The 1,139,959-nt window shown below is 43.6% G+C and overlaps 19 protein-coding genes, 3 long non-coding RNA genes, 5 other non-coding genes and 4 pseudogenes across 91 annotated transcripts; 16 read left to right on the forward strand and 15 right to left on the reverse strand.

Moving 5' to 3' along the window:
• Window positions 1-27,589: 27,589 nt before the first annotated feature.
• KLHL3 (kelch like family member 3) lies at window positions 27,590-298,096 on the reverse strand. Of its 7 annotated transcripts, XM_063604239.1 has the most exons (19): window positions 297,865-298,096; window positions 296,873-297,001; window positions 267,765-267,923; window positions 267,139-267,192; window positions 223,035-223,299; window positions 128,776-128,895; window positions 118,094-118,200; window positions 106,942-107,063; window positions 100,929-101,091; window positions 87,540-87,649; window positions 71,950-72,066; window positions 68,171-68,320; window positions 49,906-50,023; window positions 49,001-49,198; window positions 47,343-47,444; window positions 44,090-44,218; window positions 38,395-38,535; window positions 35,842-35,985; window positions 27,590-32,213 (listed from the first exon to the last, which is right to left on the reverse strand). In XM_063604239.1, exons 6-19 carry the CDS (start codon window positions 128,811-128,813, stop codon window positions 32,185-32,187), a joined length of 1,668 nt encoding a protein of 555 aa, XP_063460309.1. In that variant the 5' UTR covers window positions 128,814-128,895; window positions 223,035-223,299; window positions 267,139-267,192; window positions 267,765-267,923; window positions 296,873-297,001; window positions 297,865-298,096; the 3' UTR covers window positions 27,590-32,184. The 7 variants fall into 7 exon arrangements, with proteins under 7 accessions (XP_063460309.1, XP_054968951.1, XP_063460310.1 ...); XM_055112976.3 differs by lacking the exons at window positions 223,035-223,299; window positions 297,865-298,096 and having other exon boundaries at window positions 267,765-267,972; window positions 296,873-297,329; XM_063604240.1 differs by lacking the exons at window positions 267,139-267,192; window positions 267,765-267,923; window positions 296,873-297,001; window positions 297,865-298,096 and adding an exon at window positions 231,945-231,962.
• Window positions 159,905-165,617, reverse strand: HNRNPA0 (heterogeneous nuclear ribonucleoprotein A0). The gene has a single exon (XM_055112981.1). The coding sequence runs from the start codon at window positions 162,401-162,403 to the stop codon at window positions 161,483-161,485; it is 921 nt and encodes a 306-aa protein (XP_054968956.1). The 5' UTR covers window positions 162,404-165,617; the 3' UTR covers window positions 159,905-161,482.
• LOC100968090 (putative neuropeptide Y receptor type 6) lies at window positions 213,172-223,026 on the forward strand. Its single transcript, XM_055112982.2, is given in 3 exon segments — window positions 213,172-217,103; window positions 217,106-217,489; window positions 217,492-223,026. Coding segments are annotated over 3 exon segments (864 nt in total). The 5' UTR covers window positions 213,172-216,931; the 3' UTR covers window positions 217,800-223,026.
• Window positions 269,771-296,807, forward strand: MYOT (myotilin). Its single transcript, XM_055112980.2, has 9 exons — window positions 269,771-279,727; window positions 284,567-284,741; window positions 286,250-286,351; window positions 289,543-289,592; window positions 290,695-290,827; window positions 292,107-292,314; window positions 294,765-294,930; window positions 295,580-295,713; window positions 295,929-296,807. The coding sequence occupies exons 1-9, from the start codon at window positions 279,372-279,374 to the stop codon at window positions 296,099-296,101; spliced, it is 1,497 nt and encodes a 498-aa protein (XP_054968955.1). The 5' UTR covers window positions 269,771-279,371; the 3' UTR covers window positions 296,102-296,807.
• PKD2L2 (polycystin 2 like 2, transient receptor potential cation channel) lies at window positions 297,944-351,668 on the forward strand. 17 transcript variants are annotated; one of them, XM_055112964.1, is made up of 15 exons: window positions 297,944-298,202; window positions 299,203-299,304; window positions 301,202-301,335; window positions 303,073-303,329; window positions 308,244-308,465; window positions 314,947-315,175; window positions 316,483-316,653; window positions 317,519-317,700; window positions 330,390-330,510; window positions 332,173-332,274; window positions 333,794-333,858; window positions 334,622-334,679; window positions 344,640-344,752; window positions 345,163-345,270; window positions 351,229-351,668. In XM_055112964.1, exons 1-14 carry the CDS (start codon window positions 297,944-297,946, stop codon window positions 345,251-345,253), a joined length of 2,106 nt encoding a protein of 701 aa, XP_054968939.1. In that variant the 3' UTR covers window positions 345,254-345,270; window positions 351,229-351,668. The 17 variants fall into 17 exon arrangements, with proteins under 17 accessions (XP_054968939.1, XP_054968941.1, XP_054968938.1 ...); XM_055112969.1 differs by having other exon boundaries at window positions 298,125-298,240; XM_057302404.1 differs by having other exon boundaries at window positions 298,125-298,240; window positions 334,625-334,679.
• Window positions 346,804-519,227, reverse strand: FAM13B (family with sequence similarity 13 member B). 21 transcript variants are annotated; one of them, XM_063604235.1, is made up of 27 exons: window positions 519,104-519,227; window positions 508,366-508,442; window positions 493,766-493,916; window positions 480,908-481,014; window positions 429,559-429,725; window positions 427,487-427,678; window positions 426,835-427,047; window positions 420,303-420,480; window positions 419,542-419,683; window positions 415,522-415,682; window positions 397,090-397,131; window positions 396,274-396,429; window positions 394,071-394,203; window positions 371,222-371,286; window positions 368,986-369,034; window positions 368,437-368,584; window positions 365,302-365,367; window positions 362,986-363,196; window positions 362,159-362,288; window positions 361,462-361,543; window positions 357,800-358,029; window positions 355,074-355,157; window positions 354,748-354,843; window positions 351,978-352,061; window positions 351,720-351,883; window positions 350,789-350,890; window positions 346,804-349,192 (listed from the first exon to the last, which is right to left on the reverse strand). In XM_063604235.1, exons 6-27 carry the CDS (start codon window positions 427,641-427,643, stop codon window positions 349,069-349,071), a joined length of 2,817 nt encoding a protein of 938 aa, XP_063460305.1. In that variant the 5' UTR covers window positions 427,644-427,678; window positions 429,559-429,725; window positions 480,908-481,014; window positions 493,766-493,916; window positions 508,366-508,442; window positions 519,104-519,227; the 3' UTR covers window positions 346,804-349,068. The 21 variants fall into 21 exon arrangements, with proteins under 21 accessions (XP_063460305.1, XP_063460306.1, XP_034816447.1 ...); XM_063604236.1 differs by lacking the exons at window positions 508,366-508,442; window positions 519,104-519,227 and having other exon boundaries at window positions 493,766-494,297; XM_034960556.2 differs by lacking the exons at window positions 493,766-493,916; window positions 508,366-508,442; window positions 519,104-519,227 and adding an exon at window positions 492,077-492,197.
• On the forward strand, window positions 441,004-454,721 carry LOC129392970 (uncharacterized). Its single transcript, XR_004671662.3, has 2 exons — window positions 441,004-441,429; window positions 444,661-454,721. It is a non-coding gene; the product is annotated as an uncharacterized LOC129392970 (long non-coding RNA).
• On the forward strand, window positions 481,021-493,767 carry WNT8A (Wnt family member 8A). Of its 3 annotated transcripts, none has more exons than XM_008954608.5 (6): window positions 481,021-485,564; window positions 485,779-485,917; window positions 489,081-489,206; window positions 490,207-490,349; window positions 491,808-492,287; window positions 492,704-493,767. In XM_008954608.5, the coding sequence occupies exons 1-6, from the start codon at window positions 485,409-485,411 to the stop codon at window positions 492,818-492,820; spliced, it is 1,161 nt and encodes a 386-aa protein (XP_008952856.1). In that variant the 5' UTR covers window positions 481,021-485,408; the 3' UTR covers window positions 492,821-493,767. The 3 variants fall into 3 exon arrangements, with proteins under 3 accessions (XP_008952856.1, XP_008952855.1, XP_008952854.1); XM_008954607.5 differs by having other exon boundaries at window positions 481,021-485,438; window positions 485,531-485,564; window positions 491,808-493,767; XM_008954606.5 differs by having other exon boundaries at window positions 491,808-493,767.
• On the reverse strand, window positions 515,025-539,144 carry NME5 (NME/NM23 family member 5). The gene is made up of 5 exons (XM_003829232.6): window positions 538,970-539,144; window positions 529,576-529,781; window positions 528,781-528,881; window positions 519,104-519,222; window positions 515,025-516,067 (listed from the first exon to the last, which is right to left on the reverse strand). Exons 1-5 carry the CDS (start codon window positions 539,096-539,098, stop codon window positions 515,984-515,986), a joined length of 639 nt encoding a protein of 212 aa, XP_003829280.1. The 5' UTR covers window positions 539,099-539,144; the 3' UTR covers window positions 515,025-515,983.
• On the reverse strand, window positions 515,505-515,607 carry LOC112439998 (small nucleolar RNA U13). The gene has a single exon (XR_003028211.1). It is a non-coding gene; the product is annotated as a small nucleolar RNA U13 (small nucleolar RNA).
• On the forward strand, window positions 516,875-516,982 carry LOC112439906 (U6 spliceosomal RNA). Its single transcript, XR_003028135.1, has one exon. It is a non-coding gene; the product is annotated as a U6 spliceosomal RNA (small nuclear RNA).
• LOC112439878 (U6 spliceosomal RNA) lies at window positions 523,320-523,420 on the reverse strand (annotated as a pseudogene).
• Window positions 539,145-540,085: 941 nt separating the features above from the next.
• BRD8 (bromodomain containing 8) lies at window positions 540,086-579,244 on the reverse strand. Of its 9 annotated transcripts, XM_055112983.1 has the most exons (28): window positions 578,878-579,009; window positions 577,850-577,946; window positions 572,357-572,426; window positions 571,650-571,699; window positions 571,326-571,448; window positions 571,120-571,200; window positions 570,633-570,697; window positions 569,510-569,646; window positions 568,758-568,976; window positions 568,222-568,366; window positions 566,827-567,036; window positions 566,137-566,417; window positions 565,019-565,471; window positions 564,625-564,718; window positions 564,392-564,438; window positions 563,435-563,649; window positions 562,350-562,442; window positions 562,092-562,160; window positions 561,228-561,405; window positions 560,406-560,510; window positions 559,892-559,936; window positions 552,808-553,086; window positions 551,075-551,338; window positions 549,967-550,124; window positions 546,125-546,214; window positions 545,513-545,581; window positions 541,024-541,201; window positions 540,086-540,485 (listed from the first exon to the last, which is right to left on the reverse strand). In XM_055112983.1, the coding sequence occupies exons 1-28, from the start codon at window positions 578,894-578,896 to the stop codon at window positions 540,393-540,395; spliced, it is 3,927 nt and encodes a 1,308-aa protein (XP_054968958.1). In that variant the 5' UTR covers window positions 578,897-579,009; the 3' UTR covers window positions 540,086-540,392. The 9 variants fall into 9 exon arrangements, with proteins under 9 accessions (XP_054968958.1, XP_054968959.1, XP_054968961.1 ...); XM_055112984.1 differs by lacking the exon at window positions 559,892-559,936; XM_055112985.2 differs by lacking the exon at window positions 568,758-568,976 and having other exon boundaries at window positions 540,088-540,485; window positions 578,878-579,244.
• On the forward strand, window positions 578,900-587,949 carry KIF20A (kinesin family member 20A). Its single transcript, XM_008954604.5, has 19 exons — window positions 578,900-579,484; window positions 579,942-580,127; window positions 581,684-581,773; window positions 581,871-581,990; window positions 582,588-582,726; window positions 582,851-583,038; window positions 583,126-583,255; window positions 583,434-583,628; window positions 583,735-583,846; window positions 583,953-584,021; window positions 584,227-584,370; window positions 584,504-584,669; window positions 584,777-584,941; window positions 585,072-585,211; window positions 585,361-585,463; window positions 585,778-585,976; window positions 586,227-586,318; window positions 586,557-586,694; window positions 587,372-587,949. Exons 2-19 carry the CDS (start codon window positions 579,963-579,965, stop codon window positions 587,687-587,689), a joined length of 2,673 nt encoding a protein of 890 aa, XP_008952852.3. The 5' UTR covers window positions 578,900-579,484; window positions 579,942-579,962; the 3' UTR covers window positions 587,690-587,949.
• On the reverse strand, window positions 587,926-613,455 carry CDC23 (cell division cycle 23). Its single transcript, XM_003829231.5, has 16 exons — window positions 613,239-613,455; window positions 613,078-613,150; window positions 606,642-606,779; window positions 602,191-602,233; window positions 601,416-601,521; window positions 601,180-601,312; window positions 598,682-598,859; window positions 598,503-598,600; window positions 598,273-598,354; window positions 592,801-592,954; window positions 592,566-592,685; window positions 592,157-592,232; window positions 591,769-591,830; window positions 590,113-590,191; window positions 589,918-590,037; window positions 587,926-589,433 (listed from the first exon to the last, which is right to left on the reverse strand). The coding sequence occupies exons 1-16, from the start codon at window positions 613,397-613,399 to the stop codon at window positions 589,263-589,265; spliced, it is 1,794 nt and encodes a 597-aa protein (XP_003829279.1). The 5' UTR covers window positions 613,400-613,455; the 3' UTR covers window positions 587,926-589,262.
• A 37,357-nt stretch (window positions 613,456-650,812) lies between these two features.
• GFRA3 (GDNF family receptor alpha 3) lies at window positions 650,813-674,446 on the reverse strand. The gene is made up of 8 exons (XM_003829227.6): window positions 674,159-674,446; window positions 664,083-664,370; window positions 659,377-659,469; window positions 657,468-657,780; window positions 653,871-653,974; window positions 653,580-653,714; window positions 653,101-653,189; window positions 650,813-652,871 (listed from the first exon to the last, which is right to left on the reverse strand). The coding sequence occupies exons 1-8, from the start codon at window positions 674,247-674,249 to the stop codon at window positions 652,782-652,784; spliced, it is 1,203 nt and encodes a 400-aa protein (XP_003829275.1). The 5' UTR covers window positions 674,250-674,446; the 3' UTR covers window positions 650,813-652,781.
• Window positions 664,382-670,532, reverse strand: LOC100991807 (ubiquitin-ribosomal protein eS31 fusion protein-like; annotated as a pseudogene).
• A 10,690-nt stretch (window positions 674,447-685,136) lies between the features above and the next one.
• On the reverse strand, window positions 685,137-742,893 carry CDC25C (cell division cycle 25C). Of its 6 annotated transcripts, none has more exons than XM_034960578.3 (15): window positions 739,682-742,891; window positions 732,704-732,931; window positions 731,275-731,369; window positions 730,232-730,277; window positions 727,756-727,789; window positions 727,550-727,639; window positions 725,812-725,910; window positions 719,051-719,206; window positions 691,848-691,994; window positions 690,519-690,620; window positions 689,380-689,442; window positions 687,049-687,147; window positions 686,377-686,510; window positions 685,902-686,013; window positions 685,137-685,722 (listed from the first exon to the last, which is right to left on the reverse strand). In XM_034960578.3, the coding sequence occupies exons 1-15, from the start codon at window positions 739,879-739,881 to the stop codon at window positions 685,573-685,575; spliced, it is 1,755 nt and encodes a 584-aa protein (XP_034816469.2). In that variant the 5' UTR covers window positions 739,882-742,891; the 3' UTR covers window positions 685,137-685,572. The 6 variants fall into 6 exon arrangements, with proteins under 6 accessions (XP_034816469.2, XP_054968966.1, XP_014200579.2 ...); XM_055112991.2 differs by having other exon boundaries at window positions 732,704-732,935; window positions 739,682-742,888; XM_014345093.5 differs by lacking the exon at window positions 739,682-742,891 and adding an exon at window positions 733,312-733,399.
• LOC103783397 (uncharacterized) lies at window positions 733,803-738,967 on the forward strand. Of its 2 annotated transcripts, none has more exons than XR_010112129.1 (3): window positions 733,803-733,902; window positions 735,150-735,245; window positions 738,600-738,967. It is a non-coding gene; the product is annotated as an uncharacterized LOC103783397 (long non-coding RNA). The 2 variants fall into 2 exon arrangements; XR_008625504.2 differs by lacking the exon at window positions 738,600-738,967 and adding an exon at window positions 735,353-736,133.
• FAM53C (family with sequence similarity 53 member C) lies at window positions 739,261-751,451 on the forward strand. Of its 2 annotated transcripts, XM_055112993.2 has the most exons (6): window positions 739,266-739,389; window positions 739,492-739,578; window positions 742,911-743,140; window positions 743,536-743,593; window positions 746,554-747,338; window positions 748,436-751,451. In XM_055112993.2, exons 3-6 carry the CDS (start codon window positions 743,063-743,065, stop codon window positions 748,691-748,693), a joined length of 1,179 nt encoding a protein of 392 aa, XP_054968968.1. In that variant the 5' UTR covers window positions 739,266-739,389; window positions 739,492-739,578; window positions 742,911-743,062; the 3' UTR covers window positions 748,694-751,451. The 2 variants fall into 2 exon arrangements, with proteins under 2 accessions (XP_008952841.2, XP_054968968.1); XM_008954593.5 differs by lacking the exon at window positions 739,492-739,578 and having other exon boundaries at window positions 739,261-739,389.
• Window positions 751,452-754,406: 2,955 nt separating this feature from the next.
• Window positions 754,407-838,918, forward strand: KDM3B (lysine demethylase 3B). 3 transcript variants are annotated; one of them, XM_008954713.7, is made up of 24 exons: window positions 754,407-754,709; window positions 774,381-774,548; window positions 776,772-776,885; window positions 779,401-779,506; window positions 781,265-781,389; window positions 783,211-783,285; window positions 787,913-788,512; window positions 792,914-794,162; window positions 795,071-795,272; window positions 800,083-800,297; window positions 801,772-801,924; window positions 817,044-817,151; window positions 819,396-819,523; window positions 820,860-821,139; window positions 822,601-822,857; window positions 825,975-826,241; window positions 827,311-827,482; window positions 828,865-828,955; window positions 829,079-829,209; window positions 829,857-829,976; window positions 831,716-831,855; window positions 832,133-832,309; window positions 833,309-833,443; window positions 837,517-838,918. In XM_008954713.7, the coding sequence occupies exons 1-24, from the start codon at window positions 754,518-754,520 to the stop codon at window positions 837,595-837,597; spliced, it is 5,286 nt and encodes a 1,761-aa protein (XP_008952961.4). In that variant the 5' UTR covers window positions 754,407-754,517; the 3' UTR covers window positions 837,598-838,918. The 3 variants fall into 3 exon arrangements, with proteins under 3 accessions (XP_008952961.4, XP_034816472.1, XP_034816471.1); XM_034960580.3 differs by lacking the exon at window positions 754,407-754,709 and adding an exon at window positions 770,852-771,754; XM_034960581.3 differs by lacking the exon at window positions 787,913-788,512 and having other exon boundaries at window positions 754,447-754,709.
• Window positions 838,919-840,864: 1,946 nt separating this feature from the next.
• Window positions 840,865-848,862, forward strand: REEP2 (receptor accessory protein 2). Of its 2 annotated transcripts, none has more exons than XM_034960582.4 (8): window positions 840,865-841,124; window positions 842,904-842,976; window positions 843,273-843,349; window positions 846,312-846,432; window positions 846,651-846,764; window positions 847,125-847,272; window positions 847,365-847,495; window positions 847,580-848,862. In XM_034960582.4, the coding sequence occupies exons 1-8, from the start codon at window positions 841,093-841,095 to the stop codon at window positions 847,646-847,648; spliced, it is 765 nt and encodes a 254-aa protein (XP_034816473.1). In that variant the 5' UTR covers window positions 840,865-841,092; the 3' UTR covers window positions 847,649-848,862. The 2 variants fall into 2 exon arrangements, with proteins under 2 accessions (XP_034816473.1, XP_008952838.2); XM_008954590.3 differs by having other exon boundaries at window positions 840,940-841,124; window positions 847,131-847,272.
• An 18,529-nt stretch (window positions 848,863-867,391) lies between these two features.
• Window positions 867,392-871,223, forward strand: EGR1 (early growth response 1). The gene is made up of 2 exons (XM_003829222.7): window positions 867,392-867,989; window positions 868,678-871,223. Exons 1-2 carry the CDS (start codon window positions 867,680-867,682, stop codon window positions 870,000-870,002), a joined length of 1,635 nt encoding a protein of 544 aa, XP_003829270.1. The 5' UTR covers window positions 867,392-867,679; the 3' UTR covers window positions 870,003-871,223.
• A 4,226-nt stretch (window positions 871,224-875,449) lies between these two features.
• Window positions 875,450-876,999, forward strand: LOC112439845 (large ribosomal subunit protein uL30-like; annotated as a pseudogene).
• A 31,011-nt stretch (window positions 877,000-908,010) lies between these two features.
• ETF1 (eukaryotic translation termination factor 1) lies at window positions 908,011-944,612 on the reverse strand. Of its 3 annotated transcripts, XM_034960585.3 has the most exons (11): window positions 944,478-944,612; window positions 944,015-944,317; window positions 920,578-920,753; window positions 919,450-919,589; window positions 915,448-915,586; window positions 914,652-914,842; window positions 913,386-913,515; window positions 912,960-913,115; window positions 912,480-912,544; window positions 910,585-910,732; window positions 908,011-910,303 (listed from the first exon to the last, which is right to left on the reverse strand). In XM_034960585.3, exons 3-11 carry the CDS (start codon window positions 920,738-920,740, stop codon window positions 910,221-910,223), a joined length of 1,215 nt encoding a protein of 404 aa, XP_034816476.1. In that variant the 5' UTR covers window positions 920,741-920,753; window positions 944,015-944,317; window positions 944,478-944,612; the 3' UTR covers window positions 908,011-910,220. The 3 variants fall into 3 exon arrangements, with proteins under 3 accessions (XP_034816476.1, XP_003829267.1, XP_008952835.1); XM_003829219.6 differs by lacking the exon at window positions 944,478-944,612 and having other exon boundaries at window positions 944,214-944,317; XM_008954587.4 differs by lacking the exon at window positions 944,478-944,612 and having other exon boundaries at window positions 944,086-944,203.
• A 12,163-nt stretch (window positions 944,613-956,775) lies between these two features.
• Window positions 956,776-977,835, reverse strand: HSPA9 (heat shock protein family A (Hsp70) member 9). Its single transcript, XM_003829218.4, has 17 exons — window positions 976,683-977,835; window positions 975,511-975,569; window positions 975,206-975,293; window positions 972,418-972,599; window positions 970,387-970,511; window positions 969,111-969,184; window positions 968,917-969,023; window positions 968,455-968,617; window positions 968,073-968,165; window positions 963,010-963,219; window positions 961,305-961,532; window positions 959,994-960,098; window positions 959,307-959,424; window positions 958,840-958,934; window positions 958,212-958,304; window positions 957,890-958,030; window positions 956,776-957,552 (listed from the first exon to the last, which is right to left on the reverse strand). The coding sequence occupies exons 1-17, from the start codon at window positions 976,980-976,982 to the stop codon at window positions 957,475-957,477; spliced, it is 2,259 nt and encodes a 752-aa protein (XP_003829266.3). The 5' UTR covers window positions 976,983-977,835; the 3' UTR covers window positions 956,776-957,474.
• LOC112439956 (small nucleolar RNA SNORD63) lies at window positions 960,411-960,480 on the reverse strand. The gene has a single exon (XR_003028174.2). It is a non-coding gene; the product is annotated as a small nucleolar RNA SNORD63 (small nucleolar RNA).
• LOC112439955 (small nucleolar RNA SNORD63) lies at window positions 962,474-962,541 on the reverse strand. Its single transcript, XR_003028173.1, has one exon. It is a non-coding gene; the product is annotated as a small nucleolar RNA SNORD63 (small nucleolar RNA).
• A 34,522-nt stretch (window positions 977,836-1,012,357) lies between the features above and the next one.
• LOC100985188 (uncharacterized) lies at window positions 1,012,358-1,117,958 on the forward strand. The gene is made up of 3 exons (XR_008625505.2): window positions 1,012,358-1,012,462; window positions 1,054,420-1,054,478; window positions 1,115,957-1,117,958. It is a non-coding gene; the product is annotated as an uncharacterized LOC100985188 (long non-coding RNA).
• On the forward strand, window positions 1,021,137-1,025,787 carry LOC117974311 (large ribosomal subunit protein uL1-like; annotated as a pseudogene).
• LOC112439983 (small nucleolar RNA U13) lies at window positions 1,024,819-1,024,922 on the forward strand. Its single transcript, XR_003028197.1, has one exon. It is a non-coding gene; the product is annotated as a small nucleolar RNA U13 (small nucleolar RNA).
• Window positions 1,117,959-1,139,959: the final 22,001 nt, after the last annotated feature.

Raw genomic sequence — 1,139,959 nt, forward strand, 5'->3', positions numbered from 1 at the left:
TCAATCCAACTTAGTTTTTCTCTCCTTTATTCTTAGTGGTATTTTGCCAGGGGGTTGTTTAGTGGATTCACATATTTCAAGTTCCACAAAGATCTCCCACCTGAAAACCAAGAATCAATTGCAAGATGCAGTCTCTACCTTCATCAGGCTCATAGTTTAGCACACACTACAATAAAATATAAGTGGAATAATAAGACGGAAAATATGGAAAGAAGACAAGAAGGATATTTAATATATGGAAATAATTAATGTATTATACCATAACAACAGAATTAAAAAACAAACACTATATGATTATCTCAATAGATGCAGCAAACGCATTTGGCAACATCCAACAGCCTTTCATGATTAAAATGAAAATGTTCAACAAATTATGAATGGAAGGGAAAATCCTCAAAATGCTAAAGGGCATCTCCAAAAAACCCACAGCTAGCATCCTACTTAAAGGTACAAGAACTGTATGCTTTCTCCCTAAGGCCAGAAACAACAAAAGGGTATCCAGTTTTGCCACTTTTATTCAACATTGTATCAGATGTCCTAGACAGAGCAATAAGGAAAGAAAGTGAATTAAAAGACATCCAGATTGTAAAGGAAGAACTAAAACTATATTCGCAGATGATATGATCTTAAATATAGAAAATCCTAAGGAATCCACTAAAAAAATTCTAGAAATGATAAATGAGTTCTGTAAGGTTGCAGAATATAAAATCAATATAAAAAATTAATTGTATTTCTACACATTAGCAATGAACAATCCAAAAGTGAACTTACGAAAAAAATTCCATTTAAAATACCATCAAAAAGAATAAAATATTTAGGAATAAATTTAACAAAAGAAGTACAAAACTTATACTCCAAAAACTATAAATCATTGTTGGAAGAAATCAAGATCTAAATAAATGAAAAGACATTCCCAGTTCACAGAACAGGAGACTTTATGTTGTTAAGATGGCAAGACTCCCACAAATTGATCTACAATTTCAGTGCAATTTTTATCAAACTTCCAGATGGCTTCTTTTTAGAAATTGACAACATGATCTTAAAATTCATATATAAGAGACCCAGAATAGTCAAAACCTCTTGAAAAAAAGGAATGAAATTGGAGGACTCACACTTCTTGATTTCAAAACATACTACAAAGCTACAGTAATTGTGATCATGTATTGCTGGCATAAGGATAGACATATATAGATCAATAGAATAGAATTGAGAGTCTAAAAATAAATCCATATGTTTATGATCAATTAGTTTTCAACAAGGATCTGTGACAACTCAATGGGGAAAGAATAATATTTTCAACAAATAGTGTTGGGTCCACCGAATGGCCAATGCAAAAGAATGAATTTGGAGTCTTATATCACATCATATGCAAAAAATAACTCGAAATGGATCAAATATCTAAATGTGAGAGCCAAGACTATAAAATTCTTATAAGAAAACATAGGGGTAAATCTTTATGACATTGGATTAGGCAATGGATTCTTAGATATGACACCAAACATGCAAGAAATAAAAGAAGAAAAGTTAGGCTAAGCACAGTGGCTCATGCCTGTGATCCCAGGACTTTGGAAGGCCAAGGAGGGAGGATCACTTAAACCCAGGAGTTCAAGACCAGCCCAGGCAACATGGCGAGATGCCATCTCTACAAAAAATTTAAAATTTAGCTGGGCATGGTGGTGCATGCCTGTAGTCCCAGCCACTTGGGAGGCTGAGACAGGAAGACTGCTTGAGCCCAGGAGGTCAAGGCTGCAGTGAGCCATGATCATGCCACTGCACTCCAGCCTGAGCTACAGAGCAAGACCCTGTCTCAAAAAAAAAAAAAATAGGCATTGGGCTTCTTCAAACACGTTTTTAATTCAGAGGACACTATCAAGAAAGTGAGAGACAATCCATGGAATGGGAGAAAATATTTGCAAACTGTATCTGATGGGAAACTTATATCCAAAATACATAAAAACACATTTAATAATTTTTAAGAAACCAAGTAACTCAGTCAAAATGGGCAAAAAATTCGGAATAGACATTTCTCCAAAGAAGATGCCAGTCAGCACATTTAAAAAGAGGCTCAGCATTGTTAATCATCAGGTAAATGCAAACTGAAATCACCTTGGGATATAATTTTATACCCAGTTGAATAGCTATAATCAAAAAGTCAGATAATAACAAGGTTGGTGAGGATGTGAAGAAATAAAAACCCTCATAAGTTTCTGGTGGGAATGTAAGATGGTGCAACCACTATGGAAAACCATCTAGAAGATTTTCAAAAAGTTAAATGTATGGTTACCGATCCAGCAATTCTACTCCTAGGTATACACCCAATAGAAATGGAAACGTGTGTCCATACAAAAACTTTAACATGAATATTTATAGCAGCATGGCCAAATAGTAGGGGGAAAAAAACCTATATGCCCATCAACCGATGAATGGATAAACAAAATGTGGTATATCCTTAAAATGGAATAGTATTCAGTCATTAAAAGGAAGGAAGTACTAATACATCCAAACATGGATGAATCTTAAAGACATTATGCTAAGTGAAAGAAGCTGCTCATAAAAGAGCACATATTATATAATTTTATTCATATTAAATGTCCAGAACAGGCAAATATATAAAGACGGAAAGTAGACTGGTGGTTGTTTAGGGTTAGGTGAGGTGAGAAATTGGGATATGATAGCTAAAGGGCATGAGGTTTCTTTGTTAGGTGATTAAAAGCTCTAAAATTAATTGCCATGATGGTTTTACAACTCTGGACATACTAAGAAACCATCTAATTATATGCTTTAAAAATTGTGTGGTATGTGAATTATACCCCAATAAAATCTATTACAAAAACAAAGAGACAAGGGAGTGGATGAGGTTTCTTTGTCGGGTGATTAAAAGCTCTAAAATTAATTGCCATGATGGTTTTACAACTCTGGACATACTAAGAAACCACCTAATTGTATGCTTTAAAAATTGTATGGTATGTGAATTATACCCCAATAAAATCTATTACAAAAACAAACAGACAAGGGAGTAGAGTGAAAAAAATCCAACATGTTTAACCAGAGTTCCAAAAGTAGGAGAGAAGAGAAAATGAGTCAGAGGTAAAGTTTGGAGAGGATTTTCCAGAACATATAAAAGATACCAATCCATAGATTCAGGAAGCCCAACAAATCCCAAGAAGAATACAATTTTTAAAAAATTGCCTTAAAATGTGATATCGTGAAAGCACAGAACACCAAAGATAAAGGGAAAAAAACATAAAAGCACTCAGAGAAATATGACAAAGGGGAATGAGTTCAACAGACAGCTGACTTAGCAACAAGGGAAGCCTGAGCATGGTGGAATTACATGTAAAATATTCTGAAATAAAATTCTACCAATCTAGATACGGAACAAATAAAGACAGATGAAAACTGGATAATTCAATTCTAGTAGAATCAGTTGAGAGGGAGCTTTTTAGAGGAATAGTTACTATAATTTTTGTGTGTAGTGAAAGAAGAGCTTTAGCACTGGAACCGCAGGACCTGGGTTTGCATCGTGCCCATTACTACTGGAGAAAATAAGAGTTGGACAAGTCACAGAAGTTCTTTGTAAATCAGTTTTCTTCATCTGTAACACAGGAATGTCTGTCTACTTACAGAACAGGGCTGGTACAGAGCTTGAATAGAATCACATATCCTAAAAGTCTTTGAAATCTGTAAAGAATGGGGCAACTTGATGTGTACTGATATAAAATTATCTCTAAGACATTTTGTTAATTGAAAAAAAAGTTGCATTATAGTGTATACAGTAGGCTATTACTTGTGTACAAAGAGAGAGAAATATGGTAGGTGTATACTTTTATGTGCATAGCGCATTTTAGGATTCACGAAAAATTTATAACTACAGTTACCTCTGGGTAGGAGAAGTAGATGGCTGCAAATAGGAAAGAGAGAGCTACGTGAAATTTTTCATAATAACATTTAAAAATATAAAACCATAAAAGTGCTAGACAAAGTATATGGCAATACGTATTTTTATAATTTTATGACTTTTATAATCTTAAAGTCAAAGCCTTTTTAAAATGACACAAAACCAAGATATAAAAGAACAAATTTAACAAATTCAAATAGCCACAATTAAATGTTCCTGCATGACAATAAAAACATCACAACATCTTTTGCACATTTTAAGTTCTATATTATGTAATTGCATGTACCACATACCACAAAACAAACAAAATCATATTTGAATACTTTTGAATCTCTGATGTTACATGAACCTCATAAGCTCTCTGTCCCTCTCTACATTACTATTAATTCCAGGACCAGATCCTGTGAGCAGCAAAGGATCTCAACCTTCACTCCTCAACAGAGGGCCTCCCCTAATCGTGGCTATTTGGGAAAATGTGCTGTACCCTATTAAATTATCCCTTACTTCTAGGTGATGTTCCTGATACTTAGATTATTACTCTCCCAGCTCTGTGACATCCTGTAAACTAAATAAGCTAATGGCAGCAAAATAGTGGCAGCCAATTTGCATGTCATTTGCATGTCCTTTGATACTCTATTCCTGTGAGAACAAAATGTACCCCAGTTTCTCATCCATAACTCCTATAAATGCCCAGATGTCTCCATCTCAGGCAGGCTGACCAAGACCCCTAGGCAAACCACTCACTAGTCTCCACTGAGGAATACACAGCCCCAACTCTGGCCCCAAAACTTTCAATCAAAGTCAACTCTGGCTTTTTCTTCCTTTTTAATCTTACCAGCTGTCACAAGATCCTCATTCCCTGCTAACAGCTAGCAACTTTCTGACACAAATTTTGTCTGGAGTTGTTAGGCTCCTAGGAATAAAACATTTTCTTTCCTAGAACAACGAGAGACATATTAGTCCACTTTCAGCTCTGTAGCTTCTCAATGAGTATATAAACTTTTTCTACAGGTTTCAATCTTGCCCTAAGGTGATGCCATTAAATGCATTTTAATTAAACAGAACGGTGCATCTGGAGAAGCAAGCGTGTATGTGGCACTGTCCATGGTTCTGGTCCTGCTTGCCAACCACTCCTAACCTGAGAGATCAATGACAACTGAGCAACCTCTCCCAAGAATTGTAAATATAAGAGAAAGGCAGTGGCAGGAGAGAAGGAAAGCAGGAAAAGGTGGAGGAGGAGAAAGAGAGAGAGAGAAAAAAAGGCTATTTCAAAAGCAGAGACCACTGAAAGATCAATTAGCAAAATGAAAAAGAAGGCTTCTGTTTTATTTTTCAAACAACTATAGTTACTGAGAAGCCACAACCAACCACAACTGAAATATGAACTACAAAACTGCTGAAGGAAAGTAAAAAGTTTATCAAGGTACTGAGATTTGTTGGTGTTGATACAAGCAAATGAGTTCCTAGGGCTGGATGAGAACAGCAGGTAGGTCAAGATGATAAGATTGAGTTGTACCAGTGTTTTTATGATTTTTTCTTTTATATCTTGCTGCCAATTAGGACTTATGTGTCACAATTGACATAGCTTCTTTCAGGCTCTTGTAAAAGTCCTCTCACACCTCCAACAGCTAAATTACTTTTCTCTTTGAGAGATTGAGGAGCACTCCCTTCTTTGTCCCCTCCTCTGCTCATCCTTTCCTGGGGTCAGCACTGACAGCATACACTGCCCAGAGTCACTCAGTCCTGCAGCTGCTGAACGTTGACAAATTGCCAGTTCTTTTGGCAGATAACAATTCTTCACAGCTTATTTTCAAAACACTTGAACTCTATAATGTATGCTCACTCTGCTTTAAAGAATTACAGAAAATTGATACACTCCTCAATCCCAAGAAGCAGAATTATTGTTCTTGGACTGGTTGTTTACATGCAGTCTGGGCTTCAGGGCACATGAGGAGAAACTGCAAAACTGAGGGCAATGTTCAAGGGGCTTGGAGTGTGAGATGGCTGAGAACTGCTCGGAGCCTGCTAGGAACTTTGCTGCAAAGTAATCACAGGCACTGGCATAGAGGTGTCACCGCTAGAAATCAAGGCCATCTGGAGTGTTCTGCATGGGAGAGAATTCTATTCAGTTCACTTTAGTGGCCCTTTTTATTCTCAGTAGAATTTCTCAGTATTCCAGAATGTCAGAGCTAAAATAGCACTTAAGTCCATTTTTTCCAAGCATGTTTTCCATTTACAAGCAAACAACAACAAAAACAACCCAAAAACAAACCCTGAAACACAGAGAAGTTGGGTGACTTCCACAGTTACAGAATTAGAAGGAGATAATCGAGGCTGAAATCCAAGTCTCTGCTCCCAATCCAAGGCTTATTCATTACACGATGATCACTCCAGCCCTGCCTCTCACTGTCCATGTGTCCCTGAGTAAGCTAATTGATTACTTCCTCTGTGCCCAGATTCTCTCATCTATTAAAAAGGAACACAATTAGCACCTCTCTTTTTGGGTTCATATGAGGATCAAATGAGGTAATTTATGCGAAGTGTCTAGCGCAGTGTCTGGCTCATAGTATTCAATAAATGTGAATTCTCATTATTATTACTAATGTTGTCACTAATTTCCATCTTACCTGTGAAGAAACTAGGTATTAGAGCTTCAAGAAGACTTGGCAAGAGAACAAGATTCTAAAATAATTGCTTTTGAATTCTAAACCCTGACTTGTTATAGATACTGAGATTAGTTCTCTCAGGAACATGCTTCTTAGGACACACATATATTGAAGGCAGCAATATTGTACCTCAGACACCCCCAATGCCCCAGGTAGTGAGCTGAAAATGCCCCAACAGTCAGGAAGAAAACTGACCTTGAATTGTTCTTCACTCCCAGGTTCTTGATCCCCAGAACCAATGCTGGGCAATGAAGCCATCAGCAGACTGAAATACTATATTTTGTAATCTGACCTGGCTGTGGCTTTAATTGCTCAAAATCCAAATTTCTGTTCATCCTCTGACCTTACTGATGAAGCACAACAAATGTTTGAGGATTAATAAACATATTAATGAGAAAAAAGAAATGAATTCACTAAGGATGCCTGGAAGATAAAAGAATAAATGTCGTTAGAGGGAAAATATTAAAAGATGTGATTAACTGTACATGAGAAAGACACAATTACCATTGCTGTTTTCAAAAAAAAAAAAATCTCATCACATGCATCAGATCAAATTGCCCTTTTTTTCCTGTAAATAAACCAGAGATTTGACTCTGTAATGGAATTCAACCCTGAGTCTTGTGAATCAGGATCGGATTGTAATGCTCTCATCCAGTAAGTCTGGGATTATTTCCAGCCAGTTCAGCAGCTGCTCACTCTTGGTTATATAGATCATCACCAGAAGCAACACATAGGAAAGAAGCCCCAGCTTTCACACAAATCAGGAAAAAGGGAAAAGAAAGGGGAAGATAACTTGCAGGTGGGAATCAATTAGACCGGCTCATGGCCTTTACATACTTGTAGACTCACTCAAAGAACCAGATCAAACTCCAACTCATACTCCCATGCACAGCTCAATCCTGAAGACCTCATTCCTCTAGCAGAAAAATCCATGTTACGGCATGGAAGAGACAACATAGATAAGCAGAAAGGATGGTGCCTTCCACTTTCTGGGCATTTTAGACATTGCAGGCCGTTTAGTGTACATGATTTTACCCAAGCTCTGTACCAGCCCTGTGAGGGAAGGGAGCCAATGTTCTCCAGTTAGATGTGGAAGCCGAGTTCCCAAGAAGTCCTGCGATCTGTCCAATTTGAGGATATTTTTCCCCAATAGTACCAAGGCAAGGATTCAAATTTAGGTTTTGTGGTTCCAGGGCTAAAGTTGTTCATTATGCACATACAAAAATGATATTGATATAAAAATTAGCCAGGCGTGGTGGTGTGTGCCTGTGGTCCCAGCTACCCAGGAGGCTGAGGCAAGAGAATCGCTTGAACCCGGGAAGCAAAGCCTACAATGAGCCAAGATCGCCCCACTGCACTCCAGCCTGGGTGACAGAGCGAGACTCCATCTCAAAAAATAAAATAAAATAAAATAAAATAATAATAAAAATAAATTATATTGGAAATCCCTGCAGAAATCTCCCTGTCACCTCAATTCAGTAAGAGAAACCTAGCAGAATGTGGGAGTGGCATGCACAGAGAAAGGGAATGAAATTGCCCGAGCACCTGCTACAAGCCAAGCACTGCATACACCAAATCCTCACACCAGCCTGCAAAGGAGGTGTTCATGTCCCTAGTTTACAGATCAGGAAACTGAGTCACAGCAAAGCAGAATGGCTTGCTTGGGTTTCAGTTTCCTCATGTATGAAATTGCAGGATTGAACTTGATGATCCCTCACATCCCATTTACCTCTAGGAATCTGTGATTTCAAGAAATGCAAAGAAGCTGCCTCCACCACGCAGTGGAGGAGACCCATGTTCAACTTTATGCCACCCCCACCAGCTCGCTTGCTGTTGTGCGGAGCCAACCCCCGTGTCTGAAGCCCTCCCAGACCAAGGAGAGGTGTCTTCTGAGAAGCAAGAAACCTAATGGAAGTTTCTTTTGTCTCTCTCCAAATGAAATATGCCACAGATCTGAGCACACAGCTCAGACCCACTAGCCCGTGGATTCCCATGGAAATGCGGCTCCCAGCCAAGCAGCCCCATATGCTGAGTGGGAGGCCCCCATATACACAACCAGAACAAACTTCCTGAGAGCCCCACAGGGCCACCAGATTTCTGTGTGCCTCTCCACAGCCCACCTGCCTCAGCCCTCCACTCCTCCCAGCAGGAACCCACAGTACCCACACTGCAGAGAGGATTTATGGAAGTGTCGGCCTGACCAATGTTAATTTCCCTTTCCTGACGTTAATAACAGCAGCAGCAGCTACCATCTGTGCACCTTACCACGTGCCAAGCACTGTCCTGAGTGCTTTCTGTGGCACGCCTCTTTCAGTCCTCTCCACAACGCCATGCTCTGTGCACTATTATTATCCCTGTTTTGCAGATGAGAAAACTGAGGATAAGAGGTTAAATAACTGGCCTAATCTCACACCGCTAGTAAGTGATGGATTCAGGAGTCACATCCAGGTTTTTCTGACCTGACAGCTTACACTCATAACGACTCCCCCCAGGGCCTGGCACTGCGCCTGGTGCTCACCAAGGGCGTGACAAAAAGCCAGTATGTCCATATGGCAGGAGGACATGGAACTCTTCAATGGAAGAGTGGTGGATCACACTGAGCTCCGGGAGGATACTCACACGTGCCTGCGACCATGTTGCAAGAAGAGCAGGGAGGCCTGCACACAACACTGGGAAATGTAGCATGACCCTTGCTGAGGATCAGAAATGAATAGGGATGTGGGGTGGGTAGCAGTCCACTGAGCATCTTCTTTCCTGAGTGTCAATTTACTATACAGTCAAAATTTACAAGGTTCGAAACATACAAGGGAATCACCTCCAGAAAAAGTCCTAAAAGGTAGGCTCAGTGTATAGAAAAAAGAGAAACTTCCATTCATTCACTCAGCAAACAATCTTGAGCACCTACTGTACACCAGTCTCTATGCAGGACATTCTCCTGGAGCACACAGTCTGTTGGGGTGAGACCCTGCATAGGGCAACTTCAAAATATATGTCTTTAATGACTGTGATGGATGCCATGAAGGAAAAGCAAATTGTGAGCGTATTTGATGAAGAAATTTGATGGGGTCATGCCAGGCCTAACTGAAGACATTTAAGCAGAAACATGAAAGGTGAGCAGGAGTTCATGGAGCCAAGGGAGAGTGGGAGTGAGAAAGCATCACAGGGCGGAGGAAGAGCCTGGGCAAAGCCCTGAAATCTGAGTGCCGGAGGAAGGCTGGGGTGGCAGATGGAAGGTTGTTGAAAGGTGGGTAGGAGGAGATAGGCCTGAGAGACACAGGACCTGAGCACACACAGCTCTGGGGGCTGTGTTTAGGGTGTTTTATTACGTGTCAGGCACCGCGGCAAGTCACTAAGCTGGCGAGAGACAGGAGCAGTTTTCCATTTTGGGAAGACCACACTGGCTGTTGTGCAGGGGATGGATGAGGGCTGTGGGAAGCTGGATGCAGAGAGACGAGTTATGAGGCTAATGCTTTCATCCAGGTGGGAGTGGAGGGTGGCCTGGAGAGGATGGTAGATTGAGGTGGTGGTGAGCTATGCACTAAGTCTGGTGGCATTTTTGGTGGGAATTGGGAAGGGGGAGTAGCAAATAGGATAGAGAAGAGCTGGAGCCCAACACCTTCTCATCTAGACCCTGCATAGCTCCAGGGGCAATGACCCAACATTGAGTTCTAGGAATGATGTTCCTGAGACCTCAGCCCCTCCAAACACCACTCCCCTATACTTGGAAAAAGCCAAGGGCAGCTCTGGGTGCCTGCTTCCCCAGCTTTCTCCCCGATGTGGGCCCCTTCCCCACTGACAGTTAAGTGGCTGTCCTCAACCAGAGCTCCCTGGGGCAGGGGGAAGGAGGTGGCACCCCTGAGAGGAAAACAGGTGAAAATAAACCTCCTTCCTTTGGTAGAGAGGAAAAGATGTATGTCATCAAAGTGCTTCACAAAAGGGAGAAACAAGATATCAAGAGACAGGGAAATCCAGCCCAAACCCAGCCCAAATCCCAAACAAATACTTTCTTTCTCTTTTTTTCTCTCTTTTTTGTTGTTGTTGTTGTTGTTGTTCTTTAACTTATACTTTAGAATCAGGGGGTGCATTGCAGGTTTGTTACAAATGCATGATGCTGAGGTTTGGAGTATGAGATTTGGAGTATGAATGAACCCGTCACCCAGACAGTGAGCATAGAACCCAGTGGGTATTTTTTCCACCCTTGCCCCCCACCCCCTCTCTTGTATTCCCCAGTGTCTATTTTTCCCATCTTTAGGGAGGCATGAAATCAACCCAGGTGCCCATCAGTGGTGGATTGGATAAAGAAAATATATTATATATACACCATGGAATACTATGTGGCCATAAGAAAGAATGAAATCACGTCCTTTGCAGCAACATGGACACAGCTGGAAACCATTATCCTAAGTGAACTAGCGCACAAACAAAAAACCAAATACCATATGTTCTCACTTATAAGTGGGAAATAAATGCTTTCTAATTAAATAAAAATCCTGATATTCTCAGAAATATATATCCAGTCATTTCAAAGTGCCATCGTTTATCTCATCTCAAACCAACTTTTCTAGGGAGCATCCACAAGCACATTTACCCTTATCAAATGCTTGAATTCAGAAAAGAAGAGGCAGCAATAACTCTACCTATGGGAGGTGTAATGCCCAGTGGAGCCAACAGCTAAGGATGAGCCCTCATGGCAGCCCCCAGCCCTCCATAAGCGCACCTCCACTCATGCTTCACAGAGCAGCCCCCTGTTATCTCACCCCCACATCCATCCCTGGGCTACTAATGATGATAACAACTATAATTTATTGAGCAGCTATTGAAAGCCAGACCAACATTTCAAATAAGTCTTGTACACCAGATGAAGGATCTGAGACTCAGAAAGGTGAAGCAACTCATGAGTGACTTAGTTAGGACTCGAACCCCAGGTCTGTCTGACTTCTGAGCCACACCCTAACCACTTGGCTAAGCCTTCTACTGGGCCCCCTGGGCCATCTCTCAGGTACTGTTGGCTACATCAGCTGAGGGGGGTGGAGGGATGAAGGAAGGGCCGACAGTTCCCTCTTCAGCAATGAGAATGAGAATGATGGTCCTTACTTCTGTCCCCTCGCAGACAGCAAGCCTCCTGTTGCCTGCTGGGCTGAAAAACAGAGAGAAACAACTGCAGAGCTGAAGGCCAAGGGTTCAGGTCCTGGGCCCCCTGAGGCCATTGGAGTGCAGCTCTGAGAAGGGGAAGACCATGGGAACCCCAAATCCAGGACTAAGGCTGACGGCTCTCCCTTCCCCTCTCCACCTATCTCTAGGGCTGACTTCATTACCCTCCACTTCAAGCCTTTGGAGGGAAGGCCTACCCTGGCATGGTCTCACTGACCCCTAGGTTCCTCTAAGGCACAGAAAGGCAGTGGAGCACCATGGTTAAGAGCAAGGTCCTGGAGTCAGACCACCAGGATTACAGCCTTAAGAACCTTAAGAAAAGCACTTCCCGAGTCTGAGTTTTCCCATCTGCGACGTGGGAATCACTGCATGAGGTTAATGTAGGAGATAATGCATGTAAAACCTGGCACCCGGCAGGCTGTGTCAGCTGGCCTCACACCTTCCACCCTGGAAGATGGTCCATCCATCTGGGAAAACGAAGTTGACAATGTCAGCCCTGCCAAGAGACCTTTCTGGGGGCAGCTGTACCCAAGTCCACTTGCAAGATGGGGCTAAGCACCATCCCTCCACCTGACCAGCACGGGAGCCTCAGGCCTTCAGGATCACCCTCTCTATGCAACAGATGTGGAAATAGAGTCTCATAAAGGTGAAGTGGCTTACCCAAGGCTACACAGTCAGTGAGGACTGCTCCAGGAATCAAGCCCTGATCCAGCGCATACGTCATTGTTTCACACCCTCTGTTTGTGTCTTTCTATATGGAGCATGCCAATGAGTACTTTGTCATTCACTTATGAAGTCCATATCTTGGGCCAGAAACTATGCTAGTCTCTGTCCTCAAAGATCTCACAGTCTTCTAGGGATAGATAAGCATGCCATAATGAACAGATGATTGCATTTGAGGGTAGAGGTACCTCACCAAGGGTCTGCACAAGGTCCCTTAGGGACACAAAGGAGGTAGCAATCAACCCTGCTAGGGAAGGAGGGTCAAAAGCAGAGGCTGCCTGGAAGGGGGGCTGCCTGAGCCAGGTAAACAAATGTGTCTGGGAAGGGCATTCCAAACCCAGGAATTTGAGGTCTACAACTGGAGTGACCACCTATGTCTTATGTTCCTGTCTCTATGGGTCTGTGGGGTGCCCTGGTCTACTCTTCTAGGATTCCCCCTGATTAATCCACAGCAGCAGTCCCCAGCTCTTTCCTCAGGCCACCTAATACTCACCTGACCAGGAGGCACAAGTTTCCACAAAGTGCCTACCCTCCAAGAGGCCACAAAGGTCTGGGATTGCTCCGCTCCTGATACTGGCTCTAGAAGCCAATGAGGCTCAAGCAGCCTTGGCCTCAGCCTCATTTGGAACCCTCCCTCACCTTGTATTCCCCTCCAGGGCTGCTTCTGGGCTGGGAGCTGGGGACCATGGTGCCACCTGTCCTGGTGATAACAGATTGAGCCCTACCACTTACCCCTAAGGGGCCTTCTTCTCCAGATCCCAGCTTATCTGGCTACTTTACTATTATCAACAACTACTATGATGATTTTGTAATGCTTCCTAGATTCCAGGCCACAGCAAAATTAAAATGAATATTCTGCCCAGGATCTGCATCTCACAGTAACACATTACCCTAGAAAGATGGTGGAGTCAATCTCCTTCCTAACCTTCCTTGACTGAAATCTTCAGCTCTTCCTAGGTTATTAATATTTTCCTTTGGAGAAATAAAAGATCCTAAATGCTTCTACTCTGGAAAGCACAGATATTTCAGGATTATTTCAGGGACCAAATGTCTCTGTGGTAACAAGAGACTTTCTTCCCCTTCAAATGTGGGCCTGTGATAATGATTAAAACGATAGACAGGCTAGCTACTTTCCAGCAATCTGCGAAGACTGCAGCAATATACCCCAAAGTGTCTCCAGAGAAAAAAGAGTGAGATTAAATAATTTGAAGATAATTTCTTCTGTGAAAAGAATAATGTTGCCATCAAAATGAAAACTCTTGTAATAAAACCAAATTATGCTGAGACTTTGGGAGCACTCTGTCTCTCTCCTACCATTTCGAGGCAGCGCTTCTACAAAAACAGTGCTGGAATTGTCAGCACAGGGTTTGTACGAAGGCAGATAGTAAGGCAGATGCCCCCGCTGCCAGTCCCATAGACAGTGTGCTCCAACGGGATGGAACACATGGGCCCAGGTCTAATATTACATGCTAATCAAGCCAGCAAGAAAAAAACAGCAATTTGCTCCGGGGCCTAGGTCTAATATTATGTGCTAATATTAAGTCCCAAGGTCTAACATTAACAGAAAGAGCCTGGTCAACACCTAAGAAGTCAAAACCAACCCTTCTCAGGGTCCTCAAGGGAATCAGATCACCAGGATCATGAGAAACAGCAGCACTTCTGTCTCTTCCCTAGTAGGGTCCAGTTAGGTGGGGTGAAGCTTTCCCATTTGGTTTGGTGTCTGCACATGGAATAGACCCAGAGGCAAATCTATGTGTGTTGAATCACAGAGGGCTGAAGGCAGAGAAAGGCAGGAGGTGGAACTTGCAGGGGAAGGAGAGAGACAGCTGACAGGATGCCTCCAGAACCAAATTCTGCCAGGCCAGGGATTTGGGCAAATCATCACCAAGGTTCCTCCAAAGAAAATTACATTTCTGTCCCAGCACAACATGTGAAAAGGCTGGAGATATTTTTTCTTTATATTTAAGGATATATTTGAGACAGTCCAACCTAAAACACAGGGACACATCACAGTGATTTTGGGAGCAACATGAGGTGATGCCTCTTCGTCCAAAGCAGTTGAAACCAAAGTACAGCTATTGGCACCCAAGGGCCAGACCCTCAGGTAAAATGTTTCCATGAATAGTAAGACACAGAAAACAAACGGGAGTGCTCAGTGTGGGTTCTAAACCAAAAATCAGGAACACAGACTCCCTGGCTTGCAGGATTTGGGTTGTGATGGGCAGCTTCTAACCAGGCAGTGAGTAGCACTTACTACCTGATATTTAATAATTTATCTGAGCCTCAAAAGGGATAGGGGAAGGGATTGTTGGTCTTTGCAACTAGCCAAACAGAGAGCAGTGAGAAAAGATGCAGAGTATGACCTGAAGCTTCAGTATGACCCGGCACCAAAAGGATGCAGCCCCAAAGAGAAGTCTCTTTCCTCACATGCCAGCTCCTCACTCTCCAGCAGCTGCAGGCTTCCGTGTGTACCTGACTTTCTCCCCACTCTGCATGTGACTCCTAGAGGCAGGTCTTAGTCATCAAGGGATACCCAGAGCCCGGTGGGTAAACAATGAATAAATCTCTCAGTCTAAGGCCTGAAGCTGGTGAGGTTAGTGACTTTGCAGATGCCAGCTCTCCCATGCCCATTCCTCCCCTGCTCTGCTGAGCTCCCTGCCTCTTTCAAATTCTGCTCTCCAGAAGGGACATTTGCTTACTTCTCAGGCAAATTTATCTGCTCCAGGACTCCTGCGTTTTAAGCTGCGTGCCTGGGATGAAGGATGTTGTTCCTAAGACATGCCTAGCCTTTGCAGACTAGCAGAGGCGGGCAGCAGGTGGGGGGCGTGGATGGTGCTGAAGAGAGATTGGGATTGAGATGGAAAAGCATTTGATTTAGTGCAAGTAAAACGTAGGGAGAAAGCAGGAAAAAGGTAGAGGAGCCTATAAGCCCCAAAACAAAGAGCATCACATCCCCCGAGGGAGAGACCAAGGAGAGGATTAATCAAGGTTTTGATGCCAGACAGACCTGGATTCCAATCCTACCTCCGTTTTTTACTAGCATGCAATTTTGGACAAGTTACTTGACCATTCTGAGCCATTTCATCATGAGCACTATGGGGATGCTAATGCCAGGTGCTCAGGACTGTGATGAAGAGTAAGTGAGCTGGTGCAGATAAATTATTCAGGGGAGTGCCTGGCACATGGAAGAAATTCGAGAGCTGGTAGCTGTTAAGCTATTTGTACTTCTAAATCAAACAGGGGCCTCTGGTGTGCAAGTAAGGTATTTTCCTGTGCTACAGGGCAGAACTGACTGTTAAAATCTTTGAGATCCTCTTCACAGGAAGGCAAAAAAGCTTCTAGTATGTCCCTAAGATCTGGAAATAAAGGAGGAAGACAGCTCGAAGGAGGGCACAGATGGCTTGATGTTAAGTCTGCTCACATAACACTACACAGGGTTTTTTTTTTTTAATTTCCAACTTGAAAAAAATTGCAAATTTTACACTGTTACAGGGATGGGGGTTGGAGGAAAGAGCCATAACTTGTTTCTGTTGCATGTAGTCAATTTCTGCACTTTTAACAGTTGCAGCATATTCCTAGTATATAAAACTTCAAACCTCAGCCTCCAACATCTGGAACATCAGTACAATATATCATATTTGCACTAGACAGAAAAACCCAAGGGCAAGTGCTTAAAACTGAAAGGGCAAATAAGTTTCATCCCTGGTGCCAACTCCAACTGACTGGCAGGGGCAGCCTGGTGCCTTGTCTTGCAGGGGTCAGTAAGCCAGTGCCATCGTTGATTAGTGAGTGATGTGTGCCTTCGGCTCAGAATAGGGTACCAGAGGCTTCTTGATACATTTTTTTATATCAGTAGAGTCTATGCCAATTCTCCAGACACTTAGGAAAACCAGTAATAATGACCACATTCTGCTTAACAGTTGTGACAGCAAAGAGGGTGGCCTGAGGAGAAACACTGCAGTCAGGAGGAGGATGGCCCAATGCTTATAGCCAACCAGGAGGAGATGGAAAACCGAGTTTGGACAATTGGAATATGATGAAAGACATCTTAACAAATAGCCACTTTGATCAAGGCAGTCCTTAGAAGAAAAAACTTTTTTTTTTTTTTTTTGAGACAGAGTCTTACTCTGTTGCCCAGGATGGAGTGCAGTGGTGCAATCTCAGCTCACCACAACATCTGCCTCCCGTGTTCAAGCGAAAAAAATGTTTTTAATCAGCAAATGTGGCAACGGGTTTTGCCTGAGAGAATAAAGAACCATTATCTGACAAATTTCCTAACTCTTTGCCATCCTTGTGAAAAAATTAAGACCAGATGGGGATAAGGAAAAGTGAAGACAGGTCCCTGTCACCCTCCCCAAACCTTCATGAGGACTTTGGTTTAATTTCCAAATATTTGTGGTTTTTTTTCCAGATATACTGTTGCTATTGATTTCCAGTTTAATTCCACTGTGGTCAGAGAAAGCATTCAGCATGACTTCAGCTTTTTAAAATTTATTGAGACTTATTTGATGGCCCCAAATATGGTCTGTCTTGTTGTACACATATATTGTGGTAGATGGTTAAGATGGCCATTAATTCTTTACCTCCCAATGAAAGATGGAGTCTTTTTCTCCATACCTTGAGTCTGGGCTGGCCATGTGGCTTGCTTCAGCCAATGGGACAGTAGCAAATGCAACATAAACAAAGGCTCTAAAAGTGTTTGCACATTGGGACTTGACCCCAAGACTGCCATGTGAAAAAGCCTGAGCGAACCTGCTGGAAGATGAGATACCCTCTCCAATAACCGGCCCACCACCAGATATTTGAGTGATCCTACATCATCCAGCCATTAGCTGACCTGCTGGCTGAATACAGATGCATGAGCAAGCCCAGCAGAGATCAACCGAGCCACATCAGACCAAGAGAACTGCCCAGTCAATCCTCAGAATAGTGAGAAATAATCAATAGTGATTGCTTCAAGCCAGTAAATTTTGGAGCACTTTGTTATACCACAAAAACCAACAGATATGTGAGTATATATGCATGTTATACAATACACATACACACAGACCTCAATTCCCCTTTCTCTCCTTTTTTCTACTTTGCATAGTATATACTGTGGTTGTATACTGTGGTTATGCATAGTATACACTGTGGTTGTTAATTTCACATTTAGGCTTCAGGTTATATGATATTAAGGAAGAATTGTCTCTAAACTAGAGGAGGGATAATGCCACCTAGAGATGCAGTGACTGATGACATTTGAAGCTTTCCCATTGTGGAAGAAGGGTAAGCACGTTTTAATTTTCACAGAGGATAGCTGTAACAGGTTAGAAAGGAGCCAGTTCTTGCCACGGTTGTTTAGGCGCATGGGAAGAAGGGTGTGTACGGAAGTTGAGCAGCCACATGGGAGGAATGTGGCAAACAACGAGGACGGATAGTTCCACAAGCATTCTACCCCGCTTCTATTACCAAGAAGCTAGAAAGCTAAAAACCACATTTCCAGACACATTTGCAGCGAGGGTTTCTGACTGCAGTTTAGCTTCTGCTACTCAGATGCATTGAAGCGAAACAGAGTGGGCACTGAGGATTTGTGGAGTGCCCGTGCTCCTGGTGTAGACTGTGGCAAAGGTGGGGACAGGAGCTGTTTCCAGTTCTGCAGGTCCCTGCCTGGGGCAGAGGCAGCACACCGCTGGCACCCTAACTTGGCAGTATAGCTTTGAGAGCCATGGCAGCCTAGAGTGTGTTTCTTTGCCTCCCCAACAAATTCATAAGCCATTAAATATTCTGCTATATGTCCCTCTTTCTGCAACTGAACCCTGACTAGGCAAGAACCAAGTCTACATTTACCAGATTAGACTAAAATTGAAAAGTTTCTCTTCCCACAAGCCAATAAGTGGGAAACTTGTGAGACAAATTAGAACTTTATTAGAGACTGCATTTTTCTCTGCTCATATGACTATATTTTCATGTATGCCTGCCAAATACGTATTATCTCATTTAATCCTTCCAACAACCCAACAAGTTAAGAACTATTGTTACCTCCATTTGAAAGATGAGGTAGCAAACTCAGGGTTACGCTCAGAGCCAGGCTCATAACTAGACAGTGCACCCCCAGAGCCCGCTTCACCACTTTGCTCTTTCGCCCCCGATTTTCCCCTCCCTGCTCTCTTGACCACCACTCAAGTCCTCAGAGCCCTTTGCTTCCCCCACTGTGGAAATGTACTTGGGCATTCACACTGAGATGGGAATAACCACTGTGACTGTAACTTGGGCAGCAGGGGTGTTTTCATTTCACTAGCATCAACATCCTCCGTGGCAGTGAAATTGTGTCTCCATCAGCCCTGACTTCAATGATTGAAATCCATAACTCTCCCCAGATCATCAACGGAATGTGTTTAGGTATGGGAACATCTGACAGGAAACTGAAATATTGATGAAGATAAGTTTATAATATTTTTGACAAATAAGATGCCTTCTGATACTAGATTTTAGTAGAAACAAGTTGTCAAAGTATAACCAAAAATTTGCATCAAAAAAAGATTTAAAATGAGGAAATGCTGTTTCTTCCGTTAATTTTTTCCTGTGGCTTGGGAGAATACTAGCGCCAAATGTTCACAGTGGAACAGCATCTGTAGTAGATGCCAATTAATCTTTCAGGGGAAACAAATCTGTGAATGAGAGAACATGAAATAGCTCAGAATCATAAGGAACGTGGCCTTCAACCTGAGATAGACACGAGTTCACATTCCTGTCCAAATCGTAGCTAGTTGCCGAGCCCCTGTGCAAGCTGTTTAACCTCTTGGGGCTTTGGTTCACTCATTTAAAGCGGGGGATAATAATGCCTGCCTCTTAGGATTGTCATGGGGATCACATGCTAAAGCGACAATCTGACTGTGGATTGTGGTGGTGTGTAACCCACATCCCCAAAGGCACTCACTCCTCTGGCCTGCTTAGAGTGTCATCTGCTAATATTCACAGCTGAGCTCCTCTCCAGAAACTGCCCTCTGCCAAAGGGAGCTGCCTCACCCACAGTTATATGACCTGTGGGGTTTCAGGGTGGGGGGATGCACATTCAGTGACTGTTTTTTACTTGAGTCATCATTTCCATGCCATAAAAAAGCACCCTTTAAAATTACAATTCAGTGAGTTTGGGTATATTCGCAAAGTTGTGCAACAACTGTCATCACTATCTCCAGAACATTTTCATCATCCCAAAAAGATACCCCAGATACCCCAAGCCCATTAGCAGCCATCCCCTATCCCCTCGCCCTCAGCCCCTGGCAACCTCTAATCTACTTGCTATCTCTATGGATTTACCTATTCTGGATTTTCATATAAATGGATGCATGAACCATGTGGCCTTCTGTGTATGACTTCTTTTACTGAGCATGTTTTCAAGGTTCCCCCATATGGCAGCATGTATCACAACTTCATTCCTTTTCACGCTAAATAATATTCCACTCTGTAAATATATGACATTTCATTCATCCATTCATCAGCTGATGAATATGTAGGGGTGTTTTTTCACTTTGGGGCTATGATGGATAATGCTGCTATGAAAAGTCATATACAAGTTTCTGTGTGGTCATGTTTTCAATTTTCTTGGGTATATACTTAGGAGTGGAATTGCTGGGTTGTATGGTAACTCTACATTTAACTTTTTGCAGAACTGCCAGTCCATGTTCCAAAGAAGGTACACCATATTATTTTCCCACTAGCAATGTATGAGGATTACAATTTCTCCATATCCTTGCCAATATTTGTTATTGTCTTTTTTATTACAGCCATCCTAGGGGGTATGAAGTGCTATCTCACTGTAGTTTTTATTTGCATTTCCCTGATGTCTAATGATGTTGAGCATCTTTTCATGTGCTTATTGGCCACTTGTATATCTTCCTTGGAAATTAAATCCTTTGCCTATTTTAATTGGGTTATTTATCTTTTAACTGTTGCATTGTAAGAATTATTTATATTTATGGATACTACACCCTTATCAGATATATGATTTGCAAATATTTTCTCCCATTCTGTGGGTTTTCTTTCTACTTTATTGATGGTATCATTTGAAGCACTGAATTTTTTAATTTTGATGAAGTCTAATTTACCTATTTTTTCTTTAGCTGCCTGGACTTTTGGTGTCAATCACTAATTTTGCAAAGATACAAAGGGTTGTCTCCCTTGTGTCAACTCAGAACAACACTGAAAGGCCATCCAATTCCAGAGCTCCCCATGGAATTTTCTGAGGCCTCTGCTGCAGCTTCTTCACCCTCTGCCCTCTCCTGCTTCCCTCATCCCTTCATGGGTGTTATTGCCAAAAGCACTAACCAGTAATATTCTGCATGAAAATCTCAGCATCTCAGTCTGTTTCTTGGGGTACCCAACCTTAGACACTTTTGATGTTCCCTCACGGACCTCAAGACAGAGGGTCACCTCCTCACCATGGTTTCAAGTCCTTTTGTGACATGGCCCCTGCCCACTCTCTGGCCGCATCTCTCTCCACACGTTCTCCTCATTCACTATGATTCAGCCACACTGAACTGTTTGTGCTTTCCCATAAAGGCCATCTCTCTAGCCACCAGGCCTCTGCACTTAGAATTCCTTCCTCCTTCCTCCCTAACACCTACATCTATCCCCTCACCTGGCTGACACCCAACATCCATCCAAAATTATGACTCAGTTTGTCATCATTTCCACCAGGACACTTGCCCTGACTCTCTCAGTGCTTCCACAGGCCCCTTCACTCCCCAACCCTTATGCTTACTATACCATATTATAATTCCTTGTTTATGAGTTTGTCTCCACAATTTGACATGAACCCCAGGAGGACAGGGATCCTCTCATTTACATCCTATCTCTAGAGCTGGCACAGAACCTGACACTCACGAAGCACTCAAAAATATGCAGTGAATGCATGACACGTGCAAAGTACAGAAGCAGCTCAGAGAAGGTGGCAACTAGCTAGGGGCTGCTTCGTGAAGGGGGTAGCCCCTGCCCAGGGCTTCACAGTGGACAGGAGTCCCCCAGGCTGGCAGTGGGAGGGCTCCATGACACCACCCCAGAGTTCTGGAGCTCCCTTTGGCACCCCCATGATGTATAGCCGGCATTACAGCAAAGCCTAATTCTCTCATTCACCCCACCCATCTCCACCTGGGCCTCCCGGAGTCCACCTGGGGCTGGCCTGCCTGCATTCACAGGCTCCTGGTGCCTAGCAGTTTCCCAGATCCAGATAGAAAATTTCTGCTAGAAGCTGCTAGAAATCAAACTACCCTTTCTAGGACATGCATAAAGCCTCATCTGGCTGCCTAGAGATGGTTTTTTGGGCGTCCTTATCTGGACTCTGCAGCAGTTGCCGGCATCAGGACAGACAGTTCCTTAGTTAATCATTCAAATAGGAGGTCTGAGTTACATTAAAATGATGGGATCTGTAGCTGGAAAATACATTTGGAATGCCCTATGAAGCCTCAGCCTTCCCCTGCACACTCACCTCAGATCCAGGCTGCTGCTTGCAGGTGGAGGTGAGGCCCAGAACGAGGGAAAGGCCCGCAGGGGGCTGTTAGCTCCCCTAGAGTGCGGGCTTCCTCACCCTTGGAGTGCGCTGCCTGTGCGGACCTGTTTGTCCTGGGAGGGCCTTTTATCACCAGTGTCACACTACTAGTAATTCACAGGCAGAGATTCAAATCCACGCTGTCCGATGCAGAGCCCGTGCCCTTAACCATTATGCTCTATTGTCAAATGATGTTTTGAGACTAGATCTTCCTGTTCTCACTCTACCCTTTCCATGCTGCTTCACATCCTCCTTATGAGATGGAGGGCAAGGCCCAACCCCCTCCAGCCCAGATATTCCTCCCTCCCTACTCCATGCCAAGGCTACAGTCAGGCCCACACCCGGGGGGCACAGACCTGGGACAGCCCCTTGGCAGCAAGACTGTTCACATCAGTTCTGTGACCTCCTTCAGCTCAGCTCAGCTGAGGACACCACTGGATGGGCTGTCATTAAATCTGAGGACATGCTGGAGGGCAAGAGGACAAGGTTGTTGGAAAAATTGCCTCCAAGAGGCCAACACCAAATCTCACCCACCTCCACCTCCCAGTTTGTGGCTCAGAAAGATTTATGGTGCTGCACAGATGGGTCATTCTTGAGATAAAAGTTCATAGATCTTACAGCTGACAGGTCTTTTCAATCAGTGCTTCAGGAAAACTTCCACAGCTGATAAATGAGCCGCCACTAAAGCCTCAGCAATGGGCTCCTAAATGTCTCCATGGCTTAGGATTTCTCATTTATCCTGCAATAGGGACATCCACTGTTGATGCCAAATAGAGCAAGGAAGAAGGCTGGAGTGCAGTTGTGAGAGGAAGCCTTCCCTGCCCAGCCCTATTCTGGGCCCCCACTCTGCATCCCCTCAGTAGATGCCAAGTGCACAGGGAGCATCCTTAGCACTCACTGACAAGAAGCCCTGCATACAGTCAGTACCCAGCCAAAATAACCTGCAGGGCAGATGCTAGAGGATGGACCAAAAAGACCTGGACTTTTGGATCCAAGAAAGCAAAGTCCAAGCTGAGTGGTGGAGAGGAGGCCACATGGCATTTGGAGACATAAGGCTACAGGGACTCTCCACTATGGCCTCATTGGTAGTTGACCAGCTAATGTCCTTCTTTCTCTCAAGGCAAACTCTGAGTTTGTTTGGAGCAGCAGCATGCCAAAGTAAAAGTATTCATCTGCCCCAACTCACTTGCAGCTGGGGCACTACGAGAATGTAAAGGGTGCTGTATTAGGGATTTCTGAAGAGGTTTTGCTTTCCTGTCACAGGCACTCTCTTCCACCTTCCCCTCCCCTTCTTTTTCATCCTGTTGTGCAAATGTCAGAATACCTATGGAGCACCTATCTCACAACATGCTAAGGATGGAAGAACAAGAAGACAGCAGGACTTGGGCACTGGGGAGCTGCTGTGCCAGCCCTGGAAAGCCAGCCTCTGGACCTGTGGTTATATGAGCGAAGTAGCCCACTCTTTGGTTAAGCCACTGCAGTCATTTTGCTGTCACCTGGAACCAAACACAATCCTGGGTGATAGAATCCAAGCTTGGAGAATTTCATTGACCTCCTTAACCTCTCTTGAGCTTCAGCTTCTTTATCTATATAAAGGGAATAAGATGATAATATTCGTTCCCCCCAGTAAACTACCCACTATGCACAGTCACCATGCAGAGTGTTTAGCCTGTGCCACCCACGAATTGAGAAAGTGACCATTGTGTACAACAGGCACAGACAGTGCACACAATAATACCTGCCAAGGCTACCCCACAGGACTTCTGAATCAGATGACACCACATGGGAGATTCCTTAGTCATGTCCACACTTACACACATGCCTACCAAAGCCCACGTTCTCTGGTGTGCACAGAGTTGAAACCAAGAAGAGGCCCTACTCTAAAAGCAGGAAGTAAGCTCCTGCAACTCATGCCTTCCACCCCCTCAGAGCAAGAAGGAAAGAAAAAGGGATTTCATCACACTGTGCCAAATAGAGAGCAGCCAAGTGGCCACAGGTGAAACCAGGCCCTGCCAGATGGCTCCACTTGGGGCAACCTTCCGAAATAAGATTCTGCTTATCAAAGATCTAATGTTTTTTGAAAAAGAAAAGAGGTCCTAGGTGTATCTCCTGGCCCAGACAAGACCCTGGGACAGAGAGCTCGTCCTTTGTTGGTGTGCCTTCCATCCACACACACTCCAGCCCCTCGAGCGTGCACGCAATCAGCACATCTCCAGCACCAGCACCCACCACCAGAGACTCAGAGTGCCTCATGCTGGAGGCCACTTCTGCCAGGCTGTGCCTGACTCCTGGGGCCTGAAGTGGCTGCCTTCTATGTTTTAGGGCCTTTTCATGTTCATCTCCACAAGCTCACAGACGTGGTGCATCATCCATATTTTATAGATCAGGGCACTGGCTCTGAGAGGGGAGGAGACTCCTCAAACCCACCTGATCACCCTGCCTGAGCTCAGGCTTGAAGTCTCCTGACTCTAAAGCTTCCCATCTGAACCGCCATGCTGACCTGTCCTCTGCCAGAAATGACTCTTGCTCTCTCTGTCTTACGCTCTCGCCCTCTCATTCTCTCTCTCTGGGTCTCTGCCTCTGTTTCTATATGGATGGTATCTCTTCTTCCCTGGCCATGTGTGTGTCTTTTTTATGCTTCTGCCTCCCTGTGTTTCTGTGTGTGTCCATCTCTCACATTACGTCTCTTGCTCTGTGTGAGTCTCACCCCCTTTCCACCGGTCTCTGTGTGTCTCTGTCTTTCCTGTTGCTCCCTGTGACTCTCGCTTGGGGGCATGTGTTTCCCCTCCTCACCCACCCCTGCCCCCGCAGCAGACCAGACTGTACCTGTGTCTTTACCTGATCATGTTCTTTAGAAACTCAAACTTCCATGTCCACAGGGACCGCTTGTTCTGTTAGCAGTTGCATCTCAAGTTCCCAGCAACACACAACATAGATGATGGATATATTCTTGTTGAAGGAGTAACTCTTGAACACACTGAAAAGGGAGAATGAAAGACTCCCAACACTGGGAAGGACACTGGGGTCTTTCCCAGAGGCAGCTGGGAACTAGGAATGGGAAGGAAAGAAAAACCGAGGAAAGGAAACAGGTCTAAAGTCAAACTTTCCAGCCTTTAGCTTACAATTAGGAGATTCATCAAAACATTTTCATCATGTTCACTGGCAGGGTCCAGGGGTCTAACAGATTAACAACACGTGCAGCATAGCAGTCAAAAACTACTACCACGGAAGATGTGGGTTCAAATCCTTGTTCCCCTCATCTCTCAGCCTCTCTGAGCCCCATCTCCTCGCCAGTCACATAGGAGCAAGAACAGGGCCTGGTGAGTGCAGTAAATGCTCATAAGGACACACATTCCTTCATTTGACAGACGAGGAACCAGAGAGGGAAAAGGATGTGCTGCAGGTCACACAGCCAAGAACAAGGCCTCCTTCCACCCTAGGCCAATAGATGCCCTGACACCTGCGAAGGAGAGTTGCAGCCTCCAGCAACCCTGGAAGCCTGGAGCAACCTTTGAAGCTGGAGTGGCCACAGGGTGGGAATCTCAGAGAGACCAGCCCTGCCATGATGGGGGCCACCCCTCCTCTCTGTTCCACCCCGAGGGTCATGGCCCTCAGGCCTGCAGTCGCTGCCTTTCCTCAGCCCCAGAGCCCCCCGCCCCCCTCCTCCCCAGAGGCAGGTAGGCAGGCATAGGCCCTGGAGCCTCCACTGGGCTGATGGGAAACCTGGCTCGGCCTCAGGCACTAGTGGGCAGCTTTGGAGCTGCAAGTAGTCTAGAGAGAAAGCCACATCAAAACTACCTAAGGACAAGAGCCAGCTGCCTCTCTACAGCTCCAAGCCCCAGTCTCCCAACGTGCAAATACATGGGCTGCACCTGACAATGTCTAAAATCCCAGTCAGGGGCCCCTTCCCATGGGCACTGACCCTGGAGCAGTAGGAGAAGCTGTCTGAGCAGAAAGGGATAGAAAATGGGGAATGCAGACTCCTATGTGAAAATGCAAACAGAACAGAATATATTTTTATTAAAGTAAAATAGCTTATTAGGGTCAAAAGACACTATTTGTAAACTATAGAAACATAAGTTGGTAGTAAAACCACCACATATTAAATTACTCTGAAACTTCTCCTGTAAGGAGAAACCAGGCCAACAGCATAGTGGGGGAAATATGTGCACCCTGAGACAAAGTCCTCACTAGCCATCAAGCCCTCACTAGCCATCAGCCCCTCACCGGGCCTCTCCAAGGCCGGGCGAGGCCCAGAGCAGATTGGCCCCAGGGGGGTCTCCAGCCTAGCTCTGGGATCTGCTTCCCTGCCCACCCTTGAGGGCCAGACGTTGGTGACCTCCTAGCTGCAGAATGCAGTCACAGGGTATGGTCTCTGGGATTTGAAGATGACACAACTCAGCAAGCAGCTTCAGCAGGAGGAGGGGGCCTGCACCTCTTCTCAAGGGTCTGTTAATTAACTCCAGTAATCCTGTGAATTAGGCAGAGCGCCATGTGGTCATTTGCCTCCATGAGGTGTTATGGAGATTAACTGGAATTAAAGCATTCAGCACAGGGCCTGGCACACATCAAATGCAAAATAAATGCTGGCTGCTATGATTATTGAAACAACCGCAGCCTGAACCCTCTTCTCAGGCTGATGCTCAAATTCAATTGTGGGTGAAAAGAGTTAGTAGGTTTCATCCAGGTGTGCTCCACCTGCTCACAACACACCCTCAGATAAATGAATTCACCTTTGTGGGCCTCCTCTGTCCAGGGGCACAAATTCCTGCCCACCTGCTCGGGGTTTGTGGGGCTCAAAGAGGCCTGACCTCATTCTTCTGAACAGTCTAACTGCTCAACAGGAGCAGAGGATGAGTGGTGAGAGATGGGAGAATAGAGGCTCCAGCGGAGGCCAGCCCAGGAGAGGGGAGAGGAGTTGGAGGAAGGAAAGATACTGCCACCCGAGCCCTACTCACATGCCTTTCTTTGCTCTCCCATCAATTGTTCCTGAGTGCCAGGCACCAGGAGTGCACAGTAAGTTAAGCAGGCTGTGCCCTCTTGGAGCTCAAAATTTACTTTCCCAAATATGGGGAGGAATCCGGCTAAGGGTTCCCACTGGTCCCTTGAGTCTCTCCAGCTTGAAGATAAGTCCAACACCTCTGTGCTGTCCATCTGTCACCTGGTACAGGCCAGAGCTACTGACATCCCAAAAGGGCCTGGGACTGGTTTGTTAACTAGAGAGGGAGCTAAGGTCTCTGAGCAGGAGGCTTTGAGAAGTTACAGCTGAGCCAGGCATCCACCCCCCGACTTCATACAAGGCTTCCCTCCCAAATGGTGATGCCCAGCTGAGCTAGCCATCTTCCCCACCAACCCTGACTCTCAGTGGTTCCCAGTGATTATCTGGCAGTTGTGCACACCACTTAACACCCCCTGGAGGGACTGTCCTCTCTTGGCCTCATTGAAGAAGGTCTTTGTGGGTCTGGCACTCTGCTAGGGCGAGTGATGGAAACCAAGGAACCCAGATATTGTCCAGTAGATCTTAAAATTTTTTTTAATCCAAAGACATACAGGAATAAGTCTGTCCTTTTCATGTTTGAGACATAGCAGAGAGACTGGACTATAGAAATGAAATACTGAGAAAAGTTCACACAGTTCAGCTTTTATTAAAATTAAAGGATGGGAAATTAGAACATGATTCCTGTTAAAATAATACATTTGAGGAAATGTTTCTTCAGCTATTGCTGTAACTGATCAAGCATGTGACAAGTGTTCTTTTACAAGATATACAGTCCCTAACAGCCACACAGAGAACACCAGATCGAGGATCTTACCTATGCAATATGTTGTACGGGGTGTCAGTGATCAAGTCTGACTGGCTATGACAACCACAGGGACAGAGCACCCACACAGACATACACATTCAGTGTCTTCAGTTTTCTTTCAACGAAAGCATTTTACACATAATATGCAAATTAAACAAGAAGTACAACAAGGGTCCTCTATTGCCACTGAAAATGAGGGGAGGGGAGGACGGGGGAGCGAATAATTTACAATCTCATAACCAAACATGGCACTAGGGTGATTTGATGCTGCAAATGCCACAGTCCTGTGCATTCCTGCCATGGCTGATGCTATATCCATGAGTCACTGACTCCCATGATGAAGGCTGCACAGGGGCTATGAGGCTGTAATTATCCACTACAGAAGAAATCTCTTCCATTCCCAAATGCTGGAAGTGCTGCTGGCTCTCCTGCTTGGTCAGTAGAAACACAGCACAGCTGAACATGAGGGGCTTAGGACTCTAAATAGTGCAAACGCTTAAAAAAATTACATTCTAACCTCCTTGCTTCTCCAGGCAAACAGAGCCTTTAAAAACTCCAACTAACTGGAATATGAGTTTGCTCAGCCTCCCAACTTGATCCAGCTAGGTGCAAATGGGGAGCATGGAGGCAATTTAAATGGCACCTGTCCCAACAATAATAATAATAATAATAAATTTTAAAAACCATGATGCAAATGGCAGATAAATACACAAAACAGAGCCTGGAGTAGAGACATAGCTCAAGAAGCAAGTTGTAAGTGTAGTGTGAGCACCTGCAAAGCATATGCTTAACACACAGGGATCATGAGGATTGACCCCTCTTTTAAAGGTTAGAGACAAGATGCTCCCAAAAAGGGCATCATCCAGCAGCAAAGGCCTCAAGCTATTGGAAGCTTCAGATGAACAAGGAGATAGAAGAGAATAAGGAATGGTCGGCTGGACCTAGGACACTATGGGAGTATGTGCTGGGGGGGGCAAGCCTTTCCCTGAGGCTTCTCCATGCCACAGGGTGCCAGGCTCAGTGCCCGTCAGTGGGAGCCACCACGAGACAGCCCGGCCTCACCCCCACAGAAAGCAGACTCCAAAAAAAAAAAAAAGACACAATCAATACAGACGGGCAAGTGCTGAGTCAAACATAACATCAGTCCCTAGCAATTCAAGAAACACCAGTGACTGTGTTTTAAAATTCAGCAGACTCCCTTGAATATGGTATTTAAAAAAAAAAAAAAAAGGCTCATCTACCTGGAGCTACTGAAAAATATGTTTCTGAAGGGTGAGAAACAAAAGGAAGAGAGCTACAGGCATGAACTATGTTTGAGAGTGAATGATGCAAAGAACACAACATTTCATTATCATGGACAATAAAAAGCGATTCAAACTCTTGAAAAAAATATCTTATAAAAATATCTACGTTAAAATTTTAGCCTAAAAGCTATAGCTTCAATTTTATAAAAAGGCAATCTTTGAAAGGATCTGGCTCAGAAATATACAAACATTACACAACAGATATCAAAGTAAGACAGCTCAAAAAGCATCTTAGGGGATATTGCAACTGGCTTGTCAGGAACTAGAATGAAGTATTCTTATTGCATAGCAGAAAATGAGGTCAGTTTTATTTGCATAATACTGCAACTTTGTAGATGGAGAGATGCCATTGGGTACTTATGAGAAATAACTTTGGAATTCAGAATCTGACTTCTACATTGTTCAAATCAGTATCCAAGTGGCGTCTCGGCTGCTTCTAACCTTGGGCCTCAATTCCATTTCACCACCGCAATCAGATGACAGATATGCCACTGGCAAAGCTGCATTCACAAGCAGCCGTGGCCACCCTAAGTGGGGCAGTAAGAGGCTTCATCTACCACGTGACCAGCACAAACTAGAAAATAGCCTGCTGTGTCCACTGTGGAAAGAGAATCGTACCTGGTGATGAAGAGATAGCAGGTTTTGGTGGCATCTGTGGGCAGCTAGAGCAGATTGGCTTTGGTGATGACGTACCAGTGTTCTGGTCCCCGTGAAAAAGGACACATGAGGATGGAGTGCACATGGCCTTGGCAGCACGCCCAGTAGAGGCAGTGCTTTGTAGGGAGGGAGACATGAGGTGAAACCAATTGCAAAAATCCAAAAACAGAAAACATGACTGGCTAGCTTTCAGTGGAGGGACCCTTCCCTGGAAGACGACACATAAAAGTAGCCTCTCCCGCATGAAAGTCTAGCTTCTCAGTGGTGGGGGAGGGGCAGGGAATTCACCTATCATCTGAAATTGAGAGCTTCTGTGAATGGCATACATCAGATCCCAACCCCAGCCTCATCCCCATCACACAGACACACCGAAACAAGTCTCAAAATTTCCTCAGAGAAGGAGAAAGGACATTTCTCATTCCATCAGCTTCCAACCCACAGCCAGGTAGAGTTATGAAGCCACAGTCATCCCCACTTCATAGTGAGACCAGAGCACTCAACTAAAACATGCCTTGCTTCCTTTGGAGACATTTCTTCCAGGTCCCCCAAAGCTGGATATTTTAGCCTCTTCTGAAGGCTTCTAAAAATTCTGGGTACCTTGTTGTTCTCCAAGCATCTTGTTGAAGTAACATGTGCTTAACATCAGAAAGAGAAGTTTTGTCTTTAGGAGAGTTGCACATTTAGGGCACAATACATATACAGTAAATACACAAAGTGGCTCACTGGCTGGGAAGACTTCGGGGTTTCTAACTGCAGGGGCTGGGGGATGCCAATCTCCTGCAGCACCTGCTTGGAAGTAGCCCAGTCGTATCAGAAGTCCAACATCAGGACTTATAAAGTTCCTTGGCTTCCTGTAGGTGGATTCTCAAAGTAGGGAGGGTGTCCCAGACTGCAAGGTATGAGACTATTCTCCAGACACAAGACTTCCCCTGCTTATGCCAGAAATTTCAGCATGAGCAATTTGCTAGTTTAGGAACAGCACAACTTTAAGGTTTTTTAAATACAAATTACTCCATGCCCCCTCAAATGCCCGCTCCTCAAGATGCTTGAAGTTCTATCGTTAATAATTTTTACCTGTGAATTAGCAAAGCTCTCACCAAGCTCCCTTTTTAAAATGCAAGCACATCTTAGGAGGCCTCAAATCCAGGGCCCACTGTTATCTCCTACCTCACAGGGAAAGCAGTAGTGGGGTTCTTGGGGGTTGGGGAGAGGGTGCACACCCTGGAATAGGGGGAAAGCACAAGAAAAAGAAGACAAGGACATTAGACAGACTTGACCACTGTCACAAAGTGCCAAGGGCCAGCTCTAGTGGTATATTCCTTTGAAGCCATCCAATGTCCATCTGAATCACACACGACCCCCATCCAACACAGGCACAAATCTATCTTTGGGTCTGGAGGAGGGTGACCTCTTATTTATCCTCCAGACCAGAACACTTCTGAGTAAAATGGGGTGCTGTGAATAATTAAACCGGGATAATAAGTATAAACGGGGACTGTCCTGTCCTGGGAAAACCTAAAAGTAGGACCCTCTCTGAGACCATTATAGGCAGGAACTGAATCCTTACCACTTTGGTTTTTTGTTTTTTTCCTGTTTTTGTTTTGTTTTGTTTTGTTTTTCAGTGTTACCCGAGGCTTCTCTGAAGAGCTAGTTTTCCCAGCTGAAGAGACATAACATCTCCCAGGCCTGGAATCTATGACATCAAAGACCAATGGCCTAAACCTGAAGACTGGGCAGTTCTCATCTGCTTCCTGTAGGAGAACTCAAGGAAAAACAGTGAGCTGAGAAGCACAGGGAACCCATTTGTCCCTTATTCTAGCACACAGAGGACATGGTGCAGCTTCGAGAATTTTCCAGCTCTTCTGCAGACAAAGTCACAGTAGTTAAAGTACATAAGTGGGTGTGGCCAGAGAACTGCCCCTCTCACTGGTTATTTCTGGACATTCCCAGACTGTCCAACTGGACCTTCAGAAGAAAGCAGCTTTAGTAGTCTCAGGGTCCCCATGGGACAAATCCAGAAGAGAGGTCTCTGTGACTTGATTTTTAACACAGCGAAAGGATCAGTAGTAAAGAAATCCAGTAGACTGTCACACACGCTCACCCCCCAACTTAGAGAAACATAGAGAAACACCATGGTCTACACACACACACACACACACACTCCAGGGTCTGTATTGTCCCTGTAGAAACACCAAAACAAAGCCCAAAGGTGCAGCCTGGGGATGTCAAGACCCCCCTTGCTCAGGGCATAGGCCAGAGCACCTCAGGGGAACTGGGGTGGGTAATGGTGTCCACACTGCGATGAACAACACCAGTCTGCCAAGTCAGAGGAGAGCGGTTCTCACAGCAGCACAGACCCTCCCAAGCAAGTTGAATCCAGTCACCAAGGTCCTGCTGTTCAGAGTCACAGGCAGCACCTGCTCCTTCCTCCACCTCCTGGCAGTGGGAGTTTGGGTCACAAGGACTTGTGAATCACGGCAACACCTAATAAGAAAGGGGGAGAAAGTTATCATCTTAGCTTCTCCAAAATTACTCAGAGTCCCAGTGAGTTCATGAATCCAAGATATCCTGAGTCACAGACAAGGGAAATGTGTACAATTTTTATCCTAATATTGAAGTGGACTCAGGCTACTAGCAGCTGGCTGTTCCCCACTCCAACAGCCAAGTCCTGGCAAGACACTTGAACCTACGAGCACAGTCCCTCAAACACCACTGACTAGTGGCCTCACCCTGTGTCATCACATGGACTCACTGTGGTGACTCCCATCCCCAGCCCTAGCACCCAGCCCAACAATGCTCAGCGCCCAGGGGCAGCTATGCAGTTCTAAATTTGAATCACTGTAAGAGAAGCGATGGGTGATTCATCTCTACTTTTAGAAGACACTGGAATGAAGCGGAAAGTACAGCAGGCTGCCTTCATGGGAGCAAGAAAGATTGAATTCCATTCCTAGCTCTGCCACCAGTCAACCTGCACTATGGCCTTTGGCAAGTTCTTTGACCTCTTTAGGCTCAGTTCCCACACAAATGTCATCTAAGAGACCCTGCCAGTGTGACAATCTCGACTTTGATAAATGCTCCAGACATGTATGCTGTGTTACTGTTTTAGTCCGAGTGAACCATGCTCAGCACCTAACTATAAATCCACGCATGACCCAAAATCTCACTGTAAGGGACTGAGGCTACATGGCAGATATTACAGGTTGATTCCGTCAACATCCTTCCTACTTGCTATCCTCGACTACAGCCACCAGCAAGTTGCAAGCTCAGGTTCCCAGACTGCCTGGCAGCTAGATGTGCCATGTGACCCAGTGCTGGCCACTAAGACTGTAAAGGCAAGTGTGCCAGTGTTGCAACACTGGCTTTGTTCTTGTTGTGACTGGAATGCTCACGCAAGGCCAAGGGGAGGCAGCAGCCCTTGATAAAGCTGGCAGAATAGAAAAGAGAAGAGAAACCTGGTTCTGTCAGTCTGAGCCCCCAGGCCAACCTTGGATTTCTTTCTACTTGAGACAAATACACTCACTTCCTTATTTAGGAAAGTATCTGTCAGGGTTTCTGGTGCCTGTTGCTAAATGAAATCCTAACTTACAGGTGTTTACAGGCAGGATATTACTGCAGCCTTATTTTAACATAGTCCCACAACTATGAAATGTTCTGGTTGAAGATGAGATTGAGAGAACATGGCTAAAATCAAGCCAGGATACCCCACTGGAGATATTCTGCTAAGACATCTATTTCCTGTTTATTCCTGGCTAAAGGTGCAGACACAGAAGCTTCGAGGCAGGCAGAACCTGAGTCCAGGTGCCTGGTCTTGACAGCATCTTACTTGAATCTCAGACATCTCTTTCAGAAGGTAGCTTTTTTTTCTTGAAAGCAGGCTCCTGTGTTGCTTTTTCATATAACCTTTATCTTAATAATAAAAGTAATATATTCTCATTATGGGAAATCTGGAAAATGCAGAACACAAAGAAAAAAGCTTTAATCCCTTCACACAAAGAAAACCACCACTGTCTTTTTGGAATACTTTCTAGCATCTAACAATAACCACAATCATTTACTGCATGGTGTCTAATGCCAGGCAGGCATTGTGCTTAGCTCTTCACAAGTATTACTGCATTTCATTCTCACAGCACCCTAAAAGGCTTAGTCTAATTTTATTCCTATTTTACAAATAAGACAACAGGGGTTCAGTACGATAGAATACCTGGCCCGGAGACCCAGGGCTAGTGGCAGAGCTGGGATTCAAATTCATATCTGACTCCAATATCCATCTGTAGAAGAAGCAGCAGCTATTCAACCCCCACTCCCACTACCACCAATACAGGACTATATGCGTGAGTTCACAAGGTTCATACAACTTTGCATCCTTTTTTAACCTAACAGGCTATTACAAATGTTTTCTCATAACATTAAAAATCCATAAACTATATAAATATCCCATAGATTATTAGCTATTTCCCTCATGTCAGACATTAAGTAATTCTCAGTTTTTTGCTATTACAAGTAAGGCCCCAATAAATTTGTCCATAAATCTTTGTATTTTGGAGCATTTCCTTAGACTTTAAGATAATAGACTCAGTAAGTGGGTTTGAACATAAAATTGCAGGTTTGCTTGTCTCCTTCCTACCTACTTCTGGAGAGGGCAGACAATGAAGAAAGGGACATGAAATATTCAGCATATATATGAAATTCTAACCACCCACACTTAACTCTTCCCCTCTCATTAAGGCACACATGGAGTCAAGGGAAGATTCCTCACTTGTCTCACTCATCCCAGAACAGAATTACTCCAGGACCAAACTTCTTCTAAAATGTTTTATACTTAGCCAAGAAAAGTATTACAAGGTGAAAAAAACTCTAAAGGAAGAAAAAAGTTAAAGTTCATTACAACAGAAGTCTTATGTTGAAAGAATGTGCTTCAAACTCCTTCAAATTTGCACAGCACAATCTTCCTCTGCAGTCAAACAAGATGGAATGACTGACCTTTATAATGCAAAATGGGAATCGGAAGAATATTCCTGGAGTCGTGGTATGGATTAAAAGAGATAATGACTATAAAATACTTTGGATAATGCCTGGTATGTTCTGTGCATGCTGGATCAATAATGTTATCTCTATTCCAGGTTCTGGAAAACCAGATACAAGGAACTGAACTACACCATGGATATATATTTGCTCATCTCCCCATGGACCCAACCTTAGTAGTACCAACTCTGATGCCACCCCCGCCCCTGTTACTCACCAAACCCCTCACACACACTCCCCAAGAAGCTTCCACACCCGCCTGGTGCCTTACTCTAAGGCTTACCCTAAGCTGGGGTAGCACAAAGGGCATGGACTTAGAACTCTGGGTTTGAACTCTGACTTTGCCATTTATTAGCTGTGTGGCCTTCAGCAAGTTACTTAAACTCTCCAAACCTCAGTTATATCATCCATAAAATAGACGGATACAGTCCCATTCAGCCCAAGCGTTGTTGAAAAGATGAGAACAAATGCACACTCTGTTCCTAACACACTGCCCCATGGCACGGGGCCAGCCACGCAGTAAAGGACAGCTATTTGTGTGATTGTGATCCACCCTCAAAGTTTAATTGAGCCTATCTCCTCCAGGAAGGGTTCCCTGGCTTTGCCAGTTCTCACCAGTCTTTCATGTGCTAAAACCTGTCTAGCGTATGTCATTTAGAACTTGTATATGCATCATCTTGTCTTCCCAGTTGTCCAATTCAACCCTGGACAACAACAATCGCATCTTATGCCATCTAGGAGCCTGGCACAAAGTAAACCAGGAATGGCAATGAAATTCTAAAATCTCTTGTGACAACTCAGTTCAGTTGGAAGTGGTTCGATGGAACGAATGTTATAAATTCTGAGGCTATCTTCAGGTTCACAGGGTTCGGGCAGGGGCAGGGGTTAATAAGTGCTAATTATCAATATCTGTCATGAGCGCAGAATGAAGGAGTGGTGGCCATGTAACAATTACCCGTCATCCCTGGAGGAGGCACTCAGGCCCAAGTTAAGCAAGCTCACATCCCCTCATCCCACTGGCCCACCCAACCCTCATTCCCCCAGTGTGTTGGAGGCCTCTCGGATGGGCATGGAGATGGCACACACTGACCTGCATAGCTCCGCCCCGTGCTCATGTTCGTTGGAAGCAGCGTCCATTTGTCAGTGACAGGATTGTAGTACTCCACCGAAGCCAAGTTGCAGGATCCATCATCCCCTCCAACCACATACAGGAGCCCATTTACTGCACAGACCCCTGTGAGTCAAACAAAAGCCATGGGAGACATCACAGCAGGTGCACTAAGAGATCAGAATTGATCAAGAGACAAATCTGGATAGCCTGGGAGGCTCTTTTCCTCCCTTCATGGCAATACAACAGAGATTTGGCTCCACAGGTTTGAGTTTGCTAAGTGAAAGAAAATATTGACAACAGCCACTGGGCTCCAAGGATCCTTCTTCCTAACAAGATCATTTCTCTGACCAGGGAGTTTTGATTACTTATAACGTGTATGCCCCCCGCCACACACATACCTATACTATAAGTATTTAGAGCATATGGGCACAGACCCCTCTTTACTGGAAAGGTGTATACAGACCTCCTGTGCCAGGCCTGAGCTAGGGAATAAGACAATTCAGGGGACTTCGTGCATGCTACTCCTTCTCTGCTGCTAAGTTTTTCCCTGATAAGCCCTATGTTATATCCACACTGTGTGATGCTGATGGTTATGTCTGTAATCCCTTTACAAGACTGGGTCTACATTCACACACAACTCCCAGGGATGCAGAACAGCTCCCACTCTGATCTCAGAGGGAGATGGATTTTGGGCAAGGTCTCATACAGCAGGGTCTAAGGCATAGGAAAATGTAATTAATTATTGCTCATTAAGACTTTCAAAGGCCACAGTCCAATATGTTGTGTATTTTTTCAAAATTAGATTAAGGGATTGGTGATACTCCAAAAAGTAGTAATTATCAGTGTTGCTGAAGGTACTCTCAAATACTGGTGAGATGAAAAAATGGACACCCTCCTGGGTGGCGTCTAAAATACATGTGCTTCCTCTGATTAAAAAATTCTACTTCTGGCCAGGCACAGTGGCTCACACCTGTAATCCCAGCACTTTGGGAGGCCAAGGCAGATGGATCACTTGAGCCCAGGAGTTCAAGACCAACCTGGGCAACATGGTGAAACCCTGTCTCTACAAAAAATACAGAAATTAGCCAGGCGTGATGGCGCATACCTGTGGTCCCACCTACTCAGGAGGCTGAGGTGGGAGGATCTCTTGAGCCCAGGAGGCAGAGTTGCAGAGCCAAGATTATGCCACTACAATCTAGCCTGAGAGAGCGAGACCCTGTCTCAAAAAAAAAAAAGAAAAAAAAATCCATTTCTGGCCTTTTATTCTAAAGAAATAATTTTAAATGTGTGTACTAATTTAGCTATAAAGACCATTTATAATAACTCAAGTATTACTTATAGGATAGAAAAGATGGAAATAACCTGTGTCCAATAGTAGATTGGTTGTTTAAATTATGATATAGTCATTTAAAATAATATCATATAAATAAGTTTAGTGTTGTAATAAGACGTTCATGAGAGATTGTAAAGTGAGTTTTTTTTAAAAACAGGTTATAAAATAGTGTTATAGTGTAATTCCATTTTTGTTATTAAAAAATAGAAATATCTATGTATGAATTTTATACAAACACACATTTACATCTAAACTGAATTCCCAGGTTCTAGATAGACTAGCTGCCTTAAGGGTCCTGTAATTCTTTGCTCATGTGGCTTAAAGCCAAATGAGAACTTGGCAGCAGGCTTAGGCAATGAGTAAATTAGTAAATATCCCCCACCCCCCCCCAAGTTTACACTTCCAAGTCAGCCACGAATGGGCTTAGCAAACAGGTAATATGAGAATAATGAAAATGGATCTGCCTGAAAGTCACCTGTGTGTCCTTCCAGCCTGGGAAGTTGGGCTAAGCCAACACTTTCCTAAAGCAAAGAGGCATAAAGGATATACTGACACAGTACACGACCCACAAGGCAAAGCTCAAAAAGGAAATAGCTTAAAAGGGGCCTCATGCTCCAAGAAATATAAACCTAAATACACTACAGTAAATCTTTCCTACAGGAAGGCATAGGAGACAAGAAGGAAAGCAAAGACAGGAATACAAAGAAAGCAATAAGGAAAGGAGAACTCATCAAGGGTCCAACTGTCCCTGCAAGGAAGGAGACTGGTTTCAAGTAGGAAGTGAGAAGTTCTCCTAGCCAGGCACTGGCAAAGAAAAGATAGAACCAAGTGCCATTGTCTGGCCCTTGTCCACAGAGCCCTGTCCTTAGCTACCTACTAAAGCTGTTGGGCAGCAGGCACTGATGGCAACCAGAGGACTTTCCCAGGTCTGTGCTCATCTGTGTGCGGTAAAAGTCATCACCCTTCACTGGGGGGAAAGGGGATCCTCTGCATCTAGGTTGCAGGATCTGCAGCTAGCTTTTGGGGTCTCAATTTCTCCCCTCCTCTAATCAAGAGCCCACCTGGCAAATGCACACTCCCTGTTCAGGATATACGCTCAGCTCCAGACCCTGGGAAATCTCCCTGCTGTTTAGAGCCAGTGTCTTCAGGGAGAAAAGGCACACAACCCCCAAAGGGGAGATGGAGAGAGCAGTCATTACCTGCGTTGCGCCGGCACATGTTCATGTCTGCCACTTGCTTCCAGGTATTTGTTCCAGGATCGTAAACCTCAACGCTCTTCCTCACCAAAGGCCCATCATGCCCACCTGTGGCGTACAGCTGTCCGCTAAGCACTCCAACCCCTGAAAGGCAGAGCACAGCGTCCCAGCCTCATGCTGACTACAGTAACCAGAAATCAGGAGGCCTGGCATCCAGTCCTGGACACCCCTGACCAGTGAGGGGACTTGGGGAGTGCCATTTTGTCTCCCTGGACCTCAGTGTCCTCATCTGTAAAACAAATATAATGACACCCTACCTGCCTCCTCATAAGACTAGCAACCTCAAAACTTTGAAATATAATGCAAATGTGACCCAAATTCTGTTTTTAAAAAACATTAAAATATATATATATATATACACACATACATACATACATACATACATACGGGAGAGGATGTTCATAAGCAAAGAAAAAAAGACAAAAAATACTGAAAGAAATCCATTAAAATATTAAGAATAATTATTTCTGAGTGGTAAATTACATTCATTTTCCTTTTTTGCCTATCTATATTGCCTAGTTTTCCTACAATGCTGTATTACTTACTCATCCTTATATTAGTTGAGTAAAAAGAGTTAAAAATTGAAACTAGCCACACAGCAAAAGTGCTGAAATTATCATCAGGGAGGCCTCCCTGCTGGTCGTGTAAGCAGAAGCTGACCTTTCTGCCCACTTCTCTCCTCCTGTACTGCAGAGGGCATTATCAGACCACTCACCGTGTTGATCAGCCTGAGCTGAGTGCTAGAATTGCTTCGTTTACAAGTTTTAGTATAATCTTTTAAAATCCTTTTATACAACAAGAAGATGAAAGCCATAAAGAAGGAAGACAGCACAGTATCTAGAAAGTGCAACTGACCTGGTAGCTAGGACACCTGTGTTCTGGACCTGTCTCTCTGACTTGCTCACTGGGTGACCCTTCCCCTTTCTGGGCCTCAGTTTCCCTATTTGTAAAGGGAAAGAGTTGTACTAGATCAGTAGTTCACATGGACCACAGACTTCTCCACTCCATGGGCAGGCTCCATCTCAATCGACTGGGAAGCTTTTTGAAAGACAGATTCCACACTGGTCAGGAGTCAGAAAAAGTTCCTCAGGTGACTGGGATGTGCAGAAAGTTCCTCAGGTGACTGGGATGTGCAGTCAGGTTTCAGACCCAAGAACCAGACTTGTAGACTATAACTCCATATGGATGAGGACTGTTTTTACCTTGTCCTCGTCTGCTTCCCTGTGCTCCACAGCAGTAGGTTCTCAAGAGATATTGCTTGAATAACAAAAATATAAATTAATAAAATCCCTCTCAGCAATTATGCAGGTATGCTAGTAGCTCCTAGCAGTTGCTCTAAACTAACAGCAGATGGTGCTGTTGTATCAACAATGGCTCTCTCTAACTGACAGGTTTAATAAAATTAGTTGAGTTCCAAAGCTGCCTCACCTTCCTTTCCTCCATGCTCAGCAGGAACACGCATTCCCTGAGAGATGGCCTCTTTTTTCCCCTAACCATCTGGTGGCATTGCCCACACCCTGCTGAGGAAGCGAGCTGCGTTCCAGGCACTCAGGCAACTCTGCCTCTGCCCTAGTGCAGCCTCATCCATAAACATTCATGCAGCCGTTTCCTGGACCTAGAGCCACAGGGGCTCCTGGCACCTCAAAGGGCCTCAGGCAGCCAAAGGCCAGGGCCTTTGGTCTCTGGGTCTTCAGCCAAAAACACCCACCTCGACAAGCATGTGGGTTCCCAACTCCAGAGGTGAGACTTGCCCAAATCTTACGAAAGTGAAGCACTGAAGAAAGGCTGACCTGGGAGCCTGAGGCCAGGGCTCTGACAGTAACCTCAGGAAAAAGGCTTGGTTTTGATTTCCTAAATCAAGGTCAGTGTGCCTCCCAGGGACACTGGACTCCCAGGCAATAGAGGTGTCACCCTCCAGGTCCTCCAGTGTAGGTAAGAGACAGGAGTAGGGCCAGGTGATGTCCACCCAGCAATAACCATTTCAGCAGCGTGGCAGAGACAAAGCAGCTGTAGTCTCCAAAGGTGGCTCCCTCCACAGAGACAAGCCTGAGCTTCCTAAGGCAGGTCTGCCCTCCAACTTCCTGCCTGGCTGCCTCCCCAGGCTTTCGGCCCTAGGAGCAGTCACACATCTCAGGGTGTGCTGCCCCAGGCATGCTGAGCTCTCACCCTTACGTCACAACAGAGGATTTCTAGGGAGTACGAAGACTCTACCAAAACTTTAGAAACCAAAATTTCTGAAAGAGGTTTATGACGGGAAAAGAATCATGGGATTTGTGGATCGACTTGGTTCTTAGGGAACACCTACTACAACCCTACAACCCACTCATTTCACATATAAGGAATTAGAGGCCAGAATAAGGGAAGGGATTTGCCCAAGGAAGGTCATATGGCAAATGACAGCAGACCCAGCACCAAGTCCCGGGCCTCCTGACTTCCAGGCAATGGCTCCACATTCAGGAAGGGCCAACCTGTCAGAATCAGCAGAGACAAAAATTCTCTAAAAATAGCACTCCAAACATACACTTCTTAAATGGAATCATGCAGATTTTATTTTTGAAACCAGTGAGCACACAAAGGCTCTTTAAAAATATTAAAATAGCATACTTTTTAAAGAATGCTGAGGAAGTGGTCATATGTTTGGTACCATAAAACAAGATCACAACTCAATCTCCAAAATTACAAAAAAAAAAAGAGAGAGAGAGAGAGAAAGGAATAACATTGCGGGAATGTGGCTTCCCTTCTCAGAAGTCACACAGCCTTCCCGCCAGGATCAGATTGGTAATCAGTCACCACTGACCACAGGAACCAGCAGTAAAGAGCCAGTGGACTGATGCCTCTGTCTGCCCTCAGACCCTTCCCTTTGGGCCTCTAAGACAATGGATGGGAAGACAAAGCAGGGGAGAAGGGGCTGTTGCTCCGCTTCCTGAAAAATCCCAAAGGATCATAGAGCTTCTGGTTTTCTGACAAAAAGTAGAAGTGGAAAACCTTTTGAAAAGTCATTTTCTTCGCATGTTGGGGAATAGGCTGAAGTGAGGAAAAGTGGGAGTGGGGGACATAAGTTATCTCCAGACATGAACACTAATAGCTTGGCTTTCAATCCCAGACAGGCAAGCTCAGCTTTGTCAACTGAAGACTTGTCCTACTACTTCAGAGGAATAAGACTGATAATTTAGGGATTTAAAAAGCTAACTCTGGAGTCAGCATTACTAATTATATGACTTTGGGCAAATTACTCAACCACTGGCAGACTTCCTTTCTAAATCTGATAAGTGGAATTCATATTGTATCCACCTCGTAGGGCTGCAGTGAGGATTAAATGGATTGAGGCATAAAAAGTACTTGTTAGGACAGTGCCTGGCACATAGTAAGCCTTAACTTTCTAAAGATATAAACACCTTCATAGAAACATAAGGGATGATGAGGAGGAGCGTATTATCTCATCCATTCTCTAGTGATCCCCCAGAAAAGGTTAACTTATAAAGTACTGTGCCTAGCTGCAAAGGTGCTAGTAGGATTATATACGGCAAAATGAAAGAAGGAGGAGGTAAAATAAAATGTTAAGTTGTTGAACCAATACCCACTCATGACTGATTAAAGAAATCACAGATTACACAAACTGGAAAAACATCCCATATTCATGGATTGGAAGAATCAATATCATTAAAATGACCATATTCCCTGAAGGAATCTACAGATTCAACACAATTCCTATCAAACTATCAACATCGTTCCTCATAGAATTAGAAAAAACAATCCTAAAGTTTATACAGAACCAAAAAAGAGCCCGAATAGCCAAAGCCAATCTTAACCAAAAAGAACAAAGTCAGAAGTATCACATTACCTGACTTCAAATTATATTACAAGGCTATAGTAACTAAAACAGCATGGTGCTGGTACCAAAAATAGACACAGAGAACAATGGAACAGAATAGAGAACCCAGAAACAAAGCCACATACCTATAACAAGCTGATCTTCAAAAAAGTCGACAAAAATAAAACAATGGGGAAAAGACTCTCTATTCAATAAATGGTGTTGTTATGTGGCTAGCCACATACAGAAAAATGAAACTAGACCTCTATCTCTTACCATATACAAAAATTAACTGAAGATGGATTAAAGACTTAAATATAAGACCTGAAACTATAAAAGTCCTAGAAGAAAACCTAGAAAAAACTCTTCTGGGCATTGGCCTAGGCAAACAATTTATGACTAAGATGCCAAACGGAAAGTGCAACAAAAACAAAAATAGACAAATGGGACTTAATTAAACAAACAAAAAAAGCTTCTCCACAACATAAGAAATAATCAACAGAGTAAACAGTCAACCTACAGAATGGGAGAAAATATTTGCAAATTATGCCCCCCAACAAAGGATTAATGTTCAGAATATACAAGGAACTCCAACAACTCAACAAGGAAAAAACAACCCCATTAAAAAGCAGGCAAAGGATATACATACAGACATTTCTCAAAATAAGGCATGCCAGTGTGGCCAATAATCATATGAAAAAATGCTTAACATCGTAATCATCAGAAAAATGAAGATTAAAACCACAATGAGATATCATCTTACACTTTTCAGATGGCTTTTACTAAAAAGTCAAAAAAGGCCAGGTGCAGTGGCTCATGCCTGCAATCCCAGCACTTTGAGAGGCCGAGGCAGGTGGATCATGAGGTCAGGAGATTGAGACCATCCTGGCTAACACGGTGAAACCCCATCTCTACTACAAATACAAAAAATTTGCCGGGCATGGTGGTGGGTGCCTGTAGTCCCAGCTACTTGGGAGGCTGAGGCAGGAGAATGGCGTGAACCCGGGAGGCGGAGCCTGCAGTGAGCCGAGATAGCGCCACTGCACTCTAGCCTGGGCAACAGAGTGAGACTTCATCTCAAAAAAAAAAAAAAAAGTTAAAAAAAAAAGACTTTAGCATGGTTGCAGAGAAAAGGGTATGCTTATACACTGTTGTGGAAATATAAATTAATACAATCTCTATGGAAAAACAGTATGGGGATTTCTCAAAGAACTCAAAATATAACTACCATTTGACCCAACAATCCCACTACTGGGTATCTATGCAAAGGAAAAGAAATCATTATATTAAAAAGACATGTACAGTTGTTATGTTTAAAGCAGCACTACTGACTACAGCAAAGTCATATAATCAATCTAAGTATCCATCAATGGCTGATTAAAGAAAATATAGTATGTATACACCATGGAATCTTATGCAGCCAAAAAAAGAGTGAAATCATGTCCTTTGCAGCAACATGGATGGAGCTGGAGGCCATAATCCTATGTGAGATAACCCAGAAACAAAAAATCAAATACTGCATGTTCTCACTTATATGTACAGGCTAAATAATGGGTATACATGGACATAAAGATGAGAACAATAGACACTGGGGATTCCAAAAGGGATAAGTCTGGGAGGAGGGTGAAAGTTGAAAAATTACCCATTGGGTTCAATGGTCACTATTTGCGTGATGGGTACACTAGAAGCCCAAACTCGACCATTATGCAATATATCCATGTAACAAACCTGCACGTGTACCCTCTAAATCTAAAATAAAACAAAAAAATTTAAGGACCCACTTGTGAGCAAATCAGACACAGCCAGCACCCCGAGGTTCTCCCATACCTGCGCCACTGCGGCGGGTGCTCATGTCCGCCACGTATATCCATTCATTGGTCGCTGGGTTGTACTGCTCCACAGTGCTCAGACACTGGCGGGAAGCTCCATCATAACCCCCAACAGCATATAGCTTCCCTGCAATAGACAAAGTGGCTGAGTGTGGTGCCAGGGATACTGGCATGAAACCAGAGCTCAGCTGAAACCCTATCTGCAACCAACTGGGGCACCCTTACCTCAGAATTCTGTTCCCTCTTTCTCCAGGGGACCACCAACTTACTCCTCAACCAAGCAAAGCATCCTTCACATTTCTTCACATATTCTACTTGCTCTTAAGCCATGAGCTCCTTAGAAGCAAACACTAAACGTCTTTCTAAATAAGTACCCGCAAATACCCAGCACAAAGCTATGGCCTGGCACCACTGGGGCTCAACATAATCTTGCTGATGAATTAGGTTAAATTTTCTCTAGAACAAGACACCAGTAGCAGATAGAGGGAAAGCTAGAAGGCCCCCAGCTATAGGCAGGCAGACCATCTTTCTGGCTAAAGGCTTGACATAGCAGATGAAGTAAATATGGAAAATTATTATTCAGTGAGAACCCAAAACCTGTCTTAGCCATTGTCTCTACCCCTTCCACAACCGTGGCAGGTAGAGTGTGTGAATGGTGTGTTCTTTGTACATTGTGGGCCAGGGTGGCTGGAATTTTTCTGCAGACTACCCTGTGATCTCTGAGCCACGCACAAGAGCCCTGAGGTGCCGTCATTTACTTTTAAATTAAAATACCATTAAGCTGCTACCCAAGAGCATCATTTCTGCCTGGGGCTGGGGGCTGAGGGCTGAGAGTGAGGTTGGACACAGGAGGAAAAATTTGGCATTTGAGCTATCCCAAAGCAGAAATTCAAACATTTTGGGTTTAAAATTTAGTCTTAAAATGCAATGGGATGGTCTCTTCTGTGGGAACAGGGGGAGGAGTCACACTAGCTGTAGACTAAATAAATATCACCAAATGCAAATCTATTTAACAGGATTACTTAGTAGATTTTTTGGTCACATGTGCTTTCTTGATGGACAGACACCAAGAATACTACCAGTATTTGAAAATCTGCAATTATTTTAAGTTAGAAAGATTCTCAGGCTCAAACCTATACTCTGCTACCAGAACTACTGCTGTATTATCAAATATAAAAATGTTTTTCTTCTATCATCATCAAGCCTGGCTTTGTTTTCTGCCCCAGGGTCCTCTCAATTGACCCATCTAAAAGAAAGAAACACATCCTCCTCAGTTCTGCACTCACCAAAGTCAAAATTTTTTGAAAACCTGACTAAGCAGCTCTTCTAGGGTCCAGGCTACTTGTATGGTATGTGCTGGTTCATATGCAAAATATCCATAGCACACTCTCTGCTCTCTTGGGAGCTTCTGCCTACACTCCGATCCACACAGTCTTTTCCTAAATAGGTATTCTTCGAGGCAGCCAGTAGCAAATTATTGTGATTTCCTCCATTTTTTTGTTCAGTGTCATTCAAACTGTATAGCCATGGTAATGAGATGATGAGAGGGAGGAGAGGAAGCCAGACAGTGTGGAGAGCTGTCTCTTCAAGGCCACAGTGAAGAAGACAGGGTCCACTTAAGTTCCTCCCTCAACATTCTCACCACAGCTGTAAATTGAACTCTGCTGCCCCAGGGTGCCCACAGCTGAAAGAGCTTCAGATTCAGGAGGGGCAGAAGAAACAAATTCCCAGCCTGTCTTCCACGTCAACAGGGCGTGCTACAAGACAGCACTTCTTCCACATACAGAACATGCTCACAAAAGCCTTTGTCAAGGGGAGTATTTTAAATTACCACCATTATGGCACCTCCTCTAACCCTCATCAACCATTCCATCTGCATCAGCTGAAAAAATATGCACTCAAGGTTCCTCCTTGAGTCTATTAACAGGGATTTGCTATTTTTAACCCCTAGTCTATTGTTTGATATTCCTGGCTAAGGAACAAGAGAAGAAATGAGAAGGTGGCTAGACAAAGCACTTACACTTGGCAGACAAATCAATTTCTCTTCCACCAAGAGAATGAGATTGCAAGATACAATTTACCTTGGTAGGAGGACAAAATCCTTGCCCTCACATAGATGACTTATGTAGTATGTTAGAATAGTACACCTTTAAATGAAAACGTAAATTACACAATACCAGTGCAGACTGAGAAATACAGTGTGAGAAAAGAATCTTTCTATTAACATCTAACTCGCTGGATGTTACACTCACCCCAGGGCACATTTGTGTTTGCATGTGTATTTCTGAGTGTGTACATGAGAGATGGAATGTCTGCACACACGTCTGAATGAACAGATATTCCATCTAAATTCCCACATTACTACAAGTTGATGAATCAGTGTTGTCCTGCAAATGACAACATTTTAGTTCAAGTAATATTCTATGCTTTGGTACATTGAATTCACACATATTTACAGAACTCCTACCTACTGGCATTTGTCAGCATTTTGAAGGAGCATAGCACAGTGGAAAGAACACCGGCTTAGGAGTCAGAAGACCTGGGTTCAAGGACAGGCTGTGTTATTTACTGTCATTGGAATGTGGGACATCTGGAGGATGGAGAGAATCTGAGGCCTGCCTATCTCCTTCACAAGGGTTTTGCAAACAAAACAAGAGACTAGAAATGAGAGGTTTTTTTACAAACAAAAGTGTACCATCTGACCAGGCCCTAGACCTTACCACTCCCTCCTACCTTACCCTACACAGCTTTCCTGACTAGAACTGGACTCAATCACCAGCCTGCCCTGCAGAGAGTCATCAGACCTAAGAAGAGGTGCCTACCTCACTCACAGTTCTGTTAATGTTCAACATATGAATATGAGGACAAAATTAATTAAGCACATTTAACTCTCACTCCACTACATTATCCTCCTGGGTTATATGCTGACTATGGATTCCCTACTCCCTTCCCTTCCCCAACTTCTAGCAGAGCTATTGACACGGGGCCAAACCACAGGCCGGCATTTCCCCTCTAGGCTCCTTCTACTCCCCCAGCCCAGCTCCAACATTTAGCAGCCTTGGGCCAGGAGCTCCACCACCTCTCTGAGTCTCAACTTTCCTCATCCGCTAAATCAGGATAATAGTACCTAACCCAGAGGAGTGATCTCAGGAAAAAAAGCACGGTAGAGGAAGCACCAAGCATGATGCTGGACCCAGGACAAGGCCCGTGGGCCAGGTAGGCCTGGCCACTGGCCACTGCCGCCTCCTTACCCTCCACAACGCCCACACCCACACTGCTCCGCCGCGTGTTCATCGGGGCCACAAAGAACCACTCGTTGGTCTTGTAGCTGTAGGCTTCCACCGATGCTAGGCCTGGGAGACAAGAGACTCATGAGACTTCCGTGGCACCAGGCCTCACCCTGCTGTGTGAGAAGCAGTGAGGATGGGGGAGGAGTCCAAATGCAGGGGCTGGAAACCTAAATGTATGGCTCAGTACCACCTCTGCATCACCATGCGGCCTGTGGCAACTCCCTGAAACACATCTGCAGTGCCTACCTGCAGGGACTATTAAGACTTGACTCAGAGAGTGGGCTGTGAAAGGACAAGGGGTGTGTCTGAAATGCACGGCAAATGTAGATCATAAAAACCGCAGAGTGGGATACTTTGATTCCAAGTAGTCACCTGAGGTAGCCTCACTGAACACCTATTCCAATCCCCTTTCCCCCAGCTTCCTCTATCTTAGCAGTGGAAAGCTAAACACTTGCTTCCCAAGACTCCCTTGCAGCTAGGCGTGACCAAGTCAATGAGACCTAAGCAGAAGTCTACGGGGATTCAGAAACAGCCTTTGCTTTTCTAATATAGATACCGTTCCCCTTTTTGATTCTTGCTACCTGGAACACAAATGTGTTGGCTGGAGGTATAACAGCCATCTCATGATCATGAGAAAAAGGCCAAGAGAATCTTAAAGAATGTGGCCTCAATGTCCATAAGTTACTGGACCAACTCAGCAACTGCTAACCTCTAGGCTTCTTGTTTCATGAGTAAAGCAAAATCCCTCGTGTTTTAAGGCAGAGTTTAATCAGGTTCTCTACTTATAGCCAAAAGTAATTCCCAAAAGAAACAATGCACCACTACCCTTTCCTTCTCTTTGTTCCACTCACTAAAGGCAGCCTCCAGAGGGGCTAAAGACCCTGGAATTATATGAGTGAGGCAAAGAGAAGGCTGAGAAAGGTCCCCAGATTGTGAAGACACAAATAAAAATTCAGCGAAGTAAAAAATACTGCTTTTTACCTCCCTGGGGGCCAAAGAATATCATATTAGTTTAATAGAGCTACTGTCTGCAGAGACATCTACCTGGCAGTATAAGCAGAGATGAGATCACCTCTCTGAGTTTATGTCAACTAACAGTTTTGGGTTGAAATTTTGAAGCTAGATAGAGTCCAGAGGCAAGGAGGCTCACCTATGGTGAAAAAGCCTGGCAAAGCTTCAGTAGGGTAGTAGAAAGGGCAACAGAAAAAATGAGCAGCCTGGCCCACTGCATGACCTGAGCCAGGTCTCTTCCAAGTGCTGGACTCAGCTCCCTCATCTGTCTAGCAAAGGGTTCAAACTGGAGGCCTGAGGCACCCCCTAGCTAAGCATGCTCTCCTTCTAAGTCTCATCTTCTGAGTAAATAGGTTCCCAGACACTGGAAAGTAGGAAAGGGACTCTTCTGAGTCCTAGAAAGCCTAGTACATGGGCAGTTACATATTCTGTCTGGAAGAAGGCCTGGCTCTTCCCCCAAAAGCTGGATGAGGAAGAAGAGTGGATATGTCCCTGGGGCAGTAGCTACAAATGGACAGAAAGTTGGTCCAGAACTGGCTGAATAAAACAGGGTTGCATGGAGGATGTGTCCCAGGCTAGCAGGGGTTGGGAACACACCCTAAACCTACCAGTACTGCCATCAAAGCCTCCCACTGCGTAGAGCAAGTCATTGAGCACTGCTGCGCCCAGTGTGCTCCGGCGCTCCTGCATGCTGGCAATGGACGTCCACTGGTCCTTCACGCCGTCATACACATCCACTGTCCGCACCCGCAGTGAGCCATTAAACCCTCCCACGGCATACACGTGGCCAGCCATGAACACCACACCTGAGGCACAGGAAACCAAGACATCAAGGTCAGGTCAGGCGCATGACTGCTCATGTTGATGGATGACAATGGAGGAGCAAGACAGACACAGGAAAAGTCACCACCGAAGATACTTTAGGTATTTGGCAGTCATTATGGGATTCACTGGATTTCTTTCCTACTTGCTTTTCTAATTTTGTCTGATTCAAGTAAATATTTGAATCAGCTTTAACTCCCCAAGCTCATAAGAACTGACCCTAAAAGAGCCAAAAACTGTGCAAGTGGCCGGGCATGGTAGCTCACGCCTGTAATTCCAGTACCTTGGGAAGCCAAGGCAGGTGGATCACCTGAGGTCAGGAGTTCAAGACCAGCTTGGCCAAAATGGTGAAACCCGTCTCTACTAAAAATGCAAAAATTAGCTGGGCATGGTGGTGCACGCCTGTAATCCCAGCTACTTGGAAGGCTGAGGTGAGAGAATCACTTGAACCCAGGAGGCAGACGTTGCAGTGAGCCGAGATCATGACACTGCACTCCAACCTGGGTGACAGAGAAAGACTCTGTCTTAAAACAACAACAACAACCAAAAAAAAAAAAACTATGCAGGAGGGAAACAAATGGGAGCCTGAAATGCACAGATGCTTGAGGAAACAAGGAGTAGCTCACGACTTCTGGCACGGAGTGGGGACCAGCAGGGGAAAAACAGCTTGCAGAACTGGGAGGCTGCTCACCTGCTCTGCATCTTCTGGAAGGAAGCTCAGCAATCTGATCCCACCGGTCCTCCTCGAAATCATAGCACTCCACACTGCGGATTGCCTTGGGTGCCTGGCCGCCAACCACAATCATGACCTCCGGAGAGACAAGTGGACATTAGCGGGGTCAGCCCAAAATCTGGATTCATGGTATCCCTGGTACTTCCACATGGCTTATCGCCCAGGGTGTGTGGATGATCTGAGATGCCAGTTTACAGAGCTACATACATGGGGATGCTGCTCCTGGTCACCAACAGGTATGAGTATTCAAGAAAAGTCTAACAAGCATCTTCCCACAGAAACACAGTCATAAGTTCTGTTTCCCAAATGCCCCACTCGGGGCTATCTTGTGGGTATGTGAAGCCGCATAGGGCATCATCTGTAATCTCAGTGCCCTCAGATTGGGAATGGGAGGTGCTAAATCTTATATCAAAACAAACTTGAATATACTTTGAAAAAGAGTGCAGAATTTGGATGTATTTTTAAAGTATTATTCAAAAGCATTTCTGAATGCCTAGAATGTAGGGTGCACTTATGCACTGCAGTATAGAAAAAAATTGAAAAACTCCTGTGAGATGGTTATTACAAAAGTTATTAAACTGATGATGTTCTGGAAACTAGTGCTAGCAGTCCTATTTCCACAAGTAAGGTAGTAGCTACCACTGCTAGGCACCATGTGAAATGTGTTGTCATTTACTTGTCACCACAACTGTGAGGTAGATATCATCATCCACGTTGACAGATAGGAAAGTAAAGCTCAGAGAACACATGTAAGTGGCCCAAGGTCACACAGCTAAGAGTGTAGGCAGAGACTGAAACCCAAGTCTACCTGACAGAGGGTGAGGCCAGCCACCCCCCCAACTCCTGCTCTAGAGACAGGATCCAAGCAAACACAGCTTGCTGCATCTATGTTTGTCAAAACACAGGTCGCTTTCCATTAGTAGGTCATGAAATCAATTTAATGGATTATGACCAGCACATATATTTTTAAAAGCACAGAAAATATGATAATAAGAATATTATTTCATGAAATATTGGTTTTGGCTATACACACTTACATGTGTCTTCTGGATAGCAATTTAAATGCATTTTGTATTGCAAGGGCATGGTCAAACACAATGAAAACTACTGCTCTGGTTAGGTTAATAGAACTGCAGTACTTAATTATGGTATCACTGCTGTGTCTTTGGTCACATGTTATTAATAAATAAAAAATTAAAGTACCAGTTACCTATAGTTTACATATTTTAATAAACATGTGCAAATTCATAGCTGTCCCCACAATGATGTCACTCTCACTCAACGGCATTCCAATATGCTTTCTTGAGTGGAGAGAAAGGGTGGAAGTCACAACCAGCAAATTCATTTGATCATTACCTGTAGCTTGTCTTATTTACCCAGTGGTTCTCAAACTTGAGCATACATCAGAATCACCTAGAGGACTTGTGAAAACACAAGCTGCTGGGCCCTATCCCCAGAGTGTCATTCAGTGGATCTGGAGTGGAGCCCAGAGGCTGCCTTTCTAACAAGTTCCCAGGTGCTGCTGCTGCTGCCACTCTAGGGTTCATACTTTGAGAACCACCTTTTCAATCCACGCTCTGTATGGATTTCCTGATGATATGCCATGAACAACTTTTGCCATTATGAATTATCATAGTGCTTTTTACTTCCCCATGATGTATTTCTGGGGAGAGAAGTGCCCATCAAAATCTGTGTGAACTCGCAAAGGCACATCCCTCAAGTGAACACTTCCCACCATACGGGAGGCAAAACCAGAGCTCACCACCATTACTACAGATCAATCATTTATTCCCCAATATTCCAGAACAGGCTCACCCACTGCCATGTGGGTGGTCACTGGTCATCAGACTTAGTCCATAGCTGTCTGTCACCAAAAGTGGGTAACCAGTGTTCAAAAATTCAGAAATCAGTTCTGACTTCTAAAGCATTCCAAAGGAACCCAGGACACAAAACCCAGCCTCGAGCTGCTGCTGCTGCTGCTTCAACAGAAACTTGACTTTCCTGGGTGCCTCAGCTCAGAGGGTCCACTGCTCTGTGTCAAGAGTAGCCTTTTTCAGAGTAAACATGAATTCTACATTACTTCCCATTTGTAATTCTTTGCTTAGACAGGCATCCATGAACAGTTCAAGGGGGATGTTAATGAACACAGCCCCTTGGCAAACACCAGATAATGCCTAACCTACTCTTCAAGGGCAGAATGACATGTTCATAAATATGCCCAGAACTTGCATTGTCTTTCCGGTTTTGAGTTGGTAAAGCTAAACTGAAGGAAAATACTGCAAGGATTTTCTTTGAAATCTGATTTCTGAAGCTGAGTGAGAATAAAAGCAGTTTTAAGTTTTCTTTCTGCAAGGACTTCAGGCACCCCACACCCTCCCACATGCTGTTCCCTGACTCGAAACCTTCCCATCTCTGAGCACTCTGCCTTAACACCTGCTTATCTTTCAGGTCTCAGTTTAAATGTTATTTCCTACAAATGGACTTCCCTGGCCTCCAGGTCAGAACTACATATCCGTCCTCTGAGATTTCACCTGCCCTGTGTGTTCTGCATTGTGCTGGACCATCAGTGTCTTGTCTTTTGCACCTCTAGACAGTGAGCCCTGCCCAGGCAGAAAACGTATCTGCCTCAGTCACCAAGATAACTCCATATACTTATGTTGCCAGGTAAAAGTGAGGGCTCAAGTGTTTATTTGGAATAAAGAATACATGAATAAAAAGTAAATAGCACATGCAAGGAGTTAAACAAACAATACAGAGTTTTTAAAAATGAAAAAAGAAACTAAACTAGAACGTCATTTTCTTTAGTTAAAATATGTTGGAACACCAGGTTAAAATTCTGGAGACAGTGAGGAAAAAGCAAGCAAAATAAAAAGAGAAAGTGAGAGCTTTTCCCATCTTTTGACTCAACCACCAAAAGAAAGTTTGCTTATACTTGGCATAAGCTATCCAGCTTCTTTTGTAAATTAAAAAAAAAAAAAGGCAAAGTTTTCAGGAACCCTCACCATGCCCCAGAAACTATCTCCCACCAGGGAAGTAGAGGGTACATGCATATTGGAGAAAATCTACCACTCATCTCTGAGAATTTTCACAGAAACAGTATTACAGAAATGCAAATTTTTTAATGTTAAAGTAAAGCCTGAGTAGAAATACAAAAATGATACACAACAGCTAGGTGCAGTGGCTCATGCCTGTAATCCCAGTAGTTTAGGTGGCAGAGGCGGGTGGATCTCTTGAGTCCAGGAGCTCAAGACCAGCCTGGGCAACATGGTGAAACCCCGTCTCTACAAAAAATACAAAAAACTAGCTGGGTGTGGTGGTGAATGCCTGTAGTCCCAACTACTTGGAAGGCTGAGGTGACAGAATCACCTGAGCCCAGGAATTTGAGGCTGCAGTGAGTTGTGATTGCAGCACCACTGCACTCCAGTCTGGGCAACACAGTGAGACCCTGTCTCAAAAAAAAAAAAAAATAGAATACAAGATAAGGTTTTCAAAACAAACTTGGCTTTGAGCTCATAAAACCACTGGTAAGAGATAACTTTAAACAAACAAAACTTGTACAACTATCTGGGAAAATGAATTATGAGGTTTTGTGGGATAGGACCATCAGTTTCAGAGGTAGCTCAAGGCAGCAGGAAGAACAGGTATACATCTGCTTCTCTCATAGGCATAGGAAACTCAATTTTTTTGTTTTATTTTTAGTTGGCACATAATAGGTACACATATTTATGGGGTACAGTGTGATGTTTGGATACATGCATACATTGGGTGATGATCAAATCAGGGTAATCAGCATACCCACCATCTCAAACACTTATTATTTCTTTGTGGTGAGAACATTCAAAATCCTCTCTTCTAGCTATTTTGAAATATACAATACATTATTGTTAACTATAGTCACCCTACTGTGTAATAGAACTCCAGAAGGTATTCCTCCTCTCTAACTGTAACATAGTATCCATTGATCACCCCCATCTCCCCTCCCTCCTCCCTTCCCCAGCCTCTGATAACCACTATTCTGCTCTCTACTTCTACGAGTTTGTCTGTTTTAGATTTCATATATAAGTGAAATCATGTGGTGTTTGTCTTTCTATGCCTGGGTTATTTCACTTAACATAATGTTCTCCAGGTTCATCCACGTTGTCACAAATGACAGGATTTCACCTTTTTATTTATTTAATTTTTTAGACAGAGTCTCGCTCTGTCACCAAGGCTGAAGTGCAATGGCACAATCTTGGTTCACTGCAACCTCCACCCCCCGGGTTCAAGCAATTCTCCTGCCTCAGCCTCCCATGTAGCTGAGATTACAGGTGCCCACCACCACACCCGGCTAATTTTTTGTATTTTTAGTAAAGATGGGGTTTCACCATGTTGGCCAGTCTGGTCCTGAACTCCTGACCTAAGGTGATCCACTCGCCTCGGCCTCCCAAAGTGCTGGGATTACAAGCATGAGCCACTGTGCCCGGCCTTTTTATAGTTGAATAGTATATATACCTCATTTTAAAATCCATTCATCTGTTGATGGGCACTTAGGTTGATGCTGTTTTTTGGCTATTGTGAATACTGCTGAAATAAACATGAGAGTACAGATATCTCTTCAACATGCTGATTTAATTTCCTTTGGATGCATACCCAGTATGGGATTGCAGGGTCATATGGTAGTTCTACTTTTAATTTTTCCTGGACACATATAACCAACCAATATAGAATCACGAAGAAACAGAAAACCCAAACAGACCAATAACAAGTAACAAGATTGAATCACTAATAAAAAGTCTGCTATCAAAGAAAAGCCCAGAACCTGATAGTTTCACTGCTGAATTCTAACAAACATTTAAAGAAGAACTAATACCAGTTATTCTCAAACTATTCTAAAATATTGAAAGGGAGGGAATACTTCCAAATTTATTCTTTGAAGCCAGGACTACTCTAATACCAAACTAGACAAGGGCATGACAAAAAAGAAAACTATAGACCAATATCCATGATGAACACAGATACAAAAATCCATAACAAAATACTAGCAAATGAAATTCAACAGCACATTGAAAAGATCATTTACCGTGATCAAATAGATTCATCCTAGGGATGCAAGGATGGTTCAATATAACACAAATCAATAAAAACAATATGTCACATTAACAGAATCAAAGACAAAAACCACATAATCATTTCAATAGATGCAGAAAAAGCATTTGATAAAACTCAACATCCCTTCATAATAAAAACTCTCAACAAATTAGAAATAGAAGAAATGTAACTCAACATAATAGAGGCCATATATGACAAACCCGCAGCTAACATCATACTAGAAAGGGGAAAGTTGAAAGCTTTTCCTCTAAGAATTGGAACAAGACAAGGATGCCCACTTTCTCCACTTCTATCCAACATAGTACTGGAAGTCCTAGCCAGAGCAATCAGGCAAGAGAAAGAAATGAAGTACATTCAAATTGAAAGGAGAAAGTCAAACTGCTTGCAGAGAATATGATCTTATATATTAAAAAGCCTAAAGACGCCACCAAAAAACTATTCGAATGAATAAATGAATTGGCAAAGTGGCAGGATACAAAATCAACATACAAAACTTAGTGGTGTTCCTATACACTAATAGTGAACTATCTGAAAAAGAAATAAAGAAAAAAACTCATTAACAATAGCTACAAAAAAATAAAATAACTAGGAATAAATTTAACCACAGAGGTAAAAGATCTCTACAATGAAAACTATAAAACATTGACGAAAGAAATTGAAGAGGACACAAATAAATGGAAAGATATTCCATGATCATGGAAAGAATTAATAATGTTAAAATGCTCATACTACCTAAAGCAATCTACAGATTCAATGTAATCCTTATCAAACTACCAATGACATTCTTCACAAAAATAAGAAAAAAAAAATCTAAAACTCATATAGGAATAGCCAAACAATCTAGAGCAAAAGGAACAAAGCTGGGGGCATCATGCTACCTGACTTCAAAATATACAGCAAAGCTAGAGTAACTAAAACAGCATGGTACTGGCATAAAAACAGACACATAGGCCAATGGAATATAAAATTAGAGAACCTAGAAATAAATCCACACATTTACAGCCAACTGATTTTCGACGAACATGCCAAAAGCACACATTTGACAAGGTGTTAATACCCAGAATATATAAGGAACTCAAACAACTAAATAACAGAAAAACAGATAATCTGATTCAAAAATGGGCAAAAAGATCTAAACAGATATTTCTCTAAAAAAGATATATGAATGACCAACAAGTATATGAAAAAAAATGCTCAACATCACTATTTATCTGGGAAATGCAAATGAAAATCACAACGAGATATCACCTCACCCCAATTAGAAGGTCTACTGCAGAAAAGACAAAAGATAACTGCTGGCAAGGATGTGGAGAAAGAGGAACTCTTATACCCTGCTGGTGGGAATGTAAATTAGTACAGCCCAGTATGGTGAAAAGAAATCCAATTTTTATGGTAGGTGTTGCAAGAAGCATTCATACATGGAGCACTACACCCACTACTGTGTTGATCATGCAGAGTAAAAAGAATAAATTTCCTATCATGAGTGCTAATGGATAGTTGTTTCCATGGATACCTGATGTTAGCAACCAGTTAGGCAAATATGAGTATTTCCCACAGTCTACATGTATCACATCTCTGAAATCACAAACTTCTAGCTACTTAAGAAGACCACAAGATGTTAGAGGAAGAGACTTGAACCATTCTCTCCTATATGCCCTCGTTTTATATTCCAGAAACACCCAGGCCCAGGGAGTTCAACAAGCATGTTTCTTTCTTTCCCCAACACTCCTAAACCCCAATATACTTAAGATTAATATGCCTTTATTAGAAATTACTCAATCAAATCAGCTTATTTAACGATCACTATTTTTAACATTTATCTTTCAAGGTAACCCTGAGTAAGAACTATCAGTCACGTAGGAATCACAAACTAAAGAACTGGCTCTAGGTGAACAATTATGCTAGACTGAACAATTTAATCACTCTCGTGAACTGCAGCATACTTAGGAGTTTGGCAGGGTGCCTCAGAGTTCTGATCCCAAGTCTCAACTGTCACTGTGTTGAAGGCTGCAGAAGTTCTGGTGAATGGAGGTTCTCTGGTTGACAGAATATGAGTGAGCTGAACTCCACTGTAGCAGAGATGGTTATTAGATACCTCCCAAGGAAAACACTGTCATTTTGAAAAGTCAAATAGCCATTTATTTTAGGAAGATTAGTGAGCCCAAGCAAAAGACTACCTGATTCCTTAGGAAGGAGATTTTACTCCCAGCATAACATTTTTTAAAATAAATATATAATGCTCTCTTGTTTACATAGATGATTCTGATTCTACCAGCGTGACTGTGGGATTGAAGGCATGTTGGTCCCTCCTCACCGAAATCACAACCACCCTGTGTCTGAGAGCCATTAGGTGCCAGGGACTAGCCAGGGAAAGGGACAATCCATGAAGAGAATAGAGATTTCCAGCCTACGTGTAGATCAAGACCCTAGCCCTGGCCTCAGGACTACATAGGTCATTCAAATTTCTACTCAGGTGAGAGGAACAATCTGGGCTCTACACACTTTTTTCATCGGGCAAGAGTAGAATGCATGTCCAAACTCTCTTCTGTGACCGGTGAGCTGGGCAGAAGGCAGGCCCAGCCAGTCGGTCCCTCGGGCCAGGGCAGGAAGCGAGAGTCTCTCTTACCCTGGTGCGTGGGGCCGCAGGGCTAACACCAACAATTCATCCGATGGAGCATGTCGAGGTCGAGCCAGAAGACTTGTCCAAGCAGGTTCCTAAGCAACAGTTGCTCTAGGCAAGTACTGATAGCAAGGTGCAGAGAAAATGGGGGTCTGAGAACCAGGTAATATGAGGGCAAGGCCCAGGGGGAGAGAAGAGGAGTGGAAAAAATGGGCTTTGGAATCAGACACATCTGGGCCCAAATATAGTATCAGCCCAGTCACTATATAGCTGTGTGGCTATGAGCAAGACATTTAACCTTGCTAAGCCTCATTTTCATAACTTGTAATATCAGGATAATAGGATGCTTCCCATATGGGTGTCAGGAGGCTTAAATGATATGAAGCACTTAGCACAATGCTTGATAAATAGTAAACACTAAATGTTATCTGATTAACACTAGTGTCATTATTAGCTTCTAAGGCAGGTGCTAAAAAACAGATTCCCAATGAAAGGTAGAAAAGGATACTATGAACCTGTGAGGGAGGGTAAGTACCACTAATTCTAGGGGTGATTATGGGGCTTTTTCAGGACCCCAGGGTGCTTGTCAGGGTGTGGACCAAGGTGGAAGGGGGCAGTGCCCATCCAGGGGCCTGGGCCAAATGAGAGGTCATCCCATCCACCCTGTCAACAGCTTCTTCAAATACCATCTACTGAAAGCAGGACAGCCCAACTCAGGAGCAAGCCACCCACTTCCAGCCCAAATGGCGTTTCAGTAGCATTTTTAAAGAGCTGAATAGAGATGCCAACTGAACTGGAATGACAGTGAAAAGTGCCAGGTTCAGTACATTTCCAAAAGGTTCATTTGCATCTTCCTGAAACCTCATTTCCTTGCCGCCATCTGTGGAACAGGGTAACGTAGGAGACTTCTGAGTGGCTGGGAGACAGCCTCGGGTTGTCCATGGCAACCCAGCCTCAGGAAAAGTGCTGGGCGGTGAATGTGTGGGAGCCAAGATGATGCTGTTAGCTGTTCCGGCTGGGATGTGTCAGTATGCTCTGTGCATATATGGCTCAGGAAAAACACCTTTATTAGCCTCTGCAGCTATCTCAAGGCAGAGTCCTGTTCCTCTCAGGGAAAGGACTTGGCTGGCAAACAGAGTTACTGCTGAGAATTACTGAATATAGTGCAGGTCTCTCTCCACCATGTTGTTTTTCAAAGTTTGCTCTGCCAGAAAGCCTATCTGGACTGAATTTATGAAAGCACAAACCAGCCTGCCCTTGGAATTCCTATGCCTGCTTCTCCAACTAGTCCAATTATCTCCTGATTTTTCTTCTTTCTCTACTTATTTGGTTGTTCATATATGTCTATCTTACTTTCTCAGAAAGACTTCTTAAAATTAAAAGTCCCCAAAGGGCAGGAATCAGGTTTCTTTCAACACAGCATACGGCTATAATGCTTTTGTGACATTTGGAAGCAATATAATAAAACAGTTCAGAGCACAGGGCCTCGGGCCAGTCATCCTAGGCTTAAACCTCAACTCAGCCATTTACTAATTGTGCTTTAAAGATGGGTCACAAATTCTGTGATACTACTACACTCAGACGTGGAACTTAATACTTCTCCCCTTAAGTGTGGGCTAGACTTAGTGACTTGTATCTAGCAAATAAAAGACAGAAGTGATGGGACATGGATTTTGACATTAGGTTATAAAAACACTACAGCTTCCGTGTTAGATGTGTGCTCTCATTTTCTTGCTCTAGAATCACCCTCTCTGGAAGAAAGCCAGCATGTCATGAGGACACTCAAGCAGCTTATGGAGAGGCCCACATGGCAAGAAACAGGCCTGCCAGCAACCACATGAGTGAGCTTAGAATCAGATCCTCCCCAAACAAGCCTGAAATAACTGCACCCCGACCAACAGCTTGACTGTATGAGAGACCCTGGGTCAAAAGGACCCAGCTAAGCCACTCCAGGATTCCTGCCCACAGAAACTGTGAGATGATAGATGTTTATTGTGTTAAGCCATCGTAGGGTAATTTGTAATGCAGAAATAGATAACTAATGCACAATAAGTGGGTGACATAACCCAAGGTCCAACTTCCTCATCTGCGAAATGGGGATAATTACAGTTATGAAAATCCTATGAGATAACAAATATAAGTCACTTAGCCCAGTGGCTGGCACATGATAAGTGCTCAGTAATTGATATCTGCTGTTATCATTATTGTGGGTATTAGTATCATGTAGTGATTAAAAGCCCAGGCTTTGAGTCAGCCAGACTTGGATTCAAGTCCTCACACTGCCACTTAAGTGCTGTAAAACCCTGGGCAAATCACTCAGTCTTACTCAATCTCACCGAATCTCAGTTGTCTCCAACATTAAAGCCTCCAGAGTTGTAATAAAGTCAAAATAAGATAACGGGCATTACATACTTAGGCTAATAATGCAAAGAAGCTGCTCAGTAATTAGTATTTAAACAATACTACTTGTATCATCATCAATACCTCTGGTGATGATGACCAGGACAATGACCCAGGGAAGAAGATGCAAAGTACAAATTATTCTAAGTGGTCACCAGAGGGTGTAAACCAGTTTTCTCCTGCAGTCACCTGAACCAGTTTCTGGATGTTCACTCTCACAGACAATTTGCGTTTTACCTTGGAGACACAGCTCCTGGCAGCTCCTGCAGAAAGCTTTCCTTAACTCCTTACCCCTCTCTGTGCTCCCAGAGTGTTTTTCCTGTACCCCTATGAGGGCATTTACTCACTCCATTACAATTGTCCTTTCACAACTGTTTCCCCTCCTCCTGGTCTGGGAGTCCCCTGGGGAAGAGACCAGTTCATATCAGCCTTCGTGAATCCAGTACTTACCCCAGTGCCTGGCAATTAGTGGTTTCTCTATGGAAGTATGTTGGATGAGTGAATTAAAAAGTAATGAATTGGCAGGGCACGGTGGCTCACGCCTATAATCCCAGCACTTTGGGAGGCTGAGGAAGGTGGATCACCAGAGGTCAGGAGTTCGAGACCAGCCTGACCAACATGGTGAAACCCCATCTCTACTAAAAATACAAAAAACGTAGCCGGGCACAGTGGCAGGCGCCTGTAATCCCAGCTACTTGGGTGGCTGAGGCAGGAGAATCGCTTGAACCCAGGAATCAGAGGTTGCAGTGAGCCAAGATCGTGCCATTGCACTCCAGCCTGGGCAACAGGAGCAAAACTCCATCTAAAAAAAAAAAAAAGTAATGAATTAATGCATACATGATTGTTGATAGCTGGATTTCAGATTTAAGAAAAAGAAAGAAAGAAAGAAAAGAAACAAAGAACCTTACAACCCTTCTAACCCCCAGGAACGACAACTGGATTCATTCAAATTTGTACTTGTAGGCTTGAATCAAACATTCTAGGGTCAACCTCCATTAGTGGTCAAAGGAGGATATAAAGTAGGATATAAATCCTCACTAAAGCCATGTGAAAACGCAGGTATGAATGCTGATAAGCCCATCAGGAAAAAATGAGGGGTGATATAAATGGTCAGTATTAAGTCTCTATGAGGTTATTTCTTCTTTAAAAATGTGTTTCTTTAATTGAGGCCGTGTGCCAAGGACACAGATGAGTAATGCCTGCTGCCATGGAACCTATAGTTGTGTAGAGGAGCTAACACTCTAGAAGAGAGCCCTAAATGCCTGCCTGAGGCATCAGCCTGGGCTACTCAGTAATCTTCTGAAACTACTGTCCTTGTTGTTCAAAAAGCAATGAAGCCATCACCAACCTGACCTCTCCCCCATTAAATAACCTTTCTCATCAATCACATTTCTACCTATCAGCAATAAACAATTAGAAATTGGAATTTCAAAAGAAAACATTTACAATAGCATCTAAAACAATAAAATACCCAGGGATAGATCTAACAAAAGACATGTAAGACCCATAAACTGAAAACTATAAAACACTGATGAGAGAAATTAAAGAAGACCTGCATAAATGGAGTTATGCTGTGTTCATGGATCTAAAGATTTAATATTATTAAGATGGCAGTTCCCCCATTTGATCTAGAGATTCAATACCATTCCAAGCAGAACCCCTACAAGCTTTTTTGTAGATAGACAAGTTGATTCTGAAATTTAATGGAAATGCAAAGACCTAGACTCACAAAAACAACTTTGAAGAACAAAACTGGAGGACTCATACTGCCTAATTTCAAGACTTACTAGAAAGCTAGTAATCGAGGCAACATAGTATTGGTGTAAAGGTAGACAGATAAAATGGAACAGAAGAGAGTCCAGAAATAGATGAACACATATACAGTCAATTATTTATAACAAAAGTAACAGGGTAATTCAATGGAGAACAGAGAATCTTCCCAATAAATAGTGTGGAACAACTGGACATTCATATGCAAAACAAATGAGCCTTAGACTCTCACCTCATGCACCATATTAAGAACAACAACAAAAAAAAACTTCTCAAAATGGATCCATAGGCCTAAGTGTAAAACCTAAAACTTCTAGAAGAAAGTAGAGGAGAAAATCTGTGACTTCAAATTAGGCAAAGATTTTTTATATAGAGCACAAAATAAACCATAACAGAAAAAAATTGAAAAATTAAAAACTTATGCACTTCCAAATACAGTACAGCCACCATGGAAAACAGTGTGGATCTTGCTCAAAAAAATAAAAATAGAACTACCATATAATCCAGCAATCCCACTATTGGGTATATATCCAAAGGAAATGAAATCAGTATGTCAGAGAGATATCTACTCTTGTGTTCACTGCAGCATTAGTTGCAATAGCCAAGATGTGGAATCAAGCTAAATGTCCATCGACAGATGAATGCATAAAGAAACTGTGGTATACATATTTAGTAGAATACTATTTAGCCTTAAAAAAGAAGGAAATCCTGTCATCTATGACAATATGGATGAACCTGGAGGACATTACGTTAAGTGAAATAAGCAGGGCACAAAAGGACAAATAACATACAGTCTCACTCATACGCGGAATCTAAAAAAGTTAAACTCATAGAAGTAGAGAATAGAATGGTGGTTACCAAGGGATAGGGGAAGGGGTTGGCTGGGAAGATGTTGATCAAAGGATATGAAATTTCAGTGAGATGGGAGAAATACCTTCAAGAGATTTATAGTACAACGTGGTGACTATAGTTAATAACAATGTATTATATTCTTGAAAATAGTTAAGAGAATGGATTTTAAGTGTTCTTACCACAAAAAAATAAGTATATGATGTAATACATATGTTAATTAGCTAAATTTAGCCATTCCACAATGTATCTATATTTCAAAACCTCATGTTGTACATGATAAATGCATATAACTTTTGTCAATTAAAAAATTAATTAGTGGCCGGGCGCGGTGGCTCACGTCTGTAATCCCAGCACTTTGGGAGGCCGAGGCAGGCGGATCACGAGGTCAGGAGATTGAGACCATCCTGGCTAACACGGTAAAACCCCGTCTCCACTAAAAATACACACAAAAAAAAAAATTAGCCGGGCCTGGTGGCAGGCACCTGTAGTCCCAGCTACTCGGGAGGCTGAGGCAGGAGAATGGCATGAACCCGGGAGGCAGAACTTGCAGTGAGCCGTGATTGTGCCACTGCACTCCGGCCTGGGCAACAGAGCAAGACTCCGTCTCAAAAAAATAATAATAATTAATTAGTTAAAAAACTATCTTCCAAAGATACTGCTAAAAAAATGAAAATATAAGGCACAGGTTGGGAGAAAATATTTGCACAATATATATCTTATTAAAGACTTGTATCCAGAATACATAAAGAATGTTTACAACTCAATAAGAAAACAATAACCCAATTTTTCAAATGGGCAAAATATTTTAACAGACACTTCACCAAAGAAGAAATATGGGTGGCAAATAGGCACATGAGAAAATCTCAACAGCATAGTGATTAGAGAGATGCATATTAAAACCATAGTGAGATACTACCACAGACCTACTAGAATGGCTAAAATTTTTAAAAATAGATAATGTCAAGTAGTAGCAGGACTGCAGAATAACTGAAACTCATATATTGCTGGTGGAAATGCATAATAGTATAGCCATTTTAAAAAACAGTTTAGCAATTTCTTATAAAGTTAAACATATACTTACCATACAACCCAGCAATCCTACTCCTAGGTATTTACCCAAGAGAAATTAAAACATATGTCCACACAAAGATCTGTAAGTGAAATCACAGCAGCTTTATTTGTAACAGCCAAAAACTGGATACCCAAATGTCCACCAACTCGTGAATGAATAAACTATGGTCCATCCATACAGTGGAATGTTGCTTAGTGATAAAAAGGAATGAGCTCCTGATACATGCAACAACGGGGATGAATCTCAAATGCATTATGGTAAGAAAAAGAAGCCAAGCTCAAAGGACTACATACAGCATGATTCCATTTATATGACACTCTAGAAAAGGCAAAACCATAGGGACAGAAATCAGATCAGTAGTTGTCAGAGGCTGGGGGTAGAAGAAGAGGATTGACTACAAAGCAGCACATGGAAACTTTTTGTAGTGATTAAAATATTCTATGTTTTGATTGGGATGGTGGTTACATGACTGTGCATTTGTAAAAACTTATCACATTGTATCTCTAAAAAGTGTGAATTTTACTGCATATAAATTATTATACCTCAACTAATCTAAAAGAAAATAATCTCTTTAAACCGCTACCAAAACCTCAAAGCTGTTTCTCAGGAAGCAGTTCGGTGTAAAAGGAAAAGCATGGACTTTGGAGTGAGACAGACCGAACCCCAGCTCTGCACTTAGCCAGTACTTAACTGGGCAAATTTCTTAACCTCTCTGAGTAATCTAAGTAGGGATATGAATAGTACAGACCTATTGCTGTGATGATTTATTAAGACAGTACACGATCTGATAATCCCTAAGTGATCATTTCCCTCGCATACCCTATTCATTCTTCAAGCCTTCAGTGGGGATCCCCTCACTAATTTAAGTGCCTAAACAATGGTGATGAGAGTATAGTTTAAGAAGCAGGTTAGACAACATAACCTTAAATCATTCAAGGATTAAATACAGGAGAACAATGAGACAAAGAGTAGTGATGTCTTCTTTCTTTCTTTCTTTCTTTAACAGATTCTAAGGAAGTCATGGTTCCAGTTGCCTGCAGAAGGCCCAGGAATCTAAATGTTTTCATTCAGAAAATAAATGTTTCTTAAGGAGTAGGGATGACAGAAGGATGGCTTTGACCTCCTGAAACAAGGGGTAGACTCTTCTTTCTCAACTATAGATTCAATCCCTGGGATGGAACAGGGGTGATGGTGGAGCAGCTTTCAGCATGCTTAGTCCAGGCTCAGGCACAAACTGGGCTTTAATTTTAAAACTATCTTTTTATGGGTATACGTGGTAAGAGCCAGACATGGAGTCCAAAAAAGGAGAGGTCACTGGGTATGGTTTCTACACAAAAAAGCTGGGCCAGTGCTGAACCATTCCCTTAGCTCCAAGCTACACTCCTCAGGCAAAGATGTCATTCTTCTGATATCATAGAGGATGAGAACCAATTTCCAAAGGGAAATGTCACAGACAGAAGACCAGCTGAAAACCCAGGGAAGTAAAAAGGCTAAATAAAAAGCAGCACACTTAGAATCAACATTCTCAAAACATGAAGCTTGTGGAAATTTAGATCATAATAAAGATAGTATTCAAACCAATGGGGGAAGAGGGGAATTAATGAATAAAATAACCTTGAGACAATTGGCTCATCATTTGCAATACCAATAAAACTGAATCCCTGCCCTCACTCCTTACACACAAAAAATAATTCTAAGTGCATCAAAGATTCAAATGTAAAACAAAAATTATAAAGGTACTTGAAGAAAACATGGGGACACTATTTAAATAATTTCAGAGTAAAGAAAATATTTCTAAACATGACACAAAACCCAAGCTATAAAACAAAAGATAGATCAATTTGACTCCTTAAAAACTGGGGCTTTTTTGGACTAAAAAATTACTATAAACAAGAGGCAAATTGCAAACTAAGAAAAAACATATTTGAAATACATACATTCAAAGGCCTAACCTCTTTCATGTACAAAGAGCCTTTAGAAACTACAAATAAGGCCAGGCACAGTGGCTCACACCTACAATCCCAGCATTTTGGGAGGCCAAGGTGGGTGGACTGCTTGAGCTCAGGAGTTCGAGACCAGCCTAGGCAACAGGCAAAAACCTGTCTCTACAAAAAAATTAAAAGAAAAAAAATTAGCTGGGTGTGTTGGCACACACCTGCAGTCCCAGCTACTTGGGAGGCTGAGGTGGGAGGATCACTTGAGCTTGGAAGATGGAAGCTGAAGTGAGCTGAGATCACTCCACTGCACTCCGGCCTGGGTAGAAGAACAAGACTCTGCCTCAAGAAAAAAAAAAAAAAAGGAATAAAAAATATTAATTAAAAAATACAATCTAATAGAAAAATGAGCCAGGGACATGAACAGAGAATTCTCCAAAATAGAAATACAAATGCCGATAATCATATGAAATCAAGATTAATCTCACTCCCAATGAAAGAAATACGAACTCAAACAAGATGCCATCTTTTAAAGGATACTTGACACAGAAATGTTTACAATACAAAAAAAAAAAAAGGAAATTACTGCAAAGCCCATCAGTAGAGGACTGTCCATAATATGTACATAATAGTGCATAAATACAATTAAACACCATGTACCATTACAATTTAAATGCTGATTTCACCTATACTGATAATATTAAAAGCAGTCTGTACCACATGGCTGCATGGGGGGAAAAATAGTTCAATCTGTATAGCAATACACTGTACATTTGTATCTATCTGTGAAAAAGTGCAGAGAGACATGTCTGAAAGAAAATTTTCCAAATAATAGCAGATTTTTTACCCTAGGAGACATTTCAAGTGACTTTTATTTAATTTCAAAATTGTAGTATCCTTTTAATAATCCACAATAAGCACATATGTCTATAATTAAAGAAAGCTAAGTTATTTTCACTTTGAAAAATATGAAGAAGTTTCAATGCAATATTTCAACCAAACAAAACAAAAGGCATCAACCTGCAGTAAGACCAATGTCCAGCCAGACCAAGGCCTTGCCTTGCGGCTGTGCCTTCTTCTAACCTGCACTAGGCAACGTGAGGCCAACAGGCAAGTATGCACTCTCAGGTTTACAAACGTGAAGCCAGGTGCAGGATGGTATGAGTTCAGAGAACAGGTTTGGAGAGTGATAAAGACTCAGTTCAAATGCTGGTTCTACCACATTAGCTGTGTTGACCTTGGGCAAGTAAATTAACTTCTCTGAAACTCAGTTTCCTCCTTTATAAAACTAGGATAACTATCTCTACCTTGTAGTGTTGTTGAAAAGATTAAGTAAGATATTCAAGTGATAACCTCAGCACTCAATAAAGGTTAGCTGCTTGTATTATTATCTGGGACACTGAGACATTTGTTCACATTGCAACCAATATATTCCCCATGATCCAAGGTCAAGGAGCAGAGGGGAAAGAAGGTCCTGCAAACCTCAGAGAATTCCAACACCTGGTCTTGGAAAACAACATGCCTCTAGCCCCTGTGAAACCTTCCTGGAAGAAGCAGGCAGGGAGGATGGCAGCCAGCTGGAAAGAGGAGGAGGAGGACAAAGCAAGGGCCTAAATAATTTCCTGGTGCTGCCTACTGTGTCATCAATGAGACAACATGACCCACTCCTCTCCTCCCACCTTTCCTCCTGGGTTGACTGATTCCTTCCCCCAGACATCGGCATGTTAGACTCCTAAAACGACTACTTTGGTGCCACACCAGACAGGACTTTAGGGATCGAGTGGAGCATCCTTCATTCTATAGATAAGGAGCCTGAGGGTCAGAGAGGAAAGAAGACTCGCAGGGAACCAAAGCAGCCAGCATACACCATAAACTCTAGTTCTCTAGATCATGGGGTCCCCTCCTGTGTCTTCCTTCCCTTTCCCTGGCTGCTCCCTCACAAATTCTCATTTCTCCCATTTCCTTCCTCTGCTTCGTGACCTGTCAAACTCCTCAATTTGACAGGGTCCCTTTTCTTAGAACCCCTTTTCTTCTCTGGGGCAGCCCTAATTGTCCTTTATGTCCTTCCCTGAGTGGGGAAAAGAAACAGACTAGGACTATTCTGACTCAAAGAATGGCCTAGAAAGAGGACTACTATGGCCATCACTAAGTGAAACCAACATAGCCATTCCTCTGCTTCCAACAGAAATAGAGCACAAGCCATGGTGTGAAATGAGAAGTCAGGGTGGGGGTGAGAGGGAGCTCTGAGTTATTCTCAAACCTCCCTGATGACATTGCAGGTTACCTTGAAACTCTTAGGAAAGGAAGACCCCAGAAGAGAGAGTTACCAGCAGATTCAAGAGGAACCAGCAGACTCCATCTCCTAGGTTGTAAATGCAACCAAGATGCAGGGCAGCCATGGGTGAGGAAAGACTTGGAGGCAGGAGTGGAAGGCCACTTTCCCAGGGCACAGTCCTGACTCTTGGTGGTGATTGGGCTGGGGCTTACCTTGGGAAGGCTGACTGGAGTCCTGGGCTTGGTCCTTGGGTTCTTAATCAATAGCCTCTGATCCAGAGGGAGGAGATGGTATTTCATGGCCTCAATGAGGAAGTCTTTACAGGTGTTGTTATTCTTTATCAAAGCTTCTTCTTCAACCGTCTAGAGGTAATAATCCACAGATGATCCTGGAGCACAGCTCAGCCACATTTCCCAAGCTTTCACCCTGGGCTCAGTCATTCCTGCACTCCCACACTCATTCATTCCTTCACCACATCATCTCAGACCCAAAGAGTTACAACTTACTGCTCACCTCCTGCATTTTAAGAGCACAGTGGGATAAAGGATCAAGCTCTGGCATTAGACCAGATCCACTACTTAACATCTCTGATCCTCAGTTTCCTCATCTGTAAAATGGGCATATTAAAGGTATCTACAACCTCACTAGTTTTGTTTGTTTTGAGGCTTAAATGAGTTTATGCAAAACAAAAGACAAGTAGCCGTCCTGAAAGCCTCTAACCACATTTCTCCTGATTTGAATGCATTATAATGCTTAGGGCAAACAGACATCTGAGAGGAGGAGTGAGGGGAAAGAGGAAAGGGTGTGGGAGCCATCAGCCAACCTTTGGAGGCATTGAGTAAAATAAGCTTGTCAAGGAGAAAGATTCATATTCGTTGTCTTATAGTGAAGGTCTCAGGGCAGAAAATCGGCCAGTGAGGCTCCTTCTAACAGAGTAACAACATCAGAGCAGAAAAATTACCCTGCACAAAGTCCCACCTATTGACCTCACCTAGGACTCCATCTAAGCTGGGGCTCTGGCTTCTTTACCTCTTATTCCAGAGCTTAGGACCTAAGCAGGTGCTCAGCACATGTAAGCCTAAAGGTTTCATGAGCAAGACCAAGCATGAAGCCATTCTGGTGCTCTAACTCTCCAATCCCCACCTTTTGGCCCAGGTCAGATCACTGTGTGGCATATCTGGAATGGGTAATGTGGTCTTCTGGGGCTGCTTTGTGTTAGGAAAGATCAATTCCATTCAACAGCTAACACTGATTGAATGTCTCCTGGTTGGGCAGCCCTGTGCTGGTCCCCAGGAAGAAAATGATGAACAAGACAAAATTTCTGACCCTGAAGAATTCAAGTCCAGTCAGAGAATGAGAAGGGCCTCCAATTATCTCAGCCCTCAAGTCAGTGATGCACAAGGCATGACTGAGCCTCTCCTGGGTCCCCATCTGTCACTAGGAATGAAAGCATGGCCAGGGCCATCATCTGCTGGGCAGCATTGGAGCTGGCAGGGAAAAAAGGATTGGCAAGAGAAGGCCTCTGTGTACCTCTGACCACCTCCCTCCCCAGAGACAGTCCCCAAGAACTGTTTTCCTTGGAAGGTTTTTTTTTCCCCTCCCAGTAAGGAACTGAGCCAGCTTGAGACAAATCATAAACTTCTAGGGTCAATTACAAAATAAAAAGGGTGGGAGAGGATGCCTGAAAAAGCTTGGAAGGAAGGAGAAATGCATGAGCAGCTATTTCTCCAGAAGAACTTACTCAGCTTGAATTAAAAGTTCTCCTGGAAAGTTAGTGCTTCATGGGTACAAGAGTTTCAACTTTGGGGGTGATGACAAAGTTTTGGAAATCTTTATAGTAATGGTTGTACTGAATTTGAATGTAATGAATGCCTCTAAATTGTACACTTAAAATGGTTAAAATAACAAAGTTTATGTAATATACATTTTATCACAACATATTATACATTTAGTACAATATTTTTAAATGCTGAGTAAAAGCCTAATAAATGCTACCTTTTGTGAAAGAAAAAAAAACCTCCCCCAGAAGTCAGGCAGTGTTGGTGGAGGTCTGCCCAGGGCTTTCCCTTCCTTCTCCTCCTCCTCCTCCCCCACCATCAGCCATCCCAGCAATTATACTCATTTGAAGTTTCAAAGTCAAATGAATGTAATGAAACATCCTATTCCAGAGGTGTTCACTCTGAGAGGCCTGATAAAAGGCCTTTCTGCAAAAAGGGCAAAGGGAGGAGTCCCACACAACAGTTCTCATGCCCATTGCCTCTGACCCCCTTCTTTTCCAGATCTCAATTCTACTTTGGCATAATAACCCAGGAGCCATTTCCTAATGGTGACGTTTGTTAAGCTTCAGTTGTGGATGCCTGATGAAGTTTGTGACCAACGGTCTCTAAGGCCACTTTAGCTTTCTCTGGAACCCAGGTCCCCAGGTTGCCAACCCTCCCTGTGGAAGCGAGACTATACTGGAGTCCAGGTGCCTCCTCCACCTCCAGCCAGCTTCCCACAGGACAGTGGGAGGTTTGACTGACACTGGATGCTCAGGCAAGTTCACTTCCTCCGCTTAGGGGACCTTTTCTACAGGAAAGATATGCTGCCACCAGGTGGCAGTGGTACCACCCAAAGTAGCATGCATGCCCCATTTAAGAGCTTGCAAGCATATCCCTCAGCACCTGAGAAGGCTGAAGTACGGCGATTCAGGGAACATTTCACTGACCCCTCATACCTGCAATCTACAAGTGTTACCAGCAGACGAGTTTACAAGTGCTCGTGAGGATACTGTGTCACCTGCTACTAAGAATCACAGCAGTGGTCACAAAGACTACAAAGTAAGATCAGTAACATTCACTGACCACTGTATTATAGGCCTACATGGATTATCTCATTTTATTGTTTATCCCCAAACAATCCTATAAAGGCAAGTGCCATTTTTTCCAGGTAAGAAAACTGAGGTTTAAAAAGGTTAAGTATGTACCCAGTATTATATGGCTGGAAAGTAACAAGAGCTGGGCTGCTGGGCTGCTAGGCTGCTAAACCTCCTCTTTATCCTTGCATCATATCTTCCCTTCCTTCCAGAGACTCCTTGGAGACAGCTGAGGGCTAACCTGCTGTCTTGATGTTTTGTTTTGTTCATATATTTTAAGGTTTATTCTCTGCTTATAAAAGTGTCTAATGCCATTTACTGTATAAAATAAGTCACGTAATGGGTATGCAGAAAAGAGCGTATCAATGGTGGCAGCTAGCTTAGCGGAAGAACTATGCACTTCAGAGCCAGAATGACATGGATTTGAATCCTGAGCCTCTCTAAGGCTGGTGACCCCGATAAATCCCAACCTCCATAAGCCTCAAGGCCTACATGTGTAAAAAAAGGCGTTACAATCTTTGCCTCTCTGGGTTATTATAAGGATTAAACGAGAAAACATATGGCACCATAAGGAAACCCCATAATTCTTAATTTTTCTTTCCTTTTCAGAGGAAGTGGAAGTACTCTGTATTCTAGGCACCATTTTTACAGTCTTGAATTTGGCTTCAAGTTGCCTAAAACTAAGACAAAAAGGGAACATAGAAACATTGTGGACATGACCCTTCTTGCTTCAGTCCTCTTCAACAAAGACAGCTAACTTTCATGGAACATTTGTTACCCCAGGCTCCACACGAAGCAGCTGACTTGCATACTCTACTCCTTTAGTCCTCACAACAACCCTGCTGGGCTCTACTATAATATCTGTTCTATGGAAGAAAAACTGAGGCTTGAAGAGGTTAAATAAAAATCCAAAACTAATAAGCAGCAGAGCAGAGACTGAAACCTAAGTGTCCTATTTTCAAGCCTATGCTCTTAAACTTTACAACACCTAACACTTAACCCAGTGGGCTGGTTCCCTCAGCACATACAGAAGACCCACTAAACCCCTCAACTACTCTATCCAACCAGGATTGCCCATTGCTATTCCTACAGGTCTGGGTGAACACAGAAGTGCTTGGCTCTTCATACAACACTCACTTGGACTAGGTAGTCCCTAGGTAAGAGAGGAAGTCGGACATGTTCCATCAGCTTTGCCATGTGCTCTAAACGGGTTTCTTTCTCATAATTGATCCATGAGATCACAGCTTCAAACACCTATAAAGAAAAGCAACATGGGCAACTTCAGTAAAGAGACAAAAGCTTTCAAACAACCCTCAATCTGTTAAAAAAAAAAAAAAAAAGAGAGAGAGAGAGAAAAAGTTATGAGTCATCCACAAAGGTGTTTAATTAATCTGAGACTCATATTTAAAATAAAAACAGAAAGGGTTTGTTTACTTGCTGGCCTCAGAGAGTGATCACACACACAGTCTACACACACACACACACACACACACACACACACAAGGACAAACATGCTATCCCAAATGTAGAATCATCATGGTTCATTCTAAAATAAAAACCAGTTCCAATAGTTTTTTAAGGGTAAAAATACAGAGCAGTAACTGTGAACCAAATGTATAGAGGCTGCTCAGGAAGATCAGACCCTGGGGGCAATGTCGTCATCTCCCCATGCCCCCGTTTCCTCACTTATGTCCCGTGTAAAGTTAATGCAGAATAAAAACAGTAAGAATGCCCTCTGCCCAAAGCTGGCTGTGATGGTCAATGTGACACTGAATGACAAGGAATGGCAAACATTTCTCCTTGAGGAGAGATTTCATTTCTATGCAAATCAAAACTGGAGGGCTTAGAACCAAAAAGGCAGACCTATACTTTGGATGTTCACTCTACTCAAGGATAAGTCCAAATTCAAACCCTGTGCCACCACATACACATAGGCAGATAAAATTCAATGTTGGAGGGGCCATGGGGAAACCAGCAGTGTCTGTAAAAATTTCATTAATAATGATTTTTAAGAGGGGAGGGAAGTATTGGCAATATCGATCAAAATTTTAAATGTGCATTCTCGTTGACTTTAAAAATACCACTTCTAGAGCTCTAGCTTATACTCACATCAGTGTAAGAGAACAGAATATGTGCTCCAATATCTTTGCTGCAGCATGGTTGTAAAGGGATAAAAAAATGAAACAACCTAAAGTCCACTAATAGAGAAATTATTAAAGGAGTATCCATACCATTAGATACAGTTATCCCTCAGTATCCTTGAGCACTGGTTCTTTTTTTTTTTTTTTTTTTTTTTTTGGTTCTTACTCTGTCGCATAGGCTGGAGTGCAGTGGCACGATCTTGGCTCACTGCAACCTCCACCTCCCAGGTTAAGTGATTCTCCCGTCTCAGCCTCCCTAGTAGCTGGGATTACAGGTGTACACCACTACACCCGGCTAATTTTTGTATTTTTAGTAGAGACGGGGTTTCACCATATTGGCCAGGCTGGTCTCAAACTCCTGACCTCAAGTGATCCGCCTGCCTTAGCCTCCCAAAGTGCTGGGATTACAAGCGTAAGCCACCACCCCCAGCCCCAGGGCACTGGTTCTATGACCACCCACAGATACCAACATCTGCCAATGCTCAAGTCCCTTATATAAAATGGCATAGTGTTTGCATATAACCTCCGCACATCCTCCCATATACTTTAAATACTTTAAATATATATATTTAAAGTATATTAATAATAAATATACTTTAAATAATTATATAAGATTGCTTATAATACCTAATATAATACCCATACATCACTTCATGCAAGTGGATACGATGTAGTACTTGGTGTTGCAGCAAATTCAAATTTTGCCTTTCGGAACTTTATGGAATTTTTTTCTTCTGAATATTTCCTTAGTTGAATCCATGGATATGGAACTCATGGATACAGAGTGCCAACTCTATTTTCAGCTATTAAAAAGAATAAAGCAAACATCTTATACGTGATTAAAGAAGACATGTCAAAAAGAGCCAGCTGGATGGGGCTTTCAATGCCAATATTTGGGACAATTTAAATATCAATGAGAATAATGAAGAAATCAGATCAGTGCTGCCTCTTTGAGGGGAAGGAGGGTCAGGGAATGGCTGAAAAAGGTTCAAAGGAAATCTTTTGTGGTTTAGGGTGGGCATTACATGGGCATATACATGTGTCGAAACTAACCAAATTGTGTATTTAATATCCATATACCTCAATATAAAGTATTCCTAATTTTTTTTAAAAAATTACAATATGGCCAGGTATGGTGGCTCACACCTATAATCCCAACATTTTGGGAGGCCAAGGCAGGCAGATTGCTTGAGCCCAGGAGTTCAAGACCAGCCTGGGCAACATGGCAAAACCCTATCTCTACAAGATACAAAAATTAGCCAGGCATGGTGGTGCATGCCTATAGTCCCAGCTACTAGTGAGGTTGAGGTGGGAGAACTGCTTGAGCCTGGGAGGCCAAGCCTACAGTGTGCCATGAGTGTACCACTGTACTCCAACCTGGGAGACGAAGTGAGACCCTGTCTCAAAAAAAAAAATTAAAAAAAAATAATTCATGCGCCCACATGGATACTAAAAAAGTGTAAGAAGGTCTCTTCTACCCAAAAAAAAAAAAAAAATGCCTGTAAAAGGAATGATGGAATTAGAAAAACACCATTTCTGCAATACCACCAATGTAATAACTGATTGAACAAAGATCACCAATGGATGCTAAAATCGAAAGTTGTTAAAGGCCAGGTGCAGTGGCTTACACTGGTAATCCCAGCCCTTTGGGAGGCCAAGGTGGGAGCCCAGGAGTTTGAGACCAGCCTGAGAAACTTAGCAAGACCCCATCTCTACAAAAAAAAAAAAATCAGTCAGGCATGGTGGCACGTGTCTGTAGTCCCAGCTGCTTGAGAGGCTGAGGCAGGAGGATCACTTGGTCCCAGGAGGTGGAAGCTGCAGTGAGCTGTAACCATGCCACTGCACTCCAGCCTGGGCAACACAGCAAGAGCCTATCTTTAAAAAAATAGTAATAATAAAGTTGTTGGATGGGGAAAGAGTCACAATTCTCAAAGAATCACCCAACAGATTACATACTATTTACATGGAGGGAAAATAGCCTCAAATAGAGAGATCTGATAGACAACACCTTAAACAAGGGAACAAATTTACCACCACCCATAAGAGGACAAACTTATATTCCTGATTGTGATTTAATTGAAAAGACACAGTATCTCCTAAGTACAATTCTTCCTAAAATATTAATATATAACCTGAATCTTACAGTGAGGAAACGATCAGACAACTCTATGTTTGCAACATTCTATAGGACAGCTGGCCTGGATTTTCAAAATTGTTAATATTATGGAAGACAAAAAAAGGTAGGGAGACAGTTCTAGATTAGAGAGATTTATAGACAAGGAAACTAAATGCGGTGCATAAACCTTAATTAGATTATGGCTCTAAAAGAAATAGCCATAAATGACTTTTGGGGGGCTAGTAAGAAAATGTGACTATACACTACATGTTAGATAATATTGCTAGATCAATGTTAAATTTCATTGGTATGATAATTGGTTTTATGGCTAGAAAAGAGAATTTCCTCGTTCTTAAGAGATACATGCTAAAATATTTAGGGGTGAAGTGTCATAATGTCTGCAATTTACTGTCAAATGATTCAGCAAAATGAAAAATTAAGTCTAGAGAGATAAAGTAAATGAAGCAAAATGTTAATGGTGAGTTTAGGTAAAGATTACATGAATGTTCATTCTTTCAAACCTACAGTAGGTTTTTAATTTTTCAGAATAAGCAGTGTAAGAGAGAAGAAAAGAAATTCTAAGGAAAAAAACTACAACAAAATTTATAGGATGGCAGAAAGTTGAAATGAAAGCTTTATCTGCCAGGAGGAAAAAAGGACTCCAATTTTTCTTAACCTAAGTACATTTTTTTTTGTGCAAATATGTTAATGTGCTTTTCCCCTAAAACACTTGGCCCTGTTTTCTAATTATATACTTAAGTCAGGCTGGACATAACTTGAATTTGGCAAGGAAAGGAAAAGGAAGGGGAAAGGGGAAGGGAAAGGGAAAGGAAAAGGAAAGGAAGGGAGCAGAAAAGGAAAGGAGTAGTATGTATGTATAGTTTGCTCCTATTTCTATATCAAATAACCTATATGTGTACAAACATAAGCACATACACCATAGAAATCCTTGTCTAGTTCATTTTTTATTAGGAACTCTTATCGAGCTATGTCCCTCACCCTCACAGCATTATTTGAACGACTATGTTTCTTCCACTAGCCCTTAAGATCCATGAGAGACCTTGTCTTATTTGCTGGCACATAACACAAACTCAAATATTTTTTAAGTGAATGAATGGAAAATGAGTTCAGAATAAGCATGGAAGGAGATGTGTGGAAGCTGCCCAGGCTGGAGCAGAGAGCAAGGCTGGGGAACAAGGGGTTGGAATCTTAGTGGGTAAGGCAGAGTCAAAGGCAGATAAAGTCTGCCTTTGCTGGGTTAGGTGATGGGCAGCCACAACCCCATTCTGCCTTGTATGTGGTTGGTTAGCCACACCTCTTTCTACTCCCCTTTATAGACTGTGAGCCTATGCAGAGTGAGAAGTGTACCAGCTCTGTCTCTGCATGCCATCCCCCAATGCTGCCTAGCACAACACAAGGTAACTGATTGGCAAAGCTTAGCTGAAGAATGAACTACAAGTCCTTAAGTGGGTAGCATTTATTGATCACATTCTTCCCCATCAACCAGCTTAATTTTTGTTATAAAAACAAAAAAGCAAGCTGAATCTACCAAAGTCGATATTTAACCTTATCTTTATTTTTGGCTTCACTTGTGTAACTGGTTCCACTTAGTCACACTGTTTATCTACTCAGCTATGAAAGCCACAGCATTCGGCAACAACAGTGACCTTCTCAGCAGCTAGAGAAGGCCGCATATTTTTTTCATTCAGACTTCATGCTTGAAAAATAAACAAGCAAATAAACTTCCAACTTGCTTTAGCTTTCAATGTACCCAAAATGGTTCCCAATAACCCTTCCCACCGAGGGACTCTCCATAAACATCGCCTCCCCAAATTCTCAAGATAACCCAATGATTAAATACTCTTAAGCCTTATTAAATGACTTGCCCAAGTCCCAGAACTAAAAAGAAGCAGAGCCAGCTCTGCTTGGTTACATACAAAACCAACTTCAGTGCTGATGCTCTAAATCCATTATTCTTAGCTGACTCTCAAATGTCTAATAGGTCTAATAGCAGGGGGGTTGCAAACTGCTGCCCACAGGCCAAATCTAGCCTGCCACCTGTTTTGGTAAATAAAATTATGTTGGAAGGCAGCCACACTCATCGTTTACATATTGTCTATGGCTGCTTTCACATTACAGTAGCAGAGTTGAGAAGCCATGACACATAAAGCCTAAAATATTTACTATCTGGCCCTTCCTAGAAAAAGTTTGTCAACCCCTGGTCTATAAAATCTAAGCAGAGACTATAGATTCAATCATAGGATAGGGTGATATCTACTTAGCTACTACTTTTTGTGATGAAATAATCAGCTGTTCATAGGTACACTTAGGGTTTCACTTTTTAAACAAAGAAATAGCCCCATTTCCTCACTGATTAATGTCCTAGAACCAATTTCTTGCATGCTACAAGACTATCATGTGGAAAGGAGTTGGAGAAAATCAGATTCCATAGCTCCCAGCTCACCACACTTCAGATGTAAGCACAGGTCTTGGCCAGAGAATACCAGATGAATCCAGTCCTTCCACTCCAACCCTCTGGACAGACAGGCAGCCAAGCTAGGCTGGACTTGCACACCCCAAGGAAAATGAGGAGTCCTGGGGTACTTTCCCTGCTTTCAAAATGTGTTTTGAAGATCAAGAAGGACTCCAGTTAAAAAGGCAGGGCACTGACTTGGCAAGGGGAGAAGTTCAATTGGGAGCAATTCTCAGCAAAACATAGGAAGAAGAGAAAGAAGCTAATTTTGACAATATCAGGGAAAAAAAACTAGGTTCCTATACATGGACCTGATTTGTTACTCGATCTGAGAAGGACTAACTTTATTAATAACAACAAGCACAGTGCTAGGCATTTTACACATATGATCTCATTTAATCCACCAACAATCTCTGTGAAGTAGGTGTCACTGCTCACATTTTACAGATGAGGAAACAGCCTGAGAGAGGTTAGCAAGCTGTACAAGGTCACACTGCCAGGAAGAATAGATATGATGTGAATTCACCTCTAACTCCAAAAACCCATGCTCAAACATTATGCAATTTGCATCTCAGAGACACAATTAATTTTAAAAACCTAGGCCAGGCAAGGTGGCTCACACCTGTAATCCCAGTACTGTGGGAGGCCGAGGAGGCCAAGGTGGGCGGATCACGAAGTCAAGAGATTGAGACCATCCTGGCCAACACGGCGAAACTCCATCTCTACTAAAAACACAAAAATTAGCTGGGCATGGTGGCGCACACCTGTAGTCCCCAGCTACTCAGAAGGCTGAGGCAGAAAAATCGCCCAGAACCCAGGAGGCGGAGGTTGCAGTGAGCCGAGATTGCACCGCTGCACTCCAGCCTGGTGACAGAGAGAGATTCTGTCTCAAAACAAACAAACAAACAAAACCCTGGGCAGACTGTTGAGTTGGGGAACTAACTTCCTAAACCCATAATCCTAATTATAATCCTCCACGCTCTCCTGGGACACCTCCCCTAGGTCTCCTATTCCTTTCCCAGGGATTGAGGCAATACCATTTACCAAATCTCCTGCCATGCTTTTAAATCAAGAAGATAGTGCTTCTAGACAAAAGAATGATTCTGTTGGATTCCTGTTTTTGTTTCTTAAATGAAAGCTTAACAAGACTTGTGTTAAGCATACTCTCACCTCATTGCCACACACAACTCCAGGGACAACTGGGAGCAGTGGTGTGCGGCAACTGGAGCTCACTGTGCACGTCTCTTCCTAACTCCACGTTTAGTGACATTACACTGGTAGTTGAAGTCAGCCTTGATGAAAACATTTACACCATGGAAATCAGCAAATGAATCAACAGATGAATCAGGGCTTTTAGAATGTTTTTTAGCAAGCCAGTTGTTAAACATTTACCAGCACACCACTGGCTGAGCGATGTCCTGGTCTGAAGTCTCCCTAGAAACCTACCCAGTTGAATTCTTCTTTCTGACCACACCATCACCCTTTCGCACAATACTTAAAAGCTCTTTCTTGTAGTTGCTTCATTTCAGATTCACAAGGACCCTGTAAAACTGCTAGTCATTTGCAAAAGGAGAAAGTAAGGCAGAGAGAGACGAAGTCATTTGCCTGACATTACCCAACAAATTAGTGAGAAGACAGCAATTAGAACCACTGATTTCAATCCACACTTTCACAGCACACTGCACATTTCATTCATACCACATCTCTCACTTTATAGCTATATATTTGTGCACATATTTGATAAAATATCTCTCCTCTATGTGAATATAAGTTCTGCAAAGGCAGGTATCTTGTTTTGATCTGTTTGCCGATGTCTCTCCTGTGACTAATACGCTACCTGCCACACAGAGAAATATTTCTTAATAGGATGAATAAATTAATAAAAGCATGAATGAATGTATGTATGGTTCTCTTCCTACAGCAGCACACTGCCAGATATCTGACTTCAGATAACCAAAAATGATGAAAAAATTAAAACGGTAACATCACTTGGCCTGGAAATTGTTCTTCAGCTTTCTATTACTACCTACAGCCAGTAAAAAAGACTTTCACTATGAGTCCACAAAGAATAAGAAAAGGACTGAAGCACAATGGTTTGATAGAAACGTCTACAAGCTGAGAGACGTCAGTGGTACTAATCCTAACCATGAGTGCAGGAAGACATACGGATGGAGAATGTCTGCCAGTCAATATGGTAGACTGAGCTGCTCTGGAAGGAATCTTTCCCTGTAGCTCCAAACACGTGAACATGATGTATTACAGAAAAAATAAAGATTTGAGCCATATGCAAAAGCAAGAAGAAAATGCCTGAGTGTTTTAAATAAGAAGGAATTCAATCCGGGCAGCTGAGTGGAAATTGAAGCCAAAATGGCTCACAGAGACAATTCAGATATGGGCTTTAATTGAGGACTGGTGTCCCATTGGGTAGGATGCCTAGGCCACAGTCTCCTGTGGACAGATTTGCCCCAGCTGTAAAACTAAGACTAGATGAACTCTGCCCATGTGCTATGAGTAAGGGGAAGGAAGCTCGCCATCTCCTGTGGGCTGAGGAATGCAGTGGGGTGGGAGGCAAGGGAGAAGGGAAAGACAGGGAGTAAAATCTACATCTTCAAGAAACCCAAACCCTAGACTCATGCCACATAAAAATTGAGAGTTTGAACTGACATCACCCAGGTGGTATGGGAAATATCTAAGACAATATCTAATACAAAAACTGTTTCCTAAACCAGTAAACCTGCCCTACAGGGTCCACAGCCCAGGGCAACCTAGATTCCCAGGATATGACATCCTCTGAACATGAAGTCACAATCAAAAAATTATAATTCATTTACCAAAAGACATATCAAAGATGCAAAAAATAGTAGAATATCTGGGACAACCAATGAAAGGTGGCTTAAAGACTCTACTCTATAATGTGTTCCTAAGGATACTAGATGCGGGAGATATTCTGTAGTAAAGGGGCTCAGGGGCCAAATGAGCCTAAGAAACACATCATACTGTATCCTCAAATATCCCTTAAAGGTTCACAAAGCTCATTACCATATAAAAGCTCTGACAACTCCTGTAGTAAAGAAACCTGGTTACTTTGTTCAGCCAGTGCCTCCTAAATGTATCTGACCTGAGAATGCTTAAAACAAACAAACAAACAAAAAAACCTGGCCAAGTGCCGTGGCTCACACCTGTAATCCCAGCACTTTGGGAGGCTGAGGCAGGCGGATCATGAGGTCAGGAGTTCAAGACTAGCCTGACCAATATGATGAAACCCCGTCTCTACTAAAAATACAAAAAAAAAAAAAAATAGCCGGAAGTGGTGGCGGGCACCTGTAATCCCAGCTACTGAGGAGGCTGAGGCAGGAGAAACGCTTGAACCTGGGAAGCGGAGGTTGCAGTGAGCCGAGATCGTGCCACTGCACTCCAGCCTGGGCGATAGAGCGAGACTCCACCTCAAAAACAAAAAACAAACAAAAAAAACCCCCAAACACCTATAAACATCTTGTAATACTGTGTCTTTATGGGATACAGTTAAGCAAATACTGACCTGAAGAAGAAAGCTCTCACTCCTTAAATCTCTTCACAGACTCCTACCCCATTCCCAGCCTCATTTCCCACCATTCTCCACAGTCCTTGATTCTTATCACAGAGGTTACTTTTCTCCCCAAGTACAAGCTATTCCAAACTTCCAAGTCTTTAGTAGGAATAGTCCTACTATTCCTCCAACCTAAATGGCTTTCCAAAATTCTACCCTCATTCTCCAAAGTTTAACTCAAAGACTCTCTTTTCCATGATGTCTTTCCTATACAACAACCTGGAATAAAATATTCCAGGTACTTTCCTTGAACTATAATTATAAGCAATTATTTCTCTTGGCCACGTACTATGGACACATGTTTTCAGTCCGTCTGCCCACCAGTCTATGAGCCCCTGAATAGAAATGACTACCTGTCACTCATCTCTGTACCCCTCATCAGGGTGGGAGTGCATTAATAAAGAGTGGGGCTTGGGAGGCAGACACACACAGCTTCACATCATGGAGCTATCTACGGTTAATGAGCTGTGTCACCTCTCTGAACCTTAGTTTCTTCGTCTGCAAAATGAAGACAATAATCTCTGCCTTGCAACTTGTTGTGAGGATTAGAAATGATGTTCTCTGAATGTCATGCTGGACAGGAAAAAATCAGACACAAAAGCACATACGCACCACTGTTCAATTTATATAAGCTTCCAAAATGGGTAAAACTCACCTAAGGTGTGAGAAGCCAAGAAGGTAGGTGCCCTTCCCAGGGTAGGGAGTAGTAACTGGAAGGGGGTTCTGGGGTTTGTTTCTTGACCTGGGTGCTAGTTATGTGGGTGTTTTACTTCGTAAAAAGTTTAGTTGTATACTTGATTTGTTTACTTCTCCAGGAACTTACTTCAATACAAACTTCCTGTTTAAAAAAAAATGATGAGTGAAACATACCTGGAGAACACTGGTTGGTCATGGTAGATTTGGGGGCACAGTGCTGTCATATTCTGTGCATGGGTAGTTATTGAATTCCACCATCCAAAGGAGAACAGTAAAAAGAGTAACGCCAAGGTAGGGCGTTAACAGATCACTGTTGTTGGCAAGCTGAGAAGCTGGCAACTCTGATAACCTCAGAGTAAGGCAGGGCTGCCAACAGCTCGGCCTAGGCAGCAGGGTACACCTGCTCAGTCACCTGGCAATGCCTCGGCAGCAATCATGCAAGCACAGCCCACCGGCCAAGGCTCTCCAGCCTGCCTCCCACAGCCTGCCTCCCACAACCACCTTGCTGGAAAGGCAAGGAATTCAGACAGAAGGGCATGGAACACCAATGATCCTGGGAGACAAGGGCCCAGTCCCTCCCAAGAAATAAGATATCAAAATTTGGTCTCTAAAATGCAGTTTAAGGAGACAACAGCGCATTTTAAAATGTGATAATGCAAAGAGAAGTAACCTATAGTACTTACTCCAAAACATACTTAACACTAACTTTTTAAAAAGACTTAATAAATTTCTTCCTGACCGGTATCTAAAATGCAGGCCATTTCCCTGTTAAGACTCACTCAGAGGTGTCTCTGAAAAGCCTCAATAGTGTTTCATAAGAAGGCAAGAGATCTTGAGATGGAGACATACATTTACCAGCTAGGAAAGCCAAGATTCAAAGAAGTCCAGTAACTTGCTAGGTCCCACAGCAATTCAACAGCAAAACTGCACTCGAACTCAGGAGTCATATCTCTTTCCTTAGAGTGGATTTGTCCCAGAAGGTTGTTTATTCTGCCCCTGGGTCACTGGGTCACTGAGGATGTTCATGGCCAGAGCTGAACTTTGTGTCTCAAAGGGAAATAGAATAAACATGCTGTCAGCTCACAGGCTTAGCCCTAACCCCTCAACACCCACCATGTGGAAGAATCAGATGCCTGACTTTAATCTTCTTGTCTCTATCCTCAGGGTAGTGGAGTGTATGATAGATGCACCTGACAGCAATAACTTAAGCATACCCTGAGAATGACTCTACAGTCTAAGAAGAATGTGTGTTCAGTGTTCCAAGCTAAGGAATCAAGAACTTGGAGATTCATTCCTTATCTATGAGGAACATCTGAACCCCAGACCATCCTGGGAAATGCAGGCCATATAGGGGATTGAGGCCCTTTGTTTTGTGTTAAATGAAGGTTGCCAGGTGAAGGTCACCAGCAGGAGGGTGTTAAGTGAAAATGCTATATAAACTGCATGCATTTTACAAGCAGTTGCAATTTCCTGTCCAGCCTGCCACCACTGGACAGCCCTGTACGTAAGTGTCCTCAATAAACCCTATGTCTTGTTCGCTGCCTCCGGGCCTCTTCTTCAACCTCTTGAACATGATGCCATCCCTATTGAAGTTAATAGGGGTCTGGCATGACATGAGGAAGGGGAAGGTCCTACACAATGAACTAGTGATTTTGTGTGACTCCCATCACATCCATTTGACCTCTCTCAATAACAAGAATTCTAAAATAAAAACCACAAGAAGGAAAAACAAGAGCAAAAATGGCAAGGATTCATGCCCTCCCCTACCCTCTAATTCCCCTATCTGTCCTTACTCTCTAGAAAACTGTTAAAATTATTCCCATAACCTCAGCTGGCTCAGTGCAAACTCCAGCCCCAGTGTACCTCAATCCCTTGGGGGACATCTGCTGAGTCCTTCCGTGGCACCTCCTGGGGCACTGAGTCAGGTACTGCATGTGATACAAAGATGACTAAGGTACCCTCACAGCCCTCAAGGCATCTGAGGGCAGTAGAGGAGATAAGGAATGGGCAAAAGCAAGTGATGCTGGAAGAATGGTCTCTGAGCTCTGGGAGGGGCCCAGGCAGGGCTGGGGACACTGGGGAGCATGAGGTCACAACCACTCTCTGACCCTGCTAGGCACTGGGGCACCAGGTCATGCCAACAACCCAGACCAACATGGACACTGGGAAGACTCCCCCTTAGGAAAGGCTCCAGTCAACAGTTATGACTACTACTAGGAGCAGTACTAGTAGTAATAACCATAATAATAGCAGCAATAACAACAGTATCTTACAGTAATGAACACTTCTTATATTCTAAGCATTTTTCATATATCATCCCATTTAATCCTCATAGCAACCTTACAAGGTAGATACTATACTACCATTACTCACCTTTTACAGATGAGAAAACTGAGCCATAGGGAGGTTCTTTTATTCGTCCTTTCAACAGCTATTTTTTTAGTGTCTACCATGAACCTGATACCAGTCCAGCAGCGACAAGCAGACAGACAAAATTCCTGTCTATCTACTTGTATACGGTACATACATTCTTGTGGGAGATAAATAACTTGCCCAGGGTTCTCAGCTTGTTTAAGTAGGGAAGTCAAAATTCAAACTGAGCCCCTCTGACTGTAGAAGTTATACTTGCAAACTTACAAGATGAAAGCTGCCTGTTACTTACACTCATCATTAATAGTAAAATATTACATTTCCTCTATTTTAAGGCATATGTGTTTTTTACATGTTAATGTCTGAAATCTGGCTTCATTTTATAATATATGTTCAAAGAAATCTGTGGGCTGCATGCAGAGTAAGTCATAATTGCCGTTACGCTGTTAAGTGTGGATTTAGCGGAACACCAGTTACTTGATTACCAACCCAGTTGGGTTTTCTGCAACTGTTAACATTATATGCAGTTGAATTTTAACTTAAGATCCCTAATATTACTTCAAATACATTTTAAAATTCCACTATAAAACAGTATTGAAAGGAAAGGTTATTATGCATGCAAGAGATTGCTTATCACACACAATGTAATTAAAGGGCGTAGAAATCACTAAATCTCCTGGAGCAGACACAGTATTTTCAAAGCCTAAAGGACTAGCATTAAAATGAAAAACATCTAATTGTCAGAAGCTTCCAGCTATTTAACTTCCAGCAAGACATGATCAATTATGGAGAAATAAAACTATGAGGTTAGCCAAAGAGAAAATGTAGACCAAGCCCCACTATTCTTTAATAAACCTCAAAATTACACTGCCAACCTTAAAGGTACTAAAGGGATCAAGATCATGAGTAATCTGCTTTATGAAAAGCAGCACATAATTCTGAAGCTACATATAAGTTCCAAGAAGCAAATATGAAATAGAACTTCGTTAATGTGAAAAATACCTATACTCCAAACTCTGGCTATACAGAAAGAGCAACTCATATGTAAGCATATGAATTATTGAGCAACACTGCAAACAATTTTTAAGTGTATACATTTTAAGTGTATACATTAAGTGAAAAAAGTCATGTTTGTTTCTGGAAAGATATAATTAACTCAATGGCATATTTTACCATTATCAATGGCAAAATTGGTGCCATTATCATTATTAATGGCACTTAAAAACAGATGATTGTGACAATTACAATGACAACTGCCATTTATTGAGTGCCTGCCAAACACTATATTTGGCGTTTTATATCTATTATCTCTAAGCCTCATGACAACTCTATAGAGGAGGGACTCAGAATTCCCATTTTAAATTTAAGGAAACTAAGGTTCAAAGAGACTAGTGACTTCTCAAGGTCATACAGCCAGAAAGCAGAGACTAGAACCAGGTTTGCCTGCGTCCAAAGCCCAAGTGGTTTCCAGGGCACTATAATGCCTCTCCCTATTAACAATCCACCCCTACTCCCCGCCAGACACAGCAAGCACAGATTAGCCTTCACATGCAGAAAACTTTCTATGATCTCAAGAGCAAGATGGGCCAGCATGAATTCAAAGTAACAGAGTCCCCCAACTCTCAACCCACATATCCCAAGATTATTCAAATCCTGCTGTTTATATGAGTGCTTCCATTTTCTCACTCTACACTTAGAACATGCTCAGGGGGCCCCAAATTGACCAACTGTCTCAACATTCACATAGCCAATCAACTGACTGGTTCATCCCTTCCAATTGTGCCAATTTGACAGCATAATCCAGAACAGACAGTAAACGTGCTTGGTAAGAAGGAAGGGCATCCTCTCAGTTTCTGACTTTAAGGCAGGAAGGGTCCTATGCACACATATGCATTCAAGGAAGCCGAGGCCTCCCTGAGCCTAAGGGAGAGTCCACTATATTGTGCCAGTCACCTTCTGGGAATCCATTGCTAATTTCAGGGAAGCCCATAGTTTTAACAAATGACTGTTTTTCTTCTTGATCAAACTTTTCCAGGATGGCAGGCAGGGGTTTGTGAATTTTACCCCATTCTCTGGACATGTGAATACAATTTCATCTCAGATATAAAATCCTTTTCAATGTTTGTCCTGAAGTATTCCCTCAAGGAAGAGCCTCAAGCTTGGATGCAAAGAGTGAACTAAGACATTCAAAAAACATTTATTGAGCATCTCTGAGGATACAGAAAGGAATAAGATGTAGTCCCTAACATCAAGGAACTCAGCTGAATGTGGGAGGAGGATCAGCTCAGAACTAAATATGTACAATGAAAAGGAGAACAAGGTGAGTGTTATCCTGAAACACAGAGAAGGAAGGGATTAATTCCAGGTGCAGGGTAAATAATAAACTGGGCTAATACTGATTGAACACCTACTAGGTACCAAGGACTATACTAGGCATTTTACATATATTATTCCAATTAATTGCCCTATGGAATATGTTCTAATACTATTATCCTCACTTTACAAAATGAGGAAACACAGGAGAGGCAAAGTACCTCACCCAAGGTCACATAACTAATTTGTAAATACTGGAGCTGAGATTTGGACCTGCTGGCCAACACTGAAGCTTATGCTATTTTCACGACAGTAGACTACATCTACTGGCATAAAGAAATTTTTACTGGTAGAAGAGGAATCTGAATTTGCTTCCTCTTCTGTAATGCAGGGACAATAGTAATGTCTGCTTCACAGGGCTATGGTAGAGGTGGAATGAGCCCAAGAACATAAAGCACTTAGCATAGTGTTTGGCAAACTGTAAGTCTTCAGTAAATAGTGGCAGCTTTGTCATCATGATCATCACTGTTATTTCTTCTCTAAAGAGTCTAGAATGTAGCAGTCATGAGCCAGAAAGCCTTTTTATAATTTTTATTTTTAAAGGGATTAAAAAAAAAAAGCTGTTGTTTTTCTCTGAAAGAAAAGAAAAGATTGGCCAGGCATGGTGGCTCACACCTGTCATCCCAGCATTTTGGGAGGCTGAGGTGGGCGGATTGCCTGAGGTCAGGAGTTCAAGACCAGTCTGGTCAACATGGTGAAACCCTGTCTCTACTGAAAATACAAAAAATTAGCTGGGCATGGTGGCGGGTGCCTATAATCCCAGCTACTCAGGAGGCTGAGGCAGGGGAATCACTTGAATCTGGGAGGCGGAGGTTGCAGTGAGACGAGATCACACCATCGCACTCCAGCCTGGCCGACAGAGCGAGACTCCATCTCAAATAAAAGAAAAGAAAAGATCTCACCAAACCACAAGTCCTTCCCATGACCACCTGACGAGTGAGGTTCCCGTTTCCCCAGTGAGCCATGTCATACCTTCTCTTCTGAAGAAACGGTCAGCTTGTCACTGGATATCAATCTGCACACCTGGTCCAGACTCAGGCTAAGAAATTCTTCTCCTAGCATCACCTCTGGAAAGTGCTGCTCTGTTCAAAAAAAAAAAAAAAAAGAAGTTAAGAAAACAAAGTTGTAACACACTTCTGCCCTTCCATGACAATCTGTGGGATTCACAGTAGAGTCCTGGAGCAGGCCAGGGGGACCATGGAGGGAAAGGGAGTGAAACAAAGACAGAGACATCATGGCTGGAGGGATATTTGCCTTTTAATTCAGCAGTGATGGCATCACCCACTATGATCCTCTGTCCTGAACATCAACACAGATGAAAATGGCGCAGACAGATCTGAGTTTGTATTTTTTCCATGCTCCATGAGATTAATAATAGCATTGCAGAAAAGCCTCACTGGGATCTGCCTCCATAATTGAGCTTATTTCCCCTCAGAGTGCAAGCTGGTAGAGTTGCAGACAGTGCACCCTGAAGCTCAGCCAAACAAAAATGGGTCAGAACTGCTGTGTGTCTGAGAGGTCTCTGGGGGTTCTTATAGGAAGTCAACATTAGAAGGTCAGTAGATGGGATCATCCTTTCTTGCCCAAAGTCAAGCCTACTATTGTGAGTCTCTGGTTCATGAGGAGGCCCAACTAAGCATTCATCCAGGTATAGTGGCAACAAGGTGACCCTACTACCCCTAGGAACAGTCCACAGAGCCAGGCCTATGGAACTGTAAGACAGAGGGAAATTTGGTGACAACTAGAATAAGATAAAACCCACAGGCCTAAGATCCACAAAAGGGAAATGCCAGGGACAATTCCTACCCTGACATTTTTCCAGGCCATCATCCTGCTATTAGAGAATTATATTCACTGAAATGTCATCTACTTCAGAAAGAAGGAGCCTAGGTTCAAATCCTGGCTTTGCCATTTATGATTATGTTTTTGGGCCAATGGCATCATTGCTATGTTGCCCAGGCTGGTCGTGATCTCCTAGGCTCAAGTGATCCTCCTGCCTCAGCCTCCTGAATAGCTGGGACTATAGACACAAGCCACTGCACCTGACTTCATCAACTTCATAAAAATCAAACAAAGAATTTAAGATTTAAATCATTTCTTGTGAAAATCATTTTTAACTTTTTATATTGAAATAATTTCAGACCCAAATAATTCTCATACGAATTTCTACCTTCATCCAGATTCCCTAAATGTTAACAGTTTACTCTCAAATATTGAGTTATAAACAATATTTTCCATCTTCCACTGGACAAAAAGGGCTCCCCACTTGCTCTACACCAGCCTATTGATATTACTATGGTCACAACTAAAGGTTGTCCATCTTGAAACTCAGGAATGTTTACACATAACAAGACAAATCTGAAAGTCAGTTTTTTTACGAAGGGAACCAACTGTCAACATCAACATGGTAAGAAGCTGGTCTTTGCTTCTCTGTATATCAAAACAAAAAAAGCCTTTAGTTTTTAAGTTAAACATTCAAAAAACCTTCTTAACTATGGAAATATTTAAGACTAGATAGTACTATTTTTTAAGTGTTCATTGCTAAAGATCTTAAAATAAAAGCAAGAGAGCAATCTTCTTTGGATGGTAAGAATTTATTCTTGGGCTGGAAGCTGGGAAAGTACTGGATTCTCCCTCCATTCCCTTTCTGATCCAAGAAGTCTTTGGACCACAGTCCCCTGTCAATTGGTAACACCCAAGAAACAGCAGACAGAAAAAGCAGTCACCACACAAGCCACCACACCATGAGCAAGCACAGGACATTGAGGCTCTCTGGACCAGCCACAGCTGAGCTCAGCAGGACCACACGGTTCTCAGGAGAGTCCTGCAAACCAGCACCAACATCTCTGGCCCAGAGCCACATCTGGCCTTCCCACATGTATCGTTGGCTGACCAAAAACCTGACAGCTGGAGAAGGGAAAAGAACAAGAGGAGGTAAGAAAGTAAATTCTATGCTGTGAAATAAAAATTTCTTTAGAGCTCGTAAGACTGTAGATAGGCTTAGATTTTGAAAGGGAAGATAAAGGAAGTGCAGTAATATACATTCTAGGTGATGTGGGGAACAAATTAGAAATCCTTAGAGATAAATCAAGACAAAAAGTAGTCAGCACCCCACCTCCATCTCTCTGTCCCTCCCCTACTGCAGGGTTTGAATCTAAACCCCTTCTTTCTGAAGTGGGCTGCTTCTCTGCCCATCTGGAACCTTCCACTGAAATCCCATTCAGATATCCTCCCAGGAAGCAGTATCTGGTGGGGAAGGGGCAACAAGAGAAATAGCAGGCAGCAGCTTCTCACCCAGGGCTGGCACCCAGGGATCTGTGAGGTTTGTAGGGCATAAGCAGAAAGAGACAAAGAAAGCAATCAAAGAGGAAAATGCCTTCCTGTTTCCATTTAGTCTGAGGAGACAGGGGTAACCCCCAAAGTCTTTGAACTAGGGTCCCCTCTCTGTTAGCAACACTCAAGAAACAACAGGATAGAAAAGACAGGAACAGGATGCTCCAGCTAACTCCATTTCCTGGGAAATAGGATTTCCCCAGAAGACTTTGTATTCCAGTCAGCCCTCTCCACAGCTGCTTCCTGGAAAGAACCCACTTTGCTCCCAGAAGATATCTTCCTGAATCATCTTCTATTTTGAACAATTATTTGGGGTTTTTTGTTTTGTTTTGCTTTTAATGTATTAATGGAGAATGTAGTAAAGAGCCTTGGCTAAGGGTCAGAAGACCTGGGTTCACGTCTTATAGTCTCTTCTTCCCAGGCTTTGCCATCCATTTTATGGATGGCATGCTCATCCATAAAAGGCAATCATAATACCTGACATAGGTCTCAAGATTGTTTTGCAGCCCAAAGATAATAATATATATTAATTCATTTTGACAGCTTTAAGAAACTCTTTAGAAATGAAGGATAAATATTACCAGCCTGTGTTCCCACTTTCCAAAGTCCAGTTCTGTGAGCAGCAACACTTTTTTTTTTTTTTGAGACAGAGTTTCGCTATTTGCCCAGGGTGGAGTGCAATGGCGCGATCTCAGCTCACTGCAACCTCTGCCTCCCGGGTTCAAGTGATTCTCCTGCCTCAGTCTCCCAAGTAGCTGAGATTACAGGTGTCCACTACCACGCCCAGCTTATCTTTTGTATTTTTAGTAGAGACGGGGTTTCACCATGTTGGTCAGGCTGGTCTCGAACTCCTGACCTCAGATGATCCACCAGCCTCAGTCCCCCAAAATGCTGGGATTACAGGTGTGAGCCACTGCAGCCGGCAGCACCACTCTTTAACAGAGAAGATTTTCTATATCAAGATATCCCTTGGGGCCAGGCACAGTGGCTCATACCTATAATCCTAACACTTTAGAAGGCTGCGCAGGAAGATCATTTGAGGTCAGGGGTTCAAGACTAGCCTGGTCAATAAAGTGAGGCCCCTCTCTATTTAAAAAAAAAAAAAGTTAAGACATCCTTTGGGACTGCAGATCCTATGGGCAAGGCTGTGGACCTGCAAGATCTTAGAGAACAAATTTAATTCTATCGAATTCAACAAACTGTCCAGTGATATAGGTTATTCAGTTCCTTGAGGCTGCAGGTTTCCCCTATATTAAATGGAAATAATAATAGTACATAAGGTGATATGGGCATTAAATAAAGAAATAGATGTGACTCACATTTACTGAGTCCATTGCAGGTGCTAGATAACTCTTAATGTATGACGTATCAAATGCAGCATTTCTTCAAAAATGAAGAAACCAGAACTGATGTCTACAAGGACCCTACTGCCTCACAAGCAAGACAAGGCAAGGCACCAATAACTCCATCCCAAAGTCCACCTCTCACATGACTGAGAGAGGTACTTTCAGTACAAACAAAGGCAGGGAACAGGAAAATTCAGAGCATGTGTAAAGAACAGTAATAGTGAAGTGTAGCTAGAACCTAGTTGATGTCTTCATTCATCCAACAAAGGTTTGCTGAGCACTCCCTAAGTATGAGGAGCTCTGCAGGCTCTTGGAGATGCAATGGAGAGGCAGACAAGGCTAGATCCTGGGGGAGGGATGCATGTGCTGGGGGCATAGTACCTTTTAACCATGGGTTAAAAGAGAGTTATTACTGGAGAGTTAGCCCTTGAAGGGTAACTCTCCAATAATAACTAACTTTTCTTATCGTTTCGCTTCTTTTTCTTAAAGAGGGGTGGACACAGAGAAAAATAAGTCAGTTAATTAAGAGTTCTGGTTAAGAGTCCTAACTAGCCAGGTTTTACTATAAGTAACAAATATTGTTTAAGTTCCATGTCCTGATTGGTAAAACACAATGAGTATGTTCCTGTCCATGTGGATGGGAAATTATGGAGAAGAGGAAGAGGCACCATATAACTTTCAGTCTTTTCCCCATCAAGCAACACAAACATATCTTCCCAATGTTAAAAGGATAATAAAATTTGGGTGATATATTCCCAGGCAAGGGCTTTCTCTGGGGGTACAGTTGGGTTTCGGAGAAAATTGAGGCCATTTCCTAATACTAGCTAACACCATTCTAAGCATTTTACATATATTATGTCTCTCAATCCCCGCAAAAGCCCTACTAAAGTGAGTATCAACATCCCCATTTTACAGATGGAGAAACAGAAGCCCAGAAACTCTAAGACATGTGCTTAGGTTTACAGAATAGTAAACCTGGTAGAGCCAGGTTTTGAACCAAGACTGCCCAATTATAATAACAAATATTCTGATGAGTGTCTTAGGTACCAAGATAAACACCAATCCTGAGCAGTCCACTGGGGTAAAATTCAACACAGACATCAGAAAACCTTAAGAATCCCTCTCAGGGGTGCTGGACATAGAGAGAGAGAGAGAGGCATAGACAGAGGATATGCATCTAAAAACCTTTCTTTGGGGAAAAAAGAGAATAATATTAGTCCCTAAATTCCTAACTTCTTGGCATTTTGGAGTCAGTTCTAGGTTCAAATCTCAGACCTAACCCCAGAATTAAGATATTTCCCTAATCCCCCCATCCACTAGGCTAGAGGAAGTGATAGTCTTTGGGGTTCCCAAAGCCCCCCAAACAAGATATAACAATCATATCCCTAATCACCCTACTTTATTACATGAATCTTTCTATTCTATTCGGACTGGGAGCCCCATGAGGTCAGGGATCAAGTCTGTGTTATTTGAAGCTGAATCCTCAGTCTCCAGCATAATATCTGTATATACTGAGCTCTAAAATTATTACTGCACTTTCCTGACTGTTCTTCAAGACTGCCTAGGGTTCAGGCAACCTCTCAAGCTAGCCCCAGGACTATTCTTCTCTCTTCATGGAATGAAATAAACCTAAACCTTTGATCTGGTTCATCTAACCTACAAGCTCAGAACAAATGGAATGATGACCCATCTGTGACTTCCTTGAGTTTGCGGGGATTGAGAGACATAATATATGTAAAATGCTTAGAATGGTGTTAGCTAGTATTAGGAAATGGCCTCAACTTTCTCCGAGACCCAACTGTACCCCCAGAGAAAGCCCTTGCCTGGGAATGTATCACCCAAATTTTATCATCCTTTTAACATTGGGAAGATATGTTTGTGTTGCTTGGTGGGAAAAGACTGAAAGTTATATGGTGCCTCTTCCTCTTCTCCATAATTTCCCATCCACATGGACGGGAACATACTCATTGTGTTTTACCAATCAGAGATGAAATAAACCCCATAAGCCCCATAATTCCCAGGGCCAGCAGCCCCAGGGAACAGGTGTGAGTGCCTCTGAACTGAACCACAGGTCACACCCTCAGGAGAGACTGGCTGACACAGGTGGACACACAAACAAAATGGAAACATTTTGGCAGGGTGAAAAAACAAAACCACAGAACTGCCTTAAAACTCTCTCTTCTGCCCCTTATTACTCTATTTTTAGAGGCCAGAGGCAAGCTTCCTTGAATCAATATTTAGCTTTCCAGGCTCACAGTTTCTCTGCTCTAGGGAAAAGGCTCAGTTCCCACAGGGAAGTAACAGAGACCCACCTTGACCTCTTCTCAGAAGGGTCATGACCACCAGCCCTCAGACTCTAAATATTACTACCTCCACACTCCCTGGGAAGGCAGGAAATAAGCTCTCTTTCCATGTTGCCTTACTCCAGAAATATTATGTGTTGTCCTCTCCCTCTCTTTCTCTCTCTCTCTCTCTCTAGCTCTCTTTCTCTCTCTCTCTCACACACACACACACATGCACGCACACACACACACACATACACACAGCCAAGGGCCATAATAGTGCTATTGATTCAACAGTGAGGTTCCCCATAACCCAGAAAATGGAACAAGTGAAGTTTCCTAAAATCCTAACAAAGAGCAAGCAACGAAACCTATCTGTGTCTGCACGACTGCCTCATTTGCCAACTTCAAATTAGATGCAGAAAATCCAAGAGAGGCAGGAGTGAGGCAACCATCATGGAAAATAGGCTAGGCTGGTCTGGGTGGATGGGAAATAAGTAGCGGGGCTTAGGACACAGACCTCTGCAGTCAGCTGGCCTCACTCTGGCACTGCCACTTATAAGCTGTTAATATATGATCTTGGACAAGTTACTAAACTTCTCTGGGGTTACAGTTTCTTCACCTATAAGCTGAGAAAATAATAACTCTTATACTTAAATGAACAAAATGAGGCCATGCCTATGAATCATGCAGCACCATTCCTGGCACCTAGCAAGTATTCAAAAATGATAGAAATGCCCATCATTATGATCATCATTATTTCATGGTGACAAGTTAGGAGCAGCAATTTTAGAAGAGGACTCTCACTGAGTCAGAGATTTATGTTTTTTAATGATTTTCCAAATTTTTCTGCTGCCTTAATTTAATTACTTCATTCCATGATCTCAAATGACTCAATCAATCAAAAAAAGGCCACTTCTCTCCATAAGCACGTGAAATCCAATGGCTTTTCCATCCCATGGCTGGAGGTTTTCGCTTAGCTTTGGCAGACTGATGTAAACAACATGTCCAAAGAATTTTAATTGCTATTTCATTAATGAAGTCCCATTAACATCCCTCCCAAACAGCTCTGCTGATGGCCCAGTGTATGGCTGTCCAATTACCAAACAACAAAGTCCCCATAACCCTAGGCCCTGGCCTCTGAGGTTAAAGATTAAGCAGTCCCTGGAAACAACAATAATGAGGTATAAGAAACGGGCTGTGAAAGACACTGGGGTCCATTTCCCAGCTACTAGCTGCCCAGGAAGACTGTGATGCCATTAGCTAAAGCAAGAGTCTGAGCAGTCAGCTTCTAAATGCGGGACCTACCCTCCCTACCCCAGAATAACATATATCATAGCAAAGATCTGGGGAACTTCCCTGAGGGGGAAACTGAATCCAGAGGAAGCAGGAGGGACTGCCACAGCAGGAAGAGACAGGGCCCTTCCAAACAGGAAACCAAATAGGCAGCTGGACATAGAGATGATGCTTCAGCCCCCACAAAGTTGTGCTCTCGCTGGAAAAGCCGAGGACCTATCAGAAGGCAAGACTGGCTTTAAAATAAAGTCACATTTGTTTAGACAGCAAGTTGGCAAAATCTATCAAACAACTTTTTAATGTACATTCTCTTTGATCCAACAACTATGCTACTAAGATTGTACCCTACAGGTATACTAGCAAGTGTACTCCAAAATATTATGTACAAGAATTCTCATGAAAGCATTTTAAATAAAAAAACTGGAAACAATAATGTCCATCAACAGAAGACTGGTTAAATAAATTACACTCCATCCATGAGATGCAGCAGACTAAAAGAATAAGATATAGCCATACACAAGGGTGTGGAAATAATTGCAAGATTTGTATTGTCAAACAAAAGTACAATGAGTACAGAGTGCTTTCTGTTGTGTAAGTTAAAAAGCATAATATATAAATTCTGTAAGGATACCAAGGATCTCCCCACTTCAGAGAGACAGGCTGGGAGAAGACTGGCTTTGCATTTTATACCTCTATGTACTGCTTGCATTTTTTGGTCATGAGTATAAATTGCTTTTATTGAATATATTACCTAAATTTTTCAAACAATGGTCTAGAAATGTATCTGCTAACATGGAAAGAAATTCAGAATATACTGCTAAGAATGTTTTTTTAAGAGATGGGGTGTCTTGCTATGTTACCCAGGCTGGATTCAAATTCCGTGGCTCAAGCTACACATGAATGCTTGAGCTATCAACCTCAACCTCCCAAGTAGCTGGGACTATAGGCACCTGCTACTGTACCTGGCTAAAATGTTTTTTAAGCTGGAAAGCATACATATACAATGAAAAAGATTTGGAAGGATATACACCAAGGTGCTGCCAGCAGTTCTCTCTGGGTAGGATTGTGGTATAATTCTTTCCACCCATGTGCTTTTTCTGTAATAGTCAGGGATGAGTTTTTATTAAAATAGCAATAATAACAACAACAACAATAACAACAGAAAAAGAAAGCTTTTTAGAGAAGGAAAAGAAACAGAATTCAGCAGCTAAACTGGAATCTACAGACAAGTGAAGGCAAAGCAAAGCTAGCCAGAAACTGGGAAGAGTAGGGGAGGCTGGACAGGACATACCTGCCTGCACTATACATCTAGATAAAGAGAAAACAAAACCAGAAGTCCTGGAAATCCTTCCTCCCCAAAAGTGCGTGTGGTCTGCAGCAGCAGTGACCTGAGGATTCCTGTGTCTCCTGCCTGGACCCAACTGTGAAGCTCCCTCACTGCAGATGATGAGGCTGGCAGGGAGGCTCCACAGCACAGCGCCTGTGGTGTCTACTTCCATAGAATGCTCTCCTCCCCATTCCCCCTGTTCCCCAGATCATCCTGGAAACAGGATAGGATGCGCTACTCCCATGATAGAGAGGAGAAAATAGGCTCAGGATTACTCAGCTCCAAAGTGTTAGCTGGTCTGATTCCTAGTTCTGATCTGGAAGGTCTCCTTGTAGTTTGTTGGCATGAAATACCTTCTAACTCAAGGCCTGGGTCCAGGGAGACCTGTGACCACAGAGACCAATGCTTTCCCTTGTGTGTGACCCTAGTGGGTGCCTGCACCCCTGCACTTACAGTAGAGTGAGGTCACAGGTCTGTCTCAAGAGGCAGCGATGGCAGAGAACCCCAGGCTCCATCTAAAGTCAGGGGTACAAGGAAAAAAGCAGGCCCACGTCAGTGGGTGGGTTCAAGGGAGTAACCATGGATAATCATTTTCTACTTCTCCTCTAAATACTGCACAATCTAACCTTCATTCCCTTCTTCTAACATCTTTGCATCATGGCCTTATCTTCTGCATTATACTACTTTAAAAATATTACCTCCCTAGTGTGCAGAGCATAGTGGGCTGCCGAGAAAGCCACCCAGGAGAGGATCACAGGCACCACAGAAGGCCTGCATAACAGGGAGGAGACTCTCAGCCTGAAGATCATGCTGACCCAGCCAGGAAAAGTAGGAGGGCCTGCTCACTCATTCAGTGAGGGAACAGGCTCAATGTGTCTGGGAGGAAGTCACCCGACAGGGAAGAGAAGAAGACACCCACATGGCGCTTCCTCTATCCCAAGATGATGACATACCCTGTGTCTAGCGGACAGCTGGATGTCTGTCTACACTGTCTGGTTGTTGGGATTTGGTGACTACATTGCACAGGCTTCCAGGAACATGCTTTCAATGGAAAATGCCAACTCTAGCCACATGCACTCCTCAGTTACTGATTCACAGGGCATCCTTATGTCCAAACTGGGCCTAGAAGCTGTAGAATGTAATAAACACTGGCTCTGGAGTCAGCACCGTCTGGGCTTGAATCCTGCCTTCTGTCCCTTCTGTCACTATGTGACCTCAACAAATTACTTCACCTCTCTGTGCCCTGGTTTCCTCAGCTATCATATGCATTAAATGAGATGTTGCCAATAAAATGCTTAGCATAGGGTATGACCCAAAGGGAGAGCTCAATAAACACTAGCTAAGAATAATTCATCAGGATGTCTGCATACACAGACCCATAATGCGGACAGAACTCAATCACTATAACAGCAACAGGACCAAGGAGCACCAGAAAGATGGATGTGTTCCCAGCTGCATCTGATGCACTCTCCCACAGATGAGTCTCATCATCAGATAGTGAAAGGGGCAAAGGAGAAAACACAGACGTTGAAAGTTGGGAAAAGCCAGGCCAGAAGAGCCTGGGAGCCCTAATAAAGGTGGGGATTCACATTAGAGAAATGCACATCAAAACTACCAAGTGATACCATCTCATACCAGTCAGGATGGCTATTATTAAAAAGTCAAAAAACAACAGATGCTGGCAAGGTTGCAGAGAAAAGGGAATGCTTATATACTGCTGGTGGGAATGTAAATTAATTCAGCTACTGTGGAAAACAGTCTGGAGATTTCTCAAAGAACTAAAAATAGAACCACAATTTGACCCAGCAACCCCATTACTGGGTATATACCCAAAGGAGAATAAATTGTTCTACCAAAAGACACATGCACACATATGTTCATTAAGCACTATTCACAATAGCAAAGACATGCAATCAATCTAGGTGCCCATCCACAATGGATTGGATAAAGAAAATGTGGTACACCATGGAATACTACACAGCCATAAAAAAGAACAAAATCATGTCCTTTGCAGTAACATGGACACAGCTGGAAGCCATTATCCTAAGTTAATTAACACAGAAACAGAACACCAAATATCACGTGTTTTCACTTGTAAGTGGGCTAAACCCTGGGTGCCTATGGACATAAAGATGGGAAAAACAGACACTGGGGACTCCAAAGGGAGTGGGGGCAAGGGCTGATAAATTTCCTATTGGGTACTATGTTCACCATCTGAGTAATGGGATCAACAGAAGCCAAAACTCAGCATCACACAATATACAAACGTAACAAACCTGCATATGTACCTCTTGAATCTAGAATGTAATTTTAAATTTTAAAAAAGGTGGGGATTCAGTATACTCCCCAAACCTCAGACAACTGTATCAGCCAATTAGGGTGGGATATGTGCTAGGTGTGCACACACATGCATCACACACTATGTGGAAGGAGAGGGCTGGTAAGAGGAGACACAGAAGAAGAAGACAGAATTTCTGACATCTAAGCACTCTCCCTTTGCCACTGCACTAGCAAACGTTTGTGAAAAGAATCTGCAGGCCAGGCACAGTGGCTTACGCCTGTAATCCCAGCACTTTGGGAGGCTGAGGCAGGCGGATCACAAGGTCAGGAGATCAAGACCATCTTGGCTAACACGGTGAAACCCCATCTCTACTAAAAATACAAAAAATTAGCCTGGTGTGGTGGCAGGCGCCTGTAGTCCCAGCTACTCGGGAGGCTGAGGCAGGAGAATGGCATGAACCCAGGAGGCGGAGCTTGCAGTGAGCCGAGATTGCACCACTGCACTCCAGCCCAGGCGACAGAGCGAGACTCCGCCTCAAAAAAAAAAAAAAATCTGCAGAGAAAATGCTTGCCTTAGCACATCCATCCACCTAGAAAGTGACCTCTTCAAAGGCTTCACTGGGAGCCCTCCCCAGGAAGAGAAAGGGCTCCCTAAGTGAAGGTGGAAAGGCAGTGGAGAATATGCAGGGAAAAGAGAGCACAGGAACGGCAGAGAAGCAGAAGGGTCAAGGATCAGAGCCAGAAAGAATCAGCAGGACTCAGAATTGAGGCTACTGGGTAATGTCCTTCACAAAAATCATCATATCAAGACTATCTTTACAAGTCTTCAGAAAGAAGACTTGTTTGTGCCTTCAGAAACAGGCTGCAGGGAGACATGAGAGTCTCTGCAGGCTCCTGGGGTCAGGGACTTAATCAGAGAGAAAAAGCATGCCAAGAAATGGAGCAAATGCTTGTTGCTTTGTTGACCAAGAGGCTAACACAGCACAGGTAGCTAGCTGGCAGGTGGGCAGCCAGTAGGTCCTCAGCTAATTTCCAGACACTGGCCAAACAGGAGACACTGAACAGAATAGCAGCCATGACAGTGCTTGAGCAGGGGAAGAAGGAGGTGTTTTATTGCAAGGGAAGAAGGTGGCCATGACTGAATTTATCAAGTTAAATGATCAGACCTATTTCCTAGTCATTCACCATCTTTCTTCAGGCTGGAACAAGTGGCAATGAAGATTTCTTTCCAGCTAGCTAAATAAACATAATGGACTGAATATAAATGTTCATTTCTACTCCCTCCCAAAACCCCATTAAAATAATAGAATGACAAGCTCTAGCGCAGAGAACGTCTCCAAGAAAAATAAGTGAACCAACAGATTATCTGATGTATTGAGGACTGTTCTAACAAGAATTAGTGGTAGAACCATACACTATGCAAGAGAAAAAGACAATTATTAACTGCCCTTCTTATTAAAGTTTTCTGATTTAAAAAAACACTATAATTATAATAGATGGCTTAGTTCAGTTGTGGAAATGGTATTTGGACAATAAAGAGAGGGATGGCTGCATGTGTATAAAGGGAAAGTCTGCAAAAGCTCAATCTTATTCTTCTGGAGAAGTCAACAAATAATATCTAAAACTAATCAAAAAATAGCAGCTGCACATATTATTTTGATAAATGGAAGTGAGTAGCAGATGAAGTAGCTTTTAGCTGGATCAGAACCTGCATTTTAATTCCTTAAGGATTGAAAATGAGTGGCTCTGGAGCACAAGACTCAGTGTGGAAAGGTGGAGCAGGGCACTCCTCATCATTATAAGCCCTGCAATAGTACGTGACTTTTTTTTTTTTTTAGATGGAGTCTCGCTCTGTCACCCAGGCTGGAGTGCAGTGGCGAAATCTCGGCTCACTGCAAGCTCCGCCTCCCGGATTCACACCATTCTCCTGCCTCAGCCTCCCAAGTAGCTGGGACTTCAGGCGCCCGCCACCAAGCCCCGCCAATTTTTTTTTTTTTTTGTATTTTTAATAGAGACGGGGGTTTCACCGTGTTAGCCAGGATAGTCTCGATCTCCTGACCTCATGACCCGCCCGCCTCAGCCTCCCAAAGTGCTGGGATTACAGGCGTGAGCCACTGCGCCCAGCCAGTACGTGACTTTTAAAAGAATGTTTATGGAACGCTCAGATAAAAACAAAGGTTTTCTTAACAATAACAAGACGTAGCTCAAGACCTAGCTAGCTCAGTTTGCTCTCCCCACTTCCCAAATCTTCTTGGATCTCCTTCCTCTACTCTAGTGAAAATTACTGTCTGTACCATCACCTTGGCAATTAATCATTTTCCACTTGGCAATGAGCTAAACTGTCCTATCATTAATTATCTTTCCACCTGTATCCCTAACTAAATCATAGCTGCTTCACAGCAGAGACCACTTCTCATAATCTTTGAGGAGTCTGCAGAAGACCAGGTGATTAGATCCACAAACTCGGAGGAGGTGCAGCAGTCCGGCTCCCCCTTACCTGCATAGGCATTGGCCTGCTGCAGAAGGTCAGTGCAGGTGTGTACATCTGCAAACGCACGGATTCCCAGGCAATTGGTGGGATGCAACTGAGACTGCAGGAAGTCACAGCAGTTCTGCCGAACATCCATGAGCTGCAGCAAGCTGGCTGCCGGGAGCAGCACCTGCAAGAGAAGGTGACATTCTCAGATTTGGATCCCACTGGCAGAGACTCATCTGCCTTTTCCTATCATATCACTCCCATGCTCAAGATCTTTTCATGGCTCTCCACTGCCCGCCCAGTAAGTCCAAACTTCCTAGCCTGCTTTCCAGCCTTATTTCCCACTACTCTGCCCTTCACGGACCCTAAACACCAGCAGATTCTCTGTATCCCTACAGCCATGCTTCCCAGTCTTTAATCCCTGGGGATCTTATTAAAATGCAGATTCTAATTCATTAGGTCTAGGATGGGATCTGAGAGCCTGCATTTCTAATAAGAACCCAAGTGATGCTTGCAGTTGCTGGTCCACAAACCACACTTTGAGTAACAAAACTCTACACACACACACACACACACACACACAAACACACACACACAATGGTTCTCATACTGGGCTGCACACTGGTATTACCTTAAGAGTTTTAAAACTACTGATGCCTAGGTCTTGCCCTAAAAGAATCTAACTCAATAGGTATGGAGTGTGGCCTGGACATTAAGATGTTTTTTAAAGCTCCCCAGGTGCTTCTAATGTACAGCCACGTTTGAGAGCCACTGTCCCACAACCTTCAGTGTACTGTCCTCATTCAGAAAGGTACTTAATGAATGATTAATTACTGAACATCTATGTGCCAGGCACTAGTTTAGGCTCTGGGATTCAGGGGTAAGCAAGAGAAACCAGATCCTGTTCTCCTGGAGCTTAGAGTCTACTGGAACAAGATTCATTCCAAATCCCTCAGGACTCAGGAAACGACACTTTATTCTCCCATCAAACAGATACAAAGCAAAGAACATCTTTAGGTACATTCTTAGAGAAAGGAGAGCTAAGTTTCCATTTAAAAGGTCACAGGACACATGACTATTTATACTATATCCTGAAAGACAGAAATAGTTCTTGCTCAGGTGTATATGCATGTGTTTTTCCTAAGGGTCAGGGAAGACTGGCTTGAGCAGGCCCGCTGGGTGCTCAGCCAGCCAACCTCTATCAATTTTCCCTAGGACTTTCCCTCAGCTGCTGAAGCCTGCCTCTAGATCAAACATACAGGACAAAAGGCCAAAGTCCTGTCCCACTCCAGCTCTGCTACCCTGCCCTTCACCTATGGAAGCAGCAGGTAGTCTGAGAATGATTTTCCAAAAAGAAATTTAGAAAAAAATCACACTACAGAATAGCTTGATTTAAGGCTGCTTATCTTGGGGACCCTGGCATCCACTTCACCCCAAAATAATACCCTTGCCCCAGGCCTTTGCTCTCAGCTGCTGCCCTGGCTCTGAGAGAGAGTGACTGAGCCAGCTACACTCTAGCTGTTTCCAGCCACAAGGGCTTGCCCAGGAAGATATGGGCTGCAGATGCATTTGTTTTCTTGATTCAGGACACTTGAAAAAGACTTCTTTTTTTTTTTTTTAAGTGCTTTAAATTCTGGACTCTGTCTTTCTCCCAAGACAGCTCTGAGTCCTCAGCTCTGATTCTCATCACTTTTATGTACTCAGGCCAAAAACTCTGCCCCACTGCCCATTTGGGGGCTTTGTCCCTCCACTGGGGTTACCAACAGTCCTAGTTTTTACAGGACTGGGGGTTTCCCAGGACTTTCAGGGCTAAAAATGGGACAGTCGGTCACCCTTCATTATCCCTGCCCACAGACAATAACCACCAAGAGCCACCACTATCAGTGCTCGAACTCCTGAGCCAAATGCCTACGCTCAACAAGGAAAGCTGCTCCTACCCACAGGCTTACACTTCTCTCTCACGACAGCTGAGTTCTAGAAAACGTGCTCCTTTTCCCTTCCTCCATCCTCTCTTCCACTATCCTATATCCCCAGCAGGAAAACAGTAAATTAACACCATGTCTGTGATATTTTCTGAACCACTAATACATTCCTGAGAAAGAAAAAGATAAAATCACCCTCTTCTGAAAGTTTTGGACTATAAATGAACACAGCCAGGATCCAAATCTAACCACCTGAACTCTCTCCCCACTAAGCAGCCATCATCTCCACTAAGCAGCCATAAACTGGGAAACTCAATTAACCTGTGAGCTTGCTCAGCCTGGCCGAACAGATTCCAGGACCAGATTAGTCTCTGCCTGCTAGTCAAATGGAGATCCATTAACCATTCTTGCTGAATGCACACCAGGAATAAAAAGCTCTGCTCCCAGTCTCCAAATGACCTCCATGACACCCCCTGGCCAGTATCAGCTAGAGTTAAGACTGGTGTCAAGGCCATAGGTTGACCAATCATGCTGATTTACCTGGGACTTTGCCATTTTTACCACTGAAAGTCCCCATCTCAGAAGGCCCCTCGCTTCTGGGCAAAATAGGATAGGTGTTCATCCTAGGGAGGAGTAACCTCTAACCAGTGACCCTCAGAAGCCCTGAGGGAGAGGAAGCCATCAAATGTTGGCCAGCACAAACCCTACTCAGAGGTGTGGTAAACTCCAAAAGGGCCAGATGTGAGAAGAGGCAGGAATTCAACAGCAACCCTCTCCCCACCACCCACCATCCAAGAGAATTTCTGAGAGTCCAATCTGCCCTCAGACTGCATTCCAGCAAGCTCCCCAACCCCAAACACATATACAAGATCATGCCAGTGACACACAGTCCCTTCCCCCTTCCCCTCTTCCAAGGAGACAGCAGCACAGTGTGGTGCTTAAATTCTCAAGCTCATGACAACCAGCCAGAGAAATGAAATAATAAATATTTCCTGAATATACTCCTTAGGTTACACTTTCCATTTTTAAAACCTCCCTGGATAGAGCTACCCACATAGCTTTCAACTTCCCTACTGTTCACAATACCCACTTAGTAGGCAAAAATTATAAGGCTTTCTACCTCTCCACACCCCTTATCCTGTTTGAGTCCACTCCTACCCGAAAGCCTTCCCAAACCGACTTCCTAAAATGAATGGGCCTTCTGGTTTCTCTAGTTGCTCTTTCCCTCTCTTTGACTCTGAGACTAGCTTAGAGTCAAAGGCCATTTTCTTCCTTCTACTTGCTTCATACAGAAAAGTGTGGGAAAAAAAAAGTCAAGGAAATCAGAATGCTGAAGGGAAGGCTTGGAGGCTGGAAGATGTATCACTGCTCAAACTCTGGGTCTCAGGGATAAATTAGGGCCCCATCCAATGGGGTTCTGGGATCTAGACACAAGTACAAAATACATTCCCAGAGGCCCTGAAAGAAAAAAGAGCAATACATCCATGAAATGACTGTCTTCAGTTCCCTCTCCCCACATCAACAGGGCTTTGAGAGGACTTCCTCTTCTCTTATCTTGCCTGAAACTCTACTTCTTCAAAGCAGCAGCAGTGACAAGATTATGAACAAAAGGCCAAGTGCAGGTCCTCAGCTCTGAAGCAAGACCATCCTCATAGAATAACTAAAGCAGTACTGCCTGGTCCCTGGAGGGAGGAGGCTGAGATCAGAGGAGTAGTTGGCCAAATCCACCCATCAGGATGGAAGATTACCGTAAGTCAAAAATCTTCTAGCTTGCCTTCTGCCACCTCAGCATTACAGTTCTTGGAAAACAGGCCCTGAAATGGCCCCCAGCAAGAGTCTACAGGTTACCCTTCAGCTTGCAATGGCTTCCCCTCCATTTTTCATGTGCAGGCCCCGTTTTGTTTTTTTTTTCTCCCTCAGATAACATGAAAACACAGCAGAGGATATCCTGCCACAGAGTTTGCTTCCTCTAGCAAAAACAAAAGGAAATGCCCTGCCTCAGAAAGCACCTTCTCCTGGAATTGCAGGGAGGCAGGGCCATGCACAGAGGGAGGGCATCAGCCAGGGGGCGCAGGTGTTGGGGCCACCCAGGGTCTCTGCCCCAATCACACAGTGGGTCTGGCACAGAATCAGTGCCACATAAAGAAAGAAAGGAAAAGAGGTGGGGGGTATATAGATGAACAGGAAAGCTGGCAGAACAGCACTGTGATTAAGCGTCATTTTGAATTTTGACTCCTCCACTTACCAGCCATGCAACTGAGGACAAATTACTTAACCTCTCAATGCCTCTGTCTCCTCAAAAATAAAATGAGGACAATAAGGTGTGTTATGAGGATCAAATGAGAAAAATTTAAAGCAGTTAACACAGTGCTTGGTACATAGGAAGTGCTCAGTTGATGTTAGTTTTTATTATTGTAAATAATTATGAGCCAAAGTCAAGGTTCTGATCATTCATTTAATGAGAAACTAGAATTCATCATAGCCACAGAGCACAGTGAGTCAGAGGGGGCTGGCTTCAGCTTCCAACTCTACCACTTACTCTCTATGTGACCGTGGCAGTTTATTTAACCCCTTTGAGCACCAGTTTCTTCAGCTGTAAAGGAGGAATCATATTGGTATGGTCCAATGGGTGATTATAAAAATTGAATGGAATAATGCATGTGAATTGATGGGCACATGCTTGCTTATAAAAGTATGACTGCTGGTACCTCCACCACGGAACGGGAACTCAGGGTCTCTCCAAGGTACGTGTGCCTGGGAAGGGACTCCAGGTGTAGCTCTCACAGCCATTTAACCAAGCCCCAGATCTCTGACCCTTGTTTCTAAGGCTTTCAGGAAAGCCCCAGTGCCTCCATGCTCATCTCCTCGGTGCACCAAATCCTCAATACCTCCTGTCTTCACAGACAACCTGTGAGCAACCGCCTCAGCAGATACATAACAGCATGAAGAAGAATCCACGTTTTTATCCAAACTCTCTTCTTCCCAATCTTTTTTTTTTTTCTTTTTGGAGACAGAGTCTCGCTCTGTCATCCAGATTGGAGTGCAGTGGTGCAATCTCAGCTCACAGCAACCTCCGCCTCCTGGGTTCAAGTGATTCTCCTGCCTCGGCCTCCCAAGTAGATGGAATTAAAGGCACCTGCCACCACGCCCAGCTAATTTTTGTCTTTTCAGTAGAGACAGGGTTTCACCATGTTGGCCAGGCTGGTTTCGAACTCCTTACCTCAGGTGATCTGCCTGCCTCAGCTTCCCAAAGCGCTGGGATTATAGGTGTGAGCCACCATGCCCAGCCCCTTGCCAATCTTTCTTGTTTTTTCTCCAACATCACCCTTGACCTAACCACAGTTTAAAGTGAAGAGATTAAAAGTCCCCAAACAATGAGGTTCAGAGAATTTTCAGTTTGGTGAATGCATCCACATGCTGGGAGGGTGACATAACCCAACCTCATAAGACAGAAGCTTCTGGACTCAGGACCACCAAACAGTGAACATTATGTCCACATAAACTGTACCTTGCTTTATGTACCTCTTAATCCTAACCAGGCAATAAGGATCCAGAGTAGAATATCTTCTAATTATCCAAGTTTGTAAACACTTTGTATTTTACAGGAAAAAAAAGTTATTAAATAAATACATGATGAAAAGAGCAAAGAGAGCTGGTTCCAATTATAGACTTCTACTACCTCACCTCTACTCATTTTATGCCAAATTACTTTGCACTTACTGTTAGTACCCAAAAGTTATTCACCTGTTTGAATTCTGAGATGAGACGATGACCTGGGGAGAACAGGAGTCACCTAAGCTCCCAGCTTTTCCTTCACAAGATTTTGAAGACATGAGTTAAAGATCTTCTACTCCCGGGGCCCAGGCTCATTCAGGGATATCATGGCCTAGTGGCTAAAAGCATGGGTGCCCAAGCCAGGAAGGCATGAGTTTGAGGACCAGCTCGACCACCTCCTGGCCATGTGGCCCAGGGCAGGTCACCTGACCTCTCTGGAGCTTTAGTTTCCTCTTCAGTAACCAACTGAATTGTTGTGAGGGTTAAATAAAATAACGCTGTAAAATGGTGGGTCCTGAGTGTGCACTACACTGAGCTATTAGTGAGCCTGAGTTTACCTGGACATTCTCTTCAGTCACCTCGATTTCAGCAGTATAGATGTAGTCAATCAGCTTACTCAGCGTCTGCCCATCCACGTCCTTGATTTCTATCTTTTTGGCTTTACTCTCAGACATGTCACCTAGAGTTTACAACAAAAACAAAATGACATAAATGTGGTACCTGGGATATGTTTACCTTCCAGATGGTCTCCTGCCCTGTCTTGGAAACATAAAAGCACTTCCTGGGCTCCAGGAGGCAGCAGAAGGGATTCAGGCACAGAAGAGGATAAACCAGGTAACATCAAGGTCACATCAGCTTTGGGTCTGTGATCACCTACAAACCCAGCCTTAAGCATTCCTTACTCTATCTATTGCCCACTTCCATTGTGAAGGCAAATCTGTGTGCAATCACTCATTTAACCAACATTTACTGTAAACTTCCATATACAAGGCCAGAAAAAGTGAACAAGATATGCACCTGTCCTTAAGGAACACAAGTCTAGTAAGGCAGATATACAAAAGTGTTTATAAACAGAGGTGATAAGAGCTTAGTAGACAGTTATACACAAAGTATTGTGATAACAACAATAATAAGTAACATTTCTTGAGAGCTAACTATGGCCACACACTTAAGCACTTTAAAGTCTTTTAATCCTCACAACAACCTTGAGGTTTATTAATATTATTGCTATTTTACAGATGAAGAAACTGAGCACAGGAGGGTAGGTAATTCATTTTGCCCACAGTCACACACCTAGGAAAGGCCAAGTTGGGTTGAAACCCAGGGAGTCTGACTCTAGAGTCCATATTTGTAACCACTACGCTATACTAAATCCCAAGAACACAGAGGAGGAAGCAACAAATTTCTCCTGGGAACTCCAGTCAGGCATCCTATTAAGAGGTCACATTTGAGAGAGGTATTAGAGGATGAGGAAGAGTTCTACAGGCAGCAAAGGTGAGGAAGGATGAGCTGAATCTGGGATCCATTCATGCAAAGAGAAGAAAGTACCAAAAGAATAAATTTTGGTGAAATGGCGAGAGGTTGGTGTGGCTGGTACGTGGAGTAACAGTGAGAAGAAGGAAGCTGGAGAGGTAGATGGGGCCAGGGCTTGACAAGCCCTGTAAGTCAAGCTGGGACTTTATCCCAGGTGTAGCACCATTGAGAGGTTTTCAACAGGGAAATGACATCAACAGATGGGCATTTTTGAACGAAATTTTGGATGCAGGGTGGAAGCTAGATCACATGCAGGGAGAACAGCTGGAGGCCCTGATAATAATCTAAAAAAGAGAGAAGGCAGGGCTGTAAATAACGGCAATAGCAGCACCACATTTCCACGGTCCTGAGGCCCCTTGCCTTCAGCCTGCACTCTATATACAACACATGGGTTTATCGAAAGCCAGGCCCATTCAACAAGGGCTGCTGATTTCAGGAAAGACAGGCAACACATGTCTTTGTAGACTGAAATAAAGGGCAACCTAACTGCAAGAAACAAGAGATCCAGAAGCCTCAATGTGAGTGTGAAAACAGAGCCTGGGCAGTTGTTTTCTCTCTGTGGAATTCATACACCAGAGCCAAGAAAATAAAGTACAGTACAGCATGTGGGCTGCAGACACCCACCTCCAAGCTGCACGGACTGCACATGATTCCTCCACCAATCCAGAGTCCCATCCTGACACAGTTCTAGAGCTGAATGACTGGAACGGAGAGAAAAGTAGTGGGGGAGACATTCCAAACCCCGCTTGCTCCCTTAACTGCCAGATCAGGTGGACCTGAGACCCTCCACCCTGTTCTCTCTTCTCTGACTGCCAGTGAAAGCCTGTGAAAGGCCTCAGCACAGTGCCCTGGGGCAGAATGAACAGGTAAAGAAACAAGGGAAAAACAGTATATTACTCCTCCACCCATAAGACAGGATCCACAATCTCTCTCTTGAGTTTATTGAGACACACAAACAAAAACATGCATACACAAGGAAATCAGAAGTTAAGCTATTAAAAAGTTCATTGATGAGGGTCCAGTTGGTAATTACACTGCAAAAGATAATCAAAGATAGCCAATTCTTTGTTTAAGGAGTTAGCCCTCAAAAAATAAGACTTAAAAAATAGAGCAGCCAGACTGTAAGAACCAAGAGATTCAGAAGCCCTCACAGCAGTGTAAATCAGAGCCTGGGCTGACTGTTTTCCGCCTGTGGAATTTGTGGTTGAAAGTCAGGTTAGGGTTTTGTAACTTTGGGGTAAATAAATGGAAACGCCTGGAATTGTAAGAAAATATTTTTATATATGTGCAAAAGTTCACTTTTTCTAGGGGGATGACAGGTCATTTTTATCAGATTCTTACAGGCGTCTATGATTCAGAAAAGGTTAAGACACAGTTTTCTAGACAGTAGGTCTTTAGGAGACTTTTCCTTGCTCCTTTACATGACCCTCAAATTTCTAATTTTCTATATTAAGTACTTAAAACTTAAGCAAGAAAAAAATGATGTGAAAGAAAAACTAAGGGCTCAAAGACACCACTTATTTTCTGAGAAAGCTTATAGAATCCAATCTTATTATCTCTTATGAACCAGCAAAAATGACTACACCAAACTAAGACTTTAGTTTAAATGGGCCCTAAAAATAGTCATACTAATAGTCACTACTGTATACCTGACCTTCTGCTAAGGTACACTAATGTGTATCTGACCCACATTATTTCATTTAACCCTTGAAACAAGTCCAGGAGGTAGACAGTATTATTTCCATTTTACAAATTATAAAACTGGCATTTCTTTTTTTTTCGAGATGGAGTTTTGCTCTTGTTGCCCAGGCTGGAGTGCAATGGCATGATCTCAGCTCACCGCAACCTCTGCCTCCCGTGTTCAAGCGATTCTCCTACCTCAGCCTCCCGAGTAGCTGGGATTACAGGCATGCACCAGCATGCCTGGCTAATTTGTTTTTTGTTTTGTTTTGTTTTTTAAGTAGAGACGGGGTTTCTCCATGTTGGTCAGGCTGGTCTTGAACTCCCGACCTCAGATGATCCGTCTGCCTTGGCCTCCCAAAGTGCTGGGATTACAGGCATGAGCCACCATGCCCGGCCAAAATTGGCATTTCAAGAGGGATTTGCACATAGATACTAAGAGGCAGGACTGAGATTTGAACTTTGGCCTAACTCTAGACCCTGTGTCATTTCTAATACATCCCTCAATAAAATCTCACCCTAACTAATAACCTTAATAAAAGTATTCCCAAACTCAAGGCGTTGGTCCAAATTCTGAGGACAAGTTAGTACTTAATACCTAGCAAAGAACCAAGCAGCTTATCCTCAACACATAACAAAGTGCTTGGCATAAAACAAGCACTGAAAAAGTATTTATTGGAGTAGAAAATTAAAAAAAAAGAAGGGAGGTTCTCTTGACATCTCATAATTCCATGGGGTTCAGTAATTCTGGAGGAGGAAAACCATCAAGGACTTGGTCATTCTTGCTCCTTCACTCATCTCTAATAGTTTGACAAAATATTTCCAGAAAACAGAAGAAGAGCCCTGTAAGCCCTTCCATGTTTGTGGTCAACCCAAGTGCTCTCTTCTGCTAGCTCTTCCCAAGAGGCCCAGACAGCCACCTCAGACTCTGAACTTTCAGAGAATGTCTGTCAACTGCATATCTTGTTAGCCCTTTCCATCTTCCACTTACATCTGCTAACATGCATGTCCTGTTTCTCCAAAGAGAACATGATTCTCTCTAGGGCAGATATTTGCTCATTTATTCAATTCACCAAACATATATCAGATGTGTCCTCCTGTGTCAAGCACTGTGCTAGGCCCAGAGAATACAGTGGTTAACAAGTCACAGCCCTGCCCTCATGGAGCTCAGTCTGGTGGAGAGAGAGACAAGAAAACCAACAACTGCAAAAGATGTCAAATGTTAGAAAAGGGGACGTAGCTTTAAAGGTTCTTAAGCCAGGGATTCCTGCACCCTAAAGCTGCATGCAAAATGATGAGCACACAAGAGCACAGGTTTGCTCTTCCAGAGATAGGGTCCATTGTTTTCATCAGATTGATGCATAATGGTTAAGAATCACTGATCTGGAGGAGTCATAGTTATTCAGAAGGGAAGTGAGAATAAGGGAAGAGTATCCCAGACAGACAGAATAGTATATACAAAGGTCTGGAGGTAACAAAGGGTGTGACCTGTCTGGGAACCATAACAAGTTCAGTCTGGCTGGAGCACATTAGGGAAGAATGATGAGACAAGGCTGTAGATGAAAGCAGGAGCTGGACCATTTGAGGGACTTACAGGACATGCTAAGGAGTTTAGACCTCATCCTAAGGGCAACAGGGAGCCCCTGATTTTAAGCAGGTAAGGGATACATCAGATTTTTATATTGGGAAAATCACTGTAGCCACAGTGTGGAGAATGGGTGGGGAATAGGAAAACAAAACAGGTGGCAGATTGACCAATGAGAAGACTGCTGCAGAATATCAGGTAAAAGATGATGTTGGCCTGACTGTGTCTTGAACTTCTTTAAATACGTAGACCATTAGGGCCTTGCACTTAGCAGCCTCTGAGAACCACGGAGGGCCCAGAAGAGCAAGCAATCCCAGAAGCCTATTAGGTAAAAGCATCCAAGTCTTCATTCTAGATCCTAACAAGCACACTATGTGCACAGCTGAGACCTTTTTAGGTGGAAGACTGCCAAAGAAGAGCAAGAGGGAGAAGGATGGACTGGAGGAGGGAAAGGAAAATCTTTCATTATCACAGAAGACTCAAGATGTCTAGAAAAATCACTAGCTCATCTTCCAGGTTATTAAGTAAATAAAGCCTTGAGAATGAAAACGGAATAGATTGGTTGGCAGGTCTCTCTGACGAACACCACAGCTAAACCACCAACCACCCCTACATAGTTATATGTCCTTAAAGACAAGAAAAGGGAGTGTTCAAGAGTCCTTATGTCACAGAATACCTTCTTGCTCCTAACTTGAATTAGTACTGTAATTTAGTCTCATGTTCTGGGTAGAGAGAACACAGGAAAATCCTTACCCTTTGCGCAATGATTCTTCATGGGCACTAAGATGGTTATGGAACTTTCTTCCCCCCAACCCTCATCTAAGTCCTAAAATCTGGGCTGCCAACTCATTTGGCTAGAGCTGAGCACTAAGGCCAAAGACATTAACCTCACAGGAGAAAAAGAAATACTCTGCCATCTCCTTGAATCCTGACCAACCCTGTTGCAGGTGAGTGGTCTGGGCCATTTGACTGCAGATCAGGGAATGTCCTTAGTTCACAGGTCCTTATGTCACATTGAGAGTGAACAGCAGTCTGTATTCCTAAGTGCCACACAGTCCTCTGTTGAAGCACAGGTCACCCTATATCACCTGTGAAATAAGGACATTCTCTGTTCTGCCTTTATCCCAAGGTTGTGTGAGAATCAAAGGAGACAATGAGATTGTGAAAGGTGGGACAGCAGGATCCAGCAGAACCACAGTGATAGACACCGCCTCATCACCCGCCCTCCCTGGAATCTCATCCCTCCTCCACCTGGAAATATCTTTCTGCTCAACTAGAAGCACGAGAAGCACAAAGTCAGGAAAAAAATGCCTCTGTGTCATTACATAGTGACTACCAAAAAAAAAAAAAAATCAACCCTAATCACCTCCACCCCCGACATCCACAAGAATTTTAAAAACTATGACGTGCTCTACAATAATAAAAGTAGACTTTATTAACTATGTACACAATGCCGAGTGCCTTATACCCGTTACCTATATTTGTTCCCTACTTATTGTTATTATTCCAGTCTCTTCAATAAGAAAGCTGAGGATCAGAGAGGAAAGTGAATTCTCCACGCACCTATGCAGTTAAGATTGGAATACAGGTCATTATTACTCCAAAGCCCTTTCCAAGATACCACACCATCTCCCAGTGCAAGGTGGCATTACCACACTTGTGTTTAATCCTTAGTAAAGAGGCCCCCACATCACCAACTCCAGACCTCTTCTATGAACATTCATAAAATATTCCTTACCAATAGTTTATCTCCAATGGTGGTCTCAATTTTAAGGCTGAGCTACTCTAAACCCAAACAAGTCTACCTCAGACCATCTTGGTCAAACCAGTTGCACCTTAATGGAGAAACCACTGGGAGTGAATAGCAGTCTGTATTCCTGAGCACCACACAGTCCTCTGTTGAACCACAAGCCAAATTCCTGCTCAAGAAACTTGCCATTTCTGCATCAAGGGTAACATTATTAGACAGGACTACTGGCTCCCTCACCTTCAAATCTGGGTCTCTTGAGCCAGAAAAAGATGCCTGACTTTATTGTGGTATGATAGGGACAGGAAGAAGAAGCCCGATGTCACTGTCACTTAGCCCAAAAGTGACTAACTCTAGAAGATAGCCACATGGAAGGTGAAGCCATTGCTCCTTCATCCCAGGCAGCCTCTGACACCACCATCCCTTTTTCTCTGAACTATTCTACCTAATCCCTGACTCCTCAGGGGCAAAACTCTCAGAAACCAGACCCTATCTACTACCACTATTATTCTGCAACCTCCCTGAAGGCCCACTTTGTCTAAGAAAAGAATTCTATTCCCTAGTTCTCCTTCTCTCATTGTCCATTGCCTTGTATTCAGTTTTGCTGAGCTGCATGTTATGCAGAGCTCTTCAAAGGCATCAATACACCATACAAACACTAGAACACAGACACAGCCACAGGCCAGGGCCTGGTAGAGTCTGGCTTGCAGCAAGGGTGAAACAACAGTTCTGTGGAAGGAACTTCATGCCTGGGAAGTGAATAAGACAGCCAGGCCCTCGTGGTTCTGCCTTGTGGATGATTCCTGCCTACTCCAAGTCTAAGCCCCTTGTCTCTCACCCCCAGCACATTCCTGAACTCTCCTCTCTATTTCTACTTACCATATATTCAAAGATACCAAACATCAGCCTAAATCTAATAAAAACTGGACAGTAACTCCTCTTTAAAAAACAAAAACCAATCTAAATCAGCCACTATATACAGTACAATATGACCAGATGAGTGGGACAGATCACTCCCAGGGCTTCAGTTGGGATGGAAGCCCAAGTGTCTTTTAGCCATGATTATGGGCATAAGACCCTGAGCCCATATATTCTGTAGACCTCAGTTCCTTTAACACCATAAAATAGGGGCTGTATCTGGATGACATGTAGGCAGGGACCCATATGGAATACAAATACTACAGTATACAGAAGCCATGGTAAAGGGCATGATAAAGAGAGAAACACTGATGAGGAGATTTTGGGAAAATTGCTTCCCTTGGGATGGAGGTGCTAGATGGGGAGGATGGGGAATGAGTCCTAGATATTTCATCTTTATAGGAAAAAGATGGGCAGAACACAGCACTACTGGCCTCCCCACTCAAGTTATGCTGAAAGCAGTAAAGGGCAAATAGGTTGACTGCTCACCCCAGATCTTCTTATAGACTGGTTGGATTGGGACACTCTCTGATGGGCACTCAGACTTCAGTTTCACATTTATTCCAAGTTATTGTCCACAGGACAATGGTCAAGAAGTGTGGGATTGGTATTTGGAACCACCTCAGGACATTTGGGCAACATGAACTCGGAAGACAAAAAAATAAAAACATTTAAGCTTGAGTAAAAGACCATAATCACACAACTCAAGTCAGAAGAAAGCCATGTGTATTTTACTTTCCTTTTGGCTTTAAACATACTGATAGAAATGGATCTAACGAGAGTCAGCCTCTTACTCTCAGCACACAATGCATTTTACACGTTTTGAAGCTGAACCTGATAATTAGAACAAAATTTTGCAATGTTACTGGAGATTTTTAGTATCTGTTTACCAAGGTTTAGGCAAAGCCAATGGGCCTTAAAAATATATAAATCTTAGATATCTTGCTGATGGGAGCATAAGCTGGTACAACTGTTCTTTAGATCAATGCGGCACATGTCTCAAAAGTCTTCAAAGTGTGCATACCTTTTAATCAAGTACTTCTTATTCTAGGAATCTATGCTAGTAAAATAATCAGGAATGTACATAAAGATTAAGATGCAAGGATGCCCATTATAACATTATTTATAATAACAAAATATTACATAAAACTATAATTTCCAACGAAGGAAATGAATTTTCAATTAGAGTATATATAATGGAATCTTATGAAGGCATTAAAATTAGGTTGTAACTGCAATTTCATTGACATGGAAAGATATTCATTATATATTGCTAAGCTCAATTAAACAAATTTTTATTGATCACCTGCTATATGGAAGACCATGCTAGGCAGCAGGGACATAGTGGTGAATTTTAAAGGTATAGTTCTTACCCTTATAAAGAGTATGATTGGCCAGGGAAATCAAACATTGAGGAAGTAATAAGATGAGTAGTAATACTAAAGAGAAGTATAAAGTACCATGGGAGTAAGTAGCAAAGGAATTTAACCTAAGCCAAAGAGGTCATAAAAGGCCTTCCTGAGGAAGTGATGCTTAAGCAGTAATGAAGGATGAACGGGAGTCAGACAGGCCAAAAGATGGAGGAGAGAACATTCCAGGAAGATGAATAGCAATTAAAAAAAAAATACATACATCAAAAAAGGCTATTTAGGCTGGGAGCAGTGGCTCATGCCTGTAATCCCAACACTTTGGGAGCCGAAGCAGGTGGATCACTTGAGGCCAGGAGTTCAAGATTGCCTTGCCAACATGGCAAAACCCACTCTCTACTAAAAATACAAAAATTAGCCAGGCATGGTGGCACACACCTGTAGTCCCAGCTACTCAGGAGGCTGAGGCACAAGAATCACTTGAACCCAGGAGGCGGAGGTGGCAGTGAGTTGAGATTGCACCACTATACTCCAGCCTGAGCAAAAGGGCGAGACTCTGTCTCAAAAAAAAAAAGACTATTCAACTGTACACATTAAATGAACTTATGTTAAAATATATATTGTATATGTATACATTTATAAATATAAAATCTAAAAAGATATAAACCATACTCTTACCTAGATGTTGTGGTACACGTAATTTTTTACTTTTTGCTTGCCCACAGTTTCTGGTTTTTACCTGTAATAAACACATGTGAACAGTATTTGGATGGACGGGTGAATGGATGGGTGGAAGGATGGATGGTAACCAGGTTTAATGGAAGGCTTGGGCTGGGCATTGCATCACACTGCTTTCTTCTCTTGATTCTCCCATCCCTTCCATTCCTAGAATCTAAGAATGCCCCAGAAGCACTTTTTCTTCCAATTTGTAAAATCACTTTGGTTTTGCTATGACACTTCCGCTACTTCAGAGGCAAGTTCGTTAACAAAAAGTGGAGCCAGCATGACAATTCATTGCAATTCCAAACAGATTCCTCTCTCAACACTGAACTTTCCAAACTCCACACACGAAGAATAACTGGCAGAGCTATTTATTGAAGTTACAGCTAAATAACTATTACAGACAAGATGAACTATTTTAAAATAGAGATTGATGAAGGAAAGGGGGAAAAAAGGAAATAAAGGCCTTGCAACTAGGGTTTAGGACAACTCAAAAGGGAATGCAGCTCAAAATTTCCAGATACTGAACTTAGCTAGTTTTCTGGGCTACAGTGTGAAATTCCTGGCCCAAGGCTGAAAGTAAGGTAAGAGTAGCCTGGTCCACTTAGCAGAGGCACCACTCCAAGTTGAGACCAGCTCCTTCACATGACAAGCCAAGGGGGACACACATGTGACAAACTCTCAGTGCACAAGTGCCAAGTCTCTCCCAACAAAACCAGTCTTGCCCAGCTGTGTACCATATTAGGAAAAGGGTCACAGCCCATTCAGCAAAAATGTGCCTGCACTCACCCCTCCTTAGCAAGCTTGTGTTCATTCTTCAGACATTCACTTATTCACCACCTCCTGTGGTGGGCATGGAGGATTCCACAGTAACAAGACATGTTCCCCAAGTGCCCAAAGCTCACAGTCAGGTGCAGGAGATACTTCACTCACTCATTTAAAAAATATTTGTGTCCTACCATGTACCAGGTGCTCAGTATATGGTAACAAACAAGCCCAACAAGGTCCCTGTCCTCATGGGGCTTATATTCTAGTGAGGAGAGACAGGTAAAAAACACATAACAACAAACCAAGATGATTTTCAGATGGTGATAAATGTTATGAAAAGATGAAGTCAAGTTATAGGATAGAGAGAGGCCTGGTGTGGAACTATGGCCAGAGTGGTGAGAGGGGGCCTGCCTGAGGAGACATTTGCAGGATAAAAAGCAGTCAGTTACATGAGATACAGGGCATGGGCATTATAGATCCCAGGAAACAGACAAGAATGCAGGGTGACAGTCGCCATACTCAGAGCAGGCACAGGCACTTGGAAAGCATGTAGAAGGGACACCTGACCCAGTCTGGAGGTCTCACCAAGCCCAGATGGCCTCCTTCTGTCGGCAGTGATTTATAGAGCACTGAAAGTACCTGGTTCAGGGGAAGTGCTGAGAGAAACTACAGACAGGAAGCTCAGCCTGTGGGTTTCAGGTAATTCAATCTCAGAACTAACAGATGGGAAATATTTGGACAAGGCTATTGGGCATGCCCAGTAAACAGGGACCCTGGAAAGTTGGCAAAGGTGCTGAAACTGAATGCCAGATATTGATTATACCTATTTCTCATCCCCCTCAAAACCCATCATCATTTTTCCAAATCTCCTCCACTCCTGTAAAGACTAGAGGAGGCCCAGGGCCCCTGTCTGGAATGAAGGTCTAGGGAAGGACAATAGGTAGGCCAGCTAGTAAAGCACTGGGCCAGGTGCCAGGAAGCCAAGTCCCACTCATTCACTGTGACCTTGGGCAGGTCTCTTCCCTTGTCTCAGCCTCAGTGTCCTCCATCTGCAAAGTGAGAGATCAGAAGACCTGGCCATGAGCCCAGGAGTCTACATTGTTAACAAGCTCCCCCACATGATTATGGTGCAGGGTGAGTTTTGAGAACTAACGGACTATGTGAGTCTACCTTTTTTCCTCATGGTGGACAAGGGCTACATGCCCAGCTGGCCTGGACTTGGTTCCATCAAGTCCTCCATGGCACAAAGCACACTATCTGGTGTAGAGAAGCCCCTCATAGTGGGCTAATGGCTTTCTCTTTCCTCCCTCCCCTCATGTCACCACCCCCAACATTCTCCCAGTGGGGCTGCAGCCCCATAACCATGGGTTAATGGTGGCCACTCACCATACCTGTGAACATCGCACAGAAGTAGGGGCTGCAGGCTGCCAGGACCACACGGTGGGCTTCTATCTCGACATCTTCTGCCACAATCATCACGTCACACAACAGCTGTTTACTGTAAGACACCAGTGAGAGGACAGGATGGGTTGCAGCAAGGACACCTACCCTCATCTTACAAGGGTATTTTTTTCTCCCACCCAGATTTCACACTATCACTATACAAAGCTGTCACAGGGACTTGCTCTATCTTGAGTTAGGGAGGGGGGTGGATTCATTGACTTTTCCAAGTCCCTGATAAACCTGACATTCATGCTTTCCTAAGGTCCATGGAGAGATCCAACTACTCTGTGGCTGTAAATTCCAGGCTGCTTCATTTGTCTTCACCTCTCTGTTCCCCAATTCTATCAGTTCAGATTGAGAAGTAGGGGTTTAGCGGCTCAGGGAACAGTGGCAAAAGCTTGGGGCTGTCATTCGAGTGACTGAATGAATGCTGAGGAACATGAGCATACCACTGAAGTGTGTCACCAGCAAGACCAAGTACTAACAATTCCCCCAAGGGACCCACTGTATATGCAACACCAGTAAGAGGCAAGCCGGCCTTAGGTATTTCTCTTTCGACCCAGATTTAACGCTTTCAACAAGAAGACTCTGCCTGCAAACACAGTGCTCCCTAAAGACCCTGTGCAAACTCCAATCACTGTAATTATTAAAAATACTGTAATTACCTTTCTGTTTGTCACCCCAACTCAGAAAGGGACTTGTCTTATTTAATGGTGTATCCTAGACACCTGGCTGCATACCTAGCACATAGTAGACCCTAAATTTTTACTGAATAAATAAATTAATGAATGAAATGTGATCAATCCACATTCATAGACAGAATAGAGATCTGACTACTTTAGAGATTGATAGGGTGCCACAAGCTCCCATCAACCCAAGAATTTTTCCTTCATCATTCTTCTAAGCTCTTATCATGCCTGTTATCAATATAATAGTTAATATGTATTGAGTTATATGTGCCAGGCACTGTTCTAAGCACTTTTTTACACATATTACTTCATCTTCTCTACCACCCCATGAGATAGGGCTAATTGTTATGCCTATATTAAAAATGAAGAAACTGAGGTCCAGAGAAGTACTTTTCCCAAGGTCACACAGAAAAGGAACAGTGGAAACAGGATTTAAATGAAGGCAGCTGAAGCCCAGAACCCATGCTCTTCATTGGTATCCTGATCACCACTCATCCCTCCTTGAGATTAAAGCACTAGAGAGAGTAGGAAAGACAAGGAGGACAAACACACTTCAACTGTGAGCCAATGGTAGTGGTTACTTGGCACACTACCCTGGTTTGAGAAGGCTGAGGTCATGACTAGATTCTGTGTGAGAATGTTGAGGCCAATTAATGAGTCTGCCATGGTTGACGGATGGAAGAAAAGCTACATATTTGCTATCTCTGGTGTAGCACATTAAGTCACTGTCAACTACTAAGATATTTGTTTAGGTTCACATATCAGAGAAATAGAATCATAAGGCCTGAGAAGGCTGGAGCTGCAAATGCTACTAGAGATCATCTGGTCTATGAAACTCAGAGAGGTGAAAAGATGCCCAAAGCCACAGAAGTCTAAGTCTTGAATCCAGTTCTCCTTACTCCAGACACAGTGACTTTTCCATGGTACCACAATGCCTCATGATTGGCTGACATTCAGAATGAGAAAAGACAGAAGACAGGTTAGCCCCAACAGGGAGAAGTGGACAGGAAGTAGAATAAAGTATCGTTAAGGAGGCTTCCTGGAAGGGTGAGACCTTTGGACAGCAAGAGGCAAAACCGGGGGATTGAGACCTTACCCTGCAGTGGACAGCAGACCTTAATCACCAACTGTATCAGGATAAACCAGTGCAACCAGGAACAGAACTGGCTCTTCCCCTAACTGGCTATGAGACCATGGGCAAATAAGCTCACCCCATTTTTCTCACCTGTTTTAGCTGCCTTTGGGACATACATCATGGGGGCCAAATGGGATTACAGGTGCCATCTGAAAACGGCCTTTAGTCTCATTAAATTTTATTCTAAAATTGTATTTCCAACATGAATAGACTCATCTTGGACATTTTTACTTACATTTAGGAAGAAAATTGAGTTATCACTGCTATTTAAGAATAACCACACTTTGGGAGGCTGAGGAAGGCAGATCACTTCAGGCCAGGAGTTTGAGACCAGCCTTGCCAACATGGTGAGACCCCTTCTCTACTAAAAATACAAAAAAAAAAAGTTAGCCCAGTGTGGTGGCAGATGCCTGTAATCCCAGCTACTAGGGAGGCTAAGGCATGAGAATCGCTTGAAACCCAGGAGGCAGAGGTTGCTGTGGGCCAAGATCATGCCACTACACTCCAGCCTGGGTGACAGAGCAAGATTCTGTCAAAAAAAAAAAAAAGAGTAACCGGTTATATTTTTTGGTAACTAATAAGAAAATTGTTGGCAGAGAAGAGTCAGAAATGCTGAACAAATGTTCAGTGCTAGGAGCTGAACAAACAAATGTCAGGGTGTGTTATCTTGCACAAACCCAGGGAGCCTGACAATTTTTGAACAAATGGGAAAGAAACACAAGGGAATGAAGAATAAAGATGGAGAATCCAGTTAAGCAAATAAATGACAGCAGTTCTGATGGGTGGAAAGTGTATCTTAAGGCCAGAGAAACACTAACCTGGGAAATTGGCCAAAAGAAACTTGCCAAATAGTTAAGATGGGCTTTCCCTGGGGGTGGGGAAGCCTGTCTGCACACTGGAGACATCTTTATATATCCATGCTACATGGAAGAGGGAAGTAGTAGCTCTAAAGCACTGCATGGCTCACAAGCACTCCTATTCAATTTACCTGGGATCCTATGGGATCCTTTTTTCCGAGCTATCACACTACTCCATCTTGAGGGGAGAAAAGTAGGACTAGACACTTTGCCATTTGTGGAAAAGTACAATGTAGCTGTTAGGAAGGAGCTCAGGCTCTCAAATCAAACTCACCTGAGTTCGAGCCTCTCAAACCTCTGTCCCACCACTCTCTAGTGTAGACAAGTACACAACGTCCCCAGAGTGTCACAGAATTGACATGTGCTGTAAATCAGATAATGCATAGTGCTAATAGTAAATATTTAGCAAATGTTAACTTTTCATATTTTGAAAAAAAATTTTTTTAAATGTTTTTTTTTCAATTGTCTGCTTCACTTTTCCTCCATATCTTCTTTTTTCCAAATAATATTTCATTTAAGATTAGAGGTTAAGTTTTGAACATGTTAAGTTTGAGCTGCCCAGTGGACACATAAGTAAGGTTACCAAGCAGGCAAGTGGTTACATGGTCCTGGAATTCAGACATGGGAGATGGTTAAGAGGTTGAGGGGAGGAATAACCAGCAAAAAAAAAAAAAAAAAAAAAGTGTGTAGCTGGGTGCAGCAGTACATGCCTATAATCCTAGATGCTCAGGAGGCTGCAGCAGGAGGATTGCTTGAGCCCAGGAGTTCACGACCAGCCTGGACAACATAATGAAACCCTATCTCAAAAAATATGACAGTGTGGTACTAGTATAAGGATAGCTATATAGATCAATAAAATAAAATTGAGAGTCCAGAAATAAACCTTTTTATGTTCAATTGATTTTTGACAAGGTAGCAAGATCATTCAACTGGGAAAAAAACAGTCTTTTCAACAAATGGTGCTGGGACAACTGGATATCCATATGCAAAATAATGAAGTTGAATCCCTACCTCACACCATATACAAAAATTTACTTAAAATGGCTCAAAGATCTAAAAGCAAGAGCTAAAACTATAAAAACTCTTAGAAGAAAACAAAGGGGTAAATCTTCATGACTCCAAATAAGGCAATGGTTTCTTAGATATGACACCAAAAGCACAAACAATAAAAGAAACAATGATAAATTAGTTATCAAAATTTAAAACATTTGTGCTTCAAAGGATGCCATCAGGATAATGAAAAGACAATCCATAGAATGAGAAACAATTTTTTGCAAATCATCTACCTGATAATGAGCTTGTATCTAGAATATGTGAAGAACTCAAACTGTTACAACTCAATAATAAACAGAAAAATAACCTAATTAAAAATGAACAAGAGATTTTTTTTATTATTATACATTAAGTTTTAGGGTACATGTGCACAACGTGCAGGTTTGTTACATATGTACACATGTGCCATGTTGGTGTGCTGCACCCATTAACTCGTCATTTAGCATTAGGTATATCTCCTAATGCTATCCCTCCCCCCTCCCCCAACCACACATATTTCTCCAAATAAGATATAGAAATAGCCAAAGAGCTCATGAAAAGATGCTCGACATCATTAACAATCAGAGAAATGCAAATCAAAACCACAACAAGATACCACCTTACACTCACTAGAATGGCTATAATCAAAAGCACAAACAATAAGAAGTGTTAGAGAAGATGTGGAGAAATTAGAAGCTTTGCTGTTGATGGAAATGTAAAATGGTGGCAGCTGCTCTGAAAACAGTTTGGCAGTTCCTCCAAAGATTAAAGTTGCCATATGACCCAATAATCCCACTCCAGACATATACCTAAGAGAAATAAAAACATACATCCACACAAAAACTTGTACATGAATGTTCATAGCAACATTATTTATAATAGCCAGAAGTCAAATGTGGTATATCTATACAATGAAATATTATTCTGCAATAAAAAGGAATGGTGTACTGAGACATGCTACAACATGAATGAACCTTAAATGCACTACGCTAAATGAAAGAAGCCAGATACAAAAGGCTACCTATTGTATGATTTTAAAACAGGCAAATCTATAGAGACATAAAGTAGACTAGTGGTTGCCTAGGGCTGATGGGGAGTGGTGGTAAGGATGGGGTAAACTATGGAGGGGATGACTGCTAAAGAATACAGGGTTTCTATTTAGGGTGATGAAAATATTCTAATATTGTGGTTGCACAACACTGTGAATAAACTAAAAGCCATTAAATTGTAACTTTAAACGGGTAAATTGTATGGCATCTGAATTATGTCTTGATAAAACTGTTACCAAAAGAAAAACAGAAAGCAATATGCTAAGATGGTTCATAACAATAATAAAAGCATAGTGACAGACCATCAAAAAAAAAGATGAGAGCAGAGAACTGTTTGCAATGGTGAAATGGGAGATTAAAATTGTCAAAATGAGAAAAGAAAGACTGCATGTGGATTCTACTCATTGGTTGTTCCATTCTCTCTGCCCCTTCTTTTCAGGCCTGGTTAGGATGTGCTATTCTAAGAAGGCCCACAGCCCCATTTGCTGGCTGGATGGTAAGTCAGGAGTAAGAGTCACTAGAGCTCTGCCATCCAGAAGCAGCAGCTGTGGTCTGGCCACAGCAGAGCAACAAAGTGCAAAAGGAGGAAGAAGGCTTGGCAGTGACTATGCCAACAGCCATTCTCTACCATGGAGGTAAAAAGAATAGGAAACTCATGAATTGTGTGATTCATAAATTGCAAAGAACATGTGTGCTTGAACTAAAATAGCTTAAAATTAAGGGAAGGGAATGTGAAAGCAATGCAAGAAATAATCCCAAATCCCTGGAATATCATGTAACATTTCATTAGCTTAACCCCTGGATGGCAAGATGCTTTAGCCCAGGCCTCCATAAGTATACCCAGCCTCTCTCTAGTTCCCATTAAACTCACTCAGATCAATAAAGTATCAATGCAGACCCCCTTCCTCCCTGCCTCCCCTTTCCACTCTATTTTTCATAAGTTAGCCATTTAAATACCTTGGAATTTGATGTAGCCTTTCAATAACATGCGAATACAAGCTTCACTAAGGGCAAGATTTTAGTCCTCTTATCTCCTGCCATGTTCCTGAATCTAGCACAGTGCTTAGCACATCATCATCATCATCATCATCATAGCTAATGCTTACAGAATATTCATTATGTGCCAGGATCTCACAACAATATCTAAGGAATAGTTATTATTATTATTCTACAGGCTGTTCAAATCAGCAATTCTACTTCTCTTCTATACAAATAATCATGAATGTGTACAAGTATTCAACAACAGTAATATATGTGTTGTCACTGTTTTAAGCACTTCATTCATTAATCTTCTTAACAAGCCAGCAAGACTGGTACTCTTATTAGCCTCATTTTATGGTTGACAAAAGTGAGATCAGAGACATTAATTAACTTGTCTAGGGTCACACAATAAGTACTAGAGCCAAGATTTGAAGCCAGAGTCTATGTTTGTAACCACTATGTTATATGGCTACAAAGATAACCATAGCAGGGGTTATCTATATGAGGAACTGGGAAAACCTAGACATCCAACAACAGGGAACTGTCTTTAAAAAATAAATCAAAAATAGAATATCATTGATCCACTTAATATTGTAGAACAGTTAATGACATAGAAAAATGTGTTCAATATAGTGTTAAGTTAGGTTGAGACGTAAATTTCTTTTTTTTTTTTTTAATGAGATGGGTCTCACTATGTTGCCCAGGCTGGCCTCAGATTTCTGGGCTCAAGTGATCCTCCTGCAAAGCTGGGATTACAGTCACAAACTCCAATGCCCAACTAAGGCATATGTTTGTTTGTTTGTTCATTTGTTTGTTTAAGACAAGAGGAAACTTTATTTCTTATAAAGGTTACAGCCTGCAGGGTGGCTATTCTGACAGGCTGGGAAGCACAGCCTCCAGCCAGAAGCCAGAAACAAGATACTTTGAGAGAGGGGCAAAGGAAACAGGAATTTATGCTGAGCAAGGCGGCCAAATACACATATTCAATAAGCTATAGAAGGAGCCATGAATATTTATGAAAGGAGAAACATGCACATGTGCAGTTGAGGTTCTTGCTCTCCAAGTTCAAAAACTGAGGTGATCAGAGGGCGGAGTTTTCAGTCCTCTGCCATTAAAAAGTGAAGCAGAGGCCATGAAACCCCTTATTGCGCATTCTCAAAAAAGACTAGCCAGAACCACTCCTGTGGTCAGTGGTCTCTTCTTAGGCAAAAAAGTAAGGGCAGTGTCAGAAAATTTGTTGATATCAGTGGTGGGGTCTTTTGAAAGGGCTGGCTTTTGTTAGAACCTTAGGGAGGAAAGCTTAGTCACGGTTACCAAGAGAGGGGGTCTGACCAACTCCCCTTCCCATCATGGCTGAGAACTCCATTTTCAAAGTTAATCAGGGGTCCCCTTGGCCAAAAGATGGTCTGTTCAGTCCCTGCGGGGCTTAGAATTTTATTTTTAATTTACGTTCTCACCCTTTTAGACAAGATCTGCCAGGGGCAGCATTGATGGCCAAACTTTCATTTTGTCCTATCTCTGCCAGGGCAGTGTGCCTGCCTGCCCCAGGTCCATCTTGTCCCTTGGTGAGACCCCTATGGCCAAGGACTTAGAGCCAAAAGACTTACAGCCAATTTAAACATTCCCAGTCAGATGGGAATGGAGGTGGGCCAGCACCCATCAAAACCCACAAAACCTTTTAAGCAACATAGACAAAAACCAAAGCCAAAATGCAAAGTTACAAAATCTGTAAGTTCTATACATTGAGCTACTGTAATCTTGGTCTTAGCTACAGACTTGTAGCCATTAGCTATAAAAAACATAAACATTTGGCTGGGCATGGTGGCAGGTGCCTATAATCCCAACTACTTGGGAGGCTGAGGGAGGAGAATTGCTTGAACCCGGGAGGTGGAGGTTGCAATGAGCCGAGATCACACCACTGCATTCCAGCCTGGGCCACACGAGTGAAACTCTGCCTCAAAAAAATAAAAATAAATAAATAAATATTTTGCTAAAATGATTTAAGCTAAGGAATGTAGAGACTTTTATTGTGCCACAATGTCTTTTGCAATGAGACATATATTCTAAAGAAGAGAGGTATACTGTCCAAAGTATTACAATGGTTACCACTATGTAATAAAATTATAGATGACTTGTTGCTCATTTGTATATTCTAAATGTTCTATAATAAATATATTCCTTTTACAAAAGAAAAATTAAAAGAAAAATGATAGGAAAATCTATGCCTAAACCTGAATTAAAATTTTCCTAGCCAGTCAAATATATATAGATTGTGGTCTATTTGAAAAAAAACAAAAAGAGGGAGAATAAGATTATTCACTTAAATTTCAGCAAAGGACTATGTCTGGTATTAGAAAAGTGTTTCCCAAAACAAATTTCACAAAACACTTGGTCTATATGCAACAACCACCAAAGGCGGCTCTATAGTCAAATATGTATGGAAAACCTTTGGTCAGACAAGTTTAGTGCAGGACTTCTCAGAGCGTTTAATATGCCAGTATGCATTATGAACCTCAGAGAGGGGTACAGTATATAGCATTCTTCTAACTCATTGGGGCACAGAGCTCTTTTTTCTCACAGAGCATCTTAAGGGAACTAGCATTTCTCAGAACAGAGTTTGACAAATGCTGAATTATACAAAAGAGAAGAAGCAGGACTGTTAGAGATGGCTAAATCTAAGTCAATGCTTTTGGGGAAAGAGAAAAACCTAGTAACTTGTAACAGAAGTAATGAGAACTCAGGATGTCTTTTTAAAAAATTATTTAAAGAAAAGGGGGCTGGGCATGGTGGCTCATGGCCATAATCCCAACATTTTGGGAGGCCACAGTGGGAGGACTGCTTGAACTCAGGTGTTCAAGGTCACAGTGAGCTGCGACTGGGACATTGCACTCCAGCCTAAGTGACAGACCAAGACTCTGTCTATTTAAAAAAACAAACAAACAAAGAAAAGATGTTAGTAATAGAAAGTAAGGGTGCAGGGAATCTTGTGTACATATCTATTCCTAAGTTCTCCCTTTCAGGCATCACTGGAGTTGACTATAATACCAGGCAAAATAAGGCCTAGTGAAAGACTCCTAAATCAGACAAAGGGCACAAGCCATACCCAAAAAAACTAAATGAGGAATTTCAATAGTGTCTAGGAAATACAAGACAAATTCTTCAGTTAACAAGAGAACCATGCCCATAAGCATGGACATCAGCACAGCCTGATGCCTAAGACAGCTATGGGCAGAGCTTCCAGGAAATCTGGCAGGAGGCCTGATAAAAATTGAGCAGTGGAGCATAAGACAAATTTAATTTAACTTGGTTATTAATGCCAAAGACTAGGCCCTGTAGAAAGGAGACATAAGAAAACAAACATAGAATCAGGTAGAACTTTTGTTTAAAAGTAGTTCAACTCCCCACTCAACACACACTTCTTTGGCTATGTGCCATTTTCACTGCCTGGAAGGCTTCTCCCTATCCCCATTACCCTTCATTTCTCTAACTCTTATTTGTCCTTCAAAATTCAGCTCAAGCATCAACCCTCTTCTCCAAAGTTCCCACCTGTCATACTTGCTTCTGTAGCCCTCTTTAAGAAACAAATAATTATTGCGTACCTACCACCTGTCAGGCACTGGATGCATTCCTCCATCATAATACCTATTTGTACTATAGAAAGATTATTTTCATTGACCTATTTATATTTTTTACTTTGTACCCCAATGACCCATTCCAGGGCCTAGCCAGTGCCTCTGGGCATCTTTGGTGAATCAATAGAAGCTCCTATGAAGTGCCAGGTGCTAGAGATAAAAATTACTCAAAAGTTGCCTCTGCCTTCAGAGAGTTCATGAGCTACAGAAAAAAGATGAAATAAACAATTACACCTCACAACAGGATGAAGTATGCAGTAAATAACTGCATGGGCAAAGGAAGCTTCTGAGCTCTCTGGTAAAGAAGAGATCGTGTCCACAGGCTTTGTACAAAAAAACATGTACAGAAACACATGTTCAGAGCCCCGAACCTGCCTTGCAACAAGCTTGTCAAACATGCACATTGGCCTTACAAATAGCCTGTGTACCCCTCACTATTAGCTCAGAGAGGATGAGTATATTCACATTTCATTTCTCTCTTTACATTTAAGGAGCCAGGTATTCTTCCACCGATGTGGCTGTCTTGCCAACCTAAGTTCAGACCAGTGAAAGAGAGAGTGAAAAACCAGAAGAAAATACATGACATCCAGTCTTTAATCTGCAATTGTGTGTGGGTGTTGCAATCATTCTATTATTGGTTTTCAAGCAGCTCGTTCTGTTGGAAATCAAGTTTATGAATAGACTTGCTGTAACCATAAAGGATTTTTCCCCTGTGATTAATCATTAAAATGATAGGTGTTAAATACATACAAAGGAAAGACAGTTTTCTGGCAAAGTCATTCTGTCTCAAGCAGAGTTTGAAAGGGGAAACCTGCCAGGCGCGGTGGCTCACGCCTGTAATCCCAGCACTTTGGGAGGCTGAGGCAGGCAGATCACAAGGTCAGGAGTTCGAGACCAGCCTGACCAACATGGTGAAACCCCGTCTCTACTAAAAATACAAAAATTAGCTGGGCGTGGTGGCATGCGCCTGTAATCCCAGCTACTCGGGAGGCTGAGGCAGGGGAATCGCTTGAACTCAGGAGGTGGAGGTTGCAGTGAGCCGAGATCATGCCACCTGCATTCCAGCCTGGATGACAGAGCAAGACACCGTCTCAAAAAAAAATAGAGAGAAAGAAAGGGGAACTCAAGCGACTAAGAATGGATGGAAAGAGTCAGAATTCCCTAGGTGGTCATGTTCTGACTTCTGTTCTCAGTCCTTGATGAAGCTCATGGACAAGTTCCTTCTGCAAGGGCACAGACAAGATAGAAAAAGTACCTCCGCAGTTCATTCATAACCTTGAATGCTTTCCCCATGTGGGCAGGGTTGACAGTGATCGTCCTCTGGTTCTTCTCATCATCCCCAGCCTGTATCAGAGTCTGGGAGCTCAGCTTGACACTGTGAACAGGAAGGAAGAGGGAGGGAAAGAGAATCACTCATGGGTAAACCCATTCATCCAACTGCCAAAAGCCCATGCATTTACCCACCCACCAGAGGCATCTATCAGCCTGTTCTCACACAGACCCAATAGGAAAGACAATGTACTGGGAATTTCTTCATATCTTCCAAAGCAAAGTGCATTCCTCTGAAGGAAGGCAGGTCATAGCTCAGCTTCTTCCACCAAGTACTGTGTGATTTTGTGTGAGGTCCTTATTCTCCATCTCTCCATCCTGAAAACTGAAGGGGACTAAGCACTCTATCACTCACTTCACAGGTTTGTTTGTTCATTAAACAAGCATTTACTGGAGGCTACTATGTGCCAGGCACTGCGTTTAGATTTAAGGGAAACAAAACAATAGACAAAGCCACCATCACTACCCTCACAAAGCTTAGAGTTCAGTAGAGGAGAATGCCAAGTAAACATTTAAACATCACATTTCAACTATTATGATTTCATAGGAGCTACAGAAGCACAGGGGATGGCCAACTCGTCCCAGTGATAGCAGGTTGATGGAAAGCTTCCTAGAATCTGAGACTTGAAGTAAGAGCAGAAACGAGTCAGGTAAAGAGAAAGAAGAGTATTCCAGGCAGAGGAAACAGTATGCACAAAGACCTGGAGGAGAAAAAGCACAAAGTGTGTTCAAAGTACTGGCAGTTCAGTAAAACTAGAGGAGAGCACAAGAGGGAATATCAAGAGAAAAAACTAGAAGACCAAGCAGCCTTTTAAGTGTCATGTACGCAAAGCTAAGAAGTTTGGATTTCTTTCTGAAATAATGAGAAGCCATCAAAGGGTTTTAAACAAAGTAGGACAGAAAGCAGGTAAACAAATCTGTGTTTTAGAAAAATCACATTGGCTACACTCCAGGAAGCAGTGGAACAACAGCGAAAGCTTTTGGGAAACTGTAATCCCATAGAAAGACAAAGGATTATGTCTTTCTATGTATTATGGAAAGAAAGGCTATCTATGTAGACTAACTGAGTAAGTAGAAACTAGCAAGAGTCAACCATAATCTCAATGCCTTCTGTACTGAAATCAAGAGACAAGGGTATGGTGGCTCATGCCTGTAGTCCCAGCTACTCAGGAGGTTGAAGCAGGAGGACTGCTTGTGCCCAGGGGTTTCATGCCATTGCACCCCAGCCTGGGCAACAGAGCAAAACTCTGTCTCTTGAAAAAGTGAAAGTGAAAGACAAAATACTCAAATCCCTGTGGGGTGCCAGCTAGTTACCCAACAACTCCTGAGCAACATCTTTCAACTTTATGGAAGGTGGAAATAAGGAATCAAAAGAATGAGCAAGGAAAGGTGTTTCTCCCCAAATTGGTGAAACTATTCAGCTCCCAGGAGTAGTGTGAGACCTTGGAGTTACCTGTTGGATCCAGGCTAAGCTTTGCTTTGCTACTAGGAAAACAGAACCTTCTCCACTTGTATAGATTTGAGGACCCATAGTTCACTCCAACTCTAGGACGATGAGGGTACTCTCCTTTGATTTTCCCTAGTGAGCCTCTATCCATGCTACCACTTAACTTTGCAAACGGGCTAGAGAAAGAGGCTTCTATGATTTAGAGTATATTTCAGAGGCCTGAGAATCACTATAGATCTCACACTGGAATTCGTAACTATTGGAACATTCAAATACAACCAGCGTGGCAGACCCACAGCTTGTCTGACCGTAACAGACTCCTCTTTTGGCTCCCTTCCCCACCATCAGTTCATCATGCAAACGTAAGCCACAAATAACTGAACTTTGGGGCTGTTTGGATTCTGTGCACAAGGAAGTTAGCTGAGCAGAGGAAGATATGCACAAAGGAAGATGCTTAGAGTTGTGTGTTTAAAGCAGGTAAAGAAAGTCTCAAGCCAGAAAATGTGGCTTGAGACTTGAATCAGAGAGGGGAAGCAACCAGCAAAGATGAAAAATTTCTTCAAAAGATGAGCTATTCCATAAGCATAATTTATTTTATGGTGTCTTTCTTTACTATAAAGCTAGAAAAATGTTAACTTCTATGTTCTACTAAAGGTTTAACATTTTTGCTTTTGGTATTTAAGCCCTTATTTCATCTGATACTGATTTTTTCTCTTTTTTTGAGATAGTTTCACTCTGTCATCCAGGCTGGAGTGCAGATCTTGGCTCAACCTCCGCCTCCTGGGTTCAAGTGATTCTCGTGCCTTAGCCTCTCAAGTAGCTGGGATTACAGGCGTGCACCACCACATCCGGCTAATTTTTGTATTTTTAGTAGAAATGGGGAGTTTCACCATGTTGGTCAGGCTGTTCTCGAACTCCTGGCCTCAAGTGATCTGCTCACTCCGGCCTCCCAAAGTGCTGCGATTACTGGCGTGAGCCACTGTGCCAGGCCCTGATACTGATATTTATGTCAGCATATGAAATAGGGATCTAATTTTCTCCGTAAGTTTGATGTATTTAAAACTTTTTATTTTTCTCATGCATCTGTCATGCCATCTTAGGTCACATATTAAAGTTCCAGATACAAAGAGATTTCTTTCTTGACTTACTAACTTATTCCATTGGTCAGTTTGTCTGTCTCTGTAACAGTACCACATGATTTCTGTAGCTTTATAATAAGGTCTGATATCTGACAGGGAAAGTCCCCAGTCCTATTATTATTTTTGAGAAGTGTCTTGACTAGCTTGTCAAATTCCATAAAGAACTCGAATGGGATTTTGATTAAAAAAACTGCATTGAACTTATAGATCAATTTGGATAGAACCATCATTTTTCTGATACTATGCCCTCCTATCCATGAACATAGGATATCTCTCCATTTAAGTCCTCTTTAATATCACTCAGACTTTTAGATTTTTCTGTATGAAGACCTTACACATGTTTGATTAGATTTATTCCTAAGTACTTTATGGTTTTTATTGCTCTTTTGTAATAGAAATGATGTATTTTTAAATTATGTTTTCTGATTGTTATAGTTTATAAAATGTAGTTTTTGCAAATTGATCATATATCCAGCCATTGCCAATGTTCCTATTATTCCTAACTATTTGAACATAAATTAGGTGTCCTATGTAGACAGTCATATTATCTGCATATAATGCCAGAGATTTTTCTTCTATCAAATTCTTAGGCCTCTAATTTCTTTTTTGAAAAAAGTTTGCACTGGCTAGGATGGCCACACAATGTCAAACAGAAAGGATGCTAATGAATAGTATTGTCATATTCCTGCTTTCAAAGATGTTTCTAATGTTCCCCCATTATGTATGTTTGTTACAGGATTTTTGTAAATGATTTTTGTCAGATTAAGAAAATTCCCTTCTATTTTTATTAAGAGTTTTTAAGTCATAAAGTTATGCTAAATTTTATCAAATGTCTTTGTGTATCTAGTGAGATGTTCATATGGGTTTTTTCCTTTAATCTTGCCTGTGCATCAAGGGTGGAAAGGGCTCTGGATGGATTTGGGGAAAGCGATGTCTTTCCTTTAATCTTGTAATGTGATGAATGACACATATATTTTCTAATACTAAACCATACTTGTATCCTTCGGATAAATCTATAAACTGTAAAATACTCTACAAGTATTCATTATAAATATTGTCTTCAAACTGTGGAGAGACTTAAAAGCCAGAATGAGAAAGCATAATTTGGTATAGATCAGGAAACCACTGAAGGTTCTTGACAGGGAACTAGTAAGATTAAAGCACGGAAAAGCCTAGTGAACAGATATTATTAGCTTCACTTCAAAGATATATAAACTAAAAAGAGCCATTTTAGAAGCACTGACACAATCTCCAGTGTGGCTAGTGAACAGGAAAGCTCACTCTTCTGGTGTGTTGCTCTTTGCACTTTCCAGAATGGTCCAATAATGATGTATCCCCTGTTAATACAATGTTGTGTTTACCAAAAGGTCTCAAACACAGATTGCCTATTATCAGAGGATCAATGTTCAACAAAATATAATTCACACTAGAGCCTCCGTAAAAGAGCAAGTGACTTGCTGATGACCATAGGGCTGGCTAGGGAAAGACATCAGTTTCCCCAAATCCATCCAGAGCCCTTTCCACTCTTGATGCACAGGCAAGGCTTGACATCTGAAGGAAGCCAAGGTTCCTTTCTTCCCCTGCTCCTCCATGAAAAGACACAGGAAGTTTGGAGGAGACTCTGAGTCCCTGGTCTCTGGAAGGTACACGCTTCTTGGCAACTCATTAACCTTCCAGAGAACAAGAAATTAAGAAAAGAACATCTGAGGGCCCAGAGAAGTTCAAAAAAATCTTCACAAGACTGTACAAATAATAAGTGGTGGAGATGGGATCTGAGTTTAGGTATCCTGTACTTGAAGCTCACAACCTATACCCTCCAGCAATATAGTGCATGCATGTACATAAATGCACACACATATACATATGTCTCAACCTAAGGTCACATGCCCAGGCACAGAGTTGCTAGATCTCACCATTTCATCCCCTAAACCTTTTTCCCTCCATTCATACCAGATCTTAACTACTTAAACCTCAATAGATTGCCCCATCCCCACCCTATCAAGTCCCAATCCCAAGCATTCTCAGTTCTTGTTCCCAAATAAGGCTAGTGGATCCCCTCTCCTCGCCTGTGAAACAGACCACACTAAGGTATATTCCCACTATCTTGTTCAAGTCTAACACTATACTTTTCACCCTACCCAGACCCAGCCAAAATCACACACACACGTGCACGCACACACACACAAATTTTCCAGGCAGACTCAGCCATGAGATGTTTTCTGTTGAAAAGCATTTCACAGTAAATGCCCTTACTCTAAGCATAAAATGGTTGATTTCTCCAAGAGCAAAAACTGGCCCCAGATTCTACTAAAAACCATAGTCAGTGTTAATTCATATGTGCCCCTCCCACCAGACATGCGGCTCAAGCTACTACACAAAGGAACCTTCATCTGTATCCCAGTGTCCAGGGTTCCAGCAACATTCAAGTTGAGCAGCCATATTTAAGATTCAAATGGGTCAACAATTGTAGATGTAGTGAGAAAGTATGGGCCAGGCAGAATCTCTGCTCTTTGCTATAGAAATATACAGAAATGATCATCTAACCCATTTTCTAAATAAACTCTAGCAGAATCAGAACACATGAATCTAGTCAACTTTGTCAAAGCACCAGATATCTGGCTCAATACTTTAATTAATTTCCACACTGGCCTGTTACTAGTAAACTTGCTTATATGAACCACTACTGGTGCCATGATGAACCCACTGCAGTGGATGGTTCAACAGCCCACAGAAAGGGTGTTGCAAATTGGTTCTGACTTATCTCACACTCACAGATACCCACTGACCCCATTCAGGAAGACATACATGTGAGACAGTCAAGCTTCATAGCCATAAGGATAGACATAGTTGGCCCTTCTTTTCTGGGCTTTCAGCTTCTCTTTTCCCCTGACTTAGACTATTACAGTGGCCTCCCACCTGCTGTTCCCCACTCTAGATACTCTCTCTCCAAGTATTTCCTGCACACCATCGCCAAACTGATCCTTCTAAAATGTCATCTGACCATGACTTTCAGATCCTCACTGCACACAGGTCTCTTCGGGGCTGTGAGGTTTATGAGCTGAAGCTTCAGTCACAGCCCTCTGCCTCCATTTGTTCTATATGTTGAGGGTCCACATAAAATTTCCTTTCAAAGGACTCTATAGCTAAAAAGCTGAAAAATCATCAGTCTACAGGATAAAGTCATGATTCTTGACTAGTATTCAAAGACCTCCTTGACCTGGACTGAACCTAAATGCCAGCCTTACCTCTCTCACTTACTCAAATATTTACTAAGTACCTATTATGTGCCAAGCAGATGAACCGTTCACTGCAGACACCTATATTTCCCTTCTCTTTCCCTGTATCATAATCTAAATACCTGTTCTTTGAGGACCAATTAAACTTTACCTCCTCCATGAAGCCCTCGGGATACATCAGTTCTAAGTGAGCTCTTCCTTCTCTGAATTCCTGTAGTATTTCTGGACTGTAACTCAACTGGCACATAGAATTCTGCCTTGTGCCTGATTACTTTTTCAGGGTACAAATCCAACCACCTACCTGCCTCACACTAGATTCAACATACCCAGAGGGCAAGGAACATGTGTCTGAGGACTCTGTATAGCTTAGCCTGCCCAGCATGAGGTCATGCCCACAGTAGGTCCTCATGACATATTTGTCATCTGAACTCTACCTGAAGACCCTTCACTTGTCTTTACAAGCGTTAGATGGTAGAGCAGAAGGGGATAGTCTGACCAACACTTTTATTTTTTAATGAAAGCAGAGTTGGCCTTCAGAGTTAAATTATAAATAAATATACATAAAATAGTAATTATAAAAGTTATAAATAAAAATATATAAGCTCTAAAAATTAGGCCCTCTTTTAGCACAGCACCTTCCAAAGCCTTCTTTCCTGCCCTCCTCTATCCTCTAAATTACAGATCCACATATCCAATGTCTTATTTGACTCCCCTAATTAGATTTTACACAGGTAATTCATACTTATTCAAAATTTATGTTCCCCACCCTCCCTTAAGCCTGCTACTCTTTCTGTATTCTCTATCTCAGAGGCATAACCAACCACCCAATCACCTATCCAAGCCAAAAACTGGGGTGTTATCCTTGATATCTTCCTCCCTCTCTCTCTCACTCCTCACATACAGCCATAAATCGAATCAATCCTATGTCCATTAATATCCCTGCACCCCATTTCCTTCTCACTTTCGCTACCATTACAACCCCATTCCAGGTCATCATTGTCTCTTGCCAGGATTATTATAATAACCTCCTCCCAGACTCCAGAGGGACTTTTCCAAAATGTCAATGTGTTCCAGGCATGTTCTACATGAAGCCTCACTGATTCCTCACTGCATTCAGAATAAATCTCAGGGACCTAGCCTGGCCCTTAATCCCATCGTTGCCCTGAAGACTTCTTATTACCGTAATACTAAAATACTTGCAATAGCCAAAATACACTAGGCTCTCTGCCTTGTGAAGTTTTGTCTCACTAGAAAACTGTTCTATCTTATTCCCCACTCATTCTCCCCTGTGTCTAGCTAGTTCCTACCAGCCTTCAAGCCTCTTCCCTGAAGCCTTCCCTCTCATTCTCCACTACTCACTAGATTAGTTAAAATCTAGTGGGAAACTAGGTTAGTTTCCCCTCTTCTGTATTCCCACAGTACTGTGCTTCCTTCTGTATTGTATTCTAATTACCTCTTACTTATCTGTCTGCCCCACACAGTGTGTGCTGGTAAATGTTTAACAGTTGATTGGGAGGAAAGGAGCCCTGATTTGTAACATTTGCCAATTTCCAGACTGTAAATACTCCCACCATGGCAGATTTTAAGCTACCAACATGATGCCACCAAACATGAGATTTGGGAAGAGATGTGTAACAGCACACCATCATATCACTGTATAGTATTTCTACACCAAGACACAATAGACATAACCTCAAAGCCCTAGAAGATTACAGTAAAAAATAATTAGAAAGTGATGAGTTTGGGGTATTTATTACATTCATTTTTAATATAATTTATAAGTTACATAATTTGTTAATAATGGCTATATTTAATAACTGGCTCCGAAAATTCCTGAAAATTTAACAAACAGCTTTTGCAAGTGGGTGAGTGCTGACTCCAGCACACTGCTGCCCCCTCTAGATTGTGAGCTCTCCATGAGAACCAAGACAGTTATCTTAGTTGCCTCTGAATTCTTAGCTTCTGTCACATGACAGGTGCTCAATGAATGATTACTGAGTAAATTAATAGGTAGATAATAGTAAATTAATAGGTAATAGGTTTAACTACTGACCACTGTAGCTTTCCTCACTCCCCTTCATTAAAATACTGATGGCTTTGTCCCCCTCAACTTTCTCTCCATGACCCCTCCACCTCACGTTCAGAGAGGAGTACTTTCTTAGGCAGCCCAGTCCCCTGCATTGATGACACAGAATCAGGAGGATGGGAGTGAGAGAAAGCCAGCAACAACTAGAGAAGAGGGAAGAAAGTGAGATGGGTTACTGCTTACTGTGTCAGTTCTTAGACTCTTTCTATTGCTGAGGAAAATGGAGGCAGTGAATGGAAAGGAAAGGATACTAAAAAACATGCTAGAAAGGCAGGGGATAGAAGAGTCTCCAAGCAGGCTGATTGTGCAGCAATGTTTGGGGGAATCCAACAAATGAGGAGCTCCAAGTGATGAGAACTCACGGACACAAAGAAGGGAACAACAGACACTAGGGCCTACTTGAGGATGGAGGGTGGGTGGAGGAAGAGGAGCAGAAAAAATAACTATTGGCTACCTGGGTGATGACAGGTACTAATCTGTACAACAAACCTCTGTGACACAAGTTTACCTATATAACAAACCAGCACGTGTACCCCTGAACCTAAAATAAAAGTTAAAAAAAAAGAAAAGAAAAAACAAATGAGGAGTTCCAGAACATCTTGGGTGTGCGAGAATGTAGAGGGAAGGAAAGTGGAGTCTGAGAAATGCTGTTAAAGGTTATGATCTGTTTCACCTCTAAAGGTCTCCAAAAGATGCAAATAAAATTCAGAAGTCATGAGCCGATACTGGCCACATACAAGAGGCCCAAGCACATTATGTTCAAGCTAGAGATGAGATGGAATAAAGAGGCAAAACCACTCAATGAAGGCAAAACAACTGTGAGCCAGGGCAAGGCTGTGCTGAATGCATTAAAAACTCTCAACAAAGAAAGTGTCATTTAGAAAGGAATAACCAAAAACTAAGAATCAGACAGAGAAGAAAGCCCTCGGTCCAACCCATCACACTCTGTCTAGGAAAGTGATTTAATCATCAGATATCGTCAGCTGGTTCAGCCTCAGGTCAGATCCTCATGGTGGAGTTTGAAGTCTGTAAATACTCCAATGCCATAACTCAGTCCCTAGTTTACTCTGCAGCCTTTTGACCAGTTTGGCCTCCCCCGTGGTTGTCCTTCAGAGAGGTAGAATGTGGCTGCAGGCCCTCAGGAATATCTTGCCAGTAATATTTTACTGCAAATCAATAAACTGATGACATGTTGACTATTGTACTTTAGGTTCTCATGAGGTCATTGGCATGACTCTGCTTCTCCAACTCTGGACAGCAATGGGACCCTATATAGATAGGATTTCTGAGCCCCTGGTACTCTGGTCAAACTGCAGATCTAGTAAGTATCCCAATCCTAAAGTTCAAGACCAAAATGATCAAACTTAGATTTCTACTTCTGGATTAATGAAGAACCTGACTCTTGAAGATGTCCGGCCAGCAGGATTCAGGACTTGGTGGTGCAGTCCTGCTATCACAAAGTACCATTTACACACAGGTTACCAGAGAGCCCCATACTCTTCATCCTCTTTCAGCAGTGCCACCTCAGTTCATAGAATTAGGCTGAATCGCTATAATAGCCCACATGGACACGTAGAACACATGCATTAGTAAGGTACAGATCGAGTTAACATTTCCTGAAAGTTGAGGGTATGTTAAAGCACCTTACCTCCATTATCTCATTTTATCTTCAGAACAACCCTAGGAAGTAGGTAGCATTATCTCTTAAGGTACAGACATAAAGTCTGCCCAAAAGTCCCACATAACTAGTAAGTGCAGAACTGGCACTGAAACCCAGGTCTATCTGACTCCAAGGCCTGGGCTCTTAATAACAATGTCCACTGACTCGGGATAATGTCCATAGCCCATCAGGCCAAGTGAGGCACAACCCTTCATGTCCCACTCTCTGACGTTCTTCCTTGTGCGACCAAACCAGGCCAAATGAAAAAAGACCAAATCTCCTAGGACCTGTGATATAGCACTACTTCACTTCTGATTATGGGAAATTACAGTGTGTACTGGAGTCAGTGTTATTAATTGTATTGAACTTGGAGTTTCCACACTGGGGCCTTCACACAAGCCAATCATGATTCACCAAAGATGACCAGCAGCTGCTGTCATTCTTGTAACATGCTCCTTCATAAACAAGCTCAAGAACAGGTATGTTACTAATCACATTCCTAAAACCCCAAGTCACAAACTGCTTTCTTTAAAACTCAAGGGGAAAACTCTTAAGTGGGCTGTGTAAAAATGTAAAACATTTTACACAGACAGATAGAATTAGACAAGAAGAGAGAAAGACTAAAAGAAAACATGCTCCTCATTATGTGGCATTTTGGAAGCCAAGCTTATGTTTGGTTTGAATAGGAGAGCTGAGCCCTTGCATGTGTGTGGTTTTGATAGTGGCTATGATATACTTTCATAAGTGAAAATGAAAAGTCCAGGAAAGTTGTGCTAAGACTCTGAAAATCCTCATAAATGATAAAAAGTTAGATCTCTGACCTGAGAGGCATTGAACTTAATTAACAGAAAAAAAAATCTACCAACACATGTTCAAGCTATTTTTTACATGGTTTATTAGTGCTCTATTCCGTTTAACCTAGTTTGAACATTCATCCAGAAATTGAAAAAAAAAATAGGTCAGTTTGATGATGGCAAATTTCATCAAATAAAGCACTTGCTTTAGGAAAACTTACACAAAAATTATCTTGTCCAGATCTGTTTTACCTGTTCAAAACTTAGCAAGCAAAATCCTAAAAATCCAAATCTGGGTGCAGGGATATCAAGAGGTTTCTTTCCCTGACTTTGTTTTTGCAGTTGAAAACCTTACTTTGTCAAAAAGTATTTCCAAAATGGAAAAATTTGGTTTCAATTATCATGGTTGAAATGCGTGCACATCTGCTTCAGGCAGCAATGATGCCCAAAACTTTTTACAGAATTTTCTATCCCTGACTTCTAAGGTTGGGAGAGGACTAAGTGACTTGCCGCTGGGAACAGAAAAAAGGCTAGGTTGCTCAACACTTGCTCTTCCCTGGGTCTTGCCAGCATTCAACCTGACATTACAAAACTCAACATTTAAAGTGTACTGGCTTTCTAAGTCTTGTCTCCTCAGAAAATATTCTCTATCTGTCATTCCTGGATCAAGGGTAAATAGATGAGCTCCTTTTGCTCAGAAGTTCCCTGAGGTCCAAAAACAGACTCTCCTTCATAAAAACCAGCCATTAAGAACCATCCTCTGAGGACACCTCACACAAAATCACAGCATAGTGCCCGGTACATGGTGCCCCTCTCAAGCAGGGGCATCTCTGTGCTTCTGATGAAGAAAATAATCACAATTTTAAGAAAAATAGACAATTAACTTCCCCTTTTTATGATGCTTCTTCCAAAGTTGTGGTGCTCTGTAACTCTTGCAGATCTGCCACAGTCTGGGCCTGAATGTTTTTTATTGTGGTAAAATAGATGTAACATAAAATGTATAATTTTAACCATTTTTAAGTACAGTCATACTGTTGTACAACCATCACCACCACCCATCTCCAGAATTATTTCATCTTCCCAAACTGAAACTCTCTATCCATCAAACAATAACTTCCCCACTCCTCCCTCCCTCCAGCTCCTGGTAACCATTTTACTTTCTGTCTCTATGAATCTGACTAACCATTTATTTTGAAATTTTATTTTAAGCTATCCACAAGGCTGATTTCCAGAACTGAAATAAAATCCCAATTGCAAGGGCAACTGCCATTTCTGATATCTATCTTCTCTACATTCACACTCACACAGAAACAATTTATCATTGTAATAGCTAACAGCCAGAGACCCTTTTCCTTTGCAAAACAGAAGACAAAATCACCTTCCTCTGACTGTTCAACCCACAGTGATTCTCCCATGGAGGGAACTGGGGAAGACTTAGCATCATAAGGTCCAGGAGAGACCTGGAAATCTAGAAAGATACAGCAAAGGCTAGTGCAAATTCACAAGTTCTTCTTAAGAGATTTTGGCCTGAACAAACATGCATCCAGCCCATGGTTCCAACCACTGAGGCAACTAGATGCCACAGGTTGTCTATAAAAAGAAAGATTAAGGTAGATCTTGGTGAAACTTAAAAGAACAAATGCCAAGCCCTATGGGGTAACTTACTATAAGGAGATAGTTTTAGATAAGAAGCAAGATGACGGCCTGATAAGCTCCCTCATTTCCTCACGGAAATGGTTCTACATAATCTGCTTTGGATGATAAAAAGAGAGAGGTCCTAAAATATGCCTTGGTTAGTAACCCAGCAGCAAAGTATAGGGTACAACATAGCAATAGGTGGATACCAATGATAATAGCAACTACCATCTACTGAGTACTCACTCTGTGCCTAAAAAACTTTACTAGGTACCTTACACATATTGTACCATTTAATCTTCACAACAGCTCTATGAAGTGTAAGTACTGTTATTATTCCCTTTACACAGAAGAGAAAAATTAGTTCTGAAAAAAATGTGACACACTCAAGGTCACACTGTTTGTAAAGCAGATTCACCGCTAGGTCTATGTTACTCCAAAGCCCATGCTTTTAATTAATAGCCTTTCAAGGTAGAAAGTATTTTCATACCCTCATGGCAAAGAAAAAAAAAATTGTTCATTAGCAATCCCTTGGTTGAAATTTTGTAATGCTTAAAAACAGCCCCGATTAAGATTCAGCAGGTTAAGTGTGGAATGAGCACCAGACTCAGGATCCCTCCAGTCTCTGGAGGTTGGACATGTGATCCTAGGCGAGTCACTCAGCTTCTCTGGACCTCAATTTCCCAGGGAACTTGTAAAACAAGGCTACTTCCCTCTGTTCTCCCCCTACCTCAAAGCATTCCTTGAAGTCAGTTACCCGTGCTAAGATAATAAGGCTGATATCCAAAGATGAGGCTATTGGCCAAAGGCTTCAGTCTCTTCTTTCACCAACTTTCTTTTTAGTTATCAGAGCCTCACACAAAAGTTATTAGTTAATCAGCTAATAACTATTCAGCACCTGCTATTTGTGTACCCATGCAGTAGTCAATGGGGGTATTTAGAAGTACAAGGCACCAGCCTTGCCCTTGAGGACCTGTCTCCAAGTTTGGGGACTGCTAAGATATATGAAATAAAAGCACTGAAAGATCTGGTGGGCCTATTACTCAGTGTCCAACTATGAGATACAAACCAGAGGTATTAGAATTCCGAAGAACATCAGCCAGGACTAGAAAAGCTGAGTTTCCAAGATAAAGTAGAATTTTAGAATAACTTTGATAGATAGATAACTTTTGCAAAATTGGAAGGGAAAGACATCCAGCAAAAGAAACTCTGGGAGCTAAGGATATGAGGCTAGATGGAGTAATGTATAGGATGGGTGATCATGAAAGAGATCAACAGAATTCTCAGTAGGTATATGAGTGAGCAGAGGAAATGGGAACAGGAGTTAGAGTTCAGAAGCCTTGAACGCGTGGCATGGTAAGCTGGACTTGGAGCAGGAACAAAAGGTATGACCTGGGTGACCTGGTGAACATTGGAAGCTGCTCGGTTTGGATTTCTTGTCTACCATCTGCCTTCAGCAGAGGAAAAGTACAAGAACATGTGCAACCTGGTGTTCTAAAGCCATAGACATCAGCCATCCCAGCTGAGAGGCCCCAGGACAGGGGCAAGGACTCACTATATTTCTGAACACAGAACTGGGAACACAGTGCCCAAAACTGTTTGATCCGCTGCTGGTAGTCTCACACTGACCTCTCAACCCCAGTTACACCACAGGTCAAGCAAATAGGCATGGCCCAGAATCTCTAAACCTTCATCGCATCAACCCCATTCTCTGCCACCTACCAGATCAATGGGACACTGTTTTGGGGACCAAAGACACTGCTCACCTCTGCCCCACACTTAGGAAATAGGCCTTCATATTCTGCTGCTCAGCAGGCCTCACAGAGTTCAACACTAAACTCCTGTTGCAAAGAGCACCCAGAAAGAGAATGCACCAGCAGCACAGTCAGTCCCAGGCTCTTCCTGTGGGAGTCATCAAGAAACACAGTTCCCAGGGCCTCTACAGACAAAAGAATGACACCCAACCATCATGCTAGTTCTAATAGGGTCTAGAGATGTTTAATGGCATCACTGTGCCCCGTGAGACACAGAAGTCACAACAACTCATGAAAAGGAAAGTGTTCATTGAGATACTCTCTAGTGTTGACTTAGTTGAGCCTATTATTGTTAACCAGATGGTTACTGTCTGCATCAAACTGGCAACCTGGAGCAGCAGGCTTCCCCTCAGTAGTGCACTGCCATGGCCGGACCCCTCCCTGCAGTCTTCTCTCCTCAGATAAAATGGCAAGCCTCGTACTCTACCAGCTGCAGACCAAAGAATGAAGAGGTTGGCACTCAAGAGATATTTTACTTCATAGACAGAGGAATGTCACCTCTGCACTGCGCTGAGCACCTTCACAATGAAAGATTCAGATCTTCAGATAACAATTTAAAAATTTAGATGTGTGTGCCTGCCAGGATCTAACTGCCTCGCTAGTTAGATCCAGCTCAACAAAAGTACTTAAAATCTTTTCTGCTGGTTCCTATTTCAAAAGAAATCCCTGATGGAGGAAGCACAGACCTTCCAGTATCACTCATAAACTTTTCAATACAAATATGAAACTCAGTTCAGAGCAAGTATCATCTGACTGGGTTTCTCTCCTTCATCCCTGAATGTGTGTGTATACAGGCATACACGGCGTGCACGCGCGCACACACACAGCCATCAGCATGGCATGCTTGCTGAAGATTCAAGCACTCCTGCATGAAAATGCAAGTACACTATGTCAGGTCAGCCCCACTATGACATCAAAAACCCCCCACCAAAGAAAAAACACCCCGGGAAAGGAGCCAGGAAAGGGAAACGCCTCCTTGAAACAGCCTGAGAAAGGCAATCTGATTCAGCCTGTGCTGAAACTATTCCCGAACACCAGCCAGGAAGTCCCTTCTTTCAGGGTGCTCCGCTGCCTAGCAAACCCAGACCTGCCTTTGCGGAAGCCAGATCTCTGGAGATTCAAGCCCTGGAACGGGTGATTTGGAAAGCGGCTTTCCTGCTCTTGTTCTGGCGCCCTTTAAGATCCATCAGTGGCCAGGTCTTCCAACTCTGCCTAGCCAATGCAAACACAAAAGCTGGTGGCTGCACCGCAAGCACACATTTACTTACATACACACACAACACAGCACACACTTATACATACATACCTTTCACCCTCCATTGTGTGAGGCCCAGCCAGGGTGGTAGCTGCTGAACTGTGTATGCACTCGGGGATCCTAGTTCTGTTCTTGATTCTCCCAGCAGACCAGTGGGAAATCTGATCAGCAACAGTGATTCAGCATGGCTGCAAGTGAAGCCTCCTCCCTTCTCAATCCTCCTTCCTCTGACTTACTCGCAGCAGCTTCTACCGCAAAAGCAGCAGCAACAGAAAATGTCTTACCCAGAGCTCCCTGCAGCCCTTTCAGCTGCTAAAAGCAGCAACCCACTTGCTCCCCCTCCCCCGCAGGCTTGCTGCTCCTTGGTCTCCTAGGAACGGCGGCAGCTCCAGCGACCCAGGTGCACTGCCACCTTTCCAGCTGCCTCTGCATCTGCCCAGGCATCCCCAGCCCAGGCGATTAGCCCGCCCCTGGGGCTCCTGCCTCCTCTGTCTAGGCTGCAAAGAATCAGGCAGTTGTCACTAGCCCGAGAAATACTGGCCCCTACACCCTCCCCTGCTCCCATAGGCTATGAGTCTGTCAGCCTGGCCAGATTGCTGGAATGAGGAGGCCCCTCTGTGGCCTGCAGTGGAGTTTATCATCCACCTGGGGAAATTCACTTGTAGGTCACAGTTTATGTTCCAAATCCTCCTCCCAAATTCTGTGGTAGCTCTGAGTGTCTGATAGATGGGGAGAAGTTAAGGGAAAAGCACCTGACAGAAGTGAGAAAAACACAGAGAGAAATTAAGAGAATACAGAGAGAAATTGGAAAACTAGTCAAAAAAGAGAGGTAGTACAAATAGGTGAAACTGAAACAAACCCTATTTTACTGCAAGAGGCCAAAGACTACTGCAGTAAAGCTATCACAATGAATACTAAAATATCTTAGCACAATCCTAAAATATCTTCCTAAAATCTGTCATATTGGAATTTAACTTAAGCAGTGGCTCCAACTAGTAAGTCTCCCACTGAACCCCCATATCCAGCCAAAGATCTTTCACATACTGTAATCTCCAGCTGCTGAGCTTCAATTTAGACTAATTTAACTCTCCCTGCCTGAAATGCCTTCTCCAATCCCAGTCCTTTAGTCTTTCTGGGAGGCCAGTCAAATCCCATGTCTTCATAAAACCTTCCCTAATCACACCAATGACAGTCAATCACCACCAAAATACACAAACTATACTTTCCTGTATCGTCATCTCACACCTAATATACAGTCTTGGCTAATTCATTATTTATAAATCTTCTTTCCCAAACTAAAACATAATCTTGTGGAAGGCATGAGGCCAGCCTGTATATCCTAGCCACAGAGGCTTAGAGGTAACTGGGACAATTAGCTGCAAAAAGTGGTGCAGAAGCTACCCTAATGCCTCAGAAAAAAATCAGCTATGAGCATCTCTCTTCTGGGACACCTCATGGCACCCCTGGGCTTTTCCAAATCCGCACCAGCACTCACTGGGTGAGTGACTTTCCTGAGTAGTGTTCTCCACACTCTGGACCTCATGCTCAGCTACTCATTCACAATATAGGGTCAGACCAGACAATCTTTAGAGTCCCTTTCAGCTCCAAGATCACAGGATTCTAAAAATGTTTTAAATGGTCCGTTTTTCTTCTCAGAGTAATCCGTGTGATTGTTTAAGAAGAAATACTAGGCTCCAATGTGTTGTAGGGGGCTTCAAGGAGGATAACATGATGTAGGTGAAAGTACGAAGAGACGCTCAGTAAATCTATCATCCTTATCATTTTAACCTGTTAAATTTCTTCACTACTACAAAGCCCTAAAACCACAGAAGGAAGAGAGGAACACTGAGGTGACAGAAAGTAAAAGTAACTAAAACTTTATATAGCCTCCTGAACTCAAACTGGCTACAGGGTTATTCTCAAAGATTACCTCCCCTGGCACCTCAGTGTTCTCTTAGACAAGGCCATTACTCACACTCGCTCTTTCTCAAGTGAGAAGAGGCCTGGATAATTTCATTTACACCCCACAGGGCTGTATCTTCACTTCTTCCTTTCACAACAATACCCCTCATATCTTGTTCCCTCTATGTCCCTTCCTCCTCTAATCAGCCTTGTGGCCCTGCTCCAGATATTTCCTCTTGAGGCCAATCACAGGGACCACAAAAAGCTGAACATCACAAATAAGGAAACTGAATCTCGGAATCCGTGCCAGAGTTCAGACATCCACCAGGAACACAACTGGGTGATTCATAAAAGGGACATAAGAAAGAGATGACTCCTCCTTTGCACATACCCACGTTTACATATTCGCCATACAGGAAGGTGTGGAAATGCCACATCTAACAAACCAGACAAAGAAAAAAGATCAGAAAAGGAAATATGTAAGGGTTGTACGTATTCAAGTTTCAAAATATAACTATTAAGAGCCAGTATAAAACCCTGCTAAATTTCCCTGCAAAACCATACGACTACACCTTCATACTTTATTCACCACTCACGATTCACAGGAGGTAGACAGAATAGAGAACACTCAGAAGAGGCCATTTAGAAAAGAAAGGTCATCTTAAGCAAAAAGAACAAAACTGGAGGCACCACATTAACTGACTTCAAACTATACTACAAGGCTACAGTAACCAAAACAGTATGGTATTGGTACAAAAACAGACACATAGACCAATGGAACAGAAAAGAGAACCCAGAAATAAAGCTGTTCACCTACAACCAACTGATTTTCGACAAAGTCAACAAAAATAAGCAATGGGGAAAGGACTTCAATAAATGATGCTGGGATAACTGGCTATCCATATGCAGAAGAAACTGGACCCTATCACCATATATAAAAATTAACTCAGTCAGGCACAGTGGCTCATACCTGTAATCCCAACACTTTGGGAGGCCAAGGCGGGCAGATCACCTGAGGTCAAGAGTTTGAGACCAGCCTGGCCAACCTGGTAAAACCCCATCTTTACTAAAAATACTACAATTAGCCAGGTGTGGTGGCATGTGCCTGTAGTCTCAGCTACTTGGGAGCCCGAGGCAGGAGGATCACTTGAACCCGGGAGGCAGAGGTTATAGTGAGCCAAGACTGCACCACTGCACTCCAGCCTGGGTGACAGAGCAAGACTCTGTCTCAAAAAATAAAATAAAATAAACCCAAGATGGAGTAAACAATTAAATGTAAGACCTAAAACTATTTAAAAAAAGAAAAAAACCTAGGAAATACCCTTCTAGCAATGCAGCAAAAGCAAAAATTGACAAGTAAGACCTAATTAAACTAAAGAGCTTCGTATAGCAAAAGAAACTATCAACAGAGTAAACAGACAATGTACGGAATAGGAGAAAATATTCATAAACTGCATCTGACAAAGGTCTAATATGCAGAATCTATAAGGAATTTAATTCAACAAGCAAAAAACATGTAAACCCATTTTTAAAAGTGGGCAATGGACATGAACAGACGTTTCTCAAAAGAAGACATACAAACAGCCAACAAACATGAAAAAATGCTCATCGTCACTACTCACCAGAGAAATGCAAATCAAAACCACAATGAGATACCATCTCACACCAGTCAAAATGACCATTATTAAAAAGTCTAAAAATAACAGATGTTGTCAAGGCTGTGGAGGAAAGGGAATGCTTATACACTGCTGGTGAATGTAAATTAGTTCAGCTACTATGGAAGGCAGTCTGGAGATTTCTCAAAGAACTAAAAATAGAACCACCATTCGACCCAGCAATCCCATTACTAGGTATATGCTCAAAAGAAAATAAACCATCCTGCCAAAAAGGCACACGCACTTGTATGTTCATCGCAGCACTATTCAAAATAGCAAAGACAAAAAATCAAGTTAGGTGCCCATCAATGGTGGACTGAATAAAGAATGTGTGGTATATATATACCATGGAATACTACACAGTCATAAAAGAAGAACAAAATCATGTCCTTTGTGGCAACATGAAAGCAGCGAGAGGCCATTATCCTATGTGAATTAGTGCAGAAACAGAAAACCAAATGTCACACATCCTCAGTTATAAGTGGGAGCTAAACATTGGGTACATATGGACATGAAGATGGGAACAATAGATACTGGGGACTACTAGAGGATGGAGGGAGGGAAAAGGGGTTATATGATTTGGATGTTGGTAGCCTCCAAATCTCATGCTGGAATGTAATCCTCAGTGTTAGAGTTGGAGATAGGGCCTAGTGGGAGGTGCTTGAGTCATAGGGGCAGATCACTCATAATAGTTTCACACTGTCCCCATAATAAAGAGTTTTCGCTCTGAGTTCACTCGAGATCTGGTTGTTTAAAAGTGTGTGGCACCTTCCTCCTCACTCTCTTGCCTCTGCTCTCATCATGTGATATACTAGCTCCCCCTTTGCCTTCCACCATAATTGTAAGCTTCCTGAGGCCTCCCCGGAAGCAGATGCCAGCACGTTTCCTGTACAGCCTGCAGAGCCATGAGGCAATTAAACCTCTTTTCTTTATAAATTACCAAGCCTCAGGTATTTCTTTATAACAACACAATAACCACCTAATACAAGGAGCAAGCCTAAAAAGGTAGTTGAAAAGCTACCTATTGGGTACCATGCTCATTACCTAGGTGACAGGATCATTCATACCCCAAACCTCAGCATCATGCAAGATACCCATGTAACAAACCTGTACATGTACCCCTCGATCTAAAATTAAAGATGAAATTTAGGAAAAAAAAAAAAAAAAGGAAGAAAGGTTATCTAGCAAAACCAGGGGCAGAGCTGAGTCAAGAAGCAAAGTCTCCAGACTCCCGGCACAAAGTTCCTACCCCCAATATTTTCCAGTTTCAGAAACACATTTTACATTTTCCACCTTATTATCCAAATGTTCTCTGGACCACAGTCTGAACCTGTTTGCTCTATGCTAATTTTCCTGACTGGACTTCAGATTAAGGAGAGTTGCTGTTGGAGTCCTGCAGTAGAGGAGAGTCAAAATAATCAATGTGGTATCTGTCTGGAGAAAAAGGTCCCATCCTCAGATTGCTCAGCAATAATAGTGTCTTAGTCCAGCAGGCCCCAACCTTTTTGGCACCAGGGACCAGTTTCATGGAAGGCAACTTTTCCAAGGATAGGGGTGGGGGGTCAGGGGGGATGATGGTTTCAGGATGAAACTGTTCCACCTCAGATCATCAGGCATTAGACAGCTTCTCAAGGAGCGCACAACCTAGATCCCTTGCACGCACAGTTCACAATAGGGTTCATGCTCCTAGGAGAATCTAATGCCACTGCTGAGCTGACAGGAGACAGAGGTCAGGTGGTCATGCTCGCTTGCCGGCTGCTCACCTCCTGCTGTGCATCCCAATTCTTAACAGGCCATGGACCAGTACCAGTCTGTGACCTAGGGACCGCTGTCTTAGCCCAGTCCTTCCCACACCCCAGCCTTCTTCTACAGCTTATCAAAAGTCCCTAGTGGCCCCAGATCTCTACCCCAAAGCAATGTATTCAGCCATCTACACCAACTTTGTTTAGAATCATTCAGCTCTTATGTGGCTTAGGAAGAAACCATGTTGGGAGGAGAAACTTTTTTAAGCTAGGTTTTATCTAGAAAGTTCTCTCTTCCATACTTTATCTCTGTACAGGGAGCCAGTACAATTTATCTGAAGACAGCTAAGCCAATCATTCTTCCTTGTAAATGCTCTTTTTCTTTTCTTGCCTTTACCCTCCTTCTCCAGGACATCAGTTCCTCACATTTGCAGGCACCATAACACAGTACAATGGTCCCACACCTAGCTGTGCATCAGAACCATCTGCCCAGCTGGTTAAAATGGTAGGTGTCAGATCAATAGGCATGAAGAAAAGTGTTTAGGGTTATAGAAATGTTCCGTATCTTGACTGTGGTAATACCTACACAACTGTATACAAGTACTGCATTTCATTAAACTATACACTTAAAATGGGTTTATTTATGCAAATTATACCTCAATAAATCTGGAAAAATGAAAAAACACTACAGGGTCCGGCTCTTCCTCACACCCATAGAATCAGGGCCTGAGGAACAGGAATTTTTTTAATTTTTTTCCTTTAGTTTTAGAGACGGGGTCTCTCTATGTTGCCCAGGCTGGTCTCGAACTCCTTGGGCTCAAGCAGTGCTCCCGCCTCAGCCTCCCAAAACGCTGGGATGGACAGGTGTGAGCTATCGCACCCACTAGGAACAGGAATTTTAATGAACTTCATAGGTGACTCTAATGCACAGCTAGATGCAAACATCACCTGAACAATGAAAAGAGCCCAGACCATTAAAATCAAACAGGGCAAGGTCCAAATGTACTTACCAGAAACATGACCCTAGGCAAGTTACAAGCTTCGATTTTCTCATTCGAAAAAAGGTGAGAACAATAGTACCGACTTCACAGCATTGTTAGGTTAGAATGTAAAGCACTTAGCTGAGAGCCTGGCCTATAATAAGCACTCAGCAACCATTAGTAGCTATGATTTTCATTGTCTGTGCCAATGCTACCGAACCTGAGCACTCGGTCCTAGGTTCAAGAAGAAAATTAACCAGGGTAGGGCCTCTCCTGGAGCTATTTTCACATCTCCACTGGTTACTATTACCAACAGGTCAGCAAGGAGTAGACAAGACCAAAGCTAAATTAAGGTCCACCCACACCTGTATCACCAAAATGCCCTCTCATATTCAGGAGCACTTGCCAAGTGCCCTCAGACAGCCAGGCAGAAACTGAAAAGGAACTTGAGACCCCAAAAAGTCAAAAGAGAAACAAAACAGCACCTTATCCAGAGGAATAAGGATTCTTCCTCTGAAGGTAAAAGAATTCACGCCAAGTAGATTCCAGAGTATAATCACTCATGCCATTTGTGTTGCATTTTTAAGCTTACAAAGTGCTTCATATCCATCATCTCCTTTGACTTAAGACAACATCTCCTGAATGGTAATAATAGCTCCCATTCCTTGAATATTTACTCTGGGCCAGACCCTGTATTCCACACTTCACATGTACCCTCGTCATTTAATTCTCACAACCTTGTAGGACTATTATTTCTCTTTTAAACATGAGAGAATCGAGGTTCTGAGAGTTAAATAACTTGAACCAAGGCCCCACAGTTAGTAAATGGCAAAGCTGGAATTTGAACCCAGGTCTGCCTGACCTAAGAGACCACTATTAGCTATACACAGAATGTACTACCCCTATCTTACTGTCTCCATTTTAGAGATAAGCTAATTGAGACAGAGAGAAAAGGTAACTGGCTCAAAACTACTTGGAGAGCCAACCTCAGTGCAGAACCAGACCCTCAGATGCCTGGCCTAATGCCTTTTTCACCTTACCTCTGGATGAGGAAAAACAGCTTTGAACCCCTAAAGATATTACATACAAGCTGGCATCCAAGGCTTCCAAACAGCTACTATAATAAAGTCCTTCCACCTGGATTCATCTGGGCACCTAGCTTATTAACCAGGACTAGCCAAAGAATGCTCTTGGGGAAAGCTGGAAGAGTACCACTGGACCCCAAGGGAATTAAAAAAAAAAAAAAAAAGGCGGGTGGGTGGGGGGCAGACCAACTAAAGCAACAAGCAGAGTGCTTCACACAGACCAGCACACTGGTCTCTGAGTCTTCCCATGAATCTGCAACCTACAACTGGTGCCCTCTGCTGGCAAAAGTATACATCTCTTCATAACAAAAGTAAAACCTAATTACTACAACAGTGGCTTAAGAAGGAAAAAAATATATGCTTCCTTCACAGACATTCTATTCAGGAATGAACATTATTTCTTACTTACAACTTTCCAATAGGCATATGCAACTTTAAATCGACTGCAATGATCCTCTCCTCTATCTGCTGCCCCTGCCTCACGTCTGCAGTTCTTTCCTTTCGGGATCCAAAGAAAATTGGGCTGTTTTACATAAAAAGGTAAAATATAAATAAATGATGCAAAGCCCTAAAGTCAAGAATACAGTGATGTGTATGTGGGTGAGATCAGGTCTGCACATCTAGCAAGTACAGAGAATTGAGGCAGGCACACACTTGAAGTGATATAAAACCCATGGGCACGTATGCTCAAACATTTTGGTAAATCTCTACCTTCGTAAAATAGCATGCTTATGATTTAGTCAACTAAGTCTCACTGAATATCTACTATGCAGGCTGTACCAGAGAGTGACAACATAAATCCTATATTAATATAATTCCAAAGAGCATACAAGCTGTTTGAGAAAATTAGACATAGGCATATACAATGGTAAAAAGTATGAGAGTCAAGTACAGAAAAGGTATCATGGAAACTTGGTGGGAGAAGAGGCAACTTCCAGTTGGGGAGAGGGAGGATGACATGAGAATAGAAATAAATTGAGAACTTAATAATTCTATGGAGTTTTTAAAAGGTATTCATAATTGTAAATATTTGCAAATAGGTAATTTCAATGTCCCATGATTTCATTTAAAAAAAATTTTTGGCCGGGCATGGTGGCTCACACCTGTAATCTCAGCACTTTGGGAGGACAAGGAGAGAGGACCGCTTGAGCACAGTAGTTTTGAGACCAGCCTGGGGAACATGGTAAGACCTCATCTCTACAAAAAAAGTTTTAAAGCTTAACCAGGCATAGTGGTGTGCACCTGTAGTCCTAGCTACTTGGAAGGCATGGGCAGAGGGATCACCTGAGCCCAGGAGTTTGAGGCTGCAGTGAGCCATGATTGCACCACCACTGTGCTACAGCCTGGGCAACAGGGCAAGCCCTTGTCTTTAAAAAAATATTTAAAAGATACAATTTTTTCATCCCACTACTTTAATATACTTACATATTTATTATGTTAAATAATATATTTTTTCATTACAATTTCTATTGTGGTAAAATATACATTAAATTTGCCATTTTAGGCCAGGTGTGGTGGCTCACACTTGTAATCCCAGGATTTTGGTAGGCTGAGGTGGGAGGATCACTTGAGCCCAGGAGTTCAATACTAGCCTGGGCAATATAGCAAGACTCCATCTCTACAAAAAGATTTTTTAAATTAGCTAGCTGTGGTGGTGCGTGCCTGTAGTCAGTTCTAGCTACGGGGTAGGCTGAGGTGGGAGGATCACTTGAGCCCACAGTTCGAAGCTCCAGTGAGCTATGATCATGCCACTGCACTCCAGCCTGGGCACCAGAGTAAGACCCTGCCTCCAAAAAAAGAAAAAAAGCCATTTTAACCATTTTTAAATATACGATTCATCAGCATTAAGTACATTCATAATGTTGTATAACAATCACCACTCTCCATTTTCAGAACTTTCTCATCATCTGAAAAGAAATTCTGTATCCCTTAAACAGTAATTTCCCATTTCTATCTCTATGAATTTGCCTACTCTGGGTACCTCATTTAAGTGCAATCATAGTATGTCCTTTTGTGCAGGCTTATTTCACTTGGCATGTTTTCATTCATCTTGTAGCATATACCAGAAATTTATTCTTTCTTATGGCTGAATATTCCATTGTATGTATATACCACATCTTGTTAATTCATTCACCTGATAACACTGAGTTAATATTTCACCTTTTGACAGACCACAGTTAACATTTCCCTAATATTTGACATTTAGTTTCCAATTTTTTGCTACGTCATAATTTTTATGCAAAGACTGTTTTCCTTTCAATAAATTTTTCAATAAACTGTTCTGTTAGGTTAAATTCCTAGTAATGGTGTCCCAGAGCATATGAATACTTTAATAGTTCTTAATAAATAAATCCGTAATTTTACTCTCCTCATTTGCCATTTTTCATAACCTGATGGACAAATTCCGGTCAGCAGTTTGTTACAAATGTATAAAGTGTGACAAAACCAAATGGAGGGAAGCTTTTGGAGAAAGAAAAGGAATTAACAAAGCAGAAACAGCTCAGAAGAGCTCCACTAGACAGAGCTGGCTGACTTCTGTGACAGGTTGCCCAACTGCTCCTTCTATCCACAACCTGATGTTTTCCAATTAACTTGGTGACTCTTTAAAAAAAAAAAAAAATCTGCCTGTGTCAGGGATCCCCCGGACCAAGCCCATATTGAGATTTGATAGAAGGTCTCACAAAACTCAGCACTGCTAAGTATCGTACTCATGGCTAAAGTTTATTACAGTTACACAGTAAGTGTACACAGTTGGATCATACAGGAAAAAGACATAAGCAGAATCTGGAGGAATCCATGTGCAGGCTTCTTTAGGATCTCTCCCTCCCATGAAGATTCACACAGAGCACATTTTTATACGAGGGATGTTTCTGCCTAGGGACTCAGTATGCAAGGTTTTCATTGGGAGTTTGGTCATATAGACATCCTTTACCTGGCATGTACCAAAATTCCATACTCCCAGAAGGAAAGCAGGTGTTTAGCATAAATCATCTTGTTTGAACAGTCTAGGTACAGTGAACCACCTTTATTAGTGAACAGTGAGAATACCCCTAAATCCACGTGTTCAGATAAGGGCCAACCATGCAAGTAGGCCACTCTAAAAGATACCAGCCTCAGGCCATATATAACTTTTTCTGCACACCCCCAATTCAAGATTCATTTTGGCCAAAAAGCAGCATCTCTCAACATATATATGTAGATACCTATGGTAGAGTTGAAAAGATTGTGGATCACTTATACCTTATCCAAGTAGTTCTGATTGCTTTCCTTATAAACCTTCATTGAAAGCAGCTGTATGAAAGGAATAGGAATTTTGGGAAACACATCTTTTAAAATTCAAATCAGATCATGGAACTCCTCTGCTCAAAACTGAAATGGTTCACCATTCATTTAGTAAAAACCAAAATCCTTACAACAACCTACAAATCCCTACATGATCTGGCCCCTCTGGCCTCATTATTCCTTTCCTCCTCTTCCTTCAGGTCCAGCAACCCTGAACAATTTGCATTTCCTCAGAGGCCAGACACAGTCCTGCTTCAGGGCTTTTGCTCTTCCTAATCCTCTACCTAGAATGCTCTTCCCATACCTATATTGCTCACTCCCACATTTCCTTCAAGTCTTTGCTCAAATGTCACTTTCTGAGAGACCTACCCATACCACCTATTTTAAAGTATGCTATCCTCACAAACATCCCTTGCAACAATCGCCATTCCTCACCCTAATTTTTTCTATACTTCTCATCTTCTAACATACCATATAATTGATTATGTCTTATTGCCTGTCTCTCCCCAGTAAAATATAAGCTCTTTGAGGGCAGGGATTTTTGTCTTTTTCTTCTGTATTTCCAGCAGAATCACCCAGCAGAAGAGTAACAAATTTTAACTTGACATAGTAAGAAACAGGGAGGCACTGAATTCAGGGATAGTAACCTAGTGCAAATAGCTAGATCTTCACGTTTGGTGGTGTGGGAAGATCAAGTCATAAGAAAATGTGAAAGAAGTTTTTTTTTTTTTAATTTCACTGAAGAGATGACCACAGTATATTCAGTTATTGAAGAGTTTTAATAAAAGGAACTATTTACAAGGGTATGGGTACAGTTAAGGCAAATCAACAAGGTTTGAACCTTCTTGGGACTAGAGAATCTAGCAATAGGAGACAGTTACGAGAAGCCAGAAAAGACCTAGAGCTATAAGAGGGCCACTGGAGCAGAGCTGTGGCCACTCACAATCTCTTGCTAAGTATATGAGAAAGAGAAGGAGCAAATATTTCAGCCTCACTTTTCTATCACTCTCCAAACCCACCATGAATAAAGCCAGAAAAGAGAGTATGCAGTTCTTTAGTAGTCAGCCTCCCAGGAACACAGAACAAGAGAGATAAAGATGGAAAATAGATCAGGAAGGGCAAAAAGAATATCCTGCACAATGGCCATTTTGTAAAGCTATATGCGCAAGACACAATGCTTCAATGTGCTACCAGCATCTTCAACTATGTCCAAATCTTCCCTCTAAATCTTCTCTTCCTATTACCAGTGGCATCACCATCCTCTCACACAGTAATTTTGATTAATCTACTCCCTCTTCCTCATTCTTCAAGTATCCAATCATTTGTCAATTATGCTTTCACAACTTACCTCAACTTCTTTGTCAGTCTATTTCCATTGCTCTTTGTTCATGCTCTCATTCTCTTACCTGGTTAACATCAGTTGTCTTAGCAAACTTGCCACTTTGAAACATCCCCCACTGCCATTTATGTTACTCAGTGCTACTGGACTAATCTTTGTGAATTAGTTTCACTACCATTATTGTTGCTCAAAAACGTTTAATGACTTTTACTGCCTACCGTAAGTCCAAACTCCTTAGCCTACTACTCAAAGACCTCAGTAACCTGGTTCCAACTTAATTTTCTCAATTTATTTCTCACAACTCTCTTTTATCTTAGTACAAATTAGACATTTGTTAGCTGGAAGTCAATGAAGCTTAGTAGAAGGAGCGAAACGACTAGAATTGGTCAAACTTGGATTCAACTCTCAGTTCTACCATGTCACCAGCTGGGGGTCCTTGGGAGTTACTTTTCTGGCATGAGATTTAGCAACCTTATCTGTGAAGCAGGTTACTGAATGATGCAATGAGAACATTTGTAAATGTACCTAGTGTTTGGCATCCAATACGCATACTTCTCCAAATACGCTCCATGTTTCTGCCTATCTGTCCTCCACCTAAAATGCCCTCTTTCTCCTCCCACCTTCTCTATAAGACCAGTCTTTTAAGGTTAAATGTTATATGCTCCACAATGCCTCTCTTGATCCTTCTTCCTACCTGAAGTCACCTCTCCTCAACACTCACATTATTTATACCTTCCTAATATTAACAAATACTTAAAACATTACAGATGGCTAGCAGAATTCATCTCTCTCCTACTAGAGTTGAAGCAGCAGTGATTTAGAGAACTACCACATGGAAGCTCACCCAGCAAGTAAAGGGCAAAGCCTAAAGACCATGCATGTCTCGGGTACTAAGATATAAAAGTATGCCTTTTGCTAGTCTGTCCCACCTCTTCATTAGGGGCCATATAGTAAAATTACTGTGTACCAGAGACTACAGTAAGCCCTTCTTTATATGCATTCTTTCACTGAATCTGCCCAACAATCCTATGTAGCAGGTATTACCATAGCCTATTTTTTTACAAATAAGGCAAGTGAGGCTCGGGCCAGTTTGTCCAAGGTCGCAGTGCTAGAAAGTGACTGTGTCAGGAACAGTATTTGGTCTATTGGACGCCCAAATTTACGTCCTTAAGGGCTATGAAATATTAAATCAGACACCCACTATGAAGCAAATTACATTTGCAACGTAAGCATCAAAGACAAAATACACCTTTGATTTCTAAAAAGTAATCAATTAAGGAGAAAAGAGTCTTAATTTTCATCAGAGAATGTACATTCAATGACAATGGAACTAACTCCAATTTGGATGGTGTGAACAATATGAGATTGTGACACAATGCTGTAAAGGAAAAGATGCATCATCTCAAAATAAATTGAATTCCCATTTCAAAATAAATTGAATTCCAACCAGAACGCAAGGTATATGAAGACAGCAACCAGGTTTGTCTCACTGCTGTGTACCTCCACATCATAGAACTGTCTTACACAAAGGTGCCTAACACCCAATGAAATTGACGATAAACACTGGGAAATAAGCACACTGTTTAAATGGCAAAAGTTTACACTTGAGAACTTTATAGCAGGAAATGATAGCTATTTCAGATAGATTTTTTAAGTAAACCATACAAAGTGGTAAAAGAATTAAAGAGACAAAGAAAGCCTCCCTGAATAGAGAAGGAAACAGTTAAGAATAACTACCAAAGGTGTCTTCCTGAATCCTTTCCCTCTCTGAAGGTTCAAATCATCTGGCTTCAAATGAAAGTAAAAAAGTAGGTGGAAAATAGAGAATTGCCCTTCTAGTCTTCCTACTTTGGAATTCCTTTTAAATAGCAGCTTTCAAATATCTTTTTATAATAAATGTTTTACCTTGTAACATTTAAATTCTCATTCAAGGCAAATATGAAGTTCACTCAAAAGCAGGACAGCTAAGGAGTTATTTGACTAGGCAGTCTTTGTTGCTGTTTCAAAAGGCCAAAATAAGGCTGAGGAGGAAAATTTCCCCAATGATCACTCTTAAAGTGATTCAATAAATTGGTTACGATGGAGAAAGACACTTAGCCTAAGTGCAAGTGCTGTCTTTTTGGGTAAAATCCGTGTAGTCTAGATGCAGTTCTGCTCAAAATCCAACATCCAAATGCCTATCTGCAATCAGCAGACGCGGGCAGACAAAATTTAACCTAAAATGCAAACTCTCAAAACTTAAGCACACTTAAAAGGTAAACTAAATAAGTTTACAAATCCAATAACTGATACCATCACTTCTGGTTTTGAAGGAAATCATAAATGCAAAATTCTCCAGTATCCTCAATCTTTTAGGTTTACTTAAAAATTATGAAAATTAGATTTGAATATGAAACGTTCCAAATCACTAAGTTAACAATGGATGAATGGGTACAATCAGTATAGTCATTCTGATTTGATAGTTACCACTGTGAACCTTAACCACTTGCAGGCTTTTTTTTGGATACAGTAAATCAGTACCAATGAGAGCTTTTTAAATGACCTGAAAAACACTACAGATATTCCAATCAAAAAATCTAAAATGCTCCAAAATCCGAAATTTTTTGAGTGCAGACATGACATTCAAAGGAAATGCTCATTGAAGCAGTTTGGATTTTACATTTTTGTATGAGAGCTGCTCAGCTGGTAAACATAATGGAAATATTCAAAAATTGAAAAAAATCTAAAACTCAAAACACTTCTGGGCCCAAGAATTTCAGATAAGGAATACTCAACCTGTATCATCTCTAACAGCCTTTCAAACCACTTTCAACTAATGACTACTGAATTTATACTTTTAAAAGAATGTAAATGCAAAAGATCTTCACATTAAGATGAAAAATAGGAGGTTCACTTTTATTTTGCTAATCCGTCAAAATACATTCAAGCATGGCACAAAAATTATATTCAACACTAGGTTCTGTACCACCTGCTCCCATGAACTCTTAAATCTGAATAATGTTCAGATAATTCTCATAGGTGGAAGTGGTCAAAACATACAACCAATTGTCCCTCCTCCCCAAGTCCCACATGCCAAAATGTTTGCATATAAACTGACAAGAGGAACCCAGAAGTGACTAAATACCACTATGCTTTTTTCTTCACTACAAATAGCAATTTTAAGGGTAGACACATGACAATGAAGTGTTAATATACCATGAACAGAACAGGTTGCCTTCCTAATACACAGAAAATCCTTTTACATAATTCATTTGCAAACTTTAGAAGCCACTATATTCCCATGTTGGGAGTAATATGACAACAACCTTATTAAACTGAAAACCCTAAGAAAGGTGTACTATTCCAATTGACCCAGATCTTCCCACCAAAACTGAGTAAGTCAAGCAGAGTAGTATTTAACAATTACAACCAAAAATTTTAGAGAATCATTTTCTGTATCCTAGAGGCCACTCTACAGCCACCAAAAAGCTGGACCAAATTACCAAATGAAGTAGCCCACATGTAATTTGTGTATCACTAGAATTAAAAAATAAGACAGAAATGTATGGAAAGTGTAGAACTATTTGACAGTAAAGGATTTGACTATGTATTACCTCAATGTGCAAAAACATCCACCCCGTTTGTCATAGAGGATATAACACTATTTGTACCAACCATCCGCTACCCTTTGTCAAAGTGACTACTGAGCAGCTATAACCTAGCCTAATAATCTTAACCTTTCTTCTTACTTCTTTAAAAGCCCTGCCAATCAGGAAAAAAAAAAAAAAAAAAACTGGCAAGAACTAGACCTTAGGAATTGAACAGTGACAAGAAGTTAAAAAAGGTTCAATATTAAAATATTATTTTATTTTAAAGCCCAATCTTTCAGAAAGCTTCTTAGTATAGCTTTGAGCCTTCAACGTCAATATGTCAAATATTTAAATATTAACATCAAGTTAAGCGTACTAGATTAAAAGGTACTCTGAACCCACCCACCAGGTTATACATACTCTCACTCAATCATGTAAAGAATTGAATTCTTTATTTATGATATCCATAAACGTTGCTATTCTCTATTTCTATCCAGAAAGGCAATTTTCTCCTATTATCAGTTTTGTTCTTCTCTTATAAACAACAACTTGAATGCTATTGCAGGAAAGGGCTACAAATATACATTTGTTAACCAAGCAGAATACACAGATATTTTGCTTTACAACTTGCACCTAAAATACCAGTATACGTAGCTGGTTCACTAGTTGTCATAGCAATTTAGGGCTATTGCCCAAGCTATGCATAGCAGTTTACATTTTCAAACCTCATATAGAAAGGGCTATTGTGATATGAACTGGCAACTACATTCCTGTGAAGCCCATCTCAGTTACAAGCAAATGTGTAACTTCCAATTCTGCAAAGAATTTTGATGGCAAAACTTTCAAATCTGATGCAATTGTCTTAAGCAAGTTTTTAAACAAATTGTTTCGCAGCTACTCTGCCATTCTGCCAGTAGATGGTGCTACAAAGATCGGGAAAAGGATTTCCATGAGGCCAACAGTTCGGATATAGGAAAAAAAAAAAAAAAAAACGTTTAAACCTGCTCTGAAAGTACAAAAACGCATTTGAGGGTAAAATATAACCCTTATTTTTAACCATTCATTACAGACAAACCAGTAAGAGGGATGAAACTAGGCCATCTGAAAAATTTTAAACAGTTTATATGAATGACATGCTTAACACAAACTATATAGAACTACACAGTACACAGTTTGAAGTAAATTGTCATAGAAATGACCAACCATGTCAAGATGATAAGCAATTCGCTTGGTACAAGAGATGGATGCACAGAAACTTAAGAGTTTAAAAAGCCACATCCACCACTTCAAAAGTTTTGCCTGTAAGGGATATAATTCAACACGCAACTAGCAGGGCAACAGGAGAGGGGAAAAAAACCACAGGACCTCTTAAGTTTCTCTAAGTACACATCAAGAATAAAGAATTAACACGTAAAGTCTTAAACAAATATCCCTTAAAAAACGGTACGGAATGGATCCTAGAAAAAAAATGTTAGACATGTACGGTCAAACACAATGATTTATTAAAAATAAAACGTAAAAATGATTTTTGTACATATGCTTCCAAATTTCAGGCATGGGATCCAAGTAGATTTCATAGAAAACGCTGTAGCCAGGTTATCAAGTCCTTACAACAAAGTATAACTACCCCCCACCCCAACCCCCACCCAGGTTTTGCTACAGAATCAGCAAGTTCACTCCCTCCCTCCCCCCAAAAAACACAAATTAAAACAAGACATTTTGCTAGTATAAAAACGACCAAGGTCCAAGTAATAATAAAAAAATAGAGTCCATCAATGACTGTAACACAAAAATGTGTATGTGGGGCCGAGTCCATCTTCAGAGGGAGAGACAAGAGAGGTGGCAGGCAAATAGAGGAACACCCCCAAGGGTAAGCAGCCTTAGAAGTGGCTCCCCCAAGGGCAAAACAGGGAAGGCGGTGTGTGTGAGGGGGTGGGGCTTAGGAGTTGACCCCACTTGGGCTGTTGAAAAGAGCTACCCCTATAGCCACTCCCAGGCATTTTAAATTTTCTTTTAGAAGGAGCTGCCTCCATAGCCACCCCCACCGCCATAGCCGCCTCTGTAAGGTCCACTATTACTGCGACCGCCCCAGCTACTGCCTCCTCCGCCGCCGCCGCCGCCGCCGCTCTTCATGGGCCCATAGGAGGACTGATGCTGGCTGTAGCTGCCGAAGCCGCCGAAGCCGTTACCGTAGTCGCTCCCACCGTAGGACGAACCGCCGCCGCCGCCTCCGTAGGCATTGTAGCCGCCGCCACCGCCGCCGCCGTAACCACCGTAGCTGTTGTAACCGCCGCCGCCGCCCTTGGAAAGGCCGTTCTGGTCTCGACCACCGCCGCGCCCCCGGCCGCCTCGGCCGCCCCGGGAGGATCGGGAGCCGCCTCCACCCCCACCGGAGTAGATATCCTCCTTGGGGACTGCCTTCTTCACCTCCACGCGATGGCCCTGAATCGGATGGAACTTGACCACCGCGGCCTTGTCTGCCGCGTCGTGATTCTGGAAATACACGAAGCCGAATCCACGCTTCTTGCCTGACTGCTTGTCGGCAATAATCTCGGCCTTTTCCACGGTGCCAAACTGCGAGAAGTGCTCGATCAGGTCGCCCTCAGCCACGTCTCCTTTAAGGCCTCCGACAAAGAGCTTCTTAACCTTGGCGTGGGCACCGGGCCGCGCCGAATCCTCCCGGGACACCGCCCGCTTCAGCTCCACAGTGTTGCCGTCCACGGCATGGGGCGAGGCGGCCATGGCGGCGTCCGCCTCCTCCACATTGGAGTAGGTCACGAAGCCAAAGCAACGGGAGCGCTTGGTCTGGGGATTCACCACCACCACGCAGTCCGTCAGAGTCCCAAAGGCCTCAAAGTGGCCGCGCAGGCCCGACTCACTCGTCTGCACATTGAGGCCGCCGATGAACAGCTTACACAACTGAGAATTCTCCATCTCCAAGGCCCGGGCCTTGCCCCCGCCCTGCGAGCTCCGAGGTTTCGCCGTCGCCGCCGTTATCGTTGGTTAAGGCCTCTACACAGCTTGGGCCCAGCCGTTGCTGGAGCCACCCCCGCCGGTCACCGACGGGGAAGGGAAAAAGGGAAGGGGAGGGAAGGAAGGAAGAGAGGAAGGGGGAGGGAAGGGGAGCGGTGCCGGCTAAAGGGCGAGCCGAGGAGACTGGAAGACAACCAAGGCCACCGCTACCGCCGCCGCCACCTCCGCTCCCCTATCTGGGCACCACACAAAGAGGCCGCTGAACGCGCGCGCACCCTCCCCGAGGCGTGCGTCACCGCCGACGTACCGCAGCCTAGGGCTACCAGCCAATCCCCGCCTCGCTCCCCTTAATCCCGCCTACCGCGCCGCAGCGCCGCTCTAGATCACGGGCTCCCCGCCCTCCGCGGTCTATTCAAGCCCGCGCCCTGTGCCGCTCCCGCTTCCGCTTCTGCCAGCCCGCTTTCATTCCCGAGCGCCCCACTGTCCCTTGACATGGGTCCCTCCCTGCCCTCCGCGCACCACCGCGATTCATTTCCTCCTAGCACCGCGGCTGTTCCCAGTGTTTCTCCCCCTCCCCTTTACTCATCCCCTCGCCCAACTCCGCAGTGGCGTTCGCGCCAGCCCCTTGAGAGACATCTGAGTTCAGCCAATCACCGTGATCCCCTCGCACCCACTTCCGTTTTCGGCAGCTGTTGGACGGGCGCGCTCCCCGGTGCGCGCTTGCCCCGGCGCCCCCGGCGTGCAGAGCCTGCTTACCACCCCCGCGCCTTCTCCCGCCCCGGGCTTTGCGGGGGAGAGAGCAGGGGGCGCGCTGGGGGCCATTCCCAACGGATGCGGTCTGGGGCGCCACGCGCGGGCTTTTTGAAAACTTGACTGTTGGGGTTGGGGGCCCGGATCTACCCGCCGCCTCTCCGCTTGTCCGCTACACCTGGCGTCCCCGCCCCACCTCCCGCCCGCACAAAGATGGAGGGCAGAGGCCTGGTCCACGAAGGCGGTTATTAACCGTTTACAGTGGGCCCGACGTGCGGTTAAACTAAAACTTTGCCACGTGGCCCTGCGCAAAAGCGAGCCCGAGGCGGCGGTGTGAAAGACAACAGGGAACCAAAAGAGCTTCAGACATTAGGAACCAGACGAGGCGCCACATCCCTGCCTCCCTGCCACCCTCCCGCCATCCTTGAAGCCCTCCCACGATGCCCTCTCAGAGGAGGCCCTTTCAGGTCCCCTTGGCACACTCCAGCAGACATTTTCATTTAACCTCAGTGAATGGTTTTTTATGTGTAATTTACATCATCTATGTGTTGCTCTCTTTGAACTAGAATGTTAGCTTTTTTGTTGTTGAGATGGAGTTTCACTCTTGTTGCCCAGGCTGGAGTGCACTGGCGCAATCTCGGCTCAGCAACCTCCGCCTCCAGGGTTCAAGCTGTTCTCCTGCCTCAGCCTCCTGAGTTCAAGCTGTTCTCCTGCCTCAGCCTCCTGAGTAGCTGAGATTACAGGCGCCCACCACCACACCCGGCTAATTTTTGTATTTTAGTAGAGATGGGGTTTCACCATGTTGGTCAGAGTGGTCTCAAATGATCCATCTGCCTCGGCCTCCCAAAGTGCTGGGTTACAGGCGTGAGCCACCGCGCCTGGCCTAGAATGTTAACTTTGCTTTTTTTTTTTTTTTTTTTGAGACGGAGTCTTGCCCAAGCTGGAATGCAATGGCACAGTCTTGGTTCACTGCAACCTCCACCTCCCGGGTTCAAGCAATTCTCCTGCCTCAGCCTCCCAAGTAGCTGGGACTACAGGCGGGCACCACCACACCTGGCTAATGTTTGTATTTTTAGTGGAGACGGGATTTCACCATGTTGGTCAGGATGGTCTCAAACCCGTGACCTAGTGATCTGCCCGCCTCGGCCTCCCAAAAGTAGAATGTTAGCTTTTTAAAGGTGTTGGTTAGACGAATGTTTTACAGAGAGAGAGATCATATACCCCTAAGTTACTGCTTTTAGTGCCCTCACTCAGATGGGAATGGAAGAAAATTACAATGGCTTCCATTTATTGAGCCTTTGTGTGCCAAGCAAGATACATGGGGTGGGACATAGTTAATATGAGGCATTATGTGACCAAAAGCCTCCAAAACCATATGGTAAACGCTGAAGAAGTTAAGAGGAATTCCTCACTGTATCCTCAAGTATTCAGGAAAGATTTAGGAAAGAATTGGAAGTTGCACTGAACCTCAGAGCCAAAGACTAGTTAGTATCCTAAGCAAATTAAGGCTGGAACAGAAAACCAAATACCACAAGTTCTCACTTATAAGTGGGAGCTACACATTGAGTACACATGGACACAAAAGAAGGGAACATTAGACATCAGGTCTTTTTTAAGGATGGAGGGTGGGAGGAGGGTGAGGACTAAAAAGCTACCTATCAGGTATTATGCTGATGACTTGGGTGACAAAATTATCTATACACCAAACCCCCAAGACTAACAATTTACCCACATAACAAACCTCCACGCGTATCCCTTGAACCTAAAATAAAAGTTGGAAAGGAAAAAAAAAAGATTTCTATAGGGAGTTTATTTGAGCAAAATCCAGAGGGAACATAAGCTTCAAGAGACAGGGAGTGGGCCAGTTAGTTTGAGAGAAGCAGGCAGTTTTAGATAGAAAATAGTAAGAGGTAAGATAGGTTGAGGGTCTTTGGTACTATGAAATGATACTATGGAATGTGCTGAATCTTAGGTTAAGTAGTTTGGATACTGTAACAAAGGTAAATAGATGGGCTAAGGTTTGAGGGTAAACTAGTCTGATCTATCACTTACCCTGTAACCATCCAGTTATGTGACTTTGGCTAAGTTACTTAACCTTTTAAAAATGTAATCAGTTTTATTATCTTAAAATGGGAATAATAAAACATCTTTCTGTTGTAGTGAAAATTAAATGAGATTCTACATGTAAACATGTATACATGCCTGGTACACAGTAAGTGCTCAGTTTATCCAATTATATGAATCCTATGCCTGGTGCTGGCAATATGGCTGTAAACAAAAGACAAAAACCTCTGCCCTCATGATGCTTACATTCTAGTGGGAAGAAGCAGACAATAAACAAATAAGAGTGGTATATGGCATGTTAGATAGTGATAAATGACATTAAAAAAATGAAAGAGGACAGTAGAAAGCTATTAACCTTGTTATTACAAAAAAAATTCAAATGTCAGGATTTGCCTATTGATAATAAAGAAAGGGGAAAATGGGCTGGGCACAGTGGCTCGTGCCTGTAATCCCTGCACTGTGGGGGGCTGAGGCAGGCGGATCACTTGAGGTCAGGAGCTCAAGACCAGCATGGCTAACAAATTGAAACCCCATGTGTGGTGGCGCATGCCTACAGTCCCAGCTACTTGGGAGGCTGAAGCAGGAGAATTGCTTGAACCCAGAAGGCAGATGCTGCTGTTGTTAGCTGAGATGGCACCACTGTTTCAGAGTCATCCAAATCTTAAAACAGTAAAAGATGAACTCCTGAAGGAATAAAGACCATAACTTATGAAAACTGTTACTTTAGGAATTTACAATTTTGGTAGATAGTTTTTGCCTACATTGTTTTTAAATAATAGTTTACCAGCAGTGCCCAACTTTTCTGGCACAAGAGACCTATTTTGTGAAAAACAATTTTTCCACAGACCAGGATGTAGTTTCAGGATGATTCAAGTGCATTACATTTAATGTGCACTTTATTTCTATTATTATTGCATCATAATATTCAATGAAATATAATTATACAACTCACCGTAACGTAGAATCAGTGGAAGCCTTGAGCTTGTTTTCCCGCAACTAGCCGGTTCCCATCTGGGGGTGATGGGAGACAGTGACACCCGAAGTGTGTTGCTTATGTCCAGTTTACTCCATAATCTAGTTTTGGTTGCTGTCACTGCAGAAAACCCTGCTTCACAAATATAGGATGCTGGAAATGGAAGCAGGCTTTTCAGTGCTTTTGTGGCAATCTCAGGATATTCCATCCAGAATGTATGGAGATTTGAAGTTGTCTCAAACATACAAGGCTGCCGTCACTTGCAATCTCAAGCAGTTGATCCTCTTCTAGTATCGACAAAGTCGATTCTTCTGGCTTATTCACAAATGGGTGGTGGATCCATTCCTTCCCAGCTCAGGGATTTTTTTGTGGTTGGCAAGTAAAGCTCAAACTCTTTTGAAAGCTGAGCTAGGTGATCATGCACCAGCTGGGAGAAAGAAGGCGTTGGCTCAGTCACTTTCAAAATCTCTGCTAATGTTTGAAACATGTCAGAAATCCCAATGTTCACTCATCGCCCCCATAATTCCAGTTTGGTTTTCAATGCAGCCCCTTTATCTGCTGATTTGAACACAGTTGTCATTCTCCCCTGAAGTGACAGATTGAATTTGTTGAGCAGGTTGAATGTGTCACACAAGTAAACAAGTTTTGCCACCCATTCTACGTCACTGAAATGTGCTGCTAGTGGTGACTGTTTTTGTAAAAGAAATCTCTGGAGTGGCTCTCATAACTCAAAAATTCTGGCCAGTTTTCTACCTTTAGAAAGCCATCTCATTTCTTATACACATGTCACAGAGTTGCGCAAACAGACATTGAGTTAAGGGCATGCACTTTAATGTCATTGATAATTTTAATCACATCCTGTAAAACCTTAAGTTCAGGTGACAATTTTCGGCTACCCGGCATTTCTCTGTAGATGACACAGTGCATAGACTCACATTCAGAAGTGACCTCTTTGACTTGAGTAGTGAAACCAGAAAGCCATCCAGTCATACCAGCCACTCTGTCTGTGCATATGCCGACACAAAATGACCAATTCCGTTTTTCTGATATGTAATCAAAGTCTTGAATAGTTCTGCACCTGTGGTGTTGGTTGGCAACAAAAGTGCACATAACATATCCCCCTGCACATCCTCCTGAAAAAGATATGGCACAAAAACAAGCATTGTTGTCTTGTCAACATCAGTAGACTCATTAACCTGGATTGCATACCATGGTGACTCATTAATCCTAACAATTGTGCCCCAATATCCTCTGTATTTCATCACTTTGTCTAGTTATGGTACTAGCCGAAAAAGGAACATGTGTCACCTTTTGAACTTCAGCCTCTCCTAAAAGTTCACGATAAATGTCCTTAGCAGCAGGCAGGAACAATTCTTCACCAACGGTAAAGGGCTTCTTAGCTTTAGCAATGCAGTTAGCCACTAAGAATGATGCTCTCAGTGCAGATACATTTGATGAAGTGGTGGCCTTCAATAATTGCTTCTGGTTTTTTGTTTGCTTGTTTTTGAGACAGGGTCTTGCTCTTTCACCCAGGCTGGAGTGCAGTGGTGCAATCTTGGCTCACTGCAACCTCTGCCTCCTGGGTTCAAGTGATTCTCATGCCTCAGCCTCCCGAGTAGCTGGGACTACAGGTGCATACCACCACACCCAGCTAATTTTTGTATTTTCAGTAGAGACGGAGTTTCACCGTATTGACCAGGCTGGTCTCAAACTCTTGGCCTCAAGCAATCCACCCACCTCAGCCTCCCAAAGTGCTGGGATTACAGGTGTGAGCCACCATGCCTAGCCAGTTGCTTCTGTTCTTTGTGTTCATTTGAAAAACTCAAAAGCCTTGTGTTTTAATGCAAGGTGCTAGGTTTCCATGTGGAGAAGCAGTTTTGAAGGTTTCATGGCTTTGTTGGATAGCCGGTTGCCACATGTTATACAAAGTGGGCTTGTAGAATGTTAATCACTTGTTGCAATGAGCCTGTAATTTAAGTAGGACTCTTGGTATTTTCTTTTAAATGCAGCTTTGTTTTTGATGGAAGTCTTAATGTCTTCTGATGTCTCATCATTCAGTCTGTCCCCCTTGACAAAGAAGCTCTCCAGTGACATTTGTTTTTTACTCATTTTGGCTAGGGTTAGCTTGTGGGCTTACCAAAACTATGACTGAGACAAGTGCATAGCATGGGAAAGAGGCATGGATGGAAGTGGTAAATAAAATAATGGGCAGGCCATGCTCAGACTAAAGTTAAGTGTCAGATTCTGACAGCCTGCCACCAGATGTAGCTGTACAATTGAAGTACATCAATTCACTTGCCACTATAAAGCCTACCGCCAGCCACGGCTTGTCACTTGCCACTCACTGATAGGGTTTTGATATGAGTCTGCGATTTATTATGGTCTCTGTGCAGTCAGACCTCCCTGCTAATGTTAATCTGTATTTGCAGCCACTCCCCCACATTAGCATTACCACCTCAGCTCCACCTCAGATCATCAGGCATTAGATTCTCATAAGAAGTGCACAACCTAGATACCTCACATGTTCAGTTCACAATAGGGTTCATGCCCTATGAGAATCTAATCCCGCTGCTGCTGTGACAGTAGACGGAGCTCAGGTGGTAATGTGAGCAATGGGGAGCAGCTGTAAATACAGATGAAGCTTCACTCGCTCACCCACCGCTCACCTCCTGCTGTGCAGCCCAGTTCCTAACAGGCCATAGACTGATACCAGTCCATGGCCCGGGAGGTGGAAACCCCTGATCTATGCCACCTAAATGGGGATCCATTAGGGTTTTCATTTCTATTGACTAATAAAGCTTCACAGAGGTAAATGTCAGGTCTAGACACCTTACATACAGTAGGGTGTAGGGATGATCAGAGACAACACAAGAATGTTGTAGAGACATTAAGAAAGCCACGATACGTGCAGTATGACTGGAATGTTAAGTTTTTTTGTGTTTGTTTGTTTTTTTGAGACAAGAGTCTGATGCCCAGGCTGGAATGCAGTGGTGCAATCTCAGCTCACTGCAATCTCCACCTCCAGGGTTCAAGCGATTCTCCTGCCTCAGCCTCCTGAGTAGCTGGAATTACAGGCATGTGCCACCACTCTCGGCTAATTTTTGTATATTTATTAGAGACAGAGTTTCACCGTGTTGACCAGGCTGGTCTTGAACTCCTGACCTCAGGTGATCCATCTGCCTCTGGCTCCCAAAGTACTGGGATTACAGGCATGAGTCACCACACCAGGCCAGAATGTTAGATTCTTTTTGGAGATTAGATCAGTAAAGGTAGGGACAGTCAACAAAAGGAGTATTATGTAAACACTTAAATGATGCAGTCAATTTCCTACTCTAGGTCATTAAGGAGGAAAAACTATTTTTTTCTACTTTGCCTTTTAGATCACTGCCTGAGTTTACTTTGTTTCTTTAACTCGCTTACAGGTGTCTAAGCCTTCCAAAATAAAACACTTAAAAATAAAACTGAAATGTAGACTGCCTTTGGCTTCCATCCCTCCTGCAAGCTTGATTACAAAAAGCTAATGGAATGTGATGGTTACACAAGTCATAGAACCACACACTAAAAAGAGTGTGTTTTAATATTAAATTATACGTAGACAGAGAAAGAATGAACTGAGAAAGAAAGGAAAGACTATGGCCAGCTATATTTCCAGAAAGCAGCAACTGTGATTTTTTAAAATTAGCTTTTTATGGGATCCATGTTTGTTTTACAGTTAGGATTCTGCTATGGACTAAATTGTGCACCCCTGGTCCCCACTCTCAAATTCATATATTCAAGCCATAACTCCCAGTACCTCCAAATGTAACCATAATTGAAGATAAGGTTTCGAAAGAGGTGATTACGTTAAAATGATGTCATTAGGGTGGGGCCCTACTTCAATATGTCTGGTGTCATAAGAAAGACAACAGGAGCACAAGTGCATAAAGGGACGACCATCTGCAAGCCAAGGAGGAGAGGCCTCAGAAGAACCCCAGACTGCCAGCACTTCATCTTTGACCTCCAGCCTCCAGAACTAGGAGAAAATAAATTTCTATTGTTTAAGCCACTCATTCTGTAATATTTTGTTATGGCAGCACTAGCAAACTAGTATAGGTTCCATTTTTATTTATTCAAGGTGAACATTTCAAAAGGGCATTCTTTGCCACTTGTGGTGAAAGTATATTTTTTCTAGTGGACCCTAACAACTCATATCAAAAGCTTTTAAATTTGGCCCATTCTTTTGAACCAGCAATTACACTTCCAGAAATTTATCACAGCGAAATAATTCAGGACCTATACAAGGATTTAGCTATAAAGATATTTATTTTAATTTGTTTATACTAGAAAAAAAGTTGGAAATGACCTAATTGTCCCAAAATAGCTGTCTAATAAATAGAGAAACAATTAAGTGCTCCAGGTAAGAATACTGTATTATGAAGTACTTAAATTGATATTACAGAGGAAAAAGTCATGACTTGCATTTAGATATAAATCTCATAACATCAAGATGATGTATAAAAAGTCACACTATTTATTTTATCAAATCAAATTAAGTCTGACTTAATTGGAACCCCATACTTGTCAGAATGGCAAAAATGTCAATATGTCATTACTGGGGTTCCTTCCACCTTTTTTCATGCAAAGGCACTTGCCTCTCTCTCTTTAATAAAATGCTTTTTGTGGAGAAAAAAAAAAAAACCCAAGAGGAAGATTGTCTTTAAAAGGGTCTCTCCTGAGGTGAGAAAATGAACAGACCTATTCATTTTGTAGTGATGTTAATTGTACCTTGTTCTTCTCCTGTATATTCCCTTGCCTCAAGAGCAAAATCTAGGCTTTTAGAAGAGGGAATTGTATTTGTCTCCTCCAGATGGAAGGAAATGTTGAAGGAGGGCCAGGCGCAATGGCTCACGCCTGTAATCCCAGTACTTTGGGAGGCCGAGGCGGGCAGATCACAAGGTCAAGAGATCGAGACCGTCCTGGCTAACATGGTGAAACCCTGTCTCTACTGAAAAATACAAAAAATTAGCCAGTCGTGGGGCAGGCACCTGTAGTCCCAGCTACTCGGGAGGCTGAGGCAGGAGAATGGCGTGAACCCGGGAGGTGGAGCTTGCAGTGAGCCGAGGTCACGCCACTGCACTCCAGCCTGGGTGACAAAGTGAGACTCTGTCTCAAAAAACAAAAAAACATTGAAGGAGGAGGGCTTAGTGTGAATAAAAGATAGCTTCCCAAGTCTAGAAGTGACAAGAAGCTTCTGAGTTTTCCCCACTGGAGGAAGCCAGTATACAGCCCCCACCACCCCCAACTCCACCCCATCCCCCACATCATTGATAACACTGAAGGCTGAACATTAATTATCTTGAAAGTAAGGTAACCACCTTGGTGCTGGAACCAGATCCACATTCCTAGACCCACGTAAACCTGGAACTTTTTATACACAACTCCAGTAATAACAGGGTTTGAATTACCAGCCAGATGGGTAGGAGGTTGAGGCAGATTATCAGAATTAGAGGACTAAACAAATTTAAACATTTCTCAGAATATCTGTTCCCTAAAACACACACCCCAGCACATACCCATGCACAGACTCATACACAGAATATGTACCTTCTAAATTAAAAGTATTTCGAGCTTTCTATTGTCATTTATTTATCATTTCATTTCATTCATTCATGGGCTAGGTGTTGTGAATAAAGAAAAGTCTCTGGCCTCTAGGAGCTCACAGTTTTGGGAGAAAGAGAAAATCAATTATAATACACTTGACAAGTAGTATAACAGAAGTTGTAAACACAGTGTGTTAGGATAGAAATGAAGAAACCCAGAGTTCAGTAAATGCTTCAAATAAAAGCTGACTTCAGAAGTACGTATAATAATTAAGCCTACAAGAAGGTACAGGAAACAGTGTGTGTACATGCTGTGTTTGGAATTGAAAAGTAACTATCAAAAATGTGATGGTATATGTTAGTTTCCTATTGCTGCTGTAACAAATTACCAGAAATTTAGTGGCTTAAAAAAACACACAAATATATTATCTTACAGTTCTGTAGGTCAGAATCAAGGTGTTGGTAGGGCTGTGTTTCTTTTTGGAGGCTCTAGGAGAGAATCTCATTCCCTGCCTTTTCCAGCTTCAAATGTCAGCCTCATATTCCTTGGCCTGTGGCCCATTTCCATATTCAAAGCCAACAATAAGCCAGTTGAGACCTTCTCACTTTGGATCACTCTGACACTAACTCTTCTGTCTCCCAGATAATCCTGGTGTAATGGACTGAATGTTTGTGCCCCCCCAAAATTAATATGTTGAAACCCTAATCCCAATGTGACAGTATTTGGAGGTGGGACCTTGGGGAGGTAATTAGGTCATGAAAGTGAAGCCCTCATGAATGGGATTAGTGCCCTTATAAGAAGAGCCCAGAGGGCTAGCTAGCTCTCTTTCTACCATGAGAGGATACAATGAATGAGAAGTAGGCAGACTGCAAGATGGGGCCCTCACCAGAACCCAACCATGCTGGCACTCTGATCTTGGAGTTGTAGCCTCCAGAACTGTGAGAAATAAATTTTTGTTGTTTATAAGCCATCCAGGATATGGTACTTTGTTACAGCAGCCCAAACTAAGACACCAGAATAATCCCTTTATTATAAAGTCAGCTGATTAGCAACCTTAGTTCCTCTTTGTCATGTAACATAACACATTCTCAGGTCCCAAGGATTAAAATGTGGACATGTTTGCAAGACCATTATTCTGTCTACCTAAGGTGGGAACAAGAAAACTAGCATGATGAATAGAACAGTACCTCACATCTCAATACTAACACTGAATGTAAATAACCTAAATGCTCCACTTAAAAGATACAGAATGACAGAATGAATAAAAATCCACCAACCAAGTATCTACTGTCTTCAAGAGATTTGCCTGATACATAAGGACTCACATAAACTTGAGGTAAAGAGGTGGAAAAAGATATTCCATGCAAATGGACACGAAAAGCAAGCAGGAATAGCTATTCTTGTATAGATAAAACAGACTTTAAAGTAATAATAGTTAAAAAAGACAAAGAGGGACATTATATAATGATAAAAGGATTAGCCCAACAGGAAAATATCACAACCCTAAATATATATGCACCTAACACTGGAGCTCCCAAATTTATAAAACAATTACTATTAGACCTAAGAAATGAGATAGATGGCAACACCATAATAGTGGGGGACTTCAATACTCTACTGACAGCACTAGACAGGTCATCAAGACAGAAAGTCAACATAGAAACAATGGATTTAAACTGTACCCTAGAAAAAATGGACTTAACAGATATTTACAGAACATTCTACCCAACAACCACAGAATATACATTATTTTCATCAGCACGTTGAACATTCTCCAAGATAGACCATGTGATAGGCCACAGAACAAGTCTTCATAAGTTTAAGAAAATCAAAATTATATCAAGTACTTTCGCAGACCAAAGTAAAATAAAATTGGATATTAACTCCAAAAGGAACCCTCGAAATTATACCAATACATGGAAATTGGAAAATAAGTAATCTGCTCCTGAATGACCTTTGGATCAACAATGAAATCAATATGGAAATTAGAAAATTATTTGAATGAACAATAATAGTGACACATCCAACCAAAACCTCTGAGATACAGCAAAAGCAGTGCTAAGAGGAAAGTTCATAGCACTAAATCCCAACATCGAAAAGTCTAAAAGATCACAAATAGAAAATAAGGTCACACCTCAAGAAACTACAGAAACAAGAACAAACCAAACCCAAACCCAGCAAAAGGAAAGAAACAACAAAGATCAGAGCAGAACAAAATAAAATTGAAACAAAAAAATACAAAAGATAAATGAAACAAAAAGCTAGTTCTTTGCAAAGATAAACAAAATTGATAGATCATTAGCAAGATTAACCAAGAAAAGAAAACAAAAGGTCCAAATAAGCGCAATTAGAAATCAAATGGGAGATATTACAACCAACGCCACAGAAATACAAAAGATCATTCAAGGCTACTAGGAACACCTTTATGCACAAAAACTAAAAAACCTAGAGGAGATGGATACATTCCTGGAAATATACAACCCTCCTAGATTAAACCAGGAGGAAATAGAACAGACCAATAACAAGTAGCGATATTGAAACAGTAATAAAAAAAAATTGCCAACAAAAAAAAAGTCCAGGAGCAGATGGATTCACACTGAATTCTATCAGACATTTAGAGAAGAATTGGTACCAATCTTACTGAAATTATTTCAAAAGATAAAGAGGGAATCCTCCCTAAATCATTCTATGAAGCCAGTATTACTCTAATACCAAAACCAAGAAAGGACATAACAAAAAAACAAAACTACAGACCAATATCCCTGATGAACATAGATGCAAAAATCCTCAACAAAATACTAGCTAACCAAATCCAACAGCATATCAAAAAGACAATACACCATGATCAAGTGGGTTTCATACCAGGGATGCAGGGTTACTTTAAAATATGCAAGTCAACAACTGTGATACGTAAACAGAATTGAAAACAAAAATCGGCCAGGCACAGTGGCTCATGCCTGTAATCCCAGCACTTTGAAAGGCCAAGGTGGGTGGATCACCTGAGGTCAGGAGTTCGAGACCAGCCCAGCCAACAGAACCCCGTCTCTACTAATAATACAAAAATTAGTCAGGTATGGTGGCACATGCCTGTAATCCCAGCTACTCAGGAAGCTGAGGCGGGAGAGTGGCTTGAACCTGGGAGGCAGAAGTTGCAGTAAGCCAAGATTGCACCACTTCATTACAGCCTGGGCAACAAAAGCAAAACTCCATAAAAAAAAAAAAATAGAAGGAAGGGAGGAAGGGAGGAAGGGAGGGAGGGAGAGACAGAGAGAGAGGGAGAGGGAGAGAGAGAGAAAGAGAAAGAAAGAGGAAAGAAAGGAAGAAGAAGGAGAAGAAAGAAAAATAAAACAAAAATCATATGACCATCTCAATAGACACAGAATAACACTTGACAAAATTCAGCATCCCTATATGATTAAAACCCTCAGTGTGATGATTATTGACTTTTTGTGTTACTCCATTGTAGTTAGAGAAGATGCTTGGTATATTTTCCATTTTTTTTAATGTTTTAAGACTTGTTTTTGTGACCTAACATATGGTCTGTCCTTGAGAATAATCCATATGTTGATGAGAAGAATGTATATTCTGCAGCCATTGGATGAAATGTTCCATAAATATTTCTTAGGTCCATTTGGTCTGTAGTGCAGATTAAGTCTGCATTCAAAAAAATTGAAATAATACCAAGCATCTTCTCTGACTACAGTGGAGTAATACTAAAAGTCAATAACAAGAGGCATTTGGAAACTAGACAAACACATGGAAATTAAACAATATGCTCCTGAATGACCAGTGGTCAGTGAAGAAAGTTAGAAAAAAAATTGAAAAATTTCTTGAAACAAATGATAATGGAAACACAATATACCAAAACCTATGGGTGACAGTGAAAGCAGTACTAAGAGGGAATTTTATGGCTACAAGTGTCTGTATTGAAGAAGAAGAAAAACTTCAAATAAATAACCTAACAATGTGTACCTCAATGTAATAAAACCCACATACAATAGACTAACAGCTAGTATCATACCTAATGGGGAAAAACTGAAAATCTTTCCTCTAAGATCTGGAACACAACAAGGATGCTCACTACTATACTGAATACTGTTGCGGGAAGTCAGGGACCCCGAACGGAGGGACTGGCTGAAGCCATGGCAGAAGAACATAAATTGTGAAGATTTCATGGACATTTATTAGTTCCCCAAATTAATACTTTTATAATTTCTTACGCCTGTCCTTATGCAATCTCTGAACATAAATTGTGATGATTTCATGGACATTTATCACTTCCCCAATCAATACTCTCGTGATTTCCTATGCCTGTCTTTACTTTAATCTCTTAATCCCGTCATCTTCGTAAACTGAGGATGTATGTCGCCTCAGGACCCTGTGACGACTGCATTAACTGCATAAATTGTTCGTAAAGCATGTGTGTTTAAACAATATGAAATCTGGGTACCTAGAAAAAAGAACAAGATAACAGCAATGTTCAGGGAACAAGGGAGATAACCATTAGGTCTGGCTGCCTGACAGCCGGGCGGAACAGAGCCATATTTCTCTTCTTTCAAAAGCGAATAGGAGAAATATCGCTGAATTCTTTTTCTCAGCAAGGAACAGCCCTGAGAAAGAGAATGTGTTCCTAGGGGGAGGTCTCTGAAATGGCCACTCGGGGAATGTCTGGCTTATACAGTTGTAGATAAGGGATGAAATAAGCCCCAGTCTCCCATAGCGCTCCCAGGCCTATTAGGATGAGGAAATTCCCGCCTAATAAATTTTGGTCAGACTGGTTGTCTGCTCTCAAACCCTGTCTCCTGATGTTATCAATGACAATGCTTGCCCAGTGGGACATGAAACTTCATTAGCATTTTTAATTTTGCCCTGGTCCTGTGATCTCGCCCTGCCTCCATTTGCCTTTTGATATTTTATTACCTTGTGAAGCATGTGATCTCTGTGACCTACACCCTATTTGTACACTCCCTTCCCTTTGAAAATCACTAATAAAAATTTGCTGGTTTTGCGGCTTGGGGACATCATGGAACCTGCCAACATGTGATGTCTTCCCCGGATACCCAGCTTTAAAATTTCTCTTTTGTACTCTTTCCCTTTATTTCTCAGACCAGCTGACACTTAGGGAAATAGAAAAGAATGTACATGAAATAATGTTGAATTATCGGGGGCGGGTTCCCCCAATAGAATACTATACTGTTGAATACTATACTGTTATTCAATATAGTACTGGAAGTCCTAACTAGAGAGATCAGACAAAAGAAAGAAATAAAGGGCATCTAAATTGTAAATGAAGAAGTCAGATTATCCTTGTTTGCAGATGACATGATCTTATATTTGGAAAAATCTAAAGACTCCACCAAAAAAGCTGTTAGAACTGAAAAAATAATTCAGTAAAGTTGCAGGATACAAAATCAAAATAAAAAAATCAGTAGCATTTCTATATGCCAACAGCAAACAATCTGAACAAGGAATCGATAAAGTTATCCCATTTATAATAGCTACAAATAAAATTAAATACCTAGGAATTAACCAAAGAAGTGAAAGATCTCTACAATGAATACTATAAAACAATGATGCAAGAAATTGAAGAGGACACACACAAAAAATGGAAAGACAGTCCATGTTCATGGATTGGATGAATCAATATTGTTAAAATATCCATACTACCCAAAGCAATCTATAGTCAATGCAATTCCTATCAAAATACAATGACATTCCTCACAGAAATAGGAAATACAATCCTAAAATTTAAATGGAACCACAAAAAAACCAGAATAGCCAAAACTATTCTGAGAAAAAAGAACAAAACTGGAGGAATTGCATTACCTGACTTCAAATTATACTACAGAGTCAAAGTAACCAAAACAGCATGGTACTGGCATAAAAACAGACACATAGACCAATGGAGCAGAAAAAAGAAGCCAAAAACAAATCCATACATCTACAGTGAATTCATTTCGACAAAGATACCAGGAACACACATTGGGGAAAGGACAGAGTATTCAACAAATGGTGCTGGGAAAACTGGATATCCATATGCAGTTTTCTAGAACGAAACTAGACCCTATCTCTCACCATATACAAAAATCAAATCAAAATGGATTAAAGATTTAAATCTAAGACTTCAAACTATGAAACTACTGAAAGAAAACATTGTGAAAACTCTCCAGGACATTGAAGTGGGCAAAGATTTCTTGAGTAATACCCCACAAGCAGAGGTGAACAAAGTGAAAATGGTCAAATGGAATCACATCAAGTTAAAAAGCTTCTGCACAGCAAGGGAAACAATCAACAAAGTGAAGAGACAACACAGAGAATGGGAAAAAATATTTACAAACTACTCATCTGACAAGAGATTAATAACTAGAATATATAAGGAGATCAAACAGCTCTATACGAAAAAATCTAATAATCCAATTAATAAATGGACAAAAGATCTGAATAGACATTTCTCAAAAGAAGACATAAAAATGACAAACAGGTATATGAAAAGGTGCTCAACATCTGTGATCATCACAGAATGCAAATCAAAACTACAATGAGATAACTCACCCCATTTAAGATGGCTTTTATCCAAAAGACAGGCAATAACAAATGTTGGCAAGGATGTGGAGTAAAAAGAACCCTCATACACTGTGGGTAGAAATGTAAATTAGTAGGACCACTATGGAGGTTCTTCAAAAAACTAAAAATAAAGCTACTATACGATCCAGCAATATCACTATTAGGTATAAACTGAAAGAAAGAAAATCAGTATATCAAAGAGACATCTGGACTATCATGTTTATTACAGCACTCTCCACAATAGCCAAGACGTGGAAGCAACCTAAGTGTCCATCGACCGATGAATGGATACAGAAAATTCATCCTTAAATTAAGAATGAGATCCTGTCATTTGCAATAACATGGATCGAACTGGAGGTCATTATGTTAAGTGAAATAAGCCAGACATAGAAAGACAAACTTTGGATGTTCTCACTTATTTGTAGGAGCTAAAAATTAAAACATTTGAATTCATGGAGATAGAGAGTAAACGAATGGTTACCAGAGCCTGAGAAAGGTACTGGCAGGGAGGCAGTAAAGATGGCTAAAGGGGCCAGGCATGGTGGCTCATGCCTGTAATCCCAGCACTTTGGGAAGCCAAGGAGGGCAGATCGCCTGAGGTCAGTAATTCGAGACCAACCTGACCAACATGGTGAAACCCATCTGTACTAAAAATACAAAAATTATCTGGGTGTGGTGGCAGGTGCCTGTAATCCCAGCTGCTTGGGAGGCTGAGGCATGAGAATCGCTTCAACCCGGGAGGCAGAGGTTGCAAGCAGTTAAGCATGTCTGGAGCCGAGATTGCACCACTGCACTCCAGCCTGCACAAACAGAGCAAGACTCTGTCTAAAAAATAAATAAGATGGCTAATGGGTACAAAAAGAGTTAGAATAAGTAAAAGCTAGTATTTGATAGCATAACAGGGTGACTATAGTCAGTAATAATTTAATTATACATTTTAAAATAACTAAAAAAGTGTAATTGGATTGTTTCTAACACAATGGATAAATGCTTGAGGTGACAGACACCCCATTTACCCTGAGGTGATTATTATCCATTGCATGCTTGTATCAATATATCTCATGTATCCCACAAATATATACACCTATGTACCCATAAAAAATAAAAATTAAAAAAAACATCAGCAGAGATTTAAAAAAGAACATTGAACAACACAGGGTATTAACAGAAAAATCTACACACACACCTCCATACACATACACACACACACACACACACACACAGACACACGAGATAAGGCAAATATGGCAAAGTATATATAATTATTGACTCTAGGAGGAAGGCATATGGGTACTCATTGTATTTACCTTTTAACTTTTGTATGTTTGAAAATCTTCATAACAAAGAAACACATTATATAGCACTGTCAGAAAATATGCCATAATCGTTCAGTGATTCTATCCAGGTGGTAGATTTATGGATGACTGTTGTTGCAAATTTTCTTCTTTTACTTTGATGCATTTTCTATAACGGACATATATTATTTTTATTATCAACAATTAAAGCCATATTCTATTGAGCATTAAACAATTGTCCTATCACATGTATCTGTTGTAATGTGTCCTTTTTGCTAAATTACTTGATAGTATAATAGACACAACAGAGGCCAGCCACCTTTTCTATCACTCTTCACATTTCTGAGTTCTCCCTCTTAGAGGCACAAGTTTAGGGCAATTTGTGTTTGAACTCTGAGGTCAGGAAGCATCTTGGGAAAAGTTTCTAGACAAATGGTTGCTTTACTAGTTGGGGTACACCCTCACTAATGTTGTGCTATCAGTTTTAGAGCCATAAAACTGAATTATCAGTGTGACCCCCTAGATCAGTGAATGGCACCACCATCCAGCTGAGGTTGCTAGATGTCTTTTCCCTTGACAACCACCCCACCACCAATTCCACTTTCCAGACATGCTTAACTGATTGCAATTCTCCTAAAAGACATGCTCTCTGAGCTCCAGGCCTTTGCACATATGGTGCCCTTTGTCTAAATTAATGTTCCACAGCCTTTTTAATGTAATGGTGCACACAGAAAAAAAATTTATATAATACACAGGTGTAAAGTGGAAAGAATGTGGTGTTATCTGCAAGGGCCTTGCTAAAAAAAATTCAATACGGAAGATATTTAATATTTAAGATGACAAATATTATTTATATTTAAGATATTTAGATGTACTTAAAATATTTAATAAGATATTTTAATGAAAACCTTTAGCTTACTAATTTAAAAATTGTTTTTTCTTTGTAATTTGAAATAATTCCAAACTTACAATAGAGTTGCAACAATAATAATGCAAATAACATTTTTCCTGAAACAGTAGAGAGTAAATTGCCAACATGATGCCCCAGTACCCACCACTAAGACTTTAGTGTATAATTGCTGTGAACAAGGACATTCTCCTATGTAACCACAATATAACCATCACAATTAGGAAATTAACATTGATCCATCACTACCAACTAATCCACAATCCCCATTCAAGTTTTGACAATTGTCTGAATAATGTGAATGGATCTAGTCCAGAATCACACTCTGCTTTTGGTTGTTATGCCTCTTAAGTTCCTTGACTTTGACTCTCTTGAAGACTTTGACTCTCTTGAAGACTTTGACTCTCTTGAAGACTTTGACTCTTTGACTCCTGACTCTTTTGAAGATTGCAGACTTATAGACTAGTTACTTTGCATAATGTACCTCAATTTGAATTTGTCTAATATTTCCTCATAATTAGACTAAGATTACATATTTTGACAGGAACGTCACAGAAGTGATAAGGCAACCTATCAGGTAGTAAATGATTTATTTTTGTCCCATTACTGTTAATTTTAATCACTCAATTAAGGCAGTGTCTGCCAGATTTTCCACTCTGAAGTTGCTTTTCTTCCGATTTGTAAGTACTAAATTTGTGTGGAGGTATTTTGAAACTACATAATATCCCTTTCCTTATCAAACTTCCATCCACTAATTTTTAATATTCATGATGATTCTTGGCTGAATCTATGATCATTTATAAATCTATGATCATTTATAAATGGTGATTTTCCTACTCAAGCATTACATCTACACTTACTAGATCTCTTCTCCCCAATTATTTATTCATTTATTTATATTCACATGGACTTATGAATTCTTGTTTTTATTCCACGGATTGTAATCTTCTACTACTATTATTTATTTTGGTACCCAAAGTATGTCAGATTTGGCCACTGGGAATTCATTCAAACTGACTTCTGTGTTCTTTTGACATGTCCCCATAATTCTTTGAGCACATTTTACTTTCTGGCCTGACAAGATATTTTAGGCTCATCTTGGACTTTTCCTGCCCTATCCTGGAATCAGCGATTTCAAGAAATCTTGTTTCCTTTTAGTGGAGAATGGTACTTAGAAATCAAGATATTGGCACTAGATATGGCACAATGCTGTTGGGGGGTTGCTGCCCGAAGACAGAGCTAGGGGATATATGTATATATACATACCCATGGCACATTATGTATACACATACATTAATGTATGTAATTCACACATTTACATCTATATTTATTTCTACATCAATCTATCTAACCATGAGTTCACACCAGTACCTCAACTCCAATCCAATACCACAAAGTTTATTCCAGTTTTTTTTTCTTTTGCATATTTATAACTCTCTGACAGTGGAAAACTTGGCTCCCATTTTCCTCAATATATTTACTTATTGGCTCAATCTTGCCTATGTATAATCAATTTCCCTTCCTGCTGCCACCCCTTCACGAAGATGGCCTACTCGCCCTGCTCAGACTCTCATACACTGCGCTGGCCCATCACTGCTGTCACAGGCCTCTCCTATGTAGGTGCCTTCCCCACCTTACTGGGCCTCAATGCCCCATGCCAGGCCACCACCATCCCTCTGCAGAGATTCCCTCTCTGCCCCAATCAAGCTCTGACACATGGTGCCAAGCCAGCAAGTATCTTCCTCACCCCACTTAGGCTCTAACATTTATCACTGAGCTATGAAATCCACCCCAAAATCTAGGTGCCTTCCTCACCTCATTCAAGCCCTAACACCCTGTGCCAGGTTTCTGCTGTCACCACCCTCCTAGGTAGAAAACCTCCTCACCTCTCTCAAGTTCCAACCACCACATGGGCTGTTACAACCCTCCCCCTCACAGACCCGTTCCCACTCCACATGGGTTCTGATACCCCATGCCAGGCTGCCCCCAGCACCATCCAATGCATACGTCTATCTTGCTCAGCCCTACCTAATGGGTTTTTGATTGAATTATTTAGAAAAAATGAAAGTAGGAAAGAAAAGAAGGGAAAAGAAAGAAAAGAACAGGTTTTATACTTGAAATGGCCACACACAATTCCTGATCAAGACTTTTTAATGATAGTCTTTTCCACTTTTTAATTCACCATCCACAAGAAGCTTTATTCATGATAAGTGGTTGAAAATTTAAGTTTTTATAACCATTTTAAAACGAGCCACAACTGAAGTTTCATTTAAAGAATCTAATACCTCTTCCTTTCCTTTCATTGGAAAATGAAAGCATTTCCAATGATGTGATGTCTTAAAATTTAAAAGATGACTGGCTGCTATACGAATTCTGGACTGTAGAATAGAGAGCAGGGGAATCAGTAGGAGTCTACCACGGCAGTTCAAGGAGGAGATAATGATGGCTGGGACTAGGCTGGTAGTAGAAAACAGAAAAAGAAGTGAATGAGTTCAAATACACTGGAGGCCGGGTGTGGTGGCTCATACCTGTAATCCCAGCACTTTGGGAGGCCAAGGCAGGCGGATCACATGAGGTCAGGAGTTAGAGACCAGCCTGGCTGGCCAACATGGTGAAAAAAAAATACAAAAATTAGCCAGGTGTGGTGGCACGTGCCTGTAGTCCCAGCTACTCAGGAGGCTAAAGCAGGAATCACTTGAACCCAGGACATGGAGGTTGCAGTGAGCCAAGATCATACGACTGCACTCCAGCCTGGGTGACAGAGTGAAACTCTGAAAGACATTAGGGTAGCAGGGTCAAAAGATATTTCCTGATGGACTTGATACAGGGCATAAGAGAAAGAGTAATCGAGAATGGCTCACAGGCTTCTCACTTGTGCAACTGAGTATATAGCAATTCCATTTACCAAAATTTGGAAGACGGAGAGGAGGCAGGTCCGTGGTTGAAAACCACGAATTCTGTTTTGGATATGTTAAATCTGAAATCCCTACTAGACGATCTAGGTAGAGTTGTTAAAGTAAACAGATGGATATCAGGGTTCGGGCTAAAAATACGAATTTGGAAGTAATTTTCATGTAGTATTTAAAGACATGAGATAAGATCACATAGTAAGAGTGCATAGATAGAAAGATGTTTCCAGACAGAATCCTGGGGCACTCCGACATTTAGAAGTTTGGTGGAAGAAAATAAGAATGAGGAGGAAAAAGAAGAGGAAGATGAGGTAAATATACAGATAAGAGTGAGAAAAAGCAGCCAGTGAGGTAGGAGAAAAACCAGGCAAATGTAACATCTTGGAAGCCAAGGCAAGAAAGTATTTCAGTAATGAGGGAGAGGATGGCCATAATAAAAAAGGTAGACAGTAACAAGTGTTAGTGAAGGTGTGGGGAAACTGGAACACTCATACATTGCTTGGTGAAAATGTAAAAATGGTATGGCCACTTGGGGTTTTTGTTTTTTTTGTTTTTACTTTTTCCACTTTTATTTTAGGTTCAAGGTGTAGATGCAGGTTTGTTACATGGGTAAACTGCCTGTCGCTGAGGTAGAGTGTACAAATAATTTCATCACCCAGCTAAGTGAGCACAGTACCAGATAGCTGGTTTTCAACCCTCACCCTCCTTCCACTCTCCTCACTCAAGTAGGCCCCATCTTTGTGTTCATTCGTACCTAAAGTTTAGGTCCCACTTGTAAGGGAGAACATACACTATTTGGTTTTCTGTATCTGCCTAATTTGCTTAGGATAATGGCCTCCATGTTGTTGGAAAGGACATGATTTTGTTCTTTTTTTTTACGGCTGCGTAGTATTTCATGGTGTATATACACCACATTTTCTTTATCCAGTCCACCACTGATGGGCATCTAGGTCGATTCCATGTCTTTGCTATTGTGAATAGTTGTGCGGCCACTGTGGAAAAGTTTGGTAGTTCCTCAAACATTCAGTTACCATATGAGCTAGCAACCTCACTCCTAGATATATAGCCAAGAAAAATGAAAACACATGTTCCCACACAAATATGTACGCAAATGTTCATAGCAACATTATTCATAATAGCCAAAAAGTGGAAATAACCCAAATGCCTATCAACTAATAGATATGGAATATCATTTGGCAATAAAAAGGAATAAAGTATTAATACATGGTACAGCATGGGTGAACCTTGAATACATCATGCTAACTGAAAGAAGCTAGTCACAAAAGATCACATATTGTATGATTCCATTTACATGTAATGTCCAGAATAGGCAAATCAATGGAAACAGATGGTTTCATGGGGCTAGGGGAAGAAAAGGAGGGAGAAATGAGGAGTGATGGTTAATGGACACAGAGTTCCACTTAGGGAGGACAAAAATGTTCTAAAATTAGATTGTAGTGATGGTTGCACAATCCTGTGAATAAACTAAAAACATTGAACTATACAGTTTAAACAGGTGAATTGTATGGTATGTAAATTATCTCAATAAAGCTGTTTAAAAAAAATAAGGGAAGGATCACCTAGAACACATACTGCTGAGAGATGAGCTGATTAGAATAGAGACCACTAGATTGGGTAGCATAGAGGTCATTAGTGACCTTGACAAACAAATGTTTAGTGCAGTGATGGAGAAAGGTAATTAGGGTAGGCTAAGAGGGAATGAGAACTGAGGAAGTGGAATCAAAGTTTTGTTATAATTGCAGAGAAATGGGGTACTGATTACAGAGGCATAAGGAATAAATAGTTTGTTTTTCTAAGATGGGATGAGAATGAATCAATACAGATGGATAAATTGATAACGCTAGAGAGAAAATGTTTTTGTTACTTCTCTGTTTTCCCCACTAAATGATAACTTGTGGGGAAACAAACATTATTTAATGTTTGTTGTTATTTGTCCCCACTAAATTATTAATCTTTCCATGTAAGGGACCATGAATAACCCTGTATGTGATAGGCATTCAATCAATATTTGTAAAATAATCACAAACTCCTGCATTTAGGCAAGGAAAAATGGAGGGAAAATGTGAAAAAGGCAGCTACGTAACCTAGAAAAAAAGGAGGGTAAAATAATAGGGTAGTTGGGCCTTGATGGTCACAATATAACCTGGAAAGAAGAAATATTAAATTTGCCAAAGAAACCCGTTTATTATGTCTCTACCTCAAGTTCCCTAAGTTTGCCACTAGCCCAAACTCAAGCTAGCTCTGCACTTCTCCCAGTGGAGGTTCCAGACTCATTAACACAAGGTGGAGCTTTGTATCAGTTTTCTATCATTGCCATAACAAATCATCACAAAACTGGTAAATTAAAACAAGATTATTTATTATTTTACAGTTCTATAGGTCAGAAGTCTGACACAGGCTTCAGTGGGTAAAAATTAAAATTTCAGCAGGGCTGAATTCCCTTCTGAAGGCTCTCGGGGAGAATCTGTGTCTTTCTAGAGGCCACCCACCTTCCTTGGCTCATGGCCCCCTTTCTCGATCTTCAAAGTCAACAATGGTTCCTTTCATACTTCAGATTTCTTTTGCTTTTCTTCCATGCGTCTCTGTCTCTCTCTCTCTCTTCTTTTCCCCCTCCCCCTCCTTTCCTCCTTCTATCCCTCCCTTCTTCCATCCCTCTCTCCTCCTGCCATCCTTCTCTCCCCACCCCCAATCCCCCTCTACAACCAGGAGAGAGATTATATGTTTATATTGTCCCCACTCAGATAATCCCAAATATTCTCTCCATTCAAGGTCCCTAACCTTAATCACATCTACAAAGTACTTTTTGCCATGTAAGGTAACATATTCATAGGTTCTGGAGATTAGGACACCAACATCTTTGAGAGCTAAAGAAGACCACACATTCGTAAAAGGTCATAAAATCAACACTGATTTAAGTAAAAGAAGTGCTGAGGGACGAATTTTTTTTTTTTTTTTTTTTTTTTTTGAAACAGAGTCTCCCTCTGTTCTCCAGGTTAGAGTGCAGTGGTATGATCTCGGCACTGCAAGCTCCGCCTCCCGGGTTCACGCCATTCTCCTGCCTCAGCCTCCCAAGTAGCTGGGACTACAGGCGCACGCCATCACACCTGGCTAATTTTTTGTATTTTTAGTAAAGACGGGGTTTCACCATGTTAGCCAAGATGGTCTCGATCTCCTGACCTCATGATCCGCCTGCCTGGCCCTCCTAAAGTGCCGAAGGACGATTTTAACTTTGATGACTCAGCTTACTTAGCCCTATATGTAAGGTTAGAAATGCCAGATGGGGCTGGGCATGGTGGCTCACCCCTGTAATCCCAGCACTTTGGGAGGCCGAGGTGGGCAGATCACCCGAGGTCAGGAGTTCGAGACCAGCCTGGTCAACATGGTGAAACCCTGTCTCTACCAAAAAAAAAAAAAAATTAGCCAGTCGTGGTGTTGTGCGCCTCTAATCCCAGCTACTCGGGCAGCTGAGGCATGAGAATCACTTGAACCCTGGAGGCAGAGGTTGCAGTGAGCCAAGGTCGCACTGCTGCACTCCAGCCTGGACAACAGAGCTAGACTCTATCAAAAAAAAAAAAAGAAAAGAAAAGAAATACCAGATGGTAAGGCAGGGCAATGAAGGTAAGAGAAGAGTAAGTAAAGAATAAAGAAAATACCACAATTTCTGTGCCCTAAAACTACTGCTGTGATTTGATGGTTTCAAAGTTTGGATTCACAAACACACACAACCATATGTTGCTTCTCTTCATCGAGTTACATATTTTAAAATAGCTCGAATTTCTATTGGAGAGTACAAAATGTGGGAAGGTGAAAGGGGGATGAGGGTTGAAAAATTACCTGTTTGGTACAATGTTTACTATGCCGGTGATGGGTGCACTAAATGCTAGATTTCACCACTATGCAATATGTGCATATTTAAAAATCTGCACTTGTCCCCCCTAAATAAATAAATTATAATAAAAAGCTCAAATTCCCTCTTTTCCTTCCAAATGCAGTGTTCCATTCATCTGCCACCAGATGGCAGAGAAGAGCAGAGAATAAATTCCTAAATATCAAAAGAAAGACTGACACCTGGAGAAGTCCAGCCCTCTTGAAGGAAGGCAAACCTAAATCTTTTAAAATAGAAAAGCATCTTATTTTTAAAGGCTTCCAGAGACATCAAGTTCACAATTTTCCCCTAACTTACTGTTGGGAAACCTGTTAAAAATGCACTTCACTAAAGCACAGCCTAATGGAGCTCAGAATTGTTAGGCAAATTCATAAATCCAGAAAGAGCTAAGAATCACTTTAGCTCAAAAAGGTACAAAAAATGGTTTTAAAAAGAAAACTTGCTGCCCTAGTTCCAAGAGGAAACTTAATGGCTGTCCCTCAAGCACCTCAAATTCAACCTGTCCCAAACATAACTCAGTATCTTCCTTCCACGCTTTCTCTTTTTCCTGTTCCCAAATCAATTACGAATAGTATCCCCACTTGGTTGCTAAATCCAGAAAACCTAACATCCTCCTTGTTGGGTCCCTAATTCTCAACTTGTAAAGAATGAGTATTTTATCATCTCTTTTCCTTCATCTATTGGTTTTGAAATAATATACTGTTTTTATTCTTTTAGTAGTTATATTAGGAATTACCACATGCATATTTATCAAAACTGAAATTACTAAACATCTTTATCCTGATCCTAGATGACGCGAGGATCATTTAAAATCCATTTATCCCCCTCTTGGATTATATTGTTGTTGTGCTGTGCATTTTAATTTTTTACACCTACCAGGACATTATTGTCACTGTTTTACACAATAGGTCTTTGTTTAGGTTTGCCCATATGTTTTCCACTTTCTCTGCTCTTCTTTCCTTCTTGGATCTCAGGTCTTGCCTCTGGGATCACTTTCCTTCTGTCTGAAGTATGCATCCTTTAGAATTTCCTGTAATGAGCTAGAGATGAATTCTCTCAGCTTTTGTTTTTCTGAAAAATGTCTCTTTTGCCCTCATTCTTGAAAGATATTTTTTGTTTAGTATAAGTTCTAGATTGGCAGCTATTTTGTCAGCCCTTTTAAGATACCAGTCCATGTCACCTGGCTTCTATTTTTGCTGTTAAGCAGCCAAGTGATAGTACAACTGTTGCTCTTTTGAAAGTAATCTACTTTTACCCTCTGGTGTTTCTAATATTTTTCTCTTTGCCTGTTATTTGCTGCAGTTTCTAGAATGTATCTTGGATAGATTTCTTCTTATTTATCCTATTTGGGGTTATTGGGCTTCTTTAATTCATTCTGAAATATTTGCAACCATTTCATCTTCAAATACTGCCTCTGCCCCATTCTTGCTCTCCTTTCCTTATGTAACTCCAACTAAATGAATGACAAATTCTCTTAGTTTTTCCTTCATATATCTAATTTCTCTTCCATAGTTTCCATCCTTTTGTCTCTTTTCAAAGCATTCTGGATAATATCTTCTGAGCTATCCTCTAGTTCTCTAATTCTCCCTTTAGCTCTGCTCAATTTTCTGTCAGATTCTGTACCCTCTCACATACAAATATACTTACCACCTCCCCAAGGAAAAAAACTTTTAAAGTTCCATAAAGTCACTGACTTGAGCTCTAAGTCGAAGATCTAATACCTTAATCTCTACATCAGGTCCAGATGAGGTTGATTTTCACCTAGACACCTATGAATTTATAAAAACAGTTATTTGTTCCACCCACCCCAATACATATACAATATACAATAGTGAAACAGGGTCAGAATAATTCCAATAAACCCTCCCATTTGGAAAAGAGAAGGATGGAAAATGCAATTCTAAAATCTCACTGGGCAGATGATTACAAGGAGTTCCTACTCTGGGGAGGGGGAATATTTCTTGAATAGCCCTTGATTTCGCTAATACTAATGGGCTCCCCAACCCATTGTTCACCCTGGCCCTTGGTCTTCTCTCTGGCAGGATGTCATTCCTTTTCAATTATCCTCCTTGGTCATGCTGAAGAAGGCACTGGAAAATATGCCTTTCTTAGGAACTGAGCAGCTTTCTTTTTATGCTTCCTTCCTATAGAAATTGGGGGCCAACAGTCATAGACGATTTTAGTCCAGGCTGTGGTATTTTTGAAGTAAAGTTCTTTTTCAAAAACATACTTGACTTTTCATTTATTTTGTTTTAGTCTGCTGCCTGTAGTAATAGCCATACCTACAATTCTTTTGAAAACAATTCTCCCTCATTTAAGTTAGTTCAGATACTTAAACCTATCAGGTTTGATAGCATTCTTATTTTCTTTTACTTGACCATTTTGTCAAGCTAAAAGGACTTAATAAACACTACTTTAACTCATCCAGAGGTTTTTAACAATGACTGTATGGTCACATCCTCAAGGGATCCTTGCTTAAGCAGCTAAGCATTTTTAATCAGACTTTAATATTCAAAGGCCTTCTCAGTTTTCTCTTTTACCATCTGGAAATGAGAATCACTTGTATCTTCCAAACCTGCAAGTACTGAATTTCTGTGCGCTCTTAATTTCCTTTCAAATTAAATAATTAAATTCCTTTTCTACTTGCAAATAAGCCAATTCTTTTTTGAGCTCATCTCTTTATTGCTGTAAATTACCAAATGAAGCCAATAGTAACTAATTCACCCTACAAGCATTCAATTTTTCCCAAAAATCTTCCCAAAAGGAAAACTATAGGCCCAGACTCTACCAGCAAGTTCTATGAACATTCAAGGGAGAAATGAGACCAATAATACAAACCCTTTCAGAAAACAGAAAAAGGGAGTATTTTCTCTAACTTGTTTGATGATGCTATCATAACTCTGATATCAAAATCCACTAAGGAGGCCCGGTGTGGTGGCTCACACCAGTAATCCCAGCACTTTGGGAGTCACTTGGGGCCAGGGTTCGAGATCAGCCTGGCCAACATGGCGAGACCCTGTCTCTACTAAAAATACAAAAATTAGCCAGGCGTGGTAGGGCACACCTGTAATCCCAGCTACTCACGAGGCTGAGGCAGGAGAATAACTTGAATTCAGAAGGCAGAGGTTGTAGTAAGCCGAGATCACACCACTGCACTCCAGCCTGGGTGACAGAGCAAGACTCCATCTCAAAAAAAAAAAAAAATCCACTAAGGACAGTAAGAAAAAGGGAACTTACAGGTAAGCTGACTAAAAATCATAAATGCAAACTTCCTAAACAAAATATTAGCACACAGAAAATAGCAATATAGAAAAAGGATAAAAAGGGATAATATTTAAAAAGGATAAAACATGGGTTTGTCTAAATAATGCAAAGTTGATTTAGGAGAAGAAAATCAATTAATACTGTTACCTACAATAACAGAATAGAAGAAGAAACATGAACAACCTAATAATGATTGAAAGTGTATTTGATAAAAACAAATATTCAATACTTTTTAAAGACTCTTAATGAACTGGAAAAAGAAGATAATTTTCTTAGTCTGAAACACTATAAATAAATATTCATGCACAATGCCTGACAACAAGAACTATCACAAAAGACTCTGAAAAAACCACAACCTTGCACAAAGGCCATCAAAATCTTATACACACAAAAATACTTCTGTGAGGACATTAAGTGTAATATTTACTATAAGTACAGTGAGATGTTTAAAGCTTTGCCTTTAAATAATGCCTGTTAGCACCACTTTTATTTAACAGTGTACTGGAGGGCCTAGCCAGCCTAGTAAGGCAAGTATATGAAAAAAAAAAAAAAAAACAAGAATAGGAATTGGAAAGAGAAACAAAACTATCATTATTTGTAGATGATAGGATCACGAATGTGAAAAATTTAAGAGTATCTAAGGATAAATTACTAAATTACTGAGACATTTTAGCAAGATGACACAAATTTGCAAAATCAGTTGTATTTCTACACATTAGAATAAAAAAATAAAAAAACTCAAAAATACCAACTATGCTAGCATAACATACATGAAGTACCCAAGAACTGTGAAAGTTGTCAGAATCAAATGAAGTCACATGTGTTAAAGCCTCTGTCAAGAGCCAGGGAAGCCCATGAAAAGAGGGTTCTCACACACAGCGCCTGATAACAAGAACTATTACAAAAGACCCTGAAAAAAACCACAACTTTGCACAAAGGCCATCACAATCTTATACACAAAAAAATACTTTTGTGAGGACATCTGCCCAGCAACTGCCTGTGCAACCTTTGACTAGTACCACCCTTGTTATTGATCCTTGTAGCCAAGAACAATTGTCTCGGGCAGCTCAGCAAGGCCACTGTGGCCCGACTGCCAGATTTCTCCTCTCTGAGCAGGGCATCTCTGAAAAAAAGGCAGCATCCCAAGTCAGGGACTTATAGATAAAACCAGCATCTCCCTGGGACAGAGCACCTGGGGGAAGAGGTGGCTGTGGGCGCAGCCTCAGCAAACTTAAACGTCCCTGCCTGATGGCTGTGAAGAGAGCAGCAGACCTCCCAGCACAGCGTTTGAGCTCTGCTAAGGGTCAGACTGCCTCCTCAAGAGGGTCCCTGACACCCGTGTATCCTGACTGGGAGATACCTCCCAGTAGGGGCCGACAGACACCTCATACAGGAGAGCTCTGGCTGGCAACTGGCAGGTGCCCCTCTGGGACGAAGCTTCCAGAGGAAAGAACAGGCAGCAATCTTTGCTGTTCTGCAGCCTCTGCTGGTGACAGCCAGGCAAACAAGGTCTGGAGTGGACTTCCAGCAAACTCTAGCAGACCTGCAACAGAGGGGCCTGACTGTTAGAAGAAAAATTAACAAACAGAAAGGAAGAGCACGTCCACTCAGAGACCCCATCCAAAGGTCACCAACATCAAAGACCAAAGTTAGATAAATCCACAAAGATGGGGAAAAAACAGCATAAAAAGGCTGAAAATTCCAAAAACCAGAACAACTCTTCTCCTCCCAAGGATCACAACTCCTCACCAGCAAGGGAAGAAAACTGGACAGAGAAAAGAGTTCGACGAATTCACAGAAGTAGGCTTCAGAAAGTGGGTAATAACAAACTCCTCTGAGCTAAAGGAGCATGTTCTAACCCAGTGCAAGGAAGCTAAGAACCTTGAAAAAAGGTTAGAGGAATTGCTAACTAGAATAAACAGCTTAGAGAAGAACATGAATTACCTGATGTAGCTGAAAAACACAGCCCGAGAACTTCGTGAAGCCTACACAAGTATCAACAGCCCAATCAATCAAGGAAGAAAGGATATCGGAGATTAAAGATCAACTTAATGAAATAAAGTGAGAAGACAAGATTAGAGAAAAAAGAATAAAAAGGAACAAACAAAGCCTCCAAGAAACATGGGACTACGTGAAAAGACCAAATCTACATTTGATTGGTGTACCTGAAAGTGACAGGGAGAATGGAACCAAGTTGGAAAACACTCTGCAGGATATTATCCAGGAGAATTTCCCCAACCTAGCAAGATAGGCCAGCATTCAAATTCAGGAAATAGAGAGAATACCACAAAGATACTCCTCGAGAAGAGCAACCCCAAGACACATAATCGTCAGATTCACCAAGGTTGAAATGAAGGAAAAAATGTTAAGGGCAGCCAGAGAGAAAGGTCAGTTTACCCACAAAGGGAAGCCCATCAGACTAACAGCGGATCTCTCTACAGAAACCCTACAAGCCGGAAGAGAGTGGAGGCCAATATTCAACATTCTTGAAGAAAAGAAATTTCAAACCAGAATTTCATATCCAGCCAAACTAAGCTTCGTAAGCAAAGGAGAAATGAAATCCTTTACAGACAAGCAAATGCTGAGAGATTTTGTCACCACCAGGCCTGCCTTACAAGAGCTTCTGAAGGAAGCACTAAACACGGAAAGGAACAACTGGTACCAGCCACTGCAAAAACATACCAAATCGTAAAGACCATCAACACTATGAAGAAACTGCATCAACTAACGGGCAAAATAACCAGCTAGCATGATAATGACCAGATCAAATTTACACATAACAATATTAACCTTAAATGTAAACATGCTAAATGACCCAATTAAAAGACACAGACTGGCAAACTGGATAAAGAGTCAAGACCCATTCGTGTGCTGTATTCAGGAGACTCATCTAACATGCAAAGACACACATAGGCTCAAAATAAAGGGATGGAGGAATATTTATCAAGCAAATGGAAAGAAAAAAAAGCAGGAGTTGCAATTCTAATCTCTGATAAAACAGACTTTAAACCAACAAAGATCGAAAGAGACAAAGAAGGGCATTACATAACGGTAAAGGGATCAATGCAACAAGAGCCAACTATCCTAAATATATATGCACCCAATACAGGAGCACCCAGATTCACAAAGCAAGTTCTTAGAGTCCTACAAAGAGATTTGGACTCCCACACAATAACGGTGGGAGACTTTAAGACCCCACTGTCAATATTAGACAGATCAACGAGACAGAAAATTAACAAGGATATTCAGGACTTGAACTCAGCTCTGGACCAAGCAGACCTAATAGACATCTAAAGAACTCTCTACCCCAAATGAACAGAATATACATTCTTCTCAGCACCTCATTGCACTTATTCTAAAATTGACCACATAATTGGAAGTAAAACACTCCTCAGCAAATGCAAAATAACAGAAATCATAATGAACAGTCTCTCAGACCACAGTGCAATCAAATTAGAACTCAGGATTAAGAAACTCACTCAAAACCGCACAGCCACATGGAAACTGAACACCCTGCTCCTGAATGACTACTGGGTAAATAACAAAATGAAGGAAGAAATAAAGATGTTCTTTGAAATCAATAAGAACAAAGACACAACGTCCCAGAATCTCTGGGACACATTTAAAGCAGTGTGTAGAGGGAAATTTACAGCACTATATGCCCACAAGAGAAAGCAGGAAAGGTCTAAAATCAACACCCTAACATCAAAATTAAAAGAACTACAGAAGTAAGAGCAAACACATTCAAAAGCTAGCAGAAGACAAGAAATAACTAAGATCAGAGCTGAACTAAAGGAGATAGAGACATGAAAAACCCTTCAAAAAATCAATGAATCCAGGGGCTGGATTTTTGAAAAGATTAGCAAAATAGACTGCTGGCCAGACTAATAAAGAAGAAAAGAGAGAGGAATCAAATAGACACAATAAAAAATGATATAGGCAATATCACTACTGATCCCACAGAAATACAAACTACCATCAGTGAATACTATAAACACCTCTACACAAATAAACTAGAAAATCTAGAAGAAATGGATAAATTTCCGGACACATACACCCTCCCAAGTCTAAACCAGGAAAAAGTCGAATCCCTGAATAGACCAATAACAAGTTCTGAAATTGAGGCAGTAATTAATAGCCTACCAACCAAAAAAAAGTCCAGGACCAAACGGATTCACAGCCGAATTCTATCAGAGGAACAAAGAGGAGCTGGTACCATTCCTACTGAAACTATTCCAAACAACAGAAAAAGAGGCAATCCTCCCCCTAACTCATTTTATGTGGCCAGCATCACCCTGATACAAAAACCTGGCAGAGACACAACAAAAAAAGAAAATTTCAGGCCAATATCCCTGATGAACATCGACACGAAAAATCCTCAATAAAATACTGGCAAACCAAATCCAGGAGCACATCAAAAAGCTTATCCACCACAATCCAGTCAGCTTCATACCTGGGATGCAAGGCTGGTTCAACATACACAAATCAGTGAACGTAATCCATCACATAAACAGAATCAGTGACAAAAACCACATGATTATCTCAACAGATGCAGAAAAAGCCTTTGACAAAATTCAACACCCCTTCATGCTAAAAACTCTCAATATGAAACTAGGTATCAATGGAACGTATCTCAAAATAATAAGAGCTATTTATGACAAACCCACAGCCAATATCATACTGAATGGGCAAAAACTGGGAGCATTCCCTTTGAAAACTGGCACAAGACATGGATGCCCTCTCTCACCACTCCTATTCAACATAGTATTGGAAGTTCTGGCCAGGGCAATCAGGCAAGAGAAAGAAATAAAGAGTATTTAAATAGGAAAAGAGGAAGTCAAATTGTCTCTGTTTACAGATGACATGATTGTATATTTAGACATGGATGAAACTGGAAACCATCATTCTCAGTAAACTATCGCAAGAACAAAAAACCAAACACCGCATATTCTCACTCATAGGTGGGAATTGAACAATGAGATCACATGGACACAGGAAGGGGAATATCACACTCTGGGGACTGTGGTGGGGAGGGGGGAGGGGGGAGGGACAGCATTGGGAGATATACCTAATGCTAGATGACGAGTTAGTGGGTGCAGCGCACCAGCATGGCACATGTATACATATGTAACTAACCTGCACAACGTGCACATGTACCCTAAAACTTAAAGTATAATTAAAAAAAAAAAAGAAAGAAAGAAAACCCCATCGTCTCAGCCCAAAATCTCCTTAAGCTGATAAGCAACTTCAGCAAAGTCTCCGGATACAAAATCAATGTGCAAAAATCACAAGCATTCCTATACACTAATAATAGACAAACAGAGAGCCAAATCATGAGTGAACTCCCATTCACAATTGCTACTAAGAGAATAAAATACCTAAGAATACAACTTATGAGGGATGTGAAGGACCTCTTCAAGGAGAACTACAAACCACTGCTCAAGGAAATAAGAGAGGACACAAACAAATGGAAAAATATTCCATGCTCATGGATAGGAAGAATCAATATTGTGGAAATGGCCATACTGCCCAAAGTAATTTACAGATTCAATGCTATCCCCATCAAGCTACCACTGACTTTCTTCACAGAATTGGAAAAAACTACTTTAAACTTCATATGGAACTAAAGGAGAGCCTGCATAGCCAAGACTATCCTAAGCAAAAAGAACAAAGCTGGAGGAATCACGCTACCTGACTTCAAACTATACTACAAGGCTACAGTAACCAAAACAGCATGGTGCTGGTACCAAAACAGATATATAGACCAATGGAACACAACAGAGGCCCCAGAAGTAACACCACACATCTACAACTATCTGACCTTTAGCAAACCTGACAAAAACAAGCAATGGGGAAAGGATTCCCTATTTAAGAAGTGGTGTTGGGAAAACTGGCCAGCCATATGCAGAAAACTGAAACTGGACCCCTTCCTTACATCTTATACAAAAATTAACTCAAGATGGATTAAAGACTTAAATGTGTAAGACCTAAAACCATAAAAACCCTAGAAGAAAAGCTAGGCAATACCATTCAGGACACAGGCATGGGCAAAGACTTCATGTCTAAAGCACCAAAAGCAGTGGCAACAAAAGCCAAAATAGACAAATGGGATCTAATTAAACTAAAGAGCTTCTGCACAGCAAAAGAAACTATCATCAGAGTGAACAGGCAACCTACAGAATGGGAGAAAATTTTTGCAGTCTATCCATCTGAAAAAGGGCTAATATCTGGAATCTACAAAGAACTTAAACAAATTTACAAGAAAAAAACAACCCCATCAAAAAGTGGGCAAATGATATGAACATGCACTTCTCAAAAGAAGACATTTATGCAGCCAACAAACATATGAAAAAATGCTCATCATCACTCGCCATTAGAGAAATGCAAATCAAAACCACAATGATTTACCATATCACGTCAGTTAGAATGGCAATCATTAAAAAGTCAGGAAACCACAGATGCTGGAGAGGATGCAGAGAAATAGGAATGTTTTCACATTGTTGGTGGGAGTGTAAATTAGTTCAACCATTGTGGAAGACAGTGTGGGGATTCCTCAAGGATCTAGAACTAGAAATCCCATTTGACCCAACAATCCCATTACTGGGTATATACCCAAAGGATTAGAAATCATGCTACTATATAGACACCTACATGCACACCTATGTTTATTGCGGCACTATTCACAATAGCAAAGACTTGGAACCAACCCAAATGTCCATCAATGATAGACTGGATTAAGAAAAAGTGACACATATACACCATGGAATACTATGCAGCCATAAAAAAGGATGAATTCATGTTCTTTGCAGGGACATGGATGAAGCTGGAAACCATCATTCTCAGCAAACTATCACAAGGACAGAAAACCAAACACCACATGTTCTCACTCATAGGTGGGAACTGAACAACGAGAACACTTAGACACAGGGCGGAGAACATCCACACACTGGGGCCTGTCAGGGGGTGGTGGGCTGGGGGAGGGATAGCATTAGGAGGAATACCTAATGTAAATGATGAGTTGATGCGTGCAGCAAACCAACATAGCACATGTAACAAACCTGCATGTTGTGCACATGTACCCTAGAACTTAAAGTATAATTTTAAAAAATTTTAAAATCACATTGAGTACACCCCCGTGACATAAAAAAATGAACAATTATCTCAAAACAATTATGTAATCTTCCTCATTTTTCCTTTAAAAACCTTTATCTTCCTTTACCTCCCTGAATATGCACAGTTTACTGTGAGACATGTATTCCCATTGCTACGCCTATTCCCAAATAAACATTTTTCTTTTAGATAATCTCCCTCTGTTTGTTATTTAGGTTGACAAAATAAATCTTTTAAAACTACAGACATGCCGATCTTTACATATAAATTATAAACTTTATTGAGAGAATTTAGAGAGGACCTAAGTACATGGAGAGATATACTATATCTGCGGAATTTGGACAACTCAACATTGGAAACATTTCGGCTCTCCTAAAGTGAGTGTCAGAGTCAATGCAATCCCAATAAAAATCATTAGCCATTTATTTGTAGAACTTGAGAAGCTGATTCTAAAATTTATAAGGAAATGCAAAGGATTGAGAGTAGCTATGACATTTGTAGTAGTCTGTTTTCTGTTGCTTATAACAGAATACCTGAAACTAGGTAATTTGTAATGAAAGGGAATTTATTTATCAGAGTTATAGAGGCTGAGAAGTCCAAGGCTGAGAGGTCACATCTGGTGAGAGCCTTATTGCTGGTGGGGACCGTGTGCAGAGTCCCAAGGTGGCACAGGGTTATCACAAGGTGAGGGGACTCACCATGCTAATACGCTACCATGCTAGTTCAGGTCTCTTCTCCTCTTCTTATAAAGTCACCAGTTCCCATCCCATGATAACTCATTATTCCATTAATCCATGAATGGATTAACTCATTCATGAAGGCAAATCCCTCATGATCCAATAACTTCTTAAAGGTCTCATCTCCCAATGTTGCCTCATTTGGGGTTAAATTTCAACCTGTGTTTTGAAGGGGACAAATATTCAAACCATAGCACTTGGTTTTTCTTGGAGAAGAAAAACAAGCTAGGAAGACTCAGTCTATGATATCAAGGTTAATAAAGTATATTAATTATTAGAGTGAGATACTGATGCAAGGGTGGGCAAAAAGACAAGCAGAACAAAACAGCCAGCCAGAAATAGACTTATACACATTGTTTTAGTCAGTTCAGACGGCTGTAACAAAGTACCACAGGCTGGGTGGCTTATAAACAATAGAAATGTACTTCATACAGTTTTGGAGGCTGGAAATTTAAAATCAGAGTGCCGGCTTGGTGAGGCACTCTTCCAGGTGAGGGCCTCTCCTGGTGAGGGCTCTCTTGCAGGTTGCAGTCCACCAGCTTCTCACACGAGGAAAGACAGCTCTCTAGCTCTCTGGCCCCTTCTTTATTTTTTATTATTATTTTTATTTTTTTGTAGAGACAGGATCTTGCTATGTTGCCTAGGCTTGTCTAGAACTCTTGGCTCACTGGAGCCAAGTGATCCTCCCACCTCAACCTCCCAAAGCACTAAGATTATACAGGCATGAGCCACCATGCCCAGCCTTGGCCTCTTCTTACAAGGGCACTAATCCCATTCATTGATGAGGGCTTCACGCCCATGACCTAATTACTTTCCAAAGGCCCCGTCTCCAAATACCACCACACTGGGAATAGGGTTTCAACACAGGAGTTTTGAGGGAATACAAACATTCAGTCCACTGCACATACACAGATGCTTGATAAATGACAGAGATGGCATGGTGAAGTAGTAGGGGCAAGGACTGTCTTTTTGATAAATGGTAGTAGGACAATCAAATATCTGTGAGAATGAAATGAAGTTATATTTCTAGCTGGTACTAAACCAAAAAGTCAACTTCAAATAGATTATAAACCTAAATGTAAGAATAAAAACTGAAAGCTTTTAGAGGATTATATAAGAGAAAATCTCATGATCTCAGGATAAAGAATTTCCTAAGAAGCAGAAAGCACTACATTAATGTTTGTTGAAGATAATGAACTGAGTCACAAAATGTCACTGAAGTAAAAGGTTAGAGGTGCACACCCAAATGGAATGAAATTCCACAAAGTAGAAAAGAAGTCATCAAAATGGCAAGAGAAAGCCAGAAATAAAGACAATTATTGTCATTTACAGTAGTTGTCTCTATAAAACTGTCATGAACACTGCACTAGCAAATACTGAAGCTCTGATCCTAGGGGAAATATAGGGCCAGGTTCCTGGTAAGCCTCTGGTCACATGTTCATCAACCAATCAATACATAACTTGTTTTATAAGTGTTTCTGCTTAATGATATTTTATTTAATATACTCATGGCAACAGCACTATAACTCATGATTGAACAAAGTTTATCTAACACATATGTTTTCTCCATAAGATACATCACAGCCTTCTTCCATTTAAGAACACTAGAAAGCACTTCAGTACTACACTTGGGGGCCATTTAAACAGTGAAATCACCAACAAAAAGCACAAACAGGTTAAAAAAAAAAAAGCACTAAATCAACCACAAAAAGACAACTGTTTATAGTGTGAGAACTGAAGTAAGAAGACAATGTTGCCTTGTTCAACCTCAATTGGGAACGAGTCATCAGGTGACTTAAATTTTGAACCACTCTGCACATGTCCACAAATGACCATGCAAGTCCTGAGTACTGATTTTGGAGTTACAAATAAATTTTAGTGAGTAGGTGAATTTGTAAATACAGAATCCTTGAATGAGGCTCAACTGAATAGATATACAGTAGTCCCTCGCTCTGGGGTTTTGCTTTCCATGATTTCAGTTACCTGGGATCAACCATGGTACAAAAATGTTAAACAGAAAATCTAAGAAATACACAATTTGTAAGTTTTAAATTGTCATTCCAAGTAGCATAATGAAATTTCTCACCGTCCTGCTCTGTCCCGCCTAGGGTATGAATCACCGCTTTGTCCAGTATATCCATGCTGCATATGCAACCCATCCATTATGGTCCAGAAAAAAACACTGTGTACACAGGCTTCAGCACTATCCACAATTTCAGGCATCCACTGGGGATCTTGGAACGTATCCCTCAATGATAAGGGAGGACTACTATATTCAGTCCTGTGAGGCCTGGACTGTGAGAGAAGGCACATTTTCAGTTAAGTCAGCAAAGGAATCAGGGTCCTCAGAGAACGACCATGTGATGCTCTGAACAAAATGGGCAAGAGGGTACTGGAGGGGAACAGTGCCTGAATGGGCTTACATTTTGAGGAACAGCCAAAGATGACAGGGATGAAAGAACTTGATACAATCAACTGACCTCAACATTCCAAATGAAATCCTAGCAAAAGTTATTTCAATGGTTTTTATGCTTTGACTTATTTGTCTGCCATGGCATCATAGCATACTGATCAGGTCTGGATATGAAGATGTGTCAGGCATGCTCAAACATCAGTACACCCCAGACTGTTACTTCCTTAAGAAATGAGTGTGGGCTAATATTTAACAGTGTACCCCAGACTGTTACTTCCTAGAAATGAGTGTCGGCTAATATTTAACCACAAAAGTCATTGTTTATAATGTGGTATTTACAATGGGACTGGAGAACTAGAAACAATCTATGTCCATCAGTGGGAAACTTGTTAAACTATGTTCTACCAAAAAAAAATGGATTTTTATTATAAAAGCAGTAGCATTTTTGAAATATCTTCTAATTTATGTTGCCAATTCCCACTCCTACCTCTACCTTACCCCTTTAAACTTAACCAGCCATCATCAAAGAGCGTTAAGAGAAGGTGGGGTCCTATAATAACATAGATATAAAAGTAAGCACTGTCAAAAATAAAGTATTTATTTTAGCTGCCATTTAACAATCAAGCTACAGAGTTCTTCCTGTCTTCTATTAAAACTTCTCCTTAAAACTAACATTGGGAAGGACTTAATAGATGTGGGGAAGGGGAGAGATATGACAGAAAACTGGAGAGGCAGATATCATATAAGACTTCATAAGGAATAGTAGATAATTTGGATTTTACCACAACTGCAATTAGATACTGTCAACAAGCTTTAGGTGAAGAAAAAGCAACATGATCTCATTTTTTTTTTTTTTCAAAATCTACTCTGACGCAGTGTGGAGAAATGATTGGAAGGAGGTAAAAGAAAACGTGGAGAGACAAGTAACTACACCATTGCTTTAGTCCAGGTAAGAAATGATGGTGGCTTAAACTAGGATGACTAGAATGGCAATGGAGTTTGAAAAAGGATGAATTTAAGACACATTTTAAAGCAGATAATCCTTTAAAATGCTAAAATTCAGGTATTACAGTGACAACATTAAGATTATTTTTCCCCTCATGGTATTTCCCAACTTTTTGTTAAACAATAGTACTTACATCTAAAATTTTTAAAACATCACTTACTTTAAAATAATTAAACTCTAAAGCAAGCAAATAAGATACTTGTAAGCAAATCCAGGTCTAATATTTGCAAGGTCCACAGCCAGAGTATAAATGAAAGCCCATAGTATATCTCTAAAAATGTAAAAGTTATAAAACAATCTGTTAAATAAAATGTTTAATTCATGTGCCTTGATGAAAATTTTAAAATATGTATAAAAGCATGATTTTTTTTTTTTTTTTTTTTTGAGACAGGGTCTCACTGTCACCCAGGCTGGAGTGCAGTGGTACAATCATGGCTCACTGTGGCCTTGACTTCCTGGACTCAAGGGATCCTCCCACCTCAGCCTCCTGAGTAGCTGAGACTACAGGCACATGCCAATCATGCCTGGCTAAGTTTTTGTGGTTGGTTTTTGTTTGTTTGTTTGTTTGTTTTTTGTAGAGACAGAATTTTGTTATGCTGCCCATGCTTGAACTCCTGGCCTCAAGCCATCCTCCTACCTTGTCCTCCCAAAGTGCTGGGATTATAGGTGTGAGCCACCATGCCTAACCTAGTTGTGATTTTTGTATGACTAAAAGTTGACAGAATATCCAAGACAACTGAATTTAAGCATTATTGTACATGTCTGGATATAATGTTGATGAGCTGGCAGTGTCTAGATAAAAATAAGATAAAGACATACATAATTTTTAAATTACAATATAGTCCATACAATTTATCTTTCTACCTTAATTTTATCAAATCACTAATCAGGTTTTCTCATAATTTGTGTCATATTGCCAGTAAGTATCCAAAGGATTAAAAATAAATTCAATTTATTTAGAGCATAAAAAATGTTTAATAATAACATATTGGATACTTGAAAATTGCCAAGACAGTAGATTTTAAAAGTTCTCATCACAAAAAGATGATAAGGATGTAAGGTGATGGATATGTTAATTAGCTTGATTTAATCATTCCACATGTATACATATATCAAAACGTCATAGTGTACACTATAAATACATATAATTTTCATGTCAATTAAAAAATAAACATTGATATAAGAAAAAAGTGTTTAAAATTTAAAGTTCACCAAAATTTATATTAAATGTGAAAAATTAAAAATTAAAAGTTTCATACTGGTTTTCAAATGTTATCATCTTTTTTCTATTTTGAGACAGAGTCTCACTCTGTTGCCCAGGCTGCAGTGGTGCAATCTCAGCTCACTGCAACCTCTGCCTCCCAGGTTCAAGCGATTCTCATGCATCAGCCTCCCAAGTAGCTGGGACTACAGGCAGCACCACCACACACCAGCTAAATACAAAAATTTGTATTTTTTGTAGAGACAAGGTTTCACCATGTTGGCCAGACTGGTCTTGAACTCCTGGGCTCTGCCTCAGCCTTCTTTTTTTTTTTTTTTTTTTTTTTTTTTTTGAGAAAAGATTGATGTAATTTTTTCCTTTTTGAGTTCCAACCCCAAAAATATTCCAGGAAAAGACAGGGGGAGACTGGACTGGTTCTTCTTCAATGGGCTTTTGCCATCAAGGAGGACAGTGGACTTGCCCTACATCCAGGCTACCCCCAGCCCACTTCTGCCCTGCTTAGCCAGGGGACAGGGGGGTGGGGTGGGGATGTGGGCGGGGGAGAGGGGCGGGGGGCGGGGCAGGGAGACAGTATAGGTGGCAGGGGTAGCCGGGAGGGAGAGGCCAGGGCAGTGATGCTTTCAGGTAAGAATTTGGGCTGAGGCTGGGGGGATGGAGGAAGAGCTGCCCATGTGCAGTTACCATTGCTCAGTGACAGAGCCTCAAAGCTTGGCCAGGGCTGAAGGTACCACATGGGTGTGGGTGAGGCAGGCTAAGTGGGATGGCTGCAGTGCCCAGCTATCATATGTTATCTTTTTTCTAAAATATTCAAAATTATGTATAAAAATTCAAAGACAAAATACAAATTATAATTAACAATTACCAAATTTTAAGTAAATTTATTATAATAAAGTTTAAACTTTAATGTGATTTTTTAAAAAACTAAGTCCTATTATGTATTTTTACAAAAACAGAACTACTCACAATTCTAGAGTTCAAGGCTCATCCACGGCCAATGTCCAGAATATCAGGACCTTCATATATAAAATTTAAGAGTAATATGAGTTGTTTAACATTGCAAAATATTCCTCAACTGCCATGAGCCACTGTTACAAATATCATCCTAATTTATATCTCCAGAACTACATACTGGAATACAAAGAGAAACAAGAAAATGGATGCTCAGCAGCCCTGGGAAATGATACCTCAATGTGCAAGAATCTACTCCATTTGTGCTAATTAATTTGTCTTTTCCCTCACCTAAGAACTTCTGTCACTCAAATCCTCCCCATACTCCAAAGCAGTGTCCATAACCAGCATCAACAGCCCATAACCTTCACGACATTCACACAGAATCACTTTTTGCTTCAATGGCACACGGGAAGAGATGGAGGAAAGTGTTATCTGGAGCCTGAATGGTGTTAGTCACTACAGTGGACATTTGGATTACAAATCGTACTATGCCACTTAGTGCTGGATCTTAAATGACACTTATGTTTTAAACATTTGTGATATGTGCATCCTTTAAGTATAAGATCCAAAGTAGGGGCCCCTGTCGCCCAGGTCTTAAGGTGATACTCTAAACTTTAGGGAATATTTCATCCAGGATCTACTGAAATCTAAGAAAAAAAAATTTGAGCAGATTGATAACAGCTTTTCTTTTTTAAATGTATATAATGAGAGAGCTGTTAACAAAGTCAAAAGAGTTATTGACAGAAGTAAAGATGGCTGTAGTGGGGGAGAAAAAAAAACAGGAAACCTTTCTCTACCAAGTTTCTGCAATAATTGACTAATTATAACATGGATGACTGGGAGTTTAGAACCTACTACTCGTATTTTTCAACCTTAACTTTCCCTAATATGGTAAAAACATGGGTTCAGAAAATCATCTCATGTCTTAATTCAAGCTTACAAAGGTATATCAGATTAAAGGCAATAAAACGTATTTTATAACTAAAAATAAAACACACGATATAATGAGAGAGCAGAAATCAATGGTACAAGGGCTCTGGAGAGATAAGAAAAGTCAGATGCTCAGTTCTTTCTTTGGATACTTTTATCAACCAAACTGCCTGCTGTATAAGATTACTGGCCTATAAATTAACTTTTGCAATTAAAGCAGTGAATTTTAACTTGAGGCAAACAGAACCCTATTGTTCACTAAGTTTTATCACCAACGATTACAGGACAGAGAGATCTATATCTCCAACACTGCATGCTTAAAAAGAAATAAAACTTGTTTTTCAATTATGAAAGTAATATATGTTCATTATAAAAAACTTGAAAAACTACAAAAATATAAAACAGTATAAAGTATGAAAGTCACCCATAATCCTAACCCTAAACTATTAACATTGTTATATTTCCCTTATTGTGTATACTGCTCTGCATATTTGAGATCATACTGTGAATCATGATTTTATACCATCCATTTTTCATTTAACTTTATATCATAAACATTTCTCATATTTTATTATTTCTAAATATCATTTGCAAGGGCTGCATAAGTCATGTGCAGACTTAGAGTACCCTCTAATTTGCTTAACCATTCCCCTAATGTTGGAGGTTTAGGATGATCTTTGGTTTCTTACTACTATAATCACACTGTGATGAATATCTTTATTTATAAATCTTTATCTGCATTTCCTAGTATTTCCTTAGGGTACAACTAGACTATGGAAACCAAGGAAATAAGTATTTTTTAAATATCTTGAATGTTTGTCCCCAGTTTTTTCTAATAAGGTATCCTACATTATATGTCCACCAATAATGTATAAGGTGCCCTTTTCACCCTCCATTATCAATATATTGGGTATTCATGACTTTTTTCCAGTATTTGATTAACTGATAAATGAAAATAATTCATTGCTGTTTTGTTTTCTATTTCTCTGACTACTAGTGAAACAGAACCTTTTTTTGCAAATATTTGTTAAGTCTTTATTTGCCCTTCTGTTAATTGTCCACACATACTAACAGATACTAATCTATTTTCTTGGTGATTCATATATATGCTTCATAAAGAAAAATACTGTCTTTTGCATCATATTTCTTATAATTATTTCCATTTTTGTGTCTTAACTTATATATTGATTTTTTTCAAGAAAGTTTAAAAAATTTTTAAATAGGCATCTCAACTTTTCCCCTTGTATTTTATTTTGAGTTTAAGCTTATTCATTTATTCATTCATTCAACAAATATTCACCAAAGACTTGCTATGTGCCAGAAACTATGCAGGAACACTAAAGATACAGCAGTAAATAAGACGTATTTTTAGCCTTCAAAGAGTTTCCATTTGGCCAGGCAAGATGGCTCATACGCCTGTAATGCCAGTGCCTCAGGAGGCCAATTTGGGAGGACTGCTTGAGACCAAGAGTTTGAGACCAGCCTGGCCAACATGGCAAGAACCTCCCTCCACAAATAAAAATTTAAAAATGAAATAGGCAAGATGGTGCATGCCAGTAGTCCCAGCTACTCAGGAGGCTGAGGCAGGAGGATCACTTGACCCCAAAAGTGCAGTGGCGTGATCTTGGCTCACTGCAACCTCCGCCTCCCGAGTTCAAGCAATTCTCCTGCCTCAGCCTCCTGAGTAGCTGGGAGTATAGGCACATACCACTATACCTGGTTAATTTTTGTATTTTTTGTAGAGATGAAGTTTTACCATGTTGGCCAGGTTGGTCTTAAACTCGGGACCTCAGGTGATCCGCCCTCCTCAGCCTCCCAAAGTGCTGGGATTACAGGTGTGAGCCACCTATTTTCTGTATTTTCTTATATTGTCTACTAATTTTTTTTGAGTCTGTTTTCTCAAATTCTTTCACCTGGAATTTATTCTAGTGTATAGTACGAAACTAAATTAATATTTTTTCTAAGCAGCTAGTTAACTATTCCAGCAACAGTTACTTAATAATTCTTTCCTTCCCTAGAAATCCTTACTGCTGGCTGGGAACAGTGGCTCACGCCTGTAATCCCAGCATTTTGGGAGGCAGAAGTGGGCAGATCACTTGAGGCCAGGAGTTCGAGACCAGCCTGGGCAGCATGGAAAAACCCCATCTCTACAAAAAATACAAAAATTAGCTGGGTGTGGTGGCACATATCTGTAGTCCCAGCTACTCAGGAGGCTGAGGCAGGAGAACTGCTTGAACCCAGGAGGCAGAGGTTGCAGTGAGCTGAGATCACACCACTGCACTCCAGCCTGAGTGACAGAGTGAGACCCCATCTCAAAAAAAAAAAAAAAAAGCAATCCTTACTGCTTTCACTAACATATATTAACACGTTATATATACCAGGGTCTATTTCTGTCTATTCCATTCCTTGATCTGTCTGCTAATTCTTGGCCCAGCATTACGTTGATTTAATTATTCACACTTTATAATATTTTAAAATATTTGGTGGTGTTAATCATGCTTTTCATTTTAATTATTCCATTTTTCAAAGCTATTTTCACTTACAAATACTTTATAAGTAATTTTTTATAACCTCTCTTGGGATTTTCATTGAAATTGAATTATATCTACAATTTAACTTGGGAAGAAACAAAATCTTTATAATATTCGGTCTTTCCATCCAAACATTCCTTTTTTCCATTTAATCTTTCTTGAAGGCATTAATGTATTCCTGGTGATTCTGGAGAAAACAGAAGTATTAATCAGTAGGCTTCCCTTTATATATATACCTTAATTCCTAAGCACACCCAACCTTGATGACAAAGAAGTGTCTTTGAAAAGGAAAAAAAATAAATGGACATTGTGTGTTAGCCCCTCATCGTTTGTTTACATCAGATTATAATAGCTCTCTATGTGTACCTAGGTGAGCAAAAATGTTAACAACAGTGGACCCTTCACCTCAGAACACAGATTTACACCAAACATCCCCTTAAAAGTTTTTTTAAAAATGACTCTGGTTTTGTCATTTCTCAATTTCCCACACTCATTACAGACTTTCTTTAGAATAATAAACAATAAACTCTATTAACTCAAATTTTATGTTTCTACTAAGCGAAATTCTAAACAACAGCAACAGTAATAACTACTATCTATTGAATATCTACTATGTTCTATCATTAATCTTCAAAATAATCCTGCAGGATAGGTGGCTATATTCACCTTATAGGAAAGGAATCAAAAGCTTAGAGAGCAGAGGAGCAAATCCTTCCCTGCTCCGCGTTCAGCCACCCCAGCGATGCTTTATGCTTGTTTTTATTATTTGTAACACTTTGGGAAGTTATTAAAGGAAGATCTATTGCTTCCTCCTTTTGGGGTAGAACTGGATGGCAAAAAATAAAATAAAATAAAAATAAAAGCTTAGGGAGAAGTTCAAGATCACCCAGCTAGGTAATGCTGGAGAATCCAAATTCAGACCTAGCTCTCTCCCACTCAAGCTGACTCTCAAAATCATCATCATCACAGATAACTAAAATGATCTCTTAATATCCACCAAACCTGTGGCACCACTAGCTTTTGCCAATACTCTATATATGGAAAAGGTACTTCAATAGCCCTACAATCTTCCAAAGTTTGCTGCTCTCTGTATTTTAAATACAAACAGGTAAATAAGTAATGGGACATTGCTAAAAGTTGACTGGGGAAAGAAATACAAGCCACTGAACTGCTTTGATAGTATCTGCTCTTCAGGTTCTTACAGAGGAGGAGATTGGCTTCACGTCCATAGTACACATCCCACTCCTACTCTACCTGCAAGTCCCCCCAGCCAGTGACCCAGCAGGATTCTATAAAACACAGACACACAATGTCAATGTTGTTGACTGCCTGGAAATTTTGAGTTTCTTTAGGGTAGTTTGATGTATTTGGGTAGGGAAACAGGATTGAATCACACAGCCTGGCCCTAAAATGTAGGGTTCTATCACTGAGTCCTTGGCTTAGGAAATGTAGTATTTGAAAATGCTGTGTGCTCATCCACTAGACCATGCCACAAATATTTTCAACCATACTCAATCTTCTACAACCTTGTTTTCTAAAGTCTTCAAACACTCACTATAAGGAAATATTTCTTATATTTAATATAAATCTTACTTTTTGAGTCTTTTATAAATGAGAAGTAGGCCCCTTCTTGTAATAATTTTTCAAATACAGGAAAATCGCTTTTTAGTCCCCACTTTCATCTATAGTCTATAAGCAGCTCAGCTGTTGTCAGCTCCAAAGTAGTTGATAAAAATCTTATATTTATAATACATACTTGCTCAGAAACTTGGTGTTAATTTCAATTTCAAAAGTATCTTCATTAATCTTATAAATTACTGCAAAATCTGGAATAGCACCATCTCTTTTTTTAAACTTTTAAGTTCAGGGGTGCAAGTGCAGGTTTGTTACATAGGTAAACTGGTGTCATGGGCATTTGTTGTACAGATTATTTCATCACCCAGATATTAAGCCTAGTACCCATTAGTTATTTTTCCTGATCCTGTCCCTCCTCCTACCCACTACCCTCTGAAAGGCCCCAGTGTGTGCTGCTGCCCTCTATGTGTCCATCTCTTAACTAACAGTAAATGCTCTAAGAACAACCATTAATGTTTACTAATAATTTTCCAGGAATATTTAAGTTAAATGTCTGATTTTGGCCATGCTAATTTAAAAAAAAAAAAATATATATATATATATATATACACACACATATATATATACACATATATATATGCCAGAAAATGCCACAGATTTTCAAGATGCACTCTTATTATCATCTCTACAAGATGACTGAAAGTGACATTTTGAAAATATCTTTTAAACAGCTCCACCTCATGTCACTGCTGCTGAGATTTCTGACTCCTCCCTTCTGGCTCTTCAGTGACCTTCAGTGCCCACTGGATTCCAAAGCTCAATCCTCTGTGCAATGATTCCAACTCCAGGGATCGGTGTCTGAAGTGAAGCTACAGATTGTCTGGTGGATAAATAATCCAAGAAGGAACGGGGGATGTTATGACTTTTTGAGAGAAGGCTAACATGTCATCCTTGACAGATAAACTTTAAAAAATTATAATAATGGAAATGAAGAAAGAAAACAACAGAAGATGAGAATAGCAAAAGAGCTAGAAATTTCCGACAGGTAAGAAAATGGGAAACAAACCTCTAAAATGCTTAAGAAAAATATTGCAAATGTGTTTATCCAATGTGTATTTCATGTTAGAATAATCCAGTTTTAAAAAGTAAATGAAGATCATTAAAAATTGGAAATATAGTGCTTTTAGGCTAAATTGTACTAGATGCCTTTTTACATATATGATTTGAAAAACAACCCTACAGTTTCAGAATGCACTACTGTAAGAAAATTATAAAAAGAAACCACCAAAAGCTAGTATTGGCACAATGGGGTTTTAATTACTTTATCTTTTAGTAAATAATCTTAAAAATCTGGTATACTTATTTTCATTGGCAGAGTTGAGATCTCCTTTCTTAATGCACTCAATGTTTTATTATTTTAAAGAACTGAAAACCCCCACATTCCTAAAATGATAAGTTCGGTTATTAACCTTCAAAGAAAATAAAAGTCAATTCAGACAAGCTGTGTTGGCTTGTTTTTAAAACAGTAGCTTTGAGAAGCATATATATTTTCCACTACCACTTTATATGGGTTCAGGCAATGGACAAATTCAAGGAAAGAAAACATATAAACCATTTTCAGCAGAGAAAATCAAAGTACATGTAATAAAAGAATGGTTGGGTCTAATGTAATCCTCAAGTCTTAAAAGACAGCACACACTTCTGCAACAGATAGATATGAAATTTGATTTTTGGAATGGGTGAACAGTTGAATAACTTAAGGAGGTTTGCATGATGTTGAATAACCAGGCCAATTATACTTTTTTAATAACGCTGTAAGAGATTAGGCATTTGTTTCTTGATGCTTAGTGCAGTTACTTAATGTAGTACTTTGTTCTTAGGGTAAGCTCTAAGATGTACCTTTACAGAGATTCTAGTCTATTTGTTTTCATGGAACACAAATGATTTATTTGACTGATCTTTTAAAAAATGAAATGACCAAATAAACTAGAAATATTGCTTTGTATACGATTTAGGAAGTAGACATCTGTTCCTGGCTCTGCAGCTAACTACACAACCATGAGTCAGTCACTGGATCTTAGTCTCCATGTTTGTAAATCAGAAATAAAGTATCATTCCTATCTAGAGTACAGGGCTGCTGTAGAGATCAAGTAAGATAGCAAGCCTTGTCAGCACATGAATTATTGATGAATTAATTAATGAACAATGCAGTACTTTAAAAATCATTAAGCCCTGAAGACTATGAGACGTTATCTGCATCAGCACAATCACAGAATCTGTATTCTTAGAGATTTAAGAAAAAGGAGAGAGAATTCTATGGGAAATGCTCACAGTGTGGTCCTACCCCATTTTGGGCTCCTTACATATATACTTGGGGGTTGGGAGATGTACAAAACTTTACCCAAAGCCACAAACTCTCTGAAGTTACATAACAGAATTTTGTTCATATAGAACGAATAGAAAATGTTCTACTTCTTTGCTTTTAAAATTAAGAACAGGAAATACAGAACTTGATATAAGAAATATAAAACAGGAGGCAATAGAAAATTGTGGAAAGAACACAGAACTCTCTGGAAGCCAGAAGACTTGGGCTCTGGTCCCTGTTCTGCTAATATTTAACTGCAATGCTGCAATATCTGTCAAATGAAAGGAATATATTAGAGGACCTTTATAGTCTTTCAGATCAAAGCACCATAGCCCCAAATGAAATAGAACAAATAATGTAAAATATAATTTTTCTATGCCATGGACAATTAAGGGAAAGGGGGAAAACAAGAGTAAAGAATAAGACAGATGGACAGAAAGAGAGGAAGAGAGTAAATGGTAAGGAAAAAAACAGACAGACCAAAAGGCAGACACACACAAACTCTACCCCCAGCTCTCTCCCCCTCAAAAAAAGAATTTTATGAATAAAGAGACAGAAGAAAGATACACACTAACAAAATGACATTCAGATGCAGAAATAAACATGTACATAAAAACTTTGGTGGAATTATGCTCTTATTTTGTTCATCTTGAAACTTTTAAACACAAAACTACCCAAAAAATTTAACATAATGTTGTACTTTTATGTTAAAAGGCATAAACTGAATCAGTTCAAGGCAGGTGTCTCATGAGCTAGATACAATCAAGTTGAAGGTTTAGGATTAACTGCTGCCATATGCTACTGATATTTTTTAGTAAAATGTCACTTGATAATTTGAGATCTCACTTCCATGGGTCAATTCCAACCAAACAAGCCAAAGATGAACTCTCCTAAAATAGAAATGAATCCCAAGAATTTTTTTATGAACAAGGCTTAGTATTATTTTGCTTCCAGATAGGCAGGATTTAAATATTTTAACTTAATAGTTACCAGTTACATAAATCCCACATTACCATTTAAAGCCCATATTTGGCCATTTTCCTATTTAATCTTCTCTGTATTGTGTAGAGGGTACTAGATAATGTAACTCCAGCACTCTCCTTTGATTCCCTCCTAAGATGAGGCCCTTCAGATCTATAGGCTTTTCTGAGCTCCAAGCTGAGATAGGAATTTATAGACTGGGGAGCTAATTTGTACTTTGCTACTAATCAGAATACAGGAGAGCAGAAGAATTGCCACCCAGTTTCAAGCCTGCTGTTGCAGGATTTTGAGTAATCCCCATTCACTATGAAGTCAGCCCAGATTGACAAGAATAGGCAACACAAGAGCTCTCGATGTTTATTCTCATCTTTATCTGCTAGGAATCCTGCAAAATTATATGAGTTTTCACATCTGTAAAGAGAAAACCTGCAGGATTCATAGGAAGCTTTTCTTTCTTGTAGATAATAAGAGCTTGGAAGAAAAAACACACAAGACTTTTCTGGTTTTGTTTGGTTTTAGCTAACTCCTTGGACTTTTCTGTACTTTGGTTTTTTCCTCTATGAAATGGAACTATAACAATCCCACTCCTCCCTAACACAACTGGTGATGGAGAAATAAATAGCATAGCAGATATGAAAGCCCTCATAGCTCTTTGGAGGATGAGGATTAGATCAGTTCAGTCCAAGTGTCTGAGACATGCAACAAGAATAACAACAACAATAATGAGCACTTGGGTTTGAACAGTGTTTAACAGTTTATACAATTTTTTTTAATTTTTAAAAAACTTTTAAGTTCAGGGGCACATGTGCAGGTTTGTTATATAGGTAACTTGCATGTTGGTTGGGCACGGTGGCTCACGGCTATACTCCCAGCACTTTGGGAGTCCAAGGTGGGCAGATCATGAGGTCAGGAGATCGAGACCATCCTGGCCAACATGGTGAAACCCCTGTCTCTACTAAAATACAAAAAAAAATTAGCCAGGTGTGGTGGTGTGTGCCTGTAGTCCCAGCTATGCAGGAGGCTGAGGCAGGGGAATCACTTGAACCCAGGAGGCAGAGGTTGCCGTGAGCCAAGATTGCACCACTGCACTCCAGCCTGGCGACAGAGCAAGACTCTGTCTCAGAAAAAAAAAAAAAAGTAAATTGCATGTCATGGGAGTTTGGTGTATGGATTATTTCATCACCCAGGTAACAAGGATACTACCCGATAGGTCGTTTTTCAATCCTCTTAAAATGTTTTAAATATATTATTTCATTGGCCTTTATAACAAGGTATGAAGTAGGGAGGCTATTTTTTATTTCATTTGACAGATAAAGAAATTGAGGCCAAGAGGAGAGTGCCTTGCCCCAGATCAAACAGCTAGTAAACAACAGGACATGTCTCCTGACACAAAATCTAGTGCTCATTCTAGTTTACTCAACTACATATGCAGTTAATGCCTATTTCCTTTCATTCCTATCCTCCTTTAAGTGAGGCTTGCTTGGTAGGAGGCCTCTAATTAGCAATCAAAGCTTTCTGTCTCTCATGTATAGTTCTAATCTATCAACTGTATAGAGAGCTTAAATTTTACTTGAAATTCTCCTTCAGCCAATATCTGTGAACTCTGGGTCTCATGAGTCATCCAGGCCTTTAACTTTCCTTTTGAATACCATTATTTATAAATTTTGCTATTTCTCTTATTACCACATAGCACGTGTTAAAGCAAACTAAATATAGCCTGAGAACGACTCTGTACTTCTACATTTGAGTCCCTGTGGATGAACTGTAACCTAGCTTAATAGGCAGACAACATTGAAAACCTAACCTAGGAGTATGCACCTGTAACAATAGCTGAGTCTTAGCCAATCCCAGCGGCCATACTTCAACCACTCATAGACTGCTAAGCATTCAAACTATGTTCAAAGAAGGTAAACGTCAACCTGTAATCAATCTAGCTGTTTCTGTACCTCACCTCCAATTTCTGGACATCACTTCCCTTTTTTTGATCTATAAATTTGTTCTGACCACGAGGCATCCCTGGAGTCTCTCTGAATCTGCTGTAATTCTGGAGGCTGCCTGATTCACAAATCGTTCATTGCTCAATTAAACTCCTTCAAATTTAATTCAGCTTAAGTTTTTCTTTTAACACATCTAAGCCACAGATCAGTTCCTTGGATCCTCCCTCCTCGGCCTCCCGAGTAGCTAGGACTACAGGTGTACACCACCACGCCCAGTTCATCTGTGGTATTTTTATGCTGTTCCTCATTGTGTTATCCATTGTTGAAACCATGACAGACCTAACTATTCTTAAGGTGATTTCTTTCCAGTAAGAAACTGCTAAGCCTTAGATCTCAGAGAGAACGTGAGAAGAGGCCATCATAATTTCAAACAGCAAACAAAATTGCATTCCCTTTCATTCCTATTGCTCAGTTCCTTTTATCAATGTTATTTATGTTGTTTTCTTCAAACTACTAAAGAATAAACCAAGATGAGGAGTACCCCCCCACCTCCGCCTTTGCTGTCTTTCAATGTTTTCTCTTCGGGCCAGAAATCCCAGCACTTTGAATGGCAGGGAATCCTTCAAGCCTGTTGTATATCCCGGTATGAATAATTCTACTGAATATAACCACCCTAAACTATGCTGAGCCATAGAACCAGAGCCTGCCTTTCCTCTAGAAGTTAGAAGAAGAAAGGATCTGGAGGAAGGAAGAATTGGAGGAATGCTTTTTAAATGAAGTTAATTCTGGGTAATAGCTCACTAGACGCTGGCTGCCTTCCTTGCCTTGATCTCCAAAATCCGCAATGTACCCCAAAACTGCCTATGGCTTCAATCCCAGAGAGTGGAAGAAGTGAAAAGAGGAGAAGGCATATGCTATTCCATAGCAGATATGTTCTGTAATTCTGGCCCCCAAACTAAAGGCTGTAGACTGGCTCTGGGCAGTAGAGCTGACAAATTTTATTCAACATACATATACTGAGTACCTACTATGTGCTCTATGTTGGGGCTGAGGGACAAATTTAGATGTGTGTTCTCACTTAATCTTCACAACTACTCAGATAGATAGATATTATTTATCCCCATTTTACAAATAAGAAAACAGAGGAGGAAGGGTAACTGACCTACAACAAAGTCAGACAAATACCAAGAAGTGATGCTCCAACTGGAACCTGTCTTAGTCCATGTGTGATGCTTTAACAAAATAACACAGACAAAATATCACAAGGTTATAAACAATAGAAATTTATTTCTCACAGTTTTGGAGGCTAGGAAGTCCAAGATCAAGGCACGAAAAGGTTCAGTGTCTGGTAAGGGCTCTTCTCTTCCAGAATGGCACCTTGTTGCTGTGTACTTGCACAGCAGAAGGGACAGAAGAGGCAAACTCACTTAGGGTCTCCTTATAAAAGGAGTGAGTTTGCCCTTATAAAGCCCTTTTATGAGGCCCTAATCCATTCATGAGGGCAGAGCCCTCATGGCCTAGTCACCTCCTAAAAGCCCTACCTCTTAATACTGTTGCATTGGGGATTAAGTTTCAACATGAATTTTGGAGGGAACACAAACATTCAAACAAACCATAACAGAACCCAACTTCAAACACAGTACTCAGGCCTCCACAGCACAATCCCTATCCTCCTGACTTTTTATAGTCCATTGAAGCAAGTGTGTGCATACTCAGGTGACCCTAAAAAAATACAGAAGTTGGCCGGGCATGGTGGCTCACGCCTGTAATCCCAGCACTTTGGGAGGCCGAGGTGGGCAGATCACGAGGTCAGGAGATCGAGACCATCCTGGCTAACATGGTGAAACCCCGTCTCTACTACAGATACAAAAAATACAAAAAATTAGCTGGGCATAGTGGCACACACCTGTAGTCCCAGTCTCCTGCAGTCCCTGTCTCCTGCCTCGGGAGGCTAAGGCAGGAGAATCGCTTGAACCTGGGAGGTGGAGGTTGCAGTGAGCAAAGATCACACCACTGCACTCTAGCCTGGGTGACAGAGCGAGACTCCATCTCAAAAAAAAAAAAAAAAAAAAAACAGAACTTGATAGGGATAGAAACACATTTGGCTGCTTCTATAGTTAACAAGATGCTGTTACATTCCTTGCCTCACTAGCTCTAAAGACTATACTAGCAGGACAAAGAAAGCACCTGAGATGAGCTGAGAGGAGGGTAAAGGTACACAGAGATCCCCTGGATATTTCTTCTATGTCCTCTCAGGGGCTTTGCTACCGCTAGAGAATTATCCATATTAAGAACTTGCATTGATATTCTGGGTTCTGTTTCATTTTTTAGGGTCTCAAGAGCACGCTCAAGTCATTCACATGTTTCCATCAAATACAGACACAGATCAGGGAAGATTAAACCCTACTAATTTCTCGTCAGATGCCTCAGAACAAGGTGCCTTCCAAGAACTAATGGCCAAAATATCCACCCACAACACAAATAAGCTTAGAAAATCTCTTCTTACAATCCTGACACAATGGAAGTTTCCCTAAACCACCCAGCATCTAATACAACCAGCACTAAGAACAACAACTCGGCATTTTTTTACTTTGAGTCCTGTCAACCCCCTTCTCCAGCTTTACTCCTATTATTCATAGCCTATACTGTGGTCTTAATTGTGGGCCTTTTTGGAAACCTCTCTCTCATCATCACCATAAGAAGCAGAGAAAAGCTCAGAATTTCACCAGCATACTGATTGCCAATCTCTCCCTCTCTGATACCTTGGTGTGTGTCATGTGCATCCATTTTACTATCATCTACACTCTGATGGACCACTGGATATTTGGGGATACCATGTGCAGACTCACATCCTATGTGCAGAGTGTCTCAATCTCTGTGTCCATATTCTCACTTGTATTCACTGCTGTCGAAAGATATCAGCTAATTGTGAACCCCCGTGGCTGGAAGCCCAGTGTGACTCATGCCTACTGGAGCATCACACTGATTTGGCTGTTTTCCCTTCTGCTGTCTATTCCCTTCTTCCTGTCCTACCACCTCACTGATGAGCCCTTCCGCAACCTCTCTCTCCCCACTGACTCTACACCCACCAGATGGCCTGTGTGGAGAACTGGCCCTCCAAAAAGGACCAGCTGCTCTTCACCACCTCCCCTTTTCTGCTGCAGTATTTTGTTCCTCTAGGCTTCATCCTCATCTGCTACTTGAAGATTGTTATCTGCCTCTGCAGGAGAAATGCAAAGGTAGATAAGAAGAAGGAAAATGAGGGCCGGCTCAATGAGAACAAGAGGATCAACACAATGTTGATTTCCATCGTGGTGACCTTTGGAGCCTGCTGGCTGCCTCGAATATCTTCAATGTCATCTTTGACTGGTATCATGAGGTGCTGATGAGCTGCCACCACGACCTGGTATTTGTAGTTTGCCACTTGGTTGCTATGGTTTCCACATGTATAAACCCTCTCTTTTATGGCTTTCTCAACAAAAATTTCCAAAAGGACCTGGTAGTGCTTATTCACCACTGCTGGTGCTTCACACCTCAGGAAAGATATAAAAATATTGCCATCTCCACTATGCACACAGACTCCAAGAGGTCTTTAAGATTGGCTCGTATAACAACAGGTATATGAAAATTGATAATGCTGAAGCTCTTCTTGAATGGGAGCTGGACAGGTAATGGTGGGAATAGGGCAAGATGCAGAAAGAAGAAACCAGAACCAAAAATAGCAACTTTATACCCACTTTTCCTTTAGGCTAAGACTGCCTGTCTCATATGTCTATCCAACACACCCTCCAACATACACGAACACACATACCACCCCTTTTCTCTTAAGAAAATAACGCTAATAATTCAAACAACCTGCCCGCCATCATTTGTGGCAAAGAATGACAATGAGAAAGCAGAGAGAGAGGCAAACAGCAGTGATGGCTGGGGAACAATGTTCACAGATACTTTTATTCAATGGAATATCTACAAAAGTTATGACTAATGATATGCCTAGTAAAAACACTGCTATACCTCCTTAGCACTGAAGCAAGTCTATTCTCAGATATGAAAACTGTAACTTTCAATCATATAACTATTCAATTAATTAGCCAAGTCAGAAAATCCCCCCTTATAATTCATTAATTAATTAACAAACTAAGTTTGGACTAAAGTTGAAGGGCTGGTTTTAACTTAACATTTAAACGAAGTGTTGTAATTACAATTAATTCCCATGCTTGAATCATATCTCCAGTTTATGATAACAGTACATTTTATTCACTAACAATGCTATTAGAACTGGCCACAAATTCTTTAGCATAGCAATTATGCTAGAAATTGCTCTAACAAACTTATTAATGGCCAATGTAGATACAGCTTTCCTCACAAAGTGGCTTTTAATCCCTAATTCTTTATGTATATTAAAAAGAGGTCATTATGACTCTATTACTGGATCTCAGAGACTTTGTCAGTAGCATTTTTATAATTAGCGCCAGATTTTTAAAACCTTCTCATATATCTTGTGGCTTAAACATTTTTAAAAGAGCCCTCATCCCCACAGAGTTGCTTACACAGGGGAATCAACTAGACTGTTCTCAAAAGACACTAAGCTACTGTTCAAATTGCTATTAACTGAAGTCACTTTTATTAAATTGTGACCAGCTTTACCACTTCTTAGAACAAACTTCCCCTATATCTATCAAAGTTGAACTGCAGCTTATTTGTATGTTAAAAATGTAACTGTAGGCTGGACTCAGCAACTTACACCTGTAATCCCAGCCCTTTGGGAGGCCAAGGTGGAGGATCACTTTTGCCCAGGAGTTGAAGACCAGCCTGAGCAACACAGTGAGACTCCATCTCTACTAAAAATACAAAAAATTAGCCAGGTGTGGTCATGCATACCTGCAGTCCCAGCTACTTAGATGAGAGGAAGGATCACCTGAGCCTGGGAGATCAAGTGAATCATGATCACACCACTGCACTCCAACCTGGATGAAAGAGTGAGACCCTGTCTCAAAAAAAAATTTTTTAAGTAACTATATTTTCTTTTGAATAAAAAGTAATGTTTCTGGAAACATCTGTGATTTTTCTATTGTGCTTTTTCTTGCACATTAGCTTTCACATTTTCCTCTCCTGAAAATCTCCTTCTCTCTTCCTCTTTCCCTCCTTCCCTTATTCTCTCTTTATTCATTCTCTTTAGGGTTTCTATTCTCTGTTTTATCATTTTGGAATAAATGAACAACAAAAGCACTGCAGAACACACAAACGAAATAAAATCTAACCATCTCATGGCAGTAGCTGTAAATGTCACTTTACTTACTTGGTAAAGAAATATTGATTCTAGGCCAGGCATGGTGGCTCACGCCTGTAATCCCAGCACTTTGGGAGGCCAAGGTGGGCAGATCCCTTGAGGTCAGGAGTTCGAGACCAGCCTGGCCAAAATGGTGAAACCCCATCTCTACTAAAAATACAAAAATTAGCCAGGTATGGTGGTGAGCACCTGTAATCCCAACTACTCAGGAGGCTGAGGCAGAAGAATCTCTTGAACTGAGGAGGCAGAGGTTGCAGTGAGTGGAGATCATGCCACTGAACTCCAGCCTGGGCAACAGAGAGAGATTCCATCTCAAAAACAAAAAGAAAAGAAAAGAAATATGATGCTAGTTGCCATTACTAAAATGATTCTGATCAAACAATTTGATGTGGTTTAGATGTGTGTCTCCTCCAAATCTCATGTTGGAAAGTGATACCCAGTGTTGAAGGTGGGGCCTGATGGGAGGTGTTGGATCATGGGGGCAGATCCCTCATGAATGGCTTAGTGCCACTGCCTTGGTGATGAGTGAGTTCTTGCTCTGTTAGTTCAGGTGAACTGGTTGTTTAAGGAGTCTGGCACCTCCTCCTCTCTCTTGCTTCCTCTCTTGCCACGTCATATGCCAGCTCCCCCTTCACCTTCCACTATGACTGTAAGCTTCTTGAGGCCTCACCAGAAGCTGAGCAGATGCTGGTGCTATGCCTATACAGCCTGTAGAACCATGGGCCAAATAAACCTCTTTTCTTTAAAAATTACCCAGCTTCAGGTATTCCTTTATAGCAACTCAGAACAAACTAATACACCACCAAAAGCAGGAAAGGGCATCAAATTCTAATATTCCTCCTTCCTCTCACCCACATACATATACCCAATCTCCTCTAATTCCGACTTCCACCCTGAATATGCAGAAGAGATCTCCTGTATATGACTAAATAGTATGGCATTCTTTCCTTAATAAGAGCAATTTCCTTCCATAAAGATGTTTTGTTTTTTCTTTTCAACTTTTCTTGAGCAAATGGTATAACTATCAATAATAGTCTTTCTTGTGTTTATTTTTACCTCAAAAAAGTAGTGAATTAAATGTATTTTTAATGCATGCCTTCACCTTTAAGGGGCTTACATTCTGACAGGTAGGCAAACACAAGTCTATAAGTAGCTACTTCGAGAAGAAGGTATAATGGAAACATAAACCAAGTATTGTGGGTAAAAGTCTTTTATATGAGAGGAAACATGGAAAGACTTCAGAAAATCAGCCTTTATTTCCTCTATTTTTGCAGTATTTGTGGATAATTCATATCAATTTGGTCTATCGTTGAACAAGCTGGTATATGAAATAAGGTCTCACCTCCCTCTCTCCAGTTGCCAGATGAGCCTTTTAGGAGACTGGACTTTCTTTTTTTTTTTTTTTTAATTATTACACTTTAAGTTTTAGGGTACATGTGCACATTGTGCAGGTTAGTTACATATGTATACATGTGCCATGCTGGTGCGCTGCACCCACTAACTCGTCATCTAGCATTAGGTATATCTCCCAATGCTATCCCTTCCCCCTCCCCCCACCCCACAGCAGTCCCCAGAGTATGATGTTCCCCTTCCTGTGTCCATGTGATCTCATTGTTCAATTCCCACCTATGAGTGAGAATATGCGGTGTTTGGTTTTTTGTTCTTGCGATAGTTTACTGAGAATGATGATTTCCAATTTCATCCATGTCCCTACAAAGGACATGAACTCATCATTTTTTATGGCTGCATAGTATTCCATGGTGTATATGTGCCACATTTTCTTAATCCAGTCTATCATTGTTGGACATTTGGGTCAGTTCCAAGTCTTTGCTATTGTGAATAATGCCGCAATAAACATACGTGTGCATGTGTCTTTATAGCAGCATGATTTATAGTCCTTTGGGTGGAGACTGGACTTTCATGTTTGCCAGATAGTCCTGGAAACAGGTTCCTCTAGCCAGCACTCCAAAAACCTCCTATCCCCCAACCTCAAATCATTTTGGATTGGGAATAATTTCTCATATCTTTAAAAGCTTCTAGAAAAGAAGACTATTAGTGGAATGAATAAGTGTTTATGCCCTAAAAGAATTAGTAAACTATCCTGAATATGTCTGTCCAGTAAACCAGAGCTGAATGAGAAAATGCTAAAACATTCTTGCAACAAGTCCCCTAAGTTTCCTCTCTGCCTGAACAGCATAGTTCATCAGCCTAATAAACAGAGTCAATCTCTCTTCCTGTAAGCTTTGTTTTTTGTAGAATAATAAATCAAGAAAAATATATTAAGCCCTTACTATATACTTAGCTCTGCATTTGGTATAGAAAAAGTACAAGACACAGCTTTAAAGAATTTACAACCAAGCTGAGGCTTTAAAGCATCTACAATATACCAGGGGAGTAATTCAATGTGTTGGTTTTGAAGTCTTTCCTTCTTTTTTTAATTTACTTTTTTAAATTACAGTATAGTTGACAAAAATTATATATATTTACAGTGAACAATGTGTTTTGATACATGGATAATGTTATGAAATGGTTAAATCAAGCTAATTAACATATCCATCATCTCACATACTTATCACTGTCTGTTGTGAGAACATTTAAGATCTACTCTCTTAGCAATTTTCAAGAATCCAATACATTGCTATTAACTGCAGTCACCATGATAGACAATAGATCTCTTGTACTCATTTCTTCTGTCTGAAATTTGGAAACTTTGACCAGTATCTCCCCAGTTCCACAGCCACCCCTCAGCTCCTGGTAACCACCATTCTACTCTCTGTTTCTATGAGTTCGACTTTTTAAGATTCCACATAAAACTAAGATCATGTAGTATTTGTCTTTCTGTGCCCGGCTTATTTCACTTAGCATAATGTCCTCCAGGTTCATCTATACTGTTGCAAATGACAGGATTTCCTTCTTTTTAAAAGCCAAATAGTATACCATTGTATATATATCTGTGTATGTGTCTGTATGTGTGTCACATTTTTTCATTATCCATTCATCCATTGATGGACATTTAGGTTGATTCCATATCTTGGCTATTATGAATAATGCTGCAACGTACATGAGAGTACAGATATCTCCCTGATATGCTGATTTCAATTCCTTTGGATATATACCCACGAATGGTATTGCTGGAGCATATGGTAGTTCTAATTTTAATTTTTTGAGGAACCTCCATACTGTTTTCCATAATGGCTGTACTAATTTACATTCCCATCAACATGTACACAGGGGTTCCAAAGGCTTCTCTTCAGGCTAGGTTGAAAGCTGACTGAAGGAAAGTTAAGGGTAACTGAAGGCAGAGTTAATATCAAAGGAGGACTCAACTTACCTTTATACCCATAAGTGAGAATATATTGAGAGAAGAGGAAGCATCCTAGATGAAGGAAGAAGAGGGGAGTATTTCAAGACTGATTATTTCCAGGAATCCCTAAAATCCTTCCTGAAGCCACCCATGCAATAAATGTGATCATGCAATAAATTGAAGACAGAAGAAGACGAATACTTCCTGTTGGATAAGGGAGGCAAGGCAGGTCTCTTTCTCCTGTTTCTGTGCCCAAATCAAGCTCCTTGTTGAGGCTGGGATAGTGTTTCCCCTGAGGGAATGAAAAGATGTGTGATGTTAGTGACAGAAGTATATCTGTTGTATCTGGTCATTGACTGTTTCCTGCTATTCTCTATTTTAGGTAGATAAACCTGTTCTCAGCTAGACTGAACTTTCAAAGACCTGTCCTAGGCATGGAAAAAGAATTTAATACATATAGATCTTGAAAGTTACTTCTTTAAAAACCAAGTTAGGGCCAGGCACAGTGGCTCACACCTGTAATCCCAGCACTCTGGGAGGCCAAGGCAGGAGGATCCCTTGAACCAGGAGTTTGAGATCAGCCTGGACAACACAGCAAGACCCTATCTCCACAAAAACAATTTAAAAATTAGCCGGGCATGGTGGCATGCACCTAGCTAACCAGGAGGCTGAGGCAGGAGGATCACTTAAGCCCAGGAGTTCGAGATTACAGTGAGCTATGATCATGCCACTGCACTCCAGCCTGGGCAACAGAGCAAGACCCTGCCTCTAAAAAAAAAAAAAAAACAAGTCAGGCAGTAATTATTTACTTAATAAATGCCAGAATGTTTTCAAACCTATGTTCTATTAATTATCCAATGAGAACATAAAGACATAATCCTAATTACACAGGGATTATAGTACTGTCTGTAAGTCATGAAATTCTGAGTCTTGAAGATTCCACTTAAACATTTCTCAACAACACTCTCTAATTCCCCAGGGCTATTAGGATCCCCTAGTCACTGCTCCCACACCCTGTGTATACCTACCATGCAGTACCAGGAAGACCTGTTTACATGTGTGCCTTCAAGGAACACGCATTCCTCAAAGGCCGGGCTTGTACCTTATTCACTGTAGTAGCTCCAGTGCCAAGTATGGCATCTGACACAAAGTAGGGGAACTCAACAGATATTTGTAAACTGTAGGTGTAGAATAACATCTGGGATGACAAATCTTTGCTTGAAAGTGGTGTGTGGATCTGAACAGTAAATGAGGACTATATCCTCTAGATTTAGCATCTGAAGAAGCAGAAAGCTAAATTTCCATCTGAAATATAAGAGCTCAGGATACCTGCACTGGCAGGAAGACAAATAAAAACACACATTGGTCACAAGGAGCTCAAGGGCAAGGTGAACTTTTATAGCTCAAATGTCATTTGCCAAGAAGAGCTGTGCCAATAAGAGAGCTGAGCAAGTCCTGGGACTCGAAGAAAATGCTCTATTAACTTTTAATTAATTGCCTTGACAGGTTCTTGGAACAGCTTTTAGAAACGAAAGGCCTTCCAGGGCAACCAGCCTCCAGGAGAGCAGGCCCCATTATGATTCTATTAGAGGAACCAGATTCTCTCTTAAAGGCCAATGCAGGGCAGAACTTTATCTTTTTCAGTGAGCCAAATCCTTCTCTAATAAGGCAACATACAGCCTAAAAGTAAAAGCTATTGAGTTATTGATTTGGAGGCCATTTTCTACATCCTGGGGTCTCCAAAGATGCTTTCTGCTTTTCCACAGCAGCAGTGTCCCTTTCTTCTGGACACTGTCACTAGATAACCTGGTTTCCTAATAATTCCAGTTATCAACCCTTCCTATTTTCTATGACATTTCTCAACTTAACAACAAAGACAAATATTTTAATTTATGTGTGTGTGCACACGCATGCATGTGTGCATAACACTCAGGAAAATGTCTGAAAGAAAGTATCCCATAACATTAATAGTGTTTATTCCCAGGTGATGTGACAAGACTTTTGGGTAATGTGTCTTTATTTCTTTCCTACTTGTTCCATCTTGCTGCCTTTTTTTTTTTTTAAGGTAAAACTTCATCAATACTATTTCTTTTCTAATTATTTGTTGATGGTATATTAAAATACCAGGAATTTTTACGTTGACTTGTATTCTGAGCTCTTGCTAAATTCATTTACTAATTCTAATGATTCACCTGTAGCTTCTTTTGAATTATCTGTGGACATAATCATGCTGGGTTGTTTTTTGTTTTTTTTTTTGACACACGGTCTCACTCTGTCACCCAGGCTGGAGTGCAGTGGTGCAATCACAGCTCACTGAAGCCTCAACCTTCCTGGGCTCTGGTGATCCTTCCACCTCAGCATCTGGAGTAGCTGGGACTACAAATGTGTGCCACCATGCCCAGCTAATTTTTGAATTTTTGTAGAAATGAGGTTTCACCATGTTGCCCAGGCTGGTCTCAAACTCCTGGGCTCAAGTGATCTGTCCACCTCGGCCTCCCAAAGTGCTGGGATTACAGGTGTGAGCCGCTGTGCTCGGCCTTGTTTTTGAATAATGACAACTTTATATTCCTTTCCTATACATATAACTTTTTATTTATTATTCTTATCTCATTGTCTAGTAGGGGTAAACAAGCAACTTCTTTGTCTAAAAATAAGTGTGTGTTTTTTATTTTAACTTTGACCCTTAAAGAATATTTTCACCAGATATAGAATTACAGATTGGCAGTTATTTATTTCATTATTTGAAAGGTGTTATTCCATTGTCTTCCATAATTTCAGTTGGGAAACCAACTGTCTTATTTTTTTCATTCCTTTTAAGATAATGTGGCTTTTATTCACTAGCTTTAAGATTTTCTTAATATCTTTGCATCATGGCGAGGCACAGTGGCTCATGTCTGTAATCCCAGCACTTTGGGAGGCCGAGGCAGGTGGATCACCTGAGGTCAAGAGTTTGAGACCAGCCTGGCCAACATGGCAAAACCCCATCTCTACTAAAAATACAAAAAAATTAGTCAGGTGTGGTGGTAGGCACCTGTAATCTCAGCTACTCGGGAGGCTGAGGCAGGAGAATTGCTTGAACCCAGGAGGCTGAGGTTGCAGTGAGCCAAGATTGTGCCATTGCACTCCAGCCTGGGCAACAAGAGCAAACACCGTCTCAAAAAAAAAAAAAAATTTGCACCGTGCCTTCTAAACTCCTTCCCTCTTTCTTTCTTTCTTTTTGTCTCTTTGCTTAACTGTATTTCCCAAATATTCTACTAAGAACATATAATGCTTATATAATTTTTCTTAATGAAGGAGAAAAAGACAAAAACTTTTTTTAAAAACCTGAGAATCCAAAGTGCCTGTCCATGAGGCAGTTGTGCTGCAAGGAGTCAAGAGATGTGGAGTCTAGCTTGTGCTTTGGGCAAATTACCTATCCTTCCTAAGCCCCTGCTTCATTCAATCAATAAATATTTAATAAATGTCTACTATGTGCTTAAATACTATAGTGAGCAAGACTGATATAATCCCTGCCCTCATGGAGTTTACAGTCTAACAGAGATAATACTTTAAAAGAACTGTGATAAGGCCAGCCGTGGTGGTTCATGCCTGTAATCCCAGCAGTTTGGGAGGCTGAGGCAGGCGGATCACCTGAGGTCAGGAGTTCAAGACCAGCCTGGCCAACATGGTAAAACCCCATCTCTACTAAAAATACAAAAAAAAAAAAAATTAGCTGGGCGTGGCAGTGGCCACCTGTAATCCCAGCTACTCTGGGGGCTGAGGCAGGAGAATCACTTGAACCCAGGAGGCAGAGGTTGTGGTAAGCTGAGATCACACCATTGCACTCCAGCCTGGGTAACGAGTGAAACTCCGTCTCAAAAAAAAAAAAAAAAGAACTGTGACAAGTGCTGTAACAGAGAAAATATAACATGATGAAGGAGGAATTAACCTACTCAGGGGACAATGGAGACAGGAAGTAGATAAGAAAAACTTCTTGGAAGAAATAATTTTTAAACTGAGATCCAAAGGATTAGGACTTAGCCAGGCAGAAATTAGGCTAGTTTTCTCTTAGTTGCTTTGTAATTCTGTGATTCTATGTTCCAATCTTTGTTATGTTACTGAATCAGAATCCAAAGGAACATCACTTATCAGGCCCCTCCATTCATTAACTTAATCCTAAAAACACTCTTGTAAGTAATGTTATTCCAATTTACAAATTTTAAAACTGTTAATTAAGCAAGTTGCCTGAGGTCACACAGTGGTAAATTCTGATCTGTCTAGCTTCAGATTCCATCCTCTTTCATTCATTGTTCAACTATCATTTACTGAGTACCCGCCAAGTTATCTGCCTGACACTGGGGATAAAGAGAACAGTAAGATTGGATCCCTGCTCTTGACGAATGCACTTTCTGAGGGGGCAATGTCAGTAATCCAGACAATTACAACATGGTTAGGTATTTAGAAAGAGGCAGAGTAGGACTATGCCTTTTCATCAGAATCTAATTCCCTAGCTTCTCCAAGAAACCAAGGAGCTAGGTACATGATCACTGAGAAAGACTACACAGATTGGTAAATTTGCAAAGCTATAGCTGAAGTCCAGCATCCCTGACTGGCCTTGACCAACAGTTCTGTCTGCTATCTACCATACAATTAAGCCAGTCTCTTTAGGTGAGGATCTTCCAGAGGAATGGGTATCCAGATGGCATGCATTCATCTTATTACACAGAATAAACAGGCTTTCAGCCTTCCCAAACTGATGAGGAACTTCAACATTCACCTCATGGACTCTTAGAAAGACATATATAAGCTAATCATGCCTGCCATAACCTTGGAGCATTTCATGGACATTTTCAGATAAAGCCCCTCCTCACCCATATGGCTTCAAAAAATGCCCTCTGTCTCTGATTAAAGGGAGTTGAGAGAAGTATGAAACCAGGATTTCCGAGTTGTTCCTGGAAGAGCTTCAGCCAGGAGCTTTCAGTAGCAGATGTTAAATCTGATTTTAGAGCCTAATGAAAATGCTGGGCTTCTAGCTTCGTGGAATGAGTCTGAGATATAGCTTCTAAGTCAATAACTCAGTGGAAACTTGACCTATGGTATTATGTGAAGGTTCCTCAATTCTTCTATAAGCAACTAGTGGGAAACAGCTCATATGCTTAAGCATCCTTCTGAGAGGCCACGAGGAGCATCCACTTACTCATACATTTAGAGCTATAACAAAACTGCCTCTGGTGTTGGGGGGATGGGGACTATCAATGTCTCTGGAAGCCGGGAGTCCAGGGACTCTCATCCCAACTCTTCCACGGTCTCACTGTGCTGCCCTAAGCATGCCACTTAAACCCTCTGTGTCTCAGCTCTGCCACACTGTCCCTCCAGTCCTTGGGTCCCCTCAGTGCATGTATACAAAGTCTATTCCTGTTGCCCAGCCTTTCTCTAATTCTACATATACCACTCTGCTTCCTGGCTACAAACTTGTTGCTAACAAAACTGTGAGCATCTCACCAGAAGATTCAGGACTTTATATCTTTTGACTCTTTCTAAGTGTCCACCAAGGGGCCAAATCTACTTGCTGAGTAAAGAAAAGATTCCCTGAGACTTCCTATTGGTGAGAGAAGATTCAACCTTTAAAAATTACTCAAATTTCCCAACTCCTAATACATAAAAGGACTGAGAATCCCTTTGTCCTATTCATCTTGCTGGAATGAGGAAATAAAAGATTAATATACAAGAAAGAAAAAGAAAATATCTATTACTTATCTTCTCATGACTTCACATACATACAGTATGTTTTCTTACAAAGTTCTAAACAGCATCACCATTTACAATTACTCAGACCTCCATAAAAATTCATCAAGTAGATATACCATGTTTTACTAACCATTCCTTGGTCAGATGTTTAGAGTGCCTTAAAACTTTTCCAAATTATAATATAAATAACACTGTGATGAACACCTTTATCCATAAAACTGTGACTGTATTTTGGATTATTTCCTGAGGTTAGATATCCAAAAGTGGATCTGCCAGATCACTGGTAATGAACATTTTTATTATGCCTCATATGTATTATAAATTTTATGATTAATTATTAAATATATTTCAGCCACAAGACATAATTCTATTGCTAAAATATGGGATCCTCTTAGTCCAAACGTTTTGTTAAGTAGGCAGGATAGTATAAAAGAAAACAGCCTCTAGAATCACACTGTCTGGGTTCAAATCCCAGTTCTATCATTTGGTAGATGAATGGACTTAAACAAGTTACTAAATTCTCCTAAGACAATATACATAAAGCACACGGTCTGGCATATGGAAAGGGGTCAATAAATGTTAACCATTATTATTGCCTTTAGATTACAAAAAAAAAGATAGATCCGTATTTTAAAAAGCCAAGAATATCTTCAAATAATGGAGTAAGAATAAACATAAAACAAAAGACAAAATAATACTCCCGTACTTACATCATAAGCAGGCTCGTTTATGGTGAATACTATTTACATCACTGTGGTTATTAGTTACATATAAATACCACTTTATTGAGTGTCTGCTGTTTTTAAAACCTTTACATACACTGTCTCATTTAATCCTCATAACAACCCTCTATGGTGATGATAATAATACCAAAAACAACAGCTAATGTTTACCAAGTGCTTATTATATGTCATGCATAGTTCTAGGAAACAACCTATTAATCATTATAAAATCCTATGAAGTAGGACTTCCATTTAATTATTACCTTCATTATACAGACATAATTGAGTTACACAGAGGCTAAATAGCTTGTCAAAGGTTACATAGCTAACAAGGTAGGTCTTATTACTCCCATTTTATAAGAAAACTGGAACCTATGAAAACTGCCTGTAAAAGCAAGTAACTGGGGCAGGCTTTGAACCAGCATCTGTTGGACTCTCAAGTCCATATGCTTTTATTTCTGTTACTCTGCCACCTTATGTGGATTATCAATAGCAAATGGTTAAGGTTGGCTTCCCTCATTCTCACCTTCCTTTGCCATAAGCCAGAGTGTACTGAGAATAGTCTCGTTTGAACATTTGCCTCTGAGGAGAATATAAACAGGAAGGCAAGTCTGATGCAAAACTCCATATTCTGAAATGCAACCCTTAAAACAATGCACCAAGGATCCTCTCTCCCGAGGTGTCTGTCGCACTCCATCTAGCATACATATCTAAGAGTTTCTAAGGCTTGCCTTTCAGATACTTGGTGGTTCCTAATAAGGTGCCCTAATCAGTTTCTTAATCAAGGCAACACTTCAAAAGATTTTCAAATGAATGCTACAGACAGGTTTCCTATTTCCCTCTGTCTCAGAAGGCCCTCAAAATCCCCTCCACTGAAAGAAACAAAGCCGCTTCAAGCCTCCCAAAACATCTTGAAAATACTCACATTTTCAAAAGGACTGCACTCATAGGAAGAAACCTAAACTGAAGTCTTATTTCTCGAATGAACTAATTATTTAATATTGGACAAATTATCTCCCTTCTTTGTGCCTCTTCAAAAGTGGAGAAAGTGTCCTGAGATTCTAGTTTAAAAATGGGGCTCCTGGCCGGGCGCGGTGGCTCACGCCTGTAATCCCAGCACTTGGGGAGGCCGAGGCAGGCAGATCACAAGGTCAGGAGATCGAGACCATCCTGGCTAACATGGTGAAACCCCATCTCTACTAAAAATACAAAAAATTAGCCGGGTGTGGTGGTGGGCGCCTGTAGTCCCAGCTACTCGGGAGGCTGAGACAGGAGAATGGCGTGAACCCGGGAGGCGGAGTTTACAGTGAGCCGAGATCGCGCCACTGGACTCCAGCCTGGGCGACAGAATGAGACTCCGTCTCAAAAAAAAAAAGTGTGGGGGGGGGTCCTTTGAGGAATTATTTAATATTAACCAGGGGGATTTGGTGGAGTGAGAAATGTAGACAATGGTAAAGAAATAAATCCTCTTCACCTTTGTAGGATAGAGCAAAGCAGCATCCAAAGGCCTTTCCTATCTTCTCCCGGCTTTATCCTCCACTAAAGACGAGGGAAGATAGGATCCTGCTGCCACCTTGTGGCACTTTAGGCAGCACAAAAAGAAGGGCTTACTCAATAGGGTCATACAACCCAAATGCCCCTCAGGAAACCACATCCTCCTCCTCCTCCCTTACAATTAACTGCACAGAGCTTGACCATTCACAAAACACTTTCAACCCTATTATCTCATTTCATTCTTCCAACAACTATAGGATGGGGAAGGGGAAGGCGGGGGCGGGGGGCGGAGGGAGCAGAGGGAGCAGGGTGTCAGGACTGGAGGCATAACTCCAACTCTGTTGAAAAAGCCAAAGCTCAGAGAGACTATGTGACTTGCCTAAGGTCAAACAGTGAGTAGCTGACCGTACCTGAACCCACATCCCTTGATTCTAAATCAGGTGATTCATTATCTGCTGTATAGGGAAAAGGGTAAAACTGAGGTTTAGATACGATCCAGGTCTAGGAATTTGAGGGAAGGAGGCTTAAGAAGAGAAAAGGCTCAATTTCTTCTGCAGACACAACTGACTGGCCAGAGGCCACAACCAGGCTGCTTGGAAAAAGGTCTACGCAGTCAACCTATCCATAGAAAAAGGTATGCAGATAGCCTGGGTTCCCGTCTTCCTTCTTGGTTTGCACATTCTCAGTTAACATCTCTAGGTATCTCCAGCTGCTCTCCCTCCCTCTACTTTCCAGCCCCAGCCTACCCATAGGACACAAGACTGATTTATGGCTAAGTGCTAAACACCAAACAGATCCCAGGCAAGGGAGCCACAACATCTAGAAATCAGCAAAAACTGCAGGGAGAGCTGCTATGCCCCTGGGTTAGAGCTCATAATATTTGTGGCTCAGCCCAGATTTTCCTGTAAGTTTTGGCAGAAAGCTCAGTTGGCTTGTCCCATATTGATGTCATGCACACTGAAACCCAGGAGGCAATGCTGGAGTTATGACTTACCAACTAGCATATAGGGATGGCCTAAGAATCTGAGAGTTTCCAATTTCTCCAAGGCAACCACAACTTCTTAAAGAATTGCAGCTGGGCACAGTGGCTCACACCTGTAATCCTAGCACTTTGGGAGGCCGAGGTGGAAGGATTGCTTGAGTCAAGAGTTCAAGACCAGCCTGGGCCACAGAGTGAGATTCCGTTTCTACAAAATAGAGATAATTAGCCAGGTGTGGTGGCATACATCTGTAGTTCCAGCTACAGGGGAGGCTGAGAGTGGGGAGGATCACTTGAGCCCAGTAGGTCAAGGATGTAGTGAGCTGTGATCTCACCATTGCACTCGGCCTGGGCAACAGTGAGACCCTGTCTCAAAAATAAATAAATAAAAGAAATGCAAAGCCCAGGTGCCTAAACTTTCTACAACCACAGGTCTCCTTCCCTCTCTCCCTCCCTCCCTCCTTCCTTCCTTCCTTGTGAGTAGAGCATTCACTAAATGAGTGGAGTATTGTACGGGATAAAGATGACGAATAAGAAATAATTCCTTTGTGGAATCAGGATCTTGAAGAGATACCTGCATTCCTGTGTTCACTGCAGCATTATTCACAAGGACCAAGATATGGAAACGACTTACATGTCCATTGACAGATGAATGCATAAAGAAAATGTGGTATACATGTACAATGGAATATTATTCAGCCTTTAAAAAGAATAAAATCCTGCCATTTGTGACAATATGAATGAACCTGGAGAACATTATGCTAAGTGAAATAGGCCAAACATAGAAAGATAAATACTCTATGATGTCACTTACATGTGGAATCTAATATAGTTAAATTCATAGAATTCACCACGGGCTGAAGGAAGGAGGATATGAAAAGATGTTGGTCAAAAGGCAGAAAGTTTCAGTTATGCAAGATGAATAAGTTCTGGAGAGTTAATGTATGGCATGGTGACTATTAGTAACAATGTTACACTATATACTTAAAATTTGTTGTTGATCCTAAGTATTCTCACACAAAAGGTATTCTCACACACACACAAAAGGTAACTATGATGGATATGTTAATTACCTTGATTGTGGTGATTATTTCACAATATGTATATCAAATCAAGTTGTATAATTTAAATATATATAAATTTTATTTTTTTTCTTTTATTATCTTTTTTAAGAGACATAGTCTCACTCTGTTCACCCAGGCTGGAGTGCAGTGGCACAATAATAGCTCACTGCAGCCTCGAACTCCTGGGCTCAAGTGATCCTCCCACCTCTACCTCCTGAGTGGGTGGAACTACAGGCACACGTCACCATGCCTGGTTTATACAATTTTTCAAAAAAGAAATAATTCCTTTGATTAAAACTGTGTTGCCTAATGGTAAATGGGGAAATGGGAAAAAAACAAAAGTTATAAATGGATGTGAGATATAAACATTAAGTGCTTGGGGGTTAAGAGGGAAAAATAAGATTCCTTCTGGCTTGGGAGTTAGGGGACAAAAATGGATTTTAAAAAAGCTATTTCATGGATGTATAACATATAAAACCCTTCAGAAGTCTGGCCTTTACAAACCTTCCCTGCCTTCTCTCCTACTACTACCTTGCCCTCACCCTACCATATTCTGAACACGTTTTCTTTAGTAAGCTAAGGATTAAGAATATATGTTTTGCAATCAGATAGATCTTGGTTCCAATCCTACTTCTGCCATATTAGACAACCTTGAGTAACTTTCAGAACGTCCCCCCAAGCCTCAGTTTCCAGATCTGTAAAGTACGTATTATAAAGACAGCTATTTAAAAAGGTGTTTGTGAGAGTCAAGTGAGAGAATGTATGCAAAGCTTTGTGCATGAACCATAGGAAAGACTTAGCAAATAGCAATTGACATTTTTCATTATCTCTGTGTCTCTGATGATGTTTTCTTTGCCCAATATTCTCTTTACATTGTCAGACTGTTCCACTCCCGTTTCTCCAACAGGCACCTTACAAAAGTCTTTCTTCTTGAGTGCTCTAGGACCTGCTAACTGTTCCCCCACTGAGTGCTCAGAACCTTTGTTCACACCTCCTTTACTGTATTTATATGATAACAACTTGTATTTGTTTGTAAGTCTGTCTTTCAGGAATGTGAGGCTCCAGAGAGCAAGAGCTAGGTCTTATTCATCTAGCACAGTATGTGACTCACGGTACCACTAGAGAAGTGATTGTTGAATAAATAAGATTGTATTTGAGCTAGGCCTTAAATAAATAGGAATTAAAGCAAATCTCTGGATGGCCTTTTAAATATGAATGTTAACCTGTTAGTGTTATACATTAACCCATCAGAAATCTCTAGAATTAATTATCAAGGATTAGCCTTTAAGATGAGCTGACAGGCAGGACCAAAGTGAGTCAAAATTTCATTAGGGAAAGTTGGAAGTGGATGCATGGATGAATGAAAGGACCCTGGAGCCCAGGCAAGCAGCTCAGGAAACAGGTACAGGGCTTCCTTAGGTTAGCCAGGGGCACTTGGTGGTATGATGGTGAGGGAAGGGAATCACTTTAAGAGTAAATAAGAGATTCAAGGATAGACAAAAAAGTAAAATAAAAAGACCAGTATCACAAATTTTCCAGATGGTCCTAAGGGGAAAGCAACACACATGTAACACAGAAATTCACTATGTAGTCTAAAAGGGTTAGTTTATTGATTATAGCTTTCTGCCTGCTCATCATGAAACTGTTCTCTTTATCTACAGAGAAGCAATCCTGTCTTTCATTACAACAGAAAAAGAGGTCTCCAGGTCCTGCTAGGGCACCTGAAAATTTCTCAGCCATTATTTCTTCAAATACTTTTCTGGTATCCCTGCCCTTCTCCAACTGGAGTTACATGTATATTAGATCATCTGATATTGTTCCACAGCTCACTGATGCCCTGTTCATTTTTTTCATCTTTTTTCTCTGTGCTTTGAGTACTTCCTATTATTATGCCTTCAAATGTACTAATTTTTTATTCTACTGTGTCTAGTCTGCTGTTAATCCTATCCAATGTACTTCTCATTTCAAATATTGTATTTTTCATCTCTAGAAATTTGACTTGGGTGTTTTTCTTATATCTTGCATTTCTCTCCTTGTTATGCTTGTGTTTTCCTCTACTTCTTGAACATGTAAAGCATTTTTATCATAGCTTTTTAATATCCTTGTCTCCTAATTTTATATATGTGTCATTTCTGTTTCTATTAATTAAATTTTATCTATGTTATGGGTTATATTATCCCATTTCTTTGCACGTCCAGTAATTTTTCACCGGATGCCAGACATTACTTCTCTTTCTTCAAGAATCACAGTCCTATTATGCCTATTGTCCAATGTCTGAAAACCATTGTTTCATATATCTTGTTGGGTTTTTTAGTTAAGTTGAAAGGGTAAATTCTATTCCTGATATTCCATCATGGCAGTAAATGGAAGGCCTTGGAATCTCTAATAAATTACTGTACCTAGGCATTAAAAAACAATGATTGCTAGGCCAGGAACGGTGGCTCATGCCTGTAATCCTAGCACTTTGGGAAGCCAAAGTGGGTGGATCACTTGAGGTCAGGAGTTCAAGACCAGCCTGGCCAACATGGTGAAACCCCATCTCTACTAAAAATACAAAAATCAGACAGGCATGGTGGCGCGCTCCTATAATCACAGCTACTTGGGAGGTTGAGGCAGGAGAATCGCTTAAACCTAGGAGGCGGAGGTTGCAGGTGAGCCAAGATCATGCCACTGCACTCCAGCAAAAAGTGAGACCCTATTTCAAAAAATAATAATAATAATCAATGATTGCTATTATAAAATCACAAAAAGAAGAGATAACCAGACACTTTGTGCCTCCTGATAGAGAAACACAACCCAGCATCACCTGTGAAGTTGTCTTTCAAAATAAAAAATCAAACCTGAATCTGATCAAGCCTCTAGATCCAACAATCAATTTATAGGAAATACAGAAGACAGAAGAGAAGAACATCTTAAACTACACCACAGGGATACAATCAACAAAATCAAAACTGCAGGAAACTCTACAGGACAAACAACTAGTTTTTTCAACAATCACAAGAATATAAAAATGCTGGAGGGAAAGCTATAGATTGAAAGAGACTAGAAGATACATCTATTGTAATGTGTGAACCTTATTTGGATCCTGATTCAAGCAAGCCAACTGCAAGAAAAAACTGTGACATTTAGGAGACAACTGGAAATCTGAACGCAGACTAGATCATTGATGGTATTTAGGAGTTATTACTAATTTTTAGGTGTGATTATGGTATTATATTTTTCACAAAAATCATCTCTTAGAGAAATATTTTGATTATATTATAGACAAAATATTTTGCTATTTGCTTCAAAATAATATGGTAGGGGGCAAGACAGTAGGGGTACAGATGAAATAAGATTGATCATGAATACATAATTGTAGGAACTAGGTGATATATATAGACATATAGATATACATATATTTGAAATTTTCTGTTATAAATAAGTTTTAAAAATTTAAAGAGTTATAAAATTGAGATATGGGTTCTAAAGCTGGCTCTAACATCATTTTCCTCCATGCCTATGGACTAATCACTTCTCTCTAGGCCTCAGTTTTCTCCATAAATTATGAAACATAAAACGCATTCCAATATTAATTACACTTTCCACCGTATCCACTCATTAGCTATGTGACATGGGAAAGTTACTTAATCTTTTTAAGCTTCAGTTTCCTTAGTAAAAGGTGATGAAAATAGTAGCTAATTTTTAGGACTGCTGGTGGGTTAAACTGGATGCTGCATGTTAGAGCTCTCATCACAGTGCCTGGCACTAAGCACTTAATAAATAATATCTATCATTATTATCTCTTGCTGCACTAAGAAATAACAATAAAGAATTCTATACTTTAAAAAAAAAAAAATGAGAGGCCTCTATGGTTTAGCCCTTCCTTCCTCCATATCTCCTTTCTTTGGGACAAAAGCAAGAAAATCTGAAACTTCCCCTCTAAAAGTCTGTGGAACAACATGCCCAATATAGCACAAGACAGGTTAGGGTTTGGCTCTCCTTCGTAGTGAGAGTCATTGCTGCGGGTCTGGAAAAAACGGAGGTGCTACTTTAGTCATTTTCAGAATATAGTATGCAGCTGTTCTCCTGGAATGCCACACATCCTGAAGTTGCTCCAAGGGCTAAAAACAGAGCTTAGGCGATCAGCCCAATGCAGCCAAGCTCATTCTTTTCAAGGTGGCCCCATTTCAAATAAAATGGGCACTCTGTATGTAATTCCTTTTCTAACCAAGAGTTGGTCTTCCTCACCAGACTGTGAGCCCTTTGAGGGCAAAGCTAGTTGATCTTTCTAGCTTATGCTCCCTAGCAAAGCACCTGGGACAGAGCAGGTACTCAATGCATGCTAGTTGAATGAAGGAATTAATGGCCTATTCTTTTATTTTATTTGGGTTGGAGTAGGAGTGGAAAAAGAACAATGATAACGAAGAACCAATTATTGGAGGGATCTTTCTAACAATTTTTTCAGGGAGTGCAACTTGTTCACAACTTTCCCAAACACACCCTGAATATTTTTCCTTCTGAGCCTATACTCATACTCATTCCCTCCACCTGTTAATATCTTTCTCTTACTCTCCTTCTCTCACTTCACTCTTGCTGTCACTCTTTCACTCTTAATATCTACATCCTTCAAGACTTGGTTCCTCTTCCATGAAACTTTTCTCAACGACTGTTGCTGAAAGGACTCTCTTCATCTTGATTTCCTATAACACTTTATCTTTAGCTTTAGACACTCATAATGTTCTGTCATATGCAGTGGTCAGTTTTATGTTTCATAATTTTTGTGGGATTGAAGGCAAGGTCCTCTCTCAATTTCTGAGGCACTCAGCATAGCACTTTGTATAAATCAGACATGTGGTAAGAGTTCAGTGCATTTACTGTCTAAACTTGGAAGAGTAAGAAATATAATCATTCAACCCAATTTAAAGTATAAAACAACTGAGCCTTAAAAAGTATGTTTCATCCCTAAGATCTTTTTTTCTAAAAAAGTTAACACAGGAGCCAGGCATGGTGGCACATGCCTGTAGTCCCAGCTACTCAGGAGGCTGAGGCAGGAGGACTGCTTAAGTCCAGGAGTTCAAGGCTGTAGTATGCTGTGATTATACTCATGAATAGCCACTGCCACTGCACTCCAGCCTGGGCAACATAGTGAGACCCTGTCTCGAAAAAAAAAAAAGTTAACACATTGTTTTGGAAGTTTTGCTACCCTATTATTCTGTTTGATTAGGCAATATCCTCTTCTGGAAACCTAAGGGAAAACTGTTGTTAGGCATATATATCCTCTAACCAAGTGAATTTAAAAGAAAAATCAAAACATTAAAAATAATAATTTATATTTTCTTCAAATTTGGAGATAAGACAGGCTGGGCATCAAAAAACTAAGACTGAGAATCACTAGATAATTGTAGAACTGTATCTAAGCCCTTGGCTTTTCCCAACACTATCCTCCCCAAACTACCTCTCAGCATAGTTGTAGGTACAAATGAGAGGAAAGCATTGAGAAACTATAAAATATTATGTAATTTTAGGGTATAATACTCCTCAAAGGAAAGGGTCAGGATAGAAGTAAATCTTATTTCTTGAAATTAAGGATGAACTGAGGCTTCCTTGTTACTGAGATAATTGCTTTATTTTCTCTTCTAGATGATATATTCTACAACTGCCATCATACAATGACCATTTTGTTGCCTCTTCTCTTTTTTCATTCCCTAGAGATTAAAAATTAAATATATATAAACCAAGATACCCCTACTACCCCTACCCCCAGCAAGCAAGTTCACTGAGCCTTATCAGTGTTATTTCTTCATGTTACCATATTTTATTGCTGGAGCACATTTATATCATCTAGTCCAACTTTTCCATTTTATAACTAAGGAGTCCAAATCATAGAGAGAGCATATCATTTGTATGAGGTCATCCAGCTAGTGTCAGACCCCATAACATAATCTTGTTCTCTTAACTACCAGTTCTCAATATTACACCCAACAAGTATTTGAACACACATTATTTATTGGCCATAAATAAATATTTGTTAAACTAAAATGAATTGTTTCTTCTTTGTTTCACAAAATAGCTGGACACCCTGTAGTACCTGCAAGGAAGAAGTAAACGTGCTGTTCTGAACTCTATGGCTTAAAGCCAATATGATACAGACTCTGGAGCAGGCTGCCTGAGTTCTGATCTGGATTCCACGACTGCCTATCTGTAAGACCTTGGGAAAATTGTTTTACATTTCTTAGCCTCAGCTTCCTCATTTGTAAAATGAAAATAATCACAATAACTACCTCAAAGGGTTGTTTAGTCATCCAATAACATTTATTGAACACTTGCTCTGTGGCAGGACTCTTTTAGATGCTCAGGATACCACAATGGACACAGAAAAAAATACTATTTATCCTTAGGGGCTGACATCCTTCTGGGATTAAAGGAGATAATCTACGTAAAACACCCAGTAGAGAGTCTGGCACCAAATAAATGTTCAATAAATGTTAGTTACGGTGGCTGTTGTTATATTTATTTTAAAACGTACCATGTGTTGGGCTAGGGCGCAGTGGTTCATGCCTGTAATCCCAGCACTTTGGGAGGCCAGGGCAGGAGGATAGGTTAAGTCCAGGAGTTCAAAACCAGCCTAGGTAACATAGTGAGACCCTGTCTCTACAAAAAATATATACAAATTAACTGGGCATGGTGGTGTGCACCTATAGTCCTAGCTACTCGGGAGGCAGAGGTGGGAGGATCGCTTGAGCCTGGGAGGTTGAGGCTTCAATGAGCCATGATCGCGCCACTGCACTTTAGCCTGGGTGGCAGAATGAGACCCTGTCTCAAAAAAATAAATCAACTATATATCTCCACTAAAAAAGCAAATCAACAAATAAATCTTACAAAGAGCTCCAAGCAAGATTTTACGGCATAAAACAGCTCACATAGCTGTGTTTCACAAGGACAAATATTATCACCATAGCAACATTTTTCTGAGTTCTTTAATAGCAGTTGCTTGATATTGCAGAAGATTTAGGAATGGTCTTTGAAAATACCGTATAAAGAGTGTCATGTAAGAGTGAAGATAATCCTCTCCAGCTTGTCTCCAAAAAAGATAAATTTTTTATAGGAATCACTTTAATAAAAGTTAATATATAAAATCTTACATCAAGAAACACAAATCAGGGGGTGATTACTTGTATTATGTGGGAATCATAAATATTTCTTTTTGAAAGCCAGCCTCCCTGGTATATTCAAAATATTCCCAAGTATATCCAAAATATGATGCAATGTTCAAAATTCTATGATTAACAAGTGCATGAAAAGATGCTGAACATCATTAGTCGTTAATGAAATGCAAATAAAACCACAATGCAGTACCGCTTCACACTCACTAGATGGACATAATTTTTAAAATGGAAAATAACAAGGGTTGGCGAGGATGTGGAAAAACTGGAACCCTCATACATTGCTGACAGGAATGTAAAATAGTTCAGCCTCTGTGGAAACAGTCTGGCAGTTCCTCAAAAAATTAAACAGAATTACCCTATGATGCTGCAATTCCATTCCTAGGTTATACACCCCAAATAAGTGAATCAGGTCCTCAAAAAAGTACATTACATGCATGTTCATGCCAGCACTATTTATAATAACCAAAATGTAGGAACAGCCCAGCTGTCCATCAATGGATGAATGGATAAACAAATTGTGGTATAGACATACAATGGAATTTTATTCACCCATAGAAAAATGAAGCACTGATCTATAACATGGATAGACCTCCAAACCACTATTATAAGTGAAAGCAGCCAGGCACAAAATGTCACATATTGTATGATTCCATTTATATAAAATATCTAGAACAGAAAATTCCATAGAAACGGAATACAGATTGGTGGTTGCTAGGGTATATGGGGAAGAGGCATGGGGAGAAACTTCTTAATGGATAAGAGGTTTTATTCAGAAGTGATGGGAATGTTTCAGAACTAGATGGAAGTGTGGTTGCAACACATTATGCATGTACTAAATGCCACTGAATCATTCACTTTAAAATGGTTAATTTTATGTTACATGAAATTCACCCTCAATAAAATATTTTTTAAGAAGATGTCACCCACATGACCAATAAACACATAAAAATGTGAGAGAAAATTACAATTGATTGTCTAGCCATTTCAGAAACCCATGTAAATGGTGCTTCTACCTATTCACAGTGAATGAAGTGTTAAATAAAATTTATAGGAGTTCACTGTTTTGGACTAAGCTCCCATACTAGGCCCCAAAAGACCAAACTAAAATGAAGTCACTCATGCTAAGTATCACAAAGTCAAACTGAAACATTAAGGAAGCAGGTAAAATCCCAAACAGATCAAGTTTTCTTGAAAACAGGAGAATCCCAGTAACCAATCAAAAGAGGCCCGGTTAACCGGAGCTGGCATGATAGGGAAGTCTCCTCTGCTTAACCCTTATAAGAAAAGTAACTTGAAGTAACTTGATGTTAGTCAATCTGCTTTTTCAATTTTTATTTCCTTGTTCCCACCTTCATAAACCAATTGTTCTGACATGCCCTGCGAAGCATCTACTCTATTTTATAGAATGAGATGTTGCTCCAATTTATGAATTGCTAATAAAAGCCGACTGGACATTTACACTACGTTTGTTGACATGTTGTTTATTTAACAAAAGGAACAGAGAATGCTTACTAAAATCTTAGTTTCTTCCTGTTAAAAGATAATTTTTAAGGCAAAATTATGATTGCCATACAAATATAAAATGAACACATGTTAAAGGTTTCATTTAACTCATTAAAAACAGATCCAGTAAAATGTTAAAAACTGGTACAAGAGGCAGCCAGAAAATGCTGAAATGAATGTGTTAGTAAATGCAAATCCAGCTTCATGTGTGTGAGGAGTAGTAACAATTGCACCTTTGCAAGACAAAATTCATTTGCATTTCTACAGATAAGAATAATTTGTATTACCCTCAGTTTTCTATAATTTTAAAGGATTTAAAATAGTTCAAAGAAATGAAAGGTGTAGAGCACTATAGAATCAGATAACCTAGAAGGGTTTACTAGTCAATGCCTAGCATTCTGAAGGACATTTGGTAATTTTTTTTTCCAAATTTCACAATTTCTCCTGATATTTCTCTGGCAATAACACACTACCATGGCAAATGGCCTCTCTTCTCTGGACTTCAGGTCCTCATTTGTTTTTTAAAAAAAAACAAAAAACTGAGGAGTTGGATGACCTGAAGCTCACCTTGAGCTTTGACAGTCTGCTAAGAACCTGCTTCCAGGGGCCAGATGCTGAGTCACAGATTCCTACAGATTACAAGCCCTTTAAGTCAACAGCACTCATGATCACATCACATAAATTACTTCTCTAATGATAGAACATGCCATCCTTTGATGAGGGAGGCCATGTTTCTAATGAATCATCCTTAAACGATTTGCCTTTTTTTGCACTACTACTGGAAATGGGATAATACTGAGTTTTCCCAGCTTCTGTCATACACAACAAGCATTATTTAGTTTTTAAACAATTGGCTGAAACTAGAAAGAAGTAGTCTGGGGCTAAAAAACAAAACAAAATAAAGTAGGTAGCCTACATGAGATGCTCAAAAAATACTGAGTTGAATGGCTTTTGAAATGTTTACACCATGTTCTACACACTTAATTTACTATAAATGTAGTAGGATGTTTATTTTTTTTTTTTCCTTTTGTTTGATCTGTTACTCTCCAGCTGCTCAGTACCGGGCAGTACAAGAGACCCTCAATCAAAGCCTGCTATTTAATTCTATAATTTATAATAGAGAGTGGAAGTGTATTCTTGTCAAAAAAATTTTTCAGCTTATGCATGGTAAGATGAAGTTTCTCTATACTGGCTGAGCATGCCTAATCCAAAAATCCAAAATCTTCAATGCTCCAAAATCCAAAATTTTTTCAGCACTGACATGATGCTCAAAGGACCATTTAAGTATCAGCAAATATTCCAAAATCTGAAGAAAAAACAAATCTCAAACCTGAAACACTTCTGGTCCCAAGCATTTTGGATAAGAGATATTCTTCGGCTTCTATGCTGGACCTAAATTCTTTTTATTGTATTTTAAATGTATAGATCGATTCAGCACAATCAAAAGCACATCCACCAACAGTGTATATAAAAGTCTTATGTGTCTAAGAAAAAAATTTCACAATTTAAAATACCTCTCCATAAAGATCTACAACATTGGACAGATTCTCCACTAAAGCCAATGCTAAGATTAATATTAGATTTCCAAAATCAGTAAAATTGTAATTGTGACCCAAACAACTGTGAGCTATCTGGATTGAAGGGAAGGGCAGCTTGAATTTCCATTAAATGCCAATACCAACATTCTTTACATTCCAGCTAAAAATGCTTTCCTTACCATGAGACTTTGGCTTTACCCTGCCTTTTATCTCCTCATTCCCATTTAGATTTGATGTACAATTATTAGTGGTTAATTCGGGGTCACATATTTTCTGTCCTGTTGGGAAGATGAGCACTTCTCAAGTGTGATAAATTGAAAGCTGGAACTGCATCAACTAGAGTAGAATAGGAAGACTCTTCCCCATCCTTTCCAATTTATACACTAGCCTATTTGCACACAGCTGTCATTCCAGTTTATGCTCCTTCTTGCCAGAGAGCAGCGACCCGCCTCAAACACAGCCTTGAGGGGCTCTTTCTTTGGGGACAACAGGAGCAGAAAACCAAACAGACAACGTGGAGGCTGTGAGTATCTTTGAAACGAAGGCTGCTGGTTAACTGGGTTTTCTCACATCATATTGATCCTACAGATGAGGAAAATCAAACGTTCTTAATTCCTTGGGAGCAGGAAAGAGAATACAATCCTGATGATTTTAACTTATAGGAAACCAGTATAGTGGCTTCTTACTTCCAGTCTCAGGACCAAACACATTCATTCACTCACACACACACATTCATCAATAAAGACTTAACTAATGTCTATTATTTAAGAACTAAGCAAAATGCAGGAGAGGATTCAAAGATAGACTGGAGCTCAATATTTCCTGGCTCCAAACATCTGCAGCTGTTAAAGGTCCTGCACTGGGCCAGGCACGATGGCTCACGCCTGTAATCCCAGCACTTTGGGAGGCTGAGGTGGGTGGATCACCTGAGGTCAGGAGTTCGAGACCAGCATGGCCAACATAGCGAAACCCCATCTCTACTAAAAAATACAAAATTAGCTGGGCATACCGGCGTGCACCTGTAATCTCAGCTACTCAGGAGGCTGAGGCAGGAGAATCACTTGAACCCAGGAGGCGGAGGTTGCAGTGAGCCAAGATCATGCCATTGCACTCCAGTCTAGGCGACAAGAGCAAAACTCCGTCTCAAAAAAAAAAGAAAAGAAAAGTTCCTGGACTGCCCAACACTCCTCTTTTTGGTCAGTGTACTTCTGAGAAGCCAGTGCCAATCTAGGTGAGTGGGAGATTAGAAAAAGCAGAAGTTTCCATATTTGTCCTTTCATTCTCTTCATTGCTACTGGGGCCCTTGACTCTGCCCTGGGGAGGCCAGTTAGAATCTGCTGCTGACTTTAAGCCTGGAAATGACAAACAGTAGAGAAAGACAAAGAGAAAACCTACTGATACAGCCAGAAGGAAAGGAAGAGTGTTGTGCGGAAAAAAAGAGAAGGGTAACAAAAGGAGAACAGTTAACAGCTGATCTCTACCAGGGATTATGGGAAGATTCTGACTCACCTTTTAGAGCTCAGCTCCGAAGACTGAGAGTCAATACCTACCTATGAAGGATCCCTAGAAGAGGAGACTGAATTTAAAAGTCTGTTGTGTGCATTATGCTGAACACAAGGAAAGGGGTGGAGGCAGAATAAACATTATTGAATACCTACTGATCTCGCCTTCTATCTCACAGATTCAGTCAAAAAACAGGAAACCCAAGGAATTTGTTTTTGTGTGCTCGGTCTGTGGTTGATTTTTTTTCTTCCATATTTTCCAAATTTTCTATAATGAGAATGCATATTTTGTACAAATATTTAAATAAACTTTATTTAAACAAACAGAACAAACTTCCCAAACTTTCCCCAGAGAAATGGATCCGGCTGTTCACTGCTGACTATATGGACTATGAAATCACAGAGCTCCCAGGGATCTTAGCAACAACTGCTGCCAGAGTCTCAATCTGTTGGCTTCTCTGAGTCTAGCAGTTAATAAGAGGATAAGAACATCTGCCTTCCTTACAGGCTTGTTGTGATCACAAGATAAATGTGTGAAAGCATTTTGTGAGCATCAAGGACTTAATCAGTGTGAGACAGTATTATTCCAGTTAAATGCAACTTGCTCTAAAACTAAAAGAAAGTAGGTTCAGATATAAAAAAGGTAGGGATTTGCATGGATTTCCTCCCATTTTAGTTCACATGAGATCCATAGGTTAATTATAACTGGCTAAGGCTTTCTGCTCAGGACATTTGAAGTAATAACAGAAAAGGAATTCAGTGATAAGAATCCTTAACTCCACATCAGGGAACCTGGATCACGGTGCAATCTTCAGGTCCTAGAGAACTGATTTCCTGAGATGCCTTCCCACCTTTCCAACTCTGTTAAAATCTGACCCCTTGGGGGAAACACTGAAACCCAACTGACAGAAGAGAACTAGCAAAAATATATTTGAAGCTAGAAGAAATCAAATTATTTCCCCTGAGATTGACTCTGAGTTTGGTTTTGAGTTCTCGCCTTGATGTACTTAGCTATCTCCTAGAGGAGTTGGATGGACTAACTAACTTAAACCTGGCAAGAAGCAGCAATAGGTATATCAGGACTGACACTAGTTCATGGCCAAATCTATTTCTCATTCTGGCTCCTATTTATGCAGTGCATTAGGAGAACAGATGATGTCAACACCACCAGGCAGACAAGTTATCTCAATGCTCAGTTCCTGGCAGAAGAATTTGTGCCCTGATTTATTTTTAGTGCTTTTCTACCTTAGTAATCCAGTCAGCTGAAGAAGAGCCAGCAATCTATTCTTGGAGCACACCCATTTATTTATTCCTTAGCAATTAGCAATACATTTAGTCACCTAGGTAAGAATCTACTAGGAGTTTGGGGTCTCATCATTTGCAAACTTACAAAGACCACACAGGATCATTACCCCAATCCAAGTGTAAGTGTGGGCCTCACTATTTCATTAGTAGAAACCTTTTATTCAGGGAGAAAAACAAAGAAAGAGAGGCCGCTAACAAAATCAGGTATGCATAGCCTATCATTTTATCAGCAGGGTGGAGGTTGGGGTGAAAAGTAGGAACTCTACTTCATCTTTTATAAAATGTTAGACCTTAAGTTAAGGCACATATTTAGCTTATCATAAGCTTCCAACTGGACTGTTGCTAGGAGTTCACAACGAACAGTTCCTTTTTACCAAGATGCAGAAAGTGAAATATCAAAAGACTAATCAGCCATTTCCACATCTTTACATTTGGATTTAACCCCAAATATTTAATTTTATTTCAATCTCATACAGCTTGTGAGGACAGATTTATTCAACATCAGCTGTCCTCATATTTAAAAGCTTCACCACAAAGATAAAATTAGAATCAAGTGAGGATCATATTCCTCAGCAAGAATTCTGCTCTATGTCCCACTGATGCCCCAAGCCACAACTGACAAATCAAATACCAGCATTATTGTTGTTTTTCTTGGACACTTCCTAAACAGCCATAGTACGATAGAAACTGTATAGATAACAAAAAGAGGCAGGATCACTAAACTCATAGAATTATACCCATGGGTATAAATTTATTTCCAAGGTTATTTATCAGCAAAGTGGGAGGAAAGTATGTACTGTTTGGACGGAGCTGGGAGTGACTGGGAAGTCAACTATCACAAAACCCCTTTTTATTGTTGGTACTTTCCACTTCAGGAATTTTCCAAACTTGGATGAGGCTCAAATTAGACTAAAGACTGGGTAAAGTACAACTGTTAACACCAAATGTCATCATCTTGGTATTAGACATTGGTGTGACAAGGTATTATATTTTAAAAAATGAAAAAGAATCTCAAGATTTTAAACTATTAGTTGTTGAACAATCACCTTTAATGGAGTCTAATTGTAAAAATGTAGCTGTAAAAATACATTGTTAATGTTCTGTGTTCAATTTGGAGGCATTTTACCAGAGGGGAGAATAATTCAGTTCTCAACAGGCATTTTACAAGAAGGGAAAGCAGAAGCAACCAATAAACACATAAAAGATGCACAGCCTCACTTATGACGAAAAATAAAGCAAGTTTACAAAACAATGGGATATATTATAAGAAGCATTGAGGAAGTTATTCTCAAATAACTACTGAGAATGTACCATTTAATAAAAGGGCAATTTAGCTGTAACTATTAAAATATAAAATGAATATTATTTTATCCCCTGTAATTCCACTATAGTATGATCCCATTTGTGAAAAAAATAAAATTATATACAGAGCTGAATATGCAGATAAATTTTCTGTATAGATATACAAGAAACTGTTAATAGTAGAAATTGGGGATTTGGAAAGGTCAGTTGTACCTTTCACTTTGTACCTTCGGTACTCTGAATTTTTAGAATTTTTGTCCTTAAGCATTTACTACTTTTATTTTTAAAAATAGTTTTGCAGTAATAGGTTTATTTCAATTTTCAGGAAAATTCATTTGTGTGGATCACCCAAGTCCCTAAAAATGCCTTATGCATCAAAAGAATTAAATTATACTCAGTAGTTTTAGCACTGACTGTAATTTGCTATATCCTAAGTTTCTGACATTGGTAATTCCTGTATGTTCTGTAGAATAAGCCAGAACTCCATTCACTTACTAGGACAGATAACAAAGAAGGAACTTTTATTTTGAAAGTGGATTTGACCTCCCAGGATATATTTCTTCACACCTTGGTATCATGTCAATGATTAGAAAACATTTCATGTCAGGCAATTATAAGTACAATACTCTGAGCACACCAAACTACTCCAAGACATTCATACCAAATTCCCACAAGATATTTTTCCAAGACCTCTGGCCCCAGGTTCAAGAAGGCAAGAATGTCACACTGAGTAAATGGCAGGCAAGCATGTTTTGATATGTGAAAGCCCTCTGTAAATTACTAAATGGAGTAGAAATTTAGATAGTAGAATGTTAGTATATTTTGTTGGGGCTACTGCCTTACCTGATCTCACCAAGCATCAGACTGGGTGGGATAACTACTTGAACTATCTGCATTGTGAAATTATACTAAACAGAAAAGCTCTCCATAGGTATAGGCTCATGTAGCAACTTTAATTTCATTCTCTCACTTTTGGCAGACCCCGTAGACAGGACGGACACTCCCTGATATTACTTTTGAGTGTGTGTCCATGTAGATTTAAAAAAATAGACTTCAGGTGCATAATTAATCATATTTTGTATTATTAACATGCATGGTACTCTTCTACTTTATTTTATTTACTGGTTCATTTCCTTATTTATTTTAATAATATAACAAATCCAGTGAATCAATTACTCAAACCCAAGAACTACAACAATAACAATAATTCACATCATCTATTTACTTCTCCCTTATCTCTTCCCCTTACTTTCCCCCAATTGTAACCACTATCCTATATTTTGTGTTTATCATGTCTTTGCTTTTTAAATAGTCTCATCAAGGATATATTATTGCATCTTAAGCTGAAATAGGATAATTAAGCAGAATGAATTCCTTCATTCACCATTAACATTACAAAGATCCTGCATTAAACACTCTAGGAAATACACAGATGCTTGAAATAGCAGAGGACTGTATTTGGCACTCAATACATTTTGATAAATTGGATCTAGAAATTTACCGTATTTTATGACTGCATCCTTAAATAAGCAAGGGATTTGCAGGGATCTCTTGGAATTTGGGCGGACTAAAGAGATTTGTGATCCAAACAACTCCTTATTCTCACCCAGGGACAGTCTGTAAAGCAGGTAGCTTCTCTATTGCCAGTGCCCTCCTCTCTCCTTCCTGCAACTTTTTCTCATTGGGCATTAAGGGCCAGGAGTTGAGTCTCTCCTACTAAATACCTAATATAAAACTTCTAGCGCATCTGTCCTATACATGATGACAGATAAATCTCCCTTAAGTACAGGTCCTATCATGTCACTCTCTACCCAGTATAGAAAACTACAATGATTCTTTTACATAGAATATCACCTAAATCCTTACCTTGGCATTCAAGGCTCTTTGAGATCTGATCTTCCCTGTCAAACTGACTTGCTATTCCCTATGCATGCCTTACATTTTAACCAATGCTAAGACTTTATTCAGCTATTTGCCAAAGTGTAGTCTGTGGACCAGCAGCATCATGGACCAGCAGCATCTATTTTACCTAGGAGTTTGTAAGAAATCCCAGACATACTAAATCAGAATCTGCATTCTAACAAGATTTTGGAATGATGCATATACATGTTAAATTTTGAGAATCACTGTAAAACTATCAAGTGGTTTTCCATGGTACTTAAGAAGCTGTTATTATTATTTCTTTCCCTGATGAATATGTGAGCACTTAGAAAGCAAAAGATCAGCCAGGCGAAGGGGCTCACGCCTGTAACCCCAGCACTTTGGGAGGCTAAGGCAGGCAGATCACAAGGTCAGGAGTTTGAGACCATCCTTGCCAATATGGTGAAACAATCTCTACTAAAATACAATCTCTACTAAAAATACAAAAAAATTAGCCAGGTGTGGTGGTACATGCCTGTAATACAGCTACTCAGGAGGCTGAGGCAGGAGAATTCCTTGAATCCAGCAGGCGGAGCTTGCACTGAGCTGAGATCGCGCCACTGCACTCCAGCCTGGGCAACAGAGTAAGACTCCGTCTCAAAAAATAAAAAATAAAATAATAAAATAAAATAAACAAAGCAAAAGGTTATCCAAATTATGTGCCTAAAATACGTTGTCTACACACCCGTAATCCCAGCAGTTTGGTAGGCTGAAGCAGGCAGATCGCTTGAGCCTAGGAGATGGAGACCAGCCTCAGCAACAGGGCAAAACCCTGTTTCTACAAAAAAAAAATTAGCCAGGCGTTGTGGTGCACGCCTGTAGTCCCAGCTACTCAGGAGGCTGAGGTGGGGAGGATGGCTTGAGTCTGGGAGGTTGAGGCTGCAGTGAGTGCCACTGCACTCAAGTCTGGGCAACAGAGTGAGACCCTGTCTCAATAAATAAATAAAATAAAATATCTGTCTAGCCATCAGAAACAAAGGAATACACTGAGTGGATACTTCATAAATATCTATAGCTTGACTAATTTTGTTCCTGATTTCAGCTAAAAAGGTAACTAAAATCATAATCTTTCACTCTATTGTCTGACAAATGAGGTGCACCATAGACATCACATCCACATAAACGCACATAGGCAAACACACATACACAGGGTCTTCTATAGATAGAATTTTTAACAGGAAAGCAACTTGCAAAAGAAAGCGATATTAAAGCCTGCCATGAAAATCAAAGCTGTTTTGAATCAACTGGACAAAATCCCTTTAAATTCCCTTTAAACTGAAATTGAGGATCTATATGTACTTGATGGACTGTGAGGTTATGTGGGGCTCTAATATTCAATAATTATGTGACCCTAGGGAACACTGCTTCTGTGCTGTCCCAGAAGTGACTGTAGGGACCAGGGACAGCCCTGAGATTAAGTCTGAAGCTATAAAGCCTGACTGCTTCTCTCAGTGCTCTCTAAGTCCCAGCTTCTCTATAATCTCCCCAAAATACTACTGCTCTTCGCATGTATTTATTATCATGACCACTCAGCCCCCCAGCCCCGCTTCCTCGCACTTCAAACTGCCCCTTGCCTCCATGAGCTTGTCACTGTCCCCCTTCTCTCCCTCTCTGTGCCTCAGCTTCTCAGTCTCTCGCACAGATCAGTACTGCCAAGGTGGCGAGGAGCTAAATTAAACTGTACTAGTGGAAGAGGGTAAGGGAAAAAAGATATAGTGCTAACCTGTCCTGATCACCCTCTTCCCCTCCCCTTGTAGAATTCATTTATTTTTCTTTCTCTCTCTTTTTTTTTTTTTTTAAAGATTCAGGGGTACATGTTCAGGTTTGTTACGTGGATATATTGCGTGATGCTGAGAGAACTGCAGTGGGGTGTCATCATATCATTTTCTGTAGTGAGGCGGCTGGACCTAGTGAGAATTTTCCCTTTGGGTATTGTAAATATCTTTATTTCCTGAACGTAGTTTCAGTTCTGTCTCTGGCAAGGCCTCCAAAGTGAGTCTTGGGGCTTTGACCCAAAGCTATTTCACATCCAAAAAATTGAATCAACACATTTATCACGCATCTCTCTCATATTTTGGAAACAGATTTTTACACACTGTCTAGTTCAACTAACTGCAATGCCACATATATCTTCTTATATATCTAAGCAATAAACATAGACCATTCTCAGAGTTAAGTTTCTGACCCAGTGTTCTGCATATGAGAAGGTTATTGGTGGAAATCTGTTTACATCCTTAAGAGAGTCCTGCTAAACCCAAAGCCTAGTTACAAAGTAGAACCACAATGAGATACCATCTCATGCCAGTTAGAATGGCAATCATTAAAAAGTCAGGAAACAACAGATGCTGCAGAGGATGTGAAGAAATAGGAATGCTTTTACACTGTTGGTGGGAGTGTAAATTAGTTCAACCATTGTGGAAGACAGTGTGGCGATTCCTCAAGGATCTAGATCCAGAAATACCACTTGACCCAGCAATGCCATTACTGGGTATATACCCCAAGGATTATAAATCATTCTGCTATAAAGACACATGCACATGTATGTTTACTGCAGCATTATTCACAATAGCAAAGACTTGGAACCAACCCAAATGCCCATCAATGATAGACTGGATAAAGAAAATGTGGCACATATACACCATGGAACACTATGCAGCTATAAAAAGAATGAGTTCATGTCCTTTGTAGGGACATGGATGAAGCTGGAAACCATCATTCTCAGCAAACTAACACAGGAACAGAAAACCAAACACTGCATGTTCTCACTCATAATTGAGAGTTGAACAATGAGAACACATGGACATAGGGAGGGGAACATCACATACCGGGGCCTGTTGTGGGGTGGGGGGCTAGGGGAGGGATAGCGTTAGGAGAAATACCTAATGTAGGTGACAGGTTGATGGATACAGCAAACAACCATGGCATGTGTATACCTATGTAACAAACCTGCACATTCTGTACATGTATTCCAGAACTTAAAAAGTATAATTTTAAAAAAAAGAAGAAGTTTGGACTTTAAGAACATGTGTAAAAATAAAGGTTCACCTGGACAGAAAAATAAAGAAAGTAGAACTTCAGGCTTTTCATTACAGCCTAGGTCCCCTTTCCTCTTATTTCCCAAGAAGTACACATTATGAGATTTACTCACACAGGTCAGGGAAGTACTTAAAGGAAGATCTCTCTGCTCTAGGGATGAACTGTGTGGATTTTATTCCTGGCTCCACGGCTTACTAGCCATGTGACTCTGGGCAATTTGTGTAAACCCTCTAAGCTCATGTTTCCTTTCTTGTAAAATGGGAATGATAATATCCCTAGATATTGGAGTTGTTGTGAGGAGTGAATGAGATTATGTATATAAAGTGGTTAGTACAGTGCCTAGGTGATTAACTCCATTTCACAGTTACTAAAAATTAAGGTCAGAGGGTTGTTGTGAATGATCTTTTTTTTTTTTTTTTAATTTGCAAAGCCCACTTAATGCTACAGATTCTCCTCTCTAGGACTCTTCTACTTGCACACATCTCTAGCACATGACACTGTCCATGTGGGAGATAACCTGACTCCCAGCTAACAACAGTACGGGGTCTTAGCTGTCCTTATGCACGCAGTGTTCCTCTGGGCAATAACTCTGTGTATGTATGCATGGCTAACAGAAATGGAATAGCCCCTTTTAAAAATTGGGCATGACTTTATAACACAAAAACTTATGTATTAAATCCAGTGGCATCAAAAAGACAAACAGGCTGAGAACAGTGGGCTCACACATGTAATCCCAACACTCTGGGAGGGAGGGATGGGAGGATTGCTTGAACCCAGGAGTTCAAGACCAGCCCAAGCAACATAGCAAAAGTCCATGTCCACAAAAAAAAAGTTTTAAAATTAGCTGAACATGGTGGCATGAGCCTATAGTCCAACTACTCAGGAGGCTGAGGAGGGAGGATCACTTGAGCTCAGGAGTTCAAGGTTTCAGTGAGCTATATTATCGTAATACTGCACTCCAGCTTGGGTGACAAAGTGAGACCCCATTTCAAAAAAAACAAAAACAAAAAAAAGACAAACATCCTTTTCCTATTTTAGGTGACATGTCAAAGGAAATAAAAGTTTGAGGGTTAAATATCAAAGTATTTTCTGCATTCAGCAGGACGTAAAAGACATCTAATCTCCCCTACCTCTAAGATGATGTCTCTGCTTCAGAATGCCACCACTGGAGAGGGTACCATTGGGGTTCAAGCAATGGCTCTTCCTAAAGACAAATGAAGGGGTGAAATGTGTTTATGAAGAAATGTGTGTCTTTAAACCAGTCTATCAGAGATTAGAATAAAACAAGTCAGTTTTGATGTGGGCTTGAGGAAGTGATAGGTTTGGAGGGCTAGTTCTAAAGGAAGAAAACACTATAATGTGTGTGTAGGAAAGGGTTCTGGGGAGGGGCAGACAGAAGAGGTGAGGAGAGCTTGCAAAATATAAACTATGTCAGTCAGCAGTTCTGCCAAAAGCTGGATTTGAAGTTGTTTGTTGCTTCCGGGACAGGAAGGCTCTTAACTGTAGGCAACTTTTCTCCTGATCATCAGCATGATCACTACAAGTGTTAGAGGCAACTTTTCTCCTGATCATCAGCATGATCACTACAAGTGTTAGAGAGAGAGACCCAGGAAGCAGTGTAGACTATTCACTTGGAATATGGGCCCCCCACCATCACTGTTCCTCTCCTTTGCCCTAGGGCCAGGTCAATTTCAACATTTCACCCTCAAATAAGAAAAAAAGATCATAAATACAATCTTTAGCTAAATTTGAAAGTTCCCTAACAAAACAAAGTGAAAAGTAGCTTGCCACATCATTCAACTTTTTATCTTAGTATTTGAACCCTAAGGCCTGAATTTTTTATAAAGAAGAATTCTACAAATTGGGTCTTTTAAAGCTAGTTCCTCTATTGTCACAAGAACAACTGGGGAAAGATAGTCTTTTAAGAGATGGTTCTTGGAACATTTTATTTTGGTGCCCTAAGCCCTCATGTGAGAAATCTACTACCAGGAGGTCACTATCCTGTGAGAAGCTCAAGCCACATGGAGATCACTGAAGGATGAGACACCAAGCTGGGGAGTGGGGTGAACTGACAAAGGTGGCACAAAGGTGCCATACATGTGAGTGAAGAAACCATCTGGGAAATGCATAATCTAGTCCCAGCTGTCAACACTTGGATCAGAGATGAACTGCTCAGCCAGCTCTTCTCAAATTCCTAAACTAAAACATTAAGCCACAGGAGAAAGACCATATGCCCCAGAAGAGCCCTCCAGTGAGCAAGATTTTAAAGATATGCCCCAGTTGTTTCTAATTCCACTAGGATTTCAGTATCAAGGGAAAGAAGTAGTAACATTCATAACTCATGACAGGCATCATATCCTTTGATGGAGAAGCTGTCTGAGAAAGGCCATGAACAATGTGGACTTTGACAACAAGAAAACAAGTACAGTAAGGGTTGAGCTACATAGATATTCAAATAGAAATGCATCTTTTGTAACAACTTCATAGAGTAAATGGTTTTATATAAAAATACAATTTAGATATAGGAACCATGAGAACCAGGACAGTAAGTATTTTAATCTAACATGGAGAGACATATGATTAACAATCACAAGACAGACCTCCTCTTTGGCACTTTGTAAAATCAAAAAATTTGACAAAACACTGGGGACGAGACAAAACTCTAAATGTGATGAAGTAAAATTTCCAGTCACGTAGAAAACAATAGCTCACCCTTGACATCAGTTTAATGTGTTGAAAATTTTTTAAAAGTGATTTCTTTTTCCCGAAAGCAAGCAAGCAAGAAAACAAAAGGAACAGAGACCAATGTGAAGGCTGTATGCTAATAAATTGAGAGATATGAAATAATTAAAATCTACTTTTGTTAGAAAATGGTCTAGATCAACTGGGGAAGAAATAGTGAGATGCATCTTTAGAATCTCCCATGTATCAAGCTTCCTTAAGAACTTTTCAAAACTGTCACCAAAATACTCAGTTGATGTCAAATACCATCATCTTCTTGAGCAGCTTGAGTATGTTCACAAAACAGATGCATTTATTTTTGCAGGGACTAATATTACAGTCACAGTGGTGACTGTGAACTGACACAGTGGGCCACAGCAGAAGCTGGATTTGTTCAGAAACTGATGAAAACCATCTCATACACACAAAACTCACAACTCCTTTACTGACTTAATTCACATACCTCTTTCCTCAACTATTTGTTCTCCCTCCACCCCTGTTAGGTGTAATAGAAAATAAAAAATGGCCAGGTGCAGTGGCACACACCTGAAGTCTCAGCTGCTCCAGAGGCTGAGGTAAAGATTGCTTGAAGCCAGGAGTTTGAGGCTGTAGTGTGCTAGGATCACCCATATGAACAGCTACTGCACTCCAGCCTGGGCAACATGGCAAGATCCTGTCTCTTAAAAAATAAAAAAATTAAAAATGAATAAAGTAATTAAATTGTTAAAATCTTTCACAATATCTGGTGCTTTATGGACACTTTGAATTAATTATCTTTATGTGAATAAAGGTTACCTAGTATGGCATCTGTTACCAAATAGAAGATAAATAAATATGCAAACACTAAATCTCCAGCCTGTGCTACCTACCTAGCAAGACTCCATTTCTACAAAAAAAAAAAAAAAAAATTAGCGAGGCATAGTGGCACATGCCTGTAGTCCTAGCTACTGGGGAGGCTGAGGTGGGAGGATCACTTAAGCCCAGGAGTTCAAGGTTGCAGTAACATATGGTCGTGCCACTGCACTCCAGACTGGGTGACAGAGTAAGACCCTGTCTCTAAAATCAAAACAAAACAAAAACACTAAATAATAAAATAGGCAAGCAAAAGAAAATAAATGGAACAGCACAATAAACTCTCCAACAAATCAAAATAACTTAAGTAACATTTTAAAAGAATGCAGAGTTTAGGTTATTGTATGAATTTAAAATATTCTCACTAATGTGACATTTTAATACATTTAAAATACTGTACATTGCTAAACCTGCTTTATCTTACTTCTCTTTCCTCTTTTTTTCCGAATGAAGCTACTGTCAAATTCTTCAGTTGTTCACTTTTAAATAGATCTAATGTCCTATTTTTCAGACCACTGAACCTATATAATATCCATGAAGCTAGTATAACTCTGCAGACATCCTAGCTATTCAGGCAATGTTATAAAGGCATCATCATTGTTCATTTGTCTGATCTCTATGTATCTTGTCATCTTTCCAGGGTAAGATTGCCAAGGTCTTGGACTCTTCATTTGGTGGAGTCTAATTCTGTTCTCTTTACAAAGAGCTAGGGTTACACTCAGCAAAGGTTACCATTTACGTGAGACATGAAGCCGGCTAGCGTAACTCATCACCAAAGTAAAACCCCTGGCTATTTTTTCCCTCAAGGACATCCCCAGTGCCACATAAAATCAAGAAAGAACACTTCAGGATAGGTCACACGTAGGGCCTGCATGTACTATGAACCCACACTTTCATTTTTATATTCTGGAGTGCACTATTTTCAGAACAGTCAGACAAAGGGGTATTTTTCCTTTTGAAAAATCTCCTTTTCTCTCCCCTAGAGGAAAATACATGAGAATCAAATGTAAGAGACTACAGTGGCTTTAGCAAGAGAAGCCAATATTTAAGGGTGAGCTGTCTTTTAGAAATTATTCCTTTTTGTGTTTGGCTTTGCTTTATCATTTACTCAAATTAGTTATCAAAGATTTTTAATAAATAAATAATATTTTAAATTGTTTCAGTAATTTCTAAGACTCAGCTCATTATCTTTCAAACCTCTGCATTCTGAAGTGGCAGTCAAAGCCAGTGCCCTAAGTGCTGACTGCTTTTGCTTTAAGCACTAACGTTCATCTTTCTTTCTCTTATCCTCAGATGGAAATTCATCTACTCTGGTAATTCTGAAAATTGGAGATTTTAAAGCATGATCAGGCTTCGAGATTTTTTTTAAATGTTTAAAAATAGCAAATATTAAACCTAGAAGAAACCTTAGGGACCATCTCACTTCTGATATAACTGAGACCCCAAAAGTCTTGCCCAAATCATAACTAATAAACAACAGCCGTAAAACAGAATCCAGATTGCCTTAATTTTAAATTAGTGCTCTCTTTCACCATATTACTTGATCTTTCTATATTTTTATCCATTTCAGATACAGATTATATAACTCAGCAATATGCCCAAAGTAAGATTCAGGGCATTTCTTTGTTCCATTAGTCATCACTGTCTTTTTTCATTGGTTGGAAGATCAGGGACAGGAAACAGGAAACTCCTTCTTGGCCTCCCCACCCCATGGATTAAATGGTAGCAGGGGCTGCCTGGTGCCTTGCCCATGAAGCTTGACTGTTCATGCTTAGAAGGAGGAGCATCATGAACATTAAGAAGCCAGGTACAAAGACCCTTCTCTTTATAAAGATTGAATTTTCTCTTTTTTGTTTTCATTAGCTTAAGGATATAGAACAATTTCAAGGTGGCAAAAGCCTGAATTCCACACACCACCAAAACTATTCTGCTCATCTTTTCCAGCTATTCCTTTGAGATGTGCCAGGAGCTTAGAGGATGTTTTATCCTCTTGCACCAACTGACCTTACACATTTACTTATAAGGCATGTTTCTTCCAAAAAGTTCCAGAAGTTTCATATATACTCTCTCATATGCTTCCCCCACAGGGGGAAGCATTTCATTTTTATTTTTTTGCCATAGCCAAAGTTTCCCTGTTGTTTCCAGGGTTTCTTTCCAGAGTTTGATGCTTAAAGTTTAGACTCCCTGGAAGTCACAAACATTCCCAAATGAAGTCTCAACCAATACTGCCAACAAAGCCAACTTATTCATTCAACAATTACTTATTGAGCATCTCCTGTGTGCCTGGCACTATTCCAGACACTAGGGATTCAAGAGTGAACAAAACAGACTAAATATCCATCCTCATGGAGCTTACATACAAAATAAAAGTTTTGTTTTTTGTTTTTTTTTTTTAGATGGAGTCTCGCTCTGTCGCCCAGGGTGGAGTGCAGTGGCGCAATCTCGGCTCACTACAATCTCCGCCTCCTGGGTTCACGCCATTCTCCTGCCTCAGCCTCCCGAGTAGCTGGGACTACAGGCGCCCGCCACCACGCCCGGCTAATTTTTTTGTATTGTTAGTAGAGACGCGGTTTCACTGTGTAAGCCAGGATGGTCTTGATCTCCTGACCTCGTGATCCACCCACCTTGGCCTCCCAAAGTGCTGGGATTACAGGCGTGAGCACCGCGCCCGGCCATAAAAGTACTTTTAAGTCCTTTTAAAAGTAAAGTCCTTCTGAGACTTTAATGGACTGTCTGGTAATGGATGTTCCGGTAATGGACTGTTCCCTTACTCACTGAATTCAGAACCATAAACACATTCTAATCTAATAAAAGATTTAAAAAAATTACAGTCTCAACTACTCAGAATAATATCCACAGTTTTGAATTTATCGAGTAATAAAGAGTCCATTTGCTATAAACCTGCATGGATTGCGCTAGAAGACAAGAGACTCAGATTCTAATCTTGACTCTTCTACCAACAGATTGCATGACCTTGAACAAATAACATACTCTCTCTGAACCTTACTTTTGTTTTCCAAAGATGTAAGGCAAGAAGATTTCTCATGTCATCTCTTGCTCTGTAATCATAGGATTGGTTAACCTCACCTAAGATGGCTGATGTAATACTAGGATTTACTGCCAAGGTCAAAAGAGGAGGAATCCTTCTATATCAATTGCTTTTATTTGTCAGGCGGGGTTAAGGAAAACAGCACAAGGCAACATACACCTCCTAGGAAAATGTAGTATCTCCCTGTGCAATAATCTGCGAAATCAACCAACTCCACACCTATGTGTTCAACAGTAGGCCAGACACTTTGTGGATAGGAGACATATTACATATTAAAAGATCCCTGATCTTAAGGAATTTCCAAAGAAAGTACATGATAATAGATGATTTAAAACAAAAGTGTATTATAGAAGTTCTAAGTTCACAAGAGAAGAAATATCAAGGAGGCCTAGATTAGTAACCTCTGAGGAAGGGTAGACTATCCCCTGGATCTCCATATAACAACCATCATCACAATAATAATAGCAGCTAACATTCATTGAGCACTTGATATGTATCATATATAAATTAAGTGCTTTTGTAAGCCACCTAACCCTAGAAATAAACACTACTATTGTGTCTTTTTAACCGATGGGGATCATGAGACTTAGAGGGAAACCTAACGTACCTAATAGTAAATGCAAACAATCTGACGCCAGAGTATTCCACACCATCTAATGGTCATGGGCTGCTTGCCTCACCCTCGAGATAAAGATACAAGCCACAGTATCTGGCACACAGTTTAATGTTCCGTGAATGTTACTTAATGCCCTTCTCTATCCATCCCCCACTACCATTCACCCTCAACCCTCATCTCACATACATACCTCATCTTTTCCAATTCTAAACATTCTTCAAAATTCAGTTGAAGGTCCACACTGACCTTCTTAGACCAATCAAGCTTCTTTCTCCTTATTTCTAGCACTTACTTCTCAAAGCCTTCCAGGTGATCATGCACTGTCTTGTGATGTCACTGGCATGATTTAATGTCTTATGACATAATGTTTCTTATGTCTTATGATATTATTAAGATGAACCTATATTATTATTCATCTTTTGCACTACTGACCTTCTCATATAATTTAATGGTGTCAGTTAACTCCAAAATCCTTTGTGTTGTTCCTGGAGTCTTAGTAAAAAAGGCATGAGGAAGCATTCACCAATGCAAGAGTTTGACTGTGAAGTTTTCATTTTTAGAAAAATGATCCAAGTCAAGCAAATGCAGCTAGCATGTCAAAGTTTGATTCCACCCTGTTTAGAGAATATGTAGATATAGGTTCTTTCTGTTTGTGCCTAATTTTAGACATAAAGGTAATCTATGCATGTTTATAATACTTTATCTCATGCATGTTCACAGAACTGAATTTATCTTCTTCTGAACTACTGAGAATACTATCTGTTCTTTGAAAATGAAAAAACTGGCCAGGCATGGTAGCTCACATCTGTAATCCCAGCACTTTGGGAGGCTGAGGCAGGTGGATCACCTGAGGTCAGGAGTTCAAGACCAGCCCGATCAACTTGGTGAAACCCTGTCTCTACTAAAAATGCAAAAAAAATCACCAGGCATGGTGGCACGTGCCTGTAATCCCAGTTACTCAGGAGGCTGAAGCAGGAAAATAGCTTGAACCAAGGAGGCAGAAGTTGCAGTCAGCCAAGATCACACCACTGCACTCCAGCCTGGGCAACAGAGCGAGACACCATCTCAAAAAAAAAAAAAAAGAAGAAGAAGAAAATGAAAAAATTAACTCTTACAAAAACAAAAGGCGGCTTCGGTTTACAGATTTATTTTAATCTTATGAATTTATTATAAAATACTACATACATAGGAAAGAGTTAATATAATATATATGTACAGTTTAAATAATAATAAAAGGTACATTCTGTACCCACTATCTACCTTAACAAATAAAACATGAAGTAGCATTAGTAAATCTTTTTACATCACCTAAATTTTAGTCTAAAGCAAATTAAGCCTGATACGGTAATACAACTTCAAGATGATAAAGGGTTTTTAAAGACTGAAAAGAGCCACCAAGTATTAAGAGATTATATATTGAGATTAGGAGGAGATTAGATAAATCTAGTTCTAATAATGGTATCAAACACTATATATAAAAGACTTTTAAGTGGGAACTAATTTTTTTCATTAAAGCATTGTTGTGTAATGCAAACTTATGACCTAAATTTTCTCGAATAGTTAGTTTTAGATATTCTATTTCCATAAACCAATGACTTTCTGGAAATTACCATATTTTGTTATTTAGGCTAATCTACATCTTCCAATTGACCTCTCCTACATGGAAATAATATAAAAGTTCTCTGTGGGGCCATGTGACCTAAATGTTGGTTTGAGGAAATAAATCATCATAGTGTAAAAAAAGTATCAGGCCACGAGTTTAGGAGATCCTAACTCTAATGTCTATTGAATTATTGGCTCTGTAAGAGCCAAATCATGAATGAAATCCTATTCATGACTGCCACAAAAAGAATAAAATACCTAGGAAGACAACTAATGGGAAGTGAAGGGCATATTCAAGGAGAACTCCAAACCACTGCTCAAAGAAATCAGAAAGGACACAAACGAATGGAAAAATATTCCATTCTCATGGATAGGAAGAATCAATATGTAAAAATGGCCATATTGCCCAAAGCAATTTATAGATTCAATGCTATTCCCATTAAACTACCATTGACATTCTTCACAAAATTAGAAAAAAAAATTTAAAAATTCATATGAAACCCAAAAAGAGCCCAAATACCAAAGACAATCCTAAGCAAGAAGAATAAAGCTGGAGGTATCACACTACCCAACTTCCAATTACACTACAAGGCTACAGTAACCAAAACAGCATGGTATGGTACAAGAACAGACAGATATACCAATGGAACAGAATAGAGAACCTGCTGGCGAGGTTGTGGAGAAAAAAGAATGCTTTTACACTGTTAGTGGAAGTGTAAATTGTTCAACCACTGTGGAAGACAGTGTAGCAATTCTTCAAAGACCTAGAGGCAGAAATACCATTTGACCCAGCAATCCCATTACTGGGTATATACCCAAAGGAATATAAATCATTCTATTATAAAGATACATGCACATGTATATTCATTGCAGCACTATTCACAATAGCAAAGACATGGAATCAACCTAAATGCCCACCAATAATAGACTGGATAAAGAAAATGTGGTACATATACACCATGGAATACTATGCAGCCATAAAAAGGAACAAGATCATGTCCTTTGCAGGGACATTGATGGAGCTGGAAGCCATTATCCTCAGCAAACTAATGCAGGAACAGAAAACCAAATACCACATGTTCTCACTTATAAGTGGGAGCTGAATGATGAGAACACATGGACACACTGAGGGTAACAACACACACTAGGGCCTGTTGGAGAATGAGGGGTGGGAGGAGGGAGAGCATCAGGAAGAACAGCTAATCGATGCTGGGCCTAATACCTAGGTGATGGAATGATCTGTGCAGCAAACCACCATGGCACATGTTTACCTATGTAACAAACCTACACATCTTGTACATGTACCCCAGAACTTAAAATAAAACTTGGAAATAAAAAAAATATATTTGAAAAAAAGAATTTTTGAGGAAAATATAAATGATGGAATTTTATTCTGGAGAGACAGAAAAACTGAATGAACCAGTCACTTTAGAAGATATTGAGAAAGTTTTATTAACCCTTTAGGAAAGCTCATGGTTCAGAATGGTGCCATCTAATAAAAATACAATGCCTATCAGAAAAGAGAACAGCAAATATATAATTTTAAATTTTCTAATGGTAACACTAAAATTACAAAAAGGAACAGGTAAAATTAATTTTAATAATATGTTTTAACACAACATATATAAAAGATTATCATTTCAACGTGCAATCAATATAAAAATTCATTTTGCAGCCGGGCATAGTGGCTCATGCCTGTAATCCCAGCACTTTGGGAGACTGAGACAGGAAGATCACTTGAGGTCAGGAGTTTGAGACCAGCCTGGCCAACATGGTGAAACCCCTTCTCTACAAAAAATACAAAAAAAAAAAAAAAAAATTAGCTGCGTGTGGTGGCACACCTGTAATCCCAGCTACTCAGGATGCTAAGGCAGGAGAATCGCTTGAACCCAGGAGGCAGAGGTTGCAGTGGGCAGAGATCGCATCACTGCACTTCAGATTGGGCAACAGAGCAAGACTCCATCTCAAAAATAAGAATAAGAATAATAATTTTACCTTTTTTGGTACTTAGTCTTTAAAACTGTATTTTGCATTAAAACATTGGAATTTAGTTGCTAAATTTTCATTTAAAATACTTCATGTATTTAAATTGTATGCAATTTATAAAAAGTAGATTCATATACCTAGACTGTTCTAAACACACTTAGAAGTTTTCCTAAACTGAAAATGAATATTTAGATATAAATTCAATTTAATGAAAATAAAATTTTAAATTAAAAAATTACTGGCTCTGAGGTGAGCTCTAAACTTTCAGTTAGCTAACACAGATAGCAACACAACCAATATTAAGACTAATAGTGTCTATGAGGAAAAATTAAACTAGTATCGTGGGAGACGCTCAATTATTCCTGGTACTAACAACTGAAATACATTTCTCTAGTAAATCATCATGGAGATAATAGGAACACTGACAACATCTGCTATGGTCCAAATGCTGACGTCCCCCCAAAATTCACATGTTGAAACCTAATATTCAAATGTGATAGCATTAAGAACTGGGGCCTTTGGGAAGTGATTAAGTCATGAGGACTCCACTCTCATGAATGGGATTAGTATCCTTATAAAAGAGACTTGAGGGAATTCCCTTGCCCCTTCTACCACGTGAGGACACAGCAACAAGGCACCATTTACGAAGGAGACAGCTCTCACCAAATACTAAATCTGCTGGTGCCTTGGTCTTGGACTTCTCAGCCTCCAGAACTGTGAGCAATAAATTTCTATTGTTTACAAATTACCCAGTAAGGTATTTTAAAGGGTATCATAGCAAGCCTGAACAGACTAAGATAACATCCTTCCTTATAGTAAGCATAGCAATGTGTTTCAATATATTTCTTACTATAACAAATATTCTGAAGACTTCAGACCAAAACACAAATTCACAGATACTAATTTATGCCCTCTGAAATAATGTTTTTGAGAAATGACTCAATACCTCCTCTGGGCACAAGTGCTATAACTCTATAAAGGTAAACACCTGGATTTCTAAAATGGAGAATGCTAAAGTAGTTCCATCCTGAGTTAAGAATTCAGTTGTTCTGGGCAGGGCAATGGTGGCTCACACCTATAATCCCAGCATTTTGGGAGGCTGAGGCAGCAGACCATGTGAGGTCAGGAATTCAAGACCAGCCTGACCAACATGGTGAAACCCCGTCTCTACTAAAAATACAAAAATTAGCCAGACATGGTGGTGCAGCCTGTAGTCCCAGCTACTCAGGAGGCTGACGTGGGAGGATCACTTGAACCCGGAAGGTAGAGGTTGCAGTGTGCCAGGATTACACCACTGCACTCCAGCCTGGGCAACAAAGCGAGACTCCATCTAAAAAGAAAAAAAATAATAAAAATAAAATAAAATAAAAAGAATCCAGATGTTCTGGATTAACCTGTCTGTAACCGATACCTGCTGCTAGTCCGAGTGTAAATACAATACACTGGAACTAAATTGTATTAAAACCCAATGAGATTTAGAACAAATCTATTTTTTCTCTTTCTTGCAGGTGCTCAGGGAAGTAAGGAAAAGTTTTATCTCTGGAATTGTGGTTGAAATGTGCTACAGAAATTTCAGGGTAAGTGCAGAATCTCATGTGGATGTGCATTTGTTGCGTGTGAATATAGTGAAAGTTCCACTTTAAAAAATACCAAAAAAAAAAAACCTAAGACTTTGCAGACAAACTTTGAAGTGATTATTTGCTTTATAGGTTATTTCTTCTAGACAACATGTTTCATAACACACCCTGATTACCAGACTGAGACAAAAGAAATTTAAAGTGAAACAATTAGGAACCATAATCCACTAATAATTGGTTAAAAAGGCAAAAAAAGTATTAAAATGATTATGCAAATGTAGAGAAATTTAAGGATTATAGGTAAAAATGTGTGCTACATTCAAATGTGTATACAGTGAGGCATTTCTATCAAAGTCGCCTCTAATCTTTCTTTCACTTGACGGTGTTTGGTTTTGTTTCCCCCACAGGATAAAGAAGAAAACCACTAGAGTTTCTCTGACCATCAGCTCCCCAACGAATGAAACCTCCAACAACAGATCAAGTTACTCTACCTTAGTTCAACCACTGTATATTAATCCCTAGAGGGTAAGTTCAGTTTTAAGCCTTCTGAGAGGGTCTTAGTAATGGAGACATAGGCCCAAGAAAAAGGAGTCAATGCAGTTTTCTTAAGAAGTATACAAGAAGAAAGCCTCTAGCTGCATGAACTCAAAAGAACAAGAAAGAAATCCATAGGTTTCAGAAATAACTCCATGGTAGCTCTATGGCTTGGCCCTTTGTTTGTGTGCCAGATGATAAGGGACAGTTGGTTTCTAGGAACTTGTTCCCATAAGAGAATATTCCAACTATCCGAGGAATGAATTCCCTTTTAATTTAAAAAAAAGCGGGGGAGGGAGATGCTTTTTTGGAAATCTAAAAGATCCAAGAAGAGCAATTGTATGGAGGAAGAAAAAAAATTTAGTAAAATTTAAACTTTTTTAAAATGTTTAATATATAGTATCTAAATACTTGCCAATATGCATTTCCCAAATATAATTGCCCAGTGTTGTATTTCTCCATCTCAGCTAATGGAATGCTGAAGGATAAAGAAGCAAGTGTAGCACACTGGAGCAAATACCCAAACTGACACTGAAATTAGAAGCATCATGCTTTTCATAAAGGAAAGTTAAGGTGTGGTCAGTAGCAGCTAGAACTGAGCCCGTCAGTTTTTGGCAACCATGGACCTGAGTTTCAGGGCTTTGACAGTATGAGTGACAGCACCATGTTCTCTTTTATTCCTTAAACCAGATGCAGAGTCCCTGCAGCAGCCTGTCAGGATCCACTTGTGTAGTACCCTCTGTGTTTACCAAGGTAACCTCTCCATACTGCATGATGGAGTTTAGATTTTATAAATAAGTTGTAGACATTAGTGAAGCGGTGAGAAGAAAAAAAGGGGAAATCAGAAAGGATTTCAGAGATTATTATCCGTTATATATGAGAAAAAATGAGGCTGAAAAGGGGTGAAATGATTTGCTCAGTGTCACAGAGCAATTCATGGTTTACCCTGTGCTCTTTAGACTTCTGCTCTGTGGCCGTCCTCCACCTCTGGAGGGCAATGCTTAAGACTGTCCCCTCCAAGGAGACTGCTTTGCCTGACCTCAAAATATAGTCAAATTCTCTTAACTAGCCATAAAATGCCATTCTGAAGAAGTCAACAAGCAAAGTAGTAACTAAGTCCTGATTAGGTCACAGCCAGGAATCACTATCTTCCCTCTCACCCACTGGAAATAGCACAATTCAATCACCCAGGTCAAACCAAAACTAGGGCTAAGCCTTCTCTGGGCTCTCTGTCTCCCAATTACCAAACCTGGCAGAATTGGAATAAATGCCCATTGCTGGCTCAAAGTATGAAATGCAGGGCAGGGATTTAATCTGTACCAGATACAGGATGGGAGACAAACAAAACAATGTCATTAAGAATAAGTGACATTGCTATTGATTCTGGAAGCTTGTTTTCAACAGATGCTGTCACGTACATGTCTGTTATTTCTACAAGTCTCTCCTGCTGCATTCCTTCCCTATAAGATGCCCTGAGACCTCTGGGCATCAAGCCTGAGGGTTAGGCTGGTCCTTAGTCTCACCTGTAGAAAGACCTCAGATTCCCGCTCTCTGGTCTCACTGCCAAGTTACAATCTGAAATATCATTCTAGATTCCAGGGTACTCTGGGGTTGCAGGTAGAGGGAGGAGAAAGATCAGGATTTAAGGGGTAAATTTAACATAAATGCCATCCATTCATTTATACATTGTGATACTAAACTAGCTAAAAACACTTTTTATATATCTGTATAACTCTTACTCTTTACAGGAAGTTTTCAGACCTTTGTGAAATGAACCTCAAAACCCCACACATTTTGCTAGCCCTATTTCATAGACAAAGAACCTGAGTTCCAGAGAAGTTAATAGTCTTTTCCAAGTTCCTATAACCAGCTTCAATCAGCCAGTGGCAGAGTTAATATTTTGACCCAAGTTCCCTAATTCAGGGCTCTTAAGAAATTACAACATAGTACTCACTTCGTTATCCAGTTTCACTTTCTGTGGTTTCAATAACCCACGGTCAACTGCAGTCTGAAAATAGATGAGTAGAGTATAATAAGATATTTTAAGAGAAAGAGAGAGAGAACACATTCACATAACTCTTATTACAGTATACTGGTATAATTGTTCTATTTTATTAGTTGTTGTTAATCTCTTACTATGACTAATTTATAAATTAAACTTTATCATAGGTGTGTATTACAGGAAAAAACACAGTGTACACAGGTTTCAGTACTATCCATGGTCTCCGGGCATCCACTGAGGGTCTTGGAATGTGTCCCCTGCAGATAAGGGTTGATTACTGTACTGCCCATGCTACTGTGACCAATAATAAAGACTAAATCTGTGACTAGATATGTACTCAACAAAATAGTCAAATATAACAACAGAAGGAGTGTTCAGCCAATCTGTTTTCTAATTTGAATAAAATGGCTCCTGGTCAAGTGAAATAATAACTTTCTCATTAAATATAATTCTATGAAGATAAAAATAACTTACACCTGACTGTAAAGCACACTACAAAGCCCAAAAGAATGCCCGACAGCGCCTTAAGATACAGTCAGCTGTCAATAATTATGATTTAAAAAAAGATGCACTCTTACTGCAAATGGCATTTCAAATCATTGTAGATGGTATAACAGTTTCTTCCATCCTCTGAACTCTGTGTTTGTTCTTCAGCATCTTCAAGACATCCCTACAACCAGAGGTCAGTCGGTCATGTTTGAATGCAGAATCCAGACCACAGCCACAGTTCAAGTTCACTGGTACAGAGAGAACGTGCAGATAGCCAACTCAGATGACTTTCGGATTCTGAGGAAAAGTATCATGATAAGCCTTTCAATTGTTTTTAATTCCAGTTAACCTTGAAGTCTACTTCCTGTTTTAAAGTTTAATTGCTGATTTTTTTAAAGGCTTAAAGATTTGTGCTGTTAAACAATTATTATCTCAAATCCAAATGATTTCTCAACAATAACCAACAAAGAAAACTGTTTTGATGAAAGAGTAATTTTCATAGCTGTGAAAAGATTGGTTTATCATCATAAATTAATCTTATTTTCATAATGAGTTCTTGACATATAAACAAAAAGAAATATGAGAATAAACATATTTCTTAAAGGGTAAAAACATAAAAAAACTGATGCATAACTTTTTACTTTATTGGGTAATTTTCCTACAAGATAATTAATTTGGAGAAAGGTAGTAAGTATAATGATCTATCTCATGCTAAACAATGAATTTATACTTTATAAACAATTTCTCATTTAATCCTCACATAAACATTTTGAAATATGTGTTATTATCCTCATTGTTAAATAACTGAAATTAGAAATACAAAAAAATCTTGCTCAAGGACACAAGGCTAGTAAATGCTGTAGCCAGTGTTCAAATCCAAGATAGTTCTTACGCCAAATGAAGAAAATATACTCATTTAAATATTAATTCAAAATAACTAAATATTTACACATCATATATAGGGAAAAAATCTTTTTATTACACAAAGGATATGATATTTCTGTTAAAATAACATTTATTGGATTGTTGAAAATAAAGTAATACAAATTTGTAATAAACCTGGAAAATACATAACATGAAAAAATTAAAAATAGAGAAAACCATTATTAACCTTTCATGTATTTTTCTACAGTAATGCTACAGTATTTTTATAATGTAATATTCCATTTTATTTTAATCAGAGAAATTAGGAAAAAATGATTCTCTTCGGTGAAAAAGGCCACCTCAGTATTAGTGTGTTCAACAGTGGTTCATATTCAGAGAAGATATAGTCATCTGGTCTAATCTTCACGTTAGGGATGAAGAAAGTCTGGGTAAGTAAAGTAATTTTCACAAGGTCACAGAGCAATTTAGTGATAAAAGCAGAACTAAAATCAAGTTCTTCTACCCTGCCACTTATTCATTCCTTTATGCACCTTTTCTGAGTGTCTGAAGAATTTACTTACCGTCTGTGACTCCAGATTAGTCAATTTTGTATTTGTTTCCAGGTATTTCTCATATACATATGGCCCCTTCTCCCAACTAAATTATCATCACTTAAAATCTCTCTCTTTTTTCTTGTTTTATCTTTCAGAAGTTTATCATCCATTCCTGGTAAGTATAATTTCTTAAAATCTTGAAAATTGATTAAATCAACATTAGCATCAGAACACATTGTCCCCTAAGTCACTCTTGCCTTCATGAGCTCTTTTGAGGCTCCCCTACACCAACTCTTGAACTGACACAACAGAAGAAGCAAGATAGCTGGGATTTATCAGTGTTTTTATTCATATATTTATTCATTCAACATAGGTTTACTGAGTACAGACTAATGGTTAGTCTCTGTTCTTGGTATTAAGGAGACAGCAATGAACCAGACTGACAAGGTCCCTGCTCTCAAAGAATATGCATTCTCCCTGTAATCCCACTTGGTTTAGGATTTGTGACTCATGAACTTTATACAGAAGCAATAAGGAGATGTCCTGACATCGAACATCCAAACTGCTCACTGTCCAAGAAGTAGTTGTGGTGACCATCACACTGTGGCCATCTCTGTATTAACATGAGGTCTAAGCGTGATGGTAGTGATAATTTCTAGCTCAGTTCAGAATATGTTTCTATAGGACTAAAGCTACAGAAATCTAGAAATCAAGGAATAAAATGTAATCCCTGCTTTCAAGGATTTCATAGTCTAGTAGAGAAAACAAACATGTCTAAGAGGCAGTTGATAAGAACCATGATGGGACTGTTTTAGACTTTTTTTTAATTTTATTGATATATATTAGAGGTACATATTTTCAAGGTATATGTAATAATATATTCATATAATGAAATCAGGGTAAATGAGATATGCATCACCAAAATTACTTTTCTTTACACTAGAAACATTCAAATTATTCTCTTCTAGCTATTTTGAAATGTACAATTAATGGGGTTTTTTGTTTTGTTTTGTTTTTTGAGATGGAGTCTGGCTCTGTTGCCCAGTCTGGAGTGCAGTGGCACGATCTCAGCTCACTACAATCTCCACCTCCTGGGTTCAAATGATTCTCCTGCCTCAGCCTCCTGATTAGCTGGAACTACAGGTGCCCGCCACCACACCTGGCTAATTTTTCTAATTTTTTAGTAGAGACAGGGTTTCGCCATGCTGGCCAGGCTGGTCTCAAACTTCTGACCTCAGGTGATCTGCTGCCTTGGCCTCCCAAAGTGCTGGGATTACAGGCATGAGCCACTGCGCCCAGCCAATGGGGTTGTATTTTTAAGATTTATCTTTATGAGCCCACTGAGAAGATAAAATACGTAATCAGATGGATTTTTTTTAATCTCAGGAATAAGCTATGTATTCCTAGTACCTACTCTCCCCAACATCCTCCCACACTATATGTTTGCTAACTTGGGGCATCCAAATACAGTAATCAAGTTGAATTTCTTCTCTTTCCACAGGAAGTCTGTACCTTGATTATCACAGAAGCATTTCCTGAAGACTCTGGGGAGTTCAAGTGTATTGCAGAAAATGAGGCTGGCACTGCAGCTTCTGCAACAAACTCTTAGTTTCCCCAGGTAATAACTCTTCAAAATCTCTTTGCTACAATTCAGCCCTGAGCCAAAAGGAAGAGTCTTTGTTTCCATCTGAACTCATGATTAATTATATTTTTGAAAGAAAGTAGTAGAGAAATCAGAGCGTCCTCCCAAGTTATCCATGAGCAAATTTTCTCCAAAACTGGCCTCCTCTCTCTGGAGCACCAAAACCTACACAAAGGACACAAATCCAAACGATACCCCCATAAACTTTATGCCAATTACTCCTGAACCAGCCAGTCATAATGAACATGAGATCCAGTTTCCAAAGAAGGATTTCTGTACCATCAGTGGAAATACTTTTGAGCTACAAGCACAATAGTAAAGGGAGACAGACCCAACATTCACTCATTCAACAAATATTCCTGGTTCTGTAGATAGATCATGACAAAGCTCCTGTCCTCAGGGAGTTTGCATTCTGACATGAGTCACTTTATGTCGGTCCTCCCTTGCTTTTCAGTATGCATTTCACCATGGCTGAAATATTAAGCCCTGTGCTTAGATTCACAGTTAAGGGTTTATTACACAGACTTATTGAAAAAAAAAATCAGGCCAGGCACGGTGACTCACACCTGTAATCTTAGAACTTTGGGAGGCCGAGGCAGGTGGAACACTTGAGGTCAGGAGTTCAAGACCAGCCTGGCCAACATGGTGAAATTTCGTCTCTACTAAAAATAAAAAATAAAAAAATTAGTTGGGCATGGTGATGTGCACCTGTAGTCCCAGCTATTTAGAAGACTGAGGCACCGGAATTGCTTGAACCAGAAGGTGGAGGTTGCAGTGAGCCAAGATCATGACACTGCACTCCAGCCTGAGCGACAGAGCGAGACTCTGTCTCCAAAAAAAAAACAAAAAGGAAAAGAAAAATCAATACTGAAATAACACAAGATTTTAAAGAAGTGGAATCTCTTCCCAAAATAGAATTCAGTGTCCTATCTCAATATAAAAATGTAAAACATTGTGTGATACAGGTTTCTTCTTTATCCATGAAGAAAAACAGACCTTAGAATAAAAACAGAAATGTCCTTGTGTTTGGAAAACAAACCTACAAATGTAAAGATAATTCAGTTAAGTGAATTTTCCTACCAGGTTATGTTTAAAACAACACAATCCATCACCATTTGCTACTTCTCCACCCCCCAACACAAACCTCAAATCAAAATATTGTTTAAAAAATAACCTAGGGGCTTGGTGTGGTGGCTCATGCCTGTAATCCCAGCACTTTGTGGGGCCGAGGCGGGCAGATCACCTGAGGTCAGGAGTTCAAGACCAGCCTGACCAATATGGTGAAACACCATCTCTACTAAAAATACAAAAATTATCCAGGCGTGGTGGCACATGCCTGTAATCCCAGCTACTTGGGAGGCTGAGGCATGAGAATCGCTTGAACCCAAGAGGCAGAGGTTGCAAGGAGCCAAGATCAGACTACTGCACTCCAGCCTGGGTGAGAGAGCATGGTGGGTTTGCCTTGGGAAGATGGCCAATACTGATTATCTAAATTTTTTCTAAGTACCTGTGTTTAATAGTGAGCCTTTGGGAGGCTAGGCGGGAGGATCATGAGGTCAGAAGTTTGAGAACAGCCTGACCAACATGGTGAAACCCCGTCTGTACTAAAAATACGAAAATTAGCCGAGCCGAGTGTCATGGCACACACCTGTAATCCCAGCTATTCAGGAGGCTGAGGCAGGAGAATCACTTGAACCCAGGAGGCGGAGGTTGCAGTGAGCTGAGATTGCGCCACTGCACTCCAACCTGGGCAACAGAGCGAGACACTGTCTCAAACACACACACACACACACACACACACACACACACACACACAAATAGTGAGCCTAGGTCAGGCACAGTGGCTTACACCCATAATCCCAGCACTTTGGGAGCCTGAGGTGGGTGGATTGCTTGAGCCCAGAAGTTCTAGACCAGCCTGGGCAACATAGTGAGACCCCATCTCTACAAAAATATGCAAAAATCAGCTGGGTGTGGTGGCTCATGTCTGTAGTCTCAGCTACTTGGGATGCTAAAGTGGGAGGATGGCTTGAGCTGGGGAGGTCAGGGCTGTAAGTGAGCTGTGATCTCACCACTGCACTCCAGCCTGGAGGGCAGAGCAAGACCCTGTCTTTTAAAAAAAAAAAAAGAAAGAAAGAAAAAAAAAAGTGAGCCTTTAAAGCTCTAAAAGGCACGGTTGCTCACACATGTAATTCCAACACTTCGGGACGCTGTGGCAGGAGGATCACTTGAGCATAGGAGTTTGAGGCTGCAACAGATATGAATCATGCCACTGCACTTCAACCTGGGAGTCCAAGTGGGACCCCATCTCAAAAACAAAAATAAGCAAATAAATAAAACTTTAAAAGACCTTGAATTTATAAGTTAGTATCTTTCATAACACATGACCATCTTCATTAGTAAAATCACCTATGGAGAAAACTATTGGGTAAATATTCCATAAAAGTTAACAAGTTTTTATTGAGTGTCTACTATGAGCCACACTGTGTTAGGCCAAGATAAATAAGTAGTAAACAGTCCCTCTCTCAGAAACATTTTAATCTAGTTAAGGAGATAAACCTACAGAATGTCCATTATATGACTTCCCATTTCACTTGAGTCTCTCATCAATCGTCTGATTTAGGTTGGTAAACCTTGTGCTACTCTTTTTTTTTTTTTTTTTTTGTGAGTCTGGGTTACAAGTCTTGCTGTGTCACCCAGGCTGGAGTGCAGTGGTGTGATCATGGTTCACTGCAGCCTCAAAATCCTGGGCTCAAGCGATTTTCCCACCTCAGCCTCCCATGTAGCTGGGACTACAGAAATGCGCCAACCTGCCTAGCCTCATTTTTCGATTAGTTATTAAAGCTCAAAGTTTAAGCAACTTGTTTAAGGCTACACAGCATGTATGTGGTGGAGTGGGCCCTCACACTCAGGTCTCCAAAAACAGATAACAAAAGGTAAATATGTCTAGAAAGTTGTAGAGCATTAGCCAAATTAATGTTATCATTTGTATTCTTTAACTCCAAACCCGATGGATTCCATTATTATTTCTTGCTTGAGAATAATATAAGATTGAGTCAAATGTTAGACTGGATATTTCAAATTACAAATGCTACAATGGGATTCCCTTTCATTATATATCTATGCAGAATTTTAATAACCACAGTGAATTTGTGTGAACTAAAATAAAACTTTCTTCACTCCTTAGTTCTTCCATCCCCAATGTGACATTTTCCTTTTCAGTTGATATAGCAGAAATGAGTTTCATCACACACATCTGACCTCCGAATTTAGAAGAAGTTCACAGCACCATTTTTTTTTACAATGGCATATATATCTTATATTTTTGAAAGACAAGAGCTATATATGAAGAGGGAAGAATGAGAGACAGTTAAATAGCTACTCTGTTTCTGAAACTGATGATAGACAAGGAATCCCTTAACATGTAACAGGAAAGGTTTCAGTGAGATAGTAGGAAGTTACTATATTTTGTAAGGCATTTGAATAATTTACTGAAGGCCCTTACTGATAATTTAGAAAAAGAAATGGAAAAGGTTGTCTTTGTGAGCAGGTTGTAGTAAAAGTTCACCCATCTGGCATTGTAATAATTCCAGTCTTAAGAGTCTATGATTTTTCTCAAATAGGCAATTAAACCATTCAAATAGCTATATTTGTGAGGAAACAAACCACCATTCAAAAAAGCAAATCAAACATTAAAAGGCAGGAACAAACAGATTTACAGTAGATTATTAATATAGCCCCCGACTACCGAGAATGGTATCATAAAAGAGGACCTACTTACCTTTCCTAAATCATCCCTTGATCCCCCTATTATAGCAAAAACTTTAGCCTTGACGTACCATGAAGGCTATCACATGTAACACACGGTAACCTGGGTTGTATCTTACAAAGACCTAGAGAAGAGGCAAAGCTTGAAAGACAAAGAGTAAGCAGAACTAAATTCTTCCTCAAGTGTAGTATGCTTAGAACCTGCTGTAGGCAAAATTGGGAATTTAGCAGGTTGTCCTGGATGTCTTCCCTACTTGGCTGGTGAGGTATACCTCAAACTTTTGGTACAGAGAGACCTCAAATCTATTATTTCCTTTTCCATGCCCTAATCAAACCCTGTTCTCCAGCAGAACCAAATGTCAGTCACATATACCACATTTAAAATTGCTTAGAATAGATAGGCTGGGCATGTGGTTTATGCCTATAATTCCAGTGCTTTGAGAAGCAGACATGGGAGGATCGCTTGAGGCAAGGAGTTCGAGACCAGCTTGGGCAACATAGCGAAACTCTGTCTGTCCAAAAAATTTTTTAATTAGCTGGGTATAGTGCTGCATGCCTATAGCCCTAGCTACTTGAAAGTCTGCAGAGGAAGGATCTCTTGAGCCCAGGAGTTTGAGGCTGCAGTGAGTTCTGATCATATCACTGCACTCCAGCCTGGGTGACAGAGTAAGACCCTGTCTCTAAAAAAAAACTAATAATAAAATAAAATGCTTGAAGGAGTGTCTTACTCATAATAAATGCTATATATTGGCTATTATTACTTTTATTCTATCACTTGCATTTGCATTTTAAGTCTCTCTAATTTAGATGGAAAGGTTTTGTCTCTATTAATGGAATTTGAAATATCAGTGAACAGATGTTGAAGAATATTTTGGGAGACTCCTGAAATAAGACTTTGTAGGCAACCACCTACTCACCAAGTCTAGCATGCTTTTTCTACTAAGGGCTGCACGCCCAGGCAGAAATTATCAAGCTTTCTTTGAACACCAAAGAAAGGTACACCTACTTGGCCAGCTGTGAAGGATTTTATATGGCTCATATGTGCTCAAACATCTATTTGCTGGATTCTAATATACATGTTAATTCAATCAAGATTGGGGTATCTACCCATGAGGGAGGGGAACTGAAGCCACCCCATGGAGATAATTCTACTCCCTTGGCCCAATCCTCATGCCACCTACCCTACTTCACCACATTTGCTGATTCGACATTTTATTCTTCTGCAATTATTTACTTCCCTGCACAAAAATGGAAATCTAAATACCATGATGGTCTCTGTGACAAAAAGTGAAAGGAAACTAACTGTTAGGAATAAAGGGAGATGAACATGCATTGACAGCTCTAATTATATAGATTGCTTATTTGTTTGGTTGTTTCTTAAGTGTTTCAAAACTCTTTCAGAATAAAAGTACTAGGCAAAAGGGGCATATGCCATACAGATTCAGAAAACTTGCTCAAGAAACACCATCATGTTTTTCCACCTCCCTACCTTCCCAGTGACATGTCACTATGACCTCAGTCTCCTGCTTTGCCCAGACTGCCCTCCACCTCAGAACAAACTGCTAGTACTGAGAGACCTCAAATCTATTATTGAATCCTACTCTCATTAGGCAAAAGAAAAAAGACTTCAGATGAAGAATTATGCAATACAGATCAACTGGGAGCCCATCTATCACTGGTCTTATTCCTGGAGAAGTCTTAGTATAATAGATAGAAGAACTCCACTCTTGAAATATTATTTTCCCTTTAGTCCTCTCTCTTAAACTGGGAAAATTCAAAGTCCCCACCATAATAAAGAAATAAGAGGGTTTTTTTTCTATTTTTCCCATTTCCCTATTCACTGCCCTTCCCTCACATGAGCTTGCTAAAGTTCATAGTCAAAATTCACGTCTGAAATAAAGAGGCTTGCAAGAGAAGTTCATGTAATCCCACTCCTTAAATACCACTAAGACATGTGAGATATTGTTTAGATTGTGGACTCTTACTTTGACATGCCAGCATAGGTAGATGGACAGGCAAGCACATCAGATGTCACTGTTTGGCAGCTGATAAAAGTCAGTGGTGCTATAATACTAAGCACAGAGCCACTAGATTAGTCTGTGAGGGAAGGAGATGCCTCTTCCTTCCCTTCAATAGTGGGTTAAACCCAGCTGGCACCCTCTGGAACTACGGGTAAGTCCCTTCTTTATTCCTACTACACTTTTAGGTCTTGTTTTTGTTTTTTGTCCAAATCAGATGAGTGTATACAAAGATGATTTTCAGATAAAAAGTTTGAAAGCCACAACATTATAATGGTATTACACAAAAATTTAAAGAGAAAGCGACTCATTCATTTCATTGAGACTGGAAGGCATTATACAAATGATAGAAGGAAAGATAGCTGTGTGTCATTATTTTTAAATCACCATTTTTCCTTGAAAAGGGACACTTGATCTGATGTAATTGTGGTGATGTCTTATGAACGCAACATATCCTCTATCAGTCTTCTGTGTAAGTCTATGCTATATTAGAGATAGGAAAAAAATGTTAAGATTTTTTTAAAAGGAGACTGAATAGTACTTTATTTATAAAAATCTTTGAAATTCATTTAACATTATTTGGAATAAAATGACACTGTCATATAACAGAATCTATTATAGAATTAAATTGTTGAACAGTAACTACAAACATAAAATACAGGATTACCTGCGTAAATGTCTGCATAAAATTTTGACACATGGATAAAATGAAACTTATGAAATAACATATTTTTAATTGGGCTTTTAAAAATATCACTAATTATTAACAATGTAGGCCAATATCAACATGCACAAGACAGTTGCCATTCTGAAAATATATGTAAAGAAAAAAAGAGAACTGTTTCTGGAAAATATCTACTATTTTATAAGCGGTTTATTCCTTGCTATCTGAAATGAGTCTCAATAATGTACCTGCCCAGAAAGAAATTTAGGAATCAAACTCTGGATTCAATTCTGCAACAGACTGAATAAACCGATAACTACAAAACTACTTGCCTTGAAACAGACTTTTTTTTTAGATCTACTCAAGGCCCTCCTTCAGGATGTTTTTCCCCAACATTTTAAATGCCTAAAGTAGTTCATTTCTAAAATGCATTCTAGTTTAATGTATTTGTGTTCATAAACCTGAAATTAAGGAATATTTAACTTTTTAAGTATTCTTTCTCAATAGCGTCTTTCTCTTGGCTGTTTAGTTGCATTTCTGTTTTTTCCTAAAATTGCTAGTTTTAATTTAACTCTAAACTACATAGGCAGCTTTGAAATACTATTTTTTGAAGGTATCCTATTATTTAGGATGAAACTGTTTGGTCTGGAAAAGTTTTATTAACATTTTATCCAAGACAGTAACTAAAATAATTAGAAGACTTCGTTTCAATGATGACAAACAATTTGGTTAATTTTTCAGTTAAAAGTTTGATTTGTCATTATCTCAGTATTGGCTTATACTAGATGAAACAAAATAGGCAAATGTATTTTGAATCAATTTATCTGATATTTTCAATGAAAACAGGATTAGTGTTAAAACAATTTATAGGACTAGTCTTTGTGTGTAATGTCTATATATAGTCCCGCTTAGGTTTACCGTACTAATGGAAAAAAAATCAGAGGCAAATATAATCCTTCAAGGTTGATTTTCATGGCAAATGTTTCATCTAAGAAAAAATGAGGATGTACTGTAGGAAGGCAGGAGGCCCACTACAGAGCTAAGTAGGAGGAATGGCACCTGTCTTTTCTTGGTAAGGTATAGACTAGTTTCATATGTGTCTTATTTACTTCTATGCTTCCTGTTTGCCATTTGAAAAGAAAAAGTAAAAGAGCTAAAGCAATTTCAAAATTAGTCTGAGATCTCCAAAGGTGTGGCAAAAAAAAAAGAAAAAAAAGACCAAAAAACAAAATTAGTCTAAAATACATACTAAACAAATAATAAAAAGTAAAACTCTAGATAATTAAAAGAACATCAAGACCAACAACTAGGAAGTATAATCTAAAAATAACAGAATTATAAGGTATGATTCTGTTTAAAAATACATAATAAAAACAGAAAAATGTATAAGTGGCTCTGGAATGCAGCCTGTAACATATATTCTACACAAACATATACACACAGTCACTCCTTAATTAATATCTAGTTTAGTAATATGGTCAATTTGGAATCAAGGAGAGAAAAAGAAGCAGTGAATTGTAAGGTTAAAAAGCAATCTGCTCAGCTGGGTGCGGGGGCTCATACCTGTAACCCCAGCACCAAGGGAGGCTGAGGCGGGAGGATTGCTTGCAGCTAGGAGTTTAAGACTAGTCTAGGCAACATAGTGAAACCCTGTCTCTACTAAAAAAAAAAAAAAAAAAGAAAGAAAAAAAGAAAAATTAGCCAGGCGTGGTGGCTTATATGTGTAGTCCTTACTCTGGAGGGTGCAGTGGAAGGATCGCTTGTGCCCAGGAGTTGGAGGGGCTACAGTGAGCTATGATCGCCTGGGCGATTAAGCAAGACACACACACACACACACACACACACACACACACACACACACAAAAGGAAGGAAGGAAAGAAAGGAAAAGAAAAAGCACATCAGATCTGAAAGATGTCAAATAAACAATGTTATTGTTTAAGCAAATATTGTAACAATTATTTTCTCCTTTTGAAGGAACAATATTCTTCAAGAGAAGCTCACTCTACCAAAGCCAGGAGCACAGTATTCTCAGGATCTCAACAAGGAAGAGCAGACCAAGGTTGCTTCTGATTCCTTACAACCTTCCGTAATTCCAGGCTTGTGGCCCCAAATTCAGGGCCCCACCCTTCCAGGAACAAATCATTATAGTAATAATTTGCCTTCATCTTCCATATACCAACTAAGCATGTTTAACTACGAACGTCCAAAACACTTCATCCAGTCCCAAAACCCATGTGGCTCCAGATTGCAGCCTCCTGGACCAGAAACCTCCAGCTTCTCTAGCCAGACCAAACAGTCTTCCATTATCATCCAGCCCCGCCAGTGTACAGAGCAAAGATTTTCTGCCTCCTCAACACTGAGCTCTCACATCACCATGTCCTCCTCTGCTTTCCCTGCTTCTCCCCAGCAGCCTGCTGGCTCCAACCCAGGCCAAAGGGTTACAACCACCTATAACCAGTCCCCAGCCAGCTTCCTCAGCTCCATATTACCATCACAGCCTGATTACAATATCAGTAAAATCCCTTCCGCTATGGATTCCAAGTAAGTGAATTTTTATATACCGCATGTACAGTGAACTTATATCTGAGGAGTTTGCGAGGGGGTAGGAGTTTTGGGGGTATGCTGCAGTTCATTCTTTACTATCTAAAAAGGCAATGTGACCTTACAGTCTCATTCCATAGTTCTACTAGAACATGCTGAACCAGGGTACTGGCAATAAGAGGTCATCTGACTATTCTCCAGTGTCCAAGCTGCGCTGAATCCAATTACCTATTACCCCATAAAATTATTTACCCATTATTTTCCATCTTTGAAAAAAATAATTTCTCACATACCAAAGAACAATGAACTTTTCCTTTAGTTCTAAGCTAAGCTCCTCATGCTGTAAATTTAATTCCTCTGGTTCTGGGCTTGGCTAAGATGAACACCTGTCTGCTCTTCTTCAGATAGGATTTCCTCTCACATAAGCAGAGGCTATTAAGTTTCTTCTCAGTCTTTTCTTCCTATCCCTTTTCCCCTCTAATCCTGAATATCCACTTGGCTGAAAAATTTTTAAATTAACAAATAAAAAAACCTGGAACTCAGACCCTGGAATGTATACATTTTCCTTACTGTGATCAGAAGAAGGAAGGCCTGAATAGATGAAGGCTTATGACCTTAAGGTTTCGTTTGGTAATTAAAACCACACCTTGTTCAAATTAGTTGGGTTGATCTAAATACAGGGACTAATACTGGGGCCTTATGTAAACATGTGCTATTTCCACTACCCTAAGACTGTCCTAGGAGAACCTAGTATGAAAAAGGAGATGGTGGTTATGCTTTTTTTAAAACATGAACTGAATACCTTGTGCTTATGCAAACTAAAGGCTATCAGCTTTCCTGTTCCTTGGCTGGCTGGAACATCAGAGAATTAAATCAGAGGCATCTCAAAAATTGTCTGATGGAATATGTTTTGTTGCAGGCTTACTAATACATTCACTCAACTCTGCTAATTTCTCGCAGTCTTCTCTAGAGGCTAATTTTTCTACAAACTCCTATTATTGGTGACAACTTTGGAAATCTAGTTGAACTGCCTATAGCAATTCAACTTGCAAAAAAAACCTTTTCAATATTTTAAAAAATAAAAATCAGGAAAACCAAAAACATTTGTTAGAATCCTACAGATATTAAGTTGAACCATTTGAAATGGCTGATAGTCAACTGTTTTTGAACTACAAAAATGGCATTCTCACAGGTTTAACCTAATATTTTAAAAGGATGTTTTTAATAATTGAGAGCCCTTTCTTTCTCTTCCCTCCCAAATTCCCTTTATAATACATAGATCTTTCTTGGTTATATTTACCCAGATGATCATTTTCCATCTAGCTTTCTATTATTTCCATATTTCCTATATTAGCATTTTAAAATCTAAAAGAATTTTTTTTCTTAGTAAAGTCTTTCAATCATATTTCAAATTACTGCCCAGAAAAGAAAGTTATCAAAGACTTAAGAAAAGAGAAAGAAAGGCAAAAACATAATAAGAAATAAAGCCTAGGAGGTCCCCAAACCAGAGATCAAAGATCCACTTTAGCTGTTCCATTTTCAGCAACCACAGATAACTCTTTAATCTTCCCATAGCTACTTGATACCCATTTCGTGTCCAGCTGTACAGAGTGGAAAGCCCTGGCCCTTTGAACATTTGTGCACAACTCCCTCGTTATTATGGGCTCCAGTTCGCCCTGACTTCCAAAATAATCCCTTGGATTCTGACCTAGAGAAATTTGAAAGCTTTATTTAGATTTTCATCAATAGGAAGCTCTTAGGCAAACATTTTACCCAGATGATCAAACCACAGACTGAAAATTGAGGGGAACTCAATTGTTCCTTCCAAAAAGCTTGCTATGTGAAATTCAGCAAGCACTTTACCTACCCAGTGCTTCAATTTTCTGGTCTGTAGCAATATTAAATAGTTAGGTAATTAATGATAGAGAAAGGACCTATAAAGCAGTGTGCAAACGTACTATTAGTTTGTAAATGGGAGCATTTATCAAGTTGTAACACTTAATCCACCTAAACTGGGAATAATGAGAGTATTCAGTGAACAAAGTGACTGAGGTTACATATACATCAGTGATTCTCAGGATTGGTTTTGATAATCCTTCAGGATTTCTCAGATATATTCAGAATTTCCCAGATATGACAAGTCTAAAAACAATTATTTAATGCTAATTCACGTTAACAAATGTGTGACTTATAAAGATGATAAGCTAGCATTAAAAAAAAAAAAAAAAAACAGTAGGCTAGGCCAGGTGTGGCTCACACCTGTAATCCCAGCACTTTGGGAGGCCAAGGTGGACGGATCACCCGAGGTCAGGAGTTTGAGACTAGCCTGGCCAACATGGTGAAACCCTGTCTCTACTAAAAAAAAATACAAAAAAATTAGCAGGGTGTTGTGGCAGGCACCTATAATCCCAGCTACCTGGGAGGCTGAGGCATGAGAATCGCTTAAACCCGGGAGACATAGAGAGAGGCAGAGGTTGCAGTGAGCCAAGTCCATGCCACTGCACTCCAGCCTGGACAATAAGAATGAAACTCCGTCTCAAAAAAAAAAAAGTGGGCTATTATAATTCCATACGATTGAAAAAATATGAGATCTATAAGGCCAAAGAGATTTTGCCACTTTGATCTAGGAATTCAATCTTTAAAAAAAAAAATCGCTATTTTAAAAAACATTTTGTTTGGCTATTAACTGAACAAATCAGACTTTAAAAATTTATATAGACAACCATAAAGATCTTAAGACCTGAAATGTCAGGAGAGGAAATGTGTATCATTAGCTTTCAATAGAGTGTCCTGAATACTATGAAAATCACTCATTCACTCAACTGATAGTATCTCCTATACCCATGCTCTGTGTTCGTGGATATAAATGATATAATGATAACAAATAAGACATATTTTTTCTCCAGAATGTTTACAATCTAATGATTACTAACCAAGTTCCCAAAGCCAGTAAAAATTAAAACTCTGGCCCTACTTGGAGGAAATACATTTCTACTTAGCTCACAAGTCCTTTTAATGATCCTTGAGAATATTTGGAAAGGATCATTTCAGAGAAGAGACCAAGATTGTCTCATCTGGATAGCCAGAGAACATTTATTATAATAATGGTAAAATACTCATTGAGGGCAGTGGCTAGTTTCCTCACATTAAATAGATTAATAAAGATTAGTCCCTGCAGGCCAGGTGCGGTGGCTCAAGCCTGTAATCCCAGAACTTTGGGAGGCCCAGGCAGGCAGATTACCAGAGGTCAGCACTTTGAGACCAGCCTGGCCAACATGGCAAAACCCCATCTCTACTAAAAATTCAAAAATTAGCTGAGCATGGTGGCGGGTGTCTGTAATCCCAGCTACTTGGGAGGCTGAGACAGGACAATCACCTGAACCCAGGAGGCAGAGGTTGCAGTGAGCCGAGATCGCGCCACTGCACTCCAGCCTGGGCAACAGAGCGGGACTCCATCTCAAAAAAATAAATAAAAATTAAAAATAAAGATTAGCCCCTGCAGGGCTCTGAATGGATAAACTAGGTAAAAACTGAATAAAGCACTGTGATACATTTAAGCTACCTAACAGATCTAAAAATACAGGACTCTCTAAATACCACCCTATCCTCTTATCAGAATCAACAAGGGAAATACGGGAGGGGCAAGGACATCATAGAAAAAATTTAGGATCAAAATTTGAAATAAAGACTTTATTTGCTTTTTTCCAGTTTACATTTCTTTCTCCTTCCTCAAATCATCCCATTCTTTCTCTAAAAATCACTTCAGTAGTATTGAAGAAACTGTCATTACTTTAGAAGTTATTTGCTGTTATATAGTGCCATACTTGGATTTTCTAGAATATGAAATTAATAGGAATTGGAAATTACAGGAAAGTCAATGACTGTGTAAACAGTAGACTCCATTCAAAGCAAAAGATTATTCACTACAAGCCAGTGGTGTGCTGGTAAATGTCTAACAATCATTGGACAAAAGAGTCATTATTTGTGATATTTACCGATTTCCCTGGTGTAAATATTTCCACCACAACCAATTTCAAACTATAACATGAAATCATAGGAAGCTGGGAAAAGATGCTAAAAATCAGCCCATATGAACCAGCTCCAGAATACCACCACTTAATATCTACCCATAAATCAAACAAGAAATTCGGTCATCGTAGCTATAACAAAGAACAAAATTACGTCCTTTGCAGCAACACGGATGCAGCTTGAGGCCACTATCCTAAGCAAACTAACACAGAAACAGAAAATAAAATAGAGTATGTTCTCATTTATAAGTGGGAGCTAAACATTGGGTACATATGAACACAAAGATGAAAACAATAAACACTGGAGATCCCAAAAGCAGAAAGCAGGGACAGAGGTGGAAAAGGGTTCAAAAACTAACTATCAGGTACTATGTTCACCTCTTGGGTGACAGAATCATTAGAAGGCCAAACCCCAGCATCATACAATATACCCATGTAAGAAACATGCACATGTACTCCCAGAATCTAAAAAAAAATTTTATTAAAGAAATTAGTCATAAGATTGGAAGAGCTCTCAAGCTGCCATTAACTAGACTTACTCTCACATTCCTTAGGGAAGATCTTCAAGGAAGGACATCCTCCTTATGTCTAATCTAAATTCTTCCTCCTGACACTTAATTTCCATTTGCCAAAAGGAAAAAAAAAAAAAGATAGTAACCATTCTTATAAAATATTTCTTGACTGTTATTAGGGCAATTTGTTTTTAATAATACTAGTAGTACTAAGTGGTAAACTCAACATATCTAAAGGTAATTTGCAAAATGAGGCCAAGACCTTCTTTTTAAAAATCTTTTCTTTTTCCTTTTTAAAGCTATCAACAGTCCTCAGCTGGCCAACCTGTAAATGCAAAGCCATCCCAAACTGCAAATGCTAAGCCCATACCAAGAACTCCTGATCATGAAATACAAGGATCAAAAGAAGCTTTGATTCAAGATTTGGAAAGAAAGCTGAAATGCAAGGACACCCTTCTTCATAATGGAAATCAAGTGGGCAAGATGTCTATTTTGTACAAAAGGCCAATTAAACTATAAAATCTAATTTTAATAAGGAAGTTCTAGCTCACAGATCTAGGTCCATATATCAACAAGGAATAAGATTATCTAAAAAGAAGGAATATTTGGGCCCTATTCCATTTCTCTCTGCATGAAATCACCTCTTGGTTTACAGTAGTAAAAGAATGAAGCAAATGAAAAATGTATCTGAATGGTTTAATGAAATTTTTCTGTTATTAAATATTACCCTCTCATAAAATATGTCTGATGCCCAAATAACTACTAGGAATTACTGTCAAGTCAACTTAGTGTACTTTGATGTATAATACTGACAGGTAATTATACCTATAATTCTTATCATGTAGTCCTTATTGTGTATATTATATTAGTAACTTATCTTTAAACAGTACTATATGCCTTTAATACAAATACATTTAGCCTATCAGTTGGACTGCTCTCAATCAGAAGTTAGTACAATCAAATATTCAGTGCTCACTTAATAAAAGTTACTTCTGGCTGAGTGCAGTGGCTCACGTCTGTAATCCCAGCACTTTGGGAGGCCAAGGCAGGTGGATCACCAAGGTTAGGAGTTCGAGAACAGCCGGACCAATATGGTGAAACTCCATCTCTACTAAAAATAAAAAATTAGCCAGGTGTGGTGGCATGCACCTGTAGTTCCAGCTACTTAGGAGGCTGAGAAAGGAGAATTGCTTGAACCCAGGAGGCGTAGGTCACCATGAGCCAAGATCGTGCCACTGCACTCCAGCCTGGGCGACAGAGTGAGACTCTGTCTCAAAAATTAATTAATTAAAATTAAATAAAAATTACTTCTGAATGTGAGCACATGAAGTATTATATTCAAAAACAAAGCTGACTGGAACATGCAGAACAACAGAGGAAAGGGTTGAATTTCCCTTTACTTAGGAGATCCTTATTTAAGAGTGATTATGCTTGCCTGTCATAGGAGCAAAAAGAAAGCCTAAGTGAACCTTTACTGCAAGTGAGGGAAATGGTACTAGAATAGAAGGAAAATGCTTTGAATGGAAGAAAAGACTTTCAAAAAAAAAAAAATAGAATCAGCCAAGCGCAGTGGCTCACACCTATAATCCCAGCACTTGGGGAGGCCGAGGCGGGTGGATCACAAGGTCAGGAGATCAAGACCATCCTGGCTGACACAGTGAAACCCCGTCTCTACTAAAAATACAAAAAATTAGCCGGGCATTGTGGCAGGCGCCTGTAGTCCCAGCTACTCAGGAGGCTGAGGCAGGAGAATGGTGTGAACCCAGGAGGTGGAGGTTGCAGTGAGCCGAGACTGTGCCACTGCACTCCAGCCTGGGCGACGGAGTAAGACTCCGTTTCAAAAAAAAAAAAACATAGAATCTATCATTCAATAGATAGAACTATGCTTCTTTGAAGTTCTGACCTATAGTAGTGGTTTTAAGGTAAACCTGTACAAACATCTTTTATTAAATCTAATTACTGTCTCAATAAATTCTCTAAAGCGTCTAACATATGAAGAGAAGATGGCTCGCAGATTGCTAGGACCACAGAATGCAGCTGCCGTGTTTCAAGCTCAGGATGACAGTGGTGCACAAGACTCGCAGGTAAGTTAAAATGCTCTAAGTGGAGTATTTTTATTCTGTGCGATTTTTAAATGTCTGCTTTTCTAAATGCTTATAAATAGCATCTGAAATAAAAGTCGGTCAGTTCCATCCACCATTGGATACATAAAGAGGCCATGATAAACATATATACATAATTTTACCACATTTTACCCCATTTTCTGGTAGTTCTAATACCTGGATACACAACGTCACAAAATCAAAACACAAGAAGTCTAATGGTATTATTTTTTATCAGGACATTTATGGGTCAGTTAGACCTAGGACTCTCTATAGTGTCTACACGGACAGGGAATATATGGGTTGTGAACCTCCAATAGGACAGAAATTAAGATTATAAATGAAAGTAATTATAACCTTTCTCATAAGCTGTTTAACATTTCAATGTTTTAAAATATACTTGTGGTACTAATGAAACATCCAATTCCTTTTGTTATATTCCTGTTTTCAAACAATGCTTTCTGAAAACCAAAAAAAAACCCCTCATGAGTAATTGTTCTAAGATTAACAAATGTATCCTTTCCAAGAAGGGTTTAACTTTATGGTGGCACATCCCACAGGTTTGCACCTGATCGATTTTTTTTTTTTTTTTTTTTTGAGACAGTCTTGCTCTGTCACCCAGGCAGGCTGGAGTGCAGTGGCACAATCTTAGCACACTGCAAACTCCACCTCCCAGGTTCAAGTGATTCTCCTGCCTCAGCCTCTCAAGTAGCTGGGATTACAGGTGCACACCATCAGGCCCAGCTAATTTTTGTATTTTTAGTAGAGATGGGGTTTCACCATGTTGGCCAGGCTGGAACGCCTCGGCCTCCAAAAGTGCTAGGATTATAGGCATGAGCCACCACGCCTGGCCTCAACTTGATTTTAACAAGTAAACTTAACCCCAAAGAAAAATGTACAGTTGGTGGCTGGGCACAGTGGCTCACGCCTGTAATCCCAGCACTTTGGGAGGCCGAGGTGGGTGGATCACGAGGTCAAGAGATCGAGGGGATCCTGGCCAACATGGTGAAACCCAGTATCTACTAAAAATATAAAAATTAGCTGGGCATGGTGGCCCGCGCCTGTAGTCCCAGCTACTCAGGAGGCTGAGGCAGAAGAATCGCTTGAACCCGTGAGATGGAGGTTGCAGTGAGCCAAAATCACGCCACTGCACTCCAGCCTGGGTGAGAGAGAGACTCCATCTCAAACACAAAAAAGAAAAAAGAAAAATGTTCAGTTGGACAGGTAGACTGAATGTTAGCACTCTTTCTTCCTTCGTAGTTACCTTCCATTCCCTCCAAAAAGTCCACAAGAAACTGGAAGCCAAAGAGATTAAACCAGGAACACAAATATTCCTAGCTTCCAAATGTAGAAAACTGAAATTCGGTTTTTTTTTTCCAACATCTACTTCCCAAGTTCAAGTGATTCTCGTGCCTCAGACTCCCAAATAGATGGGACTATAGGTGCGCACACCGTGCTGGCTAATTTTTGTATTTTTTAGCAGAGACGGTGATTTCACCATGTTACCCAGGCTGGTCTCAAACTCCTGAGCTCAAGTGATCTGCCTACCTCAGCCTCCCAAAGTGCTGGGATTACAGGCATGAGCCACCACACCTGGCCTTTGAAATTAATTTTTTGGTTCTGTTTGATGCAACTACACCTACTAAAAAGGATGGAAGAGGGTCTACTAGATCAAGAACTACAAACTGAAAAGAGAACTTAAATTTATTTTTGGCTACTAAACAGTTCATGAATTCGTTCATTCAACTAATTTACATGGAGAACCTACTTGTATGTTGGGCTCTGCACTTGGTATGGAAGATTACAGCAAAAATGAGACACAAACTCATCACTATTAGGGGAATTACTCAAAGCAATATTATACTGATGATGGTTCACCTTTTTTTTTTTTTTTTTTTTTTGAGACAGAGTCTTGCTCTGTCACCCAGGCTGGAGTACAATGGCGCGATCTCGGCTCACTGCAAGCTCCGCCTCCCGGGTCCATGCCATTCTCCTGCCTCAGCCTCCCGAGTAGCTGGGACTACAGGCACCTGCCACCACACCCGGCTTTTTTTTTTTTTTTTTTTTTGTATTTTTAGTAGAGATGGGATTTCACCGTGTTACCCAGGTGGTCTCGATCTCCTGACCTCATGACCCACCTGCCTCGGCCTCCCAAAGTGCTAGGATTACAGGTGTAAGCCACTGTGCCCAGCCTGGATATTTTTAATTGGATTACTTTTACTTTACCAAAAAATTAGTTGATTTGTTTGATCACTGAATTGACCAGTTGTTTTGATATTTTGCTTAGAGAACCTTAAGGCTAGCCAAAAATTCTTACAGAGTTGTAAGACTTTTGCCTTAAAAATGACAAAATACATTAGCTAAATAGATTCATCCCAAAGCAAATTATTTGTACTCAGATCTTGTGTGCTCCTACACAGCTTTGGGTAGGGACTGTGTTTTCCACTTTGTATCTCCCACTGTGCTAAGCACAGTGAAACGCAAAATACACACTACTTAATCAATTAGTTCTCTTATAATTTTCATAAATCCCTGATTTTATTCTCAAATAGAAATAATTTTCTGCTGTTCGGATATAAATCCTAAAAGATGTTTGCTTAAATATAACTTTATTAAACAGGAATTAATGCTATTTTACAAAGCTTTTTCAAAGCCTTACACATACCTTTCATGGAGTCCATCAGGATTTTGTGCCACGAGCTAAAAAGAGAAGAATTTCCCAGTCTAATATGTGTTTACTGCTGTTGGTGCCACTTTTGAGCAGCAGGCATAATACCCTGCAGCTACTGCCAATACAAGTGACTTCATGTCTATTCCTGTTTTACTAAAGGACAATCTGTACTCTGTGCTCCCATTTCAAATGCACCAGGGAGACACATCACCCTTTGTCATAAAATAGTCATCTGAAAAATGAACCACCATCAATTCCAAGTCTAGCTAATTTTCATAAATAATACTTGTTGAATAGTCCCATTAATTCTGGGCTTCTTGCTAGAGTGGTAGTATGTTAGTGCACTGTACTTTAAGGGCTTAAAAGCTGAATATATAGAACTTATCAGGGCTGTTCAAATACAGCCAAAATAGGAATGTTCCTTTCAACTGTAACTACTTAATTCTGCTTCATTCAAGCTAACAATTGCATGTAAACATTCTTACTTTGTTTTAATTTCAAGCAACACAACTCAGAACATGCGCGACTGCAAGTTCCTACATCACAAGTAAGGTAAAAATTTTTAATTTTAAAGAAATGTATGTTTTCCTATCTAAAATATTTTCAGCTTAAAAATGTAATATTTATAAAGCCCTCGAGCCTACTCTATACCTTTTGAAAAATACAATGTGTATTTTCTAATGTCTGAGAAGATGACCAAAATTTTGACGTTAATCATCAAAACTATCACAGGGGAATTTTTTAATGTTTTGGTCAAATAAGCCAGGATCATGCTTCTATATTAAACAATTTTCTCATGACAATGGAAACCTAATTCTAATAATACAATCTTTGGTGGTAAGAATAATCTACTGGGTACTGGGCATTTTAATAGACCATTTCTTCATCAATTCATGGCACTGTAAAAGAGAAACTAAGATGTACAATTTGTACCAGATGTTTCTAAATTGCTACCATTTCTAATAGTCATCAAATATGCCACAGGTAAATACAGCCCTAAGGCCTCTCTTCATTGTTATTACACTATCAGATCAAACAGTAGATTCTGTGGTTTCAAATTTGATGGCTAGGCTGGACGCAGTGGCTCACACCTGTAATCTCAGTACTTTGGAAGGCCGAGGTGGGTAGATCACCTGAGGTCAGGAGTTCAAGACCAGGCTGACCAACATAGTGAAACCCCATCTCTACTAAAAATACAAAATTAGCCAGGCGTAGTGGCACATGCCTGTAATCCCAGCTACTCGGGAAGCTGAGGCAAGAGAATCACTTGAACCCAAGAAGCGGAGGTTGGTATAACTGAAATACCACATCTCTGAATATAACTATATACATGTTCACACCACCACTATAGAAAAACGTCAAACACTTAATTTGGATATTTTTATTTATTTATCTTTGAGACAGACTCTCACTCTGTCATCCAGGCTGGAGTGCAGCGACGCGATCTCGGCTCACTGCAACCTCCGCCTCCCGGGTTCAAGCGATTCTCCTGCCTTAGCCTCCTGAGTGAGCTGAGATTGGGCCACTGTACTCCAGCCTGGGCAACAAGAGTGAAACTCCATTGAAAAAAAAAATTGATGGCTAAACTATATTTGTGCAAAATGAAAAGCAATGATAATATTTACGCATAGTTGTTACCAAAATATTCTTGTAGAAGTAGATCAACCTCAAGGGGAGATGTGAATGATCAGGATGCAATCCAGGAGAAATTTTACCCACCACGTTTCATTCAAGTGCCAGAGAACATGTCGATTGATGAAGGAAGATTCTGCAGAATGGACTTCAAAGTAAGAGAAGGGTTCAAAAGTACTGGGGGAAAATTAACAATGGGATACTAAGTTTTGAAAAATGTCCTTTTCCTACTTCATAGCTTGCAAAGCAGTACGTACAATGGACAAGAACACAAATTCTGAAGTCAAACTGATGTGGGTTTGAATTCTGGCTCTGCCATCTTCCAGCTAAGCAACCTTAGACAAGTCATTTAACCTCTCTGTGCTTTTGTCTCCTCATCTGTAAAAGGGGATAACAAATACCCCAAAAAATTATGAGGATTAATTGAGTGAATAGGTATACCTAATAAATACTTTTATAAGTGAAGCTATCAGAACAATATAATTTTTAAAGTATAATGCCTTTTTTTTTTTTTTTTTGAGACAGGGTCTTGCTCTGTCACCCAGGCTGGAGTGCAATGGCACAATCGCAGCTCACTGCAACCTGTCTCCCAGGCTCAGGCCATCATCCCAACTCAGCCTCCCTAGTAGCTGAAACTACAGACGCGTGCCACCATGCCCAGCTAGTCTAGAACTCCTGGGTTCAAGGCGATCCACTCACCTTGGCTTCCCAAAGTGCTGGGATTACAGGCGTGAGCCACTGTGCCCAGCCTTAAAGTATAATGTCTCTCCAATTCTCCTCTATCAAGAAATTCAAGCCACCCTGCTTTCTCTTGGCCTAAAAGAGTCCCTCAGACTAGAAAAGCTCTTTAGAAGAGGTTATTTTTTTTATCCTTATTTTGGAGAACTTTTCCTTATAAAATTTTTTTTCCAGATTCCTTATCAACTCAAGTTAGTGTTAAAGCTTTGGATTCCATTGTTAACAGTTTATGTAAAAACACTTAACAAATTGCCATTTATATGCCAAACTATAGCTCAAGAACACTCTGTTTTAGAAAAATTACTCATTAGATCAGGAAGCCTCATATATATGTACCTCTGGGACTTCATTTGCAGTCACATTTAGCCAGAAAAGCAATGACTTCTATATTCCTTATGGAAACCAATGTAACATAAATTAATGTTCTAAATATAGAAATTAAGAGTTCATAAAGAGACTGAGGTTGCATGTAAAAGAGTTATGGTTTGAGACAGTCTAAAAATACTATGTTAATTTCAAGGATCTTATTTCCAATGTTTTGTTTAAAAAATTATAAATACCTTTTGAGCTCTTGCTTTGCATTTCAATCACAAACCCACTCAGATACGGGAACTGTTTAAATTCATATATGGACAAATAGGTTTCAGTGATGCAATACTTTAAAATTCTGCCATCTCCTTGTGTTTTTCTTTCTAGGTGAGTGGACTGCCAGCTCCTGATGTGTCATGGTATCTAAATGGAAGACCAGTTCAATCAGATGATTTGCACAAAATGATAGTGTCTGAGAAGGGTCTTCATTCACTCATCTTTGAAGTAGTCAGAGCTTCAGATGCAGGGGCTTATGCATGTGTTGCCAAGAATAGAGCAGGAGAAGCCACCTTCACTGTGCAGCTGGATGTCCTTGGTAAGCCTCCAAAGAGACCCTTGAGAATTCCTTAAAATCCAGAAGTATTGAAAAAAAGAAAGTATTTTAAAAGAAAAGCCCAGCAGACTTCATATTTAAGGTTAATGTCTACACAACCTATTGGAATGTCCATTTTTATCTACAAACCACAGGAAAAAAAAATATATATATACACACATATACATATATATATATAGATATGTGAAGGAAAGTCAGTGAAACTAGAATGACAGATCTATCACCAAAGCTTTTCTGGAAAGAAAATAAATCATACAATTTTAGACAAACCAAATAATGAAGCATAAGCATTTCTAGACGTAACTATAGAGTCTCAAAATGAAAATCTTAGTCTAATCATTTCTCTGGTCTTTGTTTCTCCAAAATGAGGATAATAAAAATAACCAATCTGACTCATAATATTACAGAATTATCATAATCTGTCAAACGTTAAATACATAGTTTAAAAGTGAAGAGTAGGCTGGGTATAGTGACTCAGGCCTGTAATCCCAACACTTTAAGAGGCGCCAAGGTGGAAGGATCACTTGAGCCAAGGAGTTTGAGACCAGCCAGGGTAACAAATAGCAAGATCTTCTTTGTCTCTACAAAAAATTAAAAAATTAGCTGGGCATAGTGGTGCACACCTATAGTCCCAGCTACTAGAGAGGCTAAGGCGGGAGGATAACTTGAGCCTGGAGTTTGAGGTTTCAGTGAGCTATGATTGGACCACTGTACTCCGGCCTGGGTGACACAGTCAGACCTTGTTTAAAAAAATTTCTTAAAAAATCAAGAGTAAATATCAACTTTTAGCCTTAGACTATGTCCTTTTTACTAGGAAACTAATGTCTAATTATAACCAAAACAGGCCTACTTGCTTTAGAAAACAGGTATGGCTACATTTATGTCTCAAATCTGTCTTAAGTAGAGCAGTTCTTATAAAACTGGTGTCTGGTTTTTAAATTTTACACTTTAAGTGCTTTAAATATACAAGTTGAGTATCCCTAATCCAAAAATCTGAAATCTTTAAGATGCTCCAAAATCGACATGACACACAAAGGAAGTGTTCATTAGAGCATTCTGGATTTTCAGGTTAAGAATGCTCAACAAGTATAACGCTAATATTCTAAAATAAAAAAAAAATCAGAAATCCAAAACACTTCTGGTCCCAAGCATTTCAGAAAATGGATACTCAACCCATACCATATTTTTAATACTTTAAGCCATTGTATATTGCATAAGAGATATTTTGCTATAATTCACTGTTTATTATACAGAAGTTTGATCAGGTTAAAGGATAAACTATTTTCTTGAGTTTATATTCTACCCAGATCAATACAAAATCTTTAAGATTATTCAATAATATACCAAAGGGCCTCAATCTCAGGGGAAAAACTAGTGAGCTGGAAATTTTCAAAAACACATACAATTTAAGTGATTAAAGTTTAGACAAATCCTATTTGTACCAATGGCTTCAGAAATACTACAATAGTAGAGCTGAAAGAGATCTTGGCTGCCATCTGTTTAATCTCATTTCTCCTTCAGAAAAACCAGGGTTATGGTACTGAACTATCGTTTCCTGTCTCCCCTCAGGTAGCTGAAAATAAGGTCATAATAATTACTGATATTCCCACATTCCTTCAGAGTTTACAAAGTATCTCTTTGTTTATTATCTCATTTGTTCCTTACAATTATTTTGTGTGGTAGACACAACAGTCACTACTACCTGGATTTTTTTTTTATAACAATAGATAAAACTGAGACTCAGAGAAACTAAACAAAATTTTACCAATTTGGCATGGCTCATGGAGCCAATAGGTAATTTGAACCCAAGCTGTCTGATACTCTTTCCATCACTCATGCTGCCTCCCTGTAGATGAGATGATAAAGAATATAACTTAAATTTGGGCCAGGCACGGTGGCTCATGACTGTAATCCCAACACTTTAGGAGGCTGAGGTGGGCAGATCACTTGAGGCCAGGAGTTAGAGATCAGCCTGGCTAACATGGCAAAACTCCGTGTCCACTAAAAAAAATACAAAAATTAGTTGGGTGTGGTGCACACCTGTAATCCCAGCTACTCAGGAGGCTGTGGCAGGAGAATTCCTTGAACCTGGGAGGCAGAGGTTGCAGTGAGCCAAGATCACGCCACTGCGCTCCAGCCTGGGCAAAAGAGCGAGACTCTGTCTCAAACAAAAAAAAAAAAAAAGGAATATGACTTAAGTTTGAATGAAATATAATTATCTGATTATCAATTCAATGAATCATTACATTAGAGTTTAGAATTCTGAATGGTATAACAAAATAGTACTGCATGTCTTTTTACTGAAAGTTTCTTTCTGTTGCTGTTGCTTTTTAACGTTTTAATATCAACATACAAATTTCATAATACCTTGGTTTGATTTAATACCTTTTTTATAATATTTTAAATACTTGAATTTTTGTATTAATATATAGCAAAAGAACATAAAAGAGCACCAATGTTTATCTACAAACCACAGAGCAAAAAAGTTTTAGAGGGAGATTCAGTGAAACTAGAATGCCAGATCTCGGCTATACCTCCACCAAAGCTTTTCTGGAAAAGAAATAATGAAATGGTACAATTCAACACTGACCGAATAAGGTAGGATATGTATTTCTAGACTTACTATAGTTTATTTGGGTGAATCCAGTTATACTTTTTAACATGCATTATAAATGGCATGCATTTATCTCAATTTGTCTAGTTTTTAAAACACTAAAGAATAATATAATAAAATATATATTAGATAAAAATGTAAGAAAACTTCAGTAAGCCAGATTCCACTAATCAGAAATGTAAGGCATAAAGTAGACTAGGATTTATCTTTTTATCAACGATGATGAAAGATGGCCCAAGGAAATAAATGACATAGACAAGATTAAAGGGGGATGTTTTCTTTTCTTTTCTTTCTTTACAAAAAGCTTCAGCCTTTATTAAACAAAGGAGGAGGTAGGAAACAGATAACGGAACAGGTCAGGACCCCTCCATTCCCCTATACATACGCATAAATTCAAACACAGACACACCCGAGTGAATGACAGGGACCATCAGGGGACAGATTGAAGAGCAGAGGGAGACAGCACCCAAGGGGGGATGTTTAATTCAAGAAAACCAATAGTTATTTGGCAATAAATAGATACAGCTTTGGAATTTTCAAATTTTTTTTCTTCCTAGTCTGACTGTAGGTCAGAGACATCCACTTCACAGAAATAATTCCTGTACTTTCATTTCTTAAAAATTTTTATTTCAGCTTATATCAAGATAACACTGGAAGAGTTACTTTACTGATAAAAGATGTAAACAAGAAAGATGCTGGGTGGTATACTGTGTCAGCAGTTAATGAAGCTGGAGTGACTACATGTAACACAAGATTAGACGTTACGGGTATGTCATACTGTTAACCAAAGTATTATAAGGGATTTAACTAGGAAGATTTAATTAGAAATGAAAATCCCAGCAGAGTATAAAATTTGAGATATTTTCCCCATATATAATCAGTTTTGGTTCTTTTTTCTTTTCCTGTCTGATAATAAATACCTAGTGTGACCAATTTGGTTACAACAGGTTTTCTGAATCAACTTTTATGTGATCTATTTCAGCACGTCCAAACCAAACTCTTCCAGCTCCTAAGCAGCTACGGGTTCGACCAACATTCAGCAAATATTTAGCACTTAATGGGAAAGGTTTGAATGTAAAACAAGCTTTTAACCCAGAAGGAGAATTTCAGCGTTTGGCAGCTCAATCTGGACTCTATGAAAGTGAAGAACTTTAATAACTTTACCAACATTGGGAAACAGCCAACTACACCATTAGTAATATATTTGATTACATTTTTTTGAAATTAATCCATAGCTGTATTAACAGATTATGGTTTTAATTAGGTAATATAGTTAATATATATTTATAATATTATTTATCCTTTGACTCTTGCACATTCTATGTACCCCTCCGATTTGTGAAGCCTACAGGAAATCTGGGTATATGGATTTGTAACTGCAGAAGACTATCTTAAAATACAGGATTTTAACATTTAAGTCATGCACATTTAACAATTACAGGTTATAAATTAGTATCAACTTTTTAAACACATCTAATGCTTGTAATAACGTTTACTGGTACTGCTTTCTAAATACTGTTTTACCCGTTTTCTCTTGTAGGAATACTAACATGGTATAGATTATCTGAGTGTTCCACAGTTTTATGTCAAAAGAGAATAAAATTCAAATATTTAAAACGGACTGTCTCCTCTTCACAAAAGTCTAGATCTGTAAAATAAAACTCCACTCAGCAAAACCTATGAATAACAAGTTCCAAAAGAGCAATGTTATATTCTAGAACAGTGTGAAGCTCACTTACAGCTCAGCCAATTCCTCTAGAAACTAAGCTAGACTTGCCATGGTTTGCACTTCAAAGGCAATCACAAGAACTTAAAGGACTGAATCTATTGAATTTGTGATTTTGTTTTAACCAAACAGGTTTCTAATTTTTCAGGATTTTTCAGTCTGTTATGCTCAAAGGAATAAGAATAGTCTCTAGAGGTTACCTGCTTAATTCTCATAGTTAATGTAAATTTGACAGCCCGGTAGTCCCAGCTGCTGGGAGAGGTTGAGCTGGGGATCCCTTAAGATCAGGAGTTTGAGGCCAGACTGGGAAATATAGCGAGACTCCATCTCTAAAAAAAAAAAAAAAATTATGTAAATTTGAATACCTATATATGGGTGTTTTTCCTCTAATAATTTCAATTTCAGATAATCTGTTACTTTAGAAAGCATAATTTTGTGAACAGCTGAGAGTCCCAGTACAGGAAAGCCCAAATCCTTTTGTTAAAACTATTCTAAAGCTTTTTTTCCTCTCGGGCTTCTAGTTCACTGGCTGTCAGCCTTTTGCGAGGCCTCTCCTGTTCCTCTCATCGATGGTAGTTTTTGACCCTCACTACTGTGTGGCCGTTTTGCTTTTTATCTACACATAAAACAGCATTTATCGACAGCAGTCTACATCTCTTTCAGGGAAATAACAAAAGTGGCTTTATCTTTTACTTTCAAAACTGGTTAGTGGTTTTCTTTGCAGGTTTCCCTGGGGCCTTTGGACTGGATTCCATTTTATTTTCCTTTTTATCAACACGAGAATCCGTCCTGGTGTTACATCCTGGAGGGCTTTTGGCTGCCTTAATTTACAGCCAAATTAGTTTGGCCTTTTCTATAGCTGGTTTACCAACCTTCTCATCTTTGCAAAGCTTCTGGGTCAGATGTGGGTCTGGGCCCCAGGACTCCTGTGTCGGCCTGCCCTTTCACATAATCACTGCAGAGTTTTTCATCTATTTTTACATCAGGGGGGCAGAGGACTGGAAGCTACTTCCAGCAACAGCTCTCGGTTAATAACCAGTTTCTGCAAGTAGCAGCAGCAGCAGCAGCGTGGGGTCACGGTTAGGAATTTGGGCTTGGGCATCCAACAGACTTGGCCCCAACTTCCAGTGAATTATTTCATTTCTCAGCTTCTCGGTTTCTTCAGGCCTAAAATGAGGACAAAAATACCTACCTTTCACGGAGGTGGATGTGGAGACTAACAAGGCGATAAATGTTAAAGGTATTCGAGAGAGAGAAGCCCGTGATAATGAATGACTACGATTTTTAAGCCCACAGCCAGGTTATTCCCAGAAGTTGGCCCTCCGCACCAGACCCCCGCAGCCCGCAGCCCGCCTCGGGCGAAAGGCCTCCCGGGCTCCTGCGGCGCAGCCGCGCTGACGACTTGTCGAGTAGCTAGCCGCCCTGGAGGAGCTGGGGGCTCGCGCAGGCGTCAGAGCCGGGCAGCGCGCGCCGCAAGACTAGCGCGCAAGCGCCGCGGCCTCAGGCGAACGAACGGGCGGTGTAGTGCAGGTCCGCCATGGCTGAGGCGTCACGGTGGCACCGCGGCGGTGAGGGGTCCTCTTAAGGAGTGGGAGGGACAGGGGCGATTTGGCAGTTCCAGACACCCTGAAAGGAACTCTGCGGCCCCAAATTCGTTTGAGAGATGTGACTGCCGACACCTTTAGCCCTCACAGCCTCCCCTGGGGAAGCGGAGAGGGACAGATGGTCCCATTGCACAGACGGGAAAACTGAAGCCCTGAGCGAGGTGGCGCTCGCCTCTTTCCGGAGGCTCGAGCTGGGCGTTGTCACCTGCTGTCGAGTGACCGTCGCTAGGCCGGTCTCTAAAGTCCTTGGTTGATCTGGGGAGTCGTGATCTTGACAGAATTCAGGCCGAGGTGTTTTTCCCCCGTCCAGCAGAAACCAGCCTTCCCAAGAAGCTGTATTGAGGGTGGAGAAAACGGTTAGGACAGATGAGAGGTTTTACTTGTTTCGTATTTTGCTTTTTCATCTTAAGACTGGCGAGAAGACATCATGATATAAAATCTGTTAGTGGCCGGGCGCAGTGGCTCACGCCTGTAATCCCAACACTTTGGGAGGCCGAGGCGGGCGGATCACAAGGTCAAGAGATCGAGACCATCCTGGCCAACATGGTGAAACCCCATCTCTACTAAAAATACGAAAATTAGCCGGGCGTGGTGGCGCGCGCCTGTAGTCCCAGCTACTCGGGAGGCTGAGGCAGGAGAATCGCTTGAACCCGGGAGGCGGAGGCTGCAGTGAGCCGAGATTGCGTCACTGAACTCCAGCCTGGCGACAGAGCTAGACTCCGTCTCAAAAAAAAAAATCTGTTATTAATAGTATATAGTAAAAAAATTATCCCTGCCTTGTAAAACTAAGAATTGAAAAATAGCCAGAAGCTATTGGAGCTTTCCTCCCCGCAGTGTAAGGACTAAAAGTGGCTGTGGTTTTTCCATTGTTGTCACTTATAAATTACATAATAATGTAAAGAAAAATTTTGTCTTATATCTCACAGGGGCTTCGAAACATAAGTTGCATTACAGAAAGGAAGTAGAAATTACAACCACACTTCAGGAATTGTTACTCTACTTTATTTTTTTAATAAACCTATGTATATGTAAGTACACAGATATAAAGATGCTGTTTGTTTGAACTAAGAAGTTAAAATGTGGAGATGAAAAATAAAACATACAAACTTCAAAACCACAGGCTGTCAGGCTACTAAAACTCAAAATACAGTGACACGTTTAAACATAATCTTAAATTCATTTAGATTCATTTCATTTAGAAATTGACTATTTTCAGTTCTTAAGGGGCAAAATTTTACATCGCAAATGTAAGAAGCTTCCATAGTCAATACTGATTGAATTAGAATTATTCCTTTCATTTGGCAGTTCTCTCTTGAACATAATTCATCCCTTGGGTTGGCAACGGCAATTTGATTTTGTTTAGAGTCATATAGACACATCAGCTGAGTTTCATAAATCAAAGTACAAATGAGGCCAAAGTTCATCTTGGTGTCTGCCATTAGCTTGGTTCTTTTCACTGACCTATTGCAGTTAAAAAAATATGTTTGTGCTGAGTCAATGCAAATAATTAAGGAGGACTGGGAAAACATCTCAACCTGCATTCCTCCTACCTGTGGGTCAATAGCATTGGCTTAATATGCAAAGAGGAGTATTAAAGAGCATTTGTTGATGGCACCCAACATAACAGTAGATGAAAGCTCACTGGCAGCATTTGTCTCATGTTGGTATGTGCTACACACTGGCAATTGTATAGCAATTAAGTAATTAATTGGTGTTGTAGGGGTGAGTTTGAGTCTGCCCTTGATTGAAAAGACAACTATAAAATTAGCCAGGTGTGGCACACCCCTGTAGTCCTAGCTACTGAGAAGGCTGAGGTGGAGGATTGCTTGAGCACAGGAGGTCGAGGCTGCAGTGAACTGTGATTGCAACGACTGCACTTCAACCTGGGTGACAGGCTGAGACCCTGTCCCAAGGAAGAAAAAAAAAAGATAACTGTAGGCAACTTTATAAATTAAGATATCTTAGACTGCTTTATAAAAGCTTGGTTATGAAAACTACATGCTTACTATAGAACATTTGGAAAATGTAAAAATGTAATAAAAAGATCATTTATAATCCCATTATTCAGAGATTTTTAAAGAACACTTTTTTTAATATAATACAGCAACCTGAATCTCCATTTATAATATGATTTTTTTTCTTTTTTTTTTTTTTTTTTTTGAGACAGTCTCGCTCTGTCACCCAGGCTGGAGTACAGTGGCTCACTGCAACCTCCACCTCCTGAGTTCAAACGATTCTCCTGCCTCAGCCTCCGGAGTAGCTGGGATTACAGGCCTGTGCCACCACGCCCGGCTAATTTTGTATGTTTTTAATAGAGACAGGGGTTTCACCATGTTGGTCAGTCTGGTCTCGAACTCCTGATCTCAGGTGATCCACCCACCTCAGCCTCCCAAAGTTCTGGGATTATGGGTGCAACACCACGCCCCGCCACTAGTTAATATTTTTAAAAACTCATCGTGTGCCAAAACACAGTTTAAAATGTTCTGTGTGCATCATCTCACTTCTCACAACAAAACTAGGGCGTAAGAGATACTATCCCTGTGATGGGACTCACACCCTTATCTGTCTGAATTCAAAGTCCATGTAACCTTAACCACTCACCATACTATATTGCCTTACTCTCATGTAGAGAAAAAGTCAACTTGCAGAATAGTGTGTATAATGTGTCCTCATTTTTGTAAAGATAAAATTATTTTCTTTATAAATGTGTATGCATAAAGAAATATCTGAAGAATATTTGCCAAACTAATTCTAGAAACCACATCCTACTTTTTATATTTCTAGTTTGGATTTTTTAAATTATTACTTTTATAATTAGATTAATAAAGTTTAATTTTCAAAATTGAGAAAAAAATATAACATTTTTAATCCTGATAAGCTGAGTTTTTAAATGTAAATTATTAAACCAAAAATTATTCTCCTTAGTGACTTTTGGGATGGTAAACCCACATATGTATTACTTAAACAAGGTTATGTCATCTCTATTTTTGGACACTTCTGTGCCTGGTGAAGAAAGAACCAACTTTAAGTCCATTCGCAGCGTAACTGATTTTTGGAAGGTAAAGTATCTTGTGACTGTGGATGAAGTAGATTTAGGTAGTCCATGAACCCTTGGCATACATAGTGGGCACTCAATGAATATCTTTTGAAGAAATGAATAAAAATAAATGTCATTTCTTTAAACTATTAGAAACAACCAACCAGTAAGTGTTTTTGAGAGCCTGTGTTCTCAGTTTGATACTATTCTTGTAATTTTTTAAAAAATTTTTTTGGCCAGGCACGGTGGCTCACGCCTGTAATCCCAGTACTTTGGGAGGCCAAGGCGGGTGGATCACCTGAGGTCAGGAGTTCAAGACCAGCCTGACCAACTTGGTGAAACCTCATCTCTACTAAAAAATACAAACATTAGCCAGGCATGGTGACAGCCACCTGTAATCCCGGGAGGTGGAGGTTGCAGTGAGCCAAGATCATGCCATTGCACTCCAGCCTGGGCAACAGAGCTAGGCTCCATCTCAAAAAAAAAATTTTTTTTGATTTTTTTAGACATTCTCATTTCATTTGTTAAATAGAAGACTTGCATCTACTATGTGAGGGTTAGGATCTAGTCTATAATTGTGTATAGTGAAATTTACTCTTAAAAATTTCTTTAATTGCCCAGAAAGTGTAATATATGTGGTTTTGGCATAAAACCTTTACTGTTTATATGTGTTACAGTAAGGTACAGTATATAATAAAATGTACATATAAGAATATAATTTCATGGTGTTTTTACTTACGTAAGGGAATCATTCCTTCAGCAGTGGAATAGACTTGCTTTTTCCATTACATTTAACATAGCAACATGCTCACATTATGAGGAAAGAACAGTTAAGGGGACAGCAGTTTCAGCTATCCCAGGTCACAAAACCTGGCATATGCACATTGGGGCATATAAGGACAAGGCAGAGAACGCTTCCAGTGGTGATGACAATTTAGTTGCATTTTGAAGCATGAATCAGGGATGGGTATTTTAGGAAGAAGGAACAATATGTTCTATAAGTAATTCTACATGTGGAGCTATGTTTGGTATTGTGAGCATATGGAAGATGAGGTGGAAAAGGCCAAATTATGAATTGGACAGAGTTCATATCATGAATGCTGTGCAGGAATTTGAAACTTATCAAGGAGACAGGGTCATTTCCTGGAAGAGGGCAAGTGTGAGATGAGGGCTAAATGATCCTAGATGGTTGGTTTAGGCTAGGTGAAATAGGAAACAATAATAAAAGAGGTGGAGGTCACCTTGCCACTGTTATTGTGTTTTCTGAAGCATGTATGTGGCCAGTGGCAGAGAAGACAAAGGGAGGAAGTAAATGAACCCTGGGCTTGGGTTCATCTTAGGACGATCAGCAAGGGCCAGAGCCAGGAGTAGCAGGCACCATGGCCAGAGTCGGGGAGGAGGGTTGGGAGGAGGGGTACAGACAACTTTGGAGTGAAATCATGATGTGTGGCTATGACCAGCTCTGATACTCATGTATTGGAAGAAAATTTTCGATTTACTCATATAAAGAGAGAAGAAGGGCTATGGGATTCCATAAGTTAATGCTTGTAAAGTGCTTAGAGCAGTGCCTAGTACACAGTACGTGCTTAATGAGTGTTAACCATCCACAGTAGCTTCATTAGCATTACCATTACCATTAATGGTAGCTTGGTCAATAGTTTGATTTTCATACTCAAAATCTCTTATGCATAATGTTATGAATGTAGATTCTGTTGACATGAAAATATTTTTCCCATGACATTTGTTTTTCTCTGTGGAGTTTATGGAAGGACCCCTTTTGGAAGGTCTGTACTGGGATTCATGGTACAATAACCAGCAGCTGTATAATTTAAAGAACAGCAGTCGCATCTACTATGAAAATATACTTCTAGGAGTTCCCAGAGTTCGTCAACTAAAAGTCCGCAACAACACATGCAAAGTCTATTCCTCTTTTCAGTCTTTGATGAGTGAATGTTATGGCAAATATACTTCTGCAAATGAAGACCTCTCTAATTTTGGCCTTCAAATTAATACTGAGTAAGTAGCATAAAATTATACTGTAACTTTTTCTAGCATTTACTGTTGTATCTTTTAGATATGTGTCTTCCAAGTAACACCAGCTGGGTCCTGGAAGGGTAAGGAAACTGTTTCAACAATAGTAAAAAAGGAAGATGTGGAGATAGCAGTGTTTAGAAAAGGAAGGGTGAACCTATTATTTTTTGTTTACTTTAGGATGCAAAGTGTTTTCTTTTTTCTGACTTTGGTATATGAACTGCTTAGTCATATTGGACACAGGGCAAAGCATCCATTTTTGCTTCTAAAATGGTCAATTAATCTGCTTTTCTGGCTGTGGCTAGATGCCCACAACACATCCCCAAGACAATCTGGGATCCTTAGTGGGGGTGTCTTAGGTGTGCTCTGTCACTTTCCTCCTCTCTCATTCTGGCTTCCTTCAGTGATTTTTTTCTGTTGCTGCCCCTACTAAAATGGGGCAGTTATGCTCTACAGGGACTGCATCTGATGATGCTTTACAAAGATGCTATGGCCATTGTGTTTCAAAGTGACTGAGGCTAGTGCTGGTGTAGACTCATGTGTACACTTTATATTGAAAATGTGAGGCTGGACATGGGGGCTCACACCTGTAATCCCAGCACTTTGGGAAGCCAAGGAAGGAGGATTGCTTGAGGGCAGGAGTTCGAGACTAGTCTGGGCAACATACTGAGACCTAGTCTCTACAGAAAATTTAAAAATTAGCCAGGTGTGGTGGGGCTTGCTTACCTGTAGTCCAAGATACTCGGGAGGCTGATCCAGGAGGATCACTTGAGCCCAGGAGGTTGAAGCTGCAGCAAGCTATGATCACACCACTGCACTCTAGCCTGGGCGACAGAGGGAGACCTTGTCCCTAAAAAAAAAAAAAAAAGGAAGGAAATGTGAAAACGCAGTGCCACTGGCACTGCCTCTCCTTGACACAGAAGCTGCTGGTATCAGTGCAGTGCACACTTTGTGCTTTTAGAGCCTTATGAAAACCATTGGCTCACGCCTGTAATCCTAGCACTTTGAGAGGCTGAGGCAGGTGGATTATTTGAGTTCAGGAGTTTGAGACCAGACTGGCCAACATGGTGAAACCCCATCTCTACTAAAAATACAAAAATTAGGCAGGTGTGGTAGCAAGCACCTGTAGTCCCAGCTACTCAGGAGACTAAGGCACAAGAATCACTTGAACCCAGAAGGCGAAGGTTGTGGTGAACTGAGATCATGCCACTGCGCTCTGGCCTGGACGGTAGTGTGAGACACAGTCTCAAAAAAAAAAAAAAAAAGGCCAAGTGTGGTGGCTCACACCTGTAATCCCAGCACTTTGGGAGGCCGAGGCGGGCGGATCACCTGAGGTCAGGAGTTCAAGACCAGCCTGGCCAACATTGTGAAACCCCATCTCTACTAAAAATACAAAAATTAGCCAGGCATGGTGGCACATGCCTGTAATCCCAGCTACTTGGGAGGCTGAGACAGGAAAATCGCTTGAACCCAGGAGGCAGAGGTTGCATTGAGCCAAGATCGGACCACTACACTCCAGCCTGGGCAATAAAGAGCAAAACTCCGTCTCAAAAAAAAAAAAAAATTATAGGGAGAAGAGAATAGACATTTTTTTTGTAATTTGATATTTATTAAAGTGATACAAATATCTACAAAGGCCTACCCTTTCCTACTCATAATTTCCACTCTCCAGAAGCAGCTACTTTTAACTCTTTTATAGTTGTTTCTTCTGGTATATACTTTGTCTTTCTAAATTACATCCTCATACTGCTACCTTATACTTGATTTTACAGTTGTGTTTTGGTTTTGTTTTTGTTTTTTTCGTTAGGGGCAGGATCTCACTCTCTTGCTCAGGCTGGAGTGCAGTGGTGTAATCATTGTTCACTGCAGCTTCAAACTCCTGACTCAGGCAATCCTCCTGCCTCAGTCTGCTGAGTAGCAGCTAGGACTACAGGAATACACCACCACACCTGACTAGTTTTTTCATTTTTTGTAGAAACAGGGTCTTTCTATGTTACCCAGGCTGGTCTCAAATTCCTGGTCTCAAGTAATCCTCCTGCCTTGCTCTCCCGAAGAGCTGGAATTACAGGTGTGAGCCACTGCGCCTGGCCTCTATTGTTTTTCTGTCTTGGAAGGTGATCCGTCATATAGCTCTCTTATGCTACCCCTCTACACACACTCTTCCTGTTCCTCTTAGCATCTCAATATAGTTATATCATAATTATTGTCAATCATTAGTCAATGTTTATATTATAAATATGAATAGTGATTATATTTCCTTTCTTGAACAACCTGTCTTGAACTCCCAGGATTAATCATTGCTGGGTTTTTTTTTTAACTTGTTTCTTCTTTGTATGAGTTTGTAGTGTTCCTGAGGACTTGTATGATTCTTATAAATCAAATACATTCATAAGTATGATGATACATTATTATTATTATATTATTGTTATTATTATTATTATTATTATTGTTATTGAGACAGGGTCTTGCTCTATTGCCCAAGCTGGAGTTCAGTGAAGATCATAGCTCACTGCAGCCTTGACCTCCGGGGCTCAAGCAATCCTCCTGCCTCAGCCTCCCAAGTAGCTGGGACTACAGGCACATGCCACCACACCCAGATAATTTTTGTGTTTTCTGCAGAAATGGGATATCACCATGTTGCCCAGGCTGGTCTCGAACTCCTGGGCTCAAGCAATTCACCTGCCTCGGCCTCCCAAAGTGCTGGAATTACAGGTGTGCACTATCACACCCAGCCCATTCTCTTAACTATTACAGTACTATTCACTTTCTTTCAACCCCAAATTACAAGATAAAGCAATTATTTACACCTTTTAAATTGGAATCCTAAGACTAATCTTTTAAGAATTTTAATATTCCAAATTCTCATAACAAGTACAAATACTTTATTAAATACCAAAATTAACACTATCAATTAGGTTTATTTTATAATCTCTATACTGGAATTGTGAATTAATATCTGTTAATCCTCAACAATGAAAAAAGAATCAATTTGTGCTTGTCTAAAATGTAAAATTCACTAATTAAAAACAAAAAATTGGAAGCTAGGAGAGATCTGGTGTAACAGATCTTCCTGTTTCCACTTAATAGTCATGTGTGGAAAACACTCAAAAATACAACTATGGAAGTTTCATTAAAACATAGGTACTTTTTCCTAGTGGTGTCTCTTTCCCTCCCTGCTGAAACATAGTGTTATTAGTAGAACAGGTTTAAGCAGTGCATCTTTGAATAACCTTTCAAATCTGTTTTTGGGGAACTGAATAGAGAGACTGAAATGAGGAATCAAAGCTTTCTTTTTTTGGATATCCTGTAATTAAGTTAAAAAATAAAAAGAAGAAACAAAAAAAAAATTTTTTTTTTTTTTTTTTGAGACAGAGTCTCACTCTGTCACCCAGGCTGGAGTGCAGTGGCGCAGTCTTGGCTCACTGCAGCCCCCGCCTCCTGGGTTCAAGAGATTCTCATGCCTCAGCCTCCCAAATAGGTGGGATAACAGGCATGCGCCACCACGCCCAGCTAATTTTTGTATTTTTAGTAGAGATGGGGTTTCACCATGTTGGCCAGGCTGGTCTCAAACTCCTGGCCTCAAGTAATCCGCCCACCTCAGTCTCCCAAAGTGCTGGGATTACAGGCATGAGCCATTGCACGGGGTCCAAAATTTAGTTATACACAGTTTACTTTGATTTTATGTACTTTCATTAAAATATCTACGTAACAACATGGACATTGTAACAAAGTTTTTATTGAGCATTTATAAACAATATGTTACATTTACAAGACAGATTATGAAGCACGTTTTTTACCCATTTCTGAGCCAAAACTCTTGATAGTTTTGTCCTGCTCAAAAACTAAACATCTCATAACAGAAACAACCTGTTAAAGAAAAAAACAGTCGTCATTTTCTAGATTCTAAGCTCCCTGAGACAACAGATGGATTTTTTTGTTTTTTAGAGATGGGATCTCACTATGTGACCTATGCTACAGTGCAGGGACTATTCACAGGCACCATCATCGACACTGCAGCCTCAAACTCCTGGCCTCAAGCAGTCCTCTCATCTCAGCCTCCTGGGTAGCTGGGACTACAGGCATATGCCACCACAGCTAACAGATGGATTTTTTTTTTTTTTTCTGAGACAGGGTCTTACTTGGTCACTCAGGCTGGAGTGCTGGAGTGCAGTAGTGCAATCATAGCTCAGTGCGGCCTTGAACTCCGGGGCTCAAGCAGTTCTGCTTCAGACTCCTGAATAACGAGGACTACAGGCATGTGCTGCCATGCCCAGCTAATTTTTGAAAAGTTATGGATTTTTGAAAAATTATCTCATAGCACCTAGTCCAGTGGTGTTGCCCACCATATGCATTAAAAAGTAAAAACTACATTAAATCTTAATTAAATCATAATCCTTTAATCCTTAATGTATTGTCTTGCTTTAAAATTACTAGAATACTTATGAATTTACTACTGCTTTTTAAAAAACTACTACTTTTGTTTTGGTTTTTTGTTTGTTTTTGGTTTTGTTTTTGTTTTGAGACAAGGTCTGGCTCTTTTGCCTGGGCTGGAGTGCAGTGGCATGATCACAGCTCACTGCAGCTCAACCTCCCGGGCCCAAACAATCCTCCTACCTCAGTCTCCTGAGCAGGTGGGACTACAGGCACATGCCACCATGCCTGGCTAGTTTTTGTATTTTTTGTAGAGATAGGGTTTCACCACATTGCCCAGGCTGGTCTCGAACTCCTGGGCTCAAGGGATCTGCCTACCTCGGCCTCCCAAAGTGTTGGGATTACAGGCATGAGCCAGCGCACTCGGCCAAAAAACTACTACTTTTGAACCAAAGATCGATTTAAATTCTTAGAATACTTCTCAGTTGGGCTTTGTCATTTCACCATTATTCTTTTTATGTGTAACAGATGGAGATATTCTACTTCTAATACCAACTCCCCTTGGCACTGGGGATTTCTTGGTGTTTACCGAAATGGGGGATACATTTTCACTTTATCAAAATCGAAATCTGAAACCAAAAACAAGTTCATTGACCTTCGACTGAACAGCTGGATCACAAGAGGGACTAGAGTTATTTTTATTGATTTTTCCTTATATAATGCTAATGTAAATCTATTTTGTATTATCAGGTGAGTGACTCAAAACTTTTTTTCATAGACAGTGGTCAATGGCCTACAAAACTTCTTTATTAGTACAGTTGACCCTTGAACCACATGAGTTTGAACTGCACAGGTCCACTTAGATATGGATTTTTTTCAGTAAATATATTGGAAAATGTTTTGAACCTTTGTGACAATTTGAAAAAACTCCCAGACAAACCATGTAACCTAGAAATACTGAAAAAAAATTAAGAAAAAGTTAGGCATGTCATGAATGCATAAAATACCTGTAGATACTCATCTATTTTATTGTTTACTATCACAAAGTATACACAAATCTATTATAAGAAGTTAAAATTTGCCAAAACTTATGCACATAAACATATGGCACTATTTGCAGTCAAGAAAAATGTAAACAAAAGATGTAATACTATATCATAACTGCATAAAATTAGAGTACATACTGTACTAGTGTAAGAATTTTGTAGCCATCTCCTGTTGCTATTGCAGTGAACTCTAGTGTTATGAGTATCCATTTAAAGTGTCGTGTGATGCTCACCATCTTCATATAAGCAGTTTGTCTCTCCAGTAAATTGTGTATCTCAGTAAAAAAGTGATCTCTTATAGTTCTCGTGTGTTTTTTATCGTATTTAGTGCAATATCATGAACCTTTAATAACACCATGGGACCCATACAAAGTGCCACTAGTGATACTGGGGGTGCTCCCACAAAGTAGAGAAATATCATGACATTAAAAAAGAAAGTTGAATTACTTGATATGTATCATAAATTGATGTCTGCAGCTGCAGTTGCCCACGATTTCAAGATAAATGAATCCAGAAACTAAGGACCATTGTCCTGGAAGCAGGGGGAAGGAAAGGAAATTCATGAAGCCATCACTGCAGCTATGCCAGCAGGTGTGAAAACCTTGCCCTTTTTGCAAAATACCTTTTTATCTCATTGAAAATGCAGCTTCTATGTGAAATTCATGAAGCCATTGCTGCAGCTCTGCCAGCAGGTGTGAAAATCTTGCACTTTTTGCAAAATGCCTTTTTATCTCATTGAAAATGCAGCTTCTGTGGGAATGCAGGATTGCTGTAAGAAAGGCATACCTTTAGATTCTAATACGATTTTTAAAAAGCAAAGTCAGCCAGGCACAGTGGCTCACGCCTGTAATCCCAGCACTTTGGGAGGCCGAGGTGGGAGAATCACCTGAGGTCAGGAGTTTGAGATCAGCCTGACCAACATGGAGGAATCCCATCTCTAATAAAAATACAAAATTAGCCGGGCATGGTGGCACAGCCTGTAATCCCAGCTACTCAGAAGGCTGAGCTGGGAGAATCGCTTGAACCTGGGAGGCGGAGGTTGTGGTGAGCCGAGATAGCGCCATTGCACTTCAGCCTGGACAACAAGAGCAAAACTGTGTCTCAAAAAAAAAAAAAAGAAAAAAAAGAAAGAAAGAAAAGTCATCATGTGACAACTGGTAAAAGGAAAGTGAAGGATCTAAAGTTGGAGAATTTAATGCCAGCAAAGATTGGTTTGATACTTTTAGAAAGAGGTTTCACTTTCAAAAATGTCAAGATAGCAGAAGTAGCTTTTGCCAAGCAAGTGGCAGCAGACAATATAGCAGACGTCATTATGAAAATCATTGAGGAGAAAGGATATCTGCCTGAACAGGCTTTTAATGCAGACAATAGTGCCCTATTCTGGAAAAAAAAATGCCACAAAGAACATTGATTAATAAGGAAGAGAAACAAGCACAAGGATTTAAGGCAGGAAGGAATAGGCTTACTCTACTGTTTTGTGCAAATGAAGTCAGGTTTATTATCAGGACTACCCTTATCTATAAAATTGCTAACCCCCTAACCTTGAAGGGAAAAGATAAACACCAGCTTCCAGTCTTTTGGTTGTACAACAAGAAGGCCTGGACAATGAGAACTCTTTTTCTACAATGGTTCCATTGATGCTTTTTCCAGTGGTTTACTTATCCCCAAACACAACATCTCTAATTCAGCCTCTAGATCAGGGGATCGTGAGGACTTTTAAGGCTCATAACACACAGTACTCTTTAGAAAGGATTGTCGACACTGTGGAAGAGAACCCCAACAGAGAGAACACCATGAAAGTGTGGAAGGATTGCATTATTGAAGATGCCATCATCGTTATTAAAAACTGTGAAACCATCAAACCTGAAACAACAAATACCTGCTGGAGAAAACTGTTCAGATGTGCATGACTTCACAGGATTTATGACAGAGTCAATCAAAGAAATCATGAAAGAGATGTGGATATGGAAAAAAAAAAAAAAGTGGGAGGGTGAAGGGTTTCAGGATACTGATCTTGGAGAAATCAAGAGCTAATGGACACCACACCAGAGGAATTAACCTTCCAAATCAGTGCCAGATAATGAGAAGGAAAACATAGAAACAGAATAGAAAACAAATGGACATTAGACATCTGGAGAAGGGTTCTGATTATTCAAGACTGCTTTTGACTTCTTTTATGACATGGACCCTTCAATGATATAGACACAGAAACTAAAGCAAAGGGTTGAAGGAATGGTACTGTGTAAAACGTTTTTAGAAAAATGAAAAAAAAGTCAGAAAAATTACTATGTAAAATCTGTAAAGTTTCACTGAATGCACTCGCCTCTCCTGCCTCTCTTTCTACCTCCTCCACCTCTTCCGCTCTGCCACCCCTGAGACAGCAAGACCCTCCCTTTCTCTTCCCCTCCTCCTCCTCAGCCTACTCAGTATGAAGGCAACTAGGATAAAGACCATTGTGAAGAACCACTTAGTGAATAGTAAACATATTTTCTCTTCCCTGTGATTTTTTTTTAGTCTGAGTCTCACTCTGTTGCCGAGGCTGGAGTGCAGTGAGCTTGGCCTGGCATAAATCAATTAGCATGGTCCATGTTAGGGAGGTGACCTAAGGTAACCCAATTAGACTAATGGGAATAATTTTTTTTTCTCTTTGGTTGGTGCTATCTCTTTACTGACATCAATGACATATAATCACAGTTGCTGCTTGTACACAGACATCTTGGGGAAGCATAAGATACTAAGCTAACACAAAGGAGGGCAAAACGGAAGCCATCTCAAAGAAATGGAGCTAGATCTGTTAACTTACCACAAATGGTGTCTGCTGTATCTCTGAAACTGCTGCTATGTTACAGAAATAAATTTCTTTGTTGTTTAAACCAATTTAAGTTGGGGTTTTTGGTTACAACCAAAAGTCTCCTAAATGATTCAGAGGTAAATTGCTGAGGCCCAAGTTGGGTCTTGTATCTAGCTTTTCCTAGGTAACAAACCACCTCCAAGTGTAGTGGCTTACAATAAATATTTCTCATGTGTTTACAGAGTTCAGTTGATCCAGCTGGGCTTGACTGATCTCTGTTAGGCTTGCCAATATAGCTGCCATTTGGCAGGACCCACACATGCATCTTTGAGTTGGTTCTGCTCTACATGTATCTCATCCGTCTTCTGGGTCCAAGTTAGCCCAAGCATGTCTTTCTCATGGCAGTTGTAGAGGTCCCAAAGAGCAAGTTCTAATGTACAAACTCATTTCAAGTTTCTGCTTGCATCATATTTGTTAACATCCCATTGGCCAAAGAAATTCATGTGTTTGAGTCCAGCATCAAGGGCTGGGGCAGTACACCCTCTCCTGGGTGACAGGCCAGGCAAAAAGATGTGAAGAACTATAGCTATTTTTGCAATATACTACAGGCTCTAACATTTCTGGGATGCTGGCTGCTATTACACATTGAAATTTAAATTGTTCATTCTTGAGACAAAAATTGGTAACTTAATAAAGAAGCCATTCTGAAAGGAAACCAACAGATTTTAATGATCTGATTACAGGAGGAAATTATCGAGACTAAATGATAGCTCTTTGTAGCTGCAGAAAGACAAGAAATCAGACTACATATTCTTAAACATATAAAACTAACATATTGTATGTAATCTACATGTTCCTAAATAAATTTTGAAATAATAAAACAATGTGATGTTACTTTTCCACATTGACAGTAGAACTACATTTTTAATTTTTTTATTTTTAATTTAATTTAATTTTTGAGATGGAGTCTAGCTTGTTGCCCAGGCTGGAGTACAGTGGCATGATCTCAGCTCACTGCAACCTCTGCTTCCTGGGTTCAAGTGATTCTACTGCCTCAACCTCCTGAGTATCTGGGATTACAGGCATGTACCACCACACCCAGCTACTTTTTGTATTTTAGTAGAGACAGGGTTTCGCCATGTTGGCCAGGCTGGTTTCGAACTCCTGACCTCAGGCGATCCACCCGCCTCGGCCTCCCAAAGTGCTGGGATTACAGACGTGAGCCACCCCGCCCAGCCTACGTTGTATTTATTTTAAACCTTATGATTTTAATCTCAGCACAAGCATGAACAAATTAAAAACCCTATTAAGGGTTTATACCTCCTTCATTGGTGGGTTCAGATATGAGGGCTTCGGATGTTTTTTAAATTCAATATATAGTTGATCTTCAAACAACATGGGAGTCAGAATCAAGCACTAGCAAAGGATTTGCTCTAGAATCAAACACTTAGCAAAGGATTACCATGATTGGATCTGCCTGGGGATTTAATCAGCTTCCACTAAGTGATCTGGGGATGGGCGAAAGACTGAATTCAATTAAGATTCTGTTAGAAAAAATGGAATAATGACTGCTAAAGAGGCAAACAACAGTGTCTACTATACACCATCTAATACTATGCCATAAAAAGAATGCGATCATATCCTTTGCAGGGACATGGATGGAGCTGAAGGCCATCATCCTTAGCAAACTAACACAGGAACAGAAAACCAAATACTGCATGTTCTCATAAGTGGGAACTAAATAATGAGAACACATGGACAGAAAAGGGGGAACAACAGACACTGGGGCCTACTTGATGGAGGAGGGTGGGAAGGAAGAGGTTCAGAAAAAAAACTGTCAGGAAGTACGCTTAGTACCCAGGTGAAAAAATAATCTGTACACCAAACCCTCAAGTCACAAGTTTACCTATATAACAAACCTGCACATGCACCCCTGAACCTAAAATAAAAGTTAAAAAAAATTTACTTTAAATCAGTGAGCCATTTTTCTCTCGTAAGTCTTACATTTTTTCCTGAATGGAATATGGAATTGGAGTTTAGGGGATTTTGCTCCCCGTGCAACAGGGAGAGTGAAACACACCATGGCCTTTAAAATATGTAAAAATGAATAAAACAAATAAACTGCCTTAAGCAGCCAATGGATATTATACCTTTTATTTTAAAGTTCTCTCAGAAAATCAGAGCTTTTTACCAGCTTCATTCACCCTTCCCAACAGTCCTGATCAGGATAACGTGAAGAGTACAAATTATTTTTATGTCCTAAACAAGAATGGAAGCATTGAGGTAACTGGCTTTAAGTCACATGAAGAAGCCCTTGTAATGTCAGATTAAGTCCAGATTTCCTCTCTGAAAGTTTTATGCTTATTCTGTTACCTTTTAAAATGTTATTTTTTAGAAACTTCAGCAGACTTTGAAACTGTTAACTGGCGTATCTAATCAGTAGTTGTGTAGATGCATATTACTTACACCTTATCCGTTTATTTTAGTTTTTGTACAATTATCAGGCAAACTAAACAGAGTATTAATTTTTCCTTTTTTGATTAGTCTACACTTCAGATCATAATATTGAGTTTCCTTCACTTCACTCACTGCCTAGTATGTGTAAGATGTAAGTTTTATTTGTTAACTAAGGTTTTGTTTTTGTTGTTTTGGGAGCACCTTATAAGAGTACCAACATTTGCTAATATCTTTAGTAGGAATAATTAAATTGTAATATTGTGATAGAAATGCTGGTTCCTCAAATTGCCACCAATTCTTAATTATCAGAAGTTGTGGAGAACACCAGAGATACAGTGAACCTCAAAATCTTTTTATATGTAGTGTTGAATTTAATTTTTATACTTCTGTTTGCATATAGATCTTTGTATCCGCATCCAACAGAAAACATTTGCTTTAGTAGAATATGTGACCTTGACATTTAGAAGCAAGAAGCATTTCTGATAATCTAAAGAGGGAGAATATATGTCCTCCCTCTGAAGTATTCAAAAATTATGTACATTGCGGAAGAGTTTTAACTAATAACAGTAACTAACAGTATAGCATTTTCTTGAACATATCATTCTCCTATGGACATAAATTGTATTCCCAGTTATGAACAAGCAAGATGAACACAAAATAGAATGAATGTCTGAAAAAAAAAATCACAACTTGCTTTCTCATTTACATTGGTCTTTGACCACTGTGAATATTCAGGTATAGAAAAAGTGGAGCCACTATGAAATAGGTAAATCTAGAAGATGTTTAAATTGAACCCATTTCCCCAAGGAAAAATATTTTATTAAAAAAAACTGATTATCATTAAAGCATACATAATCATTGATTGAAAATTTCACATTAAGTACTGAAATATAAATGCTTGAAATGAACAGTTGCTTTCACAAACCTGATTTTACAGATTGGTGGCAGAATTCCCTGCAACTGGAGGAATACTTACTTCATGGCAGTTTTACTCTGTGAAGCTCCTCAGATATGTTAGCTACTATGACTATTTTATTGCTTCCTGTGAAATCACATTCTGTATTTTTCTTTTTGTCTTCACAACACAAGAAGTCAAAAAAATAAAAGAATTTAAGTCTGCCTATTTCAAAAGTATTTGGAACTGGCTAGAATTGCTACTTTTGCTGGTGAGTATATATTCATGTGTATGGTTGAAGGGGATCACATCTGAACCTACCAATGAAGGAGGTGTAAAAAGACAGAATCTTCTATTCATCCAGGACTTATTTTGAAAGCTACAAGTATCAAACATAAAATGAACTGGGAATAGTACTACTAATGGGTGCCTTCAAAAGGGAGAGATCTATTTTTTTCTGATTTGGTCCTTGGGAGGGTCAGCGTAAACCTACAGGGAAAGGTGATTCCAGAAATATTACGCTTTAATGTGCACAGTAGGCCTCCCTACCCCCACTTAAAAAATGTATTACTTACAGGGCCTTGAGTTTCACCAGTCACGGGTCTTTAGGGGCAAGGTTGTTTAAAATAATCTATGTTGCCTAAATCTGTTTTCCTTCTCATAATAAATTTTGAAAAAATAGACAAAAGACAAGGCTAAGCAGAATACTGACAGGGGTGAGCAGCCAGAGGGGACCTTATGGGTCCAGAGGGCACCAGGTTTGGGGAAATAGTCCCTGAAAGAAACACCAAAGACCATCAGTTCTAGTCAATGAAATGCACTGAAATAAACAGAGATTTAGGCAGGCCGACACAAATGTTAAGAGCTTGGTCTTAGGAACAAAGAACCAATGTTTCTGGCTTATACAATCTGATCTTTCACCCTTATTGGCCCTTAATTATAGCCAATCAAGTATTTAAGCCTTGTTTCCCAAAAACAGATTGAAGGTTTCTGAGAGTCAGAAAGCATGCCACCTACCTCTCTGGTAACTCCACTAATATCTTACAAAGGACATAACATTAAATGTTTATTTGAGCATTTCAGGCAAGAAAAGTCAAAGGAAAATTTTCATGTCAGTTATAAAACTCTGATAGCTAAAACAACCTGGTTCTGAAATACTCTTTTAAAGGGTTGTTAAAAGGTTCCAGAAGGTTTTATTTTTTGTAATTGTAAATTGTTTCTTGTAGTGCTACATGGTAGAAAATGTTTAGCTTTTAAGTATTATGTAGAGCAAAAATCCTTACGGCCTCAGAGTTACATAATCATTTTATACATTTGTGCTTTATGACGCAAAGAAACAAAGATTTAGATAGGTTAGGATGGCCAACCAATTAATATTTTTCAACTTTATAATAATTAGTGCTACCTTAAACTTGTATAAGTTGAGGGTAATTTCCATTTATGTAAAAGCATATGTCCTATCTTTCCTTCCCTCTTTGTTAAACTTTTGATGAACTTTTTTTGTGTTTCCTCATAGGCTGTAAGATATTTAGAGGTAGAGATATTCTCTAATTTAACCCTTCTTATTTTCCCATTTAGTTGTGTTTTGTGGCTGTTTCCTTCAACACATACTATAATGTACAAATTTTTCTCTTACTGGGACAGCTGTTGAAAAGTACTGAAAAATATTCAGATTTCTATTTTCTTGCATGCTGGCACATTTATTACAATAATATGATTGCTATTACCATCTTTTTTGCATGGATAAAGGTATTTATATTTTATTATATTACATAATACAAGCAGTGTAATAGCATAATGAAAAATTAAACTAAAAAGCCATGGGGAAAAAAGATTTTTTCAACTATTAAGTAATTTTAAAAGTAGTTTGGGCCAGCACAGTGGCTCACACCTGTACTCCTAGCACTTTGGAAGGCCAAGGCAGGTAGATTCTTGGCCCCAGGAGTTTGAGACCAGCCTGGGAAATCCTATCTCTACAAAAAGTATCAAAAAAATATTAACTGGGTGTGGTGGTGCACGCCTGTAGTTCCAGCTACTCTGGAGGCTGAGGTGGGAGGATCCCTTGAGCCCGTGAAGTGGAGGTTACAGTGAGCTGTAATCCCCCACTGCACTCCAGCCTGGATGACAGAAAAAAAAGAAGTTGGCCAGGCACGGTGGCTCACGCCTGTAATCCCAGCATTTTGGGAGGCTGAGGTGGACGGATCACCTGAGCTCAGGAGATTGAGACCAGCCTGGCCAACATGGTGAAATCCTGTCTCTACTAAAAATACAAAAAATACTAGCCGGGCATGGTGGCACGTGCCTGTAATCCCAGCTACTAGGGAGGCTGAGGCAGGAGAATCACTTGAACCTAGGGGGCAGAGGTTGCAGTGAGCCGAGATCGTGCCACAGCACTCCAGTCTGGGTGACAGAGTGAGACTCTATCTCAAAAAAAAAACAAAAAAACAAAAAACAGAAGTTTGGCCTTGTAATGATTGCTGGGAAATCCTCAAACACCCATGATTATCATTAAATATCTCCTTTAATTCGAAGCAGAATTCTTCTGAAATTAATTTATTCTAAGTAATTTCATCTTTGATATTCTCCTATTTCAATTAACTTTGTTCTTTTTCAGATATTCAAATTCATAAGCTTTAACAAGACAATGTCTCAGCTGTCATCAACCTTGTCCCGTTGTATTAAAGACATAGTAGGATTTGCCATCATGTTTTTTATAATATTCTTTGCTTATGCCCAGTTAGGATTTCTTGTTTTTGGATCACAAGTTGATGACTTTTCCACTTTTCAGAATTCCATGTAAGCTCTTAGTATAAATGTAATTATATCTTCTATATTTTCTTACAAAAAAATTGGAAAGGTCTAACCTTCTATGATAAGTAGTAATATAAGCTTTAATATATTTAAACTTAGTTTGATATTTTCTTTTTCTTTTTCTTTTTTTGGAGACAGGGTCTCATAGCTCACTGAAGCCTCAGACTTCTGGACTCAAGCTATCCTCAGCCTCCCAAGTAGCTAGGACTACAGGTGTGCACCACCATGATTGGTTGATTACATTTTTATTATTTTTTGTAGAGAAGGGGTCTCACCATGTTGGCCAGGGTGGTTTTAAACTTCTGGGTTCAAGTGAACCTCCTGCCTCGGCCTCCCAAAATGCTGGGATTACAGGCATGAGCCACCAGCCTGGCTGATATTTTCACTGATGGCTAAATATCTGTCACATTCAAATTAGGATTTGGCATTGAAGGAGCCAAATGGGTGACGGTGTCCATTTTTAAGGTGTTAATAGGTCAAGTTAGAAAAATAATTTTTCATTGGAAGTGATAATTTTACCTAAGATAATAGAAATTGTCCCCCATGTCTCTGTGGTGTTTATTCTCTGGACAAAAGAAATTTTTTTTTTTTTTTTTTTTTTCGAGACAGGGTCTCCACTCTGTCACCCAGGCTGGACTACACTGGCGTTATCACAGCTCATTGCATCCTAAAACTCCTGGGCTCAAGCAGTCCTCCCACCTCAGCCTCCCAAGTAGCTGGGTGTGCCACCACATCCAGCCAATTTTTGTATTTTTTGTAGAGATAAGGTTCAGCCATGTTGCCCAGGCTGGTCTTGAACTCCTGAGTTCAAGTGATCCTCCTGCCTCGGCCTTTCAAAAGTGCTGGGATTACAGATGTGAGCCACCACACCCAGCCAAAAGAAATCTTAAGTGTTTTCTTTAGAGGGATCCATCTTAATATTTTTATTGATATTGACCTGATCGTCCTTTGCTAATCTGCCAAACATGTATTTTTAAAATAGCTTTAGGCTGGGTGCCATGGCACCTATAATCCCAGCATTAGGGAGGCCAAGATGGGAGAATCACTGAGGCCAGGAGTTCAAGACCAACCTGGGCAACATAGCAAGACTGCGTTTCTACAAAAAAACAAAAAACAACTAGCTGGATGTGGTGGCATATGCTTGTATTCCTAACTACTCAGGACACTGAGGCAGGAGGATCACTTGAGCCTGGGAGTTTGAGGTTACAGTGACCTATGATCACACCACTGCACTCCAGCATGGGCAACAGAGTGAAACCCCATCTCTAAAACAATAATAATAATAATAATAAAACTTGGTAATAATTGGCATTGAATACAGATGTAATAATTTACAGAGCCTAGGAAATTTGTCTTACCGTGGGTAGTGAAGAGGAAAGGGAAGTATAAAGCACAGAACAGGTAGAGAACTTTGAAATGGGTTAATGAGAGGACGTCTGTTTTTGGTAATGATATGTTAGGTTATTCAGATCAATCTCCTCTTGAGGACAATTTTAAAAGCTGGATGGGCCAGGTGCGATGGTTCGCGCCTGTAATGCCAGCACTTTGGGAGGCCGAGGCGGGTGGATCACCTGAGGTCAGGAGCTCAAGACCAGCCTGGCCAACATGGCGAAACCCCGTCTCTACTAAAAAAAAAATACAAAAAGATTAGCTGGGTGTGGTGGTGTATGCCTGTAATCCCAGCTACTCAGGAGGCTGAGGCAGGAGAATCCTTTAACCCGAGAGGCAGAGGTTGCAGTGAGCCAAGATCGTGCCACTGCACTCCAGCCTGGGCGACAGAATGAGACTCTGTCTCAAAAAAAAAAAGAAAAACAAAAAAAAAAGCTGGATGACATAGAAAACAATGAAGAATTAATAAGAGAGTGAGTAATAACTGGGCCAAAGTCAGAAGGCAACAACCCAGAGAAGTAAGCCCAGCACCCAAAGCTATTTGCCCTGAAGGCATTTTTAAGCCCCTTTTTCAATATTTTTATGGTGATAAAATATATATAACATCAAATTTACCATTTAAACCACTTCTAAGTGTACAGTTCAGTGATATTAAGTACATTCATATTGTGCAACCATCACCACCATCTATCTCCAAATCTCTTCATCTTGGAAAATAAAAACTCTATACCAATTAAACAATAACTCCCTATTTTCCCCTTCCCTGGCCCCTGTCAGCCACCATTTTACTTTTTGTCTCTATGATTTTGATTACTCTAGGTACCACCTGTAAGTGGAATCATATATTATTTGTCTTTTTGTGACTGGATTACTTCACTTAGCACAAATGCCCTTAAGTTTCATCCATGTTGTAGCATGTAGTCGGAATTTCCTTCCTTAGAAAGGCTGAATAATATTCCATTATATGTATATTCCACATTTTGCCTATTCATTCATCTGCCAATACACACTTGGGTTGGTTCCACATTTTAGCTATTGTGAATAACAGTGCTGTGAACATGGATGTATAAATATCTCTTCAAGACCCTCCTTTCAGTTCCTTTGGTTATATACCCAGAAGTAGAATTGCTGGATCATATGATCTATTTCCCCCTCCAGACTTATTAAGGTATAATTAAAATTATATATATTTATGCTATATGGTGTGATGTTTTGATACATGTATACATTGTGAAATGATTAAATCAGGCTGTTTTACATATCCATCACCTCTCATATTTATCATTTTTGTGGTAAGAACATTTAAGATCTACTTCCTTAGCAATTTTCAAGTATACATTATTAACTATAGTCACCATGCTATACAGTAGATCTCCAGAATTTATTCTGTCTAACTGAAATTTTACACCCATTGACATACATCTCTCAACTCCCCTTGAACTCCACCTCTCCAACCCTTAGCAATTACTGTTCTACCCTCTGCTTCTATGACTTCAACTTTTTCAGACTCCACATATAAGTGAGATCATGCAATATTTGTCCTTCTGTGCCTTGCTTATTTCACTTAATATGATGGTCCTCCAATTTCATCCTTGTTGCAAATGACAGTATTTCCTCCTTTTCAAAGATTGAATAGTGTTCCATTGTTTATATATGCCACATTTTCTTTATCCATTTAACCATTAAAAGACATGTAGGTTGATTCCATGTCTCAGCTATTGTAAACAATGCTGCAGTGACATGGGAGGGCAGATATTTCTTTCACATACTGATTTTATTTCCTGTAGATACATATACCAAGAAGTGGATTGCTGGATCATATGTTAGTCCTATTTTTAATTTTCTGAGGAGTATCAATACTGTTTGGCATAGAGGCTATACCATTTTACATTCCCACCAACAGTGTATGAAGTTTTCTTTTTGTCTCCATCCTTGATAACACTTGTTATCTTTTTGATGAGAGCCATTCTAACAGGTGTGAGGTGATATCTCATTTTGTTTTGGTTTGGTTTGAGATGGAGTCTTGCTCTGTTGCCCAGGCTGGAGTGCAGTGGCATGATCTCGGCTCACTGTAACCTCCTCTTCCTAGGTTCAAGTGATTCTCCCACCTTAGCCTCCCAAGTAGCTGGCATTACAGGCATGCACCACCACGCCTGGCTAATTTTTGTATTTTTAGTAGAGATGGGGTTTTACCATGTTAGCCAGGCTGGTCTCGAACTCCTGACCTCAAGTGATCCACCTGCCTCTGTCTCCCAAAGTGCTGGGATTACAGGTGTGAGCCACCGTGCCTGGCCTAACTTGCATTTTCCTGATGATTAGTGATGTTGACCATTTTTTCATATATCTATTGGCCATTTGTGTGTCTTCTTTTGAGAAATGTCTATTCAGGTCCTTTGTCCATTTTTAAATTGGATTATTTGTTTTCTTTCTTTCTTTCTTTCTTTTTTTTTTTTTTTTTTTGAGATGGAGTTTTGCTTTTGTTGCCCAGGCTGGAGTGCAATGGTGAGATCTCAGCTCACTGCAACCTCCGCCTCCCAGGTTCAAGTGATTCTCCTGGTTCAGCCTCCCAAGTAGCTGGCATTACAGGCACGCACCACCACGCCCGGCTAGTTTTGTATTTTTAGTGGAGACGGGGTTTCTCCATGTTGGTCAGGCTGGTCTCAAACTCCCGGCCTTCATTTTTGTGTTTTTTTAGTGGAGATGGGGTTTCACCATGTTGGCCAGGCTGGTCTGGAACTCCTGACCTCAGGTGATCCACCTGCCTCAACCTCCCAAAGTGCTGGGATTAAAGGTGTGAGCCACCGCACCCAGCCTTCTTTTTTCTTTTCTTTTTTTTTTTTAGACAGTCTCACTCTGTTGCCCAAGGTGGAGTGCAGTGGCATGATCTCAGCTCACTGCAGCCTCAACCTCCCAGGTTCAAGCAATCCTCCCACCTCAGCCTCCTGAGTAGCTGGGACTACAGGTGCATGCCACCACACCCAGCTGATTTTTTAAAAATTTTTGAAGAGACAGGATCTCATTTTGTTGCCCAGGCTGGTCTTGAACTCCTAGCCTCAAGCAATCTCCAACCTTGGACTCCCAAAGTGCTGGGATACAGCTGTGAGTCACTGTGCCCAGCCATGGCTAATTTTTTTTTTTTTTTTTTTTTTTTTTTGAGATGGAGTCTCACTCTGTCGCCCAGGCTCTGAAATGCAATGGTGCCATCTCAGCTCACTGCAACCTCCACCTCCCAGGTTCAAGCGATTCTCCTGCCTCAGCCTCCAGAGTAGCTGGAACTATAGGCACATGCCACCACACCCAGCTAATTTTTGTATTTTTAGTAGAGTTGGGGTTTTGGCCATGGCTAATTTTTTAAATGTATTTTTTAATTTTTATTTTTAGAAACTAGGTCTCACTATGTTGTTCAGGCTGGTTTTGAACTCCTGGCCTCAAGCAATCCTCTCACCTCAGCCTCTCAAGTAGCTGGGATTAAAGGCGTGAGGAGGCACTGTGCCCAGCTTTTCTTTCTTTTTTCTTTTCCTTTTTTTTTTTTTTTCCCGATGAGGTCTTGCTCTGTCACTCAGGCTGGAGTGCAATGGTGTGATCCCGACTCACTGCAGCCTCCACCTCCCAGGTTCAAGCAATCCTACCACCTCATTTTCTCAAGTAGCAGAGATTACAGTCATGCACCACCACACTTGGCTTTTTTTTTTTTTTTTTTTTTTTTTGATAGAGACAAGGTTTCGCCATGTTGCCAGGCTGGTCACGAACTCCTGGGCTCAAGAGACTCATCCATCTTGGCCTCCCAAAGTGCTGGGATTACAGGCATGAGCCACCAACCCAGCCTGAAATTGCTTTCTTGATTTCTTTTTTGAATAGATCATCATTACAGGTTGAGCATTCCAAGTCTGAAAACCACAAATTTGAAATGCTCCAAAATTCAAAACTTTTTGAGTGCTGATATGACACTCAAAGAAATGCGCATTGGAGCATTCTGGATTTCAAATTTTCAGCTTTGGAATGCTCAACCAGTAAATATAATTCAAATATTCCAAAATCTAAAAAAAATCCCAAATCGAAACACTTCTGGTTCCAAGCATATCAGATAAGGTATCCTCAACCTGTAATGTATAAAAATGCTACTGTGTGTATCTTGCAACTTAATTCATTTATTCTAATAGTTTTTTGGTGGAATCTTTAAGGGTTTCTATAAATAAGGTCATATCATCTGCAAAGAAAGACAATTACTGCTTCCTTTCCAGTGTGGGTGCCTTTATTTCTTTTTCTTGCCTATTGCTCTGGCTAGGACTTTCAATACTGTATTGAATAGAAGTGGCAAGAGAGGGCATTCTTGTCTTGTTCTTGATCTTAGAAGAAAAGCTTTCAATTTTTAACCATTGAGTATGATGTTAGCTGTGGGTCTCAGATATAATGGCCTTTATTATGTTAAGGGACATTCTTTCTACACCTGATTTGTTTATAGTTTTTATCCTGAAAATATGTTGATTATCAAAATTTTTTCTGCTTCTATTAAGATAATCATATGGTTTTTATCCTTCATTTTTTAAATGTGTATCACATTTATTGATTTGTGTATGTTGAACCATCCTTGCATTGTAGGGATAAATCTCACTTGTTCGTGGTATATGATCCCTTTAATATGCTGTTCAATTTGACTTGCTAGTATTTATTAAGGATTTTTGCATCTATCTTCATTAGGTATATTGGCCTGTAATTTTCTTTTCCTGTACTGTCTTTGTCTGGCTTAGGTTTCAGGGTAATGATAGCCACGTAAAATGAGTTTGGAAGCATTCCCTTCTCTTCCATTTTTGGAAGAGTTCAAAGATTGGCATTAATTCTCTTCTTTTCTTGTACTTTCTCTGACTTTGGTTTCAGGGTAATGCTGGCCATGTAAAATGAGTTTGGAAGCATTCCCTTCTCTTCCATTTTTGGAAGAGTTTGAAGATTGGCATTAATTCTTTAAATGTTTGTAGAATTTACCAGTGAAGCCAGATCCTTGGCTATTCTTTGTTGGGAAGTTTTTAATTTTAAATTTTAATTTTTATTTATTTATTTTTATTTTTTATTTGAGATGGAGTCTCACTCTGTCGCCCAGGCTGGAGTGCAGTGGCGCAATCTCAGCTCACTGCAACCTCTGCCTCCCAGATTCAAGCAATTCTCCTGCCTCAGCCTCCTGAGTAGCTGGGATTACAGGCGTGCGCCACCATGCCCGGCTAATTTTTGTATTTTTAGTAGACGGGGTTTCACCATGTTGGTCAAGCTGGTATCGAACTCCTGACCTCGTGATCTACCCTTGGCCTTGGCCTCCCAAAGGGGAGGTTTTTTATTGATGTCACAAAATTACATCTTTGTTCATTGTGTCCAAAAACAAACTGAAAAATTTTAATGCATTAGTCTCTTAAATTATGTAGAAAACAAAAATGAAGTTGCAAACTGTTGTTATAATAATACTAGCTTTTATAATTGCTCATGTATTTACCTTTACTAAGAACTGTGTTCCTTCATATGGCTTTATTATCTAGTGTTCTTTCATTTAAACTTGTAGGATTCCTTTTAGAACTTCTTGTAGGATAGATCTAGTGATAATAAACTCCTTCAGTTTTTGTTGATCTTGGAATGTCTTCATTTCTCCCTCACCAAATATGTATACATATATATATATTTTTTCTTTTTTCTTTTTTTTTAAGAGATGGAGGTCTTACTATGTTGCCAAGGCTGGTCTCAAACTTCTGGGCTCCAGTGATCCACCCACCTTGGCGTCCCAAAGTGCTGGGATCACAGGCATGAGTCATCATGCCCAGCTCATTTCTCCCTCACTTTTTTTTTTGAGACGGAGTCTCACTCTGTCGCCCAGGCTGGAGTGCAGTGGCACGATCTCAGCTCACCACAACCTCTGACTCCCAGGTTCAAGCAATTCTCCTGCCTCAGTTTCCCAAGTAGCTAGGATTACAGGTGTGCACCATCATACCCAGCTAATTTTTTATATTTTTGGTAGAGATGAAGTTTCATCATGTTGGCCAGGCTGGTCTCAACCACCATGCCCGGCCTCTCCCTCACTTTTGAAGGAGAGTTTTGCCAGATATAAGATTCTTAATTGCCACTTTTCTTCTTCTTTTTTTTTTTTTTGAGACAGAGTATTGCGCTTTCACTCAGGCTGGAGTACAGTGGTGTGATCTCAGCTCACCGCAGCCTCAATTTCCAAGGTTCAAGTGATTCTCGTGCCTCAGCCTCCCAAGTAGCTAGAGTTACAGATGCGCACCACCACACCCGGCTAATTTTTGTATTTTTAGTAGAGGCGGGGTTTTGCCATGTTAACCAGGCTGGTCTCGAATTCCTAACCCTGTGATCCACCACCTTGGCCTCCCAAAGTGCGGGGATTACAGGCGTGAGCCACTGAGCCTGGCTGCCACCTTTTTTTTTCTTTTAGCACTTTGAATATATCATTGCACTGCCTTGTAGTCTTCAAAGTTTCTGATGAGAAATATGCTGATAATCTTCTTGAGGATTCCTTGTATGTGATGAGCTGTCTAGATTCTCTGTCTTTTGCTTTTGAGTTTGACTATAATGTGTTTTGGTGTGGCTGTCTTTGAGTTCATTCTATTGGAGTTCACTGAGCTCCTTGGATGTTTAAATTCACATTGTTCATCAAACTTGGGAAGTTTTTGGCCATCATTTCTTCAAATAATCTCTCTGCACCTTTCTCTTTCTCTTATCCTTTCGGAACTTCCATAATGTGTATGTTGGTCTACTTGATGGTGTCCTGCAGGTCTCTTGGTATCTGTTCACTTTTCTTTTCTTTTCTTTTTTTTTTTTTTTGAGATGGGAATCTCACTCTGTCTCACCCAGGCTGGAGTGCAGTGGTGGGATCTTAGCTTACTGCAGACTCTGCCTGTTGGGTTCAAGCAATTCTCCTGTCTCAGTCTCCTGAGTAGCTGGGAATACAGGCGTGTGCCACCACACCCAGCTAATTTTGTATTTTTAGTAGAGTCTGGGTTTCACCATGTTGGCCAGGCTGGTCTGGAACTCCTGCCCTCAGGTGATCCACCTGTCTTGGACTCCTAAAGTGCTGGGATTACAGGCATGAGCCACCCAGCCCTGTTCACTTTTCTTCTTTTTTCTGTTTCTCAGACTCAATAATGTCAATTATCCTATCTTCAAGTTCATTGATTCTTTTTTCTGCCTGCTCAAATCTTCCTTTGAATCTCTTTAGTAAATTTCTCATTTTGGTTATTATTTTTCCATCTTATATTTTTTTGTTTCTTTTTAGGTTTTCTCTTTATTGATATTTCCATTTTGTTCATGTTTTCTTATTTTATCCATGTTTTCCTTTAGTTCTTTCAGCATCTTTAAGACAGTTAAAGTCTTTGTAGTAGGTCACCATCTGGTCTTTCTCAGAGAGCGTATCTACTAGCATGCATTTTTCTTGTTTTTGTTTTTTCCACTGAATGGCTCATATTTCCATTTCTTTGTGTATCTGGTGATTTTTTGGTGAATTTTTAGATTCAAACTTTGTATGTCTTGTGATTTTGTGATTTTTAAAAAATTCAAACCAGGCTGGGTGTGGTGGCTCACATTTTGGAGCCATTGCACTTTGGGAGCCTCCTAGCACTTTGGGAGGCCAAGGCAAGTGGATCACTTGGGCCCAGCAGTTTGAGACCAGTCTGGGAAACTAAGGGAGACCATGTCTGTACAAAAAATAAAAAATAATAAAAATTCAAACCAGACATTTGAATCTAATAATGTGATAATTTTGAAAATCAGATTCTTCCCCTTGCCCAGGGTTTGCCATTTTTTGTTCTTATTTTTTATTTTTATAGTCTGGCTCCATGCCAAGGATCACCCTGAGTTGTGCACTTAAGGTCTTCTCAGGTTTTCCTCAGCCTATGCCTTTCCCTGGACATGCACAATGACTTTTTAACTTACCCTTGATATGGAGTTGGTTTTGAATGTCCTATTCTTTAATGTCTGGATCCCAAAAAAGGAAAAGAGAAGAATAAAGTGAGAGGTAGGGGAAGGATAACAGCCCTTTAAATCCCAAGGACATTACTTCAGCTGAAGGACGATGGTCTTGCAACAATGGAGGAGATGCAACAATGGCTGCCCACCTCAGTGTCTGCATCCCCACGATCAGAAGCAGCAATCAGCAATCACCACATAGATCCCCAATATTTGAAAGACATAGTATTTATTCCCCACATGGCTCCCATAAGCTACATGCAAGCTGCTTCACAAACATGTGCATGGATCCCAGCCATGAGGCTAATGAGTAGGGGATGCATAGCTATTGAGATAAAAGCTGAAATTGTCCAAAATTAACTGCAATTTACTGTCCAAGCCTTTCCCTGGAAGTTGCAGGCCTTCTTCAATAGACTCTAGAGTTCCAAAGTAGTATATCTGACAGATTCTGCCCATGTAATTGTTGTCTAGATGGGGACAGGGGAGAAATAAGTTTCCCATGGTTCTCTTCCACCTTCCAAGAATCTTTTTTTTTTTTTTTTTTTCCTGATCCAGACGAAATAGTTGAGAAACTGTGTTGCTGGCCATCTCTCAGGAAGGAGACAGAGGCAAGGTCCAGGGCCTGCACAATGTGTGTGTGTGTGTGTGTGTGTGCGTGTGTGTGTGTGTGTGTGTGTAGGGAGAGGACTATCTAGTCACCTTTCTATACATCAAGCAGGGAGCCTGAATTGCTACACCCTCAAGTTAAAGATGAATCTCTTGTAGTGACCCAATCAATGACTTCAAGAGAGAGACTGGAAAGTCTTATTAATGACAAATGGCATGTTCTTTTGAAACACGCTTTTAGTTATTTTAATTCAATAAGGGAGAACTCGATCTAAAGTTAACAGGGCCATCAAAAAGTTACAAAACAGTATTTTCATTCAATATAACCCTGTATGTTGAGGCGTCATGGTGCTTTTAGCTTGCAAAAAAGAAACAAAATAGATAAACTAAGCTCCAATTAAGAAAAGAGACACTGTATTTGGAGCCTCCAGTTTCTATGAGATTCTAACCATTCAGTAAATGCTTCAGTTTTTGTCATTCTCACTATTACAGAGCAGAAGTATCTTAACACTTTCCTAACAGAAAAGGGCTGAATGGAAGCTTTGGTTACTAAGCTAACATCTGGAGAGGAGAAAAGAATGAGAATGGTTCCTTCATCTTTTTTTTTTTTTCCCAACTCAAAGATGAAAGATCATGGCAGAAACACTAAAACAGAACCTCTTATTCTCCTATGCCAGAAAAAATATTTGATTTGTGGTGAGACTTTCCACCAATTCCTTCCAATTCAGTATTTTCTCTATCTTATGTAGGAAAGCATTACAAACCAGTATTAAAAGCAAGATAAATACTTTAGGTATGATTTGGTCAGGTCTCAGCTAGGTACCGTGGATGGAATCTCAGATAACTCTGAGTCCTAGGACTTCATGTAGCCCATTTCTTTGAATGCTTTTTCTTCCTTCATTAAAGCTTTTTGCTCCTTTTATGTGATTGGCAAAAGCAATAAGGGACAAGCAGCCTTTCTCCCTTTTCACTGACCAATTACGCAGTTATCAACATACGATTAAACATTTCTTTCCACGTGCCTGTAATTCCAGCACTTTGGGAGCCCAAGGCGGGTGGATCACCTAAGGTCAGGAATTTGAGACCAACCTGGTCAACGTGGTAAAATCCTGTCTCTACTAAAAATACAAAAATTAGCCAGGCATGGTGGCATGTGCCTGTCATCCCAGCTACTCAAGAGAGGCTGATGAGGCAGGAGAATTGCTTGAACCGGGAAGATGGAGGTTGCAGTGAGCCAAGATCCCACCACTGCACTCCAGTCTGCGTGATAAGAGTGAAACACCGTCTCAAAAAAATTATTTTTTCCAAATTTCCTCATAAAGAACACACACACATAATTTAAACTGATATTCCTGATACGTCTAGTGAGACCACTGCAAGTTAATAATGAGAAAATAAAATAAGATTTTCAAGTTAGAAAATTCTAATTCTACTTGTTACTACTGTGCTACTCAAAGTCTTAATTTCTTCATTTTCCATCTTTAAAATTAGAAAAAGGAAGGTTTGAAATATTTTAAGTGGTATTTCATATCAAACCAGGCTATCAAAGAGGGTAAAATAGGGCCGGGCACAGTGGCTCACGCTTGTAATCCCAGCACTTTGGGAGGTTAAGGCAGGTGGATCATGAGGTCAGGAGTTCGAGACCAGCCTGGACAAGATGGTGAAACCCCATCTCTACTAAAAATACAAAAATTAGCTGGGCGTGGTGGCACACGCCTGTAGTCCCAGCTACTCAGGAGGCTGAGGCAGGAGAATTGCTTGAACCCGGGAGGCAGAGGTTGTGGTGAGCCGAGATCGTGCCATTGCACTCCACCCTGGGCGACAAGAGTGAAACTCCGTCTAAAAAAAAAAAAAAAAAATCACAAAGAGGGTAAAATAAACCTTAGGATCATGTTGAGTATTATTATCAGCACTTGAGACTAGCAAGTGACAAATTGTTGGCATCCCTATTTTATCAGAATTTAAGAGTTGGTTAAGACAAAAATTCACTTCACTGACATTAGAAAGTTTAGGGCTCTTGGGTCTAAACCTTCTACAAGTTGAAAAATCACTTGTTGAACCAATTCAAAGTTCTAATGTTTAGAAGGGCACAGGCACAGCCGGCCAAGAAGGCCACTGCCAAAACCAGTTAGTAAACAGGTATCTCAGGTTCAAATGTTATAGGTGGGCTGGGTGTGGTGGCTCATGCCTGTAATCCCAGCACTTTGGGAGGCCGAGGTGGGTGGATCACTTGAGGCCAGGAGTTTGAGATCAGCCTTGCCAACATGGTGAGGCTGTCTCTACTAAAAATACAAAAAAAGTAGCTGGGCATGGTGGTGCACGCCTGTAATCCCAGCTACTTGGGAGTCTGAGGCAGGAGTATCGCCTGAACCTGGAAGACAGAGGTTGCAGTGAGCCGAGATAGCACCACTGCACTCTAGCCTGGGCGACAGAGTTTGACTGTCTCAAAGAAAAAAAAAAAAAAGTTATAGATGAACACTGAGTTCACATTCATTAAAGCGGTCATTTCCTACATCACCTATTCAGCTATCGAGGTACCTTAAGTCTTTCCTTTAGGGGAATTTTCTACATCCAATTTTACACAACTCTGTACTAACATAATTAAAGTTAGAAAGCATATACCATATGCTGCTAGATATCTTCTTAGAGACATTAGTAACTCCCATCAGTTGTCATGTATGTACATGAAGGTATATATTTTCTACTGTTTTTCTTTCTTAAAGATTTGCACAATTTCGAATTGTTCTTGGAGATTTTAATTTTGCTGGTATTCAGCAAGCCAATCCTATCTTGGGACCCATTTACTTCATCACTTTCATCTTTTTTGTGTTCTTTGTCCTGCTGGTAAGAATGATAATATATATTCCTTTCATTTCTTACTTTTTAGAATAAAAAGTAAAATTACTCATTTAGAATAAACTATTATTTCTGCTCAGCTGTCAGAGTACTTTACATTTATTGAGAATTGTGTGGATCCCTAGTAATCCAGGTTCACTAGTTCAGTGACTGTTTTCAAGTTGCAGAATGTAATCACAGTAGTTAATTTCTGGGTGTTTTAGACGGGAATGTGCTAAATCCTTCACATAAATAATTGGAATGTCCCAAGTCTCTTCAGGCTGGGACAATGCATGCCATGAGTCATGAATGTGGCCATTAATATTCTGCCCATATTGCAATGGCTTTTGGCCCTTACAGCTAAACACTTACCACGTTGTGGTTTTCAGGAGTTATCAGGATGGATCTCTCACATGCACTCAGAACAAGTCTATTTGGGCCTCCTAACCAAGGAATCTTGCCTTTCTAGTTAAGGCACTGTACTGTCCTCCATGAAAACACTTTTTGTCAGGCACGGAAGTTATCCCCTGGTGACAGACAAGAGTCTTAGGGTGACAGAGCTGGGCCACAGTGAAAAGTGGTCTGGTGGGGTAAGAATATCCTTTCTACATTTGTGTTATCTGGACATTAGTAGTTGCAGGAGCTGTAGTAAGACTGTAAATTTAAACAGCTTCATAGAATTAAAAAACAACAGTAACAACAAACATCCTTGGCTGGACGCAGTGGCTCACACCTACAATCCTTGCACTTTGGGAGGCAGAGGCAGGCGGATCGCTTGAGCTCAGGAGTTCAAGACCAGCCTGGGCAACATGACGAAATGCTGTCTCTACTAAAAATACAAAAATTAGCTAGGCCTGGTGATGTACACCTATAATCCCAGCTACTTGGGTGGCTGAGGCATGAGAATCGCTTGAACCTGGGAGTGGGAGGCTGCAGTGAGCTGAGATCGCACAACTGCACTCCAGCCTGGGCAACAGGGTGGGACCCTGTCTCAAAAACAAACAAAAAAATGCCCTTATGAACACATAATTATTCATTCTAAATTTTCTTCCATTATGTAATATTAATTTGTGTATATATAACCAGTTCATATGCATTCTTTTACATTCTGCTTTTCTCATTTGCCATAAACATATTTGCCCATACCCACACACTACACATTTTCTATTCTACTTTATTGTCTGCATAGTCATCTCCCCACTTTTGAGCATATGGGTTACTTTTAAAATTTGATTTTTTTTGTTTGTTTTTCCTTTTTCTTTCTTTCTTTTTTTTTTTTTTTAGACGGAGTCTTGCTCTGTCACCCGGGCTGGAGTACAGTGGTGCGATCTCACTCGGCTCACTGCAACCTCCACCTCCTGGGTTCAAGAGATTCTCCTGCCTCCACCTCCCAAGTAGCTGGGACTACAGGTGTGCACCACCACGCCTGGCTAATTTTTGTATTTTTAGTAGAGACAGGGTTTTGCCATGTTGGCCAGGCTGATCTTGAACTCCTGTCCTCAAGTGATTCACTCACCTTGGTCTCCTGGGTGCTGGGATTACAGGCGTGAGCCACCGCACCTGGCCTACTTTTAAAATTTAAATATAATTTTACAAACCCAAAACTTGTTAAAGTCATTAACATTTAAACTAAATTTTTATTGAAATAATTATTTGAATACTTATCCCTAGAATATGTTCTTGGCAATTATTAATGATACCTATTCTGAAGTGAAAGCTGACTATTCAATAGGCAGAAGGCCAGATTTTGAACTTGGCAAAATGATTAAACAGGTAAGTCAAATTTCTTTCCTAATTAGAATTCTAAGACAAATCTCATATAGTTTATCCTCTTGTAGTTTGAATACCACTTAATTCCAAGTGGTGGTGCTCTCCCCACTCCCACCCCATCCCATCCCCAGGGTTTGTTTTGTGTTTTGATCCAGTGTTACTCATATTCGCATTATTTCATTATTACAGAAGTGAGATATGCTCTCTGACTTCAAAAATGTAGCCAAAATTATTTCAGAGTTCAATATATCAAATAGTTATTGAGTGATTTCCTAAATGCAAAGCGCTGCTGAGTATTATAATAAAACCCTCTCTTCCTTCTGGAAAGTTTTTGCTCTGGATGCTGTTAAATTTCTATCAACAATCTAAACTCAGAACTCCATGTGTCGTCTTCCTCATTTTCCTGTTTCTGTTCATGGCAACACTATCCTCTCAAGTCACTCCTGGCTCAAAAACCATGAAAAGAATTTGTTTCCTTGTCCCTTATATAGTCTATTGTCACGGCATATGTATAGTTTATCTCTGCAGTTCTTGCTTACATTTGTGGAATACTTTAAATTCTAACTGCCACCACTAGATGAGGCTTTCAGTACTTTTCGCCCAGCCTTCACTATGGTAACATTTCCTGACTATTCTAGCCTCTTCCCTGTGCCAGTCCAGATGTGATTATCAGTTTCCCTAATCCTGTCAAGTCCGAATTCCTTACCTGAATATTCCAAATCCTCAAGTCTCACAGTCCTAACCTGTCTTCATTAACTATAATTTTACTATAGTCTCTACCTTTCTGCCTCTATTTACAATACTGTATGTCCCGGCTAATCTGTTTTGTGACGCTTATTCTCTCTCCTCTGAGCCTCTGCTCAAGTCATTCTCTGACCCCGGAAATATTCCTACAGCTCTTCTCTCTTGCTACCATTCTATTCTTCAAAAAGTGGAATCTGTCCTGTCCTCTTCTCAATATCTACCTCAGTTTGAGCTGTAGCAGAGTTATATGTGTACCAGTCACATCTCCCCTGCCAGTTTGGCCATCTCTGCATGCCCCATGTTTCTAAAGCATAGCACTTCACAGAGAAGAGGTCCTAGTAGCTGCAGGGTTAGTGAGGTTTACGAACTTTGTCCAAGAACTAATCTGTAAAACAAACCAAAAAAACTGTAAAGCTATCCCCCAATTAGTTTGCTTTTTTTCCCCATCTTTTATCACTTGAATATGATATTGGTTATATTCATTAAAAGTGTTAACATCCTTAACGCAATACATGTTAATGCTTTTTAAAGATTTTTGCTTTTTCCAAGTTCCAGAGTAATGCCCCCAACAGAAGAACCCCTTTTGGGTTTTCACCAGCAGGCATAAACCATATGTAGCAATGAGGTGAAAGAAGGATAATCATAGCATTTACCTCCACGGTCCTTTAGGGTAGCAATCCAGAGGGACAAGCATTCCATATTTATTTTACTTTGATAAAACATTAATAATCAAGGATATATTTTAATGCATTTTCAAACTATTTTAAATTATGCCCAGAGTTACAAAAATGTTCTCGAGAAATTCAGACTGAAGAAAGCTCAAAAAGATGAAGACAAGAAAACGTAAGATGACTTCTCTCAAATGTTTAACTTACCATTTTAAAGTTCCACATTATATGAGAACCTTATAAGGTTTTTTTTGTTTTTTGTTTGTTTGTTTTAAATAGAGATGGGGTTTCACCATGTTGGTCAGACTGGTCTCAAACTCCTGACCTCAGGTGATCCCAAAGTGTTGGGATTACAGGCGTGAGCCACCGTGCCTGGCCATGAGTAAGGTTTTAATTGCAAAACCACCACCAACCTATGTGGCGATTCTAAATACACCCAGTACACCCAGGAGTGCCTCCTAATTTCTGAGGACATCATGAAATTCTAGCTAATTTAAAATTAATATAATGCCTGCCATCCTACTCAGAAAAAGCTGTAAGAGAAAGCTGGAGGGGACCATAAAGTCCCTCTAAAAAGGTTAGAAACAATTTTAGTCTAAATTAAATGCATTTATTTGGCTATAAAAATAAAAACATTTACACACAATACTTATGGACAATACTTATACTTACACTGTATTTACACTTGTATTTATTAAATGACTTTGGTGTCAAAATACTTCGCAAACCCAGAACTCTGGCAGTGGAACATAAACATTTTTTTCACAGTTAATGACATATGATACTCTGAAGAACTTGTTAATGATCACATTTTCCAAATAATTAGCATTATCAGGAAGAAATATTATTCAGATCCTTACTACAGATCCGATTGTACTTTATGGTGGCATTTCCTTTCTTATTGTCATTTGCCTCTGATTTTTATTTTATATTCTCAGTAGCAAAGGCAGCGGAGATTTGGCTGAACAAGCCAGAAGAGAAGGCTTTGACGAAAATGTAAGATTTTAATTTTTTTCATAAACACTAGTGGTAGCTGTATTAGAAATATGCTCACAAAAACGCTCTGGTTAAGAATTGAAATGATTTGCTGTTTTTCAGAATAGTAATTGTCATCTCCAAATAAATCTCCCAGAATCTAGATCCTTTCATGTTTAGGACAAACCATTTGGATTTCAGATGCTTCCTCTCTCCTACCTGTACTCTCAGCCAGATACGTAATCCTACAGGTGTACACTCACTGTGTGAATATCACACTGGGTATTCATAGTGAGATATTTGATGACTTGATAACTTTTCTCTTCTAATCACTAATGTGATGAATTACTTTAACAATTTTGTATTTCAAAAATTGTAATATGTAACATATATCTGACAATAGCAGAATTTAAGGAACATATATGTTCCTTAAATATACTATCACCACCACCACTTAAAAAAAAAAAAGTGAACCATTGCTCTACTTCTGGTCACCACCTCTCCCCTCCAAATGCTCAGAAAGAAGGCAGCAGAGTCAGGAGACTGTAATAAGCAAGCAAATAAATATTGAAGTTCTCATTTTCGGATAAAGGAATTATACAAATGGAAAGGCTGAAGGTGAACTTTGTGGTGCTGGATTGGAATCTAGATCTATTTGTGTACATACATGTATTTTCTAGCTCTGTCCAATCCACTATGAGGGCTAGAAGAAATGACACCCTAGTAGCAATGAGCACTAGTACCCAGATCTTGGCTTCCAAATAGCATTCTCCTCTAAAACCAACTGGGGCTTCTTCGAGGTCTCGCTAATTCCAGGGCTGGAAAGTACAGCTGCCTCTTGAACAACATGGGTTTGAACTGCACAGGTCCACTTAAATGCGTAATGTTTTAACCTGGATCAAAAATTTAGTATTTGCGGGCTAAGGAGGGCTGACTTTTCCCTATATGTGGGTTCTGCAGGGCCGACTGTGAGACTTGAGTATATGCAGATTTTGGTGTACTTTGGGGTCTTGGAACCAATCCCCCATGTATACCAAAGGACAACTATACAAGATGAGTCTGGAATAGCTTATTGAGACATAAAGTAAAACTGCTCAAAGAATGATGGAGTATCTGTTAAAAGAATCAGTTTAAGGAGCTCAAGCTGGCCAAATTTGAGAATATTTAAGCATTATGATGAATAATGATTCATAACCCATTGAATAAAAGGATTCCATGAATGAGACGTTTACAGACCTCTCCACCAAATACTTATTACAAAAAGAAAAGCAGTCATGTTAGGGTGGAGAAAGTCTAACAGCACCTTAATCAAGTAAGTGACCACTATCAACACTGAAACAAATGGAAATTATATGCTGCCTGATAGGAGGCCATGAGAATTAGCATCCTTTCTGTGACATCCTTGTCAAAGACATATAATCTTAACCTAAATCATGACAAAATTTAAATTGAGGGACATTCTACAAAATAACTGGCCTGTTCTTCAAAAGTGTCAAGTCATGAAGTCAAGGTAAAGCTGAGGAACTATTCCAGATTAAATGAGATTAAAATGATATGTCAAGTAAATACAATACATAATCATGGGCTGGATAATTTTCCTATAAAGGCATCATTGGGACAACTGATAAACTTGAAAGAGAGACAGAGGATTAGATGGTAATAATCTATGAATATTAATTTTTTATTCTGATGGTTATACTATAATTATAAAAGAGGATGTCCTTGTATGCAGGAAATACAGACTGAAGTATTCAGGGATGATGGAGCATTCATGCTGGTGGCTTTCAAATACTTCAGGAGGAAAAAATATTTGTATTGTTCTTGTAACTTTTATCTAAATTTGCTATTTGTTTTTGAGACCAAACCCAGATAATTTTTGTATTTTTAGTAGAGACCAGGTTTCACTACGTTGGCCAGGCTGGTCTCGAACTCTTTACCTCCTGCCTGGCCTAAATTTGATATTCTTTAAAAAAAATCAGGCCGGGTGCGGTGGCTCACGCCTGTAATCCCAGCACTTTGGGAGGTGGAGGTAGACCATTCCTGAAATAGAAGGTAACGTGAATTGAAAGACATACTGTGTATATGGGAAACTTTACCTAGAATGGTCAATAAGAGGCTTATCCAAGTAAAATTTGGGTTTACTTAAAGAAAATCAGGTTAGCATAACAACATTCAACACCATAAATCAACAGAAGAACACCTACAATATATTCAAGGAAAGAAAATGTAAACCAAGGAATTTTATATTCAGCAAAGCTGCGCTTCAAATATAAAGGCTCAAACATGCCTGAAGTCAGGAAATACTATCGTCTTTCTAAGGATTCTATTGGAGGATGAGCATCAGCCAACCAAGAGATGACTGGAGAGGCTGGGCGAGCTGGCTCACACCTGTAATCCCAGCACTTTGGGAGGATCACTTGAGCCCAGTAGGTTTGAGACCAGCCTGGACAACATGGTGAAACCCTGTCTCTACAAAAAGTACAAAAAAAAAAAAAAAAAAAGTTAAAGAATATCATTTAGAATTAATAAACCAGTAAGAAACATAATACGACTTTTATTGATTAAAAAAACATTTTGTTTTGTTTGAGACAAGGTTAGCTCTGTTGCCCAGCATGGAGTGCAGTGGCATGATCACAGCTCACTGCAGCCTCGACCTCCATGGGCTCAGGTGATCCTCCCACCTCAGCTTCCCAAGTAGCTGGGACTACAGGCATGCGCCATCACACCCAGCTAAATTTTGTGTTTTTTGTACAGATGAGGTTTCACCATGCTACCCAGGCTGGTCTCGAGCTTCCGGGCTCAAGTGATCCACCCGCCTTGGCCTTCCAAAGTCTTGGGATTACAGCTGTGAGCCACTGGGCCAGGCTTTTCTTTTTTAAAATTACATAGTGATGGCATCTCACTGTGTTGCCCAGGCTGGCCTTGAACTTCTGGCCTTGAGCGATCCTCCCGCCTTGGCCTCTGAAAGTGTTGGGATTACAGGCATGAGCAAGCCACTGTGCCCAGCCCTATTTTATTGATTTTAAAACACATTTTCTTTTCACGTTTTAACATCTGTGAAATCAGAATGTGTTTTATAATTAATGGTCAAAGTTTAATTGACATTTTTTACCTAAGTGGTACATGAAATAATGTTATGTCTTACAAAAGACGTCATCTCTCATATACAATGAAAAATAACATTATTGAATATAATTGGGTAGTAGAGGAGAGGACAATGAAGAAGAATTTACAAGCTAATTTGCTTGTTGATCATAGGAGGGAAACAAAGCAAGAAAGGGAGGACTAAGGGTATATAAAAAGATACACAAAGATGGCCGGGTGCAATGGCTCATGCCTGTAATTCCAGCACTTTGGGAGGCTGAGGCGGGTGGATCACCTGAGGTTGGGAGTTCGAGACCAGCCTGACAAACATGGAGAAACCCTGTCTCTACTAAAAATTAAAAATTAGCTGGGCGTGGTGGCTCATGCCTGTAATCCCAGCTACTTGGGAGGCTGAGGCAGGAGAACTGCTTGAACCTGGGAGGCGGAGGTTGCGGTGAGCCAAGATCGGGTCATTGCACTCCAGCCTCGGTGACAAGAGCGAAACTCCATCTCAAAAAAAAAAAAAGATATACGAAGACAAACCAATAGAACAAAAATACATATATTTCTATAGGACAAAATTGCCAAAACAAGAAAAAAGAAAAAACAGACCACATGGTAAAAGACTTAAAATATAAATATAAAACAGTATAACTGCAACCAGATATATCTAACATAAATACATGCAAATAAGCTTAATTTACTTAAAAAGAAAAATATTTTCATCCAGCAAAGCTGTGCTTCAAATATAAAGGCTCGAACATGCAAGAACTTAGGGAATACTATCATCTTTCTAAGGATTCTACTAGAGGACAGATGACATTTGAATCACAAAGCAAACCCAGTTCTATGCTATATCCTAAAATATATACTTAAAGAGATTCCAAAATGTTAAATATAAAAGCATGATCAAAGACCTAAAAGGCAAACAAAAGATATCAGGGGACACAACTGAATATAAATCAAAGGATTCTAGACAAAAAGCTCCAAATGACCTAAAGTCTAAACTTTATGAGGCTAAGATTAATTTTATCAGTTATGAATATCTATGCACCAAACAACAGAGTATCCAACTTTAATAAAGATTACTGGATTTTAAAAAGGAGAAATAGAACACACACAAAAAACAAAGAACAGATCAAGAAAAATAAACGGATTAAAAAACCCAAAACAATATAATAAATAAGATGATCGTACAGTTGTATATTAAGTTCTGTACTCTCAGAAAATACCCCTCCTTTTTAAAAACTCATTCATAAAAATTGCTCACCTATTGGGCCACAAGGAAATCCTCAATACATTCCAAAAGTTAATGCAGAAAAAAATTCTATGAAAACAACATAATAAAAATGTTAGTAACAAAATCAGAAAATGAAAAAATTCTTTGACTAAAAAATATCAAAACTCTCTATTAAATGACTCGAGTCAAAGAAGAAATACAGGCCGGGTGCAGTGGCTCATGCCTGTAATCCTAGCACTTTGGGAGGCCGAGGTGGGCGGATCATGAGGTCAGGAGTTCGAGACCAGCCTGACCAACATGGTAAAACCCCGTCTCTATTAAAAATACAAAAATTAGCCGGGTGTGGTGGCACACGCCTATAATCCCAGCTACTCAGGAGGCTGAGGCAGGAGGCTGAGGCAGGTGAACACCGGGAGGTGGAGGTTGCAGTCAGCGAAGATCACGCCACTGTACCAATCCAGCCTGGGTGACAGAGTGAGACTCCATCTAAAAAAAAAAAAAGAAAATGAAATCATAGAATTCCAAGAAAACAAAATAATAAAAACACCATGTAGCAGAATCTGAGATAAAGTAAAAAAAAAATACTCAGGGGAAAATTAAGTCTTAAATTTATCAATAAAAATAAAAGAATGTAAAGAAGTGAATGTTAGAATTTTCAAAAAAATGATAAATACCAAGAAAAGTTATTAAGATTAAAGTAGAATTAATGAGTTATAAACAATAGTAGTAGTATAAATAAATCAAAAGGCTAGTTCCTTGCAAACATCAGTGAAAAGAAATCACTAGGTAACTAGTGGAATAAAGGAGAGAAAGCATAAACATACAAAGTAAGAAATTACAATGGGGGAAATAAGAAATGGAAGGAATTAAAAGATCTCACTAATAGACTTTTTTGTATAACTCTATGAAAATAACATTTGAAAAACTGAATGAAATGGGTAATATTTCTATGAAAATAAAATTTATCAAAACTGAGCCCAGAAGATAAAAAGCCTAAACAAATCCATTCTGTAGAAGAAATGAAGTCATCAAAGAGCTGTCTCCAAAATCAATCAGATGGTCTTCACAAGGAAATTCTACAAGATTTTAAGGAGCAAACAGTTTCAAGCTATTTAAGCTATTCCTCTTTGCCCTAGCAAAGAGAAAAAAGAAAATGCCCTGGCAAAGAGAAAAGAGAAACTCCCAAATTACGTTTATGAAACTACTATATATTGTGCCAGAAACAGGAAATCTCATGTATACATCTTAAAGCAAAAATCCTAAATATTAGCAGATAGAATCTAACAGCACACAATAATATATCAAGATTCAGATAGTATTTATTTTAGGCATGAAAAGATGGTTCAAAATTGGGTAATCAACTAGTTAACGTAATTCATTGCATTAAAAAAGGAAAACTGCATGATCATTTTCCACAAATGCTGGGTATTTTATAAGTTTCAACACCCAATCTTGAGGGGAAAAATAAAAATCAATGATATTTCCTTGATATGATAAAAACATTGATCTTATCCTCTTCACCTTACTTAATAGGAAAACATTGAACATGTCAGGGACAAGATAGTGATGTATTGGAGGGGTAAAGTCAAAACAATTAGATAAGAGAACTACATTAGAGGTATTTCTAATTGAAAAAAGTAAAACTGCCTTTACTTATGATTCTCTTCAATTTTCTAGGTATATGATGATCTGAAAAATTACAATAAAAAGATAATTAGGTAAACTGGTAGGAAAAATAATTTACATAAATGTCATATATGCAAACATCAATTGGTTTGGTAAAAATTATAATAGAAGACCTTATTTGTAACAGCAACAAAGGAGAAAATGCCCAGCAATTAACAAAATGTTCAAAACCAAGATAAAAAACTTTAAACATTCCTTAAAGACACAAAAATACCGCGCATGGTGGTTCATACCTGTAATCCCAGCACTTTGGGAGACTTGAGGCGGGTGGATCACTTGAGGTCAGGAGTTTGGCGAACATGGTGAAACCCCATCTCTACTAAAAAATACAAAATTAGCCGGGCGTGGTGGTGTGCACCTGTAATCCCAGCTACTTGGGAGGCTGAGGCAGGAGAATTGCTTGAACCCAGAAGGTGGAGGTTGCAGTGAGCCAAGATCACGCCACTGCACTCCAGCCTGGACAACAAAAGCGAAACTCTGTCTCAAAAAAAAACAAAAGACACAAAAATACACCTGACCAAATGAGAAAACGTACTACATCTAACAATCAGAGCCCACTCAGAAAGAAACCATAATATGTATTTCAAATAGAGAAAATATACTACAGTGAATTGATTACTACACAGGTATTAAAAGACAGAAAAAAGTGAAATGACAACACTGAGACAACTCATAAATAATGACTGCAGGAAGAGGTTACCACTCCTAGGGCTAAGATTACAAAAGGTGGTGTTACTAGAACCTACTATCTTAGAGAAGGGGCTTGTGGAGCTGTTGCTCAGTCCTGTGATGAGAAGGTACCTCACTGCTGCTGCTGATAAAGGTTAAGTATTCTTTATCCAAAATGCTTGGGACCCAGAAGTGTTTTAGAGTTCAGATTTTTTTTGGATGTTGGAATATCTGCATTATATACCTACTGGTTCCGCATTCCTAATTCAAAAATCTGAAATCCAAAATGCTCCAGTGAGCATTTCCTTTGAGAGTCATCGAGGTGCTAAAGTTTTGGATTTTGAACACTTCAGATTTCCGATTAGGGATACTCAATCTGTACTTCTTGAGTGGGTGTGATGAGGCTGCTTCTGAGTATGCCAAAAGCAGCTAGATGCTACAGCTAGAGCCACTGTTGCTGGAGATAACTACCATTGCATAAGCAGTGCCAATAGAAACAGAACAAAAAACAAAACAAACCAAAACGAAAACCCACGACCTTTCTCCCCTCTATCCTGCAAATACTGGCAGAATCTAACAGGAATCCAGGTATTAACAGTTTAGGGAATGAAGCTTACAAAGCCTAAAACCCAACATCACAGAGTATAAGAGGGTAAATTTTGAGCTGAACAGTTGGTCCATTCCACTCTTGTGGCATACACATTTGCACTTCCATAAAATGATGATTCCAAGCTTCTATCCAGTAAGATCAAACTATCCTTTATACAAATGAAGGTACTTTCACCTTCTCCCTAAAAAGGGAGAAGCAAAGTCCCAACAGTAATTGTATCCATCTGTGGATATTATGACCTCTTCTAGTTGAATCACAATTCCTTAAGAATACTTTGCAACCTAATGTTTAAACTACAGTTAGCCACCACCAGTATTCCTTAGATAAAGGAGAAAGAAAATATACACATAACAAGCAAAGAAGGAAATAGGAATAGGGGCTACAGTCTTTGTTTCTGTAACAGATTACAAGGCTACAGGTGGTATTTATAACTTCCTTCTCCTACCCATTCCGTATCATTCCCTTTGCCTACAGCCAAGAGCTCAGCCAGCTGCATTAGGATTAACCTTAATTAGTTCAGTATCTGAACACTCAGTAGTCCTGCCTTTAACGGAATACTGTGGTTTCCCATTACCTTTTACTTTTGGACATCGAAGTATTAAGAGGCACACCAGAGAATCCCTTGGGCACAGTCTGCTCTGTGCTAGTTTGTGGCAGTAATCCAATTTCCCCTTGGTAATTCGCATCAATCACCTCAACACATAAATAACCACTTCTTTCCCTGCTGGTTCTGTAGGCATGAGGAATCCCAAATGGTCAAGTGGCAGTCTCAAATTCAGTTTAAGTCAATTGTTGTCCCCCTTGGTGGAAGCATGCAATCTATGAGGGTCTATTTCTTTGGGTCTCCCCTGCTACCAATTATTCATCAGTTAAGAGTTGTCAGAAAAACAGAAATCACTTAGGTAATTTAAAAAGAGGGAGTTTGGTATACAGAATTTGCTTCTGAGATATTGCAGGAGTGTAAGGGCCAATATGAACATGAAGATCATCCAGAGACAAGTAACTGCAGGAGGCAGCTACCACAAGGGAAGGAGGTAGGGCGAGCAGGACGTAGGAGCTTGGAGCAAGGGTCACCAAAGAGTTGGTGCTCAGCTTATGAGGAAAGGTACCACTTCCCTCTGAGTGTCAAGGAAGGCTTCACAAAAAGAGTGATGGCTGAGACAGGTTTTTAAAATAAGTTTACTATGCATAGTCTATTTTACTTTTATTACTAATACATCCACTTTATAATTGGCCTGGTCATTTAGAAATGGTTTCAGGGACTACCACTTTAGCACATTAAAAGTATTAGTAAATGAGCCACACCATGGGTGCTATAATGTGTCCAAAACAAAACTAGGATTGAAAGCCATCCTTTCCTACTTCGAATATGTTCGTTTAAGGCTGGGCGCGGTGGCTCGCACCTGTAATCCCAGCACGTTGGGAGGCCGACGCAGGCGGATTACTTGAGGCTGGGAGTTCAAGACCCGACGCAGGCGGATTACTTGAGGCTGGGAGTTCAAGACCAGCCTGGCCAACATGGCGAAACCCGTCTCTACTAAAAAAAAATACAAAAATTTGCCGAATGTGGTGGTGCACGCCTGTAATCCCGGCTACTCGGGAGGCTGAGGAAGGAGAATCCTTTGAACCCGGGAGGGGTGGTTAGCATTCAACTTCCACATTGAATGCTAAGATTGTGCCACTGCACTGCAGCCTGGGTGACAGAGTGGGAGGCTGCAGTGAGCCGAGATCGTGCCACTGCACTCCAGCCTGGGTGACAGAGTGAGACTGTCACACACACACACACAAAAGAAAAAAAAATGTTGGTTTAAAGAAAGGCACTCTCTAAGACAGTTTCTCTGACCAGAAGAGTACACACTTATCAAGCAACCACAGAGTGTATGGCACTAGGCATCACCATCCTCTCTGAGGAAGGTAATCAGAACCCTTATAAAGGGATCCACTTTGCTACCTAGCATTATTGCTGGAGCAGGGAAGTATCATACAAATTTACTGAGAAGGTTTTGAATCACATCTGGGTGCATTGTCTCCTCTTTACCTTTTTCTAGTGCTATGGTTATTTTCCACAACACACAGGCCCTTTTTATCTGTAGCTGGGAAAAGGGTATTTGGACACTGTAAGGAAAGCAGGTGGTAGTGAGAACAGTGCACAGGAAGGTTCAGCAATACAAATTTTGTGGTACAAAGGGCTTGTTTTTGGATACGTAGACAGACTGGAGTACACACATTGACTAACCAATGCAGTAATTACAAAGAGGGGGTTTTGAAGTCATCTGGCTGAGAAGCTGCTGGGAAGGCCAAAAATACCCACAGATACACTTTGAATCTAATTACTAGTTACATTTGCTAAATAACAGAGGTACAGAAAGAACATCTTAGCTTTGATCACAAGAAAGAGAAAATAATTTAGATGGAGATGCTAAAGGGAAAAGGCAGTGAAATGTAATTTATAATTTGTTTACAAAGCTTCCCTAACTATGCTAGACAGCAATTACACCAATCAAGTCCTCTGAAGTGACTTTGCTGATGCACAGATCTAAAATCTAGGCAGGGCAAAAAGTCAGCAGGGCTCAAAATCTGAGGGCTGGAGAGGAGAACAGCTTAAGATCCTCAATCCTGTGATGCTTGTGTGCCAAAGACTTGAAATAGAGAACTAAAGATTGCAGCCTTTACTTGTCCTCTACCCTGACAGGAGATTCAAAAGGCAGAGCAGATGAAAAAATGGAAAGAGAGGCTTGAGAAAAAGTATTATTCTATGGAAATTCAAGATGACTACCAGCCTGTCACTCAAGAAGAATTTCGAGAGTAAGCTTATGTTCTAACCAGACTATTATGGGATATCATGACATGCGCATTAAGGACATGAGTTAAACACATTATTTTCCTGAACCCAAAACCTTACTCTATTGGGATGCCTTTATTTACTTTCTATCCAGTTTTAAAGTTGCATATGACTCCATTTGCTTACAAGGTGAGAAGCTTTTGATTACATCCCTGTTATCTCTAAATAACAGAAACTGCCATCTATATTTGATTTGCATAACAGATCCTGTTCTCCACATAGCTTTACAATATTAGATCTATAACTGGCCACAAGAGGCATGTTTTAGGAGCTTACAATTCTATCTTCCCAAAGCATTTCGCACTAGTAACTTGCTGTCTATACATGAAAGTGTATTACTGACTCATTCTCTACTTCCTTCGAAATTTTCTAGACTTTTTTTATATGCTGTGGAGCTGGAGAAGGAATTACACTACATCAATTTGAAGCTAAATCAAGTGGTGAGAAAGGTTTCAGCTCTATAGTATTGAGACAAGTGGAGGTAAGAATCTGTGATGCAATCATTGAGCATTTCTTTTTTTTTTTTTTGAGACGGAGTCTCGCTCTAACGCCCAGGCTGGAGTGCAGTGGCGTGGTCTCGGCTCACTGCAAACTCCACCTCCCGGGTTCAAGCGATTCTCCTGCCTCAGCCTCCCGAGTAGCTGGGACTACAGGCATCCGCCACCGTGCCCAGCTAATTTTTTGAATTTTTAGTAGAGACGAGGTTTCACTGTGTCAGCCAGGATCGTCTCGATCTCCTGACCTCGTGATCCACCCGCCTTGGCCTCCCAAAGTGCTGGGATGACAGGCATGAGCCACCGCACCCAGCCCATTGAGCATTTCTTATTCATGTATTACTTCATAAACTTGTGCCCTTTTCAGGCACACTTTAAAAAGTACTAAACAACCTATCATCAAACTATCCTTAGGGTCAGAATGAAGTGCCTCTGACAGGGACTCACTATACAATCCATGCATATTATGACAAGCCTCCAGTATACACACACTGGTACAAAGGATTTTATAATGAGGTTTATTATCAAATTCTAGAAAAGTGAAAGTACAAGAAAATGCTTCTAGTTCAGGCGGCAGGTCTCCAGTAGTTCAGTAAGTAGATAGAGAAGGACAGTTTTCTCATAGTTACAGAGTAGAAAAACTACTGATGCTATCAAGTGCGTCAGGTACCATGTTCTGAATTCCTTTGGCCACAGATAAATTAATAAAGGCTTAGGATTCTGGGAAACCATTATATAAGACCCAAGTAAAGTAACCTCCCTCCATTCTTTAGAATTTGAAGCCTTCTGGAAAAAGCCAAAGTGTAGAACAAACTCCCCAGCCACCTACAGAAATCTCACTAACATCTTCAAACTGGAAATTTACCTAGACCATTTCTAAGGCGTAACGCATTTAAGGTTTCCCAAAAATAAAATACAGAGCAGGGTAGGCGTATCACTGTCATAAGTTATGTTTGGAAAGTGTAAATGAGGATGCTGTAACAGCCTTATTTGGAGGGTTGGAAAGTTGTGTGTGGCTGGCATTTTGGAAATTGGAGAGAAACTCTTCTAATTTTTCTAGGCTATGCAAGCCCCCCTACGATAGCCATATGTTCTCTTAGCCCAAGCAACATCATTTGACCTCAGCACTCAACTTCCACATTGATGCTCAATAGTCCCTGAATTTTAAAACTCAAATATAAAGACATTTTTAGATTACTACTCACCGTCCTCAGGACAAGCTCTTCTCTTAAGAGACCGTACATCCAGTGTTCTTAATAGGATAATTCATTGTAACAAGAAATGCTAACTGTTCTCTCTGCGGCTTCTCCCTAGATTTGCACAAGGGAATGAACAACATGGCCTTTCCCTGTCTTACCATTTCCCAGAGTTGTAGCCAGCCAAATAGTTTAGTGACCGTGTTGTTCCCTACCATCGCCCCTGGGTGGGATCATTTAAACAAAGCCTAAGGTGAGGGAACACTTGAGGTCTTTTTTTTTTTTTTAATCCCAGTGGAAAAACAAACATACATTTACAATGACTTAGAACTTTCAAGTTCTTTTATTATAAAAGTCTGTACAATGAAGTGCCAGACACAGCAATGCCATTATACTGGTGGACATATATATCTATATATTATTTGTATATAGATATACAGTTTTTATTTGTACCAAAGTAAAACTATCACCAACTGCCTAATTCTACCAGCTACTGCTCAACTATGACACACAATACTGTCACAGAGCATAAGTGCTGCCATGCCACTTTTACATATTCTACTCACAGCCAAACATTAACATTGAATAACATATTGAAGCAGCTGTTAATTCTAAAATGAAACCAGTCAGGCCACTGACTTATAAAAATATGGTACTCATATAGATTTAGCATTATAAAGAAGGAATATATTATTTAAAACATTTAAATAGTGCATATGGACATTTTTGCATGTGGTATATAAAATAAAACATTCATATAAGATACACAGTGCACATAAAATTAGAAGTTTGGATACACTCCTATCTGGAGACTGAAGGAAATTATCTGAAATGTACACTGCATGATGGATTCAAATAAAAATGATACATCTTTTGGTATTTTCAATTTCACTTTTCTAGGTATACATTATGAATAACCTAGTTGTATCAAAAGGAAACCACACAAAAAGGGCAGGATTTAGTGCTTTTCTTTATTCCCCAACTACACATTCACTATCAGGTTTTCCCTCACCCCCCACCCCCCAGAAAAAGGCATTGCACACACGGGTGAAATGTGAAGTACTAGAACTGCTATTTATTATCAAACTACTTCATGTGCTTACTATGTAATAGTGCCAGAAGTCTGAGGTTCATGCTTCCCTCACCTTATTAAAGGATGTTGCAAAATTCCATTTTTATATGGAACAAATTGTTAATATTAGCTAGTTAAGAAAACCATGCATGAGTCATTGCATGCAAAACATGGGTATAGTCAAAGTGAGACAGTCATCAATCCAAAAAAGCACCAGAAAAAAAAGTTAACACTTAGATTAAGCCTGACCCAAATCTGCTGTTGTACTATTAGCACAAATGAAGTCACCATTCTGTAACAATGATTAGCAGAATGATACCGAGACAGTACCTGAAGAAAAGCCATGCAAAGCCAAAGGAAAAAAAGATATACTAAGAGTATATGACAAGGGGCATACCACTACACATCCTGTAAACAGCTGCTTTAAACAGCATGTGATGATTGACCAAAGGGTGGTCCCTTAAGAGGGCGTTGTTGTCGTTGTTTTGGTATGGATTTTGCTGATTAAAATAGGAGGGGAAAAAAAAAAAGATAACCCCCTGAAGGTACATGTGAAAATGCAGTGGTAGAGCCCTTGTTAAGAACAGATTTACTTTAGGCATAATATTTTGCTGATTTAAGCCCATTGATTGAACACACAAATCTGAGCACCATCAGAGTTCCTACATACTGACATGGCTATTTTCTCACATTATCTGGAGGTGGGTTGGGGAATAGCGCGGATCTGATCCAGACAAATCACACCATTGCCAGCGGATAAACAGTAACTCAGGAAACAGTAACTGAAGTCCCATAGGCAGCATGTGGTATGATTCAGTTCTGTGTGTGATGTGTGGTGTGTGTTTTCAATATACTAAGCGAGGTCACCTTTTGGTCTACCAACTGTTATCTTCATCCGGGAGTTGTGTGACCAGCGAATTGCAAAATTTTACTAACATACTACCTGTGAGAAGGTGTCACTTTGGGAATTAAACAGAAAGGTGTTCCATAGTAGGACTTGAAATCTCAGTTTGATTTTGGTTTTCTAGGAAAACAGAGAACACAGTTGCGTATGTGCACTTTTATAGGCTTTTCTTTCAAATTTTCAGTCATTCTGTAAGAAAAAGGCAACAGAAGAATTCAGTATGAAGATTTTCCTCCAATTTTCTTCAGTAATGAGAAACAAAAAGTTGGTAATAACAAAAAGCTTGCATTTCCAAAGTTCTTGAAGTTGAAAGGATAAAATTCTAGTCTTTTGCTAAAAGGATGTATCTGTAGTACAAAACAATGAAGTAAACCATATGTTTGCTAAAGGTGGAGAGGACAGTCTGTGGTTAATATGGAACATCACTTACGCTCCCTTGAGAGGGCCTACTTACTCTCCCATCATTTGTTTTGTTTAGTGGCACCACAACCAAGTACAAAATGAGATTCTCTGAGTGCCTGACAAAACGAATTTAAGTACCAGCCAAGTACACACGATGATAGCTTCAAGGAATACAACTGACTTTATGATATGAATTTTCAAGGAACGTATCTTATATGGATTTTGAAGAATCTTGTTTGCTTATAAGAACTTCAAGAAGCCTAAGCTTGGCTTTAATTTTCTTGTACTCTCTGTACTCCTCAAGCACTGGAACACGATCCTCTTTCTGGGCATTCCTAGGGGAGAAAATAAAATTTGTAATGTTCTAGAGATCATTTGGAAAAAAAGATCCAAAAGTTGTCTTAATATGAGACATACTGTTACTAAACATAAGTTCAAATAAAAAGTTGTTCTGTTAAAAAAAAAAAAAAAAAGGTTATTGAACTAATACCCTCATCCCCAAGGAACACTTCTAAAATTTTTGATGGACTTCTCTACTGATAGATTAAATGATGCTATACTTATAAATAATCAACATAGATAACTGGAGGAAACCCAGTATTTTAACAGGACATCCAGTGCTAGACTCTGCCAGGTCTGTGAGTGTCTATTAAGTGTTGGAGGCTACACAGAGTCATTTAATACATTTAGTTAACTACAGCTCCAGTGAATTGAGATGTAAAAGTAAACTATCTTATCTGCAACAAGAGTAATTTTCTAACTTTATAGTAATGACCCAATGCAATTCAGTTTAATCGCTAGCTAAAGCATCAAACTATCCTAACTATAAGCAAAATTTTCTCCCAATAATACACTGAAACAGTAGACACTCGGAAAAATGCATTTCTGCACTTCAATTTATTTATTTATTTTGAGACAGAGCCTCGCTCTGTCGCCCAGGCTGGAGTGCAGTGGCGACATCTCAGCTCGCTGCAAGCTCCGCCTCCCGGATTCACGCCATTCTCCTGCCTCAGCCTCTAGAGTAGCTGGAACTACAGGTGCCCGCCACCACGCCCGCCTAATTTTTTTTGTATTTTTCGGTAGAGACAGGGTTTCACTGTGTTAGCCAGGATGGTCTTGATCTCCTGACCTCGTGATCCGCCCGCCTCAGCCTCCCAAAGTGCTGGTATTACAGACGTGAGCCACTGCGCCCGGCCCACTTCAGATTTTTTTTAACCATATGTGCCAACCTATATAGGAGACTCACAAAGCAAAGGGAATTAAAGTACAGATATTTTAGAATTTGTAATATTAGCTATCAGCTTGGTAAGATAACCCAGCTACTTAGAAAAATGTTTCTCAGGCCTGAGATAACTGAACCCAAACTTCTGGCCACCATCAGAACTGGAATGTATTTTTCTTAGTTTTTAAAAAGAGCCCTTCCAAGTCAACTGTGCATTACCTAGTTAGATAAAGGCATGTGCCATACTGTATTATAGGAGCCACATGCCTGGCACACTGTTAGACACCTTGGAAACGGGCAACCTCAACACACAGTATGAACACAATGGTCTCAGTATAAAATAAAAAATCCAAACTAGTTAAGGATACCACTCCTGTCATGGGATCCTTTCTAAAATAAGAGATATCTCATTTCACAACCACTCCCAAAAGGGTAAGGATGTAGAATTAAAGAATATAAAATCACTGCAATACAACCAAGGCTCCCTAGGACAATCTGAAAATAGTTAATCAGATGTTGTTTACACTGGCTGTGACTATTCCTGGCCATTAAAAGCAGGGCCTCAGAGCATAAAGGAATGTTTTACAATTTTTCAGTGCTAGCATCCTATATGCACAATTTCTAATCCCACGTATTCCATTATTTCAACATATGGTCAGTTTGTGAGTTAGAGAAGAAAGATGACTCAATTTTGTGATGCTCAACAAACCTTCCATTTTGTTGATAAAATGCTTCTTCAAATTCCCGCAACGTTTTGCGTAGTTTCTTTTTTTCAGCTCTGGCTTTCCAAAGTTGTTCCAATAATTCAGGCCTAGAATTGAAATGGTAAAATACTGAAGGGCACACTTGATTCATTATATTCTTAAGAGAGGTTCTATTTCTGGCTGCAAATTAAAAGTGGCTGGGGAACTGTTAGGTCTACCAATGCCTAAGCTCCACTGCAAACCAATGAAATCAGAATAGCTGAAGGACTCAAGCATCAGTACTTTAAAATCTTCCCAGTGAAGTCAGGGCTCAGAACCAGTGACATACACCATATCATCCAAAGGTAAAGAAGTGGATATAGAACAAAAAGATCAACTCGCAACTAGTTCCTGTACTTTGTTATAAATCAACTGTAGGATTTTATTTGTTTGTTTCCTTTTTTAGAGACAGAGTCTCGCTCTGTCGCCCAGGCTGGAACAGCGGTGCGACAGTGGCCTCAACATCCTCCAAACAGAGAATCAAGTGATCCTCTTGCCTCAGCCTCCCAAGTATCTGGGACTACAGGCGAACACCACCACCCCTGGTTAATTTAAACAAAATTTTTATACAGTCTGGGTCTCACTATGTTGCCCAGGCTGGTCTTGAACTCCTGGCCTCAAGGGATCCTCCTGCCTCAGCTTCAAAAACTGCTGGGATTATAGGCATGAGCCACTGTGCCTGGCTAGATTTTTTTTTAATTTTTGAAATACAGTAATGTTTTATTTAAAAATGGGAATGACAATAAATATTTGCAAATCACACTTGAAAAGCATGTGTCCTTTGATAAATTCTTGATTCATCTCCTATTAATTCCTTAATGCTCATTTAACATCAAATTTCTTGGCATATACATTTTATTATAAAAATAGGCTAAAATCACAAATCAGCATACATACATAGAAGCTGCTCGAGAACTTGACAATCGGAGATCCAGAGCCAGTTTTTCTTGATTTTCTTCAACATCAGATTCAGAGTTTTCTAATGAAGACTGTACCTGTACTGCAGTTTTCAACATATCACCTAACTCAGAGGACAGATTAACACCATCTTCTTCTTCCTCCTAAAAAGATATCCAAACAGAGAATCAAACATGCCTTGTCTTTGAACTTTTCCCTTAGGGAAGGGATCAGATAATTATTTCTTTAAAGGATTACCTTGATTTCTTCAAAAAAATGTGCAGTTTCTCCTTCTATGATTGGCTGTAACATCTGACCCCTTCGCTTGGTGGATGGAGATCCCTATAACAATCAATAATATAAATAGTTTTACATTTTAAGTATTCAAAGTGTCCAGTGAGGCTTCCCTTCATTATGTTACGAATCTTCAACTTTATTTTCAAAATCTTAAACATTTGCTTTAAATCTTTTTAGGAATTGCTTACATTTATTTTTGCTTATATTTTTATTTATGCACAAGGAAGATAATAATTTATGTCTAGAGAAGTCTAAAAGAGCTCATACAACAGATATTTTAAAAATTCTAAATGGGCCAGGCGCGGTGGCTAACGCCTGTAATCCCAGCACTTTGGGAGGCCAAGGCAGGCGGATCACAGGTAAGGAGATCGAGACCATCCTGGCTAACACGGTGAAAGCCCGCCTCTACTAAAAATACAAAAAATTAGCCAGGCGTGGTGGCGCGCACCTGTAGTCCCAGCTACTCAGGAGGCTGAGGCAGGAGAATTGCTTGAACCCCAGGAGGTGGAGGTTGCAGTGAACCAAGTTGTACCACCACACTCCAGCCTGGGCAACAGACCAAGACTCTGCCTCAAAAAAAAAATTCTAAATGATAAGAACATACATATAGTTTAATTGGAAGCACTTTTCTTTTTAAAAATAGGTATCAACTTTTTTGGTTTGAGGACCATTCTATACTCTTTTTTAAAAATAACTTTATTAAGATATAATTATATATCATAAAATTCACCCTTTTAAAATGTATAATTTGGTGGTTTTTAGTATATTTACCAAGTTGTGCAACTATCTCCACTAATTTTGGAACGTTTCATTACCTCAGAAGAAACTCTGTGCCCATTAGCTGTCACTCATTTGCCTTCTCCGCCTAGCCCTTGGTAACCACTAATCTAAATTCTGTCTCTATGGTCTTGCCTATTCTAAATATTTCATACAAATGGGATCATATAATATGTGCCCCTTTGTGTCAGGCTTCTCTCATTCAGCTTGTTTCCAAGGTTCACCCATGTTGTGGCATCTATTATTATTTCATTGTTTTTTATGGCTGAAGAGTATTTTGAGTGTACGGGTTACCACATCTTATTTACTCATTCATCTGCTGACATTCGACTCAGCAATCCCATCACTAGGTATATATATCCAAAAGAAAACAAATCATTCTACCAAAAACAACACATGCAGCCACATGGTTATCCACAGCACTATTCACAATAGCAAAGTCATGAAATCAGGTGCCCATCAACAGTGGATTGGATAAAGAAAATGTGGTACATATATGCCATGAAATATTATACAGCCATAAAAAAGAACAAAATCGGCAGGGCACGGTGGCTCATGCCTGTAATCCCAGCACTTTGGAAGGCCGAGGCAGGTGGATGACAAGGTCAGGAGTTCAAGACCAGCCTGGCCAAGATGGTGAAACCCTGTCTCTACTAAAAAATTAGCTGGGTGTGGTGGTGGGTGCCTGTAATCCCAGCTACTTGGGAGGCTGAGGTGAAAAATTGCTTGAACCCGGGAGGCGGAGGTTGCAGTGAGCTGAGATCACACCACTGCACTCCAGCCTGGATGACAGAGCAAGACTCCATCTCAAAAACAAACAAACAAAAAAACAAAATCATGTCCTTTGGGATAACACAGATGTAGGTGGAGGCCATTATCCTAAACAAATTAATAAATGAACAGCAAACCAAATACTGAATGTGCTCATCTATAAGTGGGAGCTAAACATCGGGTACTCATGGACATAAAAAAAAGGCAACAACAGACAATGTGGACTACTAGAGGGGGAAGGGAGGGAGGGGGGCAAGGAATGAAAAATGTTGTGCACTATGCTCAGTACCTAGGTGACAGGATTATTTGTACCCCAAACCTCAGCATCAAGCAATACACCCAGGTAATAAAACTGCACATATACCCCTTGAATCTAAAATAAAAGTTAGGAAAAAAAAAAAGAAAGTCACCAGGCAGTCATCACCTAAAGGAAGCTGCCATGCAAGTAGCTATCTACATAAAAATAGCCTGAAAGCCACAGCAAACCAGAAGGTTCAGTGAATTAATTCATAGGAAATAATGTAAAATGGGCTACATGCTGTTTTCTATTTGAACCCAAGACCAATCTATCTACAGTCATACTATCTAAAGGTTAATTTGGGGACAGCACTTAATATGCATTTAAACACTAAAGTTTTCATTTTTCTTTAAAAATGCACACAAATACCAATAAGCATTATTTTAAGTGACTTCTTCTCATTAAAAAGATTAACTTATTTTAAAAGTCAGCTTATATCATTATGCAAATAAAAGGACATCATCATGGCCACCACAAAACTGATGCATTTTCAACGACATGAATTTAAATGGAAAGAAACTAGACAAGGAGTCTGAATGAGTTTCCCATTCTGCTTCTGTCACTTACAAAGTAGATTAGGCACATCACTCACTGCCTAAGCCTCAGTTTCATCACCTGTGAAATGATGCTATCATATTCTACCTGCTGTGATTTTACTTGTCAGGATTTAATGACATAAGCATACATAAAAATGCTTACACAAGTGTCTGGGATATACTAGCAGACATTAGTAGTTTCCTATTTTAAAATCAGTAATCTCACCTTACAGTGACGATTATTTCTGTCTTGGCTGTGTATTTCTCCAATATACCACAATAATAATTTTTTCTGGGAAGAGTACATCTTGATAAAATGAACCAGAGAATTATTGCTTATTTTACTTACAAGGACAGGAGTGATGCTAGCTCTTGTCAGCATTTGTTTTACAAGCCTGTATCTATCATAGAGAGGTTTAACAATGTGCCTTTCTTCCTTGGTCACCTGAGGCAAGAAAAAAAAGAAATTGTCTAGTCATCACAAACCTAAAATGTCCAAAACATTAAACAATGACTTATTCGCCCAATTTCAAATTTTATATTAAATACATAGGCAATCCCCCAATTGTAGGAAATAATGCTCAAAAAACAGCCCTGAAGAATGTAGGCCACAAAAGTGATTCATGTTCTTTTTTAAGACATAAAATCAAATCTTTTTAGCAAGAGAGATATTACCGGCCTTCCATGTTGACTTTCATAGTAAAGAAGACTTTTCTGAAGAGAAGCTTTCTCTTCTACCAAATGATCTTTGGTCATTTTCTGGAATTAAACAAAAAAAATAACAAAATACAAAAAACAAAAACAAAAGCAAAAAAACTCCACTGGCACCATTAATATTCTCCTCACTCCCACAATGTAAATAATTAGGTAGAAAGGGCAGACCATCAACAGTCTAGCCCAGGCCTTTGCTTGCAGATTTGCAGGCAAAATTTTCAGTCTCCTGTACAATTTGCTCTTATAATAAGTAGGTACCAACCCCTTTGATGGCTTTACATTTTATCTGAATAGATTATGAATACTGGCTTGGGTAAATTACCTAACCTCTTTGTATTCAACATCCTCATCTGTAAAATGGGAATACTTCGTTCTACCTTAAAGGGCTCTAAAGAGGACTATTTATGAGTTCTATGTAAAGTATTTGCAACACTGCCTACCTAGCACAGAGTAAACATACATAACTGCTTGCTATTTCATTTAATGTTGTTGGCATTTTATTGGCATTAAGATGAGTGGGCATGCATGCGCATGTGCATACACACATAGGTTTTATAATACAATATTTATTCTAAACCATTAAGAAAATCTGGAAGCAGTATAGTGGAAAGATCCTGGAAAAAGCTCAACAATGTCCATTTGTGACCTCATACTTCTCTATTACCTCCATTTCCCTTCATCTGAGTTGGCACATTCTTTATACTGCAATACTCTTCTCACAGCTTTTAGTAGTCTAATTAGTAGAGTAAGCAATGCTTCCCAAATTCATTTGTCCACAAACAAGCTCCATAGACAAATAAATATGGTAAGTCTCGCATACTCTACTAATTAAAACAAATTTGTCCCCTTCGTTCTATAGGATCAACTATTAACACCTGAATGTGTGTTCCACAGGATATCCTTTAACACTAGACCAAATAATCTCTCTACTTATTCCCAGGACTCATTAATACCACCCTGGTCTCTCATGAGAGTAAAATTGAAGATTAAAAAAAATTCACTGGATAACATCTTGCTATAACAAATATAACTTTAGATTACATACATTCAGTAGAGGATAGCTGAGTGTAGTCTGTCAAATACTGTGATTTCAACCTCAAGCTTGAATCAGTCTTAAACCAAGGATAATACATTTGCATAAAGTTGTAGCAGGTAGGGGAATATTTATTCTAACATAAAACTTAAAACTAAAAGAAAGGGCTTGGTGCTGTGGTTCACACCTATAATCTCAGCAATTAAGGCCATGAGTTTGAGCCCAGCCTGGGCAACATAGTGAGACACGATTTCTACCAAAACAATTTTTCTACAAAAAAAATTTCTTTTTTTTTTTTGAGACGAGGTCTCGCTCTGTTGCCCAGGCTTGAGTGCAATGGTGCAATCCTGGCTCACCGCAACCTCCGTCTCCCAGGTTCAAGCAATTCTTCTGCCTCAGCCTCTGGAGTAGCTGGATTATAGGCATGTGCCACCACAACCTGCTAATTTCTTTGTGTATTTTTAGTAGAGATGGGGTTTCATCATGTTGGCCAGGCTGGTCTCGAACTCCTGACCTCAGGTGATCCACCCACCTCAGTCTCCCAAAGTGCTGGGATTACAGGCGTGAGGCACCGCGCCTGGCCAAAAGAAATTTTTTTTTAAGCAAAAGAAAAGTTAAGGGGGGAAGAGATGAGAATGACTAATTCAGCTCTGTTCAAGGGAAAGAAAGACTCCAATATTTGGATCATGAGAGAGGTGTACTCTGTTGTCAAGATAAGAGTTCCACATTAGGACTATCACCTAGATAAAAGTTCACCTGAGACCATCTACTCTCTCCATTCTCCAAGCAAATCTCATCCAATATAAGATTAGGTTGCCAAGTGCTTTGATCAGGACTGCCCTAGGCACAGGCTTTACTGGGGAAGAATAATGGCTCTTCAAAAAAAAAAAAAAATCATTTAATCCTCATAACAACCATATCAAGTTAGTATTAATGGACATAATCACGTCAATATACATTATAGGATTGTTGAAGGGGCTGAGTGGCATAATGCATAAAATATAACCAGCCAATGTGGGGCATAAGCTAGGAGCTCAATACATACAGCTATTAAGACACAAGGACAGGATTCAAGCTAAGGTCTGTAGGTCTCTTTCATGCTTTATTTATTTATTTATTTATTTACTTATTTTCTCACTCTGTCATCCAGGCTGGAGGCACAGCTCACTGCAGTCCTAATCTCCCGGGCTCCATTGATCTTCCCACCTCAGCCTTCCAAGTAACTGGAACTACAGGTGCATACTACCACATCCAGCTAATTTTTAAATTTTATTTGTAGAGACAGGGTCTCACTTTGTTGCTCAGGCTGGTCTCGAACTCCTGGGCTCAGGCAATCCTCCTGCCTCGACCTCTGAAATTGCTGGAATTGAGGCATGAGCTACCTGTTTCGTGCTCTTTATACACTCATCTTGCCAACTGACTCCAACATAAATGAACTCATCAGCATTCTAGTTTTTTCAGTTTTATTATGATTCAATTCTTGAAGTATTTGGCACTTCTGTTATGCTGATTAAAGCATGTTTCTGAATCTGCAAAGATGGGGAGCAGATTCAGGAAAATCAGACTACCTAGACATCTCTACCCTGCTATAGTAATTATTTTGTTTCAGGAATTCTAAAGGCTAATCTGGGCAAAAATCATAGCTCAAGATTACCTTGATATCTTCTGGAAGACACCTCTCAATACGTTTTTCTTTCAGTCTTTTAAGAATAAGTTCAAGGGTTGCTTCTTTAGATGGTTTTTTCTCCTTCTGAATGACCTTGGGTTCATCTCCATTCTCTTCATCTTCATGGTCTAGAGAAGAGCCAAAGCTTTTTGGAAGTGTGTTACTACGTGGACGTGTCTGAGGTACAAATTCTCCATCAGAATTTTTGTGTTTTGCATCTACATGTCAGAAATAAGGACAGATCAATAATAATTGGTTTTAGCTTTGACCGGGTCAAAGAATAAGCAAAATACACAACAAGAAAGTATACATTAACAGCACACAGACTTAGATATTTCAAAGCCAAATAAAACATTTAAGAAGCAAAAAACAGCAAGACAGCTATTCTAGGCTGGGTGTGGTGGCTCACACCTGTAATCCCAGAACTTTGAGAGGCTGAAGCAGAAGGACTGCTTGAGCCCAGGAGTTTGAGACTAGCCTGGACAACAGAGTGAGACCCCATCTCTACAAAAAATTTTTTAAATTAGCCAAGGCTGGGTGTGGTGGCTCACGCCTATAATCACAGCACTTTGGGATGCCAAGGTGGGCGGATCACTTGAGGTCAGGAGTTCGAGACCAGCCTGGTCCACATGGCAAAACCCCGTCTCTACTAAAAATACAAAAGTTAGCCAGGTGTGGTGTCATGTGCCTGTACCTGGTGGCACACACCTGTAATCCCAGCTACTCAGGAGGCTGAGGCAGGAGAATCACTTGAATCCAGAAGGCGGAGGTTGCAGTGAGCCAACATCAGCCAATGCACTCCAGCCTGGGTGAGACAGTGAGACTCTGTCTCAAAAAAAAAAAAAAAAAAAACCTGAGCACTGTGGCACATGCCTGTAAGTCCCAGCTACTTGGGAGGCTGGGGTGGGAAGACCACATTGAGCCTGGGAGGCTCAGGCTGCAGTAAACTGAGACTGCACCACTGCAATGCAGCCTGGGCAACAGAGTCAGACCCTGTCTCAAAAAAACACAAAAACAACAACAAAAAGAGAACAAGCTATTATTTTTATATCCATAGAGAGCCTATTATTGAATAAAATGCTCTGATGGGCATGGGAGATACAGAAGAAAACAAAACAGACATGGTTCCTGTTCTTGTGGAGCATATATTCAGAGAAGGAAAACAATAACCAAATACTCAGATTAGTAAAATAACTTTAAAGAATGCTACGATCTATAGGTAAAACAGGATAGAGTCACAGTGCTAAAAGGAGTATAATTTGTGGAGGAACAACTACATTGGATGGGATTGACAAAGAAGACCTCTCTGAATAGTATCATCCTGGTAGAATACGGAATAAGGAGCTTGTCTAGCACAAAGGATTTAGTGGAAGGGCATCTGTCCCCAGTGAGGCAATAGCCAGTGTGAAGGTCCTAAAGCTTGGCAAGTTTGAGGAACAGAAAAGAGATGAAAGTGATAAAATCGGCCAAGGGCAGACTGTGCAAGGCCTTGAAAACCACAGTAAGGAGTTTTGACTTTATTCTAGGTGGAAGCCCACTGAAGGGCTTGAAAAAGAAAGTAGTAAGACTATTTTTCTTTTTCAGACAGGGTCTTGCCCTGTCACCCTGGCTGGAGTACAGTGGCACAAACATGGCTCACTGCAGCCTTGACCTCCTAGGCCTAAGTGGTCCTCCTGCCTCAGCCTCCAGAGTAGCTGGGACCCAGGCTAACAGGACTTTTTTAAAGATAATTCTGACTACCATGCAGCAGACGGACTACAGAGCAGTAGAAGTGAAAGAAAATGGGAAAATTAGGAGGCCAATGCTAGACAATTTAATGGTATCAACTACTAATAAAATCAAGGTAATAATTTTCACTGATGACTGGAAATTGGCATTAAACAAGGAAATCTTTAACAGAAGTATAGGGGAAAATTAAGTGATACTCTAAAGAGGAGTTAAGAGACATTATCTTGGCCGGGTGAGGTGGCTCACGCCTGTAATCCCAGCACTGTGGGAGGCCAAGGCAGACAGATGGCTTGAGCCCAGGAGTTTTGAGACCAGCCTGGGCAACATGGTGCAATGCCATCTCTACTAAGAATACAAAAAAATTAGCTGGGCATGGTGGCATGTGCCTGTAGTCCCAGCTACTCGGGATGCTGAGGTGGGAGGATCGCTTCAGCCCGGGAGGTGGAAGCTGCAATGAGCTAAGATCGTGCCACTGCACTCCAGGGCAACAGAGTAAAACCCTGTCTCAAACAAAAAAAAAAAAAAAGGAGAGAGAGAGAGGCAAACATTATCTTAACCACAAGAATATAAACTCCATGACAGCAGGGACTGTGTCTGTCTTGTTCACTGCTATATCCCTAGTTGTCTACAAAGTATTTAGTACCTCAGAAATACTTAACACTTTACTGGGCTGGGCACGGTGGCTCATACTTGTAATCCCCACACTTTGCAAGACCGAGGTGGGAGAACTGCTTAAGGCCAGAAGTTTGAGACCAATCCAGGCACAAAGCAAGACCCCAACTCTATACAAAATTTTAAAAAATTACCTGGGTGTGGCAGTGCATGTCTGTAGTCCTAGCTACTCTTGAGGCTGAAGTGGAAGGATCACTTGAGCTCACCAGTTCAAGGCTGCAGTGAGCCATGACCATGCTACCACACTTCAACCTCGATGACAGAGCAAGATTCTGTCTCAAAAAAATAAAAAATATATATATTTTTATTTTTATAGGCCAGGTGCGGTGGCTCACACCTATAATCCCAGCACTTTGGGAGGCTGAGGCAGGGGGATCGCTTGAGCCCAAGAGTTCGAGACCAGCCTAGGCAACATGGCAAAACCCCATCCCTACTAAAATTACAAAAATTAGCTGGGCTTGGTGGCGTGCACCTGTAATCCCAGCTACTCGGGAGGCTAAGGCACAAGAATCACTTGAACCCAGGAGGCAGAGGTTGCAGTGAGCTGAGATGGCGTCACTGAACTCCAGCCTGGACAACAGAGTGAGACTCTGTCTCGAAAAAATTAGAAATAAAAATAAAAATAAAAACTTTATTGAGTAAATTTAAACCAAAGTGATGCTCCAGATAATAAACCCCTATTTTGCATAATTTTTAAAGTAATAATTATTAAAACACATACTCAATAAACATCCACAAACTAAATATACTTCAACAATTACTATACTGGTTTGACACCCAGAAATGCAATGCCTAGTTTATCATTCAAGAGTTACAATTTAGTCTTTGTGGTATAAACGAGTCACTGTGATTAGACATTCTTAGTTTTAGATGAAAATACCTACCAAAAAATCTTAATGAAATATCCAACAAAACTCAAAGCTGCTTAATATCTGAAATATATTTTAGATAAACTTTATAACATCAGTTCACTTATTAATATACAATCTCAGGTATCTTTCAAAAAGATATTACTAATAAAAACACAAAAAAGACATTTAAAATATAATACAGAACTACAGTACTGTACTATAACACAGTACTACAGTATGCAATTTTGACCCTAACAAAACAAAAAAAGGTAACTTTTATTTTTGTCAAACAGTGCCCAAGATTTAAAATTATCAAAAGTTGTATTTGTGATTCTCAGACATTATTATATAAAAAAATTTTTAAAATGCAAATATATTACAAAATGGCACATAATATACCTTTAATTTGCTTCCGCAGTTTTGTAAGCTCTGTCATCCATTTTAATACCTTTGGATTGGCAGCAATATCACTGTAGGAGGGCTGAAAAATTATGGAGCAGAATCACTGACACTTGTGATAAGCAATAGTTACGTTAATTTATGTCCAAATAGTATTTTACAATTCCCACAGCAAAGACTGCTCAATTCTCATTTCATCTTATTTTAATTAGATAGGGCAGGATATTAAGTCAAGTTCTCCCAAGGTAAGGTCTCGTAACTGGCAGAAGCCAGATTTGAATATGGGTCTTCTGACTCCAAGTACAGGACTCTTTCCACTTCATATGTTCTAACTATTAAAATTCTCTTTCCCCTCCTCCACTCCATCCCTCACAAACTCCCTCTCCTCCCCACTTGGTACTTGTAGTTTTTGATAGCAGGAACATGATTTGTCAATGTAAAGTATTTGCTTTAAAAATTCTAAAAGCTGCTTTGCCAATGGAAATATAAAGATGCCACGGTGCAAATGGCAAGAATACTGGCCTGGAAGTCAGGAGACCAAGGAGTTACATAATCTCAGATCTACACAATCACTGTTCCTCCGGGTATCTCAGATTTGTTACCTTTCTCACACAGATCTAAACTAATGCTTTTGAAAAACTCTCCTCTCAGTTCTAATATTAGATTAAGCTCAATCTGGGGAATGCTACAAACCTACCTTGCTATTTCTTTCCCTTTCAAACTGTTCCTCAAATTGTCTGATTTTCTTCTGAAGTTTCTTGACCAGCTGATAAGGTGTTCTGTCCTCTCTCTTTTCATCTTTTGAACTAAAGGATGATCTTCGAATTCTGAATTAAAACAAAAGGCCAACACTGTTAAATTTTCAAGTACCAACACTGTATCTCTTATTGCCCTGACATGGCACTATTAGCAATAAGTAAATCTTAAAGGTAAAAATAAGTCCCTAACACTAAAGGACAGGTAGTATAAAGAAACACTGTAATGTTACAGACCACAAATTTAGCTAATACAAGTGGCGATGAAAACAGTTTGGAATCATTTAAAACTGGTTTGGACAAAGGCAGCAAAGAAACAAAGATACCTAGCAGCTCAGAGCTCTTGTAACTGTTCAAACTGCATAACAAAGTTTTTGACATTCAGATCCATTTAAAGCTTTGATAAAAAAAGATTAGGAACTGCTCAGCACCATTTGCTGCTTCCTTTACAGAGCTCTGTATTTCAGCGATGAATACATAAATAAATGAATAATACACCATGAGAAAATGTCTATTTGAGAGCAAACTTCAAACGCTACACCTCACTGAACTCAGCAGGGTCAAAAAAAACCAAAACTTACAAAAATGTGCTCTATAAAATCAGTGAGAAAGCTCTGAATTCTATGTCTAGAAGACTCAATCTCTCTCTTTTTTTTTTTTTTTTGAGATGGAGTTTCACTATTGAAGCCCAGGCTGGAAGACTAAATCTCTCAAAAGACTTGGGTACATAATAGGAATTGCCTCTTATAAGTACATAAAAATCACATACCTGGTAAAAGACAGTGCTTTAGATGAGGAATCCAACTTTTCTGGATCATGTAGGAAACGCTGGCTTTGACCAAAATCTAAACTGCGGTGTGATAATACTGGAGGACAGTCCTCTTCCAAGGGGTGATGATTCATTCTTCCAGCTTGTGGAGACAGCTGAGCTTCTCCAGACTCAGAGTCCTCCTGCCAAGACTTAAAAGCAGGAAATGGCTCTATAAAACAAACACAAAGAATAGTACCATGGGTCTCTTGATTCCACGTGGGAAAAAAGTCACAAAATATCAGCTATGTGTTCCTTAAATCACATCATTATGTAGTGGTTCATATATACATACACACATACACACACATACACACACACACACACACATACATGTGTGTATATATATATAATCTTCATAAAGCCTACTATAGTTTAAAATTATTCAAGCTTCACTTTTTAGTCCAGAGTTCAATTTTTTTTTTTTTTGAGATAAGGTCTCGCTCTGCTGCCCAGGCTCTGGAATTCAGTGTCATGACGGTGGCTCACTGCAGCCTCGACCTTCTAGGCTCAAGCAATCCTCCCACCTTAGCCTCCCGAGTAGCTGGGACTACAGGCGCTTGCCACTACGCCTGACTAATATTCTTTTTTTTGTTGTTGGTAGAGACGAGGTCTCACTATGTTGGCCAGGCTGGTCTTGAACTGCTAGGCTCAAGTGATCCTCCCATCTCAGCCTCCCAGTGTGCAGGGATTACAGGCATGAGCCACTGTGCCCAGCCCAGAGTTCTATTTCCATATAAATTTAAATTTCTGAACCCAGTGGCAAAGCAAGAAAGGACATTGTCAAGCTCTTTAAAACTCAATTTAATTCTAAAGATGTTATTTAATATAATTCTGAACTTTTCAAAAGATGTTTTATTTACAAATGTTAGTTTTCAAGTAGGGGAAAACTAGAAACAGCAAGAACTGAACAGTTCTTTCTTAGAAATTTAATTTAAAAGCCAAATGATGTCAGGTGTATGACCTGTCCCTCACTGTCAAATAGCTATATTAAGAAAAAGTGGGAGCTGTTCCCCATGTTACATGGAACACTCACCAAATGGAGTTCTCTGACTTTAGAAGAATTCTAATATTCCCAAAGGAGGAGCTAATTCACCTGACAGCACCTGGCCTCTAACATTAAACTGTGATGGTTATCTTCTGCTACAGGATTCCTATGTATAATATATATTTTAATAATACCCAACAGTGTTACTAAGACAAAACTTAATAGCACTAGGCCTTCTTAAGCACATTTACTTTACTGCAGTTATCCTGTATGCCCTCAAATGAAAGCTATGTTAATACATTTGATGTCTTTGCAAATATAATGTTTGATTACATATAGAACACATACAGATCATACACACAATCCACAAATATACCCCAAATACAACATTAAGCACAGGAGGGAAAGAAAAAATTCCCATCTACACATTAGCTTTTTATTTATTTATTTATTTATTTTTTTAGAGATGGAGTCTTGCTCTGTCACCCAGGCTGGAGTGCAGTGGCACGATCTTGACTCACTGCAACCTCTGCCTCCTGGGTTCAAGCGATTCTCCTGCCTCAGCCTCCCAAGGAGCTGGTGTTACAGGCGCCTGCTACCATGTTTGGCTAATATTTGTATTTTTAGTTGAGATGGGGTTTCACCATGTTGGCCAGGCTGGTTACAAACTCCTGACCTCAAGTGATCCGCCTGCCTCGGCCTCCCAAAGTGCTAGGATTACAAGCGTGAGCCACCACGCCCGGCAGCTTTTTTTTAAGTAACTACACTTAAAATTTTTGATGCTATTGGCTATTAGCAATAGCGAAAATGAATGCAAAGAGGGCTTGACAGTGTCAAAATTCAAGAGTGATGTTTTCTTTTTCCTCACACAATAGCTAAGATCGCTGCTTTAGTAATTTAGTTTAACTTTATGCATTAGCAATTTAAAGCATTACCTTTCTTTCAAAATAATAAGAACATAATTTAGTTTCTTTTTGAAGCCCAGATCAATCTGAGAATTAAAAATTGGGTACAAAGCGTGCAATCCCACAATAAACCCAACAATAAAGTGATTTTCAAAGCAACCCTTGTACCTGTGCCCCAGCAAATAAGTAACTGGTAGTAAACATTTTATGAGAAATATCCTATTTTAAGAAAAGACAAAAGTAATAGCAATTTTTTCTGGGTTCACTTTGAACCCAGAACAGTTTTCCTAAGATATGGGGACAGCAGGAGAAGGGCTTAATAAAAAGACAAACAAAGTGAACCATAAAAGGCAAAAAAACTAAACTATGGTGAACCATACTTACCCTCCCCATCTCTCTGCAGATGCATTGTTTTGAAATCAATGAGGGGAAAAGTGATAGGGCATGACGCTAATAAAATGGAAAAAATGGCAAAAAATACTAAAGTGAACACACAGCACAGTCAGAACAAACCATACACATAACACAAAGCCAAAGATACCAAAAACATTTCCCTAAAACCAGTTAGGCATTCTGTTCAAAAACGTTATTAAAAGAAATCACTACTAACTAGATTTTAACAAACACAAACATAACATTTCCATTTCAGCAAGCAATGCAAAAAAGGGGGGGAAAAACTCAAAGTAGTGCTATTTTATTAAAACTCAAACATAAAACTGAAGAAATGGAAATTCTTAAGCAGGTACTGTTTGAAGCTTTTCAGTGTAAATGATTTTAAAGGAAAATATCTCCCTTAGTTTGCTCTTTGAAAAAATCCTACTGCATTTCATTCCAGAGTTAGCAGGAGAGAATCTGAAGATGGTATCCACTTCCATTAAAAGTCAAAACTTTGCAAACAGCTGCTACAAATTCATACTGGTGACAGTCATGTGCTACCTGCTTGCTAACTACTACTGCATTCTGCTATTTTTCTTATCCTTTGAGGAAAAAACAAAACAGAAACTATATACTTAGGAATAGTGACATAGGGCTCTATTTGGAGTCATCCCACTTCTCTACAAAGAGTCACATCAAACAAAGCATGTCTGATTCCAAGGTATCCAGGGTCTAAACTAAGTTGGTCTCTTAAATAAATAAGACTTTTTCATTTAGAATATCCTAACTCCTGGCCAGGCACGGTGGCTCATGCCTGTAATCTCAGCACTTTGGGAGGCCAAGGCGGGCGGATCACCCGAGGCCGGGAGTTTGAGACCAGCCTGACCAACACAGAGAAACTCCGTCTCTACTAAAATACAAAATTAGCCGGGTGTAGTGGCACATGTCTGTAATCCCAGCTACTCAGGAGGCTGAGGCAGGAGAATTGCTTGAACCTGCGAGGCGGAGGTTGCAGTGAGCTGAGATCGCCCCACTGCACTCCAGCCTGGGCAACAAGAGCAAAACTCCGTCTCAAAAAAAAAAAAAAAGAAAAATTGGAGGAATATCCTAACTCCAATCAGTGTTTGCATTAGTGACAAAGTTAGAAGAAACAACATGGTCTACAAACAGCCACTCTACAAAGCACATGCACAGTTCATGGCTGGGAAGTTCACTCAGGTGTCTGTAACTGTCGGCTTTCTGAAAGTTGCAGACCCCTATTTCTGGAAGAACAAGTAGGGGACCTACATAGACTTGTTTAGGCTGTTGAACCAGGGCAGCTCAGGCACTGAAAATCAGGCATCAGCAGCCTACAGGTTACCTCCTTTATCTATACCAAGGTATAGGTGCTGGATTCTGAGATGGAAAAAAAAGACAGTCCAGTATCAGGTTCTCTTTCAGGGAGACTCAAGAACGCTGACGCTAGACAGGGAAGGTCTATCCTCTTCAGACAATGAAAAACAATTGTTCTTCTATGTTTAAAATTTAATCAGGACTCCCAGGCCAAAGATCATAAAGAACTATTTATCTGCATCTTCTAATAGGAAGAAACAAAAGTGCTTTATCAGAATCCAAGCTGCTTCCTTTGAAGACTCATTTCCTAGCAATGCTGCAAGGGATGCTCTGTCGACCACCATTCCTTTTATTTCAGCCACAATAAATAACAAAAAAGAACATTTAATCTTCAACTGCCACCAGTATGCTAACATATCCCCCAACACTGGGAAGCATCTTCATAAATTCCAGATGTCCTGAATAACCCAGAACAAAGCAAATGAAAGACAACTTTCTAATTTAGTCTAAGTTAAAACAGATAATATGCCACTGGGCATGCCAAACATCTAGACCTATATAAAAAGGAGGGTGGGGAGGAGATGGCAATAAAAATTGGCACAGACAATGACTTGGTTGGGGCTCTTAAAAAAAAATGCCTAGACCTTAAAAAAAAAAACAAGACCCACACACACTCCATTTGCGATCAGGTGAGTACACTTACAGTGACAAAAGGAGTCCGTGGCACTGGCATTAGAATTCCTGTTATTGCCAGTGTATGTCAACAGATACTTGCCAAAGGTGAGACAACCCAGGGATCTTCATCCAAGTGAATGAATATGTAACTATGCTTAAGATTCTTGAGTTATCTCATTGTCTCTTTACCAAAGTGTATGATCCAGAAAAACTCCTAGATCCAAATTTATTGCTTGTTTCCCACCCCCACTCAACATTTTATTTGAAAGTTTACAAATACATAGCAAAACTGAAAGAACTTTACACTGAATATCCATATACCAATCACAATCTACCATTAACATTCTACTATACTTGCTTTATAACATTTATCCATCCCATTAACCATCTTATTTTTTTCATGGATTTCAGAGTAAACTGCAGGTATCAGTAAATTTCCCCATAAACACTCCAGCATGCAAATCATCCACTGAAGTTCAGCATTTGTTTACAGTTTTTTATCCTCTTGAAGTAAAAAGAGAACTTTATATACAAAGAAACACAAAAATCTATGTATTTGCTAGGTTTTGAGAAATGCATATACCCATGTTGTTTGCTTGTTAAATTTTAACTTCTCTCCTTTGTGCAAATTTTTAGAGTCCCCTGCACCATACCTTCATAACCTAAGACAGAAATACAGGAATATGGTACAATATTTGTTTAGAAGTACCCTTGAAGGTCATTTTTCAAAAAAGTACTACTGATGATACTAAGGACAAGGTAATTATACACGCTCTGCTTAAACTGGTGAGATCTCTAAGCCTTAACATACTGGGCTTCCAAAGACTAGGAGATAGCACCTGATTTAAATATTAACAAAAACGTATGCTGGGTGACTTTTTAAAAAAATCAGTTCTAACATCCATTTTCAAAGCTGTTGATGGATCAGACAAGAACTTCTAGTTCATATGAGATGCTGCCCCAAAGTCTCAGTGTGTTTCACTAAAAACACCCACTTGTTCATCTTACATGAAAGGGAGAACAGAAGATCAAGATGAATAAGGTTATCCAGAAAAGGGCTGTAGTCTTATCATTGCTTAGGGTAATTTCGGTTACAAGTAACATTATCAGGAAAATAATGCGTGTGGGTAAAATTACCTTCCCATTTATCACCATCAGAAACATTCTTCAGATCTAAATGTGGAATACTGACACATGCTGCTTCCCCTTGAACACCAACACTCTGACCTCCTGGTACTTCTGATTCAGTGTTGGCATTCAAATCACATATCTTGCTACTAGAATCCTGTATTTTAAAATAAAGAATACATTTCACAACTATGGAAGCTTTTCACACCCAGCTTAAACACATCCAGCACATATCCAAGTGTAGTCTTCATTAGTTTACTGTGCCTATACAGCCAACTGTCCCACTCCCACTGTGCAAACTATTTTCAAATATAAACATGCAGTTTTAGAATATGTCTTATTGGAAGACAAGTTTGGATCCCAAATTCAGGAAAGTGTTTTCATAACCAAGTCTCTTGTAACCAAAAGTGGCAAATTAAGTTGCTGTTTAACTGTAAAATATTTGGTAAGAGTATTTATATTTAAATCTTTAAACCTAGCTAACCCATGTTAAAGACCAGACATAACAGTTTAAACCTAGGCAAGTTTTTAAAGACTAAGACAAAAAATAGTTCTTACCAGAATCAAGTGTGACAATTTATCACTGTCAAATAACAAATATTCTTCCCTAAAAATACAAGTAAAGTTGTTAGTATATTAAGAATAAAAAGGCTACTATCATTATATATTTCTTACCTAGATTCCTCTACTCCATAACACAGTTAGCATTTACAATGTGCGAGGAGAAAATGCCAACTGGACACATGCCCATTCTTTGGAGCCCTATATCTGAAAAATCACACAATACTGAAAAGATCCACAGAATCACTTCGGGTTTAGAAAAATCAAGTAACAATCCCTACTCCACCCCACAAACCACAGCAAAAAAGAAAAACCTTTATAAAATGAAAACTAAAATCCACAGTAAGTAGAAACTCAAAAGAATGAATGTATAATAAAGATTTTATAAAATAAATGTTTTAACCAAATAAACAGCTCTATTCTCTCCATTCTTGAGACTTTCAAAGAAAACTTTTTAAAAAGATATCACTATGTCTTTTACTTTAAACTTGACTGTATTCTATCACAAGGATACTACTTCCAATCAGAGAAGGTTACTACTTCCAAACCTTTCCCTCCTCAAAATATAACAGTAACATACTAAAAGGAAATTTTAAAAAATTTCAGTCCACCTTTTACTTCCCCAGAAAAACTAACCCTTATTTAGAACAAGTGTTATAGCAAGCTGTCATAAGTGATCTGTACCTATTTTACCAGTCAAGAGAGCACCTGCTATTATACAGTAGATTATCAATATGCCTACTGGGGGGAAGTTCTTTTCCCCAAAGACACAGTGGCAATTTACAATGACACATCGAGATGTCACTTCTAACCGGCCATAACAGAGTATGCACTCAGGAGACATGCCTTGATCTAAATATTGCAAGTCATCTTCTCATACAGATAATTACCTTATTCTTGCTGAGAATAAGAAATGAACTAAATGCTCTGATAAGCTTAAAGGCATTCCTTTGCTTAGAGTAGGAGCAAATGGTAGGATGAGTAATTACTACCTTAGCAGCCTAAAAGACCTAATCACCTACATTTGAGAAGCATGAATGTTAAACATACAAAATGTAATCCACCTAACCAAGGTACTCTGGATCTAAAAACCAGTTTGCTAACTTATACACAATTGAAGTTGAAGAGGAGAGAGCTTTTTCCAAAAACAACAACAACAACAACAACAACAACAACAGAAGAGTCCTCACTAAATGGGTCCTTATTGTTCTACCAAATCCAGATGTCACTATTCTGGGGGTGCCTGTTAATGTTGTTAATTTTATATCTTCAGCCCATAGCTCCAATACTCCCTGGGCTGGAAGAGGATGATTCCTGCCTCCTGAAAGGAAGGACAAGGAACTGCTATAAGGAAATCTGTGGACCTTCAGAGTATGGGGAGGCTCCAGAGACGTGGCTCCAAAGAATTTGCTTACCCTTAAAGAACAGCCTTCCTACTTATAATTAAAAGAAACAATAGAATACAAATATGTCCTGGCCAACAGGCTGTCAGCAAATTAGTATACTGTCTGGGATCTCTCAATATTTACAATCTAGCCTGCAACTTCATTACTGAAGTGTTTTCAGAATCTCAAATCACCTTCCTAAGAAAGTTATACTTTTTGGCAGGATCTTGAAGACTGATGCAAAGGGTAACAAGAATCCAAATCTTACTCTGTGACTTAAAACATTCTAGAAAGCTTCTATTCAAAGAGGCTATCTATTGAGACTCTACATTAGTCGAAATACTCATTGCCTCCAGTATTTCTCTACCATTACAGCCAGCCAAAGAGGTTAAAAAAGCACCAGCTGCCTAAGAGTGTACTGAGACACACCAAGGATAAATTCAAAGAGGAAGAAAAACATCCTATACATATTTGTTGAATCAAATACAGTATCTCTCAGTTAGTTATACACAGTTACAAGATCATGAATTAACTCATTGACAGGTATACTCAGAATATCAGTAAATTCCCAATTGTTCCACAATCAACTGAAAGATTTAAATGTCTCCAAAAAGGCTGTTTTTCCCTCTGAATGTTTTCCAAGTTATAACTACTGTCTGAACCTGTACAAATCCAAATATTTATGGGTATTTAATATCCTTTATGCCTACCATTATAACAAGAAGGCTGTTTAAGATTATCTAAACTATATATTTATAATGGACATTCATCTAAAAAAATCACCTCAAAAATCTGTGAAGAGCTCCAATTCTCAAAATGATTAATTAGCAACAAGAAAAAATGCTTACCTCTCAAGACAGCCATCTTCACTATCACCATGGTCACTGCATGGCTCTAACAATATACCTACAGACTGACAAAAAGAACACCACCATGTATTAATGGAGCTCCCAATACTCAGATATGAGAAGTTGCCAATCTAAATTAGGATATTAGAATACAGATTAGTCAAACACCCCTAATTAGCTATCATTTATAATAGTCTGTAGTACTTAGCATCTCTTTTTACAGAGAGTAATTTATCTTCCCTCAAAACCTGGGTCATATGAAATATAGCAGGTACTCTGCATTTCTCTCTATTAGGTAATATGTATCACCACTACCATCCTTCTTCCTTAGAATTCTCTCCTCCAAAATGATGGTCTTCTGATCCTGCTTGCCAACTGCTGCTTGCTTTATTTCTCCTCAGCTACAAAGATACAAGTTTGGTGACTTCTTGTAGGTAAGATAGGAGTCATAGAGGAGTTCACTAGGTTCCTTTGTATATTTGAAGTAATAACTATTTTCCACAAAGAAAGTCCCCACATGAGAAAACTCTCCCATTTTCCAACGAGCTTAGTGACACCATCTCATCCCTATTCCCCCGCAAACTAAAAACCTACCAAGTCTAATACAAATACCTAGAGAATTACTACAAAATACATGAACGTTGTGGTGTTTTTGATGATCACCTTTCAAATCAACAAAAGGTTCCATACTTCCTAGACTCTCTGATTCTTCTTTAGAAAGTAAGTACCACTTGTCCAGCTTTGTTTAGCATGAAAGAAGGTCCACAAGAATCTGCAAAAAAAGCTGTTAAAATACTAGTCCCTTTTCAAACTACACATCTGTGAGGCTGTCTCATATGCTTCAACAAAACAATGTAACAGCAACAGACTTAAATGCAGAAGCATATACAAGAATCCAGCTGTCTTCTGTAAGTCAAACAGGTATCAACAATATTTCTAGCTATGTAAAACAATGCCACTCCTCAAACTTAAAAAATTTTATGAAAACAGTTGTCTATTGTGGAAAAGAGCAACCTTACTTATGTTACCATAAATGAGTTTGTTAAATTAATGTTTTTTAAATTTATCAGTTTTAATTCCTAATATGGTAAATCCTGATAGATATACCTATGTAAACAAAAGCTCTTTGGGATCTTCAATATTTTTAAGAGTATGAATGAGTCCCTGAGACCCAAAGTGTGAGAACCACTGATACAGAAATCAGACTTCGGTAACTTTTATGATCAATAACAGGTGTCCCCAACCCCTGGACCGGTACCGATCGCTAGCCTGTTAAGAACCAGGCCACACAGCAGGAGGTGAGCAGCTGGGGGAGTGGGGAGTAAGCACTATGGCATGAGCTCCGCCTCCAGTCATATGAGTGCTGGCATTAGATTCTCAGAGGCATGGACCCTATTGTGAGCTGTGCAAACAAGGGATCTAGGTTGTGTTCCTTATGAGAATCTAACTAATGCTTTGATGATGTGAGGTAGAACAGTTTCATCCCAAAACCCCAACCCCCTATCCACCATCCATGGAAAAACTGTTGTCCACAAAACCAGTCCCTGGTTCCAAAAATGTTGGGGATCTCTGCTCTAGAAGATAGCTTTACATTCTGAAGGTTTCTGGGCACATGAAATAACCATTACCCAGACCAAATATTTAATTTTTATTTATTTACTTAAAAAAATTTTTTGAGACAGTCTCACTCTGTCATCCAGGCCAGAGTGAGGCTCATGCAGGTTCACTGCAAACTCCATCTCCTGGGTTCAAGCGATTCTCCTGCCTCAGCCTCCCGAGTAGCTGGGACTACAGGTGTGGTGCCAGTACACCTGGCTAATTGTTTTGTATTTTTAGCAGAGATGGGGTTTCAGCATGTTGAATAGGGTAATTTTTTTGTAATTTTAGTAGAGATGGGTTTCGGCATGTTGGCCAGGCTGGTCTTGAACTCCTGACCTCAAGTGATCCATCTGTCTTCAGCCTCCCAAAGTCCTGGGATTACAGGCATGAGCCACTGTGCACAACCAGACCCAATATTTAAAATGAACCTTGGGGCCAGGCACAGTGGCTCACACCTGTAATCCCAGCACTTTGGGAGGCTGAGGCGAGCAAATCACTTGAGATCAGGAGTTTGAGACCAGCCTGGCCAACATGGCGAAACTCCATCTCCACTAAAAATACAAAAATTAGCCGGGCGTGGTAGCACACACCTGTAGTCCCAGCTACTCGGGAGACTGAGACAGGAGAATTGCTTGAACCCAGGAAGCAGAGGCTGCAGTGAGCCAAGATTGCACCACTGCACTCCAGTCTGGGTGACAGTACAAGACTCCGTCACAAACAAACAAACAGAACCTTGGTATCTCACTCAAAAGAACCAAATTCAAGCCCTAGCTCTGCCTTTCTCATCACAAATATGAGAATAACAATAATTTACTTGACTACCTTAGAGTCACCATAGAGAATCAAAAGAAATAGCTTATAAGAAAAACCATCTATATTGGCCAGGCACAGAGGCTCACACTTGTAATCCCAACACTTTGGGAGGCCAAGGCGGATGGATCACTTGAGGTCAGGAGTTCAAGACCAGCCTGGCCAACATGGTGAAATCCCGTCTACTAAAAATACAAAAATCAGCCAGGTGCAGTAGTGTGCGCCTGTAATCCCAGCTACTCAGGAGGCTGAGGCACAAGAATCACTTGAACCCAGTGGGGAGGAGATTGCAGTGAGTGGAGACTGTGCCACTGCACTCCAGCCTGGGTGACAGAGCGAGCCTCTGTTTCAAAAATATATAAAATATATAAATAAAATAAAATATCAGCAGGCAAAATAACCCATACCTTCTCCCCACTTCCTCCCATATGCCCTTCCACAAACATTAAGGTCTGCAAAGGAAAGCTAAGGTGCTCTGGTCTCAATTCAGGTAAGTTAGAGAGCTTTGGCAGTGGCGGTGGCGGTGGCGGTGGCAGCAGCAGGAGGAGCAGCAGATACAGCACAGTCATATTAGCAATATCTTAGGAGCTATCGGAGATTACTGCCAAGAGTTAATTAAAACCTGACAGGCATTTCCGGTAATTCCTCTGGTCTCCATCCCTTCCTTAGGGGTCCATAATTGGTGCACCCACATTGCTTAGTTCTGCATCTTCCCATTTCTCTCATTTACCTTTGGCTCAAGCATGCTAGTTACTTCTATTAAATAGGCTACATATCTCCACTCCATTCTGTACCTTTCATTTGCTGAACAAACACTCAATAAATTGCATATTGATATACTTCTATCTAGCCTACTCTCTCTCTTCTACTGAATTAATATGATCAAAACTGATGAGGTCTTAAGACTAGTACACGTCAAATTTATAGCCTTCTCTTCCTCTTGACTATCTACTAGAGTTTATAAATACTTCTGGTCTCCACTTCTGAAAGGAGATAAAACAGTTTCTCAGTGTTTGCAAGGTATGAATAATTCTAAGTTTTGAAGGGGCACCATCTATGAAGGTACCCTGAAATGAATGGATTTTACTGATGATAAATCCAGGTATTTTGATGTGAGTTCTAATCAGGCTATTCAACTTCATACACTTTTTTTTTTCACCTTCATACACTTTCAACTCCCAAAATATTGATTACTGTACAACTTATACCTATTCAAAATCTATAGTGAATAATCTCTTTGTATCAGATAAAACTCCTAAATATTTACTACAGAATCTAGTAGCACATTAAAAAAAAAAATTCTATTTTGCAAAAACCTACTAGATAAGCTTATCCAAAATATAGGCCGGGTGTGGTGGCTCACGCCTGTAATCCCAGCACTTTGGGAGGCTGAGGTGGGCGGATCACCTGAGGTCAGGCGTTCAAGACCAGTCTGGCCAATATGGCGAAACCTCGTCTCTACTAAAAATACAAAAATTAGCTGGGCGTGGTGGTACATGCCTGTAATCCCAGCTACATGGGAGGCTGAGGCAGGAGAATCACTTGAACCCAGGAGGCGGAGGTTGCAGTGAGCCGAGATTGCACCACTGCACTCCAGCCTGGGTGACAGAGACTCCGTCTCAAAAAAAAAAAAAAAAAAGAAATAGATTTTATACATATATATATATATAGAGAGAGAGAGAGAGAGAGAGAAAGAGAGAGAGAAACTCTTAAAACTCAACAATAAGAAAACAATCCAATTTAAAAACAGGCAAAAGACCTGAATAAACACCTCATTAAAGAAGATATACACATAGCATATGAGAAACTTATCATCGTATGTCATTAGGAAACTCAAAATTTAAACAAGATACCATTACACATCTATCAGAATGGCCAAAATCCAAAACACTAACACTACCAAATACTGGCAAGAATGTGGCACTGTCACTCATTGCTGGTGAATGAATGAGAAACACACTCAACTGATTTGAAACACCACTTTTATTACAAATGTATCCAGGCATTTAGTTTATAATAAAGGTGGCATTTCATATTGGTGGGAAAAAGATATATTATACAAAAAATTAAGGTGTTGGGATATCTAGGTAAACATGTAGGACAAACAGCTGAATCTGCTCTTCACATCTTATACCATGATAAATTCCAAATGGGTCAAATATTCAAATGTAGAAAATGAAACCATAGAAGTATTTTTTTAAAAGAAGAAAGTTAGCTTATAATCTCAGAATAGGGAAGGCCTTCCCAACTATTAAAACCTAAAATCTTAAAAAAGGGAAAAAAAAAAGACGATAAAGTTTAACACCATCAAAAATGACTTTAAGTAGTCAAAAGACAAAAAACTGGAAACAAGTATTTGCGACTGATCATTAAGAAAGTAGGTAGTTCCTTAATAAATAAAAAATATGGCCAGGCACAGTGGCTTATGCCTGTAATCCCAGCCCTTTGAGAGGCCGAGGTGGGTGGATCACAAGGTCAGGAGTTCAAGACCAGCCTGGCCAAGATGGTGAAACCCAGTCTCTAGTAAAAATACAAAAGTTAGCTGGGTGTGGTGGCAGGTGCCTGCAATCCTAGCTACTCGGGAGGCTGAGGCAGAGAACTGCTTGAACCCAGGAGGCGGAGGTTGCAGTGGGCTGAGATCGCACCACTGCACTTCAACCTGGGAGACAAACCGAGACTCTGTCTCAAAAAAAAAATGTACAAACCAAAAAGGAAAAACACCAACAACCCAACAGAAAAATGTGGATGTGGACAACTGGAAACAGAAAAGACGAGACCCATCATGGTGGCTCACATCTGTAATTCCAGTATTTTCAGAGGCTGAGGTGGGAGAATTGCTTGAAGCCAGGAGTTCAAGACCAGCCCAGGCAACAAAGTGAGACTCCTTCTCTGCAAAAAAATTAAAAATTAGCCAGGTGTGATGGCATGCCCCTGTAGTCACAGCTGCTTGGTAAGGTGAGGTGGGAGGATTGCTTGAGCATGGGAGGCTGAGATTGCAGTGAGCTGTGATCATGCCACTGCACTGCAGCCTGGGTGACTAAAGCAAGACCCTGTCTCAAAAAATAGAATAAAAAGACTTAACATTTCTATAAAAATGTCAATGTAGGCCAGGCGCGGTGGCTCACACCTGTAATCCCAGCACTTTTGGAGGCTGAGGAGGGCGGATCACGAAGTCAGGAGTTCGAGACCAACCTGATCAACATGGTGAAACCCCGTCTCTACTAAAAATACAAAAATTAGCCAGGCATAGTGGCGTGTGCCTATAATCCCAGCTACTCGGGAGGCTGAGGCAGGAGAATCACTTGAACCCGGGAGGCACAGGTTGCAGTGAGCTGAGATCACGCCATTGCACTCCAATCTGGGCGACAGAGCAAGACTGTCTCAAAAAAAAAAAAAAAAAAAAAAGTCAATGTAAAAGAAAATCACAATGTAAGTTTCCACTAAAAAAAAAAAAGTACAAAAATTAGCTAGGTGTGGTGGCACACACTTTTAATGCCGGCTACTTGGGAGGCTGAGGCATGAGACTCACTTGAATCTGGGAGGTAGAGGCCGCAGCAAACCGAGATCGCGCCACTGCACTCTAGCCTGGGCAAGACTGAGACTCTGTCTCAAAAAAAAAAAAAAAAAAAAAAAAAATTCTTAAGATTAATTTCAGCCTGGCTAACCAATACATTACAGGACTGTGGTTTATGTAGCACCTAGTACTACAGTTTATGTAGATCACATAAAGCTGTTTAAGTGATCAGCTTTGAAACGTTAAAAAGCAATTTGTGGGGGGAGGAGCCAAGATGGCCGAATAGGAACGGCTCTGGTCTACAGCTCCCAGCGTGAGCGACGCAGAAGACGGGTGATTTCTGCATTTCCATCTGAGGTACCGGGTTCATCTCACTAGGGAGTGCCAGACAGTGGGCGCAGGTCAGTGGGTGCATGCATTGTGCGCGAGCCGAAGCAGGGCGAGGCATTGCCTCACTCGGGAAGCGCAAGGGGTCAGGGAGTTCCCTTTCCTAGTCAAAGAAAGTGGTGACAGACGGCACCTAGAAAATTGGGTCACTCCCATCTGAATACTACGCTCTTCCGACGGGCTTAAAAAACGGCACACCAGGACATTATATCCCGCACCTGGCTTGGAGGGTCCTACACCCACGGAGTCTTGCTGATTGCTACCACAGCAGTCTGAGATCAAACTGCAAGGCGGCAGCGAGGCTGGGGGAGGGGCGCCCGCCATTGCCCAGGCTTGCTTAGGTAAACAAAGCAGCCGGGAAGCTCTAACTGGGTGGAGCCCACCACAGCTCAAGGAGGCCTGCCTGCCTCTCTCTGTAGGCTCCACCTCTGGGGGGCAGGGCACAGACAAACAAAAAGACAGCAGTAACCTCTGCAGACTTAAATGTCCCTGTCTGACAGCTTTGAAGAGAGCAGTGGTTCTCCCAGCACACAGCTGGAGATCTGAGAACGGGCAGACTGCCTCCTCAAGTGGGTCCCTGACCCCTGACCCCCAAGCAGCCTAACTGGGAGGCACCCCCAGCAGGGGCAGACTGACACCTCACATGGCCGGGTGCTCCAACAGACCTGCAGCTGAGGGTCCTGTCTGTTAGAAGGAAAACTAACAAACAGAAAGGACATCCACACCAAAAACCCATCTGTACATCACCATCATTAAACGCCAAAAGTAGATAAAACCACAAAGATGGGGAAAAAACAGAGCAGAAAAACTGGAAACTCTAAAAAGCAGAGCACCTCTCCTCCTCCAAAGGAACGCAGTTCCTCACCAGCAACGGAACAAAGCTGGATGGAGAATGACTTTGACGAGCTGAGAGAAGGCTTCAGACGATCAAACTACTCCGAGCTATGGGAGGACATTCAAACCAAAGGCAAAGAAGTTGAAAACTTTGAAAAAAATTTAGAAGAATGTATAACTAGAATAACCAATACAGAGAAGTGCTTAAAGGAGCTGATGGAGCTGAAAACCAAGGCTCGAGAACTACGTGAAGAATGCAGAAGCCTCAGGAGCCGATGCGATCAACTGGAAGAAAGGGTATCAGTGATGGAAGATCAAATGAATGAAATGAAGCGAGAAGGGAAGTTTAGAGAAAAAAGAATAAAAAGAAATGAGCAAAGCCTCCAAGAAATATGGGACTATGTGAAAAGACCAAATCTACGTCTGATTGGTGTACCTGCAAGTGACAGGGAGAATGGAACCAAGTTGGAAAACATTCTGCAGGATATTATCCAGGAGAACTTCCCCAATCTAGCAAGGCAGGCCAACGTTCAGATTCAGAAAATACAGAGAACGCCACAAAGATACTCCTTGAGAAGAGCAACTCCAAGACACATAATTGTCAGATTCACCAAAGTTGAAATGAAGGAAAAAATGTTAAGGGCAGCCCGAGAGAAAGGTCGGGTTACCCTCAAAGGGAAGCCCATCAGACTAACAGCGGATCTCTCAGCAGAAACTCTACAAGCCAGAAGAGAGTGGGGGCCAATATTCAACATTCTTAAAGAAAAGAATTTTCAACCCAGAATTTCATATCCAGCCAAACTAAGCTTCATAAGTGAAGGAGAAATAAAATACTTTACAGACAAGCAAATGCTGAGAGATTCTGTCACCACCAGGCCTGCCCTAAAAGAGCTCCTGAAGGAAGCGCTAAACATGGAAAGGAACAACCGGTACCAGCCACTGCAAAATCATGCCAAAATGTAAAGACCATCGAGACTAGGAAGAAACTGTGTCAATTGACAAGCAAAATAATGAGCTAACATCATAATGACAGGATCAAATTCACACATAACAATATTAACTTTAAATGTAAATGGACTAAATGCTCCAATTAAAAGACACAGACTGGCAAATTGGATAAAGAGTCAAGACCCATCAGTGTGCTGTATGCAGGAAACCCATCTCACGGGCAAAGACACACATAGGCTCAAAATAAAAGGATGGAGGAAGATCTACCAAGCAAATGGAAAACAAAAAAAGGCAGGGGTTGCAATCCTAGTCTCCAATAAAACAGACTTTAAACCAACAAAGATCAAAAGAGACAAAGAAGGCCATTACTTAATGGTAAAGGGATCAATTCAACAAGAAGAGCTAACTATCCTAAATATATATGCACCCAATACAGGAGCACCCAGATTCATAAAGCAAGTCCTGAGTGACCTACAAAGAGACTTAGACTTCCACACATTAATAATGGGAGACTTTAACACCCCAATGTCGACATTAGACAGATCAACGAGACAGAAAGTTAACAAGGATACCCAGGAATTGAACTCAGCTCTGCACCAAGCGGACCTAATAGACATCTACAGAACTCTCCACCCCAAACAGAATATACATTTTTTTCAGCACCACACCTATTCGAAAATTGACCACATACTTGGAAGTAAAGCTCTCCTCAGCAAATGTAAAAGAACAGAAATTATAACAAACTATCTCTCAGACCACAGTGCAATCAAACTAGAACTCAGGATTAAGAATCTCACTCAAAACCGCTCAACTACATGGAAACTGAACAACCTGCTCCTGAATGACTACTGGGTACATAACGAAATGAAGGCAGAAATAAAGATGTTCTTTGAAACCAATGAGAACAAAGACACAACATACCAGAATCTCTGGGACACATTCAAAGCAGTGTGTAGAGGGAAATTTATAGCACTAAATGTCCACAAGAGAAAGCAGGAAAGATCCAAAATTGACACCCTAACATCACAATTAAAAGAACTAGAAAAGCAAGAGCAAACACATTCAAAAGCTAGCAGAAGGCAAGAAATAACTAAAATCAGAGTAGAACTGAAGGAAATAGAGACACAAAAAACCCTTCAAAAAATTAACGAATCCAGGAGCTGGTTTTTTGAAAGGATCAACAAAATTGATAGACCACTAGCAAGACTAATAAAGAAAAAAAGAGAGAAGAATCAAATAGACGCAATAAAAAATGATAAAGGGGATATCACCACCAATCCCACAGAAATACAAACTACCATCAGAGAATACTACAAACACCTCTATGCAAATAAACTAGAAAATCTAGAAGAAATTGATAAGTTCCTCAACACATACACTCTCCCAAGACTAAACTAGGAAGAAGTTGAATCTCTGAATAGACCAAGAACAGGAGCTGAAATTGTGGCAATAATCAATAGCTTACCAACCAAAAAGAGTCCAGGACCAGATGGATTCACAGCCGAATTCTACCAGAGGTACAAGGAGGAACTGGTACCATTCCTTCTGAAACTATTCCAATCAACAGAAAAAGAGGGAATCCTCCCTAACTCACTTTAGGAGGCCAGCATCATCCTGATACCAAAGCCAGGCAGAGACACAACCAAAAAAGAGAATTTTAGACCAATATCCTTGATGAACATTGATGCAAAAATCCTCAATAAAATACTGGCAAACCGAATCCAGCAGCACATCAAAAAGCTTATCCACCATGATCAAGTGGGCTTCATCCCTGGGATGCAAGGCTGGTTCAATATACGCAAATCAATAAATGTAATCCAGCATATAAACAGAACCAAAGACAAAAACCACGATTATCTCAATAGATGCAAAAAAGGCCTTTGACAAAATTCAACAACCCTTCATGCTAAAAACTCTCAATAAATTAGGTATTGATGGGACGTATCTCAAAATAATAAGAGCTATCTATGACAAACCCACAGCCAATATCATACTGAATGGGCAAAAACTGGAAGCATTCCCTTTGAAAACTGGCACAAGACAGGGATGCCCTCTCTCACCACTCCTATTCAACATAGTGTTGGAAGTTCTGGCCAGGGCAATTAGGCAGGAGAAGGAAATAAAAGGTATTCAATTAGGAAAAGAGGAAGTCAAATTGTCCCTGTTTGCAGATGACATGATTGTATATCTAGAAAACCCCATTGTCTCAGCCCAAAATCTCCTTAAGCTGATAAGCAACTTCAGCAAAGTCTCAGGATACAAAATCAATGTACAAAAATCACAAGCTTTCTTACACACCAACAACAGACAAACAGAGCCAAATCATGAGTGAACTCCCATTCACAATTGCTTCAAAGAGAATAAAATACCTAGGAATCCAACTTACAAGGGATGTGAAGGACCTCTTCAAGGAGAACTACAAACCACTGCTCAAGGAAATAAAAGAGGATACAAACAAATGGAAGAACATTCCATGCTCATGGGTAGGAAGAATCGATATCATGAAAATGGCCATACTGCCCAAGGTAATTTATAGATTCAATGCCATCCCCATCAAGTTACCAATGACTTTCTTCACAGAATTGGAAAAAACTACTTTTAAGTCCATATGGAACCAAAAAAGAGCCCACATCGCCAAGTCAATCCTGAGCCAAAAGAACAAAGCTGGAGGCATCACACTACCTGACTTCAAACTATACTATAAGGCTACAGTAATCAAAACAGCACGGTACTGGTACCAAAACAGAGATATAGATCAATGGAACAGAACAGAGCCCTCAGAAATAACGCCGCATATCTACAACTATCTGATCTTTGACAAACCTGACAAAAACAAGCAATGGGGAAAGGATTCCCTATTTAATAAATGGTGCTGGGAAAACTGGCTAGCCATATGTAGAAAGCTGAAACTGGATCCCTTCCTTACACCTTATACAAAAATCAATTCAAGATGGATTAAAGACTTAAACATTAGACCTAAAACCATAAAAACCCCAGAAGAAAACCTAGGCATTACCATTCAGGACATAGGCATGGGCAAGGACTTCATGTCTAAAACACCAAAAGCAATGGCAACAAAAGCCAAAATTGACAAATGGGATCTAATTAAACTAAAGAGCTTCTGCACAGCAAAAGAAACTACCATCAGAGTGAACAGGCAACCTACAGAATGGGAGAAAATTTTCACAACGTACTCATCTGACAAAGGGCTAATATCCAGAATCTACAATGAACTCAAACAAATTTACAAGAAAAAAACAAACAACCCCATCAAAAAGTGGGCAAAGGACATGAACAGACACTTCTCAAAAGAAGACATTTATGCAGCCAAAAAACACATGAAAAAATGCTCATCATCACTGGCCATCAGAGAAATGCAAATCAAAACCACAATGAGATACCATTTCACACCAGTTAGAATGGCAATCATTAAAAAGTCAGGAAACAACAGGTGCTGGAGAGGATGTGGAGAAATAGGAACACTTTGACACTGTTGGTGGGACAGTAAACTAGTTCAACCATTGTGGAAGTCAGTGTGGCGATTCCTCAGGGATCTAGAACTAGAAATACCATTTGACCCAGCCATCCCATTACTGGGTTTATACCCAAAGGACTATAAATCATGCTGCTATAAAGACACATGCACATGTATGTTTATTGCAGCATTATTCACAATAGCAAAGACTTGGAACCAACCCAAATGTCCAACAATGATAGACTGGATTAAGAAAATGTGGCACATATACACCATGGAATACTATACTATGCAGCCATAAAAAATGATGAGTTCATGTCCTTTGTAGGGACATGGATGAAATTGGAAATCATCATTCTCAGTAAACTATCGCAAGAACAAAAAACCAAACACCACATATTCTCACTCATAGGTGGGAATTGAACAATGAGAACACATGGACACAGGAAGGGGAACATCACACTCTGGAGACTGTTGTGGGGTGGGGGGAGGGGGGAGGGATAGCATTGGGAGATATACCTAATGCTAGATGACGAGTTAGTGGGTGCAGTGCACCAGCATGGCACATGTATACATATGTAACTAACCTGCACATTGTGCACATGTACCCTAAAACTTAAAGTATAATAATAATAAATTTAAAAAAGAAAAAAAAAGAAGTGCAACCATACAGCATTTCTCCAAAAAAAAAAAAAAAAGCAAGCAATTTGTTTTCCTTACACTGCAAGTCAATTTCAGAGAAAACAAATCTCCAACATTATCTTTTATGTCTAAAATGTTGATCTCCTTACAATATTCTAGCCCAGGTGTTGGCAAACTACAGCATACTAGACAAATCCAACCTGTTGCCAGTTTTTGCATGGTCACTTGGCTAAGAAGGGTTTCTACATTTTTAATGATTGTGGGTAGAAGGGAGAATCAAAAGAATAATGATATTCTGTGAAGTGAAAATGACAAAAAATTCAATTTAATGTCCATAAATTAAATTTTATTGGAACACAGCCATGCTCATTTCTTACGGTTTTTTCTGGCTGCGTCCATGCTACAATAGCAGAGTTAAGTAGTTGTGGCAGAGACTATATATCCACAATGCCTAAAATATTTACTGTGTAGACCTTTACACAAAGTTTGCTGACTCCTACTCTATCTAGCCTTACACTTTCCTAGACACAAGTTACTTTCTATGAAAGCCACTTGAATCACGCCATGCCATAATACACTTGAAACTCATACATCCTGTCCAACTAATATTCCCCTCTTCTGCAACTTCTTCACCTTACTGTCACCGCTTGAAAACTTCATTCTAAATTTCTAATCCACCCAACACGCACTCTGTACCCTGGCTAACTATTTCAAAGCTATTTAGTCAATGCCCTAACCAATGTGGTCTAGTTTATGACCAGCTTTCTGTCCTCCAGACAGACAGATGCTACAATAAAATGTGTCACTTAACGTACCTTCCTAGTTGGCTCACTACAAATTCATGTCATTAAACTTCAGTTAGACCTCCACTGGTTCTCAAATATCTGGTGACTCAGTTCTGTCTGATTTCTCCCCACAGAGACTCCTGCAAAACTTTACCTATTTCTTCAGATCCAAACCCAATTCCTGTCTCCTCACCCTCTGCAAATGCATTTCATTTTAAAATGGTCAAAGCCATCTGAATTAAGTCCCCAAAACACCTCTCGCTTAAAAAAATATTCTATGTATCCCCTTTTACTGAAGATTAAAAGTAGCCTCTCCTATTTAGGAATAGTCACTCAACTTGCACACTGAATCACCTTTCTTCCATCTCTCACTCCCAACCCCCTCTATGCAGTGTTCCCCTAACTACCCTGGGTTTTTTTTTTTCTTTCTGACATTTTTTAGTCTCTCCCTATCTAGTGAGTGATTCCTACTGACATGCTCAAATCTCCATCCTGTATCAAGAAAGCAGAAATGGGGGGCGGGAGTGGGGAAGAGGGGAATATCTCTTCCACAACCAGACTGCTCAATTCTTCCTTTTTTTTTTTTTTTTTTTTTTTTGAGACAGTCTTGCTCTGTTGCCCAGGCTGGAGTGCAGTGGCGCGATCTCCGCCTCCCGGGTTCATGCCATTCTGCCTCAGCCTCCCAAGTAGCTGGGACTACAGGCGCCTGCCACCACACCTGGCTAATTTTTCGTATTTTTTGTAGAGACAGGGTTTCACCGTGTTAGCCAGGATGGTCTCCATCTCCTGACTTCGTGATCCACCCACCTCGGCCTCCCAAAGTGCTGGGATTACAGGCGTGAACCACCATGCCTGGCCTTCTCTTTCCTTTTAATTTCAATGCAAAACTTGTGCAAAAGGCATTCCACACACTGCAGCTTCTACCTACTCACCTGATATTCATTCTCAACCATGAAATCCTCTACCTACCAAAGCTCCTCTTTCTTTACCAATAATTTCTATCACTAAATCCAATAAATTTTCTTTAATTGGAATTTTTTGCTTAAATTATTTGATTATAAATCAGAGAAACTGTTGGAAACCTAAATATAAGAACATATGAAGAAAAGTAAAATCATCCATAACCTATCAGCCAGAAGGCCACTGTTGTTGCAGGAAGTCAGGGACCCCGAATGGAGGGACCAGCTGAAGCCATGGCAGAAGAACGTGGATTGTGAAGATTTCATGGACATTTATTAGTTCCCCAAATTAATACTTTTATAATTTCTTATGCCTGTCTTTACTGCTATCTTTGAACATAAATTGTGAAGATTTCATGGATGCTTATCACCTCCCCAATCAATACCCTTGTGATTTCCTATGCCTGTCTTTACTTTAATCTCTTAATCCCATCATTTTTGTAAACTGAGGAGGATGTATTTCGCCTCAGGACCCTGTGATGATTGCATTAACTGCACAAATTGTTTGTAGAGCAAGTGTGTTTGAACAATATGAAATCTGGGCACCTTGAAAAAAGAACAGGATAACAGCAATGTTCAGGGAACAAGAGAGATAACCTTAAACTCTGACTGCCGGTGAGCCAGGTGGAACAGAGCCATATTTCTCTTCTTTCAAAAGCAAACGGGAGAAATATCGCTGAATTCTTTTTCTCAGCAAGGAATATCCCTGAGAAAGAGAATGCACCCCTGAGGGGTAGGTCTCTGAAATGGCCTCCTTGGGTGTGGCCATCTTCTATGGTCAAGACTGTAGGGATGAAATAAGCCCCAGTCTCCCATAGCACTCCCAGGCTTATTAGGATGAGGAAATTCCCGCCTAATAAATTTTGGTCAGACCGGTTGCTCTCAAACCCTGTCTCCTGATAAGATGTTATCAATGACAACGTGTGCCTGAAACTTCATCAGCAATTTTAATTTTGCCCCAGTCCTGTGGTCCTGTGATCTCGCCCTGCCTCCATTTGCCTTGTGATATTCTATTACCTTGTGAAGCATGTGATCTCTGTGACCCACACCCTATTCATACACTCCCTCTCCTTTTGAAAATCCCTAATAAAAACTTGCTGGTTTTACGGCTTGGGGGGCATCACGGAACCTACGAACATGTGATGTCTCCCCCGGATGCCCAGCTTTAAAATTTCTCTCTTTTGTACTCTGTCCCTTTATTTCTCAACCCAGCCAATGCTTAGGGAAAATAGAAAAGAACCTACATGACTATCGGGAGCAGGTTCCCTGATATGTCAAAGTGCTGGGATTACAGGCGTGAACCACCATGCCTGGCCTTCTCTTTCCTTTTAATTTCAATGCAAAACTTGTGCAAAAGGCATTCCACACACTGCAGCTTCTACCTACTCACCTGATATTCATTCTCAACCATGAAATCCTCTACCTACCAAAGCTCCTCTTTCTTTACCAATAATTTCTATCACTAAATCCAATAAATTTTCTTTAATTGGAATTTTTTGCTTAAATTATTTGATTATAAATCACAGAAACTGTTGGAAACCTAAATATAAGGACATATGAAGAAAAGTAAAATCATCCATAATCTATCAGACAGAAGGCCACTGTGAATATTCTGACTTGGCCTTTTGACTATGTGCCACACACACATGCAGTGCATGCACACAAAGAAATTGGGACTGCATTAGCTTTAGTAATCTACACTTGGTTTTGTATGTTTTGTTTTTTTTTTTCAAAATAACTTTACCTCACAACTATTACTTGGGCCTTTAAAATAATTTTAAATGACTCAACTATATCCTATGATATGGATATACTATGATTTATCTAATCATTTTCCATTTAGGACTTTTTGTGTTTCCCATTTTTTTTTCCTGTGAATAAACCCCCAGTAAGAATTCTAGTAGAAAAATCTTTGCATACACCTCTGATTTGTATGTATTTCCTTAGGAAAGAGTCCTAGATTTTGAAATTTCTGGATCAAAGGTTTAAGGTCTTTTGTTCTTACTGTTAATGTGTTTTCCAGGAAGTTTACAGCAATTTATACTTCCGATGTCTGTATAAGACCACTTACCTTAACCTACCCTCACCAGCATTAAATATATTGTTCCCGGGTATTCTTAAATTTTTTGTTCAACAGCAAAGGCAAAGAAAAAAAAAAAGCCATTTCATTAGACTTTTAACCCCCCTAGCAAGCAAATAAAATTAAACTTACTCTTCTTATTTTTGTACCTTTGCCTCCCACCACCTTTTTTCCTCCTTTTACCTCTCTATTTTGACCAACTTTCAGACTCAGGAAAAAATCCCATCCTCTTTTACATTCCCAACTGCTATGGTCATGGCTGCTTTTTTTCCTCCAAAGAGCTAGAATACAGAGGTTCCCCAAGGGTTTCTTCAATCCCCGTTTATTCTCTTATTCAAGTCACTGCTTTGGCAATGGCATTCACTCACAGACAAAATGAGCCTCCACCACCAGCCACAGCTCAAGACCTGAACATCTGCTTCATATAAACCACCTTGATATTCCAGTTCTGCAACACTGACCTCTTTTCCAATCTCTTAGTGTCTGTGTTTCTTACCCCAGTTTGCACCTAAATCTTAATCATTTTCACCTTTGGAATTTTCTCTATTTTTCCTTCCTTCCCTAGGGCTCACAGTTCAGACTTTTTTTTTTTTTTTTTGAGACAGGGTCTTACTCTTTCACCCAGGCTGGAGTGCAGTGGCATAATCTCGGCTCACTGCAACCTCCTCCTCCTGGGTTCAAGAGATTCTCCTGCCTCAGCCTCCCGAGTAGCTGGGATTACAAGCATGTGCCACCATGCCCCGCTAATTTTTGTATTTTTAGTAGAGATGCGTTTTCACCATGTTGGCCAGGCTGGTCTCGAACTCCTGACCTCAGGTGATCTGCCCACCTTGGCCTCCCAAAGTGCAAGGATTACAGGCATGAGCCACCATGCCCACCAGCTCAGATATTTTAAGTGCTCGCCAAATACAGTGCAAAAAGCCTACTGATTGTTGTTGTCCTTACCCCCAGTCTTTCCCACAAACTTTTTATGACTACTACAAAAAACCTTCTTCCTAAAATACAGATCTGGGTACATCATTCCCTCTGCTTCAAAGTTTTCTATATTTTTCTTCTACTGAGAAAATCTACAATTCTTAAGATAGTATTCCAGGCTCTACGTATGACCCAAATCTACCAATATTCCAGAATTATCTTCTACTACATATCCTCCCACAATACCCTGAGTTCTACAAGTAGCTCTGTTTCATTAACATTCAACATTTCCCTGTAATCTTTACTTATACTATTCATTTTAGTTTCTTTCACAAATCTTGAACCAAATCCAGCCCTATAAAAAGCCAAGTTCAAAATCCCCCTCATTCCAAGACCTTCCATAACTACCCTGGCCAGAAGTTCTTTCCTCTCTTCTGCAAGACTATAGTGCCCTAATAGCACTAGTCATATTCTGTATTAGAAAGTATGTGCATGTACAACCTAGATTATCAAGTCATTGAAAACTTAAATCGACCAGGCACGGTGGCTCATGCCTATAATCCCAGCACTTTGGGAGGCCAAGGCGCGAGGATCACCTGAGGTCAGGAGTTTGAGACTAGCCTGATCAATAAGGAGAAATCCTGTCTCTACTAAAAAAAAAAAAAAAAAAAATTAGCCGAGCGTGGTGGCACATGCCTGTAATCCCAGGTACACAAGAGGCTGAGGCAGGAGAATCACTTGAACCTAGGAGACGGAGGTTGCACTGAGCCCACATCACACGACTGCACTCTAGCCAGGGCGACAAGAATGAAACTCCATCTCAAGAAAAAAAAAAAAAAAGAAAGAAAACTTAAATCAGGTATTTTTGCTTATACTGTCCAAGTAAACAGGTATTATTGTGTATTGCCCAACTGAACTAACTTATTCAAATAATAAGAGTATCACTGAACTTCTTAGCTGGGGTTGGGGGGAAGAAATGGTGACAGGCTTTTCAAGGCCAAGAACCCATCATTCATAAAGGTTTCCTAAAAACAATTTTAGAAAGAATTAGTTCCTGCTCTCTTTATAAAGTAATTGATACACTAATTTCTTTTTTTTTTTTTTTTTTTTTGAGACAGGGTCTCACTCTGTCACCCAGGCTGCAGTGCAGTGGCACAATCTCAGCTCACTGCAATCTCCACCTCTCAGGCTCAAGCAATCCTCCCACCTAAGCCTCCCAAGTAGCTGGGACTACAGGCGTACGCCACCTAGCCTGGCTAATTTTTATTTTTGTAGAGATGGGGTTTCACCATGTTGCCCAGGCTGGCCTTGAACTCCTGGGCTCAAGCGATCCACCTGCCTCAGCCTCCCAAAGTGCTAGGATTACAGGCGTAAGCCACTGCGCCCAGCCTAATACACCAATTTCATTCAACAAATTATTTACCGAGTTGTTTACTAGCTTACTATGTGCCAGATGCTATTCTGGTCTTACATTCAACAAATGCTTAATGAATACCTACTAAGTGTTCTAGATAATAGGGATGTAATAAAGAACAAAACAGACAAAAATCTCAGCCCTCATAAAGTTTTTTTTTTTTTTTCCTTCAAAGACAGGGTCTCACCGTGTCGCCCAGGCTGAACTGCAGTGGTGTGATCACCACGCACTGCAGCCTTACCTCCTGGGCTCAGGTGATCTTCCCACCTCAGCCTCCCAAGTAGCTGGGACCACAGGGGAGCACCACTACACCTGGCTTTTTTTTTTTTTTTTTTTTTTTTTTTACCATTTTTGTACAGATGAGTTCTCCTCCTTACATTGCACAGGCAGGTTTCAAACTCCCAGGCTCAAATGACGCTCTCACCATGACCTCCCAAAGTGCTAGGATTACAGGCATGAGCCACTGTGAGTGGCCCCATGAAGTTTTAATCTAATAGTGGGAGACAGACAATAAACAGACTAGTAATATAAAAGAAATGGCTGGGCATGGTGCCTGATGCTTGTAATCCCAACACTTTAGGAGACTGAGGTAGGAAAATCGCTTGAGGCCAGGAGTTTGAGGTTACAGTGAGTATGATCACACCACTGCACTCCAGCCTGGGAAAGAGTGAGACCTTGTCTCTAAAAATAAAAATTAAAAGATATATAAAATAATTATAACACTATCTAAAGTGGGCAGGGGGCCAGGTGCAGTGGCTCACGCCTGTAATCCCAGCATTTTGGGAAGCTGAGGCACACAGATCACTTGAGGTCAGGAGTTTGAGACCAGCCTGGCCAACACTGTGAAACCCCGTCTCTACTAAAAATACAAAAATTAGCCGGGCGTGGTGGCACATGCCTGTAATCCCAGCTACCTGGGAGGCTGAGGCAGGAGAATGGCTTGAACCTGGGGAGCAGAGGCTGTACTGTGCCGAGACTGTGCCACTGCACTCCAGCCTGGGCAACAGAGACAGACTCCATCTCAGGAAAAAAAAAAAAAAGTGCGGCGGAATGCGAAACAGGGAAAAAGGACAAAAAGTTCAGAGACTGGAGTGGGTGGGTAAGTGGGAGGGCCTGCCATAAACAGACAGTGATAAGGAGATTTGGTAAAATTGAGGAAGTATCTGCAAGACTAGGTAAGAATGTAAGCTAAGGAGATATCCACAAATAAGCAATCCAGATAGGACTTATGATTTAGCTGTCTCAATCCTGACTATCACAGCCAATATTCCGTAGTGCCTATAGCTAGCTATATTTTGATAGCTAGATGGCACTGGAAGGTTTTAGGAAGAGAAGTGGCATTATCTAATTTTCCTCTTAAAAGGATCATTCTGGCTCTGTGTTGAGAACATACCATCAAGAAACAAAGATGAGGAGATTAATTAGGAGGCAATATTAATCCAGGTGAGAGGATGGCAGTAGAAACAGTAAAAAGTGGTCAGACTTATCTTCTGAAGTAAGTCATAAAACCTTTGGCTGGGCGTGGTGGCTCAGGCCTGTAATCCCAGCACTTTGGGAGGCCACGGCAGGCAGATCACCTGAGGTCAGGACCTCGAGACCAGTCTGGCCAACATAGTGAAACTCTGTCTCAACTAAAAATACAAAAAATTAGCCGGGCATGGTGGCAGGCACATGTAATCTCAGCTACTCGGGAGGCAGAGGTTGTGGTGAGCTGAGATTGTGCCACTGCTCCAGCCTGGGCAAGAAGAGCGAAACTCCATCTCAAAAACAACAACAACAACAACAACAACCTTCATTCCAGAAGTATCTACCCTATACCTGGATGAAAGGAATGCCCTTATCTCTGAATACACAGGGACATAGAAAAGAATCTGAACAAACAGGCCTTGGTTAATGAGCCGCCCTTTATTTATCATCCTCTGTCTAATTATTCATCCGCACCACTGTCCACTTTTCATCAAACCAAAGCATTAAAATACACAGGTGTGTCTGTTTCTGTGGGTCTTGATTTCTGAAGGTGTTCATGTCATGTAAAACTTACATTAAATAAATGTGCATGCTTTTCTCTTGTTAATGTCTTCTGTTACAGATGCCTCAGCTATGAACCTAATGACGGGTAAGGAAAGAAATCTTTCCTACTCAACAGATGCTTGGTAAAAATATACCAGTGGAAATGTTGGGTGCCTAGTTGGATATAGCAATCTAAAGTTCCAAAACAGGTCTGGACTCGAGATACAAATTTGGGAATCAGTAGCACATAGATGGTAGGTAGAGCCATTAGACTAAACAAGATTACCAAGGAAGTGAATAAAAATAAGCAATCTGAGAAATGGGCCCTAGGCCATTCCAAATTTAAGAGATTCAGAAGAGGAAGAGCAATCAGCAGAGGGGAATGAGAAAGAACAGCCAGTGTAGGTAAAAAAAAAAAACAAACAAAAAAAAAAACAGAGTGAGATATCCTGAATGCCAAGTGAAAAAAGTATATCAAGGTAGTGGGAGTAATTAATTGAATCAAACCTTGCTGTTAGGTCAAGTAAAACATTCAACAGACATCACTGGTGACTTGCAAAAGCTGTTTCAGAGGAATGAAAGGTCGGAGGAAAGGATTGCTGCAGTGAATTTAAGAGAGAATGGGAGGAGAAGAGTTAAAGAAAAGAGACACAGACAATTCTTCCAGCAATTCTATTTATAAAGGGAAGCAGAGAAATCAGGGTGTATGTGCTAGAATGGGATGGGGGGAGTCGAGAGAGGGTTTTTTCTGAACTTGGAAGAAATAACAGTATAAATGTTTTACACTGATGGGAATGACTAGGTAGACAGGCAGAAACTGATAATCCAGGAAAGAGCAAGAGGACAACTATAGAAGCAATAACTGAAAAGCTGTTCATCTAATACACCCAAGTCTGTGAAACTAACAGTGGCAGCTTAACTTCTTTGAAATGTCTTCTAGTTTATAAAATAATTTTATAATATGTTCACATCTTTTTATCATAATCCTCTAATATAGGTATTACCCCCACTTATTTAGAGAAAAGCAAAATGCAGTTCAGAAGTCAGGTAACTTGGCCAAAGTCACACTGATACTGAACAAAGGCAGAATACAAAACCTAAGTCTTCCTACTCTAAATTCCTCTTTAGCCCTACTTTAGTGGATGGTTTAGAATGAAAATATACTGAGGAAACCCACCTTATCTATTAATTTAGCATCTTATTTTTAAAAGTAGTATCAAAATTACATTTTGAATGTCTTAGATGCTGCTTTTTACATTTAATGGCAATTATATTAAAAAAAGTTACTAACAAATGTGACAGTGACAATAATTTAGTCATTATTACAACAATGTTCCTAGGTTTCTGCTAATCAAGAAAGGATGCCAACAGTGGAGGTTCAGAACATGCCACACCAAATTATTCCTCTTTGGCATAAGGATTATTTTCAGCTTATTATTTTCAGAAATAGCAAACACAGGATAATACAGAGAAGTTACCCTTTTATAAAATAAATTTTCATCTGTAGTAGAAATCTCCATTTCTACGGGTGTCTCCTCTCTGTACGAGCAAGAGAAAGATGACTCTAAATCACTAAAAACTACCAATCTTGAGAGCTAACCTTAACTTTGCTTACAGTGCTTTTCCTGTTCATCTCATTACAACTAGGTCTCCCCAACACCCTTTTTTCCTTTGTTTCAGGACATGATGGTATTTAAGCCACCTCTGAGAGATTTACTCACTTCCCCCGAGTATCTCCCATGTATGTATGAGGTATACATGTCTTAAAACTTGTTTTTCTCTTGTTAATCAATATTCTGTTACAGGGATCTATCCCATCCTAAGAAGTGTATGAGAATATTATATGTTCTCCCCTATACCATGTTCTTCAGCAAAACTCCTAAGAAATACGGAAGCTGTCTTAAAAATAACAAAAGTCAACCATAATACCACCTAGCTACCTCTGCTGACATCATAATTTCTAGTAAAATAATTTAAAATAAGTTTTTTTTTTTTCTTCTTCTTTTTGAGATGGAGTTTCACTCTGTCGCCCAGGCTGGAGTGCAATGGCGCAATCTTGGCTCACTGCAAGCTCTGCCTCCCGGGTTCATGCCTTTCTCCTGCCTCAGCCTCCTCGGTAGCTGGGATTACAGGCACCCACCACCACGCCTGGCTAATTTTTTTGTATTTTTAGTAGAGATGGGGGTTCACCATGTTAGCCAGGATGGTCTTGATCTCCTGACCTCATGATCTGCCCGCCTTGGCCTCCCAAAGTGCTGGGATTACAGGCGTGAGCCACCACACCCAGCCAATAAGTTGTTTTATACTTCTCTACCCAGTGATGTTTCCTAAACTCTGAAAGAATGTATATTCTTGGGGATTTATAATTGAGACAATTAAGTGTATCAGCAAAATACTGAACTATAACTTCTGGCATCAAAGAAACACATGAAGCAATCAAAGTTGTACATCTAACACATATTTTTGACATTCCTTACCTGGGTATTTTCTTCATTCTCAAATACACAATCTTGCTGCATAGCTTCATTGTCTAAATTAGTGCTAGCCACAGGTTTTGAACAGTCTCTGTTACTTTCACTGGCATTAATAATATCATCAGCAATATCAATCCTAGGGATGAAGTTTAAAAATTAGATCAGGCCAAATGTTGAGTGTGTAATGCCTTTACTTTAAAATAAGTAAATATCAATAATGATCTGAAACTTTTACTTGTTAAAGAAAATGTGTACCTTTCACAAAAATCCACACTTTTATCTTGCTAAATTAGATTATTAAATCTGCTATGTTTTTGTCTCCTTGGGATGTTGTGAGGGACCATGTTATCCCCTCTAAAAATGTTCATAAGCGAATAAATAGCTTTTAAAATAATTTATGGGCCGAAATAATCATTTCCCTTGTAAATGCACACTCTCACATAATAATGACACATCTGTCCTGATCAAATACAAGTCCAGTACTAGACACTACAGTGTCCAACACCTTATCAAGTAAAACAGAAATAGCTTCCTACTGCAGAGTTGTCATCTTACAGTTTAGAATATCCAAAACACTGCAGTTTTTGTTTCAAAGATGATACCACTACCCTCAATAGAACATGTGTTCCCCAGTGGTGAAAATAAGACTATCACCTGAGCAATGGGTATAGGTTTACAGGATCCCTAGCTAAGCTAAGGACAAACTCCAAGAAATCTGCTTACATCCTTTGAAACATTTTCCCACTATTTCTAACATTTAGATACTGATTTTTTCCTTCACATTCTGCCCAAATACTCCCAACAGATCCAGTTGTATACAGGCTTTTTTTTTTAATGTTTTTCTTTCTCTTTTCTTTCCCTCTCCCGCCTTTTCCCAGTTGTATGCATTCTAATCATGCCTTCAAAGTACACAAACCAAGGCCATCAAATAGAGCTGCACTGGCTGGCAGTGCCATCCATGGCACGCTTGCAATTGTACTATATGGTATTCCAAAAATAAACATTCCCAGCACTGGTTTTCACATCCATTTACATTTTTCATTTTATATTTGATAGCTATTCTAGTTAGCCCTTTTAAAAACTGTCTTAAAAAAAAAAACCACTCCCCAATTATCTTTTTTTTCCTTTACCTTCCTATGAATCTTCTAGATTTGGGTACATCTTTCTCATCTTCCCCCCCCCAAAAAAAATTGATATATGAAAAACATGAAATCACTGCACCATGGTCTCTGAGGGAGGCACACAGGTATCCTGAAATACAGGACTGAAGTAATAGAAAACAAAGAGAGGCTTTCCTTCATTTAAAGGTAACAGGTCAGATGAAGAGTGGAGTAACATCATGCATTATAAGTACTTTTAACTAATACACATTTAAATACAGGTTGAGTATTCCTTGTCAGAAAAGCTTGGACCAGAAGTGTTTCAGATTTGTTTTGTTTGTTTTCAGATTTTGGAATATTTGCCAGTTAGCAACTGGCTCATAAATTATTTTAAAAGCCATTCATTTGCTTATGAAAATTTTCAGAGAGCATGACAAACAAGGTCCCTCACAACATCCCAAGGAGAGGTGCCAGACTGGCATCCCTAATCTGAAAATCCAAAATCTAAAATGCTCAAATGAGCATTTCTTCTGAGTATCATGTCAGTGCTCAAAGTTTTGGATTTGGGAGCACTTCAGATTTTGGATTTTTGGATTAGGGATGCTCAACCTGTATTAAGAGTTAATCTAACAAAAACATAAGCAGGGGAGAGGCTGGTGGCAAGGGATAACTATTTAAATAGCAAAGGATGATTCTGCCCACCATTTCACTCAATGATTATATGCACTATAGTGATATCAATCTGCTGCCCCTGTAACTGTCTGTCTAGATCACTCTGTTGCAGAGTCTAATTTTTTAAAGTTATTTTTCATACAACATAATTCCTAAAGGTAAGCTTGTTACTTCATTCGATGTTTAGGGGAAAAAAAACAACAAAAAACAAACAAACCTGTATTGGACTTAATAAAACATATATTATGAAAAAAGTGATGAGATATCCAGTGTTAAGTATGGATGTATATACAAGTATATATACAAAGTCACTTTTCACAAACAACTTTCAGAAATCTCCAAGAAAGATGAGATCCTGTTATTTAAGTAGCAATATAGTTTTAAGATAAAACAATTTTATAACATTTAATAAACAACAGTAAAATGTTTCTTACTGGTTATTAGATCCTTCCCCATCACAATGAATACTTTCTGCTTCATTATTACACACCACACTTTGCTGTTGTAAATTCTTAAGATCATGATCTATGCTGTTCTGAAGATCAAAAAGGTGCTGTTCCACAGCTGCTCTAATTGTTCTTTCTAAAATACTACAAAACAACACGTTTTAGTAAGAAGCAGTCACTCTAACTGGATATCTGGTGACACAGACATAAATGCTAAAACCTATGACCAGTAAAACTATTATGGTACTTAAATGGGTAAACCAAAGTGTAAAAAGAAATACATAAAAGGAATACATGATACTGGCTTAAGTTTTAAAAGTAAAATTTACCCAAACAGACAATCATATACAAATCAACCATAATGTCACTATTATTACTGGGATGGGAAGGATCAGTTGTCCCTATAATTCACTCCTCACTACACAGAAAACCACTAAATAAGGCTTTTCAAAGCTATACTTATAAAGCAAAATAACCTACTAACAGCAAAATGAAAGAAACCATGAGTACTGCTCACACTTCTTATGTAAAGTCTACTTTTTTAAAACTTATATTCTATGAACATTTTTCAATTATTTCAGAGGATTCAAAAAAACCATCTGAAGAAAGCTCATCTTTATTTTGTATAGTAATGCAATGGGTTTTTTCTTCATTTGTTCCTATCACAGTACATAAAAAACTAGTTTACTGCCTGTGTACAGTCTTTCCTCTAAAGTGAGCACAACAAGTACATTATTTTCATTTCTACAGCTTAGTAGTATTTTAAAATCTTAAAAATTTGTCTTCTATAAATATACTACTTACTCTGTAGAGGCTGGTAGGATGCTGATGGGAGATATATGGGTGCTGCAATCAAAGAAAGAAATTAGCTATAAAAATGTTCAATACTCAATAACTACAAAATGTGCTGAAATCTGCCACATTTGCACTACCTTGACACAACCAGGAGAGCACATACTAAGTGTTGTATTCTTGTTTACATATCAAGTTGGAAATATTTTCTGAATCTGGTTGGTAAAGCTTTCAAATATTAACCAAAGAAAATAAATTTGGAAAAGCGTATCACTAACAAGACCAAAAATTTTAAAGTTAGAATTCATTATGAGCTAGGACCATTACATGCATTTATCTCTCATTTAATAACTTTCAATACCCAAGGAGTTACAATTATTTCCCCCTTCCCACAAAAGTGAAGCTCAAAGATGTTAATTAACTTGGCCAAATGCATATGGCCATGGGTTGGGTACCCCAAAGCCCCTGCTATTAACAAAGATGCTCTACTGCCTTCTACAACAAAAAAAAGTGACTAAAAACAAAAACACACACCACAGCATGAGCACCTCTCACAGATGATGAATCTAATTTTCTAAAGAAACTATTTTTCACACAAAAAGACCCCCAAATATATATACTTGTGGGGGTGAGAGTGGGACAACTACTTTCTCTGGTGCTCAGGTGGAGAAAAACTGATCTATTTCCAAAGCTGGAGGGAAAATTAATTGTACTGGATTTAGGTGAACAGTAGTATTAGCCGTTCATGAATACAGGTAATTTTTAAAAAATCATTTATCAGATAAAAGATAAGGTATGTTTAAATGGCACTGTGTGCCTAAGCACATCATCACAGCCAACACTTAGCCATAGGGAGGAATGACCCTGCCTTCTTGACCTGAACACCACATCTGCAGCTACCTTGTCATTTTTTAAACGTAAATTAGTTTTATGAAGATCCTCCAAAATGTGGCAATACAATCTCTAACCAAAATGCAGAACAAACGCTATGAAGTTAGTATTGTCAGGATCCACTGCAGGAAACCAAATGAGTATCATTTACCATTCATTCACTCAGCAATCTTCATGTCTCTCAGTAGCGAAGTGAACAAATGCTTTATCAAACAACAGTAAGCCCTCTTGGTCTGACACACATAACCCCTCCTACATATAAAAACATTTTTTGTTAACTGCCAGTATCATGCTAGTTTCCAATGAATGGATTATTTATGGTTCTAAAGGCCTTCATGCTGATCGTCTCCAGGGAAGTGTTTACCAATATTCATACTTAAAGATTTTTCTGACTAGGTGTAGTGGTTCATGCCTGTAATCCCAGCACTTTGGGAGACCGAAGCTGGAGGTTCACTTGAAACCAGGAATTCAAGACCAGCCTGGGCAACATAGCGAGATCCCATCTCTACAAAAAAAATAAAAATCAGCCAGGCATGATGATGGTGCATGCCTGTAGTCCTAGCTACTTAGCAGGCTGAGGCAGGAAGATCGCTTGAGCCCAGGGAGGTTGCAGTGAGCTGTGGTCGTGCCACTGCACTCCTGCCTGGGTGACAGAAAGACACCCTGTCTCAAAAAAAAGAAAGAAAAATAAAACAACTAAAGTTTTTTGGAACTTCATTTCTGAAATCCAAAAAAGCTGGGGGGAAAAAACCCCAAAACATGGTACAAAGAAGAGTGTAGCCATCATCAGTTTATTTCTAGTGGTTTCCTGTGCGCTAAAAGTTAAATATTTATTGATTTCTGTAGAAAAAAAACAAAAAGTAAAAAGATAAATGAGGCTTTCCCTGAAGAGTCTTAACATGAACTAGGATATTAAATCATTTTCTGATATTTTGCTCTAATACACTATTGCTTACATATTTACATTTCAGTGATCAGCTGCTATTAAATTACAAAAGTTAAATCTTTATGTGGTGCGATCTGTTTTATTTTCCTTGATAATATTTGCAATCTCTACTAAACTTAGATAATTCCTTGCCTATCGAGAAATATTCATTTTATTTTTAATATCTAATTATAATCCACTGACAATGTGGCACACTGAATGGTGTGGGGAAAAATCTATAAATTGAACACTCTTAGCCATTTAATTTGTGATCTCTGGTAAGCTTTTGCTTTATCTTATACCAAATTCTGAAGAAGCTCTCTAATTCTCAACTACTTACTTCATCAGTCTGTTACTAAAGCTTTATATAATGTTTTAATTCTTGGTAGGGCTTATATCCTCTCTGTTCTTTCTCAGATTTGCCCTTGTTAGTCATCTGCTCATTTTCCCAGAGGAATTTTCTCACCCTTTTTTGTCAGATTAGATTATCAATAAAATGTTAGTAGGTAAATGGATACAAGATATTTCATAAAGAATTAAATAACCAAAAAGAAAAATAATCAACCTAACTAGATATACAAGTTTAAAATAAGGAGCCAGGTGCCAGTGGCTCATGCCTCAACTCCCAGCTACTCAGGAGGCTGAGTCAGGAGGATCACTTGAGCCCAGGAGTTTGAGGCCACCCTGGGCAACACAGCGAGACCCCCATCTCAAAAAAAATAAACAAATAAGGATTAAAATAAAATTTATATATATTTCTGCTGATGTCAATATAGTATATTGACAAAGGCTATGAAACTGGCATGCATGTTGCTAGTGGGAAGGTTAATGAGTAAAAATTTCTTATGGAAATCTATTTAGTAATGCATTTCAAAGAGCTCTAAAAATGTGCACACACTTTGACTCAGAAAGTCTGAGACTCTATCAAAAAGGGCTTATCAAATCTACCACAATTTATCCTAGATACAAAAGGGGAGGATGGATTTTATACCATAAAGTATTCTCTGTAGCATTTTTCCAATATTATAAAAATTCTCAAAAATACAGAAAAGTGAAAATAAACTGTATAAGAACACCTATAGCCCCAACATTTAGAGTCTATAATTAACATTTTACTATATTTGCAGAATTATTTTTAAGAAAGAAATATCAGCAAATGAATATATAAAATGGACCAGGATACATACAATGGACTGTTGTGAAATCATTGGTGCTCATTAAGATTAGAAAATAATATCAGAAATTGTTTTTATATGTGCAAGCATAAACATGTGCAACTATGTACCAAAATGGCTTCATTTAATAATGTGTTTTTATAACTATAAACAAAGGCAAATATACTAAGCCAGAATTTGGGAGCTCTCTTACAGCATCTCTAGAGCAGGGATGTCATCCATGGACCACTTGTATCAGAATCTCCTGAAGTGACAGTGTTATTTTGTTGGAGATCTATACTTTATCCCAAACCTCAAATACCATAAAGTCAAAGTAAATAAAATAGTATGGCACCCACACAAAAAAATAGGCAGACAGAAAAGAAAAACAACCATCATATGCACTTCATTTAGAACAAAAGGTTGTGTACAGAAAGCAGGGAAATGGCAGTGTTTTAAAAAATGAATGAGATACAATTTGGTATCCATATGGGAAAAGTTTACTTGGCCCCGACCTCACACATGAGAGATAAAATCAATTCTGGGTAGATTGTAGATCTAAACATGAAAGGTAAAATAATAAAGCTGTAAGAAGATAATGTGGAAATGTTTACTTAGGAAAAGATTTCTTAAACATGACACAAAAAGCATTAACCACAGGAGGAAAAGAGTGATAAATTTGATTAAAATTAGCAACTTTTTTTTGAGACAGGGTCTCACTTTGTCACCCAGGCTAGAGTGCAGTGGCACAAACAAAGCTCACTACAGCCTCCACGTCCGTCTCAAGGGATTCTCCTGCCTCAGACCGCCAAATAAGTGGGACTACAGGCACATGCCCAGCTAACTTTTGTAATTTTTGTAGAGGCAGGGTTTCATCATATTGCCCAGGCTGGTCTCAAACTCCAGAGCTCAAGTGATCCTCCCACCTCAGCTTCCCCAAGTGCTAGGATTACAGGTGTGAGCCATCGTGCTCAGCCAGGAACCATTTTTTATATAATAAAAAATAATAAAATTTTTAAAACCTATTTTTAATATAAATTTTTAAAGTCTCCTGACAAAGAATTGAAAAAAAAAAGAAAAAAAAAGGCCAGGTGCGGTGGCTCATGCCTGTAATCTCAGCACTTTGGGAGGCTAAGGCGGGCAGATCACCTGAGGTCGGGAGTTAGAGGCCAGCCTGACCAACATGGAGAAACCCCGTCTCTACTAAAAATACAAAAATTAGCCACGCATGGTGACGCATGCCTGTAATCCCAGCTACTCGGGAGGCTGAGGCAGGGGAATCACTTGAACCCGGGAGGAAGAGGTTGTGGTGAGTCGAGATCATGCCATTGCACTCTAGCCTGGGCAACGAGAGCGAAATTCTGCCTCAAAAAATAAAAAATAAACCTCCAATGAACCACTAAAGTTCACAAAAGTAGGAATCAGCCAAAACACATATGAAAAGGGGGAGGGCTCTTATTAAAGTGACAATGAAATACTGTTATATGCTCACAAGATTAGTTAATGCCAAGTGTTGGCAAGGATGTGAAACAACTGTCACACACTGTTAGTAGGGATGTAAACTGGAATAAGTACGTTGAATAATTAGGGAATACTTACTAAAACTGAAGACAGGTGTTAATGTCTTCATCTGCATGCACATGTACACTAGAAGATGTGTATAAGAACGTATATAATACTACTATTAATAATAGTCACAAAGTAAAAAAATTGAATTGTCCACCAACAGCAAAATGGATAATTGTGGTGTAATCATACAAGAGGATACTTTACAACAATGATATGAGCCACAGTGACATGCAGCAGCATGGATAAATCTCAAACTTACACAGTGAAAAAAATCACCGTTCAGTGAAAGAAACCAGATCAAGAATTTACATATAATCTGATTTCATTTTCATAAAGCTCTAAAACATACAAGGAAGTGATTGCTATAATGTCCACATAGTAATCACCTTAGTAGGGAGGGAGAGGATCAGGATTTTGAGAGCCACTGGGGTGCTGTCAGTTTATTCACAGATGTGTGTGGTTACAAGGATATTTGCTTCTAACTTGTTTTGCTATACATTTACTTTATGCCCATTTCTGTAGTATGATTTACTTTCCAATACAAAATGAGGCCAGCCACGGCAGCTCATGCCTGTAATCCCAGCACTTCAGGAGGCCAGGGCAGAGGATAACTTGAGGCCAGGAGTTTGAGGCCAGCCTGGGCAACATAGCAAAACCCCATCTATTTTTTTAATTAAAAAATTAAGTTTTTAATAAAGCAAAGAGGCTGGGCATGGTGGCTCATGCCTATAATCCAGCACTTTGGGAGGCTGAGGTGGGCAGATCACTTGAGGTCAAGAGTTCGAGAGCAGCCGGGCCTACAAGGTGAAACCCCGTATCTACTAAAAAAAATACAAAAAAATTAGCTAGGCATGGTGGTGTGCGCCTGTAGTTCCAGTTACTCGGGAGGCTGAGGCAGGAGAATCGCTTGAACCCAGGAGGCGGAGGTCGCAGTGAGCTGAGATCCCACCACTGCACTCCAGCCTGGGTGACAGAGCAAGACTCCGTCTCAAAATAAATAAATAAATAGAATAAAATAAAACAAGGAAAAAAGCTTTTTAAAAAGGTAGATTCCAAGTTCCCACTCCAAATCTCTAAAGTAGGGCCCAAGAGTCTACATTTTTAACAAATGCCAATGATGATTCTTATCCATGGTAGGAAGTTTGAGAAACACTGGCCTAGGTCTATATCTAGCCTCCAAAAAGAATAAAGTTTAATAAAATTTCCAGTTATTCAAAGGAGACAAAAAGAGGCAAAAGTTCCAGTGGTCTTACATTGAATAGATCACAAGGTAGTTGATCTTTTTTGCTTCCTAACCCTTTTAATTGCTACTGAAAACTACGAGTATATATAAAAGTAGTGATCAGCAAGCTCGATTATTACTGCAAGAGTAAAGATTCTTTAGCCCTGAAGAATATGCTGGGACAATCAAATAAACAGCTCCTTTTAATAAGGAGCCTCCCACCAGCCATAGTAAACAAATCAAATAAATAGATTTTCTACTTTGTCAGGTTGTCACCCACAAGGCTACATACAAAATGAATTGTACAACTTTGTTCTCTGAGCTTCTGAAGGACAAAAAGGACTGACTTAGCTTTCAGATTTCACAGATTTTAATTATTCTTTATTTTCATACTTTAGTCAAATCCTGTGGGTAAAAAGCCCTGATATATCAGCCAGGGCTCACACACACCAATAGAAATAAAAAAGATATATCAATATAGTTATGCATCTGCAGCTAAAATATATAGATATCACAGGGATGTGAGAGCTAAAATAAAGACACAAGAAAAATAACTGCTGAGAAATTTCAGGTCAAGTTACATAGGTACTATAGGCAGATGCCATAAAGACCACATAAAAATGCTAATTGTATTCATTCAACCCCTAGACAAGGAAGCTTTGACTAGGAAGACAAACAATAAATCACAGGGGACATATATATTTTAAAGTCATCAGTCAAGCACAACATTGAAGACTATAGTCATTCCCTGACATTTTATCCCTTCTGCTATTAACTCTATTTTCAAATCTGCCTATGATGACATAATCATCTTGAGAACATAAGATCAATCTTGCAACCACCTACTCCAGTCACTAATATTTTGTATCCAAATAAAATAAGAAACTACTATTATTTTAATTTCCCAATTGTAAATATTTAATGCTACAAACAATATTTCAATAAAAGTATTGCAGTTCAGCCTCAACTGACTCTGGTAAAGATCACTTTACCTGTGCAACACAGCCTTGGAAACCATTCTGAATACCCTGGCACCTTCCAACAAAAACATCAGGTAAAGACTTCATTGAAAGCACAGTAAAGGAAGGTGATAGGCTTATAAAAACTGCTGAGCAATTATTAGTGCTGAGTCCTACACACAGTAGAGCTGTGCTACACTCTGCAGTTTAAACGGAAAAAGACTGCAACATGAGGTCACTACTGACAAGGAGGTACCCAATCAAGAGTCTACAATTTTTTTCCTCATTACTTTGCAACTTTTCAGGAGGTGGACAAAGAGGAACAAACTTTTTAATCTAGCTAGACTTCTCTCAAAACTATATAAGCCTAATCCAATATAAGTGGAGAAACCAATCTGTTTTCATTAATCAAACTACTATATCCAGGGACATAAATTATAAATATGAAATTACTAAAATATGCAAAATAGTGCTATTGTTCAATTATCCAATTTGAGAAAAGCATTTATGGTTAACGTTTCAAGTCTAAAAATTGGATAGCTTCCAGATGAGTCATGCTAGAACTATACCAAAATTACCATTTAAAAAACTAAGGTTTTGAAAAATGAACATATAAAACAAAACAAAAATAATAACCTCATGCTCCTTTAAAACCAAAAGCAAAAATCCTTTCCTTACTTTCCCCATCAACTTAGGAGTACTTTATACCTATGACAAGAGTATATCAAAAGATTTCTCACTGTTACAAAGTTAGTCAATAAGTTATATATAACAAGTCTTTAAAATATCAAAGGCATCATTTACAGGAGACGGAAAAGAGGGAGAGAACCTGTCAATATTTATCATGTGCTAGTACTTAAAACATTTTTTTTAACTCTAATAAAATTTCCTCATGACCCAGAGCATAAATTCTACTTGTTACTGCCCAACATTTCTGGTACTTCCACCAAAGTATGACTTCCTTTTTACACTCAAGTGGAACCTGGATACTGAAAATGTGAACTGATAAAATCTGTCAACTGAAATATTTTGCAAACTGTATGACTCAATGATGAAAGAAGAGAAAAAAGATACTACTACAGTTCGCATACCCCTCTAGTCAACTGAAGGCATATTTTCTCAGTAGGGGATCCACAGAATGAAGTGGAAACCAGTTTTTTGTTTTTTTGAGACAGAGTCTTGCACTCTCACCCAGGCTGGAGTGCAATGGCACAATTTTGGCTCACTGCAAGCTCTGCCTCCCAGGTTCATGCCATTCTCCTGCCTCAGCCTCCCGAACAGCTGGGACTACAGGCGCCGGCCACCACGCCCGGCTAATTTTTTTTTTGTATTTTTAGTAGAGACGGGGTTTCACCACGTTAGCCAGGATGGTCTCGATCTCCTGACCTTGTGATCTGCCCATCTCAGCCTCCCAAAGTGCTGGGATTACAGGCGTGAGCCACGGCGCCCGGCCAGAAACCAGTCTTAAAACCCTAAACCCATGGCTCTTCCTAAATCACTTACACCTTCTTTCCTGCACCTTATCTAAAATTGAACCATCAGAAACCAATGAACTCACAAGAATGAAGCCCTAACATCAGCAACCGACAAAGAGAGTTTCAATTTTTCATCTTTCTTTTTTTTTTTTGGAGATGGAGTCTCACCCTGTCACCCAGACTGGAGTGCAATGTGCAATCTCAGCTCACTGAAACCTCCACCTTCCGCGTTCAAGTGATTCTCCTGCCTCACCCTCCCGAGTAGCTGGGATTACAGGCGCTCACCAACATGCTCAGCTAATTTTTTGTATCTTTAGTACAGACGGGGTTTCACTATGTTGGCCAGGCTGGTCTCGAACTCCTGATGACCTCGTGATCCACCCTCCTTGGCCTCCCAAAGTGCTGGATTACTGGCATGAGCCACTGCGCCCAGCCCAATTTTTCATCTTTCTAAATTGAGTTTTAGGAAGGCATCAGAAGCACAACTTTAAATGAACTTTAAAACATGAAGTAATTTTTTTTGGCTTGTGGTTTCTTAAGCATGAGCATAAATTAAAAATTACCTAAACCTCAAGCCAAAATAAACTTTCCCAATACAACACAGGAAAAAGATTACAAAGCACAGGGAAGAAAAGGTAAAAGCTCTTTTAGAACTCTCCTTTCTCTCTTCACATTTTTTAAAGGTAAAAATTCCCCTAAAATTTGTACATTTAAATATAAAGCTAAATGAGGCCGGATGCCGTGGCTCACACTCGTAATCCCAGCACTTTGGGAGGCTGAGGCAGGTGGATCACGAGGCCAGGAGTTCATGGCCAGCCTGCCCAACATGGTGAAACCCTGTCTCTACTAAAATTACAAAAAATTAGCTGGGCGTGGTGGCAGGCACCTGTAATCCCAGCTACTTGGGAGGCTGAGGCAGGAGAATCACTTGAACCCGGGAGGCGGAGGTTGCGGTGAGCTGAGATCGTGCCATTGCACTCCAGCCTAGACAACAAGAGCGAAACTCCATCTCAAAAAAAATATATATATATAATATATATAAAGCTAAATGATAAACATGTGGATATAAAACAACAATTTAGAAACAATCTTGAGATTTCCATGGACTTCATGGATAAGAACCTCAGGATCAATCAAACAAAACTACTGCTTTTTCATGCACCCTAGGCTGCTCACACCCCAAACTCCACCATTTTTTCCACTCTGAAGACAGCTTAAATCTTAACAAAACACAGCTAATGACAACTGCAGAAATAACAGATACATGAACAGACCAATCAATACAACTCACAAGCAAACATTTAAACCACTGGTTCTCAAAAAGAGGTCTATAAACCTGAGAGTCTTCAAAACCGTCTCTATGAAAGAGTTAGAAGTACCTTCATACTGTATGCCTTTTTCACTGTGCTGACATTTGGATGTTTTCAAATTTCTTAAATTGGGAGGCCATCAGGCTGAGATGGCTCCAGTGCCTTGGCTTCCTACATAAGTGAACTGAAACCCAATGTCAACAGTAAGATGACTAATCAAAACCCGCCAACTAACCTCTAACTAGGAACTTTCCACTGTATCATATCCAAATAAGGCAAATGCCTACCCAATCAAGTTATTTCTTTACTTCTGCTTTCAGCCTATAAAAGCCCCAATGCTCAGGCTGCTAAAGTGGAGCACTCTGAACCTCCTCTGGTTTTGACTGCTGCCTGATTCATGAATCCTTTAATGCTCAAATAAACTTAAAATTGTTGTTTAAAGTTTTCAACAATGATGATGCAAAATCAATGGTAGAAAAAGCTGCTTGGGGTCTTAGCATAAGTCCAGACAAGTAATACTGTGGCCACTGCATTCTTCCTCACCAGCCACTTGAAACTTTTTAAAAAGGGGCCAGTCCGTGACAGAGAAGCAGAAAACAATGATTAATTTCATCTTACTCCTTGAGTACATTTCTTTTTTAATATTCAGTGTAAATGGGAAGTACTCATAAAGCACTTCTGCAGCATAACTTACCTTGTTGAGAGCTAAACTAATCACTTTTATTACGAAATACCATTTTTACTTGAAAGATAGACTAACATCTAAACCATGGTTATTAGGACTTGAACACTGGCAGACATTTTCTCAGAAATCACTAAGACTCTAACTTTAAGAAAAACTGACAATATAAAATTTGAATTTTCAAGCAAAAATCAAAATTCTGGAAAACCTGTATCCTCCTCCATAAGCTCAAAAACACCTGAATACTTAAAGATGCTTCTGATGCAATCAACAGTGATATTAAAGAATGTGAACTTTAACAAATGTGCCAACTATCTGGAAGATTACAGAACTCAGTGAAGCAATCTTTTCCAAATGACCAATATACCATATCCCATCCCCATCATGGTCCTCTTCCCTGGGTCACAGGGGCAGCCCCATCCTTTGAACGGTGGAGGTAGCCACCCCTAGGGCTCACACACTCTGTGCTCTGGTAGAGATGGTGCTGCCTGTTATCACACCAGAGCCATACCTAAAGTGGCAGAAGAGTATGGTGCCAGGCATAATGGAATCTTGCCAAGGTCCCCAAGGTCCCCCATCATTGGTGGCCCCTCCTTTGCATTTAGGGCCTCCTCGCAGGCCCTTGCACTCAAGGCCTGTAATTGATTTCTCAATTGCCTTCAGGGTCTTTTTTTTTTTTTGTCTTTTTTTTTTTTTTTTTTTTTTGAGACAGGGTCCCACTTAGTTGCCCAGGCTGGAGTGCAGTGGCACAATCATGGCTCACTGTAGCCTGGACCTCCCATGCTCAAGCAATCCTCCCACCTCAGCCTCTTGAGTCACTGGGACCACAGAACATGACACTATGCCCAGCTCATTTTAAAAAATTTTCTGGCCAGGCGCAGTGGCTCATGCCTGTAACCCCAGCACTTTGGGAGGCTGAAGTGGGCAGATCATGAGGTCAGGAGTTCAAGACCAGCCTGGCCAACATGGTGAAACCCCATCTCTACTAAAAATACAAAAATTAGCCAGGTGTGGTGGCGCGCACCTGTAGTCCCAGCTACTCAGGAGGCTGAGGCAGAAGAATCGCTTGAACCCAGGAGGCGGAGGCTGCAGTGAGCCGAGATCACACCACTGCACTCCAGCCTGGGTGAGTGCAAGACCTTCCAGCCTCTATCCATTACCCAGTTCCAAAGCAACTTCCATATTTTAGGTATTTGTTACAGCAACACCCACTCCTCAGCACCAATTTTCTTAGTCCATTCACGTTACTATAACAAAATGCCATACACTAGGAAACAACAGAAATGTATTTCTCACAGTTCTAGAGGCTGAGAAGTCCGAGATCAAGGCAGCAGCAGATTCAGTGTCTGATGAGGGCCCATTGATAGACTTTTCACTGTGTTACCACTGAGTGAAAGGGGTAAGGAGTCTTCTCTCAGGCTTTTTATAAGGGTTCCAGTCTAACTCATGAGGACCCCACCCCCATGGCCTAATAACCTCCCAAAGGCCCCACTTCCTAATACCAAAACTTCCAGATCATAGCAGCAACAGATTAAATGCAGAAGAAAATGTAAGAATCCTTCACAATAGAAATTCAAGAGGTTTGCAAAAATGTAAAACATTGCTACTAAAAAAGTTTAGGGAATTAGAAAACACAATTACTTTTCATTTAAAAAAAATTACACTAATATGTGATAGGTTTATTGTTACTTTAAAACACTAAATAAGGCCCAGTAATCCCAGCACTTTAAGGAGACTAAGGCTGGAGAATCACTTTCGCCCGGGAGCTTGAGACTGGCCTGGACAACGTAACGAGACCTTGTATTTACAACAAATATAAAATATTAGTCAGGCATGGTGTTGCATGCCTATAGTCCTAGCTATTCATCAAGCTGAGGTGGGAGGATTGCTTGAGCCTGAAAGGTCAAGGCTGTAGTGAGTCATGATCATGCCACTGCACTCCAGCCTGGGTGACACAGCAAGACCCTGTCTCAAAAAAATAAAAAATTAACTATATAATTTTTTCTCAGTTTTAATTCCTAATATAAACACCAATAGATATAACAAACTGAAACAAAAGTTCTTTAGGGTGCCCAATAATTTTTAAGTGTGTAAGGGGATTGTATAACCAAAATATCTGAGAAGCACTAACTTAAAACTAATAAAGGAGAAAGACTTTATTAATAAAAATCCACGAGGTCATAAATAGTTACATTTTAGCTACAAACAGAAGCACCCAGGCCGGGAGAGGTGGCTTATGCCTATAATCAATCCCAACACTTTGGGAGGCCGAAGTAGGCAGATCACTTGAAGCCAGGAGTTCGAGACCAGCCTGGCCAACATGGTGAAACCCCATCTCTATTAAGATTACAAAAATTAGTCAGGTGTGGTGGTGCACATCTGTGGACCCAGCTACTTGGGTGGCTGAGGCGCAATAATCCCTTAACTCTGAAAGCAGAGGTTGCAGTGAGCCAAGATTGTGCCACTGCCCTCCAGCCTGGGCGACAGAGCAAGACACTGTCTCAAAAAAAAAAAAAAAAAAAAGCATCTTTCCAAACTACAACTTGGCAAAGAAATACTCCCTGTAGTTAAATATTCTCAGTTTTTATTTCTAATATGGTAAATACCAACAAGTATAGTCCACATTAACATAAGCTCATTGGAGTCCTCAATAACTTTTTATAAGGGTACTAATGATTGTGACCAAAAGTTTGAGAATTGCTAACTTAAATCATCCCCCAAGTGTTTATTTCTCTTAGGATTCCAACATACTTTCCTAGGCTACTTCTGAAGAGAAATACAAAGCAGGCTACCTAATATTTCCAATAAATGTTTGCAAATTACTTCATAGGAATACTCAAAAAGATGACATGTTAATTACGAAAAGTTCAATCTCCAGTTTCAAATTCATTAAGAGCTCCCTATATACTAGGCCCTATGCATTCTAGGGAAATTTCTCCCTGACTTTCCTTTCATCCAAGGTAGATAATCAAACAATATATTTTATATTTCTTCTGTCTCAGAACACTGACACATTTGCTATATATGTAATTTTAATCATATTAAATTGAACATTCAAGAAAATTCCATCTTCCTTCTAAAGCTCCATTTATTCAACAAGTAATACTTTACTGAGTGCCTATTCTGTAGCAGGCACTATCCTAAGTGTTATAAATACATAAGTAAACATAATCCTGCTGTCTCATGGTTTACTTTCTAGTGCTGGAAGATAGACAATAACAATAATAAATGTATGTTAGATGGTTATAACAGTTATGAACAAAATAGAACAGGGTAAGGGAGATCAAGAATGGAGGATGAGGAGGTTATCACTGATATAGTGACATTTGAGCAAAGAATTGAACATACTGAGAGAACCATGCAGCTATCTAGTGGCACATCTATCCATATAGAAGAACAGTCCAGTGCAAAGGCTCAAGTAGAACATGACTGGTGAATTAAAGAATTTTGTTATGGCCAAAGGAGAATGACCAAAGAGAGAGCAGGCAAGAGATAAAGGAAAAACGGGTACAGCAGTTAGAGGTGGGATGGGGCAGACTATGTATGCAGAACCTTACAGGCCATTTAAGAATTTTGGCTCCTTCAATAGAGAGACATTAAAGGGATTTAACCAAAGGAATGAAACGCTCTTACCTCTCTGAAGAGTTCAGAGAAAAATAATACAATAAATGATCTTAGTTTTTAAAACAACAGACATGTTATACTAATGAAATCAGCTAGACTCAGCAAAGTACTTTTATAATTTTTAAGAAACAAGAATAAAAAGCTTAAGTGGATTGCTGGGGATTAGAAATAATATACTTCAATGGAAGTTGGGTGCAGTGGCTCACACCTGTTATCCCAACACTTTGAAAGGCCGAGACAGGTGGATCACTAGAGATCAGGAGTTCAAGAGACCAGCCTGGCCAATGTGGTGAAACCTTGTCTCTACTAAAAATACAAAAATTAGCCAGGCATGGTGGTGGGCGCCTGTAATCCCAGCTACTCAGGAGACTGAGGCAGTAGAATTGAGGACCCAGGAGGCAGAGGTTGCAGTAAGCCGAGATCACGCTACTGCACTCCAGCCCAGCCTGGGCAACAGAGTGAAACTCCATGTGAAAACAAACAAAAAACAAACAGATATCCTTGTTTAGCAGAGAGACATGCAAAAATAAATATCTCTAAAAATATATTTAAAAACCCTAATCATTCTTTCTGAAAGGCTGATCAAACAAATCTGTTCCCTCTATTTTTTTTTTTTTTTTTTTTGAGACAGAATCTCACTTTGTCACCCAGGCTGGAGTGCAGGGGCAACATCTCGGCTCACTGCAAGCTCTGCCTCCCGGGTTCACGCCATTCTCCTGCCTCAGCCTCCCAAGTAGCTGGGAATACAGGTGCCCGCCACCACGCCCAGCTAATTTTTTTTTTTTTTTGTATTTTTAGTAGAGACAGGGTTTCACCATGTTAGCCAGGATGGTCTCGATCTCCTGACCTCGTGATCTGCCTGCCTCAGCCTCCCAAAGTGCTGGGATTACAGGTGTGAGCCACCGCGCCAGGCCTGTTCCCTCTAACTAGCTGTGTGCTTCATTCCACTTCAATTTTTCATTTGCTTATCTCTCATTAAGCACTTATGAAATGGCATGCATTTTTATTTACTTTTAATTTCATAGAGGACACACCTATAAACAACTTCAATCTTTAGCCTCTATCTCAAGCAGTAATAACATCCGTAAAAATAAGTTGCCAAATGAATGTAAAAATAGGTAATTAATAAAAATTTTTTAATATGAGCATCTTTAATAACAAATAGAATATAAATTGACCACAGTCTAGAAGGTACTACACACTGTGGATATTTTTACTTTCAAGAGAAGAGTTAAATTATTAACATTTTCATAAATAAATAAATGTCAACTAAAAAAAGAGCAGGTACCTCTACTCTGATGACATGTAAAGGGTTTTATTAACCTGAAAAGTACTATAATGAAGCAATAGATACCACCAAAAAAGTAGTCATGGGTACTTTTTAATCTTTATACACTTTATCAGCCAAAACTAAAATAAAAAGGAAATGTATAGATATTAACTGAAACACATAAATATTACTAAATCTAGAAGACCACAATGGTAGACATATCTGTTTCTGTTGCCTAATATCCCTACCCCAACATTTTGGTAATAGCCCTGTTTTCCCATGGGAAACTAGCTCCTCCCTCCATCCCGCACCGTCCTCAGAGACACATAAATCACAATGACCAGTTCCATGCTGGCCATGGGAATAGAGACACCTAACTAAATTTAGGGCAGACCCTCTCCCGACCACCCCACAGCTATGTGCTCCAAAGCAGAATAACAGACAGACGGAGGCAGTCAGAACTCTCACAGCAATAGCCACGTGCTGAAGAGATTATGCCTCTGTGTTTCTAAATTTCACAGAGCTGCCCATGTTCTTATCTTTGCATTTCGATTTGACTGTAGCCCAGAATCCTTCTTATTAATAAACTGCTTTTTCTATACTTTAACCAGAATCTGTTCCTAGGAGCTGCAATTAAAGAATCCTAACAACTGGCCAGGCGTGGTAGCTCACACCTGTAATCCCAGCACTTTGGGAGGCTGAGGTGGGCAGATCACCTGAAGTCAGGAGTTTGAGACCAGCCTGGCCAACATGGTGAAATCCCGTCTCTACTAAAAATACAAAAATTAGCCAGCCACGGTGGTGTGGGCCTGTAATCCCAGCTAATCGGGAGGCTGAGGCCAGAGAATCGCTTGAACTCCGGAGGTGGAGGATGCAGTGAGCCGAGATCACACCACTGCACTCCAGCCTGGGCAACAGAATGCAACTCCATCTCAAAAAAAAAACAAAACTGACAACCACTAAATCTCCAATGAATCCTTCTAAAATGACTGTGTTGGAGCAAAGGAGGATCCTCTACAAAACCAGACAGATGATCAAAGAGAAGCTATTAGTAATATGTATTTGAAACCATACTTAGCCTTGCTGGTAATTACATAAATAAAAATACTTAATGAATTCACTTGTCTAAATCAGCACTGTCCAAAAGAAATTCTGCAATGATAGAAATGTTCTATATCTGCACTGCCCAACATGATAGTCACTTGCCACACGTGTGGCTACTGAGCACTTGAAATGTAGGTGGCACAAATATGGAAGGAATTTTAAAATTTTATTTAATTTCAGTTCGTTTAAGTTTACATTTAAATACACACAAGTGGCCGGGCACAGTGGCTCACACCTGTAAGCCCAAGAGCTCAAGGCCACCTTGGGTGACATGCCGAAACCCCATCTCTACAAAACATACAAAACCTAGCTGGGCATGGTAGCAAGCACCTGTGGTCCCAGCTACACAGGAGGCTGAGGCAGGACTGCTTGAGCCCAAAAGGTAGAGGCTATACATGAGCTGTGATTGTGCCACTGCACTCCAGACTGGATGACAGAGCGAGAGACCCTGTCATTAAATAATAATAAATACACAGAAGGAGCTAATGGCCACCTTATTGGAGAGCAGAGCTCTAAATTAACAAAATTAGAGGCCGGGTGCAGTGGCTCACTCCTGCAATCCCAGCACTCTGGGAGGCCAAGGCAAGCGGATCACTTGAGGCCAGGAGTTTGAGACCAGCCTGGGCAACATGGTGAAACTCCATCTCTCCTAAAATACAAAAGTTAGCTGGGCATGGTGATGCGTGCCTATAGTCTCAGCTACTTGGGAAGCTAAGGCATGAGAATCACTTGAACCCGGGAGACAGAGGTTGCAGTGAGCCGAGATTGTGCCATTGCACTCCTGCCTGGGTGACAGGGTGAGACTCTGGTCTCAAAAAATAGTAATAAATTAATTAATTAACAAAATTTAAAACACCCATTTAAATCTATTGCTGTAAGGTCCTCAAGAAAATACTGTTAATGACAGTGTAAACTGGGTCACGTCCTTTAAGCAGTCTGGAAATATTTATCAAAAGCCAGAGAAAGGTTCACTCTTCAATTCCAGTAAATGTATCCAAATAATTTAGAAGGAGGAAAAAAGGGCCAAACAACAAAGGTATTTTTTTTTTTTTAGTAGCAGTACAGTACTGACAAGCTAACTGAAACAACTCAAAATATCAAGAAAAAAGAATGTTAGAATACAGTTAAATATCTGAACATATAGATAATATTTTAATATATAATTAAACTACAGTTAAGAGACCATCAAAAAATAAATTAGAAGGTCATGTAAACACACATAAAAGCAAAAACAGAATGTTAAATCGGGCAACAGAGAGAATAAACATGTTAATATAACAGAATTATGATCCTGTTTGAAGAAACCATAGATAATATAAAGATCCAGAGGCCTACAGAGAAATGTAATAATTGTGTTTAGCAGCATTTAAAATTACTTCATAATTTTCCTAAATGGCAATAGATAGCTCTTCCCTTAGATATTACCAGTTACTTTTAAATGACATTTTGCTTTCTGACTCAAATTATTATTTCCTCTTCTTTTTAACCACCATTCCACTGAACACAAATTAAATGAAAAATATCTAGTGGACTAAATATATAGCTGGATCCTCCTAAGTAGAAAGGGTTAGTAAACCATGGAGCTTTACGGAGAACGAGCATAGAATTTAGCAGACCTAAAGATACACATGGGGAGTATGACAATGTAAACTGGGTTACATCCTTTAAGTAGTCTGGAAATATTTATCAAAAGCCACAGAAAGGTTCACTCTTTCTCTTGAGTTCTCTAAAGCTTCCTAAATAGTGTGCCCAGTGGTCCCAGCTATGTGCTGGAATAGGGTCTTCAGCCTACCACATTTATCGAATTTACCCAGCATGCCATGTAAATATTATCATTTTGTACATGAAAAGAATTGGAAAGCACTATCTTAATGGATCAGAGTTCCATCCTTACAGCCTAGTTACAACTAATTGTAGCCTGGAAACGGGATATACAAGTCAATTCAGTCACTGTATCCTTCTCTAACGATGCTACTTCCAGAGGTTCTGAAATTTTATCCAGCCCAATTAATAAGCTAATACAAAACAAACTTTAACAAGAAATATTTGTAAGAAGTTATTTTTTGAAAAAAGGTATTAACACTAATAACTGAAAATTCCTTAGCAAGACTGCATCTTTAAATTTTACTTCTTGCTCTTTTTCACACACAAATGCCAAACTTTCACATATAGTTACAGTTTGGGTTTCTGAATGCTGGAGTGAGTCTACACTTAGAATGAAATACTCAAAAGCTAAAGTTCATTCAACTGAGCTATTACCTTGTTGTTGCCGTAACACTATTTGATTCCAGGATGTTTTCAGTCATCCTTAATTGTACCACCTCTGGCATGTCATTTGATTTTTCTGCACCCTCTTCTGGAAGTTCTTCAATATGTTCCAGCTTTTCATCTTCCTCTTCTTCCTCAGAAAGTTCATTAACCTATATAAATAAAAAGAAATTCAGAATTAAAATGTAATGAAACCGTTAACACATCTAAGACATACTATTCTATGAAAATTTTAAACACAACTCATTTTTATTTCCTCATTTCCTAGGACCAATCTCTCTTATGGAGTAAGTAACTGTCAACTTTTTCATATCAAAATAAAATTGCAACCAGACAAATGTAACATTTTGAAGCAGGATTAGTGTATCACTAGTTGCAAATTAGTATATTAGTATATTGCAAAATTAGTATATCTAGGAATATAAGTAAGCCTGTAAGGTATAGTTTACATTAAGAAAACTTAATTTTCTAACTAGTTTCGTAAATGTAACACTTACAACAGACTTTTAATTGATCTGATTTTCCAGGTGCCTTAAACAAGTCATTTTAATATAGTAAGTGTGAAAAAAGAAGGGCAAAAAAAATGTTGCCTTAAGATGTTAGCTACATTTTAGAAAATGTCAGCTAACTTCTAAGTGATTCAGATTGAATTATTCATGAAGAGATGGAATCCTATAACAAGGAAGAACTCATATTTTGACCAGTAAGCACAAGTCAAGGTTATAATTATCTTGCTAGCAGGAGCTCTAAAATGTCCTCCATTATGAAACTGGCTACGTAGGTAATCACTCTAATAAAAAGATACTGAAATATTAGAGAAGGAAAACCAGCAAAATATTTTCAAATGAGTTTTTAAGTTATCCCAAAGAAGAAACTATCTATAGAATTGCTTAATATAAACTAATACTAGTCATTAAAGACTCTGAGCAATGCAAGTATGCTTTTTCTCCATGCTAGAAAAATGCAATAGAAATATCTAGAATAAATGTGTTTACTACTACATGTAACAGTGGTGTTTTTCCTGATGGACAAATACAGTTACTAGAATACTATCAGAAAGTAAAACTGCAACCAAAAGAAAGGTAATTACACTGTGATATTCTATCACACTCCTAATCAACAAGTACAGAGTGCCTATTTTAAAGTATAATACAGGTTGGGTATGGTCGGTGGCTCACACCTATAATCCCAGCACTTTTGAGAGGCTGAGGGGGTTGGAACCCTTGAACCCAGGAGTTCCAGACCAGCCTGGGCAACGTGGTGAAACCTTGTCTCTACAAAAAAATACAAAAATTAGCCAGGCATGGTGGCATGTGCTTGTAGTCCCAGCTACTTGAGAGACTGAGGTAGGAGAATCACTTGGGCCCAGGAGGTCGGGGCTGCAGAGAGACGCGATTGTGACACTGCACTCTAACTTGGGTGACAGAGTAAGATTTGGTTTCGAAATTAAATAAAGTATAATACAGTAGTTAAAAGCTAGGCCTCAGAGGCAGAAATACCTATATTCACACATCCCTACTTGTCCCTAACTTTCTCTGGCAACTTATTTAACTTGTCCAAGTCTTAAGTATAAAATGGAGATGCTATACTAACTACCTCACAGAGCTGGTTGAAAGGATTAATATACGTAACCTCTTCAGCAATGTCTATACATAATAAGCAATAATGCCTATCATTATAACTGAAATTGTTGTCATTTCTTTAATAGCATAGATCCTAGTTTCTACATGTAACATCACTTTTTATATAAATGAAGAGAGTATCCACCATCCAAACTACCTAAAGCAGGAGGTCTCAACCACAGGTCTATCAAGCTCACTAGTCAGATGGGCCACTAAAAAGTCATTATTAACAATAGTTAGGCCAGGCGCGGTGGCCCATGCCTTTAATCCCAGAACTTTGGGAGGCCAAGGTGGGTGGATCACTCGAGGGCAGAAGATCGAGACCAGCCTGGCCAACATGGCAAAATCCAACCTATACTAAAAATACAAAAATTAGCCGGATGTGGTGGCATGTGCCCGTAATCCCAGCTACTTGGAAGGCTGAGACAGAATTGCCTGAACCCAGGAGGCAGAGGTTGCAGTGAGCCAAGATCGCACCACTGCACTCCAGCCTGGGCAACACAGCAAGACTTTGTCTCAAAAACAAAAACAAAAATAAAAACAAAACAGTTAGTGAACCATTAAGTTCACATGTAAAGTACATGCAGCAGATTCTGTATAATTCGTTGTGTTTATAAATGTCTTTCCTAGTCTATCCCACATCATGTATAATGCTAATGAAAAGGACTGAAAAATCACTGGCCTAAGTGATTAACTGAGAGGTAAGATTTCAATACAAAGGTGAAAATCTCAAATGATAGATCAGGTTTTAAAGTAGATCTAATGGGAAATTATCCTCTTTCCCCATCTATGTATTTTATTAACTAGTGAAAGTTGAGAGGATGTACTTAATATCCATCTGGTAATCTAAGCAAGGAAACACTGGCCAAAAAAAAAAAAAAAAAGTTTTCAGAAGTATAAAAGGGGACCAGGTGCAGTGGCTCATGCTTGTAACCCCAGCACTTTGGGAGGTAGAGGTGGGTGGATCACCCGAGGCCTGGAGTTCGAGACGAGTCTGGCCAACATGGCGAAAGCCTGTCTCTACTAAAAATACAAAAATTAGCCAGGCATGGTGGCGAGCGCCTGTCATCCCAGCTACTCGAGAGGCTGGGGCAGGAGAATTGCTTGAACCTGGGAGACAGGGGTTGCAGTGAGCCAAGATCACACCATTGCACTCCAGCCTGGGCGACAGAGCGAGACTGTCTCAAAAAAAAAAAAAAAAAAAAAAAAAGGGTTGGGGCAGGGGTGGGAATTATTGTGGTTGATTAATAAAAGCCTGGGCACAACAGCAAAATATCAAAAAAAAGTTTTAAAGAAGGCTTTTAAAACTGAGAATAAAAACTTATTCAGTTCACACCTTTTTGGTACAGAGATACTATTATTTCAACATTTTTGTTTGTTTGTTTTTAAGATGGAGTCTTGCTCTGTCGGTCAGGCTGAAGTGCAGTGCTACGATCTTGGCTCACTGCAACCTCCGCCTCCCAGGTTCAAGCAATTCTCCTGCCTCAGCCTCTCGAGTAGCTGGGATTACAGGCACATGCCCCTATGCCTGGCTAATTTTTATATTTTTAGTACAGACAGTGTTTCACCATGTTGGCCGGGCTGGTCTCAAACCCCTGACCTCAGCTGATCCACCCACCTCAGCCTCCCACAGTGCTGGGATTACAGGCATGAGCCACCACGCCTGGCCTATTTTAACATGTTATATCACACTTTTTAAAATCATTTTGTGGGGCCAGGTGTGGTGGCTAACACCTGTAACACCAACACTTTGGAAGGCCAAGGCAGGAGGACTGCTTGAGGCCAAGAGTTCAAGACCAACCTGGGCAACATAAGAAGACCCTGTCTCTATAAATAATAAAACAATTTTTTAAAAGATTATAATGTAACCTCAGAAAGAGATTTTAATATTCTAGAGTCACCAGAATTTAAAAATTACCTGCCACTTAAACTATTAATATCCAGATGCTTCCCATTAGTGACAATTATACTATTGTGTTGATTTGCTCTATTACTGAAGAAAAACTTCAAATTTTTAAAAATGTGTACTGAATCTTTCCCTCTACTTTAAATTTCTCACCCCTTGCCTATATTCCTCTATGCTAGCAGTTTCTCTGCAAAAAACCAAAACACTGCATTATCCTTACAAAATAAACAATAGGAAAAGAAACAAAAAATCTCTACCATATACTCTAATTTTAATGCCTTTTCCTTATTAATCAAATTATGGAGGACAGGATGTTGTTCAGGAAAAAAATCATGAATGTGCCACCTACTGATTACATATAATAACCAAGATAATTACTTCCAGGTCAGATTTAAATTCCACTTATGTCTGTGGCAAGTCTTTAAGAGCATATTATTCTTAAAAAAAAAAAAAAAATTATCCCTCCAAATAGAATATTCTCACCTGTTCAGTAATTGAACTCAAATCATTAGATGAAAAATCTTCCTCTTCATTCTCAAAAAACTCATAGTAGTTTTCCAGAAGTCCAGCCATTATCCTGCTCACTATTTCTTGCTCTTTCATATCTTCCACATCTGTGTAAATGCTAAGAATAGAAGTCCAAATTGAATTGAGAGTTCTTAAATCAATCACAGGTAAAGGTAGAAGACAACCAATGAGATACTTTATGAACATGGGCAATTTATGTTACCATTCTGTGCTTCCATTCTCCCATCTGTAAAACCTACCTAATTTGTACCCTGTTCACAAAAATGCTGTAAGAATTAATCATATCTACTATAAAAAATAATTGTTCATCAAGCAACCTGCGATCCTTGGGAGACAATATAATGATTCCATTTCATATATCTAAGTTTTCTTTTTTTTTTTTATGAGATGGAGTCTCGCTCTGTCACCCAGGCTGGAGTGCATTGGCGCGATCTCGGCTCACTGCAAGCTCCGCCTCCCCGGGTTCACGCCATTCTCCTGTCTCAGCCTCCCGAGCAGCTGGGACTTACAGGCACCCGCCACCATGCCCAGCTAATTTTTTTATTTTTAGTAGAGATGGGGTTTCGCCGTGTTAGCCAGGATGGTCTCCATCTTCTGACCTTGTGATCCGCCCACATCAGCCTCCCAAAGTGCTGGGATTACAGGCATGAGCCACCGTGCCCGGCCTCACATATCTAATTTTTAAAAATTAAACAAAAATTTTTTAAACAACTTACTGGAAGACATCTGGACCAAAGACAGCAGCCAAAGAATTTGCAGACCAAATTTCTTCATGATGTGATGCTACATTGGCTAAAAATCTACACAGAAACTTTAACAAACTATAATTAACAGGTGGAAGCTGTTGCAAGAGGAACCTCAACTTTCTTCCAAATTCATCTTCATTATTATAATCTATAAAACAATAATAACAGGTTTTTTTCAATAAAGGAAAAAGCAAAGCTCTGATATTTTGCCAGGTTCACATTACTCCACCCACATCACCTTTTTAATACAACAATTCAAAACCTCTTCACTTCCTCTACTGGGGCCAAATGCCTTAGGGCTTTGTATTTCACTTATGAAATGGAGAAGAGGTGGAGAAGAGGAGCTGGAAAAAAGGAACTCAATCCCTTAATTGCTGGAGGATGTTTTCCTCATCTATTACTCATTGGCCCCAATTCTCTTTTTTTTTTTTTTTAATTCTCATCCTACTGTCTCCAGCATGACTGTACCTGTGTTTCCACACTAGTGCCAACTATAAGAAGTCAAAATGCACTGGCCATGCCAGACAATACAAACCACTAGTGAGCAAAGCAGAGATGCAATTTGAGGGGCTAATAGTATCAGTGATACCTTTCAGCTTAGATGAAAGTAAAAAGAAGGAAAGAAAAAGGTAACAGTGTGATTTTCTTCTCCTGGCTTCCTAAAATAAACAATTAACTTCAGCAATATCAGTAGAACTAAATTAAAAGGTCTTTCATTTCTCGTCTGTTTTTCTCCTCTAAATTTATGTTGGTTTCTGCTTATCAAGTAAACTTTATCACACAAGTTAGGCCTTGTATTTATCGTTGTCAATGAGTTTTCATTAACAGAAACTAGACCCGTATTCATTCCACTAATTGGTGAGGATCCCATTTGGGAGAAATAAGTGCTCAGAGGTCCTCTCGAAATGAAGTGATTTATTGTGCCACATGAGTAAAAATCAATTATGTTTCATTTTGTATTTTTCCGCAGGTTCTTAAAATTATTTTACTGAAAAACTCTTGGTAAAAGGTTACGGTCATGATATTAACTATCTCTGCAAAATAACACTAGTCTAAAAAGTTTATCAGGAAATAGGACTCCAGTACTATGTTGATTCAAAAAAAAAAAAAAATCTGGCCTCGTATGGTGGCTCATGCCTGTAATCCCAGCACTTTGGGAGGCTGAGACAGGGGCATCACCTGAGCTCAGGAGTTCGAGTCCAGCCTGGGCAACATCACGAAACCCCGTTCTACCAAAAATACAAAAATTAGCTGAGTGTACTGGCACACACATGTGGTCCCAGCTACTCAGGAGGCTGAGGTGAGAGGATGGCTTGAGCCTGGGAGGCAGTGGTTGCAGTAAGCCGAGATCGTGCCACTGCACTTCAGCCTGAGTGACAGAGTGAGACCCTGTCTCAAAAAGAAAAAAAAAAAGGCTGGGCGCGGTGGCTCACGCCTGTAATCCCAGCACTTTGGGAGGCCGAGACAGGTGGATCACAAGGTCAGGAGATCGAGACCATCCTGGCTAACACGGTGAAATCCCGTCTCTACTAAAAATACAAAAAATTAGCTGGGTGTGTTGGCGGGTGTCTGTAGTCCCAGCTACTCAGGAGACTGAGGCAGGAGAATGGCGTGAACCCAGGAGGCAGAGCTTGCAGTGAGCCGAGATCGCACCACTACACTCCAGCCTGGGGGACAGAGCAAGACTCCATCTCCAAAAAAAAAAAAAAATTTTTAAGTTTATCAGGAAAGGCTACAGTCACATGAGTTTTACTTAAAATGTAAAATGCAACCAATAACAACTCTTCTATACTTTGTAATATTACCAGCTGTCCATTCAAATGTACCAGTACTTCAATTTTAAAATCAGACAGAATAGTCCCTGGATTAATGTTTAAATCACTGGACCTATAACTGATGAGAAATTTTAACAACCTAAGCATTCAGCAGAAAATTATTATAGAAATCACATATCAAAAATGCAAGCACTTAATATTATCAATATAATGAAGATACCAACACTTGACAAATTCTACCTAACATTCTCTCCAGCTCTGTGGCACTTAATGTCTAGCATACCTATCCATATGTTTATTTTTATCATCTATTTTACCATCTTCCCTTATCCGCTATAGCATTTTAGTTCTGTGAGCGCAGAGATATTTTTTTCTTTGAGACAGGCTGTCGCTCCAGGCTGGAGTGCAGTGGCATGATCACTGAGGCCCACCACAGCCTCAACCTCCCAGGCCCAAGCGATCCTCCCACGTCAACTTCCTAGGTAACTGGAACCACAAGCAAATGCCACCACAGCTGGCTATTTTTTGAAGTTTCTGTAACAACAGGGTCTCCCTATGTTGCCCAGACTGGTCTAGAACTCCTAGGCTCAAGTGATCCTCCCGCCTCAGCCTCCCAAAGTGCTGGGATTACAGGCGTGAGTCCCCACGCCCAGCCATGAGGGCAGAGATTTTCATCTAGTTTTTTTCAGTGCTGAATTCTCAGTATCTGGAGCAAGGGTCCCCAGCCGGGGCTGCAGATCAGTCTGTGGCCTGTTAGGAACTGGGCCATACAGGAGGTGAGCAGCAAGTCAGATCAGTGGCAGCATTAGATTCTCATAGGAGCAAGAATGCTACTGTGAACTATGCATGCAAGGGATCTAGATGTACATTCTTTATGAGACTCTGATGCCTAATGATCTGAGTTGGAACAGTTTCATCCCAAAACCATTCCTCCTCTCCATCAGTGGAAAAACTGTCTTCCACAAAACCAGTCCCTGGTGTCAAAAAGGTTGGGGATTGCTGATCTAGAGCACTGCCTAGCACACAGCAGATGTTCAATAAACATTAGTTGAATTCACTGAATGAATACACAATAACTGAAAAAAGATGTTGAACATACTACACCATTTGACTTGAGGTGGTAAGCTTGTGGGCAATACTGTTTTTATTTGAAATACTATCCACATTATCCAAAGTTTTGTTTGGCTACATTTCCTCTACACATTTGTACCTATACTGGCCTGTGTCTGAAGTCTTCAAATAAGGCAGAGAAGCATTTCAAAATACATTAAATGTATACATACTTGCTTAAATTTCTTTCCTTTGGAGTCTACTTTCTAGTTAAATCATATCCAAGGAAAATAATGTATGTATCAGAGAAGTTTCCCCTAACAATTCCTTCAAGTACTGTAACATTTTTTGGAAATGTTCTAACTAATCCACAAAACTGCTAGCTATGTTTTCTATCAAAACACAATGTATAAGCAGTTGGACTAACCATTATGGTCTAACCCAGAAGTTGTCAACATCTGACAATGAACGGTTGTCATGACTTTGGGGAAGACAGTGCCTTTGGTAGAGGTCAGGGATGCTGCTAAACATCCTAAGGTACACAACTCCCCATCACAAAAAATTATCAAGCCCAAAATCAACAGTACCAAGGCTGTGAAACCCTAGTCTAAATAAAAGGTTTAACCACACCAGTGTATGCACTGTCCAGCTACCACAGAAAAATGAAACCACTTTTTAAAAACAAAAGCTGAAATGCAACTGCAACAGTGCTTCTTCCATGATCTTAAAAGCAATTAACTGTCATGTATTTGTGAATATTAAAATATTATCATATTATTTATCTACAGCTGGGTGCCATGGCTCATGCCTGTAATTCCAGCACTCTGGGAGGCCAAGGTGGGCGCATCACTTGAGGTCAGGAGTTCGAGATCAGCCTGGCCAACATGGTGAAACCCCATCTCTACTAAAAATACAAAAAGTAGCTGGGTACGGTAGCACACACCTGTAGTCCCTGCTACTCAGGAGGCTGAAGCATGAGAATCACTTGAACCTGGGAGGCAGAGGTTGAAGTGGGCCAAGATGGTCCCACTGCACTCCAGCCTGGGTGACAGAGCAAGACTCTGTCTCAAAAAATAAAAGAAACAAACAAAATTATCTACAGTAAATGAAGAGAGGAAACTTTGTTCAGAGATCTAGACACCTTCCCAAAATAACTAAATGAATGAATGATCAGATGATATTACAACATAAATGCAAATATCACCCCAAATACTACCATACCTAGCTGCACAGCTATTAAAGAAACGGGTGTATATGTGAGTATATGTGCACACATACATACACATGCTAATGATTATCTATGTACAAGTGGAAAATAGAAGAAAACAGTGAATTTCTCATATTAAACATGAAAGCACTTATTGACCATAAGCATTTTTGCTTTTTTTTGCACATCTTTTTTGCAAATTTTTGCATATCTTAAATTCCTTCACAAGTGAATGTTAGCATAAGAATAAGTAACAAGATGCGTATTGTAATTCCATGAATATCAACACAGTACATGGTGCTGTCATAATTTTAAATGAAAACCAGGCCATGGCTAAGACTGAAACTTTTTCAAATAGGGTAAATGCGCAATTTTTGAAAGAAAAGAAGGGGTAGGATTGGTTTACAATTTATGACCAGAAAGTTGTGTCTTTGAAGAGGAACTTAGTTGTCCCAACAGTACATGATGCTGTCATAATTTTAAATGAAAACCAGGCCAGGTACAATGGCTCACTCCTATAATCCCAGTGCTTCGGGAAACTGAGACAGTTTGGGAAACTGAGACAGGAGGATCACTTGAGCTCAGGAGTTCAAGACCTGCTTGGGCAACATAGCAAGATCTTGTCTCTACAAAACATAAAAAATTTTTTAAAATTAGCCAGGCATGGTGGTGCGCACCTGTAGTCCCAGCTACTCAAGAGGCTGAGGCGAGAGGATCACTTGAGCCCTGGAGATCAAGACTGTAGTGAACTAGGATCACACCACTGCACTCCAGCCTGGGCGACAGAGCAAGGACATTTCAAAAAAACAACAACAACGAATAAATGAAAACCAATTGAAATGACAATCCTAGTGAAAAATAAATAGCTTCTGATAGATTCTACCAGTGAGTCAATGACTTTGCTTCCATTAAATCTCACTGCAATTATTAATTTATAAATTTTCATTCAGGACTGAAAGATTATCTGACTCTTGGAACTTTAAATATGTGTCTGCAATTCAGCTAACAGAGGGAACATGGAAACCTATCACTATAAAGAGAATGGCTCTAGAGTTATTTTAAAAGGCTCAAAAAACCTTTACCATATTGGTTTCGGTTCATATTTAATAAATGCAAAATGCTTATTATGTGTCTCAACATAAACATTTGAAAAAATTCCTGTAATAATAAAATGGATTCAAAAATTCAAAACAAAAAAGCGTAATTTTGGGGGGAGAAAAATTAAAGTGATGCATTGAAAAAAGGGTAGCCTTACTAATAACATTTCGTTTTAAAACCTGTTTTTTGATCCAGATTATAGAGTAAAAGAACAGAACTGAATCAGGTTACCCATTCCTGAATATAGCAAGTTCAAAGTAAGCCTTATGATTTAGCTGTACAGAAAACATGTGTAAGAGGGTCACAGAACGTCTTTGCATTGACCTTTATACATAAATCAAAGACATCCAACTAACTTAGGCTCACAGTTTAAAATTTAAGAAAAAGACGGATAAACACTTTCGAAAGAAAATACACCTTCTCTGACAACATAATACTTAAGGATATATACACACATATTATAGAATGCCCAGCTGTGATAGAGATAGGCATAAAGGAAGTAGTTATAATTTCTTAGCATAACTGAATTTCTTTAGAAGCCCTGATTCAAAAAATAAATGAACTCCATAATACCAAAAAAGCCTGAAAAGGTAATTTTAAAATTCAAGAAATGTATAACTCTATATGCCAACTTTACACATTTTCCTATATAATGAAGCATGTCCCTCCATTACATATACATGAATACCATTTGGCTCTAGGAACAGAAGCATTTCCTCACTTCTTGGTTCTTTGACCTTTCTGCTGCCTCTACCATTATTTTTCCTGTTCCTGTTCCACTCTAGCTAAGCACTACTTTTTAGTCACCACCAAAAAAACCTAACAAAGATACATCTTTTTTTGTTTCTTTGGCTTAGAGTCTAATGTTCAATTTGATATTCATTTCCTCTAGCTAAGTGTTCAAGAACAAGTTTTAGGTATATTCAAAGCCTAGAATCAAAGTTGTCTTCTTCCTTTTGCTAGGAAATTCTATCAAACCAGGGATAAGTAACCCTAATAGTGGTAATATCACCACTAAGCAACACCTTTGGCTACTATTGGACATTGTGCCACCACACACATTACCTTACATAAATTTCTCTTCTTTCTTTTTGATGACCCCTCCTACTCCTTGTTCTTGTCTCCTCCCTTTCCTCTTCTTCACCCTGTTTCTTAGGCTAATAAAACCAATCACAAAAAGTAAATAGTACTAGAGGGATCCCGGAAGTTGCCTTTCCTATGACAAGATCATACAACCCCAAAAAGCAAATGAGAAAATAACAAATTAATCTCTAAAATACTATACTTACTGTTTACATGTCAAGATTTCTAAAAGGTAAAGACTAGGAAATTAACAACAAATGACCAATTGATAAGTATCAAATTATGTTACCTTGAGAAAGCTGCATCAAGTGAATATGTAAACTGCCAGGGATAACAGGTTCAGGAAGTTCTTGAAGAAAAAATCTAAGAAGGCTAATAGCTGAGGGAACATCTGCTTCCTTAACCAAATCCACCTCTTCTCCGCTGTCGTATCTCTGCCGAAGCCACTCCACTGTCTCAGCATTTCCATTGACTTGAAAAAGTCCTTGTTGCTCCAGACCTCCTACGTTAGTTCAAGGCAATCATTCAATAAGCTGCAATGTCAACTGCTTGACCATATATATTCATTCTCCAATTAACTTAAAATACTCATACTTTTGGAAAGCCTTTCTTGGCTCCCCTGACTTGTCTAAAAACCTTCAAATTATACATCTAGAAACATACTATCTCTGTTCTAAGGGATATTCTATTTTATCCCACCCCTTATATCCATTAAAAATATTCCTATCACCCCCACTAAAACTTGTTCTAGGCTGGGCAACTGTCATTTCTAAGTATATGAATTTAAGTAAAAATCACACTAAAACATTAAAAAGAATTTCTAGTTTTTCCTATGTTTTGGACTTTCCATATTAAAAAAAAAATTAAAAATCCAAGGTCAAAAAGGGGTAAGTTGTGTTTATTAAAACAAAAGCTAGCCCTCAAAGTAAGGAAATGTATACCATGTTCCTCAATATAGTCCACAACGTGGCGGACTATGAATGGAACCTCATTGTCTGGATGTCCTCCCTGCTGCAGCTCATCAAGTGGAATTCCAAATATTTTGTTAGCAAGAACGGAGTTGCAGTTACTCAAGGAAGGGGAGGAGCTCTTCCTCATATCTTTTTTGCAGCCAGAAATCAAAGCTGTCTTTTCTGCCAAATGAAAGACAAAAAAAAAGACTATAATGATTAACAGGTGGCAATATGACTAGATACATTAAAGAAAAATGCTTTACACCTGAATGTGTTCTCATCTATTTAAATGTTCCAGTTAGCAGGCCCATAGTGTGTTCTACAGATGAAGTTCAGTACAATTACCTAAACATATTCCCTATTACGAAGAGTTAGTGCTGAATGCTCCCTTTAGTGTTTGCATACTTATCAAACAATAGCAAAGTTAATCATCAAAGATTTAGCAAGAGGCATTAATGTCCCAAAGACAAATTAAGGAGCAAATTTGGCTCCAAGAAAACCTTTACTGAACAAGCTTATTAATGACACAGGTAAATCCAAACCCGTTCTGGACTGTGCCATATAAAGCTCATCTAACCCCTCAATTCATAAGCCCAAACAGGAGAGAATCCTTTTTAGAAAGTGATGATCTAATAACCACTTTTTATAAATGATGGGCTAATAAGAACAAGATTAATGAGTTCTTATTTCTACATGATAAAGCAGCTGTAATAAATTTTTTTTTTTTTTGAGACGGAGTCTCGCTCTGTTGCCCAGGCTGCAGTGCAGTGGCATGATCTCGGCTCACTGCAAGCTCTGCCTCCTAGGTTCATGCCATTCTCCTGCCTCAGCCTCCCAAGTAGCTGGGACTACAGGTGCCTGCCACCACGCCCGGCTAATTTTTTTGTATTTTTAGTAGAGATGGGGTTTCACCGTGTTAGCCAGGATGGTCTCCATCTCCTGACCTCGTGATCTGCCCGTCTTGGCCCCCAAAGTGCTGGGATTACAGGCGTTAGCCACCGCACCCGGCCTGTAATACATTTTTATAAAAAAGAAATTTTTCATTTCTGGACATCAACTTTCAATAAGAGATGTCCTTTTATCAACACTGTTATTTCTTTTTATTTTTTGAGACAGTTTCGCTCTTTTTGCCCAGGCTGGAGTGCAATGGTGCAATCTTGGCTCACTGTAACATTCACCGCCTGGGTTCAGGCGGTTCTCCTGCCTCAGCCTCCCATGTAGCTGGGATTACAGGTGTGCGCCATCACGCCCGGCTAATTTTGTATTTTTAGTAGAGACGGGGTTTCACCATGTTGGCCAAGCTGGTCTTGAACTCCTGACCTCAGGTGATCAGCCAGCCTCAGCCTCCAAAGCGCTGGGATTATAGGCACAAGCCGTCGTGTCTGTCCTTAACACTGTTATTTCATAATTATCCAAAAGAAAAATTTTCAGAGCCATCTAGTTCAGAAGAAATAGTTATTTGTCCTAATTTTGTAGGAATTGTGATCAGTAAAGAAGTGGGAGAAAACAATGTCTCAGATGGCCATTTCCAATATCTGACACATCAGAGAACAAGTAATTCTAAGAAAAATTTATTTTCTAAAATAAACACATTACATATTTATTACTTTACGTAGGAAAAGAGTATTTGTAAAAGAAAGAAAAACTCAAAGGTTGATAATGAACAAAATGACACCAGCTGGTATTTTTTCCATCACCCTAGAAAAACAATTTCTTTCTCACTGCAAGAGAAAAAAAGCAAATCACAAAAATAAGTCTACTAAAATTCCTAAGTTTACAAAAATAAGGTCCACTGGATCAAGTGTATACCCACTGGATCAAGAATGTCACAACATGACTAGGAAACAATGCAGCCAACTTAAAAGAAAAAATTAACTTAAGGATAGCAAAATGCCATACATTTACATAGTCTCAGACAAGCAACATCCATTCTTCAATGTATCTGGTGCCAGCTAAGAACTATAAAACCTCAAGTTAAATCAAATAGCAGCTACAGGGGCAAGTTCCAAAATCTCTATGGATTTATAGAGCACGAGATAGTTACCATTTTGAAAACTTACCTTTCAGTACTTAAATACCTAAGTTTAAAAAATGGCTTCTGCACCAGCTACCCTCACTGAGCAAGCATTCTTTTGTCATTTATGGCTGTTTGAGATTATGGCAGAAGATCAGCCTGTAGTTCCTCATTGAAGAAATGCAGAACTCGATCAGTACTTCAGCAGTTAATCTACAAGACAAAAACAATTATTTCAATTTCCCACATCTTTAACTGTCAGAAGAGACTATTAATAGAAGCAGCAGTACAGTCCTCTTAAGAGGTTACCTATATTGAAAGGTATTCTTCTGTCTGAAAAATCTATCTGTAACCTAAAGGCAAAACCTTGCAACGGTTTCAGATGATGATGGAAAATTGGAGAAGAATCTTTCTGCTGAAGATAAATAAATAAACGAATTGCAAAGGAGGATATGTGACAGGACACATCTTCAAGGACTACACCATTCAAATAATCCATTTTCCTCAATTATGTGTGGACACCCTACCCCATCCCATTCCTTCCTCATTTCCTCACATACTCAGAACTAAACATGGAAGCATTTTCAAAAGATCAAAGAATCAAAGATATGATTTAAGCTTGCTACTATACTTAAGTACTTTCTTCTTTTTTTTGTATACAACATAGTGGTTGCCTGAGCTCCCTAATTTAGAGAAGCGATAGCATATGTTGGAAAAGAGCAAAAAGAACAGTCCCAGAAAGATTTAGATTCAATTAATAACTCCGTCATTTTGTAGACACATGATGGTGAACAACTTCCATGTCTCTGAGCCTAGGTTTCTTTACATAAAACAAGAAACTACCTGTACAGGCCAGGTGCATTGGCTCATGGCTATAATCCCAGCACTATGAGAGGCCAAGGTGGGAGGATCACTTGAGCCCAGGAGTTTGAGACCAGCCTGGGCAATATAGTGAGACCCCATCTCTACAAAAAAATTTAGAAATTAGCCAGGTATAGTAGTGCCTGTAGTCCCAGCTACTTGGAAGGCTGAGGCGGGAGGATCACTTCTGCCAGGAGGTGGAGGCTGCAATGGGTTGTGTTTGCACCACTGCACTCCAGCCTGGGCAACAAAGTGAGATCCTGTCTCAAAAAAAAAAAAAAAAAAAAAAAAAAAGAATAATACCTGTACAGCTGTTAAGTTTAGTTTAACTGAGATAACATATGTATGCAGTAGATAGAGAACCAGTCTCCTCTCTCTTCTTTGCATAATGCTAAAAGACCAGCAATTAGACTAGAGAGAGAGAGAAGAACTTGTTTGGCAAAGTGTTTAATATTTGGTCTCATCATCCTTTGTGAATTCTAATGGTATCATTATCCTCTGTGAATTCTAGTCATCTATTAACAAATCTTTTAATAAGCTCAGTAAACTACACTGCAGGACTCTGCCCAAGAAGCTTCAGGTAAGCAGAAGAGTAATATTAATCAGTGTGGTTTTCAAAGAAGTGTTATCAGTAACATACACCTCCAGGAGAAACATTAAAAACTGAAGGGAAGGAAAACCACATTCCCATAACAAATCTTTTAGTTGATGATTAGTTGCAAAACATCCTGAAATGCCTGCTAAGACATGTAGTTAATCTACCTATCTATCCATTTGAAAACAATTTCGAAGTTAACTTCAGAGATAAATTATTTAACAGACTTACACTAAAAGTCAAGCTGATATCCTCATGACATAAAGGGGGATTTGCTTGATGTACTATAAACGAAAACTCACTACAAAAGTCTGTCAGGAAGCAAGTTTTATACATCACTAAAATGACTACTCAGTGTTTAGAATGCCTTGTTAATTTTTTTTTTTTTTCGAGACAGGGTCTCACTCTGTCACCCAGGCTGGAGTGCAGTGGTGCAATTATGGCTCACTGCAGCCTCAAACTCCTGGACCCAAGCAATCCCCTGCCTCAGCCTCCCAAACTGCTGGGCCTACATGTACACACTACCATACCCAGCTGTATTTTTAGTAGAGAGGAAGTCTCATGTTGCCCAGGCTGGTCTCAGACTCCTGGCCTCAAGCAATCCCTCCCACCTTGCTGGGATTACAGGTGTGAGCCACTGCTCCCAGTCAGGAGCCTATTATCTCATCTCATGACCTCTACTACCTGCAACCTCTAACTAGACAACCTGAAAGCATATTTTTCTAAGGTGAGGCTGGGTAGGAATCTATGAATTCATCAGTAAAAATTTACCCTCGATACTAGGAAAACAATCGAAGGCATCAATCTTTCTGACGACAAGTTTCTCTTTCTCCTGAGGATGTTGACGGATATAGCAGCAACAAACATTAAATGAGCAGTTATGATATGCCAGGCAGTTCCATGCACTTTACATGTATTAAGGTATTCTTTAACCCTTAATTAGACATTGCAAGGCTCACCAATTTACCCACAGTCCACCCAGATAATAAGGGTCAGAGGCAGAATATGAAAGCAGAGAATGTGATTCTCAAAGTCCTTGAGCTCTTAATCACTATACTATTTTTTCATGTAAATTATCACAATTTATAGTATGATAGAATGTCACATTCTGGCTCTCAAACTGGCCATAGTCTTTTTCTTTTTTTGAGACAGGCTGGAGTACAGTGGCATATGCGATCACAGCTCACTGCAGCCTCAACCTCCCCAGACCTACGTGATCCTCCTACCTCAGCCTCTTGAGTAGCTAGGACTACAGGCGTGGGCCACCACACCCGGCTAATTTTTGTAAAAATGAGGTTTCACCACATTGCCCAGGCTGGTCTTGAACTCCTGGGCTCAGGCAATCCACCCACTTCAGCCTCCCAAGGTCCTGGGATTACAGGCATGATCCACCATGCCCGGCCTCAAAGTCTTATATACATTTTAGGTCATCACTTATTTCTAGCTTGCGAACAGGTACTTCCAGAGGGCAGGCCTATGGTCCAAACCCCAGGAGCCAATCTTTCACTTGGGACTTGTATCTAGAGCACATTGCTGAGAACTCTCAGACTGGAGAGTGGCCCAAGGTAACATTTCTGCAAACTGCAAAGTAGTTGACATTATTTAGTCCTGTTTCCTACCCCTTTTCAGAGCTTAAATCACGTAAATATTCCCTTCACATCTGTGGTGGGTTGAATAGTGTCCCCCCCAAACCTCATGTCCACCAAGAACCTCATAATGTGACTTTATCTGGAAATAAGGTCTTTGCAGGTGTAATTAGTTAAGGATCTCAAGAGGAAATCATCCTAGATTTAGGGCAGGCCCTAAATCCAATGACTCATGTCCTTATAAGAAGAGGACAAGATACACAGAGACACACAGAGAGAAAGAAGAGCATGTGAAGACAGGGAGAAACTGGAGTTATGCTGCCAGAAGCCAAGAAATGCCAGGAACTACCAGAAGCTGGAAGAGGCAAAGAAAGATTCTCCCCTAGAATCTGCCCTGTGGACACTTCCTTTTGGGCTTCTACCCTCCTCAACTGTGAGAAAAAACTTCCTATTATTTTAGAGCCACCTAGTTTGTAGCAATTTGTCATGAAAGTCCTAGAAAATGAATGGAACACCTAAACTACAATATTACATTCTAAAAAAAAAAAAAAGAAAAAAAAAGGAAAACAGCAGCAGGCACCGTACAAAAATATACCAAAAAGATCTAATAAAATGTCCTAGCAGATAGAATCAATAAAATGTCAAGAAAGCAGTTCAATAAAAGGATTGACACAAGAGAATACAATGTGTGGACTTTCAAAATAACCAAGTATTTCCAAAAGCATACTGTTATAAATCTAAACAGCAAAATTTATACACACACACAGAGAGAAAGAGAGAGAGAGAGAGAGAGAGAGTTTTTTGAGTTTGTTTTTTTTGTTTGTTTTTTTTTTTGAGACAGAGTCTTACTCTGTCACCCAGGCTGGAGTGCAGTGGCACGATCTCAGCTCACTGCAACCTCTGTCTCCTGGGCTCAAGCAATTCTCGTGCCTCAGCCTCCTGAGTAGTAGAGATCATAGGCACGTGCCACCATGCGCGGCTAATTTTTTTGTATTTTTTGGTAGAGATGGAGTTTCACCACGTTGGCCAGGCTGGTATCGAACTCCTGACCTCAGGTGATCTGCACACCTCGGCATTATAGGCATGAGCCACCACTCCCAGCCCCAAACAGCAAAATTATTTTAAATACAAGTGACAGTTGCCTAGCATGGTGTTATTGACAAGGAATAGGAAATTACATTGAATTTTACATCATATACCTCACCATGAGATAACAGTGATTACAAACAAAGCCATATATATATATATATATATTTTTTTTTTTTTTTTTTTTTTTTTTTTTTTTGAGTTGAGGTCTCACCCTGTTGCCCAGGCTGGAGTACAGTGGCCCAATCATGCAGCCTCAAACTCCTGGGCTCAAGCAAACCTCCCACCTCAGCCTCCTAAATCACTGGGATTACAGGCATGAGTCACTACTCCCGGCTCAGAAACAATGCAATTAAACACCAATTATCAATAAAGTTGGGTAACATTCAAGAAAGTGTACCTTCATACACCAGCTATCAACCTAAGTTCTACAGGGACTCAAGGTACTTTTGCATTCCATTCAATTTCATTTACATATACAAAAATACACATACATAGTAGCAGCACACACACCCCTTTTTCCCCCCATGGGCTGAAAAATTTAATATTGTTGAAATATCCATACAATCCAAAGTGGTCTACAGATTCAATGCACTCCCCATTAAAATTACAATGACATTCTTCAAAGAAACTGAAAAAGCAACCCTAAATTTTGTACAAAAGCATAAAAACCCTGATTAACACAAACAATCCTGAAGAAAATGAACAGAGCTGGAGGCATCACACTAGCCAACTTACAAATATACTACAGAGCTATATTAACCAAAACAGCATCTACAATCAACTGATTTTTGACAAATGAAACGTACCTTTCTTAATAGCACAGAATCTTTACACTTTATCTACTAAAATTAGTAGTAAGGGGCTTTTAAAAAGGGGTAGAGCACCAATATCAATACTATAGATAATAATAGCAGACAGCATTTGCTGAGCTCTTACAATATGGCAGGCACTATTTCAAAGACTTTAACTATATCAACGCATTTAATCCTTACAACAACCCTAAAGGAGGCAAATACTTTCATTATATCCATTTTACTGATGAGAAAACTGAAACACAGAACTTTTTGACGTGATGAAAATGTTCTATGTCATAACTGTGGCAGTGATAGTTACATATGAATATATTTATTAAAACGTATTGAACTGGACATGCTGTTGTATATAAACCATACTTCAATAAAGCTGAAGAAAATGAAAAAAGAGGCCCGGCATGATGGCTCACACCCGTAATCCCAGCTCTTTGGGAGGCCGAGGTGGGCAGATCACTCGAGCTCCAGAGTTCGAGACCAGCCTGGGCAACATGGCAAAACCCCGTTTCTACAAAAAAGTACAAAAATTAGCTGGGCATGATGTCATGCGCCTGCAGTCCCAGCTACTCGGGAGGCTGAGGTGGAAGGATCACTGGAGCCCAGGGAGGTAGAGGCTTCCAGTGAGCTGTGATCATGCCACTGAACTCCAGTGTGGGCACCAGAGAGGGACCGTGTCTCAAAAAAAAAAAAAAAAAAAAAAATTGGTCAGGCACTGTGGCTCACACCTGTAATCCCAGCACTTTGGGAGGTCGAGACGGGTGGATCACCCAAGATCAGGAGTTCAAGACCAGCCTGGCCAACATGGTAAAACCCTATCTCTACTAAAAGTAAAAAATTAGCTGAGCATGGTGGCACATGCCTTTAATCACAGCTACTCAGGAGGCTGAGACAGGAGAATCGCTTGAACCCGGGAGGCGGAGGTTACAGTGAGCCGAGATCGCGCCATTGCACTCCAGCCTGGGCAACAAAGAAAGACTCCATCTCAAATAAATAAATAAATAAATAAGCGAAGTGTGGTGGCACACACCTGTAGTCCCAGCTACTCAGGAGGCTGAGATGGAAGAATTTCTAGAGCCCAGGAGTTTGAGGCTGTAGCGAGCTGTGACTGCACCACTGCACTGGGCCTGGGCAACAGAACGACTCAAAAAGATGTGCCAAGAAAAAGTGTCACATTGAAGTAAAAAAGTTCTACCTTCAAATAGAATAGGAAGAAACAATAAAACTCACATTTGCCCAAATACTTTGACAAAATAGGATACAATTCACATAGAAAGGTTTAAAAGAGCTATCTCACTACTTGTTAAAGCCAAAAAACTACATAAATACATCCCTATTATTATTGGTATACAAAGTCAGAAAAGCCAGCAGGAAGCTGGGTCTCAATAAAGATGATAGAGATTTATAAGTTTGTAGACTATTGCTAATTTGACTTTACATCATTAAACCAAAACTAAAAGAAAATAAACTTATGCCTGCTCTAGACATTCAGCTTCTTACTAGCCGGGGCTCCAAATAATTCACTGAAGCAAAAGGCACCTCTTTCATTCTAACTGAACAAGTATGGTACAACAAAAGTGGCAAATATGCTAACTTAGTGGTTCCCTCCTGGCCTGAGAAACTGACCAAAGCATAATTTGTCTGAGATACTTAACAGAAAAGCTGAACGAATGTCTCAATAGCGCATAAACTTACCTATCAAATGTTCATAGACGCTACTTTGATCAGTGATACGGTTTGGCTCTGTGTCCCCACCTAAATCTCATCTAGAATTGTAATCCTCACGTGTGGAGAGAAGGAGGTGACTGGATCATGGAGGCAGTTTCTCCCATGCTGTTCTCGTGACAGTGAGTTCTCATGAGAGCTGATGGTTTTATAAGGGGCTCTTCCCCCTTCACTTCCTACAAAGGCTCTCTTGCCTGCTGCCATGTAAGACATGCCTGCGTCCCCTTCCACTATGATTGAAGTTTCCTGGAGCCTCCCCAGCCATGTAGAACTGTGAAACAATTAAACCTCTTTTCTTTATTCTGGCAGTTCTTTATAGCAGTGTGAGAATGGACTAACACAATCAGGAAAACACCAAATCACTTAAATCTGTTACTAAGTTCATACTGGCTTGGCCATTAAGTAATTTATCAGATACAAAGTATAACTAATACAGAATTCAGGACTAGAAAGTTTTTAAATTAAAGAGGGCTCTATTGCTTAAAAGATTGGGAATTTCACTGCTTTAAAAAATAAAACCAAAAAAAAGAGTAGAAGCTGTTTCTTGCAACAACGTGGGAAATATTAATATACCTTTTCTCCACTGAAAACATGCACAGGCAAGGCCTACTAGACTGATAAGAGTAAGAAGACTAGTTTATCATTTTTCATAGCTCGTTAACACGAAACTACAATACACTTCATCTTTTCAGGTAAGGGGTATTATGCGTAATTCTACAACTTGGTCTAGCCAGATAGGTCCCCTGAGATTAAAACATTTCTCTTTTTGCACAGACTTGTATGAAAACTGAAAAAAAAAGGGAAGCTGGTACATGAACAAAAAAGCAGTGGTTAAACTTTTTTTGTATATCTTCCCCACTAGATTGTGAACTTTGACCATAAAATATGCAAAAAATGGCCAAGTGCAGTGGCTCCTGCCTATAATCCCAACACTTTGGGATGCTGAGGTGGGCAGATCACCAGAGGTCAGGAATTCAAGACCAGCCTGGCCAACATGATGAAACCCCATTTCTACTAAAAATACAAAATTAGGCCAGGTGCAGTGGCTCATGCCTATAATGCCAGCACTTTGGGAGGCCAAGGCAGGCGGATCACCTGAGGTCAGGAGTTTGAGACCAGCCTGGCCAACATGGTGAAACCCCATCGCTACAAGAAATACAAAAATTAGCCAGGCATGGTGGCACATGCCTGTGGTCCCAGCTACTTGGGAGGATGAGGCAGGAGAATCGCTCGAAGCCAGGAGACGGAGGTTGCAGTGAGCCGAGATCGCCACCATTGCACTCCAGCCAGGGGGACAAGAATGAGACTTCGTCTCAAAAAAAAGAAAAAAAAAAGACTTCATTTTTGTTTCCCCAGTTGAACACTAAATAGCAGAACCCCAATACTGAAACTGATGCTACCATTTCCAGTGTACTTTCCAGTTCACTCTCCAACTGAATCCTCCAACCATCCGGTGAAATAAGGAGAATGGATTACCCTTCCTTTTCTCAGAAGAGGAAGCAAGCTCAGAGAGCTGAAGAAACTGGTTCAAAGTTACTGAATTAGCAACTAGAACTCTAAGTCTACTATCTTACAGGTAGATGCCCCTTCTAGGCAACAACTACAATTCTCAGTGAAAATTTTGTTTAAAATGTCACTGAAATACATGAAGCCACACCAAGAGTAATTCATAAAGCACTTAAATACTTTGTAGTTGCTGGAAATGTTTTGCAGTTGCTGGCCAAAGATCATTACGGAAATACTACTAGAATATTTCCTCTCAATAGAAAAAGAGAATATTTTACAACAGTAATAGTTTCAAAGTGATTCTACAACCAATCATAATGCAGTCTGCTTTTGCTATTAAAAAAAACTCCCATCTTACCTAATTCTAAATTTCAGCTCCTTTACACCTTTCCAAACACTAAATCCAACGTGACCAGTGTTTGCTCCAAATTAGGACCATAGAGAACCTCCTCCACCTCCCTGCTCACCCCAATGCAAAATGATATTCAGCACCTACTATGTCAATCAACAAGCAGTTTTCAGTTTTATTTTTACTTTTACTTTTCAACTGTAAAGAGCAGCAGCTTGATACACAAAAGCAAAAAGTAGAGAAATATTTTCAAGAATAGGTAAACAAAACTGAACTTTTTCTATTCTGTTCCTGAAAAGGGCAATAATAGAAACTTGACAGACATCGCTCTTAAAATTAAAGCAAGAGATAAGAATCTTTATACATTATATATACAAGGAAAAGAAAATATACACTAGAAGCTAGGTAATAACTTGAAATAAAAGACTTGCAATATTTTCTTCTCTAGTAGAAATCTAGTAAATGTCATTAAATTATCTTGTCAGCTTACCACATTTTCCTCAGCCTAGGTCTTTTATACTTGCTAGTTCACTGACCTGGAACACTCTCCCACGCTTCCTCCTTCCCATCATCAGTTCAAGTCCCATCCTTGGAGAGGCTTTCTTCAACCCACTCAAACTAATGGTCTCATTTATTAATTTATCTAGGGTGTGGCGTTCCTTGGCTCCAAGATATTCATCACAGGTTTCTTGTTTTGTTTTTTGAGACAGGGTCTCACTCTGTCCCCCAGGCTGGAATGCAATGGCATCATCACAGCTCACTGCAGCCTCAAACTCCTGGGCTCAAGCAATCCTCCCACCTCAGCCCCCTGAGCAGCTGGGACAACAGGAGCATGCCACCATGCCTGGCTTTTTTTTTTTTTTTTTTCTGTAAAGAGAGTCTCCCTATGTTGCCCAGGCTGGCCTCAAACTCCTAAGCTCAACTGATCCTCCAGCCTTAGCCTCCCAAAGTGCTGGGATTACAGGTGTGAGCCTGGCCTACCACAAGTTTTATTACATATTCATTTTGTGTTTGTTTAATGTCTGTTTCTACCAACAGAGTATAAGCTCTCCAAAGTCCACCAGTGGGTTTTTTAAAAAATACATTTATTAAGGTATAATTTACACACTAAAATTTGCACTCCAGCCTGGGCAACAAGAACGAAACTCCGTCCCCCGCCCCCCAAAAAAAAAAATTGAACGTAAGGCTGGGCAAGGTGGCAAGGTGGCTCAACCTGTAATCCCAGCACTTTGGGAGGCAGAAGCAGGCAGATCACCTGAGGTCAGGAGTTTGAGACCAGCCTGGGCAACATGGCAAAACCCCGTCTTACAAAAAATACAAAAATTAGTCAGGCGCAGTGGCAAGCACCGGTAGTCCCAGCTACTCGGGAGGCTAAGTCAGAAGAATCGTTAGAACCTGGGAGGCAGAGGTTGCAGTCAGCCGAGATTGCACCACTGCACTCCAGCCTGGGCGACAGTGATGCCCTGTCTCAAAAAAAAAAAAAAAAAAAAAACAGTAATTTATACTATTATAGTCCCCAAATTTAAAATTTGAATACAATGATGGAGGAGCTATGCAGCGATGGATTGAGGTTATTCATAACTGATTATAAAAGCAGTTATTTTATTGGTGGGGAAACACTGACAAGTCAACAGATTCATTTCAGCCATTTTCTCTCCTAAAACAATGACATTCTAATAAAAAAAACTAACATTTACACCACCCAATGAATTATGCCACTGCAATATGCCCTTCTACATTTTCCAAGAACTTAAGCTGTGTCACACAGGTGTCTAAAATAGTAATAAAATTAAACTGGAGAAACTATTACTCCAATTTTAAAAGCAGCACGGATTAAAAAAGTAAGAAGGGGGCAAGGCACGGTGACTCACGCCTGTAATCCCAGAACTCTGGGAGGCTGAGGCAGGCGGATCACTTGAGGTCAGTTCGAGACCAGCCTGGCCAACTTAGTGAAATCTGATCTCTACCAAAAATACAAAAATTAGTCAGGCGTGGTGGCGGGCGCCTGTAGTCCCAGCTACTCAGGAGGCTGAGGCAGGAGAATCGCTTGAATCCGGGAGGAGGTTGCAGTGAACCGAGATCGCTCCACTGCACTCCAGCCTGTACGACAGAGCGAAACTGTCTCAAGGAAAAAAAAAAAAAAAAAAATTAAGAAGGCGCTCCCAATGGATATACAAATAATTATCAGTTCATTCAATTCCATCAACAAGCACTTAGTAAATGCACAGTACCTGTGAGAAAACCAGGCCAACAAGCATTTCAAGGTTACCAAAAAAGGAAGGTTGAAAATAGCCTCACACTAACCCAGCTCCAAAAAGACAAATAATTCAAAACCACCCTTTAATGTCTGTCTCTCTAAACAGGTGCACCCCAGTTAATGTTAATAGTCTGCATTACTACTGGTAATGATTCTGGCTACCATTTTAGATTATCAGATCCTTCTAAGTAAATGCCCAACTTTTTTCACTGATTAGAAGGCGAAACGGGGAACCAAATGAAATAATCCACCGTCTTTCTAAAAGTCAGTTTGATTTTAACTGATTACAAACAAAAAGGGCTTAACAGTTTCCCACTGCGCAAATGTGCCAACCGATTCCTACAACCTCATCTAGGAAACCAGGCGTGCCACGTGAATCCTAATGCTATACAAAGTGTCCCCCTCCAGCCTGGCCTATGCAGAGCGCATTCTAGACAAGGCCCCAGTGCACCAACAGCCCAATTTTGGCTATATTCTCTGAGCGATTTAAGGAAGTCCGCAACCACTCATCTCACGTGACCTTAAAAAGGGGCGCAGTTGAGCCCAAAATAAAACACACTCCTTTTTCTTCTACATCAACTTCACTGCCCAGCATGAAGGAAGTGGGCGGGGAAGAGGCGCAGCGCCAGCGGGCAGGAGAGGTCAGCAAAGAAACGTGGGGTGTCGCGCCATCTACTCTGGAGGGGCTGGAGGTGAGGGGCACGCCCGCTCAACTGCACTGCAGCCGCTGCAAATCCAAGGCTGCCACACCCCCCGGCAGCCAGGGACACGGCTTCATCTTCCTCTTTCTCCAGCGGAAAGGGGGCCCTCTCCACGGAACGCCCCACCTGCTGGAGTCCTCCACATCCCGAAACGCAACGCCCGAGAGCAGGCGCGGGTGGCAGGCGGCGCTGGGGGGCAACAGGAGGGGAAGGGCCGCAGCGACCTGCAACCCGCGCATGCGCAGATCCGGGTACCCGCCCGTTTACCTACCGTTGGAACCGCGATGCCCCGTTCCCTGGCCGCGGCCGCTTCTCCAGGACCCGCGGCGACGGCAAGAGGGCGAGAACTGAGGCCCCAAGTGGCTCCGCGGCCGAGAAGCCTCTTCCTGGGGCGGCCGCTGACGGGAGGTTAAAGCTACGGCTGTGGCGCGGGGCCAGCCCGGTAAGCGACCCCCCGGATACCCCCGGCGGTGGTGGCGACGGAGACGCGGAACAGGGGGAGGGAGTGGCGACAGAGGCGGCGGCTGAGGTGCAGAGCCTCCCTAACGGCGAGCGGGAGGAGAGCTGCTGGCGGGCGGAGGCCGGGCCGGACGTGACGTGCGTGGGAGGGGGCGGGGCAGGCCGCTGGTGGGGGCGGGGCGGCGAGGGTCCCCACCCCCACAGCATTCTGGGCAGCGGCCCTGTGTCCTGCAAGCTTGAGGACCGCGGTTCCTCTCCCACCAATTGGGGTCCTGAGTTAGGGTGCGAGCAGCCAGGCGCCATCCCGGGGCGGGTTGTGGGGTCCTCGGTATGGGGAGGTTGGGAAACAGAGAGGACACTGGGGAGAGGAAAGATAAAGGGAAAATCCGGAACACAGAGATCGCTTCTGGTCTCTGCGGAGGAAGCCAGGCCCCCAGGGCGCCCATATCCAGGTGAGGAGCACAGAGACCTGAACCGAAAACCGCTGGGGGAGACCTAAGCGGTGACTCCGGTTCCCATTCCCAGAGATGTGAGTTAGATCCGGGACCACGGGGCTGCACCTGCGTCCTGCCCGCCCCCACCCTACCCCTTCACCTCAGGACCTGACCTAGACTCCAGAGAGAACAGTAGGGCTTCGGTGCCTTAGTCTGGGACTGTGGAAGTCGATAGGCTGCGGGCTCACAGGGAGCTTCGTATACTAAAATCAGCCAGCTGCGGAGGCAGAGCTGAAAGCAGGCAGAAAGAATGAGCTCTCTGAACTTGCATGGCTACCCAGACCATCCCTACAACTCCCTTGAGCTCACAAGGGTATGAATATTCAGCCAATCTCTTCTTTGTTATAGTCTGTTAAGGGCTTTAAGATCTTCCATTTGGACTCCTTGACAGCCGGTAGATCAACACCTGCACAAAAAATAGCAGCCACCACAATTCAGTTGTCCCTTACCTACCTGAGCTGGAAGTTAGTAACTTGGAAAATGTAAAACAAGAACCCTCATAGAACTTGGGACAAGATTTGAAAAAAATAAAGTTACCCTATGAAATGATCTGTAAATGGGCTACAGAGGCCACAGTGTCTCCCACATTTCATCAGAGAGAGTAAACCATGTGTAACCTAAGTGTCACATACCCAGTTAATGCTGTCATAACCGAAGGGTGGGGTCCACAAAGAGTCTAAAACCAGAAGAATCTGAATAAGAATGTTCTATGAGGCTCCCAGGAACTCTGTCCAGGAACGAGGCAACTGATTCTAATGACCAGAACCAACACTTACTCTCAGGGCAGTTAAATCTTAATTCAGATTCACTCACTCATTCAACAGATACTTAGTGAATGCTTACTATGTTCTAGTCTCTTAAGATACGTCAGTAAATCCCTGCCTTCGTGGAGTTTATATCCTAGCAAACCTAAATTCTGGGTCTCCGTTAAGAGCATACAAAGGCCCATACTCTGATTCCAAACTCAGCTAGTAGCCTTTCCATCATTCAGGGAGTCTCTCAAATAAATCTACATACCCAATAAGAAGCGATTGTCCAAGGCATATAACTAGGACTAGTTATACTAGCTGTACAGTTTTTGTCAATAAATTCATATCATGGTTTACAAATCGGACACTGTTCACTGGGTTGAATTGTTTTATCCGAATTAATTTCTCAGAGCCTATTTAAACTTGAGCGAAGTGAAATAAAAGTTTCCAAATCTGCCAAACAGGATCAACAGAGCCTGATTTCAGAGCAGCCCAGTGAAGATGCAGTCTGTGCATTTAGCCTTGTATCTCTCTTTAAATATCTTAAATGAAAGCTTTACCTGTGATTCCATGCTTGGAGAACAGGAGCAATATGATTGCTTCAAAAGCTTTATCATAAGTGCGTAAAAGTCTTGAGAGTAAATCCGAAGAGAGTTAAAAACCTCCTCGGCCTGCCCCACATGTGCAACACAGGCTCTTGTTGACATAACTGACTGTAATAAATACTTTGCTCTGAATATGAAACCTAAGATGTAAGCTCCCAGAGGGAAGGATTCCCTTGCCTTTTTTTTTTTTTTTTTTTTTTTTGGTGAGACAAGGTCTTGCTCTGTCACTCAGGCTGGGGTCCAGTGTCTGGATTATGGCTCAATACAGTCTCAACTTCCTGGCCTCCAGCAGCATTCCTACCCTAGTCTCCTGAGTAGCTGGGACTACAGGGACATGTCACCATGCCTGGCTAATTTTAAAATTTTTTTAGAGATGGGTTTCCCTATGTTGCCCAGGCCTCTCTTGAACTCCTGGCCTCAAGTGATCCTCCCACCTCAGCCTCCCAAAGTGCTGTGATTACAGGCGTGAGCCACCGTGCCCGGCCTCCCTTGCGTTTTTATACCCTACCCACAAAGTATGGGATCTCAAAAAACAAATGAATTGATCAATGACCATTTTCCCCTCAAAAACTGCAGAACATATTCTTGGAAGAGATATTCTCTAGATCCTACTTGATAATATAAAAACAGTATGTTCAACATAGGGGCCACATGGGCTATAATTCAAAACAAACACTTTTATTTTGTATCTTTTGCCATGCCTTTCAATTTGTGCAGTGGGAGTAGATCTGTCATGTACCTAATTGAAAACTCAGGCAGGTTCCATGAGTTTTTAGGGGTTCTGTGGTCTCCTTAGGAATAGAATCCTGTTGTCATTGAGTCACAAAGAGTGAAATGTTTTCCTCTTTTTCAGCTGGGAACAGTTGTCTCATTGCTTGCCCTAAAGAGGGGACCATAGTCATCTTTAACCTGCCTAGTCTTTCTCCTCCCGGCTTAACTAATCATAACCAAATCTGGGGAAGGCAGGGAGAAAAAGGAGCAGGAAAGTTGTTAACTTTGTATGATGGTTTGACATTCCCTGGGCATGGTAGATGCTTAAAGCTGACTTTTTTTTTCATGGATACCTCAGAGACTACCACCATCCCCCTTCTCTGGTGGTTTCTCCCCCATAATTCTATTGGTCTAAGCGTAAAGCTATTTTGGCAGTTATTTACTTCTTTCCACGCACCTCCAACTACTTGTCTGTTGAAACCTGGGCATCTCTGTAAAGGCCCTGTCAGATAGGATCTGAGATGACTCTCACACTCGTCCATTTGCAAGTGACCCTTTATTGTGGGACAAGGTTGTGCACTCCGTACCCTAGGGGGTGCCATTCACATCATTCTCACTGTAGTTCTGTATGTTATTTATTTTAATGTTTTTCCAGCAGGTGGCAGTAAAGTGTTTTGTCCAAACTAAATTACAACGACTACTTCCCAATAGATGGAAGCAAAGCGTCTGGACGAAGGAGAGCTTTTTTCTCATGGTGCTGCTGTGTTAGCCTAGTGACAGCTCTGTATGGCCCACACCTGGTCCACAGGAAGCTCTCAGGCACCTCTTGCCCGAACAAACTTGGGAGTACAGGCTAATCCCAGTGCAGATTCAACATTCCTCTACTCTGCTGCCAAAACAGCCGCCAGCCTGTGGGAGTCAGACACAGGCCCACGGTGCCCCTCAGACTGCAGGAGGTACAAGTCAAGTGCTCTGAGGAGTTCCATTGAAGGCCCACTCCCTCGACTTGAAGTAAAAGGCAGGCAGGCACCTGTGGTAAGAATCACAGCTCACCAGCAACAGTCTCCAAAGACATTGTCCTCAATAATTCTGGTTTGGCCTTTTATAACTAAATAACTGAGTATTTAATCTACCTGCTTTGTCTAAATCCTCTGAAATTTCTAGAGGGGGTCTATCTCAGAAATTAGTTTTTTGGTGGATGGAGGGAAGAAGATGGTTTCTTTTGTAATAATCTTGTTGCTTCAGTTAAAACAGTGGTTCTCAACTGCGACAATTTTGGGGGACCATGTGTGCAGACATTTTTGGGTTTTTTTTAAACTTTTTTTTTCCTTCTGAATTCAGGATCTGCTGAATACAGACATTTTTGATTGTCACCACTAGAGAGGTGCTATTGGCTGGTGGGAGAAGGTCAAGGATGCTGGTAAACATCCTTTACGGCACAGGACAGCCCCTACAGCAAAGAACAGCAATTCTGTTTGTTACAGAGATGAGAGAATACCTCACTAAAAGAATACTTCAAAATTACATCGCTTTTTCTTCTTTTTTCCTACAAATTCTTTACCTGTAGATGGAAACGTCACATTTCAATATATCAATAGAGTCAAAAATAGCATTTGCAATAGCTATTTGGCCAGGATGAGAAGTGACTGGTATAGACCAATCCTTTGTGTTTCCAAGACTCCCTCTGGAGATGAGGCCATGCCAGGAAAATTACTACTTGAGATAAAATTGTTATTTATTTGCAAGATGACTTTTAAGCCTGGAAAACAAGCATTCTATCCAGCTTATCTGAACAGAGGCATTATGCCTCTCAGAAGTAAGGTCATGAGTCACATCACTGTGGAAGGAATATATCTTTGCTACAACCTGGACTGCATTCTAGATGCCAGGGAGGACCTCAGCATATCTGCCTCCCCAAGGTCACCAGTGTCACTGGAATGAGACTTGAAGTCGGGAAGTAGCTGTCTCTGCAGTTACTTTACAGATGGCTAATAATGCCCTCATTATTCACAGAGAATGCAAATGGGTTCTTCCATCCTTTACATGAGTTTGACTGAATTCATCTCTTCCAGATGTAGCAGGATGTTGAGCCCTTCCCTTGCACCATCAGTAAGGAAACTTTTAATCAGGTGTTTTCCTTACCGTTACTGATCTCCCTGAGCAAGGCTGTTTGAGTACTGGGATATAGATTAACTTGAGTTCAGTCAAGGCTGCCTTGTCTTTCTTAATACGATGTTAATAAGAAACGAGCCACCCTAGCCAGAAAAGCCAAAAAGATATATTCTATCCCCACCAATTCTATCACTTAAAAGTAAAATAGATAAAACAAACATTCCAAGTTCCAGTTCTAGCCCTGTTACTAGCCTTTTGACTCTGGTCAAGTTACTTAACTTAGTTGTACCTTAGATTCCCCATTAGTCAAATAGGGAAACAGACTTAAATGAATTGGTATGCATAAAAGTGCTTTATTAGCCATATACAATTTTTTCAGTTCCCTCTCCTATACTGCATTCAGAGGCCTAGAGAACAACCTGAAAATGTCTTGCTTTCATATCTGGATTTTTATTGCCAGGAATGAGGCCCAGTGTGAACACCTTTCTTGACAGAAATTGCCAAATCTTTGTCTATCTATTTGTAAATGAAAACCAAGAACCACTAAGAATTCCCCCAAACTCTCGGTGCTGGTTTTAAGATCTTCTGAGCCTTGTAAGTTACAGTAAATACAAGCACATCTCTTCCCCAATTAGAAGCATATTTACACTGCCAATTTGTAGAACAAGACATGACTGTAAATACAGATAGGAAGCCATCATTACATGCAGTCTTGTGTGCAGGGAAAAACAAGTGCATATGGAGATGAGATTGTGACTACTCTTGATTCTCACAGAGCAGTAAAATGCTATCAAATTCAGTCAAACTCAGCTAATGAATTTTCTCCTTGAGGTAGTCTCCTCTACTGGGAAGAAAGGAAGAACTAAAAACACATCAAATTTAAATCCTCTGGTAAAAGAGAAGCAACTCACCATTAGAGAGATGTATTGCTGGCTCTTCCAAGAAATGGAGTGGAAATCTTTCTGTGCCACTTTGCCCAGGACCATTGTGCCAGTGTGCAAGAATGTGTGTTTTTCATAAACAGAAAAATATCACTAGCTGCAAAGAGAAGAAACTGTTCCAGGGTGTACAGATCCCACGCCAACCTCCAAAATAATGGCAAATACTGTTCTGATCTTAGCAACCCAGAATAACCTTTGTGCCATTTATTTATTCAACACATATTTCTTGGGCAGATATTATGGGTCAGGCACTGTGCTAGGCGATATGATCATGATCTCTGCCCTGGAAAAGCTTCATCTTACATATCTCTGGAATAAAATATTTTGGTGGAATAGAACCAAAGTTAACATAATGTGGATTTCAGCTTCTATATTCACTCATATAGCCACTGGTGCCAGTCACATCCAGTTTGGAGAGCTGGAACAATTAACAGTAAGTCTCATCTTTGCCAAGTCCACATATTTGGCCTGATAACTCAGAATTCAGTGTATGACAATAATGTAGGCCAATACTATCATCAGCTATAAGACTAATTTGTTTTGGTTTCTTTATTAAATTCCTATAATCAGCTAGATATTTTTTCCACAATCAGAACTTTTATTGTTGAAAATAAATAAATAACAAAGAATAAATATCCCTTTCTCTTCTTCCCTCTGCCTGTATCCATATAGGGGAAAGAAACAACTGCTCTGAGATTCAGTGAGATTATGACCTTCACAAAATCATGAACTTTCTGCTGCCTTTTTAACCAGAAATCTAGGCAGGAGGGTCTCACCATTTTGCATACCCTACCTGTTCCTTAGAGGCTCTAGGCTTTTGAGCCTTCCTAACATTTGACCAGCCAAGTTGCTTCTCAGCACCTTTTTTTTCCCCTTTGAGTCAGGGTCTGGGTCCAGTGGCCCAATTATAGCTCACTGCAGCCTCAGTATCCCAGGCTCAAGCAATCCTCCCACCTCAGCCTCCCAAGTAGCTGGGACTACAGGCATGTGCCACCATGCCCAGCTTTTTTTTTTTTTTTTTCTTAGAGATGTATTATCACTACATTGCCCAGGGTGGCCTCTAACTCCTGGGCTCAAGAGATCCTCCCACCTCGGCCTCCCAAAGTGCTGGGATTACAGGCATGAGCCACCATGCCTAGCCTTCAGGCACCTTCCATTCAGACCACATTTTCTGTGGCAAACTGACAACGCCAATGTTTGCAGATTGCAGTTTAACTACAGCTGTATTTTTTGCCAAACATTTACACCTAACTACTCTTTTCCACTAGAGTATATAACAATTTACAGAAGCATTTAATGTTTTCTGAATCCCCAAGCTCATCAGCAGAGAAGCTCCAAAACATGAAGGTGTACATCCCTATTTTAGGCCTTCATAGAAAGAAACCAACCTGGCCGGGCATGGTGGTTCAAGCCTGTAATCCCAGCACTTTGGGAGGCCGAGGCAGGTGGATCACGAGGTCAGGAGTTCAAGACCAGCCTGACCAACATAGTGAAACCCCATCTCTACTAAAAATACAAAGTTAGCTAGGCGTAGTGGCGCATGACTGTAATCCCAGCTACTGGGGAGGCTGAGGCAGGAGAATCGTTTGAACCCAGGAGGCAGAGGTTGCAGTGAGCCGAGATTGCACCACTGCACTTCAGCCTGGCGACAGAGCAAGACTCTGTCTCAAAAAAAAAAAAAAAAAGGCTGGGCACAGTGGCTCAAGCCTGTAATCCCAGCACTTTGGGAGGCCAAGGCGGGCCGATCACAAGGTCAGGAATTCCAGACCAGCCTGGCCAATATGGTGAAACGCTGTCTCTACTAAAAATATTTTAAAAAATTAGCTCGGCATGGTGGTGCATGCCTGTGATCCCAGCTACTCAGGAGGCTGAGGCAGGAGAATTGCTTGAATCTGGGAGGCGGAGATTACCGTGAGCTGAGATCGTGCCACTGCACTCCAGCCTGGGCGACGGAGACACCGTCTCAAAAACAAAACAAACAAAAAAGAAGGAGATAATAGAATGGAGGGAAGACAATATTCAAAGAAATAGTGGCTGAACATTTTCCAGAATTGAAGGTAAATATCCTAAATTCTGGAAGACCAAAACTTGCCATGCTGGAAAGTATAAAATGCACACATAAAATTTAGTACCCAGAGAGAAAGGGGATCTTAAAATTAGGCAGCAAGAAAAGACATTAGGCCGGGCACAGTGGCTCACGCCTGTAATCCCAGCACTCTGGGAGGCCAACATGAGCAGATTGCCTGAGGTCAGGAGTTCGAGACCAGCCTGACCAACATGGCAAAACCCTGCCTCTACTAAAATTACAAAAATTAGCTGGGTGTGGTGGCACATGCCTGTAATCCCAGCTACTCGAGAGGCTAAGGCAGGAGAATCACTTGAACCTGGGAGGCAGAGGTTGCAGTGAGCTGAGATTGTGCCACTGCACTCCAGCCTAGGCAACAGAGCAAGACTCCATCTCAAAAAAAAAAAAAAAAGAAAAGAAAAGACACTAATCTTCAAAGAAAAGATAATTTGGCTGACAGCTGACCTTTCAATAGTAACAATAGAAGCCAAATGATACTGCAGCGTATCTTCAAAATGTTAAGAGAAAATTAACATCTTCCAGAAGGAAGATCCAAAATGCGAGAAGTAATGGTGAACAAAGAAAATTGTTTGCATGTTTGCTGTAAATCTAAACACTATCCAAAATAATGGCAACAATATCTAAATTCTACTATTGTTCAATAATTTTACATATACTATTGTGAGAGGGTAAATTAAAGTATTAGAAGGCTTTGTATTGTTTAAGAGGAGGCTAAATAAGTCTATAATTTGTTGAGTTAAATATACATGTTAACATTTCTACATAATCAGTACAAGAAATTAAACAGTATATATAACTTCCAGTTTATTAGGGGGATAAAATAAAATAGGAAGATCTTAATTTTAAAAATGGATAAAAAATGTTTAAGGAGGACAAATAGTAAAACATTAGATAGCAGAAATAAATTCAAATATGAGTAATTACAATCAGTGTAAATATATTAATTCCTAATTAAAAGTCAAAGAGCTGGGCATGGTGGTTCACACCCATAATCCCAGCACTTTGGGAGGCCAAGGCAGGAGGATTGCTTAAGGCCAGGAGTTTGAAACCAGCCTGGGCAACATAGCAAGACCCCATCTCAAAAAAAAAATGGGGGGTGGGGGGTGGTACTGAGACAGGAGAATCACCTGAACCTGGGAATTCAAGCCTGCAGTAAGCACCACCGCACTCCAGCCTGGGCAGCAGACCAAGACCCTGTCTCAAAAAAAAAAAAAATATTAATAGCCAGGCACAGTGGTTTGCACCTGTAATCCCAGCTAGTCAGGAGGCTGAGGCAGGAGGATTTTTTGAGCCCGGAAGTTCAAGGTTACAGTGAGCTATGACTGCACCACTGCACTCCAGCCTGCACAACAGGGGAAGACCCTGAAGTTCATAGCTGCATTTTTTATATTGGTGAAAAAAAATGGAAACTCAAGCTCAGGTAGATAGCAATGATAGAATGATGAATGATTAATACAGTATGGTATCTTCATACCATGTAAACAATGAAAATGAACAAACTACAGCTACAAACAACAATGTGATGAATCACAAAAATAAATGAAAGAAGCCAGACACAAACAAATACTGTATGAATCCGTTAAAAACAGTTCAAAAGCAGGGAAAACTAAACTATCATTTTAGAAGTCAGAATTGTGGTTAAGGAGGGAAGTCTTTTTGAGGAAGGAAGAAATCAATAATAAGGAGGGGTCATGAGAAGATATTCCATTTCTTAACCTAGGGGGAAGTTGCACGTATATGTTCACCTAGGGACAATTCAGTGAGCTGTACTCATGATCTGTATACTTCTCCATATGTATTTTATATTTCAAAAAGTTTAAAAATAAAAACTAGCTCCTTAAGTTTTTAAGTTTTTTCTTTAATTGAAATTAAATATAACAGTGTTTCCCAAAAAAAGCAAAACTAAATCATCATGTTTAGGGATACAAATTAGGGGAAAAACTTAAAAGAAAAAAAAAAGCCAGGAAGTGACTACCATAGACATCATGATACTGGTTCTGGTTCTTCTGGGAACGAGGGACAAGAGTTTGTGGAGACACAAAAATAAGAATGCTCTTATTCTTGATATGAGCTGTGGTGGTTACATGGGTGTTTGCTTTGTATTAAATTGACCAGGGGCCAGGCGCGGTGGGTCATGCCTATAATCCCAGCACTTTGGGAGGCTGAGGAGGGTGGACCACCTGAAGCCAGGAGTTCAAGACCAGCCTGGCTAACATGGTGAAACCTTGTTTCTACTAAAAATACAAAAAGTAGCCGGGTGTGGTGGTGCATGCCCGTAGTCCCAGCTACTCGGGAGGCTGAGGCAGAAGAATCACTCGAACCCAGGAAGTGGAGGTTACAGTGAGCCAAGATCGTGCCACTTCATCCCAGCCTGGGCAACAGAGCCAGACTCCATCTCAAATAAAAAAGAACAACAACAAAAAAAGAAATTGACCAGGCCAGCAAGAATCACTTGAGGCCAGGAATTGGAGACCAGCCTGGGCACCATAGTGAGACCCTGTCTCTATAAAAAATAAAATTAAAAATTAGCCAGGCATGGTAACACACTTGTAGTCCCAGCTACTCAGGAGGCTGAGGTGGGAGGATTGCTTGAGGCCAGGTCAAAGCTGCAGTGATCCATGATTGTGCCACTGCACTCCACCCTGGATGACAGAGAGAGACCCTGTCTCAAAAAATAAATAATAAATAAGAATAAATTATTGACCTGTGTTTACCTTGTTCGGGCATTATTCTTTTTTTTCTTTCTTTCTTTTTTTTTTTTTTGAGACAGAGTCTTGCTCTGTCGCCAGGCCGAAGTGCAGTGGTGCAATCTCGGCTCACTGCAACCTCCACCTCTCAGGTTCAAGCAATTCCCCTGCCTCAGCCTCCCAAGTAGCTGGGACTACAGGCGCACGCCACCACGCCCGGCTGATTTTTTGTATGTTAGTAGAGACAGGGTTTCACCATGTTGGTCAGACTGGTCTCAAACTCCTGACCTCATGATCCGCCTGCCTCGGCCTCCCAAAGTGCTGGAATTACAGGCGTCAGCCACCGCACCTGGCCTCTTTTTTTTCTTTTTTTAACAGAAATGGGATCTCTCTCTGTTGCCCAGGCTGGTCTCAAACTCCTGGGCTCAAGCAATCCTTTTGCCTCACCTTCCCAAAGTGCTGGGATTACCAGGTATGAGCCACCATACCCAGCCAGGACATTTTCTATATGAATATTGCACAATAAAAAGGGGGGTATTTTGGTATTTTTATTAGAGAAAGTGTCTCACTCCATCTCCCAGGCTGGAGTACAGTGGCTCCATTATAGCTCATGGTAGCCCAGAACTCCTGGGCTCAGGCGATCCTCCCACCTCAACCTCCTATGTAGCTGGAACTATAGGCACATGCTGTCACATCTAGCTTTTTTTATGTATTTTTTATTTTTTTGGTAGAGACAAAGTCTTGCTATGTTGCCCAGGCTGGTCTTGAACTCCTGGCCTCAAGCAATCCTCCCACTTGAGCCTCCCAAAGTGCTAGGATTACAAGCATGAGCCACTGCACCAGCCTAAAAAAGATATTTTAAAGTAAGCTTTTAAAAAAAGATAATAGGCCGGGCGCTGTGGCTCATGCCTCTATTCCCAGCACTTTGGGAGGCCAAGGTGGGCGGATCACCTGAGGTCAGGAGTTCGAGACCAGCCTGACCAATGTGGTGAAACCCAGTCTCTAATAAAAATACAAAAATTAGCCAGGCATGGTGGCACACGCCTGTAATTCCAGCTACTCAGGAGGCTGAGGCAGGAGAATCACTTGAACCCAGGGGGCGGAGGTTGCAGTGACCCGAGATCACACCATTGCACTCCAGCCTGGGCGACAGAGCAAGACTCCATCTCGAAAAAAAAAAAAACAGATAATATAAGACAATGTCTTCATGATTCTTAAATAAAACACAACCTTTTCACGGTAAAGTAAGGATTGATAAATTCAGCTATTTTACATTTGACACCATTAAAAAAGTGAAAGTTCAAGCCAAAAGACTGGAAAAGTTAGCTACAAAACATTCAACCCAAAAAGGACTACTATCTACATGATATAGAGAACTTATGGAAATAAATTTTAAATTTTTTAAAAAGACAATCTAATATGAAATTACAAAAATAAACTTTTTATAGGGATTGCATCATAAAAGGAAATCCAAATGGCCAACACATGTATGAAAAATACTCAACCACATTAGTAATCAGGGAAACGCAAACTAAAAAATACAACTTTACATCCACCATAATAAACTCGCCAGCATGGCCAAAATTAGTAAGTCTGATAGTATCAAGTGATGTGGAAGAGCAGAATCTCTTTCACTGCTAGTAGCAGTGTAAATTCTAAAATTGAAAACATAATATCTCTAGAACTAAACAATTCCACTCCTGAGTATATACTCTGGAGATCTGTGTGCACAAAGGTAGCAGAATATAGGTATAAAAATGTTCACATCTGCATTAATTCTAATAGTCCAAAAATGGAAACAAAACACTCCACCCACAGAAGGATAGACCATACAAGGAAATACATACAACAATGAGAAAAGAATGAGGCCAGGCATGGTGGCTCATACCTGTAATCCTAGCCCTTCGGGAGGCTGAGGCAGGCAGATCACTTGAGCTCAGGAGTTCGAGACAAGCCTGGGTAACATGGCAAAACCCTATCTCTACAAAAAATACAAAAATTAGCCAAGCACAGTGGCACACACCTGTAATCGCAGCTACTCAGGAGGCTGAGTGGGAGGATGGTTTGAGCCTGGGAGGCAGAGGCTGCAGTGAGCCAAGACTGTACCATTGCACTTCAGCCTGGGCAACAGAGCCAGACCCCATCTCAAAAACAAAAAAAGAAAAAAAGGATGAATAAACTTAGACCTACAGGTAACCGCATTGTTGAATCATAGCAATAAAGAAGGTAAATAAAATACAAAAGAAACCTACAGAATGGCTCTTTTATAAAGTTCAAAATCAGACAAAACTAGTCAGAGGTACGTACACAGGTGGTAAAATTACAAACAGTGGCCAGACACAGTGGCTCACACCTGTAATCCCAGCACTTTGGGAGGCTGAGGCAGGTGGAGGTACTAAAAATACAAAAATTAGCCAGGCGTGGTGGTGGGTGCCTGTAATCCCAGCTACTCTGGAGGCTGAGGCAGGAGAATCACTTGAACCCAGGAGGCAGAGGTTGCAGTGAGCCAAGATGGCACCACTGCACTCCCACTTGGGCAACAAGAGTGAAATTCCATCTCAAAAAAAAAAAAAAATTACAAAGAGTATGATGTGGTTTGGCTGTGTCCCCACCCAAATCTCATCTTGAATTCTCACATGTTGTGGGAGGGATGCAGTGGGAAGTAATTGAATCATGGGGGCAAGTCTTTCCCATGCTGTTCTCGTGATAGTGAATAAGGCTCACACGATCTGGTGGTTTTTATAAGGTGGGGTTTCCCTGCACAAGCTCTCTCTTTGCTTGCTGCCATCCACATAAGATGTGACTTGCTCCTCCTTCCTTCAACCATGATTGTGAGGCCTCCCCAGGCATGTGGAACTGTTAAGTCCAATAAACCTGTTTCTTTTGTAAATTGCCCAGTCTCTGGTATGTCTTTATCAGCAGCGTGAAAATGTACTAACACAGAGTAGTAACTGCCAAGCAACTGATTACTATAAAAGTCAGGATGGTGGTTTATCTCTAAGAAGAGAGAGGTGGTATGTGACAGACAAGAGCCACAAGGCGAGCTTTGAGGAAGGGGCATTGTCTGTTTTCTCTTTCCCTAATTGGATGGTGGCTACATAGGTGTTTCCTTTAGAATTTTTCTTTTTGTGCATTTCTGTTTTCTGTCTTTCTTGTATATGTTTTCATTTTGGAATTTTAAAAGTTGGAAACAACAGGAAGTGTAAGTGGTAGTCTCTGGCCTTAGTTTGCTCCTGAAACTCAGTTTGGAGCTATTGATAAATGCTGAATTAATGTCCAGAAAATACATTTAATTCAGTAGTTTAATACTATTATGAGACATTATTACTATATCAGAATAAGGGTATTTCTTCTTTTCTTTTTTCTTTTCTTTTTTTTTGAAATAGAGTCCCACTCTGTCACCCAGGCTGGAGTACAGTGGCACAATCTCAGCTCACTGCAATCTCTGCCTCCCGGGTTCAAGGAATTCTCTGCCTCAGCCTCCCGAGTAGCTGGGATTACAGGCACCCACCACCACGCCCAGCTAATTTTTGTATTTTTAGTAGAGACGGGGTTTCACCATCTTGGCCAGGCTGGTCTTGAACTCCTGACCTCATGATCCACCTGTCTTGGCCTCCCAAAGGGCTGGGATTACAGGCGTGAGCCACCGTGCCCAGCCGCTTCTTTTCACTTGCTCAGAAAGCAACTCAAACTTGACAGATATGGAGTGAGCTATCTGTAGAGAAGAAACAAAAGAACAATCATTTTTAGTTGGGGGGCAGAACAAGCATGTGGCAAAGTACTACATAAAGATGGCTAGTGTAGGCAGAATAATGATGTCCCAAAGATGTCCACATTCAGACCGGGCTCGGTGGCTCATACCTGTAATCCCAGCACTTTGGGAGGCCGAGGCGGGTGGATCATGAGGTCAGGAGATCAAGACAATCCTGACTAACAGGGTGAAACCCCACCTCTACTAAAAAAAAAAAAAAATTAGTAGGGCGTGGTAGCATACGCCTGTAGTCCCAGCTACTCAGGAGGCTGAGGCAGGAGAATTGCTTGAACCCGGGAGGCAGAGGTTGCAGTGAGCCGAGATCACACCACTGCACTCCAGCCTGGTGACAGAGCAAGACTCCATCTCAAAAAAAAATAAATGAAGATGTCCACATTCTATTCCCTAGATCCTGTGAATATGTTACGGCACATAACAAATGGGAATAAAGGTTATAGGCAGAATTAAAGTTGCTCAACTGACCCAGAGATGGGGAAATTATCCCGGATTATCTGGGTGGGCCCAATGTAATCACACAGGCCTTTATAAATGGAAGAGGAAGGCAGAAGACACTGGAGTGACTGGGTATGAGAATAACTCAATCTGCCATTGCTGGCTTTGAAAGTGAATGGAGGCCATGAACCAGGGAATGTGGACCACCTCTAGAAGCTAGGAAAGGCAAGCAAACAGATTCTTTCCTATAGACCCCTAGATATTCCTCTAGGGGCCTGATTTTAGCCCAGTGAGACCCACGTCAGACTTCTGACCTACAGAACTATAAAATAATACATTTGTATTGTGTTTTTAAAAAATTTTAAATAACCTTTTTATTTTAGAATAACTTTAGGTTTACAGAAAAGTTGCAAAAGATAGTACAGAGAGTTCCAAGTTTCCCCTAATGCTAGTACCTAATGCCTTTTAAAATAGAAAGAAAGAAAAAAGAAAGAAATCCAAAAAAACAAAAAACAAAACTCTAGAGCAGTTTTAGGTTTACAGAAAAATAAAGCAGAAAGTACGATTTCCCATATACCCACTGCCCCACACATACAAATCTGTGTGTTTGAGCCACTAAGTTTGTGGTAATTTGTTATAGCAATTAAAAAACAAAACAAAACACTAATACAACGCCAACTGGCACTTTGGAGTACAGGGAAAGAGAGGTAGATAATTTAGAGATGCATATATACATGGTAAAACACTAAAGAAAAATAATAATCCAAAATTCAATATAATTAATACTTATAGTGGAGGGCACAGAACTTATAGGTGTGACCCCGCACCCCTAGGACACAGTACACTAGCCTATAAGAGGCCTCTATGTGAACTAGAAAAAAGAATTGTTTTCTGAGCAGATAATTAGAAAAATGACATATCCACTGGGTAGGAACCAGCCTATGGACCCTCAGCCTAGCACCAGGTGGTGTCTTTGTACCCAAGGAAAAAGCTCCATTTTTTAGGAGGCAAATCCCTCTCCCCTTGGTAAGGCACCTTTGTGCAGTGGCCAAATTGTACCAGCATGCTGGCCGACCCCTAGGACCTTCAGAGCTTTTGTAATATTCTAATTCTCAAGCCAAGTAGAAGGTATATGGGGTTTGTTTTTCATAATTATTTTTCAAATTGTATATATGCATTACATGCTCTTTCTCATATATTCACAATATTTTAAAAAGTATTCAGCAATGTGATGAAATATAGCATCATTGTACCCCATGCAGACCTTTGCCACTACCTCAATGTCAGTCTCCTTCTGACTACAATCTAAAAATCAGAGAATTCTGAAGGACATTAGAGTGATACATTTCTTTTTTTTTTTTTTTTTTTAAGGCGAAGTCACTCCTTCGCTCAGGCTGGAGTGCAGTGGTGAGATTTTGGTTCACTGCAACCTCCTCCTCCCAGGTTCAAGTGATTCTCGTGCCTCAGCCACCCGACTAGCTGGAGTTACAGGCGTGCGCCACCACGCCCAGCTAATTTTTGTATTTTTAGTAGAGACAGGATTTTACCACGTTGGCCAGGCTGGTCTCGAACTCCTGGCCTTAAGCAATCTGCCTGCCTGGGCCTCCCAAAGTGCTGGGATTACAGGCGTGAGTCACTGTGCCTGGCTTCAGAGTGATACATTTCTTGTTTTGTTTTTGTTTTTGTTTTTTCCTCAAGATAGAGTTTTGCGCTGTTGTTGCCCAGGCTGGAATACAATGGCGTGATCTCGGCTCACTACAACCTCCACCTCCCGGGTTCAAGCGATTCTCCTGCCTCAGCCTCCTGAGTAGCTGGGACTACAGGCGTGTGCTACCACGCCCTACTAATTTTTTTTTTTTAGTAGAGGTGGGGTTTCACCCTGTTGGTCAGGCTGGTCTTGAACTGCTGACCTCAGATGATCCACCCACCTCTTCCTCCCAAAGTGCTGGGATGACAGGCGTGAGCCACCGTGCCCGGCCTAGAGTGATACATTTCTTAACTTGATGAAACCTCTTTTCATTTGGAGTAAGTTACCAAGGAAAATAGGATTTTCCATCTGTCAGCCTCCATTCCTATCTTCAATAAGTAGTTCTGTCTGTTTTCTCACTCAGATATTGTCCACAGTGCTGGGAGCTAAATGTGCAAACTACAAAAAGTTTGTGGGCACTTATAACCCAAGAAAACTTCCAAAACCTAAAGAAAAATTTCATTATTAGGGATCCAGAATATCTAATAAAATCCGACATGTTTGGCCAGGCACAGTGGCTCATGTCTGTTATCTCAGCACTTTGGGAGACTGAAGTGGAAGGATTGCCTGAGACTAGGAGTTAGAGACCAACCTGGGCAACAAAGTGAGCCCTTTTCTCTACAAAAATAAAATAAAATAAATTTAAACATTAGCCCGGTGTGGTGGTATGTGCCCATAGTCCCAGCTTCTTGGGAGGCTTAGGTGAGGGGATCGCTCGAGTCTACAAGTTCAAGGCTACAGTAAGCTGTGATCACTCAACTGTACTCCAGCCTGAGTGACAGAGTGGAGACCCTGCCTCAAAACAAATAAAAACAGGGCCAGGCATGGTGGCTCATGCCTGTAATCCTAGCACTTTGAGAGGCCGAGGCAGGCAGATCACCTGAGATGGGGAGTTCAAGACCAGCCTGACCAACATGGAGAAACCCTGTCCCTACTAAAAATACAAAATTGGCCAGGCGTGGTGATGCACGCCTGTAATCCCAGCTACTCGGGAGGCTGAGGCAAGAGAATCCCTTGAACCCGGGAGGCGGAGGTTGCAGCAAGCTGAGATTGGGCCACTGCACTCCAGCCTAGGCAACAAGAATGAAACTCCGTCTCAAAACAAACAAACAAACAAACAGACAAAACATCTGACATGCCAACCTGAAAGGAAGCAAAGAGGCAGAAAGAACTTGGAAGATTCTATGCCAGCCCCACCATCTTGGACTCGGAGATACTACAACTCAGAGATTGCCTTGCGTCTTCCAAAGAAGCCCAAGACCTTTCTTTTTTTAAAATAGAGGACCTTGGATAGGACAAGACTACAGAAACACCTGTTAACCTCTCCCATACTGTCTACTGTCTTCAGAAGGGGTCACTTGGGTTTATTGGTCCAAAAATCCAAGCCCCAGACCATGAAGTGAAAGTTTTGCTTCTTAAATATAAGCTCTTCCCACCCTTCCAGACCCAAGAACTGTCTCTACCCAACTATGATGTTGAGTCTAGACAAGTACTTACAGAGGGCCTTACAGATAGTCTAAATTCACATCTTCACCCTTCTGTTAAATTGTTTTTACAAATACAAAAATAATACATATTTGTTCCTGATTTTTGGCACCAAAAATTATAATACATAGTCATTAGGAAAATTCAAAGATTTAGAAGAATAAAGAAAAGCATATGTAGCATATTGCGGGGGGTGGGGGGGAGAATGAAAAGCAAAACTCTCACTTCACCCTAATCTTCCTCTACTTCCCCCAAAAGTAAACCTTCTGAAATATATCCTCTCAGACCTCTTTTCATACATTTATAAAATGTACACACACAATTATCTTTTTCTTAACATAAATAGGATCATAGTATAATCCTTTTTACACATATTATTCCTTAGAAATAGATCCATATTAGTAAATTTGTTTCTAGTTTTCACTATGAAAAACAGTGCTACAATATGTTTGTATACTCATGTATATTTGTGTAGAACAGATTCCTGGAAACAAAATTGTTTAGAATTAAAGAATAACACAGTTAAAATTTAATATATGTTACCAAACCTACCTCCAAAGAGGTGTTATAAAAATATATGAGAATGACTATTTGCTTAAACTTTCACCAGAAAGGGACTTTATGTATATTTTTAGCCAATCTAATGAGCAAAAACAATGGCACACGTTATTGAACTTGCATTTCTCTAATCACAAGTGCGGTTGAGTGTTATGCTTCCTGGCCAGTTGTATTACTTAGTCAGTGAAGTCTCTGTCCATTTCCATTGCCTGTTTTTCTGATTGCAACGTCTTCATTTTCATCACAAAAGTAGCAACTATATATTGAGCATCTGACTGTGCTGGTCCCTACACTACGTATTTTTAAGTAAATTATTTCTTAAAACAACCCATTTTGCAGATGAGAAATGTGAGAACCATATAGAGAGGAAATTCAAACCCTGGTCTATTTTACTCTAAAACCTGCACATTCCCCACTATATCACTATACCAAAAAGCTTCATTTTACCTAAATGTGGTAGGACCAAAGGAAAGTGACTCACCCAAACACTCAGCCCTGTAGATGCCCCTTTCAGTCGGCAAGTATGGTAGGCTTTTTACCACCCTCTTCTTCCCGTCCAGAAAACAAGGTTGAAAACTGCCAAAAAAGTCTGTTCAGGCAAACTTGGCTGCCTATTATCTGTGTCCTTAGAGATAAAGAACCAGCCTTCAGTACAAGGGTCGAAGATAAAGAAAGTAGAAACACCAAGAAACATGGAGACCTTGGCCCCATTCCATCCAGTATCGCAGTCAAGGCAGCAGGCGGATGGCCTGACAAGTCAGCCAGGGTTTCCAGGCACCTCCCAACACCCTCCTGCTGTGCTATAATTAAAAAAAAAAAAAAAAAAAAACCTGAGGCATGGCAAACTTTTAATCACAGGCATGAGTAACAAAGTTTAAGGTCTGGGTTTTTATAAAATCAAAATGATGGCCGGGCACGGTGGCTCACGCCTGTAATGCCAGCACTTTGGGAGGCCGAGGTGGGCGCATCATGAGGTCAGGAGATCAACACCATCCTGGCTAACACAGTGAAACCCCGTCTCTACTGAAAATACAAAAACAAAATTAGCAGGGCGTGGTGGCAGGCACCTGTAGTCCCAGCTACTCGGGAGGCTGAGGCAGGAAAAGGGCGTGAACCGGGGAGGCAGAGCTTGCAGTGAGCCGAGATTGCGCCACTGCACTCCAGCCTGGGCGACAGAGCAAGACTCAAAAAAAAAAAAAATCAAAATGATTATTTTATAATCCTTTTATTATATAATTCAGATTGAAAGGTGTTCCTAAGAATGTCACTTTTGGCCAGGCTTGGTGACTCAAGCCTGTAATTCCAGCACTTTGGGAGGCTGAGGTGGGTGGATCGCTTGAGCCCAGGAGCTTAAGGCCAGCCTGGGCAATATGGTGAAACCCTAGTCTCTACCCAAAAAATACAAAAATTAGCCGGGCATGGTGGCACACACCTGTAGTTCCAGCTACTCAGGAGGCTGAGTTGAGAGGATCACTTGAGTGTGGGGAGTTAAGGCTTCAGTGGGCCATGATTGTGCCACTGCACTCCAGCCTGGGCAACTGAGTGAGATCCTATCTCAAAAAACAGAATTTCTGGCCAGGCACAGTGGCTCATGCCTGTAATCCCAGCACTTTTGGGAGGCCAAAGCAGGTGGATCACCTGAGGTCAGGAGTTCAAGGCCAGCCTGACCAACATGGTGAAACTCTGTCTCTACTAGAAATACAAAATTAGCTGGGCGTGGTAGCACATGCCTGTAATCCCAGCTACTCAGGAGGCTGAGGCAGGAGAACAGCTTGAACCCGGGAGGCAGAGGTTGCAGTGAGCCAGGGTTGTGCCATTGCACTCCGGCCTGGGCAACAAGAGCGAAACTCCATCTCAAAAAAAAGATTTTCACTTTTGTTTTTCTCAAATGTGATTAACCTAATGTGAAGTACAGGAAATGTGATTTTTCTGATTTATTGTTCATATTGATCATAATGTTCCCAAGAAAGAAAGATGGGGTAAATTATGTCTAAGAAACTGCCAAACTCCCTTCTTTTCTCCCCAAAACATTAAGCACCTATGTGATGGGTTGATAATAGTCTGAAGCTGGGATGGATATATGGAGTCACATTAAACTAGCCTTTCTACCTTCATATAATTAAAATTTTCCACCAGCTGGACACAGTGGCTCAAGTCTGGCCTGTAATCCCAACACTTTGGCCAGGAGAATCGCTTGAGTCCAGCAGTTGAAGACCAGCCTGGGCAACATAGTGAGACCCCATCTCTAAAAAAAAAAAAAAATCCAATAAAAAATCACCCCCAAAAAAGTGCCAGGCACTGGAGTAGAACACAATGAGTAAAACAGTTTCTATTCTTTTGAGGAGCATAATCCATTTTGTTATCATGGTAACAGCTGACAAAGCACTTTCTCAAATGTATTAACTGATCATCCTGTAAATACATATTATGATTCCACGTTGATGTGGGAGCCTCCTACTTTTTGCTATGCCCTTTCTTCCTGGTCTTTCTTGTTTTCTGTGATAAATCTGTTCTAGGGAGGGTCAGATCCCTGTCAGTTGGGGGTGGGAGGGGTAGAGTGAGACCAGGATGGAAAGAAGACCTTTATCCTGTGGGTGGAGACCTGAATGGGGTTAGTTTCAGGATATCTCAGACAATATCATCAGAATCTTAAATGCCGTCGCCAACCTTTTAAACACTTAGAGTGAGCCTTTCACTTACAGATTCTTCCTTTGAATTCAGGGTGATTTTTTTTATTTTTAGACAGCTAAACTGGGTCACAGAAAAAGAGCTCCTTTCCCAGAATTACACAGAAAAATAGCATAAAATGTTATTCCCTTCGACTCCCAGAATCTCCTTCTGTGAAGTTCAACCATGAAAAGCAGGACTGATGCTTCCAGCTAAATTTTGTTTCAAATCGGTTTGATCATCTACTCTACAGAGCAACCCAGGCAGCCCATTCACCTCTGCAATGCTGTCTCCCTCAGCTCTCAGAGCCCACAGAATCTGTTCTGCTTCAGTTCTCTCTTAGAAGCCTCTACTAATTTTCCCCCACGTGGTTGTAAAGTCCTATTCATGTGTACAATGTCCACTTCTTCTTTATAAGTCAGACCTGAAAAACTTCAGAGAGTTCAACCCTGTTGCTTCTTTGTTGTCTAATTCTCAAGTGTGTAAAAAGAAGCATGAGTTTACGGCCAAAAATTAGGCTGGTTGTCAGAGACAAGCGCTTGTCTATTATCCCCACTTCATCCACAATTACTTCATCCTCCCAGCCTCAGTTTCCCTGTTTACACACAGCCTAGAATCTGGTGCTTTCTCCCTCCTTGCCAGGAAGTTGATACAGATCTTGATGTAAAAGCAGGGCAAAAAGAGAGAGAGAAAAAAAAAAAAAGCAGGGCCGAGGGCTCTCCAAGTTCTTTCAGAGACATAGTAAACAGTTGTTTGCTTGTCAAAGGACCTATATGGGCCACTACAGTGCAGACAACACAGTTTCCCACAATGGAGGTAAGCAAAATAAAAGACCATGGACAGAGGAAAGATGACTGGAAGGAAGCCCCAGTTTTCCTTATCACCCCTCAAGCTTTGTAGGGGAGGTATAGAGGCAGTCAGCCTGACTCACAGCCAGCGCTACTGCTCCCTGGCCAAAGAGGGTTCAGAAGCGAAGGGCTGCTGGATTCAAAGGTCCTAGGCTGACAAACGTAATGGGATGTATTCATCCGAGGACTGGCAGGCTTTCCTTTCAGCTCCAGCTCCTCAGGGTATAAGTCAACTTCCTCTCACTCGTTCTCATTCCTGAGAACCCTGGGAGCTGACAGAGGAATGGGGATAAGGGCCAGACTAGGAGATGCCCTTACAGCCCCAGGTAGAAGAACTGGTTCAAGATGCAGGACATCTGAGAAGAGGAAACAGATTTCCCCTCGTGGCTCCAAGCATTTCTGTAAGCACCACCTGTACCTGTCACGAGGAAAAAGCTCCTATTAGCCCTAAAACTAGCCCTCTCCACTTCCCAGCCTCCGAGAGAACGCCAAGTAATGAGAAGGGAAACCAATGAAACATGGGCTGAAAGCATTACCTCATCAGGGTGAACCCCCATTGGCTGCAATGACTCTGGACGAGGCTTGCACGCTAGTAAATTAACCCTTGTCAGGAACATAGACCTCCATGTGGCACCCCTTCCCTCCCCTACTGCTCCTTGTTTTCAAATTAGGAAAAGGGGTAGATGGGGAACAATAGACCTTTCCCTAACATTTTTCTTAGGCATAGGTAGCTATACAATGGTTATGAGGAAGTTTGTATCTCCTCTCCCCAAAATTGTTCAGTGCCTTTTGAACCAAAATGGAGCCACCTGCAACAGACTGATAAACATGGGTTACGTAGGAAGAGGCAGAGTGAATTATCAGTCGTTTTCTAAACCTACCTACCGTGGAATTGTCAGAGGGGCAAAGACCAAAAAGAATAATAAAAATTAAAACACCTTGGGAAAGATTGGCAATAAATTGATCTTGTTTTTTGCAACTTATTTTTTAAGGTTATCCTCATAGGTACAGCCTCTATTTTTAATGCAAACTGCCAAAAGATATGCTAATTTTTTTAAAAAGGCAAATAGCAGACAAAAGTTTGAATTTATTACTTGAATTGCTTCATGAATAAAGTGTTCAATAAACCTGTCTTCCTACTATCAAAACTCTGTATTTGACAGAACCAAGACAGAAGATTGTTATATGCTTCAAAAACTATGCGGCAGGCATGGTGGCTTACACCTGTAATCCCAACACTTTGGGAGTCCAAGACTGGAAGATCGCTTGAACTCAGGAGTTCGAGACCAGCCTGGGCAACATGGCAAAACTCTGTCTCTACAAAAAATACAAAACAATTCGCTGTGTGTGGTGGCACACACCTGTAGTCCCAGCTACCCGGGAGGCTGAGGTAGGAGGATCACCTGAGGCCAGGAAATTGAGGCTACAGTGAGCTGTGACTGCCCCACTGCACTCCAACCTGGGTGACAGAATGAGACCCTTTCTATTAAAAAAAAAAAATTGCACTTAGTGACTAAAGTCAAGGGAGGGAAGACATCTAAGACTGACTTGATTCCCTCAAGTAAAAGTTATTAGCTCTGAGCTAAGAGCTAATTTGCAAACAAGGCGTGAAGATAACTGTAGTTGTGAATACTGAGAGCTGAGTATTTGAGAAAGAGGTCCTATGCCCATACTATAGGCAGAGGCTTTCTGGGAACATTATTATGTCTTTTATTCTAAATTGATTTAAACTTAAAATTGACCAAAATATTGTGGGGTGGTGGGGGTTGTGGTTTGTTGGTGGTGGTGATTTTTTAAAAGCTTAAAAGCACCGTTGTTTTTTTTTTTTGAAATGGAGTTTTGCTCTTGTTGACCAGGGTGGAGTGCAATGGCACAACCTCAGCTCACTGCAACCACCACTTCCTAGGTTCAATAGATTCTCCTGCCTCAGCCTCCCAAGTAGCTGGAATTACAGGCGCCCACCACCACACCCGGCTATTTTTTTGTATTTTTATAGTAGACATGGGGTTTCACCATGTTGGCCAGGCTGGTCTCAAACTCCTGACCAAAGATTTGTTTGTTTTTTTTTTGAGACGGAGTCTCGCTCTGTCGCCCAGGCTGGAGTGCAGTGGCATGATCTCGGCTCACTGCAAGCTCTGCCTCCCAGCTTCACGCCATTCTCCTGCCTCAGCCTCCTGAGTAGCTGGGACTACAGGCGCCCACCACCACCCCCGGCTAATTTTTTTTGTATTCTTAGTAGAGACGGGGTTTCACCGTGTTAGCCAGGCTGGTCTCAATCTCCTGACCTTGTGATCCGCCCGCCTCTGCCTCCCAAAGTGCTGAGATTACAGGTGTAAGCCACCGCACCCGACCTGTTTTGTTTTTTAGTGAAGTTCAGTAAGTCCTCACTTAACATCAGTGATAGTTTCTTGGAAACTGTGACTTTAAGTGAAATGACGTATAACAAAACCAATTTTACCACAGGCTAATTGGTATAAACAAGAGTTAAGGCTGGGCACTTTGGCTCATGCCTGTAATCCCAACACTTTGGGAGGCTGAGGCTGTAAGATCACTTGAGCCCAGGAGTTGAAGACCAGCCTGGGCAACATAGTGAAATCCCAGCTCTACAAAAAATTAGCCAGGCATGATGGTGCACACCTATAGCACCAGCTACTTCAGAGGCTGAGGTGGGAGGATTGCTTGAGCCTGGGAGGTCAAGGCTGCAGTGAGCCATGATTGCGCTACTGCACTGAAGCCTGGGTGTAAGAGGAAGAACCTGTCTAAAAAAAAATAAAAAAGAGGTAAGTTCCTGTGGCATATTTCTTGTCACAAAAACATCACCAAACTTCGAAATAAAGACCAAAACACTTTTAATATAAAAAATTAAGATAGGCTGGGCATGGTGGCTCATGCCTGTAATCCCAGCACTTTGGGAGGCCAAGGCAGGTGGATCACTTGAGGTCAGGAGTTCAAGACCAGCCTGGCCAACATGGAGAAACCCCATCTCCACTAAAAATACAGAAATTAGCAGGGCGTGGTGGTGCATGCCTGTAATCCCAGCTACTTGGGAGGCTGAGGCAGGAGAATGAGGCAGAGGTTGCAGTGAGCTGAGATCACTGCATTCCAGCCTGGGTGACTGAGCAAGACTCCATCTCAAAAAAAAAAAAAAAAAGGAAGAAAAAGAAAATTTAAGATAGATGTGAGCTCTACCTACATTTAAGAAAGACTCATCAAAACATGTGAGATAATTATTACCCAGTTATTCCAGTTCAAGGTCTTGAGTAGCCAGAGCCTATCCTGGCAGCTCAGGGCACCAGGCAGGAACCAGCTCGGGACAGGATGCCATCCTGTTGCAGGGTACATTCACAGACATGCTGATACTCACGCAGACTGGGTCTATGAACCTAACAGGCATGTCTTTGGGATGTAGGTAGAGACTGAGCACCTGGGGAAAACCCACACAGACATGGGGAGAATGAGCAGACTCCACACAGACAATGGCCCTGGCTGGGAACCAATATTTTTTTCCATGAACAGTAAAGGAAACATTGAAGGAAATGACATTCTGCGAGGACCTCCTATAGATTAAGACAATGACTGATTCACTTTTGCTACTGTGAAAGTCATACTCAAGTGGCCGGGCACAGTGGCTCACACCTGTAATCCCAACATTTTTGGAGGCCGAGGCGGGCGGATCGCGAGGTCAGGAGTTCGAGACCAGCCTGACCAACATGGTGAAACCCTGTGTCTACTAAAAATACAAAAATTAGCCAGGCGTGGTGGTGTGCACCTGTAATCCCAGCTACTCAGGAGACTGAGGCAGGAGAATTGCTTGAACCTGGGAGGCGGAGCTTGCAGTGAGCTGAGATCATGTCACTGCACTCCAGCCTGGGCTACAGAGTGAGACTCCATCTCAAAAAAAAAGAAAGTCACACTCTTTCGTGGCCAGGGCTATGTTTTAAGCCCAGCCCTGACTGCAACCAGTAGATTCCGAACCTGTTGGAGTTGTGGTAAACCCTTCCAACTGGAATTCTACAACAGAGTAATTCAATGACATTAAAATAGGACAAAAGACCAAAATCCTCTGGAAAGAACAGATTCTGACTTGAGGATATCTTGGGAAGTAAACCGTGCAGCATATAGGCCATAAGAAAGAGATAAAGGGGCTGGGCACAGTGGCTCACGCCTGTAATCCCATCTCTTTGGGAGGCCAAGGCGGGCGGATCACCTGAGGTTGGGAGTTTGAGACCAGCCTGACCAACATGGAGAAACCCCATTTCTCCTAAAAATACAAAATCTGCCAGGCATGGTGGCACATGCCTGTAATCCCAGCTACTCGGGAGGCTGAGGCAGGAGAATCACTTAAACCTGGGTGGCGGAAGTTGTGGTGAGCAGAGATCACACCATTGCACTCCAGCCTGGGCAACGAGAGCGAAAGTCCGTCCCAAAGACAAAAAAAAAAGAAAGAGACAAAGGGACCCTGAAAAAGTGATTATTCACTTTGGCAGTCACGTCCCCGGTGATCTCGGCTCTCCGGTTCAAGTGATTCTCCTGCCTCAGCCTCCTGAGTAGCTGGAGCTACAGGCGTGCGCCACCACGCCCAGCTAATTTTTGTATTTTTAGTAGAGATGGGGTTTTGCCATGTTGGCCAGGCTGGTCTCGAACTCCTGACCTCGTGATCCGTCCACCTCAGCCTCCCAAAGTGCTGGGATTACAGGCGTGAGCCACCGTGCCCAGCCTTCCCAGTTACTTATTAATGAGATATGTACACCTATTACACACTGCTCAACTTTTTAAACCTTGGAATCAGATTGGACACCACCACCCTCATTTTGTGTTCCATCTTGATTTTTACAAGGTACTTGCCTTTTGTCACATCAAAACCCTGGCTTTTTGAAGATACAACATCAGGGCATAAAGGAATGTGCACAATCTAATGTTCAAATGAAATATGTTTGGTACTCAACATACGTCACCATGGTTCCCTCAAAATTTTGAAATATGCCATGGTTGTACTCATGTGAGTTCCCTGCCAAGCCTCAGGGTGCCTTGACACACAGTCTGGGAAACAGGGACATGCACTGTTTCATTTCATCCTCACAACGGACCTGCATTGTAGGTACTACACCAATTTCTTTTTTTTTTTTTTTTTTTTTTTTTTTGAGACAGAGTTTTGTTCTTGTTGCCCAGGCTGGAGTGCAATGGCACAATCTCGGCTCACTACAAACTCCGCCTCCCAGGTTCAAGCGATTCTCCTGCCTCAGCCTCCCGAGTAGCTGGGATTATAGGCATGCGCCACCACGCCCGGATAATTTTGCATTTTTAGTACAGATGGAGTTTCTCCATGTTGGTCAGGCTGGTCTTGAACTCCCTACCTAGGGTGATCCGCCCGCCTCGGCCTCCCAAAGTGCTGGGATTATAGGCGTGAGCCACTATGCCTGGCAAATACTACACCAGTTTTATAGATCTGGGAATTCAGGCTGAGACCAGTGAAATGGTTTTTGTTTGTTTGTTTGTTTGTTTGTTTGAGATGGAGTCTCCCTCTGTCGCCCAGGCTGGAGTGCAGTGGTGCAATCTCGGCTCACTGCAAGGTCTGCCTCCCAGGTGCACGCCATTCTCCTGCCTCAGCCTCCCGAGTAGCTGGGACTACAGGCGCCCGCCAATACACCCAGCTAATTTTTTGTATTTTTAGTAGAGACGGTTCACCATATTAGCCAGGATAGTCTCGATCTCCTGACCTCATGTTCCGCCCATCTCGGCCTCCCAAAGTGCTGGGATTACAGGCCTGAGCCACTGTGCCTGGCCGAGACCAGTGAAATAATTGTCACAGTTCACACACCTAATAAGAGCTGGCACTGGATGTAAACTCAGGTCTACCTGACTCAGCACCCACATGCTCCTTTTGGTAGCCACGCAACTTCTTCCACCACTTTTTCAGGATATTAGACTCACAGACCGTCAGAGCTGGATGGGATCTCAGGGATGATCTGGTTCCAGCAATCTGGTTTGACAGATTAAAAAAAAAAAAAAAAAAGATGCCTGAGAAGGGAAATGATTTGACCAAGATATGCAACTGTCTAAAGGCAGAGCTGAGCCTGGGCCTCCAGACTCCTGGTCTAGATCGCTTTCCCTTCCGCCAGGCTGATTCCCTATTAAATGAGAATAAGAGAAGACAGAAAGTATTCCCAAGAAGTATCTGCTCCTTAAGATGTTTTCGTGTTAGGGTTCATGTGGTTCTCAGAGGCAAATGATAGCTGTCCTTGAAGGTCAGAGGCTGTCCTCAGGGCACAACAGGTGACTCTGCTGTCCTCCCTGTAGCATCTTCCACTTGGAACCAGCTCTCCCCAAACCAACCACATTCCCACTACTGTTCTTGAGCATCTTGTCTCCATCAAGTAAAGCCCTCCCCCATCCTGAGTCCTCTCTCCTTTTAACCTCTACCCACCAGTCCAAGGCAGGGTGTTTAAAACACCTAGCAGAGGCCAGGCGCGGTGGCTCATGCCTCCCAGCACTTTGGGAGGCCAAGGTGGGTGGATCGCCTGAGGTCAGGAGTTTGAGACCAGCCTGGCCAACAAGGCAAAACCTGTCTCTACTAAAAATACAAAAATTAGCCAGGCATGTTGTTGGGCAACTGTAATCCCAGCTACTCAGGAGGCTGAGGCAGGAGAATCACTTGAACCTGGGAGGCAGAGGTTGCAGCAAGCCAAGGTTGCACCACTGCACTCCAGGCTGGGCGACAGAGTAAAACTCTGTCACAAAAAAATAAATAAAATAAACACCTAGGAGAATGATAGCTCTGCTTCTCATTGGTCTTCCTTGCCATACTGTTGCAATAAGGAATCATTTATGCAATAAGTATATCCACAGTTTCAATGTCACTGAGAACAAGCAAACTGCCAACACATCAGGCCATGCAAAGCTACATATGAAATTTCTTTTTTTTTTTTTTTTGAGACAGAGTCATGCTGTGTCACCCAGGCTGGAGTGCAGGGGCGCAATCTTGGCTCACTGCAACCTCCGCCTCCCGGGTTCAAGCAGTTCTTCTGCCTCAGCCTCCTGATTAGCTGGGATTACAGGTGCACGCCACCTTGGCCTCCCAAAGTACCAGGATTATGGGCGTGAGCCACCATGCCCGGACTCTACATCAGAAATTTCAAAAGGAATTTCATAGTTACAAGTTCTTCATGAGAACAATAGCTCCCAGAAAACACCTTCCTTGGTTCCAGGTTTACACTGAAGTTTTTTTCTTTTTTTTTTCTTCACAACACAGATTCTAGGATACACTGAAGTATTAAGAAAAATCGGGGCCAGGCGCAGTGGCTCACGCCTGTAATCCCAGCACTTTGGGAGGCCGAGGTGGGCAGATCACCTGAGGTCAGGAGTTCGAGACCAGCCTGACCAACATGAAGAAACCCCGTCTCTACTAAAAATACAAAAAAAAATTAGCCAGGCGTGGTGGCGCATGCCTGTAATCCCAGCTACTCGGGAGGCTGAGGCAGGAGAATTGCTTGAACCTGGGAGGCAGAGGTTGTGGTTAGCCAAGATCACGCCACTGTACTCCAACCTGAGCAACAAGAGCAAAACTCTGTCTCAAAAAAAAAAAAAAAAAAAGAGAAAAAAAAGAAAGAAAAATCAGGCCGGGCTTGGTGGCTTATGCCTGTAATTTCAGCACTTTGGGAGGCTGAGGCAGGTGGATCACCTGAAGTCAGGCATTCAAGACCACCCTGGCCAACACGGCGAAACCCCGTCTCTACTAAAAATACAAAAATTAGCTGGGCGTACTGGCCAGGGCCTGTAATCCCAGCTACTCAGGAGGCTGAGGCAGGAGAATCGCTTGAACCCAGAAGGCGGGGAGGTTGTAGTGAGCTAAGATCACGGCACTGCGCTCCAGCCTGGGCAGCAGAGTGAGACTCCATCTCAAAAAAACAAAAAAGAAAAAGAAAAATCAGCTTCAGGCTAGATGCAGTAGCTCACACCTGTAATCCCAACACTTTGGGAGGCTGAGGTGGGAGGATCACTTGAACTCAGGAGCAACATTGTGAGAACTCATCTTTACTAAAAAAAAAAAAAAAAAAAAAAATTTAGCTGGGTGCAGTGGCTCATGCCTGTAGTCCTACCTACTTAGGAGGCTGAGGTGGGAGTATCGCTTGAGCCCAGGGGATGGAGGCTGCAGTGAACCTGACCACACCACTGCACTCCAGCCCGAGTAACAGAACAAGACCCTGTCCCCGCCACCAAAAAAAAAAAAAAAAAAAAAATCAACACATAAGAAAGGAGACATAGGATAGCAGATTTTCCCATCCTACCACTCACTTGGCAGCTATAAAAGAACCAGAGAAAATAGAAAATGTCTTCCTTTTCTTTCTGGTGGTGATATGTGTTCAGAACAGAAGCTCTGGATTAAATTTTTTTGTCAGTGCAAACGTAAAACTATTTCCTGGCCAAGCATTAATCCTTTCCCTTTTTGCATGCTACTCTGGAATATATCTCACATGATTTTTTTTTTTTTACAAGGAGAACACCAAACATACTTTATTAGCACAAAAAAAGCAGCCATAACAAGGCACAGCAAGCAGAAACATACATTAGCAGTCAAAAGTTTAGTGTTGCATACAAATATAGCTTTTCTTTTTTGTAGCCTTGGCAATAGCCATAGGGATGTAAAATAACATTCTGTAGCAGCAGGTAAGGAAACTATGGAGCACTCACCAGTGGTACAGAGCACATTAACGAAAAGACACAAGAGTGGATTCGGCTACTTTAGTGCAAAATGTCTAGGACAGAACTGTAAATTCAGTTCAGTTACTAAGAAGCAAACACTAGAACTTGATATAACTTCCAAAAGAGCTCACTCAAGTAGTAGTACATATTATTCTAAGTGACAAAAATGTGCTAAGTAAAGTTATTTACAGATATAATGGTTGTACAGTACCTTTTAAATCTTCAGTTTAGGTTTCAGATTTTCCATTAAGAATTAACTGCACTGAAATTCTATAAATTATACTTAAGCAATTCAGCTACTCACATGAATCTTAAAGAGGCCTACATCGAAACCAAGAGCTGAAAGCACTTATTCAACAGTGGATGGCAGGACAGGCATGGTGGCTCACACCTGTAATCCCAGCACTTTGGGAGGCTGAGGCAGGCAGATCACCTGAGGCCAGGAATTCAAGACCAGCCTGGCCAACATGGGGAAACCCCGTCTCTACCAAAAATACAAAAATTAGCCAGGCGTAGTGGCAGGCACCTATAGTCCCAGCTACTTGGGAGGCTGAGGCACGAGAATCACTTAAACCCTGGAGATGGCACCATGATGTCAGGATCTGGAAGAGGGAGAGGAGGAGGAGGAGAAGAATATTCAAATAATGCTTATTGAACATGTACTATATGCCAGGCCAGGCACTGTGTTGAGGGCTTTCCATTTGTTATTTATTTTATTTGAATTTATGTTTAAAATAATGTATTTAAAAATATATGCATAGAAAACAGAATGTGTGTTTGTGTATACATGTGTATATATATATAGAGAGAGAAAGGAAGTTACAAATAGTTATACAGCAAACATTCATGTTTTGAAACAAACTCAGGTCACAAAATAAAACATTGTCAGCACCTCAGAAGCTCCTGCCCCATTACAGTCCACACCTCCTTTTTAGAGGTAATCTGTATCCTGACTTTTAAATCACTTTTTCATTTTTCTTTATAATTTCACTATTGATATACTCATAAACATTCTACTGCTGAAACAGGAGACACCTTCCCTCCAGGGCCCTCCAGCCTTCATTCCAGGCTCCCTGCTGCTCTCAGGGCTGCTGCTCACACTTCCCTGTGGCCTTCCTGGCACATCCTCTGCTTTCTGGATCCCTTGCTCAATCACTTCTTGAGAAACAGGGCATGGAAAGTAAAAAGAAAAAGAAGTCAAAACTGCATCTCTGAAATGTCTTTATTGTATCCTCACATTGATTGATAGTTTGGCTCAGAATAGAATTCTAGGTTAGAAATCACTTTCCATGGGACTTTTGAAGGCATTTCTCTATTGCCTTTTAGCTTCCAATGGCACTTGTGAGAATTCTGATTTCATTCTTATTCCTGTCCGTTTGTGCATGCTCTGTTTATCCCCTCTGGATGTTTTCAGGATCAGTTCTTTCTTTCTGGTTCTGGAGTTTCAGAGTGATGACAGCTATGCTGCACTACCCATCCCCCTTTGGGAATATGGGACTTATTCCCCTAGCTTCTGTCAATGCTGCTGTAACCCGCAGCTGACAACCCTCTTTAGAGAATGCCTCGGCTGAAGAAAACTTCCAGAGCCAGCCTGCATCCAGCTACCAGCAGCATGCGGACATGAAGGCCCAGCTCCCTCACCTCAACTGGCAACAACTCTGAAGGGTCCTCCTTGCTCTAGAGCTCCCCCTGGGAGGCAGGCTGAGATCCCCCACTGGCCCTGCATCACAGCCCAACTTTTTCCTCTGCTCAGACCTGTTCCCATCCCCTTTCTTACACAGGTGATTTTCCCAAGAGAACTTTCTTATAAATGTCCTGCCTGCTACTCTCCAGCTTGAGTCTGCCTCCCGGAGAACCCAACCGGCAACTTACAACGTGCCTTGCTGGGGTCTTGTTTATATGCATCATGTGGACAACCACTAGGCTTCGTACTATTGCTAATGTTTACCTCCACTGTGAGTGTGGTGGCATTATGCGCATTTTATTAGATATAGAAACTGAGGCTATCAAAGACAATAACTGGCATAACAAGGTCACACAGTAAGTAGCTGAAATAGGATTTGAAACAAGATCTCTCTTACTACAAAACAAGTACAGTGTTCATCTCTGGAGTGGCAATGGGAGTTTTGGCCACACACTGAGTCCCAGGCTTGAGGAAGGGAAGAAGAGCAGACTGCAGAATAAGTAAAAACACAGTAGCCAAGGCCATAGCATGAACACAGTTCTCCACATTCTCTCAGTGTAAGCCAGTTTGTTCCCAGAGGAGGAAACTGCTGCTGCTGCTGCTGCTGCAATAGATTTGTCCCTTCAGATACCATGGCATCCACTCAAATGCAAGCTGAGTTTACTACATGAGAAGTTCTGACAAGTATTGGGACAGGAGCAACTGGGAAAAAAAAAAGAAAGAAAGAAAAGAAAGATACTCGCCGGACGTGGTGGTTCAGGCCTGTAATCCCAGCACTTTTAAGAGGATGAGAAGGGCGGATCATCTGAGGTCAGGAGATGGAGACCAGCCTGGCCAACATGGTGAAACCCTGTCTCTACTAAAAATACAAAAATTAGCCGGGCATAGTGGCATGTACCTGTAGTCCCAACTACTTGGGAGGCTGAAGCAGGAGAATCACTTGAACCTGGGAGGTGGCAGTTGCAGTGAGCCGAGACCGTACCATTGCACTACAGCCTGGGTGACAAAAGTGAAACTCTGTCTCAAAAAAAAAAAAAAGGAAAAAAAAAAGAAAGAAAAGAAAAAGAAAGATGAAGTATAGAAACAGAGGTTCTGTCTAGAGCTTTCCCCTTCTGACAAATATTTGATATTTAATTTTATTGCCAGCAAAGCTCATGGGATATTGGAAAGATTCCTTCTCTGTGGGCCTCCATTTTTCCTTTATAAAAATAAAAATGTTAGATAAATCCTATGGGCTTTAAAAACATCCATATCGCATTGAACCTCTATTCCCAAGCCACAAGCCACAGACTTTTTTTTTTTTTCTTTTTTTTTTGAGACAAGGTCTTGCTCTGTCGCCCAGGCTGGAGTGCAGTGGCATGATCTAGGTTGGCATGTGGCATGATCTAGGTTGCTCACTGCAACCTCTGCCTCCTGGGTTCAAACAATTCTCATGTCTCAGCCTCCCAAGGAGCTGGAATTACAGGCATGCACCACCACGCCCAGCTAATTTTTGTGTTTTTAGTAGAGATGGGGTTTCATCATGTTGACCAGGCTGGTTTCAAACTCCTGACCTCAAGTGATCTGCCCGCCTTGGCCTCCCAAAGTGCTAGGATTACAGTCATGAGCCACCACGCCTGGCCCAAAAACTTCTTATATGAGCAATTTAGAAGGGAGCAAAGACATCGCTTCTCGGCCTTTTGGCTAAGATCAAGTGTAGAAGGGAGCAAAGACCACCTGGTGACCATCAAACAGGCTATCTGGCGGCAAAACTCCTTATCTGGGGAATTTAGAGGTAATCAAACTTCCCTAGTATCTAAAGTCAACATCTGATTCTAGGCCTCTTTCAACTTTTATAAGTGATTAAAATTTCTATACATTTCCGGAATGCCATGCTGAGACTAATTTTACAACCCTAAGCTCCCACCTTAAGGTCCATAAATGCCCCTAAGGAAAATCCACCACGCATGCTCAGTCCTCTCGCTGAGGCGCCGCGCTACACCCTTTTGAGGCGTTCTTCCTTTCTATTTTTATTTATTTATTTATTTTTTTGAGACAGAGTCTTGCTCTTTCACCCAGGCTGGAGTGCAGCGGCGCGATCTCGGCTCACTGCAGGCTCTGCCCCCCGGGGTTCACGCCATTCTCCTGCCTCAGCCTCCCGCGTAGCTGTGACTACAGGCGCCCGCCACGTAACCCGGCTAATTTTTTTTTTTGTATTTTTAGTAGAGACGGGGTTTCACGGTGTTAGCCAGGATGGTCTCAATCTCCTGACCTCGTGATCCGCCCGTCTCAGCCTCCCAAAGTGCTGGGATTACAGGCGTGAGCCACCGCGCCCGGCCGGCGTTCTTCCTTTCTAATGAACTTTCCCTTTTCAAACCTATACTGTTATAGGTAAATTCTTAACCAACCCGCGAGTCGACCACTTCCGGTGCCAGAGCTCTGGAACCTCGCCTGGCAATCTGCATTTTACAGAGAAAGACAGACACACAGAAACGTTAAATCATACTAATGAAACAGAGCTGAGACGTGAAGCTAGGCAGTCTGGCTTCAAGATTCACTCTGGGAAAGTGCAATGGAACAACTTTCCAAATTTTTTGGTTTTCATAATCTTGCCAAAAGATGGAGACCTTATAAAGCTGTAAGAAAAATAAGTGTAAAATAAAAGTGGTCAAAAAAAAATGTGCATAATCATTCCATAGAAGAAGAAATATAAACAGATAATTAACATATAAAAAGGTGCCCCACCTCACTAATAATAAAAAATACAAGTTAAAATTAAATATTTTTCACCTATTGAGTTATAGACTAAAAGACCTAAAAGACCTCTCTGGCAAAACTAACTAACCCTGGAAAAAAGGCTTAAAGATACTGATGCTTAGGATTCCCCAGTGAACTGGCTAGGAGCCTATCTTATGCCTCTGGAGTGAAGCACGCTATTCAACAAGCCCCATCCAGATACAAAGAGCTTTTAGTCCCTCATTATTAAGCATGAATGGACAGCCAAGCATCACTAGACTTTTGAGAAAAGGCTCTAAGATTATAGATAAAAAGGAATTTGGAAGAAGAAATAAAACAGGAAACAAAAGTTTTAAAAATTGTATCCTTAGAGATTTAAGAGAAGATATTGCAATCATGAAATAAGAACATACTATGATAAAAAAGAAATATTCAGGCCGGGTATGGTGGTTCACACCTGTAATCCCAGTACTTTGGGAGGCCAAGGCAGGCAGATCACCTGAGGTCAGGAATTCGAGAGCAGCCTGGGCAACATGGTGAAACCCCATCTCTACTAAAAATACAAAAATTAGCCAGGTGTGGTGGTGCAGGCTGTAATCCCAGCTATTTGAGAGGCTGAGGCAGGAGAATCGCTTGAACCCACCAGGCGGAGGTTGCAGTGAACCAAGACTGCACCACCACATCCCAGCCTGGGCGACAGAGTGAGACTCCATCTCAAAAAAAGAAAAAAAAGAAAGGAATATTCAGAGAGTAAGGGAAAAGGCTTAGGTATTAAGTATTTGATACAGAAATTTTTAGAAATTCAGCATAATGGTGGGAAGATAAAATTGAGGCACTCTCCTAAACAATAGAACAAAAAAATGGAAAACAGGAAATAAAAGATAAGAAACTCTCCTAAACAATAGAACAAAAAAATGGAAAACAGGAAATAAAAGTTAAGAAAATGAGAAAATTAGTGCAGGAGGTCCAATATCCCCTCCCCCTTACACATCCAGAAATAATTGTAGAGAAAGAGAACATAGAAAATTAAGGCCAGGCATGGTGGCTCACGCCTGTAACCCCAGCACTTTGAGAGGCCAAGGCAGGTGGCTCACTTGAGGTCAGGAGTTCAAGAGCTGCCAGGCCAACATGGTGAAACCCCATCTCTACTAAAAATACAAAAAATTAGCTGAGCATGGTGGCGGGCTCCTGTAATCCCAGCTACTCAGGAGGCTGAGGCACAAGAATCGCTTGAACCCCAGAGGTGGAGGTTACAATGAGCCAAGATTGCGCCACTGCACTCCAGCCTGGGTGACAGAGCAAAACCCCATCTCAAATAATAATATAATATATTAATATGTATATAGCTTGGCACACTGGTGCATACATGTAGTCCTAGCTAGTCAGAAGGCTGAGGTGGGAAGATTGCTTGAGCCCAGGAGTTTGAAGCCAGCCTGAGCAACATAGCAAGACCCCATCTTTAAAAAGAAAAAAAATTATATATGTATATATAAACATTTATATATGCAGAGAAAAAAAATCCACACTAAACTGTTCATAATTATTACTTACAGGGAGTTGGATGTCAGAGACTCCTATTTCTTACATTACATATTTCCATGTTTTATTTAATTTTTTTGGTAACAAGCATGAATTACATTTTTTTTTTCTCGAGACGGAGTCTTGCTCCATCACTCAGGCTGGAGTGCAATGGTGTGATCTCGACTCACTGCAACCTCTGCCTCCTCAGTTCAAGCAATTCTCCTGCCTCAGCCTCCTGAGTAGCTGGGATTACAGGTGCGCACCACCACACCTGGCTAATTTTTTGTATTTTTAGTAGAGACGGGGTTTCACCATATTGGCCAGGCTGGTCTTGAACTCATGACCTCATGATCCTCCTGCCTCAGCCTCCCAAAGTGCTGGATTACAAGGGTGAGCCACCGTGCCTGGCCTATGCTTTTTTTAAAAGCGTATTTTTTGTGTGTGCACATTCAAATATGTGTTGCTTGGTTGATTGATAACTTTTTCAATTATATCTTACATCCATAAGCATAGTGCAAGTTTTTCAAAGACAAAGATCCCTTTACAAGGTTTATAGCTCAGTGCCAATCACTGGGCTGGCTATCCATTAGGCAGGTACTGGATAATGGCTAAAATTCCAGTACTGAACGCACATTATGGCAACAAAAGAGCCTGTTGTACTATTCACTGCCAGCAGATGGCAGGCCTTCATCAGAAGTCCCTTCTATGGCATTTCCTTATTTATCCCTTTCATCCTTCCAACCTTTCCAACGTTCCTTATTTCACTGTACTATTAAAAATAATTTAAACTTCTCTCTCTCTCAGACCAGAATGAGAGCTTCTACAGGATGAAAATATCTCCTAATTCATCTTGGACTCATAAGTATTGAGTACTGGCCTGAACCGAGTAGGTAAATATTTTTGGAATGAATAAATGCATATTTCTCTGAAAACTAGTAAAATCCTACAACCAGCTCCAAACCTTCTTCTTTGACAATTAATCAAGAAACATTAATTGATAACTTCTGTGTCCTATCCAGAGATGGATAGGACAGAGATGGAGGTTTAAAACAATGAGGGAATAAAAAACAAGCGGTTTTAGCCAACTGAAACCTTGTATTGGGTGAGCCCCTCCAACTCTAACTCTTCCTAGGCTAATGGTGAAGATGAGGCCTCTGCCATTTGGGTACCTCAGTCTGATGGGAGAAACACGTCCCTATCCTTGGGCGATTGCTGTGTGGCTGGGATTGGCAGGGCCCAGCCTTAGGCAGCTCCCAGATTGATGAAGGAAACATACTTGGCAACACAAAACAGATCTAGTCATGGCTTTCAGACTGATCCCCCCTAATATGCCTCTGTCCTCACAGGCCCATGCATCCAACAGACCACCAACTGATGCCATTTTCACACAGGAGGACCTCATTTCCCTCCCCACACCTGGAACCCTGAATCTGAAAGGGAAAACAGAAGTATTCCACTTTTTTTCCCAGAGCATATTGTTGGGGAACTTGGCAAGTTACTGAGGCTAAATTGAAGGGGCCAAAGGGAGGGTCAGGAGCTCAAGCAGCTGTGGCATTTGGACTGGGAGTCAAGTATCCTCAGGGGGTGAGAAGCTTCCAGGGAGGAGGGGTGGAGACCAGGGGTAGAAAATCCCTAAACTCTGCTCCCTGTCACAGCTCAGAAGAATATGCATGGAGGCTCATTCTCCCCCGCCCCAATCCTTTATCTAATTAGCAGAGAAGTGTAAAAAGTCAGAAATCCTATCTCTTTGTCTTTTGGCATTCTCCAGTCACCTCCACCCCCTCTCTACTCCCTCTCAGCTCTTCTGCAACTTGCTCCTACAGTCTAATCAGCCCCTGTAGGCTCAGAGCCCTGCAAGGAGCCTGAGAAAGAAATGCTGAGGATCGAAGGATTTGGGAAGTTCAGTGAAAGTGCACTTTTAGAAAGAAACACTGGCCTAGGATGTATACCTTTGCTGTTGGGTGACCAGCTATCCTGGTTTGCTCAAAACCCTCCTGGCCTTAACATTGAAAGCCTTAAACTATAGGAGACCTCTCAGTCCTGGGCAAACCAGGATGCTGGAATCCAGGCTCTCTTGGCCCCAAAACACTGTGTAACCCTCAATAAGTTCTCTCTCTATGGGACTCAGTTGCCTCCTTGTCAAATGGGACTCTCTAGTTCAGACACTCTAAGGTTCCACGAACGGCCTCTGAATTTCCTGAAACTAGGCACAGCTAGGGTGACGTTGGTATATCCTTTATTGATAATAGTCCTCAATGCTTCCCTAGGACTCCTGGAATCTCATCATCATCCTGGAACATTAGAGGTGGAAGGGGTCTTCAGGATTACCTGGTAATACCTTTCCAGAAGTGTGAATGCTTATTCATCGTATCTATTTACGTGTTCTACCTGACATTATAGATAGATACATACCTTATCTCCTGTTACTAGACAGTAAGCTCCATGAAGGCGGGTAGTAAGAGGAAAAATTAAAGCCCTGCACATCACTGAAACAATTATTGGGTGTTAAATTCCACACTTTCCACTTTACCTCCCTGTGGCCTAGAGGGAGGACACTGGGCTCCAGCGGTGTGCTGAAGGCAGCTTATACCCACTCCTGAGAGCGACTGTTGCATTTTTAGGAATTTTGCAAACTGGTTGTTAAATAAAGCCAATATTCAAAATTAAATTATATAAACTTATAATTATATTAAAAACAAAGGTAACAAATACTCAAAATTCATCACTTCCTAATTAGTTTGCTAAATTTCACTATCATTTATGCTGAAGGCTATTTATACCCATTATATCTATATGACAGAAATATTATATAATGATATACTACATCTCTTCCCAAGTCTACATTGGCAGTTTGCAATTCACTATGCTCTAGTATTTATACCATGAAAATTAGCAAATATTACCAATCAGGCTCCTGCCACACCCAAGCCAGTTGTTAATCATTTACCAGCACACCAGGGCTTTAGAGATACTACTATTCAATCTATCTTGTCACAGGCTCATCTGTCCCCACCATCATCTTCTGTTCTAGTCTTCAGCTCTAGATTTCCATTCCTGCAAGAGAGAAACCAAGAGTTGGATCATTACTTAAAAGCTAATGAGACAATAGAGCTGGGATTAAGGAAAATGATACACAGGTTGACTAGAAATGATTTGTAGACTTGATGTGGAATGCCTCTCACTATTCTCTCCAGGAAACCTCTGCTGCAGTGAAAAATTTAGTCAGTCCAGCACAGGGGTCTTATGTAGATACACTCCAAAGGACTCTGAAGAAGGCATTGGTTATCCTCCAGGTATCCATCTTAAAGGCTCATCTAATCGTCAACTACAGGATTCAAAGATGTATAAGATAATTCTGGCCGGGCACAGTGGCTCACGTCTGTAATCCCAGCACTTTGGGAGGCCGAGGTGAGCAAATCCCTTGAAGCCAGGAGTTTGAGACCATCCTGTCCAACACGGTGAAACCCAGTCTCTTCTAAAAATGCAAAAATTAGCCAAGCGTGGAGGCGAGCACCTGTAATCCCAGCTACTTGGGTGGCTGAGGCATGAGAATGGCTTTGAACCCAGGAGGCAGAGGTTGTGGTGAGCTGAGATTGCACCACTGCACTCTAGCCTGGGTGACAGAGACTCCTTCTCAAAAAAAAAAAAAAAAACCACACACACAAACAAAAAAAGATAATTCCAACGCTCGCAACTGAAGAAGATAAGATTTCTGGCCTACAATCACCTCTGGGATTAATAAACTCTGTAAATCTTGTTTTTTTTTTTTTTTTTTTTTTTGGCTAATTTTTATATTTTTAGTAGAGATGAGGTTTTTCCATGTTGGTCAGGCTGGTCTCAAACTCCTAAACTCAGGTGATTTGCCTGCCTTGGCCTCCCAAAGTGCTGGGATTACAGGATTACAGGAGTGAGCCCTGGACTTTTTTTTTAGAGACAGGGTCTCATTCTGCCACCTAGGCTAGAGTACAGTGGCGCAATCATGGCTCACTGTAGCCTCAAAGTCCTGAGCTCAGGTGATCCTCCCCACTCAGCCTCCCAAAGGGCTGGGATTATAGATGTGAGCTACCATGCCCAGCCCAGCTGGGAAAGTCTTTAGTGGTCATTCAACCTTCAACATTTTCCTCACTCCCTCATTTTGGAGATGAAGAATCTAAGTCCAGACGGTGGTAAATAGCTTGCTCAAGGTCACACAACAAATTAGTGGCCAAAGCCCAGGGCTCCTGATACCTGGAGCAGAGGCCTCTCTATAAATTCTCACTTCCATTTAGAAAAACTATATGATCTTGCCGGGCGCAGTGGCTCATGCCTGTAATCCCAGCACTTTGGGAGGCCGAGACGGGTGGATCACGAGGTCAGGAGATCGAGACCATCCTGGCGAACACAGTGAAACCCCGTCTCTACTAAAAATTCAATACAGGCGGGCGCCTGTAGTCCCAGCTACTCGGGAGGCTGAGGCAGGAGAATGGCGTGAACAAGGGAGGCGGAGCTTGCAGTGAGCGGAGATCGCACCACTGCACCGCAGCCTGGGCGACAGAGCGAGACTCTGTCTCAAAAAAAAAAAAAAAAAAAGAAAAACTATATGATCTTTATAGAATCTGAGCAGGAGAGAGCACAGTTTGCATACAAAAAACTATCTTCCCCTCTGCTTCCTAGAAAAAAAAGAGTATTTTTTTGTAGAGTACCAATTAAATGCCAGGTGCAGCGGAGAACACAGAAGCATAAGACCCAGTCACTCACACACAGGAAGTGAAAGCGGAGTCACTCCTAAAACTCTTTGGAAGTGGCAGGGGACTTCCTCGGAGCTATCACTAACCCAGTTCTGACCCCATAGTGAATGCCATGGAAATCAACCCTGCTGTCTTAAGAAGTGAAAGTTAAATTAGATTCTTGATTGGGAAAAGTAAGAGACAGAGAAAAGGCCGCTGAGGCTAACTCAGTGGGCTTTTCTCACGTAACTCAAGTCTGGGACACCTATTTTCCCCAAGCAGAGAGGCCCACAAGCAATCAAGGGAAGAGCTTGCGGGGGGCTGGGAGGCAGAGCTTTAGTCCATTAGGACTTTTTTCCTTATCCTTCTGAAGAAATGAAACAAAAAACTACATACAAAATAAGAGCCCAAATTTCCTCCTAGGTTTAGCATATCTAAAATTGCTCCAAATTGCTATAAAAATTTCTAAACACTTCTATTTTTGTAATTATCTTATGTCAGAAGGACAACAGTCAGTTTGCAGACCGACGCCAAGCCTGGCCCATACTTGGAGTATGCCCTAAAGACACCTGGGGACTCTTTGGCCCCTGGAACTCCTTTGGTGGAGGGATCTCTGAGCTCCACTTCCCACCCAAACCAGGTCCAAAGTTCTGGGAAGTGATCTGGATGTTGTAATGGTCACAGGATGGAGTCAGAACTGTGACTTTCCATCTATGCTTTCCTCTGAACTTCTCTAGACTTCCTTCTCCAGCCTTAGGAAAGAGCTTCAGCAACCAAGAAGGACTTTCCCACCTTTTATTCTAGTCCCCAACCATACCTAATGGTGCCCACTAGGGGTCACAGGGTCTTTCATTTGTTCATCCAGGTGCCTTCTTAAGCACTAAAAACCGAAAGTGAACCTAAAAGACATTCCTGGCTGGGTGCGGTGGCTCATGCCTGTAATCCCAGCACTTCAGGAGGCCAAAGGCGTGCGGATCACCTGATATCAGGAGTTTGAGACCAGCCTGGCCAACATAGGGAAACCCTGTCTCTACTAAAAGTACAAAATTAGCTGGACATGGTGGCACATGCCTGTAATCTCAGCTACTGGGGAGGCTGAGGCAGGAGAATCACTTGAACACAGAGGTGGAGGTTGCAGTAAGTTGAGATGGCACACTTGCACTCCAGCCCAGGTGACAAGAGTGAAACTCTGCCTCAAAAAATAAAATAAAATAAGGCTGGGTATGGTGGCTCACGCCTGTAATCCCAGCACTTTGGGAGGCCGAGGCAGGTGGATCACGAGATTAAGAGATCAAGACCATCCCGGCCAACATGGTGAAACCCGTCTCTACTAAAAATATAAAAATTAGCTGGGCATGGTGGTGCACACCTGTAATCCCAGCTACTCCGGAGGCTGAGGCAGGAGAATTGCTCGATCCCAGGAAGTGGAGGTTGCAGTGAGCCGAGATCATGCCACTGCACTCCAGCCTGGCGACAGAGTGAGACTCCGTCTCAAAATAAATAAATAAATAAATAAATAAATAAATAAATAAATAAATAAAATAAAAGACAGATTCCCACCTAAGGAGCTGAAGTCCTAGTAACAAAGTAGTATCAGAAAGAAAGGCATCAGGGCCACGCGCAGTGGCTCATGCCTATAATCCCAGCATTTTGGGAGGCCAAGGTGGGCAGATCACTTGAGCCCAGGAGTTCAAGACCAGGCTGGCCAACTGGCGAAACCCCTTCTCTACTAAAAATACAAAATTTAGCTGGGTGTGGTGGCTGGCACCTGTAGTCTCAGATACTTGGGAGGCTGAGGTGGGAGAATCGCTTGAACCCAGGAGGCAGAGGTTGCAGTGAGCTGAGATTGCACCACTGCACTCCAGCCTGGGCGACAGAGTGAGAGACTCTGTCTCAAAAAAAAAAAAAAAAAAAAGAAAGGCATCGGTCTTCCCAAATATAACCCTGGGTGGCCCTAAGGTTGGTTCTCAGATATATAAAAAATCAACTAACTGGAGTTGTAACCCTCAGATATAAAAGGATAGATTTGCTAGGAATTAAGGAAATTTCCCAGCAGTTGCTAGAATGTGGTGGAAGGGACTGTTGCAGAGATGGACTCTGAAGTGTTCCTGCTCCATAGTCCCACAGCTCCATCACCTCACAGCCTTGAAGGAAGTGGTAGGGATGGCGCACTCACTGGTTTAGGTAAATGAGTAGGAAGCAGCCCCAGATGGAGTTGCTTTATGATTATTAACACCTTGGGGAGGATGGCAGGACAGAGAGTGGGCTCTCACTGACAGATGAGGACACTGTAGCTCCAAGAATAGGTGACCTGCCTTCAGGGTTAAGGACCCAGCCTGCTCTGGCCTACATGATTCTGAGAAATGGGCCAAAGAAGCAGGAAGAGACAAAATTGACATACAGAAGAAAGAAATCTCAAGTATAGGAGAAAAGCAGCCTCCTTCTCAGTCTGGGAGGGAAGAAGGGCTGGAGGGGCTGGGCAGGGCGGGGCTTTTGGCGAAAACTGAGTCCCTCCTCCCAGATCCCCCACTGGGCCGGTGGCTCCTGCAGCCCTGCCAGTTAGGAACAAATGAGAAGAGCTGCTGATTTCCTCCCTTGGACATTCAGAATTTTCTCACATAAATACTGAGGAAGACCCTGCCCTCTCCTCACTTCTCTGGACTTGGCCCTGAGCTGGACCTGGTCCACTGGGGTAGGCAGGGTGATGGGGAACCTGTTTATGCTCTGGGCAGCTCTGGGCATATGCTGTGCTGCATTCAGTGCCTCTGCCTGGTAAGTCCTTTCCCAACCCTCACTCCTTGCCAAGGAGGCCCCCATTGTCTCATCCCCATTCACCTCTGCCTCACTTTTTCTCTTTTTGGTAGGTCAGTGAACAATTTCCTGATAACAGGTCCCAAGGTAGGATGATCTCCAGCTTCTGTTTTTACCCACTGAGGGCCCTAAGGGGACTCTTCTGGAGAAAAGAGGGGAGGGGACAGTGCCAGAGCCCCTCACCCAGAGGAACCCATGGTTGATTCTTAATGGAGAGCTGGCCCATCTGAGTCCTGCCTGCTCCCCCAACCACAGATGACCCATACCGGGCAGAAGCTCATAGCCCTTTTCCCTTTGCCAGGCCTATCTGACCTACACGACTAGCGTGGCCTTGGGTGCCCAGAGTGGCATCGAGGAGTGCAAGTTCCAGTTTGCTTGGGAACGCTGGAACTGCCCTGAAAATGCTCTTCAGCTCTCCACCCACAACAGGCTGAGAAGTGGTAAGTTTGTGTGGGACTCACCTGTACAAGGGGTATATATGTGAATGGAGGGGGGCTTGCAGTATGTGTATATGTGTGACATGTATTGCACAGTGAAATAAAAATGCTGCCAGTGACCTGCTGACCTGCCATTTCCTTGCTGTGTGGCCTTGAGTAAATTACCTCCCCTCTCTCAACCCCAGATTTGTCATTTGGGTCAGTAAGGCCAGTTCTGTTTAGTTCATCAGAAGTATCCTATGGGTTGAATGAAGTGGGTATGAGGTGTCTCTATGTATGAGATAAATGTAGGAAATTACTCTTTTTTTTTTTCTTTTTTTGAGACGGAGTCTCACTCTGTTGCCCAGGCTGGAGTGCAATGGCACGATCTCGGCTTACCGCAACTTCCGCCTCCGGAGTTCAAGTGATTCTCCTGCCTCAGCCTCCCGAGTAGCTGGGATTACAGGCATGCAACATGCCTGGCTAATTTTTTGTATTTTTAGTAGAGATGGGGTTTCACCATGTTGGCCAGGCTGGTCTCAAACTCCTGACCTCAGGTGATCCACCCACCTCAGCCTCCAAAAGTGCTGGGATTACAGGCATGAGCCACCGTGCCCAGCGGAAATTACTCTATTTTTTAAATGCATGCCTATATTTGTGCGTTTGTACACACTGATCTTGCACTGAGTTGCATGAAATATAAATGGGGAAAGGGCTGTGTGTTTGCAGCTCCTGAGGAAGTTTCACATGGCTAACTGCCATAAAATCTCAACAACAGAAAAGCTGAGATGTCACATTGAGTTGTGCCTCAGGTGGGGTGTGTGTCTATGTGTGTGTATGGGTGTGCACGTGCACCCATTTGTAACTGTGTGCCGTAGTTTGCATGTCATTTTTGAAGATAACATTCACCTGAGAATAGTTAGGGGAACGAGAGTAAAGAAGACAGAGAAAGTGGCTAAGCATGTGTTGGAACCATGCCTATAATCCCAGCACTTTGGAAGGCTAAGGCAGGAGGATCGCTTGAGTTCAAGAGTTCGAGACCAGCCTGGGCAACATAGCAAGACCTCGTCTCTACTAAAAATAAAAGTAAAAATATTAGCCGGCATGGTAGCATGTGCCTGTAGTCCCAGAGACCTGGAAGGCTGAGTTGGGAGGATTTCTGGAACCCAGGAGTTCAAGGATATAGTGAGCTATGATCACACCACTACACTCCTGCCTGGGTGACAGAGCAAGACCTTGTCTCAAAAAAAAAAAAAAAAAAAAAAAAGATGAGGTTCAAAAGAAATGTCTCCCCATGGGGTATACAGATAGAATAGGGAGTATGTAGAAATAAAATGTGACAATGTTTGTAAAGAGTTTAGTAAGATAAGAGTTCAGTAGGTGGCAGTCAGGATGATTATGATTATTACATGGCCCAAACTTCCCAGTCAGAAGCAGCAAAGGTCCTCCTCTCTCTCCTAGGCCAGCATCAAGCCCTGAGTCTCACTGCCTAAAGACTAGCAGCAGTGGCTAGTGGACAGAGGTCTAGGCTGGACTCTAAGAGGGCAAGGTCCCGATCCCAATACCACAATTGGAAAGTGGTCTTGTTCTCATCATTCTTTTTTTTTTTTTTTTTTTTTTTTGAGACAGGGTTTCACTTTTTTACCCAGGCTAGTTTGCAGTGGCGCAATCTTGGCTCAATGCAGCCTCTGCCTCCCAGGCTCAGGCAATTCTCCCACCTCAGCCTCCTGAGTAGCTGGGACTATAGGCATGCACCCCCATGCCCGGCTAATTTTTGTATTTTTTGTAGAGACAGGGTTTCGTCATGTTGCCCAGGCTGGTCTCGAACTCCTGAGCTCAAGCAATCCACCCAACTTAACCTCCCAAAGTGCTGGGATTACATTGGTCTCATCATTCTATCTCTGGTTTTTACTTTCCCCATTGGTTAACATAGGGATGTTCATTCCTGCCTGGATGAAGGAAGGAGGCTGAAAAAATATGCATTGTTCTTTCAAATAGAAGAGCATTGGCTGGATGCAGTGGCTCACACCTGTAATCCCAGCACTTTGGGAGGCTGAGACGGGAGGATTGCTTGCGCCCAGGAGTTCAAGTCCAGCCTGGGCAACATAGTGAGACCCTATTTCTAATACAATAATAATAGGCCAGGTGCGGTGGCTCATGCCTGTAATCCCAGCAATTTGGGAGGCCAAGGTAAGTGGATCACTTGAGCCCAGGAGTTCTAGACCACTCTGGCCAACATGGTGAAACCCCATATGTACTAAAGACCAAAAAAAAAATAGCCGGGTGTGGTAGCATGCACCTATAGTCCCAGCTACTCAGGAGGCTGAGGCACGAGAATTGCTTGAACCTGGAAGGCGGAGGTTACAGTGAGCCAAGATCGCGCTACTGCACTCCAGCCTGGACAACAGAGTGAGAGCCTATCTCAAAAAATAAAATAATAATTTTAAAAAAATAGGCCAGGCACAGTGGCTCACGCCTGTAATCCCAGCACTTTGGGAGGCCAGGCGGGTGGGTCACCTGAGATCAGGAGTTCAAGACCAGCCTGGCCAACATGGTGAAACCCCGTCTCTACTAAAAATACAAAAATTAGCTGGGGGTGGTGGCATGTACCTGCTACTCAGGAGGCTGAGGCAGGAAAATCACTTGAACCTGGGAGGCGGAGGTTGCAGAGAGCCGAGATCATGCCACTGCACCCCAGCCTGGGCAACAGAGTGAGACACTGTCTCAAAACAAAAACAAAAACAAAAAAATGACCAGCCACAGTGGTTCACGCCTGTAATCCCAGCACTTTGGGAGGCCAAGGAGGGCGGATCATGTGGTCAAGAGATCGAGACTATCCTGGTCAACAAGGTGAAACCCCATCTCTACTAGAAATACAAAAATTAGCTGGGCATGGTGGCACGCACCTGTAGTCCCAGCCAGCTACTCAGGAGGCTGGGGCAGGAGAATTGCTTGAACCTAGGAGGCAGAGGTTGCAGTGAGCCAAGATCATGCCACTGCACTCCAGCCTGGTGACACAGCGAGTCTCAAAAAAAAAAAAAAAACAAAAAAACAGAAAGAAAAGCATCCTCTTAAACCCAAAAAGGAAGTGGGGGATAAGGGAGATAAACAGTATTATTTTTCCAAAGCCTCTGCTTTGGGTAATCAGGGTCCAGGTTTCCAGTCAGTTCCCTCTCTCTCTCCAAAGCTACCAGAGAGACTTCCTTCATACATGCTATCAGCTCTGCTGGAGTCATGTACATCATCACCAAGAACTGTAGCATGGGTGACTTCGAAAACTGTGGCTGTGATGGGTCAAACAATGGAAAAACAGGTAAGTTGAGCTTTCTAATGGGGGTGGGAAGAGGTGAGGGGCTACAGAGCTGAGTGCAGACTAAAGTCTTCCAGAGAAAGGCTGAGGGACAGAGCTCCCTTAAACCTCAAGACTCCAGCAACTCCTTCAATTGTAGGATCTCCTAGCCTTACACTCTCAGAGTTGAGCCTGGGTCCATGAGTCTAGGCGTTAGCAAGTAGCTCTAAAAGCAACAAGGCAATTAGAAATGAGAAAGCCGAAGAGACTTAAAGCTAGCCCTGGTATTTCAGGCTTGGAATGGTTCATCCATAATCTAGAGCTACTCAGCAATTTACAGATTACCTAAGACACTTACTCAGATTTATCACTAATGAAGGAGGTAGTAGCCTTTACGAGATGATTGTAGAATAATGGTGCAGAATTCCAGAATGTTTGAGCTGCAGTGAACCTTTTTTTTTTTTTCTTTTGAGATGGAGTCTCGCTCTGTCAACTAGGCTGGAGTGCAGTGGCGCGATCTCAGCTCACTGCAAACTCCACCTCCCAGGTTCACGCCATTCTCCTGCCTCAGCCTCCCGAGTAGCTGGGACTACAGGTGCCCGCCACCACACTCAGCTAATTTTTTGTATTTTTAGTAGAGATGGGGTTTCACCGTGTTAGCCAGGATGGTCTTGATCTCCTGACCTCGTGATCCGCCTGCCTTGGCCTCCCAAAGTGCTGGGATTACAGGCGTGAGCCACCACGCCTGGCCAAGCTGCAGTGAACCTTTGAGAGCATCTAAGTTAGCCCCCAGTGTACCTACTTTTACTGTGGGTATAGAAGACTAATTGCTTATGGCTGGGAAGTGTCTGAAGCGTGGGTAGTTGGCTTTGGCAACAGGACTCCCACCCACCCCAAGCACCTCCATTTCCCTGTCTCACCTTCAGCCATAGCTTTACACTCTAGGGCTCTTGGGGGTGGTTTGGCGGGTGACTGGGACTGAGCATGGAGCTACATGGAGAACTTATTCTGTCCTTGTATATAGGAGGCCATGGTTGGATCTGGGGAGGCTGCAGCGACAATGTGGAATTTGGGGAAAGGATCTCCAAACTCTTTGTGGACAGTTTGGAGAAGGGGAAGGATGCCAGAGCCCTGATGAATCTTCACAACAACAGGGCCGGCAGACTGGTGGGTATAGGCATTGTGGCCAGTATTTCTACAGCTTCACATCTGCACGGCCCTTCGCAATTTACCAAGAGCTGTCTTATACGTTCTTTCCTCATACTACCCAGCCAGATTGAGATGGCTACCCGCATTCTCTGGATGACAAAACCAATTAAATCTGAGCCAAGTGGCTTGTCCAAGGCAACTAATAAGTGTCAGAGACAGGCAGTGAACTCAGATCTTCTCACTGAGTCCTCTTGTCATTGTATGTTCTGCTCTGCCCCTCCACACGCGGGCTTCTGAGAACACAGAACCGAGGCCTTGCTTCTATGACTTAAATTTTTATCACTTCAACTGCATGTTCTAGTAAATTAACAGGGCCTTGTTGTCCAGCCTTGTGTCCTAAAGTCTGTCTGGGCTGTGGGGAATTGGGATTGATCAAGGCTTCTCTGGAGTGTCAAACTCTCCCCCAAGACTTCTAGTGGGGTGGCAATCTCTGGAGTATTCTGAACACAAATCTGGAAACAAGTTGGATTTAGAGCCAAAAGCATAGAAATTTCCTGTGAACCTATACCTAGGTATCCTGGTTGCCCAGGGAAAGGGGGAAAGGGGTTTTTGGGCTTGGGGTTTTTTTGAGACAGGGTCTTACTCTGTCTCCCACGCTGAAGTGCAGTGGTGCCATCTCGGCTCACTGCAGCCTCCACCTCCCAGGCTGAAGCCATCCTCCCACCTCAGCCTCCTGAGAACCTGGGACTACAGGTGCTTGCCACTATGCCCAGCTAGTTTTTGTGGGTTTTGTAGAGATGAGGTTTCCCCATATTGCCCAGGCTGGTCTTGGCCTCCTGGGCTCAAGCGATCCTCTTGCCTCAGCCTCCCAACGTCTTGGAATTATAGGCATGAGCCACCACATCCAGCCAGGAAGAGGTTTTTTAAGCAAGTACAACCATGGGTAATTCATTGCCTTGGAGGTATAAGTGTTCAGACTCAAGGAGCTCCCTCCCCTCTCAGAGAAGACCCAGAGGACAAATCCAAACCCCCCAAAATACTCTCATGCCCAGCCTCAAGACAGTAACTGTGGCAATTATCATAGTTTCCTTTATAATTTACATAGTACTTCCTTGATTATTATTATATTCAATTCTTATTCCAGCTGGGCAGATAGAGAAAAGCTTGACAAGTGATAGAGTTGAGCCTGGAGCAGAAGTTTCTGGACTCTAGTAACCTTCTCAGCTCTTGCCTGGCTCTCCATCAGAATCACCCAGGGAAGCTTTAAAATCACCAGTACCAGCCCCTTCCCCACTGAATATCTTCATTGAGAAGATCTGAGGTAGGGTCGAGGAATAAATTTTTTTTGTGAGCTTTCCCAAATAATTCTGATGCTCCTTTAAAGTCAAGAAACACAGCTCTAAAACATTCCCTTTAATCACTAACCTTTGGTCTTCTCTACTCAGAGCCATTCTCTTTTGTGTTCTCTCTATGAAGGCAGTGAGAGCCACCATGAAAAGGACATGCAAATGTCATGGCATCTCTGGGAGCTGCAGCATACAGACATGCTGGCTGCAGCTGGCTGACTTCCGGGAGATGGGAGACTACCTAAAGGCCAAGTATGACCAGGCACTGAAAATTGAAATGGATAAGCGGCAGCTGAGAGCTGGGAACAGCGCCGAGGGCCACTGGGTGCCCGCTGAGGCCTTCCTTCCTAGCGCAGAGGCGGAACTGATCTTTTTAGAGGAATCACCAGATTACTGTACCTGCAATTCCAGCCTGGGCATCTATGGCACAGAGGGTCGTGAGTGCCTACAGAACAGCCACAACACATCCAGGTGGGAGCGACGTAGCTGTGGGCGCCTGTGCACTGAGTGTGGGCTGCAGGTGGAAGAGAGGAAAACTGAGGTCATAAGCAGCTGTAACTGCAAATTCCAGTGGTGCTGTACGGTCAAGTGTGACCAGTGTAGGCATGTGGTGAGCAAGTATTACTGCGCACGCTCCCCAGGCAGTGCCCAGTCCCTGGGTAAGGGCAGTGCCTGATAATACCCCACACAAGTTCACTTGATTAATTGCATCAGTGGAAGGCGACATAGCTTCTCTCTTAGAGAGAACAGATTGGAAAGCAATCGGAAAATTGCAGTTTTCGTCTGTAGTCCTCATGATATCTGCTATCAGTGGGGAAAATAGAGGCCCAAGATTCTACAGCATATTCCTGGCGGGGCTGAAATTGGAACCTGGGCCTCCTGACTTTGGCAGACCCCCATTTCATCTTTCCTGCAAACTACTTTCCCATCTTTGTGCCTGTACTTATGCAGCTTTCTACAGGGAGAGTTTGGTTTGGGGTCTATATCTAGAGGGACCTTCAAAGTATTTGTTCCTTTAAATTTCAGACCATGTCCAACCCAGCTGTGCTGCTGGGAATCAGGAGAATAGAAGCAAAAAATGAAAGAGTTCTGTTCAGACTTCTGAAGAGCAGCCTGTGGCTACAAATCTATGCTGATAAATGAGGTAAAGACCACATATCTGCCTACTGGAAAGTTTTAGAGTGTTGGATTTTCTTTCCCCCAAGTATGCACTTTTGAAAAGCTCTTCCTCCAGCCTGGACAACATAGGAAGACACCATCTCTACACAAAATTTAAAAATTAGCTAGGTGTGGTGGCACTTGCCTGTAGTCCTAGATACTTGGGAGGCTGAGGTGAGAGGATCACTGGAGCCCAGGAGCTCGAGACTACAGTGAGGTGTGATTGTGCCATTGCACTCCAGCCTGGGCAACAGAACTGAGACCCTGTCTAAAAAATAAATAAATAAATAAATAAATAATAAAGAGAAAAGAAAATAAATTCTTCCCACCCACGCCTGGGGAAACCAGCACCCAGTATAACCTGGGGGTTTTTGCAGCTCATAAACCGTCTCTGGAGCCATGGAAAGGGAATCATGGCAGTCAGTGGACAGGTGACTATGACCTACCCAGACAAGGTCCCACAAAAGCGATGCTCCTCAGAGAGCTGGGGACTCTTCTGTTGTTTTCCCAGATTGAGAACTCAACTGTATTTTGCCATAAATGCTTCTAAGATATATCCAGCTGGGACTTCTATTACTCCCTTTGGAAACCTTAAGATCAAAAAGGGAATAAGAAACCCTGCTTCTGTATCCCAATAATCCACCAGGATAAAGGAGAAACTAGAAATATGCAACTCCCTTGATTTCAGTGTTTGGCAGGTAACAAAAAATTGAGACCCAGACACTGGTCAACAGGAAAACAATACAGACTCCCAGAATTAGAAAGTGTTATTTTAATGCAACCTAGGTAACTTGGGGAGTAAGGAAGCCCTTTGAACTTGGGCCATATTCAAAGTGTGTTTGCCCTCTTAACTTGGGCATCCTGGGGTGTCTGTACACCAAGACCTGGGCCCCAGGGCAAGAGACAAAAAGAGTTGTGGATTCTACCTACCTGCATTTGCACTTCCACATCTTCCAATGGTAATCTTTGGAGGAGGGGTAGTTTCCCATAAGGAGAGCCCTGGGAGCTTAGCCGCTGGTTTCCTAAATCTGAATATCTCAGCCTTGGGAATCTCTGCTGTCTGCATAGGCTTGCACCCTGCCTGGAGGAGATATTTTGAATATGTTGAATAAAAAGCAAAAATGATCACCAAAAATGGGAAAAAAAACCCTAGCTTATTGTTTTAAATTAGAAAACAATGTAAGTGTTCAAAGTAGGATAAACAAGTAAATCATAACCTTACAGTAGACTATTAGCCACTAAAATATTCTTGAGAAATACTTAGTAATATGGAAAGCACGCATGATAGAATTAACTGAACAAAGTTGATTGCAAAATGGCATGTTCAGGATGATCCAATTTTGTTTTTGTGGCAATGTGCAAATATTTGCCACTATGTGATACCAAAATAGAGTGGTTTGTTTTCCTTTTGTGTTTTTCTGTATTTTTACGTTTGCCTACAATAAATATTTTTTGTCATCAGAAAGAATTAATGTGTTATTTGTTTTAATGCCAAAAAGGAATAACCAATCTTGTTTTTTAGTGAAAAGGAAGGTGAAATGTTCATGAAGGAAGCTGGCATCTCAAGAGAAACATTTAAAACTACCACAGATGTCAGAGAATAGATATAAGGACAGATACATAAAAGCGAAGCCTATGTCAAGGAAATGACAGATTTCCTCTCTGTCTCTCCTTCAGTGGAAAGTTAAAAAGCACACTGCAGTAGTGACAGAGAAAGAAAATGTGTGTGGTGTGTGCTGCTTGGTGGTCATGGAAGGAGGAATGGAAATAGGCAACCAAAAGAAGATTATTTCCCTGAGGCTCAGAGAAAAAGCAAAAATAAAATTATCTAGCACAGAGGTTAAACCCTCAATAAATACAGATGTCAAAGCGTCCCCCCCGAAACCCGAGTTGCGACCCTGTGCTAGAGAAATGAACACACTAGATTTCCCCCCCACCACTAGATTCCTAACTGAATCTCCATCCAAAGAACCCAGGCACCTGAGGCTTTGACATCTTCCCCAGGACCTTACTGACATACCCCAATAATCTTGGCAGGGATTTTCAGAAGCAAAACCATCCCTGCTGCCCTGTTCAAAAGGTCATTCCAGGAGAACAAGCCTTGTGTTTACTGCGGGCTTATATCAGAGGTTTTCACCAAGAAATCTCAGGGCAATGGGAATTCCTTGAAGTTTGTCTGCTGCCCCAAAAAACTCATAGTCTCCTAGTCTCTTCTCCTTCCAAGCCTTTCCCACCCTCATCCATCTTACCTTCAGAGCTATCAGTCACACTAACCAATCTTCCCACATGGACCCTGTGCCAGAAACAACAGGAATTTGGATTTCTCTATATCCATCGCCTTCCTGCCAAGGATTCATTCCAAGGCAACACAGCCTCATTCAGATTTGTCAGTTACAGCCCTATATCCCTTCCCTTTTGGTTCATCCTTAACAAGCTGGCTATCATTAAGGTAACAGAACAGTAAAACCCCTTTTCCATAGATTAAGGGCCCAAGACAGGCAGATTGGCCACGATCTGATGATGGATCTTGTAAACCTGCTGAAAAAGTGATCAATTCAATGAGGGAAACCTGTCCATGAGCCTATTCCCCTAGTTCAGTAAATCCAAGCACAGCATCACGTCACCTGGACAATGGAATTCTGTATTTGCTCAGTCTAGATTAAAAGGAAAATATGCTTTTGGGAGGCCGAGGCGGGAGAATCACTTGAGGCCAGGAAGTTTGAGACCAGCCTGGGTAACACGGCGAGACTCGATCTCTACAACAACAACAAAAAAAAAAAAAAAAAAGAGGAAAGAAAGAAAAAGAGGCCAAGTGTGGTGGCTCACACCTGTAATCCCAACACTTTGGGAGGCTGAGGCAGGCAGATCACTTGAGTCCAGGAGTTAGAGACCAGCCTGGGCAACATGGCAAAACCCCTTCTCTACAAAAAATACCAAAAAGTTAGCCAGGCATGGTGGCATGCACCTGTAGTCACAACTACTCCAGAGGCTGAGGTAGGGGGATCCACTGAGCCTGGGAGGTCGAAGCTGCAGTGAGCTGTGATCACACCACTGCACTCCAGCCTGGGTGACAGAATGAGATCCTGTCTCAAAAAAAAAAAAAAGTTTTAAAACAAGAAAGAAAAAGAGAAAAAGAGAAGGAAGGAAAGAAAGAAAATAAATATGCTTATGCTTGCCAGACCCCTACAAATCTTTATCTCTTTTGTCTTTTTCTTTTCTTCCTTCTTTTCTTTTTTTCCTTCCCATCTGCTCTCTGATGTGGGCAGAATTAGGAGCTCCTAAGAAAACCCTGAGTCCTGTTCCCCGGGTCTCCTTTGGTTCACTGCCAATCTACTCAGGCTTGCTGGCAGGTGAGTAAGTGGTTAGGGAAACTAGAGTGGAAAGGAAGTAATTGATCACCTACTAAATGTCAGGTGCTTAATAGATATCGTCTCCTTCAATCCTCAGGCCAATCCAATTAAAGAGTTACAATTATTCCTTTCCGACTACTGAGGAAACTGTGGCTCAGAGAGAGGTTAAGCACCCCAACCTAAAATTAAATGCAGGGAGGTGAATTTAAATTCAGGCTACTACTGCCTCATAAATCCATACTCTTTCTTTTACACCACTTACACTATAGCAGTCCAGGGATCCCTGGCCACATTCTTAACCATCATGACAGTTTTGTAGAATGACTACCATTCATATGCAATGAAAGGTGTCCTCTCCTCCCTCTTCACCAAGCAAGGGAATCATATTTCGCAGCCTTTCTCCAGAATGAAGAAACCTAACTTTTGATTTGCAAAGGCCTTCCTTAGAATGATAAAGCAGAAAGCCTGGCTCCTGCTGATTTGTGGGGGCAGAATCCTGGTTCTCCAGGGGGTACCCAAAGAAAAAACTAACCATTATGGTCTACATTACAGGTCAAAGTTTCAAGAGGGAATGTCAAAGGAGGGCTGTTTATTTTAGAAGATAGAGAAAGGAAAAACAGGCTTCAGAGAAAAACGAACATTTCTAGCCCCACATCACAAACTACTCATAATCCTATTGATGACAAAAGGCAGTGACCCTGGACCTAGATAAAGATGTTCAGATTGGGGGAAAATGAAAGCAAGGGCCAGATCAAAGGCTTCTAGAAGAGGTTAAAGACCTTTGGGTAGGAATAGAGCTCTAAACCACCCAATCCTGCAGCATTCCCTACCACTGAAGGCAAGCAGAGCCTGGAGGAGGAAAGTATCCTGCCCCTATCAGCACGTGAGATCGCAGAGGAGCAAAGAGTAGACTCCAGGGCCCTGGACAGCCTCCAAGGTTGGTGCTCTGCCTGCCCTGCTAGGCTGCCCTTCTCATGGAGCATCATCAGGAAAAGGATATGTGATGATCCAAGGAAAGAACTGAAGGAATTAGGCCAGGCGTCTGGGAGGCCTCCCACTACACTTGGTCAGCAAGTGACCAGTGAAACGATGGGCAGGGGAAGTGAGGATGTGGGTAGGAAGTGGGTGGGGAAGGCCCAGTGGTGCACCAGGTACCCAAACTCATTCCCACATTCCTCTCAGACTCTCGGGTACCCATGCATATCTGTGATGGGACTCAGTGATCTTGAGAAGGTCCCTTGTCATTTAATTGCCATCGGCTTCTTGCAGTCTATAAGAGATCACTTAATTCAGCCACCTGCTTCTTAACAGGAGAGCTCCTAAAGCCAAAAAAAAAGAGGCACACACTGTGCATCCTGTTTCGAAAGACTGTCAGGAAGGGGAAAGCCAGTCCTTCCCTACCCAGGACAAAGTGCTTACCAGAGCATTTGCTCACGTCTACCCTGAATTAATACTATTACATCTTAAACTGGCGTCTCCTAGGACTTCATATTATGGATTTGAGGCCTTCAAACAGACCCATTCGCCAAAAGAAATAAGCCAATTACTTCAGTTTTTCACCAGTTGTCTCTTTTTCCCAGACTGTCTTCAGATACATGAACTTGAGTTTCTGTGAGGAGTTAGGTGGGGTATGAGTCAGACATCCTTTTCAAGCCTCAACTGCCTTCACCTCTTTCCCTCATGTGTCTGAAGAATCTATTTATTCTTGGTCTCACAGAGCTCTGATTGCCCCACTTGCATTTCTCCATGGCCAAAGTTCATTTCTTTCTTTTTTTGTTTTTGAGACAGGTTCTCACTCTGTTGCCCAGGCTGGAGTGCAGTGGCATGATCATGGCTGACTGCAACCTCAAACTTCCGGGCTCAAGGGATCCTCCCACCTCAGCCTCCTAAGTAGCCGAGACTGTAGGCATACACCACCATGCCCGGGTAATTTTATTTTTAATGTTCTGTAGCGATTAGGTCTCACTATGTTGCCCCGGCTGGTCTCGAACTCCTGGGCTCAAGTGATCCTCCTGCCTCAGCCTCTCAAAGTGCTTGGATTACAGGTGTGAACCACCACACCCAGCCCCAAAGTTCATTTCTAACCCCTTCCATCCCAACAAAATAACATTGATTCCCTGCTCTGTCCACTGGGATTGGGCCAGCAGAGTGGCCTCATTAGAGTCCTCCTGTGCTGGGGCTTGTGGTGGTGTGGGGACAAGAACAGGAAACTGACAATCAGGGCATCCAATCCCATGATTCACAACTGAGTACCTGAGATTTACAAATGGAGCATTGTTCTCCTGCCCACCTTACCTCTAAGCTGCTGTTGTCTGACTCATCTGCCAGATCTAGCCCTCCTTTATCAGTGAGGGTCTGGCCTGGCATAGTGCCTTATTTTCTCTTTTGGAATCTGGATATGCCCGACTCCAAAGTCCCCCAGACCTCTGCTTTCTCTGCCTTCCTCCAGGTGTAGCCTGCTCTCAGTTTCATCTATCCTAGTTCTTCCAATGGTAGCTCCTTACTGTGTTCACGAAAAGCTGTTGTTACAGCTCCACATCCTCAGCACTGACCACAATGTGTCAGTTAGTCTTTTATCCTCCTGACTTTGCTCAATTGTCTACTTAGGTTGGACTATGTTCAGTAATTTCACTACTCCTGGAGACTTCCTCACCCTTCTGATCACTCATTAAGGGTACCTTGACTTTTTCTCTTTTCTTTTCCTTTTCTTTGTCCTTTCCTTTCCCTTTCCCTTTTCCTTTCTTTTCTTTTCTGAGGCGGATTTTCGCTTTTGTTGCCTAGGTTGGAGTGCAATGGCAAGATCTCGGCTCACCGAAACCTCCACCTCCCGGGTTCAAGCGATTCTACTGCCTCAGCCTCCCAAGTTGCTGGGATTACAGGCATGTGCCACCGCGCCTGGCTAATTTTGTATTTTTAGTAGAGACGGGGTTTCTCCATGTTGGCCAGGCTGGTCTCAAACTCCCGACCTCAGGTGATCCTCCCGCCTCAGCCTCCCAAAGTGCTGAGATTATAGGCGTGAGCCACCGCACCCAGCTACCTTGACATTTTCTAACCTAGAGTCACCTTAACCACTGTCGTCTCCCTCTGGAATCCCCTCTAGAAGATCCCCTTAATTTATACCACTCTGTCTCCTGGCATTGGCCACATTCCTGTCTTCAGATATCCCAAGGACTCACCAATAAAAAAGAGAGAAGGCCGGGCGCGGTGGCTCACGCCTGTCATCCCAGCACTTCATGAGGCCAAGGTGGGTGGATAACCTGAGGTCAGGAGTTCAAGACCAGGCTGGCCAACACGGTGAAATCCTATCTCTACTAAAAATACAAAACTTAGGCAGGCAGCTGTAATCCCAGCTACTTGGGAGGCTGAGGCAGGAGAATCTCTTGAACCCAGGAGGCGGAGGTTGCAGTGAGCCGAGATTGTGCCACTTCACTCCAGCCTGGGTGACAGAGCGATACTCCGTCTCAAAAAAAAAAAAAAAAAAAATTAGCCAAGCGTGGTGGAGTGTGCCTGTAGTACCAGCTACTCAGGAGGCTGAGGCAGGAGGATTGAGCCCAGAAGGTCAAGGCTACAGTGAGCTGTGATCATGCCACAGCACTCCAACCTGGGCAACAGAATAAGACCCTGTCTCAAAAAAAAAAAAAAAAAAAAGAGAGAAGAAAAAGAACTCTTTTTGACCTGCTGTCTTTCCAAACTCATATTTTATTTCTTTCACCACCTAATCTCTTAAGTATGGAACCCATAACCAGGGTTCTGATTTCATTACCCATCTTTTTTTTTTTTTTTTTTCCAAATGGAGTTTCACCTTTGTTGCCCAGGCTGGAGTGCAATGGTGCAATCTTGACTCACTACAACCTCTGCCTCCTGGGTTCAAGTTATTTTCCTGCCTCTGCCTCCCAAGTAGCTGGGATTACAGGCACACACCACCACGCCCGACTAATTTTGTATTTTTTTTTTAGTAGAAACAAGGTTTCACCATGTTGGTCAGGCTGGTCTTGAACTCCTGACCTCAACTGATCCACCCACCTCAGCCTCCCAAAGTGCTGGGATTACAGGTGTGAGCCACCATGCCCGGCCTCATTACCTACCTTTAATAGCTTGTCTTCTCCCTCTATCCTACTTCTCTCTAAGTGCATCAGTGACCACTGACTATAAATCCTCCTGCGTTTCAGACAATTCTTTGAGCTACTCTTCTTTCTTGATCCTTAATATGAACATCACCCTCAGGTTCAGTTTGGGGTCCACTTTTTTCTCTGCTCTCACCGTGGAGAACTTACCTGTTCTCAAATTCCAGTCTTATTTCTGTGCTGATGACTCCTAAATTTCCATCTCCGTGTGAGCTCTAGGCATTGCAGCTCTAATGCTTGACTGGCCGTTCTAGTTGGATGTCACAACTGATTTTCTCTCATGACTTCTCTGTTTCCATCAGTGAGCTAATGAAACTTGGAGTAACTGAGGCTTACTTTTCTGAGTCGTTCCTGACTCCTCCCTTTGCTCAACTTTTCACATTTAGTCTTCTTCCTTTGGTTCGTCCTCCAAATCTATCCCTTCCCTCTATTACCTTTGCTTCCACACTGTGCTAAGATCATACCTTGTACCTGAATTTTGAACCAAGAACTGATATTCTACTTTTCAACTCTCCACCTAACACATTACTACCATATTTACTTTACTAATTCATCACATTCAATTCATTATTCACCTGATCAAAAAACAAAGCAAAACAAAAACTTCAAGTCACTAGAGAATAAAATCTAAATTCTATGGCATTTCTTTCTTGTCTTATTTTATTATTATTATTATATTTTTGTGAGAGGGAATCTCAGTCTGTTGCCCAGCCTGGAGTGCAGTGGCACAATCTCAGCTCACTGCAACCTCCACCTCCTGGGTTCAAGCGATTCTCCTGCCTCAGCCTCCCAAGTAGCTGGGACTACAGGCGCCAGCCACCATGCCCAGCTAATTTTTTTTGTATTTTTAGTAGAGAGGGGGTTTCACTATGTTGGCCAGTCTGGTCTCAAACTCCAGACCTCGTGATCCACCCGCCTTGGCCTCCCAAAGTGCTGGGATTACAGGCGTGAGCCACCGTGCCTGGCCTATTCCTGCAATCTTATGCGACTATTGATACAATTTAATTTTCAGAAAATCAAAGAAGATAATTTAGCACTTTAGGAAGCCAAGGCAGTGGATCTTTTGTGGCCAGGAGCTTGAGACAAGTCTAGCCAACTTAATGAAACCCTATCTCTACTTAAAAAAAAAAAAAAAAAATACCTGGGCATGGTAGCATGTGCCTGTAGTCCCAGCTACTTGGGAGGCTGAGGCACAAAAATCACTTGGCTGGGAGGTGGAGGTTGCAGGGAGCCGAGATCGTGCTACTGTACTCCAGCAGCCTGGATGACAGAATGAGATTCTGTCTCAAAACCCAAACAACACATACACAAAAAAAGCCATAAAAAAACCCATACTAGATGTTATATGAAAATGGACTGGAAGGGGCAAGAGTGGAACCCTGAAGAAAAGGCAATTGTATTAGTTCAGGCAAGAGCTAATGGTGGCTTGAACTAGGATAGGAACAGAGGGAGCAGAGAGAAGGAAGGTGAGCAGTACGTTAAAAAGAGGAAGAATCAGCGAGGTGTGGTGGCTCACACCTGTAATTCCAGCACTTTGGTAGACCGAGGTAGGCAGATCATGAGGTCAGGAGTTCAAGACCAGCCTGGCCAACATGGCGAAACCCCATCTCTACTAAAAATACAAAAATTAGCTGGGTGTGGTGGTGTGCGCCTGTAATCCCAGCTACTCAGGAGGCTGAGGCAGGAGAATCACTTGAACCTGGGAGGCGGAGGTCGCAGTGAGCTGAGAACGTGCCACTGCACTGCAACCTAGGTGACAAGAGCAAGGCTCGGTCTTAAAAAAAAAAAAAAATGAGGAAGAATCAATGCAATTGCTGATGGATTAGATATGGTGGTTGAGAGAAGGTGAGGAAGCTAGATGACTCCCAGTCTTTCCAACTTTAGTAACTTGAGTGGCAGGTGTTACCAATTATGGACATAGGTGAAATGAGAGAAAACCAGATTAGGACTAACAGGAAGATGAGAATTAAGAGTTCCATTTTGGCCAGGTGTGGTGGCTCACACCTGTAATCTCAGCACTTTGGGAGGCTAAGGTGGGTGGATCACTTAAGGCCAGGAGTCCGAGTCCAAGACCAGCCTGGCCAAAATGATGAAACCCCTTCTCTACTAAAAATACAAAAATGAGCCAGGCGTGATGCTGTGTGCTTGTAATCCCAGCTATTTGGGAGGCTGAGGCAGGAGAATCACTTGAATCTGGGAGGCAGAGGTTGCAGTGAGCTGATATTGTGCCACTGCACTTCAGCCTGGGCAACAGAGTGAGACTGTTTCAAAAAAAAAAAGTTCCATTTTAAGCGTATCAACTTTGTAATTTTCCTGAGACATTCAAATGAAGATATCAAGCAGGTGATAGGCTAATAAGTATAGGAAATCTTGCTAAATAAACTAGAAATTTGAGAAGGAGATGCAAATTTGGGAGTCATCAATAAAGAGATATTTTCTGAAGCCATGGAAGTAAATGAGATAAGTGAAGAGTGAAGAGGGTGCAGGTTCAAGTCCTAAGAAACATCACATCTTCCCCCATCGATGCCCACAAGTGTCCATTGAAGGAGCTGAGCTGCTGAACCTCTTTCTGATTCTGAGTCTAGGTAGGTAGAGACTTGCTGGCAGGTAGGGGAAAAGATGAGCTAACCTTTGTGGGAGGCCTCCCTGTCAGTTTATTCTTTCACTGAATGCCTTCTATGGGGTCAAGGATATGCTAGGCAACTGCTTAGGGACATAAAAATGAAAGTACGTAATCCCTCCCAATCAAGAAATGCTCACCTGTTCTCATAACAATGTAGTATGCCAGCCTAAGCAACAGAGCAAGATCTTGTCTCTACAAAAATACAAAAATTAGGCAGGTGTGGTGGTGCGCACCTGCAGTCCTAGCTACTCAGGAGGCTGAGGCAGGAGGATCACTTGAGATGGGAGATTGAGGCTGCAGTGAGCTATGATTGTACCACTGCACTCCAGCATGGGCAACAGAGCAAGATCCTGTCTCAAACAACCCAATGTAGTGTGATAAACATTCTAACAGAGGTGTGTATAGGGGCAGTGGAAACTCCGGGATGAAAGCAACCAACATCATCTGCCTGGCCTAGAACTGAAGCAAAACTCACCCAAGTGGTTAGAGCTGATGACTATTACAACGGTGCTCTGAAGCCAGAATGGCTTTCCCCACCTCTGTTTACTTCTGTGTTGTTCTAAAACAAACCCTGTACTTCCTAGGATAGAGATAAAATGATAACAGTTTGGTGACGGCAAAAAGGAGGCTTTGGTTCTCTGACCATTGACAACAGAGAACAGACCTTTCCAATGAGCTTTAATCCGTCAGGTGTGGGGCGGGCGTGGGGGTTAGAGGAAAAACTAGAAGAGAGTGGTTTATTGCTGTTCACAAAAAAAAGCAGTAAAATACTTTGCCCTGAGCTGCGTAAGGGTCATACTCTGTATGATAAGCTATCATTTAACATGAGGAGGAAATTGAAGTTTCACTTCCTTGCTTTTGTGGCACCCCTTGAATTGGGTTGATGACTCCATTCAGTCAGTCAGCATGAGGCCTGCCTTACCAATTTTGTTTTGCAAAACAAAGCCAGTCACGGTCAAACTCAGTTGGTTAATTTCATAGATTAACATGTGAAGCCCCAGGAAAGCAAGGCAGCTGGGACTGCTCTGGCTGGGAAACCATGGGTTAATTCTGGGCCAGCATGGCAGGGAGCTTCATAAGATCTTTTAGCCCCTTGGCACCCGCCCACACCTCACCCCTCCAAAAGCTTCCCTCATTCACCAGTGTCCTGGGGTTGAATTGAAATAACCTCCAGAGTGTGAAGGACAGGGCAGGGTTGAGTGTATTGGATACATTTCCCCAGTGTGTTATGTAATTCTTCTCAGCCTGATTTCTTTAGAACCGGGCTGGGTAGCACGTGTGGTAAAAGAAGCCTGGCTGGAATCTATATGAGCGCAAACTGGGGAAAGCAAAATTAAAAAAAAAAAAAAAAAAGACAATAATACAAAATTTCTTTCAAATCTTGGGCTCCAATAGGGATACCTACACAACCTAAAGAAAACAGTGAAGATGAAAATATTGTTAGAGCTTTACTAAACAGCCAGACATTTCATGTTGCCTCTATGGCTAAGATACTAGAAAAGAATTGTTGACTCTCTTAAGAGGATGATCCAAGCCGAGTTCTGACTCCTTTCTAACTCTAAAATTTGCTGAAAAACTGAGGCTACTTTGGAATATATCATAATCTAGAGTTCTTCAAACTTCTTATTTAGCTAAGATAAATTCCATTGTTTCTGTCTTTCTGAATTCCGATGCTTCTGGTGAGAAACGATTCTGCCAATAACACATAAGGACTATCCAAAAGCCAAGAAAATTTGTACCTGCAAATAAAACTGCCCAAAAAATGAGGTTCATGTTCCAAAAAGAGAGTAAGGTAATATATAATTTTAGTTCCCTGAAGGTTGTCTTGCATTTTTCCAAAAGGACTTATTCCTGAAATCTTTATTTTATTTATTTAATATTATTATTATTTTTTGAGACGGAGTCTCACTCTGTCACCCAGGCTGGAGTGCAATGGCACGGTCTTGGCTCACTGCAACTTTCACCTCCCGGATGCAAGCAATTCTCCTGCCTCAGCCTCCCAAGTGGCCAAGATTACAGGCACGTGCCACCACACCCGGCTAATTTTCGTATTTTTAGTAGAGATGGGGTTTCACTATGTTGGCCAAGCTGGTCTCAAACTCCTGACCTCGTGATCCGCCTGCCTCAACCTCCCAAAGTGCTGGGATTACAGGCATGAGCCACCGTGCCTGGCCTATTCCTGCAATCTTATGTGACTATTGATACAATTTAATTTTCAGAAAATCAAGGAAGGTAATTTAGTATTGCAGGAAAAATGTTGCTGATGTTGCCACAGATTTTACTATAATGCCATGCTAATTACTTCTTGAGCCTCAAAATCATTGTTATACAAAGAGGGGATTGGATTAGATTGCATGATACATTCCCCCAATTTTTTTTTTCAAATTCTAAAATTCTATTCTGAGCTTCTAAGTTTCTCTATCCTGACAGTTTTGGTCTTCAGATGATGCCTTGTGCCAATTGCCATACGGAAAAAGTTAGAATAAGTTACTTCTGCTTCCTAGAAATATATAGCCTATAAAAAAGCAATAGTCGGTCGGGTGCAGTGGCTCATGCCTGTAATCCCAGCACTTTGGGAGGCCAAGGAGGGTGGATCACGAGGTCGGGAGTTTGAGACCAGCCTGACCAATATGGTGAAACTCTGTCTCTACTAAAACTACAAAAAAATTAACCAGGCGTGGTGGCGGCACCTGTACTCCCAGCTACTCGGGAGGCTGAGGCAGAGAATTGCTTGAACCTGGGAGGCAGAAGTTGCAGTGAGCCGAGATTGCGCCACTGCACTCCAGCCTGGGCAACAGAGTGAGACTCCATCTCAGAAAAAAAAAAAAGCAACAGTCAGGCCCAGCATGGTGGCTTACGCCTATAATCCCAGAACTTTGGGAGGCCAAGGCAAGTGGATCACTTGAGCTCAGGAGTTGGAGACCAGCCTGGGCAATATGGTGAAACCCCGTCTCTACTAAAAACTCAAACATTAGCCGGCATGGTGGTGCACACCTGTAATTCCAGGTACTCAGGAGTCTGAGGCAGGAGAATCACTTGAACCCAGGAAGCAGAGGTTGCAGTGAGCCAAGATCGCTCTACTGCACTCCAGCCAGGGCGACAGAGTGAGACTCCGTCTCATTTTTAAAAAAAGCAACAGTCACATGTTCTTGATGTACACATAGTCTAATGGTTAGATTTCGCTTATTTGGGCTGGGCGCTGTGGCTCATGCCTGTAATCCCAGCATTTAGGGAGACCGAGGCAGGTGGACTGCTTGAGTCCACGAGTTCCAGACCAGCCTGGGCAACATAGTGAGACCCCATCTCTACATTAAAAAAAATTTTTTTTAAAGATTTCATTCACTTGAATTTTGTGCTGGAGGAAGTTTGTTTGTATATTATATTTTAAAGGGAGGTGCTATTAAATTAACGCCACAAATAAGACTACAGGTGGAGGTTTTGAACTACTTAGGACAATAACCTTGTTGAGTGCTGGTTTTCAAGGGGCTCCTGGCATAATGAGTGGCATTCTGGACATGAGCCAGAAACCTGGATTGAGAACCAATTGAGGTACAGCCATTAGCTTGACCTTGGGCACACCTCTTAGCCACCTTGAGCCTTATTTGCTTCAACTATAAATTAAGGGGTTAAATTAGGTGGTTTTAAATTAACTGGCAAACCTTCTTTTCAAGCAGATATATGAGCAAGAGCAAGTAGTAGTTAGGTGTAAATAACAGCATTAGTGCCTTTAGTAATACAGTGAATGAAAAGAGATTTGGAGGTGCCTTCTGAGTGATAAGGGAAGAGAACCTGTGATTTTCAGCCACAAAGAACAATAGCATAAACTAAATAAAGCCCCCAATTCCACTCTATTGATTTAAATACAATAAATCCATTAAATGAAGGAACTTGTTTTGTACACAACACTTAGGTAGCCCCATGAGAAAAACAAAAAGCTTCCCATGTCTGTGAAAAAGCACCATGAAGCAGTGGAAAGGCTTCAGAGGTAGATATAATTGAGTTCAGCAGGGGATAAAAATACATTTTCCCCACTCATCCTAGGTTCATGGCTGAGGCCCCTATAACAAAAGACAGTTCAAAATCCTGGCTCTATTAATTCCTAGGTAAGGCATTAGTAGGATCTTTTAATTTCCAGATCAAATCACTTTAACCTCAGGATTGCTGCTGTGAGAATTAAATAACATAAGTATTAATAAGAGTGCCAGGCCAGGCGTGGTGGCTCACACCTGTAATCCCAGCACTTTCGGAGGCTGAGGCAGGCAGATCACCTGAGGTCAGGAGTTCGAGACCAGCCTGACCTACATGATGAAACCCCATTTCTACTAAAAATACAAAATTAGCCGGGCGTGGTGGCGTATGCCTGTAATCCCAGCTACTTGGGAGGCTGAGGCAGGAGAATCACTTGAACCCAGAAGGCGGAGATTGTGGTGAGCCGAGATCACCCCATTGCACTCCAGCCTGGGCAGCAAGAGAAAAACTCCAACTCAAAAAAAAAAAAAAAAAAGTGCCTAGTACAGTGCTTGGCATATAATGAATAACAGCAAATAGTAATCTTTCCATTAATGATGGGAACATAATCCATATATAAATAAGCTAAGTAAAAATACTAAAGGGAAATAATAACAGCTAATGTTGACTGAATGTTTCCTCTTTGCCAGTAGGAACTGTTATATACTTTTACATATATTATCACATTTAGTACTCACAACAGCTCTGTGAGATGGGAACTACCATTATCCCCATTTTATAGATGAAGAAACTGAGACTTAGCAAGATTAAGCAAACTTCCCCATTGTCACAGAGCTAGGAAGTCATGGAGTCATGATAAAAACTGCTTTGTTGGGAGACTGAACGAACCTATTCTTGTTTGGGAGGTTACCAGATAATTCACTTTAAAAATACATAAATGTTTGTAAAAACTGCTTTGCTGTCTCCAAAGGCCAAATGTTAAACTACTTCATAATGTACTGTCCAGCACATTATGTCAAGGAAATATATTAACTACAAGCCAAGTCAGAATTTAAGTATGAATAGTTCACAGGCACAAGAGATAAGCATGTATTAGAGCTAAATTACAGGAAATTATCTTGTAGGCTTGAAATTGTATAAACAGAAAGAGGAGGGTCATCCAGTGTTTGCGATGTTGGGGAGCAAGGGCAAAGGAAGAGAATGGCTTTAGCAAATGTAGACGGGAATGAGCAAGGGAGCAAACAGACCACTCTAGCTAGAGCAGAGTCCATAAAGGCAGGTACAGGGGAGATTAGTTTAGAAAAATAAGCATTAGAAAGATAAGCACTGGCCAGTCTGTGGGAGCCCTGAATATCAGACTAACATAAATATAATTTTTTAAACCATATCAGCTACACACTAGATACTCAATAAGTAATTGTTGATTGTCACAAAGTAGAGAGAATTAATTTCAAACCTACTTACTCAACGGACATAGGATGTAGGATCTGTTTTCAGTATCAGTACAGGAAGTGTCCATTCAACTTGAGTCCCATGGCCAACTGGAACAGCAACAAATCGCGTTAGTACACTGTTGGTTTTTTTTGTTTTGTTTTGTTTTGTTTTTTTGAGATGGAGTCTGGCTCTGTCTCCCAGGCTGGAGTGCAGTGGCGCGATCTCGGCTCACTGCAAGCTCCGCCTCCTGGGTTCACGCCATTCTCCTGCCTCAGCCTCCCGAGTAGCTGGGACTACAGGTGTCCGCCATGACGCCCGGCTAATTTTTTTGTATTTTTTTATTTGTTTTGGTTTTTGTTTGTTTGTTTGTTTGTTTTTTGAGACGGAGTCTTGCCCTTTCACCCAGGCTGGAGTGCAGTGGTGCAGTCTCTGCTCACTGCAAGCTCTGCCTCCCGGTTTCACGCCATTCTCCTGCCTCAGCCTCCCGAGTAGCTGGGACTACAGGCGTCCGCCACCACGCCCAGCTAATTTTTTGTATTTTTAGTAGGGACAGGGTTTCACCCTGTTAGCCAGGATGGTCTCGATCTCCTGACCTCGTGATCCACCCACCGCGGCCTCCTGAAGTGCTGGGATTACAGGCGTGAGCCACCGCGCCCGGCCAGTATACTGTTTTAAATCCCTACACTTGGCCGGGTGCAGTGGCTCACGCCTGTAATCCCAGCACTTTGGGAGGCTGAGGTGGGCGGATCACCTAAGGTTAGGAGTTCAAGACCAGCCTGGCCAATATAGTGAAACCTCATCTCCACTAAAAATACAAAAGTTAGCCGGGTGTGGTGGCAGGTGCCTGTAATCCCAGCTACTCGGGAGGCTGAGGCAGGAGAATTGCTTGAACCCCAGGGACAGAGGTTGCAGTGAGCTGAGATTGTGCCATTGCACTCCAGTCTGGGCGACAAAGCAAGACTCCGTCCCCCCGGCCCACAAAAAAAAATTCCTCTACTTTGTGACATGCTTCATCATTTCAAAATCTTTATAGCAGTTATGTGGAGGTCAGAAGCATTCTAAATATAAAGGGAAATGATCAAGATAAGGGCAGGAAAAAAGATGAAGAGGCTTTAAAAAGAATAGAGCTATAAAGAGGAAGAAGAGAAAAGTACTACATGAAGAGAAAAGGGGAGGGAATCCAGTGAGAAGGCCAGCTCAGATGGCTTAGGAGAACTTAAAGCCAGGCCTTAGAGCCAGGTAGCTACCGAAGAATTGAAGGAGGAGGGCACGGGGGCACCCAGAATCTACAGGAAGCTAAACAAAGAGTCTGACTTCCTACACACAATAGTGTGTTCGGGTTGGCACCTTCCATTTTAGCAACAGAGAGATATAATAATATGATTTCACCAAGGGGACAATACCCTAATAATATTACATTTTAATTTAATTTAGGATACATATTTGTTTCTCACCACAAAGATGACAACAGTTTCAAATATTACATTTTCTTAAATCATCCCTGAGAAGCATGAAGGAATTGATAATGGTTTGCCATTTACATGTTGAACCTGTATCTATAAAAGTTGCAAACAGGCTAAGTTAAACTAGAACTGAAATTAGATATAGTACTTTATTTTAATTGAGCTTTGAAAGACTGAAGGCTTAAAGTCTAAACATTTTCATCTGAGATGTTTAGTCCATATCCAGTCATCAGATGGTTAGGAGTTTGGCATGACTAATTCTTCACAGTCCATTTGCTAAATGACACATTATAAAAGCAAGCACCACTGAAAAGGATGTGCTTATCTCTAAAGCTCCAACCTCATTGCAGACTGACTGCTTTATATTGGTCCTTGTCTAACCATTTTATGGTACAAGAAGACTCTAACCACATATATATGTTAAAGACTCCTTGAAATGTTCTCACAGTGGCAAGGACCAGAAACACTAAAGTTCAGAGAGGCTGTCCTTCTGGCCCCAACATAAAGGCCGCCCAGAAGGATCAGGATTTTATAATCCTGATTAAGATAAGATGTGTTATCCTCCCCCTCAAGATGGAGATGCTTATTCTTATAAAATAACTTAACCCTCTCCATCCCACAATTAGATAACTTGTATTGAGAAGTAACCAGCTCCTAGCAGAACAGTTGAGAATGCTAATTAAGTAAGCTCAGTAAGGCTGCTTTAAAATGAAAAATCCTGAAAATTGAGAGAGATCCAAACTTTGCAAAGAGTTTAAAGGAAGACCCAGAAATTGTGCTTCAGGTTGACACACTGTTGGTAGTTTGCATTTTTCAAAGGCTTTGTCTATTTCATCTAATTTGTTCGATTTATTGGCGTAAAGTTGTTCATAATATTCCCCAATTGTCCTTTTAGTATTTGTAAGGTCTGTAGTGATTTGACAACTATTCGGCTGAATAAGCACAATTGGCTTGAGAAAGAATAAGGTGTGGGGGGCAGTAATTTGAGCCTGCTTTGATAGATCTTATGAAGCATAACTTTTCAAGGAGCATTCTCCCCACCTTGGCCAAAAAAATGCAGATGAGGTTAGTGGAGGTGGGGAATGGAATTTTTTTATGGGTCTAGTGATTGGGCTGTTGGTCTGATTAGCTGCCCATTTGTCTGCAAGTTGCTTTCTCCTCCCATTCTGTGCTCCCTGCCATCACCCTGCAGCTGCTGCCCAGGACGCCTGAGGAAGGGATTCCCTCTGGAGCTGATGGCAGTGGTGCTTTGGAAAGTGCCGGCAGGGGGTAGGCAATAAAAACAATTTGGTCTGGGAACAAAAGGCATCAGTCACAGCAGTGTCATCAACTCTTGATTTGGATGGGGAGAGAGAAATTTCTTGGATCACCCTGGAAGCAGGAAAGGAAGAGGTATCATTTTATTTAGTCATCTCTACTTTCTCCTATGTACTAGAGGCTCTAATTAAATTAATGAGAAAGCTAATGCATGACTGCTTCACAAAGATTTTTTTCTTTAGTCATGTCCTTTGGTGAGGTGGAAGAAAGCTATATAAAATTGCCAGAAATCATTGGACTCTATCTTTAGAAATAACTTCTCTGTTAAGTAAATTTCTCTCATAAGCCTAGGAGTTTCTGAGATTTAATTAACTTTTGGAACATAATTATGGATCTCAAATGAAAGGTGTAAAGATAATATAGAGAATGTTACTAGTAAAGGGACTAACAAAAACAACCCAAGAAAAGCAATTGAAGTCACAGAAATAGCAAACTGAGAAGAACTGGACCATCTCTGAATCAAAAATCAAATCTTAGACCAGGTGCAGTGGCTCACGCCTATAATCTGAACACTTTGAGAGGCCAAAGCAGAAGAATAGCTTGAGCCCAGGAGTAAAAGACCAGCCTGGGCAACGTAGTGAGACCCCGTCTCTACAAAAAAAAATTTTTAATTAGCTGGGTGTGGTGGCTCATGCCTGTAGTCCCAGCTACTCAAGAGGTTGAGGTGGGAGGACCACTTGAGCCCAGGAGGTCAAGGCTGCAGTGAGCTATGACAGTGTTACTGCACTCCAGCCTGGGTGACAGAATAAGACCCTATATCAAAAAGAAAAAAAATAATAAAAGCATCATCTGAATAGTTCTTATAAAGAGTTAACTGCATAAGAGAAGTGGCAGTATTTCCGAGCTGGGAGAGTACTTCTCAAATACTACATAAGTTTCAAATCAAGCTTATCCATGACACCCTTAACACAGGACAGACAAGTTATTGCCCTGGGCTCCTTCCTCCAAGCACTATCTCATGCTCCAAAATCCCACACCCACACCCCCCATGTCCATGCCACACACATGCACACAAATAGAAACTTAAGTAGGAATGTCCAGGTTAGACATGTACCTTTTATTCTGGCTAAGTACGGGAAGATTGGCAAGAGGCCTGGGAAGAGGGGGCTTCTAGATGCCATCCCAGATCTAAACTTCTAAAGAAAAAAAAGAGGAATCTAAACTTCTGTTTAGTTTCAAGTTGTAAGAGAGCTGCATGCCTGCATGCTTTTTTGGCTCTCTTTAGTTCAAGTCCTGGAGAAAGGAACCAAACAAAGTGACATATCATGCTTAACAAGGATGCCATACTATGATTCAGTGTGATAAAAATGCATTAAGGCACCAGTACTTAACAACCACAAATGCATGCACAGTACTTTGGTAACACCTAACAGGTTATGTTGGAAGACAGACTTCTCCTCTTCTAGTTATTTTGGAAGTAAACAAGAAGGCAGACTTCTCATTTTCCTACTCACCCTATGCTACACTTCCCAGTTCCTGGCCCATGAAGTAAGGAAATCAAATGTGTGCAAAATTAAAGAATTCCATGATAACTATGTTATTTTCCATTTGCATGTGCATTTGTCTATCGATCCCTAAAATATATCTTAAATTAGTCTGCTTTTCTCCACTTTTCCCTCTCCATTTTATTTTTATTTATTTATTTATTTTGAGACAAGGTCTAGCACTGTCGCCCAGGCTGGAGGGCAGTAACACAATCATGGCTCTCTGCAGCCTTGACCTTCCAGGCTTAAATGATCCTCCTGCCTTAGCCTCACGAGTAGCTGGGACTACAGGTGTGCACCACTATGTCCGGCTAATTTTTGTATTTTTACTAGAGACGTGGTTTCCCCATGTTGCCCAGGCTGGTCTCAAACTACTGGGCTCAAGCAATTGGCCCACCTCAGTCTCCCAAAGCGTTGGAATTACAGGCATGAGCCACCGCACTCAGCTCCTGCTCCATTAAAAAAAATAAAACAAACAAACAAAAAAAAACGAATGGCAGGTCTGGATTGGAGGTGACTACCAGCATGGATTTTTTCTCTCTTTTCTTTCTTTCTTTCCTTTCTTTCTTTCTCTTTATTTCTTTTTCTTTCTCTCTCTCTCTCTTCCCTCCCTCCCTCCCTTCTTTCTTTCTTTCTTTCTTTCTTTTTCTTTCTTTCTTTCAGATGGAGTCTCACTCTGTCACCCAGGCTGGAGTGCAGTGGCGTGATCTCAGCTCACCGCAACCTCCGCCTGCTGGGTTCAAGCAATTCTCCTGCCTCAGCCTCCCGAGTAGCTGGGACTACAGGTACCCGCCACCACGCCCAGCTAATTTTTTGTATTTTTAGTAGAGACGGGGTTTCACCATGCTGCCCAGGCTCGTCTTGAACTCCTGACCTCATGATCCACCCGCCTTGGCCTCCCAAAGTGCTGGGATTACAGGTGTGAGCCACCGAGCCCGGCCATCTTTTTTGTTTGTTTGTTTGATATTTTTAGACAGAATCTCCCTCTGTCCCCTAGGCTGGAGAGCACTGGTGTGATTATGGCTTACCGCAGCCTTGACCTCCTGGGCTCAAGCAATCCTCCCGCCTCAGCTTCCGAAGTGGCTGGGACCAGAAGTGCAGGCCACTACACCTAGCTAATTTTTATACTTTTTGTGGAGACGTGGTTTTGCTATGTTGCCCAGGCTGGTCTTGAACTCCTGGCCTCAAGTGATCCTCCTGCTTTGGCCTCCCAAAGTGCTGGGAGTATAGGCATGAGCCACCACACCCAGTTGTAATTTTTTGCTATACACAGTGCTGCCTTTTTTTTTCTTTCTTTTTTTTCTTTCCTCCATGACAGAGGCTTTGAATGTGGAAATGACCTCCTAAAGCTGTCACACTGGAATCCTACTGTAAAAATGATTTGCTTTTTCCTATATGTCCTTGGTCATTGCTAAAAAATATAACAATTTATTATTTATCTTTATTTTTAAGATTTTGGTTTGTTCTCCCAACACTGATGCTAAAGGTGTTTTGAAATACAGTGGGCACACAGTCTCAGAAGGAATATGTCCAAAACTTCAGAAAAATACCAACAGTGAGAACTTGCAAAACATCTTAGCCACTGACAGCTTAAACACAGTCTATTAATAAGGAAGTGTTGCCAGCCCTTTAAAGGTGAAATTTGTTACAACATTTATTTTTCGTAATCTTTTTTTTTTTTTTTTTTGAGACGGAGTCTCGCTCTGTCGCCCTGGCTAGAGTGCAGTGGCGCGATCTCGGCTCACTGCAAGCTCCGCCTCCTGGGTTCACGCCATTCTCCTGCCTCAGCCTCCCGAATAGCTGGGACTACAGGCGCCTCTGCCACCGCCCCCAGCTAATTTTTTTTTGTATTTTTAGTAGAGACCGGGTTTCACCGTGTTAGCCAGGATGGTCTCGATCTCCTGACCTCGTGATCCGCCCGCCTCGGCCTCCCAAAGTGCTGGGATTACAGGCTTGAGCCACCGCGCCCGGCTTATTTTTCGTAATCTTAATGTTTCTTTTAATCACAAAAGTAGTTACATAAATGCTGTAGAAAAATTTAAAATACAGCTAAGCAAAAGAAGAAAAATAAAATATTTCTACCATCCAGAGATTATAGATAAAAACACTTGAGTGGGTATCCTTCTACATGTTATTCTATACACATTTATTTATTCATTTTTTAATCTAAATGAGAACACATGGCTGGGCACAATGGCTCATGCCTATAAACCTAACACTTTGGGAGGCCGAAGCAGGAGGATTGCTTGAGCCCAGGAGTTTGAGACCAGCCTGGGCAACATAGCGGGACCCTATCTTATTAAAACAAACAAACAAAAAAACAAAACTAAAACCAAATGGGCGTACACTGTGCATATTGCTTTGTAACATGCTTTTTTTCAGCTAACAATCTTTCTGTTTTCACATTTTCTTACATTATACTTTCTTTTCTCTCTTTTTTTTTTTTTTTTTTTTTTTGAGACAGAGTCTCGCTCTGTCACCCGGGCTGGAGTGCAGTGGTGCGATCTCGGCTCACTGCAAGCTCCGCCCCCTGGGTTCACGCCATTCTCCTGCCTCAGCCTCCCGAGTAGCTGGGAATACAGGCGCCGCCACTACGCCCGGCTAATTTTTTGTATATTTAGTAGAGACGGGGTTTCACCGTGTTAGCCAGGATGGCCTCGATCTCCTGACCTCGTGATCCACCCGCCTCGGCCTCCCAAAGTGCTGGGATTAGAGGCGTGAACCACCAAGACCGGCCGTGATTGTGGTTTTTGCCATTGTTTTTTAATGACAAAAACCATAATTGCTTTTGCACCAGCCTAATAGTTATCCAAGTGATTAGTTTAAGATCATCCCCTGGTCCTGGCCATTTTCATTGTACCAAAAAATTATTTATATACTTACACCTTTCTATTTTTTATTTTTACATCAAACAGGTAATGTGATGATGCTGTAACAAGGTTTGAGGGAAGCATATCTGACACATGAGCATGAAACCAAATCACCATGCTTATGGACTACAAAAGGACCTAAGCCTTTTAAACTAGACTGTCTCAACTGTGCATTAATTATGTATTTAGATATAGGATATGTGCTTGGGAAAATGTATAACTAAACTTTATGTCTTACTTCTCAAACTTAAGAAAAACAAAAACATCTAGCAACATCTTACATCAGTTTTCCATTACCTAGTGTTACATCATTGTTAAAATCATACTCTAAGCCTATATTTTACCTTAATGTTATCTGCTTCATAGAATAGTTATTCCTTTAACACTTATTTTTAAGAAATAAATTTATTTTACTTGTAGTTACTTAAACCCTAGAAATAATTTTTTCAAACAGTAGAAGTACAGCCTTTTACAATAAGATAGTTCATGATTTGTTCTTTCGAGGATTTTTTTTTTAATAAGGTTCTTCTACAACTGGATGGTGACAAAGTTTGGGTTTGTTAGGATTATTTTTCAGCAGCCAATCAGCTAGCCAAATCTATGGGGAAAAAAAACAACCTCAGTTAAGAAACAGTTACATATTTCCTTTCAATATATACTATATCAATTGGAAACTTAAACAGTTTTCAAAATCACTTTAAGAAAATGACCATTAAAAATGGAAACATTTGGATTTACATTATGCAAGATTGTCAAGAATAGATCCAAACTGGAAAGAAAGAAGTAAAACTATCTCTTTTCACAGATGGCATAAACCTACATGTGGAAAACCCTAAGGAATTTACAAGGAAGCCACTACAGCTAATAAATTCAGCAAAGATGTAGGTTACAATACACAAAAATCAACTGTATTTCTATACATCAGCAATGACAGTCCAAAAAAAATTTTTAAATCACTTTCATTTACAGTAGCATAAAGACAAATAAAATGCCAAGGGATAAATTTAACCCAAGAAGTGAAAGGGTTATACATTAAGAACTGTAGAACATTGCTGAAAGAAATTAAAGAATACCTAAATAAATGAGAAGACATTATTTTTCATGGATACGGAGATTTGATATTGTTAAGATGTCAATACTACCCAAAGCAATCTACAGATTCAGTGCAGCTCTTGCCAAATGTCCAACAAGCTTTTTTTGCAGAAATGGAAAGCCAATCCTCAAATTCATATGAAATTGCAAGGGGCTCTGAGGAGCCAAAACAATCATGAAAAAGAACAAAGTTGGAGGACTGACTTGTACTCTCAATTTCAAAACCTTCTACAAAGCTACAGTAGTCAGCACAGTGTGGTAATGACATCCTTATGCCAGACATGCAGACCAATAGAATGGACCTGAGAGTCCAGTGCTCTCTTCGGCAGCACATATACCAAAACTGGAATGATACAGAGAGATTATTAGCATGGCTCCTGTGCAAGGATGATGCACAATTTATGAAGCATTTCATATTTTAAAAATGAGAATCCAGGAATAAACCCATGCATCTATGGTCAACAAATTTTTGACAATGGTACCAAGCCCATTGGTACCACTGGACTTGGAGAAAGAACAGTCTCTTCAACAGATGGTACTAGGACAATTGGATTTCCACATGCAAATGAATAAAGTTGGACCCCTATACCACACCATATACAAAAATGAACTCACAATGGACCAATGACCTAAATATAAGAGCTAAAACAATAAACATCTTAAAAGAGGCCAGTGACTCACACCTGTGATCCCAATACTTTTGGAGGCCGAGGTAGGAAGATCACTTGAGACCAGGAGTTCAAGACCAGCCTGGGCAACATAGGGAGACCCCATCTCTACAAAAAATTTTAAAAATTAGCTGGGTGTGGTAGTGTGCTCCTGTGGTCCCAGCTATTTGGCAGGCTGGTGCACAAGAATCACTTGAACCCAGGAGGCAGAGGTTGAAGTGAGCCGAGATGGCGCCACCAGACTCCAGCATGGGGAACAAAGACCCTGTCTCAAAAAAAAAAAAAGGAAAGAAAAAAAATCTTAAAAGAAAACATAAAGCACAGGGGTAAATTTTCATGACCTTGGATTTGGATTTCACAATGGATTCTTAGACATGACATCAAAAGCACAAGAAATAAAAGAAAAAATAAATAAATTGGATTTCATCAAATGAAAAATGTTTATACATTAAAGGACATTATCAAGAAAGTGAAAAGACAACCTACAAAATGGAAGACAATATTTGCAAATCATATATCTAATAAGGGTTTAACATCTAGAAATACAAAGAACTTTAACTCAACAAAAAGACAACCCAGTTTAAAAATGGGCAAAGGACTTCAATTTGAATAGACATTTCTTCAAAGAAGGTATACAAATGGCCAACAAGCTCATGAAAAGATGTTCAACATTAGCCATTAGGGAAATGCAGATCAAAACCACCGTGAGAAACCATTTTGTGTTATCTACTAGCATGGCTACAAAAAAAAAGAAAGATAGGTCGGGCGCGGTGGCTCACACCTGCAATCCCAGCACTTTGGGAGGCCAAGGCAGGTGGACCACCTGAGGTCAGGAGTTCGAGACCAGCCTGGCCAACATGAAGAAACCCTGTCTCTACTAAAAATACAAAAATTACCCGGGCGTGGTGGTGTTCGCCTGTAAATCCCAGCTACTCAGGAGGCTGAGGCAGGAGAATCACTTGAACCTGGGAGGCGGAGGTTGCAGTGAGCCCAGATTGCGCCTCTGCATTCCAGCCTGGGCAACAGAGTGAGACTCTGTCTCAAAAAATAATAATAATAAATAAATAAAACACAGCAAGAAAATAATAAGTAATCAATAATTATACATATCTAACATGTATATAAAATACCTTCTAGAAATGTTTATTTTAAAAAGGTTCTCAATATTTGCAGTATTTCATTTATTTACTTATTTATTTTTTGAGATGGAGTCTCGCTCTGTTGCCCAGGCTGGAGTGCAGTGGCACAATCTCGGCTCACTGCAAGCTCCGCCTCCTGGGTTCACGCCATTCTCCTGCCTCAGCCTCCCAAGTAGCTGGGACTACAGGCACCCACCACCACGCCCGGCTAATTTTTTATATTTTTAGTAGAGATGGGGTTTCACCGTGTTAGCCAGGATGGTCTTGATCTCCTGACCTAGTGATCCACCCACCTCGGCCTCCCAAAGTGCTGGGATAATAGGCATGAGCCACTGCGCCCAGCTATATTCGCAGTATTTCAAAGACACAATGTCTTAAACATGAAAACTACAGACAATTTATAGAAAAAAAAATTTTTTTTTGAGATGGGTCTCGCTCTGTCACCCAGGCTGGAGTGCAGTGGCACAATCTCGGCTCACTGCAACCTCTGCCTCTGGGTTCAAGTGATTCTCCTGCCTCAGCCTCCTGAGTAGCTGGAATTACAGGCACATGCCACCACGCCCAGCTAATTTTTGTATTTTTAATAGAGACGGGGTTTCACCATGTTAGTCAGGCTGGTCTCAAACTCCTGACCTCGGATCTGCCTGCCTTGGCCTCCCAAAGTGCTGGGATTACAGGCATGAGCCACCACGCCTGGTGACAATATTCTTAAGTGTGAATAAAAATATTTCTTACCAAAGGATCTGCTGGTTTTTGCTTACAAAGCTCTGTGAGTCCTTCAAGCAGAGTTGGCATTATATGTAAATTTAAATAGTCCTTAGCAGCTTGTCCAATTGGAATGGGCTCAACAATCACTGCAAATACAAATGTATTCTCATTGATGCAAACATAATGATTAAATACTATACAATCATTAAAAAGGTTCTTTTTAAAGAACTTTTCTCTATTTTTTTATATGTTTTTTTGAGATGGAGTCTCACTCTGTTGCCTGGGCTGGAGTGCAATGATGCAATCTCAGATCACTGCAACCTCCTCCTGGGTTCATGTGATTCTCCCACCTCAGCCTTCCGAGTAGCTGGGACTACAGGTCCGCATCACCACACCCTGCTAATTTTTGTATTTTTATTTTTTTTTATTTTTATTTTTTGAGACAGAGTCTCGCTTTGTTGCCCAGGCTGGAATGCAGTGGCACGATCTCAGCTCACTGCAACCTCCAACTCCTGAGTTCAAGTGATTCTCCTGCCTCAGCCTCCTAAGTAGCTGGGATTACAGGAGTGTGCCACCATGCCTGGCTAATTTTTGTACGTTGAGTAGAGGCAGGGTTTCACCATGTCGGCCAGGCTGGTCTCAAACTCCTGACCTAAGGTAATCCTCCTGTCTCGGCCTCCCAAAGTGCTAGGATTGCAGGCATGAGCCACCATGCTTGGCCCTAATTTCTGTATTTTTAGTAGAGATGGGGTTTCACCATGTTGGCCAGGCTGGTCTTGAACTCCTAACGTCAAATAATCTGCCTGCCTCAGCCTGCCAAAGTGCTGAGATTACAGGCATGAGCCACTGCAACCAACCTGTTTTCTTTTTCTTTTCTTTATTTATTTTTTTTTTTGAGACAGAGTTTCACTCTTGTCACCCAGGCTGGAGTGCAGCAGTACAATCTCAGTTCACTGCAACCCCATCTCCCAGGTTGAAGCAATTCTCCTGCCTCAGCCTCCTGAGTAGAACCAGCCTCAGTTTTCAGTTGGGATGTTTCTCTTATTATTTAGACATAGGAGTTCTTTATATATTCTAGTTACAAGTTCTTTATATTATTTGGTGATATTTTTTCCCAGTCTGTTGCCTACCTATCTTTTCATATTTTTAAAAATTTAACTTTTTTTTTTTTTTTTTGACACAGGGTCTTGCTCTGTTGCCCAGTCTGGAGTGTGGTGGTGTGAGCACAGCTCACTGCAGCCTCGAACTCCTGGGCTGAAGCATCCTCTGGCTTCAGCCTTCCAAGTAGCTGGGCCTGCAAGTGTGTGCCACCACACCCAGCTTTTTTTTTCTTTAAGTGTTTAGAGACAGGGTGTCACTCACTATGTCACTCACACTGGTCTCAAACTCCTGGCCTCAAGCAATCCTCCCACCTCAGCCTCCTGAATAGCTGGATTTACAGGTGCAAACCACTGCTCCCAGCTCTTTTTTTTTTTTTTTTTTTTTGAGACAGAGTCTTTCTCTGTCGCCAGGCTGGAGTGCAGTGCCGCAATCTTGGCTCACTGCAAGCTCCGCCTCCTGGGTTCACGCCATTCTCCTGCCTCAGCCTTCTGAGTAGCTGGGACTACAGGTGCCCGCCACTAATTAGTCCGGCTAATTTTTTTGTATTTTTTAGTAGAGACGGGGTTTCACCATGTTAGCCAGGATGGTCTTGATATCCTGACCTTGTGATCCGCCTGCCTCGGCCTCCCAAAGTGCTGGGATTACAGGCATGAGCCACCGCGCCCAGCCTCTTTTCACATTCTTAATGATGTCCTTTGAAGCACAAAAGCTTTTAATTTGATTTAGTCCAATTTATCAATATTTTCTTTTATGGATCTTGCTTTTGATGTCATTTTAAGAAGTCTTTGTCCAACTCCAGTTACAAAGATTTTCTTGTTTTCTTTTAGATGTTTTTACATTGAAATCTGTGATTCATTTTGAGTTAATTTTTGTGTATGCTATGAAACAAGGGTCTAAGTTCTTTTTGTTTTTATGTGACTATCATGCTGTCCTAGCACCATATACAGACTTTCCTCAACTTACATGGGTTACATCCCAATAAACCCATCATAAGTTGAAAATATCAGTAAGTCAAAAACACATTTAATACACCTAGCCTATTGAACATCATAGCATAGCATAGCCTACTTTAAATGTGCTCAGAACACTTACATTAGCCTACAGTTGGGCAAAATCATCTAACACAAAGCAAATTTTATATAAATAACATTTTCTATATAATATACATATATTATGAGCTGGGCACAGTGGTTCACACTTGTAGTCCTAGCTCCTTGAGAGGCTGAGGCAGTAGGATTACCTGAAGCCATGAGTTTGAGACCATCTGGGCAACAAAGCAAGACTCTGTCTCTTAAAAAAAAAAAAGATATATATATATATCTTTTTTGGGGGAGGATCTCTTGAGGCCAGGAGTTCAATACCAGCCTGGGCAATATGGCGAGACTGCCTTTCTACAACGAAAAAATTCAAAAAGTAGCCAGGCACGGTGGTCTATGCCTCTAGTCTCAGCTACTCAGGAGGCTAAGGTGGGAGAATGCTTGAGCCCAGGAGGTCAGGCTGTAGTGGGCACCACTGCACTTCAGCCTGGGTGACAGAGAGACACCCTGTCTCAAAAAAAAAGGAAACCAAAATAGAATGGTTGTATGGATACTCGCCATTAATGTACACAGCTGAAAGCACCATAGTAAAGTCAAAAAACTGTAACTTGAACCATGGTAAGTTGGGGACTGTATTGGCAAGACCATCCTTTTCTCACTGAATTGTCTAGGCACCTTTGTTGAAAGTGAATTGACCATAAGTGTAAAAGTTTATTTCTAGATCCTCAACTCTGTTCCAATAATCTATATGTGTATCTTTATATCACTGTCACACCGTCTTATAATTGTGGCTTTGCAGTAAGTTTCAAAATCAGATAGTGGAAGTCTTCCAACTTTGTTCTTCTTTTCTAAAATTGAATTATTTGCAATTTTACTAAATTTTAAACTCAGCTTGTCAATGTCTACGTAAAAGTATGCATGGACTTTTAAAAGGATTACATTAAAATTTAAAATTTTTTTTTTCTTGTAGAGATGAGGTCTCACTTTGTTGCCCAGGCTGGTCTCCTACTCCTAGACTGAAGCAATCCTTCTGCCTCAGCCTCCCAAAGTGTTGAGATTACAGGAATGAGCCACTGCACCCAACCCAAAATTGTTAATTAATTTAGAAAGAATTGCCATCTTAACAATATTGAGTCTTCCAATCCATTAATATGGAATATCTATTTATTTATTTTAAAATTTCTCTCAGCAATGTTCTTTGTTTTTCAGTGTACAAGAATTGCACTTTCATTAAATTTATGCCTAAATATGGCCGGGCGTGGTGGCTCACACCTGTAATCCCAGCACTTTGGGAGGCCAAGGCGGGTGGATCACCTGAAGTCAGGAGTTTGAGACCAGCCTGCCCAACGTGGCGAAACCCTGTCTCTACTAAAAATACAAAAAATTAGCTGGGCGTGGTGGTGGGCGCCTGTAATCCCAGCTACTCGGGAGGCTGAAGCAGGAGAATCACTTGAACCCAGGAGGCAGAGGTTGCAGTGAGTTGAGATCGGGCCACTGCACTCCAGCCTGGGTGACAAGAGCGAAACTCTGTCTCTAAAAAAAAAAAAAAAAAAAAAAAAAAAAAATTGTGCCTAAATATTATATTATTTTTAATGTCATTGTGAATGGAATTTTCCCTTTTTTACAGCTTTATTGAAGTATTACTCATGAACACAAAATTGCACACAATTAATGTATACAATTTTTTCTCAATGTGGGCAAATGTTTTATTCATATATTATATAAAGTTCATTATGCCAATTTATCAGGTACTAATCATTAAAGAAAAATTTTTTTAATTTTTTTTTTTTGAGACATGGTCTTGCTCTGTTGCCCAGGCTGGAGTGCAGTGGTGCGATCTTGGTTCACTGCAACCTCTGCCTCCTGGGTTCAAGCAATTCTCCTGCCTCAGCCTCCTGAGTAGCTCGGATTACAGATGCATACCACTATGCCAGGCTAATTTTTTTTTATTTTTAGCAGAGATGGGGTTTCACTATGTTGGCTAGTCTGGTCTCGAACTCCTGACCTCAAGTGATCTGCCCATGTCAGGCTCCCAAAGTACTGGGATTACAGGCATGAGCCACCACCCCTGGTCCCCCAAATTTTTTTTAACTTATAAGTGTACTTAAAATTTCTTTTTATTTTAAAAGCATGTCATCCTTGCATAGGGGCCATGCTAATCTTCTCTGTATCATTCCAATTTTAGCATATGTGCTGAAGTGAGCACAACAAATTTTTTAATAGATAAGAAATATTGTATACATTTATTGTGTACATGTTGTTTTGAAATATGTAAACACTATGGAAAGACAAATCAAGCTAATTAATATATGTATTACCTCAAATACTTATCTTTTTTTGTGGTGAGAACACTTAAAATCTACTGTCTTAGCAATTTTCAACAACACAATACATTATTATTAACTATAGTCACCATGTTGAACTTATTCCTACTATCACAGGAATAAGTATCCTTTGATCAACATTTCCATCCCCTACTCTCTCTTGCAAGCTCCTGGTGGCCACCATTCTACTCTCCGAGTTCAAGTTTTTTTAGATTCCACATATAAGTGAGATCATGTGATATTTGTCTTTCTGTGCCTGGCTTATTTCACTTAATATAATGTCCTCCAGGTTCATCCATGTTGTCAAAAATGACAGAATCTCTTCCTTTTTAAGGCTGAATAGTATTACATTGTGTATATACACCACATTTTCTTTATCCATTAACCCACTGATGGACACTTAGGTTGATTCCATATCTTGGTTATTGTGAATAATGCCGCAATGAACATTATTGTGGTTCATTGGTGCAGGTATCTCTTCAAGATCCTGATTCAATTCTTTCAGATATATATATCCAGCAGTGGGATTGTTAGATCATGTAACAGTTTTATTTTTAGTTTCTTGAGGAACTTCCATACTGTCTTCCATAGTGGCAGCACCATTTTTAATCTCCACCAAATGTGTACAAGCATTCCAATTTCCCTATATGCTTGCCAATATTTACCTTTTTTTTCTTTTGATAATAGCCATCCTAACGTGTGAGGTGATATCTCACCGTGGTTTTGATCTGTATTTCCCTGATGATTAGTGATTTTGAGCACTTTTTTTTTTTTTTTTTTTTTGAGATGGAGTCTTGTTCTTGTTGCCCAGGCTGGGGTGCAATGGCGCGATCTTGGCTCACTGCAACCTCCACCTCCTGGGTTCAAGTGGTTATCCTGCCTCAGCCTCCCGAGTAGCTGGGATTATAGGCACGTGCCACCACACCTGGCTAATTTTTTGTATTTTTTTTTTTTAGTAGAGACAGGGCTTCACTTTGTTGACCAGGTTGGTCTTGAATTCCTGACCACAGGTGATCTGCCAGCCTCGGCCTCCCAAAGAGCTGGGATTACAGGCGTGAGCCACCACACCCAGCCTTAAGCACCTTTTCATATACTTGTTGGTTATTTGTATGTCTTCTTTAGAAAAATATCTATTCAAGTCCTTTGCCCATTTTTAAATTGGGTTATTTAGGGGTTTTTTGGATATTGATTTGTAAGAGTTCCTTATATATTTTAGACATTAACCCCTTATCAGATACATGGTTTGCAAATATTTTCTTCCCTGGAATTGTTTTCTTAATTTCATTAGCGAATTATTCATTTATTTATTTATTGAGAGAGTCTCACTCTGTCACCCAAGTGAAGTACAGCAGCGCAAATGCAGCTCACTGCGGCCTCGACCTGCTGGGCTCAAGTGAATCTCCCACCTCAGCCTCCCAAGTAGCTGGGACCACAGGTGTACACCACCACCCCCAGCTAATTTTTTTATTTTTGGTAGAGACAGGGTCTTGCCATATTGCCCAGGCTGCTCTCAAACTTCTGGGCTCAAGCAATCCTCCTGCCTCTGCCTCCCAAAGTGTTGGGATTACAAGTGTGAGCCACCACGCCAGGCTAGGGCTGAATAAATTAATGAGAGAATAAAAAGAGTGTTTTCATGTTTCTTACATGGATGAACTTTAAGTTGTTTAAGTTTTCTCTCATCCTTGTTTTATTTATTTATTTGTTTGTTTGAGACAGGGTCTCACTCTGTTGTCCAGGCTGGAGCACTCTGGTGCCATCACAGCTCAAACAGCCTTAACCTCCTAGGCTCCAGTGATCCTCCCACTTTAGCCTCCAGAGTAGCTGGGACTACAGACATGGGCCACCATGCCCAGCTAATTTTTTATTTTTTGTAGAGATGAGATCTTGCTATGTTGCCCAGGCTGGTCTCCAACTCCTGGACTCAAGTGATTCTCCCGCCTCAGCCTCACAAAGTGTTGGAATCACGGGTGTGAGCCACCACACCCAGATTGTATATTTATTTTCAAATATAATCATTTTGATAGCAGGGATATCTTCTTATTCAGCTTTGCATTTATGGCAAATAGTAGGCAACTTAATAAATTTGTTGAAGAAATGGAATATAGCAAAACTTTGAATTAGCCATTTATATTAAAAGGGAAAGGAGACCAGCCTGGGTAATGTAGTGAGACCCCATCTCTACAAAAAAATTTAAAAATTAGCCGAGCATGGTGGTACACACCTGTAGTCCCAGCTACTCAAGAGGCTGAGGTAGGAGGATTGCTTGAGGACAAGAGTTTAAGGTTGTAGTGAGCTATGATTGCACCATTGCATTCCATCTGGAGTGACATGGAGAGACCCTGTGACCACCCCCCAGAAAAAAGGGAAAGAAGAGAGCATTACTTTTTTCTTTTCTTTTTTTTCAGACAGTCTCACTCTGTCACCCAGGCTGGAGTACAGTGGTACAATCTCGGCTCACTGTAACCTCTGCCTCCCAGGTTCAAGCAATTCTCCTGCCTCAGCCTTCTGAGTAGCTGAGATTACAAGCGTGCGCCACCACGCCTGGCTAATTTTGTATTTTTAGTAGAGACAGGGTTTTACCACGCTGGCCAGGCTGGTCTTGAACTCCCAACTTCAAGTGATCCATCCGCTTCAGCCTCCCAAAGTGCTGTGATCACAGTTGTGAGCCACCACGTCCAGCCAGCATTACTTTTTTCAAGGGTTAAGAACATGCCTTTGAATATCTTGATAACTTGCTTGAGTGAATCATCGTATAAAGTTTTGCACATAGTTGTTCATCAACTGCTAAGTAAGAGGACGCTCATACCACAAACTCTGAGTACTTGCTCCAAAGAACTTCACAGCAAAAGAGCTGCAATGTGCTAAGTAATTAATGATTTTATATTTATCCTACAACTTGCTGCTTCTCAAATGTCTAACTATATCTCTAAACTCATGCCTAGAGGATTAATTTAATGAGTAAAATCAAAGGCAACTGAAAATAACAGTTGGCTGGGCACAGTGGCACAGTGGCTCATGCCTGTAATCCCAACACTTTGGAAGGCAGGTGGGAGTATTGCTTGAGCCCAAGAGTTCGAGACTGGCCTGGGAAACATGGCAAAACTCCGCTTCTACAAAAAACTTGAAAAACTAGCCAGGTGTGGTGGTGCACACCTGGGGTTCCACCTACTCCAAAGGCTGAGGTGGGAAGATTACTTGAGTCTGCGTGGTCAAGGCTGCGGTGAGCTGTGATTGTGCCACTGCACTCTAGCCTGGGCAACAGAGTGAGAATCTATCTCAAAAAAAAAAAAAAAAAAAAAAAAAAGAAAGCGAAAAGAAAGAAAATTACAGTTTAGGAATATAATCCTATGAGTAAGAAGAGCTTCCAAATATACCTTCTATTTAAGATAAAATGAATTTTTATCCTGTTTTATTTAAAAGCTAAAGAGAAGTGAGGCATGATGGTTCACGCCTATAATCCCAACATTTTGGGAGGTAGAGGCAGCAGTATTGCTTGAGCCCAGGAGTTCAAGACCAGCCTGGGCAACGTAGTGAGATTTCATGTCTATAGAAAATATAAAAATTAGCCGGGCGTGGTGATATGCGCCTGTGGTTCCAGCTACTCAAAGGCTGAGGTGGGAGGATCACTTGAGCCCAGAAGGTCGAGGCTGCCGTGAGTCGTGATCACGCTACTGCACTCCAGCCTGGGTGACAGACTGAGACTCCATCTCAAATAGATAAATAAATAATAAAAGCTAACGAGCAAAAGTCTAATTCACTTGTAAGACTAATATAAAGTGCTACCACATTAAAAAGACCTCTTGCTGGGCACGGTAGCTCACTCATGTAATCCCAGTGTTTGGGGAGGCTGAGGCAGGAGGACTGCTTTGAGAAAAAATATATATTTCTAAAAGTAGTTTTTGTTTGCTTGTTTAAGAATCAGGGACTTTTCAGACTGTACAGAAAGGAGGGAAGCAGGTCTTCCCCTGGGAGGATGACTGAAAGGCCAGTGGAGAAAAGTTGTCAGCCCATTGTCAGGTCAGCATCAGGCCGTTACCGACCCTGTTGGCACTAAAAAGTAACAGATCAAGTATTCAAAATGTGAAATGTATTTATTTTGAATTCAGAAATTCAAACAACAGTGATACTGCTGTATCACATCAGTTATTCAAAACATGTGAAATCTCCAAAAAAAAGAAAAAATATATATCAGGAACTTTTAAATCTCCAAGACAGTTTTCTGTTTTATTTGAATGAATATCCAGTGGAAAATACTGAGGAACAGATCTAAATGACTTAGGGAAAAATAAGTCATAACAGGAAAAATAACATACTAAAAAAATCCAAAATTTTGCTCAATGCTTTGCATTTTTTTCCTTATAACAAAAATCACCAAATTTTATTTCTGCTCTAAAAATATTAAAAACAAACCAAAAACTTCAGTGTTCTTCCTCGTATGTCCACTTCTCAAAGGTTTACAACTTCTCTAACAGTAAGCAAACAAAAAAAGGGACTAGTTATTAATTTCTCAATTGCATGAGACTTTGTTAGGCAAACAGTAAATTGTTACAGAAGACGGTAAATCAAATGTAGTTTCCTAGAGAGACTATTTTTCTCATGTGTCACAAACTCTACTGAACCTTTCAGGATAACTAGAAAGAACTGTAACACAGAAGAATATGTCTAATGCAAGAGAAAAGAAAGAAAAAAGAATTAAGCTGGGTGTGGTGGCTCACACCTGCAATCCCAGCACTTTGAGAGGCCAAGGCAGGCAGATTACTTGAGCACAGGCATCTGAGAGTATGCTGGGCAATACGGAGAGACCCCATCTCTCCAAAAGATAAAAGAAAATTAGCTGGGCATGGTGGCATGCACCTATAGTCTCAGCTACCCGGGAGGCTAAAGTGGGAAGATCACCGGAGCCCAGGAGTTTGAGGCTGCAATGAATCAAGATTGTGCCACTGCACTTCAGCGTCGGCGACAGTGAGACACTGTCTTAAATTTTTTTAATGTTAAAAATAGATAAATAAATAAAAATTAAACACTTCTCAAAAGACTCCCTAAAGGGCACAATTTAGTTGTTAGGGAAATGTCAAGTTTTCCATTTGTGGCTTCAAGTTTTTAAGTAACTACAACTTGAAAACATAACAAAATATACTGGAAAAAAAATTCTTTTATCTTCCTTCCCAGCTATATCCGCAAAATAAAAGAAAAAGCAAACAATAAGGAGATGCAGTTGACAAGTTAGTCATCTGTAACTCACCTTCAGGAAACATAAAACGTATTTCTCTTTCCGCAGCAGCGAAGTCATTACTCCCATGAAGTGCATTCCTTAGGTCATCTGTGCCATAAATTGCCCTCAGACTAAAAACAAGTTAGAGATGACGTCCATCCAATCTAACGTCTATTCCTTACTTTATATGCATGCATTCCACTTAAGAATTTTACAAAAGCATTGCCACTTCTTACATATGAAAGCTTCACAATTTATGTCAAATTTAAGCTTAAATTTAAGCTTATCTATCTAGATAAGGATCAAATATATTTACGTCTGCCGGAGGAATACACTGAGAAAATAGGAGTTCTCTGGATGAAAACGTGGTGTTGTTTTGTGAGAAGTAAAAAAGCAATGCACATTCAAAAGTGCAAGAACTCAATATCTTCTTGTTTCCATACATTAGCAATAATGCTGAAAATTTGAATTTCTGTTCCTGTATTACCATTATTCTTTTAAAATACCATCCCAATTTTTCCATCTAAAAATCCTACTTCAGTGGCAGTTTAAAGGTTGAGAGAATAAGGGTAATCAACTATAAATCAGACATTCTCTGTTGCTTTTTCTGGTAGGTAGTATTAAAATAGACATTTAACACTTTAAAATGTAAAATGGACCCCCCAGGCCCTGCCCCCTCCCCACCCCCCCCCGCCCCCCAAAAAAGTTGATTTTGGAAAACTTCCAAATAAAAAAAAAAATTCCCATTACAATGAAATCAGATTTTTTTTTTCATTTTCACAGATGGATTCCATTCCCTGCCATCCCCCAAACCCTGAAAATTACCTGTCTGGATGTGTCTCCTTCGCTACTAAGCTATTATTTGGTCCCAAAAGTTCTAACCAATAAGAGATGGCTTTATGTCTAGCTAATATCATGGCGACAAGTGGTCCAGAACTCATGTAAGCTGTTAAGTTGGGGAAAAACATTTTTCCATACTGTTCCACATAAAAGTTACTACATTGCTCAGGGCTGAGGTGTAGTTTTCTTCTCTATAAAAGACACAAAGTCAACAAAAGCATTTAAAATGACAGTTTCAATGATAGCTCATTAAAATCATTAGTAACTTGAAACTAGTACCAATCTGATTATAACTTCAAGGTTTATCTTTGTATTATGAAGAAAGAAAAGGATATAATTAAATGTATGCTGTAAATAAGATAGTAAGAGGAATTACTTAGCCTACTTGAGAAAAATTATGGCCGGGTGCGGTGGCTCATGCCTGTAGTCCTAGCACTTTGGGAGGCCGAGGTCGGTGGATTGCCTGAGCTCAGGAGTTCGAGACCAGCCTAGGCAACACAGTGAAACCCCGTCTCTACTAAAATTCAAAAAATTAGCCGGGCGGGCGGCATGCGCCTATAGTCCCAGCTACTCGGGAGGCTGAGGCAGAAGATTTGCTTGAACCCGGGAGGCGGAGGTTGCAGGGAGCCAAGACTGCACCACTGCACTCCAGCCCGGGCGACAGAGAAAAAGAAAAATTATTCCAGTTAGGAAGCCTCCCTCAGCATATGTTTTGTCAGTAACAAATTTATCGCATCTCCTTCTTAAATAACACTTCAATTAACAAAACTGGACTTAAAAACATTCCAAATTCATGTTTCTCTATTTGTGTTACTATTTTGGGAGCTGGTCTCATTTTAGTACTTAGAAATAACAGCTAGGCACAGTGGCCCATGCCTGTAATCCCAGCATTTTGGGAGGCCAAGGCAGAAGGATCGCTTCATCCCAGCCAGGAGTTAGAGACCAGCCTAAGCAACGCAGGAAGACTTTGTTTCTATGAAAAATTTTAAAATCAGTCGGGTGTGGTGGTGTGCGCCTGTAGTCCCCACTACATTAGAGGTGGTGAGCCATGATAACACGACTGCACTCCAGCCTGGGCGATAAAGCAGACCCTGTATCAAACAAACTAACAAAAAAAGTAACATGTAGTATAATGATGCAGTAAAAAGTTTTTCATTTGAATGTGTGTTCTTTATTCTGGTTCTGTCATAAATATCTTGATTCACTGTAACATTAAGAAAAATTAGGCCAGGCATGGTGGCTGAGGCTTGTAATCCCAACACTCTGGGAGGCCAAGACAGGCAGATCACTTGAGGTCAGGGGTTCGAGAACAGTCTGGCCAACATAGTGAAACCCCATCTCTACTAAAAATACAAAAATCAGGCCAGGCGCGGTAGCTCACGCCTGTAATCCCAGCACTTTGGGAGGCCGAGGTGGGTGGATCACCTGAGGTCAGGAGTTCGAGACTAGCCTGGCAAACACGGTGAAATCCCGTCTCTACTGAAAATACAAAAAATTAGCCAGGTGTGGTGGCACGCGCCTGTAGTCCCAGCTACTCGGAAGGCTGAGGCAGGCCAACAGCTTGAACCCGGGAGGCAGAGGTTGCAGGGAGCCAAGATTGCACCTCTCCACTCCAGCCTGGGTGACAGAGCGAGACTCCGTCTAAAAAAAAGAAAAAAGAAAAATTAGGCCGGGTGTGGTGGCTCATTCCTGTAATCCCAGCACTTTGAGAGGACAAGGCAGGTGGATCACCTGAGGTCAGGAGTTTGAGACCAGCCTAGCCAACATGGTGAAACCCCATCTTTACTAAAAATACAAAAATTAGGCCAGGCGCAGTGACTCACGCCTGTAATCCCAGCACTTTGGGAGGCCGAGGTGGGTGGATCACCTGAGGTCGGGAGTTCAAGACCAGCCTGGCCAACATGATGAAACCCCGTCTCTGCTAAAAAACAAAAAAAACAAAAAAAACAAAAAATTAGCCAGCCGTGGTGGCGGGCACCTATAATCCCAGGTGCTCGGGAGGCTGAGGCAGGAGAATCACTTGAACCCGGGAGGCAGAGGTTGCAGTGAGCCGAGATCGTGTCACTGCACTCCAGCCTGGGCAACAAGAGTGAAACTCCGTCAAAAAAAAAAAAAAATACAAAAATTAGTAAGGCGTGGTGGTGCATGTCTATAATCCCAGCTACTCAGGAGGCTGAAGCATGAGAATTGCTTGAACCCAGGAGGCAGAAGTTGTGGTGAGCCAAGATTGAGATAGCACCATTGCACTCCAGCCTGGGTAACAGGATGAGACTCTGTCTAAAAAAAAAAAAAAAATTAGATGCTAGTATGTTTCTCAATCTGAAAGAGTATGAAACACTCTGGACAAATAGATGTTATTTCCTTCACAAATGAGACTATAAAAATTAATCAGGTTTAAAAAATCATGGTAGCTCAGTCTAATTTGAAACTCATGCTTTCTCTAGAAGCAGCTATTTTGAGTGCTTTTTTTTTTTTTTTTTTTGAAACGGAGTTTTGCTCTGTCACCCAGGCTAGATAGAGTGGTGCAGTGGTGTGATCTTGGCTCACTGCAACCTCCACTTCCTGGATTCAAGTGATTCTCCTGCCTCAGCCTCCTGAGTAGCTGGGATTATAGGTGCCTGCCACCATGCCTGGCTAATTTTTGTATTTTTAGTAGAGACAGGTTTTCGCTTTGTTGGCCAGGCTGCTCTTGAACTCCTGACCTCAGGTGATCTGCCCACCTTGGCCTCCCAAAGTGCCAAGGGATTACAGGTGTGAGCCACCGCACCCGGCCTTGAGAGCTTTTAAAAAATTATTTATTACTGCTGGCCAGGCTCGGTGGCTCATGCCTCTAATCCCAGCACTCTGGGAGACCGAGGCAGGCGGACTGCTTGAGTCCAGGAGTTCAACACCAGCCTGGGCCACACGCAGAAACCCCGTCTCTACAAAAAATACAAAAATTGGTGGTGCACACCTGTAGTCTCAGTTAATCGGGAGGCTGAGGCACGAGAATTGCTTGAACCCAGGAGGCAGAGGTTGCAGTGAGCCGAAATCATGCCATTGCACTCCAGCCTGGGCAACAGAGTGAGACTTGGTCTCAAAAGAAAAAAAAAATTATTTATTACTGCTGTTTTTTCAATTCCACTAAAGGTGGGTGAGGAGAGAAAATGCTCAAAATATAACAGAGGGATTCAAAGTAGAAATCAAAGAACCTCTGCCTGCAGTAAGGATGATGAGAAAATGGAGATATGTCACTAAATGAAGGCTAAAAATCTCCATGATTATGGCAGAAATCTTTCTAAAATGTCTTAGATTTTCCTGAGAGTAAGTGTGAATTTTACCAAGTAACTCACCTCTTAAAGCCCTTTCCAAAATTCCGTGTTTCTGCAGGCTTCAGAAACTTGGTAAAATTGCTTGGTTTGTAGCAAGGGACCAAACCGCCCAGAGCAAGAAGTTTAGGAACACGCTTACCTAGGTGGCATAGCTCTGCTATGAATAGGACCCACTGGATTCTCACCAGTGAAGGGCCAGTTACTATGAAAAAGGTGCTGACATTTGTTCTCAAATTGAAATTCATACAGCGATTAAATAAAAGATGTGAGAAATTACAAGAGCACCTGATTTAGCATAATCCTCCATTCTATTATCTAAAATTAAGACATGAAACTATGATTATGCGTATTAGCGTTTTTTTGTTTGTTTTTTCTTGCTGAGTTTAAAAATAAAATCTCATCTGTTGTAATGTAAGCCCTTATCTGCCACTTGCCCCTTAAAAAGCAGGGGAACCTACCTTCTGCAGGTATGCCAGCCAATGTAGCACAATTTTTAAAATTAAGGGTTCATCTTTTTTTTTTTTTTTTTGAGACGGAGTCTCATCTCACTCTGTCCTCCAGGCTTGAGTGCAGTGGCACAATCTCAGCTCACTGCGAGCTCCGCCTACTGGGTTCACGCCATTCTCCTGCTTCAGCCTCCGGAGTAGCTGAGACTACAGGTGCCTGCTACCACGCCCGGCTAATATTTTTTTTTTGTATTTTTAGTAGAGACGGGGTTTCACCGTGTTAGCCAGGATGGTCTTGATCTCCTGACCTCATGATCCGCCGCCTCGGCCTCTCAAAGTGCTGGGATTACAGGCGTGAGCCACTGCGCCCGGCCTTAAGGGTTCATCTTTAAATAAAATTGATACTAAATCAATTATTCCATTGGTTGCTTTAAAACTGGATCAGGTGAAATTTTTTGAAATTAGGTTGAATAGTCTACAGCCATACCACCCTGAACACACCCGATCTCATCTGAAATTAGGTTGAATATTTTCACAGAGAAGCAGTGATACCAAGTACTATCGGAACAGAACTCTTAGTTTGTAACAAAGGCAACACTGCCATCTACTGAAATGACATATCATTTTTCAGCTTTTCCCTTAAGTGGGACAGGAAAGCCTCAAGTTCATTGGACTCCCAAGCCTATTTTAAAAGCATACAGTGCAAAGGACAAAACTTGCATAATTTCACTTAAATTAGATAGCTTGAATAGTCAAATTCCTACAGACAGCAAGTAGAATAGTGGTTATCGGGGATGGGGAAGAGGGAAGCAACGAGTTAGCATTAGGTAGAGTGTTTCAGTTTAAAATGAAAAGGTTCTAGAAATGGACAGTAGTGATGGTTGTACAACAATGTGAATGTACTTAATGCAACTGAAATGTACACTTAAAAACGGTTAAAATGGTAAATTTTATGTTGTGTATATTTTACCGCAATTAAAGCAAAAAATGAAGGATGTACCATGGCTGCCTTTGCTCTGAAAGTTACTAACTAGGGAAAGTGTCATATATATTTACATTAAATTTTTTTGTTTGTTTGTTTTTTCTGGTCTCAGTACATTGCCCAGACAATCTCAGTTCACTGCAACCTCCGCCTCCCGGGTTCAAGTGATTCTGCAGCCTTGCCTCCTGAGTAGCTGGGATTACAGGCATGCGCCACCACGCCCAGCTGATTTTTGTTTGTTTGTTTTTTGAGATGGAGTCTTGCTTTGTTGCCCAGGCTGGAGTGCAGTGGTGAAATCTCAGCTCACTGCAACCTCCGCCTCCCAGATTCAAGCGATTCTCCTGCCTCAGCCTCCTGAGTAGCTGGGATTACAGGCTCCCACCACCACGCCCGGCTAATTTTTGTGTTTTTAGTAGAAATGGGGCTTCACCATGTTGGCCAGGCTGGTCTCGAACTCCTGACCTCAGGTAATCCACCCACCTCGGCCTCTGAAAGTGCTGGGATTACAGGCATGAGCCACCGCACCCAGCCCTAATTTTGGATTTTTAGTAGAGATAAGGTTTCACCACATTGGCCAGGGTGGTCTTGAACTTTTGACCTCAGGTGATCCACCCGCCTCATCCTCCCAAAGTGCTGAGATTACAGGCGTGAGCCACCACGGCCGGCTAATTTTTAATTTATAATTAACACTAGCCACTTAATTATTAAGTTTGTCACTTTTTTTTTTTTTTGAGACGGAGTCTCGCTCTGTCACCCAGGCTGGAGTGCAGTGGCGCGATCTCAGCTCACTGGAAGCTCCACCTCCCGGGTTCACGCCATTCTCCTGCCTCAGCCTCCTGAGTAGCTGGGACTACAGGTGCCCGCCACTGCGCCCGGCTAATTTTTTGTAGTTTTAGTAGAGACGGGGTTTCGCTGTGGTCTCGATCTCCTGACCTTGTGATCTGCCCGCCTCGACCTCCCAAAGAGCTGGGATTACAGGCGTGAGCCACCGCGCCCGGCCGTCACTAAATATTTTTTAAAATATGGACTTTTTTGGCCGGGCATAGTGGCTCACGCCTGTAATCCCAGCATTTTGGGAGGCCGAGGCAGGTGGATCACAAGGTCAGGAGATCGAGACAATCCGGGCTAACACAGTGAAACCCCGTCTCTACTAAAAATACAAAAAGTTAGCTGGGCGTGGTGGAGGGTGCCTGTAGTCCCAGCTACTCGGGAGGCTGAGGCAGGAGAATGGCGTGAACCTGGATGGCGGAGCTTGCCGTGAGCCGAGATTGCGCCACTGCACTCCAGCCTGGGCGACACAGAGCAAGACTCCGTTTCAAAAAAAAAAAAAAAAAAAGGACTTTTTTTTCTTTTTCAAGACAGAGTCTCCCTCTGTCGCCCAGGCTGGAGTGCAATGGCACGATCTTGACTCACTGCAACCTCTGCCTCCCGGGTTCAAGCAATTCTCCTGCCCCAGCCTCCCCAGTAGCTGAGATTACAGGCACGTGCCACCACACCCAGGTAATTTTCATATTTTTAGTAGAGACGGGGTTTCACCATGTTGGTCAGGCTGGTCTCCAACTCCTGACCTCAGGTGATCCACCCGCCTTGGCCTCCCAAAGTGCTGGATTTACAGGCATGAGCCACTGCACCCGGGCAAAATACAGACTTTTAAAAAACTTAAATGGGACGCCTTTATCTGTATACTTCATTTATTTTTTCTAAAGTTAATGGGTAATATAATTACAGGATTCAAAAATTCAAAGCAATACAAAAAGGTATATACTGAAAAATCTTATTCCTATCCATTTCCTGATCTACTCAGTTCTTCCTTGCCCTCAATAGGCAACCCTTTTTAAATGTTTATTTCCCCAGAATTCCATATTTCAAATATTGGCAAACATGAATATATTACTTTGTCTCTATCACAAAAGGTTGGTACACATGATTTTGTGTTTTTTTGCTATTTTGTTCTTTTTGCTACACACTTTGCTTTCTTCCATTAACAGTACAGACAGGTTCCTCATTCTTCTATTTACAATTAGTTGCATATTATGCACTTTGATGGGTTTTCCAGAGTTTATTTAGTCCTGTCTCCCAATCTCTTTTCAATCTTTTGTTGATAAGTAAACAATGCTGCAAAAAATAACCTGCATATATATCACTTCATATTAATACAGGCACCTACTGATGGGACTAAACAGGGCTCTGCGCATGACAGGTAGTAAGAGCACAAGGAATTCTATAGGACAGATTTCCAAGAGCAAAACTGCTGGATCAAATGGTAAGTCCATCTGTTGTATTGATAGATAACTGCCAGATTCCCTTTGATAGGGGTTGTGCCATTTACTTTTATATTTTTGCCAAATGGAATCTCAGTGTAGTTTTAACTTGCTTTTTTTCCCACCTAAAGATTGAGCATCTTTTCATATATTTAAAAAATGTTTTTCCTTTTCTGTGACCATCCATCTGTTCTGCCCATTTTTCTACTATTTTTATCTTTTTCTAGGAGCTCTTTATGTATTAGGAAGACAAGCCCTTTGTCTATGAATTGCAAATCTTTTTCCCAAGTTTGTTGTGTTTTGACTTTGCTTATGGTGTTTATTTCATTGTGCAGAATTTTTTTGTTAATATAATCTTTTTTTAAATTAAAAAAAAAAATTTTTTTTTGAGAGTTTCGCTCTTGTTGCCCAGGCTGGAGTACAATGGCACGATCTCGGCTCACGGCAACCTCCGCCTCCCATGTTCAAGCGATTCTCCTGCCTCAGCCTCCTGAGTAGCTGGGATTACAGGCATGCGCCCCCACGCCTGGCTAATTTTGTATTTTTTAGTAGAGATGGGGTTTCTCCATGTTGGTCAGGCTGGTCTCAAACTCCTGACCTCAGGTGATCAACTCACCTTGGCCTCCCAAAGTGCTGGGATTACAGGCATGAGCCACCGTGCCTGGCCTTGTTTATATAATCTTATCAATCTTTTCTTCCATGGCTCCTAGACCTTAAGTCATAACAAAAAAAAAAAAAGGCTGTCCTACTCCAACAACAAAATAAATCCATTATCTTTTCTTCCTGAACTTACATGGTTTAATTTTTTTAATATGTAGATCTCGGGTTTATTTGGAGTTTATCCTGGTATATAATACTTGATCCAAATTTTTCAGTGGCTACCAGTTTTCCTAACATTTACTAAAAAGTTATTTACCTGAGTCTTTAATCATATTAAATACTTCCTAACACTTTCTTGTGCCATCCCTACTGTCGGACTCCACCTGTCCTTCGAAGCTCAACTGAAATTCCATATCTTTTCTGAAGATTGATATTTTCTCTTTATTTATTTATTTATTTATTTTTTGAGACAGATCTCCCTCTATTGCCCAGGCTGGAGTACAATGGCATAGTCTTGGCTTACTGCAACCTCTGCCTCCTGAGTTCAAGCGATTCTCCTGCCTCAGCTTCCCAAGTAGCTGGGACTACAGGTGCACGCCACCACGCCCAGCTAATTTTTGTATTTTTCATAGAGATGGGGTTTCACCACATTGGCCAGGCTGGTCTCAAACTCCTGACCTTATGATCCACCCATCTCGGCCTCCCAAAGTGCTGGGATTACAGGCGTGAGCCACCGTATCCGCCATTTTCTCTTTATTTTTAAAAATACTGACTGAATAAGCAATATGACACTGTATAAATGGGAGAAAATAAAAAATTGGAAGTTCAAATAAGAATACTATAAAAGAGGCCGGGTGCAGTGGCTCACACCTGTAATCCCAGCACTTTGGGAGGCCGAGGCAGGTGGATCACGAGGTCAGGAGTTCAAGACCACCCTGGCCAACATGGTAAAACTCCGTCTCTACTAAAAATACAAACATTAGCTGGACATGGTGGTGCATGCCTGTAATCCCAGCTACTCAGGAGGCTGAGGCAGGAGAATTGCTTGAACCGGGACCTGGAAGGCAGAGGTTGCAGTGAGCCGAGATCGTACCACTGCACTCCAGTCTGGGCTACAGAGGGAGACTCTGTCTCAAAAAAAAAAAAAAAAACTATAAAAGAGGAAGATTAAAAATATTCAATTCTATTTGATTATCCTTAACAATGCTATTTATATTCACTTTCAAACCCCTAGAATGACAATGTTTACTAATTGCAGAACATAAGGCTTAAAACATTAAATGTTATGCCATAACTGAAAAAAGTACCAATAGCCTAAAATTCCATCAATAGAAGATCAAGTAAATAAATTGTAGTTCTAATACACAGGGAAATATTACACAGAAATTAGGAAGAGTGAGATCAATTCAGATGCAATGATCTGGAATCCTATCTGAGGGACTCTGTAAAGGGGTCAAGGGAAAGGGACTGTTCTGTTTTATGGGGGGAAAATGTTTATAAATGCATAGAAAACTCCTGGAAGAACAGAAAGTGTTAAGTGGTTGCCTCTCTCTGGAGCCTGGGACTTGGGGTAAAAGAGGACAGGTGAAGGAAAAGTCCATTTTATTTCTCATTTTACATCCTTTTAAAAACTATCACATATAACTTTTATACTTAGAAGAATAAACTTAAATTTAATGCTGAACACTAAGGGTTTAAATGGGTAGGCACATTTACATAAGCATTTTTTTTTTAAGGGCAGAGAGGAAAAAAGCATGAATCATCATACCCAGAAGTTACCTGAACAATGGTGAATCCGGATCTAAGAATAATATCTTGTATCTCCTCCTCTTTGTCAACAATATCTGGTTTGATAATGGCCAGAGTTTTTTCTACATATATCTGAGGTGGAGGCATTGATATCTCCATTATGGCTTTTCAGGGCACAAATTGAGAGTTTCTTAACAGGTATCAACTGCAATGACATGCATTTCCCCCCACCCCCATCGCAAATTCAATGTAATTATGATTAAGAATAGCAATAGTAGGTACTTGATTTTATTAACTGATGAAGGTAGAAACTGCCATGTTTTTCTATATACAGGGTCTCAATAATAGGATTCCTACTATGTCCAAATCGAGCCCCGGCTTTTCGTATACGATGTCACCAAGACAGGAAGGACTATGGGCTCACATAACCAGAGGCCAAGGGGCGACCCGAAGGCCTGGAACCAGCAACAGCCCCAGGCAGCAGAGGGCGGTGGGGCGGGTGGTGGGGGCTCGAGGGGGCGGTAGAGCGGGTGGTGGGGGCTCGAGGGGGCGGTGGCTGGTGGGCAACCACACACCATTACAGCGGCGGGTGAGCGGCCTCGGCCAGCTGCCTCTGTGAAGCGACCCTGTCCCGCAGGGACCTCTCTGTGCATAGGGTCAGGCTAATTGGAAAGCAGGGCCTCTAGGTCCGCGGGGACTTTCCGGGTTGCACCTGCAAATTCTGAATTTGACCCTCTCTAAGTACTCACCTCAGCGGCCGTCCTCATATGCTACAACTTGTTGCTAGGAGACCTGAAGCCCCAGCGTGGGGACGGTGGCTGCAGAGAGCCAATCCCAGCAAGGAACCTTGCAGCTTCTGGCCAGTTCGTTTTAACCAAAGGGAGCCAGCCAGTCACTTTTATTCTCCTTGTGAATCTTAGAGCACTAGATGTTTTCTGACATTTTACTCATAATTTATCTTATTTCATCCTTCTTCCCGTTTGAAGGATGCTTCAATTATCCCTACTCTATAAATGATAAGAACCCCTCCCCCAACCATTCCTTTCCAGGCGGTATATGTAAATGACCCGTGTCAGATACCTTCATTTCACCAGATGATGCTGTGCCCTCTATGCCCAGCTTATCTGGTCATTAAAAAGCAATATTCCTATTGTGTAAATACATTTATTTATAGAGTAAAAGGCTTAGAAAAGATCTAATGGAATTGTCTTTAAATCAAGCCGATGGAACAAAGATGTGGGCAACATTTATGGCATAAATCCAAACCTCAGCTTCCCCTTTTTTTCTTTATATTATGTCCACATGCATCTTTGACTCGTTGGTTGTGAGTTAAGGTATTATTCTTGTTGGAAAAGAAAATGAGGGACATGGCAAAGAAGTACCAGGATCCTCTCTAGGTCAGAGTTCCGCGAGAGATTCAAACTCTAGAAAAAGTCAGGATAGCAGCTCCAGGTTAGAAAACAGGTTTTCCATCATCCACTGGGTTAGCTGGTTCTCCTTCCAGACTACTTGAGCCTTTTCTTTTGTCTAACCAGATATTCAGTACCTAAAGGGTTAAGGAACACATAGCAAGCTATTATGAACCTTAAACACTAAAGTATTGCAAGTTTATTTTTTTGGCAAATAGACTCAACTATACTTTTTTCTTTAAAGTATGATGCTACCCAGAAAAGAAACCCACAAATGTCTTCTAGCTACTATATCTTATCCCCTAAAGATGGGAAAGTGTGAACGTACATTAATAACAACAGATGAAGCAACCAAAAAATACACAGTGACTCCAGCCTCTTTGGAGTTTAGCCCTTGACTTGAGGCTCTGGAAGCGGGAATTCCCATTACTTGTCTATCCTCAGCTCTCTTGAGAGCTCTTCACTGCTGCCTGCATTCCTAGACTACTTCACTATCAGAGCTGGACTTACTGAGGCTCAGGGTTTTCCAAACCAGCAGGCACATTATCAATCCTTCAGGGCCTTACTCACCTTTAAAAATAAACTCTGAGAACACAGTCACCTCGAAATCACCTTTATTCTCACAGGCATTCTGAAATCAAGATTCCAGAGGCTACAGGTATCTGCATACAGCACCTGAATCTGCTCCAGGACTTCTCGCCGCATCTCCACAGCCATATGGTATACATGATGATCAGAGTCATTGTACATTACAGCATTTTGGAACATCAGCATCAGGTCTCGCAGGAATTGGGCCATGGTGCGAATCCGACCCTTAGAGAGATTTCTCTTCAGGCTAGTTAAGTCCATGGGTCTGCAGGTGGCCAAGAAAAAACAAAGAAAATCAAACCTTCATGTGGAACATATGATAACCTAACACGTTCTCTTGAAGAACTAACCAGTTCTTAATGAAAACAGTAGCAAAGATAACAACCCTCATCAGATAATAAAATAGCAACAGCAGTTAATATTTGCCTGTTTACAATAGGCCAAACACTGTATTTCTATACTAACTCACTTAATCCTCTCAATAAACCTGTAAGGTAGGTATCATTAATATCTTTTTTTTTTTTGAGTCGGAGTTTCACTCTTGTTGCCCAGGCCGGAGTGCAATGGAGCAATCTCAGCTCACTGCAACTTCCACCTCCCAGGTTCAAGCAATTCCCCTGTCTCAGCCTCCAGAATAGCTGGGATTACAGGCGTGCGCCACCATGCCCAGCTAATTTTTGTATTTTTAGTAGAGATAGGGTTTCACCATGTTGGTCAGGCTAGTCTCGAACTCCTGACCTCAGGGGATCCACCTTCCTTGGCCTCCCAAAGTACTGGGATTACAAGTGTGAGCCACCGCCCCCGGCCTTATTATCTCCATTTCACAGATGAAGAAATTGAAATCTAAAGAGGTTAAGTACTCACTGAAAGGCACACAGCCTGAATTCCAATTCAGAGGCAGCCTGACTCCAGAGCCCACAGGTCAAGCCACTATATTCTACTATCAGAGGAGGAGTGCTGGCCCCAGGTATCAAAGTTGTAAACAGCACCAATCATCAGTTTATCACACAGTAGTTATTTGCTGTTTACAATGTATAGTCATATATTATTTCATCTACTTCTCTTACTGCACAAATAAAAAGCTAAGAATAATTTTTTTCTCCTTTCATGGAGATGAAAAAAGGATCAAGTGAATATTAAGACAATATTAATGAGACACAGAAAGTAGATATATAAGAGAAGGCACAGCAGTGTAGAAAGAAGACTGAACTGCAGGTAAGAATCTGGGGCTTAGTTCTAGCTCTGCTATTAACTGTTGGTTGATCACGAGCAAGTCATGACCAAGCACCTCTGAGCTTTAGTTTCCTCATTCCTAAAGAAGTTTGTCTCTGCTGTTTGAATGATGGTATCATTGTCTCTGCTGTTTGAATGATGGTATCCCCTCCAAAATTCATGTTGAAACTTAATCCCAAGTGCAACAGTATTAAGAGGTGGAGCCTTTGGGAGGTAATTAAGTCATGAGTGCTCTGCCTTCATGAATGGGATTAGCATCCTTATAAAAGGGCTCCATATCGAAGAGAGTGCCCTCTTATCCTTCTGTCCCTTCTGCCATGTGAGGATACAGCATTCGTCCCCTCTGCAGAATACAACAACAAGGCATCATCTTAGAAGCAGAAGCAGAGAGTAACCCACCTCACACACCAAAACTACCAATGCCTTGATCTTGCACTTCCCAGCCTCCAGAACCAAAACAAAGAAACATAGATTTCTATTATTTATAAATTATCCAGCCTGTGGTATTGTGCTATTGCAGCACAGACTAGTGACTCTCCAAAGGTCCTATCATGATCTTTTACATTCTATTACCATACAGGTTTATGACAGCATTTTAGATGACCTATGCTATAAAAACCCAAAATAGGCCGAGCACAGTGGTTCAAGCCTGTAATCCCAGCACTTTGGGAGGCCGAGGCAGGTGGATCACGAGGTCAAGAGATTGAGACCATCCTGGCCAACATAGTGAAACCCTGTCTCTACTAAAAATACAAAAATTAGCTGGGCGTGGTGACGTGTGCCTGTGGTTCCAGCTACTCAGGAGGCTGAGGCAGGAGAATCACTTGAACCCGGGAGGCGGAGGTTGCAGTGAGCCGAGATCTCATCACTGCACTCCAGCCTGGTGACAGAGCAAGACTGTCTCAAAAAAAAAAAAAAAAAAAAAAAAAAAATCCAAAATAGGCTAGGATTACCTGCCTGTAATCCCAGCATTTTGGAAGGCTGAGGTGGGAGGATTGCTTGAGACTACGAGCTTAAGACCAACCTGGGCAATCTAGTGAGACCCCATATCTACAAAAAAATTAAAAATTCCTCCTCAGTGATATTCTGAAGAAAAATAAAGTTATTAATAACATTTCAAACAAAGAAAATATTTTATTATAATAAAAATATCAGGCCAGGCACAGTGGCTCACACCTGTAATCCCAGCACTTTGGGAGGCGGAGGTGGGTGAACTGCATGAGCCCAGGAGTCTGAGACAAGCCTGGGCACCATGGTGAAACTCTATCTCTACAAAAAATACAAAAATTAGCCGGGCATGGTGGCACACACCTCTAGACCCAGTTATTAGGGAGGCTGAGGTGGAAGGATTGCTTGAACCTGGGCAGTTGAGGCTCAGTTATCCAAGAAATGTGCCACTGCACTCCAGCCTGAGCAACAGAGTGAGACCTGTCTCAAAAAATAATAGTAAGTAAAAATTTAAAAAATAATAAATTTAAAAATTAGCTAAGTGCAGTGGCACATGCCTGTAGTCCCAGCTACTCCGGAGGCTGAAGTGGGAAGATTGCTTGAGCCCAGGAGGTCAAGGCTGCAGTGAGCCATGATTGCACCACTGCACTCCAGCAACAGAGTGAGACCCTGTCTCAAAAAACTTTTTTTTAATAAAAAATAAAAATAAAATCCCAAAATACTGAGAGGTGAAGCTGGCTGGGCTTCTGGGTTGGGTGGGACTTGGAGAACTTTTCTGTCTAGCTAAAGGATTGTAAACACACCAATCAGTGCTCTGTATCTAGCTAAAGGTTTGTAAACACACCAATCAGCACTCTGTAAAAACGCACCAATCAGCGCTCTGTGTCTAGCTAAACATTTGTAAATGCACCAATCAGCGCTCTGTGTCTAGCTAAAGCTTTGTAAATGCACCAATCAGCACTCTGTAAAAACGCACCAAAAAAGGTTTGTAAACGCACCAATCAGCACTCTATAAAAATGGACCAATCAGCACTCTGTAAAATGGACCAATCAGTACTATGTAAAATGGACAAATCAGCAGGATGTGGAGGAGGCCAAGTAAGGGAATAAAAGCTGGCCCCTCAAGGCAGCAGTGGCAACCCGCTGGAGTCCCCTTCCACACTGTGGAGGCTTTGTTCTTTCACTCTTCGCAATAAATCTTGCTGCTGCTCACTCTTTGGGTCCGCACTACCTTTATGAACTGTAACACTCACCATGAAGGTCAGCCGCTTCGCTCCTGAAGCCAGCAAGACCACGAACCCAACGAGACCACGAACCCAACGGGAGGAACAAACAACTCCGGATGTACCACCTTTAAGAGCTGTAACACTCACCGCCAAGGTCTGCAGCTTCACTCCTGAAGCCAGCGAGACCACCAACCCACTGGGAGGAACGAACAACTCCAGAGGCGCCACCTTTAAGAGCTGTAACACTCGCTGTGAAGGTCTGCAGCTTCACTCCTGAACTCAGCGAGACCACAAACCCACCGGGAGGAAGAAACTCCGGACACATCTGAACATCTGAAGGAACAAACTCTGGACACACCATCTTTAAGAACTGTAACACCACGAGAGTCTGCAGCTTCATTCTTGAAGTCAGCGAGACCAAGAACCCACCGGAAGGAACCAGTTCCGGACACAATACTACAATCAACCAATGTTCATAACTTCCATTTGGATCCACATCTGTGCCTTACTATACCTATAACTAACTGAATAAATACAGGGTTCCTTTTAAAGTTTTGCTCCAAAAGAATAGTGTCAAAAACAACCAAAGGCTAATTTAAGATTATAATTAATGATCAGGCTGGACACCAAGGCTCACACCTATAATCCCAGCCTTTGGAAGGCCTAGGCAGGTGGATTGCTTGAGCTCAGGAGTTCAAGACCAGCCTGGGCAACATGGCAAATCTCCGTTTCTACAAAAAATACAAATATTAGCCGGACGTGATGGCTCATGCTTGTAGTCTTAGCTACTTGGGAGGCTGAGGCTGGAGAATAGCTGAGCCTGGGAAGAGGATGTTGCAGTGAGCCAAGACTGTACCACTGCACTCCAGCCTGGGCAACAGAGTGAGACCCTGTCAAAAAAAAAAAAAAATATATATATATATATAGAATGGATCATATTACTTAAAAGTCAATAGTACAAAATAAAAAGCCTATATCATCCTTTTGTTCCCTGCATTCCTTCTTAAATGAAGATATGATACTGAGCTCATCATAACTTTATAAACTTGTTTGGCTATGAAACATATCTTGAGTTTGTAAGTTATAAAAATAATCTAACAGATAGGAAATAAAAAATGAAAAGGCAGATATAAAAGCAACCAACCTTTCTTGACCCCTTTTTCACTGACCTTTTCACCACATCCTTGTACCCTGGGGCCTGCCTTTCTGACACAGGCTTCAGAAATGGACTGCTGAACCTGTTAAGGGACAAACCCAGAGAGGATAAAGAAACCCTGGCAAGGCACTCTGAAGGAGAAGAGTAGCTCAGTTCTTAGTAGACTTCCTTTAGGGGAATGCAGACTGTCAGCACCATTAGGAAAAAATCTATTTGTTCCCCCTTGCCAGAGAGTTAAAAAAAACACAAAACTATAAAATATTTAACTATTATTACAATATACTGATTTAGGGCTCAGAAATTTGTTCAAAGTTCCCAAGGCCCTGTCTCTGTGAAAAAAGAGAATCCACCAGATTGAAAAGAAGAATATACATTTTAAATATAAATTTTATCATGTAATAGGAACCAATTTCTAGAGGCAACTCAAATGGCACAGCAACTATTTCTTGTACAGACTTGTGAAAGCAGCTGTGGGTACTTTGGGATAAATCGGGCTTAGATACAGAATCTACCTTTCAAGTATGGCTCATTTGAGGGATGAACATATCTCCTTTTATGCTTAAACCCCAATATGTATTACTGCTTCAGCTCTGAACATAATCCTATTACCACTTTGGAGACCTACCTGTGACTGGCAATCATCTTCCAGACTGGCAGGAGAGTCTTCTTAAATAGCAAATGATCCTGAACAGGGTCATCCTGGCTTAGATCAGTCCTATGAGGATAAAACATGAAGAAAAGAGACAGTAACTTCACAAATAATATTCTATCTCCCCCAGGTGGGTAATGAGGTTTTCTTAAGACATGCTCCTAATTAATATCTGAAGCTTTTTATCTCCCCTTATCTGGCCAAGCAGACTTAGTTATTAATATCTATTGTTTTCTTTTTTAATTTTTTAATTTTATTTTTCTGAGACAGAGTCTTGCTCTGTTGCCCAGGCTAGAGTGCAGTGGCATGATCTCAGCTCACTGCAACCTCTGCCTCCCGGGTTCCAGCGATTCTCCTGCCTCAGCCTCCCAAGTAGCTGGGACTAAAGTTGCGTACCACCACACCCAACTAATTTTTGTATTTTCCATAGAGACGGGGTTTTGCCATGTTGGCCAGGCTGGTCTCAAACTCCTGGCCTTAAGTGATCCACCCGCCTCAGCCTCCCAAAGTGCTGGGATTACAGGCATGAACCACCATGCCCAGCCAATTTTTTTTTTTTTGAGACAGGGTCTTGCTCTGTTGCCCAGGCTGGAGTGCAGTAGTGTGATCATGGCTTACTGCAGCCTCAACCTGCTGGGCTCAAGCGATCCTCCTGCCTCAGCCTCCCAATTAGCTGGGACTCCAGGCACATGCCACCAGGCCCTGCAGCTAATTTCTGTATTTGTTGTAGAGACAAGGTCCCACTACGTTGCCCAGGCTGGATATCTACTGCTTTCTAATAAAGATTTCATATTTAATCTAAATTGTAAGGTAAGAATGTGGAATTTACCATCCAAGACCATGAACTGTCATGAGATAAGATGTCTCAGATTGGGCCTGGCGTGGTGGCTCACGCCTGTAATCCCAGCACTTTGGGAGGCCGAGGCAGGCGGATCACAAGGTCAGGAGATTGAGACCATCCTGGCTAGCATGGTGAAACCCCGTTTCTACTAAAAATACATAAAAAATTAGCCGGGCGTGGTGGCGGGTGCCTGTAGTCCCAGCTACTTGGGAGGCTGAGGCAGGAGAATGGCGTGAACCTAGGAGGCAGAGCTTGCAGTGAGCCGAGATCACGCCACTGCACTCCAGCCTGGGCGACCGAGCGAAACTCCGTCTCAAAAAAAAAAAAAAAAAAAAAAGTCTCAGATTGCAGATTTCCTGCTGTTTGTACAGTCACAATATGTCATCTCTGCACTCTATTGCTCATACTTAAGGAGTTAAAGAAAAGCAAATGAAGGCATTCCTCACCAATCTACATTTTAAACTGTATCCTATTTGTGTACCAAAAATTGAAATCTAGGCTGGGCACAGTGGCTCAGGCTTATAATCCCAGTACTTTGGGAGGCTGAGGTGGGATTGCTTGAAGCCAGGAGTTCAAGACCCAGCTTGGGCAACAAAGCAAGACCCCGTCTCTATGAGAAAAAAAAGGAATCTGCTCTTCAAAAAAATATATATATATATTCATATATAAATATATGCATGGTTCAGCTGTATATCTTAAACAAAAAAACACTAGAATAATTATTAGTTTTACCTTTCCACAGACAACTGGGTGGATCTGGGATATACTGAAGAAAAAAAAAACAGTTCATACTATATTATCTCAACAGATGGATCTGACACAGGCTGGAAAAAGAACAATTTATTTATTACCATAACAAAAATAACTTTGCTGGACGTAGTGGCTCATGCCTATAATCTCAGCACTTTGAAAGGCTGAGGCAGGAGAATCACTTGAGGCCAGGAGTCACAGATAAAAACAACTTTGTTTTTCTGCTTTAAAAAGTAATTCACTTCATGCCAGATGCGGTAGTTCATGCCTATAATCCCAGGACTTTGGGAGGCCAAGGCAGGGGATCGCTTGAGTCCAGGAGTTTGAGACCAGTCTGGTCAATGTGATGAAACCCTGTCTCTAACAAAAATACAAAAAAATCAGCTGGTTGTGGTGGTGCACATCTGTGTTCCCAGCTATTCATGAGGCTGAGGTGGGAGGATCACCTGAGCCCAGGAGGCAGAGGCTGAAGTGAGCCAAGATCATGCCATTGCACTCTAACTTGGGCAACAGAGTGAGATCCTATCTCAAAAAAAAATTAATATTTTTTGGTTTCCTGTTAAAAAAAAACAGCCCCCATTAAGATTTGAAAATGTGTTATTTAGTCCTATAATTATCTATACAAAAATGTGACAATTGCATAAACCAGGGGTGTCCAATCTTTTGGCTTCCCTGGGCCACACTGGAGGAAGAAGAAGAATTGTCTTGGACCACACATAAAATACATTAACAATAGCTGATGAGCTGGAAAAAAAAAAAAAAGAAAAAAAAAAAAGGGGAAAAAAAAGGGTCAGTGCATAAATCTCATAATGTTTTAAGAATTTGTGTTTGGCCACATTCAAAGCTGTCCTGGGCTGCAGGCTAGGGATTAGACAAGCTTGACATAAACAATCCCCTAAGAGATGTGAAAAAGAAACAAAGATCACAAACTTCAAAATAATTTTTTTCTTTTCGTTTATTTCTTGTTTTGTTTTCTGAGACAGGGTCTTGCTCTGTCACCCAGGCTGTGTAGTGACATGATCACAGCTCACTGTAACCTTCATCTCCCAAGTTCAAGCAGTCCTCCTGCCTTGGCCTCCTGTGTAGCTAGGACTACAGGTGCATGCCCCCACACCCAATAAATTTTGTTTATTTTTTGTAAAGATGAGGTTTCACTATATTGCCCAGGCTAGTCTCAAAATCCTGAGCTCAAGCAATCCTCCTGCCTTTGCCTCCCAAAGTGCTGAGATTACAGGTGTGAGCCACTGCGCCTGGCCTAATTTTTTCTTTAAAAAAAAATTTTTTTATCCTCTCCCTTGTCTCCATCAAAATAATTTTCCATTTCAAGTTCATAAAATCTATTTTAATATTTTTAAAAGAGGTATAGTTTGGGCCAGGCACAGTGGCTCAAGCCTGTAATCCCAACACTTTAGGAGGCTGAGGTAGGAGGATCACTTGAAACCAGGAGTTCAAGACAAGCCTGGGCAATATAGCAAGGCCAGCCCTGTCTACAAAAAATAAAAAATCAGCTGGGTGTGGTGGCCCATGGCTGTATTCCCAGCTACTTGGAAGCCTGAGGTGGGAGGATCCCTTGAGTTCAGGAAGTCAAGCTGCAGTGAGTCATGATCGTGCCCATTGCACTCCAGCCTGGGTGATGGAGCTAGACCCTGTCTCTATTAAAGAAAAAAAAAGCACCATAGTTTGTATATTAGGCATAGTTTGTATAATATTAGCTCCATCACCCAGGCTGGAGTGATACAGACTTGGCTAGAGTACAGTGGCACAATCATGGCTCACTGCAGCTTGACCTCCTGGGCTCAGGCGATCCTCCCACCTCAGCTTCCGGGGTACCTGAGACTATAGACAAGTGACACCATACCTGGCTAATTTTTTAAAAATTTTTATTTTGTAGAGGCACGGTCTCCCTATGTTGCCCAGGCTGGTCTCAAAGTCCTGGGATCAAGGGATCCTCCTGCCTTGGCCTCCCAAAGTGCTGGAATTACAGGTGTGAGCCACCACACCTAGCCTTGAAAGACAGTCCTAATATTGATTAAACATATTTGTTTTATAACAGGAGAGCATATAGACTTCTATTTATATGATGTTAAAATTATACTTAATTAATTATATTTTTTGTGTTTTCCAACTCTAATTTTATTTAACTTATAAAAGTAATCCATTTCATGATTCAAATAGGCATAAACAGAAGTATGAATCTTAACAAACTTGGATGAAAGTCTATGCTTACAGCTTTGAGGAGGTAGCATGGCTGAAAAGTGTATCCACCAAGGGAGTCTCCTTAATGTTAAAGGCATCATCACACTCGCCTGAAGGGGGCTGGTCTTCCATCTCTGACACATATACTTCACCCTGGTCCTCCCCTTTGGATTCTTGCTGAGCCTCCCCCTAAGAATGCCAGGAAACAGGAAACTTTAGAAGGAGATTTACTTTCTGCATAGTAATTTTACTTGCATAGAGTAAATGAAGGCTGCCCTTAAGGTGAGAAGAGGTCAATTACATAAAGCTACAAAAGAAATTAAAGAAAGCTGACTTAACTAGATTTAAGTTAATGAGTTCTTGGTAACAATCTTGCTGGAGGACTTTGACTCTGTGCCACTCACCTCCAGCAAAATGGAAAAGCATTATTTGCCTAATTTTCATTGGATTCTTTAAAAACCATCATGATCACCTGTGGCCCTGGAGTTAACTACTCTAGCTGGCCAGATAATTTTTTTTTTTTTTTTTTTGAGACAGGGTCTCACTCTGTTGCCCAGGCTGGAGTGCAGTAGCATCATCATGGCTCACTGCAGCCTTGCACTCCTGGGCTCCCCCAAGACTCCTAAGTAGCTGGAACTACAGGAACATGCCACCATACCTGGCTAATTTGTTTTTTGTTTTTTGTAGAGATGGTGTCTCCCTGTATTGCCCAGACTGGTCATGAACTCCTGAGCTCAAGAGATCCTACTGCCTCTGCCTCCCAAAGCACTGGGATTACAGGCATGAGCCATTGCACCCCGCCTGCCAGATAATATTAATAATGATGACGGTATTCTAAATTTTACTGATTGCTTACTATAAGCCAGGCACTGTGCTAAGTGCTTTACATGAATTATCTCATTTAAACCTCACAGCAAACCCACAAAATAGGGTGCTATTATTGCATTTCTGCAGAGAAAACTGAAGTTCTAAAATGTTCACTAACATGCTAAAGGTAACACAGCTAAAACTGGTGCTAAATCCAGGATTTGGATCCAGGTAGTTTAACTTTCTGGAGTTAGCCTATGTGCTCTAACTACTCTGTTCTGCTTCCCTAGGCAGAAGACCAACAAGACAGCTGATTTAAGTTACTTTCTTACCTCTTCACTCTCTGTGAGTAGTCCCTGAACTGTACAAATAACTGAGGGAGCTGAAGCCACCTCTGGCTTTCCATTTTCTCCCAGTGGCTTTTCAGCTACTAAGGGGTCTCCTTTAGCTGAAAGCTCTTCAGTCTCTCTGCAGAGCTCCCTTTCTCCTTCGCTAGCTTTAATTTCCCTTCCTTCTTGTCTGGTACCAGATGGAGGGCAGCAGCCTTCACTTGATTCGTTGCTGCTGATGCACAAGGGCTCCATTAAATAAGCTACCTGCAATCAAAGTTTATTATTAGATGCACAGGAACACCACTGAAAATCATCATCCACATATCAACAATGCCACATGCTAACACTGTCACAGTGACTAAGTCTGAGAGGACAAAATGGTTTAATTAATACAATCATCTAAAATCTGCCAAAATATCTTATATACACAGGCACTAGGCTGGTTGGTGGGGACACTACAGTGAACAAGAAAGATATGGTTCTTGCCTCTTCCAGGAGTTTATGTTCTACTTTTTCATCTCAGCTGTCAACTCTGATCAATTGGGAGTGGCTGTCTAGAATAAAGTGTTGAAAATTTTGTCTACCACAGACACTTGTAGAGAGAAGTGGCAACATTTGAAATGGATGCTTGCTGATCTTGATCTAGGGTCTCCTAAATGTGTTCAATAACAGCATACATATAACTCTCCGTCCAATTCTGTTTATTTCTGGTCCTCAGCCCTTAACCAAGGTAATGACACTTAAAAATACTACCTTAAAGTCACAGCATTTTAAGCTTCAAGGAAAATTTGGGCAAGTATAACTTCCCACAACTCCAAAAGCATGAATTACAAGGATACTCATAAAGCAGTCCTTATGACCCAGGCCCCTAATGACTGAAGTATTAGAAATTCAGTCAAAAAGCATGTATTTTTTTATTTTTAATTTTTTTACTTTTGAGACGGAGTCTCGCTCTGTTACCTAGGCTGGAGTCCAATGGCACGATCTCAGCTCACTGCAACTTCCACCTCCCGGGTTCAAGCGATTCTCCTGCCTCAGCCTCCCAGGTAGCTGGGATTACAGGCACATGCCACCAAGCCCGGCTAATTTTTTAATTTTAATTTTAATTTTAATTAATTTATTTAGAGACAGAGTTTCGCTCTGTCGCCCAGGCTGGAGTGCAATGGTGTGATCTCAGCTCACTGCAACCTCCGCCTCTCAGGTTCAAGTGATTCTCCTGCCTCAGCCTCCCGAGCAGCTGGGATTACAGGCGCCCGCCACCACGCCCGGCTAATTTTTTGTATTTTTAGTAGAGATGGGGTTTCACCATGTTGGCCAGGCTGGTCTTGAACTCCTGACCTCAAGTGATCTGCCCGCCTCGGCCTCCTAAAGTGCTGGGATTACAGGCATGAGCCACTGCGCCCGGCCATTTTTGTATTTTTAGTAGAGATGGGGTTTCACCATGTTGGCCAGGCTGGTCTCGAACTCCTGACCTCAAGTGATCCACTGGCCTCAGCCTCCCAAAGTGCTGGGATTACAGGCGTAAGCCACTGCACCCGGCCCAAAAAGCATGTATTTGGTGCATATTCTGTATCAGCACCAAGTGCTGAGGACATAGCAATGAACTTAATCCCTGCCACTGTGGAGCTTATATTTTAGTAAACAATATTAAGAGTGGTAGAAGCATGTAAGGATAAGCATTCTCTTAGAAAGTTGAGGCTTTTCCAGCTTTGGAAATAAGAGCTCACTGTTACCTCAGAGAGAAAGTGGAGGAGGTTCTGGTGGCTGGCTTTCTTTGCCGCTTCCTGAGATTCCTCACTGCCTCCATCCCCAACAAGCAGTTCACTAGGTTCTCTCTCCGGGCTGCTTTCCTCTAGTTCCTCAGCCTCTGGATCCTCAGTTTCCCTCCAGTTGCCCACATCAAGATCCAGACTGGAGTCCCATGAGCTGAAGAGGGACCTGCAGTCATTGCTCAACTCAGAGTCATTGGGATGATCTTGTTCAGAATCCAGCCAAACCCACTCGTGTCCCATCTGTAAATACACAGGAAAAAATGCATTAAATTCATTCAAATAAATATTCCTGAGGCATCTCCATCTCCCGAGTTCAGTAGAAAAATAAGGGGCCAGAAATTTATTTGTATTCAAGTATTCATCATTAGGAAGAATTAAAATCTTGCTGAAGGGAGACATGAGATGAAATTATATTTGTCTTTGGGAATAAAGAAAAAGCCCCATGTCAGTATAACAGAGATATTACACCATACAATACAGTATAATAGAGACATTAATATTACCTAATAATTATTTTTACTTGGAATTCCTCATATTCACACCAAAAGAAGGGAAAGAACTGGAGCATAGCTAGCTCAATTATTTTCCTCTAGCCCAAATCATCCATAACTAAACTGTAAGGCAAACAAATTGAGGGGGCAGGGGATATTTTCCTCAGTGTATAAACATTTTTAACCTATGAACCATTAAACCTTCAAAACACACTTCAGGATTGCCTTTGGCATCCTTCTGGTCATATCCAAATTGATGTTGAGAAACATTAAGCTTAAAATATATCTTCCCTTGCTCTCATTACACCACTATCTTGGTTTTTTTATATCTTTCTTTGTCCTCTCCCTTTTACAACTTTCAATAAATCCCTACCTTCTATGTTCGTGCTTGGTCCTCTGCTTTCTTATTAATGTATTTTTAAAAAATGTATATATACTTTGAGGTTTCAACTTTGACCTCTATTCAGGTGGCTCCCAAATCTCTCTACCTTTACTTCTTATATGAATTCTGGTGTCATTTCTCCATGCATCCAAAAGTCAATTCCCTTTAGATGCTCTACCACCTGCTGTAACATTTCTAAAATAAAAATCACATTTCCTTTATCTCCAAAATCACTGCTTCTTCCCAATTTCCTTATCCCCATCACCATTTTCTTTTCTTTCTTTTTTTTTTTTTTTTTTTTTGGAACGAACTTTCACTCTTGTTGCCCAGGCTGGAGCACAATGGCCCAATCTCGGCTCACTGCAACCTCTGCTTCCTGGGTTCAAGCAATTCTCCTGCCTCAGCCTCCTGAGTAGCTGAGATTACAGGTGCCCACCACCATGCCCAGCTAATTTTTGTATATTTATAGAGACGGGGTTTCACCATGTTGACCAGGCTGGTCTTGAACTTCTGACCTCAGGGGATCCACCCACCTTTGCCTCCCAAAGTGCTGGGATTACAGGCATGAGCCACCACACCCGACCCCATCACCATTTTCTTAGTCTACAGAACCCACAATTCTGTTTTGACCCTTCCTTCTCTTATATTCAGTAAGCAAGTCCTCTTCCCAGTTTTCTCCCACAATAAGTTTTCTCAGTGTCCATCCTTTCCTGAATAAATGCCATAGTCTCCTAGTCAGCTTTTCTATCTTTAATCCTATCTGCTCTCAACAAATATAGTTATTCTACTCAAGGCTTTATAACAGCTATCACCTCAAATATAAATTTCTCAATCTGCCAAAGTCCTCCACAAATTTAGCCTTATTTTGTTCCCTTCACTCACATGTACACCTCCTTATTCCTTAGTATAATCCCTGTTCTAATTACATTTTTCTCCGTATTGCCACCCACCACCCCCACCAGATGCCTACACCTTCCATTCGGTTTGCTAGTCTCATTTATCACCTTCTCTACCAACTCAAAACGTATGTCCTTTAATGGACCTTTTCCACACACTTCTCCCAGCTTTTAGAGCTTGTGTTTGTATCTCATGCCTGTTTGCAGACTGCTTTGGGACTACAATGTTATTTTTTATTTTCCTTTCTTGTTTGCAACATGTCCATGTAACAAGGAATTTCATGTTCTAACTCCTGGACTAATTGAATACCTTTCCATCGCCTCACAAAGACTGTATCTTCTCTTCCTTAGCATCCTAATATAGTTCTATTAAAGGCAAAAAGATCTGTGACTTCTAATCGTATCCTCTTAAACCCTTCTCAAGAAGACTTTGACTATTAGACCAGGCTCCAGTGTGACATATTATCTAAATATTTAGTTATAAAGTGATATTCATCTAATACTCATTTTTTCATCATAGCCATCTGTTTATAATAAAAAGTTCATAACTTTTTTTTTTTTTTTGAGATGGAGTCTTGCTCTGTCGCCAGGTTGGAGTGCAGTGGCTCGATCTCGGGTCACTGCAACCTCTGCCTCCCAGGCTCAAGCACTTCTCCTGCCTCAGCCTCCCGCGTAACTGGGATTACAGGCGCCCACCACGCCTGGCCAATTTTTTGTATTTTTAGTAGAGATGAGGTTTCACCATGTTGGCCAGGATGGTCTTGAACTACTGACCTCAAGTGATCCGCCCACCTTGGCCTCCCAAAGTGCTGGGATTACAGGTGTGAGCCACGGTGCCCGGCACTATTTCATTTCACTGTTGAGTTTTAAAAATGTTGGCCGGGCGTGGTGGCTTATGTCTGTAATCCTAGCACTTTGGGAGGCCGAAGCGGGTGGATCACCTGAGGTCAGGAGTTTGAGACTAGCCTGACCAACATGGAGAAACCCCACCTCTACTTAAAAAACCACAAAATTAGCCGGGCTTGGTGGTGCATGCCTGTGATCCCAGCTACTCGGGAGGCTAAGGCAGGAGAATCGCTTGAACCTGGGAGGCGGAGGTTGCAGTGAGCCGAGATTGCGCCATTGCACTCCAGCCTGGGCAACGAGAGTGAAACTCCGAATTAAAAAAAAAAAAAAAGTTTAGTTGGCCAGGAGCAGTCACTCATCACTTAAAAAAAAAAAAGTTTAGTTATTAACAGAAGTTGGAATTGAACTGAGATTTTAAATTTAGGGGTGTTTTTTCTCTGTTGCCCAGGCTGGAGTGCAGTGGCATGATCTCAGCTCACTGCAGCCTCAACCGGCCAGGGTTGTGATCCTCCCACCTCAGCCTCCAATGTAGCTGGGACCACAGGTGCGTGCCACCACACCTGGCTAATTTATTATTTGTAGAGACAAGGTCTTGCTATGTTGCCTAGGCTGGTCTTGATCTCCTGGGCTCAAGTGATCTTCCTGTCTTGGCCTCGCAAAGTGCTGGGATTACAAGTGTGAGCCACCGTGTCTGGCCAAATTCAGTAATTCTTAAAACTGGGCTTAGCCTTCAAACAGCAATGTTAAGAACTACATTTATTTGAGAAAGGGTCTTACTCTTTCACCCAGGCTGGAGTGCAGTGATGCAATTATAGGTCATTGCCAACTTTGAATTCCGTGGCTCAAGAGATCCTCCAGCCACAGCTTCCCGAGTAGCTGGGACTACAGGTGCACACCACCATGCTGGGCTAATTTTTTTTTTTTTTTTTTTTTGAGAAAGGGTCTCACTTTGTTGTCCAGGCTGGTCTCAAACTCCTGGGCTCAAGCAACCCTCCCACCTCAGCCTCCCAAAGTGTTGGGCTATTTTTTTTTTTTTTTTTTGAGATGGAATCTTGCTCTGTTGCCCAGGCTGGAGTGCAGTGACGCGATCTCAGCTCACTGCAACCTCCGCCTCCCGGGTTCAAGTGCTTCTTCTGCCTCAGCCTCCCAAATAGCTGGGACTACAGACATGCGCCGCCACGCCCAGCTAATTTTTGTATTTTTTGTAGAGACAGTTTCACCATATTGGCCAGGCTGGTCTCGAACTCCTGACCTCGTGATCTGCCAGCCTTGGCTTCCCAAAGTGCTGGGATTACAGGCATGAGCCACCACACCCGGCCGCCAAGAACTCTTTATAGAGTCTTTAACCATAAAAACAGGAAAAAAATGGTAACACACTATCCTAGAAATACCATCTGCAAAGATAGCATTAAGTGAGACAAATGTTCCTGAGGTAAGGGACAATGCTACCTATGTCCGTGCTCTAATCTTCTTTAAGCAATGCCATGAACAGAATTCTAAAAACCTTACTTTTCCCAAACATTCAAGAAAATCTGAGTAAGGAAGTCTTTCCTGCGCAATGCAACACCTTAAGGTATATTAACTATAAACTCAATTCTGGTTGCTTACCTTCTCACACTACAGCAAGCAGTTCATAAGACTTTTCCCCTGTAACAATCTCATTCCTACAAATGAAATAGTTATGCAGAAGAAACAAGTTTCAAATACACACACACACACACACACACACACACACACACAGAACAAGCCAAAGGCTAGTTTTTTTTTTTCAGTTTATTGTATACACACACATTTCACTGGTGGTTGTTTTTTTTTAAAAAGTCTGTACAATTGACAAGACAATACAAACTAGCTACAATCTGCTAGCTACACATTAGGACATTAACATAGCCCATGGTTTCTGCCCTAAAACAGGCAATTGTGCTACTCCAACTCTCTAAGAGAGATTTTCCAGCTCATGTCGTGTGGCCCAGGTACCTCCTCTTCTGTAACTTCCACCTCTGGAACTGGGCCCGCAAGCCCAAGCTCTATCTTGTTTACTTTTATTTTAGGTTCGGCTCAAAGAGGGTAACTCTGAGGCTTCACTTTTTCATCTTCATATCTGCTTCAATGGCACAGCGGCGTCCCCTGGTTCCTCCATCCTAGATGACAGGCAGAGAAAGAAAGGGAGCATGAGTTGGTCAGGAGACAAGAGACGGTGCAACAGAAAAGTTGGGGATTTGGTTTCTTGGGGGAGAGGGGAGAAGAGAATCAGCAGAAAAATCCAGAGGGATGAGGGGCATATTTCTGTCTTCCCACAGAGTGGCTAAAGAACACCTGGTAGTTTGTGAGTGGAAATGTAGGATGGAATATCTTGCTCATGCCCACTACAAAGGTCCTTGGAATTCACCTAGGGTCCCACAGAATAACTATTAGTCATCCCACCCAGGCCCAAATCATGTGCAAAGGAGCAGGAGAGTAAAAGAAAGGTAGGAGAGTCAGAATGGGCAATGGGTAGTGAGGTTCTTGACTAACATACCTGTCCAACTGTTGGTCCCTATAAGAAAGGCCTTTCCTGCAGACTGACCCTGGCACTAGTTCCCTAGCACCTCCTGACAGTGGTTTTCCATGAGATCAGGACAATTAGAAGGCTTCTTTCCATCTGCTGCTCTCTCCCTGCAGCCCAGCTCCTTCCTCTTGTGCAATATTTTGCTGTCTTCAATAGATAAAAGATCCCATTAACCAGCCTTGCAATAGCCAGCCAAATGCTTTGCTTGGGGGATCCAGAGTCACTGTTGTAGGCCAGTAAGAAAGAACGGAGATTATAATGTTCTGTCTGTGGTACAGCCTGTAGGCAACGTGAATTACTGAAACCTTTGCTGGGCCAGGCCATTTTTACATTTCTAATATGCAAGGACTCTAAAATTTTTAGAGTCCATGAACATAAGTTGCCCATGAGGCAACAGTGAAAATAAAAAGGTGGTAACCTTGCATGTGTATAATGCTTTTCTTTTTTTTCCAAGCCAGTTTCATATCTATTATCTCATTTTATCCTCACAACATCCCTGTGAGGTAGGCTGGACAAGTACCTCATTATATTAGCTTCATCACACACCAAGGAAAACAATGCCCCAAGAGATTATCCAATGACCTTAAGACCATGTAGTTTTCTAGCCTGATGCCCTTCCATTACATCATACCTCACTGTCCCATAATGAACAACACAGAGTCAGAGCCAGTTAATTTATGGAGGAAAGTAATAAAAGTCTTTAGGCTAGCTCTCCTAAGCTTATCTGTAATTCCAGCAGCCACTATTGATGCAGTGGTCACTTTTTTTGTTGTTGTTGTTTGAGACAGAGTTTCGCTCTTGTTGCCCAGGCCGGAGTGCAATGGTGCAATCTCAGCTCACGGCAACCTCCGCCTCCTGGGTTCAAGCAATTCTCCTGCCTTAGCCTCCCGAGTAGCTGGGATTACAGGCGTATGCCACCACACCCGGCTAATTTTTTTTTTTTTTTTTTTAGTAGAGATGGGGTTTTTACATGTTGGTCAGGCTGGTCTCGAACTCCCGACCTCAGGTGATCTGCCCACCTCAGCCTCCTGAAGTGCTGGGACTACAGGTGTGAGCCACCACACCCAGCCACAGTGGTCATTATTACTGAGATTGTTTTTTTTTTTTTCTTTTGAGACAAGGTCTCGTTCTGTCACCCAGGCTGGAGTGCAATGGTATGAACAGTGCAGCCTTGACCTCCTGGGCCCAAGTGATGCTCCTACCTTGCCTTCTGAGTAGCTTGTAGTTAGGGACCACAGGTGCGCACCACTCCGCTGCACAGCTAGTAGGGTTTTTTGTTGTTGTTGCCGTTTTTAAATTTTGTAGAGACAGGGTCTCCCTACGTTGCCCAGGCTGGTCTCAAACTCCTGGGCTCAAGCAATCCTTCCACCTCAGCCTCCCAAAGTGTTGGAATTATAGACGTAAACCACCACACCCAGCCTATACTGAGTTCTTTAGCTTAAATTTTACTGTTTGTTACATTAGTCTTGCAACTTAATTTTAGGAGACAAGAGAAAAACTATTTGCTGAGTACTGCCATTATGAGAAACACTGTTAAAAAGCCAGCTAGCAGCTCCTGCTCTGACCAATTTTAAATTTGTTAAGAAAAGAACTGGTAAAAGGTGAAGTCAGGAAATGACGAGCAGGTACATCCTAGATCCTTCACCCCTAGAATACATTTCAGCCCAGTGATCTCAAAAACAGTCCCTACCCAGCCCACACACACACACATGCAGAAAGACAGGAATGCAGAAGAAAAGAGTTTCTTATTCAATGACCTGAAAAAACAGAAGTTCAAGACACTGCCACAGTCTGCATGTTGGATTTCCCTCTGCCACCCACCCCCATTAAGAGCTGAGAATCTTTGTGGCAACACCACCCCTTGCAGCCATTCAATACTTACAAAGAGAGAGAGAAGGAAGGCAGGAGAGCCCATTGGGACACTGTCCTGTTAGAGGACAAACAAACACTGATCAGGTTCCACAGAAACTCTCAGCCACAAGCACCCCAAACCTCAGGACAGAGACACAAGCACCACACACACAAGGACAAAATTTTAAAACTCAAGAACAAGAGGAAAGAGATCCAAAAGCAATCTGTCCATTATGCCTCTAGCACAGAAACTGATGGTCCCCAACTGCTGCAGGCTAAGCCATTTCCCCCGCCTTGAGAGCACTCTCCCAGAGGAATTAATAATTCCCCTACTCACGATTTCTCCCATGTGACTGGGCCTTTCGGTTACAATAGGCTTATTCAACGTTTAGATGGGTGCAAACCACCATCATTCTAAGATCTATGTGTCTGTATATCATTGGAATCTAGAAGCCCAATACCAAGTAGTAACATAAGGGTCCTTGGATGCTTCAGACTTCTACTACTGGAACACTGGCACACAGGTTCCTTCCTGATCGCCTCACCTTCTCTGAAGCATCCTGTTTGCGGGTAGAATCTCTCCCTCGAAGACTTTTAGCACTGATCCCAGACTCGGATGTTTGCATAATCAACTGCGTGGCCAAGAATTGCTGTAGGGAGAAGAAATAGGGTAGGCCATGGAGACCTGATTTAGTAGGGACAAATTAAGTACACTTTAAGCACTGTTAATAGAACTTTGTATAGTACTCTTCTGGCTCAAATATATTTTGACTGATTGGAAGTTTAACATATTAAGTTTTAATTCTAGTTGCAATAGGGATGCTAAAGAATCAAGCAGCCCTAACTTTTTTTTGCTATAACATAGGATCAAAATCTCTATCCTCCAGGAATGAGAAAAAGAATAAAACTAGAATGAACCAAAGATCATTCAGCAATTTAAGTAATTTGACAAATCGTGCAAAGATTTGCAACATTCTTCCAAGTTCAACACCCCAAAAAGTACCTGGTAACACAATCATAGGATAAAAGCAGGGAAAAGGAAAGGAGAAACTCTTATTTGCTGATCACCTACTATGTACCAGGTACTTAATGTAATTAAAAAATATACATTCACCATTTAAAAAAAATTTTATTTAAAAACTTTATGAAACTGCAAATAATTGCCCAAGAAAGGTAGAATATTGTATCACAACTCTTTCACCACACCAAAGAAAATAAAAATAAGAACAAAATATTATGTTTTCAATTGTGTCCCTGACAGCTATCCATGTAAAAGCCACAGCAACCCTTCTTGGCATCAATATGAATCCTCCCCTTGAAGTATTTTAATTTCATCCTTGGTGAAACACAAAGGATCCTCAAAGTACCTGGATCTGTTCCAAGACATCTCGCTGCATCTCCACTGCCATGTGATAGACATCATGGTCTGAGCTATTGTACATTACAGCATTCTGAAACATCAGCATAATGTCACGCTGAAATTCAGCTGTGCTTCGGATCAGTCCATTTTCTATGTTTTTCTTAATAGTTGACAAATCCATAGGCCTAAAAAAAAAGAACAGGGGTAAGTAGCAGTGGGGATGGAAAGAGGACGCACCTAGATCTATGAATACATTATCATATAGACTTTCTCATATATACCTTAACTCCCAGCTGCCAGGACTTAAATGCTAACCCCTTATCCCAAAACATGCACTTAACCCAAGAAACAATCTATATAATAAGCATTGAGAAAGGTAATAAAGGGAGTTTATTTAGTTTTTTTTTGGAGACAGGGCCTGGATCTGTCACTCAGGCTGTAGTGCAGTGGCACAATCATGGTTCACTGCAGCCTCGAACTTCCAGGCTCAAGCAATCCTTCCCACCTCAGCCTCCCAGGTAGTTGGGACTACAAATGCGCGACACCACACCTGGCTAAGTCTTGTATTTTCTGTAGAGAGGGGGTTTTGCCATGTTGCCCAGGCTAGTCTTGAATTCCTGGGCTCAAGTGATTCACCCACCTCAGCACCCCCAAAGATTACAGGCGTGAGCCACCGCTCCTGGTGGAGATTTATTCTTTTAGACTTTCAGTGGTGATCTAGCCACTGGAATTATCAGTTTAGCACTCAGTGCCCCTTATAGCAAAACCATAAACTTACTTGCTTTAAACTTTCTATCGAAAGCAAAACTTCACTAAGACTGGACAATTTATAATTCAGGCAAGTTACCATGCTGGGTGGACCATGGCTCACCTCTGCACAATGCTGTGGTAGCCAGGTGCTATGTCATCTGTAACAGGCTGCAGGAAGACATTGGCATACCTGTCCAAAAGGAATAAGGTGCAATTACTGACATTCTCCAGAAGCGCAGGGAGGGAACTTACTCTAAGTAACTAAAGGTAGTAAGAACTAATACCAGCAGTTCCACAGAAGCCTACTCAGACTTTTTTCCAGTCACCAACAATGAAGAGTAGGAGAAAATGAACCTACTGACTGGTAAAGCCCACTCACCTATGATTAGCTGCAGCTCTCCATACAAGCATGATGGCTTTCTTCCAAATTTTCTGTGCCTGAATAGCTTCCTGATCCTCACTACAGACAGAGCTGAAACAGAGATACAGCAATTCCACTAGGCACAAGTTAAAAAATAAAAATTATAATTCTCTTTTCTTTTTGAGACAGGGTCTCACTCTGTCCCCCAGGCTGGAGTGCAGTGGCATGATCATGTTCATTGCACCCTCAACCTCCCAGACTCAATCCTCTCACCTCAGCCTTCCAAGTAGCTGGGACTATAGGTGCATACCACCATGCCCAGCTAATTTTTTAATTTTTTTGTAGAGATAGGGTCTCACTGTGTTGCCCAGGCTGGTCTCGAACTCCTGGGTTCCAGCGATCCTCCTGCCTTAGCCTCCCAAAGTGCTGGGATTACAGGTGTGAGCCACCATGCCCAGCCCTAATTATTTCTTGTCAACTGTTTATTCCAGGTCAAAAAAGGGAAACACTAAAGAAAAGATCAGGCCAGGCATGGTGGCTCATGCCTCTAATTCTACTGCTTTGGGAGGTCAAGGCAAGAAGAATGCTTGAGGTCAGGAGTTCAAGACCAGACTGGACCACATAGATCCTGTCCCTTAAAAAAAATTTTTTTAAATAAAAATTTAAAAATAAAGAAAAAGGCCAGGCATGGTGTCTCACGCCTGTAATCTCAGCACTTTGGGAGGCCGAGGCAGGTGGAACGCTTGAGCTCAGGAGTTTGAGACCAGCCTGGGCAACGTAGCAAAACTTGGTCTCTACTAAAAAAATTTTTTTTAATTAGCAGGGTGTGGTGGCACAGGCTGGTAGTCCCAGCTACTAAGGAGGCTGAGGCGGAAGGATTGCTTGGGCCTGAGAAGTGGAGGTTGCAGTGAACTGAGATCGCACCATTGCCCTCCAGCATGGATGAGTGAGAACAAGAAAAAAGAGAAGGAAAGGAAAGGAAAGGGAAAAGAAAAGAAAAGAGAAAAGACAGGAAGAAGGACGGAAGGAAGGAAGGAAGGAAAAGATCCTCTCCTTCTCACCTTCACTGCCTTGGCCTCAAAGAAAGAATCTCAGATACTCACAACTGTGAAGAAGCAGGGCTGCTGGGGATGGAGTCTGCCAGTGTGTGTGACTGCAGTGTAGCATTGTGTATGCTGAAGCCATCATCACTCTCGCTCACAGGAGGTTCATTATCCATTTCTGACAAATAGCCTTCTCCTTGATCCTCTTCCTTAGGCTCCTCTAGGCTGGCCGCTTCACTGACACCATCTTCCTCCTCATCCTCACCTGGGGCATCCTTAGATACAGTATGCTCCAGTTAACAAATGCAAGCAAAGCTATCCAGCAAAGCATCATTAAACATGATCTGTCTTTTGGGTTAGAATTAGTTCTAGAAATGACCTCACGCTGTTTCCTGACTCAGCTGTCTATCACTTATACTACCATCTACTTACAGACACTGCGTTAAGTAATTTAGAACCTGGACAAAGAATAATACCCAGGATCTTTTAAAAAGAAAGAAAAAAAAAAGCTACTTACTTAAGACTAAGCTAAGAGGCGTTCCTTCTTTCCCCTTGCTCGAGAGTAACTCTGACCCTGGGTACAAAGTTATCAAAAATAATTTTTATTTTGTGTCTCATTTGATGGAGCAAGCTCACATCACATTCTTTAAGCCTCTGTTACTGCTGCTTTAATAATTCTAAAAAGAAAACTCTGGATGATTCTCTTTGGATAGTCTAATTAATAAACTTGATTCCTGTATGTTCTCCTTGGCTCAGGTATCCTTATTCACTACAAATCACTCTAAGTGTATCAAGGCTTCTTAAGGACTGTGTGATATTCACATGCTGTTTCATATGGGAGGCACCTGTTGCTATAGTACTCCCATTATGCCTGTCTACTGCAGCTTTTCCCCATGCAACTCCATACCAGTCTCTTATCAGAGAATAAAGACGTGACTTTACTGAAATTCATTAAAAAGTAGTGCTATAGGGAAATCTAATCACATGGCAAGAGGAATAAAGAAAAGTCTGAAATACCTTTATCTGGCTTCCAAAAATAGTCCCTGATTCTTCTTTCAATGAGTCTGCAGAGGAGAGAAAGACTACCTGAAGATTTTTCCACCTTAGCCTTCCCCTTCCTATGGACCATAATCCCCTGCAGCTCTCCTTTACATGCTGACCTGTTCTACCTCCTCTACTTGCCCACAACCCACAACCCCTCAGAAGCCAAAGCAAATGATTTCAAGTCAGTGAAAGAGGACTTTATTTACCTGACATTTCAAACTTGTGCTGAGTCTCTGCCTCTAAAGGATCTTCAATGGGATTTGAGCCATGTGATGGAGACAACATGCTTTCAGGGGATGCCTGAAAACCAGAAAAGAAAAAACACCCTAAGTACTGATAAATCGCTATAGCTCACACAACTTTATTCTTCAATGATAATGAGACCATAGAAGAAATTCTAAGTCCTACTCATGTAATGTGACTCCAATGGTCACCTTAACAGGAATAAGTATATATAACACTAATCACAGCCTATGGGCTTTGGACACATCAAACATGTCAGAACTCAGGAATGCAACTGGAAAACCAAAAAGCCTAAGCTGTCACTTCTTATCTAAGGTATAAACCTCCATCTCCCCAGCCCCGATCTTTATTAAGTACCTCTGTCTTCACATTTGTAAGTGGAGTCTCATCGCCTTTCCCAATGGCAACTTCTGCTTCAACAATCTCTCCAGCTGCAGTACTTCCCGGTTCCTCATCTAAGTCCTGACTCCTGAGTTCTGGTGGCTCCATACTTGTGGCTGGAACAACTCCAGCTACTATTTCGGCTCCTGAAATGACTGGCTCTGGTTCTGCAGGTTCCACCTTGATCTCTGCACTGGGCTCCCTGATGTCCACCAGTTCATGTATTCCCTTGTTTTCCGTTTCCTCAAAGTCCAGTCTCTCTTGCTTGACCGTCATTTCTGGTGCAGGGAGAGGTACTGGCTTGTCCCGCTCCTGCTGGATAGGATGCTCCCAGGGGCCAGGCAGGGACTGAGGATCATCATTTTCTTCACAAAATGACAGTGCTGCTTCCACTGCTGCCACATCCAGCACTTCAGGATGATCATCTACCTGTCCCACAAAACACAAGACTATTGAGGTCACAGAAAGAAGCCCAAGTCCTTCAATTTTTGTTAGCACCAAATGTGATGGCTTGAATCTGCAGCTTTTCACTCCATTTTTTTCCATGTAGTGGAGGCAAACAATGAAGAGGCACCTGTCCTGTGCAAACCAGTAACATGGGTAGACCTGAGGAGATGACTAGTATGTTAGCACCAAAGGGCTACAAAGATGGAGATGGGCAGAAGTAGGAGAGTTGTTTAAGTAATTCTTACTGTAAGAAGCAAAGCAGCCGAGTATGGTGGCTCATGCCTGTAATCTCAGCACTTTGGGAGGCCGAGGTGGGTGGATCACTTGAGGCCAGGAGTTTGAGACCAGCCTGGCCAACATGGTGAAACTCATCTCTACTAAAAATACAAAAAATTAGTGAGGCGTGGTGGCATGTGCCTGTAGTCCCAGCTACTCAGGAGGCTGAGGCACAAGAATTACTTGAGGCTGGGAGGCAGAGGTAACAGTAAGCCAAGATCATGCCACTGCACTTCAGCCTGGATGACAGAGCAAGACTCTGTCTCCAAAAAAAAAAAAAAAAAAAAAGCAGCAGCAGCAGCAAAGTGAGGCTGAAAAGAGAAGCCTATGTAGGACCCATGAGATTCTCTGGGGCTTCGCTAAATAGTTACCTTGTCCTCAATGATGGCAATGATGTCTCCAACAGTCTCAAAATCCAGCTCTTCACCTGTGTAAGACACAGCAATATCCATCTTCTCAGCCAGATCTAATTCTTCCTTCCCATCTATGCTGGGAGCCTTTGATCCAACAGGAGCCTCTGCTACCCCTGATCGAAAACACTCTTCTTTGATAGAATTGATGATCATGGATATTTCACTGCTGTCCATGGAAACAGTCACAGTATGTGGATCCCCCACAGCCTCCATGGGAACACAGTTGTCGGGTTGACTCACTGAGTAACAGAAAGAGAAAAGCATCTCAGAAGCTTATTGGGTACAAAGCGACCACCTTGAGATCACATAAGCGCTACAGACAGATGTCAAATATCCAAACACTTAAGGTCAGAAAGAGTCATCAACATGTGCCTATGTTTTCTTCTCCCCAGTTTTATCTAGAAAGGTGAGAACATATTTTCAAGCCTGCTCATATCTGTATACTTAGCCTCTTCCTGCAATACATAAATGCCCACCCACCTCTTCTCACATCTATTTCTAAGGATATTTATTTCTAAGGATAAAGATGGCACATGTCTATGTAGAACAGAGAAGAAGCATCTGAATCGGAGCTGATGCTCTTGGTCATTTTTCTCTAACTAAAGCTCAAAATGAAATTTTAGATCTAGTGGCTGCTCAGGGACGCACCTGGAACTACACTTTCAGTAGTGGAGACAGCCGGAGCAGAGGATGGTGCTGGCAGCGCAGGCATCATGACAATGGTAGCTTGGGACACAGACTCTACAGGGGGTGGCACAAGTTTAACTGGAGGCTCACTGGCAACAGTAGTGAAGGAAGCAAGAGGTGTGGTGAACTGTGTAGGACCAGCTTCTAAAAGCCGGGAAAGAGTGGGAGCACCTAACATATAAAGAGGTACACAAAATGAAGTAAGAAGAAAGCACATAAATAAGAAGCAATAGCTACTTGAAGACTCAACTAAGAAAATTCTTATGGTCTCAAAGGATGAGAGCAACTCCTGCATTGAATAAGTTCATCATCTATATCCTTACTCTAACCTTACTTAAGATCTTCCTCCAAGTTAGGAATGAACCAAAGCACTAGAACACACAACATATATAAAAAATGGGTGGTAAGGCTAGGTGCAGTGGCTCACACCTGTAATGCTAGCACTTTGGGAGGCCGAGGCAGGTGGATCACTTGAGGTCAAGAGTTTGAGACCAGCCTGGGCAACATAGCGAAACCCTGCCTCTACTAAAAATACAAAAAAAAAAAAATTAGCTAGGCGTGGTGGTGGGTGCTGTAATCCCAGCTATTCAGGAGGCTGAGGCAGGAGAACTGCTTGAACGCAGGAGGTGGAGATTGCAGTGAGCCAAGATTGTGCCACCACACTCCAGCTTGGGCGACAGAGCAAGGCTCTGTCTCAAAAACAACAACAACAACAAAGGGTGGTAATTTTTCCTCAGAGGAAAATTAATCACCAAGAAACGAAAAACTGGTATGAATAAATCTGTCGCTTCTGCTGAAGTTCAGCATATTGTAAACCACCCAAGTTCAATACCATTCAAATACCAATAAGGTTTGTATGGTATTCTATGGAGCTTTTTTTATTTCCCTGCTTTATACTTCCTACCTCATTAAATTCTCATCACATCCTTGTGAAGTATATATGTTACAATAAAAAAGGAAACTGAGGCTCAAAAGCTAAGTTACCTATCCAAGGTCACAAAACCAATGTGTGGCAGGCCTGAGATTCAAGCCCAATTCTCTGGTTCCAAATCTTATTCCACTATTCTATAATCTTAGGTATCTCTAGCACCTTGATTTTGCAAGCCCTAAGAAAGCAGTTCAATATTACTCTCAATATCCATGCTGTGGTCAATCAGGGCTATCACTATCTTGAAGATAGATGGCTTTATAATATGGAGACTACGTTGTTTACCAGGTAAAGTAGCTCCAAAAAAAAGTTAGAAAAAGTTGGGCTTTAAATCTAGCACTGACAACTGCTTAGTAACAGTGAAACTGAGGTCAGTCAATGTCAAGTTCAACACCTTTGAGGTTGATAAAGGAAAAGTGGTAACTTACCTGATGCAGCAGGGGAGGCTGCAACAGTATTGGGTGTTTGCTGTATCTCCCCACCATGTATCATGGGAAGGACCCCGCCTACCTCCAGAAGGACACCTGTACTGTTCAGGTGGCCAGAAGCCACAGCCATTTCACTCTCATTGACCTACCAGGGAAGAATAGAGGTGAAGGCTACACTCAAGCTTTCCTTCACTACCATTTCCCAACAAAGCTCCAGCAGTTGATCAAACTTCATGAAAACTAATAGTTAATATCCACAGAGAATAATTTAAGACCCAAGGGAAACTCTAAACTATAATGTTCAAAACTTATTTGACAAGAGTTCTCTGGAGAAGAGAACCAAAATAATTGTGATTCAGATACCTCAGGACCCATGGGTACTATCAACTTACTGTATTTTTTAAAAATTAACATTTAATTAGGAGATCTTTTCCTCTTTTGAACTTTTATTCCCCATGTCACATTTTAGGTCCCAGGCACTCCCTTCCAAGTACTAAATCACCACAGCTCTCAAACACCCACAGAAGTCTCCATACCAGTCTGGGGCTAGTAGGCAGGAGGCTGCCCTTCTTCAAGAGCTCTGACAGCAGAGGGGAGGGGGGTGGAGTTGCTTTCTGTCCAAGCATCTTTTTCTGGGGTGAATCATCTGTTACTGGGGTCATGGGGGCTTCTAAGGGTGCAGAGCCTGGAGGAAGGGTGTCAGGAATCCCAGGAAACGAGGTGACTGGGGTACTCGGCAAAGTCCCGGGGGTTACCTAAGAGACAACAGAGAACCTTTATCTGACTTCTCAAACTATGGAAGGTTCCCTACTAATCTGTATGGGTTAGTGTGTCTAACTATTATTTTATTAGTCCTGAGTGGAATTGCCCAGAAACCCTCTATCCCTCCTGCTCTTAGCCATACTTTTCTTCCCCACAATCTTCTCTTTCTTCCACTCAAACCCACAGTGACTCAACCATCCCACCCAACCTGCCTTTTATGAACTCCTTACCCACTACCAATATTACATTTACAAGGATTTTATCCCTTATTTCAGCAGGAATTTCGTAAGACTAGTATGAAACAATTTCTTAAAATAGTTTTTTACCTATCTCTCAAAAAGGTCAAAAGCCTCAATGCTTTTAGGTCCGTTCTTATCTCAGAGCACAGAACATGGTAAATTAAGTCTTTAGCATTCAGATCAAGAGAGGAAGTTGCCTCTAGGCCAAAAGTGGTTTCCTCATCACTCAGCTCTGCCGGCTTATTGCCCCTTCACTGATCAATTCCCACAGATGGAAATATACTCACCCCAGAGGTAGCCTCTTCCATAGTGGTTGGAGTCAAGTCCCCAAGTGGATAATCACCTCCTGGGGAGGCAGAATCTATAGGAGAGCGAACCATCACAGTGGGTAACCTCCTGGGGGGTGTTTTTACTGCTTGACGAGCTAGAACATAAAAGAGAACAATGTCCAAATCTTCAAGATTAAATAAATGAAACTTGACACTAGTCTGCTATTATACAATAAAGGACAAATAGGTATGTTGCGTTACTAAAGCAGCATAATAAGTTTGGATTAGAAAGCTTTAACACTTCTAGAGATGGATAACTTTTTAGCCTAATTTTTCCTAAGGGCAATTCTCACACTAAGAAACTCCTTTAACAATCTCAAACTACTTAATTATCCCAAAGGTCCTTGGAGTGGGAAAGTAGTTTAAACATCCTTTAATATTCTCTTTAGCAACTTATTAATATTCTGCTTTTAAGAACAGGAAGGCCAGGTGCGGTGGCTCACGGCTGTAATCCCAGCACTTTGGGAGGCCAAGGCAGGTGGATCACCTGAGGTCAGGAGTTTGAGACCAGCCTGCGAAACCCCATCTCTACTAAAAATACAAAAATTAGCTAGGTGTGGTGGCAGCCGCCTGTAATGCCAGCTACTCAGGAGGCTGAGGCAGGAGAATCGCTTGAACCCGCGAGGCAGAGGTTGCAGTGACCCAAGATCGCGCCACTGCACTCCAGCCTGTGCAGCAAGAGCAAAACTCCGCCTGGGGGAAAAACAAAAAACAAAAACAGGGAAAGACCTCACTGGCGCACAGCATGTATTCCTAGAGTTGTAAATGCTTAAATTTCTCCTCATCTAATGACTGAGCTATTCTCAATCTTTTCACAGGCCCTTGACTTCTAAAACATTATGTTCAATATCTCATCAAGCCTTTGTGTCCTGAAGTTAATTTAAGGTCTAGTGAGATCTGAGCACAACTCATGTTCTAGGAGTTTCTTCTTAAGACATTAAGGGATGTTTTTATTCTGGTAGAAGAGAAAACTGCAAGTAAATTTAAATCAATGGATTCTATGTTACAAAACAGTCCAACTGTCATTAGCATGCAGTACTGTGCAATCAATTGCTAAAGAGGCATACTAGGTTCAGCTTACCCTGGTATGCAGCATCTGTAGCCTTCCTCTTTACTTCAGCCTCCTCTTCTTCCAATTTCTTTTTCCTAAACAGGGAATTAAGGGTTAGATGCTAGACAGCTCTGGCTCCTCCCCAGAGTTCACAGAACCCTTACAAAGTAATTTTTTTTGCCAGGCCAGCACTTTCTGGAAGAAAGGCCTAAACAGGAATTCTAACCAGCAAAACAGTGAATTGGGGTATACTGCCTAACTCCCAGTTCTTCACCCAGGCAAACTATAGCCACTCTTAAGTTAGAACTAAGTTATGTTTTCATACTGAAATGTCCCATTATATTATCTTCTAGGACTCACTCCCCCCTCCCAGCCACCAAACCACTCTGCAGCTTTCCCCTTCCAGAATCTGTCTCAAGTCTAAAGGGATGGCAGTTGGAGGAAATAAGTCAGATTACTTGAGGGGAAAAGAGGGTAAAAAGAAAGAAGCACAGAAGAACAATATAATATAACCCACATTGCAATGTCATTGCAAAGCTCATCCAGTCTGCTGTCCATGTGTCCAGCTTGAATTAGTTCTGCATCTCTCTTTAGCCGTCTATAGGAAGAAAGAGAGGTAGGTAGACTGGGTTTTTTAATCTGCTATTTTAAAAGTTCTGACCAGTACCAGAAGACAGTCCCTTATGTCTTTCTCAATTTTTTGGCATTCTCTCTGATAAGTACCTATATCTCTCCTGGGTTTCCTTTATCACTTTCTTTAGTTCTTCAACTCGCTCAGCAGTCAGTTTCCGAACAATAACATCTTCAACAGTTTCCACCACTTCTCCCTTTTCACCTCGTTTCCGTCTGTGGAAAATTGAAAAAAAAAAAATTCATATTCAAATAACAGAACATTTATCCCCTCTCCTACTTGCTTTTACCACTTAATCATAGATAACTTCTGCTATTTTTTAATCATCCAGTATCATAACTAAGTATAAACCAGAATTCCTCAGTAAGTACTCTCCACTAAAGAAATATGGCTGAAGTACCTGGCTTTGTACTCACTTTGGTGTCTCAGTGGTCTCTAAAAGCTCCGAGTACTGGGAAGCACAATGCTATTAAAAAAAAAAAAAAAAAAAGTGAAAATGTGATGAGCAAGGCTGGAAAGAAATGACCTTTCAAAGTTTCAAGAGATTAGAGTAAGATTTAGAGAAGAGAACTATATGTAAGACGGGAGTGGTTTACTAGGAGGGCAAGTAACTTTATAATCAAATCAGTTCAAAATAATCAAAACAAGACACAGAAAAAGACAGTCTTATGGACTGGAGTTTGTGCATTTGGGGAAAGGCAACCTAACTGCCAATATTTATAGCTAATATCTACCAAGTAGTTACTACATGCAAGGCACTGTGTTAAATGTTTTACATGTATTACTTCAATTAGCTTCACAACAATCCTGAAGCAACTCTTTTATCTCTATTTTACAAATGAAAAAACAGAGGATCATGGCCCAAAGTTTTTAGATGGAGTAATAATGAACCCAGATCTAATTCCCAAGCTTGGGCTCTTAACTGTTATGCAACACCAATAAGAAAGGTCTAATATGATCATACATGGATGGATTAGCAAACAGTAGGAAAAAGAAAAAGGTATTCTCAACTATTTTCCCACATCATGGTATAAAAGCTTTGTAACTAAAAGTCAGGGCCTGGTAGAGAACCTACTTTACAACCCAAAGACTGCTCTAAAAGAGCCCTTGCTTGGGAACTTACTTTTTGAGAGAACCAGTCTGGAGGGCGGCCAGGTTCTGCAAAGGGCTTGATTGCTCTGCTAACTGATACCCTACAAAATGAGGAAAGCTTTATTACACACCAAGCAGAAAACAATAGGAGAGGTATGCTGAGAGTGCAAGGCTTGGAGTTCAAACTTTGGAATAAAAAAGATGCGAATGGCCAGGCGCGGTGGCTCACGCCTGTAATCCCAGCACTTTGGGAGGCCAAGACGGGTGGATCACAAGGTCAGGAGATCAATACCATCCTGGCCAACATGGTGAAACCCCGTCTCTACTAAAAATACAAAAATTAGTTGGGCGTGGTGGCATGCACCTGTAGTCCCAGCTACTCGGGAGGCTGAGGCAGGAGAATCTCTTGAACACGGGAGGCGGAGGTCACAGTGAGCCGAGATCTCACCACCGCACTCCAGCCTGGGGACAGAGTAAGACTCCATCTCAAAAAAAAAAAAAAAAAAAAAAAAAAAAAGCCAATGAATGCGAGGTGTGCAATGGACCGTGCCTGTAATCCCAGCACTCTGGGAGGCAGAGGTGGGAGGACAGCTCAAGCCCAGGAGTTCAAGCCACCCAAGGAGATCCCATCCCTACCAAAACAAAAAAAAAATCGACAAGGTATGGTGGTGCGTACCTGCAGCCTGTGGTCCCAGCTACTTGGGCAGCTGAGGTAGCAGGATCCCTTGAGCCCAGGAAGTCAAGAGGCTGCAGTGAGCCCAAATCGCGCCACTGCACTCCAGCCTGGGTGACAGAGTAAGACCACCCCCTCCGCCATTCAAAAAAAAAAGAACAGCATGTATAGTATATAATCATTTGTGTTAGAAAATGAGGGGGATGAAGGGGAAAAAGAAAATATTTGCTCACATAAACAAAATTTTGCTGGAGACACACAAGAAACTGCTAACACTAGTAGATGGGGGATAGTAACGGGAGGAAGACACTGCATATAATTTTGAATCTTATGACTTAGTATCTGCTGATAAAATAATAAAATTTAAAACTTTTACTCAAGTATTCTTATACTATTTTTCTATGGCTGGGCGTGGTGACTCACGCCTGTAATCCCAACACTTCGGGAGGTCGAGGAGGGCAGACTGCTTGAGATGAGGAGTTTGAGACCAGCCTGGCCAACGTGGTGAAACCCCATCTCTACTAAAAATACAAAAATTAGCCAGGCATGGTGGCGTGCACCTTTAATCCCAGCTACTCGGGAGGCTGAGCCAGGACAATCACTTAAATCCAGGAGGTGGAGGTTGCAGTGAGCCGAGATCGTGCCACTGCATTCCAACCTGGGTGACACAGTGAGACTCCATCTCAAAAAAAAAAAGATTCTTAACACTATTTATCTAATAAAAATGTGAGGAAATATACAGATTAGATTCTATTTCAAACCAGTTTACCTGTTTTGTTTAAAAATGAGCTCAGTTTATATACATATACAAATATATGTGATGTGTATACACACACGCACACACACACAAAACACACATTGTTTTTGTTTAGACAGTATCTCACTTTGTCACCCAGACTTCAGTGCAGTGGGACAATCATGGCTTGCTGTAGCTTCCACCTCTGAGGCTTAGGCAACCTCTCACTGCAGCCCCACCCAAGTAGCTGAAATCACAGATGCACCATCATGCCTGGCTAATTTTCTTTTTTGTAGGGAACAGTTTCTCTTATGTTGCCTCCCTGGCTCAAGCTATCCTCACACCTCAGCCTCCCGAGTAGCTGGAACTATAGGCACACACCACCAGACCTGGCTAATATTTTTGTGTTTTTTTATAGTTTTGTCATATTGCCCAGACTGGTCTCCAATGCATGATCTCAAGCGACCTCCCGCCTTGGCCTCCCAAAGTTCTGGGATTACAGATGTGAGCCACTGCACCCAGCCCCATTCTATTCTCTAGTTCTGTGAGGTCTATAATTTTTCCTAGATTCCACATATAACTGAGATCATATGGTATTTCTTTATGTGTCTGGCTTATTTCACTTTACATACTATCCTCCAGGCTCAACCATGGAATCACAAAAGGAGGATTTAATTCTTTTTTATGGCTCAACAGTATTCCATTGTGTGTGTGTGTGTGTGTGTGTATACATATATATATTTTCTTTACCCATTCATCTGTTAATGGATACTATAATAATTACCTTAATTGTGGATAGTTTCACAGATGTATATATATTTCAAAAATACCATGTCTTATGCTTTAAATATGTGCACTGGCCGGGTGTCGTAGCTCATGCCTGTAATCCCGGCACTTTGGGAGGCCGAGGCAGGTGGATCATCTGAGGTCAGGAGTTCAAGACCAGCCTGGCCAACATGGTAAAACCCTATCTCTACCAAAAAATACAAAAATTAGCCAGGCATGGTGGCAAAGGCCTGTAGTCCCAGCTACACGGGAGGCTGAGGTGGGAGAACCACTTGAACCTGGGAAGCAGAGGTTCCAGTGAGCCAAGATTGCACCACTGCACTCCAGCCTGCGCAACAGAGTGAGACTCCATCTCAAAAAAAAAAAAAAAGGTGCAGTTTACTGCACATCAATTATATCACAAAAAAGTTGTTAAAAGGGAAGAGATGTGACCTTTCTTACCAACCCCCTTCCTTCTTGTTGCATGGAACAAGGATGTGATAGCTGAAGGTCAAGCAGCCACCGTGAACCATAAGATAACCAGAAGATAAACTATGCACTGAGGAAGGTGGAACAGAAAGAGAAGATCCTGAGCCTCTAATGTCACTGTGAAGTTGCTATGAGAGCTGTGGACTGCCTAGACTTCCTGTATGTGTGACAAAAAATAAACTCAAGTTTTGTTTTTTTTTTTTGAGACGGCGTCTTGCTCTGTTGCCCAGGCGGGAGTGCAGTGGCACGATCTCAACTCACTGCAAGCTCCGCCTCCTGGGTTCACACCATTCTCCTGCCTCAGCCTCCTGAGTAGCTGGGACTACAGGCGCACGCCGCCACACCTGATTTTTGTATTTTTAGTAGAGACGGGGTTTCACCGTGTTAGCCAGGATGGTCTCAATCTCCTGACCTTGTGATCCGCCCACCTCGGCCTCCCAAAGTGCTGGGATTACAGGCGTGAGCCACCACGCCCAGCCTTAAACTCAAGTTTTTAACCCATTTCTTTGTTGCTATTGCTCTTTCTATATAGTGTTTTTGTTTTTATGGTGGCCACATATTATTTCAAAAATTAGATTTAAAAAACAAACAAACAAAATGCTAGGAAGCATGACCATCAGCAAAGTACTGAATTGTTTATAAATGTGGCAAGAGAGTTAAATTCATAATGGATGATTCAAAAGAAAGGGGGTGAGGGGCTGATACCGAGAAAGGTAAAATGATGATAGTTCTAGGCTGGGAGTGATGGCTCACGCCTATAATCCTAGCACTTTAGGAGGCTAAGGTGGGAGGATCACTTGAGCCCAGGAGTTCAAGCCAGCCTGGGCAACAAGTGACAAAAAAACACAAAAAATTAGTCAAGCATGGTGGCAAGGGTCTGTATTCCCAACTACTCAGGATGCTAAACTGGGAGGATCACTTGAGGCCAAGAGTTGGAGACCAGCCTGGGGAACATAGTGGGACCTCGTCTCTACAAAAACATAAATATTTAAATTAAAAAAAAAAAAGTTCAGCCTGGGCAACATGGCAAAACCCCATCCCTACCAAAAAATACAAAAATTAGCCAGGGGTGATGGCATGTGCCTGTAGTCCCAGCTACTCAGGAGGCTGAGGCCGGAGGATCACTTGAGCCCAGGAGGCAGAGGTTGCAGTGAACCACGATCGCACTACTGCACTCCAGCCTGGGTGACAGTGAGACCCTGTCTGCAAAAAAAAAAAAAAAGTCAAACATAATAAAGTTACTACATAACCCAGCAATTTCACTCCTTGAATAAAAAACTCAAGAGAATTAAAAACATTGTCCACAACCTTGTACATGAATGTGCACATCATCAGCATTATTCATAATGGCCAAAAAGTGGAAACAACCCAATTGTCTATCAAGTGATGGATAAACAAAACTTGGTATATTCATACAACAGATTATTATTCAGCTAAAAAAGGAATTAAGTATTGATACATGCTACATAAGAATGAACCTTAAAAAGTGTTATGTCAAGTGATTAAAAAAAAAAAAAAAAGTCCAGAAGAGCACGTATCATTCCATTTGTATGAAATATCCAGAATAGGCAAATCTACAGAGACAAGAGAGTTGGCTGGGTATGGTGGCTCACACTTGTAATCCCAGCACTTTTGGAGGCCAGGACTGGTGCATTACTTCAAGACCAGCCTGGACAAAACCTCATCTCTACTAAAAATACAAAAATTAGCCAGGCCACTCGTGGTGGCGCATGGCTGTAATCCCAGCTGCTTGGGAGGCTAAGGCACGATAATCGCTTGAACCTGGAAGGCGGAGGTTGCAGTGAGCCAAGATCTCACTACTACACTCCAGCCTGTTGGACAGTGAGACTCTGTCTCAAATTAATTAATTAATTAATAGAAAGTAGATGAATGCTTGCTTGGGGGTGGTGAGGAGGGGACAACATGGACTGACAGTTAAGGAGTAAGGGGTTTTTCTTAGAATAAAATGTTCTAAAATTAGATTGTGGTGATGGTTGCACAACTGTGAATATACTAAAAACCATTATATTGTACATTTTAAGTAGGTTAATTTTATAGTATGTGAATTATATCTCAATAAAGCTGTTTAAAAAAAGAAATACAGCTGGCCTGGTGGCTCACACCTGTAATCCCAGTAGGTTGGGCAGATCGCTCGAACGCAGGAGTTCGAGACCAGCCTAGGAAACATGATGAAACCCACATCTCTACAAAAAAATTAAAAAAAATTAGCTGGGCATGGTGGTGTGCACCTGTAGTCCCAGCTACTCAAGAGGCTGAGGTGGAGGATCATTTGAGCCTGAGATATGGAGGTTGCAGTGAGCCAAGATCACACCACTGCCCTCCAGCCTGGGCCACAGAGTGCAATCTTGTCTCAAAAAAAAAAAAAAAAAAAAAAAGGCCTGGCGCAGTGGCTCACGCCTGTAATCCCAGCACTTTGGGAGGCCGAGGAGGACAGATCATGAGGTCAGGAGATTGAGACCATCGTGGCCAACATGGTGAAATCCCGTCTCTACTAAAAATACAAAATTAGCCAGGCATGGCCAGGCGCAGTGGCTCACACCTGTAATCCCAGCACTCTGGCAGGCCGAGGTGGGCGGATCACCTGAGGTCAGGAGTTCGAGACCAGCCTGGCCAACATGGCGAAACTCTGTCTCTACTAAAAAATACAAAAATTAGCTGGGCATGTCCGCACCACTGCACTCCAGCCTGGGCAACAGAAGGAGACTCAGTCTCAAAAAAAGAAGAAAAAGAAAAGAAAGTCTACTTACAGCTTAATATGATTAACTATAGAAATCTACCAATGTGAAAGAGTATCTAACAATTTCTAAGACCCAGAAAAGCTGACATCCCAGATACCTTACCAATTTTGATCTCCACTTCTCATGACAGAAGATGCTAAACATAGCTTCTCTCGGATGGACCATGGCTCTGTGGGGCCAGTGCTTAGCAGCTTGTGTTCTGGGAAAGGGAGAAAAAAAAAAAAAAAGCCTTGGAAACAACCACTGAGACTGTAGTGCTAAGCTCCAAAATCCCCAAAAAGAGGACTAAAAGCCTAATACAAAACATCCCAACTTGTTAGGACAAAGTGAGCTACTATAACCAAATCTTGATTTTCACCTCTCCAAGTGAAATATCACCAGTGACCGGGGTACCTATTCGTTGCATGTGAATTATTAACATTTTATTTCTTAAAACGCCATGGCTTGAAGCTCCGCTTTATTAAGAAACAGGGAATGTCAGATTAGGCAGTTCTCCCTAAAAGCCCAGTTTTAAGAATACTGGACTTTATTCCAGTTTAAACTTATTCAGGGCTTATTTCCCAGGAACCCGAGCGGCCAGCCCCTCCTACTACCCCGCCTCCCTCTTAGCATAAACTTGTTTACTTCTCTCAGATCCTCTACTCCAAATGTCGGGCGTAAAAGAGCTTTTCAGTCCAAAAAAAGAAAAATGGCTGAAATCCCCGAGATGCAATTTCCTGAGTGGCAAGAAAAGCTCATGGTTAAAAGACCCCACTTCCACTGCCTCACAAACGTCAGACAAAAAAATGAATGGCTCTTTGAGCTGCCGGTTACTCCGTCTGGCTCATAACATCTTTTCGTCTGCACGCCCAAGTTTCTAGAGTGCTTTTACGGTTAACCCGCAGAGCTCCTAACACACTAGGATTCACTAAGCTGCTTCTCTCACACCTCCGCTCCCTCCCTGAGAAACAAGACCCCAGATTTCTGGGCCCCCAAACGTTGGTCTTCACGATGCTGTAGAGCGCAGGTCTCTGAAAACCCTGGGCTCTCAAGCAACCCACTTCTCCCACTCCCTAAGCGTGTAACAAAAATATGGTGCCTAGCCTCGGATCTACAAAGGCCTTTCATGCAAAACCTGCTCAGATACTCACTGCCCGTTCCCGTCGCCATCTTGGCCCCGAAGTCTCCAACCCTGAGGAGAGACGGTCTGGTAGGGCCGAAACCCTGGAATTCTGGGAAATAGTGTACCGGCGTTGGTTCGCGGTGCCTCCTGGGAAATGTCGTTTTTCCCCTTAAGACAAAGCAAGCACCCTAAACCAGTTATCCTGTGCACTCCTGTTAAGATTGTTGCTAAGGAAGGACAGGAGTTGGCGGCTGAAGCCTCAAGATTTCCTTTAGGCTCTTAGGTAAGAAATGTCTAAGGTTCAAGGAAAAACGTTAAGTTGGAAGAATCCCAGGCAAAATAACTGCGAATCCACGACAGTTGGTAACCCGGACCCACATTAGATCTGAGCGGTCAAGCGGAAGCGAACGACTGGAATTCCAGTCAGGCCCGCCCCTTTTCCTTACGCGGATTGGTAGCTGCAGGCTTCCCTATCTGATTGGCCGAACGAACGCAGCGCGTAATTTAAAATATTGTATCTGTAACAAAGCTGCACCTCGTGGGCGGAGTTGTGCTCTGCGGCTGCGAAAGTCCAGCTTCGGCGACTAGGTGTGAGTGAGCCAGTATCCCAGGAGGAGCAAGTGGCACGTCTTCGGGTGAGTGTGCGGCTGTGCTGGAGCCCGGGTTACCAGCTCTTGCCCGCGCGGAATAGGCTTTAGGAAATCGGAGCTGCAGCCATCTGTTTTTCTCTTAATGCTGCATCTGTGTTCTCACGGTGGTCCTTGGGGTGAGGTTAGAGAAGGAGCCGAGGGATCCTGACACCACCTCCACAGCACCGGCGGGCGAGGTGCCCTACTTTAGGCGTAGCCTTCTGCTTTTGGAGCCAGATTTCTGTGGACTTCTGTTCGCGTTCAGAAATGCCGCCTCAAACTTCTCTCAATTGTTCATTAAGTGAACTTCTCTCATTCCCTTCCCCTTTGCCGATAATTGGAGGGGAAAAGAAGTAGGAAGCGGGACACGGTGTCCTGGGGCAAGGGACTTATTACCTAAAATTCGCGGCCCCTTCTGTCCCTAAAGGTTCTTCTCCCTGCCCACTTTTTGGTCTCTTTTTAGACCTAGGCTGCCCCTGCCGTCATGTCGCAAGGGATCCTTTCTCCGCCAGCGGGCTTGCTGTCCGATGACGATGTCGTAGTTTCTCCCATGTTTGAGTCCACAGCTGCAGATTTGGGGTCTGTGGTACGCAAGAACCTGCTATCAGACTGCTCTGTCGTCTCTACCTCCCTAGAGGACAAGCAGCAGGTAAAGGAACTGGGGAGTGGCTGGGGCGGAAAGTGATATCCTCAGGCCAATAATTGTCCATACAGGGTAGTATGAGGTCAAAGACTAGCAATCCTAAAGGTCTGAGATCAATTCAAAATTAAGGGCATTTAGGACAAAATGGCTATGAAAAGAAAAAAAAATTAAGGGCATGACAAGTAAAAAAAAAAATTGAGTTGTGTGTCCAGAAGAACTATAATTTGCATTGCATTAATGAAATACCCTCAAATGCATGCTCTTAGTTAATCTTTCAGGGAATAATAGTTATCTCTCTTTGCCTTGAGGCCCAGTTGTGCTAAATAATTTGCACAAGGTCATATAGGCATTATGTAAGTGGAATGTATGTTCAGGTTTTAATAGTATCACCATAGCTTCAATTTGTTGTAGGTTTCCTGCTAGGCCAGGGTTTCTCAGTTACAGCATTATTGACATTTGGGGCTAGACAGTTCTTGTAGGGATCTGTCCTGTACATTTCAAGATGTTTAATAGCATTCTTGGCATTTACCCACTAGATGTCAGTAGTGCCTTCCCATTTGTGACAATCAAAAAATGTCTTCAGGCACTTCAGGCATTGCTAAATGGCCCTTGGAGTGGAAATGACCCTGGTTGAGAAACACTGTACTAGGTCCTATGCTAAACATTAACATACATTGTCACATTTTGTGCTCTTATAGAGTTTCTCTTAGAGACTTATGAAGTTCCATGAGAGCATGGTCCTTGATGATGTCTCTCACTATGGACTATCAGAGCTTCTCAGTTCCTAGGCCATAGTAGACACTCTAAATATCTGGGGTTTTTTTGTTTGTTTTCGAGATGGAGTCTCGCTCTGTCCCCCAGGCTGGTGTGCAGTGGCACAATCTCTGCTCAGTGCAACCTCCGCCTCCCTGGTTCAAGCAGTTCTCCCTGCCTCAGCCTCCTGAGTAGCTGGAATTACAGGCACCCACCACCAAGCCCAGCTAATTTTTGTATTTTTAGTAGAGATGGGGTTTTGCTGTGTTGGCCAGACTGATCTGGAACTCCTGACCTCAGGTGATCCACCCTCTTTGGCCTCCCAAAGTGCCGGGATTACAGGCGTGAGCCCCTGCACCCGGCCTCTAAGTATCTGTTGAATGAATGACATAGGTGCTATTATTAACCCCATTCTGCAGATGAGGAAACTGAGGCCAAGAATTTCAAGAACTCATAATTCAAGGTCTCATAGTTACTAAGTCATGGAATTGGGACTCAAATTCAAGTGTTTGCCTCTGCTTTGCTTTAATATCACATACTAATTTTCATATCAGTCAATAAATTCTAACTCAGATCATCGGTGTGGCAAGCCACATTTGCAGGATAATGACGAGACAGGGAAGGGTGACAAAGTAGTAAAAATGTCCATGTGGGTTGGAATGATTGTAGAACCAAAGAGTAGCTGCACAGAGACATTTGAGGTGAAATGGGGTAGTGTTATCATAGTTCCTAGAAACTACTGTTTGCCCATTTGCTCGGAGGTAACTGCTGAAATTAATCTGTGGTTCTGGGCTGGAATTCTCCCACAGGTTCCATCTGAGGACAGTATGGAGAAGGTGAAAGTATACTTGAGGGTTAGGCCCTTGTTACCTTCAGAGTTGGAACGACAGGAAGATCAGGTAAGTGTCTGAGAAGGGAGGATTTAAGGTGAAATGATGCAGTACAAAAGATTCCCAGGAATGCCTTCTGTGACAACTGTATTTTCTCCCTTCTCAGGGTTGTGTCCGTATTGAGAATGTGGAGACCCTTGTTCTACAAGCACCCAAGGACTCTTTTGCCCTGAAGAGCAATGAACGGGGAATTGGCCAAGCCACACACAGGTTCACCTTTTCCCAGGTATGGAGGGTACTGGTTTGTGAACAAAAGACCAACACGTAAGGGCAACTTTATTCTCTCTTTAGAGGGAAAGCTTCTCTTCCTGACTGTGAGTTCCTTGTATATGCACACCTACAATTTTGAGGGCCCTAGTTATGTGTTAGTCAATGTGTCAAGTAACATATGTATATCAGTTCTGAAAAATTCTATTGTTATTATCATTATTTCCTTATTTTCCTCACAAGGATAGTGTGGCTCAATGAATGTAATATTGCTGAAGCCATGTAGCTAGTCACTAGTAGAGTTTCCTAACTCTGAGTCTAGATCCATGTATCTCCAAAGCCCATACTTGTGGGCCATTATATTGCCCCATTGTGTGTGCAGCATCAGGCCTAGGGCATAGCATTCCTTAAGTGTTTGTTGATTTGGTGGAAAGATGGACTAGCAGAGAGTGCTTGAGTCCTCAGTGTTTAGGGAACAGCCAGCAGCACTGCAGGAAGAAGCTGCTTGAGTGGTCTCCAGAGCCAACCACTCAGGAAGGAATATATCTGCTGGCTCTGCACAGGAGGCAAGTGGGAGATGAAGGAGAGGCCTCTAAAAAACTGGGTCTCTCTCTAGATCTTTGGGCCAGAAGTGGGACAGGCATCCTTCTTCAACCTAACTGTGAAGGAGATGGTAAAGGATGTACTCAAAGGGCAGAACTGGCTCATCTATACATATGGAGTCACTAACTCAGGGAAAACCCACACGATTCAAGGTGAGTAGTAAGCCTTCACGGGATTCCTGATTGGCTGGTAATGGTGTTGTTTTTACCTTTTGAGACTCTGAGTTAGGGGGAGAAGGGCACTTGCCTCAGCTGTCCATCTTTCATATGCCTCCAGGTACCATCAAGGATGGAGGGATTCTCCCCCGGTCCCTGGCGCTGATCTTCAATAGCCTCCAAGGCCAACTTCATCCAACACCTGATCTGAAGCCCTTGCTCTCCAATGAGGTAATCTGGCTAGACAGCAAGCAGATCCGACAGGAGGAAATGAAGAAGCTGTCCCTGCTAAATGGAGGCCTCCAAGAGGTAAAGCATTGGTATCCATGGCAGTGGGGGTAGGGGGTACAAATCTCGGGGAAGTTTTGTGCTTACCTTCTCCCTGTGCCCCTCCAGGAGGAGCTGTCCACTTCCTTGAAGAGGAGTGTCTACATCGAAAGTCGAATAGGTACCAGCACCAGCTTCGACAGTGGCATTGCTGGGCTCTCTTCTATCAGTCAGTGTACCAGCAGTAGCCAGCTGGATGGTATGTACCGTGACTGGGCTCTGCCAAGAAATAGTAGGAACTCACTCCCTGTTCCTAATAGCTGCCAGGAGTACAGACCAGAGGTTGCAATCTGAGGTCTGCCTTCCAAGGCCCCTGCAGGCCAAAAGAGAGGTGAACTGCTCTAGGTTGATGCCCTATACCTTGGCTTCTTCTCCAGAAACAAGTCATCGATGGGCACAGCCAGACACTGCCCCACTACCTGTCCCGGCAAACATTCGCTTCTCCGTCTGGATCTCATTCTTTGAGATCTACAACGAACTGCTTTATGACCTATTAGAACCGCCTAGCCAACAGCGCAAGAGGCAGACTTTGCGGCTATGCGAGGATCAAAATGGCAATCCCTATGTGAAAGGTAAAGGAACATGGGGGAAGCTGGCATGAACCCTGGAGGGCAACTGGGGAGAGACTGGCAAAAGAGTTGGATGTTCCCATCTTACACCCCTCTCCTTTGGCCCCAGATCTCAACTGGATTCATGTGCAAGATGCTGAGGAGGCCTGGAAGCTCCTAAAAGTGGGTCGTAAGAACCAGAGCTTTGCCAGCACCCACCTCAACCAGAACTCCAGCCGCAGGTGAGTAGATTGTAAGAATAAACTCTTCACTGTGTTCCAGGAAACATTAGTCCTCTGCCTGGTCATGGAAAATGTGCAACGACTTTTTGTTTTTCTTAACTTCCAGTCACAGCATCTTCTCAATCAGGATCCTACACCTTCAGGGGGAAGGAGATATAGTCCCCAAGATCAGCGAGTAAGTTTATCCATTTAGAAATTTGGGCTTCTTGGCCATAAATGATAGTTGGGAAAGCATGGAGGAGGTCCTCAGGGGAACTACGTGTTCTCCTTCTTTGGGTACAGAGATTCTTAGTGGGCCGTCCCCTCTCCAGAATTATACAAAGGGCCAGAAGGCTCATAACATGTGAGGCCCTTATGTCAGATCCTGTGCATCATTCTAGGCTGTCACTCTGTGATCTGGCTGGCTCAGAGCGCTGCAAAGATCAGAAGAGTGGTGAACGGTTGAAGGAAGCAGGAAACATTAACACCTCTCTGCACACCCTGGGCCGCTGTATTGCTGCCCTTCGTCAAAACCAGCAGAACCGGTGAGCTTTTGACTATAATTCCTGGGCTCTGCAATTTGCTAAGAGACTTCCTGGTCACCACTGGGGATGGTGCTAGGATACCCAAAGGGCTGGTGTTCTGCTCACAGCTCTATTATCTCTGATTCTCTGCCAGGTCAAAGCAGAACCTGGTTCCCTTCCGTGACAGCAAGTTGACTCGAGTGTTCCAAGGTTTCTTCACAGGCCGAGGCCGTTCCTGCATGATTGTCAATGTGAATCCCTGTGCATCTACCTATGATGAAACTCTTCATGTGGCCAAGTTCTCAGCCATTGCTAGCCAGGTGAGAAGCTAGAGGTGTGATGGGTGTGCGCACTTGGAACTGGTAACTCTAAGAAAGCTCCTAGGGACTACTTATGGAGTCAAGTAAGATATTTTTTTTCCCTCTAGCTTGTGCATGCCCCACCTATGCAACTGGGATTCCCATCCCTGCACTCGTTCATCAAGGAACATAGTCTTCAGGTATCCCCCAGCTTAGAGAAAGGGGCTAAGGCAGACACAGGCCTTGATGATGATATTGAAAATGAAGCTGACATCTCCATGTATGGCAAAGAGGTGAGAATACAAGAAAGCTTTAGTGTAGCAGCTTAGTAGCTACACATTTTTCCATGGTGCCTTCCAGGTGGGCTTGTGCCTTTTGAGGGCATGAGCATCTGATGACCTCTGACATGTGTGTCTCTCCTAGGAGCTCCTACAAGTTGTGGAAGCCATGAAGACACTGCTTTTGAAGGAACGACAGGAAAAGCTACAGCTGGAGATGCATCTCCGAGATGAAATTTGCAATGAGATGGTAGAACAGATGCAACAGCGGGAACAGTGGTGCAGGTACTAGCTGAGTGGCCCCTCTTGCTCTGTCACCTGGGACAGAGGGTGGGAAGTAAGGAGTTAGGTGGAGTTGTGCCTCAAGATCTGTTCCCCAAGTTCACTCCTCAGAACCTTCACTTTACCTCTCTTTTCTCCTCTGTTTCTGACAGTGAACATTTGGACACCCAAAAGGAACTATTGGAGGAAATGTATGAAGAAAAACTAAATATCCTCAAGGAGTCACTGACAAGTTTTTACCAAGAAGAGATTCAGGTGAGTTGCCCTGAGCCAGCTCCAATTAGCTGCTCAGATTTCCATCACTAGCTTGCCTGAAGTAAAGAGATTTTATAAACTACTCCAGTAAGGGCAGGAATATATAACTCCCTTTTCTCTATTCCCCATAGTGCTTTGGGTTCAATCTATGTTTGGTGAATTGATTAAGGGTTTAGTTGGCCAGGAAATCGTATTAAGTGCTAACAACAGGTTTTCAAGGGATCAGTGTCACAAGTGCTTTGTTTGTTCAGTCATCTGTCTTAGCAATATTTTTCTGGCTCTGCAAAGAATTGTGCTCTCTGCTTCCCTCTTAGGAGCGGGATGAAAAGATTGAAGAGCTAGAAGCTCTCTTGCAGGAAGCCAGACAACAGTCAGTGGCCCATCAGCAATCAGGGTCTGAATTGGCCCTACGGCGGTCACAAAGGTTGGCAGCTTCTGCCTCCACCCAGCAGCTTCAGGAGGTTAAAGCTAAATTACAGCAGTGCAAAGCAGAGCTAAACTCCACCACTGAAGGTGAGGAAAGAGACAGGCAGGAAACATAACAGTGGTTCAGGGAAGAGCTGTTACTTAAACCCAGGCCTTCTAACTCCTGCTCTAACATAATTTCCTAAACTGCAAGCTACATCCCCCTGACATTTCAATCTAGGATACACATAGCCTCACTTTTTATATTTGCTGCAAGCTACTGTTAACTCAGTTAAAGAGGTTAGTCCAAGGCTAAAAAAACCCCACATATTTTAAGTTTCCTGTTTCCTTCCCTCAGAGTTGCATAAGTATCAGAAAATGTTAGAACCACCACCCTCAGCCAAGCCCTTCACCACTGATGTGGACAAGAAGTTAGAAGAGGGCCAGAAGGTAATTACCATTCTCTGTTTACCAGACTCTTACCTAAGGCAATTTCCCACATCCAACACTCTATCACTGGTTCATGTGAAGACAAGATGTTTTTTGTGCACAGTTCTGGAGAGTGGCTATTTCACTCAGCTGACTAGCCTTTCTAATTTTACTTCTCTTCAAATGGCTACCTGACCTCTCCAGATCATTATCCTGGTTGCTCTTGGCCACAATATGATTCCTACTTCCCCTTTTTCAGAATATAAGGCTGTTGCGGACAGAGCTTCAGAAACTTGGTGAGTCTCTCCAATCAGCAGAGAGAGCTTGTTGCCACAGCACTGGGGCAGGAAAACTTCGTCAAGCCTTGACCACTTGTGATGACATCTTAATCAAACAGGTTAGGGCAAACTATATACCCACTTCTGTCCTACCAGCCCACTCCAGTGTATATGTGAGAAAGGAAAGAGGACCAGAAGAAAAAGGTAAAGATTTTTAGGCTGAATTTATAGTGAGAGCAGTATATTTGCAAAATAAAAATAACTATTCTTTGTTAAGCATTTACTAAGTACCAGGCACTGTGCTAAGTAATTTATAGACATTTTCTGTCACAACCACCTTAGGGAGGTAGTTACTGTCATATTTCATCTAAGATGCTATTGATTATAAGAAACCATTATTTTATGTACTACTAAGAAAAAAGTAACAATTTAGATATGACATTTCTCATCAGTAAGATGCATCCTGATTCCAAAGAGATTAAAATGTTAAAATTGTGTATCTTAAACTAAACTCAACATTTAATTTGACATTTAGAGACTGAGGCACTTAAAAATTAAATTTACTCAAGCTCATACTACCTTATGTGTTAGAAGATGTCCTATTCAGCACTGCTTATGTTTTGTTCTCAGAAAATGTCCCCTTATTCAGTTATAAGCTCCGACCTTAAAGAGTTTTAATCTTTGAAGAAACAGTTGTTAGTAACTAGTAATGGATGGTATGTATTACCCTTAGCCCTCTCGTTTCTCTAATATACCAGACAAAAGTGTTTTCTATAACTTTATTGATCTTCCTTAGGACCAGACTCTGGCTGAACTGCAGAACAACATGGTGCTAGTGAAACTGGACCTTCGGAAGAAGGCAGCATGTATTGCTGAGCAGTATCATACTGTGTTGAAACTCCAAGGCCAGGTTTCTGCCAAAAAGCGCCTTGGTACCAACCAGGAAAATCAGCAACCAAACCAACAACCACCAGGGAAGAAACCATTCCTTCGAAATTTACTTCCCCGAACACCAACCTGCCAAAGCTCAACAGACTGCAGCCCTTATGCCCGGATCCTACGCTCACGGCGTTCCCCTTTACTCAAATCTGGGCCTTTTGGCAAAAAGTACTAAGGCTGTGGGGAAAGAGAAGAGCAGTCATGGCCCTGAGGTGGGTCAGCTACTCTCCTGAAGAAATAGGTCTCTTTTATGCTTTACCATATATCAGGAATTATATCCAGGATGCAATACTCAGACACTAGCTTTTTTCCCACTTTTGTATTATAACCACCTATGTAATCTCATGTTGTTGTTTTTTTTTATTTACTTATATGATTTCTATGCACACAAAAACAGTTATATTAAAGATATTATTGTTCACATTTTTTATTGAATTCCAAATGTAGCAAAATCATTAAAACAAATTATAAAAGGGACAGAAAAATTAAGAATCAAACATCATTCTGGACCATGGGAACCTTGAAAAGGCATGGCAGTGGAGACCAGTAACTAGTATACAGCTTGCCTGAGAAGGCTTAGTAACAAATGAATTCAAGTCGTATTAGATATTCTAAACCTTCCTTAATATAAGATGAAGTGTCATATGTTAGGAGGTAAAAACGTAACACAAAATTCTGGGAATAAGAATAAAGTCTGGACCCTGAGCTCAGAATGATCCATAGCATCTACTGTGCAAATATATTACAGCAGACATTATAGCATATTACCTCCTGCTGTACACACATGCACAGGCCTGAAACTCTCCAAGAGCACCATAAGAATGATTCCCTTTACCTCATCTAGATAAAGGCTGAAAAAAATGTATTCTGTTGCAGATGGGAGGGAAAAAAATAGACAATTACATTGAAAATTTATTAAAACAGACCAGCTTGAAGTGAGTTTATTCTTGTCTGTATAATCACAAATGTTATTTCCAAATGTCCATGAAATTATCTATAATCCTATCTCCTTGCTGGCTTTGGTAGGAGTATAGCTAACAATATAGCCATCTTTTGCCCTCAGTAAGGGCTATCAGCAGTTCCAAGCTCTGTGAGATTATTTTTGCCCTTCTTTTATTCAACTCTAGTTGAATAAAGTTACTTCCAATTTGAAAGCTTTAGAAGACCCCCCCCCCCACAAAACTGTTTTGGAAGATTGTCTCCCTAGAGAGTAAGAACAAATGGATAGCTCTATTCCATTTAAACCTAATCTCTGACATCAGAATAGGGATCATGCTCAGCAAATCCAAGAGCAAGGTCATTTGTATCCATTGCTCTGACTTCTTCCTAGGGTACTCAGTGCCCTACTGCCAGCTCAGGGTAGAGTGGCAGACTTTCCTCCTTTCTTTCACTCTCAGCAGCATTGAAACTTTGTTCCTGTAGCATTGCCTGTGCTAAAGTGCTATAAAAGGGACTTTCTTGGGGGCCAAAAAAAAAAAAAAGCATTCAGGGAAGAAGGCCAAGATCTATAGCCACTCTTTGGACATAAGTGAGACAGAAGTACTTCTAACTGGCAAGATAATGTCTGTTCCTGCCAGGATTCTGTCAGTTGGCCTCTGAAGGTAATTATACAAGCTGTCCCTATGGAGCTGTTGCCATCTGTAGAAACAAGAAGAGCTGAGGTCCTTGGAACAGACGTGCTGTTCTTTACATGGAGGTAAGGCTTAATTAAGATGGGTCTAACAATGTGCTGGCTTGAGAGTAGCCAACTATGGCGTGACAGAAGACAAGTTGAGTGGAGAAACTCTGCGTGTGGGGGTATTGTTAGCAGAGAGTGAAGCAGGTAGGAAAAAGGGAGCAGGCACCTCGGTGGTAGGAGTCTCGCCTTGGTTCCGAAGCTGTAGGATTTGCCGGAGTAAGGCCTTACCTTCTTCCCGGGTCTGCAACAAAGTCAGGGAAATGTTTCAAAACATGTCCAAAGCTAGTCTCGAAAACAAGTTATTAAGATGCTGTTAAACAAGTTCCACAGATCAAGGAGGCGGTAGGCTTGCTTGTTTTTTTTTTTTGAGATGGAGTCTCACTGTGTCACCCAGGCTACAGTGCAGTGGTGTGATCAAGGCTCACTGCAGCCTCGACCTCACTGCAGAGGATCAAGTGATCCTCTCACCTCAGCCTCCTGAGTAGCTGGGACCACAGGCATGCACCACCAAACCTGGCAAAATTTATTTTTTGTAGAGACAAGCTCTCCCTTTTTTGTCCAGGCTGGTCTTGAACTCCTGGACACAAGCGATCCTCCTGCCTCAGCCTCCCAAAGTGTTGGGATTATAGGTGTGAGCCGTTTGCCTGGCCAAGGTAGGCTTTCCACTTAAATATCTTATGTTCTAGCCTAAAATTCAAACCTTTTATTAAAGAACTGATACTCACATCATTAAATGCACAACACTTTTGTGCACAAGTTGAAGCTTCATCCCACAGTTTGCACTTAAAATAGTACTGGGCCAGATAGCGAAAGGCAGTGCTTTCCTCCAAGTGTTCTACTATTTCCTAGAAAGGGAAAGCAAAATTACTGAGGTGACAGTAATAATATCAGCAGTACAATTCTCATGGTATGATACATACCCCACAGGAATAGATATCTTGGATATATTTGATGTAACACTGGGCAGCCTGTTCTGACTCAGTCAACTGTTCATGAAGCCTACAAAAGAAACTGATCTTTAAGTACCAATGATATCCCAAAGCAACTTAGTGATAAAAAAAGTAAAAGTACATAAGACCAAAAAAAAACAATACATAGGTATCAATTTTGACATAAATGACACTCTTGGAACTAGAATAGTATTAGATGTGATAGTTACTGTTATCAAAGCTTAGAATCATTACTCTGCTAATGATGGAAGGAGAGTCAGTAAATATTAATATCTAAGCTAGATAATCCATCCTTGCAAAAATTATCTAGTAATACCCAGAGTAAAGTGGCTCATGCCTGTAATCCCAGCACTTTGGGAGGCCAAGGAGGGCAGATCACTTGAGGTCAGGAGTTTGAGACCAGCATGGCCAACAAGGTGAAACCTCATCTCTACTAAAAGTAGAAAAATTAGCCGGGCGTTGTGACACATGCCTGTAATCCCATCTACTCAGGAAGCTGGAGCAGGAGAATTGCTTTAACTCGGGAGGTGGAGGTTGCAGTGAGCCAAGATCATACCACTACACTCCAGCCTGGGCCACAGAGTGAGACTCTGACTCAAAAAAAAAAAAAAAAAAAAAGCTGGGCACTGTGGCTCACACCTGTAATCCCAGCACTTTGGGAGGCCAAGATGGGTGGGTCATCAGAGATCAGGAGTTCAAGACCAGCCTGGCCAACATGGCAAAACTCTGTCTCTACTAAAAAATACAAAAATTAGCCAGGTGTGGTGGCAAGCGCCTGTAATCCCAGCTACTCGGGAGACTGAGGCAGGAGAATCATTTGAACCCAGGAGGCAGAGGTTGCACTCTAGCCTCCGTGACAGAGCAAGACTCCGTCTCAAAAAAAAAAAAGATAACAAGTGGCCAGGCATGGTGGCATAGGGCCATAATCCTAGCTACTCTCTAATCTGGCTGAGACCAATGACTTCAAGACCAACCTGGTCATCACAGCAAGATCCTATCTATAAATTACAAAAATAAAAAAAAAAGATACCAAGCAACTCAATTTTTTTCCTAAGAATCCAGACAGGAACCTCTCTACATTTAAGAACCTCTTTGCCTACTATTTGAGTTATTCCTAATTTTTCTGGCCCTTAGCAGGAAATTAATACTGAAAGTAGTTTTCCTAGAGTACTCTGACACAAAAATGTTATCCTTTCTTCAAATCAATCTTGATCTCTTGCTTTAATAGGAAAGCAACGGCCCTCCTTCAAGAGAAGTAGCATTCTCTTTTTATTTTTTTTATTTTGAGACGGAGTTTTGCTCTTGTTGCCCAGGCTGGAGTGCAATGGCGCGATCTCGGCTCACTGCAACCTCCACCTCCCAGGTCTTGAACTCCTGACCTCAGGTCATCCACCTCCCTCAGCCGCCCAAAGTGCTAGAATTACAGGCATGAGCCACTGCACCTGGCCAGAAGTGGCATTCTCTAGGGACAAGATGGCTACATTCACAAACCAGCATTCACACACCCTGCTACATCCCTACACCTATGTAGAATGATGGGTGTATGGGAGGCTCTAGACCATGCAGGACCCACCATCCCAGAGAAGCCAACAGAAATATCAATAGCATTTCACTCCTTTCACTCACTTTGCCAGTTTCACCAGAGCCATTTTCTCCACATCTCCCACGGCGTAAGCTCTCCAATAACACTGTCAAAAAAATAAACTGGTCATTTTGACCATTGTCCCATGTGCCACAACTAAATCATATGAAGGTTAAGACCCTGCAAGCCTCCCAGAAGTTCAGATTTATAGAATGCAAGACATTTTTACTAGTTCTGATAGGTCTAGGCTACACACTGACATTCCCACTGATGACCTTGGCCCAGCTTTGCTTTCAGACTATGTATCTATAAATATTCAGACTTTCCTATGCACCTAGATCAGAATAAGGAAAAAATTAGAGCACAGATAGCCCAACCTTCATCTAAACAGCAGATTTCCACTCAAATTCTTCAGGACCCAATTTAAGGTACCTTTTTGGCTTCCACTAGTTGATTGAGTTTCTCGTAACATTCTCCTAAAGCAACCAGCATGCGAGAATCATTGGGTCTGAGAAAGAAGAACAGGCAGTCTGAGCAAAGACTTTTTACAGAAACTGAAGTTCTCTCTTGAGGAACCAGTACACCACTATTTCAAATCTATGCAACAACTGGTCTTTAACCTGATGCTCCATATAATAGATTACTTTGTGTTCATAATTATACTATTAACCCATTAGTGAAATATACTAAATGAAAATAACCAAACAGCATTCAGCAACTTTAACCTCAGATCCCCAAGAGTCAAAACCATCCACTGTGATTTGTCAATAGCTATCAAAAGAGGAAAAAAAAGTTATTAGCCCTTCCCATATCAGACGCATTGTCAAGTGACCAGGCTTACCGAAGCTGGTGGGCCCGTCTATAATAATAAAGGCAGTAAAATGGCATCTTAAGGATTTCATAGGTCTGCCCGAGGCCATACCAAGCTCTGTAGTCCCGTTTGTTGACCTCAATGGCATGTCTAAGAAATGGAAAAGACAGGTTGTTAAGAAGGCAGAATCAAGGTTGGCAACTTGCAGGCTTAGAGGCTCCTAACCACAGCAATCTGCTCTACCTCACCACCTATAGATAATCACCTATAAGCCTGGATAGCAGCAGACGTGTTCTTCATCTCCATGTACTCATGTCCCATCAGTGTCCAGGCACCAAGATACCGAGGATTTAATTTCAGGGCTCTCTGGAAATATAAGGCTGCTTTCTCATGCTGAGAACGTAAACTGTAATAATTGCCTGATTAAAAATCAAACAAAAAAATGAATAATCAGAAAGGTAAAAATAAAAGTCCATTAAAATAGATAGCATTCCACCAAATGGGCGTGAAACCATAACCCATTCCCTCTAAAGTCCTGGCAAAACACCCAAATTGTACAAAAGGGAAATATTCCCTTGGGAAATATATTTCATCTGTCACACATTCCGGTTAAAAAAAAAAAGTATTCTTAAACACTGCAAGTTTTTATTCCTTTTAATATCACCTGGATACAGCATTTATATACACAGTCTCTTTCTTTCTTTTTTTCTGAGACAAAGTCTTGCTTTGTCACACAGGCTGGAATGCAGTAGTGTAATCACAGCTCACTGCAGCCTCAACCTCCTGAGCTCAAGCAATCCTCCCACATAAGGCTTTCAAGTAGCTGGGAGCACAGGTACATGCCACCAAGCCGGGGTAATTTTTAAATTTTTTTGTGGAGACAGTCTCCCTATGTTGCCAGGGTGGTCTCAAACTCCTGAGCTCAAGCGATCTTCCTGCCTCAGCCTCCCAAAGTGCTGGAATCAAAGGCATGAGCCACCACATCTGGCCTATATACACATTTTCTTAGATTATGCTTTACATTGGTGGTTTTCAAACTATATTCCTTGGAGCCTAGGTTTCTAAAGAGGTACCCAGGCTGGGCACGGTGACTCACGCCTGTAATCCCAGCACTTTGGGAGGCCAAGGTGGACAGATCACCTGAGGTCAGAAGTTTCAGACCAGCCTGGCCAACATGGCAAAACCCTGTCTCTACTAAAAATACAAAAATTAGCCGGGCATGGTGGCGCACATCTGTAGTCCCAGCTACTCAGGAAGCTGAGGCAGGAGAATCGCTTGAACCTGGGAGGCAGAGGTTGCAATGAGCTGAGATTGTGCCACTGCACTCCAGCTTGGGTAATAGAGCAAAACAACATCTTAAAAAAAAAGGAAAAAAAGAGGTATGATTCTGTCTCAAAAAAAAAACAGGTACCTCAAGGGTTAAAAAGGTAGCATTCTGACCAGGAGTGGTGGATCACGCCTGTAATCCCACCACTTTGGGAGGCTAAGGCAGGCGGATCACCTGAGGTCAGGAGTTTGAGACCAGTCTGACCAATAGGAAGAAACTCGGTCTCTACTAAAAATACAAAATTAGCTGGGCATGGTGGCACATGCCTGTAATCCCAGCTCCTCAGGAGGCTAAGGCAGGAGAATCGCTTGAACCCAGGAGGCAGAGGTTGCGGTGAGCCAAGATCGCACCATTGCACTCCAGCCTGGGCAACAAAAGCAAAACTCCGTCTCCAAAAAAAAAAAAAAAAGGTAGTGCTCTAAGTTTCCCTCTCACACAAGAATCAAAGCAGTTCTATTCTCATTGGTCTTAAAAAGTGGAAGTGAAAGATTTCAGCTGAAGAAAGTATAAGAGCCATCTGTCTTATATCAACTGGTGAATAAACAAAATGTGGCATATCCAAACATGGAATACTACTCAGCAATAAAAGGAACTACTGATACATGCTACAATATGGATGAACCTCAAAAGCATGCTAATGGATGGGAGGCTGAGGCGGGAGGATCACTTAAGGTCAGGAGTTCGAGACCAGCATGGGCAACATAGTGAGACCCTGTCTCTAAAAATAAAAAGTATCCAGGTGTGGTGATATATGCCTGTAGTCCCAGCTACTCCAGAGGCTGAGGCAGGAGAAAGCTTGAGCCCAGGAATTCATGCCACTGCACTCCAGCCTGGTGACAGAGAGAGATCCTGTCTCAAAAAAAAGCTAACTGAAAGAAGCCAGACAATAAGACTAAATATTGCAAGAATCCATTTATATGAAATTCCTGGAATAGGCAAAACTATAAAGAAGCAAAGCAGTGGTTGCTGGGGGATGGGAATGGGACTGACTGCAAATACACACGAGGGAACTTTTTGGGGTGATGGAGTATTCTAAACTGGATTATGGTAATGGTTACAACTGCATAAATTTACAAAAACTCATTGAAATGTAGACTTAACATTTTATGGTATGTAAATTATACCTCAATAAAACTATGTGTTTTTTTGGTGTCTTTTTTTTTTTTTTTTTTTTTGAGACAGAGTTTCGCTCTTGTCGCCCAGGCTGGACTGCAATGGTACGACCTTGGCTCACTGCACCCTCCGCCTCCCGGATTCTAGCGATTCTCCTGCCTCAGTCTCCTGAGTAGCTGGGATTACAGGTATCCGCCACCACGCCCGGCTAATTTTCATATTTTTAGTAGTGACAGGGTTTCACCATGTTGGCCAGGCTGGTCTCGAACTCCTGAGCTCAGGTGATCCACCCGCCCAGGCTGGTCTTGAACTCCTGGGCTCAAGTAATCCTCCTGCCTCAGCCTCCCTAAGTGCTGAGCCCCTGCACTGGCCTAAGCTATATTTTTTTTTAAAAAGAATGAAGAGCTACGCCAAGACTAAGAAGGATTTTCATGAAATATTGTTGAATGAGAAAACCAAAATGCAGAGTATGTATATAATATCCTATTTTTGTAAAGCAAGCAGCCCATTAAACCTTGCATATGTATACATACATATTCCTTTTAATGTGGCATGAGAACATGTTAACACAAGTAACTTAAAGGGGGAAAGGTACAGCAAGCAAAAGAAACCCTGCACTTTAAAAAATCTCCTTTATGGGCCAGGCGCAGTGGCTCACATTTTATTATTCTCCTTTTACAGATGAAGGAACTAAAGCACAGAAGGTTAGGTAACTTGTCCAAGATTACACAGCTAGTTAGTATCTAAACCAGAATTTAAAATTGGGCAATCTGGCTCAGAGTCCAAAGCTTAACTATGCTATACTGCAGTATACATATATGTAAAATATATATATAATATATATAATATATATTTATATATATAATATATAATATATTATATATATTATATGATATATATTATATACATATATAATATATATTATATACATATATATATAAAATAAAATGCTGCCGCTCAAGTAGAGACTGTGACTGACAGGTACAGAAGGGAGCAAGTCACATCAAGACATAAAAGCAAAAGAAGCCAGGACTAAACAAGTAGGAGATTCTTGCCATCTCTACTCTTAAGATTGTCTCATTCTCTCAGTTTCCTTTTCTTCTCTCCATCCTTCTTTCTCCTTTTCACTTCCTCTGAACTGGCTATAATATGAAAGCTAGCGTATTATTTTTTGTCGTATCTAATGTTCCCCGCTCTGATTTTTAAGGTAGGTGGGCTGAATTCAACAAACATTTATTGACTGTATGCAGAAATTTTACTGGGCATTATGGATATATTAAGGAAAAAAACACAATTCATTAAGGAGTTCACCTCGAATGATTATTAAAAGAAAGAAAAAAGAAGCTTCTAAATAATTATTCTTCTCATATATATTGATTTTTTTTTTTTTGAGATGGAGTCTCACTGTTGCCTAGGCTGGAGCACAGTGGCATGATCTTGGCTCACTGCAACCTCCGCCTCCTGGGTTCAAGCAATTCTCCTGCCTCAGCCTCCCGAGTAGCTGGGATTACAGGTGCCTGCCACCACGCCTAGCTAATTTTTGTATTTTTAGTAGAAACAGGGTTTCCATGTTGGCCAGGCTGGTCTCGAACTCCTGACCTTATGATCCACCCGCCTTGGCCTCCCAAAGTGCTGGGATTACAGGCGCTGTGAGCCCCCGTGCCCGGCCTTTTTTTTTGAGATGGAGTCTCGCTCCGTCGCCTAGGCTGGAGTGCAGTGGCACGATCTCGGCTCACTGCAACCTCCGCCTCCAGGGTTCACACCATTCTCCTGCCTCAGCCTCCCGAGTAGCTCGGACTACAGGCGCCTGCCACCACGCCCAGCTAATTTTTTGTATTTTTTGTAGAGACGGGGTTTCACCATGTTAGCCAGGATGGTCTCGATCTCCTGACCTCGTGATCCACCTGCCTTGGCCTCCCAAAGTGTTGGGATTACAGGTGTGAGCCACCACGCCTGGCCTTTTGTTTTCCTTTCTTTTTTTTTTTTTTTTTTTTTTTTTTTTTAAATAGAGACAGGGTCTCACTGTCTAAAGCCAGATGGGGTTGCCCAGGCTGGACTCGAACCCTGGGCTGAGGCCATCTCCTGCCTCAGCCTCCCAAGTCACTAAGACTACTGAAGCTAGTAATTATGCCTGGCTTCCTTTGATTTTAACTGTCTCTGTTTTAAAAAGAACTGTTAAAAATATGTTTAATAAAAAAGAATCATTGTAGTAGTAGAAACCCAGTCTCTACTAAAAATACAAAAAATTAGCCGGGCGTGGTGGCGGGCACCTGTAGTCCCAGCTACTCGGGAGGCTGAGGCAGGAGAATGGTGTAAACCCGGGAGGCAGAGCTTTCAGTGAGCCAATGGCGCCACTGCACTCCAGCCTGGATGACAGAGCGAGACTCCGTCTCCAAAAAAAAAAAAAAAAAAAAAAGTACATCTATAAAATGCTAGTCATCAAAAATAATACAAGTTTAAATGTACTAACATGAAAAGATGGCAAAGATATATCATTAAGTTAAAAAAAGGAAGTTAGATAGCACTATGTATAATGATACAGTTTTGGCAAGCAAACAATATAGACATACACATGTAATACATACTTTTTTTTTTTTTTTTTTTTTTTTTTTTGAGACGGAGTCTCACTCTATCGCCCAGGCTGGAGTGTAGTGGCACGATCTTGGCTCACTGCAACCTCCACCTCCCGGGTTCATGTGATTCTTCTGCCTCAACTTCCCAAGCAGCTGGGACTACAGGCACATGCCACCACACCCGGCTAATTTTTGGATTTTTAGTAGAGATGGGATTCCACCATATTGGCCAGGCTGGTCTCGAATACCTCACCTCATGATCTGCCTGCCCTGGCATCCCAAAGTGCTGGGATTACAGGCATGAGCCACCGCGCCCAGCCCCTACACATACATTTTTAATATTTGCACAGAAAAATATCCTGGAATCATGTTCACCAAACAATCTTCAGAGTAGGATTAATCAGTGAGCTTTCACATTCTATGGTATGTATTTGTTACCTTTGGCACTTTTGTATTATTGAGTTTTTGTTTGCTTGTTTGTTTGTTTGTTTGTTTGTTTAAGAGATGGGCTCTCACTCTGTTGCCCAGCCCTGGAGTGCAGTGACGTGATCACAGCTGACTGCTGCCCTGACATCTGGGCTCTCAAGCGATCCTCCCGCCTCAGTCTCCTGAGTAGAGGAAACTAAAGGCACGCACCACCATCCCTAGCTAATTGTGGTTATTTTCACATGTGTTACTTATAATAAATATAAATCTTAAAAGAAAAAATGTAGTTAATTCTTACCAATTACACAGCACGTTTCTACACGATATTTATCAATCTCACAGAGGTTATGAGCCAGATAACTCAACTCCGATTTCATGCTCTGGGATAAAAGAAAAAGACAATATAAGCATGAAAAAAGAACTCCCTAAATTATTTTTCCTGTAGCTAATACAAGTGGGTGACAATCCAACCCAGGAGATTAGTGCACAAAAGAGCTTAATCAAATCCAAGCAAGGGAAGCAGCTCACCCTGACATAAAGAAGGTTGGAGAATGTGTCCATATTTTCAATCCTGTAAGGGTCTTGTTTCCTTAGCTCATTAAAAATGGAGAGGGCTTTGTCAATATCTGCAGAAAGAAGATAGTTCAGAAAACAGCACAATGCACCTGTCAGGGTCTGATAGTATTTCATTGTCTTTATTCACTCACCTCTGATATTGTGATAGGCAACTGCAATTTGGGAAACAATATATGAGCTCTTAGAGAAGCCCACATCAATGAGATTCTGATACTTCTGCAGGGCCTCCTCTATCAACTGCAACTCTGTGTATATATGAGCCAGAAAAAACTCTTTCATCCAGGTGTCTGGCAAAGACAGGAACTTCAGCTGGCAGCAGGAGAGAGAGGGACACACTTAATATAACTTGACCTCTCTCTCAAACAAACATCCAGGAACTATCTTTATTATCTAAAGGAATTTATCACTAAAATTTTATTAGAACACCTAGTAATGAAAACAGGACAGTCCAATTAACTGAATATGACTTACAAGCATAATAGGGAGGAATAGCCTAGTTGGGAAAGGCTCCAAAGAAAAGACAGGATTTGAGGTGAGTCTTAGAGAATGGGTAGGATTTGAATACAAAAGGGGAGAGGAAGAGAAAGAAGACAATAGTCTAGACACGGGTAATAGCATAAGGAGAGGCAAAACAGTCATGATGATTGTGAGTGAGTAGGACAAAGAAACTAGCTTGGTTTGCGGGGAGGCTATGTACTGGGAAGTAGCAGAAAAATCAAACTGAACTGGTAGAGCGCATCCTAGGGTACAACAGATAATGGGATACAATAGGGAACCACTGCAAATATTCAGTAAGAGAATGACATGATGACATGGGAGCTTTAAGAATAAGTTTGGAAACAGGCCAGGTGGAATGGCTCAAGCCTGCAACCCCAGCACTTTGGGAGGCTATGGGAAAGGATCCCTTGAGGCCAGGAGTTTGACACCAGCCCTGACAAGAGAGTGAAACCTCATCTCCACAAACAAAAAAAAGAAAGAAATAGTTTGGAAACAGTATGCAGATGACTTGGAAATGGAAGTATAAATATGGGAACCCTAGATAGAAAGTACCCATTACTTATAAGTAATCCAAATTTGAGATGACAACTGAGATGATAAAGGAAACCAAGAGAAAGAGATGTATACAAGAAAGTAACTATGGTTATGTCTCATGACAGACTAGATAAAGGCAGATAAGAGAAAAGGAAGACACAAGTATGACTCTAATATGTCAAGACTGGATGTCGTTAATAGCGGTGCTAGTAAAAGTCTATCAAGTTGGGAGAAATAATTTAGTAGGCAAGACAAGGAATTTGGTTTTGCTATTTTGAATCCAGAGATTGTTTAACAAACCTTCAATGAAAGTCTAGTAGGAAGTTACACATAGGTGAATAAAAGTAAACCAAGATAAGATTTCAGATACAGATTTAGTGACATAAATCATTACTGGGGGAAATCAACAAGACTTTAAGGCCAAAAAAAGGAAGTGTATTGTTGCTTCCATTAACTACTGAAGAACAGCAAAATAAACACTATAGACAATGTCCTCTACTAATGGCTAATAAAATGACTGGAGTTTAAGAACAACTTAGTATACATTATTTCTTTAATAAGCAAATTTCTGAATCTTTACAGAATCCATGACAGCTCAGAAGAGGCCTGAACAATTTTTTGTTTGTTTGTTTGTTTGTTTGAGACAGAGTTTCGCTCTTTCGCCCAGGCTAGAGTGAAATAGCACCATCAGGGCTCACTGCAACCTCTGCCCCTCAAGTTCAAGTGATTCTCTTGCCTCAGCCTCCCGAGTAGCTGGGATTACAGGCATCCACAACCACACCTGGTTAATTTTTATATTTTCAGTAGAGACATGGTTTCACCATGTTGACCAGGCTGGTCTTGAACTCCTGACCTCAGGTGATCCACCCACCTTGGCTTCCCAAAGTGCTAGGATTACAGGCATGAGCCACCGTGCCTGGCCATAATGTTTTAATACAATTCTTGATAGCAGAGAAACCTTTCCTATAGCATCTTTGGGATTAGGGGACAAACTACAATAATATTCAGTCTATAAAATAAGTAACATAGGCTGGGCGTGGTGGTTCATGCCTGTAATCCCAGCACTTTGGGAGATTGAGGCAGGAGGATCACCTGAGGTCAGGAGTTCGAAGCCAGCCTGGCCGACATGGTGAAACCCCGTCTCTACTAAAAATACAAAAATTAGCTGGGGATGGTTGTGCGTGCCTGTAGTCCCAGCTACTTGGGAGGCTGAGGCAGAAGAATTGCTTGAACCTGGGAGGCAGAGGTTGCCGTGAGCCGAGATCGCACCACTGCACTCCAGCCTAGATGAAAGAGCAAGACTCCGTCTCAAACAAAAACAAAAACAAGTCACAATAGAACTGAAATGTGAAAACATGAATATGAAAAAAATATTCTAGTATAACTGGATACAAATCCAACAGCAACTACTGAAAAAGAGCTAGTCATCAGTCTTTCAAACAAAGACTTACTTCCAAAACAGCGAAAAGACACCAGAGGCGCAGCAAAGGGAGAACTATAACCAAAGGCCTGCCAAAACTTTCCCCACCCCTATATTACTACAGAATTACAAAAGGCTTGAAGCAGAGGGTTTTTCACATAGCTCATCACAATTTACCATCTCTTTGTCTGTGATCAGGTTACAGAGTTCTAACCAGGCTCCCCAATGCAAGGGCAAAACATGAGTAGCTTCCACAAACACATCAATGGCCTCTTTAACCAAGTCCAGTTTTCGAAGCACCACACCATACCTGGGAAAAAAAAGAAACAATCACAGAAGTTAATGCTATTTAATAGCTGCTTTCTACTCAGGAGAATATGTTACAGAAAGTTCCAAATTACTGTAACACTTACAGATAAAGTCCAAATCCATCAAGTTCTCGAGCTTGGTGTTTTTTGCTGAGCTCCACTCTCAATTCTCTAAGAGCCTCATTTTTCACTTGTCCTTTTTCCAGGGGGCCTAGGAAAGAAACAGAGTCTCTGTTCTAAGGTTAGGATGCTGGTTTTCATTTTCTTATTTTATTTATTTATTTATTTTTCTAGAGACAGGGTCTCGCTATGTTCCCTAGGCTGGTCTCAAACTCCTGGGCTCAAGTGATCCTTCCGCCTCAGACTCCCAAAGTGCTGGGATTATAGGTGTGAGCCACTGTACCCAGCTCATTTTCATATGCATAGATATTCTCTTTAGCATCAACGAAAGTTACACCTGAAACCTCTAGCAAACACAAAGTACCAATGATATCTTACACAACCCATTTACTGTATTCCAGAAATTGCAACTACTAATGGGTTTACAGTCATTCTGTTAGACCCACACAGTTTTTTTTTTATTTGAATTCGTTATGAATGTTTAAAAATCAAAAACCTCAAATAAAACTCTAAATTTCTAGCTTCAGGTTGCAGGGAACAGGGTAGGGCCAAGGGAAGAAAGCCATCACAATACCAACCCCAGAATCCCCCAAGACAGCCCTCAGCTATAGCTGGGTACAAGGTAGCTGAGATAAGCCAGGTGCTTTCCAATTTGTAATGGTTATCCTCAGACCATTCATATTACCTGCCTGGCTGTTGGAGGCATTTAAGTTTGCAACCCTGTTTTTTAGGTCAAAAGGTAAAAGAAAAAAATTCGTACCTAAGCTATCAACTGTTTCATCGTCCTTCTTTTTTTCTCCAGACTGTAAGAGAAAATCAACAAATAGGTCTTTTTTCAGTTTATTCTAAAACATACTTTAAAACTAGCATCCTGATCCTACCTAAAGGGCCAAGTTCAACCAAAATGGCATCGACTTTTGGTCACTATTTATTTATTTATTTATTTATTTATTTATTTATTTATTTATTTGAGACAGTCTCACTTTGCTTTGTTGCCCAGGCTGGAGTGCAGTAGCGTGGTCTCAGCTCACTGCAACCTCTGCCTCCCAGGTTCAAGTGATTCTCCAGCCTCAGCCTCCCAAGTAGCTAGGATTACAGGCACCCGCCACCACGCCTGGCTAATTTTTGTATTTTTAGTTGCGACGAGGTTTCATCATGCTGGTCAGGCTGGTCTCGAACTCCAGACCTCAAGTGATTTGCCCACCTTGGCCTCCCAAAGTGTTGGGATTACAGGCGTGAGCCACTGCGCCCAGCTGGTCACTAATTTCAAATAACTCTTCAGGGGCTCCCTGGCCAAATCTGGAGTTATCTGAGCACCAAAATAATTAAGTAATGAATTATGTACAATTAAAAATATAGGAATCCATGAGTTCATACTGATACTAAATAGATAAATAAATGGGGAAAGGGAGGGAAGGCTCTTTCTTAAAGTAGAATGCCAAGCGTTGAGTAGTAAATGTAGACAGAATGCTAGAGTAGATAATCATCATTTTGAAACATTATAGTAAAGATTGCTTCAGATAAAAATTAACAATGAATACTAAATTTAGAGAAAAATTTGTATGAGGAGCAAGATATCTGCATGGTCTTAAAGTGTTATCCGCACAGACTGTTGATGAGTTGCAAGGGAAATAACAGTAACTACACAGTGGAGAAAATGGATAACATCTTCATCAAATGATCAAAATTAACATTAGCAGTGAGGGGCTTAAAGGCATTGTGTAACACTAGATGCGATGCCCTGTGAAAAAACATCAGACATATCCAAAATGAAGAATGTTCTATTAACAAAAGGGAAAGATTCACATACCAAGAATATGTGAAAAAAGGAGGAGAGAGGGAAAGGAAAGGAAGGGGAAATGGAAAGGGAAAAGAAGTCAAACCCACAGAATGTACAACACAGGGTGAACCCTAATGTAAACTGTGGACTTTTGTTGATATGTGTCAATACTGGTTCATTGATTACAACAAATATATCACACTGGTGCAGGATACTGATGGTGACAGAACCTCTGTGAGAGGGGAGAAGGAGGTATATGGGAACTCCTGTACTTTCTGCTCAATTTTGCTGTGAATCTAAAACTGCTCTAAAAAATACTCTATTGATTAAAAAAAAGAAAGAAAGGAAAAGAAACAGGGAGGGAAGATTTATAAATTTCAAAAAAAGTCAATGTCATAAAAGACAAATAAGGCTGTTTCAGATTAGCGGAGATTAAAGAGACATGACAACTGATTCTAGATTGTACTGAGGGGGAAATGCTATAGAAGACACTGCTGGCTCAATTGACAAGATTGGAATTCGGCCGGGTGCAGTGGCTCACACCTGTAATCCTAGCACTTTGGGAGGCCGAGGCACGCCAATCACCTGAGGTCAGGAGTTCCAGAGCAGCCTGGTCAACGTGGCGAAACCCCGTCCCTACTAAAAAATACAAAAATTAGCCGGGCATGGTGGCGAGCACCTGTAATCCCAGCTACCCAGGAGGCTGAGGCTAGAGAATCGCTTGAACCTGGGAGGCGGAGGTTGCAGTGAGCTGAGATCACAACACTGCACTCCAGCCTGGGCGACAGAGCTAGACTCCATCTCAAAAAAAAAAAAAAATTGGAATTCAATAATAGATTGAATATAGTATCAAATGCCATATTTAACAATATGGTGTGAAATTTACTAAAGTTGATAACTATGTTGTGGTTATTTAAGAAAATGTCCTTATTCTAAAGAGAACAAATTAAAGCCTTTGGGGTAAAGAATGATGATATCTGCAACTTATTCTCAAATGGTTCAGAGTAAAACAATTCCACGTGTATGCACACATTGTGTAGAGATAGAGAGAAATGATAAAGCAAATAGGATTAATGTTCACAATAGGCAAAACTATAAAGAGTACAGAAGTGCCGGGCACAGTGGCTCACGCCTGTAATCCCAGCACTTTGGGAGGCCAAGGCAGGTGGATCACCTGAGGTCAGGAGTTCGAGACCAGCCTGACCAATATGATGAAACCCCATCTCTACTAAAATTACAAAAATTAACTGGACATGCTGGCATGCACCTGTAGTCCCAGCTACTTGGGAGGCTGAGGTAAGAGAAAGGCTTGAACCCGGGAGGCAGAGGTTGCAGTGAGTTGAGATCGCACCACTGCACTCCAGCCTGGGTGACAGAGAAAGACTCCATTTCAAAAAAAAAAAAAAAGTACATAAGTATTCTTTGTACTATTCTTATTCTCGCAACTTGTCAATTTGGAATCATTTTCAAATAAAAGGTTAAAAAGCAAAGTAAACATTCAGACTCTCTTTTTTCTTTTTCTTTTTTTTTTTTTGGAGACGGAGTCTCGCTCTGTCGCCCAGGCTGGAGTATAGTGGTATGATCTCGGCTCACTGCAAGCTCCACCTTCCGGGTTCACGCCATTCTCCTGCCTCAGCCTCCCAAGTAGCTGGGACTACAGGCGCCCGCCACTGCGCCCAGCTAATTTTTTGTATTTTTAGTAGAGACGGGGTTTCACCGTGGTCTTGATCTCCTGACCTCGTGATCCGCCCGCCTCTGCCTCCCAAAGTGCTGGGATTACAGGCGTGAGCTACCGCGCCCGGACTTTTTCTTTCTTTCTTTTTTTTTTTGGCGACAGGGTCTTGCTCTGTTGCCCAGGCTGGAGTATAGTGGTACAATGTTGGCTCACTGTAACCTCCACCACCTGGGCTCAAGCGATCCTCCTATCTCAGCCTCCCAAGTAGCTGGGGCCACAGGCACACACCACCACACCTGGCTAATTATTGTATTTTTTGTAGAGAAGGGGTTTCACCATGCCTCCCAGGCTTCCTTTTATATTTTATATATTTGCCTTAAGGAACTTTATTTTATCCCAAACTTCAGCAAATGCTGGTTCTATTCTACCATAACTCATCCAAATTAGTGCTTCTACACAGGTATAGACTGTATGTGAAAGATTAACTTTTTAAATCCCATAATTTCAAAATATCTTTCTTAAACTCATGGAGATAAGCAAACTGTGGTATATAAATACAATGGAATATTATTAAACTTTAAAAAAGGAAATTCTTATATATGCTACAACATGGATGAAACTTGACAGCATTATGGTAAGTGAAATAAGCCAGTCACAAAGAGACTAATACTGCATGATTCCACTTATGTAAGGTACTTAGAGTAGTCCAGATCATAGAAACAGAAAATAGAATAGTGGTTGCCAAGGGGTCCACCTTGGGGAAAGGGAAAAATGGAGAGTTATTGTTTAATGGGTATAGAATTTTAGTTTTACAAGATAAAAAATGTTCTAGAGATGGGTGGTGGTGATGGTTGCACATTATGAATGCATTTAATACCACTGAACTGTACACTTTAAAAATGTTAAAATGGTAAATTGGAAAAAAAAAAAGATGACTTAAACATAGTCCATAACTGCAAGAATTTACCATGCTTGACAAATACAAGCTATGCTAATAGTTGATCAACCTAAATCATAAAATCTGAAATCTGCATTGCTCCAAAACCCAAAACGTTTTCAGCACCAATGACACTCAAAGCACCAATGACACTCACTGCAGCATTTTTTATTTCAACCAGTAAGTATAATGCAAATATACCAAAATCTGAAAAAAATCTGAAATCTGAAACACTCTTGGTCCCAAGCATTTCAAATAAGGGATACTCAACCTGTACTAGGAAATGAGAAGTATATAAAATGTTTTTTTAATCAATTTATATAGATAACAACTAAGAAAAAGTAGGAAAGTAAATTCATAATGTTTCAAAGTAAAATAATAAATTGTACTTATTATTCAATACAGTATTAAGTTGGTTTACTTGCATTGCCCTTTACAGTCATACTTTTTAATAGCCATGAAAGAAAAACAATAAATATACTATAAACATGATAAATGAATTTATAAATTTAAAAGTCAGCCCAGGCTTTTTAACTTAATTCTTACACAATAATATTAATTCACAGGCATGAAGAACCTTATATAACCTAAAGTAAATAATCAGGTTGTTACTTATTCTGTTAGTCATTCCTAAGAATATTTTCTTCTCTACCATCCTTTTTAACTTTATTTATGATATCTTTTTTTTATTATTGCTATGTATAAAGTACATTCATTCAGTGGCCCACTGCTAAGCTATTTAAAAGATTTAACTTTTCCACTGGTTCTAAATATGGATGTTTCACTAAAGGCAGAATGACATTTTAAAATGGCCCTCACCAGATATCTGGAATACATATACAGAAAATAGGCTTTCTTGCTATTGCAGCCATGCAGGAAATGTGCTGCCCGATCATACTCTTTAACGTCAAAGTAGGCCTTGGCCAGGGTATAGGCATCCATATCCTGGGCATCTTCCTAAAAAAGAAACAAGCTTATGTAAGTGGTTGGGAATAGGACAACAAAACTTCAAATCTAAAAAGTATATTCGTTAATTTCAAGATGTAAGAGAAAAATGATTGTTTTCTTCCTCCTAAAAACCTAGAATATGTAGATGCATATATATATAATTTTATATATTTATTTTATTACCAAGTAAGCCCATAGAACTTTTTTTTTTTTTTTTTTGAGACAGAGCCTCACTCTGTCACCCAGGCTGGAGTGCAGTGGCGCAATCTCAGCTCACTGCAACCTCTGCCTCCCAGGTTCAAGCGATTATTGTGCCTCAGCTGCCAGAGTAGCTGGGATTACAGGTGTGCGCCACCACTTCCAGCTAATTTTTGTATTTTTAGTAGTGATGGGGTTTCGCCATGTTGGCCAGGCTGGTCTCAAACTCAGAGCCTCAAGTGATCTGCCTGCCTCGGCTTCCCAAAGTGCTGGAATTACAGGTATGAGCGACCGCACCCGGCCAAGTTTTTCTAATTTTTTCAAAACAAAAAGATAGAGAAAAAAGAAAACTTTAAAAAACTAAACGAACACACTCATAAATGTGTATTGTTTCTATAAATGTAGTAGAAAGTTGAATAGGCTTTGGTGTTAAGGACCTAGATTCAAATTCTGACTTTTTGATTTCCTGGTTTCAGGACATTGGTAGGGAGGTTACTTAGCTTCTCTTAGCATCCATTTCTTCATCTGTAAAATGAAGCCAATAATACTGACCTTACAGATTTGACTTGAGGAAAATGTGAGTCACATAAAATATCCAGCATTAATACTGGCATTCTATTCCTTCTCCTGTCTTTTACATTCCTACATAAATGCAATGTACGTGCAATTACTTATATTTTTTGTACTTCAATAAAGTTTTGTCATAATTTAGTATTGCTGAAGGCACAGAACACAGCTATAATTCTCTATGTTAAAAAAAAATTAGATAATGTCACATTTAAGTTAAAAACATACAATCCGTGGCTGAGCGCAGTGGCTGTAATCCCAGCACTGTGGGAGACCAGGGCAAGAGGATGGCTTGAACTCAGGAGTTCAGGACCGGCCTGAGCAACGTGGCGAGACCCTGCCTCTACTAAAAATACAAAAAAATAGTTGGGCATGGTACTATGTGCCGGGGGTCCCAGCTACTCGGGAGACTGAGCCTTGTTGCAGTGAGCCAAGATCGCGCCACATCACTTCAACCTGGTGACATAGCAAGACTCTGTCTCAAAAAAAAACAAAAAACAAAAATTCAATCCCCCAAATTCTTTTTTTTTTTTTGAGACAGAGCCTCGCTCTGTCGCCTAGGATGGAATGCAGTGGTGAGATCTTGGCTGACTGTAACCTCCACCTTCTAGGTTCAAGCAATTCTCCTGCCTCGGCCTCCCTAGCAGCTGGGATTACAGGCGCCCGCCACCATGCCTGGCTAATTTTTGCATTTTAGTAGAGACGGAGTTTCACCAGGCTGGTCTTGAACTCCTGACCTCAAGCGATCCACCCGCCTTGAACTCACGGCAGAGTGCTGGGATTACAGGCATGAGCCACCACGCCCGGCCCAATCCTCCAAATTCTAAGGATGAGTTAATTAAAATTTGAATAACTGTATTTTCCTCATCTTTCTTGCCCCAAATATCACCAGAACAAAACTGGAACCAAAACATATTCAGTGCTTTCTTCATTAGATCAACATGTCCTAAATACGACCATTTGATTTAGGATTCTGGAGGCCCTTCTCATATCAACTCACCACTTGTTTATTTCTTTCCCCCCAACTCTTTCACCTGCATTATGCCTTTTTGAGTAAGAAATACTTGTTATTGTTGAATGGGACAAAAAAATCAAGAAAGGCATCATCAGGAAAACAAAATGGATTATAATGAAAAGCATTCAGATTATACAAGACTATGTATACATGCATACTATAGGCCCAGCATAAAATATATTCGTAACAGTCGATATATCCTTATAATTCAGAAAGTTTTACTATTTGGATTATATAATCTTAAATTTTTTTGTTTCATTCTTGCTTATGGGAAGAATCTGGAATGTTCTACTGAAAATTACATGTAATTTAGAGGCATTTAGCATTTGGCTGAGTTTTGTTTCGTTTTGAGACAGGATCTCACTCTGTCTCCTGGGCTGCAGTGTAGTGGCGCAATCTCAAATCACTCCAACCTCAGCCTCCTGGGCTCAAGTGATCCTCCTCCCACCTCAGCCTCTGAAGTCACTGGGTCCACAGGTGCGTGCCACCGCACCACCATGTATTTCTAGTACAGACATGGTTTCACTATGTTGCTCAGGCTGGTCTGGAACTCCTGGCCTCAAGCAGTCCTCCCAAAGTGCTGGGATTACAGGCATGGGCCACCATGCTCAGCCAGGTTGAGTTTTTAAACCAAGAAGCCACAATTGGTCCTAGTCACATCTTATATTCAGAAAACCTAAGCTTCAGGGCCGGGTGTGGTGGCTCATGCCTGTAATCCCAGCACTTTGGGAGGCTAAGACAGGTGGATCACCTGAGGTCAAGAGTTCAAGACCAGCCTAGCCAACATGGTGAAACCCCATCTCTACTAAAAATACAAAAAATTAGCCAGGTGTGGTGGTGAGCACCTGTAATCCCAGCTACTTGGGAGGCTGAGGCAGGAGAATCACTTGAACCTGGGAGGTGGAGGTTGCAGTAAGTGGAGATCATGCCATTGCACTCCAGCCTGGGCAACAGAAAAGAAAAGAAAAGAAAAGCTTCAAGTCCAAGACAAAGGATAACGAGTTTAAGGCCTTATATGACATGCTTCTTTGGTAATGTTTATAAAACACTGAGAGTAAGCAAGGCGGGTGTGGTGGCTCACACCTGTAATCCTAGCACTTTGGGAGGCCGAGGTGGGTGGATCACCTAAGGTCAGCAGTTTGAGGCCAGCCTGGCCAACATGGTGAAACCTCGTCTCTGTTAAAAATACAAAAATTAGCCAGGCGTGGTGGCACATTCGGTAATCCCGGCTATTCGGGAGGCTGAGGCAGGAGAATCACTGAAACCCAGGAGCCAGAGGTTGCAGTGAGCCGATATTGGGCCATTGCACCCCAGCCTGGGTAATACAGCAAAACTCCGTCTCAAAAAAAAAAAAAAAAAATTGAGAGTAAGCTATAACAAACATCTACTACGTAGATTGAGCAAGCATAATACTCTTGCATTTTAATAACTTTAAATATCACAGTTATGGCTGAGAGCAGTGAATCATGCATGTAATCCCAGCACAGCACTTTGGGAGGCTGAGAGGGGTGGATCACTTGAGGTCAGGAGTTCGAGACCAGCCTCGCCAACATGGTGAAACCTCCTCTCTACTAAAAATACAAAAAAATTAGCCAGGTGTTGTGGCATGCACCTGTAATCCCAGCCACTCAGGAGGCTGGGACAGGAGAATTGCTTGAACCTGGGAGGTGGAGGTTGCAGTGAGCCGAGATTGAGCCACTGCACTCCAGCCTGGGTAACAGTGCAAGACTCCGTCTCAAAAAAAAAAAAAAAAATTCACGGTTTTGGCCAGGCACAGTGGCTCACACCTGTAACCCCAGCACCCTGGGATGCCTCGGTGGGTGGATCAACTGAGTTCAGGAGTTCAAACCAGCCTGGCCAACACGGTGAAACCCCATCTCTACTAAAAATACAAAAAATTAGCTGGGTGTGGTGGCACACGCCTGTAGTCCCAGCTACTCAGGAGGCTGAGGAAGGAGAATCCCTTGAACCTGGGAGGCAGAGGCTGCAGTGAGCCGAGATCAAACTACTGCATTCCAGCCTGGGTGACAGAGCAACATTCCATCTCAAAAAAATAAATAAACAAAATAAAGTAAATAAATCACAGTTTTAAGGTTTACTCTAGTTTACACTTTAGATCAAAACATTACTCTGGGGTTTTTCAGAGATAGTCCCTAGAGAAGACCTGAAAACACTAAGTACACAACAAATTGGTAAAGAGGCTGCTGAATCAATCATTCTCACAGCAAACTGAAAGCTTTTCAACAAACTAATAGCTAATACTTTACAATAATTCAATAATGGTCAGGTTTCTGCAATGTCTGTAAAATCCCTGTATATAATACAAACCCTCAGGAGAGGGTGATATTTACTGAGGCTCTACTTCTCAATAAATATGCTTTATTTACTCATTCAATAGTTATTTATCCTATTTAGGGAACACTTATACACTGTTGGTGGAACTGTTAAGTTAGTTCAGCCTCTGAACTAACAGAGTTCACAGATTTTTCAAAGAACTAAAAACAGAATTACCATTTGACTCAGCAATCCCATTACTGGGTATATACCCAAAGGAAAATAAATTATTCTACCAAAAAAACATCTGCACTCGCATGTTTACCACAGCACTATTCACAATGGCAAAGACATGGAATCAATCTAGGTGCCCATCAATGGTGCACTAAAGAAAATGTGGTACATATACACCATGGAATACAACACAGCCATAAAAAAGAACAAAATCATGTCCTTTGCAGTAACATGGATGCAGCTAGAGGCCATTATCCAAAGTGAATTAAAACAGAAATAGAAACCCAAATACAGCATGTTCTCACTTACAAGTGGAAGCTGATCACTGGGTACACACGGACTTAAAGATGGGAACAACAGACACCGGGGACTCCAAAAGTGGGGAAGGAGGAAAGCAAAGGGTGAAAACTATCTGGCCAGGTGCAGTGGCTCACGCCTGTAATCCCAGCACTTTGAGAGGCCAAGGCAGGTGGATCACCTGAAGTCAGGAGTTCCAGACCAGCCTGGTAAACATGGTGAAACCCTGTCCCTACTAAAAATACAAAAAGTTAGCCAGGCGTGGTGACGGGTGCCTGTAATCCGAGCTACTCGGGAGGTTGAGGCAGGAGAATTGCTTGAACCCGGGAGGCAGAGGTTGCAGTGAGCCATCATGCCATTGCACTCCAGCCTGGGCAACAAGAGCAAGACTCCGTCTCAAAAAAAAAAAAAAGTAAAATAAAATAAAACTGTCTATCAGGTATTATGTTCACTATTTGGATGATGGGTTCAACTGAAGCCCAACCTCAGAATCCAATATATCCATGTAGCAAATCTGCACAGGTAACCCCTGAATCTAAAATTTAAACAACAAAAACAATTATTTATCCTATTCAGGACCAACGATGGGCCTAGGCATTATGAAAGTGGGCACAAGAGTAAAAGCTAATGAGACAAATATAAACTGCATTGACTCAAAAAATTTACCTAAGAGTATACCGTATGCTTTATCCTTATTGCTTTATTTAATCTTCTTGAAAACGCAGCAATTATTAACATTATCTGTAGATGAGAAGGCTGTCACTTAGAAATCATTTGCCCACATTGGTGCTGCTAATAAAGAACTTGACCGAAATATAGATGCAAGCACCAGGCACACTTCTAAGCGGTCTATATTATTATCTCATTGACTTCTCTCAATATCCCCATTGAGTAGATACTATTACTATCGTCACTGCACAGATGAGGAAACTGGCTCAGAAGGTTAAGTTGCCAAAGGTCATTTGAACCCAGAGTCGTCTCAATCCAGCACCCAAACTTAACCATTATTTGCTATGCTGATCAGACAACAGTGTAGGTATTGTAAAAACTTTATTTATTTATTATTTATTTTGAGACAGTGTCCCGCTCTGCCCTCGGGCTGGAGTGCAATGGCGCGATCTCAGCTCACTGCAACCTTCGCCTCCCGGGTTTAAGCGATTCTCCTGTCTCAGCCTCCCGAGTAACTGGGATTACAGGCGCGCGCCACCATGTCCGGCTAATTTTGTATTTTTACTAGAGACGGGGTTTCACCGTGTTGGCCAAGCTGGTCTCGAACTCCTAACCTCGTGATCCGCCCACCTCGGCCTCCTAAAGTGTTGGGATTACAGGCGTGAGCCACCGCGCCAGACCAAAACTTTTGATTCTTCTCATCCTTTTGGGTATTTATTATGAGATATCCTTATAATAATTCCTTATAATAATATTTACTATTATGAGGCACTCTTATGTCTAGGTTTGGCTATAAGCCCTAAAAGGCTGAAATCATAAGCAGTAATTGTTTACTAATTCTCCCCAGCTTTAAATAAGAGCACCAAGTCTTTCAAAGCTCAAGAAAACTAAATGGATAAAATCATTTAAAACACTCAGCTCTTTGAATGCCTGAATTCCCTCTACAAACATTTCTGCTAAGCAGTTTGCTCTCCTCCAGTGACAGGGCACTCAGTGGCTCTTGAGGCACACCCCTGGGTTGATGGGGAGCGCTCACTGTAAACATGTCCTTACCTCTGTAATAGGCGGAGGCGGTTGCAGCTCGGCCAGAGGCAATGCAGGGAGAGAGAAAGCCAACTCCGCCGACCTGGAACACCCACACAAACTAGATCAGCTCGACAAGCCCCCCAAGGCCAAGGATCCAAGCCCCGTCCCTTCCCACTCCAACATCTCACCATTTGCTACTGTGTAGTAGGCCCCGCTCCCGGGTAAGGCCCGCAATAAGCAGCAGTTGCTTTTTAATTTCCCGCAAATCTGAGAAATCGCTGTTTATGGACAGGACAGGCGCCACTGCCGCCGTCACAGCCACCGGAACTATGGAGGTACTCGCAGCCATTTTCCCGACTCGAGCCACTCCAGCCAATCATCGGCGATAATACTGGCTGCCCATCTGCACCAAAAATATCTGCCTGTCATTGGCCGGCTCTTGCTCCGGAAAAACCAATCATAGGTCTTATTTCTGAAACGTCACGAAGAGGCGGGGGAAAAGAAACAACTACATCCCCAAATGGCCAAGAGCTACTGAGGCGGGAAAATTAGAAAATAGGCGGGGCGAGGGAGAAGCCACGACCTCTGGGCGGGGCGGGGAAGAGGGGAATGAGTGACTGGGAAAAGTAAACTGGGAAGCTAGGGGTGGGAGTAGGGGCAAGAAAGGGTGGAGAAGGGAGAGTGCCTTTCACGGGTGATGTGATTGGATGAAAAATAGAAAGGGTGTAGTTTCAGGGCCGACTCTGTACCAGATAATGACAAAGTGATGTATATGCTAGGAAAGATGCATGGTAGCCTCTGGATTCTTCCTTAAAATAGGAGGATGTATCGCCCCATGTGGAGGATTTTTCCTCTTTGTCTACCCTTTCTTACCCCGGGTAGCCCGGGGAGGTGGGGGTGAGAGCATTGTTCTGTAACATTTATTTAACAATAATTGTTAACATTTCACATTTATTGAGGGCTTATCCTACAACAGGTTCTGCTCTTTTACAACTATAATCTGGTTTAATCCTAAAAACAGCACTATGATATTCGTATCATCCCAATTTTATAGAAAGAAAAACGGAAGCTCGGCCAGGCGCGGTGGCTCAAGCCTGTAATCCAACACTGTGGGAGGCCGATGCGGGCGGATCACGAGGTCAGGAGATCGAGACCATCCTGGCCAACACGGTGAAATCCCGTCTCTACTAAAAATACACAAAAATTAGCCGGGCGTGGTGGCACGTGTCTGTAGTCCCAGCTACTCGGCAGGCTGAGGCAGGAGAGTCGCTTGAACCTGGGAGGCGGAGGTTGCAATGAGCCGAGATCGTGCCATTGCACTCCAGCCTGGGCGACAGAGCGAGACTCCGTCAAAAAAAAAAAAAAAAAAAGAAAAGAAAAGAAAAAAAAGAAAAAACAGAAGCTCAGAGAAGTTCTATCACTCTTCCAAGGAGAGAGTCTAGACTATAAACCAGATTTTACTCCAAAGCCCAATGTTCTTAAACATTACATGAACATTTTCGGCGTTTTTTGGTTTTTATCCTTTCATAGTAGTATACTATCTTATCAACCCCTCGGGAATTTTTTTTGAAACCATTTTGTCATTCCCTGGGTGTTATATAGAAGTTATCTATTTTTAAATTGTTATTTTATTATTTTATTTATTTTAAGAAAGGGTCTCCGCCGGGCGCGGTGGCTCACGCCGGTAATCCCAGCACTTTGCGAGGCGAAGGCGGGCGGATCACGAGGTCAGGAGATCAAGACCATCTTGGCTAACACGGTGAAACCCCTGTCTCTACTAAAAATACAAAAAAAAAAAAAAATTAGCCGGGCGTGGTGGCAGGCACCTGTAGTCCCAGCTACTCTGGAAGCTGAGACAGAATGGCGTGAACCTGGGAGGCGGAGCTTGCAGTGAGCAGAGATCGCGCCACTGCACTCCAGCCTGGGCAACAGAACGAGACTCTGTCTCAAAAAAAAAAAAAAAGAAAGAAAGAAGGTCTCGTTCTGTCATCCAGGCTGGAGTGGCCGCGGCCCGATCAAGGCTCACTGCATCCTCAAACTCCTGGGCTCCAGTGATCCTGCCGCCTCAGCCTCCCAAGTAGCTGGGACCACAGGTGTGTGTCACGACACCCAGCTAATTTTTTTTTGTAATTTTCGTAGGGACAGAATCTCCCTATGTTGCCCAGGCTGGTCTCAAACTCCTGGGCTTAAATGATCCTCCCGCCTTGCCCTCCCAAAGTTCTGGGATTACAAGCATAAGCCACCATGCCCAGCCCATTTTACCCTTTAAAAAAATCAATTTGCGGGCCTATATTCCCAGTGCTTTGGGAGGCTGAGGCGGGAAGATCATTTGAGCCCAGCTGTTGAAGACCAGCCTGGGCAACATACCAAGACCTCCCTATCACTACTACTATAAAAATTAAAAATTAAAAAAATATATATCCAGGCATGGTGGTGCATGCCTGTCGTCCCAGCTACTCGGGAGGCTGAGGTGGGAGGATCACTTGAGTCCAGGAGTTTGAGGTTGCAGTGAGCTATGATTGCACCACTGCACTCCAGCCTGGATGCAGAGACCCTATCTCAAAAAAAAAAAAAAAAGTAATGTCAATGGCAAAAACTTGAAGAATACATTAACTATAAAGAAAAATATGGGAGGTGGGCGTGGTGGCTCACGCGTGTAATCCCAGCACTTTGGGAGGCAGAGGCGGGTGGATCACGAGGTCAGGAGATCGAGACCATCCTGGCTGACACAGTGAAACCCCGTCTGTACTAAAAATACAAAAAAGCCGGGCTTAGTGGCGGGTGCCGTAGTCCCAGCTACCCGGGAGGCTGAGGCAGGACAACATGTGAAGCCGGGAGGTGGAGCTTGCAGTGAGCCAAGATCACGCCACTGCACTCCAGCCTGGGCAACAGAGCGAGACTCGGTCTCAAAAAAAAAAAAAGAAAAGAAAAATATGGGCCAAGCGCAGTGGCTCACGCCTGTAATACCAACAAGGCCTAGATGGATGGATCATCTGAGGTCAGGAGATGGAGACCAGCCTGACAAACGTGGTGAAACCCCATCTCTACTAAAACTACAAAAATTAGCTGGGTGTGGTATTATGCACCTGTAGTCCCAGCTACTCCGAAGGCTGAGGCAGGAGAATTGCTTGAACCCAGGAGGTAGAGATTGCAGTAAGCCAAGATCGTGCCACTGTACTCTAGCCTGGACAACAAGAGTGAGACTCTGTCTCAAAAATAATTAATTAATTAATTTTTTTAAAAAAGAAAAAACGTAGAACACTAACTCCCACCCAAAGGAAATCACTGGTTTCTGTGTTTCTCCATCCATCTGTGTACATAGCTTCATACTGCAGTGCTGCCCACATTTGTCATTTGATAATTCACTCTAAGTATTTTCCCAAGTTAATATTCTTCTAAATCGTGATACTTAATAACTGCATGATAATCCATTATATGAATGTACCATAAATTGGCCGGGCACAGTGGCTAATGCCTGTAATCCCAGCACTTTGGGAATCTGAGGCAGGCAGATCACCTGAGGTCAGGAGTTCGAGACCTGTCTGGCCAACGTGGAGAAACCCCATCTCTACCAAAAATACAAAAATTAGCTGGGCATGGTGGTGTGCCTGTAATCCCAGCTACTCAGGGGGCTGAGGCAGAATTGCTTCAGCCCAGGAAATAGAGCTTGCAGTGAGCTGAGATCGTGCCACTGCACTCCAGCCTGGGCGACAGAGCAAGACTCTGTCTCAAAATAAAACAAAACAAAAAACCATAATATTTAAAGCATATAATACTCAACTGAATAGAACTAGCACTCTGTCACTCTAGACTCATGAGATCCTCCTGCCTCAGCATCTCAAGTAGCTGGGATTACAGGCAGGTACAAACAAGCCTGGCTAATTTTCTTTACTTTAGAGATGAGGGTCTCACTATGTTGCCCAGGCTGGTCTGGAACATCTGGCCTCAAGTGATCCTTCTGCCTCAGCCTCTAGAGTAGCTGGGATTACAAGTGTGAGCCACTGACCTGGCCAAGTTCACCCTTTTGATATATACAATTCAATGGTTTTTAGTATATTAACATAATTATGCAATTATCAACCACTATCCTATTCGAGAACATTTTCATCACCTGAGAAAGAAACACCATATCTGTTACCAGTCACTTTCCATTCTCCTCTCCCTCCAGCCCCTGACAATATTTTCTGTTGGTACCATTGTTTTCTGTGGTTCCCTAAGATTTCTTGCCCTGCTAGATAAGATTTTTGATTAAATAAATGCAACTCACAGATATGTTGAAGAGTACTTTAAGGAAAATTTACAGGATTCTAATTTGCAAGCTCCTCCTTATGTAGTATTTCAACATCAGGGTTTCTTATGCTTGGGGTCTTTAGCCATTATCCATTGCAGGTAATTTTTTTTTGGCAAATATTTATAGTAGCTTTATTCATAATCACCAATAATTGTAAAACAACCCAAATTTTTTTTTTTTTTTTTTTTGAGACGGAGTTTCGCTCTTGTTGCCCAGGCTGGAGTGCAATGGTGCAATCTCGGCTCACTGCAACCTCCACCTCCCAGGTTCAAGTGATTCTCCTGCTTCAGCCTCCCGAGTAGCTGGGATTACAGGCATGTGCCACTATGCCTGGCTAATTTGGTATTTTTAGTAGAGACGGGGGTTTCACCATGTTGGTCAGGCTGGTCTTGAACTGCCTGACCTCAAGTGATCTACCTGCCTCGGCCTCCCAAAGTGCTGGGTTTACAGGTGTGAGCCACTGTGCCCAGCCCCCAAATATCTTTTAATGGGTAAATCTTAGGATAATCCGTGATACATTGATATACTGGAGTACTAGTCAATAATGCTACTAATAATTTTTTTTTCGAGACAGAGTTTCACTCTTGTTGCCCATGCTGGAGTGCAATGGCAAATTTCGGCTCACTGCAACCTCTGCCTCCCCAGTTCAAGCGATTCTCCTGCCTCCTGAGTAGCTGGGATTACAGGCGTGAGCCATCACACCCAGCTAGTTTTTGTATTTTTTTAATAGAGACAGGTTTTCACCATGTTGGTGTGAGCCACCAAGCCTGCCACTAATAATAAATTTTTAATATGTATGTGACTTAGAAAATCAAGTCAGGCTGGTCGCGGTGGCTCATGCCTGTAATCCCAGCACTTTGGGAGGCCGAGGCGGGTGGATCACGAGGTCGGGAGATCGAGACCATCCTGGCTAACACGGTGAAACCCCATCTCTACTAAAAATACAAAAAATTAGCCGGGCATTGGTGGCGGGCGTCTGTAGTCCCAGCTACTGGGTAGGCTGAGGCCGGAGAATGGCGTGAACCCAGGAGGCGGAGCTTGCAGTGAGCCAAATCGTGCCACTGCATTCCAGCCTGGGCAACGGATCGAGACTCCGTCTCGAAAAAAAAAAAAAAGAAAGAAAATCAAGTCAAAATTACCACAGAGACCTCCCGTGTTCAGCTGAGTAATAAACTGTTTCATGCGTGTCTAATCATCAGGAACTGCATCACAGACTCATTCCCTCAAGATTTAAACTGTCCCTTTTTTCAGGAGGAAAATATTTAAATAATTATCTTATGTATTAAACGTTTAAAAAGTGAAAGCTGGCCGGGCACAGTGGCTCACGCCTGTAATCCCAGCACTTTGGGAGGCCGAGGCAGGTGGATCACAAGGTCAAGAGATCAAGTCCATCCTGGCCAACATGATGAAACCCCATCTCTACTAAAAATACAAAAATTAGCTGAGTGTGGTGGTACACACCTGTAGTCCCAGCTACTCGGAAGGCTGAGGCAGGAGAATTGCTTGAACCTGGGAGGCGGAGGTTGCAGTGATCTGAGATCGCACCACTGTACTCCAGCTTGGGCAATAGAGAGAGACTTTATCTCAAAAAAAAAAAAAAGTTAAAGCCATAATTACCAACTTTAATGATGTAGACCCCTCAACACCTTTGTAAACCCTTGAACTCTACTTCCTTGACCCTCCAGCACCACCAATCTCTGCCTAATTCAAAGGTTTTTCATTTCCAAGCTGACATTAGTTATCTTTTTGCCTTTCTTCTCTCTTTGTAGAGATACAATGGTGATATTAGTAATGCCGAGACCAGCTTGGTTGGGGAGACCCTAACCCAGTGGTGCTAGAGGAATTAAAGACACACACACAGAAATATAAAGGTGTGAAGTGGGAAATCAGGGGTCTCACAGCCTTCAGAGCTGAAAGCCCCGAACAGAGATTTACCCATGTATTTATTAACAGCAAACCAGTCATTAGGATTGTTTCTATAGATATTAAATTAACTAAAAGTATCCCTTATGGGAAACGAAGGGATAGGCCAAATTAAAGGAATAGGTTGGGCTAGTTAACTGCAGCAGGAGCATGTCCTTAAGGCACAGATCGCTCATGCTATTGTTTGTGGCTTAAGAATGCCTTTAAGCGGTTTTCCGCCCTGGGCGGGCTAGGTGTTCCTTGCCCTCATTCCGGTAAACCCACAACCTTCCAGCGTGGGCGTTAGGGCCATTATGAACGTGTTACAATGCTGCAGAGATTTTGTTTATGGCCAGTTTTGGGGCCAGTTTATGGCCAGATTTTGGGGGGCCTACTCCCAACAAGTAAGAGTTCTTTATTGGGAAAGAACAGAGTGCAGAGCTAGAGAATGTGGGCTCTGAGCCACACCACCTAAAGGCAAACTCTAACTCCACCATTATCAGCTTGTGACCTTGGGAAAGTCATTTATTGTATTAGGTTGGTGCAAAAGTAATTGCGGTTTTTGCCATCACTTTTTTTTTTCGTTTGAGACGGAGTCTCACTCTTGTTGACCAGGCTGGAGTACAGTGGTGTGATCTCTGCTCACTGCAACCTCCGCCTCCTGGGTTCAAGCTTCTCCTGCCTCAGCCTCCTGAGTAGCTGGGATTACAGGCGCCCACCACCACACCCGGCTAATTTTTGTACTTTTAGTAGAGATGGGGTTTTGCCATGTTGGCCAGGCTTGTCTCAAACTCCTGACCTCAGGTGATCTGCCTGCCTTGGCCTCCCAAAGTGTTGGGATTATAGGTGTGAGCTACCGCACCCAGCCTGCCATCACATTTAATGGCAAAAACCATGACTACTTTTGCATCAACCTAATGTGTTCAGGTTATTCACTGATAAAATGAGGACCATAACAATAATTCCTGTTATTCAGGTGGGGTGAGAATTGAATGAGATAATCCATGTAATGTATTTTGAACAATTTTTAACACATAGTAAGCACTGGATACATGTAAGCTGTTCTTGAACACTAACTCCCTGTTAGGACTTTATGTATCTGAGCACCAATCCTCTTGACAAGCCTGCAAGGCAGGTTATCGTTGTCCGTATTTTAGAGAGTAGAAAACAGACTCAGGCAACTTAACTGAGGTGACCTCAAGTTCTGTTCAACTACAGCCCATATTCTTCCACTGTGTTTTCATAATGTTAAAAAAAGTTCTTATTTATGTGTTTTGCTATTTACAAATCATTTTCAAATGTTATATTGTTAAATCTTGTGAAGTAGGCATTATGCCCTTTTTCAGACAAGATTGGGCGCATTCAGGGTGGTATGGCCATAGACATTATGTTCTTTTTCAAAGAGCAATAATTCAGGCAGGTATGGTGTCTCACGCCTGTAATCTCAGCACTTTGGGAAGCCAAGCCAGGAGGATCGCTTGAGTCCAGGAGTTTGAGACCAGCTTGGGCAACATGATAAAACCCTGTCTCTACAAAAAATTCAAAAGTTAGCTGGGCATGGTGGTGCACTCCTGTAGTCCCAGCTACTCAGGAGGCTGAGGTGGGAGGATTCATTGAGCCTGGGAAGTCAAGAGGCTGCAGTGAGCCAAGATCACACCACTGCACTCCAGCCCGGGCGACAGAGTGAGACCTTGTCTCACAAAAAAAAAAAAAAAAAAAAAAAAATTCAGTACCTATTTTATAGAGTTGCTATGACAATTGGAGATATGTACACTTAGTAGGTACTATTTCTTTTTTTTTTTTTTTTTTTTTTGAGAAGGACTCTCGCTGTCACCCAGGCTGGAGTGCAGTGGCGCCATCTCGGCTCACTGCAGGCTCCGCCCCCCGGGGTTCACGCCATTCTCCTGCCTCAGCCTCCCAAGTAGCTGGGACTACAGGCGCCCGCCACCTCGCCTGGCTAATTTTTTGTATTTTTAGTAGAGACGGGGTTTCACCGTGTTAGCCAGGATGGTCTCGATCTCCTGACCTCGTGATCCGCCCGCCTCGGCCTCCCAAAGTCCTGGGATTACAGGCGTGAGCCACCACACCCGGCCTAGTTAGGTACGATTTCTATAAGGAAACAGACATCATGGTTTATGGGTCACCCATCCATTTAGAGGTAAGTAAACCACCTAGAAGCAGCCCAGGATTGGAATCCACAAGAGCTGAAACCTGTCACGATCTAAATACACCTGCAAAAAACTCCCACTCCCTCTCCTCACTGGGCCTTACTTTTCCCCTTGTAAAATGACAGAGCTAAGCAAGATGACTTCCAGGATTCCTTCTACCTCTGACAAGCTCCAAGTGAGGACTAGAGCTCAGACTGCCTCCATGAAAGTTAGAAGGGAGAGGGCTGGGCGTGGTGGCTCACACCTGTAATCCCAGCACTTTGGGAGGTGAGGCAGGCAGATCATGAGGTCAGGAGTTTGAGACCAGCCTGGCCAACATGGTGAAACTCTGTCTCTACTAAAGATACAAAAAATTAGCCAGGCATGGTGGCAGGTGCCTGTAATCCCAGCTACTCGGGAGGCCGAGGCAGAAGAATTGCTTGAACCCGGGAGGCAGAGGTTGCAGTGAGCTGAGATTGTGCCATTGCACTCCAGCCTGGGCGACACAGTGAGACTCTGCCTCAAAAAAAAAAAAAGTTAGAAGGGAGAGAGTGACTTGCTTGTTTTTGGTTTATTAATAATAAATACAGGCTGGGCACTATGGCTCATGCCTGTAATCCTAGCACTTTGGGATGTCTAGGCAAGTGGATCACTTGAGCCCAGGAGTTTGAGACCAGCCTGGGCAACATGGCGAAACCCTGTCTCTACCAAAAACACAAAGATTGGCCAGTCTCATAACCCAGTCCCTAAATAAATAGATTAAAATTTTTTTAAATTAAAAAAATTTAATAAAAAACAATAAATACATCAAAAGGCAGTGATGTAATGAAGAATTAAGATGTCACTGTTGGCCAGGCACCATGACTCCTACCTTGGGAGGCCAAGGTGGGTGGACTGCTTGAACTCAAGAGTTCATGACCAGCCTGGACAACGTGGCAAAACCCTATCTTATAAAAAAATACAAAACTTAGCCAGGTGTGCTGGCATGCTCCTATAATCCTAGCTACTCAAAAGGCTGAGGCAGGAGAATCTCTTGAGCCCAAGAGGTCAAGGCTGCAGTGAGCTGAAATTGCGCCACTGCACACCAGCCTGGCCGACTGATTGAGACTCTATCTCAAAATAATAAAGAATAAGAAGGGGCTGGGCGTGGTGGCTCATGCCTGTAATCCCAACACTTTGGGAGGCCGAGGCTGGTGGATCATGAGATCAGGAAACCGAGACCATCCTGGCCAACATGGTGAAACCCCATCTGTACTAAAAATACAAAAATTAGCTGGGCATGGTGGCACATGCCTATAATCCCAACACTTTGGGAGGCCGAGGCTGGTGGATCATGAGATCAGGAAACTGAGACCATCCTGGCCAACATGGTGAAACCCCATCTGTACTAAAAATACAAAAATTAGCTGGGCGTGGTGGCACATGCCTATAATCCCAGCTACTCTGGAGGCTGAGGCAGGAGAATCCCTTGAACCAGGGAGTTGGAGGTTGCAGTGAGCTGAGATCGCACCACAGCACTCTAGCCTGGTGACAGAGCAAGACTCCGTCTCAAAAAAAAAAAAAAAAAAAAAAAAAAATAAGAAAGAAAGCACTTCAAGCTTCTAAATACCACTCCCAAGTTTGTCACACATGACAACGTCGCGGACAACTTTATCCAGTCACGTGCTGCTCCACTGAATGTTCTCCAGCGTTCCTTGGGGAGCTGTAGTCTGGTCAAGGCTGATCTTCATCTAAAGTCCTTCCTGGAAAAAACTCAATTGCCTTTTTCTTCTGTGATCCCAGCTTTGTCCGACAGATGGAACCATTCCCTCCCTCCCCGCTCTTCAAAGGGCTTGACTGGAAAAGGTGTTTGCTCAAGAGCGATGTGGGACCAGACACCAGACACCAAAGTAGAGAGAGGCTACTACCAGGAAGAACTTACTAAATCTAAGCCCGATGAGAACTGAAAGAGCAGTCAGTTCCCAGCAAGGTTTCTTGACTTAGGCATTATTGACATTTTGAGCTGGTTAATTATTTGTTGGAGGTCGCAGTGGGTAGAAAGGAGGTGGGTGCTGTCCATGTATTCATTTAACTACAATTTATCTAGTTGTTACTATGTGCCAAGCTCTGGGAATAGACTGTTGAATGAAACAGTCAATTCCTGCACTCAGACATTTTTTTCTAGTGGGGGAGAAAGATGATAAACAATCATACAAAGAATTATGTAACAACAGTTACCATAAGTGCAGTGAAGGAAAAGCTTAAGAAGCTATGATAGGAGGCCTGTGCCAGGCTGTGGGCAAAGGTGGCCACAAGTCCTCCATCCCTGGATATGTGCCCCTTTGCAATATGACTTTGCATCAAGCGGTGAGTCTGTGTCCCTGCCTTTGAATCTCTGTTAGCCCTGTGACTTGCTTTAACCAATAGAAAGCAGTGAAAGGGATGTTATGTGACTTCTTGAGCCTCAGTTTCAAGGGACCTTGCAACTTTAACTCTTGCCCTCTTGCTGCCCTGAAGGAACCAGGTTAGCCTCTTAGCTGTCCCAGATATTCCAGCTGTCCCAGTGGTTCCCACCATTCCAGCTGAGGCTTCAGATAGATGAGTGAGGCTATGCAGGACCAGCCAGCACCCAGTCAACCTGACAACTGACTGCAGCTGCAGAGGTGACCCCAGGCAAGACTGAACCCAGTCAGAATGGCAGAAAAATGAGCAAATACATGGTTGGGGGTTATTATGCAATGATAGACAACCAATACAAGGCCCTAACCTGGTCTAGGGCTAGAGGAGTGGATCAGAGGAGGCTTCCTTGAAGAAATTAGTCCAGCTAAGACCTGGAGATAGACCTAGAGTGAGCCCGGTAGAGCATAGGGGAAGAGCATTCAGGCAGCAGAGACAGCAGATCAACAACTATATGTATCTGAGGACCTAAGCAGGGAACTATATGTATCTGAGGACCTAATCAGGCAACACCAGATGGTCTGAAGAGAAGAGAGCCCAGCAGTATAGACAATGACCAATGAGCGGTGTGCTGTACTTAACCCATCACCCACCTCCATTCCCAAACTGACTTTTAGTTTTTGTTTTTTATCACATTCTGGATACATCCATGGGCCGTGTCAAGCATGTAAATTTCATCTACTATGTATGTTGAAAAATTAAAGAGTTGAAAATACCTGTGGACGTTAACCTGTCTCCTAGAAGCTAGGAAAAGGTTGAGTCACAGTCTTTCGGGGATGAACAATATGAAGATGACAAAGCAGGCTGAGCATGAGGAAAAAACGTATTTTTAATAGTTGTGATGACCATCAAAGCTATTATGACCCCATCTTCACTGATCTAAGCTCATACTTAAATGGAAATTTACTTGAAAAGCCCTTTCTTTGCATAATGGAAAGGCAGGCTTGTCCAATTCCATCTCCCCAAGGTAATGGCCCTAGGATGTAATGGGAGGCCTCACTGCCAGCTCTGCTCATCGGGGGCTCTCAGCCTTGTGTAGCCCAGCTTTGGTAACTCCCCTTCCCAGTGTCCTTTATCCCTATTACTCAGTAAAGTTCCCCTAAGGATGCCTCACCTCCAAGGTTACTGCTGAGAACCTTTAGAAAGAGGGAGAATTGATGGGGCTGACAACACTGTGTTGCTCGGCCTCTTCGTCTGTCTGGGGAAGATGATCCAGTGGGAGCTCCCCTGCAGGGCAATAGGCTGAGCCTGATCTCAGCAGGCTTCCCATCAAGCAGGCCAGAATGCTCATTTCCCCAGAACAATCACATAACCCTGCACCCAGGCCATCCCTCTGTTCCAGAAGCTGAGGAAGGAGGGCAGCCTGGACCCCAGCTGAGCTGACTGCTTTAGCTCCATCCTTATTCCACCGGGGACGAGGATCCTGCTGCTAGCTGATACCTAAGAGGGAGATGTTTACATTTTTAAAAGTTTATCCCTTTTTGGCTGGGCGTGGTGGCTCACACCTGTAATCCCAGCACTTTGAGAGGCCGAGGCAGGTGGATCACCTGAGGTTGGGAGTTTGAGACCAGCCTGACCAACATGGAGAAACCCTGTCTCTACTAAAAATACAAAATTAGCCAGGCGTGGTGGAGCATGCCTGTAATCCCAGCTACTTGGGAGGCTGAGGCAGGAGAATAGCTTGAACCCAGGAAGGCAGGGATTGCACTGAGCCGAGATCACGCCATTGCACTCCAGCCTGGGAAACAAGAGTGAAATTCCATCTCCAGAAAAAAAAAATTGTCTCTTTTTAAAAATATTTATTTATTTATTTAAGATAAGATCTCACTCTGTTGCCCAGACTGGAGTGCAGTAGTGTGATCTTGGCTCACTGAAACCTTGATCTCCTGGACTCAAGTAGTCCTCCTACCCAGCCTTTGGAGTAGCTGGGACTACAGGCGTGTGCCACCAAGCCCAGGTAATTTTTTGAGGAGACAGGGTCTCACTATGTTTTCCAGGCTAGTCTTGAACTCCTGGGCTCCAGGTAAAGAGCGTTCTTGGGTCTGAGCTGCACCTTCTACACTTGTGGACCTGAGGAAGTAAGAAAACTGTGCTGTTTTCTCAGGGAGGGCACACAAGGAGTGGCCACTGTTAAAATTGCTTTTGCAAAAATTATGGCAGTGAGAGAAACCTGACGTAGAAAACTTAAGACAGTGGAAGAAATCTGAACTAACTGACTCCATCTTGCTTCTAACATCCAAGCTGCCGTTGTTTATTCCTGGGCATAGGCCAAGGTAACTATGGGAAGTATAGTTTAACCTTAAAGCAAGGATGATAATAATGCTCTCCCAAAACTACCCTCTCCTTGTTTGGGACTGAAATCACCTTGTAAAACTAAAAAAGACCACAAGATTAGGATTATGAGAGCAGCCTAAATTCTACTAAGATCTGTGCTTAGTTAAATGATAACTAGTCATTGTTTACTGCTCAGGAGTCAGAGGTGGTCTGAAAATGTATAACTTTCTTAATTGCCCCTATAGATAATGTTGCTATTGTAGAACCTAAGATTGGTCTTTTGAGATGTTTTTCAGACTTTTGCATTCTGGTGACCAACTGATTCCACTTGGACCTGTGACTCACGACTCAATTAGTCCCATGGCCCCCATCCAGAGCAGACTCAGTGCACAAGGACTGTTTTCCACACCCGTATCATTTCATCCCCAACCAATCAGCATTCCCCATTCCCTAGCCCCCTGCCTGCCAAACTATCCTTGAAAAATTCTAGCCTCAGCCAGGTGCAGTGGATCATACCTGTAATCCCAGCACTTTGGGAGGCCAAGGCAGGTGGATCACCTGAGGTCAGGAGTTTGAGACCAGCTTGGCCAACATGGTGAAACCCCATTTCTACTAAAAATACCAAAAATTAGCCAGGCGTGGTGGTGGGTACATGTAATCCCAGCTACTCAGGAGGCTGAGTCACGAGAATTGCTTAAACCCAGGAGGCAGAGGTTGCAGTGAGGTGAGATCGTGCCATTGCACTCCACCCTGGGCAACAAAAGTGAAACTCCGTCTCAAAAAAAAAAAAAAAAAAAAAAAGCAAGAAAGCAAGCAAGCAAGAAAGATTTTAGCCTTCAAATTTCAAGTAATATTTGAGTAATAAACTCCCTTCCTACCACTTGGCTAGCCCTGTGACCATTAAATTCTTTCTCTACTGCAATACCACTGTTTCAGTGACTTGGTTTCATCTATGCAGTGAATTGGTTTCATCTATGCAGCAGGCAAGAAGAAGTGGGTGATTACACTGTGGCCCCCAGAAGCAACAGGCTGTTAGAAAGTCCTCTGTCATCTTTCTCAGAGGGCAGAAATTATGCACTGAGCTCATGGGAGGGAGTATGCTGAGAGTGGAGATTGTTACATCCAAGTTTTAAAGGAGAACCTAGAGGTTCCTGAGAAAATAAACAAAATAAAACAAAATAGAGGAAGTAATAGGTTACTTTGAAGTGGTTCCAGTGGGTGCCCACTGCTATAGCAATGATTAGGCACATGGGACTTGGAGTCCAGTAGACCTGGGTTTGAGCGCCAGGCTGGCACCTGCTTCTTTGTGTGACCTTTCACAAGCCATTTAAATTCTCAAAGTCTCCATTTCTTCGTCTGTAAAATGGAGATAATCACACTATTTTGTTGCAAAGATCAAATGATATCATGCACATAAAGCATTTAGCCTAATGCCAGGAACTCAGTCAATGTTAAAAAAAAAGTATTATTAGTAATAAAACTGGGTTAAGAGTAAACTGTCAGAAATGTTCTATATCTTGTCAGAGCACAGCGGCTCACACCTGTAATCCCAAAGCTTTGGGAGGATGAGGTAAAAGTATCACTTGGCCAGGTGCGGTGGCTCACGCCTGTAATCCCAGCACTTTGGGAGGCTGAGGCAGATGGATCACTTGAGGTCAGGAATTCAAGACCAGCCTGGCCAACATGGTGAAACCCCGTCTCCACTAAAAATACAAAAATTAGCCAGGTGCGGTGGTGCATGCCTGTAATCCCGGCTACTTGGGAGGCTGAGGCAGGAGAATCACTTGAACCTGGGAGGCAGAGGTTACAGTGAGCCGAGATGGTGCCATTGCACTCTAGCCTGGGCAAGAGAGCCAGACTCTGTGTCAAAAAAAAAAAAAAGTATCACTTGAGGCCAGGAGTTTGAAACCACCTGGGCAACATAGAGAGACCCAGTCTCTACAAAAATTTTAAAAATTAGCTGGGCATGGTGGCACATGCCTGTAGTCCCATCTACTCAGGAAGCTGAGGCGGGAGGATCGCTTGATCCCAGAAGTTTGAGGTTGCAGTGAGCTGTGATTGAGCTATTGCCCTCCAGCCTGGGTGACAGAGGAAGACTGTATCTTTTTTTTGTTTTTGAGACAAAGTTTCGCTCTTGTTGCCCAGGCTGGAGTGCAATGGTGCGATCTTGGCTCACTGCAACCTCCGCCTCCTGGGTTCAAGCAATTCTCCTGCCTCAGCCTCCTGAGTAGCTGGGATTACAGGTGTGCGCCACCACGCCCAGCTAATTTTTTGTACTTTTAGTAGAGACAGAGTTTCACCATGTTGGCCAGGCTGGTCTCCAACTCCTGACCTCAGGTGACCCACCCAACTCAGCCTCCCAAAGTGCTGGGATTACAGGCGTGAGCCACCACAGCTGGCCTTGACCCTGTCTCTTAAAGAAAAAAAAAAAGGAAAATGTTATATAATTATATATTATAATTATAATATATATAATGTTATATAATGTAAAAAATGATTTGGGTGATTATATGGTTGTGCATATATGTAAAAAAAATTGAAGTATACAGGTAAGATCACTGTACTTTTCACATCTTACTGTATGTATCTTACACCTTGACCAAAAAAAAAAGATAAAACCTCTTTATTGTGTGTGTGTGTGTGTGTGTGTGTGTGTGTGTGTTTGCTTGTTTGTTTGTTTGTTTTGAGACAGAATCTTGCTCTGTGGCCCAGACTGGAGTGCAGTGGCACGATCTTGGCTCACTGCAGCCTGTGCCTCTTGGGTTCAAGTGATTCTCATGCCTCAGCCACCCAAGTAGCTGGAATTACAGGCGCCCAGCTATTTTTTGTATTTTTAATAGAGATGGGGTTTCACCATGTTGCCCAGGCTGGTCTCGAACTCCTGGCCTCAGGTGAGCCATCGCCTTGGCCTTCCAAAGTGCTGGGACTACAGGCGTGAGCCACCACACTCAGCCAAAAGGAAGCCCTTGTAAGCCAGTGTTGGTAAAGTGAAAGAGCTCAAATTAAAAAAAAAAATGCAGCCTAAAATATAGGGGAAAAATGTATAAATGAATTGTAAAAGTTTATTAGGCAGGTTTGTTTTTGTTTTTGTTTTTTTGAGACGGAGTTTCTCTCCGGTTGCCCAGGCTGGAGTGCAATGGCACCATCTCAGCTCACTGCAACCTCCATCTCCTGGGTTCAAGTGATTCTCCTGCCTCAGCCTCCCAAGTAGCTGGGATTACAGGCGCCCGACAGCACACCTGGCTAATTTTTGTATTTTTAGTAGAGACAGGGTTTCACCACATTGGCCAGGCTGGTCTTGAACTCCTGACCTCAGTGATCTGCCTGCTTCAGCCTCCCAAAGTTCTGGGATTACAGACGTGAGCTACTGCGTCCAGGCCCCTCTTTTTCCCTCCCTCCTGTTCTGCCCTCCAAGCTGAGCCTGGTCCCAGGCTGACCCAGGTCCTATAAACACATCTCCACAATGGTAATATCATACTGACTGTGGCTTCCTGACCTTCCTGAGGAGTCAGTCAATGGCAGATGACCACCTCATCCATACTGCCCTAAGAAGAAAAATCATGAGTTCCCATTTATTTTTTTATTTTTTAGAGACAGAGGCTCACTTTGTCATCCAGGCTGGAGTGCAGAGGCGCAACCAAAGCTCACTGCAGCCTCTGATTCCTGGGCTCAAGCAAGCCTCCAGCCTCAGCATCCCAAGTAGCTGGAATTCCCATTTATTAAGCAACGTTAGGAATGTGCGTGCACGTGCAGGTAAGCACTAACTGCTTTACATGCCTGGTTTCTCTAACCCTTACAACAACACCGGGAGGGAGGGAAATATTATTTCCTCCTTTTCATACATCAGGAAACTGAGGATTTGAGAAGTTAACAACAGGCCAGATGCAGTGGCTCATGCCTATAATCTCAACACTTTGGGAGGCCAAGTGGGGGGCAGATCACTTGAGGCCAGAAGTTCAAGACCAGCCTGGCCAACACGGTGAAACCTCGCCTCTGCTAAAAATACAAAAATTAGCTGGGCTCGCTGACATGCACCTGTAATCCCAGCTACTCAGGAGGCTGAGGCAGGAGAATCACTTGAACCCAGGAGATGGAGGTTACAGTGAGCCAAGATTGTGCCACTGCACTCCAGCCTGGGCGACAGAGCGAGACTCTGTCTCAGGAAAAAAAAAAAAAAAGAGTTATCAGCAATGGCACAAAGCCAGTGGGTGGTCAAGCCAGGTTTATCTCTAAAACTTTGTTGTTTTAGCCAGCACATTTTCATTTAAATTAACACTTTGTAATAAATGTTAATGTTCCAAGCTCATAGATGAAGAAACTGAGGCTCAGAGAAATTCAGCAGCTACCCTGAAATTAACCACACAGTTATTCCTTTGCCCCATTAACTCTCTATTTACTGATCTTTCACATCCCTGTGGACTGCCTTCATGGAGCCTGTCATTTGCTGCCTCAGATAGGAGCTGACTGGGTAAATATCTGGGCCTTCTTATGGTACCTAGTGTGTGCCTGGCTGTGGACTTCCATGCTTAGTCAGAGCTTGCTAATTGAAACTAATCCCAGTGACTGCCAGAGCCTCTCCCCAGCTCCTGCCTCTGAAGGCCCCTTGGGCCCAAAGAAGTGTGATGACCTCAGATTGGGCCAAAGGCAATAACCAGAAGCTGCCAGCATCCAGCCTGGGGTGGCAGCCAGAAGGCCCTAGAGCAAGTCTGATTTAATCCCATAATGGAATGTCACTCAGATAAGGCTTTTATCAGGCCTTCCTAGGCTGTGGAAAAAAAGGATCATCCCAGAGTCATGGAGGGATGCTTTCCACTGTCCTGGGGTTTCCCAGAGGTCCCAGAAAGCATGACCCCACTGGAAGGTCTAGAATAAAGTGAAAATATCAAGGGGCATTTGACTCAAATTTTCAGGACTAAGGTAACAGAAGCGGGAGGAGGAGCCTAGGGATTCCACACATTCAGGCAGAGAGGACATCAAACCCTAATAACACTTAAAATAATAACAATAATAATGGCTATTATTTATTAGGCATTATGCTAAGCACTTAAATGCATTATCTGACAAAATGCCTGTAGAGCATGTGCCATTTATCAATCTTATTACAAAAGAGGAAATCAGACTCAGATAGGTAAGTTACCTGGCCAGGGTCATGCAATCGCTAAAGTGGGAGAGCCGGAATTTACACCTAAGCCGGCCTCTTTCTACTGCCCTCCAGCCTTACCGTGGTGCTGATTGCCGGTACGCAATTGCTATGGCTCACACACTGCTCAACTCCTGAATCTTTGTTTGCCAGGACCTCACACGCTTCCCTTCTTCCTGGAAGAATTCCAGAAAGCTTTATGTAACCACAAGCTGCAGCCATCCCATCACCCCAAAAGGGAGGAAATAAAGGATAAAGCAAGGTGACCTGACCAATTAGGAGTAGAGGGGCCATCCACCCCACTCCTCCCAATTCCCAGGGGCAGCCACACCAAAGGCAAAGTGGAGTCTGGCCTTCTGCCAATTGCTTTCTCTTTCTCATTCCCCCTCCCCCAGCCCAAACCTCTCCTCCCTTACTTCTCATTTTTTCCTAGATCAACTTTTCTTTGCAGGCTCCTACCCCACTGGTCTTGTTCATTCTAAGTACCCACTGTTAGCAATAGTCTGGGAATTCACATCCCTTGCCAGACAGGAACATATACAATGCAATATTAATAGTAATAACAGCTAACACTTACTGAGCACTTACTATGTGCCAGTCACTTTTCTTTCATCTTGAGCTGGAAAATGCAGGCAGAATGTACAGGAGCTTTTATGTCAATTACAACAAGACTAAGTCAGACAAGGGGAGGAATCTAATATTCCATGAGCTTTCTCTGCATTAGGCGCAGTACCCTCTCAGGAGGCAGAAGAGCTTAGTAACAAAGAACATGGACTCTGGGCTCAGGCAGACTAGGATCTCCATTATGAACTAGCTGTGCCTTTATACACAAGCTAATTCTCTGAGTCTCAGTTTCTTCATCTATGAAATTTAAATAATAACAGTTCTTATCTCATAGGGTTGATTAAAGAAATGATGTGTGTAAAGTGCTTAGCAGCCGGTGAGATGGCTCACGCCTGTAATCTCAGCACTTTGGGAGGCCGAGGTGGGTGGATCACCTGAGGTCGGGAGTTCGAGACCAGCCTGACCAACATGGAGAAACCCTGTCTCTACTTAAAAAATACAAAATTAGCCGGGCGTGGTGACACACGCCTGTAATCCCAGCTACTCGGGAGGCTGAGGCAAGAGAATCGCTTGAACCCGGGAGGCAGAGGTTACAGTAAGCTGAGCTCGCACCATTGCACTCCAGCTTGGGCAACAAGAGCAGGAGTTCGAGACCAGCCTGACCAACGTGGAGAAACCCCGTCTCTACTAAAAAAATACAAAATTAGCCGGGCGTGGTGACACATGCCTGTAATCCCAGCTACTCGGGAGGCTGAGGCAAGAGAATCGCTTGAACCTGGGAGGCAGAGGTTGCAGTAAGCTGAGATCGCACCATTGCACTCCAGCTTGGGCAACAAGAGTGAAACTCTGTCAAAAAAAGAAAAAAGTGTTTAGTAAAGTCCCTGACCCATAATAACCAATGTTTTGCAATTACTATTACATATTAAAATAACACTAATGACCAGTTGTGGTGGCTCATGCCCATAATCCCAGCCCTTTGGGAGGCTGAGGCTGGGTGCATCACTTGAGGTCAGGAGTTTAAGACCAGCCTAGCCAACATGGTAAAACCCTGTCTCTACTAAAAATACAAAAATTAGCTGGGTGTGGTAGCACACACCTATAATCTCAGCTTCTCACGAGGCTGAGGTGGGAGAATCACGTGAGCCCGGAAAGTGGAGGTTGCAATGAGCCAAGATCATGCCACTGTACTCTAGCCTGGGCGACAGAGTAAGACTCCATATAAAAAAAATAAATGGCCGGGCACGGTGGCTCACGCCTGTAATCCCAGCACTTTGGGATGCCAAGATGGGAGGATCATGAGGTCAGGAGATCAAGACCATCCTGGCTAACACGGTGAAACCCTGTCTCTACTAAATATACAAAAAATTAGCCAGGCATGGTGGCGGGCGCCTGTAGTCCCAGCTACGCGGGAGGCTGAGGCAGGAGAATGGCGTGAACCCGGGAGGCGGAGCTTGCAGTGAGCCGAGATGCGCCGCTGCACTCCAGCCTGGGCGACAGAGCAAGACTCCGTCTCAAAAAATAAAATAAAATAAAATAAAATATAAATAAATAAATAACGTTAGGGTGAAACAGCTAAATAATTCCAAACTTTATTTAAAGCTCTTCAGACATAAGCAGGAATTATTTTTAATTACATGGTTGTAGTTGATTGGACTTAAAGCTACTGTGCTTGTTGGGACTGATAGGTGAAGGGCTTTCCACATTGTTCTACCCACTCTTGGAAGGATAATTGGTGGGAGCTGTTAAAATAGAAATGGTAGGATGCAAGCACTTATAGATGTGAATATCTGGGCTTGGGCATGAATGACCACTGGGAGAGCCAGAAGGGGAGCATTTTTAGATTTGTTTGTTTCATGTATTAGTTTGCTAAGGCTGCCATGACAGTACAACAAACTAGGTGGCGAAACAGCAGAAATTTATTGTCTCACAGTTCTGGAGGCTGGAAAACCAAAATCAAGGTGGCAACATGGTTGCTTCCTTCTGAGGGCTGTGAGGGAGAATCTGTTCCATGCCTCTCCTCTTGCTTCTCACAGTTTGCTGGCAATCCTTGGCTTATAGAAGCACCACCATGACCTCTGCCTTAATCTTCACATAACATTCTGTGTGTGTGTGTGTGTGTGTGTGTGTGTGTGTGTCCCATTCTCCCCCTCCTTTTTTTTTTATAAGGATGCCAGTTTTATTGAATTAGCAGTCTACCCTACTCCAGTATGAACCTCATCTTAACTAACTACTATTATTGGGTTTCTGTTTTTGAGGCAGATTCTGGCTCTGTCACCCAGGCTGGAGTGCAGTGGTGCAATCTCAGCTCACTGCAACTTCTGCCTCCCCCAACTCAAGCCATCCTCAGCCTTCCAAGTAGCTGGGACTACAAGCACATGCCACCATGCCCAGCTAATTTTTCTTTTCTTTTTTTTTCTTTTTTCTTTTCTTTTCTTTTCTTTTTTTTTTTTTTTTTTTTTTTTTTTGAGACAGAGTCTCGCTCTGTCGCCAGGCTGGAGTGCAGTGGTGCGATCTCAGCTCACTGCAACCTGTGCCTCCTCCGTTCAAGCGATTCTCCTGCCTCAGCCTCCTAGGTAGCTGGGATTACAGGCACGCACCACCACACCCAGCTAATTGTTGTATTTTTAGTAGAGATGGGGTTTCACCATCTTGGCCAGGATGATCTTGATCCCTTAACCTCGTGATCTGCCCACCTCGGTCTCCCAAAGTGCTGGGATTACAGGCGTGAGCCACCATGACCAGCAATGCCCAGCTAATTTTTCATGTTTTGTAGAGACAGGGTTTTACCATGTTACCCAGACTGGTCTCAATCTCCTGGACTCAAGTGATTCTCCCGCCTCAGCCTCCCAAAGTGCTGGGATTATAGGCATGAGCCACTGTGCCCAGCCCGTCTTAACTAATTACATCTGCAATGACTATTTCCAAATAAGGTCACATTCTGAAGTACTGGGTATTAATACTTCCATATATGAATTTTTTGGGGGGACACAATTCAACCCATAATACTTCAGGGCTTCCTGACTAAGCTCATAATATTAAACTTTAAAAAAATTAGAATTCAGGCCAGGTGTGGTTGTTCACGCCTATAATCTCAGCACTGTGGCAGGCCAATGAGGATGGATCACTTGAGGTCAGGAGTCCAAGACCAGCCTGGCTAACTTTGTGAAACCCCATCTCCACTAAAAAAATACACACACACACACACACACACACACACACACACAAATATCCAGGCATGGTGGCAGGCACCTGTAATCCTAGCTACTCAGGAGGCTGAGGTGGGAGTATTGTTTGAGCCCAGGAGGCGGAGGCTGCAGTGAGCCGACGGAGGCTGCAGTGAGCCGAGATCGTGCCACTGCACTCCAGCCTTGGGGACAGAGTGAGACTCCATCTCAAAAACAAAAAAAATTTAGAATCCAAAGATATTTCTTCCTGTGGCCATGCTGAGTTTCTATGTCCATGAACCCCTCCACTCCATCCTTCTCAAAAAATTACCATTTTACTTTCCATCACTTTCTGGGTTTTTCTGTTTTGTTTTATTTTGTTTTGTTTTGTTAGAGATGGGGTCTTGCTCTATTGCCGAAGCTGGAGAGCACTGGCATGATCATAGTTCACTGCAACCTTGAACTCCTGGGCCCAGGCAATCCTCTCACCTCAGCCTTACAAGTAGCTGGGACTCTGGGCATGCACTACTATGCCTGGCTAATTTAAAAAAGGTTTTTTTTGTAAAGACAGGGTCTTGCTGTGTTGACCAGGCTGGTCTTGAACTCCTGGGCTCAAGCAATCTACCTTCCTTGGCCTCTCAAAGTGCTGGGATTACAGGCATCTATCATGTCCAGCCTTTCCAAAGCTTTCAAAATGCTATTAAGTCCTGTGATAAACATATTGAGAGCTCAACATTTATTCAAAAAATTATTTGTTGATAATTTACAATGGCACTAAGCTTTAAGAAAACCATAAGTAGCCAAGACACAGTCTCTATCCTCAAGAAGCTAGTCAAGTCAATGTCAAAGCATTTACTTTAATTTAAATTTGAGCATTTAAAAAACATTCAGCTTCAGCCGGGCGCGGTGGCTCAAGCCTGTAATCCCAGCACTTTGGGAGGCTGAGGCAGGCGGATCACGAGGTCAGGAGATCGAGACCATCCTGGCGAACACGCTGAAACCCTGTCTCTATGAAAAAATAAGCTGGGCGTGGTGGCAGGCACCTGTAGTCCCAGCTACTCCGGAGGGTGAGGCAGGAGAATGGCGTGAACCCGGGAGGCGGAGCTTGCAGTGAGCTGAGATCGCACCACTGCACTCCAGCCTGGGCGACAGAGCGAGACTCTGTCTCAAAAATAAATAAATAAATATTCAGCTTCAGCAGCAAACTTTGTCACATTTTCCTGGTCATAGTAACTAATAAAACATTTACAGACTACATCCAGGTGCTGGGCAAAGAACTTTACATGCACTATTTTATTTAATACTCAGATCAACCGCATGATAAAAAAAATTGAGATTTACAATCATAGACTCTCAGAGAGATAGCTTTTCCCCCCTTGTCCCTAGTTTGTTTGTTTGTTGAGATGGAGCCTCACTCTGTTGCCTAGGCTGGAGTGCAGTGGCACAATCTTGGCTCACTGTAACCTCTGCCTCTCGGGTTCAAGTGATTCTCCTGCCTCAGCCTCCCGAGTAGCTGGGATTATAGGTGCACACCACCATGCCAGGCTAATTTTTTGTATTTTTTAGTAGAGATGGGGTTTCACCATACTGGCCAGGCTGGTCTCAAACTCCTGACCTCAAATATCTGCCCGCCTCGGCCTCCCAAAGTGCTGGGATTATAGGCATGAACCACTGCACCTGACCAACTTGTTTTTATTTTTTATTTTATTTTTGAGACAGTTTCACTCTGTCGTCGAGGCTGGAGTGCAGTGGCATGATCATAGCTCACTGCAGTCTCATCCTCCCCAGGCTCTGGTGATCCTCCCACCTCAGCCTCCTGGGCAGCTGGGACTACAGGCACATGCCATCACACCTGGCTAATATTTTGTATTTTGGGTAGAGAAAGGGTTTCGCCATGTTGTCCAAGCTCCAAGCTGGTCTCCAACTCCTGGGCTCAGGTGATCCACCCACCTTGGACTCCTAAAGTGCTGGGATTAGAGGCATGAGCCACTGTGCTTGGCTGTTTGTTTTTAAATTTGGAGTAATTTCAGCATAAATCTTCCAACCCCATCCATCCCTAGGTCCTCAGCATCATTTTAGAAATTACATGACCATGTAATGCAACTTTTTGAGAACTTCCAGGTGCTGTTACAAATCAAACACTTTGGGACTTCCATTATAATGACAAATTATCCAGGAAAACATGAAATGAAAAAGGTTTCTCAACTAGTTTTTGTTCAACACTTTGCTTAATAATTGGTCTCATCAATTTATCAATTTACTGAAGTAAGGGATGTTTTTGGTATATAAGCTCATTTCAAAGAAGACCAACTGAGTTATTTAAGAAGCATTTTTAGGTCTGGTGCAGTGGTGCACACCTGTAATCCCAACTACTTGGGAGGCAGAGGCAGGAGCTCAGGTTTGAGAACAGTCTGGGCTATTAAATATAGTGAGACCCTGACTCAAACAAACAAACAAAAAACTTGGTTTTGTTTTTTGTTTTTGAGATGGAGTCTCACTCTGTCACCCAGGCTGGAGTGCAGTGGCATGATCTCAGCTCACTGCAGCCTCTGCCTCCTGGGTTCAAGCGGTTCTCGTGCCTCAGCCTCCCAAGTAGCTGGGATTACAGGCACCCACCACCACACCTGGCTAATTTTTTTGTACTTTTAGTAGAGACAGGGTTTCTTGGCCAGGCTAGTCTCAAATTCCTGGCCTCAGGTGATCCACCTGCCTTGGCCTCCCAAAGTGCTAGAATTACAAATGTGAGCCACTGCACCTGGCCAAAAAAAAGAAAAAAAAATTTAAGAAGCATTTTTTTGCTAGGCACAGTGGCTCACACCTGTAATCCCAGCACTTTGGGAGGCTGAGGCGGGCAGATCACCTGAGGTTGGGAGTTCGAGACCAGCCTGACCAACATGGAGAAACCCCATCTCTACTAAAAATACAAAATTAACCAGGCGTGGTCGCGCATGCCTGTAATCCCAGCTACTTGGTAGGCTGAGGCGGGAGAATCGCTTGAACCCAGGAGGCAGGAGGTTGTGGTGAGCCGAGATCGTGTCATTGCACTCCAGCCTGGGCAACAAGAGCGAAATTCTGTCTCAAAAAAAAAAAGAAGAAGAAGAAGAAGAAGCATTTTTTTTTTAACCACATAAAGGGTCAAACCACTGCCCCTATTCTAGTCTTGTCTCTTTTGCTTGCAAAGGCACTCATGCTAGCACAGGAAAAGGTGGACACTAGTGGCTGGATGCAGACTACATAGACTCCAAGGACAGGAAATTAGCATAGCTAGGCCTCTTAGAACTGAAAAATAATCAGGAACAGGACCATTTCTGTATCTTCGCAGAGGTCAAAGCTAGATGGTCTCTCACTTGCATTTCTCTCTGCACCTTTCCATATCAGTTTCCTCAGCTTGTCCATCAACTGTGTGCACCAAAATGGCAGTATTAGTTCTGGAGTCTATGTGACTCACCACAGTTGACTGGTTCAGCTCCCAGGAGAGGAATATTGTTTGTCCAGCTTAGGTTAAGTATTCACCCTTGGTCCAATCAATAGTGGCCAAGAAGTCAGGGTCATATATTACAAACATGGCTCCCCAGGTCTAACTTTTTGGCAGGGACAACAAATGAGAATGGTTCCTGGAGAAGTGGACCCTGGGTGACAAACCAAAGCATTATACCAGAGGTTTCTGAGAATATAATGACCTAGTTGACTAGATTGCCTATTTTGTTCCAAAATATTAGTTGGCAGATAAATTTGTGAACTATTTTATTATTATTATTATTTTTTTGAGACAGAATCTCACTCTGTAACCCAGGCTGGAGTCAGTGACACAATCTCAGCTCACTGCAACCTCTGCCTCCCAGGTTCAAGTGATTCTCCTGCCTCAGCCTCCCAAGTAGCTGGGATTATAGGCATGTGCCACCACACCTGGTTAATTTTTTTTTTTTTTTTTTGAGAGAGAGTCTTGCTCTGTCGCCCAGGCTGGAGTGCGGTGGTGCAGTCTTGGCTCACCACAACCTCTGCTTCCCTGATTCAAGCGATTGTCCTGCCTCAGCCTCCAGAGTAGCTGGGTTTACAGGCACCCACCACCATGCTTGGCTAATTTTTGTATTTTTGGTAGAGACGGGGTTTCGCCATGTTGGCCAGGCTGGTCTCGAACTCCTGACCTCAGGTGATCTGCCCACCTCAGCCTCCCAAAGTGCTGGGATTACAGGTGTGAGCTACTGCGCCTGGCCAACAATTTCAATAATGATTGCTATTTCTTAAACTCCTACTCTAGTGTCTAATTTAATCTTCACAACAACTCTTCCAAGTAGGTACTATTATTCCTGCCTTACAGACGACTTACATCAGCGGCCCCGGGCGGCCGCTGATGAACCTGAGGTTCAGAAAGGTTAAGTAAGAAGTAGTCAGCAGTGAGCTGAGATTGGAACCTGGGTCTGTTTGCTCCAAACCCTGTGCTATTAAGCTCTAGGGGTAGGAGGCTTATACTATTGTGGTAAAGAGCTGCCAAACTAGTTTAAAACCATAATGTCAAATATATTTGTGTGGTCTACAAACTTCTTTAAATTGCATTGACATCAGTGACTCATATGAGCCCACAGCAACCTGCAGCAGGGTAGGCTCAAATGAAAAACCTTGTCCCAGGGCACAGGTGGGACTCCCAGCCCCAGACTCTAGGCTGTGATAGCTAAAGACCTAATCTGTTATCTGCAGTTGTTCATTCATCAAGGACAGTTTCTTGACCTCCACAGATTCTCTAGTCTTCAGGTTCTCCCAAGTCATTGGGGATTGTGTGAGTTGAGCTCCTATCCGTAACTCCTCCACCTTTGCACCTTCTCCCAGCAAACTTTGGTCTCTGTAACCCCTTTTCAGGTAATAAGAAATGGTAACCCCCAAGTTCAGAAAGGAAAGCAAAGCAAGGATTTCTGGTTCAGGGAGAAAACTACCTCCTTTACACTTGGCTTATTTTCCATTAAGATGGAAAGTTGCAAATCAATCAGGAGAAAATTGCCCTCGGGACTGTCAAGCAGACATCTTTGCTCAAATCAGGCCTTGAATGCATGTGTCAAAAGCACCTCACACTCTCATTCATTGCCAGCCAAGTCTCTGGGGGCAGTCCAGTTGATTTGGGAGCATTCAGTCAGATCTAACATTCATTGCACACATCTTCTGTGTATTGCAGCTGTCAGGCTGGCCATCTGATTACTACTTCCCATTCATGGGTCCAATGAGCAAGGTGAATCTACAATGCAAGAAGGAGAATACTTAGAAATGAAAGGCAGAGGCTGGGTGCGGTGGCTCATGCCTGTAATCCCAGAACTTTGGGAGGCCCAGGTGGGCGGATCACCTGAGGTCAGGAGTTCGAGACCAGCCTGACCAACATGGAGAAACCCGGTCTCTACTAAAAAAAAAAAAAAAAAAAAAAAAAATTAGCCAGGCATGGTGGTGCATGCCTGAAATCCCAGCTACTCGGGAGGCTGAGGCAGGAGAATCGCTTGAACCTGGGAGGCGGAGGTTGCGGTGAGCCGAGATCGCGCCATTGCACTCCAGCCTGGGCAACAAGAGCAAAAGTCCATCTAAAAAAAAAAAAAAAAAAGAAATGAAAGGCAGAGCTGCCATCCTCTACACTCCAGGATTCTCGAGCTGAGAAGACTGAAGGCAATAAAATTTCCCCAGGTTTTAAAGGAATCAGGGAAGGAACTGTCAGTGAACAGCTACCTCATGCAGGTGTTTGGCATAGATTAGCTGATTTTGTCTTCACAGCATCTCTACAGGTAGATGCTATGATTACCTTCATTTACAGGTGTAAACAATATTTTAGCTATGGAAAGTAGAACTTTAAAAACATAATAAATTATAAATAGGCTTTATGGGTGAGCCATTATATTTAAAATGAATTTCTCCTACAGAAACTACCTAGGAAGAGTTTTCTGGGCAGGGTGGTTCGTGGTTATCTTTTTTTTTACTGCTTTGCCCTACTGTCCTCTGAGATAAACTTTAAGCATGAGAAACTTTAAGCATGTAGATTTTGTGGTCAGACAGATCTGGATACAAATCATGACTCTTTGGGTAATCAGGAAAATGAACTCACTAAGTATTTCAAACAGTGAGAATTTAATACTGTGGCTATGTAAGTGATGGAAGAACTGAGAAGCCAAAGAGGGGAAGCTGGGGCAACCCAGAGATTAGCAAGAACAGGAAACCACTACCATCCCTAGTGTGGGGCCAGATGAAGGAGATGGAGCCAGAAGCTGCCAAGGCTGTGGGTCTCCTAGCTTCTCCTGTCCTCCCACCCTCAGTCTGTGCCTGTGGCTCCCGTTGTTCAAACCCAGCCAAAAGCCAGCTGACAAGGGAGCCTGGGAAATGCAGCCTGCCTGGGGATGGGATGGGGATGGAGTGTAGGGGTAGCTCACATGTGACACAGAGTATTAGAAGGAGAGCAATGGATCTGAAGGCAAACAGACAAATGATGAGCCCAGCTCTTGCTAGTTTCAAGTTCCTCCTTTATAACACGATTTCTATCTCACAGGGTTGTTGTGAGAATTAAATGAGTAAATGTAAGTAAAATGTTAGCACAGTTCCTGGCACCTAGTATGGAGGCAGCTACAACTAACTTTCCCCTAGGTGGGAAAACCAAGGTTCAGACACATTAATCTGTGCAAGGAAAAAGCATGGGAAGCTGGGAGATCAGTGTGATCTTGGGCAAGTCATTTGTCTGAGTCTCAGTTTCCCTACCCTACCAACTCCCTGGGCTGCTAAGGGGATTCATTCCTTGGGCAGATATGTACTGAGCACTTGCATCTTCCAGGCACTTTGGGTGCAGGTACACAAGGCAGATCCACTAAGTCCCGCTCTTCTGGGGTTTACAGTCTGGTCGGGATAAAGATACTGTAGAGAACCTTCTATAGATCACTTTATAGTGTCACTGTGATAAATGCCATGAAGTGCTGTGAGGGTGGGTGACACGGTGGTCTGGCCTGGTCTAGGGAGGTCAGGGCGGCTTCCCTGTGACTTCGGCTGGACCTGCAGCATGAGCTGGCTGAGCGTGTTGTAGAGCCTGGGCCGAGAGCGCTGGGAACAGCACCAGGGACTCTTTGGAATGTTTAAACGTTAACCCAGCCATCGGCATCGCGCCCCTGGCCTACCCTAAGCCAGGCCGCGATGCTCGCGCCTCCGAGGGCCTCCCGCAGTCAAGCCGGGACCTCGCCCAGCAAGGACTCCAGGGCTGCCCAGGCAGGGGCGCCCGTCCGGCACCGGACTCCCGCCCTGGGCCCAGCTCCGGCGCTCGGCCAGCCCCGTGCCCCGGGCGGCCGCTGATAGTCGGCTAATGCGTATCGAATTTTTGTGGAGTTCGGCCCGCGCAGACTGCGCGCGGAGGCGCTGCCCGAGCCTCTTAATTCCCTTTGCATCGATCCTGCCGTTAATGACATAACCTTCTCCCCTAATTAACTGACAACTGCATTAGGCGGCGCGCCTCCTCCGCACGCCGCCCACAGCTTCCCCCACGCAGTTCCGCCCGCGCCGGTGCGGGGCTGGGGCGCAGCGGCTCCGCCTGGACTCAACTCAGGGTCCGGCTGCCGTGGTGGAGGGGAGAGGATAGTGTTTCAGGATCGGGATGCCCCTGCCATCCATATCAGCTCAATAAAACATTTGCCGTTATTTATATTGTTGTTGTTTACCTCTTTGCCACTTAACATACTGTAGCTTACTGTTTCATTACAACGACCCAAGAGGCAGAGAGTGGAAATTGGGGCTTGGAGAGGTGGAGGGACTTCGGCAATAACCACGAATGTGCAGCAAGCTACTGGGGGAGGCGGGACTCCCACCCTCCTAAGCAGCCTGGGACTCCAAGTTTGTACTGTTAAGCCCTAGGCTACCCTCCAACGTGTAATTTAGACCCTACTAAAGCTATTACATGCAAAGTGCTTAGCAGAGTACCTGGCAGATAATGAGCACTCAATAAATTTTAGTATGTCAGGCTAATTTACGGAAATACTAATTTCTGTTTATTCTCCTTTGCCTCCCTTTTTCTGGATGGCCAGTTCAGTCAAGTGGCCAGGTTTTCTAATTACTTGGGCAGCAGAGAAAGCAGAGGCAGTGGGCTTGGTCTCTTGCCAATTCAAACACAGGAGTCCCAAATTTTGTGTAATTTAAAGGATCATTTATCTCTTACACACACACACACACACACACACACACACACACACACGCGCTATATGCTTGAACCAGGTCAGGACTTAACCTCAATTTCATTTGTAAAATACAAACACTTTGCCAGGCACAGTGGCTCACACCTGTAATCCCAGCACTTTGGGAGGCCGAGGCCAGTGGACCACCTGAGGCCAGGAATTTGAGGCCAGCCCGGCCAACATGGCAAAACCCCGTTTCTACTAAAAATACAAAAATTAACTGGGCCTGGTAGCGTCTGCCTGTAATCCCAGCTACTTGGGAGGGGGAAGCACTAGAATCACTTGAACCTGGGTGGCGGAGGTTGCAGTGAGCTGAGATAGCGCCACTGCACTCCAGCCTGGGCAACTGAGTGAGACTCTGTCTCAATAAATAAATAAAATAGATGAAATAGCAATTCAAGTGTCCTGCCACTATTCATGAAGCTGAATTCGCATTTGAAGGTGAAGAAACTGAGGCTCAAAGAGGTTCATGGAATTGTTCCCTCATGGTACTAAGACTTCAGGACTGGAAACTCTCTCTCCATGCTTCACCCACCACCTCTTCTTTTTCCCTTTGCTTGCTGGGAGTCACCTTTCCACCCAAGTTCCTGAGCTCACATACTGTCTACTTCCTACCCGAGAAATCCAGATTTGACAAGTCCCTAACACCCAGCACTGAAGGAAATATTAGATTAATATATCCCCCAGCCAGCCATTTCCTCTTCCTCTCTGACAAACCCATGAGGCACCACTCTTTAGCAAAAAGGCTCATCATTTTTTAGATCCAAAGACTGAAGCTCAGCAAGATTAAGCAGCTTGCCTGAATTCACCCAGCTGATGGTTTTGCTGAGACTCAAATGCAGATCAAGCTGGATCTGCTTTCCATTGTGTCCTTTAGACTACAATATGCTTTCTTTGACCAGCTAGAGGGCTGCATTCCCTAAGACAATCTTGACATGTAATTCCTGAGGAATTGAGCATATGGTATTTTGTTGGGGAGTTCATTGCTGGGCTCCTTCACCACAGACCTCCCTCTCTTCCCCTATGGAGGGGAGCCAGCCTGAGTCAAATGTCTCTTTCAGAAGACACAAGGAGGCTTTGTGATGGAGGCTGTTAAAAGGGCACAGGCAGAATCTCCCTGGGGCAAAGTTGGGAAATGAGGCAAGTCTCCTAAGTGTCAGGCTCACCCCGTTGTGTGGGATAGTGCTGAGATCACTCCTCTCTGACATCCCACTATCTGATATGCTTATCCCTTGGGCCTCCCTCCCACCCTTCCTGAGAAACATATTGCCCATCTCTGCCTATTGAGAGCTTTTCCTCATCCTTTGATGCCTGACTCCAGTATTTCCTCCTCCATGAAGCCTAAGTGATCCCCCCATGCTGAATTACTTGGCCCCTTCTCAGGGGTCTCAGAGCCCCTGGATCACATAAGTACTTCACAGTAGGCACAGAACCTGCTTCAAATCCACCTGCCAATGATTAGCTTTGTGAGCTTGGTCAAGATTTAACCTCTAAACATCTGTTTCTCCAACTAAAATGGAAACAATAGTGCCTCCCTTCACAGGGCTGTGAAGAAGTTTAAATTGGATTAGGTATGAGTAAAGAAAAAATGTTATCTATATATATTCATGGCCTTAATTTCTCCTCTGGGGGAGCTTGGAAGGGAAGAAAGGGATGTGATGAGGGGCTGCTTTGTGTATACAATAGAGACAGATGGAAAAGTGTTTCTTGTTTTGTTTTGTTTTTGTTTTGTTGTTGTTATTGTTGTTTTTGAGACAGTCTTGCTCTGTCGCCCAGGCTGAGATACAGTTGCCCCATCATGGCTCACTGAAGCCTCAAACTCTTGAGCTCAGGCAGTCCTCCCATCTAGCCTCCTAAGTAGCTAGGACTACTACCACCATTCCTGGCTAGATCTTTGTTTTTGGTTGTGTTTTTTTTTTTTTTTTTTGAGATGGAGTCTCACTCTGTTGCCCAGGCTGGAGTGCAGTGGTGCATCTCGGCTCACTGCAACCTCCACCTCCCGGGTTCAAGTGATTCTCCTGCCTCAGCCTCTTGAGTAGCTGGGACTACAGGTGTGCACCACCACGCCTGGCTAATTTTTGTATTTTTAAGTAGAGATGGGGTTTCACCATATTGGCCAGGCTAGTCTCGAACTCCTGACCTCATGATCCACCTACCTTGGCCTCCCAAAGTGCTGGGATTATAGGCGTGAGCCACCACATTCAGCCTCCTGGCTAATTTTTAAATTTTTTTGTAGAGACAGGGTCTCAATATGTTGCCTGGGCTGGTGTCAAACTCCCAGCCTCATGCAATCCTCCGGCCTCAGGAAAAGAGGATTTTAAGTTTTGCTGTGTATATTTTTCAAAAGAATGTGCAACCATTATTCAAATATTTTTTTCAAATATTATGGATACCAGATTGATACCATGTGGAGACAAGACCGTGAAGAGGCTCAGCTTTTAATTTTTTGAGATGGCATCTCACTCTGTCACCCTGGCTAGAGTCCAGTGGCATAATCAGGGCTCACTGCAGCCTCTACCTCCCTGACTCAAGCAATCCTCCCATCTCAACCTCTCAAGTAGCTGGGTGGCTGGGACCACAGGCACAGGCCACCACGTCTGGCTAATTTTTGTATTTTTTGCAGGGACAAGGTCTCACTATGTTGCCCAGGCTGGAAGGCTCATCTTTTGAAAGGATACACGTGTAAAGCTCTTAGCACAGTATTTTATAGCTACCAAGTACTCAAATAATGATGTCTCTCACTATTATTTGTTTATCCATCTCTACGACAAAACTTGTCTTCATCTCTGTGCCAACCTGTCTTCTGCCCTACTCAGCCAACAGTAGGTACTCAGCAGGAAGAAACCAAAAGCCAACCAAAGTCTGGGAAGACCAGAAACAAATGCCCTAACACTTCAGCTGACCATAGCAACTGGGAGCAGGGTCAGCACTAGGGAGGGGCTATTTGCAGGCATTCTTCTGTGGGGGATGGGCTCTCACATCCTGCTTGTCACTGTTCCCAGCCCAGACACAGGCTCACTTCATCCTCTCACCCACACAGACTGACCTCTGCCCTGGGATGTCACTAAGGGGTGAAGGGGCCATGGATGGCCAGGGACATCAAGCATGCCAAGCCAGAATTCTGCACACCAGCTCCCTGGGACTTCTGCCTGTTCCACAGGGCCTGGCTTGCACACCAGCAGCCCTGTAGTTGGGTGTGTACTCAAAGGTTAACTCTCCCCCAGGACAGCAGGGTGGGAAGATGAATGACAAGAAGACCTGGGAGTACCTCCGCTCACAGAACTCCAGTTACAGCTGTCTGGGTACAGTGGCTCACGCCTGTAATCTCAGCACTTTGGGAGGCCAAGCTGGTTGGATCACTTGAGGTCAGGAGTTCGAGACCAGCTTGGCCAACATGGTGAAACCCCATCTCTAATAAAAATTCAAAAATTGGCCAGCGTCATGGCAAACGCCTGTAGTCCCAGCTACTTCGGAGGTTGAGGCAGGAGAATCACTTGAACCCAGGAGGCGGAGATTGCAGTGAGCTGAGATCATGACATTGCACTCCAACCTGGGTGACACAGCAAGACTCTATGTCAAAAAAAAAAAAAAAAGAGAGAGAACTTCAGTCACAGCCGACTACTTGTTCTCCCTGCAACACTGCCCTTTCCAGTCCCTGTGTTTGCTCACTCTGATCTCTGAGGTGCCCTCCCCCAATTTCTGCCTAATAAACTCTACTCATTCTTCAAGGCCTAATCCAAATAACTTCTCTTCCAGGAAACCATCCCTGCAGTCTGAAAGAGCTCCCTCTGACCCCACAGCCCTTATCCTGGCTTCTGTTGTTATTTAGGATATGGGGTCTCACCTAACATTGGACAAATGCAACGTGGATCAGAGATTGTGCTCAGGAGTCAGGGAAATTGAAGTTTCATTCCTGGATCAGCTGCTTGTTAGCCCTATCACCTTGCTTGGCCTCACTAAGCCTCACTGTAAAACCGGGAAAATAAAATAGGATAGTTATGAAAATTAAATGAGATAACGCTCATTAAGCCATTAGCATGGTGCCTTGTACACATTAAGCTCTCATGTTAGCTATTATTATTATTGTCTCTGTCTCTCTTCCACCTCCACACCCACCCACAGTATCTCAGATAAGGCCTTAACTAGCTCAATATCTGAAGGTGTAATTTTATTGAATCAGGTCTCTCAGGTTCTAGATATGAGAAGGCTTTCTCCAGAAAGAAGTGGAGATGCTAAAAAGAGGCTGAAGTTTCTAAGAACAAGAGATCCCAGCTGGGCGTGGTGGCTCACGCCTATAATCCCAGCACTTCGGGAGGCTGAGGCAGGTGAATTTGCCTAAGCCCAGAAGTTCGAGACCAGCCTGGGCAACATGGCAAAACCTCGTCTCTACTAAAAATACAACAATTAGCCAGGTGTGGTGGCCCAGGGTTCGAGTCCAGCCTGGGCAATCCCATCTGGCTTTAGACAGTGAGACCTTGTCTCTGTTTAAAAAAAAAAAAAAAAAAAGGCCAGGTGCAGTGGCTTACACCTGTAATCCCAGCACTTTGGGAGGCCAAGGCGGGTGGGTCATGAGGTCAGGAGATCAAGACCATCCTGGTTAACACGGTGAAACCCCGTCTCTACTAAAAATACAAAAAATTAGCCGGGCATGGTGGCGGGTGCCTGTAGTCCCAGCTACTCGGGAGGCTGAGGCAGGAGAATGGCGTGAACCTGGGAGGTGGAGGTTGCAGTGAGCCGAGATCGCACCACTGCACTCCAGCCTGGGCGACAGAGTGAGACTCCATCTCAAAAAAAAAAAAAAGAAAAAGACTCAGTCTGCCTTCACGACTTGTACAAAGTCCCTCAGGGCCTATGCAATAGACCCAGAGCTGCAGCTTCTAGCCTGGAGTTCAGACCTTGAATAGAAAGTCTCCCAGGGGCAGCGTCACCAAGAATTGAGCCCACAATTGGAGAGGGAATCAGCCCTATCATCTCACCACTGTTTCAGGGCAGAGAACAGAACACATGGTACCTACAGGTCCCCTCTCAGATGTATATAATAATGATAGCTGCTATTTACTGAGTATCCATCCTGTATCAGGCACCACGCTGAGTGTCATGATAATTTCCAGTCTTCAAAACAACCTGGCTGGGTAAGATGGCTCATGCCTGTAATCTCAGCACTTTGGGAGGCCAAGGTGGGCGGATCACCTGAGGTCAGGAGTTTGAGACCAGCCTGGCCAACGTGGTGAAACCCCGTCTCTACTAAAAATACAAAAAAATCAGCCAGGTGTTGTGGCCTGTGCCTGTAATCCCAGCTACTTGGGAGGCTGAGGCAGGAGAATAATTTGAACCTGTGAGGCAGAGGTTGCAGTGAGCCAAGATCATACCACTGCACTCCAACCTGGGCAACACAGTAAGACTGTCAAAAAAGAAAAAAAAAAAGTCGGGCGCAGTGGGCTTATGCCCGTAATCCCAGCACTTTGGGAGGTTGAAGTGGGTGGATCATAAGGTCACGAGTTTGAGACCAGCCTGGCCAATATGGTGAAACCTCATCTCTACTAAGAATACAAAAATTAGCTGGGCATGGTGGCGCATGCCTGTAGTCCCAGCTGCTTGGGAGGTTGAAGCAGGAGAATTGCTTGAACCTGGGAGGGAGAGGTTGCAGTGAGCCGAGATCACGCCATTGCACTCTAGCCTGGGAAACAAGAGTGAAACTCTGTCTCAAAAAAAAAAAACAACAAACAACAAAAAAACCCTGAGTTAGTATTTTTACTAATATCTAAATTAAATATAAATGGAGATCAAAATAAGCACAAATGACTCATGCTTATAAGCTTTTAGAGAAATAGGAAGCCAAAAAATTGCCAACCCAAACTATTACAACTGATATCAGCATTATTTCATACTGCCAATTAGTCTTTTGGCTGAAATTAATTTGCTTTACTAAAAACAAAGCAAAACAAAGACTGCAACTTGTTAAGTTATGTGTTCTATTGGCATCCCCACTTTAGATGAGGAAATAGTGGCTCAGAAATGTGAACAACGTTTCCTGAGGTTAAATAGCTGAGTGTGATAATCAGCCAGGCTAACTGAAGAATCCCAACAGCCCAAACTTAGGGTCCAGTTGCCAGACCCGGGCTGCTTCTTCATTAAAACGATGGCTCATGACTTGACAGGGACAGATCTTTTTTTTTTTTTTTTGAGACGGAGTCTCGCTCTGTCGCCCAGGCTGGAATGCAACGGAGCAATCTTGGCTCACTGTAAACTCTGCCTCCCGGGTTCAAGCAATTCCCCTGCCTCAGCCTCCTGAGTAGCTGGGATTACAGGTGTCCGCCACCACACCCACCTAATATTTCTATTTTTAATAGAGACGGGGTTTCACCTTGTTGACCAGGCTGGTCTCAAACTCCTGACTTCAAGTGATCCACCTGCCTTGGCCTCCCAAAGTGTTGGGATTATAGGCATGAGCCACCATGCCTGGCCCAGATCTTATCTCCTGTAAAAATACTTAAGACCTGGGACAAGACAAGTGCTTGTTAAAGGTTTGTTGGGTGAATGAATGATTGGGTGAATTTGGAGATAGTTGTTTAGGAGATAGTCTGCTCCACCCCAACCATGGAGAGACCCGTAATTTAGCACTCTCCATTTACCACTGCTGCCAAAAGTCCTTCCCACATTGTTGCCCAGAAGCTAGTTTAATGGCATTAACCATCCCAGACAGCCATGACACCATTAAAAGCTTCAGTTCAGCCACTGCACCCCGACCCAGGGTCTTGGCTCTGGGCCCTGGGCTGGAAGAGTGGTCTGGTTGTTTACCAGAAATTTGGACCTTCTTCAGAGAAAAGCAAACATGACCTATTAGTCTAATTCAAGTACTTAGCAAGAAATGACTGTACCATTCACACCCCCAGCCCTAGGTTAATGGAGCCAGGGCAAATGGAGAGGCCTTGACTGCTCAGAGATCTTCCTGGGAGGGGAAGAAGGAAGGAGGAAGGTCAACTCAGTGTCCCACTGGAGTTTTCAGGGAGGCAGCTTGGCTGAGCGTTTCCTGGGGCTGTGCAGGCTACGGGGATACAAGAATGTATATAGAGAGACTTACGGATTCCACCCACCACTCTGGCAGCTTTGTGTACATCCTACCCACAGTCACCTCCCTCACTGTCTTAAACTTGGCTCAGAGAAGAATGGGAAGACAACAAAATATCCATCAACACAGATGGTTAAATAAACTATGCATGTATGAATATGCATTCATATAAGTTCATGTCATGCAACTGACAAATAGAATGATATAGCTCAACTCTACTCATGGATGCTGAACGATGTCTGTGTCTTGCACTTTGCTATCCAGTGTGTGACCCCACTTATGTAACACTACACATGCCCATAGATTCTCAAGGTCACAGACATGAAGGAAACAGTCTGGACACTTGCGAGTGCGAGCTTAAAGATTTTTCTTTCTTCTTTAGAATTGTCTGTAATGTCCAAATTCTCTAGAAAAACACACAATTGTTAACTTTTGTGAGTTTTTACTGTGTGTCAGCCACAATGCTTTTACATGGACTATCTCATTCCTCATGAGGTGGGTGCCATGGTTTTCCATGTTACAGATATGGATAGTAAGGCCCAGTGAGGTTAAGCCCAAGGTCACATATTAATAGCTTGTGATTAACAAACTCAAATGTTGCTGGAGGATTAAATGAATGAATGCATGTATTTGCACACGGTTAATGCACAGTAGTACTTGGCACACAGTATGGGCTCCATAAATGAGGATCATCATAATTAGGGCCAGGCACGGTGGCTCATGCCTGTAATCCCAGCACTTTGGGAGGCTGAGGCAGGTGGATCACCTGAGGTCAGGAGTTCAAACCAGCCTGGCCAACATGATGAAACTGCGTCTCTACTAAAAATACAAAAAATTAGCCTGGCATGGTGGTGTGAGCCTGTAATCCCAGTTGCTTGGGAGGCTGAGGCAGGAGAATCTCTTGAACCTGGGAGACAGAGGTTGCAGTGAGCCAAGATCATGCCACTGCACTCCAGCCTGGGTGACAGAGCAAGACTCTGTCTCAAAAAAAAAAAAAAAAAAAAAAAGGATTATCGTAATTATTATATATCCCTCGTCATACTGCACTGCTCTTATGGACTGTTGTCTGCTTCCCTGCTCTGGTGTGTAAAAAGTTTGAACATAGGATCTGAGTCCTTTTATGCCAGAATCTCTTGCACACAAAACAGTGTCGTGCAGAGTCAGCATTCATCAGATGCTTATTGAAAGAGTGAGTGAATCAATTAATAGACAGATGTCCAGAGCTCTATAAATACATTCTTCCAACTATTATACTTTGCATGGGTGGGTGTGTCCTTATCCCAATAGGATTACAAATTCCCTGAGATCAAGAACAATCTCTGGGCCAGGCATGGTGGCTCACACCTGTAATCCCAGCACTTTGGCAGGCTGAGGTGGGCAGATCACCTGAAGTCAGGAGTTCAAGACCAGCCTGGCCAATATGGTGAAACCCTTCTCTAATAAAAATACAAAAATTTGCTGGGCATGGTGACACATGCCTGTAGTCCCAGCTGCTTGGGAGGCTGGGGCAGCAGAATCGCTTGAACCTGGGAGGCGGAGGTTGCAGATTGTGCCATTGCACTCCAGACTGGGCGACAGATAGAGACTCCGAGCCAAAAAAAAAAAAAAAAAAAAAGAACCACTCTCTCTTTTCCTCTGGCTCCCATTATGCCATTATGATCTGGAGCAGGCCAATAACCCAAGCAGGTGTTCAATAAATGGTGTGGTTGACTAAGGATCCCCATCTCAGCTGCTGTGGCAGATCCCAGGCAGTATCCGAGAAATGGCTGGAGCTGGGACAGATCCCGGGTCCACAGCCTCACATAAGCTATTTTTTCTTCCAACTCCAAGTCAAGAACACAGAGAGGCTAGGAGACATACCTGAAGTCATATAGCACATGGTGGTAGGGTTGCTGTATCTCATCACCTGGCCTGTGTTCTTTCATCTATAACACCCTAGTTCTACAGATACTCAAAATTTGAGAAAATGGAAAAAGAGCAAAGTCTTAAGTCAAAGGTTTAATCATGATCCAAGAGCCCAGAGGGACTTTAGGACAATAATAGGAATAAAGCAAGGCCCACAGGCTCCAGCTCCTGATGCCCAGATGTTCGGCAGGATCCGGGGACAGGGCAGTGCAGGCAGTAGTTTTCCATCCTCCACTCAGAGGAGGAGATGAGGGGGCAGGAGCCTTCTTCACAAAGGAGAATGACTTTCTAGGCTGCCTCAGAACACCCAGTCCTGCCTACCCTTACCCTAATCTGGAATGCAATAGAGAATGGCTAACTTATTAGATTCTGGTGATCCTGGTAGTCAAGAGGAAGGGCTCAGAAAGGGGCTTGGTGGAGCTGGTCACCACCAGACGACATGGCTAAATTGTGGTCACCAAGGAGGGGCAGCATGAATCAGAAGTGGAGATGGGGTGGAGGGAATGAGGACTGGACCAGTAAGGATCTGGAGGTCATAACCCTTAGCTTCTCCTGTGCCCTCATCTGCGCACTGCACCTCCTTCCTGCTGCTGTCCTTTCCTCACCCCTTGTGGGCTGCAAGTCCAGCTGGGTGTGGTGGAGGGGAAGAGGGCCCTGGGGAAGTCCAGCTACCATAGGCTCAGGAGCAGAATCAAGGGAAGCGTGCAGGAGAAAAGAGAGGGCACCCAGGGCTGTGGCCTCACAGCAGGGTTTTCATTCTGTGGAAGAAATGGAATGGAGTTAGCTCAGGGGATTTTCTTCAGCCCTTTCACTACCTCAGCCTCAGTCAAGAGGTATTCCCCTTCCCCTGAGGTATCCATTAGAGGTCTCTAGTATTCATGGCAATGAGGAGGTCAGCCCCTCGCCTCTATCCCTTTGTCTGCCTAGTTTGGGTTTTCCCCAGCCGGCCCAGTAAAGGTCTGAGGGGTGTAACAGAGGAGGCCCTACCTGGTGTGCCATCACAGCAAAGGTAGGGTGTGGCCAGTCCTGGGAGAAGAGTTGGCTGTGAAAACGCATCTTAGCTGCAATGGCATCCGCTGAAGAGAGGAGAGAAGGCTCATTGGAAGGGTATGGGGGCAGGAGATTTCTCAGGCTCCCAAGGAAGGAAAGGGAATGCCACAGGGACTCTGGGCTATAGGGGAGCAAGTGGGTGGGAGGTGGAAGTGGGATACTCTCTCATTCTGCTTGTTTCTTGAGCTGGAGATGTCCCTGGGTTCCAGACAGGTTGAACAGGCAGCATGGGAGGTTTCTCAGGGAGTGGGAGACAGAAGAAAGGCCTGGGCTATGGCAATGAAAGCCTATGCTAGGAACTGCTCTGTTTGGTGGAGATGGATGGAACCAGCCTGGGCCACAGAGTTGACCCTTTTCCTTCCCTTGAGTCCAGCTGACTCAGCCCCAGGGGCTGGGAGCAAGTACAGCACACTCACTGAGGCAGGGGTTGTGGGAGAAGAACCCTTCCAGCTGTTCACACTCCTCCTGCAGGTTGCCACTGCCTCGGCAGGTGCAGCTTAAGGCAACACTGGTGTTGACATTGCTGACAAAGTTGGGGGTCATAGCAGTCCCTGTGAAGAGGGAAAGGGTAGTCAAGGCCTAGGCTAACCCTAACTTTAGCTCCCACCTTCTTCCACCCATGTCAGGATCACATCCTTTATCTCCGGAGCATTCTTACCCTCAGGCCTAGCCAACATAGGGTTCCCTACACATGCCCCCAGCCTCACCAATCAGCCCCAGGTATGCTCGTAGACATCTGGACTGCTCTGTTGCACAAGTTCCTAGGATGTCCATGGGATGGCAGTGGGTCTGGAAATCCACCAGGCGTGATCTGGAAGAAGGGAAATTTCTGTCTTTCTTTTTTTTTTTTTTTTTTGAGATGATGTCTCACTCTCTCTTGCCCAGGCCGGAGTGCAGTAGCTCAATCTTGGCTCACTGCAACCTCTGCCTCCCAGGTTCAAACAATTCTCCTGCCTCAGCCTCCCGAGTAGCTGGGACTACAGTCACGTGCCACCACACCTGGCTAATTCTGTATTTTTAGTAGAGATGGGGTTTCACCATGTCGGCCAGGCTGGTCTCAAACTCCTGACCTCAGGTGATCCACCTGCCTTGGCCTCTCAAAGTGCTGGGATTACAGGTATGAGCCACTGCACTCGGCCAGAAAAATTTCAAGTCACTCTTGAGGGTCCAGCCTGCAGCCTTCTCCCTCATTCCCCCTTAGTTTGGCATGCCCATTGTCGTGCCAAATCCTCCTCTGCCTTCAGAGCCTGGCCCAGAGCCTTTCCTCTGTGAAGTGTGCCCCTGTAACAGTTAAATGTACCATTCCTTGGAACCCATAGCATTTCACTCTGAGTTTGGGCTCCACGATCCCTACTTATGAGATCTCAGATAGCTTCTTTAACCTCAGTTTCCTCAACTATAAAATAGAGATGACAGCAGCACTACCTCGTGGATTTTTGTGAGGATGAAGTAAGAGAATGCATAAGCCAGGCATAGCGGCTCACGCCTGTAATCCCAGCTACTTGGGAGGCTGAGGTGGGAGAATCAGTTGAGCTCAGGGGTTGGAGACTACCCTGAGCAACACAGCAAGACCCTGTCTCAGAACGAAAGAAAGAAAAAAAAAGAAAGAGAAAGAGAGACAGGGAGAAGAGAAGGAGAAAAGAGAGAAGAGAAGGAAGGAAGGAGAGAGAGAGAAAGGAAGGAAGGAAGGAGAAAAAGAGAGGAAGGAAGAAAGGAAACAAGGAAGGAGAGAAGAAGAGAAAGAGAGAGGAAGGAAAGAAGGAAGGAAGGAGGGAGGGAAGGAAGGAAGGAAAGAAGGATCGATTTACCTTATTGGGGTTCTTGTGAGGTTTAGATGAGTTAATATATGTTAAGTACTTAAAACAGTATCTAGCCCTAGTAAGTATTTAGTTATTCAGTAAATGTTAGTATTATGATTATTAAGAGCCCTGACTATAAGATAGTTTACAGATGAGGAAAGTGGTAGTCTCAGAGGTTAAGTAACTTGCTGAAGGTTACAAAGAACTAAGTAGGAGAACCAAGTTGCAAACCAAGGTTATTGTCAACAAATGTCACTTGAATGAATGATAGCTTCAATTTTGTAAGTGTTTTGTCCTGAGAAGACACAGGAAAGCCAGATCAGAATTTCAAATTTCCTGAAGAGAATATTTATCAAATCTATCAAATACCTTACCAATCTCCCATGTCCTTTGATCTGGCAATGGTACTAGTAGCAGCACATCCTAAGTAATAACTACATTAGTGCACAAAGATTAAAGAGTAAGAGTTGGGCAAGCATGGTGGTTCATGCCTATAATCCCAGCACTTTGGGAGGCTGAAGTGGGCTGATCACTTGAGCTCAGGAGTTCAACACTGGCCTGGCCAACATGGCAAAACCCCATCTCTACTAAAAATACAAAAATTAGCTGGGCACTGTGGTGTGCACTTATAGTCCCAACATACTCAGGAGGCTGAGGCAGGAGAATCGCTTGAACCCAGGAGATAGAGGTTGCAGTAAGCCGAGATCACAACACTGCCCTCCAGCCTGGGTGACAGAGCAAGACTCTGTCTCAAAAAAAAAAGAAGAAGAAGAAGAAAAAAAAAACCAATCTGGCTGGGCACGGTGGCTCACACCTGTAATACCAGTACTTTAGGAGGCCAAGGTGGGCAGATCAACTGAGGCCAGGAGTTCGAGACTAGCCTGGCCAACACAGTGAAACCCCGTCTCTACTGAAAATACAAAAAAAATTAGCTGGGCGTGGTGGCAGGCGCCTGTAATCCCAGCTACTTGGGAGGCTGAGGGGGGAGTATCCCTTGAAACCAGGAGGCGGAGGCTGCAGTGAGCCGAGATCGCACCACTGCACTCCAGCCTGGGTGACAAAACAAGACTCTGTCTTAAAAAAAAAAAAATCGCTGGGCACGGTGGCTCATGCCTGTTATCCTAGCACTTTGGGAGGCTGAGGCGGGCGGATCACGAGGTTAGGAGATGGAGATCATCCTGGCTAACACGGTGAAACCCTGTCTCTACTAAAAATACAAAAATTTAGCCGGGCCTGGTGGCACATGCCTGTAGTCCCAGCTACTTGGGACGCTGAGGCAGGAGAATCGCTTGAACCTGGGAGGCAGAGGTTGCAGTGAGCCGAGATTGTGCCACTGCACTCCAGCCTGGATGACAGAGAGAGACTCCATCTCAAAAAAAAACAGAAACAAACAAACAAAAAAAACCCAAAACAAAAACCTAAATATCTAGCAATAGAGGAATGGTTAAATAAAGTGTAGGGCATCCATACATGGAATATAATGCAGGCATTTAAAAATCAAGTTCTTGGCTGGGTGTGGTGGCTCACACCTGTAATCCTAGCACTTTGGGAGGCCAAAGCAGGTGGATCACAGGGTCAGGAGTTCGAGACCAGCCTGGCCAACATAGTGAAACCCCATCTCTACTAAAAATAAAGAAATTAGCTGGGCATGGTGGCACAAGCCTGTAGTCCTAGCTACTCGAGAGACTGAGGCAGAAGAATCGCTTGAACCTGGCAGACAGTGGTTGCAGTGAGCCAAGATCATGTCACTGCACTCCAGCCTGGGTGACAGAAGGGGACTCTGTCTCAAAAAAAAAAAAAAAAAAGAAAGAAAGAAAGAAAAAGAAAAAAGTTCTTAAAGGACAGTAAGTAAAAAAATAAGCACTACCATTTATTGAGCACTTACTCTTCACTGGTACTCTACACCACTCTACATAAATTATGTAATTTAACTCTCACCAGAATCCCATGAGGTCTGCATTATTATCCCAGTTTTTACAGGGGACTAAACGGAACCTTAGGTTTAGTGATGGAATTTTTAGGTTAAGTGCTGTGCTCAAGATCGCAGAGACCCAGGATTTAAATTCAAACCCGTCTGACTTCAGATCCTGTCTTACCACTACTCCACACCACCTCCACAGAAAAATGCTCATGAGATATGTGCCGTAAGAGAAAAAAAGTAAGACACAAATATATTCTCAGAATGTCTACTTTTGTTATCTGGATAGAAAATGACTGGAAGGAAATGCTTCCCAAAGTATGATAGATTATCTTCAGGTGATAGAATTTTGAATGATTTTTTAAAATACATTTTATATTTCCTGAGGTTTTACAGCAAAGAAAAAAGAGACATATATTCTTTTTGAGAAAAGACTTCCACAAAATATCCAAGGTAGCTACTTCGTGAAGCAGCCAGTGGGTCCACGGTTCCCTGGGAGGGTCAGACCCTGCTCAGCACAGGAACGTGGCCAGGAAGGAGTGGCGTGTGCCTCATCCCTGCCCACCCTATCCTCCCAAACTACACACCTGCAAAGCGGGTCGGAGAAGCAGAGGCGCCGCAGCTCCAGGCAGTTGGGGGCCACAGGCGGCAGCGCGCAGTTGGGGGCGATGGTGTTGCGCCGGCGCTCCCCGCAGCCCCGGTCGTTGGGGGCGCATGGGCACAGTAGCAGGCCCTGTGCGTGGGGCTCGGCGGCCTTCTCGAAGAAAGTGAGCAGCTGCCTGAGGCAGACGTGGCGCTGGCAGTGGGGCCCAGAGCACGCCTCCCCGTAGGCCTTGCGCAGCCGGTCACACTTGTCATTGAGAGTACACAGCATGGCAAACTTGAAGCAGAGGTCTGAGTCTGGGGGGAAAGGGCACGGAGTCAGTCGGCTGGGCCCTCTGCACGCCTGCACCCCAGGTTCCACAGGAACCCCGGAAAACCCCTGATTTGACAAGAAGGTAGTGGATATAGGAGGAAAAGAAGGCCTGTCATGAATAAACCCACTCCTAATCCAGGGCTTCCCCTCTCCCCACAAACTCTACCTGCTGTTCTGAAGCCTTCCCCATCCTACTCCTCTTTTTTTTTTTTTTTTTTTTTGAGACGGAGTTTTGCTCTTGTTGCCCAAGCCGAAGTGCAATGGCGTGATCTCGGCTCACTGCAACCTCCGCCTCCTGGGTTCAAGCAATTCTCCTGCCTCAGCCTCCCGAGTAGCTGGGATTACAGGCATGCGCCACGACGCCCGGCTAATTTTTTGTATTTTTAGTAGAAATGGGGTTTCATCATGTTAGCCAGGCTGGTCTTGAACTCCCGACCTCAGGTAATCCGCCCATCTCGGCCTCCCAAAGTGCTGGGATTACAGGCATGAACCGCCGCGCCCGGCACAACTCCTCATCTTGACTACGTAAAATAATAAGAATAATCACTATCATCATCTATATGCATCGAACACCCATTTATCTAGAATTCAAGCAGCCAGAAAGCTTAAATAACCATACCTCTTTCCTCAGTGCTATGCTGTGAGATCTGATGGTAGAAATGATAACCTAGAGTACCTGCAACATTCTAAAGCACTTTCAGAACTGTCCAAAACAGATGCATCCAAATTCTATTTTAGGTTTCTGGTTTGGTTTTGGCTTCGTCTGCACCTATCCTGTTCCATTTTAATGTCACCTGCCCATCTTTCATTAATTGATTCATGTATACTCTGTTCCCCATACTCTGAATCTTGGGAAATTATGGTGATATTTCTATTAACAGAATATTCCAACAGCCACAGCAATCAAGTAATTGCAACAGGTTATTTGCTGATCTTGTCACTTAGAGTTTTTCATGCATGAAACTCTATGTCTTTTTCTCAAAATTCTAATTCTAATGATAAAGCTCACATCTTTCTTAAAAAGAGAGTGCATGTGTGTATGTTTTTCCTCAATTAACTCATAGCCTCACTTTCCTGAAAAACATGCAACACAGTCCTTGCCAGACTGATGGCTCCCCACCCTGAGTCACCCCGTGCAGAGTCACACTCTCTTTTCCTGCCCAATACCTCGCCCATCCCATTAGAATGGTTGAAAACAAGCAATTTCCTAGTCTTCAGGGACAAAAAGGCTACTTTCCCAGCTGCCTTGAATGCAAGTAAATACTGCATTTCAGCACAATTTTTCCTGGGGCTGCTGCCACTCCCACCACGCCCTTTGCAAGGGCTCACCTTGTGGAAACAGGGAGCCCTAATGGGCTCTCTTCAAATGCCTCCCTAATAACTGCTGTCCTTTGGAGACCCCTGTGAGACCAGATCATGCCCCAGAGCTCACACTTCCAGCCTGACACAGTCTTCCTTAGTCACCTGGTAGGCTAGAAACATTCCCCTTATAAGCCCCCCAACTTCTGCCCCTCCCCAGCCACCCTTCCTCCAGGGTCCAGCCCCAGCCTCTGGTTCCCGAGCCTAGTTGCCCTCCACACCTGGTTTGAGCATGTTCAGTTTGCTGAGATTCATTTTCCAGGGTTTGCTGGTCACTGTGTCTTCATAGGGGGAGACATCCAGCTCATAGTTACCTAGAGACAAGGTGGGGAGCACCAGAATGCTGAGGACCAGGGTGGGGTAGGCTGGAGGGGCTGAAGCTGCTGGCTCAGACCTCAAAGCCCTGTGGAGAAAAGGAAAAGCACAGCCTCTACCTAACCAGCTGCAAGCTGTGCAAAGATGAGAAAAATGCAGGGCCGTAAGGTATAGGCTGGGCTCCACCAATAAGCTATAAGAATAATAAGAGCTACCATTTGTTAAGCACACTGTGTGCTGAGCACCATGCTATAAGTGAGATAAATAAATATGCTGAGCACCATCGCACTTACGCGATGGTGCTCAGCACACAGTGTAGGGAGGCAAGAGGATTCAGGGAGAAGCCTCTGAGGAAGTTCGGAAAGAGAAGTGATTAGGATGAGGAGTAGAAAACAGGGAACAAGGAGTGTGGTAAACTGTATTATTGTTTCCAATTATTTGTTCCCCACCCCTTGGGAGGATTATACTTCCCCACCTGTTGCCATGTAACTTTCACACCCCCTGTGAGAGGCGTACACTTCCTCACCCCACTGATGGCAGGCTTGGCCATGTGACTTGCTCTGGTCTGTGGATTGTGAGCTGAAGTGATGTAAATCACATCTGAGCAGAAGCTTTAAGAATCTTCACATGGTTCTGCTGCTACTCTTTCTCCTCTACCAGCCTGGATCTTCCAGTGAAGAAGACAAGTAGAACAGAGACAAGGCCAACTCATAGAAGCCTCCAGCAGATGTGTAACATGAGCAAGAAATACATTTTTGTTGTTGAAAGCCAGAGATTTGGGAATTGGTTGTTGCAATAGCATAACCTAGCAAATTCTTACTAAAAATGCAATGGGGTGCCGGGCACGGTGGCTCACACCTGTAATCCTAGCACTTTGGGAGGCCTAGGCGGGTAGATCACCTGAGGTCAGGAGTTCGAGACCAGCCTGGCCAACATGGTGAAACCCCATCTCTACTAAAAATACAAAAATTAGTTGGGCATGGTGGCGCATGCCTGTAATCCCAGTTACCTGGGAGGCTGAGGTGGGAGAATCACTTGAACCCGGGAGGCGGAGGCTGCAGTGAGCCAAGATCATGCCACTGCACTCCAGCCTGGGCGACAGTGAGTCTCCATCTAAAAAAAAAAAAAAAATGCAACTGGGAGGCTGAGGCAGGAATATTCCTTGAACCTAGGAACTTGAGACCAGCCTGGAGAACACAGCAGGACTTCATCTCTACAAAAAATTTAGCTGGGTCCGGTGGCACACACATATAGTCCCAGCTACTCGGGAGGCTGAGGTGGGAGGATCACTTGAGCCCAGGAGGTTGAGGCTGCAGTGAGCTATGACTGTGCCACTGCACTCCAGCCTGGGTGACAAGTGAGACTCCAACTAAAAAAAACAGCAAAAATAAAATGCAATTGGTACCTAGAAGTGGAGTGCTACAGTAATAAAATAATATAATGTGTGTCATTGGCTTTGGTACTGGGCAATGGGTGGTAAGGAAGCTGTTACTGGGGGCTGGAAAGATGGCAGCCTTCATTATGCAGTGGCAAAGCATCTGGTAAAATTGTTGTGTGTGATAACTGGGAAGATTATACGCTGAATGAGTTTGCACTGTTAGGGGAAGCTGAGAAGCAGAAGTTTACTAGTATGTCTTGATTGCTATTGGCTGCATTTGGCAAGGTACTACAAGATATAAGCTCAGAAAAGAATTGGCCAGTTCCCAAATGTGGAGGAAAAGATAATCTAGAAATTTCAGGACTTGCAGGATTAAGAAATGCAACTGTGCTGGGCGCAGTGGCTCATGCCTGTAATCCCAGCATTTTGGGAGGCCGAGGCAGGCAGATCACGAGGTCAGGAGTTCAAGACCAGCCTGACCAACATGGTGAAACCCCCTCTCTACTAAAAATACAAAAATTAGCCAGGCATGGTGGCAGGGGCCTGTAATCCCAGCTACTCAGGAGGCTGAGGCAGGAGAATCGCTTGAACCCGGGAGGCAGAGGTTGCAGTAGGCCAAGGTCACGCCACTGCACTCCAGCCAGGGCAACAGAGGAAGACTCTGTCTCAAAAAAAAAAAAAAGAAGAAGAAGAAGAAATGCCACTGTTTCTTGTATTCATAAGGTAAAAGATAAAACATAAAAAAAAATGCTTTGAGTGATAAGGTTGATTACAACTCAGCCTTGGGGAAAAGACCAAATGAGGTATGTGGCTATCACACTGTTTGTGGATATCTCTCAGTCGATTAAGATGGTACCCAATAAGTCCTGCCAGTTGGACAAATGTACTCAGGGAAAAAAGACTAAAGTAGTGGCTCTTCCACAGAAGCCTGATAAGGGCTAGGTGCTTCTAATTAGGTGTAGAAAAAGAGGCATGTCTTGAATTGTGGGAAAGGCCACAGGCACATGAGATGATAGAAATCAAAGATATAAGCAGCAATTATGTTTTCAGAGAGTTGTACTACAAAGAGCTACCAGTGTAGATTAAAAGAGACCGTGACTATTTGAGACTTAAAATGCCCCAACATTTCTCAGGCAGGAAGCAGGCTGAGAATGCGGCTCAGTCCTCAGGGAGAATGTAGTCCCTAATACCCTTTTCAAATGTGGCCAAAGAGAAAACTGAAAGAGGAAGGACCTTTCCAGAGGGCTGGGCCAAGAGCTCTGGAAAACAATGGATAGGGCAACTACTCCCGTGGAGTAAAAACAGGGCCTTATTAAAGAACAATCCCTATTCCCAGGGAAGAGGACCCTTACAACATTTGTCTAGCAGGATTTCAGAATTGCTATGAATCAATGTCTGCTGTGTGTCTCCCATTCATTCATTCATTTATTTATTTGAGACAGGGTCTTGCTCTGTCACCCAGGCTGGAGTGCAGTGGTGTGATCATGGCTCACTGCAGCCTCAACCTCCTGGACTCAAGTGATCCTCCCACCTCAGCCTCCCGAGTAGCTGGGACCACAGGTGTGCACCACCACACTCAGCTAATTTATTTATTTTTTTGTAGTGATGGGAGCTCGCTATGTTGTCCAGGCTGGTCTTGAACTCCTGGGCTTTAGGGATACTCCCGCCTTGGCCTCCCAAGTTGCTGAAGTTACAGGTGTGAGCCACCACACTTAGATGCCCGTTCCTCCCCTTTCTGAGAATGTTTGTTGTGGTTATCCTGATCCTGTTCCGTTATTATATGCTGAGTACGTATAGGAAGCAGATGACTTGTCTTTTTAGTTCATAAGTTTTTAGATTAAGAGGAGCCACATCCAGACCCAATTTGGAAACTATCATGAGATCCTAGACTTGAAGCCTGATGTCATGTTTGTTTGTTTGTTTGCTTTTTGCTTGTTTTTTTCGAGACAGAGTCTCGCTCTGTCACCCAGGCTAGAGTGCAGTGGTGCAATCTCGACTCACTGCAACCTCTGCTTCCCGGGTTCAAGTGATTCTCCTGCCTCAGCTTCCCAAGTAGCCTGGGATTACAGGCGCCCACCACCATGCCCAGCTAATTTTTTGTATTTTTAGTAGAGATGAGGTTTCACCATGTTGGCCAGGCTGGTCTTGAACTCCTGAACTCAAGTGATCCGCCTGCCTTGGCCTCCCAAAGTGCTAGGATTACAGGTGTGAGCCACCACACCCGGCTTGATGTCAGGTTTGAACAGAGCTTTTAGGGCATCTTCCATGGAAAATAGGTGGGTGTATTTTACTTGCAGAAGGGAGAGAAATGAATACTTTGACAATGGTAGATTGTATTATTGTTTCCAATCATTCTTTGCCTTCCCTGTAAGATTGTATATCCTCACTTATTGCCATGTGATTTTTGGTATCTCCCTGTGGAAGAAGTATAATTCTCAATCCAGTGATGTCAGGCTTGGCCATGTGACTTGCTCTCTCAATGAAATGTAAGCAGACGTAGTGTATATAAGATCTGAGCAGAAACTTTAAAAATCATCACGTGGTTCTGCCAATGCTCATTTCCTTCTGCCACGAGAAGGGAACATCCCAGACAGAGGCTGCACCTTGAGCCTGGATCCCAGAATGAAGAAGGCCCATGAAAGAGCCAATACAGAACATGAGCAAGAATTAAACCTTTGTTTTGCAAGTCACTGTTTTGTTACAGCAACATAGTCCGGTAAAAGCTGACTAATAAGGGGCCTATGGAAAGAGTGACAGGCAGCTCCTCTTTGGCTCTTTCTGTGCCTTCTCTCTCTCACATCTCCTGGCTGGTTAATGAGTATTCTTTCTGTTAAAGGCTGGACCAAGATGTTACCTCCCCATCTCTCTGAACTTGGTATTTGGAGCCTATTTATGGGTTAAGACTTTTTTCTCCCATCTCCTGTCCATACCCGCTGTCCATACCCGCTGTTCCAGGAACTCCCCAGGTTGGGCCTCAGCCTGTTTCACAGCTCTGCTAAGTGGGAACTGACATGTTGCCAGGTAAGAAAGGGGGAAGTAGGGAGAAGAGAGGGCAGTGTTATGGGGCCCCAAGGAGATCCCAGCACTATCCCTCCACCTTTCCTGATGTCAAATGCAGAGCTTCATTATCCTCCTCCTCAGATTCTACCATGTGGCCCATATCCTGCAGGATTAAAAAACAACCCCCAAGAGCCATCTTCCCCAGCTTAGTCCACTCTATAATGGGAGCCTCACCAAGGCTGCGGGCACGGTGAACGGTCCAATAGATGTCCAAGCAGGCAACCTGGTTCTTCATGCGCCGGTGGCACATGCAGCCTATCAGAGAGCTGTTCCTGAGTTGCTGTGCTGCCTCCAGGCAGTCAGCAGGGACCGAAGGCTCCTCTGAGGGCAGTGGGGTGCTTATGCTAGAGGTGCAGGAATCCAGGTGGTGGTAGGCAGCACTGCAGGTGGGATCAGCCTGGCACTTCCTCCTGGCCTGGAGACAGCTGTTCATGAGTCGGCTTTCTGTGGGAAGGGGGTCTCCTGTAAAAGGAGATACCAGGTGAGGCTACGTAAGATTAGAATAGCTGTCTGGGAATACCAAGTCATGAGGTTGGGAGAGGGATATTCCTGATGAAACTTTGTGAAAGTCTTAGGGTAGCACAAAAGGCCTTTAAGAATAAGTGTGGAGAGAGAGAGAAGCCCAGCAGGACTGGATAGTCTGCAGCTGCCACAGTCGGGACAGAACAGACCAGGCCCAACAAGAAATAGGGGTTTGCAGAGAGGCTGCTCAGCCTTCAGGGAGGTGAAGGGAATAGTTGTTTGAAGGCGAGCCTGATGACCCTGACAGGCACAGAGGAAGGGGGCCCCAGGCAGAGCCATGCCGTGGGCAGGGCTAGTATCAGAACGAGAGAGTTGAGAATGGACAAGGGAGTGCTAAATGGGAGTCAGCAATAACTTTGAGTCTCCCATTAAAAATCATTTTAAAATACCTGAAGGTGGAAACTGGCTGGGGTTGGGGTAGAGAGCTAATTCCAGAAGGAAAGAAAGGGTAATCTGACCCTGTCTCTTACTCAGAAATACGAAGATTCCTCCACAGCCCGGAAGGAAGCCCCTGCATCCTAGGATTTAGGGTGCTCAACATGGGGTAATAGAACATCATCATCTCACTAGCTGTTCAAAGATAAAAATCTAGGAGAACTTTTTTTTTTTTTTTTTTTTGAGACAGAGTTTCGCTCTTGTTGCCCAGGTTGGAGTGCAATGGCGTGATCTTGGCTCAACGCAACCTCCGCCTCCCGGGTTCAAGCGATTCTCCTGCCTCAGCCTCCCGTGTAGCTGGGATTACAGGCATGCGCCATCACACGCCCAGCTAATTATATATTTTTAGTAGAGACGGGGTTTCTCCATGTTGGTCAGGCTGGTCTCAAACTCCTGACCTCGGGTAATCCGCCCACCTTAGCCTCCCAAAGTGCTGGGATTACAGGCGTGAGCCACCGCGCCTTAATTCATCTCTTTCTTTCACAGCCTGTGTTCAATTCAGCAAGTCCTGTCAACTCCATAACACATCTGGAATCTGCCCACTTTTCTCCATGTGTGTCACTACCTCCTTAGATCAAGCCACCATCAACTCTTCTCCTTCTTCCCTCTTCTTTCTTCCTTCTCCTTCTCTTCTCCTTCTCCTTCTCCTTTTTCTTTTTTAGATAGGGTCTTGTTCTATCTCCCAGGCTGGAGTGCAGTGGCACGATCACAGCTCACTGCAGCCTTGACCTCCTGGGTTCAAGCTATCCTCCTACCTCAGCCTCCTGAGTAGTTGGGACTACAGGCACATGTCACCACACCTGGCTAATTTTTGTATTTTTAGTAGAGATGGGTTTTCATCACGTTGGCCAGACTAGTCTTGAACTTCTGACCTCAGATGATCTGCCTGCCTTGGCCTCCCGAAGTGCTGGGATTACAGGCATGAGCCACCACACCCAGCCAGTACCTCATTGTTCTTTATGGATGACTAATATTTCATTATATCGATATGCTACATTTTGTTTATCCATTCTTCAGTTAATGGACACTTGGGTTGCTTCCACCTTTTGGTTATTGTGAATAGCGCTTTGATGAACATTTCATGTACAAGTATTTGTTTGAACACCTGTTTTTTGTTCTTTGGGATACATACCTAGGGATGGAATTGCTGGGTCATACGGTAATTCTATGTTTAACTTTTTGAGGAACCGCCAAATTGTTTTTCACAGCAGCTGTACCATTTTACATTCCCATCAGCAATGTACGAGGAGTCTAGTTTCTATACATACTGCCAACTCTTGTTATTTTCCATTAAAAAAAATTATAACCATCTTTGTGAGCATGAAGTGGTATCTCATTGAGGCTTTCATTTGCATTTCCCTAATGACTAAGGATGTTGAGCATATTTTTATGTGCTTGTTAGCCATTTGTACATCTTCCTTGGAAATAAAGTTTTTGTTGAGGTGTAACACAGAAAAGTACATGAATCAAAAATGTATAGCTCAATGAATTTCACAAATTGAATACACTTGTGTAGCCAGAATCCAGATAAAGGAATAGAACATTATCAGTAACCCTGAAGCCCTCTTCCAGTCACTGTGCTCCCAAGTAAACCAGTATCTTCATTTCTTTTTTTTTCTTTCTTTTCTTTTCTTTTTTTTTTTTGAGTTAGAGTCAGGCTGGAGTGCAGTGATACAATCTCAGCTCACTGCAACCTTGCAACCTCTGCCTCCTGGGCTCAAGCGATTCTCCTGCCTCAGCCTCCCGAGTAGCTGGGACTACAGGCACCCGCCACAATGCTCAGCTAATTTTTGTATTTTTAGTAGAGGAAGGGTTTCACCGTGTTGCCCAGGCTGGTCTTGAACTCCTAACCTCAAGTGATCCACCCGCCTTGGCCTTCCAAAGTGCTAGGATTACAAGTGTGAGCCACTGCGCCCAGCCTGTCTTCATTTCTTTTACTTGTCTTCTGGTTTGTTGAAGCAATAGGTCAGACGTTTGCCAAAATAATGTCTGTCAGAGTGGCTGGCCATAAACACTTCAGCACCACATTCATCTGAAGGGTACTCCTGACGAAGGTGACTATTTTTGCTATTCTCATCCACCTTATGGTATTTTAGGACAGCCAGCTTCACCTTTTTTCTTTTACGCTTTTTTTTTTTTTTTTTTTTTTTGAGACCAGGTCTTGCTCTGTTGCCCAGGTTGGAGTGCAGTGGCATGACCTCAGCTCTCTGCAATCTCTGCCTCCTGGGTTCAAGTGATTGACCTGCCTCAGCCACCCAAGTAGCTGGGATTACAGGCATGCGCCACCACACCGAGCTGGGTTTTGTAATTTTAGTAGAGAGGTAGTTTCACCATGTTGGCCAGGCTGGTCTTGAACTCCTGGCCTCATGCGATCCATCTGCCTTGGCCTCCCAAAGTGCTGGGATTACAGGCATGAGCCACAGTGCCTGGCCTATTCTTTTTGGGAGTAGTTTAAGACTTCTTCCTTTTCTTAGGGCCACCACGAAGTCTCAACACAAGAAGGGTGGACTCCTTTTGAATGTTGTAGTCAGACAAAGCACATCCGTCCTCCAGTTGCTTGCCAGCAAAGATCAGTCTTTACTCGTCAGAAGGAATTCCTTCCTTATCTTGGATGTTGGCTTTTACATTTCCTTGTATCCAAGGGTTCAACCTCAAGACTGATGGCTTTCTCCATAAAGGTTGTTATGAAAATCTGCATTTTGGTGGTGGCTCCACTGCAGATGGTGGATCGAAAAGGCAGTATCTTTGTCTCTAACATCAGGGATTAGTTTCGCCCCAGTACAGCCAACTGATCTTGGCAACAAAGCAAACGAAAACATAAAGTGGGGAAAGAACAGCCTTTTCAACAAACGGTGCTGGGATAATTGGCTACCCACATGTAGGAGAATGAAACTGGGTCCTCATCTCTCACCTTATACAAAAATCAACTCAAGATGGATTAAGAACTTAAATCTGGCCACCACGCCTGTAATCTCAGCACTTTGGGAGGCCAAGGCGGGTGGATTACCTGAGGTCAGGAGTTCGAGACTAGCCTGATCAGCATGGTGAAACCCTGTCTCTACTGAAAATACAAAAATTAGCTGGGTGTGATGGCGGGCGCCTGTAATCCCAGCTACTCAGGAGGCTGAGGCAGGAGAATCGCTTGAACCCAGGAGGCAGAGTATGCAGTGAGCAGAGACTGTGCCACTGCACTCCAGCCTGGGCAGCAGGGTGAGACTCCATCTGAAAAAAAAAAAAAAAAAAAAAGAAGAACTTAAATCTAAGAACTGAAACTATAAAAATTATAGAAGATAACATTGGAAAAATCCTTCTAGACCTTGACTTACGCAAGGATTTCATGACCAAAACCCAAAAGCAAATGCAAAAAAAAAAAAAAAAAAGATAAATAGCTGGTACTTAATTAAACTAAAGAGCTTTTGCACAGCAAAAGGAACAGTCAGCAGAGTAAACAGACAACCCACAGAGTGGGAGAAAATTTTCACAATCTATACATCTGACAAAGGACTAATATTCAGAAACTACAACAAATTCAAACAAATCAGCAAGAAAAAAACAAACAGTTGGCTGGGCGCAGTGGCTCATGCCCGTAATTGCAGCACTTTGGGAGGCCGAGGTGGGCAGATCACAAGGTCAGGAGATTGAGACCATCCTGACTAACACGATGAAACCCCGTCTCTATTAAAAATACAGAAAATTAGCCAGGTGTGGAGGCGAGCGCCTGTAGTCCCAGCTACTCAGGATGGTGGTGAGCTCCTGTAGTCCCAGCTACTCGGGAGGCTGAGGCAGGAGAATGGTGTGAACCTGGGAGGCGGAGCTTGCGGTGAGCCAAGATCATGCCACTGCACTCCAGCCTGGGTGACAGAGCAAGACTCCATCTCAAAAAAAAAAAAAAAGAAAAAGAAAAAAACAAACAATCCCATCAAAAAGTGGGCTAAGGACATGAATAGACAATTCTCAAAAGAAGATACACAAATAGCCAACATATGAAAAATTGCTCAACATCACTCATGATCAGTAAAATGCAAACCAAAACCACAATGTGATACCACCTTACTACTTCAAGAATGGCCATAATCAAAAAATCAAAAAACAGTAGATGTTGGCATGGATGCGGTGATCAGGGAACACTTCTACACTGCTGGTGGGAATGTAAACTAGTACAGCCACTGAGGAAAACAGTCTGGAGATTCCTTAAAGAGCTAAAAGTAGTCTGGGCGTGGTGGCTCACCCCGTAATCCCAGCACTTTGGGAGGCTGAGGTGGGCAGATCACCTGAGGTCAGGAGTTCAAGACCAGCCTGGCCAACACTGCAAAAGCCCGTCTCTACTAAAAATACAAAAATTAGCCAGGTGCGGAGGCGGGCACCTGTTATCCCAGCTACTCGAGAGGCTGAGGCTGGAGAATCACTTGAACCCAGGAGGCGGAGGTTTCAGTGAGCTGAGATCAAGCCATTGCACTGAAGCCTGGGGCACAAGAGCGAAACTCTGTCTGAAAAACAAAAAAAAAAAAAACAAAAAAAAAAAAACAAGCCAGACGCAGTGGCTCAAACCTGTAATCCCAGCACTTTGGGAAGCCGAGGTAGGCAGATCATGAGGTCAAGAGATTGAGACCATCCTGGCCAACATGGTGAAACCCCATCTCCACCACAAATACAAAAAATTAGCTGGGCATGGTGGCGTGTGCCTATAGTCCCAGCTACTCAGGAGGCTGAGGCAGGAGAATCGCTTGAACCTGGGAGGCGAAGGTTGCAGTGAGCCGAGATCATGCCATTGCACTCCAGCCTGGTGGTGACACAGCAAGACTCCATCTCAAAAAAAAAAAAAAAAAAAAAGTAGAACTACCATTTGATCCAGCAGTCCCACTACTGAGTGTCTACCCAGAGGAAAAGAAGTCATTATACCAAAAAGATACTTGCACACTCATGTTTATAGCAGCACAATTTGCAATTGCAGAATCATGGAACCAACCCAAATGCCCATCAATCAACGAATGGAACAGAAATTGTGATAGAATAGAATACTACTCAGCCATAAAAAGGAATGAATTGGCCAGGCATGGTGGCTCACGCCAGTAATCCCAGCACTTTGGGAGGCTGAGACAGTCGGATCACAAGGTCAGGAGATCAAGACCATCCTGGCTAAAACAGTGAAACCCCGTCTCCACTAAAAATACAAAAAAAAAAAAAAATAGTTAGCCAGGCGTGCTGGCAGGCACCTGTACAGCTACTCGGAGGCTGAGGCAGGAGAATGGCGTGAACCCGGGAGGCGGAGCTTGCAGTGAGCCGAGATCACGCCACTGCACTCCAGCCCGGGCGACAGAGCCAGACTCTGTCTCAAAAAAAAAAAAAAAAAAAAAAAAAGGAATGAATTAACAGCATTTGCAGCAACCTAGATGAGATTGGAGACTATTATTCTAAGTGAAGTAACTCAGGAATGGAAAACCAAACATCGTATATTCTCACTGATATGTGGGAGCTAAGCTATGAGGATACAAAGGCATAAGAATGATACAATGGACTTGGGGACTTGGGGGGAAGCGTGGGGGAGGGGAAGGGATAAAAGACTACAAATAGGGTGCAGTATATACTTCTCGGGTGACGGGTACACCAAAATCTCATAAATCAGCACTAAAGAACTTACTTATGTAACCAAACACCACCTGTATGTACCCCAATAACCTATGGAAAAGAAAAAGTATATCAGAATTTCTCTAGGAAATATGTATTTCCAAAAAGCATATTTGATAATTTTACATGTACAAGATGAAAAAAAAGCTTTTGAGATTTCAAAAAGTATTTAAGGAAGGTATGAGATTTTATATATTTACCAAAAGGGGAACATGGATTTAAAAAGATTGAGGAATTTCTACAAGTTTACGATGTTACTTCCGGTAGGTACTGAATAAGTGGTAAGTACACAAAGAAAAGTGGCAGATTCAAGTCCTATTGCTGTAACTGGACTAAAAATAATTTTTTTTTTTTTTGAGGTGGAGTTTTGCTCTTGTTACCCAGGCTGGAGTGCAGTGGCGTGATCTCGGCTCACTGCAACCTCTGCCTCCCGGGTTCAAGCGATTCTCCTGCCTCAGCCTCCCAACTAGCTGGGATTACAGGTATGCCCCACCATGCCTGGCTAATTTTGTATTTTTAGTAGAGACGAGATTTCTCCATGTTGGTCAGGCTGGTCTCGAACTCCCGACCTCAGGTGATCTGCCCGCCTCGGCCTCAACAAAGTGCTGGGATTACAGGCATGAGCCACTGTGCCCGGCCATAAATATTTAACTGTACTAACTATTGAGTTGTAAACATTTTCAAAAGAAAACAATTTCTTAGTTGACACTTTACCAAGTTTGAGCAGTGATGGATTTAGGGGCATTCATCTCAACAAAGAACTTGGGGGCCACGTTAAATTTCATCTCAACAAGGTGGAACCTGTGTTTCCTGGATTGTGAAACACAGGACTTGATCCAGGGCAAAGGTCATAATTTGATTCAGTGTGCAAATATGTCTTTTTTAGTCAGCATAGTTCTGTTCCTTTCTTTTTCTTTTTCTTTCTCCTTTCTCCTTTTCTTTTCTTTCTTTTAATCTCTGTCACCCAGACTGGAGTGCAGTGGTACAATCGCCACTCACTGCAGCCTACAGTCTCGACCTCCCAGGCTCAGGTGAATTCTCCCACCTCAGCCTCCCAAGTAGCTGGGACTGCATGCATGCACTACCACGCCCAGCTAATTTTGTATCTTTTGTAGAGATGGGTTTTCACCATGTTGCCCGGGCTGGTCTCGAACTCTTGAGCTCAAGCAATTCACCCACCTTGGCCTCCCAAAATGCTGGGATTATAGGCGTGAGCCACCATTCCCGGCAGTATTTTCTTTTCTGGTTTTTGTGTGTGTGTGTGTGTGTGTGTGTGGTTTGGTTGTTTGTTTGTTTGGTTGGTTTTTTTTGCACGTTCACAGTATTTTCTTTTTTTTTTTTTCTTTTTTGAGACGGAGTCTCACTCTGTCACCCAGGCTGGAGTGCAGTGGCGCGATCTCAGCTCACTGCAAGCTCCACCTCCCAGGTTCACGCCATTCTCCTGCCTCAGCCTCCCGGGTAGTTGGGACTACAGGCGCCCACCAGCATGCCTGGCTAATTTTTTCTATTTTTTAGTAGAGACGGGGATTCACTGTGTTAGCCAGGATGGTCTCAATCTCCTGACCTCGTGATCTACCCGTCTCAGCCTCCCAAAGTGCTGGGATTATAGGCGTGAGCCACTGCACTCAGCCAGTATTTTCTTAAAGTTGTAATTAGTGGCCAACATTTAAAAATCAGATTTTAGGCCAGGTGCGGTGGCACACACCTTTAATTGCAGCACTTTGGGAGGCCAAGGTGGGCAGACTGTTTGAGCCCAGGATTCAAGATCAGCCTGGGCATCCGAGATGGCAAAAACCCGTCTCTACAAAAAATACAAAAATTAACCAGGTGTGGTGGCACACTACTACAGTCCCAGCTACTGGGGAGGCTGAGGCAGAAGGATTACTTGAGTATGGGAGGTTGAGGCTGCAGTGAACTGGAATCACACCACTGAACTCCAGCCTGGGTGACAGATTGATACCCTGTCTCAAAAAAAAAAAAAATCAGATTTCAAATAAAACTATTAATTTCCAATTTGTCTTGAAAAATGGAAACACTTGGGCCCACATGTAATGGGTGGAGTTGAGTAATGACTGCCCCCTTTTGACAAGTCATGCCTTTTCCAGCTTGTTATAGTCCATACCACTCTCTATTACTTGCCCCACCTCCTCATTTATGCAGCCACTGCCACGTCTATTTCATATTGATTTGTTAGCAACCTGGTTTTGTAACTTTGTTTTCTGCTTCTTGGCTCATCAGAGAATGAGTAGCTACAGAATGGGTCAGATCAGGCTATGCCTCAGGGCACAAGATTCTCATTTGTTTCTCATCAATGAGGCCCACAACCCAGGTACCCATTTTATAGTTGGATGAACAAAGAAAAGTAATGTGCACCAGGGGATGTAGCAAGTCAAGACCGAGTCAAGGCTAGAACCCAGGACTCCAGCCTCCTATCCACTTCAGAATGATTTTCAGTACATGACACCACTTCCCTATGAATCAGAGGTCTCCTGTATGCTTGGCTTTAGCAGGCCCTGAGCAATGATATTTTCCACCCCCAAAGCCCTCTGTTGGTCTGTGCTCTTGAAGAGCACTTGGCTCTACATGGTACCTCCTAGATGACTGTTTTATGGATTTTCAATGAGGCTACTTAACCAGATGTCATTGCTGTCAAGTATTACTGTGGAAAATAGATCTGTCACCAACACTGCTTCATTAAACCATTTAATGAGAAAGGTGTTTAATGTTTTCCCCTGATCCTGACATGCAGCCATAACCTTTAGGATTAGTGAAATTTCCTGGGCAGTCAAATCAGACTGGTGATGTCTTGCTGCCCTGACTTACTGATGTTGGCAGGTGGACAGACCAGGGTTTTTCCTCCTTCCTTCCATATCTGTCTCAAGGCAGCATTTCTACAGCACTGCGTTGTGGACTGAGGTCTCAGGGCAGTGTGGTGGTCTCTCTGTCTCAGGAGTCCCTCCATTCAGTCTCTGGGCAGGAGCCGCATAATAAGATTCCACACACCCATACCACTCACGAAGGCCATGGGCCTTCCAGGGATCTCGGATCCCAGGCTGTTCTTCCTTGGGGGAGTGGCCTGGTTCTAAAACCAGGCCTTGAACTACATCTACAAAACATCTATTGTGGATTATTTATTATCCAAGGGGCAAGCCACTGTGCTAGACGGCTTGCAAGGCCTGCTATTGTAGAAGGTCATGAAACAAGTCAGTTTTAACGAACTTCTTTTTCTTCACCTGTACCTAGTTTCTTCCTCAGTCCTTAAAGCAGATGGAAGAGTTAAAGCCCACGTGGAGCAAATGACACTCTGTTTCTGATCTGATTCTCCCCGCCTCTTAGAGACGCTGTCTTGGTAGTGACCTGGCTGTGGGTTGTTCTGTGACTGTGTAGACCTACCTCAAAAGAGGGAAGAGGGGGGAAAATGGGGCGAGGAGAAGATGCTTGGGTGGCCAGGCCATTGCTGGCACTCAGTCTATCTCAGTTCGTACACTGTGTTAGGTGTGACCCCAGCCCCTTGCAGGCACCCTGGGCTTCCTGCTCCAGTTCCCCTGGTTCGGCTCGGATGCACCGGAAGGCTGCTGCGCCCTCTCCGGACAGGTGCCCCGGGCCTCGCCTACACCTCACCTCCCCCTCCCACTGTACCCCCGGCCGGTGCGCGCTCCGACACTCACCGGCTGCGAGAGGCAGCGGCGACGGCGGCAGCAGCAGCAGCAACATCAGGACTACGGGCGGCAGCGGTCGCGGGTTCAGGGGGCGCACCATGGCGAGCTGTGGGCGCCGGGCTCCGCGCTCCCCTCGCTCCTCCCCTGGAGCTCTGAGAGCGGGGCTCCCTCGACCGGCACCTCCCACCCCCGCCTCCCGCCCTCCAGCGCGACGCACACACTCTCCCACCAGGGTCCTGGGCGCCGCCCTCCAACTCCGAAGCGCGCGTCCACACCACGCGCCTCCAGCGCTGGTCCGAGGGACGGCGGGGGTGGGGGCGGGGGAGGGCCGGCGCCCCGGGAGCCGCCGGGCTTGGCGCGGAAGAGGTTGCTCTTTCCGAGGCGGCCCACCTGCTGTCTGACAAGTTCGACTAGCAAGACATTGTGGAAGCTGCCGCTGGAAACTCGCCATCTAGGAGAACCAAATATTTCTCCAAGAAAAGCACCCTTTCTCACTTTCTGGATCCCACTCACCCACACATCAAAGAACAGACACCACCACAAAAGAGATTTTGTAACAAAACTTGAACAAGCCAACACAAGGGCACTTGCATTTCTAGTATTTTTCTTAGAATTTGCACATCTATGATCTCGTTTTTTCCTCTCCTAAGTGTCTTCTAGGGTAAGATTGGGTGGTTATTAAGCTCAAGATGCTGCAAAGATGGGTCGCAGACAGGTGGAATGGCTTTGCTGGGGGAGCAGACCTGGGGCATTAGATTCCAAAATTCAGCCCCGATGGTGTCATGAGGGAAGATGGAAGATTAAACTCTCCACTAAATAGCAGAGATTTCCTTGGACCAAAGCTCACTGAGGAAGGTGCCTGGAGAGACCATTTAGGAGCCCATCCTTTTCACATGATGAGAGTTTCAGAGAGCAAGCTACTCTATCAGGATTAAACAACTAGGTAGAAACACATCTGTGCCCAGAACACAGGACATCTACCCATAAGGATAAGGGTATTTATTGGGCCTGGGCCTGATTCCCACAAGATCCCAGGATAAAGCCAGAAGCAGAATGGCTTGGAAGAATGAGAACTAAGCAGCGCATAGAAAGAGAGAAGGAGAAGAGGGTGATGAAAGGAAGTGGAGGGTTTCATCCCCTAACCCTCTAACTTGACCCCCTCCTTACTTCCACAGCCAGCCTGGCAGAGGGCCAGCAGGGAGTACTGAGAATCGCAATATAAACCTCTGAGATTTATTGGCTGCTGCTTCTGAATATGGCCATCCTGCTGTGGCCTCTGGGGGGCATTTGCCGATGTAATCAGTCCAGAAAGAGAGTAATTCCAGCTGGGGGTGTAAATCACCCTTGGCAAAGCTAGGAGAGAGACATGTGGCCCTAGATAAGGAAGGAGACTGATGTGGCCTCTGTGCCCTTCCCTCCCTTCTCCTGCCCAGGGGGTGCTGGTTCCTGAGCTGTAATGCACTTTAAATGGAGTTTGTCCTTCGTTTTAATCTATATCTGCCCTGCCAGTTTTACAGAAGAGCTGTAAAAGTGAACATCTGGCTACTCAGCTTTTGTACAAGGCCTGTTTTCCCCCAGCTCCACCCTATCTCCATGTGCCTTTCCCAAGCCCTCCTCTCCAGAAAGGTTAGGGAACATGAAGCTGGGGGGCTACCATTAAAGGCCCCATGATGTCAGGCCCTCTACCCCATTGCCAGAGAGAAATATGCTCCAGGCACCTCATTTTCTCTCACACCTGCTATTACAGGCAGACAATCGTTTTTTGGGGTTTTTTTTTTTTTTTTTTTGAAACTGACAATACTTAAGAAAGGAATTTATAAAGCAAAATGTAACAATTTCAGGCTGTTTGGGATGATAGGAAAGGGCTGAGACCCATGAACCAACAAAGATGTGAGGTGGTCAAGGGGTGTCTCCTCTGCCCTCCCCCTCCTCCAGCCCAAGCCAAATCATGTTATGGGCAGGAAGAGGGTTTGGGAAAGGAAGCTTGCTCAGGGTGCCTACTCTGATAGATACTCAGTGTCTATTCCAGGGCTGTCCCCACAGAATAGACCAAGAATGCAGTATCAAGCTGATGGGCTGGGAGCAATGACCAATCCCACCTGTAACAGGCCAGCCTTTTCATGAGAGAAAATAAAGTGCCTGGTGCATATTTCTGTCTGGGTACAGGGGTGGAGAGCCTGATATCATTGGGCCTTTAATGAGGATTGGAGAAGCTCTGCAAATAAATGACTCCAAGACTAATATTGACAGCCCTCCAGCACACCCTCTCCACCAACCATGTCCTCTGTGACTGCCAACACCTGCTAGATAAGCAGCATTGCCCCTTGTGGACAATGACAAATGAGCCAGTCCTTTCTACAGAGATGATGTTACTCAGCCATCATTCAATTCAATAATGTGTTTTGAGAATGATTATGAGCCCAGCTTTATGCTAGGTGCAAAATGATTAAGACACAAATCCTGCTCGGGGAGGGTGTTACAATCCACTGATTGCAACTCAAATGCCCAAAGACCCTGTATCTTATTCCACTTTCACTTGTAATCTCAATTTTCTCCTCTTATGGTCAGATTACATGGATTCTACCTTCTCTCAAGTCCTCTCTCTCTCCATTGAGCTTTAATTCCTGCTGCTATCCTAATCCAGGATGTTAGCAGTATAATAAATAGTTAAGACCACAAGCTTTACAGACTGCCTAGATTCAAATGCCGACACTAGCTGGATGACCTTGGGCAAGTCACTTAATTTTTCTGTGCTTCCATTTCTTCACCTGTAAAATTAAGGATAATAGTATCTATTTCACATTGTGAGGATTAAATGAGTATAGTATATAAATGAAGGTGTAGGCTGGGCGCAGTGGCTCACGCCTGTAATCCCAGCACTTTGGGAGGCCAAGGTGGGCGGATCACGAGGTCAGGAGTTCAAGACCAGCCTGGCCAATATGATGAAACCCCATCTCTACTAAAAATACAAAGATTAGCCGGGCATGGTGGCACACGCCTGTATTCCCAGCTACTCGGGAGGCTCAGTGGGGCAGAAGAATTGCTTGAACCCAGGAGGCGGAGGTTGCAGTGAGCCAAGATCATGCTATTGCACTCCAGCCTGGGCAGTAGAGCGAGACTCCGACTCAAAAAAAAAAAAAAAAGAAAAGAAAAGAAAAGGTGTAGCATTATACCTGGCATATAGCAAGCATCGAATAAATATCATCCCAGGTAGCATGCAGGAGTTAATTATTCTGTGTGTGAACTTGGCCAGACCCCACCACCCGACCTGCTGATTTGGAGCTGGAAGTGGCACTTTTTGCTCCTTTTGCTGAATATACTACTAGACCAGAGTGCTTGTAGGGATGGAAACAAAAAGAGCCATTTTTTATTTTTCTACCTTGTCAATTTCTTGAGGGCAGGGACTGTGTCATATTTTAATAACTGTGATACTCAGAATTGACAACTCCAGATGCATATGTTTAAAGGAATTGGTGTTTCCTTAACCTATGCCTGAACAGAACAGGGAGAGAATCCCCCATGCCTCCTACTTTATACTCCTGATAAAGAAAGGGAAATAGTCCCCCTTAATATAGTTTGGATATTTGTCCCCACCCAAATCTCATGATGAAATGTAATCCCTAATGTTGGAGGTGGGGCCTGGTGGAGGTGTCTGGATCATGGGGGTGGATCCTTCATGAATGGCTTGGGCCATTCTCTTGGGGATAAGTGAGCTGTCACTGAGTTCACAAGAGATCCAGTCATTTAAAAGTGTGTGGCACCTCCTCCCATAACTCCCTCCCTCTCTTGCTCCTGCTCTGGATGTGTGACATGTCTGCTTCTCCTTCACCTTCTGACATGATTGTAAGCTTCCAGAGGCCTACCCAGGAGCTGAGCAGATGCCAACACCATGCTTCCCATAAAGCCTGCAGAACCATGAGCTAATTAAGCTTCTTTTCCTTATAAATTGTTCAGTCTCCCAGGCAAGCACGGTGGTCAGCCAGGCATGGTGGTGTGGGCCTGTAGTCCCAGCTACTTGGGAGGCTAAGGCAGAGGTTGCAGTGAGCCAAGATCATGCCACCACACTATAGCCTGGGTGACAGAGTGAGACCCTGTCTCCAAAAAAAAAAAAAAAAAGCCGGGCACGGTGGCTCACGCCTGTAATCCCAGCACTTTGGGAGGCCGAGACGGGTGGATCATGAGGTCAGGAGATTGAGACCATCCTGGCTAACACGGTGAAACCCCATCTCTACTAAAAATGAAAAAAAAAAAAATTAGCCTGACGTGGTGGCAGGCACCTGTAGTCCCAGCTACTCAGGAGGCTGAGGCAGGAGAATGGCGTGAACCCAGGAGGCAGAGCTTGCAGTGAGCTGAGATCATGCCACTGCACTCCAGCTGGGGTGACAGAGCAAGACTCTGTCCCAAAAAAAAAAAAAAAAAATTACCCAGTCTCAGGTATTTTTTTTCTTTTTCTTTCTTCCTTTTTTTTTTTTTTTTTTTTGAGACAGGGTCTCACTCTACTGCCCAGGCTGGAGCACAGTGGTGCAATCATGGCTCACCACAGCCTCAACTTCACATGCTCTAGTGATCCTCCCACTTCAGCCTCTCAAGTAGGTGGGACTACAGGTGCACACCACCACACCTGGCTAATTTTAAAAAATTATTCGTAGAAGGCCAGATGCAGTGGCTCATGCCTGTAATCCCAGCACTTTGAGAAGCCAAGGCAGGTGGATCACCTGAGGTCAGGAGTTTGGGACTAGCTTGACCAACATGGTGAAACCCTGTCTCTATTAAAAATACAAAAAAATTAGCCAGGCATGGTGGCAGGTGCCTGTAATCCCAGCTACTTGGGAGGCTGAGACAGGAGAATCACTTGAACTCGGGAGGCGGAGGTTGCAGTAAGCCGAGATTGTGCCATTGCACTCCAGCCTGGGCAACAAGAGCAAAACTCCATTTTTTTTTTTTTTTTTTTGAGACGGAGTTTCACTCTTGTTGCCCAGGCTGGAGTGCAATGGCGCGATCTCGGCTCACTGCAACCTCCGCCTCCCAGCTCTCAGGTTCAAGTGATTCTCCTGTCTCAGCCTCCCAGGTAGCTGGGATTACAGGCACATGCCACCATGCCCGGCTAATTTTTGTATTTTTAGTAGAGATGGGGTTTCATCATATTGGTCAGGCTGGTCTCCAACTCCTGACCTCAGGTGAGCCGCCCGCCTTGGCCTCCCAAAGTGCTGGGATTACAGGCGTGAGCCACCGCACCCAGCGAAACTCCATCTTAAAAAAAAAAAATTCTTCGTAAAGACAGGGTTTCACCATGTTGCCCAGATGGTCTCAAACTCCTAGGCTCAAGTGATCCTCCAGCCTCAGTTTCCCAGTGTTAGGATTACAGGGTATTTCTTTATAGCAAAGGAAGAATGGCTTAATACATTCCCTTCTCTATGGCAGAGGTCACCCAGGTCCTGGGCTGAGATTGACAAGAAGCAATTGCAAAAAAAAATTTTATGTATATTTTTTGAGACAGAGTCTCCCTCTGTCACTTAGGTTGGAGTGCAGTGGTGCAATCTCAGCTCACTGCAACCTCCACCTCCCGGGTTCAAGCAATCCTCCCACCTCAGCCTCCTGAGTAGCTGGGACTACAGACATGCACCACTACACCTGGCTAATTCTTAAATTTTCTGTAGAGACAGAGGTCTGACTATATTGCCCAGGCTGGTCTCAAACTCCTGGACTCAAGCAATCCTCCCACCTCAGCCTCCCAAAGTACTGGGATTATAGGCTTAAGCCACCACACCTAGCCCAAGAAGCAGGTTTTTGTTTGTTTTTGATACAGAGTCTCGCTGTTGTCACCCAGGCTGGAGTGCAATGGTGTGATCTTAGCTCACTGCAACCTCCACCTCCCAGGTTCAAGTGATTCTCCTGCCTCAGCCTCCTGGTAGCTGGAATTACAGGTGCCTGCCACTACTCCTGGCTAATTTTTTTTTTTTTTTTTTTGAGACAGAGTCTCCGTCACCAGGCTGGAGTGCAGTGGCCCAATCTTGGCTCACTGCAACCTCCACTTCCTGGGTTCAAGCAATTCTCCTGCCTCAGCCTCCCGAGTAGCTGGGTATTTTTAATAAAGACGGGGTTTCACCATGTTGGCCAGGATGGTCTCGATCTCCTGACCTCGTGATCTGCCCACCTTGGCCTCCCAAAGTGCTGGGATTACAGGTGTGAGCCATCACGCCTGGCCTGTTTGTATTTTTAGTAGAGATGGGGTTTCACCACATTGGCCAGGCTCCTCTCAAACTCTTGACCTCAGGTGATCCGCCCTCCTCAGGCTCCCAAAGTTTTGGGATTATAGGCATGAGCCACAGCGCCCAGCCTCAAGAAGCAGTTTTTAGCTCAAAAGATTTCTGTTCAATATTTCTTTACCTCCTGATGAATAAATACCAGTGCAAGGACACCAATGCCGAGCACACCCCCTACATAGCCTCATACTGAGGTCTCTGGGCTGGGGTTTTAGTGCCTGCTCATATCCTTATCTCTCAAGCCAAAGCAACCCTTATGGCCCTAAATTCTCAAGAGCTTGCCATTGAGGCTCTTATAGATTTAACACCCAATACAGGGCCAACTCTGGAAAGGCACAGTGGTTTTTTTTTTTTTAGACAGGGTCTTGCTGTCATCCAGGCTAGAGTATAGTGGATGGATCATAGTTCAATGCAACCTCAACCTCCTGGGCTGAAGCCATCCTCCTGCCTGACCCTCCCCAGTAGCTATGACTACAAGTGTGCACCACCATGCCCAGCTAAGTTGATTTTTATTCTATAGAGATGGGGTCTTGCTATGTTGCCCAGGCTGGTCTTAAACTCCTGGTCTCAAGGGATCCTCCCACTTTGGCCTCTTAAAGTGCTAGGATTACAGATGTGAGTCACTGCACCTGGCCAGGCACACTGTTCTTTGATGAAGGTTTGGTAACAGCAAAATCCATGAAGTGGACAGGCTCTGGAGCCATACTGTCTTGGGTCAAATCCCTACTCCACCATTAATTAGCTTTGTGATCTTATTACTTGACTAGGTGCAGTGGCTCACGCCTGTAATCTCAGCACTTCGGGAGGCTCCAATTGAAGACTAGAGCTCAGATTGCCTCCATGAAAGTTAGAAGGGAGAGGGCTGGGTGGGGTGGCTCACACCTGTAATCCCAGCACTTTGGGAGGCTGTGGCCGATGGATCATGAGGCCAGGAGTTTGAGACCAGCCTGGCCAACATGGTGAAACCCCTTCTCTACTAAAGATACAAAAAATTAGCCGGGCATGGTGGTACACGCCAGTAGTCCCAGCTACTCAGGAGGCTGAGGCAGGAGAATCGCTTGAACCTGGGAGGCAGAGGTTGCAGTGAGCCGAGATCGCGCCACTACACTCCAGGTTGTTAACAGAGCGAGACTGTGTCTCCAAAAAAAAAAAAAAAAAAAAAAAAAAAAAAAAAAATTCAAATTAGGAAAAAAAATACAGGCCAGGCGCGGTGGCTCACGCCTGTAATCCCAGCACTTTGGGAGGCCGAGGTGGGCGGATCATGAGGTCAGGAGATCAAGACCATCCTGGCTAACATGGTGAAACCCCGTCTTTACTAAACAATACAAAAAAAATTAGCCGGGCATGGTGGTGGGTGCCTGTAGTCCCAGCTACTCTGGAGGCTGAGGCAGGAGAATGGCGTGAACCCAGGAGGCAGAGCTTACAGTGAGCCAAGTTCACACCACTGCACTCCAGCCTGGGCGACAGAGCGAGACTCCATCTCAAAAAAATAAATAAATAAATAAAAGAAAAAAATACAAAAATTATCCAGGTGTGGTGGCAGATGCCTGTAGTCCCAGCTACTTGGGAAGCTGAGGTGAGAGGATTGCTTGAGCCTAGGAGGTGGAAATTTCAGTGAGCTGAGATCGTACCACTGCACTCCAGCCTGGGCAACAAGTGAGACCCTGTCTCAAAAAAAAATAAAATAAAATAAAAAAGAGTTAATCCCTCTGTTCCTCAATTTATCTTCATAAAGAAATGCACATAATAATGAATACCTCTTTCACAGGCTTGTGAAAATTAAATTAGTGTGTATATATATATGAGTTTATATATATATATATGAGTTTAGAGATAGCCTTGTATACAGTAAGCACCTGAAAAATGTTAGCTACTATTGTTATGCCTGAAAATAACATGAATCAAATCATATAGTCCGTATACAATGAGAGGATATTACAAGAAATCAGTGGGCTTATATTAGGCCAGGCGTGGTGGCTCACGCCTGTAATCCCAGCACTTTGGGAGGCCGATGCAGGTGGATCACGAGGTCAGCAGTTCGAGACTAGCCTGACCAACATGGTGAAACCCCGTCTCTACAAAAAATACAAAAATTAGCTAGGCGTGGTGGTGCATGCCTGTAATCCCAGCTACTCAGGAGGCTGAGGCAGGAGAATTGCTTGAACCCGGGAGGTGGAGGTTGCAGTGAGCTGAGATCGTGCCACTGCACTTCAGCCTGGTGACAGAGCAAGACTCTGTCTCAAATAAAATAAAATAAAATAAAAAATACCAAAAAATGTTGACTCTGGTGAAAATACAATTTTCCATGAGGAAGATAATTAAGCCTTAGTGTTTTGTTTTGCAACTCAGATTTTCCACTTAAGACTACTGACTAGTGGGCACATGTACATCAATCTCTATCTATGTTGGGACTTGGTTCTAGCCTTCTGGGGAGAATTATCAGGAAATGGAAATGACCCACTAGGGTAGGCAGTGAGTTAAGGACCTCTCCTCACACTTCGAAGAGGTGCTTCAAGCAGTTTTCTTTTCTGGCTACTAGGAATTCCTATAGGGGCATGTGTGTGGGTGGGGCAGAGGAGCAGCATCTTTCCTTTGGCCATCTCCACCTAACGTAGCAGCAGCTTTTCTCTTTCCCCTAGACCTTCTGGGCTTTGAGTTCAAGGGATTAGGGAGAAGGCCACAGAGGCAGCTTCCTTTTTGACAGACAGGCAGTAGCTAGGAATGGAAGCTACAGACTTCAGCAGGATGGCTTGGAGAAAACAGCAGTGCCCTCTGCTGTGAAGCATGCATGTGACACTCTAGGGCAAGAGCATGTGCAAACCTTGTCAAATAAAAAAATTAAAAGCCAGTCCAACCACTCAGGCACGTGCATGGGCCGCCCTATGGCTACAACCCCCCTTCCCTCCCACTCACTTTAAAAAAGTGTCTCTGTTTCAGAGCCTGGGAAGAGGGTATGTTTGTCTCTGTTCTGTCTCAGCCTAGGCTGTAGAGGGCTTCGCCCTGTTCCATCCTGGGCTATCAGTCCTACTAGGTTAATACCAGAGAATGACAACTGCCAAGGAGGCCAAGGCAGGCAGGGAATCTACTGCCACCCAAGTAGTCAATTCTACTGCCACCCAAGACCAAGTAGTGCCACACCTTACTACAGATATAGGCCTATTCATATTAAAAAGCTCCAAGAAAGGAAACCCTGGCATACTGCAGAAGAGTACAGTTTAAATATCTTCCTGAAGTCTAATGGATCTTGCTTTGTTTTATTCCTATCTTCATATATCACAAATCTCTACTTCCAACCATCCTAAATCCTAAAACTTGTCTTTGTGAGACATGAAATGGAGTGGAGAAAAGACTTAAAAGTCAAAACCCCCCTGAGGCTATAGATAGGGAACTTTTTTTTTTTTTTGAGATGGAGTCTCGCTTTGCCACCCAGGCTGGAATGCAGTGGCACAATCTTGTTCACTGCAACATCCGCCTCCCAAGTTGAAGTGATTATCCTGCCTCAGTCTCCCGAATAGCTGGGATTACAGGCAGCCACCACGATGCCTGGCTAACTTTTGTATTTTTAGTATAGACGAGGTTTTGCCATGTTAGCCAGGGTGGTCTTGAACTCCTGACCTCAGGTGTTCCGCCAGCCTCAGCCTCCCAAAGTGCTGGGATTACAGGTGTGAGCCACTGCCAAGAGGGAACCTTTGAGCCCAGCTGAGATCTGTCATTTGCCTTAGAGAATGTCTAGATACCACATGCTGCTGAGTCTGTGGTGCACTTTTAGTAACGCATACCATGGAATGATCTAGGAAAGGAAAGCCCAGGACATTGCTGAAGAAAACTGTTTGAAAGGCTTACCTTAATTCCAGAGCATTGGTTCATTTTTTTTTGAGATGGAGTCTTACTCTGTTGCCCAGGCTAGAGTGCAGTGGATTTTGGCTCACTGCAACCTCCACCTCCTGAGTTCATGCAATTCTCCTGCCTCAGCCACCCTAGTAGCTGGGATTACAGGTGTGTGCCACCATGCCTGGCTAATTTTTGTATTTTTTTTTAGTAGAGATGGGGTTTCACCATGTTGGTCAGGCTGGTCTCGAACTTCTGACGTCAAGTGATCTGCCTGCCTTGGCCTCCCAAAGTGCTGGGATTACTGAGCACTGGTTCTTAAGCCTTACCATGTATTAGAATTAACTGAAAAGGGAGATTTTTAAAACCCAGATTTCTGTGCCCTAACCTCACAAGTTCTGATTTAAGAGGTCTGGGGTGAGGCCTGAACATCTGTATTTCAAACAAGTTCAGATGATGTTGATGATCTAGGGTCCAAACTTTGAGAATTACTGGTTGTTTGGTATTTGTTTTTTGAGACAGAGTCTCTCTCTGTTGCCCAGGCTGGAGTGCAGTGGCACGATCTCATTGCAACCTTCACCTCCTGAGTTCAAGCGATTCTCCTGCATCAGCTTCCTGAGTAGCTGGGACTACAGGCACACGCCACCATGCCTGGCTAATTTTTGTATTTTTAGTAGAGATGGAGTCTCACCATGTTGGCCTCGAACTCCTGACCTGAAGTGATCCACCCGCCTCGGCCTCCCAAAGTGCCAGAATTATAGGTGTGAGCCACGGCCTAAGAATTACTGGTTTAGAGAAAAGCATGTTGGCCTCAGCTATGAATAAAGATAGTATGTCTGAAGTAGTCTAACTTGGTGATCTCCTCTGTAGACAGATCTTCTAGGAGCAGGCTAGGCTCACAATCACACCTCTCATTCTGTAGTGTTTATTTTTCCATTTTTAAAAAAGAAAGAGGGGGAAACAAAGAAGGAAAATACAAAGAAAGAAGGTAGACAATGCTCTTGCATAGCCCGAAGCCCAGAGAGAAAGAGTTGGCTGGCTTGTGAGAAGACATGAGGAGTTGGGAAAAGGAATGCCAGAGTTCCCTGAACCAATACAAATCTCTATGCAACTCAAGGCTGCCTTATAGAGCCAGCTCCAGGACTCTGCCACCAGCTTTCAGCTCTGCTGAAACCTAATCCATTCCCAGGCCTGGATACAAGTTGGTAGCCTGTTGGTTTGCAGAGACATCTTTTAATAATCTTGGGTTTGGCCATCCAGAAGGCCTCTTTCTGCTCAGGGTTTCTGCAGTGTCTTTTGGTGACTCGTTAGCAGCCAGTGGCTGGAATGTTATCATGGGCTCATGTCCTTCACCAGAAGGGCAATCTGCTCCCGCAGCTGCCGCTCCCCTTCCTGCACTTTGCTCTGGCTTCGACACCTCAGCAACTCAGTCTTGTGGTCCTGATGATGCATAGGGCAGTAGCTCTGTGGTTCACACAGTTCCTGAAAGGTAAGGAACAGAGTAAGGGATTCTCTAGACTCCTGAACTCTACCTATGAAGTATAATAGAGATGCTGCTGCTGGCAGTGGCTAAGGAGGAGCAGCAGTTTCTTCTCTGAAGGCTTTGCAGGCCCTGGGAGTTGTGTGTTAAAGTTTGGCTCCCCGCATGCCCCACCCTTTACCATATATTCTGGAAAGAAGTCTCTGTAGCCGCCTTTAAGGATATATAGCTCTGGGTAGTACAATGCAGGATACTGGTTCAGAGACCTGTCCTCTTCACGCAGACAGCGGCACCTTTAGAGAGAACCCAGAGATGGGTGGGGTGGAAAGAAACAAGGTCAGGATCCCAGGGGCCATTCACTGGGGAGGGGAGAGAGGAGTAGACTATTGCCAACCTCAAAAAGGACCTTCCAATCTCCCTGTGTTTGCAAAAAAAGGTCCAAGTAGTACCACCCTTCCTCCTTTCCTCCACTGCAGGCTCATTCTCAATCCCTTTTCCTTTATTGTTTCAAACTTTTCAATTTTAGAAACGTCTTCCTTCAACCTCCCTAACATTCTTCAAACTGTAGAATCCAGTCAGTCTCTGTCTGAACTGGTGTGGGAAGTCCAACTCAAAATCCATTTCCATCACCCACCAGACCCCATTTAGACACTCACATTCGGGGGCCCCTCTCTGAGGAGAATTCACAGTGGAACACGATGATTATTCTCTTCTGGGTGTCCAAAGGGACGATGGGCTTCTTCAGAAAGAAGTTAAACAGTTCTTCCTGACTATATAAGTTTAAGGCTCCCTGTAGAAGAAGAATTTTAGTAAGTATTTCCTCAGGGGCTTATAGACAGTGCCAATACTTAGAAATGACTGAGACGCCAACCTGGGATAATGTGGACCAGAAAAGCTGGACTATAAGCACCTTTAGGGCAGGGGTCTAAGTATATCTCTGTATATACCCTGAACGCCTGGCATAGAGCTTGTAGATGGTCAATAAATGTTCATAGACCTGAACCACTGGAAGTATAGGGATCACTGCGAGGAATGTTCATGAATAGTAAGTGTTTGCAAAGTGCTTCAGTCCTTGGATTAATGTTTTTATTTCTAGGTAGGACCCCTTGGCTCCTACAGAAAAGAGGGAGATAGATCTAGGAGGGAAAGGGAAAGTAAGCTGCTTAAGGTATACAGAATTAAAACAATGAGGACCTCAGCCTTGAGGTGCTTCAAGTATGTAATCTTTGTCCTGACTCTAGAGTTCATAGACCCCTTTGTCCACAGACTCTTCTCAATAAAGAGTTATCTCCAGCCCTCCCCTACTAATGGCCACAATGTCGTCTCACCTGGATGTGTCCTCCCAGATACTCATATGGATAGCGACAATCAATGACATAAAACTTCTCAATCAGACCCTGGAACTTCCCCGACAGTAAGGCAGCCACCTGGACAGAAACAATGACTGAATATTCTGCTCACTGCCACTCTGAGGGAGAGAAGGGTCAATGACACAGTTCCTTACAAGCATACTCCTGTTCTGTCCACTGTATGTCCAGCCTCCAAAGTCACCCCATATTTGATATGTGGCAATGATTCAGCCCCACTCCACAAAAGAGAATGAAACAGGAAGTGGCCCTTTTAGAGAACCAAAATAGCTGGCATTGACAAGATACCAAGGAAAACCATATTCAGGCTACCCATCTGGGGATAGGCATGGCTGGACTCAGGAGATGCCCAAGGACTTCTGCAGTGGCAGAGGCAGCAGCTAGAGAGCTTGAAATTGCAGGAAGAAATGCAAAATGGTTCCCTACCCACCATCAAAAGGGAAGAAAGTAAGTCTTTCAGGAAAGGATATGGAAGGGAAAGGTTGATACCTAAAGGAAGGAAGAAACTGAAGCTACTTGTAGGAGTGCAAATTGGTTCAGCCTTTCTGAAGGGAACTTTGTAAATACATATACAAATAAATGTAATCACACTTTGACTCAGCAATTTCTAACATCTTAAGTAAACAGGAAAAGTACACAAAGATGTAGGCACAATTATATTCATCTCAGCATTGTTTTATATTATCAATATATTAGAAATAACTTCAATATTCAATAATAGGGGTTTGGTAAAATAAATTGTACATGTCAGTAGAATAGAGCGGCATTATATAGCCATTAAAATGATAATATAGATACCTTATTGATATGGAAAGATGTCTATAATGTCTTACTAAGCAAATTGCAATACTATACGTTCATCATGATCCTTTTTTTTTGTTTTTTGAGATGGAATTTCGCCCTTGTTGCCCAGGCTGGAGTACAATGGTGCCATCTTGGCTCACCGCAACCTCTGCCTCCCGGGTTCAAGCAATTCTCCTGCCTCAGCCTCCCGAGTAGCTGGGATTACAGGCATGCGCTACCACACCCAGCTAATTTTATATTTTTAGTAGAGACAGGGTTTCTCCATGTTGGTCAGACTCGTCTCGAACTCCCAACCTCAGGTGATTCGCCTGCCTTGGCCTCCCAAAGTGCTGGGATTACAGGTGTGAGCTGTGCTAGGCCCATGATCCCATTTCTATAAAACATATGCTAGAATAAAATCTGGGGCTGGGCGCAGTGGCTCACACCTGTAATCCCAGCACTTTGGGAGGCTGAGGAGGGTGGATCACCAGAGGACAGGAGTTTGAAACCAGCCTGACCAACATAGTAAAACCCCGTCTCTACTAAAAATACAAAAATTAGTCGGTGTGATGGCTGGCACCTGTAATCCCAGCTACTTGGGAGGCTGAGGCAGGAGAATGACCTCCGGGAGGCAGAGGTTGCAGCAAGCCGAGATTGTGCCATTGCACTCCAGCCTGGGCAACAAGAGCGAAACTCCATGTCTAAAAATAAAATAAAATCTGGAAGGCCATAGGAAAATATGACTAGTGGTTATCTCTGGTGATGAGATTGTGGGTATGGTGACCAAATAATTTTTGTACAAACTGGGAGACTTTTGAGAATGAAAGCAAACACTATTAATAATTACCCTCACTAATAGATGAAAATGGGATTGTAAAATGTAAACGAGGGTGCATGGTCACCCTAATTGAGACCTTAATTGAGACCATTTTTTGTGTGTGATTTTTTATTTTCCTTTCTTTCTCCCTTTTTTCTTAAGTAATTATTATTTTTTGAGACAGTCTCGCTGTGTCGCCCAGGCTGGAGTACAGTGGCACGATCTCTGCTCACTGCAACCTCCCCAACTGAGGTTCAAGCAATTCTTGTGCTTCAGCCTCCCAAGTAGCTGGGATTATAGGCACACATTACCACGCCTGGTTAATTTTTTGTATTTTTATTAGAGATGGGGTTTCGCCATGTTGGCCAGGGTGGTCTCGAACTCCCTGCCTCAAGTGCCTGAGATCTGCCTGCCTCAGCCTCCCAAAATGCTAGGATTTCAGGCGTGAGCCACCATGCCTGACCCCTCCCTTTTTCCCTTTTACAAAAACTATGTATCATTTGTTTAACTAAAAACGAAGGAGAGAGAAGAATGGGGAAAAAAATGAGTCCTTCAATATAACTTCAGTTGAATAAGGAGCCTGTGTGAGTGAACACAGTGAAAGAAATACAAATGGAAATGGGGATTTTAGGGACAGAATAGACCAGATGGTAGCTTATGTAACCAGTTACCATCTCCAGAAATCTGCTTACTGTTTCTGGGTTGATATACTTCAGATCTTGGTGTTTCCCTGACACGGTTGGCAGCGCACATACCTAGAAATACACAAGAACTGAAATAACAGCAAGTATTCCACACCCAAGTTTGAGATCAAAGACCCTTATTTTGTCCTTCTTTCCAAGTGACCCTTAAAACCCCAGAGGCCTTCAAAAAAATCAGTGTCTCTATAAAGTGCATATACATCAAGTCCATTTCTAAGAACTGATCCTAAAGAACAAATCAAGGATGTGTACGAAGTTTTAGATTTCTCTACAAATATATTCATCTTGGTATCATTCATAAGAAAAAATTGTAAAACCAAATATCTTACAAGAAGGGATTTATGAAGAAATTATGAGCAGCCAAAAAAAAAAAAAAAAAGAAATAATATGGAGCTATTAAAATGAAATGGGCTGGGCATGGTGGCTCATGCCTGTAACCTCAGTGCTTTGGGAAGCCAAGGAGAGAGAGGATTTCTTGAGGCCAGGAGCTCGAGGCTGAAGTGAGCTATGATCATGCCAATGTACTCCAGCCTGGGCAACAGATCAAGACCTTGAATCTTAAAAAAAGAAAGAATGAAGCATAACTGCTTATTAATATGAAAAAAGATGCCCCGATATAATTATTAAATGAGAGGAAAAACAACAGATAACAAAACAATATAAACTGTTTTTGTAGAAAAGCAAAAACTGTATTTGTATATGTGTTTGTGAAAACACAGAAAAAAATCTGTAAGAATATGTACCTTCTGCAATTACACAGACAGTAGGGGGGAAAAAAGGGTATATACTAAGCAATATTACCCTGGTTAATAAAGTTTGGGATAAATTTCTTCATTTTCTACTTTTTCTGTAACAACCAAGTATTATTTACATAATTTTAAAATATGTTTTTAAACAGAAAAAAGGTAAAAAGTCTCATACTTTCCCCTCTGTTCTGGATCTTCCCAGAAGAATAAGAAATACTTTCTCTCTGGAAAGGCTTAGGGCCTGGTTCTACCACTAGAGCACTGTCAGGTTATCAAAGAGTACTTGGTGAGGATGCATATTTACACCAGGCATTCTCGGCAAACAGAGAAGATTCAGATCCAAAATGACTCACTGAAATACAGGATGGGTATAGCCAAACTCACCTTGGAAAAATCACCAATCAGGTGCCCCTGGTTAGAATCTTCCTCCAGCATCTGAGTGATATTAATGTCACACAGAGAGACTGTCTTCTTTAAACGTAAGCCCTGAAGATGACAAGATTCCCACCCCACACCCAATCCTCATGTTAAAGGTTTAAAAACCAGTGGATGGAGTGGGCCATGGTGGCGCACATCTGTAATCCTAGCTACTTGGGAGGCTGAGGTAGGAGGATCGCTTGAGCCCAGGAGGCCAAGGCTATAGTGAGCTACGATCGCACCACTGCACTCCAGTCTGGGAGACAGAGTGAGACTCCATTTGTTTATTTATTATTTTTAATAATAAATAAATATTGAGGCTGCAGTGAATCAAGACCATGCCACTGCAATCCAGCCTGGGTGACAGAGTGAGACCCCATCTCAGGGGAAAATAAATAAATAAATAAGTTGATTTTATAAAATATCCAAAGATATTTAGAATTTTAATTTTTTCTTTTATTATTTTTTTTATTAGAGATGGGGTCATGCTATATTGACCAGGCTGGTCTTGAACTTCTGACCTTAAGTGATCCTCCCATCTATTTAATTTTTTTAAAGTTGGGGAGGGTAAAGGACAAAGGCTAAGTTTTTCAGAAGTTGCTTTCCACAAAACCAACCTGCTATATGATGTTGTTTCTGTCAGACTGCATGTAAAACAGCAGTAAAATATCCATACCAAAGTTCCCTTGTATTCTTTCAGATCTTAAGAAAAAGGGTTGGGAAGACAGTATGATGACAACATTTCTCTTTTTTTTTTTTTTTTTTGAGACGGAGTCTTGCTCTGTCGCCCAGGCTGGAGTGCAGTGGCACAATCTTGGCTCACTGCAACCTCCGCCTCCCGGGTTCAAGCGATTCTCCTGCCTCAGCCTCCTGAGTAGCCGGGACTACAGGCACATGCTGCCACGCCCAGCTGATTTCTTGTATTTTAGTAGAGACGGGGTTTCACTGTGTTGCCCAGTCTGGTCTTGAACTCCTGAGCTCAGGCAATCCGCCCGCCTCGGCCTCCCAAAGTGCTAGGATTTTAGGCGTGAGCCACTGCACCCGGCCTATGACAACATTTCTAAAAGTACAATATAGATATACTTTATGTATCTATGTTATATAAATATTTTATATATATATATTTCACATGTGGATACAGATGTAGAAAAGACAGAAAGATGGAAAGAACAAAGAGGAAAAAGTAAAAGTAAAGAGGAAGAATACAAAAAAGGCATAATAAAACAATCCTCATACCAGAAAAGCAAAGACATGAGATAGAAGATGAACAAGATTTTCATCTTAAAAAGTTCTTACCTTCCTGAGCTTTCCTTGGCCAGAAAAATACTTTTTTTTAACTTTATCTGGTATTGTGTTGTCCTTGAATTTTTCCACCTGCTTCAGTCTTGGCCTGTTCAAGTTCTCTGGCATCGACGGGGAGCGATATAGGCCACTTCTGCTCACCTGTTTGGGAATATTAAACCCCCTAGTTCTTACTCCTCCAAGTGTGTCTGCAGACCTGCAGCAACAACATCTCCTGGGAGCTTCTTTGAAATGCAGATTTCCAGATGTTAGGCCACACCCTAAACCTACTGAATTAAAATCTGCATTTTAACAAGATGCCCAGGTGATTTCTCAAGTTTGAGAAGCCCTGGGTAGGCAACCTGTCTTCATAGGCCCATTAATATCTACCTGGACTGCATGATATTCCATCTCCATGGACGTCTTAACTAGCCAAACCAAATTCTGCAGCTGACTGTCTTAGATGCACCAGTTCTTCTAACAGAAAGCAAACACAAGCTCAGTCCCTCCAGTTATGTGACCAAAAAAAAAACAAAAACAAAAAACATAAGTCCATTTTGTCTCTGGGATCCTAGGACATTGACAATCAGGATTTAAGGACCTCAACAAACCTAAAGATGAAAAGCCAAGAAGAAAAATAGCAAAAGAAGCATCATGCAAGAAAAAAGGACACACTAAAATCAAATAGCATGCTGACCATTATAGGATGGATACTATGAAACCCATCAGGGAAAAAAAAGTGGCTCAAACGTCATGAAGAACTAGCCTTGAGAATTGCTTACACAGGAACAGATTAAAGTATAAGAGGATAGACTGTTGTTTATTTGAAAGGCATGGTTTGGGTGCTATATTCAGAGTTGAGGGTCTATCAAATGACCTCTGATAACACCTTCCAACTAATCCACAATTCTATCCTCTGTTGCCACATACTTTGAGATCTCTACCTCTCACCTAGAGAATAGGCAAAAGCTCCTTCTCTAAACACTTATCGCACTACCTGTTATGGACTAATTTAGGAGGGGGGCTATACAATAAGAGAGCCATAACTGGAAGGCAGCTTGATGATCAATGGTTTCTGGAAGAAGAAAATAAGAATAACAACATTTTGCTTTATGACAGCTATGGATATTATGTTGTTTATTACACACATGGTCCTACCTCTTGTTCGTGATACCAGCTGATGGTACAGTCCACATTATACATACCCTTAGACTCCTTCCAAACATCGCCCTATGTCCCCATCCACCCTACCCCCCAGACACTGATGACTGGACCATATTGCTGGTTGAACACATCTATTTAGTGGTCTAGAATAAGCAAAAATAATCTAAGCCAATCAGGTTCCCTCTCTTGGTTGCCTAACTCGGAAAATGGAGAAATAATTAGGCAGTAGCAGAAGCCAAAGCCCAAAAGGAAGAAGCCAAGAGATACAGTCAAGGCCACGAAGCCAGTGATGCATGAATGGATCAACCAAAGGTAGGGTAGGAAAGGAGATATGGTGAGGCACTGAGGAGTAGGGTGCCTGGTCTCCATGACAGACAGGACTTCATATAACTTCAATTTTCCCCGGAGAAGGCAGGGGAAAGCTAGATGAGGATTTCAAAAGCGGCTTCTCTAGAACACACCATAATAATTATGCTAAGAGCCATATTACTAAGAGTTTGGAATTAATTAGCTAATTGAAACTTATCTTTTTTTTTTTTGAGATAGGGTCTCGCTGTCACTCTGGTTGGAGTGCAGTGGCACAATCTTAGCTCACTGCAACCTCTGCCTCTCAGGCTCAAGCGATCCTCCCAACTCAGCCTCCTGAGTAACTGGGACTACAGATGCGCATCACCATGCCCAGCCAATTTCTGTATTTTTTATAGAGAGGGGGTTTTACCATGTTGTCCAGGCTGGTCTCGAACTCCCGGGCTTAAGTGATCCATCCGCCTTGGCCCACCAAAGTGCTGGATTTACAGGCATGAGCCACCATGCCCAGTCTGTATCCATTTTTAAGCATTGTATCTAATAAATTTTTGCCAACTCAGGGTCACAAAAATTGTCTCCGTTTTCTTTGGATTTTTTTTTTTTTTTTTTGAGACAGAGTCTCACTCTGTCGCCCAGGCTGGGGTGCAATGGCATGATCTCGGCTCATTGCAACCTCCGCCTCCCAGGTTCAAGTGATTCTCCTTGCCTCAGCCTCTGGAGTAGCTGGCATTACAGGTGCTGACTACCATGCTTGGCTAATTTTTTTTTTTTTTTTTTGAGATGGAGTCTAGCTCTGTCACCCAGGCTAGAGTGCAGTGGCACGATCTCGGCTCATTGCAACCTCTACCTCCCAGGTTTCAGCGATTCTCCTGCCTTGGCCTCCCAAGTAGCTGGGATTACAGGTGCCTGCCACCATGCCCAGCTAACTTTTGTATTTTTAGTAGAGACGGGGTTTCACCGTGTTGGTCAGGCTGGTGTCGAGCTCCTGACCTCGTGATCCATCCACCTCAGCCTCCCAAAGTTCTGGGATTACAAGTGTGAGCCACCGTGCCCAACCACTCAGCTAATTTTTTTTTTTTTTTTTTTGAGACAGAGTCTTGCTCTGTCACCCAGGCTGGAGTGCAGTGGCGCGACCTCAGCGCACTGCAAGCTCTGCCTCCCGGGTTCATGCCATTCTCCTGCCTCAGCCTCCTGAGCAGCTGGGACTACAGAAGTCCGCCACCATGCCCAGCTAATTTTTTGTATTTTTAGTAGAGATGGGGTTTCACCATCTTAGCTAGGATGGTCTCGATCTTCTGACCTCATGATCTGCCCGCCTCGCCCCTCCAAAGTGCTGGGATTACAGGCATGAGCCACCGCGCCTGGCCCCGCTCAGCTAATTTTCCTATTTTTAGTAGAGATGGGGTTTCACCATGTTGGTCAGGCTGATCTCGAACTCCTGACCTCAGGTGATCCACCAGCCTCGGCCTCCCAAAGTGCTGGGATTACAGGCATGATCCACTGTGCCAGGCCTTTCTTCAGATGCTTTATGGTTTAAGGTTTTAGATTTGGAGCTATGATCCATTTTGTGTTAATTTTAATATATGATGTACGGTATGGGTTAAAGTACTTTTATCTTTTAACGTATGGATTTCCAATTGCTCCAGCACAATTTGTTAAAAAGACTGTACTTTCTCCATTTGATTATTTTGTATCTTGGCTGAATTACCAATTACATATATGCATAGGTCTATTTCTCAAATCTCTATTCCCTTGTTTCAATGTTTTAGGTTTCTGGTAGCTAATATAGTGATAATTAAGGTGATTAACATCTGCATATAGTCCAAGGACAAGATGTCAAAAATAAATGATAGCAGAAAACTACTTTCGCAAACAGAAACAGCTACTTCAGCGGCCGGGCATGGTAGCTCACACCTGTAATCCCAACACTTTGAGAGGCCAAGGTGATTCCAAATCTCTTGAGTCCAGTAGTTCAAAACCAGCTTGGGCAACATGGTGAAACCTTGTCTCTACAAAAAATACAATAATTAGCCAGATATGGTAGCGTGCACCTGTAGTCCCAGCTACTTGGGAGGCTGAAGTGGAAGGATCGATTGAGCCCAGGAGGTTGAGGCTGCAGTGAGCTGTGATCATGCCACTGCATTCCAGCCTGGGTGATAGTGCAAGATCCTGTCTTCTCTTAAGAAAAAAAAAAAAAAAAGGAAAGAGCAAGCTACTTCTTTCCTATACACTTACATGAAAATAAATGTCAACTGATTGCAAAGGATATAAGTGCTAGGCCATGGAGAGATAATGAAGATGGTACTTTAGTTCTGTCTAGCTAGTTAGAAGTTTCCCAGTTCCCAGAAGCTGGTGTGGGAAGATCCCAGGATCATCTGGCTTAGATAGCATTCAACATCTACCCATTTTCAATCTTTAAGGAATCACTAGAGAGTTTCCAAATATGGGAGTTTTTAAACACTGAGAAAGCCAAAAAGAAGGGAGGAAAACTTACTAGATTCAACCTGCAGATTCTATTAAAAGGCTTAATTAAATAATTATTATTTTATAAACTGAATTGAATAATTATTATTTTATAAACTGGCCTACACACTCTTGAGTACACATAAGCCAGCCCGGCTTCTGTCTGCACCACTCTTCTGCTCTTGTCAAGGCTATCAACAGCCTTCATGTTGCAGCATCTGACAGTCACTTCTCTAGCCACATTATCTTTCTGAACCTCATGTCGGCTTCCATTAAGTTAGCTACTCCATTTTTGATGGCTTTAATGGCACCTCCTACTCTTTTAGTTATTTTTATTTATTTATTTATTTATTTATTTATTTTTGAGATGGAGTCTCCCTCTGGAACCCAGGCTGGAGTGCAGTGGCACGATCTCAGCTCACTGCAACCTCTACCTCCTGAGTTCAAGCGATTCCCCTGCCTCAGCCTCTCAAGTAGTTGGGATTACAGGCGTGCACCACCACCCCCGGCTAATTTTTGTATTTGTATTTTATTTTTTTGAGACAGAGTCTAGCTGTGTTGCCCAGTCTAGAGCGAAATGGCGCGATCTCAGCTCACTGCAACCTCTGCCTGCTAGGTTCAAATGATTCTCCTGTCTCAGCCTCCTGAGTAGCTGGGATCACAAACATGCGCCATCATGCCTGGCTAATTTTGTATTTTTATTTTATTATTATTAATTTTTTTTTTTTTTTTATACAGAGTCTCGCTCTTTCACCCAGGCCGGAGTGCAGTGGCGCGATCTCGGCTCACTGCAAGCTCCGCCTCCCAGGTTCACGCCATTCTCCTGCCTCGGCCCCCAGAGTAGCTGGGACTACTGGCGCCCGCCACCGCGCACAGCTAATTTTTTGTATTTTTAGTAGAGACGGGGTTTCACCGTGTTAGCCAGGATGGTCTCAAACTCCTGACCTCGTGATCTGCCTGCCTCGGCCTCCCAAAGTGCTGGGATTACAGGCGTGAGCCACCACGCCCGGCCACTTTTTTTTTTTTTTTTTTTTGAGACACAGTCTCGCTCTGTCACACAGGGTGGAGTGCAGTGGCACGATCTCGGCTCATTGCAAGCTCTGCCTCGCGGGTTCACGCCATTCTTCTGCCTCAGCCTCCCAAGTAGCTGGGACTACAGGCATCCGCCACCACGCCAGGCTAATTTTTTTGTATTTTTAGTAGAGACGGGGTTTCACCATGTTAGCCAGGATGGTCTTGATCTCCTGACCTCGTGATTCGCCTGCCTCGGCCTGCCAAAGTGCTGGGATTACAGGCATGAGCCACCGCGCCCGGCCATTATTATTATTTTTTAATTTTGTATTTTTAGTAGAGACAGGGTTCACCGTGTTGGCCACGCTGGTCTCGAACTCCTGACCTCAAGTGACGGCCCACCTCGGCCTCCCAAAGTGCTAGGATTATAGGCATGAGCCACTGTGCCCGGCCTAGTTCTTTATTTCTAGTACAGGCAGCCCCTACACTAGAAGAACTATGATGCTTCTACCTCTGTGCCCTCTCCTCTGCTCCTTCTCAATTTTCTTTGTTAGGCCTCCTTACCTATCAAACCTCTAACAGATGCTGGATTCATCAGGGCTAGGCCCTGGCCCTTTTCTCTTGTATCTCCTCTCTCTAGCCATAGGTAATTTCTTCTACCTGTGAATTTAAATTTTCACTCTAAGCTAATGATTTCCAAATTTCTATCTTTAGTCAAGTCCTCAGCTCTGACTTCAGAACTTCCAAATTCACATTTGGAAGCTTGATACGTTTTGAGTACCTACTAGGTGACATAGCAATGAACAAAAGAGTAAAAGAAACAAAGAAGTAGACTAATAAATATACTCTGTACTTTTTCACATAGTGATAAATGGCATAAATCAAAACAAAGAAGGATGAAAAGAAAAACACAGGGGTCTGTCAGGAAAGGTCCTTATAAGACATATGCACAGAGACTGAAATGAGGAAGAAAATCATGCATTGCCTTGGGGAAGAAAGTTCTAGGATGAAGGAACAACAAATGCAATGGCCCTGGGTGAGAATAACAAGGCAGCCAGTGAGACAGCCACATTTAGTATGGTACCTTTTTTTTTTTCTTGAGACAGGGTCTCACTCTCTCATCCAGGCTGGAGTGCAGTGGCATGATCACAGCTCACTGCAATCTCGACATCCCAGGCTCAAGTGATCCTTCCACCTCAGCCTCCCAAGTAGCTGGAACTACAGGCTTGAGCCACCACACCTTGCATTTTTTTTTTTTCGTAGAGACAAGGTCTCTCTTTGTTGCCCAGGCTGGTTGTGAACTCCTGGGGCTCAAATGTCCTCTTGCCTTAGCCTCCCAAAGTGCTGGGATTACAGATGTGAGCCACCACACCCAGTGATACCATTTTTAGAAACCTCAAAAACTAATTTAAACAATACTATAAACCAACCAGACCTAACAGACACCTAGAGAACACTCTACCCAACAACTGTAGAATACACATTCTTCTCCAGTACACATGGCACATTCTCACAATAGACAATATGCTTGAACATAAAATAAGCCTCGCCAGGCGCAGTGGCTCAAACCTGTAATCCTAGCACTTTGGGAGGCTGAGGCGGGCAGATCACAAGGTCAAGAGATCGAGACCATCCTGGCCAACATGGTGAAATCCTGTCTCTACTAAAAATACAAAAATTAGCTGGGGGTGGTGGCACATGCCTGTAGTCCCAGCTATTCGGGAGGCTGAGGCAGGAGAATCGCTTGAACCTGGGAGGCGGAAGTTGCAGTGAGCTTAGGTCGTGTCACTGCACTCCAGCCTGGTGACAGAGTGAGACTCCATCTCAAAAATAAAATAAAATAAAAATAAAATAAAATAAAATAAGCCTCAATAAATTTAAAAGGATTGAAATCACACAAAATATGTTCTCTGACCACAATGGAATAAAATTAGAAATCAGTTAACAGAAAAAATCTGGAAAATTAGCAAATTTATGAAAATTAAATAGGCCAGGTGCGGTGGCTCACACCTGTAATCCCAGCACTTTGGGAGGCTGAGGCGGGCGGATCACCTGAGGTTAGGAGTTCAAGACCAGCCTGGCCATCATGGTGAAACCCCATCTCTACTAAAAATACAAAAATTAGCTGGGTGTGGTGGCGGGTGCCTGTAGTCCCAGCTACTCGGGAGGCTGAGGCAGGAGAATTGCCTGAATCTGGGAGGCGCAGGTTGCAGTGAGCCAAGATCACACCACTGCACTCCAGCCTAGGTTACAGAGGCAGACTCTGTCTGGGAAAAAAAAAAAAAAAAAAAAAAGGCCAGGCGCAGTGGCTCATGCCTGTAATTCCAGCACTCTGGGAGGCTGAGGCGGGAGGACCACTTAAGGTCAGGAGTTCGAGACCAGCCTGGCCAACAGAGTGAAGCCCCATCTCTACTAAAAATACAAAAATTAGCCAGGCGTGGTAGTGTACGCCTGTAATCTCAACTACTTGGGAGGCTGAGGCAGGAGAATTGCTTGAACCCAGGGGGCAGAGGTTGCAGTGAGCCAAGATCACACCACTGCCCTCCAGCCTGGGGGACAGAGCAAGACTCCGTCTCAAAAAAAAAAAAAAAAAAAGAAAGAAAAGAAAAAGAAAATTAAATAACACACTTGTTAATAACCAATGGGTCAATGAAGAAATCATAGGAAAATCAGAAAATACTTTGAGATGAATGAAAACTAAGATACAACATACCAAAGCTTATGGGATGCAGCTAAAGTAATGCTTAGAAAAAAAATTTAAAGCTATAAATGCCTAAAATAAAAAAGAAGATCTCAAATCAATTACCTAAACTCCCACCTAAGAGGAAACTAAATCCAAAGCAAGCAGAAGGAAGGAAATAAAAAAGATTAGAGCAGAACTTAAGAGAATAGAAAAACAACAGAACCAAAAGTTGGTTCTTTGAAAAGATCAGCAAAAATCGACAAACTTTTAGCCTGAACAATTAAAAAAAAGTCTCAAGCTAACAAAATCAGGAATGGAAAGTGGGACATTACTACCAACCTTACAGAAATAAAAAGGATCATGAAGAAATATTAGTGAATAACTGTGTGCCAACAAATGAGACCACTTAGATGAAATGGACTAATTCCTAACAAGACAAAAACTACTGAAACTAGCCAGGTGTAGTGGTGTGCACCGGTAGTCTTAGCTTCTCAGGAGGCGGAGGTGGAAGGATTGCTGGAGCACACAGGAGTTCAAGGCGACATAGTGAGGCACCGCCCCAACTCTAATTAACAAAACAAAACAAAAGACTGAAACCATGACCAGGTAGGATGTATCCCAGAAATGCAAGGTTGATATAACATCTGAAAATCAGCCACCGTATCCCACCAGATCAATAAAATAAATGACAAAAACCATATGATTACTCATCTCTGCACATTGTGAGGCTAAGACGGGTGGGTTGCTTGAGCTCAGGAGTCTAAGACCAGCCTGGGCAACATGGTAAAACGCTGTCTCTACAAAAATACAAAAATTAGCTGGGTACAGTGGTGCATGCCTGTAGTCCCAGCTACTTGGGAGGCTGAGGCAGGAGGATTGTTTGTGCTCAGGAGGTTGAGGCTGCAGTGAGCCGTGATTGTGCTACTGCAGTCCATTCTGGGCAACAGAGTGAGACTCTGTCTCAAAAAAAAAAAATTGATAGATTAATAGACAGAAAACTAATAAGCATATAGATGTGTTCAACAATATAAATAAACCGGACCTACTTGACATACTTAGAATATTCTACTCAAGAATAGAGACTATACATTTTCTAAGTTACACTAAACATTTACCAAGATGTTCTGAGTCATACTCTGGACCATAAAAACCAATCTTAATGCACCTAAAAGGATTTAAGTCATATAAAATATATTCTTGACAATCGAATTAAATTAGAATTCAACAACAGAAAGGTCCTCAAATATGAGGTCCTCAAAAAGTCCTCAAATATTTGCAAATAACTAAATAACAAGCTTCTAAGTAACCCCTACATCAAAAAAGAAACCAAAAAAGGAAATTGGAAAGTATTTTGAACTGAATAAAACTGAAAATGCAACATATCAAAATTTGTGAGATGCAGCTAAAGTACTAAATACCCTTATTTAAAAAGGTCTCAAATCAATGACCTTAGATTCAACCTTAACTAAACATGAAGATCAAATTGAACTCAAAGTATCCAAAGATTAGAGTGCAAAATCAATGGAATAGAAAACAGAAAAACAATGGAGAAAGTCAATAAAACCAAAAGATGATTTTTTAAAAAGATCAATATTGATAAATCTCTACCCAGACTTATCAGGAATAAGACAGAGGACACATATAACCAATATCAGGAATGAGAGACATCACTATGGATTCTACAGACACTAAAACGCTAATAAGGAAGTATTTTTAACAACTTTATGCCACTATATTTGACAACCTAATTAAAGTGGACAAATTCCTTCAAAGACACAAACTACCAAACTCACTCAAAAAGAAACAGTTAAACTGAGTAGTTCCTATCTGTAAAGTAAGTTGAATTTGTTAAAAACATTCCCACAAAGAAATCTCTAGGCCCAGGTGGCTTCACCGGTGAATCGTGCCAAACATCTAAAAGAGAAATAAAACCAATTCTATATAAACTCTTCCAGAAAATTGAAAAAAAGAGGGAATTTATTTGCAAATCATTTCATGATGCTAGCATTACACTGATACCAATACCAAAACATTAACATGAAAAGCTAAAACACTGAAGATCAATATCTCTCATGAACATAGAGGTACACAAAAAAAAAAAAAAATTTTTTTTTTTTTTCCAGATGGAGTCTCGCTCTGTCACCCAGGCTGGAGTGCAGTGGTGCTATCTCAGCTCACTGCAACCTCTGCCTCCTGGGTTCAAGCGTTTCTCCTGCCTCAGTATCCCAAGTAGCTGGAATTACAGGTGTGTGCCACCGCACCTGGCTAATTTTTGTATTTTTAGTACAGGTGGGGTCTCACCATGTTGGCCAAGCTGGCCTCGAGCTCCTGACCTCAGGTGATCCACCTGCCTTGGCTTCCCAAAGTGCTGGGAATTACAGGTGTGAGTCACTGTGCCCGGCCTTTTTATTGAGACAGAGTCTCGCTCTGTCTCCCAGGATGGACTGCAGTGGCACGATCTCAGCTCACTGCAACCTCTGCCTCCCTGATTCAAGCGATTCTCCTGCCTCAGCCTCTCGAGTAGCTGGTACTACAGGTGTGTGCCACCATGCCCGGCTAGTTTTTGTATTTTTTTGTAGAGACGGGGGTTCCACCATGTTGGCCAGGCTGGTCTCGATCTCCTGACCTCGAGTGATTCACCTGCCTCAGCCTCCCAAAGTGCTGGGATTACAGGCATGAGCCACCGTGCTCGGCCGATGTAAAAATTATCAACAAAATGTTAGCAATGAAATCCAACAACATATAAGAAGGATCATATGTCACAACCAAGTGAGGTTATCACAGGATTGCAAGGTTGTTTAACATTCAAAAACGTAGGCCAGGCACAGTGGCTCATACCTGTAATCCCAGCACTTTGGGAGGCCAAGGCAGGTGGATCACCTAAGGTCGGGAGTTTGAGACCAGACTAACCAACATAGAGAAACCCCGTCTCTACTAAAAATACAAAATTAGCAAGGCGTGGTGGCACATGCCTGTAATCCCAGCTACTCGGGAGGCTGAGGCAGGAGAATCGCTTGAACCCAGGAGGCGGAGGTTGTGGTGAGCTGAGATTGCACCATTGCACTCCAGCCTGAGCAACAAGAGCGAAACTCCATCTCAAAAAAAAAAAAAGTAATTCATCATATTAACAGATTAAAAAAAAAAACTCACTTGATTATCTCAATAGATACAGAGAAAAGGGCTGGGTAGGGTAACTTATGCCTGTAATCCCAGCACTTTGGGAGGCTGAGGCAGAGGGGTTGCCTGAGCCCAGGAGTTCAAGACCAGCCTGGACAAAATGGTGAGATCCCCATCTCTATAGGGAAAAAAAAAAAAAAAAAAGAATTAGCCAGGGGTGATGGTGTTTGCCTGTAGTCCCAGCTACTTGGGGAGGCATAGGCAAGAGGATCTCTTGAGCCCAGGAGTTTGAGGATGCAGTGAGCTGTGATTGTGCCACTGCACTCCAGCCCGGGCAAGAGAGTGAGACCATGTCTCTTTAAAAACAAAAACAAAAACAAAAAACCTGTTCCTGCTAAAATCTCCTGGCAAACTAGGAATAGAAGGGAACTTCCTCAACCTGATGATGGGCTTCTCAAGAAATGTATAGCTAACATCATACTCAATGTATAAAAAGCTGAATGCTTTTCTCTAAGCTCAGGTGTAAGGCAAGGGGTTGTAAGTAATTTTTAAGATTACAAAGGAGTCCTAAGACCAAAAAATTTGAGAACTCTTATTCTAGTAGAAGGGAAAATTGGTAATATAGGAGTGGGGAAATACTGCAGTAGTACACATGAGGAGATGCTTCCGTCTGACTCGGTTTTTGCAGTCTTTACAAATGCCTACAAGGCCCTACACAATCTGTCCTTCTGCTAACTCCTCTCTGCCCTCATTTTCTACCCTTCTCCACTTGCTCCCTCCGCTTCAGCCACACTGGCCTTCTTGCTGTCCCATAAACACGCCAAGCATACTCACCTCAGGGGCATTGCACTTGCTTTGCCTTCTGCTGGGAATGACTCATTCCTCCTGACATCTGCTTGTTGGCTTCCTCGCCCTTTCAGATGTCTGCTCAAACGTCACTCTCAAATATGTCTCCTCTGACCTATGCAACCTATCAAAAATAACAACTGTCACCCTGCCCTACTCCAATCCAGGGACTCCCTATAATCTCCCTTTGCTTTTTCACCATAGTATTTTTACCATCTGCCATATTACAAATGTATTTGTCTGTCTGTTTCCTCATAACTAGAATGTAAGCTCAGATACTACTGTATCTCTGGCATTAGTGAATGAATGAATGAATGAATGAATGAATAGGACACAGTGTGAAGGAAGGGCTTTAGATAGGAGCAGGGACACTTCGTGCTCTGTGGCAAGAGCGACTGCAGATTATATGGGTATAAAAGGAGATTGATTGCTGTATCTGGTGAGAAAAGAAGGCAGTTTTCTTCTGATAGCATCTGTTTTCTCTTCACAACAAAACACTTCAAACTGCATATGACTAAAGTCATCCTTGGTCTCATCCTTCCTTCACAGCCTGCACCCAACCCTTCAAGTCCTGTTGATTCTCTATCCAAAATATATATATCTATGTATCTTTTTACTTTTTTAATTTTTTTGAGACAGGGTCTTGCTCTGTTGCCCAGGCTGGAGAGCAGTGGTGTGATCGTGGTTCACTGCAGCCTCAAACCCCTGGGCTCAAGCCACCCTCCCACCTCAGCCTCCTGAGTAGCTGGGACTACAGGCATACACACCATGCCTGGCTTTTTTTTTTTTTTTTTTTTTTGTAGAGACATGTTGCTGAGGCAGGCAGACAAAATATATTTTGAATGCATCCATTTCTCTGTCTCCATAGTCAACACCTTAGTTCAGGCTACCACCAACTGTAGCTAGGACTAACACAATGGCTCCTACTCTTACCTGCTTCCAACTCTTTTTTTTTTTTTTTTCCTTTTTGAGGCAGGGTCTCCCTTTGTTGCCCAGGCTGGAATGCAGTGGCATGATCATGGCTCACTGCAGCCTTGACCTCCTGGGCTCAAGCAATCCTACTGTCTCTGCCTCCCAAGTGGCTGGGACTACAGGCATGCGCCACCACATGCAACTAACATTTTTTTATTTTTAGTAGTGATGAGGTTTCGCTATGTTGCCTAGACTGGTCTCAAACTACTGAGCTCAAGCAACTCTCCTGCCTCAGCCTCTCAAATTGACAGGATTACAGGTGTAAGCCAAACCACCTGTTGACTTCCAACTCTTAATCCTTTCTAATCTGTTCCCCATCCATCAACAAGAGTGGTCTTCACAAAACAAATCAGACCATATTATTCCCCTGCCTAAAGCCCTCCCTTCAGTAGCAACTCATTGTACTTAGAATAGCATCCAAACACTCACCATAGCCTAAAGACCTTGCGTGATCTACCTCCTGACTACTTATTCTTTCCCAGCTCACATAACACTCCTCTCATTCACTGACTTCTCAGTCCCTCCAACATGTGAAGACCTTTTCCACCTGGGGCCTCTGTACCTGCAACATTCCTTCTTCATGAAATGCTCCTGCCTCTACTCTTGTCATATATGATTCCTTCACAATTAGAGTGGCCCTAACTTAATACCAGCTTGTCCGGGACTTTCCCAGCTTTAGCAGTGGAAGCCCCATATCCTAGAACATTCCAGTCCCAGGCAAACAGAGAGTTCATCACCCGATTCTTAACCAAATATCTCCCACTTGTGGAGATCTTCCCTTATTATTCTCCATTTAAAGATTTCCTTTTGTTAGCCTCTATTTCACACCTCATTTTGTTTCCATCATTACACTTGGACTATTTGCAATTACTAAATTATTATTATTATTATTAGAAATGGGGTCTTGCTCTGTCACCCAGGCTGGATTGCCCAGGCACGATCATGGCTCACTGTAGCCTTGAACTGCTGGACTCAAACAGTCCTCCCACCTCAGCCTCTGGAGTAGCTAGGACTACAGGGGAACACCACCATGCCTGACTAATTTTTATTTTTTTGTAGCGATGGGGGCTTACTGTGTTGCCTAGGCTGGTCTCAAACTTGTCGACTCAAACTATCCTTCTGCCTCAGACTCCCAAAATGTTGGGATTACAAGTGTGAGCCACCACACCCAGCCCAAAATCTAAATTAATTTGGCTGCCTAACATACTGTTTCAGTAAAATCTCAAGTTAGAGAGGCAGTCCTGCCTCCTGATGAGGTGGCCAATGGGGGACAGATATTCCCTTTTCCATGCCCTTGTGACCAACTAGATATTCCTGCCTGGGATTTTCAACCTTAAAGAAGCTCAAAAAGCAAAGGGTTGGTCCAGACTTTTTATGGTGGCTGCATCACAGTAGAGAATATACTAGGTGGTAGCAAATATCCATGAGCAGCACAGTCTATCTAGCAGCAAGCCTGATCATGTTCCATGGCAGGGTGCCAGTAACGGTGGCATTGAGTGTCTAGCCAGCAAGTGGTGGCATCCTGAGCACAATGTTCCTGGAATAGTATTTTGGCTGGGCCTTACTTTGTTTTCCAGCCTTCCTTGTAATTCTGAGTTCCTCAGTACCCTCCAGAAAAATCCCTTTTCTGCTTGAGGAAACTAGAATCAGTTTCTATTATTTGCAACCAAGAACTCTAACTAGAATATCTATTAACTTGAAAAAAATTTTTGTTGTTTTGATGCATCCCTGACAAGAATATAAATTCTAGTCTGTTTTGTTCACCATCGTATTACCAGTGCCTATCATACTTCCCAACATGTAACAGGTACTCAATAAATATTTTTTAAATAAAGAAATGAATGAAAAATCACTAAGGTTACGACAATCTCCAAGGAGGTCACTGCTTTATACAAGTATCTATTTATTTCCGTTTATTATTATTATTGTTATTATATTTTGAGACAGGGTCTCACTCTGTCACCCAGGCAGGAGTGCAGTGGCGCAATCTCGGCTCCCTGCAACCTCCACCTCCCGGGTTCAAGCAATTCTCCTGCCTCAGCCTCCCAAGTAGCTGAGATTACAGGCGCATACCACCATGCCCAGCTAATTTGTGTATTTTTAGTAAAGACGGGGTTTCATCACGTTGGCCAGGCTGGTCTCAAATTCCTGACCTCAGGTGATCTGCCCACCTCAGCCTCCCAAAGCGCTGGGATTACAGGCGTGAGCCAATGTGCCTGGCCTATTTTTTTTTTTTTTCCATTTAACATCAAAGAGGTAAAACAGTAACAAAAAAAAATCCCTATTCCTTTTCTTTTTTTTTTCCTTTTTGAGACAGAGTCTCGCTCTGTTGCCCATGCTGGAGTGCAGCGGCACGATCTCAGCTCACTGCAATCTCTGCCTCCCAGGTTCAAGTGATTTTCCTTCCTCGGGCTCTTTAATAGCTGGGATTACAGGTGCATGCCACCATGCCTGGCTAATTTTTGTATTTTTAGTAGAGACGGGGTTTTGCCATGTTGGCCAGGCTGGTCTCGAACTCCTGACCTCAAGGGATCTGCCTGCCTCGGCCTCCCAAAGTGCTGGGATTACAGGCATGAGCCACCGTGCCCAGCCCCCTATCCCTTTTGTAACCTAAAACCTACTGCTATGCATATTCTTATAGGGTGGACCATCAATCAAAAATGACTTTATGGCCATGCATGGTAGCTCACACCTGTAACCCTAGCACTTTGGGAGGGTGAGGCAGGCAGATCACTTGAGCCCAGGAGTTAAGACCAGCCCGGGCAACATGGTGAAATTGTCTCTACAAAAATTAGCTTGGCATGGTAGCATGTGCCTGTAGTCCCAGCTACTCGGGAGGCTGAGATGGAAGAATCGCCTGAGCCCAGGAGGTTGTGACCTGCAGTGAGCCCTGATCACGCCACTACACTCCAGCCTGGAAGACAGACTGAGACTGTCACAAAAAAAAAAAAAAAAAAAAAAGAGAAAGAAGGAAAAAAAGAAAGAGAAAATGACTGCATAAGAGTTACAATCTAAGAAAATGAGCCCATAAAAGGACAATTTTAAAACATTTTTTATTTAATTATTTAAATTTTCTGCCAAGGCTCTATTGTCCAAATATTTTTCAAAGACCATCAAAATGCACTTTGGGAGGCCAAGACAGGGGGAACACTTGAGCTCAAGAGTTTGAGATCAGCCTGGACAATATAGAAGACCCTGTCTCTTAAAAAAAAAAAATCAAATAAATACTCATAGCCCTATGCCACTCTTCCACCTAAACAAAACTTTCAGAGCAGTGGTCCCCAGCCTTTTTGATACTGGGGACCAGTTTTGTGGAAGACATTTTTTTCCATGGATCTGGGTGGAGATATGGTTTCAGGATGAAACTGTTTCACCTCAGATCATCAGGCATTAGTTAGATTCTCAGATTCTCACAAGGAACCGGCAACCTAGATCCCTTGCATGCGCAGTTCACAAAAGAGTTTGCCTCCTATGAGAATCTAATGCTGCCACTGATCTGACAGGAGGCAGAGCTTAGGTGTTAATGCTCGCTGGCCTGGCCCACCCCTTACTTCCTACTGTGCGGCCCGGTTCCTAACAGGCCATGGACCTGTGTTGATCCATGGCCCAGGGGTTGGGAAAACCTGTTCCAGAATATTTCCTGGGGTCAATCTATTTTAAGTCCATGCTTCTATATTGTCTATATTATGCAATTCAGAATGATATTTCTGAGACTATGAAAGATCTTCAATCACCAGAGAAAGATTCAATTATGTTCACTGTACTGTACTTAATTTCATAAAAGCAGATCAACATAACTTAGACAAGTTTTCAACAATGAAATAGAAAATAAAAGGATTTTTTAAATTAACATTAAATTCAATTTGCTAAGTTAATACCAGCTGAGACTTAACTATATTAATTACAACATTCTGCAAATGTGAAGACTAACATATTTGTAAAAGTGATCCTAAATCTTCATTTTACATTGCTCTTTTTTTCGGAAGCCCTAGAAACCTTTTCCCCATGCCAACTATTCCTAACTCACTGTTTTTCTATAGATCTACTGCCCATTATCAGCAAGTCCTCAAAACTGTTTTATGTTTTAGGAAGGTCACTGTCAATTCTCCCAACACCCATCCTGCCTTCTTCAGATTGTATCTTGGTTTTGTTTTCCCACAAACCAATGAAATTAAAAATAAAATAGGATTTAATACTATGTTATAGAACATAACTCTCAAAATTTAGTGTATATCAGAATTACCTGGGAAAATTGCTAAAAACAGGCTCTGGGGTCAGGTAGATCTTAGTTTAAACCCCGGCTCTGCTGCTTCTAACTATGTAACCATGGCTATCACACCTTACCTCATGACCCAATGGGCTCCCCTCAAAGGGAGACAACAGTCATATTTCAGGGTTGATATGAGAATGAAATGTGATTATGGATGTATACTGCTTAGCACATGGTGCCTACTATACTCTAAGTAGTCAATAAATGGGAGCTCTTGTTATTGCGTGGCTCTCATTTTTCCTTTCCATTCTAGTCTCTGTACTATCTTCAATACTAAAACCCATTGTATTTTCCACATTCTTACAATGTCCACTGACAACACTTTGGAGAGCATGACTTCACAATACTTCCACTAAGCTTCTCTAGAACTCCACATCAGGCTCTCAACAAACTGGTATTAAAAAAAAAAAAAAAAAAAAAAAAAACAAACATAAAAATACTTCATTCTTAAAATAGGAAATTTGGCTGGGCACAGTGGCTCATGCCTGTAATCCCAGCACTTTGGGAGGCCAAAGCAGGTGGATCACCTGAGGTCAGGAGTTCAAGACCAGCCTGGCCAACATGGTGAAACCCTATCTCTACTAAAAATACAAAAAATTAGCTGGGGGTGGTGGTGGGCACCTGTAATCCTACCCACCTGGGAGGTTGAGGCAGGAGAATCTCTTGAACCCTGGAGGCGGAAGTTGCAGTGAGCCGAGATCACACCATCACACTCCAGCCTGGGCAACAAGAGCAAAACTCCGTCTCAAAATAAAAGGGCGATGGGGGGAGGTGAGGGGAATTTAAGAAAACAAAATAAAAAAATAAAAATAAAAACAACTGCAATCATCATCTATTATTATACTATCAAGAGCTCAAACATGGCATGCCCTCAAACTAACTAAAACCTCCCCTGGCTCTCAAATTTTTTTTTTTTTTTGAGATGGAGTCTCGCTCTGTCACCCAGGCTGGAGTGCAGTGGTGTGATCTGCAACCTCCACCTCTCAGGTTCAAGCGATTCCCCTGCCTCAGCCTCCCAAGTAGCTGGGATTACAGGCACCTGCCACCAAACCCGGCTAATTTTTGTATTTTTAGTAGAGATGAGGTTTCACCATGTTGGCCAGGCTGGTCTCGAACTCCTGACCTCCAGTGATCCACCTGTCTCGGCCTCCCAAAGTGTTAGGATTACAGGCATGAGCCACTGCTCCCAGCCTAGCTCTCAAAACTTTCTAAACCAGCCACTTTCTACCTTCTCAGCAACTTTCAATCACATTACTGCTCTTACTTTACTGAGTCCACCTAATGATATCTGGCTTTTTAGCCAGGCTTTAAATCATCGTCGACTTTTCTGCTGCCTTCACCATACCTATTCTTCCTCAACTCCTTGTTCATCCACCATTGGCAATCTTCAACCCTTACTATCATCCCTGGAGTTCCAAAGTCTCCAATCTCGCTTCCAGGCCAGAACATTCTTGTAGGAAGACACTTCGAACAAGTGCCATGCATGTCTACCTGATAATGCCCTCATAGGACCTTACAAATATCATCTTACTAGCCTTTAGTAATTCCACAGTCTCCAAAAGTCAATTATAACCTTCTTCACACACTTTTAAGACTCTCGCCTCGCACTCTCCTCTGAATCATCAGATTACTTCAATGTTTACTTTGCGGAGGACATCAAGGCCATTGAGCATCCCCTCACCTATCAGCCTTCTTCATAACTCCACATAGTTTAGTCGTATACTACAATAATTAAGCACTTACACTACACAATAATAGTTAAGTACTATTAATTGATAAGTATTGCTCTACATGTTTTATGTGTAATTAACTCATTCGATCCTGACAACAACCCAAGAAATTGAACACAAGGAGATCATATGACTCACCTACAGTCATATATCTAAAAGTGGCAGAGTCAAGCTATGAATCCAGGCAGTCTGGCTCCAGAGGCTACTTCTCAGACCACTGCGCTCCACTGACTCACATGCTCTTAACTTTTCCCACTGAGCCCTTTCCTTCAATAGGGACTTCGAATGGTGGTCAGGTAGGGTTAGTTATCCTTAGCTGTTATGTTTTAACTTTTCCATAAAGGAGAATATATTCAAGGATGATTTGTGAAATTAAAAATTTATAAAATGACTTACTACAAAGCTGCAGTAAACAGTGTGGCACTGGCATAAAGACAGACATATAGACCAATGGAATGGAACACAGCCAAGAAATAAACTCTTGCATATATAGTTAAATGATTTTTGAAAAGGGTGCCAAGACCATTCAATGAAGAAAGGAGAGTTTTTTCAACAATTAGTGGTGGGACAACTGGATTTTACATTCCCACCAGCAATGCACAACGGTCCCAATTTCTCCATATCGTAGCCAACACTGCTTTGTTCTTTGTCCCAAAGAGCAAAGTTAAAGCCTTCTCTTATACCATATACACACATTAACTCGAAATGAATCAAAGACCTAAACTTAAGAGCTATAACTATAAAACTCTTTAAAGAAAACATAGGGAGCTGAGCCCAATGGCTCACACCTGTAATCGCAGCACCTTGGGAGGCTGAAGCAAGAGGATCGCTTGAGGCCAGAATTTTGAGACCAGAAGAGTAACACAGCAAGACCTCATCTCTATCTCTACAAAAAATAAATTAGCCAGGTGTGGTGGTGCATGCCTGTAGTACTAGCTACTATGGACACTGAGGTGGGAGGATCCCTTGAGGGCAGGAGTTTGAAGTTACAGTGAGCTATGTGATCGCATCACTATACTCCAGCCTGGGTGAGACCCTGTCCCTACTATTTTCTTTTAAAAAGGGGAGGGGGTTGGGGGAGGCGCATGACATTGAATCTGGCAATGATTTCTCAGATATGACACCAAAAGCACAAGCAACAAAAAAGTGGATAAATTAGACTTCATCAAAATTAAAAACTTTTTTGCAACAAAGGGCACAATCAACAGAGTGAATAGGCAACCAACGGAATAGGAAAAAATATTTGCAAATTATTTATCTGATAAGGGATTGATATCCAGAATATATAAAGAACTACAACTCAACAACAACAAAAGAAACAACTCAATTAAAAAATGGGCAAAGGACTTGAATAGACACTTCTCCAAAGAAGATATACAAATGGCCAGGAAGCATATGAAAAGGTGCTCAACATCCCTAATCATTAGGGAAATGCAAATTAAAATTACGATGAGATACCATTTCATAGTCATCAGATGGATAGTATCAAAATCAGGAAATAACAAGTGTTGGCTATGATATGGAGAAACTGAGACCCTTGTGCATTGCTGGTGGGAATGTAAAATGAACAGTTGCTGTGAAAACAGTATGAGAGTTCCTTAAAAAATTAAACACAGAATAACCATATGACCCAGCAATTTTACTTCTGGGTATATACCCTAAAGAACTGAAAGCAGGGCCAGGTGTGGTGGCTCACACCTGTAATCCCAGTTACTTGGGAGGCTGAGATGGGAGGACTGCTGGAGCCAAAGAGTTCAAGGCTGCAGTGAGCCATGATCACATCACTGCACTGCAGCCTGGGCAACTGAGTGAGACCTGTCTCCAAAAAAGTAAAAGAACTGAAAGCAAGGACACAAACAGATATTTGTAAACCAATTTTTATAGCAACAATATTCACAATTGCCAAAAGATGGAAACCCAAATGTCACAAAATGTGATATATACATACAATGGAATATTATTCTGCCATAAAAAGGAATGAAATTATGATACATGCTACAACATAGATAAAGCTTGAGGACATTATGCTAGTTGAAATAAGCCAGTTACAAAACAAAAAAACCTGGTATCATTCCACTTATCAGAGATATCTAGAATAATCAAATTTATAGAAAGTAGAATGGTGGTTGCCAGAGGCTGGGAGAAGGGGAAAATGGGAAGTTGTTTTATGGGCACAGAGTGTCAGTTTTCCAAGATTAAAAGAGTTCTGGAGATTGGTTACACAACAATGGGAATGTATGTAATACTACTGAACTATACACTTGAAAATGGTTATGATGATAAAGGTTATGTGCATTTTACAATTTAACATAAAACTGATTTTTTTAAAGAGAATGAAATTCTGATACATGCTACAACACTGATTACCAATGAAAACATTACACTATGAGATATATGCCAGAGACAAAAGGACGAATATTGTAAGATTCCATTTATATGAGGTACCTAGAGCAAACTCATAGAGGGCAGAAAATAGAATAGTGGTTACTAGGGGCTGGGGAAGGGGGAGAAGATGGGCAGTTATTGTTTATGGGGTACAGCATTTCTGCCTGGGGGCCAGGCGCAGTGGCTCACCTGTAATCTCAGCACTTTGGGAGGCTGAGGAGGGCAGATCACCTCAGGTCAGATATTCAAGACCAGCCTGGCCAACATGGTGAAACCTTGTCTCTACTAAAAATACAAAAAAAATTAGCCGGCCATGGTGGGGCATGCCTGGAATCCCAGCTACGCGGGAGGCTGAGGCAGGAGAATCACTTGAACCCAGGAGGTGGAGGTGCAGTGAGACAAAATTGCGCCACTGCACTCCAGCTTGGGTGACAAAGCAAGACTACATCTCACAAAAAAAAAAAAAAAAAAGAGAGAATTTCTGCTTGGGGTAATAAAAAAATCCTAGAGATGGGTAAGTACACTCACAATAAAATGAAGGCACTTAATACCACTAAACTGTATGCTTAAAAATGATTAAAATTGTAAATTTTGTTTTACCATAACAAAAAATGTATAAAAAGAATTAATATATAAATGTGCCCCCTGTATTTGTGTCCTAGATCTCTCCTTTCTGATTCCTGGCTAATATTATTCCTATATGTGTCTACTTCATTATCAGTCCCACAGTGGCTATTGCTCTTTCTTCCCAGCCTTTCTCTTCACTTTAAACTTAGAGTCATTAGCTTCCATTTTCTCCTCTATACAGCTGCCCCAGAAATGTACATTTCTCATCCTGATAGCTTCAACTCCTCATTTAGTATTTCCATCTAAATTTCCTCCTTAGCATCTATAACTCAATGTCCAAAACAGAACACATCTATTCCCGCTGAATCCACCCTTCTTTTCAAATTCATTATACTGTTGTCACCATTTCTCCAGTTACTCAGGGTAAAGTCAAAAATAATATCCTCCCAAACACCTATGTCCCTTTTTCTTTCTTTCTTTCTTTCTTTTTTTTTCTTGAGATGGAGTCTTGCTCTGTCGCACCCAGGCTGGAGTGCAGCGGCACAATCTCAGCTTACTGCAACCTCTGCCTCCTGGGTTCAGGCGATTCTCCTGTGTCAGCCTCCTGAGTAGCTGGGATTACAGGTGCCCAACACCATGCCCAGCTAAATTTTTGTATTTTTAATAGAGACGAGGCTTCAACATGTTGGTCAGGCTGGTCTCAAACTCCTGACCTCAGGTGATCCACCTGCCTTGGCCTCTCAAAGTGCTGTCCTTTATTCAAATCGTCCTGTCATTCATAGCACCTTTTTTTTTTTTTTTTTTTTTGAGATGGAGTCTCATTCTGTTGCCCAGGCAACAATGGTGTGATCTTGGCTCAATGCAACCTCCACCTCCTGGGTTCAAGTGATTCTCCTGCCTAAGCCTCCCAAGTAGCTGGCGTTACAGGCACCTGCCACCACACCCAGCTAATTTTTGTATTTTTAGTAGAGCCAAGGTTTCATACTGTTGGCCAGGCTGGTCTAGAAATCCTGACCTCAGGTGATCCACCCACCTTGACCTCCCAAAGTTCTGGGATTACAGGTGTGAGTCACCGCTCCCAGCCTATAGCACTTTTTTTTTTTTTTTTTTTTTGAGACAGAGTTTCACTCTTGTTGCCCAGGCTGGAGTGCAATGGAGCGATCTTGGCTCACTGCAACCTCTGCCTCCTAGATTCAAGCGATTCTCTTGCCTCAGCCTCCTGGGTAGCTGGGATTACAGGTGCCCGCCACCACACCTGGCTAATTTTTTTTTTTTTTTTTTTTGGTATTTTTAATAGAGACGGGGTTTCACCATGTTGGCCAAGCTGGCCTCAAACTCCTGGCTTCAGGTGATCTGCCCATCTCAACCTCCTAAAGTGCTGGGATTACAGGCCTGACTCACCATGCCCAGCCAGCACTTTTTTTTTTTTTTTTTTTTGAGTTAGAGTCTCACTCTGTTGCCCAGGCTGGAGTACAGCGGTGCGATCTCGGCTCACTGCAGCCTCTGCCACCTGGGTTTAAGTTCAAGCGATTCTACTGCCTCAGCCAGCCCAGTAGCTGGGGTTACAGATGCTCACCACCACGCCCAGCTAATTTTTGTATTTTTAGTAGAGATGGAGTTTCACCATGTTGGCCAGGCAGCTCTCAAACTCCTGACCACCCGCTTCGGCCTCCCAGTGTGCTGGGATTACAGGCATAAGCCACCACGCCCAGCCTCCTATAATTTTTATTATAGTATGTTGTTGTAATTGTTCTATTTTATTATTAGTTATTATTGTTAATCTCTTACTATGCCTAAGTAAAAAACTCCATCACAGGTACATATGCATAGGGAAAAGCATGGTATATATAGGGTTCAGTACTGTCTGCAATTTTAGGCATCCACTGGGGGGGTCTCAGAATGTATTCTCTGTGGATAATGGAGGACTACTGTATTACAAACTGCTCTTTAAATTTTTTTTTCTATTTTATGGAGGTATAAATGATAAAATTTGTATATACTTAAGGAGTACAATATAATGATTTACATATATATTACATGAGGATTACCACAATGAAATTCATTAACACATCCTTCATCACACAGTTACCATTTGTGTGTATGTGATGAGGACACAAACTGCTTTTAATATTTTATTTACAACAAGCCTATTAAGGAGGTAGTTGTTTTATCATGCTCTCCATTTTATAAATTAAAAACTGAGGTCAAGTGGTTGTCTTGTGAACAGTCATACCACCAAGTAAATAAAAGAATGAGGCTGGATACGGTGGCTCACACTTGTAATTCCAGCACTTTGAGAGGCCAAGGTGTTGGCAGCTGCAACTCCAGAGGGCTTGCTGCTGTCATCAAACTGGCTGCAGCAGAGAGGTATGGATAGGGCTGCATGATCCATGGAGCTAGCGGGGGAGCCCTTCCCCTTCTGAGTTGGGGCAGGAGCTCCCCTGGTGCTGCTGGAGCTACACAAACTGCAGCTGTTAACCTGGGCCTCCTGTTCCATGGAGCAGGCAGAAGCCCTGCCCTCCTGGGTGGGCTTGCAGCCGCCCAAGTTGTGGCTGCAGATTCGAGCCTCCCTGTGGTCTTGTGGGGGCCGGGAGCAGGCAGGATCTTTGCCTTCCCGGGTGCAGCTGCAGCTGCCCTCCCAGGTGCAGGACCTAATAGTCTCTGCAGCCTGCACCCTTGGCGGCCCAGGAAGGCCTCCCCACCACCCCCATCCCCACTTCTCTCTGCTCTTGGCACCCACTCCAATCTCAGAGTGGGGTTGGGGCAAGTCCAGGTGCTGTTACAGTCCGGGGGCGGATCTGTGTGCGCACCCTCAGGGCAGCACCCTGCCACCTTGGCCCCCTCTAGAATTTGGGCACGGAGAAGCAAAAGAGGGGAAGCCAAGTAGGGACTGAGGGTGGTCAGTGCTGGCCTTTAGGTGCACCTTGGTGTGAGCAGCCTGGTGCCATGGACTGCTGAGAGAGACAGACAGGCTCCTGGGTAGAAGGGAGGTTCCTGTAAGTCCCCACCTTCAGGACAGGGAGGGCTTAAAGGCTGGGGACCGGGCTGCTAGTCCTACCCACTGGATGGGGATTTGTGCTGCCTTTTCTCACAGTCCATGAACCAATCAGGAAGCACTTTCTCCCCTCTGAGGTCCATAAAAGTCCCAGGCTCAGCCAGAGTAGGGTACAGGATGGAGAAAAGATCAGACAACCAGAGAGGAGAGAGGAGCTATGCTGTCTGCTGAAAGCTGGGAAATCAACAGGTAGGACCTGCCTGCAGAGAGGAGCCACCCACTCCAGGGCCTCCTCTCTGCTAAGAGCTGAATACGGGATAAGACAAACTGCCTACAGAGAGGAGCTGCCCCCTGTGGGTCTCCTCTGAGCTGTTCTAACACTCAATAAAGCTTCTCTTCGTCTTGCTAACCCTCCACTTGTCTGCGTACCTCGACGCAGGACAACAACTCAGGCAAAGGCACCACTGGGCAGAAAGGTTTCTGGCCAGAAAAGCAACACCCTAAAGATCCCGCAACAAAGGCAAGAGGATTGTTGGAGCGCAGGAGTTCCAAACCAGCTTGGGCAACACACCAAGACCCCATCTCTACAAAAAATTTTAAAAATTAGCTGGGCATGGTGGTATGCACCTATAGTCCTAGCTACTCAGGAGGCTGAGGTGGGAGGATTACTTGAGCCCAGGAGTTCAACACTGCACTCCAGTCTGGGTGACAGAGCAGAGCAAGACCCTATCTAATTAATTAAATAATTAAAAAAAATAAAAGCATGAGGACTAGAATGCAACTGTTCTAACTCCACTATACCATACTGGCCTTGTGAAATGAATAAATTTTAAAGACAAACCCATAGCCCTACTTGTTTCAAAGCAACAAAGTTGATTTAGAAATGCTAAATGTAGGCTAGGCATGGTAGCTCATGCCTGTAATCCCAGCACTTTGGGAGGCCAAGGTGTGTGAATCACTTGAGTCCAGGAGTTTGAGACTAGCCTGGGCAATATTGTGAAACCACATCGCTACAAAAAATACAAAAAATTAGCCAGGTATGATGGCATGTGCCTATAGTCCCAGCTACTCGAAGGCTGAGGTGGGAGGACTGCCGGAGCCTGGGGAGATTGAGGCTGCAGTGAACTTTAATTGTGCCACGTACCCCAGCCTGGGCTACAGAGCAAGACCCTGTCTATCTAAAAAAAAAAAAAAAAAACCAAAAACCAAAAACCAAAAAAAGCTAAATGCCTCAGAAACTATCTTTGGCATATCAGCATATAGGCTATAACCCACATGTTTCAGGTATATCTATCAGTGATATGGGAAAGAAAAAAGGAAACAAAAGACTGTATTATAAAATACCTGAAAAGTAATGTTAGGTATATTCTATACATTTATGCATTACCATTATCCTGGAGACATTACTTATCCTAGATTACTTTGATGGTGATCCACTCAAACTATTGACTGGAACCTGTTCACCAGCAGTAAGAAGATTTCTGTAGTGACCTGATAACCTATCAGTCAGGTAACCCTACAGTCTAAAGATAGGTTAGGCCAGGCGTGGTGGCTCATGCCTGTAATCCCAGCTCTTTGGGAGGCCAAGGCGGGCAGATCACTTGAGGTCAGGAGTTCGAGACCAGTCTGGCCAACATGGCAAAACCCCGTCTTTACTAAAATTACAAAAAATTAGCCAGGCATGATGGCGTGCTTTGGGAGGCTGAGGCAAGAGAATCACTTAAACCCAGGAGACGGAGGTTGCAGTGAGCCGAGATACCACCACTGCACTCCAGCCTAGGTGACACAGCAAGACTCCATCTCAAAAATAAATAAATAAATAAAGATAGGTTATCACATCTTGTTGATCTCTGTAGCTCTAGCATTTAGTAGAGTGACTCATACATATTAGGCATAAAATGTTTATTTAAGAATGAATTGTTGGCTGGGCATGGTGGCTCACGCTTGCAATCCCAGCACTTTGGAAGCCTGAGGCGGGTAGATCACCTGAGGCCAGGATTTTAAGACCAGCCTGGCCAACATGGTGAAACCCTGTCTCTACTAAAAATACTAAAAATTACCCGGGTGTGGTGGTGCACACCTGTAATCCCAGCTACTCGAGAGGCTGAGGCAGGAGAATCACTTGAACCTGGGAAGAGGAGGTCGCAGTGAGCCAAGATGGCGCCACTGCACTCCAGCCTAGGCGACAGAGCGAGAATCTGTCTTAAAAAAAACAAACAAACAAAAAAAGAAGAATGAATTGTTAATTAAACTAAATTTGGCCTGAGGATGCCTCTGTACTTGAGTCTTTATATACCAAGTTGCAACCTAACTTAGTACTTAAACTAACTGAAAGCCTAATTTAGAAGTATACTTTTGTATCAAAAAGCTGAGTCTCAGGAAAGCACAGCAGCTGAGCTTCAGTCAACCACAAGCAATCAACTGTTTAAACCATGTTCAAATAAGGCAAACTCAAGGCTGCAACCAACTGGGCTGTCTCTGTACCTCACTTCTATTTTCTGTACTTCATTTCCATTTTTTGTCCATAATACTGCCTGACCACATGGCAAACTGGAGTTTTACTGAACATGTTCTGGCTATGAGGGTTGCTGGATTCACTAGTTATTTTTTTGCTCAAATAAACTCTCCTAAGTTTAATTTGTCTAGTTTTTCTTTTAACAGAATGAAGGAATATGAAGAATGCAAAGATACTACCACAGAACACTTTACCTTTGCTTCTTGATCTTCCAGGGAAAACTCCATTAATTCATCTGAAATCTCTTCTGCCTGGTCTTCTCCTAGGTTTGGATTTTTATCCAATTTTGGAACAGTAGTAATGGGACTGCCCAGATATTTCATTTCACTGTCCACCAAGTTTCCATTGTCCTGTCAAGTATATTGACAACATTAAAAACTATTCAAAATATATCAAAGTTCTAAATGTAAGAGCTAAAACTATAAAACTCTTAGAAGAAAAGATAAGGGAAAAAATTCATGACACTGGATTTGGATAATGCCACCAAAAGCACAGGTAACGAAAGAAAAAAACAGATAAATTGGTCTTCATCAAAATGGAAAACTTTTGTGCATCAAAGAACACCATTAAGGGAATGAAAAGGCAACCCACAAAATGGGAGAAAACGTTTGCAAGTCTTATATTTGACGAGAGATTAATATCAGAATATATAAGGAACTCCTACAACTCAGTAACAACAACAATAACAATCAAAAGGGACATGAATAGACATTTCTCCAAAGAAGATATACAAATGGCCCATAAGCACATCAAAAGATGCTCAACAAAGTAATCATTATGGAAATGCATATGAAAATTGCAAGAGATACTTCTTTATACCCATTAGGATAGCCATTATAAGAAATAACAAGTGTTTGTGCATTGCTGGTGGGAATGTAAAAGGGTGCAGAGGCATTCTATGGATACTAGCATGGCAGTTCCTCAAAAAATTAAATGTAGAATTATCATATAATCAAGCAATTCTATTTCTGAATATATACCCAAAAGAATTAAAAGCAGGGGCCGGGCGCAGTAGCTCACGCCTGTAATCCCAGTACTTCGGGAGGCCGAGGCCAGCAGATCACGAGGTCAGGAGTTCGAGAGCAGCCTGGCCAACATGTTGAAACCCCATCTCTACCAAAAATACAAAAATTAGCCAGGCATGGTAGCATGTGCCTGTAATCCCAGCTACTTGGGAGGCTGAGGCAGGAGAACTGCTTGAACCAGGGAGGTGGAAGTTGCAGTGAGCTGTGATCGCTCCACTGCACTCCAGCCTGGGTGACAGGGCAAAGACTCCATCTTGGAAAAAAAAAATACATAAAATAAAATAAAAGCAAGGACTCAAGCAGATATTTGTATACCTATGTTCATAACGGCATTACTCACAATGGCCGAAAGGTTGGAAACAACTCAAAATGTCCATCAACAGATGAATGGATAAACAAAATATGATATATACATACAAAAGAAATGAAATTCTAATACATGCTATGACATAGATGAACTTTGAAGACATTATGCTAAATGAAAATATAGGCTGGACGCAGTGGCTCACACCTGTAACCCCAGCACTATGAGAGGCTGAAGCAGATGGATCTCTTGAACCCAGGAGTTTGAGACCAGCCTGGGCAACATGGCAAAACCCTGTTTTTACAAAATATACAAAAAAATTAGGTTGAGGTGGGCAGATCACATGAGGCCAGGAGTTTAAGACCAGCCTGGCCAACATGGTGAAACTCCGTCTCTACTAAAAATACAAAAAAATTCACCAGGCATGGTAGCACATGTCTGTAATCCCAGCTACTAGGGAGGTTGAGGCATGAGAATCACCTGAACCTGGGAGATAAAGGTTGCAGTGAGTCAACATTGCACCACTGCACTCCAGCCTGGGTGACAGAGTGAGACTCTGTCTCAAAAAAAAAAAAAAACTAGCCAGGCATAGTGGCACACACTTGCAGTCCCACCTACTTGGTAGGCTGAGGTGGGAGAATAATCAGAGCCCGGGAGTTTGAGGCTGCAGTGAGTTATGATTGTGCCACTGTACTCCAGCAGAGGTGACAGAGTGAGACCTCACACACACACATGAAAGGACAAAATATTATATTATTATTCTACTCATATGAGGTATCTAGAATAGTCAAATTCACTGAGACAGAAAATAGAGGTTATCATTGGCTGGGCAGAAACAGGGATGGGGAGTTATCACTTAAGGGTATACAGCTTCTGTTTTGAATAATGAAAAAATTCTGGAAATGAGTTCTGGTGATAGTCTCACATTATTAATATACTTACTGTCACTAGACTGCACACTCACAAATAGTTAAAATTGTAAATATTATGTACATTTTACTGCAATTAAAAAAAATCACATATAAGACTATCCAATAATTGAACATATTCCAGGTCTTCCCTCCATCCTAGAAACCAAAAACCTAAATAAAACATGATCAACTTAGTGGCCAGGCGCGGTGGCTCATGCCTGTAATCCCAGCACTTTGGGAGGCCGAGGCAGGTGGATCACGAGGTCAGGAGATCGAGAGCATCCTGGCCAACATGGTGAAACCCCGTCTCTACTAAAATACAAAAAATTAGCCGGGTGTGGTGGTGCACGCCTATAGTCCCAGCTACTGGGGAGGCTGAGGCAGTGGAATTGCTTGAACCCAGGAGGCAGAGGTTGCAGTGAGCTGAGATCGCACCACTGCACTCCAGCCTGGCGACAGAGCAAGACTCTGTCTCAAAAAAAAAAAAAAAAAAAAAAACAAAAAACCATGATCAACTTTATCTTCGTAGGATAGAATATGTTAAAATAGCTTTCCCTCAGGGTTGAGATTAGAAATAATAATCCAAATCTCTGGAGTCCATGGTCTATGAAAGGCAAGTCAATGCCTGGGTAAGTTAAGACCCCAGTATTATAAGGGCACAAAAGACACTAGAGAAATTACGCATGGATAATAATCACATGAAATCACTACTAACTATTATTATTACTATTTTATTTTATTTTTTGATACGGAGACATGCTTTGTCGCCCAGGCTGAAGTGCAGTGGCGCGATCTTGGCTCACTGCAAGCTCCGCCTCCCGGGTTCACGCCATTCTCCTGCTTCAGCCTCCGGAGTAGCTGGGACTACAGGCGCCCGCCACCACGACTGGCTAATTTTTTGTACTTTTAGTAGAGACAGGGTTTCACCGTGTTAGCCAGGATGGTCTCGATCTCCTGACCTTGTGATCCGCCTGCCTCGGCCTCCCAAAGTGATGGGATTACAGGCGTGAGCCACAGCACCCGGCCTATAATTATTATTATTTGAGACAGAGTCTCGCTCTGTCGCCCAGGCTGGAGTGCAGTGGTGCAGTCTCGGCTTACTGAAACCTCTGCCTCCTGGGTTCAAGTGATTCTCCTGCCTCAGCGTCTTGGGTAGCTGGGATTACAGATGCCTGCCACCACGCCCGGCTAATTTTTTTTTTTTTTTTTTTGAGATGGAGTCTCGCTCTGTCGCCCAGACTGGAGTACAGTGGCACGATCTCGGCTCACTGCAAGCTCCGCCTCCCGGGTTCACGCCATTCTCCTGCCTCAGCCTCCAGAGTAGCTGGGACTACAGGCACCCGCCACCATGCCCGGCTAATTTTTTCTATTTTTAGTAGAGACGGGGTTTCACCATGTTAGCCAGAATGGTCTCGATCTCCTGACCTCGTGATCCGCCCACCTCGGCCTCCCAAAGTGCTGGAATTACAGGCGTGAGCCACCGCGCCCGGCCCTGGCTAATTTTCATATATTTTTTTTCAGTAGAGATGGGGTTTCACCATGTTGCTCAGGCTAGTCTGGAACTCCTGACCTCAAGTGATCAGCCTGCCTCAGCCTCCCAAAGTGCTGGGATTACAGGTGTGAGCCACTGCACCCAGCCACTACTAATTATTTTTATTTTTATTTTTTTTTCCTTTTTTTTTTTGAGACAGTCTCACTTTGTCACCTGTTCATTCACTGCACTGGAGTGCAGTGGTGTAATCTCAGCTCATTGCAACCTCCGCCTCCCAGGTTCAAGCCATTCTTGTTTCTCAGCCAGGTGCCACCACGCCTGGCTAATTTTTGTATTTTTAGTAGAGACGGGGTTTTGCCATGTTGGCCAAGCTGGTCTCAAATCCTGGCCTCAGGTGATCCACCTGCCTCAGCCTCCCAAAGCGGTGGGATTACAGGCATGAGCCACCATGCCTGGCCTGCTAATTATTTTTAACATAAAATAAACTATTTTACCATGTATGTATGTGTATGTGTATTATTTATTTGAGACTGAGTCTCCATCTCAGCTGACTGCAGCCCCAGACTCCTGTGCTCAAGCAATCCTCCCAATTATAACTCACTGGAGCCTCAGGCTCTTGGGCCGAGGTGATCCTCTTGCCTTGGCCTCCAGAGTACCTGAGACTACAGGCATGCACCACCAAGTCCCAGCCATTTCTTTTTTTTGGTTGAGGGGTGGGGTAGAGATGTGGTCTTGCTGTGTTCCCCAGCTAGGGAACTCAAAGTCCTGGACACAAGCAATCCTCTCACCTCAGCCTCCCAGAGTGCTGGGATTACAGGGATGAGCCACAACATCTGGCCTAATTAGCATTTTCCCTCACCCTAGACTGCTCAGCAGAAAGTAATTTTTAAAAAAATTCCATGAGAAGTCCAGGTATGGTGGCTCATGCCTGTAATCCCAGCACTTTGGGAGGCCGAGGTGGGTGGATCACAAGGTCAGGAGTTCAAATCAGCCTGGCCAATATGGTGAAACCCCGTCTCTACTAAAAATACAAAAATTAGCTGGGCGTGGTGCCACACGCCTGTAGTCCCAGCTGCTCAGGAGGCTGAGGCAAGAGAATCTCTTGAACCCGGGAGGCAGAGGTTGCAGTGAGCTGAGATTGTTCCACTGCACTCCAGCCTGGACAACAGAGCAAGATTCCATCTCAAAAAAAAAAAAAAAAAAAAATTCCATGAAAAGACTGGGCAGGGTGGCTCACACCTGTAATCCTAGCATTTTGGGAGGCTGAGGCAAGTGGATTGCCTGAGCTCAGAAGTTCAAGACCAGCCTGGGCAAGATGGTGAAACCCCATCTCTACTAAAATACAAAACATTAGCTGGGCGTGGCAGCAGGCGCCTGTAGTTCCAGCTACTCAGGAGGCTGAGACAGGAGAATTGCTTGAACCAGGGAGGCAGCGGTTGCAGTGAGCTGAGACCGCGCCACTGCACTCCAGCCTGGGTGACAGAGTGAGACTCTGTCTCAAAATAAATAAATAAATAAATAAGTAAATTCTATGAGATTTGGATTGCTAATGAAAATGTAAATTCTTGTAACTTTTTTAGAAATGAATCAGAGAAAGTATCAAAACCTTAAGGCTTGAGCCCAGGAGTTCGAGATTTGCCTAGGCAACACAGTGAGACCCTTATTTCTAGGGAGAGGAAAAAAAAAAAACTTTAAAAATATTGACGCTGTGGGGCATGGTGGCTCACGGCTGTAATCCCAGCACTTTGGGGGGCAGAGGAGGGCAGACTACAAGGTCAGGAGATCAAGACCATCCTGGTCAACATGGTGAAACCCTGTCTCTACTAAAAATACAAAAATTAGCTGGGTGTGGTGGCACGCACCTGTAATCCCAGCTATGTGGGAGGCTGAGGCAAGAGAATCACTTGAACCTGGGAGGCAGATATTGCAGTGAGCTGAGATCACACCACTGCACTCCAGCCTTGTGACACAGCAAGAATCCATCTCAAAAATAAAATAAAATAAAATAAAAAATTTATGCCATACCAACAAGATGAGCAGATTAAAAATTTATACCTATGCCAGACGCAGTGGCTCGCGCCTGCAATCCCAGCACTTTGGGAGGCTGAGGCAAGCAGACTGCTTGAGATCAGGAGTTTGAAGACCAGCTTGGCCAACATGGTGAAACCCCATCTCTACTAAAAATAAAAAAATTAGCTGGGGTATGGTGGCACACACCTGCAGTCCCAGCTACTCGGGACCCTGAGACAGGAGAATTGCCTGAACTTGGGAGGCAGAGGTTGTAGTGAGCCGACATTTTACCACTGCACTCCAGCCTGGGCAACAGAGAGAGACTCCATCTCAAAAAAAAAAAAAAATTTATACCTTCAATCCAGCACTGAAGAGAAAAATCTGAAATGCAGTCAAATATTTATGCTTGAGAACTTACATCATAGCATTATTTGTAAAAGGAAAATCTGGATACCACTAAGTATCTAACGATATGGAAGTCCTTTTATACATTAGGGTCCATTTATTAGAGAAAAGCATCCAGAGCCGGGCACAGATCCGTGAGCCTGTAGTCCTAGCTACCCAGTAGGCCAAAGTGGTAAGATTGCTTGAGCCCAAGAGTTCAAGTCTAGCCTGGGCAACATAGCAAGACTTTGTGTCTAAAAAAATAAAAATAAAAAAGCAATCTTTAAAGAAGGAAAAAAGAAGCCTGGCCGGGTGCGGTGGCTCACACCTGTAATCTCAGCACTTTGGGAGGCTGAGGCAGGTGGATCACCTGAAGTCAGGAGTTCGAAACCAGCCTGGCCAACATGGTAAAACCCCGTCTCTACTAAAAATATAAAAATTAGCCAGGCACGGTGGTGGGCACCTATGATCCCAGCTACTTGGGAGGCTGAGGCAGGAGAATCGCTTGAACCTGGGAGGCAGAGGTTGCAGTGAGCCAAGATCGCGCCATTGCACTCCAGCCTGGGCAACAGAGCAAGACTCCATCTCAAAAAAAATAAAGAAGCCCAAGACATATTTTTTCCTCCTTAAACTTAAACAAGAAGATCATAGGACATATTGCTCCTCTCTTTTCCTGCTCAAACTTTACTTCTCCAACCCCCTTTTTCTCATCTAAATTTGGCTTGATGATGCCAGTTTAGAAAAATTCAAAGGTTCATAAATCCAGAGCTGTCATCCTATAGCCTATAACACTTCAACTGACCCTTAATAATGATGTTCAATGACTTACCAGCAGAGAAAGAGGAGACACATAAGGCTTTCCTGGTCTCTTTTGAAACCTCAGGTTCCTAGGTGCCTGCCACTCCAAGGGCTTCAAAGTGCTGTTTTCCTGCATAAGAAAAACTGCATTAGGTGGGGAAGAGAAGTGTCAGCTGGCCCTGATAAAAACATTTCATCTGATGAAGCCATGAATAACCCTCACAAAACACATTTCACGTAATCAAAGTTGACCCTATATCCTGACCCTATATAACCTTGCATTTGAAGATGCAAATTATGATGTGGATTTGATATATGGCATGTAGATTTGCTTTGGAAGATACTAATTTTTGGTTACAAGTAAAAGGAATGGGGTAGGAGTAGGGAGCCTGCCTGGGGAGGGGATAGTGAGATTTTAAAAAGTGATTATTGGCTGGGCGTGATGGCTCACGCCTGTAATCTCAGCACTTTGGGAGGCTGAGGTGGGTAGATCATCAGAGGTCAGGAGTTCAAGGCCAGCCTGGCCAACTTGGTGACACACTGTCACTATTAAAAATACAAAAATTAGGCGGGCGTGGTGGCACACGCCTGTAATCCCAGCTATTCAGGAGGCTGAGGCAGGAAAATCGCTTGAACCCAGGAGGTAGAGGTTGCAGTGAGCCGAGATTGCACCACTGCACTCCACCCTGGGGAACAAGAGCAAAACTCTGTCTCACCAAAAAAAAGAAAAAAAAGTGATTATAGGCCAGGCAGTGGCTCACACCTGTAATCTCAGCCCTTTGAGAGGCCGAGGCAGGTGGATCACTTGAGGTCAGGAGTTTGAGACCAGCTTGGCCAATAAGACAAAACCCCGTCTCTACTAAAAACACAAAAATTAGCCGGGCCGTGGTGGCACGTGCCTACAGTCTCAGCTATTTGGCAGGCTGAGGAACAAGAATCACTTGAACCCAGGAGGCAGAGGTTGTAGTGAGCTGAGATCGCACCACTGCACTCCAGCCTGGGCGATGGAGCGAGACTCAGTTTCAAAAATAAATGAATAAAAAGTGATTATAAATGGAGATTAGAAGGACAGTATTAAATCAAGAAAAAACTGATAAGAACAGCCGAAAACATGAGTTTGTCTTAAGTCAATGTAAGAAAAGAACAGCAGCTATCTTTTACGGTAATGATTTGGGGAAAGGGATGGGAGGCAGGGAAGAAAAAAAGATGTCTAGAAAAGGGGCTTAGATGAGGGATTAGATACAGAATTATCTTAGTGATGAGGTGGCTCTGGAGAGGCTAGTTTTAACTTGGAACGACGGATGGCCTAAGGTTTAGATAAAAAGTACCATGGCCTCCTCGGAATAAGGGCTTAAAAGCTAGACTAAGGGGGAAATAAGAAATTAATCTACACTTGCATGTAAAGTGGTGAAAAAAAATCCATGAACAAGTTATGCAAGTTATCCCTACCTGTTAAAACAAACAAACAAACAAACAAAAAACTCCTAAATCCCTTACACTACAGTAAGGGTAATTTTTGTCCTCAAAATGATCAACTGAACATGAGAGATAATGATGACCTACTGTGGAAGATTTGGAGCTGGGTGTCTGTCCTAGGGCCAAACTTTAATAAGAAAAAACAAAAACAAAGAAATTTTCTCCCCTATAGTAATACAGTTTCCTTGTCTAGCATACGAGGTATAAACAGTTCTATGTCTCACTATGATACCAAGTTTCTTCACTCAAAAAATAAAACTGCCAATATATCTAGGTTTCCATTAAACACTCACATTTTCTTTATTTGCAGATGAACTACACATTGCATCTCTCTTTCTATGGCCACGGTCCAAACCATTCGGAGTGCTACAAAGAAGCTGTGCCTACAAAAGAGAGTTTGCTGAGAACGTCCAGCATCCTCAAGCCACAGGTGCAATGGAAACCCTCTGCCTCCCACCTGAAAAGCAAAACAAAACCCAAAAAAAGAGAGGCTACTCACTGGGCTACATCTCATTAGGTGCTGGTCATGATTCCTGCAGATTAAAACAAACTGCCTGTCAGGTTAGTCCCAAATACTGTTTGATTATTCTTCAGTGGATTGGTGCATCCCAACATTTTTTTTTTATTTCATTCTAGGAGCCCTATTCCTAGTTGATATGTCTCTTCCAACAACAATACATAGGGTATTCTCTGTGGTAAATATCAAGACTCAAGTGACATCCTGGAGATAAGACCCTCATTTTGCCTGCATAACCATATAACATGTTCCAAAGATGAACGAGTTTTATACAATTTACAATTCACTAATTTTCCAGCACAGTGTATCGGGGCTAATTTTTTTTTTTTGAGACGGAATCTGGCTCTGTCACCCAGGCTGGAGTGGCGCGACCTCGGCTCACAGCAAGCTCTGCCTCCCGGTTTCACGCCATTCTCCTGCCTCAGCCTCCTGAGTAGCTGGGACTACAGGCGCCTGCAACCACATTCAGCTAATTTTTTGTATTTTTAGTAGAGATGGGGTTTCACCGTGTTAGCCAGGACGGTCTTGATCTCCTGACCTCGTGATCCGCCCGCCTCAGCCTCCCAAACTTCTGGGATTACAGATGTGAGCCACCGCACCCTGCCGGGGCTAACTTTTTTAAAAAATTTAATTTCTGGCGGGGCGCTGTGGCCCACGCCTGTAATCCCAGCACTTTGGGAGTTCGAGGCAGGCGGATCACCTGAGGTTGGGAGTTCGCAACCAGCCTGACCAACACAGAGAAACCCGTCTCTACTAAAAATACAAAATTAGCCAGGCATGGTGGCGCATGCCTGTAATCCCAGCTACTTGGGAGCCTGAGGCAGGAGAATCGCTTGAACCCGGGAGGCAGAGGTTGTGGTGAGCTGAGATCGCGCCATTGCACTTAAGCCTAGGCAACAAGAGCAAAACTCCGTCTCAAAAAAAAAAAAAAAAAAAAAAAAAAGGCTGGGCGCGGGGGCTCATGCTTGTAATTCCAGCACTTTGGGAGGCCAAGGCGGGCGGATCACGAGGTCAAGAGATAGAGACCGTCCTGGCCAACATGGTGAAACCCCGTCTCTACTAAAAATACAAAAATTAGCTGGGCGTCGTGGCATGTGCCTGTAGTCCCAGCCTCTCAGGAGTCCGAGGCAGGAGAATCACTTGAACCCGGGAGGCGGAGGTTGTAGTGAGCCAAAATCGCACCACTGCACTCCATCCTGGCAACAGAGCGAGACTCCATCTCAAAAAAAAAAAAAAAAATTAATTTCTATCCTCCCTCCATGGATTTCATTATCTATCTGGGTTAGAGCATTTAAAGCAATTCAAGCTGGGCCCAGTGACTCACATCTGTAATCCCAGGACTTTGGGAGGCCAAGGGGTTGGGGGGGGGGGGCTGATCACTTGAGGTCAGGAGTTCAAGACCAGCCTGGCCAACATGGTGAAGCCTTCATTTTTGTATTACTAAAAATACAAAAATTAGCCGGGCGTGGTGGTGGACGCCTGTAATCCCAGCTACTCGGGAGGTTGAGGCAGGAGAATCGCTTGAACCCAGGGAGGCAGAGATTGCAGTAAGTCAAGATGGCACCACGCACTCCATCCTTGGCAACAGAGCCAGACTCCATCTCAAAAATAAAAATAAATACAGAAATAAAATGGTTGGTATGTGCTAGATACACAGTTTATTTACTCCTTACAATAGCTACTTTATGAGAAATGCTATTATTGTCTCCACGTTACAAATAAAAAAAATTAAGGTCCAATGAAGTTAAAAAAAACTTGTCAGAGTCACAACTGGTGAATGAAGTAGTAAGCCAGGAATCCAGACACTGATTCCAGAGCTTATACTCTGTACTTTCTTTTTTTTTTTTTTTTTTCTTTCTGAGACGGAGTCTCGCTCTGTCGCCCAGGCTGGAGGGCAGTGGCGCAGTCTCGGCTCACTGCAACCTCCGCCTCCTGGGCTCAAGTAATTCTCCTACCTCAACCTCCGAAGTAGCTGCGATTACAGGCATGTGCCACCACATCCGGCTAATTTTTGTATTTTTAGTAGAGACGGGGTTTCACCATGTTGGGCAGGCTGGTCTTGAACTGCTGACCTCAACTGATCCGCCCGCCTTGGCCTCCCAAAGTGCTGGGATTACAGATGTAAGCCACCATGTCCAGCCACTCTGTACTTTCAATTACTAAGATACAGCACCTTTCACATACAAATAAAAGCCTATACATAAGTGTAGTATACCATTTTCCTTCATTTCCTTATAGATACTTCTGATTATGATGGTTAAAATGAATAGCCTTCATTTTCACAACACTATTTAGATCTGGAAAACTTAGAAACTGTTCAAGGTAAGGAACTAGGCCTCAAAGCCCACTTATACCCAGTATGAAAGGTTTTGTACTCTACAGAGTCTGCACAGGATAAAATCTCTATGACCAGTGCTAAAAGGCTTTTGTGTGGGGTTCATTTAACAACAGAACTTACATCCCAGCTAAATGCACTTCCTGAAGTCCTGAAGAATCCAGGTGACCTGCAATCAAATATAAAGAATCAGTAAAAGGAGTTATTCTTGTCCATGCATCCTGTTTTTCCTTCAGATTTTCTTCATTACCAGTAAGCCGTATTAATTTCAAGGACTGAGCTTTTGAATACAAAGCCTCTCGATTGGTACCCATTTCATGGTACAAGGTACAATTTCACAGAAACTTAAGAATTTATATGTGTCACTAAAAGAAATCAAGTGTTGGGAAACACTACACTATGCTACCTATGGAGTTTTTTTTTTCTTATGAGTAGAAAAGAAAGGTTATCACTCAGAAAATCTGAAATTAGAATTCTGGAAGGTTAACTTATGAAACATTCCTTTTGGAATATTTCATATAAAACATATAAAAATTAGTTGACAACATATTTCTTTTTTTTTGAGATGCAGTCTCGCTCTGTCGCCAGGCGGGAGTGCATTGGTGCTATCTCGGCTCACTGCAACCTCCGCCTCCCGGGTTCAAGAGATTCTCCTGCCTCAGCCTCCCCAGTAGCTGGGACTACAGGCACGTGCCACCATGCCAAGCTAACTTTTGCATTTTTAGTAGAGATGGGGTTTCACCATGTTGGCCAGGATGGTCTCGATCTCTTGACCTCGTGACCCGCCCGCCTTGCCCTCCCAAAGTGCTAGAATTACAGGCATGAGCCACTGCACCTGGCCAACAACATATTTCTTTATGCTGGTTTCTTTGCCTCTGCTGAGAGGCATATCCTAATGACTATACTTTCATTCCCACCGTTAATTAGTCAACAAAATATATTCCTACTTGTCTAACATTTTCAAATGCAAAGTAGCTCCTATGTTATTATCTTTCTCTTCCCATTGGCTTAATCATTCTCAAAAATCCTCTAGTTACCCACAAAATTCCATCTCTTTAGGCAGATTCTTTTTATACTTTCACCACCTTCCGTCTCTATCCTACTTCCCTGTTTTCTCCCTTAAAAGTTATTCTTCCCTTTGAGGCCTTTATCTCCCTTCTCCCTACCAGTTTCATCAAGGTCTGCAGAAGTGGTAAGCTGAGTGGCAGTTATCTCCCCACTGCTAAGATTCGAAAGATCGAGGCAACGTTTTGGGGTTCCTCTGTTGAGACATAATAGTACATCGAAATTCCCATTAGATTATTATATCCTTAAAAGTCAAAGATCATGTCATCCTCTTCTTTTTTTTTTTTTTTTTGCAATGGAGTCTTGCTCTGTCTCCCCAGCTCAAGTGCAGCGGCACGATCTTGGCTCACTGCAACCTCCGCCTCCCGGGTTCAAGCGATTCTCCTGCCTCAGCCTCCCAAATAGCTGGGATCACAGGCGCCTGCCACCACGCCCAGCTAATTTTTGTATTTGTAGTAGAGATGGGGCTTCACCATGTCAGCCAGGTTGGTCTTAAACTCCTAACCTCAGGTGATCCACCCACCTCGGCCTTCCAAAGTGCTGGGATTACAGGTGTGAGCCACAACGCCTGGCCAATCCTGTTCATTTGAAACACCCCTTAATGACTATCGGATCATCTGAACAGTGTCCAAATAAATCTAATTGCTTTTGGGAAATATATCAGACTGGGCTGAGAAAAATCTCCCACTACCATAATCTGTACCTTATTTTCTCCTTACCAACATACTGAAACAGATAATTTTTTTTTTTTTTAATGAGGCCCAGAGTTTATTGGCCGAGGGGGATCTTGACTCCACATTCCCGGTCCTGAGCACTATGAACACAGGCTTGATTTCTCCCTGGGGTCCCTAGTTTTTCTCAGGTACTACTTCTCTTTGCTAGTTGAGACATGGTATGATCAGAATTCAAAGTACAACTGCAATAACACTAATATTAATACTAATAAAGTGACCAACTCGTAATGCAGCGGTTTTCAAAGACTTTTCCCAGTTATCACATCATTTGATTCTCACGAGATCCTAGTAAGATAGGAAGAGATTATTATTTCTTTGTCTTTTCTTTTCTTTTTGAGATAGAGTCTCACTCTGTTTCCCAGGCTGAAGTGCAGTGAGGCGATCTTGGCTAACTGCAGCCTCCACCTCTCGGGCTCAAGCAATCCTCCCACCTCAGCCTCCCGAGTTGCTGGGACTATAGGTGCACACCACCACACTCAGCTAACTTTTAATATTTTTTGTAGAGACGGCGTCTTGCCATGTTGCCCAGGCTGGTCTTGAACTCCTAGACTCAGGCGATCCGCCCTCCTTGGCCTCCCAAAGTGCGGAGATTACAGGCATGAGCCACCTCGCCTGGCTGAGATTATTTCTTGTCACAGAAAAGAAGGTGAGACTCAAAAGGGTTACACAGTCAAGGGCAGAGTTGAGACTTAAAGCCTGACCTTTGAGCCGGGATAATTGAAAACAAACCAACAAACAAACCCAACTGTTTGGAAATAGCAAAGGCAATACAGTGTAAAAATAAAAGTATATTTACCCAGACAAAATGTTTAGGTTTGCAGAATCACCAAGAAATTTGCCCACTGGAGTTCTAGGGACATCTGGACAGACGGTAAAGGAAGTGTCTCTCTCCAGGAGCAGGTTTAACATTTTCCTTTGATTAGACCTAAAACTGGGTCCTAAGCCAGAGCTTCCTTCCTCTCTTGTGGATGAGAAGAGTTCCGTAGACATGGTCTTCGAATTCTCACCAGGAAAAAAACAAAACCTAGCTAGGAGGAAAACGTCATCTAAATCGGTACATCACAGTTCCCTCAGCTTTCCTAAACTCCTCCACCCTTTCCAGCCAGGCGAATCAACACTGGAAGAGGGGCAACCCCGAAGGGTGATTCACAGCCTGGCTTAAGGTTAGAACCTGAATTCACCGACGAGAGGCAACCTTAGGACCTTAAAGATGGAATTAAGAGAGGATTTTGACTTGTTCCACGCCACACAGCTCGAGACTCCTGACTAGAAAGAACCCGGGTCTCGTAACTCGCGATAGTCCCCATTCGGCCCTCCCAACCTCTGTCTGTGGGGGCCCGACTGCACCCTAAGGGGGACAGTGGGGTCTCCGTGATTCCGTGGCGGAGACGGCTGCGGACTTACCTCAAGCCTGGAGTCTGAGGCTTGCCTACAAGAGGAGAGAAAGTAGATAGGGATCGGACACAGGCGAAGACTTGAGCAGAATGAAAGGAAATCTAGGGGAAAGGAGGCAGTTAACTAGATTGCAGCTCTGCCTTCCGACTGGGTAGGCCAACGTCGGACTCAGCGTCTTCCCTGAGCAGAAGGCCAAAGTTACGGCCTCTGAGCAAGAATATCAACAGCCGCAGGCGTTGACCATTCAAACCTTCCGCCAGCCCAGTAACCTATCCCCGCTCGCCTCTAAGCTGCGTCAGCCAATCTCCGCGCGCGCGCCCAGGGCCTCATGGCCTATCGTTGGGCTCGCAGATCACCTGGGGGCGTGTGCTTGCTCTGGAAATGGTAAGACTTGCCCCGCCCCATAGCCAGAGCAGGATAGTGATTGGCCCACCAGCGTTAGGCAGGCTGCGGGGTAAGCCCCGCCTCACGGGGAGCCTGGCGCATCATTGGCTCTCCCTCTCACCAATCTCCACACCCTTTCTGTTTTCCTCGTTCTCTCAGCCCCACGAACCCCGGGAGATTTAAACCGCGCCTTACTAGTGGTGTCCATTCACTAGGGTAATACTAGGAGAGATTATTTTGGGTGGAGGGTGTTGTAAGCGTTTCATTTTCTTCGCTTCTTTCTCGTGCCGTTTTCGCGGACGTTTTCTTCTAAGTTTTGCTGGCCTTCCACGGGAGATGGAGCGTTTGCTGCCGGCGTGGCAAGTGTTGGGGCGAGACGGGTGTGTGTGTTTATGCTGAGAGGCATTAGCCCCTTCCAAGAGCTTTGTTTGGTGTTTCTTTTAGTGTGCAGCATCTCAGAGACTCTAGCTCACGTGGGTAAAAAGAAATTCCGTTGCAGGGAAAGTGGAGGAATTAAATCATCTTGGTATAATCCTTATCGCAATCCAGAGGACCTCAAAGATTGGTTATTAATGAAAATTTGAACATTGACGAGGTGATATTTATAAATTATTGGCCGGACGCGTTGGCCCACACCTGTAATCCCAGCACTTTGGGAGGCCGAGGCGGGCAGATTACATGAGGTTAGGGGTTCAAAACCGGCCTGGCCAACATGATGAAACCCCGTCTCTACTAAAAATACAAAATTTAGCCGGTTGTGGTGGCACACACCTGTAATCTCAGCTACTTGGGAGGCTGAGGCATGAGAACTGCTTGAACCCGGGAGACAGAGGTTGCGCCACTGCACTCCAGCCTGGGCATTAGAGTGAAACAAACAAAAAGACATTCCTAATGTTAGGGATTTGCTTTTAAATAATCCTGTGCTGGGGGAAGGTATTGATGATACAAGATTGACCCTGAGTGTTGAGTGATGGGGGCAGGAGGGTCCATCATATCTGTGCTTCTCAAGGTTTAATTTGCACACTAACCACCTGAGGACCTGCTAAATGCAGATTCTGATTCGGGAGGTCTGGGTTGCGGTTGCGGCCCAAGATTCTGCCCTTCTAACAAGCCCCCAGCTGATGGTGAGGTAGCTGGTCCTACGACCATACTTTGCATGGTAAGGTATTACTCCATACTCCTTACTTCAATGTATATTTGAAAATTTCCATAATAAAAATGTTCAAAATAACCTTGGAAGCTCTTTAAGATGTAGGCTCCAAAAACGATAATTCAATAGGTTTAAAGTGGGGTCATTATCAAGGCCCCCAGGTGCTACCCATGCAGACGGCTTGCAGATCATGCTTTGAGAAACAAAAGTCAAAATGCAACTTGTGTCTGTTGTCAGGATCTTGGTGGCGGTAGTGGCTGAGAGGCACAGTGTAGCCAGCTGGTTTTTATCCTAATACCCTTTTCATCTGCAGAATCTGCTTCCCCAGAAAGGAGATGTGTGAAGATTCTTTGTCCTCTAGGATACAGACAGTGAGTGTGGGAGTTAGCACAGAACCTTGCTATGCCAGGTGAGTTTGAAAATCAGGCTGGGGATTAAGGGAGTGTGGGATGAGTTATCTGCTTTGACGACTACTGTATAATCACACTTTGTGGGAAATTGTATACTTCCCTGCAGGTGGGAAGTAGAGACAAAGTTATTCTCTATCGGTGGCAAAAGCAGATAGATTATGGCAAGTGCACACCTGGCTACCAGTGCTTTCTGCACCAGGTCCTCAAGTAAGTGCAGTTGTGGGTGGTCACAACAAAGGTGTCAACCAAGTGGCTTTAGTTCAATGTCAGGTGATGGAAATATACTAAAATCTGAGCACTCTGACAAAGTTGCAGCATTCCTAAAACAAATTCTCTAAAACTCTAGCCCCCAAAATAAGTTTCTGAGATTTCTCAAATGGAACTTATACACCTAGCTCTTAAGAGTATTTTTTTTTTTTTTTTGAGATGGAGTCTCGCTCTCTCCCAGGCTAGAGTACAGTGGCGCAATCTTGGCCCACTGCAACCTCTGCCTCCTGGGTTCAAGTTATTCTCCTGCCTCAGCCTCCCGAGTAGCTGGGACTACAGGTGCCCGCCACCACGCCTGGCTGATTTTTGTATTTTTAATAGAGGTGGGGTTTCACCATATTGTCCAGGCTGTTCTGGAACTCCTGACCTCAAATGATCCACCCACCTCGGCCTCCCAAAGTGCTGGGATTACAGGCATGAGCCACTGCGCCCGGCCGCCCTTAAGACTTTTTACAGATGCAGTGGTGCGCCTGTAGTCCCAGCTACTTGGGAGGATCACTTGAGCCCAGGAGTTTGAGGCCAGCCTGGGCAACATAGTGAGACTGTCTCCTAAAAACAACAACAAAAAAACTTTTTTTTTTTGAGACAGTTTCTTTCTTGTTGCCTAGGCTGGAGTGCAATGGCGCAATCTCAGCTCACTGCAACCTCTGTTCAAGTGATTCTCTTGCCTCAGCCTCCTGAGTAGCTGGGATTACAGGCATGCGCCACCACACCTGGCTAATTTTTGTATTTTTAGTTGAGACAGGGTTTCGCTGTGTTGGCCAGGCTGGTCTCAAACTCCTGACCTGAGGTAATCCACCCACCTCGGCCTCCCAAAGTGCTGGGATTACAGGTGTGAGCCACCATGCCCAGCCAACAAAACTCTTAAAAGCTCTACGTTTGTTAATGAGGTTGTTTTCCTAGCAAACATTTTCACTATCTCCTCATGATTCCAGCTGGCTTAGCTAATTGCAACATACTTAGCTAATTACATGTAAGTTTACATGCATACATGCAAACTGTGAAATGGTAGAATTATTTTAAAGGGAAGTCAAATATTGTCTTTTATATCTTGATTTATGAGGGTGTTGGAATATATCTAAGTTATCCTTCCCAGAACAAAGAATATTAGGGAGGTGGGAAGTTTGGTGTTTAATCTGATTTGAAGATTTACTTTTTCTGTTGGATTGAGGGCATTGATCCTATGTCATCCTTGGGGAATCCCTATCTAGGCTCCTGATTCACTGTGATAAGCAGTGAGCTGTGTTCCTTCACCTTGACCTCAGTCTGACTCATACATGTTGTTGCCAGGGCACAGTGACAGCCCGGGCTTCACCCTGAAACACCAAACAAGAACAGGAGGTACAGCCATCACTCCTGGGATGCCCAGATCAGGCAGTGGAGAAGAGCCCTGCATTCCTGGGATCCTCCCAGCCAGCCTCTGCAGGGCAGAGGGGCTGAGGGGTGTGTTTTCTATTCCTGGTTCTTTTTATGACTGGTAGGCTTAGCCCTACTTCTCCCCACTTTGCAGAGGTTTAGCTTTCACTGGGTGAAAAGGGAAGGTCTGAATCGAGTGCATGTTCCTCCAACTCGGCTGTTCCTTCCTAGGCAGGGAATGAAGAGTCTTAGAACCAATGGATTCCACTCCTTTGGATGACCTCCTGGATGACTGGCTCCAGGCCCTGGAGCCCTCAGAATATGGATGGAGAGTATCTTTTGCTGAAACCCATTGGAGCAGGGTCACAGATGGGGTTTGGCCCATGAGGGCATAATTAAGATGCAGTTCAAAGCAGTGGCTCAAGAACAAAAGACTAAAAAGGGGGCAGCAGGGAAAGAGCAGGACATGAGTAAAAAATCCTTGGGAACTAAAAGTGGAATAAGGAGATTTAATTATGGGTAGGAGTGTTGGGCTGCACTGGGAGGCCATTTTATAGATGATGAAAGGGGATGTAACCTTCCTTTGAAATGAGGCCTGAAACTTGACTTGCAGGGTTTTTTTTTGTTTTGTTTTTTTTGTTTTGTTTTGTTTTGTGTCTCAGTTTCTTTCAATGTTTTGCAAATGAGCCAATGCCTACTTTTAACTCAACCATTTAATTCATAATAATTAAATTATTAATTTAATTAATAATAAAAAGGTGAACAGCTTAGTGGTGAAAAGCAAGGGCTTTTAGACTGCTTTTTGAGAGTACCTTTGCCTACCATGTGGGCAGTCACTTAACTTCTTGGGCTGTTTCATTTGTCAAAGAGAAGGTTTTGTTTCATTTGATGATTGTAAGAAAAAATGAGAATATATATCAAAGTATGTAGGTCAAGTGTGGTGGTTCACACCTGGAATCCCAGCACTTCGTTTTTTGTTCATTTGTTGTTTTTTTTTTGAGACAGAGTCTCATTCTGTTGCCCAGGCTGGAGTGCAGTGGCACAATCTCGGCTCACTGCAATCTCTGCCTCCCCGGTTCAAGCGATTCTCCTGCCTCAGCCTCCCGAGTAGCTGGGATTACAGATGGGCGCCACAATGCCCAGCTAATTTTTGTATTTTTTAGTAGAGACGGGGTTTCACTATGTTGCCAGGCTGGTCTCGAACTCCTGACCTCAGGTGATCCGTCTGCCTCAGCCTCCCAAAGTGCTAGGATTACAGGTGTGAGACACCACGCCAATCCCAGCACTTTGTGAGGCCAAGATGGAAAGATTGTTTGAGGCCAGGAGTTTGAGACTACCCTGGGCAACATAGCAAGACGCCTCTCTCTACAAAAATAGAAATAAATATGCTGGGCATGGTGGCACACCCCTGTAGTTCTAGCTATTCAGGAGGCTGAGATGGAAAGGATTGCTTGAGCCCAGAAGTTCAAGGCTGCAGTGAGCTGTGATCGCCTCAGTGCACTCCAGCCTGAGCAACAGCAAGACCCTGTTTTTACAAAAAAAAAAAAAAAAAAAAAAAGTAGCATGGTGTCTGGTACATAAGAGCAATTATTGGAAACCATGTGTCCCCTACTTCATGGCCCCTAACTCTGCTCCTTTTGCCAAGGGGAAATAGGCAGTGCAAGGTAAATCTTTCCACCCCTATTTTCTCAGTTAGTACTGTACCTCATTTTTCCTCTACTCTTTTTCAGTTTGTAGACTTGGTGGCTCCTGCCTCCTCCCCTCCCTGGCTCAGTGAGGACGACCCCCGCCACTGGCTCTACTTTCCAGCTGATCACAGCTATTTACCTGTCCCAGTCTTGAGTAAGGCACAAAATATTTACAGAAAACAGATGTCTTTCAGAGGACTTGTTGCTAAGTGTAATAGTGAAGATTACTTGCATTACTGCTACTTTCCAATCAATTAAAAAAAAGAAATAGAAAACTTTGTATTACAAAGAGATCACAACACGAACGCATTGTTTAAAGCCTCTCCTTTATCCACTTCTTTGCTTGTCTCCCTAAACCATCTGTGATGCTAGCTGAGACTCGAATTTACATAAGAGCCAGAAACCATCAACCCAACCTCTTCACACACTAACGTCTACATTCAGTCTCTTTAAAAAAGACTTAAACTTTGGCTCATGTGGGAGGTGGTGGTAGTGGTGGAGACTTAATAAAAGGTGGTTTTGTCTTCCTGAAGTGGAAATATAGCGCCGTCAACATCTTTTCCCCATCTGCCTGTTTCCTCCTTCCCTTTCTGTTTAAGGAAAGTCTAACCACCGCACTTCTCCCCACCTCCCCGCACCTCCCCCCCGGCAAACGCAAGCAACTGAACCGCCTATGATGTCATAATCACAATCCCATTACCTCATCCTGCTGGGGGGGAGGGGGCGGAGAGAGAAGAGAGGGAGTGAACAGCCCTGGGCTATCCTGAGCTTTGCAAAGTGTTCTGGGTGAGGGCAAATTACAGAACCAAGTGGAAACGTCCCCGCAACCATTGTAAGTCCTGGGTTTTTAAGGTTCAGGCCGATCCGGCAGCTGCAAGAGGGGCTCCTGGGACTCCGAGCAGGCCCTAATCCGCGCTTGGACCACACTTCCCAGCAGCCTTCACGCCGCGGACGGGTCCTTTGCTGGGGGAAGGGGGATTCCTTCGAAGAGGTGGTCGTGGAGGGCGGGGCAGCAGAGCAGGTGAGGGGCACTGTGGCTAATTGCGTGACGCGGCCCGAACCGAGTGGGAGGCTGCAGTTGGGCCGATGGAGGGAGGGAGGGCAGGGGCGATGCCTTTGTTTACCTTCTTCCGACATGGCCTCCCCCGCGGGTTTCAAGATGTGCCTCCAACTGGGGCCGTCCACTTTCTGCGATATTTTGGAGGGGGTGACTCGTTAGTGAGGAAACCACCCCCATCCCTAAATCAAAGCGCCAGGCTCGTTCCCAACAGCGCTGTCCGAGAGACACTTTGAGAGAGACACGACACGGAGCTGCGCCCTCCATGGGTGGCTTGGGGGGATTCTGCGAGCCGGAGCTGTCCCCCTACTCTCCTCAGGGACTCGTTGGTTCGCGCCAGCGCCTTTTAAGGGCACCGTGGGGCGAACCGAGCGCTCAGAGCTGCTCCGGCCGCGGCCCTGGGAGCTGGAGGAGCCGCGGTAGGTGGTGGAGGGCAGGTGGCGCTGGGGCCTCGGGGCGGGCACCTCAACCGTCCCTCCCTCCTTCCCTCTTTCCCCTCCCCCAGCCCGACCGCCCGCGCGGCCGGGCCTCGCTGGCCGCCTCTGCGGGGAGAGCACGGGACCCGGTGGGGGAGGGGGTGGCGGAGTGCTAAGTCCCAGACCCTCCCCATCTCCTGCGTCCTGAGTTCGCTTCCCGCGGCCAGATGATGGAACCTAGTGGGAAGAGGCGAACGACAGCCCCCCTGAGCGAGCCCTGGCGCACCCCACCCCCCCGCCCCGGGGACCAGCGGACGCCCCATGCCCCACCCCGCGGGAACAGGCAGGGCAACAGAGGGAGAGGTTGAAGATTGGAGGGACCTAGCCTTTTGCTTCTTCATGGGGGTGGGGGGAGGGGTGTTCCCCACTTGTCACCCCTTTCCCCACCAGAACCATATGGAAGAAGAGCAGGCAGATCTCCACCTACCTGTTCATGCACCTCCCTGCCTTCCTCATGTTTTTCTTTAGTCTCCCCAGGAGGTGTGGGGCTGGGACCTGGGGGGAAGGTCCCCAAAGGGTTTGTGACTCTCCTCCCTGTTGGCCTGACCTGATCCTACCTTGTCTAGGTACAGCACAACCTCAGCATCCCTGAAACAGGAGTGTCAGGGGTTACTGCCATCCAATAGGAGATGGGGTGGGGGTCTGATCTTTATTTTTGGGGGCTGCTGGTGGAGGGAAAGCCTGGACTGAGAGTTAGGCCTGGTGGGGTTGCTGAGAGGGCCTAGCGGCCTGCTGCTCTGTGAAGGGCTGAGCCCCGTGCCAGTTGTTAAACTGAGAAGTTTTAACTTGTTTAGTGAACATTCAGGGCTGTCTCTACCCTTCAGATACACAAAATGGAAGGGGAAGGAAGGCGGCAAGAGAGGGCTTCTTACACTTTTTTCAATGCCTGCTTGAGAAAGAGGAGGCCCCTCGCGGAGCTGGTTTGCCTTCTTTTGTGTCCTGGTTTGATTCCTTATGGCTTCCGTTCTGTTCCCCCTCTCAGCCTGGCCTGTTTTAGGAAACTCAGGCTGAGAGTATCAGTTGCGTGGTGGTAGTTGCATTGTTCCAATTACCGCTGTGTGTGGCCACATCCCAACAATTAAAGTGCAGAAAAACACAAATTCACTGTCTTGACTTGATCCTAGAGGTGGCTGGGAGTTTGCTGTTTGTCCAAATGCCTCATGAAAAGCTGGAGAGTTTGCTTCCTTCCCTGCTCCTCATAGCTGGTTAGCCTGAGGCCTGGGGTCTCTAGGGTAAAATCCTGCACTTAGGTTCCCTCTCTGGTTGATCTTTGAGGGCAGCAGAGTTAAGAAACCAAGAGCAGAAGTGATATAAGTTTTAGCTTCTCCCGTAAGAATATAGGGGAAGCAGCTGAAGAGAGCTCCCCGGAAGCTAGAATTTTGTTCAGGGTGGTAATAATTATGCATGAAAATGATAGTTAACTGTAATGATGATTGACTTCTCTTGCACCTTTCTTCCAGAGAACTCCAGGTACATCCAGGTTTATCTCTTTGCTCTTCCTTGTGCCCTCCTTCTAAGGTGTGAGTGGGGTAGAGATAATTCCTCTTTTTTGTAGAGTGATCTGCCCCCAAGGTCACAGAAGGAAGAGCCCTCTTGGGCTTTTCTTAGTGTGCAGGTGAGGGAGGATGGTATTCAGCCAGAGAGATGGACCCTATTGCCTTCTTCATCTTATTGATTTCATTACTTCTGACATTCTGAGGCCTTGAAGATTCACAAACGGGAACGAGAAATGGTAGTCTGTGTGGACTTCTGATTTTTATAGGTCAGATGGTACATTTTGTACATTTTAATATGTTATATTGTTCCTGTGACAGGTTAAGATTATTCTGCCCACTTTACATATGGGTAAACTGAGGCCAAGGAGTATTAAATGATTTGTCAAAACTCTTAGCAAATTGGATTAATAATTAGATTTCTTGATGATTTGTTCTCTTGACTAGCTAATGCTACACACATTCTCTGGTAAGCTGTCAGCTTGCTGCTCATTTCCGGGAATAGATAGAACAAAATCAAGACACTGGCTTAACCTCCCCTTTTCCCTTGAGCAAGGCCCCTCAGGTAATTGTGTGGGCTTGAAGCCTGTTATCTGATACAGTTAGTTTGCTTCTATCAGAAGTTGACCACGAGAAAGAATCTTGGTTAACTGTATCCATGGACTTTGCATCAGATGAGGCTAAAAACTTAGTTGAACAGTCATGGATGTGTTGTTTATGACGTCTGTAGAGTTGAAATGTATTGGAATTACCCTGACCATTTCTTTATCTTCCCATTTGATAAGAAAACAAACACTGTATCTATTGGAAAACAATAATATATCAGATGTTTAGGCTGTGGGAGGACATAAAATCCTATGTACTCAGGTCTAAAGCAGAAAGTCTTGCCTACAACCACTGTTATTCCTTGTTCTCTTATTACTATTTCTGTAGTTTAGGAGAAGGGTACCTCTTTTCACTTCTGACTGGAAGATAAAATACTGGGCTGATCTTGATGGAAATAATCATTTGGGCATCCCTCTCTCTCACTTGAGCAGCTGTTTTCTAAGTGGTGCTGGTATTCCAGTTAGAAACAACAGAGCATGAACCAGTTTAAGGGTGGCAAATAAGTTTCAACTTGATTGCCAACTCTATTTTATTTCATATCTGGACTGCCAAGTTCATAATTTCTGAAGCTGTGTTTAGGCTTAGCTGGAAAGAGCTGTGATCAATTGATGTCTGCCAGAGGCCTGGCTTAGGGGTGCTGTGGTATGTGTGCCATGCATTTTCCATCTCTGGACCAGGTGCATCTCTAATATCACTTGGGGCTGGTCCCTCTAATTGGCAGACTCAGCAGGCATGACTGGAGAGGGAAGTCCCAATGGTGCTAGAATGGTGCTGCAGTGGCAGAAGACGGCTCACGAGTGAGGTCTGGAAGAACAACAGGGAAGACATCCATCATTTGCTCCAAAGTGTGCAAGTCAAATCCTGGGGAGAATCATGATAACCCTGATCACTGAGCAGCTACAGAAGCAGACTCTGGATGAGCTGAAATGCACACGCTTCAGCATCAGTCTGGTAAAAGACCAGTCTTCCTGCTTCTCCACGACCCCCTCCCCCTTTTTTCTGAGGCTGATTGTTGCTATTACTTTACTCTTGTCCTGTGCTGTATGAATCATGGTACTTAACCTGGAAGAGCCCACTAATGGCTCAAAACCCAGCCCAAAAGGAAGGGGGCAGGGATTTTTCCACCGATAGAGAAGGGACAGCAAAACTTGGGTGGAGAAGGGTTTGAGATGTTGGAAGATGTGGATTGTTTGACTTACTAACTTTGGGAAGACAAGAGGAAGAACACTTAATGTCCCTGACATCCCTGTAGCTCATGAATCGCAGAGGAGAACTGAAGAGGGCTTCCTAGAAATCTGTCAGTGTGTCCTGAATCCAAATCATGATGGATATTCTCTCTTTCTTAGCCTTTGCCTGATCATGCAGACATCTCCAACTGTGGGAACCCTTTCCAGCTTGTGTCTGGTAAGGCATCGTGTGTGTTTGTGTACGTGTGTGTACCCATTCCTCTCTCCACACATTTCTATCATTGGTTTCCAGTGACCAGGGCTAGCGAGCCTACCTCTAGAACCTTCTTGCCAGGGTCAACTTCTGAGATTGGCAGTTGTCTTTCATGTTCTAGCATGAAAGTTATCTGGTTGGTTTGCTCTTATTCTAGCTTTGTGGGGACTTGTATAATCTAATTTTTTGAATAGGTAATACATTCACATGGTTCAAAATTTAAAAAATAACAACAAAAAGGTTATGCTGAGAAAAGTCTCTCTTACTCTCCCGTTCCCTATCTACCCAGCTTCTACCACCTCCCTAAAAGTATTAGTTTCTTATACAGTATATGTGACTAGAATTTCTTTATATAAAAAGAAGCAAATGTATATATTTATTTCCTTTCTTTTTTAAGTTCTGGGATACATGTGCAGAACATGCAGGTTCGTTACATAGGTGTACATGTGCCATGGTGGTTAGCTGCATCTATTTTATTTCCACGTTTTTAACACAAAAGGTTGCATACTATATATTATTTTGTACCTTTAAAAAAAAAAATGGGACCGGGCCTAGTGGGTCACACCTATAATCCCAGCACTTTGGGAGGCCAAGGCGGGCAGATCACCTGAGGCCGGGAGTTCAAGACCAGCCTGACCAACATGGAGAAACCCCATCTCTACTAAAAATATAAAATTAGCCAGGCGTCGTGGCGCATGCCTGTAATCCCAGCTACTCGGGAGGCTGAGGCAGGATAATCACTTGAACCCAGGAGGTAGAGGTTGCGGTGAGCCAAGATTGCGCCATTGCACTCCAGCCTGGGCAACAAGAGCAAAACTCTGTCTCAAAAAAAAAAAAAATTGCTGGGCACAGTGGCTCATGCCTGTAATCCTAGCACTTTGGGAGGCCGAGGTGGGCGGATCATGAGGTCAGGAGTTCGAGACCAGCCTGGCCAACACAGTGAAACCCTGTCTCTACTAAAAATACAAAAATTAGCCTGGCATGGTGGTACACACCTGTAATCCCAGCTACTCGGGAGGGCAAGGCAGGAGAATCACTTGAACCCAGGAGGTGGAGGTTGTGGTGAGCCCAGATCATGCCACTGCACTCCAGCCTGCACAACAAAGCAAGACTCCATCTCAAAAAAAAAAAAAACAAAAAACGAAAAAAAATTTAATATAGCTAGGAGATCTTTCCCTATCAGAATGCTGAGTATTCATTCCCTTGTTATATATAGCTACGTATTATTACACTGCATAGATGTACAGTGGCTTATTTAATGAGTTTTCTATTGATGTGCATTTAGGTTATTTCTAATCTTGTTTGGATACATAAAACTGTAGTGGGCCAGACGTGGTGACTCATGCCTGTAATCCCAGCACTTTGGGAGGCCGAGGTGGGCAGATAGCATGAGGCCAGGAGTTCGAGACCAGCCTGGCCAGCATGGTGAAACCCCGTCTCTACTAAAAATACAAAAATTAGCCGGGCATGGTGGCAGGCGCCTGTAATCCCAGCTACTCAGGAGGCTGAGGCAGGAGAATCCCTGGAATCCAGGAGGCGGAGGTTGCAGTGAGCCGAGATCGCGCCCACCGCACTCCAGCTTGGGCAACAGAGCGAGATTCCATCTCAAAAAAAAAAAAAAAGAAAAGAAAAAAGAAACCGTAGTGAATAACCTTGTACATATGTCATTTTTTCACATGTGAAAATATATCTGAGGTATAAATTCGTAGATTATTAATTACTCAGTTAAAGGGCCCCTGATCGTAGGGACATTTAGATGGAGGCATCACTGGTGGACAATCAGAACTCCCTAACTCATGCTGCTCAGCTGTTCTGCATCTCATTTTCTTTTCTGGGATACCTAGCAAGGGAAGTGAGTTGGCAAAAACATGTTCATTCAGTCTCTTCCTCCTGTTTATTAAAGACTTGCTGAAAGCCAGGTATTGTGTCATAAGTATAGAGCAGGAACTCATGGTCCCTGCCCTCATAGTGGTTAGTAGAGGGAAGAACTGTAGACCAAATACACTCGGTATGAATTTTGCCACCATCAAGTCTGATTTCGTATACTTGTCATTTGCCCCAAATATCCAGCCCCTGCAGAATTCCAGCCAGCTAGCCAGAGGAGTTTGGACTAGGCCCTTTGTCCCTTAATGAGCCGTCTCCCAAAAGTCACAATTTTGGTTGGAATACAGTGAGTGAGGATTGTTTCTTTTAGTCCATTTTCCCTTCCTTCTCTTGGTCCCTCCATCTGTTTGGATTTAAGAGAAGGCCTAGGGGAAGGGAATCGGAATATGTGGGTGGCCAGACAGAAACGAAGATGAGCAGCACAAAGTCAGGGTTTCCCAAGCCCAGGTTTCACTGTCAAAGGCCTTCCCCACCCTGTTTGCCCTCCCTAGGAATAAAAGTGATCTCTTACCTGCCTGATTACCTCTTACTTCTTGGCAGTCCTAACTCCTGACTTGGTGCTGTTGACACATGAGAGGAGGAAAGGCCGAGAAAGGAGAGCATAGGCCTGCTTTTCAGCATCCAGGGCAAGCGTGGGGGAGGGGCGAGGGAGAGATGAGCAGGACACTCACAAATGTGTTTGTTTCTCTTGACTTCTTTTACCTTTGAGAGGGAGTGGCAGGCAGTAGATGAAATGTTTTTGATTCCAGGTAGTTGGTCACAATGGAGGCAATAGAGCATAGTGGTTTAAAAACCTAGCCTTCACATCAGACAGACCTGGATTTGAATCCTCCTTTGGTCTTTTGAGTGCTATGTGATTTTGGGAAAGTTATTGAATTTCTCTTATCTGTGAAATGGGGATAATGATAACGAATACTACCTACCTCATAAGGTTTTTGGAAATTTTCACATAAAATGCTCCATACATTATGTGGCAAATGGTAAGTTCTTAAAAAATGTAAGCTATCATTAATATTATTCTTATTATAAATGCCTTCCAGAAGGTGCTTCCTGGAGGGGCCTGCCCCACTGTTCCTGTGCTGAGTTCCAGGACAGCCTCAACTTCAGCTACCATCCCTCAGGCCTGAGCCTGCACCTCAGACCACCCAGTCGGGGAAGCTCCCCCAAGGAGCAGCCCCTCTCCCAAGTCCTAAGACCTGAGCCCCCAGATCCAGAGAAGCTTCCTGTGCCCCCTGCCCCTCCATCCAAGAGGCACTGCCGCTCACTCTCAGTGCCCGTGGACCTGTCTCGCTGGCAGCCGGTGTGGCGGCCCGCCCCCTCCAAGCTGTGGACTCCCATAAAGCACCGGGGCAGTGGTGGAGGGGGTGGGCCGCAGGTGCCTCACCAGAGCCCCCCAAAGCGGGTCTCCAGCCTCAGGTTCCTCCAAGCTCCCAGTGCCTCTTCTCAATGTGCCCCAGCTCACAGACCCTACAGCCCTCCTTTCTTCAGCCTGGCCCTGGCCCAAGATTCCTCTCGACCCTGCGCCGCCTCCCCTCAAAGTGGCTCCTGGGAGAGTGATGCTGAGTCCTTGTCACCTTGCCCACCTCAGCGCCGCTTCTCCCTGTCACCCAGTCTGGGCCCGCAGGCAAGCCGCTTCTTGCCCTCTGCCCGGAGCTCTCCCGCATCCTCCCCAGAGCTGCCCTGGCGACCTCGAGGTCTCCGCAACCTTCCCCGAAGCCGCTCACAGCCTTGTGATCTGGATGCCCGCAAAACTGGGGTCAAGCGGCGCCACGAGGAAGACCCCCGGCGTCTGCGGCCTTCCTTGGACTTTGACAAGATGAATCAGGTGGGACCAGCAAGACTAGGGGAGCTTAGATGGGAGTGTGGGGACTGTTCTGTTTCCACTTTTGAGCTAGCCCCTAGCTTCATTACCCTGCCGCCCCCGCCACCAACAGCACCTCCTTTAGCTCTTAGCTAGGGTGACCTACCATCCCAGTTTGCCTGGGACTATCCCAGTTTTAGCACTGAAAGTCCCCCCATCCTGTGAAATGCCTTAATCCTGGGAGTTAGAGAAATTGGGGTGAGACCCATGTTAAACCTTCCAACAGGGATCCCAAATTGTCCTGCAAGAGGTACTTTCCCTCCTTTCCAAGAATGCATAAGCTGCAAAAAATTCCATCAGTACCTACTCCTTGTGCCCAAAGCTGGTTTTGCCACTTGCCTGTCACTGCTTCAAAGTGGGTCTGTGAGGGCTGAAGCAAGATGGGCTGCTACAGTGTATTCATCTGTTAGACAAATGTTTTTTGACTTCCTGGTATGAGTACAATTATTGTATGTATGCACTTTGCTCACTTTTTTCATATTATTCTTTCTAGACCACTAGGTTACAAACCTCTTTAAGAATTAATTAATTTTTTCATACAGTCGTCCATCCCATCTGCAAACATTTACTGACTCTGACTAGGCACTGGCAGTACAAAGTAATGAAACACTGCAGATGATGTTCCTGCCCTCACAGAGCTTCTATTCTTGAATTCAATGGAAACAATGGGCTCCAAATTTTGTCAGAAAGTTTACAAACGCCAGGCATGGTGGCTCACACCTGTAATCCCAGCACTTTGGGAGGCCGAGGCGGGCGAATCATGAGGTCAGGAGATTGAGACCATCCTGGCTAACACGGTGAAACCCCGTCTCTACTAAAAATATAAAAAATTAGCCGGGCGTGGTGCCGGGCACCTGTAGTCCCAGCTACTGGGGAGGCTGAGGCAGGAGAATGGCGTGAACCTGGGAGGCAGAGCTTGCAGTGAGCCAAGATCACGCCACTGCACTCCAGCCAGGGTGACAGAGTGAGACTCCGTCTCAAAAAAAAAAAAAAAGTTTACAAACCTCACCCTAAAGAATTCTTGCCTTCAGGTGTAACTGTCTTCTTTGTTTGTTTGACAGAAACCATACTCAGGAGGTCTTTGTCTCCAAGAAACAGCCCGGGAAGGCAGCAGCATCTCTCCACCATGGTTCATGGCCTGTAGCCCCCCACCCCTCTCTGCTTCCTGCAGCCCCACTGGGGGTTCCTCCCAGGTGCTGAGTGAAAGCGAAGAGGAGGAGGAGGGGGCTGTGCGGTGGGGTCGGCAGGCGCTGAGCAAGCGGACACTGTGCCAGCAGGACTTTGGGGACCTGGACTTGAATTTGATTGAGGAAAACTAAAACTGAGAGGCTACTTCCTGGGGCCACACAGACTGACTCTCTCATGGCTACTAACAAGTGTCGAGGCCCCAAGGCTGGGGGCCGAGCCGGGAATGGGGGTGAGTGGAGGGCTCCGACTCAGGGCAGCCGGATATCTTCTCGCTCCAGCAAGCTCGACCATGCCAAGAGACTGGCCGGGACAAGATAAACGGAGCTGGTGGCGGGAGGGACAGCCCCAGAGCAGACCCTTCCTATGGCGGCCCTGAGTGTGAGTATCCCTGCCACCAAGAGAGCAATGGGCAGGGAAGGAAGGGGTCTGCCAACCCGAGCTCGGGGAATTTCACTAGCCCCTTTGCTTCAAAGGGCACTTGTGTCTTAGAATTTGGCCAGGGTGGGGGGTTGAGTCAGCCTCCTCAGAGAAACTGCGTGAGAGTGTGTGCGTGCATGGGAGTGTACTTGTGGAAAGGTGTGTTTGCGTAGCCTTAGGGAAGGAAGGCAATTGCTCCTTAACAGCAGAGTATCATGATACCCCCAGGATCTTGAGTTTTTTACAGGATGTTGGGTTTGCTCAAGGAGTCAAGAGGAGGGCACCAAGTTTTAGCTCTGGAACCAGGCTTGTAATCCATAGCATCACCGACTCTGCAAAGGATTTCATTTTGGGGCACAGCAGGGTGTTTTAAGTGCTGTGACTTCAGCTAATGATCTTTTCTTCAGCCCCACCCCCTCCCCACTAGCTCGATCTAGTATATTGGGGAATGCAGGTGGGGGGTGTCACCATATTTTTTCTGAGCTGGCCTTTTTTTTCTCATCAGATTGTCTAGGCTATATTCCACCTGCCTCTTTTGCCCTCTTGAGTAGAGTTGCACACAGCACATGGGCAACTGAAGCAGGGTTGAGGGGCTCTATCTCTCTCTCTCCTCTGCTGATGGGACCCTTTTCCCCTCACCCTCTGCCCTTCTAAGTCATAGACTAGGTAGGAAGGCCCTATATTGGTCCCCAGCATCTACTGAGGCAGACCTGCAACAGAAGTGGCATTCAGTCCCCAGCAGACATGGGTGAGCTCACCCCAGCACTGCTGTTGGGAAGGTGACTGCAGGAAACCAATTCTTACAAGATCCAGGCCCAGCCTTTTCGACCTGCTTGAGAAGGAAGAAGGGGTGTTTAGCATTTAATAGTTTGCTTGTCTTCCACTCCTGCCAGGAAGTGTTTATTTGCCTCTAATTGGCCCTGAGAGACCATAGGGAGGTTGGGGCTCACTGAGGGATTGGCTGAGGATGTATAAAGCAAAGGCTGTGAGAAGCAGTTGGGAGTTTGGTTGTCATTGGATTGAATTTACTTTTTTGTTTCTCACCCGCAACTTGAGCCAGGACAGCTGGTCCAAGTGGCCACAGTGATGGGTTTAAGTACCTTGGTAGGGCTGGCACCAGTGGAAACACATACTGAAGCTGCCACCACAATAGCTTGTGAGGTTTTATCCAGCTTTGGTTAGACCCTGCATGACCAAATTTGACCTGCCCTTGTTTATGGCAAGAAGGGCATTTTTCTCTTCAATTTCCAGGGTTTCCTAGGACCCAGTTCCTCATGTAAGGGAAGAAGACCAAGGTCTTTGTGTTTTCTTCCTCATGGAATTGAACCTGACATTTTCGGGATCTCCTGCATGTCAGGAGCATCAGTGAGGCTTCAGCCTCCTCGTCTCCACTCCAGAGAGGAGGTGGCTATGTCTTCTTAAGCCTCTGGCCCTCAGAGGCTCCTCCCTATCTCCTGGCTAGTTACCACTAGGCTACCAGGTCTCTAGGGGCCTGAGAGAGGCCTTCTAGAGAATCCAGGGAAACTGTGAGCCCAGGAGTTGCCCATCTATGGTTTCATTCCTCCCCTGGCTCTTCTCCCTCTTCAGGCCATAATTTCCCTGGTGCCAATTTCTTTTCCTCCTGGGGCATCCTCATCCCAGGGCTCTCTGCTGCAGATTGGCTGTGCCAGCTTCCAACAGGTTACTGGCAATGCCAGTGAGTTTCTGCAGGCCCTAAGCTGAAGAAGTGAGGCAGTGATTCTGCCTCCATCCTGGTTTCCCCAAAGCCCCAGGGCACCATCCTTAGGGGAGAAGGTCTACAGTTATCATTATTTTAATTCCATTACTTTCAGTCTGGAAAACTAAGCTAGTCAGAACTGTCATCTTGCTTCCCAATCTAAGAACCTGTGGCCCTGGAACACTTTTCAAGAATTGGTTCATTTTGCTTTACACAGTAGATCTGTTCCAACAGTTCTGTGTAAACCAAATGCTATTTTTCAATGCATTTGGACTGCTGACCATTTAAAAGCAGCCTATGATTGCTTCTTTTTGTAAAGCAAGCAACCTCCCTCCACTTTAGCTGTTTTGACTATTTGAATTTTCACATATTGGGCTTACCCAGAGTGGAGCACACCTCCAGGGCATGTGGCTGACACTGGGTCGATGTCTGCATCTGTGCTGTGTGTGTGGTGTGGTTGGCCAGTAGGTGAGTATCCCTGTGTGTGTGAGTGAAGCCACTCCCCAGGCTGGTGCTCTCCTCCTGTGCCCAGTGACTGCCCAGTGGCAGCTCAGCTGCCCTTCACTCCCACCTGCTGCCAAAGTCCCTGTGCTAATGGGATTACAAATACAAAAAGTGGAAAAAAATTTTCGTAAACTTTGTTTTATATTAAAAAAAAAATCCATAAGTCTGTGTGTGTTAAACATGAGGTTCTGCCTCTGTGGCTGTGTTTGAAAAAATAAAGTTTTATTAGAATAATCCATTTTCCCAAGCAACCTTGTGTACTACAGTGTCTTCTTCCCTTCCCCACAAAGACAAGGAAGAAGCAGGGTAGAAGGCCACGTAACTGTTCCAGCCCCTTCATCTAAGATGTGGGTCAACCTTTCAAAAAGGGGCAGTATTTGGACCCTAGGCCCTTTGCCGGCCATGGCAGGATGTTATACTGTGGCCCAGGCTTCTGCTAAGGCCTTGGTTATTTTTGGCAGTCTGGTTTGGTCTCTCTTTCCCTGGCAGTTACACTTGTCTCCTCCTGCCTGCTGTCACTCTCACTTCCAGCAAGTTGAAGTCAAGTATGAATGCATTCCAGCTCCCTGAGAAATGGTTTATGGTACAGTCAGGAACTTGTCTAGATTGGTTTGTAGGCTTTGGGAAGTAGGGAGAAGGCAGGGTGGGAGACGGCCAGGGATCTTTCTTAAGTTTTCACATGTTACATCCTGGAGAGATAGAGGTTTAGTCATCAGAATTCAGATTCCATAGACCTAGGCAATTTTTCCATCCTAAAAATACTGCTTTTGGAAAATAATCCTAGCTGCAAAGCTTCTCTTTTGTTGTAGAAGACAGTATTTTCCCTAATGTTTCCTTTGGGAGTGTTGGTTTGCCAAAAGAAGCTATGTGGCTCACTCTTTAGACCTTTCTGTTCCACCCTTTCTTCTCTCTATGTTGACATTCTTCCAATGTGTGTGGGTGAAGTGTAGTTGCTTAGAGATCCAGGCAGGAGCCTCTATCTCTAAGGCTTAGCCTTTCTTTACCAGTTGTGGTGCTAATTTGCCAGGCAGCAAGAAGAGTCAAGTTGCTTAGCTTATGTCCTGGTTTCCTGCTTCAAATTGGTGGCACTCATCATTGAATACCAATGAAGTGTGTGCAGGACAGGACTGACTTGACTACCTGGAGCAGGAATCTTTGCAGGGGTGCAAATACACCCTAGAAAAAGTGAGGGTTGTCACCTGCCCTGGAAACAAAGGAAGGGCTTTGGGGAAGTGGTGGGCAGTGGCATGTGGTTAAAGAAGCTTAGAATTACAGGGTTTTTTTTTCTTTAAAACTGATGTTTCATTTCACCTACTGCTTGAGCAGGGGTAAAGTTTGAACATCTAAAATGACTTTGTTTCCCCTTTTTTTCTTTTGAGTTTATTTTTGTTGGATTTTTCTGCTATTTTCTGTGAGGCCAAGTGTGATTTTATTTTTCATTCCTGAAGTCTTGTTAATATAGGAAAGAACATAAACTCCATGAGGGCAAGAGTTTTGTTTTATTCAGTATTGTGTCCCCAACACTTTGGGAAGTTCCTGGCACATGAAAAGTGCTGGCCACATTTGTTGAATGCATTTCCCTTTTGCCTTTCCCATCCGTGAACTTAGGTACATTTCTGTCTCTCTGCTGTGAGAAACTAGCCTTGGACATTGGGGCAGTAGTTAAATCTCTGTATGGGAGAAAATCCCAGCAGATAATTTTGATAGAAAAATTGCAAGGCAGATAGATCTTGTATGGATTCACCCTTGTTCCCCTCCTACCAACTACAGCTTATGGGCCATGTGCTTTAAGAGGTGGCTCTCAGCCCAGAAAAACATTCTGAGTCAGGCCTCAGGTTGGCTGTGGGAGATGGAAGTTAAAAAGAAGTGGAGGGAGGAATGTTTCCTTGGTGCTCCACAGGGTTGGTTCTAGAATGATTTTCCTATATGTTTTATACTTTAGTAAAAGTATAAAGTCAATAGTTGGTTACCCCTCTCCCCAAGCCTTTGTTACAAGAAAAGTAGGTCAAGGGTGTAGACAAGGTTATGGACAGGAGATAGCTGGGGTAGGCACAGAAGCCTTGGAGAAAGAACCAGCTACCACTATTTCCTGTCTGTAGGGAAAATCAAAAAGTCACTTTTAGAACAACAGTCATGGGTTATTACTATACCCTTTATCTTTTGTATCCATTTTGTGTATACTCAGTCTCTGCATCCATGAGACCATGGAATGTGCTAGTCCCTGATATTGCCAGCTTTAAATGATTGAGGCAATTTCCTGTTGCTTATTGTGGGTAACAATCTAGCCAAAAATCTCAGCATCTCACTTTCTCTGCAGGCTCCTTTTCTAATCAGGAGCTATCAGTCTCCCACACCTGTATTAAATGCATTCAGATAAGAGTTACAGAATTTTCTTTGCCCCCAGCCCCACTAATTCCATGGTAAGATGGAGTGCTACTAAGAGAACCCCTTTACTGTTGGTCTATTTCCAGTTCCCCTAAGAGTTGAATGGAGAAACACGTAGACTTAATAACATTGGCGGACTAGGAAGGGGAAGAAGTTAGGTCGGTTTTAGGAAAAACACCAAGATGTTGGGGGGCACGTTGGCCTTCAGTCAGTGGAAAGAGTGGCATTATACATCCAACGGAAGTAATACATTGGCCAATTGGAAAGGAACCTAAGAAGTGCTGGCAGTATAGAATGGGATGGTGCTGTTATGGGCCATTGAGAAGGAAGACATTGTGTCCCATGGACCAATGGGGAGAACATTTCCTACAAGACAGCAGGTAGGAGCTCATATTTTCAGAATAGGAAATCAATGGGGGTATTGGAGACACTAAATAGCTCAAAACATCCACTCTCTAGGTACCTTGCCCCTCACCCCCTTACCCCGTAAATGTCTTTGGTATCCGAGGAGAGCAAGCTAAAGCCCTCTCATATATACGACTCCCTGAAGGAAGATTGAGACCAGGGATGATGCCATGGGGAAGCTGAAGGACCCGCCCACTTCCCTACCCCGGCCGGACCTGCAATTCCCCTCCCGACCGCAGGGGGCACTGCAGGCCCCGGGGAGATTGGGGCGGAGCGCTGCGAGGGGCCAGGAGCTGCCGCCCCGCTCCAGAGCGCGGGGGGCGCTGTGCGGGGCCCAGGCTGCGGCTCCGCTCCCGGCCACGGGGGGCGCTGCGCTGCGCCGGTGGTTGGTGGTGGCTGTTGGGGGGGGTGGGGGGGAACGGCGGCCGCGGGTGGTGCGGAGGGAGGCCTTGCGGGCGGATCGGGCGCTTGGCGGCGGAGGTGGTGGGAGGCGGCGGGCGGGAGCGCGGGTCAGGCCGGCCCCGGCGATGGCGGACGCGGCGGCCTCCCCGGTGGGCAAGCGGCTGCTGCTGCTGTTCGCGGACACTGCGGCCTCAGCCTCGGCCTCGGCCCCCGCGGCGGCAGCGGCGAGCGGAGATCCGGGGCCTGCGCTGCGCACTCGAGCCTGGCGGGCCGGCACGGTGCGGGCCATGAGCGGGGCGGTGCCCCAGGACCTAGCGGTGAGTGGCGGCCGAGTCGGGCACTCGAGGCCGGGGCTGCGGGGCCTGCGGGCGGCCTCCCCGGGGGCCTTTGTGAGGGGGCGGTGGGATGGGGGTGACCCATTTCCGTGCCCCCGGGTCTCCTTAGCGCCCCCCGCCGGCACCTCGGCACCCCGAGCGCTTGCCGGCATGGCTTCCGCGTCGGGGTGTGCGCCCCGGTTTCCCCCGGGGGGCGGCCAGGGCGCCCGGAGCTGCTGCTTGCAGCCAGCAGGCCCCGCCTCCTGGGCGACCCTTTTCTCGGCGTTCCCCCCAACACGCCTTCGGAGCAGGCTCTCGAATCTTGAGCTCCCGGGAGGCTCAGAGTTCGGCCAGTGTTGCCGCTGCCCTCTCGAAGACGCGGACCTGTGGTCCCCAGCCTCTCCCAGGAGACCTGCGCCCTGTTCCTTTTCTCCCAGAGCCCCAAGTGGGGCGGGAATGTGGGCAGTTATGGGAGGCACGGAGGCTGCAGTTGGAGCTGGTCGGGGCTTTTTTATCTGGCAGTTACTTCCTCATCTGAGCTGGGTTTGGCCTGGCGGTCTCCAGAAAGGCCAGCTCTCGGCACTGTCTCGAGCTCTCCTCTCCTTTCCTTAACGCTTCTGGGTGACAGGAGCTGCAGTTGTGGCTGTTTTTGTTAAGTTTGAGATCTTTCTTAGTGGCCGAACGGGGCTGCTGGGTAGTGCTTTTTGCTCCCAGCTCAGCTACTCCCCCAACCTTGGGAGAGGTTTTGTTTGGAAACTTTGTGTTTGGGCTTGGCCGTTTTTGAATGCCTTGGTGTGTTTTGTGATTAAAGTTGTTCAGTCATACAACTTAACTAGCATTCGGGATCATGATGTGTTATTCTCGTTAATGTGGCGGTAAAATATAGTGTTTGAGTTTTGGCAAGCCACTTTATTTCCTCATTTTGATAGGGGCCCTAGCTTCTCTGGTGAGATAAGGCTATGAAAAATGGTGTGTGTGCGTGTTGGGGCAGGGGGTGGTCTTTTGGAATGTAATAGATCAGCAAGCAGAAAGTAAATTTTCTTGATGAACTTGCTTTTGCAGATATAAACGGGAACGCAGTTTGTGAGATTTGGAAGTAATGTTGTAGGCTTCCGATGTTCATTTTTCTTCCTATTGATCAACGGTGTTAGATTGTCCTTTTTCACTAATATACAAGCTTTATGGATTTTTTTTGTGGATGGCTTAGGCTTTGCTTCTGCTACTTGGGTTCATTTGCTTTGATTTTTCTTCATGCTGTATAAGAAACGTTACTAGGACATTTATAAGGCCTCAGTGGGGCAAATTTGCAAAAAGATACTAAAAATATAAGGGGATGGAATGATGATTAAGACTGGGATTTGGATCTCTATTCCTCTGCGCTTTCTTTAAAAGATGGCTGGGATGGGAAAAGAAGTGTCCATTTCAGATTCATTCTACCACCTTGGAGGCAAAACATACTTAAGATCCACTATTATATGCATACTTTGACCTAAGGCCTACTTTGCCCTAGCTATTCATTGGGGTTTTTTTCTGGTCCTTGCAGTGGTCGTCTCGTTTCCTCCATCAGATGAATTGCTAATGAGCTCTGCACCTGAAATGGCTCCCCATTCACTTTGTCGTTTGCTGTGCTCCCTAAGGGCAGAGGATTTTGGAGCTCACTTCCTTGCTGGACACCCACTAAGCTAAATACTGAATAATTTTACCACTGATCCCACGGAACTGGGTTCTCAAACCAAGTAAAAAGTTGCAGTGATTCTTGGAAATTAAAGCAAAGAACATTACAACTGTGTTGAGGTCTTGCATAGGGCTGTGTGAATGTAGAAGCAAAGGCAGGTTTGTATTTTGAGAATACATTTATGCTTGTCTTACATGTATATCCAGGGACATAGATGAGAAAACAGCCAGACCAAAACTCAGAGCCTTTAGATTTTTTCACCAGCTTGCAAAATTGTTCAAGAATTGGTATTTTGTTGAGGTTCTATTAATGACAATGACCAGTGGAGGATGAGAATGGGCCGTTTTCTTTTATTCTCATTAAGAGAGATTTCCTTTGGACCGTAGGCATGTGGACCTTTCCAATTTGCACCACACACGGTAGTAAACACAACTGTCTTCCAATCAAAAGTGTTCTTCCCGTACTCAAGGGTGGAGTTTGCAAGCAGCTGGCCTGTGATTGGGCAGATTTTCATTCAGTTATGTTTAAGATGTTTTCAGGCATGCTTGGTTTTGAGTAATGCCTAGCAGGGCGCCCCCTTTTAAGGATGAGTAATTGAGGGTTGGATGAATGAGTTTCTGAAGTGATTGAAAACACACTTCTTAATTTTAGATTCCACGAATACATCTCTTTCTAAATACTTTTTGATTCAGATATCCTATAAAATACAGTACTGATCCATTAAATGAAACCTTTTTTGGAAAACAGTAACAAAGCCAAGTGCTACCTTAAGGTGAGATGTGAAAAAAAGGAGTCAGGATCCTGTTGATTGAGAGTTTTGTTGATAAGGTTCTCATAGGTGGACATCTTCACCAGCAGAAGCCATGCTGACAAATTACTCAGATGTTTAGCCAAGGCATGAAAACAGCTTTCCCCCCCCTTTCTCCTGGAATAGTAATTTTATTTGTGTTTTAAAATGGGCCTTTTATGTTTTTAGAATTAGTTTATGGGTTTTTATGCATTTATCTCTGGCTTTTCTTTCCTAATCTGGTGTCCTCTTTGTGTTCCTAAATCATTATTGGCTCATGTAAGTTGCAGAGACCTTGGGACCGTCACGTATATGGGTATTGTACATAAAACAGACCAAAAGAAACCCATGGATTTTCCTTTTTTTGGTTATAAAAGCAAAGCTTGTAATTTGCAAAATGTCAAAAAAAGGTTTACACAAGAAAAACCAGCAATCTCTTTGCTCATCTTTCTTAATGCTAGTACAAAAAACATGAAAACATTCAACCGTATACAAAGAGTTTCCTTTTTTTTTAGCCAATGGTGTCCTACTGCACAATATTTGCACCCTGCCTTTTTTTTCTTTCATTTGACAGTATACCATGGGGATCAATACTTACAGATTTTACTCATCGTTTTTGGTAACTACTTTATATTCCATAGAATGGATGTACCATAATTTATTCAGTTATTCCTCCTGTTAATGGACATTCAGGTTATCTAAAGTTTTTTTGGCAGTATAGACAATGCTGTCATTAATATACTTGTATACATATTTTTATGTAATCCAGGTTTTATTTCTGTAGTTTAGCAATCCAGGATTGAAATTGTTTGGTTAAGAAGTATATGTATTTTTTATTTTATTACATAATGCCAGGTTATTTTCCAGTAGGTGTATAGCATTTCCTACTCCCACCAACAGTACTCAGGGTGCTTGTTTCTCTTTACCCTTGCCTTCACTGGTATCATCAGTCTTTCTCATTTTTGCCAATCTGATGGGTGAAAAACAATATCCATAATTTTCATGACTATTTGTCCTTTTTTTCCATGTGTACTGGCTTTTTCATTTCTTTTATTTGTTACTTATGGATATCTTTTGCTCATTTGAGAAAAATAGGAGTTGTCTTACCACTCTCTGCAAGTTCTGTGCATGGATATTAACTCCTTCACCTGCGTAGTGGGTTGTATTTTGTTTCATTTGTCTCTTGACTTTTTTTTTTTTTTTTTTTGAGACACAGTCTCACTGTGTCACCCAGGCTGGAGTGCAGTGGCTCCATCTCAGCTCACTGCAACCTCTGCCTCCCGGGTTCAAGCGATTCTCCTGCCTCAGCCTCCCGAGTAGTTGGGACTACAGGCGTGTGCCACCACGCCCAGGTAATTTTTTGTATTTTTAGTAGAGATGGGGTTTCACCATATTGGCCAGGATGGTCTCGATCTCCTGACCTCGTGATCTGTGCCCACCGCGACCTCCCAAAGTGCTGGGATTACAGGCGTGAGCCACCGGGCCTGGCCTCTTGACTTTTTTTATGGGTTGCTTTGCTATACAGAAAAATAAGAATTTTATGTTATCAGAATTATTGGGCCTCTTTTTGTTTGTTTTGTTTTTGAGACAGAGTCTTGCTCTGTCTCCCGGGCTGGAGTGCAGGGGCATAATTACAGCTCACTGCTGGGCTCAAGCAATCCTCCCAGGGACTACAGGCGTGCGCCACCGGGCCTGGCTAGTTTTTGTATTTGTTGTAGAGATGGGGTTTCGCCATGTTGCCCAGGCTGGTCTGGAACTCCTGGGCTCAAGCAGTTGCCTGCCTCAGCCTCCCAAAGTGCTGGGATTCCAAACATGAGCCACTGTGCCTGGCCTGACTTTTCTTAATAGTTTAGGATTACTTGACTGGGAAGGAATCCCCATCTTGAACCTATATAAATATACTTTAAAAAACTTTTTTTTTTTTTGAGACAGGGTCTCACTCTGTCGCCCAAGCTGGAGTGCAATGACACAATCACAACACACTGCAGCTTCGACCTCCCTGGGCTCAGGTGATCCTTCCGCCTCAGCCTCCCAAGTAGCTGGAACCACAGATGCACACTACCACGTCTGGCAAATGTTTGTATTTTGTATAGAGATAGGTTTTGCCATGTTGCCCAGGCAGGTCTTGAACTCCAGTCAAGCAATCTGCCTGACTTGGCCTCCCAAAGTGTTGGGATTACAGGCATGAGCCACCATGCCCAGCCAACATTTTTGTTTATTTTTACCTTTAGATTTTTGGTCCATCTGGAATTTATTTTTTTATTTTTATTTATTTATTTATTTTGAGACGGAGTCTCACTCTTGCCCAGGCTGGAGTACAGTGGCGCGATATTGGCTCACTGCAACCTCTGCCTCCTAGGTTCAACCAATTCTTCTGCCTCAGCCTCCCAAGTAGCTGGGACTACAGGCATGCGTGAGATTAGGTTTCGCCATGTTGGCCAGGCTGGTCTGGAACTCCTGACCTCAGGTGATCCACCCACCTCGGCCTCCCAAAGTGCTGGGATTACAGGTGTGAGCCACCGTGCCTGGCATGGAATTATTTATTTATTTATTTATTTAGAGACAGAGTTTCACTCTTGTCGCCCATGCTGGAGTGTAATGGTGTGATCTCGGCTCACTGCAACCTCTGCCTCCTGGGTTCAAGCGATTCTCCTGCCTCAGCCTCGCAAGTAGTTGGGTTGGGATTACAGGCGTCCACCACCATGTAATTTTAGTAGAGATGGGGTTTCACCATGTTGGCCAGGCTGATCTCGAACTCCTGACCTTAGGTGATCTGCCTGCCTCGGCCTTCCAAGTGCTGGGATTACAGGCCTGAACCACCGCGCTCGGCGGGAATTTTTTTTCTTTCTTTCTTTTTTTTTTTTTTTTTTGAGACGGAGTCTTGTTCTGTTGCCCAGGCTGGAGTGCAGTGGCGCGATCTCAGCTCACTGCAACCTCTGTCTCCCAGATTCAAGTGATTCTCCTGCCTCCAGTCCCAGTAGCTGAGATTACAGGCATGCACCACCACACCCAGCTAATTTTATTTATTAGTAGAGACGGGGTTTCGCCATGTTGGCCAGGCTGGTCTTGAACCCCTGACTTCAGGTGATCCACCCGCCTTGGCCTCCCAAACTGCTGGGATTACAGTCATGAGCCACCGCACCCAGCCTTTTTTTTTTGAGTGGTTTTATCTGTCATCCAGGCTGGAGTACAGTGGTGCAGTCATAGCTCACTGCAGCCTCAAATTCCTGGGCTCAGTTGGTCCTCCTGCCTCAGCTTCCTGATTAGCTGGGACTACAGGTGCACAGCACGATTCTCAGCTTTTTATTTATTTATTTATTTATTTTTATTTTCATTTTTTTATTATTATTATACTTTAAGTTTTAGGGTATATGTGCACAATGTGCAGGTTAGTTACATGTGTATACATGTGCCATGCTGGTGTGCTGCACCCATTAACTCGTCATTTAGCATTAGGTATATCTCCTAAAGCTATCCCTCCCCCCTCCCCCTACCCCACAACAGTCTTCAGAGTGTGATGTTCCCCTTCCTGTGTCCATGTGTTCTCATTGTTCAATTCCCACCTATGAGTGAGAATATGCGGTGTTTGTTTTTTTGTTCTTGCGATAGTTTACTGAGAATGATGATTTCCAATTTCATCCATGTCCCTACAAAGGACATGAACTCATCATTTTTTATGGCTGCATAGTATTCCATGGTGTATTTATTTATTTTTTTTTTTGAGACACAGTCTTACTGTGTCAGCCAGGCTGGAGTGCAGTGGTGCGGTCTTGGCTCACTGCAACCTCCACCTCCAGAGTTCAAGTGATTCTCCTGGCTTAGTCTCCTGCGTAGTTGTGATTACAGGCGTGTGCCACCATGCCCGGCTAATGTTTGTATTTTTAGTAGAGACAGGGTTTCGCCATGTTGTCCAGGCTGGTCTTGAACTCCTGACCTCAGCTGATCTGCCTATCTCAGCCTCCCAAAGTGCTGGGATTACAGGTGTGAGCCACCGTGCCCCCCCCCCCACTTTTTTTTTTTTTTAAGAGATTGGGTCTCACAATTTTGCCCAGGCTGGTTTCAAACCCCTGGCCTTAAGTGATCCACTCAGCTCGGCCTCCCAAAGTGCTTGGATTACAGGCATGAGCCACTGCACTTGGCCTGGAATATTTTTGTAATTGGCAAGTGAGATGAGGGACCTAATTTTTTTTCTGCTGAGTGACCAGTTGTGGCAACACTAATTTTTTTAGGTAAACCATTCTTTCCTTTCTGTAGGTGTAATTAAATGATGCTGTACGTGTAGTATCACTTGGTTTTGAATGTGTAACATAGTTACCTCATGTATCCAGAAGTTACCAGAGAAGTGAAAGCATATCCGCCCTATTTTTTTTATCCCTTAATCTTTCATCTCTGTTTCAAGGAAAGACGGATTCTAAAATACTCCTTTCCTTTGATTAGAGATAATGTAATAATTGTAGCAATGTCTAGGCTAGTACTATGTTTCTTCTATCTGAGAGTCTTCCAGGAGGAGTGAAAGTGTATCTGCCTTCTGTTTTTACACCTCCCCACCCAACCTTTCTTCTCTCTCAGGGTGGGGTAGGTAGACTCTAAAATACCTCTCTATTTTGTTTCTAAATAATGTAATAATTATAGTCAGGTTCAGGATAGTACTATATTTACCGTATTTCCAGTGTACAATTCGCTACCTATGGTCAAACATAGAATTTCAGCCCTAGTTGAAATGGGAGTTTGTGGTTTTAAAAATGTTTGTGTCCTTTTATTACTTACAATTCCAAAAGTTAAAACTCTGAGTGATACCTTGATACTTATGCTCTATTTATTAATGTAAATAGAATATGTTTTTGTGATTCTGTGTATGGTTAGAGAACTTTAAATAAAAATGACATTGTACTTTTTGACATTAAGACTATATATACTGTTTAATTGTGAGCCCGTCTAAGCACACTCATCATCTTAACTCTCCCCTTACAGCATCAGGTCTGTTTTTGAAACACTGAGCCATGGTTGAGTTTTTCAGACACTCAAGCACTTTGTATAGTTGATTTTTTTAAAAAAGATTGTGTGTGTGTGTGTGTGTGTGTGAATTTTAATAGTTCTATTTCTTTTTTTTTTTTTTGAGACGGAGTCTCACTTTCACCCAGGCTGGAGTGCAGTGGCACAGTGTCGGCTTGCTGCAACCTCCACCTCCCGGGTTCAAGTGATTCTCCTGCCTCAGCCTCTTGAGTAGCTGGGATTACAGGCAAGTAACTCGGATTACAGGTGCCTGCCACCACGCCTGGCTAATTTTTGTAGTTTTAATAGAGACAGGGTTTTACCATGTTGGCCAGGCTGGTCTGGAACTCCTGACTGCAAGTGATCTGTCTGCCTTGGCCTCCCAAAGTGCTGGGATTACAGGCGTGAGCCACCACGCCCGGCCATTAATTTCCATTTGTTTCTAAGGGACTTGCTTCACTAACTCCCCACCTGCCAAGGGTTCATTCCCTTTTTTTTAAATACACAGCTTCCTGGGTCTCTTCTCCAACTTGTAGTTTATTTATTTAGTTCCCCTTCCACCAGCAGACTCAAAATGGTGGGTAAGAAACATGGCATTTTCCATTGTGATTTTCTTTGCAACAGCTGGGGTGGGTTCTATATAGGCTTTGCTTCCACAAGGCCTGGGGGATGCAACACCTGTTGATGCTTCTCAGTTTTCCGCTGCCTTTGACAGGTTGGTGGTTTTTAAGCCCTTTCCACTGTACCATCCCTACTGCCCCTGGTGCGAAAGCATCATCTTTTGCTCTTGATCTCTAGGTGGGTAAAACCTGCCTGATTAGTAGTGATTCAGATAGTGTGACCTCCTTCAGTTTTCTAAGGGCTGAAACTCCTTTTTTTTTTTTTCCTTTTTTCATGACTTCAGAGGTAATCAGGCTCTAGGGGACTGATTCTCTCTAACCAAACTCTGGAGACTGAATTGTAAATCCACATGCAAGGTTATTAATTTACAGTGGGAGGTATACCTATCCAGAGATCTGCATAGAGCCCCTTCCTGCTCTGCTCTAGAGACCAAATTACTGTAAGAAGGGTCCTCGATGTGCAAAGAATTGGACAAGGGAAATTGGGTGTTGCCAAAAGGCTGTTTAAAGCAAGCAGCCTTGATTTTGGTGATCCTTCACTTTTCTAGTATTTTCTGGCTTCCGTTGCTTTGTTCCTTCTTTAAACTTTTCTTTTAATGCTGTCATCCATTGAAATCCTATACAGAGAAAAGAAAGCCTGCTCATGCTTCAGGCCCATGCATCCTAGGAGCTACAAACCCTATAAGCCTTTCTGATTCCCCAGCATGTTGTTTTTATTCTTTGTTCCTTTAGCACTTTGTGGATACCACTTTTTGGAATATTTATTGTAGTTTTTCTTGTTATAGATATGTGTAGCAAGATGTATAGCTTGTGAAGAAGTTCAGGAAACGCCACCCCAAAATATGCTGCATTGGATCTCAAACTGAAGGCACTTGGGGAGCAGCAGATGGAGGGCTGTCTCTGAACTTACTTCATCTACCTAAAGACACATCCTCCAAAAGGAACTCTAGGCCGGGTGCTGTGGCTCACGCCTGTAATCCCAGCACTTTGGGAGGCTGAGGTGGGCGGATCACTTGAGGCCAGGAGTTCGAGACCAGTCTGGCCGACATGACAAAACCCTGTCTCTACTAAAAAATACAAAAATTAGCCGGGCATGGTGGCGCACGTAATCCCTGCTACTCAGGAGGCTGAGGCACAAGAATGGCTTGAACCTGGGAGGCAGAGGTTGCAGTGAGCCAAGATTGCACCACTGTACTCCAGCCTGAAAAAAAAAAAACAAAAGAAGGAACTCTATTGTCATGAATCCCTTCCGTGCTAACCTTATCAACCAGGGAAGATTAATTCCTATCACAGGAGATGAGACTGGAGGTCTATATCACATGCAGAAAGACAGCCTTAGCTGTCACCTGTTCTTCTGAGGGCCCATTGATTTTTTTTTCCCAAAAATCATTAAGTCGGGTGCAGTGGTGTGCACCTATAGGGAGGATCACTTGAGCCCAGGATATATATATGCATGTATGTATACACACACACACACACACACACACACATACAATATCTTAAGTGAATAGTGTATGTGGTTTACTCTCCCCTAAGTTGCCTATAAGAAATATAGAAATATAATTATTTCTATGGTTTTATGTTATATAATTATTTCTATAATTTTATTATATAATTTTTCTATAATTTTATAGTATAATTATATAATTATTTCTTTTTTATATACTTTAAATTTTAGGGTACATGTGCACAACGTGCAGGTTTGTTACATATGTATACATATGCCATGTTGGTGTGCTGCACCCATTAACTCATTTACATTAGGTATATCTCCTAATGCTATCCCTCCCCTCTCCCCCCAATAATTATTTCTATAATTTTATATGATAATTATATAATTATATAAAACATATTTCTATAATTTCTATAGAAATATAAGAAAACTTCTCAGTCTCACTGGGTTCTGGGTATTTACTTTTCCTTGTTGTGATGCCCCTTACATGTAACAAATTTGTATTATTTTTCTTTCCTTAAACTGCTGACTGTTTATTTCAATCACCTAACCCTCAGAAGGTAGAGGAAAAGTCTTCCATCCTCCACACTTGCTTATCTATTCTACTAGATAGTAAATTCATGGAGGTCAGGAAACACGGATTTTTCTGTTTTTTCTCTTCTATTCCCTGACCACTCTGTCTAAAAAAAGTAGAACATTTTGAAGCCCCTATTAGGCTGATGTTCACTTCCGATTTATTACGGAATTTCTACTCCGTGGCCCCGTTGTCTTTATAATCTTTAAATTTTTTCTTTTACATGTTTTTATTGATATGGACTCACTGTTAATTTTTTCATCTTGATATTGGAATCACATTTGGGACTCCAATCCAAGGTACACTGGCCCTTAGTTTTGTGATTTGCATCTGGGTTGTTTTCTTAGATTTGAAGCATTTGGTATTTTCTTTCTCTGATTCTAAAGTAATACATGCCTATTATACAAAGTGTAGAAATTATTCTAATAATTTTTTTTTCTTTTTTGAGACGGAGTCTCGCTCTGTCTCCCAGTCTGGAGTGCAGTGGTGTGATCTCGGCTCACTGCATCCTCCGCATCCCGGGTTCAAGCGATTCTCCTGCCTCAGCCTCCTGAGTAGCTGGGATTACAGGCTCCCACCACCACACCCGGATAATTTTTTGTATTTTTAGTAGAGACGGGGTTTCACCTTGTTAGCCAGGATGGTCTCGATCTCCTGACCTGGTGATCCGCCCGCTTTGGCCTCCCAAAGTGCTGGGATTACAGGCGTGAGCCATTGCGCCTGGCCTCATACTGCATTTTTAATTTTGAGTTTTGCTTTTTCATTTAATGTGGCAGTTATTCTATTTAGTTTTTCTTTTCTTTTTTTTTTTTTTTTTCGAGATGGAGTCTCACTCACTCTGTCGCCTAGGCTGGAGTGCAGTGGCACGATCTGTGCTCACTGCAACCTCCGCCTCCCGACTTCAAGTCATTCTCCTTCCTCAGCCTCCCAAGTAGCTGGGATTACAGGTGCCACGCCACCATGCCTGGCTAATTTTTGTATTTTTAGTAAAGATGGTGTTTTGCCACCTTGACCAGGTTGTTCTCAAACTCCTGACCATAAGTGATCTGCCTGCCTCAGTCTCCCAGAGTGCTGGGATTACAGGTTGTAAGCCAGCGCACCCAGCCTGTTATTTTCCTTTTTTACTAAAAATTATTCATTTTATGGGTGATTTTAATTTTCTTGGTGCTTTTCTCTATTTTCCACAGGTAATTCATGTATTGCTTTTATAACGCAAAAGAAAATAATAAATGCTGTGCAAGGAATTTGAATGTAATCTTATGAACGTAATTTTTTTTGGCTGAGTAATTTAACTCTTCCCTTTTCGTTGGCTATTAAAGTTGTTTCAGATTTTAGGCTTCATCTATAATGCCATGGTGAGCATTTTTGTGAATAAAACCTTTTCAGTGTTTAGGGTTATTTATTAGGATTATGGTCCAGAGTGGTATGATAGACACTGAGTATGTACATGTTTAAGATTCTTGATATATAGCAATTAAAAAAAAAAAGTCATGCCAGTTTTTACTCTGACCTGAGTTTGCTTATGGAATAAGCATTTATCTGGAGCCCATATTCTGCTACGCATTTAAAGTCTTTATTTCATATAATCCTAAGGCAATCCTTTGAGGTCTTTATTGTCCCTATTTATAGGCAAAGGAAGTGAGGCTCAAAGAGGCTGAAGTGACTTGCTCCAGGCTACACAGTTAAGAAATGGGAGAGGTGGGATGCAAATCCATATCTATCATTCTACAACCCCTGAAAGCACTATACGTGCTGGAGTTTTTATTCAGGTTATTTCCTTTGTTCCATGTACTTCACATTTAATTTATTCAGGATGTTAGAAAGTAGAAAACTTTGGGGATAATTGGTAGAAAGCTATCTCTTGAGAATCAAAGAAACTGTTAAGAGAAAATTATTTTTTATTTGAAAACAGAGGTATTCAACTCATGCATCTTCGCCCACCTTGACAAGATATCCCACAGTTGTGTAACATTATTTTTAACAGAGTTTACATTTTGTTTGGAGTATAGGTAGGAAAATTGGAAAATTTAGGAGCCTTGGAAAGTTATCTTTGATTTCCTTTACCATCTCACAATCATCACCATATCCTGTTATTTTTATCTCTAATTTCTCAAATATACTTTACATTCATACAGTATTCTTTTTTTTCTTTCTTTCTTTCTTTGAGACAAAGTTTCGCTCTTGTCGCCCAGCCTGGAGTACGATGGGGTGATCTCCACTCACTGCAACCTCTGCCTCCGGGGTTCAAGTGATTCTCCTGCCTCAGCCTCTTGAGTAGCTGGGATTATGGGTGCCTGCCACCACGCCCGGCTAATTTTTGTATTTTTAGTAGAAATGGGGTTTCACCCTGTTGGCCAGGCTGGTCTCAAACTCCTGACCTCAGGTAATCTGCCCGCCTCGGCCTCCCAGAGTGCTGGGATTACGGTCATGAGCCATGGCGCATGGCCTATACAGTATTCTTATTGGCTTAGGTCTTTTAACTGGGTTATTACTGCTTCGTAATTGGTCTCCCTGCTTCCAGTTTCTTCCATCCATATCTTCCAACCTGACCCCAAAAGTAATTCTTTCCTCTTTTAAAAAAAAAAAAATATATAAATACATTATTTTAGTCCAGGGGCAGTGGTTTACACCTGTAATCCCAGCACTTTGGGAGGCCAAGGCGGCTGGATCACTTGAGGTCAAGAGTTCAAGACCAGCCTGGCCAACATGGTGAAACCCCATCTCTACTAAAAATACAAAAATTAGCCGGGCGTGGTGTTGCTTGCCTATAATCCCAGCTACTCGAGAGGCTGCGGCACAGAATCATTTGAACCCGGGAAGCGGAGATTGCGGTGAGCCTAGATCGCGTCATTGTACTCTAGTCTGGGTGACAGAGTGATACTGTCTCAAATAAATAAATAAATAAAATCTTTTTAAAAAAGGAAACATCTACTGATGAGGCTAAAATACTGTTCACTCTCTCATCCCAACCCTCCTACTCACAATCCCCTCCCCTCAAATAATCTGCAACTTGCTTTTTTCCCCTCACATAATATATCTCAGTCATCTTTCCACATTAGTCTATTAGATAGATCTCATTTTTTAAAACTCCTATTATTTATTCCGTAGTATAAGTTGTATTTTAGTTATTCACCTAAGTATAAAATGCTTTATAATTTTCATTTTGATTTCCTATTTAAACTGAGTTTTGAGAACTTCCCCCCATTGTCTTTCCTTTTTCTTTCCTTCTTTCTTTCTTTTTTGAGACAGGGTCTCACTGTTGTCCAGGCTGGAGTGCAGTGGCGTGATCATAGTTCACTGTAGCCCTGACTTCCTGGGCTCAAGCAGTCCTCCTACCTCAGCCTCCCAAGTAGCTGAGACTTATAGGTGCACACCACTATGCCCAGCTAATTTTTTATTTTTGTAGAGACAAGGTCTCACCTATGTTACCCAGGATGGTCTCAAACTCCTAGGCTCAAGTGATCCTCCCACCTCAGCCTTCCAAAGTGTTGGGGATTACAGGCATCAGCCACCATGCCTGGCCCCCATTATCTTTCTATAGTTTACTAGGTCTCCCCACCACCTTTAAAACTGTCAGTGCTCCTTCAAGGCTTATAGAGGCAACATAAACTCAGATAGGTCTAGGGAGGAACTAGACTTGTGAGAAACAGCTGGGTGACAGACCAAAAGATATAGTGGGCATTGGCAGCTGCTGGAGAGTGCACACGCTGCCTAAAGATACTCAAATGCATAATATAAACAAACGAAAGAACACTCCTGGCCAAACAACATCTTTGTCAACAGGTTTCAATTTTTCAACCATTAATATGCCAGTCAAAGCTCTTTACAGCTTACTTACTAGCCTCCTCCTCCTACTACTCCCAGAACACTTGATCTGCGTTTATTTTTCTCTGCCTTTGTACCTGCTGGAAAGTCTTTCCTTCTGTTTTCTGCCAGAAGGATGCAGCTTGTCCTTTAAGACCCAGTTTGTATACTACTACCTCTTCTGTGAAACTGTTCTGGTTTCCCAAGGCAGATGACTTGTCTAATCTAACATAGCCTATTCAGATCTTTATTATTACCCTGATTACTTCGCACTGTAATAATTTCTGTACCTCTCTGTTGGGCTCATCTAGGGTGTGAGTCCCTACTGTCAAGTTGCTACTTTATTTACCTTGATATTCTTGGCCCTGTCAAGTGCTTCACTTATAAGAGGCATTCCATTTTTGTTAAGAGTGTGAATAAATGAATACTGTTATTAATTATAGTAAGAATGGCCTTGAGAACAGCCAGAATCCAAACTGATGATTACATGACAAATATGAAGCCCCATATCACTTAGATTACTACCATCTGATTTTGTCCAACTTAGGATAATATATTTTATTTTTTAAAAACTTATTTAAATGTCACTAAAATGAATATAAATCACATGTAGACCACAAAGAGAAATGAAAGCAAGAGTTTTAACACTAACTTTTCTTAACTAATAAAATACTTTACTTGGAATCCTTGGGTCCTAATCGAAGCATGTGTTGTACCATTTGCTACTTTTACTCTGATAGTAGAAATTTAATCAGACTTTTAAAAAATATTTCTTAGCTGATCATGGTTTGTATTAATCGGGCTTTTAAAAAATTATCTCAGTGGGGCATGATGGCTCACCCCTGTAATCCCAGCGCTTTGGGAGGCCGAGGCAGGTGGATCACGAGGTCAGGAGTTCGAGACCAGCCTGACCAACATGGTGAAACCCTGTCTCTACTAAAAATACAAAAATTAGCTGGGCGTGGTGGCAGGCACCTGTAGTCCCAGCTACTCAGAAGGCTGAGGCAGGAGAATCACTTGAACCCGGGAGGTGGAGGTTGCAGTGAGCCGAGATCGCACCACTGCACTCCAGCCTGGGCAACAGAGTGAGACTCCATCTCAAAAAGAAAAAAAAAAAAATCTCAAACTGTTTAACTGTTTTAGTCCTCCCCTACTAAGATTATCAACCTCCCTTGGTCACCTCTGACTCAATCCAATCACTACCCTTATTTTTGCTAGTTTATATCCCTTCTTTGTATCCTGTGGCCTGGCCACTACCATTAAGGGTATGTGTTCTATGTACTTAGATTTAAAATGGTTCTTCTTCTTCTTTTTCTTTCTTTCTTTCTTTCTTTTTTTTTTTTTTTTTTGGAGACAGGGTCTCACTCTGTTGCCCAGGCTGGAGTACAGGGGCATGATCGTAGCTCACTGCAGCCTTGAACTCCTTGGCCCAAGCTGTCCTCCCATCTCAGCCTACTGAGTAGTGGGGACTACAGATGTACCCCACCATGCCTGGTTATTTTTTTCTATTTTTTTTGTAGAGACAGGATCTTGCTATGTTGCCAGGGCTGGTTTTGAACTCTTGAACTGCTGGGCTCAAGTGATCCTCCCGCCTCAGCCTCCCACAGTGCTGGGGTTACAGGTGTGGGCCACTGCGTCCCACTTGAAATGATTCTTTACTTTGTATGCTCTAACTCTTTCATTTTTGTAGCTAGGAAGCGAAGTACAGTCCTGGGCCAGAAATAAGCTTCACTCTTGGGGGAATATGTTTACATATATCCATAGTCCATATTTACATATATCTACATTCCATATTGCTCTCAAAACAAATTCATATTATCAGATTGGAGCTGTCATTTGATCCCAGAATGTGTAGTACAGGGTTGTTTCAGATTTAACACTTTATTCCATGTCCTTTGCTGAAGTAAGGTAAGAGATAATTGCCCTTAAATTAGGTAAAATGTAACTCCCAGATATTTTAGCTTTTTCCTAATGTTTTTAGGTATGCGATAATAGTATTGAATTCTTGAATATTAACTTTTTAAATATTCAAGTTCTTATGTACAAAGAATAAAAATCATTACAGCTTTAGCCCAGTGACTTATTTTACTGTTGTTCTTGTATTTGTGTGTTGCTACAACTTAGAATGTTATGATTCCTATGTTGATTTTTAAAGTGGTTGGCAGTTTAGAACTATACATCATGGCACCTAGCCATACACCATGGCACCTAGGTTACCATGGAACCTCAACCTCTGGTTTTCTGAGGACACCTGGTAGAGTACTGTGTCACTCAGGGTCAGATCCAGTCTGGGCATTGAACATTCCAGACTGCTTTTCATGGTTTGCAAGGTCTTGTCTGTCCTCCAGCCGTTGTATCCTCCTGACATCAGTTCATCTTTGTGATGGTAGCACTTCTTTTCTCTGGTTCAAAATTGAAGTCATTTTTTAATTCTCCCGTACTCCTACATTCAGCCAGTCATCAAGCTTTGTGATAGGGCTCTTGGATTCTCATAAGCACAAGTCACTTCCTTCCTCATGTTATTACCCCCAACTCTGGGTCATGTAAGAACACTCCCTACTACTCCCCCACCGTATACACACACAAAAAACCTTTTAATGATAGTTGCACGCACACACCCACACCTCCCATTGACAGCTGGATGAAGCCCCAATCTTTTATCCAAGTGTTCAAGATCTTCCACATCTACTCCTAGCGTTTTTAGCCTCATTGGCTACTGCTTCCTTCCGACAGTGTGTTAAATAGGTCCTGACCATCCCAGAGCTTAACTGGGGCTTTTGTTGTCCTCAGCCTCTATCAGTTCCTCTGCACATCTGAAGTGATCTTATGCCTCTGAATACCCACCATACCTTATTTTACCCTATTTCTGTTTATCCTGTGACATACTATTGCCCAAGTAGTGCTTTATAATCAACCAAAATGCTTAGAATCTGTTCCTTTATTTAATTTTCACAACCACTCCATGAGGTAAGAAAGATGTGTCATATCACACAAGAGGAAACTAAGATTTGAGGAAGGAAAAGTAAGTTGTCTAAGTTTTGCAAGAGAGTGGAACTGAGACACTAATCCAGGCCTCCTGGAACATGAGCTCCAAGCTTTGTACGTTATGCTGCCTTTCTTGGTGCCGGAGTCTGCACTTAAATGTAAGTTTGAATATATCTCTCTCTTTCCAGTTGCTTGTAAGTTACTTGAAGGCAGGGGCTATGTCTTATTCCCCTACAACATGTATGTATGAATAAGCCTATTTATATATTAAATATAGTACAGTTCAGTGTTCTGTCCTTTTTCTTAGTAAAAATCATGCTTCTCTCTGAGCCTTGCATCTCCATCTTTTTATTAAGTAGAAATGAAGCTTACTTTTCTCATTGCTAATTTCTTTGTTGGAGTATTACAGATAAAAGAACTAGAACTTTATAATGAATTTAACTTCTGGGATAACTTTTTAGCAATGCAGTTCACAAGTATTTATTGCCTGTGAAGAGATTAAACCGATAGCTAGGCTACTGAGCTATGGTTCCATACTTTCCAAGTATAAATTTCCTGAATTTTCATATCATTATAATTTTTATGTTGGTTACTTGAGAACATGTATACCAACAAAAAAAAAGCCATTGTGAATTCAGTAATATTTTTCTTCATATTTTTTCCACTGTGGTAAAATACACATAAAATTTTATTAAGTTTTTAATGGATTTGAATTTTAATACATCATCTACATGTATTTGAAAAATCATAGCACATACATCTGCAAGACCTGGCATTCACTCTACAGGAAATGCTTGGTGCCCCTAGTACTTACAGATCCTCCTGGTAACTCCACAGTTGCCAGTTGGGAGTCACATGTATGGGGATTCTAATATTGTCCTGCATTACTTAGTGTTGCCTTAAGAAGTTTCATGTGAGTGTGTTTTTTTTTTTTCCAAGACCGAGTTTTGCTCTTGTTGCCCAGGCTGGAGTGCAGTGGCACGATCTCAGCTCACTGCAACCTCCGCCTCCTGGGTTCAAGTGATTCATCTGCCTCAGCCTCCTGAGTAGCTGGAATTATAGGTGCCCACCATCATACCCAGCTAATTTTTGTATTTTTAGTAGAGACAGGGTTTCACCATCTTGGCCAGGTTGGTCGTGAACTCCCGACCTTGTGATCCACCCGCCTCGGCCTCCCAAAGTTCTGGGATGGCAGGCATGAGCCCCCGCGCCTGGCCGCATATGTAGCTTTTGATGCTGTGTCGACTCATCTTCAGAAGTCAGAATTTATATAGAAAGTCAAAGCTGGGGCCAGCCAGGGTAGCTCACGCCTGTAATCCCAGCACTTTGTGAGGCTGAGGCAGGAAGATTGCTTGGCTCCAGGAGTTTGAGACCAGCCTGGGCAACATAGTGAGACCCTGTCTCTACAAATAATCAAAAATTACCTGGACATGGTAGTGTGTGCCTGTAGTCTCAGCTACCCAGGAGGCTGAGGGAGAATTGCTTGAGCCTAGGAAGTCGAGGCTGTAGTGAGCCATGATTGTGCCACAACACTCAGTTTGGGCAACAAAGTGAGACCCTGTCTCAAAAAAAAAAAAAAAAAAGTCAAATCTAAGCATAATATTTATTAGAAAAATGTAGCTTCATTTAATGTAATCTGCTTTCAGAGCTGTATAAATACAGTGCCTACTTAAGTATATTTCAAGAAGTGGAGTATCTGTTCAGGGAAGAAGAAAGCATTGTTGTGACTACAGCAAGTGTCTGCTAACAGATGTGAGATTACTGCTGACTGTTGCACTTAAGAATCCACATGCAGCTGGGTGTGGTGGCTCATACCTGTAATCCCAACACTTTGGGAGGCCAGGGTAGGAGGATCACTTGAGCCCAGAAGTTCAAGACTGGCCTGGGTAACACAGCAAGACCCTATCTCTACCGAAATAATTAATTTTAATTTAATTTTAAATTTTAAAAAAGGCTGGGCACGGTGGCTCATGCCTGCAATCCCAGACTTTGTGAGTCTGAGGTGTACAGATCCCTTGTTCAGGAGTTCAAGGCCAGCCTGGGCAACATGGTGAAACTGCGTCTCTACAAAAAATAAGCCGGGCATGGTGGCACATGCTAGTAGTTCCAGCTACTTGGGAGACTGAGGCAGGAGGATCTTTTGAGCCCAGGATGTGGAGGTTGCAGTGAGCTGAGATCACGCCATTTCACTCCAGCTTGGGCGACAGAGTGAGACCCTGTCTCAATCGATCAATCAGTCAATAGAATCCACACGCAGGAACGGGAGGGCAATGTTTTTCAGCATTTTATCTTTTTGAATTTTTGCCATATGCATACATCACCTATTCAAAAAATAATTAAAAGTTCACAGTCATTTCAATAGAAGTATTAAAAATGTCTTCCTATTGGATTATGAGCTTTTTGAGACCAAGAAGTATGCCAGATTCCTTTCTGTATTCCTGAACCTAGTATAGTACCTTATATATGGTAAGCCCTCAGCTAGTATGTGTAGATACGAATTAGAAACTAAGAGTTGCAAATTTCAGTAGGGACATGACTAAAAATTACTGAATGACTGTGAATAGTTCATGCCTCCTTAACTCTGTTCCTCCTTTTCAGAATGTGGCTGAGACCAGCTTCCTGGCTCTGAAGATCAGCTATTATTGACACCCATTAAAATAACTTAAACACAAGTTAGAATTATTCCTAGTCAGTTGTTCAAAACAGTGGGGTTTATGTTCATTTATAAGTATAGTGTGAGATTTTTCCAAGTGTGACTTCCAAACTGCTTTTTATCTCTTGCAGATCTTTGTAGAATTTGATGGCTGTAACTGGAAGCAACACTCCTGGGTAAAAGTTCATGCTGAGGAAGTTATTGTGCTTCTGCTGGAAGGGTCTCTTGTATGGGCGCCCCGTGAGGACCCAGTCCTTCTCCAGGGCACTCGAGTCTCCATTGCACAATGGCCAGCCCTGGTGAGTGGCTTTTACTGGGTGGGAACATGTCTGAGCTTTACTCCTATAATATAACTATGACATGTTAGGGACAGAGTATGTGTAAGAACTACATACTTTGTCCTTAACGTACATTTATTCTGAAGCTACTAATGCAAAAATTAGGAGCAGTCTTTTCTCCTTTGTCCTCCAAAATGTTTTATATTAGGTGATATTTGATATGAAAGAATTTTTTTGGCCAGACGCAGTGGCTCATGCCTTGTAATCCCAGCACTTTGGGAGGCTGAGGCAGGAAGATCCCTTAAGCTCAGGAGTTTGAGATCACCCTGGGTAACATGCCAAAACCCCATCTCTACAAAAAATACAAAAATTAGCTAGGTCTGGTGGCACATGTCTGTGGTCCCACCTACTTGTGGGGCTGAGGTGGGAGGATGGCTTGAGCCCAGGAGGTTGAGGCTACAGTGAGCCGTGATTGTGCCACTGCATCCAGCCTGGGGGACAGAGTGAGACCCCTGTCTCAAAAACAAAAAAAACAACAATGAAAAGAATTTTTTCACCTTTAGTCTTTTCTCAGAGCAAGGTTTTGAAACATTATTTGTAACCTTTAAAGTTTTTTTTTCAATTATGGAGTGAAAATAGCATTATAAAATTTATTTTATTTTTTGAGACAGGGTCTGGCTCTGTCACTCAGGCTGGAATGCAGTGGTGCAATCAGAGCTCACCGCAACCTCTGACCCCCAGGCTTAAGCCATCCTCCCACCTCAGCCTCCCAAGTAGCTGGGACTACAGACACACAGCACGGCACCCAGCCTAATTTTTGTATTTTTTTGTAGGGATGGTTGCTCATCATGTTGCCTAGGCTGGTCTTGAACTCCTGGTCTCAAGCAGTCCACCTGCTTCAGCCTCCCAAAGTGCTGGGATTATAGGCATGAGCCACTGTGCCTGGCTGTGTGTTATAAAATTTAATTGTGAGACTATCCATTTGTTTCTGTCTGTCTTATTAGCAAAGTATAGGTATAAATGGTAACTTCTAAAAAATCCTGATTTTCATGTGGCTAACCAAATTAAATAAATAATATTCAAAACAATTTTTTTAACTGATTGATGGTATATGTCATCACTTACTAAACTGTCTTTTCTTTTTCTTTTTGTCTTTTGTTTTTTGTTTTTTTCTTGAGACAAAGTCTCACCCTGTCACCCAGGCTGGAGTGCAGTGGCACGATCTAGGCTCACTGCAACCTCTGCTTCCCGGGTTCAAGCGATTCTCTTGCCTCAGCCTCCCATGTAGGTGGGATTACAGGCATGCGCCACCATGCCCAGCTAATTTTTGTATTTTTAGTAGAGACAGGGTTTCACCATGTTGTCCAGGCTGGTCTTGAACTCCTAACCTCAGGTGAGCCACTACGCCCAGCCGTTTCATTTGTTTTTGTTGTTAAGATGGAGTTTCGTTCTTGTTGCCCAGGCTGGAGTGCAATGGCGCGATCTCGGCTCACCACCCCGCCTCCCAGGTTCAAGCAATTCTCCTGCCTCAGCCTCCCGAGTAACTGGGATTACAGGCGCCCACCACCACTCCCGGCTTATTTTTTGTATTTTTAGTAGAGACAGGGTTTCACCGCATTAGCCAAGATGGTCTCGATCTCCTGACCTCGTGATCCACCCGCCCCGGCCTCCCAAAGTGCTGGGATTACAGGCGTAGCCACTGCGCCCGGCTTCTCATTTGTTTTTAAGGCCACTTTCCAGTTGAACTTTTAGGAGAAGCTCTTGTATAAGTGCATGTGAGGTCTCTTCATGACTTTTTTATAGGCTATTTATTTATGAAATGGTAATATGAATTAACCATGCATATTTATGCTGTTAATTATTTTATAAATTTCACAAAGATTTCAAGAGTTCTGAGATGATAACAGTATAACTCTTTATTCTGGGAATTTACTATAATTTAGCTCCCTTGAAGCCTAATAAGATTAGCCTGATCCCTAGGCAGAATTAGGAGAATTTCTGATTCCTCTTGTCCTTTTTAGCCAATAAGAGTATTGAGCTGACTTTCTGCATTAGTTAGCTTCCCATGACTATTTGAGGGGTAGATGCTAGGTTGGGAATGTTTCCAAGGACTTATGCTTTAGCTTATCTGTATTTACTGGGATGAAAGATATAATAATTATTTCTTTGAAGTTAGAGATTTGTTTGAATTGCTATTTTTTTATTCCCAAGTTCTAATCAATTTCTTGTCATTGTACTTCACAGACTTTTACTCCCCTTGTAGATAAACTGGGTTTGGGTTCTGTGGTTCCAGTGGAATATCTTCTGGATCGAGAGCTTCGGTTCCTGTCAGATGCCAATGGGTTGCATCTGTTTCAGGTATTTAACACTTGCTTTAGTCTTGAGCCTATTATTTTTTTCGTTGCTAATTTCTTTGTTGATATAAATATAGGTGTTTCTCCTTTTACTGGGTGGGAACATATTAGCATTTCTTTTATTACTTCCTCCAATAAATATGCTGTGCCTTTTTTATTTTATTTTATTTTATTTATTTATTTATTTATTTTTGAGACAGAGTCTCTATCTGTCCCCCAAGCTGGAGTGCAGTGGTGCGATCTCAACTCACTGCAACCTCCGCCTCCTGGGTTCACTCCATTCTCCTGCCTCAGCCTCCCGAGTAGCTGGGACTACAGGCGCCTGCCACAAAGCCTGGCTTATTTTTTTGTATTTTTGGTAGAGACGGAGTTTCACCATGTTAGCCAGGATGGTCTTGATCTCCTGACCTCATGATCCGCCCGCCTCGGCCTCCCAAAGTGCTGGGATTACAGGCGTGAGCCACCGCGCCCAGCCTATTTTATTTTTTTGAGACAGAGAGTTTTGCTCTTGTTGCCCAGGCTGGAGTGAAATGGTGTGATCTTGGCTCACTGAAACCTCTGCCTCCTGGATTCAAGCAATTCTCCTGCCTCAGCCTCCCAAGTAGCTGGGATTACAGGCATGTGCCACCACACCCAGATAATTTTTGTATTATTAGTAGAGATGGGGTTTCACCATGTTGGTCAGGCTAGTCTCGAACTCCTGACTTCAGGCGATCCACCTGCCTTGGCCTCCCAAAAGTGGTGGGATTACAGGTGTGATCAACCACGCCTGGCATTTTTAAATTTTTATTTATTTATTTATTTTGAGAAAGCCACCTTGGCTGGAGTGCAGTGGCTGCATCTCGCCTCACTGCAACGTCCACCTCCCGGTTTCAAGTGATTCTTGTGCCTCAGCCTCCCAACTAGCTTGGGATCAAAGGCACATGCTATCACATCTGGCTAATTTTTGTAGTCTTAGTAGAGACGGGGTTTTGCCATGTTGCCCAGGCTGGTCTCAAACTCCTGGCCTCAAGTGATCCACCTGCTTTGCCCTCCCAAAGTGCTGGGATTACAGGCGTGAGCCACCATACCCAACCTCCCTGTGCATTTTAAAGTTTTTCTGCTCCCTTGCAAAGTACTTTTGGTGGCTGAGGCTTCTTTCTTCTACACAGCCCCACCCTACCTTAAAACCACCCAAGATTTAAGAACACAATTCTGAGTCCCTTCAGAAGAGGTGGCTTCGGCCAGGCGTGGTGGCTCACACCTGTAATCTCAGCACTTTGGGAGGCCGAGACGGGCGGATCATGAGGTCAGGGGATCGAGACCATCCTGGCTAAAACAGTGAAACCCCATCTCTACTAAAATACAAAAAAATTAGCTGGGCGTGGTGGTGGACGCCTGTAGTCCCAGCTACTCGGGAGGCTGAGGCAGGAGAATGGCGTGAACCTGGGAGGCAGAGCTTGCAGTGAGCCAAGATCGTGCCACTGCACTCCAGCCTGGGCGACTGAGTGAGACTCCATCTCAAGAAAAAAAGAAAAAAAAAAAAAAGGCAGAGGTGGCTTCTCCAAGGTGGCTGTTTGTGTAACTTGAGTCCGAGGGGGCCTATTCATTATTGACATCCAGGAGTTTGGACTGGTTCCAAGCAGCATGAAGTATCATAGTTACAAAGAAAAGGGACAAGTTAATAGTTAAAACAAACCAGCGTCTGAGTTATAGTTTCAGAATTTAGGGAAATGTATTTATTTTTCACTTGTAAGGGTTGCTGTCTGCAGGAAGAAAATTAGGAGACTCCTAAGAGTTTTACTGTCTTACTGAGACAGACCAGAGCAGTTATTTCCTAAACTGTCTTCTGTGAGATGTTAATTATGATTTCTTTGTTGATATGTCTTCCCCGCTCGTTAGGTTAATGATGATTTCTTTGTTGATATGTCTTCCTTGCTTGTTAGGCCTCATTCCCTCTCAGCAACCTTGCTTTATTCATATTTATAATCCTAGTGCTTTATGAGATAGCACTTAGTAAATGTTGGATAAATACTGAAATAAGCAAAAAGATTTGCGAGGAATACAATGTTTTATGGTCAGATAAGTATGAGAAACACTGGCCTAAATAAGTTTCTTTCCTGTATGACTTCTCAGAGCCTTTAATAGGCTATTGTATGTAGAAAGATATGTAATATTTCCTAATCCTAATTGATCCTAGCATTCTTAATTTTTGCAGAACATCTCATGAGACTAGAGTTCTCTTTTTTTGTTGTTCACAAGAGACAGGGTCTTGTTCTGTCACCTAGGCTGGAATGCAATGGCGCAGCCATAGCTCAATGCAGCCTCAAACTCCTGGGTTCAAGCGATCCTCCTGCCTTGGCCTCCCAAAGTACTAAGATTACAGGCATGATCACCACGCCTAGCCTGAGACTAAGGTTCTATAGATATTGTTTGGCAAATGTTGATATACATCTCCTTAGGATATGATTTTTCTCAGCTTATTAGATGTTTGCTATTCATTTTAACATTCAGTTGTTTTCTTCTTTTATCTTTACCAGATGGGAACAGATAGCCAAAACCAGATTATTTTGGAACATGCTGCACTGAGAGAAACAGTTAATGCTTTGATCAGTGACCAAAAGCTACAAGAGATATTCAGCCGAGGTAAGAACGGATAGTCTTCTGTCCCTGAACTCTGATTCAGGTGAATGATCACTGTTGAGTGATAGTATGGAATCCCATGCAACCTTAAACATTTGTACTTATCTCCTTTTTGTGGGCAGAGTCAGATGCCACATGAAAGATAATAATTATTATTCATTAAAAAATAAAAATAAAGAGTATCTTCAGGTAGCTGGATCTCTAAAATAGAGATCTCATTCTCTCTCCATCACTCACTCGTCTTATGGAGGTGTCTGTAACAGAGGTGAGACTGTGTTATTCTGTCTAAGGTCCATCCATCCCCTTAAAGATGCTCTTAGAACAAAAACAGGATCTCATTCAGACCAGTGTTTCTGGTTCATTCTGCATTTCATAATATACAGTTTTATTGTGAGTTGAGTTTTAGTTTTTTTTATTTCTTAAATATTGCCATGTACTAGACAGTGTTAAGGCATTGGGGATATAGCAATTAATTAGAAAATCTTTGCTTTTTTAACTTAAAATCTGCAAGTTTCTTAAGAACTAAAAACTTAACACCAACAAATAACACCTTGGAGTGCAAGATATAAAGTAATGTGTTCACAGACTCATTCACGTTAAAAGCATGTTGTTTTTAATAATGAAAAAAATTATTAGCTTTCAAGTTCAGATACAAGTTTTGCCCAAGATTCTACACAAAAGGTAAACTATTGGCTTCATTTATGTCGTACATTCACTCCCCTTCCTTTCTTGATCTCATAATAATCATTATTTTCAGGGAAATAGTTTCCTTGTTTCTCTTTTGTCAAAATAAACCTAAACAGGTAAAGGTAGAAAAACTGACCTATTGGGGAAGGAAGGTGCCAGGATAAAATGATGTTAAATAATCAAGGAAAGATACGGCAGAAGAAAGAATATGAGGAAAATTGGTAGCAGAAAAGAAAATTGAGTGGACAGGAGAGGTAGGGAGATACATATATATATATATAGATTATATATATCATGATATATATAGAGATATATATAGATATAATGTATAGAAAAGTTACGGAAGCTTAATTTTAGCTCTGATAGAGAATAATCTAAAATTGGTAATGATTTAGCTATATAGTCTCAAATGTACAAGGATATGTGGGAGAGAGAAACTGTCCTTAGAGGATAGCTTAAATTGCAGGGTAACATTACCTGCTGATAAAGTAATATATTTGAAACTGCGTTCCTAGGAAGACAGGTGCTATATTTATATTTGTTCAGCCTATTATTAGTGCAGAAGGCTGGAAACTTCATAAATTGAACTCTTCACCCACTGTTATTGAAAGTCAGATACCAGAATGTAAATGGTCATATATAAACATAACATAACATAACAGCACTTTCAACTTAGTGGCCTCCCACTTTTTTCATGTACATGTAGTTAGATACATGTCAGGTATCTACCTACATTTTCATACTACCGTAGTTTTTTATTTGGAAGTTTCCTTTCCCTTCCTATAATACTTGCAGAACTGGAAGATTGAGGCAAGGGGGAGTTGGAGGGCTGGGAAATTCTAAGGAATTTCCAAATAAATGAAGAATTTACAAAGACCACTGGAAGAAACCATTCAGGTTTTGTTTTTAAATTGCTCAGTATGGTAAATCTGGAATTGCTCATTTGTTCAGTTCTATAAAAGAGGACCAAAAGTGCCAAATATTTACATTATCTAATTTTCCTTTGGCTTTTAGAAACAATTATGAAATATAGCTTAGCCAAAAATACTCAATACTGACTGATCTCCCTTTTAGGTCCCTACAGTGTTCAAGGTCACAGGGTCAAAGTATATCAGCCAGAGGGGGAAGAAGGGTGGCTCTATGGTGTTGTGAGCCATCAAGACTCCATCACTCGTCTTATGGAGGTGTCTGTAACTGAGGTGAGACTCTGTGTTATTCTGTCTAAGGTCCATCCATCCCCTTAAAGAGGATGGTTTAGATAGGCGAGCACTTCATTATGTGTAAGACGACTTGGGTTTCATCCCTGGCTCTATTACTTAATAGTTGTATAACCCCTAGAAAGGCTATTGAATTTTCTTAACTTCACTGTTCTCATCTATAAACTAGAGGTAAATATGTAAACCCCCACTGACCTTACAACACTGTTTTGGGTCCTGAGATAAAGTATCTGAAAGTGCTTTGAAATCTGTAAAACAATATATAAATGTATGATAGTAGTAGTATTATATTCATAAAGGTTAGTAGTTGGAGTGCAGTGGTGCGATCACAGCTCACTGCAGCATTTGCCTCTCGGGCTCAAGCAGTTCTCCCACCTCACCCTCTGGAGTAGCTGGCACTACAGGCGTGTGCCACCACACCTAGCTAATTTTTCTATTTTTTGTAGAGAAGGAGTCTTGCTATGTTGCCTGGCTGGTCTCAAACTCCTGAGCTCAAGTGATCCGCCCACCTCAGCCTCCCAAAGTGTTGGGATTACAGGCATGAACCACTGCACCCGGCCAGAATATTATTATATTATATTTATTTATATGATATATATGAGTTATATGATATATAATTTATATGATATATATGATATAATTTATATGCTCTATAATTATATAAGTCACACTTTAGTAACAAATAAGATCATATAGTACATATAGTTATATAATTTACCTTTTTTACTTAATTGTATATAATGAGCATTTTTGTATGTAAATGTAAAGATCTGTCTCATCCTTTAAAATAGATGCGTTCTTTTCCACTACATGGATATATCATGACTAATCTAAAATTGATAGACATTTAAATCATTGCCAATATTTTCACTAATACATATGTCACAGTGAACATCCTTGAACATCTTTTTACATTATTTATTGGAATAAATTTATATGTATAATTGCTAGGTCAAAGAATATGCACAATAAATTTGAAATTTTCTATCAAATTGCCCCCCACTGAGTTTTTATTCTTTAATAGTAGAATGATTCTTTTTTAAACAGAGTCTCACTGTGTTGCCCAGGCTGGTCTCGAACTCCTGGTCCTCCTGCCTCAGCCTCCCAAAGTGCTGGGGTTACAGGCATGATCCACCATGCCCAGCCTGGAGTGATTTTTTTTTTTTTTTTTTTCTTTTTGAGACAGAGTTTTGCTTTTGTTGCCCAAGCTGGAGTGCAATGGCACGATCTCGGCTCACTGCAACCTCCGCCTCCCAGGTTCAAGCAATTCTCCTGCCTCAGCCTCCTGATTCACTGAGATTACAGACACGCCACCACACCCAGCTAATTTTTTGTATTTTTAGTAGAAACAGGGTTTCACCATGTTGGCCAGGCTGGTCTTGAACTGCTGACCTCAGGTGATCCACCCACCTTGGCCTCCCAAAATGCTGAGATTACAGATGTGAACCACCGCACCCAGCCCTAGAGTGATTCTTTTAAAGATTATTGGTTCTGAAGGTTTTTTGTTTCATACTATACAGAATAGGACAGTTTTAGAGATACAGGATTCAGAATTAACATCGCTAAAAGACACACTTGGACATGAATTCACTTCTTTCATTCATTCACTTAAATATTTGAATGCTTACCATATTCTAGACCTGTTGTAGCAGTAAATGAGACAGTAGAGATCTCTGCTCTCATGGAGCTTTCATTCTAGTAGGTGAGTTGAATCAATAAAGAGATAATTACATTGATTAGGAAATTATATAATTATGTCTTTATGGACAAGGCATTAAATATCTTTTTCCCCTCCTACTGTAGAGTGGTGAGATCAAGTCGGTAGATCCCAGACTAATCCATGTGATGCTGATGGATAATTCAACGCCTCAAAGCGAGGTACAGTAATGGACTGCATTCCTGAGCAGACTCATGAGCTTGCATTATCTTGCTGTGTGTAGATCCCTTATATATGTGTTTTCCATGGATGCCTTTTGAGTTGTTCAACTTTAGCCACTGTACATTTTTTTGCTCTCTCCACAGTCTGTCTAATTAAGGGGGGATATTCTCAAGAAAGAGACCTAGTTTGAGCAAACCCTTTTAAGCATGACTATGTTCCCTAGTTCTTGTAAAGTGCAAGGCTGGTTTCTTCCTATATTCTGTCAGGACAGGTATATTTGAAAGATATAGTAGTCAGTTAAAAGTGCAATAAGCAGTAGTAATACTCGTGATCTACCAAGTAACAAGAAGTGAAGGATAAACTACGTCCACTTTTTTTTTTTTCCATTCGGTGGCAGTGAGCTCCGAGGGAGTCTGAAATTCTGTATTCCCAAGTAGAATCAATTCAAGCTGGTACCTAGTTCAGTGCTCAGCCCCCAGTGGATTGGTTACTCCATAATTGTTATGAACCAGCCCAACTCTTGGTTTATTCAGAATTAATATAGCCCCAAAAAAGATACATTAAAGCTCTCTGGGCCAGGCGCAGTGGCTCACGCCTGTAATCCCAGCACTTTGGGAGGCCGAGGCAGGCGGATCACCTGAGGTCAGGAATTCAAGACCAGCCTGGCCAACGTGGTGAAACCCTGTCTCTACAAAAATACAAAAAAAAAAAATAGCCAGGCCTGATGGTGGGTGCCTGTAATCCCAGCTACTCGGGAGGCCGAGGTGGGAGAATCGCTAGAACCTGGGACGTGGAGGTTGCAATGAGCTGAGATCGCACCATTGCACTCCAGCCTGGGCGATAGAGCAAGACTCCGTCTCAAAAAAAATAAGTAAATAAATAAAAATCTCTGCCTGAACCAATCAAGTAATTCTGTGTGAATTTCCTTCAGTTGACCAGCTGTCCACATATTCCTCACAGTATCTTAGCACCTCTGTAATATTGCTGTCGTTGCCACTCCTGCTAAGTATATAGTCTTTCTTCATCTTTATCCAGTCATTCTTGACTTCCTAAAACGAGATCAGAATAGGAAAAGAAAAAAAAAATTTTTTTTTTGAGGCAGGGTCTCGCTATCTTGCCCAGTCTGGTCTCAAACTCTCACCTAAGCCTCCCAAAGTGCTGGGATGACAGGCATGAGCCACTGCACCTGGCCAGGGTTAAATTTAAAAACTGTTTACTACGTGTAATATTACCACAAACAGGGTAAGTCTCTTGACTGTGTTTGCATGCCAAAAACACCTGCTACTTTGATCGTGTATTGGTCCCCTTTTTTGTTCCTTTCCTTATTTCATTCCTTCATTAAGCATATATTGTATGCCAGGTACTGTTCAGCTGGCCAAATAGAACTGGGGAGTACTGGTCTCAATGTTGTAGGCTGCTTACTCACGTATGAGTAGCTCACTGTAAGTAGGACTTACATATAAGTTGTTTAGGGACTGGTAGTAGGTTGCTGTGAGCCAGGCTCTGCAAGTTGGCTGGATGACTTATAGGTGGGATGTTTGTTTTTGTTTTTTTCTTTTTTTTTTGAGATGGAGTCTTGCTCTGTCGCCCATGCTGGAGTGCAGTGGGGTGATCTTGGCTCACTGCAAGCTCCGCCTCCCGGGTTCACGCCATTCTCCTGCCTCAGCCTCCCGAGTAGCTGGGACTACAGGCGCCCGCTACCACGCCCGGCTAATTTTTTGTATTTTTAGTAGAGACGGGGTTTCACCGTGTTAGCCAGGATGGTCTCGATCTCCTGACCTCGTGATCCGCCCGCCTCGGCCTCCCAAAGTGCTGGGATTACAGGCGTGAGCCACCGCGCCCGGCCGTTCAAGTGATTCTTATGTCTCAGCCTCCTGAGTAGCTGGGACTACAGGCGCACACCACCATGCCCAGCTAATTTTTGTGTTTTTAGTAGAGACAGGGTTTCACCATATTGACCAGGCTGGTGTCAAACTCCTGACCTCGCGATCCGCCCACCTTGGCCTCCCAAAGTTCTGGGTTTACAGGCGCGAACCACCACGCCTGGTGATCTTTGGTTTTTAGCAGCAGATGTTGGTTCTTCCTTTTTTGGTATTAACATGATATTACTGTTTTCTTTGCTAGCAGAGTCCAATTATTTTTTATAGTTCTGCCAAGTTTTATAGTAACCCTTTTTAGAGATCCATGATCACCTCATCTCCTTTAAGTATGGGTGAATGAACAAGAAAGAACAGAGTTCACTGATTGTGATCTGCAACAGTGAAAACTGTGTGGTGATAGAGATTGAGAAAGAATTTAAAAGCTTTTAAAAATCAAAAGAGGCCGAGGCAGGTGGATCACCTGAGGTCAGAGTTTGAGAACAGCCTGGCCAACATGATGAAACCCTGTCTCTACTAAAAAACACAAAAATTAGCTGGGCGTAGTGGCGGGCACCTGTAATCCCACCTACTTGGGAGGCTGAGGCAAGAAAATCGCTTGAACACAGGAGGCGGAGGTTGCAGTGAGCTGAGATTGTGCTATTGCACTCCAGCCTGGGTGACAAGAGCAAAACTCCGTCTCAAAAAAAAAGAAGAAAAAAATCAAGGCCAGGCACGGTGGCTCACGCCTGTAATCCCAACACTTTGGGAGGCCGAGGCGGCTGGATCACGAGGTCAGGAGATCGAGACCACGGTGAAGCCCCGTCTCTACTAAAAATACAAAAAAAATTAGCCGGGCGCGGTGGCGGGCACCTGTAGTCCCAGCTACTCTGGAGGCTGAGGTAGGAGAATGGCGTGAACCTGGGAGGTAGAGCTTGCAGTGAGCCGAGATCGTGCCACTGCACTCCAGCCTGGGCGACAGAGCAAGACTCCGACTTAAAAAAAAAAAAAAAAAGTCAAAAGAAAACAACACTTAGCAAACAGATAAAGTTCTTGAATGAAAGGTTTAGAGGCTGGGCGTGGTGGCTCATACCTGTAATCCCAGCACTTTGGGAGGCCGAGGTGGGCAGATCACCTGAGGTCAGGAGTTCGAGACCAGCCTGGCCAACATGGCGAAACCTCATCTCTACTAAAAAAATACAAAAATTAGGCCAGGCGCAGTGGCTCACACTTGTAATTCCAGCACTTTGGGAGGCTGAGGTGGGTAGATTACCTGAGGTCAGGAGTTCAAGACCAACCTGGCCAGCATGGTGAAACCCTGTCTCTACTAAAAATACAAAAAATTAGCTGGGCATGGTGGCAGGCACCTGTAGTCCCAGCTACTTGGGAGGCTGAGGCAGGAGAATCGCTTGAGCCTAGGAGGCGGAGGTTGTCGTGAGCTGAAATCACGCCATTGCACTCCAGCCTGCACGACAAGAGTGAAACTCTTGTCTCAAAAAAAAAAAAAAAAATTAGCCGGGTGTGGTGGCACACACCTGTAGTCCCAGCTCCTGGGGAGGCTGAGGCAAGACAATCACTTGAACCCGTTAGGTGGAGGTTGCAGTGAGCCAAGATTGTGCCACTGCACTCCAGCCTGGGCAACAGAGCAAGGCTCCATCTCAGAAAAAAAAAAAAAAAAAAAAAAGGAAAGAAAGGTTTAGAAACTTAGATAATATTACCAAAAGTATAGGCAAACAAAAGTTAATCTTGAGCTTTGCATAACAGTTTTTTGTTTTGTTTTGTTTTGTTTTTTGACAAGGAGTTTCCCTCTTGTCGCCCAGGCTGGAGTGCAGTGGCGCAATCTCGGCTCACTGCAACCTTCCCCTCCCGGGTTCAAGTGATTCTCCTGCATCAGCCTCCCCAGTAGCTGGGATTACAGGCATGCACCACCATGCCTGGCTGATTTTGTATTTTTAGTAGAGACAGGGTTTCACCATGTTGCCCAGGCTGGTCTCAAACTCCTGACCTCAGGTAGATCCACCCACCTCAGCCTCCCAAAGTGTTGGGATTACAGGCATGAGCCAACACGCCAGGCCTCCTGGGTTCAAGCGATTCCCTTGCCTCAGCCTCCCAAGTTGCTGGGACTACAGGCATACGCCACCACACCCGGCTAATTTTTTATATTTTAGTAGAGATGGGGTTTCACCATGTTGGCCAGGATGGTCTCAATCTCCTGACCTTGTGATCTGCCCGCCTTGGCCTCCCAAACTGCTGGGATTACAGGCGTGAGCCACTGTGCCCAGCCCAGGTTCACTTTTCCTTTGGTCACAGACTCACAAACGTTGGTTTAGTGACTTCTGGTTAGAGAAGATGTCCTATTTCAGTACTTAAAATGCAAGTTTCTTTCAAGCAAGGAGATAAATATGTAATAAAGTGAGTAATAAAGGGGTAAATGAGCTCCCACCCTAGCTTTAGCACTCTATTTTGTAAAAGAAACTCAACAAATTGTTAAAACCCTCAAAGAAGTCCATTTAAGGCAGTGTAATGTTTTATTTAAGAGAAAGTTTGCCAAGTGAGTTAACCTCTAGTAACTATTATCTTGAATGTGTGTGTATAAATTGAGTCACAGAAAGATTAGAGCTTTTAACAAAGGGGATGTTTTAGAACTGGCATTGGAACTTGGCAGTCTATGCCTGCTTTGTCTGCTTCTAGAGATGGGAAAGAGCTAATGGTGTGTGGTATTCACAGGATGAAAGTTTCCTTGTAATCTTTTTTGAATTTTGTTTTGTAGGGGGGTACGTTAAAAGCAGTAAAATCTTCCAAAGGAAAGAAGAAGAGAGAAAGCATAGAGGGGAAAGATGGCCGGAGGAGGAAAAGTGCTTCGGACTCTGGGTGTGACCCTGCATCAAAGAAATTAAAAGGAGACAGGGGTGAAGTAGACAGTAATGGGAGCGATGGAGGTGAGGCAAGCCGAGGGCCCTGGAAAGGAGGGAATGCCAGTGGAGAGCCAGGGCTGGATCAGAGAGCCAAGCAGCCACCGTCTACATTTGTCCCCCAGATAAACCGCAACATTCGCTTTGCCACTTACACCAAAGAAAACGGCAGGACTCTGGTGGTGCAGGATGAGCCTGTAGGTGGGGACACACCTGCATCTTTCACTCCATATTCTACAGCCACAGGTCAGACACCTTTGGCCCCAGAGGTGGGTGGAGCCGAAAACAAAGAGGCAGGAAAAACACTGGAACAAGTTGGCCAGGGCATAGTGGCTTCCGCAGCTGTGGTCACTACCGCCAGCTCCACCCCAAACACAGTGAGGATCTCAGACACTGGCCTTGCAGCAGGGACTGTGCCAGAAAAACAGAAAGGCAGCCGGTCGCAGGCCTCGGGAGAGGTGAGTTACTTCAGGGGCAGATTTGCAAGATTTGGGTTTACTCTTTCGCCCTCCTTTATTGCTAACATTAAAAAACATTCAAGTGCCCCAGGGAAGGAGTATTTCTGAGATGTGCTTAAATTATACTCTGTGGAAGGCCTTTACTGCTCACTGGGCAAATGTGTATAGTTTAATAACTTTATCAGCTCTTAAAAGGCACCGGAACAGTTGGGTGAATCAAAAACTGATGATACAACCTAATTTAAAGACATGTTAAAGTAGATCTGGTGGGGAATGTTTTAAATTCAATTATCTATTTAGTTCATGTAGTGATCAAGCCTCTGCTAGGCCTATAAGAGGTGAGGTTAATGAATTACAGTATTGGTAATAGTGAATACTATAATTAAGGCTATGTGTGCAAGCTACCATTACCCTGTTTTCAATTCATCATTTTCTGTGGTATTTTCCCTTGAGGCTGAGTTAATTTCCATCATTTGATATGGCCATGGAAGGTTTTTTCTCCCTATCTTCATCTTTTTAAGCCTTACCTGAAAATTTGATGGATTTCATCACAACAGTATCTGATTTCCTTTGTTCTTTATCTGATATGCATATATTGTTGCTAAAATGGAACCTCTGTTAAATGTAAGTTAACATCAAGTTGTCTCCCTAATCCAAAATATCAAAATCAGTATAATATATTCTTTTTGACTAATTTTGGTCACCAAAATATGATTTATGGTGCTAGTCATCTTTTTTTTCCCCAAACAGCTATTAACTCAAGCTAAAATATGAAATACAGAAATAAAATGCTTAATGATTTTTAAAAATTATATATAGGAAACTACTGTGTGCTGAGTACTGTATATTATATATAAGGAATTGAAACTTCTATTTGAAGGAGCTCACATCCTAAAACGGAATCATTTCAGAAAAAACAATGCCAGACAAAACATGACAAACGTGACTTCTTTCCCTCCCCAACAAGTGCAGATTGTTAATCCCTAGTGTGCAGGGATAGGGAGGGAGAGGAAATGTCCACACAGACGAGGAGAAGGCCTGTAAATGCAAATTTCACGCTGTTGATGGTTTGTCCTGTTAGTTGACCAGCATTCCCAGGATAACCAGGTGAGGATCTTATATGGATTTCCAGTGTAAATCATCATAGTGTCTGAATTATTTAAAAACAACTCCATGTTGGCCAGGCACAGTAGCTCACGCCTGTAATCCCAGCACTTTGGGAGGCCAAGGCGGGCGGATCACAAGGTCAGGAGATCAAGACCATCCTGGCTAACACGGTGAAACCCCATCTCTACTAAAAATACAAAAAAATTAGCCGGGCGTGGCGGCTAGTTTAGTAGTAGTAGTCCCAGCTACTCGGGAGGCTGAGGCAGGAGGATGGCGTGAACCTGGGAGGTGGAGCTTGCAGTGAGCCGAGATTGTGCCACTGCACTCCAGCCTGGGCGACAGAGCAAGACTATGTCTCAAAAAAACAAAACAAAACAAAAACAACTCCATGTCAAAGGCAGTGTGAATGTAAATGGAGCTTACAAAATAGACCAGGTTTTACATGCTATAAAAGAGATCCATTGAATGCTGCTACTCTTAGAGTAGCAAAGCTGAATATATGAAATTCAGATTCAAAGAGTATTTTCTTTTAAACAGGTTGAGGGAATTTCTGTGACTATGACAGTCATGTTGCTGTGTTTCTGTTTGGTTCTTCTTCTAGGATATGATTTAAAAGTATAGAAATGAGCCAGGCATAGTACAGCTCGTGCCTGTAATCCTAGCACTTTGGGAGGCCGAGGCGGGCGGATCACGAGGTCAGGAGATCGAGACCATCCTGGCTAACACGGTGAAACCCCGTCTCTACTAAAAATACAAAAAATTAGCTGGGCGTGGTGGCAAGCGCCTGTAGTCTCAGCTACTCGGGAGGCTGAGGCAGGAGAATGGCGTGAACCCGGGAGGCAGAGCTTGCAGTGAGCCAAGATTGTGCCACTGCACTCCAGCTTGGGCAACAGAGCGAGACTCCGTCTTAAAAAAAAAAGAAAAAAAAGAAAAATAAGCTGGGCTTGGTGGCATGTGTCTGTAATCCTAGCTACCCAGGAGGCTGAGGCAGGAGAATCACTTGAACCTGGGAGGCGGAGATTGCAGTGAGCCAAGATTGCGCCACTGCACTCCAGCTTGGGTGACAGAGCGAGACTCCGTCTCAAAAAATAAATAAATAAATGTGTAGAAATGAATGTTTTCATTACAATGCCTGATCTAAAATAAAGACAGAGCCAACAGGAAACTTCTTGCCCTAAAAACTGGCTTGACATGAGTTTCTCATCACCTTTTTATAAGAAAAGGATTTGGAATTTAATCATTTGAAGGAAAATGAAAGACCATCCAAATTATTTTTCATTCATGTGTGTATTTATTTTTAAAGGGTAACTTTAGGAGTGAAACATGAGCTACCCATGCTAGTTCCTTGCAGTCATGCAGGTATCAAGGCTCCTGGCCAAATCCTGCCTGTGAAGCAACAGCGGCACCTCAGGGCTGTGTCTGTTCTTTTTCTCTATTGTGGGGAGGAAGTTTAAGTCAATACTTACTGGTTAGTAGGAAGATAAAGAAAAAAGAAAAGGAGTTTTATTTTTTAACTCTAAAATACCCTGAAGTAGTCTCTGTAGCAGAGACAGAGGCAAGCCTAGGTGGCCTGCTTGATTCGTACGTCTCTATGCTACTCCTCAAGGAAATCCTGAATGTTAACTCCTCTTGTGTATTTAAAGAATAGTTTAATTAAAACTCTCTCCCCTCTTTATAAGAGTATAGCCCTTTTGTTTATCGGGAATCACTTTTTTTTTAATTGTAGTAAAATACACATAATGTAAAACTTACAACTTTAAAATGTACAATTCTGTGGCATTTAGTACATTTACAGTGTTGCGAAACTGTGAAGACTATCTAGATCCAGAAATTTCATCACCCCAAAAGGAAAACTCCATATCCATTAAGTGGTGATGGAATAATTTTTATTTCCAGTGTTTTAAAGTGAATATTAAGGTATATCATCCTCTACTACTTGAAAGTAATCTATGGTTAGCAAGTCAAATACTAGGATCTGTGTTTTATTAAATTAATAAATATAAGTTTGGGCTCATACCTACCTATGGGTCTCTTCTCTCTCTCTCTCTCTCTCTCTGTGTGTGTGTGTGTGTGTGTGTGTGTGTGTGTGTGTGTCCCTTTCTCTTGTCTGTATCTGGGTACATTAATATATAGGAAAGTCCTTCCTTTTTTTTTTTTTCTGTGAGGGAATCTTGCCCTGTTGCCAGGCTGGAGTGCAGTGGCACGATCTGGGCTCACTGCAACCTCCGCCTCCTGGGTTCAAGCAATTCTCCCGCCTCAGCCTTCCGAGTAGCTGGGACTACAGGCACGTGCCACCATGCCCGGCTCATTTTTTGTATTTTTAGTAGAGACAGGGTTTCACCGTGTTGGCCAGGATGGTCTTGACCTCCAGACCTCGTGATCCGCCCACATCAGCCTCCCAAAGTACTGGGATTACAGGCATGAGCCACCGCGCCAGGCCCCATTCTTCTTTATACAGTCATTCACAAGCAGACGTTAACATTTTGAAGGTAAAAGAAGGAAAGGGGAGTGTTCTATTATTTCATTCTTCAGTTATGCTGAAGGCTTTTTTTGGGATATTGTCAGTATATACATTTATCCTCTTTGGATTCTTATTAGATTCTAATTATAACAAAGGTCTTGGTAAATAGCTTGCTTTCTTTAATTTAGCATCTTTACGTCTAACATTAATTGAAGTAGATATTCAACTTGTAGGTTGACTTGAACCCATAAATAGATGCCAAAATCCAAAAGGGTCCATGTTGTGGACTTTCAGATTAATAAGGAAAACACTTTTCTTTAACGTGCAGTAGGCTTGTCCTAGGATTAAAGCCACTTTTTGTAAAATGGGCAATTTTACAGTAGCCTAAATAAATGAAAACTTTAACAATAGCTCCCAAGGTCATTGAGATATATTAATATTACAGGGGTCACTGTAAAAGCTGATGTCTATTCAGGAACCCTTTTCTCCAGTTCCTTAGAGGAGCTCTTCACTTCCAAATAGATAGCAAAAAGCCTACAAGGCCTTCTAGCACTGTGACGACCAATTGGATAACAACCAAGGGAATTGCAGGATGAATGACATCCTGCTATCTCTGGTTCACCTTGCTAAAGATGCCCTCAGTGTAGTCTGTGGCAGATTTCTTCCCCACTGCTGGTGAACTCCAGTTACAAGAGCAGATCCATGGAATTGTAAAAGAGAAAAGTTGATGGACCCCCAAGAAATATTGATCTGGTGATAGTGAGGTCCAAGAAAGAGATCATTAGATTGTCATGAGAAGCCAGCATCACTAATTCAGGCTATCTTCCTTTCAGAATTCAAGAAATTCTATTCTGGCCTCTTCTGGATTTGGAGCACCTCTCCCTAGTTCATCGCAACCTTTGACTTTTGGAAGTGGAAGGAGCCAGTCCAATGGTGTTCTAGCCACAGAGAACAAACCTTTGGGCTTCTCTTTTGGCTGTAGCTCTGCACAAGAGGCACAGAAAGACACTGATCTCTCCAAAAACTTGTTTTTTCAATGCATGTCCCAAACTTTACCTACCAGTAACTACTTCACTACTGTTTCAGAGAGTTTGGCTGATGATTCTTCTAGTCGGGACTCATTCAAACAAAGCCTTGAGAGCCTGAGCTCAGGCCTGTGTAAAGGCAGATCCGTTCTTGGAACAGACACTAAGCCAGGCTCTAAGGCTGGCAGCTCTGTGGACCGGAAAGTGCCTGCAGAGTCCATGCCCACCCTCACTCCAGCCTTCCCACGGAGCCTCCTAAATGCCCGTACCCCAGAGAATCATGAAAATCTATTTTTACAGCCCCCCAAATTGTCCCGAGAAGAGCCTTCTAATCCTTTCCTGGCATTTGTGGAGAAAGTTGAACACAGCCCTTTCAGTAGTTTTGCATCTCAGGCATCAGGTAGCTCCTCTTCTGCTACCACTGTCACCTCCAAGGTGGCACCCAGCTGGCCCGAGTCTCACTCCTCTGCAGATTCGGCATCTTTAGCAAAGAAGAAACCCCTCTTCATTACAACTGACTCCTCCAAGCTAGTATCTGGTGTTCTGGGCTCAGCTCTTACCAGTGGGGGCCCAAGCCTCTCTGCCATGGGGAATGGCCGCTCCAGCTCGCCCACCAGCAGCCTCACTCAGCCCATTGAGATGCCAACTCTCTCCTCCAGCCCCACAGAGGAGAGGCCAACTGTGGGGCCTGGGCAGCAGGACAATCCCCTCCTCAAAACCTTTAGTAACGTCTTTGGCAGGCACTCAGGCGGCTTTCTGTCCTCCCCGGCAGATTTTTCACAGGAGAACAAAGCTCCTTTTGAAGCTGTGAAAAGGTTCTCACTGGATGAACGAAGCTTGGCTTGCAGACAAGACTCGGACTCCAGCACCAACAGTGACCTGTCAGATTTGAGTGACTCTGAGGAGCAGCTGCAGGCTAAGACAGGCCTGAAGGGAATTCCAGAGCACCTGATGGGGAAGCTGGGCCCCAATGGGGAGCGCAGTGCTGAGCTGTTGCTGGGCAAAAGCAAAGGGAAGCAGGCCCCCAAGGGCCGGCCTCGGACTGCCCCCCTGAAAGGTGATCCTGCTGGGGCTATATTTGGGCTTTGCTCTGGCACTGGGCTCAAATGCCTGTTGTGTTCTTGTGCAGCAGAGGCACTCACTTTGATGGAGAGTTCTGTAATCTCATAGAATTACAGAGCCAAGAGGACCTGGCAGAGGCCCCTCGTCAGGCCTGGTTCAGGGCAGGATTGCATCTAAACCGGCACTGTAGGAGGGGTGTCTGTCCCAAATAATGATAATCCCCCAAAGGAGGACTCTTGATCTTCCTTGGCGGTCAGTTATTTTTGGTCAGGAACTATTTCTTTGCATTTGTCTCATCCCTTTTTCTTCACTTTGGCCCATCCTCTTTACTTCAGAGGGGTTACTGGGAACTGGTATCCATTCCCACATAGCAGACATTTGTAGACTTGATGAAGCAGAGAGAATCACCCCTCAGTTTGCTCCTCTCTGAAACCTACATAAGGATTTTAACAGCTCTATCAAAATCCATTAACTTGTGTGGTGTGAGGTTATGGTCCAGAAGTGGGTAAAACAAAGTCTCATGGTAAAAGTGGCTGTTCTCAATAGGAATTGCTATGTTGTGGGAGCTCAAGAGGTCCTGATGAACAGAATAGCCATATCGTGAGAGACTAGAGGCAGGTGATGGCTACATTCTGGCTTCTTGTGTTTTTCACATCCATATTCAAAGTTGTTTTGCCATAGTGGGGCACTTCCCACAAGTTCTGCATGGTTCTTAGCTCCCAATGGAAGCTTCTTTGCTCCTTGCTTTCCCTTCCTGTCAAGGATGGACATAATGGGTACATGCCCAAGCAGGGAAAGGAGTAGCAACCCAGGTCAGGACAAATGTCTGTCCCCAAAAGAATCATGCTATTGGTTCCTGTTTACACCTCATGACAAACTTTTCTTCTCTCCCCCTTGCCACAGTTGGCCAGTCAGTGCTGAAAGATGTAAGCAAAGTGAAGAAGCTGAAGCAATCTGGAGAGCCCTTCCTGCAGGATGGGTCATGCATCAATGTGGCACCTCATCTGCACAAGTGTCGTGAATGCCGCCTGGAGCGGTACCGGAAGTTTAAGGAACAGGAGCAAGATGATTCTACTGTAGCCTGCCGTTTCTTTCACTTCCGGAGGTACCCAAACTCCTGTTTTCCTCCTTTGCTAGTTTTCATTAGTGACACATAACTTCCACTCTTTCTCTGAGTCTATAAACATGTTTCATCATCTTGGTCTTTGCTTTCCTCAACTCCTTTGCTCTCAGCGTCTGTGAAGAGGCTCTGGCATAGTAGTCACTTAGTTGTTTGGATTGTAAAATGACATGTGATTTTGTCCGTGGAGAATTAAAATTGAGCAGTGTTAGCTGCAGCTCTGTGCTATTCCCTGAGTAATTCCTAGCTTGGGTTGGTTCTATTTGAAACCACTATTATAAGCAGAAGGACTGCATTTCATATTATGGATCTACCTGACTGCTTATTCCTCCTCAGTGCTAGAGTAACTTGAGTCATGTTAAAAAGACGGGGAGGTAAGATTTGGAGATAATGTGAAGCATCTTTGAAATAGATATAACTGATGGAAATGTGGGAATATCGTCTGCTTTTACCAAACAATATCTCTTTAGTTACTTTTCTTCTGCTTGATAAACTTAGAAGGGGAGTTTCTTCTGAGTGACCTTTCAAGAATCTTTAATTTTTAAAGTAAATCCAAATGGTTTACCAATATGGTGTGGATTCACTTAGCAAATGTTTATTGAGCATTTAATGTGTGCCAACCCTTGTTCTGGCCATTGAATATTCAGCAGTGAACAACAAAAAAATCAAATTTCAGCCCTCAGAAGGTTTGGGGAGGCAGACAGTAAATAAGGAAAAAAGGCCAAGCATGATTACATGCCTTTAACTCCAGCACTTTGGGAGGCCGAAGCAGAAGGATCACTTGAGACCAGCATGGGCAACATAGTGAGACCTAGTCTCTACAGAAAATTTTAAAAATTAGCTGAGTGTGGTGGCACACACCTGTAATTCCAGCTACTCAGGAGGCTGAGGTGGGAGGATCACTTGAGCCCAGGAGGTCAAAGCTGCATTGAGCCTTGATCGTACCACTGCACTCCAGCCTTAGAAGCAAAGCGAGGCTCTCTCTAAAAGAAAAAGAAAAAATAATAAGTGATATGTCAGCTGATAATAACTATGAGAAAAATAAGGAAAGAGGATTGAAGTGTGAGGATGCTAGAGAGGCTACAGTTTTAAACAGGATGATCTGAGAAAGTGAGAGTTGAGGAACAGCCTGCAGGAGGTGAAAGAATACACCACACTGTGACAGGTATTCCAGACAGGTGCAAGCATCCCAAAGCTGGAGTATTTCTGGTGTGTCCATAAAGTTAGGTTGCTAAAATAGAATAAGCAAAGAAGGAAAAGGAGTTGAGGTGAATGAGTTAATGATGGGTCCACATTTTAAAGGGCTATTCCAAAGGCCTTGGTTTTTACTCTGATGAGAAGTCATTGGAGGCCTTGAGCTGATGCGTGACACTGATTAATGTTTTAAAAGGCCACTTTGGCCACCTTTTTGAGAATAAGCTATGTAGAGGCAAGGGCAGAAGCAGAGAAGTTAGGAGGCTGTTGGAATTATCCAAGTGAGAAATGATGGGGCTTGGACCAGGGAGATAGTGATGGACATGATGAGAAGTAGTTGAAGATAGAGTAGACATAATTTTCTAATGAATTAGATATGAAGTATGAAAGAAAGGACTTAAGGATGATTCTATGTCTGGTTGTAGATATGTCTTTTGGCCTAAAAACAGGAAGAATGAGATTGCCATTTACTGATAAAGAGATTCTTTAGGGAAAAGCAGGTTTGGGGAGGAAAAGGGGGAGTTTTAACTTGGCCGTGTTAAATTTGAGATGCTTGTTAGATTTTCAAAGGAAAATACTGAGAAGGCAGCTGGGGATACAGCTCTAGAGTTAAGGGAAGGGGTCCTACCTGGAGATATAAATTTGGATATCACCAGGTATTTAAAGCTGTCAGTCTAAGTGAGATCAGAGCATAGATAAAGAAGAATAGCAGTCCAGGGACCAAACTCTGGTACTCTCCAATGTTTAGAGGTGAGAAAGATGGAAGCAACTAGTAAAGGAGACTGAGAAAGAACAGCTAGTGAAGTAGCAGGAAAACTAGGCAGTGAGGTATCCCAGAAGACAACTAAAGAAAGTATTTCCAGGAAGGAATAATGAACTGTGTCAAATGTTGCTGACTTGAATGGGGGCAGTAGCTCACGCTTGTAATCCGAGGATCTTGGGAGGCTAAGGTTGAAGGATCACTTGAGGCCAGCAGTTTGAGACCACCCTGAACGATGTAGTGAGACCCTGTCTCTACAAAAAATAATAGTAATAATAATATATATTTTTTTTGAGACGGAGTCTTGCCCTGTTGCCCAGGCTGGAGTGCAATGGCGTGGTCTTGGCTCACTGCAACCTCCATCTCCTGGGTTCAAGCGATTCTCCTGCCTCAGTCTCCTGAGTAGCTGGGATTATAGGTGCGCGCCACCATGCTCGGCTAATTTTTTGTATTTTTGGTAGAGACAGGGTTTCACCACATTGGCCAGGCTGGTCTTGAACTCCTAACCTGAGGTGATCTGCTTGCCTCAGCCTCCCAAAGTGCAGGGCTTATGGGTGTGAGCCACTGCACCCAGCACAAAACAATTTTTAATAAAAAAGTAAAAATGTTGCTGACAGGTCATGTTACATATGGACTAGAAGTGACTGATTTAGCAAGGTAGAATTACCTTATCAAAATAGTTTTGCCAGATTGGTAGGGGAATTGCCTGATTGTAGGGAAGAAAATAAAAGGGAAAGGAACCTATGGCAATGAGTATAGACAACTCTTCTTTTTTTTTAGACGGAGTCTTGCTGCCCAGGCTGGAGTGCAGTGGCGCAATCTTGGCTCACTGCAATCTCCGCCTCCCGGGTTCACGCCATTCTCCTGCCTCAGCCTCCCGAGTAGCTGGGACTACAGGTGCCCGCCACCACACCCAGCTAATTTTTTGTATTTTTAGTAGAGACAGGGTTTCACCGTGTTAGCCAGGATGGTCTTGATCTCCTGACCTCGTGATCCGCCCGCCTCAGCCTCCCAAAGTGCTGGGATTACAGGCGTGAGCCACCACGCCCGGCCAAGTATAGACAGCTCTTTAGAGGAACTTTGCTCAAGCGGATAAATGGAGGGAGGGTATGGCTTGAGAGGATTTTTGTGGTAGAAATTGGAGCAAATTTATGTGCTGGCAGCAGTGATCTGATAGAGAAGAAAATAGATGATGTTGAAAAGAGAGGAGAGATTTAGTGGAGAAATGCCTTTGGGTTGGGGAAAAGTGATAGGATGTAGTAGGAGATACTGGCCTTTGCTGGTTCAGAGCAGCGGGAACTCATGGAATATGTGGGCCAAGTTGCAGGGAAGTGTGGTAGTGTCGTGGTGGGAGCTTGTGGAGGTTGTCTTCTGGCTCCTCTTTTCTCAGTGGAATAGAAAACAAGGTCCTCACGGGGGAAGTAATATTGGAGGTATGAATAGAAGGAAGGTATGAAAATAGGCATCTAGAAGAGGGAATGTACCAAGAAACTGTATTGTGACTGTCAGGCAATATTAAGGACTCACTTGATGTAGGTAGACATGAATTTAAAGTGTTAAAAGGCCAGGCACAGTGGCTTATGCCTATAATCCCTACACTTTGGAAGGCCGAGGTGGGCGGATCGCTTAAGCCCAGGTGTTTGAAATTGGCCTGGGCAACATGGCAAGACCCTGTCTCTACAAACAGTTTTAAAAAATGAAAAATTAGGCCAGGCGCAGTGGCTCACGCCTGTAATCCCAGCACTTTGGGAGGCCGAGGCAGGTGGATCACAAGGTCGGGAGATCGAGACCATCCTGGCTTAACATGGTAAAACCCCGTCTCTACTAAAAATACAAAAACAAAATCAGCTGGGCGTGGTGGCAGGTGCCTGTAGTTCCAGCTACTGGGGAGGCTGAGGCGGGAGAATGGCGTGAACCCCGGAGGAGGCGTTTGCAGTGAGCCAAGATCGCACCACTGCACTCCATCCTGGGTGGCAGAGCGAGACTCTGTCTCAAAAAAAAATTAAAAAATAAAAAATTAGCTGGATGTGGTGGCGTGTCCCTGTAGTCCCAGCTACTTGAGAAGCTGAGGTGGCAGGATTGTTTGAGCCCAGGAGGTCAAGGCTGCAGTGAGCTGTGATGGCACCACTGTGCTCCAGCCTGGGTAACAGAACGCAACTTTGTCTCCAAAAAATAAATAAATAAATTGTTACAATGAAAGTGGCTCTGTGTTGGCCGGGAGTGGTGTGGTTCATGCCTGTAATCCCAGCACTTTGGAAGACCGAAGCAGGCGGATCTCTTGAGGTCAGTAGTTCAAGACCAGCCTGGGCAGTAGTTCAAGACCAGCCTGGGCAACGTGGCGAAACCCTGTCTCTACTAAAAATACAAAAATTAGCTGGGCATGGTGGCGTGCGCCTATAGTCCCAGCTACTCAAGAGGCTGAGGCAGGAGAATTAATTGAACGCAGGAGGCGGAGGTTGCAGTGAGCCGAGATCATGCCACGGCACTCCAGCCTGGGTGACAGAGCAAGACTCTGTCTTAAAAAAAAAAAAAAAAAAATTGGAAAGTGGGTCTGTGTTTTTCTCTGGTCACATTCAGCAGTATGGGTGCAGGTGTAGAACAGGTGAATGGAAAAACTAAGAGGAACTCTGGGACAGCTTTTTAAAGAATCTAGACCTACTAAATGTTATGTTAACAAGCTTTACTATTAGCAGAGAATGCATACTGTTTTGGTCGACTGTGGTGAAAATTCTTAGTCTGATTCCTGTTGTCTCATTTTACTTCTGTTTAGGTCCCAGGAGTTTAGGTGTGTGTTAGTTTGCGTTGCTCCTGCGATTTACCATGTATTTGATCATGTCTCAGGTTGATCTTCACTCGAAAGGGGGTACTCCGTGTGGAGGGGTTTTTAAGCCCCCAGCAAAGTGACCCTGATGCCATGAACCTGTGGATTCCCTCTTCCTCCCTAGCAGAAGGGATAGATCTAGAGACCTCAAAATACATCCTGGCCAATGTTGGGGACCAGTTCTGCCAGCTCGTAATGTCTGAGAAGGAGGCCATGATGATGGTGGAGCCACACCGTAAGTCACCTTCTCACTTGTCTTCCAGGTGCTCCTAGTGAAAAACTTTTATTTTCTTTCACTTAACGGGAAGATTGGGGACAGTGGCAGATGGCATTTTCTGTGAATGAATTAAGACCGATAAGACTTCTCTTTGTAGCAACCTGTCGTTGAGACCTTAACTATATCCAGCAGACCTCATTCTTTCAGTCTTTGGCAATTAACAAACCAAATACTCCTTCTCTGCTTGCCTTTCGTTTTTGTAGCACAGCAGCCATAACATCCATTTAAATTCCCATTTGGGTTTGCCTCACTCTGAATATTTTCAGTTTGCTTTGAACCAATTTGTATTAATAAGCTCTGTGGTTTGTAAATAGATGGTGTGCTACTAGGTGCCATGTTTCATACCTAGAACCCACATTATTCATACATTTCAAATATTTCCATGTCTGTAAGATACTATGCCCTATTTTCCAGACTAAGAAAAATTATACTGTGAAATTATATCCTAAATTTCTTTTTTTTTTTTTTTTTTTTTTTTGAGACAGAGTCTCGCTCTGTCGCCCAGGCTGGAGTGCAGTGGCACAGTCTCGGCTCACTGCAACCTCCACCTCCCAGGTTCACACCATTCTCCTGCCTCACCCTCCTGAGTAGCTGGGACTACAGGCGCCCACCACCAAGCCCGGCTAATTTTTTGTGTTTTTAGTAGGGACAGGGTTTCGCCGTGTTAGCCAGGATGGTCTCGATCTCCTGACCTCGTGATCTGCCCGCCTCAGCCTTCCAAAGTGCTGGGGTTACATGTGTGAGCCACCGCGCCCAGCCCTGTATCCTAAATTTCAAGGGAGGAATCCTCTTATTTTTAAACTCCCCCAGTTAAAAATTTTTCAATTCCGGCTGGGCGCAGTGGCTCATGCCTGTAATCCCAGCAACTTTGGGAGGCAGAGGCAGGCAGATCACGAGGTCAGGAGTTCAAGACCAGCCTGGCCCATATGGTGAAACCCCGTCTCTACTAAAACTACAAAAATTAGCTGGGCTTGGTGGCGGGTGCCTGTAATCCCAGCTACTCGGGAGGCTGAGGCAGGAGAATGGTGTGAACCTGGGAGGCGGAGCTTGCAGTGAGCCGAGATCGTGCCACTGCACTCCAGCTTGGGTGACAAAGCGAGACTCCATCTCAAAAAAATATATATATATATATTTTTACAATTCCTTAAGTGACAACATGTGGCAGTAATTCCTTTTTGACAATAGGTTATATCCTGGTATTACCATGAGCCCTTGAAATACCATTATATTATAAATAAGTTATATAGTCTCTTTGTTCAGAAATACTAGAAATTATTGTATTTTGTTTCTCCTACAATTATAGAAACACAGACTTTATGAATCTTTGAGTTTTATTGCTGAACAAAATAGCTTGAGTAGGGATCAGTGGGTCTGGGGTCTTTTGCTATTGGTCAGGATGATCAATGCCAATTCTGTTTCCTCTTTCCACCAGAGAAAGTGGCATGGAAGCGAGCTGTGCGTGGTGTACGGGAGATGTGTGATGTGTGTGAAACAACTCTCTTCAACATCCACTGGGTTTGTCGCAAATGTGGATTTGGGGTCTGCCTTGACTGTTACCGGCTCAGGAAAAGCCGGCCACGCAGTGGTAAGTAAACATTGTCCTGTGTAGCTCGAAAGGTAACGTGGAGGTATGTCCATGATGTTGTGGGATTTGAAAATTGAGGCAGGAATGGGCTTATGCCTCTCTTTAGCTACTTGGCTTCATTCAACTTTGTTGTATTTTAAGACCTTAAAATGGCAAATACTTAGCCTAGGAAGGCTGAAACAAGACAAGAAGGATTATTCTTAATTTTTCCTTGTTTTTTTTTTTTGTTTGTTTTTTTTAAGGCAGGTTCTCGCTCTGTTGCCCAGGTTGGAGCGCAGCAGCACAATCATGGCTTACTGCACCCTTGACCTCCTAGGCTCAAGTGATCCTCCTCGACCTCTCAGAGTGCTGGGAATCATAGGCATGAGCCACCGTACCTGTGTTTTTTTTTAAATAACATCTTTATTGAGATGTAATTCACATGCCATAAAATTCACCCCTTTTAATGTGTACAAGGCTTAGCGTGGTGGCTCATGCCTGTAATTCCAGGACTTTGAGAGGAAGATAGGAGGATCACTTGAGGCCAGGGGTTTGAGACCAGTCTGGGTAACACAGCAAGACCCCATCTCTACAAAATAAAATAAAATTAGCTAGCTAGATATGGTGGCACATGCTTGTAGTCACAGCTACTCAGGAGGCTGAGGCAGGAGGATCACCTGAGCTCAGAGTTTGAGGTTATAGTGAGCTATGATCATACCACTGCACTCCAGCCTGGGCAACAGAGTGAGACCTGTCTAAAAATCAATTAATTAAGGTAAATCTACAAGGTTGTACAGCCATTATCTAATTCCATTTTCATCACCCCACACCCCACCTGACAACCCATACCTGTTACCAGTCACTGTCGATTCCTCCTCAGCCCTTGGCATCCACTAGTCCACTTTTTTCTCTTTTTTTTTTTGAGACTAATGCTATTTTAACAAGTAGTCTGCTTTTTTCTCTGTAGATTTGCCTATTCTGGACATGTCATAAAAATAGAATCGGCCAGGCGCCATGGCTCACGCCTGTAATCCCAGCACTTTGGGAGGCCAAGGCGGGCAGATCACAAGGTCAGGAGTTCGAGACCAGCCTGGCCAATATGGTGAAACCCTGTCTCTACTAAAAATACAAAAATTAGCCGGGCATGGTGGCACATGCCTGTAATCCCAGCTACTCAAGAGGCTGAGGCAGGAGAATCGCTTGAACCCGGGAGACGGAGGTTGCAGTGAGCTGAGATCACGCCACTGTACTCCAACCTGGGCAACAGAGCAAGACTTCATCTCAAAAAAAAAAAAAAACCAAAACATACACTATTGTGTCTAGTCTAGTGCATAGCTAAGTAACTTGCTAAACAGTTTGATTCTTCCAAGGCTTGCTTTACACTTTGTTATGCCTTCTGTGACTAGCCCTTTTCACTTAGTGTAATGTTTTAAAGTTTCATCTGTGTTTTAGCACATGTGAACCATTCATTCCTTTGCATTGCCAAATAATACTCCTTTTTTGGATACACTTCATTTTGTTTATTCACCAGTTGATGGACTTTTGGGTTGCCTCCGCATTTGGCTATTATGAATAGTGCTGCTGTGAACATTTGTGTACAGTTTTTTTGTGTGAACGTATGGTTGCATTTCTCTTGAGTATATATATACATGTAGGAGTGGAATTGGCTAGGGCATACGACAATTCTACTTTTAACCTTTTGAGGAACTGCCAGACTATATTCTAAAGTAGCTGCACTATGTTACAATCCCACCAGTAATGTATGAGGGAATTTTCCACATTCTTGCCAGCACTTGTCCTTTGTCTTTTTTGTTATAGCCATCACAGTGGCTGTGAAGTAGTATCTGATTGTGTCGTTTTGATTTGCTTTCCCCTGGTGACTAACGATGTTGAGTATCTTTCCATGTGCTTTTTTTTAACTTTTCTTTTTTCTTTCTTTTTTTTTGGTTGTTGTTTTTAAGAAAGGGTCTCGCTTTGTCACTCAGGCTGGAGTGCAGTGGCATCATCATGGCTCATTGCAGCCTCAACCGCCTGGGCCCAAGCAGTTCTCCCACCTAAGCCTCCTGCATAGCTGGGACTGCAGGCATGTGCTACTGTGCCCAGCTGATTTTTTTTGGTAGAGATGGAGTCTCGCTACATTGCCCAGTCTGGTTGCTAATTCCCAGGCTCAAGTGATCCTCCTGCCTTGGCCTCCCAAACTGCTGGAATTATAGGTGTGAATCACTGTGCCCAGCCATTTGTTTATTTTCTTAGGAAAAATGTCTATTCAAATTATTTGCTGCCTTTGGTTCTTCCTTTATCTTATTACGTGCCAGAAACCCTCCTTGCCCCTTGACTTTCTCATTCTTCCCTCTTCGGAGGTATAATATAACCATTGTACAGTGGTTTAGAGTTTAGGCTACTGTGATGTGGCACCTATTTCTACCTCTTATTGTACCAACTATTGTATCTTGGGCTAGTTACATAATCCTGCAGAGCCTCAGTTTTCTTGTCTGTAAAACAAAGATATCAGTACTTCCCTCACAACTTTGTTGTTTTGAATGAGATGTTGTATGTAACGTGGTTAGAATAGGACCTGACACCCACCAGGTATTCCATAAATGTTAGCTGCTAGAGTATTCTGCACCTGCCCATGAAAGATTAACTGTCACAGGAATTGCCCTCCTGCCATAAACAATGAGAAAACTAGATAAAATATATGAAACCACAGTTTTTGACATTGAACAACAGGCAACATGGGACTGTTATCTCTTAAGAGAAGGGAAAAAACCAAGGTGATCCCTACAGTTGCCCTGGCTTACTGCTTAGGCACAGTTTCTAGGCTATAGCAAGGGAAAGAGAACCAAAACTGAAACTGGCAACCTTACTGACTGGAGACAGAGATGACAGTCTGAGAAGAGTAAGGCAAAGTGCTGAAAAGGCTGGAACTCTCTACAGAGACAGCCCCTTGGTTTTTTGTATATATAGTAATCTGTGCATGAATGAGATGAAGTTCCTCAAAGCCCAAGATGGAACCTTCAGAAAGCAATTGACTGAATAATTCACAAAATTCATGATTTGTATTCCCACCAACCAGTGTGAAGAGTAGTGGGACTAATTTAGTCTCAGAATAAAAACTATTCTGGAGCTTCCATAACAAAGTATAAAGCAAGCCTTGGAAGAAGCAAACTGATTAGCAAGTTACATAATTGTGCACCACACTAACACCAAATACCCTTTAAAGGAATATTCAAAGGAGCACCCTTCAAACAAAACGCACTACCCAGAAAAGTCACAACCTTGCATTTAATCAGTAATTATCGAGTGTGCAAAAATACCAACTTACATGACCAGTAAGCTGAGGAGGGATAATCAATCAATAGGAAAAAACCCCAGAATGACGGTGATAATAGAATAGAAAAGAACCGGCCTGGCACAGTGGCTCATGCCTGTAATCTCAGCACTTTGGGAGGCCCAGGCAGGTGGACTGCCTGAGGTCAGGAGTTTGAGACCAGCCTGGCCAACATGTTGAAACCCCGTCTGCACGAAAAATAGAAAAAATTAGCCAGGCATGGTGGCGGGTGCCTGTAATCCCAGCTACTCGGGAGGCTGAGGCAGGAGAATCACTTGAACCCGGGAGGCAGAGGTTGCAGTGAGCCAAGATCGTGCCATTGCACTCCAGCCTGGGCAACAAGAGCGAAACTCTGTCTCAAAAAAAAAAAAAAGAATAGAAAAGAACCTTAAGCCAGGTATGATGGCTCACACCTGCAATCCCAGCACTTTGGGAGGCTGAGGCAGGAGGATCACTTAAGCCGAGGAGTTCAATTCCAGCCTAGGCAATATAGCAAGACCCCATCTCAACCAAAAAAAAAAAAGAACTTTAATGTAGCTACTATACATCTTATAAATATGATTAAGGATTTAAAGAAATACATGATGTGATGAGGAGAGAAAAAGAAGATATATAAAAGCCCAAATGAAAACTTCCAGAGATGAAAAATATCTCAGGTATTTACACCAGATGAGATTAACAGCAGATTAGATAATGTAGAAGAAAAAAAAAAGACTAAACTTGCAGACATGACAAAAGAAGCTATCTAAAACAAAGCAGAGAAAAATGACCTACATTTATTAATTGAAAAATGCCTTGTAGAGCTGCAGGAAATATCAGGTGGTCTACCAAACATACAAGTAGAGTTTCAGAAAAAGTGGGAGAGCAGAGGCAGAAAAAATATTTAAATAAAACCAAAAAATTTCCAGATTTGGTGAAAATTATGTAAACACAAAATTAACAAACTCCAAACAGTAGAAACATTAAGAAAACCACACCAAAGCACATTTTGCGTAGAGTAACAAAGATAAGAATGACAGGCTGGCCGGGCGCCATGGCTCATGCCTGTAATCCCAGCACTTTGGGAGGCCAAGGTGGGCGGGATCACCTGAGGTCGGGAGTTCGAGACCAACCTGGCCAACATGGTGAAATCCTGTCTCTACTAAAAATACAAAATTAGCCGGGTGTGGTGGCACATGCCTGTGGTCCTAGCTACTTGGGAGGCTGAGGCAGGAGAATCACTTGAACCTGGGAAGCCGAGGTTGTGGTGAGCCGAGGTCGTGCCATTGCACTTCAGCCTGGGCAGCAAGAGCAAAACTCCGTCTAAAAAAAAAAAAGCAAAAGAATGACAGCCAATTTATGAGAAGTCCTGTAGGCCAGAAGACAACAGAAAACAATGGAATGAACTTTTTTGTTTTGTTTTGTTTTTTCTTTTTTTTCTTGAGATGGAGTCTGACTGTCTCCCAGGCTGGAGTGCAGGGGTACGATCTCTGCTCACTACAACCTTGTCTTCCCGAGTTCAAGCTATTCTCCTGCCTCAGCCCCTTCAAGTAGCTGGGATTACAGGCATGTGCCACCATGCCCTGCTAATTTTTGTGGGGTTTTTTCTATTTTTAGTAGAGACAGTGTTTCGCCATGTTAATTAATCAGGCTGGTCTCAAACTCCTGACCTCAGGTGATCTGCCCATCTCAGCCTCCCAAAGTGCTGGGATTACAGGCGTGAGCCACCGTGCCCAGCCTACAAATTTTTTTTTTTTTGAGACAGAGTGTCGCACTGTCGACCAGGCTGGAGTGCGGTGGTGCGATCTTGGCTCACTGCAACCTCTGTCTCCCAGGTTCAAGTGATTCTCCTGCCTCAGCTTCCCAAGTAGCTGGGATTACAGGTTCCTGCCACCACGCCTGGCTAATTTTTGTACTTTTAGTAGAGATGGGGTTTCACTGTGTTGGCAGGCTGGTCTTGAACTCCTGATCTCGTGATCCACCCGCCCCAGCCTCCCAAAGTGCTGGGATTACAGGCATGAGCCACCATGCCCCGCCACAAATATTTTTTAAAAGTAGCCAGGCATGGTGACACATGCCTGTGGTCGCAGCTACTTGGGAGGTTGAGGTGGGAGGATCACTTGAGCTGAGAGGTTGAGGCCGCAGGGAGCCATCATCACTTCACTGCACTCTAGCATAGGCAACAGAGTAAGACTCTGTCTTACAAAAGAAAAAAAAAAAACGAGTGACCATTCTAGCAGCTTTTCTCAAACCAAGAAAAGCTGATAGAATGCACCACCAGCAGATCCACACGATAATAAAGTTAAAGGTAGTTATTCAGGCAGAAGAAAATGAAATGGAAATCAGAACTTACACAAAGTAATGAAGAACATCCTACATGGTATATATGAGTAAATATAAAAGATCTCTTTTTCTCATTTATAATCTTTTTAAAAGTTAATTGTTTAAAAGCAAAAATAGTAACAATATAGTTTGGGGTTTATACTATATGTAAAATTCAAATATATAATAGCAGCACAGAGGAAAAGAGGGAAAACTGGAAGTATAGTTTTGTAAGGATCTTACACTTTATGTAAAGTGAAATTAATATTTGAAGATAGACTTTGATAAGTTGAAGATTAATACTGAAAATGCTAAAGCAACCACTTAAAAACAAAGAAATATAGCTAGTAAGTCCAAAATGGAAAACAAAATCAAATCACAAAAAATATGTAAGTAGTTCAAAAGAAGGCAGGAAAAATGAAACCAAAAAGAAATGGGACTGGCTAGGTTTGGTGGCTCACACTTGCAATCCCAACACTTTGAGAAGTCAAGATGGGGATTACTTGAGGCCAGGAGTTCAAGACCAGCCTGGGCAACATAGCAAGACTCCCATCTCAACAAAAAATTTAAAAATTAGCTGGGCGTGGTGGCACACACCTGTGGTCCCACCTACTCAGAGGCTGATGGGAGAGGATCACCTGAGCCCAGAAGGTTGAGGCTGTAGTGAGCCATGATTGCACCACTGCATTCCAGCCTGGGTGACATAGTGCAACCCTGTCTCAAAAAAAGAAAAGTTAAGGTCAGGAACAGTGGCTCACGCCTGTAATCCCAGCACTTTGGGAGGCTGAGGCAGGTGGATCACCTGAGGTCAGGAGTTCGAGACCAGCCTGGCCAACACGGTGAAACCCTGTCTCTACTAAAAATACAAACAAAATTAGCTGAGCATGGTGGCAGGCACCTGTAGACCTAGCTACTCAGGAGGCTGAGGCAGGAGAATCACTTAGGTGGAGGTTGCAGTGAGCTGAGGTCGCGACATTGCACTCTAGCCTAGGCAACAAGAGTGAAACTCCGTCTCAATAAAAAAAAAGAAAAGTTAAACAATTAACTTTTTAAAAGAGTATAAATGAGAAAAAGATATTTTATATGTGCTAATCTTCTGCCTACATGATGAAAAAGAGAAGGTACAGTTTACCAATGAGAGAATGAGAGATGCAGGCACAGTGGCGTGTGCCTATACTCTCATCTATTTGAGAATCTTAGGTGGGAGGATCACTTGAATCCAGGAGTTTGAGACCAGTAGGGGAACATAGTGAGACCCTATCTCTTTAATAATAAAAAAAAAAAGAATGTGAGGACCTCAATACAGATCTTTTAGACATTAAAAGGATAAGTAAAATTATGAACATTATTATGCCAATAATTTTTTTTTTTTTTTTTTTTTTTGAGACAGCGTCTATCTCTGTCGCCCGGGCTGGAGTGCAGTGGCATGATCTCAGCCCACTGCAACCTCCATCTCCCGGGTTCAAGCGATTCTCCTGCCCCAGCCTCCCAAGTGGCTGGGATTATAGGTGTGTGCCACCAAACCTAGCTAATTTCTGTATTTTTAGTAGAGACGGGGTTTTGGCATGTTGGTCAGGCAGGTTTCGAACTCCTGACCTCAGGTGACCTGCCTGCCTCAGCCTCCCAAAGTGCTGGGATTACAGGTGTGAGCCACCACGCCCAGCCTATGCCAATAACTTTTACAGCTTAGATATAATGGACAAATTCCATGAAAAACACAAACCATCAAAATTCCCTCGAGAACAAATAGAGAACCTAAATAACTTTACATTAAGAACTTGGTCTTTTCCTCTTGGAAGCCCCCTCTCTCTCACTAGAGAGAGAGCTGTTTTCCTTTCTTTATCTTTCTCTCTTTTGCCTGTTAAACCTCCACTCCTAAATTCCTCATGTGTGTCCGTGTCCAAAATTTTCCTGGCACGAGATGATGAACCTCAGGTATTTACCCCAGACAACGTAGCTGCTTCATACTGGGGACCTCGTCCCAGATACCAAGGTACAGCATTTATCAAAACGCAACATCTGGTGGAGGCAAACCAGTGTTACAACCCATCAGAATGGCTAACAGCAATCAAACTCCAAATGGTGCTGCAGACAGAACCACACATGGACGTGCCTTTCTTCCGAGGACTCTTAGATCGGCCCCAGGAGGAGCCCTACCTGCTGTTCCCCACACAACACCTCTTTTCAGCAGGAAGTAGCCAGAAAGAGTCCTCGTCCAACAGCCCCTAACAGTAGTTAGGGTTACCACTCCAGAGCGGGGAATGATACAGGTGTTAAGAAGAAATTACTTAGGCGGATACTGAGGGTACAGAAGTCCTTGGTAAGGTTTTCCATTTAACGAAAAGCAGCCCCAAATTATTTTCTTTCTAACAAAGAGCAGCCTGTAAAATTCAGTTGCAGACATAGATGTTAGCAGTTATGAAATCATGTTCAAGATGGGAGCTTCATCTTCCCTTCGCTTTGTCAACCACATGTACAGTAAGGAGCAGACAAGATGGCACCAGCCAAGGGGAAAGTTCATTTGCATAATAACATTAGGGTGGGGTAGCCAGCCTTCCCCTAAAGCTATGTAAACATCATACCTGATTGAACCAATCTGTAATCCCTATGTAAATCAGACGCCGCCACCTCAAGCCTGAGTAAAATCCAGCACATCTGCCACCAACTGGTCTGGGAGTCCCCTCTCTCACGAGAGAGAACTGTTTTACTTTCTCTTTCTTTCTTTTTTTTTCTTTTTTTCCTATTAAACCTTTGCTCCTACACTCCTTAAAAAAAAAAAAAAAAAAAGAAATTGAATTTGTAGTTTCAAAAATCTTTCAACAAAGAAAACTTAAGGTCTAGATGGTGGCCTTACTAGTAAATTATAGCAAACATTTAAGGAGGAAATAATACCAATTATACACACAGTCTTTCAGAAAATGGGAGGAAGCACTTACCAGCTCGTTTTATGAAGCCAGCATTATACTAATATCAAAACCAAATAAAGACATGAGAAGCATAGAAAGTTACAGCCCCAGTATCCATCATGAACATAGATGTAAAAATATTCTATAAAACTTAAGCAAGTTTAAGTCAAGAGATACATAAAAAGAATAATACATCATGAACAAATGGGGTTCACTTGAAAATCAGTGCAGTCCACTATATTAGTAGACTAAAAAATAACCACATGATCTCAAGATAGAGCAGAAAAATCATTTGTCTAAATTATCAAAAACCTAGGCTATGCATTCTCATCAGGTGAAAATTGGCTCTTGCTTGGGAGGGAGAATCTAAAATGTTAACAATTTTTTGTGCCCTTTCAGGGGGCCATAATACATAAACAGATATACAGTATATCTGGTATTAAAATTTCTTGTGTGGAGAGCACAATGACCACAAAACAAAGTCTGAAAAGGCTCTTTGGAGAATGATAATGAAATAATGTTTGAAAAACACAACTATATATAAGTAGAATATCATATGTAATATGAAAGATTGACTTCTTCCTCTTAGGTTCAGGAACAAAGCAAGGATGTCAGCTTTTGTAACTTCTATTCAGTATTTTACTGGAGTTAGTGGTCAGTATGAAGAAATAAAAGAGAAAAAGGGGAAAAGGAAAACAAAAGAAGAGACATACAGATTGGAAAGAAGTAAAATGATTTTTATTCTCAGACAACATGATCATCTATGTAGAAATCCAGAGATCTACAAAAAAGCTAATATTATAATGAGTTTTTTCAATATTACATGATACAAAGTCAACATACAAAGATCAATTATTTTTCTGTATGATAGCAATGAACAATTAGAAATTGAAATGTAATGGGAGGTTGAAGCAGGAGAATTCCTTGAACCTGGGAGGCAGAAGCTTCAGTGAGCCGAGCATCATAAAATCATGAAGTGCTTAGGGACAAATTTAGCCAATACCTACAAGACACATACACTGAAGACTACAACATATTACTGAGAGAAATTAAAGAATACCTAAATAAATGAAGAGATATACCATATTTGTGGATCCAAAGATTGAATATGGGCTGCGTGTGGTGGCTCATGTCCGTAATCCTAGCACTTTGGGAAGCTGAAGTGGGAGAATCACTTGAGGCCAGGAGTTTGAGACCAGCCTGGGCAACACAGCAAGATCCCATCTCTACAAAAAAATTGTTAAAAGATAAAGAAAAAATAATAATAATGAAAAATAGTCCGAGCGCCATGGCTAACTCACGCCTGTAATCCCAGCGCTTTGGGAGGCCGAGGCAGGCAGATCACCTGAGGTCGGGAGTTCGAGACCAGCCTGACCAACATGGAGAAACCCTGTCTCTACTAAAAATACAAAATTAGCCAGGCATGGTGGCACATGCCTGTAATCCCAGCTTCTCGGGAGGCTGAGGCAGGAGAATTGCTTGAACCCGGGAGGCAGAGGTTGCAGTGAGCTGAGATCGTGCCATTGCACTCTAGCCTGGGCAATGAGCGAAACTCCTTCTTAAAAGAAAAAAAGAAAAGAAAAGAAAAGAAAAATAGAGGGTTGAATACTAAGACGTCACTTCTTCTAAATTGATATGTAATTAAATGCAATTCCAAATCAAAGTCTCAGTAGGCCATTTTGTAGAAATCGACAAGGCGGTTCTGAAATGTATGTGAAATACAGTGGATCTAGAATACCCAAAACAATTTTGAAATAGATTCAAGTTGAAGGACTTGTACTACATTTCAAGAATTAATATTAAAGCTACAGTAATTAAGACACTGTGGTAAGGGAACAGAAAACAATCTAGAAGTAAACCCACACATACATAATCAATTATGACAAAGGTGCCAAGGTAGTTCAGTGGGGGAAAGGATAACCCTTTCAACAAATGGTACTGGAACAATTGTATATCCATATTCCAAAAAAAAAACAGGAACCTCTGCAGGGACCAGCCCCACAGGGTCAGTGGGTCTCTCCCCGTGTGCGGCGACGAGAGAGTGTAGAAATAAAGACACAAGACAAAGAGATAGAAGAAAAGACAGCTGGGCCCGGGGGACCACTACCACCAATGCACGGAGACCAGTAGTGGCCCTGAATGTCTGGCTGTGCTGTTATTTATTGGATACAAAGCAAAAGGGGCAGGGTAAAGAGTGTGAGTCATCTCCAATGATAGGTAAGGTCACGTGGGTCACATGTCCACTGGACAGGGGGCCCTTCCCTGCCTGGCAGCCAAGGCAGAGAGAGAGAGGAGACAAAGAGACAGCTTACGCCATTATTTCTGCATATCAGAGACTTTTAGTACTTTCACTAATTTTCTACTGCTATCTAGAAGGCAGAGCCAGGTGTACAGGATGGAACATGAAGGCGGACTAGGAGTGTGACCACTGAAGCACAGCATCACAGGGAGACGGTTAGGCCTCCGGATAACTGCGGGCAAGCCTGACTGATGTCAGGCCCTCCACAAGAGGTGGAGGAGCAGAGTCTTCTCTAAACTCCCCCAGGGAAAAGGAGACTCCCTTTCCTGGTCTGCTAAGTAGCGGGTGTTGTTCCTTGACACTTTTCGCTACTGCTAGACCACGGTCCACCTGGCAACGGGCGTCTTCCCAGATGCTGGCGTCACCGCTAGACCAAGGAGCCCTCTGGTGGCCCTGTCCGGGCATAACAGAAGGCTCACACTCTTGTCTTCTACTCATACCTCACTATGTCCCCTCAGCTCCTATCTCTGTATGGCCTGGTTTTTCCTAGGTTATGATTATAGAGCGAGGATTATTATAATATTGGGATAAAGAATAATTACTACCAACTAATGATTAATGATATTCATATATAATCATATCTAAGATCTATATCTGGTATAACTATTCGTGTTTTATATTTTATTATACTGGAACAGCTCGTGTCCTTAGTCTCTTGCCTCGGCGCCTGGGTGGCTTGCTGCCCACAAACCTCTGTCTTTACCTCCCACCATATACAAAATACTAACTCTAAGTGGACCTAGGCCTAAACATAAAAGCTAAAACTAAAACTTCTAGAAAGAAATAAAATATTTGTATCCTTGCACTAAAGAAATATTTCTTAGATAGAACACAATGCAAATGAAAAATATAAAAGTTTATTTTTTATTCTTTTAATTTTTTTTTTTTTCTGAGACGAAGTCTCGTCCTGTCACCCAGGCTGGAGTGCAGTGGTGCAATCTTAGCTCACTGCAGCTTCCACCTCCCAGGATCAAGCGATCCTCCTACTTCAGCCTCCCGAGCAGCCGGGATTACATGTGCCCGCCACCACCCCCAGCCAATTTTTTTGTATTTTTAGTAGAGACAGGGTTTCACCATTTCACCATGTTGGCCAGGCTGGTCTCGAACTCCTGATCTCAGGTGACCCACCTGCCTCAACCTCCCAAAGTGCTGGGATTACAGGCACAAGCCATTGTGTCCGGCCTAATATAAAAGTTTAAAACTTTACCTTTTCAGAAGACACGTAAAGGCTGGGCATGGTGGCTCATGCCTGTAATCCCAGCACTTTGGGAGGCTGAGGCAGGTGGATCACCTGAGGTCAGGAGTTCGAGACCAGCCTGGCCAACATGTTGAAACCCTGTCTCTACTAAAAATACAAAAATTAGCTGGGCGTGGTGGCGGGCACCTGTAATCCCAGCTGCTTGGGAGGCTGAGGCAGGAGGATCGCTTGAACCCAGGAAGCGGAGGTTGCAGTGAGCCGAAATTGCACCACTGCACTCCAGCCTGGGCAAAAGAGTGAGACCCCGTCTCCAAAAAAAAAAGACATGTTTAAGAAAATGAAAATAGCCCAGGCACTGTGGCTTATAACCTGTAATCCCAACAGTTACGGAGGCCAAGGCAGTGGGATTGCTTGAGCCCAGGAGTTCAAGACCAGCCTAGGCAACACGGAGACCTCATCTCTACAAAAAAAATTTAAAAATTAGCGAGACGTGGTGGCTTTCACCTGTGGTCCCAGCTACTCAGGAGGCTGAGGTGGGAGAATTATTTAACCCTGGGAGGTTGAGGCTGCAGTGAGCCACGATCGTGCCATTACACTCCAGCCTGGGTGACAGAGTGAGACCCTGTCTCCAAAAAAAGAGAAAATGAAAAGCTGCTGTGCACAGTGGTGTAACACCTATAATCCCAGCTACCTGGGAGGCTGAGACAGAAGGATCGCTAGAGTCCAGCAGGAGGTTGACACCAGCCTGGGCAAACAAGCCCATTTTTTTGTTATTGTTGTTCTGTTTTGGTTTGGTTTTGTAGAAATGGGGTCTCACTGTGTTGCCCATCCTGGTCTTTAACTTTTACAAGCTCAAGCGATTCTTCCACATTGGCCTCCCAAAGTGCTACAGGTGTGAGCTACCATGCCAGCCCAAGCTGGTTTTAAAAAGGTTTGAACAGATACGTCACCAAAAAATGTAGTCGATGGCAGGTAAGTACATGGGAAAAATTGTAATTAATTTGGGAAATACAAATTAAAACCATAATGAGAAATTATTATGTCCACTAGAATGGCTACAATTCTTAAAACTGACAGTATTGGCCAGGCGTGTTGGCTCATACCTGTAATCCCAGCAGTTTGGGAGGCCGACGCGGGTGGATCACAAGGTCAGAAGATTGAGACCATCCTAGCTAACATTGAACCCCTGTCTCTATGAAAAACACAAAAAATTAGTTGGGCATAGTGGCACGCACCTGTAGTCTCAGCTACTCGGGAGGCCGAGGCAGGAGAATTGCTTGAACCGGGGAGGCAGAGGTTGCAGTGAGCTGAGATCATACCACTGCACTCCAGCCTGGGCGACAAAGCGAGACTCCATCTCAAAAAAAAAAAAGAAAACCGGACAGTATCAAGTATTATCAAGGATGTAGAAGTAGACCTCTTAAATATTGCTGGTAGGAATGCAGATTGGTACCTTCACTTTGGAAAGCAAGAAGGTCATTTCTTACAAAGTTATAAAGCTAAAATTAACTATATGACCTGGCATCGCACTGCTAGGTATTTACAAGAGAAATAAAAACATTTCCACAGAAAGACCTATACATGAATGTTTATAGCTGCTTTATTTTTTTTTTTGTTTTTTTGTTTTTGAGACAGGGTCTCTTTCTGTTGCCCAGGCTGGAGTGCAGTGGAGCGATCTGTGCTCACTGCAGCCTCCGCCTCCCAGGCTCAAACAATCCTCCTACCTCAGCCACCCAAGTAACTGGGACCACAGGCATACATCACCATGCTTGGCTAATTTTTAATTTTTTTACCATGTTGCCCAGGCTGGTCTCAAGCTCCTGGGCTCAAGTTCCTGAGCCCACCTCAGCCTCCCAAAGTGTTGGTATTACAGGTGTAAGCCACTGCACCCAGCTGTGTAGCAGCTTTATTTATAATAGCCAAAAATTGGAAACAGTCCAAATGTTCACCAGCTGATGAATAGATAAGTTATGATACATTGCTGCCATGGAATACTACTCAGCTATACAAAGGAATGAATTACTAATACACACAACAATATAGATGACTCAAAAGCATTATGCCAAGTGAAAGAAACCCAACACAAAGACTGCATCCTACATGCTTCCATTTTATATGACATTTTTGAAAGGCAAAACTTATTATTATTTTTTTTTTAGATGGAGTCTCGCTCTGTCGCCCAGGCTGGAGTGCAGTGGCGTGGTCTCAGCTCACTGCAAGCTCCGCCTCCTGGGTTCACGCCATTCTCCTGCCTCAGCCTCCCGAGTAGCTGGGACCACAGGCGCCCACCACCACACCTGGCTAATTTTTTGTATTTTTAGTAGAGACAGGGTTTCACCGTGTTAGCCAGGATGGTCTTGATCTCCTGACGTCATGATCCGCCTGCCTCGGCCTCCCAAAGTGCTGGGATTACAGGCTTGAGCCACTGCGCCCAGCCAATAGCAAAACTTTAGTATTATAAAGTTGATCACTGATGGCCAGGGCTTGAGGGAAGAGAATTGACTGTAAAGAGCCTGAGAGAACTTCTGGAGATGGAATAGAAAGGTTCTATGTCATGATTGTGGTAGTTGTTCATTCAGTTTCTCTAAACTCACTGAAGTAAACACTTTAAATTGCTGGATTTATTCTTTATAAATTATACCTTAGGTTGGGCACAGTGACTCATGCCTGTAATCCCAGCACTTTGGGAAGCCAAGGCAGGCCCAGGAACTTGAGCCCAGGAGTTGGAGACCAGCCTGGGCAACATGGCGAAACTCCATCTCTACAAAAAAATACAAACATTAGTTGGGGGTGATGGTGCACTCCTGTAGTCCCAGCTACTTTGCAGGCTAGGGTGGGAGGATGGCTTGAGCCAGAGAGGCGGAGGTTGCGGTGAGCCATGATCAAGCCACTAGACTCCAGCATGGATGATAGAGCCAAACCTTGTCTCAAAAATAAATAAATAAATAAAATCTCAGTAAAGCAGGGGCTTTTTGTTTTTTTAAGTTAGCTGTTATTTCCTTCAGCCATGAGAAAATTGGCCTTTGGGGTTCTGAAACTCCCATTCACTGAGAAGGATCCATTTTTGTGACCCTTATAAAATAAGTGAAATCATTTCTATTTCAGAGACAGAAGAGATGGGTGATGAAGAAGTTTTCTCCTGGTTGAAGTGTGCAAAGGGACAGTCCCACGAACCAGAGAATCTCATGCCCACACAAATTATTCCTGGCACAGGTAAGGAAATTCCTTTTTTAGATTTGGTGGAAGAAATGTTTTTAGTTGAGATAGCCATACACCATAAAATTTTTTGAAATGATTTAGCCTCATTTTTTCTTTTAAGCATCATCAGATTTCTCTGAGAATTTGGATCTTTATTATTATTATTATTATTATTATTGTTATTGAAGAGACCCTTCTGTATTATTATTGAAGAGACACTTCTGTATTATTATTGAAGAGACTGTCTGCTCTGTCACCCAGGCTGGAGTGCAGTGGTGTGGTCATAGCTTACTGCAGCCTTGAACTCCTGACCTCCAGTGATCCTCCCACCTCAGCCTGCCAAGTAGCTAGGACTACAGGCATGCACCACCACACCTGGCTTATTATTTAATTAAAAAAAAATTTTTTTTTCAGAGACGGAGTCCCAGTATGTTGCACAGGCTGGTCTTGAACTCCTGGCCTCAAATGACCCTCCCACCTCGGCCTCCCAAAGTACTGGGAGTATAACTGTGAGCCACCGTGCTGAGCCAAATTTGGATCTTTAGATATGTGTTAGTGTGCACGTGGCCACTGCACACTCTGCTCCCCATTTCTGATCAGAGGACCTGGTCTTGTTTCCAGATATCATTTCCCATTCCTGTGGTTGGCTGGACCAGAATGAAAAAGCCAGTGCGTAGGCTTTCAGAAAGACTTCTGGTTTTAGGCTTGTAAAACAGCTAAAATGGTCAGGTGTGGTAGCTCATGCCTGTAATCCCAGCACTTTGGGAGGCCAAGATTGGAGGATCAGTTGAAGCCAGGAGTTCAAAACCAGACTGGTCAACATAGCAAGACCCCATCTCATATAATTAAAAAATAAAATAAATCCAGCTGAAGATAATAAGATATCTTGAATCCATGAGGAAGACAGCTTGCTCAGCATTAGGAATGAATGGTTATGTTTGTGTCACAATCCCAGTTTACTTCAGTGATTCTTCCAGAGGTTCTGTATGCCTAGCTTCTGTACTTCCATTAACATACATCCATTGAAGATGATGACTCTGCCAAACTACTGCCTATATTATCCTCCACTTAAGAAAGCTTTGCCACAGGCCAGGCATGGTGGCTCACACCTGTAATCCCAGCACTTTGGGAGGTTGAGGCGGGTGAATCACTTGAGGTCAGGAGTTCGAGACCAGCCTGGCCAACATGGTGAAACCCCGCCTCTACTAAAAACATAAAGTTAGCCAGGCATGGTGGTAAGCGCCTGTAATCCCAACTACTAGGGAGGCTGAGGCAGGAGAATTGCTTGAACCCAGGAGGCAGAGGTTGCAGTGAGCCAAGATCACGCCACTGCACTACAGCCTAGGCGATACGGTGAGACTCTGTCTCAAAAAAAAAACAAAAACAAAAACAAAAAACCAAAGAAAACTTTGCTGGAGCATCCCCTGGATCCCTTATACCCCACTGCTTCTAAGCCAAAGGGTTTCCTGAGTGCAGTGGTAGGATGCCTGCTCCCTGCAGCTCTTAGTATAGTTAAATATTTACCCATGTAAAGTTTACATTGATCTATTAGTTTTTACCTTTTTTTTAAGGCATAACTTACAGTAAAGTATACAATTCCAAATGTTTACACTCTTTGGGACGGAGTCTCACCCTTTTGCCCAGGCTGGAGTACAGTGGCACAATCTCAGCTCACTGCAACCTCTACCTCCTAGAATCAAGCGATTCTCGTGCCTCAGCCTCCCAAGTAGCTAGAATTACAGGCACGCACCATCATGCCCAGCTAATTTTTGTATTTTTAGTAGAGATGGGATTTCATCATGTTGGCCAGGTTGGCCTCAAACTCCTGACCTCAAAGCAATTCTTCCGCCTTGGCCTTCCACATGCTGGGATTAGAGGCGTGAGCCACCACACCTGGCCAATATTTATACTCTTGAACACTAGAGAATCTACCCCTAGAGTTTCTCCTGGAGGATACCGTGTTAATGTTTACTAGAAGAGGGAAAGGGGTGTAGCTTAGTGCTTAAAAGTAACAGAACTTTAGGGGTAGATATACCTGGGCTAAAGTCTTAGTGCTCCCGTTTACCAGCTTTATGTACTTGAGCAAATGGCCTAACTTCTCTCAGTCTCAGTTTGATCATCAAAAATTGAAGATAAAAGCAGCTACGTTATTGAAATGTGGTAAGGATTGAGGGAGATAATGTAAAGAACACTCTTAGCACAATATGTGGCATATATGAGTATTCTGGTGTTATTTTTATTGTTACATTTTTTCCCCAGCTCTTTACAATATTGGAGACATGGTACATGCTGCTCGGGGCAAGTGGGGAATTAAAGCAAACTGCCCTTGTATCAGTCGACAGAACAAATCTGTATTGAGACCTGCCGTCACCAATGGGATGTCACAGGTAAACTGGTGTGTGTGGGTATAACTAAGTGAAGCTTAAATTTTTTTGTACCAGGAAATGCCCCCTTTTCAACTCTGTTATGCCAGGCTACTGTAGGATTCCTGAGGAATCAGGAGATGGAGAAGCCTTTCTAGAGAGAGCTTAAATAACTTTACTCAAAGGATTTTAATTACCCCTGATTGGTGCAGTTTCTCTTCATCTTTAAACCAGTTCATGGTTGACTGATAGCACAAAGAGATTCTTAGCATCTTGTCAAGATACATACCTCAGGGTCTTTGTATGGGTAAAGAATATAGAAAAGGTTGCTAAGAATACTGCTGGTCTTCTTGAGTCTTATCTGAGAAGATACATGGTCCCTATCACTGGATTCATCTCAGGTGCAGAAGACAGAAATATGAAGATTGGCTCACTGAGTTGGGTTCAGAGGCAGTGGTTTTCACATTGCTTTGTCAGTTTTGGTTTTGTTTTGTTTTGTTTTGTTTTTTCAGACAGAGTTTTGCTCTGTTGCCCATACTGGAGTGCAGTGGCATGATCTCAGCTCACTGCAACCTCTGCCTCCCAGGTTCAAGTGATTCTCATGCCTCAGCCTCCCAAGTTTCTGGGACTACAGGCATGCGCCACCACACCTGGGTAATTTTTTTATTTGTAGTAGAGACAGGGTTTCACCATGTTGCTCAGGCTGGTCTCAAACTTCTGACATCAAGTGATCCACCCACCTTGGACTCCCAAGATTCTGAGATTAGAGGCATGAGCCACCGCACCTGGCCTGGTTTTCTCTTCAGACACGCACAACCAACTGCTTACATTCCATGGCCTTTCTGGCAACACTGCTACAACACATCGTTGATGATAAGAGGCACAGGGATTAATGCTGAGGGATCTTGAGATACATTTTCAGTAGAGTTGACTATATAGAGTATGTAAATAGAGCAAATTATTTAGAAAAATCAGTAAGAGTAATAAACATTTATTTAGCATTTATCTGTGTCAGAACTATGCTAAGCCCTTTGCATATGCTATTTTATGTAATCCTAAGAACAGCACTATGAGGTCATTTAAATTACCAATTCACCATTGCAGAAATTGTGTCAGGCATGCTAACTATTTTAGATTACAAACTTCAAGCCTTGTTCACTGATCTTTCCACAGAACCTAGCCTGGTTTCTGGCATGTTGTAGGACTCAATAAATATATGTTGAATTAAATAATGTATGAAATGCCAGTTTACATGACAGATTATTCTTCCCAGACCTATTTAGTATGTGAAGCCATTACTAGTTGTATTTTTTTCTACCCAAGCACAGCACTCTAATTATGTTGGCCTTCTGCATTTTAGCTTCCTAGCATAAACCCTAGTGCCTCTTCTGGAAACGAAACTACCTTCTCTGGCGGAGGAGGACCGGCACCAGTAACAACTCCAGAGCCGGACCATGTTCCCAAAGCCGACAGCACTGACATCAGATCTGAAGAGCCTCTGAAAACAGACAGTTCGGCATCAAATAGCAATAGTGAACTGAAAGCCATCAGGCCTCCTTGCCCTGACACGGCCCCACCCTCCTCCGCCCTGCACTGGTTGGCAGATTTAGCAACTCAGAAGGCTAAAGAAGAAACAAAAGGTGAGATGCACACAAACCTCTGCTCTGCCTATGGTAGAAATCATGAGTTTTTTCCAGGATTCTTTGAACTCACACATTACCATCCACATTTATGAAACATGCTACTTACTTTCTCTGGCTAATCACATGAGGGACTGCCGGGGCCTGGCGTGGTGGCTCACGCGTGTAATCCCAGCACTTTGGGAGGCAAGGCGGGCGGATCGCGAGGTCAGGAGATCAAGACCATCCTGGCTAACATGGTGAAACCCCGTCTCTACTAAAAATACAAAAAAATTAGCTGGGCGAGGTGGCAGGCGCCTGTAGTCCCAGCTACTTGGGAGGCTGAGGCAGGAGAATGGCATGAACCTGGGGGGCAGAGCCTGCAGTGAGCCAAGATCATGCCACTGCACTCCAGCCTGGGTAACAGCAAGACTCCGTCTCAAAAAAAAAAAAAAATATATATATATATACACACACACACACACACACACACACATATATACACACACATACACACACACACACACACACACACACACATACATATATATGAGGGACTACCTTTCAACTTCTTTCTAGAAGTGGAACTTCTCTAAAAAGGCAGATGCCTGGGCCCTACCCTGGATCTCTAGTCAGAATTTATACAAGGGGTTTTTTTTGTTTGTTTGTTTTGAGACGGAGTTTCGCTCTTGTTGCCTGGAGTTCCGGCTGGAGTGCAGTGGCGCGATCTTGGCTCACTGCAACCTCCGTCTCCCAGGTTCAAGTGATTCTCCTGCCTCAGCCTCCCAAGTAGCTGGGATTACAGGCATGTGCCACCATGCCCAGCTAATTTTTTTGTATTTTTAATAGAGACAAGGTTTCTCCATGTTGGTCAGGCTGGTCTCAAACTCCCGACCTCAAGTGATACACCTGCCTCGGCCTCCCAAAGTGCTGGGATTATAGGCGTGAGCCACCATTCCCAGCCATATACAGGACTTTTAACAAGCTTCTCAGATGGTTCTGTTATGCAGCCAGGGTTGAGAGCTAGACTTAGAGCAGAAGTTTTCACTGGGCACAAGAATCATCTGGGGAATGGTTAAAAATGCAGATTCCTGTGTCCCGCCCAGAACTATGAAATCAGAATCTCTGGGGGTAAAGATCTCCATTTTTAACAAGCACTCCAAGTGACTTCAGTACAGGTATCCTGAAGATGCACTTGAAACACTGTCTTAGGAAGTGAGGGAGATGAAAGATGGATGACAACAAAAGGGAGTTTGAAATTCAGATCTGGTAAAGAAGTAGTAGGAGAGTTTCTCCTTGGCTGTGAGACCTCCTATAATTATAGCTTGTAAGGCTTGACCCAAACAAACCATACACAGTTTGGGGGGTGCAAGGGAAAGGAGAGAATCTTTCCTCCTTCCCATGTGACTGATTTTTAGGAGTCAGTTGTGCGCTGATTATTCCTTTTTGTACCTAATGCTATTCCCGGTTATGTTCTTACAGAAGCAGGGTCCCTGAGGTCGGTGCTCAGTAAAGAGTCTCATTCACCCTTTGGGCTGGACTCGTTCAACTCCACTGCAAAGGTCTCTCCGCTGACTCCAAAGCTTTTTAACAGTCTGTTGCTGGGTCCCACTGCCTCCAACAACAAAACCGAAGGGTCTAGCCTTCGAGACCTCCTTCACTCCGGGCCGGGAAAACTTCCTCAAACCCCCTTGGACACAGGCATACCCTTTCCCCCGGTCTTCTCTACATCCTCAGCAGTAAGTGTCCTCTGCAACTGTAGCCTTTTCAGCTTTTCCATGAAAGAACCATCAGAGATCAGATAATTGGGTTAGAGGGTACATGGGTGATTTGTGTTCTCTACATTGTCAAGCTGACAAGGTCTCTCTTTAAAGTTTTGGGAATCTTTTTAAGTAGTGAACCTTTTGTACCATGTTAGGACGTCTGTAAAAGTTGAGATTTTGAAATTTTTCGGTCATCAGCAGAAAAGTTAATACATTGATTGCTTGTTTTTCTTGATAATAGCAGGCATTAATTTTTTTTTTTAACTTGGACAGTACATTTGTATTGTATTCTCTTGGATATCTAATAGATGTCTCAAACCTTTAATGCGTCTAAGCCTGAACTCCTGATCTTCTGACCATAAGCTTGCTTCTCCTTAGTTTTCCCCTACTGGTTGGTGGCATCTCTGCCCTTGTGATTGCTTGCACCAGAAATCTTAGAATCATTTGGGACTCGCCTGTCTTACCTTTCATATCTAATTTGTTAGCAAATCCTTTCAAATTTGATCTTCAAACTATATTCAGAATCCACTCATTTTTCATCAGCTCTGTTGCTTCCTCTGTTCTGAGCCAACATCTTGCCTAAGTTTTTGCAATAAATTCCTTACAGGTCCCCTTGTTTCTGCCCTTTACAGTCTACAGTGTATTGTCAACACAGTAGCTAGAGAGGTTCTTTTAAAATATGTCATCCCATGGGAGGCTTTTTATTAAGAAATAAAGAAAAATAAAAAAAGAAAAGGAGAAAAATAATAAAATATAAGTCAGATCATATCTTAACCTCTGCCTGAAATCCTTCAAGGGCTTCCTTTTTCTCTCATAAGATGAGCAGAGTCCTTGTAGTGCTTACAGATAAGTAGAGTCACGCACCTGGACTATGAGGCCATAGCCCTATCTGTTCATCTTCCTCTCACCTCCCTGTCTTCAACTACCACTCTCTGTTCTGTTCACTCCGTTCCAGCCACACCCACCTTCTTGCTGTTCTTTGAACATGGCCTGGCATGCTCCCTCTTCAGGGCCTTTGCACTTGTTATTTCCTCCACCTAGAATTTCTTTCCCATGTAACTACCTCACTTGCTTCATCATCAGCTCCCTCACCTAAACCTTCAGTAACCCTTTCTTCATACATCACCCTTTTTAAAATTCCATCACAGTGTCAGTTCTGCACATACCGATTTTCCCTGCTTTGTTTTTTTCACAGCACTCATTACCATCTGACCTATTACATGTTTGATTTTCTGTTTCTTGCCTCTCCTAAAGGCATTTTTGACTATTCTATAATATATCCCTAGTGCCATGGTGTTTGATCCAGTCATGTTTAGCAAGCATTTATTGAATGAATGAATTCATAAGGTACAATATCTAAAAGATAGAAAAGAGGCTGGGCACAGTGGCTCACACCTGTAATCCCAGCACTTTGGGAGGCTGAGGCGGACAGATCACTTGAGGTCAGGAGTTCGAGACTAACCTGACCAACGTGGCAAAATCCTGACTTTACTAAAAAACTACAAAAATTAGCCAGGCATGATGGCACATGCTTATAATCCCAGCTACTCGGGAGGCTGAGGCAGGAGAATCGCCTGAACCTGGGAGGCAGAAGTTGCAGTGAGCCAAGATCACACCACCGCACTCCAGCCTGGGTGACAGAGGGAGATCCATCTCAAAAAAATAAATAAAATAAAAAAGGTTTCGACTGAAAAGTTTCCTTTGCACCCTTGCCTCCCAACCACCTGTTTCCCTTTCTAGAAGTCTCCAGTGTTTCTGGAGATATTATCATATGTATGTTTTTCCCCTAAATGTTCTACACCTTGCTATTCTGATTTTTAGTTTATATGTCCTGCAAATCATTTCAAGCGAATACATAAATATGTTTCTTCTTCTGTTTTATGACTAATGGCTGAAACGTGATGAATTGTGGGTGACTGAGCCCTCTATACAATTTGGGTTATTTGTTTCTCTTTTGGATAAGTAACTTTTTTTTTTGAGACAGTCTCACTCTGTTGCCCAAGCTGGAGTGCAGTGGCACGATCTCAGCTCACTGCAGCCTCCACTTCCCAGGTTCAAGCAAATCTCCTGCCTTAGCCTCCCGAGCAAGTAGCTGGGACTACAGGCACATGCCACCACACTGGGATAATTTTTGTATTTTTAGTAGAGACAGGGTTGGCCACCATGTTGGCCAGGCTGGTCTCGAACTCCTGACCTCAGGTAATCCACCTGCCTTGGCCTCCCAAAGTGCTGGGATTAACAGGCGTGAGCCACCGTGCCCAGCCTGGATAAGTAAATTTTAAAAAGCAAACAAAACAATTATTTTGGGTACCGTTTTATGTATACTTGCTCATCATACCGCCAGTTCTTTTTCTAATTCTCCCATGATGTTACATAATTATACATACTTTATAGAGATAGGGATTAGTAATACTGTAAGCATAGGATTATCCAGTTTATAAAAGCTTCCCTACCTTCAGTTCTGTGACCTTAGGTATGTCACTTTCATCTCTGGGCCTGAGCTTTCCCATCAGCTGAAACAGGTGAGTGATTCTCAGTGGGATGGTAGTGAGGAAAAAATTGGAGAGTAGGAGACTGCTTTCAGAATGTACTTCCTCTTGGACACTCTGCTACACCCTTCATTGAGGTACTCCCTGGTAGAAAACCATTGCCTTGATAAGTCACTTCAGTTACTTAATTGAAGTATTGTATCCCTTGGGCATGCTGGTTAGGAAAAATTTAGAACCCTCAAACTGAGTGACCTTTTTACACTCAGTTACAGCATTTGATGATCCCTACAGTCTACATGCATTGTGTGCTTTGTATACTGAATGGCTGATGCCAAAAGTATTTCTTAGGTCTCAGATCTCTCGAGGCAGAAGGGATCTTTCTATACTTTTCTTTCCTAAATGTTAAGGTAAAATATGAAGGATAAAAGAATTTAAGATGTTGACTTATTATCCCCCTTCCAGTTGTAAAAGACATTTTAATAACTTTTGTAGAATTTAATCAGACAGGTCAGAACTCCTTGTGAATACAATTGTGAGACAGTTTTTTGAATGCCATTCTCATGATGCCTCAGTCAAGCTTACCTGGTGGATTTGTGTCTGGCAGGGAGTGAAGAGCAAGGCCAGCCTACCCAACTTTCTTGACCACATCATTGCCTCAGTGGTAGAAAATAAGAAAACCTCAGATGCTTCAAAGCGGGCCTGCAACTTGACTGATACCCAGAAGGAAGTGAAGGAGATGGTGATGGGGTTAAATGTGCTAGATCCCCATACTTCTCACTCCTGGCTTTGTGATGGGAGGCTTCTGTGTCTCCATGACCCCAGCAACAAAAACAATTGGAAGATCTTCCGGGAGTGTTGGAAGCAAGGTCAGGTAAGCAAGAATAAGTCGTTCCAAGGGCCAATTCTCTGCCTGCCTACCACAGCTACCTGGACAATTCCAGGTCTCTCTTTTTGCCAGGGAGATTTAGACATAGTGAGGTTATTGTAATAGCCTTGATACTTCGAGTTGTCTTGGATTTTTAAAAGCAAGGAGATGGCCAGGCACTGTGGCTCACGCCTGTAATCTCAGCACTTTGGGAGGCCAAGGCAGGCGCATCATCTGAGGTCAGGAGTTTGGCCAACATGGTGAAATCCTGTCTCTACTAAAAATACAAAAAAAATTAGCTGGGCATGGTGGTGGGTGCCTGTAATCCCAGCTGCTTGAGAGGGTGAGGCAGGAGAATCACTTTACCCAGGAAGCAGAGGGTGCGGTGAGCCAAGATCATGCCACTACATTCCAGCCTGGGCTACAGAGCAAGATTCCACCTCAAAAATAAATAAATAATAAATAAATAAAAGCAAGGAGATTACTAAAAACACACTTTGCATCCTCTTGTTTCTAAGCTGTATAGTTCTGTGTTCTTAAAAAGGCAGTTGAAATTTCTGTTAGGTGGTGATCTGGCATTGATATCTTTAGAGAAAAATCCTTAAGAGTGATTTTAAGATGGGGCAGAGAAGGGGTTGGAGGTAGGTAGTACTTTTCTAGGCAAATGTTTTAAGGCCACACAAGTTTTTTGATAGTGTGATAACACTCCCTAGTTTAAAAACTTTAGCAGGTGCTTGAGGAAGGGGAGCTCATGGCATTGTCATTTTCATTATGAGGAAGTGTTCTCAAAGTTGGACTTGTCAGATTTTTGTCCTCTCACCTTAAAACAGTGGTAGGTATTAGGGCAACAGAAGTGATTTCCCCAGGGTGAGAATCAAGCATAACAATGGAGTAGAAGCATTTCCTTTCACTTTAGTTGACATGTGGAAATCCGTGGATTATACAACCAGGAAAGAACAGTAGAGCTTCCTGGAGAAGAGGAGGCCCTCCTCAGGAAACCCTCCTATTCTGTCTCAGCCCTAGAGCTGGAAGTTTTTCCTAGATCGCTCTGATTGGGATATTTTTGTTTCCACAGCCAGTGCTGGTTTCGGGGGTACATAAAAAGCTCAAGTCTGAGCTCTGGAAGCCAGAAGCCTTTAGCCAGGAATTTGGAGACCAGGATGTAGACTTGGTGAACTGCAGGAACTGTGCTATAATTTCCGATGTGAAAGTTCGGGATTTCTGGGATGGTTTCGAGATCATATGCAGTAAGTAGCTTTCATATCTAGTTCAGTGATAGCAGACTGGAAAATAAGCATCTATATGCCCAGCTCTGCCCTTGAATAATAAATTATATTCTGGGGCATAATGGGACTTGAAAAAATAAATGAATAAAAAATTAAAAACAGACAGCCGGGCGTGGTTGCTCGCTCCTGTAATTTCAGTCTTTTTGGAGGCTGAGGTGTGGATCACTTGGGGTCAGGAGTTCAAGACCAGCCTGGCCAACTTAGCGAAACCCCACCTCTACTAAAAATACAAAAATTAGCTGGGCATGGTGGTGTGTGCCTGTAATCCCAGCTACTCAGGAGGCTGAGGCAGGACAGTCACTTGAACCCAGGAGGCAGAGGTTGCAGTGAGCCAAGATGGCACCACTGCTCTCCAGCCTGGGTGATGGAGTGAGACTGTCTCAAAAATAAATAAATAAATAAATCCAAATTATACCCACTTGGTGGGGGAACATTCTGCCCTGGTGCCAACTGTGTAGCTTACATGGCAATCACATGACTCCCAGAGCATGCCTGGACTTAATCATGTGATTCCATGGGCTGTGCAGAGCACTTTCACTCTGAGGAATGGGGATAGAATCCCCGTAAGATGGAAAAATAAGACACACACTAAAGTAGCAAGTGAGGAAAACAAAGCCCACCTTGTCCATTATGGGGGTTTACAAGTCTGAAATAAAAGGTTAATCTCCCAGGGCCAGGCGCGGTGGCTCACACCTGTAATCCTAGCACTTTGGGAGGCCGAGGCGGGTGGATCACAAGGTAAGGAGATCGAGACCATCCTGGCTAACATGGTGAAACCCTGTCTCTACTAAAAATACAAAAAAATTAGCCGGGCATGGTGGCAGACACCTGTAGTCCCAGCTACTCGGGAGGCTGAGCCAGGAGAATGGCATGAACCTGGGAGGCGGAGCTTGCAGTGAGCCGAGATTGGGCCACTGCACTCCAGCCTGGGCAACAGAGCGAGACTCCATCTCAAAAAAAAAAAAAAAAGATTAGTCTCCTAGGCTGGGCGCAGTGCCTTACGCCTGTATTCCCAGCATTTTGGGAGGCCAAGGCAGGCAGATCATCTGAGGTCAGGAGTTTGAGACCAGCCTGGCCAACATGGCGAAACCCTGTCTCTACTAAAAATACAAAAATTATCTGGGCGTGGTGGTGGTTGCCTGTAATCCCAGCTACTCAGGGAGAATCACTTGAACCCAGGAGGCCAAGATCATGCCACTGCACTGCAGCCCGGGTGACAGAGCAAGACTCTCTCTCAAAAAAAAAAAAAAGAAAAAAAGAGATTAGTCTCCCAAAAGTTACTGTTGAAAATCGGACACCATCCAAACCAGCAGATGTTTGTGGGAGTATTCTCTGTCTTCCAGAACGACTACGGTCAGAAGATGGGCAGCCAATGGTGCTCAAACTCAAGGACTGGCCTCCTGGGGAAGATTTTCGAGACATGATGCCAACCAGGTTAGTGACCTGCGGTGGTGTCATCTTCAGAAGCCATCACAAAGTAATCACAGAAAAGTGAAATTTGTCTATTGGCTTTCTTCCCCTATAACAAGCTAAGTCATCTTTCCTGCACTTTTATAGGTTTGAAGATCTGATGGAGAACCTTCCTCTGCCAGAATATACCAAACGAGATGGCAGGCTCAATCTGGCCTCTAGGCTACCTAGCTATTTTGTAAGGCCTGATCTGGGCCCCAAGATGTACAACGCCTATGGTATGAGGGAGAGGCTAAAATTGCTCTTTTGGGGGACTGTTGTTCTTATTTCAACTATAGAAGGATATCTGTGGTCAATGTCGGGTATAGAGATGATTGCAGGCAAGTGCTGGAGAAGTGAATAGTATCCAAGGTGGTCTTGAATATGTTTGCTTTTGTCATATTGGTTTTCATAACATCCATGTGGGCCCAGACCATAAGCTTACATGTCTCCAGTAGTGAGGAAGTTTCCTGTTAAGAACTCTACCCAAGGAGCCATATTCTCGAGTATAAGGGACTTGACAGAATAATAATGAAGAGGTCTGGGTGCCATGCTACCCAGCCAGTGCTTTGTTAAGGCCAGTGATGACCTAAATCACAGTGAAAGCTCAGCTTTATCTGAATACGCCCTAATGCCCATATCTGTTTTGTTTTTCATGGAGAGATTGTTTTTTGGAGGTAGATTTGTTCCATGGCCAGTGTCAATGAGAAATCAGTCTTAAAACAGTATAAAAGAGATGAAAGTGATTTCTTCATAAACAAATAGACTTCACTCTCCTAATTTTACTCATTTAACAACACCCTTGAGCATGTTTTCAGATGGAGTGTCGATGTGGATTCTTCCGAATATTGGCCCTTCACCTTGCATATTTTCCTTTCTCCTTTAGGGTTGATAACAGCAGAAGATAGAAGAGTTGGTACAACAAATCTTCACTTAGATGTGTCTGATGCTGTTAATGTGATGGTGTATGTTGGGATTCCCATCGGGGAGGGTGCTCATGATGAAGGTATGCTTTCTAGAATCCACTGCTTTAGGATGGTGAGGCTTTGTCTTGGGAATACAGTTTTGTGTTTTCATCCTTAGGGCCAGTGGCTTTTCCTTTTTTTTTTCTTTTTCTTTTTTCTGTTTTTTTTTTGGGGGGGGCGGGGAGGCAGAGTCTCGCTCTGTCCCCCAGGCTAGAGTGCAGAGGTGCGATCTTGGCTCACCGCAACCTCCGCTGCCTCCCGCGTTCAAGTGATTCTCCTGCCTCAGCCTCCCAAGTAGCTGGGATTACAGGTGCCTGCCACCACGCCCGGCTAATTTTTGTATTTTTAGTAGAGACGGGTTTTGCCATGTTGGCCAGGCTGGTCTCAAACTCCTGACCTCAGGTGATCCGTCTGCCTCAGCCTCCCAAAGTGCTGGGATTACAGGCGTCAGCCACTGCACCCGGCTTCTTTTTTCTTTTCTTATTCCCCTGGTGGCTTTTTCTTGTTTCTTCCAGGTCTGATGGGAAGTGGGTGCCCAGTGGATGTTGCTAGATAAAGGGGGAGGTTCTAATAGAGAAGAGTACTACTTTGCGTATCTTTGACTAGATAGTCTCTTTCTAGAAATGCTACCCTTTTCCACTTTGTAGCCTCACAAAGAGAAATGAAGAAAGGGCAGAGTTCTGACCTGACCTATCAGCCAGATCAGCTGTGGAGTGACAGATGATAAAGCCAGGACCTTCATAAAAATGAAGCATAAAAGTGATATTTTGCTGTATTTATACTTCCTGCCATCTCAGTGTTAAAATTAATACATGTTCATTATGGAAATTTCAGAAAAAGGGATACTTTTTTAAAAGAAAATAAGTAACTCAAAATCTTAAGGTTCAGGGATAATTTTTTTTTTTTTTTTTTTTTTTTTTGAGATAGAGTCTCACTATGTTGCCCAGACTGGCTTCAGACTCCTGGGCTCTGGCATTCCTCCCACCTCAGCCTCCCAAGTTACTGGGCCTACAGGCAAGGCCACTGTGCCTCACTTTACATTTGCCTTTTTTTCTTTTCTTTTTTTGTTTTTTTCTTTTTTCTGCAACTTCCGCCGCCTGGGTTCAAGCAATTCTCATGCCTCAGCCTCCCAAGTAGCTGGGATTACAGGCATGTGCCACCATACTCGGCTAATTTTTGTATTTTTAGTAGAGATGGGGTGTCACCATGTTGGCCAGGCTGGGCTCGAACTCCCAATCTCAGGTGATCCGCCCACCTCAGCCTCTCAAAGTGCTGGGATTATAGACATGAGCCACCATGCCCAGCCTACATTTGCCTTGGATTTTGCACACCTGCAGCATTCATTATGGTGTAGGTCATTGTAATAGACAAGCATTAAAAGCCAACCCTCTTCACTTGGTAGTGATGCTTTATGCTTTGTAGGCTTAAATCCAGAATCCTAGTGTTTGAAGGGGTCTTGAGAAAATATACAGACTCCATATACTTGTAGCGGAAGATAACCTGCAAGTTAAACATAAGATATGGCAACACAGTTTAAGCAAAAAATATGTTTTAAGGGGAAATTATACCTCCAAAAATGCTCAATCTCTAATAAGTAAGGAAGGTTTAATGTTGTTCTGTGTGTAGGGAGCTTAGACCAGTATGAATTTTCTGATTCTGCCTTACATTATTCCAGAGATGGAGAAGAGTAAAACTCAATTTGTTTAAATTGGACATTTCATTTCACTCAGTGGTACTGAAATGGCTGACTACATTGAAAGTGTCATTTTGCTCTTTTCAGAGGTACTCAAGACAATTGACGAGGGAGATGCCGATGAGGTGACGAAGCAGAGGATTCATGATGGAAAAGAGAAGCCAGGTGCTTTATGGCACATCTATGCAGCCAAGGATGCAGAGAAGATCCGGGAGCTGCTCCGAAAGGTACGCCCCTGGGTGGGCTGTGCTCCCAGCTCACATATCAAGAGTCTGGTTGCTGAGACACCCTATCTAGGGTTTCTCATGTAGAGTCCCTTGGCATTAAAGACCTGTTGGCCATGATACCTCTGGTGGAAAAGCCCAAAGGCTTGAATCCACACGAAGAGGATGTTGACTAGAATAAAGTTTTGCTATCCCCACCCCATCTTAGGACATTGCTGCAGCAAGTTGGATTTATGCTGTTAATGATTTTTAATTTTCCCATCTTTGATTATGGCTTCAGGTTGGAGAAGAACAAGGCCAAGAGAACCCCCCCGATCATGACCCAATTCATGACCAAAGTTGGTACCTGGACCAGACCCTCCGTAAGCGACTCTATGAGGAGTATGGCGTGCAAGGCTGGGCTATTGTGCAGTTCCTAGGTGATGCTGTTTTCATACCTGCTGGAGCCCCACACCAGGTGGGTTCCTGCTTGTGGGTTGGGCTGAACAGTTCCATGGGCTTTCTTATTTCTGCTTTTCTTGCTAATCTACCAAGAGATTTAAGTAGCTGGATTGGACTGATCTCTCTTATGCTGCAACTTATTTTATGCTTTTATTTTCTTCCTTGTAACATTAAGGCTCATTTAAAAAATTTTAAACAGGCCGGTCCTGGTAGCTCAACGCCTGTAATCCCAGCACTTTGGGAGGCCGAGGCGGGTGGATCACCTGAGGTTGGGAGTTCAAGATCAGCCTGACCAACATGGTGAAACCCCATCTCTACTAAAAATACAAAATTAGGCGGGCGTGGTGGCACATGCCTATAATCCCAGCTACTCAGGAGGCTGAGGCAGGAGAATCGCTTGAACCCGGGAGGTGGAGGTTGCAGTGAGCCAAGATCGCACCATTGCACTCCAGCCTGGGCAACAAGAGCGAAACTCAGTCTCAAAAAAAAAAAATTTAAACAATGCAAGCTATTAAAGAAAAAGTGACAAGTCCTAGCTCAGCTACTTGTAGCATACTTTTCTTATCAATCCCCTTATCCTACCTTCCCAATCTAGTTTCTTTCCTCAGAGATAGCCTACTGTTAACAGTTTGGTGTATATTTTTCCAGAACATTTTCTGTGCAAATACTGATATTTTTATGTATTTCTTTTTTCCTTTTTCTTTTTTTTTGTTTTTTTGGTAGAGACGGGGTTTCACCATATCACCGTATCAAGCCCAGGCTGGTCTTGAACTCCTGAGCTCAAGCGATCAACCTGCCTCGGCCTCCCAAAGTGCTGGGATTACAGGCATAAGCCACTGCACCTGGCCATTGCTTTTATTTATACATTTGCACTTACAGCTTTTCTGTGTTGTTATAAAAATGGAAATATTATACCTATTTCTCAAGGGTTTTTTTAACTATATCATGGACATTTTCCATATATTATTGAATCTCTAATGTCTGATATTTCTCCTCTGCACTTTGCCCTTCTCAGGTTCACAATCTATACAGTTGCATAAAAGTAGCAGAAGACTTTGTATCTCCAGAACATGTAAAGCACTGTTTCCGCCTGACTCAGGAATTCAGGCATCTCTCTAACACTCACACAAATCATGAGGATAAACTGCAGGTAAATAACTCCTCCCTCTACCCCACTCTGTCTTCTCATTGCATACTCACATACATTACGCAGAAAGCACATTCTCCTTTCTGAGGGTATTCTCCGAAGGTCTAATTGTGGAGGAGAAATGATGCAGGGAAGAAGTTTGGGGATATGGAGTCCTTTTAGGAAGCATTTAATTTTTTTTTAAGTTTTTCTTCTTTTTTACAAAAATTAGCAGGGCATGATGGCGCATGCCTGTAGTCCCAGCTACTCAGGAAACTGAGGCAGGAGAATTGCTTGAACTGGGAGGCGGAGGTTGCAGTGAGCTGAGATCATGCCACTGCACTCCAGCCTGGGCAACAGAGCAAGACTCCCATCTCAAAAAAAAAAACAAACCAAAAAACAGTTTTTCTTCTTTTTAATAGAATGGGGTCTATGTTGCCCAGGCTGCTCTCAAACTACTGGGCTCAGGAGATCTTCTCACCTCAGCTTCACAAAGTACTGGGAATACAGGTGTGAGCCACTGCTTAACCTAATCATTTCTGTTGTGACAGTCCTCATTTCTGTCCATTTCAGAGTTATAGTATTACAAGTGTTAGTAACTAACTAGACTGACCTCCCCAAACAGGTGGAAAAAGCACTATGGCAGTGTGTTCTAAGCATGTTTCTGAGAAGAAATATTGCGCTGAAGCTGCTTCTCATAGCAGATTTCTATGCAGACTCAATTTCTTAGAGCTCTGCTAGGGATTACAGTTCATGTCCCTAAGAACTGTATCCCCTTGTAGAGCAGAGCTGAACAATCAGATTAGGTTTCCTCTGCTCTTGAAATGGATTGGAATTTTAAGGGCAGAATTTCATCATTAATACACTTAGGTACTTTAGTTGCATAAAAAGAACAAAGAGGGCTGGGCGGGTGGATCATGAGGTCAGGAGATCAAGACCATCCTGGCTAACATGTTGATACCCCATCTTTACTAAAAATACAAAAAATTAGCTGGGCGTGGTGGCATACACCTGTAGTCCCAGCTACTTGAGAGGCTGAGGCAGGAGAATCACTTGAACCCGGGAGGCAGAGGTTGCAGTGAGCTGAGATCACGTCACTGCACTCCAGCCTGGGTGACAGAGCGAGACACCGTCTCAAAAAAAAAAAAGAATAAGGAAGCAGAATTCTCTAGGCTTTCACTGTGGCCTCTTTTCTTCTGGCATGCCTGTGGCTCAAGTGTATCTTTTTTGGTTGTTGATAGATCAGATTGAAGAGGTTTTGGAGTGCAGTGGCGTGATCTCGGCTCACTGCAAGCTCCGCCTCCTGGGTTCATGCCATTCTCTTGCCTCAGCCTCCCGAGTAGCTGGGACTACAGATGTCCACCACCACGTCCAGCTATTTTTTTGTATTTTTAGTAGAGACGGGGTTTCACTGTGTTAGCCAGGATGGTCTTGATCGCCTGACCTTGTGATCCGCCTGCCTCGACCTCCCAAAGTGCTGGGATTACAGGCATGAGCCACTGCGCCCACCTGAAGAGGTTTTTCTTAATTGCTGGTAGATTCAATCACCTTCAACTCTGAGTCTGATGCACTTTTCCTTTCTTTTTTTTTTTTTGAGACAGATTCTCAGTCTGTCACCCATGCTGGAGTGCAGTGGCATGATCTCGGCTCACTGCAACCTCCACCATCTGGGTTCAAGCAATTCTCCTGCCTCAGCCTCTCGAGTAGCTGGGATTACAGGCACCTGCCACTGTGCCCGGCTAATTTTTGTAGTTTTTTAATAGAGACGGGGTTTCACCATCTTGGCCAGGCTGGTCTTGAACTCCTGACCTCATGATCCACCCGCCTCAGCCTCCCAAAGTGCTGGGATTACGGATGTGAGCCACTGCGGCTGTTTTTTTGTTTTTTTTTTTTTTGAGACAGAGTCTCACTCTGTCACCCAAATGAAAGTGCAATGGTGTGATCTTGGCTTAACTGCTTCCTTCGTCTCCTGGGTTTAAGTGATTCTCCTGCCTCAGCCTCCCATGTAGTTGGGATTGCAGGCATGCACCACCATACCCAGATAATTTTTGTATTTTTTGGTAGAGACGTGGTTTCACCATTTTGGCAAGGCTGGTCTCGAACTCCTGACCTCAGGTGATCTGCCCGCCTCCGCCTCCCAAAGCGCTGGAATTACAGGAGTGAGCCACTGCACCCAGCCAACCATAGTTTTTATACAAAGTATAATCAATGTTGGTGTTTGTTTATTGAGATGGAGTCCCGCTCCGTTGCCCATGCTGGAGGGCAGTGGCGTGATCTTGCCTCACTGCAGCCTCTGCCTCCTGGGTTCAAGCGATTCTCCTGCCTCAGCCTCCCGAGTATCTGGAGATTACAGGCACGTGTCATCACACCGAGCTAATTTTTGTATTTTTAGTAGAGACAGGGTTTCACCATGTTGGCCAGGCTGGTCTTGAACTCCCGACCTCAGGTGATCCACCTGCCTCGGCTTCCCAAAATGCTGAGATTACAGGCGTGAGTCACCGTGCCCGTCCAACATTGGTGTTTAGATAGAATGAGAATATAAAGGTAACGTGTCACCTTATCCATAACACCTTTCCCGAGCTAGGGATGTTGGGTGTGTTTCTGCAGTCCCAGCCACTCAGGAGGCTGAGGTGGGAGGATTACTTGAGCCCAGGAGTTTTGAAGCTCTCGTGACCTATGATCACCCCACTACACTCCAGCCTGGGCAACAGACTCTGTCTCTTTATTTAAAAACAACAGGCTGGGCGCGGTGGCTCACGCCTGTAATCCCAACACTTTGGGAGGCCGAGGTGGGCAGATCACAAGGTCAGGAGTTCGATACCAGCCTGGCCAATATGGCGAAACCCCGTCTCCACTAAAAATACAAAAATTAGCCAGGCATGGTGGCGGGCACCTGTAGTCCCAGCTACTTGGGAGGCTGAGGCTGGAGAATCGCTTGAACCCAGGAGGCAGAGGTTGCAGTGAGCTGAGATGGCGCCACTGCACTCCAGCGTGGGCAACAGTGTTAGACTCCATCTCAAAAAAAAAAAAAAAAAAAAAAAGACCTTTCCTGACTACCCTGTTTAGAATAACAACTCCTGCTCCAGCACTACCAGTCCCACTTTCACTACTTTATTTTTCCTGTAGTATTTTCACCATCTGAGATACAGCTATAGATACAGATATAGATATATTTTTTTAATCTGTTACTTAACCCTACTAGAATGTAAGCTATTTAAGCTCTGTGAAGGCAGGAATTTTACATTTTACTCACTGCTTTTCCTTAGCACAATGTCTGACACATAGTAGGTATTCATAAATCTTTGTTGAAGCAATGCAAAAAAATTAATGGAGAATAGTAAAAGAGGGACTTGGATGCCCATGACCCAGCTTAAGAAATTATAGCACACATACATATACAGCAACTACATGGTTGAAGCCCCCATGTACCCTTCCCCTTTGCATTTCCCCGCTTTTCCTCCCCAGAAATAACCTCAGTTTTCTTGTCAGCCCTTTAAAAGAAAGCTGTCTTTATTCTCTTCACTTTAATATGCCTGTTCACTTTTTTCAATAACTTTTATTGTGTGTTCCAATTTCACAGGTAATATATCCAAATCAGAAAACATATAAGCACGAAGGGAAAAAATAGGCCATAATCCTGCTTTCTCCTCTTGTTTTAATGCATCCTTATTAGCTGTAGAACCTTAAGGAAGCCTCTTAACCATATAAGGAAGCAAAGTTCTCCAGGTGTTCACTGTGGCCTTAGTTTCCGCAGTTTCTCCTCTGTAAATTGGGCATGATAATAATAGAACCTACCTCATAGGATTCTGTCAAGGATTAAGCAAAGGTCCACATAAAGAGCTCAGCAGCAGCGCCTGCCCAGGACATAGTAAGCACATAAATGATGGTGATCAGATAGCCTTTCACATAACTTCATTATTCTTTTTTGAGTACACACCTCATGCCCTATGTCATTTGTAAATGACTGTGGGGATTGATACAGGAACGCACAGTCCTTTTTGGGAGTTTCCCCACTAAACCAGTAGGCTTACAGTCAAGGTAGGACGTACATTTGCGTGGGGCTGCTGTGAACTGACTTTGCTGTACACCTTCTCTAGGTGAAGAACATCATTTACCATGCAGTGAAAGATGCGGTTGGCACCCTCAAGGCTCATGAATCCAAACTGGCAAGGTCCTAGGCATGGAGAAACTCCAAGCTCCCCTGTGAAGCAGGTCTTTCACTCACAACACTTAACAGGGAACGGCAGGGCTCTTTGCTGGAGCAGAGGCCCTTCACCCAGAGCCAGTGTGGTCAGTATTCCAAACTCTCCAGCCACTCTCTTCTACGCTGCCTCAACACTGAAGGTTGACACAGGAAAGTCGTACTGTTCACACACACAGTTTGAGACTCCAAGCCAAGAGTGCCACATCCCTATCCTGTGGCCTTTTGGAAATCCAAATTGCCTGAACATGGCGGGGCTTTCCTGCACATTCTCCTGATTTGAGATTCACGGGCACACCTTTCTTTTCTTTTCCTCTTGTGCCTAGTTAAGTGGGAATGTGTTTGGAGATAGGGGAAATCACATAACTGGTACAAGTATGGGGTAATTGCTTAAACATGCCTGGTGGAAGTCTGATAGCGTCTCTGCACGTGACCTCTGACAAAGCCCATCCCAGGAGATGGGGTGAAGCCATTCCCCACACTCTCCTGTGAACACTGGAGTCTTGCAAGACCCAGGGAGAACCCACTGCTTTTCCCAGGAGGCTCCAGGATTAGGAAATGTGTGTATTTAGTGAAAAATAGGTTTGTAGTGAAATAGTTACTATTTCATGAAAGTAGATATTTTTAGAATTTTTGAAATACCACAGTTGTTTTCCTGGATTATAAGGAAAGGCACATTACATTTAGTCTTCCTTTCGATATAAAACTCTTTGAAGAAATATGATTTTTAGAAATCAGCTACCCATTATAGCACAAAATCAGCCAAAGCAGAATTTTTTAAAATTGGCTTTTTTAGGATTCTTTTTCTCCCCCTCCCATCTTAGTCTTACCTTGAGGGAACAGTCATATGAGAAGGAACTTTGTCACGTCTAAGCTGTGGTGTGTTCCCCATGTGTGTGTACAACACTGGTGACTCCAGGAACCATTTTCACCTATTACCAGTGTTCCCTGGGGACTCCTCTTAACGTTTCCAAATGGGAAGGACAGTTGATTTCCAACATGAGGTTTTTTGTTTTTTATCCAGAAATATTTTCAGCAAAACTTTCCAACTGAGTGGAGTCTGATTAAGGATTTATTTGAAAATGGTGGGATTCATTGGCCCATAGGTACATTGGAAAATGTATCTCTCTCCAGCTGTACTGTAGTGCCCTGCAGGCTGTTTATATGTTCACAGTTACTTTTTTTTTTTTAAATAAAAGTCATTTAATGTAGAATACTTTTAATTTCACTTTCTGTATTTTAATTTTGTTGAAGGGCTGATTGGGATTTCCATGTTCTTATTAAAAATCTAACAAATCTTTTTGGAGTGGACTAAATTATTTGTGTACCAACCCTTCTAAAATCAACATCAGATTGGGAGTTGGGTTGGAGATGGGGGATTCATTTCCAGGTCTTCATGACTGTGCTACACCCAGATATTTTTCTTTGCTTGTTGAGACTGTGCCATGTTAGGAGAAAGGAAAGTGCCAGGGTGAGGTCAGTATGGTTTGGGGAATTGGGGGTAAGGGGAAGGGGCCACATGAATTAGAGGGTAGAAAGAGAGACATGTTTCCCCATACTTTATGCTTTGTGAATGGAGTGGGAAAGTTGGGGTCCTCCCTTCCTGTGGCAGAGTCTGGGGGGAAGGGTCATGGTGTGTGGCCTCAGCAAAGTTGGACAGTCTGTGGTGGGATTCTTAAGCAGGCGGCCTGGCTGCCTACATGAAACGTGTGGCCATAGATCCACCTTAGAGATGGTGGGAGACACTCGTGGGATTTATCAAGCAGTAATTAAAGTGTTTCATTGTGGGGTGATAACAGACTGCATTCCAATTAGGAGATGCTTTCTGGAGAGGAAGTTGTAAAGAATAGCAAGAGGGGTTATCAGAGGCTGCTTTTCTGGAACGTTTTGGGAAACATCTTCCAAAGTGTTTCAACCTGGAAATATAATTTACCAGGTTAGAAATAGACCATTGTGTGGTTCAGGGATACTGAGCTTGAATAAGACCATGATTCTTTGAAATACACAGTTCTGAATGTGTACTTTCAGCCCAGATGGGCACAGGTTGATGCTGTGGTCACCCGAAGGATTACACCTCAACATAAAGGGTAGAGGAATGCAGAAGCTTTAAAATGGGACAGGAAAGGAGAGCAATAGGGCTGGGGGTGTTGGTGGATGGTTGGAGGTTGGTTGCTTTCCTGAAGATCAGGAGGCAGGCTAGCCTACATTCTGGATATAAGTGTCTTTAGAATCAGGACATTCACTGCCACTAGTGCTTGCTGATGGGGGTGCAACTGGAGCCCCAGGACCCTCTCGCAGCCCCTCTGTTTGAAAAGAAGGTTGACCCTTTGTTGTCAGTAATCACATTGAGAGCATAAAGCTCTGTTCCGCTGCAAAGCTTAGGAGCTGACAACCTAAAAAAGCAGACCAGCAGCCCAGTGGCTCACACCAGTGATCCCAGCACTTTGGGAGGCTGAGGCGGGTGGATCGCTTGAGCTCAGGAGTTTGAGATCAGCCTGGGCAATATTGCAAAACCCCATCTTGGCAAAAAAAAAAAAAAAAAATACAGGAATTAGCTGGTGGTGTTTTGGGCCTGTAGTCCCAGCTACTCGGGAGGCTGAGGCGGGAGGATCATTCAAGCCCAGGAGGTGTGCTGAGATTGTGCCACTGCACTCCAGCCTGAGCGACAGAGTGAGGACCTGTCTCAAAAAAACAAAACATCATCTGGTCAGGGGAGATCCTCTTTCAACGGGGTGAGAAGGAGTGGGGTGGACAGGTGCGGCTGTACCTGTGACTCAGGAGCTCAGGTGGATGTCTTCAGGGCCTGTGATGAGAGTTTGCTAGTCAGCAGTTGGGGGATGTAACCTATTTAAAGTAGGCTTCCTGGGGTCATCTTAGCAGCATGACTTGGTGGCTTTGTGACTCTCAACAGATTATTGAGCCTTAAGCTTCTCATTCCCTTATCTTCAAAATGAGGGCATTTATAGCGCCTGCCTTATAGGGTGGTCAAGAGGATTCACTGGCAACGCAGTGAAGCTCTTAGCACAGGGGCTGGCACACAGTAAGCGCCTGATGTGGGCAGGGCAGGAGGTGGTCAGGGGTCGATTTCAGGATGTAACCATGGAGACCTCCACGACAACAGCCTAGGGCTTGAAACCCAAGAAAGATGAACAAGCGATTCGAGGAAGGCAGGGCACTGAGGGTCGGAGGCGCATGCCCGGCCACAGCAGGTGCCGGGGCGGGGGCGCGCCGCCGCCGCCGCCGCGGCCTCCCGGCCTCCCCTTTAAGAGCCGCCACCGCCCACGGCCCGCCGCTGCGGCAGGGACCTCCCCTTTAACGGCGGCGCTGGGCGCTCCGCTGCCCCCGCGGCGGCTGCTGCAGCGGCTGCTGCTGCTACTGCGGCTCCTGCTGCCGCCGCCGCCGCCGCTCGGCCTCAGGCAGCTGCATCCTCGGCCGGGCCGGGTCCCCGCCCCGCGCCGCGCCCGGCCCCGCCATGGTGTCCTGGATCATCTCTCGCCTGGTGGTGTGAGTGCGGCGGCGGCGGGGGGTGATGTGGGCTGTGATGGAGGGCGGGGGTGTTAAAGCCCGGGTGGACTTCTCCGAAGCTTCGTGCAGCAGAGTCACCTAAAGGCGCTGCGTCCTTATTTGGGGCCCCCAGAGACATGGAGATGTGGCACCCAGGACTGGAGGGGGGAATATTAGGGGAGCGTGGCAGGCCTGGCTTCCCAGGGACCTCACCCACATTCTTTATTAATAACCTCTTTTATTTCTACCGTCCTTGCTCCTGCGCCCATCCTAGAGGCTGAGCAGCACGGCTTGATTTAAAAGGGGAGGCAGGCGCGTCCCCTCCCCCACCTAGCAGGTCTGGGCTGGAGGAGATCCTCAGACCCGGGCCCTGTCCCTCTGGGGGAGGTAACAGGGTGATGGAAGAGAGTGGAGCAAGGCAGGGCCTCATCATCATTCCGCAGCTCAGAGCCATCACCAGGCCCCTTGGTCTCTCCCTTCCACTCACTGTCAGGAAACTGGGGACGAGGGCACATGCCCTTAGGCCCCCTAGGGAGGAAGTCTGGGTATCGGGAAGCAGAAATGCTCGGAGGACAAAGTGTGAGAGGTAACTGGGAGAGGGGATGTGTGTGCTCAGCCTGGGATTGTGGACCCCGCTGGGGGAGGACGCTCGGTGGCCTTCATTCCAGGCTGCCAGCCACACTGTGGAGCTGTGTCTCTGGCACCTCCCCGCGCCCCAGGAGGGAACACACACCATTCCCCACGACCCCAGACTTTGTCCTTGAGGATTCTGCTCCGCACTCCACTTGCACCAGCCGGTTTGGAAGTATCCCGCCTGTCCATGTGGAAACAGGCGACAGCCACACATTGTCAAGGGGCTGAGCCTGACAGGGGCTCCTCGTGGTTCTCGGAGCTATCCCCTGCCCTAATGAGGACACTGCCCCTCGGCCTCCACCGTTGGGGACTGACACCGGCAGCCCCACCCTGCTCCCTTCTTCCCATTCGGTGCAGCCGGGCCGGCCAAGTGCTTCTGTCCTGGTTTACTCTAGACTCCTTCTCTTCCCCCACCCACCCCAGGGGGAATGGAGGGGCCTCACGCCTCCATGTGGCCTTCAGGGTGGCTGCTTCTCTCTTGCCTGGGCAAGCCCCTAAGGGCATCGGTCCTCTTCTTTCCCGGCCTGTGTCTTGTCTGCATTCTGTACTTGGATCACCAGCGGGGCCCTCCCCTGAGCCCTGTCCCTGTGGTTTTTACATGGGGGAATAAGCCTCTTTGCCTCTCTCAGGGCCTCCTGCCCCTGTGCCCTCTGTTCCCTAGGGCCCCAGGGCCACAGTGGTACCTCTGCCTGCCAGGTAGGGTGCCCTGTTAGGTGGTGTCAGGTTCCCTCGCAGAGCCTGGCTCTGAGACAGGGAGGTGGAGGGTAAGGGCAGATGGGTGTGAATGGGCATGAGGTCAAGAAGGAAGACACCCTGTGGCAGTGACCTGACTCCCAGTCTCCATGACATATTTGTGTGTAACCAAGGATCATGGCGCAAGGGACTACATTGGACCCTCTGGCCTCTGGGCCTTTCCCTGCCTCCGGGGCTAGAGAAAAACTGAACAGTGGAGCGGGGAGGGGGCATCACCCTACCTGGCTGGGCATGTTCCATGCTGCTTTGACCTTAACCCCTGACCTGAGTTCATCAGTCCAGCGGGGAGTTCTGTCTCTCTTCCCATTACTTACCCAGGGGCTGATGCGGAGCTGGGAGGGAGAGGCCACTGCCCTTGGCTGAGAGGCCCAGTAACCATGCCTGCCTCCCTAGGCTCATCTTTGGCACCCTGTACCCAGCCTATTCTTCCTACAAGGCCGTGAAGACAAAAAACGTGAAGGAATATGTGAGTGGATGACCCTTCACCCCCTACCCAACCCACATGGCACAGAGAGGGGAGGGCACTGGGTCCTATTACAGATGGGGGTGACTTTGCACCAACACTGTCAGCCACTAACAAGACCCACCAGCAAAGGAGGGCCCTGGGTGTCCCACACAGCACCTCCAACATGGCTGGCAGGCAGAAGTGGGGTCCTTGGTGTTCTCCCCAGCCCAGGCATGTTCGACAGGCAGAGTTGGGGTCCTGGGTGTCCCTGGCCCCTCAGCCCCGTGCCCCAGCCAGCGCTTCCCTCTGTCCCTCAGGTGAAATGGATGATGTACTGGATCGTCTTTGCCTTCTTCACCACGGCCGAGACGCTCACGGATATAGTGCTCTCCTGGTGAGGTCCAGCGTCCCCTCCTGCATCTCAGGGCCCAGGGCCTCTGCCTTTCTCTACCCAGCCAGCCAAACAAAAGACTGGGCCTGGGGGTGAAGCTCCTCCCATTCCTGACAATTTCGTGGGGTCCTTGATATCTCCCCTCTCATGCCTAACTTGACCTGCAGAAGAACAGACATAGTAGTGCCAGGCGAGGGGGCTCACACCTGTAATCGCAGCACTTTGGGAGGTCTAAGTGGGTGGATCGTTTGAGGTCAGGAGTTTGAGACCAGCCTGGCCAACATGGTGAAACCCCGTCTCCACTAAAAATACAAAAAAAAAAATAGCTGGGCATGGTGGCGCCCCTGTAATCCCAGCTACTAGGGAGGCTGAGGCAAGAGAATTGCTTGAACCCAGGAGGTAGAGGTTGCAGTGAGCCGAGATCGCGCCATTGCACTCCAGCCTGGGCAACAGAGTGAGACTCCGTCTCAAAAAAAAAAAAAAAAAAAAACAAGGAGTAAGAACAAACATAATCCCCATGTTTCTTTCTGGCGGCAGCCAGAGCCCCTCAGTGGAATTCAGGAAACCCGCTTCTGCCATGCTGCCTGCGACCTTAGGCAGGTCACAGCTCTCGAGGCCTCAGTTTCCTTATTTGTAAAATAGGCATATGATTCACTCCTATAAATGCTGGATACTTGCATTTCCAAGGCATTTTCCAGGCTGTACTAGACTACGTATGTATGAGCACTTTGAGGACAGGGAATATGTCTTAATCATCTGTATATTCACAGCAGGAACTCAAAAATGTTTACTGAATGATCAGATACCTCTTGGAAGAGGGGACTAATAACACAGTTCATCGGAACTCAAGAAGAGAATTTTACCAAGGGGGAGAGGACAAGAGATCATTACATTTATAGATAAGACCCTTGCATTTGAGAAAAATAGTTTTAGAAGAGGAAAGAGATGGAGAGATGGGTTAAAAATTGAGGTAAAGGCCAGGTGTGGTGGCTCACGCCTGTAATCCCAGCACTTTGGGAGGCCAAGGCAGGCAGATCACGAGGTCAGGAGATCGAGACCATCCTGGCCAACACCGTGAAACCCCGTCTCTACTAAAAATACAAAAATTAGCTAGGCATGGCAGGGCGCAGTGGCTCACACCTGTAATCCCAGCACTTTGGGAGGCCGAGGTGGGCGGATCATGAAGTCAGGAGATGGAGAGCATCCTGTCCAATACGGTGAAACCCCGTCTCTACTAAAAAACAAAACACAAAAAATTAGCCGGGCGTGGTGGCGGGTGTCTGTAGTCCCAGCTACTCTGGAGGCTGAGGCAGGAGAATGGTGTGAACCCAGGAGGCGGAGCTTGCAGTGAGTCGAGATCGAGCCACTGCACTCCAGTCTGGGCAACAGGGTGAGATTCCGTCTCAAAAAAAAAAAAAAAAAAATAGCTAGGTATTATGGCACCTACTTGTAATCCCAGCTACTTGGGAGGCTGAGACAGAATCACTTGAACCCAGGAGGCGGAGGTTGCCGTGAGCCGAGATCGTGCCACTGCACTCCAGCCTGGCAACACAGCAAGACTCAGTCTCAAAAAAAAAAAAAATTGAGGGTAAAGGCCGGGCATGGTGGCTCCTGCTTGTAATCCTGGCACTTTGGGAAGCCAAGGCAGGAGGATCACTTGAGCCTAGGAGTTTGAGATCAGCCTGGGCAACATAGCAAGACCCGCCTATTAAAAAAAAAAATTGGCCAGGTGCGGTGGCTCATGCCCATAATCACAGCACTTTGGGAGGCCGAGGGGGACAGATCACCTGAGGTCAGGAGTTCGAGACCAGCCTGACCAACATGGTGAAACCCCGTCTCTACTAAAAATACAAAATTAGCCGGGCGTGGTGGCGCATGCCTGTAATCCCAGCTACTCAGGAGGCTGAGGCAGAAGAATTGCTTGAACCCAGGAGGCGGAGGTTGCAGTGAGCCAAGATTGTGCCATTGCACTCCGGCCTGGGCAACAAGAACGAGACTCTGTCTCAAAAAAAAAAAAAAAAAAAAAAAAAAAGATGAGAGTAGGGCAAGGGTGGTGAGGTGAAAAACAAAACTGAGGGTAGTAAATATAGATGTCTTTTTTTTCTTTTTCTGAGATAGAATCTCACTCTGTCATTCAGGTTGGAGTGCAGTGGTGTGATCTCGGCTCACTGCAGCCTCTACCTCCTGGGCTCAAGTGATCCTCCCACCTCAACCTCCTGAGTAGCTGGGACCACAGGCACACGCCACCACACCTGGCTTATTTTTTATTTTTTGTAGAGATGGGGTTTTGCTGTGTTGTCAGGCTGGTCTTGAACTCCTGGGCTCAGATGATCCTCCCACCTTGGCTCCCAAAGTGCTGGGAGATTACAGGCCACTGTGCCAGGCCTATACATGTGTCTTGACACAGCAAAAGAGAGAGCTTTGATGAAGGCCTTGTGAGGACATAGGTGACCTGAAGGAGTTTGTGACCAGAGGAGAAGGCACTATGGGGACTGAAGGGCAATCCTGGAGAAGTGAGGGTTGTGTCACGGCGGGGCAGGAGGGTCCAGAGCAAGCTAGAGAAGTCCCAGGCCTCTCGATGATAGGGAGGGCAGAAAGGGAAGGGGTGAAGACCCAGGTGTGGGCCTGCACAGTCAAGAGTTTCCCTTGGTGTTGACCCTAGGGCAGAGGAAGGGGGTTTTCTCTAGGAGTGAGAGGGCTGGGGCTTGGTGAGAGGATGAGGCAAGGAGAGTCGCTGCTGGGGGAAATTCCTTCTAGTGTCACTGCTTACCTTCCTGTTTGGAGCTTCAGCTGAGCCCTCCAGACCCTTTCGGATTAGAAAGGAGCAGTCCCATGAGCCCCATGGGGACCCCAGTGCACTAAGAGTGAGGGGCTGTGCAGGGTCACACATGGGGCCGGTGCTGCTGGACACAGGGCACCTCCCAACTCCCTGCCCTGTACTCTGCGCTTGCCCCTGTCCCAACAGGTTCCCCTTCTACTTTGAACTGAAGATCGCCTTCGTGATATGGTTGCTGTCCCCTTACACCAAGGGCTCCAGCGTGCTCTACCGCAAGTTCGTGCACCCAACTCTGTCCAACAAGGAGAAGGTTTGCCGCCACTCTCAGCTCACCTCCCAGCCTGCCCCCAGCCAAGGCAGTCCAGAGCCTGCAGCCTCATACAGACTGGCCCTCCCTGTGGGGCCCAGAGCCCAAAGTGACCTGGCAGGGCTGCTGTGGCCTCCCGGAGCAGGCAGGGGCCTCTGTCCAGGGGTGAACAAGGGTAGGGCAGGACCTCTCCTCTTCTCCCTTCCCCTCCAATCCCATAGGAGATCGACGAGTACATCACGCAGGCCCGAGACAAGAGCTATGAGACCATGATGAGGGTGGGCAAGAGGGGCCTGAACCTTGCCGCCAATGCTGCAGTCACAGCTGCCGCCAAGGTGAGATGGGGGCAGGCTCGGACTCCCAGGGCCCCTGCCTTGTACAAAGGGCCCTGGCCAGGCCCCTTTGCATCCACCCTGTACTCGGGGCTGTAGAGACTCTGGGCTCATGCAGCTGGAGGCTCCAGTCCAGGCTCTACTGCTATCTGGCCGAGTCACTTTGATTGTCCGGCCATTTCCCCATCTGTCCCCAGAGGCGAAGTGTGGCCCTGCCCCAGCCCTCAGCTCTGTCTGTGTGGGACTGGGTGAGGACAGTGTGGGGGGGGCACCGAGCCTGGGGCTGCTGCCAGCACCATGGTGACCTCTATCTCCACCCCGCCCCTTCCCCCCGGCTCTCCCGGTGCGTGGTGGTGACCCTAGGGCCAGGGGGTGCTGTCAGAGAAGCTCCGCAGCTTCAGCATGCAGGACCTGACCCTGATCCGGGACGAGGACGCACTGCCTCTGCAGAGGCCTGACGGCCGCCTCCGACCCAGCCCTGGCAGCCTCCTGGACACCATCGAGGACTTAGGTACAGGCAGGGCCCGGGGTTGGGGTGGGGCCCCAAGGGCAAGGAGTCCAGATGGGAAAGATTCCCCCACCTCCTTTTCTCCCTGCACCCAGGAGATGACCCTGCCCTGAGTCTAAGGTCCAGCACAAACCCGGCAGATTCCCGGACAGAGGCTTCTGAGGATGACATGGGAGACAAAGCTCCCAAGAGGGCCAAACCCATCAAAAAAGCGCCCAAAGCTGAGGTGAGGGCACTGGCCAGAGCTTGGGGAAACAGGCAGGGGGTGGCGGCTCCAGGCTGAGCCCCATCTTCCTCCTTCTCTCCACAGCCACTGGCTTCCAAGACACTGAAGACCCGGCCCAAGAAGAAGACCTCTGGCGGGGGCGACTCAGCTTGAGCCCCTCCACCCCCGCAGGCTGCAGAGCAAGGATGAAGCCTCAGGAGGGGCCTCAGACCCAGCCCCTGCTCTACACTGTGCCAGTAGCCTAGGTGTCTCAGGCCCCTGGGCCCCTCAGATGGCCATTTCCGGTGCCTGCCCAGTGGCCACTCTTCTGGAAGGGGCTTGGAAAAGAGGAAGGAGGCCCAGCTGTGGGGGTTGAGGGTAGAGGGTGGACCAGAGGCTGAGGACTGAGCCACCCAAGGAGGTGGGGACTGCTCGGCCTCCACCGCTGTTCCGCTGCAGCCCCGCCCTGCCCCACCCACCCAGTGCCTTGCTGAAGCCCATAGCCATCCGCTTCTCAGAGGTCCTATCGTGTCTCCACTGCTCGCCTTGGTTTGGGAGCAGGTAGGGGGATGTCCTAGCCCAGATGGACCAAGGACAGGCCTGAAGGCACATGGGGGAAAGGGAGCACACAGGGAGGACGCTGGGGACCCTGGGTGGGGCCTCCAGGTGCAGCTGTGGATGGAAGACAGGGGTTGGCCTGTGCTTCAGCGACCAGGATGGCCAGGCCAGAGCCGCAGCTGGGGGCTCTTTTCCTGGTCATTGGGTGGGGCTGAGTGCCACATGTTCCCACATTAAAAAGGGGGGTCCAGGGCTGTGTGAGTGTGTCTTTCTGGGTCTAGGGCTCGGGGGAGTTTGGGTCAAGGACTGTCCCTCCAGCAGTCACCTCCTCCCACCCTGAGCCCCACAGTCATCTGGCCCTTTCCCTGCTCAACCCTCCCTCCTAGGCTCTGAGCCTCAGAGGACCCAGCCCATGAGAGAACGGGGATCTGGGGGGCCTCTCACCTGCTCCTATGACCTTGTTCCCTTTTAGGTCACCCCATTGCCACCGTGCCCCTGGGCTGGACTCCCGTGCTCCTCAGGGCCCACCCCTGCTCTGTCTGGTACAGGCCCCTGCTGAGTGGGCCCCTCTCCTCTGCCCCTGGGGTCCATCCCCTCTTGCCCAGGGTCCCCATCCTGTACCAAGCAGACTGGGCCCTAAGACCCCTGGCAGAACCCAGCCTCTGCTCACACCCGCCCCAGCTTCTGCCACAGCTTCAGTCAGGGCCAGGAGGAACACATGAAGGAGAAAGAGAAATGCAGGAGCCGCGGGGCTCCCGGTTCCTTGGGAAGAGGGTGCCCATTGGACCTTTGGCACTGGATGAGCCAATAAACCAAACTCTGGCACCTCATTTATTTTGGCCTCTGAGCTTTGTTCTTGCCACACCAGCTGACAGGTGGGAAGGACCTCAAGTGAGAAGCAGGGTTCAGCTGGGGGAGTGGGGAGGCCAGCCTGTGACCGACAGGAGCTCTGGTGCCCAGCTAAGAGATGGGCTTGAGGGGGCTCAGTCTGGGAAAATGGTTTTGGGACTCAAGATAAAACCAGAGGCCTAGGCTGGGCGCAGTGGCTCATGCCTGTAATCCCAGCACTTTGGGAGGCCGAGGCGGGCAGATCACGAGGTCAGGAGATCAAGACCATCCTGGCCAACGTGGTGAAACCCCATCTCTACTAAAAATACAAAAATTAACCAGGCATGGTGGCGCGTGCCTGTAGTCCCAGCTACTTGGGAGGCTGAGGCAGGGGAATTGCTTGAACGTGGGAGGCAGAGATTGCAGTGAGCCAAGATCGTGCCACTGCACTCCAGCCTGGTGACAGAATAAGACTCCGTCTCAAACAAAACAAAAAACAAACACCACAGAGGCTTAGCTGGGTGTGGTGGCTCACACCTGTAATCCCAGCACTTTGGGAGGTGGAGGCAGGAGGATCCTTGAACTCAGGATTTTGAGACCAGCCTGGGCAACATGCGAAAAACACATCTGTATTTTTTTTTTAGGGGGGGAAACTGAGTCTCTATTGCCAAGGCTGGAGTGCAGTGGCGCGATCTCGGCTCGCTGCAACCTCTGCCTACCGGGTTCAAATGATTCTCATGTCTCAGCCTCCCAAGTAGCTGGAATTACAGTCATGAGCCACCATGCCCAGCTAATTTTTGTATTTTTAGTAGAGACTGGGTTTCACCATGTTGGCCAGGCTGGTCTCGAACTCCTGACCTCAAGTGATCTGCCCACCTCGGCCTCCCAAAGTGCTGGGATTACAGGCGTGAGACACCGCGCCCAGCCACGTCTCTATTTAAAAAATAATAATAATAAATAAAAACCAGAGGCCTAAGAAGGGCCAGGGGCCCCAACCCCAAGGACTGTCTTTTCCCTCAGAATCTTACCCCAAGTCTTCAGTGGACCTTCTGGTATCCAACAGAAAGTGCTAGGTGTAGGCTCTGGGGGACAAAGATCCCAGTGAGGCCCCCAGGGGACAGAGGATAGGATATGGAGCTGTGGGGCAGGCCTCGGGGACTGTGCCTAGAAAGGCCAAAGGGGGTTGAGCCAGAGACATTGAGCAAAGAAGCAGAGATGGGGAAGACAGGACAAGGGCTTGTGGAGAAACCAGCCCTGGGGACAGAGAGGGAACCAAGGGCTGAGACAAAGAGGCACAGCCTGTGTGGCACCAGGAAAGGCAGGGGTCCAGCCCTGACTACTGGGCTAGGTTGGAGGAAAGGAGGAGAAGGGAGCTGCAGGGCATGGGGTCCGAGCCCTGGGACGCAGAGCCAGAGCTCCAGGGGCCAAGAAGCACGACTGACTGGGGATGAGCTCCCGGGAAGCCGGAACCCAGGGGGAGGGAAAGGCTGGCAGAGGAGCAGAGGCAGGTACGGAGGAGAGACTGACGAAGGAAAAGAGCCGTGAGGGAGGAAAAAGGGGATCAGAGAAAAAGCTCAGCCTGAGGAAGGAAAATGAACGAAGCAGACCATGGGGTGGGTAGGGGGTATGAGTAGGACCCAGACCCAGGCTCTGGACCCCAAGTTTGGCAAAGCGCCCCTACACTAGGCTTTCCTCCTCCTTCCCTGGCATCACAGGGCATGTGCACCTTCCACACTTGAGCCAAGCTAGCCAAGAGCCCCCTGAAGTGAGGTCACAGTGGGGGATGTGAGGTGTCCCTTTTGTCTTTCCTTGGAATCCTCCAGTCAACCAGCCCTCTGAGGGACATCACCTTCACCATCAGCCTCTCAGCAATTTTGGCTCATTTTTCCATCGGAAAGGAGAGGAAGCTACCACAGTAAAATTTAGGGGAGGGATTCATTCTAGAAAAATCCCCAGAGAGTAAGATGCTGCAGTCCCACGCTAACAGCTACCATATGCCCAGGAAACCAGGTTAGGCGCTCTTTAACCTAAATCTCATTTGCTGCATACCACACACACACAAACACACACACTGGCTCACACTCAGGAGCATGCTCACATCTACAGTGACTGGTGGCTAGGCAGGTCACATCCAGATTCTGCATTGTCAAGCTCTCCGTGCACATCAGGGGTTCCCTGTGTCCACAGGAACATGCTCAGATTTCCAAGCTCATTGGTTTGTTGCTATGGAAACATTCAGGCTTCTAGAACTCTGGGCACAGGGCCTGCCCCCTGTGGTGCAGAGGAGAGAAGAGATGGAGGGTGACAAGAAGAATGGGTGGAAAGGCTCCTGGGAAAGAGGCTGGCTGGTGGCACACATCTGGGCCTAGGTGACCCCTTGCTGTCCCCTCATTCCCTGGGACAATCTCCCCTCTCCCCTTTCCCCTCTGCCTCCGTAGATCTCTCCAAGCCAGGGTAGTGGGAAAGAGATGTCAGAAATAGGTGGAAGGCCAGCGCTATGTGGAGGGTGCTCGATCACTGCCTGGGTCCCCAGGAGCCTTTGAGAGGTATTAGCTTTGGGTAGGGACTGGGGCAGGCTAGCGCTGGGTCCCATGCCCAGGCCTCCTTGGGATCGCTGGGCAGCCCTCCAGGCCTGAGGTACCTGACTATAACAGCCTCAGGTCTCTAGCTTCTTCAGCTGGCCCCCCCTCCCTTTCTTGTGGGTGCCCTACACCCAGAGAACCTGCTTAAAATGGGATTTCCAGGCTGTGACGTCAGAGGAAAGCCAGCAGCTCCATCCAGCCTCTGCCAGCTCTCCCTTGATCGGCAGAGCTGAGCCCAGCTTTGCTTGGCCTGGAGGGAGGTAGGGGGGGCACAGGAGGGAGGGCCTTGGGGGCTCTGAGCCATGGTCCCCATATCTGTGGCATCCAGAATGACAGGGAGAGGCTGTTTGCAGGCCCAAAGCCCCTCCTGGCTTCCCCACTATCTTCAATTTCCGCCAGTGCACGATCACCCCCCTCCCACATCCCCCCAGTTTCTCCCTCTCTGAGCTGGGTCAGGTCCGTCGGGAGGAGGAGGGCATCTCCTGTCCTTACCGGACAGTGGCTTTTGTGTGTGTCCTGCCTGAAACGGTGCCATATCCAGGCTGGAGGCGGCGAGGGGTGGGAGGGATGCCTGCGAGGATGGAAAAGCCCACTAGGTGGCGCAGCTGCCTCCCTATGTGGGATTCCCCGGCCCCGCGGACAATCCTCTCCCGCGGCCAGTAGGCTCCAGGTTTGGTGAGCAGAGTGCCTCATCCTCCGCTCCCTGGAGTTGGAGGTTCATGAAGAAAGCATTCTTGTGGGTGAACAGGACAGCTGTGGGTTCTCCAGCAGTCTCCCCCTAAGCCCAGTCTGTGTGCACACCTACTGCCCCAGGAGATGGTCAGACCTAGAAGAAGCCCCCCACTTGCAGTGAGGTTCCAGCACCCAGCACCCTCCCCCGAACAGATAAATTGCCAAGCTCACCCTGGGATGATTTTTTTTTTTTTTTTTTTTGAGACAGAGTCTCGGAGCTCTGTCGCCCAGGCTGGAGTGCAGTGGCGCGATCTTGGCTTACTACAACCTACGCCTCCCGAGTTCAAGAGATTCTCCTGCCTCAGTCTCCCAAGTGGCTGGGATTACAGGCACAGGCCACCATGCCTGGCTAATTTTTTGCTTTTTTTTTTTTTTTTTTAATATGGAGTCTCGCTCTGTCGCCCAGGCTGGAGTGCAGTGGCGCGATCTCGGCTCGCTGCAAGCTCCACCTCCTGGGCTCACGCCATTCTCCTGCCACAGCCTCCGGAGTAGCTGGGACTACAGACACCCGCCACAACGCCCGGAGAATTTTTTGTATTTTTAGTGAAGACGGGGTTTCACCGTGTTAGCCAGGATGGTCTCGATCTCTTGACCTCGTGATCCGCCCGCCTCGGCCTCCCAAAGTGCTGGAATTAGAGGCGTGAGCCACCGCGAAATTAGAGGCGTGAGCCACCGCGCCCGGCCTTTTTTTCCTTTTTAATAGAGATGGGATTTTGCCATGTTGGCCAGGCTGGTCTCGAACTCCTGGCCTCAAGTGATCTGCCCACCTCCCAAAGTGCTGGGATTAAAGACGTGAGCCACCGCACTTGGCCCCAACCTGGGCTTCTGAAATGGCATCTAGAGAGGCTGCTGGAGCTGAATTCAGGGTCAAGAGGGGAGAGGGACCCCTGAGGCAGCAAGGGATGGGGAACTGGGGCGGGGAGGTAGGAAGGAGAAGTTGGGTCCAGAGGCAGGGAAGCTCATATAGCTGTGGCATTCCCTGGATATGGTCTCCCTGATGGCCACAGTGGCAGTCCCAGGCCTGCTCCAGGTGCCCCCTGACCCTTCCTGTATTTTCATCTGGGGTACTATGGAGTTGAAAAAGACAAAGTCAGGCCAGGCGTGGCATGGTGGCAGACACCTGTAATCCCAGCTACTCGGAGGCTGAGGCAGGAGAATCGCTTGAACCCGGGAGGTGGAGGTTGCAGGAGCTGAGATTGCGCCATTACACTCCAGCCCAGGCGACGATGTGAGACTCCATCTCAAAAAAAAAGAAAAGTAAAAAATAAAAGAAAAAGACAAAGTCCCTAGTCTCCACATCCTGGAATCCCATAGTATTCTTGCAGCGGCTGGGGGTGAGGCTCCTCAATGATCTACCTTTCCCTGACCTTTTTCCCAAGTTGACCCTACCAGCCGTGCATCCCCTATGAATTACCCTCTCCTTTTGTCCCAGCCAGAAAAGTGATCAATAAATAATGCTGCTTGAAATATTAATGGTGAGTTTTACACCAGCATCCCTTAACTGTGTGTGCCTGTCATTTTCCTGACAGGGAAATGCATGGTCCTCCAGACAGCTCATTCCTGTCTTGGCCAACAGAGGGTCTTTCTTTGCCAAGACTTCACCCCATTCCCATCTCAGCCAGAATCATGATTCAGTCCCATCAACTAAGAAAAGGAAGTGTCCCCCAGAGATAACCTCAGTTAGCACCTCCAACCCAGGAAGGGTGGAGTAAGCTAAGCCAGGTAGAAGCCTTCCTGATACCTCAATTTCCCACGGTGTGATTGAGATCCCATTTCCTCTGTTCCATGTCCATCCTGGGCCTGCCAGGTCCAGCTTTCTGGGTGGCCAACTCAGAATAAGACTGCAGCCTCCCTGCCCGCTCCTGGATTATTTGGAGTCTAAGCAGAGGACATTTGTGTGCTCCTAGACTCCTCGAGCCCAGGTCACTCTCACCTGGTTTTGTTCTCCCAGAAGAAGGGGAGGAGTGGGAAGGACAAGGAGGTGGAGAGGAGGAGCATTGAAACTCTGGAGCCCAACTTACCCAGTACCAGTTCCCTGCTCTGCAGAAGCCATGACCGCTCAAATCTATTTTTTTTTTTTTGAGACAGAGTCTTACTCTGTCACCCAGCTGGAGTGCAATGGCATGATCTCAGCTCACTGCAACCTCCACCTCCTGGGTTCAAGAGATTCTCCTGCCTCAGCCTTCCAAGTAGCTGAAACTACAGGTGCGCACCACCATGCCTGGCTAATTTTTGTATTTTTAGTAGAGTCAGGGTTTCACCATGTTGGCCAGGCTGATCTCAATCTCCTGACCTCAAATTATCTGCCTGCCTCGGCCTCCCAAAGTGCTGGGATTACAGATGTGAGCCACCGTGCCTGGCCTCAAATCTTTTTTTTTTTTTTTCCTGGAGACACAGGGTCTTTCTCGCTTCATTGCCTACACTAGAGTGCAATGGCACAGTCACGGCTTACTGCAGCCTCAACCTCCTGGGTTCAAGCAATCCTCCCACCTTAGCCTCCCAAGTATTTGGGACCACAGGCGCACACCACCACGCCTGGCCAATTTTTTTTTTTTTTTTTTTGAGAGAAGATGGCCTTTATTGCAGCACGAACCAAGTGAGGAGGACTGCATGTCAACAGCTCTCCAGGAGCCACCAAAGGTGATGGGCCCACCCTGTCCCTGCAACAGGCCCCCCAGGGGCTAGAGCGCAGCTCCCCCCAGGAAGGGCGAGGGGTTCTTGTAAACAGGGGCCCAGACAACACAGAGAGAGGAGGCAGCATCATCAGGTGCAGTTTGCTACAAGAAAGATTGTTCTTAATTTCAAAGATGAGACACCGCCATGCCTAGCCCTGCCCTCCCGCATGCTGGAAGGCTCTGGAAGCAGCTCCTGCCTGCCTGGGGAGTTAGGCCCACCCACTGCCCGTGAGCCTGGCCCAGGCACACTGCAGCCACACAAGAAACGCTGGCAGCTGACTCCATATTTCAGAAACACAATTAGAAAAGAACTAGGCCAGGCGTGGTGGCTCATGCCTGTAATCCCAGCACTTTGGGAGGCCGAGGCTGGCAGATCACGAGGTCAAGAGTTCGAGACCAGCCTGACCAACATGGTGAAACCTGTCTCTACTAAAAATACAAAAATTAGCTGGGTGTGGTGATGCATGCCTGTAATCCCAGCTACTCAGGAGGCTGAGGCAGGAGAATCGCTTGAACCCAGAAGGCGGAGGTTGCAGTGAGCCGAGATCGCGCCACTGCACCACTGCACTCCAGCCTGGGCAACAGAGTGAGACTCTGTCTCAAAAAAAAAAAAAAAAAAAAGAAAGCTGGAATGTTACATTTTTCTCCCATACATTAAAAAATAAGAAAAAACGAACATTTTGGCTGTAGATGCTGGTAGGTGGCATCTGACTTTAACCTGAAGTTCTCCTTGGAATCCTTTTCTGCCTGGCGCTCTGCCATCCACAGTCAGCCCCAGCCCCAGGCCCCCCTCACCGGAAGATCCTGGCCCATCTCAGAGGAGGGCGGGACCCTGCGGAGTGCCTGGCAAACAGGGCAACCACTGGGAAGACATGGACTGACTTTCCTGTCAAGGTCTGTGACCTTCGGCAAATGGAAAAGGAAACAGTAACAGAAGACGGTGGCCTCCTGCCGGGACCTCAGCGGGAGGTTTGCTGGTGAAGGTTCCGGGTGAGCTGGAAATGGGTGATAAGGTGGGCTTGCTGGGCGGTGGCCTCAGGCTGTTCCTGGGCACCTGTCACATAGAGCCCTGTGGGCACACTGTGGGGCCCCACACCCGTCCCCGGGTTGTCCTGATACATAAGAGCAGAGACCCTGGAAGAGAAACCCGCTTGCCCCGTGCGACACAGGGCTCCCAAACGCTTCCCTGTGGAATCCTGCTCCCGAGGACACCTTGCCTCGCTCCACGGAACCCTTTCCCCAGCACCCCCTGGAAACACAGCAGCCGGGAACAAACTCTGCATACCAGGAATGAAGCCCTTGGCTAAGCCAGAGACTCATCAGTGCATGGATGGTGGTGAGGGGTGAGGACAGGCCCTGGGGTGGTGCTCAGTCCTGGGGACACCAGCACTGTCCTGCTCTGACCCACAGGTGGCAGGAAGATGCTGTGCTCCCAGAGTGTGAGGCCGGGAGGATGACTCAGGAGGACAGAGGCCTGGGGCTGAGGCTGTGCCCAGAGCCGGTGTGGGGAGGGGCTTGGGGGCCTTCGCAGAAGCAGCTCAGAGAACTGAGGTTGGAATCCTGCCCCAAGCATAGGTTTCTGGGACGGCAAGTGCCTAGACAGGCAGGCGACATGACAGTCACTGGGCTGGTCCAGAAACAAGGTGCTGAAGACGTTGTTGAAGAAGGAGAGATGGTACCTGCAGGCTCGCTTGCAGTCAGGGTTGAAGTTCACCTCCAGGATCTGCAGCTGCATCACCTGCTTTCCATCTGGACGGTTGTCCCACTTCAGCATGAGGTCGATGGCATACATCTGGCCAATTTTTTTAAATGATTTTTTGTAGAGACAGGGGTTGCCCTATGTTGTCCAGGCTGGTCTCAAACTCCTGAGCTCAAGGGATCCTCCTGACTCGGCCTCCCAAAGTGTTGGGATTACAGGCGTGAGCCACCGTGCCCGCCCCACTCAAATCTTTGCATGCACATTTCCTTCTGCCTGAAGCACCCTTGTTTACCTGCTTCACCTGGTCAGCTCCTGTGTGTGCTTCGAGTCTCAGCTCAGAGTGACTCCTCCACCCCACTGCCAAGTTGTCAGATGCCCCTCCAGGCCCCTGACATACCTGTCCTTTCCCCCTGACAGCACACATTGCCCTGTGTGCCCATTGCCTGCTTCCCAGTCTGTTTATCCACCAGCCTGAAGGCTGGGGCATAGACAATGGGCCCAGCTGGCTCCCCACTGTTTGCCCAGCATCTCCAGCACAGGGCCTGGCACACGATAAACACTTGGCACATTTGTGTGGAATGTTACAAGGATGCCCCTGCAGCAATCTTCCCCTTCTGGAAAAACAGCAACCTTCAAACTTCAGTGTCTCTCAGCTGAGCTGTTGCCTACGCCCGAGGATGAGTGTCTGCGCTAAACAAGAGCTGCCCGGATCGGCTGCCCTTGCCCTGGCTGCCCCAGCGTGTGCCCACGCTCACTTGTGCTCCTTTTCTCTCTCTCACACACAGATGGGAGTCAGCTTTCCAGCCACATTCAGTTCTCACTTTAATTCAAATGCTAAATTGGGAAGAAGAGCAGCTTCACACTCTCGATTTAGCCTGGGAGAGAAAAAGTGAGACAGCCTGGATGTTGCCAGGGAAAGGAGAAAGAGAAAGCAGGGTCTGGGGTTGGAGTGTGGTGGCAAATGTACCAGAGCCCAAGGGAAAACAATGAAAGCCCCACCACCCAGCTCCTAAAAGTAAACCACCCAGAGCTCTGACCCCAGGGTGGCCCTTAAAGCCTCTTTCCTCCAGCAGGGCAACCCTTCCCGGCATTATCTCCATCTGGAGAGGGTGTGATGAGGGGCAGCAGGGGAGTCTCTGAATATTAAAGCTACACAGAGAGGGAGATGTTGCTACTTTGGTCACTGGTAGTAGGAAACCATGAGGTCTTTCTTAAAGCTGACTTTGATTCCCCTTGTGAGAGCTACAGGTTATGATGAATTAGAACCCTGAGTCCACAAACAGGTATTTCCACATCAATGTTCACAGCAGCATTATTCCCAGTCACCAAGAGGCGGAAACAACCTCTGTTCATCAGTTGGTAAGTGGATAAACAAAATGTGGTATATATATACAATGGAACATTATACATCCTTAAGAAGGAATGGGATTTTGACACATGCTACAGCATGGATAAGCCCTGAAAACATTATGGCAGGTGAAATAAGCCAGACACAAAAGGACAAATATTGTATGATTGCGCTTACATGAATACCTAGAATAGTGAAATCCATAGAGACAGGAACTGTAATAGAGATTAGCAGGCAGCCGGGCATGATAGCTCATACCTTTAATCCCAGCACCTTGGGAGGCCAAGGCGGGCGGATCACTTGAGGCCAGGAGTTTGAGACCAGCCTGGCCAACATGGCAAAACCCTATCACTACTAAAAATACAAAAATTAGCTGGGCGTTGTGGTGCACACCTGTAGACTCAGCTACTCAGGAGGCTGAGGCAGGAGAATCGCTTGAGCCTGGGAGGCAGAGATTGAAGTGAGCAGAGATCATGCCACTGCACTCCAGCCTGGGCAACAGAGTGAGACTCCATCTCAAAAAAAGAAAAAAAGCAGGGATTGCAGGGAGGAAGGAACAAGGAGTTATTTAAAGGGTGCAGAGTTTCTGTTTGGGATGATGAGAAAGTTCTGAAAAGGACAGTGGTGATAGTTGTACAACAGTGTGAATGTACTTAATGCCACTGAATTGTACACTTAAAATGGTTCAAATTGTAAGTTTTTGTGTATTTTACAATAAAATATAAACATTAATAATTAAAATTTTAGGCCAGGCACTGTGGCTCACGCCTGTAATCCCAACACTTTGGGAGGCCAAGATGGGCAGATCACCTGAGGTCGGGAGTTTGAGACCAGCCTGCCCAACATGGAGAAAACCAGTCTCTACTAAAAATACAAAATAAGCCCGGCGTGGTGGCACATGCCTGTAGTCCCAGCTACTTAGGAGGCTGAGGCAGGAGAATAGCGTGAACCCGGGAGGTGGAGCTTACAGTGAGCCAAGATCGCGCCGTTGCACTCCAGCTTAGACGACAGAGCGAGACTCTGTCTCAAAAAAAAAAAAAATACAGTTGTGTCCTGCCACAACGGCCCTCTCTGCAACTGGACCAGAGGGAAACTGGATCCTGTAAGTTCTAGACCCCTTCCTGTGTCTGCTTTTAGGAAGAGAAGTGCTGCCTCTGCCGGGAGTATAGCTGAGACCTTTCTGAGGATGTTCCTAGGGACAGGAGCAGACCCTCCTGCCCTTATGGCTATTTGTCAGCATGATCGTGGATGGAAGCGCTCTCTCTCTCCTGTGCTGGGCGCCAGCTTCCTTCTCACTCAAGCATGTTGACTTTGGCTTAAAACAGGGTTCCCATATGGAGGGAGTTGATAGGAAGATGGTTGGAGGAAGGAAGAATGACAGGGCCCTTCCATCAGCCTCCCAACCACCCTGCTGCCACTGTACCCGGGGAGATGGATGCTCCTTTGGGCTGGGCAGCTTGTCAGTCGGTGTGGGTGTCAGCTTTTCTGGCTGTCTTTCTGTCTCTACCTAGGAGGCCCCTGCAGGAGCCCCTGTGATAGCCGGTGCTGATGCATCCAGACCCCACCCTCTCTCCTGGACCATTGCATGGGTGCCTGCCGGTCTCACCATCTGCACTCCCTGTGCCCCCCACAGCCTCCTGCGATGATTTTTTAAATGACAAGTTGGCTGTCTGACTGCCTGGGAAGCACTTCAGGGGGTGGGAGCTGGATCAGGGCCCCCGCATTCGCTGTGCTTCCCCCATGACAGCGTGTGTCACACTGCTCCAAGTGCTTCTTAACGTCTGTCTCCCCCACTGGGCTGTTAGCTGCCAAAGAGGGGGACCCTCCTTACCACTCTTTGCATCTTTAATGCCTAGAGCAGAAATGATGTTTGATAAATACTTGTTGAATGGATGAATTTAAGTGACCCGTTCCTATGTCTGTCTCCCCTACTGGACTTGACTCAAGAACCCTGCAGGGTGAAAGTGAAAGCTTCATCTGATTCATTCCGGGGTCCCACAGAAGAGTTCTTGGTAGGAGCTGGGGTTCAGCCGGAGGGCTCTGAAGCCAGGCTGTCTGCATTGGAATCCTGGCTCCACCAGTGGGCAGCTCTGTGCCCTGGAGCAAATCGCCTGCCCTCTTTGAGTACGTTTCCTCATCAGTGAGATGGGGGTGAGGATGGCACCTGCCTCATAAGGCACTGTGAGGACAAATGCCCATCAAGTGTTTAGCACAGAGCCTGTCACATGGTTAACGTGTATTGGGGTGAGGGTGGAGATAGAGAATGTATCCAGAGATTAAGGAAAATCAGTGGAAGCAAGCAGAATAGATATTATTGCTGTTTTTCCTGCATCCTGGTGTTTGTTGGAGTGGAAGTTGGGGGTGAAGCCGGTGCCAGAGTGGGGTGACCCCAGGGGCTGCCTGCCCCCTCCCTCCCCATCCCCCGCACCAAGGCCTGCAGGACCCAAGCTCACCCACCAAGAAGCTGAGCAGCCCTGGCGCTGGGCGGTGGTGAGGGGCCAGAAATAACCGCCGTTGCTATTCCTGCCTTTCTGGGCTGGGTGGAAACGCTGCCTTTCTAATCTAAAGGCTGCTCTCGACTTCCTGCACATCAGTGGGCTCTTATGTAATGCTCCCCTCCCTCTCCTGCCCAACGAGCTTCCAGAGATTTCTGCAGCCGGCTGGCTTTACTGCACACTCAGCTGGGGGTAGGGGGAGCAAAGAAACCACCAGAGGCTGGATTGTCCTCTGAGCCCAGGGTCCTGCCAGCCTCAGGCCTGGGAGAGAGACTGGCCAGCACAGAGCAGAGGGACGGATGTCCAAGGGCAGCAGCCTTGTTCTGCATCTGCAGGGCACTGCGGGACAGAGAAGACCCACTTCCACCCACTCCCTCTTCCCTTTACAGACCCCTGCCCCCGAGTACAGACTGTGCCCCTCCCAAGTGCTGATGCCCCAAGGTCTTCCATTGTAGGCCTACCCTGACTCTGCCTGGTGCATCACTCCCCAGGCAGCCTCTGGGGACAGGAGCCCAGACCCCAACTCTCCCAGGCAGGACCCTCCCACCCCCGTCACCAGGGGCTCAATCCTCTGCGATCTCTTCCCTGCAGCCCCTAGATCCCGTCCAGAGCACGCCAGGCACCCTCTTCAGACGCCCTGCGCCTCAGACCTCAGCATCACACGGCACGGCCCTTCACCTAGCATGAGACCCAGGGCTGTCCTCTGGCATCTTGAATGAGTAGATGAGACGGCTCACACTTCAGCACTCCAGGACGATCCTCCCTCTCTCTCCCTTGTCTTCCTCATGCTGCCCCCTCTCACCCACCCCCTCAGGGCACCTTCTGTCCCATCTCATGCCTGGCCTCCTCAGGTTTCTTCTCACCCCTCAAAGCCCTCCCTGGGGTAGGAGCAGAACTGCCCCAGACCCATTCAAAGCCCATCAGCCTTCGGTTGGAAAGTCAGTCGGAAAGTGTGACAGGTGCCCCAGACAAACCCCAAGAGAGTCACTTCCTGAGCCCCGGGCTGGCCACGTGCAAACCACGGCCTGAACAGTGCACTTGGGTGCTGACGTAGCCCAGGGCTGGGGAGGAGGAAGCAGCAATGGAAAAAGGGGCTTGTTTTCCTCTGAGAGCTGCAGCCGGCTCAGCCCTGGGTCGGGTGTTGGAGATGGGATGGTTCCACTGGCTTTCTCCTGGAGCCTCAGCGGCCTTGGGCAAGCTCAGTTCTCTCTCCCCTCTGCCTCTTCCTCCTCTCCTGTTTGCAAGGAAAGGTCTAAGTGCAGATATCAGCTGAGGGCCTCTTACCTTTTCCCCGGCTTCTGGCATCAGTCACTTAGCCAGAAAGGTCTGAGAGCCCCAGGTCATCCCTAAGCACCCTTGAGGCCCAGTAGGCCCCTAGACCAGGGTGCAGAGTGACTCGGAGCCTTCCTTACCTCCAACATGGTTTCCTGCAGGCCCCAGGCCGGTTGTTTCATCTGGGCTGTTGGTCACAAGTGGGGTGCTCACCAGCCCCAACTGAGATTTGGCTCCTCGGCGGGGGGCAATTTTTTCACCGTCTCCTCCCTTTCCTGTCCCCCCAATCACAGCAAACAGAAGTGTGCCATTGGCCAAAAGATAAGACCAGAGGGGAGTGAGGTGACTCAGATGCCCCAGCCTTGTGACTGAGAAGCCAGGTCAGCGGCATAACCCTATCTAGGGAGGTGACTTTCAGCCCTTTTCCTGACAGGCTAAGGCCTGGGCAGCATGCACGGTTCTGAGCTCAGCTCCTCCCACCGTTCCTAGGTGGAAGCTGCCTTCTAGGGGCTCACACCACAGGGGCTGGGCAGGGTTGGGAAGGGCCACCTTCTCCTCTCTATGAGCTGTGAGGACAGAACAAGGGAGAGAGGGGGTGGACTGGTACATTTGGCTCTGCACAATTCTTGCTGTCCACACCTTCACCTGAGGCCCCAGAAAGATCACAGCCAGACTCCCTTCCCTCCTGAGGCCTTTGCAAGGCTGGCCCTCTGCCTGCAATGCTCTCCCCACCACACCCCTCTATGCAGTCAGTTTCCTCTCCTCTTTTTTATCTTTTATCGCTGCATAAATGCCACCTCCTCCAATATGCCTTTCCCTCACCTTCCTAGTATATCAGCCACACTCACCATGATCTGAAATTATCCTTTTTATTTGCATAACTGTTTATTTCTGTCTATCCCACTAAATGGTATTTTCCATGAGAGCAAAGCCTCACTGCAGAATCTCTAAGACTCAGCACTGCACCCAATACACACAGTGGGCAATAAACCTTTTCAAAAGAATGAATGTTTTATTTAACTTTACCTTCTGCTACTTCCCAAGAGGAAATCTCTCTACTCTAGCCCATTTCGTCACCTTCCAGCCTCATTTTCCCCAGACAGACCACACATGGGTGCTCCTGGCCAACCCACCCCCAAGCCTGGCCTGAAACAGCTTCTCACTTCCCCACCACAAAGTTTGGGCCTTCTCACGTTCCTTCTCCTCCAAAATCTCTTCATTGTCCCTGACCGTCTCCCAGCCCCCTGGAATCTCTCCCTCCTCTTATCTCCTATGTCCCTTAGTGTCACTGAGTTTTGCTGGCTAACAGGGCTGCTTCCTTTCTATTCTTTATTCTCTTGTAACATAGAATCCAGGCTCCCTTCTACCCAGCTGTAAGCTCCTTAGAGGCAAAGGCCTATGCCATGGATCTTATTCCCAAACCTTGACTGCAGTTAGTCCTCAGGGAAGTTTTTATTGTTGTTGATAATGGGTGTTCAACTGGTTAGGTTGTGAGTAAGAGAAACTAACTGAGGATGTTTTATTTTATTCAATAAAAAAGGAATTCATTGGCCTGCATAACTAAAAAGCTCAGGCTGAGTCCAGGGACCTTCTGTACGTTTGTCTCTCTCTTCTGTATGTCTGTCTCTTCTCTCTGACTTCCCCTGCATTGGCTTCATTCTCAGGCAGGCTCTCCAGGCCTGTGGGCGAAACGGCCTCCAGGCTTACATCCTATTGGCTTAGTACCATCAGGGAAAGGGAATTTCCCTTTCCCAAGAGTTCTGGAAAAAGTGATTCTCATTGGCCTGGTTTGGGTCATGTGCCCATCCTGACTCAATCACTACAGCTAGGGAAATGAACCACTCCTAGGCTAGGCCACCCCTGGGTGGATGGCCAGGCCCAGGGAACATACCTACTTATAGATGTAGAGTGGGGGCTATCTGCCCCCAACCACATGGATTAGGGTGGCTCCCCAAAGGAAACTGCTGGCTGGGGAATAGTAATAAAAAGAAAGGGGAATTGATATTGGTCATGCAAAACAAAAGATGTAGATGTAGACTATGAGAATTTCCCATGCTGAGCTTCAGCAAGAACCTGACAATACCTTAGGTGAGCTGCACAGGAGAATCATCGGGAAACTGGTTTGCCCTGGCTGGGGCAGAGGATGTTCTCTCCCAGTCTGGGTGGCTCTCCAATGACAGCACAAGAATCCCAGGCCGATACCTTGGCTCAGTGCTGCCACTCGCAAGCTCGGGAAGATTGTGATGCAGCTGGTCCAGGGTAAAACCTGTCTTTTTCAGACTTCCACAGGCGATTGTGCTGCACAGTCAAGGTTGAAAAATGCTGCTCTAGTAAACGTTCTACTGCAGCAAGATGGATTCAGATCAACTCTTAGGGATTATGTCCCCTGTGATAGGATTGGTATGTTTTTCCCCATCTGCACAGCTTTCCAGAAAAGGGTCACTGGAGTTTTCTTGGAGGCTGAGGATGGGTGGGTGAACTGTGGATGACTCTATGGATCCAAAGCCTCTGAAAAGAACAATAGCCACTGTTTGTTGAATGCCAATTGCAAGGCAGGTACTGTGCGTTGGGACTTGACATATGGCAGCCCGCATAAATTTCAGTCCTCACAACAATACTCCCATGTGGGTATTATTACTATTATTTATTTATTTGAGACAGAGTCTCGCTCTGTCGCCCAGGCTTGAGTGCAGTGTTGTGATCTCGGCTCACTGCAAGCTCCACCTCCCGGGTTCACGCCACTCTCCTGCCTCAGCCTCCGGAGTAGCTGGGACTACAGGTGGCCACCACCACGCCCGGCTAATTTTTTTGTATTTTTAGTAGAAACGGGGTTTCACCGTGTTAGCCAGGATGGTCTTGATCTCCTGATCTCATGATCCGCCTGCCTCGGCCTCCCAAAGTGCTGGGATTACAGGCATGAGCCACTGTGCCAGGCCCCATGTGGGTATTATTAACATTAGCCCCATTTTACAGTTGAAGAAAGTGAGACACAAAAAGCGTGGCTGGCTGGGCACGGTGGCTCACGCCTGTAATACCAGCACTTTGGGAGGCCAAGGCAGGTGGATCACCTGAGATCAGGAGTTCAAGATCAGGCTGGCCAACATGGTGAAACCTGGTCTCTACTAAAAATACAAAAATTAGCCAGGTGTGGTGGGGTGCACCTGTGGTCCCAGCTACTAGGGAGGCTGAGGCAGGAAAATAGCTTGAACCCAGGAGGCGGAGGTCGCAGTGAGCCAAAATTGCCCCATTGCACTCCAGCCTGGGTGACACAGGGAGACTCTGTCTTAAAAAAAGCAAAAACAAACAAGTAAACAAAAAGCTTGGCTGGCTGGGTGCTGTGGCTCACACCTGGAATCCCAGCACTTTGGGAGGCCGAAGTGGGTGAATCGCTTGAGCTCAAGAGTTCAAGACCAGCCTGGGCAACACAGCGAAACCCCTCTCTACGAAAATACAAAAAAAAAAAAAAAAAAAAAAAGTAAAAGCCAGGCGTGGTGGCAGGCACCTGTAGTCCAAGCTACTCGAGAGGAGGAGGCTGGAGGATCACTTGAGCCTGGGAGGCGGAGGTTGCAGTGAGCTCGCGCCACTGCACTCCAACCTGGGTGCCAGCGTGAGACCCCGTCTCAGAAAGAATAAAAACATTAAAAAAAAAATTGGCTAAGGTACCCTACCAGGGAGTGGCAAAATGGATATTCAGACACAAGACCATCTGCGCTGCAACAGCCTGGCCTTCCTGCCCTTGCGGCAGGAGTCCTCTGAGAAGCGCATCACTCCTGCCCCAATGGACAACTCGGTAGACAGTGGGAGTGAGCCCCCCACCTCCCCAGCGGACTTGAGACGGCAGGCTCCGAGACGAGGGAGTCCTGGTTCATTAAGTTGGTTTTTATAAGAAAACATGTTTGGAGGGGGGACAGCCACAGAGGGATTAAGTCCAAGAAAGTTACACCCTCCCCCACCTAATCCCCCTGACCCCGACCTCCAGAGGCTGTTGGGGTTCACAGAGGCCCTCACCTCCTCCCTTCCCTCTCGGTGTCGTCAAGCACCCTCCTTCCCCACATTCTCTTTCTGCTTTCTTTTTAAATCCAGAAAAAACAGCACCTCCTCTGGATTCAGAGCTACAGCAGGAGGAGCCTTCCCTTCCCGGAATCCCTGTTCCCTTTGGGGTGCGCAATTGACTGCGTCGTGGGGGCGGGGAGGGCTTCCCTGTTCGCGTTCGGCCCCAGGGAGACCTGCGGGAATCGTTCTCCCCCGCCACCACCCACCCCCTGCTTCCTTCTCCCCCTCGCCTTGGCCAGGCTCGGGGTGAGGAGTGTTATCCCGGAGTCTGGGCGCCTCGGCAGTGACGGCTCCCCAGGGACTGCAGGGGGAGCCCGGGCTGCAGCGCCTGCTCAGTTCGTGCTCACTGCGTCGAAGGCTCCCCCGGCCTGGCTCCGCGCCCAGCGCCGCATCCGGGAGGGGGAGCGAGGAGGCGGCGGAAGAGCCCGCGCGGCCGGAGTCCGGGGCTGGGAGTGGAGAGGGAACCTCCAGGGGGCAGCACCGAGCCGCCAAGCCGGTCCTCTCTTCGCGCCCAGCCCGGGGTCCCCAGATAGCCCATAGGGAAGCCCCCCTTTTGGATTCCCGCAGTGTGGGCCGGCCCTCCACCTGGACTGGATAAAGGGGGGAAAGTGATCCCTCACCACAAGGACCATTATCTCCTGGTGAGAACAGGAATCAGGTCTCTCTTGGGGCAATCAGCTTCCCCACTTCGGTCCCCCAAAGGTGGGCTCTTTGCCGGCGGGGACTAGGGAACAGCCTTTCGGTTCCGGGGGAGCACAGGGGACCTCAGGCACCAGCAGCCCCATCCCACCGACAGGTGGCAGAGGCAAGGCAGCTCACTGCTATACAGTGTCCCAAGAACCAAGTGGCCGTGACTTCCTATCCTCAGTTTCCCAGCGACACCCGGAAAGACACCGTGCCATAGGTCGAGGCCCGGGGTCAAGGCCCCGCCTCTCCTGGGCGGCCCCTGCCCAGGCGGGCCCAGCCGCTCCTCCCCCGCACTCCCGGCTCGCTCTCACGGTCCCTGAGGTGGGCGGGCGGGCCCTGGATGACAGCGATAGAACCCCGGCCCGACTCGCCCTCGCCCCCGCTCTGGGTCTGGGCTTCCCCAGCCTAGTTCACGCCTAGGAGCCGCCTGAGCAGCCGCGCGCCCAGCGCCACACGCCACGAGCCCTCCCCGCCTGGGCGTCCCCGGATCCCGCGAGCGCTCGGGCTCCCGGCTTGGAACCAGGGAGGAGGGAGGGAGCGAGGGAGCAACCAGCTGCGACCCGGAAATGCCATATAAGGAGCAGGAAGGATCCCCCGCCGGAACAACCCTTATTTGGGCAGCGCCTTATTTGGAGTGGCCCGATATGGCCCGGCCGCTTCCGGCTCTGGGAGGAGGGAAGAAGGCGGAGGGAGGGGCGGGGGCAACGCGGGAACTCCGGAGCTGCGCGGGTCCCGGAGGCCCCGGCGGCGGCTAGAGTTCTAGGCTTCCCCGAAGCCTGGGCGCCTGGGATGCGGGCGCGGGCGCGGGCCCTAGGGTGCAGGATGGAGGTGCCGGGCGCTGTCGGATGGGGGGCTTCACGTCACTCCGGGTCCTCCCGGCCGGTCCTGCCATATTAGGGCTTCCTGCTTCCCATATATGGCCATGTACGTCACGACGGAGGCGGGCCCGTGCGGTTCCAGACCCTTCAAATAGAGGCGGATCCGGGGAGTCGCGAGAGATCCCAGCGCGCAGAACTTGGGGAGCCGCCGCCGCCATCCGCCGCCGCAGCCAGCTTCCGCCGCCGCAGGACCGGCCCCTGCCCCAGCCTCCGCAGCCGCGGCGCGTCCACGCCCGCCCGCGCCCAGGGCGAGTCGGGGTCGCCGCCTGCGCGCTTCTCAGTGTTCCCCGCGCCCCGCATGTAACCCGGCCAGGCCCCCGCAACTGTGTCCCCTGCAGCTCCAGCCCCGGGCTGCGCCCCCCCGCCCCGACACCAGCTCTCCAGCCTGCTCGTCCAGGATGGCCGCGGCCAAGGCCGAGATGCAGCTGATGTCCCCGCTGCAGATCTCTGACCCGTTCGGATCCTTTCCTCACTCGCCCACCATGGACAACTACCCTAAGCTGGAGGAGATGATGCTGCTGAGCAACGGGGCTCCCCAGTTCCTCGGCGCCGCCGGGGCCCCAGAGGGCAGCGGCAGCAACAGCAGCAGCAGCAGCAGCGGGGGCGGTGGAGGCGGCGGGGGCGGCAGCAACAGCAGCAGCAGCAGCAGCAGCACCTTCAACCCTCAGGCGGACACGGGCGAGCAGCCCTACGAGCACCTGACCGCAGGTAAGCAGTGGCCTACGCCGAGGGGGAACCCTTTCGCCACCATCCTGGCGTCCTGTCCTTCACCGCAGGAGTGCTCCTGGATCTTAGAATGAGAGCCGGGTTTCCCTTTCATTCCTCGCATCCCCAGAGTCATGTGTTAGAGGGATGCCAAGGAACCCCACACAGCCCACCCCCTGCCCTCATCCCTAGCGGAGCGCAGAGGACCGAGCTTTTGTTTTGGATGGAGAGCTCTGGAGCTGCGTGGGTGGGTGGAGGGGGAGGGCTTGTTTTGATGAGCGGGGCTGCGCCCCCCACCTCCAGTAAGACTTGCCTTGCCTTGCTTGCCGCCTGTCCCCAAGGAAGGACCGTGATCCTTGGCCGTGGATGTCCCGGCAGCCCGGGTTTGGGGGCGCGCACTAGCCGCGGCCGTGGGGGTGCTGGCGGGAATCCCTCGCCCGCACAGCCGCCGCTGCGGAGCGCTGCGAGCTGCAGTGGAGGGGGATTCTCCGTATTTGCGTCAGCTGTTGTTGAAATGGGCTCTGCCACTGGTGCGGGTCCAGGAACATTGCAATGTGCTGCTATCAATTATTAACTACCTCGGGAGTCAATGGTAGCCGGCCTGGTCTCTTGCCTGGCAGCTCGGGTCATCCTCGTCCTCCAGTGATTGCTTTCCAGTAACCAGGCCTCCCGCTTCTCTCTCTCCTGCCAGAGTCTTTTCCTGACATCTCTCTGAACAACGAGAAGGTGCTGGTGGAGACCAGTTACCCCAGCCAAACCACTCGACTGCCCCCCATCACCTATACTGGCCGCTTTTCCCTGGAGCCTGCACCCAACAGTGGCAACACCTTGTGGCCCGAGCCCCTCTTCAGCTTGGTCAGTGGCCTAGTGAGCATGACCAACCCACCGGCCTCCTCGTCCTCAGCACCATCTCCAGCGGCCTCCTCCTCCTCCGCCTCCCAGAGCCCACCCCTGAGCTGCGCAGTGCCATCCAACGACAGCAGTCCCATTTACTCAGCGGCACCCACCTTCCCCACGCCGAACACTGACATTTTCCCTGAGCCACAAAGCCAGGCCTTCCCGGGCTCGGCAGGGACAGCGCTCCAGTACCCGCCTCCTGCCTACCCTGCCGCCAAGGGTGGCTTTCAGGTTCCCATGATCCCCGACTACCTGTTTCCACAGCAGCAGGGGGATCTGGGCCTGGGCACCCCAGACCAGAAGCCCTTCCAGGGCCTGGAGAGCCGCACCCAGCAGCCTTCGCTAACCCCTCTGTCTACTATCAAGGCCTTTGCCACTCAGTCGGGCTCCCAGGACCTGAAGGCCCTCAATACCAGCTACCAGTCCCAGCTCATCAAACCCAGCCGCATGCGCAAGTACCCCAACCGGCCCAGCAAGACGCCCCCCCACGAACGCCCTTACGCTTGCCCAGTGGAGTCCTGTGATCGCCGCTTCTCCCGCTCCGACGAGCTCACCCGCCACATCCGCATCCACACAGGCCAGAAGCCCTTCCAGTGCCGCATCTGCATGCGCAACTTCAGCCGCAGCGACCACCTCACCACCCACATCCGCACCCACACAGGCGAAAAGCCCTTCGCCTGCGACATCTGTGGGAGAAAGTTTGCCAGGAGCGATGAACGCAAGAGGCATACCAAGATCCACTTGCGGCAGAAGGACAAGAAAGCAGACAAAAGTGTTGTGGCCTCTTCGGCCACCTCCTCTCTCTCTTCCTACCCATCCCCGGTTGCTACCTCTTACCCGTCCCCGGTTACTACCTCTTATCCATCCCCGGCCACCACCTCATACCCATCCCCTGTGCCCACCTCCTTCTCCTCTCCCGGCTCCTCGACCTACCCATCCCCTGTGCACAGTGGCTTCCCCTCCCCGTCGGTGGCCACCACGTACTCCTCTGTTCCCCCTGCTTTCCCGGCCCAGGTCAGCAGCTTCCCTTCCTCAGCTGTCACCAACTCCTTCAGCGCCTCCACAGGGCTTTCGGACATGACAGCAACCTTTTCTCCCAGGACAATTGAAATTTGCTAAAGGGAAAGGGGAAAGAAAGGGAAAAGGGAGAAAAAGAAACACAAGAGACTTAAAGGACAGGAGGAGGAGATGGCCATAGGAGAGAAGGGTTCCTCTTAGGTCAGATGGAGTTTCTCAGAGCCAAGTCCTCCCTCTCTACTGGAGTGGAAGGTCTATTGGCCAACAATCCTTTCTGCCCACTTCCCCTTCCCCAATTACTATTCCCTTTGACTTCAGCTGCCTGAAACAGCCATGTCCAAGTTCTTCACCTCTATACAAAGAACTTGATTTGCATGGATTTTGGATAAATCATTTCAGTATCATCTCCATCATATGCCTGACCCCTTGCTCCCTTCAATGCTAGAAAATCGAGTTGGCAAAATGGGGTTTGGGCCCCTCAGAGCCCTGCCCTGCACCCTTGTACAGTGTCTGTGCCATGGATTTCGTTTTTCTTGGGGTACTCTTGATGTGAAGATAATTTGCATATTCTATTGTATTATTTGGAGTTAGGTCCTCACTTGGGGGAAAAAAAAAAAAAGAAAAGCCAAGCAAACCAATGGTGATCCTCTATTTTGTGATGATGCTGTGACAATAAGTTTGAACCTTTTTTTTTGAAACAGCAGTCCCAGTATTCTCAGAGCATGTGTCAGAGTGTTGTTCCGTTAACCTTTTTGTAAATACTGCTTGACTGTACTCTCACATGTGGCAAAATATGGTTTGGTTTTTCTTTTTTTTTTTTTGAAAGTGTTTTTTCTTCGTCCTTTTGGTTTAAAAAGTTTCACGTCTTGGTGCCTTTTGTGTGATGCGCCTTGCTGATGGCTTGACATGTGCAATTGTGAGGGACATGCTCACCTCTAGCCTTAAGGGGGGCAGGGAGTGATGATTTGGGGGAGGCTTTGGGAGCAAAATAAGGAAGAGGGCTGAGCTGAGCTTCGGTTCTCCAGAATGTAAGAAAACAAAATCTAAAACAAAATCTGAACTCTCAAAAGTCTATTTTTTTAACTGAAAATGTAAATTTATAAATATATTCAGGAGTTGGAATGTTGTAGTTACCTACTGAGTAGGCGGCGATTTTTGTATGTTATGAACATGCAGTTCATTATTTTGTGGTTCTATTTTACTTTGTACTTGTGTTTGCTTAAACAAAGTGACTGTTTGGCTTATAAACACATTGAATGCGCTTTATTGCCCATGGGATATGTGGTGTATATCCTTCCAAAAAATTAAAACGAAAATAAAGTAGCTGCGATTGGGTATGTGTTTCCTGGGTTAGGGGAAGGACTCTGCCCTATTGAGGGCTGTGAGGTTTTCTGAAGACTTGGCCTTTAGAGATACAAGGATCCTCCAGCCAGAGTCAGGCCCACTGTGTGAAACTGGAGTTCGTTATTTATGAGGACTGAGTATGGGTCTTCAAATAGGGTCTCGCTCTATCCACCCAGGCTGGAGTGCAGTAGTGTAATCACAGCTCACTGCAGCTTTGATGTCCCAGGCTCAAGTGATCCTCCCACCTCAGCCTCCTGAGTAGCTGGGACTGTAGGCACGTGCCACCACACTCCGTTAATGTTTATAGAGACAGGGTTTTGCCATGTTGCCCAGGCTGGAGTTCTTCTTGATAATGGGCCTGTTCATCTTCAGTCTGTTGGGCCGAAGCTTTACCTTGGTTAGCTAAAGCCAAGAAAGGCAAGAGTTAGGGCTGGGACATGTGTGGCCAAAGGCAGTGTTACTCTCCTGGCATCAAATGTTGGGCCAGTCCCGTCCCCCACCTCTACTCAGGGTTGGAAAATCCATGATCTTGGGAATCCCTGCCATGTGCAGTTAGGGGAGGTAAGAAGTGGGCACAAGGGCTTTAGGGAAACAGTAACAATGCTGGGGCCAACTCAGCCTCTCCCTCCCATTCCCCATGTCTCCAGCAACTTGAGGGCACCAAAGAAGCCTAGACGAGGTAAAGGGCAGTTCTCAAGCCAAGAATCCTTCCAGGAAGAAATTCTTATTACTTGCCAGCTGGAACTGCCATCCTTGGCAGCTTCGTGGGACAAAGGATAGAGTGGGCAGAAGGCTGGCCTGGTGTCTAAAGTTCCCATCCAGGCCAAATCTGTTCCCATTGTGTAGGAGGCCTGAGGTTCTTTTGGGCCCAGTCCCCTGAGGGACCACTCCCACTGCTGGGGCAATCCCTGTGGGCACGTGAGCATCTGCCTACTCTGTGAGAGGCCTTGACCTGGCCACAGCAGACACCATGGGAGGAATGTGGATTGTTGGTTGGGGAGACGGACATAAGACACAAATCACAACATGGTATTGTGTTATGCAATATGGGCAAGAATGGAGCTCTTTGGGAGCACAGTGAAGGGCACCCAACCCACCTGGGGGTTTAGGAAAGGTGGAAAAATTGAGTTAGGAAGCATAAGCAGGAGTCAACCTGATTGATTGACTTGGTTTGTGGGTGAGGCAGGGAGGACACTGGCTAAGTCTACTCAGCAGTGTGGATGAGATGGATTACTGAGTGGAAGCACTACCTCCAACCCCAATATCTAAGTCTTTTGTGAATTGGTCAGACTCCACGATTCACTGGGTGGATGGGTACAATAGATTTGATGTACTGGAATTCCCAACCCTTGGCTCCTCTCCCAACTTCTGACCCCTAAAATCAGAGGAGCAATGAGGTATCCCCTTGACCTGGTATGGTTATCAGGCCCTGAGTGAAGTGAAAGTCTAATCTGCTTCTACCTCTTCTCCTTCCTCTAAGGGTCTCCCAGGTGGTTCTCAACCCACACTTTCTGGAGCCAGAGGGATTCCAATAAACCCCTGACATTGGCCCAATTCTTTCTTGTGCAGTCTAGCCTCCCCTGACCAACACTGTTGACCTCTGCCCTTTCCCATGGCACCAGACTCCTCAGCCTTGAGGAGGGGGAACAGGACACCTTCTCTAGTAAGGGGCACATCCCTGTGAGCCTCCTGGCAAAATTGCCAGGTCCTGATGGGACAATATTTGTATTGGCGCACCTCTTCCCAGCCCCACCTACCCCTCCCCATCTCACTCTAGGCCCAGGAACACAAGTCCATACCTGTTACACATTCTTAAGAGTTTCTCACTCCAGACTCCCAAGAAATAAAACATGGCAAGAATAAAATATGAAAGAAGGAGCATTGAGACTCTATTTCTTTAAAGCAGAGGGTCTTGTAAGTTACAAGTGCATCAGAATGAGATTCCCAGGCCCCATGAACGGAGCAGGTGACTGATACCTTACATTTGGGATAGGGTCCTGGAACTGGCCTTGATAACAAGGTCATTCTGATGCAGATGGCTTGTTGCTAGCTAATATTTATTTTATTTTATTTTTGAGACAGGGTTTCATTGTCACTCAGGCTGGAGTGCAGTGGTGCGATTATAGCCCATTGCAACCTTGAACTCCTGGGCTCAAAGTCTCCTCCAGCCTCCCAAGTAGCTGAGAATACAGATGCACTACAGGTGGCTAATTTTTAAATTTTTTTTTTAATTTATTTTTTGCGACAGAGTCTGGCTCTGTTGCCCAGGCTGGAGTGCAATGGCACAATCTCGGCTCACTGCAACCTCCATCTCCTGGGTTCAAGTGATTCTCCTGCCTCAGCCTCCCAAGTAGCTGGGATTACAGGCACCCACCACCACGCCTGGCTAATTTTTGTATTTTTAGTAGACACGGTTTCACCATGTTTGCCAGTCTGGTCTTGAACTCCTGACCTCAGGTGATCTGCCCGCCTTGGCCTCCCAAAGTGCTGGGATTACAGGCGTGAGCCACCACGCCCAACCTTTAATTTTTTTTTTTTTTTTAAGAGATGGGAGGGTCATACTTTGTTGCCCAGGGTGGTCTCGAACTCCTGAGCTGGAGTAGTCCCTCCCATCTTGGCCTCTCCAGGTGCTGGGATTACAGGCGTGAGCCAACACATTTGGCTGCTAGCTAATTTTTATTAGTCCATCACCAGGGTTTCTTTAGGTTCTGACAGTCCAAACTTAAGTCTCTTTTCATGGCTGAAATAGGGAATGGGGCAAAAAGCTGCTCCCTTTTACAGTCCTATAGTATAAGGAATGTGTTGGCTGATATAAAAATAAAAATATAAAAATAATAAGTGTTTATTTAAATTCCTACTCCTGCTAGGGAAATAGAAAACCAAGGGCACGAGACAGTGCTGATAAGAGCTCTCATCATTATGAAGGTTAAGGTTGGAGAAGGGTCCCGGAGAGTGTTGAACAAGTGATTGCTACCTGGGGAAATTGTCTAGGGCTTCAGGAATGTGAGGAAGGACAGAGAGGAGTAGGGTAGAAGGGAGTTGGGGGTGGGGGACTGGGCTAAGGACAAGGACAGGTTTTGATTCTGAAGTGAAAGAACCAGGTCCTAAAGACCCTTAACCCTTCCTCCTCCTACCTGAAAGGTACTCTTTTGCTTGAATTTCAGGAACGTTCAGCCTCGTTCTCACCTGTTTTGAAAGATTCCAAGCACTCAGGAAGGCGGAGCTTGGCCCGGGATTTGCAGCACGCTGGAGTTTTCAGTGTGTTTCCTTCCACCTTCCCCCTATTCAGAACCGCCCCTATCCCCCAGGTATGGAACTGGAGGCAGGTAAGAGTACTATAGGGTCAAAGGTATTCCCTGCCAGTCCCCCTCCCTGCATTAATACTGTTTTCACTGTTTCAGGACACACTTAATGCAGTTGGAGAGGGGAAGCCATTGGGCAGAGGGATATCCCAGAGTCCTAAGGGAAATGAGGCCAAGTTTAAAAGAATCAGATGTCAAGCAAATAACATTTCAACATTTTACCCAGAAACCTTTGGGTGCTAATAAGATTTTTGCACCCAAATAGCAAATCTAACCCTCTACTTCAGTAATTTTTCTCTCAGTCTCCTTATCTCCATTACTAGGACCTAGGAGAGCCTCTGTGGCTAAGCTTACTTCAGATGACCTCTTAGGTCAGATCGGTGGCCCAGCAACTCAGATGCAAGTAAAATCTCATTTCCCTTTCCAGGGAGTTCTCTCCATCAAGCCCATTCTCCTTAGCACTTAGGGTTTTAAAATTTATTATTACAACTCTATTGAGGGCTGTGTATGGTGGCTCACACCTGTAATTACTGCACTTTGGGAGGCTGAGGCTAGAGATTGCTTGAGCCCAGGAGTTCAAGACCAGCCTGGGCAACATAGGGAGACCCCGTCTCTACAAAAAAATAAAATAAACCAGGCATGGTGGCCCATGCCTGTAGTTCCAGATACTCGGGACGCTGAGGTAGGAGGATTGCTTGAGCCTGGGACATCAAGGCTGCAGTGAGCTGAGATTGTGCCTCTTCACTCCAGCTTGGGCAGCAGAGCAAGACCTGGTTTCAAAAAAAGTTTTTTTAAACTATTTTTGTATTTTTTAGGCCAGGTGCGGTAGCTCATGACTGTAATCCCAGCACTTTGGGAGGCCGAGGCAGGTGGATCATCTGAGGTCAGGAGTTCAAGACCAGCCTGGCCAACATGGTGAAATCTGGTCTCTACTAAAAATACAAAAATTAGCCAGGCATCGTGGCAGGCACCTGTAGTCCCAGCTACTCAGGAGGCTGAAGCAGGAGAATCGCTTGAACCCCGGAGGCAGAGGTTGCAGTGAGCCGAGATTGCACCACTGCACTCCAGTTTGGGCAACAAGAGTGAAACTCCATCTCAAAAAAAGAAAGAAAAGAAAGAAAGGCAAGGAGGAAGCTTATCTGTGAAAAAGAAAAGCACTATCACAAGGAATATAGGCAGATGTACAGAACTGAAATTCGAATGGCGAGGATGGCAAGAAAAGCTGGCAACTTCTATGTACCTGCAGAACCCAAATTGGCGTTTGTCATCAGGATCAGAGGCATCAGTGGTGTGAGCCCAAAGGTCTGAAAGGTTGGTGCAGCTTCTTTGCCTTTGTCAAACTTCAGTGGAAACTTTGTGAAGCTCAACAGGCTTCAGTTAACACGCTGAGGATTGTAGACCCATATATTGCATGGGGATACCCAAATCTGAAGTCAGTAAATGAACTAATTTACAAGCATGGTTATGGCAAAATCAATAAGAAGCGAATTGCTTTGATACATAACACTTTGATTGCTTGATCTCTTGGTAAATATGGCATCATCTGCCTGGAGGATCTGATTCATGAGATCTATACTGTTGGAAAATGCTTCAAAGAAGCAAATAACTACCTGTGGCCCTTCAAATTATCTTCTCCACGAGGCGGAATGAAGAAAAAGACCACCCATTTTGTAGAAGGTGGAGATGCTAGCAACAGGGAGGACCAGATCAACAGGCTTATTAGAAGAATGAACTAAGGTGTCTACCATGATTATTTTTCTAAGGTGGTCAGTTAATAAACAGTACCTACTCTTGGCCGGGCGTGGTGGCTCATGCCTGTAATCCCAGCACTTTGGGAGGCAGAGGCGGGTAGATCACAAAGTCAGGAGTTCGAGACCATCCTGCCTAACACGGTGAAACCCCGTCTGTACTAAAAATACAAAAAAATTAGCTGAGCATGGTGGCGGGCGCCTGTAGTCCCAGCTACTGGGGAGGCTGAGGCAGGAGAATGGTGTGAACCCAGGAGGCGGAGCTTGCAGTGAGCTGAGATTGCACCACTGCACTCCAGCCTGAGCGACAGAGCGAGACTCCATCTCAAAAAAAAGACAAATAACTAAATAACTAACTAACTAACTAACTAAATAAAACAGTACCTACTCTCAAACTGAAAAAAAAAAAAAAACATGCCCGGCCTCCTCCTTGCCTTTTGAAGCATCTTTTGGGCAAACTTCTTTCTCAGGTGCTTGATTTCCAGCTCTTCGAAATTCTTTTTCTTTTTCTTTTCTTTTTTTTTTTTGAGAAGGAGTTTCGCTCTTGTTGCCCAGGCTGGAGTGCAGTGGCACAGTCTTGGCTCACTGCAACCTCCGCCTCCCGGGTTCAAGCGATTCTCCTGCCTCAGCCTCCCGAGTAGCTGGGATTACAGGCATGTGCCACCACGCCCAGCTAATTTTGTAATTTTAGTAGAGAAGGGTTTCTCCATATTGATCAGGCTGCTCTCAAACTCCCAACGTCAGGTGATCCGCCCGCCTTAGCCTCCCAAAGTGTTGGGAGTACAGGCGTGAGCCACCACGCCCGGACTCCTTCGCTTTTTCTTAAGGGTTTCTGGCACAGCAGGAACCTTCTTCTTCTCTTCTACACCCTTCATGTTCCAGCCGGAAAAAGAGGATAGAGTGTCTTATATATGGAATCATTCCATATGTCCTTGATTTGATCTGGCTTACTTCACTTAGCATCACTGTTCAGGATTCACTGATGTTGCTGTGTGTACACTGCAAATAGTTCACTCCTTTTCATTGCCAAGTAGCATTCTGCTATATGGCTGTGCCCCAGTTGTTCATCCTTTCCCCTGTGGAGGGACATCTGGGCTGGTTCCTTTGGCGCTATTATGGATAAAGCTGCTGTGATTATTGGAGCACAAGTCCTTGTGTGGATGTGTCCACATTTACTCCAAAGTTTCCCCCCAACTGTTCTGGCTCCTTCTTCCCACCATATCCACATTTTTTCACATCCCTGGTGCTTAAAACAACAAGCACCCATCTTCTCCCACACTCACAGTCAAAGTCTCCTAAAAGATATGCTTCCTTTAATCATTGCTCAATTAAACAGAGAGAGCCCCTTTGTCTTTTTTTTTTTTTTTTTTTTTTGAGACAGAGTCTTGCTCTGTCACCAGGCTGGAGTGCAGTGGCGGGATCTTGGGTCACTGCAACCTCCGCCTCCCGGGTTCAAGCGATTCTCGTGCCTCAGCCTCCCGAGTAGCTGGGATACCAGGCATGTGCCACCACACCCAGCTAATTTTTGTATTTTTAGTAGAGACGGGGTTCCCCATGTTGGCCAGGCTGTTCTTGAACTCCTGACCTCGTGATCCACCCACCTCGGCCTCCCAAAGTGCTGGGATTATAGGCGTGAGCCACCGCCCTGGCCCCTTTGTCATTTTTATTGCTCTGCTCCAAGCTCTCTCCTATTTGTTTCTATCTTTTTTTTTTTGAGACAGAGTCTCACTCTGTTGCCCAGGCTGGAGTGCAATGGCGCCATCTTGGCTCTCTGCAACTGCCACCTCCTGGGTTTAAGCAGTTCTCTTGCCTCAGCCTCCTGAGTAGCTGGGACTACAGCCGCGTGCCACCACGCCCGGCTAATTTTTGTACTTTTAGTAGAAGTCTCGAACTCCTGACCTCAAGTGATCTGCCTGCCCCGGCCTCCCAAAGTGCTGGGATTACATGCATGAACCACCATGTTCGGCCCCGTTTGTTTCTGTCTTCCTGGTAATGAGGTGTCTGGGCTAAGCAAGGTAGATTGTCATTATTTAGTCAGCTCGGCAAATGGACAAAAGTCCATGGTGATAGTTTTCTAAAGAGGAGAGGTGCCTGGGAGACGGTGAGCCTGGGATTGATCAGATACTCCTATCTCAAAAACAGGAAGAGGCTAAGGGTCAGGTGATGTGGGACGCTGCCCTTGGGGGACTAGTCCCGAGAGGTTATCTGTACACTTTGCCTTTATCACCATCTCCTGTGGGCAGTTCCTGATGGGTTTTCTGGAACACGGGCCGCATTCACCCACTGGTTGTCACAGACTCTAATCTACCACATTTTCACCTCTTGGACTGGGGTTAGTACTGTAACTAAAACTTCTCTCTTTCCTCTTTGGACATCAGGAGTGTGGGGCTATGGAGCCACCAGAGGAGAGAAGGACAGCGGAGGCTGGAAGGCAGGTCTGGGTCTGTGCTCGCAACTCTGATAAACTGACACTTGCTGATGACCTGGCATGTGTGGTAGCTATCCTTCACAGTTATTCTTTCCAGACAGACAATAACAAGTATCAGTGAGGATGTGAATAAACCGGAACCCTCACATATTGCTGGTGGGGACGTAAAAAGATGCAGCCACTTTGGAAAATGGTTTAGTTACTTCTTATAAAGTTAAACATACACTTACCATATGACCCAGCAATTCCACTCCTGGGTATCTACCTAACAGAAATAAAAATATGTTCATGCAAAGACTTGCATGCAAATGTTCATAGCAGCATTATTCATAATAGCCGGAGTGGAAACAATCCAAATGTCTATTCAACCAGTGCATAGATAAGCAAAATGTGGTGTATCCAAACAATGAAATAGGCCTCAGCAATAAAAAGGAACAAAATACAGATGCGCGCCGCAACATGCGTAAACTTCAAAACATTTTGATAAAGAAGTTAGGTGTATGACTGCGTTTATATGAAGTGTCCAGAAAAGGCAAAAGTCTTATAGAGACAGAGAGCAGATTAGTAGTTGTCTGGGGCTGGGTATAAGAGAGTTATTGACGGCCAATGAGTTTGCTATTTTGGGGATCATGGAGATATTCTAAAACTGGATTGTTGTTTGAACAATTGTTTACATTACTGAAAGTTATTGAATTATATACAAAGATGGGTGAAATTTATGATATGTAAATTATAACTTAGGAATAATTTTTTTTTTTTTTTTTTTTTTTTTGAGACAGAGTTTTGCTGTGTCACCCAGGCTGGAGTGCAGTGGTGCGATCTTGGCTTACTGCAACTTCCATCTCCCAGGTTCAAGCGATTCTCCTACCTCAGCCTCCCAAGTAGTTGGGACAATTGGCATGTGCCACCACACTGGGCTAATTTTTGTATTTTTAGTAGAGACGGGGTTTTGCCATGTTGCCCAGGCTGGTCTCAAACTCCTGACCTCAACTGATCTGCCTGCCACGGCCTCCCAAAGTGCTGGGATTACAGGTGTGAACCACCACGCCCAGCTGGAATATTTAAAACATTATCCTTGCTTGCTGGGCGCAGTGGCTCACGTCTGTAATCCCAGCACTTTGGGAGGTGGAGGTGGGCAGATCACCTGAGGTCAAGAGTTCAAGACCAGCCTGGCCAACATGGTGAAACCCCGTCTCTACCAGAAATACAAAAATTAGCCAGGCATGGTGACGGGCGCCTGTAAGCCCAGCTACTTGGGAGGCTGAGGTGGGAGAATCACTCAAACCCGGGAGGTGGAGGTTGCAGTGGGCCGAGATCGCGCCACTGCAGTCCAGCTTGGGAGACAGAGTGAGACTCCCTCTCAAAAAACAAACGAAACAAAAACAAAAGAACAGGCTGCCCACCTGGGCCAGAGTGGCTCCTCAACTGCCAGATAAATCTAAAAGTCACCATTTCCACAGAACCAGCAGTGGGTGCCGTACTCAGAGAAAACCAACTCAGCCTCCCAGGAAGCTCATTTCTCCTCAGAACTAACTTCACTTCCTAGAACCTCATTTGTTGAACAAATTAACAGAGCACCTACAGTGGGAGAGTTGGTTCTAAGGATTTGGAGGGGCTCTGGGAGGAGAAACTCAACCACCCCAGCCTTGCCAACCACCTTTGAATCTCATTAGAACCAACTTTGAATTCCCTGAAACTGGCTTCTCACAAACAGTGCATCCCCTCCAGCTGCCTTATTAGAACCAATTTTCAGTCACCTCAACACCAACTGTCCATCTCAAACTATCATCTCAGAACCACCCATTTAATAGTCTCAGATCCACCTGACTGGGTCCTTTGTAAACCTTCGCTGGTCAGCTATGGCAGTGTTCTCAATCCTCTGTTAATGACACTAACACAATTTCTATTGCCCTCAAGTCCCCATAAAACAGAGACTCTCCAGTGGTGACTGCTTCCAGTCCCATTACAGCAGCCTCAGAACCAATTTTGTCACCAGATTTGTGATGACTCTCCTGCATTGTCTCCTCAGAATCATCGTTCATTCTCTTCAGAGCCAGATTTCATTTTTGGCTAATGAAATTGTCAAGGTCCTTACAACTTTCTCTTCAGAAGTATCTTGGTTCTGGCCGGGTGCAGTGGCTCACACCTGTAATCCCAGCACTTTGGGAGGCCGAGGTGGGCGGATCACGAGGTCAGGAGATCGAGACCATCCTGGCTAACACGGTGAAACCCCATCTCTACAAAAATACAAAAAATTAGCTGGGCGTGGTGGCGGGCGCCTGTAGTCCCAGCTACTCAGGAGGCTGAGGCAGGGTAATGGCATGAACCCGGGAGGCGGAGCTTGCAGTGAGCTGAGATCGCGCCACTGCACTCCAGCCTGGGTGACAGAGCGAGACTCTGTCTCAAAAAAAAAACAAAAAAACAAAAAAACAAGAAGTATCTTGTTTCTACTCGGAAACATTTTTTTCCATCTCCTCAGGTCCAGCTGTCAGCCTTCGTAAAGCAAGTCTTTAGGTTATTCATCCCTGGGCTTCAGTTTCCCCATCTACTTCATGGGGGAAATAATGTTTATTATTTTTTTCTTCTTTGAAAAGGTAATGTTGGCCAGGCGCAGTGGCTCATGCTTGTAATCCCAGCACTTTGGGAGGCCGAGGCAGGTGGACTGCTTGAGCCCAGGAGTTCGAGACCAGCCTGGGCAACATGGTGAAACCCCATCTCTACAAAAAATAAAAAAATTAGAGGAGTATGATGGCGCACTTGTTGTCCCAGCTACTTGGGAGGCTGAGGTGGGAGAAATGCTTGATTCTGGGATGTGGAGGTTGCAGTGAGCCGAGATCTCATCACTGTACTCCAGCCTGGCTGAAAGAGCAATACCCTGTCTCAAAAAAAAAAAAAAAAAAAAAAAAAGATAAAAAACAAGACAAAACAAAACAACAAAGAGTAATGTGAATTTTTTTCTTATTATGAGATATATATTCATTGTGAAAAATATAAAAGCATACCTTTTTCACACATGTTGAAAGAAGAGAAAGCTTTGACACATGAAACTAACATGCTGATGGAGGGAGAATGAATTGGGCCCAGTTTTCCTGAGGGCTACAAGCACGTACTCAGAGCCTTGTAAAAGTTCATGCCACCCGGGAGGTGGAGGTTGCAGTGAGCCGAGGTCTAGCCACAGCACTCCAGCCTGGAGACAGAGCGAGACTCCGTCTCAAAAGGAAAAAAAAAAAGTTCATGCCTTCTTTCCTAGCAATTCTACCACGACTGCTTTTAATCACAGTATTATGTGTAATGGAGAAAAATGGCAACAGCATACATGTCTGATGGGTGATGGCTGAAATAAACTGTTATATCATATGATGAATTACTAGGCAGTCATTATAAATCATGTTATAAAATAACTATTGACCTGAAAATGCTCACAATATAATACTAAGGAATGAAAGTAAGATATAAAACTTTACATGGTACGATTCCAATTTTATAAAATACATGCACATATAACATCATTATACATCAAATGCTGGTGATTGTCATTCTAGGTAGTGTATTTTTTTTTTGAGACAGGGTCTCACTCTGTCAACCAGGCTGGAGTGCAGTGGCGTGATCTCAGCTCACTGCAACCTCCGCCTTGCGGGTTCACGCCATTCCCGAGTAGCTGGGACTACAGGCACCCGCCACCACGCCCAGCTAATTTTTTATATTTTTGGTAGAGACGGGGTTTCACTGTGTTAGCCAGGATGGTCTCGATCTCCTGACCTCATGATCCGCCCTCCTCGGCCTCCCAAAGTGCTGGGATTACAGGCATGAGCCACCGTGCCCGGCCTCTTTCTTTTCTTTCTTTTTCTTTTCTCTTTTTTTTTTTTTTTTGAGACGGAGTTTTGCTCTTGCCCACGCTGGAGTGCAGTGGCGTGATTTCGTCTCACCACAACCTCTGCCTCATGGATTCAAGCGATTCTCCTGCCTCAGCCTCCCGAGTAGCTGGGATTTCAGGCATGCTCCACTACGTCTGGCTAATTTTATATTTTTAGTAGAGACGGGGTTTCTCCATATTGGTCAGGCTGGCCTCGAACTCCCGACCTCAGGTGATCCTTCCTCCTTGGCCTCCCAAAGTGCTGGGATTACAGGTGTGAGCCACCGTACCCAGACTAACTTTTATTTTCTATACTTTTCTGTGTTTTCCAAATGAGCTGATTTTTGTTGTTGTTGTTGTTTGTTTCTGAGACGGAGTCTTGCTCTGTCGCCCAGGCTAGAGTGCAGTGGCGTGATCTTGGCTCACTACAACCTCCACCTCCTGAGTTAAAGCGATTCTCCTGCCTCAGCCTCCTGAGTAGCTAGTGCTGTGCCACCACGCCTGGCTAATTTTTGTATTTTTAGTAGAGATGGGGTTTCGCCATGTTAGCCAGGCTGGTCTTGAACTCCTGACCTCAGGTGATCTGCCCTCCTCGGCCTCCCAAAGTGCTGGGATTACAGGTGTGAGCCACTGTGGCCAGTGAGCAGATGTTTTTATCATTGGAAGAAAATCGTTCTATTTAAGAAAGCAAAAGAAAAAGACTAGATAAGCAAGTAAATATTTTCTAGAATCTGGTTTATTATAAAGGTCCTCTGATGGACTATTTTCTTGCATTGCGGGAGTATGACCCTTTGATAATAAGCTGTTAAAGACTGGTAAAAAATAAAGATGGGTCCAGGTGGAATGGCTGATACCTATAATCCCAGCACTTTGGGAGGCTGAGGCAGAAGGATGGTTTGAGACCAAAAGTTCAAGACCAGCCTGGGCAACACAGAGAGACCCTGTCTCCACAAAAAGTACAAAAAATTAGCTGAGTGTGGTGGCACATGCCTGTAGTCGCAGCTACTCGGGAGGCTGAGGTAAGAGGATCGCCTGAGACCAGGAGTTTGAGGCTGCAGTGAGCTATGATCTTCACTGCACTGCAGCCTGGGCAACTAAGCGAAACCTAGCCTCAAAACAAAACAAAAGAAAACACGCCTGGCACGGTGGCTGATGCCTGTAATCCCAGCACTTTGGGAGGCCGAGGCGGGTGGATCACTTGAGGTCAGGAGTTCAAGACCAGCCTGGCCAACATGGTGACAACCCATCTCTACTAAAAAAAAAATACAAAAATTAGCCAGGCATGGTGGCAGGTGCCTGTAATCCCAGCTACTCAGGAGACGGAGGCATGAGAATCGCTTGAACCGGGGAGGTGGAGGTTGCAATAAGCTGTGATCACACCACTGCACTCCAGCCTGGGTGACAGAGTGAGACTCTGTCTCAAACAAAACAAAACAAACAAACAAACAAACAAAGATGGGAAAGATTTCCTAGGGACTCAGGCCTCTAGGCTTTTGCTGAGCGGATGCAAGTTGTTTAACATTCCCCGTAAGTGGATGGTCTGTTAGAGGCTGGCGGGATAGAAGCACCAGACAACTGCTGTTGGCTTCTACATTTGGGGGCTGTAGGTTTTTTAAAAACCAGAAAGTGTTATTTTATTAGTTCACCAAGCTCCCTCAACTATTTCTTAGAGAACTCGTGAGATCTCGCCCCCATCACTGAATTCTCTTTCCATCTTCATTCCCCATATACAACTCACACAAAGCACTAGGCTCAAAGCCTTTCTCTTAAATATCTTTCTTTTGCTTATTACTGAATTGGTGTTAGCCAGGTGTTCCTGTTGGTTATTCTTGGGTCAGACTTTGTTTTTATTGTTCTACAATTTCATAGGCACCCCTTAGAAAGAAGAGCTCAAGTCTGGGTGACTCTCTTGGGGTCATCCTCAATACTAGTTCATCCAGAGTCTATGTGGCTCCTTTGCTCTATCATGAATAGATCAAAATTTATCCAAGATGTATTATCAAATACCTACTTTATGTCAGGCCCTAAGCACATACAGATAAACAGGATAGAGTCTGGGGCAGCACCACATTGCATGCAGAAAGATTCAGAAAGAAATAATTACCATAGTGTGATATATGAGAGGTGTGTACAGAGCAGGGAGTGACTAATTCTGTCAAGAGGAGAGATGGAGGAATGGGGTGTAGAAGGAAGACCAGGAGTTCACAGGAGGACGTGCGGGCAAGGGAACAGCAAGTGCAAAGCCAGGGAGGTGTGTTCAGGAACCAGCAAATTAATGGTGGGGCGGCAGGAAGCACGGAGGGGAGGGGCAGGGAATGTGGCTGGAAAGGCAGGTTGGGGCCAGATTTGGAAGGCCCTCAGTAACAGTCCAAGGGGTTGTACTTTTCCTGAAGGCAACAGGGACTGAGATGGCATTAGTGTGTTGGCACGCCACTACTTTTGATGGTGTTTCTGGGTGTCTGAAAAGCTACACTGCTTCCTGTCTCCTCAGGAGAGTCCTCTACTTCTGATGTAGCAATAATAACAGTAATTTAGATGGATCACTTCGGATTGTATGCATGCCTTTTAATTTCAGCTTTCAATAAGGTCTGGGATACCTGAAACTCAACTATTCAATCTTTTCTTTTTTTTTCTTTTTTGAGACGGAGTCTCGCTCTATCGCCCAGGCTGGAGTGCAGTGGCGCGATCTCGGCTCACTGCAAGCTCTGCCTTCCAGGTTCACGCCATTCTCTTGCCTCAGCCTCCCAAGTAGCTGGGACTACAGGCATCCACCACCACGCCCGGCTAATTTTTTGTATTTTTAGTAGAGACGGGGTTTCACCATGTTAGCCAGGATGGTCTGGATCTCCTGACCTCGTGATCCCCCACCTTGGCCTCCCAAAGTGCTGGGATTATAGGCGTGAGCCACTGCACCCGGCCCACATATATGTAAATTCTAAATATCAATTTTGTGGCTAGATCAAGCTTCATAATTTTTATTGTAGAAAATCTTAAATATCCTCAAAAGTAGGGGGAAATGATGTAATAACCTCCCTGTATCTATCAACCAGTTCAACAATGATCATTTCACAGCAGTCTTGTTTCTTCTATAACACCCTCTTCCCTACCCTCACCCCCACACACTGGATTATTTTGAAGCAAATCCCAGACATTATATAATTTCATCTGTAAATACTTCAGTGTATATCTTCATAAGTATTTTTAAGTTCTTTTGCTGGAATCAGAACCCAAAAAAGACCACACTTTGCATTTGGTCGATGTCTTTAAAGTTTCTTTTCAGCCACAATAGTTCCTTTTGCTATCTATTTGTTGAAGAAAACAGGTTATTTGTCTTGAAGAAAACAGGTTATTTGTCCTGAAGAATTTCCCACTTTTTGAATTGTACACATTGCCTTGTTTCCCCCCTTATAATTCTGTTCAATATGTCCTTTTATCCCATCAATTTCACATAAACTGGTTGTTACACCCAGAGGCTGGATCCGACTCGGGTTCACTTTTTAGGTGATGCTATACACTTGGTATTGCAACATAACAAGAAGCACATAATTTTTAGGGTTTTATTTTTTCTCTCTCTCTCTTTAGTTTCCTATATGGGATTTCTAAATGGTGAAATATAATTCACATAACATAAAATTCTCCATTTAAAGTGTACAGGCCGGGTGCGGTGGCTCAAGCCTGTAATCCCAGCACTTTGGGAGGCCTAGGCGGGCGGATCACGAGGTCAGGAGATCGAGACCATCCTGGCTAACACGGTGAAACCCCGTCCTTACTAAAAATACAAAAAATTAGCTGGGCTTGGTGGTGGGCGCCTGTGGTCCCAGCTACTCGGGAGGCTGAGGCAGGAGAATGGTGTGAACCTGGGAGGCAGAGCTTGCAGTGAGCTGAGACCACGCCACTGCACTCCAGCCTGGGCGACAGAGTAAGACTCCATCTCAAAAATAAAAAATAAAAAAATAAAAATAAAGTGTACAATTCAATGAATTTTAGTATATTTGTAGTGTTGCACATCCGTTGCCACTAATTCCAGAACATTACAATTATCCCCAAAATAAACCCTGTACCTGTTAGCAGACACTCTCCATTCCTTACCACCCCCCTGCCCCCAAATCACTGACAACTACTAATCTACTTTCTGTCTCTACCAGTTTGCCTGTTCTGGATATTTCATATACATAGAATTAAATAATATATGGCCTTTTGTGTCTGGCTCCATTCGCTGAACATAATGTTTTCAAGGTTCATCCATTTTGTAGCATGTCTCAGTACTTCACTCCTCTTTATATCTGAATCATATTCCATTATATGGACACACCACATTTTATTTATCCATTCATCAGTTGATGGACATTTGAATTGTTTCCACTTTTTAGCTATTTGAATAATACTTGTTGCTGTGAACATTATGTACAGGTTTCTGTACAAACATATGTTTTCAATTCTCTTGGTTAGTTCTCTTTTTGTGTGCGTGATGTTAAAATGAATTAATCAGCCAGGTGCCTGTAGTCCCAGCTAATCAAGAGGCTAAGGCAGGAAGATCCTTTGAGCCCAGGAGTTTGAGGCTATAGTGAGCTATGATTGCACCTGTGAATAGTCACTGCACTCCAGCCTAAGCAACATAGGAGACCCTGTCTCTGAAAAAAACCCAGATTGATTGATGGGTCCAAGTATCACTGGCATTACAAAGTTTCTCTATACCTTTCATGCAATGGTTACAGAAATCTCCGATGATCAATGATCCTTATCTAAATCTATTATCTCATTAGGGGTTAAAAGGGTGATTTTATTTATTTTTTGTTTTTCTATTTTTTTGAGATGGAGTTTCGCTCTTGTCACCCAGACTGAGTACAATGACGTGATCTCGGCTCACTGCAACCTCCTCCTCCCAGGTTCAAGCGATTCTCCTGCTTCAGCCTCCTGAGTAGCTGGGACTACAGGTGCACGCCATGACAACCGGCTAATTTTCGTATTTTTGGTAGAGATGGGGTTTCACCATGTTGGCCAGGCTGGTCTCGAACTTCTGACCTCAAGTGATCTGCTCGCCTTGGCCTCCCAATGTGCTGGGTTTACAGGCATGAGTCAATGTACTCGGCCAAAGGGTGATTTTATAATTCTATCATTCCGTTTGCATTTGTTAGCCAGAATTTTTCTAGACTAAATCATAATTGTAAAGAAAGCACGATACTCAAGTCTCTTCTTTCATTTGTCAAATGACAATATTTTGTACTTTCCTGTATGGAACCCCAAAGACATTCTGAATGTCAGCCGGGCGCAGTGGCTGACACATGTAATTCCAGCACTTCGGGAGACTTAGGCGGGCGGATCACGAGGTCGGGAGATCGAGACCATCCTGGCTAACACGGTGAAAACCCGTCTCTACTAAAAATACAAAAAATTAGCCGGGCATAGTGGCGAACGCCTGTAGTCCCAGCTACTCGGGAAGCTGAGACAGGAGAATGGCGTGAACCCAGGAGGCGGAGGTTGCAGTGAGCCGAGATCGTGTGACTGCACTCCGGCCTGGGCGACAGAGCGAGATTCCGTCTCAAAAAAAGAAAAAAAAAAAAAAAAGAAATTCTGAATGTCTACATGGTCAAGGCTCTCCATGGAGTTGCAAATAAAAAATTATGATCCTAGCCTGGTGCGGTGGCTCCCGCTTGTAATCCTAGCACTTTGGGAGGCCGAGGTGGGAGGATCACCTGAGGTCGGAAGTTCAAGACCAGCCTGACCAACATGGAGAAACCCTGTCTCTATCAAAAATACAAAATTAGCCAGACGTGGTGGCGCATGTCTGTAATGCCAGCTACTCGGGAGGCTGAGGCAGGAGAATTGCTTGAACCCAGGAGGCAGAGGTTGTGGTGAGCCAAGATTGCGCTATTGCACTCCAGCCTGGGCAACAACAGCGAAACTCCGTCTCAAAAAAAAAAAAAAAAAAAAAAAAGGATTATGATACTGGAGACAGAAAACAAAAATAAATCCAATCTTGACTTGGAAAACTACAGGGTGTCTACTTAATGCCTCAGAGCAATACTGTACTCTATAAAATTCCTCCTAACCTTTCCTTTCTACCCCCTCTCTTTCCCTTCTCTCTTCCCCTTCCTTGTTCTTTATTATATAGATGGATTTAGCCTCTCTGCCTAAGTCCTTCTTTCTCCCAGCCTCTCTAGCTCTCCATCTCCTCCTGTCTCTAACCAGCACCCTCACCCACTCATTTTGATTCTGCATCACAAAAGATGCCGGACTGGGGATGGCTGAGAGCAGACTCTTGGAGTTGGGAGTGGGCATGAATTCTGAGCTGGAAACATTTTGTGGATGGGTGAGAGGAGAGAAAACAGGGAGAAACACTCAAACTAATGAAGCTTATTTCCATCACATGTATTTTCTGCAATGAGCATGAATCACATATGGTGGAATAAAAAATAAATAAATAAAATGTTTTAAAAATAAGAGATGGTAGGGAAGGAAGTAAGCACTATTCTTTCTCACTTTCCAGTTCCCCTTCTTCTCCATACAGACTGCAGCATCCTTGGCTTTCTGTTCCAGGGAAAGTGAAGTGGAACCTTTCCTCTGACTCAGGATTTAAAGTGTTTCCCACCCCCTCAGGCCCGCAGCGTGGGTGGCAGCCTTGGAGTCATGCTCCTGTCACCATGCAGAGGAGATCTGTGAGCTATGGGAGCCAGGCTGGCTAAAGGCCTTCAGTGATAGATGAGCAGTCTCCCTGATTTTTGTTTTGTTTTGTTTTTTGTTTTTTTTGAGATGGAGTCTCGCTCTGTCACCCAGGCTGGAGTGCAGTGGCGCGATCTCGGCTCACTGCAAGCTCCATCTCCCGGGTTCACGCCATTCTCCTGCCTCAGCCTCCCCAGTAGCTGAGACTACAGGCGCTCGCCATCACGCCCGGCTAATTTTTTTTATTTTTAGTAGAGACGGGGTTTCACCATGTTAGCCAGGATGGTCTAGTTCTCCTGACCTCGTGATCCACCCGCCTCGGCCTCCCAAAATGCTGGGATTACAGGCGTGAGCCACCGTGCCCGGCTGAGGTCTCCCTGATTAAAACTGCTGGGCTTGGCTGGGCCCGGTGGCTCATGCCTGTAATGCCAACACTTTGGGAGGCCAAGGCAGGTGGATCACTTGAGGTCAGGAGTTCGAGACTAGCCTGGCCAACATGGTGAAACCCCATCTCTACTAAAAATACAAAGATTAGTGACCATTTTTGTGGTGCAGTTGGTTGGTGTGCTTGCCTCCAACTCTGGAGATGGGCGCCCATTCTGGGGAGTTTCTCTTGCATTTTGGCCAGGCACGGTGGCTCACGCCTATAATCCTAGCACTTTGGGAGGCCAAGGTGGATGGATCACGAGGTCAGGAGTTCAAGACCAACGTGGCCAACATGGTGAAACCCCGTCTCTACTAAAATACAAAAAATTAGCCGAGCATGGTGGTGCACACCTGTAGTCCCAGCTGCTGGCTAAGGCAGGAGAATCACTTGAACCCCAGAGACAGAGATTGCAGTGAGCCGAGATCACACCACTGCACTCCAGCCTGGCGTGGTGGCACGTGCCTGTATTCCCAGCTACTCAGGAGGCTAAGGCAGAAAAATCACTTGAACCTGGGAGGCGGAGGTTGCAGTGAGTGAAGATGGTACCACTGCACTCCAGCCTGGGCAACAGAGCAAGACGTGGTCTCAAACAAACAAACAAACAAAGAACTGCTGGGCTCTCCAGCCTCTTCTCCAAGAAGCACCTCCTTAGGTCTTCAGGAGATCTCCCGAGGCTGTTCAATGGAGACATCTTGGTCTCTTAGGAAAATTTCAAGGCTTGGGAAGGGTAGTGGAGACCTCTCAAGTCTCCTCCTGCTTCTGGAGTCCGGGTTGGGAGAGAGAGTCCAGTTGACAGCCAGAGTCCCAAGACACAGGGCCCCGTATCACCCATGCCTATCTGTCCACGCCCCATACATGCTCTGGTGGCAAGTGTGAACAAACAAAGTGAACAGCAGCCAAGTTTTAATCTGTGTGTGGAGCACTAGGGAAATGTAGGTGTGGGCAGATTTTTGTGGTCTCAGCCTATCTGAGCAGGAGCCCTAGGGGCGGTGAAGAAGCCTTGGTGAGTCAGGAGACAGCAGGGCAAAAAGGACAAGCACACGTGCTCTGGAGTCACACAGACCCAAATTCTGAGCCCTTGGTCTGCCATTTACATACTTCATGATCACAGGCAAGTTCCCTACTTCTCTGAACCTCAGTTTTCACCTGTAGAAAATGGGAGTAATTCTCATTCTAGTAGGTGTTAAAAAAATAAGAAATTTAAAATAATTAAAGTTAAAAAAAAAAAGCAAAATAAAATGGCCATAATGGTTTCATCTCATTGGTTTATGCGGGTTAAATGAGGCAATGTCTACAGAGTGCTGGGCTGGCTCTCTTTTTTTAAGAGATAGAGTCTCACTCTGTCACCCAGGCTGGAGTGCAGTGGCGCAATCTCGGCTCACCGAAGCCTCGACCTCCCAGGCTCAAGCAATCCTCCCCTACCTCAGCCTCCTGAGTAGCTGGGACTATAGGCAGGCACTACCACGCCTGGCTAATTTTTGTATTTTTGGTAGCGAGGGGGTCTCGCCATGTTGCCCAAGCTGGCCAAATCTCTCATAAATTGGGAGTTGTTACTGAGGAGTCCATATGCCTCAATTTCCTTATCTCTAAAACAGAGATAACAGTAGGATTACCTGAGGGGGGATTAAATGAGATAATAAATGAAGAGTGGTTGACACACTGTGGGTAAGTGTTGACTATTAACACTATCAACACCTTCCCTGTTTTGCTCAAGGTCAAAACCCGATAGTTCCCTCCTCTTCTTGCTTTCTCCCTGACCCTGTTCCATTTGCCAGGAAATGACCCTTCTTATCTTTTTGGACAGAAGAATGCACTCAGAAGAGAGCACGTGGGAGAGCAGGAGGAGATCCAGGGGTCTCTGTCCTTGCTGAGACCTGCGTCTCCCCTCCCACCGCACTCAGACCCAGGGCTTTCCACGAGCATCTCTCTTGGACAAAGCTCTGCCCAAGGGTTCATTTTAGAGACTTCTGTAACTCAAGAGGATCAGTATTAATCTTCCCCACCTACAAGATGAGTGGCAGCCCAAAGCCAAGTGCTTCCCAGCCAGGGAGAGAAAGACATGGAAGTTCCCTTCTTTTCTGTGTCTCTCCCCGCCTCCTTTTTGCGGGGGAGCTGAATGTGCTCCTCTGGAGGGACTGAGGGAAGCCAGGGCTGGCTCAAAAGTGATTTTGCCTAGATGAAGCTGGCAGCTGGGAACCACTTTCCCTCCGCTTGCCCTCTGCCGGGGAAACTCCATGACGGAGACAAGGCAGCTGGCAGGGAGAAGCCTCTGGATTGGGGCTGCTGGGGCTGCTGCAGTGCCAGGCAGGGCCACACAGGAACACATGGGCCCAGAGGCAGACGCTGATGCCACCTTTCCTTGCTGAGGACTCCCTAGAAAGGCAGTGCCTTGGAGCCTGCGGGGAAGACTATCTTTACCTGTAGCACAGAAGCAAATATAAAGGAACACAGAACTAGTGGAAAAGGTACGGGGTTGGGCTCTGAAGAATGGGGTCCCAGCCCTGGTGCTGCCACTCCACGGCCGTGCGATTTTTGGTCAAGGTGCTTAAGATCTTTCCCCAAATTCTAGTTTCCCTATTTGCAAAATGAATGTTGTAATACGTCCCTCATAGGAACTGTGCAGAGAATTAGTTGAAATGATGTATGGGAAGCTGGGACACGGGAGATGGCTAATAAATATTCATTTATTCCACAGAGGAATCGAAGAGAAAGGAAATCGCTGGATTTTGGAGGCTTTATGATTTATCAGCTTATTCTATGGAATTAAGCCCTGGGCATCATGCTATTTGTCAGGGGCCTGGTTCTAGCGAAGATATGCGTTTATCTTTCACTATGAGATCCCAAGAGTCTCCCGAAATATTCTGGGCCTCAGAACTGGTTTCTCTGGGTGGCAGAGGATCAGAACACAGGGCAGAAGGAACCTGTTCCTCAGAGATCCAATCGACATCTCCCTTAAGCCTTTTGCTGCCCTCCACGAACCCATCCTTTTGTGCTGCCAGCTCCATGTCCCCGTTCTGGGGGAGGCCAGAATGACACATCTACATGTCACCCCGTAGTCTACAATGTGGGGAAGGAGCTGTGTCCCTGCTGGAATTGAAAAACATCCTTGAGGGCTGCAACTTTTACAGGGAAGGTTACCATGCCAACGACAGCCTCCTTGCCTGACAGGGATGAAAGGAAACAAGGCCGTGGGTGACATGCATCTATTGTGTGTCCACAAACTTGCCTGGAATCTATCAGGGACTGCGGACTGCTGCTCAGCAGGATGGAACAGGAGGATTCAGGTTAGATTTCAGTGGGACTCCGGGACGGGCAGGACTGATGAGGGCAGGGCAGGGCCAGCAAGCGAGGATTGGGAAATGCTTCTCTGAGATTGATACCCATCTCTTGGTGAAATGTGTGGGTGTGGTACTGACAGCAGGCGTGGGAGGGGACGGTGTCCTAGATACCAGTTTCTGGCTGTGATGGGAACCTCGACTTCCTCCAGGTTCTTTCTGCCTTCACAGGATGGTCTAGGAGGTTACCTATGCTCTGGGTTAGATAGAAGAGGGCAGCAGGCAGGGATGGCAGGTCACTGGGGCAGTGGGGCCACAGGCATGCCTATGGAGAAGGCCCAGTCTTGGCGAGGAGGCCCCAAGATGCCTAAGGAGGAGCGTCTCCCTCAAGGGGCAGGGCTTCCAGGGAGAATGGCCCCCACTCCCGAACAGGGAAAGGGCACAGAGGACTGAGGAGCTGGCACTGCCGAAGCACCTACGCCACGTCAGGCACTTGACACAGCCCCCATTTCATTTAATTATCTCCACAAACCTGCACAGCAGGAACTCTCACTCCCATTTCACGGAGGAGATGAGGACACAGGCTCAGGAGAAGGTGAGTACCCGTCCCAGCATCACCCGGCTGGCAAGGGGAGACGCTGGGGCTGGAACCTCGCTGTCTGAACTGGAAAGGAAAACTCCAGATTCAGGGTGCCCTATTTTCTTCTGGAAAGATCTCTCCCGAAGCCGTCCGCTCCTCATTCTGCCCTTCGTACAGGCTTCCCGGGCCTGAGACGGCTGGGAAGAGGCTAAAGGGGCACGACCAGCCGGCGTCTGGGAAACCGCTCCTGCAGCCTGCAACTGCGAGGGCCCGGGGCCGCCACGCGGGCCCCCTGGCAGCCTCTCGTTTCACCCCAGCCTCCGGAGAGGGCCCGAGGCTCAGAGACGAAGGCACTGCACCCAAGGCCACAGATCGTGCATGGCTTTGCTGGAATTCCCACAGGGCCCGCAGGCGTCGAGGCCGCGTAGAACCCCGGAGCCCCTGCGCCCCTGCGCCCCGCCCGTGGCTGCGAGGCTCGGGGCCCGCAGAGGCTCCGGCGGAAACGGCTCCATCCCGGGCGGGCTCCCGCCCCCGGCCCGCCCCCGTCCGCCCCGCGCCATGTATGGCGCTTCCTCCCCGAGCCCTACAAGGCGCTTCCTCCCGGCCCCAGGCCCATACAAGGCGCTTCCTTCCCGGCGCGGCTGGCTGGCGGCCCGCGGGCTGGGAGCCCGGTCCGCTGGGCCCGCCCAACCTCGGAGCCCGCGGCCAGCGGACCTGCTGCCAAGGAGGGGGCGGCAGCGGCGGGAGGGACGGGAACGCGGGGCCTGGCCCGGCGCGGGAGGCGCGGGACGGGCCGACTTGGGGGTCCCGCTGGTCCCCGCTGGTTTCGTATTTTGCCTCGCTTTTCTCCCCTAGCCCGGAGCACAGCACGCCCTGCCGGAGGTCGTTCAGCGGCCCCAGCCCGGGACCTCCAGCCACACGGGCCTCCGAGCCTCGCCGGCCGCTCTCCCCTGACAGTTGACAAGTGGGTCTTCCCTGACATCTCTCTTCCTCCCCGCTTGCGCTTCTCGTACCTCCCTGGCTTCAGCCGAGCTGCCCCCTCCGCTTGGAATACCCTTCCCACACTATTCTGGCAGAAAGAACTGCTACGCATCCTTTACTTGGTTCAGACTTCTGGCCTCCTAGAAATCCTTCCCACCCCCACCCATAGGTCACCAGCCTCTGCTGAGCTGATTTAGGATCATAGGATCTTAACAAAGTGTCGTTATCTGAGTGATCCTGTTTCAGGCCTGCCGCAGTCCCTTTTCACCTTGGACAGTCATTTTTGACTTTAGGTCTGGTCCCCAACGTCTCCACCTGCTATGGCTCCCCGTGGTCTGAGGCTCATGACCCCACAACCCTACTTGAGTAGTTTGACTCTGCAGGAGAAAGCTGGAGGGGTAGGGTGAGGGGAGCCACAGCTGGGGCAAGTGTACACCTGGAGTGAGTTGGGGCTGAGCACTGCCCCTGGGTGCCCCCATCACCCAGAAGGGCCTCTCCTGCTCAGCCTGACAGCTCTGGTTTATCCACCACTGAAAGAACCAGCAAGCCCCTACAGGCCCTCCCGACAGCGCCTCCAGAAACAAACCTGGCCCAGCCATGTGGTTACCCTGATCTGATCTGCCATGAGAAAGGTCACAAACAGGGACTGGATCTCAGCACAGAGGGCTGCCAGCAACAGTTCCCGAGCCCCCTCCCCCCATGTTCCAGCAGGACAGCTGTCACAAAGTCCAGCTTTCTGCTGGGGAGGAGACAAGCAAGTCCCCATGTGGCCAGCTAGACCAGCCTGTGAGCCTGTGATTGTTCTGCCACAGGTAAGGCAGGGAAAGAAAAGCTCAGAGCTTGGGGCTGAGTGGGTGAATATGTCAGAGAAGGGCCTTTTAGGGCCAAGCAGCCTCTGGGCTTGATCCAGAATAAAATCACTCACAGGCTTCCAGGCGCCACACACACACACACACACACACACACACACACACACACACACACACACACACACACACACACACAGTGGCTTCCAGGCGCAACACACACACACACACACAGTGGCTGCAAATCCAAAATTTAAGGAGCCTTGTGGGTCTCCACAGCCCCAGGTTGGCTGAATGCCTGTGAATAGGGTGCATGGAGAGAATCTCAAAGGTCCAGGAGGTAGGTTTGGGAAAAAACTGGGTCTCAGAATCTGGGCTGCACACTTAGAGCCTAGGATACCTCTTGGCTTGTTTTCCCACTTAGGGCTGCAGGCCCCCAGCAGCCTTCTCTGTAGATCTGTGCTCTAGGATTGTGGGTAATGCAGTCCACAGAGGCCAGGCTCCTAGTGATGCTGCTTCCTGCCCTCTCCTCCCCTCCTCTCAGGCCCCTGACAGCCACCCGCCTTCCTGCTCCAGGAGGAGGGCAAGTCAGAGTGAGGAGGTGGGCTCCTTGCAGGGATGGGAGATCCCAGGCTGGAAACCAGTGAGCTATTTATGATTCAGCTTAGCCAAGGGGCAAGGTGTGAGGGGAGCTCCTGTAGGCTGCTACAGAATTTGCAGGAACCCCAGGCCTCTGCTTGGGTAGGGCTTTTATTCTCTTCTGTGTGCAGGGTCCTTGATTCTTTTTTTTTTGAGACGGAGTCTCACTGTGTCGCCCAGGCTGGAGTGCAGTGGTCTGATCTTGGCTCACTGCAACCTCCGCCTCCCGGTTTCAAGCAATTCTCCTGCCTCAGCCTCTCGAGTAGCTGGGATTACAGGAATGCGCCACCATGTCCGGCTAATTTTTTTGTATTTTTAGTAGAGAAGGGGTTTCACCATATTAGCCAGGCTGCTCTTGAACTCCTGACCTTGCGATCCTCCCGCCTCGGCTTCCCAAAGTGCTGGGATTACAGGCGTGAGCCACTGCGCCTGTGTGGGGGCCTTGATTCTTTGAAAGCCCTATGAAACAGTAAGGGTCCTGGGCTATTCCCTGCCTTAAGAGAGGACCTACGCTCTAGTGGTCCTGGGGCTGGCTTTCGGGCCTGTTAGGAATACTGGAGCCTGGGATTGCTAATCTTTCAACAACTGCCAATGTGACACCCAATAATACCACAGCCGCCTGTTATTTCCTGCATTTTTCTTCTCATTGTTTTCCTGTGCTTGCTTCCTCCACAAAATGAGATTTCCAGACAGAAACCAAACCTTCTCAAGCTGGGCGCGGTGGCTCACGCCTGTAATCCCAGCACTTTGGGAGGCTGAGGCGGGCGGATCACAAGGTCAGAAGATCGAGACCATCCTGGCTAACACGGTGAAACCCTGTCTCTAAAAAAAATACAAAAATTAGCCTGGGTGACAGAGCAAGACTCCGTCTAAAAAAGAAACAAGAAACCAAACCTTCTCTTGCCAGTGGATTGGGTGCCACTTTTGTCTCCCGGCCCCACAAAACCCTCTGTGCTTTTAACCACCAAACCAGGGCTTTTTTTTTTCTTTTTTCTTTTTTTTTGAGATGGAGTTTCGCTCTTGTTGCCCAGGCTGGAGTGCCGTGGCGCCGTCTTGGCTCACTGCAACCTCCGCCTCCTGGGTTCAACAATTCACCTGCCTCAGCCTCCCAAGTAGCTGGGATTACAGGCGTCCGCTACCACCCCCGGCTAATTTTTAAATTCTTTTTAGTAGAGATGGGGTTTCACCATGTTGGCCAGGCTGGTCTAGAACTCCTGACCTCAGGTGATCTTCCCACCTCGGCCTCTCAAAGTGCTGGGATTACAGGCGTGAGCCACGGCACCCGGCCCATGGCATTTTTTCTTTGGCTGGGTTTGCCACTAGATTGAGCGCTCTTTATTGACACGGACTGTGTCTGCCTTGTTGACTACAGGTCCTCAAAAAACGTCATTTTATTCAATTCAACGTCCTTTCCTTATAACATTGATGAGAAAAAAAATCAGTTTTCGGCTGGAGTTGTTTGGGTGGAGTTGGTACGTTCTCCCCGTGTCTGCATGGGCTTTCTCTGGGAACTCTGGTCTCCTTACACATCTCAAAGATGTACTCATTAGATGAATCAGCATGTCTAAATGGTCGCTGGATGAATGAGTGTGGGTGTGTTTGTGAGTGTGCCCTGCCGTGGAATGGCATCTTGTCTAGGGTTGGTGTTTTCCTTGTGCCCTGAAAGCTACTGGGATGGGCTCCTGCCACCTGAGACCCGCAACTGGAAGAAGTGGGGTGGAAAATGAATTAATGAATACAAATTATTGTCAAATAAAAATCTGTAAATATCCAATAATCATATGGTGCACAATGACAAACAATGCCATATGAAAGTGCTCAGCAAGCCTTCCATATTTGTGATTGTTTTTGAACTCAGGCAGGTGAAGCAGTAGGAGGTGCTCCTTGCAATTTTTGTTTTGCAAACATTTATTTCTTCATGTAACCCACCACCACAACATCCCTGATTCACCAAAAATTGAGTAAATGATCCTTGTTTTTTTTTTTTTTTTTTTTTTTTTTGAGACAGTTTCGCTCTTGTTGCCCAGGCTGGAGTGCAATGGAGTGATCTTGGCTCACCACAACCTACGCCTCCCAGGTTCAAGCAATTCTCCTGCCTCAGCCTCCCGAATAGCTGGGATTACAGGCATGCGCCACCATGACCAGCTAATTTTGTATTTTTAGTAGAGACGGGGTTTCTCCATGTTGGCCAGGCTGGTCTCGAACTCCCGACCTCAGGTGATCCACCCGCCTCGGCCTCCCAAAGTGCTGGGATTACAGGCATAAGCCACCACGCCTGGCCAATCCTTGTTCTTATGAATCTTTCTTAAATGTGTATATAGCTAACATTTTATTTATTTATTTATTTATTTTTTGAGATGGAGTCTTGCTCTGTCACCCAGGCTGGAGTGCAGTGGCACGATCTCGGCTCACTGCAAGCTCCGCCTCCTGGGTTCATGCCATTCTCCTGCCTCAGCCTCCGGAGTAGCTGGGACTACAGGTGCCTGCCACCACGCCTGGCTAATTTTTTGTATTTTTAGTAGAGACGGGGTTTCACCATGTTGGGCAGGATGGTCTCGATCTCTTGACCTTGTGATCTGCCCGCCTCGGCCTCCCCAAGTGCTTGGATTACAGGCATGAACCACTGCACCCGGCCAGCTCACATTTATTTCATTTTGAGACAGTCTTGCTCCGTCACCCAGGCTGGAGTGCAGGTGTGGTCTCAGCTCACTGCAACTTCCACCTCCAGGTTCAAGAGATTCTCCTGCCTCAGCTTCTGGGATTATAGCTGTGTGCCACCACGCCTGGCTAATTTTTGTATTTTTGTAGAGAAGGGGCTTCGCCATGTTGGCCAGGCTGGTCTCGAACTCCTGACCTCAAGCAATCTGCCTGCCTCAGCCTCCCAAAGTGCTGGGATTACAGGCACAAGCCACTGCACCCAGCTTCACTTTAATGTTTAATATTAGAGGTTGGTGGGGCATGGTGGTTCATGCCTGTAATCCTGGTGTTTTGCAGGGCCAAGGCAGGAGGATCACTTGAGCCCAGGAGTTCAAAACCAGTCTGGGCAACAGTGAGACCCCAACTCTATTAAAAATTAAAAAAAAATTAGCTGGGCATGGTGGCACACACCTATAGTACAGGCTACTCAGGAGGCTGAGGTGGGAGGTTTGCTTGAGCCCAGTAGGTAGAGTATGCAGTGAGCCATGATCCTGTCACTGTATGCCAGCCTGGGCAACAGAAAGAGACTCTGTCTCAAAAAAAGATCAAACAAACAAACATACTACAAAGTAACATAAATCAAAACAATGTGGTACTGGTATAATAAAGTTAGAAATACAAACCTATATATCTATATCAGTTGTATATGGGATTATTATACCATACCCAGTTGGCCATAGGTATATGGGATTATTTCTGAGTTCAGAAGTAATTCAGAGAGTTCAGAGTTCAGAAATAATCCCATATACCTATGGTCAACTGATTTTCTCCAAGGGAGCAAAGAGCATTAAATGGGGGAAATAATAGTTTCATCAACAAAATGGTGCTTGCACAACTTTTTTTTTTTTTTTTTTTTTTTTTTTTTTTTGAGACAGGATCTTGCTCTGTCACTCAGGCTGGAGTGCAGTGGCAGCACCATGGCTCACTGCAGCCTTGACTTCCGAAGCTTAAGTGATCTTCCCACGACAGCCTCCCCAGTAGCTGGGACCACAGGTGAGTGCCACCACATCCAGCTAACTTTTTTGTAGAGATGGGGTCTCCCTATGTTGTCCAGGCTGGTCTTGAACTCCTGGGCTCAAGTGATCCTTTTGCCTTGGGCTCTCAATGTGTTGGGATTACAGGTGTGAGCCACAATGCCCAACCCCACAACAACTAGATACTCACATGCAAAAGTATGATGTCAGACCCCTGACCTCATACCATATGCAAAAACTAACTCAAAATGGGCCAGTGACACATAATAGATAGGGTCTTGCTCTGTCATCCATGCTGGAGTGAGATGGCACAGTCATAGCTTATTGTAACCTCAAACTCATGGGCTCAAACAATCCTCCTGCTTCAGCCTCCCAAGCAGCTATGACTACAGGTGTGCACCACCACACCCAGCTAATTTTTAAATTTTTTGTAGAGTTGAGGTCTTGCTATGTTGCCCAGGCTGGCCTTGAACTCCTGGCTTCAAACCATCTTCCTGCCTTGGCCTATCAATGTGCTGGGATTATAGGCAGAAGCCACTGTGCCTGGGCTAAAACTCTAAGAGAAGAAAACATGGGTAAATCATGACCTTGGATTTGGCAAACAGATATGGCAACAACAGAAAAACAGATAAATTGAACTTCACCAAAATTAGTTTTGTGCATCAGAAGACATTATCAAGAAAGTGAAAATACTTGCAAATAATATATCTAATAAGGGTTTGGTATCTAGAATATAAAGAACTGTTATAACTCAACAAGATAAACCAATTCAAGATGGGCGAAGGAGTTGAATAGACATTTCTCCAAAGATATACAGTATCAACCCACGAGAAACAAAAAACATATATTCACACAAGGACTAGTATGTGAATGTTCATAGCAGCATTATTCAAACAGCTAAAAACTGGACACCGTCCAGATATCCACCAGTGGAAGAGATAAACAAAATGCGGTATATTCATACAGTGGAATACTACTTTTGTGCTGTTTTACCCACAACACTTCTGACACCAAATGTGTGGAGTTTTGTTCCCACATCAACCTATTCTCCAACTCTCCAGACACAACTTGGTGTCCTACAATTCAACTCAATTCTGACACTAATACCCTAAGTTAGCAGACCCCACAGATTAAGGGTTCAGTTCCATAAGACTGCCCCAATATTAGATGCCAGTCACAAGTTACCACCTGTACTTCTGACTAACTGGCTATAAGGGGTTCCCATGACCCCCTCTTCAAGTTTGATAATTTGCTAGAACAGCTCACAGAACTCAGGAAAAATCTACACATTATGGTAGGTTATTATAAAGGATACAACTCAACAGAACAGATGCATAGGGCAAGGTATGGGTGCAGAGCTTTCATCCCCTCTCTGGGCATGCTACCCTCCCAGCACTTCAATGTGTTCACCAACCTGGAAGCTTCTTGAACCCCGTCATTTAGGGGGTTTTATGGAGGTCTCATTACATAGGGATGATTGATAAAATCATTGGCCATCAGTGATTAAGTCAACCTCCAGCCCCTTTCCGCTCTCTGGAGGTGGGAGGCAGGTGCTGAAAGCTGCACTTTTTTTTTTTTTTTTTTTTTTTGAGACAGGTCTAGCTCTGTTGCCCAGGCTGGAATGCAGTGGAGTGATCTTGGCTCACTGCAGCTTCTGCCTCCCAGGTTCAAGCGATTCTCCTGCCTCAGCCTCCTGAGTAGCTGGGATTACAGGCATATGCCACCAGGCCCAGCTAATGTTTTTTTGTATTTTTAGTAGAGACAGGATTTCACCATGTTAGTCAGGCTGGTCTTGAACTCCTAACCTCAAATGATCTGCCCGCCTTGGCCTCCCAAAGTGCTGGGATTACAGGCATGAGGCACCACGCCTGGCCCAAAAGCTCTACTCTCTAATCACGTTTTGGTCTTTCTGGTGACCAGTCCCCATCCTGAAGCTACCTAGGGGCCCCCAGTCATCAGTAATCATATTAGCATAGAAAAGACACTCTCATCACTCTGGAGATTCCATGGGTTTTAGGAGCTGCATGCCAGGAAAGGAGTGGAGCAAAGACCTGTATATGTATTTCTTATTGTATCATACTACTCAACAATAAAAATGAACATGCAACAGGCTGGGCATGGTGACTCACACCTGTAATCCTAGCACTGGGAGGCTGAGGCGGGAGGATCACTTAGAGCTAGGAGTTCAAGACCAGCCTGAGCAACGTAAGGAGACCCCATCTCTATAAAAAAAAAATATATATATACAAAAAAATAGCCTGACATGGTGGTGTAATCCCAGCTACTTGGGAGGCTGAGGCGAGAGAATCACTTGAGCTCAGGAGATCAAGGCTGCAGTGAGCTGTTATTGAGCCACTGCACTCCAGCCTAGGTGACAGAGTGAGACTCCATCTCAAAAAAAAAAAAAAAAAAAAAAGAAAGATAGATAGAAGGATAGATGTATCTCAAAAATTTATCTAAATGAAAGAAGCTTCACATAAAAGACTACATGTTGTGCTTTTCCATTAATATAAAAATTTCTAGGAAGGCCAGAACTGTAGAGGTAGAAAGCAGATCAGTAGCAGCTGGGCGTGGTGGCTAATGCCTATAATCCCAGCACTTTGGGAGGCCAAGGTGGGCAGATAACATGAGGCCAGGAGTTTGAGACCAGCCTGGCCAACATGGTGAAACCTCGTCTCTACTAAAAATAGCAAAATTAGCTGGGCGTGGTGGCAGGCACCTATAGTCCTAGTTACTCAGGAGGCTGAGGCATAAGAATTGCTTGAACCCGGGAGGCGGAGGTTTCAGTGAGCTGAGATCGTGCCACTGCACTCCAGCCTGGGCGACAGAGCAAGGCTCTGTCTCCAAAAATAAAAAATAAAAAAAAAACAAAGCAAGTAGATTGATCAGTAGTTGCCCAGGGTTGGATGTGGGAACAGAGATTGACTGCAAAAGAGCACAAATAATCTTTTTGGGATGCTGAACATTAAGTTGCGAGTTGTGGGATGTTTACATAACTATACAAATTTACTTTTTTTTTTTGAGACAGAGTCTCACTGTCACCCAGGCTGGAGTGCAGTGGTGGGATCTTGGCTCACTGCAGCCTCCACCTTCCGGGATCAAGATATTAGAGGCCAGGCGTGTAGGCCTGGCCTACACACATTTACTTTTAAAAATAAATAGCCAAACTATACCTACAGTGGGTTAATTTTATAGTTTGTAAATTATACCTCAATAAAGCTGTTAATAAACAAACCACAGAAATGACAGCAGGATGAAAAAACCAATGTCCTAGCCGGGCACGGTGGCTCACGCCTGTAATCTCAGCACTTTAGGAGTCCAAGGCGGGCGGATCACGAGGTCAGGAGATCGAGACCATTCTGGCCAACATGGTGAAACGCTGTCTCTACTAAAAATACAAAAATTAGCCAGGTGTGATGGCGCACGCCTGTAGTCCCAGCCACTCGGGAGGCTGAGGCAGGAGAATCGCTTGAACCCAGGAGGTGGAGGTTGCAGTGAGCCAAGGGCACGCCACTGCACTCCAGCCTGGCAACGCAGCGAGACTCTGTCTCAAAAAAAAAGAAAAAAAAAAAAGAAAGAAAAAGAAAAAGAAAAGAAAACAAAAGAAAAGAAAAAACAGTGTCCTGAAATCTGAATGTCTTCCTGGCCTTTGGATCCAGTCAGGACTGATCCACGTGCCTCTCCAAACTCACCCTCTCATCTCTCCAGCTAACCCAGGTCCCCACATAGACCTAGCACCCCCAGAGGAGGAAGGAGCCACCCTGCATTCCCCTTGTCCTTTAACATTCATTGTCATTCCTTGTTCAGAGTCTCCACTGCTGGACCTTCAACACCGAAGGGCAGGGTGTGCATCTGCACTGTTCGCCACTGAATCTTGCACGGGACCTAGTACACGGGACGTGTCTAAATGCTTGCTGAGTCAAGGAATGAGACTGGCTTAACCCAAGTCTCATTTAAGGAATAGAGGTGGCCGTGGAGTGCGTCTGTGGAGAAGGCTGGAGGAGACTGGGGTAGAACTCCTTCCATGTTACCTTTCAGAATCAGAGCCCGACAGGGGTGCTAGGGAGGGCCTCTACCCTGAGCACAGAAATTCGTCTTTATCTGGAGGAGCAACTCTCTCCCAGGCAACATCCTGCCTTATTACAAAGAGTCCCCCTCTGCAGGCCCTCCAGGCCCACCCCAGCTGGCTCATGTTGCCTCCCCTTTCCCCACCAGAGAGCCTAGGCTGGGCATGTCTTTGGGTCTGGACAGTAATATAACATGGGGCAGAGGGTCCTGGCATCATCAAGCCCTGATTTCTCCTCATGCCTTCTCCCAGGAATCGGAATATCTCTGCATCTTTGCCTCTCAGAAGATCCTTGCCATTCCTGCTCGGAGCCTTTCTCTCAAGTTTCCACCCTCCTTCCTTATTCTCCTGGCTTCCTTGGAAATGGGTTTGCCCTCTAGCTTTGAGTGGGGATGGACAGGCAAGCAGAAGGGGCTAAGCCTAGGTATAGTATCTCAGCAGAGTGGGAGGAGCTGGAAGTCTATGGCAGTCAGGGAGAGCTAAATGGGGCTAATTTGGAAGGCCGGGGGCTGAAGAAGCAAGTTGATCCACACACCCAAGCCAACCTTGACTCACAGGGAAGTGACTTCAAACAGCTTTCATAACTCCATCTGGATGTTGGCCACCTTTCCTCTCCTAGCTCTTTGGTTTCAGGCCACCTGCTCCCTCCAATTGTCCCTTCTCTCATTTATAACATTGGAGAGAACAGGGCCTGGATGAAGAATAACAAGATCATCCAGCTGTTAAGAGCACCGAATCTGGAGTTGGAGCAAGTGTTCATGTTGGCTCTGCTAATTTGCTGCATGAGCCTGACAGGTCACTATATTGCTCTCTGGCCTCAGCTTTCTTCTGTCTTTAGTGAGGGGATTGGAATAGGTAAGGTGCAAGACCCTTTCTAGTGCTAAAATTAAGGGGCCCGGCACAGTGGCACACACCTGGAATTCCAACACTTTGGGAGACAGAGGCGGGCCAATCACTTGAGCTCAGGAATTCAAGACCAGCCTGGGGAGGCTGGGCACAGTGGCTCACGCTTGTAATCCCAGCACTTTGGGAGGCTGAGGCGGGCGGATCACAAGGTCGGGAGATCAACACCATCCTGGCTAACACGGCGAAACCCTGCCTCTACTAAAAAAAAAAACAACAAAAAATTAGCCGGGCGTGGTGGCTGGCGTCTGTGGTCCCAGCTACTCAGGAGGCTGAGGCAGGAGAATGGCATGAACCTGGGAGGCAGAGCTTGCAGTGAGCCGAGATCGCACCCCTGCACTCCAGTCTGGGTGACAGAGCAAGACTCCGTCTCAAAAAAAAAAAAGTCCAGCCTGGGCAACATGGCGAAACCTCATCTCTACAAAAACAACAAAAAACCAAAAATTAGCCAGGTGTGGTGGCGTATGCCTGCAGTCCCAGCTACTCGGGAGGCTGAGGTGGGAGGATCGCTTGATCCTGGGAGGTTGAGGCTGTAGTGAGCCAAGACTGCACCACTGCATTCCAGCCTGGGTGACAGAGTAAGACCCTGTCTCAAAAAAAAAAAAAAAAAAAATTAGGTGCTAAAATTATAATTCCTTAAGAAGTCTAAGTATTGGGTATTCTGGAGAAAAGCTATATAAAGGTATGGCTGTAGACTAAGGACTAGAGTCGAATGAGACTCTTTCTGAGAGTCCGTTCTGAGAATGGGCTTGACATTCCCAGGTACAGCTTTGCCTTCTTCTCATCACTTCCAGGATTGCTCACCTACCTGGGGCCAAGGGCCCCCCAGGAAGCCCTTCTTCATGCTGTTTTATTTCACTCTGTAGGGATGACCTGCATTTGCACTGGCTTTGGAACCAAACAGACCTGACTTTGAGTCCCAGATTTTGCCACTTAGTAGAACGTGGATGGGAAGATATAAACAGCATCTCCCTCACTACGTTTTTCTAAGGATTACATAACTGTTCAACAAATGTCAGTGACTATAGTTACTTCACAGACGGATAGCTCAAAGCCCAGAATAAGGAGTAAGAAAACTGGGCAGAGCTGGATTGAGACTCCTGGGATCTCCTCTCCGTTCACTCATCCCTACTCCTTTGTTAAACTGCCCTCTCCACTTTCCTAAAATTTAAGGGCAAAGCAAGTTGTCCCAGGCACCTCTTAATGCTTGTCAGAAATCCCCCCTACTTCAGATGAAGCAAATTTCTTCCAGTCAGCGTCCTTAACTCTATACCACCACCTTGTGGTCACCAGCACAAACTTTCCCTGGCCACTTCCAGACGACCAAGGTTGGGAGTGGAGGAACCATGAGTAGCTGCCATCCCAGTCCTTGCTAAGTGCCTTACTCCATTTAATCCTTATTACAGGTGGTGAAACTGCTACTCAAAGACATGGAATAATTTGCCAGCCTCTCAGGTGGCACCAGGATTTCTACCTCAGACCTCAGAGATCCTGCTTCCTACTGCACTCTCCTGATAGCTTCCTGGGAAGCTGGCTGGCACGGCACTTCAGATTCAGGGACTGCCTGATACTGTGAAGTCACAAACCCAGTTAACTGCAGAGCCAGAGCCTTTTTTTCTTTTTTTTTGAGACAGTCTCTCTGTCGCCCAGGCTGGAGTGCAGTGGTGCCATCTCGTCTCACTGCAACCTCTGCCTCCCAGGTAGAGTTTCTTGTGCCTCAGCCTCCTGAGTAGCTGGGATTACAGGCGCCCACCACCTGTTCGGCTAGTTTTTGTAATTTCAGTAGAGACGGGGTTTCGCCATGTTGGTCAGGCTGGTCTTGAACTCCTGACCTCGGGTGATCCACCTGCCTTGGCCTCCTGAAGTGTTGGGTTTACAGGCGTGAGCCATGGTGCCCAGCAGAACCAGAGCTTTTCTTGACTCCCTTGTTTGGTTCTGGGCTCTTAGCTAAGCCCCAGGTAAGCCTGCCAGTTTCAGGGAAGGACTCCTGGAGATGGCTGTATCTGAAACAGAATTCACCAGACAGGGTTTTAGACTTGATTTACAGAGAACCCTTTAGGTGGTGAATTGTTTTCACCTGTTATTTCTAGTGCCTGCTATTCAGCCACATCCTCAGCAACTTGCAGCACCCAAACTGCCACAAAACAAGCAAGTAACTGTGCCCTGCTTCCCTAGCTCTAATCGGATGCTCCCACACCACTTGGCTGTTCAGTTCCTAGGTCCCCTGAGACCCAGTCCCATCAGGACTGGACTTGGCAGGCAGGAATCCCCTGGCATTCACTCAAGCTGGCAACAAAGAAGCTGGCATGAAACTTAAATTCCACCTTGGCTCTCAGCCCTAAATCCACTGTGCCTGTCTGGGAGTGTCATGGCATGCGTCTTGGAGCCAGAGAACAAAAGATGGCAAGTGCTGCAGGCCCAGACAGGCAAGGACCACAGCCCATATATCCTGCACCACTGTGCTGCCTTCCAACAATTTTGTCTTCAAGAACAGCACCTAGACACGCATTAGGAGGGAAAATTACACTTCCACCAGCACAGGCATGTTCGCCCCTTCCCAGCTGGTAATTGAGTTTCATCGTCAGAGCTATCACCTAGATCAGGTAAGAAAATGGGTGAAAAGTATGCCAAGTGCCATTACTGGTCAATTTTACTTAAAACAGTTTTCTCAAACCTGGAGAAAGCAAACCATGCACCACCTTGGCTCCTCAACTAGGCTTCCTAAACTACCTAAGAGGCTCTTTAAGCACCTCAACCTTGGGGGAAAACAAAGAAAACAAATCCTCTTCTGCTCTGAACCTGGCCTAGGAGCCCTGCTCCTCTGGACCAGCCCCTGAACTGCTCTTGGATGGGCTACTACTCTCCTACCCAGTGTAAGGTATGTAAGATGAAGGAGCGTGGGAGAGAGAGGGCCCAGGCCTAGTTTCTGCTATTCCATCTGGACCATTCTATTATAGGACTCAAAGACAGATACAGAGAGAACTTTGGAATAAGGCCTGGGATAAAATTTTGGTGTTATCACTAAAGAGCTGCTACTTAACCTTCTTTTGTTCTGTTTCATCACCTGTAAAATTGGGTACACCATCTACCTCCATGGGATGCTGGGTTATGGGATAATATACTTAACATACCTTAAAAAAAAAAAAAAAAGCAAGATTCCCTTTGGCATGCATATAGAATGGGGGAGAATACAAATTAGTTTGGCCCCAGCAACCTGAACCTTCTTCTTCTAGCATAACTCTGGGATCATGACCTCAGAAAAACTTTGCATATACCTTTCCATAGACAAATGTAGTAAACACAACTCAAACCCAAGGCTGAAATGCTATTGGCCGTGACTAATCTGAGGTATGCCTTGGAGAACTCACTGTCTCCACAGTTCAGGCCTTTCTAGACCAGTCCTAAAAAATCTCAAGCACACAAAGTATATTCTTAAATATGGTTTAATACTCTTCTCCATTTCTGTACATCACAACACCAAGATTTTGCTGCTTAGGATCTCTCTGCAGAGGCTATAGAGAATGCAAAGGCTACGGTTTTCACCCCCTCTTATATGTGTTTGTATGTGTAAGTGTAATACATATCAATATATATTGATACACACATCAATATATAATGCAATATATATCACCGAAGAGAACACATTGATTAAAGAAATACAAAAATTTGGCATCATTTCCAAACTTAAATAGTAAAAATAAAAACTACAAAAGGAGCTGCATACCCTAAATGTATCATGTGAAACAACAAGCATATTCAAAAATGTAAATTTACATCCAATTTCTCTGGTCTTGTCATATCACATCAGACCCATTTACAATGGCAAAACCCTAAGGTACTGCTGTGAAGAGAGCATGTTTGCTCGCTCTTGGGTGTTCTGCAAACAAATAGCAGAGCCCAAAGCAAAAAAGCCTGTTCCGGTGAAGTCTCCCACGTTGGTGAACACCAAATAATGGACTCTTCTCACGGGGGGTTGAGACATCAGGTTACACATTGACAGACAGTATTTGGACCTCAGAGTACAGTGTGAGAACCAGAAACTTTACATTTAAGACATACTCCCTTCATTCAAGTGAAACAGGATTATTGGAACGATAGGCAGGTCTGTAACCTGGGAACAAGGAGCTGGTTCAGACCAATAAAGCTACGAGTGACTGAATCAAGTCAGTAAAGAACAGCAGTCAGGCACTAAAGTGTTAAAAGTACCCAATTTGAAAACCAAATGCACCCCACTACCCTAGTCAGTGTGGAGGTGATACCAATTGACTTTTAAAACCTTTGGTCCTTCAAAGTCCATTTGGTATACTTTTTTCCATCGCTACCACTGGGCACGTACTATACACTTTGTTCAACTGTCACCACCCTGGGCACGCCATGACCTTGCATGTCAGCTGGGTTCAAGTCTGACTTACAGCCCAGCTGTGAAGCATAAGCTTCAGGGTTTCAGGCCAACTTTTGGATCCAACATGGTCTTAAATCCATGGTGCCAGAAGCTGTGTCCCATCCCTTCCCACCCGCCCCTAATTTGTCATGTGAGAAGTGCTTGTAAGTCCCACATTTGAAACAGATGCTCCAACCCCACCAGGAGGTCAGGAGTTTATAATTACATGCAGTCATACATGTCTGTCGTTCCTGTGAAAAACCTTGCAGTTCATTTTAATAAATCAAAACATTCACATAATCTCATGCCATCCAACACAAGGAAAACACATCCACCTCCCTTTTAACAAGGATTGACCCAAGCAAAATAAAATCCTCTTTAAATTTCTTCGCTTCCACTTAAATTGCATGTTTTATTTCTCCCAATCCCAGCAATAGCACAGAAGCCCCATCATATCCATCCCAAACCGGTTTCGAGTAGGTTAAGGTTATAGGGACCCTTGTCGGAACATTGATACAAAGGGCTCCCAAACGCCGGGCACAAATGTGTCTGCAAACAGATGGAAGTAAACAGTGCACTGGCCCAAATGCTTCATGAGTCAGTTTGATTTTGCAACGCAATTTGCATCCTTGAAACTGCCAGTCTGGAGGGGGACGGGGTAGCGTGAGGGAGTGAAGTTGAAAGTGCCTCCTATTAGCTCACCCTTTCAACATTAAACAGAGACCAAGAGAGAAATGGTTCCAACATTTCACCACATATATTTCTTCTTATGCAGTCTAAGCTGAGAATGCCATGTAAATGGGTCACTGCGAAATGCAGCAATTTAATTTTTCTCCAATCAAAATAAGAAACAAACCAGTATGATCTCACTTCTATTAACTTTTGAAGGTTTACAGCAGTTAAAGTATTTTTGCTTCTATGTATGAAGGTTAAAAAAATCATTTTTTTTTCATAAAATACAAGAGCAACCAATTTCACCATCCAGTAAAAGTAAAAACTGGGATTCTTTTTTAAATTAGTCCAAAGTGGCATTTAGGAACTTAGTTGTAGGCTGCTGCGCTGATACCATGACAAACCAAAGTGTAGGGCTGGGTCTGGTTTTGTTTCGGTTTTCTTTTCAATATCCAATGCTCATGGATTAAGTTCTGGAAATGTTCCAATTGTAAGGCAGGGATCTGTTTGGATTCCACCATGGGTATGCTCCTTGGGTTGGATGCTGGAGGGTGAGGCACGTTTGCCGGACCCATGTCGACTACCTAGTAGTCATCAAGGTCAAAAAATTCATCGTCTCCTCCTTGGTATTCCATTCCCTGGAAATCTACTCGGTACCGCAAGATACCTGGGGAAACAAACCAAAAGGTAAATTACCTGTGTTCACAGGATGGGCATGTGTGTAGGTGGCTGGTAAGGGAATAAGGGAAGCCCTATTCTCTTGCAGAATTGCAGAAAGCAAAGAGGTAATAATAAACATGGGTCCAAATTAGGAACCTGCACCTGCTGCGTCAATCACCTATCCCAGCAGATAATAAGCACCTCACCGGAAGCAGGGCTAGGGCTAGCCAGGAGGGACCTTGACCTGAGACCCTGGTTTTAAGTTTGGTTTGCTGATTTGCTACTCACCTCCAATTCCACCAAATCCTTTCACAAACTGAGACCCTTCTTGTGATTTATCTGTGACAATTTCCAACGTAGCTCCAAATTTTTTATAGTTGTTAGCAAACCATTCCAACAGGGGCATGCTCTCGATAAGCTCATGTTCCTGTCCGGTCTACAGGGGTGACCATGAGATACAAAAATGGGGGATTAGGATATACAAAGGCTAATTAGTCCCTCTCACAGCCCCTTGCCCACCTATCACTCTCATCCTCCCATTTATAGGCATGTCTGTGTGTAAAGCTCTGTAAGTCATCTCTGGTTTTGATAACCTAATGGATATAAGCAGAGAAATTCGGATTATTTCAAACAACACTTCTCCTCAGGCTCTACCCTCAGCTATGAAATACCAACACAAAAACTCAGTGGGTATTCAGCTTATGATTCCTACTGTTGACTCTAGAAGTCAGGCTGTTCTAGTGTCTCTAAGCAGCACCCATTCAATGGCTCAGAAGAGACATTCCAGGACGGCTTTTGGGAGTGGCCTCGTAGAGAACAAACCTCTCCAAACCAGAATTTGAGGAAGCTATCATTTAAACCTATCTCATACGGGAGGGTCATACTTTCAACTGTTGTGATGCACTTAGAGCAAACCAGAGAAGCCACTGCAGTGGAAGAGCTGATCAAGTGAAGAAAGCAGCACAGGTTTCACAGTGCAGGAGAGGCATTATGTAAATTACATTTTCCTCCCTATTAAATTTCAAGGATAATGAAATGTTTTCCTGATTGCTTAACTACTTAAAAACAAAGACAAAAACAAACAAACAAACAAACAAACAAAAACCAGGCCAGGCATGGTGGGTCACGCCTGTAATCTCACCACTTTGGAAAACCAATGCAGGAGGATCACTTGGGCCCAGGAGTTCAAGACCAGCCTGGTGAACACAGCAAGACCCCATTTCTATAAAAAAAATTAGGCTGCCTGGCATGGTGGCTCACGCCTGTAATCCCAGCATTTTGGGAGGCTGAGGCAGGTGGATCACCTGAGGTCAGGAGTTCGAGACCAGCCTGGCCAACATGATGAAACCCAGTCTCTACTAAAAATACAAAAATTAGTCAGGCGTGGTGGCGGGCGCCTGTAGTCCCATCTACTCGGGAGGCTGAGGCAGGAGAATTGCTTGAACTCGGGAGGTGGAGGTTGCAGTGAGCCGAGATCACACCACTGCACTCCAGCCTGGGTGACAAGAGCAAACTCCACCTCAAAAAAAAAAAAAAAAAAAAAAAGGGAATGAGGGCTTGTGCCTGTACTCCTGGCTACTCAGTAGACTGAGGCAGAAGGATTGCCTGAGCCCAGGGGTTCGAGGTTATAGTGAGCTATGATTGTGCCACTGAATCCAGCCTGGGTGACAGACCAGGACCCTATCTCAAAGAAAAAAAAAAGACTGGGCATGGTGGCTCACACCTGTAATCCCACCACTTGGGAGGCCGAGGTAAGTGGATTGCTTGAGCTCAGGAGTTTGAGACCAGCCCAGGGCAACATGGTGAAAACGCCTCTCTACAAAAAATTCAAAAATTAGTTGGGCGTGGTGGTGTATGCCTGTAGTCCCAGCTACCAGAGAGGCTGAGGCAAGAGGATCACTTGAGCCCAGGAGGTGGAGGTTGCAGCGAGCCGAGATCATGCCACTGCACTCCAGCTTGGGCAACAGAGCAAGACCTTGTCTCCAAAAAAAAAAAAAAAAAAAAAAAGCTGCAGCTCCTTCCCTGAAATCAGATTCGCATGTGGCAGATAGATGACCACCTCCCACAGCACCCCCAATTAGTATGAGGTTTGGTTTCCCAAAGCTCACCCTCTACACAGCCAGTACTCTAACACACGGATTTATGCTTGCACGTATCATCAAACCAAGAAAATAATCACATACCTCTTTGTCTGTGAAATGAGATTTATCCTTTTCTTGCTCTGGAGTTAGATAGAGAATTTTCTCTTCTGTAGTATTAGGAGGAAAAAATGTGTTAACCTGGCTCTCATATACTAATCTGTGTAAGCTCCATAAGATGAGGTTAGATGAGAAAAGGGCTCAGGGACTCAATCTCTCAACATTTTTTCCATAAGCATGTTAGCATACACTGAGTGTCTACTAGGTACAATGCTTCAACCATAAGGAACATCAGAGATGTTCAAGATATAGTCCTGGTCCTCAGCAGATATAACAATCTTAAGCAGACGTTAAACAGTTCAAGCAGAAAAATCTATGCAGGAATGTGCTACAGACTGAAGGACTGGGGAACAATGGGTAGATCTACCTTCTGATTGCTCCTGAAATCAGCCATCCCTCCCAAATCTCCACCCCAGGCTTCCTGGCTCAGTAACAAATAGCAACTTTATTTTCTAATTCTCATACCTTCTGTGCCTTGGCAATGAAGAACATATCTCATTATATCCAGATTTTCATAGACTATTAGAATTTCTACAGCTCCCATTTCCAAAGCCTTTAGTGTATCTTCAACGCCAAAACAGTACTTGCCCGTGTCCTGGCTGATTTCATCAAAGTATCGTCCTATGATTAGGGATCAGTCAACAGGATATATATTAAAGTTTCCCTAGTAGATACAAACACACCTATTCGACCTAATGACTAAAGAAGATAAAAAATAATGCTTTTACTGAGGCAAAAGAGTTAATAAAAATACGAAATATTCCTTTTTACATTTTTGGTACCTTGTCTCATACATACAATCACGTACACACACACACACACACACACACACACACACACACACACACACGAAAACATTTCACAGAATATGTAGTTGCATTTCACCGATACCTATTAATTTCTTCTCTTGAATGAATTTCACGTTGGAGAGGACTTCAGTAGATAACTCAATAGCTTGGTTGAATCCATTTTCACCACCATAGGATATATCAACTAATTTTAAAACTTTTGATTGTAACCTCTAACACACAAAAAAAATATTATTAGTACTTACTGGTACTTATTTAAAATATTATTAAAACACCTTTACTCAAACCCACTAACTCTTAATGGTATGCAAAGCTCAGCACTATGATCACTGAAGTCTAAATATGGGGAAGGAGCCCAATTTAATCAAAAGCTGCTCTTAAAGTGAACAGCACTGCCAATTATATCACACATTTTATTAGACCTACTATAGGACAACTCATTAAGTGCAAACAAAAATAAGTTATTGTGGAGGAAAGGGGGGACCACTGGCTCCTGCCAAATAAGGTAGTAGAGGTTAAGACGGGCTGGGGAGGGTGGCTCACACCTATAATCCCAGCACTTTGGGAACCTAGGACAGGCAGACAGCTTGAGTCCAGGAATTCTGAGACCAGCCTAGGCAACATGGTGAAACCCTGTCTCTACCAAAAAGTACAAAAATTAGTTGGGCATGGTGACACATCCCTGTAGTCCCAGCTACTTGGGAGGCTGAGCTGGGAGGATCACTTGAGCCTGGGAGATCGAGGCTGCAGTGAGCCATGATTGCCACTGCACTCCAGCCTAGGCAAGATAGCCAGACCCAAGCTCAAAAAAAAAAAAAAAAAAAAAAATATATATATATATATATTTTTTTTTTTTTTAAAGGCAATTTCTTTGGTGGACCTTCTACCATAAGGCTACTTCCTCCAGATATTGAAAGTGTATTATGGCTGAGCCCATGTTATAAAATGTGCTTTAAATGCTTTAGGCTGAATCAGCTGTCATACTGCTGAGAGCTTTGCTGCTATGTATCTCCAAGAATAAATCAGAAAAAGAAAATAAGGAACAGGTTTTAGTTTCTTTGAAATCAAACTCCATTCTACAGCCAATTCTGACAACCCAACTAAACAAAGGACCTCCACAGGATCCATAAGAAGCCCACCTAAAAATGGTTGATTTCAGAAGAGAAGGGGCTCAGAAAAGCACAGGGGAATGTTTCCTGATAAACATCTGTAAACCTGCTGTTTAACTCAGAGGCAAGTTTTTAACCCAAAGAATTTTAAAAAGATGTGTCTGTTCCAGTGCTCACACAGAGGACTCACCTACTCCTACCTAGGGTCTTACATAATAGAGCATCTACTTCTTACTTACCTGATCAAACATATCAGATTGACTTAGTTCAGTTTTAAAGTCAGCGGATCCAGCTAAAACTAGACCAGCCACATTCACTTTGTCCCCAGAAATAAACAGCTGCACAGCAGTCTCTGCTACTTTCCGAACATAGTTATGTCGCTTTTCCATTCTTAAACGGGCAAAACGCAAGGCTGACTGACCTCCTCTACCTTTGACACAAAAGTAGCAAGAGAAAAAGGCAATTATTAAGAACTACAAGATGTCTTCAAATTAAAAATAATCATGTCATCATCTAAGAAAAGGACAAAGAAAAATCACCATTCCCTTAACTAAACGTTCAGCATAAACTGCTACTTGTTTTCAGAGAGCGACTACTAATTCTATGTCAAGAGAGGAGCTGTAAGCACCAATGAGGCACCAGTCATTACAGGAGGCTTCTCTCCCCATCATCTGGATTCACTCCCCTCACATCATACTGTTTTCTTTTTTTTTTTTTGAGACAGAGTCTCACTCTGTCGCCCAGACTGGAGTGCAGTGGCGCAATCTCGGCTCAATGCAACCTCCGCCTCCCGGGTTCAAGCAATTCTCCTGCCTCAGCCTCACAAGTAGCTGGGATTACAGGCGCCCGTCACATTTTTGTATTTTTAGTAGAGACAGGGCCGGGCTGGTCTCGAACTTCTGACTTCGTGATCCACCCGGCTCGGCCTCCCAAAGTGCTGGGATTACAGGCGTGAGCCACCGCACCCGGCCCACCATACTGTTTTCTTATTGCTAGACACAAAGTAAGTGGGTTCATGTTCTCCTCCTGTATTACCGTGTTTCTTTGGGAGATCCACAGTGAATTTGTGCAGGACTTCTCTTGTGTTTCCTTGGAGTGTGCCAAAAAGTGCACCACTACCATCTATTACAATGAATCCAAACTTGCTATCATCTGAAAGTAGTGCTGTAAGAGCCTGAAAAGCAAACACAAGTACCACACGGTGAATCCCAAAGCTTTGCTAAGGTCAAAAAAACTCTGAAAGGATATATACAAGCCCTTTCACTCCACTCACCATGCTATTAGCACTGTGGGAAAACCTTCTACGGAATAATTTATAGACTTCAGTTATAAACATGTAACTCTTATGGACAAATTTGAACCCAATAAGGAAATAACGAATGATATCTATGTGAAGCTTTTCAACATATTTGACATGGGCATGTAAATATAAAACCACAAAGATATCTGTATGCCCATGTTTATAGCAATATTACATACAGCAGTTAATACTACTCAATCTCAAAAAGGAAGAAAATTTTGAAACACACTACAACAGGGATGAAACTTGAATACATGCTAAGTGAAATAACCCTGTCAAAAAAGGACAAATACTGTATGACTCCACTTATATGAGGTTCCTGGAGTAATCAAAATCAGAGCCAAAAAGTCAAATGGTGGTGGCCAGGGGCTGGAAAAAAGGGGGAACAAGGAATTATTGCTCAATGGATACAGTTCCAGTTTTATAATATAGAGTTCTAAGCTGGGTATGATGGCTCACACATGTAATCCCAGCACTTTGGGAGCCTGTGGCAGGCAGATGGCTTGAGCTCAGGAGTTTGAGACTGGCCTGGGCAACATAGCGAAACACTGTCTCTACAAAAAAATACAAAAATTAGTTGGCTGTGGTGACACGTGCCTGTAGTCCCTACCAGCTACTTGGAAAGGCTTTAGTCTGGGAGGTGTAGGTTGCAGTGAGCCAAGATTGTGCCAGTGTACTCCAGCCTGGGTGATCCAGAGACCCTGTCTCAAAAAACAAAAAAACTTTAACTTGTTCCTTTTTTTTTTTTTTTTTTGAGACAGGGTCTCACTTTGCTGGCCAGGCTGGAGGGCAGTAGCCATCATAGCTCACTGCAGCCTCGAAGTCTTGGACTCAAATGATCCTTCTGCCTTAGCCTCCCAAAGTGCCGGGGTTACAGGCATGAGCCAGCATGTCTTTAAAGGTATTGCAGCTAATGATTCTGAGTTTTATGAGGAAAACCTTCCTTCTATGTTAACTTTATATCCCTTTATGCCTTCCCAAAGAGAAAATATTGAAACAGTCCTGGGACATACATAGATAAGAGTTCTCACAGTGGAATCGGAATACTACACACTTAGTTGATCTCTAATTGCCAGGGGACAATCTCTTTGGAAGTAAGAAATTGTTACCCATTCCATTTTATTTTTATAAACTGATCCTCCTCTTTGGCCTCCCAAAGTGCTGGGATTACATAGGTGTGAGCCACAACACCTGGCCTTACCATTCCATTTTAAGAAAATAGCCCCTTCAATAATTGACTAGAAAGCAGATGGATCAACTAAGAATCCATCTTTAACAAACCATGCTAGATAGTTAGCATTAAGACATGAATATTGTGGCCGGGCGTGGTGGCTCATGCCTGCAATGGCACTTTGAGAGGCCAAGGTGGGTGGATCACTCGAGGTCAGGAGTTTCAGACCAGCCTAGCCAACATGGTGAAATCTCATCTACTAAAAATACAAAAATTAGTTGGGCGTGGTGGTGCACACTTGTAATCCCAGCTACTCAGGAGGCTGAGGCAGGACAATCACTTGAATTCGGGAGGCGGAAGTTGCAAGGAGCCGAGATCGTGCCATTGCACTCCAGCCTGGGCAACAGAGCAAAACTCAATCTCAGAAAAAAGAAAAAGAAAAAAAAAAAAAAAGACACGAATATGAATATTGCACGTTAATAATATAGCCTTATCAAAATGACCTGTTAGGTAGATTGAAGTTTTTAATAAATCTGCTTATCAGGGAATAGGCATATCCCTTATTAGAATATATAATTACCCTGATAAACAGGATATAACCCTCTCAGTTAACGCTAAAATGTACAAAGTTAGCAAGATTAAACAGTATCTTAGAAAAGGAGTTAAGGTTTGGAAAAAAGCCAACAAGGCTAACTCAGTAAGTGAGCAAAAGCCAGACAACATGGGTACCTGGCACTGTTTAAATCAACAAGATTCAAAATCGGCTTTCATCCAACCAGATACAGGTAAGTGGTTTCAGTGGCTGAGAGGCTCCCTGAAAAACCCTCTGCTGTAAGTAGAGTGTGGTAGTGAAGAGAAAAACAGTCTGGATTGTCTATGCAGTCGACCAAGATCCAACTATAAATGGACTTCCCATCAAGTTAGCAAAAATCATCCACTGTAAACTGTCGACAAATGTCAGCTCTAATTCCACTGTAGAGGTTTTTCCCTAGGTTGATGAAAGGCAAGAGAATGAACTAAGGAGCCAGCTGTGAATTCTTGATTGTTCTACTGTTGACTGATTTAGGTCACTCTAATGAGGTTTCCTTTCCACCGTTCAAGTTCATCTTATGGCAGCTTTGTCACTCAAAAGTTTCAGGGGAAAGGGGGGAAAATGAGTTCTTACAGTTCTGCTACTAAAAATTTTACAATTGTTATATGAAAACTGAGTATAATAACTCAAAGAGTATAACTGGACTGCTTGTAACACAATGGATATACGCTTGAGGAAATGGGTACCCTATTTTCCATAGTGTGATAGCTCACATTGCATGCCTGTATCAAAACATCTCATGTACCCCATATACACCTACTATGTACCCACAAAAATCAAAACACACACACACACACACACACACTTTGGGAGGCTGAAGCGAGCAGATCACTTGAGGCCAGGAGTTTGGGACAGGCCTGGCCAACATGGCAAAACTCTGTCTCTACTAAAAAAACACAAAAAATTAGCCAGGCATGGTGGTGCACACCTGTAATCCCAGTTATTCAGGAGGCTTGAGGCACAAGAATCGCTTGAACCATGGAGATGGAGGTTGCAGTGGGCCAAGATTGCACCACTGCACTCCAGCCTGGGCGACAGTGTGAGACTCTGTCTCAAAACATGCTGAATGACTAGTGTCATAATAAATGTAAATTGCCTTACTTTTTGAAAACAGACAGCTTTGTAAAATGGTACAACGGTTTGGAAAACAGTCTAGCAACTTCTTAAAAAGTTAAACATAATTACTATATAACCTACACGATTCCACAAATCTAAGAAACATGAAAATGTATGGTCACATAGAAACTTGTCCATGAATGTTCACAGCAGCATTATTCATAACAGCCAAACAGTGCAAACCACTCAAATGTAAAACTGATGAAAAGAGAAGCTATATAAAATATGAAATATGGCATATATGTATACAATGGAATACTACTTGGTAATCAAAAGGGATGAAATGTACTGATGAATGCTACCACATGGAACCTTAAAAGTATAAAGTAAAAGAAGCCAGTCACAAAAGGCCACAAACTATATGATTCCATTATATAAAATGTCCAGGCTGGGCGGGGTGGCTCATGCCTGTAATCCTAGTACTTTGGGAGGCTGAGGTGGGTGGATCACGAGGTCAGGAGTCTGAGACCAGCCTGACCAATGTGTTTAAACACCATCTCTACTAAAAATACAAAAAAATTAGCTGGGTGTGGTGGCATGTGCCTGCAATCCCAGCTACTCAGGAGGCTGAGACAGGAGAATCCCTTGAATCTGGGAGGCGGAGCTTGCAGTGAGCCGAGATCATACCACTGCACTCCAGCCTGGGAGACAGAGCGAGACTCCGTCTAAAAAAAAAATAAATAAATAAAAATAAAAAAATAAAAATAAAAGAAGTACAGCACAAGCATATCTATGGAAAGAAAATATAGCGGTTGCCTAGAATGAGACAGGTAAGTGGGAGGGATGGGGGACTGACTGCTAATGGGTACGGGGAAAGAATTCTGGAGCGATGAAAATGTTCTGGGTTTGACTTCTTACCTCTGTATGGAATTTGTTGTCACACAAATACAATGACGTATTAATTGGTTTGAAAGGTTCAAAGTCAATGTTGACTTTCTTTTCCTTTCCTTCTTCTGTTACAATTGTTCCACAGTATACAACCAGACCATTTGGAGGTACTGCAAAGAACACAAACAATTTTTCTACTTTACCCCATATCTAGTTTTTCGTCAATTAATAGAAAATGTTCCCATAGCCTATTTTCCCTGCCTGATCCTTTAAGTCATAATTTAAATAAAGCAGAAAAAGCTTGAAATCTCTCAGGCAGAACTCTCTCCCTAATTTTAAAACTTCTTCTGAGACGTTTCAGTAGGATTTATTCTTTAAAGTAAACAGGCTGGATGTGGTGGCGGCTCACGCCTGTAATCCCAGCACTCTGGGAGGCTGAGGTGGGCGGATCACCTGACATCAGGAATTCAAGACCAACCTGGCCAACATGGTGAAACCCCATCTCTACGAAAAATACAAAAAGTAGCCAGGGGTGGTGATGGGTACCTGTAGTCCCAGCTACTCGAGAGGCTGAGACGGAAGAATCACTTCAACCTGGGAGGCTTGTGGTGAGCTGAGATCGGATTACCGCACTTCAGCCTCTGGGTGACAGAGCAAGACTCTGTCTCATCCCAAAAAAAAAAAAAAAAAAAAAATTGAGACAACGCCTCACTCTGTCACTCAGGCTAGTGTGCAGCAGCGAGATCGTGGCTCACTGCAACTCCCACCTTCCGGGTCCAGTTGATTCTCTCGCCTCAGCCTCCAGAGTAGATGGGACTACAGGTGTGTGCCACCAGGCCTGGCTAACTTTTGTATTTTTTGTAGAGACAGGGTTTTACCATGTTGTCCAGGCTGGTCTCGAACTCCTGACCTCAAGTGATCCACCTGCCTCAGCTTCCCAAAGTGCTGGGATTATAGGCATGAGCCACTGTGCCTGGCCTACTTAACTTTCAATAAACAAAAAACAAAACAAAACAAAAAAGCTAACCACCAAGGCCAAAGAGACACTGATGACAGCCGACTTAAGGGAACATTAGTGAACAAAGCACCATAGCAGCATCACAGTATGAAACATAACCAAAATGTGTAGAGAAGGAAAAGGAGCAAACTCCAGATTACCTTTGTTATAAAGTTTGAGTCTTTGTTGTACAGATGTAATGGCTCCCAGGACTGAAAGGCGGTTTACTCGTGACTTAATGTTAGATGCAGTTCCAAACTCATCCGCTAACATTTTTGCCACTCGTGAAATCTGGTCTTTGGGAGGAATGATCAATGATATCATGCTGGTGCCATTGCTGTGGAAGAAAGAATAACTCATTAGGGATTTAAATATCATGTAAGTAAACTCATGTTTCTCTCTGGTAAAAGCAAGCTACAGGGAGATGCCCCAAAGTTATGGAAACAGGTCACTCTCAAAGGAGTAATGTAGGGACTATATTAGTCTTGTTTATGAACGTATACACAGAGTTAGGAACAGTGTTCAGAATCTAGTGCTCAATTTGATTGAATAGTGAGGTAAGTTATGTAAAGAATACACTTGGAGAGATACTTGAGAAACACCTCATTTCCTAAAGAAAGAAGCTATCTATGATAAATAAGGAGTGTCAACAGGCTGGAATTTGGTAGTGAATCTGTCCGTGGGAGAGCCTTCAAATGTGGTGGTTGAGTGGGAGACGCCATGATAGGATGATGCAATGAGTCTTTCCAAAGTCTAGGCATATTTGTAATCAAGAATTTAGTATTCTAATGATGGGAAAGGAGAACTGTGGAAGTCACAGAAATGTCCCAGTTATGAAATCTCTCTCTCTCGGCCGGGCACGGTGGCTCACGCTTATAATCCCAGCACTCTGGGAGGCCGAGGCGGGCGGATCACAAGGTCAGGAGTTCGAGGCCAGCCTGGCCAACAGAGTGAAACCCCGTCTCAATTAAAAAAAAAAAAAAAAAAATTTGCTGGGCATGGTGGCAGGTGCCTGTAATCCCAGCTATTCAGGTGGCTGAGGCACGAGAATCACTTGAATCCGGGAGGTGGAGGTTGCAGTGAGCCGAGATCGTGTCACTGCACTCCAGCCTGGGCGAGAGAGCTAGACTTAGTCTCGAGAAAAAAAAAAAAAAAAATCTCTCTCTCACAAACTCATTCTCTTTAAATGGCAACATATTAATTGCATTTGAGTTTGATTAAAAGGAGGAATGACTGACAGCCTGATAAATTCTGGGTGCCCAACCAAACTCAAGTTTTTAGAACTAAAAAACGGGACCAAAATCTGACCTATGGAAGATACCATCAAGGCCCTGCCACATGGGAGGTCCCTTCTGAGCAGTTACCAACCCATTTTTAAGCCCCCTTTAAATTTCAACACCAATGCCAGTAACATATCTTTTTTGTCTACAACTTCCAAAGACACTTATCATCACTACCAGTCAAGAAATACCTCATCGGAAAATTCCTACTTCTATGCAAAGCAAACACAGTGGCTCACACCTGTAATCCCAGCACTTTGGGAGGCTAAGGTAGGAGGATCACTTGATTCCAGGAGTTTGAGAACAGCCTGGGCAACATAATGAGGCCCCCATCTGTACAAAAAATAAATAATCAGCTGGGTGTCACGTGATGCAGGCCTGTAGCCCTAGCTATTCAGGAGGCTGAGGCAGGAATATCACTCAAGCCCAGGAGTTAGAAACTGCAGTGAGCTATGATTTGCCACTGCACTCCAGCCTGGGCAACAGTATAAGACTGTCTCAAAAAAGAAGGAAGGAAGGAAACAAAGTGTTGGTGAGGATGTGGAGAAACTGGAACCCTTGTGCATTGCCAGTGGGAATATACAATGGTACAGCCATGTGGGATAAGTGTGGTAGCTCTTCCAAAAAAAAAATTTTTTTTAACACCTAATTACCATATGATCTAGCCATTCTACTTTCAATTATATACCCAAGAGTGACAGCGGGGACTTACACACCAATGTTCACAGCAGCATTATTCACAATAGCCTAGAGGTGGAAGCAACCCAAACATCCACTGGTGGATGAACAAATAAAAAAAAGTGGTGTGTGTGCACAATGAAATATTATTCAGTCTTAAAGGAAGGAAATTCTGACACACAAAATGGATGAACCTTGAACACATTATGCTAAGAAAAATAAGCCAGACAGAAAAGGACAAATACTGCATGATTCTGCTTACATGAGGTAACCTAGAATATTAAAGTTCATAGAGACAGAGAGTAGAAATGCAGTTGCCAGCAACTGGAGTAAGGTGGAACTAGGCAGTTGTTTAATAGCTGTTTTAGTTTTACATGATGAAAAGTCCTAGAGACTGGCTGTACAACAGTGTGAATGTACTTAATACTGCTGAACTATACACTTGTAAATGGTTAAGATGGTAAACTTCATGTTATGTATTTTTTACAATGAGAAAAAAATTCTTAAAAATCAACTACTTAGTCCATTTATAACTTATTTTTTTTTTTTTTAGATGGAGTCTCGCTCTTGTTGCCCAGGCTGGAGTGCAGTGGCACCATCTCAGTTCACTGCAACCTCAGCCTCCTAGGTTCAAGCGATTCTCCTGCCTCAGCCTCCCAAGTAGCTGGGATTACAGGCGTGTGCCACCAGGCCGTTAATTTTCTTTGTATTTTTAGTAGAGACTGGGTTTCACCATGTTGGCCAGGCTGGTCTCGAACTCCCGGCCTCAGGTGATCCCCCTGCCTCAGCCTCCCAAAGTGCTGGGATTACAGGCATGAGCCACTGCGCCCAGCCTGTAAGTTAAAATTTTTTAGAGCATGCACTTCCCCAAAACAGTAGTTCAGTTCTCAATTTTTTTGCAGATGAAAATCACCTGGGGAGTTCATTCTAGGTGATTCCTTTTCAAAAAGGATTCCTGTAAGTTTCATTTCTTTTCTCATCCTGATTTTTCTTAGTTTAGTCACAACATGGATAAACGACTATTTAAAATATTAGATGATCTACATCAAGTGGATTTCAAAATTAAAAACTTTTAGGCTGCTCTACAGAGTAGCCATTCTCTTGTTTTTTGTTTTTTTGTTTTTTTTTACTTCTCTAATCAACTTGCTTTCATTCTCAAAAAAAACCCAAAAACCGACCTTTGGACTTCAAAGGATAGCATTAGGAAAGTAAAAAGACCCACAGAATGGGAGAAAATATATGCAAATCATATTATCTCTTAAGATTTATGTAAAGAATATAAAGAATATGTAAAAACTCATAATTCATCAACAAAAAACCCAAATAAAAAATGGGCAAAGGGTGTGAGGAGACATTTCTACAAAGACATAGCATGTGAAGAAATCAAAATCTTGATTCAATGCTGTTGGGAATGTTAAGTGGTACAATACTTCCAGAAAACAGTCTGGCAGTCCTTAGGAGTTTCAACACAGAGTTACCATATGACCCAACCACTCTACTCTTAGTTAGATACCCAAGAGAACTGACAAAATATGTAACACACAAAAATTTGTGCTTCAATGTTCATGGAGGCATTATTCATAAAAGTAAAAAAAAAACAAAACAAACGAAAAAAAGAAACAACCCATATGTCCAACTGATAAATGAATAATCAAAATGTGGTACATTCATATGCTGAAAAACTATTCAGCAATAAAATAAATGACATATTGCATTAACTTACACTACATTGGCCAGGTGTGGTGGCTCATGCCTGTAATCCCAGCACTTTGGGAGGCTGAGGCAGGAGGATCACAAGGTCAGGAGATCGAGATCATCCTGGCTAACATGGTGAAACCCCGTCTCTACTAAAAATACAAAAAATTAGCCAGGCGCAGTGGCAGGCGCCTGTAGTCTCAGCTATTCAGGAGGCTGAGTCAGGAGAATGGTGTGAACCCGGGAGGCAGAGCTTGCAGTTAGCCAAGATAGCGCCACTGCAGTCCGGTTGGGGCGAAAAGAGCAAGACTCCGTCTCAAAACAAACAAACAAACAAACAAACAAACAAACCCTTACACTACATCAAGTAAAAACTGTCACAAAAGAACACATATTGTAGACAGGGCACAGTGGCTCACGCCTGTAATCCCAGCATTTCGGGGGGCCAAGGTGGGCGGATCACGAGGTCAAGAGACCGAGACCATCCTGACCAACATGGTGAAACCCCGTCTCTACTAAAAATATAAAAATTAGCCGGGCGTGGTGGCGTGTGCCTGTAATCTCAGCTACTCAGGAGGGTGAGGCAGGAGAATCGCTTGAACCCGGGAGGCGGAGGTTGCAATGAGCCGAGATCGAGCCACTGCACTGCAGCCTGGATGACAGAGCTAGACTCCGTCTCAAGGAAAAAACAAAAAAATTAGCCGGGCGTGGTGGCGTGTGCCTGTAGTCCCAGCTACTGGGGAGGCTGAGGCAGGAGAATCGCTTGAACCCGGGAGGTGGGGGATGCAGTGAGCCGAGACCGTGCCACTGCACTCCAGCCTGACAACAGAGTGAGACTGTCTCAAAACAAAAAAAACACCACATATTGTATAGTTCCATTTACACAAAATGTTCACAATAGGCATTCCAGAGAGACAAACGTAGATTAGTGGTTGCCGGGGGCTGAGGAGAGGGAGGAATGCAAAATGATTGTTAAAGGGTACAGGGATTTTTAGGTTGATGGAAATACTGTTTTTCTTTTTTTAAGGAAAATATTTTAAAATTAGTGGTTGCACAACTCTGGAAAAACAGTGAAATAATGCACTTTAAAGGGGAAAGGCTGGGCGAGGTGGCTCACACTGGTAATCCCAGCACTTTGGGAGGCTTGAGGCAGGAGAACTGCTTGCGCCTAGGAGTTTTGAGACCAGCCTGTGAAATGTAGTGAGACCCTGGCTGGGCATGGTGGCTCACACCTGCAATCCCAGCACTCTGGGAGGCTGAGGCAGGCAGATCACTCGAGGCCAGGGGTTCAAGACCAGCCTAGCCACTATGGTGAAACCTCACCTCTACTAAAAATACAAAAAGTTGCTGGGTGTGCTAGGCGTGGTGGCTCATGCCTGTAATCCCAGCTACTCTGGAGGCTGAGGCACGAAAACTGCTTGAACCTGGGAGGCAGAGGTTGCGGTGCAGTGAGCCGAGATTGTGCCACTGCACTCCAGCTTGGGTGACAGAGTGAGACTCTGTCTCAAAAAAAAAAAAAAAAGTTGGGCATGGTGGCACACGCCTGTAATTCCAGCTACTTGGGAGTCTGAGGCACGAGAATCGCTCGAACCTGGGAGATGGAGGTTGCAGTGAGCCCAAATCGTGCCACTACGCTCCAGACTGGGTGACAGACCGAGACTGTCACAAAACAACAAACCAAAAACCAAAAAAATATAGTGAGACCTGTCTCTACAAAAATTAGGCAAGTATGGTGGTATGTGCCTGTAATCTCAGCAACTTGGGAGACTGAGGTGGGAGAATTACCTAAGACCTAGAGGTTGAGGCTGCAGTGAGCCGTGATCACACCACTGCACTTCAGCCTGGAAACCAGAGTGAAACTGTGCCTCTTAAAAAAAAAAAAAATTTCTTTCCGTTTTTTTTTTTTGAGACGGAGTCTTGCTCTGTCACCAGGCTGCAGTGCAGTGGTGCGATCTCGGCTCACTGTAGCCTCTGCCTCCTGGGTTCAAGCAATTCTCCTGCCTCAGCCTCCCCAGTAGCTGGGACTACAGGCACACGCCATCACACCCGGCTAATTTTTGTATTTTTAGTAGAGATGGGGTTTCACCATGTTGGCCAGGATGGTCTTGATCTCCTGACTTCGTGATCCGCCCGCCTTGGCCTCCCAAAGTGCTGGGATTACAGGCATGAGCCACCGTGCCTGGCCAGGATATTTCTTTCTTTCTTTTCTTCCTTCCTTTCCTTTTTTTTTTCTTTTTTACATTTTTGGAAGTTAATTTTATTATATGAAGATGGTATACAAAATACATTCATCATGACTAAAAATAATAGGACCCAGGATATTTCTTTTAATGTCTCTTGGTCTCAACCTGACAGTTTCCCCCATAAAAGCCAAAGCATGTTTTCCCGAGAAGTAGTAATTTGTGTTTTTACTAAATTATTAATAAATTCTAATTTTATCATGTTAAGAAAAACCAGCTTACTATTAATAATTTTTTTTTTTTTTGAGACAGACTCTCGCTTTGTTGCCTAGGCTGGAGTGCAGTGGGGCGATCTTGGCTTGCTGCAGCCTCCACCTCCTGGGTTCAAGCAATTCTCCTGCCTCAGCCTCCCAAGTAGCTGGGAGTACAGGCGTGTGCCACCACGCCTGGCTAATTTTTGTATTTTTAGTAGAGATGAGGTTTCACTATGTTGGCCAGGCTGGTCTCAAACTCCTGACCTCGTGATCCGCCTGCCTCAACCTCCCAAAGTGCTGGGATTACAGGCGTGAGCCACCATGTCTGGCCTATTAATAATTTTATAAGGAGAACAAGCAGCAGTATAAACAGAATCAAATCTACAACATATGGGAAACTAGAAATCCCAAATCTGCCCTGACCTGATCTAAAGGCTGGCTTTAGTACAATAGCTACCAGTATAAATTGAGCTGACTTACATCTTGAAGGCAAAGGCTGATCTGATATGAACCGAAGCACACTAAAAAATGCAGTATCACCTGGCCAGGCGCGGTAGCTCATACCTGTAATCCCAGCACTGTGGGAGGCCGAGGCGGGTGGATCACCGGAGGTCAGGAGTTCGAGACCAGCCTGGCCAAGATGGTGAAACCCCATCTCTACTAAAAATACAAAAATTAGCTGGGTGTGGTGGCACACGCCTATAATCCCAGCTACTTTGAAGGCTGAGGCAGGAGAATCGCTTGAACTTGGGAGACAGAGGTTGCAGTGAGCAGAGATCACGCCACTCACTTCAGTCTGGGCAACAGAGTGAGACTCCGTTTAAAAAAAAAAAAAAAAAGTGTTATCACTTTATAAACTGTTTCTATCTGATATTTCACGAGACTGTAAGAAAGTTACTTCCTGAGATCCTTATAGATTATTGGATCTATACCCTTAAAGGGTATTATAATAAGTTTAATATTGTAGTTAGACTGCCAGAACCATCTAAACTTTCCCCTAACTACTGAGAGTGCATCATCTCACAGTAGCCCAATATGCCAGCTTTAATAGAATCTCACCTATCCAGAGTCCAGTGGAAGCTGGCAAGAAAAAGAAATCAGAAAGCTGGTTACAGAGTCAAATTAAATGGGCTTACGTGTTAAGTGACTAGTAAGAACAGAAGCAGCACTGTGAGGGGAACGAAAATAAACCCCCTATATTAGCTTTTAACTACAGGTGTTTAAAACATGAAAATATCTCAAATTGGGTCCTAGAAAGCTTATTTCCATAAAGCAAAATTTCATAAATGTGTACTATAGTGTCTTCGGTATTTGCATTGGGAAGGGATCTCATTAACAGGACCTCTTGCCCTGGAAGTTTTCTCCTAGTGGTTAATTCCACAGGTTTTCCAGGCAGAAAATGGTTTTCTTCCCGCCTACCCCCTGCCCCCCAAGGATGGAGTCTTGCTCTGTTGCTCAGGCTGGAGTACAGTGGCACGATCTTGGCTCACTGCAACCTCCGCCTCCCAGGTTTAAGCAATTCTCCTGCCTCAGCCTCTGGAGTAGCTGGGATTATAGGCATGCACCATCATGCCCAACAGCTATTGTTTTTTTTTGAGATGGAGTCTCGCTCTGCTGCCCAGGCTGGAGTGCAGTGGTGCCATCTCAGCTCACTGCAAGCTCTGCCTCCTGGGTTCAAGCAATTCTTCTGCCTCGGCCTCCCGAGGAGCTGAGACTACAGGCGCATGCAACCACACCCAGCTAATTTTTTGTATTTTTAGTAGAGATGGGGTTTCACCATGTTAGCCAGGATGGTCTCGATCTCCCGACCTTGTGATCCGCCCACCTCAGCCTCCCAAAGTACTGGGATTACAGGCATGAGCCACCATGCCTGGCCTTCTAATTTTTGTATTTTTAGTAGAGATGTGGTTTCACCATGTTGGTCGGGCTGGTCTGGAACTCCTGAGCTCATGATCTACCTGCCTTGGCCTCCCAAAGTGCTAGGATTACAGGTGTGAGCCACTGTACCCGGCCCAGAAAACAGTTTTCTTTCTAACTAGATGAGCTGGCTGTCCAGTCCTCCCACTATCAAAAATAGCTACTCTCAGATTGGCAGCCAAAGTTACATATCCAAAAATCAGAATTCTGTTTGGGTGTCTACCTTGAAGGCTGGTTCATAAACTTCTGTGCTATTTTCCCCAATAAATTACAAGCTAATCAAAGACAGTACACAGGACAGTATGGTGTGTGCTCTGCTGCCACCCCTTGGATAGGGGAGCAAGCATTCTGGCCAAACCACGGAATCAAGGAAATTTATGATACACTGCTTCAGTTATCATCACAAACACTTGCTAGGCTTCTAAACTGTAATTTCCAAAAAACCTTTTTGATAATTCCTTCTGGAGTTATGTCAAACTCTACATACATGCCAATGGAGAGAAAAGATATTTGCTTTGGGAGAGACTGGAAACACTGGGCAACTAAACAGAACTTCCATCACAATCTAGACTGTAGGTGCCACCTACCTGACACAGGGGTCCACTCATGCACAGGGAGAATACGAAGAGATAAAAGATGGGGAAAACACTTGAGTACCAATTTTACTGGCTTATGCTTGGTAAGCCAATTCTCAAGGGGCCTACAACCCTAGGGGTTTGTAGGAAGTTCTTTCTTTTCTTTTTTTTTTTTGAGAGGGGGTTTCCCTTTTGTTCCCCAGGCAGGAGTGCAGTGGCACGATGTCACCTCACTGCAACCTCCGCCTCCTGGGTTCAAGCCATTCTCCTGCCTCAGCCCCCTGAGTAGCTGGGGTTTCAGGTATGTGCCACCACGCCTGACTAATTTTGTATTTTTAGTAGAGATGGGGTTTCTCTATGTTGGTCAGGCTGGTCTCGAACTCCCGACCTCAGGTGATCCGCCCGCCTCAGCCTCCCAAAGTGCTAGGATTACAGGCGTGAGCCACCATGCCCGGCTGGAAGTTTTTTCTTAAAAGGTGTTGGTTTTTTTAAAAAGCCGACATGCTCTGACTTACAGAGAATAGTTTCCTAAGATGCAGTCGGCAGGGAATGGAATGAAAACGGATGGCAAAGGTAAAGGCTCAGAGCTGAGGAAGAACAGGCAACAAACCCCAAAGATTTGGAAAGTTTAAGGCTAAAGAGGGGAGAAATTTGGGACAAATTAACTGAGAGAACTCAAAATGCCTTACAGCAACCCTTCAAATAAGATAATGATGTGGAGGGCAAAGCAATGACCTTAAGATAAGCAGCTACTTACTTTCCACTGCTGATAGTTTAAGAAGATAAACATTCATTAAGCAACCCTATTGTATAGTCCAGTTGGGCAACCTTACATTCCATATCCATGTAACATTCCAGAGGACCAAGGAGCAAATACACCTAAGAATGTAATCTTGTTATAGGATTCCACTTTAAAAAATGGCTCAAAAGTGTAGCTTGCCTAAGAATTGTTTTTTGTTTGGTAGATTTCTACAAAGTTGATAAATGAAACAAAACTTGAAACTTGGTCTTGGCTTCTTATTCCTTTTGAATTAGGTGCAAAAAATTACCTTTCACTAGTTTCCCTGCATGCCCCCTCCCCCTACCTTCTATGGGGGAAACATTAAGTTTCTGAATTTACCTTTAAAATAAGACACCTGACTAGGGAGGGGAAATGCAGATTATTAAATGGATGGCTTTCACTTTAAAAATTTAAAGGGTACTTTAATAACTTCTGATGTTTTGTATGTTAGGTTTAATACAAGCAGACTGGGCCGGGCATGGTGGCTCATGTCTGTAATCCCAGGACTTTGGGAAGCCGAGGCAGGTGGATCACCTGTGGTCAGGAGTTTGAGACCAGCCTGGCCAACATGAGGAAACCCATCTCTACCAAAAATACAAAAACTAGCTCGGCGTGGTAGTGCATGCTTGTAATCCCAGCAGGAGAATCGGCTTGAGCCTGGGAGGCAGAGGTTGCAGTGAGCCAAGATCCCGCCATCGCACTCCAGCCTGGGTGACAGAGCGAGACTCCATCTCAAAAAACAAAAACAAAACCAACAAAAACCAAAACCAAACAAACAAAAAAAACAAGCAGATTAACGTTTTTCCAGTAAAGTTTCCAAACAAGATAAACGTTCATTTACCCTCACTCCTGCAAGTCAATCAAAGTTGTTAGACCAGTTTGTGTAAACACCCAAAATAAAATTAAGGAAGCTGAATACTTCCATGTCTTTTAAAGTGAACACCCTTCAGGGGAAAATGAAAAATAAAGCTCTCACTAAGGAGATGCTGGCTACACAGGCAATCTACAACCTTCTTTAACTGTAATAGTTTTCCTTCGTTTTTCTACTATCCCTATACTCCTCTTCCGAAATCAAAGAACTAGTGAATCATGGGGTACAGCAATGTGTCACATGCAGGTTGTAAAAACTGGGCAAAACAAGAGACAACATACAGCAATGTATCCCTCAAAGCTCCCAGGGGCCTCTGCACTCAGATTCTCTTCTTGTTCTCATTGGTTTTAGGGGTACTTTGGCTTATCAAAGCTTTCATCAATGCTTCACCCAGAGGGTTAACTTCTGAAAAATCAAACAGGTGAAAAAAAGGAATTGTAACAGAACTAAACCAAATAAATCCCAAACAAAACTCAAGTAGAAAGATAATTTTTTTAGAGATGGGGTCTTGCTCTGTCACCCAGACTGGAATGCAGTGGCACAATCACAGTTCACTGTAACCTGGAAACTCCTGGGTTCAAGTGATCCTCCCACCCTAGCCTGGGACTACAGGTACGCACCACCACGCTCAGCTAATTTTTCTTTTTATTTTCGAGATAGGATCTCACAAGGCTGCCCAGGCTGGTCACGAACTCTTGGGCCCAAACACTCCTCCCACCTCAGACTCACTGAGCAGCTAAGGTTATAGGCGCAAGCGACCGTGCCCGCCTGACCCACAAGGATCTTAATCAACGTTCACCATCATCAACAATGCTCAAGAACACTTCAGTTTGCATACCTCCCAGCCCTGAATCCTTTTAGAGCTTTCTAAAGAAGCAAAATAAAAGAATACATGCTCAGACACAAAAGATCCCTTCTTCCTCCATCCTGACTCAATAGTTTCTGAATAGGGAGAGTGAGGGTGGTGGTGATTTTGGTTGAGACAGTCTCAATTTTGAAATATGAAAGATTTTTTTTTTCTCTGAGACAGAGTCTCGCTCTGCCACCCAGGCTAGAGTGCAGTGGTGTGATCTCGGCTCACTGCAGCTTCCGCCTGCTGGATTCAAGCGATTCTTCTGCCTCAGTCTCCCAAGTAGCTGGGATACAGGCGCCCACTACCACGCCCAGCTAATTGTTGTATTTTTAGTAGTGATGGGGTTTTGCCATGTTGGCCAGGCTGGTCTCGAACCCCTGATCTCAAATTATCCACCCACCTCAGTCTCCCAAAGTGTTGGGATTACAGGCTTTAGCCACCGTGCCCAGCTCATTCTTTTCTTTGAGACAGAGTCTCGCTCTTGTCTCCTAGGCTGGAGTGCAGTGGCGCCATCTCTGATCTTTGCAACCTCTGCCTCCCCAGTTCAAGCAATTCTCCTGCCTCAGCCTCCCAAGCAGCTAGGGTTACAGGCACGCGCCACAATGCCTGGCTATTTTTAGTAGAGGCAGGGTTTCACCATGTTGGCCAGGCTGGTCTCGAACTCCTGACCTCAAGTGATCTGTCTGCCTTGGCCTTCCAAAGAATTGGGATTACAGGTGTGAGCGACTGTGCCCGGCCTCAAATACGCAAGATTCTAATGCAGAACTAGGGTTGAGAATCACTGCATCTGGCTTGCTTTCTTCACAGGGTCATCTCTAGGTCTGCTGAAGGTAACAAGCCTCCACAACCTCACCTCCACCCAAAGAAGAACCCAGAGCAGTTGCTTGCTGCATTTACCCTATGCTATGGTTTGAAGGTGTCCCCCCAAATTCATGTGTTGGAAACTTAATCCCCACTGCAATAGTATTGAAAGGTGGGGCATATGGGATGTGTTTAGGTTATGAGGGCTCTGCCCTCATGAATAGATTCATGCTGCTATTTAAAATAAGGTGCTTATAAGACCTGAGAGCTACAGTCACACGCGCACACAAAAAAGATAAAATAAGGTGCTTATAAGTAGTGGGCCATCTCTCTTTTGTTCTCTTGCCATGAGAGGAACAGTGTTCCTCCCCAACAAAGGATGCAGCGTTCAAGGTGCCATCTTAAAAGCAGAGAGCAGGCCCTTACCAGAACACCAATCTGTGGTATTCTGTTATAGCAGCACAAAAACAAAAATCAAAAAACCCCCAAAACCTAAGACAACCTAGCTATAATACAACCATAATGAATTGTGACAGCTCAGAGATACTCAACTTTACCAGCCCGAACACTCACTCCCCCTCAAGTACTCTGCCATCCAAGTCATCACTTGTAAATCACGTTAACTACTTTCAGGTTAGGACCAGGAACGTTTTAGACACTTACTATACTCCCTAACTGGGATGTACAGTACATGCTCCCCAAGAAGCTTTCATCCCAGGGTTTGATGGCTGGGTTGTGCCTAGGCTATGGATGGCCAAATTTTTCACCACTTCCCTTTTCAAGCTCCCATCTGTGCCTGCCTCACAAAGTTCAATTTAAATCTCAGCCAGAGGCCAGGCGCAGTGGTTCACACCTGTAATCCCAGCACTTTGGGAGGCCAAGGTGGGCGGATCACGAGGTCAGGAGATTGAGACCATCCTGGCTAACAGGGTGAAACCCCATCTCTACTAAAAATGCAAAAAAATTAGCCGGGTGTGGTGGCGGGCGCCTATAGTCCCAGCTACTTGGCAGGCTGAGGCAGGAGAATGGTGTGAACCGGGAGGTGGGGCTTGCAGTGAGCCGAGATCGAGCCACTGCACTCCAACCTGGGCGACAGAGCGAGACTCCGCCTCAAATAAATAAATAAATAAATAAATAAATAAATAAATCTCAGCCAGATCATTTCTGGGAAAGTCACTAAGCCAGCAGTATTACATGGATCACCACCTGAAAATCAATCAGTTCCTCTTCAATTTCTACTCCATTTCCAAAACTGTCATTGTTTTATTCACTGTGTGTTTTCCATTTTTCTTCTCCCAAATTTGCAAAACTAAGTTTAAACTTTTAAACTAAGATGGTCTTTTTGATATGGGGTTAATATGGGAACAGAATAGGAGGAGCCCAGATTCAGGCTCACGTCCAGCTCTATCACTTAATGGCTGTGTGACCGAAGGCAAACCACACAAATCCCTGTGGGTCTGTTTCTACTTACTTCACAAGATCATGACGATTCTACGAGATCAGATATGTCAAGTGCCTAGCTTGGAGAGCAGATAGTAACTGATCACTAAATGGTAATGAGATGGAGCTCTAGTTCTTGACTATTGCCTCCCCTCCACCAGTAGTACCAGTTGGAAAGAAGTAGCACAGCCCAACTAGAAATGGGGAGGGGAGAGAGGTAATATCAGATGGGGTTGAAGTCTTATTTGAATCCTGTTAGGTCCTGAAGTATGAGCTGATTTTTTGTAGCAGATGATGGTCACCTTTATGGGATTACAGGACTTGCCAAATCTTCCACAGAACAAAAGAGCTATACCAAAAATAATATGGCCAGAACACTGGAAACTCTGTAATTTATCATAAGGGAGAACCATAGAAATTCATTCCTTTCTAAAACTTGTGTGGCATGAGTTCAGTATTCTGATATAACCTATGGCCAGTCTTCACAGGGACCTGATACCCAACTTCTCTTTTCTCTTCCACCAAGTATCAAATAATGAAACACATTGTTTACAGTAAGTGTATATAAGCTTCTTTTTTTTTTTTTTTTGAGACGGAGTCTCACTCTGTAACCCAGGCTGGAGTACAGTGGCGCCATTTCGACTCACTGCAACCTCCGCCTCCCGGGTTCAAGCAATTCTCTTGCCTCAGCCTCCCAAGTAGCTGGGATTACAGGCACGGACCACCACGCCTGGCTAATTTTTGCATTTTTAGTATGGACAGGGTTTCGCCATGTTGGCCAGACTGGTCTCGAACTCCTGGCCTCTCCATCCACCTCAGCCTCCCAAAGTGCTGGGATTACAGGCGTGAGCCACCAGGCCCAGCCCAAGTGTATATAAGCATCCTGAGGGCAAAAATCATTTTAGCACATAGTGGTGCTGAAACATTTGAAAAATGAATAAATGGCCAATTCCTACCATCATCTCTATATACTCTTTTTTAAGCAAACACCAGAGATTTATTCTAAACTACCAAATAAAATACCAATAAAAAAATCTGGCCGGGCACAGTGGCTCACGCCTGTAATCCCAGCACTTTGAGAGGCCGAGGCAGGCGGATCACGAGGTCAAGAGATCGAGACCATCCTGGCCAACATGGTGAAACCCTGTCTCTACTAAAAATACAAAACTTAGCTGGATGTGGTGGCACGCACCTGTAGTACCAGTTACTTGGGAGTCTGAGGCAGAAGAATCGCTTAAACCTGGGAGGCAGTGGTTGCGGTGAGCCAAGATCGCACCACTGCACTCCAGCCTGGAGACAGAGCAAGACTCCACCTCAAAAACAAAACAAAACAAAAACCAACAACAAATTGTCAGTCCTTGGAGAGGAACTAATGTGCCTTAAATTGACTAACTGTCCCCATCTTTCACTGCACCTAAAAGCTCAAACCATCATACTATTAGGCGTTTACCTTAAGAAAACCAGCACTAAACAAAACCAACCCTTATGAAGTGTCATTTTAATTTTGTTGATCCTCACATTAATGCCACCCCACTCCCTCTACTACCACCTATGAGGCATGTTAGGAGGTGGATGGGGCTGCCTTTTATAAAAGGTTTAGTTAGACTATCAAATTAGGAGGGATGATTCTGTTACCCTTCAAAGGGACTAGGAAAGTTACCTGAAATTAGTTTATGCAATTGACCTTAGAGTCAGATGCTATTACCAAATGGGAGAAATACCAAGACCGGAACTTACTGAGACATTACAGCAACCTCCACCCTAGGGTACAGAATAACTCAGATGTCCAAACATTTTCAGAATAAAGTTCACAAAGGTTCATTTTAGCTTTCTATCCCCCAGAGAACAAAGATTTACTCAGTCATCTAAAACAAAAATGTACACATCTGGTAGAGTGTGTACACTTTTTCTACAATGACAGGCATTATTAGTCTTAAAAAGAAAAATTAAAAGATCTTCACAAACCCCGTGGAATATTCCACCAGGAAGCAGCTTTGAAGCTGGAAAATTTCTCTAGTGTTCTTACAACAGTGCAAAGCAAGAGACTGCAATCACAACCAGTGTTTGGGATTCATTACTTCACTACTTAGATCTTTCTAATATACGAATGAGCTCCTGGGGAGGGATTTTGCAACAAGTTATTTCTCTCTCCACTGATGCTGGTCAAGAATAAACATGTTCAGTATCCAAGTTCTTCCTAGGGTGGAAATAGCATGTCTGTTTTCTTTTAAATATTTGCACCTGAGTCTCAGCACACCTGCTCCTCCTACTAAATTACAAATCTCCATGGACGAGAGTCTTCCTTTCAGAAGGGAATGGGAGACGTCTCTATTCAGCAAAAGAAATACTTGCCAAAGGGCAAGGTAGTGTTGTACAAATTAGCACCACAGGCTTTGAAATCAGAAAAGTGAGTACAGAATCTGGCACTGACCCTTACTAAAGGCTGTGATATTAGGCAGCTATTTACTCCCTGTATGTACTTTAATTTCTTCATCCATGAAATGGCAATAATAGCTTTCCTCACAGAGCTGTTATAAGGTTATAAGGGGGGGGTCAAATGTATGCTTACTCATCCTCAGAAAACTAGTTTCCTTTTTTTTTTTTTTTTTTTGAGACAGAGTCTCCCTCTATAGCCCAGGCTGGTATTGGCTCACTGCAACTTCCGCCTCTTGGGTTCAAGGGATTCTCTTGCCTCAGCCTCCCGAGTAGCTGGGATTACAGGCATGCGCCAACACACCCGACTAATTTTTTTATTTTTAGTAGAGACAGGTTTTCACCATGTTGGCCAGGCTGGTCTTGAACTCCTTACCTCAGTGATCTACCTGCCTAGACCTCCCAAAGTACTGGGATTACAGGCATGAGCAACCATACCCAGCCAATGTTACCTTTTTTAAAGAAGAAGAAAGCATTAGTTCCCCCATGAAGCAGATGGGGAAACTGAAGCCCATGGATGAATAATTGGCTTTTTTTTTTTGAGACAGAGACTGGCTATGTTGCCCAGGCTGGAGTGCAGTGGCACGATCTCGGCTCACTGCAACCTCCTTTTAATAAAAGATGAATTTCGGCCAGGCGCGGTGGCTCACGCCTGTAATCCCAGCACTTTGGGAGGCCGAGGCGGGCGGATCACCTGAGGTCAGGAGTTCGAGACCAGCTTTGCCAACATGGCAAAACTCTGTCTCTACTAAAAAATGCAAAAATTAGCCGGCTGTGGTGGCGGGTGCCTGTAATCCCAGATACTTGGGAGGCTGAGGCAGGAGAATCGCTTGAACCTGGGAGGTGGAGGTTGCAGTGAGCTGAGATCACGCCACTGCACTCCAGCCTGGGCAAGAGAGCAAGACCGTCTCAAAAAAAAAAAGAAAAAATTAGCCAGGCTTGGTGGGACACACCTGTAATCCCAGCTACTCGGGAGGCTGAGCTGAACCTGGGAGGTGGAGGTTGCAGTAAGCCGATCGCACCACTGCACTCAAGCCTGGGCGGGAAAGCGAGACTCCGCCTCAAAAAAAAAAAAAAAAAAAGACCTTAATCATCTGCTTATACTAAATCCCCTTCAACATGTACTGTGTTATTCTGTACTCACTAATATGGAGTTGAAAATGGTTTATATTATCATTCCATGGTTGTGTGGCAGATCATGTTTTCATTTTATTACATATTTCTTCCAAAATGTCTAGTGCCCAACTCACAGCAGATGTTTGGTGAAGCCCATTAGCTTACTGGTTAATAGTAAAAGTGCATTTCTGGCTTCATATTCATATACCCAGATGTGTATTTTGGAGGAAAATCTAGTTTATAAGGTCACAGACACGGCAGGAAAACAAAAAGAACCTTTTATTTTGACTATGATCATTCTTCTAAAGGAGATCTTAGAAGAACAAATGAAAATGTGAAAACAAGAGTACAAACTCAACATGCAGAGCTATCTGTATGACAAGAACCAGTTGTCAGGCACCTGAAAATGTCAAGTCCTCTGAACCTGAAAGGATTGTGAGAAGAGTAAAGAGAGTGGGCAAGGATGTGTGTCAAATGGCATAAGATAAAACCGTATCAGAGGAAGCTTCATCATACTCTCTGAGGACAGTACCCAGTGAGAAACCTCAGACTCTCAATTTCTAACCTGCCGGGGAAAAAAAGCCTGAACCTTCCTAATTCCTTCTCCCCCTCACTAAGATAGTAGGCTGCTGAAGAATTAAAAGACACCTACAGAATGTATCCTAGGAGAAGGTTCTATTCTGAGAGCCCTAGAGAATAGGCTGGACTGAGAAGTAATTTCTACTGTCCAGCCTCCTAGTTGAACAGATCCAGCAGTGGGAAGGCAAATTTCTCCTTCCTACTCTTCAAATAGGATCGAAGACCATTTAGCCCTGCTGCAAAGCTGACACTAACTTTTTTAACAATGAAGTACCATCCCAGGACAGGGGGTGGTGCTGTACTGGGCCGACCCTCAATCTCAAGTTCAAAGAAAACGAGCCCTGTGAAGAAAGGGTCCAACTGGTGTGGAGGATGGGAGAGACCTATAACCTACACAGCACTCTGCCTTAAATGATACTCTAATTATGTACTCTTGCTTACCTTGCAATATGTCCAGAGTAAGCCTTCCTTCCCTGGAAGCATAAGTATATCTGCTATTACAATAGGAGGTCTGTCAAGACTTGAAATTCAAAGGGAGTAATTGTTCATTAGGTTCACAGTGCACAGAACACCATGCCAGATACAACGGCTGTTAGGACTAGTTCTGAGTTGAAGCAGGCAGCCTACATACTTGGAGGAAACTAAGGACCACCACCACATCCTTTCTAACATATATACTCTGTCCTCTTCCCTTTACCACCTCTTTTCTCTCTCATCTATTTCTCCTCTTTCTCATAGTTCAGACCTGTGGCATCTGTATCCTGATCTTTTAATAATACAGTTCTCCATTAGGGTATCTCTACAGAATCAATGTTTGTATATACAAAAGGAAAGAGCTAACATTACAGAGCACTCTCTATGTGGCAAATGTGGTGTTAAGTATTTTAACCCGTATTATCTTAACTGTTACCACCTAATCCAAGATTAATGTCCATAGTTACACATGTGGAAACCAAAATTTGGAAAGAGTGAGAAGTCTGTAGTTGTTTGTTCTATATTCATCTCTTCTCACAAAACTTAAAATAGTCTAGTTCTTGACTTTTTTCTCATGTGGTCTTTATTTATTATTATTATTATTATTATTATTATTATTTTTGAGATGGAATCTTGCTCTGTCGCCCAGGCTGGAGTGCAGTGGCGCAATCTCAGCTCACTGCAAGTTCCGCCTCCCGGGTTCAAGCCATTCTCCTGCCTCAGCCTCCCGAGTAGCTGGGACTACAGGTGCCCGCCACCATGTCTGGCTAGTATTTTTAGTAGAGACAGGGTTTCACTGTGTTAGCCAGGATGGTCTCGATCTCCTGACCTTGTGACCTGCCCACCTTGGCCTCCCAAAGTGCTGGGATTACAGGCGTGAGCCACCGCACCAGGCCCCTATTATTATTATTATTATTTTTTTTTCTGAGACTGAGTTTCGCTCTTGTTGCCCAGGCTGGAGTGCAATGGCGCAATCTCGGCTCACCGCAACCTCCACCTCCCAGGTTCAAGCGATTCTCCTGCCTCAGCCTCCCTAGTAGCTGAGATTACAGGCATGCGCCACCATGCCTGGCTAATTTTGTATTTTTAGTAGACAGGGTTTCTCCATGTTGGTCAGGCTGGTCTCAAACTCCTGACCTCAGGTGATCCACCTGCCTTGGCCTCCCAAAGTGCTAGGATTACAGGCGTGAGCCACCACGCCCGGCCTGGGCCCCTATTATTTTTGAGACAGAGTTTCACTCTGTTGCCCAGGCTGGAGTGCAGTGGCGGAATCCCGGCTCACTGCAACCTACGCCTCCAAGGTTCAAGCATTTCTCCTGCCTCAGCCTCCCGAGTAGCTGGGATTACAGGTGCAAGCCACCACACCCAGCTCGTTTTTGTATTTTTAGTAGAGACAGGGTTTCACCATGTTGGCTAGGCTGGTCTTGAACTCCTGACCTCAAGTGATCCACCCACCTTGGCCTCCCAAAGTGCTGGGATTACAGGTGTGAGTCATCATGCCCAGTCCTCATGTGGTCTTTTAATTTGTCTAACCAACAGTTTGGGGGAAGGGAGGCATGGAAAGAGCCAGAATAGAGGACAAAAAAAGTCTTCTTTATGAGCCTGAACTTTAAATGGTTCAGGTATTTGTATCAAAGACCACAATGTATCATTTTAGCTACAACCTCACTACAACGATAGTGAGGGAAAAAAAAAAAAGAATGTGAAATTCAGTGCTTTGAGAATATTATTTCCACCACCATTTAGGTGAATATTCTATTAACCAACAATGTTTACTTGGGGAAGGTAGTCAAACACATCCAACATACCTTAATTTATTCAAAGTATATAAATTAAGCAATCTGTTCATATTAATTATCTCTAAGATTTAAAACATTAACCTATTCAATGATCTCGCCAAAACACTAACTGTTAAATCTATATAATGTGAGGAATTCAGTGGGGATTCTTTAAAAATGGTTATATTTGGGGGCAGGAACAACCAATTTTATTTCATTTAGAGTTAAGATATCAACAAGTTATTTTTAAGTAAACAGTTTTTAAAATGTCCAAACACTACAGCAGAAGTTTGCAAGCTCACTGACCTTCAAACAAGGGTTATGGTTATGAGGGTTATCTGACCAAGTGTTCACTGGATAAGAAACACATAAGGTTTCCTAGTGAGGATAAGTGAAGACATTTTAACACCCACAGACACAACCTAACCCAAATTAACACTGTCCATTCCTTTGTCACATTCACCACTGTCCCTGGCTAGCACAGGCTCTAGTTATGATTTTATTAACATTACCTTAAAACTACAAGGTGTCCAACACTATTTCTGAGGCCACCTCTTGCCTGCTCAGAAAACACCAAGAGAAAAAACAACCAATAATTCTCCCCCTTTTTCCAACATACGTTGACCTGTTTTAGTTCCTTATTCAAGATACCCTCAACCACAGTATTGGTTTATGTATACATTTGTCCTTCATAAGCCAACTGTGGAGTATATACCAGGAGCAATCATCAACAGGGAAGAACTACCATCAACTTTAAGTGGGGCCTATGTCTACCAAAATAATTAACTGGTTATTTTACTAGCACACACAAACTAACATTCGACCAGGCTTATCTGAAACCAAATAAGCATGTTCTACCCAAATCAAAAATCAAGTTTATGTGTGACACTCCTTTCAACTCAGAAGATTAAGTATGATGCTGGTTACAAAACAGAATGCTATCAAGTTCCCCATTTTAGTAATGTGGCCTCTATAAATGCTCTTCTACACAGGTGTAACATAAAATAGAATCTGTTATAGCTCAGACTACATTTTAAGGAAATCTAGTTTTGTATTTTCTGAAAATAAAATATACCCATTATAGCACATTGGTTTAAGTTCTGAACTCTGCTACATTTTTGCTGTGACATCTTGGACAAATTATCTCTTAGCCTCAGGTGCCTTGTCTACCAAATGGTGGCAATACTTGTGAGGATTAAATGACTTAATAATGTACTGTAGCACAGTCTATAATATAATATAGTATGTGCTTAATAAATTATTTTGCCAACATACTTCCCTTTATTCAGATGTAGTTAGTGAGCCCATTTTGCAGGTGGTTCCTTTTTCAAGCTACATTAAATTTGGGTCATATATCAAGAGATAACCACATAGGATTATCTTAATTTCAAAATCACTCTTATTCTAGCATATTTTAATAACTACTGTTAAAAACAAATCCATGATTCCTATGCCTAGAATTCTACACTGCTAAGGGGAGGAAAGGGCTTTTTCATTTCCAAAACAATACTGTTACTCAACCACTAAGTCTCACTACCTTGTCCTAATAACCATGCCTGAAAACCTCAGTTTCCTCCTGAAAACCAGAGTATCCCCAAAACATCAGCAAATACAGATTCATTTTGCCATCCACTTAAGTCTTTAAAGCCCATTACAATTCTCCTAAAGATATTTTATCACTAGGTAAAGTAGGAATAACATTTTTCACTGTACCCTATCTATGAAAATCTAGAGTCTGACTTTAACACAAGTTGGCAATGAAAATATTCCCACCTCCAAAAACTGGTATATACTGGGGAATCTTCTGACTCCCTTACCAATACTCAGAGATGGCCAAGATTTTAAATTTCCATGGGATCAAGATGCAACCAAATTCTGATTAAAAGCAAAGTAGGACATGATTATTAACCACAATGTGTAGCGGAAGATCCTCCAGCTATTTTAGACAGCTTAATCATGTCTGAAATATCCAAACTCAACAACTTGAAATACAAGTTGTGTCTTATAACTTCATTTTTAGCATGCTTTAAACTTTACTGAACTTTGCTAAACAAAGAGGTAAAGCCTTCAAAAGCCTTAAAGAGGCGCTTAAAAGTTTCTAGTGGCTAGGTAACATGGGTAGAACAAATTTAAGAATGAGTTTCCTTCATTAAGCAGTAGAAAGGAATGCTGTTACTTATTAAGCAATGTCATCTTCAATGTTACTTCATTCAAACAGGCAAATTATAGTCATGATTTAATTTTTTGGACTGTTTCAGAGAATATAACGTATGCAAATTAAAATGTGTGAACCTGCCTGCTACTGAAAGCAGTAAGAACAAATCCAGAGGTCACATCCACCTATATACAATACTGCAACAACAGCAATCTATAAAATGCAATACTGGATTGAAGGCTTCAAGTAACAAAACAGAAGATCCTACTGAAACAAAAGAACCTGGCTAATTCTTGGTAGTGCAACATAATGGGTCGTGACCTATATTACCCTTTCTGTACAGTATTCTCACATTTTGGGAATAACTGGTCACTCTATCATACAGCACAAGTTCCTGTAAGATCATTAAGAAGGTCTGGATATTCTATTGAATTCAAAGAAAAACCTAAGGACTAACAAATAAGCCGCTGTCTTCGATTCATATTAAACTAACGTTTCTCCAGTAAACCGAAGGAGTGAGCACAAGCCCGTCACTGCGTCACTGAATGGGGCCAAACTTTTAGAAGCCTCATTCCAAACAGAACTGTCCCTAATTTATTAAGAACAAAACACTAGTAAAACCAACCTGTGAATTGGGCCTTCAGTACAATTAAGCACATCCTGTTTCATAAAACAGTAATAATGAAGAGCTTGGAGGGGCTGTCATTCTAAAATTGCAAATCTACCCATAAATGACAATCCTGGGCTGGAAACCAGAATGTCAAATTCTTGTGCTGAAATCAACTTTTCACATGGCCTGAGGCAGGCCATTCTACTATTCTAAGAATGCTCAGACATACAAGTATGTAATAATGTTCCAAACACTTTTTTTTGGGGGGGGGGGCACTTCCTGTAAGTAAAAAGTTTCTATGACTGGGAAAGGAACAAAATAAAGTAATAGAAGAAACAGGAATACCCCTGGCACACCTTCCTCAAACGAACAACATTAAAAAAAAGAAAACACACACACACAGCTAATTTTAATCTAGCCTACTCTCCCCGCAATGGACACACCTACAGTTTCTTATCAAAATGTACAAGACTCAAAGCCCATTTAATTCAATGCTGAATCTCACTCAACAAGCATCAAGCACATCAGGCGCCTCTCTACAGCGATATCCCCACAAGTTTCAGAGAAATGCCAGCAGGGACTCTGTAGTTATGATTCCTATCAAACGGCCCCCTAATCCATATTTCTCCTGGACATACACATGCAGATTCATTAACCAAAACCTACCCAGCACCCCTCACATCGCGCGTACGTTGGCATTTTCAGTTTATAGGTGGGTCCTGGAACAGCTAAAACCAGGAAGCTCCGGGGTAATTAGAGGACTTGGGAGAAGTCATCTTGGGACAGGTGGAAGACCCAGAGAAATCAGGAATCAGAAAGAAGCTGTCCCTGGCCACCTCTGCTTCCCGTCCCATCCAAACTTCACCCACCCGGGTCTCAGAAGCCCAGAAGGGAGAGGCCATTTTAATGAGGCCTGGCTGAGAAACGAAAGGAGAAGAGGAAATCAGGGAAGGGCCTTGGGAAAGGAAGGCCGAACACTTTGCCACAATAGCACCCGAGTCGGGTGGCAGCACCTGGAGCCCGAAGAGGGAGGACCTGGACTTAAGGGCCCGGGAGAGGTGCAAAAGTAGCGGTGGCCTACCACGAGGGGGGCCGAGTGATCTAAACCGGGGAGCGCGGGCCCCTTACCCCCATGCGGGGAAAGGACCCCTTCTCGGGCCAACCGCGCCGACCCTCGCCCCTGGGTCAGGGGCTACTACCCAGAGATCCAGAAGGCGGGAGTTGGCTAGTGCCTGGTTCTCCTCATCCGGCCATGCGGCGCGGGGGCGTCCATCCTGAGGGGTCCGGGAACCAAGAGGGCACGGAGGGTGCCGGACGCGGCGCTCACCCGCGGGCCGCCTCCAAGCTCTTAATGAGCTTCTTGATCTTCCAGATCTCCACGTTCCTGTCGGCAGCACTGGGGTCGTCCGCCATCTTCTCGCCTCCTCCTCCCTAGAGCGGCCCGGCGGGGCCCGGAGACACCAAGACCACAGAGTTAGCGCCGCCGCTGGGGCAGAGCGGCCCCCTTCCTCGCCATCCCCCAGAGGCCCTCTCCTCCCGTCCGGTGCAGCTCGCCACAAAGGTCACCGGCCTTTCCCTCCCCGTGCCTTACCTAAGGGCCCAGTCCTGGGCGGCAGCGGCTGCTCCTCCCCGGCGGCGGCTCCGCGGCGGCGGCGGCTCTGACGTAGGACACCGGCTCCCTCTCTCCAGGCAGCTGCATGTGTTGCAATCCGCTCACATGGGGCCTGTGACATCACTTCCTCCGCCAGGGGCGGAGTGGAAGGCGGCAGGCGGAAGGGAGGGGGCCGGTGCGAGTGAGGAGAAGCTCTGCGTCCGCCGCGACTTCTCATTGGCTCTCTGCCCCGCAGCCTGCAATGAGCCCGCCGATTGGCCGCAGCTGGGTCCGCGCCGCCTTGTGAGGTAAGGCTGGGGGGTGGGAGGTGCCACCTTTCTTCCGGCCCGGCAAGGCGAGAGGAGGAAGCGGGCGGAAGCCGGTGGCTCTCGCGAGTTTACTGAGAGCCCCCGTCAGGCTCGAATGGGGGTGGTTCTTAAAGAGAGAGGACCGGGGTCGTCGTCTTTTCAGTCCATTCTCCTTGAATAGGGTGGACATCTGAGGCTTTGCGACTCGAAGCTAGGCACTTGGGCCCGACGCGCGGTTTGAACGGTGCTTGAGAAGCCGCGAAGAAGCGCCTCGCGCTCAGCGGCTTCTTCGCTGACGAAGTGCTGCGGTCTGCGTGCGTCCTGGCTGCACGGAATAGTGTGGAGGAGTCCTGGCCAGTAGGTCTGGATGAGGAGCCTGCCTCCGGGCGGTCCGGGACCCTCACCTGCAGGGGCGAAAGAGGCCTGTTTTCTCTCTCCCCAGAGCTAGGAGGGGCTCACTTTGGACTTAGAACTTTATGGGGTGGAAGACAGCGGGGGCTGCCTGAGCTTGGAGACCTGAGGTATCTATCTGGTCCCATGTATGGTTTGGCCTGAGCCGTTGAGAATGGGGGTGGAGAGAGTTGAAACAAAATGGGCATCCACATACGGTTAAAACTTTATCTTTTTGAGTTAGGATTTTTAGGCGGCTACTTTGTCCCCCCTCACCTCGTCTGGGTTCAAATATTGAGCCCAGACCGTGTGCTGGACCCTGTTTTCCTGGGGATATAGAGGTGAACCAAACAGATGACAGTACTTACCCTTATGGAGCTTATAGTCGATTGGGTTTTTAAGTTTGTGATTTTATACTTTTTGTAATAAAATAATTACACAAATGCTTAAGTACTTCAGGGTGCTCTGAGAGTGTATGGCGGGGACCCAGCTCTGAAATGAGACCCAAAGGATGATTAAGAGTTTGTCAGGAGGAAGCAGAATACAGTTGAGAACTACAGAAACGCCAGTGTGCTGGCACAAGGTCAGGGACGGGGAGAGTGGTTTGAGGGAGCAGCAGGGGAAGAGGTCATGTAGGGTCTTTTAAGCCAGATTCAGAAGTTTGGTTTCTTTCAAGAACAGTGGGTAGTTTAAAGGGTTTAGAGCCCTGGTTTGGACTGGAGAGAGCACAGGAGAAGCCCAGAGACCATTTTGGCTGCTTCATTATCATGTGAGAGATGATTTTCGCTTACATTAGGGTGGTGACAGTGCAGATAGAAGTGAATGAAGGGCCTGGTGCAGTGGCCCACGGCTGTAATCCCAGCACTTTGGGAGGCCAAAGGGGAGGATCGCTTGAGCCCAGGAGTTTGCGAGCAGCCTGGGCAACATGGCAAGATTCCGTCTCTACAAAATTACAAAATATTAGCCTGGTGTGGTGGCCCGCGCCTGTAGTCCCAGCTGCTTGGGAGGCTGAGGTGGGAGGAACCCTTGAGCCCAGGAATTCGAGGCTGCAGTGAGCTGAGATCACACCACTACACTCCAGCCTGGGTGACAGAGCGAGACCTTGTCTCGAGGAAAAAAAAAAGTGAATAGGACTGGATAATGGATTGGTTGAGGAAAACCAAGAATGGTTCCCAGAGTACTGAAGTGGTGACATTTACTGAGGTGGGAAAGGTGAGGAGTAGGTGTTGGGGGATGATTGAGAATTTCATCTTGGGCCTGTTAAGTTTGAGATTGCTTATGAGACATGTAAGTAGGGATGTCCGTCATGCGCTTTCATTTGTATGGTTTTTGAATACTTTTTGCATGTGTTAAACTGTGTCCACACTTTGAAGATGGGGGTATGACCTCCATTTCATACATGGGGAAACTGAGGCAAAGAAAAGTGAAAGGGACCTGCTCAGAGTCCACAGCTAGTTTATGGCTTCCCGACTCCATTTTTGGAGTCCAGTGTATTATACAGTGACCCCATTACCTGTATTTTCATAGGGTGGGGACACGGTCATACTTCTGTCCCCCAGGAAATGAATCTCAGGTTGGAACCTCTTCTTTGGGTTCCATTTTGTAGTTTTTGGCATATGTTCATTTGTTATATAATATTGTACTCCTGCTGTGTGTGTGTTATTCACTGTGTTTAGTAGTGAACGGAGGGGTCTTCTTAGTCATAAACACTGCTTACTGACTAGGAATCAACTGTGTCCAAGGTTTTCCTTCATTCCTCTTGCCCTGGTTCCTCCTTTCTATATTAGATTGCCCTACTCTACCCTTCCTGTTCTTTTTTTTTTCTTTCTTTTTTTTTTTAAAGACGGAGTCTCCCTCTGTCGCCCAGGTTGGAGTGCAGTGGCACGATCTTGGCTCACTGCAACCTCCACATCCCGGGTTCAAGCGATTCTTCTGCGGCAGCCTCCTGAGTAGCTGGGACTACAGGCGGGTGCCACCATGCCCAGCTAATTTTTTGTATTTTTATTAGAGTCGGGGTTTCACCGTGTTAGCCAGGATGGTCTTGATCTCCTGACCTCGTGATCTGCCTGCCTCGGCCTCCCAAAGTGCTGGGATTACAGGCGTGAACCACCATGCCGGGCCAGTTTTTGTATTTTTTATTTTTAATTTTTTTTTTTAGCAGAGACAGGGTTTCACCATGTTGGCCAGGCTGATCTTGAATTCCTGACCTCAGGTGATCCACCTGCCTCCGCTTCCCAAAGTGCTGGGATTACATGCGTGAGCCACCACACCTGGCCTCCTCTTCGTTTTGATGTTTGTGTTTACAGCATTGCTTCAGGTCCATGCTTGAAGGCTTTCTTCTGTGTGATTCAGGCTGAAGTAAGCATGACGACATCCCAAGTAGGATTGCTGTTTGTCAGCCTCTGAATTCTTAAAACTTATTTCTTAGACAATTGCAGGCCCAGGTAGCCCCAAAAGCTCCTTGCCTAGTTGCTGCAGATTCACCATCTCTGCATTTAGAATTAGAAATCAGTGCATTAGAGGCAAAGGCTGGGATAACTATCTACGTGAAGAGGTTTGGGATGTATGAAGCACGGATGGTAGTGCCTGCATCAAGGCTTTTTAAATGGGACCATGACGATTCATTGTTGAGGAATGTTCTGTGATATAAAAGTGATAAAGATTTTTCAAACTGCTAAATGGTGAGAACAAAATATATAACCTCTCTAGGCACACAGATTCTCTGAAAAATAAAGGAATTGTTCTTTATGATCTCAGAACTTCCTCCTCAGCTCAAACATTATGTAACAAAGTTAAATATTGGGATATAGGTGATGTTCCTACCTAATTAGGTGGGAGTAGGCGAGTAAGTTTTTGTTTCATTTTTTTTTTTTTTTTTTTTGAGGCAGGGTCTCACTGTTGCCCAGGCTGGAGTACAGTGGTACGATAATAACTCACTGCAACCTCGACCCCAGGACTTAAGCGATCCTTCCACCTCAGCCTCCCTAGTAGCTGGGACCACAGGCACGGGCCATGATGCCTGGCTAATTTTTGTATTTTTAGTAGAGATGGGGGTTTCACCATGTTGCCCAGGCTGATCTCGAACTCCTGACCCCACGTGACCCACCTGCCTCAGCCTCCCTAGTAGCTGGGACCACAGGCGCGGGCCATGATGCCTGGCTAATTTTTGTATTTTTAGTAGAGATGGGGGTTTCACCATGTTGCCCAGGCTGATCTCGAACTCCTGACCCCACGTGACCCACCTGCCTCAGCCTCCCAAAGTGTTGGGATTACAGGCCTGTTATAAGTTTTGATGTTGAAAGCACAAATAAGTCTTTGTGCTTAGAGAGAACTGGTCTCTACAAAAACAAGAAAAAAATAATCAGCCAGGCACAGCAGCATGTGCCCCTAGTCCCAGCTACTGAGGAGGCTGAGGCAGGAAGATCACTGGAGCCCAGGAGTTTGAGGTTACAGTGAGCTGTGATCACTGCACTCCAGCCTGGGTGACAGAGCAAGACCCTTTCTCAAAAAAAAAAAAAAAAAAAAAAAGCTACAGAATGAGGTTATTTGTCACTAATGTGAAGATAAGTTTAAGAGTAACGAAGATAGACCACACACAGTGACTGATGCCTGTAATCCTAGGACCTTGGGAGGCCGAAGCAGGAGGATTGCTTGAACTCAGGAGTTGGAGTACAGCCTGAGCAACCTAGTGAGACCTCATCTATACTACAAATTAAAAAAAAATTTAGCTGGGCATGGTGGTGCACACCTAAGTCGTCCCTAGTAGTAGTCCCTAGCTACTCAGGAGGATCACTGGAGTTCAGGAAAAAAAAAAAAAAAAGAGTAGCCAAGATGAAGGCAGGGAAGGGATGGTTGTGGTAAGATTTGCTAAAGGGCTGCCTTTGACTCTTCTGGAAGTCAGTGTGGTTGTTAGAGGAAAGTTTTCTCTCTCTTTTTTTTTTTTTTTTTTTTTGATACGTAGTCTCGCTCTGTCACCCAGGCTAGAGTCAGTGGCGCAATCTCAGTTTACTGCAACCTCCGCCTCCCGGGTTCAAGGGAGTGATTCTCCTGCCTCAGCCTCCTGAATCGCTAGGACTACAGGCGTGCACCACCATGCCCGGCTAATTTTTGTATTTTTAGTAGAGACGGGGTTTCACCATATTGGCCAGGCTGGTCTTGAACTCCTGACCTTGTGATCCACCTGCCTCGGCCTCCCAGAGTGCTGGGATTACAGGTGTGAGCCACTGCGTCCGGCCAGGATATCTTATAAGTTAAAGTAAATGAAGACCTAAGCTGTAGTAGTACAACATAAAGTAAGATTTAAGGTTTTTATAAATTGACCTAGGACAAGTTGTTTATGGAGTGCAGTGTGTGTGAAAGGGACTTGGAATGGGCAAGTGTAAGATATCCTTTGTTCCCCTGTGGACACCTAGTGGTGAAATGTAATTCTTCAGTTGAAGAGGGGACTGCAGCTAAGGAATGACAGTTTCCTCTCTAGAGGATCAGACATCTCTACATGAATTTTTAGTCTTGTTAAATTAAGCACACACTGGCCATTAATGCTTTACTGTGTAATGATTTCCTCCTTTAAGAAAATAAGGCCCACGGACCCACGGAGAACTAAAACTTAATGTTTTTCTCATTTTCTCAGTGTAAAAAAAGGTGTGTGTGTCTGTGTGTGTGTGTGACAGAATACCTGTTCTAGGGAGAGCTCATTAGCTGGGGTCTATCTCTAGCATATAAGAGAGTATTTATAGAGAGAGCCTGAATCCTGCCCTTGGCCCACCTGAAGAGGCAAGTGCTTAATGTTGCCAGTTGCCAGTGGTGCCTTGTTTGACTTAATAGAGACACTTGTAGAATAGCTAGACAAATGTTAATCTTTTAGTTCAATTCCATAAATATTTATTGCATGCCACTTTTTTGGTCCAGCACTGGGACAAGTGCTGAAAATTTTTAGATGTAATTCAGTCCTTATATTTATGGTCTTTTGTGGGGGTGCAGGGGAGACATAGGGATGTTAAACAAGTAAGATAACAGATAAAATAAATAGTTGTTTCTTGGACTGAAGCAGAAATGAACAAGGTGAGCCTGGAACATCTTGTTATATCAGTAAGCAAAGAAAGTAACATGGACTACTGGGGTTTTGTCAAAACGACTTAAGGGCCAACAGGAAGAGGCTCTCAGGCCAAGGTTAGAACAATTTGAGTATCACTAAGAAAGGTTGCAATGAAGTGAAACATAAAAAGTCGAAATCCATGAGTTCACGATGACACCCAAGAAACCTAATTTCCCCACTTTTGATTATGGAATTAATTCTGAAAACTAGTAAATTAAGGAAAAGAGCTAAACATTTAACTGGTCTTCCCTTATATGTAGGTACATTGCAGTGTAACTTGGTACTTGTTAAAAGGGGAATTTTCTCACTATAGAGGTATTCCAATAAAAATGAAAAGACAGAAGTAAAATAATATACCTTTAATCAAATTAGAGATCTAGGTAATGATCATCAGTGGCTACTAACATGACAAAAGAGCCAACCGAAATTATGTTTGGAATTCATATAATATTTTAAATTCTGATGGAAATACACATCACCTGTTGTAGAAAAATGAAACAGTCTGGGCGAAAGGCTCATGCTTGTAATCCCAGTGCTTTGGGAGGCCAAGGTGGGAAGATCACTTGGCTCAAGGAGTTTGAGACCAGCCCGAACAATATACTTAGCAAGAGTGCCATTTCTACAAAAATCATTTTAAATTAGCTGTGTGTGTGGTGGCAAGCACCTGTAGTCCTAGCTGCTTGGGAGGGTGAGGCAGGAGGATTGCTTGAGCTCAGGAGTTTGAGGTTACAGTGAGCTATGATAGCACCACCCACTCCAGCCTGGGGAACAGAGTGAGATCCTATGTCAAAAAAACTGAACTTGAATTGGATTAAATGGGACGAAGGAATACATTAAATTACATCACAGGGAAGCAATTAGTAAAATCTAGAATGTAGGAGACGCTACGGGACCAGTGGTCCAGTTTCTAAAATAAATTGCAAAGGGGAAAAAAGGCAGGGAAGCCTAAATTGAAAGGAACTTGGACATGTCAAACTATGTGGGTGTGACCCTTGGTTCCTGACTCAGATCAACTTTAAAGTTATGAGACTATTGGGAAAAGCATATTCTTGTTTGCTATAAAGATGTTAAAAGGTGTGAAAATTATATATATATATTTATTATTATTATTATTATTATTATTTTGTTTTGTTTGAGACGGAGTCTCGCACTCTTGCCCAGGCTGGAGTGCAGTGGTGCAATCTCAACTCACTGCAAGCTCCGCCTCCCGGGTTCACGCCATTCTCCTGCCTCAGCCTCCCGAGTAGCTGGGACTACAGGTGCCCGCCACCACGCCCGGCTAATTTTTTGTATTTTTAGTAGAGACGGGGTTTCACCGTGTTAGCCAGGATGGTGTTGATCTCCTGACCTTGTGATCCACCCACCTTGGCCTCCCAAAGTGCTGGGATTACAGGTGTGAGCCACAGAGCCTGGCCAACAATGATATATTTTGTAGTATAATCCTTTTAGAAGTATATACTTTTGGCCGGGCGTGGTAGCTCACGCCTGTAATCCCAGCACTTTGGGAGGCCGAGGCAGGCGGATCATGAGGTCAGGAGATTGAGACCATTCTGGCTAACACGATGAAACCCGTCTCTACTAAAAAATACAACAACAACAAAAAAATTAGCCGGGCATGGTGGCAGGCGCTTGTAGTCACAGCTACTTGGGAGGCTGAGGGAGGAGAATGGCGTGAACCTGGGAGGTGGAGCTTGCAGTGAGCTGAGATTGCGCCACTGCATTCCAGCCTGGGCAACAGAGCGAGACTCTGTCTCAAAAAAAAAAAAAGTATATACTTTGAGTCAAATTATGAATTCTAGAATTTGCTTCAAAATAATCCAGAAGGTAGGGAAAAATGTAATAAAAGAGATGAAGGCCAGGCACGGTGGGAGGCTGAGGTGGACGGATCACTTGAGCTCAAGAGTTTGAGACCAGCCTGGCCAACATGGCAAAACCCTGTCTCTACTAAAAATACAGTTAACCAGGCGTGGTGGTACATGCCTGTAACCCCAGCTAATACTCAGGAGGCTGAGGCAGGAGAATCGCTTGAACCCAGGAGGCAGAGGTTGCAGTGAGCTGAGATTGTGCCACTGCACTCCAGTCTGGGTGACAGAGCAAGACTCCATCTCAAAAAAGAACAAAGAACAAAAAGATGAAGTTGCTAAATGGAACATTAAGTAATTAAAAAATAAGAGCGTAGGGAAGGGTGTGGTGGCTCATGCCTGTAATCCCAGCACTTTGGGAGGCCGAGACGTGTGGATCGCCTGAGCTCAGGAGTTTGACACCAGCCTGGGCAACACAGTAAAACCCCATCTCTACTAAAAATACAAAAAATTTGCCGGGCTTGGCAGCGTGTGCCTGCAGTCCCAGCTACTTGGGAGGCTGAGGCAGGAGAATCGCTTGAACCTGGGAGGCGGAGGATGCAGTGAGCCGAGATCGTGCCACTGCATTTCAGCCTGGGCAACAAAGTGAGACTCCAGCTCAAAAAGAAAAAAAAAAAAAAGCGTAAGAATTTGAGTGAAATGATCTGTGTGAGCTGAGTGGGGAAGGTATACCAAGGAGGTGGATGGTAGACCAAGGATGCTAAATAAATGCACAGGATTGAGGGGATGGCAAATGGCAAAGGGGTGACTGGTATGGTATGACTTGAAGCCATTTAAGCTAGTAAATTTACCATATAATGGTTAACCCTCTTTGGGACAGACTCCAAGGAACCAGTGAAAGCGATGGACCATTTTCCTAAAAATAATCAATACTCACAATCTTGCACTTTATACTCAGTCCCTTATGGACTCCCCACCCCACAACCCCATCACCTTTGACCCTAATCTTCACTTTCTCAGTCAGGGGCTTCAACAATCTGTTTAAGAGCCTGTGAGTTTGGTGGAACATTTTACTTTCCCATTCTTGATTGCCTAATCTTCACTTTCTCAGTCAGGGGCTTCAACAATCTGTTTAAGAGCCTGTGAGTTTGGTGGAACATTTTACTTTCCCATTCTTGATTGCAGGGCTGATGCCTACCTTAAAGGCTGGTTTGATGTTCAGCTGCGGTCTTTAGTGTCAAGACAGATTACCTGACCTGCTGTAGCAGAAATGGCTCCTAATAGATTTAACTGTACGAAATTGCTGATATTCAATTGTTTATCTACTCAAATGCCTGTTTCAGCAATTCTGTAATTGCTAAAGCACAGCTCCTGCATGCTGTTCAGAGTGCTGTAGGTCGCCCTATAGCTCCTTTATCTGTTCCCAGGGCTTTCACTCATTTTGTATTCTGATACTAGAGGTGGGGAAAGGGAGAAGACAAAGCCCTTACAAAGTGGCCTTATGAGCCGGCCACAGTGGCTTATGCCTGTAATCCCAGCATTTAGGAGGCCAAGGCGGCTGATCACGAGGTCAGGAGTTCGAGACCAGCCTGACCAACATGGTGAAACCCCATCTCTACTAAAAATTCAAAACTTAGCCGGGTGTGGTGGCATGCACCTGTAATCCCAGCTACTCAGGAGGCTGAGGCAGGAAAATCGCTTGAATCCGGGAGATGGAGGCTGCAGTGAGCTGAGATCATGCCACTGCACTCCAGCCTGGGTGACAGAGTGAGACTCTGTCTCAAAACAAAAACAAAACAAAAAAACCTGGCCTTATGACTGGAGAATAGAGTTGCAATGGTATCTGAAATGGTGAAGGGTCTCTTGAATATTGGTTATTTCCAAAATTTGAATTGTTTCTTCATACCCAATCTTTTCATGCAGTTTGTAAGAACTTGCTTTTATTTCTGCTGCTCCATCTTGCTTGTAGTCACTACTATAAATGTTACGTGGATCAAAGAAATGGAATGTCTTGATTTCCCTGAGAATTGACACATTATGTACACATGTATGTAGTATTTCTACTGATAATGTATACCTCACTCAACACAAATAATCAGGCTGGGCACCGTGTCTCATGCTTGTCATCCCACCACTTTGGGAGGCTGAGGTGGGAAGATTGCTTGAGGTCAGGAGTGTGAGATCCTGTCTCTCCCCGCCTCAAAAAAAAAAAAAAAAAAAAAGCCTGGCACGGTAGCTTGCACCTGTGGTCCCAACCACTCCATAGGCTGAGGTGAGAGGATCACTTGAGAGGTGAGCCAGGTGTGGTGGTGTGCACCTGTAGTCCTAACTACTTGGGAAGCTAAGGCAGGAGGAGTGCTTGAGCCCAGGAGTTCGAGGTTGCAGTGAGCTATGAATGCACCACTGCACTATAGCCTGGGTGACAGCAAGACCCTGTCTCAAAAAACAACATAAAAAAAGGAGGCTGGGTGCGATGGATCACCTGAGGTCAGGAGCTTGAGACCAGCCTAGCCAACGTGGCAAAACCCCGTCTCTACTGAAAATACAAAAATTAGACCGGGCACAGTGACTCAAGCCTGTAATCCCAGCACTTTGGGAGGCCGAGGGGAGTGGATCACTTGAGGTCAGAAGTTCAAGACCAGCCTGGACAACGTGGTGAAATCCCATCTCTACTAAAAATCCAAAATTAGCTGGGTGTGGTGGCAGGGTGCCTGTAATCCCAGCTACTAGGGAGGCTGGGGCAGGAGAATCAGCTTGAACCTGGGAGGTGGAGGTTGCAGTGAGCTGAGATCGCACCACTGCACTCAGGCCTGGGTGACAAGACTGTCTCAAAAAAAAAAAAAAAAAAAAAATTAGCTGGGTGTGGTGGTGCGCACCTGTAGTCCCAGCTACTCAAGAGGCTGAGGTGGGAGAATTGCTAGAACCCAGGAGGCAGAGGTTGAGGTTGCAGTGAGCTGAGATCACACCACTGCAATCCAGCCTGGGCAACAGAGCAAGACTCCATCTCAAAACAAAAACCAAAAAAACAAAACACAAAAAACCAAAAACAGTAAGTTGGTGTAAGAGGGATACCGTAAGTTCTTCTTGGGACCTAAGCAAGTACTTACAATCACTAAAGGGAGGCTCTACTAAAGAATAAAACCAATCATTTCTTTTTGCCTTTTGTGAGTTAATTTTATGTGTCAATTTAGCCATTGATGCCATTTAATGGGTTAAACATTTGTCTCTCTCCAGAAGAGATTAGTATTGAATTGGAGATTGCTCTGCTTTGATGTGAGTGGACATCATCTAATCAGTTAAGGGCCTATATAGAACTGCCAGAGCTAAGACATCCATATTCTTCTAACCTCGGACTAGGACACCACTGTGTTCCTGGTCACTGAAATTTTACCCCAACAGCTTTCCCAGCAGTGGATTGTGGGTGGGACCTAGGTTCCATAATTGTGAGCCAGTTTCTTTCTTACAGTAAATCTTATTCTAGATATATATCCTATTGGCTCTAGGGAATCTCCATATACCTTCTTGCTATTTATGCTATTAGCTTTACTGATAGGTGACTGAAATACTGTGTCCACCCATACCCAAGCAACTTCTCCCTCCTAATGGAACTCAAATATATATTTTGCTTGGGCATTTGGCTCCTCTCTCTGATCCCAAGGATGAATCTTGACTAGCGTTAAGCCAGTAGTTCTCAACTGGAGTACTTTGGAAATCCTGGAGGGCTTTTAAAGTTATCTTTAGGAGACAGTAGAGGCAGTGGGCAAGGGCCAACCAAAAATGCTAAAAGTTATTTTCCAACACACCATGTAACAATCCTTCATAATCCTACAATGTTCCCATTGAGTGTTCATGTGGTTGGAAACCTGAGCCTAGAATTTTTCACGAAATCCCAAGAATCTTTTACATGGGTGTTAACAAGCACTGAATCTTCCAAAAATGTTGTCTAAATCACTTCCTTCATACTTGCAAATTAAATTGATTTCTTATACTGATTTTTGGAAATACAGTAATCTCATTTCTACATATTACAAAACATTATAAAAGGAGCCATTGTGTCTGATATTCTAAGCCCATCTTGATAACAGACTCTTTTGAACATGGCATATGACATTCGTCCATGAAACATAAGGGAAATGTGCTGGAAGACTTTTGGGAAATCTTAACATTGAATAAAGATGTAGTTGCCTTTCTGCTCAGGTTGTCAGCACATGATAATTAGAACTACATCAGAGAATTTGGGACAAGCCAGTACACTGAGGACAGAAAAGCAGAAATAGGGAAAGAAATCTGGGTTCCTGTTATTTTTGAGCCATAGAAATAGTATCTTAGGACTTATTTCTAGATGCAGTTTCTTTAATGTAAGCCAATTCTGGTTATTTCTACTTGGAGCTGAAAGCAACCTGAAAATAGCCACCTTGGTTTTCATGTTAGAGACCTAAAAACTTTCATGTTAGAGATCTAGAAACTTTCAAGATTCTAAATGTACCAAAGGTCTAAGGGGAGAAAATAAAATCCTTCAAACAAGATTTGCACATGCTGATACTGCTCATTATTTCATTATAACAGCCCTTCCAAATCTTGAATTTGCATTTTTAACCAGTGTTAGCAAATCCTGTATTTCCCTCTTTGAGAAATATGGGAAGCATGAGCCATGACATATTCCTGAAGCTAAATCTCAGGGCATCACCCCCACAAACAAGAGATCAAGATGCTTTCTGTATTTATTTAAAAAAAAAAAAATTCCAGAATGGGTAAGAGAACAATCATCAAGGATGTAGGTGCCAGACACAGGGCAGAAGGTAGCTAGAAAAGTATGCCTTAGGGAAGTTAAAGGTCTAGCCTCATTCCTACCTTGTTTTAATAGCTGTACCTAATATAAATAGCTAAGTTTCCCATTGTTCTAGATTCCTCTGCCCCATCTACAAACATGGCACAGCCAGCTTGACTTGCAAGGCCTCAGTTGAAGGACCCCATGTACATACAGGCCAGTACAGCAGTACTAGGCTAACTAGAAGGATCTCATCCCCATATGTGGTCTCATTTCAAGTCTATGGATGACTACCTTCATTGCTGTGTGCGAGATGGTTTCACCCTTTGAAAATATGGTCACTTCAGCATAAAATAGTTAAATCTTCATGATCAATTCATCCTACCTCCTTTTACATGCAGCTGAAAAATGACAGGCTAGGGACATAGAATATTGTGAACTTTATACTGTTAGAATCACTGTCCATTAAATGATCACTAGCTAATGGTCACTAAATTTACAAATTAAGGAAATTATATATAGAATACTGCAAAAACACAGTAAAAAGACTGAAGTTCGCCCATTTCTGCTCAGGAAGTCTCTTCACTCCTAAGCTTCATATGTTGTCCTTCTGGCTTCAAAATTTCTGCTATTATTACTGTTTTTCCTCCTTTTGATCTTCCTTTTGTTCCCCAGTGCCAGAACTTCCAGAGCCTTCTCGCTCAGATGCCATCTGTTAAGAAAACATTTGAGAGCCACTCAGATTTAACGTTAGAGCTAACCATTTGCTCTTTGTTGCACTCCAAGATGAGGGACCCACATATGTCCTCATCATTCATTTCTATTCCACTCCCCCTCCCCACTTTCTACCCTACTGGTGGTTTCTGGATTCCTTCCCTTTGACACTAACTCCAATGCCAAAGTAGAGTCAAGACGGCAGGAGACTATCTCCCAACTCTAATCTCACTCTAAATTCCACAAATGGCTATGGAGGGAGCCACCAGTGACAGTCATCAAGAACAGTTCCATCCAGATCAAGTTAGAATCAAAATCCACTTCAGCCCTTGTACCTTTTTGTATGCCATTTCGAACAGCTTCAATGATGCCTGCTGAAGAGAGGATGCTGCCTGTCTAATATTTTCTCCTGTTTCGCTGTCTTTTCTAGCCAGGAGCTCCCTCATTTTGGAAATCTCTTCTTTCAGCTTGTTGCACTTAAAAAAAGAAAACAAAAGTCCTTACTTTTCCAGGTCTCCTGTACCATTACAAGTAGAAGTACTATTTAGAAATATTTTAAAATAATTAAACCCCTATCAAAACCCACAGAAAAATAAACTTCACTGGCATTGGTAAAAATGTGTTCAACGTCTTTAGTTACTTTAAAATAGAACTCACCTCATCAGCAGGTAATTGGTCCTTGAATTCTTCCATCTTGGTTTCTGTGTCGTGAATGATTCCTTCAGCCATATTAACTGCTTCAACTCGTTCCTTAGAGAAATTAGAAGTTTAAACGAAGACTTTCCAATCAACCAAAGTTTGCTGAATGTCTATACTCAGACAATAAGCTATGTGTTACATACAGTTACAGATAAAAATAGAGTAAGAGGGAGAAATCAGAGTGGCATGAAATAGTCTGGGATGGCTTTGAGAGAGATTTGGGCTAGATTTTGTAACATCAGAATTGTGACAGGGAAAACAGAAGAAATAATAAAGGCACTGCAAACATAAGGTATAAACAACGGGGAAGGAAGAATAGATTATCTTAGGTATTCTCTTACCCACAACCTATGACATGTCCAAACTCTCCCACTTTCTTGTTCAAGCGATTCTCCTGCCTGAGCCTCCCAAGTAGCTGGGACTGCAGGCGTGCACCACCACGCCCGGCTTCAAACGATCTGCCCACCTTGGCAGTGGGCTTACAGTGCTGGGATTACAGGAGTGAGACACTGCGCCCAGCCCCAAACTCCCACTGTCAAGACTGAGCTTTACTAAGATTAAAGTTCAGAAGACAAGAAGTAATCACCTTCTTTCGCCGGTCTTCTTCAGCATATTTCTCTGCATTTTTAACCATATTTTCAATATCATCTTTGCTTAATCCACCAGAAGACTGGATTACAACTGTAGTAAACAGAAAGCATTTCATTAATTCCCAGGTGAAGTTATATGCCTCTTCTTCCTCCATTGCATTAAGAGTACTCCTGCTCATAGCAGCCAATCTTGATACAAATTATGAAGAGGAGAAATACCCTATAGTCCTATAAAGCAAAATGAAACCAAGGACCCAATATATACACAAACACCAACTGGCCTGTTTGCCCATCAAAACTTCAGCAATCCACAGGCTCAGTGCCTGTTTGGGGGGAATAAACATTACACTTGTACAAGTAAATCTGATAACTGAGGGGCAAAGAGGACTCATCATCCTAAGAGGGTCTATTCCCAAGACCTCCCTCACCTCACTCTTAGGGTCTGATAAATAAGGTGACTTACTCTGCTGCTCACGTCCTGTGCCTTTATCTTTAGCAGAAACATGTACTATCCCATTGGCATCAATGTCAAATGTAACTTCAATCTGAGGAACTCCACGAGGGGCTGGTGGAATTCCAATCTAAAATAAATAATATCCAGAGTAAGGTCCTCTTACAGAGGGGTCCAGTGCTATTATTTCCAAATCTATATGGTTTTCTAGTAAACAAGTCACTTGGTTCCTGGGAGAAACAAGTGATTTAATGTACAAAACACAAAGTTTATAAGCAACAGTAGTAGTTTGCTGCCTGAAATCAACTGGTTTTATACCAGTGAAGTTTAGCTATAGCAAGTAACCATAATGGCTGTATGTACCTGTGGACACACTAAATGACAGATAGCAAATCTCCTCACTATTATTCACCTCACCAATAACCAATAAGCAATGCTGATCAGAAACCAGTAACAATATCAAATGTCTTTTAAATGAGTAATCAGGAGTTTATTTCTGAGGAAATTCCTAAGGCACAAGGAAAAAGCAAGGCTTTCAGGTAAAAACTGATGCCATGGGTATCTAGTTGCATCCCTTCTTCTCAAGACTACTCAGTATGTACGTGTATGCCAGCAGTTTATACTAATATTTTTATGGCTTAGAATATTATCTCACTTTACAGTGAAGGAGGCATAGTATTCAGGATTCACAATACCTACCAAAGTAAACTGTCCAAGGAGTTTGTTGTCTCCAGCCATCTCTCTTTCACCCTGACACACTTTAATTTCCACTTGCGTTTGACCATCAGCGGCAGTAGAGAATACCTAGGGAAGAAGAAACCCTCCTGGGTTGGCAATGTGATTAACCTACTCCATTTCTATAGAAAAAATGAAAGCCAAAGGTTCACATTCCAAGACTGGAAGACTCCTAATTTACGGTATGTTCAGAACAAAGGCTGATGTCTTTATAGGGAATAGAAGTAGGATTAGTACAGCAAATGGGCATACAATAGCAACTGTTTCAGCTAAGCAAATGCATTGTACAAAGACGCAGCATTAGGACAGAAGTCCTCAAAAGGAACTAAAATGTTGAAACATGCTCATCTGGGGAAACGGGATCAGAGAAAGAAGATGTATCATGCTCAGTCACAGGAAGTCACCACATACTTTTCTTCAGAGTGATGTGTTGACAAATACATCACGTCACAAATATACCAACAACCATAGTTTTATGGAAAAACATCACAAGATTGGGTAAGTCAGGAAATAATTTTTTTTTTTTTTTTTTTGAGACAAGGCCTCACTTCATACTGTCGCCCAGGCTGGAGTGCAGTGGCATGACCTCAGCTCATTGCAACCTCTGCCTCCCATGCTCAAGTGATCCACCCACCTCAGCCTCCTGAGTAGCTGGGACTACAGGTACACAGCACCATGCCCGGCTAATTTAACTTTTTGGAGAGAGGGAGTTTCACCATGTTACCCAGGCTGGTCTCAAACTCCTCAGCTCAAGTGATCCTCTCGCCACAGCCTCCCAAAGTGCTGGGATTACAGGCATGAGCCACGGTGCCCAGCCACAAATAATTCCTACTTCAAGAACAAGCCATGTCCAAGTAGCCCTGCTTGGTATCTCGGCACCCTCATACCACCCCCTTCATTCATCCATAAGATAAGAACACTCCCTTAAGTCTGGTCCAGACTATCCTTTTTACTGTCTTTGAGAACAGAAGACTACAGGGAATTCAGTCTCAAATGACTGAGATCCCTTTTAGCAAATTATGTTAATCCTGTGGAGGAGACTACTGATGTCCTTATAATCATCACTACCAGCTAACATGTAAGAACTTTTCTGGTAACAAAAAAACAAAAAACAAAACACAGGATTCTCACCACCCACAGTTATCTGTTTAATATTCTAAACTGTAAAACAGAAAAAAATGAAGTTTTCTAGAAAAAACTCATGAAAGTGGCTGCAATTACATCCGTCATAGAACCTAAAACCCATGTGACAAGGTAGGAAGTGATGGCTCTTACCTGGCTCTTCTTGGTTGGAATAGTGGTATTCCTATTAATAAGTTTGGTAAAGACACCTCCTAGAGTTTCAATACCCAGAGACAGGGGAGTGACATCAAGGAGCAGCACATCCGTGACATCGCCGGCCAACACACCTCCCTGAATGGCAGCTCCAATGGCCACAGCCTCATCAGGATTGACAGCTTTACTTGGGGCTCTGCCAAAAAGATCCTGTACAGTCTGCTGAACCTGAACATCAAGGAAAAAGAAACTGTCAGCCCACACTTGGGAACTACCTGAGCAGAACAAAAGGGAGCATGTGTCCTACGCTCCCAGCCAGATCTCAAGACAGGCTAACTCAAATCTGAGAATGTTTATTCAAATAACCATTTCGTACTTGGGTTCCTGCTAATGATCTTCTAACACTCATACACTTTATAGAAGTATCTCCTTCATGACCCTTGTATATCTGGGAAGGATTCTCCTAAGTTTTATTATCTGCTTTCCTACACAACACATTAAATCATTTGAAACAGAGGATGCAAGGCAAGGGGACTTAGAAGTCCACATTCTCTTGTATATTATCAACTAAAGACCAAATTATCATAGGCAGCTGTAGCAATAATTTGCATTGCTAACATGGGGCATGGTCTTCCCTTGTGTTTATTAGTGATAAAGTTCCATTTGAATAGCATCGGGGATACTTTTTCTTTTTTTTTTTTTTTTTGAGACGGAGTCTCGCTGTGTGGCTCAGGCTGGAGTGCGGTGGCGCAATCTCCACTCACCGCAAGCTCCACCTCCTGCGTTCACGCCATTCTCCTACCTCAGCCTCCCAAGTAGCTGGGACTACAGGCGCCCACCAAATTTTTTATATTTTTAGTAGAGACAGGGTTTCACCGTGTTAGCCAGGATGGTCTCGATCTCTTGACCTCGTGATCCGCCCGCCTTGGCCTCCCAAAGTGCTGGGATTACAGGCGTAAGCCACTGTACCCGGCCTCGGGGATTTCTTAATATATGAGGCATCCACCTGGTCCAGGACCTTTTTTTTTCCAGGTTCATTTTTTTTTTTTGCATATTTCCTTAAGGCCATGTATTTCAATGGAAAAATTAAGAAAAAAAACAAGGTCACTATCTTCGGTCCAAGATAATCCTATTTAGGCTACCAAGAAGAACTGCATCTTCAACAGGTTTGTGCTCAGTCATTAGTTTTCCACACGTTCTTTCAGAATGATGTGTTGAATAAAATACATCATTGCACAAATCTTTGTCAAAGAGATGCACTAAGCTGCAAAGACACATGTACAAAGATGGTGGCCGGGGGCGGGGTATTACCAAGGTTTTATGTTCCTCTCTGACCTCAAACTTTGTTTCAATCCTAAAAATTCTATGACTGAGTTCGGGATCCTCCCTGCTACTGCCCCTAAAGAAATTCTGCCCCTCCTAATTTTTCATACATACATACATACATATATATATAAAAATTGGACTCATGTGATCTGCCCGCCTCAGCCTCCCAAAGTGTTGGGATTATAGGCGTGAACCACCATGCCCGGCCTATTCTTCAATTTTAACAAAACAAACAGAAAAGAATTCTTTAGTGAGGATATAATCTCATCTCCCTTTTAGGTCACCCCAGCAGAATGGGCCATATATTTGTGCCACCTGTCCCAAGAATACACTATGCGCCAGCCCCCTCTCTCCATGACAGAATTCCATTGGTCCATACCTTGGGCATCCTAGTCATGCCACCCACAAGAATCACTTCTCCTATGTCACTCTTGCTGACTTCTGCATCTTGCATAGCTTTTTGGCATGGAGCGACAGTCCTTCTGATTAGATCAGTGACAATCCCTTCAAATTGAGCACGGGTCAACTTCATATTCAAATGCTTGGGTCCAGAAGAATCCATTGTAAGATAGGGCAAATTGATGTCAGTCTGCAAATGAAATGTTTAATTGCATGTCAGCGAGCAGGCCAAATGACGGTTACATTTATTATTTCAACTAAAATATGACCATGCCCTAGGACAGAAGACTTGCAAAACCACAGGGAGGGTGAGATCTAATTTAAATGAATAGTCACCAAGAATACATTTTTTTTGTTTTTGAGACAGAGTCTCATTCTATCGCCAGGCTGGAGTGCAGTGGCATGATCTTGGCTCACTGCAACCTCCGCTTCCCAGGTTCAAGTGATTCTCCTGCCTCAGCCTCCCGAGTAGCTGGGACTACAGGCATGTGCCACCATGCCCAGCTAATTTTTGTATTTTTAGTAGAGATGGGGTTTCAGCATGTTGGCCAGGATGGTCTCGATCTCTTGACCTCGTGATCCGCCTGCCTCAGCCTCCCAAAGTGCTGGGATTACAGGTGTGAGCCACCCCATCCGGCCAAGAATAGTTACTCTTTAAGATGCAATGTTTTGCCGGGCGCAGTGGCTCATGCCTGTAATCCCAGCACTTTGGGAGGGCGAGGCGGGTGGATCACGAGGTCAGGAGATCGAGACCATCCTGGCTAACATGGTGAAACCCCGTCTCTACTAAAAATACAAAAAAAATTAGCCAGGTGTGGTGGCACATGCCTGTAATCCCAGCTACTTGGGAGGCTGAGGCAGGAGAATCTCTTGAACCTGGGAGGTGGAGGTTGCGGTGAGCCGAGATTGTGCCACTGCACTCCAGCCTGGGCAACAAGAGTGAAACTCCATCTCAAAAAAACAAAAAAACAATGTTTTATCTCCCCAGAGATAAGCACTATAGAATGTTTTAATAAAGTTTATAGTTATTAACAAGAATGCAGCAGATAAGCAGGAAAAAAATCCCCATTCAGAAGATAAAGAACTATTCTGCCACTAAATATTCATTAGAACCACACTACTGATGTTTTTCCTTCACCAAGTTTTAAAAATATCCCATGTAGGTGAAGAGAAATGTCAAAGTTATGTTCTGAACCAAATAACATGCCATTAACCCTGGGCTCTGTAAGTTCCAGGACGTTTACAAGTGATACGAAAGCTACAGACATGCTCTCATTAATGTATGAGGACTGACTTGTATGGCCATCACATCCATGGAGAGCATCTGACAGTCACACCATGTAACATCCAGTATTTAATAAATCCCAAATCCCAGTACAACATGGGATCTTACAGTGTGTAACTGAGAGTGAGTCCTTAACCATCTTTCTTCAGGAGAAGTATCCTAAACATTTGAATACTTAATAAATAGAGTTAACACACCATCTGTAGAATAGTAATACCTAAATATTATTGACAATTTCTTTTTTGCAAAATGTTGATTAACCAAATCAGAACACAGAATTATCTAAATCAATGCTATCCAGTAGAATTTTCTGTGACAATGAAAATGCTCCTTATGCTGCTCAATTCAGCAACCACTCACATGACTACTGAGCACTTGAAATAAGACTAGTGTAACTGAGAAATGTAATTTTAAATGTTATTTAATTTTAATTAATTCAAAACCCGTATTTGGCTATTATAGTAGCACGACTCTAAACACTAAAAGCTAATGGCAACCTGAAAATCTCCAGCACTAACTCTCAACCCTCTACAACCAGTCCAACATCTATCACAATGTTCTTTCCTTACCCTCCTCTCTCAAACCCAACCACTTATGTCTTACTCTCACTCTCATCCAAGTCTTTTCTCAACACATGGTTACCAATAGCCCCCCTACACCCACTCAGGGTGCCTTCTGCCCTTCACAATTCTCCACTCTACTCCAGCCAAGGGCTTTTCACAAATCGACACATGACCATGTTACTATCCTCAACTCCTCTGGGGTTTGTATTCACTTATCTTGGGAGAGACACCAAATCCCAAATCTATAAAGCCTCTAGCCCAAGGGTATCCAATCTTTTGGCTTCCTTGGGCCACACATAAAATACATTAACGTTAACAATAGCTGATGAGCTTAAAACAAAAACAAAAAACAAAACCCTCAGTATTTTAAGAACGTTTACAAATTTGTGTTGGGCCACATTCAAAGCCATTCTAGGCTGCAGGTTGGACAAGCCTGCTCTAGCCTCATTTTCCATGCCCACCAACAACCGACCCCAATCTTCACTCTGCCCTTTTGGCCACTCTGGCCCTTTCTCAGGTCTTCACCTGAGAGCCTTACTCTTAACCCATTACACATGCCCATTTATCTTTTTCTGATAAACTCATCTCTCAGATGCTATTCTTGTTATGCTGAACACCTCTCTCAGGTACCTTCTTAGATTATTTTTATTATTTTTATTTTATTTTTCATTTTTATTTTTTGAGACAGAGTCTCATTCAGTCACCCAGACTGGACTGCAGTGGTGCCATCTGGGCTCACTGCAACCTCTGCCTCCTGGGTTCAAGCGATTCTCCTGCCTCAGCCTACTGAGTAGCTGGGATTACAGGCACCTGCAACCACACTTGGCTAATTTTTGTATTTTTAGTAGAGACACGGTTTCACCATGTTGGCGAGGCTGGTCTGGAACTCCTGACCTCAAGTGATTCACCTGCCTTGGCCTCCCAAAGTGCTGAGATTACAGATGTGAGCCACTGCGTGCGGCCCCTTCTTAGATTGCTTTTAAGAGACCTGCTCTTTCACCCAGGTTGGGGTGCAGTGGCATTCACAGCTCACTGCAGCCTCAAACACTTGGGCTCAAAAGATTCTTGTGCCTCAGTCTCCTGAGTAGCTGGGACTACAGGCACGCACCTATGGTGTAGTGCACCACGCCCAGCTAGTTTTGTAGAGACGGGGGTTCTCACTATTTTGCCCAGGCTGGTCCCCAATTCCTGAGCTCAAGTGATATTCCTGCCCTGGCCACCCAAAGTGCGGCCCCTTCTTAAATTGTAACTGCATTTTTACCATTTGTTACATTAATAGTAACTTACATTTAGAGTATTCACAATTTCCTATGTTTTCCTAAGCGTATAATATTTATGAACTTGGTAATGCTCACAACTCTTAAGGGAAGAGTACCACTATTATCCTTGTTTTGTAGATAAGTAATAGTAACGTTAATTCATCCAAGATCACCAATTAATAAGCGATACAATGGGGACTTGAACCCCAGCAGAATGCTTGCAGAACCACCCTTAACCTTTACTTTGTATCACTTCTAGTTTAACGTTTACTAATCTGTTCTAATTAATGTCCATCTTTCCAAACCACAATATAATCTGCATGAGGGTAATAAACGCTAAGAATTTATTCTATAGATTTAAAATCACCTATGCAAAACTGAATGTGTAAGGATGCTCAATACATCTTGCTATAATAAACACTGGAAAACAATCAAAATGTCTATCAATAGGATGCAGCCACACTAATTAAAACCAACCAATCTCTTCCAACACCTCGCATCCCCTACCCCAAATGTCAAATCCCTGGGAAGAATTACAAACTTATCTTCTGGCAGTGCCAGGTATTTCAACCTCAACCCTAACCAACGTTGCAATGTTCTGCCACTCCATGATAGCAGGGGCAAAGTAACATCAGCAAGACCATGGATGCGTGTGTATAACTATGTCACTCCTCACAGCCACTTAAAAAAAAAAAATCCAGGTTTGAGGGGAAGGTTCATTAGCAGCAACCACAGTGACAACCATCATAAATACCTCTTCCCTTGTGGGTGATCAAAATAAAGGTGTCACCGCTCTGCTTTTCCTGCTGTCACCCAAGACACCGGAAATAGATCTGCTGCTTTCTATCTTCATGGGTCTCTAACACAGATCTAACATGGTTTATATAATTCTATTCTTGGTGGTGAAGTCAAGTTTCACCTCTCAGAACTGGAGCTAACCAAGCTGACAAAGAGGCTGTGTAAATCTGATGCTCACAGACGGAAACTTGCACAAGCTTCAGCTCTTTTTCTAGACTGGTGATTCAAATTATTGTCATTTTTTGACACAGGGTCTCATTTGTCACCCAGGCTGGAGTGAAATGGTGTGATCACGGCTCACTGCAGCCTCAACCTCCTGGGCTCAAACAATCCTCTTAGCCTCTGGAGTGGCTGGGACCACAGTTGTATAGACTATGACCAGCTAATTTTTCAAATTATTAAGTGAGAGACAATTAGCCGGGCTCAGTGGCTCATGCCCATTATCCCAGCACTTTGGGAGGCCGAGGCAGGTCAATCACCTGAGGTCAGGAGTCCAAGGACCAACCTGGCCAACATGGCAGAACCCTGTCTGTACTATAAATACAAAAATTAGCCAGGCATGGTGGTACACACCTGTAATCCCAGCTACTTGGGAGGTCGAGGCAGGAGAAATCACTTGAACCCAGGAGGCAGAGGTTGCGGTGAGCCAAGATCACGCCATTGCACTCTAGCCTGGGCAACAGGAGCAAAACTCCGTCTCAAAAAAAAAAAAAAAAAAAAAAAAAGACACTCAGAGACTCTCCAATTCACAAGGAGAGGTTATTTAATATTGTCAGTTAAGACAGCAGTTTTTCCAAGCTAGTAATTCTAGTTTTAAACACTGCCAGAGCAGGTTTTAAAATAAATGTCTTTAACTGAAAGGCAAACAAGTACACCCAGCACATCATTCACACATTATTTAGCTCCAGTATACGTAACTGATTTGGGTGGCTAAAAAAATTTCAGCTCATAAAGAAACTAAAGACCTTACTGTCCCTGTGCTCATGGCAAAGGTCTCTAGAAACCAGAAAACTGAAAAAACAAACAAACAAACAAAAAAAACTCAACTGACATTAGGCCAATTAGAAAATACTATTTATTTTAAATAAGCTCCGGCTGAAAATATCCATCAAGACTGCTCGAATTTTCCGTGTCTCACCTGCACAGATGAGGAGAGTTCACATTTAGCCTTTTCAGCAGCTTCCCGTACCCTCTGAAGTGCCATGTTGTCTTTAGTCAAATCAACCCCTGTCTATAAAGTGAAGACATTGAACACCAAACACCAGCATTAGTGAGGTGATAAATTTAAACTGCAGTAATAAGGTGGAACAACACAAAATGAAGTCATACCTTTATATATAAGCATGAATTACTTTTTATTACCCTTAATGTGTAGGGAAAAAAAATAATCTATTCTGAAAAGAGTATCTGTGTCTAGAATAAGGGGGTTGAACTGAACTCGTAAACAAAGCAAAGAGCAATCTGAACAAAGAATTTCTCAATATCCCAACGTCTACATATTAACCACATTGGTAACTCACCTCTCTCTTGAACTCCTTCACAATGTGCCGTAGCAAGGCCTGGTCAAAGTCTTCCCCACCTAAGAAGGTATCCCCATTTGTGGATTTCACCTCAAATACTCCTTTCTGAATTTCCAGGATAGAAATATCAAAAGTTCCACCACCTAAATCATATACAGCAATGCTGTAAATGATTTGTGAAAAAAAAAAAAGAAATCCTTAAGAACAAAACCTATCACCAGGATATAAATTTCAATAACCAAATACAGATAATCTAAGCTACTTCCCTGAGATATGTACTAGTTAAATTACCATGGCCCAAAAGAAAACAAAAGAATGGTTTTGAAATGAAAAAACAAAGACAATACAGACTTAAAATCAGTAAAAGCACTATTTAGTTTAAGTAAAAGGCTCAATTACTAAGAAATTAAGTGACACTTTAGTTTCACACATCCAGGTGAGAAATTTACTGCACAAACTTACACTTTGTCTTCTGATTTGTCTAGACCATAGGCAAGAGCAGCAGCTGTGGGCTCATTAATCACCCGAAGCACATTCAGTCCAGATATCTGGCCAGCATCTTTAGTGGCCTAGAGAAAACAAAGAGAAAAACATTTTTATACCCTTCCATCCCAGGCACCTTACTTTTTGTGAATAAGAATGCTAATTGACCTCACCTGTCTCTGCGAGTCATTGAAATAAGCTGGGACTGTGATCACAGCATTTTTTGCTGTGTGCCCCAAGTAATTTTCTGGAAAAGAATGAAATTCAATCATGGAATTCTGTCAGAACAGAATTATTAATATAGCCCAACAACCTGTGTCATCCTTTTGGAGCCACAGACAACATTCTTCAGTCTTTTGGTAAGTGACCTAATATGTCCTTGCAGGAAAACACTCCAAGTAAATACACTGGTTAAAAACCCAAGATCAGGCCGGGCACGGTGGCTCACACCCGTAATCCCAGCACTTTGGGAGGCTGAGGCGGGCAGATCACCTAAGGTTGAGAGTTTTGAGACCAGCCTGACCAATATGGAGAAACCCCATCTCTACTAAAAATACAAAATTATTCAGGCATGGTGGCACATGCCTGTCATCTCAGCTACTCGGGAGGCTGAGGCGGGAGAATTGTTTGAACCCGGGAGGCGGAGGTTTCAGTGAGACAAGATCGCACCACTGCACTCTAGCTTGGGTGACAGAGCGAGACTCTTGTCTCAAAACAAACAAACAAACCCAAGATCGGCCAGCCAGGCACAGTGGCTCATGCCTGTAATCCCAGCACTCTGGGAGGCTGAGGCGGATGAATCACCTGATTTGTCGGGAGTTCGAGACCAGCCTGACCAACATGAAGAAACCCCATCTCTTTACTAAAAATACAGAAGTGGCTAGGCATGATGGCGCATGCCTGTAATCCCAGCTACGTTGCGGGGCAGGGAGAGGGCAGGAGAATCGCTTGAACCCGGGAGGCGGAGGCTTCGGTGAGCCGAGATCGTGCCACTGCACTCCAGCCTGGGCAACAAGAGTGAAACTCTGTCTCAAAAAACAACAACAAAAAAACCCCAAAAAACAGAAACCCCTAAGATCACTCTTTCAACATTTTAGTGAAGGTTCACTAAACTACAATGACCTTTAGACTTACAACAGCCACTTCAAATAGGAAGTTCTAATTTATACCTAACAGGGACAAAAGCTTAATGTGTAGTCTTGTGGCTTTCAATATAGAACATTACCCCCTACTGGAAAAAAAGAAACAAGCCAGCCACCATTAGTGAAATTTGAAGATTAATTCAATCTGCAGGGAAAGCATGAAGTGTAACACAGTTTTGCCATTCCTAGGTTTTCTATACAAAAGGGACCACAGATTCATCTACAGGAGCTGGGGCACAGGGAGCTAGTGATCTCACAGGAATCATTGTTCTTAGAACTTTCCCAGATGTGAACTAAACCCACTCACCTGCAGTCTCTTTCATCTTCATCAACACAAATGCTCCAATCTGACTCGGAGAATACAATTTCCCATGAGCCTCAACCCAGGCATCACCATTGGAGGCACGGACAATTTTAAAGGGAACATTTTTACTGTAAGACACAAAAATTCTATTAGAGAAAACTACCTGAACAACTTACCATGACAAAATTACCACATACCATGAACATCCATCTTCCACCCCAAGAGACTCATTCATGGCCAACAAATGACAGTTTGTGAAATTCTTTAGAAAGCAATCACTAACGTGGTTTATGAGAATTACAAGGCAAAATGAAATAAATAAATAAAAAGAAAGCAATCACTAACATATAAAAACATTATGATGAAACCTCAACATTCTTTATTTAGCGCCCCAGGCAGAAGATTTTTGCAGCCACTTTAGAATAATTTGATGAAACCGTTACTGTATGATCCAGCAATTCTACTCTCTAAGACAAATGGAAATATTTATGTCCACACAAAAACTTGTACACAAATGTTTATGGCAGCATTATTTCTAATAGCCAAAAAGCAGAAACAGCTCAAATGTCCATCACTTGACAAATGGATAAACAAAATGTGCTGTATGTCCATACGGTATAGTATTATTTGGCCATAAAAAGGAATGCAGTACTGACACATGCTACAACATAGATGAACCTTGAAAACATGCTAAGTGAAAGAAGCCAGTCATAGAGGTCCACGCAACTCCATGCATACAGAATTCATATTCTACTCAAGCTCAATAAAGCTGTTTCAATTTTTAAAAATATTTAATTTATATATATATAGACAGAGACACACACAGTCTTGCCTTGTTGGCCTAGATGGTCTTAAACTCAGCCTCAGACAGTCTTTCCCACCTCTGCCTCCTAAAGTGCTAGGATTACAGACATGAGCCACTGCTCTAGGCCTAAAACATTTTGTATACAACAGGAAACTCTACCTATGCTTCTAGTTTTTTTTTTTTTGAAACAGGGTTTCACTGCTATTACTCAGACTGGAGTGCAATGGCATGATGTCGGCTCACTGGAACCTCCGCCCCTCAACGCTCAAGCCTCACTAGTAGCTGGGACTATAGGCGCGCACCACCGAGCTTGGCTCTTTTTTGTATTTTTTGCAGAGGTGGCTTTTCCCCAAGTTGTTCAGGCTGGTCTCGAACTCCTGAGCTCACCTCAGCCTCCCAAAGTGTTAGGATTACAGGTGTGAGTCACCCCACCGAGCCTCTAGTATGTCTATTTTAGAAAAAGGCAGGCTGGGCATGGTGGCTCACGCTTGTAATCCCAATACTTTGGGAGGCTGGGGTGGGAGGGTCAGTTGAGTCCAGGAGTTCAACACCAACTTGGGCAACATAGTGAGCCCCGTCTCTATTGGGAGGGGGGAAGAAAAAAGAAAAATCAAGTCTTTTTCTGTACTGGATCAACACATGATAGAACCTGCCATTTCTGCCTTATGTATTCAACACTGAACTATGTGGTTTAGGAATGCTTTGCAAATTTTCATGTATCATGTCAATACATAGCAAAGACCTAATCTGTAAAGACAAAAATGAATTTTTTTCTTTTGAGACAGTCTCAGCAGCCCAGGCTGGAGTGCAGTGGCAGTGATCTCGGCTCACCGCAACCACCGTCTCCCGGGTTCAAGTGATTCTCCCGTCTCAGCCTCCTGAGTAGCCGGGATTACAGGCACCCACCATCATGCACAGCTAATTTTTGTATTTTAGTAGAGACAGGGTTTCACCATGTTGGCCAGGCTGGTCTTGAACTCCTGACTCCAGGTGATCCACCCACCTCGGCCTCCCAAAGTGCTAGGATTACAGGTGTGAGCCACTGCACTGGCCAAAAATGAATTTTTTAAAGGGATTACCCTTTTGGCAGTGGTACAGATTTCCCCTAGGGACAATAAGTAAAATTACTAAAGTAAGGTGCTCCAGGGATCCTCATCAACATGCTGAGGCTCTTCTGTGTGGCCCTTGCAAATAACTGCTTTTTGCAAAAAACTTTTGCTGTTACTCACATGTCTTTCTGTACTTCAGGATCATCATATCGCCGGCCAATGAGACGCTTGGTAGCATAAAATGTATTGTTTGGGTTGGTGACAGCCTGTCGCTTGGCCGGCATTCCAACAAGTCGCTCACCATCTGCTGTAAAGGCCACAACTGAAGGGGTGGTTCTGGCACCTTCGGCATTCTCCAGCACCTAAACTCCCAAAATGTGATAGAGAGTAAGTTTGTAGTTATCACTGGTATGTTTTTTGAGATGGAGTCTCACTCTGTCGCTAAGGCTGGAGTACAATGGCACAATCTTGGCTCACTGCAACCTCCGCATCCTGGGTTCAAGCGATTCTTCTGTCTCAGCCTCCCTAGTAGCTGGAACTATAGGCGTGCACCACCACACCCAGCTAATTTTTTGGCATTTTTTAGTAGAGATGGGGGTTTCACCATTTTGGCCAGGCTGGTCTCGAACTCCTGACCTCAGGTGATCTGCCCGCCTCAGCCTCCCGAAGTGTTGCGATACAGGCATGAGCCAATACGCCCAGCCTATTACTGGTATCTTTGCAGCAATCATTTAAGACCCAAAAACAGCTCCCAAATTGCAAAACAAATGCACATCAACAATACTACCGGGCATGCTTTACTGCTGATAGTTAATGAACAGTAGATATTTAAGGTATCTTTAGCCCTTTACTTTCAAACTACTATATATTTTTTTTTTTGAGAGGGAGTCTCGCTCTTGTCACCCAGACTGGAGTGCAGTGGCGCCATCTCGGCTCACTGCAAACTCCCTGTCCTGGGTTCAATTCTCCTACTTCAGCCTCCTGAGTAGCTGGGATTACAGGTGCCTGCCACCACGCCCAACTAATTTTTTTTGTGTGTGTGTGTGTGTATACTTTTAGTAGAGATGGAGTTTTGCCAAGTTGGCCAGGCTGGTCTCGAACTCCTGACCTCAGGCGATCCGCCCACCTTGGCCTCCCAAAATGCTGGGATTACAGGCGTGAGGCACCGCGCCTGGCTTTTTTTTTTTTGAGACAGAGTCTCACTGTCACCTAGGCTGGAGTGCAGTGGCACTGTCACGGCTCACTGCAGCATTGACCTGCCAGCCTCAGCTGATCCTCCCACCTTAGCCTCCAGAGTAGCTGGGACTACAGGGGCACACCACTATGCCCGGCTAATTTTTTGTAGAGACAGTGTTTTGCTATGTTGCCTAGGGTGATCTTCAACTCCCACGCTCAAGTGGCCTCCCCAAGTGTTGGGATTACAGGCATGACCCACCAGGCCTGGCCCTGATTTACATTTTAAAAGCTGCTTTGGTTGCTTAAGACTCTTGTCAGGTGAACCTTTGTAGTGCTGACAATTGTATGTATCTAACTTCCCAGAAAAGGATTTAAATGTGGTATAGAGGTAGGACTACTAATTTACTATTAAGAGGGGTGGGAATGGCTTGCACTGTTTGGTTACTCTGGTAACCACCAAAGTGCTGCATTTTCTAAATTGAAACAAAGTTGGGTGTGCAGAGACAGACTAGAAGTGGAGCTTCATCTCTGAAGTAATGCATGTTGTTCATTGGAGCAGGCTATTTCTTTTGAAGCCTCCTTACTCTGTACATGCAACCTTTATCCCCACCGGGTTCTTAGCAAGATTTAGAGCACCTGGAATTCTTGACTCTTGCTTCTTCCATTCATGGCCTCTTTTGCTTTCATACTTCCTTTACCCCCAATCTCCTCTTCTGAAATAACCTGAACTGTCTATGGTCTTCTTATCCCACTTGTTTGGCACCAAGAGATTATTCCTTCTCTTGGCCCTAATTTGGGCTTCTTGGCATTTTTCCTATATGCCTGATATCTGTGGCCAACCCCCCAAAAAATTTAGAAGTAGATATAATTCTCCATGTGGAAGTAAAGATTCTTGTCCCAACATTGGGTATGAAAAACCTGATCTATAGTCTCTTCTTTTTTTTTTGAGACAAAGTCTCGCTCTGTCACCCAGGCTGGAGTACAGTGATGTGATCTTGGCTCACTGCAACCTCCACCTCCTGGGTTCAAGCGATTCTCCTGCCTCAGCCTCCCGAGTAGCGGGGACTACAGGTGTGTGCCACTACGCCCAGCTAATTTTTGTATTTTTAGTAGAGACAGGTTTCACCATGTTGGCCAGAATGGTCTTGATCTCTTGACCTTGTGATCCACCCGCCTTGGCCTCCCAAAGTGCTAGGATTTCAGGTGTGAGCCACCGTACCCGGCCAATTTTTTGCATTTTTAGTAGAGACGGGGTTTCACCATTTTGGCCGGGCTGGTCTTGAACTTGGGACCTCAGGTAATCCACCCTCCTTGGCCTCCCAAAGTGCTGGGACTGCAGGCGTGAGCCATTATGCCCGGTCAGCCCTGATCTATAGTTATGTTTTTGCTGTTTTAGTTGGAAGTACTTCCAGGCCAGGCTTAGTGGTTCACATCTGTAATCCCAGCACTTTGGAGGCCAACGTGGGCGGATCACTTGAGCTCAAGACCAGCCTGGCCAACACAGTGGAACTGTCTCTACTGAAAATACAAAAAATTAGCCAGGAATGGTGGTTCACGCCTGTAATCCCAGCTATGTGGCCAAGGCAGGAGAACTGTTTGAACCCAGGAGGCAGAGGTTGCAGTGAGCGGAGACCGTGCCACTGCACTCCACCATGGGCTATAGAGACTGTCTCCAAAAAAAAAAAAAAAAAAAAAAAAGCGCAAATCAGGTTCTCAAATTCCTTAACTAAGGAAAAGAGCACAGAATTCTGGACAGATTCTGGATAAGGTACTAGTTATCAATCATGCTCACCTTTGCTTGTTTACCTTCCATAACTGCCACGCAGGAGTTGGTAGTACCCAAATCAATACCAACAACTGCTCCCTTGATTGCTTCTGATCTGTAAGACATTTACAACAGTGTCACAGCTATTGTTATCTTGATAGACCAAAGTCACTGGAAGATAATATTTAATTGGAAAATTAACAGTGGTATACTACATAATCTCTAAATAAATACAGATAAATAATTACAGAGAAGAATAATCACAAATGTAGAAAACACTGCTTTGAAGTTTAATATGTATTCCCTCTCAAAGGAAATGATATTATACTTACGCATAATCCCGCCTTGAAACAATTCTAAAAGCCTCATGACTAAGGCCATTCCAGCTATCCTAAAAAAGAAAAAACTGACTCAGTCACCAACCAGTGTGTATCCTGGGAGGAAAAAGAGAAAACTTGGGCTCACTTAATATATAAAATACATTAAGCTACTAAAACAGTAAATATTAAAGTTTCCCAAATAAGTAAGATGAAAAAAGGTAAATAAAAGATGGCCTTAGAATCACATTACAGTAGGATTTCTCAACCGTGGCGCTATTAATTTTGGGCCAAATTTTTGTGGTGGGGGCTGTTCTGTGCATTGTAGGATATACAGCAGCATCCCTGGCCTCGACACCCTAGAAACCAATAAGCACCCCAGTAAGTTAGTGACAACCTAAAATATCCACAGACATTGCCAGATGTCCCCTGGGGGAAAACACTTCCCCTTACCTTGCCGTGCAATTAGTTTAAAAGAACTAGAGTTACTAAGGATCTTTGAAAGAAAAAAGAAAAGTAGTGGCGTTTCACTAGGATAAAAGACCTTTATTACAACTTAACCTCAGGCTCCTTCCAAGCCTTCCTTAATGCCCACATACAATTCCTGTTCTCCAAAGCATTTGTTTTTTATTTTACAAAACAAGTAATCACTCCATAGCCTTTTCTCCGCCCCACGATCTGCTTTTTTTCCTGAAGTAACAAACGAGTACAATCTTACACCACAGATTTTGAGAAAATGTTGCTAAGCACGAAAACTGGAGTTCCGACTCAAAGCTTTCTTATTTTATTTCACCGTATCAACGGGATCCTTACACACTCTGTATTCTGTAGAGGAGCCAAAAATAAAACTGAAAATAGTGGCTTTCCCAATAGACTGCATCCCTCACCCCCAAGGCCAAACCTTTCCATTCAGCCACAGAACAGGCCATCAGGACCACTACCTGGTAATTTTAAAATGACACTCTAGATCGCGAGGGGTGTGACTCAGCAGGGCCCAAGCCGGACGCAAAACCTTGGGCAAAATCTTGAGCCGGCAGCGCTAACTATGGAAGGCCCGTTACCTTCCTTCCCGCCTGACCTATCCTGGAGAATTCAAACCCTAAAGGGCGCGCGGCCTGCCGCAGCGAGGCCCGAGGCCCAAGGCCCGAGGCCGTGACCCCATTCGGGAAGGTCCCACAGTTCCTCACCTGGTGGCGGGCGGCCGTAGGGCCCCGGGAGGCTGCGGCGCCCACGAGACGGGCTGCTGCAGCTCGGCTGGCACTTATCATGGCGGATAAATGGAAGAGTACGAGGCAGCAAACAACCGCTCCGACGGCTAAGGGCTGCGCGATGCGGTGGCGGCAGCGCTTCTGGAAACCTCCAACCACGTGGGGTGAGGGGCGGGGGTTGGTCACTGCGGCCCAGAGGCCCGCTCTTGCGCTGAGGCGCCGCCCGCGCCGCCTGACCAGAGGATACTCGACTGCCGCTCCCGGAGCCAGGGCGTACATGTAATATGCTCCGCAGCACGACGGTTGGAGAAAGCCTGCCCTTCTGTCCCGGCTGCGGCGGCTCTGAGCTCAGAAAGAGTCCAGGGAAGGAAGAGGGGTATGAAGGCGGTATCTCGGACAGCCCCGGTCCTCGGCGACAGGAAAGACTCAAGGTCACACGGGATAAATTGCGAACCGATTACAGTCTTCTTGCGTCAGTTGCGCGGGAGGAGGAGCCTGTTGCGCCTGCGCAACAGACATCCAGCTAAGAACCTAGAGCGCATGTGCGCAAGGAGTGGCACAAAACATGGGTGGAGACTAACTACAGCGCTCATTGGGTGCCCGAGTGCACGCCAGCGTTCCCTGGGGCGAGCCCGGGCGCGTGCACACCCCCCGGGCGTGGACGTGTTCCCAGCTCCCGCTCCTGGAGGACGGCGCCATCTTGTCTTGTGGCTTTGTGAAGTGAGGACGTCAGTACTTTTGTTGTTTGGTCCCGCCCGTTGTTCACAACTTGAAAGACACTTGGATATGCAGACGTTAAACAATTTCGTGTTGCGTTTTATCACAGGGGTCTTGGGTTTCCAACTACAAAGCGTTTGATTCACACAGAACATTAGGCCAATTAGCCTGCACAAAGGGAAAAAAAAATAGCTGAGCTTGGCCGGGCGCTCACGCCTGTAATCCCAGCACTTTTGGGAGGCCGAAGCGAGCGGATCGCGAGGTTAGGAGATCGAGACCATCCTGGCTAACACGGTGAAACCCCGTCTCTACTGAAAATACGAAAAAGTAGCCGGGCGTGGTGGCAGGCGCTTGTAGTCCCAGCTACTCGGGAGGCTGAGGCAGGAGAATGGCGTGAACCCGGGAGGCGGAGCTTGCAGTGGGCCGAGATCGCGCCACTGCACTCCAGCCTGGGCGACAGAGCGAGACTCCGTCTCAAGAAAAAAAAGAAAAATAGCTGAGCTTCAGGCTCTTCCTCTCCCCACTGTGCTGGGCCTGACTTGAGACTCCTCTGGCCCTTTTTAAACCTTGTGCTGGTGGCAGGATGTCAACTACTTCACTACCCTGTGACCAGTTTTTAGGTTTTTTTTTTTTTTTTTGAGGCAGTCTTTGTCGCCAGGCTTGAGTGCAGTGGCGCCATCTCGGCTCATTGCAACCTCTGACTCCCTGGTTCAAGCGATTCTCCTGCCTCAGCCTCCCAAGTAGATGGGATTACAGGCGCGCGCCACCACGCCCAGCTAATTTTTATATTTTTGGTAGACACCGGGTTTCACCATGTTGGCCAGGATGGTCTCGATCTCCTGACCTCGTGATCTGCCTGCCTCGGCCTCCCAAAGTGCTGGGATTACAGGCGTGAGCCACCGCGCCCAGCCCAGTTTTAGATTTTTAAGAAGAGGAATTAATTGATTCAACAGATATGTTTTGGCATGCCTACCGTGTGTCAGTCACTCTCCTAGGTGGTAGGAATACAGCGAAAGCGAAACACGAATGAATGGCTGATGACAGATTGAACTTGATTTTGGAGATGAAGCAATTTGTCCTGGAAGCCCGCTTTCAAAAAAAGAGAAATGTTTCAGACCCCCTATCTCTTCAGGAAGATCAGTATTATTAAGTAGTCACCCCTGGGTGAGGAACTGTGAAGGAAATGTTGGGGAAAGTTGGGGAGGGAAAGAAGCTAACTGAAGAGTTTACATTCTGAGGAGGATGGCAGTGGGAGTAAGAAAATAAACAAAAGTCTAACGTAACATGGGTTATAGATTATATAGATTCTAAAAGTTTTTAAAAAGCCTCCCACACACTCTTAACTGTCAGCTATTATTATATTATCCTCACTAGTTACTTAACACTTCATTTCTCTTGTTTTTTAGTTCTCTCAGAAGGCAGGGGTGGCCAGGCGGTGGCTCACGCCTGTAATCCCAGCACTTTGGGAGGCCGAGGTGGGAGGATCACTTGAACCCAGGAGTTCGAGATCAGCCTGAGCGACAGAGTGAGACTCCATCTTTAGCCTCTGTCGCCCAGGCTGGAGTGTAGTGGTGCAGTCTCAGCTTACTGCAGCCTCCACCTCTCTGGGCTCAGGTGATTCCACTGCCGCCTCAGCGCCCCCCTCCCCCGAGTAGCTGGGATTCCAGACATGCGCCACTACGCCTGGCTAATTTTTGTATTTTTCGTAGAGACGGGGTTTCGCCTTGTTGCCCAGGCTGGTCTCCAACTCCTGAACTCAAGGGATCCGCCCGCCTCGGCATCCCAAATGCTGGAATTACAGGCGTGAGCCACTGCGGCCGGCCAATTTTTTTTTTTTTTTTTTTTTTTAATTAGCTGGGCATGGTAGCAAGCACCTGTAGTCCCACCTACTTGGGAGGCTGGAGTGGGAGGATCACTTGAGTTCAGGAATTTGAGAACAGCCTGGGCAACATGGCAAAACCCCATTTCTACAAAAAATTAGCCGGGCATGGTGGTGCACCTGTAGTCCCAGCTACCAGCTACTCGGGAGGCTGAGGTGGAAGAATCACCTGAGCCAAGAGAGGTCGAGGCTGCAGTGAGTCGTGATTATGATTGTGCCATTTCACTCCAGTCTGGGTGACACAGCGAGACATTAAAAAAAACAAAAAACAAAAAAACAGAAAGAAAGAAAGGAGAAAGGAAGGAAGGAAGGAGGGAGGGAAGGAGGAAAAGAAGGAAGGAGAAAAGGAAATAAGGAAAGGAAGGAAAGAGAAAGAGAGAAAAGAAAGATGCAGCCGGGCGTCGTGGCTCACGCCTGTAATCCCAGCACTTTGGGAGGCTGAGGCGGGTGGATCACCTGATGTCAGGAGTCCGAGACCAGCCTGGCTAACATGGTGAAATCCTCGTCTCTACTAAAAATACGAAAATTAACCGGGCGTGGTAGTGGGCACCTGTAACCCCAGCTACTCGGGAGGCTGAGGCAGGAGAATTGCCTGAACCCAGAAGGCGGAGGTTGCAGTGAGTGGAGATTGCACCACTGCACTCCAGGTGACAGAGCCAGACTCCGCCCCCCCCCCCCAAAAAAAAAGAGAGAGGAAGAAAAATGAGAAGGCAGGCTTTCTTAAAGGCTATCCAAACAGGCTCATGATTCCTGTTTGTAGAGATTTAGATTCTAAAACAATATACCGATGCAAAGAAGACAGAGGAGTGACAAATAATATTGAACATTGAAATGCAATAAAAAACATTATGTTCTTACGTTGTACATGACGGGGCGGAGAAGGGCAGGTGGAAATAATTGGAGTAACTGCATACTTCTCACTTCTCTGTTGTATTAACTGGTTCTCCTAAGAGTTTTTCTTTTCTTCTTCTTTTTTTTTTTTTGTATTTTTAGTAGAGATGGGGTTTCACCATATTGGCCAGGCTGGTCTCGAACTCGTGACCTCAAGAGATCCGCCTTCCTCGGCCTCCCAAAATGCTGGGATTATGGGCGTGAGCCACCGCGCCGGCCAAGAGTTTGCTTTCCTTTTTCTTGCTCCATACGTTAAAAAGCCACGAAGTGTTAATCAAAGGAATCCTGGAATCAGGCCGGGCGCGGTGGCTTACGCCTGTAATCTCAGCACTTTGGGAGGCCGAGGCGGGTGGATCACGAGGTCAGGAGATCGAGACCACGGTGAAACCCCGTCTCTACTAAAAATACAAAAAAATTAGCCCTGCGCGGTGGCGGGCACGTGTAGTCCCAGCTACTCGGGAGGCTGAGGCAGGAGAATGGCGTGAACCCGGGAGGCGGAGCTTGCAGTGAGCCGGGATCCAGCCACTGCACTCCAGCCTGGGCGACAGAGCAAGACTCCGTCTAAAAAAAAAAAAAAAAGAATCCTGGAATCAAATGTTGTTATCTAAGGGTGTAGGAAACTACGATCCTATGGGTACATCCAGTGTGTTTGCTGTTTCTGGTGGTTTCTCAGGCGCCTTGCAAATACTCTCCACGACCACAAGGGGGATGTGGTAGCGCTAGATATTCAAAGCACAAGCTTTATCATATCTTCAGCGTGAAGGACAGGCTACTGGACTGCTTTGCAAATTAACATGGGCTACAGCCTGAAGGCTCAAGGAAATGAACCTGAATCTAAAAACATAAAGGTTCAGATGAGCAAGAATGGACAGATCCGTAGCTAAATGGTATAATTCTTCTACAGCACAGTGCTGTATTTTATTTCTGTTGTCATCTCAGTGCAAAATTGGGAAATGGAAGGAGCTAATGCATAATCTGCATGCAGATAAATGTTTACCAAACAGAGCAGGCGGCTGTCCAATACCTGTGTATGCCATACATATATATTATTCAGGAAATAATTATATATGTATAATTATTTTTTCTTTTATAGAGATAGGGTCTTGCTGTGTTGCCTAGGCTGGTCTCAAACTCCTGGCCTCAAGCAGTCCTCCTGGCTCAGCCTCCCAGAGTGCTGAGATTACAGGCGTGAGCTACAATGCCTGGCCTATATTTTTAATAATATTCTAACTGGCATGATTGTTACTTTAGCATATTTGAAGACAGGTAACTAGTTTCAACTTTTAAGTATTTAAATAACTCATTCATTAATAGGAATTGTCATTAGAATAGTAATCACCAATAGTTGTTGAGCGTTCGTTTTAAGTGCCTTACAAATGCTTTATATACATTATTTACTGACATGTTCACAACAATAGTCTCAAGTAAATATTATTGGTATTCCCATTTTGCAGATGTGGAAACTGAGGCCTAGAGTGGTTACATAGCAATTGAATGGTGAAACTAGAATTTGAAGCCAAACTCTCTTACTCCAGAACCTGCACTACTAAACACTAGGCTCTGCTGTCTAATAACCAAGCTAGGTCTTATCTTTTACCTCTACTTTCACATATCCAGAAGGTGCGTTTTATAATACTGGCCTAATACATTATTAATAGCAGTTATTTTAGGCAGCAGAATTAAAAAGTTAGAAATACTTTAACCTTTTTTAGAATTATTTAGGTTCCAGGACAACTATAAAGTTCAATCTGTATTATAACTCATAGGATCAAGTTTATATTTTTAAAGTAAAGTCTCTTTAAACTGGTGACTCAGAAGACATTTTATTCAGTTTCCCCAAAGATGAATAGCATGCTGTGGCACTTTCCATCTTCAGGAAATAAAAATGTGGCATACTGCAGGGATTTGTCACCTTTGTTCTCCTTGGAATTTTTCATGTACCTGTGGCAGATTTCAGGAGACAGTTCCCACTTTTCTCTTTTGGCATTAGCTATACTCTATTGGAGTGCATTACACAGTGTCGCTCCACTCAAGTCTGGTTCAACAGAGCTTGCCCCAGCAAAGTGTAGGAAGAATTATGGCAGGTGATGTCCCTGGCCCCAGAAGTGGTGACAATTAGCAAGTTTCATTCTATGGTGAATGCCTAGTAACCCACCAACCTGCCCTCTTTCTGTTAGAAGAAAAGAGAAATACAGGATGACCCTAAAAGAGAAGTAAGGCAGCAATAAATCAAAATAAGATGTCACTTTGATTAGATAGGACATTTACATTCCAGTGACAATGTAGTCTCATTGCTTAAGGTAGAAAGCAGTCAGTTACTCTCACTCTGGATTTTCAATCATGTTTGGAAAATAGTTGGCTATTGGATAGGTCAAGGCCTTGTGCAAGAAGTTCCTACTGGGAGGGGGGAGGGCTGACAAAACAAGAGATTTGCTCCTCATGAAGATCTATTTAATATTTAATTCTTAAAGATGTAGGAGCCTTTTCTGGATTTTTTAGTTTAGCGGGCCAAATTTGTAATTTATTCTTGACCAGCATGATATAGTGTGAAAGGAACCCTGAACTAGCCGTTAAGCCTGAACTTGGGTTCTAGAAACCTGGAAAGAACCTTAGATAAAGAACAGAGAGAATCAGTGAATTGCCCAAGGTCACACAGACTGTTCCAGCTTCTGCTCTACAGCCTCCTTTTTTAACTTGCTATGCTTTTTAGAAATAACCCACATGACTTCAGGTTAAATGTTTAGTCAGTGCAGGACCTTTTTCAAATGCTTACAGACAATTCTGGCTCATCACCCTCTTCCTCCTATCCTGTCCTCACCCTTTCAGGCACATGATTAGTGAAATTACGTCAGTTGCCTTTTCAGTTCGCTTAGATTATATGCTCTCTCTATGCGAGGAGCTGTTGGTTTCTGCTATAGACTGAATGTGTGTGTCCCCCAAAATTTATGTGTTGAATCCCTAATTCCCAATATGATTATATTTGGAAATGGGCCTTTGGGAGGTGTTTAAATCATGAAGATGGGCCCTCATGATGGAATTAGTGCCTTTATTTATTTATTTATTTATTTATTTATTTATTTATTGAGACAGAGTCTCACTCTGTCACCCAGGCTGGAGTGCAGTGGCGATCGCAGCTCACTGCAAGCTCCGCCTCCTGGGTTCATGCCATTTTCCTGCCTCAGCCTCCCGAGTAACTGGGACTACAGGTGCCCGCCACCACGCCCGGCTAATTTTTTGTATTTTTAGTAGAGACGGGGTTTCACCATGTTAGCCAGGATGGTCTCTATCTCCTGACCTCGTGATCCACCCGCCTCAGCCTCCCAAAGTGCTGGGATTACAGGCGTGAGCCACTGCTCCCAGCCGGAATTAGTGCCTTTACAAGAGGAAACAGGAAAGATGATCTCCCCTTCCCCATGAAGAGAGCCCACACCAGAACCCACCATGCTGGCACCCTCATCTCAGACTTTCAGCCTCGGGAAGTGTAAGGAAGAACTGTCTATTGTTTAAGCCATCCAGACTACAATATTTTGTTGTAGCAGCCTGAGCTGACCAAGACAGTTTCTCAGTTTCCCCATTCCTGTTCCTCAACTGTCAAGAGAGGAAATACCTAGGTTTCCTTAGGAGATGAGAGTTTAATGGAAGACTAGTTGGGAAAGTAAAGCCATTGTCTCAATACCCATACAGCCAGAATGCTGGAAGAACAGGGACTTCTTAGTCAGGCTCCATCAGGAGCTGTAGTGGCCAGTTACCTGTTTTCTTCTTAGAAATGGATTTCTGGTGTTCTCATCTGCACTGACTCTGCCTTTTTCTAGCTCAGCCTTTTTATGTTAGCTTCTCTAATTCTTCTGCTGCAATGGTACCCAAACTTCAGTAGCAGTCAGAATTACTAGGCGGTTCTTTAAGCAGGCAGAGCACTGGTATCCCACCTCTGGACATTCAGGTCTGAGATGGGTCGTGGAATCTGCATGTTTAATAGAGGGGGATTCTGTCGGTGGGGTGGAGATTAAGGACCACGTCTTTTTAGAAATAGCCCAAACTCTGTGGTGTCTTCTTGTCTCCAAATTTTTTCATTACATGTCCCTATTAGAAAAATATTGGTGCACATACTCCCATTATGTGTATGTTCATGTATTTATAAACTACATATGTGTATATAGTACTATTATTACAAATACATAAAAATAGAAAACAAAAATGAAAGAGATAAAATAGAAATAGATTTAAATACTTCTTTCCTATACCCCAAAGTATCCCTGGGGCTGCTTGTACCACCCTTGCTGCCTTCCTCTGTGTGGCTTGATTACATCATCCCATATGGAAAGCCTTGTCGGGCAGAGTAAAGGCCCAGAAAAGTGCCAAGGTGTCACATGGGTCACTGGTTTACCTTACAGGCCCAGCCTTTAGTTTAAGTGCCAATTGCTTGTTTTATTCAACTAGTGGTTGAGGGGTTGGGTGAGAGGGCTTGTGTGTGTGTGTGCCATGACCTGAAGCAAGCCAGTTTACCTGGAAGGATCGCTTTGACCATTTCTTCAAGGGAAAAGGGGATCTGCTTGCATAAGGGTCTCATGAACACCTCTCTTCCATAAAAGAATGAACTGTTTCTTTTCTTTTTTTTTTTTTGAGACAAAGTCTTGCTCTGTTGCCCAGGCTGGAGTACAGTGGCACGACCAAGACTCACTGCATCCTCCACCTTCTGGGCTCAAACAATTCTTGTGCCTCAGCCTCCCAAGTAGCTGGGACTACAGGCATGCGTCACCATGCCCAGCTAATTTTTGTGTTTTTAGTAGAGACGGGGTTTCACCATGTTGGCCAGTCTGGTCTCTAACTCCTGAGCTCAGGTGATTCACCCGTCTTGGCCTCCCAAAGTGCTGGGATTACAGGCATGAGCCACTGCACCCCGCCAGAATAAACTGTTTCTAAGCGTGCCAATGGGTAGAAGCCGTGGATGAGGCCATCCTGCCTGTGCTCTGCAACTTTGCATGGCTTCCCAAAGGAAGTCTGCTCTGTCCTAGGTTGTGTTGGGTGTGTGCATTGGTGTACATGTGTATGGTACTGGCCCACTTCTCTCTCATTCCATTACAGCATGAATCCCTGGCCTGAACTGGGGAAGTCACTCTCAGGATTAAAGGCAGCCAACAGAACATCAGCACCCAGAGCCCTGGAGAACAGCATCTGTGTTTGAGTGGTAAAGTGTCAACAGGCCGCTTAAGGAGGAGTGGTAACTGAGTCCCTGAACCCAAATACAATTCTTCCCTGGGGTCTGTCTGTGCATCTATCTGCTCTCGAATATAGTCCCAGTTGCCAAAGACGTTTCACTTTTTCTGGTGTGTAATCTGTGGTTCATTGATATTGTCCTCTTGTTCTAGGACACCATTTTGTGAGTGGAGTATCATTTTCACGAGTTAGAGCGACCACACTGGCACTAGAGCCCAAAGTCAGAACTGGGAGAATCCCAGACACATTTCAGAAATCAAGTTACTAAGTAAATAGCAAAGAGCAATCTCCCTAAAAGGTTTATTTAGTTATCAAATACGGAAGTGGGTTTCCTACCTTCTTTTTTTCGAGTACTTTTCCTCCTGCTACGTAAAGACATTTACATTTTCAGCTTTCTTCGGTGGACCTAGGTATCTGAGTGCTGGTGTTCTTTGAGAGTACTCAAAGGCCAGAGAGAGTAGAATGTTCTTTGGAGAGCTCTGCAGAGGAGGGAGGCGTGGGGTGCTTCTCAGATTCAGGGCAGTCAGCAGCCATGTGTATATATCTATTTCCTTATTGGTAGGGAAATTTGAAAATAGATTATTTAGGGTTTTATTGTTTTTCATTTAGCTTTATACCATTGAAAATCTCTAGGACTGAAACATCATTTTTTTCTATCATTTTGTGTTCTGCTTATTTTGTTTACTATTGTCTAAAGATTTCTGCATGTCAACCTGGTCCCATATACTTGTCATTTTTAATGGCTAGCTATATAATCTTATTCCATAAGCTACATAAGTTTATTCCACTGAATGCTCTGTTCTTCCAAGTTTTTATTTATTTTTTATTTTTTCAGGGTATAGGGAGAGAGAGGCTGCATTTCTAAAATATCTCTGAGAACAAGCTGCTTTTCAGAACTCAAATCAACATGTGATCTTCTTCACTTTAGGGGTATATGCAGGAAGCCATTAGACACAACCAGGTATTGAATTGTCTTCCCTGAAGTCCGTGTCTGTGGGTCTGGCTGGGCCACTTGATGAGAAATCTCAGCAAGAGGTCTCAGACGCCAAACTGGGGAAAAAATTAAACTGACAGAGTGCTTGATATTTCCAAGAAGTCGCTTAGGTTCTGTGTATTACTGCAGCATTCAAAAGGGAGACATAGTTCAGTGCTGTGATTAAAGTGACTTTTGCCGTTAGCCTCTTTGTTCATGTAAGATATAATGGTGGGTTATAGCCATTTCATCATTTGGGGGTGTAATGGTTAGCTAAAGCTATTTTTCTCCAAAGGGCCAGTTATTTCTGCAGTTTTTCTCTAAAACTTCAGCTTTAGTGGGTAGGAGCCATAAATTCTGTGACATAGCTGCCTTCTTATCTGTCTTGGGAGTTATAGATTACAGATATAAGACAATTCATGTACCTCTGCATAATGAGGTGAGTTTTATAAATCATAAATCTTCACTTAACATGCAGGTGGTGTTGGGTGCCAGGTTTAGAAAAACTGATGTAGTTGCCAAGTTCATGAATGTCATAAATCATTCATGCTAAGGTAGCCCAGAATCATGCTGTCCTCTGAGGCAGACCAATTTCAAGGTTGTTGTTAAACACAAAAATGTGAGTCTCAGTGATTGTTTTTCAAAATGAAATGCACTTTTTTTGAAGATTAAAACCAAATTACCTTTCTTTTTTAAGTTGAAGTCAGTTTCCTAAGACCCTCCCTTCACCCTCAAAGAATCTATCAGTAATAATATCTTTCCTTCCCTGATCCCTGAATTCTATCAGAAACACATCACAAAATACATAACCTGTACATTTGCAATCCAGATCTTTAATGTGCTGAAAATGAGATTCAGACGTTTCAATAAATCTTGAGGCACATTTTTCGGAAAAAAACCCCTGGATTTTTGGGGGTTATTTTCTTCTTGTTCCATATTTTACATGAAGTTGCCACAGATTAAAGATATGCTGATCTTAGTAAGTAAGGGTAGCTCTCTTCCACACTGCCTCTTTGGGGCAAAGACAGGGAAAGAGTAGGGTCTAAAGAGATGTGATCCCAGCTGGGTGTGGTGGCTCACGCCTGTAATCCCATCACTTTGGGAGGCCAAGGCGGGCAGATCATGAGGTCAGGAGATCAAGACTATCCTGGCCAACATGGTGAAACCCCATCTCTACTAAAAATACAAAAATTAGCTGGGTGTGATGGTGCGTGCCTGTAATCCCAGCTACTTGGGAGGCTGAGGCATGAGAACCACTTGAACCCAGGAGGTGGAGTTTGTAGTGAGCCGAGATCTTGCCACTGCACTCCAGCCTGGTGACGGAGCGAGACTCAGTCTCAAAAAAATAAAAAATGAAAATAAAAAAAGAGATGTGATCCCAGGCTGGGTGCGGTGGCTCACACCTGTAATCCCAGCACTTTGGGAAGCTGAGGCCAGAGGATGGCTTGAGCTCAGGAGTTTGAGTTGAAACCCTGTCTCTACAAAAAATACAAAAATTAGCTGGGTGTGGTGGTGCACACCTGTGGTCCCAGCTACTTGGAAGTGTGGGGTGGGAGGATTGGTTGAGCCCAGGAGGTTGAGGCTGCAGTGAGCCATGATCGTGCCACTGTACTCCCGCCTGGGTGACAGAATGAGACCCTGTCTCAAAAAAAAAAAAAAAAAAGAGTGTGATTCCCGGGACCGTGTGCTGGAAGCTGTGCAGTATGGATGTAGACATGTGATGCCTGGGACGGCATGCTGAAGCTGTGCAGTATGGATGTACCCCTGTAAGGTCCCAGGCTTTATCCAGACTCCTGGGATGTGGATATTAAACCATAGTGTTTTCACTGAAAGGTGCTCACTTGGTAAATGAAGAAAGCTATGAGGCTGGCTATTATTGAGGAAGGAAAACCTGCCAGTGCTTTTGGTGAGAAGCCCTGAAAGAGAAAAAAAGAGAAGAAAATGATTTTGCTGGAGGCTAGTAGGTTTTCTAAGGGTAGATAAATGTCTGCATAAACTATCTCTTTGTGCGGTCTCCAGCAAAGGGACATATGGCAGATAACGTGTGACTTCTTCCCTTTCGTGTACCACAGAAGTCCATTGGTGGTGAATATGTGAACAGCTACCCCTTCAAGGTGGGTTAAAAATGGTGAAAAATGGCAGGAGCCAGCCCTGCATGGTGGCGGTATGTACCTGCAGTTCCAGCTACTGAGGAGGCTGAGGCTGGAGGATCGATTGTGCCCAGGAATTTTAGTCCAGTCTGGGCAACATAGGGAGACTCTATCTCAAGAAAAGAAAGTGTAAGGGCCAATTCCAGGCAGAACATCTTTTTTTCATGGAATACAATCGAGTTTCCTTCTGTTGTGATAATCCCACTTACCCTGTGAACCCAAATTCTGAGGCTTGGATATAGCTCCTTAACAACTTGTGAATTTTTTTTTTTTTTTTTGAGACGGAGTCTTGCTGTGTTGCCCAGGCTGGAGTGGTACTATCTCGGCTCACTGTAAACTCCGCCTCCCGGGTTCACACCATTCTCCTGCCTTAGCCTCCCGAGTAGCTGGGACTACAGGCGCCCGCCACCACGCCCAGCTAATTTTTTTGTATTTTTAGTAGAGACAGGGGTTTCACCATGTCAGCTGGGATGGTCTTGATCTCCTGACCTTGTGATCCACCTGCCTCGGCCTCCGAAAGTGCTGGGATTACAGGCGTGAGCCACCACGCCTGGCCAACAACTTGTGAATTTGCAGAATTACTAACATGATCTTTGTAATTTAATTAATCTCGTGAAAATATTGGAAGGCCGTTTCCTGCCAACTTCTTTTTCACCCCTCCTCTCCCTCCTCCACACTGCAAGCTCACCCTTTCTTTGTGTCTCCATGCTTTTTGTGTACTCTTCTCACTCTCTGGAATGCTCTTCTCTTTCTTTTCCAAATGTTGGGCCAGGCTCAGTGGCTCATGCCTGTGATCCCAGCACTTTGGAAGGCCGATGCAGGAGGATCACTTGAAGTCACGAGTTTGAGACCAGCCTGCGCAACATGGTGAAACCTCATCTTTATAAAAGATATGTACAAAAATTAGTTGGGCGTGGTGGTGCACACCTGTAGTCCCAGTTACTCAGGAGGATGAGGTGGGAGGATCACTTGAGCCCAGGAGGCAGAGGTTACAGTGAGCTGAGATCATACCACTGCAGCCTTGGCAACAGAGTGAGACCCTGCCTCAAAACAAAACAAAACAAAACAAAACAAAAAACAAATGGTGAGCTCCTATTCATCCTGTAAAGCCCACCACTTAAATCTCACCTTCTCTGTAAAAGCCTTCTCTGGCTTCTTGAGCTTGTCACTTGATCATCTGTGCTTCTAGAGAACTTATCCACAGTTCCATCACAACATATCACAGAGGATTTATTTGCTGGAATGGCCATTCCTCTGAATAGATAATGAGCATATTAAGGGCAGGAAGAGAGTTTTGGTAATCTTGGTATTGCTAGTCCTCATCATTTCTGACACAGAGTAGAAACTCAGTGACTAAATTTTCTCCTTTTTTTTTTTTTATTACCCTGTCCACCTGAGCAGTAACATGCAGCCTTGGGAGAGAACAAAGCTTTTTTTAAGTTGCATTTCATCATAACTTATGGATGCCAAGACTAACTCATAAAGCATTGACTTGAGTCCCCTGTAGGGATGCCTGCAGGCAGAGAGCAACCGAAACAAGGAGAAACTTTGTGCATTCTCAATGTGTCCTGGGATTTGCTGTAGATTCTGGGCAAATCTAGTTCTGTTCTTTATTCCTGTATATCACTAGGACTTTTATGTCTTTGTCTTTTCGCTGAAATCATTCTAATCTAGTTCTCATCCTTTCACACTTGAACTGTAGCAACTGCAGCAGGTATGACTCTCAGTTTATAAATTCATGTGTGTAGGAAGTATCACATTTATTTATATTCTTAAATAAAGGTAAACTCCAATTACATGCTCTGATCCCATCTGACTGTTGGGAAAGTTAATCTAGCTTATTTCTTGTCTTCAAGCTTGCATTATGGTTCCAAGATCTTATATTTTGGATGAGATTGGAGGGAGCTTTGAGTTGTCCCATCATTTGTACCATCACTTCAGGCCCAGGTACTGACAGCCTGCTCTTCATCCTTGCCTCATCCTATGGCCTGGGGTCCTATCTCCTAGATATACCATGAGGCCAGGCCTCTCTAGGGTCTTGCTCCCTTCTTAGGTGCTGTCATGCCAGGGATCAAGGCCTGGGTTCCCTTGTTCCAGGACCTACAAACATTCTCATTCCTGGCCCCAAAGCATCTCTTTCTAGTCTGCTTGAAGTACCTTCCTGCATCATGCTGCTCTGAGGCCAATTTCCTTAAGCTCTAGGCTCTGTCTTGTTCTTCTACAGTGGTCTTTGATGGTCTTTTTATTTTTTACTTTTATTTTTATTTATTTTTGAGAGACAGTGTCTCACTCTATCACCCAGGCTGGAGTGCGGTAGCATGATCACAGTTCACTGCAGCCTTAACCTCCTGGGCTCAGGTGATCCCCCTGCCTCAGCCTGCCAAGTAGTTAGGATTACAGGCATGTACTACCATGGTTGGCTAATTAAAAAAACTTTTTGTAGGCTGGGTGCGGTGGCTCACACCTGTAATCCCAGCACTTTGGGAGGCGGAGGCAGGCAGATCACTTGAGGCCAGGAGTTTGAGACCAGCCTGGCCAACATGGCGAAACCCCGTCTCTACTAAAAATACAACAACAACAAAAAAAGCTGGATGTGACAGCGCCATGCCTGTAGTGCCAGCTACTTGGGAGGCTGAGGCAGGGGAATCGCTTGAACCTGGGAGGCGGAGGCTGCAGTGAGCAGAGATTGCACCACTACACTCCAGCCTTGGCGACAGAGTGAGGCCCTGTCTCAGAAAAAAAATTTTTTTTTTTTTTCGTAGAGACAGGGACTCACTCTGTCTGTCACCCAGGCTGGTCTCCAACTCCTGGGCTCAAGTGATCCTCCTGCCTTGGCCTCCCAAAGTGCTGGGATTATAGGTGTGGGCCACTGCACCTGGCCTTTTGATGGCCTTTGAAATCCCAAACCCATGTCACTGCAGCCATGTATTGGTTATGGTTTACCTTTTGGTGCATGTTTCTACTTTCCTCATTTAGATTTGTGAACCTTCTCAGGTGCAGAGACTACCACTTTCTTGTATCCTGAGTCACCACAGGGCTTTTCATAGTGTGGGGGGCACTTATTAAATGTTGATTAATTACGATAATGACGAGGACACAGGACTATTTGTGAGCGCACACAGCCCTGCCACACAGTGAGAATCAGGAAGATGAAGGGAAGAAGGGGCCAGGTTCATTATTGTCATATAATCATGAATATTTCACTGGTTTGTATCACCAAGGAGTAGCCTGTTTGTCCTGCTGCCAGCGCAGGAGGAAGCATTTGCCCTGATAATGATGAACAAATTTCCTTGATCGAGTCCATGGGCCAGAGCTCCTCTGGGTGCTGGTCAGGCTGGCTTTGCCCTTCTTTGGCTTCTTCACAGGCTGTCTTGCCCGGCTCTCAACAATAGATTTCTCTGTCACGAATACAAACTAGCCAGGCCCTCTTGAACAAATCAACCTCCCCGACACCTGCTCAGAGCAATTAGCCTTCCAATGTGCTATGGTTAATAAACACGAATGGTTGTTATCTGCTTTTCCTTGGCTGGTCCTGTGAGTGTCCTCACACAAATAGGCAGTTTGACCAGAGACCAGCTCCAACTCATACTTGGGTCAGAGAAATGGAACCCGGAACCCTCCTGCCTCAGCCTTCGGGGCTTCATGGATACTCCCTTACCTCAGCCTGCTGTGACCTCATGCCAGCCCCTCTCTGGCCTCCATTTGGATTCATCTGGTGATAGAAAATGAGCAGAGGAGATACCAGTATCATCTGGGTGGTGGGACTAGATGACCTTTAAATCCTGTGACTGCCCATCCTGCAAGTCTTTGATTCTATACTTTCCACTTGCTTGGTTTTTTTTGGAGACGGAGTCTCACTCTGTGGCCCATGCTGGAGTGCGGTGGTGCAATCTTGGCTTGCTGCAACCTCTGCTTCCCGGGTTCAAGCAATTCTTCTGTCTCAGCCTCCAGAGTAGCTGGGACTACAGGAGCTGGCCACCACGCCCATCTAATTTTTGTATTTTTAGTAGAGACAGGGTTTCGCCATGTTGGCCAGGCTGGTCTTGAATTCCTGACCTCAGGTGATCTGCCCACCTCAGCCTCCCAAAGTGCTGAGATTACAGGCATGAGCCACTGCTCCTGGCCCACTTGCTTGTTCTTAATCAACATTTAAAATCCCCCAAAGGCCGGGCGCGGTGGCTCACGCCTGTAATCCCAGCACTTTAGGAGGCTGAGGAGGGCAGATCACTTGAGGTCAGGAGTTCGAGCGGGGCCAACATGGTAAAACCCCATCTCTACTAAAAATACAAAAATTAGCCGGGCGCAGTGGCACTCGCCTGTAATCTCAGCTACGTGGGAGGCTGAGGTAGGAGAATCGCTTAAACCTGGGAGGCGGAGGTTGCAGTGAGCCGAGATGGTGCCATTGCACTCCAGCCTGGGTGACAAGAGTGAAACTCTGTCTCAAAAAAAAAAAAACAAACAAAAAACCCAGAGTTGGGTGTGGTGGTGCACACCTGTAGTGCTGAGAAGAGGATCACTGGAGCCCAGGAGTTCAAGGCTGTAGTGTGCAATGATGGTGTGCCTGTGAATAGCCACCACACTCCAGCCTGGGTGACATAGTGAGATCCATTCTCTTAAAAAAGAAAAAAGTCTCCCAGCTTCCTGCTGGTCCCTTCAACCTCCTTATATCGGCAACCCTTCCTTGATAGATTCACTGCAGCAACATGGGCCTTCTTTCGGGTCCTTGAAAGTGTTGCTTCTGCACTTCCATAGGCCCTCACTTCTCCCTAGATCACTTTCTCCCCACCAGCCAGTTGTCTAACCCTATTTAGCCTTCAGGTCCCAATATAAATGTCACTTGTATAGGCAAGCTTCTCCAGCCCACAGAATAGATTAGATTCCTAAGGCCTAGGCCAGTCCTGCATATTATCTTCCACAGCACTGTCTACACCTATAATACTTTTTTTTGTTTTTTGAGATGGAGTCTCACTCTGTCGCCCAGGCTGGAGTGCAGTGGTGCGATCTCGGCTCACTGCAGCCTCTGCTTTCCAGGTTCAAGTGATTCTCCTGCCTCAGCCTCCTGAGTAGCTGGGATTACAGGCACCTGCCACCATGCTCAGCTAATTTTTGTATTTTTAGTAGAGACGGGGTTTTGCGACGTTGGGCATGGTGGTCTCAAACTCCTGACCTCAGGTGATCTGCCCACCTTGGCTCCCAAAGTGTTGGGATTACAGGCGTAAGCCACTGTGCCTGGCCTATAAGCTACTTTTTAGTAAAAAATTGTTTCGTATTTATCTTCTCTAGTGTTTTGATTCTTCATGTGTGCAGGGACTATGTCTGTTTTGTTCAAATTTTTATTGCCAAAACCTGGCCCAACATCTGACACCTAGGAGCTGTTCAGTAAACATTCATCGATTGGCCGCCTGCTTGCCATCTCAATCATGAAGTTGCCCTGCTGTTCATTCATGTATTGGTTTAATGTTGTTTCTCTATTGTTTATATGTTTATGCTTGTCTGTTTAATGTTAACTGTCTTAAGTAGTACATTTCTAAGGGGCTAGAATCCATGTATAAAATTTTCTTTGTATGGTGTTTTGTACGTGGGTGTAAGCGTATGTATCTCATTCCCCAACTGTAGGGAAAGAATGAGGAGGTATTGAGAGGCCCAGGCAGGCAGATCACCTGAGGTCAGGAGTTCGAGACCAGCCTGGCCAACATGGTGAAACCCCGTCTCTACTAAAAATACAAAAATTAGCTGGACGCGGTGGCACGTGCCTGTAATCCCAGCCACTGGGGAGGCTGAGGCAGGGGAATCCCTTGAACCTGGGAGGCGGAGGTTGCAGTGAGCCAAGATTGTGCCACTGCACTCCGGCCTGGGCAACAGGGTGAGACTCTGGCTCAAAAAAAAAAAAAAAAAAAGAGGTAAAATTGAGAAGATGGCAGCAAGTGTTACCATGGAGGAGACTCTGAAACTCAGTCGAGATGACTTCTGAGTCCTTATGGTATTCCTGAAGATGGGCAGGGTTAGGGGCAGGACTGAGGGAGTTTTATGATGTTGTTAAAAGTGGCTGCACTCAGAACTGTGCTATATACTGCAGAGTAACAGGAGGAGGGAAGAGAGAGTCTTCAGGAAATGAAGAAGAAAGAGGAGAAGTGGGCTGAGCTGGAAGCCTCATTTTCCACAAGGACACTGAAACATTGTTAAGCCAAGGAGAACTGTTAGCTCTGACAATAGCTCCTCTTCTTATGAGTCCTTTGGTGTTTTAATTATTTTTAAAATAAAGATTGAAGAACAACTTTTATAACTGCAACTGGAACAATGACAAGCAGTACTGATGGGGTATAATCATAACAGAAACTTTGTTTTCAGCTCCCACTGTTTCTTCTTTTCTTTTCTTTCTTTTTTTTTTTCAAGACAGAGTCTTGCTCTGTCACCGAGGCTGGAGTGCAGTGGTGTGATCTTGGCTCACTGCAATCTCTGCCTCCAGGGTTCAAGCGATTTTCTTGCCTCAGCCTCTTGAGTAGCTGGGATTACAGGTGCCTGCCACCATGCCCAGCTTTTTTTTTTTTTTTTTTAGTAGAGACGGGATTTCGCTGTGTTGGCCAGGCTGGTCTCGAACTCCTAACCTCAAGCAATCTGCCCACCTCGGCCTGCCAAAGTGTTGAGATCACAGGCGTGAGCCACTGCACCTGGCCCCACTGTTTTATTAAACCTGCTTTGTAGTGATGGTCTTAAGTGTGCTCCTGGACAAATACTTTTCAGGATCCCTTGGAGGTGTTAGGAAGCCTTATAGCCACTGTACGCAGTACAGCATGATTTCAATTAGGCACTTAAAATGTTCAGCTTGGTATTATCAATGTTTCTGCTTGGTTTTCGAAGCTTAAGCTATTTGCTATTTGTCCTTCCTATCTGGGGCCTGCTGCAAATGAAAAGAAAGGGTGTAGTCTTTCTCTTCTGAAGTTTCTGATCCTTCTAGAATTAGAGCACAAGAAACTAAGAGGCGACAGAAAATATGGTACTTGTCTCATGTCAAAGCTGGCTTTGCACTCTCCTACCTCCCAGTGTGGCCAGTGTTTAAATCTAGCTTTCTCATAAAGCACTTTTGTGGGTTCTTCAGAGATCTGCACACACACACACACACACACACACACACACACACACACACACACACACACACACACACACACACAGCTGCTGCTGCTGCTGCAGCAGTTCCCAGTGGCCTGGGCAAGTGGACTCCCCTCTGTCAGTTGCTTTCGCCCTCTCCGGACCCTCATAATGTAACAGTCCATTTCCAGTTTCTCTTCTGCTCAGGCCTGTTTGCCCTCTGACATTCCTATTGGTCAGGATCTAAAATGCTCTCCAAAGCATCCCCCTATGCATGTGCCCCACCTCAGGTCTGTGAGAAACAGGTTTTTGCCCACACAAGCTCTGAACAAATCCCAGCATCACAAAGCAGCTGCTAGCACATATGGTGGCTTCTACATTTTTTGGGCTGGAGTCAGAAATTAGACCACTCTGTCCTGCTAACTGCAGGAGAAGACACATATCAAACTCTCCTAGGAGTCTCTTCCAAGCCCTTCTCATTAGGCTTGTAGTGAAACACAGGTATCCTCTTTCTTTTGGAGGGGGTACCCATAGCACACGAATACTTTGCACCGAATAAATCCTTTTCAGAAACATTCTCTTAATATCCAACAATTTCTTTTTCCCCTTGATAGGGGTGAAAATTTGAGAGTCCCATAAGTGATTGTCAACTGTTTCCTATGAAAATTTGCATCATTGCTGGCACCTCACTTTGGTATGACATGGGTACTGCATATTGGAGCCTTACTGAAATTTCCAAATAACACAATGTCATCAAACAAGGGATTTCAGGAACCAAGTGGTTATTTTCTGAGTATAGGTAGGTAATATTATTGTTCTCCTGTCTTCTCTCAAGGAAGCTTAATTGTTCTCATCTCTAAAGTGGGCCCTCATCCTTTCCTTGCTCAGTAAGAGCAGTAAGAAATCTTGAGGATAAAGATGACTCTGCATGGACCACAGGCCCTTGGGAATAGTTAAGTAATCTACAGAGGAAGCCTCTTTCATAAAGAAGGCAAGTAGAGGTGAAGGGCATGATGGAAAGAAGAAAACGCTAATTTCATTAGTGTTTTTCTGATCCCACCCCTACCTCGGTTTGGAGCTGTCCTCTTGTTGTATGAAGGTCTCTATTATAGCCCCCAAAGCAATGCTTATGCACAGCACAGCCAGTGGCTACTGGGCTGCCTTCCCTAACTCCTGTCAGAGAGATCAACAATCCTTGGCTCAGTGTTTCCCTGGCGTATTTGTATCTGTGTCTATGGGTTTAAGGTGGGAGGGGTAGATGTCATCGCCTTTGACAAAATGGCTGAATATCTTTACTTTATCATGATGAAAAGACTTCTTGGTCTTCCAGTTCAGAGCCAGAGCCTGCCTTGCAAGGAATTCAAAGGCTCTGATCTGGAGCTGCTGTCAAGCCAGCAGATGGAGTCACAGTCCTCTGTGTGCTGCTGGGCCTACCTGGGCTGGTGTGCAATGTGATGCTGGGCCCAGCTCTGCAGCCAGAGGGGACAGGGAAATGAATAAAAATGATGGCACCTCATTGCCATAACTGTTTTCCTGACTGCACAGGAGTTCGATAAAATATGCTCCTGGGGAGGTTGCTTTCTTGTATCGCTCTGGAATCACTGCAGAAGCAACTGTAAGGAGTGAGTGCTCGGATTCCTGAGACAACTGTAGGGCATGGGGCAGGGAAGATGCAGAGATGACAGAACCAAGTCCTGGGCAGTGGAGGAATATGGCACAATTCGCTCACCCCTGCAAAACCTCATGGGGGAACAGGGATACAACCAGTGGCTCTTGGAGAAAGGGCAGCCCTAAGAGGAAAGTTTAGACAATGATGGTGAATTACCATCTGCTTGACTCTCCTCTGTCTGAATTGCAAGCACTGGAGTCCCTTTTACTAACATCTGTAGACTGCTTAGGAAATTTGCTTTGGGGCTAGTAGAATTTAAGTTTCCCCGAGATTACTTTTTCCTATTCTCTAAGCACCCCCCCCCCCACACACAGCTTGATAGATAGTAGCTCTTAATAAATCACACAGGCGTGAACGGTGCTCCCACTGAGAACTCTTCTCTGCCCCTCTCCAGCCTACAGGAGGCCTGCTGTGAAAGGAGCCCTCCCCACCTCCTCTCATAGCTTCAGAATGGAGTTGGGGCAGTGGATGGATTCCTACTCTCTGTGACTATCCTCTCTGACCTCCTCTATTTAAATAGCCCAAATTCAGAAGTAGGAGTGGACCTGAGGACCCAGCAGGATAGTCTCTCTAGCCCACGGCCTAACCACTGCAGATGCCCAGGAAACCAGGGGGCAAGTGGGCCCCCCTGGCTGGTCCTTTGCTCAATCCTGAAGGCATCTGTGAAGGGAGTGGGGGTGCTTGGGTTCTTAGCTGCAAAGCAGGTGGCATGGTCTCCTCTTCATTGGGAACCCAGAAGTGTCTGGCAAGTCTCTCTGCCACAGGCCTCCCTGGGGACCAGAGCTCTTTGAAGAGAAGAAAAGGTTCTAGGAACAAGAAAGCTGCTGCTCTTGATGAAAAAGTCAGGAGGGAAGAAAATGAGACTAACAAGGGCTGAAGAGAACTGTCTGTGGGCTGAAGAGAATGTTAATGGCTCTGCTCCCGAGCTTCAAAGCCTGAGCTGGGTAGGAGTGCATGCACACGCCTCAGCTGTCACCTCCAGAATACTTACCAAGGACTGAGGCTTGCAAGCATTCCCAGCCTGATTTTCCCAGATCAAGCAGAGCATCTGCTAAGGCAGAAGAAAGAGAAGCCATTGGGAGATCCTAGGCCTGGTTCCGCTAGCTGGGGTTTAAACTTAACTCTTCCATATCAGTCAACAAATGGGGTTCCCAGAGGAATTTAGGTGGCAGGGAAATGACTGGTGGGGAAATGGCTCTCGTGGAACAAAGCTGGCTTTCCTGTTTAGAAAATGGTAGCTGCTATGGACTGAACTGTGTGCCCCCAAAATTCGTATGTTGAAGCCCTAATGCCCAGATGGTATTTGGAGGTGGGACTTTGCGGAGGCAGTCAGATTAAAGTGAGGTCATGAAGATGGGGCCCTCAGGGTGGGATTAGTGCCCTTATAGGAAGAGACACCAGAGGGCTTGGTTTCTCTACTCTGCCTCCCCCTCTCCCGCTCTTACTGCCCCCATCTTGGACTTCTAGCCTCCTGAACTGTAAGAAAATAAATGTCTGTTGTTTAAGTCACCCAGTCTATGGTATTGTGTTACATCAGCCCTGGCCAACTAACGTGTAGCTGTATTGGATGCTGCTGGTACCCTGCCCAGATTCCCTTTACCTTTTCAGTGTATCCATCCCCCAGCTGTTATCTGGGACTCCAATAGCTCACAGATGTCCCCACCTCCAGAAAATTGCTCCCAGTGTGTAGGAGACCCTTTGTACCCTCCTGTACCCATCCCCTTCAGGTTTCAGCCAAGAGGGTACAAAGACCAGCCCCTTCATTGCAAGAAAGGATCAATTCCTTGGTGCTGTTTATGCTCTTGAGTCCCCCCCAGTGGAGTCAGGCTGAGGCTAAACACAAAGTTGCAGCCATATCCTTCTCTCCTACCCTTCCCTGCTTCCTTCATTCTCTTTCTTCTGAAGCCACATCTCAATAAATCGTGTGCCTTGAATCCTACCTCAGGCTCTGCTTCTGGGGAACCTGACCTAATACAGCCGCTCTCCCAAGTGGCAGAGTATTGAGCAACCCAAATGGCTGTAGAGAGCCCTGTGAGTATAGTGATGATTAATGCCCAATGACAATGAGCATTGGGAACAACAGCCCCTCTCTCTATGTTCAGAAAGCATAGAGGAGTAAAGGCCCACTGAAAAAGAAGTGGAGTGTGTTTTTCTAGCAATAGATGGCTCCTTCAATAGGCATCTGGCAGACAGCTGTGGTAGCAAGGGTATAAAAAGCCTTGTTAGCAGAGAGCCACAGGCTGAGGTTCCATAGGTTTAACCAGTAAAGGAAGCACATTGACTGGAAGAACCTTTGAGCTATGACTAGACAGTCAGCCGGGTAGGTCTGTGCTCTGCCTGGGAGCCAGCTGCGCCCTGAGTGCCACACTCCCCTGGGCAGGGTCCGGAGCTCTCTGGAAGAAGCCCAGCACCTGCCCAGGGAACTGGCTGCTCTGAGGAAAGGCGGCAGGTACTCAGGTCTTGTCATCCCTCTGCTATGTTTTGCTCAGCTTCTTGGCCTCTTCATGATGCTATTTTGTTCTTGGGGCTTTCTTTTTCAATCTTTTTGCAATTGTTCCCTTTAAATTTCCTCCTCCTTCCTTTCTACCCCCTGCTTTCTTCTCTGAGTCCAGGCTTCATTATTAGGGCCTGTGAGATTGGGTCTGGCTCCATTTTTTAATTTTAATTTTAATTTTTTGAGACAGTGTCTCAGTCTGTCGCCCAGGCTGGAGTGCAGTGGTGTGATTTTGGTTCACTGCAACCTCTGCCTCCCAGGTTAAAGCGATTCTCCTGCCTCAGCCTCCTGAGTAGCTCGGATTACAGGTGTGTGCCACCACGCCTGGCTAATTTTTGCATTTTTAGTAGAGATGGGGTTTCTCCATGTTGGCTAGGCTGGTCTTTAACTACTGACCTAAGATGATCCGCCCACCTTGGCCTCCCAAAGTGCTGGCATTATAGCCACGGCGCCTGGCCAAGGTGTGGCTCTATTTTGGAAGGATGAAGGTGGATTCTTACTTTCTTCCAATAAAGCACCTCCAAGACGGTTCCTCATTGCTTCTGTCACCCCTTAGAGCTTAACTTCAATGCACCGTTATGTTGAAGACCTCCTTCCCACTAGTGGTGAGGATGAGAAGGGAGTTGGTGAGGGGGCAAAGAACCCTCTCCGGCAAGGCCACTGGGTGGTACCTTGATCCGTCTATTTTGATAGTGATCCCCAGGGAAAATGAGACAGAGAACACAGTAAATGTTTATCGAGATGCTCCCAAAGATGTAGGGATACACCTCAAATATCTCTGACCTCAAAGCACTTAGTTGACTCACTATTTCTAGAATCAGAGTGGCTCCTGATTCTTACTCTCAAGAGATCTGGAATCTTGTGTTTTGATTTAGAGGTGAAAAGGAAAATTTTGGATAATTATTATCCATTTCCATAACTTTTCTCCCAACATATTTTGTGGGAGGGAATAAAATAGGGGTAGTGCCGGGAATGGTGGCTCATGCCTGTAATCCCAGCACTTTGGGAAGCCAAGGCAGGTGGATCACTTGAGCTCAGTTCAAGACCAGCCTGGCCAACATGGTGAAACCCTGTCTCTACCAAAAATACAAAAAAATTAGCCAGGCGTGGTGGTGTGCGCCTGTGGTCCCAGTTACTTGGGAGGCTGAAGGATGAGAATGACTTGAACTCAGGAGGCAGAGGTTGCAGTGAGCTGTGATTGCGCCACTGCACTCCAGCCTGAGTGACAGAGCGAGACTGTGTCTCAAACAAACAGAAAGGTAGTATAAGGACCTTATCCCAGAGAGACAACTAACTAAAAGGTAGCTGTTTTCTTCCAAACATCTCTAGCAAAACGGTCGACTGGCTTTGGGAAGACTAGATCCATGACTTCAAATGATGCATCATGGCCAGGGCACCGTGGCTCACACCTGTAATCCCAGCACTTTGGAAGACTGAGGTGGGAGGATTGCTTGAGCCCAGGAGTTCAAAAGCAGCCTGGGCAACATAGCGAGATCCCATTTATACAAAAATAAATAAAAATTTCAAAACACCAGCTTATTAAAAAACACGCTGGGCACGGTGGCTCACATTTGTAATCCCAGCACTTTGGGAGGCCAAGGCAGGCAGATCATGAGGTGGGGAGTTTGAGACCAGCCTAGCCAACACGGTGAAACCCCGTCTCTACTAAAAATACAAAAATGCCAGGCGCGGTGGCTCATGCCTGTAATCTCAGCACTTTGGGAGGCCGAGGCGGGCGGATCATGAGGTCAGGAGATCGAGCCCATCTTGGCTAACACGGTGGATCCCTGTCTCTACTAAAAATACAAAAATTAGCTGGGCGTGGTGGCAGGCACCTGTAGTTCCAGCTACTCTGGAGGCTGAGACAGGAGAATGGCATGAACCCGGGAGGCAGAGCTTGCAGTGAGCTGAGATCGGGCCACTGCACTCCAGCCTGGGTGACAGAGACTCCATCTAAAAAAAAAAAAAAAAAATTAGCCAGGTGTGGTAGCACACACCTGTAATCCTAGCTACTCAGGAGGCTGAGGCAGGAGAATTACTTGAACCTGGGAGGTGGAGGTTGCAGTGAGCTGAGATTGTGCCACTGCACTCCAGCCTGGGTGACAGAGCAAGACTCTGTCTCAGAAAAGAAAATTAACAAACAAACAAAAACACACACACACAAAAACAAATGGTGCATGGGGTACAGACTATCCCTGTTCCTTGGCTTTGCTTGTTGCTGCCTTGCTTCAGGGTCAGACAGCCTCTTCACATATGGCAGCCAGGTGGCCACCAGCAGCTCCAAACCAGCGCTACCCTCAGAACTCACCATTCCATGGAGAGAGTATGTATTTTTTCCATAGCTCCTGCAGAAGCCCGGAGAGCACTGTGATTGGTCTGGTTTGAGTTCTACGTCCTTCTCTGAATCAGTTGCTGTGCCTAGAGGTGTGGAGTAATCTGATGGGCTAGGCCTGGGTCATGTCCTTACCCCTGAAGTCCAGGGGAGGATCTTACCACTCCCAGGACCATGTGGTTTTGGAATAACTAAAGAGATTGATCCCCTAAGGAAGCAACACTTGGGGAGGAACTCGTGTCCATTACAGCATGCGTTGTCTTTTTGCCTTTTTGACTGTAGAGTACATCTAGCTCATTCAAATGAAATTGCTTAAGAAACACAAATGATGGGCTGAGCGCGGTGGCTCACGCCTGCAATCCTTCAGGAGTCAGAGGTGGGTGGATGACTTGAGGTCAGGAGTTCAAGACCAGCCTGGCCAACATGGTGAAACCTCATCTCTACTAAAAATACAAAAATTAGCCAGGCATGGTGGCGGGCACCTGTAATCCCAGCTTCTCGGGAGGCTGAGGCACGAGAATCACTTGAACGCAGGAGGCGGAGGTTTCAGTGAACTGAGATAACGCCATTGCGACAGCCTGGGCGACAAGAGCAAAACTCCATCGCAAAAAAAAAAAAAAAAAAAAAAAGGAAACACAAATGATGGGTTCAGCAGTCAATTATAAGAGGTACTTTCTAGACTCAGTTGTGAGGAAAGGGAAGGTCAGTATAAGAGAGGATCAAATCAGTCCAGCTCCTGGTCATAGGGTCCAGAAAACCAGCTAGGGGTATTGGAGAACCATGAGGAGGAGGCAGTCTTGCCATGAACCCATGGGTTGTGCCAGGAGCAGCAGCTTGCACATAGCAGCACTCAGATAATGTTTGTAGAATGGCTACTCCAAGAGTCAGAAGGTCAAAGAGAAAGCTGAGAGAAGCAGGAAGAACCAAGAACTGAAGGCAGACTCTTGTGCTAAGTCAGAGTCCCACTCTTGCATCAAGCCATGTTCCTGCAATTTGCCAGATTGTACACAGCTGATACTCTAGGATTTTCCCACACTATATGAAACTCGTTTTGTTGCCTTCATTCTAAACAGCCGGTAAAGTATTTGGCTTTCTAATAGTTCACAATGGAGGACAGGGCAGGGACCCATTAGAAATGACAGGTGACGCTGGTCTTGTGGACAGAGTCTTCAGAAACAGGCAGTCTTCCTCTTGAGAGTGAATTATTTTATTTTTTGAGAAAAAGTCTCACTCTGTCACCCAAGCTGGAGTGCAGTGGCACCATCTTGTCTTACTGCAGCCTCTGACTCCCAGGCTCCAGCAGTCCTCTCACTTCAGCCTCCTGAGTAGCTGGGACTACAGGTGCGTGCCACCAGGACTGGCTAATTTTTGTATTTTTCGTAGAGACGGGGTCTTGCCATGTTTCCCAGGCTAGTCTTAAACTCCTGTGTTCAAGCAATCCTCCTGCCTCAGCCTCCCAAAGTGCTGGGATTACAAGTATGAGCCACCATGCCAGGCTGAGAGTGATTTTTAGACATTGTGACATTGTAACAAATTTTCAGTTATAGATAATTGTCATAGAGAAAGATTCCACGTGGGGCTCTTTAAGCAACATTTTCTTAAGCATGAGTGGGTTTTGGGAAATGAGTGCTGATTTACCCTTCCCGCTGTCCTCCCTCCCATCTCTCCGTGCATGGCCTTTGTGGCCAATAGGCAGGCAGGCATTAGTGTGTACTCCACGGAAGCATGTGGGTTCTCAGGCCGGGAGCTGGCATTCAGCGACCTGGCCTGAGCACAATGTGGAAATGAAAAGATAAAAACCTGAGATATGTGATGGGGGCTGCAGTTTGGAATAAATGGGTTCAGGCCCTCTGCCCAGTCAGCCGAATGCTCTGGCAGCTGCTGCATTTAATGGACGACTCCATTAACATCTCCCTTAAGGGAGGGCTGTTGGGGGTGGAGGAAAGAGTGTGTCGGGGTGTGTGTGTGTATATGTGTGTGTGTGTTTGTGTATGTGTGTGTAGAAACTAAAAAGGCTTGGAGCTTTTCTCCATGATCTCTTGGAGTCTATTCACAGTTATAAATCTGTTGTGTTGGCGTTTTTGGTTTCCTGGGGGAGCTTTGTGGTTCCCTTTGTCTGTGTACCATGGCAGGCTTTGGCAGCTGAGGTGGAGCTGGAAGGACAGCAATTTGGATAGGGTAGAAGGGGGGCTCAGACCACCTGCCTTCTCAGCCCCACAGGCTAGGGAAGATGAGAAGGAATACATCTTTTCCCCTTTGTTTTTTGTTTGTTTTGAGACAGCATCTCTGTCACCCAGGATGAAGCACAGTGGCACAATCAAGGCTCACTGCAGCCTCAAACTCCTGAACTCAAGTGATTCTCCCACCTCAGCCTCCTGAGTAGCTGGAACCACAGGTGCATACCACCATACATGGCTAATTTTTAAACTGTTGTAAAGATGAGGTCTTCCTGTGTTGCCCAGGCTGGTCTCAAACTCCTGGCCTCAAGCAGTCCTCCCACCTCGGTCTCCCAGAGATTACAGGAGTCAGCCCTTTCCACCTTGTAATGAAGAAATTGTCAGTTCTGGAATTCAGAAGATAAAAACATGAAGGACTCTGGGGTGCCCTCAGAGCGATTCTGTGATGATGCTGGCAGATGAGGAGAGGGGAGGGAGGGAAGAGGCGGGCCCCAGGATCCAGAAGCGGTGTCATGAGTGACAAGATACTGGCCATTGCAGGAGGAGATGAGAGCCAGGTCTAAAGGGGGAACACGGGAAGCACAGACTCATCTGCCTGGTGTGCTTAGATTCAGGCCCTCTCTGGATGGAGAGGAGGAGGAGGTGCCTCTTCCCATGGCTAATGAATGAGACTCAAAACCTGCCAGATAATCACGGTGCCTGAGTCTTCCTGAGTCCCTCAAACACAGAGAACACAAAGGGTAGTAACAGGAAACCAGGTTTCCACTGAGGGATTTTCAGTCCTAGATCTTCCCGCTCTAGTCTTTTAGCTGCTGTCAGACCACATTAGAGCAGAATCTTGAACCCAACCACATGACAGCTGCTGGGAATTTCCCCCAGAGGAGAGTGTTGTGACACGAGCAGGCAGAGCAGCTCTGATCCAAGACTTTGCTCCTGGCATCCCTGAATACCCTGACTAGCTTACCTCTTCTTAAAAGTCACTTCCAGAGGCAAAGCTAGGTACTTGGGGGTGGTGTCTACCCACTAAACACACAGAACTGTATATGACTTGCCCAGAGACAAGTTCTTAGATAAAGGCTGTGATTTGCAGCCATAGTGGCCTGACCCTGAGTCCTGGGTTGGCAGGGAGGCCAGGGTGGAGGGTACAGTGGACATGACCCTGGCTTAGAGGTGAAAAGTGTGGGGTTCAGGTCCTGATTCTACCCTGTGTAGCTGTGTGACCTTGAGATATTACTAAGTTCTATACGTTTTAGTTACTTATCTCTAAAATGGAAATAATACTTTCCTCAGAGTGTTATCAAAAAGCGTATAAAATCACTTTGCAAAATGCTGTATTGATGGAAGGAATGATTTCCTTTATTCATTCTGTCTTCCAGATCCAAAGGCTGTTCTTGGGAATGTGTGACAGCTATTGGGTTCAAGGGAAGCATCTGGAAAGGTGTGTGTGTAGTGAGGGCAAGAAGAGAGGAAGGGGGAGTAAAAGATAGGGGAAGTGGTGTTCCCTGTAGTCATAAGGACATGACATGAGCTTCTCATTCACACAGTAAGAGTCAATAAGCACCTGGTGGAAGCCACTGGCTTGAAACATCCACGGGCCTGATGCTACCCCGATATAGGGAGGGTAAACAGGGGCAGCCAGAAAATGGGGTTGTGAGCATGGGGAGAGAGTGAGGGGCAGACTCGTGATGAGGTGCTGGCTGTGACTCTTCAGGCCTCGATCTCAGATTCGGGCTCCTCTTTTTACGCATCTTGTCCGCCTTCATTCCCACTGCCAACCATTTGGCCCTGCGTTCTACTCCTAATTCTCCAGAGAGAATTTGACGCCCTCCCCTCACCAGGTTGCCCTGGTTCAGAGCTTGAACTCTCATTATAGGGTACATGGTTTGCTTAGGATATAAACAGTAGCTCAAGTTTTTGAGGGACTCCTATGCGCCAGGTACAGTGCTAGGTACATATCTCACTAATATAACCCTCCAAACAACCCTACTGCAGTAGCTTCTAATATTTTCCCTATTGTGTAGATAAGCAAACTGAGAGGCTAGATAACCATCAAGTGGTAGAGCTAGGATTTGAATCCAGGCCCACTGGCTTCAGAGCCAGAGCTTGTAAGCAGCTTCCTTACTGCTTCCGAGGTAGGACTGTGAGTGAAGCTGTACCTCTAAGCAAGTGAGTGCTCTCTTAGGAGCTGTGAATGGGTATGGTATGAAAAGGGCTCTATTGCCATTTCAGGTTGATAAACACTGAGGGAAGGGGTACATGGCTCCTTGACATGTTCCAGTAGAGAAACTTTCTCCCTTTGTTGACTCTGGAGTTTCTTTCCCAACATTATCTAAGCAGAGAACTCATTTTTATTTTTTGCAACATGCCTACTAATCTACAATGGACTACAGGACTGCTGGTTTGGGAAATGCTCTCCTAGACTTACCCTCCACCCCACACCACTCAGCACCAGGGCAGCTAGGACTTCTGCAGAGCACCAAGTGTTTGGTGGCCAGTCAGCTCAGATGGCAACCACAGGCTGGTAATTAACCAGGGTCAGGCAGCAGCTGCCGTCCCCGGGCTGATGAAGAAGCCATCCAATAGAGTTGGGTGGTTTATTTCTTGCTTTCATTTCCCTCTGTCACTGCTCTTGTCTAGACCCTTTATAGATCAAGTCTGCACTGTCACAACAGTTTCCTGACAAGTGTCCCTGCCAGCTGGTTCTTCCCTCCAGTCCACCCTACACACCTGGCCAGATCTGTCTTCCTAACATGAGGCTTGGAGCTTGCCACTCTCCTGTCCCAAATGTATCAATTCAGCTTTCAGGACTGTCTTGGTTCCTTTTTCCCCCTGCACACCCTATACTGTAGATGCAGCTGAATCATTTCAGGCCCCTCTGTGCTCTGCACATTCTGCTTCCTCTGGCCAGTGCTTGAAGAGCTCCTTCCTGCCTCAGGAAGGGAGGGAGTTTCTTTCCCAACATTATCTAAGCAAAGAACTCCTTTTTATTTTTTGCAACATTCCCACTAATCTACAATGGACTACAGGACTGCTGGTTTGGGAAATGCTCTCCTGTCACAGTCCTGTGTTCTCACTCAGTCACTTACCTATTCAATAAGCATTTATTTTGTGCCTATGTGCCAGGTCCTGGGCTAGAATAATACACACTCCTTAACCTAAAGAAACTAATAAAAACAGATACATCTACAATGGAGTGATGTGTATTATGATAGAGTGATACTCAGGGTTTCACAGGCAGGGACACTATCTCTGCCTAGGGCACAAAAGGCAAGTCAGGGCAGGCTTCCTGGAGAAGGGGATGTTGAAGCTTAAAGGACGAAATGGTGTTAGGCATTTGAAGGCATATGGTATGCCAGGAACTGGCCAAGGATGTGTTGGGTACCTGGATCTTTGCAATAGGCTAAGCAGGCAGGTTCTCCCCAACCTCTCTGTCCTCAGGGAGAATCTCAGGCTAATTCTGCTGACCTGCAGAAGCCAGGTGAGGGGACAACACTTGTTCTCATCAGGAGGTGGGGTCTAGGGGCTGAAAGGTGGAAAGGGGGACAATGCCTCACATGCTCCCTGCATCCTGTGGTTCAGGGACCAATTCCTCCTCCTCCCCAGCTCCCAAGTCTCCTCTAAGAGATACAGACATTCAAGCAGTTTGGTTGCCAGGGGCAACCCTAGAAGGCAGCTTTATTCCAAAGGCAGGCACTGAAGCCCCTACCCGGGGGCCTCATAGCCTGGCTCTGATAGACAAGGGGTAGGTGGTTCAATTCGGCCAGTCCCCTTTGGGAGGTGACAGGACAGAGTCTGAGTAGCGCGTGTGGAAGATAACCCTTCCAGCCACTCAGCAGGGCCCTGAGAAAAGAAAGGTGACCCACAAAACAGTAGATGGCATTTTAATCCACACGAATACTTAATATGAGTAACATAACCTTGTTTTTTCTGAGACGCAGCCTAATTTATTTCAGGCCTCAGGCTTAGTAACTAACCGCTGACAACCTGCAGGTCTGGTGCATGTGTGTGTAGGTCTGCAGTGTTAATGAGATTGTAGAGGTGGTGAATTTCTCTTGTTCACAATTTTCCTGCTCTGTTGAGGCTGTCCACCAGTAAGTTGCTCCTTTTCCTGAGCTAGGACTTGTGATCTGGGAATATGGAGACTACCTAGAAGGCAGAGGGTACAGGCTCCTCTTGAGAGAGCATGCCTGGTGCAAATGACAGGCAGTTGGGTTTACCAACGCTCCCTGCTTCTTTCTCTCATTCCTGTTATTCTGCCTGCTTACATTGCCCTCTGCTCTCCCCACAATGAGAGAAGCTTGTGCTATGTGGAGTCAGAACACCTGGGTTTGTTTCTGCTCTGTGACTTGGATGATGTATTTAATCATCTTGAGCCTCAGTGTTTTTACCTGTGAAATGGAAACAGTAGCACCTGCCATACCCAATCACAGGGTTATTGCAAATATCAAATGAGATAATTGATGAGAAAGTGTTTTGTAAACCAAGTAATGAGGAGGAGGAGGAGGAGAAAGTTGTTGAGTGGTTACTGTGCTAATTGCTGTTCTCTTTATTTATATTATCTCTTTCTTTTCTCTTCTTTTCTTTCTTTCTTTTTTTTTTTTTTTTGAGACAGAGCCTCACTCTGTCTCCTGGAGTGCAGTGGCATGATCTCGGCTCACTGCAGCCTCCACCTCCCAGGTTCCAGCAATTCTTCTGCTTCAACCTCCCAAGTAGCTGGGATTACAGGCGTGTGCCACCACACCTGGCCTATTTTTGTATTTTTAGTAGAGACGGGGTTTCACCATGTTAGCCAGGCTGGTCTCGAACCCTTGACCTCAGGTGATCCACCCGCCTTAGCCTCCCAAAGTGCTGGGATTACAAGAGTGAGCCACCATGCCCGGCTGAGACTTATTTATGTATTTAAGACAGAGTCTTGCTCTGTCTCCCAGGCTGGAGTACCGTAGCACCATCTCAGCTCACTGAAACCCCTGCCTCCTGGGTTCAAGTGATTCTCATGCCTTAGCCTCCCGGGTAGCTGGGATTATAGGCATGCGCCACCACACCTGGCTAATTTTTTTATTTTTAGTAGAGACAGCGTTTCACCATGTTGGCCAGGCTGGTCTCAAACTCCTGATCTCGTGATCTGCCTGCGTCAGCCTCCCAAAGTGGTATGATTACAGGCGTGAGCCACCATGCCTGGCCTATACAGCCTTTAAGAGCAGAATCTTCCTGCTTTCTAATTTCTTCCAGTTTATGTCAAATCACTGCCCTCTGGCCCAGCGTGTCCCAAACACATGAGCTTCCATTATCATTTCAGGGCCTGCCATGGCAGGTCTAGTTTAGGGCCTTTGCACTAGTTGTTCCCACAGCCTGGAAGCTGCTGCTCTGAGATCTTTGCCTGGCTGGCAACTTCTTATTCAAATTTTATCCTAAATCACAAATCTTTCCCAATCTCCCAATTTAAAATAGCTTCCTTGGGGGCAAAAACATAGACTGTACACATGTACTTGCTTTTGTATGAATACATTTCTCTGCAAGGATGCACAAGAAATTAACATTTTGTTGCTTATGGGGAAGGAAAGTGGATAGCTAGGAAACAGGGCAGGAAAAGAGACTTATCTGCATATCTTTTTCTATTTTTAAAAAATGTAGATTCATTAAATATATTATCTATTCAAAAATGAATTAAAAAATAAATAAAAAGAGAAAATAAAGTAGGCCCCTGCTGAGCATCCAACCTTCCTTTCTTCCTTCCTTCCTTTTTTTTCTATCTCTATTTCTCTCTCTCTTTCTTTTTTAGAGACAGGGTCTTACCCTTTTGCCCAGGTTGGAGTGCAGTGGTGTGATCACAGTTCACTGTAACTTCATGATCCTCTGGCCTCAGCCTTCCAAGTAGCTAGGACCACAGCTGTGTGCCCACCAGGTTTGCCTGGGTATTTTAAAAAATATTTATTTTGCAGGAATAGGGGATCTCGCTATGTTACCCAGGATGGTCTCAAACTCCTGGCCTCAAGTAATCCTCCCAAAATGCTGTGATTACAGGAATGAACCACTGTGCCAGCCTCTTTATTTACTTTATAAATTTTGTTTACAAAACAGGTGGTAGGCAGATTCGGCCCATGACTATAGCTTGCTGATCTGATCCCTGCTCTATCATATCTTATTTGATATATATCCTGGCATTAATTATTGGTTTCCTCATTTCTTATCTGCCTCTCCCCACCCCCACATACTAGAATGCAAGCCCCATGAGAGTAGGGTGCCTCTCTGTCTCGTTACCACCATATGCCTACACCTGGAACCATTTCTGGCTCATAAAGACTCAATAAATAATTGTCAAATGAATATTTGAATGTATTATGTTTGTCTGGGCTGAAGAGAAGAGCAACTCTATTTGAAGGGAGATCAGATGAGATAAACTTCTGATGGCAGCCCCTCTGGGAAGAATAATTTCCAGTTTGATCATCCTCAAGACAGTCCAACCTGTAGTTCTTGCCTCAAGGAGGAGCTGCTCATGCCGACCTCCTGACAGCAGATATGAAACTGAGTAGTACCTGTCCTCCTAGGACACGTTCCAGAAGAGAGGAGAACCGATGGATTAATCACTTTTCAATTTAAGAAGAAAAAGTACTTTACACACACACACACACACACACACACACACCCAGGAGAGACCTCAGAGCCCAGGGAAGCTGCTCAGTTGGCAAGTTGGGCTTTGCAGACTAATATAGTTGCCTTGCCTGAGGGTATGGAGGAACCGGAATTCTGACTACCAGAATGACATGGGGAACAGCCAGGACCTGGAGAGGCGGAGGAGGTGGGGGAAAGTGGGAGAACGGAGTTTGGCACATTCCAATTTAGGCAGCACATTGCCCTGAACAAACAGCCTGAATCACCACGTGCTTATTAATTTAAAAACTGTTTCTGAATCAACACATTCTTTGCCTGTCCAGGGCTGGGCTTTTTGCAGCCATGTAGCACACTGGCCAAGAAAGTGTGGGGTCCTGAAGGAGAAATGGCACTAGAGGAATCACCCGAGCCACTGGGCACTGCCTCCCAAGGCTTGCAAGACAGCGCAGAGGGTTCCCAGACTGCGCTACTTTTGTTCCCTTGGAAGAAAGTCAGTAGGCAGATGCCTCTTCTACCTCCCCCAACACTCTCTTCAACACCAGACTCCCTCTCCAGCTCACTCAGAGGAAGCTGGGAAGGTTCCAGTGGTGCGCTCCTGAGAAGCAGTGGGAAGGGCCAAGGTTACGAGTTACCCAGGCATGGGGGCGAACCCTGGCTCCCTCACTTGCTAGTTGTGTATTCTCTCTGTCTCTCTCTCTCCGTCTCTCTCTCTTTCTCTTTCTCTCTCGGAGAGACAGAAATGAGGTCTCGCTATATTACCCAGGCTGAAGACTGGACTCCAACTCCTGACCTGGGCTCAAGTGATCCTCCTGCCAGTCTCCCAAGTAGCTGGGACTCCGGGCACACGCCACTGCGCGCTTGGCTGTAATCTTGATCAAATCATGTAAAATTCCTGAACCACAAGTTTTTTTTTTTTCTACAGTAACACCCTGTGGAGTTATGAAAATTAAAATAAAATAATGTGCCTAAAGCACAGGGACCAGAGAAGCAGCCGGATAAAGAGAAGGTCTTGGGGAGGGAGGAGGGCAGGGTATTGGCCCTCCAGCGGCCAGCAAGGAAAATGATGCGGCCCATCTTTGGGTACTTGCAGCTGAGCCCACAGAGTCACATGTTTTATCCCCGCACAGTAGGGAATGTCCTTTGACTTTTCTGACCCAGGATCTAGCTTGGCAACGCCGGGTCCTCCGGTACTCAGGACCGTCACTTGGCTCTCACTGGCTGGTTCTCTTGGAGTTTTGAGAGAGCTCTGAGAGGTCCTTGAATCCTTTCTCCTTCCCTCTTGTAGTGATGTCTCTCTCTCAGACAAACCCAGGGACTGCTGGCCATCAGCTGAGCCCGAGGGGAGCGAGGCCACAGCCCATGAGATGTACCCCACACTTCCTCTGCCCCGCCCCCCAACCAGGACTGTGTCTGTGTTTTTCAGGGTGTGCTGCTGGAGCCCTGGGAGGAGGGGGTTGGGCAGTCGCTGGCGCTGCCGCTGGTGGTCCCTGTGCTTGAAGTGCCGGTGGTATCGGAGTCCATGCACCCAAGGCCCAGCACCCAGCAACATTCTCTGGCCCAGCAGAGGGGTGAGAGATCAAAGGAGGGGGCGTGGGGCATGGATTGCTTCTGGGCAGACCCATGCCAATGTGACATGGGGTTTCCTGCCTGAGTGTTACTGTGTGGCTGTGCCTGCCACGCTCATCTGGTGTGTGTGTGTGTGTGTGTGTGTGTATGGGTGGGTGTTGGGGGGTGTACAGACGCTCTGGGTATGTAGGGGGGTCAGCACTAGGGGGGCTTCTAGGATTTGTCTGTGGTCTCATCTCCGCCCTCCCTGCTCCTGGAGGGGGAGCTGTAACTCAGCCCGGAGGCCACCTAGCTGATTCCCCTCCCCCCACCCACCAGCCGCTCGCTCTGTCACAACAAGGAGCTTTGGCAGAAAGGGAGGGGAGCGTGGGTGCTGCGGAGAGAAAAACACCCCAAAGTTTCAGAAAAAATGGCAGGAGAGATGCCAGCACCCAGGAGCAGGAGCCTTCTGCTTCTCACAGCCTGCACTGCTGGGCTGGGGGGAGACCACGGTTTCCTTTCCTTCCTTTCTCCCTTCCTTCCCTCCCCGCCCCTTGCTGCGTGATATTCAGGAAAAGGAAACATTACAGTGAGGGGAGAAAGGGAACAAAGAGATGCTTTTCAGAGGGGTCATGGGATCTTTCCGTAGCCACCAGAAGACACAGTTCTGGGCTCTGCTTGCTCTGGGCTAAGTGGGTGTGTATGTGTATGTGTGTGTAGAAGAGAACAAAAAGAGAGAATGTGTGTGTTAGTGTGTTAGTTTATGCATGCCTGTGAGTAAATGTGTGTCTGAGTGTGGATGTGAATTGGGCGTGCATGTGTGTGTTGGGAAACAGTAAAGATAAAAGCAGACAGAACAAAAAGAATCATATACAAGATTGGTTAGACAGCTGCCTTTAGTTAGTCTACACATGAATACTTGAAAAATGTTTGTGCAATAGGTTGGCCGTTACCCAATATTGCGCGGCATTAGAATAAACATGTATACAATGAAAAACCTCCAGATTGACACTTCTTCCTCATGCTTTTGAAATCAGGGTATTTCATTTGGGCAATGACTCCTTTTCTGCAGGGTAAAAACTTCATTTACTCGCAGGTAGCTGGAACACCATTAAATATTCTTAAGAAATTAGTTAATATTACATGAAGCTTCACGGAGAAAATATAAATATCTATTTATAATGATATATTCACTGTGAATTGACTTCTTTATTGTAGTTGGAACACGTAGCATGAGATCTACGGTCTTAACAAAAATTTAAATACACAATGCAGTAATATTAACTATATTAACTATAGGTGCTATGGTGAACAGAGGTCTAGAACTTATTCATCTTGCATAACTGAAGTTTTATACCTGTTGAACAGCAACTCCCTATTTCCCCCATCCCTCAGCACTTGACAAGCACCTTTCTCGTTTCTGTTTCTATGAGTCTATTTCAGATAATTGGTGTAAGGAGAACAGTGCAGTTTGTGCTTCTGTGACTGTCTTATTTCACCTAGTATAATGTACCCCAAATTCATCCATGTTGTCATATATGACAGAATTTTCTTCTTTTTAAGGCCAAATAATATTTTATTGTATGTATATGCCATGTTTGCTGTATTTGCTTATCTATTGATGGGCATTAGTTTCCATATCATGTGTATTGTAAATAATGCTGCAATAATCAGGAAAATGCAGACATCTCTTGGAGATCTTGATTTCAATTGTTTTGGATAAAAATACAGAAGTGGGATTGTTGGATTATATGACAGACATTTTTCCAAAGAAGACATACACATTGCCAAAAGGTATATGAGAAGATGCTTAACAACACTAACTGTTAGAGAAATGCAAATCAAAACCGTAGTGAGATGTCATCTCGTCTATTAGGATGGCTACTATAAAGGGAAACAAAAGGTAAGAGTTGGCAAATTCATTGGGAAGTAAAATGATTCAGCTGCTGTGGAAAATCGTATGAAGCTTACTCAAATATTATGAATTTTTTTCCCCCAGAATGCTTAGCTCTTTTTGTAACTTTTATTTTAAGTTCAGGGGTACATGTGCAGGTTTGTTATATAGGTAAATCTAAGTCATGGGTCTTTGTGGTACAGATTATTTGATCACCCAGGTATTAAGCCTAGTATCCATTAGTTATTTTTCCTGATCCTCTCCCTCTCACACTCCACCATCCAGTAATCTCCAGTGTTCATTGTTTCCCTTTTTGTGTCCATGTGTTCTCATCATTTAGCTCCCACTTATAAGAGGACATGTAGTGTTTGCTTTTCTGTTCCTGTGTTAGTTTGCTAAGAATTATGGTCTCCGGCTCCTCCTGCAAAGGACATGATCTCATTCTTTTTTATGCCTGCATAGTATTTCATGGTGTATATGAATTAACTTTCGAGTGGAGAAAAGAACTGGTAGATTTGTGAGATTAACAAATATTTCCATAGATTCAAGTTCATTTTCCCAGGGTTTTCTGAGCTTAATAACCTCTCAAGTATCTGAAATATAGTTTTTCTTCCTTTCACAGAGCTATTTATGTTATATATGAACTACAACTTAGAGTATTTAAAACTCAATAAATAGTGAAATTAAAAAAAAAACAAAAAACCTCATTTACTCAAAGCTCAGAATACAGTTTTGTGAGCATTTCACCAAAGTAAGGGCTAGAGTTTCTCTTAGCATTATTTGCTTACAAAATATTTGAGTTTGTAAACAAGATCCCAAGGGAAATATTTATCCCACTCAAGAAAACAAGTTACTTTTACCTCTTTGAAGTATCTATTTGCATTCCAACAATATGGTACTTATAAATCACTCCTTTCTAGCAACTTATTAAAGCAACTCTTAGAGGCAATACTTTTAAAAAATAGCAAGGCTGTATTTTTTTAAAAAAAATTTAAAGGCCTGCAATGACTTTTAACAGCTTATCTGACTTACTGATGTCTATTCGCTTATGATTATAATAACTTCTTACATTTAATGAATGCTCTTCATGCACCAGACACTGCATTAAATGCTTTACATACATGCTCTCATTTGGTCCTCCCAGCCAAGGAAGTACTATTATTTTACAACTAAGGGGTAGAGAAGTAACTTAACCAGTGTCAGGTAGGTAATACATGTCAGGGCAGTACTTAAATCTGAGTTTTGAGTCCAAAGCCCCATGCCTTACCCTACATGCTCAGTTGCATTTCTTTATATTTCTTTCTTTTCTTTTTTTTTTTTTTTTTTTAGTCAGAGTCTCACTCTGTCATCCAGGCTGGAGTTCAGTGGCACGATCTCAGGTCACTGCAACCTCTGCTTTCTGAGTTCAAGCAATTCTCAAGCCTCAGCCTCCGTGTAGCTGAGATTACAGGTGTGCACCACCATGCCCAGCTAATTTTTTTGTATTTTTAGTAGAGCCCCGGTTTCACCATGTTGACCAGGCTGTCTCGAACTCCTCACCTCAAGTGATCCACCCACCTTGGCCTCCCAAAGTGTTGGGATTACAGGCGTGAGCCACCGCGCCTGGCCCATTTCTTTATATTTCACTGCCCAAAGATGTCCAAACATCAGCATGCAGGTGCCTACAGGTGCCTACAGAGGGCTGTCCCCACAAAAATCTTAGCTCCTGGTCCAGACCCACTGTTAGGGCCAGTGCCTGGGCATTATGGGTCAGTCCAGCTCTGAGATTTTAATTCCTGTTGTTGGAATGAGGGGAATAAATGGGCACTCAATCTCTTGGGATTTTTCAGCTCTCTCTGAGGCATCAGATTTTTTTCCTAGGGTCATCTCTGAGAGAAGTATGCCTGGAACATTGGCATGAGGAAATCAATCAATGCAAAGCATATAATGAGGTATGTATTCAGCACCATGAGGACCAACCCAGCGAGAATAAGCTCAGAAGGTTGTAGGAAGAGTGTAGGACTTGGAGAAAGAACAATGACCCTGCACTCCCTCTAGAAGGGGTGAGGGAGAGGGGACCGGGAGGAAAAAGAAGGTGATGGGAAGGGGTTGAGGAGGAGCATGTGGGGTATGTGCAACTGGATGAGTAATGGAAAGCAGCTTTATTACTTTGACTTTTTGAAATAAGAACCAGCTTATGAAGGTGGGGAGGGAACAGCCTGGGAATAAATTAATTGAGAAAGGAAATTAAAGCCATCATTTCTGCTCTGCTGACGAGCAGATGTCAGCATGCCTCTAGCCTCTTGCTATATTCAGTGCTTTTCTAGAGATAAATGGTGGAGCTCAAAGAGGTTCCAACAGGGCCTGTGCTGAACACTTGAAGGCTCTAGGATATTTTGGTCATGAGAAAAGAGGGCTGAAAGTTGAGGACCAGGCTTCTAGGCTCTGAGGATTTTTTTTTTTTTACATTAGCTATTTCACAATTACCAGTAGATTTAACTGCAAAACTGAAGGGAAATCAAGTAAGCATTTATAAAAGAGGAAATTAAGATGCTGGTATTCCTACCAAGATGACTCGAGGGAGAAAGAAAAGAGTTGGAAACACCTTTGCCAAGCCATTGAGAAGCTAGCATTGAGGGCAGAGAGTGCTTGAAGCAACCCAGCCTTAAGGCACTCTCTTAGAAGCAGCCAGGGCAGAGAGCAGCGGGGACAGGCAGTTCCAGCAATAGCTGGCTGAGGAGGATAGAGAGGGAGGCTGGCTCAGCAACCTAGCCTGGGAAAACAACCCCTGTGCTGAAATGCATTAGAAGTTCTCTACCCTGTATCCCAGTACTTTGGGAGGCCAAGGCAGGAGGATCGCTTGAGCTTATGAGTTCAAGACCAGCCTGGGCAACATAGAGAAATATAGATAGACCTTCTGTCTACTAAAAATAAAAAAATTAGCCGGGTGTGTTGGCATGCACTTGTAGTCTCAGCTTCTTTGGAAACTGAGGTGGAAGGATTGCTTGAGCCCTGGAGATGGAGGCTGCAGTGAGCTATAATTGTGCCACTGCACTCCAGCCTGGGCAACAGAATGAGATCCTTTCTCAAAAAAAAAAAAAAGAAGTTATTTGTGAAGACTTACTCCCAGCAAGGGGAGACAGGCAGAGTGTGCACCAGAAACCAGGCATCTTCAACATGGATATTTTGGATCTTTTCTGCATCCAGACAAAGGAACTTATTTACTAACAGCTGGCAGATATGGGCAAAATCACAATTTGATGGTTTAACCAAGGTCTGTATTACGTGCATAGGGGCATCGCATGAAAGAAAAGTATCTCCAAACCCTGTGAGATGTTAACATTTATATGCCCCCTTCATAGGGGGGATGTGAGGGGAGATATAGGCAACTTAGGGGACTGTAAATGATTTTGGGGAAAGATGAATGGGCCCTTAGAAGAACAGGTGACATCATGAGATGGTCTGGGTATGAAGTGGGCCTCTAGTTTCCTCTCCTGGTTAATCTTCCCTAGTTGATGAGATTTCTGGGGACGGGACTCATGACAATGGAGTTCTTCTTGGAGAATCTGTCCTTAGGCAGATGAAGTTCAGAGAAAGCCTCTCCCTGCATTTGCTGTTTCCCAGGTGTCCTCACTTTGAGGCCCAAAGCAGCATATTTTGGGGTGGCATTTTCTGAACTCCTTTAGAGCTAATCTGTCAGAAGGCAGGTGGAGCCTGGGTCAGACGAATCTGAGCATGCCCAAGTTACATAAAAGTTATGTGTCAACAAGCACATCCTGCTCCACTTTTTTTTTCTTTTTTCTTTTTAGAGACAGGGTCTTGCTCTGTCACCCAGGCTGGAGTGCAGTGGCACGATCATGGCTCACTGCAGCCTCAACTTCCTGCCCACCCTACTTTTTTAGTATAATAGCTGAAAGATATGGAATGTGGAATTGATGAAGGGTGACTCATTAAAATTATAATAGCAATTAGGAACAAGCAGAAAAAGACCATAGGCAAGGACAGTTTCATGGCCAAGATCATATGTTTTCCCACATTTTATATTTGGCGAGCGCGTAGGAGGGATCAACACACCCAGACTACTCTCCAGCTACAACTTCGGTTTCAACAAAACCCTGAATCTGACACCCTCGGCCCAGGCCCTCTTTCTCTTTCCTGAGCACTAAGGCTCCTGTTGGTGCTCTTGGCATTAGTGGCTTCAAGGCGAGGGTGAATGGGTTTGTGTTAGTGACTTTGTGGATGAAAGGACACTTGAATTTTCCTTGCCCAGCCTCGGCACTGCCTCAGACATTAAAGGCTATGAAATCTGCGCTGGTGTTTTGGTGAGGGAGTGGAGTAGTCTCAAACCACTTTTTATACCCTATGTGAGAAGGAACTGTCAACCTAAATAACGATCAGAGAGGCTCTCTAAAAGAAAAGGTCTTTATTTTGGAATAGAGCATTGTAATGGGAATATGAAAATGCATGCCATAGTAAACTGTTTGAGTGAAGGAAGACAAAGTCTTTCTTTTTTTTTTTTTTAGATGGAGTCTCGCTCTGTCACCCGGGCTGGCGTGCAATGGTGTGATCTCAGGTCACTGCAACTTCTGCCTCCTGTGCTCAAGTGATTTTCCTGCCTCAGCCTCCCGAGTAGCTGGGATTACAGGCATGCGCCACCACGCCAGATAATTTTTTGTATTTTTAGTATAGACAGGGTTTCTCCATGTTGGTCAGGCTGGTCTTGAACTCTCAACCTCAGGTGATCTGCCTGCCTTGGCCTCCCAAAGTGCTGGGATTACAGGTGTGAGCCACCGTGCCCGGCCCTTTTTTTTTTTTTTTTTTTTGATACACGATCTGGCTCTGTTGCCCAGGCTGGAGTGCAGTGATACGATCTCGGCTCACTGCAGCCTCTGCCTCCCAGGCTCAAGCAATCCTCCCACCTCAGCCTTTCGAGTAGCTGGGACTATAGGCGTGTACCACCATGCCTGGCTAATTTTTATATTTTATGTAGAGATGGGGTTTCATCACGTTGCCCAGGCTGGTTTCAAACTTCTGAACTCAAGCAATCTGCACGCCTCGATCTCCCAAAGTGCTGGGATTACAGATGTGAGCCACTGTGCCCAACCTGATAAAGGCTTTTAAAGGAAAAATTAAGAAGATTCCATAATTATTTAAAAATAATTATCCTTGGCTTTAAAGATCAATATTAAGGGTGATGCCAGTCTGAGCTTGGACAGGCAGTTGCTGGGCAGATGTCCTTGCAGAAGTATTTTTTTATGAAATGTTGTGAAGGCCTTCATGCAAGGTTGTGGGTTTTACAGTCTTTTGTGATTTTTTTTTTTTTTTTAAATCAGGCATACAAGCATGAAAACCCTCTCTTCATGGCCTGCCCTGATTCTATTTGTCAGGGTTTTCTTTTTTTCTTTTTCTTTTTTTTTTTGAGATGGAGTCTTGCTCTGTTGCCCAGGCTGGAGAGTAGTGGTGCAATCTCAGCTCACTGCAACCTCTGCCTCCCAGGTTCAAGCAATTCTCCTGCCTCAGCCTCCCAAGTAGCTGGGACTACAGGTGTGTGCCACCATGCCTGGCTAATTTTTTGTATTTTTAGTAGAGATGGGGTTTCACTGGGTTAGCCAGGATGGTCTCAATCTCCTGACCTCGTGATCCGCCCACCTCAGCCTCCCAAAGTGCTGGGATTACAGGTGTGACCCACTGCGCCCAGCCAGGGTTTTCTTAACATTAGTGACTTTATTTTAATCTTGACAACTTTCACAGAACTTAATTGTAGTCCCTTAATCCATAGTTGCCTCTGATTCTGAACTGCCCAGAGAAAAAGGACGTTAGTTGGTTGGTTCCCTGGGTTTTTTTCCTTCCAGTCATTTATTCACAACTGGTGTCACACACTGGAGATGTAAGAACAGAAAAAATCGTGGTACCTGTCCTTCAAGAACCACAGTCTTGTAGGGGTGACAGGGATAGAAACCACAATACAAGCCTGGGTGCAGTGGCTTATGCCTGTAATCCCAGCACTTTGGGAGGTTTAGGTGGGTGGATCACCTGAGGTCAGGAGTTCGAGACCAGCCTGACCAACATGGTGAAACCCCGTTTCTACTAAAAATACAAAAATTAGCCGGGTGTGTTGGTGCGTGCCTGTAATCCCAGCTACCTGGGAGGCTGAGGCAGGAGAATAGCCTGAACCCGGAAGGCGGAGGTTGCAGTGAGCTGAGATCATGCCATTGTACTCCAGCCTGGGTGACAAGAGTGAAACTCTGTCTCCCATCCCCCACCCCTAAAAAAGAGATCACAGAGTAGAATTTAGTGGAGGCAATTGTTCCAGGGTCCCAAGTCCAGTAGGGCTTAATAGCTATCTCCTATCCTGGTCCTCAAATGAGGAATTCTTTTCTCCCTTCTTCCCTTCCTTTCTTCCACAAAGATGTAGTGAGTGCTGTGAGTTAGGTCTGAGTTAGGTCCTGCGAATACATAAATGAACAAATACCACCCCATGCTTAGAGGAGATCATGGACTAGTTATGTTCTTCCCAGACTCCATGCTAGGGTATTCACTGGTCCATTTCACTATCATGATGAAATGAGAAAAAGCAAGAGACAATGTAGTGAGTCTTTAAATAAAATTAAATGTATTCAATATAAGATCTTTTCTCTTTAGTTTGAAGTTATATTCTTATGTACATTCTTTCCTCAAAACATGTTGATAGTAGATGGTAGTCATCACTGATTTGTTTGTTTATTTCCTTGCTCGCCAAAATGAAAATTAAGCAATCTTTTGTCACACCACAAAAAGTACGTGTGTGTGTATTAAGTGTTGTTACTGGTTAAAGATTCATTTCCTCATTTCAAAAGTGGGATTAAGGCGGGGCACGGCTGTAATCCCAACACTTTAGGAGGCCGAGGCAGGTGGATTACTTGAGGTCAGCAGTTTGAGACCAGCCTGGGCAACACGGTGAAATGGTGAAACCCCATCTCTACTAAAACTACAAAAAAATTAGCTGGGCGTGGTGGCACATGCCTGTAGTCCCAGCTACTTGGGAGGCTGAGGCAGGAGAATTACTTGAGCCTAGGAGGCGGAAGATGCAGTGAGCCGAGATGGCGCCACTACACAATAGCCTGGGAAACAGAGCGAGACTCTGTCTCAAACAAAACAAAACAAAAAAACAACAACAAACAAAACCAAAGTTGGACTAAGAGTGACCCTTTCTCATCTAATAAAGTGGACCTTATACAGGGAACATGGATTTACCAGACATGACAAATGCAGGCTCTCATGCCACTCCCCACTCTCCTTAGACTCAGAAGGGAGGAAATGGGAGAGCCCCAGGCCTCAAGAGAGGCAGGATTAACTCTTTTCTTGTTATCCCTGCACAAGACACCAAGAGCAGCAGCCTCTTGAGACCCTGTAGGAGGCAGTGCGTGAAGTCCTGGACAGGAACCAGTGCAAGTGCCAGAAACTTTCGGGAACAGTGGAGCTACAGATCAGCTTGAAGAACTCTGACCCTCAGAAGGATGAATGCTTCTTGGGCGCTGTCATCTGAAGTCCACTCGCCGCCCCACGTTCTCCACGTGTGTCCTGGGGGACCAGCAGCACAGGGTTGAGGCCAAGCCTGTGGGTATCTCCTACGTGGACATCGAGGTGCTGAAGAAACTCGACAGGAACAAGAAGCTGCTCAACAAGTATGATGCCTTTCTGGCCTCAGGGTCTCTGATCAAGCAGATCCCACAAATCCTGGGCCCAGGCCTAAATAAGGAAGGCAGGTTCCCTTCCCTGCTGATGTACAGTGAAGACATGGTGGCCAAAGTTGATGAGGGGAAGTCCACAATCAAGTTCCAGGTGAAGAAGGGGCTCTGTCTGGCATGGCTCTTGGTCGTGTCAAGATGACAGACGATGAGCTTGTGTACAACGTCCATCTGGCTGTCAACTTCCTGGTATCATTGCTCAGGAAGAATTGGCAGAACTTCTGGGCTTTACACATCAAGAACACCATAGGCAAGCCCCAGTGCCTGTATTAAGGCACATTCTAATAAATCTTAGTGCCACAAAGAGAGAGACAGAGAGAGAGAGAGAGAGAGAGATAAACAAAGAGAGAGAGAGAGATAAACAAAGAGAGATTCGGGATTCAGCAATCTCCTTTCTAGACAAGGGCTGCTCCCCCTGACACCACAGAGGAGATGGCTGATGTTCCAGGAGTCTACAGGCCCAAGAGACCTGGGTTCATCCCATCTCGTTGGAGAAGGACAGCAATTCTACAGAGGGACCCAGCGGGAAAAGCTGGTGAAACACGAATAGGCTGCCCCAGGGAGGAGCCTCTGGCTCTTTTATAGGGTAACTGAATATGGTCACCAGCTTTTATCAAAATTAGCCAGGTACTCAGAGTTTCCAACGGCCCAGGCACAAATAATCCACAAACCAATCACTTCAAATTATATCCCTGAAATAGTCACATGCATGCTCTCAACATACCATTAGCACCTAAACTCAAACTATGACACACCCACAAGTCTGCATCACCCTGCTTATAACTTAAAGCTTGTGGGTTTAAACTAATTTAGGAGTCAGTCTGGGGACCAAAGGGGGAAAGTCTTATAATGAGGTGGTGATTTGCTTAGGGAGGAGAATGCAATGCATGCGTGACATCCAGAGGCTGGGAACTAATCGTCTCATAGGAGAGGTAAGTGTGTAAGCAGGCTGGGCGCAGTGGCTCACGCCTGTAATCCCAGCACTTTGGGAGGCTTAAGGTCAGGAGTTCGAGACCAGCCTGGCCAACATGGTTAAACTCCTGAGATCAGGAATTGAAGACGAGCCTGGCCAACATGGTAAAACCTCATCTCTGCTAAAAATACAAAATTAGCTGGACATGGTGGCACACGCCTGTAGTCCCGGCTACTCCAGAGGCTGAGACAGGAGAATGGCTTGAACCCAGGAGGCAGAGGCTGCAGTGAGCCAAGATCGTACCACTGCACTCCAACCTGGTGACAGAGCGAGACCCCGTCCTGAAAAAAAAAAAAGAAAGGACCATGGTGTAGGGGTAGGGTGGTGAGTTTAGCATGGGTAGAGGTGATGGGCATCTGGTGGAAGTACCTGAAAGGTACTAGAAAGGGAGGTTGGAGCCTGATTGTGAAGGGCCAGACCACGAGTAGGTTCTCAGGAAGCAGAGCCAAAGGGAGGGCTGCCGACCAGTGACCTATGGAAGCTGGGAGAGTCTTTCCCAAGGAGCTGACCCTTGGGGTGCGTTTCTTTTCTCATCTCTGCCTTAAGGCTCTCTTGTCTCTTTTCTTTCCCCCGCCCCACATTCCTATGCACGCCAGGCCCAAAGCATCCTCACAGGCTGCTGCTCTAATTACTTCATCCCATTTTAATTCTGCTGAGTTAGGAGCCTGTGAACTCAAGAGGAAATTCATGCAAAATACCCAACAAATTGGATGTGCTGGTGTTTTAGAACGCCAGGTCTGACCCTATCTGCCCCCTTCATCCTCTCTTCCTGTGGCCCTGCTCCTGACCAATCTCAGCTTGAGAAATCAAAGGTAGAATGTGCTGGTGAGAAGAGAGGGTGGCATTGATTGAGAAAGATGTTGAGTTTCACTGAATTGTTTGAGCCATTGCTTGGGATGAGGACAGGGTGGAGGCTTTCTGATGGGAGGCTTCTGTGGGAACCTTTTTGGAACTGATGGAGTCCATCTCTAGAGCTCCAAAATACCACGTGTGTTTGTGAGTTGTAATGTTTCCTTGTCCCTCAAGATACTTACAAGTTAGGAGAGATTTCTTATTCCAGCTGTTTGTCCACGGAGATGATAAATCATTTAAAACAAATGGATGGCTGTTTTCTTTCTTTCTTTTTTTTTTTTTTTTTGAGTCGGAGTCTCGCTCTGTCGCCCAGGCTAGAGTTCAGTGGCGCGATCTCAGCTCACTGCAACCTCCACCTCCCAGGTTCAAGCAATTCTCTAGCCTCAGCCTCCCAAGTAGCTGGGACTACAGGCACATGCCACCACGTCTGGCTAATTTTTGTATTTTTAGTAGAGATCGGGTTTCACCATGTTGGCCAGGCTGGTCTTGAACTCCTGACCTCAAGTGACTGGCCCACCTTGGCTCCAGAATGTGCTGGGATTACAGGCATGAGCCACCATGCCTCGTGGATGGCTATTTTAAAATCAGTGATTCTCGAGTTTGAGACAGTCTGGGCAGCAAGGCAAAATCCTGTCTCTATTAAAAAATACAAAAATTAGCTGGGTGTGGTGCTGAACTCCTGTAGTCCCAGCAACTCAGGAGGCTGAAGTGGGAGGATGGCTTGAGTCCGGGAGACAGAGGTTGCAGTGAGCTGAGATTGCATGACTACACTCCAGCCTGAGCAATAGAGCCAAAACCTGTCTCAAAAACGAAACAAAGCAAAAAAATAAGTGATTCTCAAATTTTTCGGTCTCAGGACTCCATTATACTCTGAAAAATGACTGAGGTCTCCAAGAGCTTTTGTTTATGTGGTTATTGCTATTGATATTTACTGTATTCAAAATGAAAACTGGGATCCTTTTGTAGTTCATAAGCATGATGATTGGGTTTTCATGCTTGTGTGTGAGATGTGCTTCCCTCAAACCTTGTTATGATGGTGGCACATTACCCATCTGATGTGAAAAAAAAAAAAAAGAAAGAAAGCCTGAGAAGTTGAAAGAATATTTATTAATCCATTTAAATTTAAAATACCAAAAATAAACCATAATGTGTTAACATAACTAACACATTTTGGTGAAAAAAGTACTATATTTTCCCCCTAAAATAGTGATAAAATTGGCATGTTTTACATTTTTACAAATCTCTAATAACTGGCTTAATAGAAAATACCTGGATTCTCTTATCTTATTCTCTTATTACAATTAATCCATTTCTTTTTTTCTTTTCTTTTCTTTTCTTTTTTGAGATAGTCTTTCTCTGTCACCCAGGCTGGAATGCAGTGGTGTGGTGTGATCTCAGCTCACTGCAACCTCTGCCTCCCTGGTTCAAGCCATTCTCTTGCCTCAGCCTCCCAAGTAGCTGGGATTACAGGTGTGCACCACCACACCTGACTCATTTTTGTATTTTTAGTAGAGACAGGGTTTCACCATGTTGGCCAGGCTGGTCTCAAACTCCTGACCTCAAGTGATTCACCCACCTCAGCCTCCAAAGTACTGGGATTACAGGTCTGAGCCACCATATCTGGCCTAATCAGTTTCAATATGTTGTTTTGGTTGAACTGGCCTCAAGTGATCTGCCTGCCTTGACCTCCCAAATTGCTGGGATTACAGGCATGAGCCACCGTGCCTGGCCAATGCTGTTATTTCCTAAATATCTCTTTAATCCATAACATGAAACAAATCTGGCCTCACTGAGTTAGAAAAGTGAGGAATATTTTAGTCTTCAGATAATTGTGGATATTTTTCTTGGACACTACACCAAAAGTTGACACACAGCAGTTTTTTCTTCTTTTCTTTTTTACTCACCACTATATTAATGAGGAAACATAGTAGTTTCATAAAGGTATGTGGAATCTAAAATCATGTCAATCAATTCCTATTCTATTACATTAAAATCCATTGGTTTATCTTGAACTTTGAAGAGATTTTGTAACATTGTGTTTTGGTCATTTGGAAAATATAGGTCCACTGAATTATACATAGCTTCTAAATGCTGATGCATTTCATTATACAATACTTTAAAATCACATTCATTATATCACTATCAATCTCATCAAAGAAGTCTTTAGGAATTCGGAAGTTTTCAAGTTCATGGTGACAGATATAAGTGTTCCAAAATTCTAATTTTTCACTTGAAAGCTTGAATTTTATTATTGGCAACAAATACTGTCAGTTGTTTCCCTTGAAGTAATAAGCTTACTTTGTTCATTTTTGGGAAACTATCTGCCAAACACTCAAATTTGAATAATCATAGTTTGTCTCTCCATTATATTTTCAAGTAAAAATAATTCTCCTTGCTGGGTGCCATGGCTCACACCTGTAACCCCAACACTTTGGGAGGCCGAGACAGGAGAATCACTTGAGCCCAGGAGTTAGAGACCAGCCTGGAAACAGAGTGAGACCCTGTCTCTACAAAAAATATACAAAGTTAGCCAGGTGTTGTGGTGTGTGCCTGTAGTATCAACTACTCAGGAGGCTAAGGTGGGAGGATCGCTTGAGAATGGGAGGTCGAGGGTGTAGTGAGCCAAGATCACACCACTGGACTCCAGCCTGGGTGACAGAGTGAGAACCTGTCTCAAAACAAAAACAAAACAAGAAAAACCTCAAAAAACAAAACAAAACAAAAACAACCAAAAACACACACACACGCACACACACAAAAACAGAACAAAACAAAATGGTGCTCCATGAAAAAAGAGGCTAATTCTGCTTGAAACTCAAACAATTGCAGAAGTGCTTTTCCTGGAGACTATCACTGTACTTGGGATACAGCAGAAATGCTTTATGTGTACTTCCTATTTCATCAGAATATATATATATATTTGAGACGGAGTTTCCCTCTTGTCGCCCAGGCTGGAGTGCAATGGTGAGATCTTGGCTCACTGCAACTTCCTCCTCCCGGGTTCAAGTGATTCTCCTGCCTCAGCCTCCTGAGTAGCTGGGATTACAGGCATGAGCCACCACACCCGGCTGATATTGTATTTTTAGTAGAAACAGGGTTTCTCCATATTGGTCAGGCTGGTCTCGAACTCCCAACCTCAGGTGATCTGCCTGCCTTGGCCTCTCAAAGTGCTGGGATTACAGGCATGAGCCACTGCGCCCAGCAGAATATTTTTTAAAAAGTACCCAAGGATTGAGATTTAGTAGAAATTAATAATCTTTACCATTTGATGAAGAACATTCCTAAGTAAACGTGAAATTTTTTTAGTGCATGTGCATGGCAGTGAAGTGTACTATGAATACTAGCACAGGTTAGCACAACTGCTTCGATTTGTTTTGAGGTGCAGTCTGTTTTACCCACCATTGCTTTTGCACCATCAGTGCAAATGTCAACACAATGAAAAAGGCAAATCGTATCTTACACTATTATGAAAATAGTTTTAGCGGGGCACGCTGGATCACGCCTGTAAATCCCAGCACTTTGGGAGGCCGAGGTGGGAGGATGATGACTTGAGCCCGGGAATTTAAGAACAGCCTGGGCAACATGGCAAAACTTATCTCTACAAAAAATACAAAAATTAGTTGGGTATGGTGGTGCACACCTGTGGTTCCAGGTACTCGGGAGACTGAGGTAGGAGGATCACTTGAGCCTGGGGAGGCAGAGGTTGCAGTGAGCCAAGATCGCACCACTGCACTCCAGTCTGGGCAGCAGGAGGGAAAGCCTGTCAGAAAAAAACAAAAAACAAAAACAGAAAAGGAAAGAAAATAGTTTGAACTTCACAGACCCTTGAGAGGGTCTTGGGGGCCTCCTCAGGGTTGCATGGAGCACACTTTCAGATCCACTGCCCTAAATGACGTGTCTGAGTTCCTGAGAGTTGGTCCTAGGCCTCTTTTCTTCTCACTCTACTCTCTCCTTAAGTGAGCTCATCTACTGCCTTTGAACTACCTCTGAGAAAATGAACCACACATTTGTCATCTCCAGCCGTGACCTCTCCCTGGAGCTCCAGACTGTGTATCCAGCTGCCGGCTCAATTTTGGCAGTTGGGTGTCCCAAAGGCAATATGTCTAAGACTTTACTTCTGGTCTTCCATCCATTTATATAAGCCCAAATCCTTATTGTCACCATGTTCCTCCTCACCCCGTATCTAATCAATCATTAAGTCCTGTAAATGCTGTTATTTCCTCTTCCTTTCTCTCTCTTTCTCTCTCTCTCTTCCTTCCTCTTTTGCTTCCTTCCTTCCTTTCTTTTCTTTCTTTCTTTCCTTTTTTCTTTCCTCCCTTCCTTCTCTCTCTTTCTCTCCTTCTTTCTTTTGAGACAGAGTCTCACTCTGTCACTCAGGCACAATCTTGGCTCACTGCAATGTCCCAGGTTCAAGGGATTCTTCTGTCTTAGCCTCCTGAGTAGCTGGAATTACAGGTGTGCACCACCATGCCCAGCTAATTTTTGTATTTTTAGTAGAGACGGGGTTTCACCATGTTGGCCAGGCTGGTCTCGAACTCCTGACCTCAAGTGATCTGCCCACCCCAGCCTCCCAAAGTGCTAGGATTACAGGCGTGAGCCACTGCACCCGGCCAATGCTGTTATTTCCTTAATATCTCTTTAATCCATAACTTCTGTCTCTACCACCATCACCACTACCAAAGCAAGATACCATTACCTCTTGCTGCATTACCACAACAGGCCTCCTTCAATCTGTTCTCCTCATTATAACCAGAGCAATCTTTTCAAAATGCAAATCTGATTATGCCAAAACCTTGTTTAAACCCTTCAACAACCTCCTATTGCTCTCAAAATAAAGGTCCAAATCTTTAACATGGTCTGTTTCCCCAGTCTAGGTCAGATTCTTAAAGTTCTCATAGAATCATGCCCCCTTCTTTCATAATAGTCATCGTCGTTTGTATTTGTATATTCATTAGTAGGATTATTTGATTATTATCTCTCTCTGATGAGACTATAAGTTCTGTGAAAGCAGAGACAACCACATGGTAGATATTTTATAAATATTTGCTGAGTCAATGATTCAATGAGGCCTAGGACAACTCCTCTGAGCATGGAGTAACCACTGAGAAATAATTCTTCTGCCCTAGGCCCTCGAGTTGGAGAAGACCTATTTTCATTCTTATCGTCTCACAGCATTTCAAAGAAAAATGCTGCTTTGTCCAGGCATTCCATCATAGTGTCTTCCTAAGCATGAGGCACATTTATCTTCCTTTTGACATAGGCGCCCTCTTTGCTCCCCATCACTCATCCTGCCAGTGGTTCTTGAAGTGGGTTAGCAATACTGGTTCTTCAGGATTATAAGAGAGGGGACTGGGGCTGGGCGTGGTGGCTCACGCCTTAATCCTAGCACTTTGGGAGGACCATGCTGGAGAATCGCTTGAACCCGGGAGGCAGAGGTTGCAGTGAGCCAAGATCGTGCCATTGCACTCCAGCCTGGGTGACAGAGGGAGAATCCGTCTCAGAAAAAAAAAGAGAGAGAGAAAGAGAGAGGGGACTCTTTCTCTCCTACTAGGTGGTTGGCTAGGAGGCCCATTTCTGCAATAGAGAACAAAATGTATTAAGAGAGAACAAAGGAAGAACAAAGGGAACAAGAGAGAACAAAATATGGCCTTTCCTATAGAAGGGAAGGGAAGGGAAACCAACGTTTATCGAGCAACTACTGTGTGCCAGGCACTTTGAGACTTTTGTTGTCCCCTTTCATCTTTTTTTGGAGTTCCAGTGGGCTTTTAATCTTTACAACAACCCTATGAGGTAGGAGTTATGGTCCCATTTGTATAGATGAGAAAACAACGGGCCCAGAGAGTTTAAGTAACTTGCCTAAAGATACACAATATAGTGTATTTGTCCTGTTTACCTACCTACCCTAAGACCCCTTCTAAGGAACTTTGTACTGGCAAAGATTTTGCAGCAGGCCATATTACATACCATATGACATCATCCCTACCCCAGTAGTTTATATCACTACTTACCTACCCCTGCCTCTTCTGCCCTAGGTGATTAGACCAGAGGGAGGTTCTAACCTTAGCCATGTTGGTCCATGGGCTAGCCAGTCACCTCTGACTTATTGCCTGGTACAGAAAGACAACTGGCCAGTAGGATTCCCTCTTAGTAACCTCAACCTGAAGCAGAGTTCCCCAGCAGGGAGCACAGACTGGGAGAGATGCAGACACACCCAGTGTGGCAGAATCACATTGAGGGTGGGCAGAGCCTGAGAAGGAAGAGCCGTGACCTTATTTTCACTCCTTAAGAGCCCCTGAGGAGTCTTTTTTTTTTTTTCATTTTATTTTTTTTGAGATGGAGTCTTATTCTGCCACCAGGATGGAGGGCAGTGGCCCTCCACTTCCCGGGTTTAAGCGATTCCCCTGCCTCAGCCTCCCGAGTAGCTGGGACTACAGGTGCGTGCCACCACACCTGGCTAATTTTTGTATTTTAGTAGGGACAGGGTTTCACTATGTTGGCCAGGCTGGTCTTGATCTCCTGACCTCGTGATCCGCCCGCCTCGGCCCCCCAAAGTGCTGGGATTACAGGCATGAGCCACCATGCCCGGCCCCCTGAGGAGTCTTGAATCCAGATTCCTCCTCAGCTTCAGCACCTGCCCCTGGGGTTTCCTGACAGGCCAGAAGTGGTTCTGCATGTATTTTTATACTAAGCTTCTGTGCCTGAGCTAACTCAAGGGGTCTCTTTTTCCATAAGAGTCTACCTCAAATGGGTACAGAGTGACAGGGTCAGGATTGAAACCCAAGCCTGTCTGTTTCCCTAGCTTATCCTCCTTTCACTATTCCACAGAGGGTGAGCCCTTGAGCGGTGTCAAGCGCCCACTGCCTGGGAATGAGCACAGCCAGCTTTGCAGCAAGGCACTAATTTAAAGAAGAGTGTGAGGAATCCTCACTTTCTGAACACTCTGAGGTGGGCCAAAGACTAACAGCGCCTGGCCTTGCTTTGGGAAGCTTTCCTGAGAAGTACAAGCCATGCCGTCTAGAAACCTTCCCACTGTGGGCCACAGTTCAGTGTGTGACATCATGTATGAAATCACTAATCATCAGTGACATTACTCGATGATGCCATTTCCATAATGACCCTAAATCTTGATCAGCTCAGGATGGGAAACCACAGAGAGCCTGGGAATTAGGCAGACCAGGATTCCAGTCCTCTTCCTGACTGTTTGTCCTTGGGAAAGGCAGCACTGCTTTTCCTGTCTTTCCTCTCAGTGTCCTTGTCTGTAAAAACTGGGAGCCAGGCAGGGTGGCACGCACCTGTGTTCCCAGCTACTCAGGAGGCTGAGGCAGGAGGATCACTTGAGCTCAGGAGTTCAAGACCAGCCTGGGTGACATAGCAAGACCTTGTCTCAAAAAAAAAAAAAAAAAAAAAAAAGAAAGGGGGGATATTTCCTATCTCAGAACAAAAATCACAGGAGATAAATATGCAAGATCCTGCACTGAAGGGAGTTGGTGTTTAATGGGCACAGAGTTTCAGTTGGAGAAGATGAAGAAGTTCTGGAGAGGGATCATGGTGATGGTTGTATAACAGTATGAGTGCACCTAATGCCACAGAACTGGACACTTTAAAATGGCTAAAATGGTCGATTTTAAAGGAAATAAATACACACATATATATTTCCTTTTTGTTTTGAGAGGGAGTCTCACTCTGTTGCCCAGGCTGGAATGCACTAGCACGATGTTGGCTCACTGCAACCTCTGCGTCCCGGGTTCAAGTGATTCTCCTGCCTCAGCCTCCCAAGTAGCTGGGATTACAGGCACCCACCACCATGCCTGGCTAATTTTTGTATTTTAGTAGAGGTGGGGTTTCACCATGTTGGCCAGGCTGGTCTCGAACTCCTGACTCAGGTGATCCACCCGCCTTGGGCTCCCGAAGTGCTGGGATTACAAGCGTGAGCCACTGTGCCCGGCCTATGTTACCTATATTCTACTACAATGACAACAATAAAAAGACTTTACCTTGGGCCCCTCATGTAGCAGGTACCTTAGAAATGCTGATTTTTCATCTTTATCCCATGTAGCAGAAGCCAAGGTCCAGTTAATCCCGGTGCCCTTAACCCAAGGCAACCCTCTGGCCTCTCCTTCAAGACTCTGAGATGTAGAGCCCACCACAGCCCCCTGCCCCAGAGAGCTGGAAGCCCATCAGAGCAATGAAGTAAAGTCTCCAGACCTGGGAGATCAGGACACTCCTATGAACTGGCACTTTCAAGGAAAGAGCCCAGGACCTGGGACTGCTGTGGCTGAGAAGAGCTGGGCCCAAGACTTGACCAGGTCCGTCCCCAAGCCCCAGGACGCCAGGCCCGTGGGGCAGTGTCCAGGGTTCTGTCTGCTGAGACCCTCCCTCGCTGGAGAAAGGAGCACTTGGTGGGCTTCTCATCAGGAAAGAGGAGATGGTTGAGCTGCATCTCCACTGAAAACTCCAGAGTTCATCTGGGAGGGCTCCTTTTTCTCCAGCCATCAGTTTTCTGACTAGCAATGCTCATTGTGTGCTGCGTAGGGCTGGCCTGGTTCCTCTTCCTTATAGCAGCCCCCTGCCTCCTCCAAACCCAGTGCCTGTGTTAATATGATAATGCCATGATAGTGGCCAGGAGATGGTTTTGCCTAACTGATTAGGCCCTCTGGAGTGGCATCTGGGGCACAGGCTTAATTCTCCCTGGCAAGGAGGCAGCCAGGGCCCAGGGCTGGAGAGCACAAGGCACTGGCTGGGAAATTGCATCTGGGAAAGCACTGAGGGGGAAAATTGGAAGTATCAGAACTTCCCAGGTTGCTATTCCACAGAGGCCAAACATTGTTAGCAGCAGCACTAATTATGATCCAGGAGAGTCAGGCCTGGCTGCCTAGCCTGCCAAGGCAGTCCTTGAGAGCGGCCTTGGGAGCCAGTAGGGCAGAGGCAGAGATGCAGGCAGGCTGGGGCTCTCAGCAACAGGGTGAATTTGGGAGAGGAAAAACTGCAGAGCCCTTCAGACCCATGTGGAAGGGGGGCTGGATAGACTGAGTTGCTGGGTGCCTTCATGTCCTTTAGAAGGCTTAGAACTATGATAGGAAGGGTGGAAATTAGATGCTTTAATGATTTCTACCTGCCAGGAATTCAGAATCGTCTGTATTTGTCTCCACTTCCTCTCTTCCCATCCCTGCTTGTCCTCAGTGCTCCAAGGCAAATTCTCTTGTCAATGTCACCAGTGATTTCCATGTTGCTAATTTCAGCTGTCATTTCTGAGTCCCCATTTTACTCATCCTGGCAGTGGCATTTGACATGGATGGTTTCTTCATAAAACACTCTCTTCCTTTGGCCTCCATGACACGCCCAGTTCTCCTACCTCCATCATCTCCTGGGCTGGCTCCTCACCTCCCCATCACTGGATGCCTCAGGGCTGTCCTTACGCCTCTGTTCTTCTTCATCCATCCTCACTCCCTAACTAATTCCATCTATCTCTGGACTTTAAAGCCAGCTATGTTGATAGGTCGTGGTCATATCCAGCGGCTACTTGCCATCCCCATGTGAGTCTCTCTTATAGTCCTCTCAAACTCAGCAGTCCCTCAGTCTTCCCCAGGGCAATAAATGCAAATCTGTTCTACCAGAGCCGCAATCTTGGAGTCATTCCTGGTTCTTCTCTTCCTTTCATGTCCCCTTATCCAATCCCTTGGGAAATGCTATCAAGTTCTACCCTTTAAATTATCTCCAGAATCTGGTCACTTATACCCAGTTACACCACTATCACCCTCATCAGAACCACCCACTGTCACTGTTTGCCTGGGAAATTACAATAGCCTTTGAATTAGGTACAATACAGGCCATCATGGTGGCTCATGCCTGTAATTCCAGCCAAGACAGGCAGATCACTTGAGGCCAGGAGTTCAAGACTGGCTTGGGCAACATGACAAAATCCCATCTCTACTAAAAAATACAAAAATTAGTCAGGCATGGCGGCGCGCACCTGTGATCCCAGCTACTTGGGAGGCTGAGGCATGAGACTCGGTTGAACCCAGGAGGCAGAGGTTGCAGTGAGCCGAGATCACACCAGCCTGGGTAAGAGAGTGAGACTCTCCCTCAAAAAAAGAATTAGGGGCCGAGCACAGTGGCTCATGCCTGTAATCCCAGCACTTTGGGAGGTCAAGGTGGGCGGATCACAATATCAGGAGATCAAGACCATTTTCTATTAAAATTGTATATATTATTTGAGCTGTACAATGCAATGTTTTGGTATCTGTATGCATTGTGAAATGATTACCACAATCAAACTAATGAACATATCCATCACCTCACGCATTTACCTTTTTTAGTTCATGTTCTTTTTTTTTTGAGACTGAGTCTCGCTCTATCACCCGGCTGGAGGGCAGTGGCATGATCTTGGCTCACCGCAACCTCCACCTCCCGGGTTCAAGCAATTCCCCTGCCTCAGCCTCCGGAGTAGCTGCGATTACAGGTGCCTGCTGCCACACCCGGCTAATTTTTGTATTTTTAGTAAAGATGGGGTTTCACCACCCTGGCCAGGCTGGTCTTGAACTCCTGACCTCGTGATCCGCCTGCCTTGGCCTCCCAAAGTGCTGGGATTACAGGCATAGTCCACCGCGCCCGGCCTGCTCACATCCTTTTTGCTGGCATTTTGTCACATGGCTGCGCTTAGTTGCAAGGGAGGTTGGGAAATGTAGTCCTTTTTCTGAGCAGCCATGTCGCCAGCTAAAATGTGGAAGGAAAGGATGAATTTGAGGGGAAAACTCCTTGCTCTGCCATAGTCTCCTAAGTGGTTTTCTTCTTTCTGCTCTGCCCCCTACAGGTTGTTCTAAACACAGCAGCCAGAGTAATCCCGTTAAATCAGAACGTGTCACTTTTCTGTGTAGAACCTTCTAAAGACCTCCCCCCTCACTCAGAAAGAAATCTAAAATCCTTACCATGGTCTACAAGGCCCTACATAATCTGAGCACCAATTTCTCTCTGATTTCATATCCTACATCTTTCATCCTTACTCACTCCACTCCAGCCTCACTCACTCCACGCCTTGCAAAATACCCCCACCTCAGAGCTTTTGCAGCTGCTATACCCTCTGCCTGGAACATTCTTTCCCCAGATAGCTGAAAATGTGTCTCCTTCACTTCCTTTAGGATCCTGCTCAAATGCCACCCACTCAAAGAGGCTTTTCTTGGGCCCCATTCCCACCATCCCCATCCCCCTTACCATCCTTTGTTTTTCTCTGAGGCAATTAACATTACCTGAAATATTATGTTTACTTACATTATATGTGTTTTTCCCACTAGAACATATGATCTAGGGTCCACATACAGCAGGTGTGCTCTACATGCTTGTGGAGTGAATGAACAGATGAAGACAGCAGTGCATGGGAACAAAGGCAGCAGAAGGCTGCTTCTTCCTTAGTCATTTCAGGAGGACCCATGTCTTGATTCCTGTTGTGGGTCCAATTTGGAAACAGACTCCTTAGTTTCTTGCTTCTAGGAGCTCCCTTGAGTTCAATTTATGAAATATTCATTAGACATCTAGTGTGTTCGTTACCTAGTATGGCAGATATAGAAGGAAAATAAGCTATAGAGCACTATTGGCCCTTGGGAAACATATGGATTGGTTAGGAGCCTAGATTTTGTCCTTTTCTTTCTTTGCAAGTGTGACCATTCAGGTGTTGTGTAAAAGGCCAGGGAAAGAGTGGCTTCACTCTTTATGGAGGCACGATAAACTGGTATGGCCTGGGTAGGAAAGAGGGGAGGAGGCCGGGCGCAGTGGCTCACGCCTGTAATCCCAGCACTTTGGGAGGCCAAGGTGGGTGGATCACCTGAGGTTGGGAGTTCGAGATCAGCCTGACCAACATGGAGAAACCCCATCTCTACTAAAAATACAAAGTTAGCTAGGTGTGGTGGCGCATGCCTGTAATCCCTGCTACTCAGGAGGCTGAGGTAGGAGAATCGCTTGAACCAAAGAGGTGGAGGTTGCGGTGAGCCGAGACCGTGCCATTGCATTCCAGCCTGGGCGAGGGCAAAACTCCGTCTCAAAAAAAAAAAAAAAAAAAAAAAAAGGAAAGGGGGTGGGGTCTGAAGAGAGGCTGCCCCATTACAGGTTATAGTGTTTTTTTTCTCCCTCTTATTCCCTATGGAATAGGGCTTCGTTCCTTGCTGGTCTGCTTAAGAAACAGTTTGAGGCCGGGCACGGTGGCTCAGGCCTGTAATCCCAGCACTCTGGGAGGCCGAGGTGGGTGTTCACCTGAGGTCAGACATGGTGAAACCCTGAATCTACTAAAAATACAAAAATTAGCCAGGTGTGGTAGCAAGTGCCTGTAATACCAGCTACTTGGGAGGCTGAGGCAGGAGAATTGCTTGAACCAGGGAGGCAGAGGTCTCAGTGAGCCGAGATTGCGCCACTGTACTGCAGCCTGGGTGACAGAGCAAGACTCTGTCTCAAAAAAAGAAAGAAAGAGAGAGAGAAGGGAAACAAAGAAAGAAAGAAAGAGAAAGAAAGAAAAAGAAAGGAAGGAAGGAAGAAAGGAAGGAGGGAGGGAGAGACAGAAAAAAGAAGAAAGAAAGAAAGAAAAAAGAAACAGTTTGAACCAGTTCTCATTTGATGGAGGAGGGAGAAAGATAGACGGGGGTGGGGGTTGGGGTTGGGGGCTTGCGGGGGTGGGAAGGGGCCTGGCCAGAGGGCTGCAGAGGGCTGGTGGGAGAGAAGGAAAGGAGGGCTAGGCTTTAGGGGGCCCCAGCTGGAGGGAAAGGTAGCTGAGAAAAGCTGAGGCTGAGTAGGAGATAAATGACCTGAAAAGATTGCTCCATTATCCTTCCTGGCTCTGGGCAAAATGCAAAAGGTCATGCTTGGTTATTTTCCCCCCCACTCCCTCCTCACAGGGCCACTTAGACACTGCTCTGACATTTACAGCCGCAGAGGATCAGAGGCCTCTTCTGAGGCCTGGCTCAAGATTTCCACATTGGGAAAGTTCCAGTTTCTTTTTTTCTTTGGATGAGGCTGCTTGCTGCATCCCTCATAATTCTTCCTTCTCTTGACATTCCCCTTCAGTCCGAGAGGGAGAGCCAAGAGCAGTGGTTCTCAAACTTGAAAGTGGATGAGAACCACTAGAAGGCTTGTTAAAACAAGTTTGGGCTGGGTGCAGTGGCTCACACCTGTAATTCCAACACTTTGGGAAGCTGAGGTGGGTAGATCACTTGAACCTAGGAGTTCGAGACCAGCCTGGGCAACATGGCAAAACCCCATCTCTACTAAAAATACCAAAAGATTACCCACACTTGGTGGCGTGTGCCTATGGTTACAGCTGCTCTGGAGGCTGAGGTGGGAGGATCACCTGAGCCCAGAAGGTCGAGGCTGCAGTGAGCTGTGTTCATGCCATTGCACTTTGGCCTGGGCAACAGAGTGAGACTGTCTCAAAAACAAACAAACAAAAAAACAAGTTTGCCTGATGCCACACCCAGAGCTGATTCAGTAGGTCTGGGGTAGGCCTGAGAGCTTACATTTCTAGCAAGTTCCCAGCTGATGCGGATGCCAATACTGCTGGTCCCAACCACGTTGGGAGAATCACTGACCTAAAGCAACTCATTTGGGTCAAAAGATGTCCCTCATGGATCTTCAGTCCTTTTCTCCAGCTCCCCAACCAAGGGGAAGTAGGCTTGAGTTATCACAAGAGTCATCCAAATTCAATGTCAAGGACTTCTTGACCATCAGGTTTATAGGACAAGGCAGTCCACAAAATCCCCCCCCTCTAAATCTTTGAGAATCTCTTCCATTGTCATACACCTGGGTGAGTGAAGATCTGTTCTCCCCTGCCACAAACCCCACTGCCTGGACAGGGAATTCCCGGGACTTGAGAATGGCAGCAAGTGTGGCAGGTGGAAGATGGGAGGACAACAGATGCCGAGTAAGCAGAGGGAACCCCTCCCCTCCTACATGCTATTTCTTTGAGATTAAAATATTTGTTTCTTCCTGGGCTCTGCTCAAGCCCATATCTGGGAAAGCATTTATGCTTAATGTCCTCAACCCATTAGCAACCCGGCATGGGGCTCTACTAATCAGGGTCCTTAATGGCAGCACCGTGAAGAGTGAGGCTGTAAGTGACTGCACCTGCTTCCCAGCCTCAGCTGGAGAGGAAGTGTCTAGACAAGACCAGAGCCTAGGTAGGCTCAGCGGTGGCCTGAGAATGATTCATGCCGGCTTATGAGGCTGATCTGACCTAATGATAACCTGTCCTCCCACCTCCAGTTTGGTAGGGGTGCAGAGGAGGCTCCCTGGTTACCTTGGCTGAAGTAGCAAGACCCCCCAGTCCTACTCAGCCTCCTCTTCTCTCCTCAAATTACAGAACATTGGCCTCCTTTAGAGCATATTCTTCTCCCAGCATCCAGCATTTATTGAGCACCTCTATGTGCAAAGGACTCCTTCCCGCACCAACTGCTTTCCATTTCAAAATCCACAAGCTCGTACTTGAGTCTGTCACCAAATAGGGGGTGAGGGCCTTTGACCTGGAATCTAGGGGATACCTAGGGATCCTCTAGTGCTCAGACTGTGTGGGCTGCACCTTCTGCAGCCACTCTTGATGAGTTGGGTTCTTTGGCTTTGATCTACAGAGGGAGTATTTGGAGAGCCCTTATTTAAGAGTAACCAGATATTCTAAGGATCAAGGCCAGTCTCGAAGTATTTGCCTCTTGCTTCTCTTGACATGATGTGTTTGGTCCTTGCTGCAGACTAAGTGTCCCCAACTAAATGCGTATGTTAAAACCCCACCCCTCAATGTGATGATATTAGGAGGTGGGGGCTTTCGGAGGTAATTAGGATTAGATGAAGTCATTGGAGCCCTCATGAATGAGATTAGTGCCCTCATTCATGAACGGGGCTAGGCATGGTGGCTCATACCTGTAATACCAGCATTTCAGGAGCCCAGCGCAGGAGGATTGCTTGAGGCCAGGCGTTGGAGGCTGCAGTGAGCTATTTGTGCTAGTGCACTCAGCCAGGGTGACAGAGCAAGACCTGGTCTCTAAAACCAGAGTCCTGAGAGAGCTTGCTGCTTCTTGCTTGCCTCCTCTCTCTGTGCTCAGCCAGCTGAGGATACAATTAGAAGCTGGCCATCTGAAGGAAGAAGAAGGCCCCTCCCAGAAGTTGATTCCGATCTTGGATTTCCAGTCTCCAGAACTGTGAGAAATTAATTTCTGGTCAGGTACAGTGGCTCATGCCTGTAATCCCAACACTTTGGGAGGCCAAGGCAGGCAGATCACTTGAGGCTAGGAGTTCAAGACCAGCATGGCCAACATGGTGAAACCCTGTCTCTATTAAAAATACAAAAATTAGCTGGGCATGGTGGTGCACACCTGTAATCCCAGCTACTTGGGAGGCTGAGGCAAGAGAATTGCTTGAACCTGGAAGGCAGAGGTTGCAGTGAGCCAAGATGGCGCCACTGCACTCCAGCTTGGGCCACAGAGTGAGACTCTTCTCTCAAAAAAAAAAAAAGAAAAAGAAAAAGAAAAAAAAAATCTGTTGTTTATAAGCCACTCCATTTACAGTATTTTGTTATAGAAGCCTGAACTGACTAAGGCAGTTCCACTAGACAACTCAAACCACTGCAGCTCTCCCAGATTCTGGAAAGGAAAGATATCCCACTCCACCCCCACTCAATGAAACACTTGAGACAGGAGGTGAGTTTCTGCTTCAGAAGGACATGGAGTCATGCTTTAAAAAGGACTATAGAAAAAACAAACAGGCTGGGTGCAGTGGCTCATGCCTGTAACCCTAACACTTTGGGAGGCCAAGAAAGGCCGATCACTTGAGCCCAGGAGTTTGAGACCAGCCTGGCTAATGTGCTGAAACCCCGTCTCTACTAAAAATACAAAAATTAGCCAGGCGTGGGCGTGCGTGCCTATAATCCCAGCTACTCGGGAGGCTAAGGCAGGAGAATCGCTTGAACCCAGAAGGTGGAGGTTGCAGTGAGCTGAGATTACACCGCTGCACTCCAGGCTGGGCAGCAGAGCGAGACTCCATTTCAAAAAAAAGAAAAAACAAACAGATTGGTTGCAGTGCCTCATACTCTTGATCCCAGCACTTTGGGAGGCCGAGGTGGGCAGATCGCTTGTGCTCAGGAGTTTGAGATCAGCCTGGGCAACATGGCAAAAACCCATCTCTACAAAAAACACAAAAAAATTAGCCAGGTGTGGTGGTGCACACCTGTGGTCCCAGCTACTTGGGAAGCTGAAGCATGAGGCTCACTTGAGCCCAGGAGGCGGAGGTTGCAAACAACATAAGAGAAACAACATAAGAGAAACCAGCAAGTGCCAGTGACTGGTTCTTGTTCATTCTCCCCTCGTTTATGGGAACTTCAGAGCCTGGAAGAGGTAGAGCACCTCTAAGGGGGACACCACACAAAGCCACCACACTAAGCCACCACTGTCATCAGAGCCACAGGGCTGGACAGTGCTGACTTTTCTCCTACTCGGAGGGGAAAGCCTATATGGACACCTGTATTCCAGGCCACCAACAAGCCCGATGGTTGTCCAAGAGCTCAGGGCCTCCTCTCTCCTGCCTTTTCTATTCTGGTTCCTCAGCCTCAGGTCTGAGCCATGGGAAACCCTCTCCAATCTGCTGCAACAGAACATCACAAACTGCTCCTGTTGTGGTCTGGGCTGCCAGTTCCCTAGCCTGCTGTTGCTACTGGAAGAAGACTACGACGTCAGTAATCTCTCCCCATGCCAGTCCCTTTGTAGGTGGAAGTGCCCATTTGAAAAGAATCACATCTAAAGCAGACAATTCAGAGCAATAGGGACAATGAAGGAAGCAAGAAGTGCCAACTGGGCGAAGCCATGTTTCAGCCAGGCCCCATTATGCCTACACTTTTCCCAAGGCCCAGCCTCCCCACATGGCCGGTTCAGGCCCATCTGCCCAGCTCTCTTCCCCTCGCCTGCTCCTGGGCCCTGTCAAAATGCCAGCTCTTCCCTTCTCTGTCCCCTCTGCCTTCCAGGCTCCACCTGGCCCATCCCCAAGATGTCCAAACCTCCCAGATGGAGGCTGGATTAGCAGCAGGCAGGGTAAGCCCGGCTGGGGCTAGAACAGTAGGTCTGAGCTGATGAACCTGTGTTCCAGAGCCAAGGGTAGATGGGAACACTAAGCAATTGAAATGTCACCTGCTTCCTGCTCCCCCCTCCCTACCAGGACATGATCTCCCTAAAGGCAGACTTTGGAGATGGAAGACCTGTGCTTGACTCGGATCTGTCCCTTTCTAGCAGCTAGCTTTGTACAAGTTAGACCCTCTAAGTCTCCACTTCCTCCTTTGTAAAATGAGGGCAGTAATTGGGGTAATTTGAGAAGGAATGGTAAATTGGTAGCTGAGGTACAGCTCTTAGCTTTTAGTTATCCTTCTCATGCCCTGCCCTTTCTGTCACCCTGGGCACTGGTCATGCAGGAGATGCCCTCTTGGCTGCTAGGGGGGTTGGGATGCCCCAGGAGGCAGCCTGCACCTTGCCAAGGAGCAGCCGGAGCCCTGAAACCTCCAGGAAGGGGTGGAAAAGCCTCTATCTGTGCTGTCTTTCCACAGAACCAAGGGAGAGGGTGGCCAAGAACTTAGGTGAGAAGAGGCACTGTGGGTGGCGGGGTGGGGTGGGGTCTCATTTCCATAGTTTTGTCCCAGAAGAATGTGCTGGGTATTTTTCCTGCCTTGCCCTGGCCAGGTTTGAAGGAGGAATCCCTGCTGGAGATTGATGTCACAGGCTTGCCTTCCCCTCCCCAGCTTCATCCTTGTGATTTAAAGAAATTATTTGGACATAGAAGTTAATGGAAGTAGGTTGCTAGTGTGTGGGCGAATCCATCACTGTCTCCCAGCATTCCAAGAGTGGATCTGTCTTTCAGGGTGAGATATCCTAGAGCGACTTTCCAAGGTCTGAGAAATAGAGTCTACCTTGGGAGGACAGGGCCGGGGGCATCGTGGACAGGGATTTTAGAAAGTTGGGGTGACTGCACGTTAGTTCTAGGGCCTGGCTGGAGGGCTTTCTTTACTTATGGGGGAAGGGAGGGAGACGGTATTGGCACGGATGGGGATGCTGCTTCTCTACCTCCGTCCCCAGCTGTCTTCTGCCCCGGGAAATGGATAGGAAATAGACGGGCACATCCCCGCAGTCCACTGCTCAGGATGAGGAGGGCTGTTTTTGCAGCTGTCAGTGGCAGTGATGAAAGAGGTGGAGGTGAGGGGAGGAGGGGGTGCTGTTTGATGGAGCAGTGCTGTCGGGGGAAGAGGACTAGCTCCCCTTCCTTCCATTCCCCCATTCTCTCAGCTCAGCACTTCCTGGAGGTAGCATTCTGGGAGGGAGCTGCTTTGAAAGCACAAAGAACTAGTGCTGGAAGGCTGAGGGGTGGGGAGGGGTGAGGAGGAGAAGATAAGTATTCAGGAGGGGGCAGACTGCCCCCTCAAGCCCCACACACAGCCAGGCCTTCCCCACAGCCTAAGTATGTGATGTGTGTGTGTATGTGTGTGTGTCCACGCCTACATGTAGTGCAAGCATGGACTTGCAGCTATGAAGTGTTGACAGGGAGAGTGACTAGGGACAATGCAGAAGCTGTTCTCCACCGGGCAGATGGCTCCTCTCAGGTATTTGCTCGGGTCTTCCTCTCTCCACTCCTTCAGTTCTCTCTCCACTCCTTCTCCTTGTTTTGTCTTTCTCCTCCTCAGTTTCTCAGCATCCCCTTTGCTTTCCCCCTCCCTCTCTTCTAGCTGTCATTCAGATGCAGCAAGATGGATTTAAATCAGACTGAAGATCCAATGTGGACTCTATATGGCAAATAAATAAATTAATTAATTAAAAAAAATCAGACTAACGAATAAACTGGGAAAGGGCAGCTGCAGATGGTCCAGGAGAGAGAATCCTGTAGGTTATGGAATGTTAGAACACCAGAGGAGTCTGCGGGTCTCTTCTGCACCTGTACACAGGAAGCTGGAGGTCCTTTGGGAAACATGTCTCATTGGCTCTGGGGGCAGTTGCTGGGGAGAAGCAGCATCTCCCCTCTTGTGCTCCCCATGGCTGGCTGATCCCTCGACAACACACTCATAGCCCTGAGATAATTGACTGTCTCAGCCCTTTCTTTCTTAGGCTCAGAGGAAGAGCCTGGTCTTGCTACACAGACCATGACTTTTCTCATGAAGCTGGGGACATCTGCAGGCTGGATGGCCTCCAGAGCTCTAGGCATGTGCCCAGAGGCCAGGCTGCCAGGCCCAGGTATGACAGCCTAGGCGTCCTCTCAGGTCGACTGCGCTTTAGACATTCTCCTCCTTGGTCCCTGATCCCCCTTGAGGAAGTCCAGCTCTGATTCAGGCTGTGGCAGTATCGGGGGGCAGCCTAAAGTGAGGACACTTCTGGTAGGGCCTGCTCCTGCAGCTGCTGTCTTTGGGCATTGTGATTAGAATCTACTTTAATAATTCTTTCTCCCCGCCCCCCACACTGGTTTCAGCCAAACCAGACAGAAGGGGGCGCTCCTGAGTCATCCGAGAAGAGGATTCTGGGCTGATGTCTTAGCCCTGGCTCAGGGAACACCGGAAATTTTGTCTGTTCATCCGTCAATCTGAAGGTGACTGGTGCGGTCACCTCGTTCTCTTTCTTCCTTTGCTTTCTTTCTTAAGAGATAGCGTCGGCCTTTCTTAAGAGATAGGGGGCGGTGGCTCACGCCTGTAATCTCAGCACTTTGGGAGGCCGAGGCGGGTGGATCACTGGAGGTCAGGATTTCGAGACCAGCCTGGCCAACGTGGCGAAACCCCGTCTCTACTAAAAGTACAAAATTAGCCAGGCATGATGGCAGGCACCTATAATCCCAGCTACTTGGGATGCTGAGGCTGGATAATCGCTTGAACCTGGCGGGCGGAGGGTGCAGTGAGCTGAGATCATGCCACTTCACTCCAGCCTGGGCAAAAGAGCGAAACTCCATCCCCCCCCCCATAAAAAAAAGGGATAGTGTCTCACTATGTCATCCAAGCTGAAATGCAGTGGCACGATTATGGCTCACTGCAGCCTCAAACTCCTGGGCTCAAGCCATCCTCTCACCTTAGCCTCCCTAATAACTAGGATTACAAATAAGCACCATTACACCTGGTTAATTTTTACATTTTTATATGTAGAGGTGGGGTCTATGTTGCTTAAGTGGTCTCGAGCTCCTGGTCTTGAGCAATCCTCCTGCCTCAGCCTCCCAAAGTGCTGGGATTACAGGCGTAAGTCACGGCACCCAGCCCCACTCACCTGCAGACTGACAGATGGACAGACAATTTTTTTCTAGCAGGACCAGACAGAGACTTGGAGGAAACACTTTTATGACTTGTCCAGAGACTCCCTGGGCTGGAAGGAATCTGGCCTCTGCCTCTGGGAGATCAGCAAGTGGGGCAAGTCTTTGTCTGGGGCCATGGCCAAGGCTGGCTGGGTCCTAGGCTGGGGACAGTGTAACCCCTGACCATTTGCCAGCCCCCAGTAGCTCACCCTGGTCTGACTGTCTTGGCAGAGCTGAATGTCCCAATTTTCTTCAGAACTTTTTCCCAGGTTAATCTGTGTTGCTATTGCCCATGATCTGCTCACCACCTTCTTCATCATGAAAAAAAAAATGGCTTTCTCTCTTTCTCCCAGATCTCACAGTCCTCTGTGACTGTTCCTGGCCCCACCAGATGGGGATGGGCTGAGCCTAGAGTACTGAGCTGGTCGGCAGGGTGCAGCACATTCCTTACCTGGAGCTGACACTGTTAGGACTTTCTTCCCAGTTGTCTTCTTCGGGCTTCCTCCTCCCCACCCTGTCACCCCAAAGCCTCCCACACTCGGGAGTTTCTCCTTCCAGTAACAGGGCCTGCATGAGCACTGGCTTAGGGGGATGGGGTGGGGGGTACGATGCCTGTATCAGGTTACACAGCCCCAAAAGAAAAGGCTGGCTTTTTGGCTTCTAGCACCTCCAACTTCTCTCTGTCCAAAGGATGGGGGGCAGTCCTGGGTGTGGTGGCTGGTGTGGAGGATGGGACCTCTGGGCTGCCAACAAAGGCATTGCCAGCAGAGCTGAGGGCACAGGCCAAGTCTGGAGTCTGTGGACTTGTACTTGGGACATGCCCAAGTCATCCCTATGTCTACACCCTTCCATCTGACCAAGTCTTCTGTTCCCCCCAGAGCAAACTTGCCAACCCAAGACCACATGTGGCCCAGGACAGCTTTGAATGCAGCCCGATGCAAATTCATAAATTTTCTTAAAACATGATTTTTTTTTGCGATTTTTTTTTTTTTTCTCACAGCTATCAGTGTTAGTGGGTTTTTTTGTTTTTTGCGGCGGGGTGGGGATGAAGTCTTGTTCTATTGCTCAGGCTAGAGTGCAGTGGCATGATCTTGGCTCACTGCAACCTCCCCGCCTCCCAGTTCAAGTGATCCTCGTCTCTCAACCTCCCGAGTAGCTGGGATTACAGGCTCGTGCCACCATGCTGGCTAATTTTTGTATTTTTGTAGAGACAGGGTTTCGCCATGTTGGCCAGGCTGGCCTTGAACATCTGACCTCAGGTGATCCACCTGCCTCAGCCTCCCAAAATGTTGGGATTACAGGCATGAGCCACTGCTCCTGGCCCATGTTAGTGTATTTTATGTGTGGCCCAAGACAGTTCTTCTTCCAATGTAGCCCAGGGAAACCAAAAGATTAGACACCCCTGCCCTAGAGCCTGGCTCTGTAGAAACTCTCAGGACTTCAGGGGTCTACCTCATCCCACAGGGCCACAGGGTTGCCTTGGGGGTGGTGTGGGGTTGCCCTACCCTTTTAAAATGCCCTAAGGGTCCTGACAGCTACGGGTGGATACCCAGCCTCAGCTCCAGCCCAGCCCTACTGAGGCATTAACTCTGGAGCTCTCTAGGGCAGTAGGGGGTAGGGAAGAGGCCTTCTCTGATTGAAAATCTGAAGAGAAGAAAATCGCGTGGGCCTGTAGCCTTTTCTTTGTGTCTCTCAGCTCTTTCACCAAGGACGTTTTCCCTGAGGTTTCATCTAAATTCTCCCAGCTGCAGTTCTAGCCCACTCTTTAGATCATGGCACACACTGCAGACCCCTGAGACACCCACCTGTGAAACCAGTGTGGGAATGGACCAGTGAGGTGCACATCTGTGGGAAGGGCCAAGGATGAGGAAACTGTATCTGTTCAAAGCCCATCGCAAATCAGCTTCTTCATCCCTCTCAAAGGTCAAAAGCATGACAGGGCCCAGAGGAGTGTTGGTATTTTCAGAGAAGAAGGCAGTGAGGATTTGGGAGCAGTCCACCCTCCTCAGCCACATCTCAGATCTCCTTGCTGAAATAAGGCCTCAGCTGGGCCAACAGAAGACAGGGAACTTAGGCACCTGGAAGAGGTGCAGACCTTATCCATCCTCCTGTGTGTCCCCCCACCCCAAGCCTGATACCAGGCCCTCTGTATAGGGGCAAAACTTTTTCCATTCTAAACGAACATTTACTCCTTTTCTCCAGGACACTGGGCATTAGCTGGACATCGGCCTGTTCAGGGGACCTCAGGCTTGAGACAGAAATGAGGAAGCACAGAGATCAAAGCCTCCTTCCCAGCCAGGAGTGACTTTGAAGTTCACTGGCATTGCAATTAGGAATGACTTCCGCAGAGGGCAGGGATGGAGGGGAAAAAAAAAGGAAAAAGGAATGGCTTCCCCAACTACAGCTCCAGAAACCTCGTTTTCATAGCCCCTACTACTTAGGGAACTGGGAGTTTGGGCCAGTTTGGTGGTGGCTCCCCAGTAGGTAATCTGAAGGCCTGGGGTGGGGGTAAGGAGGGGAGTATAGGGATCACTCCTATTAATTGACACTTCCCATGGCTAAGGTGCTGTTCAAGGCATTTTACGTGTTTTGTCTCATGAAATCTGCAAACTACTCATTGAATTAGGTCTAATCATGATTTCTATCTTACAGACAAGTAAACAGAGGCACACACAATGATAATAAAAATCAGAATAGTAATAATAATGATAACATTTTAACAGCTTTTTTAAAAAAATTTTTAATTAAAAAGAGATGAGGTCTCACTATGTTGCCCAGGCTGATCTCAAACTCCAGGCCTCAAGCGATCCTCCCACCTTGGCCTCCCAATATGCTGGGATTATAGGCCTGAGCCACCATGCCCAGCCTTTAACAGCTTTTTTTTTCTTTTTTATTTAATTTATTATTATTTTTTAAATCAGGCAGTCTCCCAAGCCAGAGTAGGCTCAGAGAGACTCCCAAACCACTTTAAAAAAAAAAAAAAAAATTGACACAGTGCCAGTCTTGGTGCAAGCACATGATGTATATGGTACTATTAAATCCTAAGAATTCATCATATTATCCCGATTTTCAGCTAAAGAAACAATCTGAGCAAGAAGTGACTTCACCAAGGTCATGGAGTCTTAGAAAATGACCAAGCCAGGAGCCAAACACTCTTCTCTCCAATTCCAACCAATGCAGCCTGTGCTGCTGATTCCTTGGCAAGATTGCCTCCCAAGGGGACCATGGTAGAGCAAGCAGGTGGTGATGGAGGAGGGTCCCGCTGGCCTTTGAAAGCAGGAGAACCCTTGCCCGTGGCCTGGGCCAGGAGCTGCAGCATCTGGCATGCTGGGAAATTGTGGAGGAGCCCTCCTTTGCCCCCACTCCATCCCCACCTGACAGGGAAGGAAGCTTTGATGCTGTTTTCTCGCCCACAGGGGACTGGGGTTTGTAAAACAAACTCACAGCCTGCAGGAAAACAGATCCTGGAACAGCCCAGACAGAAAGGCAGGGGCTGCTTGCTCTGGCCCAAAGCCCCTGCCTCCCTGCTCAGTCTCAGATGTGTGCCTCCACCTTGGCATTCTGTCTGGGCTTCCTGTCAGTACCTGCTGTCTCTCCATCCTCACTGTGAATCTTGCAGGGCTACAGTTGCCTTGGTAACATGATGGGAAGCTCTTGAGGTTTTCTGGAACCAGAGAAGGCTGTGGAGGGAGGACTCAGGCTCTGTTGGGCTCCTTGTCACAAAGGGAAGAAACCACTCCAGTGCTCCTGCCCCTGCCAGCCAGTCCTTCCTTGGGTCTGACCTCAACCTCTTCTGTTGCATCTGCAGGAGCTTTGTTTGGGTGGCCTATGGGGCTGGGCCTGAGAGGAGGGAGCTGTCACATACTGCTCTGTCCTTGGAGTTGACTGCCACTGTCACCAGAGTTAAATTCCTACTTGCTACCATGACCTGGCCCTGTAGCCCTAATTGGTTTTATGAAGTTCAATGCCTGTTTTTTATGAGACAGATAATTATGATGCGGGGAGGTCAGGTCCTCCTCTGCTGGACCTGGCGGGGTCTCCAGAATTGCTGATTCTCCAATCGGCTCCAGGCAGACTGATGGGATCAGGGTGAGCCGAGTGCAGCCAGGCTGTGGAAGGAGAGCGAGTCTCCACTTTCCAGTCTCTGACGGGATCAGGGAGGAAAACGTGCACCGCCTGCCCCGTGAAGAAGCCCATGCCTGTGAAGTGGGCACATGCCTGTGATGCCGTCCCTTGTGGGTATGAGGGATAACAGGCAGTGGGGTGGGAGGGGCAGCTCTCTCAGGCTAGAGGAATCCAACATGGGGCTGCCTGCGGCTCCGCGAAGAAATCCTCAATCTTTGACACTACGGGCACCCCATGAAGATGTTTTTTTCCTCCATCTCTCCTTCTAGTCTTCTTCCTTTCCTTTCTCCCACAGTCTCAGTTCGAAATATGGCCTATTTCTTCCCTATGTCTATGTCAGTTTCTGTAACTGGTATCTCTCCCTGCCCCCCAATCCGCCCCCACCCTCCCCAGGTAAGAGTTGACTTGCTGTGCCCTGGAGGGCAGTTCTAGGAGGGTGGAGATGGAGGGGAGGGCAGGGCAAGCTGTTCTGCTGACACTGGATGGCTCCCCTCCAATCCTCCTGGTCAGGAAGACCGCGGCAGGTAGAGGCTTCCATGCTTCGCTCCAGGCTGGGAGCAGCTGTCCACAATTGTGCCTCCCAGATGGGGTGAGAGGTTGGCCCTATCCCTAGAACAGGCCACACAGCTGTGTGCCCTGTGTGTTTGACCCACTCATGGCAGACACAGAACTGCACTTTCAGACTAAGCCAGTTGTTGGGTGTGGCTGTGGGACAGGATGACCTCAGGAAGACCCTTACACATTCCACAGATTACCAAGTTCCCAGCTTCCCTTGCTTTCTGACTCAGTGGCCAATTCCTCAGGAGTTGCCTTCTCTTTAGAGTAAGGCCAATCTTGCAGGAAAGAAGGGAGGAGTGAGACTTGGGCCCAGGTAAGAAGGGCCTGGGGTCCCTGACTGCAGAGGCCAGCTCCTCTCTATCCCTCCTCCATTTAATTAGCTAATGTCTGTAAAGGGCTGGGCAATGGAAAAGCCCTATACAAATGTTGAGCACAATTTCATTTCCAAGACTAGACAAGAATATATTTGCAGACTTGAGCAAAAGGTCACTGGGCCTGCCTGGGACAGAGGGAGGACTCCCTGCAGGCCCCAGAGGGAGGATGCCCCTGAAAGACTGGGGCAGGAGAAGGAGAGGCCACAGTGGGGGCCGGCATGCCTGCCTCCTTGGTCTTTAAGCTGGGTCTCTTGGTACCATGCCTGCCTTGCACTGTCCCCGTTCCTTGTGAATCCCAGGGTCCTAGAAGCTTACCCCTCTCTGCAGGGACCACCCTCAGAGACTTTCCACCAGAAGATTATGCTAATATCCACAACAGCTGATGTTTATTGAGTATTCACTGCATGCCAGGCTGTGCTAGAGGCCAGAGTGCTCCGGCCTGGGGAGACGTGGCTGCCTCTCTGCAGCAGGTGAAGGAGCTTTTCCAGTGAGGGAGCCCCTGCATGCTGCAGACTCTGCCTGAAATCTCTCCGAAACCTTTGGGAGGTTGGTATCACTTATCTTCTCTGACCAATGAGAACAGTTCCTGGTTTTGTGATCTCCCAAGTCCCTGGTGTGGATGTTCTGTGAGCTTCTGAATTCTCCTCTCCTTTCCCCACTGACAACTCACCTGGCCCTACAGTCATTATGAAAGAATATTGAGGCCAATTAGCCTTGACAAGCTTCATGCCCAAGGGGCAGCTTTCCAGTTTCTCATCCTCTAAGACCTGCTCAGGCCACCTATGTGTCTCTGCCCACTCAGAATTCTAGGAGCAGCTCCCCTCTCCATCTCTGGGCAGGACCTGGCTTTGAGTAAGGGCTAGAGTGAAGGAGACTGGGAGAGGGGAATAGCCAGCTTTAGCCTCACAGCCCCGTAGTCAAGGGGAGTCCTCTGGGAGGGCGAGAAGAATAGCAAAGCAGGGAATGGCGGGTTCAGGAAGAGGCAGGCGGGACAGGGAAGGGAAATGGAGAATGTGTTTCCAACATCCCCTGGGTTTCCTCTGTCCCTGTCTCCCTCCCCCACTGAAAGAAGAATGGAGCTGGCTGGCCTTTCTGGGAGGCATAGTCCTCTAGCCTCCCAACCCTACCAGCCTCCTCTCTGTCCCCAGCTGCTCCTTCTCTGGCTTCTCTCCAGAGCCCAGGGCCTCCCTGTGTCATCAGTTCATTATCATTCTGATAAAAGTCATTAGTCCTTGAAAAAGCATGATTCCCCAGCTGAGGCCAACCCCCTCTAACCTGGGGAGGAATACAGATGGATGGAGATGTGGGGGTGGGGACAGACAGAGGCACAAACACAATGACACTTGTTTCCAGGAGATGTGTAAATGGACACAAACCCACTGGTGCACACGGCCACACACCTTTACACACAGGCCCAGGGATGTCTCACGTGGTCACCAGAGAGCCCACAGGGCTACATCACTGGAGGCACGCTCAGCTGCTTCCAGTCCCAGAGAATCACTTGACACTGAGACCCAGCACCCAGCAGCCTCAGCCTCCTGGAAACACAGAAGCTGGGCTCTGCAGACTCTGGGGGCGGGGGCAGGGAGTGGAATATGGAGGCCAAGGTTAGAGATCTCCGAGTTCCATTAGCCACAAGAAGCGTGTCCGGAATCTAAAAGTGCAGGGACAAGGGCGCTGCAGAGCCGATTCCTGACAGTGTGTCCCCATTTCCCACCCCTTCCACCACCGGGAAGCTCCTCCCTGTCAGCAAAGCCATTTAGGGATTAGAGCAGCTCCCTCAGTAAAAGCTGCTTATTCAAAAGGTGCTTTCAGTTCATTTGCATTCACTTCATGGATATTATAATGCGTGGAGGAGCTTCCTCCTCAGTCCCTCTTTGCTGTCCCCAGATTGAGTCCCTGGCCCATGCAAGGTATCAGTTTGGGCTGGGCCAAGCTTTCCAGTGACCTGGGGATCTTGTCAGGGAGTGGGAGGTGATAAACACTGACCATTAACCCCTGGTCCTCAGAAGGCAGCTCCGGGGACAGCTAGGAGGGGTCACAACTGGAGTTTTCCCAAGGGAGAGGAAGGAGGCCAAGGTCTGGAGAGGCCTCTCAATTCCCCCCGGGGTCATGAGCCTGGTCTCCTAGGGAAGGAGGAATCTGCCCAGCTGCTGTCTGCAGATGGGGCTGCCACAGGGGAGCAGGCAGAGTCAGCCTCAGCTTTGAAGACCTTCTCTTTGGCAGACACCCCGCCCCGGCTCCATGCATTCAGTTCATTCAAAGAGTATTTAACTAACACCATGATGTGTGAAGCTTGATGCTAAGTAACTGGAATACAGTGTTGACTAGGCAATGTGGCCCCTGCCTTCACAGAGCTTCCACTCCAGGAGTGAAAACCCACAAAAAATGAAGACACAAGACAATATGGAATAATATGAATTATACCTAGTACCATAACAAACAGGGCGCTAAGACAGAAAGTAATAGGTCAGGGCCGGGGGACCATCTTCAGATGGGGTGATCAGTAAATGGTGGAGACATAACACACCTGCAGTTGAGGCTGCAGGGAGCCAGCTTCGCACGACTGCACTCCAGCCAGGGCAACTCTGTCTCCTAAAAAAGAAAAAAAAAAAAAGGAAGAAAGAAAAATTTCTTTCTTTCTGTGTGTGTGTGTGTGTGTGTGTGTGGTTTTTTTTTTTTTTTGAGACAGAGTTTTGATCTGTCACTCAGGCTGGAGTGCAGTGGCACAATCTCGGCTCACTGCAACCTCCTCCTCTGGGTTTCAGGAGATTCTCCTGCCTCAGCCTCCCAAGTAGCTGGGATTACAGGCATGTGGCACCATGCCTCGATAATTTTTGTATTTTTAGTAGAGACAGGGTTTCACCAGGTGATCCGCCTGCCTCGGTCTCCCAAAGTGCTGGGATTACAGGCATGAGCCACAATGCCTGGCCAAGAATTTCTTTCTTGATTTGTCCTTTTATCACCTCAAAGGTGCATCATGGGATTTCCCATCCCAGCTCAGGGGAAAGGCATGGCTGTGCCTCTTCATCCCCAGATCAGCCTATGGCGAGGCTGCCGTCTTTTGGACACTCCAGTGAACGTGCCCACCTGCCTGCTCTGGCACATCTGACAAGGCTGGAAAGAAGTTGCCATTTTCGGGGAGGGGTCAGTTTCAATGCCTTCCCACCAATTGGTCCGGAGCATGTCCACAGTTCTGTACACTGGGGAGCATCCAGTTCAGGCTTGGCTGAGTCAGGCAGATCCAGAGCTGCCCACCCCTCTCCCCAGGCCAGGGCTCCAGAGACCCTAGAGCCATTTCCAGCTTCCCTGCTGCTCTTCTCACCATCAATCAGGGGCTGGGATGTCAGAATCAGGACTGGGGGAAGCCACTCACATCCTGAACCACCCCCCAGGGACATAGGAATATGAGGCGAGGATCCTGAGCTCGAACATTTACAGGTAGCATTCAGGATTGAAAACTGATTTATAGTCTGAAGGCAGGCAGGAGGGAGCGGGAGGAAGGTGGGAGCTCTGTGTACGGTGCAGCCTTGTGGGGCGGCGGTAATTATATATTACGTTGAACTGTCCTTGCAGCACGGTGAAGGGCAGTGGGAATGAGACTCTAAATCACGCTTCCGTGATGCTCCCCATAGCTCACCTCCCTGTATGTGGCCCCAGAGGCCAGGGCTGACACTTCTCCCTTCTCCCCAGCCCCAGCACCACCGCCTGCCCCCACCCCCACACACACAGAGCCCAGTGGCAGGGCCAGCCTGACTGACTGGGGGAGAGCAGGAAGATGGGATGTGAGCAACTCTGGCAGCTTCCAGGGGCTGCTCATCCTGCAGGCCTCATTGTTTATTGCCCCCGCAGCCGCCAGCACTTCCCACTCTCTACCCGCTTCTTCCACTGGGGCCTGTATGTGGGCTGTGTTGTTGGAAAAAGACATCCCTGTCCTTCCTTCCTTCATTCTCCCCTGTAGCATCTCTCTTCTTTACACCACAGCCACACAGCCACCACCTTGGTTCGAGTGGGGCCTCATCACTTCTCACCTGGATTTCTGCCACCATCTCCTAACCAGTCTCCCTCTAGCGCGCCCCTACTCTTAGTCCATCATCCTTTACCTCGTTGCCATGGTAATCTCCCTAAACACACCTCTGACCATAATCTTGATCTCATTTGTCTGGGAAGTGGGGATTGTCCCTGCTGATACAATAGCTTTGTGCTCGTGAGCTATTATTATTATTATTATTATATATTTTTGAGACAGAGTCTCGCTCTGTCACCCAGGCTGGAGTGCAGTGGCACGATCTCAGCTCACTGCAACCTCTGCCTTCTGGGTTCAAGCAATTCTTCTGCCTCAGCCTCCTGAGTAGCTGGGACTACAGGCGTGCGCCACAACACCTGGCTAATTGTTGTATTTTTAGTAGAGACGGGGTTTAGCTATGTTGGTCAGGCTGGTCTCAAACACCTGTCCTCAAGTGATCCACCTGTCTCAGCCTCCCAAAGTGCTGGGATTACAGGCGTGAGCCATCATGCTTGACTGTAAGCTATTATTATTGTAATTAGACATCTCTGAGCCTCAGTTTACTTGCCTGTAAGTAAGGAGTGGGGAGAGGTTGTCAGATGTTGGTTCCTGAAAGGAACCAACATGTTCCAGCTTCTTTAAGAAGTCTACCCGGGCTCTTGGTGGGCTGGTGCCTGCTGGCTCACCTCCCGCCCTGTGCTTTCAGTCCAGGGGGAACCCTGGTACTCATCTGTCCTGAGGGGCCATTTCCATGACTAGACCCTGATCCTTACGGTCAGTCACCTGGACTTCCCACCAATCTCCTGCCCCTCCATCTAGGCTTTGAGTTCCTGGTTCAGAGGGACATATTAGTGCTTAGTGGTGATGAGAAACCGGTCAGACAGGTCAGGGCTTGAAGTCTAGCCCATGACTGTGCACAAGGTTTTGGAGTGGCGTACTGATTGAGAGCAAGGACTCAGCCGCCAGACTGCTTGCTTGAGTTCGGATCTTGGCTGGGCTACTCTTTAGTTTGGCTAACCTCTCTGTGCAGTTTCCCTGTTTCTAAAATGAGGATAATAATTGTACCCACCTCATAGAATTGTTGTACAGATTAAATGAGTGAACATATGTGATTGTTCTTGCTGATACAATAGCTTTGTGCTTTTGAGCTATTATTATTGTAATTAGACTTCTCTGAGCCTCAGTTTACTTGTCTGTAACACATCTCCATAATACCTTTCCTTCCTGCTTCAGGGTTATTGTGAAGATCAAATGACACATTCCCTTTGGAAACTCTTAAAGGCTTTACAAAGGTAAGATTATTATTATTTATTATCAGATACTTGTTCCTTGGGGTTCTCCGCCACATTCCCTTTAGAAACAAAGCAGTTTCCTTCACCCTTCTCTTGCCCCAGTCTCGAGGCAGAAAACCGTGGTGTCTTGGAGACAGGAGCAGCCATGGGGTCTCCCTCCACCTAGGAAAAGGGGCGCATAAAGCTGTGCACACAGACACATCTCTGATAGAGATTATTTCAAAGGAGGCTGCTAATTAAACCAAGAACAGAGAGCTTGTCAACATTTTACACAATTATCCCCTTCACTGCAGAGGTGAACCCAGGTTTTGTGGAGCCCAAAGCTTATACAATTTGGGGGGCCCTCTTTAAGAAAAAAAATACAAGATGATGAATATGAAATTAAGTGCAGGGTTTCGAAGGGGCCTGTGCAAATGAGGAGCACTGCCACCCAAGCTTCATTAGCTTCACAGAAAATCCACCTCTGCCACCAGGCCAGGTATGCATTTGACAAGGACTTGTTGGTAAGTTGCTTATGGCCAAAACAAACCATTTTTTACCAACCACAGGCAGGCCAGGATCTCTAGAGGGCAGGAGCACACAGCCTGCACCCAGACTCCAGAAGTCACCCTGTTACCAGGCTGTGGCTCCTCCACTGCCTTCATCTCAGTCTAATTGTTCCTTTTTCAGACCCACCACCTATTTATTTTTGCTTTCAACACATTTGCATGTGATTTACATAGCATTAATATTCAGTCTCATGTTGGGAACTCTTCCTCTGCCCCGGCTTAAGCTAGATTCCTGGGACTTGGTTACCAAGTGAGATGCAACTTTCTCTCTTCTCAAAATGTAGAGGGAAAGAAATATACATCTAATTTGGGGGAGGGTGGGAGAAGGGACAGTGATGACATTTGTCTTGAAGTCAGTTTCTAGTCTCTGGCCCTCCTAGTCTATGTCTTCCTCCATATATCCCCACTGTCCCTACCCACAACCCACAACCCAATTCCACCCCAGTTTTCCTCTGATTATGAAATTGGAAGCGCACCTTCTCAAGGACACACATTCCTACCCAAATTCTGGGCTTACTGGGGCTCAAGGGTGCAGCCTCTGAAGTGAAGAGGCACATGGCATCGAGGTGCCAGCAGACAAGAGCACACGGGGATTCTTCCTCAGGTCCCCCTCTGGGAGAATCAGCCCCTTCCAGTCCCCCTGCACAGTTTGGAGGCCCAGTTTATGTGATCCCCCGACTGACGGAAACAGATGGCAGGTGGGAGTATGTGTGAGTGTGAGTGAGTGTGTGTGTGTGCATGCACGTGAGCTGTACATACATAAAAGAAATGTGCACACATGTGTGAGACAGAGAATGCCCACGTGCACATGAGTACACCCCCCCCCCCCGCCCCGCCACAAGACAGGCAGAGGAGGAGGAGGTGAGGATGTGGGAAGGAAATTCTCGGTTTAAAAAAACCACATTGTGGTTCTAAATGTCATCAAAGGTGAAACTTGCTTCCTTAGCCCTGCCCTATAAAGGGAGGCAAAAAGAAGTCAGCAAGGCAAGAAAAGGTCTCAGGGCAGGGATGGGGCAGTTCTAGTGTCAACAGTGACATCACTCTCCCAGACCCCTCCGCTGAGTGGTGAGTCACCAGAGCCCACTCAATACCACAGTCTTTATGCAGTCATGAGCCGGCTCATGCTTCCATCTCCATGTGGCCTAGGCCTCACCCCCATGGTCCCCTGAGCCTGAGCTACCCCAGCCCTGGGGCTTTGCTCTCTTTTAAGCCTCTATCAGAGAAGGCAGGGGTCCCTTCTCTGGGTAAGGCAATCAGAGACATAAATGAGAGACAAGAGAAAGAGAGACTCTTCTGTATGTGAGGGGGGTTTGGGAACAGAAGTTGAAAAGTTGCAAAACCAGTCTGAGGAAGAGGCAGAAAAAAGAGAATGGAAAAGAGAGAGTGAGAAGAGAAAGAAGAAAGAGGGAACTGGGGTTGAAGAAAAGAAGAAAAGAGCCGGGTGTGGTGGCTTATGCCTGTAATCCCAGCACTTTGGGAGGCCGAGGTGGGTGGATCACGAGGTCAGGGGTTTGAGACCAGCCTGGCCAACATGGAGAAACCCCATCTCTACTAAAAATACAAAAGTTAGCTGGGGGTGGTGGCGGGCACCTGTAATCCCAGCTACTCAGGAGACTGAAGCAGGAGAATTGCTTGTACCCGGGAGGCAGAGGCCGCAGTGAGCCAAGATTGCGCCACTGCACTCCAGCCTGTGTGACAGAGTGAGACTGTCTTGGGGGGGAAAAGAAAGAAGAAGAAGAAGAAGAAGAAAAGAAGCAGGGTGAGGTAAAGCCGACAGCTGTGAATTCTCACTTCTCAGGATTTTAGGATTGCTACTCCATTTTCCTGGCCCTCTGATCTTTTATGGGTCCCCCAGTTCTAGTGATGTAGAAGGAAGTCCAATACTGTAACCAGCACCTCTGGGAGAGGACTCCCAGTGTCTATGGTATCATCACCACCTACCCTGACACATCTCAGCTTGGTCCCACCCTCCTTGTCAGAGATAGGGGTTGGAGGGTTTAGACATCGGTGGGGGAAGCAGTTGTGGTGGCTCACGTCTGTAATCCCAGCACTTTAGGAGGCCAAGGTGGGAGGATTACTTGAGGCCAGGAATTCAAGACCAGCCTGGGCAACATAGTGAGACCCCATCTCTATAAAAAACAAAAAAAGAAAAGACAAGAAACTGGGACTGGGAGCAAAAAGTGAGAGGCACAAAAGGGAAGGCAGTACCCACTGGGGCAGCTCTGGTTTCTCTCTCAGGACCTCAGTTTTTTCCCAAGACCTTGGCACCTGCCCAGCCATTGTTCCTTCTGGCCTGGCCCTCATGCTCAGTGGCAGCCTGAGTGTCATCCCTTGTCACTGATGGGAATCAGAACAGGGGCCCCTTTATCTGACAGTGAGAGCGACTCTGCCCAGTCTCTGTGACTCGAATTTCCCAAGATGCTGCTTATTCCTGATGTAAACTGAGCTGCTCCAAGGAAATCAAAGCCTATATCTGAGTCAACAAGACAGCACCAGAGTGGCAAGTCTAGGCCCTCATGAGATCACAGATGGCTTCTGTTAGAGACCCCTGTCTGGGGATTTCTTCTCCTACTCACTGTGGTTGCCTGTCTCTACAATCAAGAAAGTCTGCTCTTCAATTCCCTCTTCTTGACTCCCCATCACCAACATAGTGATAACAATAATAGCAACCATTTACTGGGTGCCCAATATATGCCAGAAAACTTGGTAAGTTTCTTTCTCTGTCTCTTTCTTCCTATTGAGACAAAGTCTCACTTGTTGGCCAGGCTGGAGTGCAATGGTGCGATCATAGCTCACTGCAACCTCAAACTCCCACCTCAGCCTACCGAGTAGCTGGGACCAAAGGTATTTGATATGGCACACAGCTGATTTTTACATTTTTAGTGGAGGCAAGGTCTTGCAATGTTCCCACGCTGGTCTTGAACTCCTAGCCTCAAGTGATTCTCCCACCTCAGCCTTCCGAAGTGTTGGGATTACAGGCACGAGCCATAACACCTGCCTAGTAAGTTTCTTATGTACATTATTTCATTGAATGCTGCAACAACATTATGGAATAATCGCCATTGTGGAGCGTGGAGGAGGAAACCAAGGACTCCAGAAGTTGCCTAAGATTTCACAGCTTGAGATGGAGCTGAAATGTGAACCCAGATCTGTCTAAATTCAAATCCTCGGCTTTCCACTTTGCTTATTTTTATCTTCCCTGCCTCAACAATGCATCCTCCTTTTGGGTTTTGAGGTGCAATTCAAATCTTTTATCTCCCGGAAGTATTCATCCACTCCTCCCTACCTCAGCTCTTGCTCCCACCTGCACCATCCTTAGGAGGCCCCTATGCTGTCCCTCCTGCTGGCTCAGGTTAGATATGGAGTTCCTCCTGTGGTCCCTGGGGCTGAGGTGGTGAAAAAAATAGTGGTCAGGCCCTCAGTTCCCACTCTCCAGGGAGGAGGAGGGGAAGGTGAATGTGGCTGGCATTTCGCACTAGGAACAACCACACGCAGTTGTTGGAGAGGTTTAGGGGCCTGTGGTGCCTTGGGTTCTGGTTTCCATCAGGAGACAACTGGCCAGGCTCCAGAGCCCCACAAATGGGAGTAAAAGAATGTGGAAAACTACCGGGTCCTCCAGGAAGCTTGGAGTGGGGCAAAGGTGGAACAAGAGCTCCGTTTCCGCCAGGACCTGTGTCCCTAAGAAGGCTGATGCTGTTATTTACCCACAGGGAAGTCACAATTTCTAATGCTCGAGACAGAGGCAGCCTTCATTTCTAAACCTGTGTCCCTCAGGGAAGGGGACCTGTTTCAGACCTTGGAAGCCTCCCAGGCACCTCCTGATGAGCTTGGTAGAAACAGTGTGCAGCTATGGCTTTCAGGCCGTCCCAGAGCCACTTCCCACCAGACACCGTTTCCAGGCCCATGGCCAAGGGCATGTTCTGGAACTACACCGGAAGACTCTACAGACCAGATATCCCTCAGAGACTCTGTCAGCAAGTGAGGGAGAGATCTGCAAAGAGAAAGAAGAGCAGGGCAAAGACAACTGGATGTGCTGGCCCAGGAAGAGGAGCAGCCACACAGGGACAGAGAGTGGAAACCTGGAGATGAAGCAACGCAGCAGAGAACAGCCACCCTCCCTTCCCTGGGGTCTGGGCACAAGCGAGGCAAGGTGGCATTAGGCATGATTTAGGGCAACCCATCTTTTAAATATATGAGAGTTGGCCAGGCACAATGGCTTACAGCTGCAATCCCAGCACTTTGGGAGGCCGAGGCAGATGGATCACCTGAGGTCAGGAGTTTGAGACCAGCCTGGCCAACATGGTGAAACCCCGTCTCCACCAAAAATACAAAAATTAGCTGGGCATGGTGGTGCACGCCTGTAATCCCAGCTACTTGGGAGGCCGAGGCAGGAGAATCGCTTGAACTTGGGAGGCAGAGGTTACAGTGAGCCAAGACTGCACCCTTGCACTCCGGCCTGGAAGACAGAGCAAGACTCCATCTCAAAAAAAAAAAAATAGAAATAAAATAGGCCAGGCGAGGTGGCTCAAGCCTGTAATCCCAGCAATTTGGGAGGCCGAGGCGGGCAGATCACCTGAGGTCAGGAGTTCGAGACCAGCCTGGCCAACATGGTGAAACCCTGTCTCTACTAAAAATACAAAAATTAGCCAGGTGTGGTGGCACATGCCTGTAATCCCAGCTACTCAGGAGGCTGAGGCAGGAGAATAACTTGAACTCGGGAGGCAGAGGTTGCAGTGAGCCAAGATGGCGCCATTGCACTCCAGCCTCGGAGACAGAGGGCGACTCCATCTCAAAAAAAATAAAAATTAAAAAATTAAAAAGTAAATAAAATAAAATAAAAATAAATAAATATAAGGGAGTTGAGGCTCAGAGGGTGGACAGGAACTGCCCTAGATCACGCCGCTCCTGAATGAGTCTCCCATTCAGTGTTCTGGGAGCAATGAGACGAAGGGGTGCTGGCTCCGCTGTCTTCTGGGAAGCAAGGGGACTTGAAGGGGAGGGGTCACAGTTTCTCCACCCCCACCAGACTGCACCTCCCGAAGGACCTCAGAGGCTTCTATCTCTCATCTATGAAATGTGCGGGGCCCTCAGTTCCTTGTTAATAAAAGTGAGGATGAGAACACCTGCTTTCCTTCCATGTAGGGCTCTTGTGAGGCTCTGCTGGAAATAATGCATGGAGAAGAGCTTTGTAAGTGCAGGGTGTTATTAAGTTTGTGATTAGGCCAGGTCAGCGAGGGCTGCAGGAATAATGGGAGGATTAATGCCCAGGACGTGGCAAGGAGGAGGCTAAACTCTGCCCCATCCTCCTCCCTCGGTCACCTGCCCTGAGAAGAAGCATTTGGTGTTTCCAAATTGACCGAAATAAGAAATGTGTGGTGGCAGCAGCCTTCTCTCACTCAGCCTTCATTTGCCGAAGGCAGAGAGATTTTAATTTTCGAGCCATAATGAGAAAAAGAAACTCAGGATTAAAGAATATTCCAGTGAAGCAGTCAAAATAGCTGCCCAGACTCTGAATCAAGCCGAGAAATATAAATTAAAAACTCCCTCTCCCTCTAGCATCAACTGGGCTTGAAGATGCCAGGCTGAGTGGCTGGCAAGGGTTCTTGCAACCCAGGTCCTGGGGTCAGCTGGCGGGCAGGCCCCACCCCAGGGTGCTGATGGGACAGGGAACCAGAGACGCACCCACCCACTCACAGGAGAGATTTACCTCCACCAAGGCTGGCTCCCCCAAGCTACAAGCCTCCTGAGTCAGGTCAGGCCCTGAATGTTGAGCTCAGGAAGGGGGGGTGACTCCCTGGCCCCCACTGTTTAGTCTCCTAAGGCACAGAGATGCTGCTGTCTGCTCTTGTTTGCTCTTCTCCCAAATGCTGGCTCCCATGCTGCAAACCTCTTTTTGTTTCCCCGAACTCAGGCCAGTGGTCCTGGGAGTGGGAAGGAGCTGCCTGAGAAGGGGGGCACCTGAGCCTTCAGCCCGGATTCTTCTGAGCTTCAGTCTGTTCCCAAGGGAATGCCCTTCCAAATGCACTTGCACTCGGGATGGTGGGAATGACAAGGAGCCCTGAGAAAGGTGTGTGAGCCCCAGGGCCAGGCCATACTGTTCCCTGCCCACTTGAAGCCTCACATCCCATGGCTCTCCAAAATTGAACATCTCTTGCCCCACCCAGCCCTACTATCTTCTTGATTGCCTTTGACCATCTCCTTTCTCCTTCTCCTTTTCTCATCTACTTATCCAAGAAATATTGACTGTGTGGCCTACTGTGTGCCAGGATCTGTGCAGGGTTTAGTGGCTACAGAAATAAACCAAACCCAATTCCTGTTGACAGGCAGAAAAGAAAGACAGGTGGCCTGAGGATTACAATATAGCACAGAACACACTGGGCAGTGGAGTTGGGTGGGTGACCAAAAACTCTGGAGTCAGACTGATCTGGTTCAAGAACTGTCTCCATCTCCTACTTCTTACAGTAAGACCTCAGGCAAATTGTCTAGCCTTGATAAGATGCAGTTTATTCATCTGTAAATTGGGGATGATAATGCTTTATAGGATTGCTGTGAAGATGAAATGACATAATCTTGGTAAACTAGTTGGAACAGTGGCCAGCATATGGCAAACACTCTTTAAAGGCCAGTTGGTATTATTGTAAGTGTCTTAATGATAACACTGACATTCATTACTCTGTATTGGGTGCTCACTCTGAGCCAGCCAGGGTGCCATGCCTACAGCAGTGACTCAACTGTGGTCCTTGTCCTGAAGAGTTCACAATCTATTAGAGGTGACAGATATGTAAACGGATGACTGAAAAAGTGCAATCACTGCCATTATCACTCGAAAAACCGTCATTTTTTGAGCCCTGATCATGTGCCAAGTACAATGCAAAGTTTTAAAGATACATTACCTTTAACTCCTTGCCAACCCTGTGAGGGATCTATCATCTCCATTTTACAGAGGTCCCATAATCATTAGTAACTTGTTCAAGATCAGGCCATTTGCAGAATGAAGTATTGACTCAAAGGAGAGCAATCAGCTAGACCTGAAAAGGGATCAGATCTGAGAAGGCTTCAAAGAAGAGGTGATCTTGTTTTTTTACAGACAGGGTCTTGCTCTGTCACCCAGGCTGGAGTGCAATGGCAAGATCATGGCTCACTGCAGCCTCAGACTCCTGGGCTCAAGTGATTCTCCCAAGTAGCCGAGACTATAGGCATGTGCCACTGTGCCTGACTAATATTTAAATTTTTGTAGAGACAGTGTCTCACTTTGTTGCCCAGGCTGGTCTGGAACTCCTGGGCTCAAGCAATTCTCCCGCTTCTGCCTCCCAAAGTGCTGGGATTACAGGCAGGAACCACCATATCTGGCCAAACCGGTGATCTTTGATCAGGATTTTGAAGAATGAGTAGTTTTCCAGAAGCCAAGACTGGGGAGGAATGGCATAGCACCACACTTCTGTGGGCCTGCGGGAGCACTGGAGCTTCAAGCAGCATCCACAGGAGTTCCCAGGCCTAGAGGTCCTTATGTCCCTAACAGCCATTTGGTTGTGTGCCTCAACACCACATTATAGCCTAAATCAAAGGAGGGTGATTATTTTAGACAGATTCTAGTCAACAGCTTGAACCCAGAGGATTTCAGCTGAATCATGGAGCTGAAATAACTGCATGGAGTTGAAGTCCCTCATGCCCCCTGTCCAGGTGCCCAGCAAGTCAGGGGGTGTGGGTTGGGCTCCCTAGGAAGCTGGGAGGCCACAGACTGGGCTGGAGTCAGGGAGACAGTCTCAGTGACCTTGGGAGCACTCCACCAGATTTGGGGCAGAAAAAAATGAAATCTGTTCCTGCATTTCAGTCCTTTCGCTTCCGCTTTCTGCCTGTTCACTCCCCTCATTTCCTGCCCACAGTCACAGGGGAGGCGGCCATCTTGGTGCAGTGGCAGGTCTGGAGGCTGGAGCCAGGATGTGGCGCTGGAATCCATCTATCTGGCTGGTTCCACACCCAGGGAAACCTGGACTCATCATCATTAGCATTCTGTTTCCTTGCCCCGAGCAAGGAGGCGCAGGGCAACAGCATAGAGGGGGCACGCCTAGAGCAAAGCAGCCCTCAGAGCTCAGAGCCCGAGTCTCAGGGCCACCCATCCTCAGCCAGCGCAGGGAGGCACTTCCGCGAGGCGCTTCCGGCGCAGTGCAGGGTTGGAGGAAGACCTTGGGGGTAACTCTAGGACCATAACGTGGTGAGGCTTCGGTGCTTGCGACGGACAGATTGCAGATGGCTCTCCAAACACCTGTCCGTATAATGTGGTTTTGCAGGAAAGGGGATGGATAAGGTCCCTCCCTGAGGCGGACCTACCCTCCACCCGCTCCTTGAAGCAGCTCCAGCAGCCTCACAGGCCTAATTCATTCCTCACGTTAAGAAGCAGCCCTGGGAGAGAAGAGCCCCTACAGAGCAGGAAGCACGTGCATATTCCAATAAAGCACTCAAAGAGGTAATTATTTCTGGGCTGCCTATCCCAGCCCAGAGAACCAGCAGCCAAATTTCCAGAGCTGCTGTCGTTGCCTCTGGCTGTTGGCAAAATTAAACTTCTTGAGAAATCAGAATGAGCTGGCCTCCAGCGTGAGGGGTTGGAATTATTCCCCTGACCTGGGCCCTCTGTGTGGAGCTGGGTGTGGGTGGGGACAGGGGGAGATTATGGAGGAAGGGAGTGGGTTGTAGGCTTCCATGAGATAGCACATGCCTGTTCTGTGTACACATTGAAACACACATGGAGGCCAGGCATGGTGTAATTGCAGCACTTTGGTAGGCTGGGGTGGGAGGATTGCTTTAGCTCAGGAGTTCAAGACCAGCCTGGGCAACATAGCAAGATCTCATCTCTACAAATAATTTAAAAATTAGCCAGGCATGATGACGCATGCTTGTGGTCCCAGCCACTTGGGAGGCTGAGGTGGGGGGATCGCTGGAGCCTGGGTGGTTGAGGCGGTAGTGAGCCGTGATCATGCCACTGCACTCCAGCCTGGTGACAGAGGGAAACCCTGTCTCAAAACAAAGAAAAAGAAAAAAGAAACGTGTGGAGTGGGTACTAAGTCTGCCTGTCACACACTGGGATGTTATGCACAGTAATGGCAGGGCCCACTGCCACTCCTCCAGCACCCAGGACAGCGCCTGGCACATAGTAGATGCTCAGTAGATACTGATTACTGAGTGAATGTGCTAGATCTCATGATAAATGCGGTGAGACTCTTCCCTAGCCTTTCATCCAACACAGGTTCCATGCAGGTACCTTGAGAAACACATCAATACCCTACCTCCTCATCCTTCCCATGGAATGATGCTATGGGACTCTTAGTAAATGCCCCACAAAGTGAGAGATGGGCTCCTTGAGACATGCAGGGGTGGCAGTGCCCTGATTGGGCACCCCACAAAAGGGAGGCACCATCTGATGCCTCAAACCACAACTTCCTCTTCCACCCACGTCAGAAATATTTGCCTGCCTTGCTTCCACCCTCTTCTCAGGCAAATACCACTCACCCCTCCTATCTCCAGCTGCCATCTCCATCCTCATGGTATGTCTCTCTTACTGTACCAGGCACCTCTTGTGCACCACAACCAGCTCCACGCTGGCTTCAACCTGTTCATGCGTGATCTGGCAGTGCCACACCCGCAGGCCCCTGAATTTACGCCCCTGCTCTTTGCCCCAGGGCTTCTCTGTTGGCAGGAAACTGCCTGGCTTTCCTGCTTAGGCAGCCCAGTGGTGCAGGGCAGTTAATTCCTTGGGGGAAACTCTTGGCAAGGGGGGCAGGAACCACTGGATAAATGCTTCTCTCTTTCTTGCCCTGGGTGGACAGTTGCGAATTCTTCATGAAGCTTTTCAGAATGCTCCCTGGTTGCTTGAAGCTGTGACCAACTCAAAAACTCTTCTCCTTTGGGCTCTCTTCTGTCGTCACCTGCTCCCTGGATCACAGCCTTTGATCAGGGTCAACTTTCAGGGGAGGTTGGCTTAAATCTCCCTGACTTCCCTCTGCCCTCTCTGCCTCATCCACCCCGGTTTCCTTTTAGTTCTTCAGCTCTTTCCCACACCAGGCCTTGCCAACAAGCTTTCCACATTCTCTGGAGTGCCTTTCTCTCTGCTTGGGAAATCTCTCAGCTGAGACTTGCATGACCGGAAGGAAGCAGTCACAAGAACATCGGGGAGAAAAAGAGTTCCAGGCAGAGGGAACAGCCAAGGCAAGAGCACTGAGGTAGGAGTGAAGTTGGCATGCTCAGGGCAGAGCAGGAGGGCCTTTGTGGCTTCAGCAGAGTGAGAGAAAGAGGGGCATACAGTGCAGTTGGAGAGACCATGTGCAGTTTTGTGGGCCACAGTAGGCCGTCTGGATTGTATTGTATTGTATTGTATTGTATTGTATTGTATTGTATTGTATTGTATTTTTTTGAGACGGAGTCTCGCTCTGTCACCTAGGCTGGAGTGCAGTGGTGTGATCTCAGCTCACTGCAGCCTCCCCGCCCCCCAGTTCAAGAGATTCTTGTCCCTCAGCCTCCCGAGTAGCTGGGATTACAGTTGCCCGCCACCATGCCCAGCTAATTTTTGTACTTTTGTAGAGACGGTGTTTCGCCCTGTTGGCCAGGCTGGTCTGGAACTCCTGACCTCAGGTGATCTGCCTGCCTCAGCCTCCCAAAGTGCTGGGATTACAGGTGTGAGCCACTGCACCCGGCCGTAAGTCTGCATTTTAAATACATCAGGTAATAAGCTCCATGAAGGCAGGGATTCTGCTTGTCTGATTCACTGCTGGTGCCCTGTATGTAGCAGGCACTTGGTGAATGTTTGTGAAATGAATGAATGAACACCTTACCTTTATCTGTATCCATGTCCTAGCCACCCCTCCCCCACACAAGGTGACAGAGTAGTCTTCAACGATCACAGCTTTCAGGAGGGAGAGAAGCAGGTTGTAGGAGGAGGCTGGTTGTGTTTTCTCCTAAGAGAATCCTTTGGGAGTGAGAGCCGCGCTGGCTCTGGGTGCTGACTCCTCTCCTCTCCTGTTTTCTCCCACATTCAATTCTGATCCTGTTGCTCAATTCTCTGCTCCCGCTAGGCTCTGCTCCTGACACCATTAGTCACCTCCCTCTGTTCTCAGCTTCCTTAATGAGCATCTGTCTTGCCCTCAGTCTGAAACAGGCCTGCCCCTGCCTGCTGCTTCCTGGGAAAACCAAGGTCTGGGGCGGGAGTGCAAGGCTCAGAGAAGGCTCCCAATCTTTCTCCCTGCTCCTCACCATGCTCTGAGCAAGAGGTAGTGGGTGGGGGCAGAAAAAAGGATTACCTCTGGGCAAGGGAAGAGGTAAGTGGTAAGCGGAAGACTGCTGAAGTTCAGGGGAAGATTATAAAAGAGCCCTGGCTTCCCTGCTACAGGGAAGGACACAGTTGCACACTTTTCATTAACAAGACAAGGAATCGGCTGAGATGGCAGCAGAAGGAACAGAAGCAAAGCAGGGTCCAAAGAACCCATCCTTGGGGGCAGCTGAGGCCACAGGGCCTCTCCTCAGCTGAAGGCCTTTCTTGGGTTGGCCAGTCTCAGCCCTACTACTATTCTCCATGTGTGGAGGCAGGGAGGTGACAGAATAACCTCTTAAGGGCTCTGCCAAACACCAGAGAACACTTGATTGAGATTCCTTGACTGTTGTTCTCTCTGAGGCAGCCCTGGGCAAGCAAGGGGCTCAGCAAGGGGCCGAGGTGATAGGGGGCTTCCATGCTGCTGTGCTATAGTAAGAGGTTGTTCCACCAGGGGCCTGCAGAAAAAAGATGGCTCCTTCAGAGGGTAAGCTGAGGAGAGGCTAATGAAAAGACTAGTGACAGGCGACTGGGGCTGCAGGAAACTACGAGGGCCGGGAGGCACCCAGGGCCTGGCTGCAGAAGAAAGCCCTTAGCACCTGGAGGCTGGAAGGGGTAAGAGGAGGCATGGTGGGTTTTTTGGTTTGTTTGTTTGTTTGTTTTAAGACAGAGTCTCACTCTGTCACCCAGGCTGGAGTGCAGTGGTGCGATCTCGGCTCACTACAACCTCCGCCTCCTGGGTTCAAGTGAGTCTTCCGCCTCAGCCTCCCGAGTAGCTGGGACTACAGGTGTGCGCCACCACGCCTGGCTAGTTTTTGTATTTTTAGTGCAGATGGGGTTTTACCATGTTGGCCAGGCTGGTCTCAAACTCCTGACCTCAAGTGATCTGCCCGCCTTGGCCTCCCAAAATGCTGGGATTACAAGTGTGAGCCACTGTGCCTGGGCGTGGTATTGGCAGAACTTGGTGACAGCTGTGGCTGGGGGAGAGCTGTTGCCCCGTGGGAGCTGTGGCCTTCTACAGAGGAAGGCAGCTGCTGCCAACACCCAGGCCCAGCAGTGGGGCTGAGGGTGTGGAATGAGTGCCCTGACCTCTTTCTCACCCCATCAGCTAGTCTCCTGCCAGTGGCTTCCATTGGCCAAACCCAACAGGAAGCTGAGGGCAAGAAGCCAGGGCAGTAAGTCCACAGAGGTCAGCTTCCTGTGGCTCTGAGCAGGGCAGGGAAGAATGGAGAGTGAATCTAGAACCTTCTTGTCTCCTCCTCCTGATGTCACATTCTTGTAAGCCCACTACTCCCTGGTTCCTGAAGAGCCTACAAGTCCCTTTGCAACCTGTGCTCAGAACTCATTCCACCTCTCAGACTGAGCTGGGCCAGGTCTGGACAAGGCTCAGGGAGGCTCCAACCACAAGGAGAGAATTTCGGTTGCCCTGAGTCTACCTCTGCCCCCGCTGTACAGCATCAGGATCCCAGATGGTCCCATTTTCCTCGTGCCAGGCTTTAGGAACAGGCAGGCTTGGTAATTACACTTTCCTAACAAACCCCCGCCCCCGTTTGACTCTCTTTCAGTTGCATGAAGCAGGAGGTTTCTCCCTGCTTCTCCCCTGCGTGAGCACTGGCCTCTGCCTCTGATCTTCTGAAATTCCATGTGGTGTGAGGGGCCTGGGGAAGCCGGGGGAACGCCTGACCCTCTTGGCATCCTGGAGATTGAGAATGGGCTTACTGTCCATGCTTGCCATATCCCAGGAAAAGCCAAGTCCCTCCCTCCTCCCACTTTGGAACTATTAAATTATTAAGTTCCATGGGTTCACTTCTCAACACTGGCCTGGGATTCCCACCTAGAACCTTTTTTTTTTTCTTGAGATGGAGTCTCGCTCTGTTGCACAGTCTGGAGTACAACGGCGTGATCTCAGCTCACTGCAGCCACTTAGAACCTTAACAGCCCCTTCTTCCACACCAGCTCACATCTCACCCTAACAGTCCTGAAGGCCCCTAAGGGAGGAATTTGAAGTAGACTCTGGGCTCTGAGGCCTAGGGATCCAGTCACAAGGGTACACCTATCAGTTCAGGTAACTGCTCCATCCTCCCCCTCTCCCCAGCCTGCAGCACCAACTGGGCCCTAGGTTTTCCCAGTGCACACGTCCTGTAATGGAGAGCCACTGTTTTGGCCTGCTCAGTATCCATTTGCCTTGGCACCAGCTTTGGAGATTTGGCTTGGGGCAACTGTTTCAGCTGCTATAATCTTGGTGGACTGTCAATGAAGGCTACCTCCATTCCCTGGCTAAGGGATTGGCATGTGACCCAAGCTAGGCCAACCAGATGCTCTCTCCTCCTTGAATCCTTTTTTTTTTTTAAATAGAGATGGGGCTGGGCGTGGTGGCTCATGCCTGTAATCCCAGCACTTTGGGAGGCCAAGACAGGAAGATCACCTGAGGTTAGGAGTTTGAGACCAGTCTGGCCAACATGGTGAAACCACATATCTACTAAAAATACAAAAATTAGCCAGGCGTGGTGGCAAGCGCCTATAATCCCAGCTACTAGGGAGGATGAGGCAGGAGAATTACTTGAGCCCGGGAGGCAGAGGCTGCGGTGAGCAGAGACTGCACTCCAGCCTTGGCAACAAAGTGAGACTCTGGTTAAAAATAAATTAATTAATTAATTAATTAAGTAAGTAAGTAAAATAGAGATGGACTTTCGTTCTGTTGCCCAGGCTGATCTCAAATTCCTGGGCTCAAGGGACCCTCTCACCTCAGCCTCCCAAAGTGCTGGCATTACAGACATAAACCACTGTGCCTGGCCACCTCCTTGAATCTGAAATGGAATGACATGAAAATGGGACCAGTGTAGTGGCTCACACCTGTCATCTCAGCACTTTGGGAGGACTAGGCAGGAGGATTGCTTGAGGCCAAGAGTTCAAGACCAGCCTGGGCAACATAGCAAGACCTGTCTCTATGAAAGAAACAAAGAAAGAGAGAGAGAGAAAGGAAGGAAGGAAGGAGAGAAAGAAAGAAAGAAAAAAGAAAGAAAGGAGAAAGAGAAGGAAGGAAGGAAGGAAAGAAAGAAAGAGAAAGAAAGAAAGAAGGAAGGAAGGAAGGAAGGAATGAAGGAATGAAGGAAAGAAGGAAGGAAGGAAGGAAAAGAAAGAGAAAGAAAGAAAGAAGGAAGGAAGGAAGGAAGGAAGGAAAGAAGGAAGGAAGGAAGGAAGGAAGGAAAGAAGGAAGGAAGGAAGGAAAGAAAGAAAGAAGGAAGGATGGAATTAATGTATCCCCAAGGCGGCACCATAAAGGGATTGTTCCATAGCCCTTGATTTCAATGTCCTGCTTCCTCCTATTTCTGGGACAGCCTCTTTAGCATTTTCTTTGATTCTGTGAGCCACCCTCATTTCTTTCTAATACGATCATTTTTTGCTTAAGTTAGCTAGAGTTTTTCTGTTGCTGGAAACCAAAGCCTCCTCACCCATACAAATTTCACCTTCTTAGAGGAGCAGAGGGATATGCCCCTGTGGTGGGCTCATATTTGGAGTCTCTGGCAGGGGTTCAAATCTCACCTGGTCCTGGAATGAGAGGAAAGAGAGCCCTGCTGCTAGTGGGTGCTGTCACACCTCGCCTCAGGCCAGTCTTTGTGGACAGTTTTGCCAGGATCCACTCCCAGCCTAACCTCCAGGTCTCAACACTGAGCCCACAGCCTGAAATAGCTAAGTTTACCCCCATGACTCCCTATCACAAGTGCTACAAATGGCTCAGGCTGGTGTCATGGTTATTTTCCACAAATAGCCATCTCATTCCTGTGCTGTGCCCTTGCTCGTGGTGTTCTGGGACACCTTATCTCAGGGTAAGCTGGGCCCCCCGTGCCCTCTGCCCCGGCCCCTCCCGTGCCTTCAGACCTTAGGCCACATCCTGCCTCTTCTGAACCAGCACTTCACTGGGTTCCCTCTGATGTGGGATGGGCAGAGCAAGTGATTTGTGTGGTTGAGCTCTGTTTCCTTTGTAGACTTTAGTCTTTGAGGACTTGACTACAAGCTCCAAGTGCCTTGTTACTTTTCTTGCTTGGACCCCAGTGTCAAGCAGGAGGCTGGGCACACAGTGAATGATCATGTTGATTTCTCCACCCATAGTTTGAAAATTGTTCCCACCCTGTGATTCATATTCTTCATTCATTCATTTACACATTTATCAAGCACCTACTAAGTGTGGGTTCTGCCCTAAGTGCTGGAGGTACACACTGAATAAAACATAGCCAAGGAATTCAGTCTCATGGTGAAGATTTATTGAGAATTAATTGTAGCAGAATGACCTATTGAGGAAATAACCATGTCTAGTTTTTCTCAGCTGCAGGCTCACCTAAAAAGAATGAAAGGCATTTCATCCCTGGGGCGAGGGGCAGGAGAGAACCAGGCTTCATGTCCTTGAAGTGTGGACTTTCTTGACCCCCATGAAGATTGGTGTAGTTCAGAGTAGAAAAGAGAAGCTGCAAGCAGCAGGATACCCAGAAGACAACTTCCAAACAGACGTTTTAAACAAAGATTAGGATTGGAGGCTTAATGCTTCCCAGATTAAAGTGGGATGGTCTCAACTCAGGAGGGTTAGTTGGAACTCTCAAGATCAGAAAGGGAATGAAGGTATGAATTCCATCGATGGCAGAAACTTGCACTCATGAGGATGCATCCTCTGAGATGGGAGGACCTAGGAGGAAGAATATTTGGGTGACCACATGTGTGATAATAATAATAGACAGCATTTAGTGCATACTTACTGTGCGCCAGGAGGCACTGTGTTAAGCATGTTGTACGTATTCACTTATTTCTCACAAGAACCCTGTGAAGTAGGTACTATCATTGTTTCCATTTGACAGATAAGGCAAAGAAAGATTAAGTGAACTTCCTAAGGTTATGGATCCAAGAATCAAACCCAGGCGATCAGATTTCACTGAGGGCCATGTATGCCTATGAGGGCTGAGCACAAAGGGCTATAGTTTTGGGAGCCTTTGTTCTCAAAGGACACCATGACTGAACTTGTCACAGAGGAGGTGGGGCTGCAGCCCCCACCTGCAGATGTGCTTCACAACCAGGCCGGGCATACATATTAGCTGTGGCAACTGGCCACAGCCGATGGCCAGTACTGAAGGACATGGTAATCTTGGTAAGAAGGGGCTTATATCAGTTAACCATAGTCCCAGTAATGAGTGCGGTAGAACAATCACAAAATTTTAGCAGCATACAACAGTGTTTATTTAGTGCATGTGTTTGGGGACCAGCTGGGGTTCATTGCTATAGGCCAGCTTTGGCTGGCATGGGTTGGCACCACTCTATGTGTCCCTCATCCTCCTTTCATGACTAGCAGGCCAGCCAGGGGACATTCATGGAGATGGCAGAAGTACCCCAGCAACAGTCCCAGTGTGCACGCCCATTTTAAACCTCTGCTCATGTCACATCTGCTAAAATACTGCTGCTCATGGCAAGTCACATGGCTGAGCCGAGGCAAGGTATGGAGAAATCCACCCTGCTCACAGTTACTGGGTAAAGAATGTGGATAGATAACCCTATTACCCAGGAGGGGGTGAAGAGATGGAAGCAAAATCTAGCATTCCACAAAACTTAAACTGGATTTAATTTTGATTTCAAGAGAGAATGAAATGCTACGTTATGTTGTGGAGCAGTTCATGCTTGTTATAAAATCTATCTTCGGGGACCACAAATTTTACCATGAGAATATTTAAATTTTAGTTTTTATTTTAGTGAAAATCTTAAAATAACTTTTAGCAAGAACATATTTTGGGTGGTCTAGAACAGCGGTCCCCAACTTTTTTGGCATCAGGGACTGGTTTCGTGGAAGACAATTTTTCCACAGACGGAGGGAGGTTTTAGGATGAAACTGTACTCAGGCATTAGATTCTCGTAAGGAGCGCACAACCTAGATCCCTCGCCTGTGCAGTTCACGATAGGGTTCGCGGTCCTATGAGACTCTAAGGCCGGTTGGAGCTGTGGCTCACGCCTGTAATCCCAGCACTTTGGGAGGCCAAGGTGGGTGGATCACAAGGTCAGGAGTTCAAGACCAGTCTGACCAACATGGTGAAACCCCCTCTCTGCTAAAAATACAAAAAATTAGCTGGTTGTGGTGGCGGGTGCCTATAATCCCAGCTACTTGGGAGGCTGAGGCAGGAGAGTTGCTTGAACCTGGGAGGTGGAGGTTGCAGTGAGCCGAGATTGCATGCCACTGCACCCCAGCCTGGTCAGCAGAGCAAAACTCCATCTCAAAAAAAAAAAAAAAAAAGGAGAAAGAAGAATCGAATGCCACTGTGACCTGACAGGAGGCAGAGCTCAGGCTGTAATGCTTACTTGCCCACCACTCACCTCCTGCTGTGCAGCCCAGTTCCTAACAGGCCAGGGACTGGTACCGGTCCGCAGCCTAGTGGTTAGAGACCCCTGGCCTAGAAGACTATGGTAGTTTGGTAGTTGCCTTACAGTTTTCAGAGCCCCAGTGATCTGCTACAGTGCCAGCATTTAACTTTTTTTTTTTTTTTTTTTTTGGAGACAGGGTCTCCCAGGCTGGAGTGCAGTGGTATGATCATAGCTCACTGCAGCCTCTAACTCCTGGGCTCAAATGATTCTCCCACCTCAGCCTCCTGAGTAGCTGGGACTATAGGTGCATCACCATGCCCCTCTATTTTCTTTTTCTTTAAAAAAAAATTTTTTTTTTTTTTTTTTTTTTTTAGAGACAGTGTCTCTCTATGTTTCACAGGCTGGTCTCGAACTCCTGGGCTCAAGCAATCCTCCCTCATCAGCCTCCCAAAGTGCTGGGATTACAGGTGTAAGCCACCATGCCCAGCCTAGCATTTAACTTTTCAGTGCAGCTTTCTCAAACCAAGACCTGTATTCTCAGGGAGCCATGCATTTCCAAGGTTGGAAAACTTTGGTGAGAATGATACACAGCAGACAATATATAGAAAAGGCCCAGAGACAGAGGCATTTAAAGGTGAGGGGGCCTAGGACAGCTATGGGGTCTCTGGGCAGGGTTTATGGTGCTCTGCAGAGAAGCACTGGTAGCATTTGAATAGGTCTTGAAGGATGGCAGAGTGGGGTCCTGGGGATCTCCAGGTTCCTTCTTCTCTGAGTGGACATATCAGATACTTGTCTCTAGGGCTTCTGGACCACAGCCTTGTCCTTCACCTCACATCTATGCTACTGGCTATAGCATTTGAAGAAGAGGCTGAGGAGTATAATGGCTGAACTTTCTGGCTTTGGAGCCAAGTCAACCAGGGTTCAAATCTTGACTTCAGGACGGACGTGATGTCTCACCCCTGTAATCCCAGCACTTTGGGAGGCTGAGGCAAGCTGATCTCTTGAGCTCAGGAGTTTTGAGACCAGCCTGGCCAACATGGTGAAACCCCATCTCTACAAAAAATACAAAAAATTAGCTGGGCACGGTGGTGTGTGCCTGTGGTACTTGGGAGGCTGAGGTGGGAGGATCACTTGAGCCTTGCAAGTGGAGGTTGCAGTGAGCCAAGATCATGCCACTGTACTCCAGCCTAGGTGACAGAGCCAGACCCTGTCAAAAAAAAAAAAAAAAAAAAAAAATCTTGGCTTTGACATTTACTAGCTCTGAGCCCTTAGGCAGGTTGCTTGATTTCTTGGAGCCCGTTTCCTCATCTGAAGATGGGAATTATAACACTCTCCTGGGGTGTTTTAAGAATTAGAACTTGGCCAGGCACAGTGGCTCACGCCTGTAATCCCGGCACTTTGGGAGGCCAAGGCGGGCAGATCACCTGAGCTCAGGAGTTCGAGACCAGCCTGGGCAACATGGCGAAACCCCATCTCTTCAAAAAATACAAATATTAGTCAGGCATGGTGGGGCGTGCCTGTAGTCTCAGCTACTTGGAAGGCTGAGCCTGGGAGGTGGACGTTGTCATGAGCCACGATCGCGCCGCTGCACTCCAGCCTGGGTGACAGAGGGAGACCCTATCTCAAAAAAAAAAAAAAAAAAGATTAGAACTTGCCAGTGAAGCCTGAGATTTTCTTCCTGGAGCATGTTTGACTTCTGATTTCATTTCTTTAATGGTTATAGGATTATCCTGATTCCTGTGTCAAGGTGAGTCAGTTTTGCTAAGTTATGTATTCAACCAATTTGTCTATTTCGAATATACCCTTCAGTTTTATTGGCACAAAATTATTCACAATATCCTCTTATTTTATTTTTAATGCCTGTAACATCCATAGCAATACCTTTCTTTTCATTCCTGACTTTGAATATTTTTGCCTTCTTTCAACTTTTTCTTCATCATTATCACCAGGGATTTATCAATTTTCACACAATTGGCTTGTGGCTGGCTTAGCTGATCCTCTCTGCTGCATGTTAGTTTTCTGTTTCTTCAATTTCTGTTCTCCACTTTGTCATTTCCTTCCCTCTACTTTGAGTTTATTTGCTGTGTCTTTTTTTCTAATTTATTAAGATAAATTCTTAGCTCATTAATTTTCAATCTTTTTTCTTTTCTAAGACGTGCATTTAAGGTTATACGTTTCCTTTTGGAGGCTTAAATGAAAAACAAAAATACATTTAAATGCCTGCTCCCAAATAGGCACTCAGTAAATATCTTATCTTCACCATCAACATCATTATGCAGCATCATATGAGATGGGACCCCAGCACAGTTTGCAGCTCTCTTGCTCTCTGATGCGATATGTATTCACTGAGTGTTCGCCAGGGGACTCTCTGAGGACTCATTCTGGGCCTCAGGTAACTTCTCTTTTTGGGTCTTCGGGAGGCTTCCTCCACAGGGTAAGGCAGGGCACAGACAGGAGCATGTGCTTTTGGCCCCATCATCCTTGGGGACCTTAGGCCTTGTTCTCTTGGGATGGTTGGCAAGTCCACGGGAAGTATGAATTCTAACCTGCAAGCCTTTGGCAAATTAAATTTTCTAAAAATGTTCACAATAATATCTCCCATCCTACATGCTCTTCTAGAACTTTGTTCTTCCCCCATCAAGAGATAGGGTTTAATTCTCCTCCCCTTGAGTCTGGTGGGCTTATGTCTCCTTTGTAACTAATAAATTGCAGCAGAAGTAATGCTGAGAGGCTGGGTGCTGTGGCTCATTCCTGTAATCCCAGCACTTTGGGAGGCCGAGGCCAGCAGATCACCTGAGTTCAGGAGTTCAAGACCAGCCTGGGCAACATGGCAAAACCCCAACTCTACTAAAAATACACAAATTAGCTGGGTGTGGTGGCACGCACCTGTAATCCCAGCTACTCAGGAGGCTGAGGCAGGAGAATTGCTTGAACCCGGGAGGCAGAGGTTGCAGTGAGCCGAGATCACCACTGCACTCCAGCCTAGGCAACAGAGCAAGACTCTGTCTCAAAAAAAAAAAAAAAAAAAAAGTAATGCTGAGAAACTTCTGAGGCTTGGAGCAAAAAAGGTGATGCAGCTTCCTCTTTGGTAGCTGAAAAACTCATGATTAGATACTGAATTGCCACATGGGAAGTCTGACTATTCTACAGCCGCCATATTGTGAGGAAGCCAAACCATCCAGAGAGGCCACATGTAGGCACTCTGGCCTGCAGTCCTAATCTTCCAATCAACCCAGCCCAGGAACCAGACATGTTAGTGACTGAACCTTCAGTGATTCCAGCCCCAGTTGTTGAGAGACCCACATCCTTTGAATCTTGCCAGCTGAGGCCCCAGATGTTATAGAACAGAGACAACCCACCCTCCACTGTACCCTGTCTAAATTCTTGACCCAGGGAATCATGAGCACAAAAAAATGATTGTTCTAAGCTCTCAGCTATCAAATATTTTGCTACACAGCAATAAATAATTGGAATGATGCTAATTGTATTGTTTGGTACCCTACTCCTCCACCAGAGTCCTTCAACCCCCATCACATTTCATATTCTCTGGACTTCGCACTTAGAGACCCAAACAAAGTTTGAAGATGCAAAGCACAGTAAAGATCTTTTGCAGGAGAACTGTGGGAGCAAAGATGGCAATGGAAATTTCTCTGATCCTATCGACTTTCTGGACTGAATGCTCCTAAGACCCTTGTTCCCAACATTTCCAAGTGCTAAGACCTCCTTTGTCTCATCAAAAAGCCTGGGTGTCCCTCATATGATATTGGCTGTACTTTCAGTACAGCCAATAGATAGCTATTATTTAGTGGGACCTTACACAAGTACCAGGCACTGTGCTAAATATTTTACATATATTATCCTCATAAGAAACCTGTGGTTGTTTTTATTCCCATTTTACAGATGTGAAGTGAGGTAGTCAGATTACCCTGGCAGTCTGTTCTGCATATCAAATGCAAAGCTCACAGAGTCTGTAGGATGGTATCCTGATATGACACTGCATAGTGATGATGATGGTGATATTTATTGAGGGCCTATTATAGGCGCACACCACCACTCCTGGCTAATTGTTGTATTTTTAGCAGAGACGGGGTTTCGCCATGTTGGCCAGGCTGGTCTCGAACTCCTGACCTCAAGTGATCCCCCTGCCTCAGCCTCCCAAAGTGCTGGGATTATAGGCATGAGCCACCACGCCTGGCTGCCATTTTCTTTTTGCATTTTGATGGCACCTCTAGCAATGGCCACATTGCTTGCTCTTGGGTTCCCACTTTCAAGCAGTTCATTTCCTATACAGCAGCCTCCATGGCTCAGGAATTGATTATGATTACCACCATTTCCTATTTTGCTCTTCCAGCCTTAGGGCTGAGAGTGAATTCCTTTAAATACTCCTCTTTGGATAACCTCATCTCCTTCTTTTTGCTCCTCTACATCTTCCAACATGTTTGTTACCAATTCTTCAAATTAAATTCCATCTACTTGAAATACCTAGAGGAATTTCTGATTTTTTTTTTTTTTTTTTGAGACAGGGTCTCACTCTGACACCCAGGCTGGAGTGCAGCGGCACAATCTCAGCTCACTGCAACCTCCTCCACCTCCTGGGCTCAAGTGATTCTCCCACCTCAGCCTCCTAAGTAGCTGCGACCACAGGGGTATGCCACCATGCCCAGCTAATTTTTGTATTTTTTGTAGAGTTGGAGTTTCGCCATGTTTCCCAGGCTGGTCTCGAACTCCTAGGCTCAAGCTATCTGCCTGCCTCAGCTTCCCAAAGTGCTGGGATTACAGGCATGAGCCACTGCACCTGGCCTTCTGATTTTTTCTAACTGTCTATTGGCTAATTTACTTGGCATTACAGAACTTAGCATAATCTGCCATTCAACTCTCTAACCTCCATCTCCAATTCATTCTCCCTTTGCACCTGTTGTTCCTAATATGTACTTGGAATGCTTGTCCCCCAGCACTTTGTAAAGCTGTCTCCTTCCCATGTCTCAGGTCTTGGTGTAAATGACAGCTTTGCAGAACAGCCTTCCCCGTTATCTAGTGTAAACCTACTCTGTACCTAGGTACTCTTATCACACTACTCTTTTTTTTTTTTTGAGACGGAGTTTTTCTCTTGTTGCCCAGGCTGGAGTGCAATTGCATGATCTCGACTCACCGCAACCTCTGTCTCCTAGGTTCAAGCGAGTCTCCTGCCTCAGCCTCCCGAGTAGCTGGGATTACAGGCATGTGCCACCACACCTGGCTAATTTTGTATTTTTAGCAGAGATGGGGTTTCTCCATATTGGTCAGGCTGGTCTCGAACTCCCAACCTCAGGTGATCCGCCTGCCTAGGCCTCCCAAAGTGCTAGGATAACAGACGTGAGCCACCATGCCTGGCCCACACTACTCTTTTATTGTCTTCACAACACTTACTACTTACCTTATCTAGCTCATTTATTCCTTAACTTGCTTACTGTCTGCTTCCAAGGCTAACAGAAACTCCGAAACAACAGGAAGCATGTCTGTATTGCTTATTACTGTATTCAGTGTCTGGCACAGAGTTGATGCTTAATACATATTTTTGAGTAAATGAATGATGGAATGAGTCATATATAAGCTCTCCACCTTCCAGGCCTGAGATGGGTCCTGGCATCTACTGAGATTTTTGACATTGGAGGCTCCCATGGGAGGATTCCTCTGCCTCCCCTGAGGCAGGACCACCAAGGTCCGTGGCCAGCAGCAGGGTCCTGAGCTCCACTTGTGCCTTCAGGCAGGCCCCTCCTGGGCAGTGGGAGGCCTCCTTGTGGCTCTGACTCTTCTCCTGGTACATCCTAGTCAGACTATTTATTTCCATGCTTCCAGCAGGCTGCAGGGCATTAATGATTAAAAGTGCAAGCCTGCCCAGAGCCAGTATCAATTAGACCACACGCCCACCATGCTGGAAGCTCATTAACTCCAACAAGCTAGGACCCACTCTCACAAAATTTTTCCCATCTGTGTACTGGATTTGATAGCTACAAAGAAAACCATCAAGACTGTGATAAAATTAATTTTACTGATCATCACATTTTTATCACATAATAACAAGCAGAAAGTTTGTTACATAAATATTTAACTCAAATCATTCCTGTAATAATAAGCAGAATAGAAAAAACAATGAAATTCATACTGTAATGAATGAAACTGTAAAGAGCCATTATATTTTTATTCTATGACATTGTGAACAAAATAAATTATGCGGTTTTATGCTTTTTTTTTTTTTTGAGACAAGGTCTCACTCTGTCACCCAGGATGGAGTGCAGTGGTGTGATCATAGCTCACTGCAGCCTCCGACTCCTGAGCTCAAGGGATTGTCCTACCTCAGCCTCCCAAGTAGCTAGGACTACAGGTGCATGCCACCATGCAGACTAATTAAAAAAAATTTTTTTTTTGAAGAGATGAGTCTCAGTATGTCACCCAGGCTAGGGATCTTATTCTACACAAAACAAACAAAAATTAATTTTGCTGTTACAGAAGAGAGAAGCCAGCAGGTAAAGACTGAGGCGTCCCTTTGCAAGCATGGGTGCTGCACCAACCAGGTTATTTGGTCCATCTGCCTGCCTTTAGGAAGACCCCTTTTGGGTTTTAACATCTCCTAGCTTGGAAGCAGCCTCTGGATAACAGGCTGGCTGAAGCAGGCAGAGGAAACAAACAAACTGTAGAAACCTTTTTAAGAACATTAGAAGCATAATTCCCAACAGGACTTTGAGACGAGGCATTGAGAGAGAAAAGCTGATGTTGGGCTAACATCTGGGTTTGATCAAGCCAGGAAGGGCAGAAGAGTCCAGCAAAAAAAGCCTGCCCACTCTCAACTCACTAGCAATTACAGGCACTTCCCTAGTTCAGAAACCCCTTGCTGGGGAGCTAGATTGCTGGGGTGGGATATTCTGTAACCTCTTGGAGGTCCGCAGGCTGACTCATATGGAGTCTCATCCTTCCATTATTTCTTCTACCAGCCTGGACAACATGGTGAAACCCTGTCTCTACCAAAAACACAAAAATTAGGCAAATGCGGTGGCATGTGCCTGTAGTCGCAGCTACTTGGGAGGCTGAGGTGGGAGGATCTCTGGAGCCCGGGAAGTCGAGGCTACAGTGTGCCATGATCATTCCACTGCACTCCAGCCTGGGTGACAGAGCAAGACCCTGTCTCAAAATAAATAAAAATAAAATTTAAAAAATATATTTCCTCCTAATTCCCCTACTTCAGGCTAACTAAACCATCCACCTTTCCTATCTAAGCATTCTACTTTTCCTCTTCTATGCCTTTCTCATGCTGTTCCTTTGCTAGAATGCCCTGCCTTCTTCTATAACCATCAAGATCCTCTAATTCTAGGTCATAACTCAAAAGCCGTTTCCTCCAAGAAGTCTTCTGTGATCTCCCCACCTGGAAAGTCTTGCTCTACCTTTGTACTCCTAATGCCCTAGATCATAAGACTCTGACCTCTTCCTTCCTTCCTTTTTTTTTTTTTAAATTATACTTTAAGTTTTATGGTACATGTGCACAACGTGCAGGTTTGTTACATATGTATGCATGTGCCATGTTGGTGTGCTGCACCCATTAACTCATCATTAAGCATTAGGTATATCTCCTAATGCTATCCCTCCCCCCTCCCCCCACCCCACAACAGTCCCCAGTGTGTGATGTTCCCCTTCCTGTGTCCATGTGTTCTCATTGTTCAATTCCCACCTGTGAGTTAGAACATGCAGTGTTTGTTTTTTTGTCCTTGCAATAGTTTGCTGAGAAAGATGGTTTCCAGCTTCATCCATGTCCCTACAAAGGACATGAACTCATCCTTTTTTATGGCTGCATAGTATTCCATGGTGTATATGTGCCACATTTTCTTATTCCAGTCTATCATTGTTGGACATTTGTGTTGGTTCCAAGTCTTTGCTATTGTGAATAGTGCCGCAATAAACATACATGTGCATGTGTCTTTATAGCAGCATGATTTATAATCCTTTGGGTATATACCCCAGTAATGGGATGGCTGGGTCAAATGGTATTTCTAGTTCTAGATCCCTGAGGAATTGCCACACTGACTTCCACAATGGTTGAACTAGTTTACAGTCCCACCAACAGTGTAAAAGTATTCCTATTTCTCCACATCCTCTCCAGCATTTGTTGTTTCCTGACTTTTTAATGATCGCCATTCTAACTGGTGTGAGATGGTATCTCACTGTGGTTTTGATTTGTATTTCTCTGATGGCCTGTGATGATGAGCATTTTTTCATGTGTTTTTTGGCTGCATAAATGTCTTCTTTTGAGAAGTGTCTGTTCATATCCTTCGCCCACTTGTTGATGGGGTTGTTTGTTTTTTTCTTGTAAATTTGTTTGAGTTCATTGTAGATTCTGGATATTAGCCCTTTGTCAGATGAGTAGGTTGCAAAAATTTTCTCCCATTGTGTAGGTTGCCTGTTCACTCTGATGGTAGTTTCTTTTGCTGTGCAGAAGCTTTTTAGTTTAATTAGATCCCATTTGTCAATTTTGGCTTTCGTTGCCATTGTTTTTGGTGTTTTAGACATGAAGTCCTTGCCCATGCCTATGTCCTGAATGGTATTGCCTAGGTTTTCTTCTATGGTTTTTATGGTTTTAGGTCTAACATTCAAGTCTTTAATCCATCTTGAATTAATTTTTGTAAAAGGTGTAAGGAAGGGATCCAGTTTCAGCTTTCTACATATGGCTAGCCAGTTTTCCCAGCATCATTTATTAAATAGGGAATCCTGTCCCCATTTCTTGTTTTTGTCAGGTTTGTCAAAGTTCAGATAGTTGTAGATATGCGGCATTATTTCTGAGGTCTCTGTTCTGTTCCATTGGTCTATATCTCTGTTTTGGTACCAGTACCATGCTGTTTTGGTTACTGTAGCCTTGTAGTATCATTTGAAGTCAGGTAGCGTGATGCCTCCAGCTTTGTTCTTTCGCCTTAGGATTGACTAGGCAATGCAGGCTCTTTTTTGGTTCCATATGAACTTTAAAGTAGTTTTTTCCAATTCTGTGAAGAAAGTCATTGGTAGCTTGATGGGGATGGCATTGAATCTATAAATTACCTTGGGCAGCATGGCCATTTTCATGATATTGATTCTTCCTACCCATGAGCATGGAATGCTCTTCCATTTGTTTGTATCCTCTTTTATTTCATTGAGCAGTGGTTTGTAGTTCTCCTTGAAGAGGTCCTTCACATCCCTTGTAAGTTGGATTCCTAGGTATTTTATTCTCTTTGAAGCAATTGTGAATGGGAATTCACTCATGATTTGGCTCTCCGTTTGTCTGTTATTGGTGTATAAGAATGCTTGTGATTTTTGCACATTGATTTTGTATCCTGAGACTTTGCTGCGTATCAGCTTAAGGAGATTTTGGGCTGAGACAATGGGGTTTTCTAGATATACAATCATGTCATCTGCAAACAGGGACAATTTGACTTCCTCTTTTCTAATTGAATGCCCTTTATTTCCTTCTCCTGCCTGATTGCCCCGGCCAGAACTTCCAACAGTATGTTGAATAGGAGTGGTGAGAGAGGGCATCCCTGTCTTGTGCCAGTTTTCAAAGGGAATGCTTCCAGTTTTTGTCCATTCAGTATGATATGGGCTGTGGGTTTGTCATAAATAGCTCTTATTATTTTGAGATACATCCCATCAATACCTAATTTATTGAGAGTTTTTAGCATGAAGGGTTGTTGAATTTTGTCAAAGGCCTTTTCTGCATTTATTGAGATAATCATGTGGTTTTTGTCTTCGGTTCTGTTTATATGCTGGATTACATTTATTGATTTTCGTATGTTGAACCAGCCTTGCATCCCAGGGATGAAGCCCACTTGATCATGGTGGATAAGCTTTTTGATGTGCTGCTGGATTCGGTTTGCCAGTATTTTATTGAGGATTTTTGCATCAATGTTCATCAAGGATATTGGTCTAAAATTCTCTTTTTTTGTTGTGTCTCTGCCAGGCTTTGGTATCAGAATGATGCTGGCCTCATAAAATGAGTTAGGGAGGATTCCCTCTTTTTCTATTGATTGGAATAGTTTCAGAAGGAATGGTACCAGTTCCTCCTTGTACCTCTGTTAGAATTTGGCTGTGAATCCATCTGGTCCTGGACTTTTTTTTGGTTGGTAAGCTATTAATTTTGCCTCAATTTCAGAGCCTGTTATTGGTCTATTCAGAGATTCAACTTCTTCCTGGTTTAGTCTTCAGAGGGTGTATGTGTCGAGGAATTTATCCATTTCTTCTAGATTTTCTAGTTTATTTGCATAGAGGTGTTTATAATATTCTCTGATGGTAGTTTGTATTTCTGTGGGATCGGTGGTGACATCCCCTTTGTCATTTTTTATTGCGTCTATTTGATTCTTCTCTCTTTTCTTCTTTAATAGTCTTGCTAGCGGTCTATCAATTTTGTTGATCTTTTCAAAAAACCAGCTCCTGGATTCATTGATTTTTTGAAGGGTTTTTTGTGTCTCTATTTCCTTCAGTTCTGCTCTGATCTTAGTTATTTCTTGCCTTCTGCTAGCTTTTGAATGTGTTTGCTCCTGCTTCTCTAGTTCTTTTAATTGTGATGTTAGGGTGTTAATTTTAGATCTTTCCTGCTTTCTCTTGTGGGCATTTAGTGCTATAAATTTCCCTCTACACACTGCTTTGAATGTGTCCCAGAGATTCTGGTATGTTGTGTCTTTGTTCTCGTTGGTTTTGAAGAACATCTTTATTTCTGCCTTCATTTCGTTATGTACCCAGTAGTCATTCAGGAGCAGGTTGTTCAGTTTCCATGTAGTTGAGCGGTTTTGAGTGAGTTTCTTAATCCTGAGTTCTAGTTTGATTGCACTGTGGTCTGAGAGACAGTTTGTTATAATTTCTGTTCTTTTACATTTGCTGAGGAGTGCTTTACTTCCAAGTATGTGGTCAATTTTGGAATAGGTGTGGTGTGGTGCTGAAAAGAATGTGTATTCTGTTGGTTTGGGGTGGAGAGTTCTGTAGATGTCTATTAGGTCCACTTGGTACAGAGCTGAGTTCAATTCCTGGATATCCTTGTTAACTTTCTGTCTCGTTGATCTGTCTAATGTTGACAGTGGGGTGTTAAAGTCTCCCCTTATTATTGTGTGGGAGTCTAAGTCTCTTTGTAGGTCACTAAGGACTTGCTTTATGAATCTGGGTGCTCCTGTATTGGGTGCATATATATTTAGGATAGTTAGTTCTTCTTGTTGAATTGATCCCTTTACCATTATGTAATGGCCTTCTTTGTCTCTTTTGATCTTTGTTGGTTTAAAGTCTGTTTTATCCGAGACTAAGATTGCAACCCCTGCCTTTTTTTGTTTTCCATTTGCTTGGTAGATCTTCCTCCATCCCTTTATTCTGAGCCTATGTGTGTCTCTGCACGTGAGATGGGTTTCCTGAATACAGCACACTGATGGGTCTTGACCCTTTGTCCAATTTGCCAGTCTGTGCCCTTTAATTGGAGCATTTAGCCCATTTACATTTAAGGTTAATATTGTTATGTGTGAATTTGATCCTGTCATTATGATGTTAGCTGGTTATTTTGCTCATTAGTTGGTGCAGTTTCTTCCTAGCCTTGATGGTCTATACAATTTGGCATGTTTTTGCAGTGGTTGGTACTGGTTGTTCCTTTCCATGTTTAGTGCTTCCTTCAGGAGCTCTCTTAGGGCAGACCCGGTGGTGACAAAATCTCTCAGCATTTGTTTGTCTGTAAAGTATTTTATTTCTCCTTCACTTATGAAGCTTAATTTGGCTGGATATGAAATTCTGGGTTGAAAATTCTTTTCTTTAAGAATGTTGAATATTGGCCCCCACTCTCTTCTGGCTTGTAGAGTTTCTGCTGAGAGATCAGCTGTTAGTCTGATGGGCTTCCCTTTGTGGGTAACCTGACCTTTCTCTCTGGCTGCCCTTAACATTTTTTCCTTCATTTCAACTTTGGTGAATCTGACAATTACGTGTCTTGGAGTTGCTCTTCTCAAGGAGTATCTTTGTGGTGGTCTCTGTATTTCCTGAGTTTGAATGTTGGCCTGCCTTGCTAGACTGGGGAAGTTCTCCTGGATAATATCCTGCAGAGTGTTTTCCAACTTGGTTCCATTCTCCCCATCACTTTCAGGCACACCAATTAGATGTAGATTTGGTCTTTTCATATAGTCCCACATTTCTTGGAGGCTTTGTTGGTTTCTTTTTATTCTTTTTTCTCTAAACTTCTCTTCACGCTTCATTTCATTCATTTCGTCTTCCATCGCTGATACCCTTTCTTCCAGTTGATCACATCAGTTACTGAGGATTGTGCATTCGTCACGTAGTTCTCGTGCCATGGTTTTCAGCTCCATCAGGTCCTTTAAGGACTTCTCTGCATTGGTTATTCTAGTTATCCATTCGTCTAATTTTTTTTCAAAGTTTTTAACTTCTTTGCCATTGGTTCGAACTTCCTCCTTTAGCTTGGAGTAGTTTGATCTTCTGAAGCCTTCCTCTCTCAACTCGTCAAAGTCATTCTCTGTCCAGCTTTGTTCCATGCTGGCGAGGAGCTGCGTTCCTTTGGAGGAGGAGAGGCGCTCTGATTTTTAGAGTTTCTGGTTTTTCTGCTCTGTTTTTTCCCCATCTTTGTGGTTTTATCTACCTTTGGTCTTTGATGATGGTGACGTACAGATGGGTTTTTGGTGTGGATGTCCTTTCTGTTTATTAGTTTTCCTTCTAACAGTCAGGACCCTCAGCTGCAGGTCTGTTGGAGTTTACTGGAGGTCCACTCCAGACCCTGTTTGCTTGGGTATCAGCAGCAGTGGCTGCAGAACAGTGGATATTGGTGAACCACAAATGCTGCTGCCTGATCGTTCCTCTGGAAGTTTTGTCTCAGAGGAGTACCCGGCCATGTGAGGTGTCAGTCCGCCCCTACTGGGGGGTGCCTCCCAGTTACGCTACTCGGGGGTCAGGGACCCACTTGAGGAGGCAGTCTGCCTGTCCTCAGATCTCCAGTTGTGTGCTGGGAGAACCACTACTCTCTTCAAAGCCATCAGACAGGGACATTTAAGTTTGCAGAGGTTACTGCTGCCTTTTTTTTGTCTGTGCCTTGCACCCAGAGGTGGAGCCTACAGAGGCAGGCAAGCCTCCTTGAGCTGTGGTGGGCTCCACCCAGTTCAAGCTTCCCGGCCACTTTGTTTACCTACTCAAGCCTTGGCAATGGTGGGCGCCCCTCCCCCAGCCTCGCTGCCACCTTGCAGTTTGATCTCAGACTGCTGTGCTAGCAATGAGCAAGGCTCCATGGGCATAGGACCCTCTGAGACAGGTGCGGGATATAATCTCCTGGTGTGCTGTTTGTTAAGCCCGTTGGAAAAGCACAGTATTAGGGTGGGAGTGACCTGATTTTCCAGGTGCCATCTGTCACCCCTTTCTTTGACTAAGAAAGGGAATTCCCTGACCCCTTGTGCTTCCCGGGTGAGGCAATGCCTCGCCCTGCTTTGGCTCACACTCGGTGCGCTGCACCCACTGTCCTGCACCCACTGTCCGGCACTCCCCAGTGAGATGAACCTGGTACCTCAGTTGGAAATGCAGAAATCACCCATCTTCTGCGTCGCTCATGCTGGGAGCTGTAGACTGGAGCTATTCCTATTTGGCCATCTTGGCTCCACCCCCAGGACTATAATCTTTTTTTTTTTTTTTTTTGAGATGGTGTCTCACTCTGTCACCCACAGTGGAGTGCAGTGCCATGATCTCAGCTTGTTGCAACCTCCACCTTCCAAGATCAAGTTATCCTCCCGTCTCAGCCTCCCAAGTAGCTGGGACTACAGGCATGTGCCACCATGCCTGGCTAATTTTTGTATTTTTTATAGAGGTGGGGTTTCATCACATTGCCCAGGCTGGTCTCAAACTCCTGGGCTCAAGCCATCTGCCCACTTCAGCCTCCCAAAGTGCTGGGATTACAGGTGTGAGCCATCCACCATGTCTGGCCACACTTTCTAGTATATGAAGGGCATTCATTTACTTCTACCCTTTTGTGATGATTATATCTTCTAGTTATTCACTTCTCTCTGTAAAATATTGCCTCATATTGCCATGTGACTGTCAATACTTCCCTGTGGGAGGAAGATACTTTACCACTCCATTAGTTATCAGTTTGGCCATGTGGCTTGTTTTAGCCAATCTAACGAGAATGAAAGTGATCAGAGCAGAAGTTTTAAGGGCTATCACAGTCCCGTTTACCATCTGCCATGAGAATGGCCTGTGTTAGAATGAAGAGACTCTTGCAACAGAGCTGAAACTAACTTGAAGCTGATGAGCAAGAAATAAACCCTTGTTGCTATAAGCCATGAATATTTTGGTGGTGTTACCACAGCATAGCCTGGCAAAAGCTGACTAATACATCTTTACTAAAGTGTAAGTCTTTTTTTTAACTTCTAAAAAAATTAAAAATACAAGTCTTTTGGTGGGAAAGATCACACTGTATTCATGACTCGTCTTCATGACCTTGGCCTTCCAAAGTGCTGGGATTACAGGCATGAGCCACTACTTCTGGCTTTTTTTTTTTTCAATAGAGAGTGATTTGTCTCTTATCCTTCATGAACCTAGCACAAAGCCTCACTTAAAGGCTCAGCAATTATTTACTGAGAGAATAAATAAGTAAATCCAGCATTTACTAAGTGCTACTGTTATAATCCTTTACCTTATAGTACTGTGAAATTCAGAACACAATTTGACAGACATTGCCTCACTGAGCCTCAGGACATCCAGGGGAGAGCAGTAGGGGAGAAAGAGTATTATCCCACCTGTCTAACATCTCTGTTTTCTTTGGAGAACTACCCTCCCCCCATTCCATGTGGTTCTGGTGGGGCTGCCAGTCACAACCCCAGCCCTTCTGGTTACAAGAGTAGGCATATGACCCAGGTCTGTCTAATCCCAGTATTGAATCCTCTGTACACAATGACTGGACCAGAGACAGGAATATGACCTAAACGGGACCAAGCATCAGAGCGCTTTCCTGAGAAGAGTGGCAGACCCAGAAGGAAGATGTCTAGAAAGAGTCCGAAGTATGAGTGGGAAATTTCAAGAGGACACTTAACACTGCTCTGTAATCCTCCACCATTCCTCTAATGTGTTTACTTTCTCACTCTTCACAACTTATATTCCATACCTCTTCCTGTCTCTTCAGACATCTTTCACTCTCTTTACTCCTCCCTTTCAGCTGATGGTCTCGCCTCGTGCCTCATGGAGAAAACAGAAGCAATTAGACAGTTGCTCCCTCATTTTCCTAGCACCAATTCTACTTACCTACCTGCATGCGTATTCAAATTATCTGCCTTTTTTCTTATACATTGGATTAACTGTCCCCACTCCTATCAGTGGCCATCTGCTACCCTAGAACATGCTCAATAGCACGCAAACATTTTCTAATATAGCCCAGCTTTAAAACATAAATAAATGACCCTACCCTCTATCTTGTATTGTCACCCAATTTTTCTACTGTGCTTCATGGCAAAACTTTTTTCTCTTTTCTTTCTTTCTTTCTTTTTTTTTTTTTTAAAGACAGGGTCTTGCTCTGTCGCCCAGGCTAGGGTGCAGTGGTGTGAACATGGCTCACTGCATCTTCCGCCTCCTGGGCTCAAGCAATCCTCCCGAAGTGCTGGGATTACAGGCATGAGTCACTGTGCCCGACCAAAACTGCTTGAAAGTTGTGTATAGTTGCTGCCTTAACTTCCTTCCTTGCATTCTCTCTTCAGTGAAGAAAAAACTCCACTGAAACTGATCATCATTAGGATCACCAATGGTCAGCATGCTGCCAGGTCCAAAAGCCACTCCTCACTATTGTTGACTGCTGCTTCCATCTTGAAACATAATCTCCTCTTGGCTTCCAGGACACCATACTCTTCTGGTTGTCTACCTCACTGGGCACTTCTTCTTTGTCTCCTATGCTGGCTCCTTCTTTAACAAACTACTAAATGTTGGAAAGTGCTGGAACTCAACCTAGTTCCCTTTCTCTTCTCTATCTACATGTAGTCCCATGACTGTTTTTCTTTTAAGACAGAGTCTCGCTCTGTCGCTCAGGCCGGAGTGCAGTGGCACGATCTTAGCTCACTGCAGCCTCTGTCCCCAGGGCTCAAGTGGTTCTCCTGCTTTAGCCTCTCAAGTAGCTAGGAATACAGTCATGCGGCTGGGTGTGATGGCTCACACCTATAATCCCAGCACTTTCAGAGGGCCAGGTGGGTGGATCACTTGAGGTCAGGAGTTTGAGACCAGCCTGGCTAACATGGTAAAAACCCGTCTCTACTAAAAATACAAAAATTAGCTGGGCATGGTAGTGCCTGCCTGTAATCCCAGCTACTCGAGAGGCTGAGGCACCAGAATTGCTTGAACCTGGGAGGTGGAGATTGCAGTGAGCCAGGATCATGCCACTGCACTCCAGCCTGGGCAACAGAGAGAGACTCTGTCTCAAAGAATAAAAATAAATAAGTAAATACAGACATGTTACACCATACCTGGCTAATTTTCTTATTTTTTATAGAGGTAGGGTCTCACTATGTTGCCCAGGCTGGTCTCAAACTCCTGGGCTCAAGGGATCCTTTCACCTTGGCCTCCCAAAATGCTGGAATAATAGGCGTGAGCTACTGCACCCAGCCCCCACTAGTGTTTTACTGTGATGGCGAAATTAGTGCTTCCAAACTAGACCTCTCCCCTGAATTTCACCTTTGTATACCTATCAGCCTACTTGACACACCCTTTGATATCTCTTATGTGTTGAATTGTGTTCCCTAAAAAGATATATTGAAGTCCTAACCCCCCAGTACCTGTGAATGTGACCTTATTTGAAAATAGGGTCTTTGCAGATATAATCAAGTTAAGATTGCCATTGATTTTGACTTGGTGTAAAATAGATTGATAAATAAGTAAATAATCAAGTTAAGATGAGATCACACTGGGTTAGGGTGGGCCCTAAATCCAATATGACTGGTGTTCTTATAAGAAGAGGAGTGGTGGTGCACACCTGTAGTCCCAGCTACTTGGGAGGTGAAGCCAGGAGAACCACTTGAGCCCAGCAGTTCGAGGCTGCAGTGAACCGTGTTCACAACACAGCACTCCAGCCTGGAAGACAGAGTGAGATGCCGTCTCAAAAAAAAAAAAAAAAAAAAGGACTGGGCACAGTGGCTCACGCCTGCCTGTAATCCCAGCACTCTGGGAGGCCGAGGCAGGCAGATCACGAGGTCAGCAGATTGAGACCATCCTGGTTAACACGGTGAAATCCCAGCTCTACTAAAAATACAAAAAATTAGCTGGGCGTGGTGGCGGGCACCTGTAGCCCCAGCTACTCAAGAGGCTGAGGCAGGAGAATGGCATGAACCCAGGAGGTGCAGCTTGCAGTAAGCCGAGATCGCGCCACTGCACTCCAGCCTGGGCAGAAGAGCGAGACTCTGTACCCCGCCCCCCCACAAAAAAAAAAAAAAGACGAGAAACATAGAGACAGAGACACACAGGGAGAATACCAGGTGAAGATAGAGGCAGAGACTGGAGTGATGTGTCCATTAGCCAAGGTTTGCTGGCCACTACCAGAAAATAAGAGAGAGGCATGGAACACATTCTGTCTCAGAGTGTCCAGAAAGAATCAACCTGATGACACCCTGCATTCATACTTCTGACTTCCAGAACTGTAAGATAATAAATTTCTGTTGTTTTAAGCCACTTAGTTTGTGGTCATTTGTTATAGCAGCCATAGGAACCTAATACAACATCTAATAGGCATCTCAAAAAAAAAATTCTGTTTTTGAGACGGTCTTGCTCTTTCACCCAGGCTGGAGTGCAGTGGCATAATCATGGCACACTGCAGCCTTGATCTTGTGGGCCCAAGCAATTCTCCCAACCAAGCCTAGGACTGAGACTACAGGTGCTTACTACCACGCCTGGCTAATTTTTTTTTTCTTTTTGAGACAGAGTCTTGCTCTGTTGCCCAGGCTGGAGTGCAATGGCACGATCTCAGCTCACTGCAACCTCCACTTCCTGGGTTCAAGCGATTCTCTTGCCTCAGCCTCCTGAGAAGCTGGGACTCTAGGCATGTGCCACCATTCCGGGCTAATTTTTATATTTTTAGTAGAGATGGGATTTCACCATGTTGGCCAGGCTGGTCTCTAACTCCCAATCTCAAAGTGATCCACCCGCCTCGGCCTCCCAAAGTGCTAGGATTACAAGCGTGAGCCATTGCACCCTGCAGCATCTCAAATTTAACATGACCAGAATGTAACTTTTTGTTTTGTTTTAAATTTATTTCAATTTTTTTTTTAAGACGGAATTTTCCTCTTGTTGCCCAGGCTGGAGTGCAATGGTGTGATCTTGGCTCACTGCAACCTCTGCCTCCCAGGTTCAAGCGATTCTCCTGCCTCAGCCTCCCAAGTAGCTGGGATTACAGGTGCCCACCACCACACCTGGCTAATTTTTGTATTTTTAGTAGAGATGGAGTTTCACCATGTTGGCCAGGCTGGTCTCGAACTCCTGACCTCGGTTGATCCACCTGCCTTGGCCTCTGAAAGTGCTGGGATTACAGGCATGAGCCACCATGCTCAGCCAATTTTATTTTTAGTTGACATGTAATGATTGTTCATATTTATGGGATACACAGTGATGTTTTGATATGTGTATATAATGTGTAATAATCTAATCAGGGTAGTTAGTATATACATCATGTTAAATATTTATCATTTCTTCGTGTTGTGAAAATTCAAAATATTCTCTTCTAGCTTTTTGTTTTGTTTTGAGACAGGATCTTGCTCTGTCGCCCAGGTTGGAGTGCAGTGGTGCGATCATGGCTCACTGCAGCCTTGACCTTCCAGGCTCAAGCAATTCTCCCACCTCAGCCCAAGCTTCACCCCTCCCAGTAGCTGGTAACACAGGCCTGCATCACCATGCTTGGATAATAATAATAATTATTATTATTTGAGATGGAGTTTCACTCTTGTCACCGAGGCTGGAGTGCAGTGTCACGTTCTCGGCTCACTGCAATCTTCGCCTCCCAGGTTCAAATGATTCTCCTGCCTCAGTCTTCCAAGTAGCTGGGATTACAGGCATGTGCCACCACGCTCGGCTAATTTTGTATTTTTTTAGTAGAGTTGGGGTTTCACCATGTTGGCCAGACTGGTCTCGATCTCTGGGCCTCAAGTGATCCACCCACCTTGGCCTCCCAAAGTGCTGGGATTAGAGGGGTGAGCCACTGGGCCCGGCCAAATTTAGTTAATTTTTTTTAAAAAAGGGGTTTTTTTTTGTAGAGTCGAGGTCTCATTATGTTGTCCAGGCTTTTTGAAAATATACACTAAATTACTGTTAACCACATTCACCCTGCAGTGCTAGAGAACGCTAGAACTTATTCCTCTCATCTAGCTGTAACTTTGTATCCATTAACCAACCTCTCCCTCTCCTCCCCTCCCCATACCCTTCTCAGTCTCTAATAAACACAACTCTTCTCACTTTCATGAGTTTGAGTTTTTTTAGCTCTCACATATGAATGAGAACATGTGTTATTTCTCATTTTGTGTCTGACTTATTTCACTTAACATAATGTCTTACTGAAAATGACAGGATTTCATTCTTTTTTTATGGCTGAATAGTATTCCATTGTGTATAGGTAGCACATTTCCTTTATCCATTCATCTGTTAATAGACATTCAGGTTGATTCTGTATCTTGGCTATTGTGAAGAGGGCTGTAGTCTACATAGGGATGCAGATATCTCTTCGATATACTGATTTCCTTTCTTTTGGTTATACCCGCAAAGGGATTGCTGGATCATATGGTAGTTCTATTTTAGTTTTTTGAAGAACCTCCATACTGTTCTTCAGAGCGGCTGTACTATAATAATTTACATTCTCACCAACAGTGTACAAGCATTCCCCTTTCTCCACATCCTCCCAACTTATGTTATTTTGTCTTTTTGATAAAAGCCATTTTTAGACTGGGTGCGGTGGTTCATGCCTGTAATCCCAGCACTTTGGGAGGCCGAGGCGGACGGATCACTTGAGGCCAGGAGTTGAGACCAATCTGGCCAACATGACGGAAGCCTGTCTCTACTAAAAATACAAAAACTATCGGGCACGGTAACGCACACCTGTAGTCCCAGCTACTTGGAAGGTTGAGGCAAGAGAATTGCTTGAGCCTGGGAGGTGGAGGTTGCAGTGAGCCGAGATGATGCCATTCAACTCCAGCCTGGGTGGCAAAGCAAGACTCTATCTCAAACAAACAAACAAACAAACAAACAAAAAAAGGCCATTTTTACCATGGTAAGATTATATCTCCTTGTGGTTTTGATTTGCATTTCCTTGATGATAAATGACGTTGAGCATTTTTTCATAGACTTATTGGCTGTTAGTATGTCTTCTTTTGAGAAATATCTATTCAGATTCTTTATCCATTTTTAAATCAGATTTTTTTTTGCTGTTGAGTGTTTTTTGAGTTCCTTACATATTATGGAATATTAGTTCCTTGTTGGATGAATAGTTTGCAAATATTTTCCTCCATTCTACAGGTTATCTTTTCACTGTTGATTATTTCCTTTGCTGTACAGAGCTTTCTAGTTTGCTATAGTTTGTCTGTTTTTGTTTTTGCTGCCCATATTAGTCTGCTCTCACACTGCTGTAAAGATACTACCCGAGACTGGGTAATTTATAAAGGAAAGAGGTTTAATTGACTCACAGTTGCACATGAGTTGGGAGGCCTCAGGAAACTTACAATCATGGTGGAAGGTGAAGGGGAAGCAAGGCATGTCTCACATGATGGCAGGAGAGAGAGAGAGCACAGGGGAAATGCCAGGCTCTTATCAAACAACCAGATCTCATGAGAACTCCCTCACTACCATGAGAGCAGCACGGGGGAAACCACTTCCGTGATCCAATCATCACCTCCCACCAGGTCCCTACTCGACGTGTGGGGATTACAGTTCGAGATGAGATTTGGGTGGGGACACAGAGACAATCCATATCACTGCCTATGCTTTTGAAGCCTTACCCATAAAATCTTTGCATAGCCCATTGTCCTGAAGCATTTCCCCCATGTTTTCTTCTAATAGTTTTATAGTTTCAGGTCTTATGTTTAAGTCTTTAATCCATTTCGAGTTGATTTTTTTGTTGTTTGCTATTGTGTGTGTTTTAGGTTTGCTGTTGTTGTTGTTTTAGAGACAGGGTATAGCTATGTTGCCCAGGCTGGTCTCAAACTTATGGCTTCAAGTGATTCTCACACCTCAGCCTCCTAAAGTGCTGGGATTACATACCCAAGCCACCCCATCTAGCCCATTTTGAGTTGAGAGATAGAAGTCTCATTCTTCTACATATAGATATCCAGTTTTCCCAGCACTATTTTGTTCTTAATTTTTGAGACCAGGTCTCACTCTGTGACCCAGGCTGGAATGCAGTGATGCAATCATGGCTCACTGAGCCTCACCCTCCTGGGCTCAAGCAATCCTTCTACTTCAGCCTCCTGAGTAGCTGAGTAGAGACAGGATCTTACTATGTTGCCCAGGCAAGTCTCAAACTCCTGGGCTCAAGTGATCCTCCTGCCCTGGCCTCCCAAAGTTCTGGGATTACAGGTGTGAGCCACTGTGCCCAGCCCCAGCACCATTTATTGAAGAGACTGTCCTTTCCCCAGTGTATATTCTTGGTGCCTTTGTTGAAAAGCAGTTGGCCATAAATATGTGGATTTATTTCTGGATTTTCTATTCTGCAGAACAGAACTTTTATCAGCACCTCTTCAAATCTGCTAGACTAGACTTTCCCCTAAGCCCTCCTTCTATTCTACCCCTGGTCTCCTTTTCACATAGCAACCAGAGTGTTCTTTTGAAAATATAAGTTTGATCAAGTCCCTCAGTGTTTAAAACCCATCAAAAGCCTCCCCATAATCCTTTGGATAAAATTAAATTTCCAGTGGACATGGTGGCTCAAGCCTGTAATCCCAGCCCTTTGGGAGGCCGAGGCAGGAGAATTACTTAAGTTTAGGAGTTGGAGACCAGCTTGGGCAACAGAGTAAAACCCTGACTCTATTTTTTTTTTAAGAAAATTTCATTTCTTGGCCTATAAGGTCATTCATGATCTGGCCTGTATAGAAAAGAACAAACTGTTTTTTCTTTCTTTCTTTCTTTCTTTCTTTCTTTCTTTCTTTCTTTCTTTCTTTCTTTCTTTCTCTCTCTTTCTTTCTTTCTCTTTCTTTCTTTTCTTTCTTTCTTTCTTTCTTTCTTTCTCTCTCTCTTTCTTCTTTCTTTCTTTCTCTTTCTTCTTCTTCTTCTTTTTTTTTTTTTTGACAGAGTCAGTCTCTCTCTGTCACTCAGGCTGAATGCAGTGGCACAATCTCGGCTCACTGCAACTTCCCATCTCAGTCTTCCAAGTAACTGGGACCACAGGCGTGCACCACCATGCCTGGCTATTTTTTTGTTGTTGTTGTATTTTTAGTAGAAATGGGATTTTGCCATATTGCCCAGGCTGGTCTCGAGCTCCTGAGCTCAAGCAATCCACCGGCCTCGGCCTCCCACAGTGGCTGGGGTTACAGGCATGAGCCACTGCGCCTGGCCCAAACTGTTTTTCTTCTGCTCTCACACCACAACAACCATCATAGAAGACTTCTGTGACCAAATATGTGGGGGTTTCTTCCCACCAATAAGCAAGCAGTGAGTTCTGCTGTGGATACCAACTGAATGTCCTCTAATTCAGTTCAATTCTGACACTATTTATCTGGAGATAGCATCAGACTCCTGAGTTTGAAGGCTCAGTCCCTAAGACTGCGTCCTCTTCCAATGCCAATTGCAAGCCCCAGGTTGTTTCACCTGTGCTTCTGACTGACCCCCCTCCTTGGGTTTGGGTAATTTGCTAGAGTAGCAGTTTTCTGCAAGGACTCAAAGAACACTTACTCATGTTTACCTATTTATTATAAAGGACATTACAAAGGACACAGATGAAGAGATGCATTGGGTGAGATATAGGAAGGCATGTGAAGCTTCGTGCTTTCCCAGGGAGCGTCACCCTCCAGGAACCTCCATGGGTTCAGCTGTCCAGAAGCTCTCTGAACCCTGTCCTCCTGGGCCTTTATGGAGACTGCATTGGATAGGCATAATAGAAGCATGGACAGCCATGTAGAACTGTGGTTGGACAAGAAGGGGATGATCTAATGTTAACAGACTGAGTGGGGAAACCCAGCAAAGCCTGTCTGTTCAGATTCTTCTTGGCCTCTCTGCAGCCTTTCTTCCTCCAAGGTATGGGGCAGGTCCCTTCTGAAATGAGGGTCTTATGGTCTACAGTCAGACAAGGTAGGTCAGATAATTTCTTTATGGCCAGCTCCGAGACAGAAAGATGGGTAGGATTTGAGTCCTGCCTTGGAGAGAAAAAGGAGCAAGTGAAAGGAGGGCAGGAGTCAGAGAGAGATTCCATTTTCTGAGGCCTGCTTCTGATGCCTAAAGCAGCCCAACATTATAAAAAAGGCAGTAACAGGGGCTATGGGAGTTATGAGCCAGGAACCATGGATGAAAACCATTCTATGCTGTGTATGTCACATGGCCCTGCCTCCTTGTGGTTGTCACCTCCCATCATGCCCTCCTGGCATGTAGGTCCTTTGCACTGATTATTACCTCTGCCTGGGGCTGTTCTATCCACAGATCTGGCATGACCTGACCTTCTTGACCTCCCAACATAAAGTGGGCCCAGGTTTTTTGTTTTTTTATTTTTTAATTTTTTGAGACAGGGTCTCACTCTGTCACCCAAGCTGGAGTGCAGCAGCCCAATCATGGTTCACTTCAGCCTCGACTTCCGGGGCTCAGGTGATCCTCCCACCTCAGCCTCCCAAGTAGCTGGGACTACAGGCATGTGTCACCATGCCTGGCTACCTTTTTTTTTTTTTTTAATATAGTGATGAGGTCTTACTATGTTGCCCAGGCTGGTCTCAAACTCCAGAGCTCAAGCAATCTGCCCATCTCGGTCTCCCAAAAAGCTGAGATTACAGGCATGAGCCACTGTGCCTGGCCAACCACTAGGTTTTATTTCCTTCATGGGACAGTGTTTCCCTGCATGCTGAGCCTCTGGTTCCAGTCCCTGTGGCCTTGATTCTGACAGCTCTTCCTTCTTCAGACTCTGATTAGGGTCCTTCCCGAGTCTGGTCTCTTGTCTGCGAGTCAATGCATTCCATTTTTGCTTAAGAATTTGAGGGAGGTGGCTGCGTATGGTGGTTCACACCTATAAGCCCAGCACTTTGGGAGGCTGAGGTGGGAGGATTGCTTGAGTCCAGGAGTTCAAGACCAGCCTGGGTGACATGGCAAAACTCCATCTCTACAAAAGATAACAAAAAATTAGCCAGGCATGGTGGCATGCGCCTATAGTCCCAGCAACTCAGGAGGCTGTGGTGGGAACATAACCTGAGCCCAGGAGTTTGAGGCTGCAGTAAGCTGTGATCATGCACTGTACTCCAGCTTGGGCAGCAGAGTGAGACCCTGTGTAAAAAACAACAACAACAAAAAAAAACAAAAAAAAACAACAACAACAACAACAACAAAAAGAATTTGAGAGGGTTTTGGCACTTTCAGTAGAAGAAAGTAGCCTAATCAAAGGCTGAGCCCAGTCTCTACAAAGAACTAACCCCCAAGGAAGGCTGCTCAGAAGTCCAGGCCCTTCCTGTGTAAGAAGCCCTGATGACTTTAGCTTAGCATCATTAAACTTTCCATCCTGTGATGGGAAAAGGCCATTTCCATCTTCCACCAAGTGTGGAGGGAGGCAGAGCTGACAGTTTATCTCTCAAATGCCCTCACCCTGCCAAACAGACATCAGAGTTTCCCTGGTGCTGGCTTCCTCCCAGACTGAGGCAGAAGCAGAGCATGGGACAGAGGAATTAGGGGAGAGAGGAGTCTCCCAGCCTGTGTCTGTGTGATGTGGAGATCACTATGGTCTCCAAAGAGTTGAAAGAAGCTGCAGCTCTGCGTATCCTCTGGTGGCTGAATATAACAGTTTCATTTATTCAGCAGATTCCTAGCCAGGCACTGAGCTAGAACTTCAATACTAATAATGGCGTCAACGGCTCCCATTTGGAGATGGCAGGCTATGGACCAGGCACAGTGCTGCACACTCTAGAAGCATTATGTCGGGAGGCTGAGGCAGGACAATGGTGTGAACCCGGGAGGCGGAGCTTGCAGTGAGCCAAGATCGCGCGACTGCACACCAGCCTGGGCGACAGAGCAAGACTCCGTCTCAAAAAAAAAAAAAAAGAAGCATTATGTCATCTCATTCTCACAACAGTTCCCTGAGACAGGTATAATTATCCCCACCTAACAGATGAAGAAACAGGCTCAGTGAACAGAAGGGACTTGCCAGGTGGTTTCTACTGCAAAACTGTGATCTTTCTTCTGCAAGGAATTGCCTCTTTCCTAAACCTCCTGGCGCCTGGTTCCCAGCATGAGAACTTGTGACTAAATGTAGGTGACGGGAACCTACGGCGGCCCTTCTGTGGCAGCCAATGAGGGAGCAGGGTAAGGACCTGCCAGCTCAGGAACCTGCCCTCCATGAATCTGCCCCCAGTTCTTTCACAGCTGTGGGGAGACACCAAGCCCTGAGTCACTTCCCTGGGAAATCCCTGCAGAGGCTTTCTTGGGAATAAGATAATGCAGGAATCTGGGCTGGACTGTCCAAGGGGCCCGATTCCTGCCAGCCAGCCTATACGTCTTGGAGCAAGACCTCAGGGTCTTCTCCAGATATGGACAGGCCTGATAGACATAAGCTGCAGTGGGACAAGCAACATGTGTAGAAGGCCTCTGGAGAGAGGGGTCTGGGAAAGGGATGGGGCGGGTATCTCTGCCATCAAGAGAATGATTGCTAAGGCTCCCTCCCAGGCCAAGGCAATGGCAACCTGTGATTCTGTGGGTCAGGGATGAGGCCACTTCAGTGAAAGGCCTTCAGCCTGACCCCCCCCCGTAGGAGACAGGGAGGCAAATGGCTGAGCAGATGCCATGGCCGAGAACTCAGGTTAGAGGCCAGTTACGGTGGCTCATGCCTGTAATCCTAGCACTTTGGGAGGTTGAAGTGGGAGAATCACTTGAGTCCAGAAGTTTGAGACCAGTGTCAGCAACATAGCGAGCCCCTGTCTCCACAATAAAAATTTAAAAATTAGCCAGTTGTGGTGGTGCACACCTGTAGTCCCAGCTACTTGGGAGACTGAGGCAGGAGGATCGCTTGAGCCCAGGAGTTCCAGGTTACAGTGAGTGAGCCAGTGAGCTATGATTGCACCACTGCACTCCAGCCTGGGCAACAGAGTAAGACCCTGTCTCAAAAAATAAAAATAAAGAATAGGAACATGGATTCCAGCCTCCTTGATGCACAGATGGGGAAACTGAGGCACAGGTAGGAGAAATGTCAAGGTCTCACAGCAAGTGAGTGATAGACCTGCCACCTCCCACACTTTTGTGCCTTCAGGTAAGAAAGCCTTCATCTCCCTGCTTTCATACTAAAAATAGAGCTTTGAAAACATGACAGGGAGTCATGTGGAGTCTGGCTGCTGTGGGGGTCCCATGTGTCTGAGCCCTTGTGATGCTGCCTGAGTATCCCTGGAAAGCCGAGTTGGCATCTGAAGGTGTGGGGATGGGGTTCGTGCTGGTGCCAGTCACACACCAGCCCACCTCCAAGCACAGAAGGGTGTTCCTCAAACCCTCTGGGCACGGCGTCTTTGCCTGTGATTTTCCTCTGATGATGTCTTGTTTTGCCAACTAAATTAAGACTATGACAGAGAACAGAGACTACCTCTAGCAGTTTAGTTCAATTAAGATTTCACATCAACAAATTAAAATGCACCCTCACCGTCTGCAAAGTAAATCTGCCTGCGTTTAGGAGGAGGCACTGACATTTGCTGTTCAGGCACCTAGCCGATGTGAGCTGAGTGTCAAAGGGGGCCTACCCTTTCTGGGACCAATCTGGGGGTTCAGAGCCAGGAATTGTCTCCAGGGACTTACAGCCCTGGAGACAGTCAGGCTTCTCAAGCATGAGTGTGAAGCCCCCTCTGAGCCTGTGAGAAAGTCTTCACTGGTCCTCCCTAAGATAACAAAAATGAGAGTAATGTCATGTTTTTAAAACAAAACAAAACAAACAAACAAACAAAAACTAAGTTAATCCAAATTAAAGGACCATCAGCAAACACTTTTTTTTTTTTTTTTTTTTTTGAGACCAAGTCCTGGTCTGTTGCCCAGGCTGGAGTGCAGTGGCGTGATCTCGGCTCACTGCAACCTCCACCTTCCGGGTTCAAGTGATTCTCCTGCCTCAGCCTTCTGAGTAGCTGGGACTACAGGCACGTGCCACCACACCCGGCTAATTTTTTGTATTTTTAGTAGAAACAGGGTTGCACTGTGTTAGCCAGGATGGTCTCGATCTCCTGACCTTGTGATCCGCCTGCCTTGGACTCCCAAAGTGCTGGGATTACAGGCATGAGTCACCGCGCCCGGCCTTTGTAACTTTTTGAGGGCTTAATTTGTCAGTCTCTTTTCAAGGGACTGAGGAGACAGCAATCAGCAAAACAGACAAAAGTCCCTGCTCTCCGGGATCTTTTATTCTACAGGGACAGACAATAAACAAGACAAATACACGAAATATGCAATAAGTTAGAGAGTAAGAGCCATGGAGAAAAATAAAGCAGGGAAAGAGGGTAGGGAGCGTGGAGGGCAGAGGAGTTTGTGGTTTTGTTTTATCCGTTAGAGACAGGGCCTCACTGTCTGTTGCCCAGGCCAGAGTGCAGTGGCAACATCAAAGCTCACTGCAGCCTCCAACTCCTGGGCTCAAGAGATTCTCCTGCCTGAGCCTTCTAAGTAGCTACAACTACTCAGAAGTTGTAGCACCACCACACCTGGCTAAGTTTTTAATTCTTTATATTTTTTTCTTCTCCTCCTTGTAAGTTTTAAATTTTTATTTTGTAGAGATGAGGTTTTGCTATGTTGCCCCGGCTGGTCTTGAACTCCTGGTCTCAAATGAGCCTTCCCCACTCAACCTTCCTAAGTGCTGGAATTACAGGTGCGAGTCACTGAGCTCAGTTGAGTTTGCACTTTTATTTATTTATTTTGAGGTAAGATATTGCTCTGTTGCCCAGGCTGGAGGGCAGTGGCATGCTCTCAGCTCACTGCAGCCTCAATCTCCCAGACTCAAGTGATCCTCCCACCTCAGCCTCCTTAGTAGCTGTGACTACAGGTGCACACCACTACACCCAGCTAATTTTTGTATTTTTTGTAGAGATGGGGGTTCACTATGTTGCCCAGGTTGGTCTCCAACTCCTGGATTCAGGCGATCCACCCTCCTGGCCTCCCACAGTGCTGATATTACAGGCGTGAGCCACCATGTCCTCCCAAGTTTGCAGTTTTAAATGGGGTAGCTGGGGAAGGCCTGGATGATAGAGTGATGATTAAGTCAAGACCTGCCAAGATGAGGGAGTGAGCCAAGAGGATGTCAGGGCACAAGGGCAGCCCTCTGGGCAGAGGGAGGCAGAGAGCAAAGGCTGGCGTGGGATTGTGGGTGAGGTGTGGAGCAGGAAGGGAGGGCAGTGTGGCTGGAGCTGGATGAGCAGGAGGGTGGGGAGGAGAGGAGGTCAGAGGACCAGGGCTGTAGCCCCTGTAGGCCATTGCAGGGACTTGGTTCATTCTCTGGGTGAAGAAGCCAGGGCAGGGTTTACAGCAGAGAAGGGACAAGCTCTGCCTTCCTTTTAACAGGATGGCTGGGGCTGCTGTGTGGAGAACAGCCAGGAGAAAGGCCAGGTTAGGAGTGGGGAGACCAGTCACAAGGCTATTGCGGAAACCAAAGTGAGACCCGATGATGGCCAGAGCAACAGCACAGGAGCTGGTGATATGGGGACACTGGCTCCGAATGTTTGAAATCAGTAATAACCTAGAGGCTGGGTGCGGTGGCTCATGCCTGTAATCCCAGCACTTTGAGAGGCCATGGCAGGCGAATCACGAGGTCAGGAGTTTGAGACCAGCTTGGTCAACATGGCAAAACCCCATCTCTACTAAAAATGTAAAAAATTAGCTGGGCGTGGTGGTGGGTGCCTGTAATCCCAGCTACTTGGGAGGCTGAGGCAGGAGAATTGCTGGAACCCAGGAGGTGGAGGTTGCAGTGAGCTGAGATTGTGCCGTTGCACTCCAGCCTGGGCGATAGAGTGAGACTGTCTCAAAAAACAAAAAACAAGCAAACAAACAAAAAGTTCCTCTCACCTTGGCCTCTCAAAGCACTGGGATTACAGGTGTGAGCCACTGCACCCGGCCATGCCCCTCTCACCTGTTTTTTTATAATCCCAGAAGGCTGTTTGTGTAAGTGTGGTTTTTGTTTTTTTCTGTGAATGTAAAGGATTATTATCACATGGATTTGGTTATTGCCTCTGAAGGACTGGGGCAATTTGCAGGTCGTCTCTTGTTCTCTTGTCTTTCTTCTTCTCCCTGTTTCCTTCTCCCTCTGCCTCTGTAATCTTAGTTGGCCGTCATGTAAAACCGAAGAGAGTTTTATGCTTCCTAGTCCTACTATTTAGAATGGATGAGTGGAATGTTTTTAATTTCTGTCTCTTAGAAAAACAACAGCTAAATTAAATTCTTTGTTACTTGTGTAACTCTCAACTGCTTTTCCTCTCACTGTGCATCAGCACCCCCACTTTCTAAGACTGAGAAGTCGATACTGCTTCCCAGGGAGAAGGAAAACACACCCAACATGGGCCTTTGGATTTCCCACCACTTCAAACTTCTCTTCTATTTAACTTGCATGGTAATTTGCATATATCTACATATGTTATGCAATCAGCCTGTTCTCCTTTTACATTTAAGCCTAAAATAATTTTGCGTTTCTGATGTTTTCCTTCTCTACTGCCTTCTTTATTTCTTTCTGGACCTGCAAAAGGAATTGATGAAAGGCCAATGGTATGGACACACTACACACAGCATGGGGGAAAGGAAGATTGGGGAACAGGATGATGAGATTGTCTCTGGGGCTTATTCATTCGTTCATCAAATATTTATTGAGCACCTACTATGTGCTAGGCCCTGTGTCAGTTGCTGGGAGTACAGCGATGAGCAAATCGATCACAGTTCTTAGTCACATGGAGCTTACACTCTAGTGAGTAAAATAGTAAGCATAAATAAAAAGATAACTTCTGATATTAACAAATTATATAAAGAACACATAGTGACTGGAAGATTGGTAGCTTATAGAAGGTCTCTCTGGAGAAGGAACCTTTGGGCTGAGGCCTGAATGATAAGAAGGGGACAGCCATGGGGGGATTTGGTGGAATCCTGTTCCAGACAGTGGGAACAGCAAGTGAAGACACCTGAAATGAGAATGAACTTGGAGGGTTTGAGGAGCAGAAAGGAGGTGTATCATTTAGAATGTTTTTAGTAGAAAGAGAAGTCCCAATTCAAAATGGCACAAACAAGAAGGAATTTTATTGCCTTCACATAAAGAAGCCTGGGGGCCATGGGGACAGGGTTCTAAGTTTGTTTAGTTTAGCAAATCAACATTATCAAGGGCCAGGTTATGTCCTTCTTTCTGCTCAGCCATTCTCTTGGGCTGGCTTCCTTCCAGACACCAAGATGGCTGCCAAAGCTCCAATCTCCTACTACATCCTCATCTCCATGCAGTGTCCAAAAGCAGAGAGAACAGTGCAAACTCGCTCCTTTTCAGAACAAGGCAACCCTTCCCACAACCCTGCACAGATTCCTCTTCACATCTCATAGCATAAGAAAATTACACAACACGCCCATTCCTAAACCAGTCATTAGCAAAAGGAATGGGATTACTAAGACTGGTTTAGAGCTGGGCAAGGGAGAAACCTAGCTTCTGTAGAACTTTAGTGAAGAACCAATGTTCTCCATTTCTGACAAAAACCAGGCTTCTGTGAGCAGAGTGCAGTGGCGTGTGCCAATAATCCCAGCTACTCAGGAAGCTGAAGCAGGAGGATTGCTTGAGCCCAGGAGTTCAAGGTCAGGAAAATAGTAAGCATGGAAAAAAAAGAAAGAAAACACAAACCCCCATTCAACACTGTACTGGAGGTCCTAACTAGTGAAATAAGGTAAGAAAAAGAAATAAAAGATGTATATGTAAGAAAAATAAATAAATTTAAAACCCAGGCTTCTGGAAGCAAAATTAAGCTTCATTAAGCAAAGAAATGGGAAAGGCCTACCTATAAGTAGGTGATCAGGAGTATCAGCCACAGGAGGTCAGTGTGGCCAGAGCATTGGTGTAAGAGGAGGTTATAGAGGTGGAACTGAGGGATGGCAGAGCTTGCTTTAGCTTCTTTGAATGCAGTCTTTCGAACTGGATAAATCCCTAAGGGCCTTATCCTTGCACCAGGAACCCCCTCCAGCATCCCCCGCTCTCCAGGACCCACCCCACCTCTGGGTGAGGAGCCATGGAAAGACTGCCCAGCTCAGGCAACAGACACCGACTTTAATACTAACTGATGACACTGGGTGTCACCTTTCCTTCCTTCAGTCTCAGTTTCATTATCCTTAAAAATGATGCAATAACGTTTGTCCTGTTGGCCATTCAGGGAGGTTGTAAGAATCAAGTGAGAGCATATCTGCATGTCCCTTGATGTGCCATGATTATTATTATTGCTATAGTTGTCATTCATCTTACATGAAAAACAAAAGGATTTTAAGTTTTAAGTAGTCACATGCTCCAGCTCCCGGGAAGGCACATCTATCATTTTGGAAAGCTGTGTGTTCTGAGGGAGTAAGGAGGGTACCCTTGGGCTCTTTGTTCCTCAGACCTTTTCTCAGCACCTCCTGTGCCCCCACCCCCACCCTACCAGCAGCCTTCTGTGCTTTGCATCAGAGATGTCCTTGGAAACAAGCTCAGCTGATGTTCAATAAAATGTAGGCTAAAGCTGGCTGAGTTATTATCCTTTTTTCTTGATAAAAAGAGTGGATGTATTTTCATTACTGGCAGAGTGCTTTTAGCTAGTGTGGACAATTAAGCCCTGGAAATGCAGCAATCCATTTCACACTGAGAGAAGATTTGAGCAGGACTGTCACCAAAAATCCAGGAGGAGCTGAAATCATGGCCATGGTGCCCAACAATAAAAAGCCATAGACATTTGGAGGCAGCCCACAGGGATTTGCCCCTCCGTGGAATGTTGCTGTTGCTGGCTTGGAATGAGAGCTGCGTCCCCTGATGCTTCTCCACTGGCCTCAAGACCCTTCTTAGCCACCCTCTTCCTCATTCTCACCTCTCTTGGGCAGGCAGGCAGGGAGGAGCACCCTGTTATTGGCAGCAGCTCCTACCAAACTTTGCCTTTTAGGTTCAGGCACCCTTCTTGGTTTTCTTCATGATCTCCTGATCATCTCCTTCACCTCTGGAGACACATTCTGTCTCCAAAGAATTGGACCTCTAGACCAAGAGAATTGTCCATTCCAAAGCTACTAGATCAATGACGAAGCCCTCCTGTAGGGAATAACAACCCTCCTGCCTCCTCTATCCTTCCCTTCTTTCTTTCTCTTGTTCATTTACTTCTTTTTAAAATGGTGGCCCAGGCATGGTGGCTCACACCTGTTATCCCCGCACTTTGGGAGGACGAGGTGGGTGGATCACTTGAGGTCAGGAGTTCAAGACCAGCCAGGCCAACATGGTGAAACCCCATCTCTACTAAAAATACAAAAAGTTAGCCAGGCGTGGTGGCTAATCCCAGCTACTTGGGAGGCTGAGGCAGGTGAATCGCTTGAACCCAGGAGGCAAAAGTTGCAGTGAGCCAAGATCACGCCACTGCATTCCTGCCTGGGTGACAGAGCTTCTAAATAAATAAATAAATAAATAATAAAATGGTGCATTAGCAGCTCTAATTTCCAGCTCCTAAAGGTAAAGGTGAGATGATCCCCCTTCAACCTCCCTGTCCAACCTAACCCAAGCTAGGGGAAGAGGTGGGTTTTTTTGTTTTGTTTTGTTTTGTTTTGTTGAGAGGGTCTTGCTCTGTCACCCAGGCTGGAGTGTAGTGGCACAATCTCAGCTCACTGCAACCTCTGTTTCCTGGGCTCAAGTGATCCTCCCACCTCAGTTGGCTGAGTAGCTGGGACCACAGGCATGTGCTGGCACACCCGGCTAATTTTTGTATTTTTGTATTTTTGGTAGAGATGAAATTTCACCATGTTGCCCAGGCTGGTCGCGAACTCCTGGACTCAAGCTGTCTATCCACCTTGGCCTCCCAAAAGGCTGGGATTACAGGCATGAGCCACTGTGCAGGGCAGGGGAAGATTCTTAAGGGGCAGATTCTTGGGAGCAACACAATTTGCAGGTGCTGTGGCTTATCTGGCTACACATCTACTACACATCTCATCTGCCTCCCCTTGCTGTTTTTTTTTTTTTTTTTTTTTAAAGACAGAGTCTTGCACAGTTGCTCAGGCTGGAATGCTGTGGAGCAGTCTTGGCTCACTGCAGCATCAACTTCCCGGGCTCAAGCCATCCTCCTACCTCAGCCCCCTGAGTACCTGGGACCACAGGTGCATGACACCATGCCCAGCTAATTTTTTTGTATTTTTTGTAGAGATAGGGTCTTGCCATATTGCCCAGGCTTGTCTCGAACTCCTGGGCTCAAGCAATGAGCCTGCCTCGGCCTCTCAGAGCGTTGGGATTACAGGCGTGAGCCACCATGCATGGCCTCTTCCTCCCCTTATTCTAAGAGCAACTGGGGGGCAGGGATAGTCCCCCACCTCCCCATCTCTGCATCTCCTGCAGCCAGTACAATGCCTAGGACAGAGTCAGTTCAGATGCTTGAGGAATGAAAGGAAGAATGAATGAATGAGTGAACAAAGCCATTTCTGTGTTAGTTCCTTTCTCACAGCTTTGTCTCTTTGTTCTGAAAAACACCCACAGCTCCTCCCATCATAATGTAGAAAGTATAAATTACTTCAGAGATGTAGGGACTGAGTGACGATCAGTGGAGTGATAGCAATCTGCTACATTATTACGATTTTTTATTTAAACCACTTAAGCTCTAGTCTCCCTCCTGTTTACTGTTAGAAATGATCCCAAATCAGTTGTGAATCTTCTCCTGCCTTGAGGGAGTAAGATGAGAAGACTGGGGTGGTTGTCCAGGCTTATTATCTTCTCCATTACTCAGGCATGTTCCCCTGAGCTTTCTCATGATTTTATTTTAATGCAGTTATTTGTATTAGGCGAGTCTCCAGCTCAGCCAGGCCAAAGAGGGAGGTGGGGGAACCAGGGAGAAGCTGGTGGAAAAATAAATACCCTGAAGGTTCATGATGATCTGACCATGGCTTTAATATGAATCAAATTTGCTCCAACCTGCTTTCCCACAGTCAGCATTTCTGCTAGAAATAATTTGTAATTATCAAACTCCAATTAGGCCAGAAGACTCGTTGTAAAAGACTTTGATGTGATTAGGGAAAGGCTTGAAAATATAATTTGCATGATTCTAGCCCTCTCTGCCAATGACATTCCTGGAGAAGACACCTTGTCTCTCTTGGCAGGAGAAATTCCAAGGACAGGAGCTGGGGGCCAGACTTCAGGGTCACTGGGGCTGCTGCTCCAAGGCTGGCCCAAGAAGGTGCTTTCCTGGAATAATGAGCCTGAGAGATTCCTTATCTCAGCATTCAAGAGCTGAGAGTCAGTGAGTGGCCCAGAGAGGGACAGAGCTAGATGCATGCTGACCAGCAGCTGTGCCCAGCACTTTGATGAAGGCCCTTTGGTAACTGCCCAGCATCAGTATGGGTCACCCCCGGGGGATTCCTGGTCTTGCCCTTGGCTGAGAAATGATGACAACCCCTTTCACCCCTTCTCATATCTTAACCTTTCAGCTCTGTAGCAGCTGAGCCACGGCAGTGCAACAGTAATGCAAAGGTACTGAAAAATAACCAAAAAGGTCTAAAGAAATTAGCAAAAACCTAGATAAATGGAATGATATCCTGTGTTCATGGAGGACAATATTGTTAAGATGGCAATACTCCCAGAATCGATCTACAGATTCAACACAATTTCTATCAAAATCCCAGCTTCCAGCTGGGTGCGGTGGCTCACGTCTTATAAACCAGCACTTTGAGAGGCTGAGGTGAGTGGATCTCTTGATGTCAGGAGTTCGAGACCAGCCTGGCCAACATGGTGAAACTCTGTCTCTACTAAAAAATACAAAAATTAGCTGGGGGTGGTGGTGCACATCTGTAATCCCAGCTACTTTGGAGGCTGAGGCACAAGAATCACTTGAACCCAGGAGGCGGAGGTTGCAGTGAGCCGAGATCACACCACTGTACTCCAGCCTGGGCTACAGAGTGAGACTCCATCTCAAAAAACAAACAAACAAACAAACAAACAAACAAACAAGAAACAGCTTCCTTGCAATAAGGAAAAAGTCAAAAAGTCAAATAAATGGAAAATCAACAACTTTTCTTAGATCCGTCAGAGAGCTGAAGTCACAGAACAAAATGCCTCCCTGAAAATGAGACAGATGAATACAGATCAGTTTATCTGAAACAGAAGCTGTTTCAGCCAGGAGCCAGTGGGAATGAAGTGCTGCAACATGGAGGACACTTAAAAACATCACAGTGAGTGAAGGAAGCCAAACAAAAGATTACATAGTGCATGATTTTATCCATAGGAAACGTCCGGAATAGGCAAATCCATAAAGACAGTAGATTACTGGTTGTCAGAGCTGGCGGGTGACTGGTAATGGGTACAGGGTTTCTTTCTGGGGTGATGAAAACGTTCTGGAATTAGATAGTGATGATGGTTGCACAATTTGTGAATATGTTAAAAACCACTGAATTGTACATTTTAAAATGGTGAATATTATGGCATGTGAATTATATCTCAATTAAGAAACAAACGTTAAGCAAAGATAATTTGGGATGGGAAGTCGAAATTTCCCTTCAAATTCAGTTTGCAGACCATTTTCAGGAACAGAAGGCTTTTCTACTGACTCATGAGTTAGTAGTAGTCAGAGCCCAGTCAGAGCCCAGCCTCTGACCACCCTGCTCCCCTGTGTTTTGCTGACTTGAGAAGAGGAAGTCTGGGAAATGGAACAAAGAGAGCCAGGAGTAGCCTGAAGAAAAGGAGCCAGGACTGGGAAATGCTTGAAATAGACTTCAGAGCTTTGTGATGCTGGCTGAGGGCTCTGCAGGAGGCCTTACTGCTACAGCATGCCGCCACCTCCTCCATGAAGTCTCCCTGCCTCTTTCTTCCCATAAGGCACTTTATCTGGCATACATCGTTTTCACCCAAAGACCTCACACTGGATCCTTTACTGCCTTGTTGCCTTGCAGGTTCTCTGACTGTTCCACAGAGAGCTATTCTACTTGGAGATATGTGTCCCCTCCACAATGACATCACAACCTCTTCCAGGATGGGATGCCTGTCTTGGACTCACAGACCCCCTTAATGCAGGAAAAAACTTTAGGCATCACCTGGCCCCCTCTTCCAAATTTAAATGTAGCCCAACTATGAGACACTTGGGTCGACTCGAGTCTCCCTGCCTCCTGGGGTCATCCTTCCCTCTGTGTTAAGCTAGATGGACACGCACTGCCCCCTATCCCCATGTACAATGGAAAACTCATGTCCTGAATCCTGTGCCTTTGAGGGTTCCTGAGGGGTGGAAGTGTGTGATTTTGTTGTTGTTTTTAAGAGGTGTGGGTCTCACTATGTAGCCCAGGCTGGAGTGCAACGAGTATTTATAGGCATGATCATGGCACACCATATCCTGGAACTTCTGGGCTCAAGCAATCTTCCTGCCTCAGCCTCCTGAGTAGCTGAGACTACAGGCACGTGCCTCTGGGCCCTGCTAGAAGTGTGTAATGTGTAAGGAAATGGCTTTGGAACCTGGGTTCACATCCTAGCTCTGCCATTTACCTTGGACAAGTTATTTAACTTCTTTGTGTCTCTGTTTCCTTATCTATAAAACGGGGATAATAATACTTCCTCCTTTTGTTGTTGTTGTTGTTGTTTGTTTGTTTTTGAGATGGAGTCTAGCTTTGTTGCCCAGGCTGGAGTGCAGTGGCACGATCTTGGCTCACCACAACCTCCGCCTCCCAGGTTCAAGCAATTCTCCTGCCTCAGCCTCCCAAGTAGCTGGGACTACAGGCACGCGCCACCATGCCTGGTTAATTTTTGTATTTTTAGTAGAGATGGGGTTTCAGTATGTTGGTCAGGCTGGCCTTGAACTCCTGGCCTCGTGATCTGCCTGCCTTGGCCTCCCAAAGTGCTAAGATTACAGGTGTGAGCCACCATGCCCAGCCTACTTCCTCCTTTGTAAGATTGGTATGAGGATTAAATGAATTACCAGTAATATAGGAACATAAAGCATTTAGAACTGTATTTGCCATCCCATAAGTTCTATAAAAATATTTGACTTATTTCTTGTTTCTGCTGAATTCTTGACCTACCGTGTGTCTTGCCCCTTTCTCCTCTCCTGCTGCCTCCATCTGCCCCCTCCGAAGCATCCCTCATTCAAGGCCACGTGTGGCAGACTTTTGCTAAAAGCTTTGAGGGGAACAGAAGGGGCCACACAACACAGCTCAGCCAGCAACTTAAAATTGCGTCTTGGACCTTGCTGTTCCTGAAAGTGCCCTAGTCATTCCTACCACAAGGCATCTCTCAGACACTGCCCATCTTCTCTTCTCTAATGCCAGCTTGCTGCCTTGCTGCACTCGCTCACTTTCCTCCTTCTCACACCTCCTCTCTCTTTCCCCCAGCCCCTCACCCTGGAAACTCTGCTTTCTCTCCGAACAAGCCTGAACAAGCCTCGTTGTAGCCCATCTAAGTCCTGCGTCAGGGGAAATGGGGAATGGGGAGTGGCAGGGAGATTGACCTTTAGCATCCAAAGAGGACTTGCAGGTAATTTCTAGTAAAGATACTTCTCTCACTATCAGGACTCAAGGAGATAGGAGAGGCCCAGGGATGGGAAGAGACACTCCTACCATTCCCAGACAGAGAGAAGTTTCCATCTCCCCACGAAAAGCACTGCACAGCCTGCTGGGTGCAGTGGGTCACACCTGTGATCCCAGCACTTTGGGAGGCCAAGGCGGGGAGATCACCTGAGAGCAAGAGTTCGAGACCAGCCTGGGCAACAGTGAGACCTTGTCTCTAAAATATATATAACTATGTATATATAAAACAAAAGCACTGCACACCCCAAAAAAGCAACACAAAGCCCACGCTGGACAAAGGACCGGCCAGAAAGCTGCCTAAGTAAACCAGCCTCCTCCTGCCGCTCACCCTGCATTATCTGTTACTAGACCCAGACGACTGGGGAGTTATTGTTTCGGGGGAGGGTCAGAGGTGATATTTTAGCCCATTAAGGCCGCTGCTTTCCAAGGCCTGATTTTCCTCAGGCACCGCATCAAACTTGTTCTCTAGCTGCCAAAGAAGGCAGGATTTCAGCTGAAGGTAATTTATGTTAATTTTTCCCCTTTCTGGTCCATTAAGTTTTGTGATGTTAATATATCTTTTTGGGGGCCTCTTCGCAGGGTGCTGCTGGGTGGGCTGGGGGTGGGGGCCACCTGCTGGCACGACATCTGGGACCCTGTGTCTCCCTTCCTCTGCTGCCCGGGGACTCTCCATTGCTGAGGGCCTTGTTGGGAGGCTGCTTTGGCCAGCAGCTTTGTGGAGGGCAAAGAACCAGAGTTCTTTCCTTACCACCCCTGTTCCAAGCTCAGTTTTTCAGGGATGTACTGAAAGAAGCCTAAGGTGCAGTGCAGTCAACTGAGCAACAAATATTTTGGGAGCGTCAAGTAAGTGCCAAGCTACTGTCTTGGGAAGTTTTGGGGATTCAAAACTGAATAAAACATAGTCCCTGTCCTTTTTTCTTTTTCTTTGTCTTTTTTGAGACAGAGTCTCACTCTGTCACCCAGGCTGGAGTGCAGTGGCATGATGCCGGCTCGTTGCAGCCTCAACCTCCTGGGCTCAAGCGATCCTCCCACCTCAGCTTCCAGAGTACCTGGGACCACAGGCATGCACCATCATGTCAGACTAATTTTTAAATTTTTTTATAGAGATGTGGTCTCCTTATGTTCCCCATATGGTCTCAAACTTCTGAGTCCAAGCAATCCTCCCACCTCAGCCTCCCAAAGTGCTGGGAATACAGGTGTGAGCCACTTTGCCTGGCCAGTCCCTGTCCTTAAGGTGCTTTCCATCTAGTTGGGATTTGGGGGAGAGGTTAGGTGTACTCAAGTGTAGTCAATTATGTTATAAGGTGACATGTGTGCACCTAAAATATCACCAAGCTATGCAAAATCCCTCAGGGCTTATGGGAAGAAATGGGGCACAACACTGAAAACTTCATCAGTGACACATTGAAAACTAGCTGGGCACGGTGGCTCACGCCTGTAATCCCAGAACTTTGGGAGGCCAAGGTGGGCGGATCACCTGAGGTCAGGAGTTCGAGACCAGCCTTGCCAACATGGAGAAACCCCGTCTCTACTAAAAATACAAAAAAATTAGCCAGGTGTGGTGGTGGGCGCCTGTAATCCCAGCTACTTGGGAGGCTGAGGTAGGAGAATCACTTGAACCCAGGAGGTGGAGGTTGCAGTGAGCCAAGATAGCTCCATTGCACTCCAACCTGGGCAAGAGAGTGAGACTCTGTCTCAAAACAACAACAACAAAAAACAAATAACAACAACAAAAAAAATAATAGCAGAGCTTTACGGATGTTAAGTCATTAAGTAAAACATAAAGGCCAGGCACAGTGGCTCACACCTGTAATCCCAGCACTTTGGGAGGCCAAGGAGGGTGGATCACTTGAGGTCAGGAGTTCAAGACCAGCCTGGCCAACATGGCAAAACCCTATCTCTACTAAAAACACAAAAATTAGCTGGGTGTGGTGGTGCATGCCTGTAATCCCAGTTACTCGGGAGGCTGAGGCAGGAGAATTGCTTGAACCCAAGAGGCGGAGGTTGCCGTGAGCCGAGATTGCGCCACCGCACTCCAGCCTGGGCGACAGAGCAAGACTCTGTCTCAAAAAAAAAAAAAAGAAAAGAAAAGAAAAACATAAATACTATAGTAAATATGGCACTTTCCCTTGAAAAAGACCTGGTTTGCTTGTGGAAGTAGGTATCAGAACAGTTGCAGCTTGTGAGTTATTGTGAAGCAGTGGAAGGAGAGTTATCTGAAATGTAGTGGGAAGTTAACACCACATGCAGATGTGTTATGCATGGTGTTTGTCCAGGTTTTATGTATTCCTCTGTGGGCTGGTTCAGCTGGGTGTGGTTTTCTGCACTTACTAGAAACAAACATGAAATTTGCATTTTTCTTTGGGAGGCCGAGGCGAGTGGATCACTTGAGGTCAGGAGTTCGAAACCCGTCTGGCCAACATGGTGAAACCAAGTCTCTACTAAAAATACAAAAATTAGCCCGGCATGGTGGCGCATGCCTGTAATCCCAGCTACTCAAGAGACTGAGACACGAAAATCGCTTGAACCCGGGAGGCGAAGGTTGCCGTGAGCTGAGGGATCACGCCACTGCACTCTAGCCTGGGAAACCGAGAGAGACTGTCTCAAAAAAAAAAAAAAAAAATTGCATTTTTGCTCAAATTGCTCCCTAATATATCAATCGCTTTGGAACAAATTCACATTTTCAAAACAAGCCTTACAGAAGCATAAGACACAGTGTATATACCAAATTCTATAATATAGACTTACAACAGGATAATTTATTAAGGAGACTCAAGGAGGTAGGAGAGGCCCAGTGAGGGGCAGAGACACCCCTATGGTTGCCAGACACTTGTTCCCTCTTCATTTTTTTTGTCTTCTCCATTCCAAGAAGGTAGCTAAGTCTTATGTAATTATTTGCCTCAGAGGCATCTGCAGAGCCATTCATTTAATCAATCAATAACCATTCACTGAGTCCCTCCTGTGTGCCAAGTGGCGTTCTGGGCACAAGAAGATAGTGCAATGAACAAAACCACAAAGACTCTGTCTTCACGGAGCAAGGGTTGTAGTGGGAGAGACAGAAAATAAACAAATGAATATATTATGCAATGTTAGGCAGTGAGAAGTACTACTGAAAAATAAAGAGCAGGCCGGGTACAGGGGCTCACGCCTATAATCCTAGCACTTTGGGAGGCCAAGATGGGAAGATCACTTGAGCCCATGCATTGGAGACCAGCCTGGGCAATATAGCGAAACCCTGTCTCTACAAAAAATACAAAAAGTTAGCTGGGTGTGGTGGAGTGTGCCTGTAATCCCAAGCTACTTGGGAGGCTGAGGTGAAAGGATTGCTATATGGAGAGAGACAGAGAGAGACAAAGAGACAGAGACAGAGAGAGAGAGAAAGAACAGACAACGTAACTAGAGAGTGACTAGGAGTGGAGGGAGAGGATGTGACTCCTTTTCAGGGAGGGGAGATTTGAGCAGAGATCTAAATGAAGTGAGAGAGTGGGTCACGTGATTATTTAAGGAAAGAGTGTTCACAGCAAAGAGAACAGCAAGTGCAAAGGCCCTGAAGAAGAAGTAAGCTCGGTGTATTCAAGAGATGTCGGCTGGGCGCAGTGGCTCAAGCCTGTAAATCTCAGCACTATGGGATGCCAAGGCAGGTGGATCACGTGAGGTCAGGAGTTCGAGACTAGCCTGGCCGACATGGCAAAACCCCATCTCTGCTAAAAATGCAAAAATTAGCCAGGCATGGTTGCACATACCTGTAGTCCCAGCTACTCGGGAGGCTAAGGCACGAGAATTGCTTGAACCTGGGAGGTGGAGGTTGTAGTGAACCAAGATCACACCACTGCACTCCAGCCTGAGGAACAGAGCATGATTCTGTCTCAAAAAAAAAAAAAAAAAAAAAAAAGGGATGTCAAGGAAGCCAGTGTCTGTGTCTGGAAGTGAGTGAGAGGCAGAGAGAGCGATAGGAAATGAGATTGGAGGCATAGCAGGGGGCCTGGTTACATAATGTCTGTAGATTATGGTCAGGTCTGAATTTTTTTCTAAGTGTAATGGGAGGTCATTGGAGCATTTTGAGTAGGTGAGAGACATGATCTGACTGAAATATTAAAGGGCTCACTCTGGATCAGTTCCATCCAATAGAACTCTGGCAATGATGAAAATGCCTGGTGTCTACTCTGCCCAGTACGGTAGCCACTGGCCATGTGTGGCTATCTTTATTATTTTGAGAGATGGGTTCTTGCTGTGTTGCCCAGGTTGGCCTCAAACTCCTGAGCTCAAGCAATCCTCCAGCATTAGCCCCCCAAGTAGCTGGGACTAAAGGCATGAGCCACCACACCTTGCTGAATATTTGGCTATTGAGCACTTGAAATGGTGCAAGTATGACTTTGGAAATGAAATTTTAATTAACATAAATTTATGTTTTATATTAAAGAAATAATTTATTTTTATTTAATAATAAATTATTTATTTATGAAATAATAAATTATTTAATTTATTTATATTAATTATAGCTAGCCAGTGCTGTTCTAGATGTTGTGCAGAAAATAGACTGAAAGGGAGAAAGAATGGAAGCAGGGGCACTTGTCCTTCAAGTTGCCCGCTTGGGTATCTTCCAAGTGTTTTTTGTTTTTTTGTTTGTTTGTTTTGTTTTTGTTTTGAGTCAGAGTCTCACTCTGTCACCCAGGCTGGAGCGCAATGGCGTGGTCTCAGCTCACTGCAACTTTCAACTCCCAGGTTCAAGCAATTCTCCTGCCTCAGCCTCCCAAGTAGCTGGGATTATAGGCGCATGCCACCACGCCCAGCTAATTTTTTTTTTTTTTTTTTTTTGAAACAGAGTCTTGCTCTGTCGCCTAGGCTGGAGTGCAGTGGCACCATCTCAGCTCACTGCAAGCTCCGCCTCCCGGGTTCACGCCATTCTCCTGCCCCAGCCTCCCAAGTAGCTGGGACTACAGGCGCCCGCCACCACGCGGGTTCACGCCATTCTCCTGCCCCAGCCTCCCAAGTAGCTGGGACTACAGGCGCCCGCCACCACGCCCAGCTAATTTTTTTTTTGTATTTTTAGTAGAAACAGGGTTTCGCCGTGTTAGCCAGGCTAGTCTCGATCTCCTGACCTCGTGATCTGCCCGCCTCGGCCTCCCAAAGTGCTGGGATTACAGGTGTGAGCCACTGAGCCTGGCCAATTTTTGTATTTTCAGTAGAGACGGGGTTTCACCATGTTGGCCAGGCTGGTCTCGAACTCCTGACTTTGTAATCCGCCCGCCTTGGCCTTCCCAAAGTGCTGGGATTATAGGTGTGAGCCACCACACCCGGCCGTATCTTCCAAGTGTTCTAAAAAAAAAAGAGTGAAAGCAGGAAGACTAGTTAGGAGTACAAGAATCCAAATAACAGTTTTTTGCACCCAAGACTGTGTGGTAGATAGAGCTCTCTCTCCCCTCTCCCCTCTCCCCTCTCCCCTCCCCCCTCCCCCCTCTCCCCTCTCCCCTCTCCCCTCTTTCCAGGGTCTCTCTCTGATGCCGAGCCGAAGCTGGACGGTACTGCTGCCATCTCAGCTCACTGCAACCTCCCTGCCCGATTCTCCTGCCTCAGCCTGCCGAGTGCCTGCGATTGCAGGCGCGCGCCGCCACGCCTGACTGGTTTTCGTATTTTTTTGGTGGAGATGGGGTTTCGATGTGTCGGCTGGGCTGGTCTCCAGCTCCTAACCGCCAGTGATCCGCCAGCCTCGGCCTCCCGAGGTGCCGGGATTGCAGACGGAGTCGCGTTAACTCAGTGCTCAATGGCGCCCAGGCTGGAGTGCAGTGGCGTGATCTCGGCTCGCTACAACCACCTCCCAGCCGCCTGCCTTGGCCTCCCTAAGTGCCGAGATTGCAGCCTCTGCCTGGCAGCCACCCCGTCTGGGAAGTGAGGAGCGTCTCCGCCTGACTGCCCATCGTCTGGGATGTGAGAAGCCCCCCTGCCTGGCTGCCCAGTCTGGAAAGTGAGGAGCGTCTCTGCCCGGCCGCCATCCCATCTAGGAAGTGAGGAGCACCTCTTCCCGGCCGCCATCACATCTGGGAAGTGAGGAGCGTCTCTGCCCGGCCGCCCATCATCTGAGATGTGGGGAGCACCTCTGCCCTGCCGCCCCGTCCGGGATGTGAGGAGCGTCTCTGCCCGGCCGCCCTGTCTGAGAAGTGAGGAGACCCTCTGCCTGGCAACCGCCCCGTCTGAGAAGTGAGGAGCCCCTCCGCCCGGCAGCCACCCCGTCTGAGAAGTGAGGAGCGTCCTCCCTCCTCGTCCGGGAGGGAGGTGGGGGGATCAGCCCCCCGCCCAGCCAGCTGCCCTGTCCAGGAGGTGGGGGGCGCCTCTGCCCGGCTGCCCCTACTGGGAAGTGAGGAGCCCCTCTGCCCGGCCAGCCGCTCTGTACGGGAGGGAGGTGGGGGGGTCAGCCCCCCGCCCGGCCAGCCGCCCCGTCCGGGAGGGAGGTGGGGGGGTCAGCCCCCCGCCCGGCCAGCCGCCCCGTCCGGGAGGGAGGTGGGGGGGTCAGCCCCCCGCCCGGCCAGCCACCCCGTCCGGGAGGGAGGTGGGGGGGTCAGCCCCCCACCCGGCCAGCCGCCCCGTCCGGGAGGGAGGTGTGGGGGTCAGCCCCCCGCCCGGCCAGCCGCCCCGTCCGGGAGGGAGGTGGGGGGGTCAGCCCCCCGCCCGGCCAGCCGCCCCGTCGGGGAGGTGAGGGGCGCCTCTGCCCGGCCGCCCCTACTGGGAAGTGAGGAGCCCCTCTGCCCGGCCAGCCGCCCTGTCCGGGAGGGAGGTGGGGGGTCAGCCCCCCGCCCGGCCAGCCGCCCCATCCGGGAGGGAGGTGGGGGGGGGTCAGCCACCCGCCCGGCCAGCCGCCCCGTCTGGGAGGTGAGGGGCGCTTCTGCCCGGCCTCCCCTACTGGGAAGTGAGGAGCTCCTCTGCCCGGCCACCACCCCATCTGGGAGGTGTACTCAACAGCTCATTGAGAACGGGCCATGAAGACAATGGCGGTTTTGTGGAATAGAAAGGGGGGAAAGGTGGGGAAAAGATTGAGAAATCGGATGGTTGCCGTGTCTGTGTAGAAAGAGGTAGACATGGGAGACTTTTCATTTTGTTCTGTACTAAGAAAAATTCTTCTGCCTTGGGATCCTGTTGATCTGTGACCTTACCCCCAACCCTGTGCTCTCTGAAACATGTGCTGTATCCACTCAGGGTTGAATGGATTAAGGGCGGTGCAAGATGTGCTTTGTTAAACAGATGCTTGAAGGCAGCATGTTCGTTAAGAGTCATCACCACTCCCTAATCTCAAGTACCCAGGGACACAAACACTGAGGAAGGCCGCAGGGTCCTCTGCCTAGGAAAACCAGAGAACTTTGTTCACTTGTTTATCTGCTGACCTTCCCTCCACTATTGTCCTGTGACCCTGCCAAATCCCCCTCTGCGAGAAACACCCAAGAATGATCAATAAAAAAGAAAAAAAAAAAAGAAAGCAAAAAAAAAAAAAAAAAAGAATCCAAATAACAGACAATGGGGACTTTGAGATGATAGCACTGGAGATGGTGAGAAATTATTAGATTCTGGATATATTTTAAAGGTTAGAGGCAACAGGCTAATGGACGGAATTTTTTTTCTTTTTTCTGTTTTCGAGACAGGGTCTTGCTCTGTTACCCAGGCTGGAATGCAGTGGCATGATCACGGCTCACTATAGCCTCAGTTTCCTGGGCTCAAGTGATCCTCCCACCTCAGCTTCCCGAGTAACTGGGATTACAGGCATGCACCATCATGCCCAGGTAGTTTTTTAATTTTTTGAAGAGATGGGGGGGTCTCTCTATGTTGCCCAGGCTGGTCTTGAACTCCTGGGCTCAAGTGATCCATTCTCCTCGGCCTCCCAAAGTGCTGAGATTACAGATGTAAGCCACCGCACACAGCTGGATTGAATATTATTATAGTGTATAAGAGAGAGAAAGGAATTGAAAATGATGAAGTTTTTGGCTTGCAACTAAGTGAGTGGTGGTTTCATTTCTTGTAATGAGCGATAATGGAGAATGAGCTGAAAGCTTCCATTTTGCATTGGTCCCCCTACCCCCAGTCCCAAGCTCACTGATGAGACTGTACCAGAGTCCTAGAGAGGGCAGGGAGAGAGGAGGGTGCCCTGGAGGGCAGCCAGATTGAGAAGAGATCTGAAGTCAGGGGTCTTTTGAGCTGGGCAAAACTGAATCCCTTGACAGTGTCCCTCAGCAAAGGCAAAGAGAGGCTGGACTCCCACAAACCCGCTGCTTCAAGTTTAGCTCCAAAACAGCAGAGCTTCCTGATCTGATTCTCCAGACTCAGCCTCCCAAGTAGCTGGGATTACAGGCACCCGCCATCATGCCTGGTTAATTTTTGTATTTTTGTAGAGATGGAGTTTCACCACATTGGCCAGGCTGGTCTTGAACTCCTGACCTCAGGTGATCCGCCCACCTCGGCTTCCCAAAGTGCTGGAATTCCAGGAGTGAGCCACTGCGCCCGGCTGAGAATAGGTATTTGGAGTCATCTTTAAGAGAATTCAAAGAAAAAGAAGTGTAGGTACTTGAAAAGGATTGTGGATGGGATGATGTTTAGACTTGATGATGAGGGGTTGATGATGAGGGGGCAGAATTAGTGGGTGCTTCTATGGCATAGACTGTAGATTCTGTGTCCAATGAAGTTCAGAGCTTTTTCTGGGACCTTCTCAAGGGGTATGACAAATTTCTTTCATTCAGGTTATTCTATAAACATGTTAGAAATAATCTTTAACTTTCTGTGTGGGTGTCACACACTGGAGGATGTCTATGTCAAGGCAAAGATAATAAATACCTCTCTCTAGCAGTAGGTAAAATAGAGAATGTGGGAAATCTGGGTTTGAATCCCAGGTCCCTCCCATACTACCTGTGTGATTTGGGACAATCACCTCAGTTAATTAATTACTGCTTTCTGAGCCTCAATTTACTCATTCACAAAATGGGACCTCACAGATTTTCAATGAGAACTAAATAATATATTAAAATATCATCGGCAGAGCCTGACATATAGTAAGAGCTCAGTAAATGCTAATTTGCTTCCCTATGGAATTGAACAAAGCTGCTCCTAGTGGCTTTGGTCCAGAACCTTCCTCAATATGCTGCCCAATGTCTCCTCTGGTTTTGACCTGGATTCTCCACTGTTTGCTCAGATTCCTTCATGGCTTTTTCTCTCTTGCATTAATTCTAAGCACCTGCTTGTTATTAAAGTAAAATCCTCTCTTTGCCTAGTCCCTGTGATCTGAAAAAGCATCTGTAAATAGAAGGTATGCCCCCTATGACACAGCACTATTGGCATTTTGCTCTTTTTTTTTTTTTTTTTTTTTTTTTTGTGACGGAGTTTCACTCTTGTTGCCCAGGCTGGAGTACAATGGCACAATCTCAGCTCACCGCAGCCTCCACCTCCCGGGTTCCAGCGATTTTCCTGCCTCAGTTTCCCAAGTAGCTGGGAATACAGGTGCCCGCCACCACGTCTGGCTAATTTTTTGTATTTTTTTAGTAGGGACAGGGTTTCCCCACGTTGGGCAGGCTGGTCTCAAACTCCTGACCTCAGGTAATCCACCAGCCTCGGCCTCCCAAGGTGCTGGGATTACAGGCGTGAGCTACCACCCCCTGCCTGGCATTTTGCTCTTCAAGGGTTAATAGTGGTCAGGGCTGTACCTTTAGAAAACTCAGCCAGCAGGGCTCACCAGAAATAATTGCAATAGCAGGGACGCAGGGAGGTGGGGCTGAGAGGATGTGGGGTGGGTATTGAAGAAGGCCTGCAGAGCAGGACAGTGAGCCTCTGTAGGGAGAATGGTATATTCCAGGGGGAAAAAATGACGGGCCATTGGAAACCCCTGGCCATGAGAGGTAGCAGGGGTTTGGCTTCAACCTGGCCCCTTTCCAAGACCACATTCTTATTGCTGATCCCTTGCTGGTCAGCAAGAGCCCCTGAGAGGACTTGCTGTGATAATTCGGTGCCAGATCATGCTTCAGTTGCAATTTATTTAAAGTTGACAATAGGGTTCCTGTCTTTTACAAGCAGATTCCCTGCCCTTGAATGTCTGCAGGCTGGATTTTTTGCCTTGATGAAAAAGTTGTTAAATTTCACACTTATTATAGCACCTGGCACCTGACATCCTCCAGAGACTTTATAAAGACTAATGAAATGAAACCCTCAGCACTATTGTAAACAGGGAAGAAGAGAGAGCAGACTCATATCCTCTCTCTGCAGGAAACAAAGAACTAAACCTGCCTCATCTCCACCCCACCAGTGGACCCATTTTTTTTAGGCTAATCTTCAAAGGGCTACTGACTGGTTATCAGACAGGTCATGGCTCAGAGCATCTTTGGAGAGCAGGATCTGCCTGAAAAATGGGTCGATAAGGCACCAGCATACAGGTCTGCGCTGCTGGAGATGAGGCCTCCAGACGCAGAGATTCTGTTCCAGCTTTTTTCACTCAGCATCAGACATCAACCAGTCAGGGAAGCTGGACTGATCTTTGCCAATGTCCCCAGGAATTGAAGTGTGTGGGTGTGTCTGCCCTGTGATGAGAAGGTGAGTGCAGAATTTGGGGTATGGTTTAAATGAGGAAAAGTACAACAGTATGATTCCCTCCCCCAACCCAGTTAGTCCCTTCGCCCCATCCTTTATTGTGTCTGTAGTGGGAAAGATGGAGTTTACAGTCAAACAGACCTGCGTGCAAACTGTCCTGTCACTTGCCTTAAAACTTAATGTCTCCAAGTCTCAGTTTCCACATCTGTACAATGGGAATAATAATACTGCTATGATTACCTATGGTTGTGCAACAATCTCAAACTTAGTGGCATTAGGGAAAAAAAAAAAATGGGCTGGTTGCAGTGGCTCACGCCCATAATCTCCACACCTTGGGATGCCAAGGCGGGAGGATTGCTTGAGGCCAGGAGTTCAAGACCAGCCTGGGCAATATGGGGAGACCCTGTCTCTACAAAAAATAAAAAATTTAAAAAAATTTATCGTGCTCACAGATTCTATGGGTCAGTAATTTGGACGAGGTACAATGGCAATTCCTGAAGCCCCTGGTTCATGATGTCTGGGGCTTTAGCTGGCATAGCTGAAAGGGTGGGTGTCTTTAATGGCTGGAATTATCTGGAGGCTTTTTCATTTGCACGTCTGGTGCTTGGGCTAGGATGACTTGAAACTGGGGTCAACTGGGACTGCCAACCAAAGCATTTCTATATGGCCTCTGCACACAGCTGGGGCTTCCTCAAAGCATGGTAACCTTTGGGACTTCTTACATGGTGACTTCAGGTTCCAGGAGTGAGTGTCACAGCCAACAAGGCAGGAACTTCATGGCCTTTTATACCCTGGCCTTGGGAGTCACATGTCATCATTTCCACCATCCTCTATAGGCAAAGATGTCACCAACCTGTACAGATTCAAGGAAAGAGGACATAGAATTGGCCCCCACTTCTTGATGAGAGAAGGGTCAAAAAATTTGAAGCCATGTTTTATTTTTATGTATTTATTTATTTTTGAGACAGCTCTGTCACCGAGGCTGGAGTGTAGTGGCGTGATCTCGGCTCACTGCAACCTCTGCCTCCTGGGTTCAAGTGATTCTCCTGCTTCAACCTCCTGAGTAGCTGGGATTACAGGTGCCTACCACCATGCCCAGCTAATTTTTCGTATTTTTAGTAGAGATGGGGTTTCACCATGTTGGCCAGGCTGGTCTCGAACTCCTGACATCAAGTGATCTGCCCACCTTGGACTCCCAAAGTGCTGGGATTACAGGCGTGAGCCACCATGCCTGGCCTGAAGCCATATTTTAAAACTACCACCAGGCCAGGAGCATTTGGCTCCTATATTATAATGCCTATAATCTCAGCACTTTGGGAGGCTGAGGTGGGCAGACTGCTTGAGCCTGGGAGTTTAAGACCAGGCTGGGCAACATGGCAAAACCCCATCTCTACAAAAAAATACAAAAAGTTAGCCAATCATGACAGCTCGCAGCTGTGGTCCCAGCTATTTGGGAGGCTGAAATGGGAGGATCATTTAAGCCCAGGAGGCCAAAGCTGCAGTGATCCATGATTGTGCCATTGCACTCCAGCCTGGGCAACAGACTGAGATCCTGTCTCAAAAAAACAAAAAATAAAAAAAAGGCTGAGTGTGGTTGTGGCGGCTCATGCCTGCAATCCCCTGTAATCCCAGCACTTTGGTAGGCTGAGGCAGGGGAATCACTTGAGGCCAGGAGTTCAAGACCAGCCTGGGCAACAAAGTGGGACTCCATCTCTACAAAAAAATAAATAAATAAATAAATAAAATAAATAAAACTGTCCTCAATTCCTTCTTCCTTCACTTGGTTCTTGTGAAGAATAAGAGAAATAATAATCTTATACATAAAAGCGTTTCAGTACATATTATTCTGAATCCTCCCAACTCCTTCAGGCCTTTCAGATCAATTTGTACTCACTCCAAAGGAGCAGAACACAATCAATGATGCCCAAAATAACTAAAACTGGTTCTCGCTTTTCTGCCTTATCTTCTACCCTGAATTATCATAAAGTCTGGAGAAACGATCCCCTCAATGCCAAATCTTAGGGTGGTGACTTGGGGCACGTAGGTGGTTTAATATCCCTTGAGAATTTTCAGAGCTGCTTCTCGGGATAGAAAATTAAAATGAAAAGGGGAAGCCAAACTCTAGAGCTTGAACCCCCTGCTGAGAGACTCCAGTCCTATGATTTGGTTCTAAGCATGCCAAGTCCTGTGCTACAGCACAAAGATGGCTCTGCACTGAGTGTGTATCTCATCCTGACCTCTGAGGACGCCACCCTGGGAAGTGTTTGTGAAGCTCCAATGGAAAAAGCAGTCCAATGAGGCAGAGCAACTGAATCAGAGCAGGGCAAGAAAGCTGCCAAGCTTGGACCCCACTCAGAGAACACAAATTCCAGGTTTAAAATCAAACTCCAACAGTTTTTGGGGTCTAAGTTGCATTTATTCTTGGCAAGCTCACTTCTTTTGTTCACAGAGAGAGAAGCTTTAAGGGGCTCCAAGAAAGACCTCTCACATCGAATCACTCTCACAAAGCCATAGGGAATTGGGGAGTGTAAATGAATCAGGAAATTATGGCTTCTTTTTTCCTTTGAATTGTATAAGGGAACATAAATTAAGGAGAAAAACTGCCAAGAGAAAGAAAAAGTATGCAGTGTTTCAGCCAACTTCGAGCTTTGAAAGCAGCTTCAGAACCATGCTGTAACACTTTCTGTTGGGCCTACCAAGAAATGCTGGTGAGCAGGTGAACAAAGAGATCTGTAGGAGGCAAGCAGCAAGGCCCTGCCTATTGAGGGGAAGGGCATATGGTAAAGGCAGTGTATTAGTTGTCTATTGCTATGTAACATAGTACCCCAAAATGAAGAAACTTAAAACAGTACACTGTTTTGTTTTTTTTTTTTTTTGAGACAGAGTCTCATTCTATTGGCAGACTGGAGTACAGTGGCACGATCTCAGCTCACTGCAACCTCCGCCTCCCAGATTCAATCAATTCTCCTGCCTCAGCCTCCTGAGTAGCTGGGACTACAGTTGCATGCCACCACACCCAGCTAATTTTCGTATTTTTAGTAGAGACGGGGTTTCACCATGTTGGCCAGGATGTCTCGATCTCTTGACCTCGTGATCCACCCGCCTCGGCCTCCCAAAGTGCTGGGATTACAGGCGTGAGCCACCGCGCCTGGCCAAAACAGTACACATTTATTATCTCACACAATTTCTGAGGGCCAGAAATTGAGGAGCAGGGTCGGGTATGGTGGCTCACCCCTGTAATCCCAGCGCTTTGGGAGGCAGAGGTGGGAAGACCATCTGAGGTAAGGAATTCAAGACCAGCCTGGCCAACATGGTGAATCCCTGTCTCTACTAAAAATACAAAATTAGCCCGGCATGGTGGTGGGCACCTGTAATCCCAGCTAGTCAGGAGGCTGAGGCAGGAGAATCACTTGAACCTGGGTGGTGGAGGTTGCAGTGAGCTGAGATCATGCCATTGCACTCCAGCCTGGGCAACAAGAGTGAACCTCCATCTCAAAAAAAAAAAAAAAAAAAAAAAAGAAAGAAAGAAAGAAAGAAAAAAAGAAATTGGGGAGCAGCTTAGCAAGATGGTTCTGACACAGGGTCTCTCAAGAGGTTGCATTGCCTGGGGCTGCAGTCACACAAACACCTGGGGCGCTGCCTGAGGGCTTTGTTCTGGCCACAGGAACACACCTGGCCTCTCTACAAAGGGAAAGGAGGGAGTGCCAGAGAGTGAATGGCTCAACTCAGGAAGCAGCTCCCAATCAATGACAGAAGTGTATGTGTGTGCATACACACGTTGTTGGGGGAGTGGGGGGTGTTGGTGTTGGTGGATAAATGCCCCAGCTTCAGCAGTCATCTGAAGGCTTGACTGGGGCTGGAGGGTCTACTTCTAAGATGAGTCACTGACATGGCTGTTTACTGCAAGTCTCAGTTTCTCTTTAGAGGTACTTGGTATGGCAACTGATGAGAGAGAGAGACTGAGACTGAGAAGAGAGAGCCCAAGACAGAAGCTGCAAAGTCTTTTTTTTTTTTGAGACGGAGTTTTGCTCTGTCACCCAGACTGGAGTGCAGTGGTGCAATCTCAGCTCACTGCAAGCTCCACCTCCCAGGTTCACGCCATTCTCCTGCTTCAGCTTCCTGAGTAGCTGGGACTACAGGCGCCTGCCATCACGCCCGGCTAATTTTTTGTATTTTTAGTAGAGACGGAGTTTCACCATATTAGCCAGGATGGTGTCGATCTCCTCACCTTGTGATCCGCCCACCTTGGCCTCCCAAAGTGCTGGGATTAGAGGCGTGAGCCATCGCACCTGGCCTGCAGCGTCTTTTATAACCTAATCTCAGAAGCGAAATACCATTACTTCTGCTATGTTCTATATTGGTCACATAGATCAACTCTGGCACAGTGTGGGAAGGAACTACACCAGATGTGGATACCAGGAGGTGAAGATTGTTGGAGGCTGGATACAATAGATGGGTAGAGGCACAGAAACCAGGAGGATAGGTGGCCCTAGGCTCCTCCTCCAGATGCTTACTGGTTCAGAGAAGGGCAGCCTTCCTGTGATCTCTACCCCATCTCTCTCTTCTCCATCCCTGATGGGCTGTAGACTCTCTGAGGACAGGGACTGTGTGACTGTGTCTGTCTTATTAACTACTGTTCCCCTAGGGCTGGTCCATGCCTGGTATATAGTAAAGCCCTCAATACATGTTGGTTGATTCGTGAGGTGCGTAGGAAAGACAGAAGTAGATGGGATAGAAACAGTAAATCGGATTAAGGTATTGAGTTCCAGGCTCAGGGCTTGGACTTTGTATCCTGGATGACAGGAAGGCATTGGGCGGGGGCCCCCTTAGACCCTGGATAAGAGCTGGCTGTTGCTCTTCCTCTGCCTACAACATTCTCCCTTTAGATCTACTGTCCATCTTTCAAGGAGGGTTACCGACAGAACAACATCTTGGAGGAAGTAGGATGTGTGTGTCTGTGTGTGCAAAAGCTCACGTGGAAGGGAAAGGTTCCAAGCTCAAAGCAAAGGAAAAAGAAATGGGGGGAGATGTGAAGGCATTTTGAGATGGGGAGGAGGGACATTTGAGGGCAACAGGGACAAGAGAAAGGAGAGAGGGTAAGGAATATTTGTGCTTATCTACTGGGAGTAATGAGGAAAAGGGGAGATAGCTTAGTGAGGGACTGTTTAGCTTCAAGGGATAGAAACCCACTCAAACTGGCTCAAGTTAAAGGGTGCAAGTTGGAAGGCTACAGGGGTTTGTAGCAGATGTTGTTGCCTCACTTAAATCTTCTTAGTCCTCACCTCTCTACCCAGAGACTGATCACGCAAACACCTGGGGCGCTGCCTGAGGGCTTTGTTCTGGCCACATGAACACACCTGGCCTCTCTACAAAGGGAAAGTAGGGAGTGCCAGTGAGTGAATGGCTCAGCTCAAGAAGCAGCTCCCAATCAATGACAGAAGTGTATGTGTGTGCATACACACGTTGTTGGCGGGGGGGTGAGGGGTGTTGGTGTTGGTGGATAAATGCCCCAGCTTCCTCACCCCTCAGTTGCTCAGTTGGGATAGCCCTGATGCATGTTCCTCATTGTCTTCTAGGGCCCCCACCCCCAGCAGTCCTTGCAGTGAGTTAATATACACCACTTAGTGGTTTCCTTCTCTTTTATTTTTTTATTTTTTGAGACAAGATCTCGCTCTGTCACCCAGGCTGGAGTGAAATGGCGCGATCTCGGCTCACTGCAACCTCTGCCTCTCAGGCTGAAGCAATTCTCCTACCTCAGCCTCTCGAGTAGCTGGGACTATAGGCGCATGCCACTGTGCCTGGCTAATTGTTTGTATTTTTAGTAGAGACTGGGTTTCACCATGTTGCCCAGGCTGGTGTTGAACTCCTGACCTCAGGCTACCTGCCCGCCTTGGCCTCCCAAAGTGCTGGGATTACAGGTGTGAGCCACGCGCCTGGCCCAACATTTGGATAAGAAAGAGAAGAGCATTCCAGTTAGTGAGAACAGTACATAGCCCGGCCTGCCCTTCTCTTTTTATTTCTTACTTCCTCACTCCCCTACCAATGTTTCCTGGAATCACCTCCTAAATAAACTATTTGCACTTGAACCCCTGTTTCAGGATACCCCAAACCAAGACAGATGTCTCACAAAACACAAGCAGAGATGTCAGTCTTCAGGCCTTGCATGGAGAAGATGAAAGAGAGGGGTGGCTTTTCCAAAGCCCAGCATCAGCACGAAGCTTCCACGAGATGATTTTCCCTCTTGTTTTGAAGTCCTGGTGAGTCTCTCTCTTCTCTCCATTTTAACAAAATCTGCTTTCTAATTGCCCAGTTTGGTATATGCTATGGTCCCCACTTTGTCATCAACGCCCCTGAACTCATCTTATGCCCGATGTACCCGAAAGCACTTCATAAACTGTAAAGTGCTGAACAAATGGAGCAGGTGAGGAAGAGGGGGAGAAGAAGAAAAAGAAGGGAAGAAGAAAGAGACAGGAAGAAGAAGAAAAACAAGTGGAAGGAAGATGGAAGGCTAAAAAGCAGAAATATAGTGCAGAATCAGATGAAGAAAGCCAGGGCAGGCAGGGGAGGCAGGTTGAAGAAAATGGCCAGCACTTTTGTAGGAAGCCAGTGTTGAAAACAGGCCTGTGAGGCCAGGCACGGTGGCTCATGCCTGCAATCCTAGCAATTTGGGAGGCCAAGGCTGGTGGACCACCTGAGGTCAGGAGTTCGAGACCAGACTGGCCAGCATGAGGAAACCCCGTCTCTACTAAAAATACAAAAATTAACCGGGCAAGCCAGGTGCGGTGGCTCATGCCTGTAATCCCAGCACTTTGGGAGGCCGAGGCACGTGGATCACAAGGTCAGGAGTTTGAGATGAGCCTGGCCAACACAGTGAAACCCAGTCTCTACTAAAAATACAAAAATTGGCTGGGCGTGGTGGCACGCGCCTGTAGTCCCAGCTGATCGGGAGGCTGAGGCAGGAGAATCATCTGAACCCAGGAGGCAGAGGTTGCAGTGAACCAAGATGGCGCCACTGCACTCCAGCCTGGGTGACAACAGCAAAACTCCATCTCAAAAAAAAGAAGACAGGCCTGTGAAAAGCAGATGCGGGGCTCTGCTTGGAGCCAGTTCTTTAGCTCTCCTTGACTTCATTTGAAGTAAGCCCTTCCACTAGGCTGGTATATGGCAGACTGGAGTAGCAGAGACGATGCCCAGATGCCCACAGCTCTCCTGGGCGTTGTGCAAGAGCATTGTTTCTTCATTTCCCTCTTTTGTTTCTGTATCCACTGGCAACTGGCAGGGACGGGCACTGACAGTCTGGCTCAGAGGGCCCGCAGGGCTGAGACATGTGCTGTCCTGGGTATGTGGTTCTCAGAGCACTTGGACACCCCTAGCAACCCTCCCACCTCCCATTATAGAACACCAGACACACAAGATCTGATTTCTTCAGGGCTGAAATACTGGATGTGGGTACAGTAGGTGAGAGCCAGCTGGGGGTATGGTGAGGGTGGCCTTGAATTGAAATGTCAGCAAGGCCAACCTTGCCCTCTGGGCTTTCTGGGGAGATAAGGCCAGGACTGCAAATGTGATCAGCCAAGGAATGCAGGGTTGGCTGGGGACAAAAGTGCCCCCTGGCCCTTTCCCCAAGAGGAGACTTTGTGCTTCCCGCCTTCCAGGAATCCTCCAGTCAGGGGAGCTGGACCTGAGGAAAAAGGTGGGGTTTGCTGTTCCTGCAGGTTGGGAGGCAGAGTCACAAAAGAAACAAGCCTGGGGAGAGAGGGAAAAGGGTCCAAACCACAGAGCAAGACCATGTTAGTGTGGGGAGCGCATCTTTGTTGCATTCATTCATGTGTGCATGCATTCATAACTTCATTTACTAGCTGGCACTCAAGAAATGCCTACAAGGTGCCAGACCCTCTGCCAAGTTCTGAGCCTGCCCAGATGCACAGAGCTTCCTGACTTGGTGTCAGATTGCTGCCCTGGGGATAGCTGGGCCTCCTGCTGTGGTGAAACCAGTTTTTCTATTCTCTGAGGGGCAAATTACTATTGCTTAGGCACTGGAGGTGCTCCCTCTGGAGGAGAGTGAGCTTACAGGGTAGGCGGCCTGGGGAGAAGGTGTGGCTCACTTTTCACGCTCAGTCCCCACATTCCCCTGTGCCAGGGAGGGTGTTCCTTTTTACTTGGGTGATCTGCCTTAGAGCTTCTGCAGTTCTCCACTCCACAGAATGGGAGGGACTTGCAGGATGACGCAGTCCGCCCACCTTCCATCCTTTCTCTTTCCTTTCCTTCCAGTATTTACTGAATGTCTGCCGAGACCCTGGCACGTTACTAGGTGCCTGCCTTGAAGCCATTTAGGAGAAATGGCGTTCTCCAAACAAAAGTATTCCATTGCCATTCACGTTTCTCTCTCTCCCCCTCTCTGGCCACATGGAGCTGGGCAGAGGTGTTTTTTTTTCCTTTTCTCTTTTTCTCTGTCTCTGCTTGTTTCTCTGAGAAGACAAAAGCTGGCCTTTGGCTCCCTGCTAGGGGACAGGCCCATTACAGCCCTCTGTTCCTTTCCCTGCTTTCTCTGACACTGTGAGGCTGAGACACAGTGAGTCCTGCTCAGCTGGGCCTGTGTTCATCCCATTAGCATTGTGGCCACTTCAGGGCCTCTGGGATTGAGTTCTCTGGAGCCAGAACAGTTTCATAACCCCTAGAGGAGGCCAAAGTCGTCCCAGCCTTCTGGGTCCAAAGGTTCTCCCCTATGTGGCTCCTGCCTCAATAACCTACCTCCATTTTTTTTTTTTTTTTTAGTTTGTTTCTGCCTCAGGCACATTTTCTCTGTAATTTTTGGAACCCAAATATAAGGGAAATCTCATTTGCTCCGTTCTGACTCATTTACAATTAAATACACTTGTTCCCATCTGTGTCTGTATACATCTGCATATATTTGCTAAAGCATCGCCCTTAATTTTGGAAAATGATGCGGCTGGTGTTATTTTTATCCTGACTGCCAAGTTGGCTGAGAAGACCAGTGGGTGTTCACCCACCCAGTGACGACCCCTGGCCAGGCCTGTGCCTGAGGGAGGTGGTGACATTTCTCCCATGCATAGAACATGCAGACCCCTGGACAGTTGTGGCCTTCGTGATTGCTGTCTTTAGGGGTCCAGTTACCATGACTAGGCGTGTTCCTGTCCATCTCGGTGCCGAGGCTTCACTGACCACAGAGATGGGCCAACGACTCCCTTGTCTTTTTTACACAGTTTCAATCTGTCACCTAGGCTGGAGTACAGTGGCACGATCATGGCTCCCTGTAGCTTCAAACTCCTGAGCTCAAACAATCCTCCTGCCTTAGCCTCCCAAGTAGCTAGAACCACAGGCATGCACCAGCATGGCTGGCTAATTTTTAAATTTTTTGTAGAGACAGAGTCTCACTATGTTGCCCAGGCTAGTCTTGAACTCCTGGCCTCAAGCAATCCTCCCACCTTGGCCTCCCAAAGCACCGGGATTCCAGGCATGAGCTACCACGCCTGGCTGAGCCTGGACTCTCCATGTCACTTTCTGGCAGCTGCTTTGACAAGCATGGGCTTTGGAGATGAGAGTGGGGGGCTGGCTGATCCTCAAGGAAGGCTTCACTGAGGAAGCAATGCCAGGTCATCACAGCCCCATCCCCTCCAAGGCCAGGAGAAGAGAAGAGATGTCTTTACTGTTCAGAAGGATGTGGTGGCATGTGTGGGCGCCTGCCTCGCCCACGTACCTAAAAATACCATACTGTGGTTGTCTACCTCTTTTTTTTTTTTAAATCGAGTTACACTGTAAAGATATTCACATTTAATGAGATGGTGGTGCCTGTCAGCACACTTAGAGCCCTTTTGATATTATCATTGAATACTTTTATTTATGCCCAGGTGCTAAAATAGAACTTGGCCAACAAGAATTACAGGATGCAGAAAATAAAATGTCTACTCCTGACCAAAAAAAAAAAAAGTTAACATCAAAACAATATTGGAAACAACACTTACTTCCTGCTGACCTACAACCTTCTCTTGAAAATTCTGTGATGGGCAGTGCTGCTGCTGACATTGATAAATAATTCAGATTGATTCAGGGAAATGCTGGGCTTTTACATTTTTTCTGAACCACTTCCAAGATGCTAGACTCCATACTTCATGTTGAACCAACCGCACTCCTGAGAAGAGATGGCTTAGAATGATCCCAGAATTGTCCGAAGTGTCTTCCTCTTACCTGAGGTCTCTTTAGAGAACCAGTGATGCCATGGGCACTAGTCACAACTGAGGGTCCTTGTTGTACGTGGCTTTGTCTTGGGCCTATGAACTCCACAAGGGTAGAGAAGCTACCATTTCTGCCCTTAGAGAGCTTAATTCTTGGCTGATATTTCCAGTCTAAGCCTGTGGATCAATTAGCTCCTCTCCTCCCCTGGAGGGTGTGTAAGTATCTGCTTTTTCCATTCATAGCCTCTGCCCAAGAGTTCTTGACTGGTTAAAGTCTTATCCCTTGCTCAGTCTGAGTGGCTGCTACACACACACACACACACACACACACTCAAGCATACGCACAGAGTCAGTAATCGTGTTTGGTGGTTGTAGATAGAGTCATCTGCTCCTTGAGCAACCAAGCCTATTGTACATGGCCCCCTATGCCTAGCTTCTAGCCTGACAATGTCTCTCGTAAATTTTCCTCTTTTTCCTTACTAACTCCTAGCTGTTCCTCAAGATTTAAACACTACAATTTAAACATCACTTTCTCCAGGAAACCAGATTGCACTGGGTGGCCCTCCTCTCCTCTCAGTCTACACAGCAGTGTTTTGTAATTGACTGGAGATGTGTGTTGATAGCCACCACTAAAGTGTATGTTTTCCATTGACAAAGGCTGTGTTTATCTTGTATTCCTTGTGCTCAATAGTGTTTGTTAAATGAAGTGGATGAATTAATGCACTCCTAAATTAGGTCAGTTTATGAAATCCGAGCTCTACAAAGTCAACTGTACCCAATTAATACTATGAGAGTAGCCAGTTTCCTGAAAAAGAAAGATATACTGGATATGTACACATAAACATCTAGAGAGATGCACCCCAAAATGAAAATCTAGGGTAATGGAATAACAGGTGAATTTAATTTCCTTCTTTCTACGTATCTATGTTTTCTAAATTTTCTATATTGAAATAGCTACATATCTACATGTATACAAATATATACGCTATGTAGCAAAAGAAATTTTAAAAAGAATATATGATCCACGATTATTCTATATATAACTATCTTAAATTGTTTTTACAAATTTAAATACATCTTCCTTTTTCCAAGAATAATAATGATAAATAATATTTATTAAGAGGCTGTTGTGGCCAGGCGTGGTGGCTCATGCCTATAATCCCGGCACTTTGAGAGGCTGAAGCGGGCAGATCACCTGAGGTCAGGAGTTCGAGACCAGCCTGACCAACATGGTGAAACACCGTCTCTACTAAAAAAATACAAAAATTAGCCAGGTGTGGTGGCATGGGCCTGTAATCCCAGCTACTCAGGAGGCTGAGGCAGGAGAATCACTTGAACCCAGGAGTCCGAGGTTGCAGTGAGCCGATCGATCGCGCCACTGCATTCCAGCTTGGGTGACAGAGCAAGATTCCGTCTCAAAAAAAAAAAAAAAAAAAAAAAAGAGGCCATCATGTCAGTACAGTCCTCTGAGAAACAAACACTAAGCTGAGTTTAGGCATGCAAGACATTAATGGGGCTGGGTGTGGTGGCTCACGCCTGTAATCCCAGCACTTTGGGAGGCCGAAGCGGGTGGATCACCTGAGGTCAGGAGTTCGAGACCAGCCTGGCCAACATGGTGAAACCCCATCTCTACTAAAAATACAAAAAAGCTGGACATGAGGGCGGGTGCCTGTAATTCCAGCTAGTGGAGAGGCTGAGGCAGGAGAATCGCTTGAACCCAGGAGTCGGAGGTTGCAGTGAGCCGGGATCATGCCACTGCACTCCAGCCTGGGCAACAGAGTGAGACTCTGTCTCAAGGAAAAAAAAAAAAAGAGGCTGTCGTGTCCATACAGTCCTCTGAGAAACAGACACCAAGCTGGGTTTAGGCATGCAAGACATTAACGAGGGAACATCTGTGAAGGATAAAAGAGGAGGAGCAGGAAAAGGTGGTGAGAGCTTTCTGACTGTGATGCAGGCGTGACAATCTGTAAAAGGAGGTGGAGAATGAGGGAGGATAGGTAGGAGGAACGTCAGACTGAAGTGACGTTCTGAAAAAGTCTCAGCCAGGCTGATAGAGAGTCCTTGAGCAAAGGTTGCCCACCAGATGAATGGATAAACAAAGTGTGGTGTACACATGCCATGTAATATTATTCTGTCTTTATTTTACTACTTATTTATTTATTTATTTATTTATTTTGAGACAAAGTCTTACTCTTGTCCCCTAGGCTGAAGTGCAATGGTGTGATCTTGGCTCACTGCAACCTCCACCTCCTGGGTTCAAGTGATTCTCCTGCCTCAGCCTCCCGAGTAGCTGGGATTACAGCTGCCTTGCCACCACGCCCAGCTAATTTTTGTATTTTTAGTAGAATGGGGTTTCACCATGTTGGCCAGGCTGGTCTCAAACTCCTTATCTCAGGTGATCCGCCCGCCTCAGCCTCTCAAAGTGCTGGGATTACAGGCGTGAGCCACCGCGCCCGGCCTATTCTGTCTTTAATAGGAAGGAAATTCTAAGACACGCTACAACGTGGATGAGCCTTGAAGGCATTATGCTAAGTGAAATAAGCCAGTCACAAAAGGACAAATACTGCATGATTCCACTGATATGAGATATATAGAGTAGTCGAATTCATAGAGAAAAAGTATAATCCAGCTTGGCCGACATGGCAAAACCCCGTCTCTACGAAAAATACAAAAATTAGCCAGGCCGTGGTGGCGGGCACCTATAATCCCAGCTACTTGGGAGGCTGAGGCAGAAAAATCTCTTGAACCTGGCGGGTGGAGGTTGCAGTGAGCTGAGATTGTGCCACTGAACTCCAGCCTGGGCGAAAGAGTGAGGCTCTGTCTCAAAACAAAAACAAAAACAAAACAAAACAAACAAAGTACAATCGTGTTTGCTAGGGGTAGGGGGAGGAGACTAATAGAGAGTTACTGTTTTTTGTTGTTGTTGTTGTTGTTGTTTTCGAGATGGAGTTTCACTCTTGTTGCCCAGGCTGGAGTACAATGGGGCAATCTTGGCTCACCGCAACTTCTGCCTCCCAGGTTCAAGTGATTCTCCTGCCTCAGCCTCCCGACTAGGTGGGATTACAGGCATGTGCCACCACACCCGGCTAATTTTGTGTTTTTAGTAGAGACGGGGTTTCTCCATGTTGGTTGGTCAGGCTGGTCTCGAACTCCCGACCTCAGGTGATCTGCCCGCCTCGGCCCTGCAAAGTGCTGGGATTACACGTGTGAGCCACCACGCCCAGCCGAGTTATTGTTTAATGGATATGGAGTTTCAGTTTGGGAAGATGAAAAAGTTGTTGAGATGGATGGTGGATGGTGGTAATTGCACAATTTGAATATACTTAATGCCACTGAACTGTATATTTAAAAGTAGTTAAATAGTTGGTTTTATGTTATATATATTTTAGCACATACACAAAAAGTGCTGCTTATTGGAAGATCTCATGTTGGGCAGGAGTGGTCTAACTCTGGTACTCCACCGTGCTCAGTTATTGGCTGACAGCGGCTCAGGGGAAGAGTATGGCCTTTATGTGAATGCTGTGATTAATTCCAAGGTCAGTCAACTCTGCACAGCAGTTCTCTCAAAGGGAAATGTGAGCAGTGCACTTCTATAGTTGCCATGGTTGAGTAGTATAATGGTTAAAAGGTTGGCCTCTGGACTCAGGTTGCCTGGGTTCAACACCCTGCGCTGGCACTTTCTGTCTGTGACTATGGTGAAATTATGCAACTTCCCTGTGCCTTACTTTCTTTATCTATAAAACAGGGGTGATGATGCTAGTATCTACCTTGTAGAATTATTACATACATGAACGAATTTATGAATGTTCCTAGCATGTTGCCTGTCAGGCCAGGCGCAATGGCTCACGCCTTGTAGTCCCAGCACTTTGGGAGGCCGAGGCAGGCCAATTACCTGAGGCCAGGAGTTCGAGACCAGCCTGGCCAACATGGTGAAACTCTGTCTCTACCAAAAATAAAAAAGTAGCCGTGTGTGGTGGTGCACACCTGTAATCCTAACTACTTAGGAGGCTGAGGCTTAGGCAAGAAAACCGCTTGAACCAAGGAAGTGGAGGTTGCAGTGAGCCAGCCTGGGTGACAGAGCGAGACTCAGTCTAAAAAAAAAAAAAAAAAAAAAGAAGAATGTATCCCGTCATAAAGTATGCTGCATGTAAGGATTTGGTTAGTATCACTGTAAAGCATTTTTTGTGTATAGACAATGTGATAACGTGATAATGTTCTACAGAGATTACTTCAAAAGAGCCTCCTCAAAACCCTTTAATTCATGTAATAATTTCTCCATTTAGAAAGGGGGAAACTGAGGCTTGGTGGACCACACAGCCAGTAAGAAGTAGAGTCCTGAGGTCACAGATGGCCCAACTTGAGGGTCCAGCTCAACTGCTGGGCAATGCAACATCCTGATCAGCCCTTTGCCTGTGACACTGGCTCCAGCTCCATTATCTTTGTGTTTTGTTTTATTTGTTTGTTTGAGATGGAGTCTCACACTGTCACCCAGGCTGGAGTGCAGTGGCAAAACCTTGATTCACTGCAACCTCCGCCTCCAGGGTTCAAGCGATCCTCCCACCTCAGCCTCCTGAGTAGCCAGGATTGTAGGCACCCGCCACCACGTCCAGCTACTTTTTTTGTATTTTTAGTAGAGGCAGGGTTTCACCATATTAGCCAGGCTGGTCTCCAACTCCTGACCTCAAGTGATCTTCCCACCTCGGCCTCCCAAAGTGCTGGGATTACAGGCATGAGCCACTGCGCCTGGCCTGGCTCCATTCTAAGGTAAGAGTTTCCCTCTGGACCTGGTCTTCAGGGACATCTTCATCATCATCATTATCAAAATTGCCATCATCCTCAGCATCATCAGCATCAGCATCATCCAAAATGGCTTTATTAAAAGCAACTAATTACACATTCTGCTGTTCTATATTTTAGACAACAATAATTACACAGACTTCGAGGAGTTTAGCAACTGAAAGTTGGATGAGCCTGTTAAGGGCTCCCAAGTAGCATAATAAAGACACAGCTATTAAGCTATTGAGTCTTAGAGAGGTCCAGCAGCCTGCCCAACTAGACACCAACAGGAGTTTCTCTGAGACTGACAGATAGGCTGAAACCTACGTTCCTTGCCCCTAGGCCCCAGTGAGATAAGGATAGAGGACGTGCTTGGTGGAGTGAGGAGCACTTTGCAAACTTCAGCTGGCACTTTTCTGGGCCTCTTTGATAGATCCTGCCAGAGTTGATAGTGAGAATGCTTCTATACTTCTCACCCAGGAATTAACTGCTCTCTTCCACTTGGCAGTACGCAGATAGTGAGAAGCAGGGTCTTTTTGGCCACATCCACCTCTTTTTGCTCTTAATTTTGAGAATTTAATATGGTGTTATTTTCCTGGTTTGGCCTATAGGAAGGGGTTGCCTCTCTGCTGTAGGCTTAAGGTTTATGACAGCTCTTCCTACCATTGCTATAAAAATGACCAGTGTCCTAATCCATGTTTCTCTGAACCACATCTTGGTATTTGGTCAACCGACAAGCATTAGTGAAGCACCTGCTGTGTGCTGGTTATTGTGTTGTGTGCTGGGTGTCAGGAAGCGAAAGGATGTCTTCCTGCAGCTTGCAGACAGGTGATACAGATGTCAGATAAACATGTCATTGCAGTTCAGTGAGATGAGCCTTGACAGAGGTATGTGCTAGGATTGAATATGTGGGAGAAGTTCAGAATCCGGAATAAAAGGGAGAATAAGCATAGGAGCAAGGAGGTGGGTGCTGAGGAGAGAAGGAGAGACAGTCCAGGCTGAAGGAAGTAGTGGCCTCAATTACTGAGGCAGGTCTAAAGACCTCCATCCCTCCAAAGCTCAGGGAGCAAGGACAGGATGGAAGGGAATGAGGCTGCAAATATAGGCTAGGACCATTCCTTCGTTCATTCAGCACCTACAATGTGCCACACATTGTTCTAGATACTGGGGATAAAACAGTGAACAAGACAGACAAAGCCTCTGCTATCAGGCCACATCCTGGAAAACGAAGACCAATAAGCAACTGGACAAACAGATAATTTTATAATGGTGATGTGCTATGAAGAAAATACAATAGGGTGATGGGAAGGAGAGCAACTATTCAGATGCCTTAGACTGGGTGGTCAGGAAAGGCATTTTGAGGAAGGTGACATTTGATTTGAGACCTGAATGCAAAGAAGATACTGCCACAGGAAGATCTAGGGGAAGAACCCTATAGGCAGGTGGACAGTTGGTGGAAAGAAGCAGCTCCCAAAGGGCCCTGCAGGCCACACTGCATTGTTGAGATTCGTCTTATAAAAATGGGAAGCCGTGGGAGACAGAGGACCTGCCTAGACCACGTTTTAGAAAGCTTACCCTGGTCTCCTGAGCTTCAGCCTCAATGGAGACACAGGTCCCTGGAAGGGCAGAGCAGTCAGAAGACAATGCCCAGCACCCGGTGGAAAAAAAGGCTATGGGCTGGGCATGGTGGCTCACGCCTATAATCTCAGCACTTTGGGAGGCTGAGGCGAGTGGATCACGAGGTCAGGAGATCAAGACCATCCTGGCCAACATGGTGAAACCCCGTCTCTCCTAAAAGTACAAAATTTAGCTGGGCGTGGTGGCGCATGCCTGTAATCCCAGCTACTTGGCAGGTTGAGGCAGGAGAATTGCTTGAACCAGGGAGTCGGAGGTTGCAGTGAGCCTAGATCGCGCCACTGCACTCCAGCCTGGTGACAGAGGGAGACTGCGTCTCAAAAAAAAAGAAAGGACTGCTGGGGGTGAATGATAGTAGTCAGGGGTGTCATGGCCTCACCCTAAGCAAATTATTGAGGGACCTTTGATCACTAAAGAGACCTTGCATTGTGGTGCAACATTATGCTCCATTAGGCAGAGGAAACTGGAGTCCCTGGCATGCCCAGTCCTGGAGTCAACGATGGGTTGTTGCTCAGTACAACAAGCAGATGCCTCCAAATTCAGGGCTGTTGCTGTTCCAGGCCTGGGCCCTGGACAGTGAGGAGAGGCAGTAATGGGGTGGCCAGTGTCATTTGCCAAACGGGTCCTCACCCATCTCAAAAAAATCCCAAAAGGAATTTTCTGAGGGCATAACGCCCACTCTCAGTAGAATTGCCATGCTGGATAAAGTGTGGCATCGTGTGGGGGCTTAGCCCAGCCTCCTCTCTGTGGCCAGAGCAGTTTCTAATGCTCCATCTGATCAGGTCACTCTCCTGCTTGAACTCCTTCAGCTATTCCTTACTGCCCTTAGCATGCCCTTCTTAGCATGTTAGGATTTTGATCCAGGTGATTTCTCCATTCTGACCACATCTCCCACTCTACAGCCCAGCTTATTGAACCACTTTTTTTTTTTTTTTTTATGATGGAGTCTCGCTCTGTCGCCCAGGCTGGAGTGCAGTGCCATGATCTCGGCTTACTGCAAGCTCTGCCTCCCAGGTTCAGGCCATTCTCCTGCCTCAGCCTCCTGAGTAGCTGGGACTACAGGCACGCACCACCACGCCTGGCTAATTTTTTTGTATTTTTAGTAGAGACGGGGTTTCACTGTGTTAGCGAGGATGGTCTCGATCTCCTGACCTCGTGATCTGCCCGCCTCGGCCTCCCAAAGTGCTGGGATTACAGGCATGAGCCACTGCACCTGGTCTGAACCACTTGTTTTTCCTTCCAATCCACTATGTTCTGTTGCCTCCATGTTTTTTTTTTTTTTTTTTTTTTTTTTTTTTTTTTTTTTGTACAGGGCCTTGCTCTGTCACCCGGGCTGGAATGCAATGGTGCCACCATGGTTCACTACAGCCTCGACTTCCCTCCCACCTCAGTTTCCTGGGTAGCTGGGACCACAGGTGCACGCCACCATGCCCAGCTTCTTTTTTTTTTTCAATTTTTTTTTCAATTTTTTTTTGTAGAGACAGGGTTTCACTATGTCATCCAGGTTGGTCTTGAATTCCTGAGCTCAAACGGTCCACCCATCTTGGCCTCCCACAGTGCTGGGATTACAGGTGTGAGCCACCACGCCCAGCTGCCTGTGTGCCTTTGCACAAGCTATCTGCTGCTCTGGAATGCTTTCCTTCCACCCCAGCTCCTCCTCAGCTGGCTCACTCCTACTCACCCTTCTGGACTCAGCTTAGATGTTGGAAAGTCTTTCCTGACCCACAGAGTTGGAGCTGGGCTGGAGCTCAATGGGTCCACAGCACTCTTCCCCTCTCTCTCTCTCTCTTTTTTTTTCTCCTGAATCCCTGATATGATAGTACCCCTCTCTTTTATCTACTCAACTACTTACATGCAACCCGTCTTCAGGCATCAGCTCAAACAGCTTCTCCTGAGTCATCTTAGACTACACTAGGCCCCCCTCTTACACTCTATTTCCTTCCTTCCTTCCTTCCTTTCCTTCCTTTCTTTTTTTTTTTTTTTTTTTTGACAGAGTCTTGCTCTGTCACCCAGGCTGGAGTGCAGTGGTGCAATCTCAGCTCAGTGCAACCTCTGCCTCCCAGGTTCAAGCGAGTTTCCTGCCTCAGCCTCCCGAGTAGCTGGGATTACAGCCGCCTGCCACCATGCCCAGATAATTTTTTTTTTTTTTTTGTATTTTTAGTAGAGATGGGGTTTCATCATGTTGGCCAGGCTGGTCTTGAACTCCTGACCTCAAGTGATCCACCTGCCTTGGTCTCCCAAAGTGCTGGGATTACAGGCGTGAGCCACCATGCCCGGCCTGTTATTTTTCTTTCATAACTCATATGACAATAGGTAATGATAGGTCTGTAAGAG

The sequence above is a fragment of the Pan paniscus genome, chromosome 4, assembly GCF_029289425.2.
Source record: "Pan paniscus chromosome 4, NHGRI_mPanPan1-v2.0_pri, whole genome shotgun sequence".
Taxonomy (NCBI): Eukaryota; Metazoa; Chordata; class Mammalia; order Primates; family Hominidae; genus Pan; species Pan paniscus.

What these genes read in the sequence shown, in the direction of transcription:
- PKD2L2 (XM_055112964.1), top strand. Translation starts at nt 297,944, where the DNA reads ATGACTACGATTTTTAAGCCCACAGCCAGGTTATTCCCAGAAGTTGGC. An exon ending in GCGTAACTGATTTTTGGAAG is followed by an intron (nt 301,336 to 303,072) that starts GTAAAGTATCTT and finishes TTCTCTGTGGAG; the next exon opens with TTTATGGAAGGACCCCTTTT. An exon ending in AAAGATGAAGACAAGAAAAC is followed by an intron (nt 333,859 to 334,621) that starts GTAAGATGACTT and finishes TTATATTCTCAG; the next exon opens with TAGCAAAGGCAGCGGAGATT.
- REEP2 (XM_034960582.4), top strand. Translation starts at nt 841,093, where the DNA reads ATGGTGTCCTGGATCATCTCTCGCCTGGTGGT. An exon ending in CTCTGTCCAACAAGGAGAAG is followed by an intron (nt 846,433 to 846,650) that starts GTTTGCCGCCAC and finishes CCAATCCCATAG; the next exon opens with GAGATCGACGAGTACATCAC. An exon ending in AAAAAGCGCCCAAAGCTGAG is followed by an intron (nt 847,496 to 847,579) that starts GTGAGGGCACTG and finishes TTCTCTCCACAG; the next exon opens with CCACTGGCTTCCAAGACACT.
- CDC25C (XM_034960578.3), bottom strand. Translation starts at nt 739,881, where the DNA reads ATGGAGGGCGCAGCTCCGTGTCGTGTCTCTCTCAAAGTGTCTCTCGGA. An exon ending in AGTATATCAACCCAGAAACA is followed by an intron (nt 687,148 to 689,379) that starts GTAAGCAGATTT and finishes GTTTCTGTCCAG; the next exon opens with GTGGCTGCCTTACTGTCGGG. An exon ending in ACTTCTTTCCAGAATATATG is followed by an intron (nt 685,723 to 685,901) that starts GTAAAGGGTGGG and finishes CTTACCTTTCAG; the next exon opens with GAACTGTGTGAACCACAGAG.
- KLHL3 (XM_003829234.7), bottom strand. An exon ending in GTTATGAATGAACTGCGGAG is followed by an intron (nt 118,201 to 128,775) that starts GTACTTTTTCTA and finishes GGTGTCTTACAG; the next exon opens with TAAACAGCTGTTGTGTGACG. An exon ending in CTCCAGTCAGCCTTCCCAAG is followed by an intron (nt 50,024 to 68,170) that starts GTAAGCCCCAGC and finishes GTCTCTCCGGAG; the next exon opens with GTCATGATTGTGGTTGGCGG.
- KIF20A (XM_008954604.5), top strand. Translation starts at nt 579,963, where the DNA reads ATGTCGCAAGGGATCCTTTCTCCGCCAGCGGGCTTGCTGTCCGATGAC. An exon ending in TAAATGGAGGCCTCCAAGAG is followed by an intron (nt 583,039 to 583,125) that starts GTAAAGCATTGG and finishes GTGCCCCTCCAG; the next exon opens with GAGGAGCTGTCCACTTCCTT. An exon ending in ATAGTCCCCAAGATCAGCGA is followed by an intron (nt 584,022 to 584,226) that starts GTAAGTTTATCC and finishes GCATCATTCTAG; the next exon opens with GCTGTCACTCTGTGATCTGG.
- WNT8A (XM_008954608.5), top strand. Translation starts at nt 485,409, where the DNA reads ATGCTGTGCTGCATTCAGTGCCTCTGCCTGGTAAGTCCTTTCCCAACC. An exon ending in CCACAACAGGCTGAGAAGTG is followed by an intron (nt 485,918 to 489,080) that starts GTAAGTTTGTGT and finishes CTCTCTCCAAAG; the next exon opens with CTACCAGAGAGACTTCCTTC. An exon ending in GTCAAACAATGGAAAAACAG is followed by an intron (nt 489,207 to 490,206) that starts GTAAGTTGAGCT and finishes CCTTGTATATAG; the next exon opens with GAGGCCATGGTTGGATCTGG.
- KDM3B (XM_008954713.7), top strand. Translation starts at nt 754,518, where the DNA reads ATGGCGGACGCGGCGGCCTCCCCGGTGGGCAAGCGGCTGCTGCTGCTG. An exon ending in ATTCAACGCCTCAAAGCGAG is followed by an intron (nt 783,286 to 787,912) that starts GTACAGTAATGG and finishes TTTGTTTTGTAG; the next exon opens with GGGGGTACGTTAAAAGCAGT. An exon ending in TGGTTTCGAGATCATATGCA is followed by an intron (nt 827,483 to 828,864) that starts GTAAGTAGCTTT and finishes TCTGTCTTCCAG; the next exon opens with AACGACTACGGTCAGAAGAT.
- BRD8 (XM_055112983.1), bottom strand. An exon ending in GAAACCCAGGAGAGATATAG is followed by an intron (nt 571,201 to 571,325) that starts GTACTTATCAGA and finishes TTCTTCCTATAG; the next exon opens with ACGGCTAAAGAGAGATGCAG. An exon ending in TTGCCATCATTGAGGACAAG is followed by an intron (nt 565,472 to 566,136) that starts GTAACTATTTAG and finishes TTTGTGGGACAG; the next exon opens with GTAGATGATCATCCTGAAGT.
- MYOT (XM_055112980.2), top strand. Translation starts at nt 279,372, where the DNA reads ATGTTTAACTACGAACGTCCAAAACACTTCATCCAGTCCCAAAACCCA. An exon ending in TCTGCAGAATGGACTTCAAA is followed by an intron (nt 290,828 to 292,106) that starts GTAAGAGAAGGG and finishes TTTTCTTTCTAG; the next exon opens with GTGAGTGGACTGCCAGCTCC. An exon ending in CACAAGATTAGACGTTACGG is followed by an intron (nt 295,714 to 295,928) that starts GTATGTCATACT and finishes GATCTATTTCAG; the next exon opens with CACGTCCAAACCAAACTCTT.
- FAM53C (XM_008954593.5), top strand. Translation starts at nt 743,063, where the DNA reads ATGATAACCCTGATCACTGAGCAGCTACAGAAGCAGACTCTGGATGAG. An exon ending in CACGCTTCAGCATCAGTCTG is followed by an intron (nt 743,141 to 743,535) that starts GTAAAAGACCAG and finishes TCTCTTTCTTAG; the next exon opens with CCTTTGCCTGATCATGCAGA. An exon ending in CCCTTTCCAGCTTGTGTCTG is followed by an intron (nt 743,594 to 746,553) that starts GTAAGGCATCGT and finishes AATGCCTTCCAG; the next exon opens with AAGGTGCTTCCTGGAGGGGC.
- HSPA9 (XM_003829218.4), bottom strand. Translation starts at nt 976,982, where the DNA reads ATGTACGCCCTGGCTCCGGGAGCGGCAGTCGAGTATCCTCTGGTCAGG. An exon ending in TGAAGGAGTTCAAGAGAGAG is followed by an intron (nt 968,166 to 968,454) that starts GTGAGTTACCAA and finishes TTCACTTTATAG; the next exon opens with ACAGGGGTTGATTTGACTAA. An exon ending in ACCAATTACCTGCTGATGAG is followed by an intron (nt 958,031 to 958,211) that starts GTGAGTTCTATT and finishes TCTTTTTTTAAG; the next exon opens with TGCAACAAGCTGAAAGAAGA.
- NME5 (XM_003829232.6), bottom strand. Translation starts at nt 539,098, where the DNA reads ATGGAGATATCAATGCCTCCACCTCAGATATATGTAGAAAAAACTCTG. An exon ending in CCGGATTCACCATTGTTCAG is followed by an intron (nt 529,782 to 538,969) that starts GTAACTTCTGGG and finishes TGTCTTTTATAG; the next exon opens with AGAAGAAAACTACACCTCAG. An exon ending in AAAAACCAGCAGATCCTTTG is followed by an intron (nt 516,068 to 519,103) that starts GTAAGAAATATT and finishes TTTTCCCCATAG; the next exon opens with ATTTGGCTAGCTGATTGGCT.
- FAM13B (XM_063604235.1), bottom strand. Translation starts at nt 427,643, where the DNA reads ATGAGGAAGAGCTCCTCCCCTTCCTTGAGTAACTGCAACTCCGTTCTT. An exon ending in GGGGAAGGATCTAATAACCA is followed by an intron (nt 394,204 to 396,273) that starts GTAAGAAACATT and finishes CTTCATCCCTAG; the next exon opens with GATTGATATTGCTGATGATA. An exon ending in AAAGCACTGTCTTTTACCAG is followed by an intron (nt 362,289 to 362,985) that starts GTATGTGATTTT and finishes GTTTTAATTCAG; the next exon opens with AATTCGAAGATCATCCTTTA.
- HNRNPA0 (XM_055112981.1), bottom strand. Translation starts at nt 162,403, where the DNA reads ATGGAGAATTCTCAGTTGTGTAAGCTGTTCATCGGCGGCCTCAATGTG.
- CDC23 (XM_003829231.5), bottom strand. Translation starts at nt 613,399, where the DNA reads ATGGCTGCGAGTACCTCCATAGTTCCGGTGGCTGTGACGGCGGCAGTG. An exon ending in GATGGATTTGGACTTTATCT is followed by an intron (nt 601,313 to 601,415) that starts GTAAGTGTTACA and finishes TTTTTTTCCCAG; the next exon opens with GTATGGTGTGGTGCTTCGAA. An exon ending in AGTGTTGTGCATTTAATGAT is followed by an intron (nt 589,434 to 589,917) that starts GTGAGTATCAGT and finishes ACTTTGTTGCAG; the next exon opens with ACCCGGGAAGAAGGTAAGGC.
- ETF1 (XM_003829219.6), bottom strand. Translation starts at nt 944,299, where the DNA reads ATGGCGGACGACCCCAGTGCTGCCGACAGGAACGTGGAGATCTGGAAG. An exon ending in AGCTTGGAGGCGGCCCGCGG is followed by an intron (nt 920,754 to 944,213) that starts GTGAGCGCCGCG and finishes TTTCTTCCACAG; the next exon opens with CAATGGCACCAGCATGATAT. An exon ending in ACTCAAACTTTATAACAAAG is followed by an intron (nt 919,590 to 920,577) that starts GTAATCTGGAGT and finishes TGTTCTTTGCAG; the next exon opens with TACCTCCAAATGGTCTGGTT.
- GFRA3 (XM_003829227.6), bottom strand. Translation starts at nt 674,249, where the DNA reads ATGGTGCGCCCCCTGAACCCGCGACCGCTGCCGCCCGTAGTCCTGATG. An exon ending in GCCGCTGCCTCTCGCAGCCG is followed by an intron (nt 664,371 to 674,158) that starts GTGAGTGTCGGA and finishes CTCCTTTTACAG; the next exon opens with GAGACCCCCTTCCCACAGAA. An exon ending in TCACCGTGCCCGCAGCCTTG is followed by an intron (nt 659,470 to 664,082) that starts GTGAGGCTCCCA and finishes CCTTGTCTCTAG; the next exon opens with GTAACTATGAGCTGGATGTC.
- EGR1 (XM_003829222.7), top strand. Translation starts at nt 867,680, where the DNA reads ATGGCCGCGGCCAAGGCCGAGATGCAGCTGATGTCCCCGCTGCAGATC. An exon ending in CTACGAGCACCTGACCGCAG is followed by an intron (nt 867,990 to 868,677) that starts GTAAGCAGTGGC and finishes CTCTCCTGCCAG; the next exon opens with AGTCTTTTCCTGACATCTCT.